This window comes from Schistocerca americana, chromosome 2 (genome assembly GCF_021461395.2).
Source record: "Schistocerca americana isolate TAMUIC-IGC-003095 chromosome 2, iqSchAmer2.1, whole genome shotgun sequence".
Lineage (NCBI taxonomy): Eukaryota > Metazoa > Arthropoda > Insecta > Orthoptera > Acrididae > Schistocerca > Schistocerca americana.
The window spans coordinates 892,517,744-893,671,176 of NC_060120.1; the positions used below are offsets into that span (position 1 = coordinate 892,517,744).

The 1,153,433-nt window shown below is 42.8% G+C and overlaps 2 protein-coding genes across 6 annotated transcripts; one reads left to right on the plus strand and one right to left on the minus strand.

Moving 5' to 3' along the window:
• The first annotated feature begins 95,835 nt into the window (after nt 1–95,835).
• LOC124595846 (serine/threonine-protein phosphatase 2B catalytic subunit 2-like) lies at nt 95,836–869,717 on the plus strand. 5 transcript variants are annotated; one of them, XM_047134749.1, is made up of 15 exons: nt 95,836–96,020; nt 390,720–390,923; nt 550,239–550,363; nt 674,622–674,733; nt 732,316–732,461; nt 801,793–801,932; nt 805,579–805,656; nt 817,880–817,973; nt 825,094–825,220; nt 826,427–826,507; nt 828,833–828,835; nt 860,369–860,453; nt 861,492–861,589; nt 862,796–863,011; nt 865,619–869,717. In XM_047134749.1, the coding sequence occupies exons 1-14, from the start codon at nt 95,972–95,974 to the stop codon at nt 862,981–862,983; spliced, it is 1,530 nt and encodes a 509-aa protein (XP_046990705.1). In that variant the 5' UTR covers nt 95,836–95,971; the 3' UTR covers nt 862,984–863,011; nt 865,619–869,717. The 5 variants fall into 5 exon arrangements, with proteins under 5 accessions (XP_046990705.1, XP_046990707.1, XP_046990706.1 ...); XM_047134751.1 differs by having other exon boundaries at nt 860,375–860,453; XM_047134748.1 differs by lacking the exon at nt 828,833–828,835 and adding an exon at nt 829,982–830,005 and having other exon boundaries at nt 95,837–96,020; nt 860,375–860,453.
• Nucleotides 869,718–935,622: 65,905 nt separating this feature from the next.
• Nucleotides 935,623–1,090,979, minus strand: LOC124595040 (organic cation transporter protein-like). Its single transcript, XM_047133603.1, has 10 exons — nt 1,090,440–1,090,979; nt 1,017,354–1,017,540; nt 989,593–989,851; nt 981,647–981,839; nt 976,405–976,510; nt 976,206–976,318; nt 969,473–969,687; nt 961,515–961,690; nt 943,428–943,600; nt 935,623–937,374 (listed from the first exon to the last, which is right to left on the minus strand). Exons 1-10 carry the CDS (start codon nt 1,090,811–1,090,813, stop codon nt 937,128–937,130), a joined length of 2,043 nt encoding a protein of 680 aa, XP_046989559.1. The 5' UTR covers nt 1,090,814–1,090,979; the 3' UTR covers nt 935,623–937,127.
• Nucleotides 1,090,980–1,153,433: the final 62,454 nt, after the last annotated feature.

Genomic DNA, 1,153,433 nt, shown 5'->3' on the forward strand with positions numbered 1-1,153,433 from the left:
CGTGCCGTTTTCAGTGTACACCATGGCGTGGTCTGGTGAACATCGTGCCTTCGTAGTGGAAGATTTTATTCAAAATGGCGAATCGCCTATTAATACTCAACGTGCTTTTCACGTTCGCTTTGCGCTCGGACGACGGGACCCTGTTCCCGATAAGAAAACAATTTATTCTTGGGTTGCTAACTTTCGTGAGACAGGTTCCGCATTAAAAAGGAAACCACCTGGACGACCACGGACTGCAACAGGCCCCGGAAATGTTGATGCAGTTAGAGCTTCAGTTCAACAATCTCCTCGACGATCCGCTAAAAAGCATGCGGCAGCATTACGGATATCTGATCGAAGTGTGAGAAGAATCTTGCATCGAGATCTTAAAATGCATCCTTACAAAATTGTAACTACGCAGGAACTGAGTGAACGAGACTGTGGTGTCCGTGTAAGTTTGTGCCAAGACCTTCTTCGGAACATTCGTCCCAACGATATTGTGATTTTTTCTGATGAAGCACACTTTCACCTTGCCGGAACAGTGAACAGCCAAAATTGCAGGTACTGGTGTGAACACAATCCCCAAGAACTTCATCAACGACCACTTCATAGCCCTAAAGTAACAGTATGGTGTGCTGTTTACAATTCCGGAGTGATCGGTCCTTACTTTTTCGAAGAAAATGACAGGAATTTAACCGTCAACAGTGAACGCTATTGTGCCATGCTCCGCGACTTTCTCCAGCCGCAACTAAGGGAGCTTTTTGGTGAAATAGAGAACGTGTGGTTCTAGCAAGATGGTGCTACAGCCCACACAGCGCGGCAGTCACTGGCATTGGTGAAGGAAATGTTTCCTGGACATGTGATCTCGTTGCATGGAGACATTGGCTGGCCCCCACGATCGCCGGACTTAACGCCCTGTGATTTCTTTCTTTGGGGCTATTTAAAAGCAAAAGTTTATGAACAACGTCCACATTCTTTACGAGCCCTGAAAGAAGCAATTACACAAGAGGTTGAAGCTATTCCACCTGAAATGACTCAAAGAGTAATGAATAACTTCAGGGAAAGACTCAAACAGTGTGTCGACAGTGCAGGAAGCCATTTAAGGGATGTTTTATTTAAAAAGTAAGACCATAAGAGTATTTTCTAAAATGGCATAATATGTACTTTTATTTAGTATAAATAAAATTGTTCTACCTTATTTGGTTTTGTTTTTATTAGCTTTCCTTAAAGGGGAGGTTTTTCTGCCGGACCTTGTACAAAAATGAGTCAAATACAAGCCCATAAGCTAGCATCACAGTGGAACTTAACAGACTTTAAGGGTGGATTTGGTTGACGTTATAAGTTTATGAAGCATAATGGACTTAGCATGCAAACCAGAACCAAAATATCTCAGAAAATCCCATAAGAGTATGTAGAGAAAATATTATCTTTCCATTGCTTTATTATCCATCATTGAAAGAAAACCAGTGTGGAACTAAGCCAAATAACAAATACAAACTAAACACCTCTGACATTTGTTGTGCTGAGTAACAGAACTATTACCATAAAAGGTGCTAAAACTGTGACTATAAAAACAAGTGGACTGAAAAAAATGCACTACATTGTTGTCCTTTCATGTTGTGCTGATGATACTAAACTTACTTTAATGATCATTTCCAAGTGCAAAACAATGCAAAAACCTTCTGAAGTACTGCCAAGTGGTGGTGTTTATGTTCATGACAAAGGTTGGATGGACAAGGCTTGTATGAAATTATGGATTAACAGAGTGTGGGAGAGAAAGAAAGGTGATTTATTGAAGAAGAGTTCCCTTCTTGTGGTAGATCAGTTTAGCAGTCATTTGAAAAACTCTATGAAAGAGAGATTCAGACAAGGAAATACAGAGCTCGCTGTTATTTTGGGAGGACTTACTTCACAAGTGCAACCACTTGATGTCTCAACAAATAAATTATTTATTATAATGGAAGGAAACATTCCACGTGGGAAAAATTATATATAAAAACAAAGATGAGGTGACTTACCGAACAAAAGCGCTGGCAGGTCGATAGACACACAAACAAACACAAACATACACACAAAATTCAAGCTTTCGCAACAGACTGTTGCCTCATCAGGAAAGAGGGAAGGAGAGGGGAAGACGAAAGGAAGTGGGTTTTAAGGGAGAGGGTAAGGAGTCATTCCAATCCCGGGAGCGGAAAGACTTACCTTAGGGGGAAAAAAGGACAGGTATACACTCGCACACACGCACATATCCATCCACACATACAGACACAAGCAGACATAACAGTGATATGTCTGCTTGTGTCTGTATGTGTGGATGGATATGTGCGTGTGTGCGAGTGTATACCTGTCCTTTTTTCCCCCTAAGGTAAGTCTTTCCGCTCCCGGGATTGGAATGACTCCTTACCCTCTCCCTTAAAACCCACTTCCTTTCGTCTTCCCCTCTCCTTCCCTCTTTCCTGATGAGGCAACAGTCTGTTGCGAAAGCTTGAATTTTGTGTGTATGTTTGTGTTTGTTTGTGTGTCTATCGACCTGCCAGCGCTTTTGTTCGGTAAGTCACCTCATCTTTGTTTTTATATATAATAAATTATTTAAAGTTTATATGAAAGAAGGAATGGAACAAACAGATGATGGATGAAACCCAACATGGATTCACTCCATTGGGAGCTTTAAAACAACCTACAATCAAACAAGTTTGTCAGTGTGTAAAACAGTCATGGTCTAGAGTGAGAGAAGACATTATTGTTAAATCTTTAAGAAATACAGGGTCCAGCACTGATCATTTATTGAGTATTTCCATAACACGTAAATTTGTTAAGTATGATTTATCAGTCCACACAGTCAAAGGCTTGATCAGGGTTAAAAAAACATAACAACAGGATAGTTTTTCATGTTTAGTTCTGCTAGAACTTCACATATGAGGTATCTGATTGCTTTCTCCATGTAGAATCCTTTACAAAAGCTAAACCACAGGAGGTTAACAAGCTTTTCTTTGTCAGTTAAACACTTCAATATTTTATCATAGGCCACATTCTCAAACACTTTTTAAAAGACTGAAAAGAGTGAAATGTGTCTGCAGTTGGAGATGATTTGCTTACCTTCAGTTTCATAGTATGTTGTACTTTAGCATATCTAAGCCTGTCTGAAAATAAGTCCTTATTCACTGATTGATTATGAAGCAAACTTAGGTGTAATTATATCAAATAAATTTTGTAATCTCCTCAAGCATTGTCCTTTTGGAACTAATGTCTGTTGTTTGTATATGCAGTGTCTGCACAAGTAAATAGAATGCATCTGTGTCATTTAGCAGTGTGTGCAATGTTTGTTACCATTGTGAGGAAGTAATAACTGAATTTGGAAGTGTCACCACTTCTGCTATTTTTGAAAGACTCCTTTTCATTTGGATGACTATTTTTGTTTCTTGTTTAACAATCTTCTGTATAGTTTTTGCCTTATTTTTTGGTCACAGTATATGAATCTGTCTTTTTAATGACATACTGGAGGATTTTACAAAACTGGTAGTAAAGGGATATCAACTCTTGACTATGGTTTGTCCTCAGTTCCATCTCCCTAGCATAAGATAATTTGATTCCCAGGAGTTATTGATCCCTTATTCTTGCTTCTGTTCCCTTTTGGTCTTGCTTAATCACAGGAAAACGAGATTTAGAGTGCTATAGGAATATGGCTAAGAAATAGTTGAATTTTCAATCAACACTGTCACCATCATTGCCTTCATTTCCTTGCATCCAGCACCAGGCTGTGTTGGGACATTTATGGTATGTCTCCATTTTCCATCATCTTTCCATCTTTTATAACTATTGTGTTCCAGTCCACATTTCTACTTCCTATGCTGGTCTTCATCAAATTGATCCACATTGCACTCGGTTTCTATCTTGCCCTCTTGCCGTCATACTTGGCCTCCATTTAATTTTGACATTTTACCAGCTCGTAATTTCCTTACATGTTCAGACTATTTTCACCTACCCCTTCAATTCTATCATTCTGCTTTTCTATTCCAGTTTTCTTACTCAAATTTCTCACTCTGTTGTGGCATTTCTCCTATGTATGATGTCATTAAGACGGTATTTTAAAGTCTATCTGCTCGCACTCCTGATCCTGGACACTCAAAGAATATGAGATACCAGTCTATCTGAAAACACCTGCAATAGGGATCAAACATTAAATCCACAGTATACTGAAATGTTGATACTTAGGCCCTGTGTTTGGATCTGGTGTTCTTCTGTACAAGTATTTATAAATTCTAAAGAGCAATTGGTTTTATGGTTTTACTTCTCATAATTATTTTTCCTCATCAAAATAAGCCTGTACAGTAAATTAAACTTCAGTTCAGTATTTACACTGAAATACTTTCACTAAAACATTTTCTAGCTACCATGAGGGGGGAAGGGGGAACCTTCTGTAATGAAATTGATTTTACAAGTAAAAACACACATCAAAAAAAGTTTTGCATCTCCTCAGTTCCAAGAGTTCCGGAACCTGTGCAGAAAATTGGAATAGAGATCAACATAAACATCATTTCCACCATTGTTATTGCTCATGAAAACCACACATTGCATTGTGTACCACCATTCAGGGAGACCTTCAGAGGTGGTGGTCCAGATTGCTGTACACACTGGTACCTCTAATACCCAGTTGCACGTCCTCTTGCATTGATGCATGCCTGTATACATTGTGGCACTATTGGTCAAGATTGTCCCACTCCTCAACTGCGATTCAGCGTAGATCTCTCAGAATGGTTAGTGGGTCATGTTGTCCATAAACAGCCCTTTCCAATCTATCCCAGGCATGTTCGATAGGGTTCATGTCTGGAGAACATGCTGGCCACTCTAGCCAAGCGATGTCTTTATCCTGAAGGAAGTCATTTACAAGATGTGCATGCCTGGGGTGCGAATTGTCATCCATGAAGACAAATGCCTCGCTAATATGCTGCCAATATGGTTGCACTATCGATCAGAGGATGGCATTCAGGTATTGTACAGCCGTTACGGCACCTTTCATGACCACCAGCAGTGTACGTCGGCCCCACATAATGCCACCCCAAACACGATTTTCTGGTTAAAGACATATGCGACACTCATTGGTGAAGAGAAAATGGTGCCAATCCTGAGCAGACCATTCAGCATGTTGCTGGGCCCATCTGTACCACACTACATGGTGATGCGGACCCAAAGATGGACCTCGCCATGGACATTGAGAGTGAAGATGCGCAGCATGCAGCCAATTGTGCACATTTCAATTCAAACCATGATGTCCTGCTGCTGCACAAAAAGCATTATTGAACCTGGTGGCATTGCTGTCAGGGTTCCTCTGAGCCATAATCTGTAGGTAGCAGTCATCCACTGGAGTAGTAGCCTTTGGGTGGCCCGAGCTAGACATTTCATAGACAGTGCCTGTATCTGTATCTCCTCCATGTCCGAACAACATCGCTTTGGTTCAGTCTGAGGCACTTTGACACTTCCCTCATTGAAAGCCCTTTCTGGCACAATGTAATAATGTGGACATGATTGAACCACGGTACTGACCATCTAGGCATGGTTGAACTACAGAAAAAACGAGCCGTGTACCTCCTACTTGGTGGAATGACGAACTGATTGGTTGTCGGACACCCTCCGTCTAATAGGCACTGCTCATGCATAGTTGTTTACATATTTGGGTGGGTTTAGTGACATCTCTGAAAAGTCAAAGAGACTGTGTCTGTGATACAATATCCACAGTCAATGTCTATCTTCAGGAGTTCTGGGAACAGGTGAGATGCAAAACTTTTTTTGATGTATGTATTACATGCAATGTACTGTAAGTTCCCTGTCTATATTTCCATGCAATTAAAATTCAACACTGGTCATGATGTGAGTTTTGGCCTGGTACAATATAAAGTATTATGTCAGTCAATCAATTATACAGATGCATGACTGGCTATACGAAAATTAATTTCATATTGTCTTCACAGCAGTGGTGTCACGATGCTCCGTGGTTGCCACAGCAGTCTCTCTACTGTCCCTGTACATACAGACCTGGCCGAGAATTATACCTCCCTTAGCACAGCATCATTATAAATTTTCTTTCTATAATAATTTTATATCCAAACTAGCCCAAGAAAAATCTCCATACTTGTGACATTGTCTGGCTACTCACCAGTATATTTCATACACTCTGCTATCATTATCTATACATATAATAAAACTGTAACTGGCTGATGTCTGTACATAGCAGATATTTAAGAAATCTATACCTATAATAAAATTACAACTGGCTGATGTCTGTATGTAGAAGATATTTAAGAAAACTTAATATGAGGGGTCTTTATAACAGCAATAGAAGCCAAAATGATTATTTTTATGTTCTTGTTTATTTGTTTGTCCATTGTTCGTATGCACATTACACAAAAACTTGTTTTTTTTTTTTTTTGTTGTGGTCTTCAGTCCTGAGCCTGGTTTGATGCAGCTCTCCATGCTACTCTATCCTGTGCAAGCTTTTTCATCTCCCAGTACCTACTGCAACCTACATCCTTCTGAATCTGCTTAGTGTATTCATCTCTTGGTCTCCCTCTACGATTTTTACCCTCCACGCTGCCCTCCAATACTAAATTGGTGATCCCTTGATGCCTCAGAACATGTCCTACCAACCGATCCCTTCTTCTAGTCAAGTTGTGCCACAAACTTCTCTTCTCCCCAATCCTATTCAATACTTCCTCATTAGTTATGTGATCTACCCATCTAATCCTCAGCATTTCTTCTGTAGCACCACACTTCGAAAGCTTCTATTCTCTTCTTGTCCAAACTATTTATCGTCCATGTTTCACTTCCATACATGGCTACACTCCATACGAATACTTTTAGAAATGACTTCCTGACACTTAAATCAATACTGGATGTTAACAAATTTCTCTTCTTCAGAAACGCTTTCCTTGCCATTGCCAGCCTACATTTTATATCCTCTCTACTTCGACCATCATCAGTTATTTTGCTCCCCAAATAGCAAAACTCCTTTACTACTTTAAGTGCCTCATTTCCTAATCTAATTCCCTCAGCATCACCCGACTTAATTAGACTACATTCCATTATCCTTGTTTTGCTTTTGTTGATGTTCATCTTATATCCTCCTTTCAAGACACTGTCCATTCCATTCAACTGCTCTTCCAAGTCCTTTGCTGTCTCTGACAGAATTACAATGTCATCGGCGAACCTCAAAGTTTTTATTTCTTCTCCATGAATTTTAATACCTAACCCAAATTTTTCTTTTGTTTCCTTTACTGCTTGCTCAATATACAGATTGAACAACATCGGGGAGAGGCTGCAACCCTGTCTTACTCCCTTCCCAACCACTGCTTCCCTTTCATGTCCCTTGACTCTTATAACTGCCATCTGGTTTCTGTACAAATTGTAAATAGCCTTTCACTCCCTGTGTTTTACCCCTGCCACCTTCAGAATTTGAAAGAGAGTATTCCAGTCAACATTGTCAAAAGCTTTCTCTAAGTCTACAAATGCTAGAAACGTAAGTTTGCCTTTCCTTAATCTTTCTTCTAAGATAAGTCGTAAGGTCAGTATTGCCTCACGTCTTCCAGTGTTTCTACGGAATCCAAACTGATCTTCCCCGAGGTTGGCTTCTACTAGTTTTTCCATTCGTCTGTAAAGAATTCGTGTTAGTATTTTGCAGCTGTGACTCATTAAGCTGATAGTTCGGTAATTTTCACATCTGTCAACACCTGCTTTCTTTGGGATTGGAATTATTATATTCTTCTTGAAGTCTGAGGGTATTTCGCCTGTTTCATACATCTTGCTCACCAGATGGTAGAGTTTTGTCAGGACTGGCTCTCCCACGGCCGTCAGTAGTTCCAATGGAATATTGTCTACTCCGGGGGCCTTGTTTCGACTCAGGTCTTTCAGTGCTCTGTCAAACTCTTCATGCAGTATCGTATCTCCCATTTCATCTTCATCTACATCCTCTGCCATTTCCTTAATATTGTCCTCAAGTACATCGCCCTTGTATAGACCCTCTATATACTCCTTCCACCTTTCTGCTTTCCCTTCTTTGCTTAGAACTGGGTTTCCATCTGAGCTCTTGATATTCATACCAGTCGTTCTCTTATCTCCAAAGGTCTCTTTAATTTTCCTGTAGGCGGTATCTATCTTACCCCTAGTGAGATAGGCCTCTACATCCTTACATTTGTCCTCTAGCCATCCCTGCTTAGCCATTTTGCACTTCCTGTCGATCTCATTTTTGAGACGTTTGTATTCCTTTTTGCCTGTTTCACTTACTGCATTTTTATATTTTCTCCTTTCATCAATTAAATTCAATATTTCTTCTGTTACCCAAGGATTTCTACTAGCCCTCGTCTTTTTACCTACTTGATCCTCTGCTGCCTTCACTACTTCATCCCTCAAAGCTACCCATTCTTCTTCTACTGTATTTATTTCCCCCATTCCTGTCAATTGCTCCCTCATGCTCTCCCTGAATCTCTGTACAACCTCTGGTTCTTTCAGTTTATCCAGGTCCCATCTCCTTAAATTCCCACCTTTTTGCAGTTTCTTCAGTTTTAATCTACAGGTCATAACCAATAGATTGTGGTCAGAGTCCACATCTGCCCCTGGAAATGTCTTACAATTTAAAACCTGGTTCCTAAATCTCTGTCTTACCATTATATAATCTATCTGATACCTTTTAGTATCTCCAGGGTTCTTCCATGTATACAACCTTCTTTCATGATTCTTAAACCAAGTGTTAGTTATGATTATGTTGTGCTCTGTGCAAAATTCTACCAGGCGGCTTCCTCTTTCATTTCTGTCCCCCAATCCATATTCACCTACTATGTTTCCTTCTCTCCCTTTTCCTACACTCGAATTCCAGTCACCCATGACTATTAAATTTTCGTCTCCCTTCACAATCTGAATAATTTCTTTTATTTCATCATACATTTCTTCAATTTCTTCGTCATCTGCAGAGCTAGTTGGCATATAAACTTGTACTACTGTAGTAGGTGTGGGCTTCGTATCTATCTTGGCCACAATAATGCATTCACTATGCTGTTTGTAGTAGCTTACCCGCATTCCTATTTTCCTATTCATTATTAAACCTACTCCTGCATTCCTCCTATTTGATTTTGTGTTTATAACCCTGTAGTCACCTGACCAGAAGTCTTGTTCCTCCTGCCACCGAACTTCACTAATTCCCACTATATCTAACTTCAACCTATCCATTTCCCTTTTTAAATTTTCTAACCTACCTGCCCGATTAAGGGATCTGACATTCCACGCTCCGATCTGTAGAACGCCAGTTTTCTTTCTCCTGATAACGACATCCTCTTGAGTAGTCCCCGCCCGGAGATCCGAATGGGGGACTATTTTACCTCCGGAATATTTTACCCAAGAGGACGCCATCATCATGTAATCATACACAAAAACTATTGGATGGAATTGGATATGGTTTTCAAAGTTCTATTTTTGTAGGTCTAACTTAAAATCTGTTACACTGCAATCTTGATACACTGCCTAGAAACAGAGTTATCTATACACACAGAGTGTCTTCTTCAACTGGGTCAGTACAGGGAAATCAGAGTCCATATGAGATACAAGGAAACTGTCTTAGAAACCTTTAGATGCTTTTTTGTGAAAACAATTTTACCATAATCAAATTTTTGCTCTAGTATGAGTTGTCCATGCAAATGAGTAAAATTGGCAATTTTTATTATGCAGATTGACTCAGTTTCACGCATGGATCAATTCATTATATTGGAAGAAGAAAACTGGGACAGTGGAAGCCTTACAAAGCTAAACTAAATAAACAAGGATAGAAATGATTGAATCTGTAAAAAGTAGTATTTTAGAATTTTTAATCATCATAATAGCAATGTTAACAGTTTAATCCTCTTATCCATAAACATTTTTGAATCCAGTCTTGACTAGATACATCTGTTATCTTTGATAAGTTTGTCAAGTAGTCACTACTATTATCATTGGTAAGTTTGTTGAGTTGATGCTACTATTATTCTTGATAAATTTGTTGAGTTGACACTAAAAAACTATTATCATTGATAAGTTTGTTGAGTTGATACAAAAATCACTTTCACGTATTTCAGAGGTTTCCATTGAGGAGGAAGTTTGGGTCAGTACACCAAACAACACCTTATTAACAGGAGTTCATTTATTCACCTCTTTACACAAGCAAGGCTTACAAAGAACTGCTCAGGCAGAAGCGCACAAAGATAATGTTTAGCTTAGTTCAAAGACGATACTCAGATCGATGCTGGTGTCAACCTCATCGGCGCCACATAGCCCCTCCCCCCCCCCCCCCCCCCCCCGCAGTAGGGAGTACTCTTGAGAGGTAGGGGGGGGGGGGGGGGGGGGTGACTATGGTGTCGGCATGGGTTGGTCTGCGGGAGCCGGACCACGGTAAGCTCGACAGCGTCGTCAGGGAGCTGTGAGGGTAGATGTCATGAAGGAAGGTTCGGCCACCGAACCTGGAAGTCGTTGAAGCGAGCCGGTCATCATAATGGGTGTGCTGGTCATGTGGCGACAGGTAGGCCGGTGGTTTGCGAGAGAAACAGAGCGACGACGACGATGTCTCCGGTGGGCGTGGCGAACACACAAAGCATGTCCAGGTCAACGAAGGGAGGTTGTGTCATGAGCACCGAATGAAGGGAAACAAATGACGAACAGTGTATCATCGTGTAGTATTATAGAGATGTTGTGGATTATGTCCAGGGGGACAGGCACAAACACCTCAAGCGAGGGCACGTTCAAGATGGGGGGCGTGCAAAACCTCGACAGGGCGAGGCAGGCGACGGGGGAGAGGTCGAAGGGACCTGCGAAGGGACCAGCGGCGAGGGCGTGATAGTAGGTAAGCTCGACGTGGGGAGCATGTGATCACTCGATGGAGTGCATGGGACCAGAGTAGGGAGCGAGGTCGGAGGAGAGCTCGACGATTGGAGCTGGAAGTCACTCGATTGAGTGTGTAAGTCCGACCTGGAGGGAGTGGCCGGAGCGTCGTGAGCCACGACAGTGAGTGGTGTGGTCGTGGCCTGAACTGGGGTAGAAGAAGGCTCGACATGAGCAGGCTTGTTGATAGAGACTGTGACAGCTGAATCTTTCATCTGGATGTCATAGGTGTTGGCTGAGCGCTGGAGAACTCGGTACGGGCCGGTATAAGGAGGTTGGAGGGGAGCACGGACAGTGTCATCTCGGAGCATGATGCACTCGCAATTGTCCAGAGATTTCAGGATGTGAACCTTAGGGCGGGAATGGCTGGCAGGCGGAGTGATGTGGAGGTTGATGAAGTGGCGTCTGATGCGGTCCACAAAGGAAGGTAAGTCAGACTGAGGGAGAGAAGCAGAAGGCCTCACGAGTTCGCCAGGGAGAACAATGTTCTGGCCGTATACGAACTCGGCTATTGTGCCTTTGAGGTCTTCCTTATAGGTTGCACGAATGTTGAGTAGCACCAGGGAAAGGGCCTCTGTCCAAAGAGAGTTGTGGCATCGAAGAGCTGCCTTGAAAGTGCGGTGCCAGTACTCAACTAGCCCATTACTTTGCGGGTGATATGATGTGGTATGGATACGCAGGATGCCGCAAATGTTACAAATCTCACTGAACAGGGCCGACTCAATTTGTCTGCCCTGGTCAGTTGTGGTGATAGCTGGACATTCAAAACGCGATACCCATGACTCGACAAAAGCTCGAGCAACAGTTTCTGCCGTGATATAGGGGAGGGGGACAGCCTTGACCCAGTGAGTTGTTCGGTCGGTAGATGAGAGAACATAACGAACTTTTTGAATGACGAAGGTCTGGGTAGGTTTAGTATTGTTCGTACTTTCTCAGAGGGTGGTAAAATGCCGTCGGCAGAGACCCGAAAACCAAGAAAAGTGACAGCGGGTTGATGTAGCTGCAATTTGTCCTGGTTGGTCTCGATTCCTGCTGCCGCAAGAGTGTTCATCACAGATTGCACATGTTGAATGTTGTCCTCGACGGAGGAGCTGAACACACAAATGTCATCAAAATACACAAAGCAGAATTTTAGTTCGAATGGCACTTTGTTGATGAAGGGTTGCCAGGTCTGAGTTGCGTTTTTCAGACCGAAGGTCATGAATCGAAACTGAAATAACCCAATTGAGGTGGTGATTGCTGTCTTCTCGATGTCTTCAGGTGCCATGGGGATCTGGTGGTAGGCCCATTTGCAATCAATGACAGAGAACGTGGTCGCACCTGTGCAGGAATTGGTAAAGTCGGCAATGTTGGGTATGGGATAGGTGTCCATAATTGTTCGTGCGTTTAGTCGACGGTAGTCACAGCACAAGCGCCAAGGCCCGTCTTTCTTGTGTGTCATATGAATGGGTGTAGAAAAGCTAATAGCAGAGGGTTCAATGACGCCGGAGCTTAGAAGTTCAGAAATCTCCTTTTTAAGGTTGGAGAGGCGCTCATGACAAAGTCGACGTGGTTTACTGGAGACCGGCGAAGCTTGTGAACCGTGTGGTTAGTGACGACGGAAATATTGCCGGCGGCGCAGGAGGTGGTTTGTTTGCAATGTGCAGTGGGCAGGGCGGGCCAAGCGTGGTTGTGGTGTTCGGCGGGGCTACTCGGCGGATCCAACAGGAGCAAAGTGTCCCAGGAGCCAACGTGACAAGATGGCCGCCGGCCCGAAGCAGTGGCACCAGAGTGAGGTGAGCTCGGTAGAGCTCGTGAGCCGTTAGTGAGTCCATTGTCTGAGGGCGCGGCCTGTGGCAGCACGGTCGCGGGTGAAACGCTAGACCCGAGTGCACTGTCTGTGTTGTCAGTGGCGGTCACATGGCGGTGCACAGGATTTGAAGTTGCATAGTTTGAGGTGCTGTCTGCGAGGGGAGGGTAGGAGCTGTCAGTTCGGGAACAAGTGACGCTTGTCGCGCATGCGCATTCGTGTCCGGCCGAGTGTCAAATGCTGCCATGTTAGGGGGGTGTGGCCCTGTGGAACTGTCAGTACACGTTATGGCAGACTTGATAACACAGTTATGAGGGGTAGCGGGAGGTAAACACACGGAGGCTCAATTGCTGGGACTACAAGCAGATTCGGTGCCCTTACTGACCTTGCTTCGTCCTTGTAGCAGAGTCTGTAATTCCTTTGTTGCGTCAGAGACCTGGAGCTGAGTTTCGTGGAGCCAGAGGGAGAGCTTGAAGTCACCCTTGCATAGGGGAGTGACGTTTTCAAGCTCGAAGAGGCACATGTACGTTGTTTCTTGAAACGTCGTCGACAGAGATGAGCATGTCAAGAAGTCAATGCCTAGTGTAGGTTCCTCAATATCACACATCAAAAAAGTACACTCGAGTTTGCAGTTTGTGGAGAGTGAGACGATGTGGGGGGTTGAACCCGAGCATTGCAGTTTAGTTGAATTCACGGCTTGCAGTGAAGTATGATGACGGCAGATGTTCAACGACACTAAGGACTTACGCAGCAGTGAAACATCGGCACCTGTGTCCACTAGGAAAAAGTATCCCAATGAAATGTCTTTAATATAAAGTCGTCCGTAATCATCCGGTTGTTCCCGGGCAGAATGGAGCACTGGCGGTGCCTGTCATGTTGTACACAGGAGGTCGCACCCCGACCTACCTGCTATTGGCGTTTGGGTAGTAGCAGGGTGGTCTGCAGTTCTGTGCCACCTCACCAAACCGTGTGTGGAAGTAACAGTATGGGTAGTGTGGTTGCATTTCCTGCGGAAAGTTCGTTGCCAGAGGCGGTGGCTCAGGTTCAGCGGCCGCAGCAGGTTCAGTTACAGGAGGGGGCGTGACTGAGGGTGGAGCCGGTGACGTCCCAGCTGCTTGTTTACTGCTTCCCAGAGCGAGTGGAACAGTCGGTAGAGTACAGCCCCCACTGCGTCCAGCTGCGGGACAAAGAGCCTGAACGTGAGACTTGCCAGGTAGGCAGTGGCTGACGAAACAGAGCAGTGATGCATCTTGTAGTTTTACAGCAATTGTAATTTGTTGCTCGACAGGTTTGGGAGACCTCTGAGCCAGAGCAAAGCGGATGTGAGGAGATAATTTATCTGAGCAGATGGCGAGGAGAGCTGTGTCAGAAAGTAGATCGGCGCTGACCAGGGCACAAAGCCGTCTCCAGCGTTGGGAAGGTTTGTCTTTGCCTAGTTGCTTGATGTGGAGCACTTGCCGTATTGTTGTCTCAGTTGAGTGTGCAAGCCGATGTAGAAGTGTCTTTTTAGTTAGAGTGTACCGGGTAGCTGAGTTCGGGGCATCGACCAGGTCAGCTCCTGGTCGTGCGGGTGAGTGATAAGGCACAGAAATCTGGTTGACTCATCGAGTTTGTAATGGTCAAACACTTCGTCCACAATGCTGAACTAGATTGTTGCCCTGTCGGGATTAAATGGCGGCAGCGTCAGTAAGCGTTGTAGAATGTTCGGAAGAACAGGTTGAGTTGAATTCGTCGGGGCACTGCCTGACATGAGCTCTTGCTGCTGCAGTATTCCAGGAGAGTGTGCCTCGAGGGGATGTGGCGTTGAGGAATGGTTGGGTGGCAGCGTGAAGGTGACGCGTTGTGGTTGAGCGCAATCTGTTGCGACGCGGAAGGCCGACGCGTGAGAGGCACCGTAATGTGTCAATTGCGGTTGCTGCAGCTCAACATGTTGCGGGTGTGTTCAGATTGACGTGTCACGGAAGACTGACGCAGATGAGGCACCAAGATGGGCTGAGAACGGTGGCGGAAGCTCGACTGGAGCCGATGCGGGGGCAACAGGTGAGATGAAGTTCAAAGTTTGAAAACGCGTGCTAGTCAGTGGAAAGCTCGATGTACGATCAGAGCTGGAGCCACCTGTGTTGCAGGAAGGCTGCAGAGGTGCAGACTGTCCAGAAGCGCAGTGCGGAAAATGATGTCGAACGTCGGATGGAATGTGTGAATGTTCATTGTTCATAGTCACTCCACTCAAAACGGTGTGCGGGTAAGGTGAATGTCATGGACAAAACACTAAGGCATAGCAGTGGGACGGAGATGGAGGTCAGGCACAGGTAGCAATCTATTGTTCCTGTTGCAGGCCGAGATATCGAAGCAGGAAGGCATGTGCTGAGCTGAACCGAGGCAGGCGCGGGCGTGGCCGGATGCTGAGGAGGTTGACCGGTGAACAAAGCGGTTCTGGCCACGTGGCAGGAATCCGCATGGTACTGCACCAATTGTCCTGTGGCAAATCATTGTCTTGGTGGTGGTTGGTTGTCCAATGAAGCATTTGCAGAAATCGGCATTGGTCCCGCTCTGCACGGAGATCCGTAAGAGGTAATGGCACTGTCGATGAGGGAGGGCACATATGGTGGGAACAAAGGAGTCTGATAGCCAGAGTCATGCACACTTCTATCCACACTTATTGTTGCAGGCTTCAAAACGTCCGGCGAAATGTTTGTAATCGTCAAGTGAGAGGCATCGTGTTGTAGTTCTGGCAGGTGTACATTGCCCGCAACATGATGCGTGTCGATCACAAAATCCAGCGTTAGGTGTTGGGCCAAAGCCATTGTTCGAATGTTGTGTTGATGTAATACATGTGAAAATAACTGAGGCTGCGGACACAGTAAAACGGCGAAAATGGAAGACGTTACAACTCGAGGTCACCAGTGAGGATGAAGTTCGGGTCAGTTACACCAAAAAACACCTTATTAACAGGAGTTCATTATTTCACCTCTTTACACAAGCAAGGCTTACAGAAAACTGCTCAGGTGGAAGCGCACAAAGATAATGTCTAGCTTAATTCAAAGACGATACTCAGATCGATGCTGGTGTCGACGTCATCAGCGCCCCAGCCTCATGTCTTATTGTCATAAGTGAAGTGATACAATTGTTGTGATTTCTTATTAAGATCTTTCTTCATTTAACTTCTTTCATTCTTGAATTCATTCTTCAGTTTGTGTAACTATTATTGTTGATAAGTTTGTTGAGTAGTAATAATGCCTTGCCTATGACTTTGTCCACATGGATCTCGAACTGGCATGAGTTTTGAAAAGTCCTGAAGCTTATTACCAGTGAGAAAAGTGAGTATGAAAAACTGAGGGGTGAAGTTGTCAATAGGACACAATGGTAAAGGACTGATGTGCTTGTAAGCACACTCTTTATTCTTTGTAATTTCTTTAATAATGATGCTAGACTGTACCCCTATCCAGGTCTGTTGGTATTTCATAATTCAGATATTTGTATCTGTGCTTACAAACACATCAATTCTTTACTGTTGCACCTTTTTGAAAGCTTCATCTTTAATTTTTTATATTAATTTTTCTCTCTGTGAATAAGCCTCAGGATTTTTCAAAATTGATGCTGGGTTGAGATCCACATGGATGAAGTTGAGAGCAAAAGCTAGTCGTTTGTAAGGGGAGCAAATTTACCGTACTAACAGTCATCACAGACCAACCATTACACTGTCTCTCCTGGTTTCCTCTAACATACTTTTTTTTTACAGCCAAGATGGTGGCTAGTGTTGATACGCATAGTGTTCATGTGAAAAACGTGAAAATAATACCAATAAAAACAGCATATGCATGAATTGTCGTGTTGAAATTGGAAAGTTAACTGATCATGGAAGCAGTCTGCAAGTCATCATTAACGTTCTGATGAGCAAACTAAAAAAACTTACATCCAAAAAGTGTGAACTGACAGCAAACTTGCCACACAGTAACCTTAAAATTCCAGGCAAAGTGAAAAACAAAGTGCCACATTCTCAAAGAAGCTTACTAAATGAACCTAATATCATGTTCACAAGCAGATTCAGTTTGCAATCAACTGTGCAGCATAAGAAACATTGTGCATGTGATAAAACTCATTTGCGAGCTGAATGTGAAACTACAAATATAGGGAGTAATACATCCTAATAAAGCTTAACAACTCAATTACTATTATGAAAGAAAAAGAGCCTGAAAGACCTGAACACTTGTGTGACTTAAATGTCAAGCTTTTGTCAGCGCTGAAGCTAAATATTGTGGCAATAATGCTGGTGGCCCTTCTAAACATACTAAGACACCTGAACGAAAAAAAGTAGTTGTTATGGCAGATAGTCATGGATGTGGATTTACTCGCCTTCTGAACAGTCAATCCAGTGTACAAACAATAGCTTACATAAAGCCTGGTGCTTCTATGTCAGAAGTTTGCAAGTGTGTACAATCCACAGACTGTGATGAAGCAAGTTGGGATATTTTTAGTTCCTCTCTTGTTTTGCCATCTACCTCCTTAAATTCATTTTTTCATATGTGACTAATTACTATTAACATATGTTAGTATAATCTGCATTTTCATATAAGAGAAAGGCTGGCCCTGAGTTTTAAAGAATATAACATCAAGTCTAATTTTATATTAAGTTTTATGTATGTAATTGATTTTCTAATTTATTTTGACTGTTACTAGTTATTATCTTTGGTTATGAAGTGAAATCAGTGATCGTTTCATAACTTAAATTCTATTGTTGACTAATAAACAAATATAAATTCTGTACAAATTGTAAACATTTGGAGGAACAATTAATAGTATTCTTAACGGATCTATTTGGCTCTATTCGAAATCATGTTAGCAAAGTAGTTTCCAGGTTTGTCAAAATTATTGTTTGCGTAACTATATTTGATAATTTCATGATTTAAACAAATAATATGGCTTAACCCTTGTAGTAGAAGAAACTGTCAAAGAGATGCAAATTTTTCAATGTATTCAGTTAATTTAATGAGTTAAGTTTTAATTGTGATTTCTGTAAATTAAACATCAAACAAAGCTTAGTTTCAGTGCCTATTATTGTGATAATACATAACAGCCCGACTTTTGGTCCCAACACAGTCAGTCCATAGCCGAGTTTCAGATGTGGGACCCGCATTAGTTAGATCAACAACAATGCATCAACTGTGAAATAAGTGTTACACCAATAGGCCATGTGTTAAAGCAATGACAGTGTCTGTTCAATTTATTTGAAAGGATGTGAAATGTGTGGTTAGGTTTTTACTGCTTGCAGATGTTCAACAGTAAACTATTGTAGCAGTATGTGGATGCAACCTATTAATGAGGCTTGTCAAAAGTTAAACAATAGTGAACTAGCCATATTAAATGTGTATATTGGGGGGTGGGGGTGGGGGTGGGGGTGGGGGTTGTGAACAGTGAAAGTAAAGAACTGTGAAATACAAATGTGCACCTGTTGGCTTCATCATTTAAAGTAGTCAGTGTTGAACTGTCCGTCCCCAGTAGCTGAGTGGTCAGTGCGACAGAATATCAGTCCCAAGGGCCTGGGTTTGATTCCTGGCTGGGTCAGAGATTTTCTCCACTCAGGGTCTGGGTGTTGTGTTGTCCTAATTGTGATCATTCATCCCCATCATCATGCAAGTTGCCGAAGTGGCATCAAATCAAAAGATTTGCACCCAGCGAATGGTCTACCCGACGGGAGGCCCTAGTCACAGGACATTTTTTACGGTGTTCAACTTCCACCCCCATTTTTCAGCCAGTATAGCAATGCAGTATGTTGATGCTGAGGACAACCAATGAGGAAATAATGCAGGCAAACATCACAAGATGTTGCGGACTTATCCTCTGAAGACTTTTTTGTGCTATTTGGTGGGTCAAATGACGTGTACAAAAACAAACTCACAAAGCAAAACAAGAACTAAAAAGATGCTTAGGTCAGTTGACACACACAAATGTTTTAGTACTGAACATCCCACATTGGCATGACTTACCATAAATAAAGAAATAATCAATGCCAACCAATAAATTTCATTCCTTTACAAACATTTCAGGAATGTACAACTCGTAAATGTTAACAATATTGGATGCAGATTTCACACATTATATGGATTGCATATCAACAGCATGGGGAAAAAACTGCTTGTCAAAAAAATTAAAGAAATTATCAACAAGAGGCATCAAACACTCAAAAGCAATATTCAAAGGAAACAATGCCAGCAAGAACTCAGTCACCAACATCAACAACAACAAATGAAGAAACAAGGTGCCTCCAATATTCAATCACAGCAACAACAATGAATGCAGTGACAGCTCCACCTACTGCAGACCCAGCTCTAACACCAGCAGGAAAATCATCAACAGTTACGCGCAAGTCGCCGAAGTGGCGTCAAATTTAGTTAAAATCGCTTCTGCAATGTGTATAACTGAACACTGGCTGCCTAAAGCTGCAGTGTCAGTCACAAAACTTGCAGACTTCAATATTTGATCATCATTCTCTAGAAATACTAGTCATCAAGGGTCATGTATATTTGTTAAAACTATTATTGATTATTGTAACATAAAACCTATTAAACTGTTAGCTGAAGAGAAAGTTTTTGAAGTATCTGCAGTTGAACTCTCTGCATTAAAATTAATAATCAACTGTGTGTATAGGAGCCCTGATGGGAACTTAAATGATTTCTGTCTTCAAATAGAAGCAGCTTTAAACACTATAGAAAACTTCAACAAAACAGTGATCATGTGTGGAGATTTTAATATTGATTTTCAAAAAAATCTCAAATGACCACCCAAGCTTAATGACCCTACTGGAAACATATAACATAAAAGCCACCATAGATTCTCCTACAAGAGTTACACCAACAACAAGCTCAACAATTGATCTGTTATTAATAAACACAAATGTAAATCACAAATTCTGTGCCAGAAATCTTAATATTGGCTTCAGTGATCACTATGCACAGTTTATCGTTTTCCACACCTCAAGTGAAACAAATGAGAAAGAGGAACTTGTAAAAGAAACAAGAAAATTCAGCAACAAACAAACAAATGTTTTTATGAGACTAAGTGAAGAAACCTGGTATGAAGTGTATACTTGTGAAAGTAGCAACATAAAGTTTGAAAAATTCATGGAAATCTTTGTCATACTTTGAAGCTGCATTTCCATTAAAAAAGCAAAAACGTCAACTTAACTTCAAAAAGAACAAATGGATTACAATAGGTATTAGAATCTATTGTGCAGAGAAGAGATGATTACACAATATAGCTAAGACACAGAACAGGCCTCATGAATTTCATTTATACCTGAAGAATTCCAAGAGGATCCTGAAAAATGTCGTAAGGAAAGCTAAACAATGGCAAATGACAAATACATTGAAAATTCAAAAAACAAATCTAAAGCTACAGGGGAAGTTATTAAAAATCAAACAGCTAGTGAAACCAAACAATATAAAAATATAAACTTATGTTATGAAGGACAAATGATTTCTTGCCCAACAACAATTGCAGAGACTTTCAACAAATATTTTGTAAACATAAGTGAACAGTTGATGAGTGGACTGGAAGAACACAATAAGATATCACCTCCATAATCCAACAGCATAATAAATTTGTCTACATCATTGTTCCTTTCACCCACAAATACAGAAGAAATTTTATCAGCTATAAAAACCTTGAAAACAGGGCACTCATGTGGAACTGATGGAACACCAGATGCGATTATTAAAAAATGCTGTCTTGCCCTAGCTGAACTCTTGACACACTTGTGCAACAGCTCACTGGCATCACGAACCTTCCCTTCATGCTTAAAACAGTAAAACTGAAACCACTGCTCAAAAAAGGAAATCCAGAAGACGTTTCAAATTATAGACCAATAACCCTACTGTCTGTATTTTCAAAAATTTTAGAAATATTTTTTTATGTAAGAGATTGTCTGATTTCCTAATGTCGTTGTTGTCTTCAGTCATGAGACTACTTTGATGCATCTCTCCATGCTCCTCTACACTGTGCAAACTTATTCATCTCCCAGTACTTACTGCAACCTATATCCTTCTGAATCTGCTTAGTGTATTCATCTCTTGGTCTTCCTCTACGATTTTTACCCTCCACACTGCCCTCCAATGTTTGTGATCCCTTGATGCCTCAGAACATGTCCCACCAACTGGTCCCTTCTTCTTGTCAAGTTGTGCCACAAACTCCTCTTCTCCCCAATTCTATTCAATGCCTCTTCATTAGTTATGTGATCTACCCATCTAATCTTCAGCAATCTTCTGTAGCACCACATTTCGAAAGCTTCTATTCTCTTCTTGTCTAAACTATTTATCGTCCATGTTTCACTTACATACATGGCTACACTCCATACAAATACTTTCAGAAACTACTTCCGACACTTAAATCTATACTCGATATTAACAAATTTCTCTTCTTCAGAAACGCCTTCCTTGCCATTGCCAGTCTACATTTTATATCCTCTCTACTTCGACCATCATCAGTTATTTTGCTCCCCAAATAGCAAAACTCGTTTACTACTTTAAGTGTCTCATTTCCTAATATAATTCCCTCAGCATCACCCGACTTAACTCGACTACATTCCATTATCCTCGTTTTGCTTTTGTTGATGTTCATCTTATATAATCCTTATATAATCCATTCCGTTCAACTGCTCTTCCAAGTCCTTTGCTGTCTCTGACAGAATTACAATGTCACCGGTGAACCTCAAAGTTTTTATTTCTTCTCCATGGACTTTAATACCTACTCCGCGTTTTTCTTTTGTTTCCTTCACTGCTTGCTCAATATACAGATTGAATAACATTGTGGACAGACTACAACCCTGTCTCACTCCCTTCCCAACTGCTGTTTCCCTTTCATGCCCCTCGACTCTTATAACTGCCATCTGGTTTCTGTACAAATTGTAAATAGGCTTTCTCTCCCTGTATTTTATCCCTGCCACCTTCAGAATTTGAAAGAGAGTATTCCAGTCAACATTGTCAAAAGCTTTCTCTAAGTCTACAAATGCTGGAAATGTAGATTTGCCTTTCCTTAATCTATTTTCTAAGATAAGTCGTAGGGTCAGTATTGCCTCACGTGTTCCAACATTTCTGCGGAATCCATACTGATCTTCCCCAAGGTCGGCTTCTACCAGTTTTTCCATTCGTCTGTAAAGAATTCACGTTAGTATTTTGCAGCTGTGACTTATTAAACTGATAGTTCGGTATTTTCACATCTGTCAACACCTGCTTTCTTTGGGATTGGAATTATTATATTCTTCTTGAAGTCTGAGGGTATTTTGCCTGTTTCATACATCTTGCTCACCAGATGGTAGAGTTTTGACAGGACTGGCTCTCCCAAGGCCGTCAGTAGTTCCAATGGAATGTTGTCTACTCCCGGGGCCTTGATTCAACTCAGGTCTTTCAGTGCTCTGTCAAACTCTTCACGCAGTATCGTATCTCCCATTTCATCTTCATCTGCATCCTCTTCCATTTCCATAATATCATCCTCAAGTACATCGCCCTTGTATAGACCCTCTATATACTCCTTCCACCTTTCTGCTTTCCCTTCTTTGCTTAGAACTGGGTTTCCATCTGAGCTCTTGATATTCATACAAGTGGCTCTCTTTTCTCCAAAGGTCTCTTTAATTTTCCTGTAGGCAGTATCTATCTTACCCCTAGTGACATAAGCCTCTACATCCTTACATTTGTCCTCTAGCCATCCCTGCTTAGCCACTTTGCACTTCCTGTCGATTACATTTTTGAGACATTTGTATTCCCTTTTGCCTGCTTCATTTACTGCGTTTTTATATTTTCTCCTTTCATCAATTAAATTCAATATTTCTTCTGTTACCCAAGGATTTCTACTAGCCCTCGTCTTTTTGCCTACTTGATCCTCTGCTGCCTTCGCTACTTTGTCCCTCAGAGCTACCCATTCTTCTTCTACTGTATTTCTTTCCCCCATTCCTGTCAATTGTTCCCTTATGCTCTCCCTGAAACTCTGTACAACGTCTGAATCTTTCAGTTTATCCAGGTCCCATCTCCTTAAATTCCCACCTTTTTGCAGTTTCTTCAGTTTTAATCTACAGTTCATAACCAATAGATTGTGGCCAGAGTCCACATCTGCCCCTGGAAATGTCTTACAATTTAAAACCTGGTTCCTAACTCTCTGTCTTACCATTATATAATCTATCTGATACCTTCTAGTATCTCCAGGATTCTTCCATGTATACAACCTTCTTTTATTATTCTTGAACCAAGTGTTAGCTATGATTAAGTTATGCTCTGTGCAAAATTCTACCAGACGGCTTCCTCTTTCATTTCTCTCCCCCAATCCATATTCACCCACTATGTTTCCTTCTCTTCCTTTTCCTACTCTCGAATTCCAGTCACCCATGACTATTACATTTTTGTCTCCCTTCACTACCTGAATAATTTCTTTTATCTAATCATACATTTCATCAATTTCTTCATCATCTGCAGAGCTAGTTGGTATATAAACTTGTACTACTGTAGTAGGCATGGGCTTCGTGTCTATCTTGTCCACAATAATGCGTTCGCTATGCTGTTGGTAGTAGCTTACCCGCACTCCTATTTTTTTATTCATTATTAAACCTATGCCTGCATTACCCCTATTTGATTTTGTATTTATAACCCTGTATTCACCTGACCAGAAGTCTTGTTCCTCCTGCCACCGAACTTCACTAATTCCCACTATATCTAACTCCAACCTATCCATTTCCCTTTTTAAATTTTCTAACCTACCTGCCCGATTAAGGGATCTGACATTCCACGCTCTGATCCGTAGAACGCCAGTTTCCTTTCTTCTGATACCGACATCCTCTTTAGTAGTCCTTGCCTGGAGATCCGAATGGGGGACTATTTTACCTCCGGAATATTTTACCCAAGAGGACGCCATTATCTTTTAATCATACAGTAAAGCTGCATGCCCTCAGGAAAAATTACGGCTGTAGTTTCCCCTTGCTTTCAGCCATTCGCAGTACCATCACAGCAAGGCCGTTTTGGTTAGTGTTGCAAGGCCAGATCAGTCAGTCATCCAGACTGTTGCCCCTGCAACTACTGAAAAGGCTGCTGCCCCTCTTCAGGAACCACACGTTTGTCTGGCCTCTCAACAGATACTCCTCCGTTGTGGTTGCACCTACGGTATGGCCATCTGTATTGCTGAGGCACGCAAGCCTCCCCACCTACGGCAAGGTCCATGGTTCATGGGGGTAGGCTGATTTCCTAAATAAACAAAAAACTCTCTCTCCCTCACAGCATGGTTTCAGAAAAGGCTGTTCAACTGAGAGTGCAATATTTGAAATTCTGAATGAAATCTATGCTAAACTGGATGCGAGTGAGTTTGTGACAGACATAGGTCTTCATCTATCCAAAGTTTTTGACATCATTGACCGTAATACCCTACTGCAGAAGCTTGATCAATTAGGAGTTAGAGGTATATCCAATGAGTGGCTGAGGACATACCCGTCTGGTCGCAAACAGGTGGTTGAAGTGCAATATACTGACCATAAAAAAATCAGTTACTACTATTCAGGTTATGAATATGTTAAATACGGCATCCCTCAAGGATCAGTATTAGGACCCATTCTGTTTTTCCCCAGTATTTCCAATCTACCCTCCAATTTGTAGCTGATACAAGCTGCCTTATTAGTGGGAAAACAGAAGAAAAACTAAAATACTCTGCTATCCAAACAATGAACAGTGTAGAACAGTGGTTCAGCTATAACAACCTAATTATTAACAAAGAAAAGACAGGAGCACTGAACTTCTACAATCTAAAAGGAAGGCACCACCCAAACATTAAGGGACAGAGTTCTTGAAAGTGTTGACAGCACAAAATTTCTGGGATTCTGGCTCCAGAACAACACAAAATGGGACATACACACTGAATATCTCCAAAGAAAACTTATTAAAACATGCTACATGATAAGAATCTTAAGAAGTTGTTAAATGTATAGGCCCTACTACTCCTATGTGCATTCTGTAATTAAATAAGCATAATATTCTGAGACAATGCAACAACAAATATTAAACTTTTCAGGATGCAAAAGAGAATATTAAGAACTATTGAAGGGGTAAACAATAGGAAATCATGCAGACCCATATTCAAAAAAATGTCAAATATTCCTCTTCTTAGCATTTTTATCAATGAAACATCAGTTTTCATAAAACAGTATACTGATAGACACTCAGATATCTTATTAAAAATTAAGATACACATGCATACAATGAAAGACAAAAATCTGATCATATGAAACAGGTGAGAATATCATTGTGCCAAAAAGGTACTCTACGTATTGAGATAAAAATTTACAGTAATCTGCCTAACTATATTAAATCAATAAGTAAACTCAGTAGTTTTAAGCCTGAACTAAAGACATATTTAAATGATCGTAGCTTTTACAGTCTGACAGAGTACCTAGAAACCAAACAACAAAATAAATATGCATTATAAATATTGTTGTGACTCGCCAATCTTTCAAAGTGCCGCCGCGCAGTTACACACATCCTCTACATGCGGCGCTGTCTGCGAGCCATGTACCAGCAGCGCCACCTAAGCGGCCAGCCAGCCAGCGGCAGCTAGACTTGGACTCAGTTATGATTTGATTGTTAAAGTGTACAGACGTCTTACTCTGTTTACTTGATCTGTGACTTTCATGTATCGCGTCTTCCTTGAAATGTATTTGTTCAACTTGAAGTTATTACAATTGGCGACGAGGTAGTGATTTTTCTTTTCCATCATTGACCCACATGTTTCCATGGCTACTTTAGAGCAAATATTGCAAGGTCTCGTAGAACAGCAAACGCTTCTCACAAATGCGATTAGTGATTTCCTCACGGCATCAAATATGGGACGTCTCTCGTCGTTGTCTCTACCTACTTTTCCTCCTTACGATGAGACAGCGGAAGACTTGTCTGATTACAAAAAACATCTTTGACAGCGCTTCTTGGCATTTCATGTCGCGGATGAACATACATGTAATTCTCTGTTCCTTTCGTGGATTTCACCTCAAATATATTGGTTGTTGTCGCAATTGGCTCCTTTGAAAGATCCTGCGTCTTTGTCCTTTGCTGAAATGTGCTCATTTCTGTCTGTCTATTTTCAAAAGCAAACACATGTGGTAGCCTCTCATGTTGCCTTTTATCATTGTCAAAAACAACCGAATCAATCCTATCATGCTTGGGCTGCTGAACTTCACAGCCTCAGTAGAAAGTGTCAATTTGTTACTGAAGTTCACAAAGAATCGTACGCTGATTCCATGGTACGGGATGCTATTATCCAATCAGCACCCGACAAAGAAGTTGGGCAACGTGCCCTTCAGTTGGCAAATGCGACTCTAGATGAAGTCCTACCCATCACTCAGTCTTTTGAAATTTCTCTCGCTGCTGGAGCGTAAATAGAGGCATGGGGTGACGTCGGGGAAATACAACCTCTGTGCGATGTTGCCAAAGTGTGTGGTGTGTCCCCGCCAGCCGATGTGGCCACAGTATGCTCCCGAGCACAGCCTTGACCTAGCTGTAAACAAACCTCTAAGAAACTGCAGCAAAACCCATGGCAACTTCCTTCACATCCGCGGTGTTTTACGAAACATTCACAAGAAGATTGTCCACAATGTTGGGCCGTGTGTCACAAATGCAAAAAAAAATGGTCATGTGTCATCTGTTTGCAAATCTGACTGCATACATGATGTTCATGAACATGGTGCTGATTCTGATTCTGTGTTGTCTGTCAATTTTACTTCTGCCCCTTCAGGGAAGTTATTCCTCACTGTCCAAATACTTGGTCGAGATGTTCACATGCAGGTGGATACTGGTTCTGCTGCCACTATCATCAATTCTCAGACATATCTTCAGTTGGGTTCTCAAATCTTGTCACCTGTCACTAGGCAATTACGGATTTACAATAAACAGAAGATTTCTCTCTTGGGACAATTTGATGCTGAGGTATCTTACAAATCTGTCATTCGCACTGTTCCCATATTTGTGGTTGACCATAGTAACGTGGGGAACCTTTTTGGTTTCGATGCCTTTTGCCTTTTTGGGTTCTCCATACATGACTCTGTCAATATCATCTCTGATGCTATTCCTTATGCTTAATTGGATTCCTTGTCGACGACATTTTTGTCCCTTTTTTCTCCTGGGTTAGGCCATGCAAACGACTTTGAAGCTCATATCACGCTCAAACAGACTGCTCGGCCTAAGTTTTTTTGGGCTCGGCCCATTCCTGTGGCCCTTCGTGATCAGGTCAAATGGGAGCTGGATCGTCTCACTGCTTCAGGGGTCTTGCTTCCTGTCACTTCCAGTGAGTGGTCCTCTCCTGTCGTTGTCGTTGCTAAGCCAAATTGTGATATTCATCTCTGTGGAGATTTCAAAGCTACTGTAAATGCTCACTGCCTTATCAACACTTACCCTACGCCTCGATCTGAAGAATTGTTCACTAAACTTGCTGGAGGCCAGTATTTTTCTAAACTTGACTTGTCAGAAGCTTATCATCAACTTCCTCTCGACCCTGCTTCCTGGCAGTTTCAAGTCCTTAATACGCCTTTTGGCCTCTATCAATACCAGTGATTGCCATTCAGGGATGCTAGTGCCCCTGCTCTCTTTCAGCGATTCTTGGAACAATTATGGCTCACTGTTCCTGGGTGTATAAATTACCAGGGCGACATTGTTGTCACTGGCTCCACCACTGACGAACATCTTCAAAATCTCTGCACACTTTTTCATGTCTTACAGACTGCTGGTCTTAAGTATACTCTTCAGAAATCAAAATTTTTTCAGGCATCTATCACGTACCTGGGGTTTCAACTCTCTCAGGATGGTATTCGTCCGTTTCAGCAAACTGTCGCTGCGATCAGTGCCCTTCCTCACCCTACATCTAGATCTGTTAAGGAACTGCAGGCCTTCTTGGGGAAAATAGCATACTATCACAAGTTTTTACTGTCTGCGGCTTCGGTGGCTCAGCTGTTGCATTGCCTGTTGCATAAAAATGTGCCTTTTCACTGGTCCGCGTCATGTGATGTGGCTTTCCAGAAATTGAAGACTATGTTAAATGAGGCCCCACGCCTGGCTATTTATCGACCTGGCCAACATCTTGCTCTTGCCTCAGACGCCTCTCAACACGGGGTTGGTGCAGTCCTTGCGCGCCATTTTTCTGACGGTTCTGAACAACCCATTGCTTATGCCTCCAAAACGCTCACGGATGCCCAACAAAAGTATTCTCAAACTGAAAAAGAAGCTTTGGTCATTATTTATGCTCTTCATAAGTTTGGTGTTTTTCTCTATTGATCCAAATTTCATCTTGTTACGGATCACAAAACCACTTGTTTCCTTGTTTCATCCATCAATGTCACTTCCCGACAAGGCTGCACACTGCCTCCAGTGTTGGGCACTTTACTTGTCTCGTTTCAATTATGAGATTCATTTTTGGCTGACGGCTCAACATGCGAATGCTGATGCACTGTCTCGCCTTCCCATGGGTCCTGATCTGACATTCGATAGGGACAAACTTTTGTGTTTCCTCCTGGATGTTGCTGAGCAGCAGGTTGTGGACGGTTTCCCCATCACCGGGGTCCGGCTGGCGGCTGCTACAGGTTCTGACCCTACCCTCTCCCGGGTTTTACACTGTTTTCAGAAGGATTGGCCAGATCGTCCATCTGCTAAGACTTCTGATCCGTTGCGGAACTACTATGCTTTGCATTACTGCCTCATGGCTAGGGATGGTGTTATCCTCCTTTCCACCGAAAATGCTTCACCCCGTGTTGTGGTACATGCATCTTTGCATGCTTCGGTCTTGCACCTCCTTCACCAAGGGCACTTGGGTGTCTCTCGCACAATATCTCTGGCATGCTGTCATGTGTACTGGCCCGGCATCGACTCTGAAATCGCACACATGGTCACTGCCTGCGGCCCTGGTGCGCCACAGACCACCGCCCTTAAGTCATCTTTGTCACCGTGGCCTTCGCCTGAGAAGCCCTGGGAGCATATTCATGCTGACTTCGTGGGACCTTTTTTAGATACTTGTTGGCTTCTCGTTATTGATGCCTACTCTAACTTTCCTTTCATTGTCCGTTGCACGTCACCTACCACCGCGGCAACCACCAATGCTCTAGCTCGCATTTTCTCTTTGGAAGGCCTTCCCTCTACTATTGTTACTGATAATGGTCTGCAATTTGCCTCTTCCAATTTTGCGGATTTTTGTGCCCTTCACAGCGTCATGCATGTCACGGCCACTCCGTTCCATCCACAGTCAAAGAGTGAGGATGAATGACTGGTCCGCGCATTTAAGGCTCAGATGAGGAAACTTCTGACTTCTTCTGCTGCTGATGATGCACTTCTCCAGTTTCTGGCCTCTTACCATTTCACCCCCATAGGCGACCACAGCCTGGCTGAGCTCTTACATGGCCGACAGCCCCGCATGCTACTTCATCTTCTGCGGCCTTCCACCTCACGGCTGCGGGTGCCTTCGCTTGGTCGGTTCACCGCCGACGACCTTGTAGGGGTACGGTGATATGGCAGGCGGCCAAAATGGAGTCCTGGCCGCATCTTACGACACCATGGCCGATGCCTGTATGAAATCCAGATGGACACGTGTGTTGCAGTGTGTCATTCGGACCAGCTTCGGCCTCGTGTGGCGGCACCGCCTCTTCCGGATGCTGCTACACCACCTTTTGCTCTGCCTGACGCTCGGGATAGTGGAATCTCTCATTACTCACAACACAGTCCTCTCACCATCATATCGAAGCCAGCACAAGAACTGATGCCACCAGGAGACGTGCCCATGCAGGAACCAGATGACCATCATCTGTCGGAGCAACTCTACTCGCCTCCTTCTCCTACGGAACTCACACATATCGCCCATGTCTCCTGTTATAACATCCAGAATTGCTGCGATGGGCAGATTGGTGCACGGGGCCCCAGCAGATTCGACCCCTACATCTCCTGTCATCTCGACCCGTTATCATCGGGGACACTTCCGTTCGTACGGAAAGCCTCCTCCTCGAGACTTTATGGCCAGTCAAACAACACCTATGGATGTTAACAATCTACAGGCCACCTCCATCAAGAGCTGTGCAAAAAATTCAAAGGGGAGAAAAGTGTTGTGACTTGCTGATCTTTCAAAGTGCCGCTGTGCAGTTACGTGCATCCCCTACATGCGATGCTATCTGCCAGCCATGCAGCAGCAGCGCCACCTAAGCGGCCAGCCAGCCAGCGGCCGCTAGACTTGGACTCAGTTATGATTTGATTGTTAAAGTGTACAGACGTCTTACTCTGTTTACTTGATCTGTGACTTTCATGTATTGTGTCTTCCTTGAAATATACACTCCTGGAAATTGAAATAAGAACACCGTGAATTCATTGTCCCAGGAAGGGGAAACTTTATTGACACATTCCTGGGGTCAGATACATCACATGATCACACTGACAGAACCACAGGCACATAGAAACAGGCAACAGAGCACGCAAAATGTCGGCACTAGTACAGTGTATATCCACCTTTCGCAGCAATGCAGGCTGCTATTCTCCCATGGAGACGATCGTAGAGATGCTGGATGTAGTCCTGTGGAACGGCTTGCCATGCCATTTCCACCTGGCGCCTCAGTTGGACCAGCGTTCGTGCTGGACGTGCAGACCGCGTGAGACGACGCTTCATCCAGTCCCAAACATGCTCAATGGGGGACAGATCCGGAGATCTTGCTGGCCAGGGTAGTTGACTTACACCTTCTAGAGCACGTTGGGTGGCACGGGATACATGCGGACGTGCATTGTCCTGTTGAAACAGCAAGTTCCCTTGCCGGTCTAGGAATCGTAGAACGATGGGTTCGATGACGGTTTGGATGTACCGTGCACTATTCAGTGTCCCCTCGACGATCACCAGTGGTGTACGGCCAGTGTAGGAGATCGCTCCCCACACCATGATGCCGGGTGTTAGCCCTGTGTGCCTTGGTCGTATGCAGTCCTGATTGTGGCGCTCACCTGCACGGCGCCAAACACGCATACGACCATCATTGGCTCGAAGGCAGAAGCGACTCTCATCGCTGAAGATGACACGTCTCCATTCGTCCCTCCATTCACGCCTGTCACGACACCACTGGAGGCGGGCTGCACGATGTTGGGGCGTGAGCGGAAGACGGCCTAACGGTGTGCGGGACCGTAGCCCAGCTTCATGGAGACGGTTGCGAATGGTCCTCGCCGATACCCCAGGAGCAACAGTGTCCCTAATTTGCTGGGAAGTGGCGGTGCGGTCCCCTACGGCTGCGTAGGATCCTACGGTCTTGGCGTGCATCCGTGCGTCGCTGCGGTCCGGTCCCAGGTCGACGGGCACGTGCACCTTCCGCCGACCACTGGCGTCAACATCGATGTACTGTGGAGACCTCACGCCCCACGTGTTGAGCAATTCGGCGGTACGTCCACCCGGCCTCCCGCATGCCCACTATACGCCCTCGCTCAAAGTCCGTCAACTGCACATACGGTTCACGTCCACGCTGTCGCGGCATGCTACCAGTGTTAAAGACTGCGATGGAGCTCCGTGTGCCACGGCAAACTGGCTGACACTGACGGCGGCGGTGCACAAATGCTGCACAGCTAGCGCCATTCGACGGCCAACACCGCGGTTCCTGGTGTGTCCGCTGTGCCGTGCGTGTGATCATTGCTTGTACAGCCCTCTCGCAGTGTCCGGAGCAAGTATGGTGGGTCTGACACACCGGTGTAAATGTGTTCTTTTTTCCATTTCCAGGAGTGTATTTGTTCAACTTGAAGTTATTACAAATATTCTACTTTGTATGTTGTCTCTAATGTTTGTTGTATATATGATTCCTTGCTAAATTACTTAAATATCTAGTCCCTAGGAATGCAATACAAACTGTATTTTATGTTGTAAAACTTAATCATGTCCAATATCCTTGTATATATTCTATACTTGTAGGATTAGAAGGACTAAATAAATAAATAGCACGTTCTTAGGAATTTCACTACCCTAGCATAGGTTCTATTCTCCTTTCTTATTGTCATTGTCCAGGTCTCTGATGCATAATATCAATAAGGGTGTAAAGTATGTCTTGTACAGCACTTACTTGCACTTCATTGGCATCCTCCTTCTCCATACAAAGCCACTTTTGCTAACTTCTACCTCCGTCCCTGCATTCTGCATATCTCACTTCCTAACAAGGGAACCTCCCCATCGCACCCCCCTCAGATTTAGTTATAAGTTGGCACAGTGGATAGGCCTTGAAAAACCAAACACAGATCAATCTAGAAAACAGGAAGAAGATGTGTGTAACTATGAAAAAAATAAGCAAAATATACAAACTGAGTAGTCAATGTGCAAGATAGGCAACATCAAGGAGAGTGTAAGCTCAGGAGTGCCGTGGTCCCGTGGTTAGCTGAGAAACTGCGGAACGAGAGGTCCTTGGTTCAAGTCTTCCCTCGAGTGAAAAGTTTACTTTCTTTATTTTCGCAAAGTTATGATCTGTCCGTTCGTTCATTGACGTCTCTGTTCACTGTTATAAGTTTAGTGTCTGTATTTTGCGACCACACCGCAAAACCGTGCGATTAGTAGGCGAAAGGACGTGCCTCTCCAATGGGAACCGAACACATTTGATCGCAAGGTCATAGGTCAACCGATTCCTCCACAGGAAAACATGTCTGATATATTCTATACGACACTGGTGATGGCATGTGCGTCACATGACAGGAATATGTTGTCGACCCACCTAACTTGTACTGTAGTCGACTGACATCATGTGTTTCGATGTTTGTTTAGGTGTAGTGTCCCCATACTATGGCGCAGTTACCTCGCATCAGACGGATGGACGGACAAATAATAATTGTCTGAAAATAAAAAATTAAACTTTTCACTCGAGGGAGACTTGAACCAAGCACCTCTCGTGCTGGAGTTGCTCACGTTAACCACGTGACCACAGCGTTCCAGAACTCATGCTCTCCTTGATGTTGCCTATCGTGCACGTGGACTACTCAGTTTGTATATTTTGCTTATTTTTTTCATACTTCCACACAACTTCTTCCTGTTTTCTCGATTGGTCTGTGTTCAGTTTTTCAAGGCATATCCACTGTGCCAACTTATAACTAAATCTGAAGGGGGTGTGATGGGGAGCTTCCCTTGTAAGTATTTGAAGTAATCCACAATTTCAACTTCCTGCCCTTTGATTTTTATTTATTTATTTTCTTAGCATCCTTGTATCTCATCATTATAAAAATGATATAGGATTTGTCATACATCGCCTTACATAGAAAATAGGATATGAAAATATTTACAATTAAATGTCCATAAATAAAATATTACTACATATAACATGAAACCATATGCGTAACAACATTCATAATATGCTAAATTAGAATAATAGATGAATACAATTTAGTTTTCGATGAGCAGTTTGGGTCATTACGATGAAGGAAATAAGCTACTGTATAATGAATACTGGTGATTTAAGTACTCCTTGACACTATAAAAACTCTTGCTAATTAACATTTCTTAAGTTCTTTTTTGAATATATGGAATTTTGGTAAACTTTTAATTTTCTTTGGTAGTGCACTAAATAAGATTTTTGTCTGATAAAGAACACTTTTTTGATACATAGCTTTTGTGTGACTTTCTCTATGAAAGTCATCTCTATTTCTTGTTTTGTGTTTATGATCTTGACTGTTTAACAAAGAATGTTCCTGGTGTGCCTTCATAAAACATGTACTTTCATAAATATAGATACATGGTAGAGTCATGATTTGTAGTTCCTTGAAAACTTTTTTACATGATTCTCTGTGTGTCATACCTCTGATTATCCTTATTGCCCTCTTTTGAAGCACAAATGAGTGTTTGGCCAAACTGGTATTCCCCCAAATTGTGATACCATATCTTAGTGTGCTATGTATGAGTGTGAAGTATGAACATAACACTGCATCAACACTACAGTAATTTTAATTTGTCCTTCTCTATCTACTCTAGTTAGCACCATAGCTTTATTTTTCTCCACACTGCATTTCATGCCATTCAATTTCCTTATACCATCATACTTTAGTTCTCCATAACACAATATCATTCACGGAGAGCTTTAACTTCATCTCCCTACCTCTACAAGCTTCTTTTGCCTCCTTCAAGATTTCCTCCATCATCGTTATAAATAATTTACTTCCTTTCCTCAGCCCAGTAGCATTCCTAAATCAATCAGTTCTTCCATCTTGGGTCTGGGCACAGCTGAAATTTTTGTCATACATCGCTTGAAGAATTTCAATTTTTTGTTTTCCAACTCTCTTTCCCTCCAAGGTTTCCCACATTTTTTTCTGGGGATATTATTATATGCCTTCACCATGCCAAGAAATATCATCAGGAGATGTTCCCCCTATTCCCAGTGCCTTTCCATCAACAGTCTCATACTAAAGAATATGACCACTGTTGATCTATCAGGTAAAAAAAAAAAAAAAAATACTGGTCCTCTTCTAACTGGCCTTTTACTTCTTCCTGCAATTGTCTTTCCAGTATCCTCTCCATTATTTTTTTCTGCTTGTGATATGTGTGTGATTTCTCAATATTTTCACATACTTTCCTGTCTCCCTCCTTGAACAATGGGATTTTTATTATTCTGCCCCCCCCCCCCCCCAATTGTTCAGGCACATTTCATTTTCCATATGTATGTCAGCAATATAACCATTGTAGCCAGTAGGTCCAGCTGCTTTTAACATCTCCACACTTATTTCGTCTAACCCAGCTACCTTTCCTGTTTTCATTCTACCATATGCTAGTTCTACTTGCAACATATCTTTGTTTTCACGCAGGTCCAAGTCCACCCACAATACTCCTAATCTCTTTTCATCACTACCTTTCATGTTAAGTAAATTGTCACAGTACTGTTTCCATGTTTTCCATATCTCCTCTGGATGCATTATTAGCTCTCTATTCTCCATGTTCACCAGCTTTTTGAAAGTACACTCACTCCTCTCATGTCTTGTTATGACATACAGTATCCTTCTGCACCCATTAATATCATTTCCAATTCTTCTGTGAATTCCTCCCAACTTTTCCTCTTTTCTTCTTCTATAACTCTTTACATATCTTTTTGCACCGCTGGTACTGTCATTTGTTCCTTCCTTTTTGTTATTGCTCCATTTTTGCCATGGTTTCTTCTTTCCTTTAACTATTTTTTTATCCTGCTCATTCCATCTGATATCTCCTTTCACATTTTGTGCTTGGGATTTTAAGCTTAAGTAACTCACTGAACTTTGCCTGTAAATTCCCGTCTTTTAGCTTCCAAACTTTTATTTTTTTCTCCCTTACTGCCTTTATTCGTTCTGTTTTACCATTCTTATCTTTTCCATCAGTAGTTAATTGTCTCCATCAAAAGCTTCTTCTGAGAGCGCAGTTACGTCCTTTAATTTTCCACAATTTTCTTTTTCCAACAGAGTTTAGTTAATGACCATCTTTTTTCTTCTCTCCCCACAAACCACATCTTGTCATATTTTGGCTATTTTTCTTTGTGAACCACATATAGCCTACAATCAGACCATTTCTTTCGCAAAACTCATCCAGTTTCTCTCCTTCATCATTTTCTCCCATATCCATTTGGACCAGTTAACACTTTCTTTCCTAGTCTTTCATTTCTCACCTGTGCATGTAAGTCATGCATTGCAACTGCACCAAGTGGGCAGTGGCATCAGAACTGGGTGTCAAAAGGCAGACGGACACTTATAAAACATTTATTAAAATAAAATATTAATTACACTTCCCTAAATTTGTATGCCCAAACAGATGAATTACAAAAAAAATAAAAAAAAACCTGAAATTAACATCTTTCAGAAGAACCATTACTTCCTATCAGTCAAACTGAAAAACATTAAGTTAAAAATTGTTCACAACAAATTTATGTGAAAATAACTTCTTGTAAAATGTCTAAATTCTTATGACATTCTGGTAAAGGTTCTATTTTGAACCACAGGATAATAATTTAAACAAACTCCATTAGCAACCTATAAGTATGAAATAATAAAATTTAAGAGACAATTTATTCACCCCAAAAGCAAGTAAATATTCAGAACTTTTGATACAATCAAATGCAATGACAATGGTTTAAACTATTGTAAAATAAGGCTACACCGAAGTAAGATAGTTTCCTAAGGCCAAACCTCAGTCAACCCAATCAAATGGCCTCAGTCCTTGTGGGGCCATATGCTAACAGGTGTGTCTTCCCAGTCAGTGCCAACTGATGTAGGATCATTTCAAAGCCAAACATTTACTGGACTCCAATGCCCATCCAACACCTAATAAGTCATACAGTTCCTTATACAATACAAAAAGAACAATAATTAACACTTGTGAAGCAAAAGGCTTACAACATAGCCATGGTGAGTCCAAAGTGAGAAAATAATTACAATGAAGGTATTAACAAGAATTTGCTCATTCTCAGTTTCACTCATCATAGTAATCACATGATGGTGTTCAAGGTTGGTTAAACACTCACACAATGTCTGTACCTTTAAGTAAGCCAGTACATACATAAAATACAGTGTTAAATCAACCTCTCATGTGCTGATCGCAATCCCTTACAAATTTCTGTGTCCTTATACCAACAAGTAGTACAAGCTTTCAGACTCACAATACTTTTTCCCACACATAATAGATTGAAGTGCCAAAGAAACTGATGTAGGCATATGTATTCAAATACAGAGACATGTAAACGGGCATAATACAGCACTGCAGTCAGCAATGCCTATAGGAGATAACAAGTGTCTGGTGCAGTCGTTAGATCGGTTACTGCTGCTACAATGGCAGGTTATCAAGATTTAACTGAGTTTGAATGTGGTGTTACAGTTAGCACAGTAGTGATGGGACACAGCATCTCTAAACTAGCGATGAAGTGGGGATTTTCCCACAAGACCATTTTGCTAGTGTACCATGAATATCAGGAATCTGGTAAAACATCAAATCCCTGACATTGATGTGGCTGGAAAAAGCTCATACAAGAATGGACCCAATGGTGACTGAAGAGAATTGTACAGTGTGACGGAAGTGCAACCCTTCTGCAAATTGATGCAGGTTTCAATGCTGGGCAATCAACAAATGTAAGCACGTCAACCGTTCAATGAACATCATCATATGAGCTTTAGGAGCTGAAGGTCCATTCATGTACTCTTGATGACCGCACAACACAAAGCTTTATGCCTCGCCTGGGCCCATTAACACCAACATTGGACTGTTGATGAATGGTAACATGTTTCCTGGTCAGACTGGTGTGCAGTCGGAGTGATACAGGACCTCTGATACATCTTGATACGACTCTGACAGGTGACATGTACAGGAGCATCCTGTCTGATCACCTGCATCCATTCATGACCATTGTGCATTCCAATAGGCTTAGACAGTTCCAGCAGGGCAATGTGACACCCCATCTGTCCAGGATTGCTATAGAGTGGTCCAGGAACACTCTTCCGAGTTTAAACACTTCTGCTGGTCACCAAACTCCCCAGACATGAACATTATTGAGAATATCTGGGATGCCTTGCAACTTGCTGGTCAGAAGAGATCTCCACCCCCTTGTACTCTCGCGGATTTATGGACAACCCTGCAGGATTCATGGTGTCAGTTCCCTTCAGCACTACTTCAGACACTAGTCGAGTCCATGCTTCATCATGGTTTTGCACTTCTGCATGGTCATGGGGCCCTACACGATATTAGGCATGTGTACCAGTTTCTTTGGCTCTCCAGTGTAGCATATTTCATATCAGACCAACAAATCTAGATAATAGTGTGACATTCAGAAAAACTATGTTGAGGTGTGAATAATATTACGGGACACAGAATAACAACACATACTGTCAGTTATCATTGGTGTTAAGATTCAGTGAGTGAATAATTTGTGCATATTTAATACACCAGTAACTTAAGTAACCCAATTCCAGATGTATATCAAAACAGCAGAAGTACTGGATGTAGGAGTGTTCATGTTAATGTGCCAAATGAATCCTTTACTGGCTATGAATACAGTATCATATTGCTTCAATAAGTATGTTCAATAATCTTCAATCTTCTCCATCTCAGTCCATGATATTTCCACATGCAAATTAAGTCACCAGTCCAGTTAAGAACTGACATAATTCCAAACACAAACCATTGCTATTCACCAGACAATTACTTTAACAAGCCAGCAACCACGCACACACCAGGGGGTCACCGTGTTGTTGCACTGGCCTCCACCACTCAACTTCACACTCCCTGCATGCTCCTTCCCTTTACGACTCCCAATGGCACCACCCACTTGAGTCATGGTAGGGATAATTCACAGATATGTCACTCATTGGCACATATAGTGTAGAAGTATGCTCTGAATCAGCTAAGTGAAAAATCCATGCAGTACACACATTCATTTATATATAAAAGCTGACTTAGGAGTTTTCCTTTGTGTGAGGCTGCTTGTATAAGATTGTGTGCCAATTTAAAGTTATAGATTCATATATTTTATTGTTCACATCATTTCTGCATAATCTTTCATTGATTGTATCAAAATACGTTTGTATTGTGATACATTGTGAAATTTCGAACATTTGTACGTGCCGCAACAATCTCATACGGATACTGCTAATTGTAGGCCTAAACTTAATTGCACTCTTTTAAAACTTTTGAGAAATATAGGTCTATCCTCATTCAAAACAACCATTCTCCAATGTCATTGTACAATTAGATGAGAAATAAGTTATTTTGAGAATTTTTGGATGTTTACGAAACTACATTTTCACAAGTTACTGGTACGTATGTTTTGGATACATAATTTATTTCATAGCAAATCAGCATTTGTGGTTCATGTTTCTGCCAAAGAATACATCACCCCTGAACTTCACTGTACATCAACACAAACAAATTTATATTTTTGAAAATTTTCAGAAGCTACCATTGTCCTTTGCATAATCTATGGATAATTTATGGCAAATCAGCATTTCTGATTTAGTAGCGGATTTTCTGAGTAACATATTGTGTTACATTTAGTCTTTCCTTAAAGAGGAGGAGCACTATATATTAAATGCATTTATCATAAATGAAGTCTGTTTTCGAGTTGGCTAACAACCATAATTAACCTAAAAATGTTTTTAAAAAATTAATAGTTTCTACCTCAGGTTTTTTTGAGTTGCCTTAATAGAAAACTCTTTTTTGAATTTTCTTCAATTCTTGTAGCAAATTAACAACTTTTAAGCTCAACATATTAAAATATAACCTGTGGGCTTAATTGAAAGATATCTGTTCATTGCCTTATAATACACTGCACCAGCCAAAATGAAACCCCACTTGAATGCTGTTCTCAGACATGGGCTGAGTTGGTTGATGTTCATAAGCAGCTGGAAATTGTCCTGAATACTGTCAATTGATTGACAGTTGCTGCAAATCAATGCATTGGAAAAGGTCCCAAGAATCGCATACTTGTGATACCTGTACCAGAGGTACCAGAAAATAGAGGATCTGTCATTACTCACCCACTAACTGTGAGTGGCATGTCAGGGGTAGGTCCTGTACATGGTGGACAGGAACCAGAGAGGACACAAGGTGTTGTACTGGTCCCTCTAACCAACAAGTTTGAGGTGCTGTCTTTCACTGAAACTGAAACTGAGCCAATGGGACTCACTTTATCTGTTACACCCAGTGTCAGGAGGAGCTCAACACAAAAGGATAGGGGTCTATTAATCATTGGCAGTTCAAACATATGGCGAATGGTGGTTTCTCTTAGGGAAATGGCAGCAACGGACAGGAAAGGAAACCAGGTACACTCTGTGTGTACACCTGGGGGCCTCATTCAACATGGGAAAAGGCTATTCCAGCAGACATTGACGGAACAGGGTGCAACCAACTGCAGATTGTGGTGCACATTGGAACAAATGGTACCTGTCATCTGGGCTCTGACATCATTCTTGGGTCATTCCAGCAACTGGCAGAGAAGGCTGAGAAGACCAGCCTTGTGTATGGAATTTCAACAAAGCTCACAATTTGCAGTACTTGTGCTATAGGGTTGAGAACTGTAAGGTCTCCCTAAATGGGTCAGGTGAACACAACACATAGAGGTTGTTACTCAGGTAGTTGACTGTGTGTGGGGTGCATACAATGTTTTTTATAGATTGGGTGACTCCATCCAATCCAGATAACGACAACTGTAGGAAATCCAGAAGAATTGGTGTAAGATCAAAAGAAATGTCTCCCACAGGTGAGAGTATTAAAATCCCAATGGTAAACTGCTGAAGCATCTGCAGCAAAGTGCCAGAGGCTGAAGTGCTCATGAAAAGCAGTGTAGCTCACATAATAGTAGGTACAGAAAGCTGGTCGAAATCTGAAAATGATAGCAGTGAGATTTTTGGGGAAAATTTAAGTGTATATTGAAAGGATAGGCAAATGCAAAATGAAGTAGTGTATTTGTCATAGTAGACAAGAAACTCAAATCCACCAAGGTAGAAATTGAAGCTGCATGTGAGATAGTTTGGACAAGACTCAGTATCAGGGGTAGGGATAAAATGATAATTGTATCCCTCTACACCCACCAGACTCAATTTCTGATGTAACCAAAAACTTTAGAGTAAACCTCAGCCCACTTGTATGTAAGTTCTTCAGTCATTCTATAATCATTGGTGGAAACTTCAATCATCCAACAATTAAATGGGAAAATGACAGTGAGAAGACATCCTGTGAAACTTTACTAAATGCCTTCTCTGAAAACTACCTAGAACAGATAGTTGAGAACCCTATTCATGATGGAAATACATTGGGTCTAATGGCAACAAATAGACCTGGCCTCTTTGAGGATATCCACAACAAAACTGGTATCAGTGACCATGACATGGCTGTGGCGATAATGTTACCAAAATGCAAAGGTCAACTAGCAGAACCCTAATAAATTCTGGTCATACGTAAACGCTGTTATAGCAACAAAGTTAGTGTCCAGTCTCTAGTGAATGAGACAGGAACTGAAATTGAGGGTACAAAGCAAAAGCTGAAATCTTACCTCCATTTTCAAATGTTCCTTTACAAAGGAAAACCCAGGAGAACTGTCTGAATTTAATCCTCATACCACTGAAAAGATAAATGAAATAAGTATTAGTGGTGTTGAGAAACAGCCGAAATCATGAAAACTGAACAAAGCTCCAGCACCCGATGGGATCCCTGTCAGTTTCTATACTGAATTTTGGGCTGAGCTTGCCCATCTTCTAATTATAATCTATTGTAGATTCCCCAGTCAAAAAACTGTGCCCATTTCCTAGGAAAAGGCACAGGTCCCACCTGTCTACAAGAAGGCTAGTAGAAGTGATCCACAAAACTACTGCCCAATATCCTTGACATAAATTTGTTGTACATCTCAAAAAGAATGACCTCCTCAATGCCAACCAGCATGGATTTTGAAAACATTAACCATGTGCAACCCAACTCACACTTTTCTCACTTTGACATACTGAAAGCTTTGGATCAAGACAGTCAGGTAGATGGTGTATTTCTTGTCTTCTGAAAAGCATTTGACTCAGCACCACACCTATGCTTATTGGCAAAAGCACAATCATATGGGATACCAAGTGAAATTTGTGAATGGATTGAGGACTTTTTGGTAGGGAGGTTACAACATGTTATCTTGTATGGAGAGTCATCATCAGATGTACAAGTAATTTTGGGTGTGCCCCAGGGAAGTGTGCTGGAATCCATGCTGTTCATGTTGTATCTTAATGACCTTGTAGACAATATTAATAGTAACATCAGGCTTTATGTGGATGATGCAGTCATTTATGATGAAGTGATATCCAAAAGAAGCTGCATAAATATTCAGTCTGATCTTGACAATATTTCAAAGTGATGCAGAGATTTGCAACTTGTTTTAAATGCTCAGAAATGTAAAATTTTGCAGTTCACAAAATGAAAGAAACATAGTATCCCATGGCTGTAATAATATCAGTGAGTTGTTGTTGGAATCAGCCAATTCATGCAAATACCTGGATGTAATTCTTTGTAGGGATATGAAATGGAATGGTTACATAGGCTCATTCATGGGTAAAGCAGGTGCTAGATAAACCTCAGTTTAGTAGTAGAATAATATGGAAGTGCCACTAGTCTACAAAGGAAATTGCTTACAAATCACTTGTGCAACTGGTTCTAGAATATTACTCAAGTGTGTGGGATCTGTACCAGATAGGACTAACAGGGGATACTGATTGTATACAGGAAAGGGCAGCATGAATGGCCGCATGTTTGTTTAATCGATGGGAAGGTGTCACAGAGATACTGAAGGAACTGAACTGGAAGACTCTTGAAGACAGACATAAACTATCCCAAGAAAGTCTATTAACAAAGTTTCAAGAACTGGCTTTAAATGATTACTCTAGGAATATACTACAACCCCCTATATATTGCTCACATAGGGATCATGAAGATAAGATTAAAACAGAGGCATTCATTCAGTTTCTCTCCTTCATCAGTCTTTTCCCCATATCTGTATGGACCAATTATTTCCTCCTTTCCTAATATTGTTAATGGCCACCTAGCCTGTATCTTATTATCTTTTGGCTACTTTTTCTTCATGAACCTCGTATAGCCTACACTCAGACCATTTCTTTCACAAAAATCATCAATTTTCTCTCCTTCATCACTCTTTTTCCCATATCGACATGGACCAGTTATCTCTTCCACTCCTAGTCTTTCATTTACCATGCACCGCAACATACTGGGGGAGTAGCATGTACTCTCTATCAAATTACTGTCATGCCTACCAGAGAAAACAACTAACACTAATTTCCATTGAAGAACATATAAAGAATCTAAATGTTCATGGATGGCTCATGTGCTGAGGGCAGTTGTATTTACATCCTCATGTACAAAGAACTGACCGATGAAATTCAGTCAGTAAATAAAAGAAAAGACATAAAATACAAGGAGCATTCAATAAGTAGTGCAACACACCTTTTTTATCAGCAAATTTCAGTTTTAAAAAATGTAGAATTTGCTGTGGGATATTGTGGAATATTCTTGCTTATAGTTTCATGAAGTTCCAGTAGGTGGCAGAACTAAATATAGGCTTCAAAATCACTTCTGTAATAGAGGCGCATTCCAAGCAGAGAGCTGTCATCGAGTTTCTTTTGGCAGAAAACCAGAGTATCACAGACATTTACAGGTCTATGGTGACGTAGCAGAGAACAAAGACACCGTGAGTCATTGGGCACGGTAGCTGTCATCACTACAACGAGGTCACAAAAACCTGTCTGATCTACCATGTGCCCGCTGGCTGCACAAGGCTGTGACTGAAACATGTGGATACACTCATTCAAGGTGATCAATGGATCACAATAGAACACCTTACTGCTCATACGGGTGTTTCTGTTGGCAGTGCTGACACGCTCGTCCACCACCTAGATAGTCAAAACTGTGGGCCCGCTGGGTTTCTCACGGCCTAAAAGAAGACCATAAAGAGCGACAAATAGACATCTGTGCAGAATGGTTCGCACATTACAAGTTGGCTCATGACAATTTTTTGTCAAACATTGTTACAGGCAATGGAACACGGATTCATCTCTTTGAACCAGAAACAAAACAGCAATACATGGAGTGGTAACACCTATCACCTGAAGAAAATCTTCAAAGATGCACCCACAGCCAGTAAAGGCATGGTCATGATCTTCTGTGACTCTAAAGGGCTTACTCTTCTAGATGTCCTCCCTCTTGGTGCAATGATCTGTTTTGGTTGGCAGGAGAGCCAACACCGTGTTACTAGAGGAGGCCGAAAGGCACGCGTTTTAGCTCATGTAGGCTGGCGTGAGGTCTGGAACAGGACAAGGAAATTAGAATTTAGAAAAACGGACGTAGCTAGTGGAATACTTAACTTTAATCCGTTAATGAAGAACGTCGGTCTTGACGGTACATGAATCAATATCAATAGTAACTGATAATGGCGCCTTACTAGGTCGTATCAAATGACGTAGCTGAAGGCTATGCTAAACTATCGTCTCGGCAAATGAGAGCGTATTTTGTCTGTGAACCATCACTAGCAAAGTCGGTTGTACAACTGGGGCGAGTGCTAGGAAGTCTCTCTACACCTGCCGTGTGGCGGCGCTCGGTCTCCAATCACTGATAGTGGCGACACGCGGGTCCGATGTATACTAACGGACCGCAGCCGATTTAAAGGCTACCACCTAGCAAGTGTGGTGTCTGGTGGTGACACCACATGATCAACTACAAAGTTTATTGTGCTACCCTCAGAAATTTGAAGAAACAGCTTTGGCCTGTTCATTGCCACAAAAATGAAAATGAACTTTTTCTTCTCCATGACGATGCAATGCCTCACACAAGTCTGCTCACCCAAGAGGAACTCAAGGAACTGTTCTTCCTCATCCACTCAAAGCCCAGATCTGCCACTTTCCAATTTCCATCTGTTTGACCCATTGGAGGCTGCACTCTATGGGAAGCAGCAGGTGGATGATGGGGAGATTATTGATGCAGCGAGATGTTGGCTCTGACATTGACCAATAGAGTGGTATCACATGGGCACACAGGCCATCCCAGTAAGGTGATGTAAGGGTGTTGCATTGAGTGGAGATTATGTTGAAAAATAGGGTTTTGTAGCCAAAAGAGTGGGGAATAATATGGCTATTGGAATCCTGAATAAAACCAACCTGCTTTCAGAAAAAATTGTGTTGCATTGCTTATTGAATGCCCCATGTATATTAAGTGATTATATAACAAATGTAAAACTACGGTTTTGAAATGCAGTTGATTTGTTCACAATAGATGAGATTATTTTGAGCACCGGCTCAACAGAGAATACATTGATACAAAGATATAAATGAAAATAGATGATATCTTACAATATTAAGAGACAACTGGAATCAGTTTGATATCACACCAACAACAAGTTAAATTGGTCATGTATCTTGCAATGCATGTACAACAGTTTGTAGGCCAATCATGTACATGAATCTGAAATGATATGCTGTGCAAAGAAAAAGGAAACCAGCCACTTATATCTGAACCACTAAACAAAATCACTCAATCATCTACACAAACACACACACTCTCACTCACTCACTCTCTCTCTCTCTCTCTCTCTCTCTCTCTCTCTCTCTCTCTCTCTCTCTCTCTGGTTGCCACAATGAGCAACCAGGAACTCAGATTCTGGGGCCTCTGGACTTACACAATGACAGATGACAGACAATGTTAGAGGTTCGTGGCAAACTTCTGCACAAAACTCCTACATTTCTTGGAACCTTCAACATAAACATACTGATACAACCAGGAACACTGCACAGCCTAATATTAGAGATCAATAAACGTAAGACAATGATACTTGCCCTGCAGAAAACATGCAGAACAGATGAATACACAATGCTTTATGGAAATTGCCATATTTTCAAGAGCAAGACAGAAAAATGAGTCACCAGGGGTGCTCCACTTCTGGGCATGGCCTTCATGGTACACAAGGAGATAATCGATTAAATCAGAAACATCTTCCTTGTAAACAATGGGCTAATGGCAATGCACCACAGTGCACAATAAAAAAATATTCCATAATCAACATACATGTCCCCAAATGGAGATAACAAAAAAGACCCCACATAACCAGAGAAATTCTGGACAACATTAGAGACAGTGTTGAGCAAGATCACCAAAGATGACATAAAAATTTTGGTAGATGATTCCAAAGCACAAATCAGCTTAGATAAAAGTCACCAGAGAACAGAGGGAAAGTTTCCTGCACATAAATATACAAACAAAAATGGCAAGACACTCACTGAACTATGCCAGCATAACCTGAAGATAATGGCAACATCCCTCAGTAAATCCCTGTAAAAACAGAAATGATGGAGGTCACCTAAACAACTGATGGGAGGATTCCAAATAGAAGCTCAAAAAAAAAAAGTTTACCTCTAACAAATGCTCTCTCTCTGATCATGATGCACAGTTAGTTAGGATAAATACACAGTGCCTTGCAGTATGGTCACTCCTCACTGGAAATCAGCTAGAATAGTTAATGACTCCAGGACAAATGTTTTTAAGAACAGTTTACAGATTACCTGAAATGAAATTTATAACGAACCAAATGCTATCATCAAATTTAATATATTCCACAATGATTTCATGTCATTACTTGAAAACAGTTTTCTGCATAAGCTAATCAGAGATGAACTAAACAACCACGTCAAAAACCACGCATCAGTAGAGGGATTAATGTTTCTTGTGAAAGGAAAAGGGAAGCGTATCTTTTGGCAAGAACAAGTAGGGATCCTACAGTAGTTGCACACTACAAAACCTCATCAACATTACTTAGAAAGGTTATTATGAAATGAAGGAACATGCACATAATGTCAGAAATCAGTAATTCTGTCAACCATCTTAGGCTATATGGGATGTAGTGAAATGACAACTAGGACAACAAGCTATAGAACAAGATAACATCACTATTGAACTGAATGGAAGAGCTATAAATGATGAGTCATAGGTAGCAAATATATTTAATAATCATTTCTTAAACATAGTAGAAACTATAAAGACAAACAGTCAACAGCAGTGAAAAAGTAACTGCCATAAAATTCAATCACATCAATGTATCCCCAACATCTCCTTCTGAATTTAAGAAAATTAACCCTTTAACTGCTCTGTATGTGTTAACGTGTGCACCTTTGTACCTGTCCCTGTGTGCTCTGAATGTGTTTATGTGCACCACCAGTCCTTCTACCTGGTACTCTGTAGACACATTCAGAGTACTAGGTAGAAGGACTGGTGGTGCGTATAAACACATTCAGAGCACACAGGGACAGGTACAAAGGTGCACACGTTAACACATCCAGAGCAGTTAAAGGGTTAAACATTCTCTCAAAAGTAAAAGCTCATCTGGTTTTGGTCGTTTTTCCAACAGAGTACCAAAGATTTTTTCCCACATAATAAGCCAGGTCTTACATGAAATATGTAATGCATCACTAATTCAAGGCATTTTTCTAGAAAGACTGAAATATGTCACTGTTAAATCCCTCTTTAAGAAAGGTCATAAGAACGACCTCAATAACTGCCAACCTGTTTCATTGCTGACATCATTTTACAAAATTTTTAAGAAAGTACAGTAGAGTGTCAATTATCTGAAGTCATTGGGGGACATGGATCTCCGGAAAACTGGTTTGTTCAGATAATTGAACTGAACATGTTTATTTGCCAAAAAGAAGCACTGCACAGTAAATTTATTCATAAAAACAGGCATCTCTTTTAGTATTACAAAGTAACATACAAAGGCAACTTCAGTAGGAATATATAGTATGTGGCACAGTTTATTAAACAAAAATATATATGTATTACATATGCATTTTGCATAAACTATACACACACTATACAAAATTAACATTTAAAAAAATCCTTTATTTTGGTCTGTCTAAGCAAGCCTACATGCTTACGAGCAGCTAAGTCACATACTTTTTTCATTACAGATATCTGAAACTGGTCACTTTCATCTTGGGCTTCAAACCATCGCAAGGCAGTATCTAAACAAGTGAATGCCTCAGAAGCTGTTGGTATACTTTCATCTTCACTTTCTGGAGCACTGATGGATGAGATGCTGGCGGTGTCATCTTTATCACTGACGACGTTTACAATCTCGCTGTCCTGCATGATTTGGTGTCCTGGATCTGCATCATCGATATTCATCCATTCATGAACGTCTTCTTCATCACATTCATGGCAATCTATTTCTTTTAGCATACCGAGAATTTCAGACATATCATTCTGTTCGTCATTTTCAACCATACCTTGTGAATTTTCTTCTGTGTCCAAAATTTTATTCCAGGCTTTCTTCAAATTCTCTTCCTTTACACTATTCCATGCTGCACTGATCATGTAGGATGCGTCTTTCAAGTCAATATTCTTATGATTTCTTAAGAGACTTTCTTCTCCATCCTCTTCTCTTTCGAACAATAACTTACGCAACAATTCTTTCCTGTAATATCGTTTGAAAGTCTCAATAATGCCTTGATCCATGAACTGTAATAAGGAGGTTATGTTAGGTGGAAGAAATATTACCCTTATGAACTCATCTTTTTCATTTAAAATATCACATGACGGATGAGTTGGTGCACTGTCAAGGAGAAGTAGTGTTTTCTCCCTCTTCCCATTCTTTAGCTGATGAGCTTTTACAGAGGGTACGAAAATGTCCAGAAGCCACTTCATAAAAATCATACTATCCATCCAGGCACTCTTTTGTGAGGTGTACACAACAGGCAAGGCTGATGTATTAACGTGCTTGAAACAAGGTGGTTTTTTACTTTTACCAATGACGAACATAGGCAGTCGGTGACTTCCAGTAGCATTAGCACAAGCCAAAGCTGTAATATGCTCCTTGCTTGTTTTAGGACCAGGTGCTGCTAATTCATGATGTGAAACAAGAGTTTTTCTCAGTAAAGCTTTCCAGTTAAGTCCAGTTTCGTCAACACTGTAAACGTTTTCAAGAGCATAATCTTCTTCCCTTAACACATCCCTTAGTTTGACTTTGAAAGAATCAGCTGCTGAAGAATCAGCCAACAGTTTTTCTCCCTGTATTGTAAGCTCACGAATGCTGTGTCTTGACTTGAAGCATTTTAACCAGCCCGTGTTCGCTTTAAAGTTCGAAGGCCCTCCAAGTTTTTCGTTGAACTGCATTTCCTTCTCACACAGAATGGGACCTGAGATAGGTTCTCCTTCTGATCTCTTTTGTGTAAACCACTTTTAAACAGCATCATCTAGATCTGTGTTAGTGGCAAGCTTCATAGTTTTACGGCTTGTTGATCCATCAGTAGAATCAGCCATAGCTATAAAATTTGCTATGCTCGTCTTTTGTTTTTTTATATCGATAATTGTCAACTTCCCCACCTTGTACTCATTGGATAAAGTGGTTGCAGATTCACCTTCTTCTAACCTTTTAATAATCTCGTACTTGTCCCTCATAGAGATGACAACATGTTTACGTTTAAGCATTTTGTATCGTCACGTTCACTTCTTCACACTTCAGCACACAAGTGGTCATAACAGATAACAGAAGGTGACTGTTTGCACTGTGAGAAGCTCTTCTTGGGGGCGTGCAATCCTTCAAACTGCGCGGAGCAGCACACCTCAACTCTAAGCTGGCGCAGCTGTTGCTGTGAATAGCTTTGATACTGCCGCTACTTCTACCGCCAGTGCCAAGCCAACAGAAGTGTGCTGATTGTTGAAACACAGCAACTGGCGGCTTGGCCGGTCAGCAGCGCCTTGTGAAGGCCCCATTAGAAGCAATGTTCCACCAGCAGTGGCCCAGTGTGGCGGCTACTGTGGGAAACTTGGTTTGGGAGTGAGGATGATGGATGGTAGGGTGGGAGAGTAACAGGTGCGAGCGAGTACCCAGTTTGGTTAAGCGGTAGTTCAGTTGACCCACTTTTGGATAATTGATGCTCTACTGTAATGTATTCTAGAATAGTACCTCATCTTAGCAATAACAATATCCTCAGCATATTACAGTTATGGTTTGAGAAGGATTGCTCTATTGAGAATGCCATTTACACATTCACTCACCTGATTTTAAGAGCATTAAATAATAAAATAGCAATGGTTGGTATTTACCGTGACTTATCTAAGACATTTGACTGTGTGAATTGTGGTATTCTCCTAGATAAACTGAAGTTTTGTGGTACTGTTGGTACAGCCAACCAATGGATAATGCCATATCTAACCAAAAGAATGCAGAAAGTTGCGCTTACCATATAGCGGAGCTGCTGAGTCGCGATAAGCACAATAAAAAGATTCACACAATCATAGCTTTCAGCCATTAAGGCCTTTGTCAGCAGTAGACACACATACACACACGTACATGCATACTCATGCAAGCGCAACTTGCACACACGTCTGCAGTCTCAGAGAGCTGAAACTACACTATGGGCATCAGCACCAGTACATGATGGGAGTGGCAACTGGGTGGGGGTAAGGAGGAGGCTAAGGTGGGGAGGGGAAGCCATCCTGGATTTTCCATTGTTTGAAAGTTGTGCTTAATAATTCAATCAGTATTGTCCAGGAACATAATTCTGAATGGGTATTTATCACATATGGGGTTCCTCAAGACTCAGTCTTAGATCCACTGTCATTTCTCATATATGTAAATGATCTTCCATCTAATTTACAATGAGCATAATTAGTTCTTTTTGCAAAATTGTGCTTAATAATTCAACCAGTATAGTCCAGGAACATAATTCTGAATGGGGATTTATCATGTATGGGGTTCCTCAAGACTCAGCCTTAGATCCACTGTCATTTCTCATATATGTAAATGATCTTCCATCTAATTTACAATGAGCATAATTAGTTCTTTTTGCAGATGACTCTGGTATTGTAACCTGTCCAAGCATACATACAGAAATGAAAGAAATGGTAAACAAAGTTCTTAAAAGTATCATTGACTGGTTTTGTGTGAATGGTCTTGTCCTCAGCTTGAAAACAACATAACATATTCAGTTCTGCACATCTAGAAGTATTACATTAATGATAAGTGTAACACATGGCAAGGAAATAACAAATTAGTTGGAAATTTCAAAATTCTTAAGTGTCCACACTTATGAGAATTTAAATTGGAAAAAGCACCATTTGGATCTCCAAAAACATCTAAGCTCAGCTGCATTTGCAATTAGAATCATTGCAAATGCTGGAGAGGAACTAATCAAAAGTTGACACCTTTTGCATATTTTCATTCAATAATATCACATGGAAAAATGTTCTGGGGTAATTCATTTTTAAGAAAGAAAGTCTTCATTGTACAAAAATGTGCAGTATGTGCTCACACAGTTTGTCATAAATAATCCACTACAGTTCAACAGGAACAATGATGAACACAATTACAATACCAGAAGGAAAGATGACATACGTTACCCCACATTAAGGTTGTCTTTAGCACAAAAATGAGTGCATAATGCTGCAACAAAAACTTTTGATCACTTACCCAGTGATATAAAATTTCTGACGTCCAACAAAGTAAAATTTGAAAACAAACTGAGAAAGTTTCTCCTTGGCAACTCCTTCTGTTCCATAGAATAATTTCTATTGCTACAATGTGTAAAAGGTGGTGGTCAGGAATTACTAACTCACATCTATATATCTTTTTTCTCTTTGTAAAAATAAATAAATAAAAATAAATGTTCATAATGTAACCACAGATACAAACTAATTTGCAATGTGAATGTAAAATGACTCATTCCATGTCATTATGATATATCATGCAAAATGATCCATGGAACATGTAACTAACTAAGTAACATATCCTGTTTAGTCCAGAAAGAGATCCATGACAATCAAGTTCACAAACGTGAAAATGTTGATTAAAACTACAGCCGAACTTGAATCAAAATCAATTTATACCAAAGAAAATCTATCATAAATGAACATCCATGGGAAGTTTGGCATGAAAAAGACAATAGAATCCAATATAAAGCAAACACAAGGGGAGAATTCCATAGAGAGATCACGCAAACAGTGAAAGAACTGTTACCACACAGAAAGAACATTAAACACCCATGGTTGGACTCACAATGTGAAAATGTACTACAAAGACACAGTTAAGCTTTCCAGGAGTATAACAGTAAAAAATCCCTGTAAAACCTATATTGTTTTAATAGTTCCAGAAAACAGGCTGCCAAACCCATTAGATGAACCACGAGAAAATACATGAAGGAGCAAATGAACACTATAGAGGAAAATCATGGGAGGATTCGACAGGACTTTTGTAAGGAAGGTCTGTGGGTACATATGGTTCACAAAACAGAATGGAAAACTCACATTACCTAATCAAGAGAACTGTCAGGAACTAGCATGCTATTTCTTTGATCTGAACTGGAAACGAGACACCATGGGTCACATATGTCAAACCTGACCTAGAAAAAGCAAAAACTGGTCCAACAGAAACTGAAGACAGAAACATATATAGAGGAAGGATATACAACTGGAATCTTAGGTCAGAAAGTGAAGTCTCAAAGAAACTAGGACATGTTGGACCGAGGAAAGAAAGATTCTCCATGGAGAAAAAAATGAAAGAATCATGGAACACCAGAGAGAATCATTGTATGAGGCAGAATGCTTTGCACAATCATATAGGGTCTTGATGCAAATAATGATGTTGATAATGATAACAATAACAATAACAATAATAATAATGATAATAATAATATGTAAACAAATTTGAAATCAAAATGAACTGTGCCAACACATGTACAGGAACATGTTATGGTAACAACCCTGCATGGAAATAAGAGATATTTAAATATTTATATATCTAAAATATAGGTGATGTCTACATTTTAAACATTTTCATACGTTTTAATAATAGTATCTCTCTGAGCATCGACAGATCAGTTTAAACTGAATTAATTGCCCATTTCCAATTCTCCAACACATCACTTCACTTCATTGGTTATACTCTCACTGCAATCTTCCCATTGCTACCACAGTATGGACTCCCTTCTTGAGTCCCAGCTCCATATGTGCATCAGCAGACCACCTCCCTTGCTTCAAAGTACAACTGTCAGTACATTGTTCTCTTTGTCAGCCAAGACATGTCCTAAGAAATATCAAACAAATGACCGAAATCAATAGTTGCCTGTAACTATGACCCCTTGCCTTTCCGGTGATCAGGCTACTGTAACCCTGTGTCCACTGTATGATCTCACAACTGGTGCCACCCCCACTTACCTGCCTCAAGCTCTGGGTGTCTTGTAACCAAATTCCGACACAACTCGGAGACGTCAGCCAACTGGCCGAGGGCATCAACGATAAGTTGCCAAAACCACAGCAAGACAACAACAAAGATGACAACAGCAGCTATGGACAACAATGACAGAACAGCAAGTCTGAAGAGTGAGCCAGGTTGAGAGCCTAGATGTAGAAAGATCAAGAACTGAACAATGATGGGTACAACCTAAGAGACCAGAGTGCAGTCAGAACATGACTGACTTACGAGCACCTGTGCTGCCAGCTTTATAGGGTCCCCGTGAGTGCTGACAGGCTGGTGTGGCAGGTGTGGCCTGCACACACTGTTGTGGCAGTGACAGCAGTGCTTGCAGGCTGTCATCTATGTCCATACCTTGTGGCAGGCGCTCCAAATCGTCAGACTGGGGTACCAAATCCCTCCCCCACAAAATGGACGCATAGGGCCTGAAGAGCCCTGGCCAATGTTTTAGGAGGTGAACAGGTGGTGTCCTGTCTGTGGAGACTGTGAGCTGGGAGAAGGAACATGGGATGTCGGGATCTGCACTGGGGAACTCCAGTGTGGGGGATTATCATGGGGATGACAGTGGCTATGGTGATGTCTTGACCTTCATACCTGTGCCTATAGGAGCTTCCAATGATGCCCTAACAGCATAAATTGTACTTGTGAGGCAGAGGGACATGTGAGGGCAGGGACACCAGTGATCCACCACTGGAGGGTAGGCTGGAGGTGGGACAGAGTTGGTTCGTGTTTCGACAGTCCAAACCTCTCAGGGTATCAACCATCATAAGGCACTGCCCATGAGTGGCTGAGACTGTAGCTGGCATCTATGAGGGTTTTGGTCCATGGGAATATGCCCAAACAGCCGAACCAGGAAGGTATCATGCAGCATGTTGGGTCTGGTGTTCCTTGGGCTGGGGAGCCAAATAATGTAGGAGTGTATGTGGCTGTCGACCATGGAGGAGTTCTGCTGGGCCATGGTCATGGACAGGAGTGGACCTGTACGTGATCATGGACATCATGAGTGCCACTGTCATGGTAGATGTGCCCACTGCCTTCAACATTTATTGCTTAAATGTGCGCACCATGCTCTCCGCATCATCGTTGGAGGAGAGGTGAAATGAAGGGCTGCATATGTGTTTGATGTCATGAGCAGTGCAGAACTGTTTGAAAGCCATAGCTATGAAGTGGAGCCCATTGTCAGTTATGATGGTGTGGGGAAGCCCTTCAATGGTGATAATCTGCAGAAGAGCATTGAGGTTGGCAGCAGTGGTGGTGGATGCCATGCTGATCACATAGGGGTAGTTTGAATAAGCACCCATGGCAACAAGCCACATTGAGCCAAGGAAGGGGCCAGCAACATCTAGATGAATGCAATCCCAAGGATGATGGGGAGTAGGCCATGGGGCAAAAGATTGAGTTGGAGCAGCCTGATAGTGAGCACAGGCAGAACAGCGGCACACCATAGCCTCCATGTCCTTGTTGAGTCCTGGCCACTAGGCATGTCCCCTGGCAAGGGCTTTCATCTGCAACATACTGCAGTGTCTGCGATGGAGGAGTCCCAAGATGTGAGTGCTTAAGGTAGTTGAGATGACAACAAGGTGGTTACCTGCCTCCATATCCATCAGGAACACAGCAGAGACAATGGACAAATGGTGAGAGAGGCAAGCTCAACCCCAGAGCTCAGAAGCAGCTAACTTTGAAATATAAGTGGGCCAACCACGAAATACATAGTGTATGACACGCCACACAACAGGGTTGCAGCACATGTCTGCCACAACATGAGCAGCAATAATGGGAATCCTATCCAAGGTATGTTGTCATTCTGCTAAACATGAGAGCTCCAGTTGGCCAAATACCGGGTCTGGTCCTGAGAGTAAAAGTGAGAGGGCATCTGTGTTTGCACGTTGTGCAGTAGGCTTGTACTTGACAGAGTAATTGTGGGAGCTAAGGAAAACAGCCCAATGCTGGAGCCTTTGGGCTGTCCACTCTGGAAGCCAACAGTGTGGCCCAAAGAGTGCTACTAACAGTTTATGGTCTGTAACGATTGTAAACTGGGTCCCAAATAGGTACACATGGAATTTCTTTACAGCAAAGATAATTGCCAATGCCTCTTCCTTGATTTGGGAGCAATTGAATTGGGCAGATGTAAAATTTTTTAGACGTAGGCAATGATTTACTCCAAATCATCATCATAATGATAAGCCAGAGCTGAACCAGTGCCGTAGGGAGAAACATCTGCAGCCAAAACAAGGGGGCATGATGGGGAAAAGGGGATAAGGCAGGGTGCAGAAATAACATGCGCTTCAGCTGTGTGAAGGTCTGCTCTCGGGCTGGTGGCCACTGAAACAGAACACCTTTCTCCCACAACTGTTTGATGGAATGCATAGTGTGTGTTGCCTGCACAAGGAACTTACAATAATAATTCACTTTCCTTGAAAAAGCCTGCAACTCCTGGAGGTTTCAGGAATGCAGGGGAGAGTCAATAGCAGAAATACTATGGTCAGTGGGGTGAATCCCGTATTTGGTGAGCAAGTGGCCAAGGAAGTACACTTGTTCCTGGAAAAACTGTCATTACTGCAGATGGCACCTGAGCCCTGCATCACACAATACAGTAAAGAGGGTATGTAGGTTATGCAGGTGGTCTTGGCGCATAGTAGCTGTAACAATTAAGTCATCAAGGTAACTGGTACAAGCTAGATGCTCCAGGTACCTCCGGAATGTCACTGGAGCAGAAGAGATCACAAAAGGCAAACACTTGTATTTGTAAAAGCCAAAAGGCACATTGATGACAACAATGCATTATGATTCCTCATCTAGCCGAATCTGTAAGCAAGCATCAGCAAGGTCTGAAACTTCCTGGCAGATTAAGGTCTATTATAGAAAAAACATTCACCTCCAACAACCTTTGAGATGAGGTCCTCTTGACAGGGTGTGGGAAGGTTTCCACAAGAGCTTGGGCATTGATCATAGACTTAAAATCTCCACAATGGACCATATCCAGGGGTGTGATCCAAGCACTAGTTTTGATCAGTTCTATGACCCCAGCGTCAAGAAGACTATCAAGCTCGAGCTTAATGACCATCTGTAAGGAAACTGGAAGGAGACATCCTCAACAGAAATAGGGCACCGCATTGGGACGTAAAGAAAAATGTGCCTCAAAATTGGTGGCTCAGTCCAGGCCAGGCTCAAACACAGATGCAAAAGATGCACAAAGGTCACCAAGTTCATGGAAGGTGACTGTGTCCAAGATTACCTAAACTTCATTAGTGATGGAGAACCCAAGTAGCGAGAATGCATCCAGGCCGAAAATGTTGCCAGCTGAATGACTGTTGACAACATACAGTGTTAGTGGCCATGTAACCATCTTGTATGTTGCCATAGTGGTGAATTGGCCTCTGAGGGGAAAAGAGATGTCACCATACGCAACCAGTTTGTGAGAGAGCAGGCCCAACACTGGGTAACCCAGATGAGTGTATGTCGGGAGATTGACCAGGAAAACTTTCACTCCTGTATAGATTGGGAAATGAACGTCCTGATGAGCAATTGTGAGATCAATAAGCAACTTGGAGTGCCAGAATTGCCCTGAGGAATGATGGCCTGAATTTCATGCACCATCCTGTGATGCAAGTTAAGAGCATGGTTAGACTGACCAGGCAGCTGACAGCAAACAGTTCGGAGATGTCCATCCTTGCCACAATAGGTGCAGTGTGCCCAACGATCAGGGCACTCTGCCCATTGGTGCATCACAAAACAGTCAGGACAAGAAGACAGACCCCATTGTTTGTGCCGATGTGGTGGGATTGGCTGGTCAGAGGTCATTGACACATCTGAAAATGATGAATCACTACGCCACCATCGGGTAGGTGGCTTGCTAGAATTGCTTCCCTGTGGTGGCAGTTGAACTGCAGTGATCTGGGGGCAGGCCATAAGACATTCATTTGCTGCCTGCAAAATCTTGAAAGACTGTGCAATTTTCAATACGTAGCCCGAGGAAGGATTATCAAGCAAGAGGGCTGCAGTGCAAGCTTCTGGATCGGGAGCAAATTGAACCACTACATCATGGTTCAGGGAATTGGCATATGAGGTTTTGCTAGACAGGTGGGCACAGGTAAAATCACAATGATGACTCAGACCTTGCAAATCTGTCACAAGTGATAAGACTGGCCCACTTCCTTGTGGTACTGATGGAACTCGAGGCATGATGCAACCACATGGAGCCATTGTGAACAATACATCGACAGTAATGAATACAATTCCTTGAAAGTGAGTGCAACTGAGTTGGAGACAGGCCCACTTCTTAAGTAAGAAAAAAGTCTTTGGAGAAGCCAAGAAAGGAAGAGCGTCCATTGGAGAGCATCATCAGAAATAACAAAAAGTGGTGAAGTGCTGTTTCAGCTGCTGCAGATATGTCCCCCAATCCTCCTTCAAATTGTTAAACAGCAGAAATGTGGGTGAGCAGGACTCTGTCTGAGAGGTGACCACAATAGGGACAGTTTGTGAACCTGGTACCTGTAATCGGTCTGACAGCAGATGAATTTCCTGATGCAAAAGGTCCGTTTGCTGCTGGATCTGCTAATGGAACTGCTATTGCAATTGCTGACACAGGAGCAGCTGTCGCTGTCGCTGTTGCTGTTCCATGAGCTGTACAAGTTTCGCATCCATAATGCTCTGTGAACCTTTTACCTCATCACCAGTTCTCGTAACTGGAATCAGACACAACTCGAAGATGCCAGCCAACCGGCCGAGGGTGTCAACGGTGAGTCTCCAAAACTACAGCAAGACAACAATGAAGATGACAACAACAGCTATGGACAACAACAACATAGCAGCAGGTCTGAAGAGGGAGCCAAATTGAGAGGGTAGATGGAACAAGATCAAGAACTGAACAATGATGGGTATGATGTAAGAGACCAGAACACAGTTGGAACACAATTGACATATGAGGCCCTGTGCTGCTGCCTTTATAGGGCCCCCAATAGCGCCAATATGCTGGCATGGCAGACATGGCCCACGCATAGTGATGTGGCAGCAACAGCAGCACTTGCAGGTTATATGGGTGCATCATAGTGGCTGTCATCTATGTCTACACCTTCTGTTGGGCTGCCCAAATTGTCATACTGGAATACCAGAGGGTGCAACTTTCCTTGCCACACTAACAAACAACATTTTCTGCCCTTCCCCCCCCCCCCCCCCCCCCCGCCCCCCCCCCCAACAAGATTTCTTCATACACGCAGTCTAATTCCTCATGCAAATACAATCACCATAATCCTCTTTTGTAGCAACTAATCTGATGTTATTCAACATATGCAACCCTTCTTCACTGAATGAACCCCCAAAATAACAATTACGTTTATGTACAATAACAAATCCCTCCAAAATTACTTACAGCTACACTCCTGGAAATTGAAATAAGAACACCGTGAATTCATTGTCCCAGGAAGGGGAAACTTTATTGACACATTCCTGGGGTCAGATACATCACATGATCACACTGACAGAACCACAGGCACATAGACACAGGCAACAGAGCATGCACAATGTCGGCACTAGTACCGTGTATATCCACCTTTCGCAGCAATGCAGGCTGCTATTCTCCCATGGAGACGATCGTAGAGATGCTGGATGTAGTCCTGTGGAACGGCTTGCCATGTCATTTCCACCTGGCGCCTCAGTTGGACCAGCGTTCGTGCTGGACGTGCAGACCGCGTGAGACGACGCTTCATCCAGTCCCAAACATGCTCAATGGGGGACAGATCCGGAGATCTTGCTGGCCAGGGTAGTTGACTTACACCTTCTAGAGCACGTTGGGTGGCACGGGATACATGCGGACGTGCATTGTCCTGTTGGAACAGCAAGTTCCCTTGCCGGTCTAGGAATGGTAGAACGATGGGTTCGATGACGGTTTGGATGTACCGTGCACTATTCAGTGTCCCCTCGACGATCACCAGTGGTGTACGGCCAGTGTAGGAGATCGCTCCCCACACCATGATGCCGGGTGTTGGCCGTGTGTGCCTCGGTCGTATGCAGTCCTGACTGTGGCGCTCACCTGCACGGCGCCAAACACGCATACGACCATCATTGGCACCAAGGCAGAAGCGACTCTCATCGCTGAAGACGACACGTCCCCATTCGTCCCTCCATTCACGCCTGTCGCGACACCACTGGAGGCGGGCTGCACGATGTTGGGGCGTGAGCGGAAGACGGCCTAACGGTGTGCGGGACCGTAGCCCAGCTTCATGGAGACGGTTGCGAATGGTCCTCGCCGGTACCCCAGGAGCAACAGTGTCCCTAATTTGCTGGGAAGTGGCGGTGCGGTCCCCTACGGCACTGCGTAGGATCCTACGGTCTTGGTGTGCATCCGTGCGTCGCTGCGGTCCGGTCCCAGGTCAACGGGCACGTGCACCTTCCGCCGACCACTGGCGACAACATCGATGTACTGTGGAGACCTCACGCCCCACGTGTTGAGCAATTCGGCGGTACGTCCATCCGGCCTCCCGCATGCCCACTATACGCCCTCGCTCAAAGTCCGTCAACTGCACATACGGTTCACGTCCACGCTGTCGCGGCATGCTACCAGTATTAAAGACTGCGATGGAGCTCCGTATGCCACGGCAAACTGGCTGACACTGATGGCGGCGGTGCACAAATGCTGCGCAGCTAGCGCCATTCGACAGCCAACACCGCGGTTCCTGGTGTGTCCGCTGTGCCGTGCGTGTGATCATTGCTTGTACAGCCCTCTCGCAGTGTCCGGAGCAAATATGGTGGGTCTGACACACCGGTGTCAATGTGTTCTTTTTTCCATTTCCAGGAGTGTATATGTAATACATACATCTGTGACACAGGGCAATTTCACACTTCCTATTCATTTATTCCTTCACCATGTATGTTCTCAAGTCAGTTATGTCCTTCAGTCCAAATTATTTTTTAGACACTGGGTACTTCAGTGGCAGATACATATGGGGGGCGTGTGCCCTTCCTTTGCGGGGCTGCTCGCATTGCCACCCACACCGCCCCCGCCAGTCAGCCCACACGCTTTTCATTTGTTTCTTTCGTCAGTCAACCCAACTGAATCGAGTTATCGAATATTTGTACTTTCCTATGTAGCACGCATGTCCATGTCATCATATTTTATATGTTTCTGTCTGGCACAAAGATACCTGACACATACCTATGAGAAAAGTTGTGGTCATTCTAGTGATCTCAATACATTATTCTGTCTGGCATTTGCTTGAGAAAAGTGGTGAATATTGTACTGTTTTCTTGTACAGAGCACCTTAGATATGTAGTGTTATAAATACAGACTATTCACCAAAGAAGAAGCTAGTTTACATTCAGAAGCAGAAATATTAAGACTGAAGAATAAATAAGTAAAATGTCCTAGTTGTAGCAAGTGCAAGTGTGAAGATTAGTCAAGAGTGAGAGTGAAGTATTAATAATAGTAATTCATTGTAATTCCTCAGCAAAAATATTGTTACAAGACGCATAACAATATTTTTACTAATAACATAACAATAGTTATTCCTTGAGGTTTTTCTGTATCCTGCACTGGGATACTCTAGCCTAGAAGCATTAGGTTGATGGCAACCAGTTGTCACAAAGGACCCAAGATACAATTCATATAACTTTTTGATTTCCCCTTCAATGTCACTGGATTTTTCTTGGTACTCATAATATCTTTTCGCCCTGTTTGAAAATGGTTGGTTTACACTTTTATCCATTCATCTTCCTTCTCTCACGTTCTTTCTGTAACATCTGCTGTCTGGCTAGCTGTATCCTCTCCTGACTTTTCAAACATTAAGGTTGAGGAAGATCTATCTGTTCTGCTATCAGATGATCTGGCCTGATGTCTTTACTTAGCTCATAGAGTAAGAATCCTGTTACATAACTATTCATTGTGTTCATTAAATCCTCAAACACAGCTATATACTTAGCAAATGTGCTTGTGCTATGTTTCTTACTGCAGTATGTCCAACATAGCTAACTCAGCTTCATTTTTAGGAAGGTTGTTCTCAGGTGATGCACAGAAAAACTTATATGCTTTATCCCAGTTCTCTATATAAATTTGTCCCACACCTCAGATATAAATTGTGCTCCATTGTCTGAAAGAACATTCTCTCATTTTATAATACTTGCTAGATAATCTCTCACTAGATTATTAATTATACTCTGGCTGATAGCCTTTTTCAGTGAATACAGCTTCACGAACTTGGAGAACACTTCAACAACTAAAAGCACATGCTTCACACACCCTAGGCCTACTGGTAGTCAGCCAGACAGTATACAGTAGTTCAACATTCTTTTTAGGAATGAAATTATGCATCTCCCCTTGAAATGCAACAGTATCACGCTTTACATTTTGGCACTTGTCACAAGGAGCCAACTGCATGACCTGTCCTGGCCATATTGTAAAAAAAAAAAAAAAAAAAAAAAAAAAAAAAAAAAAAAAAAAAAAAATAGTCTTGCAATATTTCTAAACACTTCTGAGCCCTGTGACGCCCATAGCTGTGGTGAGTGTGGTTTATTGATGTTTCCACATGCTCTTTTGGAAAATATGCTTTCAACTCCTCTTTGTCTAAACTTTTGTGCCTAAATAAAATCCCTTATTAATTTTATAATACTGAGCAATTTTCTCATAACCTTTACTTCCAAAGTTGAATTGATGAACTTCAAGGTCTGGTTCCAATTCTGAAGTCTCCTCATATCCTTAAAGAGGGATATGATCTCCTTCTTCTTTCATGTACAGTATCTGTAACTCCTTCTCTTCTACATTTCCATCATTTTCATCCCCAACCAGTGATAACCTCCGTAAGTCATCGGCCACAATGGTGTCTGCCACTTTAATGTATCTTATTTCACAGTTAAACTTCTATAGAAACATGGCCTTCCCATGAGTCTGCTATTCATTAGCTTACAGCCCTGCAAATAACTCCGTGTCATGGTCAGTATAGACAATCACTTTCCTATCTTCCAAATATATCCTGAACTTCAGGTATAAAAAACCTATTTGTGACAGTTCCTTCTCTGAGATACCATATATTAATGTTTTTGACAGCATTCTTCTCATAAAAGCAATTGTCCTGTGCCCTCTCCTGGAATAACACTGATCCCACCCCATAATTGTAACTGTCTGCCCCAACACAGAAAGGCAAAGACATATTAGGTAGTACAAAATCTTGCTATTACTGGAGCTATTCTTTATAGCTTTGAGTTTGCTATCATAATCAGATGTCCAGCATGAGGTTATAATTTTCTATTGCACTCTTTGTAAGTCAGTTGAATTCAGGCTACAAACACCTATATACTTCCTATAGAATGAACATAATCCTATAAACAATTTCAATTATTTCCTATTTGTTGCCAATTTGCAGTAATAAAAATCCGTGTTTTTCTCCTTATTGGGTAAAATGCCATCAAATAATCAGCTGACCACCTAGAAATAGCAGCTCTAAACAAATTCACATTTACTGAAGTGTCATTCACTGTTTCTATATAGCTTTGAATACATCCACCATCAGCAGCCAGTGCTCTTGCCAAGTGCTACTAGTGATCAACATGTCATCTACATACACTGTCAACCTCCTCATTAGTGCATCACCACGCACATGACTTAAGGCTCTCACAAAAACTGCTACAGATATTAACAGTCCAAATGGCACAACCTTAAACATTTAAGTCTTTCCTTCAAATAAGAAAGCCATGTATTTTCTGCTCTCCTCAGCCAGCTGCACTTATCAAAACCCTGAAGTCAAATCCACACTGTACATAATCTCAACCTTACAAATCTTCTGTGTTCATATTCTCTGGCCGATTATTTTCTTTAACCATAATTTTATGTAGCTCTCTTGCATCCAATACTATTCTTATAGAACAATCTCTCTTATTCACAACTAATGTTTGACTGCAATTCTCACTTCTCCCTACCTCTATGATTCCCTAGGTCTGTCAGAGAATACACTACTGGCCATTAAAATTGCTACACCAAGAATAAATGAAGATGATAAACGGGTATTCATTGGACAAATATATTATACTAGAACTGACATGTGATTATATTTTCACAAAATGTGGGTGCACAGATCCTAAGAAATCAGTATCCAGAACAACCACCTCTGGCTGTAATAACAGCCTTGATACGCTTGGCCAGCGTGTACAGGTACAGCTGCCCATGCAGCTTCAACACGATACCACAGTTCATCAAGAGTAGTGACTGGCATATTGTGACAAGCCAGTTGTTTAGCCATCATTGACCAGATGTTTTCAGTTTGTGAGAGACCTGGAGAAAGTACTGGCCAGGGCAGCAGTCGAAGAATTTCTGTATCCAGAAAGGCCCGTACAGGACCTGCAACATGCGGTTGTGCATTGTCCTGTTGAAATGTAGGGTTTTGCAAGGATCGAATGAAGGGTACAGTCACGGGTTGTAACACATCTGAAATGTAACGTCCACTGTTCAAAGTGCCATCAATGTGAACAACAGGTGGGCGAGATGTGTAACCAATGGCACCCCATACCATCAAACTGGATGACACGCCAGTATGGCGATGACGAATACACGCTTCCAATGTGCATTCACCACGATGTCGCCAAACACATATGCGACCATCATGATGCTGTAAGGAGAACCTGGATTCATCTGAAAAAATGACGTTTTGCCAGTCGCGCACCTGGGTTCATCATTGAGTACACCATCGCAGGTGTTCCTGTCTGTGATGCAGCGTCAAGGGTAACCACAGCCATGGTCTCCGAGTTGATAGTCCATGCTGCTGCAAACATTGTCGAACTGTTTGTGTAGATGGTTGTCGTCTTGCAAACGTCCCCATCTATTGACTAAGGGATCGAGACGTGGCTGCACGATCCGTTACAGCCATGCAGATAAGATGCCTGTCATCTTGACTGCTAGTGATACGATGCCATTGGGATCCAGCATGGTGTTCTGTATTACTGTGCTGAACCCACCGATTCCATATTCTGCTAACAGTAATTGGATCTTGACCAACACTAGCAGCAATGTCGCGATACGATAAACCACAATCATGATAGGCTACAATCTGACCTTTATCAAAGTCGGAAACGTGATGGTACGCATTTCTCCTCCGTACACAAGGCATCACAACAACGTTTCACCAGGCAATGCCAGTCAACTGCTGTTTGTGTATGAGAAATCGGTTGGAAATTTTCCTCATGTCAGCATGTTGTAGGTGTTGCCAAGGCGCCAACCTTGTGTGAATGCTCTGAAAAGCTAATCATTTGCATATCACAGCATCTTCTTCTTGTCAGTTAAATTTCACGTTTGTAGCACGTCGTCTTCAAGATGTAGCAATTTTAATGGCCAGTTGTGTACATTCTTATATTTACATGATGAATTTCCTCATTTGAATGACCGATTTCATTTACTTTATCTTATATTTATTGTTCAGTATACATTTTATAACTTATTTCATCGAACCTATATAAATGAGTCATTTTCTCATCCCCTTTTGGTTCTCCTTTAAATTTTATCCTCTTTCTGTTTCTATCAGCATCAAATTCTACCACTCCATTCTTTATAAATCTGCTGCAGCCATATTTGTAGGGTAAAGGCACCATAATTCATCCCTGCACCTATTTTTGTCCCCTGGTTTTTCTCCCCAATGAACTACTGCAACCTGCTGGTGACTGAAGGAAATGCTAATGCAGATAGTATTGGTCAGCTGGCAGCAGTATCACTGACATCTAGTGACATCTTTGTCAAAGATGCGATTTTGCTTTAAAATATGCAGTGTGATGCAGCATCATAAGTCTGAAATAATTATATTTCAGTATCAAGGTATGTAATTTGCAGTGCATTATTATCTATGTATAGTCTGTTTTCTCTTTTTTAACATTGTCTAGAGGCTTTATTGTCTTCCTTTTGGTTTTGTTGAAGTTGGCAATAACGTTTAAAAGAAACATTCAATCTAATCTCAACCCCATTGATTGTCCTAATTTCATCGTGGGAATGAAATTTGGCACAGCTTTCATTTTATAAATCTGTTAGAGCCTAATTATAATCGATCTAATTTATTCATGTCTTGTGCATGTTTCAGATGGGAAAACACAAAGACTGGAAACATGAAGCAATGGTTGAGGCAGTAAATAATATAAGAGTAAAAAAGATGGGCTACAAAACTACAAGAGATCTGCTAGGAGAAGGAGATTTTCAGATAGTTTTACTATTGGTGTTTGTAATAGATATGACCAACTGTCAGAGAGTAGTGGAGAGGAATCTCTAGTAGCTGTAGATGTAGGAAGTATGCAGCAGACCTCAGCAGTTACGGTGGCTAGGACAGTTGCAAAGTCTAAGAGAAAGAAGAAGGTTCTGCTGTTAGGTAGTTCTCTGTAAGAGGTGTAGGCCAGCAGTTGCAGGAAGTTTTGGGGAGTGAGTACCAGGTCACCAGCATTGTGAAGCCTAATGCAGGATTGGCTCAGGTGACTTTTAACATAGGGGGGTTATGTAGGGATTTTACTAAAGAGGATCAGGTAGTGATTGTGGGTGGGGCTGGTAATAGTATTGATAGGGATGGGGAGTATGACATAGATGGTGACCTGGAAAAGATAGCCACTCAGACTGGCAACACAAATGTGCATTTCGTGGAACTGTTTCAGCGTCACGATCGGCCTCATCTTAACACAGCCGTCAGGCGTAATAACATGAGACTTGGGGGTGCGCTGATGACAGAAGGCATGAGTCACATTTCAGTGGTGTCGGTGGAGTCTATCAGTAGGACGGGTTTCACTAGACATGGCCTGCACCTCAACAGGTATGGGAAGGGGAGGTTGGCAAAACTTATAGGTGACAGCATAGGTGGGGGTGGTGGGATCACTCATGGGAAAATTCCGGTAGTTGTGGGTGTTAGAGCTGTACCTTTTTTAGATTGAAGTCAGCTGATAGGTATTCCTGCTTAAGGGAAGTCTTCTAACAAAGAAACCACTTTCTACAAAGCTTGGGTATCCGATTAATGACGGAATTAGTATATTTCATCAAAATATACAAAGTATTAGAGATAAAGTTAGTGAACTGCTTATAGATGTTGACTCTGAAATTATTGGTATATCTGAACACTTCTTAAATAAGGAGATAATTCAGAGGCTTCCTTTACCAGGATACAGGTTGGCTGGCAGCTTTTCTAGGAGCTCTTTGCTGTGTGGGAGAGTATCCATGTATGTGAAAAACGGCATCCCATTTGAATCAATTGATGTTTCAAAGTACTGCACTGAAAAGGTGTTTGAATGTTGTGCAGGTGTGGTTAAATTTAGTGGAGCTAAAATTCTTACTGTTGTTATTTATAGATCCCCAGACTCCGATTTCACAACATTTTTGCTAAAGCTAGAGGAGGTTCTTGGTTCACTTTATAGGAAATACAAAAAGTTAGTTATATGTGGTGACTTCAATATTAATTGTATAAGTGATTGTGCAAGGAAAAGGATGCTGGTAGACCTCCTTAATTCATATAATCTTATGCAAACCGTATTCTTTCCAACGAGAGTGCAAGGGAACAGTAGAACAACCATAGACAATATTTTTGTTCATTCGTCATTGTTAGAAGGGCATTCTGTTAGCAAAAAGGTGAATGGCCTTTCAGATCATGATGCACAAATTTTAAGTCTAAAAGATTTTTGTGCTGCAACACATGTTAAATATAGTTACCAACTTTTTAGGAAAGCTGATCCAGTTGCTGTACAGACTTTTGTAAACCTTATCAAGGAACAAGAGTGGCAAGATGTTTATAGTGCTGATACAGTAGACAATAAATATAACGCTTTCCTCAAGACTTTTCTCGTGCTCTTTGAAAGTTGCTTTCCGTTAGAACGTTCAAAACAGGGTACTAGCACAAACAGGCAGCCAGGGTGGCTGACTAAAGGGATAAGAATATCTTGTAGAACAAAGTGGCAATTATATCAAAATGTTAGAAACAGTCAAAATCTAAATGCAGCAGCCCATTACAAACAGTATTGTAAGGTGCTTAAAAAAGTTATTAGGAAGGAAAAAAGTATGTGGTATGCAGATAGAATAGCTAAGTCTCAGGATAAAATTAAAACCATATGGTCAGTCGTAAAGGAAGTGGCTGGTCTGCAGAGACAGGTCGAGAATATAGAATCAGTGCGTAGTGGGGATGTCCATGTTACTGATAAGTCGCAAATATGTGCAGTACTTAATAATCACTTTCTGAATATAGCAGGTGAACTAAATAGAAACCTAGTCCCAACAGGGAATCATATAGCGCTCTTAGAAAAAAGTGTTCCGAGACTGTTACCTGAAATGCTCCTCCATGATACTGACAAGAGGGAGATTGAGTTAATAATTAAATCACTAAAGACCAAGAACTCTCATGGATATGACGGGGTATCTAGCAGAATACTGAAGTATTGTTCCACGTATGTTAGCTCAGTACTTAGCCATATCTGTAACTTTTCCTTTAGGAGTGGTCGGTTTCCTGACCGATTAAAGTACTCGGTAGTGAAGCCACTTTATAAAAAGGGAGACAGGGATAATGTTGAGAATTATAGACCTATTTCTACGCCATCGGTGTTTGCTAAAGTTATCGAGAGGGTTGTATATACAAGGTTACTGCAGCATTTAAATTCACGTAATTTGCTGTCAAATGTACAGTTTGGTTTTAGAAATGGCTTAACAACTGAAAATGCTATAGTCTCTTTTCTCTGTGAGGTTTTGGATGGATTAAATAAAAGGTTGCGAACGTTAGGTGTTTTCTTTGATTTAGCGAAGGCTTTTGACTGTGTTGACCACAAAATATTACTGCAGAAGTTGGAACATCATGGAGTAAGGGGAGTAGCTTACAATTGGTTCGCCTCCTACTTTAAGAACAGAAAGCAGAAGGTAATCCTCTGCAATATTGAGAGTGGTAATGATGTTCAGTCCCAATGGGGCACTGTTAAATGGGGCGTTCCCCAAGGGTCGGTGCTGGGGCCACTGCTGTTTCTTATTTATGTAAATGATATGCCTTCTAGTATTACAGGTGATTCAAAAATATTTCTGTTTGCTGATGACACCACCTTGGTAGTGAAGGATCTTGTGTGTAATATTGAAACATTATCAAATAATGTAGTTCATGATATAAGTTCGTGGCTTGTGGAAAATAATTTGATGCTAAATCACAGTAAGACTCAGTTTTTACAGTTTCTAATCCACAATTCAACAAGAACTGACATTTTAATCAGACAGAATGGGCATGTTATAAGCGAGACGGAACAGTTCAAGTTCCTAGGCGTACGGATAGATAGTAAGCTGTTGTGGAAAGCCCATGTTCAGGATCTTGTTCAGAAACTAAATGCCGCTTTATTTACCATTAGAACAGTATCTGAAATAAGTGACATTTCAACACGAAAAGTAGTATACTTCGCATATTTTCATACGCTTATGTCATATGGTATTATTTTTTGGGGTAATTCTTCTGATTCAAAAAGGGTATTTTTGGCTCAAAAACGGGCTGTTTGAGCTATGTATGGTGTAAGTTCGAAAACCTCTTGTCGACCCCTATTCAATAGTCTGGGAATTTTGACATTGCCCTCACAGTATGTATTTTCTTTAATGTCGTTTGTTGTTAGCAATATTAGCTTATTCCCAAGAGTTAGCAGCTTTCACTCAGTTAAGACTAGGCAGAAATCAAATCTGCATGTGGAATGCACTTCCTTGACTCTTGTGCAGAAAGGAGTGCAGTATTCTGCTGCATCCATTTTCAATAAGCTACCACAAGAACTCAAAAATCTTAGCAGTAGCCCAAACACTTTTAAGTCTAAACTGAAGAGTTTCCTCATGGTTCACTCCTTCTATTCTGTCGAGGAGCTCCTGGAAGAGCAAAAAAATTAAGCAAATTCCAGTGTTACATTCGTGATTTTCTTTATTTAAACTAAAGACTTGTCACCTGAATATGTTTCTTATATTTCATTTTATCTGTTTCTACAATCGTCTTATAATTTCATGTATTGACTCGTTCCATGACCATGGAGACTTCTCCTAAATGTGGTCCCACGGAACAATAAATAAATAAATAAATAAAAAACCCTTCAATGTGCCAAGGGGGACTGGGACTATGTCACATCTTCTTATTCTCCCAAAGAAATGGTGAAAAAAAGGATTTTACGGCCACCATTACTGACACATCCAGTTGAGGAGTTGGTTGCAGAATACTGTTTACAAATGGAAAAATTTTTTATGGGCTTACTTCTTGACATATGACAAGAGTGGCTTTTCAGTTATCTATGGCAAACAATTTGCCAAATCCATTTTGTAAGGCAACATGAAAAGCTGGCCAAAAGTAGAAAAATTTGTTCCTAAAAAGGCATCCCAATCTTCTTCTGACAAGGCCGGAAGACCTGTCTATGGTTCAAATTCAAAATTTTACAAAGGGTAATGTGGATGCATTTTTGTCCATACTACTAGTAGAACTTGATACACAGAATCATGATGCAATGAGAATATTCAACGTAAATGAGACTAGAATTTTTGTTGTTCAGCACAAGTCTAGAAGAGTAATTGGAAAAAAAGCTTGGCTTCTGGAGAACTTGGAGCAACAAGCACTTAATCACTTGTGTATGGTCAACCAATCCTAATCTACCCCCAAGAAAGCTAGAAAGGTGGCAGCCTGAGCTACTCGATTGTGCACCTCCTGGCTCAGTTGGATCCTGCTCAAAGTTTGGATAGGTCAATGGTCCTCTTTTTACCATATCGTCTGAGGACTTTATTAGCATCATAAAGGCTACAAAAGACAAGGCAATTGTTTTGATTCTGCATGACCACTTCTCATTTACTCGTAATACAAATGTCATCAACAGAGTTCCTGCGAATGGAATTTCAACAGTTTGTCTTCCACCCTACTCCACCAACAAATTACAGCCATTGGATGCTTCCTTTATGTTCCACTTAAACTTATTATGTATTTGCAGTTGAAAACTGGCTTGTTAATCATCCAAATCAAGTGGTTAAGAAGCTTACAGTGGCTTTTCTTTTTGCAGAAGCCTACAGCTATGCAGCAATGGTACAAATTGCCATCAGTGGTTTTTGCAAGACTGGAATTGCTCCATTCAATGCAGACATATTCAGCAATGCAGATTACTTGAGTCATTAGCAGGAAACTCAAAACCAAATCAGAGGGGAAGAGTCATCAAAAGAGAGGGAAGTCTCCGCCCAAGTGAATAGGCCTAATGACAATTCTAGGTCAGAAACCCCTGGTCCCAGCAAATCCTCTGAGCCATCTGTTGTTAGTCCAAATGATAGGCCTAGGCCTATCAAATTTTTTTAGTCCCAAAGATATTAGGGATATTCCAGTAATTACACCAGCAACCAGCACAAGACAAGGTTCACCAGTTCTTGTTACTGGTTCTGCACACAAAATTAAGGGTTGGGAGGCAGATGGCAAACTTAATGGGCCTAATCCTTCCACATATGGTATGCAAAGGATGCAAAGAAAGGAACAAATTGGGAAATTTCACTGTCAGATGGGAAAAACTGCAGCTGGAAATAAAAGAAGTACTTCTCAACCTGGAACATCAAGATCTCATAAAAGAGCGTATTTGAAGAAGAAGGACCTGGAAACAGATTCAGCAAGTGAATCAGATGTCCCCTATGTGTCAACAGATGATGAGTATTCTGATGAGGATGTAGACTGCCATACATGTGGTAAAATATTCTCAAGTGATACCAAAGGAGGGCTATGGCTTCAATGTTGCCATTTTAACTGGTGTCATCAGGTCTGTCTATCAATACTTTTAAAAGTGAAAAATCTCATGAGATTTTCATATGGATCAGTGACTTAAGCTATAATTCTTCCAGTGTTTTCCTCTGTATTTGAAATTACTAAGATGTATTTTGTGAACCTCTCTTTCTAGGTGCCAGGCAATTATTACAGTTATTTTTTTTCTAAAAATTAAATTGGTAATGTGCTCAGTTTTTATTAATGATTGTTTTGTATTTGTTTCTTATGACCTCATGATTATAGAATCTGTTTATTAATATTTTGAGGCTATTTTATGAATTTTCCCACATCATTACCTCTTGTCAGTTTTTAGGCAAAAGACAAAACACCTTAAGGGTACAAAATTTGGGCAGTCTATCCTACAAGGAACCCATGCCCAAAATTATACTCAGGCCAAACCCTGTATCAGAAAGGAACCATACTAAAACAACAACCAGCAATTTTAAATTTCAGTGATAACTATTTGCTGGTTGGTCTACCACATATCCAAATTACTGTCTTAATTTGACTCTTGTGACCAGTAGATCTACTAATCCTTAGCATCTAATTTGTTGCCAGAAAGATTCAGAAGTTGCTGACAAACTCAAGCCAGAATATAATAATGCCACATATATAACTCCTCGCATATTGATATCAACTATTGGCTGTATCACCACTTCAGTTCTTCCAATTCTGATTCCTCTAATAAATCACCCTCTATTTCTTGTCTGCTTTCTTCCTGCAAAATACAAATCTTTTTACACTTATCTCTATAATCATCATCAATATCCTCTTCAAACAGATCCTTAATAGCATTTCCAATGTTCTCTTTTCTATTTAACTTTTCCAGTTTCCTAGCAATTTTAAATTTTGATTCATTCAATCCTTTGGGCAACAAAGCTCTGAGTAGTTTTGCATAAGATGCGCAATCACTCAAATCGTAGTCAGCCTCCTCTTTTCCCTAACTACATTTGATGTTGTTCAGACGTCCATGCTTGCCATTTAAGAAAACATAAGTTTCAATTTTATCCTCAGGGCAACCTTCTGTAGCAACATCTCCACATTGTTACACATTCCCATATCCATATTCAACGCATTAACCCTACAAAAATAATCATCACTGCATCCATAGGCACATCAACATTATCAATAATTAACATACCAGAATCTGCAACAATATTACAGACATGACTCACACGACTCTCTTCATCACACTGAACAACTCTCTCCTCACTTTCTACACTATTCTCCCTGTTATTCATTAGTAACATTACCTCTTTCTTATCACATCTGTAGCAATATGGACTGACTAACAAAAGAGTAACTAAAAGACAGGGTGAAATAGTTGTCAAATGAAGGAATTTGGATCACTCTAGTTCGGCACAATTCTGGAGGTGTTGATGTATTATTATATTCTGGGATACAGTATTGTTATTAACAGTTGCAGTGTGCCAAAATTGTGTCTTACAGTGGATTACCTATATTACAAATGACATCCCTATATTACTGATTCCACGTAAAACACATCATGATGAACACAGGGAATGGAGATGGAATTAAAATGAAGGATGGAGTCAACACTTCACAACCATGGAGCAGAAATGCAACAGGTACTCCACAGGAGCAACAGCTTCAACAAGTGGCTCCACAAGGTAGGAATGGAAAAAAACACTTAAGTGCCAGCTTTCTGGACCTCAAGACCAGAACTCTGGTTCCTGCGTGAAAGTGTTTTCTGCCAACATAGCATGCAGGATAACATGTTACAATTTTATTATATTGCTGCACACTTAAGTGAAGCTCAGACAATAATTGTAGAGGACACTTTATGAACACATAGCTATGAGCACTTAAAGCCTGCCAAATCAGACACTTCACGCTGTCTTCTAGCCTGCACTCACTAATGGGACCTGACATACTTTCTTAACAGACATTCCACATAATGTAGCTCTGCAGGCTTCCAGAGAACATGAGACTTATCCTCACAGTGGCTAAAAATGCTTTACTACAAGAGCTGGCAGACAAAGCTGAAAACATGGTAGCTAGCATAAAAGCATAGCATAGTAGTGTTAAGTCTGTCTATGGCCCCAGTCTGAGTATTTTGGTAGTGGCTGTGAACACCAACTGCAACACAAGTGTACTGGGGAAGCACCAGCCTCCACATCTGATTAACTGGCCCTAGAAGTTAAATTGTTTGCATTGCAGCAGCACTACACAGAGTGCAGTGCTTGGGAAAGCAGGGCCAAATCAGACAGCGGGACAATGATGAACTACCAAGCAAATGGCAATGGAACAGGGTGAGAAGTTGGTGCTGGTACGTCAGGTTTAGTAACAAAGCTCACACTTGCTCACCCCATGTCAGTACCCAAATACTGCTGATGGACACTAAAGTGTGTGGCTGGCCATCAGAACATTCAAGTGGCCCTCCCTCTGCTGCAACTCTCACATCAGAATTTATGGAGGTGTCCACTCCTGTTTTGTTCGCAGCATGTCCCCAGGCATATGACATGAGATCATGTCTGCGTTGACCTCTGCATCACCAATTAAGCTCGCTGCATGGGATTCCAGGCTCATAATGGGCTGGAACAGCAGGGTGACACACTAGCATACAAGAAAGATATCATGTTTCACCTGTTTCCAGGTAAGGAGGTGTTTCACACTACATTACCACCTCGCCAGGCTGTGAAATCTGCAGCTTTAAAGAACTGAGATTTTATGGCAGTTGCTACCCAAGAAGTGGTGCCACACGTGCAGAGCATTACCATGTTGGTTTCTTCTGCTCACTGGAAATATCAAAAACACTCTTTGTTAAGACAAAATATCAGAGACAAAGTTTTTAGTTGTTAAGACAAAATATCAGAGACAAAGTTTTTAGTGGGCACCATGTCCAACATTAGTGTTGTAGTAATGGCATTGTTTCAAATGGATCATATGGGACCTACCCTCCACATCACAGTAGCCAATTACTCACTCATCTCGGCATATGGCTAGAAGATATTGTGTGTCAACTTAGGCCTATAAGAGCCAATCACATGGAATTCCACACCATTTCCAATTACTCATGGATGTTTGAAGAGGTCTAGCATCTCAGGCCACTATCACAAGCACCCGACATGAGAATGTGTTTTGACAGATCCTACATGAATTTCCTAGCTTATTTCATCATCTGGAGATATACATAGAAGAAGACCAAAGACACAGCAATTTATCTGCACAACTCTGGGACAACAAGTGGCAGCAAAACCTTGCTGCCTCATGCCTGAGAAGACGACCACAGCTAATGCAGACACAGACAGACAAATTAGGGATGGAATCATGCACCCCTCAGAGAGCCAATGGGTTTCCCCCCTTCACATGCAGTCCAAATGGAATGGTTCATGGAGACTATGTAGGCATTATCTGATACTGAATGAGTGAACCACCCCTGACAGGTACCCCATTACCCACATAATGGATATGAACAATGAGCTGGCTGGACCAACAATGTTCAGTGTAATCAATTGTGCACAGGCATGGACACAAACCCCATGGCCCTGGCGGATGTGGCAAAGACTGTAAAACGACACCTTATAGTTTATATGAGAGCTTGTATATGCTATATGCATTACAAAATGCTATCCAGATGTGATAACATTTCATACATAAAGTCCTCCAAGTCTAGAGGAGTTACATTGACGATATCCTTGTGCTCTCCCATTCAATGGTGCAGGATGCTAAGAACCTACAACTGCTTTTCAAATGACTACAACTGGCATTTGGTCATGGTGAACATAGCCAAGTGTGTTTTTGCCCAGGAAAGTGTCAAGTTCCTAGGATTTGAAGTGTTGACAGCAGACGTCTTGCTCTCTCTGTAAGTCACATGACTGAGAACATTCAAAGACCAGAGATGGTTTTTAGGTATGCTCAACTACTGTAGATGCCACCTATGCCATACAGCATTGTCGCTGGCACCTTGAAATCAAAGCATTCTAGTGGTTATGATAACATATCAACAAAGTTAATAAAAGAGTGCTCATGTGAGCTTAGTCATATCTTAAGTTATTTGTGTAATCAATCACTTACCGCAAGAACATTCCCAGACTGGCTTAAATATGCTGAAGTTATACCTCTCCACAAGAAAGGGGACAAAGAAATTCCATCAAATTACTGACTTATCTCACTTTTGCCAGCTTTTTCAAAAATCTTTCAAAAAGTTATGTTCAGATGTCTACTTAAGCACCTTAGTGAAAATAACACACTGTCAAAGTCACAGTTTGGGTTTCTTAAGGGTTCTGATACTGAGGAGGCTATTTACACTTAGAGTGAAAATGTCCTTAATACATTACACAACAAATTAGAGGCAACTGGCATATTCTGTGACCTGTCAAAGGCTTTTGATTGTGTGAATCACTGCATTCTTTTAAGTAAATTAAAATATTATGACATCACTGGTAATGCTGTAAAGTGGTTTCAGTCATATCTTACTAATAGAAAACAAAGGTTGTCATTACGTAACACTTCAGCAGTAGGCAATCAGACATCATCTGACTGGGAAGAAATTACATGTGGTGTTCCCCAAGGTTCCATACTAGGTCCACTACTTTTTCTTGCGTATATTGATGACCTGTCATCTGTTACATTACGAGATGCCAAGTTCGTCTTATTTGCAGATGATACAAACGTTGCAATAAATAGTAAATCAAATATAAATTTAGAAAGGGCAGCTAATCAAATTTTGACTGACATTAAAAAGTAGTTTAAACTTTTAAAAGACCCACTATATGCAGTTCAGAACTTCCAAGAGATTTCCTTCTAGTGTGTGTATAAAATATGATGACATGGAAATAGCAGAAGTTGAGAGTAAAAAATTCTTGGGATTGCAACTTGATAATAAATTCAGTTGGGAGCGACATACTAACGAACTGCTAAAGCGCCTAAATAAGTCTGTGTTTGCAATGTGAATGATGTCAGACATAGGAGATATAAATACAAAAAACTGACATATTTTGCTTATTTTCACTCCATTATGTCATATGGTATCATATTTTAGGGGTAACTCCACAAACCGAGAAAAGATTTTTAGAGTAAAGAAGTGTACAATAAGAGTAATGTGTAGTGTAAATACAAGAACAGCAGCAGAGGCATATGTAACTCTGTGGTGCAATGAGGCATATGGAAGCATATCCACCTTTATCCTGAGCAACATCTGCAAAGCCGTTTTTTTGGCCTCCCATAGCCTTGCACACTGAGAACTATGGACTATGGTGAAACTGGTAATGAGTACAGTAGTGTTGCTTGGGACTGACAGAGATCACTGCACATGGGCAAAGTAATGGAACAGGTGTCAGATCAGCCACAACATCCTTAGTCCACAGGGGTCATTCATCACCTCTTTGGCCAGATTCAGGCATGTCCATCTAGACCTCACAAACACCTTCCTTACTCCTATGGCTTCTGCTACCTGGTTGCCTTAGTGGATCACTTTACCCAGTGGCCAGAGGCCATTCCTGTGATAAACATCACAGTAGCTACAGCAGGTAAGACTATCTTAGGGAATTGGATTGTGAGGTTCAGCTTGCTATACACCATCACAACCAACAATGGCCGCCAGCTCATGGTGTCCTTACTTCAGGAAACCCTAGGACTATGTGGCTGTTCCAACTTACACATCACCAGCTACCACCTGGCCAGCAGTGGTATGGTGGAGATGTTGCACTGTACCTTAAAGGTGGCATTGATGTGTGCCAACACTACATAGTTGGAGGAATTGCCACTTATCCTGCAGGGTCTGCGACCCGCAATCAAAGAGGATCTGCAACATTCACTGGCATAGCTCATGTATGGCAAAGAGCTATGCCTACCAGTGGAAATAATAAGCAAAAAGCCTTTCTACCTCCCCTCTTCTGCCTTTATCACAGAATTCAGTTGACACCTTTGAGGAATGATGGCCCAAATATGCTCATCTGCACTGCAGTTACACAGTCACAGGAACATCTTTATACACAAAGACCTTGATAGTGTACCTTTCATCTGGCTGTGGGACAACTCAGATCACCCACCTCTCATATTGCCATACAGTGGCCCATATAAGGTCCTATAATGTGAACAACAAACCTTTAAAATTTGATGTGGTGAACAAGACAAAATAGTTTCCATTGAGTGGTTGAAACTAGTACACTTGAACATGGAGGTGACTGTGGACACTGCTCCAGGACCACCCACAACATTGCTAATCAGACAGTACAACTCAGACGAAGACACCCAGACTGGCTGCCACCAGTGGTGCCACCTGCTTATTCTGAAGAGTATATGATCTTGCTGTACTGTACCACACAAATTCCCCAACATACTTGGAGCTCTAGTTTTAAAATAAAAAGGGGGAAGGGGGAGGCTGATTTAGTGACACAGGCTGACTAACAAAGGACTAACTAAAAGACAATGCAAAACAGTTGTAACTGAAGGATTTTGGATTACTATAGTTTGGTGGAATTCTTGAGGTATTTATTACTATGTTCTGAGGTATAGTGTTGTTACTAAAAGTTATAGTGTGCAAAAATAGAGTATTCCATTGGATCACCAATACTACTAATGACATCCTTATACCTCCATTGCTATTTTCATTATTGCCCCTTGGTTCCATATACACTTTATACACTTCTGTTTCTTCCCTTGATGAAGCTATAACTTTCGTTTCTGTTATTTCAATGAGTTTGGCTGCACGGAAACCAATATTGTCCTTATTTTCATCTGCCTCTGACCTCTCTTCTCTGTTAAATATTTATCAGTGTTAAAATCACACATCATTAGATGACATGAGTTTTGTTCCATTTTCCCCTGTTATACCTTTTATTTCCACTCCTGTAATTATTATATCCTCTCAAAATGTTTTTTATTACCTAAGACAGCATCCATATGACAATTCCAATTTCTCTATTTTTCTTGCTATTTTTATTCTTCATCCCTTCATGTCCTTGTCTTGCCCTGTTCATATTATGATCACCAGTCCCCCCCCCCCCCATGTGCCTTAGTGAGGCATCCATGTACAGTTGGCAATTCTTCTAGTCTCAAACCCTGCCTATCATTCCTTCTTTGATCAAAATTGTCCCTCCTCCCCCCCACCCCCACCCCCAAATTTCTGTTATCTTCTTGTCCAAAGAAATTCCTCCACAGAATCTGTTCTACTATGAAACACATCCAATTGCAACTGATCTGGTAACCTCCTATTTAGTGTTGAAATTTCTGTCAACACACCTAATGGCCTGTCCAAGTGATTGAATTTATTTAATCCTCTTACACGAAACTCCCTCTTGCTCCTTTCCACTCTTGTAATTAGGTCTATTGAAAAAAGTCATTTTGCAAACTTAGTTGTTTTGTCTGACCTCAGTGCTTATTCAAGGACAAAGTTTTAAGGGTTTTAAAACCACAAAATTTATCCACATTTCGGTTTGCCCACATTTGAGCTCCCCCTTCTAACTGTGTCTCAATAAATTTTATTTTAGTCACATCACTCATCCCTACAATCCTTGCATGCAGCCAAAAAATCAACTGTGTAGTATTTATTTTCCCCACTAAATAGTTTTGACTGATATCAAAATCTCAGGGTACCTATTTTCCCCACTTAATAGGTTTGACAGACATTCATATCTCATAGGACACCCCAACAATGCACTTCCATTCCCTGCTGCTACACTATTAATTGTGTGCCTCAATACATTCGTTTGCCCTTCTAGTTCTCTCTTATTATTGCTGAACCTCTTATGACACTTAGAAGTTCCTACTTTGACTGATTTAATTTGTACCTCTGCCTATCTTTCAAGTAATGTGCACTTTTGTTCCTATGACCGCATTTTCCCCATAAGGGCATTTTGCACACTTCCATTTTCTCAGACGATGTCTTTTCTACCCCCTCTACTCTATTAGATGCTTCTTCAACACTTTAAACTTTATTTCCACACTTATTTTCTACTTCTGCAAATTTATTTTCCAGCTGATCAGTCTTATTACACACCATACTGATTTTATTTCACAACATCTCAATATTCTTGCCAATTTCAGATTTTCTCTCTTCACATTTATCATCAAAACCAGATTTTACTACCCCAACTAATTTCTCACTCAGTGTCATCAAGAATGAATTAAATGCACTTAATGGAACCCATCCTACTTGTTCCTTTTGTGTGCTAGGATTGTTTGCATCACTTATAACATCTACTCCACACCCAGTCACAGTTTCTACAATTTCATCAGACATGGCTGATGACTAGCAACACAATATATAATGCAACCGATGCCTATGTCTAGGTTTGCATTTGTTGTAATGCTGATGCTGTAATGCTGAGTGCTACTGCAACACATGGAGTGAGCAACAACATAGATGCTGCAACAGTAGGGATTCTCCAGTGATGGTAATGGCAGCATGGAAACGACATGAGATGGCTCCAATGGTGGTGTCAGTTGGGATACTGCGGTGACTGTTTGGAGATGCTCAGGTGACAGCATGGAGATGCTCAGGCAATGGCATGGAGATGCTCAGGCAGTGGCATGGAGATGCTCAGGCAATGGTATGGAAGAGGCTTAGGTGTGGAGATGCTCAAGTGATGGTGTGGCTTGGCCACAGCAAGTGTGCATGTGTTGGCACAGCAAACGAGAACAGCAATACTGGCCAGCATCAATGTGGTCAGCAGTTGGTCATTACTGTTTCAGCATAGACAAGCAGCTGAAGAAACTCGTACAGACCCACGACATCCTGATTTCATAAAACAGACTATGGTATAAAATTTGGCTCTGTGAACTTAACATACGCTGCAGAGTCTCTTGTGTTGTAGCTTACCATTATATAAAATGTTTACATAAGCACAATGATTGTGCTGGTAGAACCACTACTGCTATGCACTGCCAATAGCTCAGAGTCCCCATACTGACTGTTCACAGGCCTTTACAATTCCTGGGACACCCAATCCCAAAATAATTACTGACTGCAAAGAAGATAACTGTACAATCCAGGATGAGCCTATACTTTCTAAAGACTGGAAAGTTGCACAGGTCACACCAATATTCAAGAAAGGTAGTAGGAGTTATCCACTAAATTACAGGCCCATATCATTAACATCAATATGCAGTAGGATTTTGGAACATATATTTTGTTTGAACATTATGAATTACCTCGAAGAAAATGGTCTATTGGCACACAGTCAACATGGGTTTAGAAAACATCGTTCCTGTAAAACACAACTAGCTCTTTATTCACATGAAATATTGAGTGCTGTTGACAAGGGATTTAAGATCGATTCCATACTTCTGGATTTCCAGAAGGCTTTTGACACTGTACCACACAAGCAGCTCATAGTGAAATTGCATGCTTAAGGAATAACATCTCAGTTATGTGACTGGCTTTGTGATTTCCTGTCAGATAGGTCACAGTTCGTAGTAACTGATGGAAGGTTATTGAGTAAAACAGAAGTGATTTCTGGCATTCCCCAAGGTAGTGTTATAGGCCCTTTGCTGTTCCTCATCTATATAAACGATTTGGGAGACAATCTGAGCAGCCGTCTTCAGTTGTTTGCAGATGACGCTGTCGTTTATCGACTAATTAAGTCATCAGAAGATCAAAACAAACTGCAAAATGATTTATAAAAGATATCTGTATGGTGCAAAAAGTGACAGTTGATCCTAAATAACAAAAAGTGCGAGGTCATCCACATAAGTGCTAAAAGGAACTCATTACACTTCGGTTACACGATAAATCAGTCTAAACTAAAAGCCATAAATTCAACTAAATACCAAGGTATTACAATTACGAACAACTTAAATTGGAAGTAACACATAGAAAATGTTGTGGGGAATGCTATCCAAAGACTGCGTTTTATTGGCAGGACACTTAGAAAATGTAACAGACCTAGTAACGAGGCTGCCTACATTACGCTTGTCCGTCCTCTTTTAGAATACTGCTGCGCAGTGTGGGATCCGTACCAGATAGGGCTGATGGAGTACATTGAAAAAGTTCAAAGAAGGTCAGCATGTTTTGTATTATCGTGAAATATGGGAGAGAGTGTCACAGAAATGATACAGGATTTGGGCCGGACATCATTAAAAGAAAGACGTTTTTCGTTGCGATGGAATCTTCTTACGAAATTCCAATCACCAACTTTCTCCTCCAAATGCGAAAATATTTTCTTGACACCAACCTACATAGGGAGGAATGATCACCATGATAAAATAAGAGAAATCAGAGCTCGTATGGAAAGATATAGGTGTTCATTCTTTCTGCACGCTTTACGAGATTGGAATAATACAGAATTGTGAAGGTGGTTTGATGAACCCTCTGCCAGGCACTTAAATGTGATTTGCAGAGTATCCATGTAGATGTAGATGTAGATGTAGATGTAGAATTGCAATGTACCAGAGGAGTAGCATGCACTCTCTATCAAATCCCTGTCATGCCTATCAAAATGCAATGAGACAGAGGGAACAACTTCCTAATGCTATTTCCCACCAAAGGGCAAATGAACAACCAAAAAATTATTAGATGGTATGTACACTGAGGCTAGCAGTTGTTTACCATTGCATTTATACCCTTATGTGTACATTTTAATTCTAAACAACCAGCCAATGAAATTCCACCAGTGAATAAAAAGAAAGACAACATATATGAAGTGATTATAAATACAGCTGGAATCAAGGTGATTCTGATGAATGTAAAACAACACTTTTGGAACACAATCAATTTATTCACAACAGGTGAGATTATTTTTAGCGCTGGTTCAACACACAGTACACTGATACATACACATAAAATGAAATAGATGAGATCTTACAATATCAAGAAACAACTGAAATCAGTTCAATATCATCCACAGCAGACCAAAGAGGCCACTGCATATCGGTACAGATAGCACAGCAAGTGCTGCGTCAAACTGTGCGCTCATGTACTCCTTGGATAAGTGTGTTGGTCCTGATTACTATTTCATCCAGTGTCTCAAGTTTATCTGTTCATGGGGAAGTGGAATAAAAGTTGGTTACAGGGGATTTTTTTTGTGCAGTGTTACACAGTATTTGGCAATGCAGATGAGATTCTATGCAGTGTGTTTTGTTTCACAAATTCACTATGGCCAAATTGCCAGTGGAAGAAATACTTCAGTCTGTTGTTGAACAGCAGTGAGCTCTTGCCAACCAGAAGCAGGCTCTCTCTGTGGTACTAAACAATTTGGCAGCATTATTCACATGACAGGGTTCACCGCCATAGACACAATCCCCACCATTTCCTCTGAATGATGATACTGCGGAAGATTGGGATGCTTATGAAAAACACCTATGGTATCCCCAACCCCAACGTGTGTAGGCTTGCTTTCTGTCACTGATTTCTCCTCATGTTTATCACCTTTTGTATTAGCTTGCTCGTCTTCAGGAATCTGCCAATTTCTCTTTTGATGAAATGTGTCAGTTGCTGCTGATTCGACTGTTTGTGATGTTATAATACTCTTGGCCCCCAACAGAGAAGTTCATGAACACACTGTACAAAATGAAAATCCTTCTCTCACAGAGGTTCTGAACATTGCCCAATCTTTTGAAGTATCTAGGAAACCAGGAAATCAGATAAAAGTTTGGTGTGAAGTAGCCTCTGTTGCTTCTCATTCTCAGCCACCATCAGTTAGCTCCAGGAGGGAGGGGGGGGGGGGGGAGATGACATTATGGTCATGTAGTCATGGTCTTCCAAGTTCCAAGATGCATGGAGCAGTGCCATGCTAAAAAGCAACAGCAGTCAGTGTCACAACAGCAGGGGGACTTATAGTGTCTGTGTAAAATTGGATTTCCTATTTCTGATGCAATGCATCTGGTGTCAGATCAAGTTCCATACCAACTACTGGACACACTCTGCTGAAAATTTTCCTCACTGATTTCAGAAGGTTTAGAATGTGTTTGTGATTTTAGTGCTTACATCACAATGAAACTGATGACGTGGCTACATTTTTTTTGTACCAGCCCAATCCCAATAGCTTTATGGGAGCACGTCAGATTAGAACCAGATCAACTTATTGGGTGTTATCATGCCTGTCTCCTCTAGTTAATGGTCTACTTCATTGGTAACTCTTGCAAAACCTAATGGCAACCTTCATCTCTGTGGTGATTTTAAAAAGTCTGTAAATTCACAGTCTGTTATTGAAACCTATCCCTTACACTATCACGATGTACTCTGAACATGGCATTATGGGGGCCAATATTTTTTCCAAAATAGACTTATGAGAAGGCTACTTACAACTGCCTCTGGATGATGATGCCAAATGTATCCTCATAGTAATTAGCCCCTTTGGGTTATACCAGTACTAGCACCTGCCAGTCAGCAAAACTACTGCCTCTGCTATTTTCCAGTGATTTTTGAGCAATTCACAGCCTTCATACCAGGATGCATTAAGTACCTGGATGATACGGTGGTCTCTGGTTCCTCAACAGATTAAAACATGCAGAACCTTCATGTCTTGTTCATGGTTTTGCTGGCTGTTGGGTTGAAATGCAACTTGGACAAAATACAATTTTTTCAATCATCTATTGTCTGTCTCAGTCTTGAAATCTCATACGCTGGCATCAAGCCTTTATCCCAGCATGCTGATGCCATTACAGCTTTTCTGCATCCTACCAGTGTCAAGGAGCTGCAGGTCTTTCTCAGAAAGATTGCATACTACCATAAAATTCAGCCCCCTCGTACTCCCTTATGTAAAGGTGTTCCTTTTCACTGGTTGCCCACTGCGAGCATGGTTTTACCCCATTGAATTCAATTCAATTCTCATCCATTTTATCATATACATGATACAGGAATTGTCATAGAGAGAGAGAGAGAGAGAGAGAGAGAGAGAGAGAGAGAGAGAGAGAGAGCAAGATTTATATTTTTAACAATTAAGAGAAATAACATTTTCTTAGTTATACTTTACATATTTTGTCTTCTTTTTACAGTAAGATGAAAAAATTTATAAGGTTTATACAAAAAAATCCATTAAGGGAAGTAACATTTTCTTAATTACACTTTAATATTTTCTTAGTTACACTTCACATATTTTGTCTTCTGTTTGCATGCAAGTTGGAAAAAAACAAAGATTTACGCAGAAAAATCAAAAGATGAGCACTATCTGTTTAGATAGCAAATAAATTCATCGGCATTATAGAAACTTTGACCTAATAGTAGCCTCTTTAATTCTTTTTTAAAAATATGTAAGTTTTGTATGATTTTTATTTCATTTGGAAAGGCATTGAACATTATTTTGGGTAGATACATCACACTATTTTTGTACAGGGATTTTGAATGTATGTTTCTATGGAAATCATGTCTGTTTCTGGTTTGATAGTCGTGTACTTCACTGTTTAGAGAACAGAATTCTTGATTTGGCTTTAGGAAACATACTGATTCGTAGATGAATAAACTAGGGAGGGTCAAAATTTTCAACTCCTTAAAGTGTCCTCTACATGGATCTCCATAGGCAACACCCTTCAGAATATGAACAGCTATCTTTTGGAGCTTAAAACAACTTTTTGTGAAACCTGCATTCCCCCAAAATATAATACCGTATCTTAGATTACTATGTAAGTAAGAGTAGTAGGGACATAGTACTGTTTCAAAATTGCAATTTTCTTTAAGTTTTCTTAATATATAACAGTATTTACTAAGTTTTCTATTCAATAGTTCAACATGCTTTTCCCATCTCAAGTTATTGTCCAGCCAAACACCTAAAAATTTTATAAAAGTAGTTTGTTCTATCAGACATTTCCCAATCTCTAATCTGATGTTATTTTTTACTTTGTTCCTTATGTGCCTAAAGTTCATCCAAGTGTTTTTTCGTCATTTATAATTAAGTAATTGTCCTTGAACCATTCAGCTGCCTCATTCATTGTTGAAGCTATTTTTTATTGTAGGTCAGCTTCACTAGCTCCCTTAATAAAAAGGCTCATATTGTCTGCAAAAAGTACTGATTCTGTTCTTGTTAGGTTGTTAGGAAAATCATTAATAGAAACTAAGAAGATCAGAGGGCCTAGAACGGAACCCTGGGGTACACCACAGTTGACTTTCAGATATGTTGAGTAATATTTTGTGCCATTATGTATTATTTCAACACTTTGATATCTGTTGCACACGTACAATTGAAACCAGCTGTATGCTTTTCCATGTACTCCATAGCAATACAGTTTATCTAACAAAATATCATGGCTGATGAGGTCAAATGCCTTGGATAGATCTAAAAAGTCAAAGTTACACTCATAGCCTTGCTTGGTTACCTTCCAAAGAGGCCAACATTTGGATTTTGGTCACAGATGCCTCCTAGAATGGCCTTGGGCCCGTTCTCACACACAAATATGTGTGGACTGTTCCAAATGCTCTATTGCATATGCTTCCAAAATCTTCAATTAGGTATAAGAATAGTACTCACAGATAGTAAAAGAAGCCCTTGTTATTGTGTATCACTCAAAAGATTTCATGTATTCTACTATGGTTCTAAATTTCATTTGACTACTGATTGTAAACCTCTGACTTCGCTTTTACATACTTTGGCATCTCTAGCAGACAAAGCAGTCAGTTGCCTGCAATGCTGGGCTCTTTTTTTGTCATGCTATAACTATGAGACTCATTTCCACCCCACAGCACAACACACTAATGCAGATGCTCTTTTTCGATTGTCGATTAGCCCCAATCCAGTATTTGATCAGGATGAACTGTTATGTTTCCATTTAGACATTGAAGCCTAAAACACCATGGACAGTTTTCCCATCAGCAGTTCTATGATTGCAGTGGCTGTCACAGCCATTCTGTCTTATTTCAGTATGTTCAATCTGTCCACCTCATCTGGCTAAATAAATCAATAGGCTGGGCATTGTATCCCTTGCATAATTATTACACTCTTCACCACTGTCTCTCAATTCTTGATGATGTGTTACTGCTGGTTACTGGAGAGTTGGCACTCAAGATTGTTATCCCATCTATAATGCAGCATGATGTCATACACCTTCTCTACCTGCACCATTGGGGCATTTCTTGTACAAAACTGCTGGTCCACCATCATGTGTTTTGGACAGGTATTGACAATGAGATCATGCATGTTGTGTCAGCCTGCCTTCAACTCAACAAGTGGCACCACCAAACCTCTCTTTCCCCATTCCTCCCCCCCCCCCCCCCCAAAAAAAAAAAAAATTTCCCTAGGAGCACATTCATGCTGATTCTGTGGGTTATTTCCTTAACTCCTATCAGGCTGGATTAGTTGACACTTTCTCACAATTTCCTTATGTGGTTCATATCCATGGCAGCTATGGTCATGGCCTTTGCAAAGATTTTTTTCCTTGCAAGGATTGCTGTAATGAACGAAGGCCCGCATTTTGTGTCTCAGGATTTTTCTACAAAGAGCGCCATCTGGCATGTTATGGCCGTTCCATTTCATCCTCTGTCCAGTGATGAAGTGGAGGAGCTGGTCTGTGCTTATAAAACTCAAATGAAAAAATATATTTAGCAATCTTCTCCCAAGGAAGCCCTCAATAGTTACTTGAGCTTGTATAGGTTCACTCCAGTTGGCAACCATAGCTTGATGGAGCTGCTTCATGACCACCAACCCCAAGTGAGTGCTGCTTCATCTGCTCCAGCCAACATCCAGCCACCTGCTGGCACCTACCTTTCAGCAGTTCTGTCTGGGCTCTGCCATTGGGGCCTATGGATTTGGCTGGCACCAGCACCTGTTGCCACCACTACTGTCACCACCTTTGTTTTCTCTGCTGCCTCTGGCATTGAGTGCCTGTCCAGATATGGAGATGGATATTGTGCTTCTATCACCAGTGCTCCCTTATGGTCCCTCACAGGGGAATGGGTGCTGTGCCTGTCCACACCTGCATCATTTCAGACTGTATTCTCCTGTGACAGCATGACACCTACTCTAGCAGTTGTCCCCTTCTGATGGAGACATGGACATCTCCACAGAGAACATGTTGCCCCACAGGGGAAGGAGTTCTGTAACCCTGTACACCGAGCATTCATAATTAAGCAGCATGCACCTCCGCAGTCAGCCTAAAGAGGCAGAGGCCACTGTGCGTCGGTACAGACAGCATGACAAGTGCTGGGAGTTGTCAAAACAGCCGTATATAAGCCAGTGCATTGCGCCCTCAAGCAGACTAATGTTTACTTTTGAATACATTGTGGGAGTGAACAATGATCAATGTTGTTACAAATGTTTACTATCAAAACAATCTTGATCACGATTTATTTATTCCAGTGACCGGTTTCGACCACTACTGTGGTCATCTTCAGACCAATGAATAAGGACCTGCTTCTGGTGGTAAATCACTACTAGTGATTTACCACCAGAAGGAGGTTTCTTACTCATAGGTCTGAAGATGACCACAGTAGTGGTCGAAACCGGGCACTGGAATAAGTATTGTGATCAAGACTGTTTTTGATTGTAAAGACTAATGTTTATATGATTAATGTATGCTTCACTGTTAAGTTGTACCTTAATGCACTCCTCGGTTAAGTGTATTTGTACTGATTTACTGTTTCATTCAGTCTCTCAGTACATCCTTTCATGTGTAAGTGGAATAAAGCCTGGTTGGTGGGAATTCTGATATTATGTCTGAGCAATGTTACAATACATATTGTACTGGCACTTACTATTATAATTCCAAATCAGTGTCCTCTCCTCTTGGAAATTCTTGGCAAAATTTCTCACAGTACAGACTTTCAGCAGATGACACAGTGCCGTAGCTCTTATGCCTCTGTAATTATGCAGCACTGTCACCTGATACATTACTGTGCCACTATTACTTTCACATCCAAATACTTAGATGAACTCCTTCAACCCATTACTTGTCCTCACCCAAAGTTTTTCCATGTTAGAAGCACCCTATACTTTTGCTGGTACTAGCTCTAAAATGCCTCCAGAAGTGGCATCCTCACTGTATAGCCTATATATGGAATGGTACTCCATCGACACTGCCTGCTTTACAAATTTCTCCCCAGCATTCTTCACATAATATCTTTGTGAATACTGTGATTGAGTCATTGTTTATAATTCTGTGACACAATACTCAGTTCTTTATGTGACACATATTTATCATGCAACTGATGAAACACTGACTGAAGACATATCATCAAACTGGAAAGTTTACACTGTTTGTTGTCCAGGGTCACTGATTTATGATATCACTTGCCCTGTTTCCCTTAAACAATGGAATAGTCTTGTAAATATAAGTTGGTAGATGTCTCCTATGCTTGTACCTGATCAGATGCAACCTGTCATCTTACCTACAATTTCCACTTGCTTGTTCATAAATAATTCTGCTAACTGTATAACCAGGTACAACCTTATTTCACTATAGGTGATCAATTGTACTCCTGGCGAAGGAAAAAAGATTGGGGTTTTATGTATCTATATCTACATCTACACAATTACACTGCAGTTCTTAATTAAGTACCCGGGAAAGACCACAGGAAAAATGAACTCTTAAATCTTTCTGTGCAAGCTCAGATTTCTCTTCTTTTATTATGATGATCATTCTTCCCTATGCATGTGGGCACCAACAAAATATTTTCACAGTCTGAGGAGGAAGTTGGTGATGGGAATTTTGTGAGAAGAGCCTGCCACAAAGAAAAATGACTTTGTTTTAATGAATGATACCCCAGTTCACATATCATATCTGTGGCACTCTCTTGCCCCATTTCATGATAGTGCAAAATGAACTGCCCATTTTCAAACTTTTTCAGTGTCCTCCATAGAACCCATTTGATGTGGATCCCATTCTGCACAGCTATACTCCAGAAGAGAAGGTACAAGCATTATAGAGGCAGTCCCTTTAGCAGACCTGTTGCATTTTTCAGTGTTCTGCCAATAAATTGTAATTTATGGTTTGCATTACCCAAACATTATCTATTATTTATAATTGTAATCCCTAATTATTTAGTTGAATTTACAGCCTTTGAATTTGTGTGATTTATCATGTAACTGGAATTTAGTAGATTCCTTTTCGTACTGATGTGGGTGACTTCACACTTTTCATTATTTGCAGTCAATTTCCACAGTTTGCACCATACAGATATCTTGTCTAAATCATTCTATGATTTGTTTTGATAATCTGATGACTTTTTAAGATGGAAAATGACATCATCATCTGCAAACAATCTAAGAGTGTTACTCAGATGGGCTCCTAAATTGTTTATCTAACTCAGAAACAGCAGGGGGACTATAACACTTCCTTGGGGAATGGTAGACTTATGTTTTACTCGCTGACTTTCCATCAGTTACTACAAACTGTGACCTTTCTGACAGGAAATCATGAGTACAGTAGCACAATTGAGACTATATTCCATAGGCATGCCATTTGATCAGAAGTTTCTTGTGAGGTTCTGTCAAAAACCTTCTGGAAATCTAAGAATATGGAATCAATTTGACACCCCCTCTTGATAGCCCTCATTACTTTATGAGAATAAAGAACTAGTTGTGTTCCATAAGAGCATTATTTTCTGAATCTGTGTTGACTGTTTGTCAATAAATCACTTTCTGTAAGATAACTCATAATTTTCGAACACAGTACATGTTCCAAAACCCTACAGCAAATCAGTGTTAGTGATATGAGCCTCTAATTTAGCAGATTACTCCTATTTCCTTTCTTACTGGTGTGACTTGTGCAACTTTCCAGTCTCTAGGTAAGGTCTTTCGAGTGATGTGAGCCTCTAATTCAGTAGATTACTCCTATTTCCTTTTTTACTGGTGTGACTTGTGCAACTTTCCAGTCTCTAGGTAAGGTCTTTCAATGATCAATTGGTTGTATAAGATTGATAACTATGGAGCTGTTGTATCAACATATTCAGACAGGAACCTGACTAGTATGCAATCAGGACTGGAGGCCTTGCCTTTATTAAGTGATTTCTAAGTTACCTATGCTGGCAGTTGATCTTGATTTGAATCCTGGAATACTTACTTCATATTCTTTGGCAAAGGAATTTCAGAAAACCATGTTTAGTAACTCTGTTTTAGTAACACTGTCATCAGTAACACCACCATTGTTATGATGCAGTGAAGGTATTGATTGTGACTTTCTGCTGGTGCACTTTATATATGACAAGAATCTTCTTTGAATTTTCTGCCATATTTCAAGACAGAGTTTTGCTGTGGAAAGTATTAAAAGCATATCACCTTTAAGGCCACTCTACATTTTGAGCTTCTGTAAAACTTTTCCAATCTTGAGGGTTTTGCGTCCTTTTAAATTTGGTCTGCTTTTCTCATTGCTTCTGCAACAGTCTTCTGATCTGTTTAGTTTACCATGGGTGACCAGTACCATCTCTTTATTGATTTATTTGGTATATGTCTCTCTGTAGCTGTCAATACTACTTCTGTGATTTTAAACAACATGTGGTCTATGCTTACACAATTAAATCTGAAGGAGTGGAGGCTCTCTCTTAGGAAGTCCTTATGTGAATTTTTATCTGATTTTTTAAAGAGATGTATTTTGCATTTATTTTTGGAGGATTTGTATGTTACAGTATTCAGTCTCACTATGCCAAGCTTGTGATTATTAACCATATATCCAACATGATGCTCCCAATTTCCTCAAAATTACTTGTTGCTAAGAGGTCAAGAATGTTTTTGCACCCATTCACACTTTGTGTGGGCTTCTGAACTAATTGCTCAAAATAATTCTCTGAGAATGCATTCAGAACAATATCATATGCTGTTTTATGCCTACCTCTGACTTTGAACATATATTTCTGCCAACATACCGAAGGCAGATTTAAGTCACCACCAACTGTAACTGTATGACTGGAGTACCTATTTGAAGTGAGACTCACCTTTTCTTTGAACTGTTCAGCAACTGTATCATCTGAGTCACAGGGTCAGTAAAAAGAACCAATTATTAATTTATTCCAGGTGTCAAATATTAATGTCAATAATTACATCATTTTCAATCGAGTAGACCTCCTCTTTGGTCAAGGTTAGGGAAGAAAATGGGTCATATCCATTTCAAAGGACCATCCCAACAGTAATTGACAAAATTATTTAATTGGATAGATAACCAATCTCCTCACCAAGCAGTGGTAGAACACTCACATAAAAGAATGTTGTAATTGGCAACCTTTCAGGGCCAGTGGTTCGTTCTTCAGGTAGAAAGGTTGAAGGGAAAGGAAGAAGGGTGAAGGAAAATGAGTGTAGAGGTCTTGGAAAAGGGGTGATTCTGGGAAAATCACCCAGAACCACAGGTCAGGGGAGACTTACTGTACGGGATGAGAAGGAAATAGTTTGATCAATGTAGTGAAACAATCCAAACTCAAAATCTGGATGGTCAGCTGCAGTTTTGTATAGCTATCCTCTTGAATATGAGTACAGTACATTAAACACTGCATCACCTCACTCACTGTGTACATTTCAGTGTAGCAGTAAGTAGAGACTGCTATCTCGTAGATATTTACATCAGGACTGGCTGTGCCAGTGTACATATCATAACAATTGCAGTATATTAGTAGGCTGCCTGTCCCCATACTTCATGATGCATGCCAACATGGTCAAGTTTGCCTACAGTACAATGTTAGCCATTATGTACATGATGATGATGAGATCCCATACTCCGAGGAGCGTAGGGGACGATGTGGGAGACCTGCACTGCTGACTAAGCAAGGTCCCAATGAAGGTGGTTTGCCATTGCCTTCATCCAACCATAAAGGGGATGAATGATGATGATGAAGACGACACAATGCCCAGTCATCTCGAGGCAGGGAAAATCCCTGACACCACCGGGAATCGAACCTGGGACCCCCTGCGTGGGAAGTGAGAATGCTACCACAAGACCACGAGCTGCAGACCATTACGTACATACAGAGTTGTAAAATTGTTCAGCACATAATCAAAAAGCAAAGACTTTACAGTATGCACAAAAAAATTCAAAATTCCAAAAGGTAAGGAGAATTTGGAGCATTATTAAGCATGAAAAACAACCAGGTGACCTTCCATTACGAACATGGGTGCACTCAGTGACTGTGATCTGATTTATAAATGATAGAGCACAGCAATCTTTCGTCCTTTTTTGCAGGTTTTATTTGGTATATCCAGATTTCAGCTAGTGCCTAGTCATTTCCAATGTACTATCTCTAAGTCTCAATGCATATTGGTTCCCTGTTGCTCGGGTGTCTGTCACAGTTCTTTTAATACTACTGTACTGTAGTATACTACAATACTGTATTGTAGCATACTACAGTTCAGCGGTATTGAAAGAACTGTGATAGATGCCCAAACAATAGGGAACTGACATGCATTGAGACTATGAAATAGTGCATTTACAATGGCTAGGCACTATCCAAAAGCTGAATTCGCAAACAAAAGCTGCAAAAAAGGACAACTGACTGCTGTGCTCTATCATTTATAAAACATGAAATATAAACTTTGCAAGACAAATGATATTGAGCTATCAGATGACAACAGCTGTGACACAGACAATATGAAATTAAAATCATTAAGAACTAAATTCATTGAATTTTACAACAGTAGCTGAAAAACAGGGACAAAGATCATCCCTCAAAAGCAGATCCAATAAACTTGCTTACTAAACCACCAGAAACAGTTTTGCAAACTCATCTGTTTGACAGATCAGAAAAATAATTAGATCAGTCTGGTTACAATGGTATCACAGGCAAACTACTAAAATATTGTACTGACTTAGTGGTGCCACCTCTCAGTTACCTTTGTAATCAGCTATCAGCTAATGAGTCAAGGTAGTAAAACAAATAGAGAAATATTGAGATAAAGAATTCCCAAAAACTTTTGAGAAAGTAGCTTACATTAGAATACTGAACCTCTGCCAACAGCTCTGTCTGGCTTCCATAAAGATTTCTCTACTGAGAAAGCAATATGATCTCACAAACTCAATCCCAGTATGTCTAAACAACAAAAATTACCTTGGTGACATTTTATTTGGTCTTGTCAAGGTCTTGGAACATGTAGGTCATAAAATTTTGCTAACAAAATTAAAATGATGCAGTATTAAATGTCTTCCAGTTATACCTTAATGACAGAAACAGAGGGTCACATTAGCAAATGGTACAACAGGAATATTATTAAATTCAGAGTAGGGAAACATTGGACTTGGCATGCTGTGCAGTTTGAAGCTGGACCCACTCTTGTTCTTAGTCTAGTCTATATAAATTCTTTATCAAGGACATTAGAGGACTCTTCAAAAAGTGTAAAGTTTGCTGATGACGCAAGTATATTGGTAAAATGAATAAACACACCCATACCAGGCACAGCCAGGACAATACTAGAAGAGGCTTACAACAGTTTCACAGCCAACACCTTAACCCTTAATCTGGAAAAAATTCATATCATACAACTTCAAACAAATAAAAATGACTTGTAGGTATGAGAAATAGAGGTCAATGGGCTTATATTGAATGAGGTTCCATGTGTGAATTTCCTGGGTCTCCAGAAGTAAAATAAATTGAGTTGGCACCAGCATGTGAATAAGTTAACTGAAATCTTGGTTCTGTCTGCTTTGCACTCTGGGATGTCTATCACTATGTCGACTTGTAGACAAGATTGCTAGCATACTTTCACTCAATTCTGTCCTATGTGGCAATCTTCAAGGGGCATTGCAAGTAAGATGAAAAAAATTTGTACTCTAGAGAAGCATGCAATATGAATATTGCATAAAGCTGATAATAAAACATCTTGCTGAAGCCTCATTAGAGACCTATGATTTCTAAAACATACATGCCAACACATTTACTCCCTAATGACATTTGTAGTTAATAAAAAGATGAACTCAGGAATATGCAACCAAGAACTAGAAGTAGAAATAATTTCCATCCACCAAGATAGCTAAGTGCATTAAAGCGCCTGCATCCAGGACACAGAGGGTGCACGGGACTTGTATTGAAACTGCCTTGGAGATTTACAATGGCAGCTGCTGTGCTAACCAGCCTGCATGTGTTTTTCAGGCAGTTTTCCACATCCACCTAGGTATCCCAGCTCAACTACACAATATGCAAACAATTTGGAAAATCATGTCATTGCAATAATAGCCCATATACAGGTCTGTGGCAGGTATGTCTATAACAGGTTGCCAGTGGACATCAAGCAGGAAACTGAAATTTACCAATCATTTATACATAAAGTAAAAGAATACCTCATTAGCCACTCCTGCTCCAACTTATATGAATACTTGGATGCAGGATCATGAATTCTACCTATCTGTCCATGATTTTGGCGTTGTAAATACCTCTTATTAACATTTATTACCATCATTTACCTCATCAAATTTACAAGATTACTAAATTACAATAAAAGCAATATATGAAATTATAACAAATTTAAACAAATTTAACATTCTAATGTAGAATACTTTTCAATAGCATGTATTTGATTAATAGATTTAATAATTTTGGAGGAAGTTCAGTAGATCTTTTCACTGTCATCAGAGTAAAAACAATTCCTGTGTTGAGAATACCATGTGTGGTTTTACGTCCTTTTATTGTCTCATTGTTTTCAGTGGTTTGGTTGTGTATCTCACACATCTTGGTAAATCTATATAGGTTCTCTTTGACATGGATGAGGCAAAAATAATACATACCTCCTGTAAACAGTCATTAGTTCCAATTCTGTGAATAATTACCTGTTTATTAGTGTATCCTTGCAGCTTGATTAATGACCCCACAGTTGTAGTCCATAAGCAATATGGCTGTGGAATAGAGTGTGACGTATAGTTACTAGATACTGACCTGTAATTACACTTCTGGGTATCTTAAAGAGGTATACTAAATATAAGAGTTTCTTACATACAGACTCAGTGCATCTGTACCAAGAAAGTTAGTGACTAATTAAAATACACAGCAATTTCAAAGTTTTCACATGGTCCAGGTATGTGTTTTAGCTGAGGCTGCTTATTATATGCTGAGTTTTTCTTCATTTATTTTCATTTTATTTGAGATGAACCACTTTTTGGCCTTCCCCAATAGCACACCTGATTTCAGGGCTGCTTGCATAGAATCATTTCCTTAGGCAATAAGAGTAATGTCATTGGCACATCATATTGTGGCCATTTTGGCTTAATCATTTATAAAAATATGAAGAAGGAGAGAGGCTATGACAGAATCTTGTGGCACACCATGTTCAGACTTGCACTCCTGAAACGTTGCTCCTTGAAGGTAAACAATCTGCCATCTTTTTTCTAAGGAGCACTGAATGGTAGCTACTACAGCACCACCCACACCACAGGTTTTTAACTTTCTGAGTAAGGTCTTGTGGGTGGTGCAGTCAAATTCTTTGCTAAGATCATACAGTGTGAGTGCCACAAACACTCTCTCTTCAAATGCTAGCTTTATTTTTGTTAATAAGTTCACTACAGCAGTAGTTGTGGACTTTCCCTTCCAAAAACTGTGTTCCGTCTCATGGAAGTGATTGTCTTTCTCAAAATGATTCAAAATCTGATTATTTGTTACAAAGTCCATTACTTTAACTAGGACTGTAGGAAAAAAATCCTCTGAATGATATAAACAATAATTTTATGGAACAGAAACAAATGTTTATGTTCTTATAAAATAATTGCATAATAATTAAACTGTAGGTAAATCGTTTATCTGGAATCCACCAAATTTCTTTCAAAATAATGGTTTTCTACATATCCACATACAGCCATTTCATAGATAAATGGAGCAAAGATGCATCCCTTGATATTCTTTATTCAAATTGCATCTTCTGCACTAGCTATTCCAACCCAAGGCATACTTTCTCTCTCTCTCTCTCTCTCTCTCTGCGTGTGTGTGTGTGTCTGTAGACTTTCATTTGAAACATATTTTGCAATTTAATATATGTATAATGCCATCATTCACCTGAAAGCAAAATCATTAAGCATTATTATATCAGAAAATAACAACTGCTTCTTAGGTATTCAGTACCGTAACTAGATAAAAGATGGTGGTGGAAGAAAGGAAAAGATTATCAGGTGAATAGTAGGCATCAGGTGCTCAAAATCTATGTTCAAACATAAATTTTCACTTGCTATAAAGGATTGCTTCAATGAATGGTAAAGAATGATAAAACTGGGCATCAAACATGCTAAAAAATAAATTTGGTATCTTTCACAAACATTGTTACATTATGGATGTAATCCTACTTTCTTTACATAGTTTAAACTATATTTCAGTGCCATGTATTTTTTGTTTATATTGTTAATAACTTGACTTGGGATTGGGAAACTGGGGCGATGTTACTCTACTGCCAATTCGAAACTTTCATTTCCCTTGCCTGATCTTTCCTATACTGCGATTTAAGACTGCTACGCAAGTGATACTTTTCTCATTTCTAAAAAGGAATGTTTATATTGCTTACAGCGTTTGTTTTAAACTTATCTTGATATCATGTAAGCATACGTTTAATTTCTTTTTTCCCGAAAATATTAATGTTGTATCTCAATTTACTTCTCCTCGAGTGCACTTATTGCCGTAAGTTCGTGTGCAAATAAGTACAAAGGCAAATTCGGCTACATGTCTGTGAGTTAATTACGTATTGTGTTCAGTTCGGACGTGTGTTAATTTTTCTTTTCACTTTTCTATAAAGATCACTTCTCTCCACCGCTTATAGTTGCTCTTAATTACTGTAATTTGGCATGATTTAATATTCGAGCAAAAGTATTTCAGATGTATCAATTAGCAAAAGAGACTCTTTTGTGTCATATTTCAGTTAGTTATACAACTCAATTTTCGCTATTTAGTAACGCAAAAGATATAGATTGATGCACAAGTTGCTATGCCTGCACAGGTGCGCCGCTCCTGGGTGTTTGCGGCATTCGAGGACAGCAATGGTTTCCTGCGCAGAAGGATGCGCAGTAAACAGTGCAGTGGAGGTTTCAGTCAGCGACATCTTGTGGTATAGTAGAATTTAGCTAGTGGAATCTGTGGCTATCACGAACATCCGATGTTTATTGTGTAGTATATCCAACAGATAACTGAAAATGTCGTCCAACAACCAGAAGTTATCCACTACAGAGCGAGTTATCAAAAGTAAGTATATAGTTTAACGAAAAGGCGCGTTTGTGCGATCTTAGTCGGTGGAATTGATTTTCTCTGTCGCCATTTATATCGATTGCGTGGTGAATTTTAGCGGAATTCTGCGCTGAAGTATGAGTTACTGAGCCCAAAAGTCATCAGGAAAAGCAGAATTTACCTCTTAATTCATCTGCAACATGCATATGCTGTCGTTATGGGGCAGATCCTATGTTTTCAATGCGTTGCTGATGGGTCGTCTGCTTCTAGGTTGGGTTGTATCGGCTTGACATTTTGACAGAAGGATGTATTTGCGCTGACAGCCTAATTTTGGTGACATAAGGAAAAGAAATTTCAGAAACTAATGTTCATTTGATATACAGCACAGGTTTTATTTTTGTATTTGAAGGACAGTGCATAATGGTTTTGTGTGTTTACACACTGCTCGAGGTAAACACTGAAAGTAGCAGTGATTACAGCATTTTCTACTTGACTGTTAGAGCTTAAATATTTTACATGTGCGATATATGAATGTAAAATATGTGCGCTAGGCGGTAAAACACTAGTAACGGACGCATCTTGTCTTTCTAATAGATTTTTCGTGACCTGTGTGTCAGCGCTTCCTTGTAGTGGAGACGATATTTTTAAGAATATTAGATTTTATGGGTCGTATTCGAGCAAGAGCTTCATTCTTACGTTAATTTCGTACATGTATCTCCCTTTCTGTTAGACTTAAGGTACTAACCAACAAGAGCCCTATCGATGGCATTTCTAAATTACGCACGGACGCTTACGAAGTCACAGGAATTGTAGAACAGTAAATTTGAATAGAAAGGAAGATAGAAATTATGAAACACCAGAAGTTATGTTTAGATCTTTAAGTTTTCCGCATCCGTTTTAGCTACTTGTCGCGTATATCTGTAATTTAAATTTTTATGTCAGTTTGTCATAAATGTTTTAGTGCGTAAAATTTTTCTGTGGAGAACTGCTGTGCTCATGCTCTATTTTAATATGTTGAACATGCAAAATTTACGTTCGATATTTCAGAGTCATAAGACTAAGATAAAGTTTATTTAATAATTATCACTTTCACGAGATGCCAGTATAAATATTACAGTTTGTTGCGTATTACCTGCCCTATTTCACCACATTTAGATAAAATTTCTGTTTTACACTTAACTAGGAAAATGTTGTTATAGTTGTAACTAAAATTTATCCGTTCAACATTATTAATACTGGACTGTATTGCACAGAAAAGCCGCTAATAATTCATGCTTTGATGAGACTTAAATTTGTAGTGGTTGTAGTATTTTTTACTTTTGAGTGTGTAAGATAGAGATTGTTAATGTTTATAGTGGGTTACTTCAGTGTGGTTTAAAATCGATCTTACCACGAAAGTGTGAAGTGGTTTTTTATTCATCTCTGAAGGTTCATGTATTAACTATCATTCAGTTGTATATTTTATCATGTAATGTTTATGGCGTGTACAGTTACCCCTCTGGGTTTATGTGAAGTCCAACCTTATTTCTTTTACTTCAGTTACTCCAATTTTATGGTAAAATTTTTCAAACTCACAGGCTTGTTACTTTTATTACCTGTTACTTCATTATTTGAGCCTTGTGACTAATTCTGGTATAATTATATGTTATTAAAGTAGTTCCACATTTCTGAGGAATATCTGTTCCAGATATTCTCTGGGGTATGTCATTTGGGGATTGCAAATATTTCTGAATATCAAGGAACATTTCATTGAACAGGTTAGTTTCCTGGTGTAGTAGCATGTAGGTTTTTTTGTACGGGTGGTATCCAGTGTCAGTATGACCTTTGTAGTGTTTCGTGCAGTGGGGTTTATCATCTGACAAGATGCTGTCCTGATGATTGTTGAAAAAGTAACTGGGGAGAACATACAAATTACCACAGAATTAGGCCTACTAATTTGTAGTGGGAAATTTTGAGTGCTGGTATCCATCTGTTCAAATAATTTTTTTTTTTTTCCTCCTTGTTTCGCTAGGACAGATACTATGTGTGAAATTAATGCATTTTGTTCTTAACAGTAATGATTTCCATTTAAATGATTATTTACTGTGTAGTAGTGCTTCATGACCCATGCCTCACACAAGAAATGCAAAATTTACTCTTAATTGTTTTGGTTTGTACTTCACTTATTTTCATTTGCATGATTGCTTTTGTATTAGTAAATACACATTATTGATGTCAGTTTTGTCCATGTACAAGTCAGCTGGTCAGCATCAGTACTTGTCAGAATAATCTGTATAACTATTCTGCACATAGTAACTTAACAGTTTGTCAAGCAACATGGGTATTCTGCAAAATACTCTGAAACACTGAAGTTTACTAGAATTTTACAACTCTTTGCAAACATTCCTATTAATATTTTTGTTTTTCAGTGAAACTATAGATGGAACTAGGCCTATCAGGCATACTGAGTTAATGTCCTGACGTTCTCCTGGCAACAGTTTCTCATGTTGTAGTCATAACTTCTTTTTCTTGTTATGTTATAATTGAATAATAAAAATATATCAATGCAAAGTAGCTAAACTCTGCATTAAGATTAACTTAACAACATGGTTGTTTGTTTGTGCCTGCCATTGTTTGTTCCATATTTGCACCCTACCATACACAGAAATTGTAAAAGATGTAACATATAATAACATATACGGTAATTTGAAGGGGTAGCATTACTTTCTATTTGCTGAACATGATGCCAGATCTCCCACATGTCATTGGCTCTCACAGCACACACCCTTTAACATTAATTCTCTGAACAGGGTGCTATATAAAGTAATACTATCCTTACCCCATGGCAGTTAAAAGTTGTCAAAGGTGTTTCAAGTAACTAGTCTTGTTGCATGAGATTTTTATTTCCCTGTAACAATTGCTTTGAATTCAGTTGCACTTACACTGATTGATTGTGGAGGAGAGAATGGTCAGTGTTGTCTGCAGCCCACATTTTGGTTGTTTAGCAATCAGACTGAAAAGTTTTTGCTCATTGTTTGTGCCATCTCTGCTCACATTATTCTCAGACAAGGCACATTACATTAATGTACGTCATGGAATTTGGTATTGTATAAAAAAAATTGATAAAGTTTGTTTGTACAATATTGTGGTAAAAGTGCATTGTCAGCCATATAATTTTGTCACAAAATTTACTATGAAGCTTCTTTTGGAGTGATCACTGTTTACTGTTCTCAGAATTATTAATTACTGAAGTTATCATTATTACTGCAAAAATCAACAAACCAAAGTGATGTGACACAGTAGGATAAATATGGGCCTGCATTTAAGAGAACCCAATTTATGGTTTCTTTTCTTTCCCTAGATAGCTTAAGGTAATTTCGGGGACTGTTCATTTGACAAAGATCAGTTTCCTTAGTCAATCCAAGTTTGAGCTCGTCGTTGAAGGACTGTTAAAACCCCAGTTGGTCAACAGGTAGCATAGTTATATGAAACTAAAATATGAGTTGACATCACAGCTCAGTAGCTGGTGAAGCTACATGACAGTTAGTCTAGGATATTATTAGTGATGAGATTATGTTTTGTGCACTTGTATTACAAATAGCAAAATAACAACTTGAAAAGTTACAGGAGATTTTTTGTTACCTGTACAGCAATGGAAGTTGGAGAACATTAATAAGAGTGGAATATTTGTGTAATTCGTTTCACAGCACACCAGTGACTGGCTTAACTTGATTAAATCTACAGGTAGTCATAAGTTTCCATAGTAGACATATCTAACAAACAGATATTGCAAAAAAATTGTTTCTACATCATTTTGGTATGTTGAATACACACAGTGAGTCGAAACCGTATTGTAACAAAATAGTACCTGGTTTTCTGAGGCACCAGTTAATAGATTAGTTCCAACTGACAAAGGAAATGCATCATGGGAGAGCACAAGCCCAGTGCGATCATTTTCATATAGATTCACTGTTGTTTGCATTGACACTCTTGGTCTGTGGTGGAACAGTACCACCACAAAGACCAAGTATGGATCTGTTGATAAGATGTGATGATATGCTTCTATACTTGTGCAGAGTATATGCTGCAGTAAACGTTTGTGAAAAATTAAAACTGTGTTTACCTTGGGTGGAAAGTGTTGAGAGGCAACTAGTGGCAACTCGAATTTTGTGATGATTTGTGTGGGTGTACTCGGACAGTGTAACTTGTAGTTCACTGTTCACAAAACCGAGTGGCTTGTTAGTCCCAGTTTGTTGTACAAAGTAGTATTGTCATTAATATTGTCCCTGACACTTCTGGCGTATGGTACGTCTCAAGACATTTTAGTGATTTAGGTACGATCATTTTTATCACATACTTTAAAGTGGGCGACTGTTGGATTAGTTCTTGTGGACATTGTTTCTATTCCTTGAATTATGGAGCTATGATTCTGTCCCAGATAATACTGCTCAAATCAACAAATAGCAGTTTTCCTATTCTGTCCCTCTCTGTGAATACTGCTGTGCAAGTGCGGCTAAGTGCAGAACACAGAGGCAATATTTTGGCTATGTGGCAGTAACTATTGGTTTCAGAATGAAGATAAATGTTTGTCTGTGATTCTAATGTAGTTCCTAGTTCACATTCGTTAAAGTTTTCTGCATGAAATGCCAAAAATATTTGTTTTGCTCTTCTGATTACCGGCCGCTACTATTGAGGCACTTCGTGATGTGGCAGTAGTATTTTCTTCATCTCTTTGAGCTTTCTGGAATGGGGTGATATATCCGTAGACAGTTAAGAGACAAAATTTATGTTTTCATGGGGTTGCTATTTATAGAATATATCAGTTATTCCCAATTGCATAAAGTTGCCTATCTTTACTACAACCAATGTTTCTTTCAGCTTGATATTAACGTCGAAATATATGTATCGTAAGTAGTCTTCCATTTGTTTAAAATTTTCCCATACTCCGCTCCCCGTCTGTTGACCCCTTCCTCCTCTTTGTGGTTCAAATTTTAGTACTTCGTCAAGGTATGTCGATAATTCTGACACTGATAATGTGCCATATTTTCATTTTAAAAGAATTTAACTCGTTATTTATTCTACCTTTCTGTTGTCAACCCGTTTCCGTCGCGCCATCCTTTTCCCAGGACTGCTTGTTTATCGAAAGCAGTTATATTGACAGTAGGCTAAAGGACCTGTCATTGGGCAGAATCACGACGCGATCGAAAAGAATGTCCAAGTACGGTTGGGGAGGGGCGGCAGTATTATGCTTGGTTACTACGACCCGTTTAGTAGTATTGGACGGTACCAAGGCAGCTGTGGGCTGCGTGAACACTGGAGGACCACATGCATCCCTTCATACTCGATGTCTTACCCGGCTGCTATGTCATCATCCAGCCAGATAACTCTCCGTGTCACAAGCCGCAGTCATGCAGTAGTGGTTTTAGGATCATGGCTATGAACTCAGGTTGATGTCTTGTCCACCAGTTCGCCTGATTTGAACCCGATGGCGGACATCTGGGACGCTACTGGGCTGCAGCTCCGCGCCCGCAAACCACGGCCCGTAATTTACGGGAATTGGGTGACTTGGTGTAGACACCTGGTGCTCCTGAAACTTACCAATGGCTTGTCGGATCCTCGTCACGCCGAGTGGCTGCTCTATCGCGCTCCAAAGGTGGACAAACAACGATGTATGAGGTATATTCAAAAAATTCCGGAACATTCTTAATTTCCGCCATTGGTGTGTTGGAGCGAAATGCGGGTGGCATCCCCGCACAGGCCTATGTTTAATGTGTAACTGCCGGAAGTTTTATGTCATATGTCTGTTACTTACCGTTCAGTGCTGTATTGAGTAGAACGTTCTGTCGCACAGTTTGCGAATTCCGAAATGGTGGACTTAGAGGAGCAACGCGTCTGGATTAAGTTTTGCTTGAGACTCAAGAAACCATTTACAGAGACACACCAAATGATGCAGGATACCTACTGTGTTGATTAAGCCGTTACGAATGGTTCACACGGTTTAGAAATGGCCAGGCGGAACTTAAAAGATGACCCTCGTCCAGGATGCCCTTAAACGCTCATGTCAGGAACGTCAACGGAATTGTACGTGCCAATCGAAGACTGACTGTACGAGAGATTGCAGAAGAATGTAACATTTCAGTTGGATCATGTCATGAAATCCTGACACAGCATCTTGGAATGCATCTTGTTGCTGCCAACATTGTCCCACGGCTCGTGAGTCAAGACCAGAAAGATCTTTGCCCCGCAATCTGCGAAGAGTTTATGGATCGCACATATGGCCCCCGCGGACTGATTTTTATTTTCAAAGTTGAAAATCCCCTGAAAGGACGAAGATTTGCAACGACAAACGAGATAAGATTTGCAGAAGGCGCTTCCAGCAAGGAGCGTACCTGACTGCTTCTGGAAGTGGTGACGGCGCTGGGAACTGGTGTATCAATTGTGGAGGAGAGTACTTCGAAGGAGACCATACGAGAAATTAAGTTAAGCGCAGAAAACTTTTGTGGACGAAGTTCCGGAATTTTTTGATAGATAGCGTATACTGTTCTGTCGGTGATGTAGACCAATGCTTTCTTTGAGTTATATGTGACCCTAGTCCACCAGTCTCTCTGGATAAAACATTTGTTGATTCTAAGAAGAAACCATTTTTCATTTTCACTATACCGTACTTCCAAATTCACGCGTTATAATTAGAAACTAGATTAGAATGTTTTGTATTTCCAAAGGAACTTTAATAATAATGCTTAAGGGAGTCGGATTTCTATCCAGTGGCCACTACTAATAAGCATGCCTATTTTCTATATGCTCAGTGACACATTCAGCATCTTGCTATATCTCACCTAATATCGTTTTCTCTGTTTCGGTCATATTAGTATTACAAAGCCTCGTTGTCTTGTTAATTTAATTCTTAACTGCATGAAACAGAAATCCTTTTAGACATGGAATAATTTTCTCAGTATGTAGATAAAATTGTTGAGCCCAAGTATATGCTTTGCAGTTGCATCACTGCGTCTGGTAAGAACCAGAGGAACCTCTTTGAGTCTGCAAGTACATTCGCTGAAGTTAACTGACTAAAAAGATGCTTCGTACGTTTCCCAGAAGAATGCATATGATACACAAGCAGCTATTAACAACACAGCGAAACAGTAACTAGCAACAGCGAACGGCCTTACATAGACATTCTGACCGCCGCAAAACATTTAGTAACGCGTTACAAACCAGAGTTAATGGTGTCAAACACGATAGAAAATCACACACATGTATTCATTCTTGTATTCTCAAGCTATATGTCGCTATTAATAGATATATGTCGCTGAAAACAGCTCGTGTGTTTCATTGACTCGAGTAATAAAATTCCTTTGCTATCACAGAAGACCAGAATTAGAAAAAAAACAGTGAACCAAGGGCTGTTATCAGACTGTTGTGCTTATCAAGAATACATAGTTTGTACATACGTGTCAGGGAGAGATGCATTCTTAAGATAGTGCAGGTTGTTTTCAAATAAATGTTGCGTCAAACCAGAAATTCTCGCGAAGGTACTCCGACGTCCAAACTGATGTCATGATACTTGTTTTGTGCCAGTCTAATTACAGAGCAAATGTTGGGGAAAAAAAGCAGAACAAAACAAATTTGCGAGAGAAAGAGGGGGGCTGAGGCAACACTGAAGCAAAAGAGGTAAACAAGCATAGTATACAAGTAAAAAGTAATGGAAGGAAATTTTTATATTGAATTCTTTGACGTAGGGAAACAACGTTACGATTAGACCCTAATTTGCTTAGATAACGACTGTCATGTTCTTTGCGTGCCATGGCTCGAAGCTTGGAAACAACTTACATCATTGGTTATGAGTTACCTTTGACCTATTGAGGAACGGGCAGACTCGTACGTGGGGAGGGGGAGGATGAAAATTATTCGGAAACCAGAGCTGTGGTATGCACCACAGGGAATTTGGTTACATGTAACCACAAGTGAAATTGCATTAATGACAATGACTAACGATATGCGGTCGAGTGGCTGTAGGTTAGTTTCAGGTAATAGCACCGAGAAAGCGTGCTTAGACTTGGCTTGTTTTCTTTGCTGAACAAAGTCTCATTAAAATAGTTCATGGAATGCGTAAACGCTGTTCGTTAACTATAGAGTGAGCCAACAAAATTGAATTAGTATTTGAATATTTCACAAAATATTTGCATTAGAAGTTGGGTGTAGGTGAGAGGGAGACTGATACGTCGGCCGGAGGTAACCAGCATGCTGTGATTTTATGGTGCCTGTCAAATCACTGTTTGCCTCACTGTAACGCCACTTAGATAGTGATTAATTTCTTTTCTTCTGTAGACGAAGGTACGCATTCAATGTTTCACCAAAAAAACCTTTCGTAGCTGTGAGAGTTCATTGGGAAGAATTTCAACTTCCATTTTACTCAGTCATTTAAAAGAACACATCTCTGAACACTTGCAAAGGAGACGCCAATTAGGCGTCCAGTTGAGGCACATAAATTTGTTTAACCCTATTTCTTGCGCTAGCAGAGTAGTTAAGATTCTCCTGACTGCAGGTTTTATTTATTTATCTATTTATTTTTATCTTCTGGTAGGATGTATATGTTCTTGTTTAAATAAAATCATATCCTTGTGCAGCGATTCAATCGCCGTATGATTCATTATGCTGTACGATGCCATAATGCAACTAACTATAGGGTAGTAGGTACTTCAGGGCCGATGACTGGACGCAGGTGCTTAATGTAATAGTGGTACAGGGGTGGTCAAAAATATGGAAACACCAGAAACACAAAACTTTACCATGCCTAAAACGGTGTAAGACACCCTTTGGCGTTCAGAACACATTCCAGTCGTCTCGTAATTGATAAACACAAGTCCTGTATGGTTTTCAAGAAAATCATATATCATTCTTCCTGCAAAATAGTGGCAAGTTCAAACGACGATGGAGCTAGATAGCAATTATGCCTCCATCTCTCCAGAGTAGACGACAAAAGCTTAATAATGTTAAGATCTGGTGACTGGAGGCCAGGGGACAGGAGAAAATCTTCGTGCTCACAAAACCAGTCGATGCGAGCTGTGTGAGCAGGGCCCAGCATCGCCATTGTGGAACAAAGTTCTATCCTGGGAAGGATATTCTCAGCCAAAATGGTCACATAATCCTTCGCAATAATGAGACCTTGCAATGAAACCATGGGCCCCATGAAATAACAAAACATGGGCGCCCAAATCGTCACAGAACCCCTGCCAAGTTTCATTCTTAGGATGTAAATTCGGCCAGTGGGAACAGTGCAAAGTAAAATTTATCCGACCAAACTAACATTCTTCCGTTGCTCCATAGTCGAGGCTTTAAGGTTTAGCCACAACGTTTTCCTGTTACAAGCATTTGCAAAACTGATGGTTTTGGAATTCCAGCCCGCCGTGCAGTTCGCTAGCTCCCTTTGTGTTCCGGTGCTGACAGGGTTCGCGAGTGCGACATTCAGTTTTGCAGTGACTTCTGCAGCTGTCATCTTATTTTCCCTCACAGTCCTCTTCAGTGACCTTCCGCACAGTCACTCAACACACACTTTCGTGCGCGTTATCACTTATTGGATGATACTTTCCCGCTTTCCCTTTACGCGGTATTAATCTTCGATATGGTACCTCTTGAAACATCAGTCACCCAAGTTCGAATGCGCTGAGCTCCAACATAATGCACTGCTAAAGACTGCTGTTCTGACCGCGACTGGCACTTGCAACGTGTTGAGGACATACCACAGGTGCCGTTCGTGATTAGATGCATCAATGCAACCAGCAGGATTAGCTGGCATCTGCATTTATGCGCAAGTATGTATTTCTCGTGGTGTTACCATAATTTTGCCCACCTCCTCTATATCCTAGATCAGTGGTTCAAATGGCTCTGAGCACTATGGGACTTAACATCTGAGGTCATCAGTCCCCTAGAACTTACAACTACTTAAACCTAACTAACCTAAGGATATCACACACATCCATGCCCGAGGGAGGATTCGAACCTGCTACCGTAGCGGTCACGCGGTTCCAGATTGTAGCGCCTAGAAGCGCACGGCCACACAGGCCGGCACCAATCGCTCTTACCCCTGAGTATAATCTAGTACGCACATCACCATACCCCACAATCACCGAGGTCAGCGCTGAAACTGTTCTTTAGAATGCAAAAAAATTCCTTCGAACATTTTTATTTTTAAAATGACGAAAGGTAAATGATATTGGGTTGTGTAGTTGTTTTATTAAACTATCAACTGGTAAGTTAGTTAGACAACAACCTTTTTTTATAGTATAATCAAGTAATTCACAGTACATACCTAATGCTACCTACAACTCCTACTCTGTAAAAAAAAAAAGCAAACTATCCACATTGTTACAAAACGTGGTTCCCTCCCTTGATTGCTTGACTTCTTATCTCTGAACTGGCAGAAAGTAGAAGACTTCATGCTGCCAGTGCTTTGTGCCTAACCGGTGCGTGCTGTCAGTTCATTTACGTATTGCGAACTGAATGATGGTAGTAATTTGTGATCCATTGCGAGAACTACCTAAAAGTTGAAGACTTTCCATAAAATATTTAAGCATAGATGCAGGGTACAAAGTACTAAATATGTGTGTTGTGAGAGGAATATGTGAGGAAGATGTTGCTGATACATTCATTTCAGAAGCTGTGACCTCCGCCATATTATGCCACATTTCAATGCTAGTATTTGAAAAAGAAAAGTAATTGTAACTTACGTAATCAGCATTACTGTTCTACGAATAAGGATAATAATAATGTTCTTTTTTTAAAAAAATATGTAGTCTCGTAATCAAAACATAATTAACCTCATTTGTTTTTATCCCTCAGAATATTTCATTTTATCCCTTAGGGGTAATTGCTCCCATATTGGGGACCACTGTCGTAGAAGTTTCGCCGGTTTGGCAGAACTTTACCTATTAAGCGCGGACTTTAGGTTCCTCGTAGTTGTGCCATTTCATTGTAAGTTAAAAGATCGCACAAAATAGTTAGAGAAAAGATTCGGTTGCCAATGGTACTTTCAACTGTCAGGGATGGGAATTGGATGACGGGGTCATGGCAAGGAACTGCCGAGGTCTTCCTCCGGTCCCTGCTTCCGGACGACAAGGAAGACACCGAAGAACAAGGTCTAATTAGGCGGACTCTTCGAGAAGAATATCAAAATAACAATGCAGTGTACCCATTCTCAGAACGAGGTGACGACTCACATTAAATCATGTAAGAAGTAAAGCCCCAGGACCAGACGGCATCATAGCGGAGGTGGTGCAGTACCTCGCTCCTCAACTAGTAACACCTCTAGCAAGAATTTACAACGAGGCCCTGAGCCTCAGAACGTTTCCCATCATCTGGAAACAGGCCAACATAGTAATTATCAAAAAAAGGACAGGATAAAGATCCTAAAGAAGTCAAGTCCTACAGACCGATACGTGTGTTGGATCTGCTTAGGAAATTGCTGGAGCGGTTGCTGGCTGACAGGCTGATGGCACACCGGGTGCTCTGTGGGATGAGCAGTAGGCAATTCGTCTTCCGGCCAGGGCGTTCTGCGTCTGACGCAATCGCCATGGCGGCTGAGGTCTGCGGGACGTCCACACAAAAGTACGTAGTTGGCATCATGGTAGACATCAGTGGCGCCTTCGACAACCTGTGGTGGCCTTCGCTCTTCTCCCGCTTGCGGTAGAAAGTGTGTCCAGGACCGCTATATGGATGTCTTAGGAGCTATTGTATGGATGGGGAGGTCTGGCTATCATCCCCTATCGAGAGATTGGGCAAGAAGATAACGAAGGGGTGTCCACAGGGCTCTGTCCTGGGGCCACTCTTTTGGGGCATTAATATGGAGCCTCTCCTTGACACCTTGGAGAACAGTGCAGATGTGCTAGAAGTGATAGCCTAGGCTGACGACCTCCTCCTTTTGGTTGGCGGCCGTAGCCGAGAGGAACGTGAATCATGACCATATTGTCGCATTGGTGCCACAGGACCAAACTTAAAGTTGCACCAAATAAGTCAACCTATTTGCTCTTAAAAGGCCAACTGGCCAGAAACCCAACCGTTAGGACTGAGGGCACACCAGTAATACGCCGTCGAGAGGCACGATACGTGGGAGTTACACTAGATGAGAAACGGAGCTTCGCCCGGCACATTGAAGTAACAATACACAGGTCGTTAGAGGTCCTAAATAATCTCATCATGATTGGGCATAGGCGATTCCATCTTCCCCCACACCTCATCAAATTGTATGATAACACAACCCTCGCCTCCATCGTGGGCTACTAATCCAGAGTCAGGGCTCACAGGCTCACGAGGGTCGTTCCTGCTATTTCCGTGAGGAGAGTGCTGCGCAACATGCTATTGCGTACGATCGGAGCCTACCGTACATCCCCAGGGGGAGCACTGCTGATTCTCACGGGGCCGTGCCCCCTAGATGTAAAAATCAGGGAGCAGGCTGCATGGTATTGGGCAAAATGGGGACAGATTGAAAAAAACTGAGGACATCATGGAGGTTCGAGTAAGGGATAAACCATCAATTAGAAGAAGGGGAGAGGAATTATGGCAAGAGCCCTGGGATAGGGATGAGACAGGCAGAACAACATACCAGTTACTAACAAACATCCAGGAACGTCTACGAATGAAACGCTTTCAACCTAGTAAGGGACTGCTGCACTTTCTCACAGGGCATGGTCCGTATCCGACATATCTTTGCCGTTTCGGGAAAGGGGCGACTCCCTCGTGTGACTGTGGTGCCGGTATAGGTACACCGGACCACGTGGTCTACGAGTGCCCCATTTTTGCTGATGTTGCCACGGATTTAAGGAACCTGTCGCCAAACAGACACACCTTTCATCTGATCAGGAATCCAGTTACCTTTAATATCATCGACAGGCTTGCCAGCGAGGTATACGCCAAAGTCCTGCGAGAATACCGTAGGGAGATAGAATGATTGATGAGCAATAAAATGACATCACACACCTATCCCATTCCGCCGGGGCCCGTATTGGCCGACCGCCGTGACGATCGGGATCCGTCGCGTCCAGGATTAGGGGGAGGGTGTGAAGTTACTGATCATAGACACCGCACACTAATTATGACCCAGTAGTTAGAATTTATTAGTAGAAAATAGCTTTTAGGATACTCTTGAAAGACCTGCAGCGATTTTCAATTAAGGCCAGCCCGGTGCCAGGGGCACGCCCACTGGGATTAGCTCGGTAGGCGCGGCCAAGAGACAGTAGTTTTGTATTCTGCTGTCACACTTGTAACGCTGCAGGATGTGCTTAGTAGAGTAGAGCAGATAGTGTAGTAGGTCAAATACTAGGCATGCCCATAGAGTAGCTAACCTTCCATCCTGTAGTCAATACTAACTACATAAAGATATGGTAAATTCTGCTTGGGAATTAATACTTTTGTATGTTACTTCGACCCACTAATGCTTTAGGTGGTGGGTTACTGTGTATAATATTGGTTTTGATGAATAAAGATTTTTAAAAAAAATCAATATAATTTTTCTTTAAAAAAAAACAAAAAGCGCGCGGAACTGACCTAGCCATGTACACTAACAGAAATATGGCCATGTACACTAACAGAAATAGTGCGATTGATAGCGTGATCAAATAAAATTATTGGATGTAAGCAGTCGCTATGGCTTTGTCATTGGGGCGATTCTGAATTTGGCTCTTAAAAGTTCTCGGATATATATTCGATTTCGGGTGATTATCGACTGCTTGAAATTATTCATTCTGCCCGTCGCTACATTCGAATATTGGGTGCTCCAAAACTCAGCAAAATCACGGCGTTCCTCCTCTTAGGAAGGCCTCAATTTAAACCACGAGAACACACCATAACACGCTGCCAGCAGCCTATCCGTTACTGGATGTCACGTACATGGTTTTTATGGCATATGGGCTAGCACCGTACTGGCACATGGCATATGGACTAGCACCGTACTGGCACATGTTGCGTTGGAAGCTAAACATCGCACAACTCCTTTTCCTGAGGATATATGCTGGTATGAGATGAAATTACAAGGTTTGATTATTAATTTTTGAGGTTCGTTTTCAAATCAGAAATTCAAATAACTGTATAGTGAATCCTGCGTATCGGAAAGTTTCCAGCGTCTCACCTTTAAGAAAGTAATTTGTTTTTTTTACCGCAGTTGAAATATGCAATAGAAAAGCAATGTACCTACTCTAAACTAACAACTGGGGAATGCTTATGTAATGGATTTATTAAAGAACAATACCTTAAGAAATCATATAGAAAGGTCGATGTACGGTATAAGGTTTCTAGTTCATTCTTTAGATCTTAGCATGTTCAGTGTATTTTACGTGGAATGTTTATTATTTCAGAAGCGTTTGGTACGGACAGTTCTGAGCTAAACACTTCATGTAAACATGTCTACTTTTTACTTGGTGTAGCATACAGCTGTTTAAATCTTATGTATAACGGGTATTGAACAAATGCGGTGGCTAAGGGAAGTAAATTATTATTTTTCAACAGTCTCCAGGCATGGTTACACATTGCTTCTACAGATTGCCTCTTTTCTCATTCGTCCGAAAAATATAGGTCATTTTGACACTGAATAACACTCATTACGATGTGTTTCAAAGCATTTTTTCCCAGCCAACTATAATCTGGACAAGGGGTGGAATAAAGAATTAATACGAAGCCTGATTTATGAGTTTTTGTCATTAGGACTCCTGTCGTATATGACGATACCGTGTCCTGTAGAAATACCGCCTTCATGAAAAACAATTGTTGCTGATTTTCGTTTGACTCATGTTTAAAATGATTCATCAGTGACACATTATAGAGCACAGCTACAGTTCTCAGCCTGCCAAGTAATCAGTGAGAGCTATACCCTGAGAAGCCCCAAGATCGGTGGCAACGATTGTACCCGGTAAAGCTGTCTTGATTTTCTGAGGCACTCTCACCTGCCTTTTGCCATTTTTTTAATTCTTTTAACTCTGGTGTGCAATCCTTCCTCCGGATTGCGATTAAACATTACCAGACTCTGCGTTGAAACATCTTGTAGGTGCATTTTTGGTCGACAGTATTCGCGATACTGTTCGAAGGTGTACATTTTCAGGTTAATGTTTTTAAGTATGACTTTTTGTACTCCATAAGTTGAAATGCTTACAATCTCAGCTATATTGCGCACTTTCAATTAGTAATATTTAGTGAAATTATCCTTACTCCTCAGTAAACTCCATTTTGGTGATCTTACGTGACCGGCAGGAGCTTTTTTCGTCGTCTTTGCTTACATAATCGTGTGTAAACTCGTTGATGCAACAGTAATTGGCTTTCAGTGCTGCCTAAATCCTCCACTCGGTTTCGACATGCTCAGTAGTCCAAGTCTGCCGCTTCTGCAATTACCGCTCATCATGGTTCTCCAGAAACGACTGCTGGTACATGTTCTTTGAACCTACCTTTACCAACTCTGCAAGACTTAGCAAACTAATCTTGCAATGATAATTTGTTGAACTGTAAGTGGAAGTTTCAAAATGTTCATTACCAATTGTAATATACTCTATTGATCAAAAGTAGCTGGCCACTCCTGTGTAATGAGGAATTGACCTAGATGTCACGAGTGTTGAATAAGCATAACAGCAGAACGGGTTGGTCATGACAGCGTTGTGACTTCGAACGTGGGCAAGTCGCCGGATGTCTCCTGACAAGGGAACCTCCCCATCGCACCCCCCTCAGATTTAGTTATAATTCGGCACAGTGGATAGGCCTTGAAAAACTGAACACAGATCAATCGAGAAAACAGGAAGAAGTTGTGTGGAGCTATGAAAAAATAAGCAAAATATACTGAGTAGTCCATGGGCAACATATGAAACATCAAGGATGATACGAGCACAGGCGCGCCGTGGTCCCGTGGTTAGCGTGAACAGCTGCGGAGCGAGAGGTCCTTGGTTCAAGTCTTCCCTCGACTGAAAATTTTACTTTCTTTATTTTCGCAAAGTTATGATCTGTCCGTTCGTTCATTGACATCTCTGTTCTCTGTAATAAGTTTAGTGTTTGTGTTTTGCGACCGCACCGCAAAACCCTGCGATTAGTAGACGAAAGGACGTGCCTCTCCAATGGGAACCGAAAACATTTGATCGCAAGGTCATAGGTCAACCGATTCCTCCACAGGAAAACACGTCTGATGTGTTCTACACGACACTGGTGACAGCGTGTGCGTCACATGACAGGAATATGTTGTCGACCCACCTAACTTGCACAGTTGGTGAATGGGTAAAAAGATTCTTCTACCTTGCCCGATTTAGGTTTTCTTGTGGATGTGATAATCACTTCCAAAAAATTGATGAAAACATAAGAGTGTGTCATATAAACTTCAAAAAATGAATGCAACAGTTTCACAGTCGCACAGTTTTCTCTGTGCTCTGTCAAAACATATGTTTTTAAGGTTTTCAAATTTTTCCGTGTGTAGACCGTCAAATCCTGCGTATGTACAAGCAATCTGAACATGTCCTGGAATTTTGGAGAGCGAAGTTGATTATGTGTGAGTGCCTGAACTCTGATAATTGTCTGAAAATAAAAAATTTTCATCCGAGGGAAGACTTGAACCAAGGACCTCTCGTTCCGCAGCTGCTGACGCTAACCACGGGACCACGGCGCTCTTGTGCTCACATAGTCCTTGATGTTGCCTATGTTTCCTATGGACTGCTTAGTTTGTATATTTTGCTTATTTTTTCATAGTTCCACACAATTTCTTCCTGTTTCCTCGATTGATCTGGGTTCAGTTTTTCAAGGCCTATCGACTGTGCCAACTTATAACTGAATCTGAGGGGGGTGCGATGGGGAGGTTCCCTTGTGAGTAACAAATTTATCAGGGGCATATCGACCCTACCAAAGTTGCCCAAGTCGACTGTTGATGTGATTGTGGAGTGGATACGCGAAGGAACAACCACAGTTAGACAAAAGACCAGGCAGGGCTTGTGTACCGACGGTCAGGGCCCTCTTAGGCATTGCGGAGGGTGGTTATAAAAAATCGCATGAAATCAGCGGTGGGAATCGCTCGTGATTTCCGAAGTGCTACCATCAGTCCAGCTAGATCAGTGAAGATGCGTAGGTAAGTAAAATAATGCGGTATAATGGTGAAGCAGCTCATCATTAGCCATACATTTCACCAGTCAGTGCAAAGCGACGCTTGAGGTAGCACAAACAGCGATGCCACTGGACAGTGGATGACTGTAAATGAGGGATTTGGAGTGGTAAAATCACGCGCTATCCTGTGGAAATCCGATGGAAAGATTTAGATTTGGCGAATGCCAGGAGAGCATTACCTGCCATCATGTTTAGTGCCAACAGTGAAGTGCGAAAGAGGTGGTGTTATGGTATTGTGAGTGATTTTGTTGGTTAGTGTATGGTCCCCTTATTGAGTCAAGGAAACAGCTAAATACGGAAGGATATGAGCGCGTTTTACAGCGTTGTGTGCCGTTTACAGTAGAGGATCAGTCAGGTGAAGATAATTCTGTCAGCATGAAGCCTAGTTTACGCGACGACATTGGGTTGCGCCACTCGTTGCGTGGAATGAGCTGCACGCTAGTGGTTTCATATGTGACTGTAGACACGGCGACACCAGTATACACTTCAGTTTCGTCGTTTTGTGGGTTCCTGAGTCGTGTCTGAAATGGAAGTTTCGGCAGCTGCACGTCGTACTAGTTGTGATGGAGTTAAAGCTTGTTGCGTGGAATCGCTGCTTAAGAAAAAAATAAGAAACGTGTATCGTTTCTTGACTCGGTGAAGAAAAGACGTCAGCTCTGTTGTTCAGCATCACTGCTGAAATAACTTATAACGGAATACCCGAGAAGCTCTTTTAATTATCTTAGAATGTCACCTGAACTGTTCATGTTAGTTCTAAATAGAGTTAATTATGCAATAAGGAATAAAGGTACTGTAATCCACGAAGTACTGTCGTCAGAACTGAAATTACACATCATATTGCGTGCATTACAATCGACAACACTCGGCATGCTATAAAATACGGTTTTAGTTGATGATGACGCTATTTCATTAACACCAATAATTATTAACATTAGCAACAATAATTATTCGAAGCAGGCCGCTTTAAGAAGATAGATTTGTACAATGGCAATATTTCAAAATTCTAACATATGTGAATGGAGAGCACTGCAGCGACGTTTTAAATAGATGAATATTGAATAAAGAATGCAGCTTCTTAAATTTGTATAGCCTTCCCTCCTGTCAACAATATTTCTTAACAAAGAGCTGTCCAACTCAAACGATGGGATTTTAGTCTTGTAGACGAGAGCATTGCAACAGCTAGAATTACATTTGCTTGTATTTTTCGTAATTCAGATGTATGTGTGCTCCTAACTCAATAAATTTTGCCCTGCAGCTAAGATATTGTCAAACCATCTATGTTATGATCGCACATGACGGTCTCAGCGGCAACAATATATTGCTTATTTTGGTAATCAGCATCACTGAAATCCCACAAACACTTATCAAAGCATAGATATCCAAAAAGCGAATATTATTCTCAGTTCCCCCTTCATATTTCAGTTTGTCTACACGCTCTATCACACATAACCTCAAAACTCGGCAACTAGTGTCGCAAAAGTTGGAACACGCCGAAACTGTTTTAGTTTCACCAATGAGTTGCGCAAACGCGCGGGGCGCATGCGCAGTTGCGGGTAGCGCAGTTGCCTGCAACCTAGTGTCGTCGTGTAAACGAGGCTTAACAATGCACCCTGTCATAAAGAGGCATCAGTGAGGCAGTTGTTTGCGAACAAGTAACATTTCTAAAATGGACTGGCGTGCCCAATGTCCCGACCTGAACCCAATGGAACACCATTGTGAAGAGTTAGATCGTCGACTTCGCTCTAGACCCTAGTGTCCAACCTTCTCTGGTTTCGCCTCTGTAGGAAGAAGGGCTGCCATTCCACGTCAGACATTCGGGCGCCTCATTGCTAATGTACCAAGCAGAGTTCAAGTCGTCGTAAAGGCAAAGGGTGGACACACTCCATATTAGAGTCCACTAATAGATGTCCGGATACTTCGGTTCAGGTAGTGTGCATTTCATGACTCTTCCCACCAATGCGACTAGCATTTCTGATAACGTTAATAATGCTAGGAAATAATTATCCCCCTCCCTTTTCTTTAAGGACTCTTCCCTTGTTTACTACTTCGCCTCGGTGAGCAATAAGTGTGGCTTGTGCGGCGAATCAGTCAGTCGGAGATCGATGTGTAAGGGGCGATCAAAAAGTTTCCGGTTCAAGGGCGTACAGTCAAGAATCGTTATGCATATCGGGCAGAATCGCCGTGACTATTGGGGCAATCGTCCCACCGACGCATTAGTTTGAAGATATCTGTTTGAGAAAACACCGTCTCCTGCTGCTCGAAGAGTCCGTAACTGCCTGCTGCACATCCTCGTCCGACAGAAATCGTCGACCCTTCAAGGCCTTTAAGGGACCGAAGGCGTGATAATCGCGTGGGAAGAGATCAGGCCTATATGAAGGGTTATCGAGTGTCTCCCACTTCAGTTGGTGTAACTACTGCGTTACGTGGGGACATGCGTTATCGTGAAGCGGCAGCACCCCTTGTCGCAGTTTTCCCGGACGTTTTGGTCAGACATTCTGCTCCACACACATTCGTCCTTTGGTTGCATTTAGGAACAATGTGCGCGCTCGAATCTCTCTAATTTTACATTCGTGATCTCCTCTGGAGATATAAGTAGGGGGAAGCAATATATTCGATACCTCATCCAGAAACGCACCCTCTCGAAACCTGGACAGCAAGCTACACCGCGATGCAGAGCGCCTCTCTTGCAGAGTCTGCCACTTGAATTTGCTAAACATCTCCGTAACGCTATTACGCTTACCAAATAACCCTGTGACGAAACACGCCGCTCTTCTTTGGATCTTCTCTATCTCCTCCGTCAACCCGACTTGGCACGGATCCCACACTGATGAGCAATACTCAAGTATAGGTCGAACGAGTGTTTTGTAAGCCACCTCCTTTGTTGATGGACTACATTTTCTAAGGACTCTCCCAATGAATCTCAACCTGGTACCCGCCTTACCAAAAATTAATTTTATATGATCATTCCACTTCAAATCGTTCCGCACGCATACACCCAGATATTTTACAGAAGTAACTGCTACCAGTATTTGTTCCGCTATCATATAATCATACAATAAAGGATCCTTCTTTCTGTGTATTCGTAATACATTACATTTGTCTATGTTAAGGGTCAGTTACCACTCCCTGCACCAAGTGCCTATCCGCTGCAGATCTTCCTGCATTTCGCTGCAATTTTCTAATGCTGCAACTTCTCTGTATACTACAGCATCATTTGCTAAAAGCCGCATGGAACTTCCGACACTATCTACTAGGTCATTTATATATATTGTCGAATGTCCCGTGTCTCCAGTACTATCGATCGCTGCTGACGTGAAGGTCCCGAGTGAGGTATATCTTGGCTGCACAGAATTTTTCTGTGGTAGCAAGGTTTGGAACGGGATCAAAGCAGCCTTCCGAAACCATCTGAGAAGCTACTTGGATAAAGAAATGACAACACCGGTATACAACCCGCCTAAGTAATATCAAGTCAAAAGACGCTTCTGGTTGTAAGATGTGCGACATTTAATTCCGGAGAGTAGCCGTCAAATTTATGAAGACTGGCACAGAAACTCCGACATTTCTCCTCACCCTGGTTTTTTATAGGAAAAACTCAAAAGTTTAAAGATACCGGAAAGGTCGTGTTATCGGTAGGTTAATCGTTGGAATTAGGGTTGTAGAAGTTAGTCTTGGTTTGAAGTAGTTGAGTCAAAGTAGGGAGAACTTAAGATAGCCAAGTGGTGTGAATAAATTATTTCTCTCTATTGACATTGTTACGATCAGGCATAGTCGCTACCAGGTGACTGATATGCAAGACTCGTGTTCGCAGTTTCCTGAGATCAGTTCCTATATTTGTCTAGGTTTTTCCACGTTCTTAGATACCACAGCGTTATGTTATTGTGTAAAGATGGGTTCTTTGATAAAGTTTGGCAGCGGGAGCACACCTCGAAAATGTTGTTTCTGATTTTCTCGGCCGGACAATCCGGAGCGTGTAGGTTACTACAGCTACAGTAAAGACGGTGCTACTTCAAGTTGATTGAGAACAACCAAAGTATCTCTATACCAGAATGACTGCACTCAGTAGTATAAAGGTTCAGGATGTAAGGTTTGCTTCATATTACAAATCCATCGTTCTTTTTAGGTACTACTGGGAAGGTCATTGTAAAATTATATGAGAATGATTACTGTAACACTTACTTCGCCAATGAAATTACTTCCATTTACATGGAAAAATCCGATTCCTTGTGAAAAATTACTGTTGTTACGATTTAAGCTGCACTCCATATGGCGGCTTAGGACGGCCAGCAGCTCGAGCATGCTAGCGAAGCGTCGCTACAGAGGATTCTTCTGGATGAAGAAATTGGGTCTAATGACTGTTGTGCCGTTTTCATTTTAGCCACGAGTGATCAATCTGATTCGCTGAGTCAGGCACTGCATACGTTATTCCTCACATTGTCAGGCAACCGTAATCTACAATAGCCATTTCCTTCTCTAACCTTTATCAGTCTCGTCAGTTCCTACTTCCTGTCTTAGGCAGGTTAACTGTTCCGTGGCAGACTTCGCTGTAGATAGGCATCATATTTATGGAAGCCCTTGACGAAATTAGTGTTTTTTAGTTCCTCGCAACACACAGTTTATAGTGTTAAGTTATAGGCAAAATAAAAGCAATGTCTGTAGAAAATTAACACGAGACTGAATCTGCCACCCACAGTGCGGAAAAGAAAGTAATTTATTCACACCACTTGGCTATCTTAAGTTCTCCCTACTTTGACTCAACTACTTCAAACCAAGACTAACTTCTACAACCCTAATTCCAACGATTAATGTACCGATAACTCAACCTTTCCGGTATCTTTAAACTTTTGAGTTTTTCCTATAAAAGACCAGGGTGAGGAGAAATGTCGGAGTTTCTGTGCCAGTCTTCATAAATTTGACGGCTACTCTCCGGAATTAAATGTCGCACATCTTACAACCAGAAGCGTCTTTTGACTTGATATTACTTAGGCGGATTGTATCCCGGTGTTGTCATTTCTTTATCCAAGTAGCTTCTCAGATGGTTTCGGGAGGCTGCTTTGATCCCGTTCCAAACCTTGCTACCACAGAAAAATTCTGTGCAGCCAAGATATACCTCACTCGGGACCTTCACGTCAGCAGCGATCGATAGTACTGGAGACACGGGACATTCGACAATATATATAAATGACCTAGTAGATAGTGTCTGAAGTTCCATGCGGCTTTTCGCAAATGATGCTGTAGTATACAGAGAAGTTGCAGCATTAGAAAATTGCAGCGAAATGCAGGAAGATCTGCAGCGGATAGGCACTTGGTGCAGGGAGTGGCAACTGACCATTAACATAGACAAAGTGTAGAAAATTCGCGCATCAATCTCCAATGTATTACAGAACCAGTAGTGAGGAGTCAGAGACGTTTGAGGTCTGGGGGCTGGGTTGTTTGGGGAAGGAGACCAGACAGCGAGGTCATCGGTCTCATCGGATTAGGGAAGGATGGGGAAGGAAGTCGGCCGTGCCCTTTTCAAATGAACCATCCCGGCATTTGCCTCGAGCGATTTAGGGAAATCACGGAAGACCTAAATCAGGATGGTCGGACGCGGGATTGAGGTCTGGACTAACAGCGTATCGCAGGTATTGGACAAACAGGACAGTTGTTCCTCCTGATCTCTCGCAATAGCTGGCAAACAAGTGGCTAGAGAAATGGGAGCATAGTGCTGACAGAATCTTTTTTTTTTTTTTTTTGACACAGGCTTAAAATCACTACAGCTAGGAAATTTTACACATAATTGCAAGGATTGCGTAAAGGAGTAAGTGGTATGAAATATATGCTGTAAATACCACTTGAGCGTAATTTATTTCTTGTTACCTGTTAGGCACAGACTTGGTTCTGTAGCAGCCTGTACGTCTCTTACTGTTACGGTGTAGTTAATGAGCCACGATATCGGACCTAACATACTTCGAACAACGCAAATCGGCCGGTAAGTAGTAGACAGTCCTTGCAAATCTAGTAGAGGCATATAGAGATACTTTAACTAGAGTTCCGGCGGCAACGTTGTTCATGGGGAAACATCTGCCAAATTTAGCATTGGAATAATAACTAAATTTCGTTATAGACGTAGGATGGCGTTAAAGGATGTTGTGGCCCATATGGCACGAAAGTGACGGCTAAGATTAATATGCGGAAATAAAGGGACGCCAGCTACAGAAAGCATATATTCGTGGCAGTGCTGTTACTGCTAGACCTGTAGACCTGTATTTCAGGTGAAATGAAGCGAGAATACTTCATTAGCGCAAGAAGCACAAAACTTAGCGCACCAATCAGTGAAAACGTTTAATGTTGTCCAGCGACTGGTACCTAGACAGTACGTGTTTAGCTGGCATTTTGGGCGACTTGATTCACTGCCATAATATTTGTCCCCACAATGGTATTAAATATTCCAAATTAATTCCTCGCTAAAACTGCTGAAAATGTGAGACTGTTATGATGATCGTGAGGTTGGAACAGTTAGTCTTCTCTGACTTGAAGCATGATCACATTTGAATATTAACAAGTCATTGTGGTGTGTAACGTAATGGTAATGACTTGTCTGATTCTTGGCCCAGTTATCTCTCATGTAATCGAGATAGTTTCTTTGTAGGGAGTGGTAAAGAATCACCTTGACATACATTGTGTGATTAAAAAAGTGAAGCACCCAAAGATGTGGTCGGATTCCAATGTAACTTCGCACACGTAGACCTTGTTGGCAGGTGAGTAAATGATGGTTGCAGTTAATCTCTGCGACAGATAGAACGGCCACCACAGTGCATTACTGTTGTTAGTGTTCAGTGTTACGAGGCCAGGTAGGACACGTAAGGGCGTGAATAGCGACAGATATTATCACCGTGAAGGATACTCGTTTGAGACAGCCATATCAGCACCTGACAGAGTTTTAAAGGGGCCCCATTGTGTGCTTCCATTTTACCAGCTTATCAAATCGAAAACCATCCACTTTTGTGGGGCATTCGTATGTGACAGTGACCCGGTGTTGAACTGAATGGGAAAGTGAGGGCAGGAATATTCGTCGCCAAGGTTCAGTGATCACATCCGACCACTCGTAATCCCTTCACATCTGCGGCTGCCATCCAAGAACAACTAATGGACTCCGTGAAACATTGTCTATCATCCCACAATGTTTGTCGGGGACTAGCAGCAACCGGACTAGGTAATTATCGTCTCATGCGTAGGCTATAGGTAACACCACAACAGAAACGGCTGCGTTTGGAGTCGTACCGTGACTGGGAAGCATGGACTGTTGTTGACGAATGGCGTCGTATTGCGTTCAGCGATAACTCACAGTTCTGTACTATTGCGAATGAACCTCGACGGTGATTAAGGCGGTGACATGGGAAGAGGCCCGAGTCATTCATTGCTTTGGAAAAGGCACAACGGTGTTATTCCTGGCGTCAGTGTGTGGGAGCCATTGGTATGGTTTCAGGCGCGGCTGATAGTGGTTGAGGGAAGCCTTGGAGGACAACAGTCCGTCACAGACATCCTACGTACTTATGTTTCCTCTCATGCGACCGTATCGTGGTGCTATTTTTCAGCAAGACAATGGTCGTCCACACATGGGCCGTGTCTCTGTGGACTGTCTGTCTGATGCTGAACACGAAACCGAATAAATCATAATTACATTATTCCACTGTTTACGAGCCACCAATGGGCACTGGTTCCCTATACCAAAATAATCACAAGGGAACCTCCCCATCGCACCCCTCTCAGATTTAGTTATAAGTTGGCACAGTGGATAGGCCTTGAAAAACTGAACACAGATCAATCGAGAAAACAGGAAGAAGTTGTGTGGAACTATGGAAAAAATTAGTAAAATATACAAACTGAGTAGTCCATGCGAAGATAGGCAACTTCAAGGAAAATGGGAGTCAAGGAGCGCCGTGGTCCCGTGGTTAGCGAGAGCAGCTACGGAATGAGAGGTCCTAGGTTCAAGTCTTCCCTCGAGTGAAAAGTTTAATTTTTTATTTTCAGTTTATGTGACAAACTCTTACGTTTTCATCACTTTTTTTGGGAGTGATTATCACATCCACAAGAAAACCTTAATCGGGCAAGGTAGAAGAATCTTTTTACCATTCGCTAAGTGTACAAGTTAGGTGGGTCGACATCATATTCCTGTCATGTGACGCACATGCCGTCACCAGTGTCGTATAGAATATATCAGATGTTTTTTCCTGCGGAGGACTCGGTTGACCTATGACCTTGCGATCAAATGTTTTCGGTTCCCATTGGAGAGGCACGTCCTTTCGTCTACTAATCGCACGGTTTTGCGGTGCGGTCGCAAAACTCAGACACTAAACTTATTACAGTGAACAGAGACGTCGATGGACGAACGGACAGATCATAACTTTGCGAAAATAAAGAAAGTAAAATTTTCAGTCGAGGGAAGACTTGAACCAAGGACCTCTCGTTCCGTAGCTACTTACGCTAACCACAGGGCCACGGCACTCATGAGCTCACATTTACCTTGATGTTGCTTATCTTACGCATGGACCACTCAGTTTGCATATTTTACTAATTTTTTTCATAGTTCCACACAACCTCTTCCTGTTTTCTCGATTGATCTGTGTTCAGTTTTTCAAGGCCTATCCACTGTGCCAACTTATAACTAAATCTGAGGGGGGTGCGATGGGGAGGTTCCCTTGTCAGGAAATATCCCTGGACATCTTCAGAATATGGTTGCTGTTCGGGTTAAGCCTGTGTAGTGATTAGCGACCTGTTGAAAATGATGTTATTAAAGATAGAGCACATGATCAGCTGCTCGAGAATCGAAAAGATTAACTTGTTGGTGGTACCATACTTACATTCTTTAAGAAACCCACAGAAAAGTTGTATCAGGATAGCCAAGCAAAGATTTTCAGTCCACTTCTAACGTAACTCTCTGGGCACTTACAACGTAATAGCTCTCTGGGCCCAGAAAGGCACCTCAGTTAAGTCTTCGATTCTGTATTATTGTGTCTCAGAGCAACAGATGTTTTCCTCCGCGTTCGTTAATTAGTCAGAGATTCATCCACACAGTACGACATCTGCGAGGAAACCCCATTTCCTTACACAAAGAAATGCAGACACCTGCTTGGTATGTAGCACTGGAAAAAATCAACTGCTTAAGCACTTGAACCATATCTTGTCAGTCCATACAATGCGCTTTGCTTCTGTCTGAAGTCCCTCGGTGGAAGCAAATATTACGGTATGGAACACCAGAGCAGGAAATGGACATTTCGCACGATATTGTGAAAATTCGGTATTGTGTATCTATGTTTGAACTTTTGTCGCGGGAATGTAGGTGATTTATACAGAAGAGCCATTTGTTGACATTTTCTTAATATCGGGCTCCACAGTTGCTCAGAAGATATTAAAGATTAAGTTTACAGCTTAGTGGAATTAAGATTTTATGCAGCATGTTTTCTCATTTTCGTCTCTCGATTGAATTTGTCGAGGAGCAACTCGTTTCGAACCTCCGAGCTGCTACGAGTGTAACTGAAGTCTATATATTGTATTCATTCATTGTGATAGAACAACGAACGATGTCAATAACTCCGTCTGCATAGTCGCAGATTTTATTTCGGCAAACCTGCAGAGTTGTTATATATCCTGTGAGAATGAGTATATGGAATTTTACAGCTATTCACCACAGGAAGCAAACTACTTCCTGCATTGGTCTTGCTCCACTAATGTCGTAATAGGCGTGTAAACCAGCGGCACGTCTTCCTTTATGTTAGCGTGGCGCACGCGATGGAAGAACGTTTTGTGCCTGTTGTTTTTCTTTGTCTGTAGCCACGTATGTGCCAGGGTCGCCTAATGACAGCCTATCGACAATTCATGATTCGGTATTATTTATTTTAACCTCTTCATGCAATAGTTATTTTGAGCGTTGCGACGACTTTGTCCAATATCTATCTTGTGCTGCCATCTAGCGAATGCCTTTCGGAATTTGGGGAAAAATGCTACCAACCATTGGCTGTATACATAGAAGGCTATGAGTGAACAAGTGGGCTGATTATCCTTATAGCAGGCACAGCGCCTCTTTTTCACATAAAGTTCATTTTCTTCGCCCCCAAGAATGTTTGAAGTGAATAATTGTGTATCCGTGCACATTAAAGACGTTGTTTTGAAACATTACTTCAATTATCAGGAATCCTGCTACTTTGTACTTCTTTTGTAGTTAGTGGGAAGTGTATGCCCCAACAAATTTATAAATGTATTAAAAAAACTGTGACATGTCATAGGCACCTTCAGTTTTTGGTTAAAAATTGTGTTAGATACTTCATGCTTTTGTTGTCTGAGAATACACGCTTATTGGCACTGATTTCTTATACTTTTCCCTTTTTACTGTCCTGATAAAATCCCTCTAAAACAAAAATTTTATTTCGAAAATCCTAGGGTCAAGTGGAAACCTGGAGCTAATCAGGTTCATGGGATACCTATGTCCCATCACACCGATTTTCAAAATCGGTAAACTTAAATTTTAGTGTCAGTGAAAGTGTAATATTGGTTATGATGGAACACAGATTTTTACTTTTATTTTTGAGATGTGTGTAAAATGAGTTTTAACAACGAAAGGGTTAATTCTGTTTGTGGATGACCTTTCTGTTGTAGCTACGCGCGCGCGCGCTCGTGTGTGTGTGTGTGTGTGTGTGTGTGTGTGTGTGTGTGTGTGTGTAGAGAGAAGGATAGTGGTGTTGGTGGGAATAACAGCATAAAACCACACGTTAGCCGAAAGCAAATTCAAATTTACGCAAGCGCCATACTTGAGTTTCACTAGCACAGGGCGTTCCCCTTTTCCTGCCAACCATCAGTGTTCTGCGTTGACGTCTGAAGTTTTCGCTTGTAACAGATCCTGCTGTTGCACCATTTGCAATGGCAATCGTAAATGCGTTGTTCTTAGTATTTGCGATAAACTTAATGTAGTAGAACAGTTGTTGAAAGATGCTAGTGGATAAATATGGCATTGGAAATGCAGCAGTATCGGACGTTAAAAAGAATAGTGATGCCATTGCAAAATTAGCTAGTGTACGTGACGGTGAAGATGAAATCTGGCACAGGAAAACGACAAACATAGCAGAAAACCAGGATTTAGACTGCGCATAGCTTACAATAAACTCCTATTTGCATTGAGTATTTCACTTCATCTAAGGCGACACCAGGATTTGAAGAATGCTATCAGGAAAATATTCGGGAATTAATCGAATGTGAAGTTGATGGCTCTGGCTATCAGATATTTATGAACAATGAAATAATTCTTAGTGTCATCGACCAGGGCTCTGGCAACAATCGACCACACTGAAAGAGGAAGCTTTTCACTGCATTGCGACGACTGTGAAGTGGTGAGAAGGAGAAGGAGAAGAAGAAGAAGAAGAAGGTGAAGGTGATGCTGTCCAGTTATTGTCTTCAAAACCTATACAAGATGTAGGGGAAAATAAGTGCCTCAGTTCGGCAGCAAAAACTAATTTTGATCTTATTTTCCTAAACTGTAGGTCTACTTTAATAATCATTTAGATTTTTGGAAACTAGGCTATTTAGTCAGTTTTTTATGATATTTGTAAGACACGATATAAAGTATATGCGAACAGGTAATTGCTCATTTCAGTGTTACGTTTCGTAATTCTATGTACATTGGTATAGAATGATTTCGTAAACAATTTATCAGCACACTGCCTTCCCCAATTTTTTCCTATAATTGGTGCTGTGCTGTAATCTGACCCTGTCATGTTCATCATTAATGTGAGTGCAATATAAAAGTACAAAGAGTAAGTAAATGTAACTTGGCAAATGTCATAGTTTTGTTGAAAACGTTTGGCACCCTTTAAATGTTTTCCCTTACTATAGAGATGCTTGTAATAAGTATCGCATCATGAATGCTCGACCTCGAATTTGTGAAAAATTTGAGCCAGTGATGGGGGTTGCTTGAGAAATTTTGTTTGGTTGGCAAGAACAATTTTCAAGCAGACTGGAGGTAGTAATTTGAACCTTTTTATGATATCAAAACTGTCTCATATGTACCCCAATACGGACATCTGTATTCAACGGGCAGGCCTATTGAGCTTAACGATATAGCTTCAGCATGTTACTGAAGTTCATTTAGCGCTGCTTCTCTGCATTGAGAAATTCCACGCTAGAAAAGAGAGGGGCGTTGAAATTCGTATTGGACTAGGGCGCGCTGAGGAATCGACCGTAGCCTTGTCGAAGGAATCATCCGAGTGTTTGCTTGGTTTTTTTATGGAAACACATTGATACCACATATCTCGACGGCCTTTCGTGGATTTAAACATCCCTCTTCGAGAATGCTGGAAACTTGAACAGTTCGCTCGGTTGAAACTGACCAATGGGTTACTAATAACTCCTTAGTCTGGTTTCGACTTTTCAAGTTCCTGTAACTTCGAGTTGGTCTGTTATTGTCAGGCGACATTATGCACACATCTGGAGGTCAACTTTATTCTCTATTTTGTCTTACAGTCGTGTAGTTACAAGACTAACGCTTTTGGGTATCTCGACACTTCGCATCAACATAGGAAGACAGCATCTAAATTTCATCACTGTAGATTAGATTAATCTCTGCCGAGTGTCCTCGTCGTTGACAGAAATTTAAGCGCGGTACAGAACATTTACATCTACAGATCTGCGGAATGAACGAGCTTAAGACTCTTTTTAGTAGGTCGATGATTCTATAGAATTAATGACCTGTCAGATGGTTTTTGGGAACGAATGTTCACGTTGTCTAGAATTTTAGTACAGGTACCTGATTATCTCCCCTCAGATTGAACAGTTTATAATCCAAAATACTGTTTTGACATCACTGAGATAAGGGATCTCAAACTGATACTGTCAGTCATGACAGATGTGAACATTGCTAAGTTGTTATCGCAAAACTTAAGATATTCTCAATTTAGCTACCTTCTTGACCTTATCTCTTTGCTGTACAGGATCATGTTTTGCCCGTTCAGAAAATATCCCGTAATAAAGCAGTGTGGTACATCTACAGCCTCTGATTTGCTATCAGCTGACATGCACCACTGTTGGGTGGCACAATGGAAATGCGCGCGCGCGCGCCCACACACACACACACACACACACACACACACACACACACACTAGGGAACACCTATCGTCCACCGAAGCCTACCAAATGCCGGTTCGAGTATAATAGTTGTTCACCTCAAAATTTTGGTTACGTGCGACATGAGTAGTGTAGCCTGAGGCTTAGGTTAGGTTGGAAGGTGACAGTTCGTACTTCGATGAAGCCAATGAATGTTAATGTAAAACAAGGGTTGTTGTATGAGATCAAGTAGTAGCGCAGTCTGAGGCCTGCGTTCGTCCTTGACAACATTTGCTACGTATTTAATAAGTCGTCGTGATGATGTGAGAAAGCTGTTTTGTGAGTGGCTCAGCCATTTCTAGTTTCGTTATAAATCGGTCTTAGCCAACATTCGATCCATATTTAATGTAGTTCTTTTCATAAATAACCGAAACTTACGATACATTTAGAGCCGCTGTAATACCTATATAGCAAATCACCGATAATTATTTTGGTGCCTATCATGGACATATATAGTACATCAATTATGAAAAATGCAACTGGGCACCACGTAAGTCTTTACCCAAATAAAGTGCCAATGGAGAAATGTAAATGATCAAAGGGACATGACAGTGACGTTGCATTAACTCTAGGCTGAAGGCGCAGAAAACTAGTTTAGGAGTTATCTCTCGTCCCTCCTCGTTTTAACTATATACGTCGTCGTAACAGGCTATTAACTAGCGCTAATGGGATACAGAGCACGGTGAGGTAATGGTTAAAGTCGCTCACGCAAGGAACCTGAACGTCAGAGTCAACATGGTAGGCGACAATTTTATGAAGCCGTAACGTGGAATATAATGCTGCTGAGTATTTACGAACGTGAACACCAAAACGGAGCACGTCGGAATTTATATCAGCGGTGCCAAACATGAAAAGTGCCATTCGGTATCGTTACCTACTTCATACGCGGAAACCAGCAGACGCCATGTTGGAGTACAGTTTTCGGGAATTAAGAAAACTTCTCAGGTGATTTTTATATTTCACTTGCGTGCTGAAAAAATGGTGTTTTGGGGCACCGGCACGGTAAATAACTATCAAACACTCGTCTTTTTCGTGTTATTTATGATAACGTTGAGAAGTAGTAAATCGGTGGTTAAGTGTATCGCAGTACGTCTAAGTGCAAACATATGGATGGGAAAAAGACCTCTACAGTCGTTTGGGTGGAGCAATGGCGTGTGCATCTCCACTGAATGTAAAGGAGGGAAAATTTCTTTCGAGGTGAACTACGAAGCTGGCCGGGGTGCCCGAGCGGTTCTAGGCGCTTCAGTCTGGAACCACGCGACCGCTACGGTCGCAGGTTCGAATCCTGCCTCGGGCATGGATGTGTGTGATGTCCTTAGGTTAGTTAGGTTTAAGTAGTTCTAAGTCCTAAAGGGCTGATGACCTCAGAAGTTAAGTCCCATACTAATCAGAGCCATTTGAACCATTTGAACTAAGAACGTATGGGACCAAAACAGTTAGAAATTACAAACTTTGAGGAAGATGATGAGGCATCCAGGAATGAGGTATTTGGTAGCGTACTGCTTATGAAATTAAGGGATCTGTGTTCGATTCCTCGGCTGGTAATAGTTTTAGGAATATTGGAAAAATTCTGCTGTTACTCAAATCTGTTGTTAGGAACGATTTATATGGGAGAAAATGTGGTACTTCTCGTTTCAGAATGCCGATAGCCCTTTAATGCTCAGATTTCGCAAAATTCGGGGGAATTTTCTGCGCCAATATTCAACAGTCTCGAAAAAGTTACGCTTCTATTTCGCTTGTGCAGGTTTTTCCTAAAGAAAATCTTTATGGCTGCGCTGCCATATGTTTCGGACAACTGCCACTCGAGAGCTCTGCGGACTCATATCGCGTTGGTGATCACGTACCGTGTGATCGTTTCCTAGTGCTCATCTCCTTCGGAGGAAACCATTTCTACTTCGACATTCGCCTTCACGTTTCATAATGTGAACTGTAAAAGCTCTGAACTAACATTGTGGAAGAGCAGGATTAAGATACCCGTCCGGACATCGGAATATAGATTTTTTTTTTCCTGTATCGATTATTTCGAATTCCAGGATGATAACGTAGAGAACAACACGATCGACTTTCTTCCTCATCCATTTCTAATATAGGCTAGTGGCTCGTCTCTTTAAGACTGGAACGTAAAGCCTGACGTTCCTTCACTCCTTACAGATTTTTATTCCAGAAAAACTACGTAAAGAAAAGTAGAGCACCAGACTTCAGAAGTCATAGGCCTACTAACAAAGTGGATAGAATTTTCGTTTATTCGTTAACGGTGCCCATAAACATTTATTCTGGTAAATGCAGAGAGGAATAAATTATACTCCTTAAATTATCTCTTTTAGTTTTGTGTAACTACTAAAGTAGAAATCAAATATAGTTTCTCTAACTAAGATCATCCGTATAAAAAAAGATACCCTTGTCGTTTTAAGTTAGACAGTTCCTAATATTAATTCATAATTTTATAAGCATTAGTAAACTTTTGATTCGTTGAAACTCTAGTTTTCTTTCTCTGTAATTGAAGTACCTGCTTTACGAGGCTCTACTGCAATTAATTTACTACAAAAATTTTGGACTTGATGATTTCATAATTTTGCTTGCTTAGCGGTACACAAAGAAACCACCCTCCTGCATTACACTTAGCGTGCTGTTTGAGTGTATTTACTACCGACAATATTATCGGTGTCTCGAGCTATCATTGAGGTTCTTTTGGCGAAGAACTAGAGCATCGGCAGATATTCATAGGCACTCGCAGAATGTCTGCGGAGACCTGACAGCGAACAAAAGCTCACATGGAGTAAGCTCATTAAGTAGTTTCCAGTCGCTCCTCTAAAGGGGCTGATTTTGAGTCGATGTGAAACTTTAGTCACTGAATAATTATGCTTGTTACAGCTGCACGAATTTGGAATATCAAGAACTTGTAGTTGTCGTACTGCATACGACTCAGCATAGCTGCGTGAAATGAAGGTAAATTCCAGCCGGTGTAACGAGGTAGGCTCAACCGATATATGATTGCTGACCGGAATGTCGTTTTAATGTACTGTTTGTCAGTAATCTATCGACAGTCAGTTTATTACAGTTTCAACCATTGCAGCAAGGAACGATCTTTTTTAGTTCATGCACTTGACGTGTGTTATATACATTTTCTTACGCCATCCATCACTTGATGCACAGCCACAGTTATGGAATGTGGCGCTATTACCTGTATCGCTAATCATCAGCAGCTAGGATAGTGAAATACCACATACTCTGACTCTTCTCTGCCTCGCTTTATCAGGCCGCACCCGGGCTGTTATGGAAGTAAAATAAATTTGAGTGGGTTCTGTGTTGAAACTTGAGAGCTCGAAAATTTAGTTGGCTATAAGCAGGGCTGAGGCTCCTTCCGAGTCTATGGATGACGCAGAGGTCGTTAAGAAAGCATGGCGCACTGAATATTTTAGTATAATTAAAACTCTTTTTCCAGCTATAGCAATGATAGGGACAGATGTGAGGTTAAGGAATTAACGAGATCGTTGAAAATACCAGCTCTTGTAAATAATGTTGCGTCAGAAAAGGCTGGCAACATTTTATCACAGTATGCGAGTAAAATTTGTAGAAATGTGGAAACTTTCTGTGTATGGGGAAACCTAATGAGGATGATTTAGGCTGAAATCTCCACACGGTCGTTACGACAGAGTTTGTCTATGGCTCTTTCAAACTGTCACACATGATTGGTAGGATAGTTCCGTCGAGGCCACGGACGATCCAATCACCATTCTTCTCCAGGTGAGATTGTCTGCTACCTTCAGGACCTACGTGACAACGAGACACTGTTAAGTTAATCAAGTTTTGTGGACTGTATTGACTGTTTAATCTACATTAAACTTTGCATGTGGATAGCGCAGCACTGTAGTTGCTAACAAAATGTGGTGTGAGCAAGGGACTTCCCCTCTCCCTTCTTCTGTTGCGGCTGAAGTCCGGAGAACGTTTAGATCGTGGTGAACCGTGCGATTTCGTAGGCTCGTTTTTGCAAAAGGGGGCTATTCTGGAAAACGCTTCCTTACGTAGTTCACTTTCTTGTGTAATGCTTCTGCTCTTTCTCACACCGTGGAGCTTGTTTCTGTACTATTTGTGATTACTCCTTGGAATGGTTTTCGGCCGTGCATTTGGACAGTAGAAGTGCATCTTGTGCTGTTAACGAAGCAGCTGCTGAGTTGACGTCCATGTCTATGCGTGTCCATCGGCCACTTAAAAATCGAGCTTATACTGCGACAGAGCACTGGCCGTCAAATGCTGTTTTATAGGTTCTTAGAGGGCCCAGTCCGCTTAAAATAAGAGTATAATCTACAGAAACAACCTCGTCGTCAAGGATCAGCTAGTTAGCTGTAAGAGAGAGAGAGAGAGAGAGAGAGAGAGAGAGAGAGAGGGGGGGGGGGGGGCTAATGGACCACAGGCAATTTTAACACAGGCGAGGCACTGCCCTTGCACAGTGGCATAACGGAGGCCGAGGCGAGTCTTCGTTCACGTGTTCCGTGGAAGCTAACGGGACACCTCGACGCTTGTCGTAAACAAGTCTGTTTGCTCCAGTATTAAATCCTGACGCCACGTTTGGTAGTGTGACATGTCCGAAGTTACGGATCATTCTTGCCAGACGTCGTTGGGCACGATAGTAAAGCGCGATATGGATACACCACATAGTCATCTACAATTCGAGTCCACACATTTTTCAGCCGCTAGTGTTCATACAGCATGAATTTTACGGGGGGCGTTCAATAAGTAATGCAACACATTTTTTCTCGGCCAATTTCGGTTGAAAAGATGGAAAAAATTTGTGGGACATCGTGGAGTATTCCCGCTTCACCCGCTGTAGTTTCATGAAAATCCGACAGGTGTCGGCGCTATACGTAGCATTTAAAATAGCTTCTGTAACGCAGGTGCGTTCCAAGCAGAGAGCTATCGTTGAGGTTCTTTTGGCGAAGAACTAGAGCATCGGCAGATATTCGTAGGCACTCGCAGAATGTCTGCGGAGACCTGGCAGTGAACAAAAGCACGGCGAGTCATTGGGCGAGGCGGCTGTCCACATCACAACAAGGTCACGCAAACATGTCCGATGTATGAGTCACAACTGAACACAGCTGTGACTCCTACAGTGTTGGAACATGGGGGCATTGTCATTCGAGATGATCGACGGATCACAATGAAATACCTCGCTGGACAACTGGACGCCTCCGTTGGTAGTGCTGACACACTCGTCCACCAGTAGGTGCATGCCTATTGAGTGCCTCAGCACCCAACAATGTCCGATATATGAGTCACAACTGAACACAGCTGTGACTCCTACAGTGTTGGAACATGGGGGCATTGTCATTCGAGATGATCGACGGATCACAATGAAATACCTCGCTGGACAACTGGACACCTCCGTTGGTAGTGCTGACACACTCGTCCACCAGTAGGTGTGTGCCTATTGAGTGCCTCAGCACCCAACAGGAGACCATAAGAGAGCAGCACTTGCGCGTTACAATGCTGATAGTGACAATTTTATGTCGAGCTTCGTCAGAAGCGATGAAACATGGGTTAATCACTTCGAACCGGAAACTAACCGGCAATCCAAGGAGTGGCGCCACGCCATCTCTCCTCCGAAAAACGTTCAGAAGTCGCACTCTCAGCTGGTAAGGTCATGGCTACCGTCTCCTGGAACTCTAAAGAGGTCATTCTGTTTGATATCCTCCCTCACAGTGCAACGATCAACTCTGAAGTGTGTTGTGCTACCCTCAGGAAACTCAAACGGCTTCATTGTGCTCGTCACCACAAAAATGCAAAGACGTTCTCCTTGTCCATGACAACGCAAGGCCTCTCACAGGTGTGCGCCACCCGACAGGAGCTCACAAAATTTCATTGAACTCTTCCTTCTCTTCCACCCTACAGTCCGGATCTCACACCGTCTGACTTCCAACCGTTTATGGACCAGTGAAGAACGCACTCCGCGGGAATCAGTGCGTGGATGACGGTGATCTTATTGATGCAGCTCGACGTTGCCTCCGACTTCGACCAGTAGAGTGGTACCATGCGGGCAATACAAGTCCTCCCAGTAAGGTGGCGTTAGACCATCACATTGAACGGAGATTATGTTAAAAAATATTTTATAGCCTGAAGAGCGAGGAATAAGATGGTGTATTGGAATCCTAATTAAAATCAAAATGCCTTCGGAAAAAGTGTTGCATTACTTATTGAACGCCCCTCGTACGATGAAAATTTTTACTCTGCTAAAAATTTTGCTGACGTGCAAGCGTTTGTAGCAGCAGAGGACATATTTAACATTTGTTGTCGACTTAAAACTACATAAAATATTTTTTCATTAACAATTCAAAAACGAATTTTTTCGTTGTTTTACGCAAGTAGTCCGCCCCAAAAGGTGGAAAATGTATTTCCGAAGCACCCTGTAGTTCCACAACAACACGCGTTTCACCCCCTTACGCGGGATGTATGGGCCATTTCTGGTATCAACATTTTTGGCGTTCGTAAGTGAAGGGAGCATACTGGTGTTTTTAGATCGCGGGAGTGTTCGATGGGATGGTACTATAAACCGTATTTCAGTAGATAATTAATTCCAGGGATGATTAGTTTTCAGTACAGTGTTTGATAATGAAAGGCGGTTAATGAGCTGCAAACTTAATAAATTTAACCAGCAATAATTAAAATAATGTTCGATTACGGCATTGAGGAACCAGTAAAAACAGTAGCAGCCGATAAATGGCCAGGAGGAAGCGTCCAGAATGACCTAAAGTGGAATGATCACATAAAGCTAACTGTAGGAAAAGCTTATGACAATAGTGGATTCATTGAAAGAATCAAAGGGCAATATAATTCATCTACAAAAGAAGTGACTTACAAAACACTTGTAAGACCGATTCTTGAGTACAGGTCATCAGTGTGGGGCGAACATCAGGCTGAATTAAGAGAGGTAAGCTCTTGCGAAGGTTTGACAGTCCGCTTTTCCCATGCCCTAATTGCAAATAGAATAGGGAAGACGGGCCATTAAATTTATATTGCAAGTTGCTGCGAGCTGAGTTGTGTGGTTAGTAGTGTTTCCAATGTGGTGTTTGCGTGAATTCTTGATTTTTCACGACTGGCCTGAAAGAGCAGCTTGCCAGTATGAAGTGTTGTTTTAAACTTCAGAAAACCTAAAAACCCACCAATCGTCGAAACAAGTTTTACAGACAATACTTACAGGCCAGACAGTCTTGTGACTGGTATAAGCGTTTCGACAGTTGACAAACATCGACTGATCACAACGACCGTTCCGGTCGGCCGTCAACTGGCGTCACGCCACGTAATTTCAGAAAAAGGCTGATATGATTCTGTAAGATCGTGGATAGACTATCCATCACATCTGTAACACGTAGGGAATAAGTTATCAATGATCCATGTGAACATATTTTGTCCGAAGAATCGAACACGATGATTGTGACGAAGTTGGTGCCGGGACTGCTCCAAGACTATCAGAAACAACATCGCGTGGAATTGCATAAATATTTTAAAAGGATCCCTACTTCCTTCGAGATGTTGGCCTTGTTGACGAAAGTTGGTGCCATGAAACTAAGCAGCAATCGTCGGAATGGAAGAGCAAAGCAAACTCGAAACGTCAAAAGTAACATTAAGCCAGTATTGATTTTTTTTTAATTGACTAGATTGTTCCTCCTTCCTGACTGAGTGAATCGATAAAGAGGGAGAGTGGGGGAAAGCTGAGATAAACGCAATCGTCTTTTTTCTATTGGTTGTCGGCGTATTTCACACCCCATTTAAGGCATCCCTGAACAACTTCCGAAATTTTGCCGGTGGAGTTCGTGTTTACCCTGTATACCGAACGGTAGCGACCCTACAACAGTCACTTTGAAGTGCACGCAGGGCTACGAAGGGCGTTCAATAAGTAATGCAACATATATTTTTATGGGAGCAGGTTGGTTTTGCTCAGGATTCCAGTGCACCATATTGTTCCCCACTCTTTGGGTATAAAACCCTATTTTTCAAGACACTCTCCGTTCATTCCGACGGTCGTACCCCACCTCACTGGGAGGGCCTGTATAACCGAATAGTACGACTTTACTGGTCGACGTCGGAGCCAACGTCTTCTTGCATCAGTAACGTCCCATTATCCACATACTGCTTCATGCGGAGGGCATCCTTCATTGGGCCAAGCAGATGGAAGGTGCGAGATCCGGACTGTTGGGTGGATGAGGAAGAATAGTTCAGTGAAGCATTGTGAGCTCCTGTCGGGTGCACAGACTTGCGTGAGATCGTGAATTGTCATGGAGAAGTTCATTTCATGGGATAGCACATCTGGAGTGATGTGATCTTTGCAACTGGTGGGCGAGTGTGTCAGCACTACAAACACACGCATCCAATTCAGGAGCGAGGTGTGTCCGTGCGTTCCAACATTGTAGGAGTGACAGCTGTGTGCGATCGGCCGGCACGCCTGAGGTCGGACAGATTTGCGCGACCTTGTTGCGATGACGACTCAACGTGCTTTTGTTCACTGTGAGGCATCTGTAGGCATTCTGAAAGCGCCTATGAAGATCTACGATGATCTGGTTCTCCGCCAAAATAAATTCAATACTATCTCTCTGCTTGGAATGCAGACTTTATTTTGAAGGCTACATCGGAACTTCATAAAACTATAGGGGCTGACGCGGGAGTAGTCCACGATGTCCCACAACAAATGCCCCATTTTTTCGACTGAAATAGGCCGAAAAAAAAGGTGAGTTAGATTACTAACTGAACACTTCTCGTAGTGTAACATCTAACGATGTGTTTTGTCTGCTAGGAAGTCTTGAATCCAATCCAGTAGCAAATCCGGTTGTTCCGTAACATGGTCGAGAACAAGAAAAACAGAATGTCGTGGCTGTCAAAGCCATTTGTAGTACTGACTCAATACATCACACATTACCTTCGTACAATGGACCACACACACGAACTGGACAGTAGCTCACTTGAAGTGTGCAGTGTGGTACGACGAGTTGCGACTGTTCCTCTGTTCAAATGGTGCAAGACGGCCCATTGAGGCCTTTGACCTGCAGTGTGTAGAAGCAGAGTTCAGACGGCTGGAGGTGTTCCTGGGATTTCTTCGTGACTAGGACTCACTCATTCCGGTTTCTGTGTACATAACCAGTATGTTTATTTAGATATTCTCGGTGACCTAGTGGTGCCGATTCTTCTGTTACATTGATGCATAAATTCTTAGCGTTGTTCCCTAAGTTTAGTATGCGCAACAGATACACATAAGAGACTTCAGTGATGAATATATTCTTTCACTATTTACAACAGTATGCCAACGCTGGGGCACTTTTCGATTCCGCGACTGTGGAAATCGCGTGGTTTTCAGGCGCACAACTCTCTAACCCATGTCCGGAGCGTATTTTCATCCGGAAAGGAAGTTCCTTGAAGGTTATCCGCTAGAGAGCGGAAAAGGTTAAAATCTGTGGGCACAACATCAGGTGAATAATGAGGCTGCGGAATGACTTCCTAGCGCTCTTCCTGTATAGTATTTTTTGTCAGTATACCAGAATGCGGGCCAGCGATATCGTGGATTAGCATCGCTTCACGCAGTCTTCCTAGTCATTGTCCTCGGGTTGCGTCTGCTGACAGTAAATGTCAGCAGTGATGGTTTACTCTTAGGGGAAGCAATTCGTCTTTTGTGGCTGCGCGCAGATCTTTGTGCGGGGAGTTCCTGCTTTGTTCAGGCTCAACCATTCCTTACTTGACCTTACGGTGGCATAAAGACACAATTTCTGGTTACTAGTAACGGTACAAGATAGGAATGGTCGGTGTCGTTCACGAGCCAATTGAAGACGAGCAAGGAGAGATGCACATATGGCCACTAGCTGATTTTTGTGATTTTGGCTTAGAGCATGCAGTACCTATATACCCGAGTTTTGAACCTACTGCATTGCATGCAAATGTACGATGGTGGAATGATCACAGTTCATCACATTTGCCAGTTCTCGACTACACTGAGGTGGATCATTGTGGATTAATGCGTTTAAACGATCTTCATCAAACCCCGAATGTCTTCCTGAACGCCGATAGTCACTAATGTCAAAACGAGCCTCGTTAAAACGAAAATCCATTTTCTTGTCGTGCTTTGTCCAATGGCATTATCACCACACACGGCGCATGTATTTCTGGCTGTCTCCGCTGCTGTCACTTCTCTAATGAATTCAGACGGAAATGTTCCGATTTCTCCATAGCACTCCATTTTCCTGCGTTCACAGCTTCACTCACTATCTCCAAATGACAAAATGTAGACTTAAGTAGCAACAGTGAACTGCAAATAAAACCAATCTAATCTATAAATAAACTCATACCAACTGGAATACTAACATGCAGAACAAAAACTTATGCACCAACCTAATACCTCTTCACTCCGGTCGCTCAAGATAACAGCCATGTTTACCGGGCCGGCTGCACTCATACTTTCTTGGTTCGACGAACACTCACCCACCCTATCGCATCACGACTGGCCCTTTAAATCACCCGACCTTAATCCCGTACAGAATGTCTGGGAACAAGTGAAGCAGCAGATGCAGCGTAGCAATCGACATCCCCGTAATTTGATACATCTGTGGGATCTAATGCTCTGTTTTAGCTGGAAATGACGTACCTGAAGAAACTAGTGAACTATTTGCCCTTGCTGAATTGATGCCGTTATCAATGCTAGACGTCTTTTGGGGTGGTTAATTTTTTTTTTATCCGGCGGTCTTATTTTGTCCCCTGCCTATACGAGGTAGCACTCCTCCGGCCCAGCAAGTGCTGGCGGCCGAGCGAGCGCGCGAGCCCCTCTCTGGTAAGAGGCGTCCGCTATGATGGACGAGCCCCCGGGGTGGCCGGGCGCTTCCTGGGGCGGCGCCGGGTCTCGGGAGGCGCGCCTTCAATACTTGATGATCCCGGCGCGAGCGCCGCCCGCCATGAATATTTCAGCAGCGCCGGCACGCGCGCTCGTCCGCCTTGCCTCTTTTGCACGGCCTCGGCGTTGCGACGCTTTATTTCGCTATCCTTGTATTGCCCGCGGTCGGCCTTCTTTGCCAGAATCCGTGATGCACCCCGCAGTTGACCTAGTAAGGCCCGGAGCGCATCGGATGGATCCTCTGATGAAACCGCTGTCAGCCCTTGTCGCTCCTCTAGTGAAGAGCACTCGCTCCCAAGACATTTTACCTTCCATTTGATAAGATTTAAGAACTGTTTGAATGCAAGGTCGGTACACAACGTCTAACAGGCCTCTTATTTGCTCTAAGTTCGTAGCGTTTTTGTTTTGCACGTTGGTATTCCGGTTGCTATGGATTTATTTATCGAAAGCCATTTTTTATTTGTTGCTATTTGAGTTGACATTTTGTCATTTGCAAATACTCAGTGAAGCTGTCGACGCTAGAAAATAGGAGTGCCAATCGGAGAAATCGGAGCATTTCCGACGTATTCTTCCGTTTGAGTTCAGTAGAGGGGTGACAGCAGCATAGAGCTAGAAATACTGTGTGTGTAAGAAGTTCAGTGAATGGTGTCATATCTGAACAGCAACTTGGCGCATGTGCGTGGGTCTTCAGAGACTTGAGGAGAATCGATACGTGGCATGCACGCATGTGACTGGCTGTGTCAACAACTGAGGCGTCTTGCAGACACAATTCAAAAACAATGATCAAGAAGACTATTTGAAGTGATGCTGTACCACGACAACGCCCGCACGCATTCTGCCAGACCGACAAAAAACAATATACGTGGGTTGGGTAGGAAATCATTGCGCACACACCTTATTCACCTGTTATTGCGTCCTCAGATTTTCACCTTTTGCGCTCTCTATCGAACAAACGTCCAGTAACTTCCTTTGCGACTGAAAATGCGCCCCGAACATTGCTCGACGAGTTCTGGACCTCATAACCACGTGATTTCTACAGTCCAGGGATCGAAAAGTTAACCAAGCATTGGCAGACTGTTGTAAATAGTGAAAGAGAATACGTTATGGATGACTAAAGTCTCTGTTACGTGTGTGTGAAACTTAAGGAAAAATGCTGCGACCTTACGTACCAACCCAGTAATAGTAGTAACGTAAAGGCATAACGTAAATTTAAAGGTACGCATTTCACGCCACCCATAAGGCGACGTGAATAAACTATTTATTTTGTACTCCATTTAACGTAAGAGGGAGCTCTTAAAATGGAACGGGGCCGGCGGACTCTTGGACGTTACTTATGGAAGGCGATGAGTTGCAAAGAGCGGGAAGTGGCGACGGTAATGAAGCCAAAAGTCATATGTGTATGGCACTCGCGGGGGTATGCAGAAAAGTTTCAAATGTTCTAGAACAGTTTTCGCGTAAGTAGACACTTCCGTCAGCTTTTAAGCGCACAGCCCGGCTGTGTTAAAATGGGAATCCCTGTACTTGGTCTATTATGCAGTAGATCGAGATATCTCAAAAGAAATGTCACGGGAGTTTTTAAGCCTTTGGGTTAAGAACTGTTTATTTTAATAGCAATCCAAAGAAGGTAACAGAGGACAGTACCTAACAACTCAGAATCTGTCACATTTAGTAAGTTTTCACACATTTTGAAAAGCGGTTACATTTAATGTGACTCACGGACGTTGAAGCGTATGTTCGGTGCAGGGGATGCCAGGTAAGGTGCTGGCGCGTCCCTGAACAGACTCGCTAGACGGCTGCTTGAGAGGCAGGTCACACAATTGAACGCGCTCCGCAAAAATGTTAATGTCCGGAGTACTATCGCTGTTTGGACCTGCTCAGTGTGTCCAAAATAGCATCGGAGTATCAACAGGTTATTCAGCAAATATTCACATAGTATTTTGTACAAGTAGGCAGTGACTTTGAATGTGTTCACAATTACCATTTCCAGCTATGGCGGTTATTAGAACGACAGTAGTACCGCGTTCTTGTCAGTATCCTGACTCAAAACGACGGTTAAATGATTTCTGTGGCTGGGTTGCCACTGGCGAGATTTCTGATGACGTCTTGAACGCAGACTGCCGACTGTTCGCGTGATGGTAGTGTTGAATCCCAATCTTTCATTCAGTTTATAAATTGCAGACGAGCCAAAAGTATATTCTAGAACCATAATTGAAAGACCCGCATAACAGTGCAAAATTAATTAATGCAAGTGAAAGTTCCAGTAAGTATTATTTTTCCTTCTTGTACTTTTTAAAAATAAAAAGTACTTGGATAGATTCCTGGAGTCCTAGAAATGGCTAACTGAATGAAGTTTCTCTTCACAGTGAGTACTTGATTTGTGAGAAGAATCATATTTGTGAATGAAGTATTGTCAAAGGCCGCATAAGGGAAGGCATTAGCCTGATACCGTTGTCTTTTGTGTGCTCTCGTCCAATACAATAGGTGCCAGACACATCTGTAACTACCACTTTCTTATTAGTGTAACTGATGTTTGTTAGTGCGCTTCTCAGTTTCATTTGAAGGTTTGTTGCAGTTCTGTTTATTCGTGGCTAACCAATCCTACATCCCAGGCCACCTCAGTTGACTTATAATTTGAATAATTACAGTGTGTACTTACAAAAGCGGATAAACAGCGCTATCTTTGAGTGCCTCTTCGACGATACGGTGAAATATCGGGGTTTTTTGTGACGCTCGCGGCATGTTACAAACTTGAATGGCCGTTGGCATGCTGCCCGCCCGGGTTGATGTAGAAACAGCACCAATGCACTCAAGTATCTGGTCACTGGCACACAAATGATATAATTCAAACAAATTTATGGTTCAGGTTGTGAAAAAGGATCTGTCATTTCCTCCTGAGTTAGGCCACACCTAACAATAAGTTTCGGGCTGTAGCAGATGTTTTCAAGTGTGTCGTGTGGGTTTTCGGTGCGACAAATCCTAATGATGTGGTGATTCACATTTCCAGAAACTTGGAACGTTGCTTCATCTGAAAACAGGCTCTTCTTCAGGTAGTCATTGTCAGCATATCTGTAGGTCTGCAGAGAACACAAATGCATATCGCAGAGGACAATCGTTTGGCAACAGTGCTTAGACCATTTGCACAGTGTACGCAAAGGGCGTAAGTACTTCTCTAACACTTAACGGACAGTTGAGCTTACTTCCTGGAGTTTGCATGGCACGTGACGAAGTGGCTTGTGGGTGCTGCGTTGAAATGCAGCTTGCACTTCATCAACCTGTGACCGGGCGAGGTGGCGCAGTGGTTAACACAGTGGACTCGTATTCGGGAGGACGATGGTTAAATCCCACGTCCAGCCATCCTGATTAAGGTTTTCCGTAATTTCCGTAAATCGTTTCAGGCAAATGCTGGGATGGTTCCTTCGAAAGGGCACGGCGGACTTCCTTCCCCGTCCTTCCCTAACCCTATGCGACCGCTGACCTCGCTGTTTGGTCCCCTCCGCCGAATCAGTCAAACTAACCAACCTGTGTTTGAGACACAGCGGGACGACTACTTCGAGCAAGGTCTTTGACACTGCTTCTGTCTCAAAAGTTTCTGAACCACTTCGTTATGGTTGTGCTTTTTTTCTCTTTTTTACGGTAGTGCCTCCATTCCGGCGTCGATCATCGCGCAGTACCGTTGTCACAGTTTTGGATTCTGCGTACCAGATGACACTTTGTGTCTTCTCCTAGTCTCCCGTCATTTTTATGCAGACAAAGTCTATTCTGCAACAAATAACAAAGGAAAAAACGTGCTAAACGTTTCACAACCAACCACGATTTTCTGTCTTTAATAGTTTCCGAGATACAAGTGTTTGAAATCATAGTGGGTTTTTATAGACTCCGTTTCGTGATCTTAGCATTATCCTGACAGTAAGAACCACATAAATGAGCTACATAGAATTTTTTTTTTAATTAGTTGTTCAGGCTGTCTCTGGTAAATGACTGGAATGTCGTTTCCAGTTGGAACGGACAGTGTTGTGCAGGAAGTGAGGAGCGAGTTGCTTAGCTACGTATACACAAGATGTGGGCGTTTCGTAACCAGCTGGCATGTATTGAATGATTAGCGAGTTGACCGCACATGTTCGAAAACGTTCAACACGGTTTAGGAGAAAGTTTTATTTCAACTGTTAATCGGATTTGTTACTGCATAGTGGCTGCACAAGTGTGTGCGCTTAGTCGATAGTCCAGTCACCAATACTTGACAACAGATAGTCAGGATAAACGATTGTTATAATGCAGAAACTTCTGATTGGTTGTATCATTTGGTGGGGTTGTATCGGCTTGACATTTTGACAGAAGGATGTATTTGCGCTGACAACCCAGTTTTGGTGACATAAGGAAAAGAAATTTCAGAAACTAATGTTCATATGATATACAGCATAGGTTTTATTTTTGTGTTTGAAGGACAGTGCTTAATGCTTTTGTGTGCTTACACACTGCCCGAGGTAAACACAGAAAGTAGCAGTGGTTACAGCATTTTCTTCTTGACTGCTACTGTTTACATATTTTACATGTGCGGTATGTGAATGTAAAATATGTGCGCTAAGCGGTAAAAAACTCGTAACGGAAGCATTTTGTCTTTCTAATTGATTTTTCGTGACCTGTGTGTCAGCTCTTCCTTGCAATGTAATGTATCATTTTGTAGCTGTGACCACCTGTAACCATTCTACTTGTTTCGGTACCACATACCGATACAACCACATGGCGTATCAAGTTTGGTAACAGAATGGCAAGTGTCCGTCTGACGCAGATAGCGGTCACGTGGGATCTGGCGGGCTCAGTGGTGCGCATCTGCTGGCCACACCTCCAGTAGCTATGTACTACGAGTGCCCTCTGTCGCCACAGTATAGAACGGCCGGCGGCAGCCACTCATCCCATTCGCACTTGGCGCCATCATGCTTCGACACCTTCGGTCGTGGTTCGTCTTTGTTGACATTGAGATACTGGACTCTGTTTCTTGCTGCATTATTTGTAATAAGTCTTCATAAGATTGGAGAAATACTCCGAGGAGCGCAGGGGACGATGCGGGAGACCCGCACCGCTGTACTATGCAAGGTCCCAGTGGAGGTGGTTTGGCATTGCCTTCCTCCGACCGTAATGGGGATGGATGATGATGATGATGATGACACAACACCACCCAGTCATCACGAGGCAGGAAAAATCCCTAACCCCGCCGGGAATAGTGCGCGGGAAACGAGAACGCTACCGCAAGACCACGAGATGCGGACTGGAGAAATTAGTCAATCTTTTGTTTGTTGCTGTAATTTGTTCGCTTATCACTTCTGCTCCTGTGCAGATTTTCTATGATAATTGACACACCACTCTCACCTCTCCTTAATGTTGTGCAGGTAGCCACCTGTATTATACAGGATGAACCAGAAATTGTCCGACAGACTTTTAGTGGTTGTTCAGAGACATACCTTCAGAGATCTCAGATGGCTTGTTCCAAAGTAATAATGTAAATGACTTTTATTCAGTTCGTTCAGTGCAATCACCCTTGTTTCCGTGAAAATAACTTGGAAACAGTGACCAAGTTTTAATATGAAATAACCAAAGCGTCAACACACAGTAACGCCACAACAATAAAACCAAACATAGTACCTTGTGATGTGGTTGTTGTCTCTGTGGGAACAGCCAGCACCTCCTAAAAGAGATGCTGGAACAGTTCAGCATAGCGTCGAGATGCTGCTATTTCACTGCATTCAGTGAACGCATCCGAGAAGTGCTAATCAGCAACTCTCCATCGTAAACCCATCCATCTTCCTCCATCGTGACACAAAATACCACCACGGCCAAAATCGCCAGTGTCAGAAAATCATAATAAACTTGACTAAAAGACATACACGTATTTCTCTACACTGAGTCTATTAACAAAGTATTACATCGTATTTGCACTTGGCGTGAGCCTAAAAGGTGGCACTCTTCAACATTTGAGTGTTTTTACAACAAAAATTTTTGCGATAGGAAGTACCTTCATAAAGTATGTGCTTATTCAGGTAATTTTAACGTAAATGTAGTTTCAAGTACATTTTGCAGTTTTGACATTGATGGGACTCAAAGCCAACATTTTTAGACGGAAATAATATTAAGCTACTAATATTTTGTTTTAAGAACAATAGATAATCATAAGTTTTCAAAATACACTAAAATAATAATTGTAACGGTATTATACCTCAAATGGCCGAAGTGAGCTTCATAAGAATGTGGGGGAAAGGACAGTGATGAACAAATTTTTGGATAATGCAAATTTTTAGACAAGAGTTATTAAACGAATGAAGACAGAAAGGGTGGTCGTTATTGCATTGTGGCTGTAATGGCCATAAAATCTGCGGACATGTTATTCTCCAAAAATAAAATACATATTAAAGGTTGTAAACACAGAATAAGTTGTAAACATAGAATAATTAATGTTGTAAAATTCAAAGAAAAAAGTTACAGTTGTATATAATTGGCTCTAGATTAATAATCTGAGTCCAAATACATGAAAGTAAACGGAGTGAGAAATGTGAACAGAATGATGCAGCACTTGCAAAATGCAGAACTAAGACTTCAGTACAAATGATAGTGTCAACCTTCTGGAGTTTGCCAAAACTTTTCGTCCAAACAAAGACGTAGAATGCCCAGTTCAGTAAGAAACGTACACCACCTCAATTTGGGAGTTTTTGTTCGTGAGGTTTTTTGAAACACCTTTACATTCACTAAATAACTCCAAGCCACGGCAAACCATATGTACCTCTGCCAAGCTCTTTACAAGGGCTTGGGGTTATTTACGTAAGTGCAAAAGCGTTTCAAACAACCTCATGGCTGAAACCTTTGGCATATTAGACGGATACTGTTGCTGATTCTTTGTGTTAGGTTTGTAGCTCTGATGGGCTGCCGAAAGCAAAATGCATTTTACTAAACAAATTTTGTGTTTCTTTTACAGTCTTTTCTTTTGCAGAAGTTGATTAATAATTTGTATCTTACTGGACTAAAAGAATGAAGCCTTTGCCACATTCCTCTGCAATTTAATGGTGTAAGAGATTTTTCTTTCACACGGCAGAATATTTGAAATGGATCCTATCGGGCAAATGTGGAGACCAAGCTATAGATAAAATTTCTGCGCGATGCTCATCAAACGAGATTGCATACTGAGACAGGAATAACTTTGCGTGGGTGTGTGTACTGAATGAAAGGATGCAGATGGCGTACTAATACAGTTTCAAAGAAACCTCGTCCATCTCTCAAAAACGATCAGAGTGCATACCGCGAGAAAGCAACTCATTATTTACTAGGATTGATGACGACAAACGTGCACGACTTGCCTGAACCCAGCCACCAGCTGGAGACAGCTACGCATTCATTCAAGTAATGATCAACGTTTTTACTTCTCTGTTGGTCAGAGAGCGTCTACATAAAATCGAAAAGCTATGCCGTAAGAACGGCTTAACATGAATGTAACGGAAAACATCAAACCTATTTCTGCATTAGCTGTTTGGATCCCCAATGAGAGTAGGTACCATGTAGCTTCCAGATGAACTGAGTTTTTGTTTGGTTCCAAACTTCACCTTTGCATCTCGTGGGCTGTGTCCATAACAAACATTTCAATATATCTGTTGGAGGAAGACATGCAATACGACAACCTCTGTGAAGTTTATCAGCTACTTACACGCGGATACTACTACTACTACTACTACTACTACGACTAGTAATAATAATAATAATAATAATAATAATAAATATTTCATTTACCTGCTGCTATAGTCTCATGAAATAAACTAAAATTTCAAGAAACTGATAATTTTTATAGTCTACCTACACCACCGCATGATTCCTACGTGTAACAACGTCTGTCGAATATGAACAAACTTAAAATCATTTTACCATGTATAGGCCATTTTTCCGTAACTCCTGCCAAGTCTTCACTAAACCACAGCATACTGTACACTGAGCACTGACTGTCATATTTTGTTCATTAACGTAGCGCTGACTCGTGCATTTGAAAGATCCCACTTGTTGTTCCAGTTTTGTCTTAATCAATACTTTTTTCACTATATGCGAAAAGGCTGCCGATGTAACTTAATATGAATTCGATGTAGCTATGTTCGAAGTTGACAACATCGGAACTCGCTGTTTAACTGTATTCTTCATTTTACGATAACTTTCTATCGCTCAGTTGAAGACTTAGTAACTTATTTCCTGTAATTGTAATTGATATGGGGTAACGATTTACTTCGTCGACGGCATTGATAAGATAATGTTCTTAAATCAAGCAATACCAAAATATCACAGATCGATTCCTAAGCAAGGTAATTTTCTTAAGGGCAATCTGATCGTGTATATCTGCCTTAGAGTTAGCCGATGTCACGTCAAAAAGAAACGGCGATGAGATTGTAGTCTCCCGTTCAGCGCACTGATTCTCTGTAATTCGCACGTAACTTAATATATTTTCTCGGCATATCTGTATTACTACACAGCGAATCATACTGAATTAGGATGACTTACACCAGGCAGTTTGTCACACAGTACCATTTCTGTACCACTCTACGTTAAATGTTAGGAGGTAGAGGATCCCAGAATAAGTACACTACTGGCCATTAAAATTGCTACAACAAGAAGAAATGCAGATGATAAACGGGTATTCATTGGACAAATATGTTATACTAGAACTGACATGTGATTACATTGTCACGCAATTTGGATGCATAGATCCTGAGAAATCAGTACCCAGAACAACCATCTCTGGCCGTAATAACGGCCTTGATACGCCTGGGCATTGAGTAAAACAGAGCCTGGATGGCATGTACAGGTACAGCTCCCCGTGCAGCTTCAACACGATACCACAGTTCATTTAGAGTAGTGACTGGCGTATTGTGACGAGCCAGTTGCTCGGCTACCATTGACCAGACGTTTTCAGTTGGTGAGAGATCTGGAGAATGTGCTGGCCAGGGCAGCAGTCGAACATTTTCTGTATCCAGAAAGGCCCGTACAGGACCTGAAACATGCGGTCGTGCATTATCCTGCTGAAATGTAGGGCTTCGCAGGGATCGAATGAAGAGTAGAGCCAGCGGTCGTAACACATCTGAAATGTAAAGTCCACTGTTCAAAGTGCCGTCAATGCGAACAAGAGGTGACCGAGACGTGTAACCAATGGCACCTCATACCATCACGCCTTGTGATACACCAGTATGGCGATGACGAATACACTCTTCCAATGTGCGTTCACCGCTATGCCGCCAAACACGGATGCGAGCATCATGATGCTGTAAACAGAACCTGGATTCATCTGAAAAAATGACGTTTTTCCATTCGTGCACCCAGGTTCGTCGTTGAGTACACCATCGCAGGCGCTCCTGTCTGTGATGCAGCGTCAAGGGTAATCGCAGCCATGGTCTCCGAGCTGATAGTCCATACTGCTGCAAACGTCGTCGAACTGTTCGCGCAGATGGTTGTCGTCTTGCAAACGTCCCCATTTGTTGACTCATTGATCGAGACGTGGCTGCACGATCCGGTACAGCCATGCAGATAAGATGCCTGTCATCTCGACTGCTAGTGATACGAGGCCATTGGGATCCAGCACGGCGTTCCGTATTGCCTCCTGAACCCACGGATTCCATATTCTGCTAACAGTCATTGGAGCTCGACCAACGCGACCAGCAATGTCGCGATACGATAAACCGCAATCGCGATAGGCTACAATCCGACCTTTATCAAAGTCGGAAACATGATGGTACGCATTTCTCCTCCTTACACGAGGCATCACAACAACGTTTCACCAGGCAGCGCCGGTCAACTGCTGTTTGTGTATGAGAAATCGGTTGGAAACTTTCCTCATGTCAGCACGATGTAGGCGTCGCCACCGGCGCCAACCTTGTGTGGATGCTCTGAAAAGCTAATCATTTGCATATCACATCATCATCTTCCTGTCTGTTAAATTTCCCGTCTGTAGCACGTCATCTTCGTGGTGTAGCAATTTTAATGGCCTGTAGTGTATATTTAGCTGTGGTATATATGTTCCCCGACGGAAATTTGTGATCCTAGGGACGAATTAAACAGAAGATGGCTAATTACAGCAGTGGCATTCAACTGAACTGCTCGAATGCGCGACCATTGGCACGCATTACACCGACGGGCCACTGGTTGTCGTGTCTATTCAAAGATGGCTGGCTTGTCCGCAACAGTACCAACAGCGACGGCACTTCTAGCGACGAGGTCTTCTTCTGCTTCCACAACGATGGCCTACACCAGCATACTTCATATGCTCCCCACTGACGGCGGTTCAAACGCGCATGCGGCCATAGAGATTTACGTTTTCCCTAAATCACTACACGTTGAGGAAAATCTTCAGGTGTTCTGCTGTCATGCGCTGCAGATGGAAATTATTAAGTTTGTGGTAACGTATCGCATTCCACAAAAGGCTATGTTTGACACCAAAGATGTGTGCAGTACGTCGTGCACTTGTAGATGGATTGTCTTCGACGTATCACAGAATCTCGTGTTCCATTTTGGGAGTTCACGCTGTAGGATCCCGACCGGCATCACGCATACTTGCACGGAAAGTGCCTGTTTCAGTTAGCAGGCAATTCAGACGTCCGGAAGGTTCGGTGTTCCGGGACTCGTCGATTGGGAAAGCGCTGTCGATACTTTCTCACTAGAGCTCGTGCCATGTCCATTCGCAAAACAATATACCAGATGCATGTCAGCCATTTAAGGATACGTAAGCCGCTCCCTGTTAACTGTTGTAATGAGGTCGTGATGCTTGCGAATGAATCCATGATTTCCAAGCGGACCTCATAGCCAACCAATCGCACACAGAGCAGTTGCGAGTGTTCAATACACATTACCAATCAGCGACACCGACACAACAGCTTACTTCAGCACCACCAACGGAATGTTACCTAACATTACGAACTGACTTCAAGAGACCGTACGTTCCTCATCGAAATATATTTTGATGTTCTCTACCCCATCTATTAATTTGAACGAATAGTCTCGGAACACCTTGTATAAGGGTAGCGCCGCTAGCTTCAGCTGTATCTTTCGTGAGGCACGAAATAATGCTAGAATTAGTACTATTCGCGAACAGTAACTTGATTGGCATCTGGTGAGCGGGGATTGTAGGGAAAGCGGACATGGTATACTGGAGGCTTAGGGGGATTGTGTGTGTGTGTGGGGGGGGGGGGGGGGGGGGAGCGGCTCAGTGTACTGTAAGTTCATAAGTTCACAGTGCGGGTCACGGGCTCTTGCTTGCCGTTTTCTTTTTCGAACTGGAGTAGAGAAGGTAAACCCGCGTTGAACTCGCTTTACAGAGCAATCAGATACAGAGCTTGGGACTTCAGTACAGATATAATAATGTAAACAAGTACACAGGACTCTGGGAGAAAACAGAAGAAACAGTACTAATTCTGTTACGTATTTAAAATGTCATGTTACAGTTTGTGCGACATTTCTCCGTATGGCGAAAATTTTTGTATAAGTAGGAGAAAATGAGAAATTGATATTGCCTGACACGAGATAACTCAAAATTTTTAATTACGTTAAAACAATGAAAAATCCATGCTGTTTAAACTCCTTAGAAATGTTCTGTAACGCTACAAGGGCCAGTAAATCAATTGTTTGGTGAGACACTGTATGCGCCATTTGTTGTATTTTTTTACGTTTCCCAAATTTCTGCGTCATTTCATGACAAAACTTGTACGATTTCGTTCAAAATATTGTAACTTGATTTTTATATAACACTGTTATTTTGCGTAAAGATGCAACGAGACTGGAAACATATCGACTATAAGCAGAGACAATTACACAGCAGTTTAAGCTTACACGCTCGATGTCAGTTATCTTAAAATCCTATTTGAAATTATTCCATATTTACTGCTGCTTTAATAGAATAACCAGTTTTTCGCCTATGTTTAATTTGCTGCAGTACATCCATAAGGAATTACATGGAAGTTTTGGTTTTATATCTTCATTCGTTACGTTTTTGAAAACTGTCGAATTTTACTTCCCTGGAAAACAGTTGATGAAGTCGCTTTACAGAGTCATCAGATATAGTCTTTGTGATTAAGCTGCAATAGAATGAACGTCACAATAAGCATTTTGTGATATGTTATGTGGGTGGAACCTCACACGTTGGTGTTAACGTTTTATAACCGCTTGTGAATAAAGCGAAGAGATTATCGAATCGTTTCCTTTCCACTTTTCATCTGTCAACAAATTGTTAAAGATCAGACAGTTTTTGGAAAAGTCATCGATTTGTACTTCGATTTTTCGCGGTGCCTACACTCACTGTAAATGTGCACTACAGTAAGTTTTGAAGGTAAAATACCAGTATCAAATGTTTCAGCATGTTAAACTATTGTTGCATGTAGTATTTTTCCCTTCGGCAGGCTGTGTCGAAATATAGTAAACATTTAACAGATTAAAACTGCTAAATAATCACAGATATTTACTGGTGGTGGTAACTGGTATTATTTTTTCTTATTACTGCGGCGACTGAAGTTTTGTGTGGATATTGTTGTGCACCAGAGTTGTAGTTTCACCGACTAACATGAAATAGCCGCATCCCTCCTCACCCCCCCCCCCCTCCCCTTTCCCCTGCATCCCCCTGCAACACTGCCCCAATGCACAAGCACGCACTGCATCATTGGCCATTAACCAGACGCAGAGTGCCGATGCAGGTAGAACATTTCCGCGTTTCATCGTCATTAATTATGCGCTATCTCATCAGGGAGTATTGTTCCGCATACCCCGCTGTGAATCGAGAGCTGAGTCCGGCATTCACGTGGCGCTCGCCCGGCACTATTACAGCCGTCCGGGGACCGTTAACGTTGTTTCAGGCCGGCGTGTTGGGCAAGTGGGTAGCCAGAGGCCTGTTGTGTTTATCAAAATATCGAGTCCGTTCATTGTTCCACGACACCGGCGAGCTTTATTGCAAAACCAATGGGGCTCATAGTCCCCTTTGTCCGTCGAATATGTTGCTTACACGAGACGCGCTAGTTAACGGACAGAGAAAATAAACAGTTGCGTTTCTACACAAAAAATTGTTTGAGTCGGCCCTCTCTTCCCTTCTACCATTGAACGGTGTTGTTTTAGCTCAGATACTGCTGCGGGAAGCAGAAGCTTGCAATTCGCCTAACCGCGTTCTCTATTTGAAGCTGTTTTCATTGTCTTAGCTCGGATCTAGTAACACTCAGGGCCTCTAGTTTCAAACCGTAATGGCAGTCTCTCTCTCTCTCTCTCTCTCTCTCTCTCTCTCTCTCTCTCCCTCCCCCCCCCCCCTCCCCCCTCCCTCCCTCCCGCTATTAATTCACCAGTGAGGCGATTTTAGTACAAGCTACTAACTTGGTAGCTTTCAACTATTTTTTTTATACTTGCAGTTAACCTTAGCAGCTAAAATATATACATTGTTTCTTTCGTTGTATTCTTCCTGTACAAAAATTTCAGGGCAGGTCTCGACATGTCGGATCGGACCGTTCCCTTTTTGGGCCCGCTTGAGGATTTTTCGTAGGACCAGATACGAAGCAGTCCGAACGGTTCTTGCTAACTTCGAGCTTCGTAGAAATAATACGTAAATAGTATTTCATTGCTGAATGAATATTCTCTGTACTCTTTTGAAGTACGTATAGAAATTTTTTGTATCATGACACACTATTGTGTTTCTTATTTGTTACAGGTAAGTTTCGCACCTGCCGTACAGTTTGGTGATGGTGAGTACGATGCGCGTAGCAGAATGTCCTGTGCAACACGCACATTTTCCCCAAAACCTTTTTGCTGGAGATTTCGTTGACCTGTATTTCAATACCTCTTTTGCTTTGTGATCCTCATTCCTTGATCGCCAGTACAATTTCGTAACAGACATTTCGTCTCCCTGTGCTGAGCACGTCACCAGGCAATCTTTTTTGACGGCTAGAGATATCTGCCAAACTATCGGCGTTGGCCGGTCGTATTAGAAGAAAACAGCATTCGTGAAATTCGCATTGAATGAGATAGCACGGTGGCGCAGCACTCGGAGTTTGTGTCTTCTTTTATTTTATTTTTTACTGCTAATGAAATTAAGCTTTGCGGCCCTTCCCGGTATCTCGAGACTAGGTGACCACGATTATCAACTTGGAGTGAAGAGGGAAAACTGTATTGAACGTATTTGTAGTCACCAAGAAGATGGCGATCATAACATAAATATGTGGCACCGCTCTGCATTCCAGGTCTTACGCTCGGTTTTTCTTTTCAGTGTTGCAATACCAGCTTTAATATTGCACGCTGAACTGAGCTGAGTATCAGCAGAAATCGGGAAAACTCCAACAAACGACTGCTCGTTTTCCCGCAGATCGAAAGTACAACTATACGAAATTTGTCGTAACAGAGCCCTGTGTGATTCAGAGTTGGTAGCTAAATTTCAAATTTTCTGTTCAGGGATAACCGCACCACTTACTAGTTAGAAACAAATGTGCGTTGAGATAAAGTAATTGTACGGATAGAACGTTTTCATAAATATCAAGCGGAATGACAGAGTATATGCGAATCCGTTTTGGGAAGAGCGAGTTTCGAAATGTTCGTGTAACATGACGCCGTTTAGTGATTATGGGGTGTGCTTAAATAACTGCAGAAGGTTGCCGGGTTGGCTCTTTCAACAAGACCGTGGTCGAATGCATTCTTACGCCCTCCTGAATTGGGCTAACGTTCCGCTACCAAGGATTCTCACGTCTTTGGACATAAACCTTTATTTGATTTGAGTTTTTTGATGGAAGCTAATTAGAATATCAGATCGTCGCTGATTTGCAGAATATAAAGTGACCTAATTATCAACAAGAATCAGAGGAGCAGTTAGTAAATATTCTATGAAAGGGAAAGCGGCTTGTGGCCAGTAAAATTATGGTGAAACTTCATGTCCCTCGAAAGACACCAGCCTTTAGGACAGAAAATGTGCTGACTTTTGTTCAAATAGAGCTCTCAGCATCAGAATCGTTAATATCTAGTCTTATCAGTTTTTGTTGTATGTAAAGCATGGAATATCAGCTAATCGGAAAAGCTTCTGAATTACTTCGTATATGTTCTGTAGGGTTGAAACTAAGAATGAACAAGATTTTGGCGCGTATAAAAGCAGTTAACGTCTCGAAGTTTTGGGAGGAGCTGTTTACAAGAAACACATTCGCGAACCCTAATACTGAAATAAGCACTGCAGTGACCTTTTGGACATACTCCTGTTGCAGGTGGAATATCCTTTACTAATGATGGCTTATTAGTGGGCTCATGAGGTTGTAGGAGGTTTAACCTCAACGCGATGTTAGAGCAACGGCTTACATGAAAGTGTATCGTGTACAATAAGAAAGAGGAGTGAACATTGTACTCACGTTCGGAAAGTAGAGCCTAGATAAGTCTGGTATCGAATCACAAATCGTTGGTCTCGTAATGTGTTATATATGTGTGTGACTGCGTATTTGTTATTTGATTCTCATCTCATCAGCCGTCAGATAAACGCCTCCTTCAAATTTCTCCATGCTTTGCAATTTTCAGCTACACGCAACCACCTTGCTCTTGCATGTTTTCTAATGTCATATTCCAGCATCTCATTAGGTCGTCACTCTGAAATCAGCTATCATCGGCCTGTATCCATTTCCGGTTCACGAGCACCTATAGTTTGTTTTCTTTGCAGTCATAATTACATCTTCCACTCAAACCTATAGAGGTAGCGCAGGAGGTAAGTACACTAGACTTGCAGTGGAGAGGGCGGCGCTTCAAATATCCGTTTGATTGTTCAGATATATGATTTTGTCTGTCATAGACACGAGGTCGTCGTTGTTAAAATATAGGCTGAACTATCTTTAGTAATGGAAAGCACAGAAAACTGAACTTGAGGCTACTCGAAGGAGTAATCCTTTATCAGAGCTATTCTACAAGAATATTGTAAAAGCGACTGAGATAACAATATGAACAAGAATGTTTAAATATGTTATCATTCCTCTTACAATCGTGTCTTCTTAAAATGTTTAGAGACATCATTCATTCGTCCAGTCGATAAAAGAAATTAAAAGCGATAAAAGAAATTAAAATGAATCGGCGCCTGGAGTCCGTGATACTCAGAGTTAAGTTTTACTTTGGTTCTCTTATTCGCTTAATGCAAATATCGAGCTGTTTGTTTTGGAAAGGTCGCTGATAGTATCGACCCCTAATCCTTCCCCAATCTGAGCTTGAACTCCGTCACTAATGATACAGTCGTTGACTGAACGCCAAACCCTCTGCTGCCTACTTTTTTCTGACAGTCTAGTCTGCACCCTAGTCCTTTTGTTTGTATCCTTACCTCTCGTAGACTCCCAACATGCAGTTACTCTCCCAGTAACCTTTAATTTTTTAATTTCTTTCGCAGAAAATGTTTCTCTCTCACTGTCATAAGTCGAAACTGGTAGTCCATTGGCCGATTCTGAGGTGTTCTATTTAATCATGTTGGTAGCGTGGGTTTGAAAGTTCTTTTTAGCTTACCAAAAGTACTAAAGTCCATTTTATTGTTCGTTTAATTCTTTAGCTCTCCAGCCAGTTGTTGCCAACGTTATCGTAAATAAAAAAATCTTCAGTTTGTTCGTTGACCTCAGTCTTATTTGATACTGTTTCCGTTCTGATGTGTTGATTATAGTCATTCAGTCTTATTGCAACTTGAGTTTCTAGCTACTAGTATCACTATATTAATTTGTTAGTTCGTTGCTGTTTGTTTATACTAGCGACAAAAAATGTCATCAGCATAACAACAGTGGTTCAGATAGCTACCGTTAACAAGTCTTAGTTTTCTGAGAGAGTGGCTCTGAAAATGATTCTATGACAACTGAAAATAATTTTGGTGATGTGGAATCTCCTTGCCAAACTTCGTATTGAATTCTGAAAATATTCTTCAGTGTACTAAAGTTGGGCGGAAACGGTACCTTGTTTGTCAAGCGGTCTTAGTACGTATATCTTGTAGCTTTGTCAAAGGAATTCTCCGTATCTAGATTTCCAAGCAAAGTGGCAATTCACACTCATCATCTTTCCTTTAATTTCGTTTATTGCTGGCAAATGGTCCATTGTGCTTGATTCTCTTTCCTCCTTAGTACCAGAAATATGTTCTGTGTGATTACAATGCAGTATTTCATCTGTGAGGTTTGTGATAATTTTAGTAAATAATTTATACATGACTGAGGGAAGAACGGTGGATCTGTACTTATTTAGTCTTCTGTATGTCCCTTTTAAGTTGATCTGTTGCAGTATTATTCAAACTCTGGGGATCTTTTTTACTCTACAGACATGTTGTAAATAAATTTGCAAGTTCTATTTGTGTCACTTTTGATTTTGTTTCAGTCTTTTTCTGACGAAACACCCATCCCGTCATCTTTCCTTCCTTCATAAGTCGAATGGCTTTACACACCTCATTCGGCGTTATTTTCGTCATTGAGTACCTGTTTTGGAGTCATCTCTTGAACTGTTCAGTCAGCTAAAAACTTCTTGGAATAGTTCCACAATTTACTTTCGTTATTATGCCAGCTCAACTGGTCGAATGTTATGTCTACCAGTTCTCAATGTGCCTATTTAACATCTTGTCGAAGACATTTGTTTAATTTCAATATATTCCTTCATTCTTATTGTTTGATCAAAACACCCGCCTTCTTTTTAGCTGATTACTTCTAAGTTATTCTTTTCTTTCTCAATACCAGCAACATGTTTCGTTATTTGTCTAAACACCTTCGTTAAATAATAAGACTTTTCATCTATGTATGATTTTTGTTTTCTGAGATGTAAAAGTTGTTGCTTAATTTAATCTGGTACACATCACTATACTTAAAAAAAAAATCTCGTAATCTGCATTCGACGTCCTGCATGATGCAGCCGGCCGGTGTGGCCGTGCGGTTAAAGGCGCTTCAGTCTGGAACCGCGTGACCGCTACGGTCGCAGGTTCGAATCCTGCCTCGGGCATGGACGTGTGTGATGTCCTTAGGTTAGTTAGGTTTAATTAGTTCTAAGTTCTAGGCGACTGATGACCTCAGAAGTTAAGTCGCATAGTGCTCAGAGCCATTTGAACCTGCATGATGCAGTGGTTTTCTTACGAACTTTCTCTCAATACTTGTTCTGAATCGTAATAGTTCATGACGACTTGAAATTGTAAAGGGGTTTAGTGTCCTCTCATTTCGTACAATTACTTTTAATTTGACGTAAGGTATAAACAGCAGAATTTAATAATATTTGATATCATTACAAGGCAAAATCGAGAGTGGCCGAGCGGTTCTAGGCGCTTCAGTCTGGAACCGCGCGACCGCTACGGTCGCAGGTTCGAATCCTGCCTTGGGCATGGATGTGTGTGATGTCCTTAGGTTAGTTAGGTTCAATTAGTTCTAAGTTCTAGGGGCCTGATGACCTCAGATGTTAAGTCCCATAGTGCTCAGTGCCATTTGAAGTATTTTTCAAAATCTAGAAGGAGCGTTTTGTAGTCATTACCTGCACCCGACCGAGTAACGTGACGCAGTGGTTTGCACACTGGATCGAATTCGGGAGGACTACGGTTCAAACCCGTGTCCAACAATCCTGATTTAGGTTTTCCGTGGTTTCCCGAAATCGCTTCAGGCAAATGCCGGGATGGTTAATTTGAAAAGGCAAGACCGATTTCCATCTCTAATCCGATGGGACCGATGACTTCGCAGATTGGTCCCATCCCCTCAAACCAACCAACCAAACTGTTCGCCTGAATTTTACTGCTTCGGAAGTATCTAAATGTTAAATATCAACAGCCTACAGAACGCGATAAAAATAATTAATCATCGACATATCTGGCAAGTTGTTGTGTCATTTCAATCGAAGATGACAACCTGTCGCGTGAAGAGATAAGTTACGGCTTGTATCTCTCGTAGCTTAAGAATTTATCAGGTGAAGAGTTGTTTTGTGCCGGGATGAAGTTAATAAGTGAAGGTGTTACGAAAGATACCCGGAGTTTCGTTGTTAGGTTGGACCAAAATACGGTCACTGTAAAGTAAAACACGGATATGGTCCGCTTGTAGCGCAAACACAAGTGAACGGAAAGTAACGTATATTGAGTGGTTGTCATCGATAACACACGAAATCACGTACGCCTTCAATGTGTACGACTCGGCCGCAGTTTCTTCTGGACCTTTCACGTGGCCCTAAGGACTCCGTTAACCCTGCGGCTCTCCGCTGTCACTTCCTCTCGATTCTTCAAGTGTTCCGGGGCTCTGAAGTGGTTTACACCGACGGCTCGATGGCGTTGGTTTGCCTACGTGCGCGGTGACCATATTGAACAGCATTCCTTACCCGAGGGCTGCAGTGTATCCAATGCATAGCTGGCATCCATTTCTCGTGCATTTCAGTATCTCCGTTCATGCCCTGGGGGGAGTCTTTTATTTTGTGTATTGACTCCCTGAGCAGCCTGAAAACTATTGACGAGTGCTACCCTCGTTATCCTTTGGTAGCGTCCATCCAGGAGACTATCTATGCCCTGGAACGGTCCAGTCGTTCAGTGGTGTTCGTCTGGACCCCTGGTCTCGTCGGAATCTCAGGAAATGAACTTGCTGACAGGCTGGCCAAACAGGCTACACGGAAACCACTTCTGGAGATGGGCACCCCGCAACTGACCTGCGTTCGTTATTACGCCGCAAGGTTTTTCAGCTTTGGGAGACGGAATGGCAACATCTCAGTGCGCACAACAAACTAGGAGCCATTAAGGGGACAACGAATGTGTGGAATTCCTCGACTAGGGTGTCTCGCAGGGGACGGCCATGCCTGAGCGACCCAGGGCTACCACCTGCACCGTGAGACCCCCACCTCAGTGTCGGTGCGGCGCCCGGTTGACAGTGGCCCATATTCTTCTCTTCTGTTCTTCTTTGGTTGCCTTGCGGCTTCATCTTCGGTTGCCGGACTCGGTATAATTGATTTTAGCAGACAACGCCTCATCGGCTGATTTGGTTTTACGTTTCATCCGTGAGGGTGGATTTTATCATTCGATCTGATTTTTAGCGCATGTCCTCTGTCCCTCTGTGTCCTCCACCCTAGTGCTTTTAGGGTGGAGGTTTTGATGTGTTGCAGAGTGGCTGCCTTTTCCTTTTTATTTTCGTGGTCGGCCAGCCACTGCAACCTGCTTCCTTGTTTTACTCTCTTCTAACTGTTTATTGCATATCTCTGCTGTTTTCTTGTCCTCTTCTGTTCCTTTTAGTGTTCGTTGTCTTTCCTTCGTTCTTGTGGTCCTTTCCTTTCTTTCCGTTTTGTGTTAAATGTCTCGTCTGTTTTATTCTCACGCTTGTGGCATTGTTTTATTAGGAACAAGGGACCGACGACCTCGGAGTTTGGTCCCTTTCCCCCTCTTTTAAACCAACAAACCAACCAACCAACCAACCAAGACACCAAAGATGAAGAGTAATTAAAGTTAAAGGACTTGGAAAACTAACGTATTTTGCAGCGAAACTAACTATATTCATATTTCAAAGAGAATTAAAGCGCTCCTACATGCAGTGGAAAGCCGTGAGAAACTTCACAAAGGACTCAGTATCCTGTTGACTTCTGGACGTGACAGTTAAGTCACTCATCTGCATAAGACCTCCATGCTACGTCTTCAGAATGTGTTCTGTATCACAAACTGGTTTGATCATGAACAAAGAACGTTAGAAAGGATGTTCAAAATTGATAGTAATCCAGACCTAATATGGTATTGAGAAGCAAGAAGGCGAATGACGATAATTCTCAGAATGTTACAATAGTAATACCATGCTCCCAAAGGAAACATTCTTTTTCGAACCGCCCAGAGTAACCAGGTGAGGATGCATGGACAATAAGCACTAAGCAAGAAAGATGCTCTGCTTTGTGGCGATAGTGCGAACTAACGAATAGGAGAGGAGGAAGATATCTAATTCTGATAATCAATTTCTGCACAAAGAAATTTCTGCACACGGCTTTCATTTAAACGATGGTCTACGCATTTTGGGACAGTTACTCCGATTTTCAGTTGCATTTCGTTATACCATAACATCTCAATCGTGGTTTTGCGTTTTGTGAAATGTATTGTGTGCATTGCCGTTTCGTGTCACGAGATATGTGAAGGACATAAAATTCATATTATTTCAGAAATTTGGAATGACCGATTTCGTATCACCTTATACATTAACCATAACGCCCATAATGCTGTCTTGTTCCTCGCACATAATAAAAACACACACTATATTGACTGAGAGTCTCATGTGTACTACGTTTGTTCGGGAGGAGATACGTGCGCGTGTGGTGATATCCGTAGTATTTCATGAACTTCACAGATATGAGGAACGATGTGTTCGTCAGCTGTCAAACAAGCAATGGTACCATCGTTGGTTTTTGCCGTGTCATAAAACTTACAAGCCATCAATTTACCATGAAAATTTCTTTACTCCGGGTAATGCGTAGGAGCAGATTTAAAGCAGCTGAAATGCAGTTTTGGAAAGCTGTTGCGGAATTAGAAAAGCTGAATCGCTTTACAGATGAGAACATTTGAAATTAGCTACATGTGCAACATTAAATAAGGCTTTAAATGATTGTAGACAGAAGCAATCCTCTTCCGCCAAACTCGCGAAGTATCTGATGAGCACCAGAGTAGACGTAGTCCGGGCAAGAAAACTATGGAAGCAGAAGTAGGAAATCTGTCACAATCCGATAATGAAAGTTAAAAATTAAAAAAAAAAGTCTGAAGAAAAGGACGATGAGCTAATTTTCGTAAACAAACCGGGTATTCTGGGGAAGGAATGAAGACAGACAAGAGTTGGGAAAAGAACGAGAAAAACAAGTAGTGTTCTTGAAGTGCTTCGTTCTTGGCCTTCTCTGCGTCAGCGCGACAGTGATGAAGCGCGTGATTGAGCGTGACATTTACGACGCATTAAACGTGACAGCTGGGAAGGCGTTCTTGCCCCTCATCCCGTTGGCTACGGTTTTTGTTGTGCATCGTACAGCCGAACTGGGTCGCTACAGCCGATTTTGGATACAAATGACGACGATTAGTGAGGCTACGTCCTCTAGCTCAGGACTTTATAGCGGATGAGTTACTGTTTGATGAAACACTGCAGTTCGTCAGTGTCTGTCGAAGACTCTACAGAAAGAAATTGTGCTTTATATCTGCGCACTTCATAAACATTCATCCTGCTCTTATGTCGCTGCTCAGAATCTACTAACGTTTGTCATTCTACTGCCGCAAGCGAACGCTGTAAAGTGATGACGCTGCAGTCATTACAGGTGGTACGTGTTGATAAACAAAGAGAAACTGATGATACAGTGCAGGCTGTCACGGTAGGCGTCTTCTTCAGTTAAAGCTTCCGATAGAGAGCCCCTCATGCCGTTGCGGCAGTAGCTGTTTTATCTCGTAAGATGTCTCCCACAGTCGGAAACAAAACGTTAGGAAGCACTTTTATATATCGGCAACGGCCTCTCAGTCCGAGAGAAAGAAAAATTGATCAACAGATAGTCTCCAGTGACTACACATAGTTTACACGCGTCTTTAATGATCCTGTCCACAGAACATTATACCCCTTTCATTACTTTCACGTTCAAATCAGCTTTTTAAGCCAATTTTCCGTACAGTAAGAACTAGCTGCTCCACAAACGTTCTATTACAGGAACTGCCCATTTTTTTCAAATCTGTATTTTCTTTTAGTACTTATATCGATACGCGGTCAAGTATAGCAGCGAACGATAATTTTTCAGGTATGTAATTCATACGAAGATCTGAGTGAAAAAGGAAAGGAAGCAAATGTTACATTTCAACGTCCCGTCGATAACGAGGTGGTAGGAGGTGAATTCAAGCTTATTTGACAGGCGAGCGAACTGATCGTAGCCATATCACAGAAATTATCCTGCTAGTGGCCAGAAGTGGATTTTGGAACCACGGAAATTCTACGTCAGAATGGGTTTGTAGGAATTTGATCACCGACCGTTCCGTACACAAGTCCATTGTCACACTCTCTACATTGACATAACTTTTCATTATTTTCAGTCATATTTGCGCTATAATACAGGTCATTGTGGTCCACATTCACTTCTTTTCAGCCTAGTGTGTAATGGCGTCTCAGCATAAAAATCCTGTATTTAAATTTTGTGACATCGATACACACGGCTGCAGAAATATTGAGCCATGCTGCCTCTATAAACGTCCATAATTGCGATAGTGTTGTCAGCGCAGTATTTTGTGCACGAACTGACCCATAAATTGTCAGTGGGATTCATGTCGGGCGACCTCTTTGGCTAAATCATTCCCCCGAATGGTCCAGAATTTTCTTCAAATTAATCACGAGCAATTGTGTCTCGATGACATGGCGCATTGTCATTCATAAAAACTCCTTGTTGTTTAGGAACATCAAGTACATGAATGGCTGCAAGTGGTCTACAGCTAGTCGAACATAACCATTTCTAGTCAGTGAGCGATTCAGTTGGACCAGAGGGCCCATTTCATTTCATATAAACACGCCCCACACGGTTATGGAGCCATCACCAGTTTGCACATTGACTTGCTCGTAACTTGGATCTGTGGCTTGGTGTGGTCTGCGCCACACTCGAACCATGCTATCAGTTCCTACCAATTGAAATCGGAACTCATCTGACCAAGCCATGGTTTTCTAGTCGTCTAGGGTCCTACCGACATGGTCACGAGCTCAGGAGAGGCGCTGGAAGCGATGATCTGCCGTGAGCAAAGGCACTCGCGTCGGTCGTCTGCTGCTGTAGTCCATTAACGCGGAATTTCGCTACATTGTCCCAACGGAACGTTTTCGAACGCCCCACGTTGATTTCTGCGATTATTTCACGCGGTGTTGCTTGTATGTTAGCTCTGACAACTCTACGCAAAAGTTGCTGCTGTGGGTCGTTAAGTGAGGCGGTCGGCCACTGTGTTTTCCATGGTGAGAGGTTGTTTGTTGTTGTTGTTGTTATTGTCTTCAGTCCAGAGACGGGTTTGATGCAGCTCTCCATGCTACTCTATCCTGTACAAGCTTCTTCATCTCCCAGTACTTACTGCAACCTACATCCTTCTGAATCTGCTTAGTGTATTCATCTCTTGGTCTCTCTCTACGATTTTTACCCTCCACGCTGCCCTCAATGCTAAATTTGTGATCCCTTGATGCCTCAGAACATGTCCTACCACCCGGTCCCTTCTTCTTGTCAAGTTGTGCCACAAACTCCTCTTCTCCCCAACTCTATTCAATACCTCCTCATTAGTTATGTGATCTACCCATCTAATCTTCAGCACTCTTCTGTAGCACCACATTTCGAAAGCTTCTATTCTCTTCTTGTCCAAACTATTTATTGTCCATGTTTCACTTCCATACATGGCTACACTCCATACAAATACTTTGAGAAACGACTTCCTGACGCTTAAATCTATACTCGATGTTAACAAATTTCTATTCTTCACAAAAGCTTTCCTTGCCATTGCCAGTCTACATAAGTGTCTCATTTCCTAATCTAATTCCCGCAGCATCACCCGATTTAATTCGACTACATTCCATTATCCTCGTTTTGCTTTTGTTGATGTTCGTCTTACATCTTCCATTCAAGACACTGTCCATTCCATTCAGCTGCTCTTCCATGTCCTTTGCTGTCTCTGACGGAATTACAATGTCATCGGCGAAGCTCAAAGTTTTTCTTTCTTCTCCATGGACTTCAATACCAACTCCAAATTTTTCTTGTGTTTCCTTTGCTGCTTGCTCAATATACAGATTGAATAACATCGGGGGTAGGCTACAACCCTGTATCACTCCCTTCCCAACCACTGCTTCCCTTTCATGTCCCTTGACTCTTATAACTGCCATCTGCTTTCTGTACAAATTGTAAATATCCTTTCGCTCCCTGTATTTTACCCCTGCCACCTTTAGAATTTGAAAGAGAGTATTCCAGTCAACATTGTCAAAAGCTTTCTCTAAGTCTACAAATGCTAGAATGAGAGGTAAAGCCTGAAATATGGTATTCTCGGTACATACTTGACACTGTGGATCTCGGAATATAGAATTCCCAAACGATTTCCGAAATGGAATGTCCCATGCGTCTAGCTCCAACTACCATTCGACGTTCAGAATCTTTAAATTCCCGTCGTGTGGCCATAATCTCCTAGGAAACCTATTCACATGAATCACCTGAGTACAAATGACAGCTGCGCCTGTGCAACGCCCTTTTATTCCTTGTGTCGCGTTAATACCGTAGTGTGTATGTATGAATACCGCTATATCATATCTAATGGACTGAATTTCACTGCTTTTGGATCACGCATGTATTCGAATAAGAGTGCTCATTTTCTAAACAGATAGCAAAATCCCATTACGGGAAACTTGCCGTTTAGTGACTGTTTTTTTTTTTCACTAACTGTAGGATTCTGATGTAGAGCATTTGTATAAACTTTCACAGTACCTTTAACTGGCTCCTGCATACCACATCTGTGAAACAGCGGTGCCGGAAGCGCATTCGAATGCCCCTTGTTTAAACTCGAATACGCTGCAGGAAGTGACCCCATTGTGCTACCGCTGGCGCGCGGCAGCAGAAGCAGCAGTCAGTCAGTGGGGGGTGGGGTGGCGTTGGGGGTGAGGTGTTCATTAGCCGCGATTGCGCACGCAGATCCCACGGCGGACACTTGTGAGGCCGTGAGGCGCGGATCAGCCGCTCGGGCCGCCGCTCCTGCTGGCGGCTAATGGCGCGCGCGTTTGTCCGACCAAAGCCTCGACCTTCGACCTTTCCTTTGCGCCGAATACTGCCACAGCAACTGATAGCAGAAAGTGTACATAGCCTGCTGTTCGCCGAAACTTACTTCTCCTCCAACGGCGGTTCCCTTTCTTAAAAAGCCAGATGCTTTTTTAATATTATTACACAACTGGCCATTAAAATTGCTACACCAAGAAGAAATGCAGATGATAAACGGGTATTCATTAGACAAATACATTATACTAGAACCGATATGTGATTACTTTTTCACGCAGTTTGGGTGCATGGATCCTGAGAAATCAGTACCCAGAATAACCACCTCTGGCCGTAATAACGGCCTTGATACGCCTGGCCATTGAGTCAAGCAGAGCTTGGATGGCGTGTACAGGTACAGCTGCCCATGCAGCTTCAACACGATACCACAGTTCATCAAGAGTAGTGATTAGCGTATTGTGACGCGCCAGTCGTTTGGCTCCCATTGACCAGACGTTTTCAATTGATGAGAGATCTGGAGAATGTGCTGGTCAGGGCACCAGTAGAACATTTTCTGTATCCAGAAAGGCTCGTACAGGACCTGAAACATGCGGTCGTGCATTATCCTGCTGAAACCTAGGGTTTCGAAGGGATCAAATGAATGGTAGGGCGGGTCGTAACACATCTGAAATGTAACGTCCACTGTTCAAAGTGCCGTCAATGCGAACAAGAGGTGACCCAGACGTGTAACCAATGGCACCCCATACCATCATGCCGGGTGATACGCCAGTATGGCGATGACGAATACACGCTTCCAATGTGCGTTCAACGCGATGTCGCCAAACGCGGATGCGACCATCATGATGCTGTAAACAGAACCTGGATTCATCCGAAAAAATGACGTTTTGCCATTCGTGCACCCAGGTTCGTCGTTGGGTACACCATCGCTGGCGCTCCTGTCTGTGATGCAGCGTCAAGGGTAACCGTAGCCATGGTCTACGAGCTGATAGTCCATGCTGCTGCAAACGTGGTCGAACTGTTCGTACAGATGGTTGTTGTCTTGCAACGTCCCCATCTGTTGACTCATTGGTCGAGACGTGGCTGCACGATCCGTTACAGCAATGTGGATAAGATGCTTGTCATCTCGACTGCTAGTGATACGAGGCCGTTGGTATCCAGCACCGCGTTCCGTATTCCCTCCTGAACCCACCGATTCCATATTCTGCCAACAGTCATTGGATCTCGACCAACGCGAGCAGCATTGTCGCCATACGATAAACCGAAATCGCGATAGGCTACCATCCGACCTTTATGAAAGTCGGAAACGTGATGGTACGCATTTCTCCTCCTTACACGAGGCATCACAACAACGTTTCACCAGGCTACGCCGGTCAACTGCTGTTTGTGTACGAAAAATCGGTTGGAAACTTTCCTCATGTCAGCACGTTGTAGGTGTCGCCACCGGCGCCAACCTTGAGTGAATGCTCTGAAAAGCTAATCATTTGCGTATCACAGCATATTCTTCCTGTCGGTTAAATTACGCGTATGTAGCACGTCATCTTCGTGGTGTAGCAATTTTAATGGCCAGCTGTGTACTTTCGATCCCAAGTGTCGAAGTTCGGCGAAAATATTAGTTCTTGCCTTGTCATGCACCACCGAATTGTTCTCTAAAATAAGGTGACAAAAGTCGTGGGATTGCGATATGTATATTTACAGATGGCGGTAATATCGCGTGCGCAAGGTATAAACTTGCAGTGCATTGTCGGAGCTGTCATTTGTACTCGGATAATACATATGAAGACGTGTCCGACATTATTATGTCCACACGACGTGAATTAAGAGTTTGAACACGGAATGTAAGTTGGAACTAGTCGCATGGGACATTCCATTTCGGAAAATGTTTGGGGATTCAATATTCCGAGATTCACTATGTTAAGAGAGTGTGCCGAGAATACCAAATTTCAGGCATTGTTGTTCACCACGGACAACGCAGTTGCCGACGGCCTTCACGTAACGACCGAGACCATCGGCGTTTGCATGAAGTCGTCAGTGCTAAAAGACAAGAAACTCTGCGTGAAGTAAACGCAGAAACCAATGTGGGACGTACAACGAACGTATCTGATAGGACAGTGCAGCGAAATTTGCCATTAAGGGGCTATGGCAGCACGACATCGCCCTCAACGCCTCTTCTGGACTCGCCACCATAACTGTTGCACCCTAGACGAATGGAGAACCGCGGCCTGGTCAGGGAAGTCCTGATTTCAGTTGGTAAGAGCTGGTAGTAGAGTTAGTGTGTGGCGCAGACCCCACCACGCCATGGACCCAAGTTGTCAGCAAGACACTGTGCAAGCTGTTGGTGGCTCCTCAACAGTGTGGGCTGTGTTCATATGGAATGGACGGGGTCTTCTGGTCCAACCGACCCATTCATTGACAGGAAATGGTTATCTTCGTCACACATGAAGATAATCTGCAGGAATTCATGTACCTCACGCTCCCTAACTAGTATGGAGTTATCATGGATGAGAATGTGCCATGTCACCGGACAACAATTGATTTAAAGAACGATACGAGCGAATGATTTGGGCACCCAGATCTCCAGACATGAATCCCATCGAACATATATGGGACGTAATCAAGACGTCAGTTCGTGCACAAAATCCTGGACCGGCAACACTTTCGCAGTTGCGGACGGCTGCTGAGTCAGCATGGTTAAATATTTCTGCAGCGGACTTCCAACGACTTGAGTCTATTCCACGTCGAGGTGCTGCACTAAGACGTTCAAAACGTGGTCCGACATGATATTAGGAGGTCTACCATTACTTTTGTCACCTCAGTGTAATGTGCCCATAGGACATCGTTGAGAAATATTCAACTTGAAAAACGGAGTTTGTGTGTTGGAAAGAGAGTAGCCTCTTAAGATCTGCGAACGATACGGTGTTACTAACAAGAAGTCAAAGCACTGCAAAAAAATGTTAAAAGAACAGAAAGCGACATGTGAAGTATATGGTATGAATATCAAAAAGAGAACAACAGAGTGCTTATTGATTAGCGTAGCAGGCAAAATAGCTGATATTAAAATAGGACAAATTTAAATTAGCTAGCTGACAACTCTCTAGTACCTTCGAAACAAAATAATAGATCTTAGGTACCAACGGGAGACGAAAACTCGAACTGCTGTAGTTAAGGAAGCATTCAGTTGAAAGAGTAACTGCTGTGGAGAGCTAGATGAAGAGGTCAGGAGAGACTAAATGTTTTGTCTATGACGTTGCACTATGTGGAGCTGAAACATGAACATTGAGAAGAGAGGACAAAAGGAGTTCGAAGCATTTGAGATGTATGGAGGAGAATGAAAAAAGTTAGTTGGGTACAGAGAGTGAATAACGGAGAGGTACTGGAAAGGATAGGGAGAAAAGGCTATGGGTACTTATAAGAAAAACGATTTGGCTTCGTCACGTTTTGCGACGATACTGTTTGATGGTGAATTTATTTACTGGAAGGATTAGTGTGTGGGAGAAGAAACGCAGGGCAAGAGGAGACACAAGATGGGGGTTGACAAAAAGGCAAGTTGAAGCCAAGTAGAAATGAAGGGAGCACCAGAAGACAGGACGACATGGAGAGCAATTATGTGAATACGTGCGTAGAATAGAATAGATGATAATAATAATAGCATTCACCGTAAGGGATCTAAATAAAAATCCCATTGAGAAAAAATTAAGCTACCAGTATAAAAATCGTAACTTGGGACCCTAAATTTAGCTAACAAAAGGATTACACACAACACGTTTATCCAAGGAATACACATATAATTGTAGCTCGGGACAAGATTCAAAAGCTGTAGCCTATGCAAAATTCTTTCAAGTTACTTAATTTTGTAAAGTAAACTGTCGATCAGTGGCTTAAGAATATAATGTATTCCCCCAATAGAATTACAGACACTATGCCGTGTAGTATTAAACTTCCTAACACCTCTTAAAAATATCAGTATTACCGCCTTGGCGTGGCGCAAATCTAAACAAGTAAGCCCAAAGTAAGTGTTATGCAACGACATATTACAATCTCACGTTTGTCTTGATTCTTAACAAAGCAATAGCTGGTTGCGTTTGTCGTGCCCCTTGTTCTCCCGGGTTAGACCATTTTTGCACGCATTCAGCGCTGTCGCGCGTCGCCGGGGTATTCCATTCTTCAGAACGCGAATCTGTGTGGCGGCTACTGGTTTTCACAAAATAATCAATTTATGGATCGGGTCCCATTTGATGCTTTTTTCTGTGCACTCAGCAACCTTTTAAGAATCATTATCTTCGTTTACAAATTTCAGTTTAATACTTGCAAGGAAAATAGAGAAACGTGGCTAACTGGGCTGTTACACTTCCACAGGAAAGACTGGAAAAATGTAGTGGGAAATCGGGGAAAAATTTTGATGAAATGAAATTTGCGCACCTTACGGCATTTTTGGCCGGGAGTCGCGTACTCGGGAGTTGGGCCGATTGGTGCAAGCCCTTGTATTTGACGCCACTGGCGACTTAGGTCGATTAGAATGAGTCGACGATGAGGACAACACGCACACACCCAGTCCCAAGCGGAGAAAATCCACGAGCCAGCCTGGAATCGAAACCCAGAGACGCATGCTCGAGAGTCAGCAATACTAAGCCGAAGACCAGTGGCTGCAGACATAGTTGTGAAAACCAAGTTGAATCGATTCCTTCAAGAAATGTAATCTTTATTCACTGTACCGTTTAAGTGAGATATTATTCGCACGACACAGTGCCCTAACGGTCGAATATCCCTAAATTGTAAAGATTATCTAGTAAGATGTAAGTACTAACAGGCTCCAAACGGCTAAAACCAAATAAAACTATTTTAAAATACGGAGGTGTTTTAGTGTCACCCACCAAGGATATGTACCAGTAAAACTCTGCATTTGTGTACAAGCTTTATATGAATGTTAACGAATCTACCGACTAAAGTATCACAAGTCGCTGGAAAAAACACCGTGTAGCAGTCAGTCATGAACAGAAGCTTCACAGGAGTCACAAATGAGATATTATTTGCAAAAATCTAAACATGTGCTTTGAAGCAGTATAAGTAAATACACAGTCCAGGCACGTTAAAGTGATTGCCGCCTGTTTTCGACGGCAACGTGCAGTAACTACAGGCGGCAGGTGGCAGCATTAGCAGTGTGGGATATTGAACCGTGTCAGGGTGACGCGGAAAACCGTGCTGTCCTTGTCGTAATGCGGAAACGAAGTGATTTATCTGACGTCCGAAAGGACATGATCATTGGTTTTCGGGAAAAAGGTGGAAACATTTCCGAAACGGTTAAGTTTGTAAACTGTTCCCGTGCCGCCGTGGTTAAAGTATGCTGTGCATCGCAAAATGGTGGTATCCAAAACCGGCGCCGAGGCAGCAGTGGTGCACCACGGGCTATACGTGGTGGCCGAATAGACTTAAAACTGTTGAGCAACCGGCCGCTAGGATGACCCTAGGCTAGGGGCTACCAATAGTGTATCCTTAGCGACCCTTTAGAGGAAATTGCTGCGTATAGGCCTCCGCAGCAGACGCGCGATTCATTCACCTGTGTTGACTACTGTTCATCGGCGACGAAGCGTTGGATTTTCACCACAGCTGGACGTCCACTGTGTAGCGACAAATGACCTTTTCATATGGATCGCGTTTTATGCTACATCGGACAGATGGTCGTCGGCGTGTACGTCATGAAACGCCTGAAAGCAAACACCCTGCAATAATCGTGGGAATAGTCCAGGGGGGAGAATCCCGGGATGACGTCATTCTGGAAGGTGCCATGGATCAACGTAAGTATGCATCTGTCTATGGAGACCATGCCCACCCATACATACACGTTGTTTTTCCTCGGCAGCGTGACATCTATCGATCTATCGACAGGACAATGCAACGTGTCATACAGCTTGTAGTACGTGCGTGGTTCCAAGAGCACCAGGACGAGTTTACCGTACTTCCCTGGCCAACAAACTCCACATATTTAAACTCAATCGAGAATCTGTAGGATCACCTCGACCGCGCCATGGATCCTCAACCGAGAAACTTAGCGCAGCTGGCCACGGCACTGGAGTGGGCATCGCTGGACATCCCTGTCTGTACCTTCCAGAACCGCGTTGACTATCGCACGTCTGGTATTGGTCCACGCTGGAAACTTAGTTATTCGGGCTTTTGACTGGTAAACATATTAGTGATTCATCCGTGTACTTACAGTATTTACTAAGATTTATTTCTCAAAATAGAAGTAGCTGTGCTGTCTTACATTTCTTTATTCGTGATCGAAGTGCAGAAGTGGAGAGATTGTCATGGGCAGTGGTTAGTCAAGATTCAAATAGGAACTGATAAAATTCTGCAGTTTTTGTGTTTCTGCACATTATTAGGTCTTCACCATGCATTGTTGCGGATCTACAATAAGTATTGCGTGTTTATAATATTTTACTGAAGATGGGGAAATCACAGGACAAAATAATAATAATAATGCCTCGTCTGTAAAACATTGCCATTAAAAATGGAGCCCTTTTATGAAATTGAGTGTTTTATTTTGTGGCTCACGGATGTTCAGCGGCAAGACTGAAAAGAAATTACGATGAAAGTAGTGGACAGTAACTTCCTATGAGCGAGGATCATAAATTCCAAGCTTCACCTCGTCTCTAGGTAAATCGCTGTTTTTTAGTGTGAATTTACTGCAAAAACAAATGTCTTGTCATTGGTTTCATTTCGGTGTGCCGATTTGTTACAAAATACTATTGACTGCTGCTTCTCACAATGAGCATTGATAAATTCAATTTCGTTGTTAGTGGCTAGTGCTACGCAAGCTTGTGCGCAACAGAATTTTCGTTCATGACATTGTTGTTGAAGATGGTCGATAACGTCGTAGTGAACTGTTTATGTCGATGGACGTTTGGCACTTAAATGCTTTTACAACTTACTTCGAATAAGGAGGTACTCAGCATAGCGAACCTTCAATTTAGTTTTTAGAGCCTCTTAGTTCCCTTGTCACGAACGACAAAACGGTACGCAGTTTATGAACTGATATTCTGAAATCCATTTTTTTTCTTTAGTGCTAGTGCGGCAATGCTATAAAGATGTAAGATGTAGCTTGTGCGGAGAAAGCTTGAATTAAATCACGATTTTTACTTAATCCCAGATACGTGTCAGTTTCACAGACAACACCAGAAGTAGGCTGATGTTAGCTTTCGTAGTACGTTGAGCTATACAAGTACATGATTCCCACAAGATAGGTGATGCCGAGTACAAACGAAACTGTGGGTCAGATCCGCTTTGATGATTTCAGGAATTTATCACTGATGATGTGCCCGTATTGGGCATGTTGCGTCTAGAAGGGCTTCATCGAGGTCAATCCGCATAGTGCGCATGGTAAGCCGAAAATAAGTTTAATGTTTGTTTTATCAAAACACGACAAAGGAAACTTGACAGAGTTACGCAGACATACTTCGGAAAATTTACGGAGTCGCTGTGCAAGCCGTGGTTCCAGCGATACACGTTCTTCTTATATTTGTTAGCGCTTTTCACGTGGAGACCGATTACTGCTACGACGCAAGAGCTTAAGATGGACGTGCATATCGACCAAGCTATCTGGCTCTGAATTGCCATGCAAGAGCTGGTCGATAAAGCGAATAAGTACCAACACTAGCGTGCCGAGCCTCTGCACGAGAGGAAGAAAATAACTTCCACAAGTAATGACTGTGGAGCTGAAAAGCAAGCTGCTTACCATATAGAATGTCATCGAAGAGCTTTCTCTGGCAGTCCAACGTAGTTCCTTGTAATGGCGGAGGGATCAATAGAAGACATTCGTGGCGTGGATATTGTTTGAGATATTATTTGAGACAATAGCAGATATTAATTTTTAGTGATGTAGCCAAAACTAAATAAAAACCGTAAGATACCACTGCCAGATTTTTGGCTAAGAGATCTAACGTTGCAGCATTTCAGTGAGGAGTTACTTATAATGTAAAGGAGTTTGCAGCCTAACGCGGTGTAGAACTAGCGAATGCGAGATGTTGCTCGCTCGTGTGAAATGCGCTGCCGGAGTGAGTTAGTGCGTCACGTGAGAGCATCCTGTCCCTGAAATGAAATGCAGCGCCAGTGGAACATGAACTTTGTTTCCACCCCCCCTCCCCCCTCCCACCCCCCGCGTCAGAGTGCGTGTGTTTGTTATGGGGCAAGTCGCGACGTCGCTTGATTCTGACGTAGAGTAGGACTTTGTGTTGAGTGGGCATTCAGATGCACTGAATGGAATTTGGTAGCCAATACACGACGACTCCGGTTTTATGTTACTAAGGTGTGGCATAAGGTTGCCCGTAAGCACCCTGCAGATATTTGAATGTTTGTACTTCACTATCACAGGCAGATACCGCTCAGAAGTATCACCTACACACATCCAAAAACGTTTTTAGTCACCCCTTTATTTCGAAATGCATGGCACAGAAAATAAAAATTGACTCGGAGTCATGCGTATATGTTCATTCGTAATGTCAGATCACCGAAAAAGCATTAAATTTTGTAACGACGAAGTTTTCTGTTTCCCAAGTGGGGTTTTTGAAACACATCTGAGCAACGTCAGTATATGGTGGACCTACTCCGTAGTCAGAAGACGGCTTAAATCCGTCGTGGCGTACCATCGATGAGATCATCAAGCCAGCCGCAAATTGTTCCATCCTTCAGTGGCGATTCTGCGTAAATCACGCGGAACACGACGTCGTTGACGACGTCAAAAAACAGCTCCTTTCAGCGCGCACGTTCTCTGAGTTCATGGCCGGGTAACAGGCAGCCGACTCCGTTCTGATGATCCTAGCATGCTGAAAGAACGAGTTACAGAAAACAGCACAGTGAGCTCGCGAGTTGTTATCCATCAAGATGAAATTGTCAGCTAAGTGATGGCGAAGTAGTCCCACCGTCGGTTGCAGAGCTTCGTCCTTGTACCTTAGAGCGATGAGACTGTCCTCAACAACCATGAGAGGTGTATGATGGCCCCTTGTAATGCCACCCTAGAACATCACGCCACCACCACTTTGTTGCGCATGTGGGATACAGTGTTGGAGACGTCCTGTTTTACCGGATTGTCTTCAAACATGTCTGCGATTGTCAAGTTACAAACAGATCCGAGTTTCGTCCAGCGTCCAGCGCCATTCGTGGGTGTCCATTCTGTATCATTTCTTGCCCATCGGTAATGGAGTCTATGGTGGTGCGGTGTGCTTGGCATCATAGTCGGGAAAGGAGATTCGCATTATGCAGTTTGATGCGAAATGTGCCGTCTGTAGCCTCTTCGAACGCCGAATTCAGTTCTGGAACATTCAGCCCACGGTTCCTTAGATACAGAACTCGTAGATAACAATCATCCTGTGTACCTGTCAAACGTAGACGGCCTGTGCGATGTAAGTCCTCAGTTTTACCTGTCGAGTGGAACCGATTCCGTATCCACACCACACCACTTTGACTGCGGCGCACACGTCGGCCAGTGTCTGTGATTTAGTTAGGTAGCTACGAGGGACGTTTGAAAAGTCCGTGCAAAGTCCGAGAGATGGCACCTCTGGCGCATATCGAGGTCATGTTTAGTTAGTAGCATCTTTGGAAAGAACGCACACCAAGTTTCAGCCATATTGATCTATTGATTTGTGTTTGGCATTCGTGTGAATCAAGGAAGTCGAATGATTGTCAAAAAATGGACGAAAAAGAATTTCGTGTGGTGATTAAACAGTACTTTATGAAAGGCAAAACGCCTCAGGAGACTAAAGAGAAGCTCGATAAGCATTACGGTGACTCTGCACCTTCGATTAAAACAGTTTATAGGTGGTTTCAAAATTTTAGGAGTGGCCATATGGGCACAAGTGATGCTGAAAGTTCTGGACGCCCTGTGGAAGTTAAGACTCCAGAAATCATTGATAAAATCTATGATATGGTGACGGATGACAGAAGAGTTAAAGTGCGAGAGATTGCTAGTGCTGTGGGCATCTCGAATGAAGGGGTACATAATATTTTGCATGAACATTTGTACATGGGTTCCGCGATTGCTCACACTTGACCAAAAACGGAATCGTGAGGTGTTGCAAGGATGGTTTGCAGCTGTTTAGGAGGAATCCGCAGGACTTAAAGCGTCGTTTCGTCACTGTGGATGAAACATGGGTACATTACTATACTCCTGAGACCAAACAATAATCTAAACAATGGGTTACCAAGGGAGAATCTGCACCAAAAAAGGCAAAGACCATTCCTTCGGCCGGTAAGGTTACGGCGACTGTCTTTCGGGATTCGCAAGGGATAATCCTCATCGAATACCTGGAAAAGGGTAAAACAATTAAAGGTGCATATTATTCATCGTTATTGGACCGTTTGAAAACCGAGCTGCAAGAAAAACGCCGGCGATTGGACCGCAAAAAAGTACTTTTCCATCACGACAGTGCACCAGTAAACACCTCAGCAGTTTTGGTCGCAAAATTAATGGAAATAGGATTCCAACTCGTTTCACGTCCCTCCTTATTCTCCAGACTTGGCTCCCTAGGACTACTATTTGTTCCCAAATTTGAAGAAATGGCTGGCGGGACAAAGATTTTATTCAAACGAGAGGGTGATTGCAGCAACTAATAGCTATTTTGCAGACTTGGACAATTCCTCTGATTCGGAAGGGCTCAACAAATTAGAACAGCGTTGGACGAAGTGTATAAGTCTAAAAGGAGATAGTCGAAAAATAAAAAAGGTTTACCCCAGACACGTAAGTAGTTTTTATTTTTGCGCGGCCTTTTCAAACGCCCCTCGTATTTATATGTCCCATAGATGATTCGGACGATTCTTTCATCGAAACGATACACGAATGGCGGTAATGCTTTTGTTGACATTTGTATTTTGTACGGGCGCTTTTCGTAGGCATCCCAATAAATTGCATCCAGTACCTTGAGATGCATCTTGCTTAAAGCTTTGAAGAGAGAAATGCAAGGGCATTTCGCTTCTTTGCGACAGCTGTCACAGCCTTATGTACCGCTGTTTTCACGTTGTAGGGAAAGAAGGGGTATCCCCCGGTGGTCTGAGTTTTATAATGAATTTTAGCGTATTGGTGTTTCTCTGTTTTTCCAAATTACGCTGCTGCGTCTTTGCGACGTGGTTTCCTATTACACCAAAGTGGAATTGCCCCGAAATTTGAATTTGGAGGTATAAATTGCAGTAAAATCGTCCATTTTTGCTTTTTTAATGTTTTTGTATGTTTAATCGCACATTCTTGTTACACATGACATAGGTACTCGTACTACAGTTTATTGTGACTATACAAAGCGCAGTTGTTGGAGATTTGTATAATCCCGAAATAATGACGTTCAGTGTCGTGTACAGGGAGTAAAATGTACATACACAAAATTTTTGTGTGTTTAGAAGAAACAAAAAGTAACACTCCATGTGACAAAAATTTCGCCGATGCAACGTTTCCCCAGTAAGAGAGCCACGAAAGTTTTGACGCTGGTACTCAGAGACGGTGTTCAAACGGCCATGTATTGAATTTTCAGAGATGCTGCCGAAAATGTCATCCGTTTACATCAATCCACATCTGGTATTTCCTCGCTAATGATCGTCTAACACGCTCAGTGTTTAATGAATAATGTCTGCAGCGTAAGCCAACCAGGCAACGAGCTTTTCTGTAGCAGTGTCTGTCGGTGTCTCTTACACGAAACGCTTCATCTCACCTCCACGGAAAAAAAAAAAAAAAAAATCTGTAGATCAGCAACATTTCGAAAACAGTATTCCTTACACGGTCTCTGAATATCACAAGCGTCAAAACCTTCACGGACTTCCAGCGAGGAAACGGTGCCCGTGTGACACGTTACATAAAAGATGTTTCTTTTTGTCTCTTCTAAACACGCTAAATTTTTGTATACGAAGTTTTTTACACCCAGTATGAATTTTATCTGGAGGTGAAAAGTACTCAGAATGTTCTTACGTTCTGCAGATTAACTGATAGTACTCCCCCACACTACAGAATTTATCTAGCACTTGTCTCGTAACCTTCTAACCATACAGTCACGTAAATTAGCCCTAAGTTTTTATGCCTTTATTACAATGCGTGTCTGTATTAATTAGCGCATAAAGCGTCACATACTAGTATGGTAAATGAATTAGACCTTCGTGGAACTTACCTGTGAAAAGTAAATTTTCCTCCTCTGATACATTTCCAATTACAACTCTAGCAGCGACAATTTAGCATCATTGCTGTTACTGGTAAATGAATGAACGAAAACAAAGTAAATGTGCAATATTATAGTTTGTGTGTACATGTAAACAAATGTCATGCCAGCACGTGACTTTCCGTTTTTTGTTTTTTTTCTGCGTCTTACGCTGTTTTCACTTCTGGACAGTGGTGCCAAACCCACCAAATGTGGTTTATAATTTGTTTTAAAATGTGTTTGTTTATTCACTGGAAACACTAACGGTTTTTGAACGACTCCCCAGCACCTCAGAGGTCAGTTTGGAACTCCTTAAATTAAGGAAATAACCCACGTATCGTAGCATCCGATGTTGTCACTTTAGTCTCTTACTACTGTGCTAGTCGTTATCCACTATGACAGTTGAGAACGTACGGTTGAAACATGGCGCACGCTGTAATGTCGCATTATACGTATGTGTTGGTCGTCGTGGGCGGAGTTAAATTGGGACTTGGCGTAAACACGACGTTGTGCCAGTCCGCGTGTCGCTTTCTCTGTTCATGCTCCCAATGAGGCCCGATGAGTTGGTGATTCATGATTAGGGAAACCTCCTACACCTAAATACCTGCACCTACATATCTGTGCAGTCAGTCTGAAAACCGCTAAAGGAGATGAAAATCCAGTTGTTATACACAATATGCCATTACTCTCTTAATTAGCACCATTATCATCTGTAAATGTCCTTGGGTCAGATTGGAAATCTTAGGTTGGGCTCCGTAACTTGCTTACAGATCGCATTTCAGTATTGACGATGCCTAAGCACTTCTGTCACAGAATTTGTAGCACTCTGTACAAACTCTGCATCCCTCGTGGCCGTTGCAGTGAGAGCTATTCTCATTGAGTCCACATTTATTATTCCGTGAACATACCCTCCAGTGCGTTTGCCGCAGCCGTTACTTGAGTCTGATGGCCAGTTTGTGATGTTGCAACTTTACTATACGAGTGTGTAGTAAAAGATCCCGTGCCCAAAAAAATGAGTGGTTCAATTACTTTTAGGCTTTTGTACATCTCATTGGTCATCTTTACGCCTCTGATACCCGCATTTTGTCACTAGAGAGAGATACGCCAAGTTTCGTAAACACCCTGGTAATATGTAGTATGTTTATCGCAGAGCTGACAGCCAGTAGCAGAACTTTCTATGCTATTAAACGGGCCTCCAATGACCTAGTTTTAATGTGTACTGACTTAATGAGCAGTCTGCAGGCTATTGACCGATGCTGTTCGTGCCACCCTTTGGTCTCCGTTATTCATGACCTCGCTGACCTTCGTCGTGCTCCCTGCTCAGTTGACTTTCTTCAGGTCCCAAGTTGTGATGCTATCCAGAGGAATGAACTGGCCGATCGTTTGGCTATAGCACTTAGTCGCTCCTCGTTCGCTTTGCCGATCCTAGGGGCGCATTTACGAGTGCTCACATGGTGGGCTGCTGCCTCACATAATAACCTCCGCATAATCAAGGAGACTACAACAGCATGGCTCTCTTCCTTTCGCTTCTCCCGGGAAGAATCCACAGTCCTATGGACTGTCCGCATCGGTCATACCAGGCTAACCCATAGTTTTTTGTGTAACGAGCCACCCCCACATTGAGGTGGCGTAGCCATAAAGACAGTAGCTTACATCTTGGTGGAATGCCCCCTCCTTTTGGCCGTCCGTGGTAAGTATGGGCTTCAGGTTTCAATGGCTCTAATATTGGCCGAATATTCAGGGATACTTGAACTGATTCTCAGTTTTCTCTCTCAAAGCGGTTTTTATTCTCAATTATAAGGTTTTAATCTACCTCCAGAGCAGGGGTAGGGTGGTTGTGTATAGGACGTCTCCCGCTGTATGCTAGTTATGGGGTTCGCTGACCCTACCTACTTGATCAGGTTACTCCTTCACTCTGTTTTAACCGCTTTTAGATTTGGTTTGCATCCTTTCTGTCGCACCCAATTTTCTATTGTAGGTGCCGTACTTTGTTCAATAGTCGGCGCTCTCGTCTTTGACGGATCAGGGATGGGACAACTGTGGATGGGAAGTTTCCTGTCGCATGCAGAGCTCCGGGGACGACCACCCGGTAACTTCTCTGTTTCATTCATTCCTTCATCTTGCTTTTGTTATTGATTCCGTTGTTAGTCTTCTCGGTTTTACTGTTATGTATCTCCCAACTAGATCAGAACACGTTCTCGGTGGACGTTTGGACGTTTCTGCTTCTGGATGCATCGGTCTTGGATTGAGGGACTGATGAGCTTGTTGTCTGGTCCCTTACCCCTCACTCCTCCCTAAAAAATATCATTAAACATCCTAAACTGTAGAGTTGTCCCGCCAAAGGCTTGTAAAAACATTAAATACGCTGTTGTTACAGTCGCTTAAAGGATTTTACATTCAAAGCGTGGATAACAATTTAAACATTACATCTGTGCATCTACTGATTATTGAAGTAACTGGTTTTCGTCACGACAGACGGATGAATTTCAGCCAAGACGACAGTTTACTCAAGAAGTTGGAACGGTTGGTTTCATGAAGTCCTTTCCCATCCAAACTTCACATGTGAGATACGCAGTATGTGGAATGTTTATTCTGGGCATGGATAGCGCACTAGTATCGTTAGTGGGCGTTGGGCGCGTTACGAAATGTTGTATCCGAAAACTTCGTATCTGGCAGCGATTCCGAGAAGAGGCTTCCTCGCTCCTCTGGGATTGTCACTTTGCCAACATTGTTTCCTACGAGTTGTGCTCAGCATCTATTTTCCGCATATATTTCCGCCCGAGGGTGGAATTCCTCAGAGAATGCCAAGCCCATTTCCACTGCAAGTTATCCGTGAGGCATATTTGGATAGAACAGATCTTTATCTTGCGAGTGCTTTATGATTGTGCTGGCTTCTCCGTAACTGTTCTGTCTTAATAATCGTTCTGAAAACTGGAACTGACAAGCCAAAACTTCCGCATGTAAAATAACGCCAATGCATTTTCGTCCTCTGGAGAGGGTGTAAATCGGGCAGAAGCCTTGCTCAGTACAAGAGAGATGAGCCTCTATGACACATTCATCTCTGATTTGTACTCCTTCACTTGTCGTACACTTGGTACTAGTCCAGCAATGTCAATATTTTATCTTCAGGTGCAATGTGAAACTGGCAGTTTGTCTCAAACTACGTTCCATTTCTGGTCAAGAGGTGATGCACCAGTACAAACTTTTACATAAATACCTTTATAACAGGAAGCGAAAAGTTATTTTGATTCAGTATTAATTTGAGGAATTATCACAAAGAGTGTAAAAGCATAACACTGTGTTCCTTTTGGTAGTCTTGCTTTTTATTTATACATAATTTACTGTCCTGTCTTCACTCTCGTCACTGGCGGGCTACAGATTGCCTTCGGACGTTTAATATCGTTTGGTATTTTCAAGTGGCAAGTAGTAATTCTGAAAACAGGAAAAAGAAAATAATCTAAAAATATTGGCAGTAGCGCAATACGAGTTTTACGGAAGCATGTGGAACGTTTTTCTAGAGTGAAAAATATTTTTTTTTTCAGAATTCTTGGCTTTGTCACAAGAGTTTGGCGCGTCAATTGGGCGTCACACTGTTTACATTTAAGAGAATTAACATTTTTGCCCACCTCAGTCCTAAAGGAAGCTGTATTAATTGAATCTAATATCAAGGTCATTGTATGTTTCCGTGATTCCTACATGTTCGCTTTGAAATCAAATAAATTCTGACCATTTAATTTAAAAATGGCAGGACGGCTGTGTTGCGTTTTACTGTCGTTCCCGCAGGACATTCTCAAATCTTCGATAACTGCTCGACCTCCTTTTGAGGACTTGGCTCTGCAGGGTAGACCGCTGATCTTCATGTAGGATTACGCATCACTCATAAGTCAAGGAACAGTCACACCTGATTTGATGAAGTATTCAAGGTTCTTGCGAGGAATTCCCTTGCCACAGTCTCCGCTTGAATTCACCCAGTATAGCTCTTACTGGATCATGAGGGGTTAAGTCCATATGGAAGTCGTTTCCTAATGCCATGTAACTGTGATGAGACACTGAGAGACAATGCCTCAGTATTTCACCAGAACACTGCACTTCAGCTGAAAACAGCGAGGTCAGAAACAAATAACATCAGACTATAGATAGTGTGTCTATCGATCATCCAACGAACTTGATATTAGTAGGGTAATAAACTGCCTGTGAGATTCTGCGATCATTGTGAATAATTTTGTGCGTAAAACCGTCTAGATAAGTTTCTTTATTACCCAGTTTCGGCTATAGCTATCAGCTAACAAAAATTAAAACTTGCTCAAAACAAGGTTCACTGTGAAGATTAAAAGCGTGTACGTACATGGGGCGTCACTAATTCCTTGCTAAGTTGTTAGTTGACGCCAGGCGTGGGATAGCTTTTAATCTCGCCTCTGGAACTTCTTTTGCAAGTTCTAAGCTTTTGATATCCGATGACAGTAGCCGAAACGGCTTGGTAATGAAATTTATTTAGTGATATAGACGGTTTTATTCACAGAATTACGGCAGTATATTTATTTCACAATTCATCTACTGTCATGATCTTTTTCAATCAGTAATACCCACTTCCAAGTAACAGCAGCATTCATTTTCAAAAAAACACCATTGCGTGCTGCACTATTGTACCGTAACCGAATAAGTCTGCTGACTTCAGGAAAAATCGAAATTTTTGTCAATGTGTAAAACCAAAAAACTTTGCCGTTTCAGAATAAACATTTAAAACGCTATTCAATTATAAAGAGAAAAGCGATTGGTTATAATAAATTTCAACATTTTAGTACACGGAACTGGTTTCTTTTATGAAGGAATGATCTGTATATCTGCTGCGGGAATGGGCGCTCTAGAAAACTTCATAGCAGAAGTGTTGCTGACGAACGCGATACGAGTATAACATGTCAAGAGGTTTCCTGTAGTGCAGGTAGCACAGTGCTGTTGGGTAAGTTGTAGTAGAAAGCTGTCAAGTGAGTGAAGTACCTATTTACAGTCTCTTAAGAGTCAATAGTACTAAAGCACAACCGTGAAAAATTCGATGCAAGAGGTAGCTTCATTGTCAATACACATCATCAAATTAATGGATTATTGGGTAAATGAATAAACACTAAAGAAGTCAGCAATAAATATCATCAGCCGTTTGTGTGTCATGTGACGGGTCGAGACATGGTTCTTTCCCACCTCTCCCACTCTTTTGCCTTCCTCTTTAATTACGCGTACATATTACTTTCTTTCCTGACAGGGTCCTTGTTTTTCTTCAATTCCTCTTAGTTTCGCTTTACAGTCTTTCCAATTTCTTGTTGTAGGAAGCACAGCAGTCTCAAGATTTGGTCATGCGAAATTTTCATTTCCTTACGTCATCTTAAAGGTTTCTGTTCCCAACACCACCTTGTTCCTCACCCTCCGTCCCAAATCAGACCTTCAAGTTTCCTCCATACACACATTTCCGTGCTTCGTACCTTCTTTTTCCATCTTTTTGAAATGTCCAGGTGTCTGAGCTGTACAAAACTAGGCTTATATAGCAGTCTATGGCCAATCTTTTCTTCAGTTTCTGTTCAACTACCTATATGTGGTGAACGCTTGCTTGGTTATCGCTATTCTCGATCTTATTTCCGAGTCACGTTTTTAGCTCCTCTTTTGTAATATTTCCCAAGTATTTCAGTTTCACAATTTGCTCTTGTTGGCATTCTTTCCCTGCCAGTAGCATGCTTTTGGTTTGTTCCTTATTCATTTTCATTCCAGCATTTCACCAAGCAGCTTCTTGGATTCCGATTGCTTTCCATTCGGTGCCCTGTTAGATTAAATATTAGTCTTCCACACCTCACCCAATTGAAAGATCTTCTCATATAAACGAAACAACATAAATCTTCCCACTCTTTCTAATGTACTTTTCTTCTAGGACTCGTAGTAAGCCAATAGCAATTCTTTTGCCTACCGTCCTGAAACCCTCCTGCCCTTCTCCCATGTCTCCTTTCCAGAATATGCTGTGACTACTTTGTCGTCATCACATCGAACACTCTGTGTTCACGATTAATTTAGATTCCTTTGGTGCTGATTTCACTGTTTATGTTGCACTTTCCGCTGGATTGATGCATAAGTTCCTAACGTTTTTCTGTAAGTCTAACAAGCACAACGTATACATATAACAGAGACTCTTATCAATAATATATTCTCCTTCACTTTTTACAACAGTGTTTTTTGTCAGTCCAGCAGAACGGGAGGGCGTTATCGTGGAGTAGCTTCACTTCACGCAGTCTTCCCTGTCCTTGTTCTTGGACTGCGTCTGCAGGACGCCTGAGTTGTTGACAATAAAGGCCATCAGTGATGGTTACACCTCGGGGAAGCAGTTCGTAGTACACCACATCGTCCCTGTTCCACCAGATGCGTAACATTATCTTTTGGGGACTCGCACAGGTCTTCGCTGCTTTGTTTGGACCCAGCCATTCCTTACTTTACTTTTTACTTTACTTTACACGTGGCTAAGGCCTTATCGACCATACACCTGCTCTACGAGCCTCTTCCAATTATTTCTATCCAGGGAAATTGTTGTCCAATCAGAGTTCATGCCCATCCTAGCTGCATCTTCCCGGATATTCTCCATCCACCTAATTCGAGGTCTTCCTCTTCTTCTCTTTCCGTCTAATTTCTTAGTGGATGCTATTTTGGGTAGTCTGTTCTCCGGCATCCTTGCTACATGACCAGCCCAGTTCAGTCTTCTCTTCTTTAACATTTCCACAATGGTACTATGTTTGTACAGCTCCCGTAGTTCTTCATTTTTCCTTATCCTCCACTCCATGACATTTTCATCGAAGATTGGTCCAAATATTTTTCTTAGTATTTTTCTTTCAAATATCAACAGTTTTTCTTCATCTTTTTTCCTGAATGTAGCATGGCTGCATGCGTTTGCAGCCATTCCTTACTTTTCCTTATTTTAGCATAAATGCAACATTTCTCGTCACCAGTAACGATATAGGATAGGAATGGTCCGTGTTGTTTACGAGCCAATTGATGATAGCAAGCAGAGATGCAACATATGGCCACCAGCAAATTTTTGTGATTTTGGCTTTGACCATGCGGTACCATTACACTGCACTAGTGAACCTTCCCCATTGTATGCAAATGTCGCACGGTGGTGGAATGATCACAGTTCAACACATTATCCGGTTCTCGGGTACACTGATGTGGATCATTGTGGATTAATGCTTTCAAAACGATCTTCATCAAATCCCGAAGGTTTTCCTGAACGTGGAAAGTCACTAATGTTAAAAACGAGAAAACCATTTTCTTGCCGTGGTTTGCCCAATAGCATTATCTCCATACACGGCGCATATGTTTCTGGCTGTCTCCGCTGCTGTCTCCCCTCTAGTCAGCCCGGCTGACGAAATGTTCCGATTTCTCCACTTTGCACTTAGTTTTCTAGCGTCGACAGTTGCACTCACTATCTCCGAATGACAAAATGACAATATGTAAATTCAAATAGCAACAGTGGACTACAAATAAAAAATGACAGTTGATAAACTCATAACAAGCTCAGTGCAAACATGCAAAATAAAAATAACGTTACGAAGCTACACATGAATTTAATGTAAATATGTAAAGGGGTATGGATAGAGTAAACAGCCTTGTCTGCCACCTATTTTAACAGTTGCCTGTTTCTCAATGGCGTATATACACAATTAGGTGACAGAAATCGTGGGATAGTTTCTAATACCGTGTCGGACCTCCTTTTGCCCGGCATTGCGCAGAAACTGGACGTGGCATGGAATAAATCGTTGGAAGTCCCCTGCAGAAATGTTGAGCTATGCTGCCTCTGTAGCCATCCATAATTGCGAAAATGTTGCCGGTGCAAGGTTTTGGGACGAATTGACCCCTCGATTATGTCCAATAAAAAATGTGCGATTGGATTCGGGCGCTCGAAATGTTCAGAATGTACTAAAAACGAATCGCGAACAATTGTGACATGTCGCATTGTCATCCATAGAAATTCTATGGTTGTTGGGAATATGAAATCCATGAATGGCTGCAAATGGTCTCCTAGTAGCCAGACGTAACCATTTTGCGGTCAGTGATTGTGTCAGTTGGACCTGAGGACGCAGTTCATTTATGTAAACAGAGCCCACGCCATTATGGAGTTACCACAAGCTTGCACACCGCCTTGTTGAGAACTTAGGTTCATGGGTTGGTGGGGTCTGCGGTTTACTCCAAGCCTAGCAACTGAAATCGGGGCTCATCTCACCAGGCCACGGTTTTCCAGTCGTCTAGGGTGTTACAGATATGCTCACTGACAACTCTAAGCAAACACCGCTGCTCTCGGTCGTTAAGTGAAGGCCGTCGGTCACAGCGTTGTCCGTGGTGAGAGGTAATGCCTGAAATTTGCTATTCTCGACACACTTTTGACACCGTGGATCTCGGAATATTGAACTCCCTAAGGCATTCCGAAATAAAATGTGCCACGTTTCTGGCTCCAACTACAATTCCGCATTCAGAGTCTGTTAATTGCCGTCGTGCGACCATAATCATGTCGGAAATCTTTTTGCTTAAATGATGATGACATCCTCTTGGGTAAAATATTCCGGAGGTAAAATAGTCCCCCATTCGGATCTCCGGGCGGGGACTACTCAAGAGGACGTCGTTATTGAGCAAGCAGTGAAGGAAACAAAGAAAAATTCAGGGCAGGTATTAAAATCCATGGAGAAGAAATAAAAACTTTGAGGTTTGCCGATGACATTGTAATTCTGTCAGAGACAGCAAAGGACTTGGAAGAGCAGTTGAACGGAATGGATAGTGTCTTGAAAGGAGGATATAATATGAACATCAACAAAAGCAAAACGAGGATAATGGAATGTAATCGAATTAAGTCGGGTGATGCTGAGGAAATTAGATTAGGAAATGAGACACTTAAAGTAGTAAAGGAGTTTTGTTATTTGGGGAGCAAAATGATGATGGTCGAAGTAGAGAGGATATAAAATGAAGACTGGCAATGGCAAGGAAAGCGTTTCTGAAGAAGAGAAATTTGTTAACATCGAGTGTAGATTTAAGTGTCAGGAAGTCGTTTCTGAAACTATTTGTATGGAGTGTAGCCATGCATGGAAGTGAAACATGGACGATAAATAGTTTGGACAAGAAGAGAATAGAAGCTTTCGAAATGTGGTGCTACAGAAGAATGCTGAAGATTAGATGGGTAGATCACGTAACTAGTGAGGAGGTATTGAATAGGACTGGGGAGAAGAGAAGTTTGTGGCACAACTTGACTAGAAGAAGGGATCGGTTGGTAGGACATGGTCTGAGGCATCAAGGGATCACCAATTTAGTATTTGAGGGCAGCGTGGATGGTAAAAATCGTAGAGGGAGACCAAGAGATGAATACACTAAGCAGATTCAGAAGGATGTAGGTTGCAGTAGGTACTGGGAGATAAAGAAGCTTGCACAGGATTGAGAAGCATGGAGAGCTGCATCAAACCAGTCTCAGGAGTGAAGACCACAACAAAAAACACCACCTTTTTACATGACTCATCTGAGTGCGAATGACAGGTCCGCTAGTGCACTGCCCTTTCATACCTTGTGCTCGGGACACTACCGGCATTTGTATATGTTATCGTTGATCACATCAGTGTATATTTCTGTACCCCGATTTTCGTTCAGTCGAGAATCAGTTTTTTGCTCTCTTTCTTGCGTATTCCAGTTTTATTCAGTTCTCCAGACAGTATCTTCATGTCCATTCTGACAAAGGCCTTTACGAGCTTAGTGAATGTCGCATGCGTTTTCTTGTTCATCTCAATTCTTCTCACCGGTAGTGCCATTGTGACGAATTTCAAAAATTGAACTGTGAATGCTTATTGTCAAACGCTGTGGACGATAAGTGGTGTTGAGGAAGACAAGCAGAGGCCAGACCGGGAGCGGCTGAGCAGAGTGCCAGGGGCGCTGCAGTATGCGCGTCGCGTGCGTCCCGGCTGGCCCACAGCCATGAGCCGCAGCCGCGCGGTAGCTGCAGCTCGGCTTCCAGCTCGCGTCCGCCCTGCGACACCACCGCCGCATACGGATGGCCCCGCATACCTGGCCTCTCAAACGGCATTCCGGCTGCGACACCGCTGTCCACTGTGTCATCCCTAATTATAATGTGCCGCCAGTCGTGACACATAAAACCCGTTCAGCAGGTCGAGTCACTACAGTGGTGTAAATCAGTATAAAGGCAGGGTTCGTATGAAAGTACTAGTACAAGGTCTGAAGCGTAAATGTATGGAATGTTTTACGAAATAATAGACGTGCACTAACGAGCCAAGGAATTACTGTCACCTGCTTAATAGCTTGTCGGTCCATCTTTGGAACGCAATACAGCACCGACTCTGCGTACAATCGATTCTACAATTTATTGGTGGGTTTGTGGAGGTATGTGGGATCAGATGTGTACACCTAAGTCATGTACACCACTGGCCATTAAAATTGCTACACCGAGAAAAAATGCAGATGATAAAGGGGTATTCATTGGACAAATATATTATACTAGAACTGACATGTGATTACATTTTCACGCAATTTGGGTGCATAGATACTGCCAAAACAACCACCTCTGACCGTAATAACGGCCTTGATACGCGTGGGCATTGAGTCAAACAGAGCTTGGATGGCGTGTACAGGTACAGCTGCCCATGCAGCTTCAACACGATACCACAGTTCATCAGGAGTAGTAACTGGCGTATTGTGACGAGCCAGTTGCTCGGCCACCATTGACCAGACGTTTTCAATTGGTCAGAGATCTAGCGAATGTCCTGGCCAGGACAGCAGTCGAACATTTTCTGTATCCAGAAAGGCCCGTAAAGGACTTGCAACATGCGGTTTGTGCATTATCCTGCTGCAATGTAGGGTTTCGCAGGGATCGAATGAACGGTAGAGCCAGGGGTCGTAACACATCTGAAATGTAACGTCCACTGTTCAAAGTGCCGTCAGTGCGAACAAGAGGTGACCCACACGTGTAACCAATGGCACCCTAAGCCATCACGCCGGGTGATACGCCAGTATGGCGATGACGAATACACGCTTCCAATGTGCGCTCACCGCCATGTCGCCAAACACGGATGCGACCATCATGATGCTGTAAACAGAACCTGGATTCATCCGAAAAAATGAAGTTTTGCCATTCGTGCACCCAGGTTCGTCGTTGAGTACACCATCGTAGGCGCTCCTGTTCGTGATGCAGCGCCAAGGGTAACCGCAACCATGGTCTCCGAGCTGATAGTTCATACTGCTGCAATCGTCGTCGAACTGTTCGTGCATATGGTTGTTGTCTTGCAAACGTCCCCATCTGTTGACTCAGGGATCGAGACGTGGCTGCACGATCCGTTACAGCCATGCGGATAAGATGCCTGTCATCTCGACTGCTAGTGATACGAGGCCGTTGGGATCCAGCACGGCGTTCCGTATTACCCTCCTGAACCCACAGATTCCATATTCTGCTAACAGTCATTGGGTCTCGACCAACGCGAGGAGCAATGTCGCGATACGATAAGCCACAATCACGATAGGCTACAATCCGACCTTTATGAAAGTCGGAAACATGATGGTACGCATTTCTCCTCCTTACACGAGGCATCACAACAACGTTTCACCAGGCAACGCCGGTCAACTGCTTTTTGGGTATGAGAAATCGGTTGGAAACTTTCCTCATATCAGCACGTTGTAGGTGTCGCCACCGGCGCCAACCTTGTGTGAATGCTCTGAGAAGCTAATCATTTGCATATCACAGCATCTTCTTCCTGTCGGTTAAATTTCGCGTCTGTAGCACGTCATCTTCGTGGTGTAGCAATTTTAATGGCCAGTAGTGTATTTCCCGTAAACAGCGGATCGCTTATTTGTGTACGTGGTGGTTGCTCATGATAACGACTCGGAAGGGTTCCACCGGATTCACATCAAGCGAATTTGGTGGCCAAGACTTCAAAGTGATTTCACTATAGTGCTCTTCAAATCACTGTAGGACGATTGTGGCTTCGAGACAGGGACAGTTACACTGCTGAAAGATGGCATCACCTCAGGGGAGACGCCAAGCATGTAGGGATGCAGGTGGTCCTTAATTGTCAGCGTGTCGTCGATTACTACTACAGATCCCTTTCAAGCGCCGGAGCTTAGCATACTGCTCCTACCGTGGTGCGATGCATGTTTTGAACTGCCGTTCGCGTCGATGACGGCGTTTGTTGGGACGACCATCGACTTGGTGTAGCAATAACCATTATTCATCGGAAGCGCCGAAAAGTTTCCAGTGATCCACGTTCGAATCGCGATGGTTCCGTGTCGACTGCAGTCGTAATTGTCGATGTCGTTCGGTCAACATGAGAACACGTAGGGATTGTCTGCTGCATAGTTTCATATTCAACAGTGTACGATGAACAGTGGGCTCCGAAAAACTTCGCGTGCTCCAGCACTGTGCTCTTTCGGCAGAGATACCCCAGATCACCATCTCTCTTACTTTACACAGCAGTCAAGTCTCCAAACTCCACGTTCTGTGAAGAGTCTTGGACGTCTAACCACTTAGCGTCTAATGATAATTCCACTGTTGTTCTACCTCTTTCCGTAGATGCTCAAGACAGTAGCTCTTGAACATACAACCAGCTTCGCCGTTATCGATATACTCGTTCACAGGCTCTGCGTAATCTGCCGTTTGTCTGAGTCGCTTATCGAAGTGGAGTCCCCATTTGCAACCCATATCTTCGCTACGGTGATCCCTCATCCTGCTCTGCTTCGCTTGCATACTTCCCGTACCGCATCACGTGCCCGCATCACCAGGCGACATTGAACGTCGCATTGAGCTGTGGTCATAACGTTTTGGCCCTTCATTGTTTGAGACACAAATAATCATGACGCAACTATGTAGTTTCTTTCATAATACTTTAACAAAATAAGTAGTTTAAAATTCCTGGATGGAAATTGGACTAAAGCCACTCACTGTCCTTTTGTGCTATTGCATTGTTAGTACTTGGTCCAACCTCCATTCTTCCTAATTACGTCAGAAATTCTCTTGGGCATTGATTTCGTTAGGGCTTGTAGTTCTTGCAGTGAAATTGTCACCCACTCATCTCGCATCACTATCTTCATATCCTATGCTACCGCAGATTGCCTTCAATTGCGATAAGTACGTCTTCCAAGTATTCCCCAAACGTTTTCCACGGGATTCAGATTCGGGGTACGTGCAGGACAGGACATCGATGTCTATCTTTAAACTGCATTTTGATTGTAGCAGAAACATGTACAGATACATTGCCTTCCCTCCCTAAGGTCCTCCTACTTCGTAATCAATTCTGTCTCTAACATCTCATTGCACATGTTAGAGTTCATTGTAGTGTGTAGCCAAACAATGCGTGATTTGCCTTTAGCGCAGACCAAATCATAACACTTCCAACTGCCAGTAATACTGAAATCTATCCGGCCCATCTGTGTTAAACTTCTTCTCGTCTCTGAAGATCACTGTATCCCATTCTGAAGTCCATACATATGTTTCTCAGGAAACTCCAATTTAGCCTATTTATGTTGGGGTGTCAGAGTAGGTTTCAGCAGTCGTTTCTTGAATGCAAGATTTTGTCATTTAACAAAATTTATCCTGCACGTCTGGCAGTTATTGGCAACTGTTAATCATCAACGGGTTGAGAAGAATAACGGCTTGTGGCCCTTGCTTTGCGCAAAAGTACCCATTTCCATTCGGATGATTTTCTACTTCGCCCATTTGTTTAATTATGTCCATATTCTGGGCCCAACCTAACGAAATTGTTAACCAATGTGCTTAATAGGTTCAGGTTCTCTCTGATTTGACGATTGCAGATTCCCATTTTCTTGCATGCGCCGGTATTTGGTTTTTCACCATAAGACAGCTATTTTCCACAAGGCATTGTTACACTCCTGCTTTATGTACACAACACTCTGTCACTAGTGTCTGTTGCTTGCTTGCAGAAAAAGCACGGAACCGACTGGCTTTATACCGAGTTCCATCCTCAACCACCTGAATTATTTATTTCTTCTTACATGCTGTACCACTAACATCATATGCGATCCCATTTGACTGCATTTGTCGATATACTGGATCTCACGCTATTGCGTAAACATTGTGCTCAACTATTCCAATTGGCAGTGTTAAATTTTCTACAGATATCCATGCCTCTATTCTGATTTCCAATGTTGTAGAGGTGATGAGGGAATTAGCAACGATATGAATGCGGTTACTGAAATCAGTAACTATTCCATTTTAGGGTTAAAATTTTTTCTTCGCTAAGCAAACCCATGGCGTTGAATCGAACGTCCAATTTCTAGAATGAAATTTTGCTCTGTACAGTATTTTACGCTAATTTGAAAATTCAGGGAGGAATTTGTGGAGTTCCGAAAGTAGGCGGGAGCTACTGGCAGTCGTACAGCTGTGAGGGCGGGCCGTGAGTCGTGGCTGGATAGCTGTTGATACAGCATTTGTCTACGAAAGGGAAAGGTTCCGGTTTCAAGTCGGTCTAGCACGCAGTTCGAATCTGTCACGAAGTTTTAGTTGATAATTGGCAACCAATGCTATGCAATCGCAATAGAGTCATGAGATGTTCAATTGACTCTTTTATTAGAACATGTTACGCGTTTCGGGTTTACAACCATATTCATACATCACAAACTTCAACTCCTTCCTAACCAACTAGGCGTACAGCCTTGGCAACTCAAAGAAAGTGTCCAATAACATATGACTTTAACTGCGACACGAGAAGTCTTGAAGTACAGCTCTGCTTCAAGACAGCCTGTGTCGTACACTGACGCGTCTACCATAGTTATTTTAACTGAAGTATAACTAAACGTGAGCCAGATTCAAAATCAGCTGGATTTGAGTTTAAGGAAACACGTGTACCTATTCGATTGTTACCATAATTTCTGATCTGTCAGTGATCGTCACATCAAAGAAATATGGTGACATCGCATTTAAGAAAAATATTTAAACTCTATGAACGTGTCGTAACAAATCAGAATTTGTGCCACAACGGATATCGCATTCCGTGTTTCTTTCGCGAGCACTTTCATTAACCATTAGGCTATTTGAGCATGCCACCACGACTGACTCGGTCTTTCGTCACATGTTTCCTCCTGTTATTTTTGGAGTGCTACAACCAGAGGTTCTCCCGCGGGGTATGTGGGAATGGCATCTCTGGAGAAACGTTTAGTATTTAAATGCTATCATAGTTAACCGTAAAATCGTGTCTAACATATTCGGTTGATAGTTGACAAAAATTTGTAGTGACGTAGTTTCCAGCGGACGGGCTTACCCTACAATGTATTCAATTTTTTTATTTGCAAAAGACGTTCCAATGTTTCAAGAAGTTACTTGTGCAGCGAGAGAGAGGAAGTTTTCTTTGACTGCCGAATGTAGTAAACTCCTAGTTGATAGTGGTATGCAGTTCCATTTACAGCCTAATATGCGGTTATATGGTCAGTGATTCTTCACCAGGAGACTCTCAACGTTGTTAAACCACGCAATATGAATTTCATGGGTACAGTCTTCTCAGTTTATGTGCCGAAGATCCAAATGATGTCACTTTTACGTGCGAACTTCTTGTATGAAATCAGCGTTATCTGACTTTGAGTCGAGGAAAAAATGTAAATAAAAAACTGCTTTGCAAATTTCAGAGATGCAATCAAGTCTCGACATTTCTTGGAGGCAATGCATATTGTTAGAAAATATAGCAAAGATTGACCGGCGTGACAACGTCAGCCATAACTGGGCTAAGGACACAAGCTCTTGTTCACAACAGCTAACAGTTTTAAATGTCTTCTCCTCATGGTTCAAAATGCACGTAATACTTTTATTCCAAAAGTGCAGGAAACACTAACGGACGATGTGTTCTGCGTATGGAATTAGCGAAACTGTGTGTCGATGCACTACGGCACCTTTCCTTGCTCTTGAAGTTTCTTGTGAAGTGCGGACGTACATTGGAGTAGAGAATACTGCCCCGTGGCGGTCTTTGATGTGAGAGCCAGCGAGCATTTGGCCCTTCCAGCGAGCGCTGTTATGGCAGCTATAAAAGTCGGCAGGCGCTCCGGTAGGTCATTCCGTCAGGCCGCAGGTCGCAGGTGACTGCCTCGAGGGTACCCCAGGCGCCTCGCAGAGTAGGCCTCAGGGAGGGGGGGGGGGCTCCTCTGCCGCTATAGCTGCCTCCTGTATTGATCCGTGGTCTCCCTGGCCCTGGACCGCTCTCGTTCTTAAATAAATCGTCCACAATTGGGCCTCTTCCTGACGTTATCACATTTGTACGTCAACAGTCACAGATAATACAACAATTTTCCTAAAATTTTTTTGCCAGAATCCCAAAAATTTGTTTCTAACAGTCAGTTCTTCCCAGGTTTCAAGATTTTTTTTCGGTACAAATTCGGAATGAAAATTCTACTCCTTTTATGTAGTATGGCTTAGATGTACAGTAAGTACTAATACTTTTGTTGACAGCATACATTATTTGGCCTGTAATAAATGCTACCCAAATAAACAACCTACAAAATTAAAAAAAATGGTTCAAATGGTTCTGAGCACTATGGGACTTAACATCTGAGGTCATCAGTCCCCTAGAACGCAGAACTACTTAAACCTAACGAACTTAATGACATCACACACATCCATGCCCAAGGCACGATTCCAACCTGCGACCGTAGCGGTCGCGCGGTTCCAGACTGAAGCGCCTTGAACCGCTCGGCCACAGCGGCTGGCACCTACAAAATTTACTTCTTTACTGCAAGGAGTTGTAAGCAAGGAGTTTTGTCTCTACCCTCCAGTAACGTGGCACGTTGGGCTAACAAACGCGTTCTGTAGCATGTGTAGGGTATTAAGGGTACAGGTGCAGATATTTTTATTGGTGGCTGAGGACTGTGTACGGAATAACATTACATCAGTATGTACTTGATTTTGCGGACTAATAATTATAGGTATTAGGAATAATATGTTTTTATGTTGGTTACTACTTCGAAGTACGTGGGGCAAGAGCAAGCCGTTAATGCGAATTTTCCCCTAGGCTGCGGGTTTAAGTGTTGAAGTGTGGACGCAAAACGTTTAATATATACGGCCAGGCTTAGTCCACTTACTGGTGCAGTTACGACCGTGCAGAGACCATCAGGTAGTAAATTATGTGAAGGTAATGTTAGAGGCCCTCTGCTGTTCCTTATCTATATAAACGATATAGGAGACAATCTCAGCAGCCGTCTAAGGTTGTTTGCAGATGATGCTCTCGTTTATCGACTGGTAAAGTAATCAGAAGATCAAAACAAATTGCAAAGTGATTTAGAAAAGATACCTGTATGGTGCAGAAATTGGAAATTGACCCTAAATAACCTTACGTGTGAGGTCATACGCATGAGCGCTAAAAGGAATCCGTTAAACTTCGGTTACACGATAAATCAGTCAAATGTAAAGGCCTTAAATTCAACTAAATACCTAGGTAATACAATTAAGAAAAACTTAAATTGGGAAGAACACACAAAAAATGTTGTGGGGAAGGCTAACCAAAGACGGCGTTTTATTGGCAGAATATGTAACAGAGCTATTAAAGAGACTGCCTACACTACATTTGCCCGCCCTCTTTTAGAATACTGCTGCGTGGTTTGGGATCCTTACCAGATAGGATTGAAGAAGTACATCGAGAAAGTTCAAAGAAGGGCAGCAGTTTTGTATTACCACGGAACAGGAGAGAAAGTGCTACTGACATGATACAGGATTTGGGGAGGTCATCATTAAAAGAAAGGCGTTTTTCGTTGCGGTGGGAACTTCTCACGAAATTTAAATCACCAGATATTTTGTTGACGGCTATCTACATAGGGAGAACGATCATCATAATAAAATATGAGAATCAGAGCTCTCCCGGAAAGATATATGTGCTCGTTTTTTCCCCGCGCTGTGCGAGTTTGGAATATTAGAGAATTATTGTGAAAGTGGTTCGATTAACTCTGTCAGGCACTTAAATGTGATTTGCAGAGTATCCATGTAGGTTTACATGTAGATGAAGGCTGTTACAGGCAGAGAAAAAACAATACCACGTTGAAGTGGGTACGTGTTAAAGTTCGAATGATCATATCATCTGCTCTTACACCACTAAAACCCTTTATAATACGGCCAACCCCTGTCTGAAGAAGACATCTACATGGATTCTTCGCATATCACAAGTGTCTGGCAGAAGGTTCATCGGACCACCTTCACAATAATTCTCTCTTGTTCCAGTTTCCAACAGCGCGGGAGAAAAGGAACACCTGTATATTTCTGTGACAGCTCTGATTTCCCTTATTTTATTATGGTGATCCTTTCTCCCTGTGTACGTCGGCGTCAACAGAATATTTTCACTTTCGGAGGAGAAAGGTGGTGATTGTAATTTCGCGAGAAGATTCCGCCGCAACGAAGACGCCTTTGTTTTAACGATTCCACTCCAAATTCTGTATCATGCCCGTGATTCTCCCTCCACTACTTCGCGAAAATACAAAAGGGCTGCTCTTCCTTGAACTTTCTCGATGTACTCCGCGAATCATATTTGGTAAGGATCCCAGACGGCGACGCAGTAGTCTAAAAAAGTACGGACAAGAGTAGCGTAGACAGTCTCTTTAGTAGACCCATTATATTTTCTAAGTGCACTGCGATCAAAACGCAGTCTTTGGTTTGCTTTCCCGCAACATTTTCTGTGTGTTGTTTCCAAATTAAGTTGTAATTCATACACTACTGGCCATTAAAATTGCTACACCAAGAAGAAACGCAGGTGATAAAGGGGTATTTATTGGACAAATACATTATACTAGAACTGTCATGTGGTTACATTTTCACGCTATTTGGGTGCATAGATGCTGAGAAATCAGTATCCAGACCAACGACCTCTGGCCGCAATAACGGCCTTGATACGCCTGGGCATCAAGTCAACCAGAGCTTGGAAGGCGTGTACGGGTACAGCTGCCCATGCAGCTTCAACACGATACCACAGTTCATCAAGAGTAGTGACTGGCGTATTGTGACGAGCCAGTTGCTCGGCCACCATTGAGCAGACGTTTTCAATTGGTCAGAGATCTGGAGAATGTGCTGGCCAGGGCAGCAGTCGAACATTTCCTGTATCCACAAAGGCCCGTACAGGACCTGCAACATGCGGTCGTGCATTATCCTGCTGCAATGTAGGGTTTCGCAGGGATCGAATGAAGGGTAGAGCCAGGGGTCGTAACACATCTGAAATGTAACGTCCACTCTTCAAAGTGCCATCAGTGTGAACAACAGGTGAGCGAGATGTGTAGCCAATGGCACCCCATACCATGACGCCGGGTGATACGCCAGTATGGCGATGACGAATACACGCTTCCAATGTGCGTTCACCGCCATGTCGCCAAACACGGATGCGACCATCATGATGCTGTAAACAGAACCCGGATTCATCCGAAAAAATGAAGTTTTGCCATTCGTGCACCCAGGTTCGTCGTTGAGTACACCATCGCAGACGGTCCTGTCTGTGATGCAGTGTCAAAGGTAACCGCAACCATGGTCTCCGAGCTGATTGTCTATGCTACTGCAATCGTCGTCGAACTGTTCGTGCAGATGGTTGTTGTCTTGCAATCGTCCCCATCTGTTGACCCAGGGATCGAGACGTGGCTGTACGATCCGTTACAGCCATGCGGATAAGATGCCTGTCATCTCGATTGCTAGTGATACGAGGCCGTTGGGATCGAGCACGGCGTTCCGTATTACCCTCCTGAACCCACCGATTCCATATTCTGCTAACAGTCATTGGACCTCGACCAACGCGAGCAGCAGTGTCGCGATACGATAAACCGTAATCGCGATAGGCCACAATCCGACCTTTATGAAAGTCGGAAACATGGTGGTACGCATTTCTCCTCCTTACACGAGGCATCACAACAACGTTTCACCAGGAAACACCGGTCAACTGCTGTTTGTGTATGAGAAATCGGTTGGAAACTTTCCTCATGTCAGCACGTTGTAGGCGACGCCACTGGCGCCAACCTTGTGTGAATGCTCTGAAAAGCTAATCATTTGCATATCACAGCATCTTCTTCCTGTCGGTTAAATTTCGCGTCTGTAGCACGTCATCTTCATGGTGTAGAAATTTTAATGGTCAGTAGTGTAATTCGTAGATATTTAGTTGAATTTACGGCTTTTAGACTTGACTAATTTATCTTGTAATCGAAGACACAGGCTTCTAAACACTTTGAGCTCACCATTTACGCTTCTAAATGCTTTGAGCTCACCGGGCTTCTTGCTCCAAAACGTCCCACAACAAGGTTTTGAATCACATAGGGCGATCTATATATCAGTGGCGTGGCCATCGAAGCCCATAGTGAATCTTATGAACTTAGCGACTGGCGCCGAAAATTTTCCTTCGGGAGCTGAGAATGATTTCAGCAAAGAATGTGAAACGAATGGAGTAAGCTGTGCGCTGGGCGGCGAGGATGCAGCGCGTGACGAAACCGGATGCCGCTCGGAGCGCTGTAGGCGGGCTGCCTCCGCGGGAATCCTCACCCAGCCAAGCGTCTGTCGCCCGGACTGTGCGCGCCGAAGAACGACTTCCGCCCTCGCGGTGGAATTGCAGCCAACTGGCCGGGCAGTGGGTAGCGGGCAGCGAGAGACCCGTCACATAGCCTGCGAGTTATCGGCACCCCACACCCACTACCGGCCACGCGCCCAAACGCGGTGCCTTTCGACAGCCAGGCGGGCGGCTGCGCTGCGCCCACGCGCGCTGCGCAGCGGTGAAAGGAATTGCTGACCGGCAACGTGCCTGAGTTTCACGGTCGGCGGCCAGCAGCCGCCTCAAACGTATTAATAGCCTTTACGCAACTCCTGCAACTACCTTCAGTAGCCAGTGAATGAAACTGGCAGTGGGAGGTCAATCAGTGGAAGCGAACGTTTCAACTAGTAGCTGTTAAACACCCCGATAATGTATCCTAATGGTTCCATCCAATGTTTCTAGAAGTTCCCATTGAACATCAGATGAATGCTTGTATCTTCTTGCGTAGTTCCTCTTTACTGGATACCCATTTGGACGATATGGTAAATAGCAGTGTACGTCGAAAAGTCCGGATTTAGATCTATCACAGAATAAACCACGCTATTGGTTGAAATATCTTAACTGGCAGACAATTGAAGAAAGATGCCGTATATCTACCAAGAGCTCGTTTAGTATGTATAAACTGTTGTTGATGCACTTGTCGCTTTAATTCTCAATGTAAATCGTATATTTCGACAATGACCATCAGTGTCTCCGTCAGAAAGACAACTGACTGTCGAAGAAGTAACGGAATCTCAGAGATGCAGTATAGGGTGTTTAAAAAAAAAGAATGACCTTTGTGAATACTCACAAAATCTTAGTTTTAGCTATGCTATACAAATGTTCTGTGTGTCCAGTAGCAGCACGAACGTCATTTAAACGATAGCTGAATAAAAAGTTTGTTTGTGTGGCCATCCTCTGCAGCAAGCATATAAATGCTTGTTTTCTTCTTCTTCTTGCGTTACGGCCTCCGTAGGACCACGGGTAGCCCCTTCGTGGACTGCATTTTCCTCTACTTCTCCCAGATCCTCTTCATTCTTTCTCTTCTCCTCTCCCGCTCTGCTTCCGAGATCTTCAGTTTCCGTTTCTCCTGGCGGCTCCATTGGTGACATTCTAATCTTTTCCTGTATTCTTCTCTGTCATTGATTTCCGGCATATTTGTCGGTGTATATTTGTTCCTCCAATTTTCCTTTCCTTCGACCTTGATCCCCAATTCCAACCAGTCCTTCCGAAATTCGACAATCCACTTGGTTCATGTCTTTCCCCTTGTCCTCCCTGTTGTTTCCCATACTCTCTTCGTCATTATGTCCATACTCATCCTAACTACATGCCCAGCAAACCTTGTCCTTTTGAGTCTGATTTCCCCGGATATTGTTCTCATGTTCCGGTAAAATTCTTCCCTGGGTCTCTCTCCACCTCTTTCGGGACCTAGTATTTTTCTCAGTATTTTCCTCTCTTCTTTCTCTAGTTGCTCTGACCCATTTCTTCCTAGTGTCATCGTCTCAGCAGCATATAATACTGCATTCCTCACTGTTGCCTTGTAGTGGCTTGTCTTTGCCTCTGTGGATATATTCTTTTTATTGTAAACCTCTCTCGTCATGCAGAAGGCTGACCTCATCTTCTTTATCCTCTCTGTTATTCCTTCCTTGCTCCTGTTCCTTCCTTGGTTTGTAAATAAAACTGCCTTTTCCTGCTGCTAGTTACTTCATTTATCCCATACGCGTTTCGCCTTCTCTTGTTCTAAGGCATCATCAGTGGGATCTATAACGATACAGTTTTGTTAGTTATAGATTATCAAACAGTTCACTTCACGATTTTTTGTAAAAAAGTAATTACTTACGATTTGCCGATCTGCGTTTCCTCACATCTGGTCTGGAGGTCGCACTGCCACTTTTATCACTGCCATAAAATCACATCGCCGGCCGAAGTGGCCGTGCGGTTAAAGGCGCTACAGTCTGGAACCGCAAGACCGCTACGGTCGCAGGTTCGAATCCTGCCTGGGGCATGGATGTTTGTGATGTCCTTAGGTTAGTTAGGTTTAACTAGTTCTAAGTTCTAGGGGACTAATGACCTCAGCAGTTGAGTCCCATAGTGCTCAGAGCCATTTGAACCATAAAATCACATCTTTGTGTTTTCGCCTTCCACACATTTTTCACCATGTTTCTCACTCTTTTGTGGTGGACTATTGTTCTTTTGTCACTCGGTACAACTATTTCATCGTACACTGCTTCTCACAGCGTAAATATTGCGACTCCATTACGTGTTTCATCTTCTTTGGTATGTTTACTTATTTGTTGCCAACCTAACGAAGTATATGTTCGATACTAACTTCTATTTATGATGTTTATACCGTATGTATGTGTGTGTGTGTGTGTGTGTGTGTGTGTGTGTGTGTGTGTGTGTGTGTGTTAGACAGAGGGCGATAGAGCCGATTTTTTTTAAAAAAAGGGGAGATGAAGACATTTCTTTCACATACCCCCACGAGAAAAAATAGCATGGTGTCATGTTTGGCGATCTTGGAGGCCAAGAATTCAGGACAGTGTCTCGGGGCCCCGTCCGCCCTATCCAGCGTTCAGGTAGTGTGGCATTGAGAAACTAACGTACATTGTTGCGCCAGTGTGGTGGAGCTCTATCCTGCTGGAAAATGAAGCCATGGATGGGAGTCCTACCGAAGTTGTGGAAAAAGGCAGTTCTGCAGCATTTGAAGATAGCTCATTCCAGGCACCGTGTTTTCCTCAAAAAGAAGGGACCGTACACTTTTTCTCGGAGAATGTCCCAAAAAAGCATAAACTTTAGGTGGGTCTTTTTCGTACTTAGCAGTGTCATGGGAGTTCTAGAGTGTCTCCATATGCGCACGTTATGTCAGTTTCCTTTACCGCTTACATGAAATGTTGCTTCGTCACTGAAAATTAACCGTGGTAGAAATGTATAGTCTTCCATGTCCTCTAGGAGAGCATTGCTGAAGTCAGCGCGTTTCCTGTTATTACCACCTCGAAGAGCTCCAGTTGTAGTCTGTATGGTTCGTAAACAAAACGTCTTAACGCTCGCCAGACAGTCGTACAAGGCATTGCCACTTCTCTGCTTGCGCGGCGAGTAGACTTTCTTGGACTCCGCTCAAACGTTTGGCGAATTCTTTCCACCGTGTCATCAGAAGAGCGAGGTCGACCAAGACTTCTTACTTTTGCACGGGCATCCTGTCTCTTCAGGTTAACTATACTAACGACGAATGTTTTTGTGTGCAGGCTGATCAGTGCCAAAACACCGATGAAAAGTACACTGCACCGAAATCAGTGACTCTCTCTCTTTGCAAACTGCAGCACGCAAAACGCCTTCTGCTGAGCGTACGCCATCTTACTCCTGAGTGGCAGCAAACTATGAGGACGCATTGACTGACATCTAACGGCGATTTTCTGTAACTCTGTGCCACCCTCATACAAGCAACACACATTTCCTTCCGGCACGTCTCATGTTTAGTAATTAGTAACGTCCAAAATCAGGTTATTCTTTCTGAAAAATCCTTTACTTCGCCCTGCGACGAGAGATGACTTTGGCGCCAACGATGAAGTGTCAATAGCAGCTTCTTTATTTCCATCACAGTGTTTAATACGCGACAGACGTCTGTGCAGTCACTTTTCTGGGGATAGTGGCATTGGTACACTACGTAACTTGAGCTAATCGTCGGATTTATTCTGCATACATTTAAACGAATACACTGTCACGCACAGTGTAGTAGAGTCGGCGAAAGGAGGACGCTGACAGCTGGCTATCAACTGCGAAGCGCAAACACCTGCAGGCGAAACAGTAGTTTATAGAGGTGCGACAAGACTGAGGCGGTGCTTTAGAGATGTATACAAAATTGCATTGCGTGGTTGTTTGAGAATAGGCACCTGAAACAGCGGCGCCGAGACCACTGCAGTGTTAGCTATCTCCTTCGCCGACTGTACTGTCGGCTTTCAGTTTTTTATGTATGTGGTATCTGTTTATGTAATTATGGCGAGGCTGGCAAACGATCCCTTCAGTGCAGATGAGCACCACGCTCTAACTCTTACGAGAATCTGCGAAACACCGCGAACAATGAACATAATGGGCAGGGGGTACTAAGTCAGTAGTGTGTTGATAAGTTGAAAATTTGGACGAGAGGCGTGCTAGAGTAGTCCGTGCAGTTGCGATGACCGCTGTCTCCGGATGGGTAAATGGTCAGAGCATTCCGGTACAAATTGTGAACTTTCCCCATTGGTTTAAATAAATGCCCACTGGTAACTAAATGTCAGTGTTTCCTTAGTGTCTTGTTTCATTTTTTGTTTGGCACATGTTGTCCCAGAGTTAAATTAAACGTAATTTCCATCTTCGGGTTTTGACAAAGCTTTCCGGGATGTTTCCCTTGGCTGTAAGCCAAATGCCAGAGTAGGGACTTCTCTAATTTTCACGTTAGGGGACACTCTCTGCCCCACTGCTAGTTCACCTGGTATTTGCTTTAAATGTCCCTGAACTCTACAGTGGGTCATTACTTAAACAGCCCACTGTACGTAGGGGGTGAAAAATATATTTGGAAAAAAATGTTGCAATCTCTCGGTGTCAAGTACGCACTTTCACGTACTGTTCAGTGCGTATCCTGTATGTCTAATAAAGTTGATCCACGAGAGCCTTTGTGATGATGGGATAATACCTGTGTCTTTTCAGACAAGATTTTCTGCTTGTTCGTAAGGTTTGTAGAGGTGTCTCGAGGAACAGTAGACGATGGCGACCTATGTCCGGCGTTTGCAGAGCACTGATGTTCCAGATGGAGAACCTACTGTATGAAGCACAAAAATATTTTAGGCCTAAATAATTACGACGACGAAGGCTGCGCCTCGGCACATGTTCTGGCCTATTACCATCTCTTTACACGCTAATAAAACTGCCGTGTGCTTAGCAGCCTGAGCATCCATAAAAATTTATGAACATTCTGGGTACAGGAAAATACTCTGTTGCTCTGTGGATAGTACATAAACGTTACAAGCAATGAGGTCACTTATCTTCACTATTTGCATTTGGAGTACTCTGCCCGCGAGTACCAGTTCACCGGACCAGTGTTCCAGTTAGGCACAAACTATTAACTTGTAGCAAGTTTTCTTAACAAGCATTAATTGTAGTGCATATAGTCACGCCTCGTGGACAACGTAAACATTGCAGAGACAAGAGCAGTCAACTCGACTGGAATGTATATTTGTAGGTCGCTGTATGCTATATGGATGTAAGTGTCCTCAAGCACTGCGAATATTGACTCTTCGTTTGAAATGCCGTTTGCTATCTGTTGGATTTTCTACTGTTCAGACTTTCCACTATTTGAGATAAGACGTATAATTCTTTTTTGAAGCCATGAGTCTCGCCATTAGTTTCGTGTCGACCTCCAGTGTAGTTGATGAAATCTTCTCGGGCTTCCATCCGGGTAGCTTGCGTCGAAAATTCTCGACGTTTCGATGAGTGTCATTCTCATCGTCTTGGGGCCAGAAGATGATGAGAATGACACTCATCGAAACGTCGCGGATTGTCGACGCAGCTACCCGGATGGAAGCTCGAGAAGATTTCATCAGCAGTATACACCGGGAAAGCCTACAATCTCCAATGTAGTTGTTAACTAATTCTTTCTTTTTTTGCTTATCTGCTGTGCCAAACGCACTCAGTAATTCATTTTACATATCTTGATGTTTCTTTCCTGTTGCACTTCCAGGTAAAGTTTTTGCATGGACTAATCCCCGTGATGAATCTATTATCTCTCATACCTAGTACCTCTCTTCTCGCACTCATCTGCACATTAATTTTTAAGGTTCTTTATTAGTACCACACTTCAAGTTCCCAATTTCTTCTCCAGTTTTCCTGCAGTCTATGTTCCAACTTCATTAAAATATGCCACAAAAGTACTGTTCCATGAACTTGTACTCCACTTCCATGTTATGTTTTTAATACTGGTAAGCTTGTGTTTTTCGGGGTAACTATTTTCTACTATTCTTCTAATTTAAGAGTACGTATTACAAAGTATATGGTGCTGGAAATCAAACTGTGCGTGGCCCAATTGCTTTCAATGACCGATAGAAATAAAATAAAGCATGTACAGAAATGCGATAAAGTCTAATTGTGTGTGATACAATCTTAGATGTCCTTCAGACTCGTGATGTTAGTGGAGTAGAGTTTATTTTAGTTTCAAACAAGCTCATCAATATGAAAGCATAAATTCAGCGCCAATGTTGTTACCATTTCACTGGTTCGCAAAATCCAGTTGCGCATGACTTCTGTGCCCGGTGCAAGCAGTTAGTTTATCACAACTGCGAAACGCCTTTCTCAGCCTGTTTGAACTGACTGCAGCTTTAGAGCTTCAGAGCCTGTCGTATTAACTAACACCAGCTGTGGAGAACCAGGTTGCTGGAACCATAGTTAAGAAAATGTCAACCCATTCAACCTAGTAATATTTGCCATGGAGAATCGTACTGGAAGAAGAGGCTGCGTCGGAGAGAAGATAATAGTTGGCCAAGGACGACAGGCGGACGTGTGGCGTCGTGTGTGGTGGGGTGCAGTGTGGCCGTCTATTTAGCGACGATGCGTCACTCTGTAATTGTGATTAACGAGCGCCTCGCTGGCCTGGGCCGTGGTAATTGGTACAGATTCTGCCAGTGCGAGAGCCCTGCTCATCGCGATTAATTGCACCCTACAAGAACAATGACTACATAAATATCGGTCTCTTGACTGTTTACATGGAGCGTCCGTATGTGTAAGGCAGTGGATCGATGTCTGATTATGTCTAACGAGTTTAATAAAGTCACGCCCGCACAGTACTGCCCTGGCCCAGACTAGTAAACCAGCAACTGACAAAATCATACTCTGTGAAAGTGTATTGCTATGTCTTACACATGCAGAAGTATTACAGGGGAGCCTGGTAAGAGATATACGTGGCGCGTCCAAAAGAAAAAGGAAACATTTTGTACAATGTAGGTACGGACAAAGTACTATGCACTGACAGTAGGTAGTTTAACCTTTCTTACCTATCGTGTCTTTTCTCTTTAGATTTCACGTTCATGATGATCCATATTTACCCCATCCATATCGGCGCTAATAGGACATTGAAATTCTCGGCGTGAAGCAGAACTTATACAGAAAACTTACATATTATATTAAATCATAGATATAAATCATAAGGTGTAATGTCGGGTGACCCTGGAAAGTACACACTGTCATAAAGAACCAGTCTTTTTCTGTCGAGCCAGCGTCAAAGGACGGAACATTTATGTGGCATCGGAGTAGATGGGAATACTCTAAGGTGCACTTGTGTACCATAATTTGAATCTTGTTGTGTTTGGCGAGATAATTACCATTTTCCGCATATGAAGATAGGAATTGCCAACCACAGTGTGGTTCACAGCAAAGGAAAGTGCGCAAATCTTGCCAGCACTGGTTTCATTTGAAAATCTAAGTACAACTTTGTTCCCAATAGATTTTCTTCACTAAAGTCTTAAAAGTTTCTTATTGCCTCCAGGAAGCAATGCTTGCAGCAGCATTAGTGGCAGCAACAGTTACTAAGACCTCATATTGCACGACCAGTTGAAATATGTACAGTATTGTAAATAAAACCTGACCGCCGGCCAGACGCTGCAGAGATGTCCAGTAAAACTGGCCGCCCCTCAGAAAAGTCCGGCTGTATGCGTGATTTGGCAACACCTTAGGCTGCGATAGTGTCTGGAGAAAGTGTTGTCTTCTTATCGAGCGGTTACAGTGCTGTGTCAGTTCGTGGTATACTGGTAATTGTCACGCAATGTAGACACAAAGTCGCGAGTTCGAGTCCACTCCATCCTCTTGTTCATTTAACTGCATTTCGACTTTCTGCTGAAGTTAGCAGTCTGGTGGAACTACAAAGATAATTTGCTTTTCTTTCTAAGCCACCAATAATAGCAAAAACTTACAGAAATAACTCCACAAAACAGCTCATGGCTACATTGAGATCACAACAGTCCACACGAGGTTCCTCGCTCTATAGGGCCTCCCGACACGTCAGTTGCCGTCTGACCAGGTGACCGCGGTGCGAAGCTGCGAGTTCATCTATGAGCTGTAATTTTCTTGCTGCTACACAGTAACATACACTACTGATTCCACAAACAAAACTATCCAGGAGATTGTTCGGGAAGTCATCCCTCACATATATCATTCTGATCTTATGAGCTGCATCAAACCAGTCTCAGGACTGAAGACCACAACAACAACAACAACAACAACAACAACATGTCCTGGAGTGTTAACCTTTCCCACTTCTTATCGAACAACCATCAAGAAAATACGTTTCTCGACGAAAATGTACTACAAACCTGGTTTCACGACATTTTAGCTCACAACTAATATGATCATACTACGTGGAACCGGTAAACTACCTGAGGATTGTCAGACTGTTCAGACAGTGTGACACACTATATTGTTGATGATTAATTCCTTTCTGAAGTTTACTGTTGTGTTCAGTAAATCAATGGAGCACACTGTCAAACTGTGCACTGTACTAATAAAAGTGAAGTAAAACTTACCACAATGAAATCCTATGAGATCTTACCTTTTTAAAGTGAACGTGATCTTTAGTGTGGGAATAGATAAAAAGTTTGAATTAGTTTCGGGGGTCTCAAGTAGCGAGTTCAGATCTGTCAGGAAAGAGAGAATCTTCCTGTGTGCAATGTTCCGTTGCGTGCCTCGATAGCGCAAAACCACAACACGCGGTAGGTACCCAGGAAAAAGAGTGCTTTCTCAACAGACAAATATTTGATGTAATTCATAGCTTTACTTCCATAAATATGTGTGAATTGAAGCGCTAACTTAATGTGTAAAGGGAAAGGCGTCAAAAAGACGAGGTAGTAAGCACTTGACTTTTGAAGACAATTTTAATGGTATGTGAGGAAAGAGTTACTTAAGGCAAAATCGTCAGTTCGCAGTGGTGACGGTGAGTCATATAAAGGCAATCATGTAACCCACATCCGGTTACTGAACTTGGGTTACCGCTTCGGTAATTTGAGTTTTTGTATCGCTTGTATTAACTGATGCAGCATTTCGTTTGGTATCATGCAGCCGAGTGCGGACTGATCCAGGGTTACTAGGAATTGACTGCAGTACAATTTTACTGCTGCCAACTTACATTTTGCAGAAAGGCGACTAAGACAAGAGAGATTAGGGCTCGTACAGAGGCATATAGGCAGTCATTTTTCCCTCGTTCTGTTTGGGAGTGGAACAGGGAGAGAAGATGCTTCGTTGTGGTACGAGGTACCCCCCGCCACGCACCGTATGGTGGATTGCGGAGTATGTATGTAGATCGGAGGTAGTCATCGTGCTACATCCGTTTCACACCTACCCTTACCATTGTTAATAAGCAGCAGGCGCTTTTCCTGTGAGCAGTGAGCTCCGTACCTTAGTGATATAACGGACAGAACCATTATACTGGGGGACACAAATTAAGCTAATGCTGTCCTTGAGTTAACCTCTTGAATAAGCATTTGGTCTCCTACCTGGTCATTGCTGCAGTTCTTCTGACGGCGCCCCTTGCAGTTGGTAGCGCTGTCGTGCTCTAAACAGAGTTGCTTCTGGTAGGATTGCGGGTAGCTATCATTAGTAAATGAAAAACAAGGATTCCATCAGGAGTAGTTTGTTGTAAGTAAACAGCGTCATTTTTAAAGAAATAAGCGTCTCGTCTCATACTACCGAACATGATTAACTCGTAAATGGAAAATATTAAGACGGTAGCCTGCACTGTCTCAGTTGATGAGCCACAGGATCTGCTTCACCTCATCGTACTATGTCGTACTTCTTCGTATACCCTCGCGTGACTGTGTAATAGTGCCATAATTACAGCCAATAAATTGTAGGTTTCTCGTGTCGTTTTCTGTGTTAAACATGAGTTGTTTCGTTAGTTTTTAGAATTAAAGCTAAGCCTGTTTGGCGCTCTTTCTCGGGAACATCGCAATGTAAAGGTCAGGTTGTTAAGCTTCCTTCTCAAGCAACGAGCCACCCCGGCTCCAGCGACTTGCTGTAAATATTTATGGCGCAACATATTCGCTGCAAAGGCGCTCTCCGGCCGCGAGTGAAACCTTCTTTTACGATCATGCTGCTTTACCAGCTATTTTCGAGAAAAAGCATAGTGTGTGAATCACCGTTATATTAAAAAAAACTAATTAAAGGAAATATGAAGGGCCCGCTTGTAACAAAGTACGTCACAACCGTAATCAAACCCGATAGTCCGCATCAGTGATGAACGATGCAAAGCATTATATCACCCATACGTGATACAAAAATTGATGTATGTATGTGTGTATAAATGTATGTTCCGCATCCCTTCCTAAACCATTGGACAGATTTCAACCTAACTCGGTACACACATCCCTTACTGTGAGGCAACAATCACTGTGAGGGTTAAGTACCACCTCCCTAACATAGCTCAGGAGGTATGACGTCATAAAAAATGAGGTGTGAACAACTGCCGAGCCATCCACGACGTTTAAATTTACTATTTCGTCGTTACTCACTCTACTGGCGACATAGTTCGCAGACAGCATCCACACACGTCGCTCAATATAGCTACACAAATATATCATTGTACGACACAGTTCAAGAGATACGACGTCGTAAACACTGAGATACGTGAAAAAAATGCCGCACCATGCATGAAGTTTTCATACAGTTTTTTCTTTATCGCTAATACACTCCTACAGTCGAGTCAACTTAAGAAAACACCTGACACGTGGCAGCGCTTTTGACAGCAACTGCGAGGCGCACACGGCTGTAGGCGAAAACAAGAGCAATTTACAGAGCTATGAAGAGATGTTACCATAGTGATGTTTACAAAATCGCGTTGTAGACACGCTATGCATTTGTGCCCATCGTACAGGAACTGTGTGGCATCATCTCACACCGCGTCCACTGTAGGAATACATAAATAAGGTTTCGTTTCCAACAGAAAAATGCCGGCTGAGGTGGCCGAGAAGTTCTAGGCGCTTCAGTCTGGAACTGCGCGACCGCTACGGTCGCAGGTTCGAATCCTGCCTCGGGCATGGATGTGTGTGATGTCCTTAGGTTAGTTAGGTTTAAGTAGTTCTAAGTTCTAGGGGACTGATGACCTCAGATGTTAAGTCCCATAGTGCTCAGAGCCAGTTTTTGAATTCCAACAGAAAATTGGCGAATTGAGAGTACCTGGGCAATGCCAGGTTTGTCAGCTAGTCAAAGATAACGATGAAGTCAGTAAAGACAGGCCGTGGTTTATGATAAATACAAACCTGAGCGCACGTCTGTGTGACATCTGTAGTATTCGTGGTCAGCGATATTTATCAAAGCTCTTTGGTCGAATCTTTGACAGTGTAGCTGGGACGCTTTTAGCAAAGGTCTTCGATAAAAGTTAGAGCGAAGGCCGTTGTTTACATGTCGCCTCGCTTGCTTTAGCGATGTAAAATGAGAAAACCTATTCTAGTTTGTAATTTAGTTCTCGAATCCCACAATGTACAGTTTTACGTAGTATATAGAAACATGTGAACCAGTATATAAATCACTTGAGGAGGAAGTTTTGGTCAAGTAAGTTATTTAGAATACAAATAAATATATTTACTTCATTTGTGTAAAATTTGAATACACTAGGCTTACGATATCCTTCCTTTTTATATGTAAGCTTAACGTCATTCACTTCGAATGCAGCTGATTGCTGCAGCTATTTCTTTGTAAGATTCCAACTCCTTTTTGTAGTGAGCGTGCTTTGTGTTACGAAGAATTTGGTGTTATTCATATTTTGCAATGCTCGCTGTGGTAGTAGCGACGCACCAAAATATGCTTAGTCGTTTTGTAGCTTAAATGCGCGAAAGCAAGCGAGGCGACATGCAAATACCGGCCCTTGCTCAGACTTTTATCAGTGATCTTTGCTACAAGCTTCCCTGCTACACTGTCACAGATTCGACCAAAGAGCTTTAATACGTATCGTGGACCACGAACAGTACATTGGCGACGTCACAGAGACGTGCGCTCAGGCCTGTATTTATCGTATGCTACGAGACAGGCTCAAAGCCAGAACGTCGAGAGGGCGGGCAGACAGCGACGCCTGCCGCAGGGCTAGCAGCTCTCTCACCACCGCGCGGACCCCGGCCCCGGACGCCTGCTAACGACGGGCGCGTCCTCGACTCCGCACTCCAATTAATCAGAGGCGCCTCGCCTCTTAAAACAATTTGTTTCGTTTAGTGCGCCTGCTGGCCGATGAGCGGACTGGGGCGCGCAGGGACCAGGGTCACTCGTGGCAATTATCATCCCACGGCGCTACGGGGCGTCACCCGGAGCACTGCCCAGCCCGGCTGAGAGGAGAGGAGATTGACAGTTCGCTGACGGGCTGTCAGGATTAAAAGGGGGTAGCCTCACGGATAAGTATACATATTTAGAGTTCATACAAGAACTGGGGTCTAATTCTTTCACTCTTTTCGGGGTGTACGCTGCGTTTGATTACACTAGGCAACAAATCTTTAATTTTGTAGTTTACTCATTTTGAGTCACAAGGATCGATCTGTGATGATACATTAGAGAAGAGGTGAGGGTATCGTATGGAGTGCCCCAGGGAAGTGTGGTGGGTCCGCTGTTGTTTTCTATCTACATAAATGATCTTTTGGATAGGGTGGATAGCAATGTGCGGCTGTTTGCTGATTATGCTGTGGTGTACGGGAAGGTGTCGTCGTTGAGTGACTGTAGGAGGATACAAGATGACTTGGACAGGATTTGTGATTGGTGTAAAGAATGGGAGCTAACTCTAAATATAGATAAATGTAAATTAATGCAGATGAATAGGAAAAAGAATCCCGTAATGTTCGAATACTCCATTAGTAGCGTAGCGCTTGACACAGTCACGTCCGTTAAATATTTGGGCGTAACACTGCAGAGCGATATGAGGTGGGACAAGCATGTAATGGCAGTTGTGGGGAAGGCGGATAGTCGTCTTCCGTTCATTGGTAGAATTTTGGGAAGATGTGGTTCATCTGTAAAGGAGAGCGCTTATAAAACACAAATACGACCTGTTCTTGAGTACTGTTCGAGCCTTTGGGATCCCTATAGGTCGGATTGAGGGAGGACATAGAAGCAATTCAGAGGCAGGCTGCTAGATTTGTTACTGGTAGGTTTGATCATCACGCGAGTGTTACGGAAAAGCTTCAGGAACTCGGGTGGGAGTCTCTAGAGGAAAGGAGGCGTTCTTTTCGTGAATCGCTACTGAGGAAATTTAGAGAACCAGCATTTGAGGCTGACTGCAATACAATTTTACTGCCGCCAACTTATATTTCGCGGAAAGACGACAAAGGTAAGAGAGATCAGGGCTCGTACAGAGGCATACAGGCAGTCATTTTTCCCTCGTTCTGTTTGGGAGTGGAACAGGGAGAGATGCTAGTTGTGGTACGAGGTACCGTCCGCCACGCACCGTATGGTGGATTGCGGAGTATGTATGTAGATGTAGATACGACTTCTTTGCCAAGATCACTAATAATAACCATCATTCCCGATAGCCGGGTTCGGCTATCGGTGTTACGATCTCCAGATTTCGACGGACAGATTTTAAAATAGCAGTAAAAGTACTCTTTCTCGTGAATTGGCAGGTACGTAACAGGCAAGAAGATTGGTGTATCAGCATGCCAGAACTTCTAAATAAACAGTTGTTCGCAACATAATTTGTCTTATGTCACTCACTACAGAGCACATCACAGCCGTCGAGATCTGAAGATGGTAAAATTAATTACCAAAACCGGTTATCGAGAATAAAGATTGTTTTTACTAGCGATCTTGGCAAAGAAGTTTGTCTTCTCTAATGTTCTTTATTTTTCTCTTTTTCTTCGATGAGTTCACATACAGGAATGTGAATAACAGCAGCCTTCGATACTGCGTCAACTGACAGCTAAACTGGTACCTTTCCACTTCGTAGCCTCGACCAAGCTACAGATCAGTATTTCGCTACCGTTAATATATCGTGTTCACATTTGTTGGCTTCGTCATCTCACAACTAGAATGTCGCCCTACAAGCAAACATAGGTATCAGCTGCGCGGTAGGTCAGTCGGTCACCACAACGACCATTCCAAAGAATAATAAAGATGCAGAAAACAATTGTCAGTGTTCTGTTCTTTTCCTGTCACACGTCACATCATTGCGTCACGTGACGAAGTTGACATCTGGGAACGGTAGGTAAAGTCGGCAGTCCAAATATTTTCCTAGTCTTTTCTACAACCTTTACAAAATTAATACCCTTAATTCCCATGTGGAGCGTGTAGTTGATTTCACTAGAGTTGTTCGATAATGACGTTGTGTTTCATGTTGAAGTGACAGACACACAGAAAAATCACATTTCAGTGCCAATAAACTCATCTGCCACTTGCCAGATGCTATGTCCATTCTCAACATGCCCAGTTGTTGCGCAATCAGGCTAAAATTGGACTAGAGCGATACTAATCCACTCACAAAGTGTCTTTGAGGAGGGAACGCGTAATTTATTATGCACACGTTTTTGAAAGTATTGCTTGGTGCATAAGTTCGTAGCGTTTTCCCATAAGTTAATAAACACAACATATACACACAACAGATATTTCAGTCATCAATAATACCTATTCTCCTTTGCTGTTTACAAAAATCTACAATCTCTGGGGTACCTTTTCGATTCCTCGACTGTAGAAAACACGTGGTTTTGAGGGAAGAACACGTCGAGCTATGTTCGGAGTGCATTTTCGTCCGGAATGTAAGTTCCTTGAAAGATTTGGAAATTTGTGGTAAGGTCTTATGGGACCAAACTGCCGAGGTCATAGGTCTCTTAAGCTTACACACTACTTAATCTAACTTAAACTAACTTACTCTAAGGACGGCACACACACACACACACACACACACACACACACACACACACACACACACACACACACGCCCGAGGGAGGACTCGAACCCCGACGGGGGGCAGCCGCGCGGACCGTGACAAGACGCCTGAGACCGTGCGGCTACCCCGCGCGGCGGAGGTTGCTTGAAAGTTGCTCGACAGTAAGAGCGGGAAAGATGAAAATCTGAGGGCGCAAGATCAGGTGAATAAGGTTGCGAGGAATGATCGTGTTCTGTTGTAGGGGACATCTGGTTTTGTTTAAAGCATGTGTAAAGGCTTGGTGTTATCTGTAACAAGATAAACTAAAATTCCAGTCTGGACCTCTTTCTTTGGCGGCAGTGCCCATAATGTAAAAGCGATCGACTTTGACATAGAGCTTGCTAAGAGCTGAATTCCAAATCGGCACGCAGCTGAGTCGCATAACTTTTTCCTCAACGATTATTTGAAAAATGTAAGATATTTTCTAAGACTGTTTGAAATCTGCAGCAACAGTAGTCAGATGGCAATGAGACCGGAGACACGTTCTACGCTTGTTTACTCTAACCACAAGTTACATACTCATTACTAGTGATGAGGAGGAATACTGCAAGGCATGACTATACAGCTTTTACTAGTTAAAGACAAGCGTCCGCAACAGAGGTATCCAATACACTTCGCACCGGTGGAGTATATCTTGGATATCCTTAGACTGAGCCAATGTCGTAGTTTAAATTCCAGAGGGATTAGTCTTATTGGTTGTTTTTCGACCGCCATATGTGTTTAAATTAGTAAATGTTCACATTACAGCTACCAATCGTAGCTTTTTACCCCTTAAATTTTGTTCATGTGACAGATTTCGAGGAGTGAGTTTCCTCATCGGGCATGTACAAGAATTAAAAAATTATTAAACAATGTACATGTATTTGTGATTGTGTTACCTCGACGTGTGCTAATTAACGAGTGGAGCATCGATGTGCGAAGAAAAACTACATAAAGTCTCTGAGGGAATCTTACGTCGTGCACAGGGTCTGTTTGCATGAATGTGTGGTGTCTATTATTGGGGTCATGTTGGAAAGAAAAGACACCCACGCATTAATATAATTGATTCGCCTCGATGGGCAATGAATCCACAACCTTCATTGCGGATGCACGTTTACGTTCGATCTCATGCGGGAATCTAAAATTGATGGGCATGGACGACATGGACGTGGATGAGGACTGCGGATAGGTGGCCCTGATTGGGAATGAGTGTCGGCCGAGGAGAGTGCCTTGATGGTCCGCGCACTTGAGATAAACACTGTGTCCGGATGTCGCAGTGGCTAACGCAGCTGCCTAGTAAGCGGGAGATCACGGGCACGAATGCTGGTCTGGCACACATTTGCATCCGTCGCCGCTGATTCCGCATAAAGGCAGGATGCAGCTGATATCATTGGTTCCTTTCCTTTCTCCACGTTCAATTTACACAATAAATGCATTTCTTTGCAGCATTATCACTCTGTTGTTCTGATTTGGAGACATTCCATTGGCGCACTATTTCTCCTCCATCCATTGTTTCGACTAACATGCTTTGCCATCTGTGTGTGTGTGTGTGTGTGTGTGTGTGTGTGTGTGTGTGTGTGTGTACAAATGTTATTTTCTTAGGCCTGTGCTAGTGCTTTAATATGAAAGTGCATGAGAAAAATGAACTACGGATACAGTAGATGTAACTGAATACTTACTTGAAATGCGATGGTCATGTGCAGCAGCAACACATACAAGAGCAGATTTCTATGTATGGTAGTATCGCGCAGAAAGGGAAAGGCAACTACGAGGGTCACTCCAAAAGAAATGCACACTATTTTTTTTTAAAAATCCATCTTTTATTCTACATATTTGAAAGTTTTACTATGTGTAGATACAACCTTTAGGAACAATATTTTCATTTCTCCGCATTATTTCCGTCCCCCTCAACTGCCTTACGCCATCTGGGAACCAGCGCCTGTATACACGCACGGTAAAATTCTGGACCAACCTGTTGGAGCCACTGTTTGGCATGCCCAAGGGAGTCATCTTCAAACCTTGTTCCACGAAGAGTGTCTTTCAGTTTCCCAAAGAGATGATAGTCACGTGGAGGCAGGTCAGGACTGTAAGGCGGGTGTTTCAGTGTTGTCCATCCGAGTTTTGTGATCGCTTCCATGGTTTTTTTGACTGACTTGTGGCCGTGCATTGTCGTGCAACAGCAAAACATCCTGCTTTGCCGATGTGGTCGAACACGACTCAGTCGAGCTTGAAGTTTGTTCATTGTCTTCACATATGCATCAGAATTTATGGTGGTTCCACTTGGCATGATGTCCACAAGCAAGAGTCCTTCGGTATCTAAACACACCGTAGCCATAACTTTTCCAGCAGAAGGTGTGGTTTTGAATTTTTTTTCCTTGAGTGAATTTGCATGATGCCACCCCATTGATTGCCTCTTCGTTTCTGGTGAAAAATGATGAAGCCATGCTTCATCACCTGTCACAATTCTTCCAAGAAATTCATCTCCACCATTCTCGTACTGTTCCAAAAGTTCGCTGCATACCGTTTTTCTTGTTTGTTTGTTTGTTTGTGAGCCACTGTCAACATCTTGGGAACCCACCTGGCACAAACCTGTTTTTAACGCCAACACTTCCAGTATTCTGCGAACACTTCCTTCCCCTATACCAACGTAGCGTGACAATTCGTTCACTGTGATGCGTCTGTCAGCAGTCACCAATTCGTTAACTCTCTGCACATTGTCTGGAGTGTGTGCAGTACGAGGCTTGCCGCTGCGAGGACAATCCTCAATATTGCCGTGCCCGCTTTCATCACGAAACCTGCTTGCCCGCCGACTAACTGTACTGCATTGACAGCAGCATCTCCATACACCTTTTTCAACCTCTTGTGGATGTTTCCCACTGTCTCGTTTCACAGCACATGAATTCTATGACAGCACGTTGCTTCTGACGAACGTCAGGTGTAGCAGCCATCTTGAAGACATGCTGTGACGGTGCCACTCACGGAAACAGGTTGAAATAAGTTTGAAAACAAGCGGGAAGGATGTATCTGCACACTGTAAAACTTTCACACATGCGGAATGGAAATTGTATTTTTACAAAAATAGTGTGCATTTCTTTTGGAGTGACCCTCGTACAAGGAAAAGACTTAAAAATAGGAGGGTAGAAAAAAAAGTCTATGGTGTGAGGATCGCTTTCCAGGTATGATACCGCCCGAAAAGATACAGTAGCGTTACTCGTGGCAGAAAATGGTGTGTGTGTGTGTGTGTGTGTGTGTGTGTGTGTGTGTGTGTGTGTGTGTGTGTGTGTGTGTAGTAAGCAAAACCAAACGTTATAGAGGTTGTTGGTACAAACCTTGGGTGATTTTTGAAGTGACTGCGCCTGACAAGCACCGATGTCTTTCAAATAGTGTATATGGTCTGGTTACCATAATCAGCTGTGTCATTTTGTTAGGCTGCTTTCCAGCGTAGCTCAGCACCTGACCACGTCGATACAGCTTCTTTATTCGCAGATAATAATTGTAACATCGATTATCTAGATAACGAGAGCACGAGAGAGGCGAGAATGAATGGAGCAAACAGAGGCGCGTGTCTCTCGGGAGAGTTGCCGCCTTTTGTGGTGTCAGCAGTGCTGCCTCAGAGTCGTCGCGGATCGAGTTATTGTTCCATAAACTTGGGCGAAATGTATTCTGCGCGTAATCTCGACTCTTTAGGCGACAGACGCTATTCTGCGCCGCGTCGCATTATGTCAGACGCTTGTGGTTGCAGGACGGGCCCGGCTCAGCCGTCTTTGTAAGCAGACCGTGACGCAGCGCGCTAGCGTAATTGCAGCGTCACCCTTGTGACTCGAGTACAGCGCGAAATGGCTGTAGCGCTGCTGCGCTTGACGTGGTTTGTGTCGTTTTTGTTGTTGGTTCTAGGTGTCGCGACTGTGGCTTCCCGCATTTACGGTTTTAATTCTGAAATTTGGTTATGTCCTCGGATTTTCTTCACAAATCTAAACTTTTGAGGACGGTAGTAACTTTGACACGAGGTGCAGTACGTTCCATCGGAGCTGTAACTGTGTAGACATTATCTGTATAGGATCTTCTCCACTCTGGCTGAGAGGAAAATGTTGAACAGGGCGCCCTGGTTGATACCGTGTTCCTTGACTCCCGGAACGCATTCGATACAGTTTCGCACTGTCGTTTAGTGGACAAAATAATAGCTCAGCGGTTATTGGAGAAGAAAAAAATCAAAATGTGGAAAAGTAATTTCGAGAGTACCACAGTGGAGTGTTACAAGGCCGTTACTGTTTACGATAAGTGCATAAATGACCTAGTATATATCTTCGGAAACTCCGTGCGGCTTTCCATGGACGAGGCTGTTGCCTGTGGAAAGGTTTGCAACTCCTGAAAACGGTAGCGAAATGCGGGAAACCTATTGTTACATTGACTGGTAGTTATGCTTGAACATATGTAAATGTAATGTATAGCCCATAAGTAGGCGGGGAGATGCATTATTGTTCGATTACACTATTGTCGCTATATTACTGGTTACAGAAACAACCGTAAAATACACTTTTAATATAAAAAACGACGCACCAAGGAGGAGTTACTAGAATGGGACGGAAATCATTACATGTGACGTACATGTACCGGCAAAAAATGATTATAGTTTCAGAAAAGATGGATGATTATCTCGAGAGAAAGAACTTCATAAATTTGACAAGTGAGTAACTCATTGGTCCACCTATGCTCTGTATGCAAGCAGTCATCTTGCTCGACATTAATCGATCGTTTTTGGATGTCGTCCTGACGGATGTCGTGCCAAATTCTGGCCAGTCGGCTCGTTACGTCGTCAAAATTCCGAGCTGGTTCGAGGGTCGTGCCCCTACTGCTCCAAACTTTATCATTTGGGGAGCGATCCGGCGACTTTGCTATTGAAGACGGGGTTTGGCAAGGACGAGGACAAGTGGTAGAAACTCTAGCACTGTTGGGCAGGCATTATCTTGCTGAAATGTAAGCCCAGGATGACTTACCATGATGGGCAAGAAATCACGGGGGTAGAATATCGTCGATGCACCGCTATACTGTAAGAGTGCTACGGATGACAACCAAAGGTGTCCTGCTATGAAAGGAAATGTTACCCAAGACTACCTCATGATTGTCGAGCCATACGGCAGGTGACAGTCCGATATGTATTCCACCGCTTTCCGGGGCGCCTCTAGACACGTATTCGCTCGTTTTCGGGGCGTGGAATCTCAGTGGCTGGAGTACAGTTGTCTTCAGTGGTGAGTCTTGCTTCGAATTGAGCCCCAGTGACCATCAAAAACTCGTCTGTCTGTCTGTCACCCGCCATACAGCTCGGTGACCACAAATCATGTCCTGGGGTGCCATTTCATTTCATAGTAAAACCCCTTCGGTTGACATCTGCGGCACCTTAGAGCACAGCCGTACGTCGACGATATTCTACGTCCTGTTTTGTTGCCCTTCATGGCAAGTTGCCCTGGGCTTACATTTCAGCAAGATAATGGCCGCCAGTACACAGCGAAAGTTTCTTCTGCTTATCTTCGTGCTTGTCAAAACCAGGCTTGGCCAGCAAGGTCGTCGGATCTCTCCCAAAAAGAGAACGTTTGTAGCATTACGGGCAAGTGGGCAAGGCCCTCTAACCACCTCGGTATTTTGCGGTATTTTGACTATCTAACGCACCAGTTGGACAGAGTTTGGCACGATTCCCTCAGAAGGACAACCAACAACTCCATCAATCAATGTCGAGCTGAATAATTGCTTGCATACGGGCCACAGATGGGCCAGCGCGTTAGTGACTTGCTCAGTTTGTGAAGCTCTTTCTCTTCAAAGAATCGTTAATTTTTTGTGAAATTATAATCATTTGACAAGCACGATGCGCGTCACATCTACCGATTTCCACCCCTTTCGGATAATTCCTTCATGGTACGTCGTTCTTTTTTCCCTCCTGGAGTGTACGTAGGAGTAACTGTCAAGACCGATATAAAATGGAGTGACCATATAAAATTAATTGAAGAAAAATCTTATGCCAGGCTGAGATTCACTGGCAGAATCCTAAGGAAATGTAATTCGTCTATGAAAGAAGTGGCGTAGACAAAACATACGTGTCAGACTCACGAGTATTGCTCGTCAGTGTGAGATCTTTACCAAGTAACACAGTAATAGAAACGAGAAACTATTCAACGATGAGCGGCGCCTTTCGTGGTGGTTCCATTGGTAAGCGCGATAGCATAATGTAGATGTTTATTTATCATCCTTCCGTATCGGATGCTCTAGGAGAGAAGTTTAATACCACGGAGAAATTTTCGGTTAAAATTTCTAGAGCGTACCTTCCACTAGGAGTCGAGTAACATCACTTCCTGCAACGTAAGTCCCGCGAAATGACCACCGCCAGAAAATCAGAGAAGTGGCAGATCGTAGCGAGATTTACCAACAGTATTTCTCCCCAAGCACCATTCGCGGATGGAATGGGGGAGGGGGCGGAATGATAGTGTTGCCGTAATTACTCCACACCACACATGTGGCTTTCGGACTCTAGATAGAGACAAAGACCCGAGCTCAGTTCACAGACCGGCTGAGAGAAAGTTCCAATACGTGGAGCGTTGCTAACGATAGAACACATTCAGTTTAGACAAATTGTCGGGCGCGCGGTTTCGGTCTTCGACACTCAAGTTCTGGTCCCAACAGCATTCATCTCGTCTGTACCTGTCGTCACTATTCCCATACCGACGAACGTGGGACACCATAGATCACAGTATTCAGTTTGGTCGCCATCGAAGCTCTCATCGAAACGCGAAAACTTAATTTTTTTCCGTGATTTCAGCAATAACATGCGTCGTGTAAATGTTACGAAATAATCCTGCTACTTTTTGCGTTCATTACTTCAAATCAAATAATTACAAGTTACTAATGATATACACGAAGTGAAAATGTCTGTGAAATTCTGAAACTATCATCATCCCTTCAAATAACTGATCACTTTGTAGTCCATCTTACCAACTTAGTTTTTAAAATGTTCTGTTGCTGTGTTATCTTTCTACTCGCTGTTAGTAAAGAATAGTTACACATATTCAAAGTATGTTTTGTGCGGCAGTGTTCTGTATTACAGCAAGCTCACAGATTTCACAGAGAAGCAGCTGACTGTATTCCTCTGTACTAACTATTCAGTTCTTCTGTAATAACAGTCGTATACGCCCGATTCCTTTTGTAACGATTTTTCTTCTCTATCCACGTGACAATATTTCTGGTAATTATTCATCTAAAGGATTTCTTAGACTGCCCCATACGATGTCGCAATCTCCTACCAAGGAAGCGCAAGCCAGCAAGTTCCCATATCCTGTGAATACAGCTCCAGCTGCTTTGATTGCAACGGGTTGCTTTGAAACGCCCTCTAGAAAAGTGTTGAGGCATCGCATCCAGGGAGCCCAAACTAAACCTATGAGTACCCATGCGCCTGTGTGTAGTATATCATTCGCGTGATGAATCAGCAAAGAATAATTAAGAGCTGCAACGTTACCCGAGAAAATCAGATTGTGGGAAAGCAGTGTTGCGAACTGACTCAAGAGGTAAAAATGCGCTAGGTGACCTGCCTCAGTGTTTTCGCCATCTTGAAATCTTTCTCTGGCTATTCCTTAGCTTTTACGAAATGCTCAACGTTTGTGCCTGTCTACAGAAGGATGAACGTAATATTGAGAACAAGGCGAAGCCGAAATAATGTGCCATTGGGTTTTCATTTCTCTCCAACTGTAAAGGCCTGTGACTCTGATCGTCTCCGCTGAAACTTTTACTTCGTAACAAAATGCTTTCTGAATACGTTTATGCGTCTGGGCATGCCTAAAACTAAAAGGACACACTTAAAACGCACTTACTTTTAATTTCTTGCTCTTCCTTATAATTGCTGTTGCTTAGAAGACGCGATTTAATTACAGGATGAGTTCTAAAGCATCTTGGAATGTTGCAACTCTTTGATATCGGCTTCGCAAAACGTCAACAGTAGTGAAACAGAAAAAAACATGCACGTTGGAACAAAGTCTGCTACTGCTTGTGATGCATACCAAGAAATAACCACGCGTTTCCAGACAGTGTTCTGCAATTTTTAAATAATTAAAAAATCTGTGTGGTTGTTACACTGTTTTGTTTGCCCGAGAATTCTCAATGGATCACTGTATTTTCGCCACCCAACCCGTTCCTTCTCAACATTTGTCTACTGAATGTAAGCTTAGTGCTTTGGATACTGAAAGTAGAAGCGAATTATATTTTTAAAATTTCATTAAGATGTAATTAAACCCTTTGTGGTTCCCGAACATCGAATGAAGACTACAGTCGCCAACACTGACCTGGGTACATTGTAAGCATGTGTGGTCTGTAAAAAGAACATCTCTGTTTCTTCATGCAGATTTTTTTTCACACAAGCTTCCGAAAAATAACTGCTTTTCCAGTGGATTCAACTGACTCTCGAATAAGAAACGACGAGACTACGCCAGCAGGTTAATTTAAATAGATAGTTACCGTAGTGTGTAATGCAGATCACACTGCGTGGTAGGCGGTAATCTAACAAAATTAGTTTTGCTAGCTCATTCTTTCAGAAAGGCTTGTGCGTCCCATAAGCAACGTGTCAATGATGGACAAAGTGTGTATACTGATTTCTGTAAAGTTCTGAGTAAAAGTTCCGGTCGAAGGCTACAGAGCAAAATGATGTAATGCTAAAAAAAAGATAATAAACTGGCATTCACACAGTCCCCGAATAGGGAGCCGGTTTCAAGTTTTCAGTCGTCTGTCCGAATCACTTTATACGAATACTGATATAGGGTCTTCGACAAGGCCACGGCCGATTCCTTTCTCCATATTTGTCCACCTGTACTAGCGGTCAGTCTCTATGGTTTTTCTGCAGCTGATGGTTTAAACTCTAGCCTACCTTAGCTTGTCACACCACTGTGTATCCTGTTTTATTTATGATATCATTGCTGATGTTTCAAAGGCACAGTTAAACTTATAGCGTTATTGACGTAAATTCAGAATTCTAATAGAAACTTGTCTCGTTAATTCATCTACGACCAGTCCCTTAAACACAATTTTTTTAACTCCATTTTAAGGAGGATCATTGTACTGCCATAAGAAATATCACGTAATAGAAATTGGTCTGTAATTATTACAACATGTGCAGTTCATTTTGCGGTTTCTACTGAAGTGGCAAATGATTTCTGGAGGTAACTATTGAGGCACGACCTTCACAGCATCCAGGTCAAAACATTTGCGAGTCTACATGAGTGTGCGTGATTCACGGTCACCCTGTTTTCGGAATGGCACATTTGCTGGCTGCGGGACATGCACATGGCAACAGGTATCCCACCGAGCCATCAATCTGCATGCCCATCCACCCACGCATGGCACAGACGGCAACTCGGTATGCGCCAGAGATATCAGCCGACCCGGCAACAGGTGCAGCTGTGCTGGCAACTACCTGGCCTGGCCGCCGAGGCCTCGTATCGATTCCGCTGCCGGTCGATACGCGCCCTCGGGCGAGAGGTTTTTTATGCAGCTCACTGGCTGCTGCAGCCACGCAGGGCTGCACTGCTGAGAGGTCACGCTTCGATCCTTGCCATCCCAGCTTCCGTTCGTCTACCTTACGTTTCTTGGGGAGAAGTGGGGGGGGGGGGCGAGAGACAGTCGATTGTACTAATAAATTTACGTGCTCAGTTGCTGCTGATAAAACAGAGGTATATGTACTGCAACTTGATGCCCATTGCCTTGCGATAGAGTTAAAACAGATGCCAACGAAGTCCTTAGCAGTGTGACGATCCGTTTACCACTTCCTATAGGCAAGCAGCAATAGAGCAAAATCGCGCACCATCCTAAGGAAGTAGTTAATGTATGAACTACACGTTTGCAAGGCATTAAAATTGTACTGCGTACAATTGCTGGATTCGGTTTATAAGATTATTTCTTAAAAATCGCCGAGTGAGGGGGGACAGTGGTTACGGACACTTGAATCTCACATGCGTATATGGCCATCGGTATGAGGACGCAGGAGTATAGTCGAAGCTTTGTCGATATACTCGCAGTCTAGTTACCATGTGGAGTGCACTCGTTGGAAGACAGCAGAAACTGTCCGAAGTTTGCTGCTGACGTCTGCATCTGAGTCCCTTTTAGGACACATAAGGATGCCGAGATACCAAGATCGATCCACATCTTGTAGTACCTTCCGTTACCTTACAATTTGAATAAATATATTTCCAGTTTTTATGAAAGTTTTTATGTGATCATCGTTTACTTTTAGGGCTGTAGAACTGGCCATTACATCCAGCTTGGTAGTTATTTAAATTTTGTGTTTTGCCAAAAGAACGTCGTCAGAAAAATCCAGATCCTTAAGTCTAGATTGCCCTGTCCAACGTAGGCACATGTTGGAATGTCCATAGTTTTTCTCGTTATGAAATATACGACTAATACGACAAGAAATGATGACAAAATGCAAGAAGCATGTGCGATTGCTAGAAGAAGGTGTTCCATCTTCTGTCTTCATACAACAGCTCGAGTCTAGCACAGATTTTTTTTTTTAATAATCAATGAAGTTTAGGTGCAGTGGACATTTATATTCCATGGATTGTTTCGTTGCGTTTCGGAGAAAAAAATACTTGTTCGGAGCACGATGTCTCGCTTCGAAAGCCGGCCTGTTCTTCTCGTAGTCGACTGTCTGCTGCTTCTTGTATCATTTCTAGAAGAATGAAGCAAAAGACTTTGCCTAGCACTCGAGAAGCTTGATAGCTCTCCAGTTTGTACATTCGGCTCGATTCCCTTTCGTCTGTAATTTTACAGTGACGCCACGCCTCCAATTTCCTGAAACGTGCCTTTCGTGCCAACAGGTATAGCTGAGATTTCATACAAACCATCTGCTTGACTGTGATTTGGAGGTTTCATTCTCCATCTTTCTATACAATATACGCATCTTTCTTCATTGACAACTGATGTGCTTGGTTGTTTTGGGGGAGACCAGACAGCGAGGTCATCAGTCTTATCGGATTAGGGAAGGACGGGGAAGGAAGTCGGCCGTGCCCTTTCGAAGGAACCATCCCGGCATTTGCCTGGAGCGATTTAGGGAAATCACGGAAAACCTAAATCACGATGGCCGGAAACGGGATTGAACCGTCGTCCTCCCGAATGCGAGTCCAGTGTGCTAGCCACTGCGCCACCTCGCTCGGTGACAACTGATGTGGAACTACACCTTTCCTCTCTTTTCTGGCGTAGTTTCATTGCTTGCCTTCGTTTCATACCGTAATTTGTGCAAGCTGTGGTGACACCTAGGGAAGCTCTAGCCTCTATCAAAGCCGCTCATGTAGTCATATACGCATTAAAAATGCAGTAACGAGATGAAGCACAATAGTAATAAATCTATGCGGAACGGCGTTCTATATGGAAACTAAAGCAGGGATAGGAATTCATATTGAACTGTACGTGAGCATTCACATACGTATTAAACCCACAGAGAAGTGCACTGTTACACCACTGAAGTAAGCTATAAATATTTGAAGCAGCTGTAGTTGTAGGAGCTCACATCCACTTACATGAACAACTATGTAGTTTTGCCTTAAAACCTCTGTTCAGCTGTGTTGTTACATTTAAACAAATTACATCTTTTCGACTAAGAACTAGAAATTATTGGCGTCTGCATGCGTTGTACATAGCCTGAAGCCTACAGTAGTTGCGTACAAGTTCTTGGAATGTTACTAGTGATAACATCTGTTGCGGCAATGCCGATTGCAGTGGCCGCCTTTGAAGTACAATTGTGTTCGACAACGTGCTGTTATCCACAGGAATCATCACGTCAAAAGATGTTTGTCTTTGTGGCCTTATCACGCGTGGCTATCGCTTTATTTTATCAAACACTGATAAATTAACTAATTTTGAGGGCACAATCAGGATGTCTCGCAAGCATTCCGCATAATCTCCGTGAACTTCGTCCATGCAAGTCACGCTGTGTAGCGTCGTGCGAACGTACTCCCCACCGCCCGTGTCTGCCACTTTTGATGCTTTATTTGTTCACTGAAAGTGGGAGGTGGGAGGCAGGATACTTCAGCTATCAAAGCATACAGTACAGATCATTATCATCATCCATTTGACACCCACCACTGGAAAAGACATTCTCTAGACTTGTATGCGCATTAATCTCTTCACCAGCAAGCGCCCATATTACTATTGCATGATTCCTATTTTTATCCTCCTACCTTCTATCAGGTCATCGTCTCGGTTATTTCCAGTCTCTAGGCATCCCGCAAATAAGTACCTTTGTTCATCGACCGTCGCTCGCTTGCCTCCATGTCATCACCACATCCATTTCTTTTTGATTACTCATAAACATTTCCTCATAAATTCTTTCTCGAACACTTTAGTTTGTTTTTTGTGTCTCATGTGTTAGTAATTCTCAACAAGCATTTCTTCGGTTGCTCGCTGAGAAGCCATCAGTTTTCGAAAGGTTTCCACATCGTAATTCCTTATCTTACTACCGTAAGTTTAAACTGGTGAGACACACTGATAGCAAACGCACAAATCGGAAGCGTAGTCCTAAGACACTGTTTAGTATATCAGAATCGCTCGTGGCTGCATTCTCTCTTCCAGTTATTTCTTTTGATGTCCGTTCACCCGTCGGCTTCGACTATCCCAAACGCGAAAACACATCAGCTGGCTCTATTATTAGTATTCATTATTAATATGTGCTATTTTCTTTCCGATATTCAGTTCTTATTATAACTGATTTTGAGGCTTTTGTTCAAACTTGCTGCGTGTACTTCTTCCATTATTTGGTGTAGTTATATGTGCTACAAGCAGTCATTAAAATATTTTTAACTGAAGGTGGCTCAAATGTATCTCATTAACAAGAGCTGCTTCATTTTCCTTGTTAAGGATAGGAGAACTATATCTAGTTCTGCTGCAAAGCACTGTGGTGATACGATCTCCTTGGCTAAATCCTCTTATAATTTTGGATTGCGCACTATCCTGAAGAACAGTAGTGGAAGCTGAAACAGTGCCGTATGTACTTTTGAAGCTGAGTCAAAAACATACTCAGAATTCATGACTCACAGACAGTGAGAGAAATTCGTGGGCGTTATCGGACGTCCGCACCCATCTGCTACAATTGAAAATGAGGGCAAAAAAAAGGCGCTAGTACGTGTCGGAACGATTCTACACTGGAAGGAGTTCTGTTGGTAGTCTCAAAGCGAAAGACTCCGTGCCTCTGACGTATGAAGACCGAATCACTGTGGTAACGGGTCTGTTACAGTAGAAACTAGAGACGCGCAGCACGGGAAGTTAAAGACACATTTATGTTTTTGAATTACCCAAGTTCAGTGTATGTCATGACAGGATACGTACAGATTGAAAATTTCGCTCTTTGGCTAGTCGGAAAGCCACTTTTTCACTGTGCCGGTTTTTGTTACATAATCTGAAAATTTTGTTCGCTTGTGATACAGTAGTTGTGCTGGAAAAGACACAGCGTGAGTGTACTAGGTTCTCGTATTGCAGGACGTCAGTGAAGGCGAAGTGAATAAAAATTACATTATATAAGTCTTTATAGAACAGTTAGAACAGGAAATTAAGAAAATTATTGTATTTGTATCTCAGTTCTGCGCGCATACCATTAGTCGTGAAAACTGCGGAAATGTTACTCCTGCAAAATTCATAAGAACAGCTGAAATAGTGTTCAGTCTTTTGTGAATCGTTTGCCATTGACCTGTAGCGCCGCAAGGCCAGAAACAAATTAGTACATAGGCGTTAATATCTTGTCCTGGTACTTATACTGCTGGGTCTAGACGTAAATTGCTGCAGTTGAGCTATATTTTCTCAGTACCTACAACTCGATATTAAATCCACCGTGAAGATCCAACGAGATGAGAAGAACTTTGTCTGTAAAAGTCAAGGACCCTGTGGTACCATAGTGAACGAAAGAAGTCCATTTGCCCGATTTACGGCTAGAGGAAATTGCTGTTTTCCCCCTCCGAATCGGAATCAGCGTCTTCATTGTATGTAGGCTTGGTATCCTCTTGGAGAGTGGGATGTTTCAGATTTGAGTAAGATTTTGATAGCTACTGCTGCTTTAGTACAAAATACTGCTGCAGTGTAGTCATGCTCATTGCAGAATGACCTTGTTAGGTATTTCAATATCATCCATCTTGTGGCCTCAGGTATGGAGGAACCGATGACCACAGTGGTTTTTTCCCTTAAAAACCCGTGATCACTCAATCAATCCGCCCATCATACAGTCGGTGGACACGAGTTAGTCGTTTTTAACTCAATTCTTTGTTTATTCAGCATTTTACACACACGAAATGAATGTTAACACACAGCTAAGCATTTAGAAAGTCAAGTTCACATCACTAGGCCGATTGTGTTTAAATGATCTGACATTTGTTTGTGCCTAGTAAGATCTGTATAAGACAGACGAAATTTAAAAAACGCTTTACAGGGTGATAAAAAAGTCAGTATAAATTTGAAAACTTAATAAACCACGGAATAATGTAGATAGAGAGGTAAAAATTGACACATTATTCCGTGATTTATTCAGTTTTCAAATTTATACTGACTTTTTGATCACCTGGTGTATCCGCTAAGAGCAGTTACTCGAAAGGGCTTAGTGATAGTACGTAGCAAGCCTATCAGAGCAATCTCTTCGCTCTCACAAAATCAGAACTTTTCGAGAATTAAATTTCTCGCATTCAGTTGAGAGTTTTTAGAATTAGTTTGTTTGCGAAACGTAATTTAACAGCAATTTGCGAGGGAAGCAGTTGCTTTGTTGTATTTGTTAAGCTTTGACCTTGTCGGAGCATCCTGTGCACTGACAGTGCTCGTTGGCGCTGGTGACCGGCCGCTGTCAGTCAGCTGAGAATAGAAAGCTTGGCTCGACACCTGTGTTTGTCACCTGTGGCGCCTTTCACGCTGCAGGTATGCAGCGCTGGCAGTCTAGGCGGAAGTGCGCCTACATACATCATTTCGACGGCAACGATCGATGCTATGTTGTCCTTTCGCTACATCCAGTGTCCCATCTCCTTAGCTCACTACACACGCGTAGTGGCTGAGGTGTTCCCGACGCTGGTTAGCAATTATGACGTTATGGTGCGATTCCCGGTTCATCCGCAGATTGTTTTGTTCCACGTAGCATAACTACGCCGCTTACGCGACGGATAGATTTTTATTCAGTGACGCGCAGGTGTAGATGAGATCGCAGGTTAGAGGAAGTCAGAGTTTTAGTTCAAAATATTTACGTTAGTGTCTGTTTTATTACGCTTAGCTCATGGTTGTCGGAAACGTTTCTACCTGCCATCGAATTCTGCTTGCATGTAGAGGGTTCAAGGTCTGAGGACTACTCCAGAGTCGGTACAAGGTTTTATTTCTATCATTTTCGATCTTTTTCACCTCTGAAAATGATATAGTAACATGAGCAAAATTGCGCGGGGGTCGGGAGTCCCTGCAAGTGACTGAGTAGTTCAGGCCGGAGTAAATTAAGGACATACCTGCTCCAACAGGACCATGTCTACTAAAGCGTTGCAGTGTTCGAAAAAAGCCTCCAGGTTGAAAACAGCTTCACCACTAAGTACATAGGCAGTATGGTCTATTGTGCGACTAACACGAGTCACATTTCACGACACGTAACCTGTGACCCTTTCTTTATGATAGATACGATTCCTTTGGCCCCGTGAAAGGGATTGCTTACATGTGTGTTTTATTGGGGACAGAACGCAACTAGGTGTACATTCTTTTAGGAAACGCAGGTTTCCTGTACGTCGCAGCCAAATATTAATATAATCACTTTGTATTTCTGGCAGCGTGACAAGGAAACACTGAAAACTGACACAGTCGTTTCGTATCTGCAGCTTTTCCGTTCAGGGTGACTAAACTGTCGCCTACGCACTTAAACTGATAACTATTTTCTGAACTGGAGTGGCATTTTATTTTGCATATTGTAGTCGTTTCGGTTGAATGCCCCGGAATACCGGTCTGTAACACTTGTTATTGGCCATGAAAGTGTGTTTTTTGTGTGTTGTGATGAAGGGGGAGGGGAGAATTTCACCTGCCACTGTATGCTACGTTCAGCACACGTGTCTGATCGTAATCATTCTATTTCTTTGAATGACGGCACTGCTAAGTGCTTGATTGATACTGGAATATGTGTGATCCTAATGTATTGCTGCTGATGATGATATGAAAAGTGTGTGTTTACACTCTATACACAGTTGCTATGCTCCTCTTTCTCGATAGACGGCGACGGCGTCCATTGACGAATCGGTACCAGATTCACTGGGACATTTGCAACTAGCCGGCCGAAGTGGCCGTGCGGTTAAAGGCGCTGCAGTCTGGAACCGCAAGGCCGCTACGGTCGCAGGTTCGAATCCTGCCTCGGGCATGGATGTTTGTGTTGTCCTTAGGTTAGTTAGGTTTAACTAGTTCTAAGTTCTAGGGGACTAATGACCTCAGCAGTTGAGTCCCATAGTGCTCAGAGCCATTTGAACCATTTTGAGCCATTTGCAACCGCGTAATTTGTAGTGTTCCAAGTGTTAAGCCCCGTGCTGTCACGATTTCGTGTCGACGTACAGTAGCTATAGATTGTTAACAACAGCTGATAGAAAACAATGTTTAGGGGAGATACGTTTTCGCACTAAAGCCATTGTTTTGAAATGTACTTGCAAATACAACTCCGGCCATATTTTGATCGCACCTCATTACTGGAAAAGTACTGCAATATATGTTACGCAGTTTGTAAGAAGTGAAATCACCTACAGCTAATAGCCGAATGGAACATTTGCAGCCTAGTTCAAGCGATAATGGGCAATAACTGGTAGTAAAAAAATATTAGGTTCCTGGCGACGATATACAGCACTCCTGACAGCTTCTGCAGAGCACCGACTGTGATAAGAAATACTGAGAAATTGAGATGCTGTTTGTTCCCCTACGTATTCCTCGAAGTAATAGTAGGATAAAGTTTAACAATTTTTATTATAAATTGATTTTTCAGGTTATGTATCGATCCCTATTAAACCTCATCAGATTTTGTTTGCAGTATTAGCAGCAATTGTAGGTGAGCGTTTTCGTATTTTTTCTTGCCTATTAAGCAGTAACTGTGGCAAATTTCATATCGATGTCGCCGTCGGTTTAGTGACTGCTTACGGAAACACCAGTTCATTCGAGAAATATACTGAGTTGTATGTTCTAAAACAAACACACACACACACACACACACACACACACACACACACACACACACAGTTCTATAGCGAGCTTGTAACGGCAGCTTAATTCCACCCATGAAATCACTGTGCGCTCTCTTCAGGTTGCCAGCAGCTACCACCAACAAACTTCACACGTAATTCTATTAAACGTTAGTTAGAAGTTACATTGTGTTCCAGCCTCGCTGCAAGTTACAATCATTTTAAAGGAAAAAGCGTGCTTGTTTAGTTAAATATCTGCAGAAGTTGCTATAATCGAACAGTGCTTCTGTCTGTTCGGAAATCGTTGTGTGCTTGCTACACCAAGACCCACTAAGTTAGAATAGTTATGATTAGACTCAAGAGGATGCGTTCTGTTACATGGTGCCACTACTCCAATAAATATGTGCAATGTATCTGGTTTGTCATATTCTACAACGTTGCCTTCAGTATTTCACAGTAAGTAAAACTATGGAGTGTGTTGCACTATAATTTTTAGATATCTTGCAAAAACGAGTGTTTTGCCTATGAAGTCTAATTTTTAGACTTAATTCTCTTCCAACGAACTGTTTTAATGCGGCACGCATTTTGTCTTAAATAAAGAAGTGAAAATATCTTCAGAAGTAATGTTGTGCTACAGCTGTTGTGGACCTCGTCCTATTTTTTTTCCTTTTTTCCAGTACTTTGGTCGCTGAAGCGATATATTTCCTGCATTGCGCATCGAGTGCGGATAAATTGGATTTTTTTTAGATACATAAGTATAGTCCCTTCCCGTGTGCTACTAGAACGCAACTAGGTGTACATTCTTTTAGGAAACGCAGGTTTCCTGTACGTCGCAGCCAAATATTAATATAATCACTTTGTATTTCTGGCTGCTACTTCAAACAGTGCGTTTGCCGGAACATGAGAAACACTGGTATTAGTCGTTCAGCAGCATGTGAAATTTATACTTTTTGGCAACCAGAGGATACACCTGGTGTCTAACTTTGGAGTCGGCTCGTTAATAGCGTGTCATGCTATCTTCGCGGGTGCAGTGGTGATGTAGAATGCAGTGCGGGGCCGGCCTGCAGCCTTCCCACCAGGTGGGCGGGCTGTGGCGCTGGCGGCCATCCAGTCGCCCGCTCGTGTCGCTAGCCAACTAGTGTTTACTTTGACGCCGATATCACCGCCCGACACAGCCATTTACGCAACACCTCGTCCACGGAATAACAGAGCGCAGCGCGGCCACAATCTCAATTCTACCGAGCCAAACGAGTTTCTCGCCACGGCAATGAATTTTTCGGCGACCATGTTACGGCGCAGTTTCCATAGGTCGCAGGCGTGCGAATGTGCCGCCGCGAAAAGGTTTATAGGACTATTTCCATTCCGGTACGATTCTTCCCGTCGTCCATTTACATGCCTGTTTCGCAAGCTATTCTAAAGTGTATGTCGGAGTAGAGACCCACGAGAAAGACAGGGGCGTGGCGCGTACCTCACAGTACGTGACATCGCAGGTCTTAACGAGTGTCAGCAAGCATCTACGGCAGGGATAAAGTAACTATTTCAGACGAATTTAATAAGTCTTGACTGCGTGTTTAAATGCATTTAAGTTCTCGATAGCACACAACGAAATTAAGATCTTTTTTTGGTACCTTTTCAATTAAATACTGATTGCCCGTGGGCCCTGCACAGAGCCGAGCGTTCGCGAAATGTGGCAGACAGGACTACTAGTGTGACGTCACAAATTCTTTGCAGGACCCGTCTGTCTCGTTGGCCCCGGTCGGAGTGTAATCCGCCCCCCCCCCCTCCCCATTATCTTGTTACTTTTATAGATTGTCTGTGGGCAAATGGCAGTCTGTAGGTTGCCGGATAGATAAAATTTTTTACAGTTTTAACGCCAGGCTCAGTGCGCGAGTTACACATTTCCTGACGATAAAAAGGAAGCACCCAGAAGAGACGGAGGTAACGAAATAAAACGTCAAAGGTTCGGAGGGTATGTGCTGTTATTACAGTGATTAGCAAATCCTGTCAAGTTTACAACTTGGCATTAAAAGCCCACTTACCGGTGTGTTGTTGCTGCCTCTCTTGCCAGGATGCATGCTCTAATTCTGTGGCGAAGCCTGTCATAGACAGTTGCCACCTCTCCAGAGGCAAGCAGTCGCAAAAGTATCCACACATTCTCTATCGGGCACAAATCTGGTGATCTTGTTGGCCACGGGGCTACCTCAGCACAACTTAGGCAGTTCATACAGACATGTGTGGGCGAGCATTGGCTGGTTGAAAAATAGCACCACGATACTGTCACGTGAGAGGTAACAGACGAGCACCCCGGTTGTCCGTGACGCATCGTTGTGCCGCCAGAGTACCCTCAGTCACTACCAAGCGTGACCTCAAGTCGTACTACATGGCTCCCCACACCATTTCACCAGGCGTAACACAGCTGTACACCTCCGAAACATTGGAAAAATGAGACCTCGCCACAGGTCGCCGGACATTCGCCGGCGATGGTCATCCCGGATTCTGCAGAACCAGGATTCATCGCTTAACACAGTGCGACGCCATAAATCAACTGTCCATACTTCCCAGTTAGGGAACAGCTCCAAACGCAGCCGTTTGTATTGTGTTGTTAATGGCAGCGTACGCATGAGACTAATGCAATAGTCCGGCTGCCGTTGGTTTCCGGCTAATCCTGGGAGATGAGGCAGGTATGTTCCAAAGAGACAATTACTTCTTCTCCGATGGCAGCAGCAGATGTGATACGACTGGGGCGATTCTCCCATACAGTGATCAGCCGTCGTCCACCGGAACCTAGAGGAAGAGTAGGCTTGCCCTCAACTTCCATGTGGCCCAACATCGGGGCATTCCAACGTCCGAGTGCCCCAGAAATGTGGATATTGCACCATTCGACCAGCTGGTCCAATGGAAACCGACAGTGAGACCCCTCTCAAACTCTGTCAGGTGCTGATAATGTTGTCTCTCATAAGAATGCGGGGATGTCTGTCTCTCCTTCAGTTCATCGTTCAACATCTGGCACTATGTACGCACCTTACATACTCCACCAGGTCTGTTAACAACACTAAACACTCTGGTGGCTCTTCTAACTGTTGCAGAGAATTGTAATCGTTTACAGACCCGACGATGGTATTAACGTACATGAAGTTCCATAGAAATGTGACCACGTCTTCTAGGCGCTTCACTTTTTTTGTCGGCGTATTTGAGAGTAACAAATACGAATAATCTGTCGATTATAATTGAGACACTATTACTATAATATTGAAGCTAACGAAATAATCAACGGTGTGTCACATTTTTTACCACATTATTTGCTGCTTAATAACATCATGCTGGTTTCGAGCTCACTTCATTCATCTTCAGGTGCGGTACTGTAACCTATTTGTATCTTTGTTTCATATTTACGTATTCGTGTTGATAATCACACGTTTCAGCTGTGGTCGTTGTAATATTATCATAGGTGAAATTTGCGATTGTATGCAGAACTATGCAAGTGTTCAAATAGCGCTGTAAACCTCGGTATGAACGCTGAAAATGAGCTGAACACATGTGATTTTATTGACTGCCTACATAAGTTGTAAAATAATGTCTGGTTTACTACTTTGGTTTTAGGAAATAATGTCTTAGGTGAAACATCTTGGTATAGTCATTTTCAAATTGTTACAGTGAAACATTTTGTGATGAACTGAGTTCTGTAGCATCAGCCAGTGGAGTTCGTGAAGCATTCACACCGGCTAGCTATCACAGCTGAAATGTGTGATTAGCAACTAAACTTTCTCAGGATTTCTTATGTGAATTTTACTGTAGATTTTGACTTTCCTACGACAATATTAATTTGGCTGCTCCACTTCAAATCGCCATGCGCACGTTGTCAAGCACCTCTAGATATCGAAGCTGGTGATTGATTGCAGTGATTCCTTGATGGTGCAAAAAAACTTCGGTTGTATTCATGCGTCTGCACACATTTAATTTGATCTACTTACGTTGAAGGCAAGTCATCTACCATTCCACAACGTCTTAGTGATTTACAGACGTTAAACAATATTTTTTGTTAATAACAACACCCATGGTACCACTACGTCGTCAGCAAACTTGTATTTGGAGATGTTATGTAGAGAGCGTTTAATTTATTAGAAGTTTCCTTCACCTGAGCAACTTCCTTCCTCCCTCCTCCGCTCCCCTCTTCTTTCCCCATTCCCCTCAGTAGCTGTGTTCATGGTCGCTGACGCATCCTAAATGGAAAAGCTTTTGTCACCAGAATTTGGCTGACGGCGAGGGGATAAACGAGGTCTTAATATGTAGCTTATTTTCGTCACATTGTGCATACCTAATGTGGACAAAATCTCCGCGACTGCATTAGACGATGTTGTTTACGATCACTGCGTCGATTGTACACGCTCATCTAGTTTCTCGATTGTCATTTTTGAATGCTGAGTCAGGTTCAAAATCACCATCATAACGAAGAAAAGAACGAATTCATAGCGCAGACAATTAGCTAGTTCCTTTCAAGCATATCTGGGCTACCTTTCGTAACTGACATGGACTATCTTGAGAAAAAACTTCTCTGTTTGACTATTCTCTGTGTAACGATTGCGACCGTAGATAACCTGTTAACAGATACCATGATGAGTTAAAATAGTTTGACCACCTGAAAGGGGTATACGCACAAGTCACGTAATGCCCTATAGTGTCCCAGAAGTATTCTTTCGGGTTCAGATCCGGCGAATTTGTTCACGAAGACATCAATGTGAATTAACCAAAGTGTTCCTCAAACAAATGTAACACTAATCTTGAGTCGAGACATGGGAAATTCTTTTGTGGGAAAATGACTTCGCCGTCGGGGAAGGCATCAAACGCAATTGGATGTATATGATCTGCAGTAGCGTTCATGTAGTCCGCAGGTGTGATAGTGCCTTCTATTACTCTTAAGGGTCCCCACCGCCCTGTGGCACGTACCCGAGGTACGCGACGTTGACACACACGTGAATAAAACAGCAAATGGTGTCGCTGAGACCTTCCAGTTCGGCAATACCCTCAGTGCCATCTACGCACCTTTGTCACTGTACAGACGCACCAATCCACCGATCTCTACCCGAAGGCAGTAACGACAACCCTTTCAACACTAGCGAAATTTGAGGGTTGGCGAAAGGGTTGCCTGTCCTGCCAGTGGATAGGGATTGGTGAATGGATATCTCCGTAGAAAGACTTTTCTGGGTCTCCAAGAAAGGTGCATAGGTGGCACCGACGGTGTTCCCGAACTGTGGGGTCTTAGAGGGATCCTTTGCCATGTTGTCCATGCGCATGTTAATGTCGTACACTTCCTACACACGCCACAGGAGGGTGCAAAAAAAGTGATGGAAATACGTAAACACATATTTTTGCCTTATATCGCTTTCAGATTTTGTGTAGTGGTTTTGAACGAATCCCTAGCGGTTCCATCCTGTATACCAGAAAAAAAATGTTAGTCGCAGTAATTCCAAAGCGATGAGATTACGAGGCTGCGACACCATTGAACACGAAGTCGTTAGACAAGGGTTGGATGTCAGGGAGCATGTCAGAAGTGTCAGAGGTTGTCAAAAACGTCGTCCTGACGCACATCGCTCTGCAAAATGTTTTCCACCGCGAAATGTTTGAAAAAGAATACGACGAGGGGTTTCACTACCTGAGGCTTTTTCTTTTTTTTTTTTTTGTGTCTATTCTGAGCAGCCGTGTGTCTCACATTTTTTCCTTGCCACCCGTAAGAAAATTGCGTGATTTGAACGCTGGGCGTCGCAGTTCTGTTCACCGTGGTAGAGAAGTCAAGAAAAGGAGTGAGATTGGGTTATGACGAGGTGTGACGACCATCCCGTGACGTGACAAGTCCAAGATGCCATTGGGCAGGATTGTAGTGAAATTTGGTGCCAGTGTAACATCATAAACCCAACTTAAACTTCACACGAACGTCTGAGTTGCGGCTTTTTTGCATATGTTGAAACCTTGCTGTTTTAAGCGAAGGGCGCCATGTATTTCTCATTACAGAAGCTGTAGGCACATTGGAGCCAAATTTCGAATTTCTGCGTCGCAATGGGATAAAATGGCTGGTTTAAAAAAGTTCCCGTTTAATTTTTTTACGCAGTGTACTTCTTAATCGGTGCGATAAATAGAAACAGTTTTCGACAAATAGGGAACGAAGATGACCATAACTATCCATATGTCGAATAGTTTTCACTGTTTTGGCAGAGGCATTGGAGCAAACATTACCCTTTGTATTCTGGAAAAATATTTCGTATTAATATCATTAGATGTCTTCTGAAAACGTAAACACTGTAACGTAATGCTTTTAAAAATTAAGTTTATCACAAAAAGAGTCCAAATACTCCAAATGCAGTATGAAACTATGGCGAAACAGTTCAGTCCCACTTCCATTGTCGGGAACATAGCACGTAACGGGGCTGAGGCAACGTACAATAAAATACTTGTGCGTTACCAGTGATCAAAACCGTGTTTCAGTTAGTCAAATTGGTTGTGCTATGTTAAAAAGAGTGGTCACATTACAGAGACCCTGTGCAAATTTTACACTACACGAGGGGCGTTCAATATGTAACAGTTTTTTGTCGGTCAGGTTTTTTAATTCTTTATTGCAAACATAATAATAATTATACAATCGTAACCCACTTCCTTAAATGATTAGTGGGTCCTAATTTTATCCAACATTTATTGCAGCTAGATACAAATTTGATTAGTGAGCTACAGCTATAACTAGATAACAGTGGGCAACTAATTTATCTATTATTGTTAATTTTATGTGACCTACGCTTAACTAAACAGTTACAGTTGTGTCAGTAGTTCATAAACCTACTTTTTAGAGCCTTGCTCATCGAGCTAATCCCGATGAGCGTGCCCCTGACACTGGGCAGGCCAAGGATGTTATTCAGTGCAGGTTCCTAAATAGCTTATTTCCTAATCTAAGTCCTACTAACTAGTTCTAATCTAAGTCAAGTCCGGTGCTTTGTCCGGTATAAGTTTAGTTATGTGGTCTTGTAGCGAGTAGCAGAGCCAATGTCGCGGTGTATTGGTCGCGATAGGCCTCGAAACTCAATTGTTGGCAGCATAGGTAACACCTCAAATATTTGGCGGGCCGGATACCGGTGATTTCCGGCCAGCTAACGCGGGCCGGTTTGCCGGCCCTCGCGGGCCGGTTTCGGCCCGCGGGCCGTAGTTTGGAGACCCCTGGTGTATCGACCAGTAGAATGGTATCATGCGGGGATACAGGCCCTCCGACTAAGATGGCGTAAGACTGTCACATGGAACGAAGAGGATTTTGTAGCCAAAAATGGGTAATAATATGGTGTGTTAGAATCCTGAATAAAAAAAACCTGCGTTCAGAAAAAAGTGTGTTGCATTACCTATTGATTGCCACTGGTTCAACTCAAGTATGTGGTCCGTGTTCTAGAAAATGAACTGTTAGATACCGCATTTTCATTTTTAGAACCTGTGTACTGACACGTTTGAAAGTCCCAAAAGTTCGTATGGTACGAACAGAAATAGTCCCCGGACTCTGTTCATAGCTGATTCTGTCCCTGTCACCGCTTTAGGTTGCTACTAATAAGAGTCCTCTTGCTGAAACGTTTTTATTGTTAACGAGTTCAGGCTTGGCCCATCATAACAATATCGGAGAAAACCCTGATCCGGAGTATCGTGTTAAGTAATACTTATCTCAACAGTGCTTGCGATCTGTCGTACCTCGTTTACAGCTCATAGGGAACCTCTCTCGGAGAGACAGGTGAAACTGAATGTGTGCAGCATGCGCCGTTGACGTGTATTGCGCCTGCGTCGGCGGTTGCTTTGCTACCTGGCGGCCAGCGCTGAGTTCAGCAGCGCCGGAGTGGAATGGTTGGCGGCGGGTGGAGGGGGGCCGGACTCGTCGGCAGCTAAGTGGCCCACCGTTGTTCCAGTCCCTCCCGCTGCTATCCGGCGCGTTTAGTGCCCCTAACACATCAGCTGCCGCCCACTCAGCGGCGCTCATAGCGTCGCGCGACCGCCGCAGCGCTCCAACATTTTCACGTACGGTAGTGCAACAATTACAGAGGTATTCTGCTCCGAAGGCCACTACAGACGAAACTGTTGTGCTCATTTGTCAGATAGCTGTGTCGCGTCCGCACGCCGCACACGCACACGCAGCTAGTTCGAGACTGCTCGCTGCAGGAAAGATTACTCGAGTTTTACGTACAGTAGTTCACTCCTGGACTGACACATCTATTCCTTGATTAAACAGAATTAACTTCAATTATTTTTGTAGGGTGAACCCAATTTCCCAGCATTGCTAGTTCAACTCTTTTTTTTATGAAGCTTGTGCAGTTAGTATATCTATAAAAATAACGAGTAAATTTTCCCTGTTTAAGTGCTAGACTACAGACTCGAAATTCTAGAGTTCTATCTTCGGTTAATCAGAGACAAAGATATCGTCAATAGTGCCCCAGGGAAATGTGATAGGACCGCTCTTATTATCTATACACAAAATGACCTTACGAACAGGGTGGGCAGCAAACTGCGATTGTTCACTGATGGGGCTATGGTGTGCGGGAAGATGCCGTTGTCGAGTGTCTTTAGGAGGACACAAGATGACTTAGACAATATTTATACACTCCTGGAAATGGTAAAAAGAACACATTGACACCGGTGTGTCAGACCCACCATACTTGCTCCGGACACTGCGAGAGGGCTGTACAAGCAATGATCACACGCACGGCACAGCGGACACACCAGGAACCGCGGTGTTGGCCGTCGAATGGCGCTAGCTGCGCAGCATTTGTGCACCGCCGCCGTCAGTGTCAGCCAGTTTGCCGTGGCATACGGAGCTCCATCGCAGTCTTTAACACTGGTAGCATGCCGCGACAGCGTCGACGTGAACCGTATGTGCAGTTGACGGACTTTGAGCGAGGGCGTATAGTGGGCATGCGGGAGGCCGGGTGGACGTACCGCCGAATTGCTCAACACGTGGGGCGTGAGGTCTCCACAGTACATCGATGTTGTCGCCAGTGGTCGGCGGAAGGTGCACGTGCCCGTCGACCTGGGACCGGACCGCAGCGACGCACGGATGCACGCCAAGACCGTAGGATCCTACGCAGTGCCGTAGGGGACCGCACCGCCACTTCCCAGCAAATTAGGGACACTGTTGCTCCTGGGGTATCGGCGAGGACCATTCGCAACCGTCTCTATGAAGCTGGGCTACGGTCCCGCACACCGTTAGGCCGTCTTCCGCTCACGCCCCAACATCGTGCAGCCCGCCTCCAGTGGTGTCGCGACAGGCGTGAATGGAGGGACGAATGGAGACGTGTCGTCTTCAGCGATGAGAGTCGCTTCTGCCTTGGTGCCAATGATGGTCGTATGCGTGTTTGGCGCCGTGCAGGTGAGCGCCACAATCAGGACTGCATACGACCGAGGCACACAGGGCCAACACCCGGCATCATGGTGTGGGGAGCGATCTCCTACACTGGCCGTACACCACTGGTGATCGTCGAGGGGACACTGAATAGTGCACGGTACATCCAAACCGTCATCGAACCCATCGTTCTACCATTCCTTGACCGGCAAGGGAACTTGCTGTTCCAACAGGACAATGCACGTCCGCATGTATCCCGTGCCACCCAACGTGCTCTAGAAGGTGTACGTCAACTACCCTGGCCAGCAAGATCTCCGGATCTGTCCCCCATTGAGCATGTTTGGGACTGGATGAAGCGTCGTCTCACGCGGTCTGCACGTCCAGCACGAACGCTGGTCCAACTGAGGCGCCAGGTGGAAATGGCATGGCAAGCCGTTCCACAGGACTACATCCAGCGTCTCCATGGGAGAATAGCAGCCTGCATTGCTACGAAAGGTGGATATACACTATACTAGTGCCGACATTGTGCATGCTCTGTTGCCTGTGTCTATGTGCCTGTGGTTCTGTCCGTGTGATCATGTGATGTATCTGACCCCAGGAATGTGTCAATAACGTTTCCCCTTCCTGGGACAATGAATTCACGGTGTTCTTATTTGAATTTCCAGGAGTGTAGTTTGTGTGATGAATGGCATGTAGTTCGAAATGTAGAAAAATTACGGTTAATTTCAGACGAGAAAGAAAAGCAAGCCTGTAATGTTCGAGTACAGCTTTTGTAGTGTCCTGCTTGACAGTGTCAGGTCTTTTAAATATCATTTCATAACGTGGCATAGCGATATGAAATGAAACGAGAAAGTGAGGATGGTCGAGTTCGGTTTGTTGTAACAGTTTTGTGAAAGTGTGGTTCATATGTAAAGGAAACTACATATAGGACGCTATTGTGATCTAGTCTTGAGTGCTGGGATCTGCACCAGGTTGGCTTAAAGGAAGAGGCGAGCAGCTAAATCTGTTGCAGGCAAGTTCGAACAAGGAGCAAGTGTTACGGAGATGTTTCGCGAACTGAAATTGGAATCCTTGGGGGGAAGGCGACGTTCTTTTCGAGGAGAGAAAATTTAGAGAACAGTTATTTGAAGCTGACTGCGGAACGATACTGCTGCCGCCAACATACATTTTGCGTAAGGACGACGAAGATAAGAGAGACTAGGGCTCAAACGGAAGCATACAGACAGTCGTTTTTCCATCGCTCTGTTTGCGAGTAGAACTGGAAAGGAAACGATTATTAGTGGTACCCTCCGCCACGCACCACATTACCGCTTGCGGAGTATTTATGTAGATGTAGTCCAAATATTTTTATTTAGTTGTGTCTTTCTTTATCACTGGTAATGTTTGTTAACGTGAATAATGTCGGTTTGCACCGTGTTCGGTGTCCCTGTAACTGACCGGGTCAGTCAGTTCAAAGGTCAGAGGAAGGCAACGGCATAGCACTCCCAGTAGGACGTTGCCTCGGGGTAAACCTGTTTTATATGTAGATATTGTCGAGATTCTTTTCAATTAGAAACTTTCCTGTACTCACTACTGTTCATTATCGTGTTTAATGTGTGTCACCTGTTAGCGCTTAACATAGAATGGGTAGACGAATAATGTTAATTCGACAAAAGAATGAGACGGTCTATATCAAAACGCTATTTACATTGTTTCTATCAACTCTGTACATTGATAATTCACACAGTCTGTAACTTAGCATTAATTTGTATAACTCACTTCTAAACATAGTCTTGCAGAAGTACAATAACTAGCAACCTTGTGGTGAATTTTAACGTTGGTGCGGCGCATTGATCATTGCACTACATGGAGATTATGCCTTACCTAGTTTGCATGTTGCTTCTACATAGCGCCCGCTGATACTTCAGTAAATAGTTCTGAGATGACTTACAAAGATGCTTTATCCATGACGTCATCGTCCTGTATATGTGCCGCGTATTTTATTTTACAAAAACAAAGATCAAAATTAAGACATCTAATTAAATAAAAGTAGATCAAGATTTTTCCATAGCACTCTTTACAGTCTTCAAAAGTTTTGAACATTTCTCTGCTACATTGCATTAATCTATTTTACGGCTTCCGTTGTCGGTGGGTAGGCAAAAGCAAATCACTACCGAAACTTAATGTAGCTTCGAGTAACGAACTGAACTACGAAAACTACTGGCTCCGTGCGAGTGAGAAACGTAATGAAAAGAACAGAAGGTAGTAACCAGATCTATCAGGGAGTAGTGAATCAAGTTGAGTCTCGTGGCGTACTTGTATCGATTATTTGTGATAGGCAGTAATGGAAATTGTTAAACCATTCCTCTTAGCTTTCAGGAGCTGTTGCTAGTACCGCAACAAAATTTTAGACAGTATTTAAGGTAAGGGAGATGACTATTGCGTATCGCTAATAGTAATACTCAAGATTAGTAGTCATTCTTATTCCCCATAAAATGAATATTAGAGCACTTTCCATTGAGAATCGTATGTTGAAACGTAACGACGCGGTTTGAATATCTTCAATGTAGTACGATAGACGAAGACACACCCTGTTTAGTCACGGCACTGGTCAGTAGCATGAGAACCGACAAACATATTGACATAATGCGTGTAATACAGAGGATTATCTGTAGGAATGTTTACCTTCGTGCATTCTATGAAAAAGGTGCAAATATCTCAAAATGCTTGTGCGAACAGCAGTAATGGGTTTCATACCGCTCAATCTAAAACATAAGAAGGCTGATGCTAAAACTCTGTGGCCTCCTGTTTCATTTTCTGAATGGGTCAGAATCATTTCGCTGTGCACCTTTTTTCATTTAATAATTTTTCCCCTTTTTTCTGTAGAAATTTCATTCCTGCAGTTAATTAGTAGCTTCCCTTTGTAGCAGCAATTGTTGCAGGTATTTGTATACGACAGCTATCATCACAAAAATGACATGAGTTCCATGAATTATATTGCTATCATTAACAACTATTCCACTGGCAGCGTGACTTAGTTTGTTTGTTTGCCAGCCTTCAGAATATTAGTTTTCTGAATTGCCTGCTGTTGTCAACCGATTAACTTTGATTATAGCCTATTCTTCTCTTCACTTACGGATACTACTGAGGACAAGTTGAACGATGTGACATGCAGGCATATGGCAAAACACACTGTGTAGCGAATGATCACTGGAATTTAACCGTAGGTCGTTCCTGTCATCGGGAATGTTTGATGGAAAGAAACATCGACTGACATGTGTAAATAAAAATGTTATTTTTATTTGAGCTTTCCTCGGGGGATGCTAAGTGCAGCGTCTCGTCTTGTGAGCGACGGGAGATCTCCTTTCAAGGGCATGTCCCGTCCATTTGGCGGGATAGCGTGATCCTCTCAGAAGGATCAGGTCGACGTTGTCATCAAAAGGAGGGCTGCCTGGGTCGTCTATCTGTATCGACTGTATAGTATCGTCTCCATTCGCTACGCGTGATGGGCCGGTTTTGCGTTCTTTAGTAAAGCACCTATAGCAACGCTGGAGAGGAATTGTGCTCGTGTTTGGTGAGAATAAGGCGTTTGGTGTTTGGGCGATAATGTAATTTAGTGTTATATGAATGGGTATTAAAGAGGCAGATGCCTCTTGGAGAGGGAGGAATCTGTTTATAACATGTTAAATTCTTGTAGCTAGACCCTCCATCTGTATCAGGCATGTGAATCTTAAAATGACGTGTATTCCTACATCTTGTTCGATGCAGTCCACCCGCATGCTCACTGAAACCGAAGTGTGAGTGTTGCTCGCATCGCCGACTGTTTACTGTCTCTCATTCGCTATCAAACAAAAGTTCGCGTACTGATCGGTCGAAATTTGTTTTTCATCTAACTGCCTCGTACATAATCACCGATTGCGTACATGGAAAAATTCATGTCACAGTATTCATTGAGACTGCAAATGGAGTCAGCTTTCCGCAGTGAAATAGCAGAACGTCCATGTTCTATCCACAATTAATAAAACGCAGTAATTAGGACATTTTCTATGTTTTAAATGTTTTTCTCTGTATAAAGTATATCAAATTCTTAACATAAAGTCACATAAATTGACTACTGAAAACGACACTGTGCGCTAATACGAGGGTGAATTGGAAAACGTTTACCTCTTTTTTTCTGTAGCCAAAGTACGGTTGTAAATGCGAACTCAACATATCCATTCCCAGCTCTGGACCTTCTTTGGACCGGCAGTGCTTTATCCGACGATAGATCCGCGGCACGGCGCTGCTGAGAGTTGCTGAAGATGGCTGTTATGTTCCACACGTCCACGGCGACAGAGCAACGAAGTGTGATTGGTTTTCTGTGGAGCAAGGGATGAACGCACATCGAAATCCACAGGTAAATGCAGCCCACATATGGGGAAAGATGTCTCGCATTGAGGAGGGTGAAGCGCTGGTGTTGCGAGTATGCAAAAGGGCCTGAAGACTTGCATGGCAGCGAGCGTTCGAGGCGGCGGCATTAGTCGCTGACTGACAACGTTTCCGGCGTGGATGTATTGGTGAAAGCGGATCGGCGTGTGCCCCTCAAGGAGATTTCCTGGGAGCTTGGCATTTCGTATGGAATTGTTCACAACTTCGTTCACGGGTCCGTAGGGTATCTGAAGATACCATGGCGGTGGTGCCTAAGTAGTTGGATAACATAATGAAGACAACGAATGACTGCTTCATTGAATCATCTGCAACGGTATACCTAGAAGGGCGACAGGTTCCTGAACCGCACTGTTACTGGCGGAAACATGGATGCAGGGGGAAAAAATCCATTCAGTGCCCTCTTATTAGGAAAGTAATGTTAACGATCTTACGCGATTGCCGTGGACCGCTCTAGCTGGATTTCATGCCGTTAGGTGCAACCATGGATGGCGACAGATACAGTTCCACGTTGTCACGTTTGCGAGCTGCCATGAGGAAGAAGCGTTGAGGGATCCTCGATGCAGGCAAAGTGGTTGTCCTGCAGTACAATGGAAGGCTACATTTGGCAGTCAGAACCGCGTACAAGCTTCGGTCACTTCGTTGGGAGAGTCTGTACCACCCATCATACAGTCCGGACCTCGCGCCTAGCGAGTTCCACGTTTTCGATCGACTGAAGAAGTACAATTGAAAGAAAACAGCCCTCGGTCACTATTTTTAACGAATTAACCGGGTTTCGACACTGCTAGGAGTGTGACCATGTTATAGCCCATTCTTTGATTTAAATTCTGAGGAAGACACTCCTAGCAGTGTTGAAACCCGGTTAATTCGTTAAAAATAGTGACAGAGGGCAGTTTTCTTTCAATTGTAACTATTTACGGTCTCTGAACGTGCAGCCATGTACAAAAGTTTGTGACTGAAGAAGTTCCTGGCGGGACAGTGAAGACAGCAGTCCGACGGCGAACCAGACGAATTCTACCACAGGGGCACCTCAAACTTAGCGCTGCGATGGGATAGATGTCTGAACCGGTGTGGGGAGTGTATGAAAAATAGTGTAAGGTACGAATAATATTACGTATATTTGTGGTTACCTGTATATATCTTATTTCAGCCAATAAAAAATAGCGGCAAAGACTTTCTGATCCGCCGTCGTATTTCTGTACCAGATGACAGAACAGGGGACAAGATACTGTTTCTTTCTTGTGACACGGCTCTGTGGCGCCCCCCTTTACGGTTTCAGAACAACACTGCACAGTACCATACAGCGAGCCTTCAATTCGATCGCCACTGGGCGACATTCATTCTCGTTGGTTTCAAACGTTCGCGCGCGTTGCTCTTCAATTCTAAATTACTGTGTGTCCTTCTAAAGAGTTGAGAATTCATTGTTCATGCGAAATCCAGTTCATTTCAGTAATTCGGGTCTTGAATAGGGGGACTGTCCCGTAACCATCTTCTCAAATATAGTCACGTAAATTCAGTGTATCATTCTACTTTCCTCGTATCAGTAGCAGTTAAGGCCTTACGAATGACATTCCGTTCAACTGTATAAAATACCCTCGCTGTTCGAACTGCGTGATACATGATTCAGAAGATATTCACTATACACTAACGAAAAAGATAGTGAATATCTTCAAAAGTTCCAGACTTAACGTGCTCTTGACGCGGATTGAACAACAAGAGAATGCTATACATGGTTTCGGCAGCGAAATATTTTTGCTCAGCGTTATTTGTTCGTACTCAGGGAGAAAAGACTGTCTTATTATTCATAAAAACTGCGGCTCTAATCTTCAATGTGAAACAGTTAATATTAGTACCGTGTTGATTAAAAACGCCATGGAATGGTATGTAAATATCACAGTATCCTGGAGTTGAAGTTTAGTATACATTTGGGTTTGACATGTAGTCGTCCAGAAGACACAACTAAATTAAAAGAGAAGACAGAGCCGGAAGAAGGCGGAAAATTGAGAAGGAAAGGCCATAAATGGATTTCTGACGGTGTATGAATCAGTGCAGAATAACACTGTTGTCGGAGTATTGGGGTTGACTTCGCTCGAGGTGCATCCCGAAGTGAAGTGGTACCGAGCACTTCATTTCAATTCACCTGCAGGGGGTTCCATGGGTGGGAAGGATGGTATGCTAAGTGAAGATTTAATTTCCTCCATCAATGATGTACTTAATCAAATCCTTTCAGTGCAAGGAAAGAGAGAAAGTTAAGGATTCTGACTTGTCTAGAATTTAAAGTTGATCTAGTCTGCCGACAGGTTCCCCATTTAAATATTTTAATGGTTAGCGGCTACGCTTTTAGTATAGCAGCCAACATAGGCTTATAATGTGTATTTTCAGTGCCGTAAATGCGTTTGATATGCTTGGACATGGAGACGCTTTAAAGCCTATTTGTGAAGTGTGAGCACAACCGACGTCAAATTAGCTCTGTACGATCGGCAAGTAGCAGCGCCGGCAAGCAGCCACTTCAGAGTTGCTGTAGGGAAGACGGTCAGACAGCGTGGCGGGATGTTTCGCAAGTGGGGCGGTCGGTGCTCGCGATAAGGCCGACTCTGCGCCAGTGGCCAGCGCCGGCTAACAGCTGGCAGGCTCCGTCTCATTCATGTTGGCCGCCCGCGCTCACAGATCGTGAAGTGGGTCTCGGCGCGCCAGTGAGGAAACCCCCAAAGTTGAAACCGGTCCTGCGGCTCCGCGTGTTTCACTCGACGCAGCAAGCTGTGCTAGTTGCTCTGCAGCGATCTGCATTCACGCAGCAGCGACCTAGTAGCTTCATACATTTTCTCAAACGTCCATCCAGTTAAGTAAATTTCATCCGTGAAAGGAAATTCTGCTGCTGCCATCTCACAATTTTCACTTATCAAATTAAAGTATGTCGTGCCAGACACATTTCAAGTTCAACAATCCAAAGAGGTCTTAAGCATAAATGGGGATTTGATTTGAGGGGTGAGGCGTGCTAGGATAGTCAGTGTAGTTGCACAAAGCCAGTGTGTCAGGGTGACGTAGTGGTTAGCGCATCTGCCTAGTGAGCAGGAGACGCGGGTTCAAATCCTGGCCTTGGTACAAATTTTCATTCATCGCTTCAATATGCGTATATACATTTTCACTTAAGTTGAACCATTTTTTGGGGAAATTTTTTTGCGAAAGTGACAATTGAAGTTTGTGTTCCGGATCTGAAGTAGATGGTCCACGAAGCCTTATTTAACATACGATCACCAGTACATGTCCACTGCCGCTGTAAATTTCTCGAAGTGAGTCATTTGCCTTTAATTTTGGCATTAACCCTTTGTATCATTATTCAGCAATTAGCTAATCACCCTCTTGGGCACCGTCAACCTACACCACAGAACAAATCGTTGCATTGTGGCGTGATAAACTGCTCCCAATGTATATATTCGTGCATTATCAAAAGTTTTCAGCTCTGTGAGATGAGATATAAGTTATGGGAAATTTAAGGACAGTATGGTTTGTCCCAGCATTTAATAAGTTCAATTCAGAATTTGTATGCAGGTAGCAAGATCAAGATAAGCATCGGCGCAGCTATTAGTACAGGAAGGAGAAAAATCACTAGTACAGGAGAAAAATCACGCAAGGAGTCAGACAAGGGTGTCATTTATTGTTTACACTACTCAACGTATGACACTGTCAGCAACTGGCAAAATGAAATGGAAGACTCCTACCCACCGAGATGTACAATCTCTCTCACTACTTTTTGCTGACGACTGGGTTATACTGGCAAGTACGAAAGACAATCTAAAAGGATATTTCTAGCATGATGCAGCAGAGTCAGCAACTGTAAAATATAATTATATTAAAATTCAGCCTCCAGTTGTATAAGCAAATAAACTTTACCTAGGTTTCGCCTATAATAACGCAGAAGAAGGCTACATTATTGCAGCCGAAACCTAGGTAATGTTTATTTGCTTATCCAACTGGAGGCTGAAATTTAATCTACAAGGAGTTCTATGGTCTGTTATTTCATTCATGGCTGCTAGCACAGCAGATACATAGGTGTGATTCAGTTACTGTAAATTGTCCATCAGTGTTTAAAATAATCACGTACAACATGTACAGTTTTGGACTTATCACGGCATTACGATTCTTTGAAGAAGGTGTTGTGATCTGCTAACAGATGTTCCAACATAAATGTGTAGCCAAGGTCTAAAGATTTGTAATATCCCTAATTCTGTAGGCTCCTGAAGATGACAAATTAATTTTTGTAAATCTGTAGAGAATAACATTTATTTGCAAGTGATGACTGAGACTTACTATGAGAAAAGGTTGTATAGTACTTACATACAATGGCAATCAATATATTATAACGATGTCCACAAAGAAAACTAAGTGTATGACATTTGTGGAAAAAAATATCTTAGAGCTAAAATCATAATCGCGAATAACTTACTGGTATATGTTCATGTAGTCACTACGTGGTGTGACATCTCTTATGCTTATGATAATGTTTCTGAAAAGAAACTACAGAGATAGTTACAAATGTTACGTACGGTTAAGAGATTGCTCCTGAACAAATCCACGAAAAACATTACTTAAATTCTATCATACTATAACTGTACCTTTACTGCTCTTTGAATCCGAAGTATGGACTTCCTGACAATTACAGAGAATTAACGCGGCAGAAAAGAGACTTCTGAGACTTATGGCAAGATTCAAAGTAGATCATAAGAGGAACCTGAGGTATGAGAGGAACTCCTTGTTTTAGGAACAGTAAAAAAGATATCAGTATAGGAAGCAATGGTATGACCATCTAATACGAATGGATCAAAGCCGGATCGATACCAAGGAACACATATGATTGTATGCCGAAGGGCAGGAGGAGGATAGGATGATCACGAAGAAGAATGTATGAACAGCTTTAAATTGCTAGGTTTCGAAAGTGGCAAAGATATCTAACCCCAGAATATACGTGGTGGTGGTGGTGGTCTGTATGGGGGAAGCAACTGTGATGGCGTCCCTAATAAGTTTTTCGCACAACCCTGGGCGCAACATATCCCAGATATGTAATCCATATTTAAAACAGAAAAAGCGCAATCCTTAGGCTGGTTTATCCTTGCAGGCGTATTGCCGTGAGGGAAGATAATGAAGGCCTACGGCATTTCTAAATTTAAGTTGTAGATCCACAACTCATCAACAGTTACAAATAGGTGCACAAAATCAGTTTCTTTCATCCGTTTCCAAAAGAAAAACATTTTCACAATTATTTTACTCGAGGCTTACCTTGCACAAATCTTTACCACCGTTATCTCCTCTGCGAATTACTGTACCGGTTCGTTTGTCCATGGCATAAAGTTATTCCTTCAACTTCTCACTCCGTGACGCTGTGGGCATAGCGCAAATTCTCATGATCTGGATGAATTTAAAATGGGGAACACTATATTTAATAAATTATAAAAACATTTTGGAGACTGTATTTCCGTCCCTCTTGTTCGTCAGACACGGCCTCTTGCGATCCTTGGGTCTGTATCGGTCATCTGAGAAACTAACGCAGCACCTTTTAAGAAGACTGGGAATTTCTGTCTGGAAGAAAAGCGCACAGAACAAGAGAGAAGACATAGGTTTCTCCAGAATATACCATTCCTCCAGAGACTATCTATCGACAACCTCCGTATTAATAAAATGTAATTACAGTCCATATGCCTTGCGTCAGACAGCTTCTCAGCTAAACCCACGGAAGTCCTGTGACGCTTTTTGTTAGCAACGCATGGATCGTGTTGCCCTCCAGCACTAGTGTGCTAGTTTACACGTGATCTATCGCATTCTCCAGTTAATTTCATGATACATGAATGAAATGAGTGCACACTCAGCGTGGCGTGTTATAACCAACTTAAAATGATGTTTTGAAAGTGAGTATGCTCATGACACCGGTTGTATTCATGCTCCACGTTGCGTGTAGCAGTTAAATGTAGCTTTATGATGCCCCGCTTCTCGTGCGTGAACGCTTGGGAATATACACGTGCGTCAAAATTGGTGTAACGCATGCATACGAACTCTAATGTCTGCAAGTTGCCTCTGTGTCCTTCCAGTGTTCATGTACCTGCTTGTTCGAACATCAGACGTTCTTTGTTGATTGTAATACAAATACAAATACAAATAAATAACAGTCGGCTGTGGTTAAAACAATATCTAAAAAAATTGTTACTATTAAAATTTCACTAGTTGGTACATGCAGATTTCGGCAGTATGTTTGGAACTATGAGGAAGTGTATTTGACATAGTTACAAGTGATACAGGTTGTTCCGAAAAGACTCGATTTCACAATATCACATCTTCTACATGACTGAAGACACCAAACGTAAAGTAAATTTTAAGGTACGCATCGAAACTAAAGTTGGTACTGGCACCAGTTGTAAGTCGACGGTTCTTATGGTTCCTGGTAGGGGTATTACCTGGCGTAGGTAACTCGCGCACTCGTTCGTTATCCAGTGTTCGCCGATTTACGACGACGGTAAAACAGTAACAAAAGACGTTTTGCATTTTCCGTGTCAACAAGTGTAATCCAGTTGCCACTGTGGCGCGTGATTCCCGTGGGAAAAGCGGGACAGCATCTCCTACAGCGTAAGGGGCGTATGGATTTCACATAACACGTTTATCCTCCTAGGTCATTCAGTCTAACGATGTGTGTTTTTGTTCTTCTTCTTTGCTTTTGCTGTGTTTGTGAAAAACTGTTGTGTGTCTCCCTTCCAACAACGGTGGGTGAAGTGCTATGCCGCATAGCAACAGCAGAGAATGCGGTAGTCCCAGATATGTTCGAAGAATGTAGGGGACGAGTACGACTATCGTCTGGGTGCTTGTCATGCGTCCGGTGGATGGTGTATTAAACATGCGTGAGATACTAACGAAAGCTTCCATGATACACGTAGTGTGTAAATAAAACTCACCCCAAGTTCTTGTAGTTTATGTACGCCAGTAAAATCAGGTTGATGTTTTTGAATCACCTTGTACAATGTTTAAATAGATAAGGTAATAGTGACGCTGCATATCTGGCACCCGTTGATTCGTATACAAGTTTACGCTATTTGTTTCCTATTTCAGAATAAGCATTTCTGCCATTGCCCCGGCAACTGCGAAATACAAGAAGGGTTGTACTTGCGACAGTGTGACGGTTACTAGGATTTTATTACATTTGTAGCATAATGTGTTTTATTGAATATTAATATTAGTTTTTGTTTTTAGTTGTCACCGCGTAGTCTTTCAGACGGCCAGCTCGTTATTGAAATAACATTTCGCGTCGAACTTTCGCATGGCTCCCCGACGCCTGTAGTACTTAATAATAAGTCCATGCTGTGCTTTCTTTTTTTATCGAAAGACATCACTGCTAGTCAAAAATAAGCGCCAAAATACGTGACCGGAATATTCTGCGACCTACATGTGCCCTATAGGTGATGTAAAGTGGCTGAGTGGCCGTTGTCTGCCAAGAATAACACACATGCAATGAGTACAGGCGTGTACTTCGCAATGTTAAAAAGTGCACTGCGCTGCGCAAAGTCCATCACATAAGGCAGCTTGTGGTTACATCTTATCTCTCATTATGTCACAGTTGCAGAGAATATTGAAAATAACTCGAAGGGTGTTGGGGATAGAAATAGAGCCAATATGAGGATAGGTTCTAGTCCGAAACTAATTACGGCAGGACGATAAACACCCCTACTTTTGTACGCAAAGGATACTTCAATTTCAATTGCATAACAGTCGAGAGAGAGTTCCGCCATGGGAAAATGAATAAAAATAAGCTCACGGGGCGAAGTATTTTCATCCTTAGAAGAGTAAACGGGTTGCTCTGGAGCGCTATAGGTGGTGTAGACGTAGTTCCAGGCCATCATGTCATCCTCCATTGCTGATGTAAGTTGCGGCAGTGACGTAAGATGTGTCTCCCAGTCAGTAGTATGGGCTCAGCACAGTGAGGTGGGAGAAGACGTAAAGACGCGAGAGACTGACAGGAAGGAGATGTAGAAAACACCGTGATTGAAGCTGGTTGATTTGTTCTTGTATTAACGCTGACTGTTCAACGTTTCTGCAACGAATTGTGTATTACTTTCAGGTGTTTAACACGCGATAAGATCTGTGGTGGTGTATAGTTCCTGACGAACAGGGGCCGAAGATGGGCGTCACCCTTTTTCAGTGACGGTCGGTTTCAAAACGGACAGGAATTGCTGGCAGGACAGTAGCTGACTGGAGACGTGTAGAGTGGTGCGAAGAGTTGCTATTCTGCGTATTTTATAATTGTGCTTGCACCGATTGCGCAATGAGGCGCTTAAGCTACAGTGTGTGTGGATGGTGTAGTCCAAACTAGAAGTGGTTCTATGATGTTTTGGAGTGCTTCTCATACCATGAAGTAAGGTCACTGATTCAGGTTACCCTGGGCATGTAGGAGGATGTTAAAATAAGCATTCTCGCGGATCAGGTGTTGGTCTTTCTCCTACATCTTCATGATGAGTGTGCTGTGGACACTCTTCTTCCAAGATGACAACAGTCGTATTCACGAGGCAGCATGCACACGTTCGTAGAACACGTCTGGGAATATTTGGAACAGCGGGTGAAACGTAGCAATCGACCGACATTCCTGCAGGTCAGCAACACCACAGGATCTGTATATGAATGAGTGGCTTCAGCTGCATATGGCATACCTGAAGAACTTCCAGTCCGATTAAAATTGGTAGTTGACGTCTGTCACTAAGTGGCACAAACACGGCGGGTCACTTTATAAATATTGTTAATGTTTAATGCGCAGGAACGTTGGAAGTGGCCGCTGCAAGGTATGTCGGAAATGGGAGATGCCCTGTCGACAGCTTATTTTAAATGACCAACGTCTGAACTGCGACAGACGACGCGTTTTATAGCCCTGAATTTAAACTCGTGTCGTAAGCTAATAGCAGCCTCGTGATAATGCAGTGCATCCGGTCAACGTTCTGTGTCAGAACTACAATCACGATCGCTCTGTTCATAGTGGTTAAAGCTAATCTCTACGAGCAAACTCAAAGACAGAAAAAAAGGTCAGTTTCAGCAAATTGTAACTCCTCGCTATCATTGGTTATCTGAAACTACCTTTTCACTGGCTACATGACCTGCCACGCTACCAGCCGATGAGCAGTCCTCGTTGGTACTTGGTTGCAGATTGTAGGTGACACAGGCAGATTCCAAACGAAAAAACAATAATAGGAAGAAAAATAATAGCAAATACAAATCAGTACTACGATGAAAATGATGAGGCAAAGAAATAGAAATAAAAGATTACATTTAAACCAATTAATTGAATAAAAATAATAAACTCCTTTGATTAAATTTGGAAATATAAAAAAATCGCTACACTTGACGAGATTCATACTTTAGACTTTCTACACGTCAGGTTTATACGCTAAACATTGAGGTGCGGCACAACTCTGAGTCGTTGTATTTATCACCGTGGTCACCCATTCGCAACGATTCATTGCAGCTTTCAAAAGTTAGGCTTCACGCAATGTGACGCGAAGCCGACCTCGTGATTATTATAACTGTGTATGTGATGCTGAATCGCGTCTTGTGCAGAAAGATCCAGTAGTCTTTGCTTAGTGTCGTGTATGAAACGTGTGTATTCCATTTTTGGTGTAGGTATCATGTGTGGTGAAATACGAAACAGGATATCTTGGGAACCATGGATTAAGCTGTATCAGACGGATGCCATATTCATTGACTTCCGGAATGCATTTGACTAGGTGCCCCACTGCAGACTCCTAACTAAGGTACGAGCATATGGGATTGGTTCCCAAATATGAGTGGCTCGAAGACTTCTTAAGTAATAGAACCCAGTACGTTGTCCTCGATGGTGAGTGTTCATCGGAGGTGAGGGTATCATCTGGAGTGCCCCAGGGAAGTGTGGTAGGTCCGCTGTTGTTTTCTATCTACATAAATGATCTTTTAGATAGGGTGGATAGCAATGTGCGGCTGTTTGCTGCTGATGCTGTGCTGTACGGGAAGGTGTCGTCGCTGAGTGACTGTAGGAGGATACAAGATGACTTGGACAGGATTTGTGATTGGTGTAAAGAATGGGAGCTAACTCTAAATATAGAGAAATGTAAATTATTGCAGATGAATAGGAAAAAGAATCCCGTAATGTTTGATTACTCCATTAGTAGTGTGGCGCTTGACACAGTCACGTCGATTAAAAATTTGGGCGTATCATTGCAGAGCGATATGAAGTGGGACAAGCATGTAATGGCAGTTGTGGGGAAGCCGGATAGTCGTCTTCGGTTCATTGGTAAAATTTTGGGAAGATGTGGTTCATCTGTAAAGGAGAGCGCTTATAAAACACTAATACGACCTATTCTTGTGTACTGCTCGAGCGTTTGGGATCCCTATCAGGTCGGATTGAGGGAGGACATAGAAGCAATTCAGAGGCGGGCTGCTAGGTTTGTTACTGGTAGGTTTGATCATCACGCGAGTGTTACGGAAATGCTTCAGGAACTCGGGTGGGAGTCTCTAGAGGAAAGGAGGCGTTCTTTTAGGGAATCGCTACTGAGGAAATTTAGAGAACCAGCGTTTGAGGCTGACTGCAATACAACTTTACTGCCGCCAACTTATATTTCGCGGAAAGACGACAAAGGTAAGAGAGATCAGGTCTCGTACAGAGGCATATATGCAGTCATTTTTCCCTCGTTCTGTTTGGGAGTGGAACAGGGAGAGATGATGCTGGTTGTGGTACGAGGTACCGTCCGCCACGCACCGTATGGTGGATTGCGGAGTATGGATGTAGATGTAGATGAAATAAGTGCCAGGCCAATGATTCGGTATCCAAACACAAGAAAGAATGCCAGACGAGGAATTGAAAGGGAACCGACCAGTTGTTGTTGCAATATGGCATCAGCGAACGGTTCGAGCATGATGTTGAGCGCTCTGACTGGAGGAAACAAACTCCAACACGTGAAGAGTCAGCTGTCAAGTAATTTTAATCAGACTGTAGATGGTTCATCTCTTCGCCGAATCGAAGCCAGTACCAAGGTTAGAGACAGTGTTTACGATGTTAGCTTGAGTCTCCTCGGTGTGCCAAATTCATCGTATGGCGTCTTTATTTGCAAGGCGCACCTGTTGAACATGTGAAGCACTTTTTGCTGCCGATGTACGATGTTGCAGTAGTGAAGCAGGTTGCAGGGCTGATTGCACGGGCGACTGCCAGGAGGTGTTTTCAAGAGCGGGAGCGAGCGACACGTGCCGTGCCGTGCCGTGGCGCGGTGCGGCGCGGAGGCGGCAGTGTGGGACACTTGACGGGAGCTGGCGGCTGTGGCGGCCTTAGCGGGCCGGGCTGTATTGATCGCGCTGCTCCCTGCTCCCGCCACACCAGCCGCGGCCGACCCGAGCCGAGCCAGAGCACCAGCTGAGCACCTCTGGGGGCAGGCGGCGCACGTGCAGCCCGCAGTCGCCCCGACCACCCTAGGCAAAGGCGCGTGGACTTTGGGACTTCACAGAGGGCGCTGCAGTCTGTTGATCGAAGCACTTTCACCAGCCTACCGTAGCTACGTTTTTAACAAAATATGGTGAAACTTTTCATCGTAGATACACACTTTGATAAGTGTTGGATGCATTTAGACTGGATGATTCGGCGGCCTACAAATTCATCCCGCAATCATCGTAACGTGTTTGTTCATGTACAGGCTGTACGAGGGGCGTTCAATAAGCGCAATACATTTTTCTTTTCTTGCTCAGTTTTGGTTGAAAAATGTGGAATTTTTTGTGGGACATCGTGAAATACTGCCACTTCAGTCCCTATAGTTTAATGGAGTTTCGATAGATGGCGGCGCTATACGTTGCCTTCTAAATCGCGTGCCAGCAGGCGGCACACAGCTGTAACTCCTGCAGTGCTGTAACGGGCGGAGACACTTACGAGGTGATCGACGGATCGCAAACAAACACTTCGCTGTACAACTGGACGTCTCTGTACGCAGTGCTGACACACTCGTCCACCAGACGGATTATCAAAGGTGTGTCCCCGCGGGATTCGTCGCCAACTAACAGAAGACCATAAAGAGCAATGAAGGTCGATCTTTGCGGAACTCCTTGCTCGTAACGAGGCTGATCGTGACAGTGTTGTGTAGAGCATCGTCATAGGCGATGAAACATGGCTTCATCACAAAAGCTACAAACCATGGAGTGGCACCACTCCCTCTCCTCCGAAGAGAAAGTTCAAAGCCACATCCTTGGCCGGTGAAGTTATGGTTACGGTTTTCTGGGACTGTGAAGGTTGAAACGATCGACTCGGACGTGTATTGTGTGACCCTTAGCCAACTCAAGAAACTATTTTAGCGTGTTTGCCGCCACAAAAATGCAAACGACCTTCTTCTTGTCCATGACAACGTAAGGCCTCGCACAAGTCTGCGCACCCGAGACGAGCCTATCCACCCTCAGTCACCTTACAGCCCGGATCTCGCACCTCCTGCCTTCCATCTCTTTCGTCCAGTGAAGGATGCACTCCGCGAGAAGCAGAATGTGGAGGATGCGGAGGTTGCTGGTGCGGTAAGACGTTGGCTCCGACCTCGACTAGAGGAGTCGATTTGTGCGAGTATACAGACCTTCCCAGTACGGTGGCGTAAGGCCCTCACATTGAACGGAGATCGTTGAAAAATAGGGTTTTGTAACTAAAAGAGTGGGAAACAATATTGTCTATTGAAATCCTGAAGAAAACGAATGTGCTTTCAGAATAAAATGTGTTGACTTTAATTAATTAACGCCCCTCGTATCATAACAGGTGTGAAAGTACATGACAATAGGTGCAAAGCGTTTCAGTAACCATGGGTCCACAAAAGAGCCTATTGCGAGATATTTGCTCATACAGTTGCCTTCGTTGTTTTTTTAGGCATCTCGTCCGCAGTCGCTTTTTTGTATTCTGCAACTGTAGTGAAAGTCTTACACAGACTACATGCGTGTCGCTTCATTTTAAAGCATCTGCAAAGGTTTATTGTAACAATTGTGGAGGGATCACAAACAGTTGTCATGCTTTAAAGTACTATTATTACTCAAGTTTTATTAGGGCACTAGACCTGTGTTAACATTAGTAATTTAAAACATGACGACTGTTTATGATCTCGCAAAACAGCTACGTAAGAAAACCCGCTATCGGTACAGTGCTCGCAGAAGATTCTTTGAAACAAAGCGAAACACAGTTAATCTAAATAACACTTACAGTCGCTAAAGACGGATACAGTGTGTCCCAGGAATAATGGCCAATATTCAAGGAGTTTTCAGGAACGACTCTTGCAAACAAAAATGTCTATTAAACACGAGCTCTAAAATTCTTGCCGTAAGGTCTGTGAGCACTTCTTCAGTAGAAGAGTTCTATTTCACTGTCGCGAAGATGAAAAGTGCCCAAGCTCTTAACATACGCGATTTAGAGCCCGTGTTTACTAGATTGTTTTGCTTCGAATGATCATTCCTGTCATTTATTTAATTATTGACCATTCGTCCTGGAACACCCGGTATATTCCATACTACTTACAGATGCTAATGTATGATTACGAGCCGCCACTGAGTTCAGCAAGAAATGTTGTCTGATAATACAAACGTATTTTAAATGTAAAACCTTCGATTAAGACCCATCTGATTGGACTCAGATTTCGCTCATGGTTGGGAATGTGATCATGCGTGGCGAAACACCAGCACATTTTGCTCCTGGTGTGAGACGCTATCCAACACGCCAATATGGTCCAAGATGGATAGGTGTATTAGGCCCCGTACCTTCGGATTTTTCAATCTGGGTTCGCCTTATAAGTGAAAAGTACCCCACTCCCGTTTATGCAGTTGAACTGTGGCAGGGAACTGTGTAATACTGTCAAGTTCTACTAGATGGTGTGGAGGTTTTGAAGGAATTCGTAAATCACTGCGAAGACGAGTATATTATTGCATCCAAATGCAAGGACGACGCGTGGAACGCCAGCTTTATCAGATATGAGTGTAGAGGAAACTGTAAAATGTAGCGTGCTAAAGTAGTATACTACTTACATATTTCTTTTTAAGGTAGGCGGTGAGTGGAATTTGAACTTGCTTAGATGGGGACTCAGTCGAAAAGTTCTACGTTTCAGATACTTTTGTACCAAGTAGGACAATATATTTCTTACTGGAGTCGTGGACGCTTCGCAATCACACTTTCACAATCATCAAGCAAACAACTCATTTGCGGATTCATATTTTTTGTTTACGTCATCGTATAGCTTTGTCCGTGACAGTTTCCGCTATTAATTATGACACACCGTGTATAACTGTTCGAGGACATGGTAGATGAGAGGTCGTTATTCCGGACGTTCTGCTGGTAACGTTGCACGATCAAGCCGTATGAATATAATAATTTCTGAGCAGTTTCCCCACCCTAACCTATCGATCTGTTTCGTGCGGTCATCTTTCCGTGTTCATGAAAAGAGAGATGCAAGTAGGTGTCGTCCTCTCTGCTTCTTTGGCAGAGCGATAAGCATGTCTGTCAAGCGGAGGATCAGAGTTCAATTTCCGGTACTACTATTGACTTTTCTTTGGTGGGAGTACTTTGAAATGGGGGCGGCCTGGGGTTTGCACTGAACCTCCTGAAGCCAATCGATGCGCTACTTGAATGAGAACTAGCGTCTCTAAAGGTCGGAAAAACCATCAGCAGCTTGGTGAACATTGTGCTGACCACATTCGCATCAGTACCGCATCAAATGATGAGCACGTGGTTGGTAATGGCCTATTCCGCGAAAAAAAATCTTACGTTAGCACTCAGAAGTAGCAGGGAATACACAAATGATAGGTAAATGGCGAAAGTATTGCACGATAATAGGAGGAATTTAGGATCCAAGTGTGAAATGTTGTTCTTGTTTCGGTCGTCAACGCAAAGGCTGGTGTGATGCAGTTTGCAATCCTTTCACTTCTTTCTATTCTCTTAACAGCATAACTTCTGCAACATACGTTATCGCATGCCTGTCTTCCGTATTCATACTTAGGGCTGCTCATATATTTCTTTATTTCATCGACGAGCTAAGCTGAAGTTTTTAACGACGAATCCTAGTATAATACGTGCCCAACCACTGTCTCTTCTTACATTCTCGATCAGACATAATTCTCGTTTATTCCTTCAGAGCTTTGTTCCACATGTAGCGCGACTGGGTTATTTTTTTCCTTCGCGGTTTATGTTTTTGGATGCCAGCCTCTCTTTCTGTTTATAGAAAGTCTTTTTGTGTCGTGCAGTCGTTGCTGCGATGTCTTCATTGCGTTTTTCTTCTTTACATATTCTACTTCTGAAATAGCGAAATTCATCAACCTCATACAGTATCTTACCCAACTGTTCACAGTAATATTCACGAGATGTATTACTTCATCTCAGGAGACTATATGTTACGGCTATTATATGCTGCAGCATTCGCGTAGCAAACTCTGGCGTCAGAGCTTTTGACAGTTACAAGCTGTGAGGTTAGTATTTTACTTGTCTCCGTAAGACTTCTCTCCCTTTTTGCAGTAGCGAAGTTCAGACGTCAGTTCGGCGCCGACGAAGTGACCACTTCAGGGATGTTACTCAGAACTTCGTCCAGCCAGTTTGAGCGAGTGAAAACTTCCACGTCGGTGTGCCGTGTCCTTCACAGGCCAAGTGCAGCGAGATCTTCTTTATGTGACAACCTCTACTTCTATCCGACGGCGTGTCTCAGGATGTCCCGTTGCCAACGATGGGCGCAGACTGGCGTTGATAGATTTATCTTGCCTGTCGAATAAGGACAAGAAAGGGGTACTCGGATCTTCAAATGAGAGCTACGCACCATTATGTCGAAAACGCAGTTCCGCCACATTAGTTCTGGTAAAGATATAAATACTAAAAAGGAGGACATTTACAAAGGTACCCAGCTTAAAATACTAAAAGGTAATCCAAGCAGTCTTACCCCTTCTGTGAATCCCGGAACGTAAATTTTGAAAGCTAGAAATCATGTTTTTTTATCATTACTCGTAAATAAATGATTTAAATTTTTTGATAGCTGCTCTTAAAGACCATAGTAATAATCAAATTGTGTTAGTATGAAGACCAGAGAGGACGTATTACTTCATCAGTATGCTAATCAAACCAATCGTGGGACAAGAGATTATCATTTTAAAAGTTAACCTCCTCCCTGCCTCCAGTGGAATAACTATCTGCTACATGAACTGAACAGGGTCACAGGAAATGAATTCCTCAACTTTTCCAATAAGCGCAACTTTTTCAAACAGCGCTCCTGTCTGTGAAACACCGACTGAACACTTGTTTATGATCTCTTCTCTCATCACAGAATCGCTATCTTGCTTCCTATGATCTCCCAACGCAAGATGGTTCTGCGTTAGGGAACAGTAAAAGTAGACGCGTAAGAAAGCTTTGCGTGTTTGCATTTCTCCTTTGTCCCTGATTTGTGCTGAAGCTCCTTAAAAGGTTTGCCTGAAACTGGTCTACCATGAAATTTTTTTCACACAACTCGCGTCGTCCGGTTGTTCTTAAAACAAAGTTTTGAGAGATAGAAAACGATCAATAATCATTTTCGTGGCAGTGTTCCTTCTATGAATAACAAATAACATTATTCAGTGCATTCAAGTCTGTAAAGTAATAAACCATCCATCGTTGGGTTTAGTCCAGGAAGTGACTCCGCGACGTAAGCTCACTGTCATCAAACTATATACGCTAGTAGATCTGCGGTGGTTGCCACGAATGCATTAAACAAGCTGGCATCGACAGTTCACCAACTAAGTCTGACAGGACTTCAGAAACATTGCAACGTTAACAGTCGCACTGATGAACGAAGACTTAAAATAGTCCTGGGACGGGGACGCGTAGAAAGGCAAGACATCACTCGATTACAATTAATCACATGTAGCGCGCCATATTTTGCTTTGTTTTTTGGATTATCTGTTCTGAAGACAGAATAGCGTAATTATAGTCCATGGACTAAGAACTGCGCGTTGGATTAGCGTTACTGTAGACCCTTAGGGTATTGCCGCTCATAACTCGGCGTACGTTGTAGCTCTTCATGGTAACTCTTCTTTAATGATGTGATTCTGATATTACCTGTTCAGTTTTTTTTTCAATCCTCGCAAGTAATTATAATTTTTGGTTGCCTATGGCGCGAAATTCAAAATTAGACCGAAGATTGCTATTGCAGAGAACAGGTTCCTCAAGAACAGAGTTTAAATTTACGGAAGCGGCTCCTGCACTGATTCATATACAAAATCGCCCTCTTATGTCTCGACTTTAGACTTTAGACTTTAGACTGTGGCGGAAAGTAAATGGGCACATCTAAAAAAAAATAAAAAAAGGTTCTTTGTATAATGTCACTTATGAAGAGTCGTACAGGTGAATTGGATAACTGGATTGGGTATATGTTGAGACGGAAAGTATACGACATTGAAAGGAAACTGTGACTACACTGAGTAGAAAGTGTTAGTTTACTGGATGGTTTAAGACGAAGAAGACAGAAGAAAAGATGTGCTGCCTGTATACGTATAACGTTGTACTACTGCCATATTCCTCAAGCGAGTTTCAGAGTATGTTTGTACTGCTCATAGTACACGAATGCTCCAGCTGTGATTAAAATTGGCAGAAAGAGGGTTCAAATCACCGTCTACCCAGCCCACACTGATGGGTTTGTCACTCCACATAGCGATTGAATGGATCGGTTCGGGCCGCGGCGTTGGTGGTTCAGGACATGATGGCTGTTGTCAGAGATCGACATATCCGTACTGCCTGTGTAGGTGACTGGTTCCCGCTCCAAGGGGAGTTTACGGCATCGGCTAGGTCATCTATATGTTCGGTAGCGATAGCAGCGGAATATCAATGCACCTTCTGGAGCGAGCCTTTGCGTCTTACGAGGTTCGGAACGAACGGTTAAAGCGTGTTTTATTCGATTGATGGCGTCGTTATTGCAGTACGTACAGTGTAGCGAGCAAGTTTCCAAAGACGTCTCAGTTCAGGAACAAGGAGGAACCGTATAAAGGGTATTAAGGCTATGTATTTGCTGCAGCGAGATCGGTCACGCTGTGAAATCCAGCACAAGCTCGGTGGGTGCGCAGATGTGCGGTCTAAATTTTACAGTCGGGAAAAGTGTTGGAATTTACAGGAAAGGAAAGGAAAGGAAACGAAAGAAAGAAAGAAAGAAAGAGAGAGAGAGAGAGAGAGAGAGAGAGAGAGAGAGAAATCACTGATTTAAAACCGTTACTTCCTGATCCCGCAGTCCTCTTAGAATGGACACTATCCAGTCACATTAACGTGACCACCTATCAAAAGCCTGAATAACCACCTTTTGCAACGCGGACCGCTGCGAGACGTGCAGAAAGTCAGTGAGGTTCTGGAAGGTAGCGGCAGGGATGTAAGGCCATGCCGACTCAGGTGTTGTGGCCAGCTGCATCAGGTTCCTTGGTTGAGCATCCATGTCACGCGCCATTGCTCAACCAATCAACAGATCATTCGATGTAGTCCTAGTCCCACGGATTCTCAGTTGGGATTAAATCCGGCAAGGTTACTGGCCAGTGGAGGACTGTAAACTTACCCTGGTGCTCCTGCTACGACGCATGTACACTGCGAGCCGTATGACACGTTGCATTGTCCTGGTATTAGATACCATCGTACCGAGGTGAAAAATCGAACTGCATGTAGGAAGTGGACATGGTACTCAAGGATAGATGCATATTGGAGTTGTTCTAGAACGACGAGCTCACCCAGGGAATGCCACGATAACATTCGCCAGACCATAAGGCTGCGTTCACACTGCCGGCCGGGCCGAGCCGAGCCTGGCCGGGCCGCTGCCCGCTTCGATATCAAACACATGGTTTTGAATTGCGGTGTTCACACTGGCGGCAGGGCCGCGCCGACACGGCGTGAGCCTCCCGGAGCCGAGCCGGCGACATTCCGAGTGTTTAATATTGCCGGCGCGAGCCGACCGCAGGCGTGAGCCTGTGGAGCAGCACTACAGCTTCTGCAGTACACGCATCACACGTCTCCCTTCTGCTTTCATCACAAGTGTGACTGCACACGTCTTTCATTTCACAATCAGTGAGGAAAAATTACGTTTATTATAATGATACATGCGAAATTACTTTTATTTCATTTATCTAATCTGCCGTATTTACATGCATTTACAACAATAGCTTGCCAGCGATCGCGGCATTGCCGCCACTGAATAGTTCGCATTTACTTGTAAACGGAGACAGATATGAGTGTCACTGAGGGACGGAAATGTGTCCCTACCAGATGATAATGCATTGTAAAGTCATGCTGTGGCATGGCATGGCATTACCTCAAAACTCTTCGCCTATCAATCTGTCTATCTTACAAGGTAATGAAAAGAATTCTGTGAGGTCATCAGTGGCTCCACATGATGAACCGTCACCACTGCCAAGCGCTGCATCATGAAGAAAAAAGTTGTAAAATTCTGAAGGAGTATTTCTGCGATTCTTCGTTGAAGGCACAGCAAGATATTACCCAAAATGACGAAGCTAATTACTTCCTAATGGTGCTCAGGAGTCCCATAAACTCTCTTCCCCTCAGAAGTAAGCGTATGTGAAATTTAAAATACAAATGCATGACTACAATTAATTGGAGGTAGTGAATGCTGTACAAAGTTCTACTGCAAACCAAAATGTCTGTACTAACGAATCTTATCTTACCGTTATACACAAATTTTCTTCTGCTGTTATTCTTCTGCGAAAATTTGTGTTCTGATTAGAAACTTTGTCTTGAATGTTCTGCAGCACATACTGAAATGTATTATGATTCATTATGTAATTTGAATAAAATTTTTCAGGATAGTTTTTAAGTTCTTCATATAAAGAAAAAACTCTCCTAAATGTCTGTCGCTATTTATGGGATGAATCCATAACCTCCTAGTTCTTCTGTACTTCATAACTCGACGAGTTACTGCAGAGTCAAAACAATACCAATAAAAGAGTGAAGACATTGTTCTACACGACAGCACAGACTAGCTAAAGGCGAGCAACTGTTGACTGCAGCTGCGATTTCTACTGACTTGCTTGTCAGCTGTCGAAGGGTGGGGATCTTTTTAAATTTATTTATTTGGCCTCCGACCAGCCATTTAGCCAAAGAGTGGGGATTACCTTGACAGTGCAGCGCAGCCCGCCAAGGAAGAAAAAAAAACAATGAAGAACAATGAAACGCACATCTGTGCCGATCTGCAGTAGTTTCATTAACTCTCCATTACTTTTTCTGTCAAAGTAGACAACGAGACTACAGAATTGCGCTTCAGTTATCTTTTAGTTCGAAATACGAAATGTACATCATACTAATTGTAGGATAGTGATGACAAATAATTGTTTGTCTTTTGTGATGCAACGTGTGGCCAATTATAAAAGCATAGCAGATGATTGTCCAGCAGCCGAGGGAAAAATTCTTATACATTTGGATTTATCTAGAGAATGAGACCATTAAAATAATACGAGGGACCGGCACTAGGTCTGCGCTGATCACTAGTAATTAGTTTTTTTTTCTGTCCTGCATTATAAGACTACACTAAACCAAGCTGTAACCGCGCGAACTCCGTGGCTTGCGGACGCGGCACTGACGCCACTGAATAGCTCGCATTACTTGAGACCAGAGACAGATATCAGTATCATTATAATTTCAAAAACTTTTTGGTACTTTTAGCTACATTTCATTCCCAACAATGTATGGTCTAAAACGGATCTAACAGCAAGCTACCCGCTACATAACTTTTTCACTACAAGATTTGTAAATCAAGTGCACAACGTTGACAAATAGCATCATTTCACAATGACTGTTAAGAAATATGGAAAGATAAATGATTCAATACGAAGCTAAGATGTTGCACTACCACGTGTACAAAAATCAGATTCTTTAGCCACATACTTTTTTCAAAATCGGTTGGGAAGCGTTACGAAACTAAGAAATCACGCGAAACGAAAAGTAGACTTTTTCTTTTTTCACGACGTAAGTAACGCTTTTAAGGAAAAAATAAGTTCATAAAACGATGTGGCGAAGTCTTATATACCACTAAGAATTTTTAAAACGTGAAAATCGGAGAAGTGGATTTTCCCCCATTTCGCCGTCCCGGCTCGGCGCGGCGCGCAATGTGAATGCACTACTCGTCGGCCTGAGCTGGCTAGGCACGAGCCGAGCCAGCACGCGTCAGCCCGGCCCGGCCCGGCCGGCAGTGTGAACGCAGCCTAACACTCGCGATCTGGAGCCTTGTGATGATTGTTGCAGCGTGTCTGCTTTCAGACGTTTCACGCCTTACGCAACATAAAACGTGAGTCATTAGAAAAGGCTAGATGTCGCCTCTCAGTGGACTTCCAATTGCTTCGCTGACGTGCGAATTCCAACCTTCATCGCCGATGAACAGCAATCAGCATAGATGCATAAACCAGGTGCCCGCTACGGAGGCCGAGTCCCAGTAACGTTCGCTAAACGGTCGTTCAGGAGACACTCTTAGTAGTCCCTTCATTCATCTGGACGGTCAGTTGCTCAACAGTTGCACGTCTGTTTGCCCGTAAACGTCTTGGTGGCCGTCGTTCAGACCTATCATCTATAGTCCGTGGTGCAGCATAGTTGACGCGGTGCCGGTTTTGGGTCGCGCCAATTTGCCATGCGCGGTGTACAGGGTGTCCGAAAAGTCTTTCTCTGATTATATAAATTAACTCAGGCTAGAAGTAAGATACAAAAATGAAACTGGTGTCTAATTGTTTACAAACTATCAACGTTTTTTTCACACATCAGTAAACTTCCACATGAGCACCCTTGGTAGCGCGCAGCACATCTAGGCGATATTCAATTTCCGTCCACACATTAGCCAACATCACTGGAGGGATCGATTCAGCGACTGTGGTTATCCGTTGCCGCAGGGTTTCAAGATCTGGTACACGTGTTACGTAGACCTCGTCGTTGACATAACCCCATAAAATGAAGTGTAATGGGGTTATGTCAGGAGAGCGTGCAGGCCAAACCGTTGACCCATCACGACCAATCCCTCGCCCAGGAAAGGTCATATCGAGATAGGCACGGACGTCCAAACCCCAATGAGGCGGTGCACCGTCTTGTTGAAACAAGACATCGGGGTGATGCTGAAGCAGCTGAGGAACAGCATACAGTTGCAACATGTCCAGATACACTGCAGATGTGATCGTAGCCTCAGCGAAGAAGAATGGCCCGATAATTAGATCGTGCAATAGCGCGCACCAAACATTCACCTTTGGACTGCCTCTGGTGCACTCCATGACCTCGCCAGGGGGTTGTGAACCCCAAATGCGCACATTATGGCGATTCACTACTCCACTGACAAAAAAGGTCGCTTCGTCGGAAAAGGCAATTCGTCTGAGATAACCATCATCGTCCTCAATACGTGGCAGCATTTCGACCGCAAAGTCATATCGACGTGTACTGTCATTGGGCAACAAGGCCTGAACGATTTGCACTTTATATGCACGAAACAATAAAGGTTTGTGTAAAATGTCATGGAGAGAGCTTTTTGGCATCTGTGATTCACGTGAGGCCCTGCGCACAGATTTCTTCGGACTTGGCAGAAAAGACTGCCTTACAGCTTCCACCCTGTCTGCTGAGGTTCTTGGTCGACCATACCTCGGAAGGTCAGCAACCGATCCTGTGTTCTTGAACTTCTCATACTAGGCTTTAATGCTCTTGACGTCAGGTGGATTCCTTCCAAATGTTGTCTGGAAGTGTCTCTGCACTGTGGTTGGTGATCGTGTCTCACGGTACCGCAGGACACACTGTGCCTTCTCCTGATTAACATTGCTTCTTGGGCACTGCACCTCATCCACTACTTACGTACTGCGAACCTAAAACAGAAAAAACTTTGATAGTTGTGAACAATTCGACACAAGTTTCATATTTGTATCTTACTTCTAGCCTGAGTTATCAATTTATGTAATCAGGGGAAGTCTTTTCGGACACCCTGTACTTCAACCACAGCGACACGGCGCGAACAGTTCCGAAACTTAGCAGTTTCGGAAATGCTTCCACTCTTGGCCCGAAAGCCAGTGATCATGCCCTTTTGGACGTCACTTAAATCGCTCCGTTACGACAACGACTACATCGTTTTCCGCGTCCCCCCCCCCCCTCCTCCCCCGGCCTCCAACGAGTTCTGTGTACCCCCCACTGCTACGTATTAGTCTGAGTGGACCGTTTATTGCACAATTACCATAAAAATATTCTGGTTTTGGTTTCATGCGACCGCGCCAATGCCTTAAATATTTTATGTTCTATCCTTTAGAGTCCTAAAGAAAATCAATCTTCGAACTGTGTACTCTGCTTCATCCGGTTAAATCTTCGAAAATAGAATATTTTTGCAATAAATATCTCTTGTACTACTTCTGTAAATAATCAGTTTTGTTTCCGTCGCAAAGTAGACAAAACGTGATCAAATTCACATTTCCTCCTCTCTCTCCATCAGGCCCTTCCGTCAGTGCCAGCAACACAAATTAACATCTAAGAACAACTAGATTATGAGAAAAGTAAATGTAAGTTGCAATTATAATAAGTTTTATATGTCTGAGGCTGGATTCTTTGTTGCTTCGCCGCCTCCTTGGGGCGGAGACAAATTTTTGTAGTGTCGGACCTTCCATGGAATACATGCTCATGTGTTTGCCGCTCCTCTTACTCTTTGCAAGGACCTGAAAAAGGGCAACCGTAAAGAATGTACACGAAACAACTAAAAACCTGTGGCTTGCTCATTTATGCTAATCGCGATTATTTCTGTCCTCAGATTTCTCCACTTTGCTAACGGCATTGTTGGGGGTGCACTCCCTGAAAATTTCGAACTTGTTGGCGATATATTGTCATAAACCGTGCGTTAGCTGAGGGCAGTTCTTCCCGAAATAAGACAGTGATCTAGTTGAGCAGTGTTAAGTAATGTTTAGAAGATAGACCGCAAGAAAGCAGGTGCAGTTAGTTGTACAGTAATGATAATGTCACCGTAACATAAACAACAGGACACATTCAAGAAAAGAAATACGGTAAATCACGAAGCCCTTTACTGAACAAAGCGTTTTCGCTCAGATGTAAATCCAACAAATTAGACACAATACTACAGTTAAACGATAAAATTAGTCCAGACAAGACCCATGGATTTTTTATTGGTTATACTTTCATTCCCAAGACTCAATTTTTGTACTATATAAGTTACTGTTGTTTAATACCGTGACATCGTAATTGTAGATAAAACATCGTCAAATTAACCTATTCACCTTTTTAATCGTCTCTCCATAAAACTCTTCCATCAATGCCAGCTGTCTTGTGATTAAGAGTAGCAGCATTCCCACGTACCTTCCTAGTATTACATATGGAATATTTACGAAAGATGTAATAGAAATTGTAGATATCCACCAAGAAGCAGCTTCAGTCCTAAGTCATTTATACAGCTGCAGCTAGAAGAGCGTTATTTCCTTATATATTAATAATATTAAAGAGCAAGGTGGCAGTATCTGTAATAGTTTTTGACATCACTTTAGCTAATCAGAGATAAATTAACGAAGTGAAGAAACTCCGTCAAAATTGATTTCGTATTCTTAAGGCGAGTGGATAGTCGGAAGACGACATAAAGGACGTAAAAGATTTTCAGTTTCGTTGGTTTTATGCCTTATCTGATTGAAGGTAATAAGACATTTTTTTAATTCACAGCACTACGCAGATGTTACGGTGGAAGCTATATTGTGCTAGTCAAGGTAACAGTGATCATAGTAATCTAATGTCACAGCATTAAGAACGTACATACGGTGTGACTTGATTTAAAAAAAAAGATAAACATTTCGAAACTGCAGTAGGATGACCTTGGTTTATTAGTTGAGATTTTAGTTTCCACATTTCGTGACCTGGCGAGCAAAACATTAAATTTTGTAATCGAATGTGTTGTTACGCTGTTTGTTTTGTTCGCATAACCCTCGCAGCTACCTACGTTTCAGACAGCAGTAAGACAACAGAATCTGGTCGAATTTACACAGTGTTTCAGCTATTGCTCGTCCATCACTCTTGAGTTTTCTTACGCTGTTTACTATTGTCCTTTTTGAAGTGTATTTGTTTTTCTCCCGTTCGCTGTGGAAGTCTTCAATGATACCTGCTGCCGAAACGGTAATGTCGTAATGTCAGTGATGAATAAGTATGTGATAAACAAAAAACCTTTTTTTATAAGCAGTTGTAAGCTAAGGAAGGAGGTGGTTCCTTAAAATAAGGGCCCTAGCTTATTTCGAAACGGGATACTGGAGCATGTTGGGCGATGTGGAAGTTCCTTGTAACCAGCAAGTAGCACTCTGCATCATTACGCTTAGACATGCTATAACACATTTGATGTGGGCGGCGCGTGTCTGTAAAGTGTGTCGCGTGTAATGGTAGCAATTATACTACTGCCCAGAACAGGCTCAGAATGCGTTACATGAATCACAAGCGCCCGGCTTTTATAATTGCGGGTTGATAGAGCAGCGGGGAACAGGTTTTTTAAGTCGAGGTGACCGCCGCAGCTGCTATAGTAAAGCTGCTGTAGTATGTAATTGATGGGGACCAGCCGGCGACACACATTTTGATTATGGCCGCTTCGTAGTTAATATGTAGGCATCTTCTAGAAACTGATATTTAAAGTGATGATACGCGACAGGTGTTAGCGCTGCTCTTAGTTGCGAACCTATTAGCTTTTATTAGCGCGAAAAGTTTTACTTTAGGCGCGAATTATCTCTGTTCTGGATGTTGTTAGTCGGTAGGGAACAAGACAGAAGGAAAAAAATCGTTTATTATTTCAAACGTAATCACCATAATTGTTAGTACATTCATCCCAAAGCGATACAGGACGGTCACTGCCTTCATGGAGTATTGTTTGCGGTTACCTACGGAAATGTGATTGTACCCAGGCGTTCACCTCTTCGTTCAAAAGTCCGCAGCACGTGGTCTCGCGGTCGCGTTCTCGCTTCCCGAGCACGGGGTCCCGGGTTCGATTCCCGACGGGGTCAGGGATTTTCACCTGCCTCGAGATGACTGGATGTTTGTGTTGTCATCATCATTCATAAAAGTGGCGAGTTTGGACTGAGCAAAGGTTGGGAATTTGTACGCGCACTGATAACCGCGCAGTTGAGCGCCCCACAAACCAATCACACCATCATCATCTTCGTTCAAAGCAAACTGATGGCCACGAAAGTATTTCTTCAGAGCTCCAAAAATATGGAAATCGCATGGGGAGAGATCGTAATTCTCTACAGGAAGTATAAGATCTTCTCAGAGTAGTCCAAACAACCTTCCCAACATGTTGACGGGCATTTTAATGTCAGAAGATTTCTGTGGATTCAGCCGTAGACTATACCGCATAAACCGACAGCCAACGATGTTCATCTTTGGTTTCCATTACATTAGTAAATTCGACAATATGGCTTTAGATGATGGTGCTTACACATGTAATGACTGGTTTTGGTGGTTATTTTATGGCACATTTACTAAGTGGATGCCATACAAGTTTGTTCAGTTTCTGCCGGATACTTTGTGAACATAATGTCATATGTGTGCTGTGACAGTTGCTTTATATAACCAAGTTTAATATACAGTATTTCGATGTTTACAGAAGTCTGATAGTGCTCAGCACTGTGATAATTAAAATGGCCAATGTCCGAAATCGTCGTTGTACAATAAAATAAACAATCGATACAGTCAAATGGCGGAACTTTCGTTTAAACAGTATTACATGACTATGACCCAAGCTACGAAAAGATTGGTAGTTACAAACGTATTGCTACTGGAACACAGATTCGTATATATGGTGCGTATTTTCTATTTGAACAAAATTGGATTGAAGTTGAGGTTGTTGAAATTTGTAATTCTTTTACGTTCTCCTTGTTTTTTTTTTTGTTTTTTTTTGTTGTTTTTTTTTGTCGATGGATGAATATCTCCATTTCCATCAACATGTTCATGTGCCAACTGTTCTCTAAAGTATGCAGGATGTAAAGGTCGTTGTCTGTTACAGCAGTGTGTCCTGTTCAGTCTGTATGCTTCGCTATAGCTAACTTAAAATCTTTATCAAGTCTGAAAGAGTCAATATGTTCTACAAGACGGGCTTTTAATTTTCTGGTCATTTGGCCAGTGTTGTATTCGTTGCAATGACTGCAGTCATTTCATAAATTCTTGATTTGCAAGGTTCACAGTTGGTTGTGAGATGCTGTGCATTATTTTCTTCCTAAGTTGTTGTTGTTGTTGTTGTTGTTGTTGTTGTTGGTGGTGGTGGTGGTGGTGGTGGTGGTGGTGGTGGTTCTAAGGAAAGACGAAAAAATCTGATTTGAAGGTAAAGTAAAATAACAGTGCAAGAAGAAAAATCGCTTAAATATGTTAACATGTAAATTGCACTTAGAATTAGTAGTCTTCGCCCGTTCTCCTCAAGTATTTTTTCGTCCAAGACGTCCTACATGAAGTTCTAAAAGACATATAGCAAAATCAGAACCACATACCTGAAAAGATTAGATCTGAGACACTCGAGTGCTGATCATGCTTCTAGCATGAAAAGTCGGAGCTTTCACAGGTTTCCCCCTCAAGAATACTCAACTTCACAAGCAGTCATTGTTCTTCTAATGAAGCCTTTAAATATAATTTAAAACCAGAGTGCATACGACTTGTACACTCCACACACTCTGCTGGCAGACTCATCGAGCCAAACTCCAGGCAGTTCCATGAAACGAATTAACATTCAGACCTTTCGACCATTGAGAATAAGGAGCAGAATGTAGGTGTTTTCATTGATAAAAACTTTCTAAGGCGAAGATCGTCTACACATTTCTTTATTTGCAAACAACCGGTTTCGACACAGTTTGCTGTCTTCTTCAGGTCTTCAAAAATTTGTGTTATAATATGTATTCATTTGTAGATGGAACTCACGCCAAGTGGTCAAGTACATAAAACGTAGCACATAATATGAAGGTTCGTCATAAATAAAACATTTAAAACCAAGAAGCACCTTGTGTACATGGCCACGTCTATATACGTAGCGTTCACAGATGATTTTTCACGTCAAAGTATACCATAAAATGCACAGTAGCGCCTCTTTTAACGTTAGCTGTGTCCTGATAACGGAATTATTATGTTGTAGAACATATCCAGCTTAGGTTAACAGATGTGCTACTGAGCATTTAATTGTATACTATGTTTTATGACGTATCAATCATCTGTGTGCGCTACGTGTATGGACATGGCCACGGCCACGTGCACGAGATGCTTTTTGATTTCAAATGTTTTGTTTATAACAAACCTTTATATTACCTGCTGCATTTTACGTGCATGGCAACTTGGCGTGAGGTCCAACTCGAAATGAAGACATGACGTGAGTTTTTGAAGACCTGAAGATAACAGCAAAGTCTGTCGAAACCGGTTGTTTGTAAATAAAGAAATTTTGGCTTTAGAAGGTTACAAGTAAAACAGATCGCTCCTTCTACTTTCTCAGCATGAGAAAATTCAATCAGTTTTCATTGGCCATTTCCAGCTATAACTTTCAGCGCTTCCTCTAGGGGCTGCTTCCTGTGAGAACTGCTACAGCAACGGGGGTTGCCCGGGGGGAATCATTCGACCTTGAGCCAGACTCATATACACAGGAGGACTGGAGCAAGCTGGCCCATCAACTACAGGCTGAAGAAGCATCCTACTCATAGAAATCGACCCTGCCGTAGACAATAGCCCCAGGAAGAGCTCACAGGCGCGGCCTGAAAAAGCGATGTTACAATTTCCGAGTAGCCGAAGTGTCACTGGCGGCGCCTTTTCCGGGGACTAGTCAGTCGTCGCCCGCCGTTTGTCGTGCAGCACACGAATCTGATGGCGCGAGGTAGGGGGTGCCGCTGCGACCGCGTCCGGCTGACCGCGGGTGCAGAGCGGTTGTCGGCCCCCGCAGGTGCTGGACCGGCTGCTCTCAGCCCGGGCTGGCTGCGCTCTGGCCTGCCGGCTATTTCCAGCCCGCGCGCCAAAATAGGCCCGCGCGGCTGCCCGCGGCGTCGCCGGCAGCGGCGGCGGCCGCGCTAACCTTCGCGCCGGCCGTATTGTCAGCCCCTCTGCTCTTCCGCCCGCCTCGTCACTGTCGCCGTCCCCGCCCGCCTGCCACCGGTTGAGCCTCGCCGCCGACAAGAGGCGCGCGTTGACGACCAGCTCGGCCGCTTACAAAAACGTGTCGTGTTCACACCGTCCTCCTCTCCTCACTTCTAACAAGTCAGCAGACTCCGAGGAATGTTGTCGGCGGCGAAGTGGAAGATAGTTCCTTTTCATTTTTTCGCGTACACCCTATCTCCTAGTCGAGTGTGATTATCGAGCCGTTGGAGAACAGTACTGCGTTGGACTCGTATACATTACAATGCAGTCTGTCGTCGTTGATGGTGCGTTGTAGGTATAATTGGATGCGGATATTCTCACGAATAACAGATTTGCGGATAAAAGCCTACGCCAATTCGGATGTCCGCGGCTGTAACTGCTGGTATCCGACATAACAACAACTGCTCAGATAAATTATATGTTTTAGAGACAACGTAAGTCTCAACTTTACTGTGATAATGGAAAAAGGCCGATGCAATGAATTAAAATTTGTGCGAATGCGGTTTTCGAACCCGAGTTTCCTCCTCATTAAGCAAATGCGCTAACCAGTACGCTCACTATGGCACTACGGCTACCACGTCTGCACGGATTGCACTAGTGCGTTTCTCTCCCTGACAAAAACACTATACGCCTCAGCCCGTCTGTTTTCGGTCATCAGTCTGGTTTGACGCGGCCTACCACGAATTCCACTCCTGTGCCATCCTCTTCATCTCAAAGTAGCAATTGCAACCTATCATCCTCATTTACTTGTTCGATGTATTCCACTCCGTCTTCCTCCACAGTTTTTACGCTCTCCAGCTCTCTCCAGCACCGCGGAAGTTACTCTCTGATGTCTCAACAGATACCCTATCATTCTGTCCCCCCTCCTCAGTGTTTTCCATACATTCCTTACTTCACGTATTCTTCAGAGAACCACCTCATTCCTTACCCTATCAGTTCACCTAATTTTCAACGTTCTTCTGTAACACCACATCTCACATGCTTCTATTCTCTCCTGTTCCAGTTTTTCAATAGTGTGTGTCCTGCCATACTACACAATGCTCCAAACGTACGTTCTCAGATATTTCTTCCTCAAATTAAGACCTGTGTTTGTTACCGGTAGACTTCTCTTGGTCAGGAATGCCTTTACTTCGCGATCTCTAGTTACGATAAGTCTTTCGCTGTACTCATTTCTGCTACTTCCAGTTACTTTCATCTTTCTTCGATTTACTCTTACTCCATATTCTCTACTCATTAGATTGTTCAGTCCATTCAACAGACCTGTAATTCCTCCTCATTTACACTGAGAATAGAAATGTCATCAGCGAATATTAACATTAGTATTCTTTCATCTTGAATTTTAATCCCATCCTTCAAGCATTCTTTTATTTCCGTCATTACTTTTTTGACGTATAGGTTGAACAGCAGGGAGTAAAAGACTGCATCCCTGTGTTACACTCTTTTTGATCCGTGCACTTCGTTCCGTCTAGGACATAAGATTTATCCGACTAGTACATCACCGACGCCTGAGGTACAGACAGGGTTATACCCATTTCGTTCAATGCAATATTGCAGAGCCTCTGCAGTACTGATCCGAGTAAAGAATAACATAAAGATGGGCTGAGGCGTGGATTGGAGTTTGTATTAGGCAGGGTGACGTTCTGGGATTATCCGTGCGGCTGTGTTTGGAGCAGCAATCAGGGAACGTGCCTTAAGTACAGGAGATTTGGGTTCGAATCCCAGCCTTGGTAAACATTTTAACTCGTTGCGTAGGCTTATATTCTTCATCGTAACTACCAATCAATTTCATACCATAACATTTTACACCTATTGTGGCCATTTTCAAGTTTTGAGTACAAACAATTTTTCTATCCGAACGAGCCAACATATGGAATAACGGTACAATTCGGCAAAGAAGCTTTGTCGTTTTTATGTAAAGCGTGTAAGTTACGAACTCGCATGTCTGATCGAATAGTGTGTGCTTTTTTGGCTTACTACTTTCTCATTGTACCATGTTTACAAATGTCGATTGGATGTGACATGAAAATTATTTGTACTCAGATCTTGAAGATGACCGTGATAGATTGAAATTAATTGCTTGGTGTAAAATATTGTGGTCCCTAACTGGCATAAATGTAAGAATGATAACAACAATTATTTTTGCTCTAAGTCGCTATTTTTACCCGTTCGGAATGGAGTGCTACTACATTAGCTTCAATGCACACTGTCCTGAGAGAATAGACGCTTTGCTGGAATCTGCAGTAGCTTTCTTTCAGATTTTCCGCACGATGAAATGTACGTCCTGCTTCCGTCGTAACAGCAGTTCCCTTTGCGTCTACATCGTTGCTGTTTCGTTTACACTACAGGGGTCACTTTATTCTTCTACTAATAGATCTACTGATGGCGATGAACATGAAAACTTATTGTGTTGGACTCATATTAAAGAATAAAAAGAAGGGGGGGGGGAGAGTCTACTGTAACGCGACAGAAAAAACAGCTTCGCGAGTCTCACATTTGAAATTTCCACTAGAACTTTTGTGCACTGTCTGAAAATCAACCATCAAAACTTAGTCTCGCCATGCCGCTCCAAAACTAATTGCTAAAAGTTTTTTCACAGATTGATACCGGAGACCTCTAGATAGAAACACAACGCAAACGCATTTGCAACATTGGCTAAGCACGGGAGTGGGAGTACAGTATACTTGCCACACTGTTTGATTCCCTAGAGGCTAAAGAAAGGTACTGAAGAATTTCCGCGCTTTCAGTCTCCAATGTGCGGGTGGACCATCATGCTGAAAGACGTTAGATGACTTCAGCTCTTACAAGGGAGACTTCGCATCGCTCCCTCTCATATTTAGTGGTAAGAGGGTCCAGCGGATACACCATCAGAAACTGAACACAGATCAAGCCTGAAAACAGGAAGAAGGGGTACTGAACTGAAAAAAAAAGGCAAAATGAAAGCAGTGAACGGTCCAAGCTTAACAAGTGCGACATCGAGGACAGAAAAGAAGCGACGGCGTCGTGGTTAATTGGTACGTTTACAGACCGCAAAGCGGGCGAGCTGTGTTCAAAGCTCCCTCGTGCCTTTTTTTCCCCGCTGTACGAGTATTCAGATTTGTGTCTGTGTCGTGGTGTAACGTCAGATCGCAACAGCGAGATGTAAGGAAGGGACTACAATGAAAGTTGATTCTGTACAACTAATCTATTAGCAGCCGAAAGGATGTGGCTTTCGAAAGGGAACCGCAAACCTTTGATGACAAGCGACAAGTCAGCCGAATCCTATACCGGAAAACACGTCTTGGTGTGTCATGCACGGCTTAGGTGACAGTATGTGTTTCATGTGATAAGACCTAATTTTTATGCCTACTGAGTTAAATGAGATATGTGCCCTTGCCCGATTTACGTGTTCTTATGAATGTCAATGTGATCACGCTCAAGGAAATGATGAAAACGTAATAGTTTGTCACATAAATTGCAACAAATGAACCCAAGGGTTCCACAATCTCACAGTTTCTCTGTGCTCTGTCAAAACATATGTTTTTAATGTTTTTGAAGTTGCGTTCCGTTTTGCAAGTTTTGACTCCTAAATTGCTTCGTCGTAATCTAGTTCATAAGCGTTTGTTGTTTCCATTACTGTGGTATCTCGCCTGCTGTCACTATTCATCACATTTACTTGCAACTGTAATGCATTCTTACCACATGACTTATATTCGTTACCCAATTATAGTATGACAACTTCCAAGACTACAGAAAGAGAACAAACATTTCAATAACCGGACGGACAGTTCATAAAGGTGTGAAATATATATATGGCACGAGGGGGGCGAACGGCTCCTCTGCTTAGCAGTCAAACAACGTAACCGCTGAATCACGACGCCGTGGCTTTTGTACGTAACTCAATGTTGCGTTTGTTAAACGTGGACCGTTCACTGTTCTGTTTTGCTGTTTTCATAGCACAGTACACGTTCTTCCTGTATACTTGATCTGTGTCCCTTATTTGACGCTGTCCGCTGGGCTATCTTACTAAATCTGAGGGGGGGGGGGGCGATGGGGAGATTCCTTTGTTAGATATGTGGCAGCAGAAACTGTTCTCCAGCATGCCCAAGTAAACATTTATCGTTAAGGTTTTCTCAGCGAACAAAAATGGGCCTACATTCCTACTGTATCGTGCAACAGGCCCCACACCAAGCCTAAACCTTTGGGTTATCATGGGTGTATTCACGTGTGTTCTTGGTGTTTTCAGAGCCCGCCCGCATCCTAATGTTGTGTTGGTTTACAAGTTCAGAAATGAGGAACGTTGATTCATCTCAAAACACGCAATTTTTCTGACAGTCATTGTCAGCGTCTATGGAACACGCGAATGCTTACTGCAGACTACGATCGTTTGGCTGCAGTGCATGTGCTATTTGCATTTCCTGAGCGGAAAGGCGTAACCGCTTGTGTAGCACTTTATGATCAGTTGAGCTTCTTTCAGCAATTCGCATGATGCATGGCGAATTGACTCGTAGGGGCTGCGATTAAATACAACATGCACTCGGTCAGCAAGTGATTAGAGACTCCAGGGGACGCCCACTTCGAGGAAGTTCTGTCGACTTTAAAGTTTTTGAACCACCTCATTATGCTTGTTTTTGCTGATGGTGCCCTCCCATACTGGCGTCGATAACACCACATTATCGTTCTCACAGATTTGGATTTCGCATACCATATTATTTATTACGCCTTCTTCTGGTTTGTCACCATTTTGATGCACAACAAATTTTACCTACAAGAAAGGACAATGGAAAAAAGCAATTTGAGACCTACTAAACGTTGTAAAAGAAACCGAAATTCTGTCTCTACTAATTTTCAAGTTCCTATTTCCTGAAATGATAGCGGGACTTGAAGAAGACAACTTATACTAACGGAGTGCTTGTGTCAATGTAATACCACACCTCCCCCTAAGTTATGTCTTCGTCCTCTTTGCCGAGCATTTTTTTCCATTGTCTTTTCTTGTAGGTAAGATTTGTTGTGCATCAAAATGGCGACAAACCAGAAGAAGGCGTAATATATAATATGGTAGGTAAAATCCGAATCTGTGAGAACGAGGCGAACATGGACTAATGACGATCGTTCCGGCCAGCTGTCAACTGACATCACACAAGAAAACTTTCAGAAAGTAGAGGATCTGATTCTGAAAGGTCGTGCACAGACCTTCAAGATATCTGCAACACCTACAAAGTAAGTCTGATGAATTAAATATAATACGTGGTAACGTCAATAGTGGCGGCAAACAATTACTGTGGCAGGAGGCGTGTAATGTTCTACTAGAATTTTGTGTGTGTGTGAGGTGTGGTATTAGCAAGTGAATATCTGCGTAGAGGGTTTTTAACCGTAATTGTTCCACCACGAGGAAGTATTGCCCTTCAGTACCATTTGTTAAATTTTCAGTAAAACAACGTTGCTGTTACGGTTTGTTTACTTGGGAAGAGCGAGAATCAGGTTTGAATTTCTCCCTACTGATCCAAATGTTGCTCACGCCTGAGCAGAAATTCGGACAAACCTTACTAGGTCGCTTTGAGGCGTACTACGGGGATGCTGCAATATTCTTTTTCCCATTAATCATATCGCCATCTATAGTATAGGATTAAGTTAAAAGAAGAAATATTTGGAATGTTCCTCTTTAAAGTGCGTACTAAGTGATAACTACATTTTCAATACCAAATGGTGTTGTGTGCATCTGGAAATGTAACTGCAGAGACGGAACTTGGTACCCATTTCCTTACTGAACGTAGTAAACAGCTTTAAAGCGCTCTGAGATTTTGTGGCTTGTCATATTTTGATTTGGATTGGAAATTTCAGATGAAGCTGTGATCAGGAGCAGTATTCCACAATTAGACAGCTTCCCCGCAGTAATACTTGTCTCTTACCGCGCTTAATATTCGTACATCGCTTCGTCACAAAGCACGATTTCGTTTGTGTGGAATACGGTTTTGTGGTGACTGATACATACTCTCATTGTTTGTCGACAACATTGTCTTCCATACCTCTAACGTTGTTCGGAGGAAGTTCGGACGTAGCAGCTAGTAAGAACGCTGACGAAAGCGTTTGCTTAAAAAACAAACTAAATACACGATTGATAATTTGGTAAATGGTTGGGAGTTTTATTTTACATCTTGCTTCCTGTGTCGGATGCTAAATCCACTATAATCGTTGTTTTTAATTGCCTCTGAAACTTGAAGACACGATACTCTTCTTCACATTCGAATAAAAAATACTATAAATCCCAAGTCGTTATCCGACCAGGAAATTACTTGCGGCTATAACGCCTACAACACTTGTGTAATAATCATTACATTACTGTATTTCGCATATGATATTTTTACTGAAAACTGCTGGGAGCTGAAGTCTTGAGTTTTACTATTAACTTCATTAACTTGAGAAATGAATAGGAGAAAATTCTAAAATATCGTACACAAATCAGAAATACTTACTGCAAAGTTATGTGACATAGTGGCATTGAGCTGTATTGTATCATAAGCTTTGTAAAGCTATCAATTGTAGTGCTCACCGTGGTAATTATTTAACTGATATCAATGCATAGAGCTGATAGTCTAGCTCGGAAGGTAGTTTTTCTCTCACTGATACAGGCATTAAAGTTTTTTTAAAAAAATAAATGGCTCTGAGCACTATGGGACTTAACTTCTGAGGTCATCAGTCCCCTAGAACTTAGAACTACTTAAACCTAACTAACCTAAGGATATCACACACTTCCATGCCCGAGGCAGGATTCGAACCTGCGACGTAGCGGTCGCGCGGTTCCAGACTGAAGCGCCTAGAACCGCTCGGACACCACGGCCGGTAAAGTTTTAAAACCGTTGCGAATATGTGAGGTAGAGAAGGAAGAAACTGTTGTTTCTACTGGAGGAAAATAACTACTTGCAGATTTCTTAGAGCATTCGTTCCTTTACTTATTCGTAAAACACTGAATATTTCTTATTAAGTATTCAGACTGTACAATTGGTTCGCTGCAAATACTCTAATCTCTGCGGGCTTGCGTGACATTTTGTAGAACGGGAACGAATCGATTTGCGAGGTCTCCACCGTTAATTCAAAGACGCAGACCCGTGCAGTTTGTATCTGCAGCAGTAATGGGGTCGATTAACTTAATATTACACCAAAACATGCACACGAACTTTCGGTTGATTTAGTAAACTATGAATGTTACTTTGTGGGCAGGAAATAATCGGAATAACCACTCCTGTAAATTTCGTCGTGGTGGATGTGAGAGTGATTTCAGTAGTGGGCTTACATATTGAATTTACAGTTGTACTTGTCAGTACCGAGAAAGAACCGTCGAGGATTTAATACGCATTAAGGAAGCTTGACAAAAGCAAATAACGGGATTGATTGTAAAATCTAGGCGGTATTAATATCCTTAATGCATATCTTCGAAAGGTAAATGTTTTATAACGAATTATACGAGATTTCAGCATTAATCAGGATTGAATCTCTCTTGATAAAGACGAATATAACATTGTTGCTGCTTGTTTCCTCGAAGACTTTCGTAGTATTGTGCGCCTCTTTTAAATTTCCCCGACAATTTTAAGGTGGTAGGATCAGGATGACCGGACGAGGATTTGAACCGCTGTCCTCCCGAATACTAGTCAAGTGTCGTATCACTGCGCTACCTCGCTTGATGACACTATAATAATGCAGCCAAATGCCAACCTAATTAAACATCACAACAAACGTAGAAAGACAATTTTTAGTTCAGATTACATGTAGGGAGCGGTAGTGCTGTTCCGAATTGGCTCACTCTACCAAGTTTATAACATCATATTAATGGTTATGCTTGCATCAACGAAAACCCACACCTTTGACATTACCTAACACTGATAAATCTCCTTATTAATCGCCAGCAACAAATAATGATTATTTTTTACTGGCTGTGGGATTTTACTGTTTCTTTACGTCATCACACGGCGCATTTTCATAATGGCGAAAATCTATATTCATATTGCCAAGCTTTGACGTCCTTTAAAGACAAACGAAGTATATAGATAGCGAAGTTAGTATACATACCACACTTTGGGCGGCAAAATAACTGATAACAGCCAAAGTAGAGAGGACATAAAATATAGACTGCCAATGGGAAGTAAGGCTTTTCTGAAGAGAAAAAATTTGTTGATAGAAATTTAAGCGCTAGGAATTCTCTTTTTGAAAGTATTTGTCTGGAGTGTAGTCATGTGTGGAAGAGACACATGGATGATAAGATACAAGAAGAGAATAGTGTCTCTTGAAATGTGGTGCTAAAGGAGAATGCGGAAGATTGGGGAGAAAAGAAATGTGTGGCACTGCTTGACTAAAACAAGGGATCGATTGACAGGACACATTCTGAGACACCAAGGGGCTCACCAGTTTAGTACTGGTGTGTGTGTGTGTGTGTGTGTGTGTGTGTGTGTGTGTGTGTGTGTGTGTGTGTGTGTGTGGCAAGGGGGCAGGATTGGGGTGGGGGGGGGGGGGAAATTGAAAAGGGGGAGACGAAGAGATGAATACAATAAGTGCGTTCAGAAGGATGTACGTTGCGGTAGTTATTAGGAGAAGAAGTGGTCTGCTCATGATAGAGTAGCATGGAGAGCTGCATCAAACAAGTCTTCGGACTGAAGACCACAATACAAACACATTATTGCTTCATTCATCTTACTCCATGGGAACCACGTGCACATTCTTTCGGAGATTCTACAACCCCGTTCTCTTCAAGCTGTTAAGGTGGCACATGCTCCGTGATCTCATTGAAGTTGATCTTACTGGCCTGGTACAGATATGCCCAACTGTGGGCAGCAGAAATCACAAATTTGGTTTAGATGCCCTTCACATCCCCGTAAGTCAGGAGACATTAATGACAAATACAGTTTTACACATACAGATTTCGGAAACGTTGGTTTGAGAACGCCACTGATATCTCAAGTTTCTCTAGACGAGATCCTTCCTGCTTCTATGGGTTACGGAATCTGTTATAACAAATAATTTAAATTATGTTCATAATTAAGATAAGACTTATCCGTCTTTTGCAACTGAATTTTTACACTCCTGGAAATTGAAATAAGAACACCGTGAATTCATTGTCCCAGGAAGGGGAAACTTTATTGACACATTCCTGGGGTCAGATACATCACATGATCACACTGACAGAACCACAGGCACATAGACACAGGCAACAGAGCATGCACAATGTCGGCACTAGTACAGTGTATATCCACCTTTCGCAGCAATGCAGGCTGCTATTCTCCCATGGAGACGATCGTAGAGATGCTGGATGTAGTCCTGTGGAACGGCTTGCCATGCCATTTCCACCTGGCGCCTCAGTTGGACCAGCGTTCGTGCTGGACGTGCAGACCGCGTGAGACGACGCTTCATCCAGTCCCAAACATGCTCAATGGGGGACAGATCCGGAGATCTTGCTGGCCAGGGTAGTTGACTTACACCTTCTAGAGCACGTTGGGTGGCACGGGATACATGCGGACGTGCATTGTCCTGTTGGAACAGCAAGTTCCCTTGCCGGTCTAGGAATGGTAGAACGATGGGTTCGATGACGGTTTGGATGTACCGTGCACTATTCAGTGTCCCCTCGACGATCACCAGTGGTGTACGGCCAGTGTAGGAGATCGCTCCCCACACCATGATGCCGGGTGTTGGCCCTGTGTGCCTCGGTCGTATGCAGTCCTGATTGTGGCGCTCACCTGCACGGCGCCAAACACGCATGCGACCATCATTGGCATCAAGGCAGAAGCGACTCTCATCGCTGAAGACGACACGTCTCCATTCGTCCCTCCATTCACGCCTATCGCGACACCACTGGAGGCGGGCTGCACGATGTTGGGGCGTGAGCGGAAGACGGCCTAACGGTGTGCGGGATCGTAGCCCAGCTTCATGGAGACGGTTGCGAATGGTCCTCGCCGATACCCCAGGAGCAACAGTGTCCCTAATTTGCTGGGAAGTGCCGGTGCGGTCCCCTACGGCACTGTGTAGGATCCTACGGTCTTGGCGTGCATCCGTGCGTCGCTGCGGTCCGGTCCCAGGTCGGCGGGCACGTGCACCTTCCGCCGACCACTGGCGACAACATCGATGTACTGTGGAGACCTCACGCCCCACGTGTTGAGCAATTCGGCGGTACGTCCACCCGGCCTCCCGCATGCCCACTATACGCCCTCGCTCAAAGTCCGTCAACTGCACATACGGTTCACGTCCACGCTGTCGCGGCATGCTACCAGTGTTAAAGACTGCGATGGAGCTCCGTATGCCACGGCAAACTGGCTGACACTGACGGCGGCGGTGCACAAATGCTGCACAGCTAGCGCCATTCGACGGCCAACACCGCGGTTCCTGGTGTGTCCGCTGTGCCGTGCGTGTGATCATTGCTTATACAGCCCTCTCGCAGTGTCCGGAGCAAGTATGGTGGGTCTGACACACGGGTGTCAATGTGTTCTTTTTTCAATTTCCAGGAGTGTATTTTGTTCTCAAATTAAAGGTTCCACCCACTCGTATTCTCTTCGTTTACAAGCAGACGTCTTTCACCTTTTCATATTAGGCATTTCTACAAGCAAACATGCGGTTTGTTCTTTTCTTTCCAAGCATTCAGTTGCAAAAGACGGATAATACTTGCTCTTGTCGACATCATAAAAGTTTTGAAGCAGTAACTGAGAAAGAATGGTTGTAAATATTAACAATATGTAAATTATTAGTATTGCGATACTTTGTGGCTCAACTACTTTAAATTTAAATAATTTGTATTCAGTTCCATTTTATGACGCATTACTGAATTTTAATTGTTAGTATATTACCATTATTTATTTTGTAATCAGTATTGTAAGAAAAAGTCTTGGCGACTTTTGTTTAACGTTTACCATTGGAAAACACACTGCGCGTGTTTTTTGTTTTTCGTTGACATGACTGAAATTGTCTGCCAAGCAGCAGCGAAAGAATCAGTTAACATGGTAAACAAAATTGTATTAGAGAAACTAAAATGTTTGCTTCTGGTGTCTTTCTGATCATGTCTTTTAACTATTATCCAGAGACATATTTCTTTGCCGAGGTTGTTGAGGAAGGTGCGGAGAGCTAGACAGAGGTCGTTAGTGTTTCTGTTCAGTAGTCGAATCCTAGAATTCATCTGAATACAGTGGGATGCTTCAGGCCTGTGATAAGCTAAGAATTGTGACTTTATAACCTTGTGTCGTGGATTAAACCAAGGTGACACACTTTGCAAAAATTCATATTTCATGGACACAGTAGTGCACTGTGTTGATCTGCGTCCATTGCTGTACAGTCCGTTCACTTTAGCGGGATCTCGTGATCGCAAATGCCTGTAGAGCGTGAACTGCAGCACGGACGCTCTTTCACGACATCATAGTTTTAAGAAGAGGTGGAGCAGTGTGTTACAGAGTGAAAGATGCAGACGGGTGATAAAAATTTCGTTAAAAGAAATTTCAGCTCGCTATTACCATTAGATGTTTGCGCTACAGTTAAATTTCTGTAAATGATTTGGTTCTGAACCACCAAAAATTTAGTATTTATTAGAAAGATCAAACATATGCCTTGCGTCCTCGTAATTGACAAGATGGGTACAGTTTACCCAGTTTACATATCTATTAAACAAAAAAAGCATCATAACAAGTTTTGACTCTGTACTCTAAAATGTTGCAAGATCTACTCCTTGCGCAGTTGACAGTGAAAGTCTGATGCACAGTGACTGTGGCTTCGGTTGACATTGGCAGTGCCGCACGAAGCTCGATGTTGGTGCTGCTAGGGCAGCTAGGGAAAAAAAATATAGTAAGTGTTGTACGTATATAAGTGCGTCGGTGTACTGATACAGCTCTGTAAATTATCTTTTGATAACACGCATCTGTGCAACGCTCGACATAAGTTTGATTCAGATGCATCGGACGTAAAAATAGGGAAAGAAGCATTTCCTGTGCCAACCTGAAATCTTTTGGTACATAAATGAATGCTATCTGTCTTGATGGAAAACCAGGGAGGCAGTCGGCAGTTTCTGCAGTAGTCAGTTTGTCAGTGTCTACAGATATGTCTAAGCTTCTTTCTTAGTCATAGTAACGATGTTTCGTAAGAGGTTGGGTGCTTCGGTAATGTGCAGATTGACAGGACGCTTTTTAATAGGTCGTATTGCTGTAATTGCCGGAGAAAGGCAACACACATCATATTACGTAAGTTGTTCCAATACTTTAATTAAGTTGCAACCTCAGTCCAGGAAGTTCAATGAGTGTTTCTATATTGCGAGTGATTTTTGGTTTACATGAAATAGCAATTAATGTACTTCTGTGGTAATGCGCTTCTGGAAACGGCTGTATATGTTCGGGAAATTGCTGGCGCAGCCGTCTTTACGGACACCCTGCAGTTGGGTAGTAACATTACGTCTGGTGTCCGGAAACCTCTAGTCCTTCAGGACTGTTGACAATTTCTTGAATAAGTAAAAGTCCCAGGGAGACCAGACTGAGGAGAAGGGTAAAGTGACACAACTTCCCTGTTAGCCAGAAACTGCTGCAGTGTGTGGACAGGCATTGTAGTGGGGAGACTTCCAGTCAGTCACCTCGTTCGGCGGCAAATGCCCACTTCCTCTGCTGTTACTCGCACTGCCACAAGACGATCCTGGAATAAAAGTTCATTCACTTCCTGTACGTTTTCCGGAGTGCGTGCGGTTGAGTCCGGCCAATTCGGGGGTGTCCCACCATCTCGGAAGCCTTTAAACCACCCATTCACACAACTCATGGTTACAGCAAGTTCTGTGTAAATTGTTGTCAGCATTTAGTGAGTCTCCTTCGCTGATTTTCCAAGTGTTCAACAGAACAGTACATTCGTTCGTTGATCTGTTTTGGGTTTCGACCGCATGCACTACACCTTCACTCTACAGTGCGCGGTTTACATACGAGAAGTATACTTGCCGCTTTTCGGATATGTCTGGCAGTTTTTTGTGAAAATCAACGTGCATTGAATTGACTCTTCCGAACTTTATTGACCAAGGTGAAGGAGGACTCCACCATTGTGATTATAGTAGCGTATTTTCAAGATCATAGCCATAACCCAACTCACGTTACCAGTGACAGCCTTCAAAATAAAATTCGTATTAGTTGAAGCAGTTTTTTAAGTTCTTTGCAGACGTCAGTGCGATGTTGCTTATGATCTTCTTGAAGCAGTCGCGGCACAAACTTCTCCGCATTACTTCCAATATTTAATTCATCAGACTTATTTTGTAGGTGTTGCAGATATCTTGGTGGTCTGTGCACGATCTTTCAGAATCAGATCCTCTACTTTCTGAAAGTTTTCTTGTGTGAAGTGAGTTGACAGCTGGCCGGAACGATTGTCATTAGTCGTTGTTTGCCTCGTTCTTGTAACGCTTATACAGGTACAGTCGTCTGAGACTCTCTCAGGCCTAAAGCGTTGTCTCCAAAAGTATGCTTCAACATTTGTTGCTTTTCTGCAGCAGTTGTCCAAAGCTTACAATTCTTTATACAGACACGGCTCTCTTTCAAGCCAATTATCCCAAAACTGCAAACTCACAAAACAATACAATGAAACTGTCTTCAGTAACAAAGGACTAAACCAGTCTGCTCGCAGCCAGTTGTCACAGTGACAAAAGGTTGTATGGGAATGCGCGGAGCGCTATTTTAGTGTACTCGCAAGCGTTTACGTGCAAAACTTCAAATTTCGGGAACTTTAGGATACCACCTTGTAGACAGTCACGAACGTTATGCACATGGACATGACAGGAAATCTTTTTCCGCCACGGACCAATGACGGTACTCCTCTAGACAGCACTTACCAGGAAAATCTGATGAATTCTGCTGTCAATAGTGCCTCACGTCGACGCAGAAGTGGCGCAGTGTGTAAATAATTGATCTTGGGGCTTCGAATCCCCCTCCAGCCATCGTGAATTGAGCTTTCCGTATTTTACCTTTACGAAATAGGGTGATAACAGAGACTGCGAGGTACGGAGCAATCCCGATCCCTTTCCGGTGCTTCATATCAGCAAATGGCTCGGTATTTAAGGGCCTTTGTGCAGCTGGAGCGTTTTTGCACCCGCGGACTATCAGAAGAGCAGGAGCAGCGCGGAGTTGGTGGGTGTAGTGACACGGTGCAGGTAGTGCACCTGCCGAGCTTGGAGCGTGGGGGCGGGCCGCGAGGGCGATAAGCCGCTCGTAATCGCTGTCGCTGGCTCGCTGTATGGCATAATGCCGCCGCTATTGACGTTTTCCGCGGCGCTCAAGCACCGTTTAGTATTCATGAGGCCCGCGTTGCTGTCTGCTGGCCTCCATTTTCATCCCCACGCCCACTCCCCAGCATTACCGGTCAAGTGCTGCTTTACGCTCGGATCTCGCCGTTCCGCCGATACGACAGCTGGTGGCTGTACGGGGAACTAGCCAACTTCGGAGAATTGCACGTGGGATGACAGGACCTTTGGCAGAAATTTCTCCTTTTTTGTTTCTGGTCTTGGTAGTTCGCGTATTTAACGTAATTGAATGCCAGTTTAACATCCTTTAAATGGTAAAGAATGAGGTGGTTCTCCGCAGAATCGGCGAGGAAACGAATGTATGGCAAAAGAGTGACAAGAAGAAGGGAGAAGATGATAAGACATCTTCTAAGACGTCAGGGAATAACTTCCATGTTCTAAAGAGAGCTGCAGAGGGTAAAAACTGTAGAGGAAGACAGAGATTTGAATACATCCAGCAAATAATTGAGGACATAGGTTGCAAGGGTTACTCTGAGATGAAGAGGTTGGCACAGGAGACGAATTCGTGGCGGGCCGACTCAAGTCGAAATCTTTGTCTTTACTTGTGAATGTCTGCATATTGAGGCGGCGGCAACTGTTTTGAGAAGAAATGTTCACTAACTCAACGCATTGAGCACTTAGTGCAGCACGATAGCCGAATACGTACAGAGTATTTTCCCCACCAAAAGAAGATTCACTCGCAAGCGGAGGCCACGACGTTTGGAACGCGGATTTACTGCAGACTACGTACACTCGTAGTACTCTATTAGGACAACAAAATGTGTAAGCAGTAGCGCGTACTACTCAAGCGTTATGGAGAAAATCACAAGATAATTTCGGTCATCAAATATATACCTATGCGTGGCCATTTCTACCATGAAGCTGCGGCAGCCGAGTGGTTAGCGTTAAAGCCCCGAAATCGCTGTATCGCTGGATCGAGTCACGATCGTCAGTTTTTTATTATTTTCAGCACAGTCATTTTCTTTACTATTTATATTACAGTTGAGATAATGGGAAAAATACGTGTAATCGGATGAACTTTTATTAAATTTACAATGTTATTTGGCAGTCTACAAATTTTTACTATCAGAAATAATATATTCATAACTTTATGTTTTCAATGTTTTGACGAAAAATACCATCCCGCAACTTTTACTCGTAATGTCGAAAGCGACGATTAATTGTACATCTTTCGAAAGCCGTCTGTGCCGGTGAAAACTTGGAGGTAACAAGTCGTTTCGAGCTCCTTCCAGGTATAAGGGATTTCTCAGATCACGGACAAGCATACATTTTCAGTATCACTTTATGCGTTTGACCGTTTAATAGTCGATAGTTATAAATATATAATTTGTGATAATAAAAATTTGTAGACAGCCAAATAACATTGTAAATTTAATAAAAGTTCATCCGATTACACGTATTTTTCACATTACGTCAACTGTAATATAAATAGTAAAGAAAATGACTGTGTTAGAAATAAAAACAAAAACTGACGAGCAGGACTTGATGCAGCGACCCAGCGATTACGGGGCTTGAACGCTAACCACTTGGCTGCCGGCGCTTCATGGCAAAAATGGCCACGCACAGGTGTATATATTTGACGACCGAAATTATGTCGCTATTTTCTCAATAACACTTGAGAAGTGCGCGCTACTGGAGTACTACGAGTGTACGAAGTTTGCCAAAAATCCGCGTTCCAAACGCCCCCCCTTGTCAGAGCAGTCAAAATCTTGTGTCTTTACTTGTGAATGTCTGCATAGTGAGGCGGCGGCAACTGAAAATATCTAAAATTCAGATAATAAATTAGCGACCTTTGAAAGCAACCAGCAACATTAGTCGGGTAACACACCAAGATAGGAACTTTGGTTTTGAGAAGAAATGTTCACTAAATCATTGAGCACTTAATGCAGCACGATAACAGGCTGCGTACAAAGTATTTTCTCCATCAGAAGGAGGTCCACTCAGTTTGTGCAGAGAAGTAGGATCCGTACAAACTGACTTGTGTATTTCGACGGTACGGACGAGGTACGGTTTTGGGCGCTCCAGGGATGTAGGCGGCGTACAACGGCGTATGCTGCAGCGGTAACAGAGTTTCACTCCTCCCGGGAGCCATCAAATTGTTACGCACCGTACCGTAATCGATTCCCGGCGAAACGGGCTAGGAGGGCGGAGCGAACAGAGGCGCTGCTAATAAAGTCCGGGCCAGGCGGAGAGCAGAGTAGAGCAGAGCGGGGGCACGATAACGGCGCGGCGCGGCACGGCGCACAGCACACACAGACCTACCTGTCCTCGCACGCCTCCGTTCTGCACACTTTCCAAACGGACAGTTTTTACCGCCTCGCTATCGGCTGACACTGGAACTGCGTTATTGCTCTAAACTGTCACACGTACCACTTGAAATTTCGACTGTAGGTATTATCTGGCAAACCAACTGAAGACCTGACCATGGTGACAGTCCCAGAAGTAGGGTGGGGAGGGGAGGTGGTAACACACAGAAGCAACGTCGCTTACTACACACCTACACTGCACAGATCTGTTGAACTTAGACCGTGATATTGTTAATAGTTCCCACACACTGTCACTATGATAACTTTTATTCAGAATGTAATTGGAATGAATACATGTTTCCCCTGAATAAACCGACCGTAGCGCAACTATTTCACGTGACTAGGCACGTCAACGTAACACTTCAGGGCCGAGCGTGGTGATACCTCGTAGCGAAAGCAAGGAAAGTGATTACGGAATAGACCCTTGCGGGCAGCCTCCAGTCTGCTGCTGACGTGAATAAATCTATTGACAATAAGGGGGAGACAGGAATCACTGTGGTGCTTACGTGCAAGATGGCAGATCGTGCAGTCAAAACGTTAAAGTTAAGTATATTGTATGCAAACTACGGCAGGAGAGATAATACTGAGCGAATTGGAATTTAAGTATCTACTCCGAAGAAGGAGGCACACTGCACACAATATACCGGGTGATCAAAAAGTCAGTATGAATTTGAAAACTGAATAAATCACGGAATAATGTAGATAGATACAAATTGACACACATGCTTGTAATGAAGTGGGGTTTTGTTAGAACCAAAAAAATACAAACGTTCAAAAAATGTCCGACAGATTGCGCTTCATCTCATCAGAATAGCAATAACTAGCATAACAAAGTAAGATAAAGCAATGATGATGTTCTTTACAGGAAATGCTCAATATGTTCACCATCATTCCTCAACAATAGCTGTAGTCGAGGAATAATGTTGTGAACAGCACTGTAAAGCATGTCCGGCGCTATGGTGAGGCATTGGCATCGGATGTTGTCTTTCAGCATCCTTAGAGATGTCGGTCGATCACGATACACTTGCGACTTCAGGTAACGGAAAAGCCAATAATCGCACGAACTGAGGTCTGGGGACCTGGGAAGCCAAGCATGACGAAAGTGGCGGCTGAGCACACCATCATCACCAAACGACGCGCGCAAGAGATCTTTCACGCATCTAGCAATATAGAGTGGAGCGCCATCCTGCATAAACATCGTACGCTCCAGCAGGTGTTTATCAGCCAGGCCTGGGGATGATGCGATTCTCTAACATATCGGCGTACCTCTCACCCGTCACGGTAGCAGTTTTTCTGTCCTGCGCCATCTGTCGGACATTTTGTGAACTTTTTTTTTGTTCTAATAAAACCCCATGTCATTCCAAGCATGTGTCAATTTTTACCTCTCTATCTACATTATTCCGTGGTTTATTAAGTTTTCAAATTAATACTGACTTTTTGATCCTTTTCCGTTACCTGAAGTCGCAAGTGTATCGTGATCGACCGACATCTCTAAGAATGCTGAAAGACATATATACACCATAGGCTCCATAGATAAATGTGATATTAGGCATCAATAGCTGCGATGTTCGTCTGTGTAGTTGATTGCCATATGGAGGGCACGGTTTCGATTACCGGTACTACTGCTAGGTTTACTCCGTGCTGGGTGTACTCGAACGGGGTGCACTCACAAGGGTACCGTAGGAGCTTCCCCTCTCCGACTTGATTCATATTGGCAGATTGTATAGGGCGTGACTAGAACTAAAGCATATATAGACAGGAAGACGCAACTCTCAACCACTTCAGAGAAAATCGAGTTTTAAAATTTTTGGCGTGCTGATGTACTTTGCAGGGTCGCTAATATTCAAGGAGTCCGTAGCCGGAGGAATAGGCGCTTAGTTTCGTAAGCACAAGGTCGCTGGATCGAATGTCTTTGCAGGTATTATTTTTTATGAGGTATGTGCACCAGTATTCGGTGATATGCGCAATATGGTTTGGCGACCCAGAACCGTTTATGAGTGTAAACAGAATTTGTTTTGCAATAGACACATTGAGAAAAAAATGCACATGGAAAACTTCACGAATCATTACACATGTTGTATATCGCAATTATCATCATTTTCCATGTTTTTACTATTAGTATAATCCTGATTCGTGCAATGCTTCATATGTCATATACTCGTCACAAATGTATATACAATAGCATACATAAAATGACTATACTGATTTGAAAGTATTCATATATCCTTTTTTTCCAACTTCCAGTCCCTTTCAGATGTTTTCGCTTCTTCTTTCAGGGTAAAGATTGGGAAATATTTGAATTATTGAATATTGATAATTTGCACAGCGTAGTGAAACTTGTTAAAATGATGCGGGAATAAAAAAACAAGCTACGGGCAGCGAGATTCGATCCAGAGACCTTATGCTTGTGAGACTTAAGCGCTTAATAAGGATCGCACGCTAGAAAAAGTAGCAGAAACCTCAATAGATGAAATATTTAAATGGTAGTGCAAAAAAACCATGCAATGTAGGAGGAGTGGGTAGTGGGAGGGAGGGTGAGATGTTGTGGTTCTCGTATACTTCTATGCTCGTAATAGTAAACAGCTATAGATGCCTTACAGAGAAACTGCCTATTCAAATTACCATCAGCAATTTAATTGCCTCCCAGTTCTCTCCCACTTACGGAATTAGAGCAAAAATGCCAAAACTGCCATTGGCACTGACGAGATATGAAATGCCAGTATCAACAGCAACCGCATCGCAGCCACGCGTGGGAATTAACTTGCAGCTAATTTGAATATATGCAGTCCATCCGCAGATTTCATTACGCATTTGATTTAAAGTTCAAAGGTATTTGCATGCGTAATGATTTTTATGAAAATCTTTATCGTGCACTTCAATCTCTCTCTCATTTCGTTACACCTAAAGTGAAATGTTTGTAATGCGAGTATCTGCATAAAAATTAAGAATATATCTGACCAATTTTTTAATTTTATTTTTTAAAATACTGAATACGCCGTAGTAGTACTGCTACATAAGGGCTTGTGCAAGCTGGCAAAGCTTATAAATTTCATTCTACTATTCCTAAAGGTTTGGTATTGTAGTTTTCTTTCATAAGATTTTCCATTGCCCTATGTACTGAGGGTACCCTTTCGTAGGACACAGTTTGTGGCATGAACTCTTCGGTATTCTTGGCGTATTGTTCACGGTGACATGACCGGCATGCAGCCGAGTTCAGTTAATTTTATGGGAATGTAGCAGCATACATTACAGGGTTGACTAACTGTTCACAAAAACTCAACGAGCGCAGTAGATAACCTTTTTCATTCTGGTTTCCTCCTAATCCAAAGAGCTGAACACAGTTTCACGGAAATACGTCAGAGATTATAACCGCTTTATGCCACCCACGATCCCTTTTGTCAGAAGCTATATTCAGTTAGTAATGTATCCCTTGGTCGTAGTAAATAGATAACGAAATGCGATGCACAGTGTTGGTTCTATGTTTTCCACTCGCATTCTGTTGTCTCAAACTGTTACTGCGGTCAGCCCTAATTTGCAAAGATAAATATCCTCTTTCGAGACGTTGGTTCATTCTTTTGTGTCCGTTTCTTAATTTCTGGAGCTGACGCTGATATTTCGACAGACCTGGCTTACAGTTAAAACTGAAATAACATTTCCGAAGTGATATACAGGGTGATCAAAAAGTCAGTATAAATTTGAAAACTGAATAAATCACGTAATAATGTAGATAGAGAGGTACAAATTGACACACGTGCTTGGAATGACATGGGGTTTTATTATAACCAAAAAAATACAAAAGTTCAAAAAATGTCCGACAGGTGGCGCTTCATCTGATCAGAATAGCAATAATTAGCATAACAAAGTAAGACAAAGCATAGATGATGTTCTTTACAGGAAGTGCTCAATATGTTCACCATCATTCCTCAACAATAGCTGTAGTCGACGAATATGTTGTGAACAGCACTGTATAGCATGTCCGGAGTTGTGGTGAGGCATTTGCGTCGGATGTTGTCTTTCAGCATCCCTAGAGATGTCGGTCGATCACGATACACTTGCGACTTCAGGTAACCCCAAAGCCAATACTCGCATGGACTGAGGTCTGGGGACCTGGGAGGACAAGCATGACGAAAGTGGCGGCTGAGCACACGATCATCACCAAACTACGCGCGCAAGAGATCTTTCACGCGTCTAGCAATACTTTGTTCTTTTTTTTTGTTCTAATAAAACCCCATGTCATTCCAAGCATGTGTGTCAATTTTTACCTCTCTGTCTACATTATTCCATGGTTTATTAAGTTTTCAAAGTTATACTGACTTTTTGATCACCCGGTACGTTTACAAACTTTGTGGACAAGTTCCTTACACCAAAACAAGAAAGCAAGCTCAGATAAACATGTCCGAAAATCTATGGTTTTCGAGTCAGTAATGAAAGTTTAAAATTCACGTGATTGGACCTCAACAACACACAAACATGTAATAAATGCTGGAAATGCCCTCCTCTTACTTCTAAACAGGTATGCATTTACATCTACATCATACTCCGCAAGCCACCTAATAGTGTGTGGCTGAAGCCACTTTCGGTACCACTATCTGATCCTTCCAACCCTGTTCTGCTCGCGAATAGTGCGTAGTAAGAATGGTAGTTGGTAAGACTTTGTATTGGCCACAGTTTCTCGAATTTTCTCCTCGTGGTCAGTATGCGACATGTAGAGGGGGGAAGTAATATGTTGTCTGACCCCTCCTGAAAAATGCTGTCCCGAAATTTCAATAGTAAATCTCTCCGTGATGCACAACGCACATTCGACGAATCATGGACTGTCCCACCCTTCCAAATACTCCTTTATGATTTTAAATTGTTTCGCAGACTTCCATGACACGTCGACGAAGAGTTTCTGCATCCGGGGGTCTGCTTACATCAATTTTTAAAGCGTCCCCGTGGATAATAATTCAAAGGACTGAGTTCAGGGAACATGCAGGCTCTTGGTACTATCCTCCTCTGCCTATCCATCCGTCATGGTACATACCAGCCAGTGCATCGTTAACACTGGGACTGAAATTTTCTGGAGCTCCATCACGCATAAACCATAGGTTTGTGCTTATTTGCAGAGGCACATCCAGTAGGTCTTAGAGGGTTTTCTGAATAAAGTATTCGCAATGCGTGGTGGGAGAACGTATGGTTCTGCTAGACTGTCACCTACAGTTCCAGCTCACACTTGAAACTGATGCTGTTGTCTAGCCTGTACTGTTGCGTGAGGATTGTGATCGGCCCTTGTGTGTTGGTTGTGCAAGTCTGTTATTCCATCTCTTCCAAACGTTGTCGCGTTTGTACACAAAACTGAAGGAACAAACAACGGATTGGTAGTTTGTACCATAAAACATCGGCAAGAGTTCTCCCGTGATGGGTGATCGGCAGGCATAAGACTCTGCGCACATTTAAAGTGATGCGGATTCATGAGTTGCTCGTGAAGTATCCTCAGTGCCGAAGTTAGAGATGTACCACATAGCATTGACACTTGTCATGGACTTATACTTGGCTCTTCATCGACAGCTCTTAGAAAGTGTTCTTCCTCGTCAGGCATAAGAGTAAGACGTTGTTTTCATGGTCAGTTGTCTGTGGTGCTACGAATCCTGACAGGGCAACGCGACCATACATAGCACAAGATGTTATCATATATGCCTGCTCACGAAATAAATATCCTGCCATGTTTCAAGGGAGCACTTTCAGTTGACTCACTATAGCAGAACGTACGCGGTCGAATTAAATCAAACGATGCCGAGGGAATTACAGTAGGAAACAGGACACTAAATGCAGTTCATCAGTTTTGCAGTTTGGGCAGCAAAATAACTGACGACGGCCGAAGTAGAAATGATATAAAATGCAGACTGCCAAGAGCAAGAAAATCGTTTCTGAAAAAGAGAATTTTTTTTAACATCGAATATAAGTAAAAGTCTTTCGAAGTCTTTCTGAAGGTATTTGTATAGTGTGTAACCTTGTATGGAAGTAAAACTCGGACAATAAGCAGTTCAGACAAAAAGAGAACATAAGCTTTTGAAATGTGGTGCTACAGAACAAGAACCTCAGATGCGTAGATTGAATAACTAACTAGGGGGAAAACTACATTTGTGGTACAAATCAGACTAAAAGAAGGGATCGTTTGATACAACACATCCAGAAGTATCAAGGAATGAAGGAAGATTGGGGGTAAAATTTGTAGAGCGAGACAAAGACTTGAGTAGGCTAAACACGTTGAAACAGATGTAGGTTACAGTGGTTGACCGACGGAAAACAGGAACAGCAGTAACCATAACAACCACCACCATACAACGTTTTTTAGGTTTTTGAGGCTGTTCGGTTCGCAGATGACTCACTTGTACGCAGGGATAGCTACTTGTCTTTGGCAAACTCATGTGAAATGGAAGATGACGCCAGTACTTGGTAAATAGCCTGACTGCCAATACAGAACATACATAGTTGTAAAGTAATGCACAGAGAGACGAAAATACCCGATATCCTTGTGCACGACCGGCGGTCGCTCATTGGAATCCCAAAGGTCATGCATCCACCATTATTTTTTCGGAGCAATTTAAGGTGAGGCAACCACGTAAGTCTAGCCATAGGGAAAGCTAATGCGAGTTTGATATTTCTCGGAGGAAGCTTAATTCGTTCACAGAATAGATCAATTACAAAACTTTATTTTGCCAAGTTCCTTAGTATTTTCGTTTGCCACGTTCCTATAGCAAGTTGGGTTAACAGAAAAGACGGAACAGATTCAAAGAAGAGGTGTGAGATTCGTAACTTCCACTGCGCTAAATCGTCCGAAAAACGCCCAACGAATTCCAGTGGGGGCAATTCGCGTAATGATTAACAGGGAAAAATTACATTGAGGCTTATGCAAAAGGGAGTCGCCGACACTTTGTGAGCGCGGACCATCCGCAAATAGAGCGTCACAGGAGAAGCTATTGTTTGTACCCAAAAGTACCCTCCGCCATACGTTGTACAATGGCTTGTGGAGCACCGACGGGAAGGTGGATATTTTCAATGCTTAAATATTTAACCCAGGTTCCAGTGAGTTGTATTTTCAATGTTTCTTGAAACCAATTAGGAAATGACTTTAAACCCAACTGTGAGTTCATTTTCGGGTAACTCATCCCTTCCGATCAGGTGGTGTTTTCTAGTTAAATACGAACAATATTCGAACAACCATTGACACCCAAGGAACCAATCAACCAACAATATTCCAGCATGAATCACTCTACAGCTGATTGTGGGCCGTTGTGAAACTTCCGGACAGATTAAAACTGTATTTGAAAAGTGGGTTTGACGGGTTGAGTAGTGTCTGGATAGTTCACTCGATAGGAGTATTTCCTGCGAATGACAGCGTTCTAGGTTTGTGCGCCGATCCGATACAAGTTTTCAGTCTGCCACAAAGCTTTAACCAGCGGTACATTTTCTTTTTTTGAAGCTCTTCTTGAAATTTTCGACATTAAAATACAGTGCCTAATGCTATTGTAGTCAGGTGTAGTGCCGTAATACTGTTACTCCTATAAATTTTTCATCTCCTTCACATGTCAACTGTCGTCTGTTACTTCTCTCTTCGTTCTCTGTGTTTAACAATAATATCCAATTGAATATTTTCTTCAGTTGGAAAAACAGTGTATGGACGCTTCAGCATAAAGAACCTAATATGCTGATTAAGCTCGGTAGTCTTTTCCAGTTGAATTTGAAAATAGTTGCTTTTGCGCAATTACAAACAAAGAGAGCGATATTCTGTAGTGCAAATAAAAGTTGTTCTTTCATCAGAAATTTATGTGAAGCATTTTTGTAAGTTGTACACTCCCGATGACGTACTCCGTAAATCATTCGGAAATTGGCTGATAAATGCGAAGATTGGAATGTTATAAAGGTGCTTGCTGTGGAAATGAAAATTATTTACGCTACGTAGAACTAAGTATTGCCTAGTATTGGCGGGGGAAAGTACCTCATTATTGAATTATTAGCGGTGAGCAGCTGCACACGCTTTGATTATTTCTCGTTATAACACACAGACCGCCTGTATAAATGATTTGAACCGCAAATCAACATTTCATCTCTCAGGCGTATGAGAAACGTGCAGACATAATGGCTAGCCCCTTAGAAACAGCGCAGTGACTGGGAAGAGTCGCCGAGCGCGGCTGCTAGCGCCCTAGACGGACGGCCCTATAGCGGATGAGCTTTAATCAGGAGAGTATCGACTTCCTTTCATATTGAGTTAGACTTTCAATTTGTTGCTCCGTTCCAAGTATTAGGTGCCATTCCGTCCTATGTTACATTTAAAAGCGTCATTCAGATCTGAAATATCGGCAACGGTTAAACCAGACAAGGGTAGTGTCGCTTTCCAAACCCACCCCCCTCATTTGAGATGTATCGTGAAGTATCTTCACTCTGTCCGTATCTTCTTTACTTCTATTGCATAGGTGCTGTATTTACATGTGGGAGTTCGTCAATTTCGAGTAAAAGCGGATCTTCCAGTGTAAATTAGAAATGAAATGGTCATGATTGAAATGTGACAGAGGTCATCGTCTTTAATGGAATATACCCTATTCTCATCATGTACGTAAAGAGCATGGCGGGCCTTACCGTTTGCAGAATGTGACCCGTACCAGTGATGGATTGCGTAACAGCTGTGTAGATTTGTGATTTGTCTTCATAATGATGTCTGGTATTTTGTTGACATTACGATCGATCAAAATAGTATTTCAGTCACTGGTTACCAAGTTCTCAATTTTTGTTTCTATTCTGGTAGTAAGTTTTTCAGGCGGAATGTTGTTACTGCTATTTTTAACACACACACACACACACACACACACACACACACACACACACACACACACACACACAGAAGAGAGAGAGAGAGAGAGAGAGAGAGAGAGAGAGAGAGAGAGAGAGAGAGAGAATATTCGGGAATCGGTTCGGTTCACTTTCCTCCTCTCCTTGTTTCTAATCGTCCGGTCCTTACTTCCAGTAGCCATTCCATGCCGGAGTACGGTGATACAGGGGATCAGGTGTTGTTTATTTGAAGCAATCGGTATGTGTTTTAAAGTCTTCGAACAACACCAAATCTCCATATTTTGCGCATGGAAGAGTTCGCAAAATAGGGTTGGTACAGTTGTACGGGTACAACCATCCACCGACAGAAATTTTTTACTTATCCCCCTAATAAACTTTCACAAATCGACAAAAGTAATTACCGAGTATCGCTTTTCAGGAGGCAGTTCTCGTTCACCACCTGACCATACAGCTATTAATTTCTTGGTACCTGTAACTTTACAGTCGGCCACTGTGGCCGAGCTGTTCTAGGCGCTTCAGTTCGGAACCGCGCGCCTGCTACGGTCGCAGGTTCGAATCCTGCCTCAGGCATGGATGTGTGTGATGTCCTTAGGTTAGTTAGGTTTAAGTAGTTCTAAGTTTGGGGGACTGGTGACCTCAGATGTTAATCCCATAGTGCTTAGAGCCATTTGAACCATTTTTTTTGTAACTTTCGTACCTCTCTGGCACAAAGAAGTAATAACTTGGGGTCGTCGAATCCATTTACCTAACGCTGATGTTGTAAAATAAGCATCATAAATAAAACTTGGCACCTCGTTATATCAGAAGGGGAACCGTAATACCGCACTACCAAGGAAAGTCTGTCTACGTTCCCTGTGAAGTAATAGGCACGAATTAGCTAACAAATCATGCGTCGCTTCATGTGTGATGTAAAATGGACTGTCACACCATTATTGAAGACTGGTCAAGATAATGTAATGCAATGATAACATCGTCCATCAGTACACAAAATGAAACAGCTGAAGTGATTTTAGTGCTGGTGGTGATAGTGTAAGATATAGTAAATTTGTGTTGTTGTTGTTGTTGAGAACATCAAACAATATATTTGAAGTTCTTACTTTCCAGGTGTTTCCCAGTGAAGCGTAATAAGACCTATAATCTTCTCAGTATACATAATAGAACTAGCAGCACTATAAGATGATGCTGTTGTCTGTAGGAAAGTATCGGCGTTGGATTACTGTAGGGAAGTGCAGAGAGATTGCTGTAATGAATGGTAGACCCCTTTAAATGTGAATAAATTACGGAATACTGCCTATAATGAATAGAAAGACCCCAGAAGCATATTGCAGGATCCGTGGTAAAAATCTTGAACAAGTCACATTGTATGAGTATTTAGGGATAATACTAAGAAGGGATATGAAAAGTGACGAACATTAGGAAAGGCATGTTGAAGTCTTAGATTTGTTGTTGGATTCTGGAAACGTGCAGCTCATCTGTAAAGAAAAATGGCTAGAGAGTGCTAGTGCGGCCAATTTCACAGTATTGTTGGAGCATTCCGAGTTCGTATCAAGTAGGCGTGGCAACAGACATCGAACGAAGTCAGAAATACACTGCTAGGGTCAAAACAAGTCAGTCAGCTCATATCAAAGTGTAAAAGAATTGCTTAGTTAACTGAGATGGGGAATCCCTGGAACAAAGACGACATAGTTCTCTCGAAACCATATTGGGGAAATTTAGAGAATCTGTATTTAGCGGAAGATACTGTGACCGTTATGCTGCCTGGTGACAGTATATCTCGGGTAGGTATCATGACGACAAGATAGAGAGATTAGGGCTTCTACAGAGGCAAATAGAACATCAATTTTCCTTCGCTCATTACGCAAGTTTAATCGGACGGAAAATCGATCACATAGGTGCGAAGTACCCTGAGTTACACACTGTACAGTGCCTTTCGTAATATATCCTAATGTTGAAGCGCTTCACTCAAATTTCAAAAGTAGTGCTTTCAATGACCGCATTTTGTAATTTACGCTTGGAAAATACGGTTCATATGTCGATTGCAACAAAACAAAAAGATTTCTTAAAAGATGATCTAGGCGTCCGACAACAGGGCATACACAACATAGCGTTCCAGCGTGACGCATCGCACATTGCGTGAACCGCAAGAACTGTAGAAATGAGGCGCAAATAACACTGTTACACGCGTCACAAGCAGTCATGTCACTAAATTCTCGCCGAACGCTTCCTTCGCTGTGAATATGAAATGAAATACGAGAACTCCGGCATCTTTGCGCAGTTAGCGAACTTTATGGCCAGTTTAACAAAAGAAACTTCGGTTTAAATAAAACGTGGTCTGGTGCTCAGTTTTTACTTTGGGTACTTGATTGAATTTTTGCTGTCTGTTGGTCAGAAAACAAATGTTTGTCTTCATAGGATGGTGAAAGCTAATTGACTGGATGTTGTGTCCCTCGACAGCTACAACCATTTCTCACTTTCCGGTTAACAAACGGATCCCGCGATAAAACGTGCAGGTTATTTTGAGGTGACCCACTCACGGAGACAGTTTTAGAGGTCGTTAAAAGATGGGAAATGTTGTTCAAAAATGCTATGTTGCATGGACCGAAAGAAATGGTAATCGCAAGGGGGCGGTGTATAGTGTATATGGCGGGTGGGATAAGATATCCCATCGAAGTCCGTTCAAGGGTTTCCTTCCCTCGGTTTACAACATGTGGTATGACATTTTCATGAAGCAGAATGACTTTGTCATGCTGTTGATATATTGCGGGCGTTTGTCTTGTGAGTGCGCGATTCAGATTTACTAATCGTGCTTCGTAGCGTTAAGCAATCACGATTTGTCCCGGTTGCGGCAGCTCATGGTACACCACAGCGACCAGGGCTCATTTTGTCACTCAGAATCTTTCTCTCTGAATCGTCGAACCCAATCTCTGCACACTGCTTTCGACAGCGCGTGTTCTCCATATGCTTCCACTAGTAAACGACGACATCCGCAGCAGATTTCTTGAGATGAAAGGAGAAGAGTAACACCTCCAGCAAATGCTTTTTTGTAAATAAAAAACCGGCACGTTCGGGCACTAAATAGGTATGTTCTTTTCACTCCACTCGAAAGTTACACATAGATATGAGAGCCTAATGTTTCTGTTATCAAATAGCTCTCGCGTCGCTGTTCGCTATGCTGCGCTAAAACAACTTCTGCCTTCTCTTCGTCATCAGCGAGAATTAGTTCAAACTACCAGTAAAAAAACTACACAACGTAAAATTGGCGTCTTTGTTTGGAGCGCAGACATCGATCTACGGAGATTTGCGCTCGACTGCCCCATGAGGACAGCGAGGAAAGCTGTCGACATATGCAAAAGGGCAACACACGTTATTTCAAAATAAGCATATTATTAGTCTCGACAGGAAAGGTTGAAAGATCGTTGGGATGTTCTGAGTGACATTATTTACAGTCGATAGTAGAACAGCGGCGTTTTTAAATTCGTCCCTACGAAAAATGTTGTTGTTAACAGAGAATCCCTATGGTCTTTGATTCTAACAAGACTTTAATATGAGGCATAATCGTTATTTTGTTCTGTTTCACTTGAGAGCATTAAAACTTTGCATCAGAGATTCGTTCACTTTTTAATCTTTTAAGGCCCATGAGGGCGGGTGGTATGTTGAAGCAGTATTCAATGTCACATTTTAAAATGAGAATCTTAGAACAGAGTGGGTTTTTAATTCGGCACCTCGCTTCCCTATACGCTAGCCCAATAAATTATGCTTTAAAATACATCTTTTCGAGAGCATGTTCACATTATCATCCATAGAAACTCCAGCCGCTTCAGCACATGCGACAATATTGGTTCCAAGCTCGATTTACAGTTGAGAAAAGTCTAAAATGAAGTTACGCTAATGAGAGAACATATCCTCTGTAATTTTATCCTGTATTCGTGGATGAACGGAAATGTCCATGACTGCTGATGATATACTAATGTTGGTAATGTTGTTTATAGATGAAAAGACGTAACCTAACATACAAATTTGTCGGTGCAAGAGGTGAGAAAACAAGGATGAATTCATCTCCGCAGAACGTTGCGGACACTTCGAACTGTTGCATGATACGGGGACTTGCTACCGTGATCCGACGTCCGACGACTGTCGCTGCCACGTAGACGGTCAGGCTCGCACCTGCTAAAACTACACTGCAGCTGCTGTATGCTGGAGAAATGCAGTAGGAAAGAAAGCTCCTCGTGTATGATACGAAGACGGCAATGTTTATTTGTTCATTACATAGCATTAGGACATAGAACGATCACAGATGTTTGATTCTACCATACATTAGCGGGAAAAACTTAGTATACCTGGAAAGATGACGTCGATTTTGATCCGATGAGGTTTGTAAAAGTACTGATAATCGTTTCAACTTCATCCGCCAACAGGTAGCGTAATGGCATAGCTACCAGAGCGCCATCTGTGTGTACCCTTTGATAGGGAATGTTCACAGCCAGAAGGCTCAGCGTAGTGTTGTGAACGCGTGAATCATGCAGTCAGCCATGCCACAGACACACTCGTGCTTCCTACAACTACTGAGCAAGTCTGAAAGGGGTCAAATTGTGGACTCTCTTTGACCATCAAAATTCTTGTTTATCAAACTTGCGTCCTCAGCATCCTTTTGTATGCATCGGAAACGTGGACTACCTATGCCAAACAAGAACGTCGCCTTAAGGGGCTCCGGAACGCCCTATACTTGCAATTTAACATACGAGTTCCAGACCAACTTCACTACAATGAATACATCTTACACAAATAACGCTTATAAATTACATCTTTCCTCACAAAGTATTTGAGGTAGGAAGTTGAACTTTTTACAGATTATTTATTGGAATATGGGCTACAACTTAACACAGGGATTTTACAAAATTTTAGTTCAGTTATTAAAGATGATTTTTTTTCAATTGTAATGAAAATTCACAACATTTTTTGCAATTTTTTATTTATATATTCAAAAATATACAGTTTTTTGGAAAAAGGCTGTGTTAAATTATGGAGAAGGTACTGTGTAACATTTACTGAAAGTTTGAAACAAATATGTTTGGAAGATCCTTAGAAAACATGTAATTAGTATGAGAAAATAAAAGTTTTCGGACTCGAGCGACAAAGATTGGATTAACTTTTTAGTGCATTCCAGGTCCATAGGACGGATTATCTTCATCCTCTGCAAACTCCTCCTCCAGCTTCCTCTTGTTCCTCCTCCTGTTTACTCTTGCTTGTATTTCTAGACTCTTTACAGCCCTGTCTGCAGCCCGAAGGCGTTCCTTGTCTAAAGCAGACATCGCTCGTTGTTGTGTTCGTAGATTTTGCTATCATTTTCTTCAGTTGCAGTTACTGCAACACTGTTCCAAAAGCTGGTCATGTATGAACACTTATCACATTTCAGTTGCATTTCACTAGCAAGTCCTACGTGCTTTATTATGGAGAGTTCCAGACCAACTTCACTGCAATGAATACATCTTACACAGTTTGAAAAAATTCCTTTGAGAACCGACATATCAAATATTTCATTCACATCCGATTCGCCCATAAAACATTCATAGTTTTCACTCATTGAACCAAGCTTCTTCTGTGAAGTATTTTCTTTCCCACTTTGACTGCTATGGGCAGGTGTACTTGAGAGGTTAGGTTCACTCACTTGGTTATCGTCTTTATTGTTTACAGTAATAACACATACCTTTGGCTTTCCAACATTTCTCCTTTTCTTAAAAGCCTTCAGAGGATTTCTAATAACTTTACTTTTACTCATTATTATACTTCAAGAAAACAGAGACTCAAGAAACAGAATTAATTACGAATATTTTCGAGATAACGACAGAGTAAATAAACATGAAACAATCGACAATCACATCAGCGATATATATTGAGCCATCACAGGTTAGCCACAACACATACTTTATCTCACATCACTAAAATGTACCCGATGAACACGGACGTTAATAATACCACCATTTGACAGCAGTTTAACAGCGCCACAGTGGGTCACGCCCATGTAGAACACATTTCAAAAAAAAATTTAAAAATAGTTGTGGTCTTCGGAATTGAATAAATTATATATCTATTAAACGGTAATAGTCTGCAGATTCAGAAAACGCAAAAACGTAAAAATTGAACTTTTCATGATTTTGAGCCTTTCCGGAGCCCCTTAATGCTTTCCACATGCGGTGCCTGAGATCCATCCTTGGAGTAACGTGGAAGGACCGAGTGATCAACGAAGCATTGCTGTCTAAAACTAATTGCAACAGTATTTCAGCTATCTTGAAGCAGAGACGACTTCGCTGGCTGGGACACGTCCACCGTATGGATCCTGACAGATTACCACGTGAGGTGATGCTTGGAGAGATATCTGTAGCCAAAAGACCTGTAGGACGTCCTGTACAGAGGTTCAAGGACTCCTGTAAACGAGATATGGAGAGCTTTGGAATCGACACAAACAGATTGGAGGCACGGGCTAGCATGAGACCAGAGTGGCGTGATGATATATCATCTGGAATGTCGAAGCATGATGAAGGCTTGTTAGACAGATTAAGGCAGAAAAAGCTTCACAATACTACCACTGCTCCTGCCTCAGCAGCCAGATAAACTTGCGACTATTGCGGCAAGAGATGACGTGCTGCCATTGGCTTGACAAGTCACATGAAAAAATGCAACCCATAAATACACACACTGCAACAATCATCTACCAAGATGTCGTGGCCAACATATATAGTGACGGGATGGTCCTTTCGGAGAACCGCCACACAAGTTGGACGTGCTGCGTCAGTTGTGTAATGATGCTGGTATCAATGGTTATGTGAACATTCTCGCACCCGCAGATAAAGTTCTGGATATCCACTAAGTACAGACGCCCGCCAGGATCGTCATATTGTTAGTGCAGCAGTGGCAAATCTTACAGCTACCACAGCGCAGGCAAGAAAGCTTGTGAGCTTAGACGTGTCAACATGAACTGTTGGGACCGGTTATTAGCAGTGGAACTACGGGCATGCCTTCCACTCACGACACGACATCGACGTGCGCTGCTCGACTGGTGCCGCCAGAGGATCGCTTGGAAGATGGAATGGCGCGCCGTAGTCTTCAGCAATCAAAGCAAATTCTACCCGCAAACGAGTGCTGGTCGTTTGCCATCGCAGGCATAATGGTCAGATAGTGCAATAAGCTACTACTCTCGCTCACCTTTGTTGCTTCTGCAGGGTAAGCTAACCAGTGCTCGGTACGTGCAGAACGTTGTTAGACCCGTTCTTTTGCCGTTCCGGCAACTGGAAGGTGAAGTGTTGTTCCAACAGGATAGTGTTCACCCACACATTGCGCGGGAAACTCAACGTGCTCTGCGAGACGTGCAGCAGTTTCCCTGGCCAGCGTGATCTCCGGACTTGTCTATAACCGAGCACGTGTGTGATTTGATGGGACAAGAAATGACTCGGGTGACTCGTTAACGACTATTACAGAACTACGTGAACAGGTCGAGCAAGCGTGGAAGAGCGTATCCCAGAATAGGATTCGCCATCTGTACGATCAACTGGACGCCAGAGTCAGCGCCTGCATTGCCGCCCGTGCAGGTTACACCAGTTTTCAAGAAGGGCCGTCGAGCAGATTCGAAAAACTATAGGCCTATATCTCTGACATCGATATGTTGTAAAATCTTAGAACATGTTTTTTGCTCGCGTATCATGTCGTTTCTGGAAACCCAGAATCTACTCTGTAGGAATCAACCTGGATTCCGGAAACAGCGATCGTGTGAGATCCAACTCGCTTTATTTGTTCACGAGACTCAGAAAATATTAGATACAGGCTCCCAGGTAGATGCCATTTTCCTTCACTTCCAGAAGGCGTTCGATACAGTTCCGCACTGTCGCCTGATAAACAAAGTAAGAGCCTACGGAATATCAGACCAGCTGTGTGGCTGGATTGAAGAGTTATTAACAAACAGAACATAGCATGTTGTTCTCAATGGAGAGACGTCTACAGACGTTAAAGTAACCTCTGGCGTGCCACAGTGTTATGGGACCATTGCTTTTCACAATATATATAAATGACCTAGTAGATAGTGTCGGAAGTTCCATGCGGCTTTTCGCGGATGATGCTGTAGTATACAGAGAAGTTGCAGCATTAGAAAATCGCAGCGAAATGCACGAAGATCTGCAGCGGATAGGTATCTGGTGCAAGTAGTGGCAACTGACCCTTAACATAGACAAATGTAATGTATTGCGAATACATAGAAAGAAGGATCCTTTATTGTATGATTATATGATAGCGGAACAAACACTGGTAGCAGTTACTTCTGTAAAAGATCTGGGAGTATGCGTACGGAACGACTTGAAGTGGAATGACCATATAAAATTGTTGGTAAGGCGGGTGCCAGGTTGAGATTCATTGGGAGAGTCCTCAGAAAATGTAGCCCATCAACAAAGGAGGTGGCTTACAAAACACTCGTTCGACATAAACTTGAGTATTGCTCATCGGTGTGGGATCCGTACCAGGTCGGGTTGACAGAGGAGATACAGGAGATCAAAAGAAGAGCGGCGCGTTTCGTCACAGGGTTATTTGGTAACCGTGATAGCGTTACGGAGATGTTTAGCAAACTCAAGTGGCAGACTCTGCAAGAGAGGCGCTCTGCATCGCGGTGTAGCTTGCTGTCCAGGTTTCGACAGGTCGCGTTTCTGGATGAGGTATCGAATATATTGCTTCCCCCTACTTATTCCTCCCGAGGAGATCACGAATGTATAACTAGAGGGATTCGAGCGCGCACGGAGGCTTTCCGGCAGTCATTCTTCCCGCGAATCATACGCGACTGGAACAGGAAAGGGAGGTAATGACAGTGGCACGTAAAGTGCCCTCCGCCACACACCGTTGGGTGTCTTGCGGAGCATAAATGTAGGTATACTAATACTGGTGTTTCAGCATGTGTCGATACGTAGTATCTCAGAACCGCTTGTGCTGTTGAACTGTAAATGTGATCGTTTATTGTACTCCGTATGCACTTTTGCAACAAATCTTGAGTGAATTGAGGCCTCTAAGAGCGTGTACTAATTTTATTCCGTCGGAGTTTTGATGAGGGTTTGTTAGTTTTAATAAACTAAAAGATTCGAAGAAAAGGGGCAAATGAGCGTACAGTTATCGTGAGTTGTGCAACACTGAAACCGTATCGTGCACTGCCCTGTAGGCGACTCGGGATTCGAGTAAAGAGAAGATAAGCGGCGTGGCGTCGCCGGTCAGACTAGGCCGGCAGCAAGCAGCGGCAGCTGCAGCTCTATTGACCTGCCGCCGCACGCCACCACGGGCGGTCGCCCGCTGCCCGCAGAGGCGCCAGTGGCAGCTACCTGCGCCACCGCCTCTACCGCCTGCATCGATATAGGGCTCCTTCTGTTCCCATTATTCGCGTAACAACTGGATGTGACTCTGTACCTCGTCATCCCCGCCCCCACCCCTTCACCCAACTGATCTCTGCTATTTATCCATCTAGGCATTTCCAAAGCCATTCAGGATTTCGACAAATTATGCACTTCCGCCTGGTACCGTGTAAGAGTGACTTTGAAATGCGGAAGAGCATGAATCAACCTAGAGATTGATGTATATTAATCTTGTAAGTTTGTCAGGGGGATTTTGTACTATTTCTTGCGAATAACCAGTTCAAATTCGTTGAGAGATGCCGGAGGTTGGCAAGGAGCCTTAATCGCTACTCGATTGTACACTTGGGTGAGAAACTCATGGGATAGTGATACACACATATACAGTTTGAGGTAGTGCAGATATAAAAAGGCTGTGCATTGGCGTAGCTGTCGTCATGTGAAAAGATTTCCGACCCGATTGTGGCCGCACGATGGGAATTAGGAGACTCCGAACGCGGAATTGTGCGCTACTGGCCATTAAAATTGCTACACCACGAACATGTCTTGCTACAGACGCTAAATTTAACCGACAGGAAGAAGAAGCTGTGATATGCAAACGATTAGCTTCTCAGAGCATTCAAACAAGGTTGGCGCCGGTGGCGACACTTAAAACGTGCCGACATGAGGAAAGTTACCAACCGATTTCTCATACACAAACAGCAGTTAACCGGCGTTGCCTGGTAAAACGTTGTTTTGATGCCTCGTGTAACGAGGAGAAATGCGTACCATGACGTTTTCGACTTTGATAAAGGTCGGATTGTAGCCTATCGCGATTGCGGTTTATCGTATCGTGACATTGCTGCTCGCGTTGGTCGAGATCCAATGACTGTTAGCAGAATATGGAATCGGTGGGTTCAGGAGGGTAATACGAAACGCCGTGCTGGATCCCAACGGCCTCGTATCACTAGCGGTCTAGATGACAGGCATCTTATCCGTATGGCTGTAACGGATCGTGCAGCCACGTCTCGATCCCTGAGTCAACATATCGGGGCATTTACAAGACTGCATGAACGGTTCGACGACGTTTGCAGCAGCATGGACTATCAGCTCGGAGACCATTTCTGCGGTTACCCTTGACGCTGCATCGCAGACAGGAGCGCCTGCGATGGTGTACTCAGCGACGAACCTGGGTGCACGAATGACAAAACGTCATTTTTTCGGATGAATCCAGGTTCTGTTTACAGCACCGTGATGGCCGTATCCGTGTTTGGAGATATCGCAGTGAACGCACACGGGAAGCGTGTATTCGTCATTGCCATAATGGCGTATCACTCGGCGTGATGGTATGGGGTGCCATTGGTTACACGTCTCGGTCACCTCTTGTTCGCATTGACGGCACTTTGAACAGTGGACGTTACATTTCAGATGTGTTACGACCCATGGCTATACCCCTCAATCGATCCCTGCGAAACCCTACATTTCAGCAGGACAATGCACGACCACGTGTTTCTGGATACAGAAAATGTTTGACTGCTGTTCTGGCCAGCACATGCTCCAGATCTCTCCCAGATTGAAAACGTCTGGTCAGTGGTGGCCGAGCAACTGGCTCGTCACAATATGCCAGTCACCACTCTCGACGAACTGTGGTATCGTGTTGAAGCTGCATGGGCAGCTGTACCTATACACTTCATCCAAGCTCTGTTTGACTCAATGACCAAGTGTATCAAGGCCGTTATTACGGCCAGAGGTGGTTGTTCTGGGTACTGATTTCTCAGGATCTATGCACCCAAATAGTGTCTAGGCGCTCAGTCCGGAACTGCGCGACTGCTACGGTCGCAGGTTCGAATCCTGCCTCGGGCATGGATGTGTGTGATGTGCTTAGGTTAGTTAGGTTTACGTAGTTCTAAGTTCTAGGGAACTGATGACCTCAGAAGTTAAGTCCCATAGTGCTCAGAGCCATTTTTACCCCAATTTTTAGCGGTTGGGTTTACGCCACCATGCCATTTTTTCGTTGAACACGCATAGAAACAATTTACACCAAATATCCAACAGAAACGATACGTACACTGAATAGGTCACTAAATGCACTACAAAATCACTTACCGTTTGTTTTGCGATCGTTTTATTGAATAAGGTAAATCTAGTGATGCAATTTGCACAAAAATTAAATTGAAACAATCGATAATACACTTGTTTTTTTTTTTTGGTGTCTAAATGTCAAATGCAGCAAAGCTGTCAAGGTGATATTTTCGTTATTTCGAATGCTGTGTATGATAATAGTAATGTGAAATCGCTCCGCTTTGCCGTTTCTCACAAACAGAGGGCGGTCGGGTTTACCCATCAGCTCGGATTTACCCCACCTTACCCTACCTCCTGCCCCCCGCTCCCTGTAGGACTGGCTCCTCGTCAGATCTCTTCGTCTTGATTTGAGTACCACGTATGAACAATTGGCGGATTTGTGAGAAATGAAAAATTTCAAGTTAAATTTATTTCGTGTTACGCAACTATTTTCCAGAATCCAGCACCGTACCTTAGTGTGTAAATGACATGTCTAGAAAAATCACTTTATTTTTTATCATCTCAATGACGATTCGAGATTAAGAAACAGTGAATAGCTTGCGAAAGATGGCTTTCAGTAAAACAAGAAAAAGTGTATTTTACGTGTAAGTGAAGCACGGTATACGTTTTGTTGCGTAACTGTAAAATACAGCATGAGTCAAAACGGACTTCACAACTTTGGAGTAACGTAATAAGTGAGATAACTTACAGAATTGGTAGATGTTAGTTTGTAGCATACAACCTGAGGTTCAACATAAGTTTCAGTTTGGTTCCATGTGACTATCATATGTGATACGGCAAACATCCCACCGATAATCAGTTTCTTCCCATAATCGTTGTGGCAAATTGGGCGTAACTCGTGCAATGGCATCGTAGATTCGATTTTTCAGGTAGGCTAATTTATTTTTAGCGGAGGATCATACTCACGGTCTTTAGTGGAACCCCAGGGAAAGAAATCTAGTGTTTTCAAGTCTGCGGAGCTGGGTGGCTATGCGACTGGCCTTTCACGGCCAATCCATCGACCTGGCAATCGATTGTCGAGGAAGCCTCGAACTTCCTATTGATGAACTACGTGAATCAAACTTGTTCTCTGCTACAAAATAACACATCTATCGATTCTGTAAGTTACCCCAGTAAATGTTTGTATCGTTCAAACCATGTAAAGACCTTTCTGACTCACGTTGTATATAGTTTCTTCCCATGCAATTGTGTACAGTGGAATGTTAAGCTGCTTTCCTCGGTGAACGGTACTATCACAGCGAATTAATAGTGCAAACTAAGATATACGAGATGATTTAGTCTCTGCGCCGGAGCCAGATTTCACGCTCTGGCTTTTCTGTCAAGCACACCGACCCAACCTTACTATATGCATAGTCAGATATTCAAAAGTGTTTAGTATTTATATCTGGGACGTTTTTCCCAAATTCAAAATGAAATACTTCTGTCCACCGGTCCAGAATTGGGTTTGCAGGAGGTTTCGCCTGGTTTTAAAACAATTGCCGGAACTGGTAATCCTCTCCTAAATATTCCCAGCTGGGAATTACCGAGCCCTACTGCCGGCTGTCTAGAATGTGGTTGAAAAAGATCGAACTATAATGGGAACAGGAACTCGGACAGTTTGCTCTACCCTTCTGAATACAGAATGAAAGTGTTAAGTAATAAATCTTTCCCAGTTAAACAACTGAACAACTTTTTTTCCATCTTCCAAACGACATTGCTGTAAGACGCTTCTACACGAGAGGAACGCTAAGCGTGAAAAAATTAGCATATATTAAGAAAACCAGTTATACGTAATTCGAATTGATATGTGAATGCCTTTGAATTACTTTTCGTATGTAGAATATGACAACAGGTAGATAAATGTAGAGCATTCGTTGGTCTTTGTTTTTGTACTGGCAAAAAGTTTAGCTTGTGCAATAAGTACAAGATTATTTTAAGTGATTCTCGGAGTTTCGTGACTTTAGCCATGTATAAACAAAATCTCAGTGTCTTGTTCTCGTCGATTGTGTAGGGGCAATCAAAAAGTTTCTGTTCGAAGGGCGCGTAGTGCAGGATCGTTATGTAAATAAGGAAAAATCGCCGTGAGCGTTGATGTAATCATCCGATCAGGTTTATCCTGCTGCGTGAAGAAATCCGTAACTGCATGCTGCACATTCTCGTTCGACAGCAATCTTCGGTCACTGAAGGCCTTCTTTAATGGATTGAAAGCGTGATAGTCGCATGGGTAACCGCTTCCCAGTAATTGAGACACCAGGTTCCTTGAAATCCATAAGCTTTGGACTCTAGGAAACAAAGAAGGGGGTCAGTATCAGCTTTACAGTAGGCGGCTGCCTGTTGAACTTTTATGGACGAGAGGACGACGGATGACACCACTGCCCGTACATATTCTACGTTCTCCGATTTTTGTTCTTCGGCCTCTAAGAAAAGAATGACAGCACATTGGTCCTGTTTAAACGCATTTGGTAACGAAGTCGCAATAGCTCACATTTCCGTATTTACCACGCGCACGCCGGAAAGACATGAATACCACACTAATCCCTCTCCTACATTTCGGTGCTTATTTATCCGCTTCGGGGTCGCACTACGTTGCATATACGCTGCAGCATTGTCTTCAAACAGAAATTTTTCATAGCTCCTTATAGTTGCCTCAGTTGCAGTCAGATGACAGTTACAACATGTTACACATGTTAACAAAACTGTGCCCATAGATAAAGAAAAAGCGTTTGTTTTCTCTAATATCATCAGTTCATTATCTGAGTGCTGTCACTTTTGAACGAAATGCTGCCAAGGCCTTCCTTCTAGCAACTCTGTTCACAGATGACGATCTACATTTGTGAAGACGGGTTGTTAATGTAAAGGGCGAAGCGGTGGGCGTCCCGCTGTGTCAGAATCGTTGGTAAATGGGATCGTGGTGACTTACGTTAGTAGACCTAAGAACCCGACATCAAGAGGGAAGTGAATGTAACACATACAAAATTTTGGCGTGTGTTGGGAAGGCGCCTGAAGGTAAACCAATTTCGTTTCTAAGTGAGCCAAGCTTTAAGAGATACAGATGCCTACGTTCAGAATTTAGCATCGCTTTGCAGTATCTGGCAGAAGAATGTTTTCGTTAAAGACTTATTTTGAGCGACGAAGCAACGTGGAAAAATAGATAAACGAAATGTTCGCATCATTTGGGGAGCAGAAAACTCCATCGTTCCGTGGAACATGGGTGGTGTGTGTGGGAAGAGCTAGACTATCGCGTAGATGAGAGTCGAGTGACAAAAGGCGTATGTATCTGACATTTGCAATGTACATAAAAGAATCGGTGCTAAACGATTTACAAAAATTGTGTTACGGTTCTCGATAAAACATGAGTCTCGTTCCGAAAGTGGTAGGCAGTAGGCAAAATAAATAAATTGCGATTGTAGGCTAAAACATACAGTTTTTCAGTATAGTATTCGCCGCTGTTTCACCGACTGTACGACAGAAATGTTTTTTTTTAGAAGCGGGAAGAGGGCGCGTGAAGTTTGTCCCACACACGTTGACTCCCCAACAAAAAAGAACGAAGCATGTACGCCTACCATGACTTGATTGAAATGCAAAACACGGAAAATTATTTTCTGGAAAAAATCATCACGGGTGACGAGACATAGTGTTCTCAATACAAACCTGGGTGACGAGACATAGTGTTCTCAATACAAACCTATCACGAAACGACGAAGTACAGAACAGGTCTCCGACTATTCGTCAAGACCGAGGAGGGTGCGAATGTCACACGTGAGTTGAACAACATCCCAAAGAAGGGTTTCTTTGACAGTTTCACATGGTTGTATGAGCGTTCTGTGCGTTGTGCTCAGGTGGGGGGAGACTGTGTAGAAAACCTGGAGCCTCAAAATCAATATGTTAGCCTATATCCATTTTTTTTAAATTAATCTAGTCAAGAAACTTTTCGGGCTGACGAGGTATTCGATTGGTGGATGCTAGTCGCGGATGTCTTAGGACTGACCCAAACTTGGTGGGAGCGCACGGGGCCTGTTTCGGCGCTGTCTCGATGCGGTTTCGTGGCCGACATTGCGAAACGGTTGTGGCGCTTGCCGCGGGCGACTTCGTAGCTCAGGCCAGTTGGTACGGCAGTGACTCACACGGCCCGTGTGTCACGCTACCAGAGCCACGCCTCGCCCAGGGCACACGCACCCTGCTTTGCGGATGCATCCATTGTGATCCCACAACCGCGTGTGTGCCTCGAGAGCCGCATCACCGTTGCCGCCGTCCGCTTTTACCGCTCGCAGCGACTCTCGGTCACTGCCATTGATTTCGCTGGAACTCGTTATGTAAATTTTCGTGCTTGTAAAGGACTAAGTCAGGTCTCTCTCTCTCTCTCTCTCTCTGTGCGTGTGTGCGTGTGTGCGTGGGGGGAGGGGGGAGGGGTGGTACCGAACAGGCCTTTACGCCCCTGAAGACAAGACGCCTCTCGTACACAAACACCTACACCTGCTAGTTCATGTTTTACTTACATAAATGGTTCCGCTCACTGGTTTTACCCTTAATGATAATTTTGATGCATTTTCGTTAAATATGAACACTGAATAGACTTTTCATCTACCATATAGGTTACTGGTTTCGGCAATTCTCTGTTGCCATCGTCGGATCTGCAAAAGATGGAAGCGATAACGCTAGCCCACAGCAGCTAAAATAGCAGTATTCAGAATTATGCCCAGGATTTGCAATACGTGGAATAACAATATTTCTGTGTTGACATCATTACACTATCTTCTCTTTCAGTAATCATGTAAAAATAGGTATGTTGTTATTCCATGTATCGCGCCGGAGTGGCCGAGCGGTTCTAGGCGCTTCAGTCCGGAACCGCGAGGCCGCTACGGTCGCAGGTTCGAATCCTGCCTAAGGCATGGATGTGTGTGATGTCCTTAGGTTAGTTAGGTTTAAGTAGTTCTAAGTTCTAGGGGACTGATGACCTCGGATGTTAAGTACCATAGTGCTCAGAGCATTTGAACCATTTTATTCCATGTATTCCAAATTTTGGATATAATTTATGAATGCTGTTACGTTAGTTGTTGTATCCTAGCATTTTAGGTTCCATCTCGTACAGGTCCAAAGAGACAACAGAGAATTGCTGAAACCCGTGAACTATATGAGTAAATTATTTAAGTGGTCTTAGCAGTTGAAAATTTATTCTGTGTTCATAGTATTACACGCTGACGTCAGAATGATATTCTCAAGTACCATGCTGGCATCTGCCCTCAAGGCAGCATGTAAGCGCTAGCAAACGAGTGCATCAAACTTCATGGCTAAGAGTGTGCTGTTCGTGCTAAACCTCGTGTTGGAAGAAAGGTTTATCTTTCTCTGAATGGCAGAATAGTTTTTGCCATGTTCAGGAATTTATTGAAGCTGAAATGTTCCTTTGCAGCTACTGGCAAAGATTAACTGCAACAGAAAACTGTGGCTAACCGGAGAGGCTGATAAACATTCGCATTCTGGCGGGTAGGCGCTTTCACACAAGTTGTTGTTAGTCGTAGAACAATAATTAGTGACAATATTAAGTCGGTAGTGAAGGAAGGAGTTGCATGATTGTACTGAAATACAGAAAATGTTATTTTAATTCGACCCACAAATCATGTATGTTGAGTGAAGATGATCTTTAGCCATACCAGGTCTCGGGCATTTTCTGTCCGTCCTCTGATGGTTTCCATTCTCGTTTAATCCGAATGATAGACAATGTGGTTGCAGTATGTTCTGGATTAGCCTGTTAAGCAGGAAATTGTCAGGTTACATCGTGTTTTAACAGAGAGTAAAAGGTAAGCCATTTGGCATTTCCTTTTCCGTTTAGTATGAGAATTATGCTCACCTAAGAGGATAATGAGGAGGCCGTACATTACAGTAAAAAGCGAACTAGACTGCAGGATCTGTACGTTCTGAGTTCTGACTAACGTAATATCTCAACTACATTTAATATGGCGCAGGTCTTCTTTTTCTCTACCTTCGGAGAGTAGAACGGGGCGCACGCTGGCTCTGGGACTGGCAAGACAATGTCCGACGTAATGAAAAAGTCAGCCATAGCAGGCAGCAGGCAGCATAAAGTGTTGTGTCCGTGGAAGTTGCATCATCTGGCCGAGACCCGGAGGACCAACACTATTGTTCGTTTAGGACTAGTCTCCAGCCTAGCGGCTGAGCTGTGGCGCGGGAGGGGAGTGTGTGGGGGTGTGTAACTTTTATCAGTGGAAGCCACTGACGTGTGTCTTTAGCAGATAAGTCTAGCGCTTTCTTAAAGAAACACGGTATGTTGCAAAACAAGGGCCTTACCTTGAGCGCAGTTTTTACTTTCTGAGGACCTCTGATGTGGGTCTAGCTTTTAGGCGTAAATACGCGCGATCGGTAAAAATGCTTATTACGTCAGGAAGAAGGACCACAGGGAGAAATTTTTTTGTAAAAGATGAGTGGATCGAAAAATGACTGGAATTTTAACCCAACGCGTTTTTCTTTTCTGAAGAAGAAATGGCGCCATGGGCTGGATGTGTATTATTCAATGATTCGCGGGTATGTCCTGTTTTTGGGGAAGGAGACAGCGAGCTGTGAGATTCAACTAGGAAAAGAATAATTCTCTCGGGGACAGAGTCGAGTATGCATGTGTGTGTTCGTCCTGATACAGAGACGAGGATGGATCTAGGAATTCATCTGAGGTCCAGAGTTCGTGTCTGTGGAATCACGACCATCGCCCCGTACTTCAGAAAGGCAATCACGACGGCAACGCTCAGCACGACTCGTACTGATAATTCATCGTTAGCATTATTAGCAGCACTGGCACATTAGTACAACACTTGGTCAGAATGTAGTCAGATCGTTGCAGTTACCTGTCTCAAGCCCAGCAGTGCTTTGGTAGATGAGTACTTTCTCAGCCCAGTGGTCAGGCCAACAGTCACTGTCATCGTTTATTTAGAAGCGCGTGAGACATTTTTAGGACATCAGTTGCATCTAAAGGGCACGTTCTCAAGACTTTCAAGTAACTCTGAGAACCAGCAGGTTCTCTTGATGTAAACTGTGCAGTGTAGCTTCGTAATATTAACGGAGGTTGTTACATAGTCAAATGCGTTTCATTTTCGGTTCAAATGGCTCTGAGCACTATGGGACTTAACATCTGAGGTCATCAGTCCCGTAGAACTTAGAACTACTTCAACCTAACTAACTTAAGGACAGCACACACATCCATGCCCGTGGCAGGATTCGAACCTGCGACCGTAGCGGTCACGCGGTTCCAGACTGAAGCGCCTAGAACCGCACGGCCACACCGGCTGGCGTTTCATTTTTGTTTTTGAACTGAATAAATAGTATGTTTAGATTAATTTAAGGTGCTAACATAAAAATAATTTTAATATTGTGGAATTCTCCCCATTAAGATCCACAGTTACGGCCATAAATCATTCGCGTTAGTTAATCCGTTTGTGCCCAGCAGGTCAATTCATCTTGGGTCTCGAAGGTGTGTTGGGCTTCTTAATTTTCTGGGCTAAGGTGAGCATTTGAAACACACGTGGGGTTGTGCAAGTGATCCGCTTTAATATCAGTCGCACATCACACTAAAATGCCGCAGCTCCTGCTTATATAAGGGGTAGTAAACTGAAAACGAGGCTGGTTGAAGGAAGGTAGGTTAACGCTATTATTTCAAAAGTAAGCGCCGTAAGCGTTCATACTTTTATGTCTCTTTGAGACAAGACGGTCACTGCCTTCATGGAAAAATGTTGGCAGGCTTCTGGTGAAGAGTTGCATGCCTGGGTACAGTTATGCTTCCGTAGGCAGCGGTAAACATTTTTCCATGAAGGGACATTGATTATATTGCCTCACAGTGGTATAAATATATTAACAATTACGACGATTACTTTTGAAATAATAAACAATTTACTTACTTTTTCCGTCTGCCTCATTTTCATATGACTGCCTATTGTAGGAGCTACGTATTTTGGAAACCAGCAATTGACTGAGTAAGTTTCAAAAACATTTTCGATCGTTATTCTTAGTATTGCCTATCACATTTGTATTCCAATCTCACCTCACAAGGTTATGTAAGAGTAAATCAGTTGAGCGGTTAGTGCAGGCAAAGTGTGCACCATCCACGTTGAGACATCCACACTGAAGGAAAAGTAGCGGCTGGTATGATGAAAATGCTCGAAAGTGGTCTGAAATAATTATGTGCTGTTAGTAGCCGTCATTTCAATATGATCTGTAATAATTATTATTAGCGTTATTGACCCATTATTTCTTATATTGATGTTCTAGCTTGGCTCATGCTTAAGGGACGTAACTGAACTGGGAAAATACGAAGGGAATCACGATTGATACATATCATTTGAAATTATTTTTGTCACACAAAAGTGATAACTGAATTGGGAAATAAAAAAATGTAAGAATAGTCAGCAACTGCAAAATACCTCTGACAAAAATTGCAGTACTGGAACGAATCGAGGCTTGCCTCTTCAGGTGGTACTGCGATTACAAACGCTACTTTAGGATCAGCGGGGATGTTCTACGACGGTACGTTGTATTCTAACGCTATTTGAATACAATAGAGAAGGGTGAGCGTCGAAACAAAAGTAACGGTGCTGAGTTAGATTCAACATGCACAAACAGCATTGGACAACATTTGTGTACGGCGTTTGGTGCTGATGTGTGTGCTAGTGAAGCTTGCAACTGGCTTGTAGTTCTGTTGGCCAGCATCTGAATTCATTCTGCGTCTCGAGGCGCGCACACACACACACACACACACACACACACACACACACACACACACGGCGCCGCCTTCCTCTGGCCCCGGAGCCAATTGGCACGGTTGGGGTGAAAGTTGGCAGCACGGCTGCAGGCCCAACGTCGCAGACGGTCCGACCTCCTCTTCCAGGCCACTGCGTAGCTCCGTTGAGATCACACGGTGCAGGCAGGCAGCGTGCCCAGACTGAGTTACGGTGCTTTCTCTGTAACCCACATTAGCAATTCTGATTGTTTTCAGTGTAGGGATACGCTGTTTTTTTGTGCTGACGTTTTCAGTAATTTACACCAGTTCCCAAAATGCTCAGGAAAAGTTCGCATCCATGGCCAAAATATTTTACTTTCGTAAAGTAACGCATGTAGAAGGATTCAAGACAGGGTGTTCCATAAAGAAACCATATTTATTGCAAACATCATTTGTGTTAAAAAAAAACACTGATTATTACGTTACAGTGGTACACATTATGACCATCTGTGTAAATGATTGGTTCTGCAGAGGTTCAGAAACAGTGAAGTAGGTTGCCGGTTCGTTATCATGGGTCTGTGCCGCACATAATTGTTACATACCAGCAGCATGTTTGTAGCAACAGTGCTGCTGGCAGTAAATTGCAGCAAGCTGTTACTAATAACTGATTGCATTTCCCAAACCAGTCTCTGACGTGGTGACTTTCTTTTTACGTTTTCGATAGTTAGAACAGGTAGCAACAGTCTCTAGTGGAGTGCCCGCAGTGTTCTACCATTAAATCAAAGTAAAAAATCGTCACACAGTTCGTATTCCATTCAGTAGTGCCTCTTGTTTGTGATTTATTACCAGTGATAAGATTTCATTCTTAGGCCATTGTTACTAGTGGCCATCTAAAACTTAAAACAGCCAGAACTACTAAAGATAGGTTTCATTGCTGACATCGGATAGACACTATGAGACATCAATAATTGTCTGTTGTCATTATGACTTTACCTAAGCCAGAGGAAGTTATGAAATACTCTTTGTCCTTTGCGGACATAATAAGTCGTTTAACTGCCAACTGTGTTACTGTTTTGCGCGCGCGCACACACACGCGCGCGCGCACACACACACACACACACACACACACACACACACACACACACACACACACACCATCGCGGGGTGTGTAAATCATTGGAGTTAGATTTCTCTCTGAGAGGTACGACGACAACCAGAGACCATTACTGTCGTTCGTGTTTAATGTTGTTGGCAGACCTGGTAGCGTGTACAATGGGCTAGAACTGTGACTGGCAGCATACTCGAGTGAAACTGCGTTAACAGCTTCTGGGGGACTTTGAAAGGGCCTCACTGTATGTCTCCATTTGGCTGGCTGGTCGGACCGTTCATTCCGGATTTGAGAGATTTGTAGACTGCATGGGAACGTGATGGCAGGCGTACTCTTCGTCGAGGTGGCGGTCAACGATGTCTGACCCCATGTGTATAGTACTGTCCAATCCATAAATTCTGAAGGACTCAGATCCTACAGAGACCTGTCAGACCACTGGGCAGTAACGTGCACAAGTCTGCAATGTGGTTTGGAGATAAGAAATGTCCATCAGTATACACGATACACAACATATTCAGTGTTAGCGGCGTTGCTTCATCATTTTATTTATTTAATTAATTAATGGACAGGTTGATTTTCTTCGATTACTAATGCGTTTCATAAACTGTAAGGATTGCCAGAAGCCACTGTTAATATCAGTATGGTGACATGTGTGGATAAAGATCTGAATCGGTCAGGTGGCTAACACTGGTCGACCAGTTTGTGGACTATTTTCACTCTAAATCATTAAAGGACAATGAAAAAGCCATGTAGGCACTCTTATTATCTTAGTTTTTCGCTTGTATAACAGACCTTAATGGGTAGTTTCTTCTATTTTGTGGATCATTCTCGTCGCAGCGACAAAACAAACACACACACACACACACACACACACACACACACACACACACACACACACACACACAAATCAACAGAGCGTAAATTACAGTATCACGACATAGCCCAAGCAGCTAAGTCACTGTGTCACAATCCCGCCCTCATAATGTCACGGCCTCATATGGGATAATAAACGATGAAGGCTTCGACTTTGGCTCTGTGTAATGAACTGTCCTGCCAATTGCATGGAACCATAAAGGTTGCAAGAGCGTCGAACAGCAGAAAAACAAAGCAAGTGGGTCTCGGCCGAGATTCGAATCACCGTTAACGAATCCAATCTTTTCACCGTCACGGTGCCTCGCTTAGTCCATCAGCAACAGTGACTACAATCTCTTCCCTGTGCGTGTAGATTGAATGATCATTGTGACGTGGTTTGAGAGCTTACCACCAGTTCTGTTGTGTGGGGGGAGTTTCTGGTGGAACATCGCAAAGGAAGGGGGCAACAGTGCTATTTCTAATTTGATCGCCCCGTTAAAATATACCACTTTTTGCTTCCAGAGACTTACCTGAGTGTTACTTCAACGGTACAAGCAATCATCTGTCCACCTGCCTGAACAGTATGAAAGAGACCCAGAAAATAGAACTATTATGACGTTGACTTCATTTAGTGGTGTCGAATGCCAAAAATTGTGATCTGTTAGCAGCCATCTATTAGTAAACGTTTTTCGCTATGGGGCCTTTAATAAATTTGTCAGGTCTTACGGAAACATAACTTCAATAGAGGACACGTGGTAAGTTTCTTTGCACTTGTGGTTAGCTGCAGAAGCAGTGTCATAAACTTGTAAAAATTGACTTCTCTTTGCGGAAAAAGAGTTTATACTGCAGTATTTTCTAATTTTAAGTTTAACCGTCCGCCGTTAAGTTTTATAAATTTCTTTTTCCAGGTATCGTAGGAAGCACCTGTTAAACGAACATTCTCTGAGAGCAATTGATCTCATCTGAGCAGAATTTGTGAAATTGGCCACAGGAGTCTGGCATAATTTGATAAGTCTTTAAACACTCGATAAAATGCCATGCAGTTGTACGATAGTTACTCATTTTTATCGTCTGGGTCATTACATGGTTGAAGCCTACCAGTTTCACTTTTAGCCTTACACCACACGAAGCCACTGTGAACGTGTTTAAGTTCCGTCGTCACGTTCTTAACTTGTAGAAATAGCTCACATTAGTCTCTTTCCTTTGAAAGGAAAAATAACGTGAATGTTGCAGTGCTTGTGAGTGAAAAATAAAGGGAAGCCAGTTTCTCCAAAGTAAAGTCGAAATGGCTGTTAAACTACAAACAGAAGATGAAGACCTGTTGACGTTTTGCATTTTGTGTGCAAGCACTGCAATGCCTCGGAAAGCTTAAATTTCCCCGACTTCGCGCAACTGAATGTTCCTGGGCAATAATTGTTTTCTTGTTTGGTGTGTTTTATGTAGTGCATCTCGAATTCTCGTGTACACCATGTCCATAGTGGATCATACAAAATAGCTTCTTCCTATTAAATTTCAGAGAAGGGGAAACATTAATTGCGTTTTTGTTGAAATATTTTTTGTTACAAGGACTAGCGCCGCATATTCTGCATCTCGCAGTTTTTTTCGTTTAAGTGGATCGACTATAGAAATCAAGGGAAGAAATAGTTGTTTAGCAAAATAACGGTCAAATATTGAACTCGGAAGAAACTAGCGAAAACAGTTGAAGCAAAATAACGGTCAAATACTGAGCTCGGCAGAAACTAGAGAAAAAGGTGACTCGTGGAAACAAATAACGCTCCATGAAGATACCCAGTTGTCAGTGAACATTTTTCATAAGAACAGATCTATGAGAGCTTCGTAAACGAAGCGTTTTTGCTGGGTCTACAGTCAAACTTCTTATTAATGAACCTGCCGTTGTAAATCATCAAGCATCAAGAGAGCCAGAATTACTGATTATTAAAAGGAATAATTTGATAACAATTTGTCCATTTTATTTGGACTGTTGAGCTCCGTGGCCGTGGATAATGATATTTTACTATAAAAATACAGCGAGCAGCCACTTGTTTTAAAGCGTTTTATTTACGCTGTCGATATTGTACCACTGTAGAAACTGAAGATACATGTAATTTGCCAGCTGAAGATGGGTGCAAACCCGAAATGCATATTGGCGTAAATAAAACGCATTAAAAAAAGTGGCTGGTCGGAATAATTTGAACTGATTTTTAATTTCCGCTATGCCACCGATAACAGATACGGCGTCACATGTAAGGACCGCACAAGGAATTTTGTGTTACGGTCTGCTTGATACCCACTGTGAAACCTGTAGGCGCATCTTGAGTGTGTTTTAGAGGCCAAGGAACGGTATTCTACTTTCCTTCACCCTGTTATCACCTTTACGAAATGAATTATTGTTAAACACGGCCGGCCGGAGTGGCCGAGCGGTTCTAGGCGCTTCAGTCTGGAACCGCTACGGTCGCAGGTTCGAATCCTGCCTCGGGCATGGATTTGTGTGATGTCCTTAGGTTAGTTAAGTTTAAGTAGTTCTAAGTTCTAGGGGACTGATGACCTCAGAAGTTAAGTCCCATAGTGCTCAGAGCCATTTGAACCATTTGTTAAACACGACGTGAAAATATCAGAGGATGACGTACATGGGCTGGTACAAATTTTGTTTACTATTAAGGATACTGGATTTAAAAATGAGTTTGTGCAAACATTCGTCACCGGAGTTCTTCAGTCACGATTTGAATTACAATGAACTTTCGCACGTCTTGTGATTAGGGTGAGTAGTCCACATCAGTAGTGTTCAAAATCTTAGGAACCAGGGAACTAGTATAGGGTTATATCCGCCCTGTTCGCTGAATTTACTGCGATAAGCATTTGAAGAAGAACAGTAAAATATACTGACGGAAAAAATAGCAGCACCAAGAAAGAGTTTTCCGACATAAACGAAAGTTGGAAGACATGTCTGTACACGTAAAGGATGATTCGTGTTCACATTTCACGCCGGTCGCATTGAAGTGGCACTAGCAGCGCCACTATGACGATACAAAGCATTTAGCTTTAAATATACGCTGTAACGGTTGTCAGCATCAGTTACCTTTAAGACAGGCGTTGTGAGTTGATGTTAGTTACGAATGCCATTAACGCGACAAAGACGGCATTATCGACATCTCACTGAGTTTGAACGAGTTCTTGTAATAGGGATACGACAAGCTGGATAGCCCTCCTGTGATACTGCTGAAAGACTTGTTAGGAATGTAGCCACTGGACACGAGCGCTGGCAGCGGTGGTCACGAGAATGTATGGTCGCAAGAAGGCCGGGCTCCGGACGGCCACGTGGCACTAACGAGAGGAAAGGGCATCGTGTCCGGCTTATGGCTCTGGCACATCGTACTGCATGTGCAGCAGTAACTTGAGCAGCAGTTAGCGTCACAGTCACACAACGAACTGTTACAAATCGGATACTTCAAGGGCAGCTCCCCCAGAAGCCCTAGAGGGTACATTCTGCTGACCCCCAAACCACCGCCATTTGCGACTTCATTTGTGTCAAGCGAGGTCTTATTGGAGGGCAGGGTGCAGACCTGTTGTATTTTCTTATGAAATGGAGTTCTGACTAAGTGTCCCGATGGCCGTGTGTTAGATAGGACGATGATGATATCTGGTTGTGGGGCTCTCACCTGCGTGGTTATCAGCGCCCGTACAAATTCCCAATCCTTCCTCTGTCCAGTCTCGCCACTTTCCTGAATGATGATGAAATAGTGGCGACAACACACACACCCAGATCCCAGACGGAGAAAATTCCCGAGCCAGCCGGACCTCAAACACGGGACCCCGTGATCCAGAGGCAGCAACGGTAGCCACCAGACCACGAGCTGCGGACTGTTGGGAGGAGGCCAGATGAGTCCCTGCAACCAACCTGTTTGAGTGGATCTACACCTGGAGTTAACGTTGTAAGTAGGCTGTTTAGGTTTTTATATTGGTAACGCCACGTAGCGCTCTGTACGAAAATCACTGGCTGTGATGTGTGCAGTCTGTGGCTGGTTTGCATTGTTGTTTGCTATTGTAGTGTTGGGCATCTGGATGTTAACAGCGCGTAGCGTTGCGCAGTTGGAGGTGAGCCGCCAGCAGTGGTGGATGTGAGGAGAGAGACGGCGGAATTTTGAGAGCGGACGATCTGGACGTGTCTCATTAAGAAAGAGTAAATTTGTAAGACTGGATGTCATGAACTGATATATATATAATATGACTTTTGAACAGTATTAAGGTAAATACATTGTTTGCTCTCTATCAAAATCTTTCTTTTGCTAACTGTGCCTATCAGTAGTTAGTGACTTCAGTAGTTTGAATCTTTTATTTAGCTGGCAGTAGTGGCGCTCGCTGTATTGCAGTAGTTCGAGTAACGAAGATTTTTGTGAGGTAAGTGATTTGTGAAAGGTATAGGTTAATGTTAGTCAGCGCCTTTCTTTTGTAGGGATTATTGAAAGTCAGATTGCGTTGCGCTAAAAACATTGTGTGTCAGTTCAGTGTTGATCAGAATAAGTAAAGAGAGAAATGCCTGAGTACGTTCAGTTCTGCTCAGCTGTTTGAAAATCAAATAACGTAAGAGGTTTATCAGCACAGTAATTCACTAATTTTTCTAAGGGGAGGTTTCAAGGTCTGCGGTGCGGTTTCGCACGACAGCAGAACAACTCCCATGGTTATCCCACGCTTCCTGACTGCAAATTTGTACATCAGTCTGGTGATTAGACCTGTTGTGCCATTCATGAACAGCATTCCTGGCGGTGTTTTCCAACAGGATAACGCTAGCCCACACATCACTGTTGGAACTAAACATGCTCAACAGAGTGTTGACATGTTGCCTCGACCTCCTCGATCACCAGATCTGTCTCCAATTCAGCACTTCTGGGACGTCATCGGAGTACAACCCCGCGTCATCCACAACCACTACCATTAACTGTTCCAGTACTGACAGACCAAATGCAGCACACAAGGAATTCCATTCCACAAACTGACATACGGATTCTGGACAACACAATTCAGACACGTTTGCATGCTTCCATCCAATATTCTAGCTGTTACACTGGTTATTACAGTACCGACATTTCACATTTACAGTGGGTTACCTCGCGCTTAGCTTAACCTGTGAGCTTGCAGTTCCAATCACTTAGATATCTTACCTAGACGTATTCCGGTAATTTAGTTACTGTAGATTAAATATTTTTTAATGTTGCCTCTTTTCCCGTCAGTGTATTCCAGCTGAGTCTCCCAGCCGTTTGTACCTGTCTTTTGCTTAGAGGAATGGAAACTTGTCGACGAACAAGTGCGTGATACTGGACTGTTAGCATTATTCTGTAGCGAGGCGTATTGAACAGGCAAAAGCTGCAGGCGACGGCCAGCAGCGAGTTCGCGCCGGAGCTAGCTTGGACACTTGGCGATGAACAGCGGACGAGACGGGAGTATGTGCGGCGGTCGCGCACATCCGTCATAGGGGTTAATCAATAGGCGGCGTCGTTATTCACGTTATTCGCGCGCGGCACGGCGCACCACGCCCAAACATGCTGCCAGCCTGCAGTCGCAAATCCATCGGCCTCGCTGATTTAATGGCGCGCCGCTGCAATCCTCGCAATAACTCTCGCGCCGCCCTGTCGAACGGAAAATGCTCTTACGTTGCCCATTAAGCCTATTTAGGTATTTATGGAATGCCAATCCAGCCATGTGTATTTCGCAGCAACGAATCACTGCCAATAACTATGTCCCATTATAGAAGCTTTCAGCTGTGCCTTCATGCTTCCGACGGCACCTGCCAGATTACGTAATGTCACGTGCTGAATGTACAGTTTTAGGAACTGACGTTGACAGAATGGTTCGGAAGTTACGTGCCAGATTACAGATCCAGATATGTGGGTTTCATTCCCGGGCCAGATCTAGGCTCTTGATGGGCCAGTGTCATTGATTACACCCCTAGCAGTGTTTGTTAGCGTGGAAAATTCCGAACTGCACCGTGCTTCGGAGCCCAGATTAAACTTTAGGTCTCCATATAATTGGTTGGGTAAATCAGTTGAGAAGGAAGGTAAGGACCTACAACCTACAATAGGAGCGTACCGGACGGTTATAATTAAACGGCAGCTACTCACAGAGGTTCAGTGTGAGCTGCAGTTATCGTACGGCAGCGAAACTTGGTAGATACCGTATGCGTTAATGTGGGACAGATTTACGCAGGAGAAAAACAAATTCCAGATGTGGCCGCTAGGAGCAGATCTGGCCGTGTCGATGCGAGAACGACGTTAGAAATGTTCCCGTGTGTAATGAATTAGGAACGAAATATGGGCAGGAAAGGTCAAACATGTGAGAAAGTCATAATGTTGATTCCTGAAATAAAAAATAGAAATAAAAAAAGCCTAATGAACCATCCACCCGGAAACCGTTGAACTCTGCCTTTGAAGATATCTCACGCCCCGAGATCAGTGCAAGCTGTAACGCAGAGAGCCGGTTTGTCCGTAATGGTTTCGTAGAATGCTCAGATGCATCAGTTCAGCAGTGACACCATCCACCTATTCACACCGATGACTAATCACACACCTACAGGGACGTGTTCACTGCTTCTGTGCGGCGAAAGGAACAAGAACTACTGCAAGAAATACAGTTGCAATTACCCTCTTACAACGAGGAATCAGAAAAAAATTATTCCTACTACTCAAGAATGTAGGGAATGCTACACCGACGTTGCTGTAGATAATAGTACTCGGGAAATGAACAGAATAATTTGATACGACATTCTGTTAATGAATACAAGCCAAGAAAGTTACTGTGAGAATCCAGTTTTCAACATACTAAACTGAAAAGCGGACGAGTAAAGCAACGAACACAAAACTTCGGATTCTTGACATGTTTCGTAGATTCTTTACAGGAACTGGTGAATAGTGAATAAGTATTCATTACTCAGTATTCACGAACGCTTTTACTTGTATGCTTACCATCTTTACCAGAAATTAAGTTTCTTGCTGTATTTAGCTGACATTGTCTGCTCTTCACAGACGCTGGAATTCCATTATTTGCCATACAATTAAGCTATAGAGGACCAAAGAGATAGAGCTAGCTGCAAATGAAGCTCATTAACATACAGCTCTCAACATGCAGCTGTATGGTACTGTCATACCTCAGATTTGATTCACAGGTTAACTTTTTCGTGTAGTATCGTTATCATTCCGTCGATATACACTGACGTGGAAAAAGTCATGGGATACCTCCTAACATGGTGTCGGACCTTCTTTTGCCCGGCGTAGTGCAGCAGTTGACGTGGCATGGACCCAACAAGACGTTGGAGGTCCCCTGCAGAAATATTGACCCATGTTGCCACTATAGCCGTCCATGATTGCGAAAATGTTGCCGATGAAGGATTTTGTCCACGAACTGACTTCTCGATTGTGTCCCCGAAATATTCGACGGGACTCATGCCGGGCAATCTGGATTTCCAAATCATAAATTCGAATTCTCCAGAGCGTTCTTCAAAACCAGTCGCAGACAACTGTGGCCCTGTGACATGACACATTGTCGTCCACAAAAATTCCAGTGTTGTTTTGGAACATGGTGACCAAGAATGGCTGTAAATCTTCTCCAGGTAGCCAACCATTTCCAGTCAATGATCGGTTCAGTTGGACCAGTGGACCCAGTCCATTCCATGTAAATACAGCCCACATGATTATGGAGCCACCACCAACTTGCCCAGGGCCTTGTTGACAACTTGTATCTATGGCTTTGTGGGCTCTGCTGCTTTTGTGGGGTCAGCTGTTACCAACGGAAATGGGTACTTGACCAGGCTAGGTGTTCCAGTCGTGAGGGATCCAACCAATATGGTGGTCACGAGCTCATGAGAGGCGCTGCAGGCGAAGTCGTGCTGTCAGCAAAGGCATTGCTGCCATAACACATTAACACCAAATTGGCTGCGCTGTCATAACGGATACGTTCGTCGTACGCCCCACATTCATATCTGCGGTTACTTCACGCAGTGGTTCTTGTGTATTAGCACTGGCACCTCTTCACAAACGCCGCTGCTCTCGGCCGGGCCACTACTTTGCCCGCTCTGAGAGGTAATGCCCGAAATTTGGTTTTCTCGGCTCACTTTTGACACTGTGGATCTCGGAATATTGACTTCGTTAACGATTTCCTGAATCTAGCGCCATCTACTATTCCGCGTTGAAAGTCTGTTAATTCCCGTCGTGCGGCCATAATTACGTCGTAAACCTTTTCACGTGAATCACGTGATGGTAGATGATAGCTCCGCTAGTGCACCCTCTTGTACCTTGTTTGAACGATGCTACCACTGCATGCGCATATTGCTGTTCAATGATTTTTGTCACCTCAGTGTAAAGCTTATGTAAATGAAACGTGTGAATTCTATGTGCGTTGTAATAGAAGATAAATCCGTATCGTTTTTGAATTTCCAGTGGTAGCACCGCAGAAAAATAAGATCTGTCAGTAACCTCTGGTTTCTGTCAGATACTACATGTTACTGTGATGTAACTTGTCGTAGAGGGATCATAAAAGTGCATTGTTCTAACATTACGTTAACCACGCATGTGAAACAAAAGGTGAAGGTCCGAGTATTTTTCTATGTAGTGAAACTAAATGTCCACCTACCGTGGATGTCCCTGAAAATATCTGAAACCGGCAAAGGGTTATAAAATAAATTCGAGCGGTTGCTGCACATAAATCTGAGTACTGCGCTTTATAGTCTCGGGATTGCTTAATTCATTAAATGTCAAAGTAAAACATCTGTCCCAACGCACTCTCCTGCAGTTTTTTCAGTTTTTTTAATTGTCGTCTGTCAGTTACAATGAAATGTTCCTTATTCAGGCAGTGGTCAGAGTGTGACCTCAAAAATAAAAATATGGACATTGCTATCAAATAACTCCATTAAGTGCCTTAGCTTCTCAACTGAAACACTCGCAATTAAAGAGACGGAAGTTACTACATTTATCCTCAGTCTGCTCTAAAGCAACGGTATGTACTTCCAACGATAACTTGACACGAAAATCTTAGCTCAATCGGTGGGTTCCCATATGACGTCAAAGCGTTGAAAATGAACAGAATCACAGAAACATGAAATGCTACAGTCAAATTCATCTTCTTACCATGCGTGCCGCGGCGAGGATGCTGTCCATGGGCTCTTCCTCGTCCACTTCCCAGTACTGAATGTGCTCTCTTATTTACACACAAAATAATGAATTTCTTCAAGGACTGTTCTTTTTAGCTTTTTTATTTACTCGAAGTTCAAGGTTTTCTCATGATACTTTTATTGTTTTTGACTATCATACCTCGTCATTACCGCTTTTGATATCCACGTCTTCTATCAACCCGTCTGCAGCCCGTGGTCTCGCGGTCTCTTTCTCGCTTCCCTATCACGGGGTCCCGGGTTCGATTCCCGGCGGTGTCAGGGATTTTCACCTGCTTCGAGATGACTGGGTCTTTGTGTTGTCCTCCTCATTTCAGCATCATTCATGCAAGTGGCAAGATTGGACTGAGAAAAGGTTGGAAATTTGTACGGGCGCTGATAACCGCTCAATTGAGCGCCCCACAATCCAAAAATCATCATCATCATCATCTGTCAACCTATTTAAAGCCACTCTACTAGAATGTGCTGTTTTTGTTTGCGTTGAATTTCATTTACGAAGATTGCACTCCGCCAGTCTCGAAATGTGAATTTCTTGAAGCTATGCTGAAGGAAAATCGCCATCTGCAACAGCTTTGGGTGTTGCGGCATAAAGCGTTGACCTAAATCTCTCGTGGCACACGGCAACTCGCGTGTAGTTCTAGTCTTTAACGGTAACGTCACGCTCGGTTTGTTGTACCGCTGTTGTAAATCTAATTTGCTGCCTGTGTCAGAAAGTAAAATAGAATTCCTCCAAGACAAGTTTAGGAAACACTGATCTTTTGTATGGTTCGCATTCGTTTTGGTTAACGAACTGTGCATGAATCCTGTTCAGAGACTAGCCCTGCTTAGTAGTATTGCCACTAAGCTAATCACAAGCTCTCAGTAGTGTTGGTCATAAGTAGACAGTAGCGCCCAAGCCTGTCCAGTATCGCTATGGTCTAGTCGTGTAAGTGGAGAAAACAGAAATGAATCATCTGATACGCTTCAATGGATTACACAGGCCTCCCTGAAGATATGAAAGCTTAAATCCATCGAAGGTAGTACGCACCCTCGACTGATTGTCGTTTGCGTGAGATCTTAGTCCGCATAAGGCGCAAAAAAAAAAAAAAAAAAAAAAAAAAATTTGAAACCAAATTACACATTCCAGTTGAATAAAAAACCTCTTCGACTGAAGAGAGATTTATTTTTATGGGACTGGGGTGGCAATAGGAGACATGAAATAAGCATTTCCGTACGGCAATTTGTGTCTGCCACTACTGAATAAGTTTGGTTTGGTTCATTGCACCACATTAAATCGCTACGTACGCGTAATCGTAGCTATTTCAAGAGGAAGGACCTCATAAAAATAAACGCAGATAGGGCATATGCTAGACTAAGATTCATAAGCAGAATCTTCAGGAAAGTAGGTGGCTTACAAAACCCTCGTTTGACCGATGTTTGAATATTGCCCGTCACTCTGGGAATCATTCCAAATAAAATTGGTGGATGAAATAGAGAGGATCCGAAGGAGAGCAGTGCGTTTCCTTACAGGTTCACTTGGTAAGCGCGGAAGTGTCACAGAGATGCTAAGACGACTCCAGTGTCAGACGCAAGGGAGGCAAGGTGCTTCGCAGTGTGGTTTACCGTTAAAATCCCGAAACCTTATGTTCCTAGAAGAGTCCATCAATAACTTATTTCCTCCTGCGTATATCTCGCGAGAAGACCACGAAGCTAAAATTAAACAGATTCAAACGCATCCGGAGGCTTAACAGCAATCCTACTTCCCGCAAACCATTCGAGACTGCAACGAGAAAGGGGGAAGGTGACAGTGGTGCACAAAATATCCTTCGCCACACACTGTAAGGTGGCTTGCGGAGTACAAATGTAGATGTTGACTGGTGTTTCAATTCCTCTATCTTCAAAGGGATGGGAGCATTGGCAGAGGGAACAGCAGGGCTCCTGGTGGGCTGTTTATCTGAAGAGATTGAAGCGGGATAAATAGACGGGCCAAAGCGGTCTGCTAGTGTGTGTTCAACGGCATTTCCAATTTATTCCGTATTTTTTAGGCGGGCGGGGTGACGTATGTATTCCAACCCAGCTTTTTCCACGAGGTCCTTTCGATGGACATGGGCGGGCTGTTTGGAAACCTTACAGCACTCTCTTCCAGAATATACACTAACGGGAGGAGAACTTGGAAGTAGCAGAGAGCTGAAATCAACTATTAAAAGATGTGGCGCTTGGCTTGCTCAGCTCGTTCGGATACCACAACTACACTGACATTCCGAGTACACTGGGATCCGCCTACTGCTATATCAGTACACACGAATTCTACAAGAAACTAACTGGAAAGCTGTTAGAAAAGCAAATTACTGGTCATCACTAACAGTAGATCTCCCTTCCTCGTCAGTGGGAGCGTCAACACTTGATGTTTTCGTAAGGTAATATCTAGAGAGTTCTGACCTTAATACTGTGTCCAGATTTGTGTGTAAGTAGACCACAACGTCTCTAGAACATCTTCCAAAAATCCTATATTCAGATCCATAAACTTGTAAAATATTTAGTCAGTCGGATGGAATATTCTCTTACCAAATTTTTTATTGTGCTAATAGTTTAGTTATTATTTGACGTTACCTTTCCATGGCTGTTGTTCCTGCTATGAACACTTCCATGCTACCTTAAGACTACAGCAAAAGATAGTCGAATTGATGATTGGCAACTTTTTGTGGATGACTACACCGACGGAGCAGAATAAAAGCAAGTCGAGAAACGGGAACAGGGCCATCTGAGACACACAACATACCCAGTGTCCGTCGTTCACCGACAAGAATGTGTAGACACGAAACCAGGAGAAAGCGGGCAGCGGTACTGTCAACTCCCTATTCGATCTTGCCCCTTTCCCCCCTCCCCCTTCTTTTTACCTCGGGTCCGCTCAGTCCCTTCCTGTTTCCACTCTCTCTCTCTCTCTCTCTCTCTCTCTCTCTCTCTCTCTCTCACTCACTCACTCACACACACACACACACACACACACACACACACACACACACACACACACGACGTGTCTTTGTAGCTGGGAACCAGCGGTAGCAGACGCTTGGCGCAACGCGAACGCCCACAAACGAAGGCAATTACCCAGGCGCGCAGTACGCGACGAGACAGAGATGGGCGCGAAGCCACCTGCGCGAGATGGACTTCATTACACGGTCGTGCAGCGAGCTGCTCACTCTGTGAATGGGAGACGGCTGCGAGCTACAGCAACCGGTATTCATCTGCGCTGCGCGCTTTGCCGTCATACGAAATCGTCGGCCGTTCGCCAGCCTGCTCACTGTTCCACGATGCCTACACAACTCGTTCCCCAAGATGTCACACTTTCAAGAATACAATGTGACCGAGAAGTCCCCTTATCACTAGGGCAAAACAGTGTATTGTATGTTGAAGTGCTTGCATACGAGAACTAACTGAGGTGACAAAAGTCGTGGGATAGCGATATGCACATAGGCTGATGGCGGTAGTAGCGCGTACACAAGTTGCAAAAGGTCAGTGCATTGGTGGAGCTGTCACTTGTACTCAGGTGAGTCATATGAAAAGCTTTCCGAGGCGATATCGGGGCACTACGGGAATTAAGACTTCCAACGCGGAATAGTAGTTGGAGCTACATGCATGGTACACACATCACAAAAAGTTTTCCCAAAACTCTTGAAGATAGACGTTGACTGTGGATATTGTATCACAGACACAATCTCTTTGAAAGTTCAGAGATGTCACTAAACCCGCCAAAAGACGTAAACAACCATGTATGAGCAGCGCCTTTTAGACGGATGGGGTCTGACAACCGATCAGTTCCAGTCATTCCACCAGGAAAGAGGTACACGGCTCCTGTTCTCTGTTGTTCAATCATACCTAGTCGCGGTACCGCGGTTAGGTCGCGTCCGCATTGTTACTTTGTGCCAGGAAAGACTCTCAACAAAGAAAGTGTCCAGGTGTCTCGCAGTGAACCAAAGTGATGTTGTTCGAACATGGAGGAGATACAGAGAGACAGAGACTGTCGATGACATGCCTGGCTCAGGCCGCCCAAGGGCTACTACTGCAAGTGGATGACCTAAGGATGATATGACTCGGAGTAACCCTGACAGCAACGCTACCATGTTGAATAATCCCTTTCTTGTTACGATTCAAATTGTGCGCAATAGGCTGCATCATGTGCAACTTCACTCCCGACGTCCATGGCGAGGTCCATCTTTGCAACCACGACTCCGTGCAGCGCGATACAGATGGGCCCTACAACATGCCGAGTTGACCTCTCAGGATTGGCATCACGTACTCTTCACCGATGAGTGTCGCATATGCCTTCAACCAGACAATCGTCGGAGACGTGCTTGGAGGCAATCCGGTCAGGCTGAACGTTTTAGTCACACTGTCCAGCGAGTGCAGCAAGATGGAGATTCCTTGCTGTTTTGCGGCGGCATTATGTGGAGCCGACGTACGCAGCTGGTGGTCATGGAAGGCGCCTTAACGGTTGTACGATACGTGAATGCCATCCTCCTACCGAGAGTGCAACCATATCGGCTGCATATTGGCGAGGCATCCGTCTTCATGGACGACAATCCTCGTCCCCATCGTGCACATCTTGTGAATGACTTCCTTCAGGATAACGACATCGCTCGACTAGAGCGGCCAACATGTTCTCCGAACGTGAACCCTATCGAACATGCCTGGGATAGATTGAAAAGGGCTGTTTATGGACGACGTGACCCGCCAACCACTCTGAGGGACCTACGCCGAATCACCGTTGAGGAGTGGGACAATCGTGACCAACAGTGCCCTGTGGATAGTATGCCATGACGAATACAGGCGTGCATCAATGCAAAAGGACGTGATACTGAATATTAGAGGTTGCTGTGAGTACAGCAATCTGTACCACCACCTCTGAAGGTCTCGCTGTATGGTAGTACAACATGCAATGTGTGCTTTTCATGAGCAATGAAATTGGCGGAAATGATGTTATATTGATCTCTATTCCCCTCCCCCCGAGAAGTGCCAAGTTATAATGCGCGCGTCATAGTAGCCCTATTTGTTACGCTTCTTGCGGCAATGTACAAACAGTCACGCTGTAGTGCCGTTTTTTCCTTGTACACTTTAGGAAACGGAGTAATTGCAAGTCGCCGTTCACTGAAAGCATCTAAATTCTTACTTAAAATTTTTCAGCTCGACGAGGGATTTATGCTAGAAAGATGAAAATGGAGGTTGACACGGTATCGAAATAGTTACTGGCTTGAGAACCGAACTATATTTGCTTTCAGAAAAATTCTCTGCAGGAGTCCATGTAAACAAATTCAAACTATCCAGTAACAGATGGAGGTGGCGTGAAAAATGCTCCGTCTGCCACTTACTAACAGAGCTAATATAAGAACGTGTCTCCACAGTACTCTGCGGATCAGCTTGTTTTTGCGGATGTCGTGCAGACGATTAAACAAATAAGTATATTGAATGTCAAGACTGTAGACAGTTATCGGCAATGTGTAATTCAGTAAATGACAAAACGACGTGAAAAAGTTCCACGAGGAACTTCGGAGCTTGAAAGACATTTATTGGCGTGGAGCTGTTGATTCGGTTTAGAGTCTTCTCAATGCAAGTGCAAGTAACGAGTGTTCTGCGTTTTTTGTATTCATTCCTTTGCACATTATCACCATCTCTGAATTCACCAGTTCTCCCGTAATTAAAGAAAGCTTTTCATTGTGAACGTCTGAAGAAAAGAGGGCTATCAAATGGTAGAGTTAATTAATCGCGTCAGGTAGATAAAACATTGATAATGATCGAGGAGCCGATTAATGAAAATGTAATTATTACTGTTAGTAAGTGGAACTTGGTACTGTTTATCTATTGAAATCGGATGTGCTTGTGTTGAAGCAGTTCATTTACAGTAATCGTAATTCATTGCTTTTCTGTGTTGGCTGCTAGCAATCACTAAAGCTCGTCCGGGCGGCGGCCTTCGCGCTTCGGGCACTTGGCCACACACGCTATCCCGCAATGCGTCGAAATGGAACGATTGTCGGGGAAGGAACTGTGGATCGGCGGACGCGGATCGACTGTCTGCACTGCTGTGTTACTGAAATAGGTTTTATAAGTTTCCAGCCCCTCTTCAGTCTGTGAGACCAAGTGAAACTAGAACACAAGTAATCATTGCCCGCTATCAATCTTTTGGTCCCACATAAATTCCAAACCCGACTACTGGACTGAAAAAATACACCACCAGCACTCCCGTTTAACCTCTGACTGGCTGTGAAATGGCACCAAAGCATTTCAGCACGTTCTCTGTGATTTGCTAGCCGGCCGGTGTGGCCGTGCGGTTGTAGGCGCTTCAGTCTGGAACCGCGTGACCGCTACGGTCGCAGGTTCGAATCCTGCCTCGGGCATGGATGTGTGTGATGTCCTTAGGTTAGTTAGGTTTAATTAGTTCTAAGTTCTAAGCGACTGATGACCTCAGAAGTTAAGTCGCATAGTGCTCAGAGCCATTTGAACCATTTTTTTTTTTGTGATTTGCTATAGCGACAACATTGGTAAATGTTGTTTATCAGACATCCACCGTATGCTGACATGCCCACACGAGTGCGAGATCGTGTACCGTGACTCTTCATTTCACAAAACTTAGCTTGCTCCACGTACTAATTATGGCAACGGTTGCTACATTGTGAAGCAACACCTTACTATCAGTGGCTTCTGGGCAGTAAGACGGCCATGAACACACAGACTGTTACTTCTCAACTGATCTGTCTGCCAACGACCTTTGCCACCTAGCTGCTGCAGAACTCAGTTACAGAAGTTGAGAAGTATGGTGTAGTGCCCTTTTCAGAAAATCTCTGCCGGTAACTTCGGTTAAACTCGTCGTAAAACGAGAAACGTAAATTACAGCTTGGATTTACAAAAGAAATTTAGCGTACAGCCTTTAACTAGGACATTAAGTGAAAAAGCAATTATGTCTGCCGAGGCCTGGGTTGCTACAGGGTGGCGTCGCCATGGAAATAACATTCATTAGCCTAGTTTCTGATAACCTAAACAATAAAAGAAAGAAATTAGTTTCTTACTTGGCGGTATCACATTTCGACAAGGATATTTTTTACCTTTATGTTAACCTTTTATATCTGTACAGACATTGTGTTCTATATAGGAAATTATATTTTATTCGTCTTATCTAAAATGTAAATAATGAGTGTGCAATAGCTATGAGGAAAGAACTATTGCAGAAACAGAGAAAGCTACAGCCAGTAACAAACCGATCACAGTAATATATATTTACTGCTAAATTCATTGCAAGAACAAGAGTAATTGTGGAAACCAGTACATCTCAAGAAGAAGATCCAAGTTTGCGGGGTACCACATCAACATTTATTGAAAACTGCAGTTTACACTGTTATTTAATGAAATAATATTTATTGTATTCTGCTTGGAGTTTTATAATAAACAGAAATGCACTGAATCCTCAACATTATTACATAAGTTGATGAAATTTAGTCGTGTGGCATATCTCATGAGAAGGCCCAAAAATAATCGGTTTACTTCGCTGTTTCTTTTCTCTCTGCAGTTTCCTACCGTTATTTTTTCAACAAATCTAGCCACATGATTCTTATTCCCCACTACTGATAGATCACACTAAGAACCACTCGGAACCATGCACACCTTATTGTGACCTTATGTCACGGACATGACCAGGATTTGGATCATTAAAACAAAGCCGTTTCTCTCTGGCGCGAGATCTTTGCACGTAATTTCCATCTCGAACTTTCTTCTCCGGGTGCGAAAGTATTTTGTTGACGCCGAAGTACATAGGGAGAAACGATAGTCATAATAAAACGAGGGAAATCAGAGCTCGCACGGAAAGATATCCGCGCGCTGTTCCAGAATGTAACGACAGAGAATTATTGTGAACATGGTTCGATGAACCCTCTGCGAGGCATTAAGGTGTGATTAGCAGAGTATCCATGTAGAAGTAGATTGTTCAGTGAGCTGGAGTAACATGTTTACACTATTACAAGTGTATTTTATGAAGTAATTACATCTCAGAAACGCTATTCTGATGAAAAGGAAAGCTGCATTCTTAAACTTGAGGATGAGAACTTATAGATGCACAAGAATAATAATTGAAATATTATTATTACAATATTTTCAGTTCATCAAAAATTTTAACACCAGCAACACTATGAATTATATTGATAGTAATATTTAAAAGTGAATAAAATAAGTTACATTTCATTGTTATGGACCTGAGCATGTTGTTGTTGTTGTTGTTGTTGTTGTTGTTGTTGTTGTTGTCTTCTTCTTCAGTCCTGAGACTGGTTTGATGCAGCTGTCCTTGCTACTATATCCTGTGCAAGCTTCTTCATCTCACAGTACTTACTGCAACCTACATCCTTCTGAATCTGTTTAGTGTACTCATCTCTTGGTCTCCCTCTACGATTTTTACCCTCACGCTGCCCTCCAATGCTAAATTTGTGATTCCTTGATGCCTCAGAACATGTCCTACCATCTGGTCGCTTCTTCGTGTCAAGTTGTGCCACAAACTCCTCTTCTCCCCAATTCTATTGAATACCTCATTAGTTATGCTGAACCTTAGATGGGTAGATCACATTCTTCTGTAGCACCACATTTCGAAAGCTGCTATTCTCTTCTTGTCCGAACTAATTATCGTCCATGTTTCACTTTCATACATGGCTACACTCCATACAAATACTTTCAGAAACGACTTCCTGACACTTCAATCTATATTCGATGTTAACAAATTTTTCCTCTTAAGAAACGCTTTCCTTGCCATCGCCAGTCTACATTTTATATCCTCTCTACTCCGACCATCATCAGTTATTTTGCTCCCCAAATAGCAAAGCTCATTTACTACTTTAAGTGTGTCATTTCCTAATCTAATTCCCTCAGCATCACCCGACTTAATTCGACTACATTCCGTTATCCTCGTTTTGCTTTCGTTGATGTTCATCTTATACCTTCCTTTCAAGACGCTATCCATTCCGTTCAACTGATCTTCAAAGTCCTTTGCTGTCTCTAACAGAATTACAAAGTCATCGGCAAACCTTAACGTTTTTATTTCTTCTCCATGGACTTTAATACCTTCTCCGAATTTTTCTTTTGTTTCCTTTACCGCTTGCTCAATATACAGATTGAATAACATCGTGGATAAGCTACAAACCCTGTCTCACTCCCTTCCCAACCGCTGCTTCCCAATCATGCCCTTCGACTCTTATAACTGCCATCTGGTTTTTGTACAAATTGTAAATAGCCTTCGCTCCCTGTATTTTACCCCTGCCACCTTTAGAATTTGAAAGAGAGTATTCCAATCAACATTGTCAAAAGCTTTCTCTAAGTCTACAAATGATAGAAAATAGATTAAGGAAAGGCAAACCTACATTTCTAAGCTAAATCGTAGTGTCAGTATTGCCTCACATGCTAAAGAATTCGCGTTAGTATTTTGCAGCTGTGACTTATTAAACTGATAGTTGACAGTTCGGTCTCGCCGAATTGACGTAACAAATACGTCACTGTACTGAGAGCATAAGGAAAACAAAAATATTTGTGTTTTTTTTTAAATGTGTGTGAAATCTTATGGGACTTCACTGCTAAGGTCATCAGTCCCTAAGCCTACACACTACTTAACCTAAATTATCCTAACGACTAAACACACACACACACACACACACACACACACACACACACCACACACACACACACACACACACACGCCCGAGGGAGGACTCGAACCTCCGCCAGGATCAGCCGCACAGTCCATGACTGCAACGCCTTATACCGCTCGGCTAATCCCGCGCGGGAAACAAAATTTTGAAACAGGTATACTTTCAGATTATTATGGTAAGTTACATTAAGCGGATTAAGATGATCGTCTCTGTTTTATAATGCTGTATCGAATGTTAATTATGGCGAAATATTAACTCATCGAAACAAATTGTTCGTGTGTTCGGTTTTTGCCCTTGGTCAGGTTGTCATTGTTTTTGGACTGGAAAATTTCTTCGTTCTCGATGTCATCGTGTATGACACCTATCAGTCTTTAATACATGCATGGTCCTCACTTCTGTTGGAGCCATGTTTTAAAACTGAACTGTTCGTTTGGTTTCATTTTCTTGATATGCTGAAAGCCCTAAAATAATAAACTGATGTTTTTGATTTAATTGTGAACATGTCTGTATCGTTTGAGTCTTTTGTTGCTTCTAAGTCTGAAATGATTTCCTTCAGAATATGGTTCCAGAATTTTCCACTTCGGTTTTCATTACCTTTTCTGGACATTTTCGGTAACTAATTCTTATTGAAATTCAGCCGTTTCAGTATAAATATACATTGTCGTTTAATGAGGGAATAGCAGTGATTCGTTTAGAAGTGTGTCAGCTATTTTAACAAAAGATACACCAGTGTAAAGATTAGTGCAATAACCTTTCTATCACTGGTTACAAATGAAGAAACAGCGAAAACATACGAAATTGTTCTCTCTCTTAGATAATTTTGGTATTTCCATTCCGGCATTTATTCTTTGCAGTACTAATTTGAACTGTCGCTAGAAGTGGCGATCTCGAAAACCGCGTAGGTACGGTTGTTACTGAAAATTGTAGGAGCTGGAGTTAATTGGACGACTGTTGCATTGGCGTGCGCGCGCGCTCGTAGTTGGTTCGAACGACTGAAGGTGCAAGTGTAGCGGCAAGCGGGTCGATCCTCACTCGTGTAGCGTGCCCTGCACAGGGGAAGGCAGAACAGCGGGGGGAGAGGGGAGGCGAGGCTGCGCGAGTGTGCCAGCCGTGACCTTTATACGCCGCGAATAAACACCCGAAGCTGCCTCGCGCCTCTGCCGCTCTCGTCATTCCTCGTCTACTGTTCACGCCGAAGTGACGTAACAAATACGTCGCTGTACCCGTCAAATTAGCTGGAATGCGTGTGATTACAACACAACGATAAAATATTTCGCCGTGAGGTAAGCCGAAAATTTGTCGGCCTGGCACAAAATTCGCCTTGATATCAATGACTGTTTTTCACACAGTGATACGCGTGCCACAATTACGTCAGTGGTCAAATGGCTCTAAGCACTATGAGACTTGACATCTGAAGTCATCAGTCCCCTAGACTTCGAAATACTTAAACCTAACTAACCTAAGGACATCACACACATCCATGCCCGAGGCAGGATCCGAACCTGTGCCCGTAGCAGCAACGCGGTTCCGGACTGAAGCACCTAGAACCACACAGCCACAGCGGCCGGCGTCAGTGGTCAACTTGATCTATGGAACAAATTCGTTTATGCGGCGTTCTTAAGACTTACGAATGTTTCATAATAAAGTTCGATCTAAAATACAGTGCCGTCCTAAAAGTTTTTGTTTTGGAAAGGTTCGTCGCCAGCGGAAGCGCGCAAATTTAAAATTGCTGAAAGTGTCTAAGGCGTCTACTCCTTCAGTTTTTACGGCTGACAAAATAGGCGGCTGATTTAGAGACTGTCATACTTCACTTGAAGATCATCCACGTGACGAATGTCCCTAAACTACAACAAAACTTGGAAACATCCATTAAATCCACTATACATTATAGAAAATTAGAGCTTGAGCGAACGTGAAATAGCTGGCGCCAGAGAAATACCAGATGAAAGAGTAGGTCCTATAGTGCATTTATTTTGAAAACTACATTGTTATTAGGAATCTTATGTGCCAAGATAAATGCCATATTTGTTGAATGCTGATCAAAAGCAAACACTGATAGTGATTTCTGAGTAATATTAGGACCGGTTGAAAAAAGGTCAAACTGATAGTGCCCCGATTTATTAGGGTGGAATAGATGCGGGAGCACATCATCCCGCTACGAGCAAAACAGCTTTCACATCAGCGAGAGCAAGCCGTTGGCTCTGCGCCAGAAGAGGCGACCATTATTGAATCCGCCTGAAATCGTTACGGCTAGTGTTTCCTGGGGTGCTAAACGGAGTGCTGTCATGGATTCCATAGGAAAGAGAGAAAAAATTGTTGGAGTGTATCTCGAAAATCTTTTCGGCTAATTGGATGAAAGAAACAAAGAAGAGATGCCTGCATCAGGGAAAAAACCTATTTCTTCAGAGAAATGCCCCTGCTTGTGAAGGTGCTTACGTAAGAGGGAAAACATACGAAACACACTGATTGGAAAAAGGAAACCACGTCGAAAATTATATACAGGGTGTTCATAATTAAAGTTCCAATTTCAAAACGCAGTAGAAAGAGAATCACTGCTCAGAATGACCCCACAGCCAGAAGTCAGGATGATGACGGCTGATAATTCTAGCACCTCCAAAATCTCTCTGCAGCAGCCGCTTCGCTAGCTGTGCAATGTACGAAAATCGTCATCTTGCATGGAAGTGATCCTACTCACACAACCAACGCTGTTGAAAGGTTGGAAATTTGGAGTAATTGCCGGCCAGAGTGGCCGAGCGGTTCTAGGCGCTACAGTCTGGAACCGCGCGACCGCTATGGTCGCAGGTTCGAATCCTGCCTCGGGCATAGATGTGTGTGATGTCCTTAGGTTAGTTAGGTTTAAGTATTTCTAAGTTCTAGGGGACTGATGACCACAGCAGTTAAGTCTCATAGTGCTCAGAGCCAATTTTTGGAGTAATTGCTGAGGTCATCGGTCCCTAAACTTACAAACTACTCAATCTAACTTAAACCAACTTACACTGAGGACAAAACACACACACACACACACACACACACACACACACACACACACACACACACGCACGAGGGAGGACTCGAACCTCCGACGAGGGGAGCCGCGCGAACCGTGGCAAAGCGGCAGACCGCGCGGCTACTCCGCGCGGCAAGGATTGGAATGACGTTCTTACACACTCACAGCATGTACCAGGTAACAGGACCCGCAGAACTTATCTTCTCAATAAAATACGCCCCTACTATGCACGATGCCGTCAACCCGCACCACATATTCACCTTTGCGAAATGAAGTGGCGCCGGTTGATGTGCATGCGGATTTTCCGTTGTCCGTATTTGGCATTCTAGGCGCTGACACCTCCTTGGAAATTAAAATGGGGTGGGTCTTTCTGCCCACAGAACGTTGCATGGCCACTCATTGTCCACTTCGGTGCGAGCAAGAAATTCCAGAGTGGACGTTTGTCTTGCTGGCAGGTCAGCAGGAAGCAACTCGCGAACATGGGTGATTTTGTTAGGATACCAGTGCCGAAAGTTATGTAGAATTTTGTGCACTGTGCTCAGGCATGTCCACAGGTCGGGCAATTCATCGTGCACTACATATTTCCACTCGACCCCTCCTGCAGTGCTGTGGCCACATCTTCGACAGACATCGGATCAACTGCGTTCCTTCCTCTGCCGCATTGCGCTTCAAAAGTGCCTGTCTTTTCGAATTTTGTAATCCTTTTCTCCAGACCATTAGCTGACACTGGACCAACGGCTATTTTCATACCCTTGAGTGTCCCGAACTTCTGTGGTGCTACCGTTCTTGTAATAGAGCTTTACCAGCAGCGCGCGATCCTTCATGAAAACAGTCCTGTTGGTCGTCTCGGACGTAAATTGAGGAACAACAGTGTGCCACGCGTCTGTTTGTGTGCTTACAGCGCCATCCATTGGTAAAATTTTCGTGCTGTTTTGTCGTATCTCACTGCGTCAATAATACGCTGTTCAAATTTGGCGTCATTCTGAGCATTCTCTTTCTATAGCGTTCTGAAACTGGAATTTTAATTATGGACACTTTGTTTACTTTTCGCCTCCCTGTCAGAAACGTTCTCCTTGTCACCATATAAGCGAAATTAATTAGCGCGAGAAGTGTCGATCGTACTCTAAAGACAAATGTGTGGTAGAGTTTTAGTAAGAGCTCTCAACGGAGAAGACGTTTCGCTTTCCGTAGCTCAGGGAGAGTAAAGCCTTGCATTGGCTGATTGAGAAAGTGGTGATGGATAGAATAATAATTCCAGGGAACTTCCTCAGCCATGTACGGGATGTAATGTCGGCAAAGACCTCACAAACCTCTCGTTGATTTTTAATGGGCGTTTACTTACAGGGAAATATTGGTTTAAAACGAAGATTTGTTACTGGCATTTCTTCCGTTTCCTCAGTGTCATGTGTAAACCGTTTCGTCCACCCTCCATTCCTTCAGTGTAACGGGTGGTATGCCGCGTATTTTCGCACGTGTAGTTCCTCTAGCCGATCTTTCGAACCATGTTAGCAGACGCGTCGGTGCAGTTTCAGTAAACATTAACTTTGTCGCTGTGGTCTTGCTTTGCGGCTATCAGACACGACCCAGTACATTACCTACATCGGCGTATTTTTTAGGAAACCACACACGGGAAGACCTCATGCGGTTTCTAGTGCCATCGCACGTGGTGAAAACTTTGGAGACTCTGAGATGATTGATAATGTGTAACTGTACATTGTGTTAGAACATCAGATTCCAAATAGCTGCGTGAAGGTTACACTACGTACCTAACTAAATATATTCTTGACAGTTCCTTTCTTTTTCACATCAGTCCTTAGCAATCTACTGCTTAGTTGCAGTCTCAGTATGATCATGCGTATTTCCGGAATTCATTGATTGTGGTGTTCGGTCATTCTGAACTTACTGCTGTTCGTGGAAAATTACATTGTTTCCTGCCAACAGAAACAGCTGAAAAGTTCTCTTGTTTACGTTCATCTTGGACCTGTCAAACGTAATAAAATCGTGTTCATTACCGCGTTTAGAATCTCAAATATTAGTAACGGTAAAATAGTTACTAATAAATGTTTTATGCTTTGACTATTAAACACGAAGTTTAGGTAATTCGACTTGACATCTCACTATTTTGCGGCACATTGCATAGACAGTTTGAGAATAACACCAAACCGCGCAACATTTTTTACTACACATCTATTTGACAAAAGCTGCTTCATACTAGCTAGAGCAGGTCCAGAACAGATAACAGAAGAGTTCAAACGTTCCAGAAAAGGTGATCCTCTTTCCTTCCATCCACCTTATTCCTAACTTTTGACAGCACTGATACGTCTTAATCTCAAGGGAGTTTTAAGCAAATTAATGTATTGAAGTAAGTAAGATAGACAGACAGACAGACAGACAGACAGACAGATAGATAGATAGATAGACACCATTAGTACTTAACTTACTTTACCGTGTACCCTTCCCGTTAGTCGCAAGGACAGGAACAGGTATGGCACGGGATCTTCCACTTAACGAAAATCTGATCGTAGATGTATGCATATAATACTTACCACTACGAAGCTACGAATAAGCAAAGTGTGAGATACCTGGGTTCCAGCGAGTGACGTTGACCTAGAAACAACGTAACTGGCAGCTCGGTGAGCAAAATCCCTGCCCGCGTGTTGAATCTGTTGCATAACTACTTGTCCATAGTCAGGCGCCTAGCCGTCTGACCCACTGCCGCCTTACAACGGAATAGTTAACACGAATCCAAATCATTTACTTGCGGCACGCCATGAGAGGTGCAACTATGTGCCCGAAGAAACCACATCTCAATTTTCGTCAATATGTGTTGTTTAATTTATTTGGGAAATATTGGTAATGGCCGTTTCTCATAGTTATTGGTTCATCTGTGCTCTGTTAGGTCAGTTAGTCGGTTGGTGACGCACTTGGCTAGATTTGCGTTGCACTTGCTCGAAAAATTCACGCGTTATACTGCCAGTGCTGGCTGAGTCATATTTGAGCGTCTCGTTCTCGTTTCCTTGTACGATCAACATCAGTGGTCTTTTTAACAATGTATAACGTTATTACAACGAAGGGGAGTGCAGCAGTGCTGTATTTAATCGTGGTTACGACCTTTGATTCAGAAGGCAACAAAAATTGATGTTGAGCGTATTGGAATTCGGATAGCTTGTAGAACAACGGAAAGTGTAGCTATTCGACTTAGGGTGAACAAACAACCTAAGGCATAACTGGACTTGACAACACGTTACGTAGTTCGACGCAAGTTCAAATAGCTATTCCATTTTAAGTAGTTATTTCAGTGTAGTTGTTACTTGTTCAGTTACAAACCACGTATCTTGTAACCCATTTTCCTTCTCTCCAGTTGATATTTTTCACGAAATATTGACCTAGCTCAACGTCGAACACTGTCACTTGTGACTCGTCGTGGACGAGTTTCCATCGGTAATTCAGTTAGGTTTTCCTTTTGCCATACTGTAAAGCTCTGAAGCACTAACGTCTGTGTGGCTTCTTAATTTAAGTGTTGAATTAATTGCGAAACAAAAGGCTCTCATGACATATACTAGTAGTAACAATTAAATGCGTCAAGAATGCTGTCAGTATGACCCGAAAGTTCATCACCTCATAATTTGCCGGCGATAACGACACGTCGAACGAAGTGACGAAGCTTGTAAATAACAGCACTCGTATTGGAGAAGAGCCGAGTTCAATCCTAGTTCGATCTTCTTGATTAGATTCCCGTGTTTCCCCTAAAGAAGTGCAAGCTATCCCAAGTTTGCTTCTGCGTCATACACGCATGTAATTTCTGCTCAATTAGTGCTGCATTTCTGATGACCTCGAAGTCGATAGGAAACGCTAATCTGTTCTCTTGTGAAAATACGAAGTCGTCTTCTAACAATATATTCGAAATGGTTACACGAATTCCGAAATCATCAAAGTAGGGTGTTTCTAGTATACCTTGCAGAGAATATGCACGATGGCTACTGGCTCTCTGCTTCATGCATATCGTCTTCAATTGCAGAAATAGCAACCAGCAACCAGTCGATCATAAGAAGTAGATAGGTTCATTTCGCCACAGGGTGAACGTCGTAGCATGTGGTAATTATGTGTTTGATTACCGTATAAAGCAACATGAAGTTTCTTCATGTCAAGTTGGTTTGCGTGACGTGTCAGAGCTGTTTCGGAATCTGAGCGGCATCATGGTGTCGCCATTGGTGGAGTGGTCCAGTCCTTTGATACGTCCGGTGACGCAGGCGGCATGCCTTGATCTGTCGATACCTGATGAGATCTGCCGAGCACGCGGCTCTGTCACAGCGCAAGTCGTTGTGCCGCTGCCCTTCGGATGTTCAAAGCGACCGGTTCTTTGATGTTCTCTAATCGGCTGCCCGTTGCACAGTTATTGCTGCAAAAAGAGGGCGGGGCGATAAATATCGTTTCCAAACGGGGAAGAACGAACATTAAAATCTGTTCCACGTCCTTTTAGGGATCGGGTACACGATGGAAACGCACTTTTTTTTTCTTTTTGTGGGAAGTGTTCGGTCGGCCCTAGGTAGTAATAGTGCGATTGCACATGGAGGCATTCAACGACTCATACTAAAGGAAAACTGTGACTTGTTTGTAGCTAAATAAGTAAATGTACATTTGCGTTGCCTCTTGATGACCGTACGTGTAACTAGTTGGTTTCTTTTGTAGAAGTCGTGCCTTACAGCTAACAGATTTTCAAAGGTTTGTTTTGCTTAAAATTGGGATAATTTCCTTCAAGAACGGATAAGGTTTGGTGATTAATTCGAAGTGGTACTAAAACTGTGTCTCGGTCCGGCACACCCCGCTGCGGAGTGAATATCTCATTCTCGAAGTGGTACTGTTTATATTCTCAGGATTTACTTTCTAAGTCTTTCGGTTCCCAAGATACTGCGTGTTCTTTTTTTTCTTTTTAAAAAATAGTGGATGATAGTCTACAATCGGATGTATTTCTAAAACACGTCTTCGAACTTCACAATGAATATTCTGTTCTCAAGAAGTATTTTGATTGTGCAAATTCAAAGAAATAGATTTTAATGATGGTGTAGACCTCGTATTGGAAATGACAATTATTTACAGTATCATAAGCTGTTGTAAGCTATGTGAAAGTAGCTACTGTAAACTCGTTTTTTTCTACCCTGTTCAAATGCGGAGAAGGGCAAACCATGGATCACCACCTCATCTGCAAACTTCGTCCAACTACATGCTCCCTGAAAGAAATGATGGCAGCTACTCATGAATCCTGGGGGGTGGCTAAAAGATTGTTACACAGCGTTGAAAATGCGTACTGTTAAGAAACGTATTTTTGTAGGAAGCTGGTAATGCTTGTAGTACTGTCTCAAATTATCTGTGTATTGTTTTGATTATATGATTGTTGTTTGCTGACACGATTAAATAAATATGATATATTGTGTTAAACTGAGATGTGCATCTCTTCACTGCCGTAAACCCTGGTTATTCCCAGGTCAAGAATAGTTCAAACCTTCCCATCGGCGTTTGCAAGATTAGTCTCTCAAACAACTGTGAAGTTTGCATAACAACGAAATCGACATGATAAGTTCATGTTTTTTTCAGTTTTTCTCGTCTTATAATGTGGCTCTGATCGTAGCTCCAAATTTTTGTGTCTCGAAGAACTGGACATTTTAACTTAGCGTGTGTATTAGGTGGGAGACCAAAATATTTTATCTGCTCCATTCGTAAATTATTCAAGCCGATTTTCTTGCTTTAACGCCTTTGCATTTCTCCAAAGCCAGTTTCAGTTCATCTAATGTAAAAGATTTCGAAAAGTGTTTATTATTTTGAGTAAGTTGTCCTTCGATCGTTCTCTTGTCAGCTGTGGTAGGATTGGTTGGTTTTCCGTTAAGCAAAATTTGATGAAAAATCTTATTTACTTAAACATTGGGTAGGGTACCTGGTGGCTAAGGTCGCTCCTTTTTCTTCTTCGTAGCCTCCGAGCCCGCTGACTGTTCCTCCAGCTGTCAATCACCTTTCTTGATTAATCAATTTTGATTACTTTCAATCAACTTTGATTACTAGCTTAGCGCCCGCTACTTCGCCCGCGCAGACTGTATGGTCTGCACAGATTTTTGTTGTTGGTTTTTCCTATAATTCAATTTTTATATGCCGGCCGGAGTGGCCGTGCGGTTCTGGGCGCTACAGTCTGGAACCGAGCGACCGCTACGGTCGCAGGTTCGAATCCTGCCTCGGGCATGGATGTGTGTGATGTCCTTAGGTTAGTTAGGTTTAATTAGTTCTAAGTTCTAGGCGACTGATGACCTTAGAAGTTAAGTCGCATAGTGCTCAGAGCCATTTGAACCATTTTTTTCAATTTTTATGTTGTAAACAAATTGCAATAGTTTCTAAACATTCTAAGCTAATTAAGGCCGTAGCAGCATGGTCTTTTCCGAATGCGCTTCTGACCAAAAAGCGATTCTGGCAGCTGGAATCAAAGGTTTTTATTAATCATGCCTTTTGCGTTATTGTGGTGATATTTCTGTAGAAATATTCGCCACTTAACACAAATTGCATTGTATTTAACCTAGAAGTTTTAACTTTAAAACTTTTCTACCATCACGAAATATTTTCATCCACTCTTTCATTCGGTTAGGGGCTGAATTTCCGAAAAACTGTGAAACAGGTATTTTTTGTTTCTGACAGAGAAGTCAAATACAAATTTTCAAAGAATTAGCTTTGAAAATCCTTTCACAATGAAATATTTCAAAAAATTGTAATAGACTATTTCACTCCCATAGGGGGCTGAATTTCCAAAAACACAGAAACACATTTTTTTTTAAATTTCTTATCAAGAACTGATATACCAGTTTTCATTGGCGCAGCTTTAAAAATGGTTTAGTCATTCTTTAATAATGATTAAGTTTTTTAAAAAAGTTCTCCAACTAGTACACCCGCTAGAGCTTAAATTTCAAAAATAAATCAACAAGTGTTTTTTTTTTTCATGCTGACCGAGAAACCAAATACCAGTTTTCCTAATTCTAGCTTCATAATTGCCATAATAGCGACATATTTTCAAAAGGGTTTTATCCCCTGCTTCACTCCCTTCGGAGTGGAATTTCGAACAATCGCTTCTTAAACGACGCCTACAGTATGAGATTTCTGCACATTTCAAGTTTTTGTTGTTAGTGGTTTGGGCTGGGCGATGATGAGTCAGTGAGTCAGTCAGTCGGAATATTGTATTTTGTATAGAGAGAAGTAGATTTTTAAGCCTGAGATCAATAAGAGTGTATCACCTACTGTTGAAGAGTTCGCTTGGTGATGGCATCTTGATTGTAAATTCTCAAGTACTCCTAGTAACATGGTGTTTTTTTTTTTTTTCGGATGTTGTCCTTCGTTGGTAGCTTGTACTATAGCGTCTAGGAACAGCTGAAGCAATCGGATTGGTAACATGTTGAACATAAGATTGCCCTTGCCCCTGAATAGCTGTTTTGGAATGTGTATATGGATCAAACTTACCATTAGAATGTTTGTGTTCATATTAGCCTGTGCGGTATTCTTTCAAATGTCAGGGTACCATAAAATTTGAGCTACTTTATTGTTCGTCATAAAACGAGAGAAAGGCGCATATTGTAAGTTAGCATCCGCCCAGCTCCATCGCGGCAGTGTAGGGCTTCCTCTGACGTCAGAAGACGAGAGTTGATGAGGTGGCAGGCGGGTCATGATTCGCGCCGGCAGCACCAACTTTACCTGCCCGTTCCTCCTGCCAGCCGGCCGTAACGTTCCTCACCAATTTGCATTTTCGCTACTTCAAGATTTCATTTCGCGAGCTATCTCGCCGGCAGGCTTACTCCTGACACGCCGGTGGAAAACATGCTTCCGCTCGGCGTAATTAAAAACAAGGCCGGGTCAGCCAAGAGAGATCTGTTTCCCCAACAATCTAGATCGCAGACCAGAGCCGCTTGCTGCCTTATCTCCGCCGCGCCCTTCTATTCTGCCCTCGTAGCGTCCCGGCAAGTTTTGCGGAACGCTCATTAAAGCCGGCGGTATCGTGCGATGTATGCACTGTAGTGCTACGCCTAACAGACGCCACGATACGTCGGATTTATTGTCACGTAGGAGCGAGCGCGGGTGCGATGTTCAGACAAGGTTCATATTGTGAGGGATGGCTGAGGTAATTATCTTCTACATGTAACTGGGAGAACACGGCAAGTGCAATCACCCGGTTTTCCAAGAACTCTCAGTGGAAGAGGAGTCAAAATAAGTGAATACGTTTCTCTGCTTATCCGTAGATACTCGACCGTTTCTGAAAAAAAAAGTCATAGTTTACGATGTATTTTCTAGATACTTCAGTGAATTTTACCGCGCGATATCATCAGAAGAAATGGTGGCTCAGTGGTTAACGTCGCGGCTTCCTAAATTTTGTTTTTATTTTATGTTATTTCATTTCTGTTGTTTTCATTTATGTATCCATGCAGTAGAAGGTTATTAGGCGAATGTTTCTTACCAAACTAGAGGACTAAATGGCGTTATACTAGTTGAAAAATTACCACGGGATTTCACAATAAGTGCCACATACTTATTGTATAATACGTGTTTGAATGGTATGTTGTAGATTTGGGCATAAAAAGCCATTTTAATATGACGGGTAATGATTTATTATTTTGTATTTAATTTATTAGCTAAGAGCCCAATTATGTTGTTTCAGATGGGTTTCATGAGCGAACGACGTGACTACAATAATATCGCGTAAAGTTCAGGGCACATGTTGGTTGAAAGCACCGATGATGGTTGTTAATCAGTTGAAATCGATTTGCAAAAGTGAATAAATAAAACATGATTTTGCGACTGGTTGCTGCATATTTGTTAATTTTAAGTTCACTAAGTGTGCGAAAGTGATTTGTAAATTCATTTATAGAGCGAGAGTGTACTCAGTGGGTATTTTGGAAGCTAGTTCCCCCAGGAGTGAGCAGAAACTCTGTATTATTGCAGATCCACAGATAGATAGAGCCCACTGTACAGGGCGTACAGAAGATGTCGCTTAGAATATTGTAGAGTTGTAGGAGATGATGAATACCAGCACGAATGACCGAGCGTGTTAGAGCGCCCGGTACCGGGACACGGGGAAGCGCGGATGCCCCGGATCGAATCCGTCTCGTAGATTAACAATGGAGACCATTGCGACGGCAGTCTGGATGTGGCTTTAGGCGGTTTTCCAAATGCACTGAGTTAAAGACCGGGCTAATTCCCATACCTCGTGTCAGATATACGATTCGCAAACGCATCCAAAAACTTTATCATATTTGACCACGCGATATATACTACTACTCTCTGTCAAAAGGGTTCTTTGGAAGGAGATGGTTCGTTCTCCGCGTAGTGGGAGGCGTACCAAACTAGTCGTGACGCGGGATTGTTTGGAGAGGTGGGTGGGTAGGTAGGTAGGTAGGTAGGTAGGTGGGTGGGTGGGTGGGTGGGTGGGTGGATGGGACGGAATAACTACAGAACTGTCGAAGAATCGGGGAAACACTGCCAGCAACGAATACATAAACATATTTAACTAAACAATAGCAAAACATCAGACACAGGTGTGATGCAACTTAATACGTAAGCAAGGCGATAGTACGTGATAATCTCGATACCCTGTTAGAAGTAACCTAAAATGTTACACGTGGTGTCGTCTGTAGCAGTGCAGAGGAGACGTAGGAAAATGTCTGTGTGGTTTGCGGTCTACGCGGTCAAAAATAGATATCGATATTGGGGCAGAAATTCACGATCAATTTATGGACGTCAGGCAAGCATTTGACAGGTTTTGTTGGAAACAAAAGCTATGTGATATGCTGCTGCTTGTCGTAGATTGAAATCATTCAGACGGTCTAGGGTGGTTGCGAACTTGCTGCGATAAGGAATTTAGACTCATCAGTTTCTACTAGAAAGGGAGGCTGGCTACAGAGGAACCCTGAGCTGAAGGCAGCTACATAATTTTTAAAAAATCTATTTATCGCGAGCAGTCGCTTCAACCGGGAAACTGTCTGAGCTCGCCTACAGGCGCGACTCAAACCTTCATTGTTACAATTTGTTCGTTCATTTTGCTTCCGAAGAACGTAGATGGAGAGCCAGAGGAACGGATGTCGTGGAAGGTCCCTGCTATTCCTGCCACAAAAGATAAATACCAATCCAACTGATGTTCTACGAGTATAATGAGAATGAAATATGTGATGCAGTGACATGAAATGAATCAGTGACTAACAGGACACAGTTGGACGAAGCAGCGGTGGCTATAAAAGTTTGAAACAAGTCTAGAGGCGTGCTCTGATAATCTAATGGTTGAGACGTTTGCCTTCGCCAAAGAGATACCGGTGTGGGTCCCGGTCTGGCACAAATTTTCTTTTGTTACCACATACTCCTTGCACTGCGAGTCCATTATTTACGAACATTTTCACTTACATTTCGTGTTATTGCTCCTTCACTGATTTCATCACCATTACTCCATTTAATTCCAGTGAATTTAAATCATTGATGAGCATGCTGTTATCCCAACTAATGAGAATGAAGTGTACGACGAACTGAGCTACGAATCCACAATATGACACTGATGCGTTAATTAGAATGAGTTCACACTCAGGAGTATGGGAGCACATGAAGTGAGAGAGGAAAATATGAGAAATAACGGTCACTTAATTACGGTGGAGGCGTTACTGGTTGTTGCTGCCATCAAATTTACGTCACAGCGGTGCTGTGTTTCTGCTCGCGAGCTGCACGCGACTGTACACTCCGCTGGCCGACTCGGCAGGTTCCTGGATTTAGGCGCAGACAGCAGTGTGGTAGCCTTATCCTTGTTACTGTCTCAGGGCAGGCGACCAGCGCCATTTGTCGTCGTAGTGCGCAATAAATCAGCGCTCCCTTCTCAGGGTTTCCGCCTTCCTCGTGATGGATGGCCGTCTATTCGTCCGGTGGCTATCTTGCTGCTGGTGCTGCTGCTGTCGCTCGGACCAGATAGAATCGCACGACGCTGGCGGCGTGTTCCATTCCCTCGTCACCGCACTGTTGCGCTGCGTAATCCAGTGCGTTCTCCGGGCTCCCGTTGCCAGTACGACGTCATAGGGCACAAGTATGGTAGATTATAAATGATACTGATCCTGGAATTATACCTGTATCCTAAAAGACACAACTTTTAGAGTGCACATTCCATACAACGTGCATCACTATCTAAATCCTAGAACATTAAAAGAGGAGGGGGTGTTACATTGCTACTAAACAATTGTCAAGTTTAATTCTTCACTTCCTATTCAAAGGAAGTCAAATTTTTAGTTATGCATTTGTTAATTACAGTTATTAAATCTCCAATGGTATGTTGCACACCAAATTACACTACTGGCCATTAAAATTGCTACACAACGAAGATGAAGCGCTACAGACGCGAAATTTAACCGACAGGAACAAGATGCTGTGATATGCAAATGATCAGCTTTTCAGAGCATTCACACAAGGTTGGCGCCGGTGGCGACACCTACAACGTGCTGACATGAGGAAAGTTTCCAACCGATTTCTCATACACAAACAGCAGTTGACCGGCGTTGCCTGGTGAAACGTTGTTGTGATGACTCGTGTAAGGAGGAGAAATGCGTTCCATCACGTTTCCGACTTTGATGAAGGTCGGATTGTAGCTTATCGCGATTGCGGTTTATCGTATCGCGACATCGCTGCTCGATTTCGTCGAGATCCAATGTCTGTTAGCAGAATATGGAATCGGTGGGTTCGGGAGGGTAATACGGAACGCCGTTCATGATCCCAACGGCCTCGTATCACTAGCAGTCGAGATACAGGCATTTTATCCGCATGGCTGTAACGGATCGTGCAGCCACGTCTCAATCCCTGAGTCAACAGATGGAGACGTTTGCAAGACAACAACCATCTGCACGAACAGTTCGACGACGTTTGCAGCAGCATGGACTATCAGCTCGGAGACCATGGCTGCGGTTACCCTTGACGCTGCATCACAGACAGGAGCGCTTGCGATGGTGTACTCAACAACGAACCTGGGTGCACGAATGGCAAAACGTCATTTTTTCGGATGAATCCAGATTATGTTTGCAGCATCGTGAGGGTCGCATCCGTGTTTGGCGATATCGCGGTGAACGCACATTGGAAGCGTGTATTCGTCATCGCCATACTGGCGTATCACCCGGCGTGATGGTATGGGGTGCCATTGGTTACACGTCTCAGTCACCTCTTGTTCGCATTGACGCCACTTTAAACAGTGGACGTTACATTTCAGATGTTACCACCCGTGGCTCTACCCTTCATTCGAACCCTGCGAAGCCCTACATTTCAGCAGGATAATGCACGGCCGCATGTTGCAGGTCGAGCACGGGCCTTTCTGGATACAGAATATGTTCGACTGCTGCCCTGGCCAGCACATTCTCCACATCTCTCACCAATAGAAAACGTCTGGTCATGGGTGGCCGAGCAACTGGCTCATTACCATACACCAGTCACTACTCTTGATGAACTGTGGTATCGTGTTGAAGCTGCATGGGCAGTTGTACCTGTTCACGCCATCCAAGCTCTGTTTGACTCAATGCCCAGGCGTATCAAGGCCGTTATTACGGCCAGAGGTGGTTGTTCTGGGTACTGATTTCGTAGGATCTATGCACCCAAATTGCGTGAAAATGTAATCACATGTCAGTTTTAGTATAATATAAATGTCCAATGAATACCAGTTTATCATCTGCATTTCTTCTTGGTGTAGCTGTTTTAATGGCCAGTAGTGTAAGTACAAAATGCCCTGTTCTATACGCTACTGCAATCGCAAATTTTATGAATCCTAATTAATGTAGGTTCAACGAGGGCACACACAGGCTGTACGACTTAATCTAACTAAGCTGTGCCAGATGTTCAAATCTTGCTTTAGCTTTCAGATAAATCCTAAAATTTGTTAGTTCCCAACTAAATCCTTCCTACTTAATCAACAATCAGTCGTTGCTAGAAATTAGGGAGCTCGTAGATGATCTAGGGGGCAGTAGTCTCGCTGAACTACTTCGTTGGCCACCGACCGCAATGAAGAACTGCGTCAAGTCACCCTTAGGGCTGTTGATAGAAATCACCACCATCGCTCCAGAATCCTCTCATTAATGTAAGATTCTCTTTCTGTCAGTTCCATAAACATGGTGCTTTATTTTCGTTGTATTCATCAGCCTTTCCTTGTTTTTGTTTGTATTCGAGACGACACTAATAAGAATGATTTTCTCGCATTAGTAACCAGGCGTTAAACTCATTCCGGACGGGAACATATTGAAGTCCTGACGAAGAAAATATTAAAATAAAACGCGCGGTAAAGAATGCTTGGATACCGTATTACTTACGAAGTACAGTTCTAGAAGACTGAACTTCAGTTACCCAATAGCAGTGTAGTTTCACGCATGAAAGTCCTATCTGAAAGGCAAGGAGGGTAAGGTGGAAGCAGACATTGTCTTGCCCACACTGTGAGTCAGCAGTTGTATTCCTTCTCATATAATTTTCAATAAAGCCAGCGTTTCAAGTATAGATGATGGACATTAAAACAGCAATTTACAGCGAACTCGTTTATATAACTTTAGACGTGTCCCTGAATTCGCATTTTATTCAGATATCGCTGCTGATGGTTTTATTTAACCCCCTATACTCTGTAAACAGCACATTGGGGTTTCTTTGGATGGTGCAAGAGTTAGCCGAAATTTCCATTCTGTTTGTGTCTAGTACGTCAGAAGCTAGATAATTTCTTGGCGACCATTACCAGTCTCTTCTTATCTAATTTAATAGAAAATTCTAGATTTTGGGGCTATCGAATCTTTCAGATGTATGAATTCACTGATTGAGGAAGAAACAAATTTTTCAGTAATATAACCTGAATTAGAAATACATTAAGAACTGTTACCGACAAGCATTAGCGCTCGAAGCCTAGGGCCAGTGAAAGTTTCAAATATGACTTGTTAATGGTTCATTGGCGCTGTTCGAAGAAAGACGTGTGATAGCGCCATCAAATTCCACATAAAGATGACACATTACTGGTGACGAGTGCGGGGAGAGTTTGGGTGATACAAGAATTGTCATTGTTTTCTCAAGGTGTTCAGGACGATCTTCATACGTGTATTGCGTCTGTCAACATTAATTATGTCTGTTAGGTAACGAATGAGAATAAAGCAACTCTCAGCCCAAAGCATGGTTTGAGGACAGCAATATTGTACTACTTTTGGTCCTATTGGAGATGGTAGTCTGTGGATTCAAGCTACCCTTGAACTAACGTACCCAGCCTACAGAGAGAGACCCATAATTAAGAGTATTTCGAACCGGGGTGAAACTTAAAAATCTCACACACAGAAATCATTATCAGAGGTGAAAAAAGCGACAAATGACACGAATAAACGTCCCAGGAATGACTAAATGTTCGGGACCGGAGGCCTCCGCTTTTTTTTTTTTTTTTTTTTTTTTTTTTTTTTTTTTTTTTTTTTTTTCCTCCAGTCAGACATTTACACACTTCGCCTTCGAGCCACACAACAGCCAATGGTGTACACATTCACATGGAGTATCTTTGTTCTCCCAATATTTACTGTTCCATAGTACAGCGACAAGTTTCGAAACGTTTGCTCTGTATTTCTAAAGCAACGACTTTTGATTTACAGCGCAACTACTTCTTCTTCGGCAAATAAATAAGAGAATCTATGTGCTCTTCTAGTAAACATGGTGGAAACATTTTTGGAATAGTATCAGGTGATTTTGTCGTAGGCGCGACTTGAAGTACAAGAAATGTCCTGCCGTAAAAGACAATGAGAACACAGTCTTGTTGTCGCGATTGTAACTGCCCTCCCGTGGCGTATTTCACGGTATCCGTCGTCTTGCCCTCATTCGTCGCCGGGCGGTTTTCCGCCTGTCGTCTTGTTCTGCCCCATCCAGCAACACGCTTCGTCCTCTCGAGACCACCGCAGTCCAGTGTTTTTGCTTCATTACGCTTTAATAATGCGGCACTGCGCTGAATGTTTCATCGCCCGCCCCGTGTTTGTGTTGGTTGCGTTTGGCGTTTGACTTTCATCCTAGAAGAGTACGTCCGCGCCGCGCAGCACATTAATCGAGAAAGCGAGTCACATTGCGCGCCGGAGTCGACCAGTAGGCAGCTATTTGCAGCAACCTCTGCAGTAACTTCTGCACGTCGTGAATCCTTTATGAACACGACCAAAGTTTTCCAGCATTATTGTTGTTCACTGCTCTACAAATGGTTTCAGCTATCCGATTCGGCCTCACCTATAGTTTCATCAAGTGGGTGTTCTGCAACAGCAGAGTTAATTTGTTTTATGTAGTTTCAAATGTTGTGCGTTCTTTCTCACAGCCATTGATATCGGTATGCACTCAAAGTTTACCGCATTGTTCTACACCTAGAGCCCAATTACGTTCTTTCCGTCTGGGATGCTATTGTCACACAAATATGCATTCTGGAGCTCTAAGCATTTGACGAACACTGCATGCCACGTTGTACATTAGTATGAAGGTAGCTTTGTTTTTGTGAAATTACAGAAAAAAGTGATTGCCTCAATAGTTAATTTTAAGGCACTTCGTGATACTTAATATTGTACTGCGGGGGACCTGTCAAGGCCATGCAGTTGGTGGGATGTGAAGGACTCGGGGTTTTGTTTTCACCTGGCATTACCATTTGGAGTTTTCCATAGCTTTGCGATTTCCCTAAATCTTTTTACACGAATCCCAGGAAGAGTCTTTCGTCAAGGACATGATCAATCGTTTCTCCATCCTCGTTGAACTGAGCTTCGCCCTTCCGTACAACTACCGTAGCGCCCGCTGCTTCGCTCGCGTAGACTCTATGGTATGCATAGATTATTTTTTATTTTTCTTTTTTCTTTAATCCGATTTTTATGTAGTTCACATATTGCAACACCTTATGAACTTCTCGCAGTAATTATGGCCATAGAGGTATGGTATTCTCAGAATAAAACACATCTCGTATTTCACTGACACGTATTTTTTTTAAATTTGTAACTGAGAAGTCAGATACCAATTTTCATAGCTGTAGCTTTAAAAATATTTTAGTAGTTCTTTAATAATGATATAGTTTCATAAAACAACTGATTACATTTTCAAAAATAAATCCGTATTTCTTTATTTCTTACAGAGAAACTAAATACCAATTTTTTTAGTTCTAGCTTCAAAATTGCCTTAGTAACCACATATTTTCGAAAACCTTTCATCCCCTACTTCACCGCCTTAGCGGTGGAGTTTCGAAAAATCCCTTCCTGAACGACGCCTACAGTATAAGATAAACACACCGTCCAAATTTCAAGTGTCTTATCCCAGCGATTTGGGCTGGGCAATGACGAATGAACTTGTAGTGGAAAAAAATGTTGAAATCCTTACATTGTAAATAATCACCAAGCGAAAGAATTTACTTGCTTTCCTACATTGAACGTTAATACGAGAAAATTGTTCTCGATAGAATGCTTCGAATAGGCAGATTTCCTTGTCTCAGTTTCACCTCTTTGGAAGCGGTCCTTGTTGTTTAGCAGGCTTTCTGTTCTCGTTGCAGGGTTTTGCCCGCAAGGTGTCTGCTTAAATTCTGAGAACCCACCGGTGGACTCACCCCTCATTTGTGAGCTTGTGCTTGCGTACACCGGGCCCTAATCTTTGCAGCATCTTTTCCCTGTCCGGGCTACATGTCTATCCTCCTGATATATTTTTTTCACCTCCTTTGGGGAACATTTCTTGCATATTTTTTGGAACGCGTGTTGCAGTTTCTATAGCCCAGCATCAGGTCCATCTGTTTTTCTTTCTTTCTTCGTTCACCATCTTCTCCCATTCCTTCGCTTCGGCGTTTGAGTTTTCTTTTTGTTTCTTCTTCCTTCCTGTGTGCTCCTGAAGGCTTGCCCACGTGTTTGACGCGTAACAGGTGACTAGGTAACGCGCAGTTCCCAGCCCCGTGTCGTCAGTCATGGTTCGCGCAGGCCAGGCCCAGGGAAGGGTGACTGCCTGAGCTGTTACCTTCCCAATTGCCAGTTGATCTCTGTCAGGAGTTTGGGAGGTGTGACCTGAGATGCGAACAACCACCTAAGCCGGATGACCACCCCTCTGAGGGGCGCCATCAGTTGAAAAGAGCGCGTAGCCGGAGACGCTAACAATCATGGGTGATTTTTTGCAATGAACCAGTGACCACGTCAGTCTACATCTACTAAACGTAAACGGAATTAGACTAAAGATTCAAAGATTCTCCTAGATGCACCTCGGTTCCTTGTGGTATGTGAGGGAGCTAGACCATGGTCTCACATTATCCCAATTTTCCGGACGATGTTCACGTTCAGAGGTTGTGCAGCACCTCGCTCTTCATCCTTCGTATATACAATCGCATTTGGGCACATGACACGTTTCCGCGACGCTGGCGTGAAGCCACTGTTATACCTAAGCCCAGTAAGGTCAAAAACGTTCCTTCTAGCAGCCCCCCCATTTCTTATACCAGCTGGGTTAGCAAGGTGTTGGACGTGTGATTCATGGCTAGCTGGTATGGTGGCTCGAATCCCGCAATCTACTAACCACTGCACGATGTGGATTTCGAGCGCGCCGTTCTGCAGTTGACCATCTCGTCGCTTTGTCAACTAACGTCATGGATAGTTTTCTGCGGAAATACCAGGCTGTGGCGGTGTTTTTTGATTTGGAGGAAGCCTATACTTGCGGGGCTTCCGAGGCCGCCTGCCCGATTTCCTTGAGGAATCTTTAAGACAGTGTTTTCGAGGTATATGAGAGTTGTGCCTAAATGGGCACCTTTATCCAGGAGAAGGGGTGCCTCAGGGCTCCGTCCTGAGCGTCGTCCTCCTTGGTATAGCGATTATCCCTATTATGGCCTGTCTCCCGCTGGACATCTCCGGCTCCCTTTTCGTCGACGACAGTTCTCCATGGACTTGTCTCCCCGAGGGGCGTCGCCAGCGATGTCTCTGTCGTCTTTACTCATATCAGTTTCTGGCGGCGCAATGAGTTTCTTGCAGCGTCTTTACATCTTAGGTCTTTTGCTTTTTCGTTTACTGAAACTACGAAATTCCTGGGGCTCCTGCTTGATGGAAAATTTACTTGTTCCTCCCACGTGTCTCACCTGGTCGCACGCTGTACCTGGGCCATCAATGTCCAACATGTTCTAAGAGGTACTTCCTGGGGAGCCGATCGGACAATCCTCTGTTTCTACCGATCCCTTTTCCGTTCGAAACTAGACTATGAGTGTTTCGTTTTCATCTGTACGTCCGTCCATCTTGGGCCATCTTAACACAATCCACCATTGTGGAATACGTTTTTTCACTGGCGCCTTTTACACTTTTGAGAGACTATGCAAAGGCCCCGAACTTCCACTGTCATACCGGCGTGATGTTGTTTCAGTGAATACGCATGCTGTTTGTCTGCCGTCCCCGGCCACCCATCCTATGGTCTCCTTCTAGATGCCCCCAATGCCCCGCCCGCCCCTTGGCTTCGTGCAGCGGCCCGTCTTCATCTTAGGCTTCATTCACTTTCCAAGGAAACTACTCCGGATTTAATCTTTCGCATCTTCGCACACAGCTTACCGATAGCACCTTCGTGTACACTGCTTGCTCTACGACTGACCCTGTTGTCGGATGTACCTTCGCCATTGGCACCGACCATTTCCGGTATCGACTTCCAGAAAATTTCTCAATGTTTACAGCAGAGACCTTCGCACTCCATCAGACTATCCAGTACATCCGGCGGCACAGACTTTTTGTCATATGCCCCAGTTCTCTGTGTTCTTCAGAGCCTCTGTGTGCTGTACGCTGCCAATACCTTAGTGCAACGGATCGAAGAAAGCTTCCACTTGCTCGCTGTTCAGGGAGCCACTGTGATTTTCATGTGGGTTGTTGGCCACATCCGTGTGACGGAAATCAGGCTGCTGACCTTGCTGCCAAGGCTGCAGTCTTTTGGATTATTTGCGTGTTGCCGTTTGTCGGCAGATGGTGCTACTTTGGCATTACCACTAGTCTCCTCTTCACAGAAACGAGCTCCTGTGAATGAAGCCTCTCCCAAAGGGGTGGCCGATCTGCTCTCGGCCCTCTCATTGCGAGGAGATCGTTTGAGCTATTGGGTACTCTTTTTAGACATCGTCATTTGTTAACTGGTGATTCCCAACCATTTTGTGCTCATTGTCGCCAACCTTCGACGGTTAGCCATCTTTTGACCGAATGCTCTTTTCTTAATCGCTTACGTTGCTGTGTATGTTTGCTGTCTGAGTTATCGGCAGTTTTAGCGACCGACGAACGAGCTGTCGACCGCGTTTTACTTTTTATCCTTCGTAGCAGTGCGACAAAGGACATTTGATTTTTGGTTCGGGATCTCCGCTGTGTCTACGGCGTATTTTGTGGACCTTTCTCCAGGAGGAAGTCCTTCTTTTTAGCTCGCTCTCTTCCCGTCGAGTGGGCTTAACGTATAATCGCTTTTAACTTCTTTTTGTTGTTAGTGTGCTAAAGTTATGACATGTGCGCTTATGATCTCTGTTGTTTTTGCACCATGAAAAAAAAAAAATTCTGAGGAGGCTACACCGACCACCTTTTCAAGTTATTTTTGTTGCTTTGCTTGCTTATCAGGTGGTCGTACATTTTGTAACCGCCTCTCTAATCTACATATACAGCTAAATATCTGCTCAATATTCTCTTTTCCAACGATCCCCCCCTCCCCCAGTAAGAACGGCGTGTTGAGTTCGTATATTGTTTTGTGCTACACTATAAGCAGACGCTTCACTGATGTCAGGATCCGCGGCATCAACGTGGACTCCGATTTTTTGCTGCATTGTGGCTCTTGTAGATGAACAGCGTGTGCTGAGTTGCGCAAGACAACTTTAAGACCCACATCTTACTCGTCCAGGACTCTAGGCCACTTTATTAGTGACGGTCGTCAGTGTCGTATGAAGTATTTCGGTCATCAGTGTTTGTATGAAAACTCGAACTGATGAAGTGTTCCCCTCTTTCCAGGAAACTAAGTTTGTCTGTCGTTCCGGTGGACTCGCCGCCTTTGTCGGGATCCGAGAGAGAACCGACGCCTTGCGTATTCAAGACGCTCGCCGGCCAGGCCCTCATTAGTGCGGGCGGTGTGCGGGGCGGTCTACTCCTTCGCGGCCGCGACTGTCCGTCTGACGCCGGCGGCCCTTGTGAGGCTTCACCCACGCCCTTTCGCCTTTCGCGCACAGCCGGCCGCAGGGCGCGCCTTCATTTCTTTTCTCCGTTTCGCCGTGCTGCCCTCTCCGACCCCAGTTAGGTGGGCGCGTTATTACTGAAGGCGCTTTATTTGCGAGGAATATTACCTTCCGGTTCTCGCATAATTACGCTGCTCTTACGTACAGGTCCGTGATTAAAGACGGGAGAAAGCATCCCGTAAACTGACTCACTATTATATCAAATTATGCGTTTTACTGTTTTAATAGGGCAGACCAAGTTGGCAAAATTATATTTTTACTTCTCCAACATCATTATTCTGTACACGACTGGTATGGGAAACGTTTCATCTACCATTTTGCTTTAGAGTTGAGACGTTAGCTGATATATCATTGTTTCGTAGAATAACTATTTATTTTTATTTTGAAACTAATTCTAAACCACTGTACCTAAATTTGATGCTACCGGTATGCATGCGACGGTATTTTCAGGTTGTCATACCTCGCGTTATTCTGGTGATAAAAAGGTGTGGTCATGTGCTGTCGATGTATGCAACGGCATTTTCTGGCGCTTATACCTCGGGGTATATTGGTGATACAAAGGTAGGGCCAAGTCTTTGGGATAGCCTTTGGGATAGGGATGATTTTTATACCCAACAGAAGAATCGCCATAGTCTCGGTATTCAACAATACATGATCATACTTCCTCCTTCCTAGGCAAATTTAGGAAATAGGTTGGTTCTTTATTGCATTTGATGCGTTCTGCGGTGGGCTTGCTGGGACTTCTGCGGCCACAATTAATTCATGGGCGATTCCTAGGGAGACCCCACAAAAAAGGTTTCTCATTACATTTTCGCCGTCACTAGCAGACTAAAACCCAGCCGAGGATTCCAAGAGTAAAGTGCACAGTAAAGGGCTGTAATTTTTACTATGTATTCCTAAGATATCGATGTCTACAAGCTTGAAAATTTTCTTTATAGCTTTGTAAACAAATTTACATACCCTGCTGCAGCTGGGAAAAGAAGGTAACCAGCAGAGAAAGGCTACTATCGGAGCACAAAAAAATACGAATAAGTTTCTGTTTACTTAAAAGACTGGCTGAAAGGTAGGTACCAGCTGCCGTATTCTACTTTCCTCAGCATCTTTAAAAATTTTCCCAAAGATTTTGGCATGCGAACACATTCAACTTTTTTTTTTTTTTAAAGAGAGCGGCAGTGGCAAAGAGACGGAAAGATAATGAATACTGAATGTAGTACACAGTTGTGTTTCAGAAAGAGCGAAGGAGACTACGGCAGTGGAACATAGTTGACAGTGACGGAACAGTTTCAGGAAAACAGTGAACCAGACATTGTCAGATGGGAGAAATAAAGAGAAAGTGGAGGTAGGTGAGAGCCAGTGATAATTACATACGGCGTATATGACAATGGCAGTGGGAAAAGAGATATAGTGGTAGTGAGAAGACACACCACAGTGAAAAGAGAGAACAGCAGTACGAAGGAAAGAATGAGATACTAGCAGGGAGGAGGAGGGGGAGAGAGAAAAACAATGACAGTGAGAGGAGACTCCAGTACCAGGACACAACGAAGGGGACTGTGACTGTTAGACAGGATGCAGTGATAGTGACAGTAAGAGAGAGACAAAGAGATAGTGACAAAGAGATAGTGACAATGAGTTGGGCGGAATGAATGAATGAGTGAGTTAGTGAGAAAGGGCAACTGGGAGCGGAAGGATGTGAGCGACTTGCAGCGATGGACTACTGCATGTGAGAGTTACAGTTAGGGGAGCTTATGGGAGTCAGAGGTGAGATGCATGTTAAAGAAGAGCGTGAATATGTTCACATGCCAAAATTTTTGGCAAGATTTTTGAAGGTGCTGAAGAAGATAGAATAAGGCAGCTAGTACCCACTTTTCAGCTGTCGCATTTTAAATAAACAGCAACATATTCGCATTTTTATGCTCCGATAAATGCATTTTTCCGCTGGTTCTTATTACGATAGTTTTCGAAGCTCTAGGGATCATCTCATCTGGCAACATCGACCAAAATGCCAAAAGTCTAACGTTGATTATCATGGACAGTAATATACGAAATATACACGTATGTATGTGTAGCTCCAACTCAGCTGCACAACATTACTCTAACGTAGGCGGACGACACATGTGCAATTGATATGGTTCTTGTTTTCCCTGTGAAAGTGGTTTTTGTCAGATAAAACGTTTTCAGCTACATTCGGGGCGGGGCCACTTGGTTGAGGTTGGGACGTTTTCTGCCACATGCTGGAGCTGGAGGAGACCCTCAACCCGACCTTCTTCGCCAGCTGTCTTGGTCATACCGCTTTTAATCTGTTTTAATTGCATTTAAATGCGGTTAGGTTCTGTTCTCCATTTTAGATGTGGCACTCCAATGACACTGCTCCCCACTTAGACGATAACAGATCGGGAGTGGGACGACTGTGGAAGGGACGAACCCCATCGCATGCAGAGCTCCTTGGGACACTCGTCTGGTCCCGCTGTTCCAGACTGTAGCGCCTAGAACCGCTCGGCCACCCCGGCCGGCTGATACGGAGACACTTCGTATAAACTTCGTCTAAGGCATGTAATGAAAAGAAACTGCTACACTGAGTTCGCATATTACGTTAACCGTGTTTCTATTACCAGTCCACGACATTCTGCACACGCAAATTTCTCAAGTGTATTTGATGAGGACGCGACCTTACCAGGTAGCTGTCGGACATTGGATTTGGACGCATCATCCGCTGGAGCGTGGTTGTCAGTACGTGTCCTTCTTTGAAGTGCACCGAACAGTACTGTGGCCGATTATGCGGGCAACATTGCGCAGCGTGTCCAGGCCAACGAGCATGTAGCGCCTCGCTCTACGCGCTGCACGACCATCGGTTGCGGTGTGCGGGTCACCTCATCGTTGCTGGCTGCGTGAAGATGAACTCGCATGTCGCTAATGTGGCGCGTCTCTCTGCAGCACGTCGCCTCTTTGAATACTGTTATGAAATGAAAGGACCTTTGTTGCCCATCAATACCAGCAATATTCTTTCCAGCAGAAGAGACATTGAATTTAATTGATGAAAGGAGAAGATATAAAAACGCAATAATTGAAGCAGGCGACAATGAATACAAACGTCTCAGAAATGAGATGGACAGGAAGTGGTAAACGTCTAAGCAGGGATGGTTAGAGGACAAATGTAAGGATGTAGTGGCATTTGAGAAAAAGAGAACCACCTGTATGAGTATCAGGAGCTCAGATGCAAAACCAGTTCTAAGTAAAGAAGGGGAAGCAGAAAGGTGGAAGCAGTATATAAAGCGTCTATACAAGGCAATGTACTTGAGGGCAATATTATAGGAACGGAAAAGGACGTACATAAAAGATCAAAAAGAATTTGACAGAGCACTGAAAGACCCAAGTCGAAACAAGGCCCCGGGGATAGGCAACATTCCATTAGAATTGCTGATAGCCTTGGGAGAGCCAGCCCTGACAAAACTCTACCATTTGGTGAGCAAGATGTATGAGACAGGCGAAATACCCTCAGATTTCAAGAAGAATTTAGTAATTCCAATCCCATAGAAAGCAAGTGTTAACAGGTATGAAAATTACCGAAGTATCATTTTAATAAGTCACGGCTGCAAAATACTATCGCGAATACTTTACAGGCGAATAGAAATACTGGTAGAAGCCGACCTCGGGGAAGATCACTGACCCTACGACTTATCTTAAAAGCTAGATTAAGGAAAGGCAAACCTACGTTTCTAGCATTTATAGACTTAGAGAAGGCTTTTGATGATGTTGACTCGAATACTCTTTTAAATTCCGAAGGGGACAGCGGTTAAAAACAGGTAGCGAAAGGCTATTTCAATTTGATGGAAACCAGATGGCAGTTATGAGAGTCGAGGGGCATGAAAGAGAAGCAGTTGTTGGGAAGGGAGTGAGACAGGGTTGTTGCCTATCCCAGATGATGTTCAGTCTGTATACTGAGCAAGCAGTAAAGGAAACAAAGAAAAATTCGGAGTAGGAATTAAAATCCATGGTGAAGAAATAAAAACGTTGAGGTTTGCCGATGACATTGTAATTCTGTCAGAGACAGCAAAGGACTTCGAAGAGCACTTCAGTGGAATGGACAACGTCTTGAAAGGAGGATATAAGATGAACATCAACAAAAGTAAAACGAGGATAATGGAATTTAGTCGAATTAAATGAAGTGATGCTGAGGGAATTAGATTAGGAAATGAGACGCTTAAAGTAGTAGATGAGTTCCGCTATTTGGGCAGGAAAATAACTGATGATGGCCGAAGTAGAGAGGATATAAAATGTAGACGCAATGGCAAGGAAAGCGTTTCTGAAGAAGAGAAATTTGTTAACATCGAGTATAAATTTGTCAGGAAGTCGTTTCTGAAAGTATTTGTATGGAGTGAAAAATGGTAGATAAATAGTTTAGATAAGAAGAGAATAGAAGCTTTCGAAATGTGGTGCTACAGAAGAATGTTGAAGATTATATGGATAGATGACATAACTAATGAGGTGGTACTGAATAGAATTGGGGAGAAGAGGAATTTGTGGCACAACTTGCCTAGAAGAAGGGATTGGTTGGTAGGACACGTTCTGAGGCATCAAGGGATCACTAATTTAGTATTGGAGGGAAGCGTGGAGGGTAAAAGTCGTAGAGGGAGACTTAGGGACAAATACACTAAACAGTTTTAGAAGGATGTGGGTTGTAGTAGGTATTCAAAGATGATGAGGCTTGCACAGGATAGAGTAGCGTGGAGAGCTGCATCAAACCAGTCTCTGGACTGAAGACCACAACAACAACAACAACATTCTTTACAAATCACTTCCTTTTCTAGACGCGGGTTAATGTTGGTCAGTGCGTTAACTAGAAGATATGTGATGGATAGAAGCCAACCCAGGCGGCCAAAGATAACATTTCGGCGACTGTTTTCGTTTTCGATCGCATGGCGCAACATGTGATTAGATCGTATCGTGCTACTTCGCCAGTTGAACTGTTTCGATCAATAAGGCAGTTGTCATATTGGCAGGGCTGGATAAAGTTACAAATACCACAAGCGTCATTCGGGGTGCCAGTGGTGACTACGTGCAAAATTGGTAAGCAGTGTGTATCATAATTAGTAGTGAAAAGTGACAGTACACGATAATACAAGCAGAATCGTTCCAGAAAACGGACAGTTTGCCAGATCACTGTGAGTGTTTGGTTACGAGCTGCTACTGTTTACTGTACCAAGTATTGTCGTAGTTCGTATAAATGTATTTGAAACGTAAGCTTTTCGATAAAAGCCCCGGGTAACGCGGCTCAAATTTCACCTAAGACCTATAATAACAAGAAATAAAATACCACTTCCGCTCGCTACACGCGGCGAAAAGAGTTCTTAATAACTCTTATTGATAAAGACATACACTCCTGGAAATGGAAAAAAGAACACATTGACACCGGTGTGTCAGACCCACCATACTTGCTCCGGACACTGCGAGAGGGCTGTACAAGCAATGATCACACGCACGGCACAGCGGACACACCAGGAACCGCGGTGTTGGCCGTCGAATGGCGCTAGCTGCGCAGCATTTGTGCACCGCCGCCGTCAGTGTCAGCCAGTTTGCCGTGGCATACGGAGCTCCATCGCAGTCTTTAACACTGGTAGCATGCCGCGACAGCGTGGACGTGAACCGTATGTGCAGTTGACGGACTTTGAGCGAGGGCGTATAGTGGGCATGCGGGAGGCCGGGTGGACGTACCGCCGAATTGCTCAACACGTGGGGCGTGAGGTCTCCACAGTACATCGATGTTGTCGCCAGTGGTCGGCGGAAGGTGCACGTGCCCGTCGACCTGGGACCGGACCGCAGCGACGCACGGATGCACGCCAAGACCGTAGGATCTTACGCAGTGCCGTAGGGGACCGCACCGCCACTTCCCAGCAAATTAGGGACACTGTTGCTCCTGGGGTATCGGCGAGGACCATTCGCAACCGTCTCCATGAAGCTGGGCTACGGTCCCGCACACCGTTGGGCCGTCTTCCGCTCACGCCCCAACATCGTGCAGCCCGCCTCCAGTGGTGTCGCGACAGGCGTGAATGGAGGGACGAATGGAGACGTGTCGTCTTCAGCGATGAGAGTCGCTTCTGCCTTGGTGCCAATGATGGTCGTATGCGTGTTTGGCGCCGTGCAGGTGAGCGCCACTATCAGGACTGCATACGACCGAGGCACACAGGGCCAACACCCGGCATCATGGTGTGGGGAGCGATCTCCTACACCGGCCGTACTCCACTGGTGATCGTCGAGGGGACACTGAATAGTGCACGGTACATCCAAACCGTCATCGAACCCATCGTTCTACGATTCCTAGACCGGCAATGGAACTTGCTGTTCCAACAGGACAATGCACGTCCGCATGTATCCCGTGCCACCCAACGTGCTCTAGAAGGCGTAAGTCAACTACCCTGGCCAGCAAGATCTCCGGATCTGTCCCCCATTGAGCATGTTTGGGACTGGATGAAGCGTCGTCTCACGCGGTCTGCACGTCCAGCACGAACGCTGGTCCAACTGAGGTGCCAGGTGGAAATGGCATGGCAAGCCGTTCCACAGGACTACATCCAGCATCTCTACGATCGTCTCCATGGGAGAATAGCAGCCTGCACTGCTGCGAAAGGTGGATATACACTGTACTAGTGCCGACATTGTGCATGCTCTGTTGCCTGTGTCTATGTGCCTGTGGTTCTGTCAGTGTGATCATGTGATGTATCTGACCCCAGGAATGTGTCAATAAAGTTTCCCCTTCCTGGGACAATGAATTCACGGTGTTCTTATTTCAATTTCCAGGAGTGTATTTAAGCTCAACAGTTTCTGAAGAACTGTTGTGTGAACTATCAACTTCCACCATTGAAAGTGATACTTTGCGATCTATAGATTTAGAGTCCGTTTTTAAAGATTTTGTTAATTTGAAGACTAGAAAAATATCGGTATCCTGTATTGTTTTATCCAAGGAAAACACTATCGACGTGTATGTTAAACAACAGTAGGAATTAAACATGACATTAGGAGAATGTCTCGTGTCACACAAAAGTTTGTGTTCTCTTTTTCAGTTCCGTAAAAAAAAATTCGATCATGTTTATCAATTTTTAAAATTTAGGTACTTACTGATCAGTTTTCTCCACATATAACGTATGACTCACACAGTTAAAAAGTTTCTTACGTTTAACAGATCAATATAAAATTAGTTTGTTTTTTTAATCTCTGCCCCACATTTTTTGATGGAAAGTGAAATAATTATTGAATTAAAATCTCCGGTATAGGAAAGTTGTATTTACGTTATTCCCACTCAGGTTGAGGGAGAGAACATTGTTATTGTAATTAGAACAAAACAATAGCGCTCACTCTTTCTGCTTTCAAAAGCTTTTGAAGAACTCAGGAAAATCCTTTAATGAAAATGAATTGTTTCTTCTTTCAATGATTGTCACTGAAATAAAATTAACAGTTGTATTTCTGTGAATAGGAGTGTCTATGCAGCATTTACTTTGAAAGAAAGAAACCATGTACACGTTCACTAAATTCGTACGTATTTTTAATGGTCAAAGCAGGATCGTAAGGAAAGGCAGCTAAATGTATAAGGGGGGAAGAGGGGGGTGCGCCAAATGATATGTGGCTTATGTGGAAGTGCGCTCAGACAACAACAACAACAACAACAACAACAACAACAAAAAGACACGCACGAAGGAATTACCCGAATGGGACGGATATCGGTAGATGTGATGTAGATATACAGGCAAAAAAATGACGTCAGTTTCAGCAAAACTGGATGATTTATTTAAAAATCTCCACAAAAAGAGCAAACAATAATGCGTTGGCCCACCTCTGGCCATTATGCAAGCAGCTATTCGGCTTGATTCGTTTGCTGGATGTCCTCCTGAATGATATCGTGCCAGATTCTCTCTGATTTGCACGGTAAGTTGTCAAAATCCCGACATGGGTAAAGGACTCTGCCAATAATGTTGCAAGCGTTCTCAATTGTGGAGAGATACTGCGACCTTCCTGGCCAAGGGGTTTTTCAAGCATTAAAACAAGCAATAGAAACTATCGCCATGTTGGGGGTAGAATTATCTTGCTGAAAAGTAAGCCAAGGATGACGTGCCATGAAGGGCAACATAACGGGGCGTAGATAATCGTCGACGTACCGCAGTGCTGCAACGGTGCCGCGAATGGCCACGAAAGGGGTCCTGCTATGAAAAGAAATGACACCCCAGGCTATCACTCTTGGTTGTTGGGCCGTATGGCGGGCGACGGCAAGGCTTGGTATTCCATCACTATCCCTGCCGTCTCAGGACACGTCTTCTCTGGTAATCGGACCTCAGTTCGAAGCGCAATTCTACTCCAATCATTGAGATTATAGGTCGAAGACGTGTTTGGAGAAGCCCTGGACAATGCTGGGATACTAAGCTGACTCGCCCACCATACGGCCTTACAACCAGAACTGATGGTGAGTGGTGCCATTTCTTTTCACAGCAGGACCCCTTTGGTTGTCGTCCGCAAAACCCTTACAGGCAGCGGTACGTAGACGATATTGTACGCCCCATTCTGTTGCCCTTCACGAAAAGCCATCTAGGGCTTAAATTTCAGCAAAGTAATGCCCATCCACACATGGCTACTGCCTGTGTTAATGCTTGCCAAACTATACCCTGACCAGCAAGGCCGCCGAATCTCTCCCCAATTGTGAACACTTGGAGCATTATGGGCAGGGCTCTCCAACTGCTTCGGGATTTTGACGATCTAACTCGCAAATTGGACAGTGAAACAGCACTTCTTCTCAAAACTGATTGAAATATGTGAGCAAGCTAACATCGTTTCAAGTAGATGAGAAGTAGATGACAACGGTCAAGAAAATCTCGCGTTATCAGTAATCAGAAGCAGCTGAGCAAATGCGTACACATCCTGCCGCACCCCTCCCCCTTCGTTGTATCTTGATTCGCTTCAAGGTATGACTATAACTTCCACAAAATGAAAATTTGATAGCAGCAGAGGACTGCTGTTGTGAATAGCAACTAACCTAGTTGTGAAGGCTGCTTCATTTCTTGACCTAATTTGACACCATTGGATTCGATGACGATACTGGGACACATTGAAAACGTTGAATTGCTACTGAATGGATTCGTCCTTGTGGAGACTACTCTATTTTCGGTCACCTTCCTTACGGCAGGGCCACCTCGTGAATCGCTTGGGGTCCATGTAGCAATGCGTTGTGGCACTTCGGGATACAATTACTCATTGTTTATGTTACTGTGTAACGGGTCTCGCCAGCTTTGTCTTGGTCGACCCTCGGAACTGTCCTCATCATTTTCCATTGCATTGTATATCTTTGCCCTTTGTTTCTTCTGCACTCAATACATTCCAAAATAGGGCATTGAAGTTGCGATTGGGATGTATAAGGTGAAAAATCCTGTTCAGTCATACGCATTTAGGACCTCCGTTGCGTCTCTGAATTGTTTAAATGGATTTCAGTACACGGCAGATACACTTAATCCAGTCCTGCCCTGTCAGAGCCTCCGCTGCGTCTGTAAGGATGTCGTTGTCAGCGGGACGATAAACTTCGTTCGTCCTTCCTTTCTTCCCTCCCTCTATTCGTTGTGTTACGACACTTCAAATGTTCAGAACATGGCACACTATATATATAAGCGCAGCAGAAACTAAGCGAAATATGTTTAGATACAACCTAGCCACCAAAACGTAACCTATAATACTTCAAATTCGTGGTAAGTCAGTTTTGCACAGTCAAAATCTATGAGATGCCTTACGCAGAACCATCGAACTGCAAACCGAAAGTACATTGACAAAAACTTGAATTTGAAATTCGAAGCTTTTTTGAATGATACATCTGTTTTCTTTATGAGGTTGCTCAGCACATTGTCACGAAGAAATGGGTTGGATGTTGGAATAAATGATTGAGTTGTCACAAGGTATTTATAAAATAACGGAAATAAAAGATTATGCACATTGATTGTGTGTTGGGGTTTAAAAATGCGGAAGTTTGCCCTTACTCAAACACAAAACACGCAGAAATGAGGGCGTAGGTAAATCTGGCATCTTTCCACCAGAACATCGACGAACTGAGGAAAGCTAAAAGGCACATGACTTGCAGTAGATAAAAGAGCATGTCCTAGAGAGATCACAACACTTGGAAATCCGGAGTTTAACTATAGCAGTTATCGTACAAGTAAAGCTAAGTGCTTGAGATGAGAAATACTCTCAAACAGTTGCTTATCAAGTAACCGCTGATCTACCGAAGATAAGTTTAGTACTCCGTGGCACTGTTTCAGACAAAAATACCGCGAAATGAACGTCATTCTAAAATAATGATACGTGACGCAAAAGAGATTGGAAGGTCGGAAAGATTAAAAGCAAACGTAAGCAGCTGACACGCATTAATCGCGTATCGATTATAGCTATCACTGTTTCCCCATTCACAACTTGTATCTGAAGTAAGCATTACGCAAACCGTTTCGTAATGAGTAAAACGTTCGATGTGGCGCCCGTTGCGTCGTTCGCAGACAACCTGTTTTTTTTTTTCCTGTGTCGACTAACAAGCGAACGAATGAAGGGAAAGCTGCGCACTCTACACACACAGATACATGTTGATTCGTAGGTAGGAAGTGAGAGAGCAAAAGGAGGCGGGGGAGGGGCCTTCCGATGCACATCAGCCAAAATGCGCTCCAGCCTGTCGGGTTGAAAAAGTTTGCAGAGGGTGTACTTTTTTGCTCTGGGCCATTTATGGGCAGCTTTTTTACTACTACATGTTCCATTGACTTCCTTGGATTACCTTCTACAGAAAGAGCCTAGAAATATGTTTGCGTTCCCGTTCTCAAATTTGTCGCAAGAGAGAACTGTGTGGAATAGGCGGTGAAATTTATGAATCCTTAAAATCATCAGAAACACTGTATGTACTGACTTCGTATTCTTTTTTTCTACAGTACTCAGGGCCTATTCTCCTGTTTGCACTATGAATTAGGAAAAAAAATACGGAAGGCTGATGCTTAGTCTACAACAACAAAAAAAAAAAATGTTCAGATGGCTCTGAGCACTATGGGACTTAACTCCTGAGGTCATTAGTCCCCTAGGACTTAGAACTACTTAAACCTAACTAACCTAAGGACATCACACACATCCATGCCCGCGGCAAGATTCGAACCTGCGACCGTAGCGGTCGCGCGGTACCAGACTGGAGCGCCTAGAACCACTCGGTCACCGCGACCGGCAGTCTACAACACAATGATTTATAATTTTATATCTTTGCTGAATGTCTGTAACAAAAATAAAATCTCATCGGTATAGATTCAACTCCCGTGATGTAACAAAATTAAAAGGACTGGGACACCTTTTTTTTGACGGAACATCTGTAGCCCCATTGATATCATTGTTCCATAACTGGTGTTGAAACTGCAGTAAATCTTTATTTCAGTCAAGCACATTTCGCTTTATCACAAGACGCCACAATGACAAATACAATTGTGTTAACGATTTGGCTGAATGTGAACAGAGGCAGATGTTATGCTAATTTTGTCATAACATTATTTTCAGTTATCCTTTACATTCGTCTTCCAGGTTTTTCTCACCGAGCGAGGTGGCGCAATGGTTATCACACTGGACTCAGATTCCGGAAGACGACGGTTCCATCCCGCGTCCGGCCATCCTGAGTTAGGTTTTCCGTGATTTCCCTAAATCGCTTCAGGCAAATGCCGGGATGGATTCTGTGACTGGGCACGGGCGACTTCCTTGATTGTTGCAGTGTATTTACTTCCATACATTTCAAAAAATGGTTCAAATGGCTCTGAGCAGTATGGGACTTAACATCTAAGGTCATCAGTCCCCTACAACTTAGAACTACTTAATCCTAAGGACAGCACACACATCCATGCCCGAGGCAGGATTCGAACCTGCGACCGCAGCGGTCGCGCGGTTCCAGACTGAAGCGCCTAGAACCGCTCGGCCACACTGGCCGGCTCCCATACATTTCAGGCCGTACACAGCGTCAAATATTATTAATCTCAAAGGGCCACCTTTAGCCACTCAGTGGACGTCCAGTTGAGGTATTGGCGTGAAATTTCCATCCTTCGTCGTCAATGAACAGCAGTCAGCGTGGGTGCATGAACCAGACACCTGTTGCGGACGCCCTGTGCATCAGAGTTCGCTGAACAATCGCTGAGGAGGCACCATTGGTAACCAGTTGGTTCACTGGAATCGCCCGTACACATCTCCACAATTGTCGTTTACCTGTGTCATCTATGGCCCGTGGTGCACCACTGTTGCGTCGGCACCGGTTTTGAACAGCGCCATTTTGCCATGCACGGTATCTTCTAACCATGGCAGCAGATGGACAGTTTACGAACTTAGCCATTTCTGAAATACTTCCGCCCGCCCTTTTCCCGAAAGCCTACGATTATGCCAATTTGGATGTCAGGTAAACCGCACCGTTTTCGTTACGACTGTTTTCCTCGTTCCCCTGACACGTCTTATATACCCTTCATTACTCGTGCTGCCACCTGCCGTCTGAGTGTGGTTATTGCACGTTGGCGTCGAACATGAGCGGTGGTAACATTACTCATACTTTCTTTGATCAAAGTACAATGTAATGGCAGTTTTGCTTTCTTTAGAGTTCTGCGATCATAAAATGTGATTAATTTCTGTTTGATACGCGGCAGTTTCGTGGACCATGATCATCAAACGCTGTTGAAACCTAGTTAGCTGCACTTTTCATAAGCGAGTAACCCGTCCCGTTGCGACCGCAAGAACTGCAGGGCGTAGCAGCGCGGCTTTGGGGAAGGCGGCAGCGCTGGTCTGTTTGTTACCACCGACATTGACGTCACAGCGGGCAGTCAACTCCGGCAAACTGCTGGTTCTGTGGTAGCGTGCGCGAGATAAGCGGCCGCAGCGATACGGCTGTGTGCGTGCTAAAATTCAAAGAAACGCAGCGCGGCGCCGCGTCCAGTTCTCTCCACACCGCTCACGGCTAGCCGGCGAAGCAGCAGCATCTGTTAGCAGCCGTAACTCGTCTGTGGACAGCAGCAATGTTGGGAAAGTACCGAGCACTGGTTAAAAATGCAAATGGGAGTGATATACTAAGCAGGTTGATTTCATTGTATAGAATACATAGCTAGGGGCGTTGCTCATAAAAGTTGAATCTCTTCGTGTCGTCGTGTGTGCTTATTGGGTTGGTACAGAAGTTCGTAGCACTTTTCCACAAGTTGCTAAACACCACAGATACGCACACCCGCGTCTTCAGACATCATTATTATATCCTCCTTCAGTATTTTCAACAGTCTGCCAATGCTGGGGTAACTTCCCGTTTTCGCTATAGTAGATATCACGTTGTTTGGAGACGAAGAACTGGTCGAGCCTTGTTCGGAGAGAATTTTTATCTGAAAAAAAAATTCCGAGAAGATGAAAATCTGAGGGCACAAGATCAGGTAGATAACGAGTGTGCGGAATGACTTCCCAACCAAACTCCAGTATAGTTTGTCCGTCTATCAGAATGCGGGCGTCCTCAACTCGTTGTCTAGTGGGTAGTGTTGCTATCTCTGGATCACGGGGTTCGGGTTCGATTCCCGGCCGGGTTCGGGATTTTCTCTGCCCGGGGACTGGGTGTTTGTGTTGTTCTCATCATTTCATCATCATCCTCATCATTCGTGACAGTGGCTAGATGGGGCTCTGAAAAAAAATTGGACTGTGAAAAAAATTACGACTTTGAACGGGCACTGATGACCGCGCAGTTGAGCGCCCCACAAACCGAACATCAGAATGCAGGCGGGCGTTATTGGGGAGTAGCATCACTTCCCACAGTCTTCCTGGCCGTTGTTGATGGATTGCATCTGCAAGATGTCTCAGTTGTTCACAGTAAATGGCAGCAGTGATGGTTACATCTCGGTGAAGCAATTCGTAGCACACCACACCATCGCTGTTCCACCAGATGCATAACATTGTCTTCGGTGGATGCACGCAGGTTTCTGTGTGGTTAGCTGCTTGGGCTTAACAGTTCCTTTATTCTCCTTATGTTACGATTAGAGCACCATTCCTCGTTACCATTAAGGTACAGGATAGGGACAGTCGGTGTTGTTCAGGAAACAATTGATGTCTAGCAAGCAGACTTGCACATACGGCCATCCGATGATTTCTTTTGTTTTGTCGTAGAGCGTACGGTATCCATACACCCAATTCTTGAGTCTTGCCCATTGCATGAAAATGTCGCACGATAGCAGAATGATCGCAGTTCATTGCATTTGCCAATTCTAGAGTACACTGACGTGGATATTTGTGGATTAATGTGTTTAAACGATCTTCGTCAAACCCCGGTCTTCCTGGACATGGAGAGTTACTAGTCAAAACGATCCTTCTTAAAACGAGAAAGCCGTTTTCTTGCCGTGCTCTGGCCAATGGCATTATCCCCATAAACGGTGCAAATGTTTCTGGTTGCCTCCTCTGCTGTCACCTCGCAATTGAATTCAAACAGAAGAGTATGTCGGGACTGTTCCGATTTCTGCATGTGGAACCTCATTGTCTACCGTCCACAGCTCCACTCACTGTCTCGAAAAGAGAAAATGATAGTACTTAAACCCAAATAGCAGTAGGCATACCAATACGCGAAACAGAAACGCCACGAACTTAGGATCGACTAAGTATTTTCTGGAGGCGAATTTCCCATGTGTAATTAAATTGCAGTAGACACAGGTAACTGAGTCACAAGTAGGAAAAAGAAGAGATTTATCGTTGCTTTAGCCAAAACAGATTTGATGACAGCAGTCCGTAGGCGGGTATAGAACAGCTCGCCACCCTAGTTTGTCCCGTAAGGCCTTTTTCTTCCCTAAACAGTTAGGTGCTTTTTGTTGGTTATTCGATGTACCCATTCAGTCTTCAGCAGTCTTCCATAGCGCATTATTTCAAAAGCTTCTATTTTCTACTTGTCTATACTGATTGTCGTGTACATTTCACCCCTATTTGGCTACATTACCTTACAGACATATACTTCCAGACAGAAATTCCTACCACTTAAACTTATATGTTAAGAAATTTCTCTCGTTTCAGAAACACTCTTCTTGATATTTAGAGCCTGTATGTTGCATAAGCCTCACTTCTGCCACCATCAGTTAATTTACTGCCCTAATAGAAAAAACTCTATTACTTTCACTTTCTAATTTCCTACTAAAATTTCTTCCACGTTGCAAGATTTAATTCGATTGCACTCCGTTATCCTTATTTTTACTTTTATTGCTGTACGGCTTCTAACATCTTTTCAAGACACTATTTTTTCCTCTCATCTGACCTTCCAAGTCCTTTGCCGTTCCTGATATAATTACAGTGTAGTCGGAAAAACATCGAAGTTTTTATTTCTTCTCACTAAAATATAATTCTCTTTGGAAATTTCACTTCGGTCACCTTCATTCCTTATTCTATATACAATTTGAATGACTTAAGGGTTAGGCTACAATACTGTGTCTGCCTTCACAGCTACTGCCGACTTAGGTGCTTGGAGTGTTACAGCTGCAATCTGGTTTCTGCACAGCCTAAACACACGAGTAGTGTTGGTCCCGAACCGTAACATCTGTAATAGGCAACACAGGCTTCAGCAGTGAAGAAGCTATTGAAGCGTGTTTCTAAGTTGCAGCGAGCATCTGTTCTTTACTAGTTCCTAGTAAGCAGTGAAGAATGCTTTTCTTAGAGGCATCTATACTAAACGATATTCTGAAATATCCGTTGCTTGCCAAAATGCTGCTAACACCAGGCGAACCCGGTGACGTTACAAGATACGTCGCCTGTGGATGAGCCAAGAGCAAAGTCACCCTGAGGATGGTTCGCTGGCGCGGCTGTAGGCGTGAATCAGCTGGTGTTGACGGCCTGTCCCAGGCCACGGCCACTTGGAATGCTTCCACATCTCGGCTGTTACTGTTGTGCAAGCTGTTCGCCCGGCAGGCGGCATATAAATACCACGCTTAAACACGATCTGGAGAAAGTACAAGGCAGCTGTCTTGCTCATATGCAAGAAAAGAAGAGAGCTATTAACAATTACGTTCAGTTGCGGATATCGTTGGAGAAAGAGCTCATGACAGAAACTGATTCTGTGTGCAAAAATATTTCGATGACTCCATCCAGTCATTGTCTTAAGAATCTGATATCTCAACTTTAGGCTGAGTTTGGTTCTCGTAGTCCTTGGTTCCTCTGAGATAGCTACTTCTTGGTATGGGCTCTTGAGTGGTCGGTAATTCTATGATTACTACAGGAATTCATATCTGCAAATGTACGTTACTGAGATGGTGATACACACTGAAGTGGTTGTTTCGAAACTTGATGCTGGCCGTCATTTCCATCACCGCTTTGGTAGTAGCAAGAGGAGAAGCTGTGATTGCCCATCACAAGACACGGGGCCAGAGTAAAATTCCCAACTCGTCACCTGTGTCCGAATGTTGACAGATGATGTTGACAAGCGATGGCGGCGAAAGTCTGAACAATTGTGTGACAGATCGTCGCTAGGCAGCCTGTTTGCTGCTGTTGTAACTACGAGACGGCTGACACCGGCTTATACTATTCTCTTGTTTTCTTCTAATTTCTGTGATCAACCGTAACAAAAACGCACCACCGTATTACAGTAGTGCACGAAAAGTCATAAACGTGACATGGATCCATACTTCTCAAACAACGGTATACTACATACCACCGCTCCTTAGTATTTGTTTCACATACATTTATGAAAATGGGGTTCTAATGTTCGGATTCGATCTGATAATTACACAAAACTTCCGATTTAGACTCGTTTTCATAACGAATCATCTTGGGAGCCAATAAACTGTGCCAGTTGGTTTCAGTATGCTGATGTGAGGAACTTTTATTGAGACATCGTGTGGGTCGGAATCCAGATGTAACGTGCAGTATTTGTTACTTTGAAGAATTTAAGGAGTGATCTTCCACAAGCTCCTATTGATGATTTTACTAGTAGATCATGCATTTTTCTCAAGAATCCCACATACTTGCACTGATATTTGGGTGTCACCAGGAACTAAAAGTGCAAGTGAAATTTCCAGTTAACCTTGTAACAAGTAGTTTTCTACTCGTCCTTTTGAAATTGTTCTAGGTTCTGGAAGTTAAAAAATATTTAATGTCTCACTACAACGTTAATAAAAATTAAAAATCGGATGGTTTGTTGTACAGCTGTCTATATCTAGGTTGTCCAACGCTTAGGGCAGTCCGCCTCAGAGGTCGTACACGCAGTGGGCTCTTTGTGCTGCCGTGTCAAACGTGTACCATGAGCAGCCTATCTCGATTCAGGAAAAGTAACAGCCAGGAACATTTTGATTACGCGGGAAGCCCTCAGTTACTGCATACTGAAACAGCGTAAAGAGGAACTACAGTGCAGCGAGTAACTCTTGAATTCGGTGCCGAGCCGTATAGAACGGTGCACAGCTATGCCATCTAGAACCACCACTTCACTGTCAGGTGCAGTAGCCACCGCCCAACACGTGTTCCACTCAGTACCACACATAACAACATGGACGCAAGCACGTGGAGGTAACGTCAGTTTGATAAACTGCGGTGAGTGTTAACACGCATTACCACTACTACTGTGTTCGGGAATTTGGTGCAAGTATTCTCCTGTGGAGAATGTTTACAGGGAATAGATTGCATTATTTCTCTCCCGATAGCGTACAGACACCTGCTGTTCGGTCATGTGCATTCGTTTGTTTGCCTAAAGAGCTCGGCAACGACTTGTATAACGTCCGACACTCATAAAATAATTTTATTTAGTCTCTTCCTCTGATAGCCTTAGATACTTAGGAATGATTGTCATCGCGTTATAGTAAGCTCTGTAGTGCTGCACAGCTCACACACATCTTAAATATTTGAAGACCCTACAGATTAGAGATGAAAATTGTTTCGCGAAAAATTAAAGAATGTAGCGTAATGTTTAATTTTGATTTTGGGCGTTTGAAACTTGTTGTAAACGACCTTGACAGTTTCATTCAGTAAAACGTGTAGTAGCTGAATGGGTTCTTGTATTTTTTTCCTGCTCTGCACAAGTTGGCGGAATTGGAAGACTAGGAATTTCTGCTTAGTATCATAACTTGAAAAGCGCAATTAAGTGAACTTAGGAGTATTGTGGACTATGAAATTCAGTTCTAAGATAACAGAACGAATGTACTGTTTCAACATTGTCATTTAAAATAGCAAGAACTTTTAATGGTTCTGTATCCCTTTCCATCTCATTGTAAAAGTAGAGGATTGTCCTGTAGCGTTACTGGATGAAAATAGTGGGTACAATACGTTTTCGGTTTTTCAAAGACACCGACTTGGAAAATAAACATCAAGTATTTCGCTTATCTGCCGCCAATGGTTTGTCAGTACTTGAATCTCAAATGTGCATTGGCCAGTTCGACGCACTTTCATGAAAAACCAGCTCTGAAAAATCACCTCACTGAAGGGTTGGGCCCTTCGAAGAGGAGTATATTTAAATAGTCAGCAGGAATAAAACCGCCTAGTAGTGCCAACGGGGAACCACGATGTGAAGAGATCGCCGGAGCGTCAGTAGAGGGAGTGTGGACACAGTCAGTGTGGACAGCAGACCTACCACTGAAAAGAACGAGCCTAGGTTACCTCATGTTCGCGTTGGTTCTCGTATTAGATTAGAGCAGCTCATATTTGTGAGTTTCCTTTCACGACTTTCCACGAGTCGCCGCCACCAAACGTTGGAGGGACGCGAGAAGCTATTGTCACTCGAAGCTTGCTGGGAAGTGGCGTCAAAATGGCATGTCTTCCATATTTCGTGGGTAACATTCATTTCAGAAGCCTTCCTGAAACACGCAATATCGACAGCCGCAGGAACTGCTATCGACTTTCGTTGTCGTATGATGCTGGCATCTGTCGCATGACTCACATGTCGTTAGCGGCAGAAATATACCAAACGGAAGTGTCATTCGTTTTCAGGAAGAGTAGAGAAATGAGTGTTTCTTACGAAATATTTGTGACAAGGAAGACTGAACGTTATTGCTGATCGTTTCGGTCACAGAAATTACGTAAGTCTGTCCTTTTAGGTTCCTGCCGACCCCCCCCTCTCACCCCCCCCCCCCCCCCCCCCCCCACACACACACACACTCGCGCGCGCGCACGGAAATAAACAGCTAGATATTTATTTCATCCTTCGATCTCTAATCAGACGGAAATGTTAAATAACATCGAATATTGCAGAATTTACTTGTATTAATTTATAAGAAAGTCCCAGAATGTATTAACAGCGCTAAGATGATACATAAATTAGCATGTAGCAGGACACGAACCTACATCTATTATACTACGGCTAAGTCACGTTAAGTTTTATCTCATGTCTTGATTATCATAACAAGTCTCTCTTCAAGGCTAAATCGTTGATGCGTTATTAACTGACATTTCTGCCTTGGAATGGCATACTGCAGAACAAAACTACTACATGTGCCAAGAATGAATACGGCACCTTGTGCATCGATTGTTGGGTATGACAGCATGTCTTGTGAGATGAGAGTTCCCCGCGAAAGTCGGTAGCAGTTCACAAACGAATAGCTTTCGAGAAGCCATATTGGATTTTATCGCTTTTACTTACGCTCTATGAATTCACTGTCACAAATATGTCGCTCCTGGTACAGTTGTAATTGTCAGTTAATGCCTTATCGGTGGTAAAAAGCCTTCATGAGGTACCAAGATGAAAGGAAGAAGTTACAAGAGTTCACCATAGTGTAGAGGCGTGCAGTTACAAAGTCGAAAGCAGTGAATTCGCATTCTGTTACATACAAATATTTTTTGGGACCTCCGCATTTGTAAAGGCTCTGGGACTTGTTTTCTTACTTGTATTGAAGTATGTTCCGTAATATTCGACATTACATACCTGTAAGCGCTCTCTCTCTCTCTCTCTCTCTCTCTCTCTCTCTCTCTCTCTCTGGATTGAGTTAGTTCGATTTTGTGGAAATGGCAAGGAAATTGACAAACAAGTTGCAAGAATGGTCGTCTAAACGACATCCACATTAACTGCGAAAACTGAGAATGCAACGTGGTAATGAATGTAAGTAGTGTAATACAGTTACTAGCAAATATGTAAAAGTACTAGAGTTGTGTGCAACTTTCGTTTGTTAATCAGACTGTAGTGTATATTTGGCAACAAATTGCCTTTTTTTCTGTTTCTACCGGAGCAGTTGCACACGTTTTTGGATTCTACGTGCAGTGTTTTATTTATTTGCTTATTTATGGTATCGCTGAAAAAATAATTCACAATGTGTAGAGCATAATTCTTAAAATGTAAAATGTTTCAAACACACATCTAGAGCATTTATTAAATTACAGACTTTGGACTCCCTAGTAGGAAATATTCTGGTCTACCACTGTATGACCTTATTTAAGCGGGAAGCAGGAAACTGCATTTCATTATTCAGGTGTGGAAGGGCACGTAATAATCCATAAATGTAATTGGAAGATACTGATTATGTATGGTGAATGAATCAACAGACACAGCCTAATTAATTGGAATAGGAAGATAGAAGAATTTTTGATTTATCTGTGTTATAACTAAACGTTTTTCTTTCTGAACTGACGACAAAATGAAACATGTGAACTCGTACAAATACTTACAGTCGTCTTTCACCTCAGGATCTCGGAACGTTTTTTCCGCCGATATGTCAATAAATGACATTTAATTATAAGCTCCAAGTGACTGTAGCTTCTCACTAGCAGAAAAGTTCCCCACGTGATGGCGTTACATCAACACGATCACAGTGCCTTTATTGTTAGTAGAGACCACAGCACTACCGAGTCAGCTTTGAATGAAACCCTCCCACCACTCAACGAAATTTGCTTCCCTGCTTCACACACGTTACTTCCGTAAAACTCGATGCGACCACGAAATTCGACAACAGTGGATAAATTTGCTGGACAAACACACGCATTTTGACATCACTTGACAGTAAGCTTAGAGTGAAACTAGCGTCTCCATTTCGGGGACATGCTAGGGTGAACGACTTCTGGGTGAACGCTACATGGTCTGCACAGAGGTTTCATCGTGGGCTCTTTAATTGTTACCGGATACTATCAAATGCAACAACGTGCGGTACCCGACATCACCTAACTACTGCCCCATTGTAAATCATAAAAGTGGAACATTAATTTATTTATTCCTTTGTAGCCCGTTGCCTATAATTTCAACACAGGCTGTGTTCGGTGGTAGTCTTGTTAAGTTATTTTTTTTAACAGAACACTCAAAAATTAAAAGCAAGTCCTCACGTACCAGGTCAGTAAATAAAGTTTCCGAGAAATACAAGGCTACGTGATTTCGATCCGCCGTCGTTTTTACATTTACTTACGCCGTCGTTAATCGTAACACTAGCTTAGCGTTCGGGGCGCGCGCGCGCGCGCGTGTGTGTGTGTGTGTGTGTGTGTGTGTGTGTGTGTGTGTGTGTGTGTGTGTGTGTGTGTTCGTGGGGGGGGGGGGCTCCAAAAAAAACATAACTTCGATTCTGGCTAATTATGTGCACGGTGATAGTTCAGAATCACACAGTCTTCCATTGTTCGAGAACTGTCAGATTATCGACTGATCATGTGAAGCTTAATTTCTAGTTAAATCCTGCGCTCTTTTTTGCTTCAATTTACTCGAATATGGATACGTCATGACCTAACTTCTAACTATACTTGCGAGAGCCTCTTGGCTACTATGTATAAACTAATCGAAACCATTTCCCCTTGTAACATTTCGCACGGGATGCTGACTTCGGGAATAATGAAATGTTGCTAGGCTTTGAATGCAGATTCTGTTCAGTCTTACTTCTTGCTAGTAGATTAGATGCTTTTGTAAATTATTCAGTAGAACGCCCACAGGAACCACGGATCTCGCCGCGGTGGGGTCTTGCGTACCTCGAAGATACAGACAGCTGTAAGGTAAATACAACCTCATCAGAGGCCAGACTACCATGTGATTCATGAAGAGGGGCAGGATCGTTTGCATTAACTGCAGGGGCAACATTATTGTTAATTGATTGATTGATTGATTGATTGATTGCCTGACTGACTGACTTGCGACAGTGAACAATGTGTGTTCCCAATGCTCGTACTGAGAACGGGTGCTGCTGAATGTGAGGTGAAACAAGTGCCGTTGTATTCCAGACGACATGCACCTCTACTGTATGCACGGAAGTGAAACGCGGCCGGTGAGCATTCCAGACGAGGAGAATATAAGCTTTTGAAATGTGATGCCATCTAATAATGCCGAAGATAAGAAGGGTAGATGGTACAACTAATGATTTATTAAATCAGCCTGGGGGAAAATGATATTAAAGTGATCTGTTGATAGGATGCATCCTGAGGGATCAATGAATTGTCAATTTGGTAATGGAGGGGCACTACAAGGGGTAACAACTATAGAGGGAGAACAAGTCTAGGCTATAATAAGCAGGTTCAACTGGATTTATATTTCAGTAGTTGCGCAGAGAACCTTACACAGGGTAAGCGAGCGTCATCGGAGTGAAGACGATGACAAGGAATCCCAACAACTACTACTACTGCGGAACGTATGTTCATTTTTCACATCGGTTGTTAATTTTAAACAGTTTCTTTTGGGTAAGCGGGAAGCTTTACGTTAAGCTAATATTCCAGTAATAAAGCCATCCGTGTTTGCCCGAAGTCTTAACCGCAAAACATGTCGTGACGTAATCGTGAGAAGTGTTTCTCATGCAGTGATAGGTTGATTACAGCCCAGTCGTTTGATTAATGACCTGTAGCTGGTCTGAAATTATTCAGATTTAAAGGAGGTAAGGACAACTTGAGGACGCTTTAGTTACGACGACAGCTGAGGAGGTACGGCGCAGGTTGCTCGACCATCCGCTGTCACCTTAATCGTAATACGCTCTCGGCGCCGCTTCCCGCTCCGGCGCGCCGGCGGCCGATCTAAAAAGTGGTCTGTCGCGTTCGCAGTGTGCGCCGGCCGCTTTTTGCAAGTGTGCACGTCAGCCATTCTGAGATCAAAGGCTGTGTGGGGCTATGAAGACATTGCGGCCGGCGGGCGCTGCGTGGCGCTGCATAGCTCGCCGAGCTGTCAGGGGTGAGTGACGGATGGACGGTGGGCGCTAAGCGCCGTTGCCCTGCCCTGCCATCCCATGCCCTGAGCTGCGCTCTGGCCTTCATTACCGGCCGTGATAGCCTGCCGGCGCCGTCCTGCTCTCCCGGTTTAATACCGACCTCATTCCGGGAGCGTTGTTCACAGCCCTGTCTGCTGCTGCTACTGCCGCCCGCACAGGTTAACGGCTGTGTTAATGGAGCGCCCTTCGCCTTGTGACCAGCAAATGTCTGCAACCGAAAACTGTTTTTCATAAACAAGACTGTGAACAATTCTGACACTAAGATTATTCAGAATCTGCTCTGGCTGTGACCCGTTACTACCTCCTCCTCCTCCTCCTCCTCCTTCTTCTTCTTCTTCTTCTACTACTACTACTACTACTACTACTACTACTACTACTAATAATAATAATAATAATAATAATAATAATAAAACTTCCTGGCAGATTAAAACTGTGTGCCTGACCGAGACTCGTACTCGGGACCTTTGCCTTTTGCAGGCAAGTGCTCTACTGGCAGAAGTGAAGCTGTGAGGACGGGGCGTGAGTCGTGCTTGGGTAGCTCAGTTGGTAGAGCACTTTCCCGCGAAAGGCAAAGGTCCCGAGTTCGAGTCTCGGTCCGGCACACAGTTTTAATCTGCCAGGAAGTTTCATATCAGCGCACACTCCGCTGCAGAGTGAAAATCTCATTGTGGAATAATAATAATAATAATAATAATAATGTTTATAAAAAGTGAAACTTTCGGAAGCAATGGTCTGCAACGCACCACGATAAGAGGACGTGTACACTGGAGAGCCAAAGAAACTTGTACGCCTACCTAATATCGTGTAGGGCTCCCGCGAGCACGCAGGAGTGCCGCCACACGACGTGACATGGACTCAACCAATGTCCGAAGTAGTGCTGGAGGGAAATCCTGCAGGGCTGTCCATAAATCCGTAAGAGTACGAGTGGGTGGAGACCCTTTCTGAACAACACTTCGAAAGGCATCCCAGACATGCTCAGTAATGTTAATTTCCGACGAGTTTGGTAACCAGCGGAAGTGTTTAAACTCGGAAGAGTGTTCCTGGAGCCTCTCTGTATTAATTTTGGACCTGTGGTGCGTCGCATACTCATGCATGAATTGCCCAAATCCGTAGGAATGCACAATGGACATGAATGGATGCAGGTGATCGGACAGGATGCTCACGTACGTGTTACCTGTCAGAGTCGTATCTAGACCTATCAGGGATTCCATATCACTCCAACTGCACGCGCCCCGCATCATTACAGAGCCTTCACCAGCCTGAACAATCGCCTGGTGACATGCGGGGTCCATGGATTCATGAGGTTGTCTCCATACCTGTACATGCCCTTCCGCTCGATACAATTTAAAACGAGACTCGTCCGACCAGGCAGCATGTTTCCAATCATCAACAGCCCAATGTCTCGGTGTCGACGGGCCCCGATGAGGCGTAAAACTTTGTGTCGTGCAGTCATCAAGGTTACCCAAGTGGACCTTCGGCTCCGAAAGCCCATATCGATGATGTTTCGTTCGCGTTCGTTTGCCTTCTATAGTCAGTTGAATAGCGCCTAAGAGTATGATGAAACTTACCAGTCACTACTTTCAAGAGCTCTCTTCTTTGACGTTTAAACCTTGTAATTTGCCCTCTCATTCTGTACCGCTCCTACAGGTGCAGCACTATCGCTTGTTGATTCACGGACATTATGAACATAAAACCTCTTACTCACTCCACTATTCAGTTATTCGCTCTCTGGGGTTAAGCGGCTACAGTGAGGCGGAGCGAATGACAAATAACCATTGCCCGCCAAGTTACAAATATGTGTATTCAGAAAGATTATCGTGCAAGTGTGCTTTTTGTTCGTTAAAATGAGAGGTCAAGTTTGTAATGTTTCCTTGTAGGTAGCGTTGCGACGCCTGGTACCAAAATTGGCCTGTACGCGATGCCGTAGAAAGCTGTGTGTGATAGTAAGAACACAAAACTTCGTTTACATGCCCCATAAATAAACGTTTCCTCCAGCACCACTATCTCCCACAATGTTAATCTTTATTTCAACACGTCATTACGAAGAAAAGATATATATTAACTTCAGCCCTCCAGAATGTCATTTTGAAAGCCAACCAAGCATGGATCTGTTTGGTTATTGCGTATTTCCTAAGTATTACCGTTACGAAGGGAGTAGGTTGGGTTCCAGACGGACGGTTAGTCAGATATCGGCGGTTAGTGCTGAAAGAATGTTCTCTTCGAACAGAGACACAAGGCTGGAGATACAAACGGATAAACGGCTTCCGATTCTCAGTCCGTTCATCATGATATAACTTTCCTACTCTTACCGGTGGTTACATCTAGTGAATGGTTTGCGTGGATCGGCTCAGTCTTTCCAACGAGTGTTCTTTCGTAATGTCGGTTTGGTTGGAAAATTCGTAGTCACTTTTTTTTCAGGTGGTCGTTACTGATTCCACCTTGTTCCAGAATTAATCAACTATCAGAAGTTCACAGTATGCGGACAGTTTTGATGTTTCGCTGTGAGTTTGAAAAAGATTTCAGTTCGTTTGTTTTGGATGGCCATCTTCGACAGCAGCTCTTCTCCATTCTAAACATACTGCAAATAAAAAAAATCAATACTTGAGTTTTGATGTATTTGTAAAGTAGACTGGTAAATGCTACGAAGTTTTAGAATCCAACCGCTACTGACAACGGAAGAAAAAATCGTTTACAACAAAACGTGAAAAGAGGCAAAGGGCACCATCACTACTAGTGATGCTTCAGCAATAAAGCGAAACGATGTGGTAAAACAATTCTCTACTAATCTGTGCACTTAGGACGGAAATAGCAAACAAAGACTTCAGTTATTATCAGATCTCTGGCATACATCGCAGCTCAAGGAGATATATTGTAAATTGTAGTTTTTACTTTTTGTTTTAAAATCAATTCTACCAGGTCATAGAATGGCACACATCTTATGTACTTTGTACTTGTTTAGGGGGGACAGTTATATATCTTAGTTGGTGTGGTGGATGCGTAAAGAAAACATATCGTTCTAAATGAATAGAATCATTTCGATTCGTGTTGGCATTTACTTGACTGTTAATGATTTTAATATCCCTTCTCCCAGTTAGTGAGTTATAAGTTTCGAAATAACAACAAACCGACAGCTTCAAATTTTTTGTTTAAAAAATGGGTAAATTCTGTTAAGGCAGTTATCGGATCATTCTCAGAGCGTTTTCCAAGGAATTTGCAAATATAATTTCGAAACTTTTGCTTCACAATAAGTTTCTTGATACTGTTCATATACGCATTTGAACTACCTGACGCTCATGGTTTCTCTACTCATCGCTTAGGAACGCGTAGTTCCAAAAGCATCATCAGTAATGTCCTTGAATTTGGGCCAGAGTTTCTTTCGAGGTAGAAAATGTGATCGGAAGAATAACAGTACAAGTGAAAATATGTCAAACGTATGCTCTGTATCACCGTTCAGCTCTTAGACGACAAAAGGTTCACTGCATTCGAAGAGCGCCCGCACAATCGTCGATGTAATTTATTCTGGTGATCAGAAGAAAACAAAATGAACCAAATAAAACTTGAAAGTTTATGTTTGAAAATAAAGAGTGAGCTCAGTTGTTCATCACCCGCATACTTGTATGTTCAGTTGATCTCAGTCTGCACTACAGATTCATATAGACTTCAGTGTCAGTGTCGGTCCTTTGTTTACACACGTTATGTGTTCGATACTCCAGTTTGTATGACGGCAATTACGTAGAAACTAGTTGCATGTGCACGTGGACATTAGAGTAGATGGATTCGTGCCATTATGTCTTGCTTTCCGTTGTAGACAGCAGAATGACAATAGTTTGACTGCATGACTTCGCGGTACGTACACTTTGGTACATCAGTACATGTAGAAGAAAACTGTCTCTCGTGGCCGGCCGGGGTGACGGCGCGGTTTTACGCGCTTCAGTCTAGAACTGCGCGACCGCTACGGTCGCAGGTTCGAATCCTGCCACGGCCATGGATGTGTGTGATGTCCTTAGGTTAGTTAGGTTTAAGTAGTTCTAAGTTCTAGGGGACTGATGACCTCAGATGTTAAGTCCCATAGTGCTTAGAGCCATTTGAACAATTTTGTCTCTCGTGGTAAAGCAAAAGGTAGCTAAAAATTAGTGTCTCTTATACTTCTGTCTCCATGGTGCTGGAGAGAGGAAGAACATTTACACTTGCTTGATTCGACGGAATGTAATGGCGAGGATATAACGTATTGCCCTATCTTTATGTTACAGGAGTGTAAGCATTGTACCGAAGACGCAAAAGAATGCAGTTTATTTAGCACTACCAGTTTTCCGAAATTTTAGTCTACAATTGTAAGCTACGTGAAAAAAGAAAGAATATCAAGGAAGTAATAATTTTCTGGAAATGGTTCGAATTTCCTATTTTTGTGACTGTCCAGGAATTCGGCTTAATATCATATCTGGTAAGTGATGACGTGGTCTGGACTGTACGCTTGCCTAGCACTTCCAGTCTTAGCGAACACAGCAACGCCCAAACATCGGGAGAACTTGCGGCGGAGTAGCTTCGAGGTACAACTTGGATTGTAGTTGGAAACTGTAACTGACTAAGGCAGCCCCTCTAAACCAGCAGCTTTTAGTATTACGGGAGATGGTTTGCCCTATCTAGAGTGTACATAACAGCGGCAGACAGATACATATTGAATAACAGGAGCTAATGTTTACATTAACATTAACTTCGTAAAAACGGACACAGGCGTGCGTGTCACTCTGTCAGTAGTGTTGTCCGTCCACTGGCTGTTGAAAAGTGGCGCAATCCTTAGGTGGGATAACCACAGGCAGCAGCGTTATCTGTTTGTCCCTTCCGCTTCCCGTTTATGTGGTTAGCTGAAACTGCTTTGTTTTTAATTCTGACCTAGTCTGGCTTGGAAAGTAAGGCATTTCCAGCGATGAAATTTGTTGGCCTCAAAATAACCAAAGAATAGATCTGTGCAATCTTCAACCCTCTTTCTACATTGGTTATAAGTAGTCTGTGCCACCCAGCTGATGGTAGCTTTGTATTTTATTAGACGGCTGTGTGTACTATACCCCACGTGGCACGCCCTTCACGAGTTCACTAAAATAACTTCCTGTTACCCTGTGCCCTATCATTTAACTTACATTTTTGCGCCGCGCAGTAAGTTATTGTGCCGTTATAAAAGGTACAATACGAGCTCTGTAAAGAAGAACAGAAATTATTCAATTGTTATGTTGGAGGGGCTTCTTCTAACAATTGAAAGTTTGGTAATAAGTCCACGTATGTCATACTAAATTGAACACAGTACTAGTACAGTGTACGTAATTCACAGTTCCTTCAGCTTCATACAGTAAATCAGTTTATTGGTTCGCTTTTTAGGTCCAGAATCAAGACTACCCTTTCGACTGTTGCTGCCCATCCCATTTCATTCTCCATTGTTCCAAGATTAAAAAAAAAAAAAAAAACTGTTTAAAGCTCTAGCACAACTTTACCATTTGCTACTTAGACTCTGTTGATCTGTAAGTATAGTTTTTGCGTGGCTTTTCTGCAGCACAGCTTCTTGTTCATATTTCAGTCAACAATGACACGACACTTAATCCTGAAGCGTTCCTTGAACTGCGGCTTCCAAGTCCTTCACAACCGTGGCGCACGTGCGAAATTGACGGGCATCTCCGTATTCTGACACAGTGAGGTGGCGCTGTGGTTAAGGCACTGGACTTCAATTTGGAAGAGAGGGGCGATCAAATACCCGTCTAATCATCCAGATTTAGTTTTCCCGTCGTTTCCCTATGTGGATTAAGGTGATTCAAAAATGGTTCAAATGGCTCTGAGCACTATGGGACTTAACTTCGAAGGTCATCAGTCCCCTAGAACTTAGAACTACTTAAACCTAACTAACCTAAGGACATCACAAACATCCATGCCCGAGGCAGGATTCGAACCTGCGACCGTAGCAGTCGCGCGGTTCCAGACTGTAGCGCCTTTAACCGCTTGGCCACCACGGCCGGCTATTAAGGTGATTACCGGAATGGCTCCTTCCACAAAGTCTGGCTCAAATCTGAAACAAATCAATAAACAATATTTGGTGCAGTGCTGCGCGTCCGGTGTGGACAGCAAACCGCGCCGCTCTGCGCAACAGCGAACAAGTTTCGCTCGGCTCTGTTTGGACATCGTTGCGCTGCCAAGAACACTCTGGTGCATTCGGCGTTGCTCTGCGCCGCACGTTCCCGTCGCGTTCGATGTGTCGCGGCTTAATGCATGCTTATTTGCGAAAACTGATGTATCTCCAGTTTCCACTTACAGTATTCCGAATTACAGTATTCAAAAGACGAAAACACATGAGCTGCCTTAGAGTTCGCACTTGTTCTTAGGTTGCAGTATGTACTGGCAGAATGTAATATCGAAAGCACTGTAGTGTTGGAGTTGTATTCTGACGCACTAGGCGAACGTGAGTGGTGAGAAAGGTATCAGCCTCGTGCAAGTAGCCATCTTGTCTGGAAATTAAGAACAAGCTGGGGACCTCACCCGAAACAGCTAAGGAAAATTACAAAAAAAAGTCTTTTTTGGGAAGTTAAAAATCTGTGAAAAAATATAGCAGCCAATCTGTAATTTATACATTTACAAATAGCTTTATCTACTTCTACACGCATTTATATCTTCATCAGTACCGCATTTTTATCCATTTTGAACGTTGCAGCTGCCTTTTATTCTAGCGGGTGATCAAAAAGTCAGTATAAATTTGAAAATTTAATAAACCATGGAATAATGTAGACAGAGAGGTAAAAATTGACACACATGCTTGGAATAACGTGGAGTTTTATTAGAACAAAAAAGTTCACAAAATGTCCGACAGATGGCGCTCGACAGCAAAACATCAGTGCTACCGTGACGGGTGAGAGGTACGCCCATATGTTACAGAATCGCATCATACCCAGTCTGGCTGATAAACACCTGCTGGAACGTACGATGTTAATGCAGGATGGTGCTCCACCCCATATTGCTAGACGCGTGTAAGATCTCTTGCGCGTGTCGTTTGGTGATGATCGTGTGCTCAGCCGCCACTTACGTCATGCTTGGCCTCCCATGTCCCCAGACCTCAGTCCGTGCGAGTATTGGCTTTGGGGTTACCTGAAGTCGCAAGTGTATCGTGATCGACCGACATCTCTAGGGATGCTGAAAGACAACATCCGACGCCAATGCCTCACCATAACTCCGGACATGCATTACAGTGCTGTTCACAACATTATTCCTCGACTACAGCTATTGTTGTGGAATTGTGGTGGAAATATTGAGCACTTCCTGTAAAGAACATCATCTATGCTTTGTCTTACTTTGTTATGCTAATTATTGCTATTCTGATCAGATGAAGCGCCATCTGTCGGACGTTTTTTGAACTTTTGTATTTTTTTGGTTCTACTAAAACCCTATGCCATTCCAAGCATGTGTGTCAATTTGCACCTGTCTATCTACATTATTCCTTGATTTATTCAGTTTTCAAATTTATACTGACTTTTTGATCACCCGGTATATCCTTATTCTGTTGCAGTATAAAAGGCAGCCGTTAACGACTAAAATTCGACACAAACGTAGTGTTGATGTATTACGCCAATTCAAGATGGGTGAAAACCTACAACACTCTTGTCATGTATAAAAAGTAAATGGTTGTCTATTTTTGCAAGCAATTTAACCCACTGTTAAGGAACTCAACCACCATTATAATGGATAAATGATTGTTAGGAGGTAATATATCATCATTTGGTGTTAAAATAAGTTGCAGAAGGCCCAGGACACTTTGTCTTGGAGAGACGCGGTGCTGAGCGGGTCGCGCGCTCTGTCGGTGCCAGAAGTGACGGGATGTTGGCTGGTGGTGTTTTAGGTGTGCCGTTCCCGCCCAGCCGCAAGCTGACAACGGCGGAGGTGTTCGACACGAGGACGGGCAAGCCGCGGCCCGACGTTCTGAAGCAGCACTTCATCCTCGAGGGCCGGATAGACGAGGCGGCCGCGCTACGCATCATCAACGATGGCGCCACGCTACTGCGCTCCGAGAAGACCATGATCGACATCGAGGCACCCGTCACAGGTCAGTCTCTTCACGTCACAACACTCCATTTCCTCTGCCACTCGCGTCAGCCGGGAGTGCACGTATTGTCACGTTTCACAGTCACTGTTGCACCTTAAAAAATCTGAGTACCAGGTGAAAAAAAAACATTTTTAAGCGGAGAAAGACGAGTGGGAGTAATTGTTTTCAAAATATACCGGTACCTTGTAAACTTGCCGATATACCCACATTTTTATCTCTTTTCTCGAAACAGTTCAATTCTGTGTCTATAGTAAAAGTTCAGATTATGTGGAAGTGAAGACGAGGGAATGAAATCCGTTAATAGTCTTCGATCTAGATACACAAACCTCGAGTATTTTTACTATACCAACATGGTTTGATGTTCGTTCCCGGCGGGAGTAGCCGAGCGGTTCTAGGCGCTACAGTCTGGAACCGCGCGACCGCAACGGTCGCAGGTTCCAATCCTGCCTCGGGCATGGATGCGTGTGATGTCCTTAGGTTAGTTAGATTTAAGTAGTTCTAAGTTCTAGGGGACTGATGACCTCAGAAGTTAACTCCCATAGTGCTCAGAGCCATTTTTTTCTTCTGAACCTGGAGATGTTACTCAGTTCTCTGATATAAAACCTAGGTTATTGCACGGTCGAATTCCTGCTCTTAATAAGGACTTCGAGCAAGTCTCTGAATGATGGAGATTGTGCTCTGATGGGCACTGGTGTCTCTGCCGCCTTGTTCAGATAAGAGGACTGTGTTAAAGGAGAGAGATGAGGCACAGTGTACGCTGATAAGACAGAGGATATTTGAAATATCTGCATTTGTCTGCATGCAGAGGATAGCTCTGAATGTGATGGTGAATTATGTTCAAAAAGTCGGACACCACAGATCTAACGAACACAGGCATTCATGACCAGTTCTAGGCGCTGTGAACTTCTCTGAGAAAGACATTGCAGGTTAATATCATTGTAATCAATAATCGGAAAGCCGGCCAAAGTGGCCGTGCGGTTGTAGGCGCTGCAGTCTGGAACCGCGAGACCGCTACGGTCGCAGGTTCGAATCCTGCCTCGGGCATGGATGTGTGTGATGTCCTTAAGTTAGTTAGGTTTAACTAGTTCTAAGTTCTAGGGGACTAATGACCTCAGAAGTTGAGTCCCATAGTGCTCAGAGCCATTTGAGCTAATAATTAGAAGTATATGTGTTAAAGTTTTTTGTTAGGTCCAGAGAGAAGAGCTTTTCATATTTTTGTAAGGCATGGAGATACGCTGATGTCTTCTTTCACATTGCAGTTACTTGTTCACTTCAATTTAAATTTTCATTTATTACTACTTCTAGGTTCTTCGCTGAGGCAGAGCAGTTGATATTTGACCCATTTGGGGTTAAATATGGTAGAGATTCCCTGGGTAATGAGCTTAGAATAACCAACCAGTACTGCTTGGATTTTGGATGGGTTGAGCTTTAACCCTATATCCTGCGCCCATTTTTGGTAGTGCTCACAGGTCGGTGTTGAGATTCTCGATCGCTTTCTTCAGGCTTATTGGTTTTTCACTTAGATTCGGCTGGGGATCATCAGCGTACATAGGGTATTTGCAGTGGGACGAAAGTGATGATACATCATAGGCATACATTAAAAAGAACATAGGACCTAATGCCGAACTCTGAAGGCCGTCTGATACTACCTACCATTGTGACTTTGTGTGACAGGACGCATTTGTGTCTTCACGTCATCCAAGAGCGAAAACATTGCACTGTACTTGGGGAAAAATTTAAGCTGCTAACTTCGACTGAGTTTCGAAGTTGACGTTGTCAAAGGCATTCCTGAACTCAAAGAAGCACGTTATAGCCGCCTCTTGCCCATCCTTGGCAAGCTGCAGGTCATTGGTTACCTTTAGTAAGGCTGGTGACGCGCTGCAATGTTGACGGGAACGTGATTCGTATTCGTGCAGTAGATTGTTTGTAGTTAAATAAATTGTTAGCTGGTCGTGTCCTATATTTTCTGAGGGCTTGGACAGAACAGGACAAATGCAAATAGGTCGGTAATCAGAGGGTACTGCGACAACTTCCTTTATAGGTAGTGGCTTAACTAATCTGTTTTTCCAGGCCTCAGGTAAAGCACTGATGGTTAAGAGTGCCTGAAGATACACTACTGGCCATTCAAATTGCTACACCACGAAGATGACGTGCTACAGACGCGAAATTTAACCGACAGGAAGAAGATGATGTGACATGCAAATGATAAGCTTTTCAAGCGTTCACACAAGGTTGGCGGCGGTGGCGACACCTACAACGTGCTGACATGAGGAAAGTTCCCAACCGATTTCTCATACACAAACAGCAGTTGACCGGCGTTGCCTGGTGAAACGTTGTTGTGATGCCTTTTGTAAGGAGGAGAAATGCGTACCATCACGTTTCCGACTTTGATAAAGGTCGGATTGTAGCCGTGCTGAATCCCAACGGCCTAATATCACTAGCAATCGAGATGACAGGCATCTTATCCGCATGGCTGTAACAGATCGTGCAGCCACGTCTCTATGCCTGAGTCAACAGATGGGGCCGTTAGCAAGACAACAACCATCTGCACGAACAGTTCGACGACTTTCGCAGCAGCATGGACTATCAGCTCGGAGACGGTGGCTGCGGTTACCCTTGACGCTGCATCACAGACAGGAGCGCCTGCGATGGTGTACTTAACGACGAACCTGGGTGCACGAATGGAAAAACGTCATTTTTTTTTTTTTTCGGATGAATCCAGCTTCTGTTTACAGCATCATGATGGTCTCATCCTGTTTGGCGACATCGCGGTGGACGCACATTGGAAGCATGTATTCGTCATTGTCATACTGGCGTATCACCCGGCGTAATGGTATGGGGTGCCATTGGTTACACGTCTCGGTCACCTCTTGTTCGCATTGACAGCACTTTGAACAGTGGACGTTACATTTCGCACGTGTTATCACGCGTGGCTCTGACCTTCATTCGATCCCTGCGAAACCCTACATTTCATCAGTATAATGCACGACCGCATGTTGCAGGTCCTGTACGGGCCTTTCTGGATACAGAAAATTTTCGACTGCTGCCCTGGCCAGCACATTCTCCAGATCCCTCACCAACTGAAAACGTCTGGTCAATGGTTGCCGAGCAACTGGCTCGTCACAATACGCCAGCCACTAGTCTTGATGAACTGTGGTATCGTGTTGAAGCTGTATGGGCAGCTGTACCTGTTCACGCCATCCAAGCTCTGTTTGACTCAATGGCCAGGCGTATCAAGGCCGTTATTACGGCCAGAGGTGGTTGTTCTGGGGGCTGATTTCTCAGAATCTATGTACACAAATTCCGTGAAAATGTAATCACATGTCAGTTCTGGTATAATATATTTGTCCAATGAATACCCGTTTATCATCTACATTTCTTCTTGGTGTAGCAATTTTAATGGCCGGTAGTGTATGTTATAGTGGGCAATAGTGTGTCAGTAATAAGTATCATTTGGACTGTGATACAATAGTGTCCAGTAGATGCTGATTTGATACGCATGACGGCTGTTTTGACTGTTTCACAAGTAACTTGCTTTACACGGAATTTTTCGTGGTTACAGTCGTTCACCACCATGAAGTACTCTCCGTTCCGTTTGCGGTTCTGTTATGGTTGCAGGAAATGTCTAGTAGTGGTTCATTTCTTCATTTGGGATAATGGGATCAGCTGCATCTGTTTCTTTGCCGATCCAAGACGACACAGGTTTTTGCATACGACAGTCTATCTATTTGAGGTGATGGTTAATGTATGGGCATGCTTGATGTTCTTGTCACAGCTTGACTGACCCTGTTCTGCCTCTGCTTGGAAGCAATATGATTTTCAGGCATGGGGTGCAGTTCGTATGCCTGGTGTGCAGCGTCTCTAAGAGTCATGAACTGCTTTAATTCTCCATTTAGCCAAGATACAGATTTCCTTCATACTCTTCCCGTCGTTAGGGGAGCGTATATTTTCACATAGTTAGAGTAAGTTTGTTAGCAAATCCATGAAGTTTTACCCAAGAGGGGAGTAGAAGCCGTCCCCCAAACTGTTTCTTGCTCCTCAATTTTGAAAGTTCAGATAAATTAATGCTTTTAAAGTCTCGGTGTGTAGTCAGCTGTGGTTTCTTTCTAGACATTCTAGCAAGTACTTAATGAGAAACATGGCATTAGGTATTGATTTTAATATTCGCAATGGGCCTTATTTTGCATTTTCATACATTTTTAGTAACTGATGATAATAGCCGGACTGTAGTTATAAAGAAAGAAATGTTACGTAGCGATCTAGACTGTTGCATTCATAAAATATTCATGATCGCAATTAACTGAGCGCAGGACGCGGATCCTTGTTTGTGTATTAATCTTTTTTTCGGATTATTAGGCGTACGAACATCTTTATTTCGATAGGTTCCTTAATTATGCTATTCCAGAAGCTTGTAGTTTGCAGCGCACCACTGTTTCAGTCCTATTTCGTTTCATGATTGTGTTGGTGCCGTGGATGCAGCTGGTAGTTTTAGTGGGAAAATGGTGAGAGGGGGGGGGGGGATAGGGCCGCGTCCCTGGTATTTCTTTGCAACTTTCCTCAACAGTTCTGATACTGTGCCCTCACGTAAGACATAACACATTCATATGGAAAGATATATATACCTGTCATTCGGAGACGTAGATCGTCTTCGTGATGTTAAAGTAATGTTAAAGACGACGTCTTGTATTTGCTGACGGGAGCGAAATACACTGGATGTCATGTTTCCGTAGGAATCTTTCGATCTTCGCGGAGATAGGTAAAAGATTAATCGCTGTTCTTTTTGCTTCTCTTCCAACCTCTCCCAGAGGCATTGTAACTTCTTACTCCAACGCATAATGATGGAATCACTCGCATACATACCTTTTGATTCTGTTATGGTCTCCAGCGCTAAAAAAAGAGTTGCGTTCTTCGAAGCGTGTTGCAGTCTGGCAAGGAGACCACACAGTAATCCGACTACTGTAATTTTATTTTTTCGTGGTATGTGAAGTTCAGAACGCAAAAGTCAATCCCTCCAAAGCAGTTCGACATATCGTTCAAAAATTCTCGATAAATTTGGCTTCGATGTTTTCCGAGCGTGCTTAATATCCCAAAGTAAGTTCAATTTCTTCGACAGGCTGCGTGACTCTGTGGTAGAATGCTTGCATACCACAGAAGAGCTCTGGATTCGATTCTCAGGCGTTGCAAATTTCTGAATAAAGTTGCATGTTCTGTGAGAATTTTCGCGAAGAGTCGATACATAAAGACGTAAAAAATCAGTAGGCTCGATAGTGGTAATCGCTGATTCGAGTCCTATTTCGTTCGTTACTTACCTCGTCTTTTTTTATTTTTGTCTTTAGAATACCTACGTCATTTAATATAGAATTCATCAAATACATGCTAATTAACACATACACACGAACTATCATTTGCACAAAAAGCTGCGTGTCTTCTCATTTCTAATTACATGCCCTACACGCTAGTTTTCATTGCAAATTTAACATCATAACTACCGGTATTTTTAAAAAGACCATTAATAAAGATGGTTTAAATTTAATGTTTTCGTCCTTAAGTATTTCACACTTCACAGAAATGCTTGTGGAACGTGCAGCATTGTTTAAAAACCTACCATGGCCAGGACCCGAGCACAGGCTACCCACATGGCAGGGGAGCGTTCTACCACAAAGCCACGCAGTCAGTCGAAGAATTGATCTTGCTGTAGGGTATTGAAGATACTCGTAAAATTTCAAAGTTGATTGTGTCGAGTATTAACGAGAGTGCATCGAACTGCTACGGAATGTCGATATTTGATTTATGAACTTCATGTAATTTACGTATATTTGCACAAAGATGAATCGTATTATCAATAGTTGCTACAATCTTCACACCACTACTCAGTATTTTTATATTTGACAAGTGACGTGAAGATCGTATCAGCTGTTGAATACACGTTACGTCTTTGTGCAGCTCTTACTCATTTTCCATCGTTCTGTGCAGTTATCGTCGATCAAATAAAATGTGTTTGTAGCAGTACAGTGTCTGTAGTCATCCCTCTTCGCTGAACATAAACAGTGTAGTGGAAAAACGTAATTTCAAAAGGAAAAGGAACAGCTAGATTAGATCGTTTCCAGTCTTGCATTCAGTGGACGCCGCATTTAAGTGGTGCGAATGTTAACTGTAGTAGTATACTGAAAGTTAATGGGCGTCTTCCGCTAAAGCGTTACGTGGAAAAACTAGATCGGGGCAAGTCGCGCTGCATTAGTGATTCAGCTGTCAGCTCGTGATACCATCGATAGCGATGGAAACACACAATTAACGAATTGCCGTAACATGTAATATTCATTACCCCTCCCTCCCGTCTCAAGTTTCTGTTACTTATTTTTTTGTTTGGTGGGGAATAGGCCGTGTAATGACAGTCCAGATTCCGTACTTGGCTTCATATTGCTAGAGGTAAGAACTAGAGCAGTAACGGGTAGTTTGTCATCGCTGGAACGTGATTCCCATTACAAACAGCTGTCGTCTGTTTCATGCAAGCAATACAGCCGTTTTCAGAGCCACGGAATAGTTACAAAATGTACTTTGAAATTGATCTGTGGTAGAGATGCTCCATTTTACGTTACGGAACTTTCTCATCCCTTACTAATATGGTATTATCCTGCAGAAGGTTTCTGTTAAGTGTGAAGCTGCACCTTGGCTCAAATGGCTTTAAGCACTATGGGGCTTAACATCTGAGGTCATCAGTTCGCTAGACTTGGAACTACTTCAGCCTAACTAACCTAAGGACATCTCACACATCCATGTTGGATGGAGTTCCACACTAAAATTAATGTGCGTCTGTAACTGGCTGCGAGAATCAGAATGTGATCGAGTGAATAGAGGGAAAGAATCAGCTGCACTCCTCTATTCAATCCGTATCGTGACTCTTGGGTGTCAATGCAACAAGTACAGCTCCAGCAAAAGCTGCGTTCGTCTTATCTTTGCTAAACACTAGAGGTCTTCGCGATTTCCTTATTTATTGTGTTGATAATAACGTATAAATTGCAGAATGTTGATAACGGCAATTCGTAATTGTGCGAGGTGAAGCATATACGTCTACAGATAGTGCGTGATGGTAGAGCAGTGAAAAGAGCTCTCACATAATGAGCTTTATTGCCGAAATTAGATCCAATTGTATTCTTTTAATTTCCTCTGCTAATAAGAATACTACAAATAAATCCAGTGCTGAATTATTTGCTTTAGTTAGAATTTGTTATTCAACTGCGTAACATGTGTTGTTTCCTGGTGAACGAATGTTGATCATGACACTGCACTCTACCTGCTCCATTGACGCTTCACGTCGCTCGGAGAGGCATTCATCAACAGTGTGAACACCACCCGCAAGATTATTATGTCTTGGGTGGAGACCCAGTCCGGTGTACAGTACTGCACCTGACGAACATAGCACATACTACGCGAAGAATAATGAATTAACCATGCCCCTATATTGTTGAATGTGGATCATATATTTTGTGGTTGTATACGAAACTGTTTCCTTGTAAACGACGTAAACAATTCAGATGTCCACTCACGATATGGATACATTGGATACAATGGCAAAAACAAAACAAAAAACTGACTTTATTGAGCTTGGCCACATTGAACCTGGTATCAGTGTGCATGTGACAGTTCATTACCAAAATACACGTGTACAGCAAAGTAGATAAAGTCGAGAATTATCATACCTCAAGAAGGAACCTGAAACACCTCTCTCTGGACAGGAACGTGTAGAGGATCAGTGGCTCATGTTTAGAAAAATAGTTGACGAAGGACTGGATGTGTAATACGTAGTAGAGCAGTTCGTGATGGGAAGGACCTTCCATGGTATATTGTCGCGGTAAAGAAACGCCTACCTGTACATATTATCTGTGAAACAAAGCATGGGGATATAGAGTCTCTGAATGAAACGCGCTTGGCTGTTCAAAGGACATTGCTTGCAACCTTAAACGACTACCGCAGCAAGGTGTTATCAAAGGGTCGCTGACAAAACCCAAAGAGAAGTTTGCCATAGGTAAACGGCTGTCAGTGGACGCGAAGTTAATATACAGACACACATAAAAGAATATCAGCCGAAATTTAGGGTAGCAAAGCAAGTGACACACAACTGCGAGAGTGAGTGATAGAGGCATCAGTGTCAGTGACGCTCAGAAACAAACGAAATCGCTAAAACTGCAAGAGGGTCGATGGAATGTGTCACATGCTATACAAAATTAGCAGCTGCGTTAGCCTCTGAGTTTACTATAGTATGGCGTGGATTCCTTGAACAAACAGGTCATACCAGTCTGCAAGAAGGGTAGCAAAAGTGATTCAAAAAACTGCCATCGAATATCATTGACATACATCTATTGTAGAATCTTACAGGATATTCTAAGCTCAAACGTAATGAATATGTCCAACAGCCTCCCCTGTGCCACCCAGAACGGGTTCCGTAAATATTGATCGCGCGAAACGCATCTCGAGTTTACTCACATGACTTTCTGTAAGCCACGAATCAAGCAGTCGGACGGGTGCAGTGTTTCTTGACTTTACGAAAATCATTAGATTCAGTACTGCACTAACGCAGCAACGCTTATTATCGAAAATACAATCATATGGGGTATCAAACGAAATATGACTGGATTAAGGATTTCTTGCTAGGGACGAAGTACATTAACCTTGGGCGGAGGCTCCTAGACCGATCTAGAAGTAACTTGCAGCATGCTCCAGGGAAGTGTGTTGGCGCGTTTTCTGTCCATATTGTACATTACTGACCTTTCAGACGATGTAAAAGGTAACCTCGTATGTTTTGCAGATTATGCAGTTATGTACAGTGAATTACTATCAGAAAAATACTGCACAATTATCCTCAAGTTTTGGTAAGATTGATAACTGTGGCAAATGTTAGCTGCTTGCTTTATATTTTCAGAAGTGTAAAATTATGGACGTTACATAAATGCAAAAATTGGTGTAACTGCAATATCCATGAGTCGCAGTTGAAGTAAGTCAATTCATACAAAAGCTTAACGTAATAATCTGTATATAATAATCTGTATATAATAATCTGTATATAATAATCTGTATATAATAATCTGTATATAATAATCTGTATATAATAATCTGTATATAATAATCTGTATATAATAATCTGTATATAATAATCTGTATATAATAATTTGTATGAATATGACACGGAATGACAAAGTGCGCTCAATAGCTAATGGCAGACTTCGGTTCGCTGTAAGGTACTGGGACAATGCAGCGTACAAAGCGGACTTACTGCAAAACGCTTTACGATTACAAAGCGCTTTACGATTACAAAGCGCTTTACGATTACAAAACGCTTTGAGACCCATCCCAGAATATTTTGAAGTGTAATGGCTCAAACTGGACAAACGGAGGTTATTCAGCGTATACAATTAGGGAGCAGTATGGTCGTAGGTCTATTTGACCTAAGGAGTAGTGCCAAGGATATTTTGAGAAAACCTGAGCTCTCAGGTTCTTGAAGATATTTCGAGGAAGCCTATTACCAAAATTTCAGGAATCATTATTTAAGTCAGGACCGTGAAGACAAGATTAGACTAATTATGAGGCAGCTCACTCGGCTAGCCGCGCGGGGTAACGCTCCCCGGCACGAATCCTCCCGGCAGACTAGTGTCGAGGTCCGGTATGCCGGCCAGCCTGTGGATGGTTTTTAAGGCGGTTTTCCATCTTCCTCGGCGAATGCGGGCTGGTTCCCCTTATTTCGCCTCAGTTACACTATGTCGGCGACTGCTGTGCAAACACTGTCTCCCCGTACGCGTCCACCATAATTACTCTACCACACCCATCCCAGTGCCGACGACGTCTGACAGCGCTTAATTTCGGTGATCTCACGGGAACCGGTGTATCCACTGCGGCAAGGCCGTTGCCACATAAGTAAAATGTTAGCGTAGAAAAATTTTGTGGATGAAGTTCTGGAATTTTTGAACAGACCTCGTACAATGTATCACCACACCATGCGCTATTCTCTTGACGAAACCGCGCGGGGTAGCAGCGCGGTCTTTGAGCCTTGCCAAGGATCGCGCGGCTCTCCTCGGCGGAGATTCGAGTCCGTCATCGGGCATGCTTGTGTGTGTTGTCCTTAGCGTAAGTTTAAGTTGCGTGTAAGCCTAGGGGCCGATGACCTCAGAAGTTTGGTCCCATACGAACTTAACACAAATTTCCACTTACCACAAATTTCCACTTACCACAAATTTCCACTTACCACAAATTTCCACTTACCACAAATTTCCACTTACCACAAATTTCCACTTACCACAAATTTCCACTTACCACAAATTTCCACTTACCACAAATTTCCACTTACCACAAATTTCCAGTTTCTCTTGAGGAACCCGTGACAGCGTAGATAGCTGTATTTTTCGTTAGTGGAAGCTGTGATCTGCGCCTGAAGGCATAAAGTGCATCGTACACGCTCGGAGCTAGTTCATCTTCAGAGCCCTACGTGTACATTATTTTCTGCAGTCCATACGGAGAGCAAGAAATTCTCCAGCTGGTGAGTTTCCCAACATTAGCGAGAGCCCGTCGCTAGCGAGTATTTGGTGTTGTGATGGCAGATCACTTCCTTTTACTCTCCTACGTTTCAGGCTGTTTGGCGTCTGTGTTGTTCGTCGTCGCAGCAGCGGCGGTCGTGATGCCGACAACAAAAAGGCATGGGAGCTCCAGCTGGCGCCGACAATGCGCTCCCTATGGGGAGACACCCGGCCAGGCTCGGCTGGCTGAGCCGCGCCTTCCTTGACGCGGGCGCCTCTCCTGCTCCCTCACCCCACACCCACCACTTCCCCTCGCCCCTCCATGCCCGTCGGCTGCTGGGGTAACCTTTTGTTCTGCCCTCAGCCGCGCCACTCAACACTCATTGCCGGAAGGACGGAGCGCCCCTGATGAAACCCGACCCGAGTTCTGCACTGCGCGTCGATACACTGCGAAACAGATGAGCCGAGTTGTGCTTCCAGCCATCACACCCGCTTTCCTTTACGGTGTCACTGCATCCGTCTTACTGGCCATGTGCCCGTAATGAAGTGTGTCAGCTGACGTTTCTATCGACGTCTTCATTTTGAATCAGTTACGTCCTTGGAAATACATGACAATCCATATAAACCTGAACTATTTCATGAGAAACAGGAAAGTTACTGTAATGATCAGTAGCTGTGGGAAAATCAGAAGTGCCGCCCGTTGTTGGCAAGTTGATTATTGTCTCTGGGCATGAGGTCCTTTATCCGGCCTAACGCCGCGCTTGCTCGCCTCGTCTTAGATCGTTCGTAGCCTCGTCGGTCGCGGTTTGTGAAGTCTGTGAGTGCGTAGTTTGATCCGCGTGACAATAACGAGCGAATCAGTGATTTGTTCGCAGTCTTTAGCTGGCAGAAACATGCAGTACACACTTTTAGAGCGAGTTTTTATTGTGAAAATAAGTGGGAAGACAGAGTAATTGGTTAAAACACAATGGGCATTCCGGAGGGAATTCAGTGTTGGTTGGTTTTTTCGGGGAAGGAGACCAGACAGCGAGGTCATCGGTCTCATCGGATTAGGGAAGGACGGGGAAGGAAGTCGGCCGTGCCCTTTGAAAGGAACCATCCCGGAATTTGCCTCGAGCGATTTAGGGAAATCACGGAAAACCTAAATTAGGATGGCGGGACGCGGGATTGAACCGTCGTCCTCGGAATTCAGTGTGCGGCACGTTCCAACGAAGGCAACAATTTCATCGATTCTAAGGAAGCAGGCGACAACTGGTGTACTAACCAGTGACGAGTGGTAAACATAAACCATCAGTGAGTGCAGAGGTTATTGATAATGTTCGAAGACGCTTGGAGAACTCTACAAATAAATCGTTGCGTCGATTGAGCCAGGAGACGCATTGCGTACGACACATTCCAGAGCCCTGTGAGGCGTTCAGACATTCTCTCCATAGCTTGGTCTACAGATCAGGTATGATTCCATCTGTCAGGTTACATCAACACGCAAAACAACGGATACTGGGCTGGGGTAAACCACCAATCACCCACGAAACACCACTGGATGATGATAAGGTTGGAGTGTGGTGCACGGTGTCTGCTTCCAGTATTGTGAGCCCCACTTTCTTTGATACGACCATAGACACTGCAGTTTATGCGGGCTTTTTCAGTACATCTGTGAAGCAGCTGGATGACGTCGAACGTAGATAAAGTTACTTCAAGCAAGATAGAGCAAAATGTTCAAAAATGGTTCAAATGGCTCTGAGCACTATGGGACTCAACTTCTGAGGTCATTAGTCCCCTAGAACTTAGAACTAGTTAAACCTAACTAACCTAAGGACATCACACACATCCATGCCCGAGGCAGGATTCAAACCTGCGACCGTAGCGGTCTCGCGGTTCCAGACTGCAGCGCCTAGAACCGCTCGGCCACTCTGGCCGGCCGAGCAAAATGTCATACGCCTTAACGCTTCAATGCCTTTTTTAACTACTTTCATTGGTGATCGAATAACTTCAGAAAATTACACCTGATCTACCCCACCCCCCTTCCGGATGTTTTTTTTTTTTTTTTTTTTTTTTAGGGGTATCTTAAAAATCGAATGCACAGGAATAGACCACGGAGAACTGGGAAATACGCATCATTGCGGGGATACATTTCACAGAACGTCGCGGAATTGGGTGAAACGAATACAGTTCTGCATTGATGCTCGTGGAGGGCGCTTCCAACATTTGCTATAGGGACTATATGAAAAAAAAAGTAAATCAGTTACAAACTACGGCATGCACACACTTCATTCAATATGCAAACGTCACTACAGATATTTGGGTTTAGGTTATGACCTGTTCGATACGTCTGCCATCATTGGCGATGATGCGGCGCAGACGAATAGCGAAATTCTGCATGACCCGCTGAAGTGTTGGAACGTCGTTTCCTTTGGATGACCTCCTGAATGGCTGTTTTCAGCTCAATAATGGTTTTAAGGGCTATTGCTGGACACCTTGTCTTTAATTTTGGCGCACAAAAAGGAGTCGCATGTGTACAGATCCGGAGAATATGGTGGCCAATCGAGGGTCATGCCAGTGGCCTCTAGCTATCCCGGAGTCAGAGTGCGCTTCCCAAAGTACTCCTCCAGGACATCAAATCTCTCCTGTTTCAATGGGTCGAGCTCCGTCTTGGATGAACCACATCTTGTCGAAATCAGGGCCACTTTGGGTAATGGGGATGAAATCTTCTTCCAAAACCTTCACTTACCGCTCGGTAGTCACCGTGCCATCGAAGAATATCACCGATTATTCTGTGATTGGATATTGTATACCACACAGTCACCGGTTGAGGGTGAAGGGAATTCTCGATCGCGAAATGCGGCTTCTCAGTTCCCCAAATGCGCCATTGTTGCTTATTGACGAACCTTTCCAAATGGAAACGGCCGACGACTACAAGGCGCGTGCGCCTGCGCATACTAATTCCCATCATGCCGCGCGACCAACCGTGCAGTTTGAACGTCGTAACGCAAACAGTTCAGGAGTTACGACGATTTTATTTCATATACTTCAATAACTGTCACCATGTATGTATGAGTATATGTAATCTCTCAATTACGTGTTATTCTCTCCCAAAGTTGCAAAAGTGTCCCACTATTGGGTCAAATGTTATGACAACTAAATTATTTCAGGTTTACTTGGATCGCACTGTATATTCCACCGTTTTCCAGTGCATGTAATGAATTATTTCTTATTTTAAATAATATGTTTGTTAGTGTTCGAGAAAGCTAAGGTAAATGTCAAGGCTATTCAATTTAGACTATTGAATGAATTGTAAAAGAAACCACATTGCAGTTCCGAGGCTCGAAAGATACGAAAGGGAAGCAGTATTTGAGAAGGCAGTCAGGGCTGAGGCAATCTTCGTTGTTTTCAGTCTTTACACTGAGCATGCATCGAAGAAAACCAAGGACAAGTTTGGAAAGGGAATTAAAGTTCAGGGAGAAGAAATTGAAATTTTTCGGTTTGCTGATGACCTAGTAATTCTGTCAGGGACGGCAAAGAACTTACAAGAGCAGTTGAAAAGAATGGATACGGTAATGCCTTGACTCTGAGTTGAGAGATGAGTAGCAACATAAGTAAAACATGCGTAATGGAATGTAGTCGGATTAAAGTAGGCGACGCTGAGGGAATTAGATCACGAAATGACACTGAAAGTAGTAAATGTGTTTTGCTATTTGCGCAAAAAGTAATTAATGCTGGCCGAAGTAGAGAAGATATAAAATAGAGACTCCGTATAGCTGTCAGGAGACCATTGGATGTGCATTCCGGACGACCATGGATAGCAATGCGTCGTGCTACCCAACACTGTGGACTCCGTTATAGAATGGCAGAACTGATGCAGAATGGTCACCTCTACAGAACTGACATCGGGAGCTTTTACGGGCGAGAGTAGGGTCTGTTTGTACCCTGGTATTCGCAACCAACGTGTTTGGAGACAAGCCGGTAATACCGAACAGTTACAACACTGTGCCCCCACATGAGCATCTAGACGGTGGCGGTGTGATGTTATACGGTGGTATTTTATGGGGCCGCCGTAAGACAGTCTCATTGCTGTGCAGTACGGGAACAGGATTCTGCAACCAACAGTGCCACTGTATCGCCAACATTTGGTGACAGTTTAATCTTGATGGATGATAACCGTGGTGCCCATCGTGCTGTTGTCGTGAACACGTTCCGTCAGTATGCTACCGTCTTCAGAATTGAATGGCCTGCTTGTTCCCCGCACATGTGTGGGATGGATTGAAAAGAACTGTCACTGGACGTCGACAACGAGCACTTCCTATGCCCGATGAGTCGGCCTGTTTGGGCGAGCCCTGGCCTGGTGGTCTCATCGATGGTATGCCACGACGGATTCAGGTATTCGTGCGAACTAGAGGACGTTCCACCACATTCCTCAGGAACGCTATGTACCTCCCCCCCCCCCCCCCCCCCCACCCCGCCCCCGCCCTTGGGGGGAACAGTCGATTCTGTCGTTACACAAGTGTTCTTTTACTTTTTTATTTATTTGGTGTTCTGGACACAGTCCAGATGAAGACATAAGCTTGCCTCAGAGCCAATTTTGGTTTTCTGTGCCATGCATTTCGAAATAAAGGGGTGATGCAAAACTTTTGTTTATGTCCACTCTTTGTATCAGTCATGGATTCATTGTGGAAACATGTTTGGGAAACGAAACCAATTTATTCACCCGATTAGTCGACGGCGTTTCCTAAAACTTGTAACTCCGCAGAGAAGCAGACAGACTGTACCTGTAATTGTACGAACAGTTCAGTGAATCCTCCAGTGTATTTGCACTGAACACTGTAACCCGTAACCTACCACAACAGTGGTTAGTAAAAATTACTTTTAGGTGAAACATTTTATTAAATGAGAATTGAAGCACAGTAATCGCAATAAGATCGAAGTAAGTATCAAGAGAACCAGTATCACAACGACGAAAGTAAACATGCAATAAAATCGGTTCGGTATTCCTTGCTTTTGATAGTTAAATACAAGCCGATACATTAAAACATGTGTAAATAGTCTGATGACATTCATCTGGTAAGGAAAACCTGTTGTTTTTTTAGCTTTAAACTATGTTGCGCGGAAAGTGTCGCCACCTCTTTCGCAAAGATGGTCGCTGGTGATGCTCCAAAAACGAACAGTAATACGTCTTACATCATTGTGGCTTTGATTTGATTCGGAAGATGAAGGAACCACTTCGTGGCATTCGCTTCAGAACTGTTCCAGAAATGCGGCAGGCAGTAGACCGCTCCAATCGCACCATCAACAGAACAGGCTCTGCTAACGGTATACTACGCCTTCTACATCTCTGGCAACGGGCTCTACACAATGCTGGTGACTACTTTGAAGGGCAGTAACTGGTGCAAACATATAACTGTTTTGTATCGGTTGTGAATAAATAGTTGCCACTATATATATATATATATATATATATATATATATATATATATATATATATATATATAGGGGGGTCAGAAACAGTATGAGAAGATTGTAATAGTGTTGCAGGAGATGTTGTGCTGAGAAATAGTTGTTCAGAAAAATCGATACGTTGCACCTTTTCCTAGTTATTTAGCATTGAAGTCGTCGCGTGCTCAAATTCAAGCAGCAAGTCAGAGACAGTGTCGCCGAACTTATTCTTCGTTTGGTTTCATCACATCGAAGAAAAGTAGCTTTTGCTCAACTAGCTTAAATTTTCTATCTTCCGAAAAGGACATATTTTAACTGTCGAGGATTTTAACAAGTGGTAATTCACGGACTCGCGGAGGTCTGTTCGTAAACGAATTTTAGCGCGTGCATGTGCTTAAATTTGCGCGCGAAATGACCTGATTAGCTAACTTCAGTACTAATTACTCCGAAACGGCTCAACGTATAGAAATTTTTTGTTAACAATTGTTTCTGAGCACAACTTCCTCTGCGACTCTCTTACAAGTTTTTCAAACTGTTTCTGACTATCCTGTATGTATATGAAATGTATTGGCAGCTGCGAATACGAACAACCATCAGCTGTATAATGGAATGACGACAAGGAAAATTTGTGCCGGAACGGGACTCGAACCCCAATTTCCTGCTTTAGGCGAGTGGTCGCCTTAATCGCTTTGGCTATTAGAACACGACTCACGGTCAGACACCAACTTCTACATGTCGTCGTACCTGCGTCACAACCTGTACTCGTACACACATTATGTAATTTCCGTACAGGGGAGAACATATAGATTCCGGATAAAGACGATGTTGCAGTGCTTGTGTTGTTAAGAAGAATGATACAATGTTCGTTCGGACATGCATGCATGTATGTTCAGGAACGACGACATATGTCAAATCGAAACACATTCAGCCATTCAAGTTTCCAGATATATTTTATTTGTGCAACCAGTTTCAGTTACATTAAGCCATCTTCAGGCCCCTTGACCGCCGTGTAGGAAGAATCGCCCAGTCAAAATAGAGTCAGCATTCAGTAATTGATATCCATAGATTTCTTCTTAATACAGCGATCCTTTCAGTCGGAAGGGATGGTCGAACGGATCGCTGTGTTAAGAAGAAATCTATAACTACGAGTCAGTGAATGTTGGCCCCTATTTTGTTTGACTGGATCAGAGATGGGATTCTTCGTACACGTCGGTCAGGGCGCCTAACAACAAAACTGGTTGCACCAACAGAATAAAACTGGAAATCGAGACGACTGAATGTGTTGTATATTCTGTGTTGAACAGCCGAGGTCTGACAACCATCTTATTATAATATGGACTTACAGAGACTATGGAAGTTTGCGTGTGGCTGTCAGTCGTGCACGGATAGCAAAGCGAGAAATCCCGGTTCGAGTCCCGGTCTGGCACAAATTTTCACTGTCGTCATTCCATTGTGCAGCTGATGGTTGTTCGTATTCGCCACGGCAAATACATTTCGTTTATTTGATAACGGCTGTAGTTGCCGCAGTGTCTGTTCCTTCGGACAGGCACGCACGCCTGCCCGAAAGAGCATCGCATTGTTCTTCGTAACAAAACAGGCACTACAATATCGTGCTCTGCAGGTATCCTTGTGCGTAAAATGTTACAAAAGTGTGCCGTATGTTGTTTAATCTAATTTTTCGACTTTCAGAATATTTCGAGGGATTTTCGAGAAAGGTGTTGTCTGCTGTGTACGCAGTAGCTAGTAATGCTTGCCGAGTACGAAAAAGCCAGCCGCGCTTACGAACGTGATTAGCCACCATAAGATAGAAACGTCACGGTTTGTATCATACGTGGGAGGACTGCGCGAGGTCTTTCAGAGCTGCGAGCGGCCGGTGGCAGGGCGGTCGATACGCATAACTATTATTAAGCGGCAGTCGCGTGCGGCTCGACGCGGCGCGGCGTAGCTGCCGGCAGCCGGCGGCCTGCCTTTGTAGCCGGGCGGTGACAGCGCCTCGCCTCGCGTCGCGTCGCCACAGCACAGCACGGGGACAGGCCGGGCGCGTCCGCTGACAGCGACACGCGCCACACAGCGCCGCATTGCGGCTGCTACTGCCGCCGCTGCAGCCGCCGACCCGCTGGAACCGCGTCTCGCGCTTCCCCCACTGACCACGGCCCGCTCTCGGGCCTCACAAGGCGCCGAACCTGGCGTCGGATCACGAACCTCCCGGAAGACTTAACTGGACGCGGTTATGCAGTATGAAACCAATTCCAAAATCTAGATTTTTAGCTAGAAGTGTTTCAGCACATCTTTGCAAACAAATTCAAACTTCACATTATCCCAAAAGCGATTGTCGCATTACAGAACACTTTCTAATGCTCTATCAGATTAATATTGTAGGAGGCCGAAATTGGACTAGATTCCTCATTGCTTTTGTTAAAATTTAACACTGGGAATTGATTTTTGTGGTTTGTTATTGGAAAGGAGGAACATCAGGCAACAATTTGCAGTGTTACGTGGCTTTATGCTTAATTACAGACTTACTATTTTATCAGTTGATTTGGTTTCACTATGTAACGCGCGCTGTTTACGTCCTTCTTCATTGCTGAGCGATGTATCACTTTTCGTTCTGCCGCCGCAAATCTTCCTTTCCTATATCTTTACTACTTTTTGTCTATATAAATGATTAACTATTGGTTTTGCCGTTTAACAACTTTTTAATAGCTGTGGAAGTATTACAGGCATCGGGTCCCACCTAATGTGTCACCCGCCTATACGTTTTACAAGAACCTTCCAAGACTCGATCGATCTGTTTCCAAAGAGAAAGCAGAATCTCTCTTCCTTTGACGTTGTCCAACAAAGACCTAGGAAGCTCGGCGCCCTCGCGGCCCAGGCTCTTCCATGGCTGGCGGTAGTTTGCAGCATTCGTTTTATTCCTTGCCCACTTGCCGCTACGTCGAACTTTGGTGGTGATCGTTTCGCAACGTCTTCCACGTTATCAGCAACATAAATCAACTTTCTTCCCACAGTATTTCTGAAAACCCAAAAACAAACTTAAAGACCATATTAATAATAATAATAATAATAATAATAATAATAATAACTGTTCTTACAATTATTCGTATAAGTCTTGGTCGCTTTAATGAGGGGTGGGACAGGCCTCTACAGAGCAATACGTCATGGAATGGAGTTGTTTCTATTTTGTATGACATACTGTATATATTCCCTCACTGTCTGCAACAAAGAACCAGAAATCTGAAAAATGTTGGTTGTTTCCCAATTGCATTACTGCTTTCAGTTGATATCCTGTGTCTCAAGTAGCGTTTCTTTGTTTTGCATGTTACCATGATCCCAAAATATAGATGGTTTGGTTTTAACCTCAATCGGTGGTGTTGAGTCTACTAAAAGGCTGTCTCAAACCTTTTGCGTCAAATTGAAACTGGTGATAGTGGGTTCACAACCTATTATATTGATATGGGGAACCAATGTTCGGAAATGCATATTTGTTTTACGGGTATATATAAAGCGTGATCATAATTAAAGTTAAACTTTCAAACAGCTGTAGATATAACACCACTGGTCAGAATGACGTCAAATGGTAACGGAATACTATCGGAGAAGGGGGAAAAGCATGGCAGAAGAAAAAGAGTTACAAAATGTAGCAATAGATGGCGCTGTAAACATAGTAATTTAATAGTGATCGACTATAAATGACAAGTGAATCATACAACGGTGCCTAAGGTGTACGTTTGACGTTAAACAAACTATACTACTCAGTGTGCAAGGGTTACAAGTGTGATACTGTTAGTTATGTAAGCCCACCCACCACGGCAAGGTCATCTCACATCGGATGGGAAAAATCGGTTTTTAATTGTCCTGAGGCCAAAAACCGCATAAAAGACATCAGTCAAAATCAAATCCGATCATTAATTTCCGTGTGACTGGCAAAACATGTTCAATATGCTATCCACCGTTCTCTACAACAAATTGAAAGCGAGAAACAGCATGTTCCACAACTGATCGAAGAGTTTCCGGGGTCAAGTTCAGAATGTGTTGCGCAATGCGTGCCTTCAGTGCAGCTAAGCTTGCAATCGGAACACTGATCACAACATTTTTCAGATAGCTCCACACCCAGAAGTCACACGGATTAAGACCAGGTGATCGGAACGGCCAGGCTGTAGGGAAATGGCGGCTGATAGTTCCAGCATTTCCGAAAAGCTGTTTCAGCAGCTGCTTAACTGGATTTGCGATATGCGGAGGTGCGGCATCTTGCATAAAAATGATCCCATCCACGCTGTTGGAGAGCTGGAATGACGTGGTTGTGCAAAAGACACTCAAAGCGCTTACCAGTGACGGTAAGCAGTAATGTGGAAGCACCTGTCTCTTCGAAAAAATATGGCCGTATGATAAATGATGCTGTAAATACGCATCACACAGTGACCTTATCGGGATGAAGTGGTGCTGGTTGATGTGCATGTGGATTCTCCGTTGCCCATATTCGACAGTTCTGTGTATTGACATATCCTGTCAGATGGAAGTGGGCTTCGTCTGTCCACAAAATCTTCCACGACCAATCATTGTCCACTTTCTTGCGAGCAAGAAATTCTGAAGCAAAGGTCTGTCTTCCTGGCAGGTCAACAGGAAGCAGCTCGTGCACCTGGGTAATTTCGAATGCATAGCAAAGAAGGATGTTTCGTAGGATTTTACGCATCCTGCTCAGGGTTATGTCCAATGTTCGGGCAATTCTCCGTGCACTGCACGCTTGCGCACCCCCACTCGTCTACTCCTGCATTTCTGTGGCCACTGCTCCCACTGACGCCGATTAAATCCGTTTCCTCCTCCTAGCAAAGTTTCACACCAAATGAAATAGTCTTTTCGAATTTCCGAATCTTTTCTTCAGACTCACGGCAGTCATCGGACCAACGCCTTTTTTCAGACCCTTCAGTGTCCGGAACTTCTGCAGAACGACGTGTGCACAATCATCATTCTTGCAATATAGCTTTACAATCTGAGCGCGAACCTACATCGAAACAAGTCATGACTAACGTCGCAGACGTGAAAGGAGGAAAAGCCACGTACCCGGCGTGTTTATACCAACTTCAATAGGTCGTGCGCGTGGCAGGTGTTTTCATTTACATATTCTAACACATACAGCGCCATCTATTGAACAATTTTCACACTATTTTTCTTCTTCTGCCATACGTTTCCCCCTTCTCCAATAATATTCCGTTGCAATTTGACGTCATTCTGACCCGTGGTGTTATTTCTACACCGCTTCGCAAGTTTAATTATAATCACCCTGTATATAGCGTACACCACGTAACGGATCTCATAGTAATAGTTCAATGCAACGACCACCAGTCTCATTGCATATATCGCAACGGCACATGCTGTTCTGCCGCATTCTCTAAAAGATAACAGGTATGTTGTACAATAGAACAGACAACGGGTGATAAACAGCCTACACCCCTGACCAGCAGGCAGACATACTTAGCCTACAACACGTGTGTCTCGTGACGACCGTGTGCATGGCACCGGCGTATTAACTTGCACCTCACGCGCCAAACTATCCCTGGTGTCTTTGAAATGTGTCCATGGTGAGGTGTGTTACTTTGTGCAGTGCATGACGCGTAGTCAAAGATGGAACTTACTCGTCACGAGAGGTGGCAGACATGCATCTAACGTAACGTACGGTGCGGCAGGATGTAGTGTCCGTAAAGTAGCACGAATGTACAGAGAACGCTCTCCCCATAGGCGTCATCTTACGTGGAAGAAGTGTATCTCCGTTTATACCAACATACGAGAGACGGGGTCGTTCGCGCCAAGGAGAACCGGCCAAGTTTCCCGCCAAAGACATGTCCGAACACCAGACTTTCAGGAGATAGTGTTGGATCGCGTGGCTGACCATCCAGCAATAAGCACTCGTCAGCTTGCGCGTGAAATGCACACTTCAAAGGATACAGTGTGAAGAGTGCTGATGAAACAGGTATTACACGACTGTCGTAAATAACCTGTGCTGACACCAATGCATATTGAGCCTCGCGTTCGCTTCTGTCAATGGATTATCCACCGCACTGCTGAAGTGCCGAACTTCGTACCGTTTGTCTTTGTCGCAGTTGAGGCCTCATTCACCCTCAGTGGTGATTTCAACAGCCGTTTCTGAAGTGACAATCCTCACGCCACCGACATCGGTGGCCACCAGTAACGACTCTCAACTTATGCACGGGCATTGTCTAAGATCGCCTGAATAGGGCCTTACTTGGTGCCTTCCCGTTTGACTGGTCCGTGTTACAGGATGTTCCTGCGAGATGTGCTACCAAAGTTTTTGGAGACAGTACCCCTTGTTGTAAAGAAAGGATGTGGTTTCTACAGGACAGTCGTCACTTTGAGCAATTACTATGAGCTGTGTTGTTGTTTTACGGCGTACACTGTGTATGTCCCTTACACGATAAACAAGCGTTTCCGACTTGGTTCCGTGTCTCAATATAATCGGTTGTGGACCCACTATCACGTGTTTCAGTTTGACCCAAAAGATTCGAGACACTCTGTATTTCCACTGCTCGCTTTGCTTCTTCGTACCAGAGTCCTACTGATACACTCAGGCACCACCCGCCCATAATGATAAGGCAGCTAAACAAGTAATCCAAATTGGTCTGACCTAGCTGCAACATTTCCGCTGCTGTTTCGGTTAGTCGCACTTTATGCATGTGTGTGAGCAGTCGCGGAACCTTCGTCAAATGAGTATAACGTGCAAGATGCTGAAAACTCATCCATCACTATTGTCACTTTTTCCACTATCGCCTCGATCGTGATGCGCCGATTCTGAAGCATCAGGACATCATCCTCTTCATTTCCATTACCCGCTTCTTCACAGAGATATGGCTTGCCACTTCGACCGTCGTCATTCAGACTTATTTGTCAGCTTCAACCAACTCCGCGTGATTTGCTGCATCGTTGTTTGTCTTAAAATGCAGAAAGCGAAACTCCACGTTACTAACTGACTGCACTATTTTGTTTTGACTCCTCTAGCAACATGCAACGGTACTGTGGCGTGGGCATTTCAGTGTGTACCATTGCTGCAGACTTGTACCTGTAAACAAACAACAATTAATTACGTAACTTTATTTTATCGAGGTGATGACTAAAACTTCGACTATCTGTCGAAAAATACCGTGTTTTTTGAACCAGCTTACTGCATTCACTTCTTTGTCTCTCTTTACAGTTTTACCCCCCCTACAGTTGCTCTCTATGACTAAATTGACTATTCACTGGGGTCTCAGGATGTGCCCTATCAACGGATAACTTTAGCATGTTTTCTACAATACGATTCAGTACCTCATTAATTATTCAGTTTACCCGTATCATCAGGATTCTTCTCCAGCATCAAATTTCCAAAGTTACAGTTCTCTTCTTGTCAGTCCACGTTTCACTTCCGTACACTCCAGATAAATACGTTCACAAGATACTTTCTAACACATAAATTTGTATCAGATGTTGACAAATTTGTCTTCCACAAACAGCTTTCCTGCTACTGCCTGTTTGTATTTTATATCCTCTTTACTTCACTTATATTCTCTTTGCTTCGGCTATCATCAGTTACTTACCCCCTCAAATAGCAAAACTCAGACTTCTTTTAGTGGCTTATTTCCTAACCTGATTCCTTCAACCTAACCTGATCATCGCCATAGAGTCTATTGCCAAGACTCCATGCATTCCGATAACTTCATGCTAAAAGTCCTTTGCTGTCTCTGAAAATTTCATCGGGAAACATCAATTTTTTGAATTGGTTCTCTCTCAATTTTATTCCTTTTCAAAATTTCTACTTAGTTTCCTTCGCAGTTTGATTACTGTCGAGGGGATAGTTCATTCCCTTGTCAGCTACTGCCTCCTTTCAGACATTCTATCCTTACATCTTTCGTCTGGTTTCTGCACGAGCAGTAAGTAGCCTTTCGCTCTCTGTATTGTACTCTTGCTACCTTTAGAATTACAAGGATTGTGTGCTAGTCAACATTGTCGAAGGCTTTCTGTACATCAACAAATGCTATTAACGAAAGTTTGCCTTTCTGCAATCTGTCTTCTACTATACGTCGTAGAGTCACTAGTCCGTCACGCATTGCTACAGGGTGTCCCAGGAGGAATGTTCAGTACCCAGGGATGTGACAGGGGCGCTCATTTGATGCAAAAAAAACTTCATATGGACATACGTCCTATTCCGAATGATTTCCGACCTACAACACATTTAATGTACAAATGGTTTTGAGCTAGTGAAGCGCACGCCTTCGAGAAAAATAGCATTATATTTTCCCCTTCCTTTCAGCCGTTCTCAGTACCAGTATACCCAGTCCATGTTGGATAATGTTACAATGCCAAATCAGTCATCCAGAGTATTGCTCCTGCAGCTGTTGAAAACGCTGCTTCCACTCCTCTGGAACCACTGGTTTTTATAATCTATCCTGCTGTGTTATACCTACGGTTTGGATATGTGTGTCTTTGAGGCACACAAGCCATTTCACGTCGGAAATATACAAGTTTCGTTGCTAAAGATATCAAATAGATGCAGACATAAACTGGATCCATTTTGTGAAAGATCTAAAACAAAAGGCGCCGTTCTCCCAAGCAGGAAATGAGTGTTCAATAATTGATTCAACGGAGGCTGCTGAATAACATGCCAGGAAACCTCGCGTCTCAACGTGAAATAGTATGGAGATGGAGACTGGTGTAATCCAGTGTCGGTCGTTATTCGTCATCTGCGGTACGTTTGCTGTGGCCGTATTGACTTCACGTATTACTATCACCTCACGTTATGCATAACTGAATACGAGACAGCTGCAAACCGTGTGGTCCAAGTGGGAGAGTGCTTACAGTATAATTTATCAATTTGTTTAATTTTAATTGGCTTGAGGACTGGCGTACCGATTGTTCCCAGAAAACCTGCAAAATTTCCTTTGGGGTTTCATTTTACCCCCTCTTAACTAATACGGTGACGATATAAATGGTAGGTAGATGATATTAATTTCGATAACTTATATCGCTTGTGCAAAGACGGGTAGAACGAGATGTGAGTTCTCATTGACAAGGCGTAAAACCATCCTGTCAGACTCTACTTCCGCTCTTATCTCATGGACCAGAAAACGGAATTCGTGTTAGTTCCGCAATACGATGCTGGTGGACTCCTGCAACACACCAATCCATTCAATTCCACTAACCCAGTTCAGACAGATAACACTGCCGCAGGTACAATGCTTCAATGAATAGTAGTAATATTACTTCTGTGCGACATTCAGGTTACGCGGAATTACACCATGGTCGCAATTTAGACTTGGAGAGATAGAAATTAGAATTTTTACTATATATATGAGCCATTTTATTACTGAGTAATTTATGTATATTCTTGTGTACGATTCGTTGGGGTTAGGCTCTTATTTAGCATATACGAAAATAAGTTCAGATGTTTTAAAATTTATTGAAGATACAGGCGCCTGGGTAATTCTATTCAGGGAAAAAATGTAGAATTCGTTTATCAATAGCAGGGGGTAAGATGACGTTCAAGGGGACCACACGTAATTGAATTTTTGAAATTTTATTTATTTATGTGAGGTGATTTTTAGGACCCAGGAATTAATTTCCCAAAACAGTTCGATGCAAGTCTCAAAAATTCTCGAGAAAATCGACTTCGACCTTTCCCGACCGTTTTTAATATGATAAACCAAGGTCGATTTTTCTCCACATGCTGTGTGGTAGAATGGTTGCCTGCCACGTAGGGGTTTCATGTCGTTTGCCGGCGGATGCAAATTTTTAAGCAGAGTTGCATGTTCTACTTGTAATTTCGTTGAAGTTTAACATACATGAAGATACAAAAAAATCAGTAGTGCTGGAGACTTGTAACTGCTGGTTCGAATCCGTTTGATCATTTTTACCTTTTTCTTCGCGTTTTGTTAGAATCCCTGCGTCATTTAAATATAACATTCATCAAATAGCTGCTAATTGACAGATACCCAATTGCTGTTTTTATTAAAAATGCTCTTATTTCTAATTACTTATCGCACATCAAAATCCAGTTTTGATAGCAAATATAAATTCGTAATTATTGATCTTTTTATAAACTATTGTTTGAATTAGGAAACACTACAAATTCTTTTTCATCCTTGTGTATTTTACACTTCATAGAAATGTTCATGGAACGTGCACCTTCGTTTCAAATTTTGACAGGGCGGGGAATGGAACCAGTGGCACACACGTTGTAGGCGATCATTCTACTGCACAGCCGCACAACTTGTTGAGAAAAATTGACCTGGATTTAGCATATTGAAGACGCTTGAAAAACTTAAAAATCGATTTTCTCGAGAATTTTCAGAGTATATTCGAAACAATTTTGGGTGATTAGTATTTGAGTTGCGAACTTCACGTACCACAAATATATAGAATTTAAAAAATCCGATTGCCGCGTGACTGCTTTTAGATCGTCACATCGTTCGCGTATCTCATGAAACATCAGAGCGCCTGTTATCTAGCCTGCACGCGTAGATATGATTCCTCGTTTACAGAAGTGAATTAATTGTAGGCGGATGTAGTTGGCGAAAGTTCTGGTTTCATTCCCTTGATCTCGCCTTGCTTCCATTAAAATACACAAATCGTTGCAGGGGAATGCATCAGTGATTACTTTTGTTGTATTCGTCAAGATATGCCTTGCATCGTCTGTCTTCACTGTCACAACACATGCTCCTAAGACTGGGGAAAAAGGAGTAGAACCTGAAGAATGAGATACTCGTGAAACAAACAAAATTATCACAATTGGTGGGTGCAGTAGATTGCGAACAGAACAGCTCTTCTTCTCCCTGCCTATTTTCGTCTTCTCTCTCCTCTTACGATCGTTGTATCCTTGCTATTGTAAAATAAGATGGCTTTATGTAATACGACAATAGGGGTAACAGATATAGGATTTGCGCCTTTATGTTGCACGCCACAATGCTTCCTATCAACGCATTGATGCGAGGCATATTAGAACCAGTCTCGGCTATTTTAGATGAATTGCTGTTCTGTGTAAGATTACTTTTCTCGGCCTGTGCCTCAGTGCGTGAACCAGAAAAGCACAATGGGTGATGTGTAGAGTTCTACTATATCTTCTCCGTCATGTGGTGGCAGATGAGCTACGTCAGAATGAAGTTCAGTCTGTTGTTGAGTGAAACACCCACACTGGACGAAATAGACATCACATGCGCCATTAGTTGTCTGTGCTGTCGCATTTCGTGACTATTATGACGAGGAACGACTGACTAATTTTCAAATAGATCGTTATCGTCACCGTGCGAGTATTGTTTTGCGGTTCTCGATTCCCAACTTCCAGTTTCTGCTCTCTTGTTAATCCTCTTCGTGTAATTCTCTGGCAGTTATAGCAACACGAACGTCTTCATACCATTTTCTAGGTGCGCGTTCACTCGTCAGTCTCTCTGTAGGAACCCATTTCCATACTCCGTTCGGCCGCCCACCTGAATCTTAGCACGGGTCATAACCTAAGTCGACGATTCGTTTCAATACTCTCTTATTGACCCCTTTACTCCCACATACTTTATTGTGTCGTCCCGCAAATGATACATCCTAAAAGTGATACTCTGCTTCTTCAAAAGTCCATTTTCAGAGTGAGCATTCCGTGACGTTGACTTTCGTTCAGCTCTGGAAGTGCTAATCCTCCAAATATATTATCAGCAACGCACTAGAGTCTAGTAGTGTGTCCTTCGTTACGTGTGTGCTGCCTGGTAGTGTGTTCATTGGCACTTTAACCGTGTACCAATTTTCTACCTTGTATCTTCCGCACTATTGCTGTTCGATGAGGAGGTGACGCCGCTATGCAGCCTGAAATCCACTCTCTTCCTCATTGCGTCCTACCAACAGATATTCAGTTTTCTTCTTTTTTGATAACTAAGCCATCATTTATCGTTCTCTTACACCGAGTTTGATGAATGGGGCTCTGTTATTTATTCAGAAACAAAAAATAGGCGCGAGATAAATCTATACGACTATTTTAAGAAGATAAGTTGCTATCATGTTTCAGCTTTTTAAACGGTCATTACATTTTCTGAAATGTTGCTAACAGTATCTACTTCTCACATTCATATTGAGCGCCATGTGTTTCCCTTGCTACTACTTCTTACATATTATCTCTCTGTTCTGTGAGGAGCTGCTACTAACTACTTTCGATGACTCCTAATGAAGCGCTTCGAAACACTTAGATTGAACGTAATATGGATTAGTTCCATAAACCTTTGGCCACATCACCTCTGATTTTTTAAAATTGTTTCACCTTCCCGACTTTAGTAGAAGTACAGTCTGTTCGCATAGTTTATAGCAACTGATATTTTGCTTTGAAATTGGCAGTTCCAGCTTAGTTTACTTGGGAACTGAATGTGAGCAGAGCTCTTGTTATTTTGGAGATTTACATATGATTTCTACCTGTTGTAATCAACTGGTAATTTTTAAACGTGGCCAACCACAGCTGAAATAGTTCTACATGACTGATTGACAATTCAGACAGAAAACTCAGTTAATAGTAAAACAGTGATAACTTCGCTTAGCCACGCAGTTACTCTGCAGCATTCTATAAATAATCCCTACACCATATGACATAGCATTTATGTACACCAGAAGATGCAACTTAAAAGTTGCGAAGCCGGTAGTATGGGTCTATAGTTGGCTTGGATAAATAAAACTACAGCGGACTGTTAAACTCCTCGTTCAGTTGTATATTTAATAATTTTGACACTTGTAGTAAAAAACTGCTTACTGTATGAATTGTCAATGAGTCATGTGTAATCGATTGGGGCTGTGGTTTCTGTGTTTCCTCGTCTCCCTCGTCAGGTGCTGGCGATTTGCTAATAGGTTCTGCAGTAAGAACGGAAACACCCTGTCTTCGTGTTCAACGCAATACTTGATTACTGAAGAAATCACGCCATGTCATATTTATCCAGATTTAGTTATAACATTTCCGGAAGCTATTGTTTTAGCTTTGCATTTTCTTTATCCTTGGGAAACTTGCATGTACGCAGGCGAAGTGACACCGTAGTTGCGATGCAAGAAGTTCACAGTATGTTCCAGCTAGGCTGTCGTTGCAAGGTTTTCGTGTGACAGTTTTAATGGTTGAGCTGATTGCCATCTTGATTTCTACAAGAAAGATACTTTAATTCATTTTCCCGTCTTGCTGGTGGTTTGTCTGTAATCATCTTGACGTCGAGGCAACGCTGACATGATCTACTTTATTTGCTTCAGTGCTTTTACTTTGCATCACCATACAAAATATCTCGCTTCAGTTCCATTAGTCATTTCGAGGGCACAGGAGATACAACATTGGAACCACTCTACCTGGCGTCGTAATTATTTGGCATTTAATTCGTGCTTGATTGAAGAATGCGCGTATTTTAAATAAAATGTTTTCAGAACCAAATTCATTTCTGCTGGACAAAAACACAATCAACCATTAAAACATGTTGCGGGAGTCTTCTAAATGATGAAGCTTGTACAGATATTAATTTCAGATCAATATATTTTCCAAAGAAAGACTGTTTGAACAAGCTTTATTGGCGTAGCACAATGCGTGATGGTATTAGCATAGGCTCTCGACGCTATAATGAAGTTAGATAAAATTCGTGTGTTGTATCTCATGGTTCTAACCAGGTCCTTCGACTTTCCAAGGCAGAACTGTTACTAATCCAGATCCCCGAGATGCCTTACACCAGGTACAAAGTTGCTGTTAAAAGGAAAGACACTATGTCTAACACCCATTTCCACGTTTGTCGCAGTCGTAAGTTCCCGGATGTACCCAAAGAGAGCAGCTTAAGCTGCTACTGCTAGTTTCAAGTATTTTCAGATCAGATTTAGACACACAATACTGTGATTAAAAATATGAATGAATGTTCTTTAGTTATTCCGATGTTCCACGCTATATAACCTATTAGAGCGGGCTTGCTTAACACCCTTTGCTCCCCCAGGTGGTAAACTCTTGAACTCCTCTCATACATCTGCAGAGGGCCAACCGAAACCGGTAAAAGGGTTCCCGCATAAAGTGCACCGGAATAATTTACCATTCATCGAGTTGCTACCGGCAGGCTGTTAGAGGTAACCTCGTTAGGAAGCACCTGGAGTGCACTCGCATTTATCTGGATCCGGCGTCTGCGATAAGTGGGCTCGTTGATATACTGTAGCAATATTGGCGGCACGGCTATGAGCGCACACTTGGCCCTATCCGCAGCTGCTGTTGCTGCTGCTCGTGCCGTCGTAAGGGAAGCGTAACGGTCGCAAGCCCAGCGGCGGCCATTGTCCGCGACCAGGCAGCGAGCCGAGTAAACAATGCATAATGTATAGCGGGCCGTAGGCGGTCACTAGGCGCCGGGCCTGCGGCACGCTGCGTCTTCCTATGTGCACAGTCTGCATCTTACATTTCTTTGTTAGCGACAAGTTGCACGGCGGCCAAGACGCAAGGAAAGTTTACGAAAGGTGTAGATAGAGAATTGTGAAATACCATATCCCCCCCCCCTCTCTCTCTCTCTCTCTCTCTCTCTCTCTCTCTCTCTCTCTCTCTCTCTCTCTCTGCCCCCTCTCCCTCCCCCATACATACACGCGCACACATACACATGTATTTTGCTCATTTTTTCTGCAGTTGTATTAATGTATTAATTAGTTAAGATTATGCCCGTCCATGAACCATGGACCTTGCCGTCGGTGGTGTGGCTTGCGTGCCCCAGTAGCTCGTAGAAACAGCCGTACCGTAGGTGCAACCACAACTGAGGGTTGCGTGTTAAAAGGCCAGACAAACGTGTGGTTCCTGAAAAGGGCAGCAGCTTTTTCAGTAGTTGCAGAGGCAACACTCTGGATGATTGACTGATCTGGCCTTGTAACAAACCAAAACGGCCTTGCTTCGCTGGTACGGCTGAAGGCAAGGGGAAATTACAGCTGTAATTTTTCCCGAGGCCATGCAGCTCTACTGTATTGTTACAAAACATGGATAATGGAATGCAGTCGAATTAGATCAGCTGACGCTAAGGGAATTAATTAGGAAAAGAGACACTTAAATGTAGTAGATGAATTTTGCTATTTGCACAGCAAAATAACTGATTCTCGAAGTAGAGAGGGTGTAAAATGTAGACTGGCAATGGCAAGAAAAGCATTTCTGAAGAAGAGAAATTTGGTAACATCGAATATAGATATAAATGTTAAGAAATGTTTTCTGAAGGTATTTGTCTGGAGTGTAACTATGTATGGAAGTGAAACATGGACGATACACAAAAAAATGGCTCTGAGCACTATGGGACTTAACATCTATGGTCATCAGTCCCCTAGAACTTAGAACTACTTAAACCTAACTAACCTAAGGACATCACACAACACCCAGTCATCACGAGGCCGAGAAAATCCCTGACCCCGTCGGGAATCGAACCCGGGCGTGGGAAGCGAGAACGCTACCGCACGACCTCGAGCTGCGGACGACGATACACGGTTTAGACAAAAAGAGCATAGAAGCTTTCAGGATGTGGTGCTACAGATGAATGTTGAAGATTAAATGGGTAGATCGCATAACTTATGAGGAGGTGCTGAATAGAATGGGGGAGACAAGAAATTTGTGGCACGACTTGACCAACAGAAGGGATCGGCTGATACAAAACATTCTGAGACATCAAGGAAGTTTAGAATTGAGGGTAAGTGTGAAGGGCGAAAATTGTAGACGGGAGGGGGGGGGGGGGGGGCGAAGAGATGAATACAATAAGCAGATTCAGAAGGATATAGATTGCTGTGGTTACTTTGAGTGAAGAGGTTCGGACATGACAGAGTACAATCGAGAGCTGCATCGAATCAGTCACTGGACTTAAGACGACGACGACAACAACAACAACGATTCATCAAATTCCACACGATTTGGAATTGTGCCATATTTCCGCTGAAGGTTTACCCCCTGCATTGGAAAAAAAGGTGATGCAAATATACCGATAATGGTGGTGTCTTTTTGTTTTAGTGATCCCACTTCCATACTCGCAGTTCGGCGATTAATATGGGAGTTATTCCTCCTTTTGTGGCCGCAATAATATCTTATTTTGACAATATGCGTTTCGTTTTTATATAAAGGTTCTTCAGTGCTATCTACAAAGAACGTGATTTTGCTTACAGGTCGGTTGAATGACATGATAATCTGTTTACGATTTCGTTAAACCGATTCATAAGCAAAACCACAATTTTTACAGCGACCGCTAAAGGTATTTTCAAGAAAGTCGAAAGTTTATGGTCTAAATAAACCTTTTCACAGTCGCAATACACGGAATAACTCTCATATTACTTTCAAGATAGGCATTCAATAAGTAATGCAACGTTTTTTTTCTGAAAGCAGGTTAGTTTCCATCAAGATTCCAAGACACTATATTATTCCCCACTCTTTTGGATACAAAGTGCAGTCTTTCAAAATAACCTCCGTTCAGTGCGACGGCCTTACGTCACCTTACTAAGAGGGTCCTATGCCCGCATAGTCTGGTCAGTGTCGGAACTAATATCTTGCTGCATCAATAACCTTTTCCATCGTTCACGCCCCGCGGAGTGCATCCTCCTTTGGACCAAACAGATGGATATCGGAAGGTGCGAGATTCAGGCTGTAGTGTGGATGAGAAAGAACAGTCCGATGAAATTTTATGAGCTACTCCAGGGTGCACAGGCTTGTGTGAGGCCTTACGTTGCCACGGAGACAATGGCACTGTTGTGTGCAAAATGACATTCATTTATTTTTACCTTGTTTTGTAAATCTTTTGCTTAATATTTTTCTCCAAGCACGGTTTGTACTGCGGAACAAGGTTTTCTAAACCCTCCACATAGAATTCTGTGGCATTAAATTTCAGCCAGTGGAGAACTGAAGTCTTCGGTATGTTACTGTTTAAAACTAGCAGCACCAAGGGAGAGGTGTGAAAGTCAATGAGTCAACATTAAAGGTTGTTGGAGCAGCTGCTGAAAAGGTTCCATCCAAATTCCAAATCGTTTGAATAAAATTGGCACCAGTCTTCGGACTTACAACAAGCACCACCACTGTCGCCGCCGCCGCCACCGCCACGACGACGACGGTAATCCAAAACGGGCCGTCTGCATCGTAAATTGTAGGTTCTCACCTCAGCTTTGTGATGCTATGTAAATTCCCTGCCCTACGGAATGTACCATGGTCAAATATTTCATTCTTCTTCGTCTCATTCTTTTTCTTTTCCCCATAACAGACTTGCTTTCCATACCATGCATATATTTTCGGCATTGACGAATTGACTGATGCTCTGCACACTGAAGACCTGAGACGGCGAAGCCAGAACCATTCTTTGTGTGTCTGTCCAGAAATTCGTATACAGACGATATTCTTTGTATTTCACGAGCATGCATCGATTTCTTTTATACCCAGGTTGTATACAGTTTCCGAGTATTCAGTTTGTAGGTAAAAGCGGTGCCGCCGAAACGTTCTAAAATTTCATAACAACTGGAGTAATTTGGAGAACACCGTTACTGGAAACTTTCATTACTTACATATTCATTCAATAGCCTAAATAACTCTGCGTACCTTCATTCCTGTTCATTCGCATTGTATGACTGAGATGTATAAATAATCAAGTATTCGATACTCTGGAGGCAATAGTAGCAACGACAACAATCAATAAATTAAAATTCAGTCAGCCACCATGCACCGATCTTGACAAGGCGTCGGTGAAAAATTTAAAGTTGATTTGTACAGTAGTCGAGGGTGTAAAACTTATCACAAAAAAAAGAAAAATGTGGCAGTGTTCATCGACAAAAAGTTTGATGGAGTGGATGGGATGGAAAAACATTGTAGTTAAGTCATCGCCTATTGTTCATCTGCACACGACGACGATAGTGATTGAGTAGCTAACGAAATTGGCGGTCAATCTGAAGTAGTTTACATACAAAGCAGAGACACAAAATAGTGGTTTGTTTGGAATGCTAGGTGGAAGTAACTACGGCCGAACAAATGCTGCAAAATCATGCTGCACATAAATGGCAAAGGATGTGGCTCGAAAACAATCTTATTGATTATTTCAGTGCACAAAACTCGTTTTTTTAATATCTAATAAAAATTAATATGAAAATAACATAAAATCAATAAGTTTAAAAATAAATATGAGATGGATACATCTCACGTTAAATCCATGTCATTGTAATTTTTCTGAAATTTCGAGTTGTCCGGGCTTTGGCTACTACGAATGATGTACCGTCTTACGTCGACCGGATGAACGAGGTTCCACAGCATTTATAGGAACAGTTCGTCTTGGATAACAATTTAAACATCTTGTAAAGCCGCCTCCACAGTCCATTCAGTCCTGCAGTCGTGCATAGAAACGATCACTGAGGCGTCGGCTGTAATCATATGAAATATTTCTCACACTACCTGCATCCGTCTTCAGCACTGACATCTCACGTACAGCAAGTAGCCTCTCGCCTGCTCGTGCTATGATATCGTTTAAATTCAGTTCATTGCATGAACTGTACTTTCCGATGTCAGCCGGTCGGAGTGGCCGAGCGGTTCTAGGCGCTTCAGTCTGGAACCGCGCGACCGCTACGGTCGCAGGTTCGAATCCTGCCTCGGGCATGGATGTGCGTGATGTCCTTAGCTTAGTTAGGTTTAATTAGTTCTAAGTTCTAGGGGACTGATGACCTCAGGTGTTAAGTCCCATAGTGATCAGAGCCATTTGAACCTTTCCGATGTCATCCTGGAATGTCCGCAGTGCCTCCTAACACAGTAAAACGAATGAAACAACACAGGAATTTTTCAATAATTCAGATAAAGTTATCAACTTGTTCTCATGTTGTTATTTAGTATCATGTCAAGTGTTAGACGCCGCTAACTTGATTCGGAACTATGTATTGGATATGTCCCATAGTTTCCTCCGTGGTCGTAACGATAGTCACAAAATGGTCTCTCGTCTCTAGCCAGTGAACCTTTCTGTGTACTAAGCATGCATTCGGTGGCTTCACCCGTCGTCTTAATAAAAGTCGTCGCATCGCTTTTTGCTGTTAGCTGTGATGACAGAAACGAGATATTTACGTTGGTTTTTGGTGCTGCGTTAAGGTTCGCTTGTCCCATTTGTGCTTGTCGCGTCACAGTCGTCTATACTTAAAAGGGGTAGACCTCCCAGCTCTCACCTTACATGGAAACGCTTCAGTGAAGTTCATGTGGCTGCGTAAGCCGGTGCACCTGGCCTCAGACCTGCAAGATACGTAAGCAGATACATGCAGGGGACATAGTAGCGAAAATGTTCGTTTGCTGCTCAGCTGTTTTAGGCGACAAGTTCAGTAGGCTGCGGTACTTGCGGATATTTTGGTTTCAGTTGGTAATGCATTTTGTAGCATCTCCTGCTAAGGAAGTCACACAAACTGTCGGAGAAGCAACCAGTATTTCTTGCTAATTAAGTTTACCGTACTAAGACTCGTTATCGAATGAATTCATGACGTGTTTTAACTAACCGTTTTCCTCCTACAAATGTAATACTTTGCGTTTCTATAATTGCACGTGTGCGTTCTTCACCCACCATCCAATGTAGGGTATGTGGTACATCGTATATCTAATCGTCTTTCCACCAAACCACTCCCTCTCCTGCTGCAGTAGTAAATGGTGCACCAGCAGAAAGGCAGACTGTTGGTGTGAATCTGTAAGCAGTAACTTTTCTCTTAATGTTACTGTCATGGTTATTTCATGACACGCATGTGAGGAGAAGCAGTATGTTGGTTCACGGGACTCTGCCAGCAGTTCTTATCGCCATACACTGAACCTATCTTGTACCACCTGCGAATGGAGTTCGTTGAACGCTTCCGTGAAACTCTGGCACTAAGTGAATAGGTGCCGAAACCCGCGAACCTCTTTGTATCATTTTTTTTTAAACTCTGGCATTCATCTTCTGTGGCAAGGGTTCAAGATCGACGATCGATAATCAAGAATCGTTGGAACACGATTTTGCAAGAAAACATTTTCGTGGGAGATTTAGATTTGCTTACGATCTCTCCAATGACCGTCTGACAGCTCTCTTCAGCAATTCGGTCTTCCCATAATAAATCGCTTCGGTTACATAATCCTAGACATATTGTTGTTGCGGCTGTATCTAGTTACTTGATCCTATGGTACAATACGCCAAAAATGTGTGTTTCCATTTATAAAAGCGCAAAACGGTTCAGTTGTTTGAGAGGAGTGTTAGTTGCCTGTCCTCTCACCAAGCGTCATTCATGTGATTATCTGCAAAACATTCTGGCGTTGCAGTTTTCCTATCGACACCACCTTACACCCAGAACAGCGTCACCGAGCTTCAAATGTTAACCAGGCCGTTTAGTTATAGACATATTGTGAACAATAACGGTTCGCAACTTTATTGGAGCACTTCCGATATGTTCTCTTTTGACGTTTTATCGTGTTGAGAACAGGATGGTTCATTTTCTAAGACGTTTTCAGTAGATTTAAGAAAAGATAAATTTGTCGCTAATTAGAATTATTTCAAATAAATGTTGACACTGTGGTTTTTGTTAAGAGATAATTTGCAGTTAGTACCTTGGAGTTTCACAGAAAGTGCAAATAGGTAGTCCCGGTGACTTCATTATGGGCAAACTTAAAGCGACATACAATAATTTATAAAATGCGCGTGATGTATATGTTACTGGAAACTTTATCGATAAAATTAAGTCATTGTATTTGTCGCTTGATTTACCAGCATTGTTCTGCAACTGGCTTAATGGGTTGCTGACTACTACCAGGCTTCGTATTTCTAACAGCAGACTCTGCGTTTACATTTGCGCTCATTTGTATCTGATTAATGTGTGTGTGTGTGTGTGTGTGTGTGTGTGTGTGTGTGTGTGTGTGTGTGAGTGAATATCCCATATGATTACTGAACCATAAGGCATTAATGAGGAATTGTTACCTTTATTGTGAAAATGTACACGTAATCTGGTTCAGTTTTTTAGTTGACATTCGTTACACAACAAATGCTGCTCTCGCTTTATTCACTCAATTTAAGGGAGGAGCAGTAAATTTCCACTTGTTGTGATCGTTATACCTCTGATGCTCCCAGTGCCGAAAGCATTTTTAATTAATTCACGCACAGAAAGTAACAGACAGACTGGAACGTTTGCGTTGTGGCAGCATCGGAAGTTGTCACAAGGCTGAAAGGAAAATTACGCAGTGTGAGGCTCCCTGTGGATAAGTGACAATCTGCTGCCTGCATCTTTACGTCGTTTCATACATACTTCTTAGTCGAAACTCTGGCTTCTCCTGCTGATTTTACCATAGCCATTAATAATAAAGAGACTTGGCATTGGAAGAAAGAAATGGCGAACAGTTTAGTAGCACATATTTTTATGGCTTTCTCGAATACATCGCGAACTATTTTCTGACACGTTATCTGAATTGCATGCTAAATCTCAATTCGCGGGACGCCACAGGTGCAGGTGAAGACTTCGCGCAAGATAGTTCCACAAGTTAATCACTGCATTACCAGTGCACTGGTAATAGTTCATCAGTTTAACCACCTATCTCATACTATTACGAAATTGATATTTTATGACTGTCGCTGCGCTCTTACGGCCTGCTTGTGTAAACATTAGCGAAGAAAGTAATCAGAAGTGACTTTAAAGTTCATTGCAACAGAATACTATAATTCTAAAATACTTCTCTTGCATGTCTGCTGCTCTAATTAAAAATCAGAAATTTTCACTGGCCTTCAAGAAAGTTAGAAAACTTTATTTACAAATAGAGATTAAGTTGGTACTTAATGAAACAAAGACGATGGAGGAAAACCGTTAATATAAATTGAGTAGTACTTCCGAACTAATAAAGATACGTTGTCCTTCGAAAATGTTTGCGAAAGTGAAAATAATTTGACTCTATGGCACAACTTTCTCAGTACTTTTTTTTCCAATGAAAGAGTTTATTGTCTAGCTTTCATAGAATTGGATTAGAGAGTATTATAAAGTGTACTGCGGAAATAAAGCTGTGTTATATTTTACACGTGGACAAATGAGCAGTTACTCATAAAAAAAGATATAGCACTGTTGTTCGGCATAGCTGTCATTAAGTTCCAAGTTTTAGGTCTGTTAGGTTATTAACTTTGGTACTCTTGAAAAGAAACTCTTGCATAACTTTACTGAATGTGGGGATCGGATACAGAATTAATAATTTCCTGCTTCACACAGTCAGGTCAATCAAATATCTGGGCGTAACGTTGCAAACCGATAGGAAATGAAACGAGCGTGTGAGGATTATGTTGGGAAGGCGAATGGGTAGCTTGGAGACTTTTGGGAAAGTGCGGTGCAAATGTAAAGGAGTCCACATATAGTATTTGGAATCCTTTTTAAATACAACAATCGTTAACAACATTTTACACCTGTGTTCTTCATGTGTATATCATTGCAGTGTATGCCGCCAGAGGGCTCCCAATTACAGCGTTTAAAAAGGCGGTGTGTAGCGTAAACTGTGTCGTTGCGTGAGAAACTGCGTGCTGTAATCGAGTTTCGAATTCGGAGAGTTCGTCAGCACATAAAGCACCTTCTCCTTCAGCATAACTGCGACACCTGCAACAGTCCGATGATCCTCCATACAGTCCCGACTTGCCCCATGCGATTTGCATTTGTTTCGAAAATTTAAAGAACACCTTCGAGGACTTACTGCTGATGGCGATGAAGCAGTGCAAGTAGAAGTGAGGTTTTGTATCCGTCAACGAAGTCAGGCATTCTACACTGACAGCATCAACAAACTGGTCTCTCGTTGGCAGAAATGTTTTCGTCGCCAGGTGTTCAGAAATAAATATGTAGACATGAAGACTAAAGACGTAGAATGTTAATAACGTTTGTTTTATTTAAAAAGCTTTAAGAATTGTCACGCAAAAGATTTCTGAGGCATTGCTTTTCAACACGCACTTGTACAACTGACAATCTGGTTAGGTTTGGAAGAAGCAATCCGACAGGCTTTCTTAAACGCCAAAACCTCATACAGTTCTTTTTGACTAGCATACGGTATGCAGCACTGCTTGGCGTCATCACATTGTGCTTATCGTCCATGACTGGGGCTTTCGGACCTCCACGCCAAATTTTATTAGACAGTTTTCATTACACCAATTGTTTTGGGCTAGAATTTGTTACATCACTCAGCCTTCCATAGGTCTAATAGATCAGCGTCACTCAGGGCTCCGTATCGAATGTGACACACCTCTTCATCGCCATCAGTGACCTCGGTCGGATCAGCTGCCATCTGCGCAATGCATGTTGATGGCTATTGCTTTTGGAAAAATATGGGAATTAGTGGTAAGTTCTATGGGACCAAACTGTTGAGGTCATCGGTCCCTAGGCTCACACACTACTTAATCTAACTATCTATCTAACTTAAACTAAGGGCAGGACACACACACACACACACACACACACACACACACACACACACACACACACACACACACACACATGCCCGAGGGAGGACTCGAACCTCCGACGGAGGGGGGGGGGGGGGGGGCGCTCGAGTCGTGACAAGACGGCCTCGCCTTACGCTGCTGGATCTAGGGGCCTCTCGACTTTTGCCAACAGAGTTAGTCATTCTTCTTTACATTTTACGTTGTTTCAATTGCTTTTAGGTGCAATTAGCACACTTTTGTGGCGCACCGTATTTTCCGTGTTCGGGGTAGTACTCCAACGAATAGTGAGTGCTGTTCCCCTCTTTAACACGAAAACTGTAACTGATCGGGAATGGAACAACTGTGGGAGGGACGGACCCCATCTTACGCAGAACGTCGGGGGACACTCACCTGGGCCCACCAACGTACTGACCTGATTATTTCCCTCGACGTACTTTATTATTGTATGTCCAACTTATATCCACTACGGTTTTAGCATTCTCATAATCGAGTTGACGGGATCAAATGGGACCCTGGTTTCTTTCGCCACAGATGAGCCCTGGGAGATTCCTCGTCTGCTACGAACTACATTCTGTCCCTACCCATTTAGTTTACTTATCTTTGAATTATTTCTTAGCGTTGCCCTCAATATTGCTTTCGAGATATCTATATTCCCACTAGCATCTCAATAATTTGATCAAATTTCTTGCTGACGTCACTAACTCCAGGTGAATTATCTCATGGCCGAGGTACTGATAACCTCATTGCTTAGTCCCTTAACCTGCCAACCAAACTACTAATATAAAAGTTATAAAATTGGCTCCTTCCTGTCGTGTGGTAAAGATAAAATGTCGAGCTCGAAGGTTTGTTTCAAGATCACAGTGCTTCACGAATCATAGTCGTATTGGAGAGGGTTCGCTTATGGTTCCTCACACCTTTCAGCTGTATTTAAACAGTTCTCAGAGATTAAAGAAAACATAGCTTACAGAGGTGCCCTTGGGAACGCGTATATTGTTTATGTAGCCACGTCGCGCGCTGTCATTTTGTGCGCGAGACATTCCACATCATGCTAGAGTGCAACTGTGCACCCACAAATGCTGCAACCTTCGCTTTATGTTCGATGGGAGTGCAAACGAAGTATTTCAAAATAGCTGCAGTGAGCAACAGCAGATACAGTAACGGAAATAAGTATTCATACACTACAGCGTGGAAAAGTAAACTGCCTTTATTGACAATACGAAACCAAAAACACTAATTGGATATGCACTATACACATTGGCCAGTCGCCAATGCAGCTGTGCTGGTATATAGAACGAGAATGAACAAGCCTTTACAATACAAAAACGTCTGCCTAGTTTTCTACTGCGCTGGGAATTAAGTATTCATACACCAACAGAAAATGACACTTCTAACAGAGCCCGAACGTGTTTAATACTTCTTATGCATACGCTTCCGATGTATTACTTCTCGCAACCTGCGTGGCATGGAATGGTCCAATTTTCTTGTAGTTTCTGACGTGATACCTTCCCATTGTCGAAGGAGAGCCTCTTTCAAAGAGGCCTTATGACGGATGTCGTGTTTTCTCACTCGTGTTTCCCGCTCACTCCACAAGTGTTCGATGGGATTCAGGTCCGGACTCTGAGCTGGTGTTTTAAGAGTGTGTGGAGTGTTGTAGAGCAACCACAGCCGGACAATTTGCGCCGTATGTTTTGGATCATTGTCCTGTTGGAAGTAATAATTTCTAGGAAGATCCAAGGCGTCAACACTCTGTAAGTTCTGTTTGAGAATGTTCATATACACAAATCTGTCCATGGTACCTTCGACAAACAGTAATTTTCCGACACCGGAGGCTGACATACAGCCCCCTACCATCACTCCACAACCTCCGTGCTTCACCGTGGGTTGAATGTTATTTCGGTCGAGGTCTGTATTCGGTCTTCTCCAGACCAAGATCCTACCATCATTGTGCACGATATTAAATTTGCTTTCATTACTAAACAATACAGTATCCCAGAAGTCTGCTGTCTTGGATACGTGCTGTTTCGCGAATTCCATCTGCCACTTCCTGTTCTTTTTGCTGATGATGTAGGGCTTTCGTCTCGGGACTCTGGCTCTATAGCCCGAACGATTGAGAATGGTACGAACTGCCCTTTGAGTGATGTCCTTTCGGAAGTGGTCATGTATATATGCGGATAGTGCCGACGCTGTCGTTTTCGGGTTTTTCTTGATGGTTCTTCGTAGCATTCTGGTCTCTATTGTTGTAAGCTTCTGTGGACGACCGTGTCGTTCACTGTTTATTACTACATATCTGTCCTTATATCGCTTAATGATAGATTACAGTCACTCGGCTTCGTCCTATGATGATCTCAATTTCGGCGTACGACTTGTGTTGAAGATATTGGGCGACAACGATGTTTCGTTCCTCAATGGTCGTTTCCTTTCCCTTGCGGCCCATTCTGCTGTTCCACGTGATCCACGACCGACGTGCTGTTGCTTCACGGCCGCCAAACGACTACACAAGTGTGACATGCATTCTGGGGCTGCGTCAGCCGTTTGTTTGGTGGAAAGTAGTCCGTTGTATGAATACATTTTGCCCTGTCGTAGACCGTGCGGAGTGTAACATATTTTAATTTTCCAGAATAGATTCATGGCATACGGGCTTCATTACCAAGAACATCGTACTTACTCGTATCGGCGCTGTGGGTGATTTACTATCCCAACACACCATCGTAGTTTTTGTCACCAGCTGTTGTATGAATACTTATTTTCATGACTGTATGTGTCGGAGGACCATCACAATGAGCTAATTAGCCTTCCGCAAAGCTTCCTCGAAATAAAGTCAGCATCGCCGGCGACGTAAGGAGTGATTTTTTTCCTCGCGAGGACACGCACTGCTCCCTGTCTCGATAAAGTGCGCCCGCGAGCTTATTTCAGCGTTCTTGCCCTCCAACGCTCGTCGCGGATAATTGGAACCCCTGCACGTGAAGGCTGGCTGCCGCTAACAAGGGGCCGATACGACGGTGCTTGGTGCGCATCGGTATTCCGCCGCTTCTGCCCCGACCCCACAGCGAGCGCGGCTAACTGTGGCGTTCCCTTCACGGTGACTAGGAGCTGACGTGACTCCGTGTCGCTCGCTACCTGTTAACATTCCGCCGTTGACAGAAAGCGCGCCAGCTGCCGGTATATCCATCACTGCTGACCCGTTGACGTATTGAGCGCCGTTGCGGTCGAAACAGGGACAAATATGGTAAAATTGCGGGTGTTGACGGTCATGTGCAGTGGGACTAAGCGCTGCTCACTGTCAGCTTAGCCGGCAAACTGACTGTTCCTCCTATCTTGATGCCCTGCTGTCTCCATACGACGAACTCCCGCACTCATGGAAAGTAACCGAGCGATTTATTTATTTATTTAACGTATGGCTCATAACATCACAGTAAAAATTGCAGAAACAACACGATTAAAAAAAAATCACATGTGTATAAACAGAGCAATAAATAAAAGTTTGTATATAAGGACACCACAAATTCTAAATTTACACTCACAGAAGAGCAATCACAAGCAGACGTCCAGCTTTGATAATATATAGTCGATTGCCTCTTGGGTCGCAATTAGGAAATCCTATCTAGACGGGAAATAACTAAATCACAACAAACACCCAAAGTACCTTGGGGTTACCCTATATAGGACACTAACATTCAAAGAACACCTGACGAAAACTGTAGCGAAACTTAAAACACGCAACAACATATTGCAGAAGCTCTGTGGCACCACTTGGGGCTCCACAGCATCTACCTTAAGAACATCCGCACTTGGCTTGGTGTATCCAGTGGCAGAATACTGTGCCCCAGTGTGGCTCAACAGCAAACACACACACACACACACACACACACATGGTAGATAGCCAACTTAATGCAATGCAACAATGCGTATTATATCAGGCACAATCAGGCCAGCTCTTACAGTGTGGCTGCCCGTTCTCAGTAACATAGCCCCTCCTAACCTGCGCCGAGAACACGCTCTGGTTAGAGAATTTCAAAAAATCATGACCAACCCTCAACTACAAATCCATGAAGATACTCACGACATCCAAGGGAACCGACTCCGGTCTAGGCATCCTCCACTAAAGATCGCACAGGCTCTGCACCAAACCAACTTTAAAATAAATGACCGATGGAAAGAGGAATGGGAGAGCAGAACAGCAGTAAACTTCCACACAATGCCATGCCTCTTTAGTAAACCAAAAGGATTTGATTGCTCTTGCAAAGTTTGGTCAACTCTTAATCGCATCAGAACCAACTGTGGGAGATGCGCCGACTCCTTACACAGATGGGGTAAACTTCCTTCGGCCGCTTGCGACTGTGGCGCTGAGAGACAACGGTCAAACCGAGCGATATGACGCAGTGGAAAGACATTGGGCTGTTACTCGGGAGGACAACGGTCAAATCCCAGACCGGCCATCTCCGTTTACGTTTCTTTGAAAGCGCAGAACCGATTTCCTTCCCCACCCTTCCTATGTTATATTGTGAAAGTATGCTAATATGCGAGTATTCTCAGCTGCTTGTCGTCTGCATAAGAGTCTTAAAAATATTTTATTGGCTATCCATGTCTGCTCCTCAGTTAGATCCTACGGAATTAGACGTGCTAAACGAACAAATAAATAAATAAATAAATAAAACTGGGGGACCGGAGTAGTTTTGAGAAGTGCACTTGGCACTTGAGGCAAGGCGACAGTTTTTAGATTCTCTGATGAACGTTCACCAGTCGATACGCACAGTGCCAAATTACATCGCGTGCAAAATAGACACTTCGAATTCAAAATTTTTAACAGTAAATTGCCGAATCATTCATAACAAAATCTCTGAATTTACCACCCTCCAGAAACACTGTCGCGATCAAATTAACTTCTGAACCGAGAGCTGGATGAAGGTCGAAGTAGGAACCTCCGAAATATTTAACGGGACATGAAGCGTATATTGAAAACACAGGCTAGATGCATAGTAAGGTCGGATTGCAAAGTTACATGGACGCGACCAACTGGCATAGGTGAAAAGTTATCATCCGATTTTTTATATGCCACCCGATTCCTCCGTAACAATGGCAGAATCGTTCGAAGGACGTCAACGCTCAGTAGCGCGAAAGTACCCCGATCATGAAATATTATTTGCAGGCGTCTGTAACATACCGAGTATAGTTTCAGAGGCATATGGATTCATTGCAGGTTGTAAGGACAGCCCGTGTTGTGAAGTCATTCTGAACACTTTTCCAAAAACGATCTTGAGCAGTTAGTTTCACAGCCCACACGCGGTGGAACTATTTTAGACCTTGTAGCTGCAAACCGTCCTGAACTTGCTAATAGTTCCAGTATACAGACAGGGATTACTGACCATATAGCGACGATGGTTTATATAAAAAAAAAAAAAGTAAATCCATCGAGGCGGCAAGGAGAACTTTCATGTTGGAAAAAGCGGATAAGCCGCTCTTTGCGTCATACTTCGACAATAAATAGACATCATTTAGTTCCAATATGATGGACATACAGGAATTGTTGGCAAAGTTTGAACTAATGGTAACTCGCGCGATGGATAGAGAGGTATGTGCGGAGTAAGTGGATTAAGGACGAAAAATATCCACTGTGATTCAGTAATAAAATTCTGAAAATGTTGGGGAAGCGGTGACTATTCCACTCTAGATTCAAAAAGGTGCGTGCAGATGATGACAGATACAAGTTAGTTAGAAATCCGTGCGCCTGTAAAAAGATGAATGCGTGAAGAGGACAATAATTTCCATCGTCATACATTAGCAAAAGATTTTGGTTAGAAGACGAGGAAATTCTGGTCTGCATGAAATCGCTGAGCGGGTCGAACGCTTCTGTCCAGTTACTTGTGACGAGTCTGGTGTGGCAGTAGAAGATAGCAAAAGGAAAGTTGCGTTTAAGAAAGCATTCACCCAGGACGATCATACAAACATGCTTGTCTTTTGACCGACGCGCTGACTTCCGAATGGAGGACATAGTAATAGACTTCCCTGGCTTATAGTAGGAACTGAAAGAACTGAGAAGAAATATGTCGCAGATCTGGACGGAACCCAAATATTGTTATACGGGAAGTATAGTACGGCATTGGCCCCTTACTTGGCTTTCGTTATCGCGTATCTCGTACGCAGCACAACGTCCCAAGCGAATGTAAAAAAAGCCGATGTGGATCCCGGGTGTAAGTTGGGAAAAGAACGGACCCCTAAAATTGCAGAACAATATAATTAACATCAGTTTGATGCAGAATTCGAATATAATACATTTCTCTGAGACAGAAAAGCGTCCATCCACAAATCGGCACGGATTTAGAAACTAGTTATTGCATTGTCTGTATTTTGCAGTGTCCGTGTAGTTCGATGCAAATGACACTGTTGACGATTGCTGAAAATTGCGAATACGATTATACATCAGCCGTATACGATTATACTCGTACATTGTCTGTAGCATGTAGTAGAAAAACTTGAAAATTTGTGTCGGACCGGGACTCGAACCTTGATTTCCCACTTACCGAGCTGTCGCCTTAACCGCTTCGCTACCCTAGCACTCCCCCAGGACCGATCCAAACCTCCATATATCCTAGTATCTGCGTCCCATACTGTTTGCACAATACGTGATTCCCGCACACACTAGCCCATACGGATGTTTGATCCGAAATGGGGGCGTGCTCAGATAGCCCAAGTTGTTAAGGCGACAGCTCGTGGGAAATTTGCGTTCGAGTCCCGGTCCGACACAAATTTTCATGTATTTCAAGTAAACAGTGCTGCGCATCTATAATCGTATTCGCAATTTCGGAATACATTTCATGGGTTTAGGAAGCATCACTCGTGCGAAACTGAGCTGCCCCTTTACTCTCATGGTACCGTGTGAACCATGGACGAAGAGCAAAAAATGGTTCAAATGGCTTTAAGCACTATGGGACTTAACATCTGAGGTCATCAGTCCCCTAGAACTTAGAACTACTAAAACCTAACTATCTTAAGGACACCGCACACATCCATGCCCGAGGCAGGATTCGAACCTGCGACCGTAGCAGCAGCGCGGTTCCGGACTGAAGCGCCTGGAATCGCTCGGCCACAGCGGTCGGAGACGACGAGCAATAGGCAGGTTACATATTACTAGATTTCCAGAATGCGTTTGACACAGTGACCCACTGTAGACAGTTAACGGAAGTCTGATCATACGGAATAAATTCTCACATAAGAGGGTTCTTAATCAGCTGAACCCAGTACGTTGTACTGTACGGAGAGAGTTTATTACAGACAAGGAAATGGCCAGGGATACCCCAAGGAACTGTGACAGGACTGCACTTGTTCGCTGTGTACTCGAAATACCTGACGGATAGGATCAGCAGCAACTGTTTGCTAACGACGCTGTAGTATACGAGAAACTGTCAACGCTGGGTGATTGTAGGAGAGTACAGCAGACAGACTTTCTCTTTCGTGTGATGATTGGCAGCTTGCTATAAATGTTGATAAATGTAGTTAACGTAGTTTAGTAGGAATGACAATCCTGTAATGTTTGTATGCTGCTTGAGATCGGTTAAATATCACATCGATTAAATATCTGGGCGTAACGTTGCGAAGCGATATTCAGTGGGACGAGCACGTAAGGACGGTAGTAAGGAATACGAATGGTCGGTCGACTTCGGTTTATTGAGAGAATTTTAGGAAAGTGTAGCTTATCTGCGAAGGAGTCGCGCGTAAATCACTATCTCCTCAGTACTGCTCGAATGCCTGAGAGTCCCACCGGCAGTGCCGGCCCTAGGCGTCCGTAAACGATCAAACATTTTGTCAAATGTGACTATGCCTGCCATATATTTGACCGTCTACGGCGCTGTTTGACGTGTTTGTCAAGCATACATCGTGTTTGCGAGAAATTTTGACTGACGGAAAGTTTGACAAACGGCGGGCGTTGTTTGTATCGGTGTGTCGCTACATGTGATTAGTGAAAAAGTCTTTTATTACAATTTATCTCACTGTCTCGTGAGCTTCCACGACTGTGGGAACTATTATCAAGTATAAAAACAAAATAGCAATGAGAGTTCCTGAAATGGTAGAGGTATCACATCTTTCCCAGCCAAAACGCATGAAGCGGTCGTGAACAAAATCAATATATAACACGTACAGTAACATACAAGCGGAGTGGAATGAAATAAAAGAAATCGAAGTTCTTCGGTTCTTACACGAATAATGTGGGCTCTGTTTCCACGTTGAGGTATTTTAATGAACTGTCATTAGAGTACCAAGCAGACGAGAATAAATTTTCGCGTACATGTCTTCTTTTTCAATGTGAGGGCGAAGTAATCCTGAACAACTTATTAAACGTTTCACTATCCATCCGCAGAAAGTTACGTATTCATCAGGTTCTGAATGTAACATGTATATTAACGAGTTTTCACTTGTAAATTTCTCTCTTTTTTTTTTTTTTTGGCTGTGTTAGAAATGCTTTATCTCCATTTATAGCCGTTGCCACTTGTGCCAAAATACAGCACACACGAAAAACGTCTGCTTAAGGGTAAACTGGAAAGCTTTCTTAATACTTCTATGGGCTTGTTTGACACATCCGTGAGTACGTAAGAGCGAATTTGACAGGCAAGTTTGCTCTTATAGATGGCTTAACAAATTTTAAAATGGTTCATTTTCCATTCGCAGGAAGTTCTTGTAATCATCTGGTTCTGAGAGTAATATTTTCTTTGACATGTTTCTCTGGATAAATCTTACATTTTAAGCCATTCACTGGACCAGAATCGTGTTTTCTTCGCCGTCTTCTTTTTTAAACACCGAGCCAAAGTTAATGGCAGGACTGCTTTGTCTGCATTTGTGACCGTTCTCATTAGTGTCAAAACACATACATACAGCGTGTGCTTCAAAGTGAGGCTAAACTGACAAACATTTTTTGAACGTGTACGGGCTTGTTTGGCAAATCCGTGGCTACATAAGAGGGACTTTGTCAAATACGTTTGATCGTTTACGGGGGCCTTTAGGCATGCGCAAACGATGGAGCCGCACACGGCCCCGCGCTTGTTGGGGCCCCACGTAAAACATTAGAGGGCTATTTGAAAGCTGTCACCCGTAAATTGAAAAAATGAAATAAGGTGTTTCTGAAACTACTTTTAGTATAATGTAATTGAATTATATACCCATTGTGAGACTACTGTGGCCACTGGAGTACGTCTCAGAAAATTGTCCCTTCATCGGAGTCTATGGAACCAGGGGCTATGATACTGATGGGCTGTAGTAATACCTTTTGTCAACACATGACTATTACTCCTGCGTAAATTAAGAGATACACGATTAATTGTTTCTCAGTGCCTGTCGTCATCTCTTCTACTCAGTGTTGTGGCTGACAATCAAACGTTACATTCTTTCGTGAACAGGTGTTTCCCACAGGTTGATTCGTTCATTGTCGTTAGTTTAGACGTACGATACTTTAGCAATTCATGCCGTTTCATGTGTTGCCTGTGCACTCTGTGCGCAGATACAGTATTTGTGCCTGTCCTGTAAAGTTCAACGTTCCAGCAGAGAAATGTCTCGTGAAAGGGACAGATTTAGAAAATACGATTCGGGTGCTCAAAAGATCAACAAATAGTTGCAACAAGAACAACCTTTGAAATCACAAAAAGGCTCTTTCGAAATATTTCTTCGACCAACTACTTCAGACAGACACACTAAAGTGTGCGTAAAGGACAATATCAACAGTACCGTCTCATCACGTGGTGCTTCAGATACGAGTGGACATGAAGCTTTGGAAAGTGAACCTCCTGTTGTCCCACTTTCAGGTAGGTGTAATAGTGGCAGTTGTGTAGTAACTACAAATTCGAACCCAAGCACTTCACGTAATCCTTTACAATTCTCCATGCAAAGAAATTGTATAGAAAAGCCCTACCGATATTCTAAATTTTGAGTAGCCCCGAAATGAGAACAGAAGAAAATTATCAACCCATTTTTACGTAAGAGTTTTACCACAGGAAGAAAAAAAGGGAGTGTAAATGGCTTGTGTGTTCGACATCTACTGACAACAAACTGTCAAGTGATAAACTCTGTGACTAGGTCATTTAGGAAATAGGCTTCAAGAGCATGAAAAATAATTTAATCACATAAACTGTACAAAAAATGGATAGACTGAGAGATACGTTTGAAACAAAAACGTGGTATTGAACTATTTGGAAAAGGGAACGAACATTGGCACCAGGTTCTAAAAGGAATTATATTCGCCATCGGGTACCTAGCGCAACATAATATGACGTTAAGGAGAACCAGCGGCAAGTTCTATCAAGAAAATAATGGAAATTTTCTTGGTTTGGTCCAATTGATAGCAGAATTTGACCCTGTTTTGCAGAAACATTTAAGGGGGTCAAAACTCAAGAAATTCATCACCGTTATCTTAGGAAAAAACATTCAAAACGAACTCATAATTCCTCTTACCAACAAAGTAAAAAACAGCATTGTTAATTTTATAAAAAAAGTAAATATTTTTGTCATACATGATTGTACTCCTGATCCAAGCCACAATGAAGAAAATACATTGATTGTTAGGTTTGTAAATTTATTAGAAGATGCAGTGAATGTAGAACAACACTTATTAGAGATTCTGAACGTCACTTCAACAACAGGAGAAAGTTTGACTGAAACCCTTTGGTCGAAAGTAGATCAATTACGACTCGATATTCATGACTGCAGAGGCCAAACTTACGATAACGGCGCAAATATGAAAGGCTATCGAAGTGATGGTCAAGCCAGAATACTAACCAGAAGCAAAAGCATTCAAAGTTTTTGGTGTGATTCAGAGATCATACAATGTTTTCAGTGCATGCACTTAGAGATGGGAAATCTTACTGAACAGGATACTAACTTTAACAGTGAAGAATCTTTGAGATACTCGATGGGAAAGTAGGGTGGAGAGTATCAAAGCTGTAAGACACCAGACAAGAGACGTCGTAAATACCCTTCTTGAGACGTGTACCAGCACTGTTGAATAGAAAACAAAGAGCGAAGCATACTCGCTTGCTGTGAACGAAGTAGAAAGCTTCGAATTTATTGTAGGCGTTGTATAACCACCTCTTTGCCATTAACTGCCATTAACGTATTAAGTAAGGCACTTCAAGCAGAGAACATAGACGTGAAAGTAACAACTAAATCGCTTGAAAGTAAAGTGAAGTTTATTGAGAATTTTCGTGAAGGAGATTTTACTAATGCGCAGGTAACAGTGAAAGAAGTAGCTGAAAGTTTACAAATTGAACCAAAATTTGGAGAAAAGAGAATTGACAAGAAGGCGATGGAATTTGATTACGAAGGTGAAGACCTTGTTTGCAGAGCAACCTTCAGAGGATAAATACAAAATCGATTTTTCTACTCTGTCGTTGACACATTATAAAAAAGTTTGAAAGAAAGGTTTGGCCAACTGGCTAGATATTCCGAAATATTCCGCTTTTCGTTTTCTCCAGTAAGTTTCAAATACATACAGGACGAAGAACTGAAAATGCTATGTAAAAACCCCGAAAAATAGCTAAATGTAAACATAAATTGTGAATGTTCGAAAGACATTGTTGCATCAGACCTTGTGATGGAAATTGAAGTACCGAGCGAGGTGGCGCAGTGGTTAGCACACTGGACTCGCATTCGGGAGGACCCGACGGTTCAAACCCGCGTCCGGCCATCCTGATTTAAGGTTTCCGTGATTTCCCTAAATCGCCTCAGGCAAATACCGGCATGGTTCCTTTGAAGGGGCACGGCCGACTTCCTTCCACGTCCTTCCCTATCTGACGGAACCGATGACCTCGCTGTTTGGTCCCCCCCCCCCCTTCCCCCCCAAACCAACCAACCAGAAATTGAAGTGTTCAGAGAAACGGTGCCCGAGGATTTTAATATTGAAACACTTGAATGACATTGCAAACCCATTTCCCAACATCCTTACTGCTTACAAAATATTTCTAACCGTGCCAGTGACTGTCGCCTCCGCTGTAAAGCTTATCAAGAATTATTTCAGAAGCAACGTCTCGTAAGAACGCCTGTCTTCTCTTCTCATACTGTGAGTGGTACACGGCGTGGTTTCAGAATTGAATTTTGAAGATATTATTGACGAATTTGCTTGTCAAAAAGCAAGGGAAAGATGTTTTGTCTAACGTGTGTGAAGCAGAAAACACTTAACATTTATAACGTACAGCGCATCTAATTTCTTGTAAATATAGAGCACAGTCAAGTGGTGAAATCATTTAAGTGTATATCCTGAACAACCCTTATGAAACTTATTTGATTTTGAATTTCATTAAACTGGAAGGATTCCCGTAGGTAAGTTAGATTTTATTGTGGGTATTTTAGTAATTACCATACCTATTAAGATTTCGTCTCCTATTAATTATTTTCGTATCATAACAGTAGGTCTGCTGTAGTAACTGTCTGTGTATTCGTAGTATGTCAATGACACAACTAGCATTCTTCTGATCGTGAGGTAGGTTTAATAACCTGTGTTGGAGGAGGGACGGAGAGGATAGGATGCGGAAGAGCCCCGCACGGATGTTTTGCACATGGTCCCGCACAAGCTAAGGCCGGAACTGCCCACCAGGTTTCTCCTATTGTTTTGTGGGTAAAGGTAAGGGACTCTTTCTTTAACACGTTTGGAATTGTGAAAAATATTCATTTAGCACATTTACTTTTGTGTTCACATTATATGTGCTGTAAAGTCTAGATATGTAGTAATCTTAAAGAAGGGGGACAGTGTTGTTAGTAGTAATGGTCACCAAGACGATGTGGTAGTTACCTGAACCCAGATCTTCATTAGTTCAGTCAATCGCAGTGGACTTGGTGATTACTTTTTTTCGCGCAAGAAAAGTATTTAGAAAAGATTTTGCAGAATGTTACGGATCATTCCATCGCGTGCAGCACTCTTACTTTCCATGTTTTGTATCTAAAGAAATCCACTTTAATGTCGACATGGGAAAGAGCCATTTACAGCCTCATTGCTTGTGTGAAACAGTGATTTGCTTGTAGCACTACTAGAAGATGGATTGATCCAGTTGTCCAAAGTGTGTTGGTTTTAAACTTGCTTCTACCTCGACTCTGCTCACGACTTTCTCAGATGTACATAGTTTTCCCTTTTGATAGATAAAAAGTCAGATTTTTAAGTCACGTTAAGGAAGAAACAAGAACCTTGGCTGTTCAGTTTACAATTTGAAACTCCAGATTTGACGTATTGGCATACCGAGTTACATTGTATCAATGAAGTATCCAACTATCGGAAGTTTCTTTGTGGAGAAGCACATCTTTGACTGTCTTTGTACTAAAAACGTGCAAACAATATTTTCTTTTAAGGGCGGCGATGGATTCCCTGCTCTACATGTTACTGATAACGCCGATGTCAGGTAGTTGTTTGTTAGGTAACTATGACTGCCTTCTAGGCTGGCGGTGAAGAACGGAGGGAACTGCAATTCGCAGCCGTATACATTTGTATCCTCCTCTTTTCGAAAGGTAACTCAATGGCACATTGTCGTTACTGTCCGCTTGCTTAGCTGAGTGGTAACGTGATTGTCTATCATGCAGCGGGCCCGACTTCTACTCACGGCAGTTTTGAGGATTTTCTCCGCTCGTGGACTGGGTGTTGTGTTGCCCTCATCATTCTTTCATTGTCGTCACCGACACGCAAGTCGCCCAGTTTGACGTAACAAGAAATACTACTTGCAACTCGCCGGCGACCTTCCCCGGATGGGGCCTACCAGCCAACAGTGCCACACGATCGTTTCATTTTTTACCAGTCGTTACTATGGCAGATTCCTATTAAGAGGTGACAGATAACACTATTGCGTGATCACTGTCGCAATTGCATAGTGTATAGCTGAGGTCCCGCCTGTGTTTTCGTAAACAGGATTCTGAACAGCAGTTCGGAGTCTCTGGCTTTTAGGGCATTGTCTCTTGGGTACCAGATAACTGAACTGGCTTTTATAACCTGATACACGGTTATCCTGGAGTCTGAAGAAAACAGCTGCACAGAAATAACAAAAAATTTCCGTCTGTTGGCACGTATCTAACACACTAACGTCAGGGGTTATGGGTTTTTGTCGCGTCGTCTATTTTGTTAAAGATTATTTTCGAAAAGGACGTGGGTAGGAACTAACATTTTTTTCTTTTTTCAGGTTTTCATGATGGTGAAGGACAAAATTTTCATGATTACACCATTAATAACCTTCTTTATCATTTCAACTAACGAATGCATGGATATGTAAATTCAGTGGCAATGTATTAACTCTCGAAATATGTTTCCCCTCAGGATGAACCAGGGAGACGATTTGGAGAAGTTGTACCAGCTTTCTGGGGAGCAACAGGTTTATGTATTCCGAAAGAGATATTTCGTAGAAATTAAACGTGATTTGCGAAATAACGATATTGGATGGTGGGCTAGCATCAAGCCAGAAATTTTCTCTGCTATGCCTTTGAAATCAACTTATAATAGACCACTAGATTGCACAGCGAACTGTCATTCAGACGTCAGACGGCATTCTTAGGGATTGTAGGGAATTTTCATTGCTGCTTACATATAGAGATCGGTGACTAAACGATCCATTGAGAGATGACTGAACTCCAGTTTCACGGTCGTGCTGTTGTCAGGAAGCCAGTCATCACAATAAACAATGAGAGTATGGGAGAGTGATGAAAACACCGTCACTGTTGCGTGCAGATGTTGATGGTGGCTTTAAAAAGTGACGAGTCACGGTAAATAATAAGCTCTCAGGTGGTCGTCTGTCAATTTCGCTGATACTTAGCCTATTTTACTTCCGTGAACTGGTTGTAGCAGTAGTGAAGTTCGGTGGAGGTCGAATGAAGGTAGCGTGTTTTATTTCAGTTTTTGGTTTCCGACCAATGATTCTCGTCAAAGTGACTTGGAAGCAGATTTTATGAAAATAGTTTAGACTTCACCTTTCTTCCTTCACTGTAGAACTAGTTTAGAACCGCGTCTTTTTCTCTATCCGCCATGGTAATCCTATCCTCAAAGCAGTTACCATTGTACCTTTGTTCGAAGACAATCCATGTGAAAATATTGAACCGACCTGCATAAAGTTTATCGCAAACCCAATCTAACAATTTCACTATGAACAGAAGAATCTTCTGCATGACGGGTCAGTTCATTGAAAAGAACTATCCAGTTTAACTAAGGAGGAATATATACATTAAGTCAGAGAAAAGCAGCCTCCCCAACGATTAAACGCCGCGACAGTAGCTCGTCTGCGCTGGGCTTTGACCCGACAGTCCATATTCAGCTTACTTGAATCATCCTCGACGAATTGGCTTATGCTTCCACGCAATACAGAGTAAATTGCATTGTGAAACATTGAAAGCTGCTTCTCGATTGTAGACATCCTTCCAAAATGCTCTTAAAATAAAGAATATTAATTACGTCGAATGAAACACAATGTTCTAATATTTTGTGATAATCACTAAATATTCTAGGTCATAACCTTATTGAGCGTATAGATTCGTTATATTTTAGCACTCTGGAAGACCAGCGTGGCGCAGATGTAGTTCTTTTTATGTAGCACTGATTTTCAATTGGGAAAGCATTACTGCAGGTGTTTCCTGGTCCATCTTCGTTACCGTACTTCTGAATTAGTCACAAAGTGAGTAATTTTTAACAACAGATTAATTACATTTTTGTGTCACTTAAATTATTGCAAACGTTTGTCCATTTCAACATAGTACGTATCGCATCATAACTCCCAAACTTCACATTTGTTTGCTTTCGATGCTTCTGCTGTTTTTATAGTCTGAAGTCACTGTGTTGCCTATTAAGTCTCCCAGTGCGTACTGCGCAGTTAAAAGATGGCATGGCTTTTAAGGTGTGGTATGTTAATTATGTCTCAGCTTCCAAATAAAATTCTGTTCCTGAACAATATATGAAAATGCCGCCTTATCGTCAATACCTTGTTGTTAGGGACTTAACAGTGATAGCAAAATTTGTATTTATTAAAACCATTGGGAACTGGGAGTGGCCTATGGCGTCGTTAAACGTATTTTTATTTTCGATGTTAGTCTGTATCTTATACGCTGTAGTACCGAACATTCTTTAGGTATCTCTTTAACATCTATACGTTGATATTCCATTACGTTAAGACAGGGAGCATTCATAGTCCCATGGAAGAACTTCTTTCCATTTCCCATTTACAGGCACTCAGGACTAGTTAAAGGCAGCGTGTCTCAATGCTACGTAATGCTCAGTAAAAAGAAGTTAGTGTATGTCCTATACCTGCTTGAAAATTTTTGGAATGTCTTCCACATGGCAAGAATGTCGGGCATACATTCTGGCCTCTGTCTAAAGCAAACACGTGCCACTCAGTACGACTTATGGAGGCAAATTCATGACACAACATATTCGTTTTCAAGAATTAAATAGCATATTAGCTTACGACCACGACAAGCTCGGCAGTCTGAGTGTCGGGGCGGCGTATTAGGACAGCGGCCAATGATTTACGTTCTCAGAAACTGATTTGAGCCAGCGAGAGTTAAACTGAATTTTCGGAATTAACTGAGATCTCCCGCAGTTTTGTTCTCCAGGGGCTATTCATCATGTATGGTAGATAGCGAAAGCTGTTCATGTGAGGACATCTCTGGATTTTACCGTCTGATGAAGTCTCTTAGAACGCGTTGTCTGCACCCTGCCGCGTTTTGGGTAACTTCAGTACTCAGAGCCTTTGTGGGATGGGTCTAACACCACTGACCACGATAAAACAATCGAAACTTTGCTCACAGAACTCGATTATTGTCTCTTGGCTGCTCCCCAACACTACAGTGTGGAACATGGATCTTACTCGGCGATTGATCTTTCCATTTGCAGCCATGGACTTCTGACCTCCCCATCCACTGGAGGGTCCATGATGACGTGTGTGACGATAATCATTTTCCGATTGTCGTGTCCCTCCCTCAGCATCACTCGTCTGGACGTCCACCTAGATGGGCCCTCAACAGTGCTGACTGGGAAGCCTTTGCCTAGGTGTTCGCTCTTAGCACACCATCACATGGAAGTATTGATGTGGCTGTCCAGAACTCAAGTGCAGCCATTCTATCAGCAGTGGACTTACTGATCCCTTATTCCGTGGGAAGAGAGCACCTTGACAGGCTTCAGAAATCGCTGCAGCTATTAGAGGTCGTGGATGGTCTCTCCAATACCATAAAGGACACCAGTCAATGGAACATCTCATTGGCTTTAAATGGCTCTGTGACCAGGCCTGTCACCTAATGAAATGAAATGACACATCAGGAATTCTGGGAATGGTCTTTTACTACAATAAGATCACATATCCCTCCTTCACAAGCTTGCGCAAAAGTTCGATGCCTTTACAGACACCAGTCCCACACTAGTATACCTGGTGTCTCCGTGAATTTGTTGTCTACACTGACCCAGGTACTGTCGCCCAACACTTTGCTCTGCATTATGCTCGAGTCTCTGCTGCTGAGAATCATCAGCCCATGTTTCATTGTCTTCTCAAATAGCAGGTGGAGCGAATGCACTTAGTTTCCACCTCACATCACGTAACAGCTGTATGATGCTCTGTTGAGTGAGTGGGAATTCCTCAATGCCCTATCCCTTGGCTCTGCCATGACCATACTGCATACACAGCGAAATGTTCAGACCCTTATCGATGGATTGCCAATGTTACGTCCTTGCCATTTTCAACCGTTTCTGTAGTGAGGATGAGTTCCCATCTCAATGCTAGAAAGCGTGATCGCTCAGGTACTGAAACTGGATAAGCACCCCCTTGAGATAGACAGTTGTCGCCCAGATAGTCACACTAATGTTCTCTCAAAGTTGCTTGAACGTTTCGTTTGCCCACAACTGTGTTGGTTCCTCGAATGTTCTCTCTGTCCCAGGGCGGTTTTCGCCAGTGTTGTTCTACTGCTGATAATTTGGTTCGTCTGGAGTCAGCCATCTAGTCAGCTTTTGCCTGGCGTCAACATCTTTTCACGATCTTCTTCGACTACAAAAGGCTTTGACACCAGATGACGTCACTACACCCTCATTACCCTACATGAGTGGGGTCTCCAGGTCCTGCTCCCGAATTTTATCCAGAACTTTTTGTCACACCGTATTCCTCAGTTCAAGTGGGTGCTTCTTGCAGCACTCCTCCCCCCCCCCCCCCCCACAAATAAACAAGAGAATGGGGTCTTGTAGGGCTCTGTGTTGAGTACCACTTTTTCAGTGCGGTAGCTGCAGCTGTAGGGACTACTGTCACCCATTCTCCTATGCTGATGAGTATTGTATATGCTAACGAGTATTGTATTTACCATTGCTCCTGTGGGTTTTCCTGAACGACGACTGCAGGGGGTAGTATGAAAGACGCAGTCCTGGGTTCTCATCCATGACTTCCAGTTTGCACCCATCAAGACATCCGTAATGCACTTCTGTCGCCGTTGCTCTGTCCATTCACAACCAGAAATCTGCTTCAACGACTAATTGCTCAGTGTGGTAAAGTCATCACTTTCTGGGACTGGTCTTCAGCGCTTAGTTGACGTGGTTTCCCCCATCTTCGCCAACTTAAGTGAACATGGTCGCACATGAATACTCCTCGCTGCCTCAGTAACATCAGCTGGGACACAGACTGCTCTACACCTTTGCAGCTATACGAAGCAGTGGTCCTATCCAGTCTTGATTGCGGGGTTTGGCTATAGCTCGGCGCAGCCTTCAGCATTGCAGTTGCTGCATCTGATATACCATTGTGGAATCCAGTTTGCGTCACGTGCCTACCAGATAAGCTCTGTGAACAGCATATTAGCAGAGGCTTGGTTTGTTCCATTATAGATCAGGTGCCGACAATTGCTGCTCACCCATTTGATACATGTTCATTGCTGTCCTGGGCATCCAAACTTCCATGTCCTTTCTCCAGGTAGCGACATCTACCTGCCACAACAGAGGCCAAGAATTGGAGTCATAGTCACAGTTTGCATACAACGTCTCTTCTCTGAAATCCAACTTCTCCCATTGTCGCCTCTTGTCAGGGAACAACTGCATATGCTTCTTGGTGTGTAGCCCGTTCTAGCTCTGTCTTGACCTATCCTTTGGACTGAAAGACTCTTTTGACTCCGTAGTTTTTCTGGCTGTCCATGATGCATTTCCAGATTCATGAGAGTTATATACTGACAGCTCCGTGGTTGACAGACGAACCAGTTTGGCTACACACGCACACACAATGCGCTGTGAAGTATGTTCCTAGCCTAACGGATGCAGTGTATTCACTGCAGATATTTTGGTCATCACTTGAGCCCTCAGACACTTTCATTCTTGCACTGGTGAGATGTTGTTAATTGGGAGTGATTCCCCAAGTATTCTTCAACCTATTAGCCAGTTCTGTCTTCGACGCCTGTTGGTTATGACTCTCTAGAATCTCTTTTCTGACCTCCATGAAGCTGCATTGTCTGTCGTCTTTGTCTGGACCATAGGTCACGTTAGGATCCCAGGGAACGAACATGATGACTGGCTGCGCAAGTTGTCTACCAGAATGCGGACTTTGAAGATGATTGTACCGGAATGGAACCTTCAGTCGACTCTGTGCCGTCAATTGTTGGAGGCTTGGGTTGGTATGCCTTGGTTTCTCAGAGTAAACTGAGAACAATAAAGGCGTCCACGACTATGTGGCAGTCCTCACTTCATGCTTTCTCCAGGGAATCTGCTGTCCCTTCAGTTTCACATTGGCCACACTTGGCTGACCCATGGCCAGATACTACGATGTGTAGATCCACACCACTCCTGGTGTGGGCGTGTCGACGGTGGCCGACATCTTACTGAACTTAACCAGTTTGGACAACTTAGAGGAAAACCTTAAACTCGCTGACACGCTGCCTCTGATGCTAGTGGACAACACCGAAGTGGCTGACTTGGTTTTACCTGTGAAGGTGACTTCTGTTCCTCTTTGTGACATGGGGCACATGGTCCTCGTTGGCCGCTTCTAGGATTGGAGAATTGCCCCGTCGCGTGCTCCAACCTAGGAGGCCTATGGCCGCCCTTCCCACTTTTTTAATTATTTTACATTTCTTGGTGATATCCCGTCGTCATTGTTTTCTTTCCTTAGGTTTTGTGAACTTGTTCACATTGCTAGTTTTCTCCTGGTAATTGAGGGTTAGGACACACCTGTCAGTTGCACAGGGTGCGTCTCCTGTCGTATAACAAGTGCTGGGGCCTCCAGCTGTTTCCTGGGTGGAGCAACTCAACCATCTTCATGCTGGTACCCCTGTTTCACTTCAACTTGCTTCTGTCTCTTGATTCTATTGACTGTCGGTTACAGTCGATTCATCATGATTTATTTTGTGTGTCCGTCGTCTCTGAGTGCTCTTCCTGGCTTGACGCTCATAGGATGAAGGGACTGATGACCTCGTAATTTGGTCCCTTTAACCTTGTCAATACAATACAATCCACAGCTAGCCCCAGGAGATTGATAACTGCGCTTCCTGCTGGGTGTCTCCCCTGTTGAACATGCCTTTTATGCTGTAAAACGTAATGTTGCTGCTATATTGTGGTTATCCAGCTCACTGCCCTCTAAAGTTTGGAACTTAAACACTATTACAGACAAAACATTCCCACTTGTCTGGTGTGTTCTCATGTGTGCTTTCAACGATTGAAACCTACATTGTCAAAGATGTTTTATATCGAGCTAGGAGTAGGCGTACGTCCCTTGAAACGCATTGCCGGTCGTACTCGTATTTCTGTATCACCGTTTTTCCTCTTTATCGCCCTTTTTGCTCTTTATCGCCCTTTTTGCTCTTTATCGCCCTTTTTGCTCTTTATCGCCCTTTTTGCTCTTTATCGCCCTTTTTGCTCTTTATCGCCCTTTTTGCTCTTTATCGCCCTTTTTGCTCTTTATCGCCCTTTTTGCTCTTTATCGCCCTTTTTGCTCTTTATCGCCCTTTTTGCTCTTTATCGCCCTTTTTGCTCTTTATCGCCCTTTTTGCTCTTTATCGCCCTTTTTGCTCTTTATCGCCCTTTTTGCTCTTTATCGCCCTTTTTGCTCTTTATCGCCCTTTTTGCTCTTTATCGCCCTTTTTGCTCTTTATCGCCCTTTTTGCTCTTTATCGTCTCAGGGATCGTCTCGTGCAACTTTGTTCCCATTTAGTAAAGTCATTCAGTATGTATTATCGAATAAAGTACTGCTGTTTAAATAAAGAAACTATGTTTCAGATAGGAATGCAAAAGGAGGAAAAGACAGTTGAGCGTCTTTCAGAGCTGCAGGTTTCAGAGCTCTGCAATTGAGTTTATAGCGACAGACGCTCTTTGAGAGGAAACGTGATGTCGCGGTTGATCTTCCTGAACATGTACCCTTTCTGTGTGGAGCGCTGCTACTTGGTCGGCTGTCACTTCAGGTGCCGCAAGCAGCCAGAGAGAGAGCGAGAGAGCGAGAGCGAGCGCACTTGAGCTACGTGACGGCAAAGAAAGCACCGGGGGCGCAGTGGCGCGCCTAGCCTGCGGGCCGGGCGGAGGCGTGTCGTATCGACTCGCGGCGTCGCGGGGTGCAAGGCAGACGGCTGCAGAGCGCGCTCTGGTCACTGCTGCTGCTGCTGCTGCTGCTGCTGCCAGACGCGGCCTCCCGGGGCGCCGCCAGTTGCTGCCGCACGTAACCAACCACCTGCAGTCGCGCCTCATCCCGACGTCACGTGTCAACAAGCCATTACACACGATAACGTTAAGCATATCAATGTATTGTCTGGTAGTGCTTTAGAGTGCTGTAAATGTTGTTGTACCGCTAGCACGCGGTCATACGACCGTCCATCGCTTAGTTCTGTCATTAAATCGGAGTCTATGAGACAGTCAATTGTATGGAATGAGCGCAGTATGGTGGGTCGACGGGTGTGAACATGGAATGGCAGAAATGAACTATCGTGTTTGTATGTGCCCATGACCACGCTGAACTTGCCAGTTTTGTCGATTAATCATTGCGGATCTTCAAGTGTATCTACAAGAATTGGTGTGCCACTCACAAGTGGGGTGATCGACCCAATAAGTAACGGAGACGCGTGTCATGCTTTGCCAGTGACAGTCGGCATTAGAGTTTATAGAAGCTACAAATCTCTCATTATTGTCTGGGGTTGTAGAGCCGGCCGGGGTGGACGAGCGGTTCTAGGCGCTAAAGTCTGTAACCGCGCGACCGCTACGGTCGCAGGTTCGAATCCTGCGTCGGGCATGGATGTGTGTGATGTCCTTAGGTTAGTTAGGTTTAAGTAGTTCTAAGTTCTAGGGGACTGATGACCTCAGTAGTTAAGTCCCATAGTGCTCAGAGCCATTTGAAGTATTTTTTTTGGGGTTGTAGAGTTCCACTGGTCGACGTCGTCTACTATTTTCCTAAACTTGTCGCAATCTGCACTTTTATCGATGTTTACGAGATTTTTATACCATACAAGATTATGACTGCATGTGTCGGCCATATTGGGAATGATTTGGCGACATTCATTTTTGTCTTACTTTCGTTGTTGAACGTTGGTGAGGACACTATGCAGAGGTCAGGAGAACAATCTTTTTATACTACCAGACCTCAACTTGCCTCCTGCGCGGAGTGGCAGCGTGGTTTAGGGCGCCATGTCACGGACTGCACGACCCCTCCCGCCGGAGGTTCGAGTCCTCCCTCGGGTGTGTGTGTGTGTGTGTGTGTGTGTGTGTGTGTGTGTGTGTGTGTGTGTATTGCTCTTAGCTAGGGTCGATGACCTCAGCAGTTTGGTCCCTTAGGAATTCGCACACATTTGAACACAAACATTTTCAACTTGCCTGGGGGTTTACTGTAATAGACGAAGAGGAGAAGCATTACTTGCCTGTCTGACAGATATTACTGACAGTCCACCGATGTACGAAATATTTGGAAATTTATTCGCAAACTGTGAATTCCTTGACGTCAACTACGTTAGGTACAGATAAACTACCCATCAGTGATACATGAACATTTGTGCTGGGCTGGGACTCAACCCGAATTTCACTCTTATTGCGAGCGAACACTCCATCTGTGCACGCTGCCCGGACCGACCCAGACTTTCATATGCCACATCATCCACATCCTTGTCATAGTCCAACACTCGCAACATTACTTGGATTCTCACACAGATAGAGACTAATATTGTTGTTATCGTCGTATGCCCGTGTACACTTTTAATACATTAGTTGCATGTCTCAAAAACAGAAGTTACTGAGGTTCCACAGTTGTACGAAACATTTTGAAATTTGTTCGATAAATGCTAATTGCTTGACATAAGCTATATTAGGTACGCGAACCCGAATTCCCCGCTTATCGCGAGCGGTCGTCGTAATCACTTCAGCTATCGGTGCACGTTCTCTGGACTAACCCAAACTTCCATACGACACCCTGTCTGTATCCTTACGTCGTAGTGAACGATCTAAAGTTCTCGTATTCTCCGTGTGTGGGAATCAAAGTAATGTTGCGAGCATAGTTGATGAATATAGTCGACTGTGACGTAAGGATGTAGACAGTGTAACATGGAGAAGTTTGGGTCGGTCCAGGGAGCGTGCATGAATAACCGAAGCGGTTAATATGACTACTCGCGATAGGCAGGAAATCTGGGTCGGAGTCTTGGTCTAGCACAAATTTTCATGTGTCACTAATGGGTATTATATCGTACTTAGTACAGCTAATGCTAGGAATTTGGAGTTACGGAATAAATTTTAAATGGAGATTGTCCACTCTCATCCAGTCTCTGAGAACGGCTCCATTTCCGTCTTCTATTCGTACTTCGTATCCACACTGATGGCTGACTGAAAATAATTATTTGGCGGACTGGGACAGTAGACTATCGGAGGTTGCTAGGTATTAACCACTGTGACGTTGGCGACCTTAACTGCTAAGACAAATGTATCTGCTGATCTGCCCTCATGAATTATTCTGTACGTTATGACTTGACGTATGTAGCAATTTCATACTGCTCATCATTAGTTGTTCCAGCAATGGACAGACATATATCTTTCCACTCCTATAGAGATCTGCATCGTCCTTAGCATGGGTCTCCTGAATTGGTATTACATCAACAACATTCTCCTGCGTTAGACGTGAGCGGTATTTACATTTTGGTGGTAAGATGGACATGGTGGTTAAGGGACAGTTTTGTAAGATGTAGCCGAAGTTAGTCGAGTTGTATCATGTGTCTTATTGGTTCTGAGAAAGATTACATGCACCTGTGTTTCACTGCATATTCTCTGTTGCTGTGTAGCAGCACCTACGAGAAACCACCATTGAATGCCCCACTAATCCAGAACCCAACGACGAAAGTTACAGGATGTGATTTTCCCGTTGCGAAAGATACACACCACCACATCCAAGCGGGAGAAGGGAGAGATGAGGCACACTTGGAAGTAGTGGGTTTCATGTGAACGCGCAGCGTTTTGACTGTGAGGCAGAGGAAAAGATGATAAGAACTGCCGCATCACGCTTTCAAAGGTGGTCTGAAAGAGTTGCATAAAGCTACACAGAGTGCTGCGGTCTCAGTCACATTTAAACTTCAACTTGTAAATTCATTGTTTGTGTACATGTAAAAGATCAGCTGCTTTCTGTTAATGCAGGGTCATCCCTATCACTTTCGGGGTGAACATCGTGAAGAAGACTATATGCAGTGGCAATTAGGATTCGAGTATTGTGCAGAAGGCTATTTCTCGCAGCGACCCACACATCTGCCTTTATTCATTAGGCGGAACAACACAGCAACTGGGGAGAAGTTGACTGGAGATGCAGTGTGGTCTGACGAGTTGCGATTTTGCCCGTTTTTAAGCGATGCAAGACGAAGAGTGCACAGACGGACGGCCAAGTGGTGGTTTAAACCCGCGACGCGTGGAGGGTGTAGTTCCGGCAACGTGAAACTGGATTTTTATATAAACATTCTCGGTGATCAACTGTTGCCCTTTCTTCTATATCACCAAGATGAGCGCACTGTACACGCTGCTGTTTTCCAGGATAACAGCCATATTCACAGTGCTGCACACAAACGTTTCTGGTTTTACGAACGCGCACACACCGTGTCGCACCTCGACTTCCCACTGAATCTCCCCGTTATAAGGCCATAGAATATATCTGGGTCTATTAGAAACAGCGGTGAAACGTAACAATATACGGTTGCCAAGTAAAGTAGCTTTACATCGAATCATCAACGGTTGGCTTCGGCTGGATATGGCATACCTGAATAACTTAGTGATCCTCTTACTCTCCAAATAGGGACCATTATAAAGGACAGAGGTTATTAGCGTGATGTCTCCTGGGGAATTTTAGAGATAGGGCAGACTTTATACTGTGTGACTGATAGTCCCGAGGCATGGACTAACAAACAACAAATAATAAATAGTAAACTCCGCTGCCTTATATTGAGATGACAACAGTTATCGTTATCGCAGCATTGCTCACTATGTGCGCGCTGTGGAAGTCATTGACAGGAGCCGTGAAGGGAGATTACGAATAGTGTGTGTCTGCAGCTCGGAACAATTCTCAAAGGTGTCGAAGGCCAAACGCAAGACCACACTGATGCATTGCAGGTAACTAACGAAACAGGTTTAGGAAATGGTTTTACTGTCAGATCTCTTTACGAGCACATCTGCTAACTTCTTTGCACTGGCCAGAGAAACTAGTTTGGTCGCAAGAATATTACTTTTGGACGCCTGAAAAAATGGGAGTTGTCAGTATTTTAAGCAGGTTACAGAATATTATTAATTATCCCTTCTCCTTAATTGAAAACACGCCTTCCAATAATAGCATATGGGTACCGACGCCACATACAGAAGCATTTTGCCTTTGTTCGTTGCGCCCAATTATACAGTGGCCCGCGGTACACTTTGTGCATTGACTTGAGAGTGCTGCTGTGAATTAATGTCAAGTATTTATGTGGACACCTGAGTCTCAGATCACTGCGTATGACATCTAAACAATGAACAAATCCGCGTAGACCATCTTAATTTAGATTTACCGTGGTTCCCCTAAATTGCCTCAGGCAAACGCCAGGATGGTTCCTTTGAAAGGGCATGGCCGATTTTCCTACGCCACCCTTCCCTAATCCGATGGGACCGATGACCTCGCTGTTTGGTCTCCTCCTCCGAATCAATCATCCAATAAATAAAAAGGAAAGTGCTGTGAAAATTTTAGTAAATAATTCTTCGATTTCTTGTTAAGTTGAATGAAACTTGGATAACGCGACGTGTTTTATTCTCGGGTTACTGCACAAATTTTACTTCTTAACTGATTACTTATAAAATTCTGATTTAGTCATTGGTAGCATTCTTGTGATCTCGATATAAATCTTGCCTCCCGAATTTTTAGAAGCCATCCAAATTAACAACTCTTAGGCGGTGGACGTGTCAAGTTACTTAAAGTTCAATAAAACGCGACTACAATGAGCACATCTAGTGAGTACTGTCATGTGTGAGGTTGGTGAAGGAGAAGGGAGACGAGGATACACAATGCCAGCACATTGCCAACGTTTCTCAAATTGATTGGTAGCGTCCCATGGACAGATAGATGTCAGTAGTGTCATATACTCTCACACTTTCAGTCATTGCAGATAGCTTTGGAATTTAGTCTAGGAGATTGAATCACTTCGGGCCACCACCAAAGTAGGAATCCGACGCCTGTGTTTAGAGTCACTGCGGAGCCTGGTTATTATAAGTGTTAAATGACACACTCGTAATTGTGAAAGTGTTACCTCACTTGATAATATACTCGCAATCTACAATTAATTCAGGTATTTTTCTTGATCATAATACATCCGACAGTTAAAAATGATTAACGCAGCATAATTTCAACTCGTACCCCTTCCAGTGACAAGACTGCTAATGCGTGGTACGGCTAGATTCGAAGATGGTAGGTAGTTTTCGTCACCAAATTATAATTTCGTCAAGGAGAACAGTGGCATATCGCACAGCTCATGTCACCAGCAGATAAAGTGTGTGCATCAGTGTTCGTTTTTTCAATGTCTTTCCATGCAACTTGCTACCCCACTGCGTGATCTAATAATAGATAGAATGACGCTCTTTTACCAACTAGTGTGCATTCTCAGTACCTACACAAAATTGTTCTAATCGTTACCTATATTACTCAGGTAATATGGTGGTGGCATTGCGGATGTATATCAAACGCCAATAAGTATATTAATCACAGTGATGATGATGATGATGATGATGATGATGATGATGATGATGATGATTATTATGAATATCACATTTCAGAAGTGTAAGTTTGGAAGACGATGCCAAACGAATGCGAGGATGATAACGAAAGTAAACTTGTGTGGGGAAAAATATAATTTCGGCCAAACTGTGCTTAGATTTCATTACAACCGACTTAAGATTAGCAGTGTGTAATATACAAAGGGCGGGAAAAACGTCTGGTGTACTGAATGATGGAATCAACGAATGAATGCCTGCAGAGAGGTTTTAGGTGAAAGAAAACACAAATTTATACAACAAACATCGTTAGTAGCTGGATAGGAGCTGGATGTTCATATCATAAATACGCACTTTTGTCTCCTGCAGCTGTGACGTACCACGCCTGTACACACATACCTAAATAAAATTAATCGCTTTCGACTATCTTTAATACCAGCCGTCCCAGCGCCGATATATGTAAAAAACTTAGTCGCCAGACTCACTATTAAATGTAGACCCAGTGAGAAATGGGTAATTAACTGTGCCTCATCACGCCCTCTTCACGGCTCGTTTTCTGACAAATCCAGCGTCTCTTATATTTTTTCATTTTATTTTCTATATATATTTTTTTGCGACCTATTGGGACATCAACACCTGAAAATGAAAAACTCTTCCGCTCACTCACACCTCTCTCGTACAAACGCTCTGGAATGCAGCGACAACACAGAATATCCTAGAACACTTCGAAGAAAGGAAAGACTAACTACTAATAAGGATACATCAATATGAATTGAGAGCGTTGCTCTTTCATTAAATTTAAATCTAGAGTTACAGTATTAGACTAATCCTCAGCAATTCCTGGCTTCATATCTCAGTGAAGTTTTGACAGCTACCTGAGTTAAGTATCAATAACATCCTTAGTAGCTCACAGGTTCTCCTGGAAACTAGGGACAGTGGAGGAAAACCACGGATCCTCCAGTCCTTTATTGAAGAGAGTTCCTTCTTTCGGCGTGTGAACCAATTAAGATTTTCCTTCAGCACTGTACATCTAATTACGCAGAAGGCGGCACTATACTTTCCGCCACTTATAACTCCTAGCCTCTTCCTTCGTGCAGCGTAGACTTTGTTGCCTTAATATCTCTTGTAGCACTCCACACTTTCCGATCCCCATTTGGCCAGACAACACCAGCCCAACACCCACCGACGCCGCCCCCTTCTAGCTCCGGTACTCCATCTTGACGTTTCCTTCTTTTGTTTGGTTGTCCCATGATTATTCAATATTATTCACAGAGACGTGCTCACGTTGACCACTCGGCTCCCTTCGACCACTCGGCTCCCTCCCTTCTACCTTACCACCTTGCTCCCTTCTCCCAGGTGAATTTCCCCATATATTATTTTTAACAGGCAAATAGAAGAAGAAATTAACACTTTGCAGCTGCCGACTTATATCTGTTCGGTGTTTGCAAATAGTCTCAAAGTTACTGGAGCCTATATAGTTCCATAAAATCAATAGGTGTCACGTTGGAAAATTGCCGTGCCTTTGAACGTTAAACTTTGATGTGTGCGGCGCTGCCCGGACGCTTGTACGTGAGCGCCGTGGTAGGCGTGCCTTCCGACTTCACAGGGACGCAGCAGAACGGCCAACGGTGGCACTCCTTCGCCGGAGGCTATTATCCAGGAAAATACTCTGCTGGCGGCGAAGGTAGCAGGTTTGCGACATTCCACATTCAACCAAATAATGGCGGGTATGAAGGTTAGCGATATCTTCAAATTATAGCCTCACTAAATGAGCCATAAAACAGTACATTTTGCTTTAAGTAATTATAGCGTGTCAGAAATTGCTGGATGAAAGTAAACGATATTACGATATGGATCCTGATAGGATATAGTCCTGCAATCGCGTGGAGGAACCGCTCTGACAAGAGCTCGACGCGACTTTCACTTGGTTTGCACATTTTCTTATTTTGTTTAGGATATCGCTGGCGGGATTTTTAAAAATGGAATTCGCAGTGATGGAAGGTTGGTTAATTTTTTAAATGGATACTATTCAAAACGCAAAACCTGCGTTCGTTTGTAATTAGGCCTCAGTGTTTTCAGCTAGTATACATGAAGCATCACAATGACTGAAATTGCATGATGAGGCAAAATTTGTTGCATCGTTCTGTCGTTCGGAATTCCGTATATCGTAAATGAAATGAGGTATGAAGCTAGAGATTTTACCCATGTTTGAGAGAGAATGCTATATTTATGAGGATTTAGTCTCTCTCTGTCGCCTCTCTGTGTGTGTGTGTGTGTGTGTGTGTGTGTGTGTGTGTTTCCCGGTTGAAAAAATGTGGAATTGGTTGTGTGACATAGTGAAATATTCCTGCTTCGGCCTCTTCAGTTCCATGAAGTGTGGATAGGGGCGGCAGTATATGTAACATTCAAGACGACGTCTGTAACAAGGTACGTTACAAGCAGAGCGCTGTTATTGTTTTTCTTTTGGCGGAAGAACCAGAGCATCGCAGATATGCACAGGAGGTTCCAGATTTTCTATGGGTATCTAACAGTGAACAAAAGCACGGTGAATCGTTGAGCGAGGCGTCTTTCGCCATCGTAACAGGGTCGTGTAAACCCGTCGATTTCCCGCGTGCCGGCCTGCTGCACAGAGCTGTGAATCCTGCGGTGTTGGAATGTGCAGACACTCTCTTTTGAAGTGATCGACGGATCAAAATCAGACACCCCGTTGCACAACTGGACGACTCTGTTGGCAGTGTTGACACACTCGTCCACGAGTTGAAGTAATCGAGCGTGTGCGCTCGCCGTACAACCCGCATCTCGCAGTTTCCGATTCCCGTATGTTCGGCCCAATGAAAGGTGCACTCCGTGGGAAACAGTACGCAGGCGATGTGGAGGTTTCCAGAATTAGATTTTCACTCTGCAGCGGAGTGTGCGCTGGTATGAAACTTGCTGGCAGATGAAAACTGTGTGCCGGACCGAGACTCCAACTCGGGACCTCTGCCTTTAGCGGGCAAGTGCTCTACCATCTGAGCTACCCAAGCACGACTTCCGCCACGTCCTCACAGCTTTACTTCTGCCAGTACCTCGTCTCCTACTTTCCGGACTTCACAGAAGCTCTCCTGCGAATCATGAAGAACTAGCACTCCTGGAAGAAAGGATATTGCGAATACATGGCTTAGCCACAGCTTGGGGGATGTTTCCAGAACGAGATTTTCGTTCTGCAGCGCTTTTGGTAGAGCAGTTGCCCGCGGAAGGCAAAGGTCCCGAGTTCGAGTCTCTGTCCGGCACACAGTTTTAATCTGCGAGGAAGTTTCAATGTGGAGGTTATTGATGCAGCGAGAAGTTGGCTCGGACGTCGACCAGTACAGTGGTACCATACGAGCGTACAGGTCCTCCTAGTTGGTTTGTGTAAGAGTGTCGCATTAGACGGAGAGTATGTTGAAAAATAAATTTTTTAGCCAAAGGAGTGGGGAATAATACGATGTGTTGGAATCCTGAATAAAACCAACCCACTTTCAGAAAAAAAAAAGAATGTTGCATCGTGCAAGCATCGTGCCCGCAGCTGGCAAAGATTTAAGTATCAAATCCAACGGTGATAGTACCGGAATCACCTTTCAGACACTGGCTACGGCAACTGTTGCGAAACGCCTTGTACTACGGGGAAAATTAGCGAATCGGAGTGTCCGGTTTGGTGCAGTGTGAGCTCGAATTAGCCGGCGGAGCGGTGCGGCGCGCAGCCGAAAACTGCAGGCGGACAATTGTGCCAAACTGGCAGCGAGAGAAAGCGCGCGGCGCGGCGCGGCGCGGCGCGGGTCGTCGGGCGAGCATTGATCCGGCCGCCGCCCTGGCCCAGCGCGGCCTGCTACATCTCTGGCTGGCGGCGCGCCCGGCCCACATACTGCACGCGCGTGCCGCAGCGCGCCCAGCGGCACCTGCGGCCTGCTACACCGGTCCGTCTGCACCGCAGCGCGGGAGTGTTCCTCGCACAGGTTCTGTTAATACTGACGTTAACTAACAAGAGGAACGAACGCGAACAGAATCTACATAGATCACCGCACGGCGCGCTGCACTACACCGTTAGTTTGCGTTTACAGTAACACCGACAACGATCGTCAGATGCTGTCGTCAGATGTCGCCCGATAACATAGGCCGGCAGCTTGGTCACAGTGCGTTCGATATCCGTCAGTTTTTGGCGGGGTCAGGAAGGTTTGGTTAAAATGTACAGGGTTATTACAAATGATTCAAGCGATTTCACAGCTCTACAATAACTTTATTATTTGAGATATTTTCACAATGCTTTGCACACCCATACAAAAACTCGAAAAGTTTTTTTAGGCATTCACAAATATTCGATATGTGCCCCTTTAGTGATTCGGCAGACATCAAGCCGATAATCAAGTTCCTCCCACACGCGGCGCAGCATGTCCCCATCAATGAGTTCGAAAGTATCGTTGATGCGAGCTCGCAGTTCTGGCACGTTTCTTGGCAGAGGAGGTTTGAACACTGAATCTTTCACATAACCCCACAGAAAGAAATCGCATGGGGTTAAGTCGGGAGAGCGTGGAGGCCATGACATGAATTGCTGATCATGATCTCCACCACGACCGATCCATCGGTTTTCCAATCTCCTGTTTAAGAAATGCCGAACATCATGATGGAAGTGCGGTGGAGCACCATCCTGTTGAAAGATGAAGTCGGCGCTGTCGGTCAACAGTTGTGGCATGAGCCAATTTTCAAGCATGTCCAGATACACGTGTCCTGTAACGTTTTTTTCGCAGAAGAAAAAGGGGTGGTAAACTTTAAACCGTGAGATTGCACTAAACACGTTAACTTTTGGTGAACTGCGAATTTGCTGCACGAATGCGTGAGGATTCTCTACCACCCAGATTCGCACAGTGTGTCTGTTCACTTCACCATTAAGAAAAAATGTTGCTTCATCACTGAAAACAAGTTTCGCACTGAACGCATCCTGTTCCATGAGATGTTGCAACCGCGCCGAAAATTCAAAGCGTTTGACTTTGTCATCGGGTTTCAGGGCTTGTAGCAATTGTAAACGGTAACGCTTCTGCTTTAGCCTTTTCCGTAAGATTTTCCAAACCGTCGGCTGTGGTACGTTTAGCTCCCTGCTTGCTTTCTTCGTCGACTTCCGCGGGCTACGCGTGAAACTTGCCCGCACGCGTTCAACCGTTTCTTCGCTCACTGCAGGCCGACCCGTTGATTTCCCCTTACAGAGGCATCCAGAAGCTTTAAACTGCGCATACCATCGCCGAATGGAGTTAGTAGTTGGTGGATCTTTGTTGAACTTCGTCCTGAAGTGTCGTTGCAATGTTATGACTGACTGATGTGAGTGCATTTCAAGCACGACATACGCTTTCTCGTCTCCTGTCGCCATTTTGTCTCACTGCGCTCCCGAGCGCTCTGGCGGCAGAAACCTGAAGTGCGGCTTCAGCCGAACAAAACTTTGAGTTTTTCTACGTATCTGTAGTGTGTCGTGACCATATGTCAATGAATGGAGCTACAGTGAATTTATGAAATCGCTTCAATCATTTGTAATAGCCCTGTATTGTGGGTTTGGTTTTGACCTCCATGGGTGGAGTAGATACCACAAACGTGCTTAGAGATACGTGCTCCAATATGGGTTTTGCTGTTAGAAAGATGCCGAATCCATGTGAATTAGTTATATCTGCCTCGAGAAGAACTTGGCGGGTACTGTATACTCCGTCCTCACTTACTGGAATTATCAGACAAGTTTTACACGGTAAATAACAGCCAAAACAGTTACAGGCTAAAGATTTATTAAAATTCTTGACCACGGTTTCGGTATATCTAAATACACCTTCATCAGAAGAAAAACCGTTCGCATCGACCCTCTGTCCACAATTATGTCCTATAAATTGGAAATGTTTTAACTACTGACGACGCCTTTGGCACAATTGTTTTATGAATCTCCATTGCAGGAGTGATTTTAGTGTATTTTACTTCTGATGAAGGTATATTTAAATGTACCGAAACCGTGGTCAAGAATTTTAATAAATCTTTATCCTGCAACTGTTTTGGCTGTCATCATTTACCGTGAAGAATTTCAGCAGTTGCTGTTTCAGCCATGTTTAAAATCTTCAGACAAGTTTTACTAGTACATGCGATAAATGGAGAAACGTTCTGTTACATACTCCAGATGATTCGTAGCGATCTTGAAAAGCAAGTATACAAACATTGTTTTGCTGAATTTATGTGAAATTGGGCAGACATAGGTCAGTTAAGCTTCAGTGACTTATCATTCAGGTGAGAAAGACAAACACGAAGTTCGGAATAAAGTACTGTGAACACCTAAAGCACTAAAAAGTTGAATCAAGTATACTTAACTGGCAAAGCATTTATTGTAATAGAATCACCACCCTACCGGCATAAAACCGCCAGTAAACATTAATAATAATTGTAGACAGCTAAAATCTACGTATCCGAACCCAACAAAGGTCGACTACAGTAGCTTTGGGCGTAAGAAACACTATCCTTCTCACTTGTGCAAATTTTTCGAGGTTATAATTTACATCTAAAATAACCGACACGGATTTTGGGTGCTTGTGGTTTGCAAGAAACCAGCGATTTCAGCCCGTAGATTCCGAACTATATCACGCTTATATTTTTCATCCTCAGGACGCAACAAACACCTTCTTTGACTAAACTTGGGTTATTTTGGGGGGTGGAGACCAGACAGCGAGGTCATCGGTCTCATCGGATTAGGGAACGAAGTGGGCCGTGCCCTTTGAAAGGAACCATCCCGGCATTTCCCTGGAGCGATTTAGGGAAGTCACGGAAAACCTAAATCAGAACGGCCGGACGCGGGATTGAACCGTCGTCCTTCCGAATGCGAGTCCAGAGTGCTGACCACTGCGTCACCTCGCTCGGTTGACTAAACTAATCAGTTTCTCACAGCCCATGTCTCGTGTTGTGTCGGCCAATATGACCGAAGAAAACAAACTGATTCGAATTGCACCGATTGTCGCTCATAATCTGTACGCTCGTGCGATGAGTCCAGCTCCGCTGTGACCGCGCACGTAGTGGCGTACTGATTTGGAAAGATCGGACGTCTTCGGCCAATGTCGGTAGGCGGCGAAAGTCACAGATATTGGTGCCACTGTGAGCGCAGCCTTGGACGGGAGATTGATTGTTATCCATCCAGTACGGTAGTTGTTGCCTTCTTCTGGGCAATACTTCGTCTCCCATCACAAGCGTTGCTCACTTTTCTACACAGGCGAACACTTTCGTGAGGATGGGAGTGGTGGTATTGTCGGATTGAAAGGTATGTTGCTGAAATACCAGTTTACGTTCTCACTCTTCAGATCGAAACCACGTCTACGTTGGCAACACCTTCGGTTGTAGTGAAAACTTTGTTGCTGTGCAATACTTGATAGTGCTAAACGTTTGGCCACCGTTAAGGTAAGACCGCACTGAGTGGAACTGCGCTCTAGCAGAGTGGCACAGCACGACCCAGTTCCCTTTAGTACACCAAATTTCAACTGCAGCGGCGCGACTACAGGTTGCAAATTTTGTAAGTCGTTCGGCATCGTCCGAGCAAAATCGTAGAAATTGGCATGGATGTGATGTTAATTTCCTTGTTATGTGAGGAAGAAAACTATAAATTTATGTATTTGAACGTTGGTTACCTCGGAAAGAATAGCGATGCAGGAATCTTTTTCACGGTCGATTTAGTAACAAAATGGGAAAAAAATACCTTGAATATAGCTGGCGCAAAAGAATTACCAGGCACGAGAGTTCCACTGCCTCACATTATTGTTGGGGTCGAAGCATTTTCACTGAAAATCTTTTTGACGAGACCTTATCCTGGTACACTGTTAGACGGCAAATCGGAAAAGGATTCAGTTAGAGATATAAAAGAGCCCAAAGAGCTTCAGAAAACGCTTTGGGAATACTGTACCAAAATTTACAATTTACTATCGCAAGAACTGTCCCAGTCCGGAAAACATGTAAAGAGCGTGTTTCTTACCACATCTGCCTCGCACAATTTTTTGAACACGATACAGTCTCGTTTTGACAATGAAGAGTCTGAAGAGATACGAGCTCTTACCCATACAGGAGGAATTTTGGTAAATAATGCTGTCCAGACACGGGATGGATTCAATTCTCCGCTATGTAGTTCGGGGTGGCAAAGCGACATCGTAACAGGGTATGTTGCCGAACAGAAAATAAGCAGTAAAAATGTAATAGTAAACAGGTAGTCATAAAAAAATAAAGACCTAATCGTCCGTTTTAAAAAATAAACAGAATGTAATTTGTAGGCATTGGTATGTTACGTTTGCTCCCATTTGCTTGCCAGTTTCGTTTCAAAGGTTGCATTTTCTGATAGTACACACATAATGTTCATTTTGAAGGGCATACAACTTTGTATGTCCACTTATAAACACAATTAACTTTCATCTGACGCCAATTTGGTAAAGAAAGTTTCGTTTCGCACGTTAAGAGAGCTACGAAATGAATGACGTCCAGTGTCGCGACACTCGCCATATCGCACTAGCGCCGACGAAACTACACGACGCCGCTTGGCGCGTCATAGTTGGTCAATTAGTTGGCCAACTCAGCCCCGTAGGGCGCCGTCGCACGGTTCCGCTGCCGCGTAGAGCGTTCTGTCTGATACGATTTCATATAAACAGTGTGTGGTCGTACGGTGGTACACTGCACTTCGATTCAGTGCGGTCTTACCATCGAAGTTGACCCGCAGTTTTATTTCACGATACTCCTCACAACCTGTCACAACGTTTAATCGTAGTTTAATCCACTATTCGTCCGGACAAAACACTGGCCATTTGGGTTTACATTCGTAATTGTTTCCCAAAAAAAAAAAAAAGCTGATGAAGCGGTTTATTTTGTCGCCCACTTAGTTATTTCTCGTAGTCCTTATAGCTTCGCAGAAATAACTTCCATACAGCTCATTTAGGCGTATCGTCAATGGAGTACTTACTGTAAGCACGATGCTACCGCTGTTTGTGATAGAAACTCGAAATCTACTTCCGTCGATATTGTGCCAACCTGTTGTTCAACATCAACCGTTTTTCAAACACGTTATGTCATCATCTCCGTCGCAGCTGTCGCTCATTTCTCTTCCTCGACAGCAATAAATTTGACTGTTACGCCAAGCTGCGCTTGTCCGCGAAGACAGGATTCGCAATCACCTTCCTTCTTGTACTACCCTATAACAATATGAACTGCCTTCAGTTGAATTTAGAATGTACCTAGTCAACTAATTAAATAGCTTTCTGCTACGGTTTGCAGTGCAGTTTGTTTCATGGTGTAACACACATGTCGCTAGCACCGATAAATTATTTGTCATTAATTATTCTGATTGAACACACACGCAGTTTCAGCGGTAAACAGTGATTCTGTTATGAGCTAGTAATTCTGGTTCACTTTCCCGTACACACTGATTATAACAACGACACAGAGTACATGATGAGCGACCTCCCGCAATCTTGCTGACCACATTCCCATCCCCTTGTTCACTTTTCGTCAGTCCGTACGCAACTCGTGGGACTAGCTCGCTGATGCTAATGACTCGCCAAACAAATTATCCTCAGTGTATAGGTGATGGCGGCACGCTTCATTGTTGCGCTATGTGTGGTTAGGCTCTGCTTCTATCGCAGATCGGAGAAGGGGGAAATATTATTCACCGCTATTAGATGTCACTGTGCACCACTGAAACGGTGTTCTAAAATGTTTTGCGTGTTCGCTCTGTTAGAGAGAGACACGGGCAAGGGACGAACAAAGTAAGCTATTCATCGTCACCCTAAGTTTGTTACCGAGATACAGCACTGAGCTCAGTGTTTTCATATGCCATGCACAGCCGTTAAAAATGCAGTAGCGCCGGTATTTTTCTTCCTTTATGAAACAGTTTCGTAAGAAATTTGAGATGCATCACTGGGAAACAGTCTGATAAACGCAGATAGCAGTAATCTGAAAAGAATGAGTGTTATTAGATTAAGCTTATCTATTACGGATATTTTAGAACACATGACTGTCGATTGAACGTACGTACATAAAACTGTAACCAGTCACTTAGTTGAATTGCCATTTATTTTTCCATGAACCGATTTTCGAACCTTTTCAGGTTCATCTTCACATGATTTTCTGGAAGTTACATCACTATTTCTAGTATAATGCTTGGTGCTGGCTTCGTGACGAGAAGATGGAACACGCTTTAATGTATCGTCATGAGTATTCTTTATCTGTAGGTATGGATGCAAAATTTTAGTTTTGTACTTTCTGCGACAGTATGGGTGGCTTTTTTTCTGTTACTGTCCATCTGTCTGCTTCCATTTTGATGGCCAATTGGTACATCACTTCGCGCACTTCTACACAATCTGTAAGCATTTACAGTGTGGTACCGAAACTTTGCCAGCTTCCACTATGTGCTATACAACTGTAGCTTGTAACAAAGATCTTGAGAAAAAGATACGGCATAGATCTACTTTGCGAAGAGATGTGAGATATAATTTTTCTTGTTTACATATATTGAAGTCGATGTATGGGCAAATATTTTAATCAGGTGGCGCTAACATGGGGGCACAAAATAAAGTAAGTAAATTAATTACTACAAGAACAAACTTAAAGTGATGTGATGTCTCATTTCTATTCGTATATGAACCGATAACATAGTCAGTTTGTGAGCGAACACTTTAATCAAGATTGGCATTAACTTGAATGCCCAGGAATAAAATAATTCAGAGTTGTAGTATTGCCTCGGTGCCAGTGATGGCCGCTTGTTCATTAGGAGGAGGCCAGTTGAGGGCCTGCAACCAACCAGTCTGCTTACTGGACCTACTCCTGGAGTTATGGTTTGGGGTGCGATTTCGTTTGACGACAGGAGCACTCCGGTGGTCATCGCAAGCACCCTGACAGCAAATTTTTACGTCAGTCGGGTGACTCGACCTGTTGTACTGTCATTCATGAACAGCATTCCAGGGGGTGATTTTCATCACGATAACGCTCGCTATTGTAACCCAACATGCTCTACAGTGTGTCGACATGTTATCATGGCCAGCTCGATCACAGATCTCTCGCCAATCAAACGCATATGGGACATCATCGGACAACAACTCCAGTTTCATCCAGAAACAGCATTTTCCGTCCGTGTATTGACCGATAAAGTGCAACAGGCGTGGAACTCTATCCCACAAACTGACCTCCGGCACGTGTACAACACAACGTTCACAACGCTTATTAATGTATCAGAATTTCACATTTTCAGTAACTTGCCTCGAGCCGGCCGTTGGTGGCCGAGCGGTTCTAGGCGCTTCAGTTCTGGAACCGCGCGAACGCTACGGTCGCAGGTTCGAATCCTGCCTCGTGCATGCATGTGCGTGATGTCCTTAGGTTAGTTAGGTTTAAGTAGTTCTAAGTTATAGGGGACTGATGACCCGAGATGTTAAGTCCCATAGTGCTCAGAGCCATTTGAACCATTTAACTTGCCTCGCACGTACATTCACCTTCAATCTAGCAATGTTAATCACTTATATATGTCACTTAAACACGTGTATCCGAAATCTCATTACTGCATATGAAGTATTTTTTGGTGTTGCGATATTTTTCCATCAGTGTATGTTGCTTAGTTCGTAGTTAAAACAAATAACTTGTAGATTTAAATTACAATATACTGTTTCAAAAACTCAGGCTTACATTTTGGCAGAGTATATTTCACATTCAGAAATGAACTTAATGTCCGTGGATCATAAGAATTTGTTTGACACAATTTTGACAACGATAACATAAGCAGAAGGAATGGAAAAAAAGGTTTCTATTGAGAAAGTCTACTGATTTGTATACAGCGCTCATGTGGAAGTTCTTGCTTCTCAAACAGTGAGTGCTTGATAATTGTGGTTGCGTGCAGCTAGGTGATATGGAAAGTAATTATGCGTTACCTGCCCGCCATTATATGACATTAACCTCCGGTTCATCAAACCTTTCTGTTCAACCGCTGTGTGAGCTCTTACCAGTCTTGCTGCAAGGAGACTCTGTGTAGAAATACTTATGTAACCGAGAATTGACGGATATGTGAAGAGGATTCACAAATACTTTTTAGAAATTTCAATTTTTCCTCCTTCATGAATGCGAGATTAAAAAATAGAGACCAATTTGCGTTACATTAAGCAAACTGAAATGGAAAATTACCACGCTGCTTCTCTGAAGGACAGTGCAAGTACAACATTGTATCGCAAATGAAGCTCCGGCAAACGGCGTCATTAAACGAAGCTAGTGAATTGCTAGGCAAGCGGTGTGATGTAGTCATTTTGTCTATATTGTCGCCATAGTCCTCCTATGCAGTAGCTCTCCTGCTTTAGCTAGATGCTGAGTTTCTTGCAGCATAAGGAAAATAGAATTAATCGTTGGTTGGTTGCTTTGGGGGAGGAGACCAAACAGCGAGGTAATCGCTCCCATCGGATTAGTGAAGGACAGGGAAAGAAGTCGGCCGTGCCCTTTCAAACAAACCATCGCGGCGTTTGCCTGATGATGCGATCCACAGGAATCACGTAAAACCTAAAAGAGGATGTCCTCCCGAATGAGAGCCCAGTGTGCCAACCACTGCGTCACCTCACTCGGTAAATTAATCGTAATTTTACAAACAATGTAAGCTAAGTGGTAGATTCTGAAGTAGTGTAATTTTACTCTATTTTACCACACGTTAGAAACACTGATTACAACGTCAGAAATTACCAGTATGTGTGTTCGTAGACACAGTTACCCCTTTGGGGACAAAGCGATTCTGTTACTAGAGTTACTTGTCAATGAATTCGTGCACAGTTATTCTTATAGTTAGGCATATTTTTGCCGGAGTTTTGATTCTATTGTAAGTGTACTGTCATATCGTTGATTTAGTTGTGGAGTATCTTTGCGGGCAGCCGCGCCTAGAGAGTCGAGCATGGGACACGGAACTGTTATGATGTGTAGTGTATAGCTCTGCATGTGAGAGGCATTGTTAACATGGAAGTTGAAGTGTTACTACAAGTGTTATTACAGTCAAGTGATAAAATAAGTAAATGATTCAGAGGAAAGTGCGTCAGGAAGTAATATAAAAATGAGCAGTGCATCCTCTCGATCCGTGTCGTACCGTACTGTATCAATCATCCGCGCCGTGTTTGGTCTCCCAGAATGAACTAATGTGAATCAGTAATATTATTTTTTACAAAAGAGAGCATTTAAGTGCCAGTGCCTTCTAGCGAGCGTGAGAACGTGCGTTCGATCATCGCTGCGTTCTGCATCATCAACAATCAGCCGCGCCGCGACGGTTACGCGCACGCTCGTACAACTGAAGAAATGTGAACTGTAAATTTAACATTGTGAACAGTGATAAAATTTATTACTAGTGTCAAGGAGGACTGGTACCAAATATCTACGTATGAGTGACGAGCGTAAGAACTTTCGTGCAACCATTCAGCTTCCGCATCAACAACAATCATCCGCGCCGTGTTCGGTACGCGTACGCTCGTCCAAGTGGACAGATAATCATCAAGACTGTCAGTTGGGGTAAACATTTACGACTTACAGTGTAAACAGTGCAACCTGTGATTCCACATCGTCTCAGAATATAGATGTTGATACCAAACGTAGAACAGTGTTGTGCTTAACGTTGAGTGGCTCCCCGTATTCGCTTGCATATTTCGATAAATAATTTCAGGCAAGCCAGCAGCAGTGTGGAGCGGAACAGTACGACCGCCACGGAATTACCAGGTTCGTGGTGTGGACAGGGCGCGCGGTCAAGAAAAACATGAAACGACAAACAGTTTAAGGGTCCCCCACCCCCATTAGTACTCACGGGCGTGTTACACTATGAGGGAATGGCAAGTGCCAACAGAAGAATAGAATGTGGATTTTGGATTGGTGCAGTAACTACTAAAAGAGAAAAAACATTGACATTTTGGAGTAACCGTAAACTGCACCGTGAACTAAACTCTGGTCTCGCGTAAGCGTGCCCTCCTAATCCCGCTTCTTCTGCTGGGCGTCAAAGCGCCTGTGTTCCCCCACTACGGATTACCGAATGCCCGCCTCGCACAGCGCAGTCGTGTTTTATTCTCGCTGAAATCCCTCCCCCACAGCTTCTGCAATGCTGCTTCAGTGCTTGCGCTGGCAAGCTCAGCTACTGGCAGCTTGCCTGCCATTAGTCTGTTTGCACAGCAGTAAGTCTTTAGTTATCCCAGCACTCCTGAGCCGCTACAAACGCTCTAATGTTGGGACACGGTATTTGCAAAATGGCATCTGCAGCACGTTCGTAAATTATTTAACTGTAATCTAACGAGCATGCGCCACTTCACATAAAATGCAGCGAAGCGTACGTGACATACTAATGAAAGGAAATTACGTTGTTCTTCGACTGAGCGAATTAATTTAGCAAAGGGCAATAAATATCTATTAAATGATGGTATTCGTTTGAAGTGCGCATATCTACAACGTATTTAGCTGTCTCATGCAACAAATGACGCTACAAAATTTGGAATTTTCGTTTACAGTTCAACGCGCAGACCAATACTGCAGCTAGCTGACGGTATTACATTAACTATTTAGATGGTATACTATACTAGTCCAATTGATTGTCCATTAATATTAGTTGTTGTTGCTAGGAAAGTAATTAGCGCTTTATCTTCGCATTTGTGTGATACCACATTCATGCAATGTCCAAAATCCTTGTTGCATATCTGTTGAACGTAGTAGTAGCGGGAGGGACACAACGAGTTCTAATGGCTCAGTGGGAGTGAGAGCTTCGATTGATGATCCATGTGCAAGGTAAACTTTTCGAGGACCCATACCTTCATTCGCCTCAGATGTTTGATGGAAATCATGGAGAGACAGAGCAAATATGACCATACCGACATTCGAACCACACCCCTCTGGAATGAGCTTATGGGATAGAACCACTGCTCTACCCCAGCCGTACTCGTAATACTCATTAAGTGGAAGTTTAGCTCGTTTTTTCATATAGTTCAAATGGCTTTGAGCACTATGGGACTTAACTTCTATGGTCATCAGTCCCCTAGAAATTAGAACTACTTAAACCTAATTAACCTAAGAACATAACATACATCCATGCCCGAGGCAGGATTCGAACCTGCGACCGTAGCGGCCGCGCGCTCATTTTTTAATCTGCCTGAAAGTGAGTGGTGATGGTTCACTAACACACATGACTTCCATCCATTCTGGCTACCGAAGGGAACGTGAATTAGTTACCATTTAACAGTTTAAATGTATGAACGACTGTATTTTTTGTGTGTTTTGTGGTACTGCGGTCGGCCCAATCACGTAATGGACGCTTACTCTTCCCACATGCAATACCAAAGTAAAATGGTGGACCCAAGTTAATTGTGGGATGTATTTATAGGCCACCCGATTCCGTTGTGACAGTTCTAGAGTCATTCAAAGAAAGTCTACGATCAGTAGCGCGTAAATACCCAGATAATGAGCTTCTAGTTGGAGGCGACTTCAACAAAACGCGTATAGACTGGGAATCTATGGAATCATTTCAGGGGGTACAGACAGACAGTCTTTGCAAAGCACTTTCGAACACGTTTTCCGAAAACCGTCTAGAGCAGCTGATTCGGCAGCCCACACACACAGATCAGAAGAATGTTGGACCTTGTAACTACAAACAGGCGAAACCTTACCGATGGCGCAGTAGAGAGACAGGGATTAGTGATCATGTCGTCATAGCGAGTATGGTTACTAAAGTTAATAAATCAGACAAGAAGGCAGCTGCACGGTTTCTGCTAGAAAGGGTAGATAAGCAATTGTTAGCATCCCATTTAGTTATTGCGTGGAGATCATTTAGTTCCATTATGATGGAAAAATAGAGAAATTATGAGTAGAGTTTAAAAGGATTGTAAATCGCGCTATACAGAATTATTTGCCAAGTAAGTGAATTAAAGATGGAAAAGACCTAATGTCATTTAATGACAAAATTCGGAAAATGCTGAGAAAGCAAAGGCTGTTGCACTATCGGTTCAAAAGAGAATGCGCAAATGACGACAGGCAAAAGTGAATGGAAATTCGTGCATCTCGTAAAAGACCGATGCGCGAAGCATGCAACTACCTCGATCATACATTAGCAAAGGGTCTATCCGAACCCCCGAGAAAATTTTGGCCCTACGTAAAATCGCTAAGTGGGCACACACACTATAGACGACATAGTAATACGCATCCCTGGCGTAGAGGAACAATTGAAAAAGCGAAAAACAAATAAGGCACCCAGGCCAATTGGAATCCCAATTTCTACAGCGTTCGCCCATTACTTATCTTGCGTTTATCGCGAATCTCGCCCAGCGCAAAGTCCCAAGCGACTGAAAAAAAGTGCGGGTAATACCCGTATATAAGAAGAGTAAAAGAACGGCCTCGCAAAATTATAGACCAATGTCCTTGACATCGGATTGCTACAGAATTGTTGAACATATTCTGAGTATAATAAAGCCGGCCGGTGTGGCCGTGCGGTTCTAAGCGCTTCAGTTTGGAACCGCGTGACCGCTACGGTCGCAGGTTCGAATCCTGCCTCGGGCATGGATGTCTGTGATGTCCTTAGGTTAGTTAGGTTTAAGTAGTTCTAAGTTCTAGGGGACTGATGACCACAGATGTTAAGTACCATAGTGCTCAGAGCCATTTGAACCATTTGAGTATAGTAATTAAAACTTCCGGGCTAAGAGGCCGTGGTCCAATAGTAGAATTACTTCTCCCTGACGTTTCGTTGCCAGCTGCGGGCAACATCATCTGAGGTGATGTTGCCCGCAGCTGGCAACGAAACGTCAGGGAGAAGTAATTCTACTATTGGACCACGGCCTCTTAGCCCGGAAGTTTTAATTACTGAAGACGCCGGCCGTGAAAGCCTACACGCTATGATCATTTGAGTATAATAAATTTCCTAGTATAATAAATTTCCTAGAGACCGAAAAGCTTATGTCCACGAGTCAACACAGTTTTAGAAATCATCTCAAATGGGAAACTCGAACTGCCCATTTCTCACATGATACACTTCGAACCATGGATGGAGGACAACAGGCACACTGCATATTCCTAGACTACCTGAAACCGTTTGACATGTTGCCCATTGTAGATTGTTAACGAAGGTACGATCATATGGAATAGGTTTCCAGATACAGACTTAGAACCCAGTATATTGTCCTGGGCGGCGAGTTTAATCAGAGGCAAGATTATCGTCAGCAGTGCTCCAGGGGAGTGTGATAGGGCCGCTGTAATTATCCACATACATAAATGATTTGGCGGACAGTGTGGACAGCAATCTGCGGTTGTCTGCTGATGGTGCTGTGATATACGCTAAGGTGTCGACGTTGATTGACTGTAGAAAGATAGAAGATGACGTAGACAAAATTTCTATTTGGTGTGATGAGTTGCAGTTAGCTCTTGTAAGTTAATGCAGATGAGTAGGAAAAACGAACTCGTAGTGGCCTGATATAGCATTAGTAGTGTCCTGTTTGACGCAGTCACGTCGTTTAAATATATGGGCGTAAATTCGTTGGGAGAGTATTACGAAAGTGTGGTTCATCTGTAAAGGAGACTGCATCTAGGGCGCTAGTGCGACCTATTATTGAGTACTACTAGAGTGCTTGAGATCCGTTCCAGGTCGGATTAAAGGAGGACAATGAAGCATTTCAGAGGCGGGCCGCCAGATTTGTTACTGATGGTTGGAATAACTCGCAAGTATTTTGGAAATGCTCCGGGAACTCCAATGGGAATACCTGAAGGGACGGCGTCGTTCTTTTCGAGGAACATTATCGAGAAAATTTAGAGAACCAGCATTTGAATCTCTGACTGCTGAACGATTCTACGGCAGACAACATACATTTCTCCTAATTACTGCGAGAAATCAGGGCTCGTACACGTGTATACACGATAGTTTTCCCCACGCTCTGTTTGTGAGTGGAAGAGGAGAGGAAATGAATAGTAGCAGTCGAGGGTACAAAGGTGTTGATACATGCGGAAAACAGGGCAGAGCTCAGAAGTTCATGTGAGGTGTAAGATGAGCTAATGATGCCACATTCGCAAACCCTTCAACGTCTCTTAGGTGGGTTGCCTGTCCTCTGGCGCTTGATCTGCCGCGAGGCATCGCTCAGCTGAGTGGGTGTCGAAGTCTCTGACAGGAACATTTTTAACGTGCTCTACAAAGGTGCGTGTGTGGCACTGAGGGTGTCGACGAAGTGAGGGTGAGGGGTGGGGGCTTAAAGGGATCCTTCGTCGCTTTATTCACTCACGCGTCAGTGTTGCAGTGTTGCATCCCTTCTTGATCCAGCCACAGGACGGCTGAAAAAGCATAAACACACTTTACTGCTTCAGATGACGTTCGGATTTCGCCAGGTTGTTTTCAACGGTCCCTAGTCGTTCCACCCTGTAAACCAGAGCAAAAATAGCAGTCGTACTACACCCCATAGGGGTCATATCACGTTCAGTGGGATTGTAGCCCCACGATAATCTCAGAGAAGACTTGAAACCCCCCGGCAGTGGGAAGCAGTGTCGAACGTTGTCCAGAACGGCCTCCTGTTGCTTATCTCAATGCATACTGTCGTTTTCGATAGCGAAATGTGTGGGAAGCAACACCCCAGGGGAAGGGGTAGTTTCATTGACCTTTTTGTGTCAGACTCTGAGTGGCGGTGTGTCTGAACGTTTTCCTCAGCCACCCGTAAGAAGAACGTGCGATTCCAACGCTGGGTGTCACGAATCTGACCTCCGTCGCAGAGACATCAAAGGAAGTGGCGAAATGTGCGTAAAGAGGAGCTGTCACGACCTTCTTCCCATCGTGTGACACGTCTACGATGGCAGAATGGTGGTGAAATTTTTGTGACATCGCTAACCCCATCTTAGGCCTCACATGAATTTCGAAGCTCTGGCCTGTTTTCCGCGCGTGTCGGGACATTCGTGTTTAACGCGACGACGAGCCCGAGGGTGAGGTAGCAGTGCGCCATGGTTCGACGTCATTACAGAGAAAGGTTGCAAGCACCTTCGAGCTAAATTTCAAACGTATGCGTCGCAGTGGCAGACAATTACGGCAGACTAATATGCGAGGAAGCTTTGTGGGCCGTGCGGTTAAAGGCGCTGCAGTCTGGAACCGCAAGACCGCTACAGTCGCAGGTTCGAATCCTGCCTCGGGCATGGATGTTTGTGATGTCCTTAGGTTAGTTAGGTTTAACTAGTTCTAAGTTCTAGCGGACTAATGACCTCAGCAGTTGAGTCCCATAGTGCTCAGAGCCATTTGAACCATTTGAAGCTTTGTGTATAAGTTTCCGTTCGAGAGCGTTGCCGCAGCGTTTATGCAACGTAGCCGGCGTACATAAGCGCCTACATGTAACCAAGGGATTAGTGTCGCATTCGTGTCTTTTTGACGTGCGTAAGGTAAATGTGGAAACGTGAACTATGGCGACGTCGTTAGCAACGCTTCGAAACAGGACCAATGTGCTGTTACTCTTTTCTTGAATGCCGAATGGGTAAGCAGGTGTCTGAGAATGAAGACGTGCTTGGAGGCAACAAGTCTTTTAAAAACCGTGATTGGATTGGTGCGCCAAGCACCGTGCTGGCCGCGATTCTACACAAGACGCCGGTCGATCTAGGAGGCTAGCCAGCTCAAGTGGGGGATATTCGAGAACCCACACTATAGTCCCGATCTCTCCCCATGCGTTTCACCGATTCTGGACCCTGGATTGTATGGCCTTCGAACGGAAACTTGCGATCGCTCCTTATATATAATTTATTACATCTACACTAGAAAATCCAATAAATCTGTGATAATAACTCGGCACAAAACGGAAGAGACTGCTCTTCTTGTAAGGTCCAAACTGTCATTTTGTATTAATGTTTTTATTTTTTTCCATCATCGATGGAACAACTTAGCGGCACCGTCGAAGAGCAGTTGGCTACAGATTTGTACCGTCGGTCCTCCGAAAGGTAAATAATGCGGATCTCCTGCAAGGACAGCCTTGTTGAAAAACTACAAGCGAGTGTGTTTTAAGCACGGGACGAAACGAACGAGCACGAGCGCATTCAAAAGTTGTGTTTTCTTCGATGTCAGTCGTTACTAATTGTTCGTATTCGATAATGTTAGAAAATGTGTTGCATCTGTTTTGTTTTTTCCCTTTTCTTTTTGAGTAGTCTAAGTAAATAAAGTGCTCGACCCTTGCTGTGTTCTTACCGATTTTTACTTTTATCACAGCATAATCGCACAGTTCAAGTTTGAGAAACAGTCAGTCACTAACACGCCACAGCAAATAGTCCGATCTATTTTTGTGTGCTGAGGTAGTAGTCTGTCACTATATCCATATTATGCAGGATGTTCCACAATTCATGTTACGCACTTCTAGATGTCCTGAGGGGACCTTAGACAAAGTTTCATATAGAAACCCATGTCCGGAAGTGTCATCCGACAACGCTACAGAGCGTCAAAGTCATAGGCACTGGTGCATATATATGCACTCCGTGAAGAATGGGCTACCATTCCCCAAGAAACCTTCAATATATATATATGGTTTGACGGTTTCTTGGGGAATGGTAGCCCATTCTTCACGGAGTGCTGCACTGAGGAGACGTAGCGATGTCGGTCGGTGAGGCCTGGCGCGAAGTCGGCGTTCCAAAGGGTTCTGTAGTATTCAGGTCAGGAATCCGTGCAGGCCACTTCATTACAGGGATGTTATTGTCGTGTAACCACTCCGCAACAAGCCGTGCATTATGAACAGGTGCTCGATCGTGTTGAAAGATGCAGTCGCCATTCCCGGATTGCTCTTCAACAGTAGGAAGCAAGAAGGTGCTTAAAACATCAATGTAGGCCTATGCTGTGATAGCGCCACGTAAAACAAGAAGGGGTGCATGCCCCCTCCACGCACACCGTAACACCACCGCCTCCGAATTATACTGTGGGCACTACACACACTGGCAGATGAAGTTCACTGGGCATTCGCCATACCCACACCCTGCCATTGGATCGCCACATTGTGTACCGTCATTCGTTACTTCACACAACGTTTTTCCACTGTTCAATCGTCCAATGATTACGCTCTTTACACCAAGCGAGGCGTCGTTTGGCATTTACTGGCGTGGTGTGTGGCTTATGAGCAGCCGCCCGACTATGAAATCCAAGTTTTCTCACCTCCCGCCGAACTGTCATAATACTTGCAGTGGATCCTGATGCAGTTTGGAATTCCTGTGTGATGGGCTGGATAGATGTGTGCCTATTACACATTATGACCCTCTTCAACTGTCGGCGGTCTCTGTCAGTCAACAGACGATGTCGGCCTGGCCTGTACGCTTTCGTGCTGTACGTTTCCCTTCACGTTCCCACTTCACTATCACATCGGAAACAGTGGACCTAGGGACGTTTTGGAGTGTGGAAATCTCGCGTACAGACGTATGACACAAGTGTCACCCAATCACCTGACCAGGTTCGAAGTCCTTGAGTTCTGCGGAGCGCCCCATTCTGCTCTCTCACGATGTCTGACTACTGAGTTCGCTGATATGGAGTACCTGGCAGTAGGTGTCAGCACTACGCACCTAATATGAAAAACGTGTGTGTTTGGGGTTGTCCTGATACTTTTGATCACATGGTGTATATACACAAGATGCTACTCCAGGCTGGTGTAAAATCAATAATGAACGTGAAAATGATGATTTGGCCCTGTCTGACTACCCCGTAAAGCAGATCTCAAGATCTCTTAATGGTGATATCATCTCCTTCTTCTTGCTCTTTAGCATACAAATTACTACATAAAAATAGATGAGTGATTAAGGGAATTAGTAACTACAATATGATAAATGTGGTTTCTGCTTATACATTTATTGTAGTTTAAAACTCCCTTATATATTACAAATGTTTATATATCAGTGTCCAATGGACATAAAAAGATAAAAATGAATATCCTAACTAAAACGATTGATCAGTTGCCCAAATCTGCCCCTTTTCATGGCTACGCGATCTAATATAAACAACGCATGACTGCCCATCATCTATGTACCTAACACTAGAAGACCCTACTTTCAAAAACGATCTACAGTGGTCTGCAACCTCTGTGGAAATAAATTTTACGTGATCACAGCTGTTGATCACAGCTGTTTAGCTTTATAGCCCTAATAAGCCGAAGCAATTAGCAATGTCACCGTATGCACTGCGTCCGGTGCGTCAGAGTGATGGGTCTCGTACACGTCTGCGACGACGGAAGAACTCCAGCCACAAAATATAAATAAAACTCGTTCAAACACTACGGCAGCAGAATCTGACCTCTAATACTGTCTTCTCCTCTCTGTGTTCTACACACGAGAAATGCTAACTCCCAGCCACAAGGACGGAGTTCAGATAACGTCTCAACATATGTATAGGCAGAATTAGTGCTCTCAATCACTAAACGCTACGTACTCAACGACGACTCCCTAGCCGGAGGCGAAGTCCATGATCGTGTAAGTTCGTAACAGTACAGTGCCTGACCGTTCTAACTATAAAATCTCCTGAGAGCAAAGAGAGCAAGTCCGTCTGTACCAACAAAAGTTGTTACTGGGCGACCGTCAAACACGGGCACTCAAAACGGGAGACACCCTTCTCTCCACCGCTGGCTTCCCAGCAAAGCTCGGCTCCTCTCCCTCGTAGCTGCAGAAGGCGAATCGTATCCTCGAAACCACGAAATATTCTTCCTCTCTACAGACTCTTCCGAACGCCGACCAACCATGTTTTAGTCTTTTGTCGTCTAGCACGGAAAGTTTGCTAGTGGTACCTATCCCCGTTAATTAGGAATTCATACAATGGCACCCTTCTCAGAGTAAAAAATCCTCGGAAATAATCCAGCCTGCGAGTTTTCCGAGATAACGCTTCCTCGTTCGTCTCTGCTGCGTCCAAGATTTTCAGAGTTTCCGAAGTATTATCCGGTTATCTTTCCGGCCCCGCTACAAAACCGGCCGGCCGCCGCTATATTGTGCTTCAGCGCTCAGGTGCCCGACAGTCCGTCTTTGCTACTTCCTGTCAAGCAGGACCAACACACCTGTGCTGGCTTTTTCACCCAGGGCTTGAGTTACGCCTGTCGTTTCATTTCCACTGGCGTTCCAACCTCTGCTAGTATAGGTAATCATTCATTACGCCGTTTTGATAATAAAGACACTCTGTCACCTTTCATGCAATAAGCGTTAACAATTATTTCCAAGGCGTACTAGACAATGTCAGTCTCCTTTAAATATTCGTATATACGATGTACAACCTATCAAATGATACCTAATTCCGGTTTTAAATCACGGACAAGTATGTAGATGAGTGCTTGTAAGGTGCGAAATCATACCCACCTTGCAATATATATGACGATTTTACAAACTTTCTAGGGTGATGGAGGAGGATATCAATTTGAGGTAAGAGTCCCTGTACCGGAAACGAAGGCGTCGAAAGTTATTATCAAAAACCGCTCTCTTAACTCTGACAGTAGAATACATGTTCTGGTACTGTTGTTGCTGAGTTTGTAGGGTAGGCAGTTTTCAGAGGTTGCAGTGTGGATCAAAACGAGGAAAAAGTCTAACAAGCAAGGGCCAAGGCCTCTAAAATGCATACCTCAGGAGCTATGAACACTTGTTCATCTTCGCTACAATGAGACAAATCTTATCCATCAAACAAGTCCGCGTAGCTCTTAATGTATCCATTTTAGCGCCATTGTTTGTTAGACATTTTATCTTGTTTTGGTCCATACTACAACCTCTGAATGTTGCCCTCAGTGCAGTGCTAGCAACAATAATACCAGTACATGTATTCCACTGTCTGAGGTATCAGATCGGTTTTCGCTTATAACTCTTCATTCGGTCCTTTCCGGTCTAAGGGTCGTTATCTCAAACTAATACATTTATCCTTCTCTATCATCCTTGAAAGTCTGTAACGGCACCACGGAATCATCCTTTATATATAAACATATACAAGCGCCGGCGCCTGTAACTTCGACGCTCTGTAGCGTCGTTGGATGATATTTCGGGACATGGATCCTTACGTGAAATTTCAACTGCTAAGTTCCCCCTAGAACCTCCAGAAGTTTGTGACATGTATTGTGAAACACCCCGTAAATTTTTTGTGTCAAACCGCGTGCACCAGGAAGTTTCGTACCTGCCTAATGAAATCGTGCAGTAGGGTCTAAGTTCAAATGCAGCATTAATTTTACTATTTCGTGATGATAGTTAGAAAGGAGCTTCTCTGTAATACTGCTACTTACTCAAGGATTTGGTAAAACTTCGTGACGCATTATAACTTCGTACCAGACTAAGGCCAAAACCCTGTCCTTTGTCTTTCGTGGACTACGCTGTTACGAACTGAGCTATCAAATTACGGCTACACTCGCCTCACAGCTTCAATTCTGCCAGTACCTTTCTTCTACCTCTTAAAAAGCAAGGCATAGTCTACGAAGAGCAAGAGTCGGGGTCGTGTTCCGATCTGTTATATAATTGTAATCGGACATGATGCTTCATAGCTGCGCACTTTCTGCCGGAATATTGATGTATGAGAATTGCACTTCCGTAAAGGTTCATCTTTGACACTCTCTCATAGTAGAGAAATATATCGAAATTGTAAAGGTCTTACTACTTACGCTTCCTGTTGACACAATGCAGTCTTTTGATTATTTGCTGTATTTTGTATACGTTATTTGGTAACCTGAAAGTATTGCACTGGTTGGTGGTTGCGTTATTTTGAATGTTAACATGACGTTTCATGCACAGTGGTCATTAAAATAGGTACCGTCAGTGCTATAATGACAGAGACGTTTCTTCACTGCCTTTGTGAAGGGACCTCAGAAGCCGTTTCACTAACAAAATTTGGTCGTCGAGCCAAGAGTTGACAAGCGCTTTGTTGTAATATATAAGCGGAACCGTGGCACATCGCCGTTGTGGCACGTTGCAAGGAACCACTTTTTAAAGCTTCATTTATCTTCATCCTAACCCCCTTTGTTCTGTGTGCGCTCGGAAAACCGAGCCCGCGAACTAAAATCGCAGCCATTGTTAGGAACGCTGCACATTACTGGCAAACTAACTTCTGTCTTCAGAAAGTTTTCGTTGACAGCGACTTCCATTCAGATTAGGACGATAAATATTAAGCGCAAGAGACACTATTAGTCGCTTGTTCGTGTTCCACTGCAATGAGCATTATGCATGCAACGTAGGCACTATTAAGCAAGTATTGCATTGCCCGTCCTAGGGAGAAACTAGGAAGTCGCATCTATTTGCTCTCCAGTGTGGTTTACCAGTTACAGCGCCAGCTTGGAATGCACTCACTCCACAGGACATACATATGGCTGAAATGCAGTTCTCTCCTTCATCTACCGGCCTTCATACAGGTGTTCCATAGTTGCGATAAATCGCTTACGACAAATAACTGGGCGAGTCCTTCACAACGCAACAGCGTATTTCTTTCCTAACGTTAAAGAATCCTAGGTTAATAATCCAACTCTAATGACGAATCGATTGAAAAGGAAATGTAATTTACACCTCGAATGAATCGCTCATTACGCATCGGAGTGTGTTTGATGGCTTAAAACATGGATTGCTTTCACAAAGGACGGCGCTGTTACCGAAAGGCTGGTATCCCAGTTTCGATCTCGCCACGGCAAGCAGTTTTTAAATACCAGTGAAGTACTAAACAAAAAAGGTCCGTAGGCTGTGCCGAAGTCAATTGTCTGAGATGTTCTTTCTTACAGACTGCTAGTCGAGAAAGGTATTCAGGAGATACCCAGTGTTGGAAATCAAGCTGTGAAGACTTGTCTTACAACCTACGTAGCTGTTTCTAAGGGCATCGCTTGTGCAAGGCAGGAGTCTGTGTTCGAGCTCCGATTCGGCACATAGTTTTCATCTCATTCCTCCATCGTTCGTTTCATTCCCAAATGACACCAACTAGTTTAAAACCAATGGTTCCTTAGGCACAGGAATCCACATTTCTTGTCCACGTGCTTATGTAAACAGAGTATTTGGTCAGCTATACTGCTGCATACCGTCTCAGACCATCAAGATACCAGACGGAATTAGCCTAACGCTTTTTTGTTTTCTGTTTGTGGGCGCATTGTTCCTTACGTCACTTAACTATCTTTAAATTACTCTAATATTTTACTATAATCAAGTTACTCGTATTGCGTCGCTATTTATAAGTTATGTAGGTTTAATTCTGTATCTTTCTTTTATAATTTGTCATTGTTTGGTGAACTATTCAGTATTAATCAGGTTCTTTGCGTTATGGAATAACAAGCTGTCAGGCATGTTTGTAGTGTTTTTTTCGTATGTACTAATTTTGGCTGGTGCATAAACTTCTGTGTGTTCTCTCTCTCTCTCTCTCTCTCTCTCTCGTGTTGTGGACTCTGTAATTTTCTATTTCGCGTTAATAGCCAGTGTAAAATAGAGGCACACACAAGCTTGAGAAGTTGATTTCCATGGATTATGCAGGATGATAATGCGATGGAAACTTCCTAACATTAAGCTGCGTCAGTTGTTAATACTTGCTGATACCTTGACAGTTACGTAATTTTGTTATGTAGCCTAAGCAATGATCAGCAGTGTAGAAACGAAAAGGAAGAAAAAGCTAAGTATGTTGAACATTTTTCTAAAGCCTTGCTATCTATGGAAATTTAAGCCTCGTTCCCACGGGTTCATTACTACATTACATGTCTGGCGGGTTACTTTTCGTCTGCTGAGTTTTAAGATACGTGTCATATCTGACCTGATGGAGCTGTGTGATCATTCGTGATAGGAAAGGACTGAGACCAAGAGAAGATTCTAGGATGATTCAGTCGCCAGCCCAGAACCTTCTACCCGAATTCAGTATTTCCCTGGATACAATTTTTTTAATCTGCAGGTTAGGGAGCACAGTCTTTTCAGCGACAGTGTATTTGGCATCAGTGCCGTCCGGTCTTAGGCGCCTTGCCACGGTTCGCGCGTCTCCCCCCGTCGGAGGTTCGAGTCCTCCCTCGGGCGTGGGTGTGTGTCTTGTTCAAATGGCTCTGAGCACTATGGGACTTAACATCTGAGGCCATCAGTCCCCTAGAACTTAGAACTACTTAAACCTAATTAACCTAAGGACATCGCACACATCCATGCCCAAGGCAGGATTCGAACCTGCGACTGTAGCGGTCGCGCGGTTCCAGACCGAAGTGCCTAGAAATGAGGCTTTCCTCTTTGTAGTCAGTCAGCGTGATAGTGTCGTGCGTATACCTCAGCTTTATGTTACTAGGATCTTTCTCCGATTGACAGCAGTGCTGTTGCAGACAGAATGTTTACACTATTCTATCAAGGACGGAAAAAGAAATCTACCATAGATCTGTTCACTCCTTGTGGCATTTGCACCCACGTTAAGTCTCACTATTTTCTGGATTAGTCCAGCAATGTATGCGCATAATTGTATGTATGCCTTTCGTTAGAAATATCATTTCGGCAACATAAGGCCTTAATATTCCACGTAACTCACTATGATGTCTCCATCTCACAGAGATAAATAGGCAACTGCCGTATGATGTGAAGAATCACAACTGCTTACCTTTTAGACTGAGTATAAATAAGTCTTAACTTGGTTTATTTACTTTTTCAACGGATATCAATTTAGGGCTAGCTAAAATTTACAATCGAATGAACATTTTAGAACTAAGAGGAAATCTTCACGAAACACCTTCCATAATACATGGAAGATATAAATGGCTTAAATGTTAGTAAAATCACATCATTAAGTGTATGAAGAAAGTATTAGTAAAATATATAAACAGTGGTCGAAATAAGTACGCACAGCCAGTGATGTCGAATAAATCAGTATAAGTACACAGTTTACATTTGTAACACAATCACTTTCCTTTCACGGGCAGTGCCGTGTCCGCACGGACCAGTTCATTGACTCGGACGTGCTCGTCAAAATCTCCGCTTTGTACCCGAACTGTCAGCCGTGTATTAATATTGGTTGTGTGTGTGTGTGTGTGTGTGTGTGTGTGTGTGTGTGTGTGTGTGTGTGTGTGTGTGTGATATATATATTTTCAAAATCATACCAGACGCACAATGTGGCAACACTGTACAATGCGGAATTGTGTGTTGTCTTCTTCTCGAGCTGTATGGGCTTGTGGTCTAGTTGTAAACGTCGCGCAATGTAGATGGAAAGCCGCGACTTCGAGTCCCCTCCTTCCTCTGTTTTTTTTCAGTCGCATTTCAGCCTCTGATAACCCACCAGTAATAGCAAAAACTTACAGAAACAATTCCGTAAAAACAGGTCGAGAGATTTCCCTCGTTCTACAACGGCTACCGGCTACTGGCCACACGCCGCCTGAGGACGTCTGGCGCCGTTCGACCAGGTGACAGCGGAGCGGCTCTATGAGTATATTTATCAACTGTTATTTTCGGTTCATATTTGAAGCTGTAGTATTTATCTTGGAGCTACATATAGGAGTTTGCATACTTGAAACTCGTGAAAGTTGCTTAAAAGTTGGAAAATAATCGCTAGAGGAAAAAGGTCTAACAAAACAAATTTTCGTGGCTGGTGTGCTAGAAAGAGCGGGAAAGCTAAACATTTGGGAGCATAAGATACGAATAATTGCATGAGGGATGAATCTGTCAAACAAGTGGATAGTTTCGTTTGTGAAAGAAGCAGAGTGCATTATCGTGCACTAGAAACACGTGGTGGAGATGTCTCAGTTTGCAATAAATGTCGCTTGCTATGGACCTGGGGAAAAGTTCGTAGTGCAAAATACCCTTTTGGAACTACCAGATGCAAAATATTATTGTGAACACTGCTCTTTGGTCGGGTATATTTCTACCGTTAGGATTCAGCAATTGACGAAGTTAATATAGAGGCACCGTCACACGTCAGCAGCAGTGGCACTTCGTAGGTGTGCTCTGTGACGGAGCTGATGACGTTGAAGCAAAAATGCTGTAATAGTCACCCCTTTGAGTTTTGTTGCTTTGAATTACAGCATGCAGTACTCCTACAACCATCTTCAAAACCTAGCCTATTTAATGCAAACGTTCCGCGACGAATGAATGGTTGCAGTTCATCACATATGTGAGTTATCGGGAATTTTTGAACCTAGAAGATCGATAATTCCAGAACAATCTTTCTTCAGATAAGAAAAGACATATCTGTTTTACACAAAAGCATTCGCAGCACACACAGGACAAAGGTTCCGTGATTCCTCCACTGCCTTCATCCCTCTATTAAACCCAAAGAGAACAATATGTGTTAAATGTTAGACTTTGTTCCTTTTGCTACTCCATTTTACAACTCTTAAACAAAATTCATGAGTTTTAAGTACGAAAACTTCAGTACATAACTACAAGATAAATACTGTCACTCGCTCGGATGGCGCTAGACGTCAAGCGGCGTGTAGCCGGTAGTTGCTGCAGAACAAGGAAACTGTTGTGTGTGAACCGTTTTGATCTTTATGCAGCCACGAGCTGTTTTTGCGAAATTTTTTGTGTAAGTTTTCTGTTACTGGTTGGTTAGAAAGTGAAACGAATTGTCTCTGAGGTTCTATCAGACTGACAACTTAAGCAGTCAACCGAAATGCGATTTGAGAATATAGGGAATGAAGTGGACTTGAACTCGAAACTTGGTATCTAAAATGCGTGACGCTTATCACTAGATCACGAGCAGATACAGCACTGTAATAGCTCGTGAAGGATGTCAGCATTTCCTCCATACACTTCCGTATCCTACAGTGTTGCCACATTGTGCATATGGCCTGCCTTAGAATTCAGAGGGGTTGCCGGCCAGCGGCCATGTTTTATGTCTTAAGGCTGTATGTTCTCATCGTCAGTTGCATGCGGCAGTGGCGTACGTAAGGGCACCTAGACAGTCGTATAAGACTCGCTGATCACATGGAAGCCACAGCACATACAGAGACAAATGTTGCATACAGTGTGACAGCTAGAAACATAAGGTATTCTGCTGAAAGCTGGTGTAAAAAGAAGACAAACTAGCTGGGCTGCCTGTGGTACCTTATCAGCGTAAAATCTGACTGCGATGGTGCAGCGAAATAGAAAAGTGGACGAATGAATGATACGAAGCTGCAGTTACTAATGAGAGCGGATTCTGCCTTGACACTAGTGTTGGACGTTTTCAACCCAGTCAGATATGGATCACCAGCTCTGGGCACAATGGGTGCAGCCATAGCCTACCGTTGCGGTGTATCTCGAGAGGTTTTCTTGGGAATATTTAATAATGTAGGATACGTTAAGTCCATCATACAGCTGTGACACTCTTCCTTACAACGTCGTTGATGCGTGCCCATCCAGCAGGACAGCATGTCTGTCCACACTCCCGCTGTGCCCGATACTATATACAAGAATTTTGTCAACTGGCTAGCAGGGCCACTAAACCTATACATCACTCAGATTGTATTGTTACATAATGGGATGGTCTTAGGTCTATTACCAATAACGTATTTTTAGCAGGAATTTACAATAGGTCATGCAGCTTGGAACGGTAGCTCCAGACATAATCATGTACTCGATACTTTACGTACTACACATCTCTGCTACTGAACAAGGGTTCGTAGCTCTTAAGGTGTGCATTTTGGAGCTCATGTTTACTGGCCTGTCTTGGTTAGTGTGATCGTTCCAGTCATGTCCCTGAATATTGGCCATTCCTTCTGGGACTTCTGCTACAAGATACTGAAATTGTTCTACATTACAATGTGTTTCTCCTTGGATAATCGTGTAACAATGTACAATGTCTTTGATATCGCAAGAAAACATCATTCATACGAGGCCATTGCTTAAGACGCTAATTTCTAATTTCCCATAAGTATTTACATAATAATAACGAAAAATGCTGTTCGGTATTTCATCTAAATTTGAACTTCAAAAACATCTTAGACGGCTTACAAGGACAGGACGCCTACTCGTCATGGCTGAATTCGCCCAAATTCATGGTACAAGTACATGTAGGGCGTGGTGAGACATGAAAGTGCCCCAAGTGAAATTCAGATGGCCAAGAGTTTAGAAAATAAAAGGAATTTTGGTACGGATCTATCACCACGTGCACGTTATCAGTTGCCCCAGTGACAATATGTTCAGGAATCCGTATTTGGCACTGTGGTTTAAGATAACGGATTCGTATTGGAAGGGTGGCGGATTCGACTCCACCCAGCGGCAAATATTTTTGTGCTCCTTAGCAAATATACGACGAACTGTTCCTAGATGAAGACAGATTGTCGACGTCCAGTATCAAAGTAATTCCCCCCAAATGTACGCTATTAGTGCAACCTTGCGATAAATATTTTTGTCGTCAGGTAAAAAAAAGTAATAAAAAAGATGAAAACTGCACTTACCTCTCGAGAAAGGAGAAGAAATCACTTCCCGAGAAGCTTGCATCAAACTACATTCCATTACACTTCTGCGGGTATCGTCGCACGTATTCAGCGATATGCTGCAATATGCGTGGTTCGCTGCTGGACTGTACTATGAAAGATGATGTTTCCAGAAGGTCGATTAAGTTTGTTTTTATATGGAGACTTTAAAAAAAACATGTCACTGCAAGAAGGCGGCATTTGTAACGTGCGCGGTCAAAATTATTGCTTTCCCTGTTTCTTTGATGAATATCACCCTAGTACATGTAACTGATCAATTAAAAAGAATGGAAGCATCGATTTACATACACGACGGTTCCACGTACACGTTAACTACAATCCCTACTTAAATGTTTGGAGTCCCGCATTTCATCCTATGCCTATACTTTTTGTGCTTATATAAATTAATAAAATAACCTGTATGGTCTTGTGGCTGATTTTGATATCAGTATTGTGCGGATTTCCAAGGAGCATAAAAATATTTACACCTGGTGGAGTCAAACCTGCGATCCTTTCAATGCGAATCCGAATTTTTTTTTTTTTACTGATTTTGTTCGAGACTGCTCATTGGATATGTTCGGGGCGGACGTCCCATGACACCCGTTCAAGTTCACTGTCGATCTGTTCACTCAGTTTCTTTATTGCAGAGGACGCTAATTCTCTGACCGAACACGCTGAGCTACCATCCCGGCACCGCTGAGCCAAACACCGCTTCCTAAATATAGTGTCACAGGGACAATTGATAAGAAGCACGTGGTGATAGATCCGCATCAAAATTCCTTCTATTTCCTAAACGCTTGGACATCTGGAGTTTCCACTTGGGGCACTTTCTTGTCTCACCACGCCCTACATGTACCACAAATTTGGACGTCTTCGGCGATGACGAGTAGCTGTCCTCTCCTTGTTAGACAAAAATGTGAAGCGACTTGCTCAAAAGCCGCATCGTAAGAGCTTAGTGACTCCTCCAAGCGTACTGATTTGCTCTCCTGTGTACGCTACGGACTTTGGGATGTGACATTTTGTCGCTGTTCGGGGCGGGACGTCAGCGCAGCAGTTAGCATCCCAAGCCCGCCCGCACATATGTAGGCCACCGGTGGCACATAGCGTCCGCGTCCGGGCGACCCACTTGCGTAATTCCGGCTGCCGCCTGACGCCTGCCGAGTTGAGTTTCGTTCCGGCTCGTTGCGCCTCCACTGCCGCCACCGCCGCCGCTGTTTTGGAGCCCGCAGGCGTTTCCTGGGGCCGACTTGGCAGTCGTCGCAGTCCCAACGCGGAAGTCTCCTCGCCGCAAACTCACTGCTCACAGAACTGCTGCTGTTTTAGACCGGCGTTAGAGTATGTGTTTCCTGGTTCTTGAACCAGCACTGCTGGCGAAGGGCGCATCTAAATGCGCTCTACCCACTCTGATAATCAAGCATTGCACTGAACTGGTTTCCCAAGTTATCTTCCGTTACACGACTAAGGATTCTTTTATCTGTTTTCTGCCATCAGTTGAGACCCTTTAAGTCAAAGCTAATCTGTCACTGAAGGAGTCGAAATTCACAGAATGCTGATAAGAACAGAACCAGTGACCAATTCGTGTGCAGAATGAAAGTAGTATACCATAAGAAAACCGTTAACTTCGATTTTAAAATTTGGCTTTTGTAACTAAAGTTCTTCAGTCGTTCCAACTGTTACTGAAGAGGTAACAGGCACAGTGGCTAAGGAAGCTTTCTACATGTGAAAATATATTTCAGGGTATAATATTGTGAAAGAAACCAAAATCGACAAATTTCGCTACTTCAGTGACAAAATACTAAAGACAGCATCATTCAGTTTCTGATGAATGTTCAAAATGCGGTACCTTCAAAGAAGCTCTCGTTCTTCTTCAGTGCAGAGAATTTAGTATTTCTGACTTCATTGATTACGTTATAATCTTGTGATAATTGAGTGTAGTTTACCCCAGAGTTCTGTGTTAAAAAGGAGTGTTCATTTTGCTCTCCTCGTACTACAGTTAAGAGATAATGGTGGGATTCACTAGTTGATGTTACCTAGTAAGCTACTTGCTAAATCATTTACGTAACTTCCAGTGTCTTTCACAGTGACAAGTACGTCACAGTTCAAAATTTTTTTTGAATAATTTGTCACCGTTAAGCCCATGTCATTGATAACTATCGGGGGGAACAATGGATTAAGAACAGAATCCTGCAATTCTCTCTACTTATCAAGCCTTAAGTCAGATCCACAGGTTTGTTCATCTGATCGACTCGTGCAGTGCGCATGTTGCTTCCCTTTTAGTTCTTTATTATTCGGAGTTGCAAGCCTCAACGTTCAATTAGAGTCTGATCACAAATAACACATACGATACGTGCATTGGTATCATAGCCTTAACTCATTGTTAATTTGAAAAAGATATCGCATCAACGCCAGCATTCCTTAAAGAGGCAGCTTTGTACAGGACGTCGAGTCGATAATAAGCTCATTAGACACCAAGCTCGGTGCGGGATGGGCTGGAGAAGGAACTTTCTTCGCATTCGCTTTAAAGCTGTTAAAGTAGTTTACGGAAACCACGGAAGACGTAAATCTGTAGAACGAGGATTTTAACCTTCTGAATGCATATCCAATTTCTTACAAGTGGTTCACCTTCATCGGTCTAGACATCTCTGGTACACAATGTTCAAAATGTGGGAAGTCAAGTTTTCGATAGTTGATAGTGACGCTGTCTATTCGTGCAGAGTCAGTTCTCGTGAATTTAGTATTTATTCGAATATTGAAACAAGTATCTAAATTTTTTGGTTTGCTAGCTGATCAAATCAAGGTAAGTAGATAGACAAATGAAGAGCACTAACTACGCTGAAAATCTCCCTTGCTTTTATGTACTGTGACTTGTTCAAAGCTGTATTTCGGTGTCCACCACCGCTTTCGAAATACTGTGGGATACCGGTGATATATAGCGTGACTGCAAAGGGCAGTTTGAAATTACTGCCACCTTGCCGGGCGGTTGCGTGTGATGTGTAGTTGGCATTCTGAACAGGGGCCACGTTGTGATCAATTCCATTTCACTGCTGTATTATGTAATAAGGGGTGTAAATCATCTGCTGATTAAAAAAAGTAAAGGAAAGTACAAAAACTAGCGGAGTGAATCTCAGTTCCAAAAAATGCTGATACTTTGTTAGAAGTCACGTTTCTTCAGTCATTGCATATGATAGAATATCGCCATCGGTTTTCTGTAGTTGTTCTTTATTACACATTACTTGTGTGTCTTATTTGTTGTATTTACTCTCAATTTATTATAATTTCGCAGTGGTGTTGTTTTCACAGATGCCATCATTTGGCTGAAAAAAGGACAAGCTATATTTAAACAGTTATTTTAGTTATGGCACCAAAGCGAATTGAATTTTTCTGAAAGTAGTTTAGCATTCGTAACATCCCCCTGTGCTCACTAAAAGCCCTTGAAGTGTTTATTTGGAATTTCCGATTATATACATCGAAGTGACGAAAGTCACGGAATAGCGGCATGCACATATATAGATTGCGGTGGTATCGCGCACACAAGGTACAAAAGGACAGTGCATTGGCGGAGCTGTCATTTCTACTCAATTCATTCACGTGAAAAGGTTTCACGGGAATTAACAGACTTCGAAGGGGGAATAGTAGCTCGAGCTAGACGCATGGGCCATTCCATTCCGAAAATCGTTAGGGAATTTAATATTTCGAGATCCACTGGGTCAAGAATGTGCCGAGAATACCCACTTTCAGACATTACCTCTCACAACGGACAACTCAGTGGATGGCCTTCACTTAACGCCCGAGAGCAGCGGCGCTTGCGTAGAGTTGTCAGTGCTAACAGAGAAGCAGCACTGCGTGAAATAACAGCAGAAATCAATGTGTGACGTACGGCGAACGTATTCGTTACGACAGTGCGGCAAAATTTGACGTTGAAGGGGTATGGCAGCAGACGACCGACGCAAGTGCCTTTGCTAATGTCACGACAACGCCTGCAGCGACTCCCTGGGCTCGTGAGCATGTCGGTTGGACCCCAGACTACTGGAAAACCTTGGCGTGGTCAGATGGGTTCCAATTTCAGCTGGTACGGGCTGATAGTACGGTTCGAGTGTGACGCAGAACTCATGACGCCGTGGACCCAAGTTGTCAACAAGGCATGACGCAAGCTGGTGGTGGCTGCATAATGTTGTGGTCTGTGTTTACATGGAGTGGAGTGAGTCCTGACTGGAAATGGTTATGTTTGGCTACCTAGAGACCATTTGCAGCCATTCATGGACTTCATTTTCAGAAACAACGATCGAATTTTTGTACACGACAGTGCGCTAAGTCACTAGGCCACAGTTGTTCGCGATTAGTTCGAAGAACATTCTGGATAATTCGAGAAAAAGATTTGGCCGCCCAGATCGCCCGACATCAATTCCATCGAACGTTTATGGGACATAATAGAGAGGTCAGTTCGTGCAGAAACACCTACATCGGCAACACTTTAGCAGTTATGGACGGCTATAGAAGCAGCATGACTCAATATTTTTGTAGGGGACTCCAGTCGACTTGCTGAGCCTATGCCACGTCGAGTTGCTGCATTACGGCGGGCAAAAGGAGTTCCGCCACGATATTAGGAGTTATCCATACACCTCAGTGTTGTACGATGTGAAGTGGATGTAATTCATACTAGCAAGTGGAGGAGCAGCCCAGCAGATACATGCAAGCCCCTGCGAAATGTTCGCCGTGGCTGCGTCTTGCAGATTTGCAGATTAACTGCGATGCTTACGTTCGTCAGAGCGGGGGTAAGTGCCTTAGGCCGTTGTCGGGTGGAACACGCGTCTGGGATTGGCTGGCGCCGTTCCACTTTCTTCCCTGTTAGTACCTAATGGAACGGGAAGTGTCGGGAGACCCTGTCAGCTGAGCCCCGGGCCACACGCCATATAATTTTGGCGCGGAAAGAGCGCGCTGCCTTCACGTGTGCATCTAACTGCATCGCTCTTCCAGTTTTTCTCCCTTAATTGCCAGCATTGTTTTTAGCTTGCGCTTTCGGCGAGAGAATTTGCACCCCAGAAAGGCCTCGGATGTTCAGAATTGGATTTCCGTTAGAGTAAACGCAGTTACTGTACTGGTTACTAAATGGAATAGACCCCTGAATTCTTGGATTGATACAGTCATTTTATTTTTAAAAATGTAGTGAAGCTCATATGTAAAATAAATCAGCTTTCACGGAAGACTCGCATCTATGCACTGTAGGATGCGTCAGCGATATTTTGCTCCACTGTTCTGCCATATTGCAGAGTTTAAATTGCTGGAAGCTGGCAGATGTTTTGTTTGCACTGCGACTTCAGTAGGGTTGGTACGGCAAATAAATATCCAAAGAGCTTATTCTGTTAGGAGTGAAAATATGCATTGATATTTCTTCGAAACAGGTGTCACTGACTCTCAGAATAGGAGGTTTTAGAATACTTTGAAGAAGCGCTATTTACTTTGTGGCGAATGTTATTAACCGACGTATGATAAAATAATACTGATTGCGAGAGATCGCTATTATGTGGCACGTACACCCATTGTAGTTGGATTTATACTGGACATCGTCACGTTAAAGGCAGATCTCCTCAAATGGCGGTCGGTTCGCACCAGGTCAAACTTCTGCATCATGACCCGTCGAGCTACCTGCTTTTATTGCTGGACGGTGAAAGTGAGGTAACGAACGGCCTTATAACGAACCCGGTACACAATTTCAGCGTTGTGGAGCTATTTGTGATGATATCTGTATCTATTAATGCCAAAAGCAAAATTAGTTCTGCCGAGACTTTTCTAATGAACGTCTTAGCAGACACCACCATTGCGCTGGACCAGTCAGTCAGGTAATAACACCGTCCCACCAACGTGAAAACATTCGCTAGACAATCCGTGGCGGGATATAACGTTGATGTTCCATTCTGTCGACGGTTGCTGTGAATGCAGCCGTTGAAAACATATTTTGAAATCCTGTAAGATGGCATTAACTGAGGTAACCTCCCGTGTGAATAAATCTTCATATAATCAGCCGAAATTTGGCTATTTAATGCCAGCGCCTAAGTATACCTCGTAATAATAGTAGATTCAATAGTTCAACAAATGTTTCGGAAAACTACAAAAGTAAATGAATCGGTCAGTGCTAATATATGATAATCACCCATTTTGAGTTTTCACGTAACACGAAATTCGTTTCATATATTGAGAAATTGTGTCATCTGCGATAAGGGCAGACATAACTATTGCTGCTTCCTGTAATGTGGGCATCTATTAGGTTTAACAAATACATTGATTTCCATCCTACACTAACGCTACATAGGATAGAACCTACTTCGTGTTAGGATTGCTGTCTAAGAGAGCAATGGGACCTGTTTCTCTGTTCTCGTACAAGTAATCAGTAATAGAAGAAATGTAGATCGAATGAACACTGAAGGATATCCTGCAATGAACGCAGAACGCTCTTCTCGGAGAAGGGTAGTAGTAGTAGTGGTCTCTGTCGCCGGTGAACGACGTCTATGGTTTGCTAGCTTATTCATGCTGTGTAATGTATGTAACCGGGTGTCGTCTCCCTCCCTTCTTATTCTATTCACGTTACGTAACAGGTAGGCCTTCATATATACTGTCTCATTTAGGACTCGAGATGTTTTGAGACAGCAATAACGTTGACTAGACTTGTAGAGTAGTATGAAGTTTTAACAGTAAAGATTTGCTTGATGCGCGTCCTCTTTCCCGTACTTTCTCCCACTGTATATTTTTAGTATTTTTCTAACACTCACACTGTTTAAGAAAATCTGTTACGTATAACGCTATGCTTCTTCGAAAATTCTCACGATATTTCTTTACTGTAATATGGTAATGGTCCCAGATTGCCGAACATTTATGAATCAGTTGCAATTCATTGGAATGTCTAATCAGTATCTGCTTCCTCCAAAATGTTCTGAATTCAGGTGCCTTTGGATCAGTATATGTTGGTGTTTGACGATCTTGTTGATTACACTGGTCTACAATAAATAAATAAATAAATAAATAAATAAATACATTAAATAAAAATAGTCATAAAAAAACACGGAGTTTCTGGAAGATAATTCGTCCCTGAAGCCAGATCTAATTTCGGAATTTCTGTATTTCCATATGATAGTGATTTGTGTAAATGCATCTGTCAGGGTATGTTTTACAGCATTACATGTGTCTGGCGAACGAAGGACAAAAAATGTGCCAGTACATAAATTAATCAAAGTAATAAACGATACAAAGAGTAAAGAAAAGTAAATAAACATGCTTAATAATTTTTTTTTTTATTTCCTGCGATATTTTGCCTCAGGGACATCACTTAGTAAGGTCCAGCAGTAGTCGGACAACGCTGCAGTACTCTAATTGTCTTGCTAACGCTTTTCGATTTTAGAAATGTCTTGGTGGAACTGTTATTCGTGTTCTTCACTAACCACACCAAGGTTAGATGAGCAGACGTCCAGACAGTCGTTCAAGACTGTGTCATCAGTGACATATGCCCCATATGGTCAAACAGTACGTGGGAGGGGGGGTGACATTTTTCCTCTTTGTTGGCAACCTTGCGCTCAGAATAAAGTGCATATCATCATCTCGTTTTTCCGATTTTGTGGTCAACTCACCTCAGATACAACAAAAAGAATGTGACTTGTTTATACAGTTACGAGGCATTTCTTCTTTTGAATTTACACAAAACACAAACATTCACGAATCTACAGAAACTTACTTCAAAATGACAAAGCTCTCCCACTGATGAACAAACGCGATGCGATACAACGTGAGCTTAACTCATCGGCCTCCACCGTATCCTGGCGATGAAATTCGGAACTGAGCGCCATGTATGGAATTCCTTGTATACGAGTATATTTAGATCGTTTACCAACAGTTACACTCGCAAAAAATAATTAAAAGCAAATTAATCGAGCAATACCAAAGTAACCAGTTTGCAACATTTTCAAGTTAGTTTGTAGATTGAGGGTAGCGAATCACAATAGTGAAACCCTGTAGGCAAAAACGGAATTCATTTTCCTATTAAGTAACCACGACTTAGCTAAGAACATCATTCGCATACTTCGTGACAAAAATGATGTTGACCATTGTCACATTAGGTCGTAGCAAAATTCAGCTGCCAGTTTTTATATTGAGCATTTCTCCAATGAGACAATATCGCTATAAGCGGCTACGCCCTCTATCGTAGAAAACTAAAAAACTTAAGTAAATCGTGAATAATTGACTAATGGCCCTTTCCATTCTTCTTGAAGTACTGTTTTTGGTTCTGAAGATATCTTTTCAAGTAAGAACAGTGGATCAAATTCCATTTGTTAAATAACAGTTGACAGTGTGATGGCGTAAGTAGTTTGGTGTTTCTGAAGCACATGTGTTACTAATCAGACCACAGCACAAAAGTGTTTCGCAGTCATTTTGGAAGCCGGGACAAATCAACTTAGGCTCCGATAACTGCTGCCTTCTGGTTGTCGTGAACGAAAAGAGCACACTGATGGTTCACAGCGGATTACTTGTCACAGAGGAGCTGGCCGTGTTGACAAAATGTTACCCGAGCTAAAAAGTACCTATGTGTTATTTAATTCTCCTGCCGCAAGAGTCGACCCATTGTTTCATAAAGTGACAATGGTCTGATTGTAGAACCGACATTAATGACATCCATGCGACCAGTGGTGGTTGTTTTTCCTTACTGAATATCCGAACGCAATGATTTAAAAAATGTTTCAGACAAAACTTGATTACATTTTTATGGAGAATCTGAATCTGCAGTAAAAAAGGGTGTTTCCATTTAAGATTCAAAAGTTGCCCCCCGCCCCACCCAAGAGGACGGGGGCTGGAGGTCACGTGTAGTATCATTTGATGTCTCCCTGTGAGCTTACGAACTTTCTTTACCCACTATTTTTACCCGATGTATAGTTTTCGAGATAATCGCATCCGAAACTTAAGATGTACCATACTCCTGCGTCAGCCGTAGCGTGTAGGAGGGGACTTGGGTTAGACGACAGGCTGTTGGTTTGGGGGAAGGGGAGGATGCTCGCGCGTGCCACCACGCTCCGCCGCAGAGGGCGGAATTCGCACCGCAGTCTGCTGCTGCTGCTGCTGCTGTTGGCAGTGGAGTCGCCGCAGGCTAGGTATGTCGCAACTTCTAACCGCCACCCCATCTTCCTGTTTGCATTAACTTCCCCTGCGGCAAGAATTCCAAAGCTGTTCCTCGTCACTGAACAACTTCCTTGTTCCTGGTTCCCTTCGCTTTTTTCCTTAAGGTTGATCTTACGATGGGTTCACCCAAGCTTATTACTATTTGCACTCTGTGAAGAAACGAGTTGCATTTGTTATATAAGTCGTGTTTATTTCGTCACGATCGCAAAAATGTTTAATTTATGGTTAGTGACTTAGTTATTAGTCATTAGTACAGAGTGTTCATAATTAAAGTTCCAGTCCCAAAACGTTTTAGAAAGAGTACCACTGCTCTGAATGACGTTCAGATTTGAACAGATATTATTGACGCACGTACTTTGAATTCAGTTACGTTCGTGATCGGAGCACTGAACACAACACCTTTCAGATAAACCCAAAGCCAGCAATAACACAGATTAAAATCAGGTGATCTGGACGACCAGGCTGTAAGGAAATGACGGCTGATAATTCCAGCATTCCGAAATGCCTCTGCAGCAGCCGTTTCATTGGCCGTCCAATGTGCGGAGGAACACAGTCTTGCATTAAAATGATCCTACCCACACGTTAACGCCGTTGAACGCATGGAATGACGTTTGTGCGCAAAAGACTCCCGTAGCGTTTACCAGTGGCGGTGCAGGTAACACAACCCATCACCATTGCAGAAAGAAGTGGCACCTGTTGATGTGCGCTCGGATATTGCCCATATTCTGCAATTCTGCATATTGGCATGTCCTTGGATATGGAAATGGTGTTCGTCTGTCTGCAGAAGATTCCATGGCCATCCATTGTCCACTTCCATGTGAGCAAGAAATTACAGAGGAAACGTTTGTCAACTGCTGAACATCGGTGATTTTGTGTGGACAACAGTGCAGGATGTTTCGTAGGATTTTATACATCCTGGTCATGGGCATTTCCACCGTTCGGGCAATTCCCCGTGCACTAAATGTTGCACACCACCGCTGGACACCCCTCGCAATGCTGTGGCCACATCTTCGACAGACGTGGGATCATCTGCTTTCCTCTCTCTGCCACACTGCACTTCTAAAGAACCTATCTTTCCAACTTCGGGACACATTATCTTTAGACTCTTAGCAGATACCGCACCAGTGCCCATTCCTATGCCCTTGAGTGTCCAGAACGTCTGCAGGGCTACTGGCACACAGCCACCGTTCTTGTAAAAGTATTTTACCATCAGCGTGCGATCCTTCATGGAGAAAGTGTTGGACACCTCGGACGTAAACTTAGTAAGAGCCGTGTGCCGCGCGTCCGTCGGTGTGTATATTCTGGGGCTTAAAACGTCGTCTTTTGGTCTCTCTCTCTCTCTCTCTCTCTCTCTCTCTCTCTCTCTCTCTCTTGTTCCACGACGTTTCCCTCTGTATCAATAATGTCATTATGAGCAGTGGTTCTCTTTCTACAATGTTTTGAAACTGAAACTGCAGTTATGGACACCCTGTATGCTAACATTTTTGAAAATGGCGGTAGCAAAAAAATGGGTTCAGTGTCGGAGGATGTGTTGAACATAGTACGTGATTGATTAAGAATGCAGAGATATGAAGAACAACGTTGGAATTTGACGTTGTTAAATAGCGAAACTGGCATTCCGTTATGCTAAAATTTGTGGATGAAAATCCTTCATCAAGATCGCAAACATTCCTTTATTGTTAACTAGTTTCAGCTCATTAACGAGTCATTCTCAGACCTTCAGCAGTTTTCTGCAATCTCCCTCCGCTTGTCTTGGCATATTTACATTTTTATTTGACATAGTTCATGAAGAGTAAGTTGATCTGCAGCATAATCACCGACAACCAGGATTGTTGTACCGTGATTTTATGACTCCAACAGGGCATGCTATTGCGAATGTCATGCATGTGTGAAACCAGTGAAGAGAGTCGTACGCAGCGACGTCTCGAAACTGGACTACCCGATATGAGTGTCGTACATGGATCTTTGTTTTATGGCTACAACAGACCGTAAAGTTTCATCCAATGTCTTACCTAGACGCTCAGTGACTGCAGTGGACCGATAGTTCCACGCAGTCTCCTCGGATTTCACTGTTGACGCACATGTCAGAACGCAAAAGCTCCTAAAACTGCAACCGACGCATTAAGTCCCTCCATGGCGTGCCACTGCAAAAACTTAGTTTTCGAACGATACCCGTTTCAACTTTTCTGCAATGATGGCCGATTACGTGTTAGATGCTACCGTGGCCGCCGAAGTCTTGTAGACAGCATTGTTGAGAATGAGTACTCAGGAACATAAGGAAGTCTTCTCTTTATCTCATTTCATGACGTTTTAAATTCTCAGATTTTCAGCAAAGAGGGACTTCAAACATACTCAATTTTCGTAATCAACAATCGTGAGAAGGCTTTTAATCCTAATTATTTGTAGAACGGCGCGTATTTAGTATTCAGTATAAAATCATCTGTCTCACTTAATCAGATGTGTGTTTCAAGTGTTCCAAAAGGTTCGTTTATATTTTCGTTCATTATCTTTCATCCTTTACTTTCTCTCAACAATAACACAATTTGCAGACTGACATGCCAGAATAAACTGCTCGTTTGGTATTAGCAAAGTCTCAAAGACAAGCTACAAAAGCAACTTTGTTATTAGAGGACTTGTAGAGAAAAGGGGAGAAAGTGTGAGGACCCAAAATCAACGGACTAAGGAGTATACAACCTCAATTTATGGCTGTGAATGTAGTCATAATAATCATCATCATCATGCCTTATACCTGAAGAGGTATTCAACAAATAACCCTGTCAAAACTGATTAAACTCTGATTTCATGTTCGGAAGTTACTCAGATTCACCATGCCGCTGCAAAGAAAATCTGAGCTTGTTTGTTCACCACGGCAACGTCTGGGTTCCCTTCCCATCCTAGTCGAACTTTACTGGCACTTTGACACTAATCACAAAGATCAGGTGGGTGGTTGAAATCTAATCGTGTTTCCACTTAAATACAAACTTTGATTGGTAGTAATCACTTGGCAGTATTCATGATACAGTTTAGTCAGCTGCACCAAAGAAGTCTAATGGGAAACATGGAAATGCCCTTTGTTGTACAATACACGGCCCAGCAAAGCCCAACAACAACAATAATAATAATAATAATAATAATAATAATTGTTATCACATGCTCATACTGTTAGTTTTTTCCGATCAGTTTTTCTCCTCTCTTGAGGTCTTCTTCAAGGCGTTGTAATTTCTTTATGTGGGATAACCAGTGTTTCGTCTTCTTACAGTCACACCATGTGTCAGTTGTTCTGCTCAATCTGCGACTACTATTAAAGCTGGTATTCCCGTAACTTCAATAGCATTAAAAAGTGGGGAGAGTTACTGTTCAACCTTCAGTACAAACAGTGAAATAAAGGAATTGCTTGTTGCTACATTTTCGTAATTTTTGTTAGTAAGTGAGGCACTCTCATAATGGTGACTGTACAGAACATTTGTTTATGAATTACGATCTATTTAGTTTGTTCCTATGAAGAATTAAAAATTGTTAGCGCTTTCAGAAATGTACTCACGGCTGGAGGAAAATACCGTTACCTACATAACTGAAGATGACCTGTACCAAGTAAACATCTCATTCTTGATTCACCTGCCTGTAGCATACTTTGCGTTTTTCTTTTTTTTTTCGTGATAATCTGCAATAGATGCCGCTTGATTCTAGGAATCAGCAATTACGTGAAAGCCGATCACTTTTATCTGCCGCTCAACACCACCTTACTCCCCTCACTTTGCTGTAACAACGCACTTTCTCGTAGCTGAGACGGTGATTTAGAGGCCTAATTACACTGAATTACAGTTTGGTAATCCATCACCTAGCAGGTAGTAAGATCCGAGCTGGAAGATAATGAAGAGTTTGGGGTCAGGCGATAACGTTCTATTAAACTGATGAACGGAGGAAGGGAATCTTAAATCGCTTAGCAACTTTGTATATTACGTATATGACTCAGTGGTAGAGTTCGTTGTGTAACATGGAAAGTTTTATGCCTGGAATTATAGTGTAATTTCGTTTTTGCGTTTACATTATGAAGATGGAAATTTTTACAGAATTTTAAAAATGCAAAACGAGACATGAGAACATATATATTTTTCACATGAGTCCACAGTGCTAACTTCTTTACGGTGAAGACGCGATTCAAGAATTTCACTGCTACTTGTAGTTTCCGATAATCTTCCAACTGCTGCAGTCCAAAGCGCTTCGCGAACATAATGGATTTTTGCTGTTGAAGACGTCGAGGAACGAGAATTAATGCCGACTGATGTCGAGCGGAGAAAGCTTAAGCGAAGAGGAGATGATGTAATTAAGCCAAGCGGACTGCTTATTGATCAAAATTGATTAAAACCCCGAAAGAGGATAACGAGTTGAGCGAGAAGAGCGTTCTCGAGTTGGAAAGAAATTAAGATTTCAATAACGCCATTAGTCGTCGCTTTAAGAACTACTTTTCCGTATATCGTTGGCGCGGCAGAATTCCGAATTGTAGAAATGCCGGAGATAACTCACCATGGAAGCGAGATGGCATTTCTGTGTTTGCGGAACTGCAGATGACATTGTGATACTGACTACATCATGTTATGCGTTTGTTGTTTATGGATAATAAGTTTTTGTTACGTTGCTTTCTAGTATGAGGAGTCTTCGCTTTAGAATCCGAACTACACAAATTATATTTCCACCCCTCAATTTTTCAAAACTGTTGTTAAAATATTTCTTCTGCATACATAGTTACTCTCTGTAGTTGTGGCTAGTTTTTAGTTTTCTGATTACAGTGAGTACCAGTAGCCAGTATCACATCAAAATAACGTTAGCATGCTAAATTAATTCACAGTTTAACTTAAAAGTTATCTTACAGCTCTTCGGCGCAACTTTGCGAATGTACAAATACTCAGGTATTCGTTGTTATATTACTTCAGTAACGTGTATAACTAATGGTTCGTTGAACATCTTTTTAAATAAGCGCTATAAGCGTCATAATTTTATTGCTTCAGTTCTGAGCTGAGTTATTTGGAGTTGTATAGGAGCTACAGTGATGATTGTTTTAGCGATAAACCAGAGCGACGATTTATGTTAAGAGGACACGGAGAACGTAGCGTGCTCTTCTTGTGAAACAATTTGGAAATTTTTTACCATTAGCAGGTGAAAAACCAGAGTGCTTCTTGCTGCTGAAGTAGATAATGACGAAAACATTTTTTTGAAGTGATATTGGACATGATGTTTCATATCGAGACTTGTGATCCCGTAGTACGTTCCGACGGGCTTTGGTAGTCTCACCGCTGACGCTAGTTACAGTTCCCGAAAAATGGTATTTTAATATCATATTTAAGATGTCGTAGCTAGATAGGGAATCTCCTCACGTGCCTAGCTGTAGATCTTAAGAAAGTGCAGTAGATTAGGCAATGGGTTGTTCTTGAGAAGAAAAGTAGCTCAAATAGAGAAGTCATTCCTGACTTATACTTTACCGAAACCACAGGAAAGTTAACCTCTACAACTGAATATCTATGTTTTACCGTTAGCAAGATGGCCACTGAAAATGAGTCCATGAAAGTTTCGCTCGAAATGAGCTGTTACTCAATCTGTAACGAACTTGATGTTACTGGTAAGATGGTCATCCTACTCCGCTGCCTACAGCCTGTTTCCCGCCTCCGAGGGGACGGAAGTTTTGATCTGCTCGTGTATTTATCTCTTGCTATGTGCCACCACTTGGAAAGTATTATACATTTCCTTGAAAATGGCATACGACTCCGGCCTTCCAATGTGCTTTCGAATAGTTTCACGACAAGTACAAGCATCGAATAAAACTTGGAAAAAACGGTTTAATTCTTGTATATCGGTAAAGTTTCTTAAAATACGTAATTCACTTTGCAGAAACATGTACGCTCTAATGACTGTTCCAGAAATATGTCCAGGTACAGCACCAGTTCTGAGTCCCTGTCTGAGATACAGGTTTAGTTAACCAGAAGCTACGTGTAGTTCTTAAATACAAAAAAGCATTACTGAGAAGTCGTGACTAGACACGATAGATGTGAAAGCGATTAAATTGTAAGTATGACAGCTCATGGCTTTAAATTATTTATTAAAAATACACGAAAACGCTAGAAGAATGAAGAATGGCTTAAGATCAAGTTCATTGAAAAGTATTCAAGTGTCAGAGAAGCAATTCCGACATAGCAGAGAAAGGAAGGATTAAGGAATTGGAGGATACCTCCATAGCAGTTTTCAGCCTAGAGAAATTCAACTGTTAGGAATATGATGTTCGAAATTCCGAGATAAAGAGGATCAATTACGCACATACATTTGAGAAACAATGTACGGCAGGGTTGCAAGTTAGTGCCATTGTTGTCTGACTTGTATTTAGAAGAAACCGTTACAGTGATAAAGTAAAGTCAAAAGTATAAGGGGAACAGATAGAAGTGTAAAGTTTAGCAGATAACGTAACCCCTCCGGCCGAAAGTAAAGTGGTGTTTAAAAGACCTCAGTGGTATTGACAACTTACTTAGGAGAAATAGTGAAGATAAACTGACGTAATAGGAGTGCGATGAGAAGCTATAGAAAACAGACTATCAGTGTGTTAAACGTAGCCTTCGCAGAAGATACGGTAATGGAAGTGCAAGAATTCAACGATCAGAAAATTAACACTGTTTTAAGCTGGTCAAAGTAAGAAATACGTCAGAAATAGAATGGCGTAAGTCGGAATGTGTGGAAGGAAAACGTCGGCCACGGGAGATATGATTAGAAGATTCTGAAACTATTTGATGTTTGGTGCTACAGAAGAATATTAAAAATGAAGTAGACTGATAAAGTTCGGAGTGAAGTGCTATTAGGAATAATAGAATAGGAAACAAGTGAAAATCTTTAAGGAATGGACACATTAATGATTATTGCTCCGGTATCGGGAAGTAGTTAGCTTACTGGGAAGCGTACATCCAACGGGTCGCACAGTTTGCTTCTCTTTCGCAGGTATACATGTTTAGACGTAGCAAATGCTACTCGACTGCGATTAACTGCTTAAACGTTTTCGATAAATCTGCATACAAAGTTTCACTAGCTTGTTGAGTACCATACGACTACACGAGCCATCGAGCTTTGGCGTTAGTGCAACCAGTCTAAAATTTCCTGAAGTGCGCTTACGGGTAGCGTTTACATCATTGCAAGGCCAGAGATTGTATTGTGCGTGAAAACTACATTACAGATACTGTTGCAGTACTCTTTTCCATTTTGAAACACGCATGGTTTGTGTCAAAAGCGAGATCTTGAACGGAATTATTTTTTTTAATTTTAATGTGGCGTGTTTTCCGGTGTCATTTCGAAAAATGAAATTATCAAAACATGACGTTCATAAAAATGTGCTTACCATAAGTCTTTGCTACAGTTAATACCACTCCAAATACCGTCGGCTTACCAGTGACGATGAATTATTGCAAGCATAATAATTTCACTAACAAGGAGACGGCACGACCGTGGGGCGGGGATTTGTCCGCAATTTTGTGTGGTGAAAGAGGACCCCTAACACCTCACGTAGTTAAAATATTAGGACGCACTACTCGGAAAATCCCTAGAAAAATCGATCCAAAGTTTCTTAGGTGCCGTATGAGTATAAAATGTTAGTCCATTGCCGAGCCGCCGTTTGGCCTACACGGTTAGAGTTCGGACTCTTATGCCAGAGGTCTGCCCCATCGACGGGACGAGGTTCTCCTCACTCGGCTTCGAATAGGCCACAGCCCTATGACGCACGGCTTCCTGCTCCGGCGAGAGGACCCTCCAATGTGTGGTGCTTGCGGCGTCCAGGTCACTGTGCGCCACGTTTTATTGGATTGCGTTTTATTTTCTGACCAGCGGGTCGCGGCTGACTTGCCAGCGGACCTGCCATCTCTTTTAGGCAACACTCGGACGAATGTGGTTAAAGTTTTAAAGTTCTGTGCCATGTCAAATGTTCTTACAAAGATTTTAGGGAGAGGATCTTAATTTGCTCACTGTGTGACAAGCTCGCCCGTATTTTATGTAAATGGCCAGCCAATAACAATTTCCTGTGACATTCTTGTTGCTATGTTTCCCCTTTCCTTAGGTTTTACTTTCTTATGTAGCATTTTCCTTCTTTTCCTGCTTTCTTTGAGTGTGTGCTTTAGTTTTCATAGGTCTGTCCACATTCGTTCCTTTTAATGTGTGTCAGGGCGCTGATGACCTCGATGTTGAGCGGCCATAAGCCCCAACACACCACCACCACCATCGGGTTCGATTCCTCCTCCAGCACATTTTTTTTTCCTTCTGTTGCTTGCAAAATTGCACCGCATTGTTACAGGAGAATCGTTAAATCAATTCCCGGGAAGATTGTATAAAAATTCATTCTATAATTCACTATCAATTATCGTTACCAATATTCCGAGACATGATTCAATATTCTTGGTTTGCCTCAAAATTATCAGAAACTCAAAACATTTTCGTAAATGTTAATGGGGCATGTTTTCGTACAATTTATTGCAAACGCCCTGTGATTGTAAATAATCCGCTTTCATATGTTGCGCAAGATGTCGCAAAAACTATTGCTTTGTTTGTTTTTTACGATAATTACCACTGCGGTTCTTGTTTATAATTATTATATGTATATAAAAATTGAATATTTCCCAATCGACTTTGTTATTCTGATTAAAAACCCAATGTTTCTCCTTATATACTTTACAATGAAAAATGGAAAACCCATCGCCATGAATTGTGTTGTTGGACAAAAAGAAAATAATTTTTATTCAATAATGTAACTAATTTGTTAAAGATAATGTTGTTTTCGGAAACTTTCTGAATAATTGGTGGAATAACAAAAGAAAATGAAACAGAAGGAAAAAAAGTGCCGGAGGAGGAATCGAACCCGAGACCTCTGGCGTAAGAGTGCGAGCCCTAAACATCTAGGCCAGACGGCGCCTCGGCAGTGCACCAACATTTTATACTCATACGGCACCTAAGAAACTTTGGATCGATTTTTCCCGGGATTGTCCGGGTAGTGCGTCCTAATATTTTAACCACGTGAGGTGTTACGGGTCCTTCTTCACCACACAAAAATTTGGTACAAATCCCCGATCCCACGGTCGTGCCGTCTCCTTGTAAGACAGATTTTTGAGTAGTAGCTAGTTGGATATTAGAAAACTAGAGAGGAGACTCGAACGCAAGACCATGGTAGATTTCTAGTCTCCCACGCTTTAACTGGTTGCGCTGATACCACTGCTCGAAGGCTGGTGCAGTCGTACGATATTCAACAGTATCGTAAAAATGAATCTACTGCAGCACTTGTTACGTCTAAGATGTCATACAGTCTTGCGAAAGCTAAGTAAAATCGGTGACTCGTTGGTCGTATATATCAGTAGGAACAGCAAATAAATTGGGGAAGGCATCAACCCAATTTATACACGCACACGCGCGCGCGCGCGCGCGCACACACACACACACACACACACACACACACACACACACACACACTGGGGAAGGCATCAACCCAATTTATACACACACGCACACACACCCACACGCACACACACCCACACGCACGCACACACACGCACACGCACACACACGCACACGCACACACACGCACACGCACACACACACACACACACACACACACACACACACACACACACAGAGAGAGAGAACATTAATTGGGGGCACCCTGCATTTTTCCAATGCAGTTTCATTTGTTGTGTTAGGAGTCTTGTGAATACGATGGTAAATACTTGAACTAATATAGTCTAGACTGTTGACCCAATAACAATACATAAGATGATAGCTCTCATTTGGCCTGGAAAGCCCAAATAGTATCACAGTTCGAACTAGATAAGGTCCGTATTTCTGCCAATCTGTACTGATTTTTAGGTAAATGTTTGTTGCGAATCAGTGCTTTGGAATACGTTTGGGTACTCATGTTATTCACGTGTTCAGGAATGTAGAGAAGTTGCTGTTACCAAGACTTACGGACATTATAGAAATGATGCGGAGTACTCGGTATTCGCTACTACACTCTAAATTGCACCCACCCACCCACCGCACCTACCCTTCCCGTGGCCACCCTGGATACCAGCGCTGCTCTCAGTGAAGTAAGGGCTGGGCCCAAACTTTGGTTATTACTCAACTGCAGCGAATCCCATAAATTTTGTAGCGGGTCCCTGCGTCGGCGGCGTGTTGGCACTGCTTCAAAGTTGGCCGGCTCTGCGGGGGTTGTTAAGACGGGTATCAGCACTCCGTGGCTGCCCTCTACGCCGGAGTGCGTTACAGGAAGTGCGCGTCTCTCGTTTCTCGTCACCTACACTGTTGCTAACTAGCACATGTGTGTCTTCATAGAGTTGTTTTTTCCTCAGATACTCTCTGGTTTACAGGCAGGCTTTCGTTGTTTCATGTGGTTCTATCCTGCTCGTTCCACGGTCTGTTACGCCACAAATGCTAACAGAACTAATGCATCATTAACGTCAAATACGTCATTATGAGCGAGGCTTTGCAAGTGAAGGCAAATCAGAAGGTAAACCTGCAACCGGATTTTGTGTGCCGATTACAGACGTTCTTCAGCATATAGGCCCCTACACATTCTTTATATTGAAATTTTAATATATCCCATTAGTAAAAAAAGTTGAGTCTAGATTAATAAAAAGTAGAGAGAAAATGGTGTTTTCAGTTCTTAAAGTGTTCCATATAGTCTCCTTATACTTCAGCACAACGTACAGGAAGTCCTCTGGGATTTTGTTCAACTAGCGCGTCACATCGCGTGAAAGTCGGTTAGTCTTTGAAGCGTTGATCCTTCATGTGAACCTCCGAACTTCTTTGTTTTTGTGGTAGATTATTCTTGATGACAGAAAAAGACTCTTCACCTCTGAAGTTTGTTTTCCCGAAAAAGAGTTGTCAGTGTTTTGGATTTCAATTAAGTTGCGGCGGATGTCCACGCGGCTTTGTTCATATGTTCGAGAGTCAAGGTGTGCGGGACAAACTTTGCACACACTTTTCTCCCCTTAAAAACATCCTGTAGAATGTTTTGAACACTTTTTTTGAAATGCTGCTCCATTGCAATTTGTGACAAAAGAAAGTCGACACATTAGGCCGAACGTCCACTGCTTCAAACCGCCTTCTGTCAACTGACTTAGCATGCATACTGTTTTTTACTTGCTGCGCTGACGTCGCTTATACACCAGGACTAAAATCAGTCTCGGGAGTAATTTGAACGGACTGCATATATTTGTACTGACTTCATGATGTTTTGAAGGAAGATAAAGGAGGATCGAGTCACCATGTAATACTCCGTTGTCATTCGACCTGAGAAGAGAGCCACGGTAGATTTTTTCATACTTAGCGTCTCATCTTGTAATAATGCTTCGTGTTTGCGTATTTCACTATTACCGATTGGAAATTTTACACAGCTGCTCTTTTACTGCCGAGTTGTACGAGGTTCTCGGCAAAATTGTATATTTTATTTACTCGTTTGGCTCTCGATCTGGTGTAAGCTTATTTTAAGTTGACACCGCTAGCGTTTCTTGCTCCTCAGGTGTATTAACTGTGACCGTTTCGGGAACGTAGTTGGCACTTGAAAAGAAATGTACGCGTGAAAGTTTCAGGAAGCTGCATGAGGAAGTAGTTAAGTATCGAAGGTGTAATGTGAGTCACTTAGTGTTGTCAAGTAAGTCAGCATCAGCCTAGCAAGTTGGACGTTTCCTTCTATTCGCGAAGCACGTACGGTTAACAAACCGCATCCTACATTTTCGATACGTCGTGAGAAAATTGGCATGCAATAAATCCAGAAGAATTAAACGAGAATAGGCTGGAAAAGTATTTCCACATGTAATAAAGATCGTTCGAATATTCCAGAGCTGAAGAAACCACAAAACGTAAAAAGCACAAATGTCAATTACATGTATTATTCATAGAGTGCGACACAGATACGGCTACGACAGACGGATTGACCGCAACATGTTATAGACCAGCAAAGAGAATAGGTCCCAGTGGTTGCAGTATGCAAAAGAACTCAAGGTTAATTCGGGAAAATACGGTCCGATGGACCTGTTTTTTACGTAAGCATTTTTTTGGAAGGAGAAAGGTAAAGGTGTACCAAAAATGTGCCAAGTGCACTCCCTGCAGTGTAACACGAAAGGGTGTCGCAAATGGTTCGATACGTCGCACCCTGATATTCTTGAACGCATCGACTATGGTCATTGCTACCACATTTGAACCAGGTGCTAAAAATAATAAAATGGTACTCTGAAAAACTCGGTAAGCAATCCGTTTATACATTCCGGCATGACGGTGACACATAATATACCAATCTAACTCGCACTAAATCATCGATGTGTAACTTTCACAAACAGCTGAAAGCGCCTTGCAATAATAGTGCTTACCATACAAGGCAGACAAGAAAGCAGCATCGTTGGAAACGTGGGGAAACACGTTGCGTGGTACTACCCAAACCTTACACCCTCTTACAGGTTCTTCCATTGTTTAATGTGGTGTGTCCAGTTTGAACAAAAAGCTAGAATGCTTATTGCTACTGAACGCTTTATATTCCGTTTGAGACACTGTGACACATGTTGCTAGCGCTTTCCATGTGTGAGCAACAAAAGCCATAGATTCGGTTGTATATGTGCCTTGCCGTAGCTGAAAGCATTTAATTTAGTTCCATCTTTCTGCAGAAAATGTAGGGTAAGAAACTATTGACATTTAAGTGCTCGTATCCGGTCTGGTTCCGTGGGTAACCTCATCAAGACACTTGACCGTCTTTTCTCACAATGCGATCAAGGTATTACCAGTTACGGCAATTACTTTCGAAATAATAAACAGCTAACTTTTTTTCCATCTGTCTACCTCTTATACATTACAGAATGTCATTATTATTTTTTTGTTAGATTGAACCAACTTTTATAGCACAAGTTTCGTGATGATGTAAAATTACTACTTGTTTCTACTTAAAATTAGTGATCTTATTAGTGCATATGTGCCCTCCTGGAGTTGTATGTACTCGGTTTGCGTACCCACTAAGTCCGATTTACGGCCTTCTATGAACACATTTCGACGCAGCACCTCACTTCCACTGACCACAGTGTTTAGATTTGGTTTGCTTGCTGTACGTGATGTTGTCAACTGTGGCTTTGTTTTTCGTTCGTCTTTTGTTTACGTTGTGGTGTCTGTATATAGCTTAATATTCTTTCCTGTTTTAGTGCGGGTATGTACTACATCTCTTTCTTATCGTTTTAGTGGGTTAAATCATTAATTCGTTGCTACTTGTTAGTTGTATTGGACGAGCTGCATCCGAAGAATATGGAAGTAACTAAGGAACGACGAAAAACAAAAAACGATGAACTGGAGATACGTTTGAAAGTCGCAGAATGCAACCCATTTTTTAAAATTTTTCAGTATTTTGCATATAACCAAGTAGGTAGTGGCAAGACGTGAGGGCGAGAGAGCTTGAACTGGGAGGGAAATGAGAAACGGCTGTGGCGTGCCGATCTGCAACAGGTCGTGCTTTCTGGAAAGTCCCGTGTTACCTGTGGCTGAGCAGGCGCTGTGTGCGGGGAGGTGACTGGTTCTAACCAGACTTCCTTTTTTTCCGTTATTATTACTTATTATTTTGCGGTTATCTTCGTGTGTAACTTAATTCCATATTCTTTTCTTCCCTATTTCATAAGTAAGTTCTACCATACTGCTTTATTGTTATCTAAGGTATCTCTCTCGGCTGATTCTTAGAAAAATGCAAGTTGTCAGAATTACGTTCTATATCGCAAGGAACAGATGAACGAAAAGGAAATGGATGCGTAAAGAAGGAAGAATTATTGGATACTAGCAGGCCAGCATACTTAGTGTCCATATCTATGCCATAGTAACGTTCTAAAGTGTGCTGTTGTTTCGATGTAATCCACAATGTAAGATCTAGTCGGTAGTAACTATTTATACGTCCAGTGTTCGAAAAGTACAGTGTTCGAAACTTTAGATGCCATTATCTTCTGCTGTTAAATGAATTCTGTGTCCTTAGAAGCTAGCGAGATCTATAAAACCCGAAACGTCTGTCTTTCGGAAGTTGAAATGTGTTGGTACAGGATGGCTATAACTGACCTTTTGCTATTTAAAGGCCTCCATGAAAAATGAGTGATCGTAAGACAGTGGAACTTCGTGGAAGAGTTTGTAAGTACACGCGGATGAGAAATAGCGAATAAACCGTGGAAAGAACATATTTTAATTTCAACATAAGAGGGTAACGTTTGTTAAATGCGTACCATGTTTACGTTCTAGGTTACAAACGTTGCTCAGTGTGATTATTATCTGCACCCACGACAGCCTGGAACCGCACTAGAGATGGCTCTACTGCTGCTTGAAACATCTCATGTGGGATGTCGGCTATCTCCCTCGCTATACTCATCTTAGATTTCCAGCGTGTGTTAGTGTCCTGTTAATAAACCCTACCCTTCAGGTAACGCCACAGCCAGGAATCACACAGATTCAAATCTGATGATCTTGTTGACCATGCAGTTTGGAGGGATCGGCCAATGGTTCGGTAGTTCTATACTGATGTGTTACGGAGTAACCGAGTGACCTCACGAGCAATGTAAAGTGGAGCTCCATCGTATATCAAGACAGATATACCCAGAGCGCCTTTCTCCCATAGAGCAGAAATCACGGGATGTTGCGAAGCAGATTACAGTAACGTGTGCCGTTCACGCAACATGTCCTGGGTACTTGGGGCCCCGAGTTCCTCAAAGTAAAATGGACTAATCATGAACTGTGCCGTGAAGCCACACCACACAGTGACGCGTTCACTATGCAGGAGAACTTTCCGTCTACACTGGCCCAAGTAGCGAAAGTTTAATGATAACCTCCCTGTTCTGCCACTTGAATTTTTACACCCTTCACGGAAGGTCCTAGGTTTTATTTTTGTTATGCTCCGCCTGTCTGCGGATGTTTTCTGTGTCACACTTAGGGACCGGACCAATCTTATCGAAAGCTTTTGCCAGGGATGAATTTTCACTTTCTACAATTAACCGAAAAATTATATCGTTGGCGCGATCGGTACTCCCACCTGAAGTAGAAGGCTGTATTACAATGCCGAAAACACGCAATGTGACCAAAATATTTGGAAGAATAAGTTTTATGAAAGTGAGTCCCTTCTAACCTCCATATTGCGACATAAATTCAGACTGCACGACAAACGATCGGGAAGTTGTATATAAGACTAGAAACAAGGAATCACTGAGTAAAGTCATTTTTCAGGGATAATTAACTGGTTGATGTGCCTCTTGATATTTAGGAGAATAGCGCTTCGTTTTGCCTGGTTCGTAAAGTAAGTACGGACGCTCAATGTTCTGGACGGCTTTCGAAGGACGACGACGGTGCTTGCCAACATGATCTTAAGGGACGGGTGGAATACTTATCTACGCACCTAGCTTGAACAGCTTGCGTGCTGTGTTTACGTCCGGGCGCCGTGTGACGCGTAGAGTGGGTGTCGCGCTAAGTAGCGGGCTGCCGGTATCGCATTAGCGACCGCAGCACGATCGCCGCTACGCCTGATGGGAGCGCAACCTCACTAACAACTTGCTAACACGCTTCCCCTCAGGGACATTCAGAGCCAACACGGCCACTACTGCTGGAAACATTGCCGTCTTGCCAAACCTCTCCTGTGGGAAACGGTCTGAAGAAGACAGAGACGACTGTGGGATTGAACTCGGTGCCGAAAAAGATTGTAGTTAAAATTTTAATGCTCCGATCATTTATATTCATTTCAGGTTTTCAGTATAATAATTCCGGAAGCGTGTAATTCAACTACGAATTTTGAACTGCCAAGACTGAGTTGTGCATGTGAAAATCTTACTTTTTGACATAGTATTCAATAGACGTGCTGCTCCCTCATTGTCCCACTTCACCGAGCCGCGCGGGATTAGCCGAGCGGTCTGGCGCTGCAGTCGTGGACTGTGCGGCTGGTCCCGGCGGAGGTTCGAGTCCTCCCTCGGGCATGGGTGTGTATGTTGGTCCTTAGGATAATTTAGGTTAAGTAGTGCGTAAGCATAGGGACTGATGACCTTAGCAGGTAAGTCCCATACGATTTCACACACATTTGAACATTTCTTCTTCACCGAATTCTCCACAGAAGTGAGAGGCTGTGAAGTCTACACACATTGTTGGAGGCTGCAAGAGCCTCATTATGTACTTTGACGAGGCGTGTTTTTTTACGTAAGTACCGTTTTGAAATTAAAAAAAAGACGTGCTAAGATATCTCAATTTTATTTTTACATGAAAGCTTGTACCTTAATCAACGCACTGATGCCATTGTAGTCTGATTATTCCTTTTTTACGTTGTGTACTGGGTCTTTAAGATGCTTCTAATAATCGTGAAGTACGGGCTGTTATAAGATTTCTTAGTGCTAAAGGTCTAAAAGCGATCGATATTCATCGTGAGATCTGTGCAGTTTACGGAGAAAACATTAGGAGTGATGGAATGGTGAGAAAGTGGGTGAGAGCATTTAAAGATGGCCGCACAAATGTGCATGATGAACAACGGAGTGGGCGTCCTTCGTTCGTCACACTCGACTCGCATTCGGGAGGACGACCGTTCAATCCCGCGTCCGGTCATCCTGATTTAGGTTTTCCGTGATTTCCCTAAATCGCTCTAGGCAAATGCTGTGATGGTTTCTTTGAAAGGGCACGGCCGACTTATTCCCTAATCCAATGAGACCGATGACCTCGATGTCTGGTATTCTCCCCGAAACAATCCAACCCTTCGTTCGCTAATTCATGTTTGGTGCAGGAAGTGGACAATAAGGTGAGACAAAACAGACGCTTTATGATTTCCTTCTTGCAGGATGACTTTCCTAATGTTTCTCGTAGTGCTTTGTATGGCATTGTGACCCAGCACTTCAATTACCGAAAATTTTGCGCACGTTGGGCACCGAAAATGTTGACGGATGTACACAAAACCAAACGTTTAGACAGTGCATTGACTTTCCTTGAGCGGTACCACAACGACGGTGATGATTTCTTAAGCCAAATTGTTACGGGCGATGAAACATGGGTGGCCTATGTCACACCAGAATCAAAGCAACAGTCCATGGAAGTTGAGCAAGGGCATCGTTTTGCTGCAAGACAATGCCCGTCCGCATTGTGGCGAATCAGACCAAAGATCTCATCACATCTTTCCGTTGGAAAACTCTAGATCATCCTCCGTACAGCCCCGATCTTGCGCCCAGTGACTACCATCTGTTCCTGCACTTGTAGAAACACCTGGGTGGTCAGCGTCTTCAAGACGATGACGAAGTCAAAACAGTGGTGATGCAGTGGTTAGCAAGTCAGGCGGCAGAGTTCGATAATGAGGGTATTCAAAAACTGGTACAACGTTATGACAAGTGCCTCAATATTGACGGAAATTATGTAGAAAAGTAGATAAGGTACAGGATTTCATGTAAAAATGAAATTATTGAGATAACTTAGCACGTCTTTTTTAATTTCAAAACGGTACTTGCCTAAAAAACACGTCTCGTATTTATGTGCTACAAATACGCACCAGAAAACTGTTGGTGTTAGGTTGGTTTGCTCGCAGGAAAGCGCATACTACACTGGGAAGTCCATTCAAATATTGTTATTTATTCTATGAGGAACGGAAAAATGAAAATCGTTAATTAGTAGGAGAGGTTGGGGACCTGGTAGGTGGATCAGTGATCACAGTGGAGTGGAAGATGATGATGAAATTTAGGTGGATGCGACCAGAGAATGTCTTAGCTGGTTTTCAAGAGCTAAAAGTTCGAAGTGACGGCCTGACAAATGACTGTTTCTTGACACTAGGAAGCGTCACAGAAGAACGTGGAAGCTTTTATCTGAAGACAACAGTGGACGGAAAAGTCTAGAGGAGGCCTTTATTCAACAACAGTTGTCAACTGACATTACCTAGCACAGTGTTTTTTTTATTGTTATAGGTTTGTCAGTCAGACTCAGGTCCATGAGCAGCAGCTCACAGTAAACCTCGCAATCAATACGTTGTATTTTCCTATCATAAGCAAATTTGTTCTTGGAAACTAACTCCAGAATGTGGTTAACTCATTCATCCAGATATCCTTCCTCTCAGGAGTGCTGGTTCAGCAATGTGTGCTTAAGTGTTTCTGTACAGTTCTAAAAGTAAGAAAAAAGATAGCAGAGAATTTGTGTGTGCGAGCGTGCCCTGTACCGTTCCTAGATAACTTCATTACTAAGAGCTCTGATTTAGAATTTCAACAGTGGCTATTGTAGTCACGATCCACGACGCACTTCTAGTCTGGCAAGCAGTTCAGTGGTAGGGCACAGTTCCGTAAGTTACTTACTGACAATGTGATTTACTCCTAAATCTACATCTCGACATACAGCAATACCTATTAATGTGCGTGACGAAAGAGAAATCCATGCAACAAAGAATGTCGTTTTCGTAAGTATTTTATCAGTACTGGACTCACGTAAATGAGCAGAGGAGCTACGCTTCCAGAGGGTAACTGGCTTCACCATCCGTTGCATTTTGATTCTCACTTGGAGCCACTTATCCTGCCGCTGCTAGACGGCCCTATACCTCAAAAGTTAGATTACTATGCTTGAGTGGGTACATCCTGTTCCAGTCGATATTTTGCAGCCATCATTGGCTGTAGCATGCAAAAATTCCTTGTTGGTGATATGGGCTGCTTCATCGCAGTCACTTAATACTAAAAATCTGGGCTGTTATTTTATGTTTTTTTCCAGTTGAGAAATAATATGTGCTTTAGACTGTAGTCGCAATTTTTTATTTTGCTTTCTGGCTATCGCTTTCGGAGCACAGTACTATCCTCAGGCATGCACTAGTAACGCTCACTTGCCAAGTAGGCCGCACTCAAGAGTGCTGACTGATGAGGGCTGCTGGTGAGTGCTACGATCAACAGTAAAACATGATTTGGAGAGAATGATCGTAATGTGCGTCGTGGTTGCTCTGTGAAGTTTGTGTTGTCGATTACGTGCTGCAGCTTCTTCCGTTGCGATTTGTTGTTAGAAGTAATTTTTTCTGGGTAGTAACTACGTCACAAATATCTGGGCATTATATTTATTCGGGTGGTGTTGATTTCGGCATACATCATTAGCCTGAAAAAGTTCATCGATCCCGGCATAACGGTCAGCTTGGGCGTGCTGTTTAGGCATCATCTTCCCTTCCCCTCTTGACTCACACCTATTAATTAGGCGAATGGCGAGCTATTCACTCCATTTTAGGCCTAGAACACCCCACACAGGAACTCGCACAGAAAAGAGCTAACTTTCCCAAAGAGATATTGCCCTTTGCCTTCTGCCCTAAGATAAGCTAACGTCTGCAACCCCAAGAAAGGTAGTAGAAATAGTTACAGGTCTAAAGTGAGGTGTCATCTTAGGTGTAGACCATAAAGCATAACAACACCAGAGAGAAAAATTTTCTGATGCTCAAAAAACCTGTTTCTTTCTGCTCGTAGTTTATTTCTTGGAGTAATTCTACTTGGTTTCTGAAGTAACACAGATGTTTCAGCATCGAACTACGGGAGACCAACAAAGTGTGCTGGCCATGAGAACTTTGTGGACCACATAGCAGAAATTAGTTCTCAGATTGAACGGACAGACGGCGAATGGAAGCTTAACATTAATTTAAGCGATTAAGCGTTTAACGGCACCTGATGCTAACAATATCCGAAAGAAGCTTATGGACATTTATTGTGACGTTTTAGGGGTTTATTTCATAATCCGATTATAGCCGGCATGTTGTATTGGATACACATGTTGTGTTTACTGACTCTGATTTCGTTTGGCTCCATTTTTCGGAATTTGGACCTGTAGTGGCCCGAATACACAGCAAAATCCCAAAGAAAATTGTTGTGTTATTTCATGGAGATGCCCAAAAAGCTATCGCGCTTAAAACAAAGAAAAATATTTCTGAATAATATATTAGCGAACACACTGAATTTATCCGCAGGGACTCTACGTCCAAAAATGTCAAACATGAAATTCGTCACGTGCTCTTCTGAGGAAAAGACGATTCCTAGGCTCATCTACTACACTGAGGAAAATAATAGAGTACTTACCTTGAGCGTATATGTTATTGGTTTGCTAACGTCTTTGTGATGGCGGAGTATACCTTATATTTGTCGTCTTTCTTAAGCTGTCGTTTGCCCGATGTCAGATGTACAGCGGATGAAGCATATCAAAGGTCTCGAGGCTCTCCTTAGAGCATTTTCAAGAAGGGATGATTAGTGACAAGATACAATTTCTTTATGAAAGAACATCTTTGATTTACCTTTAAGTGCAAGTTTCTGTATAATAATATACGAAAAGTCGTGGATCGAAGCAACGATTCGATCAGATGTCTCATTGGCACTTACGCTGCAGTAGCTAATGTTCTGATTGGGAACTCGTGTCCGAAAATGTGCCGTTTGGATACAGAAGTGGAGTTACTAACAGATTTGCCGCTGTCACTCAGTCAGCAAATGTGGTTCAACCAGAATGCCGCTCCCGCTCGTGTTGCAACATTCGATGACATGTGGATTGATAGAGGTGGAATAACTCCGTGGCCACCACGATCGCCAGATTTAACGCCTCTCGACCTCTCTCCCCTTATTTTAATGAAGAATCTTGCGTATGAGAGGCCCATTCAGTTGGAGGATGATACTGCTCGAGCTCGAATGTACATGCACCATCTGTGGCGGCATCAGAAAAAATTCAGCGGCACCAGGATTTGTGGGCCGTATCTATGGAAGCATGTGTCGCATGTACTGCTACACCTTGTGCAGCTACGCAGTTGTCACATGGAGCAGCTCCTATAAAGCACACAGGTCAGAGCCCGGTTTCTTCGCCGTGTGCCTGTGGTAAACGGGAGAGTTGCAAGTATACCGCTGAACTTGTTTACGTCCAAACGATATATTTCCGGAGATAGCTTTCTTATCAAAAATTCGTCTACTAACTCTCTTCTACAACCCTTAGCAGCCTGTAACAGGAATTACGAAACCCCACTGCCGACTCTTGGAATTAATTAATATCAGGTCATCCGCTTCAAATGTTTACAAAAACCAAACATCATCTGCACAAGTTAGCTGTTAAAGCGTCTTGCCGGGCTGCTTTTTGGTCTCCTGACGTCCTGCGTGTTTGATTGAATATCTTTTTAAATCATTTACCTGAGCTCGTGTTATGTGTAGCGCGCTCATTTTTCACAGAAAGGATGTGCCTTGCTTGTTACGGTCACTTGTGGCCCCAGTCCAGCCATATTACTCTCTCAGCTCATAGCCATTGAAACATACCTTGTCCGTAGACATACTAAAAATAACTAGACCGCTCTGAAGAGGAAAAGACGTGCCCAAATAGACGCGTGGGTGTATAACGATTCATAAAAACTGTAACTGAACTTTTCGTCGGTGCTTCGCAGAGCATTCCATCAATAATAAACAGGAAACACTTCCTAATGTTCTGAAAAATTATGATTTTGCAGAACGTTAGGAATTGTTTCCTGTTTAATATTATAAAAACTTTATATTTTAATTTTACCCATATTTTCTTCGAACGTGACTGTACTTAATACACCCGAGGTATGAATTAAAAATGCCTTCAGTCACAACTTATCGTGTTTATTCAGTACACGATGCATTTCGGTCCTGTAGGTGCATCTTCTGGTGTAATTCGTCTTAATACATGATTTATTTTATTCTCTTGAACGAGATGAAATGCATATTCCTGTCACCAAAAGGTTTGATGTCAGGTTACGAATTGACAGTGGATGGTGTTGTGACAAGGCGAAAATACTTTCGTAAGGCCATAATTGAATGTTCCTCGATTGCTCTGGGAGAAGGATCATCAAACTAGATCACTTGAAATATTATTTCACTTTATTGCATAAATGAATAAAACATTTACTCAACTTTGACAGACTACTTTGCCACAGGACTACTGGATAAGTTACAACTGTTATTGACATTAAAGCACCACTTCATGCACAGATTAACTAACTGTTCTCTTGCACTACAACATTCCACATTTAAATGAACAAGTTCTTCAACTAATACGTTAGCCTTATACTATGATGATGCTTGCTGTAGCCAAGGTCTTGAACGGGGCAGGGGGAGGGGGGGGGGGGAGAGAGACTGTTGCTAGCTCGACACTATATTGACCACAGGTGACGGCGCCACTATGCTGAGAGAGGGGAACCGTGTCTTCAGGGGCGCCTCCCATATGTCGTTGCATATTGCAGCGAGTCCTCGCTAATGTGTACGGTATCGATTCGCTTTGCCATCTTTGGTGTGGCAAGGCGAATTCCGTACGATACTGTAGGTAGCCTGTATTGGTGAGTCAGGAATTCCAGCTCCACAGAATCCTGCCAGCTCTGCTAGAAATGTGCGAGGGGGAAAGGAAACGCACGCCGCATTACTATCTGCGGAATATTTTTCAGGGCATTCTGGTAATCAATCCACATTGAATGCTCTGTTCTGTTATGTAGTTACATATAACAGCTCATGATGATAATTTCCTAATCCTTGAGCAAGATAATGCATTTTAACACACATCTGGAAGCATCCGAAATGTTGTCTCTAGGTGCTCATAGATACGTATCAGAAAGTAAATCAGCCAGCTTCCAGTCCGTTTGACTCTTAAGCTCCATACTCTGGATGCGACATGGTGGCAACTATAAAGAGACTGGCATGAATATTAGCTATGAATCAAAGTCATGAGACTCTGACTTGTAGAAAAGTGCACTAAACTTTCTGAAGTATTGAAAGTGAAGAAGTTTGTGTGGTCCTGTGACGAGGTTGATGTTGTGCACTTAGGTTCGTGCTGACGTTTTCCAAACAGATGTCTTGCGGTCAGTTTGAGTTTTCTCGTGCACTTAGATATGAGGACGTCAGACAATGGGAAGCTGAGACGAGCGGTTCTCTCGCCAGCAGCGGAGAGGACTGCACGCCGGTGTTCCGGCCGCGGCTCATTACATGCTCGCCGGCTCGCCATCGCCGCTTTATTGTACAGGTTGGTCGGCTCTTTCTTCCAGTCCGTACCACCCGTTCACTGGCCGCACTTCTTGCCTAGTAGATAATTTACGACGTTGACGTTTCCTTTCCGTGCAGTTACGTTATTGAGATCGTCGCCGCGAGGTAGCACTCAACATTCCCCCTCGTCTTTTCTTCCTCTCGCGGACAGCGCCGTCGCAGAATTCTTAAACTGTGAACCAACTCTGTACTGCTAACCGAGCTGTGCGGAGCTGCACCGAACCGGCGTCCGAATAAACAGCACTGTATTTACGGGCTGCGGTGGCGGTTAATCGTGGGATTACAGTGTTCGTCGTATTAAGAGTGTCGGCATTTTGGTAAAGATGTTTCTTTAGTTCACTACTGACCTGCATGGCATTACGATTTTTAAGTTATTTATTGGGTCTGGCACATGAGACCGACCTGCCACTATGCGACTTCTTCTTATCAAATGTTTCTGATTATCACTTCCATTTCCTGCTTTTGAGAACTGTTGGGTGTATAAACTGCTTCCACTGTTAATGAGTAATAAGGAAGGATTGTTTGTGTTGTTGGTTAAGGGAGAGAAATCATTCTTATTGGCCTATACTATAAAACTGAAAACTCACGTAAGATTCAACCAATACCGTTTTCAAGTGTAACGAAATCAGCCAACTACAGTTACCTTGCGGATTTACGCTTACTCATTATTACAGGTTTCGTGCAAATTTATGGTGTGCGTACAGGGCTTGGCTAGAAATGAATGTGACAGAATTAGGATCTCCAGATGGCCAAGCGTTCAGAAAGAACGGCGTTTTTGGCACGGGTAGGGGGAGGAATGAACCGTTTATGTCAGCCTACTGTTCATGCAGCTGTTGACGCAGGGGGGGGGGGGGGGGGGGGGAGAAAGAGTACAGATCTGTATTGCGAGGGAAGTGGAGTCGAGGAAACATTATTTTTCATTTTCGGTCTTCACGTTACTTACACTGGAAATAAACCAAAACAATGTTCAATATAGTATATTTATCATTATTTTCGCGAAAGACTTGAAAAGGAAAGGCAAAAGAAAGTTGAGAGATTGGTAATAAATTTCCAAGAAAGAACAGTACTTACAGGGTCCACGAGGACTCAAATATCTTTCCATCAAGGGATTTAAATTAAAGTGTTCTATCAGAAAGGAAACTTGAGAATTCTCATTCGCCGATCTCAGTCGAAAGACTCCTTTTAACGTCGCGTATATTAGAGTGTTTACATTCGCATTTTGGCCGGCTGCTGTGGCCGAGCAGTTCTAGGCGCTTCAGTCTGGAACCGCGCGACCGCTACGGTCGCAGGTTCGAGTCCTGCCTAGGGCATGGAGGTGTGTGATGTCCTTAGGTTAGTTAGGTTTAAGTAGTTCTAAGTCAATGGGACTGATGACTTCAGATGTTAAGTCCCATAGTGCTCACAGCCATTTCGAACCATTAGTATTTTGTCGTTTCAGGTTGCTAGTACCATTAGACTTACAATCCAAATCTGAATCGTCGTGAGGCAAAAGTAGTTCTCGTGAAACGGCGGTATATGACCAAAGTAACCCACTCGTAAACAGCGCAGTTTGATATTACACCTGTGGAGAAATATTGCCTATAGTCTACGTATTCCTACAAGAGAACACTGGGTCTTTTGGACCGCGGATTCAAAACACTGTGGATGAGTACGCGGCAAAATATAGGAACATTGTCATTACTTCAACATCATTTGAGAAACTTACAACGGTCGTATATAAAATTTTTTTGACTGATGCTATGAAGCTCTACGTGCAAGAGGACAATTTTTTCTATTAATTGAGTCGTGGGGAGGACAAACAAATCTACAGTTATACGAAGGAATTTTTTAGGACAGAGATTGCCGTCGTGTAGTATTAAAGTGATTCCTTCCTAATTTCACTCCGATAGCTGTTTTTCTAGTTACGTAAAGAATTCGATCAAAAAGCTTCAAAACCATTCATATTTCATTGAGACAGAATAAGCAATAACATCCAGAGAAGACTGTATCAAAATATATTCCATTATAAATCACGAGTTATCCTCATCCAATATTTGGCGACATAATGCCCTTCGCGTGGTTTGCTGCCGAACTGTCCCATGAAAGGGGACCACTGATTGTTAACCGTTGGTTTTCCTATAAAAACTTTAAAACAAGAATGTTGTTGTAAAAATGCGACTTTTATAACATGTGCAAGACGGCGAGAAAATTACTGTCCCCCCGTATTGACGATGAATAGCACCCTAGCACACATAAAACGTAAACTGTAAATTAATAAAAGGATCTAATTTTACATAAGAAGTTCTCGTGTACGCGTTACAATCCGTTGCTGGAAATTTATTTGCAAATCTAAATCTTCCTTTGCCTTAACTTTTCATCTATTTTATGGAAATATTAGTAAGTACAATATATTGAGTATTATTTAGATTTATTTGCAGTGTAACGCAAAATATAAAAATACAAAAATACTTACCTCATAGCAACTCGACCCCACGACACTCGGATTACCATTCTGTACTCCTTACCTTACGCCAGTCACTTACGAAAATTGCGCTAATATTGTCTTAAGTTTCGCCCGATATGCTCCAAAAATTATATTTTTTCTCAGTGTTTGGCCATCCGGAGCTGTCGGTTGTGTCGTATTCATATCTGTCTAAGCCCTGGTATATACCATAAATTTGGACGAATCGCTGATAACGAGTAGGCACTGCCCCCTTGCTAGTTTACTCCCTTATTCTCAGAGACGTGGATAAACACTAAGTTTTGGTGATACGAATGTATGCCCATGAGGTTTGGTAGCTGAGAGTCCACATCGACCTTCTGGATGGCCTGAACGTTCCTGGAAACGAATTAGAAGCAATAAACTTTTTGGAAAGCGTTTAAACTTGGACGGAGGTAGCTAAAAGTGCATTTTCCCCATTCATTAAACATAGAACCACTGGAAAAATACTCCGAATTGTAATCGGAAATCATTTTTTTACAAGCGCGAAACATGGAAGATACTTGGACAGATAACCCACAATTGTGTGCGTTTAGAAGCCGTTGTCTTAGGAAAATAACTATCAATTGGTGAAAACTGATTTCAAATAGAGACGTATGGGAGATAGACAAAAACCGTACACTTCGAAAAAAAAACTGGCAAAATGAAGATCGTTAGAACATAAATTAAGGAAACCAGATCATGCTTTTACTAAAAGGTGCCCGACTAGAGTGTAACGAGTAGGAGAATGCGAGGGAAAACAGGAAACACGCCGTTTAAGATTCAAGAAGGGAAGATAAATGTCTAGACCTGGGTAATGGCTGTAAATAAAGCGGACTAGAGAGCTAAGAGCAATACGAATTGGTTTTAATGATCATACTTGAACTATTGACATAACATCTTAATGTGTTCACTGTACTTGGACGAGAATTCTTTGTTCGCGTCTTGTGTGATTGGTTGATTTCCCCAACTAACACATCTATCGTGAAGTGGATATATACTGTTACAGCCTTGTTTCTATCCCTATTTAAGCTGTACGCACTCTAACTTTGTTATATTCAGTCATCATTCTTCCCTAATACAGTATACTAATGACACTTTTGAATCCTACCGACGTGCGAGGTTGTGTAATTGGCTGTGACGAGTTTACAGTGTGTTGTTTTATTTTGCGCCATTAGATAAGTAGCGTTATTGTGATGACTAGCGAACGGATGTACGCTTTCAGTGTCACAAAAAATGCAACAAAATTATTAACGAATTTAGTTTTGGAATGGTCCGTACAATGTTTCGCGGCTATAATCAAGAATTATTGAAAATTTCCATAATGTTTTAGAGCTCACTGTTGTATGGACGAAGGAAAGCCTGGTTGCAGATAAAGATGCAACCGTGTCAAAAGTCTAGGGCGATGGTCAGCAGGCAAGTGACACAAATTGTGAACCGGTCATACTGCTTAATAAGTTACAAAAAAAGTTCTTTCATTTAATGACGTATTCTCGTTACTCTTAGTTGAGAAAGCGTGCCTGGCCTATCACTTATCGTACCGTGTGGGAAGCTAAAACTACTCAATAGAGTATTAATAGAAATCGTAGTGTGAACCAGATAGCATGCGAGTATGTTTTCACGCAGTTTTTGTCCAATAATTAGAACAGCCGCTGTGTTTGTTTTGAGAGTGTCAGTGTCACTAACGGTTGGAATGTTTGTCACGTATCATGCATACTTGTCATTATCTCAGTATTTTTTTAGTCTCTGTTTTTAGAATTTAAATGCTTCAGAACTGTTCTCTAAGCTTGCTTATTGCACAAGCGGCCTACCTTTTCATGACTGCAAACGCGAGTCTTATCTTGGGTACCTTTTGGGCTTTAGATAATATCGCTAGTTCTTATTTATTTCTTTTATTGCCACCCACAGAGCTTTGGTGCTACTTAAGGTAATAACGTTATAAACTGTAAGGTAACCGCAAACAGCGGCACTTTTGTTAAGATGTTTAAAGAAGGTACAGAGGTAAAAATAGAATTTATTTTGTTTTCTGTTGGAATCTCAACGATTAAACAATCTCAGTGGGGACAGTGTAAAGTGCTACATTGCAAAATGTCTTTTTCGTAGTCCTACACTTTTCACTGTTTTCTTCAGAAAAGGCAGAAAACGTAGGAAAACCTGTTTGATACAAGGATTATCTCCAATAATTTATAATTTTTCATTAATTTCGTTCCAGTTGGTGCACTTGAACTAACGAAAACTGATAGTCTCAAGCACTTCCACTTTAACATGCGTTTCAGTTACGCCGTTCATCTTCTATAAACTGCCAAACCCGAACTACAAATAAAGATTCAAGTGACGAAGTATTTTGTAGCTGGCGATAAAAGCGTATTTTATTGGTATTCGTCAAACACGTCATGGCTTTGAAGTTTATTCAGAGGTTTGCAGGAGAGCTTCAGTGGAGTTTGGAAAGTAGGAGACTAGGTACTGGCGGAAGTTACGCTATGAGAACGGGGCGTGAGTCGTGCTTGGGTGGCTCAGATGGTAGAGCACCTGCCCACGAAAGGCAAAGGTCCCGAGTTCGAGTCTCGGTCCGGCACACAGTTTTAATCTGCCAGGAAGTTTCATATCAGCGCACACACCACTGCAGAGTGAAAATCTCATTCTAATGTTAAGCAGTATGCATGCACAACACTGTGTATGATACAGCAATTCGTACATCATCTTACTCATTCTACCTACAGCACTTCCAAAAATGTGAACTGTGCAGGTAAAGTATTTTATTTCTGTGTCATTTGTTTTTTCTGTTCTTTGTGAGTATTGTGTTCAGACGTTTATCCTTAGTCATATTTTAACTTTGACTTCATCTGTTTTTTGGCATCTTACATTCATCAAGCGGAGATATGGAACTGTGTTCGTGACATTTCCAGCTTATGAAAAGGGTTTAATTTTCTGTGCAGCACTCTTTTTACATAAAAAAATCGATTGCTTTAACTGTGTATTGCTGCCATGTTTATAACGCACCTAGACGTTAAATTGGTAGCACTTTATTCATTTACAATATAGTTTAATTTGCCGATTTATTTAATCATTTACTCTGTATTAACGTTTAAGAGCGGAGGGTGTGACACATGCAGACTTAAAAGTAAATGCAGAGGCGAGTAAAACCCACACTGACAGAGTTGGTGCATGGGCGAGCCGGCTGCAAAATGTTTCATCTCCGACTGTGGCCACCTGGCTGCGGTCTGTCTGCAAACAGGGCGCGCTGCTGCCCAGATTGCTTCTTAATGAGTGCCGCTCCAAATGGTGCTCCAGTTTAATGGAAACGCTAATTGGAGCTCGTTGATAATTTTGCACTAACGGTGCGGCACACCATTCGATTGCTGAGTGCTGCTCTTTTTTTTATCTTCATTTTCCTCCTCCTAAATCGTTGGTTAAAGCGTTGGCTCTTTATACGTAGTTGCGAATACTGTGCCAAGGGACGCGTCGGAAAAAGAGAAAAGGTTGGCATACGTGGAAAGAGTAGATCGTAGTTGAAAGGAAATGTTTTTGTACCGAGGTCGGGTTAAGGGTAATTCAGTTACTCTTAAGGACCAGTTTTGTGTTACGAAAATATAAATGTATGAGCGTCTCTTGTAGTCATTTTCCATTTCGAGGAGATTTGCATAACTATTAATATGACCGCTCAAATATTTGTGCCTGTTAGTCGGTCGCGGATTTTACAGTAAACAATGTGGATTTTTTTGTTAAAAATCGTCATAGTGCCTTCTCCCAGACAATTTTACTACCAAGCAATAAAGAAACCTCACTTATTGTCTTTTTTTTTCATAAAATTATAGTGCGCCTAAAAAGTGCTTTTTGTCTTACTGAGATGTTGTCATCTCAGTGTTTTGCCACTTACCGTTGACACCGTTTACAGTTGTAGGCCGCACCAAAATGTTCCGGTATACTATTTTTTGTGGTTCTCATTCTCTACTGCAAAGCATAGAGCACGTCGTCCGAGATAGTGCATGCTATAGAGCCTAATGATGGAGAGAGATTCTCAGTTGTAGATAAACAGGATGATTACGAGTTCCGACGTTTTCCGTAGAACCAAAGGATACATCTTAAAGAAGTTCGTCGATATCGGATGATAGGAAATAATTCTAATTTATTTCCATTGTTCCGGTCAAAAATAGAAAGTTGTGCCTTTCAATAATTTTTCGTGAACCATGCTATACGCAGCCTAGGTGGTGACAAGAAGACACACAAGTGATTGCTCCACTTTCAAAATCCTCTTCTACTTTTGTTATGAGACCAAGTAGAAGGGGGGTTCTGTAAGTAATGTAACAATTTTTTTTCGGGCAATATCTGTTCGAAAAAATGCGGAATTTGGTATGGAACATCATGTTTGGGTGGTGGACTGTACGTAGCCTTCAAAGTGGTTTCTGTAGCGGAGATGCGCTCGAGGAAGAGTTTATTTTGGTGGAAAACAAAAGAGCATCGCAGATGTTCATGGGCGCTTGCAGAATGTTTACGGAGACCAGGCAATGAACAAAAGCTCTGTGAGTCGTTGGGAGAGGCGTCTGTGACCATCACAAGGTCGCGCAAACGTCTCGGATCTGCCGCGTGCCAACCGGCCCCACACTACTGTGACTCTTGCAGTGTTGAAACGTGCGGACATACTCATTCTAGGTGATCGACGGATCACAGTGAAACGCCTCGTTCCATAACTGGACATCTCTGTAGGTATGCTGACACATTCGTCCACCAGTTGAGGTTCTCAGAAGTGTGTTCTCTCTGAGTTTCTCGTCACTTAACTGAAGAACGTTAGGTTCTATAATGTGCAGAATCTCGAACGACGTGCTCCGTGCTTTGCAGTAGAGACTGAGGACCACAAAAAATAGTATACCGGAACATTTTGGTGCGGCCTACAACAACAAAACCGTGTCACGATACGTGGCAAAACACTAAGATGACAACATCTAAAGACAAGAAGCACTTTTTATGCGCACAATACTATTATGAAAAAAACAATAAGTGAGCTTTCTCTATTGCTTTGTGGTAAAATTGTCTGAGAGAAGGCACTATGACGATTTTTAACAGAATAAAAATCAACGTTGTTGACCGTAAAATCCGCGACCACTAACCATGCGGAACTACGTTGGCGGCACGAGGCAAATCGTGCCAATTTTTGTCGAACATAGCCACAGGCGATGAAACGTGAGTTAAACACTTCGAACCGAAAAAAACGGCGCCATACTACCTCTCCTCCGAAGAAAAATTTCAAAGCTGCACCCTCAAACGGTAAAGTCATGGCGACGGTCTTCTGGGACCGTCTGATGACCACCTTCATGGTGCAACGATCAACTCTGAAGTTTATTGTGCCACCCTCAGGAAATTGAAGAAACGCCTTCAGCATGTCTGTAACCAAAAACATGCTAACGAACTTCACCTTGTCAATGACACCGCAGTGCCTCACGCAAGTTCCGAGAGGAGCTCACAAAACTTAATTGGACTATTCTTCCTGATCCTCCGTAGAGTCCGGATCACGCATCTTCAGACTTCCATCCGTTTGACAATAAAGGATACGCGCTGTGGGAAGCAGTACGTGCGTGATGGGGCGGTTGTTTATGCAGCAAGACATTGGCTCCGATGTCGACCAGTAGACCGACAGCATGCGGGCATACAGGCCCACCCAGTAGGGTGGTGTACGGCCGTCAAATTGAAGGGAGATTATGTTGAAAAATAAGATATTGTAGTCAAAAGAGTTGGGAGTAGTATGATGTATTTGAATCGTAAATAAAACCATCCTGCTTTCAACAAAATTATTACATTACTTACTGAACGCCCCTCTTATTTCAACGGAGGTTTCTGACTGGAAGATTGCCTGTACGTTATTTGCTGTCTTAGGCTTTAATGTGTCTTCCTGTGGCCGGCCGTGGTGGCCGAGCGGTTCTAGGCGCTACAGTCTGGAACCACGCGACTACTACGGTCGCAGGTTCGAATCCTACCTCGGACATGGGTGTGTGTGATGCCCTTAGGTTAATTAGGTTTAAGTAGTTCTAAGTTATAGGTGACTGATGACCTAAGAAGTTAAGTCCCATAGTGCTCAGAGCCATTTGAACCATTTTGTCTTCGTGTCTTCGATGAGTATAAGATACGGGGAGGTGTCCATTGAGCTGATCTACTTTTATAGCACAGCCACACATGTTCCAGGGTATGAGCACCAGTGAAATGAGTTCGTATATAATAACTGGGACAAGTTAAGATAATCCCAATTGTTTATTGAAGTACTAGCCGTTACTCGCGGCTGTGCTCGCCTTGTCAGCAGTCTTGTGTGGAGTGATGGTGAATGAGTGTGTTGTTTGTCTTACGTATAATAATGTCCGCTGTCCTCGTGCGTCTTTTCCGGTAAGCTTAGCTAGCGATGTGAGACCTCGTACTAGTTTTCCTAGACCTGAAAGTGCTCTCTTTCACAACGTGCTCGACTGTCTCCGTACAAGTAGACAGTTCACCAACATGAAAACAGAGTAAATGATGCTGTACTCAGATGTACAACGAATATAGCACATTTATTTAGACTGTGGTAAGAGTCCCTCTTTTACAAATACTATCATAATTGGTGGAATGAGTTATTCTGATATTAGAGCTCATTCGTCCTCCGTGATTACGGTGGTCGCTATGAATCATGAAATATTTCTGTTTTTGTAATTAACTGCAAAAACTTACAAATTTTTGCACGTAAGTTTCTGTGTTGACTTCTTGTATTTTCTGGTAGAGGATCCCACTACTAGATCATCGCTCGGCATGTGCATTGTGATCATAGGCCTGCGATGTTATGTACGGAAATTATTCTTTATGACACTTTCAGTGAGAACTAAAAATGTGCTAATAAATGATTAAGCACCGACGATTTCGTGTGAAATATGTGATCGGGCCTTAGAGTAGTTTTTGTTTCGCTGCGTCATGTATTGCGCGGGATTGATTGATTGATTGAGTGATTGATTGTAAATCCTATGAACGTGCTGACGCAAAGTATTGTCAGAGCGAACGTTTTGTTTTACGTGAATAATCCGGTATTCTAAAAATTTCGGAATTTCCTCTGCTCTTTCCGTTCTGTGAGTGTAACTGCTCAGCTGTATTTACTGTCATTGAGCTCCACTGGCTTTTGTGTGTGCAATATCATATTCTGATAGGTGGATTTTGTATGACTCTGATTCACGCAGTTACCGTTTCTCTGCTTAAACGGCATGTCTTGCTGTATCCAGAGGCAGTAGTCCACACTAATTTGCCACTAGTCTTCAACTGCAGCCTTATAAAAGCTCTGCGTTTGCTGGCCTCGAGAAGTGAACCCAACCGTATTTAAAATCCGTTTAGTACAATCACAAAATTAATGTAATACACCATCTAGTCGTAGTGCGGAGGTGAATGTTCGCATCAGCCATCGATCCTGGCACTTGGAATGCCGCAGTCCATGTCACTCTAAATCATTCAAGTGAAGCAGTGTCCCCTCGCAACCTTCCTCCTCCGCATCGAGTTTGCAGTCTTCCGCGCCACACACACTTACTTCACCTACACTTTGTATATTACAGCCGCTGTGACGGCGCCTGACGTTGCATATTATTTCAGACTCGCAGAATTTTTCTCAAAAAGAAAAAAAGCAGAAAGAATAGAAAGAAACAACACTCGAACAGTAAATTAAAGTGCTGTAGGAATCACTCTTTCTTGTGAAGGACCCCCCCCCCCCCCATCTTCTCTGGGTGACGCAAACCTTCAAGTTCATGCTGCTCGTTACGTTCTTGAGCAGTCTGTGTCACGACCGGAAAACGGCGAGCTTTGTTTACTCCATCTAGTCGTCGTCCCAGACGTGCCCTGTCCCTGATACGGTTAAGATGATACACATTAAACGGAAATAATAAAGTTCGCAACGTTCTTCAACTTTTTTTGTGCTACGTGTTCGTGTGGTACTGGAAATGTCGTAACTTTAGTGCATGAAATGGAGGAATTCCTTGTGTTTGCTATTTCTATTAAACTGCACAGTGTACATGAACATCGTTACAACCAGACAGTAGACGTGGACATAAGCAAACGAGATACGCCAACCAACAAACTACTTTTGACGCTGCAGCCTGAACAGCTTGTAGACAGGAAGAACCTATGACAGTTTCAGAGAATCGAAACAGCTACGAAAGTGGTCAAAAAGCATTAGTCTCCATAATTATATATTGTGTGTGCGGGAAGAATCACTGCGTACGCTATTTTGTAAAGTGCTACAGAATGGTCTACACAAACATTACTTACCAGTAAAACTAGTTGCCCATGTGATGGTATCTCCGGGCAGTGGTTTATTGCAGGACAGCATTCAAGTGGAATTCACTGTATTCTCCCCTTCTGCTCCTCTCTCTCTTGACGACATTAAAGGCTTGAGCAAAGAGAAAGTGGCATACTGTCCAGATTTTTGCTATAAGTTTTCTCTTAAATTTGGCATGCGTACTTACGAGGAACTCCTTGCTGCGAGGTCACAAAAGGCCAATGATGTTTACGACATTCAACACCACACATATTGTCCTCCATGCAACCAAAACATTGGCTGCTAATAGAAATGGAACTGTAGGTATCCAGTGGAGAGCACAACATGCGGTTGTGGAGCGTTTTTCAAATGGTTAGTCGACAAGTAACTCAAAACAGTGCTACAGTGCTGGTGGTGTTGATACAAAGCAGAGAAAGAGCAACGATAAACAAAGCAAGTATTGCATTATATCTACAACAACAGTTATCGAAATTGACATTTCGTCAGAAAGGAACCCAAGAAATTTCGCAGAGTGAGAAAGAAGTGGCAGTCGAAATATTAAAGTTTCTGCAAGATGAGTCTGTGGCATGTGTGGTGTCGTACACGCTGAAGGTGCGGACAGTGTACATGAGGAGTATCGCGATGAGGATACGTGCTTAACAAGTGAAAGTGGTATTGAAACAGGTGTCGAGCCATGTACTTAATCATTCCTGTCTGATAGGGATCCACAAATCCCATCTCCAGTGAAACGTAGTAAAGGACAATCGTTGTCCAAGGAGCATGTACGAAACACAATTACGAGGGTTGGAACTTAAATAGTGGCACCTATTTATTCACAACCGATACAAAAGAGTTGCATGTTTGCATCTGTTACTGTCCTTTAAAGTAGCACAAACGTTGTGTAGAACCCGTTGCCAGCGATGTGGAAGGCGTAGCATACCGTTAGCAGAGCCTGTTCTGTTGATGGTGCGAATTGAGCGGTCTGAAGTTATGGTGATTCTCGTGTGCGACTGTGATGGTGGTATCCTAACGCATTACGTTCCTCCACGGCAGACCGTCCATGCACAGTATTACTGTTCGTTTTTGGAGCATCACCTGCGACCAGCTTTGCGAAAGAAGCGGCGACACGTTCGGCGCAACCCACCCATCAGTTTGCACTTCAATGTGCGGGCGCTTATAGCGCAAGCTGTGGCTGCTCTGTTTGGTCGATGGGACTGGGAAGTACTGTACCATCCACCATACTCCCCGGACTCAAGTCCTTGTGACTTTGATTCCGAAGATGAAGGAATCACTTCGTGGCATTCGGTTCAGAACTGTTGCAGAGATTCGACAGGCAGTAGACTGCTCCATTCGCACCATCAACAGAACAGGCTCTGCTAACGGTATACTAGGCCTTCCACATCGCTGGCAACGGGTTCTACACAACGCTGGTGACTTATTTGGAGGACAGTAACAGGTGTAAACATGTAACTCTTTTGTATAGGTTGTGAATAAATAGTTGCCACTATTTAAGTTCCAACCCTCGTATGTACAAGGAATATCATCCGCAGCGTAGTAAAACGGCCGTGTAGTGCATAAGAAAAACTACGGATATTCAAGGGAGGACAAGGCACACTTGTTACAAAATCTGGTGTTTGCTCATTTGAAGGATGCTCGATACTATTTACAGAATGTGCATGATATGAACTATTGCGTCATGCACATCAAATTGCGAGCGACATAGATTACAGTGATTCCAAGGGAAATAGTGGATAGTTGTGTAACTTCAAACAATGCTACAGATTCGGAAGAATTAAGATAACGAAATATCAAAGAAAGCATCAACGCGGCGATGTACTTCAAACTGCGGAATCGGCCCAGAATTGGTTTTGGCCAGTTGCTGGTCGGAATAACTTGATTTTGCTTGACTACTGGTCCACGCATAAAAACTATACTCCTTTAGAGCAAACTATCCCTCCTGAAAAGTGTGTAACGTTACAGTTCGTAGCACCTGGAACTACTGGACAGATTCAGCCTCTGGATGTTTGTGTTTTACGTGCCTATAAAACACAGTACCGCATAGTCTGCAGCTACGCCCTAAAATGATAGCCAGATTCACGGTAAGTACCACGACAGATTGTTTCGCATTAGGTTGCATGCCATCACCTTCCACGAGTTCTCGTCTCCCCTTTATACCAGTATGATTATACATGCATTGTGTAAGAGTGAATAACTAGCTGAACGCCCTGCACGGTTTATAACTCCCAAGGAGTTCGCCATAGACCTTAATGGTGCGGACCTTCGTGATCACTGTGGCGTATAATTTTTCATTTGGTATTCGTGGTCCGAGTTAGTGCTTTGTTTTGAACATTTCTTGAATGTCGACGATGTCCATTTTGTGAAGTGTAATACAAACATCCCGTAGGAATTTGATCCCTGCACCTCCCAGATACTCATCTTCTGTCGTCCTCGTGATGCATGTGGTGAGTCATTAGCAGATAATATTTTTCGTGTCATAATTGTTAACAAAACAGTTTCAAATGAGCTTTACTAAAGACTGAACTTGCGATCTCTCACTCAAGAGAATACTTTTTAGTTTGCTTGCCTAAATACAGGGAGCACGGAATGTTCGTGCGAGTTCTAATATACATCTCACATCTTACACGCGCGGCTGCAGTAATTATGCGGTACATGTTTCGTCAAATCTGGGGAAACGTTGTCAGCGCTACGTTTACTAATGATGTTTTCTTGCACTCTTTGCGAAGGTGGACCGAGTTCTGCACTTCACTCCACTGAACGATTGGTATAGTTTTCTTCTCTTTCTTTTAAGTTTAACTGAATACAAACTCATGTTATTGTTCGTTGTTGTGGACGTCAGTCCTAAGACTGGTTTGATGCAGCTCTCCGTATTGCTGTATTCCTTGCAAGCCTCATCGTCTCCGAATAACTGCCGCAACCTGCATCCTTTTGCAACCGATTACCTTATTCATCTCATGGTCTCCCTGTACAATTTTTCTCCCCTACACTTCCTCCAGTACTAAACTGGTGATCCTTTGATGTCGGAGAATGTGTCCTGTCAACCCGTTGCTTCTTTTAATCAAGTTACACAAATTTCTTTTCTCCCCAAATGTATTTAGTACCGTCTCATTCGTCGCACGATCTACCCATCTAATCTTCAGCTTTCTTCTGTAGAACCATATTTCCGAAGGTTTTATTCCCTTCTTGTCTGAACTGTTTATTGTCCACGTTTCACTTTCGTACAAGGCTACACTCCAGACAAATACTTCAGAAATGATTTCCTAACACTTAAGTCTACATTCGATGTTAACAAAATCCTCTTCTTGAAAATTCTTTTGTTGCCCATTGCCAGTCTACATTTTATATCCTTTGTACTTAGGCCATCATCAGTTATTTTACTGCCCAAATGGTAAAACTCATCTACTACTTTTAATGTCTCATTTCCTAATCTAATTCACTCAGCACCCCTGAATTTAATTGGAATACATTCCATTATTTTTGTTTTTGTTTTGTTGAAGTTCATATCATATTCTCCTTTCAAGGCTTTCTCCGGTATGTTCAAGTGCTGTTCCAAATCCTTTGCTGTCTCTGACAGAATTACAATCTCTCTGCAAACCTCGAAGTTTTTATTTCTTCTCCCTCAAATTTAATTCTGTCTCCACATTGTTCTTTAACTTGCTTTACTGCTTGCACAATGTTCTTATTGAATAACATTGGGGATAGGGTACAACCCTGTCTCACTCCCTTCTCATCCCTTAACGCTTACATCCGCCATCTGGTTTCTGTAAAAGTTTAAACAGCATTGCGCACCCTATATTGTACCTTGTTACCTTCAGCAGAGTATTTCAGTGAACGTTTTCAAAAGGTTTCTTCGTTTCTACAAGTCCACAGAAGCAGTAAACGTATTTTGCCTTTCGTGAACCCGTCTTCGATGGTAAGTAGTATTGCCTCGCGTGTTTCTACATTTATCCATAATCCTCGATTTATATAGTGTTTGTCAACCAACTTTTCTTTCGATAATATTCACACCTGTCAGCGCGTGCTTTCTTTGGAACTGGAATTATTACATCATTTTCAAAGTCTGATGCTGTGTCGCCCGTCTCATATATCTTGCACACCAGCTGGTCTCATTTTGTAATAGCGGAGACAGTACCCGTCGGGTAGTAAATAGGAATAAAGGTGAGCTGCTTATGATCTGGTTCGCAAGTGGCTTCATACGCCTGTGTGTGAAAGCTGGCATTAAAAGTTCAATGCTATAGTAGATACGAAATTTGAGTTGTTGTTGATGCAGAGCAATGGAGCGTTTGAACATGAGTATGCAACATAATTTATAACTGGCTTCACCACACCCTTTTTTTTGTTCCGTTTACTGCATGGTTTATTTCATGGATGCGTGTCGTTGGTTTCCGAACACGTCATTGTTGACACCCTGGCAGCAAACTGCTGGCAAGACAATGCCTTTCCGTACTAAATCTCTACTCCACGTACTTCACAGAGCTGTTATTATTTCCTCGGCTAGCTTACTGTTAGTCATCGTTACATGCGCTCACAATGTTTCTAAAATTAAATACAGATCATTATATTTTTAAAACAAGAATGTCGACACGTTTGTGTAAATTACAGCAAAACCTATATTTAATGAGGAAGTAAATGGTTTCTGAACGATAACGGGTATTACTGATGATAAATCAAATGAGAAACTGGACATTAAAATTCATTTCCCGGAGTTTACCAATCAGTTACAAAATATTAATATTTAAATGCTGTCATACGACTTAATCAATTTTGTCACTGCATATTTTACCGGTCGACTAGCGAGCGTTTAATATTTGCTAATGTTATGCAGATCTGTGCGTTACTGCTTCTCTGTCAACCTTCGCCACCTGTGATCAGAGTATTTCTCATATATAGTTTCACCAGCACTTTTTCTAGAATTTAATTATACCCAATTTCAACTTAAAATGCCGGTATTTGAAGAGTGTTGTAACGTAAGGGATCGAATTGAAAATGTTATTATTAATAATCTGTCAGTTCACCACCAACGCAGTCTTTCGTTCACTTTCACGAATTTGTTGTCTCCATTTGCAACTTGATCATCCAGCCGTCTGTTCTGGAATGTTTCTTTATCAAGCCGATAAGAAGGGGCTATTGGTGGGTTAATAACCATTCGACTCGGTTGTCAATCTCGAGAATACTTTTACATTACTTAAACGCGGGTATTAGACGGCCTTAGTCGTTGATACGAAAGCGAGTATCCATTGGGATTTTCGGAAGATGTTACAGACGGGGAGAATCTTGCGTACTTCTCTTTTCGGCAGTCGTGATCTAATGCATTTACTAAAAATCTGAGGTCAATGTGGCATTCAGGAAAGCTTTCAACACATGGATATCTAGCATGATACGATCACTATTCAGAGTGTTTCTCTTGGGAATATTCAGTCAAGAGTAGTTCTGTCACAACAGAGGGTAAGATATTAACTATTGAGGCTGCTGAACCAATGAGGATGGCCGTAGGCGCGGAACAGGCCCTTCATTCTGCTGCGCTGATGTTGAAACAGCACTCTAACGTGTCGTGAAATGAGCATACATATACTATTCACAGTAAAAAAAAAAAAGTACAGGAAAATATTTTGTCGTCAGTAGAACGCCTGCCCTTCCAGATTATCTAATAAAGAAATGACAAATGAGAAGTGGGAAGAAACTGTTGAAACAAATTTATACGTCACTTATGCTCACGTGTTCTTGTCCTTCGTCAGGCAACTTTCTATCGACAGCAGGTGTTAGCAGAGTGGCATATGTAAACCAACTAGTGATGTTATTATTGGAGAAAGATTATATTTGCAGACTGACACAAAACAGTGCAGGGGGAGGAAAAAGAAATGAATATACATTCTGCTCGTCTAACTTTCCTGCATTTTGTCTCTTACCCACACCCATTTTAAACGAAGTAATATAGATTGTTTGAATGTTATTTCACTGATATTTTATATTAGTATCATGATTTGGCCTTAAGTCATTACCACTTAAAACAATGTTATGTATAATGAGACTCTGTGAAGTGAAATCATCGTCAAAATGTATTGAAGTGGGTGTCTCAGCGCGTAGATAAGAACGAAATCGACGAAATATATGGCAGACAAATAGCAAACATCTTTTCCAGCCATAAAGTAGTTCAGCCACAGAATGAACACCACTGACTACTGTATTGGTGTTCTTCAGTGGCTCACCAGTTTTATAGCTGGAAAACATATTTGCTACCTTTCTGCCCTATATTTTGTTGAATTGGTAATTACATTCGCGCAAGGACACCCAGTTCAGTACTTGACATATACAACATTGATCTCTCCCCCCCCCCCCCCCCCCCCCCCCCCCCCCCCACACACACACACACAGTCTTTGCCGTGTTCATGTTTGAAACAAACATTTAAGTCATGTGACTCTAGACAGTAAGCTGAACTCGTTGCAGCAAGCCGAATCTCTGTCATTACGCGCTATGCAAAGTCGATCTGACAGTTTTTTTTTCATTTATACCTGAAATCAAGCATAAGTAGATTTTAACAATAAAATGACTTGTCGTATTGCCTATTAGTAAAGTTAACTTAATTGTTCCGAAATTCCTAATACTGATGCGATGCTTGTCGTTATTGCACGTGGTCGTTAGAGAAGTATTTACAGTTATTTTCACAGACGACAGAATTAGAGTTATTTGGTAAATGCCTGTTTTTGTTCCACCGTTAGTCTTAATTCAACGCTCCCACTGGAGTAGAAGACGAGCTATCGGTTTTGGAGGCACCATTGGTTTTCGGTCGGTTCTTAAATAACATGTATGAAATATTATATTACGCTTATATAAAAAATAAAATCCGTTTATATTCACAATGTCCGTTTTTCCAATAACAAGCGTTCCCATGTTATGACTTCTGCTTAATCCAGTACAGATACCAAAACAGTGGACGTAGTATATTAGAAAGTATTGTAGAGAATTCGTGTAGTGAGTTAGCTATTAACGTTCTGTCATTTTAAAGCACCAGCTTTTATCTAGTTTCACTTCTAAGGATCGACACACACTCTAATTTTCAACTCATGAAAATATCTCTGTAAATATTTTAAAGTAGTTCACTTTCACTGCAGAGATTTTCGTCAGTTTACCTAATCTGCAGGATGCAAAACAAGACTTGCCTGAGCATATGTGAAGCTTTTTGCTTCCGCTTCTAGTGAAAAGCACATCATTTGCTCTGTAACAAAAATGTCATAAATTATGCACTATGAACGTGCAATGACGTACTGGGCTTCGTGCCCCGAGTCACGTGATTTACATATTGGTTTCAGTAAAATGACGTCTCGTGCAGTCTGCTACCTATGGTCCGTGGTTCTCGACCATGGCCTCACTTAACGAAGTCCAATTATACCCATAATTGTTATCCTTGATAATGGCTTAAAGCCGCAATCATGGTAGTTACACAAAATAAACACGTTCTACAGTCAAGTGGCAAAAATATCATTAAATATTATTACACGTCTGTGACCCAAAAAATATAAAAAGATCATAAAAATAGATTAGGTTGTGTGTGATGGTGTGTAGTCTTGAGATATCCCACTTGACTGACAGTTTAAAAACATTTTATTTTTCAATTTGTGATTGCAACACGAAATATTTCTAGTTAAAAATGAGCCAATTTTGCTAATTAGCAGCATATGCAGTTGCTGAAGTTCACGTTAGTGTATTAATAACGAAGTGATGTTATACACATTTCGGACTCATGATCAAAGCGAGATAACCAAACCAGATTTCGGAGTTAATTGCTTTTCGGATATCTCTCGCGGAAGCCTTATTTTATCGAATACTCAGGCTGTATTTAAAATCTGTTTTGCAATCGGCTGCAATCAAAGCCTTAAAGTTCGAACGCACAAAAAAAAAGCGTTTCGTCCTATAAACCAACAGAGGCAGCATTCATCATCGTTTCCTTGTGCAATTTATAAACAATAATATCGGATTCTGGTCGGGTACGCGATCTATTCATCAGGGACGAGAATCGTTTACAACAGTATACAGTATATCCAGAGAGTTTTAAGACGAAACAAGCACGTTAATCTTGCTGTTAGGAAAGCAGAGGCCAGACTCGGATTTATTCGAAGGAGGGTTGTCATTCGTTATCCAAGAAGCTTCCTTACAAAACCTTCCTGCCTCGATTCTTGAAAACTTAATAGTCTGGCAGCCTTATTAAGATTAACGATAGATTGAACAAGAAGATAAGAGTGGGTGGGATGTGGAGGGAGGGAGGGGGAGGGGGGAGAGAGAGAGAGAGAGAGAGAGAGAGAGAGAGAGAGAGAGAGAGAGAGAGATGGGGTTTGAAAAGAAGACTTAAGGTAGACCTATAAGTTTCTTCATAAATTATTAGTATCAGTGGGTGGGTGCGGCAATAATCCTCAACCGACTCGTCACATACCCCACAGTAACGACGTTGTTGGGATCGCTATGATCCTTACAGACTCTGTATCGAAGTGTATTAATATTCGTTTTTCCTGTGTATCTTCCGCGGTTGGATTAAAAAATGTGGTTTAGTGAAGGCTTGTGAAACGCAACTCTAGATGTAGGCGAGTTGTAGGCAGTATTTTTATTGCGGACTGGGCTGCACTGAGTAGATGGTGCTAAAAGCGACCGCAAAAATTGCAGTTCAGTATGTGTTTTGTAGTTTGTTGTTCCTTAATCAATCATTGTCCATTGCAATAGGAAAACAAGTTCTCTTCCTGAGCATTTAACTTCAAGCCCTGCAACAGTATGGAGTCTCAGCTTAAGTGCCAGTAAACTCGTTGATAGTCGCTCCCGCTTGTTTCAGATAACTCTTCTCTTATTCTATGTAGCTTAGGAATGAATCTCACGCTATAAATCCACCTTCTGGCCAAAAACTTCACTGATTTTATTTTGGAGTAGGCTAGAAGCTACATCGCCTGCAGCGTTTCTCCTGAATTCGTGACTATATAGCGACATGGTGCGTAACTGAGCACCAGTGACGTCACTGGCGGCAGCGCGGCTATATAAGCACGGCAGCGGGATCTAAACGAGAGTCAACTTGACAACGGCAGTGGTGGCCTCTGCCGAAAGCTGCTGGGTAGTTAACCACTTGAGGCGGCTTGAAAACCGAGATTATTTTATTAATTATTAAACTATGCTCTCCATTCATATGTTAATTGACTGTGATCAGTACGGTCACTTCAGAGAATAGCAATCCTTGACTTTCTTACGAAACAATGATTTGTAATGTGTTGTGTCCTCGTAGTTACTTGACGGTGTAAGTCCAAATTCAGTTGAAAGAAACAAAACCCGTGCTGTACTGTATGTAGCCACAACTACCGAGTAGTAGTAGGATGGGTAAATCGCTAGTGAAGCTTGTTTTCTGTAACGTTCGTGAAGTTTGGTAAAACTTTACTGTGTGGATGTGCGTCGAGATTGTGAGATAATTCCACTTCTCTCAAAAAAATGGTTCAAATGGCTCTGAGCACTGTGGGACTTGACTTCTGAGGTCATCAGTCGCCTAGAACTTAGAACTAATTAAACCTAACTAACCTAAGGACATCACACACATCCATGACCGAGGCAGGATTGGAACCTGCGACCGTAGCGGTCACGCGGTTCGACTGAACCGCACGACCACACCGGCCGGCCCACTTTTCTCACATAATCTGCTTAGGAAATACTTTTTCGTAGAGTACGCATACCAGTACGACGGACTTGAGTTACAAATGGCCAGTGTAGTTTTGAGAACGATTTTTCGCAAGTGTCGTCCAAGGGAAGTAGTGCATTGGTTAACACACTTGGCTCGCTTTCGACATGAGTGGGTCTCAAATCCCCACCCTGCCATCCAGATTTGTTTCCCATCGTTTCTTAAATGTATTAAGGCGAACGCCAGGGTTGATTTGCAGAGGCCATGGCCAATTTTCCTTCCCCATAGTTCTGTCTGAGCTTGTGTTAGTCGACCGAACGTTAAATCCTTCCTTCTCTTAACTCATTATGCATGTGTTTGGATAGTATAGTGTAATCTGAAGAAAATAATCAGAGACGAGAAACCGAGAGCACCAACAGCGCTAAGTATCCACACTCGATGAGAGGCTAAGGTGACCAAGAATATTCACCACTTTTACTGTATATTATTTCCCACCACTAGTATACGGTGAGCTGCCTCATGGCGGGCTGTATCACTTTGTTGTTGTTGTTGTTGTTGTTGTTGTTGTTGTTGTTGACGACTTAAGTTCGTGTGGTTCACCACACTAATCTGTCCGGTACAAGCATTTTCATCTTTCGATAACTACTGTGACTTACACTGATATGACAAAAGTCACGGGATACCTTTTAGTATAGTGTAGGACCCCCTCCTATCCGGCGTAGTGCAGCAACTCGACGGGGCATGGACTCAACAAGTCGTTGGAAGTCCCAGAGAGAAAAACTGAACCATGTTGCCTCTGTAGTCATCCACAATTGCGAAAGTGTTCCCGGTGCAGGATTTTGTGCACGAAGTGACCTCTCGATTATGTTCCATTAATGATCAGTAGGATTCATGTCGGGCAATCTGGGTGGCCAAATCATTCGCTCGAATTGTCCAGAGCGTTGTTCTAAACCAATAGCGAACAATTGTGGCATGGTGCGTGGTCACCCATAAAAATTCCATCGTGGTTTGTAACATGAAGTCCATGAATGGCTGCCGGTGGTCTCCAAGTGGCCGAACATAACCATTTCCACTCAATGATCGAACAATTATATGAGAGGACACTGTGCATTCCATGCAAACGCAGTCCACACCATTATGGAACCACCACCAACTTGCACAGTGCCATATTGACAACTTGGGTCCATGGCTTCGTGGCGTGTGAGTGCAACGGATATGGTCACCAGCCTAGGAGAGGCACTGCAGGCGATATCGTTCTGTTAGCAAAGACACTCGCGTCGGTCGTCTGCTGCCATAGCCCATTAATCCCAGATTTAATCGCATTGTCCTAACGTATACGTTGTCGTACGCCCGACATTGATTTCTGCGGTTATTTCACGCTGTGTTTCTTGTCTGCTAGCACTGACAACTCGATGCAAATGCCGCTGCTCTCGGTCGTGAAGTGAAGGCCGTCGCCCATTGTGTTGTCTGTGATGAGAGGTAATGCCTGAAATTTGATATTTTCGGCACATTTTTCACAGTGTGGATATCGGAATATCGAATTCCGTAGCGATTTTCGAAATCGATTGTCGCATATGTCTAGCTCCAACTGCTGCTTCGTGTTCAGAGTCTGTTAATTCCCGTCGTGCGGAAATAATCACGTCGGAAAGGTTTTCATGTGAATCACCTGAGTACATATGATGGCTCCACAAATTCATTGTCTTTTTAAACCCTCTGTAGGCGATGCTACCGCCATCTGTATTTGTGCAAATCGGTGTCCAGTGACTTTTGTCACTTCAGTGTGTGTCCATTTGCTCCCGCGTACTGCCATCGAGCCGTGGTCACACTCTGCAGTATTAGTTTCTCCCTTCAGCCTCACACACTTCCCTCCATTACCAAATTTACGGTTCCCTGTTGCCTCAAAATGTGATTTCGTTCAACTGCTGCTGCAAATATTTTGCCGGCTGTGACAAAATTACAGTGTCATCAACATATCTCAAAATTTTAATAATTATCTGTGAATCGTAATTCCCTTTCCAATTTTCTCCTTGGTTTCCGTTACTGTTCGCTCAAGGTACAGATTAAATGTCGTCGGATAGGCTACAACCCCGTCACACTCCCTTCTCATCAAATTTGTGTCAAATTGTTGAGGCTTCACAGGCACTGATTGACGAGTCACTTGCAGACGTGCGTGTCGGGATATTATCCAGACCATCGTTTAGGTATTTTTTTACGTTTCGCCATACGAATAGCTAGCATTGTCGAAGAACTACCCAAAATTAATAATGCCGGAGTAGAGGCTGAATCTCTGGCAGCGCTAGCCACTAGTGCTGGCGAAACGTTAGAAAAACTGCTAAACAGCGACCTTGAAGAGGCAAAGCAACAAAGGTTTTTAAAAAGACGAAATTACGATACTACGTTCCGTTGATGAAGTGCTCGTTACAGATGGAGCTTAAGATGTTGGGGGGAAAAAAACCTCGAGCGTTCTTTCCACAGAAACCGTGTCGGCATTTGGCTCAGACGGTTTAGGGAAAACATGATAAATGTAAATTTACATTGATTTACTTCACGCAGTGTTGCTTGTATATTGCCTTTGACGCCGCCACTCTCAGTCGTTAAGTGAAGGCCATCGGCCAATGCGTTGTCCGTGGTGGGAGGTAATGGCTGAAATTTGGTGTTCTCGGCATACACTTGGAATTGTGGATCTCAGACTACTGAATTTCCTAACGATCACCGAAATGGACTGTCCCACGGGCGTGGCTCAAACTACCATTCCGCGTTCAAAGTCTGTCAATTTCCGCCATGTGGCCATAATCACGTCAGAAATCTTTTCACATGAATGACTTGAGTACAAATGACAGCTCCACCAATGTATACCTTCTGTAAGCGATACTATCGCCTTCTATCGCCTTCTATACATGTGCACATCGCTGTCACATGTCTTTTGTCGCCTCGGTGTATATTCACAAGTAAGAAATAATTAGTGGCAACTTGTAGTTTTTCTCTGGAGTAAGTGACTAAATTTTTCATAACAATGATGAGACCGAGGCGGAAACTCTAAGGAGTGGACTCATATTCCTCAGATTGTAGTTGTTTTACGTTTCTGGAGGCCGTGCTTTTCGACAACTGCTGTAATAGGTTTTAATACAATCTGCTGAAAGTTTATCCCATTGTAACGAGCAAACTAAATTGAGTACAATGGCTATAATGAGAAGATCGAATATTGTTAACAAAACATTTTGTTCCTTTTTAGAGAAAGGCTACACTACGCGAAACAAATAGATGGAATGTTACGTCATCTGTGCAGACACTGTTTGTAGTGTCAGTGATCTTGTTGCGCCCTCGCTGCCCAGTGCCACGCTCTGTCAGCCCGTCGGCTGTGAGGCTGTCCCCGGCGCGTCTGCCGCGCTTCGCCTGTCAAGCAAGCCGCCTACCCAGCTAATTACAATTGATTTAGCAGCGGCACGCTTCGGCGCCGCAAACTGCGCAGGCAAAAACGAAAAACAGCGTGGCTCGGCTGACACGCTCGCTCGTGCGGCAACGGGCGTCACTTAGCCGCGCCGTCACGGCTGCCTGCGGCCCCAGGCGGCTGTTGTTCAGCGTCCACAGCAAAATACGCCCTGCTTCCCTGTCCACCTACGAAGGCAAGAAGGCGTGGCCGGTCTTCGTCTGTACCAGAACACACAGATCCCGAGTTTTCATGTGTGCGTGGTTCAGCTGTCATCGTGCCTGCCTGCCACACGGAGCTGTGGTAGATCTCTTGTACTTACAAGGGAAACAACACACTTCCAGTCACCGGTTTTGCTCAGCTTTCGTACGATCATAACACATACTCAGCTGTAAATAATGGTGGTATGGTACGCTACGCTTCTCCATTGTTTTCGAAAAATCAAATTTCAGAGTTTTACGACACAGATGAATACTACCAAGAGCTTCAACCGCCAAGCTGCGTCGTTACCGCAACCGGGCAAGGCGTTCAGTACGTGCCCCTCCATTTCTCCGGTCCACTGACGTTGATTGCTGCGACCGAAGCAAGATTTGGCAGTTGTGCACTTGTGTGACATAGACAGTCTGCCAAGGAATTGAATTCGTCGTATACTGTGTTTTTCATATGGATTCCCTTAACCAGAACCCATCTGGATAATTCGGGCGCTTTATCACGCCGCTTCCGGGACTCAAGGAGGATCGCTGGCTCCGTATCGAATCCACTCGGCGGATTAACGACTAGGCCGATGTAATTATTATGCGGTTTCCCACTAGACTAGGTGAACTCCGGGCTAGTGCCCCATTCCGACTCAGTTCAACGATTCGTAAACATTTCGAAAACGTTGTCATACTTTCACATGTATGCCATTCTAGGCAAAGAAATGGCGTACACAACTCTCGTCCCGTGGAGAGGGATAGGAAACTTACTTTTATTTATGTATTTATTTATTGCAAAGTTAAAGACCTTTTACCCAATAGTTTAAAACAGTTCATACTTGTTACAGTTCTCGTTGGTCATATTTTTTTTTGTCTTCAATATTTGACTCGGAATATATACTTAAAAAAATAACCAAATAATTTAAGGTTGAAAAATAAATAAAATTTGGTTGTTTTAAGTAGAATGTAAAACGATGATAGGATAGACATTTGTTAGTACCATCACCGGCTGTCGTTGAGGGTAAATTTCTCGGATTGATTTCTTAGAGCTGTTGACCGCCAGCCACAACACAATAGTTTGTAGTTAGTAGTAGAAAAATGGTATTACTAATCCTGCGCAATAACGTTAGATATTCATTCATGTACAACATTGGATGTTTTCTTTGCTAGATAGCCAGCACCTTCAACTACATTTACTCTAATATTCGCTATCCCTAACTATCATTTGACTGTTGCATACTGTTTGCCACTACATTTTGGCGTGTTATGTCTGCTTCATAACTCTATGTATATTATCTACTGTTACATCTCCTCGTCATCCTCGTCCTCACCAGTGTCACTGTTGTTGCTGTCACTGTGGGTGTCTCTGTCCACCATCTGGAGAGTGTTGTTACGTTGCCTATAGGCATGGCTGTTACGTTGTGTCCCCAGCACTCTTCATACGCTATTTTTGGAATGCTGTCTGTTAATGCATATACTTGTTCAGGTTTCGGCAAGAATAACTGCCGTCCACCCTGTACAATTAACACTGACAAATCCGACGAGTATGCCGAGTTGCTGAAGATACGGTATAAGGCCAGCCGAGTAATGATTCAGTATGTTGGCAAATGAAGTACTAGTCTTTGGCTTTTATTGCGGGCGATTCGTTTCTACTCTATATAGGAATACCTTTGTCGGGTAATGTGCTGCATCGATGGTGACAAATGCCTCTAAGCACTATGGGACTTAACATCTGAAGTCATCAGTCCCCTAGACTTAAAACTACTTAAACCTAACTAACCTACGGACATCACACACAACCATGCCCGAGGCAGGATTCTAACCTGCGACCGTAGCAGCAGCGCGGCTCCGGACTGAAGCGCCTAAAACCGCTCGGTCATAGCGGCCGGCATCCATGGTTACACCCTTCAGCAAAGAACGTTACGAAATAGTGCTTCCCTCAGACCAGAATACTTAAAGGTGATCGTAACGGAGGGCTTAGCTTTCCTATGTTTTGTGATAGTAAATGCAGTGTGACAATAAATTCCTGAAATAGGTAGTGCGCCTTCCATTTCGTCGTCGCCGTCATCCACTACGTTGCAGAAAGTTTTTCCACCACTCTTTTATCTGTGGTGTAGAATTTAACTCGGCAAACTGATTCATCTCCTCTTTAATTTAGTAATGTGCTTTTTCCCCACGTGGGTGGGAAGTAAGCATTGTGCTTCGAAGCTTTATTTTATCATGGTCACACTTTGCTGCATTTAAGTGCTTTCGAGAGCCACAAGACGTCAAATCTTAAGAGATAAAAGGAATAGTATGTTGACAATTATGTATTATGTTGCAGACCACAAGCAATATAACTTAAGATAATATTTGTGATATGATGCTACATTTAAATGTCTCATCTCATGTGGATGTTGGTGTAGTCTATGATGAAGACGGTGTCCAGCTGATACAAAGAAGTAGCTGTGGATTACACCTAAAAGAAGGAAGAATAACAAGAATAGACACAGCAGTAACATGCTGTAACTGGTATGTGGAAAGACCTCCGTTGCAATGCCGATGTATCACCCTATTTCATATCTGACGTAGATATGAGTGCTTGACTGTTTAAGGATTTCTGTATGTGAAGGCTAATCTCAGGCACTACTATAGGGATTTTGTTAGGATTTTCACTAATAGACCGATTCACGAGGAAAGTTTGTCTGCATTATTGTCTGCATTATTGCCACCACGCCAGATAAGTGGTCCGTTCTTAGGTGTTTACTTGCTAGTAGAGGACCGTATGAACTTCCCATCACCGATTTCATTTATATTGACAAGATATGTAGGGCAGGACTAGGACTTCAGTGTATGTAAACAGGAAGACTCAACCCTCAACCGTTTTCAAAGAAATGGAGTTCCAAAATTTCACACATACTTATATACTGCCTATGATCGTTAGTATTAGAGGAATCAGGAGCCGAGCGAGAAAGCACATACTTTCAAAAGTGCGAGATGTTTTGATCTGATCTTCCAGTCGCCACTTCTTTGCTTTTATTTCATTTACAATTCTGACAAAAGGTTTATTATGACTGTCCAGAGTATCATTATTTAATTATTCATTTACGATTTTCATCATTCTAGTCCTGAAAAAAGAAAAACAATTGGTAAGCAAATTAGAAATCAAAAAAGGATACACAAGAAGTTTGTCAAGTCAGTATAGCTGTGAGAAGTACAATGTGTAACCTGCGGAACACTGCATGAATCACGATGACGCTGATAATGGAAACATGGAAAGCAATAATTACTGCAACATACATTACTTGTAACGAATGGCAAAATTTTTCATCTGCCTGGTTTTTCAGTGTGTGTATTGCAAGACACACTGTGTACATTCGTATACGGTTCTCGGTTATCATTCAATTTCGTGTCCTGTCACGCATGTCTGTTAGTAGAACTACGTGGAAAAAAAGAAAGAGTACCGGCACTGAGGTTCGATTCACAGAACTTTTTTTTTTTTTTGTCACGTCGATAACTGTACGGGCCATTCTTCTTCACCGAGAGCACTGGATATTCCTACTTGGACATGTTGCAGCAATGGCTGATGCCTCAAGTGCAATCGGACTCTCCGTTCATCTTTCAGCAGGAAGGGGCTCCAACCCATTTTCAGCGTGAAGTTCGTGAGTTACCTGAACGAGGAGATGGCGCATCGATGGATCGGCCGTGCTACAGAAGGGGACGGCTGTTTCATGAAATGGCCACTCGGATCACCAGATCCCACTCCGCGTGACTTTTTCTCTGTGGGGACACAGATCTGGTGTATGTACCGCCTCTATCATGTGAGGTCGCAGAGCTCTGGGAGAGATTGCGGGAAGCTACTTCCACAGTCGATGATGCCATGCTGGGACGGATATGGAAAGAATTCGATTGGCATAATGACGTCTGCCGGGTCACTCATGGTTCGCATATCGAATGTCTGTTAAAAAAACAACTTTCAGAGTTTCTCTTCAAAATGCAATATGTATGACATCTGTACAATGTTTAGTTCTTTTGCAATAAATAATCGAAAGTGGTCCCGGACTTTTTGTACACCCTGTATATGCACGCCAAAGATATTCAAACTCGTGAAAACCGTTCAGAGTTGCGTCTTCCTGTTTACTTTGAAATCCTAGTCGTGCCCTAAGCACCCTCTCAATATTAATCTAATCGCTTAGGGGAAGCTCTTACAGCCCCTTTGTTAGTGCTACCTGTGCGAAGCAGAGGAGGCTCGCTAGTATAATATAATGTCTGGTTCGTAATAACAATTTTAGAGTCTATGTTGACACAATACCAGTACATCTGAAAATATGAACAACACATCTGGAACCGAATCGTTCATTATTACAGGTGAAATAACACCATAAAATAGTGCAGGAAGTACAATATGTCATATTAGTACGGAAAAATATCTAGTATAAAAATAACTTTAAGCAGTTTGTTATGGCTTTGCAGTCATGTCACTAAAATTATAATTTAAACAGTAAAACAAGAGAAAGCGTTGAATTTTCCTAAACATTTTTATTATTGCTTCTACCATTCCGCAGATCGTTAATGTTTATAGCCGAATTGTTTTTACGTGTTCTTGCGTTGCAGACTACTTTATATAAGACAGGAGTTATTTATGTTTCTATGAAAATATGTTCCGATTCTGTTGACGAGGTTCTGTACTCTGTGCGAGGTTAGACTAAGATGATGATGATTATTATTATTATTATTATTATTATTATTATTATTTGTGGCTCAATGGTAGCGTGATGCATGTATTTCAGTTTTACACCACTTTACCCCAGTTATCTAACCAGGGAAAGGGCACATACAGTTTAACGTGGAATACGAATACAGACCACGTCTAATTTGTGGCTAATGCATCGTTGACAGGTGAAGGCTACGTTAAAGCCCACAGTGAAAAAATACGCGGTCAGAGCGCGATTAGATCCCGCGTCGTGTCGATATCCAGGCACGCGATTTACCGCTAGATCACTAAGTACTGGTTTATGTTTACAGTCAGCTGTAGTACGTTATTTATTTGGTGCCGAATTTTTCCGGTATCGACTATTGTATTTTGTTAATTAGCCATTTCGCCAATCTCAGTATTTTGGCTTTCAAGAACTTAATAAACTTTTCAGATCCTATAATCATTTTCTTTGCAACTGTAACTTTCCTGACGCACGTTTTTGCCTTTATGGAACGTTAATTATTGTAAATTCTTGCATCGGCTAATACAGTTTCTTTGAATGTGCATTATGATAATGGGGAATCGTTCTTAACCCCTCTACAACTACGACTGTCCCTGTTTTACTTCATTTCGCCTTTTGAATTATTAAAGCCTTCCACTCCAATCTAGAACTAAAGCGGTGTTTTCACATTGGCCAGGAAAGGTGTGCCTTTTAGCGTATTATTCTCACAGGTACGTATATTCACTTCAGTTATGTTAGTTACGCATATGATTATAATTATGAATTTTTCTTTCTTTACAGTCTGCGGAGATATCCACGGACAGTTCTACGACCTGATGAAACTTTTCGAGGTGGGCGGCCCACCTGCCTCAACAAAATACCTCTTCCTAGGCGACTACGTAGATCGAGGATATTTTAGTATAGAGGTGAGTAGCACGTTCTTATTCGAATAGGTACATGTGCATCCAACACAGTTTCATGTGAAAAGAAACCGGCGAGCGCTAATGCTACTGCACGTGCGGTCGTCGCCGCACTGGCGAAACCTTATGTGAATGCACGGCAGAGGCGCCTTTGGTGAACCGTGGAAACAAGTGGAATCGCGAATGGTCGGGTCGCCACATTAACATACAATGCGGCGCCCGAGTGCGTGAATTACCTCGTCACTGGTCGGCGACCTCTAGGCTGGGCTGGAATCTTGCTGGCGTCTTGGGCGCGTCCTGCGCACGTACGAGTGGGGATCGCCTCCTGGAGGGTGCTCGCGATGTGATTGTGTGCTGCCTCTTCGCACTATGTATGAATTTAGGAGGATGAATCAGATCGCAAATTTTTATTATCGCGTACCTGTCGAACCACAGTTGTTTGAACTGTATTATAATCATCATTTTGAGGTGGATTTCATGAGCAAATTGCTGATGAATAGAACGTAGTACTGTATAGTGCTCGGCGAATGTTGTGTGTGTGTGTGTGTGTGTGTGTGTGTGTGTGTGTGTAATGATTCACCACAAATTTACACTTGGTGTAATGAATGACAGCTCCCTTTAAAAGTGAATGGATGTCAGATAACGGCTGTAAAAAGAGAAAGAACCCGATACTATCTGATTACAAGATCAGTGGTGAATGTCTTGAGCACACACCGTAGTACAAGTACACCGACGAAAAAAAAGTCCCAGCACCAAAAGAATAATTAATGTAGAGCAATGAAATTTTGGGTATAAATTTGTCTAACATATTTTAGTGAAAACATTGCAAGATCACAGGCTAATGTAAGCGCGAGGTAAGCCATTGCAAATATGCAATCCGTACATTAATAATCGTTGTAACCGCCAGAATGTTCAATGCAAGTCAGACGAGCTGCAAACATTTTGTTGTATAGGTGCCAGATGTCAATTTCTGGGATGGAATTCCACGCCTGTTGCACTTGGTCGGTCAATACAGGAACGGTTAATGCTGTTTGTAGACGGCTAATAATGGAAGCAAGGCTAAAGAAAAATCAAGGCACTTTCATAGGATTTGTCGACTTAGAAAAAGCGTTCGACAATATAAAATGGTGCAAGCTGTTCGAGATGCTGAAAAAAGCAGGGGTAAGCTATAGGGAGAGACGGGTCATATACAATATGTACAACAACCAAGGGGGAATAATAAGAGTGGACGATCAAGAACGAAGTGCTCGTATTAAGAGGGGTGTAGGACAAGGCTGTAGCCTTTCGTCCCTACTCTTCAATCTGTACATCGAGGAAGCAATGATGGAAATAAAAGAAAGGTTCAGGAGTGGAATTAAAATACAAGGTGAAAGGATATCAATGATACGATTCGCTGATGACATTGCTATCCTGAGTGAAAGTGAAGAAGAATTAAATGATCTGCTGAACGGAATGAACAGTCTAATGAGTACACAGTGTGGTTTGAGAGTAAATCGGAGAAAGGCGAAGGTAATGAGAAGTAGTAGAAATGAGAACAGCGAGAAACTTAACATCATGATTGATGGTCACGAAGTCAATGAAGTTAAGGAATTCTGCTACTTGGGCAGTAAAATAACCAATGACGGACGGAGCAAGGAGGACATCAAAAGCAGACTCGCAATGGCAAAAAAGGCATTTCTGACCAAGAGAAGTCTATTAATATCAAATACCGGCCTTAATTTGAGGAAGAAATTTCTGAGGATGTACGCCGGAGTACAGCATTGTATGATAGTGAAACATGGACTGTGGGAAAACCGGAACAGAAGAGAATCGAAGCATTTGAGATGTGGTGCTATAGACGAATGTTGAAAATTAGGTGGATTGATAAGGTAAGGAATGAGGAGGTTCTACGCAGAATCGGAGAGGAAAGGAATATGTGGAAAACACTGATACGGAGAAGGGACAGGATGATAGGACATCTGCTAAGACGTTAGGGAATGACTTCCATGGTACTAGAGGGAGCTGTAGAGGGCAAAAACTGTAGAGGAAGACAGAGATTGGAATACTTCAAGCAAATAATTGAGGACGTAGGTTGCAAGTGCTACTCTGAGATGAAGAGGTTAGCACAGGAAAGGAATTCGTGGCGGGCCGCATCAAACCAGTCAGTAGACTGATGACCAAAAGAAAAAAAAAGATGGCGTTGATGTCGTCGTAAGATGATGTACCATATGTCCTCGATTGGAGACAGATCTGATGATCGAGCAGGCCAAGGCAACATGTCGACACTCTGCAGAACATGTTTGTTTACAACAGCGCTATGTGCCCGAGGGTTATCCTGTTGGAAAAAAATCCCCTAGAATGCTGTTCACGAATGGCAGCACAACAGGTCGAATCGCCAGACCGACGTACAGATTTGAAGTCAGGGTGCGTGAAATAACGACGAGAGTGCCCCTCTTGTCATACGAAGTTGTACCCCAGACTATAACCTCAAGTGTAGGTCCAGTGCGTAAATCATACAGACAGATTGGTTGCAGGCCGACAAGTGGCCTCCTCCTAACCAACATAAGGCCATCTTTGGCACCGAGGGAGAGTCAGGTTTCGCAAGAAATCATAACAGACCTTCACCCTACCCTCCAGTGAGGTCTCACTTGCACCACTGAAGTCCCAAATGGCGGTGGTTGGGGTCAGTGGAGTGCACGCTAAAAGCGTGTGGCTCGGAGCTATTCTCGAAGTAGCCGATTTGTAACAGTTCGTTGTGTCACTGTGGTGCCAATTGTTGCTCACTGCTGTATATGCAATACAATACGCCAGAACCATACGCCGAACACGATGGTCTTCCGTTTCGGTAACGCCATGTAACCGTCCGTATCCCTGTCATCTTTCCCAACGTACATTCGCGTGACTGCCGCTGCCAGAAGTCATGTACAGTGGCTACATTTCTACCATCCAGCTTCTCGTAGTCCTATTGCACGACCTCGTTCAAATTCAGTGAGGTGTTGATAATGTCGTCTTTGACGCCTTAGATGCATTCTTGACGAAGGACAACGCACCACGTCCAATCTGAAAGGTAACTAGTGCTCATGAGCGTTACAGCATGTATTTAAAGAAAACCTTACAGCATGTATTTAAAGCAAACCTGATTCGCATCCTCATAGTGGTGGGAAATTCGAATAGACATCATCTTTCAGCTGCAGAAACATGCCTATCAGCTTCGGTTCAAGTCGGACAACTCCTCCTTTCTGTTGCGATTTTTTTCGTAAGTGTACAGGGTTATTACAAATGATTGAAGCGATTTCACAGCTCTACAGTAACTTTATTATTTAGATATTTTCACAATGCTTTGCACACGCATACAAAAACTCAAAAAGTTTTTTTAGGCATTCACAAATGTTCGATATGTGCCCCTTTAGTGATTCGGCAGACATCAAGCCGATAATCAAGTTCCTCCCACACTCGGCGCAGCATGTCCCCATCAATGAGTTCGAAAGTATCGTTGATGCGAGCTCGCAGTTCTGGCACGTTTCTTGGTAGAGGAGGTTTAAACACTGAATCTTTCACATAACCCCACAGAAAGAAATCGCATGGGGTTAAGTCGGGAGAGCGTGGAGGCCATGACATGAATTGCTGATCATGATCTCCACCACGACCGATCCATCGGTTTTCCAATCTCCTGTTTAAGAAATGCCGAACATCATGATGGAAGTGCGGTGGAGCACCATCCTGTTGAAAGATGAAGTCGGCGCTGTCGGCCTCCAGTTGCGGCATGAGCCAATTTTCAAGCATGTCCAGATACACGTGTCCTGTAACGTTTTTTTCGCAGAAGAAAAAGGGGCCGTAAACTTTAAACCGTGAGATTGCACTAAACACGTTAACTTTTGGTGAACTGCGAATTTGCTGCACGAATGCGTGAGGATTCTCTACCATCCAGATTCGCACATTGTGTCTGTTCACTTCACCATTAAGAAAAAATGTTGCTTCATCACTGAAAACAAGTTTCGCACTGAACGCATCCTGTTCCATGAGATGTTGCAACCGCGCCGAAAATTCAAAGCGTTTGACTTTGTCATCGGGTTTCAGGGCTTGTAGCAATTGTAAACGGTAAGGCTTCTGCTTTAGCCTTTTCCGTAAGATTTTCCAAACCGTCGGCTGTGGTACGTTTAGCTCCCTGCTTGCTTTATTCGTCGACTTCCGCGGGCTACGCGTGAAACTTGCCCGCACGCGTTCAACCGTTTCTTCGCTCACTGCAGGCCGACCCGTTGATTTCCCCTTACAGAGGCATCCAGAAGCTTTAAACTGCGCATACCATCGCCGAATGGAGTTAGTAGTTGGTGGATCTTTGTTGAACTTCGTCCTGAAGTGTCGTTGCAATGTTATGACTGACTGATGTGAGTGCATTTCAAGCACGACATACGCTTTCTCGGCTCCTGTCGCCATTTTGTCTTACTGCGCTCCCGAGCGCTCTGGCGGCAGAAACCTGAAGTGCGGCTTCAGCCGAACAAATCTTTGAGTTTTTCTACGTATCTGTAGTGTGTCGTGACCATATGTCAATGAATGGAGCTACAGTGAATTTATGAAATCGCTTCAATCATTTGTAATAGCCCTGTATTTGACGATGAATTAAGCGATTTTCAACGTTTTGAATGACCAGTATTTGTGAAGGGAAATGGAAAAATTGGTTTGTTGTCAGGGTTCTGGGAAAATAGAGTATCTGTAAGGAACATCGCATACCAAACTGTAATGCGACCGATCGTAGCAGCAGTCCCTTATCAAGTAGGTATGACAACAGACGTCGAAAGAATTCAGAGATACTCTGTTGGGATCGTAACAGGCCTATATAGTCCAAATGAAAGTGGAACAGTGGGAATCCTTTGAAAATGGCATTCTCCTTGCTGTGTAGGTGTGTGTGAAGTACTCTCCACCATGCTCTTTACATTGGCTTCCAGTGTACACATGTAGACGTATATGTAACGGACTAAATGCCGTTTATGGTCTCCATACGCATTACGCTTCAGTTTATTATCAGGCACTTTCCTTTTTGAGGAATATTATAGGAACTTACCTGAGTGACGTCCATTTACACATTTTTGACAGTGAGTAAATAGTTTTGTCTCTCACTACTTTAATACGCATTTTTATGAATTGCAATAAGTTATGCTATTGTATCAGATGCATGTTTGATGCAAGAGAAACACAGTTCGTAGATGATAAAAGTATAATCTTAATTAATGTGCGCTCTAATGTTTGAATCTAAAATAAGTGTCTGGCTTACTAAATAAAATTTGCTGTATGAAAATGCGTATGTATTGCAGGCTAGAATAATATAATTCACAGTTCTTGGGTTGCCCAACTGTGTATTCTCAAAATCACCAATACAGCACCTAATCCTGAACTGTCTCCGTATGTTACATAGCTTGCAGTATGTCAGCAGTACGAGCAAGTGTGCCATACATTACTTCCAGAATTATTGCTTTTAATTGCAATCTGTTATGAGCTATTAATACCTAGGACTGTCATTTTCCGAATACGTCAACATTACGATATTTTTTCAGTAGGGGAAAAGGACTCCTGCATACGTTTAACATACTTGACCAATTGTGAATTCCGTAAGAAACTTTCTCGAAAAATCAGAATCTATTGTCGACAACGAGGCGCGTATTTAGTCCCATTGTAAGTGCCTTGAGTTATATCTACGCAGTAAAATAAAGCTAATGGCACCCGGCAACGATGCTCACTCCGAAAACAAGAGGATTTTTCACGACTGAATTAAAACGAAACTTCTTTAAAAGACGGTGGAAGCAGACGTAGAAGTTAGCGTGAGCAAGGCATCCTCCAAGACACCACCGGCTGCTATACCGGGCGTGTAAAACTAGTGACTGTAAGACATGAAAAAGAGAAGGAAAAAATAAGTGTGTTTTTATGTCGTTGAGTGGAAGCGGAGAAGTTCAACATCGAAAGAATAATGCAGTCCACGGAAGCACAGTTTTAAGCTACAGCTTTGTTAGCAACAGGTATGTGGACTGATAGTGTGAGAAACATCAGGATATGAACTTGGCGCTGTGAATAAAAGTACAGTGTAAGAGGAACTACGGAAACAGTGTGAGGATGAGAGAGACAAAAGAGATGGCCATTCAAAAAGGTATTTGTCTCAGAAGAATTTACGTAAATGACACAGACAACTTTGTCAAATACATTGGACACCGTGTACTTTTTCTTTATAATGCAGTGCTGATAAATGGGTAAGGGAAAATGGGTTAAAGAAAATAGCTTCTGAAGTGCGATGACTGTGGAAAAAGGAAAACTTTCAGAGAAGTTGCGGTAATAGCTTGCTAACAGAACGTAAATGATGAACTTATGTGCAAACCGCTCTACTTCAAAATAATTTGAATGCTAAGAGCTAGAGTGTCAACGAATTTCAACCCTTAATTTCGTTCATCATATTAGATTGTCCGATTTTACGATTGCAGTCTAACTTCAAAAAACCGCAAGAGAGGCAGAAAATCACGCATGCAACCGTCATCGACATATTCATGTAAGGAACTGCACAAATGCCCTTGAAGATGAGAATAAATTCTCGAAATGCGTTGTGCAAAACATCAAAAAATAGGTAACTGGCGCAGTTTTCATTATTTAAATTGTGAGCTTCAACCCACCACACTAGCAGGCGCACCTACGAGATGTAAAATATTTTTTATTTATAGATCGTGTAATTCCATGTTTCAGAAACAGAGAGTAGCACAGTTTCGTCGAGATTGCGTACATCAGTGACCTCGAACATTATTCACATTTAGGACAGTAAAACTTGTGGGGCAACGTGTATCATCGTGCAGAAGAGAGCCAAAGAGAAGAGCCAACGACAACTATTTTCAGTTGCTAGCTGCTGTATCATCCGCATCACCCCAATATATCTGTCTCCATCGGCAGCACTGGACGGGGACTGATGTTACAGCGTCCCATAGATTCGATTTAGCCATCTACGAATTGCCGTATCTGCTAGCCAATCAGTAAGAGACGCCTGGGAATGACAAAACCTTCATGTACGTATCTACTGTTTTTCGTTACAAACGGATACAAATAAGAATTTTATGCCTTCGATTGATGAACATTCATGGGAATTAGTGGTACACCTTAGAAAACCGACATTGTTGGTAAGGAGGATGCATATGTTTGCCGAAAATGTTTGGAGTGATGCCGAAGAAATTGTTTTGGGATCGTGTGATGCATACATGCTGAGCATATTACGAAAGTGAAGTTCATACGTAACGTGGCGTTTCAAAATAAATCTTACAAACTCTCAGGACGCAGAGGGCGGCGGATGGATAACAATTGGAATAGGAACGCGTCTCTGGAACCTAACCATTTACGGGCTATAGGAACATACACACAAAACGTGTTCCAGTTTCTTTCATCTGCTGCTGGGTAAGAGGTTGAGAGCAAGCTACTGTGTAATGTGCTGTCGTGCTCAGCGCCAAGGTACACATGGAACGTCTACAGTTAAAGTATAACGGCGAGTTATATGCCTTTTATGGTCACATTAACTGAGTACCCAGCGTTGCCGGATTATATTTATTCCAGTCTTCTCTCTATTTCCTGCTTCCCCCTCATTCTGTCGATCTCCCCATCTGTCTCTCTGTCTCTTCCTCCCATTTCTTTCTCCACGTTACCACCCCCAGCCTCACTCCATTACGAGGGTAGTGTGTCTTTCCAGATAGTAACTGATACATACACCAAATTCGGTTGAAATCGATCCAGATGTTTACGTGGTACATTTTACCCGAGGATTTGCACCAGTACGCGCATAAACCTATCATATATATTTGAAATATGTCACACGGATTTGTAAACATATTTCACCGAATTTCGCCGTGGAGTTTCATTTTCACACAGCTCTGTGCTTAAGACGTCATTTGCGACAGAGCAGAAACTACTGGAATAAATACAATGATATAATTTTGCAAGTAAATCCAGTGCTAAGTGTGGATAGTGTACTGAAATATGTCGCGAATAGAGTTAGTGGTAAAGAAGTAGTAAATTAAAACGTCGTGCCTCATGAAACAGTCCACTGCATGAACGGCGAAAATATAGTAAGAGAGAAATTTTTCGCCTTTCGTCATTTTGTGGGGTTTGTTAGCGAGAAAAAGTTCTTAAATATCTGAAATTGTGTGTAAAGTTCGTTGCAGATCGCAAAGTGCTCTCATTTTCAATTACTGGATGAATAAATTCTGGGAATTCGCACGTCGTGGGCTACACTTATTTTTCACCTCCACCCCAACACCTTTGATAGGTAGGTGGTTTTTAGCCCCACAGAGATTGATTTCCATACGGTAGGTGATATGTGAACCAAGTTTGCTTAGAATCGATCCAATGGGTTAGGATGAGACGTGTAAAACACACACACACACACACACACACACACACACACACACACACACACAAAAATTATATATTCCTATTTCACCACCAGTCATCATTCACTATTGACATTCGTTCGTTAATTGGTTCCACAAGAGTCACTGTACATTATTGTCGCCATTTTACGCAGGGGACGTAGAGTTTTTGTTTATAGTACCGGATCTAACTTGAACTTGTAATCAGATCTTTATAAACGCAGCTCACCGCAAAACCGCTAGAGATTTAATTTGACCCTGTTTGAAAATGCGCATGATGTCTTCAGTCCTTGTCACGCCTGAGCACGAGAAAGGTGTTTATGGAAAATTCTTCACTAGTACGTCGTAAAACAGAAGTTCGCATACTCGTGTATCGTCATGATCATAAGTAGGTTGCGTTTGAGTATTTAGTTCCTGTGAAATTTAAAAAAAAATGTTCGTAGTATTTGAAAAGACTTTGTACGACGTCATGGATGAGAGACCTCATTCAAACAATACTCGGCGAAGAGCATCAATTACGTGTCCTATGTTTTTAATAAATATTACTGTTGTTGGAATACTACCTTGTTTTGCACCTATGGTGCATTTGTACAGCCTGCCTCTTCTATTGTGGTTTGGGGGGGGGGGGAAGTAAAGCAAAAATAACCACATCTCATGATGTTATTTAGCGTTCGTACGTCATCGCATACTTTTATTGCACAAAAAACCTCCATCAGTGAAAGCAAAAATTGTGATGAAGTTGATAAAAACGCGCGGAATTCACTAATTCTTCTACGGTTTTATAAGATACGGGACAAGATGTGCTAACCATATTTTATTGCTGTTTGTTTCCAGTTCCCGTCTTAATTATCATTGTACAGTATTTTTCGTCTACTAAATTACTTTTTGTAGAACACTAGTATACATCAAAAGTGTGCGCAACAAATGAAAAAATATTGTAGAGTACAGTTTTTGGATACGTTATTGGTTGCTATTGAACAAGATAAAATTACGATGGATAAAATTAGAGTTTTAGTTGCCAAGACAAGTTTACATTCAGTAGAGGAAAGAGCAGTTAGCTTATTATGGTTAAATGCGAAATATAACCAAAAATGTGGGTTCCACGAATAGTTTGACTCCAGGATACTGTCAGACTAAGAACACTACGGAGTTCGAATAAACACTGGGCGGGATAAAAGGAGCCATGACGTAGAGCAGCTTGCAAGTAGGCGGCTGACGAAATAACATAGCGCTTAGGATGCGACAACTGCCTGTAGAGATACGATTTGGTCGCCGGATGAACACACGGAAAGCCAAATACGGTTGAACGAGTGTTGGATTTCTTAGAAATACTCTCAGGAAGCCTACTGATCCTGCACGGTCGTGATGGCGTTATCCTATTAGCTTAGGAATTGAGGGTAGTAAGACCGAGAGTAAATTTTAATATTTTCCTGGGAACCGCTATAAAACGATTATCGCCGCGGGCGCCTCGCTAGGGCACCGGATAATGCAATATGCGAACATTTATACCGGGGCGCGGGGAGTGCGCTCCGCGCAGATATAATTAAGCCGAGAGCAGGCAATTTTAAAAGCGCTTTGGCGGTCGTTACGGGCGCAACGGCGCCGAGCCGCGCCCGGATTGGACGAGCGCAGCCAAACCTCGCTCCTTCGTGCAGCTCTTACCACGTAGTCGGAGCTCGCAGCGAAATTAGTTTACGTTTGTAGTAATTTATACTGCCGGGAAGACGGAGGGGTGGGGGAAGGGGGAGGGGGAGGGGGGCGGAGCGCCATCCGGGGTCCCGCTCTCAATCTGCTTACCGCCGAGCAGGGTGGCAAGCTCCAACTCCGCCGCGGAACCACTCGCACATGCACTGCAGCTTCCCTGGAGAACATGAACTCGTCTTAGCAACGTCCTTGTGCCTCCCTCAATTTGTCTGACGACGATAGATCCTTCTGCAGCTCGCTCCCCTTCAGTCCTTCCAGAACTCCAGCTACATTCTATAGCTCGACTTACCCTTATTCCATTGCAGATTTCAGAGTGGCAGAACATACGGAATCCTGCATCAGCAGTTATTCATAAGACTATTTAAGTCGTTAAATGACATCGTCTTCCTACACCATGAGCTGCGCTACAAATATTTATCTGCCAAAACCGGTTTTCGGGTTTATAACTCAACAGCAGTCGCATATTATGTACCTCTATAGCAGTGAGATCATGTCACTTAATATGATAGGATTTAGAATCTGCCACATACTATACAGGTTGTCTTGTATGTTACTACTGTCAAATCTTAGGCAGTGGCAGTTCTTGATTACATTTGACATCAGTTCCTTGTCTGCACAATATGATAGTTGTGTAAAACGTAACCAAGAATTGTCACTGCCTAAGATGCGAATAGAATTGGGGAGGAGTTTGTGGCACATCTTGACAAGAAGAATGGACCGGTTGGTAGGACATGTTCTAAGGCATCAAGGGATCACAAATTTATGGAGGGCAGCGTGGAGGGTAAAAATCGTAGAGGAAGACCAAGAGATGAGTACACTAAGCAGATTCAGAAGGATGTAGGTTGCAGTAGGTACTGGGAGATGAAGAAACTTGCACAGGATAGGGTAGCATGGAGAGCTGCATCAAACCAGTCTCAGGACTGAAGACCACCACCACCACCACCACCACCACCACCACAACATCAACATCAACAACAACAACAACAACAAGATGTGACAGCAATAACAAACATGACAGCTGGTATAGTATGTGATGGGCAGATTCCATATCCTATCGTATTAACAGATAAGGTATCACTGCTGTAGAAGTACATAATGTGGCACTCCTGATGGGTTAAAAACCTGAAAACCGGTTTTGGCAAATAAAAATTTCTAGTGTACCTCATTGTATATAGATGATTATCTTTAATATCTTAAAGTTGCAGAGTACCAAGAATTCAACATTTGTACTACTGCGTTTGGTTCGTCGCTACAACGCTCATAAGTACCCAAGTATTTAATCATAAAAGCTGTTAATAGTGTTATGTACTGCGTGCTAACAGGGTTTTTTATGTTCTAGAGTTTTGCTATCTTTTCTTGTGCAAACAACAGTTTTCATATCGTTGTCCAGGTTCAAGCCTGCGTAGAAGATGCAGGAAAGCAAATAGCTGTGTTCTAAATGCGAGCATCATGGATAGGTAAAAACATTTTCTTTACCCGCATGGCTTACGGTCCATATCACAAGTGTTTTACATTGTGCAGTAGGTATTAGCAATGCGGTATAGTCATATAGAAAGCAAACTGATTGTGTCACTTTTAAGAGCCACTGGAGACCATGATTTCTTTGTAACTACACGCTATTCGAGTAATACCGCCTTTGGACGTTTGCCAGTCAATTCGGGACTCGTCATCATATGGCAACAAGACGTTTTTGTACAATAACTGGCGACGGAGGAAACAGATTGAGCGTTTCACCAAAGAATGGTATACTTCGCCAGTGATGTTACACACCGCATTCTACTATCATTCAGGATTTGCGTGTATCGCTAACCTGGGTCCTCGTAGCCATTCTAAATGGAAAAAGTGCTTCCGTGTAGGAGAGTTGGCCGAAAAAAAGTCTCAGGCCAAAAGCAAAACCCACACGTTTTTATTGCTTCTCCGGACGTTATTTGTAGTATCTCTTACCAAGTTGTCATGTTCTCACAAAATAAAGTTCTACTGCATTGAGAAGTGTGGTCAGACAGTGCAGATATTGTCAAAAACGCTGGACTCACGTAATTCATCAGTTTCCTGTTCATTGCTGGCTACAAATGGACGCTCATCTTAATGAACATTTGGCCTTCCCTCCATCACCGAACGATACCATCGATACAGCACATCCACACGTCATATTCGGTCCATATACAGTACACATTGCGTGATGGATGTCAGCAGGTTTGAGATTGGGTTTACTAAGAGAGAGATCACAGAACGGATTTGATATTTGACAGAATTTTCAATTGACACACTCGAACGACAAACAGTAAAGCTTTTGCGCTATCGCAGCTCTAAGTACACTGATACACACTGCTACTCAATATAGCGACTCTTCCGTTCGCATCGCTGCATCCTAAGCTGCACTACTGGCCATTAAAATTGCTACACCAAGAAGAAATGCAGATGATAAACGGGTATTCATTGGACATATATATTATACTAGAACGGACATGTAATTACATTTTCACACAATTTGGGTGCATAGATCCTGAGAAATCAGTACCCAGAACAACCACCTCTGGCCATAATAACGGTCTTGATACGCCTGGGCATTGAGTCAAACAGAGCTTGGATGGCGTGTACAGGTACATCTGCCCATGCAGCTTCAACACGATACCACAGTTCATCAAGACTAGTGACTGGCGTATTGTGACGAGCCAGTTGCTCGGCCACCATTGACCAGACGTTTTCAATTGGATAGAGATCTGGAGAATGTGCTGGCCAGGGCAGCAGTCGAACATTTTCTGTATCCAGAAAGGCCCGAACAGGACCTGCAACATGCGGTCATGCATTATCCTGCTGAAATGTAGGGTTTCTCAGGGATCGAATGAGGGGTAGAGCCACGGGTCGTAACACATCTGAAATGTAACGTCCACTGTTCAAAGTGTCGTCAATGCGAACAAGAAGTGACCGAGACGTGTAACCAATGGCACCTCATACCATCACGCTGGGTGATACGCCAGTATGGCGATGACGAATACACGCTTCCAATGTGCGTTCACCGCGATGTCGCCAAACACGGATGGACCATCAAGACGCTGTAAACAGAACCTGGATTCATCCGAAAAAATGACGTTTTGCCATTCGTGCACCCAGGTTCGTCGTTGAGTACACCATCGCAAGCGCTCCTGTCTGTGATGCAGCGTCAAGGGTAAACTCAGCCATGGTCTCCGAGCTGATAGTCCCTGCTGCTGCAAATATCGTCGTACTGTTCCTGCAGATGGTTGTTGTCTTGTAAACGTCCCCATCTGTTGACTCAGGGATCGAGACGTGGCTGCACGATCCGTTACAGCCATGCGGATAAGATGTCTATCAATTCGACTGCTAGTGATACGAGGTCGTTGGGATCCAGCACGGCGTTCCGTATTACCCTCCTGAACGCACCGATTCCATATTCTGCTAACAGTCATTGGATCTCAACCAACGCGAGCAGCAATGTCGCGATACGATAAACTGCAATCGCGATAGGCTACAATCCAACCTGTATCAAAGTCGGCAACGTGATGGTACGCATTTATCCTCCTTACTCGAGGCATCACAACAACGTTTCACCAGGCAACGCCGGTCAACTGCTGTTTGTGTGTGAGAAATCGGTTGGAAACTTTCCTCATGTCAGCACGTTGTAGGTGTCGCCACCGGCGCCAACCTTGTGTGAATGTTCTGAAAAGCTAATCATTTGCGTATCACAGCATCTTCCTCCTGTTCGTTAAATTTCGCTTCAGTAGCACGTCATCTTCGTGGTGTAGCAATTTTAATGGCCAGTAGTGTACATGAAGACATCACTTTCTCCTAGCCGCGTACTTCTAGATTTTTTTTTCCCCTTCAGAATTCTCCATACTAAAAACTGTTACGGGGCTTCGGAGTGTCTGTTCCTTCATGTGTTGAATTTTGAGTTGTATTTGAAATTGTCAGAAGTTTTGGCAATTTTGAGGTACTTTACTGAAATGTGGTAATACATAATGTAGCGCTTGGCAGTACGGTTCAGGTATTATTAATTTTTTCTGTTTGCCCTGGACACTAATATTTTTGTTGTTTTCTTTTACCTTCAGCTATTGTGTGTTGATCGTCTTATGTGAGATTTCTAAGTTTGTCACAGATGAACCTTATTTTTGGAATGTTAACACTCAGCTATTCAGACGAAATAATACATAACAAAAAAATTTAACGTTGAAAATAAAACTTACTGTGCACGTCACTCATGAGAGTATACGCAGTGTGACACTATATTTTTCGCCTGAAAAAATTTGTGATGCTTTCGGGTGATGCGTTATGGACTGTGAAATACGGAGCATGGGCCAATAAGAAATTTCGGTGTGATTCCACATTTGGCTGGATAGAAGACTAGTCTTCGAGCAAGGTACTCTCGGTGACGTATAGCAAGAACGTGGCGGCTGAAGAAACAGTTATACTCGTTGTTAATGCAAGAACTTTGGTTAGGATGTCGTTTAGTAGGTGTCGCGTGACTACCTCAGTGGTAGGCTCCCAGGGCTACGAAAGGTGACTGGTTTATTTTCATACGTGTTCCTGAAACGTGCGGAATACTACGGTAGCGCTCATCTTCTTCCCTTAGCGTCTGTACATGTATTGCAAATAGTTATAACCAGTGACTATGCAGTCTTGACGGATGGAAATTTCATTGCTGGGAGACGACCGTACGCGGTTATGTCACGCGTCACCACCAACAGTGCAGCAAAACTTTACTGTGTGTGTCACAGCGCCGAAATTCGGAACTTAGCCGAGGCTTTTGTCACTGTCTAATGATGAGGAAAATAACATCGTAATCTTTCACACCTCGGGTTATAAGCGACCACTTCTCAGTAGCGTATCGTTAGTAATGACCTCTGTTACAGGGACTGGTTTGGGACAGCATGACGTGGCCGAATGACACCTATTCAGTTGTTCACCGCGAAGTCCTGGCCCATGTATACCACTCCGTGATTCGAAATGCTGTTGCCTGGCTTTTTTGTGGCATTACTGTTGACTGTATAGGAAACCGAACGCTCAGTGGCGATCTCTGTAGAAATACGTACGTTCATTCAGCTGCGACATCCTGTGCCACGTTTGTGCAACATGCTGCTGAATACTGATTTCGCATTAGCATCGCAATGCTGCCGGCTCGTCGCTTGGCATTCTGGTCCTAGAAGGAAGCAATAGACTGACTGCGAACAATCGTGTGGTATTCGAAGTCTGCCAAGTGTTACTAATGCACTCCCTGTTTGCGATGTCAGTCGCTGTAACTGAAATACGCTAGCAATCAGTGTGTTCGCCATTCATTGTCTAGAGTAACACAACTGAGCCTTTATCTATTCCTGAGCAAGTAACGCTTCGTCATACAGCTGGAGACTGGCAAGAACGGCTCTTACAAGGATGCATACACCGCATCACAAATACAACGTATACATTTCCCATATGAAGTAATCCTTCTCAAAAATTTTGAAGTTTTCACAAATTATTCCTTTGGTTCGACATGTACGATTTATACCTTTGGTTCGACCTGTACTGCGTTGTGGAGACTTCGTTGTTGAGGCGTCTTGTCACGGTCCGGGCGGCTCCCCCCGTCGAAGGTTCGAGTCCTCCCTCGGGCAAAGGTGTGTGTGTTGTCCTTAGCGTAAGTTAAAGTTACATTAAGTAGTGTGTAAGCTTAGGGACTGATGACCACTGCAGTTTGGTCCCATAAGACCTTACCACAAATTACTTCGTTGTTGCAGCTGTTGACTATGGAAGGTGGTACTCATTCCGTGAACGCGCAGGTACTAAGACTGTGCAGAATCCACATTCCGCGATCGAGAAGTCTCTTCACACTCAACGGGTGAATGTTTGGTGTGCAGTCACGGAGTAATCGGTGCGATATTCCTTGGTTTGCACTGTGACTACCGAACGGTACGTGAACGTTTTGGAAGATGATTTCATCCCCATTTTCCAAAGTGACCCTGATTTCGACAAGATGGGATTCATGCAAGCCGGAGAGTGAAAGATATCCTGGAGGAGCACTTTGGGGACCGCATTCTGGCTGGCTCTGGGTACCCAGAGGCCACTGGCGTGGGCATCGATACGCCGCCGTTTTCTCCAGATCTGAACACCTGCGACTCCTTTTTGTAATGCTGTATTAAAAACAGCCTACAGCAATAATCCCATAACTATTGCTGAGCTGAAAACAGCCGTTCAGGAGGTCATCTGCAGCATTGATGTTCCGACACTTCAGCTGGTCGTGCAGAATTTAGCTGTTCGTCTGCGCCACATCATCGCCAAGGATGGCAGGCATATCGAACATGTCATAACCTAAATCGGAATATCTGTGACGTCTTCATGTTGAATAAAGTCTGTGGACGCCATAGTTTGTAATTAATTTGCGTTTTTTTCATATAGTTCAATAATTGTCACTCTGTACATAACGAACGTACGAATGCAGATCTTAGACACTTCTTTCACAACGTATGAAAGTTTGAGTTTGGCCGTGAGTTGTGCTCGGGTAGTCTAATTGTAAGGCGACCGCTCACGAGAAGCGAGAAATCCGTTTTCGAATCTCGGTCCGGCAAAATTTTTGTCGTCGTCAGTTATACAGCTGATGGTTGTCCATATCGCAGGTGCCAGTATCATATATTCGACAAATTAAGATCGTGTAATACTTCAGATACTGATGTTATTGAATGTGGCCTTGTATGATCTCTACCTGTCCATCGGCAGCCTAACCAGAACCGTAGTATTTCGCAACTGACAGTGTCATACGGGGCTTTATCTGATGTGTTGACATCCGTCTTTAAGACTCTTCTGCGGTCCTATAAATTAGCAGGAAACAATCATCTGTGTTTATAACGCATGCCAATTATACTGTCTGTGTGTACAAACGGGGTTTATCGGCACAGTTCTGTTGCTACAAATAGACATGGTTACAAAATTTGTCACATTTTTAGGCTGATTACGTTGGTAAAGAACACTATCCCTTCAACAAAAGTGCATGTTCTAACGGAATGTGTTGCATGTATTTTCTTTACTTCCGCGGTTTTATTTTATAATTTATTATATTACGTTGTTAGAGGCTTTACTATCTATAGTATTAAGCGCTGACTGGTGATTCAGGCGCCACAAAAACGAACGAAGTTAAACCGAGAGAAGCGACGATGGACAGGATTTCTGGAGGAATATAGTTGTTGAGATAGTGATATTGCTCATCCGCTATAAAGAAAAGATTGCTACAGAAAACACCGTGGTGATTTCTTCAAAAAGATTGCCCGTAGGAACATTTACGTTGCCTGGAAATAAGAGATAATTACAGATATGAGAAACACAGAGTAGCCCAGTTTATAAACAAGAGAGGATTCTGCAGTGAGCATGTCAGATGACATTTGTGGCAAAGTTCTGCAGTCTGACACATCGTTTCAATACTCAAGGGTATTTCTACGTTTGAACGTGCTCGTGGTGTTAGTAATATAGGAGGTAAATTGAGACTTTCTCGGCAGATTTTGGTTTGGTGGAATGAATCTGTTAGAGAAACAGCATTCATTACTATAGGCTGCATTAGTGTGGTGTAGCATCAGTATTTTAGAGTAATTAAAAGTAAGCCTAACTGAAGACGCCGGAGGAATGCTGAGTTGCAGTGATAAGTTTGTAAGAAATGTGTGCAGCCGTACGAAAGTCTAACAAGATGCACGTGAATCTTAATTAAAAATCGTCGTTCTCACGAAATCGGATTGTTGAATCTAGAGAACTGATATTCGATTTAGAGCCTTTGATAGTCTTACAGAAACTGTGTATCTGGTGTATAGGCGATGAGAATTAGAGGAGAGATTATTGCTCGTAACGAGACATTATCAGTCATTTTTCCCGATCCAGATACGGATGGTGTAGGCCACGGGGTTGTTATTACAGATTAGAAGGAACCCCTGCACGCTCTGTACTGCTGCGTGTTGAACACGAGGGTCACTCCATAAGAAATGCACACTATTTTTTTAATCCATCTTTTATTCTACATGTTTTAAAGTTTTACAGTGTGTAGATACATCCTTTAGGAACAATATTTTCATTTCTCCACATTATTTCCATCCTTCTCAACTGCCTTACGCCATCTTGGAACCAGCGCCTGTATACCCGCACGGTAAAATTCTGGACCAACCTGTTGGAGCCACTGTTTGGCAGCGTGCACAAGGAGTCATGATCTTTAAACCTTGTTCCACGAAGAGTGTCTTTCAGTTTCCCAAAGCGATGATAGTCACATGGAGCCAGGTCAGGACTGTAAGGCGGGTGTTTGTGTTGTCCATCCGAGTTTTGTGATCGCTTCCATGGTTTTTTGACTGACATGTTCCCGTGCATCGTCGTGCAACAGCAAAACATGCTGCTTTTGCCGATGTGGTCGAAAACGACTCAGTCGAGCTTGAAGTTTCTTCAGTGTCATCACATATGCATCAGAATTTATGGTGGTTGCACTTGGCATGATGTCCACAAGCAAGAGTCCTTCGGAATCGAAAAACACCGTAGCCATAACTTTTCCAGCAGAAGTTGTGGTTTTGAATTTTTTTTTCTTGGGTTAATTTGCATGACACCACTCCATTGATTGCCTGTTCGTCTCTGGTGAAAAATGTTGGAGGCATGTTTCATCGCCTGTCACAATTCTTCCAAGAAATTCATCTCCACCATTCTCGTACGGTTCCAAAAGTTTGCTGCATACAGTTTTTCTTGTTTGTTTGTGAGCCACTGTCAACATCCTGGGAACGCACCTGGCACGAACCTTTTTTAACGCCAACACTTTCAGTATTCCGCAAACACTTCCTTCCCCTATATCACGTAGCGTGACAATTCGTTCACTGTGATGCGTCTGTGAGCAGTCACCAATTCGTTAACTCTCTGCACATTGTCTGGAGTGTGTGCAGTACGAGGCCTGCCGCTGCGAGGACAATCCTCAATATTGCCGTGCCTGCTTTCATCATGTAAAGTGCTTTCACACAGACTAACTGTACTGCGATCGGCAGCAGCATCTCCATACACCTTTTTCAACCTCTTGTGGCTGTTTCCCACTGTCTCGTTTTCACAGCACCGGAATTCTACGACGGCACGTTGCTTCTGACGAACGTCAAGTGTAGCAGCCATCTTGAAGACATGCTGTAACGGCGCCACTCACAGAAACAGGTTGAACTAAGTTTGAAAACAAGCGAGAAGGATGTATCTAGCCACTGTAAAACTTTCACACATGCAGAATGAAAACTGTATTTTTACAAAAATAGTGTGCATTTCTTTTGGAGTGACCCTCGTATTTATGCCGATGTTGATAATTTTGCCACTAGACAGTACTGAACGTCGTATAAGGGTCATAAAGGTGATACTTGCCACCGACCGACGAAGCGAGTCGCAAACTGCAGGATCTGCACGAGTCGCAGACAGCAGTGCTGCTGAAGTTGTGGCAGTCTTTTTCATAAGCTCACGGCGTCGAGGGGGCGGCGGCGGGCAGTGAAAAGGCTAGATGGCGAGGGGAGGCGGCCCCTTTGAGGCCGCAGCGTGTAAACAGGGAGTGCTTGCTTAGCGCGGCTTTCTGCGGGGATGAATTTGTATTGACGCCCCAGGCGTGGCCCGGCGTGCCTCGCCCAAGGCGACCGCGCTCCTCGCCGACCACTAGACCACCATGCCTGGCGCCTGCCTACTCATGCTCGTTTCGCTCAATCTACTGTAAGACACAAGCTACCGTATCGCTTCAGTAGTAACCGCCGTATGCGGCACACGCGGAAGCTAGGTGACAGACAGGTGTGATGCCTTTCCACGGTTATGTGCTTTCGTATTATGTTGCCTGCTTTCCTCGTCACTGCTGTTAAGCATTGCGCAGCGGACAATTCGTTCAACGAATTCTACAATGGAGGTATACGTTTCGGAGAATTTGGAGAGCATGGAAATAATTTGGCGGCTTTATAAACTAAAACTTAACTCCGTCCGAACAGGCCACGAAGGTCCAACAGTCCAAAAAAAAAGTTCAAATGTGTGTGAAATCTTACGGGACCAACTGCTAAGGTCATCAGTCCCTAATCTTACACATTACCTAACCTAAATTATCTCAAGGACACACACACACACACACACACACACACACATATATATATATATATATATATATATATATATATATATATATATATATATATATGCCCGAGGGAGGACTCTAACCTCCGCCGGGACCAGCCGCACAGTCCATGACTGCAGCGCCTAGACCGCTCGCGTAATCGCGCGCGGCCCAACAGTACCGACCGGCCGCCATGTCACCGTAAGACTACAGGCGTCACTGGATGCGGATATGGGGTGGCATGAGGTCAGCACATCTCTCTCCTGGCAGTATGTCAGTTTACGAGACCGGAGCCGCTACTTCTCAATCAAGTAGCTCTTCAGTTTGCCCCCACGAGGGCTGAGTGCACCTCGCTTGCCAACAGCGCTCGGCAGATCGGATGGTCACCTATCCAACTGCTAGGCCAGCGCGACAGCGCTTAACTTAAGTGATTTGACGGGAACCGGCTTTACCACTGCGGCAAGACCTTTTGCCATCTTTGTAAACTAAACGAAATAAATCCCAACATCAAGAAAGAGTTGTGCAACATAAACGAAAGTTGGCAGGCGTGTTTGTACATTTGAAAGATGATGTGATGGCCTTTTGTTGGTTATTAGGAGGTGGACAGTTGAGAGCCTGCAACTAACCTGTCTGCGAGCTAGACCCATCGCACCTTCTAACAATATCACCTTCTAACAATATCTAACGATATCACCTTCTAACAATATCACCACTTGCAAAGTAGGTTAGAAATCAGATTAATAATGTTGCTCGCGCAGCATATGTTCGTTTCATCGGGCAACAACAAAGTTATTGACTGTGGATGGTATCGTCAGAATGGAAATAATGAAGTCACTGATAAAACAGTCATTAATTTAGGCACTTATCTTGAATGGATTCCCACGTAGATTTCGTCGAAATTGTTATGGCTCATCTTGTTGATTCTAGGGTGATTACACTTTGACTGCTAGAAGGTCCAGATCCGTATTGTAACAATATTTGGAGACCTAACATGCGTTTTTCAGGAAATTCTTAATGATCAAACAATCACAGATCAGAACAGTGGCATGGTAGAAATAATTTTTGACTTGGTGTTAACGATCCACATATTTATTAAACTTCTTGTAAATTCACATATACTTCTCCTTAATTGTCGCATCTAGAAAACAGGTTTGTATCAGTCTTCGTATATTTAATTTCCACTTTAACCAAACACAAGACTTGACTGTTCTTTTACAAAGCGAAATAACAACTTAACTTCTGCAAAGTGAAACAAAGACTGCTCTGTGCGCATTTGCGCCAAAACGGTTACAAGTAAGTCAAAGATTATGACAGTCTCACAGAAATGCATACACAGAAGAACCGTATCACAGTAATATATCGATACATCGGAGTACCTATACATTAATAAAACCAAATATGAATGCTGTCACAAAAATGTGTCTGTTACTTCGCAGAAAAGTAGTACGATATTACTGGTATCGAAAACTGGGGTTGAAGTGCCGTAATGGTCACGTAAATAAAGAACCATTACAAGCTACACCTGGAGTTATTGCCTGCGGTGCAATTTCGTATGACAGCAGGAGAAATCTCGTATTATCCCACGCACCCTGACTGCAAGATTCGACCTGATGTGGTGCCATTCATGAACACCTTACCGTGTTGTGTTTTCCAAAGGGATACCGCTTGCCCACATACCGCTGTTGCAACCCAACGTGCTCTACAGTGCGTCCACATGTTGCCTAGGCCTGCTCGATCACACATGGGACATCATCGGACGACAACTCCAGCGTCATCCACAAATAGCATTAACTGCCATGTATTGACCGACCAAGTGCATCGGACTCTGTCCCACAAACGCCGGACCTTTACAACACAGTGCATACTTGTTTGCATGTTTGCGTTCAACGTTCTAGCAGTTACACCGGTTATTAATATACCAGCATTTCACATTTGCAATGGCTTATCTCGCGCTTACATAAACCTGGGATCTTGCAATATTAATCACTTACGTATGATACCCAGACAAATGTATTCCCGCAATTTCATTACTCCACATTGGTTATGTTTTGGTGTTGCGATTTTTTCCTTCATTGCAGTTCTTTTCTACTCGTTTGCGGACACTTCTAACCGGACAGCAAAACAAGTTTTTTTTTCCCCTGAGGAAAATAGTGGTGATATGTCGCCACCTGTATTAACATAAGAGCACAATTTTTCAAACAAATCGATAAGTTATATCCACATGGATTAATTGATCCTAGATATTGCTGCAAAAGCACTGGCAGAGCCATAAGGATGCCCCTAACATTTTATATTATTACGTTAGTTAACTGTAGCAGCCAGTTCCAATAATCAGAGCATAAATAAGTTTACGTTGTCAGTGCCTCTTTGGGCAACTTCAGTTACTACGTAAGATATTCAATTACGCATAGTTAGGTGTAGATGATGATGTGATTTTTTAATCTAATTTCTTAGTATATTAATTTTCTGCTGTGTCTGTCTTAAAACAGTTCACGCGATGTTGACTCGATAACAAGTCGAAACCATCAGTTGTACGCCCGGTGGATGCAATAAATAATAGAAATTTATAAGACTGACACCATGTTTCAAAGGCAGTAACGCCTAGACAGTGTAAATTACACGTCTGTCCTAAAGGGAAGAAAGGCGTTCGACTTTGTTTAAACTGATTTCACAATTCCACAACGATGAGTTTCATGTGTTTGTTCCCGTACCGAAAAAAATTGCAGGGTAAGATAGTAAGGAGACCAGATGTACTTTTGTCCACCTGTACCAGTGCACCTTCTTCGAGTTGGAGAAACTTCGTTATATTCTTATCTGAAATGCCAACTAAAGTTGGCTCGGAAGTAAATTACCATGCCAAACATCTGTATTTCGCGATCCTCTTCCAAGTTTCTCTTTTGCATAAAGAAAGTTACTTCCAATGAAATTTATTTACGGAAGGCTGATTCATACAGAAAAAAGTGTTCCTCTACCACATCATGTACAACTGTAAATGCGAATTGGAATACTTTTTTTTATAGTCGCTAGCAGTAACTGCACCCTGAAAAAGTCATTCTTACAGTGTTCTTTATTCACACTCCTTTCCCATTGTTTTGATTTTCACGGAACGCTTTGTGAACTGATGTTTGTTTTTAGTTTACTGGCTTTGGAAGGTGCTTTCTCAGCAGCATTTGTAAATGTTTTCTCCGAAAGTTTTGCTTTTCACCATAGGCAAAATCCACCAGTTATAACAGTCGTCCAGTTCCCTCAGATTTTAGCACACAAGGAGTTATTAACGACAAGACTCTGCACTAGGTAATTAACTCCATTTTCGAAGTAGACTCAAGCGCACCTATAGAATACTTTGTGAGTCACTAGTAATTTTTAAATTGTTGTCACTTTTTTTGTTAGACGACTGGCAATGTCGAAACTTAGTTGCAACACTGGAAAGTGTTTAGATTGTCGTTGTCTAAATTTCCACAAAAGACCCCATTTCGGCTTTACGTTCACAAATTTAACACACCCTCAACAGTCGCAACGTTTATCGTAAATAATTAGTTATCAACGTGGTAACTGGGTTTTCCAGTTCATCAGAGGTAATTGAACGTATCCTCTTTTGCCCATAGCCAGAGCTCAACGTAGACGAACGTCATTTGCAAAATGGAATCTTACACCTTCCTGCATACCTTAAAGGTTTTGGCCACGTACTAGCTTGAGTATTTACAGGTATATTTCATCTGCCGCTGTTGTGCATAAAAGGAAAGGATGAGAATGTAACACACCTTAATCCTCCACAACACAGTCACTTAACGGACATCCGGCACCGTTCAGCAGAAATGTCCGTATTCTAACTCGGCCGTAGTGTTTGTGAACAAAATTGCAAATATGAAACACAGCCTCGTCTAACAACATACTGCTGGTACTAGCCATTCTGTCGTACCAACCCAAAGCTGAATATTATTTGAACTGCAAAAAAATAGTCACTGGTCATGATACGGTTTCCTTTTCATAAAGAAGCATTATTTCTTCAGAATGTTTATAATTACATAACCTGTTTGACCATTTCCACGAGACCCTTCAGGCAATGGTAAACTTCTCAGTAATGGTAGCTAAATTTGCGTCCATTCTGAGTTCTTTACGTCGACGACATTGTCTGTTAGTAGTAGCTTCAGATCAAGATTTTTAATTGTTCGACACCTTAGATGTCGTCAATGTCGCATTCAGTCGTCCTCCACACGCGAACCGAAGATGCTCAAACGCCACTCGCTCCTGCATGTTGGCTGCCTGTTCCATACTTAATTTTTACCCGCTGTAATTTACATGTAATAAAGAGATGCTAGACAACACCTCGAATCCAGCGTTGTACTGATAAATTTCTACACAGTTTCTATTAGGCTGGTGCATAAGTTAGTAGCGTTTTTTCATGTTATTCGTAGCTCACTGTTGCTATTTGAGTTCGCATATTGTCGTTTTGTTATTTGGAGATAATGAGTGAAGCTGTGGACGCTAGAAAATGGAGTGCCAAGGGGACAAATCTTCTGATTTCAGTAGACGGGTGACAGCAGCGGAGGCAGAAGGAACATTGGTGCATATATGGGGATATTGCCAGTGGACAGAGCACGGCAAGAAAATGGTCTTCTCGTTTTAAGGAGGATAGTTTTGACATTAGTGACTATCCACGTTGAGGAAGACCTTTGGAGTTCGGTGAAAATAGTTGAAAATCAATAATCCACAGTGATCCATGACCTCATTCGAAAACTGCCAAATGTGATGAAATGTGATTATTTCGGCATCGTGCGACATTTTCGTGCAATGGGGAAGATTCAGATCTCGGGTGCATGGGTACCGCATGCTCTTAGCCACAACCGCAGAAATCAGCGGGTAGCCATACATGCGTTTTTGCTTGCTCTGCATCAATTGGCTCGTGAACAACACCGACCATTACTATCTTGTATCGTTACTGGTACGAGAAATATTGTCTTCATGCAAACATGAGGAAAAGAAAGGATTGGTTGGGGCCAAATAAAGCAGCAACTCCTCGTACAAAGAACTGCGCACACCCACAGAAGAAAGTGTTACGCGTGTGGTGGAACAGTGACGGTGTCGTGTACAACGAGTTGCTTCCCCGAGGTCTAAGCATCACTGCTGACATTTATTGTCAACGACAGAGACTCTCGCTGACGAAATCCAACAACAACGACCAGGAAGACCGCGTGAATTTATGCTACTGCGTGATAACGACCGGCCGAATTCTGCTAGACAGACAAAGCAGCACTGTTCAGGAGTTACTTTGGGAAGCTATTCCACACACACCTGATCCATCTGATCACGCGCCCTTAGATTGTCACTCTTTCCGATTCCGAACAACCTTCAATGAGCTTCCTTTCCGGATAAAAATGCACTCCGAACATGGCACGAAGCATTCTTTGCCCGAAAAACACACGATTTCTACGTTCGCGGAATCGAAAAGTTATCCAAAAGTTAGGAGCCTGTTGTAAATAGAATATATTATTGATGGCTAAAGTCGCTGTTACGTGTATTTGTTGTGTTTAATAAACTTTCGGAAAAACGTTACAGACGTCTGGCATCAACTCAAAAATACACTACTGGCCATTAAAATTGCAACACCACGAAGATGACGTGCTACAGACGCGAAATTTAACCGACAGGAAGAAGATGCTGTGATATGCAAATGATTAGTTTTTCAGAGCATTCACACAAGGTTGGCGCCGATGGCGACACGTACAACGTACTGACATGAAAGTTTCCAACCGATTTCTCATACGCAAACACCAGTTGACCGGCGTTGCGTGGTGAAACGTTGTTGTGATGCCTCGTGTAAGAAGGAGAAATGCGCACCATCACGTTTCCGTCTTTGATAAAGGTCGGATTGTAGCCTACCACGATTACGGTTTATCGTATCGCGACACTGCTGCTCGCGTTGGTCGAGGTCCAATGACTGTTAGCAGAATATGGAATCGGTGGGTTCAGGAGGGTAATACGGAACGCCGTGCTGGAACCCAACGGCCTCGTATCACTAGCAGTCGAGATGACAGGCATCTTATCCGCATGGCTGTAACGGATCGTGCAGCCACGTCTCGATCCCTGAGTCAACCGATGGGGACGTTTGCAAGACAACAACCATCTGCACGAACAGTTTGACGACGTTTACAGCAGCATGGACTATCAGCTCGGAGACCATGGCTCCGGTTACCCTTGACGTTGCATCACAGACAGGAGAGCCTGCGATGGTGTACTCAACGACGAACCTGGGTGCACGAATGGCAAAACGTCATTTTTTTCGGATGAATCCGGGTTTTGTTTACAGCATCATGATGGTCGCATCCGTGTTTGGCGACATCGCGGTGAACGCACATTGGAAGCGTATATTCGTCATCGCCATACTGGCGTATCACGCGGCGTGATGGTATGGGGTGCCATTGGTTACACGTCTCGGTCACCTCTTGTTCACATTGACGTCACTTTGAACAGTAGACGTTACATTTCAGATGTGTTACGACCCGTGGCTCTATCCTTCATTCGATCCCTGCGAAACCCTATATTTCATAATGCACGACCGCATGTTGCAGGTCCTGTACGGGCCTTTCTGGATACAGAAAATGTTCGACTGGTGCCCTGGCCAGCACATTCTCCAGATCTCTCACCAATTGAAAACGTCTGGTCAATGGTGGCCGAGCAACTGGATCGTCACAATACGCCAGTCACTACTCTTGATGAACTGTGGTATCGTGTTGAAGCTGCATGGGCAGCTGTACCTGTACACGCCATCCAAGCTCTGCTTGACTCAATGCCCAGGCGTATCAAGCCCGTTATTACGGTCAGAGGTGGTTGTTCTGGGATCTATGCACCCAAATTGCGTGAAAATGTAATCACATGTCAGTTCAAGTATAATATATATGTCCAACGAATACCCGTTATGCATTTCTTCATGGTGTATCAATTTTAATGACGAGTAGTGCAATAAAGCTGTAGTAAACCGGAAGTATGTAGTGACTTACAAATACACATCACTGATGTGTAGACAGTTGGATTTGCTTGAGGAATTGGATCGAAACGATTTGTTGTATCGGGATATTTTTCTTACGGCCAGTGGCATGAGCAGCGTTAGAGGGTGACACAGTTGTTCCAACTGTAGCGGTGGCGCAACCTCTTGCTTTGAAATTGTAGTAGCCACCTCTTGTGCGCTGCAAAGGAAGTGACACGGGATTTTTTTGTGGTGGGACGAGTTGCAAACAGAGCCAAGCGAGAATTTCTGTGTGCTCGTTCACGGAGCACGCTCTGGCGAGCGTCGCACGAGGGGAGCAGAAGTTGGCGGCGCAGCGCCGGCGCAGCTGTGTTTGCCGAACTCCCCGGCCGTGTTGACACGCCGGATGCTATCTGCTGGCGCCGCGCCGCGCCTACTTCTACTCGCGTCCTACTCTGTTCCTGTTCGGCTGCAACAAATACTGTCCGCTGGTAGAGAAACATCAGACCCGTGTCATCAGGAGCACAGTATGAAATTTAGATTCTATTGCTATGACTGGTGATCACAACGTTTTAATTATCACTTTGAAGCTATCTGGAAATTTGCGAGTTTGTTAGTCGTTGTTTACATACACTACTGGCCATTAAAATTCCTACACCAAGAAAAAATGCAGATGATAAACATTTAACAGCAGTGGAACATTTTCTGTATCCAGAAAGGCCCGTACAGGACCTGCATTATGCGGTCGTGCATTATCGTGCTGAAATGCAGGGTTTCGCAGGGATCGAATGAAAGGTAGAGGCACGGGTCGTAACACATCAGAAATGTAACGTCCACTGTTCAAAGTGCCTCAATGCGAACAAGAAGTGACAGAGACGTGTAACCAATGGCACCCCATACCATTACGCCGGGTGATACGCCATTATGGCGGTGACGAATACTCGCTTCCAATGTGCGTTCACCGCGATGTCGCCATACACGGGTGCGACCATCATGATGCTGTAAACAGAATCTGGATTCATCCGAAAAAATGACGTTTTGCCATTCGTGCACCCAGGTTCGTCGTTGAGTACACCATCGCAGGCGCTCCTGTCTGTGGTGCAGTGTCAAGGGTAACCGCAGCCATGGTTTCCGAGCTGATAGTCCATGCTGACGCAAACGTCGTCGAACTGTTCGTGCAGATAGTTGTTGTCTTGCAAACGTCCCCATCTGTTGATTCAGGGATCGAGACGTGGCTGCACGATCCTTTACAGCCATGTGGATAAGATGCCTGTCATCTCGACTGCTAGTGATACGAGGTCGTTGGGATCCAGCACGGAGTTCCGTATTAACCTCCTGAACCTATAGATTCCATATTCTGCTAACTGTCATTGGATCTCGACCAACGCGAGCAGCAATGTCGCGATACGATAAACCGCAATCGCGATAGGCTACAATCCGACCTTCATCAAAGTCGAAAACGTGATGGTACGCATTTCTGCTCCTTACACGTGGCATCACAATGACGTTTCACCAGGCAACGCAGGTCAACTGCTGTTTGTGTATGAGAAATCGGTTGGAAAGTTTCCTCATGCCAGCACGTTGTAGGTATCGCCACCGGCGCCAACCTTCTGTGAATGTTCTGATAAGCTAATCATTTGCATATCACAGCATCTTCTTCCTGTCGGTTAAATTTCGCGTCTGTAGCACGTCCTCTTCGTGGTGTAACAATGTTAATGGCCAGTAGTGTACTACCCTCCGGTGCGACACATTTTCTCCAACGATGTATGATCTGGGGAAAATTTTGGTTGTATAATTCTGCGTATTAGCCGTTCAGGAAATATCCCACTTCCGAAATAACTTCGTCTTAATTCTGGAGTTGTATGGGACTCAGTGGTTTATCCATATGAGGAAAGAGGAAGAAGTCATTGATTGTCATCTTAGGACAGTACGGTGTGCGGATGCGAAATATGAGTGCCCACCTAAGCTTCGTGTGCGACTGGTCCTGAGCAGAATGAGCTGGGGCTTTGTCGTGGACCAAAGACACATCCTTGACCAGATTCCCGCGAAGCGTCCTCTGACGCTCCATTGGCACGCTTTTCCCTGCTCAGTATGTTGAACAGTGTAAGCATGAATATGCTGTTCCTGTGGGGAAGAAAGAGAAAAAAACCTTACATGTGTGAATCGGCCTGTGGTGGTTATTTTTTGTGTCTTCTGAGAGAAAGTAATTATTCCCGCAGCAGATCTAGTCAACGCGTGGTTGGTCCGCGGTGTGGTTGATGGCCCAGTTCACGGGCGAGCCGCCTGCTTGATTGACCCGTCTTCTTAGTAGAAGCATCTTGCGGTGATCCAGAACCTGTCCCGCAGTAGCGAGGATGCCAGTGTCCTCGTGCAGCAGATTAGTGGAGTAGTCTCTCGGAAGACGCAGAGCAGTCTTCAGGGCTCGATTCAGGACCCTTTTGCGGCGTTGCGATGTGTGAATCTGCAGCCTTTCTCCACACCACGGCTGCGCAGTCCAACACTGGCCGGACCAGCTTTAAGCCGTCGGCACACGGACCGTGCTGTCGAACGTTAACGTTGAGCGTGTCGAGTTCAACGTCCTGCTGAACGCACAGGAACGATGCGACTTGTGCATACGGTTCGTGGGCCCCAACATGATATACGCGATCGCAACGCACTCCAGCGGCAGTTGAGGGATGTTTCTAGTTCGTAAATCATACTGTTTGCTCAACGGGGGCGCGTAAAATTCACACGTCAGCTCTATTAAAACGCACATTTCCTCCATCGTCCACGAAAAGGAAAGTGCCATGTCCAATCAATAAGGACAAAGGCTTATAAAAGTTCCATTACAAACAGTGCGGTACAAATTTGGAATACTTCTCCACATAAGATAAACATTATTTCATCATTCCCACATTTTAATAAAACCCCAAGGTCAGTCTTACTTGGTCACTGTTCCTACCCAGTAGCAGAATTTTTGCAACATGTGAATTACGAAACGTAAAATAAAAAGGAGCAAAATATCTTCATACAAGTAGCGCAAGCTGTCCTGTAGATTAAGCCAATCGTACAAAGTCACCCCTCAAAAAGAGGTGAATTTATATTTACATAACATCAAATATTATAGCATATACTTGTATAAAACTAATAATAAAGTATCAGAACCCAATAAAAACGCGATCGTTAGGAAAAAATTTGGAAGTGTTGCGGCGCGAACCACCGCCCCAACAAAGGCTCATTACTGGACAGACACGCTACTCATTAGGCTAAACCAATAACAAGCTCCTTGCACTTAATCAAATTGTGTTACTCCTTGCTAAAAACGTTAATGATAGATAATTATGTTACTAATTGAAATTTAATTATAACAAATTGTACCAAGAACAATGCGTTTTGGGTGGATCTTCAGTGTGTCGCTGCCTTCAAATAGCCTACTCTCATAATACACAAGTTACAATAATTCTTTTGCCACGAATATGATGTTTCTCATTATTTTATCGGAACGAATCACACAACTAACAACGGGTTTTCCAGTGATTCCCAATTTGCTGGTGCTCAGAAACGGCATATATACATATAGGCTTGAAATGAATGCCAATATGGCGCCTCACAACTCTGTACTGAAGGGGGACGGCGTGCGTGTGACGTAGGTGGCGTTCTCATTGGTCAACGCTCAGACGCACGCTCAGAATATCTGACTTGACAGATATTGCTCTGTACGTTCAGAAAGACTCCCGAACGTGCTATTCCACGCTATGACGTCAGAAACTCAGCAAGCTCAACGCTCAACGTTCAGATGCACGGTCCGTGTGCGGACGGCTTTAAGTGTGACTCCGTGGCGCAGGGGCAGCGTAGACTGCGGGTTGAGCAGCGGATATAGAGTGCGAGTGCGCCCGATAGCACTGCCTCTGACGTCACGAATGCGAGCCGCGGAGGCGAGTCTTTGGTCTAGGGGTGACCCCTACGTACTTCGCCGTCCTGCTCCACGGGTTAGGTGCTCCCAAGATATCGACTGGCGGAAGATCTGGCGGCAGCATTCTTCGGGTGAAGGTTACTGCCTGGCTCTTCGTTGCTTTGAATTTCAGTCGCCACTTTGTCGACCGTGAATACAAAGTGTGACACCCGAGGTGGAAGCGACGTCTCATCGTATGTATGTTCACGCTGTGGGTAAACAGCGCTGTAGCATCGACGTAGTGCGCCAGTTCAACGCGCGGCACCCTTGAAGCGTCCGTAACTTCGTCGTGAGATTTCGGTAGTACGCCCCTGTGAGTATTTGCCCCCTTACGAGCATAATCTGTTTGCACTATAACGTGGCAGTCCCAAAAAAAAAAAAAAAAAAAAAAAAAACACTTAGTATCGCCTTGCTTGACGGTGGTACATCTTAGCATTTTTCAGCAGTCGTGAATCCTCACTTAAACACTGTTTCTCTTGCACGTTGGTCTCGGAGTCAAAGTTAAACACTCAGCACTCGTCCGCGGCGATCAGATAGCTGAAGAAGGCGCAGTGGTTAGCCTGACACAGCTGCAACAAATTTCGCTGCTGCTTCGCTTCGGCGTTTTTCAATGAGTATGAAGCCGTGGAACCCAGCGGGAGGTGACGGCTTCTCATGTTCGAAATGTCTCGTAAGAAATTGAAAAGTGTTTCGGGTTAATTTTCACTTTTTTTTATCACTTCGATTGCGATAAGCCGGTTTTCGAGTTCCAGAGGCTCCACTTCTTTTGCTATTCTCGGTTCTTCGCAGAGAGATTGTCTGCCCCGCCGTTCCTCGTTACTCAGACTAATTTGATCACAATGGAAGCGTCAACGCCATCTAACCACCGTGCCATACGATGGCGCATTGCTGCAGTGCACTTCCACCGACTGAACATGTGTTGTTGCAGCATTCATAAATTTGGACAACATGGTGCAGACGAGTAACAGCGATCTTGTGACACAACTGTGTTAAAAGAAGAACAGTTGCCTGATTGGTTCATTTTGGGGAGAGGACCAAACAGCGAGGTCGTCGGTTCCATCGGATTAGAGAAGAACGAGGAAAGGAGTCAGCAATGTCCTTTCAAAGGAACAACCCCGGGCATTTGCCTGAAGCTATTTAGGAAAATCACGGAAAATCTAAATCAGGATGGCCGGACACGGGTTTTGAACCGTCGTCTCCCGAGCTCGAGTCCAGTGTGGTAACCACTGCGCAACCTCGCTCGGTAACACAACCTAGTGTGTGTGTGTGTGTGTGTGTGTGTGTGTGTGTGTGTGTGTGTGTATATATATATATTTTATAACTACATATATTATTTATTGTGGTATTTTTATAATTTAGTGTAATTATTTGCTAATTGTATGTAACACTGTGCCAGCACGTACGTAAAAAGTAAGATCTTTTTGTTTTGTTATTGGAAATAATTAAAAACGACGTCTTTGTAACTCGTACCAGTACCACTAGGTGATGCTGCCTCTTCTTCTTCCAGTTTGTAAACTCAGCAATTTTAATACAAAAAAAGCTATTTGTCTGTAACTAATTACCTGTTCATATTCGTGCCTAGTTTAGCTATCTAGACTGATGTTTTAATCCCGTTGCAGCATTGTTTCCCTTCGAAAGCAGAAACTAAATTACTGCACGGTACTGCACTTTATTAGTCGGTTGCACAATTTTGTTAGGCTCCAATCCTGGCAGGGCATGATTAAGTGATTATATCTGGTGGTAGAATGATGCCCGAATCGAAGCTAGTATGATTAACAGATCACTGGGAAGTGTGTAATGCCAGTTTAATCTATGTCTTAAATGACACGGTATAGTGCAGCCTACTAAGTGCTTCATTGTACATTATTTTGCAGTCACAGTTAAGAATGGGGTAAGACTAAAATGTAATCATCATTATGCGCAATTAGGGCACACAAAATTGTTCTATTTCGAAACAAGACTGTGGCTAGCGCGTATCCGGTTTCAGAGAGAAAAAAAATGGTTCAAATGGCTCTGAGCACTATGGGACTCAACTGCTGAGGTCATAAGTCCCCTAGAACTTAGAACTACTTAAACCTAACTAACCTAAGGACAACACACACATCCATGCCCGAGGCAGGATTCGAACCAGCGACCGTAGCGGTCGCGCGGTTCCAGACTGTAGCGCCAGAACCTCTCGGCCACCAGCGGCCGGCTTTCAGAGAGAATCCAGTGCTCTACTTTGATAGTACTACAAGCAACGGGCTAAGTAACCTCACTGAGGTGGGCTCCTTGACTCTGGTTCTTGTTATTGCCTTGCGTTGAATACTGCAGTAAATTGAAGTTATCGGATGTAATTGTAGTGTAATGTTCGTGTTGTCAGTACTTGCAAAGTGAGGGAAGTAGAGTGTTATGGAGTGCTTAGTCACAGCTGCTTTTATGTCAGAACAACGATGAAGAGAAAGGAACACCTGAATTCCAGAATGTACTGTTCTTGGAAAAACATCCTGTTTATAGAAGTGATAGCGACACGTTGTACCAATATACGATGTGTAAAAGACTTCCAGTTCCATTGGCATATGAAACGAGAATAAACGGACTATCTGTATACCTTGATCCCCCCTTACTCTTATCTTTTTCGCATGATCTTGTCAAAGAGATACGATGAGAGCAGCAGAAATGTGGTAGTGTTTCCTTCGAATATCAATTCTCTAACTTCACGCAGCAGGAATTCTCTAGAACATCGTTGGCTTAATTCCAAAAATTATCATTAAATCCCTTCGCATGCCAGTTACTGTTTCATATGTGCGCTAATGAAGTGCTAAGACACAGTAGACTCGCTTCTGGAGGACATCAAATGCTGGAGCAGTACTCCGCGGTTGGTAGCACTTAGCATCTTGTTTGCGATTTGCTTTACAGGCGTATGACACTTTGCCATAATCTTCCCAGCACGTCTTACGCCTTTCATTTACGTTCGGAGTTACGTCCACTCCTACACATCTTGATTCCATGATAGGCTCCAGAAGTTTGTTACTAAGGTTATCACATACAATCGGGTTCTTTCTTTTCACTGTGGGCAATTAGAGAGACAAGCGAATATATTGTACTGGCTGTGAAAAGATGTAGAAATGTTCAGTCAGATCTTGAAAAGATTTCAGTGTTGCTGCGTTTGGCAGCTTACTTTAAATAGACAGAAATGTGAAATTGTGGACTAAAAAAAGTATGCTAAGTCTACAATATCAGTGAGGCATAATTACTACAGTCAGTTCTTAATACAAGAAACTGGAAGTAACAATTCGTAGGGATATGAAATGGAATGATAGTATAGTTCAGTCGTAGCGAAAGCAGGTGGGTGGCGGATACAGGGGAAAATGCAGCTAGTATAAAAAGGAGCCTGCTTTCAAAACAGTCGTATGACCCATCCTAGAATAAGGTTTATGGGATCCATATCAAATAGGACAAACAGGAGTACTGAAAATATACCAAAAAGGGTGGCATGTATGGTCAGAGGTTTGTTTGACTCTCGAAACTGTTACGGAAATGTTGAAAAACATGAATTGAACACACTCTTCAACATCGACGCGAATTATTCCGCGAAAGTTTACTTTCAAAAAAACTTAAAAAATTTCAGGAACCATTTTTGAGTGAAAATTGTAGACGTTCTTCGCGCGCCCCCGCACCCCGCACCGCAATCAGCTTATTAAGCTGACTCTGCGTTATACTTCGATAGTTATACTGAGATCATTAAGGTTCCTATTCCTCCCTGTTGGAGAACATCTGTTGAACTGTCACCGTCCAGTATCACCCACTCAGTTTAACTGTCGAAAATCTTCGAATCAATCCCTCACTAGTGAAGCTGATACATAGTTTCGTTTCTTCGTTATCAATCGAAATGTGCAACACTGGTGGTTGTCTTTCTAAAATCCAGGGAGACTAAGTATACCATTTCACCTGAAACTGCTCTTTGCAGATATCGTCAGTAAAGAAACCTAGCTTCGTCCCACACAACTGCTTTTCCGCGAGTTCGTGCTGATTCATTCAGATAAGGTTCTTTTCCGCCTATCTTAACAGGAATGATCAGCGCTCTACTTCAGTATTTGCGTGACAAGATAGGAATAAGGAAGAGGAATTATCTCACAACTATTTTAGTGTAAGATGAAATATGGACTCCGTTAGAATCTGATGCCTGATTCGCCTTAATTAGAGATAATCGTTTTTTCACTACCAGACGTGCTTATTTCGATACCTCCGATATGTCTGTATGTGAGGCACTATACGAATGCGGAAACACATTTTAAATGAGTAATTCAACAGCGCCAGACTGCTCTACCGATGACTGAATCCGGGTTTTAGATTAGTTGATGGTCATTGTGTAGGGTCGGTATACACTATGATCTATTGATAAATGTCACTATGAACTAACAGTAAAAATTACTGTGGATCTGTTGAAAAGAGCTTTCCTTTGTCGTTGCACAACTTGCCATAAGTTTCCTGTCTGTATTCTCTTCTCTAGCGAGAGGATAAAAATCCCTGTTTTCTCCAAACGATGCCATTGGACCAAGGTGTTTCTTGGCCGTCTTTGTTTCTCATTATCTGACAGAAAACACAACATGCCATTAGAATGCATCGACAGCAGAACGATATCAGGAAACAACCTGCTGTGTGTTATCATACGGAGTGAAAATGTCTTGTAAATAGTCTTCACGGGTTTGCCGCCGAATCACGTTGTGCAAATTCCACAATATTTCCTCGGAGCAACTGTCGGAAATCTTCAGGTGGTTCAGCCTTGCTCGTGGCTAGGTACGACTGACGGTATCCGCACACCGACGCCCCGTTTTTAGAACACGCGCGCGAGGAATGCGCAGCTGCGGAAATCGCGCATGCGCAGTGATTTGCCCTATTCAAACTCCTTCTGCCGAAAATCGCAGAGCGGCTCTCCCGCACGTGTGCTGTACGCTGCGTTTGTCAACAGTGCGTCCAGACGTTACTCACCAACGGCCGTACTAGGCCAGTGTTATGACGGACCTGTTATGGAAGAATCTTGATTTTCGCGTCGTGATTTAATAGCAGCCAATGCCGGGCTCCAGGCTGCGCTCAGGTGGAATCCCGTATCCTTGTTGATGAGATTATCGGCTGTACGGATATGTATTGCATCCTCAATGACGCAGTCCCAGAAAGGTGATCCCGGGGATAAAACTTCCGTCTTTTCATAAATCATACGATGTCCTGTATTCAGGCAGTGTTCCGCAATTGCCGACTTTTCCGGTTGACGAAGGCGTGTATGATGCTGGTGTTCGTCGCAGCGCTCTTGTACTGTGCGGCTTGTCTGGCCTATATACGCTGCTCCACACTGACAGGGAATCTTGTACATGTCACATTTCCTCAGTCCAAGGTCATCCTTAAACGAACCCAACAGGTTTCTCAGTTCTGCATATGGTTGAAAAACACAATTCCGCATCTGGAAAATGTTTTTCTCGCCAAGACCCGAAATCCGAAGCATCCTGGAACATACTACGTGATTACCACGGAATGTGTTCACCAGTGTTACGAAAGTCATAATTTGGGATATCCTACTGAAGGAATAGGAACCCACAAGTGCGTGCTTGCGCAATATGTTCAGGAAGAAAGGACCTAGTTTCAAGGAATTTACTTCTTCACTGCATTTCACTGTCTCCTCCTTCCTTAAAGAGAAACTAATGCGAAAATGAGAAGGAATCGATGCAGCAGTGCAGCTAGTTCTCTGTGCTAAGTTCCCATTTTTATTTGTACATACACTGTGCTTTCAAATATTGCACCCGTTCAGAATAAATTTCCATAGCTACTCTACTCATAATGTATTAGCGTTAGCAGTGTTTTTACACGCATCTTAGGACACCCCTAGTATCTAGGACGCGCCAAGCGAAGGGCAGGTTAGGGTAGCTGCCAACACCTCTGCTGCCCCCTTCCCAACCCCCTCCACACACACGCACACGCACACGCTCGCGCGCGCTCAGGTCGTGGGTGTCTTTTTGCCATGTCCTTTGGGAAAGTTATTTTGACGTAAACGTATCCGAATCGACATGTCCATGAATACACTAAACCTCGTAATATACAGTCCTCAGCCAAGTAAGCGATAAACAGATTGCTTGCGGGTAGCATACCTTGCGTGTGAAATGTCCTGTTTTGATCCGTCCACTCGTTAGGTGTAGTGCGATATTGCAGTACTGCAATTCAGTCCAGGTTTGCTTGTCGTGTTTCATGTGATAACAGCTTCATGGAAGTAAACTAAAGGTGGCTGACTGGGCTTGGGAACACTGCCAAATAAATTTTGCAAGAGTATTGGCGTCATCACCGAAAATATCTGACTAGATTTCCTCCATGTTCGACGTACACGTATTTCTGTGCAACGAATCTGCGAATTTAAATTTATATCGGCGCAGTTAAGGGTTGATAGTCTTAAAGTAATCTGAAAAATTTTGTTGTTTCGTACATAACATCCATTGTACGCAGAAGGTGGATAAATTGTACTGCTTGTGAGAGTCTCGCCGAAACATAGAACGTTGCCTGGCGACCGTCGAAATATCGTGAGAACCATCTCCTGATCTCTATCGACAGCTGAAATAAGTTTCTTATCAAAATGTTTGTGAATAGTGCAGAATACTTTTGACGTATTGTAATTAATTTTTTAGTGATTTTTCACTTTTCACAAGGCCCATTTTTGTCTTGTTATTCATTTTAGTGCTTTGTTGCCCTGAGCTGAGGTGTGGTGAAAGACTCAGAATCTGAGTACTGGGCACGCCTACTTCAGCCCAGGTGATCTGATAATATGTTTCTTTTCAGTACGAGAAATATCATGTCTTCCTGACGGCTCAAAAGTGACAATGACACCACTTCCATCACTTGAGGCTTTGACTCCCACACTTTTTGCAGTCGAAAACGACAGTTCTCAGTGCTGTGAGCAACACTTCGACGTTCTCGAGAACCTTTGACACTACCGACACCCCATGTACGCTTCAACCCTTCTCGAAAGACATAAAGGGCCAGCGACACCACTGAATGTGATCGCACCCCTTTGGAGTGCAGTGAGACTGCAATTTTTGCCCTGGTGTACAGTGCGGAACCGCAAGGGACCGTTGAAAACGACGAAATGTGAACGCGAACCGAAGTAGCAAAGGGTGCTTACGCTTTTTCAGCCCTCCTGTTTTACGCCTTCCTATGGCGTGCTCACGAAGGGATGCGATATTGACGCTTATATGAACTAAACGATAAAGGACCCCTTTAAGACCACATTATCGGGACCAATGACCGTAGCAGTCTGGTCCCTTTACTCCCACAAACCAACCACCCAACCAACCACATTATCGGCAACACCCTCGGTTCCACCCACCCACGTTGGTTCGACACTTTAAATATGCATCTGCACACGTAAAAGCCGTGATACAGTCCTGGCCGTCTGCTAATAGCTATGCCAGAACGGACAGGTGTCAGGTGGTTGCCTATCTGCAGGCACACCTCATATGGTCTTCCGAGCTCTGGCCCCCCTTTTTTGCATGTGTCAGCATCTTCATGTTTGAAGCATCGCCGCGCCCCGGAGTGGTTTCGTAGGTTTAGTGGGAAATAATTAGGGGTTTTTGAAAAAGTGATCATTTCACTGTGTTGCGCAGTGAACACTATTGGCCATTAAAATTGCTACACCAAGAAGAAATGCAGATGATAAACGGGTATTCATTGGACGAATATATTATACTAGAACTGACATGTGATAACATTTTCACGCAATTTGGGTGCATAGATCCTGAGACATCAGTACCCAGAACAACCACCTCTGGCCGTAATAACGGCCTTGATACGCCTGGGCATTGATTCAAACAGAGCTTTGATGGCGTGTACAGGGACAGCTGCCCATGCAGCTTCAACACGATACCACAGTTCATCAATAGTAGTGACTGGCATATTGTGACGAGCAAGTTGCTCGGCCACCATTGACCAGACGTTTTCAATTGGTGAGAGATCTGGAGAATGTGCTGGCCAGGGCAGCAGCCGAACGTTTTCTGTATCCAGAAAGGCCCGTAAATAACCTACAACAACATGCGGTCGTGCATTATCCTGCTGAAATGTAGGGTTTCGCACGGATCGAATGAAGGGTAGAGCCACGGGTCGTAACACATCTGAAATGTAACGTCTACTGTTCAAAGTGCCGTCAATGCGAACAAGAGGTGACCAAGACGTGTAACCAATGGCACCCCCATACCATCACGCCGTGTGATATGCCAGTATGGCGATGACGAATACACGCTTCCAATGTGCGTTTACCACGATGTCGCCAAACACGGATGCGACCATCAAGATGCTGTAAACAGAACCTGGATTCATCCGAAAAATGACGTTTTTCCATTCGTGCACCCAGGTTCGTCGTTGAGTACACCATCGCAGGCGCTCCTGTCTGTGATGCAGCGTCAAGGGTAACTGCAGCCATGGTCTCCGAGCTGATAGTCCATGCTGCTGAAATCGTTGTCAAACTGTTCGTGCAGGTGGTTGTTGCCTTGCACACGTCCCCAGCTGTTGACTCAGGGATCGAGACGTGGCTGCACGATCCGTTACAGCCATGCGGATAAGATGCCTGTCATCTCGACTGCTGGTGAAACGAGGCCGTCGGGATCCAGCACGGCGTTCCGTATTACCCTCCTGAACCCACCGATTCCATATTCTGGTAACACTCACTGGATCTCGACCAACGCGAGCAGCAATGTCGCGATACGATAAACCGCAATCGCCATACGCTTCAATCCGTCCTTTATGAAAGTCGGAAACGTGATGGTACGCATTTCTCCTCCTTACACGAGACATCACAACAACGTTTCACCACACAACGCCGGTGAACTGCTGTTTGTGTATGTGAAATCGATTGGAAACTTTCCTCATGTCAGCACGTTGGAGGTGTCACCACGGCGCCAACCTTGTGTGAATGCTCTGAAAAGCTAATCATTTGCATATCACAGCATCTTCTTCCTGTCGGTTAAATTTCGCGTCTGTAGGCATGTCATCTTCGTGGTGTAGCAATTTTAATGGTCAGTAATGTATGTACACAGTGTTATAGAAATGTTGCGACATACTTCCAGTGGCTCTAGCGGCTGTCTTCAACGAAGCAGGTTGCTCCATCTTCTCCATTGGTGATATTGGCAATCAGTCGCGACCACTGATTACCAAACAACATTGCGAGACGTTCCACCTACGGTCCGGCGACGTACATAGGCTCGTTTGCAGCTGAATGGGGTGGCGTATTGGCAGGCGCCGGCGCCCGTGAGTACGACTCTCTGTAGCATCGTTCGATGACGTTTCTGGATACGGTTTCCTATCCTCGATTTGTTGCTCAAGGCAGCCCTCTACTCCAAGTTTGTCCCCGAACATTTGTGGGACACTTGGCAACAACCGTCCTTGCTATTCAATTTCCCTTCTTTATATCGCATGTACTGTTTTATAAAACTACAATGAAGACTGTGTAACTTTAAGAACAAGATTATCCTCCGCTTCACCATAGATAATGCTCCTCGAGAATGTCATAGACTGAACAACGTACTGTGTCGTCGCTTTCATGAAATTCTGTTTCCGACGTATAGTTACTTCTCAGGTAAGATTAAATACTTATTTTGTGTAAAGAAGCCCACACTTTAGCGCACTCAGTATATATTCAAATCACACTAACGTAAGACACTAAATAGACCTTTACAAGCGAATACGCGCTCATTTTCAAAATAAAGTATGCTGGTACTTCATATGACTAGTCAGGATAGTAACTGACAATAGACAGGTATAGGAGATTAATATTTGTCCCGCTAATATGCTCAGTGCCTAAATATCGGCGCACCATGAAGATCAAACATCTGAAATTTTCTGTAATTACGTTCAGGGTAATAGCAGTAAAAAATCACTCAGTCCGTTGGATGAAATTGTGATTTGAGAATTTCAGACTTAATCGTCGCAGTGGGAAATAGTTAGGCGGTTTCATGAAAACGATTCTTGAATTGTGTGGCTTAATGTATGTACACACTGCGATGACTAGAGCACTGCGAAAGAGGCTGAGGACTGAGCTGCTGCGAGAGGCGTGATATGGGAAACTGCCCTTAAAGGTGGAAGAGGCAGCTATGATCAATGAGATGAGGACACAGGAGACAGTGGAAAGCACTGCATTAAAGACACATAATGTGTATCCACACGGCCTGTAATTGAAAAAGTGTCGTGATGGTCTCTCCATTGGCAAAAGATTCCGGAATAGTCCCCCATTTCGATCTCCGGGAACGATCTGCCAATAGGGAGGTGACTACGAGAAAAAGGTCTGAATAACGAAAGAAAGGTTAATAGCAGCGGAAAACGATATAACTGTGAACAGTTCGGTGATAGGATTGTTCATCGGAATCTACAGCAAACCAACACCGACAGCGATAGTTCAGGTATACATGCCGACGTCACAAGCTGATGATAAGTGATATAGAAAGTATATGAGGATATTGAACGTGTAGTTCATTACGTAAAGGCAGATGAAAATCTAATAGTCGTGGTGGACTGGAATGTGGTTGTAGGGGAAGGAGTAGAAGAGAGGGTTACGGGAGAATACGGGTTGGTGCCAGGAGTGAGAGAGGGGAAAGACTAATTGAGCTCTGTAATAAATTTCAGATAGTAATAGCGAATACTCTGCCCAAGAATCACAAGAGGAGGAGGTATGCTTGAAAAAGACAGGGAGATACAGGAAGATTACAGTCAGAATACACCATGGTTAAACAGAGATTCTAAAATCAGGTACTGGATTGTAAGGCCTACCCAGGGGCAAATATAGACTCAAACCACAATATAGTAGTGATAAAGAGAATCCTGAAGTTTAAGATACTAGTGAGGAAGAATCAGTGCACAAAGAAGTGGGATACGGAAGTATTAACGTTTGAAGAGATAGGCAGTACAGTAGAAGAGGAGTTGACATCTCTAGAAAGGGCAATTACGTAAGTTGGAAAGAAAATCATAGGTACAAAGAGGGTAACTGCGAAGAAACCGTAGGTAGCAGAAGAAAAACTTCAGTTGATCGACAAAAGAAGGAAGTACAAAAATGTTTAGGGAATTTCAGGAATACAAAAATACAAGTCAAGTCGGAATGACATAAATAAGAAGTGCAGAGATGCTAAGGTGAAATGGCTGCTTGAAAAATGTCAAGAAATCGTAAAAGATATGACTGTGGAAACGACTGAGGTCAAAAGAACCTTCGGTGAAATTAAAAGCAAGTGTGTTAACATTAAGAGTGCGACGGGAATTCCACTGTTAAATGCAGGGGAGATAGTGGATACGTGGAAAGAGTACGTTGAAGGCCTCCATTGAGGAGGAAGACTTGTCTGGTGACGTAATAAAAGAAGAAACAGGAGTCGATATTGAAGAAATACGGGATCCAGTATTAGAATCAGAATTTTAAAGAACTTTGGAAGACTTAAAAACAAATGAGACAGAAGGGATAGATAACGTTCCATCAGTATATCTAAAATCATTGGGGGAAGTGGCAATAACACGATTATTCACGTTGCCATGTAGAATATATAAGTTTGGCGTTATACCGTCTGACTTTCGGAAAAATATTGTCCACAAAATTCTGTGGACTGCAAGAGCTGACAATTTCGAGAATTATCGCACAGTTAGCTGAACAGTTTCTGGCAAAAATAATGTACAGAAGAATAGAAAGAAAACTGAGGATATGTTAGACGACGATCAGTTTGGTTTTAGGAAAGGAAAAGGCACCACTGAACCAATTCTGACGTTGCGGTTGACTAAAGAAAAATCAAGACAGTTTCATATAGGATTTGTCGACCTGGAAAAAGTGTTCGACAATGTCAAATGGTGCAAGATGTTTGAAATTCCTAAGAAAATAGGGATAAGCTATTGGGAAAGACGGGTAATAAACAACATGTGCAAGAGCCAAGAGTAAGAGCAGAGCACCAAGAACAAATTCTTCTGGTTAAAAAGGGTGAGAGACACAGACACATACATCGAAGAAGTGATGATGGAAATAAAAGAAAGGTTCAGGAGCGGAATTAAAATTCAAGCTGAAAGGATATTAGTGATACAGTTGGCTGATGACAATGTATTATTCATTGAAAGTGAAGAAGAACTGAATGATCTGCTTGATGGAATAGAGTGTCAATAAGTGTTCCTACAGAGTAGGGATTTAGAGTAAAACGAAGAAAGACGAAAGTAATGAGAAGTGGAAGAAAGCGATAAATTTACCATCATGATGATCAAGTTAAGGAATTCTGTTACCTAGGCAGCAAAATAACCAATAAGGGGCGGAGAAAGGAGGACTTCAAAAGCAGACTAGCACTGCCAAAAGGGCATTCCTGGCCAAGAGAAGTCTGCTACTATCGAACATAGACCTTAATTTGAAGAAGAAATTTCTGGGAACGTACGTTTTGAGTGCAGCATCGTTTGGTAGTGAAACGTGGTATGTGGGATAACCAGAACAGAAGAGAATCGAAGCATTTGAGATGTGGTATTACAGACGAATGTTGAAAATTAGGCTGACTGATCTGGGAAGGAATGAGGAGGTACTGTGCAGTATCGGGGAGGGAAGGAATGTGTGGAAAACACTGACAAGAAGAAGGGACAGGATGATAGGGTATCTGTTACGACATCAGGGAATGGTCTCCATGGATCTAGAAGGGAGCTGTAGAGGGCAAAAACTGTTGAGGAAGACGGAGATTGGAATACATCCAGCAAATAATTGAGGACGTAGGTTGCAAGTGCTACTCTGAGATGAAGGAAGTTGGCACGGGAGAGAGATTCGTGACGGACCGCATCAAACCAGTCAGAAGACCGATGACGCCGAGAAAGGAGAGGTGAAAAGAGGGGGAGAGAAGCACTTCGCACCCGGACACAGTTTCGTTGATTAAGCTTAGCTGGATGTTTTTCTTACCAGTTGCATTTTTTTCTCTTGTAATATGAGCAAAAGGTTAACAGTGCAGACAGTAAAAGGTTGAAATCAATAACCGAGTAGGTATAATGTGAGTTTCGTGTGTTTTAATAAACCCTTTTTTCCCACAATATGAAACAAATAAGATTTTCGGCTAAATTATTCGTTTAAAAGATGTACAAAAAAATTACTAACGAATTAGATTATAATTTATACGGCAGACGCTTCGTTTTCACGCATATACTGCATTGAGTTGTGTGGATGTCTACTGTGATTCATTTTAAGATAGCGTCGTATGTTGTGTGATCCTGCATTACTAAAGGAGCCGACACAAAGTTTGGCAGAGAATTACCAAGCTTCCCTTCTTTACAGATGTACTGTAAGTTAATTGTTCAAGCCAGCCTCGTTGCTAAAGATCGCTGGCACGTCGTTCTATCTCCTTTGTGCCGTTTTACACCGGAATGGATCTTGTCACAGCTCAAAGCGTTTAGATTTATGGCAGTAAGTATAAGCAGGCAGCATTTGGTTACTCTTGCAGTTCGTGGAATCGAGGACTGCACTGTTCTTTTCGTAAATTCGCTGCTTGTCTTACTCGGGGCAAACAAGGAGGTCCAATTTATTTTGCACCCCTTTAGTCTGGCGCGTAATTATCCGCTGCCGAACAAAGCGTCTGTGTGGGGCGTACAAAAGAAAGAGGGAAATTAGTGGGACAGCGTGTCACGCATACAAACAGCTGATGAAAGCTGGGACGTGAGTAGGTGCCGCGACAGAAACGAAAAGCACGGGAGAGGTAATTGTACATGTAGCCACCAGAAATGACCGTGGTCTGTGGCTCGTGCTTAGTACATACTTCCTTAATGAAGGAAGCGGATTGGCAGCGTCGAGCATATACCAGCAAACCAGCGATTGTTTAAGGAAGCGGCGTCCCATATATGAAACAGCTTTAAATCTGATTATTTTAAAGATGATGTAATATGTTAAATATTTAAACTGCAAGGGTAACCAAATGCTGCCTGCTAATACTTACTGCCATAGATCTAGCTTCAGATATTTAACATATTAATTCGTTTTTTAAATCATTAGATTTAAGCGAGAAAAAGTTCAGAAAAGATAAGAAATGATGATTAAAGTAAATTGGAAGTCACTAAGTACTCTCATAATCAGACATTGGATGAATATAGTCTGGCTATTTGAGTGCGCGGAGTTACGCTGCCTTAAGACATAGACACAGTTTCTAACCATAATACTTATCTGTTATATAAAACATTCTCGGATTTCTTGCCGCATCAATTCAATAAGTCGGGGAATGTTTTCTACAACAGTGCCGTCGCGAAAGACTTCGTTCTCATATAATACTAACCTTATTGTGTTAAACGTTTAACGTAAGATTATATCTCTTAATGGGTTTATTACGAAAGCAGTTCAGATTTTTGTTGCTCATGGAAACCCTTGAAAAGGCAGTCAGCAACTTGGACCGTTCATCATGAACCATGAACTGCGTTAGTCGTTTAGTAATACAGACTGGAGCAACGCAAATTTGTTTTCTTCCGTATCAGGAGCAAAATTTTGTAAAATAAGCATAACGCGATTGCTTGGCGTATTATACCTGTAATTAATAATGCACAAATTGCTCTCTATGGGAATATTTGGGAACTATATATCATTTTACATTGGTACAGAGATTCTAATGATAGCAGTAATTGTGGGTTTTGTGCCGTAATAACTTAGACAAAATGAAACTTGATATCCGTAGTAGTTTTGGATATATTGTTTTTGAAGGTAGTCAGTAGCGTGTGTTCCGTTCAGGTAGACGAAACGGCGTTCACTGCTGTCATAAATTTCATCATCTTGGCCGACGTTGATGAACTTCTATAAGAAATCTACTAGTTTATTTTTAAAAGTTAAAAGGTATGCACCACGGGGAACGTGGTATAGTGCACAGTGCACAGTGTGGTAATGGAAGATCGGTATATCAGAAGAAATTGTACTGCTCAGTTTATGCGACGAAAACTACAGGAAAACTTTGTGTAATATGGGTGCCACATTTATGGAGTAGCGACAAGAGCAAATTCAGAAACGCATTTCTTGGAAAAGTTCGGATCGTTGTTAGAAGAATCGAGTTGATTTTGTTAGCAAGTATGAGGTGCTGGTCCACCATTTTACGTTATGGACAATAGCGCAGTAAAGGCAATGGCTGCAAGCGCATATGGCTCATCATCAGAAAAGGCAACGTCTGTTTTATCTGTTCTAAGAATTCGTGGGCGGAAAACGCTTTGAGTGAGCTGGAGAGACAGTGGCAGGCATAGATACTTTGCAGATCTTAGACACTCCCACTTCATATATGGAATGTACAGAGTGGGGAAAACATTTTAGTAGTTGCGTTGATCTTACGGGGAACCGAAAAATAAATATATATTTGATTTAAAAATAAATCTTTCCCTGCCAAGTCGAGAAATTTTCTACTTACTCTCGTACACAGTGATATCGAACTGGTACCGGATCTCCTTTGTATGTGCTCTAGTTAATGCAATTTGATCGTTGTGGCTCTTAAGATTCGTTTTTGAAAGATTGTACGATGTTCACAGAATCGTATACAGGGTGTTACAAAAAGGTACGGCCAAACTTTCAGGAAACATTCCTCACACACAAATAAAGAAAAGATGTTATGTGGACATGTGTCCGGAAACGCTTAATTTCCATGTTAGAGCTCATTTTAGTTTCGTCAGTTTGTACTGTACTTCCTCGATTCACCGCCAGTTGGCCCAATTGAAGAAAGGTAATGTTGACTTCGGTGCTTGTGTTGATATGCGACTCATTGCTCTACAGTACAAGCATCAAGCACATCAGTACGTAGCATCAACAGGTTAGTGTTCATCACGAACGTGGTTTTGCAGTCAGTGCAATGTTTACAAATGCGGAGTTGGCAGATGCCCATTTGATGTATGGATTAGCACGGGGCAATAGCCGTGGCGCGTTACGTTCGTATCGAGACAGATTTCCAGAACGGTGTCCCGACAGGAAGACGTTCGAAGCAATTGATCGGCGTCTTAGGGAGCACGGAACATTCCAGCCTATGACTCGCGACTGGGGAAGACCTAGAACAACGAGGACACCTGCAATGGACGAGGCAATTCTTCGTGCAGTTGACGATAAACCTAATGTCAGCGTCAGAGAAGTTGCTGCTGTACAAGGTAACGTTGACCACGTCACTGTATGGAGAGTGCTACGAGAGAACCAGTTGTTGCCGTACCACGTACAGCGTTTGCAGGCACTATCAGCAGCTGATTGGCCTCCACGGGTACACTCCTGCGAATGGTTCATCCGACAATGTGTCAATCCTCATTTCAGTGCAGATGTTCTCTTTACGGATGAGCCTTCATTCCAACGTGATCAAATTGTAAATTTTCACAATCAACATGTGTGGGCTGACGAGAATCCGCACGCAATTGTGCAATCACGTCATCAACACAGATTTTCTGTGAACGTTTGGGCAGGCATTGTTGGTGATGTCTTGATTGGGCCCCATGTTCTTCCACGTACGCTCAATGGAGCACGTTATCATGATTTCGTACGGCATACTCTACCTGTACTGCTAGAACATGTGCCTGTACAAGTACGACACAACATGTGGTTCATGCACGATGGAGCTCCTGCACATTTCAGTCGAAGTGTTCGTGCGCTTCTCAACAACAGATTCGGTGACCGATGGATTGGTAGAGGCGGACCAATTCCATGTCCTCCACGCTCTTCTGACCTCAACCCTCTTGACTTTCATTTATGGGGGCATCTTAAAGCTCTTGTCTACGCAACCCCGGTACCAAATGTAGAGACTCTTCGTGCTCGTATTGTGGACGGCTGCGATACAATACGCCATTCTCCAGGGCTGCATCAGCGCTTCAGGGATTCCATGCGACGGAGGGTGGATGCATATATCCTCGCTAACGGAGGACATTTTGAACGTTTCCTGTAACAAAGTGTTTGAAGTCACGCCGGTACGTTCTGTTGCTGTGTGTTTCCATTCCATGATTAATGTCATTTGAAGAGAAGTAATAAAATGAGCTCTAACATGGAAAGTAAGCGTTTCCGGACACATGTCCACATAACATATTTTCTTTCCAGAATGGGATTTTCACTCTGCAGCGGAGTGTGCGCTGATATGAAACTTCCTGGCAGATTAAAACTGTGTGCCCGACCGAGACTCGAACTCGGGACCTTTGCCTTTCGCGGGCAAGTGCTCTACCATCTGAGCTACCGAAGCACGACTCACGCCCGGTACTCACAGATACTGGCAGAAGTAAAGCTGTGTACCGGGCGTGAGTCGTGCTTCGGTAGCTCAGATGGTAGAGCACTTGCCCACGAAAGGCAAAGGTCCCGAGTTCGAGTCTCGGTCGGGCACACAGTTTTAATCTGCCAGGAAGTTTCAGATTTTCTTTCGTTGTGTGTGAGGAATGTTTCTTAAATGTTTGGCCGTACCTTTTTGTATTACCCTGTATACGTACCCTTAATTTTCCATGAAGAAGTTGGAGTTGCCATTGAGTTTTTCATAGCTTGTATTTATGTTTCTGAAAATGAGCAGATGGTTACTCCATAGATATCTGTAAACAGAGTGACACATAATTAATACTGTTTGCGCATCTTCTTACATTTAGTTAGCTGACCATAGCTGCACCAAATTCTACTTTTTATATGATGAAGGGTGTTCAAAAGAAAAGGTACGGAACAGCACAGTGGCTGTAATTGAAGTCCTTATCCAGCAGTAATCGTCAGAGGCCTAAGTATAACTATCCCACTGTTTTCACGAACCGAAGAATTCCCTGTTCCCAGAGTTCCTGTGGCTGTGTCAGGAGCGAGTCACCCAATGTGTCCTTCAGTCCGTCATTCGATCTGAAGGACTTCCCTTTGAGATGTGCTCTTTTTTTTAGCGGATCAAACACATGGAATTCGCAGGGCGACATGTTCGGGTTGTATGGCGGATGTTCAAGCTGCCCCCCACTCGAACTAGGCCAACTACGCTTCATGTGACCTTGGAGACGTGCGGACGCGCGTTATTGTGAGCAGAACCGTTCCCTCCGTGAGCAGCCCAGACCGTTTGCCCGTGATGGACTTGCGTAGGCTATGGAGTGTCTCACAGTACACTTTACTGTTTTTGGTTTTTCCTTGTTCGCGGAATTCAATGATTATCGGTCCCCAACCTTCGAAAAGGACGTTGAGCATCACCTTGCCTGCTGAGGGCGCAGATTTGAATTTTTGTAAGGGGAGGGTGACGACACCACATTCGCCGCCCTACATGTCTTTGCTATACTATCTCAAAGCGACATGTGCAAATTTCAGCCGGTTTGGCTGTTACGTCGTTTCGTACTTTTCCCTTCGAATAGTCCTTCGATGTTTTCTCAAGTTACCTTAAATTTGTAAAGATTCTATCAAGTTTTGAATGCCCAGAAGTATTATATATGGACGGTGTTGGAGATACACGGTTGGTTTATGCTTAAACTTTACCTGCCAACCAAGATATTTACTTTGCGGGTAGCGTATGTCTGTAAAACTTCAAAGAAACGTAGTGTGTCATCTTCTCATGATATCCCTGTCTCCATAACAGTCTGGCTTCCACCAGGGAAGGAGTACTTGATACGTTCGGTATTTAATATGGAATATCTGTACATTGGAAGCATGTTTATTGTACAATAGCGCAAATCGACATCAAAATAATATCGAATAAAATTCACCTAGTCGTAGTTATCGTAGCCTCCTGGAAGGGTAAAATGTGGTAATCGGAGGGATTTTAATACGATTCTTGTATCACAGCTATCCTACGCCTTCGAACAAGAGATATAGTCAATCCAGAAGAAAGTAAATTATCTCAAAATCAGGTGAGGTCCCCGCTTCACCTAGACATCCGTATTGCATGTCCGTCAATTTAAGAGGATTGATTAGCGCAAAGGTACAATTTATTTGAAAGTTTTCGTCCTTATTTTGCTGTCCTTCGGATTGCATATTACCGTTCGCGCTGATTCGACGAGTAATATGAACTACCTTGCCCTGATATTGAAAGAGATTGCCACTACAATTACAATCAGTATTGTTTTGTGAGTGAAGCAATTACCTCGACGTATGTATTGTTCTTTATCGTCGAGTATCCAAGTGTCACTTCGTCTGTTGTTGCAACAACCGTGTCTTTTAATTTCTTAAAACCACATTCAAACACTCTGTTGTGAGATAGATCATTAATTGTGTTTCACTGGACGCATAGAACCTGGGCAACGTTAAAGTACCTAAAATACAACTCTCTTTAGTACTACAATTCTAGCATGAAAAATCATCGGGGCTTATTCTATGTAGTGAATTTCCCAGTCGAGACATGTTATCAGAATTACATTACACTCAACCATACTGAAATACACGAGCACTTTGTAATCAAAGTAAAGTTTCGACAGAGGAATCTATCAATGCCCATCAGAACGAGTATTAAGTTACTAGAATCCAAATCGAATTAGGGTCAAATAATAATTCGTGTATACATTTGCAGCTCTCGTTTGAGAAGGACGGGACGATACAAATATAGTTTTTATGAATCTCTGTCCAACGTACTTTCCTTCGAAGAGCATCAGTGTCAGACAAAATATTTTGTTTCTCAGTACTTGCCGACAACAACCTTGGAGTATCAGTAGGACCAACAGAATACTGTGATTCTGCCACTACCGCCACAACTACCACCACCTATTCACTCTTTCGCCCCCGCCTCATCTGGGGAACCAGTGGGAATTCGTTAAGGTCATTCAGGGGAACCCCCGCCCCTCCCCCTCCTCTCATCTTCCACTGCTACCCTTCCTCTGAACCAATGAGATTCATGAAACCCTTCCCTGCCCTCATCTTTTCTAACTAGGGCATTGATTGGGTGGGGTTCACCCTGGAGCTGCACAACATAGGGTGTGTAGTTGCTAATAATGAATTAATGTTATTACGTCTGTAAGTTAATAACAATTTAATATTACGTGATTTTCATCATCACCAGAGACTACACTCAGAAAAAGATGCAAGTACTCACTTTTTTCATATTTTTCACAATTTTACGTATTTTTCACCTGTTATTTCGTATTTTTCCATATTTTTCTGCTGTGCTAAGTCGCATTCCAGTTTTTATCGTACGCATTTACAAATATTAAGGCAGACTGACGTGTGGTCTAAACCAACATATTTCGGAGAGTTAAAGTACTGTTGTCCCAAGCATATTGCAACAAACGGTGTATTTCTATCGCTGCTCGTTTAGTTTTTATTGCCGTTTCAAATATACCGGCCATTTTTGAAACACCCTGTAAATACTGTACATATATTGCAGGTAATCGGGACTGTGCTCTGTGTACCTATAGTTTTAATTATTTAACCTTGAAATCGATTACATGAACTACCAAACAGCGATGCTGACAGTTCTAGGTCGTTCTTCAATTTTGTCTTCTGGGATGTAGTACAAACATATGTTGTTGATCAAGTGATCATGACAGCGTTTTACTTTTTTGTCACCTAGAGTTAGAATAAATATGGGTTATGTTTTTAACTGCACGTGCACATGTTGTGGAAGACATTAAGTTTCAATGGACTATTTGTTAACGGCAGAATGAAATACTATACCTCGATACTCTTCAAAAAAGACAATTGGGACCTAAATGGATCATAAAACTATGCACTGTATGTCTATAATTTTAATTACTTAACAAGGAAATTGATTCCACAAACGGTGATATATGCTCTGCAATAACCTTATAAACTTTTTGTACTGTTTCTGACCACCCGGTGTATAAGCTATATCAATTTATGACCGTTATAGTGAGGTCCCAAACATACATTGTGAGAGTTTATTTCGTGTTTTTTATTCTACTTGTTCTACCTGGGAGCACTGGCAGATACCTCCCATCATCAGTGTGCTTACAGGATTCTATGTTGTCGCTAAATTTTTCCCGATTGCGCAGTGTAGGAACGTACCTTGCCAGTGTCATGGACACAGGAGGATTGTTAGCTCTCGTACTCGATTTTTTTACGTGTGTTCTAGTAATGTTACAATCTCTTCAGTAATAATAATAATAATAATAATAATAGTAATATCAGTACAGTAGCTTATACTGTGTTAAGTGTCTTCATTACACCTGGATCCCTGTTGTTGCAAGTGTTTCATGATGATCCACTTCTTGTGGTGAGCAGAACAAAAAAGATTCCACCCACGCATATGCTCTAGTATTAAAAACGGGATCGTTAGGGGTGAGGGGGAGCTTGTTTCTTTTTAGGCCAGAGGGAAGAGAATGGAGAGTTCTTCGCGCTTAAACTGTTGGGAGGTTTATCTGCAAAGTCGCCAACGGATTTCCGCTGGTGAGCTTGTAGGCGTCGGCGAGTTCCGACTGGTTCGCTGTGACAGGATGCCCCCCTCCCTGAATGCCTGATTTCGTGGCGGTGTATTTCGCGCCAGCCACCAGATTAGTCGCATCGTTTAAACAGTGATAATTTCTCAACCATTCCTTGGAGAGGGGCTGACGGTCTGGTGCAGTGTTGACCGCTCAGGTTTAAGTTCTAACGTTTACGGTCAGGGACACGGTGGCGTCCGCGGCTTCTCGAATAGTTCCGTATCCTTGCCGGAATCTCACTTGGTTCGTTATTTGGCGAATGCAGCGGGGAATTTCTAGTGATTTAGTTGTATATTTGTAGCAGCATATTGTCATACACACCTTATTTGTACATGTCTTTTGCCGGCCGGTGTGGCCGAGCGGTTCTAGGCGCTTCAGTCTGGAACCGCGCGACCGCTACGCCGCAGGATCGAATCCTGCCTCGGGCATGGATGTATGTGATGTCCTTAGGTTAGTTAGGTTTATGTAGTTCTAAGTTCTAGGGGACTGATGACCTCAGATGTTAAGTCCCATAGTGCTCAGAGCCATTTGAACCATTTGAACATGTCTTCTGTTGACAGTCTTTGAAGTCGGTAAAACTGTGGTGCTGACAAGATTTTGCTATGACATCACTCATTAGTATCTTACGTTTTATTAGCATTTACGGGAATGTGCCACGACATAATTATTTCTACGAATATGAGAACGAGCTCATTGTAACACAAAGACTAATAATATACTTATGAGTTACCTTGATTTTATATACAGAGCTGCGGTATTTCTGCTAGGTGCTCCTAACCGAGATGATGGTGTAACAATTTGCAAGAATCTAATTTAGAGGCGACGTTGTGCTTTTTAAATGAACTAGTTTGGCTCTTACACCTTACTTGACGAATTCTTCCGCAGTTGTTTCGTAAAACATCGTGACGCCATTAATCTAGCCACACACTGCATTGTCGTGGTATTGTGCTCTATAAACTATATTAATATTTGCAGCCACCTTGGCGTGGAATGCCATGATGCGACTATTTTTACCTGTAGGAGAACGTGTTCGTTCCTAACACATACTCTCTGACGACACACACACACACACACACACACACACACACACACACACAGGTAATGTAGCGGTGACTCAGCAATAATAAATTATTCGGATACTTCTGGACACCTGCTGCGTTGTGATTGGTTGAGAACATCGTGACATCGATCCAACCTTGACGCTACGTTGGGAGCAGTGAGGTAGAACTCGCGTAATTGGATGAAGTACGTAATCTTTTGGAAAATATGTGAAATTGTGGAAAATACTGAAAAATGAAAAAATGGCGAAAAATACGTAAAATTGAGAAAAATACGAAAAATGGGGTACTGGATATCGCCTCTACTATTACCTGGAGGGACGTGACTTTACGTAATAACGTCAATTTATTAACAACAGATAAACACAGCCTGATCCATATGCTATACATCTCCAGGGTGAACAACAGCTACGAAAATGCCCAAGTTATAAAACATGAAGATCGAGAATTGGCTTTTGAATCTCATTGGTCTAGGGGGAAAGTGAGAACTAGGAGCGGAGGATAGGGGGGGGGGGGGCGCTTCCCTGCATGACCTTGATCAATACTTAGTTGTTCCCCTGGGGGGAAAGAGGTCAGTGACAGGGTGACCATGAATGTAAGTCGCCTAATTGCGTATCGTGACATTGACAGTCTTTATCTCTGACATTGAGAAAAGATTGTTATCTGTCCTCGTATTGATACTGATAACCCTCTCACCATACCTAAAGATACCCTTTGGAAATGGGGAACTTTGCTCGGTGGACTTACGACTATTCTCTGTCTTCATTGGCACGCGTGTATCCTTCCTTAAAAACTTGTTCTTGTGTGATACTGATTTGGCATATTTACCAAATGTCAAACGCTTTAATTAACATACCTCTCGTCAAACTATTATGTGGAAAAAAATTTGAACATTTCTGCTGAGATTTCAACACCACGCTACTTCATGTAACGAACAAGGTTTTTTCCTTATATCCGTCATAGGACTCCAGTTGCAACGAAGAACTGGGCGATGGAGTATGTCTTGGAGATGATACAATAGTCACAACGTTCCAGTCAATTCCTGAAGCTAAAATGATATGACAGGTATGTACTTCGAGACTGCTTTGTACACTACTGGCCATTAAAATTCAAAATGGCTCTGAGCACTATGGGACTTAACATCTGTGGTTGTCAGTCCCCTAGAACTTAAAACTACTTAAACCTAACTAACCTAAGGACATCACACACATCCATGCCCGAGGCAGGATTCGAACCTGCGACCGTAGCGGTTACGCGGTTCCAAACTGAAGCGCTTAGAACCGCACGGCCACACCGGCCGGCGCCTTTAAAATTGCTACACCACGAAGATGACGTGCTACAGACGCGAAATTTAACCGACAGGAAGAACATGCAGTGAAAAGCAAATGATTAGCTTTTCAGAGCATTCACACAAGGTTGGCGCCGGTGGCGACACCTATAACGTGCTGACATGAGGAAAGTTTCCAACCGATTTCTCATACAAAAATAGCAGTTGACCGGCGTTGCCTGGTGGAACGTTGATGTGATGCCTCGTGTAAGGAGGAGAAATGCGTACCATCAGGTTTCCGACTTTGATAAATGTCGGATTGTAGCCTATCGCGATTGCGGTTTATCGTATCGCGACACTGCGGCTCGCGTTGGTCGAGATCCAATGAGAGTCAGCAGAATATGGAATCGGTGGGTTCAGGAGGGTAATACGGAACGCTGTGCTGGATCCCAACGGCCTCGTATCACTACCAGTCGAGATGACAGGCATCTTATCCGCATGGCTGTAACGGATCGTGCAGCCACGTCCCCGAGTCAACAGATGGGGACGTTTGCAAGACAACAACCATCTGCACGAACAGTTTGACGACGTTTGCAGCAGCATGGACTATCAGCTCGGAGACCACGGCTGCGGTTACCCTTGACGCTGCATCACAGACAGGAGCGCTTGCGATGGTGTACTCAACGACGAACCTGGGTGCACGAATGGCAAAACGTCATCTTTTCGGATGAATCCAGGTTCTGTTTACACCATCATGATGGTCGCATCCGTGTTTGGCGACATCGTGGTGAACGCACATTGGAAGCGTGTATTCGTCATCGCCATACTGGCATATCACCTGGTGTGATGGTATGGGGTGCCATTGGTTACGCGTCTCGGTCACCTCTTGTTCGCATTGAGGGCACTTTCAACAGTCGATGTCACATTTCAGATGTGTTACGACCCGTGCCTCTACCCTTTATTCGATCCCTGCGAAGCCCTACATTTCAGCAGAATAATGCACGACCGCATGTTGTAGGTCCTGCACGGGCCTTTCTGAATACAGAAAATGTTCGACTGCTGCCCTGGCCAGCACATTCTCCAGATCTCTCACCAACTGAAAACGTCTGGTCAATGGTGGCCGAGCAACTGTGTCGTCACAATACGCCAGTCACTACTCTTGATGAACTGTGGTATCGTGTTGAAGCTGCATGGGCAGCTGTACCTGTAGACGCCAACCAAGCTCTGTTTGACTCAATGGCCAGGCGTATCAAGGCTGTTATTACGGCCAGAGGTGGTTGTTCTGGGTACTTATTTCTCAGGATCTATGCACACAAATTCCGTGAAAATGTAATCATTTGTTCAATGAATACCCGTTTATCATCTGCAGTTCTTCTTGGTGTAGGAATTTTAATGGCCGGTAGTGTAATAGAAATCGATCCGTTGTACTGCAGGCTATAAACCTCCAGTTCTCAGAGATGAATTTGACAACCACGTGGAGTACGAGTGTGACCTAACCTGGTTATTCCACTCTCGCACGAAATTAAGACTTCTGCGAAGCGGATAACTTACCCAGTAGTTTTGAACCTTTCAGTCTAGTTGAGTCGGACACAAAATGAGCTCACGAGCCGATCACAACAGATTCGGTCCGCCTTGTCGCCCGGGAAACCTTTCGTCCGCTCTGAAGCACCACATCCTGGCCGGCAGAATTGGTCTCTCCTAAGAATAGCTGGCGGGGTTTACCCAAGCGGTCTCGTGCATTTGCGCGGCTTTCTGGCGCCTGTCGCAAGAGTGTCGCCAGAGGAGGCCGCGTGTCGTCGCGCTGCGCGGATCGCGTGACTATTTTCAGGAAGCTTGCATCGCGCTCTTCGCAGGCGGCGCGGCGTTCTTTGACGTCCCAAACTACCAACGTCTCGCATTCAGCTGTCGCCCTGTTGCTGAGTCCTAGAGCATACGTTCGGACGTTCACAGAGGACAGCGAGCTTCCCTCGGAGAATCACTGTGGGTTCAGGAAAAACAAATCTGGTAAACACAGCTTACTTCAATCACACACGACAGCTTGCGAACAACAGATGCAGTTCTACAGGTAGATTTCGTTTCCCTAGATTACCAATAGACTTGGGCACTGCACCACATCGTTGGCTACTAATCGAGATACGATCTTCGCAAATATGTGGCTCGTTCAAGCAATATTTGGTTTAAGGAGCAGCATCAGGGAAACCACAGAAACATGCTGTAATGTGTATTTATTCGACGGAGTATTAGTTTCGGTCAAGCAAACGTCGAGTCACGGATGAACTTCGTCAGGTTAAAGGAAGGTTCCTTGACGTCAGATACGTAACTATCAGTTGTAACATCCATTATCTTACATATTCTTCCATCAGTCACTAAATACACATATCGAGAGTCCATTGCAATGTTCAGCATACCCTGTGACCAAAGTCGACAATTTTATTTCGATTTGGTTCTTCGGTACTATCTGAACAACGTGTAACTCATGAAGACGATTCGTGTACCTTATTTAAGCTACTAAAGAATCGGTGCTTATTAGAAGTGAGTTGCATAAGATTATCCGACGATTAAAATGTTCCTGCAGTTTTGGATTATTTATGTTGTTCCTGTGTTTCGTATTGACATGCTGTTGAGAATTACTCGCCGCTCCATTTTCAAAATCCGTAAACGTCGTCTACTGCTCGTCTTTGCACCCGTTCGCCTTAGCATCATGTGAGGAGGAGCCATTACACACAGAGAAACTGAACTAATAAACTACAGAAATGTATAGTGGAAGAAACTAATATAACTGCGTATGTAATTACAGTTATTCCTTCATGCAGCAAAAGTTCGTGGTTAGTCTGTTCATTCTTTGTTACACGAGTGTCTTCGGACCGAACTGTTCAAGCATCACAGAAGGTATAGCTGTGAGGGATCTGTGCAGTAAACTAGGTGTTACAGGTTTTAGTTAGACAGTCACGTCATGTTTACTAGCGTTCCTTTATTAAGTGAAGTACCTATTATGGCAGTTGGTAATGCAACCTACTAATCAAAATTTCTGTGAAACACTGACGTAAACTGCCTTCTGGATTCCCATTTGATCGTCCGCCAGTGATATGGTTCGTAGACCCTACTTTCATTGAAGAGTTTACGATACCTGTCTGGCATACTCATTCCCTTGCGACGTATGCCTAATGTAGTATTTACATCTAGAGTGGTCACATGTTATATGCTGGTTGCGTCGAAGAATAATATTGATCTACTTTACCGCATATGACGCCTCTTTAGCAGAGTTTGCTAATACCCACGTAGTGCTGTGACGTCAGCTCTGAGGTAGGTATTCGCATGGCCCTCGCGAACATATTTTTAGTTCGTAGTAATGACACATACATGTCACGTAGTGCAAAAAATGTAGAGCGAGTTTAGTGTTATTTAGCGTAGTTGCTATTCTTTCCCCGTTACTGTTTACAACTGGGTCTGTCATTGCATTTCGAAAAACTCGTGTCGTCTCTCTGTCTCTTCCTGCTGCTTAACTCAGATATTTTGTATGAGCATTGAGGTAATGTACATCTGCCGTATATTGTTTTAGTCTCACGAAAGCTAATCATTAGCAGTTGTTTTGTTGGAATATACTGTTCAGAACTTTGTGGGTTTCTGTGTTGTTTTGATCCCTTAGACCTCCGTCAGTGTAATCCAAGCTCAATATAAATAAATGACTTGCACATTTAGAGCGGACTCCTGCTCCTCCCACATATCTGTGGGTGATTCACGAGAAATGGGGAAATAAACTTGGCCATTATTGCGAATTTCTTTTGGCTCAGAATGTGGGACGTTTGCCATAGCTATTGCTGTGCTTTCGCGCAGCTGGGGTAACTGGCTGATGTATCGCAGGAGGTAACAGCCACCGCACGCTCGGTGGAACACCTCGGTGCTTTTGATCAAGAGCGAGAGAGTTGAGGATACATGGCCTAACTTCCCCCTTATTTATATTGCATCTATGTCTACTTTGTAGACACTTGAAGTGACGTCCTTTATACATTCTGCGCGGAAGTTTTGAGACAGAAATGAGTGAGTGTGAAGCTTAGAATGGCATTTAGGTTAGAGTGAAAGGCGCAGACTTAAAGAACGACTGAAGAACATGAATGGCTGATAACTTCAAAGAGAAAAATAAAAGCACACTTGTGCTTCAAAAAGGTTGTAATTTGGGAAAGACTACTTGAAAATATCTTCAAACGAATATGTATAGGCAGCAAATGCAGTGCCAACGGATTTGAGAGCCAATGCAGCTGTCTAGCTATCTTGATAAACGAATTGGTATTGTCAGAGAAGCAATAGTGCGAAGAAGGGTGGGGAGGGGGGGGGGGGGCGGCGGCGGCGGCGGCGGCGGCGGCGGCGGCGGCGGCGGCGGCTTACATCAACAGTGGACACAATGCTATTTCAGTAGGAGAGAAGTAGCGACTGCGCTGCTCGTAACAGACATGAGAAAGCCTCGAGTATTGAGACTAACGTTTGCCTTAATCTCCGGCACTCTGCGGAGCCCTCCAGCTTGCTCCAGTCTTTCTCCCTCCCTCTGCGAGATACCCTTAGCGTGTCCCTTCCACGCTGCTCAGCAGTTATCCTTGCTCCCATTTCAACTCTGGGGAGTAATCACCAAAGTTTGTCGCATTCTGCCACCTATGTTTCGCGTTAACCAGACGACTTTCGTGCTTCGTCGAGGCAGTTTTCCTCAGAAATTAGAATAGCCTCCTGTATCTCTATTTTCCTCCGCCGTCTGTCTTATCAAGAAACGGCGTCGTCTTTTTTCACAATTATTCCGCAGTGTTTGCAAGTTTACTCTGTAGATTCTCAAGAACGTCGGATTGTAGTGTACGATGAATGTTAGGCAGTAGCAGACATGAAGAGCTGACTATCGGCAGCTTTGTTGGTAATACAGACGGATGAAAGAACTGTCAGTACAACGAATTTAACTTACAGTGTACCCTTCTCTACAGATTTCTGAACAACAGAGAATAATAGCAGTGACTGATGGACCTATTTATGCCTTCATTGTGAAGTGTAAAGCGGTTCTCAGAAATAAGGAAATACCCCAGTAATAAATACGGCGTCGCGCCCACAACATAAACAACTGAGGTGAGCTGGCGTATAATCCGACTACCCTGGGGACCAGCAAAATACTTCATTGCACTTTTCCAGCTATTTTCCAACACTTACAGCAGATTTTCAAAGCACACAATACTGGCGAAAGACCGCGCACATCTCAGACGAGATAAGCATATACTTATGACATTTAACTGTGAGGAAGGATTCCTCATAGTCCATATAGAGTACATTTCATGTGCGCTAGCGATCCAAGAACATGTCACCAGAACTTAACCCTGGCTGGAATTTCTCTTCCCGCTCCTTCCGCAGTCTTCTCATCTTGTGAGACGTTCCACTGTGGCATATGGTTTTTGCCGTCCTCGTAAGTGTAGGCATCTCATCTACATGATGTTGATAGTAACGTGACCTGATAATGTAGTTCATTTACCGCTAAGGATAGATAGATAGATAGAGAGAGAGAGAGAGAGAGAGAGAGAGAGAGAGAGAGAGAGAGAGAGACTGTCCTATATAGTGCTCTGGAACCGATCACAGGTGCTCTAAATATTCAAGCAGAGTGAGTCTGAATTTAATCTCTTTATTTCTCAAACCATATCGGAGCACAGCTGACGGTGTGAAATGAATTCGACGTATTCCACAAAGCAGTAGAATTCTTACGGAATTGTGCATGTTCGCTGGTCGGAGTGGCCGAGCGGTTCTAGGCACTACAGTCTGGAACCGCGCGACCGCTACGGTCGCAGGTTCGAATCCTGCCTCGGGCATGGATGTGTGTGCTGTCCTTAGGTTAGTTAGGTTTAAGTAGTTCTAAGATCTAGGGGACTGATGACCTCAGCAGTTAAGTCCCATAGTGCCCAGAGCCATTTGAACCTTTTTTTTTTTTTTGCATGTTCAATTCTAAAATTGATTTTCACATTACCTTCACATCTCTGTACTTAATCGTTTGACGCATTATCTCGTTTGCTCATACACCGTCGAAGGATACGGCCAGTCCTTGGAAGCTATATCTGTCGCTCTTGATGTCTTACATACGCAGTTGACGTACCCTCATCACGTAATTCGCAGTTACTGTAACAAACGACAGTTTCGGCGCACAATAGTACCATCTCGCAAAAATAGTGTCTTGCGGAACATACCCGTCCATCATTTTGGTGTTGCCAGAGGTTCATTATAGATGCAAAGATGGAACTGTTGAGCCACAAAGGACATCCACTCTATGGAAAATTGCGTGGCATCATGACCGTGATTAGCTTTTCTGTACTCATTATTCTTATTTTTGTTGTACGTTGCGCCAACTTAAAGTCAGTGTGCAAAATGTGATCTCCAGATTGCACCATAAAGTGTAGTATCTCTTCTAGTTGATGGTAAGTTGGTTCATTATTTCATTGCACATCATTCGAGACCTTTTTAATGGGTAATAAATTACGTTAACCCACGTAATTTTCTGTCCTCTTTCAGAAGCAGTTGATGCACCCTGTATATCTGTAAACGCGATTCAGGGCAGTACGTCTGTTACTCCGGGATCAGACAAAAACGTGGCACTGGAAGTTACAGTATGAATTATTTTTGGTGTAGAGCGTCTTAATAGATGATCCTTTATTTTATGGAGAAACGACGTATTACCAGACTTTGAGAAAGCAAACTTCGGAAGTGAGCAATTTTATGGAGTCTAAACGAAACTTATTTCTTAAGGATACTGTATGTCGAATTCAGTGTGATGGTACTGTATTAGCTAATGAGGTTTTATAACTCAGGTCCATAAGCAGGAACAGTCAAGTGCATGCATGATGAAGACAGCTGAAAGTGCTTTTAAGGCCACAGTGGTATTTGATGTACGAGATATGCGCATCGGCGCGAACGTCGTTACTGCAGCAAACACGAACTACGACCTCATTTACAAACGTAATTAAACGGCCCAGCATTCCTGAGCGTTTTGACTTCATGGCGCGTCGCAGTTTCTGCAAAATGTTTTCATAGCACTGAGCATTGATTGTTACTGCGCGCTCGAGTCGACGAGTGGAGGACCCTTGCAATCGAATAATATCATCATCTTACCAGAACTTGTGTGAACAGCTTCGGATTTCTTCGGCGGGAGAGTTGGGGATGTTTTCTCTGTTGGCTTTGCCATTTGCCCTCGGGATGTCGGAATACTATGGGACGGAATCATCCTGTTGCACGATAGCGCCCATCCCCAAACTACCAATAGGCAATTTGGTTGGTAAATTCCGCAACAGCTAACGTACACTCCGGACCTTTCGCCGTGTGATTTTCATATCTTTGGTGAGTTGAACAGACATACTTAGACATCGGTTTAAGTCTGACGAGGAAGTGTGAGATCGGTTGTGGATCCACCGGCGCCGGCCGTTGTGGCCGAGCGGTTCTCGGCGCTTCAGTCTGGAACCGCGTGACTGCTACGGTCGCAGGTTCGAATCCTGCCTCGGGCATGGATGTGTGTGATGTCCTTAGGTTAGTTAGGTTTAAGTAGTTCTAAGTTCTAGGGGACTGATGAATTCAGATGTTAAGTCCCATAGTGCTCAGAGCCATTTGAACCATTTTTATCCACCGGCGCCCGACCGCGTTCTACGAAACATGATCGTCTTGTCTCTCAGTGGGATACATGTCTTAACGCGTGTGATGACTGCTTTCGAAGGAACCATTCCATGGTTCCACTATGACGGATGTTCGGTTTTCTTTTGACTGCCCCTTATAAAATAGAAACCAGAATGCTCTAACATTTTCACAGCGTCCTTTCGTGAGCAATAATTCTCATTTTAATGTGTGAATGTCGTGCGAGTTGGATAGACCCTTATGGTTCTGACGTCATCTGCTATGCAGTTTTATCGCTATTAAATTCCATTTTTATCTCCGAATACTGTCACCGCATACAATTCTGATTCTATGTTTTCCTGTTTTTCCAGTCCTCTGTGTAGGTTAACTGCCCTTTCTTATACTGCAACAAACACGAACTACGACATTTATTTACAAATGTAATTAAAGTGTTTAGGTTACATCAGGAAAGTGGACATCACCAATGGTCCACGTACTTGTGAGTCTATTTTCACTTGTAAACGGTCCGGTACAGCATACTATGAAAGCCAGTCAAATGAAAACCAAACACCCGCCACGATGAGACCATAGAATGGTTCGATTCGAAAGTAATCAGCTCACGAGTTAAGACAGTTATCGCACTGGGAGACCAGACGATCAGTTCCTGTTCCCTAGAACAAGGTCGACGGATCCACAATCGCTCCCACTCTTGCATTCCTCATCCGACTGATGCCTATTTCCACGCATGTCTTTCTCCAAGTTGCCAAAGAGCAAGCAAGGTGCACTCATTGATCCAGTTGTATCGTCATTCACTGTTCCATTTTACAGATAGGCTGGTTATAAGTAGGAGTAAATTCAAATAAAAGCGTGGCATTTGAAACTCAGTGGTCCTTTTAAATAAGGTAAAAGATCTGTCTGTCTCACACAGAGCTAAATTAGTATCCTTTGATGTCTAAAGTTCGTTTTCCAACATACCAGTAGGGGAATGCGTTGGTATTCTGACAGCCGATGTGCATGTTTAATGACAACCGTGCGGCCACTTAGACATTGTTAACACAAAACTATTTCCAGTTCCAAGGGACTCCATGCAAACAGCTAGATGGCTTAGTTATAGTGTCCTCTCTTTGCCTACTTTAGGCTGAAATATTTATGTAGCCTACTTTAGGCCGAAATATTTATGAACTTTCTTGAACAACAATTTTTGCTAAAACTACCTTTGAGTGCGAATTTTACATTCTGGATCAGATACGTAGATGATCTGTGTGCATGGACAGGCACTACCATAGAGCACAACACATTTTTTGCTAGCTTAAACAGTCAACATACATAACTTCAGTTCACAGTGGGCATTGGAAACAAATCCTTAAACTTCCTAGATCGAACCATTGACATTGGTACACAAATACATAGTTCCACAAATTACAGAAAAGCTACACTACAGACGCAAGAATACCATCTTGCTCACAACACGCGGTAATACACAGACACGCGGCTTTCCATTCAGTGGTGCTCCGTCTCGTTTCTTTTCTCACGTGCAAAGCAGATTTCCACTGACTACAGGAAGTGGTGTACAATACCATATCTAGGACAGGTATCATAGATTGTAGCAGAAACACTGAAATCCTGCAACTGTAGGATTTCCTACTATTTGAGGAACACCACAGCTCAGTGTGTTTTCCATAGCAAAGATAAAACTCAGTTACTAACCAACTGTGAGAGATACAGAATCCCTTGTTTTTATTGTGATAAGTTTTATATTGGTCAGTCAGGCAGCGACGTAGCAACTAGGCTGGCTGAACATGAAAGCAGCTGGACGTAGTAGAATTATGACTCCACATTTGCTGAGCATGTGCTGAATGAGGGCCACAGCTACCAGCCAAAGTCCCATCCCATGTCCTCCATTTCGCAAGCAGAGGCCAAAAATTCTATCGGTTGGTAGCCCTGGAAATCAACAAATATATGGCCCACAGTCATGATTTGATATTAACTGACCGAACAAAAATCAGTACTTCCGGTCTTTTATACTTCACTTAATCTTCACACAGTTTTCCAGTACCTCCCACACTGTCTCTTTTATTCCTACATTTTCCTGTACTTTTTTTGTTAATTTTTTCGTGGTGGCGTATGTACTGTATAAATTTTGTCGTTACAATTGTCAGTTCTATCCTTTACGCGGTTTCTGTATCATTTTCCTTGTGTAATACCTCTTAAAGTTATTCTTTAGTACTCTTGTCAAGTGCTGATTGTGTTTTATGGAGATTGTGACTGTACTTCAAATTATTATATAGGCACTGTTTTTGCGAGTTTAGTGTTAATTTTTTTTCTGCTCAGCTTTTTACCTTTTTAATTGCATATCACTGCTCTTTCAGGGATGCCATTTACTGCGTGTTCTTGCCTCAGTCCAGATGTGTAACATCTTTCCCTAGCTGTATAAAAATATGGTAGCTTCTTCGACGACGGTAGTCAGTCTGTTGATGACCTTGTAAACCTAAAACCGGTTAACTGAATAAATTAATACTGTACAGCATAGACAATTTAGTGCTTTTCATTTATAATGTCCTACGTAGACGCGACAAAAAGTCAGTAAACACAGTGGTTTATACTAATACAGAACCCAATATTACAACACTACTTCAGGTTATCTATTCCCAAGTGTTTCGTTCAGCAAATGCATCCATTTTTCCTTCGTACTTCAGTGAAAGGAAAACAGAACTATTTCTTTTTCACTCTTTTTTTGAACGCATTTTAAAAGACGAAAATGTTTTAGCTGTGTTAATTTGTTTATTTAATATAGCTATTCAGCGTTTCATTAGCTCTGGATCGTGGCCTGAACGTAGCAGAGTTACTGCGGCACGTACGGTTGTGCTTATATATATAACAAGCAACAGTACAATGCATGATGCGGGATACTACATCATACCGTTATTAGCACTTACATTTTCTCTTACTTTTACGAAAAGAACGGTGAAAAATGGACGAATGCATTTTTACGCACAGTAAATACTCCCACTCCCATTTCCCCGTTCTTCAAGTCCTGTTATTTTAGTTAGCACGTAAAGTTACTGATGGAGATAATAGAATCACTTAATGGTTTGCGCCAAATGGTGTTCGTGTCAATTTATCAAACGGCTTCCCGCGATAAGATCCAATACACGGTCACTGACCGTTTTCGGAACACACTTTAATTAAACTAATTTAAAACTCCAGCAAAATTCCAGCGTTTTTTCCGCCAACGTGTTGGAAATTGCAAATAAACGGCAGCCCTCAAATACTAGGTGTTTTTTTTGGTCTGCTTGACAACTTCGCTGTTCGTTCATGGAGTTCTGCTAATATTTCAGCCTTCTTTTCGCTCCCATCCATCACACAACCGTACAGATTGTGTGTATTCATTACACTTGCGATCGATTCGTTCAGATGTGCTTAAATATTTAATCTACGTGATTCAATCCAAACCTTGCGTATTACGCTGTTCACAGATGCAGTCAGATGTGTTCTGCTATCTAGCGATTACAGAAATATTCCAGGGGAGAATGTAAAATGACATAAGAACTGACAGTTTCGATTCTGGTGCTCGTTATTCAGACGGCTCTAGGCCGCTTGTTACGCTCACAAATCCAAGAGCAAACCTCAGAATTAATAGGTCCTGTTCGGGTATATTTGCAGCCATGAGCCGCGACGGACCAGCGCCGTAACGCGCACAAATTGCTTTATATGTGGGCTGTCAAATATTTGCCTTGCACATACAGAATTGGAGCGAGGCCTCCGTCTGCTTTTCGGATTCTCTGCGGTGTCCACTTCCACACTGTGGCGAAGCTACGATCGAATGCTAACCACATTATCGAACCGGCCGTTAACTGTGTGCTGCGAGCCAGTGGTCTGTCAAAGTGGGAACATACCTTCAGTTTTGAGACACAATTTTTCCTATTTGGTTTACAAATCAAACATCACGGTGTACCAAGATGATTAACGAGTGAAGAGATCGTTATTTTCTATATACTTATTAGAAGCACCATAATTGTCCGTTGGAGATGGCGAGCCAAAGTAGCTAACACATTGCTAAGAAATTTACCTGACGAAGAGTTTCAGTGTGTGTGTGTGTGTGTGTGTGTGTGTGTGTGTAATTTGATTCTTGATGTTCTGTACGCCAACTTTTGTCCGATTCATTTTCATCTGTTTCACCTTTCGGTGAGAATGAAATGCTACTACTACTACTTCGACTTTGGTCGATATCGTCATTTCCTACATAGTGCTTTTATTGGCTTTTGATGCTAATAAGTCATGGTATGGAGTCTTCCGGGAACTTCCTATAACCGAAAATGGCATTCCTAAGTTGTAGCAAGTAAACTGCCAGTGACTCCCTCAATTTACTTTAAAAATCAATTCTAACAGCAGAACTGTGCTTTTGGGCACTCATTAGATACGGTTCTGTGAGGTGTGATTCCACGTCATGAAACTGTCAATTGTAGGGTTTGAAAGCGTATTCAGATCCTTACGCTATTTCGGTCCGCGATGAAGCTCTCCACCTATCACTGAATTCCTTCCCCAAGATACCTGGCGCGTCATGTTCGTTCGCAAATCTGCGACAATCGTTATCAGTAATATAATCAAACACTGCTACAAAAGCCTTCCTCGCGACCACTGAATAAGGTGGACCCAAGAAAAGTTTCAGTGTTCGTTTTGCGACGTGTGTCCGTGATTTTAGTTCCAAATATTGATTTCCATAAATTCACAATTTATGTATAAAGTCGCCTAAAACTGCATTTTTTTTTTTTTTTTTTTGTATCTAGAAGCATCTCAAGGATGTCTTCTGTTTCCTAGCCTGGAGGACTGGCGTTCGAAGAGATTCTCTTGCAGTAAGAATTGTATCGACTGAAGATTTTATTTTGAAAGGAAAACAGCTAAGATCTGTCCAGTTTGAGCATTTGCGAATCTTTCTACGACTAAAGCAAACTGGACTTCTTCAACCTGCCCCTCAGAGCGGCTCATTAAAAAGTGCCGCTATTGGGAGGTAGGCATCCATGTTCAAAACGTGTTTGTATTTTGTTTGTAGGACATTTAAAATTGCTTCGCTGTGAATCGCACTTGCTAGAAGAGTACTGATAAAAGGAGTTGAGATCTGAAGGACACGGAACACGGTAAATATCGGACTACAAAGACGGTAATCAAAACTAACTACTGCCTGTGGTTTATACAGTCACCAGTGGCGCAGATTCGATTCATTTATCTCGGAATGGTTTTGCGTTGGTTTTTCGTAGATGTTACAGATTATAGGCAAGTATCGATGGAAAAAGTCTGAAAAAATCTTTCTGTGCAACAGGGTTCGTCCATTAGCAGAGGCGCCATTAAGTACGCAGAAAAAAAGAGAATTACCTCCATCATCACAGACCTGCATTAAATATTCATGGAAATATTTTTGCTGAAATATTAATGAAAAGGGTTTGCCGATTAGTTCTCGAACCTCGATTGATGTGGGAACAAAAAATACACTCGGGAACTTTACAAATATAGACATAACATTATGACCAGGATGCGTGCGTGTTTCAGACTTACGAAAATGTAATGTAATCGACTTAAAACATTTTTTGCTGTTTAAGGCGTTTTGATGTTTGTCCAGATGACGTAATCTTAAAAATATAACCTAATTTAGTTTACTATTAACATTTTTGTCTCTAATGTGCAGCTGACAATAATCAAATAGTATGAATGTAAGGTCTTACGCACCAGTTGTCAATAAAATGAAAAATAAAATACTTATACAGAACGTTGCCAGTGGATGAGATCAGCCTAAAAAAATTGAGTAAAACTAATGTAAAAAGGAATCTGGTGTGCTGTTTGAAAATTGTGTGTCCACTGGTTAAATCATAGTACTGAATTCAGCTGCAATCTCAAGAAGGACTTCTTGTAGTCAGAAACGTTACGTGGATCATCTTCGGTAGATTTTTCAGTTGTTTCTGTTTACAATCAATTTCTTTTGTCGTCTATACATTTGGCGTCCCTTGTCCATTTTTTGTGATATATGATCAAGCGCAGTATCATAGAATGGGTAGCCTGTGTTGTTTATGTTGGTGGCTATTGCTTATTTATTATGATTGTTTGTGTGGTAGGCATTTATATGTTCGTTGTATCCCACATAGCAGGGTTTCCAGGTAACACATACTATTACATAAATACCCGATTTGTGTGTTTAACTGTTGTGTGTTAATATTGTCTCAGAGTGTGTTGCAGTTTATATTACATAATATGGACAAGGGACAGCAGATGGAGTTAGATGAAGAACTGGAAATATTGATTCATGGCACAGTACATGGACACACATTACTAGATGATAAACTTGAAAATAATGATATTAACGTCTTCAAAAATTTCTTAATGTTGAATGCCTATTTCATTAACAAATAAAGTCTTTACAAACTACTCGCCTAATATTTGCCACGGCATAAATACATCTAGATAGAAATGTTTCAGCTTCATTGTTTTAGCTTTTAATACAGTTTGGATTGATGTAAACAAATGATGTGAAAGTGTTCAGTTGTTATGTACTAGTTACTGTGCTCTGTGTGCCGGACAACGAAATTAGCAACAAAAAATTAAATTCACTAAAAAATGACTAATCATGCCTATCCTATAATGTACACACCATAACATACGTATCTTTGTGAAAAGGCGCCTTTCTCGACACTTAACCTCACTGGCTCACACAGCAAAGGAAACTAACCTCACTTCATGCTAGTTACAATGTAAAGGTAACTGTAAATACACCTGATGACGGCAGTACGCTGCAGAAACGCGTTGTGCTAATAAAATGTCAGTAACAAGTGACTTATGCAGTAGATAATATTTCGTAAAAAAAGTTAATAGCTCGTTTATTATTACATCTAACTACTGGAGCTTATTTTGCTATTTTCCGTCATCAGAGAAGAGGAAGACTTAATGTAGGGCGGAGTTTAGTTGATTTTTTTTGCCCCTTTTTAGCCAGCCTTTTATCATAAGACAAGTAGTTCGCCAGGATGAGTCATAATGGCAGTTTTGTATTCCGGGACTGCAAATGCAAATTAGTGAAGAGCAAGCGGCTATTAGGAAAGCAGCGCCCTCTGCTCCGTAGCGGCCGATCAACTTGTGTCTAATTAGCAGGCCGTGCCGTGCATATGATAGGGCGCTTCCCCGTTACGCTAATTACGACATGATCCCACGGCTGGGCCGCGCCCGTCTCGCCGGCATTTAACACAGGTAGCCCGCCGCTTGTATGTTAATGTCAGACCGCCGCGCCATGCGAGTCCATCGAGTCTTCCCTGCAGGCCTCCAAAACGTTCGCGTCTACTCGCAAAGTGTCAGCGCGCAGGCATTTAGGTGTGTACAGCAGCTTAAATTAACTGCAATTCATTACGCTCCTTGGTATACGAAAAGGTGACAAAAGTCATGGTTTAGCGATATGCGTATACACAGATGGCAGTACCGCGTACACAAGGTATAAAAGGGCAGTGCGTTGGCGGAGCTGTCATTTGTACTCCGGTGATTCATGTGAAAAGATTCCAACGAGATTACGGCCACACGAAGGGAATTCACAGACTTTGAACGCGGAATGGTCGTTGGTGCTAGACGCATGGGACATTCCATTTCGGAAATCATTAGGTAATTAAGTATTCCGAGATGCACAGTGTCAAGTGTGTCCCACGAATACCAAATTTCAAGCATTGCGTCTCACCACGGACAACACAGTGACCGATGGCCTTCACTTTGCGACCTAGTGCAGCACTGTTTGCAGTGCTAACAGACAAGCAACACTTCGTGAAATAACCGCAGAGATCAATGTGGGACGTAACGAACGTTATGACAGTGCACTGCAGTGAAATTTGGCGTTAATGTGCTATGGTAACAGACAGTGGATGCGAGTGCCTTTGGTAACAGCAAGGCATCGCCTGCAGAACCTCTCCTGGTCTCGTGATCTTATCGATTGCACCCTAGACGACTGGAAAACCGTGGTCTGCACCAATGAGTCCCGATTTCAGTTGAAAAGAACCGATGGTAACGTGCGGGTGTGGCGCAGACCCCACTAAGCCTAAGTGGTCAACAAGGCGCTCTGCAATTACAAATTGGAAATTTCTGGTAAGATCTTATAGGACCAAACTGCCAAGGTCACCAGCTGGGCGCGGTGGCCGTGCGGTTCTAGGCGCTGCAGTCCGGAACCGCGAGGCTGCTACGGTCGCAGGTTCGAATCCTGCCTCGGGCATGGATGTCTGTGATGTCCTTAGGTTAGTTAGGTTTAAGTAGTTCTAAGTTCTGGGGGACTGATGACCTAAGATGTTAAGTCCCATAGTGCTCAGAGCCAGAGCCTTTTTTTTTTAGGGGGGGGGGGGGGGGAGAGGTGGTCAACACACACACAGACATGGCCGAGGGAGGACTCGAACCTCCTCCGCCGGGTGGAGCCGCGCGAACCGTGAAAGGACGCTTGAGACCGCGCGACTACCCCGCGCGGCGCGCTGTGCAGGCTGTTAGTGTCTGCGTAAAGGTGTGGGCTGCGTTTACATGGTATGGACTGGGTCCTCTAGTTAAACTCAACCGATCATTTCCTGGAAGTGGTTGTGTTCGGCTACTTGGAGACCAGTTGCAGCCGTTCATGGATTTCTTTTCAGTTTTTTACCGATGACCATGCGCCATTTTACCGGGACAAAATTGTTCGCATTTGGGTTGAACATTCTGGAAAATTCGAGGCAATGATTTGAACATCCATATCGCCCTACATAAATCCCATCGAACATTTATGGGGCGTAATCGAGAGGTCAGTTCGAGCACAATATCCTGGACTGGCAACACTTTCGTAATTATGGACGGCTGTAGAGGCAGGAATTTAAAGAGGTAGGACTTGGACAAAATTCAAGAACCAGAGGGTCTAGTGTGTTGTAGAGGGAGCATTAGGGAACGATTGACAAGAAAAGGGGAAAGGAATACAGTGGAAGAAGAATGGGTAGCTCTGAGAGATGAAATTGTGAAGGCAGCAGAAGGTCAGGTAGGTGAAAACATGTGGGCTAGTAGAAATCCTTGGTTAACACGAGAGACATTGAATTTGATCCATGAAAGGAGAAAATACAAAAATGCAATAAGTGAAGCAAGCGAAAAGGAATATAAACGTCAAAAAAATGAGGACAGGAAGCGCAAAATGGCTAAGTAGGAATGGCTAGAGGACAAACATCAGGAAGTAGATGCATACATCAGTAGGGGTAAAATAGATGCTGCCTTCAGGAAAATTAAAGAGACTTTTGAAGAATAAGAACCACCCGTATAAATATCGAGAGCTCAGATGGAAAACCCGTCCTAAGCAAAGAAGAAAAAGCAGAAAGGTGGAAGGAGTATATAGAGGATCTATACAAGTGCGATGTGCTGGAGGGCAATATCATGGATATGGAAGAGGACGTAGATGAAGGTGAGAAGGAAGATATACGAGTAATATTGCGTGAAGAATTTAACACACCAGTGAAAGACTTAAGTCACAATAAGGCCACGGGAGTAGACAACATTCCGTTAGATCTAATGATAGCCTTGGGAGACCCAGCCATGATAAAACTCTTCCATGGTGAGCAAGATGTATGAAACAGGCGAAATACCCTCAGACTTGAGAAGAATATGATAATCCCAATTCCAAAGGAAGCAGGTGCTAATAGGTGTGGGAATTCCCGAACTATCAGGTTAATGAGTCACGGCTGCAAAAAACTAACACGAATCCTTTACAACAGAAAGATGGGAAAACTGGTAGGAGCCGATCACGGGGAAGACCAGTTTGGATTCCTGAGAAATGTAAGAATATGCGAGCTAATGCTGACCCTATGACTTCTCATAGAAGATAGAATGACGAAAGGCAAACCTACGTTTGTAGCATTTGTAGACTATGAGAAAGCTTTTGAAAATGTTGACTGGAATACTCTCTTTCAAATTCTGAACGTGGCAGGGATAAAATACAGGGAGCTATAGGCTATTTACAATTCGTACAGAAACCAGATGGCAGTTATAAGACTCGAGGGGTATGAAAGGGAAGCAGTGGTTGGGAAGGGAGTGAGACAGGGTTGTAGCCTCTCCCCGATGCCATTCAATCTGTATATTGAGCAAGCAGTAAAGAAAACAACAGAAAAATTTGGAGTAGGAATTGAAGTTCGGGGAGAACAAATGAAAACTTTTGAGGTTTGCCGATGACATTATAATTCTGTTAGAGGTAGCAAAGGTCTTGGAAGAGCAGTTGAACAGAATGGACAGTGTCTCGAAAGGAGGATATAAGATGAACATCGACAAAAGCAGAACGATGACAACGGAATGGGGTCTGATTAATCACATTTGGTGAGTGTGATTCATTTAAAGTTCTGAAGAACGACAAGACAGACCATTCCGTCTTAAACATTTAATGACTTAACCACGAAGACAACACAAAAGTTTTGAAAGCTACTAGCACACGTGATGCATTGACAAGTATAGATCGAGACGCACACAGACCTCTTATTCTGAAGAAGCCGAGATCTAATACCCGCTAAACTCTTCGGATAGTTACGTGAAATCATCTGGTAAGGGGACCACCCAGCAATCGAATTTTTGGAATTTTTTATAGTTATGCTGCATGAAGCTCAGAACTCAAATTTCCATCTTCCGTATCAGTTTGATGCAACACTAAAAAATTCTCGAGAAAATCAAGTTTGAACTTTGATTCCCTGAAGCTAATGTAAGTATCAGTACAGGTTGTGTGACTCCCTCATTAGCGTTGAAGAATAATAAACGGGTAATCAGTGGATCGGTGGTTCGAATCTCGCATAGTCTTTTTAATTTTTTCTCTTAAGTCGAATAAATATTTCATTTAGAGATAAAATTCATGGTATGTACGCTAGTTAACATACTATCTAGTCATTTCTTTTCTAATTATAAATCTCAGGCAAAATTAGTTTTCATTCCAAATATAAGTTCTCAATAATCAGTGTTTTAAGAAATAATGTTAATAACTCTGTAATTTTTAATTTAAAGTCTTCATTAAAAATGTTTTCTGAAATAACGCAATGAAGAATTTGTATCGGGAGCGAAAAAGGAATTTTGGGTGCAGTATATAATTGGAAACATGAAGACGTGCATTTTTAATACATAATTAGGACATGTGTTAGTTAGCGTATATTGCATGTATTTTATCTTTAGATGCTGCAGATATTCAAATTAAACGAAAAAACAAAACTAAAAAAGCTAGATTTGAACCAGCAATCCGTTGATTACCTATTGACACTTTGGAGATAGACTACAACCCTGTCTCACTCATTTCTCAACCATTGCTTCTATCTACATCGTACGATTCTCATAACCGAGTAAACGCTCTTCGGGTTTTAGTCTTTCTAGCTTCAGTTTTTGAAAGAGTTTCCCAGTCAACATTGTGAAAAGCTTACTGAAAAAGTACAATGTTTAAAAAATTTCATAATCATCTGACTATCGCTGATGATTCTGTCAGCTGTAAACGTTCATGTCTTTGGCGTGAAGCACCCGAATACACTCATTCGCACTGTCGTCGATGAGACAATATCATAAATGAAAATTCGTAATTCAGTGCTCTCACGAAGGGTAACAGATTATAACCGAGACCTAACCGTAGTCGCCACGAGGATTACATGCAGAACTGACAGGGCAGGTGTTTCAAGTGTACGATAGTATTTCGGTGAAAACCGAATATCAGGCTCAGTTAGTCTGTGAACGCAATGGTCACGATCCCCTGTTACGGAAACGTCTTGTTTTCGAGCACTAATACCATACATTTGAGTGATATGTCCGGTCTGCAGGCAAATGACGGTGTTACACCCTAACGAAAATGAAGATAAACTCAGTGGTATAGTATATACGAGGGTAATTCAATTATTATCCGCAAAGTAGTTATAAAATTTTATTGTAATCAAATAGGAAACTTACAAGAACATCATTTTTCGACACAGTATCCTTGCGTTTCAACGCACTTGGTCCATCGTTGTACAAGCTTCCTGATGTCCTCATAAAAGAAGGTTCTCGGTTGAGCAGCGAGCCAGGAATGCATCGCATCTTTCACTGCTTCGTCCGAGGCAAATTGACGGCCTCTTAATGCCTGTTCGAGTGGACCAAACAAGTGACAGAAGCAGCAAGATCGGAACTATGAGGGGGGTGATCCAGTACTTCAGATTTGAGTTTCTGGAGCGTTTCAGCAGTGTGGGCAGCAGTATGCGGACGGGCATTGTCGTGCAACAAGACAACACCTTTTGACAGCAATTCTCGGCGTTTGCTTCGAATTGCAGGCTTTAGCCTGGCAATAAGCATCTCACTGTGGCTGGCAGTAAGCATCTCACTGTAACGTACAGTGTTTATTGTTGTGCCACTTTCCCCATAATGTTCGAGCACTGGGTCTTGTGCGTCCCAAAAAACCGTTAGCATCAGTTTACCTGCGGACGATTGGGTCTTGAACTTTTTCTTGTACGGCGAATTTGGATGATTCCATTCCATACTCTGCCGTTTACTCTCCGGCCCGTAATGATGGATCCTTGTTTCGTCACCAGTAATGATCCTGTCTAAGAAGTTGTCCCCTTCGTTGCCATAGCAATCCAAATGTTTTTTTGCAGATGTCCAAGCGCGTTTGTTATGGGACCTATTTTGCATAAACTTTATGAAACCCAAGTCTGCTGTGGATGATTTCGTAGACAGAACCGTGACTAATTTGCAGACGATGTGCCGCTTCGTCAGTAGTTAATCGTATAAGAGAATCATTTCACGTGAACGCTCAATAGTTTCTTCCTTTGTGACGTAAACGGCCGTCCGGCTCTTTCATCGTGCGTAACACTTGTACGACCATTTCGGAATTTTTCAATCCATTCGTAGGCACTTCATTGTGGCAAAACACTGTTCTCGTACTGTACCGAAAGTCTTCGATGAATTTCGGCCCCTGATGCCTTCTGACCACAAAAAACGGATCACTGAACGTTGCTTTTCTTTGGTGTAAGTAAAAAGCGGAGCAGCCATGATTAACAGCACGGCAGCGATAACTAAACTAACCTAGCAGCTTGAAAATTGCAAAGATATAACAACAAATAAACAAAGCATGCGTCATCAATGTAAAACGACAGTACTACCAAAATAAACAAAAATATAACTAAATTGCGCGCGCGCGCGCGCACACACACACACACACACACACACACACACACACACACAGAGGAGCGTGCGCACTTTATTATACGTTTAAAGATTATATTGATTCACAGTTAGTACGAGATATCTAAGTACAACGTTTCTAGAGATACGGACTTGTACTCTTTTATTACAAAATAGTATTACTGTGCTGGTGTATTTTTCTGCATCATTTGATAGTGTTCAAGTGTGGTAATGAGGTGTTATTGAAAGATGTTCCGCTCAGAACTGTTGAGAACAGTACAAGCAATTAATAACAGTACCGTCTTCACAATGTTGGATGCCACAATCGTACTTCCTGTTTGTAACATTGATTTTAGTATGCTATTGAAATTCATTACTGTTATTCTGTCACATGTACATAGGTTTGCGAGTCCTTGAAAACCGGCAAAGGCATCGGGTGATAAACAACTCTTAAGTTCCATTACTAGTTCTCGGTAATGTAATGTATCTTGCGATGCCTCCCAAATAAATGTGTTTGTAAAGGAATCTGTAAGCCTGCAAACAGCAGGTTTATATTGCCTGAAAAAGTAGAGATCGAATGGCTGGTGGATGTATTTAGTATTCCGTGGGGCAAGGGGGGAGGATGGTAATTTCTGTGCGAATACGTATACCATTTAAGGATGTCTGAATTTCAGATTCTTGCAATATAACATCATCGGTTTGACTTCTGCTAGTGTCGACAACTATCTTAAAAGTAATTTCTCATATTGTTAGATGTCAAACTCTTGGTCAGAACTGCCCATTTTGTTCTTAAAACAATGCTCATTTTTGTAACAAGAAATTCAGGAGGTGACACATGAAGTGGGACAGTATAAGAATATGTTACACATGGAATAGATTTCACCACAGCATGTATGTGCTTTTTTCCTACATTCGATAAAATTCGTCCACTTGCTTATCACATTCAGATCGTGGTTGGTCTTTATTGAAAATACTGTTTCCACTATACACTTCAACTGCGATTAAGGCGTCGACTTTGTGTAAGAATTCTGCAGCAGACTTTCGTCCTTAAATTCTTTCATAGAAAAAAAGAATCTTGTTATTTTGTGGATAATGAATGAGGTTTTCTCTTATAAACCTGTCTACAAAAGTTTCCGACGCAAGGCATTTATAAGTGTTTCTTGGCAGAAATAATAGCCCAATTTCTGAAATTTTTTTCATGGACAATCCACTATCTCTCCTTTAAATTTTTCAAACATTTCATTTTTATTAAAGATTATAGATATGATTTTGGAACGGATTTTGCAAAACTTTGCCGTTTTATTAACTACAGTCGTTGTACAATTAAACTTCTGTGCGGTCTTCGATACATATTTTCGTTTACGCTCGTTTTTAAATTTTCTGTATGTGCATACATTTTCTTATGTACCTCTATAGTGGTTTCGCGGTGGCCGTGCGGTTCTAGGCGCTGCAGTCCGGAACCGCGGGACTGCTACGGTCGCAGGTTCGAATCCTGCCTCGGGCATGGATGTGTGTGATGTCCTTAGGTTAGTTAGGTTTAAGTAGTTCTAAGTTCTAGGGGACTGATGATCTCAGAAGTTAAGTCCCATAGTGCTCAGAGCCATTTGAACCAAGTGGTTTCGTTTAGATTTTTTTGGTGATGATGGTTCGTACTCGCTTCTAGGATAATCTACTTCATTCTCACTTGCAATTGCTGCGGCCCCATTAACAATTATTTTTCAAAAGTATTCTCACCTTCAACATCTAATGTGTAATTTACAGTCAGGAATATTTCTCCAAAGAAATTACCGTTAATGAGTCGGAATAGAGCATTCGCAAAAGAAAAGTCTTCAGTTCCAGCTTCCATCACATTACGAAACACTGTTGACATAACTCCGTAAAATGTGCACGTCATGAACTGGATTGATGTGATGCATGCTGACTGGAAACAACAAAATGTTAAAATACTAATGTGAAAACTTCGAACTAGAAATATAAATATAGTAAGAGCCGATGGTAAATACATCGCTATTATACTTTAAACATAGCTGACTATTTAAGTGCATGAAGCCAGAATAATCCAAGACGTGTAAATACCACTAAATCACTGCGCTTAGTTCCTTGTGCTCGACAACAGAAGTGGGAACTACCTGAATTAAGGTATCGTAAAGGCCCCTTCTCACAATGCTACACTGCACGAAATGCCGCGGTGGTGGTACGCACACCAAGGACGTACATTCACAGGTCATATATCTCTATAGTTCGATAACTAGGGATTCCACAATGACGGACTACCACCACTGCAATTGGTGACACACAACGAACCAAGTACATAGTTTCACCCAAATGCGACTCATACCTTGTGAGACAGTATGAATTCTATACCAAGTACCGTAAAAAGATTGCAAATAGAAAGTAACTGCATTGATTTCTGTATATAAACTTTTAGGGTAATGTAATGGCCTTCGATTCTGCTACTATTTTGATGCTGTTGTTGAGTTAATGAAATTTGACGGAAACTTTGCATCATATTGTAGTCAGTACGCAGTGCCAGAGGCTAACCGCCTGGTAGATGTTGTGTATGCTACCCGCCCATAAGCTATGATGCGCGGGTTCTCTGCCTGCTAAGAGCGCGCAGTTCGATAGCTTTACGCTTCTCAGCTCAACCCAGTGATTCATTTGATCAGTAGTGCTTTACTAGTTATAGTCCTCTTGGGGGTGATACAGCTATGTCTTCCTTTGACCCTTGAAGTGATGCACCCAGAGATTTTTAGGGGGAGCTACAGGTCAACGTTGACAGCAAACTACGGTGTTCTTTAGCATTTTTCACAGGAAGAAGTCATTGCCAGAGATGAAATAAGTATTCACAAAACAGTTCTGGGAACGACTGAGAATTGAACTCTGGGCCTATGAATTTATAGTCCAACACTTAATCGCTTAGCCACTGAGTTAAACTGCAATTAACGTACTGGCACTGATACACAAAACCGCGCTTATTTTACTACTCGAGTCACAAGTATACAGTTGACATCAACGGTCGTAGTGGCCCTCGCCGATGTTCGGCATACTTACAGTATTTGAAAGTCAGTACGCGGACGTCAGTTTCCTAAAGCAGTACGACACAGCTCTCTATAGTACCAACTGCTTTCGTGTCATTGCCAGGTTAAAGAAATTCGTAAGTGACGTCTAATGTGAACTATGATTTTTCTCTTGTGTAAAACGCCTGATTAGTGTATTATTCGCAAGGAAGCTTCAGAAACTCCATGATTTAGTTGCTGTATTCTTTGTGAAACAGAAATATAGCTTTCCGGAAGGATATATAGCAGACATGGCTAGGGGACAAATGTAAGGATGTAGAGGCTGATCTCACTGGGGGTAAGATAGATACTGCCTACAGGAAAATTAGAGAGACCTTTGAAGAGAAGAGAACCATTTGTATGAATATCAAGAGCTCAGATGGAAACCCAGTTCTAAGCAAAGAAGGGAAAGCAGAAAGGCGGAAGGAGTATATAGAGGGTCTATACAAGGGCGATGTACTTGAGGACAACATCATGGAAATGGAAGAGGATGAATATGAAATGGGAGATATGATTCTGCGTGAAGAGTTTGACAGAGCACTGAAAGACCTGAGTCGAAACAAGGCCCCGGGAATAGAGAACATTCCCTTAGAACTACTGACAGCCTTGGGAGAGCCAGTCCTGACAAAACTCTACCATCTGGTGAGCAAGATGTATGAAACAGGCGGAATACCCTCAGACTTCAAGAAGAATGTAATAATTCCAATCCCAAAGAAAACAGGTGTTGACAGATGTGAAAATTACCGAACTATCAGTTTAGTGAGTCACTGCTGCAAGATACTAACGCGAATTCTTTACAGACGAATGGAAAAACTAGTGGAAGCCGACCTTGGGGAAGATCAATTTGGATTCCGTAAAAATATTGGAACACGTGAGGCAATGCTGACCCTACGACTTATCTTAGAAGCTAGACTAAGGAAAGGCAAACCTACGTTTCTAGCATTTGTAGACTTAGAGTAAGCTTTTGTCAATGTTGACAGGAATACTCTCTTTCAAATTCTGAAGGTGACAGGGGTAAAATACAGGGAGCGAAAGGCTATTTTCAATTTGTACAGAAACCAGATGGCAGTTATAAGAGTCGAGGGGTATGATAGGGAAGCAGTGGTTGGGAAAGGAGTGAGGCAGGGTTGTAGCCTCTCCCCGATGTTATTCAATCTGTATATTGAGCAAGCAGTGAAGGAAACAAAAGAAATATTCGGAGTAGGAATTAAAATCCATGGAGAAGAAATAAAAACTTTGAGGTTCGCTGATGACATTGTAGTTCTGTCAGAGCAAGCAAAGGTCTCTGAAGAGCAGTTGAACGGAATGGACAGTGTCTTGAAGGGAGATTACAAGATGAACATCAACAAAAGCAAAACGAGGATAATGGAATGTAATCGAATTAAGTCGGGTGATGCTGAGGGAATTGGATTAGGGAATGAGACACTTAAAGTAGTAAAGGAGTTTTGCTATTTGGGGAGCGAAATAACTGATGATGGTCGAAGTAGGGATGATATAAAATGTAGAGTGGCAATGGGAAGGAAAGCCTTTCTAAAGAAGAGATATTTGTTAACGTCGAGTATAGATTTAAGTGTCAGGAAGCCGTTTCTGAAAGTATTGGTATGGAGTGTAGCCATGTATGGAAGTGAAACATGGACAATAAATAGTTTGGACAAGAAGAGAATAGAAGCTTTCGAAATGTGATGCTACAGAAGAATGCTGAAGATTAGATGGGTAGATCACATAACTAATGAGGAGGTACTGAATAGGATTGGGGAGAAGAGAAGTTTGTGGCACAACTTGACTAGAAGAAGGGATCGGTTGGTAGGACATGTTCTGAGGCATCAAGGGGTCACCAATTTAGTATTGGAGGGCAGCGTGGAGGGTAAAAATCGTAGAGGGAGACCAAGAGATGAATAAACTAAGCAGATTCAGAAGGATGTAGGTTGCAGTAGGTACTGGGTGATGAAGAAGCTTGCACAGGATAGAGTAGCATGGAGAGCTGCATCAAACCAGTCTCAGGACTGAAGACAACAACAACAACATATATTTAGCATGCTATGGGTTACGTTCTCGTTCGTGGTATCACTCTTCTCAGCTCCTTTGTCAGAGTAAACTATTTTCTCAACCTGCACCAGTTCATCTAACATGACTGGAGACATACAGCGCCTCAGCGCATGGCAAGAAAACCGAATTACGCCAGATAAGTGACAGTAGGAGCCCACATCAACGATACGTGGCCTAATCACGATTAAAGTGCCTTCAATTTTGCATTATCTTGTTAAGATACCAACATCTGTCTAATATCAGGTCATTTTGTCTAAACGTGTGATTAATCTGACTTCAGTATCTTTCGTTAGATGCAGCAGCATGATTTAGCACTACCGATAAAGTTATTTGTTTTGAAAGCATTCAGAATTCATGTACAACTGTATTTACGGCATAATTGTGCGAAGAGTATTCGTAGATGGTGACGTGAAAGCAGACGCCCATGTACTTAGGTTTGTAGGAGATTCTATGACAAAGAATACCCTTCTTGCATCGCTCTGAATGTATAATCGATGTACGACCAACTCCCGATTATCCGGATGCGGGTTATCGACTTGCCTTTTTATTCGAGTATGTTTCACCTATTTTCGAAAAAAAGAAACCTGAAATATTCTTTTATAATTAGAAAAAATATTTTCAGTTAGAATCCATATTTCTTGTTGTGAAGATGTAGATGACGGCAATATCCGTGAGTGATAAAACGGTGATGCGTATGCACGAAGACTTGAGTAGTTAAGTGACGTGGGTATGATTCAGAGTGAGTTCGGAAGGGGAAGATAGCGTAGCGACGTGATCGAGGAACCTGTTGTGAAGCACACTGAATCACGGAAGTGCCTTGATCTGTTAATATAGTAGGCAGGTCATAGTTCGTTTGGAAGCACACTGAATCACGGAAGTGCCTTGATCTGTTAATATAGTAGGCAGGTCATAGTTCGTTTGGCAGTGCCAGTCTCTGCGTAAAATGAGACCCGTCTTTAGAGAACACATGCACAAGAAGTTGGACTGCTGCTTTCAGAAAGGGAAGTGAAAGCAGATGATGCGAAGTAAAGCGTGTTACGCAATAGTGTGTTTTAAGTACAATTTTGTAATTTTCAGGTACTGGCAAGTAGTGGGCTTTCAAATGGAACATGTAGCATGTTTCCATTGAAACATGACTGGTTTACATTATCCATGTTTTTCAGTTATTCGTGCGGTCTTGGGTTCTCATAAACTTGGGTAATCCGCTACTTGGTACTCCTTCAATGTATGCGTCGACAATGCCTTTTCATTGTACGTTATTACTTGGCTCTCGGTATTGCAGTTGTTAAATTAGGTCCATTACTCTCTAACTTTTTTTTTCTTCTATATTAACAAACCCATGACGGGTATTCAAATCCAGGTGCTTTCTACATCTTGTTTAACCTATGGCTTCTCGAAAATACATTAAAACTACATGCTCCGGATATCATTATCCGCCGTAATTGACAATTTAGCTTGTGATAAGATCTGTTTTTATAATTTTTTTCGAAATAATAAAGTTCTCAAGCATGTCCGGTCCAAAAATTTGTTCCAGTAATGGGTAATAGGAGTTAGTTTAATGGGAGCACTGTTAGTTATTCGTACAGCTCTTATACTACGAATCTCTTTGAGGACACATCATTCTAGCTACTTCACGTTTTCTCTCTTATTAAATGGTTTTAAACGCGGAACATCCATCCTTGAAGAAAAAGTGGACATCCTGTGTGCCTCCGCGTGAGGTGCAAAGCAGATTGCGACTCAGTTTCACCTTTAACATTCGGAGTTAATTATCATTATCAAATCTTGCAGCAAGATATATATGGCTATACCGGCTTCGGTTGCTGTTTTCAATATCTCTACACAGAATTTTTTTTAAAAAAGCTGTGTTGCAAGCAAGCATAAAAAGGTACTTCATTGATGTACTCATCCACGTCGCTAAACTTCACAGCGTTAAATAATGAGATCACAGGATGATTCACGGTGTAAGGTTGCGTCATAATATTTCGCGCATTATCATGCAAGCGAGACAACTACCAGCAGACTGACTAAACGTAGCCTTTCTAAGTTTTTATACAAGCTTACATCGTTTTAGGAGCGCTTGTCATTTGCCTTACATGGCTGATTTAAAATTAGGAACAATAAATAAAGCCATCTAAAATTATGTAGTAAATGAAATATACAGAATAAAATATGTTTTAGAAAGAGTATATAACGTCGCAACATGAGTAATTAGCTCTTATTCTTATACAATTGTAAGTAGCATATAGAATCATAAAGTGTACGACGTTGAGCCCATTCTCACAATACATACGCTGAAAGTTTCGAAAATGTCGACAGATTAATATATACAACACAATAGGTGGAAAGGTGCAAAGTGGTGCAATTTATGTTTTCTAAAGTGTACTGCTAGCACCGTAAATTATACCACTAAAGCAGTAAGGAATGAAGGAAATCAAAGAAAAATTTGGAGAAGGAATGAAAGTTCAGAGAGAAGAAGTAAAAACTTTGAAGTTTGCCGATGACATCCTAATTCTCTTAAACAAAGCAAAAGACTTCGAAGAGCACTTGAAGGGCGTGTACAGTGTCTTGAAAGATGGGTATAGTTTTGAACATCAACAGAAGCAAAACAATTATAATGCATTGCTGGTGAATTAAATGAGGTGATGCAGAGGGAATTAGATTAGGATACGAGACACCTAAAGTAGTAGATGCTATTTGGGCAGCAAAAAACTGATAATGGCCGAAGTAGACAAGATGTAAAATGTAGACAGGCAATGGCAAGAAATGCATTTCTGAAGAAGAGAAATTTGTTAACATCAAATATAGATTTAAATGTTAGGAAGTCTTTTCTGGAGGTATTTCTATCTAATGTAGCCGTGTGTGGAAGTGGAACGTGGACGATAAACAGTTTAGAAAAGAAGAAAGTAGAAGCTTTTTAGATGTGGTGCTTCAGAAGAATGCTGAAGATAGATGTGTAGATCGTGTTACTAATGAGGGGATCTGAATAGAATTGGGCAGAAAAGAAGTCTGTAGCACAACCTGAGTAGAAGTAGGGATCGGTTGATATGACACATTCCGAGCAGTCAAAGGAACACCCATCTAGTATTGGAGGGATGTTAAAACCATAGAGGGAGACCAAGTGATGAATACAGAAAGCAGATTGGGAAGGCTGTAAGTTGTAGTCGTAGTTGTTGGGAGATGAAGAGGTTTGCACAGTATTGAGTAGCACAGAGAGCTGCATCAAACTAGTCTTCGGACTGAAGACACCACCACCACCACTAAAGCTTTTCTTAACTGTAACAGGAAATAAAGAAATAGCCGGCCGATGTGACCGAGCGTTTCTAGGTACTACAGTCGGGAACCGCGCGACCGTTACGGTCGCAGGTTCGAATCCTGCCTCGGGCATGGATGTGAGTGATGTCCTCAGGTTATTTAGGTTTAAGTAGTTCTAAGTTCTAGGGGACTGATGACCGCAGCAGTTAAGTCCCATAGTGCTCAGGGCCATTTGAACTATTTGAAATAAAGAAATTTGCCTACCATGATCAATATTTATTTTAATTTGTAAGAAATTAGCAAACAAACTTGAACCCGTAAGATATATTCGTAATCTAAGTTATTAGGCTACTTTAGGACTTTCACAGTGCAGTTTTAACGTTAGGTACTCATGGAGGAGGAATTTAATCACTTAATCCCTCTGGTCAACTTTTTAGATCACGCAGAACCAACTTGAAGACGTTGTGGCACGTTTGGTTTGGACAGTTTTCATTTTGCTAGGTCGTCTCTACCAAGGAGCGGCCAGTTGTAAGGACTACAGGTGATCTCAATTGTAGATGGTATTTCTGTGCATTTTTGTCCTCTCGTTTCCCGAGCGAGGTGCGCAGTTACCACACCTGGACTCTTATTCCGGAGGATGACGATTCAAACCCCATCTGGCCATCCAGATTTAGGTTTTCCGTAATTTTCCTAAAGCGCTACAGGCAAATGCCGAAATAGTTCTTTCGAAAGGGTACGGCCTATTTCCTTCCCCATCCTTTCCTAATCCTAACTTGTTCTCAGTATCTGATGCTCTCGTCGTCGACAGGACGTTAAACTCCAATCTTCTTTCCTTCCTTCCTGTCCACTCGCTGCTTCTGCAGGGTTTTGGTATTTCAGTTTTCCAGAAGACACTGATAGCATTTTGTACGGTCGCACCCTGCTGTACGACTCCCAACAACTGAGCAATCATTCTCTGCTAATGTTGCTGTCAGAGTTTGTGCAAAGCCATTTGGCAAAAAAAAAAGCTATTTGGCTAAAAAAAATGCTACTTGTAGTGGTTGTAGTCTGAGTGGTGTGTGTGGTGGCAGCGAAGCGTTGTCTCTAGTTAAATTTCAGCTTGCAGATTTTTTTGTATTTGGTGCCTATACGTCTAATGTTAAAAGTCATCCAGCCACTACCTTAAATAGCAAATCTGATGTTGGGGAAGCTCCAGATTTTAAATAAACAGGAAATAATTTCCTCTTACATACTAGCATTGAAGGCATACGTACCCGAAAGCACTGAAACTACAAACGCTGTGGTATTTGTCACCCCGTCTGCACCAGTTATAGCTCCCATTTGGTACTTCCCCCGTATTGCAATGAGCTATTGTGGTTTCTGTGACTGTGGATTCTCTAGTCTCGTCCGTACTTGAACGTCTACGTAGTCTGAAAATCATGTTTCCGCACTAAATCAAAAATAAGTTGGAAAAAAATTCATGACAGCTTATTTGTTGAAATCAGATGCCCTATCTTAGGAACGTTCTATACCTTGCACTTCATCTTTACCGCGCTGTGTCGGGGTGCCTTGGTGGACTGAGGAGTGCCGCGACGCGATTTGCGCGCAGAGACCTGCTCTCCGCGTTTTTAACCATCACCCTACGATGGGGAACTGTTTTCCTTATTAAAAGGTGTGTGCGCAGTGTCGTCGCATTCTTCGGGATAGCACGAAAGCTAGCTGGGTTTCATTTTCTATTTCTTTTAACAATTTTGTTCCATCTTCTGTGGTGTGGTGCAACATTCGTCGGCTCTCAGGGATCGAAGTCCACTCCCCGATTTCCGGCCTGACCGCAGCAGATGATGCCATTCTTTACCCTTTTGCTATCTCCGTCACCTTGGGCCGCTATTTTGGGGAGATTTCGAACTCCACCCACTATCACCCCAGCTTCGGAAACGAGTGGAGAAGACTCGGGTGATAGTCGTCTCCTCTCATAATCGTGAATGCTACAATGCCACCTTTACTCTGAGGGAGCTACACCATGCTCTCACTTCAACTCAGTCTTCCTGCCAGGGCCGTACGATGTTCACATTCAGATGTTAAAGCACCTTTCTCTTGTGGGCAAGCACTTTCTCCTTCGCACGTAAAATTGCATTTGCGCTTATGGCACGTTTCCCAGACGCTGACGTGAAGCTACTGTCGTACCCATACCTAAGCCCGGTAAGGACAAAACACCTTTGTCTTAGCTGCCGCACCATTTCTCTCACATCTGTGTTTGCAACGTGATGGAACGTACGATTCATGGCCAGCCGGTATGGTGGCTCCAGTCTCGCGTTCTGCTAACCACTGCACATTGTGGATTTCGAGCCACTGCACAATGTGTATTTCGAGCGCGCCGTTCTGCAATTGACCATCTCGTCACTTTTTCAACATATGTCATGAACGGTTTTCTGCGGAAGTACCCGACTGCGGCCGTGTTTTTTGATTGGGAGAAGGCCTGAGACGCCTGCTGGAGGACTGGTTGGTATCCTCCGTTCTCTATACATGTGGGGCTTCTGAGCCCGCCTGCCCAATTTCCCTCAGGAATTATTAAAGGTCAGAGTTTTCAAGGTACTTGTGGATTCGACCTTGTCGGACACTTTTGTCCAGGAGAACGGAGTGCCTCAAGGTTTCGTCGTGAGCATCGTCCTCTTTCCTATAGCAATTAACTCTCTTATGGCCTGTTTTCCCGCCAGGCATCTCCGGCTCCCCTTTCGTCGACGACGTGGCGACCTTTGCAGTTCTCCATGGACTTGTCTCCTTGAGCAGCGTCTTCAGCTGTGTCTCGATCGTCTTTACTCGTGGAGCATCGACAATGGCTTTCGCTTTTCCTGACAAAACAGTTTGTATGAATTTTTGGCGGCGCAGTGGGTTTCTTCCACCGTCTTTACATTTTGGGCCTGTTGCTCTTCCGTTCACTGAAACTACGAAATTCCTGAGGCTCGTGCTTGATAGAAAACTTTCTTGGTTTTCCCACGTGTCTTACCTGGCAGCCCGCTTCACCAGGTCCCTCAATGTCCTGTGTGTCCTAAACGGTACTTCCTGGGGAGCCCATCGTACCACCCTCGTTCGTTTGAATCGTTCGAAACTGGATTATGAGCATCTCATTTATCATATACCCGTCCATCTTAGGCATCTTAACGCAATCCACCATCGTGGAATATGTTTGGCCACTGGCGCCCGTTTACAGTAGCCCGTCTGAGAGTCTCTAGGCAGAAGCTATCGAACTATCACTGTCATACCAGTGTGATGTTTCAGGGATACGCATGCCATTAGTCCGTCTTGCCCAGCCACCCATCCGATGCCCGTTTTTTCGATGACTCCCTTGGCAGTCAAGGGGGGCGCGCCCTTCTTACTTCCGGATTTCGCTTTTGTAAACTACTCCGGCAGTTAACTCTAACTTCACTCTACTTGTCACGTTCCCATTGGTTGTGAACCTTTTACCACCTTGACTTCGTGCGGCGGCATGTGTTTATCTTACAATTTATTCGCTTCCAAGGAAACTACTCAGGATTCGATCTATCGCTGTAAATTTCTCGACCTTCGCATTGAACTTAGCGATAGCACCTTCGAGTACACTGATGGCTCCCGTCTGAGTTATCGATCGTTTTAACGATCATCGCGCTGGCTGTCGACCGCGTTTTACTTTTTATCCGTCGTGGCAGTATGGCGAAGGACATTTAATATTTGGTTAGGGACCTCCGCTGTGCCGCGCGAGATTAGCCGAGCGGTCTAGGGCGCTGCAGTCATGGACTGTGCGGCTGGTCCTGGCGGAGGTTCGAGTCCTCCCTCGGGCATGGGTGTGTGTGTGCGTGTTTGTCCTTGGGATAATTTAGGTTAAGTAGTGTGTAAGCTTAGGGACTGATGACCTTAGCACTTAAGTCCCATCAGATTTCACACACATTTGAACATTTTGGGCCTCCGCTGTCTCTGTGGCGTATTTTGTGGACCTTTCTCCAAGAGGAAGTATTTGTTATTAGCTCTCTTTCCTTCTGTCTTTTGGGCTTAACGTGTAGTCGCTTTTAACTTTCTCTGATTACTATTCTAAGGTTATAACATGGGCGTTTATGGTCTCAGTTCTTTTTGCGCCCCCAAAACAAAAGAAGAAAACCCAAACGTCCTAGCTGCCGAAGTAGCTTCTGGTTGGCACTACCGCATCATAATTTCTGTAAACCATGATGTGATTGCACATCTTTACTCTGCTGTTTCCTCTTCACAGTGGGCTTTGGAACTCTGCATCTTTTTGGGAACGCAAGCCATATCTCTTATAAAAAATATAAAAAATGACAGTCTAATAGTATGTTGTTATAGCTATAACATAATCTGTTTGTTTCTTGGTTAACTAAAACACAACGATAAAATGCGAAGTTGAGTCTTTACGGGTACCTCGAGAAGGCCATTATTCACAGCAACATTATGTTGCACGTCTTCAGTGGTCGAAGTGACGCAACAAGTGTGCAGTACTTTGGTGGAGGCGTGAAGAGTTATCCTACGATTTACGATTTTGCCTCCTTTCAGATGATGCAAGGCAACGAGTGTACCGACAGAGTACGCTATGGATGCTCCGGTATTCCAAGCTGACAGCAGCCATGTTCACAGGGCTGCACACACATGGGGTCTGACGAACACTCCGGCACAACGCACTTCGACGCGCCTGCTCAGTCATCTTTGTTCCGTAGGAACAGTCAATACCTGGGGCTACTTGGAACAGCGTGTGACAAGTAGCACTCAGCATCCTCGCAGCCTGGTAGCTCTACGGGTTCTACTCATCAGTGAATGGCTGAATGTGACAGAGCTGGAGAAATTTGTGCGAGTGTCATCCTCGCAGACTTGAAGATGTTGTCAAGGTTAGAGGCCGTGTTACACGTTATTAGCGTGATGTCTAACTTGCGTTGAGCACTTTTCGTTTTATTCCTTGCTGAAATCTAGTTTTTACATCACGAATGTTTGCGGGAGGAATTGGGGCTGTCGTTTCTGAATGAACCACTACGGGACACCATTTGCGTGAAATACGATGTATAGAGGTATTTTTGTCTGTGTACCTTTCCTGTCAGTTCACTGAATGAATGCTGTGGTACTAGGCGAAACGGAACTTCCGTTAGTAGCTACTCTTCTGAAAATATAAAATTGATGTTACAGTTCTCGCTATGGGTTGCCAAGTATACTACTGTTGAAACGTCCGTTTATAAACGAGGACGGCTCGTTAAGTAATAAATTAGAGGTGGCTGCGGCAACAGTGTTGTTCGCGCGTCTTGTTACGTAGCGTTTGTTGAGAAAACAATGTCAGCAGCCAGTACCGGCACCCGGGAGACGGAGCGCTTGCCAGAGTGAACGGTGGGCAGTGTCAACTGGCGCAGCCCAGCTTGCCGGCTCTCGGCCGCAGTCCGAAGGGGAGCTTGCCTTCGAGCCTGTTTGTTGTACAGGGAAAACTGTGGACGTCTCACCCGATTCGCCATCGCACACATATTTTTCAACATTGCTCTACAATACATAGTTATCGAAATAAAATTTAAAACTAACAGTTCGAGTCCTACCAGATGCTTCGGATACCAAATAAACTCGATCAAAGGGCTGACTGTCAGATAACATCTGCCTATCTCTCGATCCCCAAGAGCACTACGAAATTCTTTTGTAAATAACTGCATACGGAAGTTGCACTGTCGATTCATATTATTTTGCATGCATGCTAGACGTTAATCGATAAGTATCCCCTAAGATACATCACGCTGTATGAACTTCAGACTGCTGGGGTCTTCGGTCCCTAGGTTTACACACTACTTAATTTGACTTAAACTAACTTACACCGAGGACAACGCGCACACACCTATGCCCGAGGGAGGGTTCGAACCTCCAACGGGGAGAGCCGCGCGAACTGTGGCAAGGCGCCCATAGACCGCGCGGCTAACAATACCGCCAAGAAGGACTTGCCCGGTTGAGCATCTGTAGGACCCCTACATCGTGGTTATTTGCTGTGTAAATTGTTAAACACACACACACACACACACACACACACACACACACACACACACACACACACACACTCTTCAATAGCTGTGGGCAAGCACTGCATGCAGGACGCTTAACCACACTTGCGGCACTTCATCATCACTTAATTGAACCAGCTATAGCTCGCATAGGCGCTTTGTTTCTTCAGATACTATGAGGGGTTCGCAATAAAGTGTCGTATATGGGCTGTATTCATACCCAATCGACGTGTAATATATATATATATATATATATATAGGCTAATACGACGAATGAAAATTTGTGCCAAGGCTGGGATTCGAACCCGCGTATCCTGCTCACCTAGGCAAATGCGTTAGCCACTACCCCTTCTGCAGTGCCGTTAGTGTTCAGGCGGAATACAGTGTGGGCTGAGGCGTGAATGGGAATTGGGACTGAGGAGAGAGGCGTGCTGGAGTAGTCCTCGCAGTTGTGCGAAGCCATTGTGGCGTAGTGGTTAGCGCATCTGCCTAGTGAACTGGAGACCCAGGTTCGAAATTCGATTCCCGTCCTTGTTACAAATTTTTGTTTGTTGCTTTAATCTTCATACATGCATCATAGATGTTTGAGACGTAGAGAGGTCTCTGGAACCATACAATTTAATTTGCTCAAAAAAAAAAAAAAAAAAAAAAAAGAGAGAATCGAACCATACACTTTTTCCATGATAACTATCAATCACACAAAGTTTCCTCACCGATAATCTTGAATTTTGTCAAATAATGCTCTAGTATTCGGCGGATATAACTTGGTTGCTCGCACTTTGGGAGGACGTTTACTACTCCAGTGCAAATTTTTCAGTCGAGTTTGGATGCGCAGTGGGACTGTATAATGAACTGTAACATTTACTCCGCATTACCCCTTCTGTTATTCACGACTGAATACAGCTCAAGCACATTTTAGACGTTGTATCAAATGCCAAAAGAATCTTTCGTCTCTGTAGAAAGGCAACTGCTCGTGGGAGAAATCTTTCCTGCTTACTGACAGCTGCAGTTCAATATTCGCGATTCCTTCAACGGACTCATCGCAAGAAGCCACCGTTTGTGCTGTTACAGGCGATTAGCGGAATAAAATCCCTGTTTCGCAGAACTGTCCTTGATTCACATTTCGCAATGCCCCACGAGAGTAAAATCTAACACACACCTGGAACGTTATTGTAAATTTCTGGCACGACTTCGCAGCTCATGTTCTCGGATTGTGTGGTTTCTCCGCAGAAGTGGCGCTTTATTAGATGGCATTGAAGCATTTCATTTCCTTACGTCTCTTACAGTTTGGTATTCTTTAGCACATATAGCAGAGAACGTTTCATAAAAACCGATAAGTAATAATTATCCAACTTTTCTCATCCCTCCTACCAATTGCAATAAATTGCATAGGAACAAAGAATAATGGATGGCTGTGTGTAACCAGACAATTTCAGTTCGTTTAATGGACTAACTAATGGTGAAAAGTTCGGCCTGTTTTGTGCATTCTTCATGTAATTTACATCGTATATCTGAGCCTTTAGTTGGCGAAAAACGATATCAGTATTTTCAGAGAGACCGCTCTATGATAAGCAAATACTTATCTCCTCAATCAGATGTTGCTGCACTTGACTAACATATATCTACAACGGTAGATATTGTTAAATGTTCGCTATGTCATATTAGATGTTATCACACATTACAAAACTCAGCGCCGCGAATCTTAAAATCGCGTGCTGTCATAGCAGACAGGAACAACATCGAATGAAAGACAAGGCTGCTCCTTTTTATATTTCATGATTTGCTGTGCCGGTATCGAGCACACGCTCGCCGTCAGCAGTTGTATATTGTTTGTAAAATAGCATAGAAGTTTTTTGTAGACGTATGTTTTATATAGTTTTTAGCACATTCTCCTATTACTAGAAATGAGGTTAATCATGCACGATTAGCATGCAAAGGATCAACCTCGTTTATACTAATAACACTGGTCGTACTAACCACGACTAGCCCCATTCGTAGTAATAGAAGAATGTGCTAGACACCATATAAAACTAACAGAAACACCAAAAACTTCTAAGAAGGCTTAAAAATAAAATAGAGGAGCGCTGAGAACGTGTGCGCGCTTCATACTGGTACGATAAATTAAAAAATTTGAAAAGCAGGCAGCCTTGTCTTAATATACAAAATTTTAAAAAAATGCGATTTATCATTTACATCAGTATATTCGTGTATATAATACTGCGTCTGACAGTTTCTCCTCCTATTTGTATCGGAGCGAATTAATACTTGACTTTATATATATTGCCTAATGTACTGCCTGATAACTTGATTAAACGTTTCCAGAAATAAGCTAGTGAAGTTTGTATGACGTTCTGCGTATGCGTGGTTTCTGAGGCGTCTGATACACGATAGCTGCGAAACTGTAGTACAACCATTTCAAGTTTCAGTCGGTATGGCAGTGAATCTCTTCATAGTTAGCTAGTAACGCTCATGCTTGAAATCGGGCCGAAATTGCGATACTAACATTCTCTGTAACTCTTCATCACCACCAGATAAGTTAAATATATTGTAAAATATAAACTTTCAGGACCAGAAATGTCACAATTAATAAAATGTTCCGGGATATTATGCTGTGGTAGAATGGACTTCACCTTAGAACCCAACGTTCCGTCCCCATCTGGAGAGGACATTTTGAAAGAGGATTGTAGCTTCTTTGAAGGTCCGATTTACACCCTGGCTCGCTACTGACTACAACAAAATTCCACTGTCACCTGCTTCCGCGCAGTGGCGTGACGTCACATATTTTGAATACACGAGCACAGTTGGCCATTGTCGACTGCCGTCGCCCGCTGTTGCTATCACCCCACAGTGGAAGACTGGTACACATCTACAGCACCGGAATCCAGATATCATTAATTTTACACCGTGCTCCTTCCTGTAGAAATTTCTCGGGTGTTTTACAATCTCTATGACCTCTCCGTGTAGCCTTTCGTGGTATCCGCTTGTGGCTGCCATACTTGAGTCCTATGAAAATGAATGTGGTGATCTCCTGGCTGCAAAGCATGTTCCGCAACAGCTGATACGTAGTCGTATTTTGTACGTTCATTTTGTAGTACCCACGTGCACCTCCCCACAACTACACGGAAATTCTTGCTTTTTCCAGCACAACCCACAACAAAAGCGAGGCATCACGCAAAACTTTGGCGAGTAGAGCAAGGACGTAAGACCACCCCGTAGAAATCATAGCGATGCTCAAGCGCCGGTGTAATCGGAAGTTTCTTGCCAAACATTAGGTACGTTACTGACCGCACAGGAAAAATTTGGAAAAAGCGGAACATCCCGGTAATCTGCACATCCACACGCAAGATGAAAGATCACCTAAAATCGCCCAAGGATGCTCGCCAACAACTGGAAAAAACTGGAATTTTTAGGATTCCGTGTAGTTATAGGGAGGTGTTCTTGGATACTACAAAAAGAACAGTAAAAAAAAGACTATAACAGAACAAGGGCAATTGCAGATGAGGGGAACTGGCGGATCAGCTGTTGCGGAACATGCTTCGCGGCCAGGAGACAACCACATTCATTTGGATACGACTCAAGTACTGGCAGCCACAAGCGGATACCGTGGAAGACTATTCGGAGAGGTCATAGAGAATGTAAAACACCCCAGGAATTTCAATAGGAAGGAGTAGGGCGTAAAATTAAATGACATCTGGATTCTGCTGTTGTAGATGTGTACCAGTCTTCCACCATGGGGTGATGGCAACAGCGGACGACGGCAGTCGACAACGGCCGATTGCGCTCGTGTATTCAAAACATGTTACGTCACGTCACTGCGCGGAAGCTGGTGGAAGTGGAATTTTATTGTAGTCAGTAGCGAGCCAAGGTGTGAATCGGAACTTCAAAGAAGCTACAATCCCCTTTCAACATGTTCTCTCCAGATGGGGACGGGACGTTGGGTTTTAAGGTGAAATCCATTCACCACAGCATAATAGCCCGGAACTTTTTTCTGATTTTGAATTAGGAGAATAACCGTCTGGCTTTCATAGTGAACCATCCCGGAGAGCATTTACGCCGTTTGCATTGAGCAGATCGTAACTACAGCGTGTGGTAGTAGATGGGTGGTAAGCAAATAGCGTGTTTATATCCAAAATTACGTCCGTAAACTGTCTGTAATATATCATAGAATATATCATATAATGACAGCATAATACACTGTTAATTGGTTCAAGGAATGAAACTCGTATGGCTGACGGGATTCTTCATGTGTTGCAAGAAGCGGCGGGTTATTCTTAGCAGTGGGTCTGCTTCTTCCCTGCTCGTTTTATTCATGGTCAACAGCTACGCAAAATGACTGCGGAACTCCTACGTAATCTCCAAATGTCGTCTCCTAGAAGATTTGCGCGTTGCATAAATCACACCCAACTGCAATTAAAAGTAGCGAAGTGCGCTGAAGGTAGATTACAGGTTCCACCCCCTATTGTAAGGGCCTATAAATTCTGTCCATAAACAGCTATACTGATATTGGTTACCTGCAATTAAAATTTACCGATTCACTGTCGTTTTAAGGTTCGTATTATGGATGTACTAGTCCAGGTTAGCTTGTCGCAGCGGACGAAAGTTTATTTTAGACATGGAGGAAACCAAATGAAAAATTCAAATTGGGTACTTACGTATGGGAATCACTGACGAGTAACTATTATTAAACCTTCAAAAGCAGCATATACTCACCATTAATAGAATAGCTTACCTGTAAATGAATTTGCGTGTCTTTCTGTTGCCGCATTTAGGTAATCCGATTTTCCTAAGTAACAAAATTGGAATTTTTCTGATAAAGGTACGTTGTTAGTCAAGACAGAATACGGCGCGGAAAGACTTTCGTAGTAACGATAGCATTGTTCTTCAACGCTTACTGGGGTTAAAGCGTCTTTAAGCATAGAAGGCATAGGGTCTGCCATTTGTTTGTAAGCTAATCAGACTGCGTTTGACGCCGATTTTTTGAATGTTGCTTATAGTCTGAAGAGTTTGAAACGAGGATTGTGGGACCCGATGCGTCGGGAGGATAGCAGGATTTACACACATACGAGATACATGCGTTATCCTCGTAGTGAACAACCTGCAATGTACCAGATGCGTCACGCGCCCCATGTGGGATGCTCGGTTTTCCGTATCTTGCACCTGCTGCTAGTGTCTTCGCGCACCGCTTGTTCACACCCACCCGATAACACGGTGGTCCGACACATCGCTGCTCGCTCAGCATTCTGTTATCACCAGGTTAGTAGAGGTATCTGCAGGCGTCACTTTTGCAGCAGTGCTTAGCTCCTTTCTATCGGAGCTTCTGAAATGACGAGTATCTTCCATTGCACTAGACTGATTGAGGAGGTATTTTTGGCTGTGAATTAACCTGACTATAAAGCGGGATATATGAAAATTGCGCCCAGGGAAATGTGCGTTCAGGCAGAATATACAACTGCTGCGCCCAATATTCCCGAAAAACACTTACTCAAGACCTCGGCCTACCTGCACTTGGAGCGTCCTTGTCCACCGAAAGCACTGTGAGTCTCGGTGTACCGAGACCCCAAAAGTTCTCGTCCGGTCCTGTGAATGTCGGCGTGGGAAGCCGCTCTCACTATGACTCAAACTTTCGCAGTCTTCAATTCGTGCGCCTTATGTGTTTGTGTGCGTGTAGGATAGATACGGTAGCGTCAGCGACCATTAGCGGTAAGCCAAGGTTACTCGTTCTTCGTAAAGAGAATCAAAGTAGATGACAGTACTGCGCTTTGTCGCTATTCAAAACAGAAATCAATGTGTTGCCGGGGAATGCTTAATAAGAAAGATTGTAAGGTAGTTAATTAAAACGAGAATCAGTGTGGTTCTCCTCTCGCTAAGAAGTACAAAAGTAAAGCAGACGAGAAAGAGACCACGAGAGGAAGAGATTTCGATTTCTAAAATATATACCGAGGAGTTAGATGACCAATGCAATCAAGCATATGATTTTGTTACTAAAATGTCAGTACAACAATCAACGAAGAGGAAGCTATACAACAACAGGCCCAAATTACACGGAAATAATAAAGAACCAGAAACACTACAAGAAGCTGTTCTTCAAGCGTGGGTACTAACTTTCAAGTGGTGGCAGCTTGGGCGATGCGATCACAATTTTTAATCGAAAAGCGGTAGAGGAAGCTCTATAGACAAGACTGTTTTCCATCACCCCAGCTCCCAGAACTCCTGCAGATAGACGTTGACAGTGGATATTGTATCACAGACATAGTTCCTCTGACCGTTCAGAAATGTCACTAAACCCACCCAAAGATGTAAACAATGATGCATGAGCAGCGCCTGTTAGACGGAGGGGATCTGACAGCCGGTCAGTTCCAGTCATTCCACCAGGAAGGAGGTACACGACTCGTGTTGCCTGTAGTTCAACCATGCCTAGACGGTCAATACCGGGGTTCGATCGTGTCCGCATTGTTACTTTGTGCCAGGAAGAGATCTCAACAAGGGAAGTGTCCAGGGGTCTCGGACTGAACCAAAGCGATGTCGTTGAACATGGAGGAGATGCAGAGAGAGAGGAACTGTCGATAACATTCCTCGCTCAGGCCGCCCAAGCGCTACTATTGCAGTGGATGACCGCTACCTATGGATTATGGCTGGGAGGAACCCTGACAGCAACGCCATTTTGTTCAATAATGCTTTTCGTGGAGTCACAGGACGTCGTGTTACGACTCAAACTGTGCGCAATAGGCTGCATGATGCACAGCTTCACTCCCGACGTCCATGGCGAGGTCCATCTTTGCAACCACGACACCATGCAGCGCGGTACAGATGGGACCATCAACATGCCAGATGGAGCGCTCAGGATTAGCATAACGCTCGCTTCACCGATGAGTGTCGCATATGCCTTCTACCAGACAATCGTCAGAGACGAGTTTAGAGGCAACCCGGTCAGGCTGAACGCCTTAGACCCACTGTCCAGCGAGTGCATCAAGGTGGAGGTTCCCTGATGTTTTGGGGTGACTGTCAAGCGAGTGCATCAAGGTGGAGGTTCCCCGATGTTTTGGGGTGGCATTATGTGCGGCCGACGTACGTCGCTGGTGGTCTTGGAAGGCGCCGTAACGGCTGAACGATACGTTAATGCCACACTCCGACCGGTAGTGCAACCATATCGGCAAGGCATTCGTCTTCATGGGCGGCATTTCGCGCCCCACTCGTGCACATCTTGTGAGTGACTTCCTTTAGGATAACGACATCGCTCGACTAGAGTGGCCAGCATGTTGTCCAGAGATGAACCCTATCGAACATGCCTGGGATAGATTGAAAAGGGCTGTTTATGGACGATGTGACCCACCAACCACTCTTGATGTATCTACGCCGTATCGCCGTTGAGGAGTGGGACAATCTGGACTACTTGATGAACTTGTGGATAGTATGTCTCGACGAATATAGGCATGCATCAATGCAAGAGGACGTGCTACTTGGTATTAGAGGTAGGTGTATGGAGCAGTCTGGACCACCACTTCTGAGGGTCTCGCTGTATGGCGGTACAACATGCAATGTGTTTACAGGTTCCGGAACTCTCGGAACCGAAGTGAACCAAAACTTTTTTTGATGTGTGTAGATGGCAGTTTCAGATGCTGTAGTAAGCAGTTTTCTTATATATACACCATTCATCAGATTTTAGAAGTACAAAGAATGTAACAAACATCTATCCGGGTACCTCTGCATTCTTAGTAAATAGAAGAAAAGAGGCATATATCCGTCTGTCCCGCAAGGTAATCCTAAAAAGTCTAAGTTATTTTTGGATCAGCGGCGATATCTGTGATAAAAGTTGCGCTCTGATTTGATGAAGTGTATGCATGCCGTTTCCACATGAAATAAGGTGCAAGATTGGGGTCTCCATTGCGAATATAGAGAAAATGAAGAAGTAAGGCTGCAAATTGGCCTGTGTCATGCTCCGGCGATCCTTCGACGTGAAAATGTCTGTGATAGCTGGCTCAGGACACATTCACAAGCATCGGATGTCACCTACCTTTCTCTGTTTTTCGACTGTTTTGTAGATAGACGCTTAGAAAATAAAGAATTGCACACTGTACTCGCATTCGGGAGGACCACGGTTCAATCCCGCGTCCGGCCATCCTGATTTAGGTTTTCCGTGCTTTCCCTAAATCGCTCCAGGCAAATGGCAGGATGGTTCCTTTGAAAGGCCACGGCCGACTTCTTTCCCCATCCGTCGCTAATCCGATGAGACCGATGACCTCGCTGTTTGGTCTCTTCCCCCAAAACAACCCAACCAAAATAAAGAATTCCCAGTCAGTCTTCGAAGTTGCTACAGAGGGTGGCATCGTACCACCAACGCTGCAGAGGATGGCACAACAAAATTTGCTCGGAAAACCGAACCCTAAAGTTACACACGTGGTCGAGTGTATGAAGACAAAAACAGACAGCGTAGCGACAGCATTAAAGAAATCATAGTTAAGCATGTAAGGAAAATGAAAAAGAAATAGAATGATAGTATGTGGGATTATTGTCCGTCTGGGATAATTTGGCCACCTGACGCAGGTCTTCATATTTGGCGCCACCTAGGCTACTTTGGCGTCGATGAAGATGAAATTACAACAACACGAACATCCAGCCTTTGTGCGAAGAAAATGTCCCACACGGGCCGGAATCGAATCTGGGACCCCTGGAACTGCAGGCAGCGACGTTAACCACTAGACCACGAGCTGCGGACTGGCAGATGAAAGAATACAGCGTATTTCAAAATTGATGAAAGGCTAGAAAAAGTGGCAGAAAAGTACGGTGAGGGTGGTGACGTCAGAGCTTGTTTGAAAGCAGTCTCCTAAATTTGAATAAACGCAAGGGCTTAGGGTTAGATTATGTATATAAATTAAGAATGTATGGCAGGTAAATATTAACTTAAAAGTCCTAAATCTAAATTTACATCTACATGATTATTCTGCAGTTCACAATTAAGGCAGAGGGTCCATCGAACCACCTTCAAAATATTTCTCTACCGTTCCATTCTCCAATAGGCGCGGGAAGAATGAACACTTACATCTTTTCGTGCGACGTCTGGTTTATCATATTTTATTACGCTGATTATTCGCTTCTATTTTAGTGGGAGCCGACATAATATTTTCATGCACTGAGTAGAAAGTTGAAGATTGAAATTTCATGAAAACATCGTGCCACAACAAAAAATGACTGCCATCGGAACTCGCGTATCATTCGTGATACTCCCCCTCCCCCTCCCCCCCCCCCCCCCAATCCCCCCTATTTCGTGAAGATCGCACACCGTACAGCAGAACCGTAGCCGTAGAAGAGGGCAGACAAGCATAGTGTAAGGAGTCTCTTTAAAAGACCTGTTGCATTTTTCAAGTGTTCTGCTGATAAATCGCTGTGTTTTGATTGCTTTGCCCGCAACATTATCCATGTGATCATTCGAATTTAAGTTACTCGTAATTGTAGTCCCGAAGTATTTAGTTGCATTTACAGCCTTCAGATTAGTCTGTTTTATCCTGTAATCGAAACTTAATGGATTCCTTTTGGTACACATGTGGATGGTCTCACACGTCTCATTGTTAGTCAATTGCCACATTACACACTCTCGTTTAAATCGCTTTGCAGTTTGTTTTGATTGTCTTACAGCTTTAGAAGACGTTAAATGACAGCATCATCTGCAAATAATCTAAGAGGGCTGCTCAGATTGTCTCCTAAATCGTTTATGTACATCAGGAACAGCAGAGGGACTGTAACACTTCCTTGGAGACCGCTGTATATCACTTCTCTTTTAATCGATGATTTTTCGTCGACCTTTCTGACCGGAAATAACGATTCCTATTGCACAGCTGAGACAATATCCATAGGCACGCAATTTGACGAGGAGTGGCTTGTGAGTGTCCAAAGCCGTCTGTAAGTTTAAAAATATGGAATCAAATTGCCACCCCTTGTTGCTAGTACTCATTACTTTGTGGAAATATAGCTAGTTGTGTTTCACAAGAACGATATTTTCTGAATCCGTGTTGGCTGTTAGTCAATAAAGCTTATAGGTAATTCATAATATTCGAATACAGTATATGTTCCAAAATCCTACTGCAAATCGATGTTAGTGATATGGGTCTGTGATTTAGTGGGTTACTCCTATTTCCTTTCGTGGATATTGGTGTGAGTTGTGTAACTTTCCAGTCTTTAGGTACGTATCTTTATACGAGCGAGCGGCTGTATGTGATTGCTAGGTAAGCTATTGTATCAGCATACTCTGAAAGTCACCGGAGTGTTTCTACAATCAAAATAAAAGAGTGACTTTGGTTAAAAGGTGATTTTAAACATGCTTAAATGACAGAAATTTACTTTTGCCGTTTAGCCAGTCCGACTCCTGTACAAAATGTGATGGAAGTCGGTTTACTACGAAAAATGCGTAGGCGGAACATGATCGTTTCCCGAGAAAAAAAGAAAGAGGAAAAAAGAAAGACTCGCTCTTGGAGCGCCGTGATCGATTGTTCGATAGTGTATTTTCTGTTTGACGCAGTTACAAAATTTTTGCTTATTACCGGTTTTGGCCAACATCAACCATATCCAGAAGCTACAGTGAAAAACAGAAAAGCCGAATTACAAACATGGAATTTAATAAACCTGTTTCCTCTGCTTAACAAAAGCATACTTTGTAACATAAACATGAAATAAAATGTGACTCATATCTGTGAATAGTGTGTAAGAGAGCTTATCGTAGAACGTTATGTGAGGCTCTTCTTCCCAGCAGCGGAATGTTTGGTTTACGTTGCTGATCATTTGCATTTGCGGGCACCAGTCAGCTTCAGCAGACGTGAACCGCATCTCTCGGTTCAGCCTAGCAGATCACCATAAATCTTGAAGTAGGTGTTCGTAGCAAATTAATTTTGCTTCTGTCTTTTTGCAGCCTAGATCCCCGACGTAGAGTCGCCTGTCTTCTTCTGTTTTCTGCATCATTTCCATTCGCTCTTCATTGTTATCTGTCTAAATTTCTCTTTGTCACAATGCAAACCTTAACATAGATTTGTCGCTGCAGAAACTATATCCCTTAAGTCGTGTGCTGAAGTACGTTCTTACCCGGCCATTGCAGCTGTTGTCACAATCTCGACAGGATATTTTACAAACCCCAAGATTTACGTATTTATCTTCCTTGCATTGTGGATGGTGATGCAGTAGGACTTTAAGATTGTTTCTTGTAAACGCAATTTTAAACGAATTATTCCAAAATAAAGGTTCTGATTTTTCCGATGGCTTGCAAGTTGGTATCCTGTTTTGAAGTCACATAAAGAGGACGCACGCATGTAGTGCTAGGAGTGGGACAAGACACTACGTACAGATTATTTCTCCTGTATACGTGCGTACTCCTGGACTTCTGGTAGCTAAGATAATGCATCTTCTGTACATTACATGTAAAATACGCTGATTCATGGGCGTCGACCGTATTTTGTTCCGTTTTTTCTTTTTTTTTTTTCTTTTTAAGTACACTTCACTAAGAAGAAGATATAAGTTTTTAAATTCCGTGTTTTAATTTATTTTTTGTGTTTTCCATTGTACACTCCTGGAAATTGAAATAAGAACACCGTGAATTCATTGTCCCAGGAAGGGGAAACTTTATTGACACATTCCTGGGGTCAGATACATCACATGATCACACTGACAGAACCACAGGCACATAGACACAGGCAACAGAGCATGCACAATGTCGGCACTAGTACAGTGTATATCCACCTTTCGCAGCAATGCAGGCTGCTATTCTCCCATGGAGACGATCGTAGAGATGCTGGATGTAGTCCTGTGGAACGGCTTGCCATGCCATTTCCACCTGGCGCCTCAGTTGGACCAGCGTTCGTGCTGGACGTGCAGACCGCGTGAGACGACGCTTCATCCAGTCCCAAACATGCTCAATGGGGGACAGATCCGGAGATCTTGCTGGCCAGGGTAGTTGACTTACACCTTCTAGAGCACGTTGGGTGGCACGGGATACATGCGGACGTGCATTGTCCTGTTGGAACAGCAAGTTCCCTTGCCGGTCTAGGAATGGTAGAACGATGGGTTCGATGACGGTTTGGATGTATCGTGCACTATTCAGTGTCCCCTCGACGATCACCAGTGGTGTACGGCCAGTGTAGGAGATCGCTTCCCACACCATGATGCCGGGTGTTGGCCCTGTGTGCCTCGGTCGTATGCAGTCCTGATTGTGGCGCTCACCTGCACGGCGCCAAACACGCATACGACCATCATTGGCACCAAGGCAGAAGCGACTCTCATCGCTGAAGACGACACGTCTCCATTCGTCCCTCCATTCACGCCTGTCGCGACACCACTGGAGGCGGGCTGCACGATGTTGGGGCGTGAGCGGAAGACGGCCTAACGGTGTGCGGGACCGTAGCCCAGCTTCATGGAGACGGTTGCGAATGGTCCTCGCCGATACCCCAGGAGCAACAGTGTCCCTAATTTGCTGGGAAGTGGCGGTGCGGTCCCCTACGGCACTGCGTAGGATCCTACGGTCTTGGCGTGCATCCGTGCGTCGCTGCGGTCCGGTCCCAGGTCGACGGGCACGTGCACCTTCCGCCGACCACTGGCGAGAACATCGATGTACTGTGGAGACCTCACGCCCCACGTGTTGAGCAATTCGGCGGTACGTCCACCCGGCCTCCCGCATGCCCACTATACGCCCTCGCTCAAAGTCCGTCAACTGCACATACGGTTCACGTCCACGCTGTCGCGGCATGCTACCAGTGTTAAAGACTGCGATGGAGCTGCCACGGCAAACTGGCTGACACTGACGGCGGCGGTGCACAAATGCTGCGCAGCTAGCGCCATTCGACGGCCAACACCGCGGTTCCTGGTGTGTCCGCTGTGCCGTGCGTGTGATCATCGCTTGTACAGCCTTCTCGCAATGTCCGGAGCAAGTATGGTGGGTCTGACACACCGGTGTCAATGTGTTCTTTTTTCCATTTCCAGGAGTGTATTTTCTGAAGATACGGATGAAATCTTAAGATTGTAATAATTTTGCGATACAATTATTGTTAGAGCATCTGCAGTCGTCATCATCAGTACATTACATCAGAACCCTCGGCTCTTGTACCTGTTGTGCAAGAAGGGGAATTCGGACTGGGGATTAGTGGACGCTGCTTCGTCCGTTTCTGGGCATAATTTACAGGACCCTGTATAATAAAGCCCTTCAAAATTTTGTTTTCAGTACATTTAATGCATTCTATGGTGACGTTATGCTGTATCTGACCATTTGGCAACTGGCCATGTACACAGATGGATTTGAAGCGTTGAGAAAATGTCGTAAATTCATCAGGTCAGGAACGTTTCCAACGGTAAGCATGACATGATACTGAGATTTCGCTGGTTTACTATTTATTGCTTGCGTAACAAAGTGTCGAATCTGTACTTAAAGTCAGGTCTGTCGACTAGATCTGTGCAGACGAAATTTTTCCCTGAAAAGCCATTGCTACTACTCACCACCCGAGCCAAAGTATCCCTAAGCAACATTTGAACTTTTGTCGATGGTGTTAGGATTCGCGCTGTAGGTGGTCTAGGGAGTGTAGTCCATGAAGTAAGTTTGTCTAAGGGCTGCTGTGAAGAATGGTTAGTAGGGTGTTTTAGAGCCCGTCGCAAGCCGACAAACTGCCAGTGCCGCGAGCCTTGGTTCGCAGGCTCGTAGCTTGTGATTATCTCCTTGGGTGCGGTCCAGAACTGCTGCCGTGCCAGCCAGCTCCACCAAAATTGGTCGCACCACCGCAGAATGCCGACCCCACCGGGACACTTCCTACCTCCTCCTTCCCCCCCCCCCCCCCCCCCCCCCCCGCCCTTCGTATCCTGACCATTCCACCATCGCTGCCACGCAATCAGGCCGCCTCCTTCAATTAGCCACCGCGTGAAATGCAGATGCCTTGGGGGAATATCCTGCCACCAGTAGTGTCTAATTACGAGCGTAACGAGTTCTATCGAAATGGCTTCTCCGTCCGTCCACCAGATTCCTTTGTGGCACTCAGAAGCCTTTCGAATGTAGTAACATCGGCGACTACTGATTGGGCCCGGTTGTGCTGAACAGTATGGCTTAAGTCTCACAGTGCGGGTTTTCTGCTCTTGACAGCTACTGTGTTGGCACAGTAGGCCTCTTGTTCAGCGATTGTTCATCGCCGTTACTGAAGTTGGTGGTGCTGTCTGTATAATTGAAAAGAGACGTAGTGCATGACGGGGTGGAGGGGCGAACTTAGTGCTGTTTGAGGGTTTGGTTATGGATCCACCAACTGGGAGCAGTTGGAACCTCACCCTGACCGAAATATTTGGTGTCGTCTCCGATTTCAACAGATTTTGTATTACAGTAGCGGAAAACTAAAACTGAACGTTTTGAAGCAAAGGTTATTCACTGGGTCTGCTCATTATCACCCTGTCATTCACTCACGTCGGCGTGCCCCACTGGTGGCTCACAAGGGGAAGGCCTCAGACACGGCCAACCGATTCGGCTCAGATTTGGCAGGTCGCTTGTGTACAACCTAAAACGAAGGAATCTAAGATATTTTGGGTCAACACCCCCGCGTTTTTGAGAAAATCACCCCTAAAGGTTATGAAGAACGATCGACTCCAAGTTGGCGGGATCGATAGATAATTATAATAGAGCATTTTTCATCGCCAGGTATGGGATCCGGAAACGCATACTTTTCCAGAAATCGAGGTAAAGAACTTTTACAACTGCCACTTCTGTACCCACATGGTCAACGCATTTCGCTGTCAGCACCGATAGCGCAACGGCCAAGCAGCCGGCACGGTAGCTCAGCGTGTTCGGTCGGAGTTAGCTGCCCTCTGTAATAAAAAAAAAAACTGAGTAAATGGATCAATAACGGACTTCAGTGGGCATCAGGGGACGTCCGCCACGAATAATTGCAACGAACTATAACGAACGAAATGAGATTAAAAAAAAAAAAAAGTTAACTGGCTGCGAATCTCGAAGAAATGTAGTGGATGTTATTCTTTTGGTTTGTATTTTTCCATATTTCAATTGATAAGGATAGAAGGGCTAATGAGGTAAGTAAATCAACAAGGTATGATAATAAGGTAGGCAAATAAATTTCTCAAACCTCTTGGGACAGTAAACAACTAAAATGTTACTTCAGGTCACTTTACAATGGCTGTTCCAGTCACTGTTACGTGTCCTCACTTTTCTTCAAACAACTAGATGGATGGTACTTTTCATATAAACATTCGAAACAAATATACTCACGGCACCAGGAGCATCTAATGAATGCAGTCTTTCGACAGCTACACTGTTCCCTATGATATAATGAAGAGGCAACCAGGACAACATAACTCTCCCCGCGTACATTCTGTCCCGTGCCTCGGCGTAAACAAGCGTCGCACGTTGGCTATCTGTGATCTCTCGTGAGGAAGTCACAGCACTTTTACTCGGAGTTGTTTTCATGTGACAAGGCTTAAAAGTTTAATACTTAACTAACTCACGACGTTTGGGAAATTAGTTTGCCTACCTCAGTAGGTGAATATGGATTGGGGGACAGAAATGAAAGAGGAAGCCGCCTGGTCGAATTTTGCACAGAGCACAACATAATCATAACTAACACTTGGTTTAAGAATCATGAAGGAAGGTTGTATACATGGAAGAACCCTGGCGATACTAAAAGGTATCAGATAGATTATATAATGGTAAGACAGAGATTTAGGAACCAGGTTTTAAATTGTAAGACATTTCCAGGGGCAGATGTGGACTCTGACCACAATCTATTGGTTATGACCTGTAGATTAAAACTGAAGAAACTGCAAAAAGGTGGGAATTTAAGGAGATGGGACCTGGATAAACTAAAAGAACCAGAGGTTGTACAGAGATTCAGGGAGAGCATAAGGGAGCAATTGACAGGAATGGGGGAAATAAATACAGTAGAAGAAGAATGGGTAGCTTTGAGGGATGAAGTAGTGAAGGCAGCAGAGGATCAAGTAGGTAAAAAGACGAGGGCTAGTAGAAATCCTTGGGTAACAGAAGAAATATTGAATTTAATTGATGAAAGGAGAAAATATAAAAATGCAGTAAGTGAAACAGGCAAAAAGGAATACAAACGTCTCAAAAATGAGATCGACAGGAAGTGCAAAATGGCTAAGCAGGGATGGCTAGAGGACAAATGTAAGGATGTAGGGGCCTATCTCACTAGGGGTAAGATAGATACCGCCTACAGGAAAATTAAAGAGACCTTTGAAGATAAGAGAACGACTTGTATGAATATCAAGACCTCAGATGGAAACCCAGTTCTAAGCAAAGAAGGGAAGGCAGAAAGGTGGAAGGAGTATATAGAGGGTCTATACAAGGGCGATGTACTTGAGGACAATATTATGGAAATGGAAGAGGATGTAGATGAAGATGAAATGGGAGATATGATACTGCGTGAAGAGTTTGACAGAGCACTGAAAGACCTGAGTCGAAACAAGGCCCCCGGAGTAGACAATATTCCATTGGAACTACTGACGGCCGTGGGAGAGCCAGTCCTGACAAAACTCTACCATCTGGTGAGCAAGATGTATGAAACAGGCGAAATACCCTCAGACTTCAAGAAGAATATAATAATTCCAATCCCAAAGAAAGCAGGTGTTGACAGATGTGAAAATTACCGAACTATCAGCTTAATAAGTCACAGCTGCAAAATACTAACACGAATTCTTTACAGACGAATGGAAAAACTAGTAGAAGCCAACCTCGGGGAAGATCAGTTTGGATTCCGTAGAAACACTGGAACACGTGAGGCAATACTGACCTTACGACTTATCTTAGAAGAAAGATTAAGGAAAGGCAAACCTACGTTTCTAGCATTTGTAGACTTAGAGAAAGCTTTTGACAATGTTGACTGGAATACTCTCTTTCAAATTCTAAAGGTGTCAGGGGTAAAATACAGGGAGCGAAAGGCTATTTACAATTTGTACAGAAACCAGATGGCAGTTATAAGAGTCGAGGGACATGAAAGGGAAGCAGTGGTTGGGAAGGGAGTAAGACAGGGTTGTAGCCTCTCCCCGATGTTGTTCAATCTGTATATTGAGCAAGCAGTAAAGGAAACAAAAGAAAAATTCGGAGTAGGTATTAAAATTCATGGAGAAGAAATAAAAACTTTGAGGTTCGCTGATGACATTGTAATTCTGTCAGAGACAGCAAAGGACTTGGAAGAGCAGTTGAATGGAATGGACAGTGTCTTGAAAGGAGGATATAAGATGAACATCAACAAAAGCAAAACAAGGATAATGGAATGTAGTCTAATTAAGTCGGGTGATGCTGAGGGAATTAGATTAGGAAATGAGGCACTTAAAGTAGTAAAGGAGTTTTGCTATTTGGGGAGCAAAATAACTGATGATGGTCGAAGCAGAGAGGATATAAAATGTAGGCTGGCAATGACAAGGAAAGCGTTTCTGAAGAAGAGAAATTTGTTAACATCCAGTATAGATTTAAGTGTCAGGAAGTCATTTCTGAAAGTATTCGTATGGAGTGTAGCCATGTATGGAAGTGAAACATGGACGATAAATAGTTTGGACAAGAAGAGAATAGAAGCTTTCGAAATGTGGTGCTACAGAAGAATGCTGAAGATTAGATGGGTAGATCACATAACTAATGAGGAAGTATTGAATAGGATTGGGGAGAAGAGAAGTTTGTGGCACAACTCGACCAGAAGAAGGGATCGGTTGGCAGGACATGTTCTGAGGCATCAAGGGATCACCAATTTAGTATTGGAGGGCAGCGTGGAGGGTAAAAATCGTAGAGGGAGACCAAGAGATGAATACACTAAGCAGATTCAGAAGGATGTAGGTTGCAGTAGGTACTGGGAGATGAAAAAGCTTGCACAGGATAGAGTAGCATGGAGAGCTGCATCAAACCAGTCTCAGGACTGAAGACCACAACAACAACAACAACCTTATTATTATCTTTCCTTATTGATTTACTTACCTTATTAATCCTCCTATCCCTATCAATTGAGATATGGAAAAATACAAACGAAAACAATAACATTCGCTAGGTTCTGCGAGATTCGAACCCAGGTTTACCGATTACCAGCCAGTTACCTTGGCCGTTGCGCTATCGGCGCTGTCGGCGACAGGCGTTAACCATGTGGGAACAGACGCGGCAGTTGTAAATCTTTCTTACCTCGATTTCTGGAAAAGTATGCGCTTTCGGACCCCATACCTGATGATGGAAAATGCTCTATTTACAATTATCTATCGATCCCACCAATTTTGAGTCGATCGATCGTCATAACCTTTAGGGGTTATTTTCTCAAAAACGTGGGGTGTTGACCCAAAATATCTTAGATTCCTTCGTTTTAGGTTGTACACAAGCGACCTGCCAAATCTGAGCCGAATCGGTTGGCCGTCTCTGATGCCTTCCCCTTGTCAGTCTAGATCCTCCCACCGGGCGATGTTTGCCACGGGTGGCTCATGATCGACTCTCTCAGTTATGGTACCGGAAGTACATTAACGTATGATATATTACCTATCAGCCAGGCGCAACGATCTTCTGAGTACACAATTTTTGTGACCCTACAATGCGAGAACTTTCTGCACAAATGACCTGTCACACAATTTGTCATTAATTTAGTGTAAAATTATTTTAGGCGATCTCTTGTTTTAAAAGAATGGGCTGTACTAGTAAAAGATCAATATATTAAAATAGCACTCCGGCGCATGAATACCACCACCGCCCCACGACGAGAAAGAGGAAAAGCAGCGCCGAAAGATGCGGGAAAGCATCACACACTGGGCCAACTCGCTTCAGCACCTGGACAGGAGGGAGAGAGAGAGAGAGAGAGAGAGAGAGAGAGAGAGAGAGAGAGAGAGAGAGAGAGAGAGAGAGAGGGGGGGGGGGGGGGGGGGGAAGGTGCGCGTTCAGACTTTAGCACCGCGAAATCTTGAGTAGGTTTTAACGGTGCGTATGGGCCCAATGCTGCGGTATCCAGTGGTTCAAATGGGTCTGAGCACTATGGGACTTAACAGTAGTATACCATAAGAAAACCGTTAACTTCGATTTTAAAATTTGGCTTTTGTAATTAAAGTTCTTCAGTCGTTCCAACTGTTACTTCAAATGGTTCAAATGGCTCTGAGCGCTGTGGGACTTAACTTCTAAGGTCATCAGTCCCCTAGAACTTAGAACTACTTAAACCAAACTAACCTAAGGACATCACACACATCCACGCCCGAGGCAGGATTCGAACCTGCGACCGTAGCAGTCGCGCGGTTGCGGACTGCGCGCCTAGAACCGCGAGACCACCGCGGCCGGGCTGCGGTATCATTGCACTCTCAAGTCGATATGATAAGTGCCGTGACAGTTGACGATAAACAGGCGAATCGGACAGCGCCAGATTTTTTAAGATGTCGTCTTTGTGGCCTGTTTAATATATGAAAGTGATCATTCCTAGTTGTTGGCGTAAAATAAGATCGGTAGCACTCAAGAAGGTATTAATGACGTCTTTAACGAATGTAATGACGTATATCGGCTTACAACTAAACTACCGATATTATTCGAAATTGTTCGGTACGGTATTTCCTCTGCGTGGCTCCACTTTTGTAAATGGCTCAGCCATTACGTTAATAATGTTGTTAATTATTTCAAATGTGTTTGCGTGCTCATATTTTCAAGTTTCTAGTGGACACTCATATTTCTGCCGTGTGGCACATCTCTTATTATTGCAACTATCTCATGAACTATTGTCTGCAGAAAAAGTGTCAATAGGATTTCCTGCAGAATTCTTGGGGAACTGTTAGAAATAGTGTTCATATTTTTTTCGGAGTTTTTCCGAGTAATTTATTTTCTTCGCGAAAACATATTACTCGGAAAAATCCTGCAGAACTATTCAAATGTTCTATATAGTAGAAATCTAGTCTAGCGTAGTAGTAGTCCAGCAGTCTAGAACTAAAAAGTATTTATCAAGAACTCTGAAAAAACTGTGTATTTTTCGGACGTCGGCTGTCATATCCACCGGACTAATATTCTGCTATAATGCCCGATTCCGACATCAGTCCACATAATTTTGATTCACGGATATGCCACAATGGAAGCTGCTCTATTGTCGAAAGGTCGGCTACCTGAAGGTAAGCACGAATCTCTGAATAAGGATGCCCGCCGTTAGCGTGAAGATTTTACACGCAGATATTCCCGTGAGAGACCGCTGCGTGTCATGTTTCATCAATTTCTGGTATACTCCGATCAGTTCATCTCAAGAGTCCAGAAAATTACAATTGAAGAACATAAACAGATGCTACCTGAGGTAAACGATCTGCTTTTCAAACCATCTCCTTGTGGACAACCCGACAGCGACCCTTCTGAAAGCAATAATGACAGAAGCGACGAAGGTGACTAAGATTTCGATTGAAAAATGTAAAATATTGAATAAAACTTTCCAGTACGCCAATTTCGGCATCTGATTCTTTGTCAGCAACCTCACAGTGCTTTATCCCCGAAGTTTTCTCGAATCCACGAAATTTATAATTTTTGCTCCGCCAAATCGGATCCACTATTTTGAATTTTTTAATTCCTACATCCGATTCCTAACCACCAACCCATTGAATCTGAGAGGATCACAGTTTTGTAGGATTTTATATCCATCGCTCTATATGCTCAGGTTTTAAATCGAGGTTGCCCACTGTGCGACGGCGTTAATGCGGTAAGTCGTAATCGCCTTAAGCTGCAATTCAGTCCTACAGTCGGACTTGTAAGACGATGATTGAGGTTTCGGATGCCAGCTGTGGTGATGATGTTCCTTCCTCCGTCCGATGTAGTAATTGGTAAAGTAGCGTTTCTAATAGCCGCACCTGTTTACGCGACCGCTTCTTCTTTTTTCTTTTAATTCCACAAAAACAGTAACAAAAATGGCTAGCTTCTGGGTCGGGGAGGTATGTGGTCTCGGTTCGAATCCTCCCGACGGATTAACGACGAGGGGTCCATGTGCCGGGCCAGCATGGATGTGGTTTTAGGCGGTTTCCCACGTCCCACTAGGTGACTATCGCGCTGGTTCCCATGTTCTGCCTCAGATACGTGCTTGCACACAGAATTTACTCCATGCGCAGAGACATTGAATACATTGCTTTTGTCTTGGGAGGTGGGAGGGTGTGAATAGGAGACTTATCTGTTTGATCTTAAACACTTAGTCAACATCAGTAGCAGCAGTAATAAACTGGATCAGTTGTCACCGCACCCATTCGCAATGGAACACACCTCTGGCGATCACGTTGCTGATGCAGGTTACTAACGCGAGAAGTTGAAAGGCAGTGTCTTGCTGTAAGAGCACATATTTCTCGCATTCTAGGAGCGACTGAAGAATGGACTGAATGGCGGCGTTGGTGCGTCCTACTCGGCTTTGAGGTTTGCCAGAAGTCCTGTCAATAGGCGTCTCTGGCAGTAGCCCAACTTCTAGCCAAAGATTTCTTGTGACCCCAGCTGACACGTAGCATGCAAAAATTGTTACTGCCGACGCCTAGAGATTAAAAGTGATCTAAATGTGTAATTCTGTGGCAATAGCTTCCAGAACCAGTATTATTATCATGTGCTCTTTTCTTAAATGATAGGCACTAACATCGATACATAACAGACATTTTATGTCCAACGCATTATTCGGAAGGACCGCCCCTCTTCCCACTAGCCCACCATACGGCCTCTCTGAAATGCAGCTAATTAAACTAAGCATACTCGTAGATGTAGTCGTGGCATGTCTACTATATTTACTAATGCAGTAGGTTCTAGGAAATCATATAAGGCTCTTCCAGCAAATCAAATTAGTAGTGGTATGGGCTCAATGTGTTGTTCATGCTTTGTAGTGAAAGGATGACGGTTTGTATCGTTGGCAATACTGATCTATATCTTTGCCGTACATGGATGTAGAGTTTTCACGTCCCAACTTTCATTTTGCGTTAGGTATAGGCGTAGTAATAACCAACTAGTGTAACATTTTACCGTCCGTAATACTTACATATCTGAATAAAAAATATAAAGGAGAAAAATGAAATATGCCCTGGGCATGCTGCATCTAACATATGAGGAGTCACATAATGAGTAACGAAGAGTTTGGATATGACGACGCAGCAGCCGTGAAAAGTATGTAGGTTGCATTCGAAACCTGGAGAAAGAAGTAGGTGCTCCATTTCATTCACTGTGTACTCCGTTTGAAATGACGTGATTCTGAAATTAAAATTAAAACTGACGATAGTCGTTTTCCCCTCTTTCCATTCGCAAGAGAAATGGGAAAGGAAATGACTAACATCGGTACATGACACACTCTGCCATACACTAGACGGTGGATTGCGGAGTGTATCTGTAGATGTAGAAGCATATTGTAATCGCTTCACGTCTGCGCTTTCCATCTGAGAGCGAGTAATGGATTTTCTACAACATTCTTTGTCATCCCACACGATTGGCCGGAGACTAACAGCAACGATACTAGGAAATTACCTTCCCGGGGCATAGCCTGCAGTTAACACCACAACACCGCTTGGCGTGGTGCTGTGATCAGGAAGCATGAGTGTTGACGAAGGCGTCGGATTGTGCTCAGCGATAAACCGCGGTTCTGCACTAGCCCGGGTGACCATTATTAGCGAGTGTGGGGGCGACTTGTGGATAGCTCCCATTCTCTCAGTGCTTTGGAGACGCACGGCCGTATTACTCCTAGGCCCATGGTGTGGAGATGCATGCGATGTTTGATCAGGTCACAGCTGGTACTGGTTAAATGAACTCTGACGGTACAACGGGTACCTCATGGACTGCCTGCGCCCTAGCGTATTTCCTCTGTAGCGACTGTGTCGTGGTGCCATCTTTTAAACTGGGCAGTGCTCGTCCACATGTGGCACGTGTCACTATCAACTGTCTGTCTGATGTTGATGTACTCCCACGTCTAGGAAGAGCCACAGATGTGTCCCCGATAGAACATGTGTTGGACCAGCTCGGACGTCAACACTCAGCGCCAGTATCTGCGATATCAAGGACTATTTACAACTGTTGTGGGCCAGTTTGCCTCAGAAGAGGATACAACGGGTTTGTAATACCCTTCCCAATCGAATCGGTGGTTGCATCCAGGTTAGAGGAGGTGCAAAGTCATACTAAAAACTGGGCTCGCACTTGGCAGTTCGTTGTAAATTTCACTCAATTTTGAAATCCAATAATACCACATACTTTGTCCACCCAAGAAGTTTCGTTTCCTCATACGTTTCCAGATGCTTCCTTTTTTCCGTAGCAATGTGAACACTTCCCCACGAGTACAAAACAGGAAATACGAAACTTATCAGCAGGGTTCGCAGCTTTTTTGAGGAGAAATGGAAAAACGATCGTAGTGGCAGTACTGATTACGTATTGATCGTACAAAAACACCTGTCCAGTCGTAAGAATACGAATGCTAATTCATTCAGTGCTGGTTGTGGTTTTTAATAGTTTTGGCATGCAGTTAATTGATTACAGCATCACTGCTAGTGTGCCAGGAAACTGGTGTGGTATTTCCTATCGTTATAGAGTAAGAGAAATCAAATTGTTGCTCAGCTGTGAACGTATTTATAGGCAGCAGATAATGGCTGTTCATTGTATGAACGAATTTATTGAGCTGAACTCTTTGCTGGACTGATCAGGTGTGTGTATACGTACGGAGGGAGCTTACTATGTATTACTTGAGCACCCTTCGCAACAGGCCTTCGCCGGCCGAAGTGGCCGTGCGGTTAAAGGCGCTGCAGTCTGGAACCGCAAGACCGCTACGGTCGCAGGTTCGAATCCTGCCTCGGGCATTGATGTTTGTGATGTCCTTAGGTTAGTTAGGTTTAACTAGTTCTAAGTTCTAGGGGACTAATGACCTCAGCAGTTGAGTCCCATAGTGCTCAGAGCCATTTGAACCATTTGAACAGGCCTTCAAATTTACAAAAGGCGTGTTATTCGCAAGACGGCAGAGGCCTGATTCCGCTTACGTCGACCGGACCGGGACAGCACGCTGCAGAGATGTGCCGGTTCATACGAGCCGTGCCCAGGGTGCAGTCCCGCCGCTCAGGCCCCGTGGCCATACTGCATATCATGCTCGCACGTCGGCTGTCTCCCGTGGCCCAACTAGCATAACGTTTCCCCGGTGGGAGGTGCCCATGGCTAAAAGCTCACCGTCCCTCCCAAGAGAGCCACCGATGTAACGACACAGCCCCAAGCAACACGATCTCGATTTGATTATAAGCCTTAATTACTCTGTAGGCTGACCATTACTGGCAGGATAATATCTACTACAGTCGAGCTTATATCGTACGGAAACACCTGTTCTCTTTCTGTTGCAAACGCCTTATATATAAGGCACCTAATTAAATTTTTAAAAATTATATTTCATATGTGCTCAGTTGAGGAGAACGCGAATGTATTTAATTATAATCCTGCTTTATTCACATCCCAGAACCTTATTCTCGTTTTTCTACGATCCCCAGGCATTGTTTTATTGGGTCTAGTTTCTGGATTGTTACAAATCGGTAATAATCAGTTAAAATTTAGGAGATAATTGTACACAATATCTTCTGTAACGTCTGCTTCCCGAAGCTCTTTCTTCAGTTACAAGTAGCCATTTGTTCTTCACTTTTCAGTAAAAGGTAGGGTAGAGAACTTTCTTGATAAGTCTAGGAAGGTTGACCGCGATATGGCCTTAATATTTCAGCAGTCGCTTGCTGAAAGTATCGAAAGTGTTATTCAAAACGGTTACTTTCTGAGAAACTTCAAAATTTTTTTTGTGTGTTTTTTTTTAATTAATTGTATTGAGCGATCAAAGTTCTGTCGAATATAATTCTTCTGATTTGATTACTGTTATATAGTCTTAGTTTTTCATTCCGGGATGTAAGGCGCACCTCTATTTTATTGCTGTTTATAGATGATAGGTGACTAGTACTTGCTGTAGTGTAGCTCGTTGCAAAAAATTTGGCATCGGACATTAATAAGGAGCCAGTTATAGGCGGTACATGCGCCGATAACTGAAGTTCTGACCGTGAGCTTACGATGCATGCTTTTCTATTCTCCCACAAGCCGGCCGTTGTGGCCGAGCGGTTCTGGGCGCTACGGTCGCAGGTTTGAATCCTGTCTCGGGGATGGATGTGTGTGATGTCCATAGGTAGTTACGTTTAAGAAGTTCTAAGTTCTAGGGGACTCATGACCTCAGATGTTAAGCCCCTTTGTGCTCAGAGCCATTTGAACCATTCTCCCACAATGTTCTTGAATTCTGTTCCTCCCAAACTACTCTATTAATAACGAAGACATTCGGGAGGACGACGGTTCAATCCCGCGTCCGGCCATCCTGATTTAGGTTTTCCGTGATTTCCCTAAATCGCTCCAGGCAAATGCCGGGATGGTTCCTCTGAAAGGGCACGGCCGACTTCCTTCCCCATCCTTCCCTAATCCGATGAGACCGATGACCACGCTGTCTGGTCTCCTTCCCCAAACCAACCAACCAACCAATAACGAAGAAGTTTCAATATGTGATTACTTTTGTGCGATACGGTTATTTTATTCTACCTTGAAATCAAGTAACACGTCCCTACTGGTTCAAATAGTGTCCACAAAACAATTGCAGTGACTGATTTATCACGCATTTGTGTGAGTTATCATTGACAGTTCATTGCTGTACGATCGCGTTTTGTACCGTATACCAAATATAATTATGAGCTTCAAAGTCGTCACACACATACGCGTTCTAATCGCGTGTTAACACGGATGCGACGATCAGTACAACTTGCCACTTTTATACGCGATCGTGAGAAGCACATGCACTCGGCATCTCCCCTGTAAGCAGGCTCTGATTCTACTAACAATACGTATTCCACAATATCATAAAACTAATTCACATTTTTACGCGCAATGCGCGGAACACGAACTCCCGGAACCTGCCCAACAGCCTTTCTCAGGCTCGACCGATTTACTCCTTCGTGCCAAAAGATCTCCAGGTGCCAATTCCTCGCTTGTAGAACGACGTGGCAGCCCGGTCAGCGATGCCGCTGCGCTGCAGCAAAGGAGTGCAAGGGTAAATTCGATCCTTCTAGTGTAGGATCGACAAGGTGACTGACACTACAGGGGGCAAGGCAAGGGAAGGGAAGGGAGGAGGGGGGTGGTGGGGCTACGTCGTCGATTCGCCGTTACGCGCAAGCGCAATATGGCTCCAATAGCAGCAACTGTGTGTCACCGTACTGAGCGCGCTCATAGATTCCCCGTTAACGTGCAGTATTCAGTTAGCATTGCCGGATCGTAATAGTATGATCACTTTTCTAAGCAATTTTACAGATAGATTCACACGTTCCCAAAAAAAAAAATCTGCGCCTAGATACACGTTATGTAATATCAAACCGCAATAGTTACGTTACACATCACAGGTGACTGGTAACCGGTAGCTGAGGTAGCAGAGCAATATGAAAAATGTGCGCATGACAGAACTTGTGCACATGCTAGTGCTCTGACCCGTTGTTGCTATGGGAGCTGATCTCTAAACAATTAGCTTTCAGTCAGTTTGTTATTCTGATCCAAATATAGTAGCGGTAGGTAAACGGCGTTTTGAAAGCGGCCGTTAAAAAAATGAGACGGTTTCTGGGTGTCCCACGCCTTTGTCGTCAGTTCAAGAGGTGTAGTCCAGCGCTTCATACACTGCGGTAGTGCTACAATAGAGAGTCTTGAGATTACTATTCCCCACTCCTCCCATGCAGGGGGGGTTCGACGCTTCGCCACCGGGTATGACCGGGGTCCAATTCCAGAATAATAATAATAATTGCTGTGTTGCGCCTTTTCCTGAGTATAGCGTGCTTCTGTCTTAGTTAAATTTAGTGTAAATATATTGTCTATTTATTGGGTGCACAGCCTAATGACAAATACTCAACGAAGTTTCCCAGGGATTTGAATGTGGGCGTATCAACTATATTGTCGCAACTGAGTTACAGTAGCGGTTCAGATTTCATGCAGTTTTTCAATGGAATAAATTTCTGCTTCATTGTTTCAAAAACAGCTAGGTGCTGTACTGGCAAAAAAAAAAAAATCTGCATTTTCACGTTGCAGGATTGAAATCTGCGACCCGCCACTTAGACCAGGTTATCCACAAATCACTATAACGAATAATGAGATGTTCCTTTGAAAAGAATAGCCCCATTCCCTTCCCTGTTGTTGTCCAATGCATCCCTGTGTTCGGTTTCTAAAGTTTCCTTTATTTTTTATTTTAATTACCATCTAAAACGAACTATCATTTTAAATGTATTAAAATTTCCATTGTTTGTTGCTGACTCGCAGAAAGCTTGGGAACTTTGCTGGAGTGTTATACCATTCTTGCACCCAAGCTTCGTGCAGACTGAAGTTACAGTCCACCAGGTTGCTAGCTGTACGGAGTGGGGTTTTCTGGAGCGGAGTCTGTTCTTTCAGGTAGCAGGTATATTCCCATCAATTGGCAGCTGTTGATTGTTGCAGATTGTTATAATCGCTCAGAACGGTATTGATTCATCTCAGGTTAGGTGGGGAAATGCAGCTCAGCGCAGGTAGCAAGAATGCTAGAGCAGACTCAATCATGCCACTAAAATCCGCATTGTTTGATTTAGTTGCGCATTTACTAGCTTTGTGCGGCTACTGTTTATCCAGAAAGGGCTGCAGTATTCTGCCGCTGAGCAGACAAAACCAAGGGCAGATAATAGTAAGATAAAACGTGCGGAAACTAATGATCTACCATATAACTTTTTTAGAATATTGTTTCGTGACACCAGTTTAGCTGCAGTCTTCGTTAGATACAGTTTGAATGATAGCGTTCCGTCAAATATAACTCCAAGTGGGTATTCGTTACGGGCCAGGCTATTACCTTTAAATGAAGTCCAGTTCATGATTGGCTAAAATATTACTCAGATGAAAGCGTGTGGATTCAATTTTTTTAAGGCTCAGTTAAAGTTGCCATTTACGAAAGTATTAGCACATTACACTTAGATATTTTGTTATTATGTCTCCTGTGACGTCGATATGTTAGTGCTTTGTTGCTATCACCCAGTCATCAGCACCGCCAAACCTTCAGGGTAGTGTACCTCGCATGTCTGTATATAAGCTGAAAATAGTAGCGGAGGTAGGACTGAGCCTGGAGGTAGGACATAGTCAAGGATCATCTGGTCACTAGCGGCATTGCCTATGATTGCCTGAAATGGTCCGTCGGTTAACAGTGTGTTCAGGAGTTGTGCTATTCTTCTGCGGGGTATTACATAGAGCATCTGATAGACGACACCCTGCCTCCTGACAGTATCACAAACAGCAGGCAGATCAGTAAATAATGCAGAAGTCTGTAGTTGTTTCTGGAAGCCAGCTTCTATGTAAGCTTCAGTTTGGTCGAAATCCAGCCCGTTTTGCAGGAACCTTCCCTAGTGTCGCAATACATTTTCTGGTAGACAGGAGCAGCTCAAGTAATTTGTACATCATACACAGGTTGTTGTTGGGTTTACCTTGTTTCAAGACACTACTATGAATGATCGAAAGTAAATATGAGAATCATAATACTTCTAGTGTTTGTTTCCAACAATTAAGACAACACTCCACAGTAACCCGAAGTTGGCAGCTCCAGATTGCCGATCCAATTCACAGATATTAAGAACTTCTAAAGGTCTAATAAGTTTAGTATATACAAATTCTGTCTTAACAGCTCAGTGCACTTAAAGCGCATAGCTGATCAATAGAACTGGATAAGGAAAACGTCGTTTTATCTGGTAGCCATTGTTTTCCACACTGCACCAGCAAACTCAACTGGTATGATTTATCTCGCATTTATTTTATAATGTCCATATGTGATTATTACAGTGTGTGCTCTCCTCCTGTTACGAAGATGTTTTGAGTTCATTGAAGCACAAGTAGACACTCGACCTACAGGAACTGGAAAACATTCACAAGAAGTCGTCACATTAATGCTAGATCGATATAGCTGTCACGTACTGATGGTATCATCAGAATACGTAGAGGCTAAAGCTATTTGCACTCACCCTCTGATTGAATAGTATACAGGGTGTTACAAAAAGGTACGGCCAAACTTTCAGGAAACATTCCTCACACACAAATAAAGAAAAGATGTTATGTGGACATGTGTCCGGAAACGCTTAATTTCCTTGTTAGAGCTCACTTTAGTTTCGTCCACCTACGCTCAATGGAGCACGTTATCATGATTTCGTACGGGATACTCTACCTGTGCTGCTAGAACATATGCCTTTACAAGTACGACACAACATGTGGTTCATGCACGATGGAGCTCCTGCACATTTCAGTCGAAGTGTTCGTACGCTTCTCAACAACAGATTCGGTGACCGATGGATTGGTAGAGGCGGACCAATTGCATGTCCTCCACGCTCTCCTGACCTCAACCCTCTTGACTTTCATTTATGGGGGCATTTGAAATATCTTGTCTACGCAACCCCGGTACCAAATGTAGAGACTCTTCGCGCTCGTATTGTGGACGGCTGTGATACAATACACCATTCTCCAGGGCTGCATCAGCGCATCAGGGATCCCATGCGACGGAGGGTGGATGCATGTATCCTCGCTAACGGAGGACATTTTAAACATTTCCTGTAGCAAAGTGTTTGAAGTCACGCTGGTACGTTCTGTTGCTGTGTGTTCCCATTCCATGATTAATGTGATTTGAAGAGAAGTAATAAAATGAGCTCTAACATCTCCACATAACATATTTTCTTTCTTTGTGTGTGAGGAATGTTTCCTGAAAGTTTGGCCGTACCTTTTTGTAACACCCTGCATATAGCTTCATAAAAATCAGCACTTAGGATTTATAAACTTCTAGCTACGTAGCAGCGGAGATACGGGCAAAAACATGTTTTTTCAGCCCCTGCTATATAAGCTGGCTAGAACACCAAGTACGTTGCGTGGGAATAGTATAGGCCTGCCTTTAACGACCTGCTCTGCATGGCAGCCTATACGTCAGGGTCAAAAGATCAGTTTTCAATCTCAAACGTGTATGCTGAGCGACAGGCCTGATGTCGCAATAGTATTGACCTGCTTTATCAACCTGTTTTGTGAGGGCTACATGTTCCAATGGGCAGATCTGAGAGAAGATAGAGATCGATAGAGGAGAGAATAGACAAGAGAAGGGTTGGATGGGGTGGTATGGGAGTGAGTGTTGGAGGAGGGGATGGGAAGATAGAGGGGATACATGAGTGGATGGAAAGACAAAGGGAAGAAGAAGAGTACGAATGGAGATAGGTGAGAGGAGATGGATAGGGAGAGGGGGCAGGAGGAGATGATTAGAAATAGTAAGGTGGAGGAGGAGGAGGAAGATTAGGAGGAGGAGGAGAGGTATCAGGAGGAGATGAATAGAGAGAGGGGGTAGGAGGAGATGGACAAAGGGGGGAGGAGGAGTTGTTGAAAGAGGCGGGGGGGGGGGGGGGGAGAGTTCGAAGGGCAGAGAGGGGGGAGATGATGAGATGGGCAGAGAGGGCAAGGAGGTGGTGGTGGGAGGAGGTTGAGAAGAGGAGTTGGTAATACAGGGGATGAAGAGGAGATGGAGGCCACATCTGTGGAATGACACAGCTGGTTGAAGGTAGAGATTGGTGGAAGAGGAGACAGAAGGAGAAATTGGGCAGGAAGAGATGAATAAGGAGAGATTGGCAGGAGGGGATGGACACAGAGAGGTGAGGAGGAGATTAGGGACAGAGACAAGAGCAGGAGGAGATGGGATGGATAGGGGGCAGGTAGAGGAGGTTAAGCAGAGAGAGGGAGGAGAGGTGGTAGAAGAAAGAGATGTGGTAGGATGGGATGGACGGAGAGAAGAGGTGCTAGGAGGGGATAGCAGAGTGTGGGAGGAGAAGTAGATGAGGACAGAGAGGGAGAAGAGGATTTGATGGGCAGAATGAGGACAGGATGAGGTGGACATCACAGCAGAGGAGGAGGAGGACGAGGAGGAGAAGTAGGAGTAGATGGATAGTGAGGGTAAGGAAGAAGAGATAGACAGAAGAAAGTGAGAAGATGAGATGGGCAGAGAGACGAAGGGTGTAGAAGAGGACAGACAGACAGACAGACAGACAAAGAAAGGGGGAAAGGAGGATATGGTCAGAGAGAGAGAGAGAGAGAGAGAGAGAGAGAGAGAGAGAGAGAGAGAGATATGGGGGCGAAGACATTTCGAGGGAGATGGATGGGGGTTGGAAGAGGTGGAGAGACAGAGAGAGTAGAGTGAAAGAGGTGCACACTGACAGTGGCGGGGAGGACATGTATACAGGATGTGTGCTGAGCAAATCTCCAGGTAAAAGGCTTGTAAATACATAAAATATGACACAGGGTATAAAAATCTCGTAAGTTTCGCAATTAAATGTTAATAACTTCGGGTATCTTCTTCAGCAATTAATATTTCGTTGTTTTTATTTTATAAATTTTCAGTTCGTCCGTCTTTTCCAGTCTGTAATTAATTCGATTGAAGGTGGATATTTGAAACCTAAAATGTAGGCTCAGCCGAACACACTGGAAGAGCTCTAATTAAACGAGTTTTGAAGGTACCTGTCTTCTTCATTGGAAATATCTATACGAAAGAAACCTCATTCATAGAATATATTTATAAAAGTATTCACTGTCACGTAATTCATGTATAAATGGTAAAATCAGATAAAAATAAATAAAATACTCGTCACTTTCCTTGTAAGCATGTCTTCTTCTAAAAATGTAGGCCATCAGGATTTGTACTTCGGCACATATAAACCGCTGTATGTTGAGTAGGAACGTGTTAGTTACGCAGTGTTAGAAATTCAAATTCTGCTGTGATGACGGGTTGTAATGTACCTCATTTTAGTTGAGATAGAATAGTATTTATTGGATTTATCGTGTTAGGAAGATGAGATTTTAGTAGCAGCTTAATCCGACGTGCTTGATGTAAAGCTCGTTCGTTATAAGGACGAGATAGATACAGTAACATAACATATTAATTACTCTGTGGAAACGAAAGATTGTTGCCAGAGCTGTCCTAATCGTGCACAGGAAGATGGACGTCACATGCCTTGAAGTCAGCGCGACTACAGCGCCAAATGCGGCTGGCCCCGCAACACGCGGCAATTCAGGGAACGGGAGAAGCCCGTGTGTGTCAGTCAGCGAGCAGTTACGGTGCACTTTGGTGGTGTTATTCATAACAACATGGCCCGGAGACGACATTTTCATGACTTCAAACGGAGCACAGTCATCAGGAAACTGGAAGGAGGACAAATTGTGACTAATGAAACGCAGGAGTTTGGTATTGCTTACAGCATTGTGTCACGTGTATGGGGAGCGTTCCGAACTACAAGCACAGCTGTCCGAAGGAGAGACGATGGTCTACCGCCTTCAACTACAGCATGACTGCTACGTTGTGCAGCAATAAAGAACGGACTCAAGCCAAACAAGTGCTGTTGCAACCACTTTTATCAGGATGCACGGAGTCTCACGCTCCACAGCGGCACGGCAACGAGTAGGTTATGTTTCGTTGACAACCGCGTATCGGCAGCAACGTTGGCGGTGATGCAAGAGCATATAGGGACTGCACCAACGAAGAGTGGGCTGGCGTGCTCTTCTCGGATGAGAGCACATTCAGTTTGAGTAGTGGTTCTGGACGTAGCCTCTTCTGGTGAGAGGAGAGAAGACGTAATCCACGCAGGGAAATAATCATTTTGATGGGCCAGTAGTAATAGTATGTATTGAATACGAACACATGTACCAAAACCTGACTATCATGCAGCTTCAACCGCGCCGATGGAGGAATGGAGTGCCTTCCCACAACAACTCCTTACCAACCTTGCGGCCAGCTTGGGATAGCGTTGCAGAGCATGTGAGCGCACACTCTATTAGGAACCACGCCTCGCCTTTTGTAATGTTCAGAGGATCACCATAAATCGCGGCGACCTGAGTGTAATTATTGTTTTTGAATAAAAGTGTCGTTTCTGTACGTCTCATTGCTTATTTCTTTCAGTTATCTTCTGTACTGAACTGTAGCATTTCTTCCATTGTATGGTCCAGGTTTCATCGAGCTGTGTTACTAGACAGTGACAAATCATGCGAAAGTTAGTTTCACCCTTACGTTTAGCACACCAATATATTTTTGTGGGCATTTTCGTCATTTGGACGCCCTTTTCAGTGATCATTGTAAGCCTGTATTGTATAGGCAGTTACAGTTTTCTGTCATTTCCACCCAGATTTCGTTCAAATGCATGGCATACGGGGGGCCTTGGATAGAAATAAAAAAGATAAACGTTGGCGCTCCACGTGGTCAAGCGTTTGGAAAAATTGCACTTATGGCGCAGTTCGGATGAGACGTGAGCCATTTATGTTAGCCTAGTTTCCGGATAGCTTTTGGCTCGGGGAATAGTTTGTATAACGGTAATCTGAAGGTCGTGGCGTTGATTCCCCTGCGCGTTTACTTTTTTATTTTAATTTTTTTACGTTACTTACACTGAAAATAAGCCGAGATATTGCTCAGTGTATTTTATTTATTAATATCTTCATAAAAGGCATGGAAAGGAAAAGCAAAATAAGATTTATGATTGAAAAAATTTCCAAGAAAGTTTTGTATTTACAGTGTCTATGAGGACTTTGCAATTAACTTTCCAAGAAGAGATTGTAATTAAAACGTACGGCACTTCGTATTATGTTACGTAGTTTAATTTTGATCTTTGAGCATCTCTCGGCAGCTGCACGGAACCGATAGGTTTCCTGTTTTTACGATTAATATCACCTCAGCACGTGTAATTCAATTGTAAAACAATAAAAGAATTCAATTTTACGTGCGAAGCTCTCGTATACACCTCACAATATCTTCCTCGAAATTCATTTGCAATTCCAATTTTCCTTGTCTTTGCTTTTCTTGCCTTTAATGAATATATTAATAATACAATATATAGAGCGTTATTTCGGTTTATTTGCGGTATAAGTATCGCAAAAATTGGAAATACATAGATGTTTCCACATACGGATTCGAACTCACGACCCTTGATTTACTGGTCTGAAGTGTTTCCGCTGTGTCAACAACTGTCTGGAAACTACGCTAACGTAAGTGACTGCTTTGTCGCCCGGCCCTCGCTAAAAGTGCTATTCTGAATTATTGGCAATAGGGAGCTCTCACTTTCGTAACCTTCATTTATGTCCATATACCGTAAATTTGGACGACATCGGTGATGACGAGTAGATGCGGTCCCCTTTTAAATCAGTAAGTAGGACGAGAACTATTGAAATTGATAGACCAACTTCCTACATCAGTATGACAGGTAAGTACGAAAGCCTGATAAATGTAGTTGTCGAATTCTGGAAAGAATGCTCCACCGTGAATTACCCACCTAATACAGTTTATGTGGGACGATTTGCTTAAAAGAATAATATGGTTTGTAAGCCTTACATTTTTTTTAAGGTGCTGCCATTCATTAAGGGCATGGATGTAGCTTAACATGGCTTGCGTCTATTAGTCTGTCTTCTTTCGTATTCAGAGTGATTGCTTTTCATGTAGTCCTAGAGCAGAGAAGTTTTCGTGAGTGGTGTGTGTGTGTGTGTGTGTGTGTGTGTGTGTGTGCATTGTTTTTGTAAGCTTTTATTGCCTTTATTTGTTCAGTTTAACAGGTGTGTGATGTCTGTTTTTTCTTTTGTTTGCAGTGTGTTTTGTACCTCTGGGCGCTGAAACTGTGTTACCCAGCCACATTATTCCTATTGCGTGGGAATCACGAATGTAGGCATCTTACAGAATACTTCACATTTAAACAAGAATGTAAGTATCCTATAATTTTGCTATGTAGATCCTTGTAGTTTATCACTTGATTTATATTATTTGCTTTAATTTTATTCTTTGTAAATCCTGTCTGTACGTTTCTCTGATTGTGGCCGCATAATGTGTCTGTCTACAAGGGCTTCTCAGGAGAATGTCAATTTTGCAGTGAAAGTTAACATGTCTGTTACGGTGGCGACCAGTTTTGTGTATTCCATGTTCTTCACCTTGTGCAGGGAAAAAAGAAAAATATTCTGCTTTGAAGGTGCTATGCTCGCGCTCTCTCTCTCTCTCTCTCTCTCTCTCTCTCTCTCTCTCTCTTCCTTCTCCATAATTTTTAAGCGTGAGAAGTCTGTAGAACAGCCTACCAGCACCTTAAAATCAATACAGCTGTTGTGTACATACCCGAGTTCGACACAGAGGAATAGCAGACACTGCCACCGCCAGAAAAAGAAAATCTTCATTGATCCATTATGGACTGTGGGACAACAGCTGGCATGTATTTCTTGATGAAATAATTTACCAACAGCCGTATGTAGTCAAGAAGTTTATTTTATGAACTTCTTATTTACTACCAGTTTCGGCATTACATTGATGCCATCTTCAGACCCCACACGTCGTAGTCGTGTCTCTGTGTCGCCTGGCCACCAGGAGCTGTTGCATAACGATTTGATTCACGGGTCCACTTACATGGCTCCTTCCGCGTATAGCGGTTTTACGACTATGACGTGTGGGGCCTGAAGATGGCATCAATTCTGGTAGCACATAAGAAGTTCATTCAATAAATTTCTACAGTACATACGGCCGTTGGTAAATTATTGCATCAAGAAATACGAAAAGAAAAGGCGATCGTATTCCGCGTGATCAAAACAAAATATGAGGTGAACGTAAATTTGTGAAAACATAACCTAACCGCAAACATAAAATGAGGTGTATCAGTGCAGTGTTAAGAATCAAACGCATGTGTTTATATGAACGCATGGAAATACGGCAAATCCTCTTTAAATCGAGCCACCGGGTGTGAGTAGAGCTCTTATTTGGTAAGACTCAGTTAACAATAAGAGTGACAGTTTTAAAGACCTTTTATTTAAAAATAGATTCAGTTCATGTCCACAGTATTGTTACAGCAAAGAAAGGTGTTGCACCAGTTAGCATGTTATTTAGTTTGTTTCAGAAATAATGCTCTGGTACAAAATACCGTTTGCATTAAACATATACAGATTACATAAACTACTGTACAACTGTTACTACTGTACGTATTTTATTTTCGGAAAAAATCAATAGTTATGTGTTTTTGAGAAAGACGTCTGTTTTTAGTAGCGTATTCCCGCCATCTTCATAGAAGCATAACATCAGCTGGAGTCCCCACATTTTGTTGCTCCACGTGGCACGTTGCTAATTCTAATTCAGGTGTTCTGTTACTATGACCTATATCGTCCTCGTCTTTATCACTAGAATCTTATATTCCTTTATTTACTATTCCCAAAAGAGCACTGTCGGTCATTTCCTACTAATCGTCTTTGTTCAGCCAGATTTGCGCTTCATTGTCACCTGCATTTTTATATTCAGAAAGCTGTCATATGAGATCTGTCAATTGTTCATTGTCTTTTTGTTTTGATAGCGCCATTATTTCTTTCATTATTTTTTCGTTTTCCCAGGACTGTTTAGGTGTTTCTGACTTGATATTGTCCCTAGCTTCTGCAGCCCAGCAGACAACATCCTATCCGATTTTACCCGTGATATTCTTTTGATTTTTTTTAAATACCTGGTAGTCATCCGTCATTCACCTGGGATTAAACGGAGGTTCCAGTATCCAGAGGTCGGATTACCGCGGTTTTACTGTAATGTATAAGCCATGAAACGTGAGTTGTAAAAGTAATTTAAAACTTGAGAACACACAATGATCTTGCCAAACAGATTAGTAAGGAAACCCATAGCTGTTGCAGTGACTCGTGAAACTGCTTTAAAATGAAACGCGTCTGGTCCAAATAAGACGTGTATTACAGTCGCAAAGACGACATAAATTTCATATTACTTGTAAAAATTGGACTAGGAACAGAGGCCTCATGAAAAGGTAACATCTAAAGCAAGGTCGTTGAACAAAGTACACTGCGATACATCGACGGGCATTACTGTTGTTCACATATTTATAGAAATGGGGCTCGTTGACTCCATGTACAATCACGTGACGTGCTAATATTTAGTTCTTTCGTTGCTTTTAGAGCGTAAAACCTTCCTACAGAATTGCAGCGTTTGGCCGTTGGTACGGAACGTAATTCGTCGATAAATACAACTGTCACTATCAGTTAATCTAATGATAGATTAATGGACTTACTGATATGTACTTTAATTTCCAGTGCGTACACAGAAAACACGCAGCAGCCGGTAATAATGCTGTATTAAGCGGGAGCATTATTCCCAGTAGTGGAAATCTTTTCTCCCAAATACAGAATTGATTACAATGATTATATCAATTTAATTAGTTCTTTATCTGGTTGATTATTATATTCTAAACACTAGCGCAACTTTTCAAAACCGTGCACTCCCGACCACAAATTCCAGCATGTTGATTCTTCGAAAACACAAAGATAAATTTTGTTTAGACATATCCTTGACAAAAACCCTTTTTGTGCAGGAATGCCGTTTCTAACATTCATGAACCATAGTACAGCTTACTTATTTGTCTCCATCCAGTAGTATGTCCTATTGTCTGAATAAAAGAAAACGGCGAATTTGTTAATTCACTTAAATATCTAAATCATCAAGGTAAGAAACGATTAAGAATTCATAAGTTCCTAATTGTGTAATGTAACTGGTACAGTGAGTAGCAGTAGTGTCAATGAAATGATTTTCGTTTGTTCCTATTTTGTCCAGGAGTAGATACCATTTTTCGTTTACTTTCCAATCATATCATAATGTCAAGTTTGCAAAGTATACAGGCTGTTCAGAAATTCCCGTTACAAACTTCTGGAACTTGTAGAGGAGAGTGGGTAGGTAATATTTTGAGTAAGAACCCATGTCTGGAAACAACGTTTTACAGTCCAGATGTGTATCGCCTCCACGTCTGCTACGGGAAAGAGAAAAGTACCAGAGCTGCTTGTCCTGGTATGCAATAGGGTAGACAGGATCACGTGACTGCGCCAGGCGGATGTTCCGTTGTGTTCTCTTTCGAATTGTTATTTAACCGTTCTACTGCATCACGCCTAATTCAGTTTCTGAAGCAGAAGCAAGTGAGTGAAACTTTCGAATTGAAACTGTCGTCCAACGGAAACGGTACATTACGGACATGGGTTCCGACTCAAAATATTACGTACTCGTTCCCCTCTAAAAGTCCTAGAAGCTTGTAATGAGAATTTCCAAAAGCCCTGTATAAAGTTTTCGTACTGTCACCCTCCGTGGTTGGACTGATCAAATGCCAAGGGAATCTTGATGTCGAGGTGAAGAATAATTGTAGCTGCCAGAAAAGTGATTGCGTAGAAAAACAGATAAAAGAACGGAACTCAACAATAATTACAACTCTGGTCATCAAAACTGCAATGCCAGGAAGGATACAAACATCGAAATTTTACATATTGTGCTTGTTAAGTATACTAGGAAGAATATGTTATTTACATTATTATATGATTTCGGAGTACACATAGTAGAAAATGTAATAGACAGCGCTGCCAACTGTGGTAGCAACAATGAATCTAACCAAACAGGACATGGACTGAACTAGGCTTCGACGACAGATAAGGGTACGTCATTCCATGGTGCTTCTGCTCTGTGCCAGGGTTCATCAGGCAGTGTCTGGCGAGTGGGGGCAGGCCCGTCTCTCGGCAATCCAAGGCCAGATGTCTTTTCCAGGTGTGTGTCTGGAGTGCCTGCTGACCAGTCCAGCATTCGAACACCCTCTGTATCGAGGTAGGTCAGGACAACACGGTCAAATTGCGGTCTTGCGTTATCGTAATAGAAGATAACGTCACGGAGACCTGAAGAATATGGAATAGCTATCGGCCTTAACACTTCAGAGACTTGACAGTAAGGGATACCCGAGCGAGGGGTGGCGGTGTTGTGTATCCAGTGAGATCCCTCACCATCTCGCTCACATGACAGTGGCGAATCCAGTTAGTAACGTTCGTTCTCCTTGGAGCCTCTACACACGGACACGTCCACCGTGATACTGTATGCAGAACTGGGGTTCATTTGAAGAGACGGCTTGATGCCACTCGTGTCCTGTGTGGCTGCCAGCACCACTCGCGGTGCGCCTGTGTGTTCTCACTTCAAGGAAAAGCACAATAGTGGTCCCCGTACTAACTTTCTGAAGCGATCCTCACGTCGTCGCACTATGCGTGTGGAATGTGGATACGCGTCTTGCTACAAGCAAGCTCGTTTCACGACTGAAGGCACGTGACGTGGTTGTACGATTCTGCACCGTGGACCAAACAGTACGTCTTCCCTCTTGGCTGCTAGTCGCTTGATTCCGCTGATAGCTTCTATGGTACTTCTGAACCCATCGATTCCATATTCGCATTTGCATCGTTTCGCGATGCAGATGTAGTCTTCACCGATGGTTCTGTGGTCGATGGACGCACTGGGTTTGCTTTCATCCACGGCGACTACGTTGAGCAGCATTCCCTGCCTTGTGGGAACAATGTTTTCACTGCGGAGCTGGTTGCTCTTCATCGTGCACTCGCACACCTTTCCTCCTGCCCTGGGGAGTCATTTGTCATATGGAGTAACTTCCTGAGTGGATTGCAAGCACTCGACCAGTGTTTTTCTCGGGACCCTTTGGTGCGCGGTATTCAAGCTGCTGTTTTTGCTCTCGCCGAGTGTGGTCGTCCAGCGACGTTTGTGTGGAACCCGGGCCACATCGGCATTCCAGGAAACGAACGTGTCAATCGGTTGGCCAAGCAGGCCACCACTTCGCCACCCCTGGAGCATGGTCTCGTGGAAAGAGACCTCCGGTCAGCTCTACATCGCAAGGTCCGCGATGTCTGGAGCTCTGAATGGTCTGTCCTGAACACGCCAAGTCAGCTCCGCATGGTAAAGTCATCCACGGCCGTAGGGAACTCATCCTTGAGGAGCACGCGCAGGGACTCAGTTGTTCTCTCCCGTCTCCGAATTGGACATACGCGGTTGACCCACAGCTGTCTCCTTCGCCGTGGGAACCCGCCCAAGTGTCGCTGTGATACAGGGCTGACAGTGGTCCATCTTCTGATGGACTGCCCCCTTTTAGCCTCTTTGCGGTAGTCCTTTAATTTAACAGCTGCACTTCCTTTAATTCTAGGTGACGATGCCTCTATAGCTGACTCAGTTTTGCGTTTTATCCGTGCAGCTGGGTTTCATCACTCACTTAGTGTGGGCGCTCCCGCATGATTTCTCAGGCTACACCCACTCCAGCGACTTTTAAGTGTGACGTGTCTTTTATGGTAACAAGTTGTGTTGGTACCTCTATCAACGCTTTCCAGCTGTAGGTTCTTCGTTTGTAGTTGAGTGGTTGATCTTTTACCTGATCCATCAACCACTGTAGTCTGTTTTACTCTAGTCCACTATTTGCTCTGCTCCTTTTAAGTGTCCTCTATTTTGTGTTATTGCGGTGTTCATTTTAGCTCTGTACCCCTTGGTGTTCCCTCCCTCTGGGTGCAGTGGTTACGCTTTTACTGTATAGGCCTTTTACAAGTATGTCTGTTTTGAACAGGGGACTGATGACCTCGATGTTTAGCCCCCATCAAACCCCAAAATCAACCAACCAACCAACCATATTCGCATTGCAGTCAACGGCGAACGTGGGCAGTATCGCGAAACGGTGAACCGTAGTGTCGGTAGGACACTATCCTGTCGCTGGTGCTGGTAAATGTTCTCCTTTTCTCGCGTGGCATAACACGGTCTTCTTTCAAACAATCTATATTCAGATGCATAATTTTTCATCATATACAGAATGTATGCGCCGTTACTCCTAGTTACTTTCTGCTTCTGTATTGAAATTCAAGTCATTCGCATCCGCGTGTGTGTAGCGCACGTCGGATCAGTTTCACGTGCTTTGCATTCCGCTTCCATTATGTCTTAGGTTTAGTGGCAAGCAGTGTATTACAAGGAATTACAAAAGCTAATTGCCCAGCCCAAGGAATACCGAAAGACGCTAAGCGCATATACAAGTGGCGTTCAATAAGTAAGGCAACAATTTTTTTAAGCAGCTAGGTTTTGTTCAGGACTCCAGTCATCATATTATTCTCCACACTTTCACTACAATGATCTCCGTTCAGTGCGACGATCTTGGGCCGCCTTACTGGGAGGAAATGTATGCCCGAACGGTATCTCTCTTCTGATCTATGTCGAAGCCAACGTTTTGCTGCACCAACAACCTCCCTACATCCACTTACTGCTTCCCGCGGACAGCATCCGTCGTTGTACCAGAGTTGGGTGAGAGGGGGTGAGAGATCCGGATTATTGGGTTTATGAGGAATAACAGTCCAATAAAGTTCGGTAAGCTCTTCGGTGCGCAGATTTGTGCGAGGCTTTGCGTTGTCGCTTACAGTCGCTATTTTGAGGCCTACATGTAGCGTCGCCACCTATCGGAACTTCTGCTTCTATATCTACATTTATACTCCGCAAGCCACCCAACAGTGTGTGGCGGAGGGAACTTCACGTGCCACTGTCATTACCTCCCTTTCCTGTTCGACTCGCGTATGGTTCGCGGGAAGAACGACTGCCGGAAAGCCTCCGTGCGCGCTCGAATCTCTCTAATTTTACATTCGTGATCTCCTCTGGAGGTATAAGTAGGGGGAAGCAATATATTCGATAGCACATCCAGAAACGCACCCTCTCGAAACCTGGATGCAGAGCGCCTCTCTTGCAGAGTCTGCCACTTGAGTTTGCTAAACATCTCCGTAACGCTGTCACGCTTACCAAATAACCCTGTGACGAAACGCGCCGCTCTTCTTTGGATCTTCTCAATCTCCTCTGTCAACCCGACCTGGTGCGGATCCCACACTGATGAGCAATACTCAAGTATAGGTCGAACGAGAGTTTTGTAAGCCACCTCCTTTGTTGATGGAATACATTTTATAAGCACTCTCCCAATGAATCTCAACCTGGTACCCGCCTTACCAACAATTAATTTTATATGATCATTCCACTTCAAATCGTTCCGCACGCATACTCCCAGATATTTTACAGAAGTAACTGCTACCAGTGTTTGTTCCGCTATCATATAATCATACAATAAAGGATCCTTCTTTCTATGTATACGCAATACATTACTTCACGAAACTGCAAGGGGTGAAGCGGGAATATTCCACGATGCCCCTCAAGAAATTCCTCTTTTTTAGCCGAAATTGGCCGAGAGACCAAGGTGTTGCCTTACTTATTCAATGTCCATCCTAGTACAAGAAAGGCTTTCGCATCAGAAACACGTGCGCTAATTGTTATGTTGTTCTAAAAAAAGCATAAGACAAGTATCGAGTTTTAATAACTGAACACTTCTAAACGTGTCAGTAGAAGGACAAATGTGTGACGTCGTCGGATCTCTGTCACGCGGGCAACGACTGTTTCTGATGAAGAAACAGCTTTACGATTCAGTACTCAATCCGTTAGCAACCTTCTCGTTAACGTGCGGTACTCATTTGGCCTTGTAGAAACTAATAGCCTAGTCACTTTCCTCCTCACTTCCGCTGCTGGCATCAGGCATTGTATAACGTAAAATAAAGTTATTTCAACAGAGAAATAAAACCCAACTGTAAAGACATCAGAAGGACGACGTAGCTTATCCTCTGTTGTTGAAAGTAGCCAGCGTGTAAGTAGTTAGCTGTCAGTTACTTAGTATTCCTGAATTGGGTATATAAGCTGATACATAGGTACCCGTTCACAGCGCTGCCGTCTGGTTATCGCAATATTGGTAATCGTAAAAAGATCAAAGGGTAATACTCTGAAATAATGGCATGAAATTGGCTAAATACGCTCTACACGTCCATCAGGGGAAACGAATGGAACACTTCGACGAGTATGGACGATTTCGGGAAGCTTCAGAGTGATCATTAACGACACTACTGCGATTAATTGAGGCGCTGAGAACCATAAGAGCCTAAAGCAAACTGTCGTCGTCTTTGAGATTGTAGCATGTGCGCGTGCTACTGGCATCTGTTGATCTTAAGGTAAACGAGCGTTATCACTCCTGTACCTCTACGTTGTATATGTGAATATCTGCGAAAAGCTTTCTCACAGAGTTCGCTGATATTCACCTCCATACTGGCCCAAAGCTGTAGAAACGCTCAACGGCTACATTGACGCCTATTGCTTCACAAAAGCTGGAAGCTCTTCAAGGAAATCCCCACCTCACGTTCCATGGTTTCAGCATTCCATTCTGTAAAAATAGACGCTGATGGTATCAGAACCTGTACATATTTTACCGACTCAATACCAAACTAAACGATGATATGATGGTAACAGTGTGCATTACAGAAATTAACGGTGGTGCTGTTTCCAACATCTTGTCATGAACTCTTGTTTAAAGTAACATATTCTTCATTGGAGTAGTGTAATCCAACCACCCTCTTCAAGTCACATTGAGGGGAAACAACAATTTATTATTTCGCCACTATCTGTAGATGCCTTGCAAAACCCAGTGCCCAAATACGTATGTGTAAGGTAAATATCTACCTTGAAACCCGAAGACTTAACGGTACTGCCAGATTAAACTTGAAACACATTGACTTAACAAAACTACTAGATTTCCTGCCTAAAGTGAACAGACAATGTTACCTGAACCTCAAGCCACAGAGTGTGCTTAATGAAAGTGGTGGTAACAAGGACAGTAAAGTGTTGGGGTAGGTCACAATTGTGTGTGTGGTGACTTTAGTATCTCTTCCTTATATTCGATTGTAGTTTCGCGTTAATTACAAACTATCGAACAGTCAGAAAGACCTATATATGTTAAATTTTTGGATTAACATTAATACTAATCATTCTAAATATTAATTAATATTTCATAACATAAATTGGAGACAGTATTTTTTATAAGGATAATGCGATGTTGAAACTTTGTTAAAAAAACAAGTCAAGCCTATGAGATGGTTTGGCAACGATTTCGATATTGACAAACATCTGTTTTTCTTTTAATTTTGTGTCTGTGCTTTAGGCCCTTATGATCCTCAGTGTCTCAATTTTACAGTATTTCTACAATATTTGGAATCACTATCAACTGGGCAAGACATCGAACATTTTTAGGAACACATTTCTAGGGACTGTAACTGTTCAGATAGTCCACGTAAAAACGTAACATGAGAAGCGAAACAGAAGTTAAATCTGTATTTTCAGTGTCCGTCCAACCAAACTGTTTCCAAAAAATCGCTGCCCAAAAGCCCTTGTTATTAATTGGACAAAGGTCTTCCAGTGTGAGAGGTTCATCCGGTAAGCTGCACTGCAGTGGGTGGCTCTATCTCCCATTCCTCTACACCTACCTCATTCGGCAGGAGGGCCACTTCTGTATATTTGTATTTCAATTTGACATTCCCACCGTCACGCTATTCGAACTTAGCAACAAGGAGTAGGGGAGCCCACTGCGAAGAGGCAGTCTCTTCTCGTAGGAAGATGTCCGGGGTCGCCAGTTCTGCCCTTCATGTTTCCAGCCGCGAGGACCTTCTTTCTTTGCATGACACTTTTCGTGGATCGCAGGCGTCTGTCAGCGGCCCTTGGCATTGCTCTCCAAACCTCAAGGTGCGACGAGCGTCAGTCTTGATATTACGGCTATGAATAGCGCTGGTGTCGCTCGCCTCTCCACATCACATTGAGTTCTCGTCAAGCTTCTCTGTTACTTAAATCGAAAGCACAGACTTACTTCTTGACCTGATTTGCCTTCAGGCGGTTAGGCTGAATTGAAAGCTAGTATCATTTTCTGATATACCTCAGAAAATCGAAACTTCGGCACGCACTGCCGTGTCGTCAGCATTTACGAACTAGTGAGTGTCATTTTGTACAGGCTGCTCATTTGTGAACACATGTATGCGTAAGTGCGGCAGTTAAAAATCTCCCTGTTTAAGGTAACTTGCCTGTGAACTCCTGGAAAAATACTAACAATTTTCTAAAAGTTTGCGAGGCTCTAACTAAAAACATGAATTGTTCAGTAGGATGAAAATAGCAGAACAATAGAAGCGCTTCTTGCTGAATATTATGATATACAGTTAATCGCATTAGTTCTCATATTGATTTTATTACAGTTTTTTTTTGTGAAAATCAGTAAATTACTTGTTCTATTTGCATTCAATACTTGGAATCTGTGCTTGCACAGACTGTCTTACTAAGATGCTTGAAACTTTATGTACACGTTAACACGCCCATCTAAAAAGTACACTACAATAATGCCATTTCAGTCATAACTTTTTATTTTAGAAATATTTGCATCTGATAATCAAAATTAAGATTAGTCTCCTATAACTAAGAAGTATATGTTTTTCTTCTTGTTGATAGCAGATTAGTGTCTGTAATCCAGTTCACTCCAAATAGTCTTGAAAAATCCCTAAAAAATTTCAAAGCTCTATTTCAAATGCATTTGTGCATAAAATAAACATCTCACAAAATTTAACTCTCGGGAAATTCAATTCAGGGCTTTATTTTATCCATGGAACACATCTGTTGTTCCTAATATTATGTTGTTGCATAAGTTTGTAGCGCTTTTGTTTCGCATCTTGGTATTCCCTCTGCTATGGATTTATTTATCGATTGTCAGTTTCCGTTTGTAGTTAACTGTTGCTATTCGAGTTTACATCCTGTCATTTTGTCATTTGGAGATAGTGAGTGGAGCTGTGGACGCCAGAAAACGGAGCGACATGTGGAGAAATAGGAACATTTCCGACATATTCTTTTGTATGAGTTGAATAGATGAGTGACAGCAGCAGAGGCTGCCAGAAACATTTGCGCCATATTTGGGGATAATGCTACTGAAAAGAGCACGGCAAGAAAATGGTTTTCTCGTTTTAAGGAGGATCTTTTTAATCCTAGTGACTCCACGTTCAGGAAGACCTTCTGAGTTTTATGAGATCGTTTAAACACATTAATCCACGTCAGTGTATAGGAGAACTGACAGATGTAACGAACTGTGGTCATTCCTCCAACGAGCGGAATTTGCATGCAGTGGGGGATGTTCAAAAATCGCGTGTATGGGTAACGCGTGGTCAAAGCCAAAATCACAAAAATCTGCGGGTGGACTATCCTGTATCGTTCCTGGTGACGAGAAATAGTGTCTTTATGCTAACGCAAAGAAAAGAATGGAAGGGTTGAGCCCAACAAAGTAGCAACTCCCCCTACAAAGACGTGCGCGCATCCACAAAAGATAATGTTATGCATCTGAGGGAACAGCGACGGTGTGACGTACTACGAATTGCTTCCCCGAGGCGTGACAATCACTGTTGACATTTATTGCCAACAATTGGGACGTCTTGCAGACGCAGTCCATGAACAAGGACAGGGATGACTGCGTGAAATGATGCTACCTCACGATAACGCCTTATTCACCTGATCTTGGGGCTACATATTCTAACGTTTCCCGCTCTCTATGGAACCTTCAGGGAACTTCTTTCCAGATGAAAATGAGCTCCGAACAGGGATGGAAGAGTTCTTAGCCTTAAAACCACGTTATTTCTACCGTCGCGGAATCTGAAAATTACTCCAGCGTTGGCAGACTGTTGTAAATAACGAAGGATAATGTGTTATTGATGACTAAAGTTTCTGTTGCGTGTATCTGTTGTGTTTATTACAATTGTGGAAAAACGCTACGGACTCATGCACCAACCCAATACATTCCAGGTGCATAATCTTTTTGTTTTTTATGTTACGTATCTTCTCTCTTCCTTTCGTTGTTTCTCCTTGTTATTCTGACCCCTTTAGTTACCTCAGGGGTCAACTTTTCAGCTCTGACCCCTCTCATGGAATCAACTACCAGCAGCGATTCTTCATACCGACTCCAGAGTATATTCCTAGCAACTCTAGACTTTCACATCAATACCAAAACACTTTTCTGGAAGCATAATAACTTTCGAGAATGACAAAATATCAAAAACTGCAAGTACAAAAGTATTTGTAAGCAAAACAACGCCCTAAAACCAAACATGTACAAGGGGGAAACATAAACCATCGCAAAGCGTATCTTCTAATCGGAGTGCCAGCTCGAGAAACAGTTGTATAGCAGGCCTATATATTTTTGGAATTGGAGTCCAGTGACAACATTTGACTTGTGAAGCAGCGGAGACATGGGTGCTGCCGGCCGCTGTGGCCGAGCGGTTCTAGGCGCTTCAGTCCGCAACAGCACGACCGCTACAATCGCAGGCTTGAATCCTGCCTCGGGCATGGATGTATGTGATGTCCTTAGGTTAGTTAGGTTAAAGTAGTTCCAAGTCTAGGGGACTGATGACCTCAGATGTTAAGTCCCATAGTACTTGGAGCCGTTTGAATGAGTCATAGGTGCGGCCGCACGCCGAGAGAACTTGAAGTTGCTTTCTAAATAACTCTTCGATGTCCAATTCAGTTCTTTTTACTAAAAAACTGTAAGAGTCTTTTTAAAATTAAAAAAACAAAAAATCGATTTTTTAAAGCGTATTCAGGGGCAAGCGACCTGTTGCGACAAAGCGTGACGAGGATGTCGCTGTAATGCAGGCAGTATGCTCTCTATGGTGATTTCCATGCCAGCAGTGTTGGATCGCTGCCTCGAAGCACCTCTACTGGTCTCGTTCACTGGGAGCGTATCGCCATCGTATTCCTTGCATATGTCACCTCTTGAAATTGAAATTTCGTTAATGATGGAAGTACGCCCGGGATTCGAACCCGGGTCTTCTTACTTACTATGCAGAAATGATAACCATTACACCAATGCAGCACTCAGGTTAACATTGCTGCACGAACTACTCAAGTCGAGTACCCTCCCCAACACAAACCTCGATTCACATCTTCAGCTTATTTTCCCTCTACATTGTCAATGTTACCAGGACTCTTCGGCATTGGAATAGCACCCCAGCCTTGGACGTAATAATAAGATCTATAAGATCACCTATGGTACAGGATTTCCCCATTACGTCCAATGCTAGGGTGCTATTCCAATGCCGGAGAGCCCTGGCAATAGTGACTTTGTAGGGGGGGGGGGGGAGGGGAGCTGAAGGTATGAATTGAAGTTGGTGTTGGGGTAGTGTAATGGTTAGCATTTCTGCCTAGTAAGCAAGAAGACCCGGGTTCCAGTCCCGGCCGTGGCACAAATTTTAATTCATTTCATCATGCCTCGGGGAAAATTTAAGGTCTGTGAAATTTCGTTATTGAAAGTAGCATTGAAAATGGCCATTTTTGTTCATTCTGTTTATTTACTTTCTTCATTCGTACTTGTTTGCCGGTTATAGAAAGATATGCCGCAGACATAAGCCACCCTTCCCGGGGAGCGCACGATCATAGAAATCCATCTTTTTGAAAGTTTCTTGTTTGCGCCCGAAGGAGGTTGTACACTACTGGCCATTAAAATTGCCACACCACAAAAATGACTTGCTGCAGACGCGAAATTTAACAGACAGGAAGAAGATGCTGTGATATGCAAATGATTATTTTTCAGAGCATTCACACAAGGTTGGCGCCGGTGGCGACATCTACAACCTGCTGACATGAGGAAAGTTTCCAACCGATTTCTCATACAAAAACAGCAGTTGACGGGCGTTGCCTTGTGAAATGTTGTTGTGATGCCTCGTGTAAGGAGGAGAAATGCGTACCTTCACGTTTCCGACTTTGATAAAGGTCGGATTGTAGCCTATGGCGATTGCGGTTTATCGTATCGCGACTTTGCTGCTTGCGTTGGACGAGATACAATGACTGTTGGCAGAATATGGAATCAGTGGGTTCAGGAGGGTAATACGGAACGCCGTGCTGGAACCCAACGGCCTCGTATCACTAGCAGTCGAGATGACAGGCATCTTATCCGCATGGCTGTAACGGATCGTGCAGCCACGTCTGGATCCCTGAGTCAGCAGATGGGGACGTTTGCACCACAACAACCATCTGCACGAATAGTTCGACGAAGTTTGCAGCAGCATGGACTATCAGCTCGGAGACGATGGCTGCGGTTACCCTTGACGCTGCATCACATACAGGAGAGCCTGCGATGGTGTACTCAACGACGAACCTGGGTGCACGAATGGCAAAACGTTATTTTTTCGGATGAATCCAGGTTCTGTGTATAGTATCATGATGGTCGCATCCGTGTTTGGCGACATCGCGGTGAACGCACATTGGAAGCGTGTATTCGTCATCGCCATACTGGCGTATCACCAGGCGTGATGGTATGGGGTGCCATTGGTTACACGTCTCTGTCACCTCTTGTTCGCATTGACGACACTTTGAACAGTGGACGTTACATTTCAGATGTGTTACGACCCGTGGCTCTACCCTTCATTCGATCCCTGCGAAACCCTACATTTCAGCAGGATAATGCACGACCGCATGTTGCAGGTCCTGTAGTGGCCTTTCTGGATACAGAAAATGTTCGGCTGCTGCCCTGGCCGGCACATTCTCCAGATCTCTCACCAACTGAAAACGTCTGGTCAATGGTGGCCGAGCAACTGGCTCGTCACAATACGCCAGTCACTACTCTTGATGAACTGTGGTATCGTGTCGAAGCCGCATGGGCAGCTGTACCTGTACACGCCATCCAAGCTCTGTTTGGCTCAACGCCCAGGCGTATCCAGGCCGTTATGACAGCCAGAGGTACTGATTTCTCAGAATCTATACACCGAATTGCGTGAAAATGTAATCACATGTCAGTTGTAGTATAATATGTTTGCCCAATGAATACCTGTTTATCTTCTGCATTTGTTCTTGGTGTAGCAATTTTAATGGCCAGTAGTGTATTCATCAGATCTTTCTAAGAGAGGCGACGGTGTTCTCGTGAAACCATGATGGATAAATGTAGAGAATGAATTTTCGTATTAGACTGTACGACAGTTCTGCTGCGTCCGCTGTATATTTCGGTTAGTGACCACATGAGTAAGATACCTGTTTTCCCCTCTTCGTAGACAAATTGAATAGGGCAAGGAATAGGCAATGTTTTTTTGTGAAAGACCTCCTCCTATTCGTGTATTGGGTAATGTGTTTGTATAACGTAGAATTGAAACCGCAACTGAATTCCTTGGGAGACATCTCATACAGGCATTACACTTGCAAACCGGTAAGTGTGATGGGTGCTGGGAATATAGGCATGTGTCGTTTCTGTTCTCATGGATTTCATTTAGCCATTTAAGAGGTGGTTTGCGTTGTTGGACAGGTACACGGAGAGGGAGAGAGAGAGAGAGAGAGAGAGAGAGAGAGAGAGAGAGTGAGTGAGTGAGTGAGTGAGTGAGAGAGAGAGAGTGAGTGAGTGAGTGAGGTGCTGTACCTGTCCGTGACGGAAGAGCAGGTGGGGCGCTCCATTTGCAATGCAAACGCTAACGGCGCGCCTCCGCCGGCCGCCTTGCGACGCAGCGCCCCGGCCTTCTCATCTCGTCCCGTCCCGTCCCATCCTGGCCCATCACGCTTATCTGCCGGCGTTAATGAGTTGCGGTTAATTTTTATGGGTAATGGCCCGCGGAGGTAAACTCGGCGCAGCACCCTTCCGCACGCCCTTCCAGCAGCTGTCTCCCTGGGGGCGCCTACTGCGGCACCACAGCGGCGAACTCATTAGCGGTTGCAGATTAGTGCGGCCTCTCAGAAGCGCCATCGTGCTCGCGCTGCCTGTAAAGCGCTGGCGTGGTCGCCTCCTCCGCCTCCTTCCTCCCCCTACTTACTTGTATTATTCGCAGTGTTATGTTTTTCTCATACCTCGAAAAATTCGATGGAAGCCATTAATGATGGCTTGATTCATGAACGGTGCGAAAAGTTCTCAAGAGGGCCACTGAAAAGAGAGAAACCTCTCCCGTCTGCCACTTAAGCTTTGAACCTCAAAATTTTGCGGAGCAGTCGGAAGTATCAAAACGTGATTTTAACAAGTAGTACTACGCGAAAAAAAAGGCTTGTTTTCTGTATGGTCAGTGCTCATAACTTCTCTAAACTGGCAGAAGTATTGAAACATAAATTGGTTCTTTAATAGAACTGTGTAGTTTTTGGAGACTTTTGACAGTCTTTGAAAACAGGCATGTAATGACAAGACGCCTGGTGTAATTTACAGTGTAACGTTTCGGGTAAAAAGTATAATATTCGTTAACTTCACAAGAAAGAAGACAGAGAAGACATAAAAAAGCTGTGAACTGACCTGATTCCTCTCCATAATGTAAAAACTGTTCACTCGAATTATCCCCAACCACATAGAGAAAAAAAAAAAACAATAGAGTTTAGTGGAACAAACTAAAAATTTGGTTTTACTCTTAGCAGCAGTTACAGCATTATTTACCGTTGGCAAGACGTTAACGAGATTACAGAACGGAGCCGTGAATATGAATTGTCACTTTGTCCGGGATACACAAGTTTCGAGGAAGCTGCTGCTGTTGCTGCTGATGCTGCTGCTGCTGATGATGGCAATGACTAAGATGATGATTCCAATTTTTTTTTTTTTAAATTGTGAAGGCCGAGACGGCCGGCGCATGACAAGCTGCCCCTGTTCTTAGCATACCAAAACGAAACGACTGATAGACGTGACTTAAGCATTTAGCACATTTTGCACATCTTTCATGCAAAAGGCTTTATTACAACATGCAATAGTCGTCGTAAAAGATGTAAATGTACAATTAAATGCAGAAATTTCAAAATTGTAATAAAAGTTTGTTCAAATCGTATGCTGCACGCGATGATAATCACATGTTCATACACACATGGACAGACTGTCTTGAGTGGGAATTTGAGTATCTCTCATAGGCTCTTCAGCTGCGGTGCAGTCTTCCAGTGATTGTATAGCAACGATCGTGGAGGTGCCACAAGGTAGGTAGAGCAGAAACGCCCTACGTCGCTTACACTTGTTACCCCGTTTGGTCGCACCGTGTTTCTGCAAGTGAAGATTGGACTAGGCACCACGCACATCCTGGTCCATACATGCTGAGTGGGGGACATGTCTCGTGATCCTCCTGCTTAGTGCTGTTAAACTCCTTGGAGAGTATTGGCTAGTGTGTGTGCGCGAAGGAGAGCAAGTCCAAAAGTTGTAGGATCGGCAACAGAATAAGCTGTATGATTATCTGGCCATATCTTGAACCATACTTCGTTATTTTAGGCTATGATTCTTTGAGATATGTTGAAAACAGTTAGTCCTGTATGTTATTCTAGATACACACCGGTAATTTAAACACCGGTAATTCCCAGACTCCTCGTCAACACCGCACTTTCAAACTTCTGTCATTGACTCCACTGTAAAAACTGCTCTCGTCGTCGAACTTGAATTGGCGCCATTCTTCGCAGTTGCGTCATTGCCTGTTCGATCGGTATCGATTTTGTCAGTGAAAGACAGGAGAGCAAACATCCTTACCTGCAGCTCAACTTCCAGACTATCGTCCCTCGTAGTTAAGCTGATGCGGCACTGGTTCTAATTTGTGTTGCAGTAGCCGTAAAATAGGTAAAGGATGCTTCTCTGAGACTCGAAACTGTATGCAACTGCCCTCTATATACTAACAATAAAACCATCGTGTGTGGCTGTTCGTCTGTCTGAACAACTAATCTCCGATAACTACTTGACCAATTGTCATGGCGGCTTCACAGGTAACTTGGGTGTAGCTTGGGGCAACATATAGCCTAAGATTTATTTCATTAAAATCGGAACGCTAAAAGAAATTTATCGTAATGTGAAGTTTTATCTAAAATCGTCTGCTCAGCTTAGTAGTTCGGATGTTTAATCGTCAAGGCGTAGTACCTAAAGAGCTAATAAATGGCGCTGTTAGTTTTTAAACTCTGTGCCAGATATTCATTCGTAATTTTATGTGAGTGGCAGAATTAAGCGCCGCAACGTTATCTCCACGAATATAAACTTACAGCGAATTACCTTGTCTGGGATATAAGGGTATAATGACTTTGCTTTGTGTTTAAAACTAAATGACATTCCTTTGCTTCTTTCGTTAGGTTTCGTTTATACTCTTTACTAGGAAAAACGAATATATTAAGTTTGCTTTGTGACTTTGGTGCCTGCTCATTACGTTCTGATTTCGTTTTGTTTACGAATAAAATGCCTTGGAAATGGTGGAGCCTTTCTGAATACAGTAGAATGGATCAAAGATGGAGGACTATGCGGTCTCAAAATCCAATGAAGATCGTGAGGCGAGACTCGCTGCGGCTCAAGGCTTGAACTCCGTCTTTGAAAACTTCTCCGTCAAGCGAGAGCATCATGAATAATCTCGCTCCTCAGGACCCCTTCACTCAGAGAGGCTTAAAGTTAATTACATCCAACGTAACATCATGGAAGCGGAAATTTTGACGGGAAATGCCGGAGACCCGCGAAATTCTATATTCTGAATCTTGCGTATTCCCAACAACTTACCATTTCGCTTTAACGATATAAAGTTCCCGATGACCTAATGTTATGCCATGGCCATAAACAAACGTTGCGTGTTCCGGGCGTGTACATTAGTGTCAGTTGCTTTCCACACGGCCAACCCTATGTGGCTCTCTCCCTCGTTAATCAAGCAGACGAGCATTTTGTTCATGTCCTCAATCATTCTTCTTCAAACGTTGTCTACGAAAAAGCTTTATAAGTGATACAAAATTTCTCGCATACGAAGCCCAGCTATAAATAAATCTGCAAGCAATGTTGTGTTTCTGAGCTAGTTGAGAATACGAGTGTATTCGCGAAGATAATCTGCATTACTGCTTGGCACAGCACACACATCACGTCTAAAACAATGGGAAATTCTTCAGAATTATCATTCAGACCCTCTCAAGGCCACAACGTGTTCATGGATAACTTAATGCGTACATGAATTTTGCTCGTGGGTGTCGTCCTGGGATGTTTAAAATGTGTACTAACTTGTTTGACTCCTGAGAAAACTTTCAGAGAGCGAATTATATTTCTTGTAAGCTCAGCGTATTAATGTCCAGTGCTTGGTCTTTACTCTGTCTATTCATATCATATCGTTTCCGTGAATGTAGAGATAGGGTGTTGGATTTTGATTGTAACTGCGTCAGGGATTTTACGTTCTTCAGAGTACGGCATAATATACGATCACGCTCCGATTAGTCCGGCAAAATTCCTGCGAGCATTGTGGGCTAAGAGGTTCGTTGTAGTCTCCATGTTGGACATGTTAATTCACGGCAAACCGCGTTAAATTTCGTCATTTCCTCTAAAATGAGCAGTAACGGTGACTCACAGTGCGTGTTGAATATTTTAGTCTGTCGGTGCTTGAGTGTTAGAGACTTTCCAATGACTTGAGAAATCCTTTCAGGAGACAGCATTGGTTAGAGACCTGCTGTTAGCAGGCGATCAGGGACGACCTCTAAGAATGCCCATATTTGAAGCCAAAATTTCTGAATCTCAAAGCTAATTGCTGAATGGACCAAGTGTATAAAATATTCCAAGAGTATGGTGTAACTCGCAAAGTCTACGACTCAGTTGGCAGCACTTCTTGGGCTGTCTTCTGCAGATATACTACTGGGTAGTGTTAATTTTTATATGTCAGAAGTTGATGATCGACAGTTCAAATGGTTCTGAGCACTATGGGACTCAACATCTTAGGTCATAAGTCCCCTAGAACTGAGAACTACTTAAACCTGACTAACCTAAGGACATCACACACACCCATGCCCGAGGCAGGATTCGAACCTGCGACCGTAGCAGCCCCGCGGCTCCGGACTGCAGCGCCAGAACCGCACGGCCACCGCGGCCGGCGATGATTGACAGTGATACAGGAAAAGCTTGAAGGAGTTAGCACAGACTTTCCCTTGCACGGACACTAAATTCCGCTGTTTTTCTGATTTAGTAGGCGAGTGTCGTTGTCTATTGCCTCGAGAGACCAAAAGAGAATTTTCTTGAATAAATAAGAAGTACAAATGACACACAAGTTGTGATACTTGAAGGTTCCCCGGCATACTGAGATTTCTGGATTGGAGCCGGTTCATGTTGACACCTTGCCACAATATGTCGGCTGGCAACCGTCCAGCCTTCTTCAGGTGAGTTTCCGCCACTGGAGACTGCTAGTTTTTTTTTTTCTTTCTTTATTGTGATTTCATTCCCCTGCCCCATATGGGGAGACTGCTAGTTCACGATGCCGGCTTTATAGCAAAATTTGGCGCGGGAACGCATGCGCCATGGCGGCCGTTACAGGAGCGTCCGCTATCGAAACGCGTGCCCTCTGCAAATAATGTTTCACACGTGGCGCGCAGGCGCATGTGTAAAGGTGAAATTATATGTCCGCCCCCTGTCGGATTGCGCGATTGCGTCGCTAAAAACAAACGTCAGATGTCGTCAGACGTGTCATTATGAGTAAAATATTTTCTCTCAGAAGATATTAGAGAGATCACCGGGTCCAAAGCCTTGTCCTGTTGAAAGTCGCTCTGCCGATTTATGAGATTTTGTGCTAGATGTATTTCCACAGATGACTGAATCCCAAACGGATTTTTGTGGCAGAATAATCCATAGTGTCCTGTGGTCATGGCGCTCATCAAGGTGCGTTGAACATGAACGCCACACTCGTCTTCGCAGCCCAGTAAGTCAGCCGGACCTGAGCATTGACACTGTGGATCTCGGAGAATACATACATTAAAAAAAGTTTTGCATCACCACGGTTCCCAAAATCCTGACGGTAGACGTTCACTGTGGCTATTGTATCACAGACACAGTCCCTTTGACTGTTCAGAGATGTCACTAAACCCACCCAAAGATGTAAACGACCAAGCAAGGGCAGCGTCTATTAGACGGAGGGGGTCCGACAGCCCATCAGTTCCAGTCATTCCACCAGGAAGAATGTATACGGCTCGTGTTGTCTGTAGTTCAACCATGCCTAGACGGTCAATACTGCGGTTCTATCGCGTCCGCGTTGTTTCTTTGTGCCAGGAAGGGCCGTCAACAAGGGAAGTGTCCAGGCGTCTCGAAGTGAACCACAGCGATGTTGTTCGGAGATGGGGGTGATACAGAGACAGTAACTGTCGGTGACATGCCTCGCTCAGGCCGCCCAAGGGCTACTACTGCAGTGGATGGCTGCAACCTGCGGATTATGGCTCGGAGGAATCCTGGCAGCGACGCCACCATGTTGACTAATGCTTCTCGTGCAGCCACAGGACGTCGTGTTACGACCCAAACTGTGCGCAGTAGCCTGCATGATGCGCAACCTCACTCCCAACGTCCATGGCGAGGTCCGTCTTTGAAACCACGACACCATGCAGCGCGGTACAAATGGGCCCAACAACATGCCGAATGGACTGCACAGGATTGGCATAACGTTCTCTTCACCGAAGAGTGTCACATATGCCTTCAACGAGACAATCGTCGGAGACGGTCAGGTTGTGAACGCCTTAGACACACTGTCCAACGAGGGCAGCAAGGTGAAGGTTAGCTTCTGTTTTCGGATGGCGTTATGTGGGGACGACGTACGCCGCTGGTGGTCATGGAAGGCGCCGTAACGGCTGAACGATACGTGACTGCCATCCTCCGACCGATAGTGCAACCATATCGGCAGTATCTTGGCGAGGCATTCATCTTCATGGACGAAAATTCGCGCCCCCATCGTGCACATCTTGTGAGTGACTTCCTTGAGGATAACGACATCGCTAGACTGCAGTGGCCAGAATGTTCTCCAGACAGGAACCTTATCGAACATGCCTGGTATAGACTGAAAATGGATGTTTATGGACGACGTCACCCACCTACCACTCTGAGGGATCATCGCCGTTGAGGGGTGGGACAATCTGGACCAACAGTGCCTTGATGAACTTGTGGATAGTATGCCACGACCAGTACAGGCATGCATCAGTGCAAGAGGACGTCCTAATGGGTATTAGAGGTACCGGTGTGTACAGCAATCAGGACCACCACGTCTGAAGGTCTCGCTGAATGGTGGTACAACATGCAATGTGTGGTTTTCATGAGCAATAAAAAGGGCGGACATGATGTTTATGTTGATCTCTATCGCTATTTTCTGTATAGGTTCCGGAACTCTCTGAACCGAGATGGTGCAAAGCTTTTTTTATGTGTGTAGAATTCCCAAACGAATTCTGAAATTGAGTGTCCCATGCGTCTAGCTCCAACTACCATTCCGTGTTAAAGACTATTAATTCCCGTCGTGCGGCCACAATCACATCGGAAATCTTTTCACATGAATTACCTGAGTATAAATGACAGCTCCGCCAATGCATTGCCCTCTTATACCTCGTGTATGCGATACTGTAGCCATCTGTATATGTGGGTAATCCTATATCATGACATTTGTCGCCTCAGTGTACGTGGAGATATGTTCCACATTACCAGTAAACAATATGGTGGTTTTCAACTGGGAGAGAGCACATAGCGTAATGTGGCAGAGAGCACTTAACTTTACGGAAGATGCAAAGATAGCCGGCACCTTTCTTCGCATCGTCGCTGGTGCAGAACACTGAAAATTTCCTAGTAGCATGTGCTTTGGTTTGCTGGTAAGGTTGTGTCGAGAGTGTTTCGTAGTATGTCATGATGAACGGTTTTTGCTTCTTTCAAATGGTGATTTCGTGTTATCCTCTTGTTGAAAGTCTGTGAAAGGGGAAATGAGGAGCATTTGGTCATAGCGGTGGGAAAATGGGTGTCGTTGGCAAAGGAGAGAAAGGGAAGTTGTCGGGGTGAGGAGGAGAGAGCCGTAGGAAGAGAGAGGGGTTTAACGAATACGCTGCTGTGTTAGCCAAGTGTGTAAGGCATTTATGTGAGAGAAACTTTTTGAAAGGAACACTGCATGCACCATCTATGACGCGTCGACGTGCCCTTTGTCTGCTCGACTATTCGATAAAGGAGGTGACTAGGCCAAGGGCGGCGCGACGAAGGGAGCTGCCATGTCGTAGGTATGTAAGCTGAACTCGAGTGCCAGAGCTGGCGCGGCCGGAAGTCGTGGCGGGGCACGAGGCGCGATGTATCGACCGCTGGCGGGCACACTGCACTGCCAGCCTGCCCACACTCCGTCTGCCGTTCTGCTCGCACTCGCTAATTTACTTATGACTCGACCTTTGTTCCTCGACGCTTTCTCCCCTCCCCTCGCCACACTGACAAGTGTAGTGTTGTGTCCTATTATTAATAAAAACTTCTACTACCTGGAGTAACAGCCATTTGCAGCACACCCCTTACGTAGCCGCAACTAATACTCTGATATCTTCACCGACAACTGAAGGCACGTTGTTTGCAGCGCTCCCAATGAATATTGAACAATGCGTGGCGAATTATTCTTACAGCAAATACAACAGTCGTCTGGGTCAGTCATACGTTCATTTGGCTTAGTATCCGACGAACGTCAAACACAGGGTGTCTCGGCATGTTATTCCATCGATATGCTGCCACTTGCATCCATGCGGGATATCGCCTTATCGAAAAATCACGTCATTCCTAAAGTCAGCAATCTTCGTATTGGAGATGAAATGATATAGAATTCGAATTATCCTCGGTTGCATCAGATAATCAACGTTTTCACATTCAGCACTGGTCGTACTGAGCACTCCGAAGACGATAAATAGCTCAGCCTTTGCTTCCAGAAATACAATACTGGCCATTAAAATTGCTACACCACGAAGATGACGTGCTACAGACGCGAAATTTAACCGACAGGAAGAAGATGCTGTGATATGCAAATAATTATTTATTTTTCAGAGCATTCACACAAGGTTGGCGCCGGTGGCGACACCTACAACGTGCTGACATGAGGAAAGTTTCCAACCGATTTCTCATACACAAACAGCAGTTGACCGGCGTTGCCTGGTGAAACGTCGTTGTGATGCCTCGTGTGAGAAATGCGTACCATCACGTTTCCGACTTTGATGAAGGTCGGATTGTAGCCTATCGCGATTGCGGTTTATCGTATCGCGACATTGCTGCTCGCGTTGGTCGAGATCCAATGACTGTTAGCAGAATATGGAATCAGTGGGTTCAGGAGGGTAATACGGAACGCCGTGCTGGATCCCAACGGCCTCGTATCACTAGCAGGCGAGATGACAGGCACCTTATCCGCATGGCTGTAACGGATCGTGCAGCCACGTTTCCATCCCTGAGTCAGCAGATGGGGACGTTTGCAAGACAACAACCATCTGCACGAACAGTTCGACGACATTTGCAGCAGCATGGACTATCAGCTCGGTGACCATGGCTGCGGTTATGCTTGACGCTGCTTCACAGACAGGAGCGCCTGCGATGGTATACTCAGCGACGAACCTGGGTGCACGAATGGCGAAACTTGGAAGCTACATTCATTTTATAAAATGTGAACTAAGTTTTTATATAATTGAGTATAGGGAACACGTAAATTGAGGTGCTAGGGTGACATCCTAGCGGGTTTAGATGGAGGAACGTTTCTTGCCGCTGCACGACAGTATAATTGACTTGCTCTTCGTGTGCTGTATGTGTGCTTTAGTGGTGCTCTTTACGTACCATAATTTTGTTTTGACGAAATCGAAATGGCCATTGGTTTTGACTGCATCATCATATGTAATATCGTGATACGTGTAATATAATATCGTGATACGTGTAATATATCACGCTTTTACTTAGGTATGGATATGTTGTACAGTTCTCCTATATTTGTTTTCTATTTTACATTCCTGTAGTTACGAGTGTTTTGCAGATTATGCTGCCTCTATGTTCTTATATTTTTCTGGTTCTGAAGATGGTTATTACTGACTGAAATTTATAATCTGATTACAAATAAATATTGCGGTACAAGACTAGAATTATAATACAGCAAAAACAGTTTTGTTATGTTCGGATGCAGTGTTAGTTGCGCGCTTCTTGACACACTAACGTCGATTAAATACCGAGGCGTAACGTTGCAAACCGATATGAAGTGGAACGACCACGTGTCGGTAGTAGAGAGGGCGAATGGTCGACTTTGGTTTATTGGGGAGTTTTAGGATAGAGTAGCTCATCTATAAAGGAGAGCGCGTAAGGAACACGAGCACAATCCATTATTGAGAACTGCCAATGTGTTCAGGATCCCCACCAGGAAGACACAGAAGCAATTCAGATGCTGGCCACTACATTTGTTGCCGGTATTACGAGGCGCTTCGTGAACCCAGATGGGAATCCCAGGAGGGAAGACGACGTCGTTTTCGCGAAACACTACTGACAAAATTTTGAAAACCGGCGTTTGGAACTAACAGTAGAACGATTCTATTGTCGCCAACGTACATTTCGCGTAAGGTCGCCAAGACAGTTATAATTAGGGCTCTTATGGAGGCATATGCAAGTTGTTGTTGTTGTTGTTGTTGTCTTCAGTCCTGAGACTGGTTTGATGCAGCTCTCCATGCTACTCTATCCTGTGCAAGCTTCATCATCTTCCAATACTTACTGCAACCTACATCCTTCTGAATCTGCTTAGTGTATTCATCTCTTGGTCTCCCTCTACGATTTTTACCCTCCACGCTGCCCTCCAATGCTAAATTTGTGATCCCCTGATGCCTCAGAACATGTCCTACCAACCGGTTCCTTCTTCTCGTCAAGTTGTGCCACGAACTCCTCTTCTCCCCAATTCTATTCAATACCTCCTCATTAGTTACGTGATCTACCCATCAAATCTTCAGCATTCTTCTGTAGCACCACATTTCGAAAGCTTCTATTCTCTTCTTGTCCAAACTATTTATCGTCCATGTTTCACTTCCATACATGGCTACACTCCAAACAAATACTTTCAGAAACGACTACCTGACACTTAACTGTATACTCGATGTTAACAAATTTCTCTCCTTCAGAATCGCTTTCCTTGCCATTGCCAGTCTACATTTTATATCCTCTCTACTTCGACCATCATCAGTTATTTTGCTCCCCAAATAGCAAAACTCCTTTACTACTTCAAGTGTCTAATTTCCTAATCTAGTTCCCGCATCATCACCCGATTTAATTCGACCACATTCCATTATCCTCGTTTTGCTTTTGTTGATGTTCATCTTATATCCTTCTTTCAAGACACTGTCCATTCCGTTCAACTGCTCTTCCAAGTCCTTTGCTGTCTCTGACAGATTTACAATGTCATCGGCGAACCTCAAAGTTTTTATTTCTTCTCCATGGATTTTAATACCAACTCCGAATTTTTCTTTTGTTTCCTTTACTGCTTGCTCGATATACAGATTGAATAACATCGAGGAGAGGCTACAACCCTGTCTCACTCCCTTGTAACCCACTGCTTCCCTTTCATGACCCTCGACTCTTATACAGGTAGGTGGTCGTTTTCCCCCCTCATACAGACAGTCGTTTTTCCCGCGTTCCATCTGCGAGTGGAACCGGAAAGGGAATGACTTCCAGTGGTTGAAGGTACCTTCCACAATGCACCGTATGGTGGCGTGTGGTTTGTAGACGTTGTTGTATAGGGTATTGCAATAAAAAGTGATTCTTTTGTAATCTTGTGAGTTTTTCGCATTAGTCTGCGAATACACATTGTATTATGCTGTTGCTACTCTAGGCATAGAACCGAGAGCGTTCTCTACAATTAATTATCTATAGGCACAGAACTCAAACGTCACCACTGGTTCCTGGAGCAGTGCTATGGCTTTCTCAGGCTAATGACAAAGACCTGTTTCAAATCGCACAACTCCGCGACCTGGCCCAGTCATAGATATGAGAGGCCTGAGGCGGTGGTTCCTGATATTGTGGAATATAAGTGCTCTTTTCACCATTTCTGCTCGGGAGCATTGGGCCACCGTCACAACGGACGGATTTCTTTCATCCTCCGGAACCGAAGAGCCTATCGTTTAGAAGAGTCATATTCACTACTGCGTCCTCTTGCGGCGGAAAGCGACAGTACAGCACAGTCTGCAGAAGAGTTATCAACTGCGTCGGCACGAAATCAAGCGTAATTAAAAGCGTGATTTATGCGCATTGAATATCTAAAATGTTACATAGTCTTTGGTAAAAACTGTATTATTGGGACGCTTCTCTAAGAGAGTTGGGTTCAAAATGGCTCTGAGCACTATGGGACTTTAACATCTGAGGTCATTTGTCCCCTAGAACTTAGAACTACTTCAACCTAACTAACCTAAGGGCATCACACACATCCATGCCCGATGCAGGATTCGAACCTGCGACCGTAGCGGTCACGCGGTTCCAGACTGTAGCGCCTAGAAACGCTCGGCCACCCCGGCCGGCAGAGTGTTGGGGCATTCCTATTTTACAGTAATGTGATACGATTGCATAGCATACCTTCGTCTCTCATGTGCTGTGTTTCGGTATTGCCATTTGTGTGATACAGATTGCAAACGCCAAATTGCGCTTCGGAGGTAATTTTGGGAACACCACTACGGAGGCATCCCTCGAGAACAGCGGGTACCAACTCGTTTGGCACCATTGTTGTTTGCCACACTCGTATAACGTACGCTGTCTTGAGTTCGTTGCGTTTACGATTGGTTCGTTTGAAAATAGCAGGCAGACTTGGCAAGGGTCTACAGGGGCGTGGAATTGGACAGTGCCGGATTTAGACACGACCAATAAAGCGCGTCCAGTTGTACACAACGGCAAGGCGGACCCACCGCGGCGTTGAGGCACTAACTGCTTCAGCGGACGCAGCCCACCTGCCATCTCAGTACGCCGTCCGTCTGCTTAGGCCCTGTGAGCCGGCGGGTAAGCTGCAGCCCGTCACCCTGCACTGTGATACCGGGGATCATGATGTTAACCCGCGCTGTATCATTGTTTGCTCCAACTTCAAAGTCTATTCTCAGAATATCTAGCGCGAGAGAAACGTTACGGTGGATTTGATGAGGTTTCTCGCAGCTGTGCCAGCTGTAATTGGTAGTACAAGGCTAGGACTGCACTTCAAAGCGAAAATTAACGTATTATGAGATTAACGTCTTGTCTGACTTCGTGACCTTGAAACTTGGAGTGACGTAGGAGATACGAACATTATTAAAATATAAGAACGTAGGCTTCCGCGGTCGGTGTCATAGTGATTAAAATTCTTCTGGGTATCATGCCTCGTCATTGCTAAAAACTAACAACAATAATAAACTAAAACCGACGTTTCGGCCGAATTGCAACGGCCTTCCCCAGGGCAAGACTCGTGCCCTGAGGAAGGCCGCTGCAGTTCGGACGAAACGTCGGTTTTAGTTTATTATTGTTGTTAGTTTTTAGCAATGACGCGGCATAATACCCAGAGGAATTTTAATCACTATTATTAAAATAGATCTACCGCGCGGCGTAGCCGTTCGGTCTCAGGCGCCTTGACACGGATCGTGCCGCTCGCCCCCGTCGGAGGTTCGAGTCCCCTCTCGGGCATGGGTGTGTGTGTTACCCTTAGCATAAGTTCAAGTAGTGTGTAAGCCTAGGGACCAATGACCTCAGCAGTTTGGTCCCATAAGAACTTACCACAAATTTCTAAAATAGATCGACAGAAAAACAGTATCCTCCGCCTGATTCTGCATTCAGCGCGTTTCACTTCCCCACCCAAAAATTATGGGAGGTCCTCTCACGCTTCATTAGCTCTACTTATCAGCGCACAATTCAGTACGCCCAAAACTACCACCACAAGTCATTCTAGAAAACGTTACACATCGCTAACAGTAGGGAAACCCGCAGAAGTGAATCCTAAAAGAGAAATTCAATCAATGACAACAGAACTATGACATCGTTCATAACATAAACTGCGGAAAGGCCCCATCTCCTTCAGCGGAAGCACTATGACCAAATTCGGCGTACCGTACGTTAAGTTTTGGCATTGTAAAATCGTCCATGGAGATAAATTTACGCGTAATTGTGATTGGCCAACTTGAAGATGATGGAACCCACTGAAAACTCTGAAGTTGAGTACCATGGCGTCTCAACCGCGAAGTTCGGAACAGCACTAGCAGATATGACTGACATGCATAAAACTATTCAAGGTTCTTATACACTAGCACAATCAAACAAAAGAAAACGTCTCCTCACACAGGTATGATTACTACACTTCAGTAGTGAGAAAGTCAAGTATTAGAGTGTGGGTTCGTATTAATGATACACAAGTAAATTTCTTCGGTTAGACATTCTTCGATGGCGAAATCGTGTTGCTCATCTACAAACACTCGAATTTTTTTGAAAAAAAGTGCATTTTATTTGTAGCTAAAATTTTTACAGTTATTGAGAAGTTACTGGAGATATACACTCCTGGAAATTGAAATAAGAACACCGTGAATTCATTGTCCCAGGAAGGGGAAACTTTATTGACACATTCCTGGGGTCAGATACATCACATGATCACACTGACAGAACCACAGGCACATAGACACAGGCAACAGAGCATGCACAATGTCGGCACTAGTACAGTGTATATCCACCTTTCGCAGCAATGCAGCCTGCTATTATCCCATGGAGACGATCGTAGAGATGCTGGATGTAATCCTGTGGAACGGCTTGCCATGCCATTTCCACCTGGCGCCTCAGTTGGACCAGCGTTCGTGCTGGACGTGCAGACCGCGTGAGACGACGCTTCATCCAGTCCCGAACATGCTCCTTGGGGGACAGATCCGGAGATCTTGTGGCCAGGGTAGTTGACTTACACCTTCTAGAGCACGTTGGGTGGCACGGGATGCATGCGGACGTGCATTGTCCTGTTGGAACAGCAAGTTCCCTTGCCGGTCTAGGAATGGTAAAACGATGGGTTCGATGACGGTTTGGATGTACCGTGCACTATTCAGTGTCCCCTCGATGATCACCAGTGGTGTACGGCCAGTGTAGGAGATCGCTCCCCACACCATGATGCCGGGTGTTGGCCCTGTGTGCCTCGGTCGTATGCAGTCCTGATTGTGGCGCTCACCTGCACGGCGCCAAACACGCATACGACCATCATTGGCACCAAGGCAGAAGCGACTCTCATCGCTGAAGACGACACGTCTCCATTCGTCCCTCCATTCACGCCTGTCGCGACACCACTGGAGGCGGGCTGCACGATGTTGGGGCGTGAGCGGAAGACGGCCTAACGGTGTGCGGGACCGTAGCCCAGCTTCATGGAGACGGTTGCGAATGGTCCTCGCCGATACCCCAGGAGCAACAGTGTTCCTAATTTGTTGGGAAGTGGCGGTGCGGTCCCCTACGGCACTGCGTAGGATCCTACGGTCTTGGCGTGCATCCGTGCGTCGCTGCGGTCCGGTCCCAGGTCGACGGGCACGTGCACCTTCCGCCGACCACTGGCGACAACATCGATGTACTGTGGAGACCTCACGCCCCACGTGTTGAGCAATTCGGCGGTACGTCCACCCGGCCTCCCGCATGCCCACTATACGCCCTCGCTCAAAGTCCGTCAACTGCACATACGGTTCACGTCCACGCTGTCGCGGCATGCTACCAGTGTTAAAGACTGCGATGGAGCTCCGTATGCCACGGCAAACTGGCTGACACTGACGGCGGCGGTGCACAAATGCTGCGCAGCTAGCGCCATTCGACGGCCAACACCGCGGTTCCTGGTGTGTCCGCTGTGCCGTGCGTGTGATCATTGCTTGTACAGCCCTCTCGCAGTGTCCGGAGCAAGTATGGTGGGTCTGACACACCGGTGTCAATGTGTTCTTTTTTCCATTTCCAGGAGTGTATGTTCATGGACACAGGAGGTCTTTTGTAACAAAATGTAGACACAGGATGTCTCTGCAAGGAGTCGTCAGGCATATTTTCTCTGATGTTTCAGTCAACGTTTGAAATTTCGTTTCCGCAATTTCTTGCTGGAGTTAGCCCAAATACTTCTCACCACGTCTTCTCTGCGGCGCCGTGTGTCGGCGGGAAACGTCGGTTCGTTTTCCGTTACAAGAAAATTATTTTCAATGCGGCATTTTCGTTCCCTTTTAATAGCGCGGACCGAGATTAGTCTGTTGCAATATTGATTTTGTTGGCATACAATAAAAGGAACAGTAAAACAAAGGAGAACCAGGACTGCAGTAGCGGCACCACTGCCCGGGACCGCACTGACCGCTACCGCCTTGTGACAGTGCTATCCAGTCGCTGCTGGAGTACTGATTTCATTATCCCTGTTATTACATACCGATAAGACACATATGGCATTAGGCTAATTCGGAACCGTTGTATCGATTGGGCACGTAAAAATCTGCTTTAAAAATACTTTCGTTTGTAACGGGAAACCAGCCGATGCTTTCCGTCGACACTGGGGATTGCACGAAAGACGTGATGAGCAGTATTTCTATGGACTGGCTCCAGCTACGCACAAAAGAAAAAAAAACGAAATTGCAAATATCTACCGAATCGTCAGAGATAATACGCCTAACATGGCCTTAAGAGGCCTTGCTTGGCTGATACCACGAAGTAATAAAGGCACAGAAAACACATACATTCTAAGAAAAGGTTTCTGCAACTTTCTTGAATTCATATTGCAAATAATTTGCATTAATCGCTCATGGACTAGAACAGGCAGTGCATTTTCCGGCTTTTTAATTTTTGTCACCGACGACTGTGGTTTGATAAGTCTGGTTTTATTTCCATGAAATTTTGTTGCGCCTTTATGATCGGTAAGCTTGATTATTTCAGGGCTCATATAAATAATTACAACAGTGTAAGCGTAAGGTTCATTCTTGACAGCCATCTCAGTTGGTCAGTTGGTCAATTGCAATTAAAAATCTGGAAAACCGTATTTTGTGCTGTTGTTAAGCATTGGCATCTGAAGGGTTGGAGTGCCCCACAAATCAAAACAGTATTGGGTGAAGTTTGCGGGGGCTTTGCACCATCACTTAAGAGCGTTTACTTTTGGGTTAATGAATTTAGATGCGGTCGGACAAAAATCGAAGAAACAGCGCGCTACAGCCGTTAGATTCATGTCTCCACAAGGGAAACCACTGAAAAGATCCATGATACGGTAGTACAAGACGACCGAATAAAAATTAGCGAGATTTCTGAGACTGTAGGCATCTCAAGTGAGCGAGTGAGTAATATCCTCTACGGAGAAATGGCTGTGAAGAAGCTGTGCGCGAGGTGGGTACCGCGATGGCTCACAGTCGACCAAAAGCGCATCCGGCACAACATTTCAATACAGTATCTGGCGATGTTTAATCGCAATCAGCAAGATTTTTTGCTTCGATTTGTTACCGTTGATGAAACCTCGATCCGTCATTACACACCGGATCAAAACGGCTTTCGAAACACTGGACTAAAGCTGGTGAAAATACACTGAAGAAGGAAGAGATCGTTTGTCAGCTGGTAAGAGATGGCCACTATTTTTTTAAAATTAGCAGCGAATAATTATCATAGGTGAATCCTATTAAGGTTCATTGTTGGTTCGTTTGATACTTGGGTTGGCAGGGGAAAGACCAAGGTTGACACACACAAATGTGCTCTTTCACCAAGATAATGCGTCATCCCACACATAAGCGATAACAGTGGAGAACGTGCATGAATTTGTCTTCGAATTGCTTTCTTATCCACCCTACTCACCAAACTTAGCCCCTCACAGTGACTGTTTCCTGTTCCCTTTGAAACTTTCGCTCGCTGAGAAGAAATTCTCAACAAATGAGCAAGTCATGGTTGGGTCAAAGAGTATTTTGCAGAGCGTGACAGAACCTCTTTTTCCGATGGGATGAAAAAGCTGAAGTTGTTCACGAAATAAACATTTTTTTTCTTTTTTACCTGAATTATCAAACCACCCTCGTAAGTCTTACAACATTAGCATTGCAATAAATATTTTCTGTCGCATTTCGTGGTATGATCCACCCATCGATATTTATCACGAAGTTTTAATCCCAATAACTAATAGCTGGAGGCCTCTTCTGTCTACAGGTCCTCGTATTTTACGCGTATGTTGGTTGGAAACATGTTAAAAATTATGAACTGCATATAGTAAGGTACACTGATGGGCCAGAACATTATGGCCACCCACCTAATAGCCGTATGTCCAAGAATGGCAGGCATGACAGCGGCGAAGATTCGTGGCATGGAAGCATTGAGGCCTTCGTAGGTCGCTGGTTGGCGCCACACCTGCAAACACAAGTCACCTAGTTCCCGTAAATTCTGGGGTGGCGTGCGATTATACCTCTGACGCCATATTCAGTCATATCCTGGATGTATTGGGTCGGGTTCAGATCTGGCAAGGTGTGAGGCCAGCTCATCAATTGGAACTCGACACTGTGTTCCTCGACTCACTCCATCACATTTCTGGCCTTGTGAGGCGGTGAATTATCTTTTTGAAAAATGTCACTACCGTCGGGAAACATGATCGTGATGAAAGCGTGTACGTGGTCTGCAACCAGTGTACAATACTCCCTGGCCATCAAGGTACCTTGCACGAGCTCCATGGATAGCCGTGTGAATGTTCCCCAGAGGATAATCGAGCCGCCGCCCGCTTGTATTCGTCCCATATTAACTGGTGTCAAGGAGCTGTTCCCGTGAAAGACGAAGCAATTGCTCCCTCTCATCGCATCAGCATGAAGAAGAAGGTATTAGGATGCATCAGACCATGAAACGCTCTGCCACTGCTCCCACGTCCAGAGCCAATGGTCTCCTGCCCATTTCAGTCGTAGTTGCCGAGGTCTTGGTACTAACATTAGCACATGCATGGGTCACCGGCTGCGGAGGCCCATCGTTAGGAGTCCGCAGGTCGTGGTCGTGCGGTAGCGTTCTCGCTTCCCACGCCCGGGTTCCCGGGTTCGATTCCCGGCGGGGTCAGGGATTTTCTCTGCCTCGTGATGACTGGGTGTTGTGTGATGTCCTTAGGTTAGTTAGGTTTAAGTAGTTCTATGTTCTAGGGGACTGATGACCGTAGATGTTAAGTCCCATAGTGCTCAGAGTCATTTGAACCAACCCATCGTTAGGAGTGTTCAATTCACTGTGTGTTCAGGCACAGCTGTACTCTGCCCAGCATTAAAATCGGATGTTAGTACCGCTACAGTTCGCCGCCTGTCCTGTTTTACCTGTCTGCCCAGCCTACGACGTCCGACCTCCGTACTGAGGGATGGCCGCCCAACCCCACGGTTTCTGGACGTAGTTTCACCTTGGTTCCGCCACATGTTGAAGACACCACAGCCCTCCTCGAACACCCGTCAAGTCGAGCAGTTTCCGAAAAGCTCGTACCGAGCTTCCGCGCCATCACAATCTGCCCTCGGTTAAACTTGGATAGATTGTGCACCTTCCCCATTCGACACACAGCACGCTCACTGATACTACAAGCCACTGCTCAACCTAAGTGGTTTTCGTAAATCGTTTAATGTGAATGCCAGGTTGTATGCCTTGAAAAGGAAACGGCCGATTTCCTTTCCCGATGCGAGGTTGTGCTTCGTCTCTAATGACGACCCTATTGTCCTTCTTATTGACCAAAAATTGTAGATATGATATTCGTCGGGAAGAAGTGAAACGTTTTTTGCCGTACAGAGCGCTCTCGAGGTCTTGCAGCTCCGCTCGCCAGGCTGCTTTAAGAGCGAGCCCTTCGGTGTGATCGGGTGGTTGCGCACAAGTCGGGTGGAAGCCGTGACACGGCGTGTCGCGACGGGCGCATCTCGTTATTCCGCTCCACCTCGCCGCTGTGACTGTTCCGACCTGTTGCGCAGCTGTGTTGACCGAACCCGCGCGTCCTGCCACTGCTCCCAGTGACGTGCGAGTATGTGATGTGTGTGCCAGTGCACGGAGACTGACAAGCCTCAGCGCTTGCTGACGTCTCTGTAGCTGATCACAAGCGTGGCAGCATCCGGTGACCAAAAGGCCGTTAAATCCTGCAAAGTTGCGCAAGAGCTGGAACTGGCCGAATTCGCTTATCTTGTAAACGATGTTAAAAAAACAGCTTTTGTTGTTGACTCCTTGGTCCTTAATTTGTATCGTCCCGTAACATTATGATCACCGCCCATCCAGAGATGGAATGCCATTGCCTGCTGGTGGTTTTGCGGGCATGTGACGCGGCAAGGAAAGTGTACAGGGTGAATCACTTGCACCGCAAACATTGCGAAAATGGAAAGTGCTGTTGATGTGTTTCCAAAGAATGGATTAGTAGTCTGGGGCTCGTACTGTTAGGCAATAAACGGATTGCAATAATACTTAGAAAGTGTATTTTCTGTGCAAACATACTTTTTTAAATAGAACAATACCTGTTGGCAGAAAAAACTAAAAAATAGAGTACATTAGAGTGTCAGCGGTGTTTGTTTGCTGGAGTCATGTGCGAGTCGTTTACGAGATATTTTATTGTTCAAGGTTTCCAAACCGACACTTGTTTGTGCCGTTCAACCTGCGTCGTTGCTAGCGTTGGGACTGGCTGGTTAGTTAGTGTGTGACAGTCGAAGCATTAGGGCGTGGGTGTAGGATAGAATTTACCATTGCCGAAAAAGCCCACGTGCTCATGGTGTACGGAGAGTGTAGGAAAAATTCAGTTAGTTCTTCCACGATGTATGTGACAAGATATCCCAGTAGACGTCAACGTTGCGTGAAAGTGGTGGTGTAACACCAAGACAATGGAACAGAAGGAAAGAAGGGACGACAGAAGAGGGGGCTGCAGCTGCAGTTGACTCGCGCGGCAGCGTAACTAGTGTTTACTTTGAGACATGCACTGGCAGCCACGTTAAGATTTCTGGTCACTGGGGAAACATTCTAGTCCTAGGCCTTTCAACAAGAATTGGAGCAAATTAATTGTAATAAATAACATAGATATTTGAGATAATTATTACATGAATAATAAAGATGCAGAATCCTGAAGAAAACAGTGTTAAAAATGTTATGGAAGGGAGTGCACGCGAACCTGCAAACGTTTTAGTCACGATTCATGAGCTCTCCCACGACACAACGACCTAGTTTCCGTGTATGGAAAGGCTTTGCCAAAAACACGCGCTTTTGATAGATCATCATTGTGCCGTAACATTGAAACGGTATACTTCCGTAGCACGTGAGTTGTAACACTAAAACAATATTTACGCGAAGCCGTAACCTACCGATTTGTATTTTTCTGTCGTTTTATTATATCAAAACGTAGCTAAGACGACGCGTTTTAGAGTAAGCCTGACTTTACTGATGCTTTGAAACAGCTTATATTTGTACCTCATCAAATACGGTATTTAACACACACAATATGGCGGTTGCTATGTTCTGCCTGCGACGTACGACGATGTCGCGTATTATTCATTGGGCATGTTCTACATCTACATCCACACTCCGCAAGCCACCTGACGGTGTGTGGCGGAGGGCACCTTGAGTACCTCCATCGGTTCTCCCTTCTGATTGTCGGTATGCCTCTGTGTGGGCTCTAATATCTCTGATTTTATCCTCGTAGTCTCTTCGCGAGATACACGAAGGAGGAAGCAATATACTGCTTGACTCCTCGGTGAAGGTATGTTCTCGAAACTTCAACAAAAGCCCGTACCGAGCTACTGAGCGTCTCTCCTGCAGAGTCTTCCATTGGAGTCTATTTATCATCTCCGTAACGCTTTCGCGATTACTAAATGATCCTGTAACGAAGCGCGCTGCTCTTCTATCAACCCTATCTGGTACAAATCCCACACTGGTGAGCAGTATTCAAGCAGTGGGCGAACAAGTGTACTTTAACGTACTTCCTTTGTTTTCGGATTGCATTTCCTTAGGATTCTTCCAATGAATCTCAGTGTGGCATCTGCATTACTGACGATCAACTTTATATGATCATTCCATTTTAAATCACTCCTAATGCCTACTCCCAGTTAATTTAGGGAATTAACTGCTTCCAGTTGCTGACCTGCTGTATTGTAGCTAAATGATACGGGATCTTCCTTTCTATGTATTCGCAGCAAATTTCACTTGTCTACATTGAGATTCAATTGCCATTCCCTGCACCATGTGTCAATTCGCTGCAGATTCTCCTGCATTTCAGTACAATTTTCCATTGCCATGTTGCTCTCCACGAGGCAAAGAATCTGACTTGACGCTCCGCAGTGTGCTGGATCTTAGAATTCCACTCTGTGACGTCACCAGCTCGTAGTCCACGTGAGTTTTCACGTTCCGTGAGAGAACGGCTTCACATAAGAAAAGGAAATGGGAAAAAAGTGTAGTTGGTTGGCGTGTAACGTTTCCACCAGATGCGATAAGAGACTTGGCGACCTGAAGAAGACTGAGCAGGGGGTGCGCAGACCTCGTGGAGGGTGCCTCAAGGGCGAATGCTTAATTTTTCCCCCGCTGCATCGATAACGACGGACGTTTGCGGTGACGTCCGCAAGGTGGTTTCGTGCGCAGCTGCTGAAGTCTGATGGCGTCCGAGCACGGCGGAGGGAGCCGTAAGAAAACGAAAACACAATTACGACGCGGTTCGCGTGAGAGATAACACGTGTTTCGTGCAGACCTCCGCGATCAGGCCCGCAGATACACCGGGCTAATGTGCTCAGGAGGCAGTTAAGTGACCCGTGCGCCGCGGCGGCGGGGGCACTCCCCCTCCTCCCGATCCCTATTCTTCTGCGGCCTACATCAGTCGCCCGCACCGCTGTTTGTTATTGGTCACCTTGCAAGTGCGCTCTTTTTGGGCACACTAATACTGCTGTAAAATCTATGTAATGTACAGAATGAAATTTTCACTGTGCAGCGGAGTGTGCGTTGGTATCAAATTTCCTGGCAGACTAAAACTGTTGCCGGACCGAGACTCTTAAGTCGAGACCTTTGCCTTTAGCGCGCAGATGCTCTACCAACTGGGCTATCCAAGCACGACTCACGCACGACCCGTACCCGAACCACAGCTTTACTTTCGCCTGTATCTCATCTTCTACCTTCCAGGAATGCCACAGCCGGGGGGATGTTGCCATTATGAAATTTTCACTCTGCAGCAGAGCGTGTGCTGATATAAAACTGCCTCTGCACTCTGCTGCAGAGTGAAAATTTCATTCTGGAAACATGCCCCAGGCTGTGGCAAATTTGGAAGGTAGGAGATGAGGTATTGGCGGAAGTAAAGCTGTTAGGACGGGTCGTGAGTCGTGCTTGGGTAGCTCAGTTGGTAGAGCACATACCCCCGAAAGGCAAAGGTCCGGAGTTAGAGTCTCGGTTTGGCACACAGTCTTAATGTGGAGCGAGTTTCTCATTGATGCTGGGAAAGGAAACTTAATTGATTTCTATCAAGTCTGAATTTTAGAAGTAATGATGAGTAACATGTGTGGGCGTATGCTTTAAATTTTCTATCGTCACAGTGACGTGGATTATGTGAAACATCTTTACAGTACGACTTTAAGAAATAATAAGTTCCAACATACATCATATTCTGAAGTGAAATATTGCTTATAAAGACATTAGCAGGAACTAACTTCGATCCTCTCTGAGCTTTAACAGCGCCTGGTGGGTTCTTTAAGTCAAGTCTTGTCTCATCCTTATTAAATATACATCCTTGCTTTTTGAGCAAATGGTTCTCTTCCATTGAGTTGGAGAGTAACCAAAATATTCTTTAATTTAATTACGACTCATTCCCTGGACTCCGGCATGAGATACACCTTCAGATTTCCGTCCATATAGATCAGGATGTCTAGACAAGAAGAGCTGTAAGTAGTCGTTGCCTGTTTTTTCTTTTGCCGCCTGATATGGCCGAGCGGTTCTAGGCGCTTCTGACAGGAACCGCGCTGCTGCTACGGTCGCAGGTTCGAATCCTGCCTCGGGCATGGATGTGTGTGATGTTCTTAGGTTGGTTAGGTTTAAGTAGTTCTAAGTCTAGCGGACTGATGACCTCAGATATTAAATCCCATAGTGCTTAGAACCATTTGAACCATTTGTTTTTTCTTTTTCAATGTTAAATTTATATTTTAGGTGAAGTCGCATTGTAAAGTTATTAGATAAACTCCGTAGGCTATCCCTTGTGTAAAGAAACGCGTGGGCTTGAATTTTTTTTTTTTTAATAACGGACAAATCGGACTTCATTGGCTAAAAACAAACAGATACCTTGATCATTGCAGTTTTTGAATCACAAGCGGTTTTTAGTTTTCGCTCTAGGGTTTTCCTTGAAATGTTAAACTCTGTAGAAGCTTTTCTGAATGAATAAACATATTTTTACTTTGTTAATAGCAATTTGAAAGTCTTATTCTCTCCATCTGCTTCTAATATAATCAGTCTTCGGAACGTACTTAGTTGGGATCTGTTAAAACGTGAGTTCTAATCAAAACTAAAACAGAAAAAAAGTTGTAGGAGGTTGCTAAGATCCCAAAGATGGTGTGGGCATTTCTCCCAATCGCAGCGAAGAGATGGGCATAGCGCGGGATGAAACATGGTGGGCGAGAACGCAAAAAGAGAGAACATTCCGTAACTACTCACAGTCTCGCGTAGGGAAAAATGGAATAAATACTGATATGATGTATAATATGAAGGTGAATGAAAAACTAAAATTGTTGCACCTCGAAAAACCACCTCGTTGTCATTTTGGAAATGCCTGTTGTGGTATGATTGCTTTAGCCGAGGAAAGAGGAAGAAAACACAGCGTGGCGTGACAGGAGTTATCAGATGCGAGGCAAAATACTTATGACAACCGAAAGGAGCAAGATGGGTGACGGTGTCCTGTGTAGAACAGCTGTGGTGTTGTCATAGAGCAAAAAGCACCTCATTCGACAGCTTCCTGCGACGTTTAGTCTTGATAATCTGCCGTAACCTCGGGTAGAGATTTCGATAGTGATAGCCGCTGACGACATACTCTGCACCACACCATGGCAGTTCCGAAACGCTCAGTATCGCCTTGCTCGATGATTGCTAGATCTTCGCCTTTTCGGTGGTAGTGGTGGTGGGTCCACATATTTCTACTGCTTGATTTGCTCCTTTTCTCGTGGTTATAGCGATACACCCAGCACTCCTGTATGGCGATTAGGCGACCAAAGAAAACTGTGGCTTGTCCCCACGGAGCTATCAAACATCCCACTGCTACCTCGCTTAGGTAGGCTTTTTACGTCCGTCCTTCGTTTGTTTGTGTGTGTGTGTGTGTGTGTGTGTGTGTGTGTGTGTGTGTGTGTGTGTGTGAGAGAGAGAGAGAGAGAGAGAGAGAGAGAGAAAGCAGGGACCTTTGTCCTGTCGCGCAAGATACTGAAAACTGATAAACGACTGATTTTCATTTTCTGCAGAATCTCCTTGTTTGTGAAACGCCGGACTTCGATCACAAGAGCCTCCACATCACTTGCAATTATAGGCTCGTCACACAGAGATGGTCTTCCACTTTGTTCGTCGTTCAGACTACTTGGACCACTATGCAAGCGTCGGTGGAACTTCACCACTGTGTTCTATGGTAGTGCATTGTGGCCCTTACACTTCTACTAACCAGCGTTCTTCCTCACCAGATAGTTAATAACAGTACGCTAGTGGAGTATTCGTAACGAAAGTAAGGAGGGAAAGACCGGAGATCACTTCGGTGAACGAAGATGGAAGGGACGAGTTCCGTGCTATAGTTTCATACACGCGAGTAAGTTAAAGGTGCGCTCATTTTAGAGATGATGGTAAGTGAGAGCACACATTTGATTTTTTTCCCTCTAAATTTCACTTTTTATTGAGTTGGTGCTAAGTTCTTAGCGTTTCTCTTTAAGTTAAATAAACTCAACAGACGCACATAACAGAGACTTTAGTCATCAATAATATAATTTTCCTTTGATATTTATAACAGTCTGCCAACGCTGGAGTAAATTCCCGACTCCGCGACAGCAGAGACCACGTGATTCTGTGGCGAACAACTCGTCGAGCCGCGTTCGGAGCGGATTCTCATCCGGAAAGGAAGTTACTGAAAGATTGTTCTATGGAGAGCAGAAAAAGTGATAATCAAAGGCCGTGACAACAGGTGAATAACATGGGTACGGAATGATTTCCAACCCATCATCTGTATAGTATTTCTTTTTGTCAGTTTAGCTGAGTGTGGCTGGGCGTTATCCTGGCGTAGTATCGGTTCAGAGTCTTCCTTCTGGGACTGCGTCTGCAAGACGTCTCTGTTGTTGACAATAAATGTCAGCAGTTACGGTTACACATCAGGGAAGCAAGTAGTAGATGACCTCACCGTCGCTGTTGCACGAGATGCATAAAATTAGTTGCTGCTTTGTTTGTGCTCACCCATTCCTTTCTTTTCCTTATGTTAGCATAAACACACCATTGCTCGTCACAAGTAAAGATACAGGATAGGAATGGTCTGTATTGTTTACGAGCCAATTAATGATGAGCAATCAGAGATGCACACATGGTCGCCCGCCGATTTTTGTGATTTTTGGTGTAGATCATGCGATATCCACACATTCGATTTTTGAGCGTTCCCCACTGCATGCAAATGTCTCACTGTGGTGGAATGTTAACACATCATCGTATTTGCCACTTCTCGAGTACATTGACGCGCATCATTGTGGATTAGTGCGTTTTGACGGTCTTCATAAAACCCCGAAAGTCTTCCTGAACGTGGAGAGTCACTAATGTCACAACGATCATCCTTGAAATGAGAAAACCGTGTTCTTCCCGTGCTCTGTCCAATGCCGTTATCCCCATACACGGTGCAAATGTTTCTGGCTGTCTCCGCTACTGTCACCTCTCTAATGAACTCAAAACAGTACAATACGTAGGAATTGTTCGATTCTACATGTGGCATTCCGTTTTCTAGCGCCAACAACTTCACTCACTATCCCCATATGACAAAATGACTATATATAAACTCAAATAGCAACAGCGAACTGCAGATGTAAAATGACGGCCGATAAATAAACCCATAGCAACCGGAATATGAACATGAAAAAAAAGGCAGCTACGAACTTTTGGACCAGCACTCGACTGACTAATATCACCATCACCAAAGTATGATGAATACCTCCGCTTGTGTAGTGTGGTTGACTTTCGGTCTTTGGTTCTTGACTTTTTATTTCGTACTTACTGATCACTACTTGAAAATACGTTGTTGAACATCTATTACTCTTCCCAGCGCACTTGGGTGTTATCGCAATAGCGGCGCTCCCGGGATTCCATGACGCTCTCTCGAAGCCTTAATCTTTTGGAAGCTCGCTGTGAGAAAGCTGTTTTTCATGTGAAGGACAGGAATCCGATCGGCGCTGTCTCCAGTTTCACGGCGCTGGCTGCATTTAGTGGGGGAGAAAGACATTCTTGGCGTTACGAGATTCCACTGAGCTGTCGCGATTCTATTGAAGCCGAACGCTGAGCAGGGGGCAGCCGACGGATCAGTGAACAGCTGAAGCGCAAATATGGGACGCTGCCGTTAAAGGCAGGAGTGCACTTCGATTTGTCATGCAAATTACAGGACCTTGCATTTTTAATGAATTACGATCTTCTCTTCCTCTTTGGGGGATCGGTTACGTTTCCTTGCTGAAGAACGTACAGAAAATGCAAGAAGTAATTCAGGAAAAAAACTCCCAATGTTTAATTTCAAGTAATTCGCGGTGTGTTAAAGGAATACTATTTGAACACAATTTGTAGTAAAGGAATCCAGAACGATATTTCCGCTTTAGCCGCAAATAGAAGGGAAACGTAGACTCCTGGAAATTTATCAGTACAGATATGCCAGTCGAGCTACTTTTCAAATTAATCTTGACCGGGTTTCAGATATTTGTTTTAGCTTGCTGTGTGGCCAGCGTACGAAGCTGTGCCTCACTGTGAATGTTTTGACTGGGCTGCAGTTTTTTCGTGTGCAAGACAAGATGAGTAATAATCGGGAAAAAGGTCCGTCTTACAGGACGAATGGCGAGACATACAGAGTAACGCCAGACAAAAATGTGTTATGCGTTTGAATACCCAAACACACAACACCTGCACTAAACGTCACGCGCCTTTTGCTGTGAGTAGCCCGTTTTAATTTTGAGTGTCAGACTATCTGCTGCTAGTGGATGCTGAGTACCATAGTCGTAGAATCGACCCCCTGGAAACCCTTATATTCTGATTTCCCTGATAGTTGCTTAGTAATATAGATGCACCCAGTGCTCCGTTATGACATTTGGTTTGTGCATAACAGAGAACTACCTCTGAATTTAGATCGGGCTAAAAGTTCTGTGCACGCGAAAACTTCGTTGCAGGTGTAACGTCATGGTTGGAAGCAGAGATAACCGAAGCGGCAATTTGCAGTCGCCACGATTGCGATAATTTGGCCGACGGAGAAGTGCCAACTGTCACGTACCGTAATCACATTTCACACCTCCCATAATTACGCACATTTCCTTTCTCTAATCTGAAGATCTTAATTTCTGGCTCTTTTTTGTAATAATCAACTACCACAACTTCGGACACCCTCTACCGAAAACTCTTATGATTCGAGACAAAAGCTTTCCATCCTTTTCCTCATTATGAATATCTCCTGGGGATTCTCGCACCGGATCGTTAAAAAAGCTCCCAGGAAAGTTTTTTCTTGAGATTTTGACGTAATCGCACGTAATTTAGAGTTCGAGGTAAGAGAGTCCATTAACTTAAAACACTTAAAATTCATTTCTGTGTTATTTACTTGGGCACGTTTCTAGTGGAAGAATGGGTTTTAACGCCCAGTCACAAAGATGTGTTCAGAAACCAATGTAGCGAGAAATCTTCGCATGTTGCGTACCATTTGGTTTTTTATTATTGACTCTCAGCGAAAGGATCTTTCGATGTTCATCGCCTGGTGGCAACACGTGCACCATCAGACGATTAATATCTGGAGTACGTCTCATTGGAAGAGTGAAACCAGTTATAAAAAAAGCAAGTGATAGGCAACATGTAGTGGATTATCTTTACGTTAATTTCTGACACTCTGTGTTGCCTGCAGTTGTTCATTGACTGAGACAAGCTTGGATAAGGCAAGGATGGGATAGCTTATTTTCAAGAGCACCGTCTCGGAATTTAGGACGACAAAGAAAAAACTGTCATAATCAGTCGGACTAGTATTTGAATGTCCCCTCCAGAAAGCGAGCTCACTATCTGTGACTTCTTGCTTGGTAGCAATTTCACGGCGGTTGTCTCCCTTCGACCTGCCATTTCTGCGTTTCTGGTCCAGTGTTACACATACTCCTACACTGTCCGTCCAAAAACGTCCCGACGCTGATATTATTCTATCTATAAGCTACTTCAGTGCAGTAACTATAGCGGCAGCTTCAACTAACAACCGTAAGCAACAGGTGTGCATTCACCAGTCAGTCGAGCAGGCAGTGTTCAGTAGTGGATATGCGAGCTTAATTTGTCAACTTTTTTAAGTCACAAATCGCAGTGGAGAAACATCTGTAAATAAAGTGTTCAAGACATTCTCCATAATGTTTTGAGGTTTGTCCCTCACATCTCGACTTCCGAACAGAAACAACGCGCGACTTGATAGAAATAAAAAACGCAGGAAATTCTATTCTGTAAGAAAATCACCACATGCGACGAGACTTCTTGTCATCAATAAGAACCTACCACAAAACGAAAAAGTGCAGATATTCACATCAGGGGTGAACGAACGTCTTGACATAACATACGTTCAATCCAGTGTGACGCGCGAGCTTAACAACATCCCAGAGGAGGACTTCCCTTTGAGTTTGGCACGATTGTATCAACTTTCTGTGCGTTGTACCCAAGTGAGGGGAGACCATGCAGAACACCTGAAGCATTAGAATCAACATATTGGCTTTTACCAGTTTTTTTTTTTTTTTTTTTTTGTTAATCCAGTCTCGAAAATTATTGGTATGGCTTGATTTGACTTCAGAGTACAGTATAATGTCGTGTGGGTGATATTTTGAACTAGTACGAATAGAAAGGGTGTGTCCGGTGCCAGGGCACATCACACCTCGATAACAAAAATCGAAAACTGTGTTAAACGATATAATCTGAAGGATCAGTCACAGACTTGAATGGTAGATCCGTGTTTAGGGGCTACTCAATATGGGCTACAGAGACTTAAGTGCTGCATATGAAGTCTCGTAATGGAGTCAGTGGGGATATTTAGCGTTTACATGTATCTCCTTGTCATTGTTCCACAAACTGCATAACTTTTTTCAGTTCAGGTGGGGGCTGGAGAGAGCATCGCATTCATGTGGTGTGTGTTTTTAGATGTGTTTCGATAAGTACGTACATTTATGCGTTAAGCTAATGCACTCAGCAATGCCGACATGCGTAATTATAAAGAATATGTACTAACTGTGGAGTGTTTTATTTTCATCGTTGCATCTATGAAAGTATGTGTTCTGCATCTAATTAATAATAATAATAATAATAATAATAATAATAAACCTCGTGGAGGCCCGGGAAAAGAATAGGCCTCCGGTATGTTCTGCCAGTCGTAAAAGGCGACGAAAAGAACAAACCACTAACAGGGCTAACCTCCCTTTTAGTGTGATTAGTTGGTTCAGGACAGAACTAATGAAGCCTCGGACAAGCGCTGTCATGGTCGGGGACGACGCTTGAACCCTATGCCCGTCCACAATGGTAACGATACTGCTAGCCACACGGTAAATGATTTAAATCCAAATAGAGGTGTTTTGCAGGATATGCTTCCTGCAACCACCCTGGAAGGAAAACAAAGACAGAGGATGGGATGGTCAGATGAAGTTAACCGACACCTCATGTTCTGTTACTACCAAGCAACAAACTTAGGAACCAACACAACTGGATACAGATCGCAAGTATACACAACATTTATTGCCAGATACCCAGAATTAAAATTTTTAACAGAACAACGACTAGCTGATCAGATCCGTGTAATAATCAAAAATAACAGGATACCCCAGTCAGAATTAGAAAACATCAAACAACAAGTACAAGAAATACTGGAACAAAATAATGTGCAATCAGAAGAAGAAAATACAGTAATGGGCTCAAACATCCCAGAGCAAACAAACAAAGAACAACACGCATCAGTTAAACAATCAGAGGAAAACGAAATCTTAAGACAGCCACCAGATCAAGCACAAATACAACACGAAGTGACACATATGTTAGATATAGAAGAAAAAATTCAGCTGACATATATAGGATACAAAGACACAAATACAGACATTAGACCATTCTTGCATAGACCACCAAATAACCCACAAGTCGAATCAACAATAACAACTATCAACACAATTATACATAACAAAATAAATGAAAATACAACTATGGAAGAGTTAAAACTACTGGTTTATATAGGAGCACTCACTACACTAAATATACACACTAGGCAGAGATCAGAACCGACCAACATACAGAAGAAACCCACAAAACCAGCATGGCAACACAGGCTACAGATTAGAATAGAAAAACTGAGAAAAGACATCGGACAGCTAACACAATTTATAAGAAGTGAAATATCAGACAAAAAATGAAAAAGGTTAGGTAAAATCTCACAACAAGAAGCGATAGAGCAATTAGATGAAAAGAAGCAGAAATTACAAGCATTGGCCAAACGACTTAGAAGATACAAAAAAAGTGAAAATAGAAGGAAACAAAACCAAACATTCAACACAAACCAAAATAAATTTTACCAGACAATAGATAACACACACATTATAGTAGACAATCCACAAAGCATAACAGACGTGGAACATTTCTGGAGCAACATATGGTCAAACCCGGTACAACATAAGACATGCACGGTGGATACAAGCAGAAACAAACACATACAAGATTATACCGCAAATGCCTGAAGTGATAATTTTGCAAGATGAAGTCACCCGAGCAATTAATTCTACGCACAATTGGAAAGCCCCTGGAAAAGATAAAATAGCAAATTTCTGGCTAAAGAAGTTCACCTCAACACATTCAGATCTATCTAAATTATTTAACAGTTACATTACAGACTCATATACATTCCCTGATACACTTACACATGGAATAACTTATCTGAAGCCTAAAGGTGAAGCAGACACAGCAAACCCAGCAAAATATCGCCCCATAACATGCCTACCAACAATATACAAAATATTAACTTCAGTCATTACACAGAAATTAATGACACATACAACACAGAACAAAATTATAAATGAAGAACAAAAAGGCTGCTACAAAGGAGCACGAGGATGTAAAGAGCAACAGATAATAGATGAAGGGGTGACATATCAAGCTAAAACTAAACAAAGGTCGCTACATTACGCATACATTGATTACCAAAAAGCTTTTGATAGTGTACCCCCACTCATGGTTACTACAAATATTGGAAATATACAAAGTAGATCCTAAATTGATACAGTTCCTAAACATAGTAATGAAAAATTGGAAAACCACACTTAATATCCAAACAAATTCAGATAATATCACATCACAGCCAATACAGATTAAGCGTGGAATATACCAAGGAGACTCATTAAGTCCTTTCTGGTTCTGCCTTGCTCTGAACCCACTATCCAACATGCTAAATAATACAAATTATGGCTATAATATTACTGGAAGATACCAACACAAAATCACACATTTGCTATACATGGATGATCTAAAACTACTGGCAGCAACAAATCAACAACTCAACCAATTGCTAAAGATAACAGAAGTATTCAGCAATGATAAAAATATGGCTTTTGGAACAGACAAATGTAAGAAAAATAGCATAGTCAAGGGAAAACACGCTATACAAGAAGATTACTGCATAGAAGCGATGGAAAAAACAGATGCCTATAAATATCTAGGACACAGACAAAAAATAGGAGTAGATAATACAAATATTAAAGAAGAACTACAAGAAAAATACAAAGACTAACAAAAATACTGAAAACAGAATTGACAGCAAGAAAAAACACACTTACACGATCACAATGCCACAAATATAGAATACATCACACACATTCAGCAACAGAAAGATTCACATTAAGGAGAAAGGAAGGAGGAAGGGGATTTATCGACCTAAAAAACCTACATTGTGGACAGGTAGGCAATTTAAGAAAATTCTTTATAGAACGAGCAGAAACTAGCAAAATACACAAAGCAATCCAATCACTCATATAATAATACACTGGCTACACCATTGCAATTTCATAACCACTTCTACAACCCTTTAGATCACATAACATCAACACGTGTGAAGAAAGTAAATTGGAAAAAGAAAACACTACATGGCAAGCACCCGTATCATCTAACACAGTCACACATCGATCAAGACGCATCCAACACATGGCTAAGAAAAGGCAATATATACAGTGAGACAGAAGGATTCATGATTGCAATATAGGATCAAACCATAAACACCAGACATTAAAGCAAGCATATTATTAAAGATCCCAATACCACAACAGATAAATGCAGACTTTGCAAACAACAAATAGAAACAGTAGATCACATCACAAGCGGATGTACAATACTAGCAAATACAGAATACACCAGAAGACATGACAATGTAGCAAAAATAATACGTCAACAACTTGGCATACAACATAAACTAATAAAACAACACGTTCCCACATACAAGTATGCACCGCAAAATGTACTGGAGAACGATGAATACAAATTGTACTGGAACAGAACCATTATAACAGATAAAACAAGACCACATAACAAACCTGACATCATACTCACCAATAAAAAGAAGAAATTAACACAGCTAATCGAAATATCCATACCCAATACAACAAGTATACAGGAGAAAACAGGAGAAAAAATTGAAAAATACATCAAACTGGCTGAGGAAGTCAAGGACATGTGGCATCAGGATAAAGTTGACATTATACCAATTGTACTATCAACTACAGGAGTCATACCACGCAATATCCACGAGTACATCAACGCAATACAGCTACATCCAAACATATATATATATATATATATATATATATATATATATATATATATATATACGACTACAGAAATCTCTAATTATTGATACATGTTCAATTACCCGAAAGTTCCCAAGTGCACTGTAACATATACTGTACAGTAAAAGGAAGTCACGCTTGATCAAGGTCCGCGTCACTTTCCATTTTTAAACAGACATAACGTCTGAGAAAAGTTGGGTTATAATAATAATAATAATAATAATAATAGCTTATGGCTCCACACACAGAGGAAGGTGCCTTAAAAAAGAGGCAGCGGCTATTTTAGTTCTACAGGATGAGGCAGCTATGGCTACACATCGGAAATACATCCAGAAGGAGAAAAGATTTTGATACCCGTTTTCCGTGTATCTTTAGCGCACCATATAACTAGAGTACAGCTTCTGTGTTTACATGTGCGCCTGAAAACCATCAGTCTGTGCTCTGCAGCTGTAGCTGTTGGACAGCTTATCCGTGAAGGTTTCCAGACTTTCACAATGTCTACGACAGTCGAAAAAGTGGATATGATTTTCGTTTATGGCAAATGATGGCAAACTATTATGAGATGCGCTTCTGTTGAAATGCTGTGGATCGCGCCAGCCCTGACGATATGTCTTCGCAAACATCATAAAATAACGTCCAGAAACTAGAAATTGAAAATTTAAAACACGACAACGAAAAGAATAACTGCTGATGAGAGAAATGCAGCTAACATTTTAACAGCGGTAGTATCTAATAAGCACGTCACTACGAAGCAGCTTGAAGTGTTCTCCCAATGCTAAATTCCGACGTATTTCGTCTTTTCTACATTTCATTCAATTAGCTGCTTTATGACAATGACTTACAGCTTAGGTTACAGTTCTCCGAATGCTGTCGACGAAAACAGCAAAGTTCTGTTTATTGGTGAAGCAACGCTTACAGACCGTGGGCAAACCAATGTTCGCAGTACGCACTACTGATTATCTGCAAATCCACGCTGGCTGAGAGAAATGGTTGAACGACCACCTTGGTCTGTCAACGTGCGGCATAGACTTCATAAGGATGGCACCGAGACACCATTGGTTCCTGCTTTATTGAGAGCACACCGGACGTAAAGCAGCACACGTTGTTCAAAGATGATGGTTGTCCCATCCACTCCGCACAAATACGAGTAGTTACAGTTCCTCCCAACAGAATCTGTAGAGGTCGTTGGGTCGGTCGTTCGGTAAGCACTGCGGCCTGCACGCTCACCATGCTCAACACCTATGGACTGTTTGTTGAGAAAATTGAACCACCGATGACTGCCGAAGACCTGAAATGCCATGTAACACTGGCCCGTGTTGCGTTAGGTCCAGATGAATTTCAACGTCCGTTCATTGTTCGGAATCGCATGACTCAGTATACAAGGAAAGCCTTTTCAGCCCTTAATATGACAGCTAGAATAATAAGCACACGAACCATCCCGGAGTTACGTGTTTGCTTACTTTTGCTACAGTACGGCAGATGTTTGCGGGACCTCTTTTGACGACGGGACCGAGACTTGCGGCGCTGTTACTTTGTTACTATTCGATTAACTTCCACACATGTTATATCATTGAAACCCTCTTCGAAGGCCCTGTCCAGTGCCACAGTTAAAGTATATATCCGATTAAGAAAATGGTGTCATCATTCGGCAACTATAACCGTTAAAACTTACTTTCTGTACGTCAGAAAATTCGTCACGTAGTCCACTACAGCTTAGCGAAAATCGCACCTCGAAATTTATATCCACTTGTCGTTAGTATATTTTGGTCGTCCGTCTGACGTACCTCAAACATGTATGAGCGGTACAAGGGTTGTATCCGTAAAACTACTTTGTTTGCGCTCCTTCTGTGTTCTTAATTTCCATTACATTTTGTCATTAAACAAGCTATTCCCTCAACATTTTCATGTCAGCTGCATTTTCGTTGAAAACGTAGGTTTTTGGAATTTTACGGTATTCCAGGAAAACAATTATTTTCATATGTGGCAAGACCGACAAGGGTTCGGTTGATTACGATGCTTTCCATTCTTCGAAGCGAATCCAGTAAGGCGAGGCATACCACACGGAACTCCAGTTGACATGCCTAAAGGTTGAGGCATAGCATATGCGTTTCATCCTTCTGCAACGTACAACTCCAAAGATATTCTGGAGTTTTATATTCCACTACTGACGCATCTCGAATCCAGTGAAATTGAAGAGTCTCCAGCGTTCCGCTGTTTGCCTAGAGTCGAAGAACATCGTTTTCCAGGACGTAATATCGCTTCTCTCTAGGAGAAAATGAGTGTTTGTCCCCCACCGTGAATTTTCGCAGACTCATATGTTGCAGTCGGAAACAATGTTATATTCAGGTCGGAAGTAACACATGACGTCCCGATAGAAGCCTGCTGTGGAATTGTTAACTTCTACTCCAAAGTCACATTTATTCGTGTGTTTAATCCTAGATGTATTTTGTTTATTCATTACGCTACTTGATCTGTTAACTTGACGTATATGCTATCTACTGTAGAATAGATTATACAGAGGGTAACGGGTATAAGACCTTTTATGAACAACGTTACATCAGTATTTACGTAATCAGCAGTCTAATAATTATAGCATACTACAAGTCATATGCTCTTAGGTTGGGTAGTGCCTCCAACTACATGGGGCCAGAGCAAGTCACTAATGTTTATTTTCTCCTGGACAGCGCGTCAGGTGTTCATACGTGGACGCAAAATGCTTAGTAGTCGTAGCGGTGCAGATACGACCATGCAGAAAACATCAGGTAGTAAATTATGTGACGTGTTTGTGGGAAAACTTCGATAAGGGGAAAAAAAACAACTAACGTGCGCACGTATTAAGGTACCACATACAAAAATATCTCCAGTTATACCCGTTACATCCTTTATAATCAACTGTGCATTTCTTCTCGTACACACTTGAAATTTGCGCCACTTTCGTTCATGGTTCTGTAGCTTGAAAAACAATTCTTCAGTTCTCTTCAGAACTGTTGGTTACACTTAGAAGCAATCGAAAATGTTCGATTCTACTTTAGTCACCTTTATGTTAACCAGTTTTTATTTCTGTAACTGGTGACTCTTCTAAAACTTTTTCACATTGGCTATTAGCTTGTATGTAGTGCTGGAAAGCAGTCACTCAGGTATGAAGCATCCAAAAGGGCACAGTGCGTTATCTGTTTGTGATTCAGAGTGAGATATTTAATACTGTTGCATCACAGCATTTAGTAGGGCAGTGGTCAGACGCTCGTGAATGAAAATGAATTTTTTAAGAAAATTTGATTACATAAGATATCATCCAGCTCAGTTTATATTTCCTGTCCGACATTTCTCGGCGTTGCAATATGTCTAGAAGGTAATGTTCTAATGGTCAATGAGGACAAAATACGTAAATGTTATGAGGATGGTCGGCCGAAGTGGCCGTGCGGTTAAAGGCGCTGCAGTCTGGAACCGCAAGACCGCTACGGTCGCAGGTTCGAATCCTGCCTCGGGCATGGATGTTTGTGATGTCTTTAGGTTAGTTAGGTTTATCTAGTTCTAAGTTCTAGGGGACTAATGACCTCAGCAGTTGAGTCCCATAGTGCTCAGAGCCATTTGAACCATTTTTTGTTATGAGGATGGCTGGTTAGTTGTTGGAGTAACCTTCAGTCCAAAGAGTTGTTCGCTGTAGTTCTCCACGCTGGTATATTCTGTACAAATCTCGTAATCTCTGCATAACTTCTGCAACCTACATTCTTATGTACCTACTCTTGAGTGTTCGTGCAATTGTGTGTCTATAAATATTCACTCCCTCAAATTTCCCTCTATTACCAACCTGACATCCCCTTGATGCCTGAGGATGTGTCCTGTAAAATCTGCCCCTTCTTTTAGTCAACTTGTAATGCAAAGTTCTTTTTTTCCCCCAGCTCGGTTCAGTAAGTCGTCATTAGTTACTCGGTATACCAATCTAATCTTAAGCATTCTTTCTGTAGCATCACATTTCGAAAGCTTCTGATCTCTGTTTATCTAAGCTACTTATCGTCCACGTTTCACTTCCAAATATCGACACTCCAGACAAATCCCTTCAGAAGAAGCTTCCTATTAGACATTAGAAAATTCCTGTTTTACCGAAATGACTCCCTTGCTAATGCCAGTCTGAGTTTTATATTCTCTATGCTTTGGCCATCGTCAGTTATTTTGCTTCCCAGATAACAGAAATCATCTACTACTTTTAGTCGTGCATTGGCTAAACTAATTCCGTCAGCACTGCCTGATGTAATACGGCTACAATCCTTTAACCTTGTTTCACTGTTGGGAATCTTAACCTTATAACCACTTCCCAGGACGCTCTACATTGCGTTTAGCTGATCTTCCAAATCCATTCCCGTCTTTGACAAAATTACAATGTCATCGAAAAACCCCATAGTTTTTCTTTCGTCTCCATGGACTTTAATTTTCTTTCAAAAATTCTCCTTGGTTCCATTCACTGCTTGCTGAATGTCAAAATCTTTGATATTGAGTGTACAACTTTGCTTCCGTCGTTTTTTTCTGGAAGTTCGATGCTTTATTGTAAAAATTAATAAAAAGTTCATCATTCAAAGTACTGGCCATCACTGGCCGGTACCTTTTCCCATCTTTCGGGCTGCATATGAATCCCGCGGCGAAAGACCTGGGCGTCTTTTGAAGAGATCGATGAATCGATTCAACTTTGCACTTGTTCATATCACCGAAAGTGCTGGTCAGCCACGCCATGTACCATTCATCGAAAAAGGTAGTAGTCAGAGGGAACAAGGTCTGCAGAATACGGGTAATGGGCAGGATTTCCCATTTAAAAGATTGATTTGACGGGTTTTGCGACATTGATCATTCTAATGCTGCAAAATCACCACCTCATGTCCGTTTGTGTATCAGTGCTCTTTTCGAACGCATCAATTGCTATCAATAACGCTCTCCTGTGATTGTTCCCGTCGGTTTTAGTAGCTTCGAAAACCTTCTCGCTTCCACTGCCATGTCGATCTTACGATGTAAAAATCACCGTTCTTGACGCGCTGAAACCATTCTACTCCTGTACTTTCACTAATAGAAGCCTCACCATAGAGATTACCCAATATTTTACGAGCCTCAGCCAGAGATTCTTTATGTTAAAGCAGAAAATTAAAACTTTCCGCAAATGACGAGAATTGGGCTCGTAAATTGACACACTCAGATGAGAATAACGGTACGATGAAATCACAGATCGACTAATATTTTGATGACTTTTTGACTACGCTTATTGTAAGACACTTACGACCTACCTACCACCTGCTCTACCACGTGAAGCTATTGCCATCTATTGCAAAACGGCGGAAGCAAAGTTGTAGACCCAATAGTAAGCATCTTTCTGTATGAACATCACCTTGTGTTCGACGAGGAGTAATGTAGTACACGTCTTACACAACACTTCGTCGGGTATGTAGTCACTCCATCTGCTAATTCAGAAAGTGTCCATAGAGAAGGAAATTGACTGAGCAGTTGTCTTACAACATAGCCCACAAAGGCTCTTTTTATATGCAGATCGGGGGACTGAGAGAGCCGTGTTGAATTTCATCGACGTCTTCATTTAACCGGTCTCGGTCAGTTTTACAAGAGAGAATTTTGGTACACAGGTCCTTTAGCAGAGAACACAGTTTGTACATTGGGTGAAGGTGTTGTAGAACACTACATTAATTGCGCGAATGGTACATAGCAGTTATTAGCAATATGTACTTGTAAATATGGCATTTCTTGAAATTTATTTCAATCGTAAACAAGAATATGCAGTAAGAAGCAGATATACTTAATTTCCGTAAATGCCTCTTTCTTGCTGTTGATTGACTCACAGTAATGCTTAGAGACGCTAAACGTAATTCGTTATCTCGGATCCGTTCCGATGTTCGTCGAAGAAAGCATTTCAAGGTCGATACTGTGTGCCAGTCAGTGTCTCTTATTTTACAAAATTTTTTGGTTTGCATATTTTTTAAATTCAGTATTAGATGCTGCAGTAAAATGCTACTAATGGTACATTGTTCTAAAACACTAATGCGGAAGTGGTAAATATTTCCCTCAATTCCGTCGCATATTATTACTAAACATGACTTTAGGTTGGTACCTACACATAAAGTTCCAACTGATTTTCGTTATAAATTTTCGTGTATTGTATCTTTTTTCATAAATATACTGGAAACCATTTTCCTTACCATTTGTTACAAGCTAAGACACCTCGTGTGTGTGTGTGTGTGTGTGTGTGTGTGTGTGTGTGTGTGGAGGCAAAACGAATATTCTTTCAGGAAGAAACTGCTCAAATTTACGTAAACTAGTTGGCACTTTTGCGTTTAGTTAATCCCAGTAAAAATCTTGTGCCATAGGCAACAGAGACTGCAAAGACAGTAGAAAGTTAACGACAGCGATTCTCGCTTGGAAGTCGCTAGCGCATGAAATTGAGCTGACTCTCAACTTTGCGCAGCAGAAATTCTGCTAGCAAAAGTTCAGTGGATCCCTTCGGTAATTAACCTAATGGCCCTTATAAATCTTAACTCCCGTCGTTTCTCCTTGATTCAGTAGCGATTTTCAAACCGAAGGAATAGTATTCATCTGCAGTCCGCTATGACGACACTTTGTAGCTTAGCTAAAGCCTTACTGTCATGAGCATTATTATATAAATTGCAGTGACAAGAGTAGACATTCATTGTGAAAATATTATCCTGAAAAAGGAATTTTTTGTTGCTATTCGTTTTTAATGACCACAAGGTCTGTAATAGGTGGCCGTTAGGTGGGGAAGAGAAATAACATTGCACCCATAGTGAGGGTACATTGTATAATGAGAAACTGAAATGTTGCACGGTAAGAATGATTCAAACCATATAGGGGAAGGGCGGGGGAAGATGATAGAACCGAGTATACAAAGTGGAGCAGCTCGAAAGCTTTGGCGATCCTAATATTCATAGTTCGTCAAACGTGAATATTTTAGATTGCTTTTTGGGGTTTCTAAATGGTAATTGTGTTTTTTTGTGGTTTATACGTTCTTCAACCCTGGTGCGAAAGAGAACCTCTCTGTACTCCTTCAATACGTCGGTACTCACTAAGAGCAGCAGCACTTACTGTGTTTTGATAAAACAGCTTTACGAGTAAAGCCCTGCTCACTTCGTCCAGACCCGTGCTGATTGTCTGCAACTGTAATGCACACTGCTGCTTGTGTTTCAACGTTATGTCGCCGTAACAGTACAGGTGCCTAACGCTAAGTTAAGACATTAACACTGCTGACAACGTAAATCCTGCAGCGCACAGTCTGAACATGATTCCCTTATGGGTGGGCCTCCACACGGTAAACGGTTTCCCTTCTACACTGGCTCAAGTAACGAAAGTTTCATTATAATCAACCTGTATACGCGTGCCTGTGTATTGCGACACACTCTACGACAAACTGCTTTTGTAAAGCGTTACCATTCACGGAGGAAGCAGATATTTTTTTTTATTTTATTTTTTTTTATTAACAGATCCCTTGACTAAACCAGCAGAACTATACTCAACAAAAAAAAATTAGTGCTGTATAAGCACACTTATGTAAAGCAGGAGAGATAGGTAATGATAAATGAAGGTTTTCTGGCAGATTTCTTCTACATTCCTGAATTAAGATCTGAAATTGCGAATTGACGTATTTTTTCCGTTACTTGAACTGCGTTGTAACTCCGGTGTCTCTTTCTTCGAAAATTGCGGAGGGGAAACCTATTTCTGAGATTTTTTAGGTCTGTACTACGTCCCCAGGTGACACTTTCTAGAGGAACGGGCTTCACATCCCCGCTCGGGCATCCGGATTTGGTTTCCCGCGGTTCCATTAAAAAAAAAAAAAAAAAAAAAAAAAAAAAAAAAAAAAAAAAAAAACCTTGGGACGATTCCAGTCAGATGAACACGGCTAATCTCCTTCATTGTCCATGCACCTCGGTCCTGACATTAAACGCTGATCTATCTTTCTCGCTGCGGCCTTTTTTAAATGCAGCTGAATAAAGTTAAGTTTAGTTGTACTACTTTTTCAACGTAACGCGCATGCGTTTATGATATCTGTGTGGTGCGAAAATTGGAAGTTGACTCTAAAAGTGGAAAGTGTGTGGTCACCCACATGAAACTAGTTAAACTTCGGTTGCACGATAAATTAGTCAAATCTAAAGGCCATAAATTCAGTTAAAGTACCTAGTAATTATAATTAAGAACAACTTTAATTGGAAAAAACACGTAGAAAATGATGTGGGGAAGGCGAACCAAAGACTGCGTTTTACTGGCAGGATACCTAGAAAATGCATCAGATGTACTAAAGAGACTGCATACACTACGCATGTCCGTCCTCTTTGGGAGTACTGCAACGTGGTATAGAATTCTTACTGGATAGGATTAACGGAGTACATCAAGAAAGTTCAAAGAAGGGCTGCCCTTTTTGTACTATCGGGAAATATGGGGGAGAGTGTCATGGACATGATAGAGGATTTGGGATGGAAATCATTAAAACAAAGGCGTTTTTCATTGCGGCGGGATGTCCTCACGAAATTTTAATCAACAACTTTCTCCTCCGAATACGAAAATATTTTGTTGACCCGACCTACATAGGGGGAGTGATCATCATAATAAAATAAGAGAAATTAGAGCTCGCACGGAATAATATATATATATATATATATATATATATATATATATATATATATATATATATATATATATATGTATGTATTGTTCAATGAAATTATATTAACAGTCGAGATTAATCATTTTTAAAACCTTTAATTTCTTCCTCTTTGTTGGGATTTTATTGCGCTATCCACAGAATTAAAGCGACTGCTTCCGTGTATGTACATAAACCTGAATTCACTCTAGGTACCTTTACCAGTACTGACATAATTTTAATTCTGACGTACAATTTATTGCTGGCGTAGAATTTTCGATTGCCCTGTAGCTGATGCTGCATGTGTGTCAGTGTGCAACGAAATTGCTGCGATTCCAATCTGCATATAATAAAATACCTCTTATTTGCTGTTGCAGGTAAAATAAAATATTCGGAGCGTGTGTACGACGCGTGTATGGAAGCTTTCGACTGCTTACCGTTGGCGGCGCTTATGAATCAGCAGTTCCTCTGCGTCCACGGGGGGTTGTCGCCAGAGATACACAACCTGGACGACATACGGAAGGTGAGTACTCAGCGACACAGCAACTTATATAATAGGACGTACTCTACCTACCGCGTGCATTGAAACAGAATTCATGAAAAAAATTCAGTGCACGGGATGCGAAGAAACAGTGGCAACTGCCTCAAACTGGAAGAAAGAGGGAAGTATGTGCGGAGACCACAAGGAGTGTTAACTGATCTTCCATCTTTTTTTTTTTTCATTTTGTACCGTCTTAAACATTTTAAAAAAGTCACTGTGACTATTATTCCAAGCGTAAAGGATTTTAATCAGAGGGAAAAAAGAAACCTCCCGTGTCCAGTATTCTTGCTGAGCGCATCACTTTCTGCACGACTGCCTACTGCCGCGTCGGAGGAAGCTCCAGCAGTGGTTGGTTAAGACTGAAATGCTGACACCATCGAAGTATTACGTTCGTCTTGGAATCGACCAGGGTCCAAAGTCAGTGCTTTCATTCATATAACGGTAGAAGCACCAGTACACAGCGTACGGCATAATTCCTTTGTTATGCTTCTAAATGTTGATTCTTAGTAGTAATTTTTACTGTACAGTAATTTCTAAAAACGTTCACACAGACTGTCCTACTCCATTCTGGCGCGTATAGGTGTAGTTACTTCGAGGAATTCTTATAGTACTAGAAACTTGAAATTTACTATATGCATGGGTGTGAAGTTGAGAGTAAAACGAGAGCTAGACGGTATGGCTGCTTTCAGTTAGCTAATGATTCGTTCATTCTGCAGGCTTTCTTGGCAAATTTAATGTGATCCCAAGTTACGAGACGTCTAAGAACTTCGTCCTGATGCTGCACATTCATGAGATCGCTTCTCGTCACCGCCACTAGACAAATATGGAGCTCTTCGAAACATTATATCAAGAGTAATGGGTGCGCCTGTAATCCTAAGTGGTTTTCTCACCTTCAGAAAGTGCTCCCATTTTCAGCACAAATAAAACAATTGAAGTATAATTAATAGAGAAGAAAACTTGGAAATTTTAGGTAACTTCCTATGGGGCCAAACTACTGAGGTCATTGATCCCTAGGCTTACACACTACTTAATCTAACTTAAACTGTCTTACACTAAGGACAACACACACACACACGCACACACACACACACACACACACACACACACACACACACACACACACACACACACACATGCCCTAGGGAAGACTCGAACCTCCGACAGAGAGAGCCGCGCGAACCGTGGCGAGGCGCCCGAGACCACGCGGCCTTAATAAAGAAACTCGAAGGTAACTTTAAGCGGTTAATTTGTATCTGAAGCAAAGAGATCGTTGCTCTGTGTAAACAGTAACTGGTTAATGGCAGTTACATAATTAGTCAGGGAGATTCTTGTGGAGAATGTTTACTGTTATTTACTATTTACTGTTACTTAATATTTACTGTTATTTACGTAACTTCGTGTGTCAGTGTTAAACTCTGCGACTAATTATTTATTTTTTCGATAGTTTTCTGAAATAATGTTTTATATCTCTCTTCCGTCAGCATGAAAGTTAAATGATTGCAGTCTTATAGCTACTAAGACGTCGATCACGCTCCAAGCGAATACAGAGTGTAAAGTGTCTAATGTTCCACGTGGATCACATTCAAATACCTACTGCTGTTACTTTCACAGACTCGTTATGACAAACTTCAGGATACCATGGTTGCGATTGAGCAGCGACAACGGCGGCAGCTAAAAGCTTTTAAACTGTGACAACGCAGATGTGTGTATATAGTTACTTGCCACATGCGAAAGTTGGCAAATTGTATCGCTAGAGCTAATTTCGTAGCCAAGTTTCCAAAGGCGACAACTGAATGTCTGATTGTCTATCTGTTACAGGTGTGCGAATTTTTTTTTTTTTTAACTTTTAAACATTGCTATATGAGATACTGATTTACATTAAGAACGCTTAGTGCTATTGTTCGACGAGCAGGCATAACATAGAATGAGAACATTGAGGCTATCGAGGAACTGTAGTGACAAGTTAGGACCCTCCCGCCGGAGGTTTGAGTCCCCCCTCGGACGTGTGTGTGTGTGTGTGTGTGTGTGTGTGTGTGTGTGTGTGTGTGTGTGTGTGTGGTGTTCTTAGCGTAAGCTAGTTTAAGTAGTGTGTAAGTCTAGGGACCGATGAGCTAAGCAGTTTGATCCCTTAGGAATTCACTTTTTTTACAATATAGGATGTTCCTTGAAGGTTGCGCTGGAATGAGAACGCGAGGGAGGACAACGAATAGTCTGTGGCAAGCAACAGTAGTGGGTAGGTGGGTGGCCGTGTTGGTGCGCCGCCGTAGTCTTCGTCAGAACAAGTGCATCACTTAAAATAACTTAGCATATGTTACAGTTTGCCAGTGCACACTAAAATTAATATATGATATGTGATGCAATAAAGCCAGCAAGCGGAACTGTCATCTGGCAATGTAGACAGGATGGTTTCAGGTATGTTTTACTGCCAGAACCAATAAAGAAAAGCTAATTTCAAGATATTTTCGATAACTGTGTTCACTGCAACCAACGGGTCTCAGGAGAGATGAAGTAGGACAGAGAAATGTCTTACAGCCAACAACATAAATTGAAAGCTGATAGAATTCGCAGCTTAAAAAGACCAAAATTACACAAGATTCTATAAGCGCGAAGAGTTGTTGTGGAGTGCCTTAAAGTGCAGCCGTTGGTGAGGAGGGGTGTATTTCATTGTAAAATACAACGTGTACCCTGTATCATGTCGGAACAACAATTCAGCTAAACGTTCATGTGCAACAAAGTGGTTCAAATGGCTCTGAGCACTACGGGACTTAACTTCTGAGGTCATCAGTCCCCTAGACTTAGAACTACTTAAACCTAACTAACCTAAGGACATCACACACATCCATGCCCGAGGCAGGATTCGAACCTGCCACCGTAGCGGTCGCGTGGTTCCAGACTTTAGCGCCTAGAACCGCTCGGCCACCCCGGCCGGCTCATGTACAACAGATGGGAGAACAGAGCATTAATATTTTGACAAGACAGAAAAGTTAGTCAATGTTCGCAACAAGTACACTCGTTCCTTATTGTCAGGCAACAATCGCTGTGGGGGTAAGAACCACCCACTTATCATAGATCAGAAGGTACGACGTCATAACACCGAGATACGTGAGAAACGACCGTGTTGTGCATGACATTTAAATTTATTACTTCTTCGCTACTAAGTCTAGCCGCAACCCGTTTTGCAAACAGTACCTACATTTGTCGCTGAATGTACCTACACAGATATATCATTGTAGGACACATAGTTAAAGAGATATAACGTCATGAACAGTGAGATGCTTGAAAAAATGCATCATGTGTCAAGTTGGAGCACATTTAATGTTTACTACGAAGACACTCCCACAATCCATTCAGCTGAAGGAAATCCCTGACATCTGGCAGCGCTTTTGAAAGCTGTTAACTGCGAAGCGCAAACGACTGTAGGCGAGAACAATAGTCGTTTATAGACCTATAAAGAGAGATTGCCATGGAGACGTGAATCACCTGCGCCCAGAATACAGAAACAGTCGGGATCATCTCACGTAGCGTCTACTGAAGGAGTACGAACTAGGTTTCGTTTCTCTTAACAAATTGGCAAAATGAATACTCGGGCAGTGCGGAGTTTGTCAGCTAGTATTTGATAATAGAAAATACTTTCATCTAATGAAGATACCCAGATACAAGAAACTGGAATGAAATTATAAATTTATATCCCGACTCCACAGTGATAAGGCACTTACAGTCCTGTAAACAGTGTAACACATTGTCAAAGGTATGGTCATACACAACCATATCACATCGTTTGAATCTGCCTTAGAACTCACGGGACAAATAAGGAATTGGTATTAGGCGCCAAAGTCTTTCAGACGAAAATAAGTTAAGGTAACGATGGCAAATGTTGAACTTGTTGAACAGAACATACACTTGCTACCGATAAATATTTTTTGTAATACATAACAGATGATTGAAGTCTGAGATTTATTCTTTGGACGTAATATTAAAGTTCTGCAATCATACAGAGAATATATCAAACTTCTTGGTAAAGTGCTAATTGTTTTTCGTGTAGCTTGTTTGGACTGAAACTATGGTGAAATTCCTCCTAACACGTGACGTGGCACCCAGTTGTTCGGAAGTACTGTCGATGCAAGTACTCAGGGATGTGTGTGTGTGTGTGTGTGTGTGTGTGTGTGTGGGGGGGGGGGGGGGGGGGCGGGGGGCGGGGGGGGTGTCTCACTTTAGAGGTAATGCAGGCGCTGAATCATTCATATAAACTAGCGTAAAGAAATCTTGTAGCATTGAGCAAGTGGACGTGGGAGCCATGATAGGAATTCTTGGTCACTATCGCCATTACGACAGTAGCAGCAGTTTCTCAGTGTCATGTTTAACCACTCTACAGCGTCGATAAAGAAGCGGATAGGAGCGTGATTCTCTTCGTCCATAAACGACATATTCATGGACTTCCGCGAAAACAGGAACTACACTGGAAAGAAACTGGCACACCTGCCTAATATCGCATAGGGCCCCCACGAGCACGCAGAAGTGCCGCAACACACGTAGCATGGGCTCGGATAATGTCTGAAGGAGCGTTGGAGGGAATTGATAACCATGAGTCCTGCGGGGCTGTCCATAAATCCGTAAGAGTTCGAGGGGGATGGCGATTTCTGAACAGTACGCTGCAAGACATTCCAGATATGCTCATTAATGTTCATGTCAGGGGAGTTTGGTGATCAGCGGAAGTGTTTAACCTCAGTAGAGTGTTCCGGGAGCCACTATGTAGCAATTGTGGGCGTGCGGGATGTCGTATTGTCCTGCTGGAATCGCCCAAGTCCGTCGGAATGCACAATGGACATGAATGGATGCAGGTGATAAGACAGGATGCTTACGTACGTTTCACCTGTCAGAGTCGTATCTAGACGTACCAGGAGACCCATATCACTCCAACTGCACACGCCCCACACCATTACAGAGCCTCCACCAGCTTGAAGAGTCCTCTGCTGACATGTCGGGTCCACGGATTCATGAGGTTATCTCCATACCCGTACACGTCCATCCGCTCGATGTAATTTGAAACAAGACTCGTCCCACCAGGCAACATGTTTCCAGTCATCAGCAGTCCAATGTCGGTGTTGACGGGCCCAGGCGAGCTTTGTGTCGTGCAGTCTTCAAGGGTACACGAGTGGCCTTCGGCTCTGAAAGCTCATATCGTTGATGTTTCGTTGAATGGTTCGCACGCTGACACTTGTTGATGGCCCAGCACTGAAATTTGCAGCAGTTTGCAGAAGGGGTATACTTCTGTCAAGTTGAACTTTCGATTCAAGTCGTCGTTGGGCCCGTTCTTGAAGGATCTTCCGGCCGCAGCGTTGTCGGCTTCGCTGCCTTGGAGATGCTATGTCCCATCGCTCGTGCGGCGGCTATAACACTACGTTCAAACTCGCTTAAGTCTTGATAACCTGCCATTGTAGCAGCAGTAACAGATATAACAACTGCGACAAACATTTGTTGTCTGATATAGGCGTTGCCGACCGCAGCTGCGTATTCAGCTTGTTTACATATCTCTGTATTTGAATACGCGTGCCTATACCAGTTTCTTTGGCGCTTCAGTGAAATTTTGTACTATTTCCCTCAGCGGAACGATCCCAATAGAGGAGTGTTCCTCGGATATTCCAGTCTGTTAGTTATGGGCGGGTAAGGTGTCCATGCAGGGGGGAAGGGGGCATACTACTAAAAGCTTTTATTCGTCTACGTATACCATTGCTTGAATTGTTTTCGGACAATAAATTAGCACAAAAAGAGCGGGACACTTCTCAGATGTTCGCTTGATGACTAGCCGGTTTTAGAGAGCATTCCAGGCCATTCACATGCAGTACGACGACAGGAAGTTCAGAAAGGCAAGGGAAAAATTAAAAGAAAAAGGTAATAGGTACACTGGCTTTCCTGACCGTAGCCTGAAACCAACTGAAAGACACAGAATTCCTCACATTTACGCGCTTTCTTGGCTATAGTCTGCAGATTTTTGTTCACAGTCCTAGTCGTAAATACTGATAAAGGTGTGTGTGTGTGTGTGTGTGTGTGTGTGTGTGTGTGGGTGGGTGTTTTGAGTAGATAACCTACGGAACACGTACACGATTGCTCGACTGTTTCTCTGAATCATGTCAACCAACCCGTTGATTTCTCGTTGGAGGCAATTTTTGACCATCAAAAGCTAACATTACCTCTAAATAGCATTGGCACATGGTACGCGTTGGTGAAACTTGGCTCTGAGGTGCCACTACGCTATTGCATCACTGATGTGAATGGAATGCGATATAAACTTTCTCAGCGACTGTTGTGTTGGCGTGTTGATCAGCATGGTTGTCAGAAACGTTTTTATGCGGTTTTTTTGCATCTCTTCCTGATACTTTGGTGACACCTCACAAAGTATGCTTGTAGTATTTTTCTGTGAAATCATTTGAACGTTTTGGCAGTAAGTATAAAATTTTAATGCAAAAACTGATTTAACTTATATTCGTACGTAGTACGTTATATAATAGATTTTAGATTTAATGTCTACTGCTAGCGTCGAAAACGAGTGCTTCGTTAAATAAAATTCGTAATAATTTTGTACTTCTGCAAACTGTCTTAGTCAGCTGTGTCTAGTTGTTCTTGTGTCAGAGACGAATTCAAAAGTGCTGTGTGGCGATGGGCACCGACCAGCAAATGAAGTTACCATTCACGGAACAACGCTGTTACCTGTTGTGGATCAATACAGTCGATGGTGCGGGCGGATCTCTCCGGCTGAGTTATCTTCGCCGCTCCCCAGTGGAGCTTTGCCGTCCTTCGATCCGGTGAGAAATGACCGTTCGGCTGCCGTAGGTTGCTGCCTGAAAGAAATGTCAATGGAGGAGAAAGCACCGGAGACCTGGGCGGGCCGGTCGGCCCAGTCCGGCACTCTATCTCCACCGGGGGCTCGTCTTGTCGGACGTCAACGCTGCGAGTCCCCTCCCCCTCACGACGTGGCCCGGTCCACACTCGTTCGGCGGGCAACCTCGTGTGGCTCATTTCGCCATTGCGATCCAAATGGCGTATCAGGTTTCGGGAACTTTTCTAGCGGAGTGTTCTGTATTTTTTGTACAGTGGCTGTTACTCGAGTTTCTGGAAAGGGCCTTAGTCGGCTGATTCGCCGGCGTATTAATAGCCGCGGCGGTCGGCCATGCAACAGCTCTTTAAACACGTCATCGCACGATGCTCGTTTAGATGGCGGCTAGTGCTTATCGCCTCGCATGTCCCACGCTCGTAACTTCGGAGACCTGGCTGGCGGCAGCGGGCGGCGTTCTTTACCTGCTCTGCCGTGCTCCCTACATGTCGCATGTTGCTCTATTTGCTCTTCTGCGATGGTCCCAAAAGATACCACGAGGAGGACGTTGTCATAGGAATGGGCACGTACCCCTAGATGGTGTTCCTCGAAAGTCGGGTTATATGGCCATACAATGAATAAAATAGAAGATACGCAAGCAAAACATCTTTATGCACAGAATGAGATTTTCACTCTGCAGCGGAGTGTGCGCTGATATGAAACTTCCTGGCAGATTAAAACTGTGTGCCCGACCGAGACTCGAACTCGGGACCTTTGCCTTTCGCCGGAAAGTGCTCTACCAACTGAGTTACCCAAGCACAACTCAAGCCCTGTCCTCACAGCTTTACTTCTGCCACTACCTCGTCTCCTACCTTCCAAACTTTACAGAAGCTCTCCTGTTCTGCAAGGTTCGCAGGAGAGCTTCTGTAAAGTTTGGAAGGTAGGAGACGATGTACTGGCAGAAGTAAAGCTGTGAGGACGGGACTTGAGTTGTGCTTGGGTAACTCAGTTGGTAGAGCACTTGCCCGCGAAAGGCAAAGGTCCCGAGTTCGAGTCTCGGTCCGGCACCCAGTTTTAATCTGCCAGGAAGTTTCATCTTTATGCACGTTCAGAGGAATTATACCAGGTGTACCAGTATGAAATGAGCGTTTTTTTCTTTTTGTGAAAATGAAACACTAATTTTGAATTGAAAAGTAAAAACATTTTGTTCAAATTACTGACCATTGCTTTCTATACATTTTGATCACCTTTCTGGCAATTTATGGACACCACGCCAATAGAAATGTTCGTCTTTTGAAGCAAATCAATCAGACACCCAATTTTTCTACTTCTTCGTAGGAATCGAAGTGTTCCTCAGCCAATGCGTGTCCCATTGATGAAAACAAATAATAGTCGGAAGGGGCCAAGTCTGGTGAATACGGCGGGTGGGGTAGGAGCTCCCAGCTAAGTGTTTTGGTTGTATCCTGAGCCAGTTTTGCTTTGTGTGCAGGTGCATTGTCGTGTAAAAAAAATTAATTTGCCATATCTTCTGGCCTATTCTGGCCCATTCTGGTCTTTTTTCGATCAATGCATAGTTCAAATTGATCATTTGTTGTCTGCAGCAATTAGTATTCTCAGTTTCACCGGGTTTTAGAAGCTCATGATACACCACACCTTTCTGAACCCACCAAACACAGAACATTGTCTTCTTGTCGAATCGATCTGGTTTTGCAGCCGATGTTGATGGTTGTCCCGGATTAACCCATGATTTTCCCATTTAGGATTCTTAAAATAAATCCATTTTTCATCGCCAGTAACAACTCGATGCAAAATTGATTTTCTTTCATGTCTTTGAAGCAAAACTTGACAAATGGTTTTTCGGTTTTCCATCGGTCTTTCATTCATTTCCTGTGGCACACACACTTTTGGATCTTTCCCATAGCTTTCAAACCGTCAGAAACTGTTTGTTGTGCAACATTTAGCATTGCTGCCACTTGCATCTGACTCAAAGTATCATCTTCATCCAATATTGCTTGCAATTCGGTGTCTTCGAACTTTTTTGGTGGTATTCCACATTCTGCATTTATTACATCAAAATCATTATTTCTGAACCGTTGAAACCATCTTTTGCATGTTGCTTCTGATAGAGCACGATCACCATATGCCTCGACAAGCATTCGATGCGACTCTGCAGCACTTTTTTTTTCAAATGAAAACAAAAAATTAATGCTTTCCGCAAATCATCACTTTCTGGTACAAAATTCGACATTGTTAACACGATGAAAACATATGATGTTGTTTGTTCCATGACTTGATGTATACTAAATATCTTTGACAGATGTCATACCAACCAAACAAAAAAAAAAAATTAAGGCTCGTTCACAACAAATGTTCCCAATCGACACATTTGTATGTTAACGCTCATTTCATATCGGTACACCTGGCATTCATCCCATTATATTTTGACGTATTTTGGAATTGATCGAATCGTTGACAGCACATGACTTCAGGGTTTCTTTTTCCCATCAGTCTTCTGTCTGGTTTAGTGCCGCCCGCCACGACTCCATCTCCTGTACCACACTCTTCATTCGAGAGTAGCACTTGCATCCTCACTTATTTGGTTATGTATACAGATCTCTGTTTCCGCTGCATTTTTACTGTACACAGCTTCGCCGATTCTGTGGAGAATCTCCGACTTTTTTAATTTTATCAGTGCATCTAATTTTCAATGGCCCCGCATATCAAACGCTTATATTCTCTTCATTCACTGTATTCCCACAGTCCGTGTTTCACTACCATACAATGATGTATTCCAAACGTACATTATCAGAAATTTATTCTTCAAATTGAGGCCAATGTGTGATACTAGTAGACCATTTTTGCCGGGACTGCCCGCTTGGGCTGTGCTAGTCTACTATTTTTGTTCTCCCTGCCTCGTCCGTCATGAATTATGTTGTGACCAAGGTAAAAGAATTTCTTAACTTTGCCTGCTTCGTGACCACCAACTTTCAAGCTAAGTTCGCAGCTAGTCTCGTTTCTGCTGCTCCTCATTACTTTACTCTTTCTTCGTTTATTCTCAGTCCATAGTGTGTGTTCATTCCATTGTAAAGGTCCTGCAATTCTTCCTCACTTTCGCCGTGTGTTGCATTATCATCAGCGAGTCTTACCACTGGTATCCTTTCACCTTCAATTTTGAACTCCCTTACGACATTGCTTCTTCAGTGTATAGATTGGACAGTGGGGATAAAACACTGCATCCCCGTCTTACGCCCTTTTTATTCCGAGCACTTCTTACTTGATCCTACATCCTTTTTGCTATTTCTTGGTTCTTGTACATGTTGTATGTTACCCGTCGTTCCCTGTAGCTTAGTCATATTTTCCTGATAATTTCGAACATCTTACAACATGTTACATTGTCAAACCTGTTTGCAGATCAACAAATGCAAAGAACATCTCTTGATTGTTCAGATGTCTTGCTTCCATTATCAAGTGTAGCACAGAACTGACTCTGTAGTGTCTTTAGTTTTCCTTTAGCCAAACTGATCTTCCGCCAACAGTTCCTCTATTTGCTTTTTCGTTCTTCCATATATTGTTGTTATCAACAACTTGGTGCATGAGATGTTAGGCTGATCGTGCGATAGTTTTCACAATTATCTTGTCTTGAAAATTTGTGTAGGTAACTAGCTACAGCTACGAGATGTTCATAGAAAATAGTTTTTATTGGTCATAAGCTGCATATATTAAATTTATTCTTGGCTTGTTTCGGTTATTTCAACCATTATCGACTGTAAAGAAAAGTTATAGTATCTGTTGGTTTGAAAACGCATATTTCTTACAGAAGACACTTTAGTACACAAAAGCAACAATAATAAAACCTGGAATGCGACAAAACCAAATTCTGACAATATCTTGAAAACTCAGGTAAGTCGCATATACACTCCTGGCAGTTTACTGTTAACTGTCAGGAATATATATATATCGCTTGGACTACAAATAAAGAAAAAAGTTACCATCTGTTAGCTGAAGTAAAAACTGTACGAAAAACACAGAAAATTCTTGGGAAACCAGCAACAAATCCGTTAGCAATAAAGTATATAATATTTACAGTGTGGTAGCAGATGTCGAATTCCTCACTCAAATTTCTCTCTGATATAAACGACATGCCTCAAATAACATATTATGGGCCAAGATGTGGACTGGTCTACTACCTCTCCGGACGTAGGTCATATTCTATGTACCTAATATCTGAATAGAATCTGTAAAAGGGTGATGACAAGCTGTTACTGTGGCGACATGGGCACACCGGATCATGTCGTACAGGAAAGTCTCCAAGATGAAGATAAAGCAGCGAGTGCTAGACAGGCTTTGAGAGGTTAAACTGTTTACAACTAGAGTGAAAGCTGACTTTGGTGCTCTGAATCGTCTAGCTATTTCTGTCTCAGAATGGGAGAATAAGCAAGAAGCAAATATTATCAAGACATCACAGCTCAGGCGAGAACGCGGTCCGATAGCTCTACGATCACTTGGCTCGGGAAGGGTATAATGGAGTGAAATCACCAATGCGGACAGGAAAAAACTGAAAAGAATCAATGAAAGATAAAGGATGCGCTCGTCGCCTTGCAACTTGGGGCAGCAAGATATTCCTGGAATTGACAGCGTGGGAATTGACAGCGTGGCGGAGCTGGTGCTGATGGTACAGACAAACCAGATACATTCCGATAGTACTAGAGTGAGTGAGTGAGTCCATCTCATAATGGAGGGAAGAAAAACAGTAAAGCTGCACAATGTAGTACAAAGCATAACTGTTCTCTTATGACCAGGAACCCTAACATCATCATAAGTAATCGTAGTAGAAGTATTAGATGTAGTAACATAAGACTGTACTTGCTGTCGAAGAATCAAGGTGGTCGTATTACTAGTAAGGCCTTTTTACTCTTGTAATAGTTTTGTTGTTCGTTGTTGTAGTATGTGCTGTTGTTATAGCATTAATAGTGGTATGTGATGAAGATAAAAGAGTCGAAATAGGCTGCAATAAAGAAAGCTGCAACTGTTTTTCTATCATGCTAAGGGAACACTCGACTGAGTGTGGATAAAGATACTCAGAATTGCTACATGTACAGTGTACGTGTAGGTAGCGGTCGAGCATCGAGGCTTCATAGCGCAGCTCGACTGCACTAATTTTCGACGCAAAAACAGGGGACGCTATCAGATTTGGAGACTCTTGAAACTGATTCCGGTGAAGACACTGTGCGGGACAGTTTACATACAAAGCATTCAGCCCCAAAGGAGATCTCCTTGAGGCACTGACGAAGGGGGTAAATATAAGAAACGTGCCCACCCGCAACCTTTAGAACCTTGAAGCCGAACAAAAGACTGAAACATTCGGGTCTGTCATGAAAGACAATTCTGTAATTTATGCAGATATTTGCAATCTGTTGAATCAGTTGGGCGAAGCTTGGAAATCTCTAAATACCCAGAACACGTGTAACTGTTTATATTAGAAGCCACCGTGGACATGAAAAGCATCACACGGTAAGGGAAAGAACCCTATAATTTTCGGTCTTAAGAGTGATTATTAGTTATACGCAATCTCAGAAAGCCATTGGCGTTAATTGCTAACGTAAACGTTGTTTCCAAAACTAGTACTACAACGCCGGTAGAGTTAGGTTTACGGTATATTGTGCATTGTCTCCCACCTCACGTGTCGCAGTATAATAGTTTCTTGCGCTCCCATGCTGACAGAAAAGAGTGTATGCGTTCACCAGCCACACTGAGTTTACGACCCTCCGGTTACAGCCAGTATTGTTGTGCGATGAGCAAATTGGAGGCCAGAAGAATGAATTCGACGGAGTGCTCGAGTGCCTTCCATTCCTTGATAGTATCTTCCATTCCGTAGTTTAGTATGCATCTCACATAAAGTTGCAAGACTCTGATTCGTCCTTCATTTGAAACGCCGTAGTACATATTTCTGAACACTATTATGTTATTGTATCAGTGTTTGCCTTTGTCAGAGCGCAGATACGTAGCGATTTTGGACATACATCAGTACTTCGTAGAAAAAAATCCACGTGGGGAAATGGTTAGAAGTAATCAACGCAGATTCAGTATATAAAGTATAGGTCACATCTCACACCAAGCAGGCTGAGGAGCGACGTATGAACAGGGCTCCATCCTGTTGAAAGATGCAATCGCCATCCCCGAATTGCTCTTCAACAATGGGAAGCAAGAAGGTGCTTAAAACATTAACGTAGGCCTGTGCTGTGATAGTGCCACGCAAAACAACTAGGGGTGCAAGCCCCTCCATGAAAAACACGACACACCATAACACCACCGCCTCCGAATTTTATTGTTGGCACGCTGGCAGATGACGTTCACCGGTAATTCGCCACAGCCACACCGTGCCATCGGATCGCCACATCGTGTACAGTGATTCGTCACTCCACACAACGTCATTCCACTGTTCAATCGTCCAATGATTACCCTCCTTACACCAAGCGACGCGTCGTTTGGCATTTACCGGCGTGATGTGTGGCTTACGAGCAGCCGCTCGACCATTAAATCCAAGTTTTCTCACCTCCCGCCCAACTGTCATAGTACTTTCTGCGGATCCTGATGCAGTTTGGATTTCCTGTGTGATGGTCTGGATAGATGTGTGCCTATTACACAGTACGATCCTCTTCAACAGTCAGCGGTCTCTGTCAGTCAACAGACGAGGTCGGCCTGTACGCTTTTGTGCTGTACGTGTCCCTTCACGTTACCACTTCACTATCTCATCGGAAACAGTGGACCTAGATATGTTTAGGAGTGTGGAAATCTCGCGTAGAGACGTTTGACGCAAGTGACACCCAATCACCTGACCACGTCCGAAGTCCGTGAGTACAGCGGAACGCCCCATTCTGCTCTCTCACGATGTCTAATGACTACTGATGTCGCTGATATGGAGTACGTGGTAGTAGGTGGCATCACAATGCACATAATATGAGAAACTTGTTTTTTGGGGATGTCGGGGTACTTTTGATAACACAGTGTTGAAACTGCAATCAACCAAGGCGACAGGGCCTTGCGTTCGTAGAAGAGAAGGGCTATCCGCACAGCGGCTAGCACCTTCTCCACCGGCGAACGTGACAACCCGTGGCGATAACTGAATAAAATAACCTTTGCAGGTCGTTCCGGCTACGTACAAAATCACGTTTGCTGTAGAAGGGGTGGCCTAATGGCAGGCGCCCAGCGCCTATAACGTCTCCGCTCTGTGGCGTCTTTAAATGATGTTTCCAGACTGTGGTTCCTATCCTCGATTTGTTCCTCAAAACATCGTCTATAACCCATCGAAGTTTTTCGCAGCACTTCTGGGAGACCCTATATTCTACTTTCAGATGACAATCTTGGGGTCCAGACCGAAGCGGCCAGCAGTGTTCCGGATCGATAAACCCCGTCTCGATTGACAACGACCCCGCCGCGTCGAATTCCAACACATCCTGGTGGACGTTTCTGTTTCTTGTTGAAGGCATAGCACGAATTTATCACAGAGAACCATCATAATGATGCTATTTCTGAATGAGAAATGGTTTGCTTTATTCTTCTTCATGCACAAAATGTAGCTGTTATTACTCCTAACGGCTTTGTAAGGTTGCGCTGAAATGTTGATCGGTTGCAGAACCAAACCTGTAGTACACTTTGTGGTGATACGTCATTTGTTGCTTTGCCGCTTTGATTGTGCTGTAAATTAAATGACCAGCGGTGTAGTCAAAGGCACTTCGCGGCTAATCAGGTGTAGAACAGAAGGGCTATCATTCTTGCGGTAAGTTTTATGTTGCTGAAGATGTTTTTAAAAAATTGATTCAAGGTTCGAGTTTCTGGTTTTAGCGTTTTCCTAATTAGATGTTACATGTCAGACTATTGATTAAACTACTACACTACTGGCCACTAAAATTGCTACACTAAGAGGATATGCAGATGATACACGGGTATTCATTGGACAGATATATTATACTAGAACTGACATGTGATTACATTTTCACGCAATTTGGGTGCATAGATCCTGAGAAATCAGTACTCCGAACAACCACCTCTGGCCGTAATAACGGCCTTGATACGCCTGGGCATTGAGTCAAACAGAGCTTGGATGGCGTGTACAGGAACAGCTGCCCATGCAGCTTCAACACGATACCATAGTTCATCAAGAGTAGTGACTGGCGTATTGTGAGGAGCCAGTTGTTCGGCCACCATTGACCAGACGTTTTCAGTTGGCGAGAGATCTGGAGAATGTGCTAGCCGGGGCAGCAGTAGAACATTTTCTGTATCCAGAAAGGGCCGTAAAGAACCTACTACAAAATGCGGTCGTGCATTATCCTGCTGAAATGTAGGGTTTCGCAGGGATCGAATGAAGGGTAGAGCCACGGGTCGTAACACATCTGAAATGTAACGTCCACTGTTCAAAGTGCCGTCGATGCGAACAAGAGGTGACCGAGACGCGTAACCAATGGCACGGCATACCATCACACCAGGTGGTACGCCAGTATGGCGATGACGAATACACGCTTCCAATGTGCATTCAACGCGATGTCGCCAAACACGGATGCGACCATCATGATGCTGTAAACAGAAGCTGGATTCATCCGAGAAAATGACGTTTTGCCATTCGTGCAGCCAGGTTCGTCGTTGAGTACACCATCGCAGGCGCTCCTGTCCGTCATGCAGCGTCAAGGGTAACCGCAGCCGTGATCTTCTAGCTGATAGTCCATGCTACTGTAAACGTCATCGAACTGTCTTGCAAACGTCCCCATCTGTTGACTCAGGGATCGAGACGTGGCTGCACGATCGGTTACAGCCATGCGGATAAGATGCCTGTCATCTCGACTGCTAGTGATACGAGGCCGTTGGGATCCAGCGCGGCGTCCCGTATGACCCTCCTGAACCCACCGATTCCATATTCTGCTAACAGTCAATGGATCTTGACCAACGCGAGCAGCAGTGTCGGTATACGATAAACCGCAATCGCCATAGGCTACAATCCGACCTTTATCAAAGTCGGAAACGTGATGGCACGCATTTCTCCTCGTTACACGAGGCATCACAACAACGTTTCGCCAGGCAACGCCGGTCAACTGCTGTTTGTGTATGAGAAATCGGTTGGAATCTTTCCTCATGTCAGCACGTTGTAGGTGTCGCCACCGGCGCCAACCTTGTGTGAATGCTCTGAAAAGCTAATTATTTGCATATCACAGCATCTTCTTCCTGTCGGTTAAATTTCGCGTCAGTAGTACGTCATCTTCGTGGTGTAGCAATTTTAATGGCCAGTAGTGTAGTTCTCTAATATTTCCGGAGTCCTGTTAAAGGTAAACGCCCCCCACTGTTTAAATTTTTGGTCCTAGTTTGTCTTCATTCGGAAAAGCCCACAGTACCAAGAGAATCATATCGGAAGTGTCAAAGGTCGCGGAAACCTATGTCGGCTGCATTGGTGATTGCAGGTCGTGTCACTGCTGTCCTCTGTATCTGACAGTAACTAGGCTCGCGTCGCAAATACAGTTAATGTGTCCGAAGTGAGATAGGAGGGGGGGGGGGGCGGCAGACGGCGCGTGTGTGTCGGCGGAGAAGCGTCGGAGCAAGCAGAAAGGCCGGGATGAGCCGCGGCGGGCGCCGATGAGCGGCGCTGCTCAGCTGCGATCAATACAGGTGGGCGACGGGCGAGCCGAGGTGGCGGTCGGCGCCTGCTGCGCCGCGCCAGATAACGGGCCGCGCGCAGCCGCCACCTGTCGTGCCGCGCCGCGCTGCCTAGTGGACAGCCGCCCCTCTCCTGTCCATCAGCGGTCGCTCCTATTACGTTCTGCTCCTCAAAAGTCTGTTCGTGGTGCTAATACGAGGGGCAGTCAGTAAAGCAGCACATTTTGTCTCGCCCGGTTTCGGTTGAGAAAATTGCGGAATTTCTTACGGGGCACGCGGAATATCTCAACTTCAGCCCCGATAGTTTCGTGAAGTACCTATAGGTGACGGTGCTATACGTAACAGAGATGCGTTCCAAGCAGAGAGGTGTCATTGAGTTTCTTTTGGCGGGAAACGAGAGCAACGCATTTATTCGTAGGCGCTTGCAGAGTGTCTCTGGAGGTATGGCAGTGCCTCAGAAGCACGTTGATTCTTTAGGCGAGCCGTCTGCCATCATCGCAACAAGGTTACAAAAACCTGTCCGACCTCCCGCGTGTCGGCAGGCCGTACGCAACTAGGACTCCTGCAGTGTTGGAACGGGCGGACACTCTCATTCGAGGTGATCGACGGATCACAAACACACACCTCGCTGCACAAATGGACGTCTCTGTCTGTAGTGTTGACACACTCGTTCACCGCTTGAGGTAGCCATTGCATCCACTTGGTTGGCTCTGAGCACTATGGGACGTAACTCCTGAGGTCATCAGTCCCCTAGAACTTGAACCTAACTAACCTAGTGTGCCGCGCGGGATTAGCCGAGCGGTCTGGGCGCTGCAGTCATGGATTGTGCGGCTGATCCCGGCGGAGGATCGAGTCCTCCCTCGGGCATGGATGTGTGTGTTTGTCCTTAGGATAATTTAGGGTAAGTAGTGTGTAAACTTAGGGACTGATGATCTTAACAGTTACGTCCCATAAGATATCATACACATTTGAACACTTGAACTAACCTAGTGACATTACACATATCCATGCCCGAGGGAGGATTCGAACCTGCGACCGTAATGGTCGCGCGGTTCCAGACTGTAGCGCCTAGAACCGCTCGGCCACCCCGGCCGGCCATCCACTGGGTTTCTCGCCGCCTAGTAGAAGAGCATAAAGAGCAATGAAGGAACATTACTTTGCGGAACTGCTGGCTCGTTACGACGCTGATCGTGACAATTTTTTATCGAACGACGATGAAACATAGTTCGAATCAGAAACGGAATGACAATCCCATGAGTGACACCACAGCACCTCCCGTACCCACAGCATGTAAAGTCGTGGCGACTGTCTGCTGGCACTCTGGAGCGGTTATTCTATTTCATGTCCTTCCTCGTGGTACAACGATGAACTGATGCCTATTATGCCACCTTCAGGAAATTGAAGAAACGACTGCAGCGTGTTCGTCGCCACAAAAATCCGAACGAACTTATCCTTCTTTATCATAACGCAAGGCCTCACGCAAGCCTGTACTCCCGAGGGGAGCTCATTTACCTTCATTGGACTGTTCTTCCTCATACATCCTACAGCAACTTCTGGCTTCCACCTGTTTGACCCAGTGAAGGAAGTAGTACGTGGATGACGGGGAGGTTATTCGTACAGCAAGACGTGAGCTCCGTCATCGACCAGTAGAGTGGCACCATGCGGGCATATAGGCCCTTACAGCGAGCTGGCATCGCAGTTAACGAAGATTTTGTTGAAAAATAAGGTTTTATACACAAAAGAATGGAGAATAATACGGTGTATTGGAATCCCGGATAAAACCAACCTGCTTTCAGAAAAAAATGGTGCATTATTTGTTGAACGCCATTCGGATGTAGGATATTGAAGCTTTTACATTTATTTGGTTGAATCTACCGTCTTAAAATTAAATTGGATAGGCACAAGCTTTACGCGTCCTTCTACTCTCTTAGTAAGTACACAGTACAGTAAATTAGTCACTCCAAGGAGATATCACTCTAATATACTGCAACAATACCTTTAACCTTGATAATCGCTTCCATTCAGTGGCAGTGTGGCTACAACATACTTCTAGTATTCCATACCCAGATGAAGCCACTCATTAATGAGTAGATCCTGTAGAGCAACTAAATTTTTCATATCAGCCATGTTGTTTGATTGGAGACACACACACACACACACACACACACACACACACACACACACACACACAGAGAGAGAGAGAGAGAGAGAGAGAGAGAGAGAGAGAGTTTGGGGCGCTCAGGAGTGAGGTTATTAGCACCCCTGTTGGCGTAGAGCATCAGTGAGCGCACAGGATTTGCCTACCGACGTTACCAGTCAATGACGAGTCCTCTAGAAATGTGGAAACCGGTTTTGTCAATCAACAATGTATGTGAGCATTGACTGACAATCTCTGTCGTCTACCAAACTGTGGTGATGTGTGTTGCTACGTTTCGCATACTGCTCCAAATAACAACAGATATTTTCTAAGGAATTAATGTCAGGTGATTTAGTGGGCCAGTGGAGGTGTGTTATTCCCTGAATGTTTGTCAAACGACGAACATAAGCGTGCAGGTCTGTGAACACGATGTTGTCATCTTGGAAAAAAGCAGTGTGTGCATCATACTCGTGATGAAAATGTAGAACAAACAGAAACATGTGGTCACCAAGAAAGCTGGTATAAACATTGGGGTTAATGTAATGGTAATGTGAACGAGTTGGCCCTCGTCATGGCACTAAAAACATACCCAAACGCTCACAGAAGCACCTTCTACCTGAACTACGGGTGATAGTCCACTGATTGTAAACATAGTTGACTGTCCACATTGATACACCAACAAACTGGCAAACTGCATTTATGGCGTGATTATGGCCATATCCAAACACAATAGATTCTTTCTGTGATTCAGTCACGTCCCCACGTCGATCCGTGTAAGGTTGTTGTTTCCACGCAATCTACTGGCACACTCACGCCACTTCACTGTCATGACTTAGGTCAACGGTGGAGGTCACATGGCGGCTGTCTACGTGTTCTAGACTATCTACAACGTTCCAAAGCGACCAGTGTGGTCTTTTAAGGGGCGAATAATACTTCGTCCGGTGAGCTTAGCTATGAAGAGCTCATTTCAATAGTGGTACAAGTCCATTTTTGTTCATATTGCGATACAGAGCCCTAAAGTTAAATGAGCGCTGAAAAATCTGCAGTTGAGGTACCAGAAATATTCAAGCATATGGCTTCTTGCTCATTAATTGCAGAAGCATTATAGACATAAAAGTGGAGGTAATGGACTTGTACCACTATTGAAATAAGCCCTTCATATGTAAACAACACCGAGCGAGGTGGCGCAGTGGTAGCACACTGGACTCGCATTCGGGAGGACGACGGTTCAATCCCGCGTCCGGCCATCCTGATTTAGGTTTTCCGTGATTTCCCTAAATCTCTCCAGGCAAATGCTGGGATGGTTCCTTTGAAAGGGCACGGCCGACTTCCTTCCCCATCCTTCCCTAGTCCGATGAGACCGATGACCTCGCAGTTTGGTCTCTTCCCCCTAACAATCCAATCCAATCATCTGTAAACAAAGCGGCACACATACTGTGAGTGTTGCTAACTCATAGGCCAAGTGTATGCGAAACAGTTTTAGAATTGTTACAATTACAAAGTGTGAATCTAAAATTTATAATCGTTTACACTTCATTTCTTTAATATATTATTATGAAACCGATGCAGTATAACGGAAATGTCATTGTCCGGAGTCTCTTACTGTTAACTCTTCAATGAACATTGACAACCGCCTCCATAACCGAATGGGTAACATCACTACCTTCAGTGCAGAGGGACCTGCGTTCGATTTCTGGCAAGTCCAAAGATTTTTTTTTTTTGGTAAGGAAGTTTTGAACAGGTTCAACTAAATCTTGAGGCAAAATGAAGAACTGTTTGATTGAGGTCTTGGCGACACACTGAACACATGTTCCAAGATTATAGATAGCTCCTCGTACTATCTTGAATGTCTGCATCTGTCGGCCAGCCAGGGCATACCTATAGCATAATCCTTGAGTGGTGTGAACTTTACTAACTTCATATCTGTTAGAATTATAGTGCATTTTTCATAACATTATAATAACGATGAGGAAAAATACACGTTTCGAGGAAGTAAAGCAATAATTTTGACAAATATTCTGAATCCATACTGAAGGCTCGCTGATGCTACAGCATTGCTTCTGTGAACGTGGAACCTAACTATTTTGAATACGGCAGGCATCGTAAATATTACCATATGAAACTATGAAAACTGAGTACCTTTCAAGCTACTGAAGGTGGCAGTATTTATTTACAATTAAGTAGTCTGTTGTTCTAACTTTGCAATTGCGGTCGACTTCGGCACATTTGTTTTTTAACTATTACTGGAAACATTGACGAATGTGTATCGCTTCCTGTAGAATTAAAGCAAACAAGGTTGTTACCTTATACATTGTTAGAACTTCTGTTGTACTCCATAAGGCTTTGATCAGGGAACACGTCGCGGTTTATTTTTAAACGTATCGTGAATTCGCTTTTGGTGTTGTTAAGACAGCTACTACCCGGAAAAACGTTGTAGAGGAATAGCTGCAGGAGGAGAATTAACGGTAAGTAAATAATAATAATATGGTTATGATGTGGTAAAGTCTGAAATTGTTGGTTTTCTTCGGAAATAGCAACGTTTTGTCAGTCTGCGACTTTTGACAACGGTTAACCATTTTTTGTGGTACAATATTTGTTCTCACACGATGACGAAGAAACCGAGAGCCGACCAATAGGGCAGGCGATTTATATGCTTTGACTCCTTAAAGCGATATGCTCCAGACGACTCAAACTTTGTAGAAGACATTGTAAGAACTGGTGATACATTCTGGACAAATCACGACTCGTAAAACAAAGCGTGTCTGAAAGGACTGGCATCTTAACCATTTACCCCGTATAGCATAAATACCATTATTATTGCTGATTTGGTACCTCATTGTTTGTAACATTGGGCCCTTTATATGAAATCTGTTCGTTTGAAAATATTTTACATTACTTATTCGATCTATCAGCTCGTGCAACGGTAATTTTCTATTTAAGGGTTAATTCAAGCTCTTCCTAATTCTTTGGTGACGCTAAGGAGGCAGGATTCGAAAAAGCTTATTGAGTTGTGACTAGAAAGAAGTGTCGAGCTTGGACCGACTGAACTACACGGAACAATTTCACGTTCTATAAGTTGAGAACAGTTATAAGGGTCTATCCGACCGATCTGTGAGCGAAGGCGGCTGTCTAGAAAAGGTGAGTCATAGAGTGACTATCAAAACATCCGTATTGCGGTATGAAGTGCTAAAAATGAGCACGTTCTGTCTCGCTCGCAGAGCGTAAAGACCTGCATCATACATCGACGGTGTCATTATGGTTCCTGCAAGGGCAAATATTGCATTTGTTACAAGTGTGGGAGGAAATACAGTTTTAAGTCACGACGTCATATCGCTTTGGTACCTGAGCGAAACTAGAATATAAAAAAGTTAGTGCAGACACAGATATAGTCATGCAGCAGAAGCTGAGCGTTGGTGTAGTCGGTAGTGCTTATAACAGTATAGTAATACACTCCTGGAAATTGAAATAAGAACACCGTGAATTCATTGTCCCAGGAAGGGGAAACTTTATTGACACATTCCTGGGGTCAGATACATCACATGATCACACTGACAGAACCACAGGCACATAGACACAGGCAACAGAGCATGCACAATGTCGGCACTAGTACAGTGTATATCCACCTTTCGCAGCAATGCAGGCTGCTATTCTCCCATGGAAACGATCGTAGAGATGCTGGATGTAGTCCTGTGGAACGGCTTGCCATGCCATTTCCACCTGGCGCCTCAGTTGGACCAGCGTTCGTGCTGGACGTGCAGACCGCGTGAGACGCCGCTTCATCCAGTCCCAAACATGCTCAATGGGGGACAGATCCGGAGATCTTGCTGGCCAGCGTAGTTGACTTACACCTTCTAGAGCACGTTGGGTGGCACGGGATACATGCGGACGTGCATTGTCCTGTTGGAACAGCAAGTTCCCTTGCCGGTCTAGGAATGGTAGAACGATGGGCTCGATGACGGTTTGGATGTACCGTGCACTATTCAGTGTCCCCTCGACGATCATCAGTGGTGTACGGCCAGTGTAGGAGATCGCTCCCCACACCATGATGCCGGGTGTTGGCCCTGTGTGCCTCGGTCGTACGCAGTCCTGATTGTGGCGCTCACCTGCACGGCGCCAAACACGCATACGACCATCATTGGCACCAAGGCAGAAGCGACTCTCATCGCTGAAGACGACACGTCTCCATTCGTCCCTCCATTCACGCCTGTCGCGACACCACTGGAGGCGGGCTGCACGATGTTGGGGCGTGAGCGGAAGACGGCCTAACGGTGTGCGGGACCGTAGCCCAGCTTCATGGAGACGGTTGCGAATGGTCCTCGCCGATACCCCAGGAGCAACAGTGTTCCTAATTTGCTGGGAAGTGGCGGTGCGGTCCCCTACGGCACTGCGTAGGATCCTACGGTCTTGGCGTGCATCCGTGCGTCGCTGCGGTCCGGTCCCAGGTCGACGGGCACGTGCACCTTCCGCCGACCACTGGCGACAACATCGATGTACTGTGGAGACCTCACGCCCCACGTGTTGAGCAATTCGGCGGTACGTCCACCCGGCCTCCCGCATGCCCACTATACGCCCTCGCTCAAAGTCCGTCAACTGCACATACGGTTCACGTCCACGCTGTCGCGGCATGCTACCAGTGTTAAAGACTGCGATGGAGCTACGTATGCCACGGCAAACTGGCTGACACTGACGGCGGCGGTGCACAAATGCTGCGCAGCTAGCGCCATTCGACGGCCAACACCGCGGTTCCTGGTGTGTCCGCTGTGCCGTGCGTGTGATCATTGCTTGTACAGCCCTCTCGCAGTGTCCGGAGCAAGTATGGTGGGTCTGACACACCGGTGTCAATGTGTTCTTTTTTCCATTTCCAGGAGTGTATTTTGACACTTCAGTGAACTGTGTTACTATTCAGTAGCGTGTCTACTGACACACGACATAGTACATACTTTTTTTTTCATTCTGTTTGTCATCTCCACCCTTTGGTTTTATTCGAGGAATGACAAATAGTATAATGAACGTTTGTTAAATTTTTTTTCAATTTGTCACCAAGATAATAGGTGAAATGTCTACATCTACATGATTACTCTGCAATTCGCACTTAAGTGCCTGGCAGAGGGTTCATCGAACCATTTTCATACTGCTACTCTACCATTCCACTCTCAAATGGCGCGTGGGAAAAAGGAACACCTAAATCTTTCCGTTCGAGCTCTGATTTCTCTTATTTTATTAAGATGGCAATTTCTCCCTACGTGGGTAGGTGTCAACAAAATATTTTCGCATTCGGAAGAGAAAGTTGGTGATTTAAATTTCGTGAATAGATCTCGCCACGAAGAATCGCCTTCCCCACAATATTATCTATGTGGTCTTTCCAATTTAAGTTGCTCGTCTCTGACACTTGAGAATTAGACGTAGGAGAGACACGGGCAGGAAAAGAGGCCACTTGGTTTTAAACTCACACATAAGGGATAAAAAAGTTTTAACAAAGAACTAAATATATTTTATTGTAAAAAATGATTAGAATTGCATTATAAACACCTTTTACAAATCTAAAACAGTGTTCCTCAACAACTATACAGAGTTCGTGAGCCTAGGGGGAGCCCATTTGGCACTAAATCCAATGTTCTTCTGGCCTTGAATTTTAAATTGTTTTTCTTCGCAGTACATGCATTCTCGGTCTTCATCCTTGACGCCAAAAAGAACTGCTCTAGGATCAGGCTTCCAGCTCTTCGAACTCCCTTTGCTGCTTTCTTTTCGGCTACTTTCCGTTTTTCCATCTTTTTTTTCTTTTTTTTCTCGTTCTTTGCTTTGCGCTTCTAGAATCCTCTTATGAGGACTTACCGCCGCACAGCCCTTCTTTCGGAAGATGCTTTTACGGTTTACCCCTACACAAAATGGCCAGCAGCCACCGCCGAGGTACCCACTTAGTTCATATTAGCCATTACGCAAGAGCTGTATACCTTCTAGTAGCATGGCCGAACTTCCAATAACTGAAGTAGGATTATGGAGTCAAGATATGACACTTTCAAGCCCTGTCCACAATAAATACGCAAACTGACCACTTAGTTTACACCACGGTTACTAAAGTGCGCCAGCCGTTGTGGCCGAGCCGTTATAGGCGCTTCAGTCTGGAACCGCGCGACCGCTACGTCGCAGGTTCGAATCCTGCCTCGGGCATGGATGTGTGTGATGACGTTGGGTTAGCTAGGTTTAAATAGTTCTGAGTCATTGGGGACTGATGACCTCAGGTGTTAAGTCCCATAGTGCTCAGAGCCATTTGAACCATTCTTGAACTAAAATGCACAAAAGTTATTGTAACTTTTGAGAAGCGGCTCAGCAAACTGGCTAAACTGCATGACTGGCCCATCCCAGGAGAATAAGTTACGACGTTTTCCACACCATGCCAGCACCTTGTAGCCCCCAGGATTACAATAGCTTACTTTACCCGCCATGGCCACTTTGCACGGCACTCCACTATAGTGTGATGGTAGTTAGCAGGTTGTAATAATTTGTAGTGCCAGAGTTAATGTTGGTGCATTTACAGCTTGTCGTTATTTAGAGTTGTGAAAAATTTAACATTTCTTCGTTAACATTAGTAAAAAATTTGACTGAAATGGAACTGTTTTCGATGACTTTGAATCCCTGTCACTGGTAGTTGCGGGGTGTCGGATTACATTTTTTTTAAAATTACTACTCTCGAATCTAGCTTACTTTACATCACTTCCATAAATTCTTCTCTCTCTGCACAACAAAGTCTATAAGCTATTCATAAAGGCAACCTGAAAATGGCGTGAAGAATTACCTGTGGTTTTCATTGCGGTGTCTGACATCACATCTTTCACTAGCTGGATAATTGTTGCTTAATGTAACTAAGTGACAGTGAAGAAATTTTTAATTAAAGTAATGCAGACTCAGTTCTTATGAAATGTTAAATTCCTTTTGATCAAACACACAAAAACAGTAAATCCTCATGCAGCTGCTAATCTTTCTTCAGGCTGGAAATGTTCGGATTTAAAAATCCTACTAACGTTTCATTAATAAGTTACTGTTCGTATTACACAAAGGCCACTGTAGACAGTGTTAACATTTTTCGCCCATAAAGATAAAATTCTAATGCTCCTCTCGCCACGTGGATTTTGGATACAGTTGGAACACACAAAACCGCGAATACTGAAAAAATTGAGACCGTAACTCCGTGTAGTCTATCAGTACTTCCGTAACTTACACGAGAAAGTTTATATCCATGAAAAAGAAACGGAATACTAACATCGTCCCAGTGGCTAGAGGTAATTTTTTCGAATTCAGTTACTGGAGGCTCACGCTCGCCCGCAATACTACAAACAGCGGCTACGCAACCGTAGCTTCCATCACGAAGCGTTCACACAGACCCCCTCCTTTAGACTGGCGCCTCTGTCTACAATGGTGTAGCTTTTAACACTGGGTGCGGATTGTGATGGTAACACTCGATTTCTTGATGCTATTGCACCTGATAGCTGGTTCAAAAAGCATCCTCGTGCAACACTAAATCTTATTTTTCCCGAGTGGGATTCTGTGCCCATACTAAGTTATTCAGTATTCGGTAAACGTTTCAAGAATATGCACACCGTCCTTCCAAAAGGTCCACGGGCTGATTTTTATTCGTAACGTAAACTACGGTGCCAGCTTGAACTAACAGCTGTGAACAACAGTGAACGACCAGTCAGTCGTGAGCAGGCGTGCGGCGTTAGCGTGCAATGTTGTTTTGTCACAAATCGCAATGGAGCAACATCTTGAGAAGTATTCAACTTACTCTACGAAGGGAGAAGTGTGTGCAAAGTTTGTGACGCGAACCTTGACTCCCTACCAATAACGACTACACATGGACGCCTGTCGCGACTTGAAATGCAAAATACTGAAATTATTTCCTGGAAAAAATCTCCGAGGTTGACGAGAATTCGTGTTATCGGTATGATCCTACCATAAAACGTCGCAGTATAGAAATTCACGGTGACCTGACCGACATTCAGGCCAATGTGTCGCACAACTCGAACACTATCCGCGAAGGAGGACTTTTCTGACAGTTTCACATACTTGCAGTAACGTCATACTCAATTGGGCGGTAGACTAGAACACCTGGAGCATTAACCCCAGTATCTTAACTTTTTCCAGTTTTTTGTTAATCTAATCTCCAAACTTTTTGGACTGACGGGCGGTTGCTGTAGAGATTTGGAGTCTGTAATTAATTAATGAAGTCTACAAATTTTAGTAGAACTATTCTTAGCTATTATTTTCCGAACTTGCCGCTTTTCTAGCAAGTGTATTACTCGTATTATCCAGGAAATTGGTACGGCTTCATTGATTCGTAAGGGAACATGAGGTTGGAATATCGATTTCTATTTCACCTTAAGGCGTAGATAACTACGACACTTTTGCTTATTTTGAAAAATTTACGTTGTCATGAAAAATTAAAAAAACTAATAAGTAGCGGAACAAAGACTTACAGTGATGATTTTATGGTATAATAAATCTTCTGACTAAACTTTAAGTTTGTAATTTCAATATCCCCGCGCCTCTACAAATTACGAAAACTGTTGTGCTAATCACTGCCGTACTCAGGATTCCGTAATTTGATTTACCACGGCGTACTTGAAGCGACAGTATGTATTGAATTAACTAATACGACTTTTAGAACATGTTTTTCAGCAATCTCGAGCCGTATGCGCGGTTCTTCCCAACGCAGTCGTAGGTACCTGAAGCGCTGATAGTGCCCATGGAAGAGTCGTCAAAAAATTTCTTACTTTAAGGCAAAAATGTATAATCATTAGAAATCAAATTTTTACCCGTGAATCATTTATTTCTTTAATTGTATTCGGTTGTTAGTCATAGCCCTCATGATGCCGTCGTTTCCGGACGAAATACGTAGAGCGTTGAATAGGTCGCACTATTCATTAACAACATGTCTGGCTACTATGATATTGTGATGAACCTTACGCACAGCACCGGAGACAACAGAAGGTATCTTTTATCCGAATGACTTGATGATTAAAGTCCATCTTTGCGAGCGGAGAAGTGGCCAACCGTTTGGCTACTGGCAGCTGTCTTAAGGAACACGGATATTCAGGTCACCCACGTAGTTATTACAAAATGTTTGCTATTTGCATGCACTTGCCTTGTTCTAAGAGGCAACGGTAAAGGGTAAGAAACATACTACATTTTAGCAGCGGCTAGATTTGCAGTTTCATTCGTAAGTATGTCTCTAAGATTTTTATCACAGCCAAACTCGTTTAACATTTTCATCCACAGTGCTTGAACACCATTTGTGGAGACTGCTAAAGAGCTGTTGGTGATCGAGGACGTAATTCTTCAGGCAACTCTACAAATAGCCTTCATATTTTCCATACAGAAGATTTCAGTTGGTATTAATATTCAGTTCAAAATACGCAGAAGAGGCTGAAAACTGCAGTTCAGTGTTATAAAAGTTCGCCTCGCTGTAAATGCTATTTTATATCTCTCTCTTTGGAGCAAATAAATCTGACAGGACTGTTGTAATCCCTAGAAGACCGTACACACTTGGTGGGTTTTACGACCTATAAAGCTATGAGGATTACGATGCAGCAATGAAACACAGCGTCGGATAGAGGTCTCACGTTTGATCTATCAGGCTGTGGCCACTTCGGCTCCTTTTATTGCATTTTGTACACAGTGAACTATATCTGTTGCAACAGAAGACGAGAGAGAATTCCTTCATTCTTTGCGACCAGGGACGTTTAATATTGGCTACACTTTGGTGGTGCGTGGCATATGCTCACTAATTTTAGTACTCCCACTGCCACTTAACGTAGGAGTCCAAGTTGGGGGGGGGGGGGGGGGAATTAAACTGTAATAAGGCCCATAAAATTTTGTCGTTAAATAAGCAATAAATACTTCAGGCTTTTTGTTTCGACCCTGTTGTCAGACTGAGACTGAGTAAAGCGAACTATTTCTCAGCATTTACTCATTAAAATTGGAAAATTTGGGGCTCATAATGAACTGCAACTTAGGGTATTATGAAGTTTAGGAAGCTTCCGGCTAATTGTTCACCTATAATACATGTAGACAGCGTTATCACAATATTAGCCATCTGTTGTTAAGAGTATCGTAGATGAATTGTGAACGAACTTGTAGGTTGGAGGGAAGTGTAGGAACTAGGCAGTCGGCTTCATAGCAGATGCAGAAACTGGAAATTAGTCATTCTGCACTGAGAGCATAGTTTTGTTCCCAAACAGATGCTTTGATAAAGTGGTCCATTAGTGATGTTGGAACTTAGCGTAGCAGGTATAAACATGTAGTAATGAAACAACTCTCTTATTTTTCCGTGTCAATTTGTTCACATTTACGAATTTCACTTTACAAAAACGTGCGAATTCACTATAAGTGAAGATCGCCTCAATTGGCGATGTATAAGCTTAAATATGTGACACTGTTCCCTCCCATGAAGTAAAACTCCGATGGTACATGTGGTTCCAATTTGACAGTGCAGCTTTATTTTCAAGTAATAGTCCTTAGAAGCCGTTGGTGACTATGACTGAGTTTACCACGCAGTGTGGATTGTTTCTGTCTTTATAAAGCTTGATATTGGTAGCGAACCTGTGTCGCATCCATCGCAGTGTGCCACAGCAAGGTTTGATATGTATCTAGTAGAATAATCTAAACATTACCTGTTACTGAAGACTTACTTGCAGGAATGCTCAGTCACTGTTCCGTTTTAGCCTAATCAGAATCCTCCTTAGTATATAGAAGCAGATGGCCAAGGTCTCGTTTTCGTACCACAGTTTTCAAAAAGAAGAATGCATTATTTTTACGACAATGGTATCTGGTGTGAAAGAACTCTGTGTGTGACGTATGCGACTTGATTGTTTCTCATTGGTGGGTAACACACTTACAGATCCTCGAAATTTACGAGGATACGCAGCTTGAAACTGTTCACGTAAATAATAGGTTACCAGCCATTAGCGATTCGTCTGACCTGTATTACTAAATGTTTTAACACCGACAACCGATCCCAGTAGCAAGTTGTCTAACTGCTTCCAGGTGCAACAAAAATTTGATTTTTAGTACTTCATTTAGTTTCTGACATAATTTTAAAAAATAAAATGCTGTCGTAATGTGCTCATTAAGAGGTGTAATCTTACATTAAAGCTTAAGACAATAATTCAAGTATTAAAGTTAAAAGCATTGTATATGCCTTGAGGCAACATAAAACACGACGCGAAAATGGCCCATACTTCATTCTTAGCGACTTCCAACAAACTTTCCAAATAATTTCAAACGTTTACGAAACATTTTCTCGCTGACGCCCGTCACAAAATACTGAAAGAAAAATATTTATCGCTCAGTACAAGATCGATGTTCATACAGTAATGCTTCTGCACCAGGCACGACGTTTTAATTTATTACTTTTTTTTACCACTAACTGTATTGCAACACATTTTGTTGCCGGAGTCCATATGTACCACTGCATGTAATTGCAAAATTATATCATTGTGCGCGACTCAGTTCAGGAGATATGACGTCATAAACATTGAGGCGTGTGAAAGACTAGATTTTCATAAAACTGAACGCAAATCGCCCACTATACTCCGTAAATGTTCGCAAATAAAAGAATAATTCTTTTGTGCACTTAATTTTATGCTGCCGATAGAAACTTTACGTGAAATATATGAACGACAATTGTAATTTTCGAACACACACTTTGTTGTTTTCAACCTTTGTGTAAGTTTACTTTATTCTACTAAAAGCAAAATTAAAGGTATTTCTATTTTTAACAAACGCCTCATGTAAATTACAAAATTGATACTGTAGTATATGGGCGACATCGTACTGTTAAATTACCGTTGAAAGACTGCTTTTATAACTTTTTCTGCTATGATCAATACTAAAGTAAACTGTTTGACACTGTGCTGTATTTGACGAAAATGTTATGCGTGAATATATAAAGGGGCTATCACTTTCTTGCTTTAGAACTTTTGTTTTCGACTTTTTCGTTAGTATTTCGGTAAACAATCCGAAACTAATAAAACCAACATAATTAGGCCACTTGAAACTCAACCATAAAGGTTACACATGCTTAATGTCAAATACCACACTGACTCATTTGTGAAGTCATCAGACGTTCGAATCCCTTTAATACATGGTAGTTGGACTGTTTAAAAAATTGACGTGGTGTTACTGGTAGTCGGGATACACACTGTTAGAGCAGACAACTAAATATTTGCATGGGCGTGCGGCTGTCGAGCGAACTGCTAATGACGAGAGAAGTCTAACAATACCTTAGGTCACTCAGACACGGAGTGTTCCAAAAGGGACGGAACGGGCCGCTGATTTCAGTTGATGACTGGTTGCTCTCTGGTTGGCAACGCAGTTTCCCACAAGGCGCTACTCGGAAATGACAGACTGCGGTAGCTGTGTGCAAACATGGGGAGAGAGAGAGTATTGTTTGTTGATTCCGAGCATCTTTTTGTTACAATCGGCGTATCGAGTTCAGATTCAGGCTCAAAGAAAGATTTAGTACTGTTGTTTTGTTATTGTTGTTGCACACGAATGTAAAGACGAAGTGACTTCTGGTTATATTCGTACATCCAGAGGAATATAAACTGCAGGCTGTTTGTTTTGTGGCGGTGTTCGTAGCGACAAGCAATTCGCTGTAGAAACGGCTTACGAAGTCACCGCCACACTTTTAATAGCGGGCCGACCGGTCCGCTGGAACAGTGAACAGAAAGATGAAAACCCAAACACTCTGATTAAATAAAAGTCGGTACTTATCTTTATTAACGAAGATACAGAAACACACAACTGACTAGCAAGTACACAATTCGGTGGCGAGTATACAACTGAGCGGCGGATACAGACCTGTCCTAGCGCTCGCGACTCCAGCGCTTAAGAACCCAGAAGCCAGCGGTGGCGCGCGCAGACTTGCGGCGATTTCCTGTCTCGCTGGCGCTGCTTATGCGGACGGCGTCCGGACTTTGATGCTGCCAACCTTTTGGCAGCGGGCTCGGGTGGCATTACTGGCTAGGATATAACAGTTTGTAGCAGCCAAGACTTTGTAACATAATCATTCGAAATTCATGGCTGTTTATAGAATCATTTGTATGTGAACAGCATTGGTTTATTCTTTCGTAGATTTGTTGCTTCTCTTTCATAAGCTCTCCCCCGTTTTCACTGCCTGTTCGCATACGATACTGTAATTTTAGAGAACGACATGTGGCTTACTACTCACCCAAGAGAAGACCCATGGTACGATATACTTTATCTTGTGTGTTTCAGCAACGTGGAATGTTTTTCCACATCCCCTCTGAATTCATTGTTGAAAACCTGCTCGGTCATTTTCAAAAAACAGAGGTACGTTCGAGAAGCAAAGCAGTTCAGATCACTTGGCAACGCCGACGCCAAGTTGCTGACAATTGTTTATCGACACATAGCTAACGACTTATTGGTGAGTCACTGCACAGTCGCTCCGTCTGCGGAGTCGTATGCAGCTACGCAGAAAATGATTCGCAAGCGACCACTTACTTACCAACTCGTGTCGTCAAAGAGATTCATTTCATTTGCTCCGCGTGCGAAGGACATACACGACACACAGACTTCGTTGGTTGCCAGATGCCCAGCATCAGCTCCATGCATTATGTTCGGCTTCGTTTGTCAGTTGTTATTGAAAGAAATGGTCCAGCACTTATGTATTTAGACATGAGTGACTCATTCTTAAAAATGTTCCTAATTCGTATTAACAAATTATGTTAATTCGAGAAGAGGCAGGTGAATACTACACACTTTTTCCGTATTGCTTCCTGATAAACTTCATTCGTTTATGAGAATGAGACAAATGTTCCGTTGCGTACTTGAACTGATTGGTCACACGAAGGTCCAACCGCAGACATTATATTTGTTGAACTAGATTTTTGTGCCAAATAGAAGGTAAATCGTTTTATACCTACGTATTTTCAAATCGTCTGCAATCTTTACCTAATAAGGCAGTTTATTTTGTGTGTTGAACAGTTTTTATGTATAATTGATTCAGGTTGGTTCAAATGGCTCTGAGCACTATGGGACTCAACTGCTGTGGTCATTAGTCCCCTAGAACTTAGAACTAGTTAAACCTAACTAACCTAAGGACATCACAAACATCCATACCCGAGGCAGGATTCGAACCTACGACCGTAGCGGTCTTGCGGTTCCAGACTGCAGCGCCTTTAACCGCACGGCCACTTCGGCCGGCATTCGGCCGGCCCATTGATTCAGGGTTATTTTACAGGTAACAAATGTTCCAAAGGTCAGGATTCTGATTTATAGTAACAATTCTGCACCAAATAAGTGATTCATCAAAAAAGTAGAAGTGTGCTTTTTTTAGTTAAGCTGTCTAAGCTAGTATTTTGAATTTCATGGTGCCAAATACTGCGCTAGAAAAGTTCCTGTGGTCGAACAATTGTCAACGTGACGAGCTTTGTGAACATTTATGGCACCACGTAATGATGTTGCGACTAGATGAACCCAAATAGAGCTATGGATTTCCTGCTACCACAGACGGACGTCGGTTGTACATGGCTAATTCGATCAATTGCATTGAGATCAGTGCCACGTAACGTCTGTGAAGAGGCCGATATGAGGCAGATTTCAGGCGTCGGTTGAATCAAATGTCGTTCACACAGTGACCGCAGCGTAGCCGTCGATTTACCGATACGTAAACTGTCGTCATGCCGTACTGGGACTATCTGGTTCGTAACAATATATTAAACACTATTAATCTCGAGTGAATTCGAGCCTCGAGCGATTTCGAGCCAAAATGTGTAATTACGGAGTGGTAGACAAGTCTAGCGCGCTTTAGTCCTTCGGCGTACCACCTCTTCTGCAGCCAGTGAAAATTGCGCAGTGGAAACAGTTCAAATTCGCAGAGGTGACTGGATTAAGATGTGTCCTAAAAATCTGTGCTCATCATCACCAGGGGGATGTCACTGTGACATCCTTAGCTCTTGCACGTAGTATTCAGTCATTTATTTTATATTGTATGTAGGTGATTCATAATGAGAGATGGGGGAGGTTGTCTCTTTGGTGAAACTAGGACTTAAACTAACACTTTCATGTCAAAATTGTATTAACGTACAGTTGCTAGAAATAACGAAGAAAAAGTAAGCTTGATTTCAGTACATGCGGAAGCGACCGATTGACCAACCAACCAACCAACCCACTATCCTGCATTCCTGCGTACCTCAACACACGTGGAGCTACGCTAACATCAGAGATGGTCACTTTGGACATTCAACAAAAAAAACTGAGAAATTTAAAAAACAAATTAAAATTTCAGGAAGAAAAATAAGAACTTTGTCTTTCGGTGCTGTCACAAACGACAAAGCACGTGCACAATAATGTGAAAGGAATGGGTAATATCTTGAAGAGAGGCTATAGAATTAACGTAAAAAAGTGAAAGAACAACAATGAAGTGTAGTAAAATTCTGACAGGTGATGCTTGGTATTAGATTGGGAAATGCGGCACTAAAATTAGTGGACGAGTTCAGCTTTCTGGGCCGAAAGACTCCAAATGATGGCCGGAGTAGAGGGGATACAAAATGCAGAATGACGATGGGAAAGTATTTATTTGTGAAAAAGATAAATATTTTAACACCCTAGTATAAATTTGTTAGGCAGTCTTTCGTATAAGTATTTGTCTACCGTGTAGGAGCCATACGCGAAATTGAAACGTGGACGATAAATAGTGCAGACAACAGAATAATAGAAGCTTCTGAAATACGGTGCTACATAAAAATATTCAAGAGTAAGTGAAGAGATACTCAATCAAATAGGGGGGGGGGAGAGCTTAATTAAACAAATTGAGTAAAAGAAAGGACTGGTTGACACAACACATCCGGAGGCATCGAGGAACCATCAGTTTTGTTATGGAGAGAAGTGTGAAGTGGTAACGTGAACTCACGACTTATTCATCTCTTTTGTCATTATTGCTCTTCTTGTAGATTACTGATTGTTTCGTAATTAACATTGTATGGTGATAGTCTTGATGCAATTAATTTATCACAGTTGAATGCTTTAGTCTTTCATTCTTTGACGACATTTAGTCCGTGCGTATTACTATTCTATGTTGCTACACTATATTGACACGCGACCGTTAAATTCAGTACACTATTCTTACAACATTTGACTGCTTCCTCCACTCGACTGTTCGTGACCCTCCCCACTTGTAGACTCCGCTTTAACACCACTCAGTCTGAGCGCGCTCTCAAAACAAGCAACCCAGAGATGTTCGACCACAGTTCGTCGCACTTCACAAGGGATGCCCTTTTATCGATAGTGGTGCAACAACGGTGACCTCACAGAGAAAGTCGTGAGTACAGTTAAGTAGGCTGAACTCGTTGTAGGTATCAATAGTTGTGTAGGGATGAACAAGTTGTATTGGTCAGACTAACGTGGAAGGAGAAGAAAACTTCTCACTGTTCGTTCAGCTGTTGTTATGCGGAGTACGTGCAGCAGTGTGGTGCACGCTTGTTTATTAGGCGTAGAAATTCTGAAACTTCGTGGCTGATTAAAACTATGTGCCGGACGGAGACACGAACTCTTGACCCTCGCATTTCGCGGGCAAGTGCTCTACCAACTGAGCTACCCAAGTACGACTTGTGACCCGTCTCCTCATCTCCAACCTCCCAAACTTCATGAAAGTCCTCCCGCAAAACTTGGGGGACCAGCGCTCCTAAAAGAAAGGGTATTGTAGAGATGTGACCCAGCCACAGCCTGGGGGATGTGTCCAGAATGAAAGATACTGCGATAAAGTCTCGGCCCGGCACACAGTTTTAATCCGCCAGGAAGTTTTATATGAGTGCACATTCCGCTGCAGAGTGAACAATTCATGCTGCGTTGAACCTCTGGTTTATACATCTGTAAATAACAAGTTCATGGTTGAGAGGGAATGAATTACTCTGACGAAAGCACGGTGTCACTGTCATTAGCAGGAAACGGAATAGTCAATTGAATATGCAACCTTACAGCCATCACTGTAATACGAGATGTGAGGGAATGTGCGTAAGAGTCACATTTCTGCAGCTGCGACCTTGCACCCAGTGATCTACCGGAACTTAAAAGGGTAGCACCTGACAGTGGGTGATTCTCAATATGTATATAATTTCAGCAGATCGTCATTCCTACAATTAATTTTAAATACTTCCAGGCAGCGCCCTCCATATGACGATAGTATCTCGTATAAAAGGTCCAGTGCATTGGCGGAGCTGTCATTAGTACTCAGGTGAGTCATCTGCAAAGGTTTCCGCCGTGACTATGGCTAAGACTTCGAACGCGGAATGTAGTTGGAGCTAAACACACAGAACATCCCATTTCGGAAATGTTTAGGGAATTCAATATTCCGAGGTCCACAGTGTCAAAAGTGTGCCGCGAATACCAAATTAAATAATAACAGACAAGCAACACTGCGTGAAATAACCGCTGAAATCAGTGTGGGAGTTAAGACTGACGTATGCGTTACGATAGTGCGGTGAAATTTGACGTTAATGGACTACGGCAGCAGAAGACCTAGGCCAGCGTCTTTGCTAATAGCACGGCATCTCCTGCAACTCCTATTGATTGGACCCTAGACGACTGGAAAACCGTGGTCTGCGCAATTGAGTCCCGATTTCAGTTTCAGCATCAGAGCTGATGGTAGGGTTCGAGTGTGGCCCCCACGAAGCCGTAGTTGTTAACAAGGCACTGTGCAAACTGATGGTGGTTGAGTAAGGTGTGGGCTGTGTATGGGATCGACTGCGTTCTCTGATCCAACTGAACCGATCATTGACTGGAAATGGCTATGTTCGGCTACTTGGGGATCATTTGCAGTCATTCATGGACTTCACGTTCCCAAACAATGATGAAATTTATAGGCTTGATGATAGGCCATGTCACCAGGCCACAGTTGTTAGCAATTGCTTTGAAGAGCATTCTGGACAGTTCGAGCGGATGATTTGGCCACCCACATCGCCTTCACGTCATCCCGTAGAACATTTATGGGATATAATTGAGAGGTCAGTTCGTGCACAAAATTTTGCACCGGCAACACTTTCGCAGTTATGGACGACTGTAGAGGAAGCATGGCTCAATATTTCTGCAGGGGACTTCCAACGACTTCTTGAGTCCGTGCCACATAGTTGCTGCACTACGTTGGGCAAAGGAGGTTCGAGAAGATTTTACGAGGTATCCATGACTTTTGTCGCCTCCGTGTAATCTCACTGGAGACTTGGAAATAAATCAGAGGCGCTTTGGTGAGAAATGGGAGTTGTTCGGAAAGCGCCGGTGTTATGCTTGCGAAAGTCTAAAAAATAAATTTAGAGAATCGGTAGTGTAATGACGTCCCGATGACAGATGATAACAGCTCATACATCAAAGTTGTCAACAGTAATATTTAGAACAGTGGAAGAAGGAAACTGAGGAGCGGTTAGATGACGATCAGTTTTGCTGAAGGAAATGTGATGGTACCAGAGAGGTAGCTGCGCTTGATAGTGGAAGGAAAACTGAAGAAAAAATTAGGCGAGTTGATAGGATTTCTCAATCTGGAAAAACGTTCGACAGTATAAAATTATCAAAGACACTCGGAATTCTTAAGAAAATGGTTGTAAGCTGTAGTGGACGGCCGGCCAAAGTGGCCTTGCGGTTCTAGGCGCTGCAATCTGGAACCGCGAGACCGCTACGGTCGCAGGTTCGAATCCTGCCTCGGGCATGGATGTCTGTGATGTCCTTAGGTTAGTTAGGTTTAACTAGTTCTAAGTTCTAGGGGACTAATGACCTCAGAAGTTGAGTCCCATAGTGCTCAGAGCCATTTGAACCATTTTTGTAGTGGACGGCGGATAATGTACAATAAGTATAAGAAACAAAGAGGGAACAGTAACACTGGAAGTCCAAGAGCGAAGTGCTCGGATTAAAATGGGTTTAAGACAGAGACCCAGTCTTTCGCCCCTGCAGTTCAATCTGTACATCGAAGAAGTAATGACGGAAATAAAATAAAGGTTCAAGAGTGGGATTAAAATTCAGGGTGAAAGGATATCAATGATAAGATTCGCCAGTGACATTGCTATCCTCAGTTAAGTTCAAGAAGTAGTATAGAATAAGTTGGAGGGAGGAAACAGTCTATGGATCACAAAATTTGGATTGAAAGTAAGTTAAAGAAATACAGAGGTAATACACAGTAGCTTAAATGAGATCAGCGGTGAACTTAACAAAGTGGGACCAAGCAGTAGATGAAGTGGAGCAGAAGTGAAATATCCAATGACGGACGATGCAGGGAGGAGATACGAAGCAGATTAGCGCAGGCAATGAGAGCATTCCTCGCCTAAAGATGTCTGCAAGTCAAACATACGCCTTAAGTTGAGAGTTTCAGATGATGAAAATTAAGTGAGCTTGTAGCGACCGAATTTCATATGTATGCCAAAATTTAACGTATCTGCTTTTTATGTAATCTTTATCTTATATGTTACTTCCCGAGTGGCAAATCGCGTCTGTTAACTTGCATGATTTTGGTACGTCACGTAGTAGCTACTGACACGTAAGTTATGCGCTCGAAAAGGCTAGAAAAGTTAAGCTTTGCTGATATTGATTACATTCTCTGAAAATGTAACTAATTTGAAATGAACTTCACTGACTCAGTCACTTTTCACTAAAACTTCGGTTTTTACCTTAGTTTCCTTGCAGAGATAGCTTTGAGTCCAAAGTACAGTACCAATATTCACGCGTGAGACAGAAACCACTTCAGTCGAACAAAACGAGTTTTCTTTCTGAAAATGAATACTATTAACTAACGAAATCGGCCTCCAGTTCTGAGTGGACACAGTCTGAAAGCTTTGTTCTTATTCTTTTTTCATTTGAACTTCAAAATAATTACCATTTTACTAACAAGCCAGCAAAATTTTGTCACTTTACTTTTGCAGCCAAATTTATGAAATTATACAAAGCGAAACGATATTGCTCATTTATCTTGTTAATTTAGGTTAAGCTTGCACAATACTCGAAGTCATGTTAACTGTGAAACATGGCAAAACAACTTTTCCAAGAAAGTGACGACTTTTTCGTTTGAGAAGTAAAGTAATTACTTCTTCTGAAAACGGGCACTTCAGGAGAAAGGAAAGGAGATGCTGCCAGATGGGAGCCACACAAGTTGTTACAAATTATGCCACTGTCTCACTTCAGAACGTATCACAATACTTTTCCTAACATAGCTGGCTCTCCTGTCACAATTTTAAAGGTAGAAGAAAAACATCCTACTTGCCTTTAAACAGAAGCACAGTCGTAGGGGTAGTGTGCAGTTAATATTTCACATTATCCTCACTCATTTTTAATCGATAGATACTGCTCGCAACATTGCCTTCCTTAGCCACAAGACTTGTAATTGTGGGGCGAACAATCACACCACAGATTTTGTCCGGAAACATTGTACATTCGCGGCAGTTATTTGACCGAGATGCCTTATGGAACCAAAGCGACAAATGGTTCAAATGGCTCTGAGCACTATGGGACTTAAATTCTGAGGTGATCAGTCCCCTAGAACTTAGAACTACTTAAACCTAACTAACCTAAGGACATCACACACACACATCCTTGCCCTAGGCAGGATTCGAACCTGCGACCGTAGCGGTCGCGCGGTTCCAGACTAGCGCCTAGAACCGCTCGGCCACCCCGACCGGCGCAAAACGACACTATCATTCCTTATTTTGTATCACTTTGCTGCACACAATTAAACTTCTCTTAAAAAAATTCGTAACACTGTTTGGGAGTGACTGACTGATACTAAGGTGCTTCACCCCAAGGCAATAAAAAGGCACCAAAATGAAAGGCGTTGTACATCCTTCACTTTTGTGATTAAAGGCCATGGTCCTAGCCGGCCGGGGTGCCCGAGCGGTTCTAGGCGCTACAGTCTGGAACCGAGCGATCGCTACGGTCGCAGGTTCGAATCCTGCCTCGGGCAAGGATTTGTGTGATGTCTTTAGGTTGGTTAGGTTTAAGTAGTTCTAAGTTGTAGGTGACTGACCTCAGAAGTTAAGTCCCATAGTGCTCAGAGCCATTTGAACCATGGTCCTACCTTTATGTTCATCCTTGGTTTGGCAGTAAGGTAAACATATTACAATCTGTTAAATTATCACGAACGGATTAAAAATGTTTCATTGCTGTTACGTTACAAACTGATAAGAAACACTGAGAAGGTTATGTTACATACGAGTCGTAGTAACTTTTCGGGTAATGTAACAATGGTAACACGAACATACGGTATCAAAGGAACTTCGAAATCAGCCATACTGCCTTCGAGTAACGCCAAAACGTTTTACTGCCGTTATATCATTACTTGTGTATATCCGTCTCGCCCGCCTTATTGTATAATTGTTATTTTGTTGTTAGAGCAATGTCTACCGGATTTACTTCTATTTCCTTGCTTGATTATCCAGTCGGTGTGCTCTAATGTATGTGTTTTTGAAGACAATAATACCTCTGTTGTATTGGAGTGTAAATACTACAACTAGTGTTTGTGAATCTCTTTATCCCCTCCCGCTCTCACAACTTAATATCTATCCTGAAGTTTGATGATGACTGGGTCCACAGCCTTCGTGAAATTTTTAAATGCTATCATTCCGCTTTAGGCTGTTGAAACAATTATTATTATTATTATTATTATTATTATTATTATTATTGTTTTTGCGATTGCAATTTCGTCACGTGGTCATTTTCAGGCATTGTGAAAGCAAGGAATTGTAAATATAATACACGTAATTGTTAAATCGACAAACTTTTGTCAGTTTCATAATTACATGCATTACTTTTGACGACTGATTGCTTTCAGAATGCTTGAAACTGACCACATGCCGATGTTGCATTGCAAAAAATGTTTTAACAACCTTAAGCGGAATGATTTCATTTAAGATTTATATGTTGCTTTCATCATCTCAAATGTAGTTCAGCAGGGCGTAATTTCATCCTACCGGTAGGAAATATTATTCTTTGGCATCAAGATCAGAAAAGGAAGTTTTCAGACAGGTTCCAACTTTCAGGAGAACTATGGACTGAATTCCCCCAGCAGCAGAGAGAGACCTTCCGCAAAGACAGAAGTTGGAGTGTATCTAACAAATCATTGAGAACATTAAGTATAAGTGTTATTCTAAAATGAAGAGGTTGGCACAGGAGAGGAATTCAGTGAAGACTGCAAAAATTCTGCTGCGTTCGTGGTACATATGGCTAAAGAGACAAAGCTTGGGAGATTATAACACATACTCACTGGTTTGTCGATCCGTAAGTTTGTCAAACAGAACAGCTGCCTGGTACGCAATGCCGGCAGATTCTGGTTATTGTTATTTCGGGCAATATCTGCTATGAATTCTTAAATTTGTGAATACTTTTGAGGGAGAGATGGAAGTCCATCTCTTTTACGACCCTTATGATTCTTCTTTGTTACGTTAGCTGCAGTTTCTCGTATAGGAAGACGAGTGGCAGAACCCTTCGTAGCACACGGTCACAGTTTTGTGAGCCGCCTGCGAGGCGCGGTTTGTTCTGGAACGGCCGGCAGTAGGGCGTGGGCGCGTGGTGGCGTGCGCCCCAGCGGCAGTATTGTTATGTATATCGCCTCCAACCGGGCCGCGTCCCTAGAGGCTCCAGGCGGCGCCGCATATCCCCGGCGGCGAATTCGCCGACCTCCTTTTCTCGCTTCCCCCAGAGTGTCCCAGCGTAACAGTATCACGGTCCGGCGATTCGTTCCTTGCGAGGACTTGGGAAGGGAACGTAAAACAGCAGGCAGTGCAAACGCTATGCTGGTCTGCCTACACGCAAGGCGCGCGGGTGTAATTGTCATTTGCCTTAGGGGGAGACACGTTTGCAAAGACGAGGCTTCGCCTGTCGAACACACTAAGGATTTATAGAGTATAATGTACCGTGATGAAAATTTGGGACGGGCAGAAACGAGAGAATTCTCTCGCATCAAATGTTTGGTGCAGCTAGTGAGTAGTATCACGTGGTGACGTGTCAGGCAGAATGGCGTAGCCCCTGCCACTTGATATGACAACGTCTCTGCGACATAAGGAACATAGCCCACTATGTTTTCCGGCATTGGGGTGCACTAAACCGTTGGAAGTTCGTAACTGGACCGTGTGGACCAGATAGCTTTTTCTGCTCAATGGGAGTTGTTGCAGCCACCGAATTTCGTGATTTATGACTTTTTCAGCTTTTCCACAGTGCTAACCCGTGTTTAAACATTCCCACTTATTAGTGAGCATAGAAAAATGCTTCCTCAACACTTAAATTCAGTAATTCTAAACGTACACGGGATACACGAACACGAGTTTGGTAAAGTTAGCACTACTTAATGGAACTTGGAAACTACAATACATCGCTAAAAACAATCAGTCATAAATCTCCAAAATCTCCATTTAAAACTGAAGCTTATTTTTAAACAATAAAACACCCGAAATACGACAGTAACAAAATCTCATACAGTAAGTTCGACGAACGTTGCTGTTACGTGAATTTTCACGTGTAATTTAGATAAATGTGAAGTTTCCCACGACACTGACTGAATTCAGCACAACGGTCACGGTATCATGCGAATCTCTAACCAAAGTTCGAAAATTCATGATCGCGAGCTGTTCAGGTAGGTGGTATATGGCTCAGTGTAGATAGTAAAATGTTCAACACACTTGGTGCCTGTCACACTGACCCGGAGATTATTGTGCTTGTCAGTTTACAAAAATATTTTTTATGTTGATTTTCAGTCCTCTTCTGGCCTGTAAGACTTGAAATTTCTGTGGTTGCCGTAAACCGTTTAAGGCAAGTGGTTCGGCTGAAAATGGCAATTTCACTTTCCTTCCCCACTTATGTCTATCGACTCAGGGAGGTGGCGCAGCGTCTATGGAAGTTAAAGACCTTCTTCCTTGCCCATGCTGTATGAACTGGAAGCCGCTATACTAGAAAAAACTGTAGAGGAAATGGACAAGGATGTCGAGGATGAGACATCCGGCAGGTACACAGGCATGAAACGGATGGAGTAAGACATCAAAACAGTGGAACGACTGGCGACTTACTACACAGCCTTCTTTTCTTTTTTACTACTCACTAGTGATAAACCAAGTTCGTGAGACTGCTGAGGTAGGATCAGAATTAATGGGCAGAAGATAGACATGTTACGTTACGCAGATGATATTGCTGTGATCAAGGAGACGAAAAAAGATCGATAGAAGGTCCTCAGCAAAAAGGAAAAGCTTTTCTGTAGTCCGTATGGTATAAGATTAAACAAGCGAGAGACTAAAGTAATAGTTTGCAGTGCTGAGGAAGAGTATGAACCTTCAAGAATAAGAGTTGGAAGAGAGGAGCTTGAAGTGATAGAGTAATTTACCTACTTGGGAAGCAGGGTCACAAGGGATGGCAGAACGTAGAAAGAAATCGTAAGCGGAATACAGCATACAAAAATTGGATTTAATTTCAGGAAGAAATTGCTCATCGGCAGGAACATCAGCCTGGAAATAAGGATACTTGTCATGAGAGCAGTTGTTTGAAGTGTGGCCCTATACGGGCGTGAAACTTGGATAGAAATTAAAAAAAAAAAGAGAGAAGACGGCTGTAAGCCCTTGAGAGTTGGTGCTACAGAAGGATGAAGATGATCAGCTGGAAAGACACAGTTGCCACTGAACAGTTGCTGAGAAGAGAACAGAACAGGAAACCAAATCTCTGTGGAGCCATATCCAAATGAGAAGAGACAAACTCGTAGGACACATTTTTAGACACAATAACGTCATTCGAACTGTAGTAGGAGGAGCTATTAAGAGAAACAACCCCCCGAACGACTAAGGACGTCGTACGTGTAGCAGGTTATGATAGATGTGGGATGCACGTCATACGCGAAAGTGAAGGTGGAAGGCAGACAGAAGAGGGAAATGGCGTACTGCTGCAAACCAACCTCAGGGTTGAACTCTAAAGATAGAATGATTCTGAAAGATTGTTGTTATTATTTCCTGTAGCTCAGTGTCCTGTAGCAAGTCTTTCAGTTGGACACCAATTCGGTGACTTGTGTGTTCCAAATTGAAGAACTGTTATCTAGCTTTGGAAAGGGGACCTATTGTTTAACGTGGAATCAGAGCCACACTTCGCTTCCGGAGAGTCTTCACGTCATTGAGAGGTGAACGCTAAGCCAAATGCAGACTGAAAAAGGAAAAAAAAAATCCTTGTTTCGACGGAAATGTATCCTGGAATCTTTCAGTTTCCAGGAACGTGCTCCACCTATAGATCACCAGGCTGAAACCGCACGATGATGGAAATAGTTGTTTTCATTTGTGATACCAGCATCCACGTGAGCACGCAGAATTACGTACGGCTTGGAATGCTCGCACAGAGCCACTGCGCGAACTGAGCAAGCACGGCTCAAACAGGCGGCGGATCGCAGCGACGGCGTCGCTGTGTGTAGGGCGGATCGAGTCGATAACTGGATTGTCTGCAGGGGGCGACTGATGGCGGGTAGTCATGCCACGGTGGCATAAGTCCTCATAAGCCCGGCCGCGCCACGCCGCCCAGGCATTTGCGACACGGCGGCCGGCGCCACACCTAATTAATGAAATGGCTCCCATTGGCGGCACCGGGGCCTCCTAATGCAAAGTTCTGCCACCGTGACTGTTTTTTTCAGGAGCCGCCTCCCTCGATGAAACCTCGTAATCGCCCGCTGGCGGCGAAATGTCGAAATTCTGCCACACTTTAAACATTTATGACCGCGAAAGGCTGAAACTGATAATCCTGGCAAGTTGACGTGTTGTTGAACAGTTTGTTATTGCTGAATAGCGTATAAGCGAGAGCAAGGTGAAATATAAACGCTAAAATGTCGGCTCATTCACCTATTTTTAATGTAAAAATCGTTAGAATTATCGCGATTAGTTGTTTACGCCTTCATCATCAGAATATTCGTGCACGAATCTGTAGAAGTGAGCAGTATAAAACATAAACAAGAACAATAAAAGTAATGATAGAGTGTCTACACCCCTTGCAGCCACGTCCTCAAAGATATACATTACAGTAGCACACTGGACTCGCATTCAGGAGGATGACGGTTCAAACCCGCGTCCTGCCATCCTGATTTAGGTTTTCCGTGATTTCCCTAAATCGCTCCAGGCAAATTCTGGGATGGTTCCTGTCAAAGGGCACGGCCGACTTTCTTCCCCATCCTTTCCTAATCCGATGGGCTCGATGACCTCGCTGTCTGGTCCCCCCACCCCCACCCCAAATAAACCAACCAACCAAGCACATAACCGTCAACCGATATAGTAGATAAAAATGGATTTTTACCACTGCGACCTCATATTCATTATGGATAAAATCAAAGGTGAAATATTCTCGGTGTCGCACCGAGACTGTTGTTTTACATTTAAAAAATATCTTAACTTTCGTGTATGTCCCGCTTAAATCAATGCATTTTGACCAATGTTTCTCCAATGTGTGATGTACGATTCTTGAAGATCAGCGAAGTACCCATCTGTGGGTGCCATCTTTACAGAACTGTAACATTGTCCAGCAACAAATTTTCTGACATTTAGAAATAGCCGGCCGGAGTGGCCGAACGGTTCTATGCGGTTTAGTCCGGGAACGCGTGACTGCTACGGTCGCAGGTTCGAATCCTGCCTCGGGCATGGATGTGTGTGATGTCCTTAGGTTAGTTAGGTTTAAGTAGTTCTAAGTTCTAGGGGACTGATGACCTCAGAATTTAAGTCCCATAGTGTTCAGAGCCATTTGAACCATTTAGAAGTAGGTGTAAGTCGAGGGTTGCCTCTGGAGAATAGGGATTATACACTGAGGTGACAAAAGCCATGGGATAGCAATATCCACATTTACAGATGCAGGGTTGTATCATGTACACGATTTATAAAAGCACAATCCATCGGCGGAGCTGTCATTTGTACTACGGTGATTCATGTGAAAAGGTTTCCGACCTGGTTATTGCCGCGCGACGTTAATTAACAGACTTTGAACGCGGAATAGTAGTTGGAGCTAGACGCAGGGGACATTCCATTGCGGAATTCTTAAGGGAATTCAATATTCCGATATCCACAGTGTCAAGACTGTGCCGAGAATGCCAAATCAGTCATTATCTCTCACCGCGGATAACGCAGTTGCCGACAGACTTCACTTAACGACCAAGAGCAGTGGCGTTAGCTTAGAGATTTCGGTGCTACCAGACAAGCAACAATGCGAGAAGTAACCGCAGAAATCAATGTGGGACGTACAAAGAACGTGTACGTTAGGACCGTGCTGCGAAATTTGAAGTTAATGGGCTGTTGCAGCAGACAACCGACGCGCGTGAATTTGCTAGCAGTACAACATTGCTTGCAGCGTCTCTTCTAGGCTCGTGACCTTATCGGTTGGGCCCCAGACGACCGGGAAACCGTGGCCCAGTCAGATGAGTTCCGATTTCAGTTGGTAAGAGCTGATAGTAGGGTTCGAGGATGGCGCAGACCCCACGGAGGCAAGCTGTCAAGGCACTGTGCAAGCTAGTGGTGGCGCTGTATCGATATGAACCGTGTTAACATGGAATGAGCTGCGTCCTCTGGGCCAACTGGATCGATTATTGACTGGAAATAGTTGTGTTGGGCTACTTAGAGACCATTTGCAGCGATTCATGGACTTAAATTTTCGCAAAAGACGATGTGCCATGTCACCGGGCCACAGTTGTTCGCGACTAGTTTGAGGAACATTCTGGGCAATTGCAGCGAATGATTTGATTACCCACTTCGCTCGACAAGAACCCTGTCGAACATTTATGGGACTTAATCATAAGGTATTCGTGCACGAAATACTGCGCTGGAAACAGTTCCTCGATTATCGACGGCTGTAGAGGAAACGTGGGTCAGTATTTCTGCAGGGAACTTCCAACGACTTGATGAATCCATGCCACGTCGAGCCGCTGGTCTAAGCCGGGCAGTAGTTGATCCTACTCGATATTAGGAGCTATGGCATTGACTTTCGTCTCCTCAGTGTTCAACCACATCACCGTCAACGATGTAGTAGATTAAATTGAATTTTTACAACCACTATCTCATATCCATTATGGATAAGATCATAGGTGAAATATTCTCGGTGTGACATTGAGACTGTTGTTGTACATTTAAAAAATCTATTAACTTTCGATGTATGTCCCGCTTAAACCAGCACATTTTGACCAACGTTTCTCCAGTGTGTATGTTTCCCTCGGAAGTACGAGTCTTGAAGAACAGCGAAATAAGCGCCTATCGTTGCCTTCTACAGGATTCTAAAATTTTCCCGCAACGTTAGTAAGCTTATGGCGCGCGATCGCCACGTCACCAAGCCAACCACATCCGACTCTCCAATGGGCTAAAAAATATACAGAAAATCGAATCATTAGTGTTGAACAGGAATAGGCTAAATACTACTAAATGAGAACATATTTAAGATTAAATTATCATTTGACAATCATTTACAGAACAGATATAGTACCTGACGTAGTAACGTGGCCCAAGTAAGTAGCCGTTCCAATATGTTAACAGAAGACAACCAAATTCATACAGAGGGTAATTATGACACCGAAAAAAAAGTTAGTATGATGAACTATAATTTTCATCGATAACTTCTTTTGAATGTAAAGATTTATTTCAGTGAGCAAGTACGTTACTCAGATGAAGTGCTTTTCATCCATTTTCTCACTTTTTTCCCTTCATCCACTTGATCTAGACACCTTTGACACTTTTCTTTAGTCACGATTTCAATCTTTCTCATCTGTCATTGCAGTTTTGAGGCATCTTTAAAGTCGTCAATTGTCAAAAGAACTTCATCACACAAGAGTGGTGAATTACTGGTTTATCCCTGTGAAAGGACATCCAGATAATGTCTACCGAGCACAAAATCATTTTTCCATGTATTTTTTTTTTAAATCTTTGTATCTTAACTGTTACAATCCGATCTTAGGTTTAAAACTGATGCTGTCCGTTTGCTCGTTCAAAAGAGCGGTTTTGTGTGCAGTTGCCTCAGTCACTAGTGGTCAAACACAACGTTTCTGTTCAACAATCAAGTGATTCGAGGGAATTATTGTTCGACTTTGTACTGTATTCGTTCTAATATACGGTGTGTGCAAAACCTAAGGACAAAAGTAACTTTCGATTGATGAGTCACTGCCAAGTTACGGAGCTCGATGAACGTAGGACCATACATGGAAAGGACTGCTACAGTATATTACGGAAAGTAACTGAAACAAATATGCAGTAAGATGAACGGAAATGACACTTGTACTCAAAGACATTAATTGCACCGAAGTCGAGAGAACAAGCAGCCCAGTCCACTCGCCGAATATATTCTCGTACCAATACCATCTCAATCTGTGCAGATCGATGGAATTGTCATCCATAAAATTGAAGTCAGGGCCGAATGCATCCACGGAAAGACGCAGATGGTGAGGGAGTACAGTGTCACAATAACAATGAGTGTGAGTGAGTGTACCGTGTTCAGATATTTAGAGGGCAGTATGCGAATGCAACATTATGCCCCCCCCCCCCCCCCCACACACACACACAGTAACACATGGACCACCAAAACGATCATGTTCGGCATTGTTGCTGGGACCTTTACATGTTACCATCGCCTCTTACCATATGTGAGGACTTTCCCAACGCATTCACTGCGAGACTGCATCGAACAATCCGGCTGAAGGAGTTCTTGGAATGAGAAGATACTCGGCTATGCGATTGATCTGCTCATTTCTCGCCGTAAATCCCATCGAGCACGTGTGGGATCCGACACACATCAGGGGCCATCCAGCACTTGTCAACCGCGCTGCTGGAGGAATGGAACGACATACAAGAACTGCTTACCAACCTTGTGTCGACCATGTATTGCCGTCCGTTGTGATCACGCACCCAAGTCTGAACCATATCCCGCCTTTTGTAATGTTTAGGGGACCATCATAAATCGCGGTGATGTCGGTGTAATTATTGCGTTTGGATAAAAGTTCCCTCCTTTCAAAGGGCACGGCCGATATCCTTCCCCATCCTTCCCTAACCCGAGCAAGCGCTCCGTCTCTAATGACCTCGTTGTTGACGGTACGTTAAACAACACTAACCAACCATGGATAAAAGTGTCATTTCGGTTCGTCTAACTATGTACTATAGCACAGCAGATTTTTCCCCCCTATCTCTGGTCCAAGTTTGATCGAGCTGTGTTACTTGTCAGTGACACATCATGGAACGTAACGTCAGTCTTTTATTTTTCGCTAATATATTTTGAAAAATAACTAGACTTGGGTTATGTAGAGAGTTAAAGAGAATAATGGTCATAAATGCCGAATGATTCGTTTGACTACGACACGGCCGATTTCTTTGCCAATTCTTGTCCAATTATACCTAACTCTCGGCTTTCGAAGATTTCACGTTCGTCGGCAGGTAACATTCTAGTCATTCTTTGGTTACAGCCCAGGGGGCTCGAGACTCTTCTGTGAGTACGTGCTTGGCTACTACGAAGCCCCAGCCTGTGCAGCATTATTTCCTTTACGTGCTGCAAGCTTATACAGTAAAGCGCGAAGAAACAGGTATAGGCATTCATATTCAAATACAGAGATACTTAAACAGAATACGGCGCTGCGGTCGGTAACACCTATATAAGACAAGTGTCTTGCGCAGTTGTTACATCGGTTATTGCTGCCACAATGGCAGATTATCAAGATTTAAGTGAGATTTAACGTGGCATTATAGTCGGCGCATGAGCGACGGGACACAGCATCTCCGAAGTAGCCATGAAGTGGGTATTTCCCCATACGACCATTTCACGAGTGTACTGAAATATCAGGAATCCAGAAAAACATCAAATATCCGACATCGCTGTGGCCAGAGAAACATCATGCAAGAACGGGACCAGCGACGACTGAAGAGAATCGTTCAACGTGACAGAATTGCTGCAGAAAAGGTGGGCCATCAACAAGTGTCAGAGTGCGAACGATTCAACTACACATCATCGATATCCACTCGTGTTCCCTTGATGACTGCACGACACACAGCTTTTCACCTCGCCTCGGCCGGTCAACACCAACATCGGTCTGTTGATGACTGGAAACATGTTGCCTGGTCGGGCGAGTCTCGTTTAAAATTGTATAGATCAGATGGACATGTACGGGTATGGAGACAACCTCATGAATCCATGGACCCTGCATGTCAGTAGGGGACTGTTCAAGCTGGTGGAGGCTCTGTAATAGTTATGTGGGGTGTGTGCAGTTGGAGGGATATGGGACCCCTGATACGTCTAGATACTACTCTAACAGGTGACATTACGTAAGCATCGTGTCTGATAACTTGCATCCATTCATGTCCATTGTGCATTCCGATGGACTTGGGCAGTTCTAGCTGGACAATGAGACACGCCACACACCCACAATTGCTACAGATGGCTCGAGGAACACATTTCTGAGTTTAAACACTTCCGCTGGCCACCAAACTCCCCAGACATGAACATTATGGAGCTTATCTGGGATGCCTTGCAACGTGCTGTAGAGAAGAGATCTCCACCCCCTCGCACTCTTGCGGATTTATGGACAGCCGTGCAGGATTCATGGTGTCAATTCACTCCAACACTACTTCAGACATTAGTCGAGTCCATGCCACGTCGTGTTGCGGCACTCCTGCGTGCTCGCGGGGGCCCTACACGATATTAGGCAGGTGTACCAGTTTCTTTGGCTCTTCAGTGTACTTCCAATATCACTTTCCCTCTCTGCCTCTCCATTGTATGGTTTTCTTGGTGCAGACCCTGCTTCGACTTGGTGTATGATTGGAACTAGTTTCCACAGGTCCCCATTGTTGGGTTTGACTTGCTGTCAGTTTTCAAAATGCTCCAGAAGTGCGGATCGTGCAGGGAAGGTCGCCCATGCAGTCTATGCTCCATCTTCGTGCGTTTCCATCTTTGCTTCCTTCCCTTTAATAAGGTAATATATCAAAACCCAGCAATGGTAGCTATCCCACTGGGGGGGGGGGGGGGGGGGGGGAGAGGAGAGACCTGCTGGCCGCAGGGCTTTGCGATCATCATCTTTACCTGAAACTGATTCAGTCAAGTCCTCACCATCATCGCATCATCGAAACCTCTAAGAAGAGGAAGGAAAAGAAAAAGTCCTCGAAAAAGGAGGACATTCCTGTGGCCCCCACGTCACCAGATCCAGCATGTTCCACTTTTGTGGCCACGGTGGAGATTCCGGCAGCTCCTAAGGTCCTGGTTCGTACCACACAACAGAACCGAGAACCTGTCTGTATTGATGCTATAACCCTCCAACCAGTGGCAGCAGGTGACCCCATGGCATAACCTCCATCCTCTGTCCCTTCACAGCCCGACAGTACATCGACAACATTATTCTCCAGTGGAGCTGTAGCTGTTTTTTTCACCACCTGACTGCGTTATGACATCTTAAAGACACTTCCCCTGCCTTAGGCATTGCCCATCAGCACACTTGATTTCCAGTAATGTGGACCCTGGCCCTTTGTGGATACCACAGGTATTATAAGAATTGTGCTACCCATGACAAGGTGCACGTATGTTCTGGACATTCTATGTTCCGAACTTGGGCTTCTTAATGCATTCTGGTGAGGGCATTTCAGGATATTGCCATGTGCAATGTTTACCTGTCTTCCAATGGTGAAGTGTCTCAGAACATACTTTTTGCATTGGTTTCTCAGTTTCCCCCACCTTTCCTAATCTTGGATAATTTCAACGTCTATAACCTTTAGTGTAGTTGAACGACGATCACTAGCTGCAGTAAAGTCGTCGAAAACTTACTGGCACAATTTGACCTTTGCCTCTTGACTACTGGTACTCCCACACTCTTCATTGCGTTACATGGAGCTTTCTCTGCCATTGATCTTTCCATTTTCAACCCTTGTCTTCTGCACATGCGTCCATGTTGCCATGAGTTCACAATGACCTGTGGGGTAGTGACCACTTTCCGACCTTCCTGTTCCTCCCTCAGTATAACTCTCCTGGACACATGGCCTAACGGGCTCTCAATAGTGCTGACTGGAGTGCTCTTACTTCTGCTGTTGCTCTTAGATCCCTGCCACATGGAGATATAGATGAGGCAGTCCAGGACACAACTACAGCCATTCATTTGGCAGCTGAGTTTGTGGTCCCCTGTTCTTCAGGCCTGTACCTTTGTGGTCTTCAGAAATTGCAGGCTCTCCAATACCGTAAGTGGCACCCATCGATGGAGGACCTCATTGCCTTTAAGTGGCTCTGTGCACATCTCTACAGATACCAGACACATTCAGGTGTACCTCATATTACCTTGAGTGGCACTGTCTACACTGACCGAAACGCCTTTGCCAAAAGTTTTGCTCTGCATTATGCTCGAGCCTCAGCGTTCGAGAAGTATCAACCTGCCTTTCATGTTCTAAAACAGCAGTTGGAGCGAAAGCAATTATCTTTTGCTACATTCCACCTGGAGTCATATAATGATTCATTCAGCGAGTGGGAATTCGTCAGTGCCCTAGCCCACTGCCCTGGTACAGCCACATGGATGGACTGCATCCACTGCAAATGATCAAGCACGTACTGGTGGGTTGTCGGAATCAGACCCTTGCCATTTTAACCACTTCTGGAGCAGGGGCGAGTTCCCATTGCAGCGGCGAGAAAGCTTCATTGTACCAGTGTTGAAACTGGGTAAGCACCCTCTAGAGGTTGACAGTTTTCGCTCGCCAGTGTTCTCCGTAAGTTACTTGAACACATGGTGAGCTGGGGGCTGTCTTGGCTTCTTGAGTGTCAGGATCTTCTGGCTCTGTCCCAGGGTGATCGTCGCCAAGGCAGTTCCACTACTGATATTCTGGTTTACGTGGAGTCAGCCATCCTCAGTTGATGCGGTTTCCCCATCTTCACCAGCTTAAGCGAAAGTACTCGCTGCACCTTAATACACTTCGCTTCGTGAGTAACAACAGTTGGGATGCAGATGACATCAACCTTTTGCAGCTTTACAAAGCCCTGATAGAATCTCGTCTTGATTATGGGAGTGTGGCATACAGTTCGCCATCGTCCTCAGCATTGTGAATACTGGATCCGTTAAACCACTGCAGGGTTCAACTTGAGACATGAGTCTTTCGAACTAAGCCTGTGGACAGCTTGCTCGTGGAGGCTGCCATTGCGGATCAGGTGCCAACAACAGGCTGCCTGTTATGCTACTCACGTTCGTAGCCCCCCTAAGCATACGAACTACTGCCTTCTCTTTCCAAAACGGAAATCCATCTCCAACAATAGTGACCCAGATCAGGGATTATGATCGCAATCCTCGTCCGATCCATCCTCTATGAATTCCAGTTCTTTCCTCTTCCATCTCTCCTCAAGGCTTAATTACTTACACCTCCATGGTGCATCCCTCGGCCACAGCTTTGTCTTGACCTATCACAATTTCTGAAAGACTCGATCCCTCATGAGGCCCGCTGCCAACAATTTTTCTCCATCCTTGGCGCATCCCAGGGTTCAGAAATAGTCTATCCTGATGACTGAATGGTTGCTGGTCATTTGGGCTTCGCTTATACTCACAAGGGACACATTGAACTGGGTTCCTTGCCAGATGGCTGTAGTGTTTTCACAGCGTAGTTGGTAGCCATCTTTTGTGCTCTTGAGCATATCCAATCCTGCACTGGTGAGTCCGTTCTCATCTGCAGCGAACCCTTGAACAGTTTGTAAGCTGTCGACCAGCCTGGCCCTCACCCTGCCTGCTATTTTATTCTTCTTCCCCTCGCTCGTGTGATCTGTTAGACTTGTTCATCTTTTGTCTTTCTGTGCTTCTGTTGTGCTATCCGTGTTACCAGCCTGTCCTAAGCAATTTCTATGTGGAGTATCACTGGTAAGTGACGGTGGATGGGGAATGTATGTCCCCTCACTGCACTGTGCTTTCAGGGGCTTCCGGCTGCTCGCTAGATGGGGCACTTTGCCTGCCTACCTTCCTCTTGTCTCCCCCCCCCCTTTTCCCCCTTATCTCCCCTACGTTGATCCTCCGTAGACCCTAGGTTTTGCACCATGGGTATCTCTGATTTACAGTCATGTAGACGTGTCTGTTAGAGGAAAAAGGCACTGGTGACCTAATAGTTTGGTCCTTTTAATCATCCAACCAATCAGCCATTCTGTGGTTACTCTTTGGAGAAACGGTTTTACATTACTATTCCGGAACACCGTTGCAAGGTGAAGCTTGACAGTATCTCACAAATTATGTATGTATTAAATTATTGTCCTGTATCTTCAGTGCCATCATTTGATAGTCGCTGTCTAGACCATAAATGACACTGTTTGATTATTTATGGTGTGCTGTAAGCACCGCCAATTTCGCGTATGTGGCAGTTCTTACAGACAAGGCCTGGGCGATTAGCTGAATCGCCATCTTCCTGAACGTAAGCTTCAGGTACTCAATACATGTCTTAACAGATTTAGCAGATTGTCTACCCAGTTGTCAATACGTATTGGTAATCATGAAAAGGCCATTTTGCAGTAACAGAGGCCTAATGTCAGCTAACGTACTTTCACATCTTAGCACACGTTGTTCACTTAATGATCAGTATCATAGATTGTAATCAGATATTACAAGGTTCATTATGTTTGTATCGTCTATTCATCTACATTTAAAGTTTACTAAAGTGAAGTACTGCTTAAGTTGGTTCTTATATTATTTTAAGAATCCAGTGACGTTATTTTACTTTCTAAAGGTAATTGAAATAATAAATTAACGTGGAAGATGTTGCACACTGTCGTACCTTAGTCGACAGTTTGGTACAGTGCCGAACGCTTCTTGGGAGTACAGGAAGACGGAAGATGCTTCTTCACACACACACACATATATATATATATATATATATATATATATATATATATATATATATATATTGTGTGTGTGTGTGTGTGTGTGTTGGAGGTCTTGTGTTTCACACATGTGGCGGTTCCTGAAACCGTTCTTGTACAGAAATTTATTTGATCATGGGAATGTCTTCATCTTGGAGCATAATGCGCCCTCTAGAATGCTGCAGCAGACAGACCAGTCAGACTTTGCTCTCAAATATCGTATGTACGTTCTGTTACCCTTCTTATGAGTGACCAGTCCATTATTCCAGCCTCACATGACTATTCGTCCACTAGAGATTATCACTAAATGTGAGGTTTATTTAATTAAAAATCTAATTATTCCACGATCACTGAAAATCATTGCAGCTAGATGGAGGAATTGTTCCTTAAAATATTACCTCTCCCCATTCCTAAGCAAACGACGCTAATGACTTTTCTCCAGTCTAGGATCTAAAAGCGTAATGTGGGCAGCAGCGGGAGACGAGAACATTAAGCTTCAGATGGCGTTTCTTATGGCGAGAAATATTTCTCGCTTATACACCGACATTACTGCTCTCCCTTTTATTTGTCGTTTAATAATAATCTTCCCAGCCAAAAATGAGTGAGGTGGTAACTTACCTAAATTTCTTTTTTGTTTTGTGAAACACAGTTTCTATTATTATTATTATTATTATTATTATTATTAAGCGATAGGTGATACAGTTTTTGAAGCACTGGGAAGAGCGGGGCTAAAATTCCTACTCGATCACATGCCTTGGGTTTCTTACAGTTTGTTTCAGTGACTTCTCCCAGTGTTCACAAGTAGGAAGAATGTGTCGTGTTATATGCATGGTGTTTTGAAGCATCCAACAGTAAACTAATAAAACATAGATGCAAATCAAGCAAGGGAACAAGAAATTCAGTCTTGTGGTGAGGTAACATTACTTACACATAACTCTTTTGCCATGTGTTTCGAAGATAACATTTGCAAAATACAAAGAAATCAATTACCCACTAAACTGCTGCACCTTCGAATACAGAGTTAATAAAGTAGTTAAACAACATACATTGAAAGATAAGGAGTACGAAATATATATAGCAGACTGTATGTATGTGTGGGATTTCCTCCCAAATCCCTGTACTGATTTCAACCAGATTTGAAACACAAGCAGCAAACTCCGTAAGTGTCAGTACTGTTGGGTTTATAAACTCCTAGCTTCAGTAGGTGTAGATATACAGGCAAACAATCCTTTTTCATCCCTTGCCATACAAACTGCGCTGCGTGTCATGCATATTGTGTAGGAATAGTTTCGGTCTGTCTTACCGACCTGCTTTATAGGGCAGCCTGCTACTCAGATCAAGAAACGGTTTTCAAGCCCCTGAGATGTAGGCTGCCCATCACAACGGGTATTTTGTGGCAGCATTATCGGCTTACTTTATCGACCTGTTTTGCAGGGGCTATATGGCTGATTGGCGTTTGGGAGAAGTTTGAGTTGGATAGACGAGGGAGTGGATAGCGAGAAAGGGGCAGGATGGGATGGATAATGAGAGAGTGAGTCTGGAGAGGATGGGCAGAAAGAGGTATGCTGCATACCGTGAAATTTCATGTAGAATTAAGACATTATTTGCCAGGTACATTTCTTTGTGGGCGATGTACTGCAGCAGTTGGCCAGATAAGATGATCGGACAGATCTTATGCTGACTCCTAAGCTCTGCGGGAGTAAGTAGTTATTAGACATCGCATGTATCACACGTGTCGTGTGTTTCTGTCACAATGTTTTCATTACAACGGAGTAGTACTGAAAGCTCATTCTGGAACATGTTTCTGTTCCACTTTTGTAGGCATCCCATTTTTCATTTGCCATGTCATAACACTGTAACAATGTATTTTAATGCATTCTTAACTGATTGTAGATCTTGACCTGAGGCTTCCTACACTTCTCTTCTCCTCTACTGTAGTTTGGGGCTTCGTCGGGCTTCATCAAACGATTTTACTATTAAAACAGCAGAGAGGTATCTTCAGTAATAGTAGTCAGCCATCAGTATTAATGCCGTCGCTGTCGATTAATAATTTGAGCACGTCTTCCTCCATGATTGTCTCCTCATTTCCGCTCACAGCCCTCCGTTAAACTGTGCGGAATGGCGGACACGAAACGGTAGTCTTACTCTATGAGCAGAAGGCTTTGCATTTAAATGGCCCATAATGCACATTGCCTTCGACGACAGTGAGATTTCCCGTAATATACGCTGCTCACCATATCGGAGAGGGAGAAACGGGGGGGGGGGGGGGGGGGGGGTTGGGGTGGACAAAGAGGAGAAGTACGGTTAGTTGTACGTCTGACCAGCAAATTCTCCTCGGTACCCTTTCAGAATTTCATATGTTCAGTACAAAAAAAAACCTTACATAGCGTTTGCACTTACTACTTCCTGCATTGTGCATTAAGGGCTTTTGTAAAATAATGAATAGCACGTTGGTGAAACATCATGCAGTCTATACCAAGTTGCGCTATGTGACCGTTCTTCGTCCGTTCCCAGCGTGTATAGTGTGCACGCTTTTAAAAAAAACTATTTATGATTATAATTCTTATGCTCTTTGGCAAGGCCTTCTTTTTCTCTGTTACTCGATACTGTCAAGAGATTCTGAAACGAGTAATACGCATACAGACTGAACTTTCCTTCAGATTCTTCATTCTCTGTTCATACACTACTGCTTACAGCACTAAAGGAAAAAGATGTACTAGCAGCAGTAATTTCTAATAAGGCATTTGTTTATTTCAGTTGTACATGCAGTGTACCCTGTGAGCTCCCTGAACGCGCGGCTTAATTACTAGCTCTTAACAAACGCCGCCACGAAAGAAGTGCTACAAAGGATGACTACATTTGTACATATGGGGAGGAAAAACGTTCTCTCACCTTTATAACAGACAGCAAAGCTAGAAAATTTTATTTTCGCACGTTCTTTGCTTATTTTGTCAGTAGTTTAAAAGGTTAGTGCGAAGACTGTTCTACATTGAAGCGCTAGAGAAACTGCTATAGGCATGTGTATTAAAATACAGAGATATGTACACAGGCAGAGTACGGAGATGCGGTCGGCAACGCCTATATAAGACGACAAGTGTCTGGCGCAGTTGTTAGGTCGGTTACTGCTGCTACAATGGCAGATTATCAAGATTTAAGTGAGTTTGAACGTGGTGTTACAGTCTGCGCACGATAGATGGGACACAGCGTCTTCGAGGTAGCGATGAAGTGGGGATTTTCCCGTACTACCATTTCAAGAATCCGGTAAAACATCAAATCTCCGACATCGCTGCGGCCGGAAAAAGATCCTACAAGAACGGGACCAACGATGACTGAAGAGAATCGTTCAACGTGACAGAAGCGCAACCTTCCGCAAATTGCTGCAGATTTCAATGCTGGGCCATCAACAAATGTCAGGGTGTGAACCATTCAACAAAACATCATCGATATGGGCATTCGGAGCAGAAGGTCCACTTGTATACCATTGATGACAGCACAACACAAAGGTTAACTCCTTGGCTGGGTGCGTCAACACCGACATTGCACTGTTGATGACTGGAAACATGTTGCCTGGTCGGGCAAGTCTCGTTTAAAATTGTACCGAGCAGATGGACATGTACGGGTACGGAGACAACCTCATGAAGCCATGGACCCTGCTTGTCAGCAGGAGACTGTTCAAGCTGGTGGAGGCTCTGTAATTGTGTGGGGCGTGTGCAGTTGGAGTGATATGGGACCCCTGATACGTCTAGATACTACTGACAGGTGACATGTACGTAAGCATCGTCTCTGATCACTTGCATCCATTCATGTCCATTGTGCATTCCGATGGACTTGGGCAGTTCCAGCAGGACAATGAGACACTCGACACATCCAGAATTGCTACAGATGGCTCGAGGAACATATTTCTGAGTTTAAACACTTCCGCTGGCCACCAAACTCCCCAGACATGAACATTATGGAACTTATCTGGGATGCCTTGCAACGTGCTGCTCAGAAGAGATCTCCACACCCTCGTACTCTTGCGGATTTATGGACATCCGTGCAGGATTCATAGTGTCAGTTCCCTGCAGCACTCCTTCAGACATTAGTGGAGTCAATGCCACGCCGTGTTGCGGCACTTCCGCGTGCTCGCGGAGGCCGTGCACGATATTAGGCCAGTGTACCAGTTTCTTTGGTTCTTCAGTCTATTTTTCTGCTATTTAAATAGCATAAAGATGCAGCAGAACTGACGTTAAGTTGCAGCTGTTCTTCGCCTTCTTACGTGTTACGAATAGTATTTTCAGCACAAATTTTGCTTTAGTCTTGGTCATATTGCTATGTGGAAAAAGAAACACGTCAGTGAACCACACACATGGTATGAAGAAGGTTTTGCTGGCGCTCCTATCGAATTCTGCGTATCAGCGTTGGGGGTTAACTGTCGTTCAGTTAGGTCTTTGGCGTTGTAGTTGTGATGTAATCGAGGAAGTTTATACAACTCTCTACGGTATATGCTGTTTTAGTGTCAGCCAATTCTACCACGGTGATTATTTCTGCATGTGAACCCAAAGTGCTATTTCTAATGGAGCTTACTGGTACTTACAGTGTTCGATAATTCATGCAGGTCTTCTTTGAATGTCGTTGCGTCATGTTCGTTATAGTGAACGAAGCATACTGTTTGAAGAAGTGACAGTGTTCGCTGCAGAACGTGAGTCCTCATAATGTGATAGTATAATTCATTTACTGGAGATGGAAAAAATGTGTGAACACCATGAGAAATGCAACTAGCGAAGCCTGCTAGTTGTATTTGACCACGAGTGCCACCTGTGCAATATCCTCTATACGTTGCAAGCGTTGGTCACAACAGTGTTCTGTGTTGTTGAGTGTGTTATCTCGGAGCTCAGTTCATTCGATCGTGGGCAAACTGTCGATGGATGCTTCTGTACGCAAGGTTGCTGCTGTGTTCGGTGTTCGAATAGGTACAATATCGGATATTTATACCGCATACAGGGAAAGCTGAAAAAAATCATTCACTAAGTCAAAAAGCGGACGAAAATGTGTATTGAATGATCGTGACAGACGGTCATTGAAGAGGGCTGTGACGATAAGTAAGAGGATGACAGCTGCAAAAGTCACTGCGGAATTGAGTGTCACACTCGCAAACCCTGTTGACACCAAAGCAGCGCGAAAGACGCTTCATAATGTGGCTAATTTCATGGCGAGCAGGAAGACATGGTACCGCAGCCATGAAACTTGGACTGTGGAGTAGTGGAAGAAAGTTCATTTGATCAGATGAGTCTCGTTTCACACTGTTTTCACCTTTTGGTCGAGTTTACGGCCCAAGAGTGAAACATGGCTGGGATTCGGTGATGATGTGGGCAGCCATGTCGTGGTGTGCTATGGGCCCCGTAGTTACTGCGCAGGGTCGCATTACTGCCAAGGAAGATGAATTGGTGTATCTATCCTGACCACCGCGACAACAGTCTGCCTGCTTAGCTGGATGGTAACGTGCTCGCCTTCAGTGCAAGCGGGCCCGGGTTAGATTCCCGGCCGGGTTGGAGATTTTTTCCGCTGGGGGACTGAGTGTTGTGTTGTCCTCATTATCCACATCACCGGCGTCAACTGAAATAAGACTTGTACTTGGCGGCCGACCTTCCCCGGAGGGGGCCTCCCGGTCAACGATGCCATACGTTCATTTCATTTCACCATGACAACAGATAATAATACGAGTAGTATTGAGCCTTGGTGGTCTAGTTTGGAGAAAAGGGTGCGTGGTCGATATCCAGCGCCATCGTCGTTACCTGAACTCGCCACTATTTTATTTTCAGTTAAAAACATACAGGACCTGTATTTACCCATTCCGAGACGACTAAAAGCCGTTTTGAGTGCCAATGATTTTCCTACACCGTGAGAGGCATAGCAATGTGAGTGTGGTTGGTGTTCCCGTATTTTTATCCATCCTCTGTATTTGTTGTGAGAACAACTATAGCTAACGAGGGCGATGTCAGTCATTAACGCAGTACAGACCCGCTCGTATCAAATTTGACTCCTGTATGTCTTAGGAACGGAAGAACATTGTGTAATAAGTGTTTCAGTTCGTGTATCTCGGGTTACAAACTTTTTTTCGCTAGGAATGAGCAGGAGCGTAGTGAACGATCACAGTGTAATCGTTTCCGATCGGTAAACCGAGCGATATGGTGCAGTGATGCGCTTACTGGACTTATAATTGGGATGAGGGGGTGCTAATCCCCCTACGCCTGTTCAGATACCTTTCCCTACAGAATTTTCGATATGATTTTTTCATTGCGTCGCGACCGATTTTCTCCCCTGACGTTACGCAGTCAGTCAAGAGATATACTGCTCCTTCTATATTGAGATCGATGTTAACTAATCTTTTGTCCTTCTGATAAATACCAAGGGGCATAATGATCGCAAGAGCCACTTGATGATAGCAGTGTTACTGCATAAAGATGGAGGGGAAGAACAGTTGGTTTATAGCTGCGAACCAAGGCTATTGACTATATCGACGCAGAAACTCTCCAGTTATTTGATCGCAATTGGTAGTTTCCCATGTTAAGCACATACCTTATGTTGCGACTGGCTGGTGTTCATTCTGCCATTGTTGCAAACAGTATCCCATCTTGGTAAATTTTCTCACTTGAGACACAAAACACAATGTGCGGTAAATGGCTGTTGACGAAACGAGAGTGATTTCTCGACAATAGTGGCCAGTACACGAAATACGGCTCTTTTACGTCATCCACTGGCATAACTACAGAACTAGGGTTCAGAGTAGTAATTTGGAAATTTGTGGGAAGGTCTTATGGGACCAAACTGCAGAGGTCATCGGCCCCTAAGCTTACACACTACTTACCATAACCTAAACTAACTTACACTAAGGGCGAAACACACACCCATGCCCGAAGGAGGACTCGAACCTCCGACGGGGGAAGCCGTTCAGAGCAGTACTGATCTGATCTCTTTATACAGCAAACGAAGGGGGCGGCACGAAGAGTTGCTGGAATCGTTAAACGCCATGATGTTTGCTTCTGACAGTAGCGATAAAACCTCCCATAATTGCTTCCACATTTCATATGTAGAAATCCGAGGTCGAATTACTTCAGATCCTCTAGTATCTTCCTTGGTGCCTTGCGTGTTCTGACCCCTCGTCTTATGAGAGTACATCCAGCATTGTCGAACGTTATCGTTTTATTGGCCCAGGTGTTACGGTATGGGAAGGCTTTATATTTCGTGGACATATTGATCTACAGTTCTTTGAGCACGGTAGCTTCACCGGAAACGTTGCTGTGAACATGTGCTACTTCCCCATGTGCCTCTTTCCAGCGGAGCATTCGGCCCTGACTTCAGTTACGGTTAACAACTCGCACCCCATTAAACATTGCTGGTGGAGGAGCTCTCGGAACGAGAGGATATTTGGTGGATGGACTGGCCTCCCTCCTTCACCGTCTAAAATCCCATCGAGCGCATGTAGGTAGCGTTGGAGAGACGAATTGCAACGCGTCCACTTGTGTCCACGACGAGCCAGCTGTTGTGAACCGTGCTGGTCGTTGAATGGAACGCCATAACGCAAGAACTCCCTGCCTATTTTGCGGTGAGCGTGGGATCACGTGGGTGAGCATGCACTGGCGTCTGTGGTAGACACAGACACCCAAGTATGAACCATGCTCTACCTTCTGTAATGTCCGAGGAACCATTATGAATTGTGGTGACTTCAGTGTAATTACTATATTTCAATAAAAGTGCAATTTCTGTCGGTCTCATTGCTTATTTCTTTGTTGGCTTCTTTGCTATACTGTAGCTTTTTTTTTTGCGTATGGTTAAAGTTTAATTGAGCTGTGTTACTTCACAGTGACACATCACTCGAAAGTTACTTTCCTCCATAAGTTTTGCACAACAATGTGTGTTACCATGTGTTGCTTTAAATGTCTGCGTTATTACGACTGTTTCTCGATTAGATAACAAGCGTCTGCAATGTGTGAGTTGTAGCAAGCGATCAGTTCAGTCAGCTGGTCATGTGAGTTAGCGGTAAACATAGTGTTGAACATATACATTAATCAAGATCAAAGTAGTTGGTTAATCTTCAGTCTGACACCGACGCGAATTGGCAATTTAAAACTTCCTGGCAGATTAAAACTGTGTGCCCGACCTAGACTGGAACTCGGGACCTTTGCCTTTCGCGGGCAAGTGCTCTGCCATCTGAGCTACCGAAGCACGACTCACGGCCGGTCCTCACAGCTTTACTTCTGCCATGGTAGAGCACTTGCCCGCGAAAGGCAAAGGCCCCGAGTTCGAGTCTCGGTCGGGCACACAGTTTTAATCTGCCAGGAAATTTCATATCAGCGCACACTCCGCTGCAGAGTGAAAATCTCATTCTGGAAACATCCCCCAGGCTGTGGCTAAGCCATGTCTCCGCAGTATCCTTTCTTTCAGGAGTGCTAGTTCTGCTCGCAGGAGAGCTTCTGTAAAGTTTGGAAGGTAGGAGACGAGATACTGGCAGAAGTAAAGCTGTGAGGACCGGCCGTGAGTCGTGCTTCGGTAGCTCAGATGGTAGAGCACTTGCCCGCGAAAGGCAAAGGTCCCGAGTTCGAGTCTCGGTCGGGCACACAGTTTTAATCTGCCAGAAAGTTTCATATCAGTGCACACTCCGCTGCAGAGTGAAAATCTCATTCTGCCAATTTAAAGTTTCTGCTAATATATCAGGCGTAAAAGTAGTTGATATAAGCAACGTAAGTAAACAAAACTGGTGACAAAATTTCAGTGTCATTTCCCCATTCTTAGATGTAAATCTTTTCTTTTTTCATTTCTGCATGTCAGTGGTGAAGGAGCAGTGTTACTGGAACTAAATCGGGTAAAGTATTTTGTATCAAAGTGGGCTTACAAATTTTGCTGTGAAGGTCCGGTCAGAAGAGAGGAAGTATGCAGCGGTATACCAAAAGCTACTGAGCGAGGTGGTAACTTCGCCGCACTGGGAAATTGTTGTGTCGTGAAACTTTTAAGTAATAAACAATGTGCAGCTTTCATTTAAAGTAAACTATTGTCTTTATTTTACGGAATTAGTATTTTATTTATTTTATTGCATTTACGGCATTAGTATTTTACGGTATTAGTTACACTTGTTCTTTAAACTACGATGTGTGTAACTAACTTTAAATTTTTATTCATTCTTATTTTAATTAATTTATTTCGTTTTAAGTGGGGTCGCTTTTTTTTTTTACCTTAGTTCCTTTACTTCACACCGCTTCGTTGAAAGTCGTTGAGTGACAGAGCTACTTCATTCAATTAGTTTCTCACTTGCTTATCAACCTAGTACACAAATTATGTAAGTACTGTCCTTAATTTTTTTTTATCCTTTCACTTGTTCTGAATGACACCTTCTGTCATCTGTGTCAGTTCACAGCATTCACACAAATCAGAATCTTTCTATAAAAACACGAACTGTGCAAATGTCGGCATTGTAGAATTAATTCGTTTATTAAAACAAAATATGACTTCGTAGGTTAGAGGTAATCAAATCTGGTTTTTAATTCTTGCAGTCGCACAGTTACTATTAGCGGGATGCTTTTTACCACTGCGATTAGCCATGTCAGTCGTAGAGTGCGGAGCTGGGGGATAAGAGTCTAGACTACCTAACAGAAAAAAAATCATTCACCAATTTACTTAGTAGATAGATAACTTCAGCTGCAAGATTTGAGGTTAGTTTATTCATCTGCTCATTATAAAATTGGCTGTGATGTGTAACTGTCCCTTTCTCGGTGACTGAACTGATATTGAATCAGAGTGAGTTTATACCACACATCAAAGTGACTTGCTTGGCGCTTTACCAGCGAACATACAACTTTATTTGTTACTTCAAAAGTTTGCATTAAATTTTCCAGGCACAAATTACCTCTGACGTGTTTCATATACCGATACGAAAATCCAGCAGTTCCCGATGATATAGGTAGAGATCATTGCTGTGACAGCACCACAACTACATTCCTGCCTATTTGCTGCTATTATTGAAAAGACTGTATGTGTATGATCTGAATGTATTTAAGATTCTTCTGTAGAGGTAAGTTGCCTCGCCTGTGGTAGTGTCTTCATTCAGGGTATTTCAAGACATTTGACCTCTAACTACAGTAGAAACCGTGTTTCACTCTTTCTGTAGCCGTATAAAGGTTATCATTTCGTTCGCGTCATCTGTAACAATGTGAAACGTTCCTTTCTTTCGTCATCGGAGAGACTGCATCGAGCAAAGTCTCATTCGCGGCCGCGGTTGGAATGCACACGCTTTTGACGCACGAGACAAATATCACCATTTATTGCTCCGAAGATTAACTGGAAAACCTTTATTAGTGGATCAGGAGAAGTTACCTGCACTGCTACACTATTGCAACCAGTATTAAGGGTTGCCAGCCCCGTTTAGTCCGAATTAACTTGTCACCATTCCGAAATCGATAATTAATGCCCTATAGGAATATAAGTGCGTTCAGCAAGATTCCAAGATCCGGCCACTGCCGCTTTCAGCTGGTTTCCAGCTACTAGTACCAATGATCATAGTAAAGACAAAGTTGAAAACCAGTAAGTAAAAGTCACACAGAAAAGACATTTTAAATTGAGCAAGCAGTAAAGGAAACAAAAGAAAAATTCCGAGTAGGTATTAAAATCCATGGAAAAGAAATAAAAACTTTGAGGTTCGCCGATGACATTTTAATTCTGTCGGAGACAGCAAAGGACTTGGAAGAGCAGTTGAACGGAATGGACACTGTCTTGAAAGGAGGATATATAATGAACATCAGCAAAAGCAAAACGAGGGTAATGGAATGTAGTCGCATTAAGTCGGGTGATGCTGAGGGAATTAGATTAGGAAATGAGACACTTAAAATAGTAAAGGAGTTTTGCTATCTGGGGAGCAAAATAAATGATTATGGTCGAAGTAGAGAAGATATAAAATGCAGACTGGCAATGTCAAGGAAAGCGTTTCTGAAGATGAGAAATTTGTTAACATCGAGTATAAATTTAAGTGTCAGGAAGTCGTTTCTGAAAGTATTTGTATGGAGTGTAGCCATGTATGGGAGTGAAACATGGACGATAAATAGTTCTGACAGCAGGAGAATAGAAGCTTTCAAAATGTGGTGCTACAGAAGAATGCTGAAGATTAGATGGGTAGATCACATAACTAATGATGAGGTATTGAATAGAATTGGGGAGAAGAGGAGTTTGTGGCACAACTTGACGAGGAGGAGGAACCGGTTGGTAGGACATGTTCTGAGGCATCAAGGGATCACAAATTTAGCATTGGAGGGCAGCGTGGAGGGTAAAAATCGTAGAGGGAGACCAAGAGATGAATACACTAAGCAGATTCAGAAGGATGTAGGTTGCAGTAGGTACTGGGAGATGAAGAAACTTGCACAGGATAGGGTAGCATGGAGAGCTGCATCAAACCAGTCTCAGGACTGAAGACCACAACAACAACAACAACAACAACAACAACAAAAAATTGCTACAGACGCAAAAGTAATTTATGGCGTCAGTTAGATTTTGCAAAGTGTGTCGCTTTTATTAAACACCGATTTCTGATAGATAATGATAGTGTGAGCACTCTCATGAAACTGCAACATCCTCCTGGAAAATGACACATTATTCCACACTCACACGTGAGAAACACTTTCCTTGTAGGTTTTCCATATTAGCAAAGTACGTTCGTCAGTGACTAAGGATTTCTAACTACGGACTTCGAAAGTGTTAAACACTTGGAAACACCACTTATACCCCAGAGAGCACATGGCTTGCCTCCTATACTGACAGGGGTTTCCAGCCATCCCTTCAATTTCAACAGTTCCAAGCATTTCCCCAACATTGAACACCGACATTTTCAGATGTTTACTGTCGCCATTGATAACAACCCTCTGCAAAGTGCTATATCCTACCAGGACTTATCACTGGTTATTTACCATAAGATTTGGAAAACTGCTGCGTAGATGGGAATGTAACTAGCTCTTCAGCCATCATAATCAGCTCCAACCATGAACAACTTCAGGTGAGTATTGAAAGAACTGACACTTATGTCTAGGTTAGACAAAATCCCTTTCTACCAGGTGCCAGAAACTAGCTGTGGTTTCCCTAACAGCCAAGAGGAAGACTTCTTGCTGTATCTAGACTGCTGCAAAACTGTCTCATGCCACTGTTAGAGGCAGAAAGTGTATGCTGTATCTACTGACATCGTGTTGTTCCCCATCACTCCCATCTAGATGCTTTTGAGTTCTTAAACATGGTTCTGATAAGCTTGTGGATGAGTAGTGATGTGGACAATGATCAAAAATTCCTATCATAGCTCCCCACTCGCCCAGCTTGAGTGTGTCCTCATTACCAGCAGAATTACCAAACTTACAGGATGACAGATGCAATATCTTTGAACAGAGTGATTTCAGTGCTGGATTGATTTTGTTTCAGAGTGAATATCTTCAGAATGAATACTCGGGAACATACTGAGTTCTCATAACAAAAACCTTCTAGCTCCCCTGTATGTTTGCAAAACTCTACACTTTTTGTCAAAAAACTCATTTAAGGGACATCAGAGAAAGAGCTTCAGTCATTTTAAGAGGATAAGTAAAAAATTTTCCTCAGTGTAGGTACAATTTTCATTGTAATACAAATAGAACCTGTACATTAACATGAATTTTTCAAGCTATTCCCATAACTTTTCAGTGCAATTAGTCCATTTTTGCACAAGTTTTGTGATGGCCCCAGAAAAGGTGGTTTTTAGATGAGCACCGAGCCACACATGCACCACGTCCTTTACTTCTTGGTACAAGGTGAACTGATGACCCCTCATTACTTCTTTGTGTGGAGCAAACAAGAAATAGTCAAAATGGACAAGATCAGGGGTTCACAGATGGTTTTGATGATGACGGGTTTGTGGGGCACTCAATTGCGGGGTCATGAGTGCCCGTACAAAGTCCCAATTATTACACAGTCCAATTTTTCTACACAGTCCAATCTAGCCATTGCCATGAGGGATGATGGTGGTGATGAAATGATGAGGCAGCACAGACACACAGCCCCTACACAGATGGTGAGCTGTTACTTCAAACTTGAGTTTTCGAGGCGTTTCAGCCGTGCGAGCAGTGGTATGTGGAGGGATATTGTCATGTGACAACACAACACCTGTAGACATTAGTCTTCGGCATTTCCTTACAATTGCAGATATTAGCCTGTCAGTAAGCATCTCACTAACATGCACTGTTTATTGTTGTGCTATTCTCCTAGTAGTGATCCAGTTCTTGGCCTTGTGTACTCCAATAAATGGTAAGCATAAGTTTTCCTGTAGATGATTTGGTTTTGAACTTTTTCATTCTGGGCAATTGCACATGTTTCCATTCCATGCTCTGCCATTCACTATCTGGCTTGTAATGGTACATTCATGTTTTGTCATCAGGGATGATTCTGCCTACATTCATTGCCATAGCAATCCAGATACTTTTAGCAGATGTCCAAGTCTGCATTTTTTTATGCAACACTGTGAATTGTTTTGGGACCTGTGTTGCACAGAGATAATGAAACCCAAGTCCATTGTGAATTATTTTGTAGACAGAACCAAGACTAATTTGCAGATGATGTGCCACTTCATCAATAGTCACTGGCCTGTCTACCAGAACCATGTCACATGCATGCTCAACATTGCAATCATTTGTGGCTGTGGATGGTCATCTGGCTCCTTCCTCACGTGCAAGACTTGCGTGAACATTTTTGAATTTTGCAATCCGTTCATAGGCTCTCTGTTGGGACAACAGTTTTTGTGCCAAAAGTCTTTGATGAACTGCAGCCTCAGATACACCTTCTGACCACAAAAAATAGATCACTACTCATTGTTCCTGTTTGGCGCAAACTTCTAATGGAATGGCTCTGATCTGTCAGTTGCAGAAGGAAGACAAGGGGGGCATTAGGATCAAACTTCAATACCAGGACCACAATAGTGTAACAATAAAATAAATGGGAACAGAGGTCAGTATGAACAGTGGAAGAGAGTTATGTCAGCATGGTGAATAATTGTTAACATACCCTTTTCATAACCATGTACCTTACAAAGTAAACATAACTATGTGTACTTTTTTAGTGTGTGCTGTAAAATGAATTGAAGTTCATATGCAACTTTAGAGAATTGCATTGTGGTTTGTGTTTTGAGAAAGTAGCTTGCATATATCATGTTTGATATACTTCACGGAAGCAGTCACACTGCAGAGTCTGCCATGGTAAAATTTGTTAAAGATAGGTACTGCATCATAGCAGATTGTGTCGGCCTTAACAACCAGGAGCCAGTGCTGGACCATGTGCGCTGGCTTCTTTGTGGGTTGACCTCCTACCCAAGCAGTAAAGACTGCAGTTTCTGGGGAAAGTGGTGTCCTTCCTAGCGTAAAATGGCAACTAGGGGACTGGAACAATGAGTTACAACCATCATATGAAAACAAGACATCAAGCTTTACAAAAATTTCTACTATCACAGACAGCAGAACCAGTGTGAAAATTTTAAATACACCAGAAATTCCTTTGCCAATCGCTGTTGTTGGACACAGTGTTCAGCCAAAACAGATAAAGTACAGAAGGTGACTACACTAATTAAGCATCCAGTGAGCTGATTACTCGAAGATGTTGCATTAGAAGAAATAATGGAATTTCTTGTCATAATACTGTAGCATTGACTTAGAAGGCTGAATGTTAAAGAATGTCTTCTTGTAGTCCACTATCCATTTTTTGTACTCAAAAGAAATATCTTCTGAGGATGGAGTGAGGATACTTGGACAAACAGGCAAAAAAGAGTAGAAAAAGTTTTTATGTGAAAAAACTCCATTTGTGCCGAGATTAGTACTCCAGTGCTGAAAGCATATATAATCATTTGTATTTGTCAGACAGTGTTCTACACACATGATTTTTAATCTGTTCTTATTCTGTTACAGTTGGATCGATTCAAGGAGCCTCCAGCATTTGGCCCCATGTGTGATCTTCTGTGGTCAGATCCGCTAGAAGACTTCGGTAGCGAAAAAAACGCTGAGCATTTCAGTCACAACAGTGTCAGAGGCTGCTCATATTTCTACAGGTAAAATAAATATTTTTCTTCTCAGTTTGAAGAAACTTCAAAGATCATGTGTCTGTGATGTGTTTTAGAATTTTTGATGTATTCTTATTATTAGTTTTATTATGAAATGATTGCAAAAGCATTTAAAATACATTCAGTTAAAAAAGAAAAGATCAGTATTGTTAGAACAAGCAGAAATGTAAAATGCCGTGTCCAGTTAACAACCCAGTTATGCTCCATGCGTACATTGCATCCACTTACCTAATTCCAAACATATTACTGGTGGAAACCAGAGTAACTCCGACCAGATGACGCATCATGTTAATGCACAATACAGATGTTGTTGTGGACTTCAGTCCTGAGACTGGTTTGATGCAGCTCTCCATGCTACTCTATCCTGTGTGAGCTTCTTCATCTTGCAGTACCTACTGCAGCCTACATCCTTCTGAATCTGCTTAGTGTATTCATCTCTTGGTCTCCCTCTACAATTTTTACCCTCCACGCTGCCCTCCAATACTAAATTTGTGATCCCTCGATGTCTCAGAACGTGTCCTACCAACCGATCCCTTCTTCTAGTCAAGTTGTGCCACAAGCTCCTCTTCTCCCCAATTAGATTCAATACCTCATCATTAGTTATGTGATCTACCCATCTAATCTTCAGCATTCTTCTGTAGCACCACATTTCGAAAGCTTCTATTCTCTTCTTGTCTAAACTGTTTATCGTCCATGTTTCACTTCCATACATGGCTACACTCCATACAAATAATTTCAGAAACGACTTCCTGACACTTAAATCTATACTCGATGTTAACAAATTTTTCTTCTTCAGAAACGCTTTCCTTGCCATTGCCATTCTACGTTTTATATCCTCTCTACTTCGACCATCATCAGTTATTTTACTCCCTAAATAGCAAAACTCCTTTACTACTTTAAGTGTCTCATTTCATAATCTAATTCCCTCAGCATCATCAGACTTAATTCAACTACATTCCATTATCCTCGTTTTGCTTTTGTTGTTGTTCATCTTATACCCTCCTTTCAAGACACCGTCCATTCCATTCAAATGCTCTTCCAAATCCTTTGCTGTCTCTGACAGAATTACAATGTCATCGGCGAACCTCAAAGTTTTTATTTCTTCTCCATTGATTTTAATACCTACTCCAAACTTTTCTTTTGTTTCCTTTATTGCTTGCTCAATATACAGATTGAATAACATCGGGGATAGGCTACAACCCTGTCTCACTCCCTTCCCAAACACTTCTTCCCTATCATACCCCTCGACTCTTATAACTGCCATCTGCTTTCTGTACAAATTGTAAATAGCCTTTCACTCCCTGTATTTTACCCCTGCCACCTTCAGAATTTGAAAAAGAGTATTCCAATCAACATTGTCAAAAGCTTTCTCCAAATCTACAAATGCTAGAAACTTAGGTTTGCCCTTCCTTAATCTGTCTTCTAAGATAAGTCGTAAGGTCAGTATTGCCTCATGTGTTCAAATATTTCTATGGAATCCAAACTGATCTCCCCCGAGGTCGGCTTCTATCAGTTTTTCCATTCGTTTGTAAAGAATTCACGTTAGTATTTTGCAGCTGTGACTTATTAAACTGATAGTTCGGTTAGTTTCACATCTGTCAACACCTGATTTCTTTGGGATTGGAATTATTATATTCTTCTTGAAGTCTGAGGGTATTTCACCTGTCTCATACATCTTGCTCACCAGATGGTAGAGTTTTGTCAGGACTGGCTCTCCCAAGGCTGTCAGTAGTTCTAATGGAATGTTGTCTACTCCCAGGGCCTTGATTCGACTCAGGTCTTTCAGTGCTCTGTCAAACTCTTCACACAGTATCATATCTCCCATTTCATCTTCATCTACATCCTCTTCCATTTCCATAATATTGTCCTCATTAAAACTCTCAATTCTGGAGCGTCATCCTTATGAAAGTTTAAGAAGAAATATATGCATGCAGACAGACAGTTAGAAAATACAGGAAAGGCATAAATGTCGAAATTCTGAACAGTTTCTTAAAATGAATTTTGGAGTATTTTAGGAATCTTGAATAAGAATATGTTAGACACACAAAATCTTCCAGGCATCTATTGAAGCAGTCATTCTGGGCAGATAGGTGGAAGAATAGTCAGCATGACATATTGTTAATCCTCTGGGCTGGGGAATTTTCTTCACCCAGGGACTAGGTGGTGTGCTGTTCTCATCATCATGCTATCATCTTCATCGACTTCTGGTCGCCAAAGTGGCATCAAATTGAAAGACCGGCACCCGTCGAACGATCTGCCCAACGGGGGGCCCCTAACCATACGAATAAATAAACTACAAAGAGTTGCGTCCTCCTCCTCTTCCTTTCCCCTCAAGATCCTGGGTTTGATCTTGCGTATTTCTGCTAGTACAACAACAGTAAAAAAGTGCCATTTTAAAGAGATCCTCACAACGAACAATATTAAAACAGTCATTTTTCTGCACACTTTGCAGTTAATATTCTCTTAATAACACCATTCTTCTTCTTTTTCTTCTTCTTCTTCTTCTTCTTTTTCATCATCATCATCATCATCATCATCATCTTCGACTTCATTTGTAACCTCAACAAGATGGTGATTTACACAGTTACTGAGACAGGGCTGGCATATTCCTGATGAAAATTTGGGTTCAATTCTCAGGCTGGCTTAAATTTTCATTGTGTCACAGTGTATGCATTACATTGGAGCTCAGCATTTCTGAGTTACTTCACTGATGTTGTATGATATTGTTTGTCTTGATTGATTTTGTACCTACCTTTATTTCCAATTACAAGTAAATTTAAATTACAAAAACCATCTAAATTGCATGCAAGAGGGTCAGAAACAAAAAAATGTTGTGAACTTGGCAGAAGTTAAGACAAATGTTTTAGGTGAATTGTGACATTTGTTGGAGCTTATGGACTGTAGCAGCTCCAAACACCTCCACACAGTGGAAGTGATTTGTTTGGGATAATTGGCAGCTCCTCGGGAGTGTAAAAGACAGACATTCCTGATGCTTTCATGATATGGTCTTACACATAATGTGGAACAAGAAGCAGTATGTGGCTGCATTTCTTCAGGAAATGGGACAACCATGGTAACACCACAAAAACGTAACTTTAAAGGAAGGAAACATTTAAAAATAAAACTGATGTTCTGTGCTTCACAATTTTCTGTTCTTCATTCACAGAATCTAAGAAATAGAATTTATAAGATACCTTGGTTTGTTTCTGCTAACATTTAACAGTTTCCATCCTATAAGGCTAAAATTATAAAAAATATTTGATGCTAAACAAATTGCTGTTGCTTCAGAGCAATACTAGTATTTGTAAATACCATAAACACCATAAAAGTAAAAAAAAGGGTGTTTAAACGTACCTTTGACTTTACACTCCCCCCTGTCCCCCTCACCTCCTGCCTCTCTCGTCGCCCCCCTCCCCCCCCCCCCTGCCCCTTGTGTGTGAGAGACTGCATTACCAGTAAGCCTAATCAAAAATGAATGAATTTGTTATGCAAAAGTTTGAAAAGTCTCTCTACAACTACAAATTTTTATTTTACTGAACATGCAGTATTGGTTCAGTTGAAGATAATTCTTTTAAATGATAGAAATTAAACTTGAAGTATAAGGCTTCTTATTGATTATTGTTTATTTTTTCAGCTATGCTGCATGCTGTGATTTCCTCCAGAACAATAATCTACTGTCTATTATAAGAGCACACGAAGCTCAGGATGCCGGGTTGGTAACTTCTTTTTTGTTTTCATTGTAGAAATTTAGTGTGATTACATACTGAAGATAAAAATGATAATTTACCTGACAAAATTAGCAATTAGGTCATTCCACACTAAGCACAACAATGGTCCCCATCTCATCATCTCCAATCTGAATAAAATTTTGCACAGTTTCCCTTGTAGATAAAATTTAATTTGTGCAAGATTTTAACTAGAGATAAAAAATTTAGTGTTAAGTGATGCTTTTTTAGTTTGGGGTTGCAAAATGCTGTGTGAGCTCTGACAGTTTCATCCAAATTTAAGATGGTTCAAAATTGAAACTATTAGTAATCCAATGGGGATATTAGGATCACATGCACAACTTTTGAGCTCAACACTTTTCCAGATTTGAAGACTGTGCCACTCACCATTTTCATGCTGCATGAGCTCAAAAGTTTCAGAAATGTTAGTTACAACCATTTTGTGACTGGGAAAATGGAGCTTATTGAGTGCCATTTAGTAGTTACGCAGAGAGGATACTTGTCACCTACCTAGCTGCTGCAGTTATTTGAAACCGTTCTAAAATTATTAAAAAGTAAGTATTCCCACAAAATATGTTGCATCAAATTTGAGTGTACTTTCATTTCACATTGTTATACGTGGTAGAGAAAAAAGCGTCATGTGACGTGATGTATACTTAACTTACAAAAATATTTTATCGTGTGACTCCTGTTATAATTTCATTTTGGCACGAGCTTCTACCAGTGGGCATTCATTCTGAAGTACGCTAAATGTAATTCGACTGTTATCTATAGCCATGGCTCGGTATAATTGTTGTTTTGCCAATTTTGTATATGACGAGACCTGCTTGGCTTCAGCCAATCTAATGTACTATCATGTGAAGTAACGAGGCCCACTACTCCCGAAGAGATATCAAAACCAAGGTTAAGGGCTAATAAACCTTTGTTTTGCAACTGGTTAGCCGATTTTTTTTCCAACCTCCTCATATTCACACAGTTGCTGATTTGCAGCCATTATCAGAAGGAGTGTTTCCTCAAGGACTGAAAATTTCAAAAGCAAAACCACTCTATGTAAAGTGGGGAACTATAGACCAATAGCTGTGCTTTCAGTATTTTCAAAAGTACTATACACATTGATAAAACTTAAGAGTAACATTTTATTTGAAGAGTTCAATCTCTTGTCTGTAAATCAACATTGTTTTTGCAGAGGCATCAGCTATTACCAAGCTCATAGAAAGTATTGTAATGAAACTAGAAAGAAGCAACATCACAAAAGGATTAAACTTAGACTTCTCAGAGGCATTCAGTATTGTTCAATATGACATCTCGTTAGGTAAATTACATGCTGTTGGTACACGAGGAATATCAAAGAAATGATTTGATTCAACTCTCCAAAATAGGAGACAGATGTTAGAAACTATTTAGCAAACAGTAAAAACCAAAGCACTATTTATAAATCTGACATTCAGACTGTACCAATAGGATTACCATAAGGCAGTTCCAAGGACCTCCCTCATATATCTTATTTATGTAATAGGATACCGAGATTCCGACCAGTTGTACTCATAGTAACTTGGTTTGACAATGATGCAAATCATGTGTAACTGATACAGACCAGGTATTGCCAACATCTACATTCAGAGTTTTGGAATATAAACAAATTTTGATTGAAATGAACAAGTTAGCCTTTAATATATCAAAAACTTACAGAACAACGAAGTCTCATCATGACCTAGACATCAGAATCCATGTATATTTAAAAAATGGATGTATGTATTTGTGTATGTTCCACTTCTCCTAAACCACTGGACTGATATCACCAAAACTTTGTACACATATCCCTTACTGTCAGGCAAAAATTGCTGTGAGGGTAAGAACCACTTACCTATCATAGTTTCGGAAATATGACATAATAAACAATTAGTTGCATGAAAAACTGCCACATCATGCAAGGTGTTTAGATTTATTACTTCTGTGCTACTAACTTTATTTGCAACATATTTTGCTGATAACATCCACATATGCCTCTGGGTGTACCTACAAAATATATTATTGTATGACATATAGATCAAGAGATACGATGTATTAAACACAGACATGCATGAAAAAATACTGCTTCGCGCATGAAGTTCTAATACATTTATAGTTTGCTACTAGGGCACTCGTACAGTCAAGTGAACTTAAAGAAATCCCTGACACCTGGCAGAACTTTTGGCAGCCTTTTAACTGTGTAGCAGAAATGGCTGTAGGTGAAACTGTAGCCATCTGTAGAGCTGTGAAGAGATGTAGCCATACAGACATTTACAAAATCATGTTGTAGGCATGTGAAGCAGCTGTGGCCAGCATATAGTAACTGTTTAATAATTTCAAAGATGTTTTCATGATTACATGTAAATGAAATTTGTAGATCAGAATAAACGAATTGAAAGGGTAACTGCCACCAAATTTTCAGACCTGGAAATTGATGAAAATTCAAACTGAAAAGCCCTCGTCTTCTGTCTCGCTAGCAAGTTAAGCTCCACTTGCTTTGCATTTGTGTAATTAGTACTGCATGCAGTAAACAGAGTATTACAATTGTCTACTTTGCATACATCCATTCTAGAATTACTTACAACCTCACATCCAGGTTCATAATAAGACAAACCTAAAAACCATTTTCACTGTACAACAACAAGCTGTTAGCCTAGAACTGCTTGTAATTATTTGAACACCTTCTGAACACTTACTTCAATAGCTCAGTATTCTACCCTTGGCATGCCTCTATGGAAAAAAAAAGTGATAGAAAAAAAGTACATTGACAGTTTTGAAACCAACTCAGTTCTTCCCTCTTACAGCTCAGGTTTCATTTCTGTGTAAGTGTCAACTATGTATTTGACATAAAATAAAGCTCCAAAATAGTCGGGAAGTTACACATGCCAGAAAGACAGATTAGGCAGCATAGGAGGAGTGGTGTTTAGCGCAGTTTACCAAATTATTGTCTTTTTGAGGTTGAAACAAAGTGTGACAGTGAAATTATCTGGAAGCATATAATACTTCTGGGTGAAATTAGTTTAATTGTTGACAATATTATGAAAATGATAGATTGGTATGTGGAGATGATGAGTTGCAGACAGGCACAAAAAGAGACTGTTTTCAGCCAAAAGGCCTTCTTATAAAGTGGACAAAATGCGCGTGTGCGCCCCCCCCCCCCCCCCCCCCCCACACACACACACACACACACAGACAGTTCACATTCACATTCACAAGCACATAACCACTGTCTCCAGCCACCGAGGCCAGGCTGTGAGCAGATGCTTATGATGCGAGAAGCAGTCTGGGTGGTGGGGTAAGGAAGAGGCTGGGTCGGTGAGGGGAAGGGGAGAGCAGGGTAGGGGTGGAGAACGGTAAAGTGAAGTGCTGTTTGTGGGAGAGCACATTTGGTGGGGACAGGGTAGGGCAGCTAGGTATAGTTAGGAGGTCAGAAAGTGGTAATACCTGGGGGGGGGGGGGGGGGGGGGGGTGGTTAGCAGAAAAGGAAGACTGCAAGTCTGTGTGGTGCTGTGGAGTGTGGAGTGGAAGGAGGGACGGGGTAGGTGGGTGAAGCAGAGAGCCTAAGAAAGGTTGAGGCCAGGCGTGTGGGAATTAAGAAAAGCTGGAGTTGGTAGGAATGATCCAGATAGTGCAGGTTGTGAAGCAGTCATCGAAGTGAAGAACATGGTGTTGGGCAGTGTGGTCAGCAGCTGAGAGGTCCAGCTCTCTCTTGGCCGAAGTTTGTCAGTGGCCATTCATGCAGACAGACAGTGTGTTGGTTGTCATGTGTGCACAGAACATAGCACAGTGGTTGGCAGCTTTCCTTGTAGATCACATAACTGATTTTACAGGTAGCCCTGCATTTGATGGGATAAGTGATTCTTGTTACTGGACTGGAGTCTGTGATTGTGGGAGGATGTCAGGTCAGGTCTTGCATCTATGTCTGTAACAGGGATGTGAGCCATAAGGTAAGGGATTGGGAGAAGGGATGGAGTAGGATGGATGAGGGTATTCTACAGGTTTTATGGGCAATGCTGCCATGGGAGGGGTGGGAAGGATAGTGGGTGGGATATTCATCATTTCAGGGCACAACAAGAGTTAGCCACAACCCTGATGGAGAATGTGATTCAGTTGCTCCAGGCCTGGGTGGTACTGTGTCAGGAGCAAAATGCTCCTTTTTGGGCAGATGGTGGCACTTTGGGAGGTTCTGGATGACTGGAGAGATAAGGCACAGGAGATTTTTTTTTCTGTATATGACTGGGAGGGTAATTCCAGTCTGTGAAGGCCTCATGAGACCTTTCCAGTCACCATGACCAACTATATCATCACCCACAATTGCTTCACCTTTGAAGCCACCATGACCAACTATATCCTCACCCACAATTGCTTCACCTTTGATGGCATCACCTACAAACAAATCATGGTACAGCAGTGCCCCCCCCCCCCCCCCCCCCCCCATGGTAGAGAAGTTCTTCCTAAGTACCCAGAGTCCCAAACACCTCACCTGGTTCAGATTCATTGATGATATCTTCATGATCTGGATCATGGATGAGAACAGTCGACAAAACCTGAACCCCTTCTCACTATTCACTTCACCTGCCTTCCTCAACCCAACAAACCACCTTCCTTGATATTGACTTCCACCTCAAAGATGGCTACATCAATACTTCTGTTCATATCAGACCTACCAACCACCAGCAATACCTCCAGTTTGACAGCTGCCACCCATTCCATACCAAAAAGTCCCTTCCATACAACCTAGCCACCTTTTGCCACTGCATCTATAGTGCAAGCAGTCCCCCTCCAAATATACCAAGGGCTTCACTGAGTTTTCACAGATCAGAATTACCCTTCCAGTCTTGTACTGAAACAGATTTTCTGTGCCTTATCTCTTCAGTCAACCACCACCCACCAGAGTTCCACCATCTGGTCACAAAGGACCATTTTCCTCTTCACTCAATGCCACCCAGGACTGGAGCAACTGAATCATATTCTCTGCCAGGACGTAGAATACCTCTCGTAGTGCCCTGAAATGAGGTACATCCTACCCACTATCTTTCCCACCCCTCTGACAGTGGTATTCCACTGCCCACTGAACCTACACAATATCCTCATCCACCTGTACTCCACTGATGCTCCCAAACTCTTGCTTCAAGGCTCATATGCCTGTAATACACCTAGGTGCTTTAGCTGTCCCATATATCATCCTAATACAACCTACTCCAGTCCGGTCACAAGCATATGCAAAGGTAGGGATACCTGTGAAAGCAGTTATGTGATCTACAAGCTAAGCTAGAACCACTGTGTTGAGTTCTACAAGGGCAAGATGACCAACAAGTCGTCTATCCACATGGTCACTGACAAATTTTGGCCAAGAAACAGCTGGGGCACCCAGTTGCTGAGCATTCTTCACCCCTGTGACAGCTTCACAGCCTGCACCATCTGCAGCCTTCCTATCAGAACCAGATTTTCTGAGTTGCATAGGTGGGTACTCTCCTTGCGATATATCCTGTGTTCCCATCAACCCCCTGGCCCCAACCTTCATCAGTCACTGCCCTTCATCCATCTGTCCTGTTCTCTGTTCCCATGCAGCGCTACACTGCCTTCCGTTCCACCATCACATCCACAGTCTTTTTACTTCTCCCCTTTACTGCTTCATTTCCCCCACCCCGTTTCTAACATACTGTCTACATCATATAGCTGCCCTACTTGGTCCCCACTATGCCCCTTTGTACTCCCACAAACAGCACTTTACTGTCTCCTCCCCCCCCCCCCCCCCCCCCCTCTGCCCCCGTCCTTACTCTGTTGCTCTCTCCCTTTCTTTTCCCACCCCAGCCTCCTCCTCCCATCATGAGCAGTAGCTTGCTGTGTGTGGCCTCGGCAGCTAGAAACAGTGGCTGTGCGTGTGCACGCGTGGGCATTTGGACGTGCATGTGTTTTGTCTACTTTAGCAGGAGGTCTCGAGTAGCAGTCTTTCTGTTTAGCCTGTCTGCATCTCAGCATCTCCACTTCATGTTGAGTAGCAGTGTATCCTTTTCATAAAACTGTCATTATTCCATCCTGGATTTTCCATTGTTCAGTGTAATTACTTGATGTTTTTACCAGCCATCCAGTTCTGCTTTAACAGATGCAGAATCATTCAAAGTCTCTGTAGTACGGGAAATATGAAGATTGTGCTGTGTTAGTTGGAGGCAGCTTTAATCTACTGAGCATGGAAAGACAGTCTTGTGAAGTACTTCTGAAGACTTTTCAATGGAAATATTTTAGACCTTTTAGCTACAAACAGACCTGTCCTTATTGACAGAGACGCTATAGACTCCGAGATTAGTGATCACGATGTCATCATTGTGACAGTGATTATTGAAGTTAATAAATCTGTTAAGAAGGCCAGAAGAGAGTTTATGTTAGAAAAAGCAGATAAGTGGTTGTTTGCTTCACACTTAGCGAATGAATGGACATCATTTAACTTCAATATGATGGACATAGATGGATATTGGGCAAAGTTTAAACTGATTGTAAATCCCATTCTGAAGATGTATGTGCTAAGTAAGTGGATTAAGCATGTAAAGGATGCTCCATGGTTTAATAATCAAATTTGGAAAAGCTGAGGAAAGAGATACTGCTGCACTTGTGGTTCAAAAAAGAGCTCACAAACATTGAAACAGAAGTTACTAGAAATCTGTAGATCTCTAAGGAGATCAATGCGCCAAAAATACAACAACCACCACCATCATGCATTAGCAAAAGATCTTGCTGAGAACATGAGAAAGTTCTGGTTACACATAAAATCAGTAAATGGGTCAAAGGCTTCTATTCAGTCACTCATCAGCCATGTGTGAGTGGTAATACAAGACAGAAAAAGGAAAGCTGAAGTTTTAAATTTAATATTTAAGAAATCATTCATTAAGTGAAATTCCATAAACATTCCATTGTTTGACAGTCACCCAGCCTCTTGCATTTAGGACATAAAAATTGACATCCATGGTATAGAGAAACAACTCGGAGTTGAAAACAAACAGAAGTAATGCACAGTAATGGACCAATATCCATAAGATCGGTTTGATACAGAATTCTTCAGTACATTCAGAGTTTGAATGTAATAAATTTCCTTGAGGTAGAAAAGCTTCTGCCCACAAATAAGCATGGATTTAGAAAGCTTTGCTTGTGGAAAACACAGCCTGTCGTTCTCTCACATGATAGCCCACAAACCATGGATGGGGGCAACAGGCAGATTCGATATTCCTAGATTCCTGAAAAACGTTTAACATGGTGTTCCATTGCAGAATGGTGACAAAGGTATGAGCATACAGAATAAATTTCCAGATATGCAAGTAGGTTGAAGATTTTTTAAGCAATAGATCCCAGTATGTTGACCTTGACAGTGAGTGTTCATCAGAGACAAGGGTATAGTCGCATGCACCCCAGGGAAGTGTAATAGGGCTGCTTTTATTCTCATATACATAGAAGAGGACTTAGTCAAAATTCCTAGTAGGTGTGATGAATGGCAGCTTGCTCTAAACGTAGGGAAATGTGGGGTTAATGTGGATGAGAAGGAAAAACAACCCTGTACTGTTTGAAAGCAGCATTAGTAGGGTGCAGCTTGACTGTCACATTAGATAAATATGTGAGCATAACATTGCAAAGTGATATGAAATGGAATGAGCATGTTAGTTTGGTAGTAGGGAAGGTGAATGCTCGACTATGTCTTCTTGGGAGAATTATGAAAAAGTGTAGCATATTCATAAAGGAGACAGTATATAGAATGCTAGTGTGGCCCATTCTCTAGTGCTGTTAGTGTTTTTTTTTTTTTTTTTTTTGGATCATCAGCAGGTCAGATTAAAGGAAGACATTGAAGCAATTCAGAGGTGTGTTGCTAGATTTGTTACTGTTAGGGTCGATCAGCACACAAGTATTGCAGAGATGCTTCATTAATTCAGATGGGAATCCCTGAAGGAAATATGGGACTCTTTTTGCAAGGCATTATTGTGGAAATTTAGAGAACTGACATTTGAGGCCAACTGCCGAACCACTTTACTTCTGCAAATGCACATTTCACATATGAACCATAAAGATTAGCTGTGAGAAGGGCTCACACAGAGACAGTTGTTTTTACATTGCTCTATTTTAATGTAGAACCGGACAGGAAATGATGACTAATGTTAATAGATACCCTCTATCATGTACTATGTGTGAGTTTGTGGAGTATATACATATGTAGGTACATTTTTATAATTAATCAGAGTTTTGGATGCAGTTTTGAATGTGATATTGCTTAGATTACCATGCACCTTGTACTGTGTGTTATCTGTGCTGTTCATATTGTCTCTAGATGAATAAACTACTAGTACTATCTGTATTCAGTGGTACCCAGATATCAGTTTCAAATTACTTTCATTGTTATAATAATTTCTTGATTATGATAAAATATACACTACTGGCCATTAAAATTGCTATACCATGAAGATAACAAGCTACAGATGCGAAATTTAACCGACAGGAAGAAGATGGTGTGATACACAAGTGATTAGTTTTTTAGAGCATTCAAACAAGGTTGGCACTGGTGGCGACACCTACAACGTGCTGACACCTACAACGTGCTGACATGAGGAAAGTTTCCAACTGATTTCTCATACACAAACAGCAGATGACCGGTATTTCCTGGTGAAACGTTGTGATGCCTCGTGTAAGGAGGATAAACGTGTACCATCACATTTCCGACTTTGATAAAGGTTGGATTGTAGCCTATCACGAATGCGGTTTATTGTATCGCGACATTGCTGCTCGCGTTGAGCGAGATCCAATGACTGTTAGCAGAATATGGAACCGGTGAGTTCAGGAGGGTAATATGAAACGCCGTGCGGGATGACAATGGCCTCGTATCACTGGCAGTCGAGATGACAGGTATCTTATTCGCATGGCTGTAATGGATTGTGCAGCCACATCTCAATCACTGCATCAACAGATGGGGATGTTTGCAAGACAACACGCATCTGCACAAACAGTTCGACGACATTTGCAGCAGCATGGACTATCAGCTCGGAGATCATGGCTGCAGTTACCCTTGACGCTGCATCACAGACAGGAGTGCCTGCGATGGTGTACTCAACGACGAACCTGGGTGCACGAATGGCAAACATCATTTTTTCGGTTGAATCCAAGTTCTGTTTACGGCATCATGATGGTCGCATCCGTGTTTGGCGACATCACGGTGAACGCACATTGGAAGCGTGTATTCGTCATCGCCATACTGGCGTATCACCTGATATGATGGTATGGGGTGCCATTGGTTACACGTCTCGGTCACCTCTTGTTCACATTGACGGCACTTTGAACAGTGGGCGTTACATTTCGGATGTGTTACGACCCATGGCTCTACCCTTCATTCAATCCCTGCGAAACCATACATTTCAGCAGGATAATGCACGACCGCATTTTGCAGGTCCTGTACGGGCCTTTCTGGATACAGAAAATGTTTGACTACTGCCCTGGCCAGCACATTCTCCAGATCTCTCACCAATTGAAAACATCTGGTCAATGGTGGCTGAGCAACTGGCTCATCACAATACGCCAGTCACTACTCTTGATGAACTGTGGTATCATGTTGAAGCTGCATGGGCAGCTGTACACATCATCCAAGCTCTGTTTGACTCAATGCCCAGGCATATCAAGGCTATTATTACGGCCAGAGGTGGTTGTTTTGGGTACTGATTTCTCAGGATCTATGCACCCAAATTGTGTGAAAATATAATCACATGTCAGTTCTAGTATAATATATTTGTCCAATGAATACCTGTTTATCATCTGCATTTCTTCTTGGTTGGCAATTTTAATGGCCAGTAGTGTAGATAATAAGTAAAATATTGGCAAATATATAAAATTAAGCACCTAAAAATTACAAAAGTCTGCCAAATATTAAGTATAACAGTTTGCAAATACTTCATGGTAGTAGTTTGAACCTCATTTTTTTTATACCTAATCCAAAGAATTTCAAAATAAACAGAAACCTTTCTTAGCGCATCACTACCTGCTCTTTCGAATGGAACAAAACTAAAGAAAACAGATGGTGATAATATTTAACAGTGCAACATCAAATTATGCACAAACTGAATGCAATATTATTTTGATTGCTTGTTTATGTATTAAGAATTTTTATAATACTAATGAATAACTGTTGAAGTTTGATAGAGATGATAACCATTTTTTTTCACATGTACTAAATGACATTCATTATACTTTGTTTGTACCAAAATACAAAGTTAGAAATGGGTGAAGTGGTTTCACAGATTTCCAGTGGCTATATTATTTGCATATTGTCACAGGACTTTGCACCCTTATAGGAAAACTCAAAAAATTATATGCATAACAAGTGCTCCATATGTGCCCCTTCAGTGATTCTGCAGATATTGAGTAGATAATAATGTTCTTCCCACGTTTGGCACAGAAGGTCCCTATCAATATCTTTAAAAGCCCTGTAGATGCACCTCACAGTTGTGGCAGGTGTATTCGTAGAGGAGGTTCAAACACTGAACTCTCGCTTAACCCCACACAAAAAAATCGCATTGGCTTATATTAGGAGAGTACGGAGGCCATGACGTGAATAGTTGATTATCAACCCCACCTTGACTGTGATCCATCAGTTTCTCAATATCCTGTTTAAGAATTCATGAACGTTGCAATGGAAGTGGGATGGAGCACCATCCTGTTGGCAGATGTAGTCCACACTGCCAATTGCCAGTAGTACCATATGCTAATGTCCAGATACACGTATCATGTAACGGCCTTTTCACAAAAGAGGAAGTGACCAGAAGTATGAAATTGTGAGACTGCACAGAATACATTAATATTTGGTGAATCTCAAGTGTGCTTCATGATAACATAAGGATTCTCTGTCCTCCAGATTCACACATTGTGCCTGTTCACTGTGCCATTCACAAAAAAATCACTGAAAATGAGTTCCTCATGAAACCCACCCTTTTTTATTAACTGCTGCTACCATGCTGAAAATTTAAGGCACGAGACTCTGTCATCAGAAGTCAGGGCTTGTAGTAATTGTAGGTGGTTAGGCTTTAGCTTCAGTCATTTCTTCAAGTTCTTCCAAATGGTCGGTTGTAGGATCTTCAGCTTTCTGGTTTCTGTATTTGTAGACTTCTGTGGGCTATGTGCAAAACTCGCCCACATGCAGTCAATCGTTTCTTCACTCACTGCAGCTGATCCTTTGATTTCTCCTCACAGAGGTCTCCTGAAGCTTCAAACTGTGCATACTATCACCGAATGGGGTTGGCAGTCGGTGGATCATTGTTGAACTTTGTTCTGAAGTGTCATTGGACAGCTATGCAGACTGATGTGAATGCGTATCAAGCACTACACAAGCTTTCATTGTGCCTGTTGCCATCCATCTTGCCTAACTGTTTATTGCTGTAATCTTGTGGCAGAAATGTGAAAGTGGCTGCAACAGAACAAAACTTCTTGAGCTCTTGTATATGAGTGTTGAGTTTTGTGGCAATATGTCAGTTGAAACTTCCTGGCAGATTAAAACTGTGTGCCCGACCGAGTTCGAGTCTTGGTCGGGCACACAGTTTTAATCTGCCAGGAAGTTTCATATCAGCGCACACTCCGCTGCAGAGTGAAAATCTCATTCTGGGAATATGTCAGTTAATGTAGCTACAGTGAATTTATGAAATTGCATCAGTAACGGGAATCACAAAATGGCTGAAAAATTATTGCAATTTATTCTTGCCAAGACTGCAAAATTATTGCAACTGATTTTTGCCAGACTTTGACCTCATCTAATATACAATGTGTGAATGTGAAAATACTATGAAATTTTAAAAATGTGAAGAGCACAATATCCTGATATCTCTCATTCATTGCTACCAGTTTCAGTTTTAAGCCATATTAAATTTGACCAGAATTGAATATTTGTGCAAAATTTCATTCACACTGGGTATGACCAGGATGGGACAATTCCTGTAATTGGTCAAGTTAAAATGAAATGACACAATGTGGTTATCCCTTTTTTTATTGTCTGTCTGTTAAAGTTATTTTAGTTTCTCTAAGTAATTACTGTTTTTTAGTTAATGATACATCATTTGTCATTGTACATAAACTGTCTTGTTGTAAGCAAACTCTTAATTATTTTCCTCGTGCTGTGTTTTGTATGTTTAGCGTTTGTGTTCAAGGAGATACAAACAATAAAAAAGTTTCTGTTCTTATTTTTTGCAGATATAGAATGTACAGGAAAAGTCAAACAACAGGATTTCCATCGCTTATCACTATCTTCTCAGCACCAAACTATCTGGATGTATATAACAATAAGGTAAATATTCAGTGATGGCATATTTATTTCTTGGTTAGTAATAGAACGTGATTCTCAATTGTAAGTGTTAAAAATGATAAGAATACTTGAAACTATATTAATTACATGGTTTAAAGACAAATGCTTTGATTTGACAGTTTTACTTAAAAAGTTAAATTTTCTCTTATGGTGTCATTGTAACTGTACTGCCACAATATTAACATAACAGTTAATGGACTGTGAAAGATATTTGCAGAATTTTAATGCAGTGAAGTAAAAAAATTTTCAAGGTAATTCAGGAATACAGAAATAAAAGTTGCTGAGGAATAAAATAACTAGGAGGTGCAGGGAAGCTAAGATGAAACGGTTGCATGAAAAATGTGAAGAAATCAGGAAAATAATGATAGTCGGAAGGAATGACTAAGCACATAGGAAGGTCAAATTAAAAGCAGGGGTGGTAATATCAAGAGTGTAATGGGAATTCCACTGTTAAATAAATGGTACTGCATATAAGAAATGAGTTGGAGGTCATTTAGATTGTAATATTGGTCTGAGAGGAAATCCCCTCTGGAGTTTTCCAAAAAAGGTAGGAATGAGAAGATGTAGGCATTTAACAGTTGAGGTACATACGAACAAGACAATGATCTGGCATATGAACTTAGATTCTCACTTAAGTGAATATAGGCTCTCTCTCTCTCTCTCTCTCTCTCTCTCTCTCTCTCTCTCTCTCTCTCTCTCTCTCTCTCTCGCTCTCTCCTTCTTTCTTTCCTCCCCCCCCCCCCTCCTACCCTTTCCTCCCTCTCTCTACAGTACCAAAAGTACCACGACCTGACTGGGGTGGGGCTTGGTGGGGTGAAAGGAAGATTGGGGACATGAACAGGGACAGCTGTGCACTCAATGAGGGGGACGTGGGGTTGATGACCCCACCTACCCAAGAGACTGAGAACAAGAAGACTGTATGATAAAGTATTGGTTAAACAGCCTCCTTCCAGGTACACAGTTTAGAGGAACTGGTGATGTGGAGGCAAATCTAGGTGGTTTGATTTGTAAAGCAGCCATTGAAGTCAATCTTGATGTATTCAGCATTGTGTTCTGCAACTGGGTGATACAAATTGCCCTTGACTGAACATCTTACGTTTTAGAATGTTTCTGCCCAACCATAAGTTTACATGGATTTTAGCTTACTCTTTAATAGCACACCACATATTTCCCTTTACTGGTCAGTAAGTGCCCAAGTTTTCAGGCTGTTTTATTGTGTATAGGCATGGCACTCAATAATCAGAAAGTTAGTGTCTCACAGCATCCATCTGGTAATTGCTATTGATGTGACTAATTTTTACATTGAAATAATACGAGGGCATACTGAAAAGCAATGCCTCCAAATTTTTTATGTGAAAACCTTCATAGATTTTTAAAGAAAACTAAATGTTATTAACATTCTACATCTTTATTCTTCATGTCTTCATATATATTTCTCAACGTAGTCATCACGGTGTTGAACACATTTCTCCCAATAATAAACCATTTTGTTGATACTGTCGCTGTACAATGTTTGACTGTGTTGGAAGAGCCACAACCTCACCTCTGCTTGCTCCACTTCATCACTATCAAAGTGAATACCTCAGAGGTGTTTTTCAAGTTTTGGAAATGAATCAAAATTGGGTGGGCCAAGTCGTGACTGTATACATGATAATAGATGACAGTTAATGCAAGGCATCAGATTGTTGCAGATGTCGCAGTGCTTGGTTGTAGTCTGGGGTTATCATGCTGAAGGGGAGTGTGATCCATGTGTGGATGACCTCTTGGAATTCGTGCTTTTGATTACAGTATGCTGTTTCTTGTGCACTAAGATAGTTCTATTAAACACCACCATGCTACACACTACAATTTGGAGCCTTCTAGTAGTGTGTTGTTGTAAGTGAAGTGGGAAAGCAGACTGAGTGAAATGCATGATATGTAATACATCAACTGATATTAAGAACAGGATAAAGAATTCGGAAGCACTACTTTTCAGCATAGCCTTGTGAAAGAATTAGCACACTATGTGGTCAATAGCCATAAAACAGGTAAATATGAATTAATTGTGAACCATAATTACTACATGTTCCAGCATTGCCCCCATTTTCTTTCTTTTTTTCCTTGCCTTTTTTCCCCACTGGATTGGCATTTTACAATCAGTGTGATATCTGTTGTTTTAAATTTAAAGTAACTTTAAAATTTTTACCTGTCACAAAGAAACCTTGCAAACTTTTAAACTTTTTGGGAACTGTAACTTGTTGAGACAATGAACACAATCACTTTGCATCTTATTTTGATGCTTTTTATTCCATAGTAGATACAACAGTTCTGAAACTGCAGTTAAAAGTACTCTCCTCTACATGGTCTTTTTATCCTCCATGGTACTACATATTATTGTCTCAAGATGCCTTGTGAAGTTAGTCTTCCATACAAAATTGTTAAGAATTGCATGGCCACTTGTTGACAAACCCTAGGTAGTCTTCCCATCTTCCTCAATAATCAGTAAGTATTGCAGTGAGCGATAATCGTGCAAGAAATTTTAGTTTTTTCTCGTAATGGCTAATACTAATAACTATGGCTAAAGATTATTGTGACATACAATTCTAGCACCCTCCCCAATAACAATTTACAACTTTGAGCAGTAAATCTTTTTGTACTTCCTGGTGGGTATCTGCTTGGACATCTGAAGATATTAGTTTCAGTAGTCAGCATAAAATCATCAAAACATCTGTTCAGTATTTGAGGACAATTAAGTATGGACCAGATTATACATAAATAAAACTTGATATTATGTCACTAAAATTTAATATTAATTAATTATTATGTGCTTCTGAAGGCATTTCCCCATAATGAATTGACAGGTCTTAGTTCAGCAGCATTGGTTCTGGAAATTAAACTTCCACCGAAGTTTGTTTTGACTTTCCTGTATGCCAAGTCAGTTCTTTCCCAGAATCTTATTTCTTTCTCGATTTCTTCACATTTTTCATGTAGCCATTTTGTCTCAGCTTCCCTGAACTAAGTTATTTCATTCTTAAGTGACTTGTATTTTTGCATTCCTGAATTTTTCTGAACATTTTTGAACCTCTTTCTTTCAATAAGCAGCTGAAATCTTTCTTCTTTTATCCATGGTGTCTTTGCAGTTACTTACTTTGTACCTCTGTTTTTCTTTATAACTTCTGTGATTTCCCTTTCAGAGATATCCACATCTCCTCAACTGAACTGTGTATTGAGCTATTCCTTATACAGTATCTATAGCCTCAGAGAACTTCAAGCATGTCTCTTCAGCCCTTAGTCTTCCATATCCCACCTCTTTGTGCATTGATTCTTCCTTACTAATCTTTTAAACTGCAGCCTAACCTTTACCACAACAAAATTATGATAAGAGACCATATCAGCTCCTGGGTCTGCCTTACAATCCAGTAAATGATTCCAAAATATTTACCTGACCATGATGTAATCCAACTGAAATCTTCTCGTCTCCCGTTCTTTTCCATGTATACTTTCTCCTCTTGTGATTCTTGAACAGAGTATTTGCCATTACTTGCTGCAATTTATTGTAGAACTCTGTTAGTCTTCCTCCTCTGCCATTTCTCATACCAAGCCCATATTCCCCTGTAATTCTTTCTTCTACTTTTCTCCCTGCAACTGCATTCCAGTTCCGCATGACTATTAAATTTTCATCTCCATTTACATACTGAATTACTCGCTCAGTATCCTCATATACTTTTCCCATCTCTTCATCTTCTGCTTGCAGTGTCACCCTGTATACCTGAAGTATTTTTGTTGGTGTTAGTTTGCTGTCAGTTCTGATGGGAACAAATCTATCACTGACCTATCCACAGTAACTCACTCTCTGGCCTACCTTCCTACTCAACACAAATCCTACTCCTGTTATACCATTTTATGTTACTACTGTTGATATTTCCCTATACCTGTCTGACCAGATATCCTTGTCTTCTTTGCATTTCACTTGACTGACACTCACGATATCTAAATTGAGCCTTTGCATTAACATTTTTTGATTTTATAGCTTTCCTATGATGATCAAATTTCTGACATTCCATGCACCAGTTCATAGAACGTTATTCTTTCATTTGTTGTGCTATCTTTTTCTCATGACCGCCTCCCACTTGGCACTTCTCTCCCTTGGATCATAATGAGGGTTAGTGTGGGATCTTTTTCCAAAGGAGAGATCATCATAACACTTTCTCATTTATAGGTCAAATGTCTTATGGATACATATTATGTGTCTTTAATGCAGTAGTTTCAATTACCTTCTGCATCATCATGCCATTAATCATTGCTCATTCTTCCACCTTCAGGAGCAGTTTCCCAGCCTAAGGTTGAGAGAGTGCCTTGAACCTCTAGCCACTCCTCTGCCCTCTTTGACAAGCCTGTTGGTTGAATAAGGATGACTTCTTATGCCAGAAGTCTTTCGCTGCTGTTGCTGATGATTTTTATTCAAAATTTAAGCAGTGTTGGGGTTTGAACGTGAGACCAAGGGAATTTTGTTTACTAATTGAAGATGCTATCCCTAGACAACAAGTGCATGCATTAATGCATTATAATGTTGGGCTAGGTCTCCTTGTTCTTTACAGATATAATGTGTCAGAGGTCTCGCCATATCACATGGTTCTGAATGTCCTTGAAGATTGCATTGATGACACATCATCAGTCATATGCTTCCAGTTTCTCTGTGGTGACTGCTGCATAATATTTCATCTGTCCTTGACTGTGAATGAAGACTGTTCGTTTCTCTGGTCTCCTACAATTTAGCAGCATGGCATTTATTTTCCTGATGTACCTCTCCTAGTGCAATTCCTTTTGTGATATTCTCCTCTCTTATGTTTGACACTGACCTTTTAGGTGGGTGGATTCATGAACTTTTCCTTACAATAGTCTGTTGGGACTGCTTCTGTTAATGTCACAGCTATCACTTGAGCTATTATAAAATCCTCTCCTCTTACTGTCACAACTGTTTTAATCTTCTCATCGTGGATTCCCTGTATGATTATTGGTGGTGCTTGCTTCCCAATTAGAGATTAGCTTCTGGAATGCCTGCTCCCCTCATTCCCCCCCCCCCCCCCCCCCCCCCCCCCCGCCTCTCCCTCCTCCCTCCCGAATGCTTTTTTGGAATTACTGTTGTGTGGTGTCAATGCCCCTTGTCCATTCGGTCGTGCTTAAGCTCTGCTGTGTCTGCTAGAGAATAATGGTCATGCATGGTAATCCAAAGTCCATTTCGACTCGTAGTTCTCCAGTCCAATTCCCTTCACACCTGCTCAAGATGCAGTGAAATCGTGTGTGAGTAGATTACTTTGTGGTTTCCTACAATCTTACTTTTAAGAAATTTTAATAGTGTGCTATAATTATGGCTTAGTGTTAGTTCAAAAGCTAAATTAAAATTCCATGTGGACACTCTTCAGTTCACCTTTATTCCCATCAAAAGCTCTGGGAATTAGCTTATATGCATCAGATAAGATTATTTTCTGGGTGGGGGCGTCACTTCCTTCTAGATTCATATTAGGGATTTTTCATTCTTTCTCAGAATCATGCACCTCATTTGTATGCTGTATTATGATTCACTTACCATGTTTCTTAATCAAGTTGTCAGTGCTGTGTTGCGTCTTGTGAAGGCATAACAGTGGAACTTAGTTCTTTCTACATGCATATCCTGCTGACAAGTTGTCTCTCCGAGAAAATCGTATCTTTTTTACTCTGACACATTAGTTCTTGGTTAAGGTACTCACCTAGCTATCAAAGCCTTGACCCCACATCTGATACCAGTTCATATGTTGGAACCCCATGTGGGTTGCACTCTACTTGCTTTGAATCTTGTAATCAGGTGGGAGGAGACATGGTATTTTAGGTCATCTGTCTCTTGCATGTGAGCTGCTACGTGTGGGGTTGAAATGTGACAGGTGTCAAACTGAAATTTTCTGGTTCTCTGTGGTTAGAGACAGCAAAAAATGACTCTGATGTCAGAGGAAGGAGGTACATTTGGTGCCCATAATGAGATTCTGGCTTGGCTTTTGGTCTGTAATTGTCATTTTTGTGCATTCACATGAACGTGCCTAAAAGCACAGGCACCGGATTATAAGTTGAGTCCTGAGACCCATTTAAGAAGTGTAAAACATAGATGAGCATTGTAACTTCAAGCAGTTACTGGATGTTCCAACTAGTTACCAGTACAAATGGCCACACCAGCCTAACACCCTATTAGAAATAGGGTTCAAATTTTATTGAATTGTATTTCATACCATGAACCAGGAAAGGAGTCAGTTGCCAGTGCTCTAATTGAACCCTTAGGTTAAGTACACATCATAATGGAAGTGACAAGCAGATATTAAGTACTTGTAGGCAAACGTGTGAAGGAAACCACTAACCACATTCCACAGGTACCCACAGGCAAGTTTTGTAGTCCCTTTTAGTGTACAAGTGTAACTGAGTATAATTATTCTTACTCAGACAGTCCCTGCTGTTGCCTGGTAATCACCCAAAATGCTAGTTTCAGTGTATGATGGGGCTGAATTTTACTGCTTGCTGATTGGTGGTGTCTGTATACTGCATTTGGGCCTGTTTCCTTAAAGTAGCGCATGACTGCATCATCTTCGGAATCCAATTTGCAGTAAGTGAGCATGACCTCAGCAGTTTCTTAACGTGCATGAGCGCATACGGAACTGGAAAAAGGGACTAGCACTGCCTATCTCAATCTGATTGACAAGGCTCACTGCTAATATTCATATCTGGATGACTTTTTTTTATTTTTTGGCATCCCCTTCTTGATTCAGTCATTACAATGTGTGTAAATCTCTAGATTAAATAATTTCAAAGCTGCCTACTGAGCAGAAATAACAGATGAATGATAAGAGAAACCCTCTCTCAATTTTGTGTTATGTAGCTACCATCTCATTACAATTTTTTTTTTCATTCTGAAGCATTCAGGAATTCGTGTATGCATCAATCTAGGATATCTAAAGTAAAATATCGCTGTTCTTTAATTTTTAATGTAAGGGAATAAAAGTATTATGAAATGCTCTCTTCTGTTTAACTGTACAAAACCAGTGTTGTTACTGAAAACAAATAATGGCTTATTCTTAGTGGTTTTTATGAACATATGTTGTAGGCTGCTGTCTTGAAATATGAAAACAATGTGATGAACATCAGGCAGTTCAATTGTTCACCACATCCATACTGGTTGCCAAACTTCATGGACGTTTTCACATGGTCACTGCCATTTGTAGGAGAAAAAGGTAATTCATTTCCTTTATATGTACCAATTCACCTTTGGATACCTTTTGCTTTTTTTTTTCTTCTCAGATGGGCCAGCTAAGGACCATGTGCCCATTTCCATTTCTTATTTGTTGTTGTTCCCCCCCACACACACACTATTTTTTCATCTGTTCACTGTGTGTTCTCTTTCTGTCTCCTGACCACCTTTAACCATAATTCATTTTTATTATTTATTAGTCTGCAAGGAGTATTTGTTATTTTACAGCATCTGTTTTTATTTAAAATTAGAAGTTATTTTAGCATTCTCATAAACTTAAATCAGGTTTAATCGGCATCATAAGTTGTTAATATCAGCTAACAGTTACAAAGTTACAAATATTTATGGTATTAAATACATATAGTGTTTCTCTCGTTTAAACCACAGCTGTTCTTGTTATCTCAATTAAGTTTAAATTTCACATGAAACTGCTGTTATAATAACTGACTTTCTCTTATTTCATTAGTACCTTACACTCACAGTAAAGGAACTTCCTGGCAGATCAAAACTGTGTGCCAGATCGAGACTTGAACTAGTGACATTTGCCTTTACCAGGCAAATGTTCTACCAATTGAACTCCCCAAGGTTGATTCAAGACCCATCCTCACAGCTTTACTTCTGACAGTACCTTGTTTCTTACCTTCCAACTTTACGGAAGCTCTCTTGTGAACCTTGTAAGACTAGCACTCCTTTAAGAAAGATATTGCAGAGACAGGGCTTAGCCCCAGCCTAAGGAATGTTTCCAGAATGAAATTTTCACTCAGCAATATCCTTTCTTCCAGGAGCAAGGTTTTGCAGGAGAGTTTCTGTGGAGTTTGGAAGGTAGGACATGAGCTAATGCCTGAAGTAAAACAGTGAGGATGGGTCATGAGTCGTGCTTCGATAGCTCAGTTAGTAGAGCACATGCAAGCAAAAGTTTGTGTCTCGGTCCAGTACACAATTTTAATCTGCAACAAAGTTTCATATCAGTGCACATTTGACTGTAGAGTGAAAATTTCATTCTGGAAATAAAAAAAAATCAATGATGGCTAGACTGGTTTGGTTATCTATTTTGCAGATGAATGTTTTCTTGTCTATTGGTTGATAATGATTTGTAAGCTAGATCTTAATATTGTGGTTGCTACCAGGAAAAGTAAGTGTGAGGTTACAGCTTCAGTCACTCACCACGTGTCCATCGTATTTGTTGCAGTCACAGAGATGCTTGTGAATGTGCTGAATATTTGTTCAGATGATGAACTCATGTCTGATGGAGATGAAGGGCTTGAAGAAGGTATGTATTTGTGCTGTGTGTTCTCTGTAGTTACCATTACAACACTAGCTGATACGAATTCTAAAGTATTTAAAGTAGCAGTATGCTTTCTTTTTTATCTGTGTTAATTACATTATCTGTTTACATTTAAGTGAAAATTATTAGTATATTTTGTATTAAAGCTGTATGAATGCAATGGTGTGCAGATAATCTTCAGTTCTGTGGATTCTGATGCTATGTCTCTGTAAAATATGTATCATGGAAAAGTCCATTCAACTCAATAATAAAAGAGGAATAGCATATCCAGACTTTGTAATAACTTTAGATTCTGTGTTCATTGAATTCAAAAACTTATAATTCTTCATTTTTAATTCAAAACATTCAAAGTAAAAGTGGGAGCAATTTATGTGTGAATGCAGATTAAATTTTGCAGTATCAAGGAAGTTAACTGAAGTAAGATTTTCTTCGATCTGAAGCCTTTATAAAACTATAACTGGACTGGCACTGAGATATCCATTGTATATCACTGTCATTTTAATAGTGTGGCAGACTTATCACTGATAGTTTTGTATAGCAAATTTTCAACTGGGTAATTACAGAAAAAGGAAAGAAAAGTATTAAATGCAGCAGAAATTTTTTCAAAGTGGCCAGTATGATAAAGAAATAAATAAATTGGAATGACACTTGTCTTAATGCAGGAAAGAGTTTGCTGCAGTTTAAGTGAATGGGTTATTATCCCTGGTAGAGTAATTTGTGCTTTTAAAGCAACATTTTTTCTTACCTCTCAGTGAAGTATTTAGGCCATTACACAGTAAAATAACTCTTTAACAGCCAAAATGCATCAATTGTGATGGTAAATAGAGCTATCTGAGCTGATTGAAATACAGGGCAACTAGTTTGCAGCAGTTCAGAAATTTTGAGCTGAAAGTCGGAGATTTGAAAACCTGAATTATGAAAAATTATAAGAACTTAATTCCTGAAAAGAATCTGGAATGAACACGAGTAGACAATTACAAGAATGTGTTCAGGCAGATACGGTTTTGTGTGTGTGTGTGTGTGTATATATATATATATATATATATATATATATATATATATATATATATATATATATATATATGTGTGTGTGTGTGTGTGTGTGAGAGAGAGAGAGAGAGAGAGAGCGCAAATTTTAAGTATCACTCCTAACTGACAAATATAATACCTGTATTATGTATTTACCACACTTTTATCATTTTTGTTAGTTTAAGTAAACTAGTTGGATTACTTCATTCTCTATAAATAATCTTTCATTCAGTGTCCAGTTCAGAAAGAACTTTCCTTCACTTTTTTGCACCAGATAAAAGGACCACCATACATTTCTTTTCCTACTTTTTCACTCTTTCGATTTATGGGATGGGTTTCAGGATAAGGAGGAGATGTCATGACAAATACACAGAAACATTCTATGTATTTATCATATGGAATTATAACACAAAAATTACATATTAGTGATATTTTAAGTTAGGCTACTGGGTATTTTTTTCTCCAGTAATTCATATTAAAGGGGGTTTATACTTGTATTTTATTGTTTTATCTGACGGCACATACAGCATGTGATTCATTTCAGTGAAGCTATGAAAATGAAGTTTTGTACAGATGATGATGTGTCCTTTTAGGAAATGATGACCTGAGGATTTGTTATGAGAGTTTTAATTAGAGCAATAATTTTAAATACGCACATAGTATGTAGTGAATTCCATAGTCTTTAAACCTTGGTATACTGCATAAATATATAAAACTTTTTAATGTGAAGCCTTATCTTTTCATTAGTTTGGATTTTTAAAATGTCATTCATTTATATGATTTTGCATAGATCAAAAGAAATTTGTTGGTGCTTACTTTGTTGCTCTCATAACTATCCATGAGCGTGCAGACATGAGCATATTTTAAAGGGTTTGGTAACAAAATGTTCATGTAGTTCATTCCATTGATTGTCATAAATATTTCTTCTCTTTATGATTCCAGCTTTTGAATTGGTTAGCTTTGAAAATAACTGACAAAGAGACAAACATTCCGAATTCATATTTTAATTATATTTAGAGCATTTGAATAATACTCATTTTCATTTAATTTTTCTTTACATTCAGTGTTCTTTTTCCATATACGCTAAATGAAAAAAAAAAAAATTCCAAGGGGAACAGTGCTGTTAATTATAATTTTAAGTACTGTATTGCAAAATCAGTTACATTGACATTATCTTTGTTATTTTTATATAATAAATGTGATTTACCATGCTCAGTATAAAATATTTACCCACATATTTTCCTTCATTCTTTGTGATTGTTCATTTTGGAATTCTGACAGATGGTAAGAATCAAGACTTCATTTGTAATATGTTTGTAGATGTGTGTTTGGTAGTTGGCCTGCACAGGTTAAATGAGTTCCAGTTATTTTTGTCTTATTACAATTGTTCTTTTTAGATATTTTGTTTGTAGTTTTTATATATACATCTCAATTGGTTTCATGGCACCAGACTAAAGGGTGAAATCTATTATTTCTCCTACACATTTATATTAAATAGACTCTGTCAGTTGTCTTAAGTTTTCATTAACGCTTAGACAGTCATTTTCATGCCCTTACACTTGCGTAATTTAAAAAATCTGAAGTTACAGATTATAGTGATTTTACCTAATATGCTAACGTGTATTTAAAATGGTACTCAGATATATGGAAATGGTGTTGGCTGGCTTAGTTACATGGCCATAATCCCATTTAGAGATATTAAATCATCTTTTTGCATATGGTATACATTTATTGTAATTTTTCAGAATTTTGTATTGTTCATTCTATTAACAGAAAATTTGGGAAAATGACTGTTTACAGTGAAATGACTGTCACATTCTTGAAAATAAGAGTAATAATGAAATAGTAATAGTGATAAATATCTTTAAATATAATTTTCCAGACTATTAATGCAACTCCCAAATACCACTTGACCCCTTGAGAAAAACTGTTCTTTAAGCAAAATTTTATCAAGTTACAAATAATTTGCTCTATTACTTTGATTTCTGTCATTCATTCGTGTATTTTGAACTTGTTTTCTTTATCTTGTGGTACATTACTGCTTATAAGTGTCATTTGATCAGTCTTTTGTAATAAGAGCTTGCTGTTATGTTTTTTAAATTCACAAGTTATTATATCTTGCTGCATATCTACCCCTTAGTAGAGTTTACTGAGAAATGCACATGAGAGAATTTAAATATTGGTGTTGGTCCCTAATCCTTCTTTACTCTTACCATTGAATTTTATATGCCTTTAAAATTGAATTGTCAGAGTTGACTGGTAGTATTTTCAATTTGTCTCTATTACTCTTTCCGGAAGTGACTTTTTCATCTTCTCACACCCTCCTGTGCCCTCTCTCTTTAATTACTTTAATTTTCTAAACAATTGCACCTTCTGACTGCACTGTACCTTCTCTATATGCATTGGGACTCTGAATTGCCGGGTGCACAGGGAAACTTTTTATACAAAAGAATGGTAAGTTTCTTGTGCAATTTTGGGTTTTTCTCATTGAGTTTTTCTTATTAAAATTATAGAATCACCAGATACACCTAATACTTTCACCTAGTTGTGTGCTTTTTTTTACTGCTATAATTTTGTCTCCACTGGAAAAAATAGTTTGTTACTTATTTGGTTATAAGTATGTATTACCATTGGAGAGTGTTGGTTTCTGTGCAGTGAGCAGAAGAGAAACTAATGGCATGTCAGTGTGCTTCTGGTGTGGAAGTTCAACCACACTTAACCGTTCTCATACAATCAGCTCCAAATTTGAAAATACAGACTTTTCCCACTAATGTTGTCACTGATCTTATAAGAGGTAAACATCAGTTCATTATCACCTTCAAAATTCTTGCTTACAGACATTTTAGAAACACAGTAATATGTCATAAGTTTATTAAAGACCAGGAGGCTTATTCTTATATTTCTCTGAACTTTAAACAATGGGTATGAAAACTGAACATGTTTCTATGCTGGAGGTCATCTTGTGGCTTCTTTATTGTGAACTTGTTTTGATTTTCTTCACTCTGTTCAGTGGGAAACAAAGGTTAATGCACACTCCTGCCTGGTCTTGTCTCAGTAGCCACAGTTGTTAACAAAACCCTACTTGTGTACATATCTAACACCTGCATCTTTGTGTTTGTTTCTTTTTTTTCCACAGTATTTTTGATAAGTGTCTAGGAATCTTGAAGTGATTTATTTCAGAATGAATGGTTTAGTTATAGTGGAGTAGCTTTGTGTTCCGTAAATTTTGCTTAGAAAGCATGAACATTGCCTTTAGTTTCTGTTTTTTATAATTTTACTTTTGTGAGTGTGTGTGCGTGTTGGTATTTTTACCACTAATACATTCTCATGAATATTTATTCATTTACTTGTTCATTTATTTTGTGTTTAAAATGAACAATTTTGAGTTATTTATGTGGTTATATAATCACTCAGGCGATATCACATTTATAGTTAAATTTGCTGTAGGGTTCTGGTAGAGTACTGGACATTTTTGTTATTGATGTTTGTATAATCTCATAAATATATTTAGTATAAGTAAGTTAAATTCTTTTTTAACCATTGATTGTTAATAACATTTATTAATATGCTGAAGCTCGATATCAGTTAAATTTAAGGCTAGGTGATGTGTTTGGTCATTAAAAATCAAGTTTTACTTGTTCAATTTTGCATTTTCATTACACAGTTAAAAATTACTTTTATCATTAATTATTAATTTCTTTTTGTGCTGATATGAAATGCTTTTGTTTTTCTGGTTGACAACAGTGCAAGATATTGATGTTTTTTCTTATTTTTGCACTGAAAATTCTGTAATACAAGCTCAGCTAAAAAAAAAAAAGTGCAGTAATATGTATCTGGTGGACTGATAAGGTAAGGAATGAGGAGATTCTGCACAGAATCGGAGAGGAAAGGAGTATGTGGAAAACACTGATAAGAAGAAGGGACAGGAGGATAGGACATCCGTTAAGACATCAAGGAATAACTTCTGTGCTACTAGAGGGAGCTACAGAGGGTAAAACTGTAGAGGAAGGCTGAGATAGGAATACATCAAGCAAATAACTGAGGACATAGGTTGCAAGTGCTACTCTGAGATGTAGTGGTTGTCAAGGAATTTGTGAGGGGTCACATCAAACCAGTCATAAGACTGATGATGACCCCCCCCCCCCCCCCCAAAAAAAAAAAAAAAAAAAAAAAAAAAAAAAAAAAAAAAAAAAAAAAGTGAACAAGAAACAAGGATACATATTACATCCCACACTGCTACTGGCAGTCTGTAGTTATAGTATGAAGGCTTTCACGACCGGATGACATATCTTCTGGTAAACCTTGGGGGATGTAAGGTCGTGGTCCATGAAACTCTTCAGCTCCTAACGTTTCGTCCAGTGCTTCGCTGGACATCTTCAGAGGGGTGTTTCTCCTCCGGTGAGTCTTGCCGACTGCAAGACTCACCGGAGGAGAAACACCCCTCTGAAGATGTCCAGCGAAGCACTGGACGAAACGTTAGGAGCTGAAGAGTTTCATGGACCACGACCTTACATCCCGCAAGGTTTACCAGAAGTCTGTAGTTAGCCAATTGAGTTGTGTAAGAATTACTCTGCTGTGAATTTTCACTGTAGTGCATGTAAAAGTAAAACATGATTTACTGAAAACTGTTGGGACTAAAATGTAACTTTAGATTTATTTGAAATTTAAAGAGAACTGAGGAATTACTGAAGTTTTTGAAATTTTGTACCTACTACAATGATGTCACTAATTATATCTAGTGATTCCAGTGATAAGTTTTGACTGCAGTTTCTATTCACTGTATGTCACTGTGTGTACATTTCTTTTAGAGCTGTAACCATTGACATAAATACACATGCAAAGTAAAAAAGAAGTTAGATGAAAAGTATACGTGTGTGAAATGTTACTCAATATTGTGGTAAAAGCTTATGGACACACTTAACTTGTTTTAAAAGCATACAAAAAGGATTGCAGAATCTGTACACTGTGTTAAGTGTGATGAAATGTTTTAAAGAGGGCACCCGTTGTTTGAACAAGACTTCTGTCATTGTTGACTTTCTACATCAGTGGATGATCACCACTTGAAGTCTATTAGTGTAGAGATCTGTAGACAGCATTGACTAATGGTCTCAGATTGCTAGGATGTCAATATTGTTTGGTGTTGTACAGTTAAGATGAACTGAGCTTAAATGAATCACATCATTACAAAATCTGTCACTTAGTTGCTGATAAAAGAAAAGATCAGTCATCATCCATGAGAAGTTTGAGAATGCAAACACTGATGAAAACTTCTAGAAAAAACATCATTATAGCTTTTGTTTCATGTTTGAATATCAGCAATTTGGACTGAAGTTAAGGTTATCACAAAGGGTTGGAATGGTCTCTGTGTCCAAAGAAAGCACATGTACTGCTGCAATACCTACCAAAAAAAATCATTGTACACCTTTTTTTGTACGCTGTGGCCATATGGTAAATGAATAAATAATACTCCATATTTTTAATTTCTTCATGAGAAGCTGTGTGCAGGAAAAACACAGTGCTGTACAAAAAACTTTGAGGGAATATTATTGTGGTATCGCACCAACACAGCAACATACTCACTCATATTGGTATGCAGTTATATAGGAAAACATTGTATTGTTGTTGGGTCATACATATTATGTTCACTCACTGTGATGGCCAAAACATAATTTATTCCTCTTTCCAAAAAATACATGGAATAAGCAAAGCAAAGTTAAAAAAAAATCTAATGAGAGAACTTCATGATGTCCCAAATTACGCATTTTTGAAACATTGCAAAAATGGAAGAAATGGTAGAAGTGATATGTCATCAAAGGGGGATGTGAATTTGGGGGGGGGGGGGGTGTAAGAGAGTAAGAGAGAGAGAGAGAGAGAGAGAGAGAGAGAGAGAGAGAGAGAGAGAGAGAGAGAGAGAGAGAGAGACTAATTTGAAAATGAAGGTGTCTAGCATGCAGTAACAGTAAGATAGGCAGTAAAATGTTTATTGTAGAAAATTGTCATTTTTTGGAGATTCAGCTTGTGTCTGATCTATGTTGTATTGTGGAGCACCCAGTTATGTCCTCCACAGATGCCCAGGCTTTTATTTATTTTTTTAATTCTGTATAGTGAGCAAACAGAAAATATAAATTAGATTAAAACAGTGTTTGCCTTCATTAAAAAACCAGTGTATTTGCAATTTGCAGTACTGTCTTTCTTTGACGGTATCACTCATAAAAATTTTACATTGGATTTAAGAGAAGTACCATAACCACTTACATCTACTGGTATTAACAGAGATGTGCCAGTACTTCCCAAAAAATTATTGTACTGTATTTTTCACCAGTTCATGAACTGTAAAGAGCTGAGCATTGCGAGCCTATAAACAACTGTGTTCCTTACACAAGTTAGTTGTCATGTCCCTTTGTTGAATTAATGTTGACAACTGGAAATTGATGTATCTGTGTAATAATGCATAGATTTACGGTTTTGGCAATTGTCTATGCTACTTTTAAAGAATGAGTAACTTCATGTTTCTTTCGTTGTGATAACTGTATGAGATGTCGGGAGGCACTGCAAAATAAAATATGCTTATAAACGATTTAAGTGTATTTTCTCGAATACAAATTCTTCTGAAAAATAAAAATTGTCATTGGTAGGCACTCTGTCACCAGAACAACAATAAAGCAACAATGTTAATTTTTTAAGAAACATATGTAAATTGAAGAATCCATTCTCATAGCAAAATGAGATTTCTTTTCATTGGATTTTTTTAAACATGGGCCACAGCATTACAGTAGACATAAGTGGATTATTTATTTCAGTACCAGTGGAGATATTAATGTGTTTCGTGCTTTGCATATTCCCCTTTCTCTATTCTAATGCAGTTGAGATATGTGCTATTAGCTTATACTCAATTTGCGTAATAATAAAAGTTGCTAAGGTGCTTCTTCCATTATGAACTGGGATTATTTTAAAAGTTCCAATATATGCAGATAATCACAATAACCATACTTTAGATGAACCTTTTTTATACTGGGCTTAAAGGCAAGTTCATCTGTACATATGTATATGCCCTTGTAAGAAGTTGGAATGTATGTTGGCACATGCTTATATTCAATTCACAAGCTGACTGTAAATAGAACATGGAGAGATCATTAGTTTTTTTATCTTGCATTGCTATTTTTAATTTAATTTAAATGAAATCTTTTAATTAATTATGAAATGACAATTCATAAATAAGTAGCACACAAAGGTTGTAAATTTTGTTTTGTTCAAGCTGAAGTGCATGGTAATTTAATGTAGTAACTTTCATTGTATGGAAAGCATTAATTGATAAATAAATGCTCCCTTCTGGATGCTTTTCAATTGACATCAAGACCGAAAGCAAAATGTCTTTGTCTATTGTGTGAGATGATAAAAACGCATTTATCAGTATTGGCTGTTGTTGCATTATTGTGAAAACTGTGCATGAGTGATTTTTGCAATACATGCAGGAAAAATAGAATGCAAATGTGACATACATAACAATAAACTATTGTTATGTACTGATGATGAACGTTTCTTGATACAGAGTCTGTATCTTCACATTACAATGTCTTTTAGACATAAATGTATGTCTGAAGGAACAGACAAATATTATGAAATGAATTCACATTTTGTGAATCTTGATCAAAGTCAGCTGTTTGTTACACATGAAAATTTGTGCTGGACCGAGACTCAAACTCAGAACCTGTGCTTTTTCGCGGGCAAGTGCCTTACCAACTAAACTACCCAAGCATGACTGAAGACCTATCCTTACACCTTTATTTCCACCAGTACATCATCTCTTACCTTCCAAACTTCACAGATGCTCTCCTGTGAAACTTGCGGCACTAGCATTCCGTATATTGTGAAGACATGGCTTAGCTACAGCAGGGGTGAGAGGGGCGGGGGGGGGGGGGGGGGGGGAGTGGGGAGTGTTTCCAAAGTGAAATTTTCCTTCACAGAAGCCCTCTTGTACACCATTCTGGATAAACATTTATGACAGAAAACATATTGTGAAGAAACGGCGTAGTTTGCAAAATAAATTTTTACTCAACTGCAGTGTAAAACATTCATTTGGAAATCTCTTGTTATTATTGGAAAAATATGTATTACAGAAATAGACAAAAATATTCAGATGTTTGAGTAAGGCTTCCGTTTGGAAAAAATGCAGTCATTGTAGAGGATACGAATGAGAATCCAGGTGTTACACAATGCCTAGCATACAGTGGAGTGTTAAAAGTTTGGTAGCTGGACTACTGTGTTCGACATTGATTTTGGACAAATACTAGGTAAGATTGTTAGTAAAAGGAGGGCACACATTGTTGTGGTATGCATATCAAACAGATGGCTGTAGTTCATTTAGTTTTCATTGGATATGTTTTTAGTTAGAATTTTCAAAACTGTGTTCCCATAAATATTGTTGCAGAAAGTCTTTTTTCTATAACTCATTGTGTTGAAGTGGAAGGAGGATAGTACCCTCCCCTGACTTGCTGACCAAGTAATCTTTGCCCTGTTTGGTATCAGGAAACACTTTCATTTGATGAGAAAAAGCCTCTCTCTTGAGACACAGGGTAGGCAGCTGCCACACACTACTCCTCTCACTCATCCACCTAATTACCACCCAGCCAGGTGTTGCCAATTCAGTCTCAGTTTTAAGAAAACTGGAACAAGTAATGTATATTGTGTAGTAATTGGTATACACAGAGCCTTTTGTTGTGAAATTTCATAACTATTTTTTGTCTCTCTGCTGTTCTCTTTGCAACTGAAAATGACAGATGATTGTGGGTTAAAAAAGTTCCCAATAGCATTTTACTTTCAATCCATTCTGTTATTTTGCTAATGGCAAAAACTAATAAAAATGTAAATGCAGCAAGTATTCACAGGTATCTGAATCCTGCCTATCTGACAGCAAAATATTAGGCACAACTCTCATACCGTCTACACCCTTAGTTTACTCTGTAGGGTGTAGGTACATTTTATAAGGTGGTAGCATAAGTATTTTTGCTTGCAGAAAGGATTGTCACTTGGCACTGGAGTGTGAGCTGATACAAAATTTTACAGCATATTAAAAGCATGTATCAGACTGGGATTCAGACCCAGAACTTTTCCATTTTGCAAGCAAATGCTGTATGTATTAAGCTGTCCATGCACAACTCATGAGAACTTTACTTACACCAGCATTTCTCTCCTAGTTTTTAAACTTGACAGAAATTATTGTGTGTACTTTACACAAATTTGCATTTGTGGGAGAAAGAGGATATTGTGAAGAAATCACTTATCCACATGCTTGCTATGTTTGAGATATCAGATCTAGGGGATTATACTTTTTTAACGAAAAAAACATTGCATTGTATGGTCTTCTTTTTTCTTCAGTTGTAACACAGAAAAACTGAGTGTGATTTCTAGGTGATGTATCCGAATCCATAAATTAAGCATTGGAGGACATACTTACTGTAGAGCATAGCTTTTTATTCCACCACTAGCATTTCATTGTAAAATTAAAAAATCTCAGTACACTGCCACAGATCTAGACTGTTAGGGCAGAAGATATACTACTGTGGTGATTAAGTTTTGCAGGAGGTAATGTGGGACCCTTCTGGGAAGTGGAGATATCTCTAGGCCAGATGTACTATAGGTACGTTTAAGTTGTGTTGACAAGGGAGAAGAAGGGTGTCCAGAAAATAGGCAATGAACACAGCAGTCAAGAGTGTTATACTGGTGTTGTTCTGTGACAGAGATGTGAACAAAGAAGTGGCATAAAACAGTTTCAGGGCTCTATTTTAGCACTAGTCTGCAAGTTTCTCTACTATTTTCATGGCAGATCCACTTGAAAACCTTGGGTGAGCGGAAAGAAATGCCATATTTTACTGTGAACAGCATGGCAACCAAAGAGATGTAAGTTATCTACTGATTGCTAGAACCACAGTATTTTTCATCACATCCAGCAAGGTATTGGCAGAATGCACAAAACTTCTGCAGCAGAATCATAGACAAATGTTTGTAAAAATGCACGAGTGTTCTGCAGTGTGTGAAAAGTGTGTAGTTTAGATTCCAAATGGAGTAGGTTTGGGGAGCTACTGAAAGTCTTCCCTCTTCTTCCACTCCTCCATGCGGATGGCTATGCCACCAAACTTAGTAGGCATCCAGCTATGAAGTGAATGGCGCATGATAAACAGTTGACAGGAGAAGAATAGAAACTTTTGAAGTTTGATGCTATAGAAGAGTGCTGAAGATTAAACAGACGTCTCACAAATGAAGGTCAGACTAAATCAGAATTAGGAGAAGAGAGGTCTGTGGCACAACTTGGTTAAAAGAATTAATAGTTTGATATGACATATGCTGAGCCATCAGTTCATAGTTAATTTGGTAATGGAGGGAAATCTTGGGGTGGGGTGTTAAAATTGTGGAGGGAGTTAAAGCCTCAAATGGAGTAAGCAGTTTCATATGGATGTAAGGTTAAGTAGAGAAGCAGTTCTGAAAAGACTTACACAAGATAGACTGATGTGGTCATCTGTATCGAACCAGTCTTCAGAATGGTGGCTGCAATAGCAACTGCAACCCCCACCCCCTGTACTTTTCATCCACACCTAGTGTGCACCACTTTAATGATTAAGAATGATTTGATGATTAATGATGAGTGATGGCAGAGGAGGAGGGTCTTATATTGCTAATGTCTGTTAGCTTATTCTTTTGTGTTAAAACAGCAAAAACTTTTACCAGTGGATGAATGATTCATTGGCATTGCATGTGATCATTTTTGTGTGCTGAAATTGTAATCAGCCACCAACAGGTAGGCTTATTTTTAACTGATCAGAAGCAATGTGCACCATAAATCAGAAACACCTCTGTGGTTTCATAATGTTATTGCACAAGAATTACTGGCGGAAGACCAAAGAGACATTTATTAATCAGTCTGTTAAATCTGTGAACTCACATTACAGATGAAAAATGTGGCTGCTATTTGTAATTCATCAAATGTCAAAACAGTGTTGTAATTTTGCCATACTAATCTCAACATGGTGCGCTAGATGGTTTCATGTGTATGATGGTTTAGATTCACCAAAATGTGATGATCGGTATTTGCCATTCACATCTTGTGCATTACTTTGATAAATTTTGACTGCTGGTAATTTTTCTCAAATATACTGAAGCATTACTGCTGGCCATCCACTTCTTCATCCCCCTTTGAAGTTAAAGCACCAAGTCTCATTGGTTTTGTATTATGTAACATGTTGAATGAAATCTTTGATGAAATATTACTGCTGAATGTCACTAACTGAAAACAAGGATGCAAGATACACATATAGCTACCGTGCACACTGCTGATGCCACTGTGCTCTAGTGCTGGACTCTGAAATTGCCATGGCAGGAAATCTAAGTGTCCTAAGCAGCTCATATCTCCTTATTGACCTGTGTAGATAGGTTAGTGGAGCTGGAAGAAGGGTTAAACAAGGTGAAATTAGGCACAACATGGTTATCAGTAGTGGGGCAACCAAAGATCAAATTGATTTTCTGTATAGCTAGGTGCTTCATTGCTGAGGTTCAGACCAATGAAGACATTAGAGTGTAGTGTTCTTTAGGTAAATAGAATATAATCCATGGAAATAATTCAAATCTATGCATCAACTTACTTGTATTCCCGTGATTAAGTGAAGAGTTACAGTATCTGATAAATGACAGAAATTCCCATTGCACATTTATAATAAGGAATTGCAATGAAAAGCAGGAAAAAATTAAAGAAGGATTAAGAAACATTTAAAAAATTTTACAGTGCCATAAATATCACAAATTTTATATTAGTAGAATTTGCCAAGAAGAAAAACATGTTTATTCTGAAAAATAATTTAAAAATATATATAAAAAAATTAAAAAAGACTTACCATGGCAGATATAAAAAAATGCAATTATTTATTTAAAAATGGGAGATACACCAAATTAAACTGAACAATAAGTTTACCATTTCAGAAAAGGAGAATGACACTGACATTGATACTCCATCCGAACAGGCCTCAGAAGGTCCAGTGGTGCCAACCAACTGCCATGTCGTCATCAGCTGATAGGTATTGCTCAATGTGGATATGGTCAGCACACCACTCTCCCGGCCATTGTCAGTTTTCATTATTGGAGCCACTACTCCTCAAGCTAGTAGCTCCTTCATCGGCCTCACAAAGGCTAAGTGCACCCTACTTGTCAACATTGCTCGGCAGACCCAGACAGTCACCCATCCAAGTGCTAGCCAAGCCTGACAGTGCAGAATGATGGGAACTGGTTTTACCACTGCAGCAAGGCTGTTGACATACTGACATTGATGGAAGGGGAATAACAAGGACCATTTTTAAAGTAAGAATCAATAGTGCATCATATCCGCTCATCCTGTCACATGACGTCCATTCACAGTCAGCCACTCTGTCAGTCTCTCACTACACTGCCATTACATTTCATGTCCCTGCCAGTATTGTTTGTATGATTATACTGCTCAATTCGTCACCATGTGAATCGGTAATCCCACCAACTGTGAAGTGCACTCAGTTATTTGGTTCTTAAATGCAAAACAAGTTTGTCCTGCTGAAATTGACTGGCAGCTTGTTAAAGTTAATGGTGCATGTGTAATGAATTATGGAAATGTGCATAAATAGTAGGTGTTGTTTAAAGAAGGAAGGACAAATATTAATGAAGAAGAAAGACCTGGATGGCCTACTGTCATGAGTGAAGACATGACCAAAAGTTGATGAGGCATTTCGCCAAATCAGGTGCTTTGCTGTTGACGAGCTGCATCAGAAATACCCACAAATTTCAAGATCAGTACCTCTTCTTATTGTTACTAATGAACTCTACAGCAAAAAATGTGTATAATATTGGTGCTGAAAACATTGGCAATGGAAAACAAAACAAAGTGATGCTACATTCTTTGTCCATTTTGTAGCAGAGTGAGATCTTGAGTCACATTGTGAATGGTGATGAAACGTGGATTGCGCACTACACTCCACAGCATAAACATAAATCCAGTGAGTGACGTCTTTCAAACTCCCTGACAAAACCAGAAAAATGCAAACAAGAACCTTTAACATGGAAAACCATGGCCACTGTTTTTTGGAGTTGGAAAGGCATTCTTCTGTTAGACATTTTGCCTAGAGAAATGACAATAAATGCTGAGAGGTACAGTGAAACATTATTGATGTTTAGGCACACTATTCAAAATTGTGAGCAGGGCTGCTCACTAGTGGAAGCATTCTGACTCATGAAAATGCTCAGATTCATGTTGTGGCAAGAACAAAGGTGCAGCTGGACAAGCGTCATTGAGAATTACTGAATTATCCACCACACACCCCTGGCTTAGCATCATCAGACTTTCATCTGTTTCCAAAAGTGAAGCAATTTCTTGGTGAAAAGAGCTTGGAAGATGATGACATGTTGAAAGAAACTGTTACTAACTGGTTTTGGAATAAAGGAGATACTCGCCAAAAGGCAGAAGTGCTGTGACATCAATAGGTACAGATCCTTGCTAGCTTTTAGAATGAACTTCCTTTTTCGAGCTTGTTGGAGAAATATGCATGTACACACACACACACACACACACACACACACACACACACACACACACACACAGTTGGGTGGAGGGGGTGGGGTGGGGAAGACAGTGAATTACCTTAGGTTTTGGTCAGGGAGGTTAAATGTAATTTAACTAGCTGTCTCCGACACCACCCCCCCCCCCCCTCTCTCCCAAATACTGTGTGTGTATGTGTGTGGGGAGGAGAGGGGTGGCATGTATGTGCACTGGTATACGCCATCCCCTGCCTTAGTACCACTGCCCAATTCGTGTCGGCTAGTTGTGTGCTGCAGTCTCAGGCCATAGTTGGTGAAATCACATGCCCAGCTCTCTGCCACCTACCGCCTCTCCCTGTACCCCTAGCTAGCACATAGACAGTTCCCTACTTTGCCACATACTGCTAGACACTCCCCCGCCCCCCTCCCCCAACTCTCTCCCTGTCTCCCGGCTCTCTCCATCACTTACCCCACCTCAATCTGCACCCTCACCTCACCCCAGTACACTCACCAAAGGCCAGGAAATAGTTGGCAGTCAACTGAGCACTATGCAGGGAGACAGGTGTGTGTGTGTGTGTGTGTGTGTGTGTGTGTGTGTGTGTGTGTGTGTGTGTGTGTGTGTGTGTCCCCTTCAAGCTTGAGAAAGGAAGTTCATTCCAAAAGCTAGCAAAGCTCTCCACCTTTTGTTTATGTACCTGTTGACGATGTGATGCTTCTGTCTTTCAGTGAGCCACCTTTATTCTTAAATAATTTGTAATTCTCAACTATAACTTTCAGTACATTATTTCTAATGGGTTTAATGGTCAGGTGGAAGAGTTCCTTGGTGCTGGTATCCAAAAGCTGGTGCCACGACTGTAGAAATGTTTAAATTTTCATGGTGACTGTGTTGAAAACTGAAAAATGTTTAAATTTCCATGGTGACTGTTTTTGAAAACTGAAAAAAAAGTGCACATTGTAGTTCATGATAAAATTTACCTTCATAAATGAAGTTCCTCTTACTACATTACAGATCTACATCTACATCTACATTGATACTCCGCAAGCCACCCAACGGTGTGTGGCGGAGGGCACTTTACGTGCCACTGTCATTACCTCCCTTTCCTGTTCCAGTCGCGTATGGTTCGCGGGAAGAACGACTGTCTGAAAGCCTCCGTGCGCGCTCTAATATCTCTAATTTTACATTCGTGATCTCCTCGGGAGGTATAAGTAGGCGGAAGCAATATATTCGATACCTCATCCAGAAACGCGCCCTCTCGAAACCTGGCGAGCAAGCTACACCGCGATGCAGAGCGCCTCTCTTGCAGAGTCTGCCACTTGAGTCTATTAAACATCTCCGTAACGCTATCACGGTTACCAAATAACCCTGTGACGAAACGCGCCGCTCTTCTTTGGATCTTCTCTACCTCCTCCGTAAGACCGATCTGGTACGGATCCCACACTGATGAGCAATACTCAAGTATAGGTCGAACGAGTGTTTTGTAAGCCACCTCCTTTGTTGATGGACTACATTTTCTAAGCACTCTCCCAATGAATCTCAACCTGGTACCCGCCTTACCAACAATTAATTTTATATGATCATTCCACTTCAAATCTTTCCGCACGCATACTCCCTGATATTTTACAGAAGTAACTGCTACCAGTGTTTGTTCCGCTATCATATAATCATACAATAAAGGATCCTTCTTTCTATGTATTCGCAATACATTACATTTGTCTATGTTAAGGGTCAGTTGCCACTCCCTGCACCAAGTGCCTATCCGCTGCAGATCTTCCTGCATTTCGCTACAATTTTCTAATGCTGCAACTTCTCTGTATACTACAGCATCATCCGCGAAAAGCCACATGGAACTTCCGACACTATCTACTAGGTCATTTATATATATTGTGAAAAGCAATGGTCCCATAACACTCCCCTGTGGCACGCCAGAGGTTACTTTAACGTCTGTAGACGTCTCTCCATTGATAACAACATGCTGTGTTCTGTTTGCTAAAAACTCTTCAATCCAGCCACACAGCTGGTCTGATATTCCGTAGGCTCTTACTTTGTTTATCAGGCGACAGTGCGGAACTGTATCGAACGCCTTCCGGAAGTCAAGAAAAATAGCATCTACCTGGGAGCCTGTATCTAATATTTTCTGGGTCTCATGAACAAATAAAGCGAGTTGGGTCTCACACGATCGCTGTTTCCGGAATCCATGTTGATTCCTACATAGTAGATTCTGGGTTTCCAAAAACGACATGATACTCGAGCAAAAAACGTGTTCTAAAATTCTACAACAGATCGACGTCAGAGATATAGGTCTATAGTTTTGCGCATCTGCTCGACGACCCTTCTTGAAGACTGGGACTATCTGTGCTCTTTTCCAATCATTTGGAACCCTCCGTTCCTCTAGAGACTTGCGGTACATGGCTGTTAGAAGGGGGGCAAGTTCTTTCGCGTACTCTGTGTAGAATCGAATTGGTATCCCGTCAGGTCCAGTGGACTTTCCTCTATTGAGTGATTCCAGTTGCTTTTCTATTCCTGTATGTTTTTACTTTAAAAATGACTCTCGTATTTAACAAAGATACTTACGCTACAGTTACAATGGTGCAGATATCAAGAAAACTGTACAGAAATAGGGGAAGGTATGAAGAAAATTTGGTATGAGAACCACATTAAACAGTATGAACAAAACAAAAGGGGGACTTAGATTGGTTAGACGTAACTTTTCATCAGTGAAGAGAGAGAGAGAGAGATAGAGAGAGAGAGAGAGAGAGAGGGGGGGGGGGGGGGGATTTTACTAGCTTTCCAAGATTTCTGTGAATGGTTGTTAATTCACCAATATACTCAGAAACACAATGCATAATGTAAATAATGAAATTGGGGAAGTAATGCCCTGATGAAGTATGTGAAGCCATTCAATATATGAAGAAAGTTTGAAATCAAAAGAGCAACATTTTATGTTATTGTGTGTTATAAGTTGGTTATATTCAAAGATACAAACATAAATAGAGTAAGACAAAATAGTTTATATATTAAAAGTTCCTTTTAGTGTTACAAATGGAATTTTTGCTACAAGCTTGTGGTGCATTTGAAAATACAACTGATGGCATGACTGAAACTAATCCCTGCTAAACTTACTTCCACTGACCCTTTCATTTTACGTTAAAATTGTTAAAACAATACAAAGGTAGCTAGCAAATTGCTTACAGATTGCCAGTGAAAGAAGAATTTGCCCTGGTGGAACAGTGCAGTAATCATTCTGCTTCACAAAAAGACTTTAGGCCCCTCAGCCCCATCCTCGTAATATTAAAAAATATAGACCAACATTACCACCATCCATGTTGCAAAAAAGGAACAAACTAGGTTTAGAAAAAGAAAGTGGGTGCAACATAATGGGTTGTTTATTTAATTGGAAATATACTCACCAAGCGGCAGCAGAACACACAAATAAAAGACTCTTGTGATTGGCAAGCTTTTGGAGCCAGTGGCTGCTCCTTCAGGCAGAAGGGTTGAAGGGGAAGTAAGAAGGGTGAAGGAAAAGGACTGGAGAGGTCTAGGAAAAGGGGTATATTTTGGGAAAGTCACTCAGAACCGCAGGTCAGGAGAGAGATTCCTTACGGGATGAGAAAGAATGAGTTGGAGGTAACATAATACAAAGGTAGCTAGCAAAATCGCTTACAGATTGCCTATGGAAGAAGAATTTACCCCAGTGGAACAATCCAGTAATTAGTCTTTTCTTCTCATTCCGTTCAGTAAGTCTCCCCTGACCCGCAGTTGTGTGTGACTTTCCCAAAATCTACCCCTTTTTCCTAGACCATTCCAGTCCTTTTCCTTCACCCTTCTTCCTTCCCCTCCTGCCTGAAGACAGAGCCACTGGCTCTGAAAGCTTGCTAATCACAACAGTCTTTTATGTGTGTGTTCTGCTGCCACTTGATGAGTAGATTTTTTATCTATCCAATTAAATAATTTATATATAAAAACAAAGATGAGGTGACTTACCGAACAAAAGCGCTGGCAGGTCGATAGACACACAAACAAACACAAACATACACACAAAATTCAAGCTTTCGCAACAAACTGTTGCCTCATCAGGAAAGAGGGAAGGAGAGGGGAAGACGAAAGGAAATGGGTTTTAAGGGAGAGGGTAAGGAGTCACTCCAATCCCGGGAGCGGAAAGACTTACCTTAGGGGGAAAAAAGGACAGGTATACACTCGCACACACGCACATATCCATCCACACATACAGACACAAGCAGACATATTTTATATTATAAATTATTATAAATTATTAAATATTAAATAATTTTATCAATAACTGATTGTTTTTGTTGTTATAATGGGTTGTTTGGAAGTCATGAATGATGATGTAGATCTGTACAGTGAACAAGAATTACTGATATACATGGGATTCACACAATTAGAGAAATATTATTGAATCAGCAGTAACTAAAGCTTTACTTACAGCCATTGATAAACAAAATGTGGATTCAATCTGTGTTATTAAAGTGAAAATATGTATGCAATGCTACAGCTTTCTTTAAACTACAGGACAGTAGAAAATTCAGAATGCTAAGAAGAGTCTTGCAAGGACATTTCATCACCAACACTATTCTCAGTAGCTATAGAGGAAGGTTCCAGCTCCTTAAAATAGAAAAACAGGTAAGGTTTTTGTGTTACTGGAACATGCATGAGAGAGAGACAAAATGAGCAGCAATAGACTCCATGTCTTACTAATTTATAATGTAAGTGCTGAAGAACTACCAGACACAGTAGAAAGAGGCAACATTGATGATGCACTGTTGAACTTAACTGAATCCCCAGTGTAGTCAGTGTAGCCTCAACCAACAAAGACTTGCAGCTTAAGAAGACACACAGCCCTGGAAAAAGCGAAAGAGCAAAAAAGACAAATGCAAACAAAGAAAATCTGAGATACAGCTATATGTATACAAGAACTAGGTAAAACTCACTTCTGAAAGAAAAGAAACAACAATATATCCAGATCAAGGAACAAGAGTTACTGTAGGAAGCAGAAGCAAAGTGCTACAAAGCCCTGGAATCGCAGAGAACAAAGAACACCAAGCATCTCCATGACAGTATGGGAAAAACTCATCCTAAATGTACTAAAGAAGAAGAGGTTGCATTGTGACATCAAGGGAAGCATCCACTTATCTGGGAGTGAAGGAATAACAGAAGATGAAGCTTGGCAAGCAAGTGAAAGAAGCAAGTCCCATGAGACAACCAGCTTGCACAATATCTCATATGAGCTAATGAAAGGAGCAGTTCTACATACTTTGAAACTCTGAGCAGCCCTATGCAACAAGTGACTAAACATTGTTAACATCCCCAAAATATGGAGAGAATTGACAGTTGAAGTGATCTACAAAGGAAAAGAATCACAGAACTCTATAGAAGAATCCCTTTGGAAGGTGCAGTAATCAAGATAATGAAAATCTAGCTTAAAAAGATTCATGACAACATAATCATTGTGATATCATGGGAATAACATGGCTTCATTTCTTGAAGTTCAATCACCCAAGCAGTGGGACAAGTTCTTCAGTCATGTTGTTCGTGAGAAAAGGCCTGAGATTAAAGGTCAAGTTTGGTGACTTTGTCAACCAGGAGATAAACGATCTGTTGTAAATTGTTGTTTATGTTGCAGATAGAAAATCAATTAAGTCAAGATTGCACATAAAATCTTGCTTATTTGGTTTTATTACTAGTTTGGTCTAACAATCTAGCCATCTTCAGATCTAAGATATAAAACAGATGTTTTCCAGTGTTAGAAACATACAACAAAAGAAATAAACAGAAGAGCAAAAATGAACTAGAGTGCTTTTGGTGCACTAAACAGAGCTGTCAGAACTAAAATTCGAGTGTGTGCTAGCAGTCTCCAGTGAGACAGAATTTGAATTTCAAAACCATTCATAAAATGGCAGTTGTTGAGTAGGTGCTGGAAGGGTACAGGTAAAGAATTACTATGAGAGACAGGAGACCAAATATTGGGATTAGGAAGCAGATTGGAAGACATAGTTGTAGCTGTAATACATATGAAGTGAAGGTGGGCAGGACATAAAGTTAGGCAAATGGGTGTTGGGTGCACTAAGGTAATTCTTTGCTGGATCCAGTAGATAAGAATAAAGAGACATGATAACCTAACAGAAAAGTGGGAATGTAATTGTAGAAGACACACAGGAACAACATGTGTGCAAGTAGATGAAAATCGTAATGTGTGGAAAAGTTTAGTGGAGATTCTTAACAATAGTTGATATCAAATGGCTGCAGCAGTTGCTTCTGCTGCTATTGCTGTTGATGACTTTCCTTGTATAGTTTTTGTGCAGTCACATTATGGAATCCTGACTATAATAATGAATAAACCTGAATAGCCAAACGTGGATACGCATTTTATGTATGAACTTGCTTAAGGATTCATCTGTTTGTAAGGTCTTCATAATAAAAAAATTAATAGTTTTTGGACTTATTTCAAACTCATTTCTAATTCATTCTTATTGTGTTTCACTGCTCGAACTTTTATTGTCACTTCACATGTGTACATGTTTTTAATAAATGTAACGTTCATAACTTCATTGTAAGAGACTGTTTTAAGTATAATGACTTGCGTGTGTTTGGATGTCAATGAAGTTGGATAATGTCAGTCCTCAATCTGACATTGACTTGCTTAAGTGATGCAAAGGTTGTTGGTTCAGACAGTGCAGGTGAACAGGGATGGTGTGATGTTATTTTGACAATGTTTGTTGGTGGCCGGTTTCGAAACAGATACAAGATTTTGACAGAAACTTCATCAAAATTCTATACCCCCTACAATTTACATCAGGTGTCTTTAATATCTTTCAGTCATGAGCAGATAAGATGCCACAGATATAAACTAAAAATATGAATGACATAAACTTGTTAATTTTTTTTATGTAGTAAGAACCAGTGACTGTTCTCTCTCAGTAGATACCACAACAGATCAATACAGCAATGTTAGGTAGCTGTGGAAATGATCCATAGTTTTATCCTAGTTTTTGCAGCATCCTAACAGACAGCTGTCTAACTGGAGGTTCTGCAATCAACTCCTTGCAGTTGCCTGCAGACTGCAAAAAGAATTTCTCTTAATCAACTGTGTATTTTTCCATTTGCACTCAGTGTATTACTGTTAAAAATAATGAGAGTGACAAAATGACAATTTTCAGAAAACTACATCTCCTCTCATTTCACATACTGCAGTACATACTTACTGAGTTCATACACGGGGGCTCCATTCTTGGAGATGATATCTATCTTATACCAAAATCTTATTCCTTATAGGGACAGACCAGGAAACCTTAATTAATTTTGAACTCTTTGCAACAATAATTTATTTTTGCATTGCTTTGTACTGTGGGTCATGCAAATGCTTATTTGTGCTTATTTGCACACTTTAACATTTTTTGAGTGATTTGTGTAGGCAGGTAAAAATTTTTTAATTGGTTTCTGCTGCTGCACTCATTTTCTGATGTCTTTTGTACAGATGGATTCGGTCTCCCTTCAGTTCATTTTGGTGGTTGAGTATCCTAATTCAAATTTGTGTCATGGATCTTTTTTTAATTGGGTCGTAGTAGATGTTCTTTCAAGACACGCTTTAATGCAAAGGCTGCTGCTATATTATACAGATTATTTAAAGAAATTTGTTTGCATAACCTTGTTTAGGTGTAGCTTTGTTAATGATTTCACTTTGCTTTTGACACAGGCATCAGATTTAAAAATTACTCTTTTTTCAGTTAGTTGCAGGATTTTACAAATGTACATATTGTTTCAAGAATTTACTTTTGTTTTAAAAACAGAAAATGCAGTGTTTTTTTTTTTTTTAGCTATTTTATATCACTTGCACAGCAGACACATTGTGTGCTACTTATGAGTAAAATTTTCATTTGTTAATTTTATTTTGTATGTTATCCTTACACGATTTTATCTCTTTCTCTCTTTCTTTCTTTCCTTTTTTTTTTACTACGTATGTGTCTCACCCATTCAACTTGGGGACATCGTCTGTGCCCTTCTCTGGGATTTTAACATGATGGTAAGTGAACATGCTCAATTATAATATTGATGTATAGTTTGTGCAACACTCCTCTCATAGTTTCCATCTTTAACCCTGTATAAAGTGGTGTTTCTTTCTTCCTCATCAGTATGGGTGACTAATCATTTCTGATTCCAATCTTTTTCAGTTGCTAGAGATGTTAGCACCCTGTGCTTTGTGGATTAGTTAGAAATTTAAAATGTTTGTTACTAACAGTTTTCAGATGTTGTTGTAAGTGTATGTGCAGTTTTAGATTGTAGTTAGTGTAATATATGTGTCGCAATGAAACTGTTTGTGTTGGTGTTACTTTTATGTACCCTCAGTTAATTTTTATTATTAAATAGATAGGCTTTCAATCTCTGTCTTGACATCCCTCTGTGCTTTGTATGTACATTTTCACTAGTATTCTAACACCAAAAGAACTTCTAGTAACTCTGGAAGTAATTTCAAAATAATTTAAAAGTGACAGTGGTAAACTTTACTTGCACTCTTCAATGAATCCAGTTTCTGTCTATCATTGTATTAATGGTGTTTCTTGGTGTCCTTTTTTTATCTTCCTTAGACTGTCTAGAAGCATGTTATAGTAATGCTTATGTTAAACCTGATTCTAACCTCCATTACATGGAAGATTAAAGAGAGATACTATTATACATGACATAGTTATAGCAATGTAGAGCAGTTGAAACAAAAACGTTTCTTGAAAAATTGAAAGGATGTCTTCTTAAAGAAGAATAAAAATGATGACTTAAACATTTGTTTTTCAGTGCAGCTGTAAAGGATAAATATTCTAATATTAACTGAATTTTAAAAATTTTTTTTCGCGAGAGACAATAGAATTGGCAGATTTCATTATGTTTGACAATGCACTCAGAGTATCAGCTGCTTACAGGAATAATTAAAACATTCAGTCATGAAGTACAGGATATTTTGTTTCTTAGTACACATTAAGTTGTTGGATATTATGATTTGTAATAATCCAAATTATAAGTAAGTCATAAGTAGTATTTGGGGGGAATTTCTGGTATTTTTGTGATGTAAATCGTAAGTTCTGCAGTAGTACATAAATTTCATGGAATCATATTTACCGTTTAATCTTAGTGTTTGTCATGAATTTAATTATTTTTTCAGGCACCCTCTGGTCTGCGTCACAGCACTTTTTTTCTGTTGTTATGAAAATGTGCTGCATTTCTTCCATAGTGTTTCTTTATTTGGCCATTGACACTATGTGTGTGAACCAGCTGTCCACTTGTTATCTTTCACTTGTGACCTTTGCTAACATTCAACCCAATAAATAGGAGTTACACAACATAACATCTGCAAATCTTGTTTACAACCAGTCAGCTGACAAGAAGAATTTGTTTCAGATACTAATCATTTTTATTTCCTTTGTTTATTCATCCAGGAATAATCTCTCAGCAATATAGGGATAGTCGTCATAGAACAAAGAAAAATAGGTAGTGCAAATACATCTACCCATAGACTATAAGTTCCACAAGAATATGACTTTGCTGAAGGAACCATCTCTGTATTTGTTTGAAATAATTCAGAAAAACCTAAATCTGAGTGTTTTTACAAGGCATTCTCCATCCTCCCAAATATGAAATCATTGTATCAACAATTGCACTGCCTCATTTAGTTGGTTCTTATTGTACAGTGGTGTTTTGATCATACACAGATATATTCAAATTCACAACATTGTTATTGTTCCTTGATGGTGTAGTTGCCAAGAACTCAACATTCGTAAGATCAACTTGAAAATTCTGTTGGTGATATTTCACGAGTCAGTGGTTTTGCCAGAAGCTGTATTTTGTACCGTGCAGAAAACTTACTGTGAATTCTTTTTAATGGAATTAGTTTCTTGAGTAAGTTATATTACATTATTTTGAATGAAACTTTGTTGTGGGTTCCTCTCTTATTACATTATTTAATTGGACAGATAAGAAATCTACTCACCAAGCGACGGCGAAACACACACATAAAAAGACTGTTGTGATTGGCAAGCTTTTGGAGCCAGTGGCTCCTACTTCAGGCATAAGGGCTGAAGGGGAAGGAAGAAGGATAAAGGAAAAGGACTGGAGAGGTCTAGGAAAAGAGGTAAATTTTGGGAAAGTCGTCCAGAACTGCGGGTCAGGGGAGACTTACCATACAGGATGAGAAGGTCTTTCTTTCTTATCCCGCATGGTAAGCCTCCCTTAACCCATTGTTCTGGGTGACTTTCCCAAAATCTACCCATTTTCCTAGACCTCTCCAGTCCTTTTCCTTCACCCTTCTTCCTTCTCCTTCAACCCTTTTGCCTGAAGAAAGAGCCATTGGCTCTGAAAGCTTGCCTATCACAACAGTCTTTTATGTGTGTGTGTTCTGCTGCCACTTGGTGAGTAGATTTTTTTGTCTATCCGATTAAATAATTTTATTAGTAACTGATTGTCCTCTTATTATGTTGTTATTTCACTTAATTTCATACAGTAAATGATCTGAAAATCACAAGTGCATATCCCCCACAAAAGAAGCAAAATTAAGTCATGAACTATCTGATAACATACGTGGACAAACATAGAATCACCTGTAAGCTCTTACATATAAGAGTTACTGATCTCAACACTAAGACTTCGTGTGCTTGTACTTACCACAAAATTGTGACCCACTTCTCTTAGATTTCCTTAAGAGTCTGAATTTGTTAAGAGTTGGTGTACTTACCAACATTCAGTATTAACAATCCAAGTTCTTATTCACTGTGAAAACTACAGAAGTTTTCCATATTTTTGCTTGAGATTACAATTGGAATAGTTGAAAATGTGTTCTGTCTCCATGTGACAGTACTGCAAGAGAGGTGGGAAGCATAATGGATTAAAAAAACATTTATAAAAATTAAGTGAACCATCAGTATTGTAGACTGTATTGCACATCAAATCACTGACAGTAATCTCCAGCTGAATTTGACTCACTCATATAAAAATGATGAATGAACAGATGATCTGCATCCTACCAGAAAAGCAAGCTAAATAACTGGCCAGGGTGCAGCACATTATGTTTATGCTTGAGAAACATGGAGAGGGGGCATTAACAGTGTATGTGCTAATACTTCTACAAGTGGACTGCTGCAGCGTGCTGCATCTACATCTACATCTACATCTACATCTACATCTACATCTGCATTTACATTTACATCTACTTACATACTCCACAAGCCATCCTGTGGTGCATGACAGAGTGTACCACCCACCACTAATAGTAATTTTCTTTCCTGTACCAGTCACAAATATAGCAAGACAGAAATGACACTGTCCAAAAGCTTTCATACAAGCCCTAGTTTCTCACATCTTATGTGTACGGTCCTTAGGCAAAAAGCATGTTGGTGGCAGTAGAATCATTCCGCAGTTGACCTGATATGCCGGTTCCCCAAATTTCTACAGTGATGCCTCATGAGCAGGGCATTGTCTTCCCTCCAGGGATTCCTAATTGAATTCACGAAGCATCTCCTTTATACTTGTGTGTTGGTCAAACCTACTGGTAACAAATCTAGCAGTTGCCTTGTGTTTCTTCAGTCTGACCTGTTGGGGATCCTAAACACTTGAAGAGTTGTTGTGAATGAGTCACACTAGCGTTCTTTAGGCCGTCTCTTTTATGGATGAGCTACACTGTCCCAAAATTCTGCCATGAAATTCTGGTCATACTTAAATAACCTAAAGGGTCAAAGGCTTCTATCCAGTCATTTGCTGACCAGTCTGATGTGGCAATAGAACACAGAAAAAGAAAGCTGAAATTTTATATTTCAAGTTTAAGAAATTGTTCATGCCCAAGTAACATATAAACATACCACTGTCTGAACAATACCACTGTTTGAACAGTGCACTGATACCTATATGGAGGAAACAGTGACAGACCTGCCCCTGGTACAAAGAAACAACTGAAAAAGTTGAAAGCAAGTAAGTTGCCAGGTGTGGATGGAATCCAAATCTGGGTTTATAGAGCGTACTCCATGGCATGGGTTCATTACTTATCTTGCATTTGTCACAAATCTCTCACACAGAGCGAAGTCCCAAGCAACTAGAAAAATGTGCAGTATATAAGAATGGTAAAAGAACATACCTGCAAAGTTACAGACCGGTATTCTTAACATCAGTGAACTGCAGAATTCTTGAATATATTCTGAGTCTGTTGTGCTAAGGTGGAAATTGGTGTACTCCAGGTCAGTGTCCAACATAGGACAGTAATTAAACATGGGCTGGCACTTCTCTTTGTCAATATTTCTTGGATATTATCCCTTGCCAACATTGGTTCAAAGTATAATATGTAGTATGCATCCATATTTAGTCTAAATAAACCACTTGGAGCTTTTTTGATGGTTCATGTTTTTGTATAAGTAGTAGTTTTCCTGTTTTTAAATTATATCTTGTTTTTAATGAGAACTTGATTATTCAGACACTTTTTAAAAACAAATTTCATAGACAGCACAAATTTTCTCATAAGTGGAGGACATGGGTTGGAGGTGAGGATCAGAGAATGGACTGAATGGTGCTGATGTGTAAGATGCCAGGTATCTCACATTTAAGCCATTCACACTTGTCAGTCTTCGTACCAGCGTGATCATACTTAGGAACCAAATGAAATCAAACTTCCTGGCAGATTAAAACTGTGTGCCCGACTGAGACTCGAACTCGGGACCTTCGCCTTTCGCGGGCAAGTGCTCTACCTACCGAGCTACGGAAGCACGACTCACGCCCTGTCCTCACAGCTTTACTTCTGCCAGTATCTCGTCTCCTACCTTCCAAACTTTACAGAAGCTCTCCTGCGAACCTTGCAGAACTAGCACTCCTGAAAGAAAGGATACTGCGGAGACATGGCTTAGCCACAGCCTGGGGGATGTTTCCAGAATGAGAGTTTCACTCTGCAGCGGAGTGTGCACTGATATGCACTTGCCCGCAAAAGGCAAAGGTCCCGAGTTCGAGTCTCGGTTGGGCACACAGTTTTAATCTGCCACTAAGTTTCATATCAGCGCACACTCCGCTGCAGAGTGAAAATCTCATTCTGGCTAAAGGATATTATTGTATCCCGTTACTGCAGAATAATACTGCAGCAACAAAACATGAACGGGAAAAAAAAGAAATTAAGTTGCAAAGGAAATGCGCCGTATACAACAACAAAACAGTGCTCATACAAGCGTCTGCCAACAGTAAAGTGTGTCAAAGGCTTTAGGAACACTGTGCAATGCTTTATAACAACAAATGGCCTCCGATGAGCGTGACGTGACAAGTGTTTAAATTAGATTCGTTTGAGCAGTTGAGAGTGGGCTCTTGTGCATGCGCAGTTGAGTCGCGTATGAGTAGTACCTTCTCCCGCTTCTGGTTACGGAAGTGTGGCTGGGCGCAACTACTTAATATTGTCCCTGTTCGGAAATATCGTAGATCCGGGGCTTATGCACAGAGCAGTCTGAGTTGTGGTGGGGAGGTGGGTCGTCTCCACGTGACTTGTGTTTACGTTCAGTGATTTTGTTGTTTCCTCTTTGTTTATTGCTCTCATGTTAAATAATAACAAAACGGATTTTTGTGGCCGGGAGCTATCAAAGGAATTAAAATACTGCAGGCTAAAATATGTTAATAGTTACAGATTTTATTTCCACCTTTGACAGTCAAGCATTAATTGCCTTACAGAACAATGAAGTTATTTTTGCCGGTTTGCTAAAGAAATTTGGCTTTTATTAATCCTTTCTACTGAGGCAGTCAATTTATTTGAAACGAAGTGTTTAATTACACACTATTGGCTGCTTTCAACTGTTTGCTGCATTTCAAGTGCACATATAATAATTCCAATCCCAAAGAAAGCAGGTGTTGACAGATGTGAAAATTACCAATCAATCAGTTTAATAAGCCACAGCTGCAAAGTACTAACACGAATTCTTTACAGACGAATGGAAAAACTAGTAGAAGCCGACCTCGGGGAAGATCAGTTTGGATTCCGTAGAAATACTGGAACACGTGAGGCAATACTGACCTTACGACTTATCTTAGAAGAAAGATTAAGGAAAGGCAAACCTACGTTTCTAGCATTTGTAGACTTAGAGAAAGCTTTTGACAATGTTGACTGGAATACTCTCTTTCAAATTCTAAAGGTGGCAGGGGTAAAATACAGGGAGCGAAAGGCTATTTACAACTTGTACAGAAACCAGATGGCAGTTATAAGAGTTGAGGGACATGAAAGGGAAGCAGAGGTTGGGAAGGGAGTAAGACAGGGTTGTAGCCTCTCCCCGATGTTATTCAATCTCTATATTGAGCAAGCGGTAAAGGAAACAAAAGAAAAATTCGGAGTAGGTATTAAAATCTATGGAGAAGAAATAAAAACTTTGAGGTTCGCCGATGACATTGTAATTCTGTCAGAGACAGCAAAGGACTTGGAAGAGCAGTTGAACGGAATGGATGGTGTCTTGAAGGGAGGATATAAGATGAACATCAACAAAAGCAAAACGAGGATAATGGAATGTAGTCGAGTTAAGTCGGGTGATGCTGAGGGTATTAGATTAGGAAATGAGACACTTAAAGTAGTAAAGGAGTTTTGCTATTTGGGGAGCAAAATAACTGATGATGGACGAAGTAGAGAGGATATAAAATGTAGACTGGCAGTGGCAAGGAAAGCGTTTCTGAAGAAGAGAAATTTGTTAACATCGAGTATAGATTTAAGTGTCAGGAAGTTATTTCTGAAAGTATTCATATGGAGTGTAGCCATGTATGGAAGTGAAACATGGACGGTAAATAGTTTGGACAAGAAGAGAATAGAAGCTTTTGAAATGTGGTGCTACAGAAGAATGCTGAAGATTAAATGGGTAGATCACATAACTAATGAGGAAGTATTGAATAGAATTGGGGAGAAGAGAAGTTTGTGGCACAACTTGACCAGAAGAAGGGATCGGTTGGTAGGACATGTTCTGAGGCATCAAGGGATCACCAATTTAGTATTGGAGGGCAGCGTGGAGGGTAAAAATCATAGGGGGAGACCAAGAGATGAATACACTAAGCAGATTCAGAAGGATGTAGGTTGCGGTAGGTACTGGGAGATGAAGAAGCTTGCACAGGATAGAGTAGCATGGAGAGCTGCATCAAACCAGTCTCAGGACTGAAGACCACAACAACAACAACAACAACAACAACAACATATGGCATTATGCTATAATAAAGAACCAAACATGAGTACTGGTACTCCAAGAAAGTTTACATACGGATGTGCATTTTAAGCTGAATTATGCATTTTAGTATGGTTCGTGAAATCCTTTGATGTCTTGTTTCTTTTATGACATAATGTAAGATCTTATAATGTTTTACACGTATGAACATACTGGCTTCCTGCGTCATTGTAGCTGCGCAAGTGCGGTGACGCCTGTTATCTGGCACTCTCTTGCAACTGCTTATACAAACCTCTTTCTAACAGGTCGCGGGAAAATATTGTGAATGGTGGTTTGAAAAGCGTTACATTCAAAGCAGATTTCCTTTTATACAAGATGAACTATGTGCGAGAATGTACGATGAATTTATTAAATCACAAAGCGTTTGACTCTCATTTAAAAATCAACTCTTTGAGGATGACCATTTGGAAGAATTTCGAGCCCAGAAGATGAGACATTTGCGTCGTTATTAAAAATTTTACTGGCACATTTGTGTGATGTATCTCAACATTATATGTGGAAGCTTAGCTTCTCTTCCAACTTATTAATCTTCGAGACCAATATTATATGTGAATGCTATGTATATTAATTTAAGCCATTAACTTTTCTTATTTGTGTATTCGTGCTACTTAAGAGTGATCTTGCTATTGGCTGACTACATCACATGTCCTACTGCTGTCTTCAGCTGGCGAGATCACGTGCATGAGCTATGACGCGTACAAAAGCGCATCACAATCTCGATTTCAATGCTTCAGAATTTGACATGCGTTGTTTGGTGGAATTCAAATTTATACCTTCATAATACAAAAATATGCAGCGTACGTGTTGCTGCACATCAAAGGTCTTTCAAAAATGTGTTTTTTCCCCTGAGTTTCTTTTTCTAAAGTGCCGGGAAATTCTACATCGGCATATAAAACCATAAACATTCAAAGGATTGACGAGTTTTACAGTGCCGAGGAAGAGTATACTGTCACTTAACACGGAAAAAGTCTAGTTTCACCCAGGAGAAGGTGTATTTTTAACCACGAAATCCGGGAAAAACCCAGAAATTTTTTTTCCTTGTCCACATATACACCCTGAAATACTTCAAAAAATTTCCATCAAATTTTTACAGCTGAAGTATCATCACTTTTTATGCAGTGTGATATAGCTCCTCTGTTCATCCAATAAATGTTTGTGACAGGAACTTAAAAGAACCACCTAGCTTAAAAAACTCCACATTTGCTCCACAAGTACTGTGCGTCCTATGTGTAGTGTGGCACTGGCGTATCAAGGGGAGCCTACCATTCTTCACCACATAAAGCAGGTCCAGAAATCTGCAGCCAAGACTGTCACAGAATTGACAGAGACTTTGGTTGAGAACCCCTACTAGACTACAAACCAAAGAACCTCAATCAGTTCTGGGAACAATGCTGCAATTTAAGCTCTGCTTGCACCCTGCAAGTGGGTCCAGCAGTCTTCACCAGCTGCCTGTACAAAATGAAGATGGCGTTAGAACCCAAACAACAGATGATGTTGGGGCCAACATGAGCCACAACTTGCAGATGACTGCACCTTGCACTCTTGATAGCTGCCAGCAGAACCACCTCCACACCTTGGATGAAGCCCACCAGCAGACAAACATTGATCAACCATAACACCCACCAGCTACTATTGGTATAAACCCATCCAGGCGATAACAGCATCTCATGGTGAGGAATGACTGCTAGTCAGATACAAACACGGTCCATGTAGTATCAGTGAGGGTGGTGTCCATGTGTATGAGGAAGGCACATGATCTATCTGAGTTTGACAGGGGGGAGATTGTGATGTCCTGGAGACTTGGCATGAGCATTTCATAAATTGCACAACTTGTTGAGTGTTCAAAGAGTGCTGTTGTGAGTGTCTTTAACACATGGCAAAACCAAGGTGAAACCATGGGGTTGGGCAGCCACCCCTCATTACTGATGTCGGATGTCATAGGCTGGGCAGACTGGTAAAACAGGTCGGGCAGTGAACTATGGTGAAACTAACATCAGATGTCAATGCTGGGCAGAGGACAAGTGTATCTGAACACACAGTGCACTGAACGCTCCCAAAGGTGGGCTTCATCACCTGACAATTCATGCGTGAGCCAGTGCTAACACCATGACATCGGCAGCTATGGCTGAAATGCGGACATGGCCATTGGCACTGGATGTTGGCACAGTTGCAGACCAGTGCATGGCCTGATAGAGTCCAATGCCTTCATCATGCCAGTGGGAGGGCATTAATTCAATGTCTTCAAGGCGAACAGCTCTTTGACACCTGTATTGCATGATGGAGACAAGCTGGCAGCGGCTCCGTTATGCTCTGGGGAACATTCACATGGGCATCCATGGGTCCAGTGGAGCTCATCCAGGGCATCATGATAGTCAAGGAGTATCATACACTGGCTACAGATTGGGTAGACTCCTTCATGGTGGTCATGCCTCCCAATGTCAGTGGCATTTTTCAAGAAGATAATATCACAATGCCAGGAGTGTGATGGAGTGGTTTGAGGAACACAGTGGCAGGTTCCAGTTGATATGCTGGCCCCACAATTCACCAGATCTAAACCTTACTGACTAGATTTGGGATGCGATGGAATGTGTTGGCAGAGCTCGTTGCCCGCTCCCTGGAATTTACAGGAATCAAGTGACTTGTGTGCTCAGATGTGCCAACTCCCTCCAGCAACCTACCAAGGCCTCATTGCTTTTATGGCATGACGTGCCACTGCTGTTACCTGTGCTGATGTTGGACATACTGGCTATTAGGTAGGTGGTCATAATGTTATGGGTGACCAGTGCAGAAAGCACACATTGGGTTTCTTTATGGCCCTGGACATTGGTTCCCTAAGGAACTCCATAACGCACCTAACATTTGAGCTTCTGTCAACTAGCAGACTCCTCTCCCCGTGTGCCTGTTCAGACTCTGCTGATGGAAGGGCCACTTGTCCACTCACTGGGTGAACTGATAAAGACAACTGGCCAGCCTCCACATCGACTCTCTGCCTCAAGTGACGCGAATGCTTTACCTTTCACTGCTCAACCTGTGGTGAGGGCAGATCCACCGCATTGGGTACACTGTGGGCTACACTTTATCTTTTTTAATGTGTTATCTTAAATTTGGAAAGGAACTTGACTTCATGAATGATCTTTGACTTTCAGTAATTTACCACTGAATGATACAATTATGTTACATATTTGGTTGAACGAACTTTTTTTTAGTAATGTTCTTTTTGTCTTTAGCATTTAGTAGGACTTTTTAATATATTCTGAACATGTAGCTTATTTTAGAGAGATGAATTTAAAAAGATGACTGTGTCCAAATGTGAGTTTCAATTGAATGAAAGTTTGTATCCATTTTAATGTTGTCTGAAGATCTAATCATTTGTGATAGATGCAGCTATAAAATGGGTTGAAACATTGATATACTAAGTTGTTGTTTCAAAAGGTCCCAGACTGGTTCCCGAATTGTTCTGATTTTATGAACTTTAATGATGGTTAAAATCAGTATTAATGTAGACACTGAATTGAAATGGCGCTACTCTGTGATTACTGTGTTACAAAACTGTTATCAATAGATACACCTTTGGTTTGAATTCCATAGCAGTTCCTTTTCAGGGAAAGTGAACTTTGCACCATCGAATACTTTGCTGTATTTGAAAGCTGCAGTATTGTTTCCATAAATATCAATAATAACTAAGTTCACTCCTCACGAGCTGATGTTTCACATATTTTGCTTGTTTGCTTGTTTGCTTTTAGAGGGTGACAAGTTGTTACTAGACTGCTAATAGAATCCTTATTTTTAAAATTAGGTAACTTGCATGTATTGGAATGATTAAAAAAAAATTACAAGAGGGATATAGGTAAGACAGTAACTGGTAAATAACACCATCTCAGTGACTGATCTGCAGGACCATTATTTAATTTTTTTCTCAATGAATAGATGGTGTTGATCTCTTATAATATGCAGTTTTAGAATATACATTTATTATTTTGTTTTAGAATGATGTTTCTACTATGAATTTTGATTGAAAATATGATGTATACAAGTATTAATTACTAGTTTCATTTGTTTCAGGTGCAGCTGCAAACCTGAGGAAAGAAGTCATCAGGAACAAAATCCGTGCCATTGGGAAAATGGCGCGTGTATTCTCTGTTTTGAGGTTTGTGCAGTATAACTAAACTTTCTCTGCCAATTTTTGTTTTCCTTCCCCATACTCATTCTTAAATCTTTCCTTTTCTGTGTTACATCTTCATAGTTACATTTGTACATACATTGTGCGGGAGGAAATATAATGATATATGAAGCAATTACACCAAAATAAATATGGAGGACATACAGACTAACATTGTTGAGGAACATAAGGGTGCCCATTAATGGTCAAAGGGTGCTAACTTTTCAGATTAACAAATATGGCAAATAAAAACTGTGAAGGCATAGAGCTTTAAAGCATTAAATCCTTTGCTTAATGCTATCCTCATCTTCCTCACAGTCATCTAATAGGAAATGATCCCGTCTCATCATGTTGGCATTAACATATTATTTTCATGCTATTTAATTTCTTAAGGAAATGGTAGAATGCCTTCAGTCTCACTGCGGAAATACGTCAATAGTCACTTGTGCTTAGTTGTGAAAATGACTACCTTTTAGATAACAAAAGACAGTGTTGTTATGACTTGTATGCACTATCCAGCCAGCGGGTAAGTGGGATTCGTAGTCCCAAACTGTCAGAAGCATTTGCCATAATGTGTTTGTCAAGTTTGAAAGTCAGTATTGCATAACTCAAACTGAACAGTCTACTGATTAATAGAGAGAAGCAACCCTGTTGTATTTCAACCACTTGACAGACAGTACGTACCTTTTCTGTATTACATCTGAAAATACTGTGAAGATGGTCCAGTGATGTGTACTGTCATTTCGTGAAGACTACTGAGAATGCCTTGTCATTTGTGTACAGTTCATTGGAGAAGGAAAAAAAAAAAAAAAAAAAAAAGAAGAAGGGGGGGGGGGGGGGGGGGGGGAAGGGAGAGAGAGAGAGAGAGAGAGAGAGAGAGAGAGAGAGAGAGAGAGAGAGAGAGAGAGAGAGAGAAACTGTCAGGCATGCATATATCTTTCCAGGAAATAAATGGCTGAAACATTTATATCTGCAGTGGAACAAGTTGTAAATAAGATTATTGAAAGAAATTGTTTAATTTTTCAGGGAGGAGAGTGAAAGTGTTCTTCAGCTAAAGGGATTGACACCAACAGGCTCTTTGCCACTTGGTGCCCTCTCAGGTGGAAAAACTTCGCTTAAGAATGGTGAGTTGTAATGGCTCTCTTAAAAATATTTCTGTTTGATCAATTTACCAAATTAGATTCGTTTGTTGTGAAAACTTTTAAGAAAGTGTTCTATGTTATCATGTTATCTTTGGAATTACGTAACATGGGATACTATAATATCCGAAGTGACAGTATTGAATCTAGATGACAGAGAACGAAACATGAGACAGTAAAGATTATAGCATACAACATATGAGATTTCAATTCATGAAAGTGTCAAAATTTTTTAGAAGGGAAAAACTGTGTTTGCTCAGAAGTTTAACTTGCTTGGAGAGTTAAATGTGTTGCCCTTGTGGCTGGTGTCTTACCTTAAGAACTGACAGGTGATTTACACATTTTGTTGTTCCACTTCGTATCAGGGGAGGCAGATTCTGTTTCCAATTGCACACCCCCCTCCTCTCCCTTTACACATGCATACCTCCCCCTCCCTCTTTCCCCCTCCCTCCATCCCTAACTCCCTCTTTCCCCCTCCCTCCCTCTTTCCCCCTCCCTCCCTCTTTCCCCCTCCCTCCCTCTTTCCCCCTCCCTCCCTCTTTCCCCCTCCCTCCCTCTGTCCCCCTCCCTCCCTCTGTCCCCCTCCCTCCCTCTGTCCCCCTCCCTCCCTCTTTCCCCCTCCCTCCCTCTTTCCCCCTCCCTCCCTCTTTCCCCCTCCCTCTTTCCCCCTCCCTCTTTCCCCCTCCCTCTTTCCCCCTCCCTCCCTCACCCCTCCCACTCCCTCCCTCGCCCCTCCCACTCCCTCCCACTCCCCTCCCACTCCCTCCCTCGCCCCTCCCACTCCCTCCCTCGCCCCTCCCACTCCCTCCCTCGCCCCTCCCACTCCCTCCCTCGCCCCTCCCACTCCCTCCCTCGCCCCTCCCACTCCCTCCCTCGCCCCTCCCACTCCCTCCCTCGCCCCTCCCACTCCCTCCCTCGCCCCTCCCACTCCCTCCCTCGCCCCTCCCACTCCCTCCCTCGCCCCTCCCACTCCCACTCCCTCTCCTCACCTCCCCCCCCCCCCCCAAAGCACAACAATTAGTTCCACTGACTGATGATACCAGCCACTATTTTTATATGCAGAGCTGTTTTGTACTATTCCGGTAATTTTTCTGTTGTTGGACTGTTTTAGCCTTAGGAATATTATGAATTTTGTCGTGTAACGTGCTCAGTGTCTAACCTGAACTTGATCTGATTTTGGTGGTTCTACAGCCTTACAAGGTTTCTCACCAAATCACAAGATAACATCGTTTGCTGAAGCGAAGGGTCTGGATGCTATAAATGAAAGGATGCCACCAAGGAAGGATGCTCCGCCAACACCAGCATCTGAAGACAAAAAGCCACTGCAACAAGGAAACCAAACAAATAATTCGCATACAAACACCAATGCTCACTCGTGAGCTTATATGGTGAAAAGAATGATGCAAGGTGTGTGTGGTTTTGTGGATGTTTGAAACTAGTCTTTCGTAGTGACAATTTGTGTTTGTACAGCAGACTGAATTATGATGTGTCGTTGAAGTAATTTCAGATGTGAAGTGCATCCAGAGAGAAAACTAATGGTTTCCTTAGACTAGACAGAAAGTTATCAAGGGCCACTGAAAACATAACCATTCTCCTCTACTCCAGTGCAAAATTAACTGTACTTACAAACTAGATTCCCCACTAAATGGACCCTTCTTCTGGTGTGTTCCACAGGCATCTTTTCTCATCTATTACTAGTTCTTTTTCATTTTGCTTGTAACTGTTCATGTGATATTTAACATCATTCTGTTGTATCACATTTTAGCATTAATATGTATTCCACCTGCACTTACATTACTCAGGACATTCTAAATTACTTGTCTATTCATGTATTATACCCTCACCTTTGTCAGGATTTTGAATATCATATTATTCGTTAAATATGTGAATGCTGTTGTGACCGAGCGAGGCGGCGCAGTGGTTAGCACACTGGACTCACATTCGGGAAGACAACGGTTCAATTCCGCGTCCGACCATCCTGATTTAGGTTTTCTGTGATTCCCCTAAATCACTCCAGGCAAATGCCTGGATGGTTCCTTTGAAAGGGCATGGCCGACTTCATCCCCCATCCTTCCCTAATCCGATGAGACCAATGACCTTGCTATTTGGTCTGCTGTCGTGAAATTCACACACACTATGGAAAGTCTTGATTTTTCTTAAATTTTGATTCTTTTAACAAATGAAAAATCAGAACAGCCTCTATATTGCCATTATCCTTTCTGAAACCAAATCCATTGAGTGAGGTGCCACAGTAGTAAGACACTGGACTTCTATTCATGAAGAGAGTGGTTCAAATACCTGTCCATCCATCTATATGTAGGCAGTTAAATTGCTTAAAGTGAATGCCAGGATGATTCCTTTCAGAGGGCATGGCCGATTTATTTCCCCATTCTAGCTTGTGCTGAGTCTGTAATGACCCCATTGCCAGGATGTTAACACGTAATCTTCCTTTCTCCTCCTTTTTTTGAAACAAAGTTGGTACTTATCCTCCTTAAAATTTATATTTTATTCTTTTGTGGATTAGTTTAATTGACACTTGGTAAATATGATATGTCAAGCTGATTGCTTACAATTCAAAGATTAATTAGTGGTCATGATTACATCAGATTGGAAATCTAGGGGCATATTTTCAGTTTTGTAGTTTTTTGACATGGTGTCATACCATGTTCAAATTCCAATACCTCTTATTGCTTATATTAAATTCTGAGGTATGCTTTCAACCTCTTCTGACTTGATTATTAGTCCGTGTTCTGTGAAACACGGATAAACATTAGTGGTTATTCCTTCATCAACCTCCTCTTCATCTTTGATAACACTTTGGAGACAGTTCTTCTCCACTCAACATATTTTTAAATTTAATACTCCTCTACGTCATGCCAGTTAATTCTCCTTTTAATATTATTTCTTAATAATTTATACTCTGTTCCCTTAATATCATACGTTTTGCAATCTTTATTGATGATTTTTTTGTGTATGTTCTGCCTGTACTATTTTATTGTTTACTACATTCCATTCCTCTTTTGCTGAATTATCCTCAACACAGTTATGTAGGTTGTGACTGACTGCCTCAGAGAATTTTCAGCATTCCACTTTGTCACACACTGTTTTTCTTCTTTATTATTATTATTATTATTGTTGTTGTTGTTGTTGTTGTTGTTGTTATTTAATTCTAGCCTACTGTGCATTACTGTTAATTTCCAGTATTTAGCTATGTGTGTTACGTGTCTTCAAAAATATGCTTTGAAATTATAAATGTTAGTTTAATCATCATACATTCCAACTGAAGATACCTCATACCCCAGTCTTTGTGAAGACATTCTGTTGTGAGTTTGGGAAAGATGTTAGCCACCGCTTGCTGCAAAACCCAAGTCTCCTTCCATTCTCATTTCTTTCCTCCAGCACCTATTATTCATTCTTTTTGATGTTGTTTTCCTCTTTTATGCTGATGGTTCCTAATTGTCAGCTTGTTGTGTGGGCTTGCAAAACTGTACATTGTTCGTTGGTATTGATTTAGTTTGTCAATGGGAGAATAAACCTGTTGTAAGATTGTGAGAACTTGCCATTTTACTTTTATTTGCTTCTTTACTGTGCCAACTCTTGTTTCACAAATCAGTGATGCTGTTGTTGTTACCCTATAATCATCTGACCAAAGTTCTTTTTTTTCCCATTTCACTTAAGTAACCCTTACTAAATGTGACACAAGTCTCTCATGTCTCTTTTCATATCATCTGGCTTTCCCAACATTTTATGTTACAGTGTGTTAGTTTTATTTGCCTTCTAATAAACCATTTGATTTGTTGTGAGATGCTTTTATGACAGTTGTTTTTCTTCCACAGATGTACCTTAAATTAAGGGACTCGTAACAGAATTAATTTGTATATGTGTACTTCCATAAGGTGATACGAACAATAAAATTAGGTTCTCAGAATGTTTCATGGTAGACATTTATCACGTTGTGATGCTGATGGTGATCTGCACATATGAAAACTTTAACCAAGTGTTTGTGGTTTTCAGGTGGCAGTCTTTGGCTGGTCTACTCTTCTGTGAGCGGATGTGCCTGCTCTTTGACACCCTGCTCCCTGCCCTCCCCTTTATCAGTAGGTTATATACCATACCGACAATGTGAGCGCTACAGAAAAAGCAGGTGTAAAGCAACACGTTGGCAATGGGAACACTAGCATCTCTGTATGCATCTCTTGCAGTGATACCTTCTTCTATTTTTAAAGTAAATGGCAAGGTGATAAGTTCCAGTCTGTATGAGAGAAAGAGAGATGGATCACAGTTTTCTCAAGAGTTAGCCTCTTTTTCTAATTGTATTCATTTGTGTATTTGAAGAGTCATTACATCCATATATAAAACAGTACTTTTTGACATTTTTTGTATATATTACAGTAATAAGGAAAAATATAAAGTTTCCCTATGTGTTATTTAAATAATATCACACACACATTGTCAGTCATTTATTTTATGATTTTGCTAGTGTTTTAGACTTGTCTTTTGTATATATATATATCTATAAACACAATTCAGTAAGAAACTCTTTTAGATTTAGTAGATGTATTCATTTTAATATTAAAATGTTTCATGCATGCAGCATGAGAGTATTAAAAATGCTAACTCTTACAGGACCCTAATCCCTCTCTGTCTCTCACTTGTGTAACAAGGGTAAAGCACCCTTGTGGATTATATTGACAGTCAATTATGGTTCATCATTTGGTGTAGTCATTAGAAACAATTCTGTATATGGCCGTGTATTTGAGTTGTTGCGTATATATACAGAATAAAGGCATCATCATTACATCATGTTATGATGGTAACAAGTTGCCAAATATACAGAATTGTGTTCTTGTGAAAATGTTAGCAGTCTTTTGTCGGGTTCTATGTTTCAAATCAAATTATCATTACCACAGGTACAGATATTAGGGAAATTAAGCAATTCCTGCATTGTGTAGATCAAATGTATGGTGCAAACCATTCTTATATATGTATTACTGTTTCCATTGCCTTAACAAAAGTTGTAAAAAGTTCAAGGTAATGAAGAAATATTAATGAATCATACCATTTCCTTCATTACATACCTTACATTTTTTGTGTGTATTCCTTGCTAGAAAAACGGAAAGAAACAAAAAAAGTTGCTGTTTACTACCATGTTGTACTTATTCGTTTTCTTGTACAAACCATGTTACATAATTTTGTTAGGGCTTATGCGGTCCTGACTACACAGTTTTATTCTAAGTGGTGTGTGTGTGTGTGTGTGTGTGTGTGTGTGTGTGTGTGTGTGTGTGTGTGTGAGTAATGTGTACTAATGTCCCTCGGAAGAATGGTGGTGCATAGCATTATGCTACATTTCATTTGAATGGATGATAGAGTAACTAGACTTCTAGGAGGATGTTATTAATGTTTTGTTTCCTATGTATTTTCTCCATGTTCTATGAACTTGTTCCCATAAAATTAATTGAATTGTTATACTGAAGAGTTATTTACATTTTTATACCTGTGTATGTTAACTGTATATACAAATATATATATATATATAAATACATATACACAAACTGTTTTTAAGTGATGTTTGTGCTCTTTGTAGAACTCTTGTTAGAAATGTTGTTTTCAATCTTGGATCAAACCATCTGTAATGTGCAATTGTGACTCTTCATTGTTGCATATTATGAATGAAGCATGCATGTGAGTGAGTGCTTGTGGTACACATAATTAAAGACAACTGTAAATATGAATTCAGATTCTTTAAATGCGTCTCAATATAGTGGTAAAAAATAAATATAATGTATGTTTTCAGAGTGCCGAGGGACAACATTTCTTTGTAAAATAAGGAGAAATGAAAATTAGTAGGAAAATTTTTTCCCCATTCATAATTGAGTAGAATAATTCTTCCTGTCTGTTCTGATGCCAGTCTGTTTTTACTTGGCAGGAACAATATCTAAAAGAAAGTAGCTTATGCGTTATTTTTTTTTTCCTTTGCCAAAAGGCAGAATGCCGTACATTCTGAGAATAACCAACATTCATTAAGAAGACTTTACTGTTCTCTATTAAAGCCTTCAATATACATATTCTTGGAATACATTTAAAGAAATTATTGCTTGAATGTAAATAAAACACGCCATAATTTTATTTTTAGAGCTCCAGTTTGATGTGAAATTGGAGTTGTTATTTTCTACATAACTATCTGTGTAAAGAAAGGAATCTACTAAGACATTTTATAGAGGAAAATATTTTCAGTAACTATGATACTTCTGATTTGTAAACACTAATTCCACTACATTCACTTTACTTCATGTTATAATTCATAAGTATTCAGATACATCTTGAAGTCGGAGTACCATAAATATCTTCCTGTGATTTTTTTTTTTTATTTTTTTAGTGAAGCCAGTTCAGCACACATGTTTATTGTACCTTGTAGACCAGACTGAAGTGCAAAAGAAATGGATGCTGGTAATCAGATAGCATTTCATGTCTGTCGTTAAATCACAGGATGAAAGGAATTTCAGAAATAAATCAAATAAATTAAATGCTTTTACAATCCACAATAAAATGGTACCTTTATTATCATGATGTAATTATGTTTGATAACAGTACTGCATTCATTCAAGGGACTGTTTTCATGGGTGTGTGATCATCTTGCCGACATTGTTGATTATATAAGTGTTATTATTGCTATATAAATATATATATTTATTGCAAGATATTGGGAAAAGAGACATTATCAAAGATCTTGAAAGCTCCTTCCTCACCTTTAATTTTGTTTTACTTGTTTTGTTCAGTGTGTATAAAATGACTTTAAAAGCAATTGACATACATGTATTTAAATCTGAATAATGATAGTGTTCTGTTGAGTCAGTATATGAATAAACTAATAAACCACTTTAAAATAATAATTTAGTATCTACACTTTCATAATAAGTTTTATTTATAATTGAGCCTGACCTGTATTTATTTAATTTATTCGAAAACAAGTATCAGATAATATTTACTTTTCTGTTGACTGCATAAGCATAACCAGAAAAAAAATAGTATCTGTTTCATGAAGTTGCTGTTCACATCCTTCCATTACAGGATCAGATTTGTGTTTGTGAAAATTTTTATTTCATACACAGATTATTGTTTGGAAAATCTTTATTAACAATGAGATGGGGTTTTATGATTGATTTAAAATGAAGAAACTCATATTTACTACACTTTGTTATATATCACTTTGATTGACTGTACTTTTTTACCTTTTTAAATTCAGTTGTGTGTTTCATCCCTTTTACTTTTGATTATAACATTTGTGTAAGAATAAATCAAAGGAAGGATTCCAGAAACAAGATTTTATGATGAAATGAAACAATACATATGAAAGAAAATTCTGATCATTTTTTACGGTACTCTTAAATGCTTATGAGTAGATCTAATAATTGATTGAGAGCTACATGATAACTTTTTCTGAACTTTTCATCACTAATGGGAACTTGAATTACAGTATATAATTACGTGGTGAATCTCTCTCTCTCTCTCTCTCTCTCTCTCTCTCTCTCTCTCTCTCTCTCTCTCTCTCTCTCTCTCTCTCTCTCTCTCTCTTTTTCTCTCCCTCTCTCTCCTCCCCCCCCCCCCCCTTTCTTTTCTGCCCTAGACTCCCTCTCCAGATTCTCCTTCCTCTTAAAACTGGAAGTTAACAGTTAATCAATTCAGTCATTCACTTCTAATTTTTGTAACTGCATTTGAAATTGTGTTTTCACCTCATTTAGTTGCATGGAGTGCCCTCTCTAATGCAGAGAGAGAAATTGTTAACAGTAAATAGCTTCGAACTTAAATGGGAGCAAATATGTATCCTTATTTTTGCTTTCACTCATTTGAAACTTACATTCAAGTATCTTATAATGATTTACTATGTAACATCTTCAATATTTATTGATGAATCATCATGTAATATTTTATCAATTTAAAAGCATAAAAGCACATAATTTTCGTAATTGAAATCGGTTTGTACCGTGTACGGAAAAGTGTTGAATATGAAGGAGAGGGGATTGGAGACATGCTACTCCATTATATTGTATGTCAACAACATCAGAATTATTTTGCCCAGATGGGTATAAACAATTAAAGAATAACATTTTTGAAAGTAATCTTATCTTCATTCCTTTATCTAGTACTCCAGCTGTTTTGTTTCCCTTGGCTTCTTCTTTGTCTTTACTTCCCGGTACACGTTCTGCCATCTCTCTTGAAATCAACTTAACTCTAACACATGCACCATTTTATTGTTCTTCCAGAAGAACTTATCCTTCATTATTCCTTTGGCTGTTGTAATCTTACCTATTATGTTTTTCATTTTCTTGTGGCTCCTTATTATTTAATTTATTCTTAACTTCATTATGCTTCTATTTCTGTATAGTTCACATCTATCACTGGCAATTCTGTGTATAAGCAGGCATCCTATGATTATTAAGACAATTAACTAATTTGTTACCTAGTGCTAGCAGGAGGCAACAACATACTATGTCTTCTTTTATATGGCACTGATATCATATCTGTTGTAATACAAAAATAATTAATATATTGTGATGTCTTAGTTATTGTATTAAAAGGTAAAAAAAGGGTTAGGGGGATGGGTGGACTGTGCGAAAGAAAAGGATGGGGATGGAAATGAAGAAAAAGGTAGGTAGACTGGGGGAAATACAACTGGAGGTAAGAAAAGTTGCAGTGGGATATATGTCCTTTGTCTAGATGATATCTAATGAATTTATTTTTCTACTTTATTGCCAGTGTTTTAGTTCATTGTGTCTCCTAATATCACACTTAATTGTTTCTAATGTTCTTTCATATTTGTTGGCAGATCACGTAGTTAATAAACTACCCAACTCCATTTCATCAAACTATGATTTCTGTGTCAAATTGTTCAGACTGTGAAGCTTTTATGCTACTGGTTGAAGTAGAATTTTGTATCACTCTGGTTTATTAATGTTTAAAAGTTTCCAGTTGTGTTATTTATTGGTTAATGTGTTCAAATGGATGTAAAATGGAAAACACAGTGATAACAAAACTAACTAGTCTGTTTGTCAAAAATGTTTTGTACTATACACACACATTACAGTATAAATTACATGTATCTATTAAATATTACTATTCATATAAAGATATGAATATTCATACATATATATTATACACAAACACAAAAAATAAAGCTACATACATGTGTCCTCAAATTTCTTTGAGTTTCTCATGTATGTGAAAATAGCTATATGATTAATACCAGTAACATAATAACAAAATATATGCTGTAAATAATTAATAATATTATGGTGCAATTTCTAACAAATCCGTAAACCCATTCCACATTTTCAACACTCATTGTTAGCATATTCATGTCCCATGTTTCCTCATAAATTATGAATGTTTGCATTGTCTCAAAGCAATTTCTCAGATTCTAAAATAAAGCCTCTTTTTACCAAATGAATTTTTAGCTAGTTTCTTTTGTGTAAAACAAGAATCTAATAGCATAATGTAACTGTAAGGTTCTGCAACAAGAGCACCATTGATTCAAGTCTTATTCCTACCCCACCCATTTGTGAAAAGTTTTTTTTTTTTTTTTTTTTTTTTTTTTTTTTTTTTTTTTTTTTTTTTTTTTTTTAAGATTTGTTTGTGGGGTATTCTTAAGTAGTCAGAGATGTATAAGAAATTTCTCTATAGATGCAATTCTAAACCAGCGACAAGGAGAAAAATCAGAACTCCAAATAGCGATACTCGAAAACTATGCTAAAATAAATAAATACCGGATGATTTTTTTTTAAATTTTGTCTGGTAATGTTTAAATTCAAAATTTATTAAGCAGTTACTAGTAATTAATGTGAGTAAACTCATTTCCAGGCTGTTTTGCAGCAAAGTCTGAAATGACCAGCAAAAAGTGTACACAGATATGTGTTATTAACTTACAGTATCACGCATGGGGTAAAAGGCAATCAGTAAATATAAGCTTAAGAGGTAAAAACAGTACTTCCAATAGAAAATTTCATTCTACAGTGAATCCAAGGTTAATTATGTATCAACGTCTTTATTTAGTAACTCACCATTCTTTGCCTGACATCTTTAGCTTTTTTCCTCTCTTCCAATGTTCCCTTCAATCGAAACTTGTTTTAGTGTTTTTTAATTTTATTTTTATTTAGGCTTCAAGAAAATACTTTCGGATTACCTCCACATTTTTAGGTTGCCATTAGATCTGCTAATATCCACATATTTGCTAAGTTTGCTTTTTTTAAAAAAAAAAAAAAAAAAGAGGCTGGTGCATAAGTTCATAGTGTAGTTTTGATGTTAGTATTCTGGTTGTTACTTTTCAATTGTCATTTTTTATTTGTAGTTCACTATTGCTATTTGAGTTTACATATTGTATTTTGTCATTTCGAAATAGTACATGGAGCTACGGATACTAGAAATGAAATGCCAAGTGGAGAAATTGGAGCATTCCCAATATTTTTCTGTCTGTGTTTATTAGGCGGGTGACAGCAGTGGAGGCAGCCAGAAACATTTGCGCTGTGTACAGCGATAATATTATTGGACAGAGCACTGCAAGAAAATGGTTTTCTAATTTTGAGGAGGATTGTTTTGACATTAGTAACTCTTCCAAGGTATGGTGAAGATAATTTGAATGCATTAATCCACATCACTGTACTCAAAATATGGCAGATATGATGACCTGTTATTATTCCACCATCGTTCGACATTTACATGCAATGGGGAAGGTTCAAAAACTGGGTGTATGGGTGCCGCATTCTCTAAGCAAAAATCACAAAAATCAGCGGGTGGCCATATATGAATCTTTGCTTGCTCATCATCAATTGGCTCATGAACACCACCAACTACTCCTACGCTGTATCATTACTGGGGATGAGAAATGCTGTCTTTATGCTCACATGGGGAAAAGAAAGGAATGGCTGAGCCCAAACATAGCAGGAACTCCCTGTGCAAAGACCTGCACGCATCCACAAAAGGTAATGTTATGCATCTGCTGGAAGAGCAACGGTGTGACGTAATATGAATTGCGTTGCCCAAGGCCAACCTTCTTCACTGACATTTGTTTTTAACAGCTGGAATGACTTGCAGGCGCAGTGCAAGAACAGCGACCAGGAAGACTGCATGAAGCGATGCTACTCCATGAAATTCCCATGCGCATTCTGCTGGACTGACAAAAAACACTGTACAAGAATTGGGTTGGGAAGTGATTCCACACCCACCTTATTCAGCTGATCTTGTGCCCTCAGACTTTCAACTTTTCCACTCTCTATCGAACAACCTTCAAGGAGCTTCCTTTCCAGATGAAAATGTGCTCCAAACCTGGCTCGACGACTACTTCACCCCAAAATCACGATTTCTACAGTTGCAGAATCAAAACATTACCCCATTGTTGGCAAACTCTTGTAAATAGCGAAAGAGAATAATATTATGGCTGATGACTAAAGTCTCTGTTATTTGTATCTATTGTGTTTATTAAACTTATGGAAAAATCCTACGAACTGATGCACCAACCCAATAAATATGCAAAATATATCTTATTCTATGATAATTCTCCAGTTTCCTGGGTAATAATACTCATTCGTCAAGAAATAGCCATTGAAATTATAATGTCATGATGGCAGCATGCAACAAACATAAAATTGGTATGGAGTGTACTACATGCGTGAATATGCAGTCAGTGAGCATTTCAGCATAATGAAAGATTATGCAGTAGATTTCTCATTAATAAATCACATTTTAATGTTGGTTGTCTCTGAGTAGATCCTGTTATTCCCTGTGTAGAGAGGAAGAACATATAAGAGCACATCAGAATTTGACAGCGATGGGATGTGGCCTACTGTGACTGCAGTTTTTCATTTCACTATATTGCTGCTTACATTTGTTGGGGTTCCTCCATTGTGATGTGAATATGGAATTTATGGATTCAGAAGGACCTAGCTTAATGCTATGCAGAATCTTAATGGTCCCATCTGAATAGTGCCCGATCATACAGCCACCCCAGTACCTTGAGTCAGGAAACATGCTTCTTTGCAGCAAGATAAGTGATCACACAGACACTGTGACACTGTATGGCATATCGAGAATGGTTGGGACAGCGACCATTGTTGTGGCTTCCCTTGACAAGACAGCAGAAGTAGGTGAACTTACAGTGATGCACCCAATGAGAACATGAGTCACAGCAGTGTCACCATGCTACATTTTGAGATGAGGCTCTTTTCTGTGTATAGCATCACAATAGACGTAAGTATGAGTGGTTTCTCTGTAGTAGAACTAATGTTGACATGCTGCATTCATTTTTGTCATGCAGCTCCAGCACATTTCATGATTGTGCAGGATGCCACTGGACATACAACACAATAACCTCTAGTTTGAATAGCTGTTCATTTTGACAGTTGGTTTCATTTGTGACATGCTAAGGCCTGTGGCTGTGACTGTGACTGTGACTGTGGCTGTGGTCTGTGGTCTGTGTTGGAGGTGTCCACGACATTATCTGTCAACAAGGTTACATGTTGAATGTGATACCTGACTCATGTTCGTTACCGAGGGTGTTTGATTGCCACCCTTGCCAACATATTCTCTAGACTCCTCTCCCATTAAATACATTTGGTTGTGAGTTCCTGAGAAACAGTTAGGCCACCACTCATCAACCACTACAGTAATGGAATCAGCATAAAGGAATGGATGTTTGTAGGAAAATTAACATTGTGTGTTGGAATAGTTGTGCACAGTGTATATGCAGTAGTATGAGACCCAGTATACTGACAAATGGAATCCAGTGGTATTGCATCTGATGTCAGTAGTACAGTATATAGTAAGACAGCAATGGTCCAGGTGGTAGAGGATGGAACTTGGTATAGAGGCAGTTGGCCCTGTGCAGTGTAAATGTGTGCTTATGTGCCTTTTCTGCAGACAGATAACAGAAACCATTGGTGAAAGTGCGTGTTATGTACACAAACCACTATTTTGACAATGCCAGTGGAAACAGTTATTGTGTGATGAAAAAGCAAAATTTGTTGCATGCAAGGTAATATAATTGTTAAAACGCTAAGAAGCTGAACCATTCAGTTACAGTGATTGATTATTTCATTAGATTGAGCATACAATATGGACACTATGGAAAATACGGTCAAAACAGAAGACTGTCCGAGGCATCAAATGGTTATTTTTGCACAAAGTGAGGGCTGCAAACTGTTATTCTTCTCAACTTGGTGCTGATTTACAGTTACCAGTAACTGTCAGACATGCGTGACAAATTTTTCAAAGGATAAACATCTCATATTCGAGAAACAACTGCAGAAGCATGCTGTAACAACCAAATATGAACAGGCTAGAGTATATGATAAAGTGATCTTCAGTGATGAGAAGAGGTTCCAAATAGATTTCAAAATGCCTGGCATGATCAGAGAACAGGGCAGCAAGTAAAAATGAGCAGAAATTTTGATGGTGAAAGTGTTGATTAGGGCAACCTTCTGCACTATAGTTAGATCATGCATTGCTTGGCTGGACACTGGAATGAACTCTACAATGTACACTGTGATTCTAGAGACAGAAATGACTAGAATCTGTGAGGCTCTAGTAAATAGAAGTCTAATATTTAAAAATATAATTCATTTGTGCATGTTTTTGCTACAATCAAAAAGTGGTTTGAAGATAAAGATATCGATGTCTTGCCCTGGCCTGCACATAGTGTGGATTTTAACCCTGCGAAAAAACTTTGGGGAATACTAGCAAGGTGTATTTATTAAAATGGAAGGCAGTTTGAGGCCATATGTAAGCTAAAAAGAGCAATACAAGATGATTGGGTGACAATTTCACTGCAAAAACTACGAACCCTAACAAAATCAGTGCTACAGATAATGTATTAGGTAATTAGATAGAACAGAGGTTGGACGAAGTACTAGCAATGAAATAACACAACAGGGCAGCGAGTGCCTTTGTACCAATTTCCACCCAGGAAATTTATTTTAGTACTGATGTTATAAAAGAAATTACTTAATTATATAATGATTGTTTATGTCTTATATGCATATACTACTCTGATGATAAACTTGATATATGGACACTGTACAATTACTTATGTAAGACCCCTGCCTTTATACTGATTTCCACTGTTGTATGACTGATGCACTGAAGCAGCATGGAATGATGTATGCGCGTCGCTCAGTTCAACATGATGCCCAGCTATGCTAGCTCTGTTGCTGCTGCCAGAGGTAGCAGCTCTGTGTACTACATTTAAGACCCTGTGTACGTCAAATCACAGTTTTAATTCTATATTGTTCCTGCTATATTCTGCATGCACAATAAGTAAAAGTCTTGATTTCCCATCATTCCTGGTGTTGCAGTTTTACTGAAAAGCAGTGTAAAAGTTTAATGTTTTTTTTTAAATTTGCTTCCCAGGTTGTAATGTCTTGAACACTATTCACAGTATGCCAGATATTTTGTGTTACTGTTGAATCTGTTCAAAGAAGTTTTATCATAGTTTTGTTTCAAACAATTAACATCACGACATGAAATATGACTAATGCATAGTACTTTGTGGTAATTTAATCAAGTCCTGTCTCTGGCTTAGATCAAAAAAATTTAAAATGATGGTAACTGGTTAATGAAACAATTGTGTAATGAGTAGAATAACTTTTTTCGGCTTATGGATAAAATTAAATGATGTCATTTAGGTTTTGCCACATACAATAAAATAGAATAGCTTCAACAAGCTTCACAGTATTCCTTCATTGGTTGTAGAATAATGATCACTACCAGTCACAAGAGAAAGTGGTTTTATTTTACAGGTGACCAGCTTCAGGCTTGTGCCCATCCTCAGGTAGTTTACATTCATTTACATGTTTCCACACTCAAAATATGGAAACATGTAAATGAATGTTAACCTGCTGAAGATGGGCACAAGCTCAAAGCCAGCTGTGTGTTAAAGACAATCACCTTGTATAGTAGTGGTAGTGATTATTAGTCTACACCCTATAAAGGACAGTCACAAAGTCAAGTGCAGCCATTATGGACAAAATTCTGATTCCTTATAGTTTCTTAAGAATAAGTCTAGATAGTTTCAAGCTTCTAGAAATCGTGGTGTTTTTGCAAGAAGTAAAAAACAAGGAAACTAATGTTTTAAAAAAATCAGCAGTGTGTAATGTATCTCTCCCACTTCAGAATTAAAAGCAATGAAGCTACTGTCTGTGTTTTGGGGAATCACTTCACTAGAACTTTACTGAACTTTAATTCAGATAATGGACTGATCTTAACAATAAATTAAACAGATGGCCAGTAATTAAGAACTTCAGCTTTGATATTTTGCTTCAGCTTGCTGTGATATCTGTCATTATTGTAGCTATATCAGTCATCTTAATGCTGAATTTATGATAGTGTCATACTCCACTGTCATTTATCGTAGATTACAACCATAGATAGCTAGCACTTGAATTGAACAGCTGAGTACTACATCATTCTCCTGATGGGCACAGTGATTCATTATAAAATTTATCTCTTATTTAGTGTAAATATTTTACAATAATTACCATTAACATACAAACAAAATGTAATGTAACATAATTCAATCGAACCACGACTGTTTTAAAGCACTGTGAGTGGCCTCCATTTTTGACAGTGTATCAGTTGATGCACCTTCAATACAAGTGTGCTTGATTGATCAGTCATTGTATCACAGATCAAGAAATACAATCACAAAATAAGAAAGACCTCACAACATCAAAGAACAACCAAAATAAGTTTTACCATCTACAGAAAATTCCATCAGCAGCAGAGTCATTCCCAACACCTGTAAATACGTAACAACACACGTACTATATATATTAGCTTCACATGTTAACCAGAACATCCCTTAAACCTCAGGATTGCACATATTAATTCAAGAGTATTACAAATATTACATTTGGGCTTAAATACAAAATACACTCGAGTTTAAATACAAAGTGGACACTGTAAACAAACTCTACCACACACTTAAAAAAAATGAGTGATTCTGAAAAGGCCATAAAAATTCACTCACACAAATACAGAAGAGGGTCTCGCAGAAGTTCCACGTAAGGCACGATAAAACACGTGACAAACGAAAAAAGGCAAACGGTACCCACGTACGCATAATAATAAACCAATGTAGAATTGGTAGCATATTAAGATACAGGAAATATCAATGGTATATAAAACAGACAACACAGGGAGTGCTAAAGACAAATAATAGAACCCCAAATAAATTTAGTAGTGCAGGGATACACCAAAGATCAGTTCAAAGAAGTTTTATCATAGTTTTTTCCACTATTGTTCATATTATTTATGGATCATATGTTGAAAACAATAGACTAGCTGGGAGAGATTAAGATATGTGAACACAAAATAAGCAGTCTTGTGTATGCGGATGACTTAGTTGTGATGGCAGATTCGATTGAAAGTTTGCAAAGTAATATTTCAGAACTAGATCAGAAATGTAAGGACTATGGTATGAAGATTAGCATCTCCAAAACAAAAGTAATGTCAGTGGGAAAGAGAGATAAACAGATTGAGTGCCAAAAAGGAGGAACAAAGTTAGAAGAGGTGGACGGTTTCAAGTACTTAGGACGCATATTCTCACAGGATGGCAACATAGTGAAAGAACTGGAAGCGAGGTGTAGCAAAGCTAATGCAGTGAGCACTCAGCTACGATCTACTCTCTTCTGCAAGAAGGAAGTCTGTACCAAGACTAAGTTATCTGTGCACCATTCAATCTTTCGACCAACTTTGTTGTATGGGAGTGAAAGTTGAGTGGATTCAGGTTACCTTATCAATAAGGTTGAGGTTGCAGATATGAAAATAGCTAGGATGATTGCAGGTACTAGTAGATGGCAACAACAGCAGGAGGGTGTCCACAATGAGGAAATCAAAGAAAAACTGGGAATGAACTCTATAGATGTAGCAGTCAGGGTGAACAGGCTTAGATGGTGGGTCCATGTTACATGCATGGGAAAAGCAAGGTTACCCAAGAGACTCGTGAGATGGGGTAGGAGGAGTTGGGGTAGACCAAGGAGAAGGTACCTGGATTCGGTTAAGAATGATTTTGAAGTAATAGGCTTAACATCAGAAGAGGCACCAATGTTAGCACTGAATAGGGGATCATGGAGGAATTTTATATGGAGGACAATGCTCCAGACTGAACGTTGAAAGGCATAATCAGTCTTGATGATGATGATGATGATGATGATGAGGGATATACCAAGTAATCTGCAATATCTGCCAATTCCAGTGTAAAGGACTTGCAGTTTCTCAGAACCAGGTATATGGAACATGAGAGACTTCGAAAGAGAGAGAGAGAGCTTGCACACTATCTTCACAGAACATTTCATGAATGTGAATCATCAGTCAACAAGTACTGAAACAGATGTACATATTCTGAAATAAAGCAACAGCTTACACTGGAAATAAACCTCCAACAGCTGTTGTTGTTGTTGTTGTTGTTGTTGTTGTTGTTGTTGGTGGTGGTGGTGGTGGTGGTGGTGGTGGTGGTGGTGGTGCTGCTGCTGCTGCTGTTGCTGCTGTCATGACCTCCAGTCCAAAGACTCTCCATTTAGTCTGTTGTGCAAGTGTCTTCGTATCTGTATAAATGCTGCAACTGACAGCCAATTGAAGCTGCTTACTGTGTTCAGCCAGAGGTAAGCTCAGCCAAATTTTTGCAAAGGACCTAACACTGTTCAGAAAGAACTGATTAAATACAATTTGTGGCTGCATTTTTCTTGCTCTTGTAAGTAGTTTCTATAGTAGCAACATTGAAGTGGATAGTTTCTGTGAGTTAATGTGGGCAGAGGTTATGCTTCACAGCCAACATAAATTAATAATTGATTCCTTTTATGATCTCATGAACTCAGATGATTCAGTTACTAAGCTGTTCAAAGAACACTTGAGTATTATGTGAAATAGGTAGCACACTCGCATAACTATAGTTGGTGGTGGGGTTCTATCCCTGATAAGTTTGTAGAAATATATGTTCAAAGCTGATGATACATATAAAACACAGTCAGGAATTGTAATTAATGCTTTCTCTGAAAATTATTTTGAGCAATTAGTTGAGAATCCCTCTCAATGTGTAAATGGTTGTGAAAAAACACTTGATGTCTCCAATAACACTGATGGAAATAGGGAGCACCATGCTCGATGTAGTGGTCAGTGACCACAAGGTTGTCACAGTGAGACTGACTAATTCTGTAGTGGAGTGTAGACCAGAATTCATTTTTTTAATTGCAACACACGATGGCATACCCTGCAATAACATGAAACTGCCCAGAGCAGATACAACGCCAGTAGTGTAACAATGTCCAAATCTTGAGAGCTGCACAAATAGTTACAGTTGACAGCATAGCATAGATGGAGGCCAGGAGGCTTACTTCGGCCTACATATAGACAAGCATAGATGTTGGTGGTGCTAGTACACCAGTGCATGCAACTGGGATTGTAGACTCACACTGGAGGCTGATAGTGGAGCCTCAGGTGTCAATCCCTGCATCTGCAGCTACTGAACTTTAGCTCAGTGTAGCAAGCTATGTGTGGTGTGGAGGTCCAGTCAGTTGTTCGTGTGGCCAATGCAGTGTATGGATCTGGAGTGAGATGGACGACAAAAGGTAGTGGTTTCGCCCATTATCTGTATTGCTGAGTCCTTGGGGGAAGCACAAAAGCCTGTGACAAGGTTGTTGGCCTGACTGCAGGTAGAGTAAAGCCCTTCTATCCACCACAGCATCAGAAGGGGCAGGAGTGGTGATTCCCTCGCCATGACCCCTCTTTACCCCTGTTGGAGATCCCCGGTACTCACTTCAGCAGCAGACTGAGTGGACTGGGGCTGTCCTGGAGGGTTTGGAGATGAGGAAGAATCTCTGCTCCTGTCTGAGATTGAAACTGGACCTCCTGGGCTAGAGTCAAGTGCTTTACCCAGTAGACCACCCTGTCTACCTCTTACATTACTAAGTGACCAAAATAACTGGTGCACAGTTGCAAGTTGCCTATCTAATGGCTTCCAGGAGGAACAAAAATTCAATTTTTCAATATTTCTTATATTTATTACAAGAATTTAAAAATTTAAAATGCTGTTATAATTACTCATTAGGAGGTAAAATCTTATGTTAAAGGTTTAACATGATAAACAAAGTATTAAGGTTAAAAAATGTGTGTGTTTCTTCCTGTACAAATTACTCCGAGTATATTCATCCAATAATTACCCACAAGGATAGCCATGCATGTTAAAGCACTGCTTTCAGGATGGGGAGGTGTGCTGGTCATAGGCTGAATCCTCCCAACAGATAACAAGGGTTGAGATGCCAGCCAGGCTGACTGTATTTTTTAGGGAGTTTCCTCACATTCCACAAGGTGAATACTGGGCTGTCCACAATTCGCAAACAATTAGGAAACTATCACCCACTTTCACATGCATAACACCACACACAAACAATTGTGGAACATGTATCCTGTCCCAGGAAGTAATAGAGTGGTGACAGGAAGGGCATCCAGCCACCCCTGAAACAAACAACGTCAAATCCATTCATAAGCATGCTGCCTTGAGAAAAAAAAGAAAGAAATTAAAAAAAGAAAGAAAGCAAGAAAGAAATATTCCTTCAGAATTTGAGGATGAAAGCACTTGCCAACTCCAACAAACTTTATACATAACTGTGAATCTTTTTGAAACATTTTCTTCCTGATACCCCCAATAAAATAATGAAAAAAGTAAGTTTTTGCTTACTACATTTTAGTTGTTCAGGCAGTAAAACTTCAGCATCAGACATGACATTTTAATTTGTTGCTTTTTATTACTAACACTATTTGCAACACACATCATGGACAATATACACATACACAACTGAGACTTCAGAGAAGAGTTGATGTGGTATCACACCAAGGATTGCCATTTTCTTTCTTTCTTTTTCTGGTTTGAAGTGATGAACCTATGGTTTGATAGTGAATTGTTGATCACATGCTTATGAAGGCATGACATCATAAACGTTGATATATGTGAAAAATTAGTTTTTCTTAAGATGGAGTGCAAATTGCCCAAACTATACTCATCCCATATTTGATACTAAGAGCACTCATTTGTTTGTAGCTATTTTATATGCAAGATTTCAATTTCTTAATGAACTGGGTGTGAGTGGATTACTAATGTTGTCTTACACTTATATGATTTTGTGTTTTTAACCATGTACTCAACTGACCAAAGGACCCTCTCTTCCTATGATCATACTTCACTGATTCCAGCCATTTCTAACTACACCTCATCCATTTCAATTTTTAAATTGTCTAACATGCCTGCCCAATTAAGGGACATGTAGAATGCAGTTTGTTTTTCCTGATGATGATATCTTCCTGTATAGTCTCTTCCTGTGGAGATAATTGGAAGATTATATTCTTTCTGGAATATTTGATACAAGAGGATGTCATTATACAACCCCCACCCAGTCGCCTCTCCCATCATGCACTGGTGCTGCTGCTCGCAGTTTAGTTTCAGCTCTCTGGGAATGCAGACGTGTGTGCAAGTTGTGTTTGCATGAGTATGTGTGTGTATGTGTGTTTACTGCTGACAAAGGCATTAATGGCTGAAAGCTGTGAGTGTGTGAATCTTTTTATTGTGCCTATTGTGACTCAGCATCTCTGCTATATGGTGAGTAGGAACTTTCCTTCTTTGGTATTATTATGAAAGTCACAATTATATGTATTAAACATAAATAAAATTCAGAAGTATCATTTGTAAAGTCATTAGTCATATCGTAATTCTTCTTTTTTGTATGTTTTCCTCTAGGACTTGTCTTCCATCTTCACATCATTGTCCTGAATCATGTGCATTGTATAACTGAGTAATTCTTTTTCCTACGAACTGCACAATAGAATTAGAGTCAAATAAACAAAGTGGTTATAAGATACAATATGCATGACAACAGTGAATTTGGAGTGGATAGATAAATTTCATAAATACAACACTATATCAACATATGCAAGTAGCTAGCAGGAAGAGTTCAAATGAATTGTGCAGACAAACTAAAAAAAAGTGCTTTTAAAGGAAGGTGATCCTTCTCCTGACATAAAATTATTTGCAACTAGCCATATTTTTTAATGTATTTAATTTTATTATATTTTAGATGTGTACATATTTTTAATACGTTACTTTCAAAAAGTCTTTAGCCTCTTCAAGATGATATGACAGTTGTAATGATTATGAAAGGTAGCATCACCACAACTCTTAGAATATCAAGAGCATTCCAGGAGGAATGGTCAGTATTCTGGGATTTGACAAGAATGATAATCTGAAGCAAAAGAAATGTAGTAAATATGGGCCGTAAACTGAGTACTTTAAGCATTTTGAGCATTTCTTTGCAGTAGTAAAGATGAAAAAGTACTCATAGCTCTTAAGGTTTGCACTTTAGAAATGATGTTCAGTGGGATTTGTGTGTGTGTGTGTGTGTGTGTGTGTGTGTGTGTGTGTGTGTTTTGGTCCATACAACCACCTCTCAAAATATAGAAAGCAAAGAGCTTTTGGTAGACAAGATTTATTTTGCAATAGCAAAAATGGAGAAGCGTTCATAGCTCTTAAGGTATGCATTTTACATCTACATCTACATCCATACTCCGCAAGCCACCTGACGGTGTGTGGCAGAGGGTACCTTGAGTACCTCTATCGGTTCTCCCTTCTATTCCAGTCTCGTATTGTTCGTGGAAAGAAGGATTGTCGGTATGCCTCTGTGTGGGCTCTAATCTCTCTGATTTTATCCTCATGGTCTCTTCTCGAGAAATACGTAGGAGGGAGCAATATGCTGCTTGACTCCTCAGTGAAGGTATGTTCTCGAAACTTCAACAAAAGCCCGTACCGAGCTACTGAGCGTCTCTCCTGCAGAGTCTTCCACTGGGGTTTATCTATCATCTCCGTAACGCTTTCGCAATTACTAAATGATCCTGTATGAAGCGCACTGCTCTCCGTTGTATCTTCTCTCTCTCTTCTATCAACCCTATCTGGTACGGATCCCACACTGCTGACCAGTATTCAAGCAGTGGGCAAACAAGTGTACTGTAACCTACTTCCCTTGTTTTCAGATTGCATTTCCTTAGGATTCTTCCAATGAATCTCAGTCTGGCATCTGCTTTACCGATGATCAACTTTATATGATCATTCCGTTTTAAATCACTCCTAATGCATACTCCCAGATTATTTATGGAATTATCTGCTTCCAGTTGCTGACCTGCTATATTGTAGCTAAATGATATGGGATCTTTCTTTCTATGTATTCACAGTACATTACACTTGTCTACATTGAGATTCAATTGCCATTCCCTGCACCATGCGTCAACTCGCTGCAGATCCTCCTGCATTTCAGTACAATTTTCCATTGTTGCAACCTCTCAATATACTACAGCATCATCCGCAAAAACCCTCAGTGAACTTCTGATGTCATCCACAAGGTCATTTATATATATTGTGAATAGCAACGGTCCTACGACACTCCCCTGTGGCACACCTGAAATCACTCTTACTTTGGGAGACTTCTTTCTATTGAGAATGACATGCTGCGTTCTGTTATTTAGGAACTCTTCAATCCAATCACACAATTGGTCTAATAGTCCATATGCTCTTATTTTGTTCATTAAACGACTGTGGGGAACTGTATCAAACACCTTGCGGAAGTCAAGAAACATGGCATCTACCTGGGAACCCATGTCTATGGCCCTCGTGAGTCTCGTGGACGAATAGAACGAGCTGGGTTTCACACGATCGTCTTTTTCGAAACCCATGCTGATTCCTACTGAGTAGATTTCTACTCTCCAGAAAAGTCATTATACTCGAACATAATACTTGTTCCAAAATTCTACAACTGATCAACATTAGAGATATAGGTGTATAGTTCTGCATATCTGTTCGACATCCCTTCTTGAAAACGGGGGTGACCTGTGCCCTTTTCCAATTCTTTGGAACGCTATGCTCTTCTAGAGACCTACAGTACACCGCTGCAAGCAGAGGGGCAAGTTCCTTCGCGTACTCTGTGTAAAATCGAACCGGTATCTCATCAGGTCCAGCAGCCTTTCCTCTTTTGAGTGATTTTAATTGTTTCTCTATCCTTTTGTCGTCTATTTCGATATCTACAATTTGGTCATTTGTGCGACAATCTAGAGAAGGAACTACAGTGCAGCCTTCCTCTGTGAAACAGCTTTGGAAGAAGACATTTAGTATTTCGGCCTTTAGTCTGTCATCCTCTGTTTCAGTACCATTTTGGTCACAGAGTGTCTGGACATTTTGATCCACCTACCGCTTTGACATAAGACCAAAATTTCTTAGGATTTTCTGCCAAGTCAGTACATAGAACTCTACTTTCGAATTCATTGAACGCCTCTTGCATGGCCCTCCTCACATTGCATTTTGCTTCGCGTAATTTTTGTTGGTCTGCAAGGCGTTGGCTATGTTTATGTTTGCTGTGAAGTTCCCTTTGCTTCCGCAGCAGTTTTCTAACTCGGTTGTTGTACCACAGTGGCTCTTTTCCATCTCTTACGATCTTGCTTGGCACATACTCATCTAATGCATATTGTACGATGGTTTTGAACTTTGTCCACTGATCCTCAAGACTATCTGTACTTAAAACAAAACTTTTGCATTGAGCCATCAGGTACTCTGAAATCTGCTTTTTGTCACTTTTTCTAAACAGAAAAATCTTCCTACCTTTTATAAAATTTCTATTTATGGCTGAAATCAGCGATGCAGTAACCGCTTTATGATCGCTGATTCCCTGTTCTACGTTAACTGTTTCAAATAGTTCGGGTCTGTTTGTCACAAGAAGGTCTAATATGTTATCGCCATGAGTCGGTTCTCTGTTTAACTGCTCAAGGTAGTTTTCAGATAAAGCACTTAAAAAATTTCACTGGATTCTTTGTCCCTGCCACCCATTATGAACGTTTGAGTCTCCCAGTCTATATCCAGCAAATTAAAATCTCCACCCAGAACTATAACATGGTGGGGAAATCAACTCGAAATATTTTCCAAATTATCCTTCAGGTGCTCAGCCACAACAGCTGCTGAGCCAGGGGGCATATAGAGACATCCAGTTACCATGTCTGAGCCTGCTTTAACTGTGACCTTCATCCAAATTATTTCACATTTTGGATCTCCGTCAATTTCCTTTGATACTATTGCACTTCTTATCGCTATAAACACTCCTCCCCCTTCATTGTCCAGCCTGTCTCTGTGGTATACATTCCAATCTGAGTTTAGAATTTTGTTACTGTTTACATCTGGTTTCAGCCAACTTTCTGTCCCTAGTACTATGTGGGCATTGTGACCGTTTATTAATGAGAGCAGTTCTGGGACCTTTCTATAGACTCTCCTGCAGTTTAATATTAGCACATTAACATTGTTATTTCCTGTTGCATTTTGCCTACTCCTACCTTGCCGCATCTCAGGAGCTGTCTTGTCAGGCCTAGGGAGGGAATTCTCTAACCTAAAAAACCCACATGTGCACTCCACATGTACTCTGCTACCCTTGTAGCCGCTTCCTGCGTGTAGAGCCCTCCTTCAAATGATGGTTCCTTTCATATCCCCAAGTACTAAGTATTTCTCATGGACCACTATACAGGTGCATTGCCTTTATAATTCTGAGATAAATTCATGTTTACTACAAAAGTTAAAGAAATTTATACATGCACAGGTTACCACAGTGGAATAAAACAAGTGATTAGCATGTTTGTTGATAATAAAGAAACAAATATTCATAGTCAATTTACACATTAGCAAATGGTTTATACCCCTTTCTACCTCACATATCGTTCTCAAAACCACTTCCATATCTATCACTATATATTCAAGTTAGTCTTTCACAAAACAACTGAACATTAATCATTTCAACAACAAACTCAAAGAAAATATTAGATTAACTATGTGCTTATTCTGTAAACATGTTATATTAACTAACTAAAATATGCTTCAAAATGAATGCTGTTAAAATTAAACCATGGAAGTCCAGAATGGAATATCAACAATATTATGAAAAGGGTAGATTGCTACTCACCATATAGAGGAGACATTTAGTCACAGACAGGCACAATGAAAAGTCTGCTACACATTTAAGCTTTTGGCCAGAAGGCCTCATTCTTTACTAGATAACACACACACATTCACATAAGCAGAACTCACAAACATGTGGCCATTGTCTCTGGCCACTGTGGTTGGACTCATGTGAATTGTGCTTAAATGAAGCTGTGTGTCTTTCCTACTTCAGAAGATGACCTTCTGGGCAAAAGCTTAAATGTGAAGCAATCTTTTTGTTATTCTCGTCTGTGACTCAACATCTCCTCTATATGGTGAGCAGCAGTCTATCCTTTTCATAATATTAATGATGTAAAATAACTGCTTATAAAATCTTAAAGCTACAGAATGGCATTTTGTCATGGAAGAAGAATGAGAGATGAAGAGAATCGGCAAGCTGTCTCTTGGAAAAGTGTCTACTGAAGCTTAGTACTTCATATGGAAAGTGGAAAGAGAGACAGAGCTAGTACTGCCTGGAGCTGAACAAGGAGGTGAAGGATAGCATAAGGAACTGATTGATGGGATAAAAGGAAAGAGCACAGAAAAAAGTAATAAACTGGCATGCGGGTTGTGACCACCTACTCATATGCTCAGCTGGGATTAGTATGTACCATCACAGCTGGTGCGAATTAAGCACTGCAACTCAGTTACTTTGCAGCCCCAGTACATATCTTAGTTCTCAATGTACTTGGCAAAGTTGAACTGTGAAATTAATACCTTCAGGGTCTCAGTCTTGGCAATGCAAAGGCAGGCATAATGGATGAAACTTGCCACAGATAAAAAGATGGCCATTAGCTTCAATAATGAATGTTATTTATTCTAGTTTCTTGCTCCACATATTTCACACAGTTATGAGAAAGTTACAACATAAGTGCTACAGTTGCCCAATACTAATGTATGAGACACATTTACAAACATTGATTTTAGCACATCATATCATTCCTGACTTTTAGTGCTAAAAATAATGCATACCCTCCAAGGTCAATACAGCTGTTACATTTTAATCACTTTTGGCAGGCCACCAATGAATCTTCAGATTTATGTGACTATAAAACATATATAGATAATTTTCACATAATATTTCTATTTCTTTGTAATGACCGAAGATGGAACCTTCAGGTAGGAATTTCAACAATGTAGGAAAGGACAGATTGCTGCTTACCGTAAAGAAGGCATGTCAAGTTGCAGACGGGCACAATTAAGACACTCACACATAGCTTTTGGCCACAGCCTTGGCCACTAAAACACACACACACACACACACACACACACACACACACAAGCAAGCAAGCATGCACACCTCATGCCCACATGAATGCCAACTCCAGCAACATCATGCGGAATGCAAGAAGCAGCAATCTGGAGGGGGCGGGGAAAGGGGAAGGGATAGTAGTGTGCAGGTGGGGAGAGAGCTGAATTCTGTCTGGTAGACTGTGCGGGGACTAGATTGCCAACAGGTGTAGTGTCAGGAGGTTGTGGGGCAGGGAAGCGCAGAAAAAAAGGAGCAAAAAAGGAGAGGAGCAGAGAAAGATGGGTGGATTCATTGCCAGAGGGCTGAAAATAAATAGGGTGGGAGATGAGAATGGGAGGAGATGATAGAACAGAGGGAGTGGAGACTGTTGTTGCATGGGGGATGTGGGGACAGTATGTTATCATAGGTTGAGGCCGAGATAATTACAAGAGCAGAGAATGTGTTGTAAGGACAACTGCCATCTGTGCAGTTCACAAGAGCTGGTGGTGGACAGAAGGATCCAGATGGCTTGGGTAGTGAAGCAACCATTGAAAACAAGGGTGTTATGTTCAGCTGCATGTTCTGCTGCAGGGTGGTCTACTTAACTGTTGGTCACAGTTCGGCAGTGGCCGTTCATTCTGGCAGACAGCTGGTTGGTAGTCAAACCAACATAAGAAACTATGCAATGATTGCAGCAGAGCTGGTAAATGACATGGCTGTTTTCAAAGGTGACCCAGCCCATGATGGGCTAGGATAAACCTGTGGCAGGACTAGAATATGATACTTGTGGCAAGGGGTTGGGATTGGGAGTGGTGTAGGGATGGCCTAGGATGTTGTGGAGGTTAGGTGGGTGACAGAACAGTACTTTAGGAGGGTGGGAATTACCTCGGGTAGGATGTCCCTCATTTCAGGGTACAATGATGAGTAATCAAAGCCCTGGCAAATGATGTTGTTCAGTTGTTCCAGTCTGGGGTGGTACTTGGTGATGAAGATGGCACCCATTGTGTGTGTGTGTGTGTGTGTGTGTGTGTGTAATGATCAACAAAGTAAATTAAGTATGGTCCACAGTCTAACTGCTTCTCAAAATGGTGGCTTTAGATATTGTCTTTAGACGTTTACAAGTTGCAAACAAGACTGTGATTACAGTTTGTCAGAAACTTTTTTTCTTTTATTATGTCACAAGAACTTTGAACTGAACATTATAAAATTATATATGTGTTGAAGATGGTATCAGAGTGTAGCATCAGAGTTTGCAAATTCTAGTGAAGAGTGCAGTGCACAGGAAGAAGTCATGTTGTATCATACCTGATTCAGTATTTAAGTACTCAGTATATGTTCCAAAACATTGAAGAAGTCATAGCAAGATGATCAATGACAAAAGCACCATGATCTCCAGGAGACAGATCACAAACAGCAACAACAATGTGAATCCTCAGTCCCCCATAACATACTGCAATCACCACAAGAAAGTTAACCAATGGCTAACTTGAACAACAAGATAATGAATGAAATCTGCAATATAAGTTACTTCATAAGCTTACACAAGGAAAAAGCAATATGAAATTTTGCATATGTACAAGGGCCTTGCTGAAAAGTAATGCTTCTTTTGTGCAAAAACTCTTGAAGATTTTTAAACAAAACAAACCTGCAACTCAGTTACAGCATGCAGTTTCTCATACACTGACATAGTTACATTAGATACCACCATGTTACCAAGCACCATGTTATAATCCAGAGTCCTCTAGTGGCAGAGACTTGCAAATATGTAGATGTGAAGAATGAAGATATAGAATGTTAATAATGTTTGTTTGATTTAAAAAAGATATTTCACATAAAAAAATTAAGAGTCATTACTTTTCAGCATGCTCTCATATAATATTCATGAGCTCAAGTCAGAATTACATATACCATTTATCTCACCTTGTGTTCTATCACGTAATTCATCATAGTATTCTATTCACAGACATAAAAGTTATGACCATAAATTCCCATTCAAAACCATAATAAACTGGGTTTTGATATGGGGCTAAGTCATGGTATGGTTGAGTGACAAGTAATAGGTACTACATGAGGTAACCAGAATCAATTCATGTTATATACTTATTTTTTGTTTAATTAGTGTATGTGTAACCTAAAGACTTCAGATTTGTACATGCATAGCACACTGCATGTGAATAAATATGATTCATAACATAGGTCGGGAACAGGAATGAGAGAAAGATATAACTTAAGTGGATTAACAGATGTGATAGTGATGTGCCACAGAAAAAATGAAAAATTGAGTGCTGCAAAAGCTCAGGTTTCCTATGATCACTCATCATGTAACATTCACAGACTGTATTTCTCTCTGAAGTTTTTGGAAAAATAAACTTTTCACATTACTGAAGCAATAATAATCAAGTTTACTTTAGTAGACAGTACAGGATATTTAATTGTACAAAATGTGTATGCAGGATTAGTGCTGGGAATGGCAAGAAAGGGCAAATATAAACAGAAAATGGAAGCAAGTTGTAACAAAATCAGAAACATGATCTTACAATACATGCTTAAACATGCATTGATTAGCAAAGGAGAAATTACATCATCTAAATTATATGATAACAGTAAAAGGTTTTATCATCATTCCACTGACATAACCCCCAGTCTCTTTACCTGGGGTTTCACTACAGTTGAGTCAGCACTTCTTCCTACATTATCCTCAGATACTCCATTATAGCCGGCCAGTGTGGCCGTGCAGTTCTAGGCGCTTCAGTCTGGAACCGCGTGACCGCTACGGTCACAGGTTCGAATCCTGCCATGAATGTGTGTGATGTCCTTAGGTTAGTTAGGTTTAAGTAGTTCTAAGTTCTAGGGGACTGATGACCACCGATGTTAAGTCCCTTAGTGCTCAGAGCCATTTGAACCATTTTGAACTCCATTATATTCCATTCTACATAGCAACAATTGTTCATTATCATTAGTTACTCATTTAATCATCATTTGTTCATTATCCCACATACTTACCATCATTAATATGTTAACAGTTGAAAATATGCATCTACTTCTAATCAGAGAGCCAACAGATCCACAGATAGCACATTACGTGTCATATCATCTAGTCATCAATAATTTCCTCTCACAAATGATACAATTCTCTCTAACGTCATTCCACTTCACCCTTTGAATGTAATCCACTACAATTCATGATTGTTCATCCCTAATCATGAACTCAAGATGCTATTCCAATCAGTACTTAAATATTGTTAATAATAACTTATAATCCCTGACAACAGAACATCGACAACATAACCATTATAATTATACACAAATAAACCTTACAGAATATAATAATCCACAAAGAATCCCTACAATTCATCATAATTGTATCACCTCATAAAAATTCTCATTACTTCTAATAATCATCAGTACTTCAACTCACAGTTACTTTTCACCTAATTGCAGCAACATGAACCTTCTAAATCAACATTCTTTTTAAGATAACTTCAATGCAGAGAAAATTTTCTCAACTTCATAAGTAGTGCATTTTTTCATTAGCTTTTCCTCATCATGACAAGAATATGCTTCAGTAACTTCCTTCAACATCTCCATGGTCTGATATTTAAAAAAAAAAAAATGCTTTCTCTCACACTAACTAATAGTTACTTCAAAGTATGAATGGGATTATTAATGCAAGATGTTCTATATGACACTGTTTCACACAAAGTTTTATCTTCGACACTGAGCTTAACAAGATGTCAGCACCACCAAAGGAATGTTTACACAGTGAGTTCATAACTGTAACATGACTGCAGAAACAAGAAGTCTGACTCCCTATCTTCAAATTAAATGATTTTATAGCAATTGAAATTTCTTCAAGCACAGTCTAATAACCCAAATACCTTGCAAAATTAATGGTGAAAGTATACAAAACGTCATGATGTCACTGTGCAGATGTGTGTAGTAAAGGATTTATGATACTTTTGAAATTACTAACATATTCAATCCAGTTAGAATGACTCTTATTGCAAAGTGTCCTACTTAGTCTACCAATCTACTTCACATATCTTTCACCTTAATTGCTTGAAGGGTGATCACTAGAAATTAAAATATATTTAATTTATTAATGTTCCATATCTCAGAAGTAAGTTGTAGTCCATTGACAGGTAGAATGGCTTTGGTAATCCCCACACTTGGGAAGTAGTCTCATACAATTGTGGAAAGTATATTCTTACTGGTTGTCTTCCTGACTAGGTAAAGTTTTACGGATTTCAAAAATAAATATGTGACAAAAACTAAATATAGTTCTAGGTAATTGATTATAAATATGTACTGCTAGTAAGTTAATTTGTTTATTTTTGGTAAACCCTCTACAAGTTTAGTTGCCGAACTTAACACTCTGATGCTTGTCACAAGTTGCAGGCAAAGTTACAGAAAAATATATTTTCCTGGATTTTTAATTTATTTTAGTGACCCACAATGACCAAAACTATCACACACATATTTAATTAAAATATGAGGGTCATTCGGAAAGTAATGCCTCCTGTTTTTTTGTGGTGACTTACAATGTCCACATCAGATGTCACTGGTGTAGGGCTAATGCCTGCAACTTCCTCTTTCATTTGCAGATGGTTCTGTTGTTCTGCAGTTGTTGGCGCCAACAGAGAAGTGTTCCAAAATGAAGTCTGATGTGGACATATGTAGAAAACAGCAATGTGTGATTGAATTCCTCACTGCTGACGAAATTGTACTGATTGAAATCCATTGATGCTTGCTAAAGGTGTATGGAGATGATACAATAGATATGAACAATGTGAGATGATGGGTACAGTATTTTCAAGGTGGATAAAAGGGTGTGTGTGACAAGCCATGGCCCAGTCAAGCCTGCATGTCGTGATCCCTCGCAATGAAGAGCATCTTCATCATCTCATCATGCTGTTCAGTGGATAACGACCAGAGAATTGTGTGCAAAGCTGAATGTTGGCTGTATTGCCTTCGAAACAATGTTGGAACATCTTGGTTATCGTAAAGTCTATGTGAGATGGATCCCGTGGATCCCAAAGAACAAAAACACTCATTGAATGGAAATTTGTTAGGGCCTACTGGGCCAATATGAAGGTGACAATTTTCTGAATAGCATCATCAATGGAGATGAGACCTGGTATCATCACTACGAGCCGGAATCCAAAAGCCAGTCCACAGAATGGCGACATGTGAATTCTCCATCAAAGAAGAAATTCAAGACACAGCCATCTGGAGGCAAAATATTGTGGACAGTCTTCTGGGATATCCTCAAGCCTGGAGAAACTGTCAATTCAGCATGCTACAAGATGACACTGACTAAGCTGGAAGCCCAAATTTCCAGAGTACGCTCAGAGAAGAAGACCAGCTTTCACCTGCAACATGATAACACCAAGCCCTGCACCAGTTTTGCAACTACACAACTCATTGCAAAATTTGGCTGGACTGTCTTATCACATCCACCATACAGCCACAATTTAGCACCTTCAGACTTCCATCTCTTTGGGCCTCTAAAAGATGGACTATGTACTGAAAATTTTCAAGACTCAGACGCTGTTGTCAAAGCTGTAAGGAAATGGTTAGCCTCAGCTGGTTCCAATTTTTACAAGCATGGCATGCAGGCTCTCGTTCATCGTTGATGAAACTGCATAACAAATGGTTGTGACTCTGTGGAAAAATGACAATTTGTAGCTGAAATATTGCTCTATTTACCTGTTCTGTTATGGTTTACATATCTCCTGTAGTTTCCATGAATGTATGAGGCATTACTTTTGTAATGACCCTCATATCAGTAAACTCTTCAGGCCAACATAGCTTCCAGTCATCACTGTCAACATTAGTTCTTCTAAAAACTATTACTTTATAGACCTTGCAGTATTGATTAAGCTTTTCATACACCCATATAACTTTTTATCACTTTCCAATTATGATCATTATTCATTATTTTGATTCCTCGTGAAGTAATTACAAATGTTTATAGTCCCTATTTCTTTTTCTATTCCTTTTGGACACATAATTTTGAGCTCATTTTCACAATGCCAACTGCTATTTTCAAACTCACTCCCCATTGATTGTCTGAATAAAGCATTTGCAATTAAATCGTTCCCTCCTTTTATGTATTTAATTTGTAGTCGAACTGCCTAGAAACAGAGCCACCATGTAGGTTTGTTATGATATGATTTGTATTATTGTAAGTAGTCAGAGCAAATGATTACTTTATGACCTAATAAATAATATTTGAGTTTACTGAAAGCCCAATGTATTGTTAGAAGTTCTTTCTCTGTGGCTGCATACACCTTATATGTTTCTGCAATGTTCTATTGGCAAATGATATAGATTTATGTTTCACATTCCCTTCTATCTCTTTTCCCTAAAACAAATCGACTCCCACACCTGTATCACTGCTGCCCATTATTAAGTAAAAAGCAATGGATAAATCAGATCTGAATAGAATCATACTCTGATAAAGCTGGGTCTTGAGTTTATGAAATGTCTCTCAACAATTGCCATCCCATACCAGAATAATGTTTTTCTTTGTACATTATTTAAGCATGGATCATTTAAGGCCTGAGTATTAATGCATTTTCTGTGAAATCCACAAAGACTAAAGAGTAGTATTAGTTGCATTTATTTTTGGGAGTGGAAAATTTTGCACTGGCCTTGCTTTCTTTTTGTCAGATAAAATCTATTTTTCATATACACTGTGTAGACGTAATACCTTTCCTCAGTTTGTTACAAACTTCTGTTAAAGGCCAAAATGTTCCTGCCAGTATAAGTAAATCAATAATTGTTAGTTAATCTAGAAACCAGACCTTTCCCCAGATTGAAGTCTAAATCATGTGCAAATTCAACAACAGATACATTAGTCTGATTAATACCACACAGTACTGGTAACATTTTCCTCCCAAACGAAAAAAAGGAGCTCCTTTGAATTATGTTCAAGAGGGATACGATGAGACCCAGAAGTAAGATCTAAACTAGTCACAAATTTAACATGTTCAGATTTGTGTAACAGTTCATGAATATTCTCAGGATAACCACTTTCACTATGCAAAATTTATTAAGGTATATATAACTGAGTACAAGTTTTACACCCCATCTTTCAGAGAGGAAACAAAAAGAAGATTATTGTACTCATTACTAAATCTTTCTATTATGTCCCAGATTTCCATTTTCTGCAATAGCCCCTCTATTGCTTCTCTTTCTAGAAAAGGGACACCTTGTACTTTTGTAAAAACAGCTTATGTGCTATCATTTCTAACTAACACTCGTAATTTATAACTTTCCATGGTTTTTCATGTTGCAATATTCCCAAATGATTTCTCTCAGTTTTATTTTCTGCTCTGACTTTATACTTTATGCTTACTTTATATTATCTTCGACTATATTATTTTATTATTCAGTGACTGATGTGTCTCCAGTAGGATCAATATCATCAGAATACCCCTTTCTTCAAAGGACTTGGAAGAGCAGTTGAACGGAATGGATAACGTCTTGAAAGGAGGAGGATATAAGATGAACATCAACAAAAGCAAAATGAGGATAATGGAATGTAGTCGAATTAAGTCGAGTGGTGCTGAGGGAATTAGATCAGGAAATGAGACACTTAAAGTAGTAAAGGGGTTTTGCTATTTGGGGAGCAAAATAACTGATGATGGTCAAAGTAGAGAGAATATAAAATGTAGGCTGGCAATGGCAAGGAAAGCATTTCTGAAGAAGAGAAATTTGTTAACATCGAGCATAGATTTAAGTGTCAGGAAGTCGTTTCTGAAAGTATTTGTATGGAGTGTAGCCATGTATGGAAGTGAAACATGGACGATAAATAGTTTGGACAAGAAGAGAATAGAAGCTTTTGAAATGTGGTGCTACAGAAGAATGCTGAAGATTAGATGGTTAGATCACATAACTAATGAGGAGGAATTGAATAGGATTGGGGAGAAGAGAAGTTTGTGGCACAACTTGACTAGAAGAAGGGATCGATTGGTAGGACATGTTCTGAGGCATCAAGGGATCACCAATTTAGCATTGGAGGGCAGCGTGGAGGGTAAAAATCGTAGAGGGAGACCAAGAGATGAATACACCAAGTAGATTCAGAAGGCTGTAGGCTGCAGTAGGTACTGGGAGATGAAGAAGCTTGCACAGGATAGAGTAGCATGGAGAGCTGCATCAAACCAGTCTCAGGACTGAAGACCACAACAACAACAACAACAACCCTCTTTCATTTGCATACATCACCTTCCTGATTTGCTTGCTACTGCTTGCACAGTTCTCATTAATCAATTTTGTTTTTGAAGATGCTTTGTTTATAGGATCAGTAAATATTAATTAATGTCTAGACAGTCAAAGGCTATCTCAGCTTTAGCAATCCAGTCCACTCCCTTTCTAGTATTTTCATTTGAATCTGATGTTACTAAACAAGCAAGTGAAAATATAGCAGCAATTTTAAATGAAAAACAACACCTGTCATTCTACAGTTTTGCTATACCACATAATGGCCTCTCTTACTTTAGTTCGTATTAGCATCATTTAAAAAATCTTTATTGTGTTCAATTTTATTTTTTAATTTTCGATATATTCCTGAATTTGCACTACTGGTATCAACAAAGCAGTTACTTTCCCCTCCTTCAATTTGAACATTAATATAGAGAAATCTCAACTCTTCACATTCTTTCTCCACATCATCTTCATGTACAAGATATGTTTCAGTTCCTTTAAAATCTATGATTGTAGCATTTTCTTTGTAAAATTCTCCTTTTCAGCTCTCTATCTTTTTTCAGGAAGTTTTTTACTTTTTCCCATTGATATGGATACGTTTTCTCACAAATTTCCTCACATATTATCCAGAATTTATTGTCTTCACTAGTACTGCTATAACTGCACCAAATGGTTCTAATTTTTTTTACCTTTTCTTTCCCAACTTGGTCACAGGACTGAGGCTGGCCCATCTGACTGGTTAGCCTGCCTGTTTGATTAGAATGAATAATGCACAATTGCTGCAGGTTATAGAGATTTAAAAGGAATTTTATTCTCCCAGCCAACAAGCTACTACAGTACATCATTAAACATAGTGAAAGTATAATGCTCCAGAAAGAGAGAATAAGCTTCATTGTTTATCTGTAAATAAACTATACAACAAGAAAATGTGAATAACAGTTCTCTGACAAAAAAGGTGTGGGAAAACATAACAAATACATTGCAAAACACAAAGAATAAACAAGGGTAGCAATGATGGCAAAACACAGTGGTCCTGGTGGCCAGTGTGGGAACTGAATTGATGGCATGGAATTAAACACATGCGGAATGACACGTGTCAAACTCTGATGAGCTGTAATGTACAGAACTGCACTGATGGCAGCTGCGGTTGCTACAACAGCCCCATTGATGGAAGTGGAGTGCCATACCGGAAGTGCTCCAGGAAGTGGAGGTGCTGACCAGATATTGTGGTCTGTTTTTTTGTGGAGCTCATGTCATGGCTAGTATTGGTGCAGGAGGTGTTGTTGCTGAACCAGGTGCAAGCACAGGAATTCGATGGCTGGGCCAGGTACTGCATGCAGTTGTGTCTGTTATGGGTGTCTCATTGAAAATTTATGCTGGTTTGACCCTGTCTATTGAAATGGTAGTGTGAATGCCATTGACCAAAACATCCAGGATGCCATCAACCCTCTTGTTAACATGATTGGGCTGGTGTATGGTACTTGTAGGGCCAGTTTGACACCATCAGTATGCAACATCGCGTGTGTGCATGTATCAATATCTTTGTAGACAAATGTGGCAACAGTTCCTGGAATGGATGGCTGTGCGGGTCAGATATTCTTGTAATGATCTCTAAGACAACTGATGAAGGTAGATGGGTCTGTATTAGGCTGCACAGCCACATTTACAAATTCACCAGGCAGTCTTAGAGACACTCTATACACCAGTTCTGCAGAGGAACTGTCCAGATTAGGCTTACACATATGCTATAAGCCAAGCAGAACCATCAGCAGAGATTTTGTTCACCCAGCAGTGACACATCAGAGCTGCTCGTGATGTTCAGTGCCAATGCGCTATCACTCTGTTGTTGGCCGGGTGGTAGCTGATTGTTTTGTGATGATTCATGCCACAGAATGCTGCCAGCTGGAAGAACCATTCCAATTCAAAGTGCTTGCCATGGTCTGTTGTAATGTGCAGAGAACATCCAGAATATGAAACCCAGTTTAACATGCTGACATATGCCAAAATGTCTGTGGAAATATTGTCCACAGGTGTGGCCAGAGAACGAATTGATCAATCATTGTCAGCAAGTACCATTGACTGTTTGAAAGTATTAGGGGTCCCACAATGTCCCTGTGCACTTGAGAGAAACACATGGTCTTTCTTCATTCCTGGCCACATGAACCGACCTGTGATAAGGCATAGTGTAGATCACACACCAGACTGAGACAGGCTGCGTAAACTTTCTAAGACATTCTTCCAAAATCTTACTGGTAAAAACCACTGTCATTTGCCTGTTTATATATAGCAGTGTAACTTGATGTCACTGCCAGGAACATTGACTAACTGGAAGTCTAATTATGCAAATATTACATCTTCTGTTGACAAACCTTTCCGAACCCCAAACTGACTTTTGCTGAAGCTATTGTGTTCACTGAGATGCTTAACAATCCTGGCATGCATTAGTTTCTCTAAAACCTTTGAAAAGCTTGTCAGTAGTGATATTGGCCTATAGTTAGCAATATCCGTCTGATACCCCTTCTTATACAGTGGTTTTACAACTGCATACTTAAGCCTCTCAGGAACTATTCCTTGCTTAAGTGACACATCAAAAATGTGGCAAAGGACTTTACTTACATGGCTGGAGCATTATTTTAATAATTTGTTAGAAATGTTGTCAATTCCAGCAGAGTTTTTACTTTTCAGGGATTTAATAACTCTTTCAATTTCTTGAAATTGCCACCAGGTTTAGCTACTGTTCACAAAGGCCTGCAATAAGGTGTCAGTGAGTGTTCCATAAATCTCCACTCTAACGTCTGTCATATTTGTGCTTTTATATTTCTTTGATAACTGTCTCTCTTCTTGTCCATGGAATGGAGTATGAGTTTTGGCAGTAAATATTGTGTGCCAGTATTTCCATGTGATATTGGTAAGTACATATGATACCTGGCTTCTTAATTAAGACATGTATGTACTTCTATAAAAATCTTAGTTCAGCCTGCTGTTGGGAGTTAATAGTTGAAGATTCTATAACCATATCATTTCTATGATTTTCATTATTCTCTACAGAAAGCTGACTACTGATTTATGCTGTTGTTTTAATAAACTTAATTCTTATGCCTTGGTAGTATTTACCATATTTGGATTTTGTTTTTATCAAATCTACAACAATATTTTCATGATTGATACACAGACAGCACTTGATTGGGAAGGTAAAGTAAGATAAACTTTATTCACACTTACAGAACAAGAACACTTGAGGAAAACTTCTTATGATAAGAAATTTGATCTGTGCAAAGATTTCTGGTGAGACAGTGTGTACGTTTGAGAATTCGCCCAAAATCTTCTCTTCTCCAACATAATGACGGTAAGTGGCAACTACTTTGGACAGGTTCCTAAAAAATAGCCAGAATTCCACATGAAGGAAGCTACTTATTTGCCTACCCTAGAAGCAACAAAATAAAGGAATCATATTCCCATCATGATCTGCAGAAGTACTCACACTGCTGATTAATCTTGTTTGTGTTTTACTGACATTTGTAGAACATGAATAATTAGTTGTATATTAGTAATTAACTTAATTTGTGATTCTTGAAGAAAATCTTAGAATTATAGTTACACATGACATCCACATGGACTGAGAGAAATCTTTGTCAGCAGTGTTGTTTATATTTGGATACTTATTGCTTATGGATGACTTACATGACAAGTCCATAGATTAAGCAGTCTTTCCCACAATATTTGCAGTCATCAGATGGTCTGAATACAGAATATTACCCTGGCTGTCTAACAATGGCTAAGTGAAATGTACATAAATACTAGCTAGCGGAGACACAAAGCAAAGAGACATTTTTAGTTGTTATTTGACATTGTCAAATCGAAAGATAGGTGATCTGTTATGTTAAAATTTGAGGATAAAAGTCCTAGGTCAAGATCGATAAAATTCCGTTACTGATTACTGGTATCAGCCATCATCAAATCAATAAAAATCATTACACAATTCTGTGTGTATCTGTCACCAGGGATTACACATTGTTATAATCTGAGAGCTGAATCACATTTATTGTCATGTATATGCTGCAGTGAGGCAATATGTCTCTACACATTTTGATGTCCTTAGAAGGACTGTAAACTACACCACTGAAGACAACCTGCTGTAACATTCAACGAGGAAAATATACAGAGTCATGATTTGTAAAAGGAATTTTCATTACCTGTGGCAGTTCACCAGAGTTGCTGTGATGCAATCTTATTTGAAGTTACAGAAAAAGTAAAAAGGGAAATGAGATGTGGGAAAGAAGATTTTTGTGTATAAAAATACATCTATAGCTGTCACCATGATATGTAGATAAAGTTTATAGTCTGTACAAATAACATTCAAAGTCATGCGAATAATAGATTTACTAAAAGTACATGGGATTTGAATGATTACATTTTACTTGACATTTCAGTAGTTCTAAGTAAATATTCCACTATTATTCTGAGACTGTTTTTGTTTTTCCTGTTTTCTGGATTTGATTTTAATGAAAATATGTAAAGGCTAATTTTGTGCTTGACCTACCTCAATAGTAAAATACAAAAGGATATCAATGGTTAATACCCCAGACCAAAGTTGGCAACAAAGTATGCCACAATATGGAATCTATTGCTTACTATGAATTGTGGGTATGATTAGCACTGAAAGATTTACATATTTATCCAGTAAAAAAATTCCTTGTTTTCTGTTTGACAGAAATATTGAGATCGGTGTAGGTGACTGTTCGTAAATTGTACTGAAAGACTGTAGTATGGTGAACTGAATTTTAAAAATATTTTTGCATTAGTAAGTGCATGGTGAAACTGGTACCCAAGTGTGGTACTTTTTTTTGTCGATACGCAGTACTGTGCGCCATACTATGGTGTGAATGGGATCCCGTCTTTTCAGCTTTCTTTCACGTTTCCTTGCAAGTGACACGCTACAATACGCCCACTCCATTCACCAACAATTCTTTTAAAACATCTGCTTGCCAATATTGAGCAACAATAAAGAATCATCTGAGATACAATGAAGCCGTTTATTATAGACTACCACAATAGCCGCTTTTTTTTTAAAGATTTCAGTGAAACTGTGTCAATGTAATCTTGATTATCATTTTGTTTGTTGAGCGAATGGCTTTGAAGGACGCGCGAGCTTATACTGTAGACTGAATGGGTGTTACCGCAGAGGGTTTACTGACGGGATACAAGGAACAGAAGCTCTTCGCTGGTCAAAAATTTTCGCAGTTATCAAACGTTGCGCGATTACTGGACGCGTGTGGGAAGCTGAAACACAATACTGAGTATTGCTTCTATACATACTTTCGAATTCTAACAGTTACCTAATCGCTATGGATAAATTTGTCGTATGTGTTTCGTCATCATTGCAGATAGATATTACTAACACCGACTATAGTGAAAAACATGTTCAGCCAAAAAATAAGGAACCTGAGAATGTTTCCTCTGCCAGTACGTTAGTAAATCAGCAAGAAGTGTCAGGAAACCGTCGGGCAGGTCGTACTATGACGGAAGCAAAAACGCATTTCTTTGGATTTATTAGTTCGGTAGTGTGTGTAAAAATGCTTTTGATTCCAGCATAGTGCTTTCGTCGGCGACTGCTGCTTCTGCAGTAATTCATGTAGTGCATTTGCTCGAAATGGATTTTCTCAGTGGGAAATGCCGTTGAACGTTTCATAGTTAATGAAAATTGCACACTTCACGGTCCGTCTGGACCGCTCTGGCGATTACGAAACCAGGTACCAATGTGTCATCCCTTATCTCAACACATAAATTAGAGGATATGAAAAATGCACGCAAGGTGCTTCTAAAGATAATAACGTCCCTCCAGTTTTTAAGTCGTCAAGGAATAGCAGTTCGTGATCACACCGATGGAGTATCAAATACTCAAAAGTTCCTGCTACTTCGAGCAGAAGATGCTCCTGATTTGAAGTCTTGGCTGCAGCGAACTTTATGTGAGTTTTTCACGACAAATTGGATGAAATTGTCTCTTTATCATCTAGCAATGATCAGCAGAATTATATTAAGGAGGCACTACGTTTTTCTCTTATTGTAGATGAGACTTCCGACATATCAGTGAAGTTTGAGATATGTCAATAAAAATCTTCAAGTTGAAGAAGTTTTAATGGGCTTCTATAAAGTAACTTCAGTAAGGTCTAGGACAATGTTTGAAGTCGTCCAGGATGTCATGAGACGTTTATCCCTCGACATAAAATACCATCGTGGCGCGAACAATGTCAGTGGACATTTAACATTTACTGAGTAGGATTATTCATTGTTTGGCGCATAATTCGAATTTGATAGTACAAGGAGAGGCAACTGACCCTTAACGTAGACAAATGTAATGTATTGCGAATACATAGAAAGAAGGATCCTTTATTGTATGATTATATGATAGCGGAACAAACACTGGTAGCAGTTACTTCTCTAAAATATCTGGGAGTATGCGTACGGAACGATTTGAAGTACAATGATCATATAAAATTAATTGTTGGTAAGGCGGGTGCAAGGTTGAGATTCACTGGCAGAGCCCTTAGAAAATGTAGTCCATCAACAAAGGAGGTGGCTTACAAAAAACTCGTTCGGCCTATACTTGAGTATTGCTCATCAGTGTGGGATCCGCACCAGGTCGGGTTGACAGAGGAGATAGAGAAGATCCAAAGAAGAGCGGCGCGTTTCGCCACAGGGTTATTTGGTAAGCATGATAGCGTTACGGAGATGTTTAGCAAACTCAAGTGGCAGACTCTTCAAGAGAGGCGCTCTGCATCGCGGTGTAGCTTGCTGCGCGCACGGAGGCTTTCCGGCAGTCGTTCTTCCCGCTAACCACACACGAGTGGAACAAGAAAGGGAGGTAATGGCAGTGGCACGTAAAGTGCCCTCCGCCACACACCGTTGGGTGGATTGCGGAGTATAAATGTAGATGTAGATGTGATGCAAGATATTAGTCATGTGCGAAACTTTCTGGTGATTCGTGAATAAATATCATTTGTAGGACATTCGCCAAAGAGGTTAGCGGTGTTTCAATCGCTACAAGAAATCAACGAAGATGGTGTTGTAAGAAACGTTCACAGACTGACTTTGGGACCATTGTGTCCTACGAGATGGTGTATCAGGGTACAACTGCTAAAATCGTTGGAAATTATTTATGAAGTTCTCTTGAAATTATTGGAAGATCTGTCAGAAGAAAAAAGTGAAGTCGGTGGGAATGCTAGCAGATATTTTGGATATTTTCCAGACCTGTGTCAATTCAGGTTTCTTATTTTCTGAAAATGTTAATTTCAATATTCTGAAGGATTGAGCAACTTCATTCTTCTTCTCAGAAGAAGTCATTGTCATACAGAGAAATCAAAACATTGGTGGAAACTTTGTCTGCAAGTTTAGCTTCACAAAGGGATATATTTCTTGAGTTGTGGAATGAAACCATTATGAAAGTGGAGGAACATAACATTGGTGAACCACTTTTGCCTAGAAAAAGGAAGACACCAAAACGCTACGACGAAGGTAGTGATCCTCATACGTATCAAACGCCAGAGGAAATGTACAGAGAAATAGTTTTTGAAATAATTCATGTGGCTATGGATTCGCTAAATCGTAGATTCTGGAACTTATTTCACAACTTGAAGCTTTTGCTATTGGCCAAATTGGTGCTGATCGATTCCTGCTGTTCTATGGGACAGACTTTGATAAAGACAAGCTAACATTGCATAGCGGATGTTCTTAGACGTGAGCAGAACGAGAAAAGAGGAAGTGACCGACTTGTCAGGCATTACAATAAATTAAGTAGAGAAAACACTGGTCCCATGCATGAAATGGTCACAGAAATAAAGTTTGTTATGATGAATTTAACTATACCTGTTACTTCTTGTACCTCTGAGCGGTCATTTTCTGCACTTAAGACGATTGCTAACGTTTTTGCGGGCAACAGTGACTCAAAAAAGATTGAATGATTTGGCAGTTTTGTATGTTCATAAATAAATGACTAACAACTGATGTTGATATTACAAAAATTGCAAAGAAATTCATATGTGCAAATGACGTAAGAAGGAAAGTGTTTTATACTGAAAGTTAATATGTCACACTTATTATTTGATACGTAAAGTGAGTTGTTTTGCAGTTCTGTTAACAAATAAATCTTTGAATAGTTCTTTCTCCAATAAATTAAAACTGTCTAATTTATGAAGATTTTTTCATTATATTTTGTGTAATGTGTTGACAACTTCGTTGCCTCTTGCAATCACTGTGCACGTGAGTTGTTTAAAGTATTCAGTACCTGATGGAGATGTAACTGGCGTTTTGTTAGTGAACTGAAAGTTGAAAATAGAGAAATAATTTAATACAGAAAGAATCGATTAATGTTACGATTACATATTTTGAGAATATTCGTTACAGTAACTTACCTTTATAATCCAAATCCACTAGCACGACAGCCCTTGATGGCCAGCGCCTGTCACAGAGGCCTTTGTGTGGTCAGTGAGACACTCCGGTGCCGACGTTGCCGCCGGTACTCATTTCAGACTGAGTAGACTTCGGGAATGTATGGTCTGTGCGGGGGTGTAACGTTAGGGCCTGCAATGCACGCCGACCTGGTATTTCAGCGATCCGCAGAAAGTAAAAGATTATTGTTATTCTATTAATAATTAAAATTAAAATATATACAGATATAAACACAGAAATGTGTATACGATAAACGGTAAGGTCAAACTCATACAAATGGTCAGATTAACCCTCCGTTGCTATAGCGGATGTCACTCGTCATCCACATGGCTTTCCCGCTCAACTTTGTCTGACAGGGCTGGATTGAGTTCGCGCCATTTTCAGTACCTGTCTGTTAACTCTCCGGCTGTTAAATCATTGTTGGCTTTCACTTACGAAAAATACAATGTTTATGAAACATTGTTGTAGTCTGGAAGACACTTGAAGGGCTTATTTCAATAAAGGTACAAGTTCAAATTCAAATGGCTCCGAGCACTATGGGACTTAACATCTGTGGTCATCAGTCCCCTAGAACTTTAAACTACTTAAACCTAACTAACCTAAGGACACCACACACATCCATGCCCGAGGCAGGATTCGAACCTGCGACCGTAGCAGTCGCGCGGTTCCGGACTGAGCGCCTAGAACCGAGAGGTACAAGTCCATTTTTATTCATTCTGAGATACAGAGTCCTGAAGTTAAATGAGCGCTGAAAAATCTGCAGCTGAGGTATCAGAAATATTCAAGTATATATACTTAAATGAGCGCTGAAAAATCTGCAGTTGAGGTACCAGAAATATTCAAGTATATATACTTGAGTATTTCTGGTATCTCAACTGCAGATTTTTCAGCGCTCATTTAAGTATACACAGGGTGTTACAAAAAGGTACGGCCAAACGTTCAGGTAACATTCCTCGCACACAAATAAAGAAAAGGTGTTATGTGGACATGTGTCCGGAAACGCTTAATTTCCATGTTAGAGCTCATTTTAGTTCTTCCACCTACGCTCAATGGAGCACGTTATCACGATTTCATACGGGATACTCTACCTGTGCTGCTAGAACATGTGCCTTTACAAGTACGACACAACATGTGGTTCATGCACGATGGAGCTCCTGCACATTTCATTCGAAGTGCTCGTACGCTTCTCAACAACAGATTCGGTGACCGATGGATTGGTAGAGGCGGACCAATTCCATGGCCTCCACGCTCTCCTGACCTCAACCCTCTTGACTTTCATTTATGGGGGCATTTGAAAGCTCTTGTCTACGCAACCCCGGTACCAAATGTAGAGACTCTTGGTGCTCGTATTGTGGACGGCTGTGACATTATATGCCATTCTCCAGGGCTGCATCAGCGCATCAGGGATTCCATGCGACGAAGGGTGGATGTATGTATCCTCGCTAACGGAGGACATTTTGAACATTTCCTGTAACAAAGTGTTTGAAGTCACGCTGGTATGTTCTGTTGCTGTGTTTCCATTCCATGATTAATGTGATTTGAAGAGAAGTAATAAAATGAGCTCTAACATGGAAAGTAAGCGTTTCCGGACACATGTCCACATAACATATTTTCCTTCTTTGTGTGTGAGGAATGTTTCCTGAAAGTTTGGCCGTACCTTTTTGTAACACCCTGTATACTTGAATATTTCTGGTACCTCAACTGCAGTTGAGATACCAGAAATACTCAAGTATATATACTTGAATATTTCTGGTACCTCAACTGCAGATTTTTCAGCGCTCATTTAACTTTAGGACTCTGTATCTCAGAATGAACAAAAATGGACTTGTGCCACTACTGAAATAAGCCCTTTACTTGTCATCCGCGCGAGCTCTGCTGCCACAATCTGAAACAAAGTAAGTCTGTATTACTTTATTGTTTTCCTAGCTTCAATTGATCTTATATGTGCGTAAATTTACACGTATTGAAACTGATTTCATTTACCTTCCATGGTACCTAGTATTCTCCTTATTTTTAAATTGTGAAAGAAATGTCGAAGGCAAAAAACATCGGACAGAGTTTAGTAGAGATCCTAATTTATGGTTCGAGTGGTTCAATGAGATGAGTGATGAAAATGCTCACAGTGATAGCGCTGACTCAGAGACTAAGTATTCTGTTCATGAAAGTGGCCATAATTCAGGAATAGAACAAGAAGTGTCAGAAAATGATGAATACGAATCACAGGAAGAAGTAACTCAAGAAGATACATATTTTTATGGAAATGTGGAATAACTAAACGGAGGAAAAGTAAATATCCTACTAGTGTTAGAAGCAGATCTTGTAATTTTATTACGCATTTGCCTGGACCAAAAAATGAAGCTCGTATAAAAAAAGACAGAAATAGAAATTCTGAATTTGTAACTGGATGAAAACATAATAATCATTATAGCATCATGCACAAATATATACATCAATTAAGTTCGTGGTAACTTTGCTAGCGAAAGGGACGCTAAAGAAACAGATGCGATAGAGATCAGAGCTTTCATTGGTTTGTTGTATCTATGTGGATCTTTGAGATGTTCTAGGAAGAGTGTATCGAAATTGTGGGATAACTTAAAGGGAAACGGACTTGAATCATGTTGTTTATGCATACGCGAAAACCGATTCGGGTTTCTATTGAGATGTCTGAGGTTTGATAATATCCGTGATAGAGGAAAAAAATGGTTCAAATGGCTCTGAACACTATGGGACTCAACTGCTGAGGTCATTAGTCCCCTAGAACTTAGAACTAGTTAAACCTAACTAACCTAAGGACATCACAAACATCCATGCCCGAGCCAGGATTCGAACCTGCGACCGTAGCGGTCTTGCGGTTCCAGACTGCAGCGCCTTTAACCGCACGGCCACTTCGGCCGGCCCGTGATAGAGGAGTTAGCAGAGAGATTGACAAGTTGGCTGCTATCAGAGAGGTACTTGAACTATTCGCGAACAATTGCCAAAAATATTTTTCACCTAGTGAATGTCTTCCTGTTGACGAACAGCTTTTGGCATTTAGAGGAAACTGCCCGTTCAAACAATATATTCCTAGCAAACCAGCGAAGTATGTGTTAAAAGTGTTTGTTTTGGTTTATGTAAAAACAGCTGACACTTTGAATTTAGAACTGTACGTCGGTAAGCAACAAGAGGGACCATGTAATGCCAGTAATTTAGGTGAAGATATTGTTCTTCGATTGGTCAAACTGTTTCAAACGTTAGAATATATTATACTGTGTACAAACATTAAATGTATTATATTTAGATTTAATAAAAAATCATAAAACCAATCATAAAGATCGTTCAAAGTATACAAATAGACCGCTTGCTTTGTGGATGACACCAGTCATCCTCGCGAGTGACAATGTTACGAATTTTTGCGCGAGCAACGGAGGGTTAACACGGTCAACGCTAAACTGAGTGTAGTACGGAATATGTAAACAATGCTTGTCCTTACCGTCTCTCGTACCACTTTGGAGCATGTGCCAGGGAACTCACAAAAGTGCGGTGCAGATTAGTTATTACAAAACAATGACAACAATACGAATGTATAGCAAAATGTCACATTTAGGTAATAAAATTATCAGTTCTTGATGTTTAGTGTACTCGAGACTGTATAATGCACTTTTTCTGAACATTTAACTTTTGTTGTATCTTTATTCGGCAACACTGTCAGTTATCCAATAAGAAGTAGTGGTGCAATAATGGGCAGTCTACTCAGCTTAGCAGAGCGGTTGCGGAAGTTTGTAGTATCACAAGCGAGTACTATTCTGAAGTGAAAAGTTATGACAACAATTATCAAGGCGAAGAAGAAGGTGGTAACAAAATCACCATAAATGTAATTAGGTCTGTTAATATCGCGTACTATTCAAATTATCGTGCAGATTATCAGTTGGATGTAAATGATGAAACTAAAAAGTCCTTTCAGAATGAGATTTTCACTCTGCAGCGGAGTGTGAACTCATATGAAATTTCCTGGCGGATTATAACTGTGTGCCGGACCGAGACTCGAACTCTGACCTTTGCCTTTCGTGGGCAAGTACTCTTCTAAGAAGTCCTTTGTTTGACAAAATCCATCAGTTTGGACCCCCCCCTTGAACCATGGACCTTGCCGTTGGTGGGGAGGCTTGCGTGCCTCAGCGATACAGATGGCCGTACCGTAGGTGCAACCACAACGGAGGGGTATCTGTTGAGAGGCCAGACAAACATGTGGTTCCTGAAGAGGGGCAGCAGCCTTTTCAGTAGTTGCAGGGGCAACAGTCTGGATGATTGACTGATCTGGCCTTGTAACATTAACCAAAACGGCCTTGCTGTGCTGGTACTGCGAACGGCTGGAAGCAAGGGGAAACTACAGCCGTAATTTTTCCCGAGGAAATGCAGCTTTACTGTATGATTAAATGATAATGGCGTCCTCTTGGGTAAAATATTCCGGAGGTAAAATAGTCCCCCATTCGGATCTCCGGGCGGGGACTACTCGAGAGGACGTCGTTATCAGGAAAAAGAAAACTGGTGTTCTACGGATCGGAGCGTGGAATGTCAGATCCCTTAATCGGGCAGGTAGGTTAGAAAATTTAAAAAGGGAAATGGATAGGTTAAAGTTAGATATAGTGGGAATTAGTGAAGTTCGGTGGCAGGAGGAACAAGACTTTTGGTCAGGTGATTACAGGGTTATAAATACAAAATCAAATAGGGGTAATGCAGGAGTAAGTTTAATAATGAATAAGAAAATAGGAGTGCGCGTTAGCTACTACAAACAGCATAGTGAACGCATTATTGTGGCCAAGATAGACACAAAGCCCATGCCTACTACAGTAGTACAAGTTTATATGCCAACTAGCTCTGCAGATGATGAAGAAATAGATGAAATGTATGACGAGATAAAAGAAATTATCCAGGTAGTGAAGGGAGACGAAAATTTAATAGTCATGGGTGACTGGAATTCGTCAGTAGGAAAAGGGAGAGAAGGAAACGTAGTAGGTGAATATGGATTGGGGGGAAGAAATGAAAGAGGAAGCCGCCTTGTAGAATTTTGCACAGAGCATGACTTAATCACAGCTAACACTTGGTTCAAGAATCATAAAAGAAGGTTGTATACCTGGAAGAATCCTGGAGATACTAAGAGGTATCAGATAGATTATATAACGGTAAGACAGAGATTTAGGAACCAGGATTTAAATTGTAAGACATTTCCAGGGGCAGATGTGGATTCTGACCACAATCTATTGGTTATGAACTGCAGATTGAAACTGAAGAAACTGCAAAAAGGTGGGAATTTAAGGAGATGGGACCTGGATAAACTGAAAGAACCTGAGGTTGTAGAGAGGTTCAGGGAGAGCATAAGGGAACAATTGACAGGAATGGGGGAAAGAAATACAGTAGAAGAAGAATGGGTAGCTCTGAGGGATGAAGTAGTGAAGGCAGCAGACGATCAAGTAGGTAAAAAGACGAGGGCTAATAGAAATCCTTGGGTAACAGAAGAAATACTGAATTTAATTGATGAAAGGAGAAAATATAAAAATGCAGTAAATGAAGCAGGCAAAAAGGAATACAAACGTCTCAAAAATGAGATCGACAGGAAGTGCAAAATGGCTAAGCAGGGGTGGCTAGAGGACAAATGTAAGGATGTAGAGGCTTGTCTCACTAGGGGTAAGATAGATACTGCCTACAGGAAAATTAAAGAGACCTTTGGAGAGAAGAGAACCACTTGTATGAATATCAAGAGCTCATATGGCAACCCAGTTCTAAGCAAAGAAGGGAAGGCAGAAAGGTGGAAGGAGTATATAGAGGGTTTATACAAGGGCGATGTGCTTGAGGACAATATCATGGAAATGGAAGAGGATGTAGATGAAGACGAAATGGGAGATAAGATACTGCGTGAAGAGTTTGACAGAGCACTGAGAGATCTGAGTCGAAACAAGGCCCCGGGAGTAGACAACATTCCATTAGATCTACTGATGGCCTTGGGAGAGCCAGTCACGACAAAACTCTACCATATGGTGAGCAAGATGTATGAGACAGGCGAAATACCCTCAGACTTCAAGAAGAATATAATAATTCCAATCCCAAAGAAAGCAGGTGTTGACAGATGTGAAAATTACCGAACTATCAGTTTAATAAGTCACAGCTGCAAAATACTAACGCGAATTCTTTACAGACGAATGGAAAAACTGGTAGAAGCCGACCTCGGGGAAGATCAGTTTGGATTCCGTAGAAAGGTTGGAACACGTGAGGCAATACTAACCTTACGACTTATCTTAGAAGAAAGATTAAGAAAAGGCAAACCTACGTTTCTAGCATTTGTAGTCTTAGAGAAAGCTTTTGACAATGTTAACTGGAATACTCTCTTTCAAATTCTGAAGGTGGCAGGGGTAAAATACAGAGAGCGAAAGGCTATTTACAATTTGTACAGAAACCAGATGGCAGTTATAAGAGTCGAGGGGCATGAAAGGGAAGCAGTGGTTGGGAAAGGAGTGAGACAGGGTTGTAGCCTCTCCCCGATGTTACTCAATCTGTATACTGAGCAAGCAGTAAAGGAAACAAAAGAAAAGTTCGGAGTAGGTATTAAAATTCAAGGAGAAGAAGTAAAAACTTTGAGGTTCGCCGATGACATTGTAATTCTGTCAGAGACAGCAAAGGTCTTGGAAGAGCAGTTGAACGGAATGGACAGTGTCTTGAAAGGAGGATATAAGATGAACATCAACAAAAGCAAAACGAGGATAATGGAATGTAGTCAAATTAAATCGGGTGATGCTGAGGGAATTAGATTAGGAAATGAGACACTTAAAGTAGTAAAGGAGTTTTGCTATTTAGGGAGTAAAATAACTGATGATGTTCGAAGTAGAGAGGATATAAAATGTAGACAGGCAATGGCAGGGAAATCGTTTCTGAAGAAGAGAAATTTGTTAACGTCGAGTATAGATTTAAGTGTCAGGAAGTCGTTTCTGAAAGTATTTGTATGGAGTGTAGCCATGCGTGGAAGTGAAGCATGGACGATAAATAGTTTGGACAAGAAGAGAATAGAAGGGATCGGTTGGTAGGACATGTTTTGAGGCATCAAGGGATCACAAATTTAGCATTGGAGGGCAGCGTGGAGGGTAAAAATCGTAGAGGGAGACCAAGAGATGAATACACTAAGCAGATTCAGAAGGATGTAGGTTGCAGTAGGTACTGGGAGATGAAGAAGCTTGCACAGGATAGAGTAGCATGGAGAGCTGCATCAAACCAGTCTCAGGACTGAAGACCACAACAACAACAACATCAGCTTGGACCGAAGTGGTTCGAGACTGGAGGTGGTTAACCAAAAGAATAGTGTAATACGAAACTGTATACATGTCTGAAGACACGCGCTTTATTCAGTTCGTGGTGTAAGAAAAGCGCAGTTGACGCCATTATATATTCATAACTAAGGAAAAGTGAGAACATGTGAAAATAGGTGATTGAGCTTATTGTGAATATGACGATAATAATGGAATCCAATAGTACAGCTTTTTGGGGACATAGGTAGATAGAAATAGGAAAATCAAACAGCGGCAACATTTTTGCAGCCATCGAATAAACTAATAATTTATTGATTCATTGTTTATGATACAAACTGAAAGTAGCTGATCTTTTGTCCGTGTCGACGTAATATGCCTTTATCTGCTTGTAGCCCTTGAAAACACAAGTAGCCCTTAACGCGAAAAATGGAGTTCTTCAACCTTAGTTTTTACCCTTCGGCACTGACTATTCCTAATACCCAAATACTGATATGATCCTCGATTACAAAATGGTTTTGAAGTAGATTTTAAAAAAATTAGAACCAGTAGGAGAGTACAGGTGAATTTTTGTAATATTCAGCCACTTACCACCTTTCGAGGAAATCAGCGAACGCTGGATGGACTAAGTTTTCTTTTATTAACCTACTTAATTTAGTGTTTTGATTCCATGTGTCTTGAAACCGAGGGGGTCGGCCTCTACGTTTATGGCCGAAAAAAAAACAGGAGTAAAAAACTGAAAATAGTTTTTTTTTAGAAATCGGTTATTTTGAGCGGTTCTAATACTCGAGTTAAACGCGCTGAAAAAAAAAGCGATATAACCGAAAACCAGTTGTTTGAGCGACAACCGCCACACTACTCTAGGGGGCAGAGGGTAATCGCGCCACAGCCAGGAGCGGCAGGTTTTGGAGGGCGGCAAAATCTTAAATTTTAATGTGGTTCCAAAAGGATCAATTAAACAAGACGGAAGTTTTATATAGATAAGGAAGTCATAAGCTTGAAATACCAGTCAGTCATTAAATGTAGTGTATTACTGGACACTGTCTACGTCTCTGCAGCATTGTGAAACAGATGGCAAAGGAATTGCTGGAGTTTGTCACCTTGGTTATGTCTTTCAAAATAGTAAAGGTTGCTACTGGCATGTTGGCAGCTCTATTCTACCGTGCGCCTACATAACACTTAAAATGTACCTACGTCAGCTTGAAAGCACGTACAGAAACGAAGAACTTTACAATCTATACTATATAGGGTGTTCCTTTTAACGGGAGACATCGAAATATGTAGAAAACTACACATCGGATAAAAAAAGTTAAAATTCCAATTTGTTTGTCACGGAGGGGGACTTCCAACGGTACCACGCTCGACCGGCCACCCCAGCCAGTGCATGAGTGGCGGGGCAACTTTGAAATCTTCAATTGGAACAGGAAACAGTAAGCAGCAGTGTATAAAATATTTATTTAAAACTATTTTTAAGGAGAAAGAATATATGTGGGAGAAACAATGTGTTCAGTGGTTTAAATGCCCTGCTCTCGTAGTCAAAACAGTCTGCGTGAAAGGTAAAGGAACCGCATATTTTCTCGCAGTCTCTTTTAACATAAAACCAGTTCATTGCTGTTTGAAAACATACATAGGCCATGTCTTTCTGAATATTTATTAATGTATGGTGTAAACACGTGAAGTAAACAGGCCAAGAAAATTTCCAATTTCTTGGTAACAACGACTTGTCTGTATACAGAGTGTTCTCTTTAACCCAAGACATTAGTTTTGCCTGAAGCATTTTCCTCGTTTCGCCATAGACGGCGCTGTAATGGACGGAATAGAAATGGATATACATTTGGTCCTTGAATATCTAACGGCACGTGTGACCCCACCTCCATGCTGCGAGGCTAGAACAGACCAGTATTTCATAACTTCTAATTGGAAATCCCATTCGAAACGTTGTATTCCTCCAACATATCGAACAGGGGACCACCGGACATGCCACCATGGCCGTGTAGCGAACTACGACGTGTCATAACAGGCAGTATATTGCGACCTAAGCTCACATATCGTGCAGACATAGACCAGATAGCGGCTCTAAACATTACAATACATGCGAAGTGTTTATTGCCTGCACACCTACCTATCATTTGGAGAACAGACGTGCAAATGGACGATGGATGTTTCGTTCGTCCTTCTACAAGCTTGTTGAACGCCTGTATGTCTGATGGCAGCGTACCGACGGCAAAAGGAAACGAAACAAACGTGTTACAGGAGAAACTAATGAAACAGCTGTACTACGGCAACGCACTACATCCCCATGGGTAAGCGCCCAGTAATTACACAGTAATTCTGGTATGTCCGTAGGTGGTATTGCCAGTGAATCGCCATAAGTATCATCGGTACCATGTGTCGCTTTCATCAAAAACTTCATGGCGCCGATTTCCATAACCAGGTAGCGTTTAGTGAATGCACGTCAACAAATGCAAATGACCCCCACGTTCTTTGCCGAAGTACTACTTTCCGATGAATCTACAGTCACGAACCATGGTAGTGTTAACAGGCATAATATGCATTACTGGAGTGAAGACAAACCCCACTGGTTACGGCAAGTTGACCATCAACGTCCTTGGTCGGTTAACGTATGGTGTGGCATCATGGGGACCGTGTTTTGTCGACGGCACCTTCAATGGACGCAAATATCGCACGTTTTTGCAACATAAACTACCGGAACTACTCCAGGATGCTGCCCTGGACGTTCGACAACGAGTGTTGTTTCAGCATGACGGTTGCCCAGCACATTACGCAACTGAAGCACGGGAGGTTCTAGACCATGTTTACACTAGTCGTGGATCCACAGAGGTGGCCCCATTAATTGGCCCTCTAGGTCGCCGGATCTGACATCGCTGGATTTCTTTCTGCGGGCATATTTAAAAGATAAGATGTGGTAGCAACTGCCAACAGGCCGTGAAGACACGGTCGACCGCATCAGAAACACCTGTGCTGACATTCGGGCAGATATGCTCCTCTTTTGTGTGCAGTTATTTGAAAAGCTGATCACTAAGTGTACTGAAGTTGGCGGCACTATGTTTGAACACTTATTCTAATTGGAAAATTAGAGTAACGCTCGCCTCGAGCCACGGCCACAGTGGTGCGTCGATATGTCGGGTGGGATACAACGCTGCGAATGCGGTTTCCAATTAGAAGTTATGAAATACTGGCCTGTCCTAGCCTCGCAGCATGGAGGTGAGCTCCCACGTGCCACTGGATATCCAAGGGCCATTGTGTAGCAGTCGTAAATTATGATTGTATAGCCATTTCTATTTCTCCTATTACAGCGCCATCTGTGGCGAAACGAAGAAAACGCTTCAGACAAAAAGTACGTAGGTTTTGACGTAGAATCGTAATCTGCAGTTAAAAGCGGGGTTTCCAATTGAAGATTCCAAAGTTAGTCCCCAGCCACCCACGCACAGGGTGGGTGGTGGGTCAAGTATGGTATCATTGGATGTACCGCTCCGAGACAAACAAATTGGATGATGATGTTGATCTGATGTATAGTTTTCGAGATATTTCAATGTCTTCAGTTACAGTGAACACTCTGTATACAGACAAGTCATTGTTACCAAAACTCTCTAAAATTTCTTGACCTGTTTATTTCACGTTTTTACATCATACTTTAATAAATATTCAGAAAGACATAGGCTATATATGTTTTTAAACAACAGTGAACAAGTTTTCCGTTACAAGTGACTGTTTTGACTACGATAGCAGGGCATTTAAATCATTGAACAAATTGTTTCTCCCATATTTTATTCTTCCTCCTTTACAATAATTTTGAACACGTTTTTTATACACTATTGCTTACTGTTTTGTTTTCCTCCTCACAGTTGTTTAGAACAGAAAACATGACAGTTTTATGTATGGGCTTACGATTAGAATATTACTAAGAAGTCTGACTCATCCAAAACTTTGTAACCCCACCCGTTCACAGATTAAAATTACGCGAAATACTGCTGTTTAAGGTGCTATCCTTACAGATCAGCTAGCAGGAGAGGTCGCTTATACGCCGTATACCGAATGATCGGAACCAATTTATCCACTGATTTTAAGTGACTTTTATTTCTAGTTACGGTTTCGTTGGCAGTAACAATAAAGAATTACGCGAAATACTGCTGTTTAAGGTACTATCCTTACAGATCAGCTAGCAGGAGAGGTCGCTCATACGCCGTATACCGAATGATCGGAACCAATTTATCCACTGATTTTAAGTGACTTTTATTTCTAGTTACGGTTTCGTTGGCAGTAACAATAAAGAAGGTTCAGTGTCAGATAGAGGGTGGAAGAGATTGCGGGCTTTCAAATAAAAATGTGCCCCTCAACTACGTCCCCTCAGACTCGGAGTTGAAATATTGTAAGTTTTGGCTGGTTTCGTTGTCTAGCGGCTGGGATACATAGTTGCCACATTACGAGCCAAATACTGCTGAGTCTACAGTATACAATATGAATATACACATGAATCAAACGGTCGAAGGTTCCTATTACTCGGCAATTTCGAATTTTGAATGTAACATAGAAATTTATAAACGAAAGATTGCAATTAAATAAAATCTTCAGTTACTATTTTAACGACTTTAACTGATGAGTACAATAGCAGAAGTACCTTTAAGAATGCCATTTATTACTGTAAAACACTTATTGGTGTCGATGGTCTAGCAAATAAATAAAATATAAGTTAAATAACAGGGAAACAATAGATTCATACTTAACATAATTAGTTAAGAGCAACAACATAGCTCGCGAGATATTCACTTCCAGGTGCATACTACGTCTTCACTGCAGAAGCCACAGAAACCTCACAAGTGCACATATCGGCAGTACGAAATATTTCTATCTCCCACGACCACACGCAAAGTGCTTAACACTAGCCATGTATTTCCCGCGACTGTCTGTCGCGCCTTCTCATCCAGCCCTCCCCCGTCCTGTGTGACACTATGCTCCTGCCCCACTTCCATACAGTCTCTCCATTGACTTCGGTAGTCGTCTACCATAGTAACGAGCGCTGTGATTGGCTAGAGCGCTCCCGCCAGTCTCCAAGCCAACGCACACTCACAAACATATTGAAACACATACAAAATACTGGATTTACATTTAAATAACTTGAAATTAAATAAATATTCCTACGGCTGGGTCATAAACACGCTCTAACACACATTATTGAATACATAAACAAATCAAATAAACATATAGCAATGGAATAGAAACAAAAGTAGCCCAGTAGCCTAATGTCTCTGTGCTTTCTAAAAGACAGTTTCTTCGTGAATAGCATATATCAGATAAAAACAAAGACATAGACGAATAAATATGTTTATAACCATGCTGCTACCGTGTTTTCGTGTAACTGTGGAGTACTTATGGACTGACACGATCAATAGTAATCGGCCACTTTGACCTCCAATAACTCATGTACTATTCAAGTTACATGCCTGTAATTCGTTTACACTAAAAGCTTTCTAAAAACACGTCGATCGACAAAATCGGATGAACCGTTTAGATTTTGGAAATTCGTTGCTGGGTGTTACTTGCATAATTTACAGTCAGATACTAAACTTTAAACTAATAAAGATATTGAAAATCTGATTACACCATCAGAATAGTCGTGTAAATCATGGTAATGTACATGTTTCTTTTGAAGGTATCATGATTCGTCTGACTATTATTAATGTCTACATGAACTGTGAAATGTCTGCCATTATGGTTTCAAAAAGTCTGCCATTTTTGGCACTCCCTGCATACAAATCTCCTTCATCGACACAAAACACAGTCCTCGACACAGTGTCAACATGGAATTCCCAGCCACGCGGTCGGCCTGGACCACACGCTGGGGCTGCTAACCCTCTTGCTACGGCTAATGTTCGGCACCATGCGGTTGCTGACGAGCCCCGGCTTGCCGAGCGGCCCGTGCAGCCATGCCAACTCCGAACTTAGAATATTTTCAGGACGCCACAACTCGCACGTTACCTCACAAGGTGATGGACAGCTAGGGGCGGAGCTCGGAAATGGATATAGAGCGGGACAGACAGACAGAGTGGAGAGAAGGAAATGGAGAGAGAGAGAGAGAGAGAGAGAGAGAGAGAGAGAGAGAGAGAGAGAGACAGAGAAGGTGATGGACGGAGAGAGGGGGCAGGACGTGATGGATACAGGGAGGGGTGAGGAGGAGATGAGCAAAGAGAGAGAGAGAGAGAGAGAGAGAGAGAGAGACAGACAGAGAAGGTGATGGACGGAGACAGGGGGCAGGACGTGATGGATACAGGGAGTGGTGAGGAGGAGATGAGCAAAGAGAAGGGGAGGGGAAGATGGATAAAGAGATGAGGGAGAAGGAGATTATGACATATATCCAATTTCCATATGTATCTAGCAATTGCGAAGCATTACTGGGTTCGCTAGTGAAGAAATAGAGATACGAGGGGCGTTCAATAAGTAATGCAAAAACATTTTTTTTTTCTGGAAACAGGTTAGTTTTATTCAGGATTCCAATGCACCTTATTATTCCCCACTATTTTGGCTACAAATCCCTGTTTTTCAACACTGGTATCTGCTATTAAGTCTTCGAATGAAGCACTTGTGAAACAGTTTGAATTCGCGACATCCAGGAATATACAGCACAGTATGACAATATCGTTTATTTTGAGAGATACGTATAAGGTCTGAAGATGGTATAGTGAAATGCCGAAACTGATAGTTAAAATAAAATAAATTAACATCTCAACTGCACTGCTGTTGGCAAGTTTAATTGCTATTAACAATCTATAGATACTTGTGGCTGAAAAATGTTTTGAGTGCTGGGATGAGATTATGGGAACTGATATTTTGTAGATCTTCGCCTATAGCGCCTCAGGGCTTGAGTCTGCTCGCTGGGTAACCTTTGGACAAAGAGTAGTGCTAAACAAAATGCAGCATTGTCCCAAGAAAGCACAAAATTTCACCTCCAGGTTGAGAAGTTTTCAGCTTGTTCTCGCATTATACTCACAATGTCTACAAATAAGTACCCGTTTTCATAAGACGACCTTTCAATATTGGACTGAAATTTTAAAACTGATTTTTGATGTTCTATTAACAGACGTCACCTGAACACAGTATACTGGCATTGTTATTCGACTGGCAAATCAGTAAACGACCATGTTGTTCGAAAAGTGCAAGGTAATACTTATTTTATACTGGAGAACTGAGGATGTTCTACTTGGAGCACAATGGAGATGCGAGGGGAACAATATACCAACGCGACTAACATTTTAATACGTTCTCAATAAGTACGTAACTTTTGAGCTACATTTAGATCTGTACGACGATTTCTCGACCGTTCCACTTTCGAACAGCACGTGGGAATAAGGAACATCTAAATCTTCCCTAGTAAGCTCTGTTTTCTCTTATTTTACTACGATAATAATTTATCCGAATGTAGTTGAGAGTTAAAAAAACATTTCGACATTCGGAGAAGTAAGCGGGCGACTGACATTTCGTGACTAGATCTCGCCGCAACTAAACACACTTCTGTTTTAATGACTGTCACGTCAAGTCGAGTATCATGTCTGTGACACTCTCTCCCGTATTTCGAGATAGCTCAAAACGAGCTGTCCTACTCTGTACTCTTTCCACGACCTCCCGTTAATTCTGTTTGAGAAGGATCTCATTGCGTGCAGCAGTAATCCAGAAGAAGAGAGACAACAATAGTGTAGGCAGTCTCTTTAGTAGACTTGTTGCATTTTTTAAATGTTCAGCCAATGAAACGCAGTCTTTGGTTCACCTTCTGCATAACATTTCCCATGTGCTATTTCCAATTTAAGTTGTTTTTAATTGTAGTTCACAGGCATTTAATTGAATCGACAACTTTTAAATTTGAGTGTCTTATCATGCAACCGAAGTTTAACGCATTTTTTTAGCAACCTATAATAAAAAATGGAATTAAAGTGTCCTACCCCTAGACTTTTGAGATCATTGAATCAAGTCGGCCCTCATAGGGAAATGCAGTTTGCACTGAATGGAATATTTCATCGGTAACATTGCGTTAGTGCCTATAGACGATCCATATCATATGGTGTAAAAGAAAGTCAGCTTACCACAGAAGTAATCTTTAGTCTGGGTTGTCATCTAGTACTCAAATGAAAGTGTTCTGTTTTGAGAAACAGTAAGCGTCCGAGTGTACCTGCACGCATCCATGTCATCCGCTATTCGTACGGTCTGTGTTACTGCGGAGCTGTACTTCCAGCAAGATGACTTTGTGCCATATCACAGGGGGGACGCGTGAGCTTAGACAGACGGCATTTATGCAGCGCACTGGATAGATGTAGAGTCATGACCGGGCAGCCTACATATTTGCAGGTTTAGCACAGCTGGACGTCTCCGTGTGGACAGTCCAGCACCACAAAAAAGCAAAAACACTGGAAGAGTCCCAGGACGAAACTTGGCCAGCTTCTAAGCAGTCGCTAGACCAGCTGTTTGCGTAATTATTAGTGTCTCGACGTCGGCAGTGCTCTTTGTGTGCATTTAAACTATCTTAGCAAAAGATGTGTGCGCGCCGTTCCTCTGAATAATATCTTGAACTTTGCTGGAGGTACTTTCAATAAGATGTCTGAGTGACTATGGAGGAATGGCAGCCCTTTCTATCTTGGGAACCGAAAACAGGGAAGGCAGCGTTGTTGGGCGCTAGGATAAGGTGTTAAGTTGACCTTCTAAGTTATTCCAAAGGTATTCAGTTTCGTTGCGGTCGGTATTCTAGACAGGATTGTTACAGTGTCCACAAACCATTCCCTCACAGATGCTACGTTATGACAGACTGTACTGCTCAGCTGATACAGTCATCGTCCACGAACTGTTCCTCTGATGTACACAGTACACAATGATATGTAATGTGTTAATATCCTTCCGAGTTTAGCGTTTTCTTAAGCGCATTGTGGCGACCACTCCTAAACAAACCGTACAACTGGCTCCTCCGCACTTCACTGCCGTCGCTAAACTTAAGGGGGGACGTTGATGAAATTGACCAAAAATGTCAATTTTCGATTTATTTTTTATTTGTTAGTACAACTCATGGACGATAAGTTCTCAAAGTTTAAAAGTTGAAATCGCATCCGAAGTTCCTGAAAATTAATTAAAAGTGTGACGCGGTCTCCCTGCCACGCGTTTTGAAGGAGCACATCAATACCAGTCAGTGAACAACGATTCTGTGTATTACTTTCAACCAAATGTGTGCGGTATACATCTAGAAGGCCGTGATACATACTCTTTGGTTTCATAGATCATCTTTGGCCGATCCTGCACTTCTCAAAAAGTGTGTTCATGGCAAAACCCAAAATCCTCTAAATTCACTCATATGGAAACGATGCCCTAAAAACACATTTGCATCTGCTACAGTTGTCAGAATTGCAACTTGTGATGCAGTTATTGTATTTAATGGTGGGAACGTCAGGAGGATGAAGGTATTAGAAAGAATTGGCTTCAAGGTGGGAAATTTTACTCAAGACATCCTGAGAAAAATAGATTTACAGCGCGTCTCTGCAGCTGAAAAGTCAGTTGAAGACCTGGTAAAGGAAAGAAGACAGACAAGAAACCAGAAGAGAAGCCATGAAGGGAAAGACGACCCAGAGTACAAATATTGTGCCTTCTGAAGAAGTGACGTGAGGAAAAAAGTTAGGTCGAACTTTAAATTGAGTTTTCTGAAAAGCTTGTTTTTTAAAGTTTATGTACCTTTTCCTCAGATTCTATGAATGCTAGAATTATGAAATTTTGTACACATATTTCTGTAAACCTAATAAACGTTGTCTCGAGAGCAAATTTTGAAATTCTGATTGCAAGCTGAGATATGAGGCAAAGTGCTCGAAATTTTGCATGAATTTAAAATTATGCTTGTGGAATTATAATTAAAAATTATGAAAATTCTCCTATTTGGCCTATTCCAGAAACCTCATGAGAGAAGCTTACAACATATAAAGAGATGAAACAGAGAAATTTTTGTAGAAATCTCTTGAATACTTTCTGAGAAAAAGGAACATACATTATTTTTTGAAAATAAAACTTCAAATTTCGTTCGAAAAAAAGGTGAATGTATATAATCAAAGGATTTTATATGTAAATGTGATACTTCGTGTAAAGCGTGGTACAAAATTTCATTGCCATATCTCCAAAACTGTAGATTTGGTGCATTTTTGAAATAGTGTGTGTTTTTCATCAACGTCCCCCGCTAACGGCAGGTAACGTCAGGCAGGCATTTGCGAAACACAAACCATTCCGTGGGATTGCCACAAGGTATAGCGTGATACATCAAACCACTCGTTTCCAGTTACTGCTGTCCAGTGGCGTCGCTGTTTGCACCATCTCAAGCACCACTTTAGCACTGACTGCAGAAATCTGTGGCTTATGAGCACCTGCTCAACCATGACATCCCATTCTTTTCAACTCCATACACCCAGTCATTTTGCTAGCTGGCCTGCTAGTAAAGTAGAGTCTCGATAGTTCGAGTTTCCAATAATCCGTGCCTCTTTTTTTTCTTTTTTTTTTTTTTTAAAGAAGGCTGCAACGATCTACTTTCTTTTTTTACTGACATGATAAATAATGAAAACATCATTGCAAAAGATAGATAGGGAAAGTACAGCTCAGTGACAAAGCAGACAACAATGCAATCAACACCGATAATTAGCTCGCTGTCCTGCTGCACGAACATCTGTTGTCAGTAAGGCACAAAATACCCCGACTGCTGCCTGCTGCTACCGATCAAAACTGGGGAGTTCATACGCTGCTGTAGTTCCCAGTACCTGTACTGTACAGTGTTGTGTGTCGTTTTGTTTGTTGACTGTGTGTTTCGTTGTACACCTTACAAAGATGAGTGCTGTAACGAAAAAGAGGAAATTTGTGCCTTTGCATCTAAAATTAGAAGCACTAAGACGACTTGACAAAGGAGAAACAATTAAAAAAACTTGCTCTCGAATATGGTGTCGGAGAAGTTACTGTTGGTGACTGGCGAAGAAACCGCTTTAAATTGGAACAGTTTTCTTCACAGAAGTGCTCACACGAATCTCTCAGTCGAAGAAGTATAAAGAAGTCAGACTTCGAAAAAACAAGTGAGGCATTGTTCATGTGGTTTACCCAACAGAGACAGAAGGGTGCTCCGATTTCTGGCCCAATCTTGCAAGAAAAAGCTTTGTTTTTCAGAAACCAGATGCAGGAAGGAGATGACAATTTGGCCGCATGTGTGGGCTGCCTCGACAAGTGGAAGTGGAGAAAAACTCTCTGGTGACGCTCAGGCCGTTTCAAAATTTATCGTCGAGTTTAAAAAAATCATAACTGACGAAAATTTGTATAATGAACAAATATGTAACTGTGACGAAACTGGGCTAAATTTTAAAATGTTACCAGCGAGAACACTTGCTTCTTGTGAAGAAAAAAGTGCTCCTGGGCACAAAAAAAGCAAAGAGCGGCTCACAGTTATGGCAGCTTCAAATGCAACTGGAAACCACAAACTAAAACTAGTTGTGACTGGGAAGTCTGCCAAGCCAAGAGCATTCAAGAATGTATCCATCTCAGCTCTTCTGGTTGTCTATACACATCAGAATAATGCCTGGATGAATCAGGAAATCTTCAAGAACTGGTTTTTTAACTCATTTGTACCTGACTGCAAAAAATTTTTAAAAGAAAGGGGACTGCCATGCAAAGCAGTTTTGCTCATGGGTAATGCGTCCTCACATCCAAGTGCAGAACTGCAGTGCGACGGCATCCGCGCCTTGTTTTTCCCACCAAACGTTACCTGTCTCATTCAGCCCATGGATCAGGGCGTTCTGGAATGTCTAAAAAAAAAAAGTATCGACAGCGATTGCTACAGTCAATCCTGCATTCGGAAGACAACGAAAGCATTGTCGGAGCTTTGAAGAAAGTGACTTTGAAGGACGTCGTGTACTGGATTAGCGAATCTTACAGCGAAATAAAGTCAGACACAATTTCTAAGTCATGGAGTAAAGTTCTACAGGAAAGTATGCCAGACACAGAAACTGAATATTTAGCAGGACGATCAGTCATTGTGTAATTTAATCAGAAGATTGTCAGGGTGTGAAGAGGCAGGAGAGGTTGAAGTAGGCGAGTGGTTAAATTCGGACGAACAGTTCTTTTTTTTTTTTGAAAGGGTATAATACTTTATTATATTTTATTTGTTGTTCATTTTGTTCTTGTGTATTTATTTGGATTCGAACGCAGGTCTCCTGCCCACTTTTTTTAAATCTTTTTCTTTTATTTATATAGATATCTATGTGCGAACAGTCATAGTTAATCAAGCCTGGAAAACTAAAACAGAATGAAGACGCCATCGAAGATATGAAACATAAATAACATGAAAAGAAAGCTACCACGTCGTAGTGAGGCTTCCCAGCGACTGCGCCCACTGATAAAGATTGTTCAATATATGCTCGTTTGCAGTTCGTTCTGACCTCATCTGCCACTGCCTGGAACATTCCAGCTGCACGGCGGGCTGTGAAAGGCACTCCATAGGTAGTTTGCGAAGCACTGTCGATATCTGGTATGCCCGGAAATAGCATGATGTCTTTCTTGCAAATAGAGCCAGAAGTCAAGGAAATTCTTGTGTCAGTCACGAGAGAGGTAATGGACTGCATGTCCACGTATCCAGGTGACAGAGTTGGTTCGAGTCTTGGGGTAAAATGTCTCATCCGGAAACAATAACGTGCGTGCAGATATATGCAGTTGGAAGTGAAAATTCGGACGAACAGTTGGAAGTGACAGACTCTTCTATAATTGACATGATTAACATTCCATCGCAGTGTGAGAGTGACGAAGATGATGGGGCAGAGACTGCACCGATGATGAGTCACACCGATGGCTACGGTGATCTCGAGGCCGCCATATGCTACGTGGAACAACAGCCTGAGGCGACACCAACTGACCTACTGCTCCTGAGACGGTGGCGTGATTGCCGCGAGGAAACGTTGCAGCTTCGCCAAACAAAAGACACTTCACTATTACTTGTCTAAGGCCGGTATTACACTATCAAATTTCTTTGCAAATATCTTTGTCCAATATTTTTGTCAAAGATATTTGATGGTGTAATAGGGAACTTTGTCAAGTGTTGTGCAATATTTGATCAAATCTAGGGCCTCGCTGTAGATTTGATCAAAGAAGTCGCTAGTCTTCTGTTCACTGCAATGTGACATGTTACCACATGGAGCGCTAGCATCGCTGCTGTCGTCTGTCGTGTTTTAATAAACATTGCCGGTAAATACAATTGGTGTGTGCCGACAACCACAAAATTAATAGAGATTTATGAAGCTGATGAGGCGCTTTACAACGTGAGGCACGCTGAATACAAAAATAGATTTAGAAGATTGGAGACCTGACCTAACCTAACTTAACCTAACCTAACCTAACCCAACCCTCTCCTGTAGCAAGGAATCGGACTGTTTCAGTGAGCCTGTATTCTGCAGATGTAGCAGTTCTTAAGTGAATATTGTGCTTTGGGATATGAGGATACACTTCATTGAGCACATACAGAAATGTATGCTCATCCATCCTTAAGTAATTGATGTATGACTTGACGTCCTCCACTATAAGCTCATGTAACAAGTTTTGTTAAATGCTTTTATCGTGTCGTCGTAAAAGCCACGGCTTCACCCAGGTATGTTTACATTTTTTCCCCCGCTTCTCTTCCGCATGTGCACACAGTGCAATTGTGGTACGTGCAGTCGGCCGGAGTGGCTGAGCGGCTCTATGCGCTACAGTCTGGAACCGCGCGACCGCTATGACAGCAGGTTCGAATCCTGGGGCATGGGTGTGTGTGATGTCCTTAGGTTAGTTAGGTTTAAGTAGTTCTAAGTTATAGAGGACTGATGACCTCAGAAATTAAGTCCCATAGTGCTCAGAGCCATTTGAACCATTTGGTACATGCAACTGCTGCAGTTAATAACAAGTTGTTATTGTCAGCCATCTTTGACGAAAAATATGATGACGGTGTAATACCCCTTCTAGCGCTACGTCAAAGATCTTTGTCAAATATATTTGACAGAATATTTGATCACATCTTTGATCAAATCTTTGACAAAGAAATTTGATAGTGTAATACCGGCCTAAATAAATAATTACTGTTATTCTGCCAATGCAAATGCATGTGTAAATAATTTTATTTTAATAAAGTTCATATTTTGACCTGTATTACTTACAGTATCATAATATTTCTTTTTCCCATTTAAATTTCGATAGTCCGAGTTTTCGATAGTTCGAGGTGGTTCCGGTCCCGTTCACTTCGAACCATCGAGACTCTACTGTAGTGTATTTGGAGCCCACGAGTGATTCCTTCCGCTGATTTCACGCAATTTTGTACATCCGCTGTCCGCAATCCTCGACGCTCCCGGTCCGTCGGTTCACGAGGCCTCCGTGGTCTTGATTTAGTTGTGGTTGTCCCTTTGCGTTTACTCTTCACAATCACATCACCAACAGTCGACCTGAACAGCTTTAGAAGTGATGAAATATCTATGGCGGAGTTGTTGCCCACGTGACATCCAGTGATTTATTCACTTTCGAAATCGTTAGGCTCTGCTCACCGACCCATTCCACTGTTACTGCTTCTCTACTGACAGCATCATACTCCTCCCAACCTTTTTTTACTGGTGGCTCCACCTCTCGTGACATCTAGTGGTCAATTCTGCGTTGCACAGGCATGTCCAGATAGTTTTGAACAAATACGGTATACTGACAGTGAGCATTTGACGTAACAAGCATTCTCCTTCCTGCGTTTTTTCTGTATAGGTTTTATTACGTTTATACAACTTTTCTTTTTCTGAGACTTCTATCTATGCAACACGCTCCAAAATACTTGGACAACCTTTTGTAGGCAAGCCCTTCATACTAAACCAAGGAGAAAAAGTATTGCAGATGCATGGGCTAGAACGCTTCTTTGGAAGCACCAATTTTGAATATTATCAATAAGTTAAATTTTCAAAAATATTTGTAGGTTGACGCAAATATGTTTCGACAGAGGCTAGATACTACTGAAGATCGGTGCGTGGATAAAAATTATACATCGATATTTGGAAGGTGCATGTCTACTCTCACTATGCCACACAGGCGACTTTTGCAGGGGCTTTTGACCAGACTTGTAGACATTTGACTGAAATAGTCTCTGGCTACTGGCTACACGATCAAGTTCTTGCAGATATTGGTCACAGTATACGATATGCATTGGAAATTATCTACGATGACTGTGGGATAGCCTCTGTCGAAACATGAGTATTTGCGTCATCTGTACAGTGACTTATAATTTCAACCAGCTCCAGTTCGTTTGATTCTTATTATTAATGAAAAGAAAAAAAAAACCCTACTCTTTTGGATCTGAAGATAACCTGCGCAGCTGCTCGAAACCTCTTACCTGAGGGACCGATGACCGTAGCAGTCTGGTCCCTTTAATCCCCCAAACCATCCATCCTCTTACCTGAATAAAAACTAGAAAGTTATCCAAATGGTTAGTTAGTAAGTTTCATGATTGATTGATTGATTGGTTTGGGGAAGGAGACCAGACAGCGTCGTCATTGGTCTCATCGGATTAGGGAAGGATGGGGAAGGAAGTCGGCCGTGCCCTGTCAGAGGAACCATCCCGGCATTTGCCTGGAGCGATTTAGGGAAATCACGGAAAACCTAAATGTGGATGGCCGGACGCGGGATTGAACCGTCGTCCTCCCGAATGCGAGTCCAGTGTCTAACCACTGCGCCACCCCGCTCGGTGGTAAGTTTCATGTTCCATGGATAATTTGCATGGTAAATCGTAACGATGTAGAACGAGTCATTTTACATTTATATCGCAAATGAATTTGTAAATATGGCTTCCCGCCACTTTGTACACATTACAAAGATATAAATTATTCTGTGGAATAGAAGGAGTTGTCAAGGAGAAACTAAAAGTTTGTTTTCAATTTTTTTCCTGCCTGGCAGACATTTTAAATCGCTCGGTAAGTTAGTAAGTTATCAAAAATTTTCTTTGGAGCATTGTGGACCCCTTTCTGTATTAAAGACAACCAAAGTGTGGAGTAATGAATGTCAGTTTTCTTTGTGGCATTGTAATTACGTACATCGTTGTTTCTTTTGAACTGCAATGTAACTTTTGCAACAAACTTCACAAGTGTATAAATAGCTGTGAATCAGTACTCAGAACAGTTGACTACAAGATGATTGTGGGTGAGCATCACATATTACTCTTATAGCATATTTTAGAGCAACTAAAATTTCGTTTCTTAAAGGTCGATTACTCCAGAACATTATTCCATATGACATTATTGAATGAAAATATGCAAAATGTGTCAACTTACTGATTTGTCTCACCCCAAAATTTGCAATGATTTTAGGTTCACATGTGATTGAACTAAATAGTTTTAGGAGTTCCAAAGTGTGCTTTTCCCAGTTTAAATTCTCATCAGTATGTACACTGAAGAACTTTGAAGTTTCCATCCAATTTATTATTTCCTTACCATGTGTCACACATGTCATTGTCATAGTACCCTTAGATGTGCAGGAATGAATATAGTGCTATTGTGTCTTTTAAAAATTGAGGAGGAGACCATTCCTATAAAGCCAGACAGTGATTCTTTTAAGAGGCCTGTTTACCATTTTTTTTATATTGATGTATGTACACTTGGATTATTAAGTTATTAGTGTCATGTGCAAAAGAAACTGATTTTGCTTGTTGTATATTGGACAGAAGATCGTTTGCATATTATATGAGGAACAATGGCCTTGGGAAACCCCATATGTCATTTATCCCCAGTTGGAATAATGTCCTCGAACTACAAATGTTGAATTACTAGCTTCAACTTTCTGCATTATTTTGGAAAGATACGACATTATCCATTGGCTGGCTATACCATTAGTCTCATACAACTTTAGTTTATTTAAGAGAATATTGTGATTCACACAGTCAAGTGCCCTACATAACACGCAGAAAATACCATTATTTATAATTTATAATTTAACGCTTGTAAAATTTGTTGAATGAACACGTAAATGGCATTTCAATAGAGCAGCTCTCCTGAAATCCAAACTGTGATTTACTGAAGATATTATTGTTGCTCAAATGAAATACCACTCTGGAATGCGTCACCTTCTCAAAACTTTGGGAAAATGAAGTCAGTATTGAAACAGGTCAGTAGTTATTGACATCTGTCCTATCATATTTCTCAAAGAGGGGTTTAACAATGACTTCTTTGGGAAAATGTCTTTAGTAAATGGTGCAATCCAAGTTTCACGTGACACAGGGCTTGTAGTATGAGAACAAATCATTAATACTATATTCAAAACACCATAAATCCAGATGAGCTTTTACTTTTGAAAGAGTATGTAATTTTCTTAATTTTAGAAGGAGAAACTGGTGATACTTTCAAATGATTGAATTTATGAGAGTTACTTTTCCAACTTGCTACTGTGATTTTTCTCTTGGTCTGTTTGTCCCTCTATTTCCTATTGTATTTAAGAAATGATCATTAAATACATTTGCTACCTGTGACTCATTATTTATAGCCCTTCCATTCGATTCAGTGGAAATGTTATCCTGTTTTGTTGATAGTTGTCATGTCTCTCATTTGACTACATTCCATATAGCTTTAAGTCTGTTGTCAGAATTACTGACTTCTGACATTATGTGCATGTTTCTTGATTTCTTAATAACCTTTAGAAAATTGAGTAGTTTTTAGTGTATAAGTGCTGTAGGATCTATATTTGATCTTGCCAATAAATACATTTCCCTTTTCCTTTCACAAGATACTTTAACCCTTCCAGTGAGCCATGGTTTTACATGGCTGTGTAATATCCATTCTGTTTAGTTTATGCAAATAATGACATGAATTTATCATGAAATAGATTAAATTTTTGTGTTAGCATTTGGGTAATTATAAATTTCATCTCAGGTCATCTCCTGTAAACTAAAAAAATTTTTCCTGGAGTCATTAATTGTTCTAACTGATTCCTACTGAGATGTATCAATACCATAAGGCACTGTCTTCTTTTGGCTAAGTAACTGTGCATCATTATGTTAGAGAGCCCTTGTTACTGGGTAAGCAGCTACTTTTAAGCAGCTACTTTCTTACTTTGAGATTCACCAAAGAAAATATCGTCTATTAGGATCCTACTTCCTTTATTTACCTGTGATGGCAAGTTAATTACTGAGATCAATTGCAGGGTACAAATAAGGTTTACAGATCATTCTTCCTGTCATAAACCCTTAGAAAATCTGTAGTGAAGTCACCACAGACAGCTAACTGCTTCATAAATGTAGATAACATTATCCGTGGAGCGCAACGATCTGGTGCTATACTCTGGTTAAAACAACATTCAAGATCGCAATAGCATTTGTTTATGATGACCGGTTTCGGCTTGTGTTAAAGCCATCCTCAGATTTTTTGGGCCCCCTATGTCCTGTGGCTGGTGCTGGTGGCTCCTCGATTTTTCACTTGTGACAACGTTCGTACACTGTACAACCGTGAAAAACCGAGGAGCCGGCAGCATTAGCCACAGGCCACAGGGCCCCCAAAAACTCTGAGGATGGCTTTAATATAAGCTGAAACAGGTCATAACGAACAAAGGTTATTGCGATCTCGACCGTTGCTGCTTGCTGCCGTCTGACACACACCATAGTAAGGAATCCAAATTCCCCATAAACATTTCAAAATTTCCCGCTGGGGACCCATATACAATTACAATTAAAAATGAAAAGTTTTTCAGTATTTATTCACAAGCAACACTTCTGTGTGCTCATCACTATGAAATCTACTAGTCTCAATCTTTTTGTACTTGTGTTCTGTCTTAACACATGTAAGAACTCCTGCTTTTCTCATACGCAATTCGTGTGCAATGCTATAGTGTAAACTTTAATATGTACACTACTGGCCATTAAAATTGCCACACCAAGAAGAAATGAAAATGATAAATGGGTATTCACTGGACAAATATATTTTACTAGAACTGACATGTGATTAAATTTTCACGCAATTTCGGTGCATAGATCCTGAGAAATCAGTACCCAGAACAACCACCTCTGGCCGTAATAGCGGCCTTGCTACGCCTGGGCATTGAGTCAAACAGAGCTTGGATGGCGTGTACCGGTACAGCTGCCCATGCAGCTTCAACACGATACCACAGTTCATCAGGAGTAGTAACTGGAGTATTGTGACGAGCCAGTTGCTCGGCCACCATTGACCAAACGTTTTCAATTGGTGAGAGATCTGGAGAATGTGCTGGCCAGGGCAGCAGTCGAACATTTTCAGTATCCAGAAAGGCCCGTACAGGACCTGCAACATGCGGTCGTGCATTATCCTGCTGAAATGTAGGGTTTCGCAGGGATCGAATGAAGGGTAGAGCCACGGGTCGTAACACATCCGAAATGTAACGTCCACTGTTCACAGTGCCGTCAGTGCGAACAAGAGGTGACGGAGACGTGTAACCAATGGCACCCCATATCATCACGCCGGGTGATACACCAGTATGGCGATGACGAATACACGCTTCCAATGTGCGTTCACCGCGATGTCGCCAAACACGGATGTGACCATCATGATGCTGTAAACAGAACCTGGATTCATCCGAAAAAAGATGACGTTTTGCCATTCGTGCACCCAGGTTCGTCGTTGAGTACACCATCGCAGGCGCTCCTGTCTGTGATGCAGCGTCAACGGTAACCGCAGCCATGGTCTCCGAGCTGATAGTCCATGCTACTGCAAACGTCGTCGAACTGTTCGTGCAGATCGTTGTTGTCTTGCAAACGTCCCCATCTGTTGACTCAGGGATCGAGACGTGGCTGCACGATCCGTTACAGCAATGCGGATAAGATGCCTGTCTTCTCGACTGCTAGTGATACAAGGCCGTTGGGATCCAGCACGGCGTTCCGTATTACTCTGCTGAACCCACCGATCCCATGTTCTGCTAACAGTCATTGGATCTCGACCAACGCGAGCCGCAATGTCGCGATACGATAAACCGCAGTCGCGATGGGTTACAATCCGACCTTTATCAAAGTCGGAAACGTGGTGGTACGTATTTCTCCTCCTTACACGAGGCATCACAACAAAGTTTCAACAGGCAACGCCGGTCAACTGCTGTTTGTGTATGAGAAATCGGTTGGATACTTTCCTCATGTCAGCACGTTGTGGGTGTCGCCACCGGCCCCAACCTTGTGTGTATGCTCTGAAAAGCTAATCATTTTCATATCACAGCTTCTTCTTCCTGTCGGTCAAATTTCGCGTTTGTAGCACGTCATCTTCGTGGTGTAGCAATTTTAATGGCCAATAGTGCAATTTATCTAACCCTGTCGTTATGTGGTGCTAAGATGGGTACAAGATGTCTATCTTTTCAGCTCTCTAAATTTTCTAAACAGGCAAGAAGCTCTTCTTCCTCATTACTCAGTCCTCAAACATTTTGATTAAATAAGCTAACCCTATTTTTCTGTCCATTCTTAAGTATTTTGTGAGGCTCTTCTGTTATTCTGAGTTCTTTCAAAACAGGATGCCTGATTCCTGATTCTACCCTAAAAAAGGTACATGTCTGACGCCAGTAACCACAGAGATCTTGCTTTGCAGATGGTGGCCTCCGGTACATTTTCTGAAAGAAGCTCAGTCAAACTGCCTTTCCCATTCCTCTTCAGGTGAAGGCCATGTCTGGTATACTCCATATCCGAACTGTGGCAACAGTTTCCGCAGTCATATGATATTTTATTTCAGTCAGCAGCAGCCTGCTGAACTTAGTGGTCATTCGACTCACAACAGTGATCACACAGGGCTGGTCATGGTGCTGTAGGATCATCACAAAACATTTGTGAGTGTAGTTGCTACTCCTGTTTCATCCAGGTTGCTCTTAATGCTGTAATTACTGTCCTTAGCCAGGTTGTTCCGCGCTCCACCTGCTGTAATAACCTGGGTTCTCTTTGTCAAAACTTTTCCACAAATACCCTATGTCTTACGTCACCTAGCTAAGCCGAGCACTTGGCTTCACAGTAGTTGTGACCTGGAACCTACTACCTAACAGAAAGACTCTTTTCTTCTGCTTTCTTTTGGTGACGAGCCACACTTAGTTTCTTCGCTAGAAATCTATTGCACACTATTGTGACCATCCTGCTTTCGGTAACAAGACAGATTTATTCGATACTGTACTCTCAAGATAGACGAAGAAGTTGAAGAGCTGCTCCCTTTTCGCCCACTGTTTGTTGTCTTTAACCAGGTCCCACGATCTTTTTCCCACTTCAACCTAGTTCAGATTCGTGTGTTTTTTTGTTCAGCCCGAAGGACAAAAATCATTGTCTCCTGTTCAGCGATTCTCTTGTTTATTTGCAGAGCCTTAGTTTCTTCGCTAGAAATCTATTGCACACTATTGTGACCATCCTGCTTTCGGTAACAAGACAGATTTATTCGATACTGTACTCTCAAGATAGACGAAGAAGTTGAAGAGCTGCTCCCTTTTCGCCCACTGTTTGTTGTCTTTAACCAGGTCCCACGATCTTTTTCCCACTTCAACCTAGTTCAGATTCGTGTGTTTTTTTGTTCAGCCCGAAGGACAAAAATCATTGTCTCCTGTTCAGCGATTCTCTTGTTTATTTGCAGAGCCTATAGTTCCTTTGGAGAGACTCGTTGAGTTCCCCATTCAATTCCCCGATACAGTCATCCAAGTGAATCTCCAGCCCACTGCCTAGACATACGACCCCTGTCTGACTATCCTACGGCAACATCCACACTCATCGCACATTGCAACACAGATCACACTCTTAAAAATAGAATTAAATCACTTAACACACTGTACACTACACGAATATTCGTTATTTACGAGCTACAAAAATAAGGCCTATAAATTAGCGCTTCAGGTGCATGATATAACGTGAAGAGTTAATTATTTCTCCTTACCACAAGAACTCAGCACTCACGCAATTGCATTATCTGTCAGTTAACTTATTTACAACAGAACGTAACTTTTAATATGACAGCGGCCACGATTCCCTAAGATGGGAAATATTGTTAGTGACTACATTAACGGTGAAGAATTAGTTATTTTTTAGTGGACGTCCTAACGATGAGACTCTTGTCACAGAAGCCTGCAAAATTAGTCGACACCGTTTGAATGGCTTTTGGGATGGTGGGAGAGACCATGATCTGACAAGTTCCTAACCAATAGTTTACAAAAAAGATGAAACATTTCAAGCGCTTCCTGTTAGTTGTTTTAATTTAAATTTTAAGTAATTCCCATAAGCTGACGATTATAAACGTATAATAAACCAAGTACAGTCATTCTGAAGAACAAAGTATCTTCGTACATACGCCTGAGTGGCCTTTTCCCCCTTGTTTTAGTGCGAGAAACTCGTCCCAAAAGATTTTCTAAGTGTTATTCATAGTGAATACCCCCTTACTGGAGCATATTCTACGATGAATATTAATGACAAGTTTTTGATGTATGCATACAATTTTCCTATCGTCTGTAGTATTCTAAGCAACTGAGGTATCATGGGGTGACATACATCGTTACTGAACAATTTATCATTACATTATCATCAGATAATCTGTTACTTTCTAGAAATAACTGTATAAATGATATTTCAGAAAAATAGATTATATTTCTTTTATTTATCTTATATGTCTTCATCATTTGAAGCATTTATAATTTTTAAATAATATAAGTACACATATATACAGAGAATCTTTGTTGTAATCTCCAAATTTATCCTTTGAATAACAAACACAGTTTCAGTTTTTACATTTAAATATTAGAATTTTTTAAATACATAAAAATGACTAGTGTCTCTAACCACAAGAATTGCGGCGTATCTCTTGGACGTCTTACGTCCAGTTACAGGAACAATACTGTATTTAGATCTGTCTCTAGCTCATCGCTCTGACTACCCATTGTGCGATGGAGGTCGCCCGAATTTCACAGAACGAGTTGCCGGAACGTCTGAAGGGCAATGGTGTGGCATAGGGCAAACGTAGGGTCTCGGCGTATCAACGCATGTTCCTCGATCACGCATTCTTTGTCACCAGTCGTTAATTCGAGATGGTATCCTCACAACAATTTTTAAGTAACAGCAAATACATGCCACCACAAATGATAACCTGAGGATATGTGCACACAATAGTGTGTTAGAGTGAGCACGTGACTTGTTTTCCATAGACTGCAAGGAGGAAAGAGAAGAAAAATACGAACACGTAAAGGAAGTAATCAAACTCTCATAACACACACTGCGTGGTCGTTTCAATTGTGCCAGAACTGAGCTTCAACTATAGGAAACTATGAGAATTTGTCGCGCCACGTTGGGACGACCCTCGATCTCTCGAAAGGGCTTGCTGCTCGAAAGCCAGAGAACTAGAATTTTCAGCAGTTTCCTGATTAAGCTAGACAGCTACCACTGAAGGCATGACAATCTGCGTTCATTCCGTAAATGGAACACCGTGGGAGATAAATTTTCAAATGTAACTTCGTGCTCAGTTGCCTTCATAGCACCCTGAAAAAAACAGGCGTGTGTTACAAAAATGAAGAAAAGATACGGAGAAATCGTTGATAGCTGAGCTGTTAAGCGTATGAATGTTGTGCACGAAAACTAAAGAATCTGCGGCAGAACTGCACGACGCCGGGGGAGAAGAAAAGTACTTATTTTACGGAGCAATCTTGCTTTTGAGAAATGTTGTTTATCGAGAAGATCAGAGTAGTCTAGTAACCTAAGAAATGCTAATGTGTGTCGTTGGACAGTCCCGTCGAAGCATTGTGATTTGGTTTCCACACGAGATTTTACAGTTTAGCTTCAGATGCTTCTCACTCACACAGTGAATTTCCAGGCTTTCCCAGCATACTGAGTAATACGCAGGTTAACTTCTTGTGCTAATATTTCGCATACGTGCTTTGCATTTGTCATCTGACTGTGCCAAATACTATCGCTATGGTATAGACGATGATATTTTCCAGAAATGCTAATCACATTTTGTTTAGATGATGCAAACAGTTTTTAATTTCGCTTTTACAAGTAAATACCAGCTTCCCTCCTCGGCGGTGCCTGTGGTGATTACGAAATACATCCAGACGTACAGAGCAGTAGGCAGTTTTATGAGTAGAAAAGTTATCGGCGTGTACATATTCTAATACGAATTTTAGTTGGCCTACTTTACGAAATAATACCTACAGGAAGGCCAGTCCCTTCTTTTCGTATATACTTTGTTCCAGTAACGTGTTTTCATTGGTAAAGGTACTGAAACTTTGCCTAACAACATTGTCCAATACGATCAAAATATTGTATTCTGTCAGTGAGAAAACTTATGCAGCCACACAAACATTAAATACCACAATTCTATCAAAGATGTTGAAAGTACGATACTCTATCACCGGTGGCTTCTAGTCTTTTAAACTAAGTTGTTTATATTTGCCATGTTATTGGCGGAGAGCATCTGGGAGAACTGACTGACATAAATTAAATAGCTCGTGTATAGGACCGTGATGAAACTAAAGAAATATATCACTTTTCCTGAGTCTACCCGCGTCTGTTATGGTCAAAGCATAGACTGTGTGGTTTCATGTTTGATACAATATTCAGTTTTAATATATAGTAATACGCTCTGTAACACTTACAGTGAATATTATATGTGTGCAGAGATAGTCTCAGACTCAGAAAGTGTATGAAAGGAACGCAATCGTAAGTTCACAAAAGAAGAACATTGCATCTGCGTATGTGCTTAAAACATCGATTTCTGTCTTGTGCGGAAAAAGAATTTTAGCGGCGGGGTAGGCACACATCTGATGTTGAAGATGATAAACTTTTGAGAAGGATATCAGAATGTTGTCCACCGCCATAGCCGAGCAGCTAGCCCACATGACCGACATCTGTTTAACGGGATTTCATTTCCGGTACTGATGAGAATTTTCCATTGGTGGGAGGCTCCTTGGCGATGACTGATGAGCTACTTGTAGAAACAGTTTTGGCTTTGGTCCTAAATGCGACATTAAGGATCAGGAGAGCGGTATGCATGCTGACATACAATGATGCTTTAGCTAGAGAATCATCAATCGGCAGCGAAGGCCGACGGGACCTGCCGGCCAAAATAGTGAGTCTATATAAACCTTTATTCCACCCAGCTTCCTAAACATGAAAGGAGAAGGGAGGGCGTGGATCTTAGGAACTGAAAACACTAGCGTCAGCTGTGGCTCGAATCAGAGACTGGTGTACGAGAGATCCATACGCTGGTTATTCTTCCACCGATATAGCCCGAGACAGCGATGGAGAGGGCAAGGGAGAGCAGAGGACGGCAAGTGTTTAACTTCTCCGAGTGCTGCGACGCAGCGACGCTAGAGGGCTGTCTGGTCTGCTCCGCCTCATCAAACGGCGTCGGGCTGCGTGGCGGCGCCAGCGCTTGCGCCTGCGGCGGTGCTGGCATCTGGCGGCGAGGCAGCGCGGCGCGAGCGCACGGAAGAGCGCAGGATCATGCTGGAGCGGTAGGTCTCCCCGCGGATGGAGGCTCGCAGCGAGGCGCGGTTGCCCAGGCCTCGCTGGAACGGACTGGCCGGCGGTGACGCCTCTTTGCCCGTCTCCACCGCCGCTGCTGCGTCCTTCGCTTCTGGTTTTCTGTGGACACACAGCACAGGCGTCGGTCAGTCTCTGTTTTATTGCGTTTGCAACAATCTAGTTACAGAATATTGCTGTATTAAAATTACAAGTTTACGTGAACAGTTATTCCCAAACTACCACACAACGTTCACACAACCAAAGAACCTTCACACTCCCACACATCCACACTCCCATATTCCCATACTCTAAAAATCCACACTTCAATACTCCCACACACTGACACCTCCATACACCAACACTACCACACTTCTTAACAACCACACTCACCACTTCCACTCTCCAACACACGAAAACTCTCACATGCCCACTCACCCATAAATCTCCCCATCTGCCCAACTAGCTATCTGCCCACCCATACCCACCAAAACACATAACACACACACACACACACACATATTAAGGATTGGGAACACCTATACTCGAATTTTTGTTCTGAATAACTGCTGCTTTACGGTATTTGTTTGGTCTCAGTTATAACAGCTTTTTTCATTTTTACTAGTAACGGATAAAAAAAACAGCATGTCAATTTACCGCAGCAGCAATGCCAAATTTTTTGTTTTCAAATCAGACTTTTTTTTCTTTTGCAAACGAGCTACCGTCTGATGAGCAAGATGTATGAGACAGGCGAAATACCCTCAGACTTCAAGAAAAATATAATAATTCCAATCCCAAATAAAGCAGGTGTTGACAGATGCGAAAATTACCGAACTATCAGTTTAATAAGTCACAGCTGCAAAATACTAACGCGAGTTCTTTACAGACGAATGGAAAAACTGGTAGAAGCCGACCTCGGGGAAGATCAGTTTGGATTCCGTAGAAATGTTGGAACACGGGACCCAATATTGACCCTACGACTTATCTTAGAAGAAAGATTAAGGAAAGGCAAACCTACGTTTCTAGCATTTGTAGACTTAGAGAAAGCTTTTGACAATGTTGATTGGAATACTCTATTTCAAATTCTGGAGGTGGCAGGGGTAAAATAGAGGGATCGATAGGCTATTTACAATTTGTACAGAAAGCAGATGGCAGTTATAAGAGTCGAGGGGTATAAAAGGGAAGCAGTGGTTGGGAAGGGAGTGAGACAGGGTTGTAGCCTATCCCCGATGTTATTCAATCTGTATATTGAGCAAGCAGTAAAGGAAACAAAAGAAAAGTTCGGAGTAGGTATTAAAATCCATGGAGAAGAAATAAAAACTTTGAGGTTTGCCGATGACATTGTAATTCTTTCAGAGACAGCAAAGGACTTGGAAGAGCAGTTGAACGGAATGGACAGTGTCTTGAAAGGAGGGTATAAGATGAACATCAACAAAAGCAAAACGAGGATAACGGAATGTAGTCGAATTAAGTCGAGTGATGCTGAGGGAATTAGATTAGGAAATGAGACACTTAAAGTAGTAAAGGAGTTTTGCTATGTGGGGAGCAAAATAACTGATGATCGTCGAAGTAGAGAGGATATAAAATGTAGACTGGCAATGGCAAGGAAAGCATTTCTGAAGAAGAAAAATTTGATAACATCGAGTATAGATTTAAATGTCACGAAGTCGTTTCTGAAAGTATTTGTATGAAGTGTAGCCATGTATGGAAGTGAAGCGTGGACGATAAATAGTTTAGACAAGAAGAGAATAGAAGCTTTCGAAATGTAGTGCTACAGAGGAATGCTGATTAGATGGGTAGATCACATAACTAATGAGGAGGTATTGAATAGAACTGGGTAGAAGAGGAGCTTGTGGCACAATTTGACTAGAAGAAGGGATCGGTTGGTAGGACATGTTCTGAGACATCGAGGGATCACCAATTTAGTACTGGAGGGCAGCGTGGAGGGTAAAAATCGAAGAGGGAGACCAAGAGATGAACACACTAAGCAGATTCAGAAGGATGTAGGCTACAGTAGGTACTGGGAGATGAAGAAGCTTGCACAGGATAGAGTAGCATGGAGAGCTGCATCAAACCAGTCTCAGGACTGAAGACCACAGCAACAACAACAACAATGTTTATTCTTAAATTTCCGTTGCTTCGGAATATTGTTTTATTACAGAAAACGGAAACGCGATCAGTGGTACTGTAATAAGAACGCCGCCAGTCTGAAATTGATAGTGACAGAAGAATCGATACAGGATTGCTGAGACAGTAATGTACACGTTGCTGTGTGGTGTGGCGTATTAGACGGTATACGTGCTCATGTAGTGTGCACCACTTCGTCTACTCAATAGCTTCTGATAGTCGTTCACCGACATCCGTTGTACTGCAGAATGCCATCATCCCTAGTTTGGAAGTATTTTACGACGTGTGATTACAGTGAAGTAAAATGCTCTACTTGCTTCAGAGGGTAAAATACGGGGGGAGGGACTACAAACTTGAGACATCATATAAGGAGAAAACTTCCACAATGTCCCTTGAAAGAGAAGATATATTTGATTGATATACCCATGACTTGGGATATAACTGAACTCTTAATTTTGTGGTTGCTTCAACGCGAGAAATTGATATCCGAAAGTATGATGCAAGGAAGTCGTGTACTTGTGACCATCCGCTCTCTCCATCGCTGCGCTTTTCTTCCTCGCTGGATACACAGTGACCAATTTCTGCCACACCCTCAGAGCCGTGCTGCGGCTCGCGTTGCTGCTGTTGCAGGTTTCCGTCCTCTGTTGAAGGCCGGACTGTATCCTTTAGTTGACATGGCTCGCTTGCTGGTCTTCTTGTTGTGTTGACTGGCGCCACTTGGTTTTGCAAGTCTGCCCGCTAGTGGCAGCAGCGGCGTTATCGATATGTAGTAACTGTGGCCCTATCTTTGGGGTGACGTCATTGTTCTTCCGGGTCGTGTGAGTGAGCAGTTCGGTTGGGGACTGTGAAGGAGCCAAGAGTGCAGTGCGAGAACACGCCGGGACTGCTGGCGGCACACGTGCACTGCCAGAAGGAAGGGCTGTGGTCGCGGGGGTACACGACCTGGTCGTCAACCGGGTCCAACAAGCTTTAAGTTAAGTGGATTTTAATCCTAGTAGTGAAACCTCCACTACTTTGAGATCTCGCCCTTCTCCAGTGATTTGGGTTCTTGTTGCTGCTCGCAGTGTCGCCGAAATGAAGAGCAACGAGTGGAATGCTTGGGGAAGGCGGATCTAATTAGCTTTCCTCAACTTCTTGTTACTAATTGATGCAGTCTATGTGTTACTATTTGTTAAGTTAAACCAGCGGTATTTTTCCTGCCTGGTGGTCGCTAACGCCCCAGTTATCTGCCCTGGAGTTTAGTATAGGTAACGGCAGTGCACGTTTCCACGCCTTGCCGCTGCTCTCCGGTAAGGCGTGTGGTTTTGACAGTTTCCTTGATTTGTAGGTCGGTTGGTGTTTCTTCTACTCTGGTAGTAGTGAATCCTTTCTCCTTTCTGAAGCTGTTTTATTGTATGTTTCTAAATTTTTTTAAAAATAATTGCCATTCTTGGCGTTACAGCAAGTTTAAACGGTTGTGCTAGCAAGTTTACGATCATTTTGTCTCACCTGTTTGGTAATCAGTTGCCCGTCGTTTAAATTAACTTTTGCTGTTGCCTTGCTGTTTGACAGTATGTTTGTTAAATTTTTTAATAATTGCCATTCCTGACGTTAAAGGCCTTCAGCCGTGACTGTCGCTACTTGTCTTAAAATTCTAATGTGTCAATTGTATTTTATCAGTTAACCTTTAAGACCTTGGTGACTTGTTTTCAGTATTTTAATAACTGTAGTTTGTAAGTTGCAACAAGTTAAACAATTCTTAATTTATTGCCATTAAGGCCTTCAGCCATGAGTGTCGTTACTTGTCATAAAATTTTTATATCGCAATTGTATTTTTGCAGCGAGCTTTAAGACCTTGGTTACTTGTCTTTAATATTTTAATAACTGTAATTGTAAGTTGCAGCAAGTTTAATCAGTTCTTAATTTATTGCCATTAAGGCCTTCAGCCGTGAAACAATTCTTAAATTATTGACATTATTTTAATTTGTTGTTGATTTTAAATAAATTGTGTGTGATTAAAAGAAAAGCCAACCAATAGCAACTGATTACGGCCCCGTCCACAATCATAACCGAATTCTGCCTTCCTTGACCACCAGGTCATATCGATCATATCGATCGAGATCTACTCTTTCACCTTCATTAGAATTATTCGATCTTTGTTCAAACTCTACGTTTATCGTTGAAAATAACAGCAATAAAAAAGGGTTACTTCAGGAACCGGGTGTTTAGAGTGGTTTTAATAGGAAGGTTAATCTGGTGATGAAAAAATCCGTTACAGCTGAAGACCGGTTATATGCTGCTATTATCGCAAACACACACACACACACACACACACACACACACACACACACACATACACATACACACACACACACAGATACATTTGATACGCTAAACTGGGGAAAGAAACAGATACGACTCCTAGGGACACCTTTCTAACTGGATACAGTGTCTGTACAGCAAGATTTGAGAATTAATGGTAACGCTTTCAGCTCGTGTTTGAATCTCTCTATTTGGAATCGACAGATTTTGGTGACGCATTGCACCGACGTCAGGTCCCTCTATTATCGGTACAGTTTGGCAGCGAAATCTGTCGCTTCTATGAGGGTCACTCCAAAAGAAAAGCACACTATTTATGTAAAATTGCAGTTTTCGTTCTGCATGTGTGAAAGTTTTACAGTGTGTAGACACATCCTTCCCGCTTGTTTTCAGACTTAGTTCAACCTGTTGCCGTGAGTGGCGCCGTCACAGCATGTCTTCAAGATGGCTGCTACACTTGACGTTCGTCAGAAGCAACGTGCTGTCATAGAATTCCTGTGCTGTGAAAGCGAGACAGTGGGAAACATCCACAAGAGGTTGAAAAATGTTTATGGAGATGCTGCTGTCGATCGTAGTACAGTTAGTCGGTGGGCAAGCAGGTTACGTGATGAAAGTGGGCACGGCAATATTGAAGATTGTCCTCGCAGCGGCAGGCCTCGTACTGCACACACTCCAGACAATGTACAGAGAGTCAACGAATTGGTGACTCCAGACGGACGCATCAAGGTGAACGAATTGTCACGCTACGTTGGTATAGGGGAAGGAAGTGTTTGCAGAATACTGAAAGTGTTGGCGATAAAAAAGGTTTGTGCCAGGTGGGTTCCCAGGATGTTGACAGTGGATCACAAAGAAACAAGAAAAACCGTATGCAGCGAACTTTCGGAACAGTACGAGAATGGCGGAGATGAATTTCTTGGAAGAACTGTGACAGGTGATGAAACAAGGCTCCATCATTTTTCACCAGAGACGAAGAGGCAATCAATGGAGTGGCATAATGCAAATTCACCGAAGAAAAAAAAATTCAGAATCACACCCTCTGCTGGAAAAGTTATGGCTGCGGTGTTTTTCGATTCCGAAGGACTCTTGCTTGTTGACATCATGCCAAGCGGAACCACCATAAATTCGGATGCATATGTGACGACACTGAAGAAACTTCAAGCTCGACTGAGTTGTGTTCAACCACATCGGCAAAAGCAGGATGTTTTGCTGTTGCACGACAATGCACGGCCACATGTCAGTGAAAAAACCATGGGAGCGATCACAAAACTCGGATGGACACTGAAACACCTGCCTTACAGTGCTAACCTGGCTCCGTGTGACTACCATCTCTTTGGGAAACTGAAAGACTCTCTTCGTGGAACAAGGTTTGAAGATGATGACGCCCTTGTGCACGTTGCCAAACAGTGGCTCCAGCAGGTTGGTCCAGAATTTTACCGTGCGGGTATACAGGCGCTGGTTCCAAGATGGCGTAAGGCAGTTGAGAGGGATGGAAATCATGTGGAGAAATGAAAATATTGTTCCTAAAGGATGTATCTAAACACTGTAAAACTTTCAAACATGTAGAATAAAATGTGGATTTTTAAATAAATAGTTTGCATTTCTTTTGTAGTGACCCTCGTAAATGAAGCGATTCAAACACGCGGCTGAAGGTTTTACCTTTAACTTTGATACACTGATCAGCAGTTGCCATTTCTCCATCTGGACTAGGTGGTGGATACTGGAAAGTTGTGCCGGCACGAGGCTGTACTCACTTTCCGCAGCAGGGGAAGTCGAGCAGCCGCTGCCCCAGGCCGAACTGCTCCCCGTCGCGCAGCGTTTGCGGCAGCTCCTTGTCCAGCGTCTCGGGCAGGTAGAGCGACAGCGCGCCGCCCACCACGCCGATGGCGCCCAACACGATCAGCGGCAGCACCGGGCTCACCACAGCCTGCAGAGACCGACACACGGACATACACACCATCTACATCTACATTTATACTCCGCAAGCCACCCAACGGTGTGTGGCGGAGGGCACTTTACGTGCCACTGTCATTACCTCCCTTTCCTGTTCCAGTCGCGTATGGTTCGCGGTAAGAACGACTTCCGGAAAGTCTCGAATCTCTCTAATTTTACATTCGTGATCTCCTCGGGAGGTATAAGTAGGGGGAAGCAATATATTCGATACCTCATCCAGAAACGCACCCTCTCGAAACCTGGACAGCAAGCTACACCGCGATGCAGAGCGCCTCTCTTGCAGAGTCTGCCACTTGAGTTTGCTAAACATCTCTGTAACGCTATCACGCTTACCAAATAGCCCTGTGACGAAACGCGCCGCTCTTCTTTGGATCTTCTCTATCTCCTCTGTCAACCACACCTGGTACGGATCTCACACTGATAAGCAAAACTCAAGTATAGGTCGAACGAGTGTTTTGTAAGCCACCTCCTTTGTTGATGGACTACATTTTCTAAGGACTCTCCCAATGAATCTCAACCTGGCACCCGCCTTACCAACAATTAATTTTATATGATCAGTCCACTTCAAATCGTTCCGCACGCGTACTCCCAGATATTTTACAGAAGTAGCTGCTACCAGTGTTTGTTCCGCTATCATATAATCATACAATAAAGGATCCTTCTTTCTATGTATTCGCAATACATTACATTTGTCTATGTTGAGGGTCAGTTGCCACTCCCCCCACCAAGTGCCTATCCGCTGCAGATCTTCCTGCATTTCGCTGCAATTTTCTAATGCTTCAACTTCTCTGTATACTACAGCATCATCCGAGAAAAGCCGCTTGGAACTTCCGACACTACCCATCACCTTCAGTAGAGCTACAGTATGTCACAAGAAATATATGGACCGAGTACATCTACATCCACATCCATACTCTGCAAGCCACCTGACGGAGTGTGGCGGAGGGTACTTTGAGTGCCTCTATCGGTTCTCCCTTCTATTCCAGTCTCGTATTGTCCGTGGAAAGAAAGATTGTCGGTATGCCTCTTTGTGGTCTCTAATCTCTCTGATCTTATCCTCATGGTCTCTTCCCGAGATATACGTAGGAGGGAGCAATATACTGCTTGACTCCTCGGTGAAGGTATGTTCTCGAAACTTCGACAAAAGCCCGTACCGAACTACTGAGTGTCTCTCTTGCAGAGTCTTCCACTGGAGTTTATCTATCGTCTCCGTAACGCTTTCGCGATTACTAAATGATCCTGTAACGAAGCGCGCTGCTCTCTGTTGGATCTTCTCTATCTCTTCTATCAACCCTATCTTGTACGGATCCCACACCAGTGAGCAGTATTCAAGTAGTGGGCGAACAAGTGTACTGTAACCTACTTCCTTTGTTTTCGGATTGCATTTTCTTAGGATTCTTCCAATGAATCTCAGTCTGGCATCTGCTTCACCGACGATTAATTTTATATGGTGATTCCATTGTAAATCACTCCTAATGCCTACTCCCAGATAATTTATGGAATTAACTGCTTCCAGTTGCTGACCTGCTATATTGTAGCTAAATGATAAAGGATCTTTTTTTCTATGTATTCGCAGCACATTACACTTGTCTACATTGAGATTCAATTGCAATTCCCTGCACCATGCGTCAATTCGCTGCAGATCCTCCTGCATTTCAGTACAATTTTCCATTGTTGCAACCTCTCGATATACCACAGCATCATCTGCAAATGCCTCAGTGAACTTCCGATGTTGTCCACAAGGTCATTTATGTATATTGTGAATAGCAACGGTCCTACGACACTCCCCTGCGCACACCAGAGATCTCTCTTACTTCGGTAGACTTCTCTCCATTGAGAATGACATGCTGGGTTCTATTATCTAGGAACTCTTCAATCCAATCACGCAATTGGTCTGATAGTCCATATGCTCTTACTTTGTTCATTAAACGACTGTGGGGAACTGTATCGAACGCCTTGCAGAAGTCAAGAAACACGGCATCTACCTGGGAACCCGTGTCTGTGGCCCTCTGAGTCTCGTGGACGAATAGCGCGAGCTGGGTTTCACACGATCGTTTTCTTCGAAACCCATGCTGATTCCTACAGAGTAGATTTCTAATCTCCAGAAAAGTCATTATACTCGAACATAATACGTGTTCTAAAATTCTACAACTGATCGACGTTAGAGATATAGGTCTATAGTTCTGCACATCTGTTCGACGTCCCTTCTTGAAAACGGGGATGACCTGTGCCCTTTTCCAATCTTTTGGAACGCTACGCTCTTCTAGAGACCTACAGTACACCGCTGCAATAAGGGAGGGCAAGTTCCTTCGCGTACTCTGTGTAAAATCGAACTGGTATCCCATCAGGTCTAGCGGCCTTTCCTCTTTTGAGCGATTTTAATTGTTTTTCTATCCCTCTGTCATCTATTTCGATATCTACAATTTTGTCATTTGTGCGACAATCTAGAGTAGGAACTACAGTGCAGTCTTCCTCTGTGAAACAGCTATGGAAAAAGCAGGGAAAAGACACCAAAAAATGACACGCCATGGAACAGCCGACATTAACAGCGCCCAAACTGGGACTTTCGGTGCATCTCACAATTTTCCAGCCTGAGCAGGCAATTACTAAAAGGCAAAAGAAGGCACAAAGACAAACTCAACCCCTCTGTGGGATCATACAGTAGCTATGTCTATTGAGCGAGCTGAGCGTGCTGTTTGTATGGCCGATGTCAAAACGAAGTGCTTGCCATCCGTGGTCGAAGTGGAGCTTGGATTCTGGCGCTACCAGCTTTAATTGTGAGCGTTCTTTGACATTTCTGTGACACTCGTTCCGGCCGATGGCTCTTTTTCTCACACTGCACCGGTTTACTGATTCTTGACTGCTTCGTGCTCCCGCCGTCCGTTTTGGAAATTGGAAATTTGTGGTAAGTTCTATGGGACCAAACTGCTGAGATCATCGGTCCCTATGCTTACACACTACCTAATCTAACTTAAACTAACTTACGCTAAGGACAACACACACACCCATGCCCGCGGGCGGACTCCGACCTCCGACAGGGGGAGCCGCGCGAACCATGGCAAGGCGGCTAGACCACGCTGCTACCGTCCGCTTTGCGGTCGTGTTTTGGTAACGTCTATTTTTGAACTCTCGTCATACGTACGCAACCCTCTCCCTCGTAAACAAACCACTGGATCTATTAATGCTAATTCCTCTTAAACTAAAAGGGAAAATATAGCAGGGAGATCTGTTTAGGTCATGTCTTTGTAGGGTTATTGGTGTTTCATTTCTTTTAAAGGATCTTGCAGCCTATATGTGTTATTTTATACTTTACTGTCCAACTTTTATTTGTCAAGAAGGGAGGTCCCCTGGATAGGAATAAAATTTTTTGTGCGGGAGCATTAGTAACTTGCAGTTCTTGACAAGCTTTAGTAATAATTGGCTGGATAATCCTTCGGACATACTGAAGTTCTTGTTATTTGTAGGCGTGGTTAATTACAGTTTTTGAGTCGAGCATTTGTTCACAGTCGAGGTAACCGGCATCCGGTGCGTGTCACACTGAAAAGATACTTTGAATTGTTTGGCACGCTTGATTAAGTTTAACATAAAATCTTTTAAGACTAATGATTGCGTTCTGAAGCAATAAATTTCTCGTGCCCGCTTCTGTGCTAGCCTTGAGTTCAGTGTCTTTTGACATGGGCCAGTGAACTGTTGTTTTATCCCGACCTTTTTTAAGAGAAGTTTTACGTATGTTGTAGTTGAGCCAGTGTTAATTTCACGCATTGTTTTCGCGGATCGGGTGCCCGAGGTCTACCTCGGAGTGTAATGTGCGTCTGCGGGCTTGTACCATGAGCTCACACAAGGCTGTTTCCTCATAATTTATTCATTCTGGTCTAAGGAACCTCTTTGAGTAAATTGTTTTGTCTGACATTTTCGAAGCCTAAGGGTATGTACAGGGTGGTCCATTGACAGTGACCGGGCCAAATGTTTCACGAAATAAGCATCAAACGAAAAATCTACAAAGAACGAAACTCGTCTAGCTTGAAGGGCGCTATGGTTGGCCCGCTAGATGGCGCTGCCATAGGTCAAACGGATATCAACTGCGTTTTTTAAAATAGGAATCCCTATTTTTTATTACATGTTTGATAGTACGTAAAGAAATATGAATCTTTTAGTTGGACTCCTTTTTTCGCTTTGTGATAGATGGCGCTGTAATAGTCACAAACGTATAAGTACGTGGTATCACGTAACATTCCGCCAGCGCGGACGGTATTTGCTTCATGATACAATACCTGTTTTAAAATGGACCGTTTACCAATTGCGGAAAAGATCGATATCGTGTTAATGTATGGCTATTGTGATCAAAATGCCCAATGGGCGTGTGCTATTTATGCTGCTCGGTATCCTGGACGACATCATCAAGTGTCCGGACCGTTCCCCGGATAGTTACATTATTTAAGGAAACAGGAAGTGTTCAGCCACATGTGAAACATCAACCACGACCTGCAACAAATGATGATGCCCAAGTAGGTGTTTTACCTGCTGTCGCGACTAATCTGAACATCAGTAGCACACAAACTGCACGAGAATCGGAAATCTCAAAAACGTCGGTGTTCAGAATGTTACATCAACATAAATTGCACCCGTACCATATTTCTATGCACCAGGAATTGCATGGCGACGACTTTGAACATTGTGTACAGTTCTGCCACTGGGCACAAGAGAAATTATGTGACGATGACAGATTTTTTGCATGCGTTCTATTTAGCAACATAGCGTCATTCACCAACAGCGGTAACGTAAACCGGCATAATATGCACTATTGGGCAACGGAAAATCCACGATAGCTGAGACAAGTGGAACATCAGCAACCCTGACGGGTTAATGTATGGTGCGGCATTATGAGAGGAAGGATAAGTGGCCCCCATTTTACCGACGGCAGTCTAAATGGTGCAATGTATCCTGATTTCTTACATTATGGTCTACCGATGTTGCTACAATATGTTCCACTGCATGACAGAATGGCGATGTACTTCCAACATGATGGATATCTGGCACATAGCTCGCGTGCGGTTGAAGCGGTATTGAATAGCATATTCCTTGACAGGTGGATTGGTCGTCGAAGCACCATACCGTGGCCCGCACGTTCACCGGGTCCGACGTCCCCGGATCTCTTTCTGTGGGGAAAGTTGAAGGATATTTGCTACCGTGATCCACAGACAATGCCTGACAACATGCGTCAGCGCCTTGCCAATGCATGTGCGAACATTATGGAAGGCGAACTACCCACCGTTGAGAGGAATGTCGTTACACGTATTGCCAAATGCATTGAGGTTCACGGACATCATTTTGAGCATTTATTGCATTAATGTGGTATTTACAGGTAATCACGTTGTAACAGCACGCGTTCTCCGAAATCATAAGTTCACAAAGGTACGTGTATCACATTGGAACAACCGAAATAAAATGTTCAACGTACCTACGTTCTGTATTTTAATTTAAAAAACCTACCTGTTATCAACTGTTCGTCTAAAATTGTGAGCCATATGTTTGAGACTATTACAGCGCCATCTATCACAAAGCGAAAAAAGTGGTCCAACTAATACATTCATGTTTCTTTACGTACTACACGAATATGTAATAAAAATGGGGGTTCTTATTTTAAAAAACGCAGTTGATATCCGTTTTACCTATGGCTGCACCATCTAGCGCCCCAACCATAGCGTCATCTGGTTTCCCCCTTCAAACTAGACGAGATTCGCTCATTGTAGTTTTTCATATGATGCTTATTTCGTGAGATATTTGGCCCGGTCGCGATCCATGTTCGTTGTCACAAAAATGCAATATGCAGGGTGTTACAAAAAGGTACGGCCAAACTTTCAGGAAACATTCCTCACACACAAAGAAAGCAAATATGTTATGTGGGCATGTGTCCGGAAACGCTTACTTTCCTTGTTAGACCTCATTTTATTACTTCTCTTCTAATCACATTAATCATGGTGTGGAAACACACAGCAACAGAACGTACCAGCGCGACTTCAAACACTTTGTTACAGGAAGTGTTCAAAATGTCCTCTGTTAGCGAGGATACATGCATCCACTCTACTTCGCATGGAATCCCTGATTCGCTGATGCAGCCCTGGAGAACGGCGTATTGTATCACAGCCGTCCACAATACGAGCACGAAGAGTCTCTACATTTGGTACCGGGGTTGCGTAGACAAGAGCTTTCAAATGCCCCCATAAATGACAGTCAAGAGGGTTGAGGTCAGGAGAGCGTGGAGGCCATGGAATTGGTCCGCCTCTACCAATCCATCGGTCACCGAATCTGTTGTTGAGAAGCGTACGAACACTTCGACTGGAATGTGCAGGAGCTCCATCGTGCACGAACCACATGTTGTGTCGTACTTGTAAAGGCACATGTTCTAGCAGCACAGGTAGAGTATCCCGTATGAAATCATGATAACGTGCTCCATTGAGCGTAGGTGGAAGAACATGGGGCCCAATCAAGACATCACCAACAATGCCTGCCCAAACGTTCACAGAAAATCTGTGTTGATGACGTGATTGCACAATTGCGTGCGGATTCTCGTCAGCCCACACATGTTGATTGTGAAAATTTACAATTTGATCACGTTGGAATGAAGCCTCATCCGTAAAGAGAACATTTGCACTGAAATGAAGATTGACACATTGATGGATGAACCATTCGCTGGAGTGTACGTACCCGTGGAGGCCAATGAGCTGCTGATAGTGCCTGCACACGCTGTAAATGGTACGGAAACAACTGGTTCTCTCGTAGCACTCTCCATACAGTGACGTGGTCAACGTTACCTTGTACAGCAGCAACTTCTCTGACGCTGACATTAGGGTTATCGTCAACTGCACGAAGAATTGCCTCGTCCATTGCAGGTGTCCTCGTCGTTCTAGGTCTTTCCCAGTCGCGAGTCATAGGCTGGAATGTTCCGTGCTCCCTAAGACGCCGATCAATTGCTTCGAACGTCTTTTTGTCGGGACACCTTCGTTCTGGAAATCTGTCTCGATACAAACGTACCGCGCCACGGCTATTGCCCCGTGCTAATCCATACATCAAATGGGCATCTGCCAACTCTGCAGCCCGCATCTCGTGGTCGTGCGGTAGCGTTCTCGCTTCCCACGCCCGGGTTCCCGGGTTCGATTCCCGGCGGGGTCAGGGATTTTCTCTGCCTCGTGATGGCTGGGTGTTGTGTGCTGTCCTTAGGTTAGTTAGGTTTAAGTAGTTCTAAGTTCTAGGGGACTGATGACCATAGATGTTAAGTCCCATAGTGCTCAGAGCCATTTTTGAACCAACTCCGCATTTGTAAACATTGCACTGACTGCAAAACCACATTCGTGATGAACACTAACCCTTTGATGCTAGTACTGTAGAGCAGTGAGTCGCATGTCAACACAAGCACCGAAGTCAACATTACCTACCTTCAATTGGGCCAACTGGCGGTGAATCGAGGAAGTACAGTACATACTGACGAAACTAAAATATACAGAGTGTTACAAAAAGGTACGGCCAAACTTTCAGGAAACATTCCTCACACACAAAGAAAGAAAAGATGTTATGTGGACATGTGTCCGGAAACACTTAATTTACATGTTAGAGCCCATTTTAGTTTCATCATTCCAACGGGATAAAATTGTAAATTTTCACAATCAACATGTGTGGGCTGACGAGAATCCGCACGCAATTGTGCAATCACGTCATCAACACAGATTTTCTGTGAACGTTTTGGGCAGGCATTGTTGGTGATGTCTTGATTGGGCCCCATGTTTTTCCACCTACGCTCAATGGAGCACGTTATCACGATTTCATACGGGATACTCTACCTGTGCTGCTAGAATATGTGCCTTTACAAGTACGACACAACATGTGGTTCATGCACGATGGAGCACCTGCACATTTCAGTCGAAGTGTTCGTACGCTTCTCAACAACAGATTCGGTGACCGATGGATTGGTAGAGGCGGACCAATTCCATGGCCTCCACGCTCTCCTGACCTCAACCCTCTTGACTGTCATTTATGGGGGCATTTGAAAGCTCTTGTCTACGCAACCCCGGTACCAAATGTAGAGACTCTTCGTGCTCGTATTGTGGACGGCTGTGATACAATACGCCATTCTCCAGGGCTGCATCAGCGAATCAGGGATTCCATGCGACAGAGGGTGGATGCATGTATCCTCGCTAACGGAGGACATTTTGAACATTTCCTGTAACAAAGTGTTTGAAGTCACGCTGGTACGTTATGTTGCTGTGTGTTTCCATTCCATGATTAATGTGATTTGAAGAGAAGTAATAAAATGAGGTCTAACATGGAAAGTAAGCGTTTCCGGACACATGCCCACATAACATCTTTTCTTTCTTTGTGTGTGAGGAATGTTTCCTGAAAGTTTGGCCGTACCTTTTTGTAACACTCTGTATATTTTAGTTTCGTCAGTATGTACTGTACTTCCTCGATTCACCGCCTGTTGGCCCAATTGAAGGTAGGTAATGTTGACTTCGGTGCTTGTGTTGACATGCGACTCACTGCTCTACAGTACTAGCATCAAAGGGTTAGTGTTCATCACGAATGTGGTTTTGCAGTCAGTGCAATGTTTACAAATGCGGAGTTGGCAGATGCCCATTTGATGTATGGATTAGCACGGGGCAATAGCCGTGGCGCGGTACGTTTGTATCGAGACAGATTTCCAGAACGAAGGTGTCCCGACAAAAAGACGTTCGAAGCAATTGATCGGCGTCTTAGGGAGCACGGAACATTCCAGCCTATGACTCGCGACTGGGAAAGACCTAGAACGAGGAGGACACATGCAATGGACGAGGCAATTCTTCGTGCAGTTGACGACAACGCTAATGTCAGCGTCAGAGATGTTGCTGCTGTACAAGGTAACGTTGACCACGTCACTGTATGGAGAGTGCTACGAGAGAACCAGTTGTTTCCGTACCATTTACAGCGTGTGCAGGCACTATCAGCAGCTGATTGGCCGCCACGGGTACACTCCTGCGAATGGTTCATCCGACAATGTGTCAATCCTCATTTCAGTGCGAATGTATATATGGAGAGCTGCATCAAACCAGTCTCAGGACTGAAGACAACAATAAATATATATATATATATATATATATATATATATATATATATATATATATATAAAAGAAAAAAGTTAATTCTTACAGTTAGTAAATGGTCTATTGTCAAAAGAAAGGAACTATCGAAAGTTTGTAATTTATTGGTGAACTATATTGTGGTGGTAATAAATTTTGTCAAGATATAATAGAAAAAAACTACTTTCAAATTGTTACCCAGTCCTTCCACCATAGTCCGATCCACGAAGAATGGCAGTTCGCGCAAGTCGAGGCACAGATGGGGATTGCATTGTTGACGATTCGAAATGACAGTTGCGGTATGCTCATGGGCGTGCTTTCCGCTCGAAGAAAATGTATATCCTGCAAATTATATCTCTCGCTTGCTTCTGCAGAATTTATCACTTTCCGCCACCATCAGCGATGACAATTCGCAACAAATAGAACAGAAATTCACTAAACAACTCGCTACGGTCACGTTTAATTTTCGAATCTGCTGCGGCATTAACAGCAGAGCGCTCACAATACTACTGAACGGTCACTGGTTTTCGAAGAATGCGTGACGCACGTGGGCCGAACCAACCTAAACTTGACAGCCGTCGTTCGTGGCTCCAGCTATAAGACCTGTTGATTGCGTCGTCTCATTAACGTCTTTGTTAGGTGGTATCATATTGTGCTACCCTTAGGAAAATGAAGACTCGCTTCAGCGTGTTCGTTGCCACAAAAATGCAAATGAGCTTCTCCTGCTCCATGCCGAGGCAAGGCTTCACACACCCCTGCGCACCTGAGAGTATTTCACAAAACGTCTTTGGACTGTTCTTCCTCATTCACCCAACAGCCCGGATCTCGCACCTTCAGGCTTCCATCTGTTTGGCCCAGTGAAGGATGCACTCTGCGGGAAGCGGTACGTGCATTATGGGGAGTTATTGATACGAGGGTGAGTCAAATGAAAACCTTAAAGTTGTAGTAACAAATCGAAATTTGGTGCCGTTATCGTGTAAGTTGGTAAGCGTGCTACAAACAGCGTGCAGAATGGCCTGTAGGTGGCAGCATAGTGCAGATGCACACATAACGTGGCAGTATCAGTATAAAGATGGCCACCCCACTCGCGACTTGCACCAGGGAAGAACAGCGTTCTGTTATTCGGTTTTTGCATAGTGAAGGTGTGAAACCTATTGAAATTCATCGACGAATGAAGGTTCAGTACGGTGATGCATGTTTGTCACAGCAGCAAGTCTACGAATGGTGTAGGAAGTTCGCAAATAGTGTGACTTCAGTGGAAGATGCTCCTCGTCCAGGTCAAGCGCAACTAATTGTGACTCCACAGAACATTGCACCCTTAGTGAAGGAAAACCGCCGAGTGATACTGAATGACACTGCAGCATGTTTACAGATTAGTCATGGGTCAGCAGACCAAATTGTGCATGATGTGCTCCAGTTTCACAAAGTTTCCGCAAGATGGGTGCCACGGTAGCTGAGAGAACGATGTGTTGATGCTTGTGAAGAACTTCTTCGGCGCTTTGAACGAGAAGGTGATGGCTTCCTTGCAAGAATCGTTACGGGGGACGAAACCTGGGTTCACGTCCGACAACCGGGAAGGAAGAGAGCGAGCAAGGAATGGCGCCATTCCTTATCACCAAAACCAAAGCAGTTTCGAACAGAACCATGAGCAGGGAAGGTTATGCTCTTTTGGGACGAAAAAGGCGTCATTTTGGAGCATTACATGCCTAGAGGGACCACTGTTACCAGTGCGTCACACACAGATCTCCTAAAAAATCATCTGCGGCCTGCAATCAAATCAAAGCGACGTGGATTGCTGTCAGCAGGTGTCCTTTTGCAACATGACAGTGCAAGGCCCCACACTGCCCGTACAACAGTTGCAACAATCACAGACCTGCATTTTGAGTATCTTCCTCATCCACCATACTCACCACACCTTGCCCCAAGGGATTTCCATATGTTTGGACCACTCAAAGACTCAATGGGAGGAAAGAAGTTCCGTTCTGATGAAGAGGTACGCCACGCGGTGCATGAGTGGTTGTGCGGACTACCAAAAGAATTTTTTTCTAAAGGAGTTTATGCACTTTGTAAGCGCTGGAGGACTTGCATTGAGCGTGGGTGAGATTATGTTGAAAAGTGATATTGCTTTGTACCACTTCTGCACAATAAATAATATTTAAAAAAATTTAAGGTTTTCGTTTGACTCAGCATCGTACTACAAGAGGCCTTGGCTCCGACGTCGAGAAATGGATTGGTACCATGAGGGCATAGAGGCCCTCCCGGTAACGTGGCGTGAGGCCGGTGCCTTGAACGGAGGTTATGTTGCAAAACTGGATTTTGTAGGCAGAAGAGTGGGGAATAATGTGGTGAATTGGACTCCTGAATAAAAAAAAGTGTTGCATTACCAATTGGACGCCCCTCGTATTTATTACGATCTTCCACTGATGACACCTTCCTGTGCACAACAGCATCGTCAGAAAACAATCTGCTAATGCAGTCGATCCTGCCCGACAACTATCTACTCTGAGAAAATTAGAGATCCTACTCGGGTAGCGGAACGCACAGCGCGCTAGCTTGGGAGACAGCAGAGTGAGCCAGACCCGAATCGAATCCGCGCGTTGGATAAAGGAATATGGCTAATGCGCCGACCTCACAGCTGAGTGGTCTGGAGATTGACTGCCACGCTAAGGACCCGGCTTCAGTTCCCGGCCCTGCTAGGAATGTTTTTCTTGGTGGGAGGACTTGAACTGGGTGCACTCAGCCTCACGAGCCAAGTTAAGTAGTCACGTGACGGAGCGGCAGCGGCTCCAGGTTACGAAAACCAACGGCCGGGAGAGCGATGTGCTGACGCCACGCCCCTTCATACCGCATCCAGTGACACCATTGGCAGAGGATGACATGGCACTTTGACGGTACCCTTTGGCCTGGGGACGGAGTTTACGTTTACGAGAGCATTAAAGGACCTGTTACACTTGCTTGGAGGGCAGTTAATTTTAGTTTCGCTTCTGTTGAACATTAACCGTCCCGGATAACGTTCTAGATTCTGTTAGTCAAATTTTTAGCGAACAACCGACACATTTGAGAAGACAGTGTGATCCTAACTAGTAACGCCAGAAGAAAGATGAAAGTGATGAGAAGTAGTAGAAACGAGATTAGCGAGGCCACGAAATAGACAAGGTTGAGGAATGTTGTTGCTGTGGAAGCAAAATAGCTCATGACGAACAACGCAACTGATGTAAGAAGGGCCGCGCGGGATTAGCCTAGCGGTCTTAGGCGCTGCAGTCATGGACCGTGCGGCTGGTCCCAGCGGAGGTTCGAGTGCTCCCTCGGGCATGGGCGTGTGTGTTTGCCCTTAGGATAATTTAGGTTAAGTAGTGTGTAAGCTTAGGGACTGTTGACCTTAGCAGTTAAGTCCCATAAGATTTCACACAGATTTGAACTTTTTTTTGTGTAAGAAGGAGAGAAGCACAGTCAGAGGGAGCATTGCAGGCCAAAAGAAGTCTGCTAATATCAAATATTGACCTTAACTGGAGGAAGAAATTTCTGAGATTGTATGTTTGGAGCACAGAATTCCACGGCAGTGAAACAGCGACTGTGGGATAACCGGAAAAGAAGAAGGAAGGAAGATTGTGGTTTAACGTCCTGTCGACAACGTGGTAGAGACGGAGTATGATATCGGATTACGGAAGGATGAGGAAGGAAATCGACAGCGCCCTTGTCAAAGGTACCATCCCGGCATTTGCCTTGCGCGATACAGGAAAAGCACGGAAAACCTAAATCTGTAGGGCTGGACAGGCATCTGAATCGTCGTCCTCTCGAATGCAAATCCAGAGTGCCAACTACAGCGCTACTTCGCTCCCTTGGAAAGAATAGAATCGAAGCGTTAGAGCTGCGGTCGTATATGAGGATGTTGAAAATTAGGTGAACTGATAAGATGAGAAATGAGGAAGTTCTTTACTGAATCGGCAAAGAAAGGAACATGTGGAATAATAGTCTTTTGTATATATGGGTCCTTAGCCACTGTGAAGTTATCGAAGAAAGTCATTTTCCTGCGTGGGCTGTTTTATTTTGAAATAACCACCTTATTTTATCATTTAGCGTCGACACGCAGGTCGCCGAAGTGGCGTCAAATCGAAAGACCTGCACCAGGCGAACGGTCTACCCGACGGGAGGCCCTAGCCACACGACGTTTCCATTTTATCATTTAGCGAATATCTGAACTCACCCCCTTGGGCTAATATATCAGATAACAGATTCATTGGTAAAAAGGAACAAATGCAACCATTGTGACGATTTTTGTCTTTGTGCCCTTATACAAACCATTAAAATACGTTTTTTTGACTTCGTCAAAATTGTATTTTCATAAACGCGAGCCTCACGCGCCTTGTAACTACGAGGGGCATTCAGAGAGTAAGGCAACCATCTTTTTTGTCGGTCAGCTTCGGTTAAAAAATGCAGAAACTGTGGTGAGACATCGATGAATATTCCCGCTGAAGCCCCTAGAGATTCATGAAGTTCCGATAAGTTACGGCGCTATACGTAGTCTTCAAAATGGCGTCTGTAACGCAGCTACGCTCCAAGCAGAGAGCTGTTACTGAGTTTCTTTTGGAAGAAAATCAGAGCATCGCAGATACGAGGGTTGAAACTTAAATAGTGGCAACTATTTATTCACAACCGATACAAAAGAGTTACATATTTCCATCTGTTACTGTCCTTCAAAGTAGTCGCCAGTGTTGTGGAGAACCCGTTGCCAGCGATGTGGAAGGCTTAGTATACCGTTAGCAGAGCCTGTTCTGCTGATGGCGCGAATGGCGCGGTCTACTGCCTGTCGAATCTCTGGAACAGTTCTGAAGCGAATGCCACGAAGTGCTTCCTTCATCTTCGGAATCAAATCAAAGTCACAAGGACTTAAGTCCGGGGAGTATGGTGGATGGTACAGTACTTGCCAGTCCCATCGACCGAACAGAGCAGCCAGAGCTTGCGATGTAGGCACCCGCGCATTGTCGTGCAAATGATGGGTGGGTTGCGCAGAAAGTGTCGCCGCTTCGTTCGCAAAGCTGATCGCAGGCGATGCTCCAAATACGAACAGTAATACTGTGAACTGACGGTCTGCAGTGGAAGAACGTAATGCGTTAGGATAATACCATCACAGTTGTACACGAGAATCACCATAACTTTAGACCGCTCGATTCGCACCATCAACAGAGCAGGCTCTGGTGGCGGTATACTACGCCTTCCACGTCGCTGGCAACGGGTTCTACACAACGCTGGTGACTACTGTGAAGGACAGTAACAGGTGCAAACATGTAACTCTTTTGTATCGGTTGTGAATAAATAGTTGCCACTATTTAAGTTCCAACCCTCGTATTGAGAGACGCTTGCAGAATGTCTACGGGGACCTGGCCGTGAACAAAAGCACGATGAATCGTTGGGCGATGCGTCTGTCATAATCGCAGCAAGGTCGCGCAAACCTATCCGACCTTCCGCGTGCTGGCCGTGAAGAAACGACCTCAGCGTCGTGTTCGTCGGCACCAAAATGCAAACTTCACCTTGTCCATGACAACGCAAGGCCTCACAGAAGTTTTCCCACTCGAGAGGAGAGGAGCTCATTAAACTTCATTGAATTGTTCTTCCTTATCCACCCTACCGCCCGGATCCCGCACCTTCCGACTTCCATCTGTTTAGCCCAATGAAGGATGCATTCTGTAGGAAGCAGTACGCTGATGTTGGGGAGGTTATTGATGTTGCAAGATGCTGGCTCCAATGTCGACCAGTAGAGTGGTACCATGCGGGCATACAGGCTCTCCTAGTAAGATGGCGTAAGATCATCGCATTGAACGGAGATTATAATGAAAAACAGGAAATTTTGTCCAAAAGAATGGGGAATTATACGGTGTATTGGAATCTTGAATAAAAACAACCTGCTTTCAGAAAAAAAATGTGTTGCATTACTTATTGGACACCTCTCGTACTTAAAATGAAAATATACTTTTTAAATAGTTAGAATAACGTATTTTAATGTGTTGTATAATGACAAAGTGACAGATCCGCGTAAGTGTCAGAGTTATTACTTTTTATACGTGGGTTTCACGTTTGAGATAGTAGCTTGGTAAGACAGAACAGGGTGAAATTGGCTAATCGCTAAATAATGAAATGAAGTGGTTACTTCAAAATAAAAGAGCCTACGCAGGAAAACGATTTTCCTCAACCTAGAGAAAACACTGACAAGAAGAGACAGGATGGTAGGACATGTTTTAAGACATCAGGGAATAAGTTCTATGGTACCTGAGGAGGCGACAGAAGGCAGAAACTGTAGGGGAGACAAAGACTGGAAACTACCCAACAAATAATTGAGGACATAGGGTACAAATGCTACTCTGTGTTGAAGAGGGTGGCACGAGAACGAAATTCGTGGCGAACCGTGTCAGACCAGTCGGGAGACTCACGACAAAAGAAAGGTCGCGGATAAACTCTAGATTACTAAACCCTCGTTAAATTCAAGATTATATTTGGTATATCTTCGCGGTTCCCGCCAATAATGGCACATGAGTGACACACTCTCTTGTGAAACTTCATGGCATACATTGTTGCTAACAATCGCCGAATTATTTACTGCCAGACTTCAGATGTTTACTGACGCTGGTGCTCTTGTAAATATTGCGAATGTTTGGTAAAGGCGTGCTGTTTTCAAATAGTCAGCGTATTTACTTTATCGTTTAGAATTTGCCTTAGGTGAAATAGCAAGCGTTTGCAGTTAGAAGAGTCCTAGTTTATACCACATTGGCCTGGTTCAGAGTCAATCTTACCTTTTGCTGTTGCAGTTAGCACGACATGGATGGTTCTGATTTTGATTTTGATGCTAACATACTGGCTGATTTGTTTGAAGAAATTCTCCTGTGCAGGAGTAGAAACCACAAGAATCACAAGGGAGAAATGTATGCTCAGCTCTGCCTTCGAGCAAATGAAGGATGACACATCTCGTAACTACTGCTCAAGAGCAATTTGTGCAGAACACCGAGCTAGGTCTTGCTTGGACTGTAATACACTACTGGGCATTGAAATTGCTACACCACGAAGATGACGTGCTACAGACGCGAAATTTAACCGACAGGAAGAAGATGCTGTGAGATGCAAATGATTAGCTTTTCAGAGCATTCACACAACGTGCTGACACGAGGAAAGTTTCCAACCGATTTCTCATACACAAACAGCAGTTGACCGGCGTTGCCTGGTGAAACGTTGTAGTGATGCCTTGTGTAGGGAGGGGAAATGCGTACCATCACGTTTCCGACTTTGATAAAGGTCGGATTGTAGCCTATCGAGATTGGGGTTTATCGTATCGCGGCCTTGCTGCTCGCATTGGTAGAGATCCAATGGCTGTTAGCAGAATATGGAATCGGTGGGTTCAGGAGGTTAATACGGAAAGCCGTGATAGATCCCAACGGCATCGTATCACTAGCAGTCTTGATGACAGGCATCTTATCCGCATGGCTGTAACGGATCGTGCAGCCACGTCTCGATCCCCGAGTCAACAGATTGCAAGACAACCATCTGCACGAACAGTTCGACGACGTTTGCAGCAGCATGGACTATCAGCTCGGAGACCGTGGCTGCGGTTACCCTTGACGCTGCATCACAGACAGGAGCGCCTGCGATGATGTACTCAACGACGAACCTGGGTGCACGAATGGCAAAACGTCATTTTTTTCGGATGAATCCAGGTTCTGTTTACAGCATCATGATAGTCGCATCCGTGTTTGGCGACATCGCGGTGAACGCACATTGGAAGCGTGTATTCGTCATCGCCAAACCGGCGTGATGGTATGGGGTGCCATTGGTTACAAGTCTCGGTCACCTCTTGTTCGCATTGACGGCACTTTGAACAGTGGACGTGTTACGACCCGTGGCTCTACTGTTTATTCGATCCCTGCGAAACCCTACATTTCAGCAGGATAATGCACGACCGCATGTTTTCTGGATATAGAAAATATTCGACTGCTGCCCTGGCCAGCACATTCTCCAGATCTCTCACCAATTGAAAACGTTTGGTCAATGGTGGTCAAGCAACTGGCTCGTCACAATACGCAAGTCACTACTCTTGATGAACTGTGGTATCGTGTTGAAGCTGCATGGGCAGCTGTACCTGTACACCCCATCCAAGCTCTGTTTGACTCATTGCTCAGCTGTATCAAGTCCGTTATTACGGCCAGAGGTGGTTGTTCTGGGTACTGATTTCTCAGGATCTGTGCACACAAGTTGCTTGAAAATGTAATCACATGTCAGTTCTAGAATAATATATTTGTCCAATGAATACCTGTATATCATCTGCATTTCTTCTTGTAGCAATTTTAATGGCCAGTAGTGTAATAGTGTTTATAGGGGGAGACTTTCCACTCATTTTATTTGGAAGATAATCCTGGAGTTATAATACCCGTAATTTGTTATTATTGCATACGTAACATGAATTATGACTTCATTCCCAGTAACGTTATGAGTTGTAAAATTGTCGTTATATGTTGTAAAACAGGACATGTTGTACGTATTCTGAACGTAACGTACCTTTAGAAAACTAATAACTGTAATTAGCTAGTGCACAACCTATAAATTATGGCCTCCTTTGAATAAAATTTAGAGTAGTAAAGTTTAAGATGACCTAGTTGCAATGTAACACTGCCCTCCCCCCCTCTCCCCCCTGCCCCCTCTCTTTAGTGCTATAGGGTTCATGTCGCCGTCCATGTTGGTGGCGAGGGCATCAGGGTGTACAGTACCGCAGTGCAGGCCAACATGTGAGAGCAGACTCACCAGGTAGACGACGAAGGGCGAGATGAGCGTGGCGACGTAGCCCATGATGTGTATGAGCGCCACGCCCTGCGCCCTCACCACGGTGGGCAGCAGCTCGGCGGCGTACTGCAGCCCGATGTTGTACGAGATGTTGACGCTGAACCGGCCCATGATGGCCAGCGACGCGGACGCGATGCCTGCGACAGGAGAGCAGCCTGCTTAGCGACGGGCTTCAACTACTGCTCGTTTTATAGTAATTTTAAGGAAGAAATGTTGCAGTTTAACTTGTCGCCGACTCCTAGATCATTCCCATGAGCGGTTACGAAAGCTTCTTAGAATTCAGTGTATATGTCAGTACACGCAATTTGCTGTCAGACTTTTATTTTGGCTTCAGAAATGGAGTATCCGCAGAAAATACAATTTATTGTCTCTGTGTGACGCACTCGCAGGGCTTGACAGTAGGTTGAGAATTGAGAGTTTTCTGTGCAAAAAAAGCTTCCAAAGCAGAAGTTTTATTGCCCAGATCGCATGTCATACGTATCCAATTACTATAATAATTACCAGAATGAGATTTTTACTCTGCAGCGGAGTGTGCGCTGATATGAAACTTCCTGGCAGATGAAAACTGTGTGCCCGACCGAGACTCGAAATCGGGACCTTTGCCTTTCGCGGGCAAGTGCTCTACCAACTGAGCTACCGAAGCACGACTCACGCCCGGTACTCACAGCTTTACTTCTGCCAGTACCTCGTCTCCTACCTTCCAAACTTTACAGAAGCTCTCCTGCGAACCTTGCAGAACTAGCACTCCTGAAAGAAAGGATATTGCACACTCCGCTGCAGAGTGAAAATCTCATTCTGGAAACATCCCCCAGGCTGTGGCTAAGCCATGTCTCCGCAATATCCTTTCTTTCAGGAGTGCTAGTTCTGCAAGGTTCGCAGGAGAGCTTCTGTAAAGTTTGGAAGGTAGGAGACGAGGTACTGGCAGAAGTAAAGCTGTGAGTACCGGGCGTGAGTCGTGCTTCGGTAGCTCAGTTGGTAGAGCACTTGCCCGCGAAAGGCAAAGGTCCCGAGTTCGAGTCTCGGTCGGGCACACAGTTTTCATCTGGCAGGAAGTTTCACTATAATAATTAGTTTCAAAAATGGCTCTGAGCACTATGGGACTTAACTTCTGAGGTCATCAGTCCCCTAGAACTTAGAACTACTTAAGCCTAACTAACCTATGGACATCACACACATCCATGCCCGAGGCAGGATTCGAACCTGCGACCGTAGCGGTCACGCGGTTCCAGACTGAAGCGCCTAGAACCGCACGGCCACACCGGCCGGCAATAACTAGTTTCAGCAAAGTTCTATTGCCATCTTTACATCATCGGATACGTGAATTATAAAGCCCCTATGTATGGCTCATTGCCATCTGGACACTGAAAACTTCGAGGTAGTGCATTAAGAAAGCCATGACTGTATCAGTAAGGCGCAGAGGTGTCAGATACATCAGACAGATCACATCCACTGCTGTTACATGGTTGTGTGTTGCTAACCGGCTCCGTGCTCAGCATACACACATGTGACGGCACTGGATGTGCTCTGTCTGATGTATCTGACGCCTCTGCGCGTTGCTGATCAGTTACGGCTTTCATTTTAGTGTACTGTCTCCATGTTTTCAATGTCCAGATGGCAATGTGCCACAGTTAGGGGCGTTATAATTCACATATCCGATGATGTGAAGATGGCAACAGAACTTTGATGGAACTAGTAGTCAGGTTATAAAAATTCTATTTTGGATCTTTTTTACATCGATAAACAGCTCGCTCTCCTTCTGACAATGTCAGGTAACAGCAGAGGGTTTCTTTCTCTTTGATTTAATAAAGAGTTTCATTGCATGAACCATATTATACCTGGATTGTATTCATAACCTGGAACATTTTTTGATTAGGGAAAATGTGGAGGAATGGTTCACTTCATATCTGGAAAGTAGGTGGGTTGTCTTTCAGTGTCAACAAACGGGGTAGAGATCTGAGCTGACTGTGGTCATGTGAAGTACGCGGTGCCACTGTGTTCCATTGGCTTTCTTGATAAGTATAAGGTGTGTCCAAATGAAAAAGAGACTACAGTTGTATATAAAGCCGCGCGGGATTAGCCGAGCGGTCTAAGGCGCTGCAATCATGGGCTGTGCAGCTGATCCCGGCGGAGGTTCGAGTCCTCCCTCGGGCATGGGTGTGTGTGTGTGTTTGTCCTTAGGATAATTTAAGTTAAGTAGTGTGGAAGCTTAGGGACTGATGACCTTAGCAGTTCAGTCCCATAAGATTTCACACACATTTTTTGAGTTATATATAAAGAAATTTTAATAGCAATATTATAATCACATCCATGTGGAAGAGTAGAACTATACATAAAAGCGACCAGCTTTGGTACACCGATCCCAGAGCGTAGGATGGGAATGAATGACTTCAGGGTAGAAACTCCTGGGTTGCTGAAGGATCCTGTTTTTCACAGTGTCCTGCACTTCTTTGGCACAATTGCACCTCAGACCTTTCAGAGATTGTTTTAAGGAGCATATGATATGCGTCTCACGTGGGAAGATATCGTGGATGTAAGGAGAATGTTCCAGGACCTTTCATCTAAATTTTTGAAGGAGCTCGGGGTCTTGTGAGCCATAAGTGTCCTGGAGAAGTATTATTTCATTCCTGAGCTTACCCCTGCGCTTGTTCTTGATGGTCTGTTTGAGCCTCAGCAACGTGTTGCAGTGTTGCTCAGCGTTAACTGTTGCACCCTATGGCAGCCAGACGATGAGTAGGTTACTTTTCTGGTCTTCTGGACAGACTGCCTTTCTTCTTCTTTTTCTTCTTTGACGAAGGAATGACGCCACATCATGCTGATCCGTTTGGACGCAGGGTTGAGGTGGCGACACCACGTTTCATCACCTGCCACAATCTGAGCAGTGAAATCCGTTTCTTCTTCCGTGTATCTCAACAAATGGGTCAATGAAACCAATTCTGGCAGTCTTCTGATTATGTGATTGCCATAATGTAGCTTCACGTGGATTATGTGATGCACAGTTCCTATCGACTGTTGGACAGCAGTGTAACGTGTGATGATCGGACGATTCGTTCATGTGAGCTCCTCCACAGCCGAAATCGTGGCACTAGTGGTGACAACGACCGTCTGCCCAGGCAGTGGCATGTCCTTGATGTCCACACGTCCCATCTCATAAAGTAACAACTACGGAGTATTGGACACCATGTGAGTCCCTGCTCTCCGGACACCTCTTCAATCCTGCGACAAATCTGTGAAGCACGCTCCTTTCTGCTCGAAGAATATGAGTAACGTTCTTTGTGTTTCTAGAATGAAATTTTCACTCTACAGCGCAGTGTGCGCTGATATGAAACTTCCTGGCAGATTAAAACTGTGTGCCGGACCGAGACTCGAACTCGGGACCTTTGCCTAACGCGGGCAAGTGCTCTACCGACTGAGCTACCCAAGCACGACTCACGCCCCCTCCTCACAGCTTTAATTCCGCCAGTACCTAGTCTACTCAGGAAGTTTCATATCAGCGTACACTCCGCTGTAGAGTGAAAATTTCATTCTAGAAACATCTCCGAGGCTGTGGCTAAGCCATGTCTCCCCAATATCCTTTCTTCCAGGAGCGCTAGTTCTGCAAGGTTCGCAGGAGAGCTTCTGTGAAGTTTGGAAGGTAGGAGACGAGGTACTGGCGGAATTAAAGCTGTGAGGACGGGGCGTGAGTCGTGCTTGGGTAGCTCAGTCGGTAGAGCACTTTCCCGCGGAAGCCAAAGGTCCCGAGTTCGAGTCTCGGTCCGGCACACAGTTTTAATCTGCCAGGAAGTTTCGTCTTTGTGTTGCCCGGGAGGAACCCATAATGCAATGAAGCGTGGAAACAGCTCTTCAGCAATGAGGAAATAGCTCGACTTGTGAAACTGAGAATACCACAACGCTACCTCTAGGCAAAAGGATTCACCCACTGTGATTACATATAACGTCGCTGCAGCGATGGTCTCGCAACTGGTCATACCTTATACTAATAATCTGACACTAAATAAGAGAGATGAATCTCTCTGCCCTCTGTTTATAAGATAGAAAGTGTTATTGTGAAAAACGTGGCACGTGAAATAAAGAAATGATCTGGACTTCCGTCCAAATCAGCAGTCTTTCCTCTACGCCGAAAACGGTTTGCGGCAAAATAGTTCACTTTATCAGAGGGCTGTATTTTGTCTTGGCTCTTCTAACGGTACTATATTACGCCCACATCTCGAATGTTACGTAACATCAGAACCACCCTTTCATGTGTAAAAATTTGAGGTTGAGAACCAAAGCAGTCGACAGGGTATAAATCGAGAACTTACGACCAACCTCTGAAAATTGAGTGTGGTAGATTCACGAGAACTGCAACGTAACCTTAACGATTATATTGCAGTGAGAGCCTGGGTTCGATTCCCGGCGGGGTCGGAGATTTTCTCCCCTCAGGGACTGGGTGTTGTGTTGTCCTAATCATCACCATTTCAGCCCCCTCGATGCTCAAGTCGCCGAAGTGGCGTCAAATCGAAAGACTTGCACCCGACGAACGGTCTACCCGACAGGAGGCCATAGTCATACGACATTTACATTTCTCGCAATGAGAATGTTAACACCACAGAGCCAACGTATGTAACACAGAAAGAGTGTCGCATATATAAAGAAAATTTATCGACTGAATGGTGGTATTTGTGGTTGGCCACACAGTTAAATGCCGTTTAGCCATAGTATATTTTATAAATTTCTTCGGTATTTTTTGAGAATTGTTGTCGCTTAGCTTGACATGTATTCGTGCCAGAAAATAACGTTAAAATGCTAATTTACGTAAAGCTAGAAAACTGTATAATTGAACACCATTAATTACACTGCCTGATAATAAAGAAGTACACAGGAGAGGAGGAGCAAACGAAATGAAAGTTCACGGGGTGAAAAGATATGCCATGTTATTTCAGTGAAAACAAAATCGAGTCAAATATGAATAGTCGATTGAGCTCGTGCTATATCTGTGAGTTGAGACTTTCTCGGCGTATTCCATTCGTGAAATCTTCTCGGGTGATCAGCCGAGTAAAGGCGTCGTCTTCTCGCAACGTTTCGAAGGGTTTCGTACCCATCATCTTCAAGCGATGAAGATGATGGGTACGAAACCCTTCGAAACGTTGCGAGAAGACGACGCCTTTACTTGGCTGATCACCCGAGAAGATTTCACGTGCTATATCTATTTCGGGCATATGTGGCGATCTTTCTGGCCACGGGAGTACCTCAGAATCAAGTAGACAGTTCATAGAGACACGTGCCATGTGCGGAGAGGATTGTCCTTTTAAAAAGCGGCACAACGATATTGTGGTATAACAGGTGACCAATGAGGACGCAGAATGTCCGTGACGTACCGTTATGCCATCAGTGTTCCTTCAGTCATTACCAGTCACGACTTGAAGTCATATCCGATGGCTTTGCATACCATGATGCCAGGGTAACACCGGAACACTGCTGTGCCTCTTCAAAACATTGCAAGGATGTTACGTCTCCTCCCATTCTCCGACACGCCGACACGCCGACACTGGTCATCCGTGGTAATGCATAACTGTTATTAATCGCTGAACCCATTGCGATGCCATGCATCCCCTGTCCGTGGATTCCGGTCACGGCACCGCTCCAAAGGCAGCAGTTTATGTTGTAGTGTTAACGGGGGTCTACGAATGGGACAGCGATTTCCTACGCTAGCTGCTGCTAGTTCCCGATCACTGGTCGTGATGACCCAGAATGCTGTAAGGAGTCCCTTATTTGTTCTCGGATGGCAGGCGCAATGTGAAGGAGCTACAATGTGCTTGGTGCAGAATACGGCGATTTTCGCTGGTTGTGGTCAGATGTGACCGACCAGAACCTAGCCCTCACGTTCCAGTCCAAAATCGGGCCACTGTCATCCAGATATCCCACAAATTTGGATACTGCACGGCCAGCCAGCCGAATGCTGATTCCCAGGGAGGCCCGTTTCAGACTGTCAGGAGCTGGTAATGTCTCTCACGAGTACGCGGCATCTCAGTATCTTTCAAAGTGATCACTCAACATCTAACGCTGTTCACGTCCCTTATATAATCAGACCCAATAACAACACTAAACACTACTGTGCTCTGGTGGTCACTCTATCATAGAGATTTGCTACGCTGATATGTACACCTGCCGATGGTGTGTGCCTGTACTAAGTAAATGGATACGCAGCAATTTCTTGCGGGTACTTCACTTTTCTTATCGGGCACTGCATTATGTGTAAGTGTATAGGATTTCGTGACCGTTGTCGTTGAAGGTAAAATCTTCTAGGATGTCAGGCCGTGTCATATTTTTTTCTACTACCTCTACAAGATCGGCCTCTCGAACCCACTGCTAGAGTGCCCTGCAGGATATTTTGGTGTCACAGTCGGCTGAATAATCAGCTAACTTCAAATGGTTCAAATGGCTCTGAGCACTATGGGACTTAACATCTGAGGTCATGTCCCCTAGAACGTAGAACTGTTTGCGATCTTGCGGGCATTTGAGCAGATGAGATGTGTTCCCAGTCTTAAGTTGCTCATCTGTTCTGACTCCCTGAGTGCCCTTCAGACCTGCCGGCCGCGGTGGTCTAGCGGTTCTCGGCGCTCAGTCTGGAACCGCGCGACTGCTACGGTCGCAGGTTCGAATACTGCCTCGGGCATGGATGTGTGTGATGTCCTTAGGTTAGTTAGGTTTAAGTAGGTCTAAGTTCTAGGGGACTGATGACCACAGATGTTAAGCCCCATAGTGCTCAGAGCCATTTGAACCATTTTTGCCCTTCAGACCATGCAACACTTTTACCCAGCGGATACGGTCGTCCAGAACATCCATGATGCCCTACTCCACCTGCAACGGCAGGGGAAGGAGGTTTCTTTCTGCTGGGTGCCGGGGCACGTGGGTATTAGGGGAAACGAACTGGCGGATGTGGCTGCCAAAGATACATGTTCCCTCCCTCACGTTGTTGAATGTGCCGCCCCCCTCCATGCTGTTACCTCCCTTTTGCGTTTTCGTGTTATGCGTCAATGGGAAGAGGAGTGGCTGGCAGACGGTGAAAATAAGCTGCGTCTGGTCAAGGCCACCACGCGGCCATGGCGTACGTCCTACCAGTCATGCAGGTGGGATGAGGTTCTCCTCACTCGCCTCCGCATCGGGCACAGTCCCTTAACGCATGGTTTTTTACTCCGACGGGAGGACCCCCCAATCTGCAGTGCTTGTGGCGTCCAGATTACTGTCCGCCACATTTTACTTGACTGTCTTTTATTCTCTGACCAGAGGGCGGTGGTTTCCTTGCCACCGGATTTTCCCTGTATTTTGCAAGACGACGCAACGACTGTGGTTAAGGTTTCACGGTTTTGTGTCCTGTCCAATTTGTTGCCTCGGATTTTAGGGAGAGGATTTCAATGTGCTGCTGGGTGACTGGCTCACCCAGGTTTTATGTAAGAGGTCCGCCAGTCACGATTACCTACTTGTTTCACTTCGATTTCTGTTCTCTTTTCCTTGTGTTTCCTTTCCTTTTTTAGTGCGTTTCTTCTCCTCTTGTTTTGCCTCTGTATGTGAGGACTTGGAACTGCGTCAGGTCTGTGTCTTTTAGCCGTTCTCCTTGTTCGCTGTCCGTCTTCGTCCCTTCATCGCATGTGTTCCTGTTTCTATGCATTTGGGCGCCGATGACGTTCCAGACTGAAGCGCCTAGAACCGCTCGGCCACAGCGGCCAGCTCACCAAGAACTCCTGAAGACGATCCCAGCAGAGCGGTCGAAACGTCGACCGTATAGAAAAAGTGATGACGCTGCCTGACACCATAGAAGATTTCACCGTCAGTGTGTTTTATTCGTTTATACAACTTGATGTGCAACATTTGGTATGTTTTAGAATGCAAATAACAGACGAAGAGAGAACAGCAAACAAGTAAGTGAGTGAGTGGGCGCTCACCGGTGGGCACGGCGCTGGCGAGCAGGCTGAAGACGCCGCTGAGCACCATGGAGCCGCAGGCGAGCCACCTCCGGCCCCAGCGGTCCAGCACCATCGTCAGGAACGTGTCCGCCGGCAGCTCCGTGGCCGACGCGATCGTGAACGTCACGAACACGTCCAGCCCCAGCGAGCCCACGTTGCGCACGTGTCCGTCGAAGCACAGCGAGATCGCCATCCTGCCAGCAGAGTGCACCGCTTATAGTGACACCGAACCCTGTATCCGTTCACAGCTAGGTGGTTTAAAGTGATGGCAGGTGTACAGTAATACAAGGAAAGAGCACTGATATCCACAGTGCGTTCCATTTGTCACGCACTCAATTAATGTGAGGAGTAGTTAAACAGCTTTTATTATCATATCAAAAATTATAGTAAAAATATGAGAGTTTGGAAACAAGCCTGGCTTTCGTCGACTATGAAAAAGTATTTGACCTTATCCACAGGAAAAATCTCTGGTCACTAATGCAGAAATGAGGCTTTCCTATGCACCTGATAAAAGTATACCGACGTTTCTCTAAAAACGCCGAATAAGAATAGACACAAGAAAGAGCTGACGCCAGAAATAGAGATAAACCAGGGAGTAAGGCGAAGCTGTTGAACGTTACCAGTATTCTTCAGCAGCTACATTGAGGACGTGCTCAGGGAATGGATGGAGAGAATACCTCATGGTATAAGAATTGGTGAAAATAAATTTCCACATTCTATGATTTTTGCAAAGAAGGGAAATCAGAAAGGTGGAAGGAGAATATAGAGGGTCTATACAAGCGCGATGTACTTGAGGACAATAATATGGAAATGGAAGAGGATGTAGATGAAAACGAAATGGGTGATACGATACTGCGAGAAGAGTTTGACAGAGCACTGAAAGATCTGAGTAGAAACAAGGCCCCGGGAGTAGACAGCATTCCATTAGAACTACTGACAGCCTTGGCAGAGCCATTCCTGACAAAACTCGACCATCTGGTGAGCAAGATGTATGAGACAGGCGAAATACCCTCACACTTCAAGACGAATATAATAATTCCAATCCCAAAGAAAGCAGGTGTTCACAGATGTGAAAATTACCGCCGGCCGGGGTGGCCGAGCGGTTCTAGGCGCTACAGTCTGGAACCGCGCGACTGCTACGGTCGCAGGATCGAATCCTGCCTCGGGCATGGAAGTGTGTGTGTCCTTCGGTTAGTTAGGATTAAGTACTTCTAAGTTCTAGGGGGTTGATTACCTCTGACGTTAAGTCCCATGGTGCTCAGAGCCATTTGAACCAATTTTTTTTCTTGTAAATTACCGAACTATCAGTTTAATAAGTCACGGCTGCAAAATACTAACGCGAATTCTTTACAGACGAATGGAAAAACTGGTAGAAGCCGACCTCGGTGAAGATCAGTTTGGATTCCGTAGAAATGTTGGAACGCGTGAGGCAATACTGACCCTACTACTTATCTTAGAAGATAGATTAAGGAAAGGCAAACATACGTTTCCAGCATTTGTGGTCTTAGAGAAAGCATTTGACAGTGTTGACTGGAATACTCTCTTTCAAATTCTGAAGGTGGCAGGGGTAAAGTACAGGGAGCGAAAGGCTATTTACAATTTGTACAGAAACCAGATGGCAGTTATAATAGTCGAGGGGCATGAAAGGGAAGCAGTGGTTGGGTAGGGAGTGAGACAGGGTTGTGGCCTCTCCCCGATGTTATATAATCTGTATATTGAGCAAGCAGTAAAGGAAATAAAAGGAAAATTCGGAGTAGGTATTAAAATCCACGGAGAAGAAATAAAAACTTTGAGGTTCGCCGATGACATCGTAATTCTGTCAGAGACAGCAAAGGACTTGTAAGATCAATTGAACGGAATGGACAGTGTCTTGAAAGGACGACATAAGATGAACATCAACAAAAGCAAAACGAGGATAATGGAATGTGGTCGAATTAAGTCGGGTGATGCTGAGGGAATTAGATTAGGAAATGAGACACTTAAAGTAGTAAAGGAGTTTTGCTATTTGGGGAGCAAAATAACGGATGATTATCAAAGTAGAGAGGATATAAAATGTAGACTGGCAATGGCAAGGAAAGCGTTTCTGAAGAAGAGAAATTTGTTAACATCGAGTTTAGATTTAAGTGTCAGGAAGTCGTTTCTGAAAGTATTTGTATGGAGTGTAGCCATGTATGGAAGTGAAACGTGGACGATAAATAGTTTAGACAAGAAGAGAGTAGAAGCTTTCGAAATGTGGTGCTACAGAAGAATGCTGAAGATTAGATGGGTAGATCATATAACTAATGAGGAGGTGTTGAATAGAATTGGGGAGAAGAGGAGCTTGTGGCACAACTTGACTAGAAGAAGGGATCGGTTGGTAGGACATGTTCTAAGACATCGAGGGATCACCAATTTAGTATTGGAGGGTAGCGTGGAGGGTAAAAATCGAAGAGGGAGACCAAGAGATGAACACTAAGCAGATCCAGAAGGATGTAGGTTGCAGTAGGTACTGGGAGATGAAGAAGCTTGCACAGGATAGAGTAGGATGGAGAGCTGCATAAAACCAGTCTCAGGACTGAAGACCACAACAACAACAACAACATGATTTTTGCCAACGTCTAGGTAATCATACAGGACAAGACGAATTATGAACAGTGATTCATGGTTTAAACTGTATAAATTTGAAGATATCAGCAAGAAAAAGAAAAAAATGGCGTTTTTAGGCAAATATCCCATAGTTATCAGGAACGGAACAATAAAATAGGTGTCCCATTCCCAGGATCAAGGATGCGACAAAATTTTTTAACAAGGAAAATTTGTAAACAATAAAATTAAGACCTATATAGCTCACCCGCGAAAGAAGTGACACGAAACACTTTTTCGATCGATTCTTGAATATTGTTCATCCATGTGGGACCTGTGCAGATAGGATTGATGGAAGAGACAGAGAGGATTCAAAGAAGAACAGCATGTTTCGTCACGGGATCGCTGGAGCGTAAGCGTTACACAGGTGCTCAACAAATTCTAGTGCCAGGCGCTTCAAGAGAGGAGGCATTTTGCATCACGAAGAGGATTACTCTTGAAATTTCTCGGGAAGAGTCGGAAAGTATATACATTGAGTCATTAATATCCTGACTGGTTTGATGTGGCCCGCCACGAATTCCTCTCCTGTGCCAAACTTTTCAGCTCTCATTGCTACGTATGTCCTTAATTATCTGAAATGTCCAGCACAGGAATTATTCGAAGACAGTACCATGGGACACAGTGCAGTTGGCTAATTCCATAAGCGAGGCTCCATTATAGGAATGCTATGTCTGCTCGCAGTTGACGAAAGAACCTACGCCAACTTATGAAGATGATTACAATACAGTGATGGTGTTGTCTACAAGAAGTAGTTGAGCCTATCTAAGCAGACGGCCACAACAAAATTTTCGCTTAGTCTACAACTCTATGTGGCAAGAAACATTTCAAAATACGAGGGCTATCCACAAAGTACATTACGTTTTCGTTTGTGTCCGTTAGGGGCGCAGCTAGCGCGGCCAACTTGGTGTCATGGCATTCCGCCGCTCAGTCGGCATCCTGCCGTGCTAGTGAGAGGTTCGTGCTGTACTCTGTTGGGTTACTGTGACAGTTTGAAACGTCAGCGTTAATTGAAAATGCCGCGAAGTGTGTAGTGCGTGCTGTAATAAGGTTTCTGACTGCAAAAAACTGTACACCGATAGAAATCTATCGGCAGCTTTGTGAAGTGTATGGGGACAACATAATCACTGAAGGTCGAGTGCGTCAATGGGTCATAAAATTTAAAAATGGCCGAACTAACGTTCACGACGAAGAGCGAAGTGGAAGACCCAGCATAGTGACTGCCGAACTTTTCGAAAAAGTCGATGCCGCGGTCCGTGAAAACCGTAATTTCACAATAACGGAACTGTCTATGAGTTTTTCACAAATTTCACGAAGTTTGTTGCACGAAATCATTACCAAAAAGCTTGGTTATCACAAGTTTTGTGCAAGATGGATACCAAAAATCTTGAGAGAGATTCACAAAAATCTGCGAATGGCTGCAGCGTTAATGTTTTTGGACGCTTACGAGAAAGATGGCGACTCATTACTCGATCGCATAGTTACTGGTGGCGAAACATGAGTTAAGCATGTGAACTGCGAGACAAAATTTCCGTCAATGCAGTGGGGGCACACAAATTCCCCCCAAAAATCCAAGAAATGCATGCAGACAATGTCGGCAAGGAAGGTGATGGCGACTGTCTTTTGGGACAGAAAAGGTGTGATTTTTGTGGATTTCCTGGAAAGAGGCACTACAATAAACTCTCAAAGGTATTGCCAAACTCTGCACAACCTCAGAAGAGCAATACAAAACAGCCCGCATCTCGTGGTCGTGCGGTAGCGTTCTCGCTTCCCACGCCCGGGTTCCCGGGTTCGATTCCCGGCGGGGTCAGGGATTTTCTCTGCCTCGTGATGGCTGGGTGTTGTGTGCTGTCCTTAGGTTAGTTAGGTTTAAGTAGTTCTAAGTTCTAGGGGACTTATGACCACAGCAGTTGAGTCCCATAGTGCTCAGAGCCATTTGCACCATTTTTTTTGCAATACAAAACAAGCGCAGGGGAAAGTTGGGCTAAAAGGTCTTGTTGATTCACGACAACGCCCGGGACCACACGGCAAATGCCACTCGTGAAGTTCTCGAATCTTTTAAGTGGGAGTTGTTTCCTCATCCGCCGTACAGTCCCGACCTGGCACCGAGCGACTTACACTTATTCCCAGCAGTGAAGAAGTGGTTGGCTATGCAGCGTTTTGATGACGATCACACCTTCAAGAAGAGGTAACCACGTGGTTGAAGGCGCAGGTGGCCGAATTTTACGACGAAGGAATTTCCAAGCTCGTCCATCGCTACGATAAGTGCCTTAATTTAAATGGCAACTACAGGGTGTTTCAAAAATGACCGGTATATTTGAAACGGCAATAAAAACTAAACGAGCAGCGATAGAAATACACCGTTTGTTGCAATATGCTTGGGACAACAGTACATTTTCAGGCGGACAAACTTTCGAAATTACAGTAGTTACAATTTTCAACAACAGATGGCGCTGCAAGTGATGTGAAAGATATAGAAGACAACACAATCTGTGGGTGCGCCATTCTGTACGTCGTCTTTCTGCTGTAAGCGTGTGCTGTTCACAACGTGCAAGTGTGCTGTAGACAACATGGTTTATTCCTTAGAACAGAGGATTTTTCTGGTGTTGGAATTCCACCGCCTAGAACACAGTGTTGTTGCAACAAGACGAAGTTTTCAACGGAGGTGTAATGTAACCAAAGGACCGAAAAGCGATACAATAAAGGATCTGTTTGAAAAATTTCAACAGACTGGGAACGTGACGGATGAACGTGCTGGAAAGGTAGGGCGACCGCGTACGGCAACCACAGAGGGCAACGCGCAGCTAGTGCAGCAGGTGATCCAACAGCGGCCTCGGGTTTCCGTTCGCCGTGTTGCAGCTGCGGTCCAAATGACGCCAACGTCCACGTATCGTCTCATGCGCCAGAGTTTACACCTCTATCCATACAAAATTCAAATGCGTCAATAAACAGAACTGGCGCATATGGGGAACCGAAAAGCCCCATGTTGCAGTCCCATCGTCCCTGCATCCTCAAAAAGTACTGGTCTGGGCCGCCATTTCTTCCAAAGGAATCATTGGCCCATTTTTCAGATCCGAAACGATTACTGCATCACGCTATCTGGACATTCTTCGTGAATTTGTGGCGGTACAAACTGCCTTAGACGACACTGCGAACACCTCGTGGTTTATGCAAGATGGTGCCCGGCTACATCGCACGGCCGACGTCTTTAATTTCCTGAATGAATATTTCGATGATCGTGTGATTGCTTTGGGCTATCCGAAACATACAGGAGGCGGCGTGGATTGGCCTCCCTATTCGCCAGACATGAACCCCTGTGACTTCTTTCTGTGGGGACACTTGAAAGACCAGGTGTACCGCCAGAATCCAGAAACAATTGAACAGCTGAAGCAGTACATCTCATCTGCATGTGAAGCCATTCCGCCAGACACGTTGTCAAAGGTTTCGGGTAATTTCATTCAGAGACTACGCCATATTATTGCTACACATGGTGGATATGTGGAAAATATCGTACTATAGAGTTTCCCAGACCGCAGCGCCATCTGTTGTTGAAAATTGTAGCTACTGTAATTTCGAAAGTTTGTCTGCCTGAAAATGTACTGTTGTCCCAAGCATATTGCAAGAAACGGTGTATTTCTATCGCTGCTCGTTTAGTTTTTATTGCCGTTTCAAATATACCGGTCATTTTTGAAACACCCTGTATGTAGAAAAGTAGTAATTAAGTTGGCTTTCATCTGTATATAATAAAAAATGTTTCCAATACTTTATTTACGTATTTTTAATTCCAAAACGTAATGTACTTTGTGGATAGCCCTCGTACACGGAGCACCACAACATATCACAAGTTTATCTGTATGAACTAGCAACTGAATTGGGTAAACAGGAGAGTCGATCACAGTGAACCTACAGAACTAAATAAGGAAACAAAACAAAAATGTGCAAAGAACAAGACGGGAGAGTGTGTGTGAGTTTGTAAAGCAGGAGAGAGAAAGAGAGAGAGAGAGAGAGAGAGAGAGAGAGAGAGAGAGAGAGAATGACATTTCAGTCGAAGTTGTATGCGGTGAGCCTGATTTCCGCCTCATCTCTTTCTTACCAGATGATGATTAGCAGAATGGTTATCCTCCTGAGTCTCGGAGTTCTGAAGAGGTCCAGCACTGAGTAGCTCTTGTCCTGCTCCTCCTCTTTGCAGATCTTGTGACAGCTGTCCTGCAGACCGGAAGTAACGTTACAGTGTTACGTTTAGTTTCCAACCAGGCAACAACCTTTTATCGACATATCAACCTCCTACTTACTTCAAAATCCTTGTAAATTTGGGGATCGATTTTCTTGCCGTTTATTTTCTCAAATTTCTTCATAATTCGTAAGGCTTTGTCGATTTTTCCTTGAGACACTAGCCACCTGCAACATTCAGAGAAACAGATCGCAGGTGCTACCATAATGTATGAAACCTAGTGTTCAAGAATTTACTAGTAATTATATAATTGCAGAATACTGTTAAGCGTCCCGGTAAATACTTGCTGTACTGGTGTTTATAACTAGATTTCAAAGATAAGATGAGTCGCTGTATGAATGAGACTACAAAAGCATTCTACAGACTAACAGACAAAAGCAGGAATGTACTTCGAAATGCGATTTTGTTTTCCTTTTCAAGTAAATAATTTTTCTCCAGTGAATTCAAAATACACTAAATAATTTATAATTCCGGGTTTAAATTCACGTGTAGTCTACATAATGATGTGTTTGCGCATACTCCAATGAGTTTAAGAAGCGGTGCCATTAAAATTCCATTCAGTACACAGACACGATCGACCTATAAAACCGAATGCCATTGACACGATAATACCTGTGGTGAAGGTAATGTGTAGGATTCGTTTAGTGGAATAAATTTCCTTGAAAGAGGTCATTTGCCTGCATGAGGCTACTTTCAATCAAAAAAAGGCATTTGTTCGTTCGGTTTCATGACCTGAAATGGCTGTAAACCCTGCCCTGGGCATTGTAATGAATCTAGATCCATCGGAAGTTCTTCTCAATTAATGAATTGCACGATACTACTTAAATTTCAGCGAGACTTGCGTTAATTTTCTTACATAAATTATGTATGTCGTATCTGTGGACGTTCATAGAGTTTTGTGATAGTCACACACAATTTTTCCGTCAATATTTTTTATGATTTATATAACAATATGTTATAATGTATCTATTATATTCCATGAAAGTTATTGGATGTATTATTAACAACAAATCGTCTGAAAATGAATCTACATTTGCAGTATTTTTGCCATTCAGTTTTATGTTGTTGTTGCTGTTGTTGTTGTTGTGGTTTTCAGTCCTGAGACTGATTTGATGCAGCTCTACATGCTACTGTATCCTGTGCAAACTTCTTCATCTCCCAGTACCTACTGCAGCCTACATCCTTCTGAATCTGCTTAGTGTATTCATCTCTTGGTCTCCCTCTTCGATTTTTACCCTCCACGCTGCCCTCCAATACTAAATTGGTGATCCCTCGATGCCTCAGAACATGTCCTACCAACCGATCCCTTCTTCTAGTCAAGTTCCACAAGCTCCTCTTCTACCCAATTCCATTCAATACCTCCTCATTAGTTATGTGATCTACCCATCTAACCAGCATTCTTCTGTAGCACCACGTTTCGGAAGTTCTATTCTCTTCTTGTCTAAACTATTTATCGTCCACGTTTCACTTCCATACATGGCTACACTCCATACAAATACTTTCAGAAACGACTTCCTGACATTTAAATCTATACTCCATGTTATCAAATTTTTTTTCTTCAGAAATGCTTTCCTTGCCATTGCCAGTCTACGTTTTATATCCTCTCTACTTCGACCATCATCAGTTATTTTGCTTCCCACATAGCAAAACTTCTTTACTACTTTAAGTGTCTCATTTCCTAATCTAATTCCCTCAGCATCACCCGACTTAATTCGACTACATTCCATTATCCTCGTTTTGCTTTTGTTGATGTTCATCTTATACCCTCCTTTCAAGACACTGTCCATTCCGTTCAGCTGCTCTTCCAAGTCCTTTGCTGTCTCTGACAGAATTACGATGTCATCGGCGAACCTCAAAGTTTTTATTTCTTCTCCATGGATTTTAATACCTACTCCGAACTTTTCTTTTGTTTCCTTTACAGTTTACTCAATATACAGGTTGAATAACGTTGGGGAGAGGCTACAACCATGTCTCACTCCCTTCCCAACCACTGCTTCCCTTTCATACCCCTCGACTCTTATAGCTGCCATCTGGTTTCTGTACAAATTGTAAATAGCCTTTCGCTCCCTGTATTTTACCCCTGCCACCTTCAGAATTTGAAAGAGCGTATTCGAATCAACATTGTCAAAAGCTTTCTCTAAGTCTACTAATGCTAGAAACGTATATTTGCCTTTCCTTAATCTTTCTTCTAAGATAAGTTGTCGGGTCAGTATTGCCTCACGTGTTCCAACATTTCTACGGAATCCAAACTGATCTTCTCCAATGTCGGCTTCTGTCAGTTTTTCCATTCGTCTGTAAAGAATTCGCGTTAGTATTCTGCAGCTGTGACTTAGATAGTTCGGTCATTTTCACATCTGTCAACACCTGCTTTCTTTGGGATTGGAATTATTTTATTCTTCTTGAAGTCTGAGGGTATTCCACCTGTCTCATACATCTTTCTCACCATATGGTAGAGTTTTGTCAGGACTGGCTCTCCCAGGGCTGTCAGTAGTTCTAATGGAATGTTGTCTACTCCGGGGGCCTTTTTTCGACTTAGGTCTTTCAGTGCTCTGTCAAACTCCTCATGCATTATAGTATCTCCCATTTCATCTTCATCTACATCCTCTTCCATTTCCATAATATTGTCTTCAAGTACATCGCCCTTGTATAGACCCTCTATATACTTCTTCCACCTTTCTGCTTTCCCTTCTTTGCTTAGAACTGTGTTTCCATCAAAGCTCTTGATATTCATGCAAGTGGTTCTCCTTTCTCCAAAGGTCTCTTTAATTTTCCTGTAGGCAGTATGTATCTTACCCCTAGTGAGATAAGCCTCTACATCCTTACATTTGTCCTCTAGCCATCCCTGCTTAGCCATTTTGCACTTCCTGTCGATCTCATTTTTGAGACGTTTGTATTTCTTTTTGCCTGCTTCATTTACTGTATTTTTATATTTTCTCCTTTCATCAGTTAAATTCAATATTTCTTCTGTTACCCAAGGGTTTCTACTAGTCCTCGTCTTTTTACCTATTTGATCCCCTGCTGCCTTCGCTATTTCATTCCTCAAAGCTACCCATTCTTCTTCTACTGTATTTCTTTCCCCCATTCCTGTCAATTGTTCCCTTCAGTTTTATATAATTACAAAATATCTGTTTCCATTTATATTTCTATTTATTTTACTATCGATATGAAATCGACATTGTTCAGTAACAGGAAGTTTCTAATTTTATATTTATAGATTTTGTAACCTTTGTCACTTGACATTACTACTAAAAATCTTTACATAAATGTAAACTTTCGGAAAATATTATTGAATTTAAATTTGCTTGATAATATAAAAAAACAAGGAAGTCTTCTAAATCATATTTTGACTTACGGTATGTTCTCGAAGAATCTGGAACAGCTGTACATTCTATGTTATACTATTTTTGGCTTCAAGCGCCTAAGACTGTTTTGAAAGGCACTTCAGTTCAGGTTTTTGTAGTGGATCACTTTCAGATCGTTTCATTCGAGAAAATTTGTTACGAATTTTCGATGAGTTTGGAAGTGTTATGTTTGGTTTTGATCAGTGATGTTTTGGAAAAAACTGTGAAATGTTATGTGGAAGGATTAATGAACTGCAATTTTACTAGAAAGCTATTTATCTCTCAGGCTGTTCATTTAAAAGAGCGCTGGACGTTGGAATTGAAGATTACCTCGTAATACAGGTCGCTGAAGCCACCTTGAAAAGTTAAGCACAGTTTCGAAGTTGTCATGTAATTTTACCCGCCCTTAACCTAGAAAATAGTTGCTTACATAATGACGAATGTCACTTAGCAGTGTTGTTTAGCGAATATTTATCGTATTGCAATTGTGGAATATTAAAGGGTGGTGCATTATGAAATGTTTTATGCCGCACATAGTTAATCTACATCTACATCTTCATCTACATACATACTCCGCAATCCACCATACGGTGCATGGCGAAGGGTACCTCGTACCACAACTAGCATCTTCTCTCCCTCTTCCACTCCCAAACAGAACGAGGGAAAAATGACTGCCTATATGCCTCTGTACGAGCCCTAATCCCTCTTATCTTTGTGGTCTTTCCGCGAAATGTAAGTTGGCGGCAGTAAAATAGTACTGCAGTCAGCCTCAAATGCTGGTTCTCTAAATTTCCTCTGCAGCGATTCACGAAAAGAACGCCTCCTTTCCTCTAGAGACTCCCACCCGAGTTCCTGTAGCATTTCCGTAACACTCGCGTGATGATCCTAACCTACCAGTAACAAATCTAGCAGCCCGCCTGTGAATCGCTTCTATGTTCTCCCTCAATCCGACCTGACAGGGATCCCAAACGCTCGAGCAGTACTCAAGAATAGGTCGTATTAGTGTTTTATAAGCGGTCTCCTTTACAGATGAACCACATCTTCCGAAAATTCTACCAATGAACCGAAGACGACTATCCGCCTTCCCAACAACTGCTATTACATGCTTGTCCCACCTCATATCGCTCTGCAATGTTACGCCCAAATATTTAATCGACGTGACCGTGTCAAGCGCTACACTACTAATGGAGTATTCAAACATTACGGGATTCTTTTTCCTATTCATCTGCATTAACTTACATTTATCTATATTTAGAGTTAGCTGCCATTCTTTCACACCCAGCAAAAATCCTATCCAAGTCATCTTGTATCCTCCTACAGTCACTTAACGACGACACCTTCCCGTACACCACAGCATCATCAGCAAACAGCCGCACATTGATATCCACCCTATCCAAAAGATCATTTATGTAGACAGAAAACAACAGCGCACCTACCACACTTCCCTGGCGCGCTCCAGATGACACCGTCACCTCCGATGAACACTCACCATCGAGGACAACGTACTGGGTTCTATTACTTAAGAAGTTCTCGAGCCACTCACATACTTGGCAACCAATCCCATATGCTCGTACCTTAGTTAGGAGTCTGCAGTGGGGACCGAGTCAAACGCTTTCCGGAAGTCAAGGAATATGGCATCCGTCTGATACCCTTCATCCATGGTTCGCAAAATATCATGTGAAAAAAGGGCGAGTTGCGTTTCGCAGGAGCGATGCTTTCTAAAGCCGTGCTGATGCATGGGCAGCAACTTCTCTGTCTGAAGGAAATTCATTATATTCGAACTGAGAATATGTTCGATAATCCTGCAACAAACCGATGTTAAAGATATTGGTCTGTAATTTCGAGGATCCGTCCCTCTACCCTTCCTAGTTAATAATAAGCAGAGCGCCTTTTTCAGTAGCAGTGAAGTGTCCATGCTTATAGCGGCTACTGGCTGCTACAGCAGTTGGTGGTGCGCCCTACCTGGCACTCTCCGGAACCACCCAGGGCGTGACGAGCGCCAGCAGCAGCGGGACAGACGTGGCGATGCAGAGCAGCTTCCAGTCGGCCACGAAGTAGGCGATCCACGGCAGCAGGCACGACGCCAGCGTGAAGTACAGCGCGATCGACATGTTCGCCACGAACGTGCGCCACTGCGGACCCACGTACTCCAGCACTGCGCACACAACACGCAGAGTCCGGTTATTCCTTCCTGTGCTTCGAGGTACACACAAACACAGTTACATAGTAAGTTGTGAAAAATAGAAAATGCTGTCGTAAACTCGATTACCCCGTTCCGAGATCTGCCTTTCTGACAAACCCGTAAAGAAATGCAAACAAATTCGTTTTTAAAAAATATTTCGTACTAATTTGTTAACAGCGGCAGATCGTGTTGCCTAAATATCACTTCAAAACTGTAAATAATCAAGAGCTTACACCATTCTTTGTTTATAACTTTTAGAATGTCATTAGTCTTTGATGCCTAAATGGTGCAAATGGCTCTAAGTAGGGGGTGATCAAAAAGTTAGTATAAATTTGAAAACCGAATAAATCACGGAATAATATAGACAGAGAGGTACAAATTGACACACATGCTTGGAATGACATGCGTTTTATTAGAGCCAAAAAAATACAAATGTTCAAAAAATATCCGACAGATGCCGCTTCATCTGATCAGAGTAGCAATAATTAACATAACAAAGTAAGACAAAGCAAAGATGATGTTCTTCACAGGAAATGCTCAATATGGCCACCATCATTCCTCAACAATAGCTGTAGTCGATGAATAATGTTGTGAACAGCAATGTAAAGCATGTGCGGAGTTATGGTGAGGCACTGGCATCGGATGTTGTCTTTCAGCATCCCTAGAGATGTCGGTCGATCACGATACACTTGCGACTTCAGGTAACCCCAAAGCCAATAATCGCACGGACTGAGGTCTGGCGACCTGGGAGGCCAAGCATGAGGAAAGTGGCGGCTGAGTTCACGATCATCACCAAACGACGCCTGCAAGAGATCTTTCACGCGTCTAGCAATATGGGATGGTTCTAATAAAACCCCATGTCATTCCAAGCATGTGTGTCAATATTTACCTCTCTATCTACATTATTGTGTGGTTTATTAAGTTTTCAAATTTATACTGACTTTTTGAGCACCCGGTACTATGTGACTTAACATCAGGGGTCATTAGTCCCCTAGACTTTTACTTAAATCTAACTAACCAAAGGACATCACACACAACCATGCCCAAGGCAGGATTCGAACCTGCGACCGTAGCAGCAGTGCGGTTCCGGACTGAAGCGCCTAGAACAGCTCGGTCACAGCGGCCGACCTTTGATGCCTAAAGGCCACTTAAAAATTGTAACCCATTAGGGAAACTAACCTTAATATTCGACATATAAGATGTTTAGTGTCAAATTGAGAGGCAATGAGTAGATAATTTAGACAAGAAGAGAAGAAGCTTTCGAAATGTGGTGTTACAGAAGAATGCTGAAGGATCGATGGGTGGATCACGTAACTAACGAGGAGGTACTGAACAGAATTGGGTAGAAGAGGTATTTGTGATACAACTTGACTAGAAGAAGGGATCAGTTGGTATGGCACATTCTGAGGCATCAAGGGATCACCAGTTTAGTATTGGAGGGAAGGGTGGAGGGTAAAATTCGTAGAGGGAGAGCAAGAGATGAATACACTAAGCAGACTCAGAACGATGTAGGTATGCCGGAAAGTGGAGCCCTACTATTTTAGCAGAGTACTGCTGGGCTGTCATAAGGGATGTTCCCGAGTATGTGCACAAAAGTCAAGCCAAGCGAAAACGGTCATCTTCTGAATTTATCTCTGAGCAAAATATGTAATTGTACATACTGTACATAGGGACATTTAACATTTGTAATCCTTTATATACGCATTTGTGACCAGTTAATTTATATATTTTCTTTTGTACTTTACACAGTTATGATACAAAGTATTTTAATTCATGTACTATTATGTTAATTTTTTCTTAATATTTTACTTTTGCACTTCCAGAATGGCACTGAAATTCATAATTGTATAACACATAACATACTTCAAGTAATTATTCATTTAAAATTTGTTATGCCGAATCTTGGAACATGCATATTTAGTTAGTGAGTTATTTATACAAAAATGTAGATTACTTTAAAAAAAAGTAGTATTTATGAAGATGATGATTTTGTATCATTTTATACTGTAATAAACATAACTATCTCAAAATCATGCAATTTACACATTTTCATTTGAAATTTATTGTTCAGTGTTATGGGCGCCAAGTAGTTTTGTAGTGGCAGTAATAATTATTTTAGATATTCTGTGTCTTGTATTACTGCCAATTTAAACTTCTCGCCGCCGACGCCGAGTTTTCTGTTAGATTGTGACGGTGTTCTCTGCGAGAGGGCACTTGTTACGTGTGGACACCGGTGCGAGTGTCCATCCGACCGACATCTGGAGACGTGAGGGAGCGACGAGCAGTAAGTTCTTTGACAGCGGCCAAGCACAGCAGACTGGAAAGTAGAGCGACACGGAATCGAGCAGCAGTGTGCAACTGCCAACGTGGGGCGTGGCCAAGTGTAGTCGGACATGGTCGAGCTGGGTAGCGGAAGACGGCAGTTAACAGTCAGTGAGGAGGAACGGTGGAGAAGTCTTTTTTTTAATTTATTGGTTTTGGGGACGTATCCACTCAGCCATCTCAATAATGGAATATCAGTTACGAAGATACGAACATCAGGAGAACACAGCCACCGAGTCCTCAAGCGAAGAATCCGACCCGGCCGGGAATCAAATACGGGGCTCTTCGCTTAACAATCGGCCGCGCCGACCTTGCAGCTATCGAAGCGGACCGGTGGACAAGTTGGTTACAGAGATTCAGTTGAGAGCACAAATGGCGCATGCTCTTCTGGCCCGTATCTGTTAGCTGCTGGTCATTGAGTGTAGCCCTATTGGTCGACTAGTTCAAAGTGCGGCAGTGTGTATCTAGATAGGTGAGACCGACTTGCATCTGTTGTAGCTGTACAGAAGAAGTGCGAGGCCATGAAGAATACTGTCTGGTGAACTGCATTATTGCATGACAGGGCTGTGTTGTAAGAGAGAGTAATATTTTCATTGTGAAATTATTTACACTGCGAGAGCATTGTTCCTCCGTTGTATACCTGTGATAAATTATAGTGTATTGTACTGCTCTCACTATGGTCCGTGTCGTAGTTAGTTTGTGTAGTTGTGTTGCCTTTGGGACTGGTCGATAGTACCAGACTGTAGATATCATAGTGAGTTGGTCGCTTTCTTACTTATTCAGTGTGCCTGAGAGTAAAGGTAATCACGGGGCAAGCTTATTTTATATAACTAATATGTGGATGTCTTTCAGAATATGTTTTCAGGAGGTGGTTTCCCAGCGCTCTTCTACATTTGAAAAATGTCATATTACCGCCATGAACTGGTGACAAATTATTTATACAACCGTCTTCAGTCATCCGACCATCACTAGGTTCGTGAAACTATTCACAACATCCTGTCAGGCGAAACATAAAATCTTTATCAGATAATAAAACCACGAATAATACACTGTAATACAAATTACGTCGTCGATATATAAACACTTTTATGAACCTGATTATGGTCAGACTATTGAAACTGGTTGTACAAATAAAGTACTTTACCAGCAGATCAAGGCGGTAATGAGACATTTTTCAAATTTTAGTGTAAGTTCTGTTGTTATTGTTGCCCATTTGAGTTAAGAATTATTATATTTCTTTCTGGGCGAAATACTGTTTTATTTATGGTATCAGCAGTTTCCTGAATTCATTATTTGTGCTTAAATTTAATTTTCATATGCGCTCGCATGTTGTAATCTGTTCTTTAATAAAAGAACTATTTAATGTAAATCCACGCTCGCACAACCCCCGCAAAACTCCATTCCACCCACAATGAGCAAAACAATTTCTATTACATAAATGTGTAGGTTGTATGGCTTATTTTAGTAATCCAGTATTATGCTGTGATTATTTAGAATAAATAGGTAAAAGAGAAATACAGAGCCAGACGCCTACATTCTTGTCATTTCGTTGCTACCTTACAGCTTTCTTGTACACAGCAATATCACCGTTGTCGATCAACTCGATGTACATGTCTCACTGCTTTCTAATTAGAATCTGCGACTTACACCGTCTCGAATGTGCCTGTCATCACAGCTCGCGCTCATCTTGTGAACACGAGAGGTAAATAAGAATCTCACGTAACGGAAAAATATTGACTAACCCTGTAAAAATGCTCCAGAATGATGACCTGTATGATTTACACTCTACGTTTGGGACTCAGCGTGGAATGTTCCTCTCCTGTCGCCGACCACATACTCCACTCACGAAATCTCGCGAGCGAGTTCGTTTTGCGACTTAATTACGCCGCTGCAGCTGAAATGTTAGTCGGCGCAGCCATATGAACTTCTCACACGCATGTCGCTCTGTAGACAAGGCTCCTCTGCAGTGCTCAGATCTGTGAAACTAGATTCAGTTGTTACGCTTCCTGCCCCACTGTTTTGAGTCCTGTAGCGCTCTGACTGCTACACAAAAATTTCCACAACTCCGACCACTAGACTAGAAGACAAAATAAATCGTGTCGCCTGCACTCGACTGTCTATTAGTGTCCGACAGAGATGTCTCTCGGTATATGTTAACAAATGGGACGATAAAACATTCAAATCGTATGCAAATCTTTGGCTTACCTGGAAGAACTCAGTTTTTACAGCGTAATTCAGTCTCCCCTGATTGTCACAAAAATCCTTAACCACACTACACATTCCCTCCGAACAGTTTGGCTGTGAATCCGTACGTCTCTATTACCCACAAAAACCTGTTTCATTCTCCTCACTGCTCTGCGCCAAACAGGGACTGAAGAAAAATTCAGAACTTCACTCTGCGGCCCCCGCTCTGCTCAGCATGATCTCCCCGACGCCGGGAAAAGATGACTGACATTTATACCTATCTGCTATTCAGCACCGCCTACGTTTTATCCTCGGTGGCTGGTATTCCACCTTTTCTCCCAGTAACAACACACTAAGAGATCCTGCTCTTGGCCATACGTTTGGTACCAGTATTGATCGTCACAGCAATTAGAAAATATTATCTGGCATCATGGTAAATCAGTCTCATTAGTGCAGGACTGAAGGAAAAGCTACACGCAGTAAGGCCGCATCTTCCAAAATCCAGCGGACGCTAACGCTCTCGTTATTAACTCGGAAAAATTCCGCTGCAAACTGTGGCTGTCCTCTCAAATGGTTGAAATGGCTCTGAGCACTATAGGACTTAACATCTGTGGTCATCAGTCCCCTAGAACTTAGAACTACTTAAACCTAACTAACCTAAGGACATCACACACATATATGCCCGAGGCAGGATTCGAACCTGCGACCGTAGCGGTCACGCGGTTCCAGACTGTAGCGCCTAGAAACGCACGGCCACAACGGCCGGCTGTCCTCTCAAATTATGGTTGCTCCCATAAGACTCAAAAGCGGTACATTGCAAGTACATTGTTACCTTAAGATCCGAATTTGTTACGAAAATCTGAAAGTGCGAAGGTTTGTCGTTTTTACCGGATACAACTTTGCTTATTTACCTATGATATGTTTAAGCTGCGTGGTGGACTAGACACTCGACACAGACCATTCATTTTCCAGATCACAGGAAACATGTCAGCTACCAGCGATGCAGGAGCGTCGTTTCGGTTGCCTACTCAAACGGCGCTTAATACACAAGTCCGTCAAGTCGTACTCAACTGGATAGGATAATGAGTGTACGCACAACAACAGTCCAAAATCATTATTTATGACGCAAGAGCAACAGATAAACAAAATGGATGTGTCATTAATGCTGTTAAGTTAGCAATACGTTTTAGTAGACGTTGACAGTTGCTGTAAATGTCCTATACTCGCTAAATGACCTTTTCGCAGACTATTAACACGTACACTGAAGTTAGTGGAAAGTGATGAAGCGCTAGTCCGATATTTACTACACTTCGTGGAGGTGTTCATCTCACAGTGGATAATAAATAACACCTAACACTATCTGAACAAACGCACCGGGACACCTATTAATGGACATCAACGTGGGGTGTGTCTGTTGCCTTCTCTTCTTGCCACATTTTTGTCTTGCGTCTGTCCCGCTAAAACTTGCTCTGCATCGTACTACAGTCAGCTGTGTGCAATATGTGATTATGAAGCCCCGCGTCGCTCACGCCAACGATTCGACTTTCTCAATGTCCGAAAGATTACGGTAACCTGCCCGTGCGCATCTTACAGGTATGCTGTGTTGAAATGTCCACCAGAAAATTTCTGTTACGATACGCACACTCAACAGCCATCAAGGTTTGACATCATACTTAATCTGCAGGAATGGCTTTTTCTGTACTGAAATATACTGAAAGTAATCCCCCTTAAGGATGAAATGTTAATCAACATATCCCACTGTTGTGGAGAGACTGGAGTATCCATTTGGTAGCGTTCGAGGTGTAACACTTCGTTTCCGTCATTGTATTAATGAAGACGGTGAATCGCTGTTGATTTCAGAAACGCCGTTCAAACCTTATATGGCGGAATTTGTCTGCATATCGCAAAAGGAACTTCCGCTACTGTGTGCCTTGTAACCGATAGTAAAATAACTGGAGTGTCACCTGGACCAGCTAGATGAAAAGACAGTTAAAGAGCGTTCTTAATTTTCCAGGAAAATAGTTATTTCATCCAGGCCATGAACTTGACTTTAATGGTGCTTTGGCTACTGAAATAAAAAATAAAAAACTGTGCGAGGAGTTTGTAGCCGCGCTGCAGATTTTTGGTAAAAGTGTTGGGAGAAGACTGTAACAAGGGTTTGGTATTAAAATGTAATTTAATTATCATTGTCTTTAGCACAGTGATTACATAGAATATCGTAATGGTTACAGAAAAGATAAATAGCAAGTCCTACTTTATTTTCGACGCTACAGTTGCTCAATCGGCTCTGGACTTTTTTGGCTTTTTGCATTCATTTCGACGCAAGCTTTCCTCCGACTTGCGTTTCGTATATGTCGGAGTCATATGAAACGACATCTTTAATTATTTTGTAATTTTCAATTTAATACTAATATTCACTTATATTCCACGGCATATATCAGAATTCCGGCCGCAGTGGCCGAGCGGTTCTAGGCGCTACGGTCTGGAACCGCGCGACCGCTACGGTCGCAGGTTCGAATCCTGCCTCGGGCATGGATGTGTGTGATGTCCTTAGGTTAGTTAGGTTTAAGTAGTTCTAAGTTCTAGGGGACTGATGACCTCAGCAGTTAAGTCCCATAGCGCTCAGAGCCATTTGAACCATATATCAGAATCAGTGTCCTAGCTATACGTGCTTCCGCGATAACTTTACGCAAAGGTAATTCTTAGCAATCACGCGCACGCGCCTAACTTCTACGGTGACGTCACAGTCAGAAAAAGTACTGCCGACGAACACGTCCAGACATGGTCTATCTGTTGTGGGCTCTAACATCGTTTACGCATTATTAGTCTTGTGGTTATTACTGATTCAAATCTGACGGTGTATTGTCAGACAAGGTATTTTGGTCGCCGAGCGACCATATGTTTCACGTCAAACCCAAGGGTTTTTTGAAGTATGAGTCTTTGGAATATATATTCTCTACACCATGTATGACACCCTTTCACTTCCACATTTTCACATGTATAACGAAATTTGCAGGCGGAAAACTTTTCATCCAGTGAGGAGATGATGCTAGCTGTACATTGGTATTTTACGGACTTCGCAAAATCGGAGTGCAGTGCTGGGAGGTACTCATTGGAAGACACTGGATAAAAGGTAACAATATGAAATGGGACGACGTAGACAATTAAGTGCATTTTGACCTACAAACTCGCAGTGTGAGAAATTTCGGCCTGTACGTACCCAGGATGTACATCATGGTGAAGCAGTTGTCGAAGGCGAGCCCGACGAGGAAGCGGCAGAGGCAGAAGGCCCAGAAGCTAGAGGCGAAGGCGGTGGCGATGCCGGCGGCGGCGCCCACGGCGTTGGTGCCCACCAGCGCCGGGATGCGGCCCCAGTGGTCGGCCACCCAGCCGAACACCACGCCGCCCAGGATGGCGCCCGCGAAGAAAACCGACTGCGCCACCGAGCCCAGCGCAGACTTGTCGCACACCCACTCCAGCTGCCGGGCACAAGGACACTTCGTAGTCATACGAGAATTTCCATTCGTTAATGAGCCAATGTTACACTACTGGCCATTAAAAGTGCTACACCACGAAGATGACGTGCTACAGACGTGAAATTTAACCGACAGGAAGAAGACGCTGTGATATGCAAATGATTAGCTTTTCAGAGCATTCACACAAGGTTGGCGCCAATGGTGACACCTACAACGTGCTGACATGAGTAAAGTTTCCAACCGATTTCTCATACACAAACAGCAGTTGACCGACGTTGCCTAGTGAAACGTTGTAGTGATGCCTCGTGTAAAGAGAAGAAATGCGTGCCATCACGTTTCCGACTTTGATAAAGGTCGGTAGCCTATCGCGATTGCGGTTTATCGTATCGCGACATTGCTACTCGCGTTGGTCGAGATCCAATGACTGTTAGCAGAATATAGAATTGGTGAGTTCAGGAGGGTAATACGGAACGCCGTGCTGGATCACAACGGCCTCGTATCACTAGCAGTCGAGGCATCTTATCCGCATGGCTATAACGGATCGTGCAGCCACGTCTCGATCCCCGAGTGAACAGATGGGGACGTTTGCAAGACAACAACCATTTGCACGAACAGTTCGACGACGTTTGCAGCAGCATGTACTATCTGCTAGGAGGCCATGGATGCGGTTACCCTTGGCGCTGCATCACAGACAGGAGCGCCTGCGATGGTGTACTCAACGACGAAACTGGGTGCATGAATAGCAAAACGTCATGTTTTCGGATGAATCCAGGTTCTGTTTACAGCATCATGATGGTCGCATCCGTGTTTGGCGACATCGCGGTGAACGCACATTGGAAGCGTGTATTCGTCATCGCCATACTGGCATATCACCTAGCGTGATGGTATGGGGTACCACTGGTTACACGTCTCGGTCACCTCTTGTTCGCTTGGCGGCACTTTGAACAGTGGACGTTACATTTCAGATGTGTTACGACCCGTGGCTCTACCCTTCATTCGATCCCTGCGAAACCTACATTTCAGCAGGATAGTGCACTACCGTATGTTGCAGGTCCTGTACGGGCCTTTCTGGATACAGAAAATGTTCGACTGCTGCCCTGACCGGCACATTCTCCAGATCTCTCACGAATTGAAAACGTCTGGTCAATGGTGGCCGAGCAACTGGCTCTTCACAATTCCCCAGTCACTACTCTTGATGAACTGTGGTATCGTGTTGAAGCTGCACGGGCAGCTGTACCTGTACACGCCATCCAAGCTCTGTTCGACTCAATGCCCAGGCGTCGCAAGGCCGTTATTACGGCCAGAGGTGGCTGTTCTGGGTACTGATTTCTCAGGATCTGTGCACCCAAATTGCGTGAAAATGTAATCACATGTCAGTGCTAGTATAATATTTTTGTCTAATGAATACCCGTTTATCATCTGCATTTGTTCTTCGTGTAGCAATTTTAATGGCCAGTAGTGTATATATATTTGTTGATATACAGTGACTAGAAAATGAATCACCCCCAGGAGATGGCTGTATGTCGATGTAACTTCATATATGTGCACACCATCGGCGGGTATATAAATGATTAGAGTTGCAATTCTCTGTGACAGGTAGAGCGCTTACCAGACTGCTTTAGCATTGTTTCTGTTTAGTGTTGTTGTCGCTGGTGGGGTTCGTAATCCTCTGATTATGCTCGCGGCCCTTACGAACCATAAGCACGATCAGATGATGAGTGATAACTGTTTAGGAGACAGAGCTACCGTGAACTGGAGCGAGACAATCAGCACCTGACAGTGAAAGGGCCCTCATTGTGGGTCTCCATTTGGCCGATTGGTCTAATCGTGCATTATATAAATTTGCCAGGCATTCAGATGTGACAATGACGTGAAATTGGACTGCATGGAAACTTGCTGCCAGATACAGCCGTCTTCAAAGTTTCGGTTGACCGTGGCGGATCACCACATGAGAAGATCGCCGTATTGTGCACTTCCGAGAACAAGTTGATTGGTTGCTTGGTAGATTTGGTGGAGGGGACGGAACAGCGTGTTCATCGGTCCCATCGGATGAGGAAAGGATCTGGAAGGAAGTGGGCCGTGCGCTTTCAGAGGGACCATTCCGGCAGTTGCCTGAAGCGATATAGGAGAACAAGTAATGGTATTTCTGCAACATCCTGTGTTAGCCTGCGCTATTGGTCAGTGACTAGCAGCAGGCACATTAGGGAATTACCGTCTCATACGTAGACTGCATTTATCACCACAACACAAACGGCTGCGTCTGGAGTGGTGCCGCAAGCGGGAAGCATGGACTCCTGGTGAGCTGCGTCCTACTGTGTTGAGCGATGAACCGCGGTTCGGCGGCGAGCGGGGCGGTGACCTGCGCAGAGGTCCCATTCTTCCAATGCCTTTGCGGGACACAGCGAATTCATTCCTGGCGTTCATGGTATGGGAAGCCAGGCCGGCCGTGGTGGCCGAGCGGTTCTAGGCGCTACATTCAGGAACCGCGCGCAGGTTCGAATCCTCCCTCGGGCTTGGATGTGTGTGATGTCCTTACGTTAGTTAGGTTTAAGTAGTTCTGAGTTCTAGGGGACTGATGACCTCAGAAGTTGAGTCCCATAGTGCTCGGAGCCGTTTGAGCCATTTTTTGTCTTCGTCGTTCCGGTGTCAGAAACGATGATATGGGCCGCCGTGCCTAAGCACAAGATACAACGGCTTTTTGACATGCAAATGGAATCAGTGCATGCATCCAGCCCAAAAGATTTGCATATTCGTAATCACTGAAATAGTATCACTAATGTACCATCATATACCCTCCCAACATTTGACGTTTAGTTTTCTCCTTCCTTTCTGGGTTCTTCACTTTTTTGTCAGACACTGTAGTATAATAAAACAATTATGCCAAAGGCGTCGTCAATAATTAAGACATCATCTCCATTTGTACAACATGTGTAATGGGCACAGGGTCAAAGCGAACAGTTTAACACCATTACTTCGCCTATGGACTATTGAGACAAAGATGATGTCATAATTATTGACAACGCCTTTGGCATAATTGTTTTATTATTCTCCATTGCATGATGTAATTTTAGAAGTTTTACTTCTGATGAAGGTATATTTATATGTACCGAAACCTTGGTCAAGAATTTTAATAAAAAATTTTATCCTGCAACTGGTTTTTGCTGTCATCCTTTTATTGTGAAGAATTTTAACAGTTGCTGCTGCAGCCATGTTTAAAATCTTGAGACACTGTAGTCTCGAAAAAATCAGGGTGTGATGCCCCAGTCACGAGCAGTTGCATTCATGCATGCATGTCCGAAGGAACAGGCACAGCGGCGACTACAGCCATCACGAAATACATTCAATTACGAATATGGACTACCGTCAGCTCTATAATGGAATAACGGCAATGAAAATATGTGCCGGACCGGAACTCCAACCCAGATTTCCCGCTTATCGCGAGTGGTCGCCTCACCATTTGGCTATCCGAGCACGATTCACGGCCAGACCCAAACTTCCATATGTCGTCAACCATAGGAGTACAAACAGTAATCGTGCATCCGTTATGTGTGTTCCGGAAAAACATACCTGGATGTCCGAATGAACATTGCATCGTGATTCGGAATAAGACAGGCACTACAATATCTTATTTATACGCTGACACCGAGCAGGCGACTTTCATGTAAAATGGCTCCCCTGTACGCTTGCGGAGACCGTGACCCGTTTCTCCGGCAGGGGTTCCACACGTCGCCGCTCTCTATGATTTGTCTAGGATGACGTTATAGCCCCACACCTTGGCGCCCACAGTTTTCCAACAAGCCAGCGCATATCTTGGCGAGGCACTGCAGCAGCACGTCAGTAAGCACCTGAAGATGAAGAGCAAATGTCTCACTGAAATATCGTGCAGCTTTCACTATATTATTTGACGCGACTCCCATGAAGCAATGAAGCGGGACCAACGTTGTCTCCATGCCGCTGCTGAGATAAGCTGCCGTGTCCTACTGCCATGTGCTATCAATAGACAATGTTACCTCTCGCTCGCTCTCATTAACGTCTTTTATTTCTTCATTTTATACGTGTCCTCTGCTGTGACATGTTTGGTTTTTCTTCATTGACAGAGCGTTGTCTGCCGGTAGAGTGGTAACAATCTCGTAACTTGCCAACGTTTCACCTATTTCAGTGCCTGTTTACATTCTTCAATGATCTAAGCGTCATTATTAGTGCATTTGTCGGCTTTTATCAAAGTATACATAGTTCATTGAGTTTGTAGTCGACTGTTATTTAGGTAAGGTTGTTTTACCCCCTTCCATTCTTAATCTCTCAACACGCCTGCTCTACTCCACTGAGATGAGCACGAAGTCGAATCCTTCCTATAGTAAGATGGTTTGGCAGTCAGGGCAATGAGTACGGTAGTGGTGTCTCGTTTCTAAGGAACAGAACTGGGAGTGCGATTTCAACATTTTCAAAAGTGACGTGAGACACAGAGAAAGAGGGAGAGAGAGAGAGAGAGACAGAGACAGAGATTATGGAGCACGTTGGGCGACATATGACTCTTGTTCGTATGTGGAGGCGGTTTTGTACAATGGCAGCTTCTTGGGACAAGAAGTGAGAGCGAGGCCGGTATGCCTAACAAGGAAGACAATGTCAGTCAAAGGCATCGTGCAAAATCCGTTTTACCAACGATCGTGACAGAGAAATTCTTCAGTCGTTCCTGAGCGAGAAGCATACCTGGGTTGGCAACTTGGGCAGAACCGTTGTAGGAGATACTCTCAAACCAACTCCCGGGGAAAGGTTGAATGGTTTTTGCGATCTAACACGAGGTCACTTCTAGACGGGTAGCGTCGCACGATCGTCTCCACGAAGGATAAGACTCTGCTGACGACGCCGAGTCCACGCGCCACTGAGTCCATTGTCGACTCAGCGAACCACGTCGTAGTACGCAGGTAAACTCACCGTGTGCAGAAAAAATCTGGGATATGTAAATACACTGCTACACAAAACTTAAGGAAGAAAGTAACTTCAGCATGATGTGTCATTGCCAAGTAACAGACCTCAATGGAACGTACGCCATATTTACATACATCAAAAAAAGTTTTGCATCACCCTAGTTCCCAGAACTCCTGAACACAGATGTTGACTATGGATATTGCATCAAAGACACAGTCCCTTTGACTGTTCAGAGGTGTCACTAAACCCGCCTTAAGATGTAAACAACCATGCAGGAGCGGCGCCTATTAGACGGAGGGAGTCCGACAGCCGATCAGTTCGTCATTCCACCAGGAAGGAGGTACACGGCTCGTCTTGTTTGTAGTTCAACCATGCCTACACGGTCAGTACTGTGATTCGATCACGTCCGCATTGTTAGCTTGTGCCAGGAAGGGCTCTCGACAAAGGAAGTGTCCAGGCGTCTCGGAGTGAACCAAAGCGATGTTGTTCGGACATGGAGGAGATGCAGAGAGACAAGAAATGTCGATGAAATTACTCACTCAGGTCGCCCAAGGGCTACTACTGAAGTGGATGACCGCTACCTACGGATTATGGCTCGGAGGAACCCTGACAGCAACGCCACCATGTTGAATAATGCTTTTCGTGCAGCCACAGGACGTCGTGTTACGACTCAAACTGTGCGCAGTAGCCTGTATGATGCGCAACTTCACTCCCAACGTCCACGACACCATGCAGCGTGGTAGTAATGGGCCCAACATCATGCCGAATGGACCGCACAGGATTGGCATCACGTTCTCTTCACCGATGAGTGTCGCAAATGCCTTCAACCAGACAATCGTCGGAGACGTGTTTGGAGGCAACCCGGTCAGGCTGAACGCCTTAGACCCACTGTCCAGCGCGTACAGCAAGGTGGAGGTTCCCTGTTGTTTTTGGGGTGGCATTATGTGGGGCCGACGAACGCCGCTGGTGGTCATGTAAGGCACCGTAATGGCTGTACGATACGTGAATGCCATCCTCCGACCGATAATGCAACCATATCGGTAGCATATTGGTGAGGCATTCGTCTTCATGGAAGACAATTCGTGCCCCTATGGTGCACATCTTGGGAATAACTTTCTTCAGGATAACGACATCGCTCGACTAGTGTGGCCAGCATGTTCTCCAGACATGAACCCAATCGAACATGTCTGGTATAGGTTGAAAAGGGTTGTTTATGGACGACGTGACGTACCAACCACTCTGAGGGATCAACGCCGAATCGCCGTTGAGGAGTGGGACAATCTGGACCAATAGTGCCTTGATGAACTTGTGGATAGCATGCCACGACGAATACAGGCATGCATCAATGCAAGAGGACGCGCTACTGGGTATTAGAGCTACCGGTGGGTACAGCGATCTGGTCCACCACCTCTGAAGGTCTCGCTGTATGGTGGTACAATATGCAACATATGGTTCTCATGAGCAATAAAAAGAGCGAAATGGTGTTCATGTTGATCTCTATTCCAGTTTTTTGTACAGGTTCAGGAACTCTCCGAACCGAGGTGATGCAAAACTTTTTTTCATGTATGTAGAAAGATCTGCTACAGCATAGTACAGAGGTAACTGATAGAGGTACGCAATGAGATGAAAGGGAATGGCATTTTTGTTCAAAGATGATAATTATACGTAATTGACTGTGATTTACGATGGACCTGTGGACAATGTAAAAGACGGAACGTGGTTGTTAATAGGGTGTCTGGTTATAACTGACGCCAACGCATGCTACGCAATGTGCTCACATGTTAGCCTCGAGGTTGGTAAGGAGATCTTGTGGTAGGGCGTTTCATTCCTCCACCAGCGCGGTTGACAACTGGTGGACGGTAAGCGGTGCACGTGAACGTGCTGCAGTACGTCCCCTCAGTGCGTCCCACAAGTGGCCGAAGGGATTTAAGTGGGAGGAATGGGCAGGCTAGACCATTCGCCGAATATCCTCTTATTCCAAGAGTTCCTTCACCAGCGCTGTTCGATGCGGTCGTGGATTGTCATCAGTAAAAATTAAGTCAGTATCAAATGCACCCCTGAAAAGACGCGCATGCTGAAGAAGGACAGCGTCACATTAACTTCGACAGGTGAGTGTACCACGTTCAAAGATTCAGAGGTCAGTACTCCCAGGCAACATTATGCCTCCCAACATCATAAGACCTGGACCACGAAAACGATCATGTTCGCATGGTGAGAGGTGGGAATAGGTAATGCACCCAGAAACGTAGAACATGATCGTTTTGGTGATCCAGGTCTTATGGTGTGGGGAAGTATAATGTTGCGTGGGAGTAATGACCTCCACATCTCTGAACACGATACATTCAGCCGTCAAAATTACTGTGATGTTTACTCCTTCCCCGGGTGCGTCTTTTCAGGGATGCATTCAGCCCTGACTTGGGCTGGTAGAGGAATGGAACTCCTTAGTAACATTGTGGTTGTTATGGGAGCACAGCGCAGAGCATGCATTGACTTCCGTGTTGATCACAAATCCTATTAAAAACCATGTCGCATTTTGTAATGTCCACAGGACCGTCATAAATTGCAGTGACGTCAGGGTAACGACTGTCTTTGAATAAAAGTGTCATTTCTGTTCGTCTCGTTGAATATTTCTTTCAGTGACTTTGTGTACTATACTGTAACAGTGGCCCTCCCGGTTAGCCGTGCGGCCTAACGCACGGCTTTCCGGACTGGGAAGGAGCGCCTGGTTCCCGGCACGAATCCGCCCGCCGGACTTGTGTCGAGGTCCGGTGAGCCGGCCACTCTGTGGACGGTTTTTAGGCGGTTTTCCATCTGCCTCGGCGAATGCGGGCTGGTTCCCCTTGTTCTGCCTCAGCTACACTATGTCGGCGAATGCTGCGCAGACACGTTCTCCATGTACGCGTACACCACCATTACTCTACCACGCAAACATAGGGGTTACACTCGTCTGGTGTCAGACGTTACCGGCCGAGCGGGGTGGCGCAGTGGTTAGACACTGGACTCGCGTTCGGGAGGACGACGGTTCAATCCCGCGTCCGGCCATCCTGATTTAGGTTTTCCGTGATTTCCCTAAATCGCTCCAGGTAAATGCCGGGATGGTTCCTCTGAAAGGGCACGGCCGACTTCCTTCCCAATCCTTCCCTAATCCGATGAGACCGATGACCACGCTGTCTGGTCTCCTTCCCCAAACCAACCAACCAACCAATCAGACGTTACCTGGGGGCGGGTCCACCGGGGGCCGATCCGCACTATAACCCTGAAAGAGTGGTTCAGTGTGGGGCAGCGGACGACGGAGGGGTGAAGTGGACTGCGGTAGTAGTTGTGGGGTTGTGGACCACTGCGGCTGCGGCGGGGACGGAGCCTCTTCGTCGTTTCTAGGCCCCCGGTTAACATACAATACAATACAATACAATAATGTAACAGTTCTTTCTATGTATTGTTCAAGTATGCTGGAGCTATCTTGGTTGGCAGTGAAACATTTTCCTAAAGTTAGTATTGTTGTGTTGGAAAAAGAGCCAACACCGTGTTACGAATGGAGGCCGAAATGCACGCGTCTTAGCTCACGCAGGCTGGCGTGAGGAGGGAAGAACTATACTGACGTGAGGTCTGGAACATGACAAGGAATTAGACTTCAGAAAGCGGATGTAATTAGTTTGATACTTAACTTTAATCCATTAATGATGAACGTCGCTCATGACGGTACATGAATCACAACATTATCTGTACAGAATACATTCATACTAACTGAATATGGCGCCTTGCTAGGTCGTAGCAAATGGCGTAGCTGAAGGCTATGCTAAACTGTCGTCTCTGTAAATGAGAGCGTATGTAGGCACTGAACCATCGCTAGCAAAGTCGGCTGTACGACTGGGGCGAGTACAAGGGAGTCTCTCTAGACTAGACCTGCCGTGTGGCGCCGCTCGGTCTGCAATCACTGATAGTGGGGACACGCGGGTCCGACGTATACTAACGGACCGCGGCCGATTTAAAGGCTACCACATAGCAAGTGTGGTGTCTGGTGGTGACACCACAATATTACAGTTAAAATATACTTACTGGCGAAGGTGACCACCTCATACAACGTTACTCGTAAGGACTTCCAGCGTTTCAGAAGACGACTATAGAACATACAGAAAATAAACATCAATGGACCAGCGGAAGTGGATCTGCCGAAAAATGCTCCTATCGGAGCACAGAGAAGGCGAATATGCTCCTGGTTTAAAGGCTCAGACTGAAAAGTGGGGTACCAGCTGCCTCAATCTACCTTGCTGAGTGCCTTTACATATTTTCCCCAAAACTTTGGTCTGCGAAAGTATTCGCGCTTTTTTATGCTGAGAGAGAAGGAACGAAAGGCAGTTGGAAAGAGATGCCAAAGCAATAAATTCTGGACGATAACAGACAGTGGTCGCGGTTTAGAAAGAGCGAAGGAGACAATGGCAATGTGAAAGAAACAGAGGGACACAGTGGCAGTGGGTCATGGTTGACAACGATAGAACAATGCTAGGAAAACAGTGAAGGAGACATTGCCAGTGGGAGAGGAAGAAAGAGAAGGACAAAGTGGAAACGGGTGAGAGCTACTGATAGTGACAGAGTCTATGACAACAACAACGAGGAAGAAAGAAGTAGTGACAGTAAGAATCGAGTGAGAAAGAAGAATGAGATAGTAGCAGTAAGCGAGAGCAAGAGGAAGGCAGTAACAGTAAGAGGAGACGGTAGTAGTACGGCAGAATGAAGGAGACTATACTGTGACACAGGACACGGTGAAAAAGACACAACGAGATAATGTCAATGAGTTGAGCTGAATAAGTGACTGAGACTGGACAAATGGGAATGGATGGGTACAGTTAGGAGAGATTGTGGGAGTGAGAGGTGAGTTGGATGTTAAAAAGGGTGCGAATATGTCTGCATGCCAAAATCGCTGGGAAACTTTTTAAAGATGCTATGGAAGGTGGAATGCGGCACCTTTGAGTCAGAGCATATTCTCCTTTCCTGTGCTCCAATAGGAGCATTTTTCTGTTGGTTCCCTTCTTTTCCCTGCTACAACAGGGCATCTCACTTGTGTGAACATAACTTCACGGGTCAGTAAAATTATGATAGTTTACTTACGTGATATTGAAATAATGCAAAACTAATATTACACCTCAGACCAGATTTTAATTGCACATTCCATTCAACACCTCCTGTAATTCTTCTTCACTTTCACTCAGGACAGCAATGTCATCAGAGAATCTTAATATTGATATCCTCTCATCTTGAATTTTAATCCCAGTTTTGAACCTTTCTTTTACTGGTACTTTCGCCACTGCTTCTTCGAAGTATAGATTGAACAGCAGGGGCGAAAAACTACATTCCTGTCCCACAACCTTTTCAATCCGAGCACTTCGTTCTTGGTCTTCTACTCTTATTGTTCCCTCTAGGTTCTTGTAAATATTGCGTATTACCTGTCTTTTCCTACAGCTTACCCCTATTTTTTCCCTCGTGATTTCGAACATCTTGCACCATTTTATACCGTCGAAAGCTTTTTCCAGGTGACAAATCCTACGAACGTGTCTTCATTTTTCTTCAGTCTTGCTTCCATTATGAACCGTAACGTGAGAAATGCCTCTGTGGTGCCTTATCTTTCCTCAAGCCAAACTGATCGTCATGTAACAGATCCTCAAATGGAAACACGAAGGAACAACCTCAGCTACAGCTAGACCTGCAGGCATCATACACTGACGTACGGGGACCATCGATCATTGCGAAGGCTGGTTGCAAATAATCGCATGAAATCAGCGGAAAGAATCACTAATGAGTACCAAAGTGCTACCACCAGTCCAACTAGCACAATGACTGTGCATAAGGATTTAAAAAGAACAGGGTAAAATGATCGAACGGCTTCTCATAAACCAACCATTTTTATAGTCACTCCTAAGTGACTCTTTGAGGTCGTTTGAAAGTATGGAGTGATGATTCGCGCTTTATCCTGTGGCAGTCCTATGGAAGGAGTTAGGTCACATAATGCTTTATTAAACTTGACTACCGGTTTCGCCTTTGTATCCCATAGCGTTGCGTGGGCTTTCTAGGCAGAAAACAAAGAATGAGGACATATCAACAGTTCTGATAAAAGGCTACACATAAGCACTCAGGTCCGATAGAATGCTCCAGAGTTTTCCAAGTTGGTTATTTTACAGTCACTGGCAGGGAGGCGGTGTACTCGCAGGCTATCACAAGACTGAAGGGGTGGTGGTAGCCTCTCATTCACTTCGATCGCGGCGCCCCCTGGACCGCCTGAGGACGGCGTGGCCATAGGTCGGCCGTCAATTGGCGGTCGCGTTTGATGTGTGTGGCTGCTTCTGACGGCAGCGCTTGTAACGTCTGATGTCAGCCTATGAATGGCGAAGTTACGCGTCGGCATGGTGTCTGTTGCGAACGACGGCGGGCGTCAACAAATCTAAAACTTTTGCAGCGTCACACAGGCGCGTGTGTGACGCTGCTAACTTTTTAGATATGATGTCGCTTGCAAAGACGAAACCGATACTTAAGTTCGATAAAATATTGTGTCACCACAACACTGACTCTTATAATCTAATACTATACCCTTTACTTCATTCATTTTGAGAATCAAGGGGCGATCTCTGATATTACATTAGTAAAGATGAATTTATCTGCCAAGATCTCTAATAAATGCTTTCCAGATATAAAGATGGTAACTTGATTACCGAAACCGGTTATCGAAAATAAAGGTTATTATTAGCGATCTTGGCAAAGAAGTTTATCTTCACTAATCTAATACGATACAAAATTCGTAGTTCTCAGGAGGTTCAAGCGGCCTCAATATTTCTGATACCTACTTAGGGAATTGCTCATCACACTCTACAGTTCCCTCTGAGAAGTGGCAGAATTTATTGACGGATGTTAGTTTTTAAGTTCATCGAAAGTAGATTTGATTTGCTCACTTTCTCTTTTAATGCACTCGAGAGATAAAATCTCAGAGGGTTAAATGGGGCGGAGAGGGAGGTGGGGGGGGGGGGCGGACGAGGAGGTCTTATTTTGTTAGTGATAACTCTATCTTAAAACACGTCGTGAATTTCCTGTAGTGAGGAGTTGGTTGTATGTGCCGTCAGAGTCCTGCTGAAAGGCCGGAAAAGCTCGTTCTCTCTCAGGTAACTGGCGAGAAAGGGCGCAAATGCTTTCCACATATCTCTCATTGTTGTTTTCTGAAAAACAAAAAAAGAATCTTTTGTTCTCTCAACGCTACCAGCGCGTCACACCTCTATTTTCTGTTCATACAGGGGTGCCTCGTGTATTACGTTAGGCTTTCCAGAGCTACAGTAATGGTGATTTCGTGAATTAACGTATCCACTTAGATGGAACCATGGTTCGCCCGAACAGAAAATTAGGTGAAGGTCAATTTCTCTTCCACGTACACTATTCAAATCTATTCACAAAACTGCAAACTTTTTTGAAGGCTCACTCAGCTTGAGTTCTTGTGCTGTAGCTATTTTGTACGGCTGTAACTTCAGTGACTTTATAGCCGTTTGAACAGAGCCATTGGAAATTCTCATTTGCTGAGGAAGATGCCGAATCGAGACCTTACTAATGGACCTTACAAAAGCATGCCCAATGCTATCCAGAGCTTCTTCTGCAAGTACTGTACGTGGCTGTCTCTATTTTATGTCAAGAACACTTCTCATTTCACGAAATTTATTCATCAATCAATGAATCGTACTCCAATTAGGAACCTGAACACCAGGAAATTGCTCTTGAAATAATCTTTTCATTTGAAACACTTTCACTCACTATCTTGCGTTGTATCGCTTAACAAACACTTACTGTCTGCGCTAAATTTCTACAGAAACAAAAGACCTCACAGCAGATGGGAAAAGATCTCAATGCCAGCCGGCTGGCCTCCAGCAGGTGAAAAAATCCCTGCCAAGCCATATAACACTGTTGTCTGAATATAACACTTTTGTGTACTGCACACAATAGAGGAACAGTTTGGAGACGCTGGCTGCATCTTGTATGTACGACTTCGTACACAATGGTGTAACTAACCTGTTTCTACAGGTCATTACGTATAAAAATGTATACATTGTGATGTCGCTCATAGGGGATGCGATGTATTTAATAGTATTGCCCGTGCACCGTTCACGAGAATCAAACATTTAAAACAAAATAGAAAATGCATGAACACTGTGCATAAGATCAGCTCCCAGCAACACACCTGAAAATAAGACTTAATCTAAAGCATTTGTTTTAAAATAAAGGAGGAAACTAATCAGTGGACCTGTGCGTAAGGAAACGCGTTGGATGTGCTAACTGGAAAGCTATGAGGTGAGTGGCTTAGGTGCAAAAACGTAACGTCGCAATACAAGAGAAAATTGTGGATAAAATCATTTATTCCTAAGACATGAATGTGAGGCATATTCACAATTCCTGATAACATTAATTCCTAAAACATTAAAGAAAAGCATCGATACATTCACTGTTATAATCTACACCTAAAATCATTGGTGTGAATCATTCATGTAGCTGCTGTTGCCTGATAACTGATCGCAATAACTCGTGAAACGGTACACGTTTCGCAGTAGACCCGCGTTCCCACGTGGTTTGTGGAGACGCAATTTCTAGGTATCGTGGCCAAGTTGCAACAATATCACATCACACAATCATGAACAGTTAAGATTCTTTAAAACAAACATGAGATCGGATAGTTAGTGATGACGGTAGCCCAACAACTCTAATGTTCAACCACGTGGTTGACTCCCCACGGATGAAAGATACATAAAGCAAGGAAAATTTACGAGATGGGAAAGCTGTTAATATTTAGAAAGGTGAAAGCTTATGCAGGCACAGCTGAAGGCAAACACACATTCATACAGAAGCGAGTGCTCACTTCTTATCGACACCGTTGGGTGGCGCTCTTCCGGCGGATCCAAGTCTGCTACAGAAATTTACTAAAGGAAAAATCTGCCAAAGTTTTGCATTCCTTGCTGCGACAAGGCAAAATAATCTTTCAGAGTTGAAAAGCGAGACCAAAAGCTAACAGCTGTCCTCTCACCAAATAACAACGCGCCACGCGGTCAGTCTAACTCACCCTTCTTCGACTGGAGCACAGCTGTGGACGCTTTCTGTACCAGCGGCAGACTGCCTCCCTTTTTCTTCTCCAGCCTCTTCCACGCTCTGCGTGGCCCGGAAAACCCAAAGATGCCATTTTGCCACCAACCTAACGCAGGTGGATTTCTCACAAGTAGCGCAAACCTCTTTGCTTACTTGACCACTACGAGAGTTGGCTATTCTGTACAACTGCTGCTGAATCTGTATGACTATTGCAGACTTTCTGCAGCAGATTGCGCCACCGTCTAGCAACGTGACACACAACCACATTCATTCAATCACACCACTGTGAGAATTATGAGAAAAGAGAAACACGGAAAAGAAAGAGAAATGCTAGTGAAAATGGGCTACCGGACTAATGAAAGGTGGCTACAGGACCCTTTCAATGGCAGGGAGAGGTGGGCTGCGGTGTGATGGGTCAATTGTCATCCCAGGGAAAATGGACAGGAACAGAAATGATTAGCGAACAAGTTAACACAATGAACTGAAAATTTACTTAAGTTGTATTTCTCCAAGTGTACGATGGCAAATAATGCAGCAAGAAATAATGTACAGCTCTCAATGTCAACAAGGATGAGAGTTGCTGAACTGAAGCTTCAGCTGTGATTTTGGAACTGTGACCAGGTGGCCTCTACTTAGCGTCACATAGCAGAGTGGCTCCGAGCGCAAGTGGACCACGAGGCTGCCATTGGCCATCCTGTGTCACGGCAGCAGAGGGCACTCGTGGTACGGAGACAGTGGAGGCGTGGCTCAGCGGGCATGCACCATTGGGTCCGCCGGTTCCTGCGCAACTGCTGTCGGTGCCTGACGGAAACTTGCAACCCCATTGCCAACTTTGAGACGTCCCTGGGGTTGTATCGATGATTTGGTGGAAGACACCAAACAGCAAGGTCATCGGTTTTGTCAGATTAGGGAAGGATGGGGAAGAAAATTGGCTGTGCTCTTTCAAATGTACCATCTTGGCATTTGCCTGAAGCCATTTAGGAAAATCACGGAAAACCTAAATCAGGATGGCCGGACACGGGATTGAACCGTCGTCCTCCCGAATGCGAGTCCAGTGTGCTAATCACTGCGCCACCTCGCTCGGTATCGGGGCTGTATCGATACGTAACACCGCAGTATCAGCATGACAATGCACCTTGTCATAAAGCAGCATCTGTAAGGCGATGGTTTGCGGACAATAACGTTCCTGAAATAGAATGGCCTGCACAGAGTTCCGAACTTTACCCAAGGGAACACCTTTGGGATCAGTCAGAACGTCAACACACTCAAGACCCCAGTGTGCAATTAGACTACCTCCTCTGGTTTCGGTTCGTGAGAAAGAATAGACTGCCATTCGTCCACAGACATTCAGACACCCCATTCATAGTGTCGCTAGCAGAGTTTAAGCTGCCTTAAAGGAGAAGGGCAGACGCACCTACATTACTCCTAGAACACTAAAGGGGAGGAAAATGTTACAGTGTTACTAAACCGTTGTAAATAATACTATTCCATATTGTACACGATGTAAGTCATAATTTACAGCTTCCTGGCTAGTTAACTACAATTACAGAGTTTCCAATTTTATGTCACACACAATGAGTACTAAATGTCCTCAAGAATGAAATTTTCTCCCTGCAACTGTGTGTGTGCTTATACAAAATGTTCTGGCAAACTGAAACTGTGTGCCGGTCCGAGATTCGAAATTGGGACAACTGCCATTCGTGGGGACGCGCTCTACCGACTGAGCTACTCATGCACGACTCACGAGCCGTCCTCGTGGCTACGCCATGTCTCCGCAATATCTTTTCTTCCAAAAGTGCTATTCCTGCATGATTTGCAGGAGAGATTCTGTGAAGTTTGGAAAGTGCGAGATGAGGTAATGGCGGAATTGAAGCTGTGAGGAGGAATCGTGAGTCGTGCTTTGGTAGGTCAGTGGGTAGAGCACTTGTACGAGAAATGCAAATATCCTGCGTTCATATTTCGGTCCATCGTACAGTTTTAATCTGTCAGAAAGTTTCATAAAGTCCTGTTTTACACACTGTACTTACAATACCAAATTGCTGGCAACGGCGAATTGGTACCAACTATAATGTAAATCTTGCGACAGTTTAGTAATCTAGGGCTAAAGTCCTACTAATACCTGCTTAGGTGCTTTTGATCGGGACGTGTAATTAGTTGCCTGAGTTAAGATCCTCATCTCCTCTAACAGTATTTTGTGGCCGTTCTCTGGCTGTTGTGGGTAGTTCTCTTTGTTTCATACGGTCACAACGCTCGATGACTGTGTGAGCGTTTGTTTCAACGTAAGTACGGCTGCTTTCGAGGGGAAGGCTTTACACACGTGGCACTCCATTGCCAATGATATTTATAACGAGGCACAACTTTTCCCAACCTTCGGAGAGGGCCGTAACATCAGTTTCAACCATCACTCTGAAGAACGAGTTCTATCTCGCCAGTTGTCGCATCGCAGTAAGGAAAAAATGCTGCTGGCTTCGCTAAGAATGGTTCCATTAATTTTCCAAAATGATTATGATAATATATAGAAGCAGAACAGATTACGAAAACAAGTTTTCTTGAAAATACTGCAGATACTTAAATTCAAAATATCGTAATAATTATGACCAATAAAGAAAAGATCTGTAGCGCATTATAAATCGGTGGTGTGAGAACATAATATTAGAAATAATCTTTTAATCCAACAATTTCCTTAAAATCACACAGCTATAAAAATCGGTAAGACAAACTCTTTCTTTCCTTTTAAGCAAAAAGGAAAATGTTATCCACAAAGTTAACTTAAGAAACAAATGTACCTTTGCTTCATTTATGTAGCACTATTTTCTTTGTAGTCGCGGCACATGACATGAAATCTTCAGTTTCTACGCATACTATGTCCTTTCAAACGGAGACTGTCGTTATCCTCTCCCATCCTCCCCTAATCCGAGCATGACTTCTCTACCTCATGATCTCGCCGTGAACAGGACGCTAAAGCCTAATCTTTAGTCTTTAAATTTTTTTACAAACGTAGCCTGTATTTCTAGAAATGGCTAGCACATTTGTTGCTTTCTGCGAATCTTCTGTGTATTATTCTCAGGCTCTAGAAAATTACGTTCATTCATGCTACCCGAGAAGGTGCCTCGTCTTACAACATATCATTTATGGAACATAAATACTTTTCCACAAAGTAATAATCCATCAGATATTGCTTAAAAAGAACTATATCAGAAAATATCAGTGTCAAAAAAACAGAAACATAAAGTATCGTCTTCTTAAAAATCATCGATGAAAAAAATTCTAACACTATTATGCACGGCAACTATGTCGTCATTCACTCCAAAAATAAATGTCCTGCTGCGTTATTACTAATAATTACACATTCACATTTTTAATTGTCCTAAAGGCGTTCTGAAACATATCTATACAGTATTGTCTTCCGAGCTTCAGGAATGACAAAGAAACGGAAATGTTTTAGAGTGTCTCCGATAGAGAAACGTGTGAGGTACATCGGCTTGCATATTTCAGGGGCAATTTTAACTCCAGAAAGTGGCAGGATCCGCATTGCTGTAGGGATTCTGGTGCGCAGCTTAAGGCTATTTACAACTTCGCAAGAAGCCGTATGCGTGGGAAATGCTTTTAAGCGGCAGTCGTGCGTTTGTGTACACTGCGACGCCGTGCCTTCTTTTTTTCCCGTTCGTGATTGTCTGGCGCCGGGAGGGGGGGGGGGGGGGGGACTCTGACGTAAGCGAGGCTAAGCGATAGAATACTTGTGACTGGCTTCTCTGATGAGTTAACGTCAAAACACACCCTGAGTATGGCGTCATGCAATAGTCGCCGAAACGTCGGAATTTTATAGTTGACAATGCGGTCACAAACCCAGAAGAATGGCCGGCCGGAGTGGCCGTGCGGTTCTAGGCGCTACAGTCTGGAACCGAGTGACCGCTACGGTCGCAGGTTCGAATCCTGCCTCGGGCATGGATGTGTGTGATGTCTTTACGTTAGTTACGTTTAATTAGTTCTAAGTTCTAGGCGTCTGATGACCTCAGAAGTTAAGTCGCATAGTGCTTATTGACTGTGACAACGGCCGTGGAAGCCTGCATTTAAATTTAATGTCAAAAATGTTTTCCTAGTAAACTTTATCATCTTCTTCTACAGCGTCCAACCCGTGGCTGCGTCTGTTTGAACATAAGCCACCACATATTATCCTGTTCTCCCAACAGCTTCCACTCTCCACTCTATCCCAGTCTTCTCTCGCTTCGTCTCACATTCCTTCATACAAACGATCCATCCGTCTCTCGGACTCCCTCTAAGTCTTTTGCCTCTTATTGTCATTTCGTGTGTCTGATTTGGTATCCTGTCAACCCCCATTCTTTTACCGTGACCACACCGTCTGAATCTCTCTTTTCTAAGGGCTATATCCTGCTCGCCTGCTCTATACAGTTGTAAAGCGCATGCTGGATGCTGGAAAAGTCTGTCTGTCAGAGTGTAAATTAATATAGTTTGTATGGAAGTGTGTGCAGTGATGTAACAACTGGACATCAAAATGGAGGCAGACATATGGACACTAGCCGAAACAAGCCGCCTACACTGTCGCAAGCCAGCATCCAGCACTATGCTAGCAATAATGATGTAACTTCCTGAAACCATCTGAAGATGAACCTGAAAAGGTTCGAAAACCAGTTCATGGAATAAAACATAATTATTCAAAAAAGTGACTGGTTGCAGTTTTGTATAACTTATTTACATTCAATATACAGTCACGGTTCTAAAATATCCGTAATGGATAAGCATAATCTTTCTTCATTGCCCAATTTTACAAAACAAAGTGAATATTGGAACATAACATGCTCGGTATAGCATATGTTCGCTTTTTCGTTGTACATTCTTGCTCCATATTAGGTTTCTTACTGTGTGCAGTTATCTATGTGCTGGCCGTTTGCCCTTTCACTAATTCCTTTGTTGTAACTGACGCTGTCTTCTATTACGGTTCCCATTTACTTGAAACTTCTCACTTTCTTTAGTACTTGCCTTCTAATACTTACATTCGTTGCCACTCTCGTCAGTAAGGTTAATAACGAATGAAAAAATACAACTGAATAAAAATGACTTCTTTCCGAACTGAAATAGTGTTGCCACTTGTATAACCTGACATTTCTGAATAATCAGCTTCGACCAGAAAAGGATTTGTACGACGACCCTCCAAGTACATCAATCAAAATCCACTGTGTTACCTTCTTGTGCCAGATTTAGCGTGTATACTTCGAATACAGCCTCCTTTCTTTTTTTATTACTATTTATCGGTATTCTCCTCAACACAGGGAATTCTCCCCAACATGACAACATACTCAGAATTTATTACGATAATTATTACTCAAGTACTCAACACTATCTCTTCAAGAAGTTTCTCTAGGTACTTCCATCTTGTGTGTCCTTTTGTTCTGCGCCGAATCTTCAAGTTGTCATCTATACATTTTGGAGCCAGAGAGTAATCGGTCATTCTCTTCTTCTTCTTTCCTCAGTTTTCCACACCATTGCCAATTTTGGTATTCTTATTCCTTTCATTCTTCTTAAATGAGTGTAATGCTGTAACTCTCTTCGATCCATCACATCACATAATCCTTCTTCCGCTTAGATGATATTATCACTTCGGTGTTCCTTAAGAGGTCTCTCCTTGATATTCTTGCTAGTCTTCTCCAGAAATCCATTTGTAATACTTCCAGCTTGTCTCTGATTATTTGTTCAGGTCACTGCTCCATCCAGAACTATACTCTTTCGCATCGACTTTTATACGTGTCTTATATTCATCACATTCCTGCTCCATAACATTGAATTAACCATGACAATGACCTTGCTTTCATTAATAAATTATTTTACTAACTTCTAAATTTAAATTTCCCTCTTTTTTTCTAAAACGGGCCCCTTGTAGCAAAAATTGTTGACTTTCTTTTTCATCTAGATCGTTATTAACACATTCTATTTTTTGATAATAACTCTACAGACCCCAGTTTTTATATTCCATTTGCAGCTAATTATACATATAATTTCCAATCCTCTCCTGTTTGTTTTTCTGAACTTCTTTTCTCGTGTTTGATTATTACACAACAGTAAGGAGATGATGACGATGATGTTTGGATTGTGAGGCGCTCAACTGCGCGGTCATCAGCGCCTGTACAAAGTCCCAATTTTTACACTGTGCATTTTTTTTTCACAATCCACTCTAGTCACTGTCACAAATGATGAAGAAGATGATGATGATGAAATGATGAGGACAATACAAACACTCCATCGCCGGGCAGATGAAATCTCCACCCCGACCGGGAATCGAACGCGGGACCACGTGATCCAGACTCAGCAACGCTAACTACTGGAGCACGAGCTGCGGGCGACAGGAAGGAGAGGTCAGCAGCAGAGTATTGTGGCAACTGTCATCCCAGGGAAGCTGGACAGATGCAGAAATTCTTAGCGAACAAGTTAACACACTAAACAGAAGATTTACATAACTTTTGTTTCTCCCAGTGTACGAAAATTCATTATAAATAATTCAGCAAGGAACAGAGTCCAGCTCTCAATGTCGACAAGGAAGATTCCCTCTGAATTAAGCACAAACGATGGTGTCGTAGCGAAGAGGCTCCACGCGCAAGTGGGTTGAGCGGTTGCCGCCAGCCGTCCCATATTGCGCAGCAGAGTGCGCTCGTGGACCAGAGCTGCTGGAGATGTGGTTCAGCGGACGAGCGCCATTGGGTCCACCAGATCCCGCACGGCCGCTGTCTGCGCCTGACGGAAACTTGCAGTTCTGTTACCAATATGAAGATGACTGTCGTGTGATTTTGATATGTGATGCGACATCTTTGTCTTTGACAACACCCTATCCGTCCCTCAAAGTTTATGTGTGGTCGCACTGTCGCAGCCACTGTCCACGCGAGAGACAAATTATGAAACGTACTGCTCCGCAGATTTACTTGGATACGTATATTGGTGGACCTGGATTAATCCTAGGAAGTTCTATGTTATTAAATATGTCTAAATGTTACCTGACTCGGTTTTTGGCCCGAAAGCCGTGGCTCCTATACCACTAACAAAAGCCCTTTAGTAATTTAACTAAGTTACATTCAGAAAGATCCCGATATCCAGCCATTGTGCTGGACAACGCACACCGTTAACAATTCATACACTGTCTCAGTCTGGCAACTTTATTAACGGTATACACAAATGTTGACATGGCTCTAATCACTATAGGACTTAACATCTGAGGTCATCAGTCCCCTAGGCTTAGAACTACGTAAACCCATCTAACCTAAGGACATCACACACATCCATGCCCGAGGCAGGATTCGAACCTGCGACCGTAGCAGCCGCGTGGTTCTGGACTGAAGCGCCTAGAACCGCTCGGTCACAACGGCCGGCCGATACACACAAAAATAAGGCAGGATAACACTTCAAAGTCCAACGATCACACGAAAACACCACACTCAAATTTCCACTGAAACAAAAGGAATTTATTGACTTCAGTTAAACCTCACCAAGTTCTTCGGTCATCAAACACGACGTCTAGCATCTCTCGGCCCCGATCCGATATAAGGCGCTACCTGGTGATCTCGTGTGTGCTCACAAAACCGCATCAGTCACCTGGATCTCTGGAAAATCATTGTTCAGCGAAAGTGTAGGTTTCTAATTTCCACCTTCCGGTACAAACAATGGGCATTCTGAAGACCTTGATCCACCTAGCCCATTAAATCTCAGATACCGACAACCTACAAATGGAACTGGAACACCTAAAAACTGTGTTCCTGAACAATTTATATTAGTCCCAGCTAGTGCAGAGAGCACTACAGACGTGCGAATGGCAGACAAAAGAAGAGGATGAAGCTTTCAAAAGGACAGCTTATGCACCATATATTGGAAATAATTCCGCAAAAATAGGCAGAGTGTTACGAAAACGTAACGTTAAAATGATCTTTCGCCCTGTATAAAAAAATCTCGGCGCTTCTGGGATCTATTAGAACACAGAGCGGCGCAAAGCAGGTGTTTGTAGGCCTCTGGCAAATCTTATATATGGCAAACGACGTAGCCCCACACTGTTTAGAAACCCAAAAACAGACGACGTACCCGCGTCCTCCAAGCCAGCACATCCGCTATGGCAGAACACTCTATCACTACTGGTCATTCGATGAAATGTAATGAAACCAAAAATTGTTCCTCCTCTCGGTCTTCTGCAACTCCTTCATCAATGAATCGATGTAAATACGACGGAGTCCCTTATCAATCGTGTCACAGAAAAAGTTCATGCTCTGCTCAACCTGCATCGTTCTGAGATTTTCCCGCTCGAAGATGATCGATTGGATGGACTGGATTGGATTGTTTGGGGGAAGAGACTACACAGCGAGGTCATCGGTCTCATCGGATTAGGGAAGGACGGGGAAGGAATCCGGCCGTGCGCTTTCAAAGGATCCATCCTGGGATTTGCCTGGAGCGACTTAGGGAAATCACGGAAAACTTAAATCAGGATGGGCGGAAGCGGAATTCAACCGTCGTCCTCCCGAATGCGAGTCCAGTGAGTTAACCACTGCGCCACCTCGCTCGGTGAAGATGATCGACTTGATATCTGTGAGGCGAACATTCACCGCGGTGAGCGCGTGGTACAACACACAGGCATGCAGCAGAAACTGCAGGCCACTTTTTGCTGCTATTACGTGCACAAACTTGTAGTGTGCATTTGAAAAGTCTGATGAGTTATTTAATACCAAGACGAAAAGTGCTATGAAAAACGGGATCTGTGCATTGCACATAATATACCTTATATCATTAAATTTGTGTAAACAAAAGTTTTTCACTATAAAAGGAGATAGCCTAATGGTTGAGGCGACAGTTCGTGAAAAACAGGAGATGCAGGTTCGAGTTCTGGCACGACTTAAATTTTCGTTTATGGCGACATATTGACGATAAAATGCAGTATTGTGCAAAAGATAACACGAAACTTGTGGCGTCACCGCCAGACACCACACTTGCTAGGTGGTAGCCTTTAAATCGGCCGCGGTCCATTAGTATACGTCGGACCCGCGTGTCGCCACTGTCAGTGATTGCAGGCCGAGCGCCGCCACACGGCAGGTCTAGTCTAGAGAGACTCCCTAGCACTCGCCTCAGTTGTACAGCCGACTTTGCTAGAGATGGTTCACTGGATACATACGCTCTCATTTGCAGAGACGACAGTTTAGCATAGCCTTCAGTTACGTCATTTCCTACGACCTAACAAGGCGCCATATTCAGTTACTATTGACATTGATATTGTGAATCATGTACCGTCAAGACCGACGTTCATCATTAATGGATTAAAGTTAAGTATCAAACTAATTACGTCCGCTTTCTGAATACTCATTCCCTGTCATGTTCCAGACCTCACGTCGGTATAGTCCTTCTCTCGTCACGCCAGCCTGCGTGATCTAAAACGCGTGCATTTCGGCCACCTCTAGTAAAACGTTGTTGGCTCTTCTACCAATACAACAAATATAAAATCACCTTAAAATTTGTGAACACGGAAAAATTGTCCACCATACGTATTTTTAGGACATTTAATTTGATCTGCTTTTTATATTTTAAACTTCTTTGCCGCGGGTCGAAACCTTCCTCAAAGTTTTGCTGTTTTTCGACTTTGTGCCCCTGTGATGGAATCGCTTGTTGTGTAGAATCTCTTCGCCAGAGAGGCTTGTCGTGCGAATGTGGTTCACGATGCGGCCTGTGACTGGCAGCCACTGGAATCTTCAGTTAGCAGCGGCACGAGGAAGCTGGCGGGCGGGGCCCTGTGCTGGGAGCAGCCCGTGTGTGTGCCAGGAAACGACTTGGCCGCACCTGCAGTGACAGCGCGGACTAGTTGTAGTTGAGACCCGTTGTTTGGAAAGCTGTAATTTGGAAGGGAATTCTCCTTTTGCGTGCAAGAGCGCTTTCGTTGCACAATACTGGCGTTTGCCAGAAGGACACAGGCGGTTAAAGCTTGGAGGTCTGTGCAGTCTTCACTATACTGTTGCGGCGCTCTGGTTGCATTTACACACGAGTACTGGATAACTCCACGAGGAGCTGAATAACTTTATTATTGAGTATTTGCCCACCTGTGTGTTTGTTGTTCGTCTTGCGAAATATTATAATTGAATCTGCCCTTGTGGGGCGCCTGTAGTTCCATTATTTCGTGACTGGTCATTTGTTTGTTCTAACTGTTCATGTTACAAGGTTATCATTGAGTTTGCCCTGTTGGGGGCCATTATTTTGTACGCATGTGTGGGACCGGTGTTACCTGATTCGTTTCATTTAATGTACTACCAGGAAGAGTGCGCAAGGGCGACGTGTGAAGCAAAATACGATTGCAAGATTACGCCTTTGTAAACCCACTGAGGTAGCGGTGGATGAATTCTAATGCTGCAGATTTGTTCCTGAGTTAAGTAATTACCTTTTGTAACTAAACAGTTCACGTCTCCTAATATGGCGTTAATCTGAAGGAGTCTTGCATCTAAACTTGTTTTGAAATTGTTCGGTACTTCTGTACAGTAAATGAGAAAATTTTAAATTGTAGCACGAGAAAAACTGATGTGTACAGAACTGTGATAATGGGTCCCGCTGTAATCTGTTGTTGTGTATTTCAAGGGCTTTGCTAAACTGGATTTCTCTGAATGTTGTTGCTGTCTGTTTGTTATTATAAATTTAAGATACCATTGGCGATTTTAAATTTTTTATCACAAGTAGTTATCTAACTTGAGTTGAAACTTTTAATTGGTGTTATAATTGCTTTGGGGTCAAATTTGACACTGCTGTATCCCCGGTATTTTATCCTTGATGTTGGATCAGTGTAAATACCATCAATTAAGAGTGAGCTTTGTAATGGCTACCCCTTAAAAGAAGAAAACAATAAAAGGGGTAGGACAATATGTTTTTAATAACTGTTGAGTAAGAATTGCTTTTTAGTAAAATTTGTTTTAGAGGATGTCTGAATTGATGTTAGCCCGCCACCGTACCACTCCTTCACAGCTCCTACTTAACCAGAGCTTATTAAATGTGTAGAACCACTGCCTGGAAAGCGGTTTTATCCGCTGCTACGCCTTGCCTTCGCGGGGAATTGAAATAATTTTAAAATTTTACGTGTGGTTTATTTTCTCGGCTCAATGCAAAATTGTTTCGGTTTGACTAGTTTCGACCACACTAGATAATTTCCAGATCTGTGTATTTGCGAAAGCAATTCGTCGTATCTACGCAAGAACTACACATCATAATTCTGTGTATAGTTGCTGCGCAGGCACTACATAAATTCGAGGACGATCGAGTGTGGTCGAAGCCAGTCGTACTATACAAGAAATGTGCAACTGAGACGGAAAAATAAACGATATATAAAAACAATTATAAACATCGACGCAATTGGCGAATTCTTGCACGGCGAATGCGTCGTCTATAGTGAAAACTGAAAGGAGAACTTGTCGCTGCAGTCAGAGGTCTTAACTCCTGATGACGAGGGCGCAAAAGCTACCGAAGTCTCGGTAATTTTGTCTTTTTATTATTTTATTTTTAGTCTTTTCTATACGACTTTTAAGGAAACGCAAAGTTCTTTTTTGTTTTAGAAGTGAACAAGTCACAGCTACGGCCTGAATTTTCAGAGAAACACAGATGGAAATATGTGTGTGTGTGTGTGAAATCTTATGGGACTAAACTGCTAAGGTCATCAGCCCCTAAGCTTACACTCTACTTAACCTGAATTATCCTAAGGACAAACACACACACCCATGCCCGAGGGAGGACTCGAACCTCCGCCGGGACTAGCCGCACAGTCTATGACTGCAGCGCCTAGACCGCTCGGCTATTCCCGCGTGGCAGATGGAAATAAACGAAACCAAATACTTTCGTGGAGTTATGTACCGCCTATGCAACTCAATGAAGGCAATTTGTTTCTTGCCATAAGCGTTCCGCTTCTTTCATTTGGGAAGCATCATCAGTGGCCTGAAATACATGTTTCTTTTTATGCATACGAGTGCAATAAACTTATTATGTGATAGATATAATATGTTGCTATATTACATTTTGTCGTGTTTTTCTCTTGCTTTTTAGGTTAGAAGCAACTTTTGTAGCACAAGTTCCGTATTGTGAATGTATCGTTCGGTGTTAAGATTTCCAGCGCTGTTAACACATATGTGTGGTCTTGGAGATGAATTTGTTAGTCTCCATACTCCAGCTGGACGATTTCTGATGTTGTTTCAACCAAATTTGTCACATCACATATTCCACTTTCACATCCGTTTGATAATCAACAGCCGGCCGCTTTGGCCGAGCGGTTCTAAGCGCTTCAGTCCGGAACCGCGCTGCTGCTACGGTCGCAGTTTCGAATCCTACCTCGGGCACGGATGTGTGTGGTGTCTTTAGGTTAGTTAGGTTTAAGTAGTTTTAAGTCTAGGGGACTGATGACCTCAGATGTTAAGTCCTATAGTGCTTGGAGCCGTTTGAATTTGATAATCAACATATGAGTATTTTCGGTGTGTGGTGTTGCCAACTGTTGTGTGTTTGTTTGTCTGTCTTTTGTTTCTGTTGTGTTTAATGTTCATTTGTTGTGTGTGTGTGTGTGTGTGTGTGTGTGTGTGTCTGTTTGTGCACGCGCTCGTGAATTTGTACCTTTTTTTGGGTTTGTGTGTGTGGGTGTTTGTATTTTGGAGCGTGCAAATTTTTTTTATATGTGTGTAATTTGCTGTGCAAATGTTTATGGGTTTGTGTGTGTATATTTCGCTGGATATATATGTATATGAAAGCAGTTTGTTTCTTGCCATACACGTTTCGGTTCTTTTGTTTGGGAAGCATCATCAGTAGTCTGAAAAAAAAATACATTTTCACACAGCAAAATACACACAAACTATATATATATATATATATATATTGGTGTGTGAAAATGTAATTTTTTTCAGGCCACTGATGATGCTTCCCAAATAAAAGAAGCAAAACGTGTATGGCAAGAAACAAACTGCCTTCATTTAGGTGCATAGACGGGACATACCTCCACGAATTTAGAGCATCTAAAGGAAAAGGCGGAAGACAGATAACAATGATGAAACCAAATACATATTTGAGAACTGAGAACATTTACGAGAATAGCCAACAAAAAGAATGGCTCTGAGCACTATGAGACTTAACATCTGAGGTCATCAGTCCCCTAGAACTTAGAACTACTTAAACCTAACTAACCTAAGTACATCACACACATCCATGTCCGAGGCAGGATTCGAACCTGCGAGCGTAGCGGTCGCGCAGTTCCAGACTGTAGTGCCTAGAACCGCTCGGCCACCCCAGCCGGCAGAACAGCCAACAGCTGTTCTGGTTGAGATATCGAGCGGTGCCAGCACGAGTAGATCAACAACGTGAAACGGAAGGAGCTCTTATTGTCGCCTGTGGTATTTACGCACTTTCCGCCAGTTTGTGACAGCACCGAACTCGTCGGTTTTTGGATCGCGCAGCACTAGCTAGTAATAGCGGCGAGCTGCAGCAGCCGTACCTCCATGGCGATGGTGGAGTAGGGCACCTCGTCGCTGTCGAACTCCCAGCCCCTGGAGCAGGGCCGCGTGGGCCACGCGGGGTCTGCCGCCTGCACGGTGGTCAGGTTGAGCGCCGCCCAGTCCAGCGCGTACTCGCGGCACTTGGAGAAGCCGCCGGACTCGGCCGGCGGGATCGCCAGCGCCTTCCTGCAACAGGGAGCGGCACGCCGTCCAACACTACTTCTCTCTTGTGAATACACTGGCTGACGGAAATCTGAAGACCCAGAAGACAGGGTCGGCAGTCAGCGCTACTTCGTACACGTACACACCATCTACATCTATATCTACATACATACTCCGCAATCCACCACACGGTGCGTGGCGGAGGGTACCTCGTACCACAACTAGCATCTTCTCTCCCTGTTCCACTCCCAAACAGAATGAGGGAAAAATGACTGCCTATATACCTCTGTACGAGCCCTAATCTCTCTTACCTTATCTTTGTGGTCTTTCCGCGAAATGTAAGTTGGCGGCAGTAAAATTGTTCATCAGTCAGCCTCAAATGCTGGTTCTCTAAATTTCCTCAGTAGCGATTCACAAAAAGAACGCCTCCTTTCCTTTAGAGACTCCCACCCGAGTTCCTGAAGCACTTCCGTAACACTCGCGTGATGATCAAACCTACCAGTAACAAATCTAGCAGCCCGCCTCTGAATTGCTTCTATGTCCTCCCTCAATCCGACCTGGTAGGGATCCCAAACGCTCGAGCAGTACACAAGAATAGGTCGTATTAGTAAGTATTTGTAAGCGGTCTCCTTTACAGATGAACCACATCTTCCGAAAATTCTACCAATGAACCGAAGACGACTATCCGCCTTCCCCATAACTGCCATTACATGCTTGTCTCACTTCATATCGCTCTGCAATGTTACGCCCAAATATTTAATCGACGGGACTGTGTCAAGCACAACACTACTAATGGGGTATTCAAACATTACGGATTCTTTTTCCTATTCATCTGCATTAATTTACATTTATCTATATTTAGAGTTAGCTGCCATTCTTTACACGAATCGCAAATCCTGTCCAAGTCATCTTGTATCCTCCTACAGTCACTCAACGACGACACCTTCCCGTACACCATAGCATCATCAGAAAACAGCCGCACATTGCTATCCACCCTATCCAAAAGATCATTTATGTAGATAGAAAAAAACAGCCGATCCACCACACTTCCCTGGGGCACTCCAGATGATACCCTCACCTCCGATGAACACTCACCATGGAGGACAACGTACTGGGTTCTATTACTTAAGAAGTCTTCGAGCCACTCACATACTTGAGAACCAATCCCATATGCTCGTACCTTAGTTAGGAGTCTGCCGTGGGGTACCGAGTCAAACGCTTTCCGGAAGTCAAGAAATATGGCATCCGTCTGATACCCTTCATCCATGGTTCGCAAGGTATCATCTGAAAAAAGGGCGAGTTGCGTTTCGCAGGAGCGATGCTTTCTAAAGCCGCGCTGATGCATGGACAGAAACTTCTCTGTATCAAGAAAATTCATTATATTCGAAACTGAGAATATGTTCGAGAATTCTGCAACAAACCGATGTTAAGGATATTGGACCCTAATTTTGAGGATCCGTCCTTCTACCCTTCTTAAATACAGGCGTCACCTGCGCTGTTTCCCAGTCGCTCGGGACTTAACGATGGCCAGAGATTCGCGATAAATGCAAACTAAGTAAGGAGCCAATGCAGTAGAGTACTCTCTGTAAAACCGAATTGGAATCCCATCGATGGTTATGTAAATTATTAGAGCTGCAATTCTCCGTGACAACTAGAACGGCCACCATAGTGTATTGGCTTTAATCGCGTTTAGATTTCCTGCCACGCCTGGTAGGATGTATAAGGGACGTGAGCAGCGTCAGACTCGAGTCCTCAGTGTGAGGGACCATATACGCGTGTGAGACAGCGTTGTCAGCATCTGACACGAGTTTGGAAGGAACCTCATTTGGTTTTCGATTTCATCAGCTAACCGAATCGGGTAACACCCAGATTTGTGAAACATTTGAATGCGACAGTGGTCTGATGTTGGACAGCCTGGGAACGTGAGGGCAGGCATGCTACTAGTCAAGTTTCCAATCGATCAAGTGAGACCACGACAAAGGAGGATCGCCGTATTGTGCGCCATCGTGACCCCTTCACATCTGCACCAGCCATCTGAGATCAAGTAATAGACTCGCAACGCGGTTCCGTGTCATATCGCGCCATTGTTCGGAGACAGCAGCTTCCAGAGCAGGGAATAACTGTCCCATGCGTAGACTTCAGTTATCGCCTCGACACAAACGGCTGTGTTTGTAGTGGTGCCACGACCACGAAGCATGAGCTGTTCATGAATACCGTCACATTTTCTTCAGCGATGTGTCGCAGTTCAGCAATACCCCAGATGAATATCGTCACCGAGTATGACAGCGATCGGGGATGAGGTTCCATTCTTTCACTGTTTTTAAGACGCAAAATGATATTACTGTTAGCGTCATACTGTGGGGAGCCATCGAGTATGAATTCAGATTGTTCAAGACTCGAACTCGGGACCTTTGCCTTTCGCGGGCAAGTGCTCTACCAACTGAGCTACCCAAGCACGACCCACGGCCCGTCCTCACAGCTTTACTTCTGCCAGTACCTCGTGTCCTACCATCCAAACTTTACAGAAGCTCTCCTGCGAACCTTGCAGAACTAGAGTAGGCTGCGGCTAAGGCATGTCTCCGCAATATCCTTTCTTTCAGGAGTGCTAGTTCTGCAAGGTTCGCAGGAGAGCTCCAGTAAAGTTTGGAAGGTAGGAGGCGAGGTACCGGCGGAAGTAAAGTTGTGAGGACGGGTCGTGGGTCGTGATTGGGTAGCTCAGTTGGTAGAGCATTTGCCCGCGAAAGGCAAAGGTCCTGAGTTCGAGTCTTGGTCCGGCACATAGTTTTAATCTGCCAAGAAGTTTCATATCAGCGCACACTCCGCTTCAGAGTGAAAATCTCATTCTCATGAATTCAGATCACTGCTGGTAGGAGTTTGGGGGGGGGGGGGGGGGAGGAGCTTTGTTGGCACAACGGTACATCACACACGCCCTGCGTACTCATATGTCTTCTGTCTTCTCTCGCGTGACAGTAACGTGGTGCCATTTTTCAATTGGACAATGTTTGTCCACACATTGCTCATGTCTCTATGAACTATCTGCATGATATTGAGGTACTCCCGTGGCCGGGAAGATCCTCCGATCTGTTCCTTATAGAACATGTGTGGGAAGTCAGCTCTATACCGTTGCCAGTATTCCAGGATATCAAGTACCATTTACAACAGTTGTAGGCAGCTTACCTCAGGAGCGGATACAACAGCTTCTTAATCGGATCAGTGCATGCATCAGGACAGAGGGGATGCAACGCCACACTGATAAGTGTGATTCTGCCAAGTTAGTCGTAAATTTGATGCGTATTGTAGCTAATGAAATAACGACACTGAAACGTCCCCTTAGAACAATTATACACGACTGTCCTTAAACTGATACACAATATTTTTTTAGCGCAACGCAATCTGACTTTCAAAAATCCCTACAAAAGAATGGCCCTGACTAACATTAACCTATAAGTTTCACAACTCACTTACCTCACAAAAATCTTCGCTACTCAAGCTACTGCAATACAGCGAGCGCCACTACTGCCAGCTAAATAAAAGATTCAAACTACGGAAGGCACTAACTACTGATAGGCATAGTTAGCAAATGAAAGATTTTGATAGAGATCAACCAATGTATTTACCTCAATAGTCATAATATATATAGCAGTTCATGACAAATTTCAGAACTCCGCCATCTCTCTCCCCACATCCACCACTGCTGGCGGCTCACCTGCAACTGCGCAACGCTACGCGCTGTTCACATCCAGCTGCCGCTGCCTAACACTACAATGGCAGACAACAATGCAAACTAGACACAGACTGCACACAGCACAGCCAGTGATTTTCATACAGAGGTGGCGTTACCAATAAAAAAACCTAAACAGCCTACTTACAACACATACCATCTCGACCGTGAAGTTTCGCTCCCTTCTGGGTGCTTCGCTTTTTGTGTTAGGTAGTGTGGTTTTTGATATTGAACTGCAGCGCGGATACAATAGAAATAAGACAGCAGGTCCACATATTGCCCTTGTGATGTGTGCATACTTTTCATAACGCTGTCTATATTTACATTTCGACATGAAATGATGGCCGTTAGTCCCCACCTGGGGGGAGTTGGTCCAACGATCTGCAATTTTTTCAGCTGACGGCACACTGGGCGAGTTGCGTGTCGATGGTGATGATGAGGAGGACAGCAGAACACCCAGCCCCCGAACGAAGAAAATCTCCGACCTGGCCAGATATCGAGCCCTGGCACGCTGCATGATTGGCAGACGCGCTGACCACTCAGGTACGGGGAATAAGGACAGAACGTACGACAACACAGCTGCTAGGATATATACCACTGCAGGTAGTCCATGTGTTCACACGTATTGTGTCAAGGCAGTGCTTAGCTTTCTGGCAAATAATACCTCATTTTCGATTCTTGCGAATCTGCTGGTCCTGAGTGTCTGTTGAAGGAAGGAAAGAATATTGGGTTTAACGTACCATCGTCATTGGGGTCATTACAGACGGAGTATTAGCTCGTATGGTGCAAGATAGGGAAAGAAATCGCCCTTGACCTTTTAAAGGAACCATCCCGGCATTTGCCTGGAGCTGATGTGTTTTGATGAATATACAGCTATCCATAGCAACAAATTGGCGCGTAATATCAGTTGAATTTTTCAATACTACTCAGACGTTGAAGCTTCCTGGCAGATTAAAACTGTGTGCCGGACCGAGACTCGAACTCGGGACCTTTGCCTTTCGCGGGCAAGTGCTCTGCCAACTAAGCTACCCAAGCACGACTCACGTCCCGTCCTCACAGCTTTGCTTCTTTCAGTACCTCGTCTCCTACCTTCCAAACTTTACAGAAGCTCTCCTGCGAACCTTTCAGAACTAGCACTCCTCAAAGAAAGGATATTGCGGATACATGGCTAAGCCACAGCCTGGGGGATGTTTCCAAAATGAGATTTTCACACTGCAGCGGAGTGTACGCTAAGCCATGTCTCCGCAATATCCTTTCTTTGAGGAGTGCTAGTTCTGCAAGGTTCGCAGGAGAGCTTCTGTAAAGTTTGGAAGGTAGGAGACGAGGTACTGGCAGAAGTAAGGCCGTGAGGACGGGGCGTGAGTCGTGCTTGGGTAGCTCAGTTGGTAGACCACTTGCCCGCGAAAGACAAAGGTCCTGCGTTCGAGCCTCGGTGCGGCACACAGTTTTAATCTGCCAGGAAGTTTCATATCAGCACACACTCCGCTGCAGAGTGAAAATCTCATTCTGGTATTGCGACGTTGTTAATAAATTCGTTATCTCGAGTGCTTTTGCTCAATATTCAACAAATAAGACACACTTTCTTCTTCTTTCTCTCGCTACTGCCTTTATCCCGCACTGTGCGCAGGGTCGGCAGTGTTAAGGCTCAATATTCAACAAATAAGACACACTTTCTTCTTCTTTCTCTCGCTACTGCCTTTATCCCGCACTGTGCGCAGGGTCGGCAGTGTTAAGTACGGATTTGGCAAGGTTAAGTTAAGGGGTGGCCGGATGCCCTTTCTGCCGCCACCCCATAGCCCCTGGGACGGAATTAGTGTACCCCAGCTGTCTGCGTCTAGTGTAAACTGTGAAATAGTGTGAACGTATTTCAAATGTCTGCGAGTAGTGTAACTGAGGCGGGACGTGGGGACCAACCCGGTATTCACCTAGGAGGATGTGGGAAACCGCCTAAAAATCACATCCAGGCTGGCCGGCACACCGGCCGCAGTCGTTAATCCGCCGGGCGGATTCGATCCGGGGCCGGCGCGCCTACCCGAGTACAGGGTTGGGTTGTTTGGGGGAAGAAACCAAACAGTGAGCTCATAGGTCTGATCGGATTAGGGAAGGACGGGGAACAAAGTCGGCCGTGCCCTTTCAGAGGAACCATCCCGGCATTTGCCTGGAGCAATTTAGGGAAATCACGGAAAACCTAAATCAGGATGGCCGGACGCAGGATTGAACCGTCGTCCTCCCGAATGCGAGTCCAGCGTGCTAACCACTGCGCCACCTCGCTCGGTCCGAGTCCAGGAAGCAGCGCGTTAGCGCACTCGGCTATCCTAGCGGGTTTCAACAAATACGACACACATCTTACACGAAATGTTCTCGCAGGCAATCTATTATTGTAAGATTCGTGGTACAGTTGGATGTGATGTGCCCATGTTGTCAGCTATTTAATACACACAAGCTGCAGCTTGACCCCACTTCTAGCTACTTTCGCTTCAATTGATGCATGAAAGACTGGCTCGACAGCGAGTTGTCAGCCTATTGGCGAACAGCACATTGTCAAATTTGTCACTCATACGAGGCCTTCTCGGTTTCTATGTCAATGGGCTCATTTTCCTTTACTCCCAGGTGCTCAGGGACCCAGCAGAATACCGTCACCTTTCCAAGCTGTTGCATCAAGAGGAGAGAATGTTGTACAAGTTTTTGTCAAAGAGGAGACACGTTTATCTAGGCAGGTCATCTGACTGCTTGACGCGTGGGAAGTCGGGGCGGCGAGGCGGCAGGTAGGAAGGGGGAAGGATAGCTCGGGTGCTCTTCAAGGCGCAGCAGACGGTGGAGCGGTGCTGGGCGTCCCCGAGTCTCAGGTGAGGCGCGGGCTTAGCACCAGACCTTCAGTGCCGCTTCCGCGCTCCACCTCATTTTTGGGGCATCGACTGGCTGCCGGATACCAGACCTCACTCCACAAAAGCCTGTTTCATCGGCTTCGCATAAAACACACAGAAGGCGCGCAGGCGCCGCCCTTTGTTTGGCAGCTCGCGGTATCTGTTTCACAACGGGGCAGTCGCCAGCTGCCACAATGGCCGCCCGGGACTCGCTAATGGCGAGAGGTCACGATCCGCTGCCGCCTCTGAATGGCCGCGCGCAGCCACGGCGGGGCTGGGCTGCGGGCTGCAGCAGCAGTCCGCAGTCTCCTGTTAGCCCCGTCCAAACAGTCCGGCTGCAAAGACCGGGCCGCTGAAGGGAATGCCACCCTGTCCCGTGTGCGTCCTGCTCCTCAGTAAACGTGACCAGATTGCTGTCACTTCTGAGATACATCGGTATGGCAAAGGCTTCCATTAAAGTATTAAAAAAACTGAAAACCCTCCTCGATTGCAAAAAAAGCACCTAGTGTTAAGCGTTAACCCAGGCTTCGGCGTAGACAACTACAGAAGAAAGATTAAGGAAAGGCAAACCTACGTTTCTAGCATTTGTAGACTTAGAGACAGCTTTTGACGATGTTGACCGGAATACTCTCTTTCAAATTCTAAAGGAGGCAGCGGTAAAATACAGGGAGCGAAAGACTATTTACAGTTTGTAGAGGAACCAGATGGCAGTTATAAGGGTCGAGGGGCATAAAAGGGAAGCAGTGGTTGCGAAGGGAGCGAGACAGGGTTGTAGCCTATCCCCGATGTTATTCAATCTGTATATTGAGCAAGCAGTAAAGGAAACAAAAGAAAAATTTGGAGTAGGAATTAAAATCCATGGACAAGAAATAAAAACTTTGAGGTTCGCCGATGACATTGTAATTCTGTCAAGAGACAGCAAAGGACTTGGAAGAGCAGTTGAACGGAATGGACAGTGTCTTGAAAGGGTGATGCTGAGGGAATTGGATTAGGGAATGAGACACTTAAAGTAGTAAAGGAGTTTTTCTATTTGGGGAGCAAAATAACTGAGGATGGTCGAAGTAGAGAGGATATAAAATGTAGACTGGCAATGGCAAGGAAAGCGTTTCTGAAGGAGAGAAATTTGTTAACATCGAGTGTAGATATAAGTGTCAGGAAGTCGTTTCTGAAAGTATTTGTATGGAGTGTAGCCATGTATGGAAGTGAAACATGGACGATAAATAGTCTGGACAAGAAGAGAATAGAAGCTTTCGAAATGTGGTGCTACAGAAGAATGCTGAAGATTAGATGGGTAGATCACATAACTAATGAGGAAGTATTGAATAGAATTGGGGAGAAGAGGAGTTTGTGGTACAACTTGAGAAGAAGAAGGGACCGGTTGGTAGGACATGTTCTGAGGCATCAAGGGATCAGATATTTATCATTGGAAGGCAGCGGGGTGGGTAAAAATCGTAGAGGGAGACCAAGAGATGAATACACTAAGCAGATTCAGAATGATGTAGGTTACAGTAAGTACTGGGAGATGAAGCAGCTTGTACAGGATAGAGTAGCATGGAGAGCTGCATCAAACCAGTCTCAGGACTGAAGACCACAACAACAAAAACTACTACACCTTCTTCAGAACAACAATGAAACCCACAAGTGCCTAAGAAGACTTTTGTCGATGATTAAAAGAACACCACAGTTATACATTTAAAAACGAAAAAGAAAAGGAAAATACAAACAGTACATATGTACAAAGTCAGAACCACTACTTAATGGTGTACGCTCCACCTCACACCGGCCTATGTTCGATGGGCCATGACCCGCCACAAACTGCAGCCACAAACGGTCGCTCACTTACAAGCCTGACCCGCTATGTATGCACATGCGCAAGACAAGGAAAGTTACTTGAATGCGCATGCGCATACGAATACGAGGAAGTTTATCCGTGGGTCGGGGCTAAATAGCTTATATATTCCCAACCGTGGATCAACGTATAACAAAAAATGAAATGAATAGAACAAGAGACGAGCTAAATAGGAGATGAAACATAAAAATAACCGCACACGGTTGCTTATGCTAGTAAAGAAACTTATATATGAAGCCACCTATGACAGCGGGAGGAACTCTTAAGAACTATACCTAAAGCCAGTAGTTAGCCTGGGGGAGAGGGGGGGGGGGGCTGAGGGGATGTAACCTAAAGACGTAGTGGTAATAAAGATATAGGGATAAAACGTGAGGTGTTCAACGGGCTAAAATCACCTTCATCGTAATAGGAAAACGAGGATAAAAAGAAAGAAGATGAACAGCTTGACCAACCGCGCTCGCCAATCAGCGCGCGCATGTGATAATCCCCTGATATCAGATTTACAAGTATGAAGAACAAAGTAAAGGCGCAAAACCTTCAAAAAATTTCTATTTCTTAGTAGGAGTTGGTCATTGAGGATATTGTCTTTAACATGTTGCAGATGCTTAAAGATCTGCATTTCTTCCAAAACATCCAGTTTTAAGCCCTTAACCTCGGCATGAAGTAACTCGATATTAACTGGAGGGCTCGTCGCATGAGCCGTTAACACAAGGTGTTCTGCATAAATAGAGCCCTCAGTACCGTCACCGCTTCTAGTAGGAACATGCTCTTTATACCTGAGACCCAGAGCTCGTCCCGTTTGCCCGATGTAAAATTTTGGACAATCCCCGCATGTAATTTTATATACTCCTGATTGGGAAAGTTTATCGCTCTTACTCTGGAAAGAGTGAATTCCTATGTAAACTGTTATTAGTAGAATAGGCGACTCTGAAATTATGGGCTCTGAGTAAACGCCCCAATTTGTAACTTATATTGCGTATGTAAGGGATAGATATCGTTGCCACCAGGTCCGCAGCTCGTGGTCGTGCGGTAGCGTTCTCGCTTCCCACGCCCGGGTTCCCGGGTTCGATTCCCGGCGGGGTCAGGGATTTTCTCTGCCTCGTGATGACTGGGTGTTGTGTGCTGTCCTTAGGTTAGTTAGGTTTAAGTAGTTCTAAGTTCTAGGGGACTGATGACCATAGATGTTAAGTCCCATAGTGCTCAGAGCCATTTGAACCATTATTTTTCGTTGCCACCTGTTTGTCACCTAACGCATCTCCTAGGCTGGAAGGCGTAATATGATTTTATTTATTTTCTTGTTATACATCTGTCTTACCAACTGAGGCCTATAGCCATTATTTACAGCAATATTCTAAAGTGTGAACAGTTTAGTATCTACCGCATCTGGTGCAAGAGGGATAGCTGTAACTCGATGAATATTAGAATGAAAAAAGGCCATTTTATGGGCGTACGGATGGGCCGAGTCTGCAGGTATAATATTGTCGGAAAACGTGTTTTTCCGAAAAATACTCAATGCGGTTGTCAACCACAGTTAAGGTGAGGTCCAAAAAAATTTAAGGACCTAGTATCGGATTCTCGCTCAATTGTAAAACTGATATTATGGTGAAGCCAACTAGAAGCGGTGACGGTGCTGAGGGCTCTATTTATGCAGAACACCTTGTGTTAACGGCTCATGCGCCGAGCCCTCCAGTTAATATCGAGTTACTTCATGCCGAGGTTAAGGGCTTAAAACTGGATGTTTTGGAAGAAATGCAGATCTTTAAGCATCTCCAAAATGTTAATATTCTCAATAACCAACTCCTACTAATAAATAGAAAATTTTTTGAAGGTTTCGCACCTTTGTTTTATTCTTCATACTTGTAAATCTGATATCAGGGGATTATCACATGCGCGCGCTGATTGGCGAGCGCGGTTGGTCAAGCTGATCATCTTCTTTCTTGTTATCCTCATTTTCCTTTTACGATGAAGGTGATTTTAACCCGTTAAACACCTCACGTTTTATTCCTATATATTACCACGACGTCATCAGATTACGTCCCCTCAGCTCCCGCCCCCCACCCCCCTCCCAAGATAACTACTGGCTTTAGGTATAGTTTTTAAGAGTTACTCCTGTTATCATAGCTAGCTTCATATATAAGTTTCTTTAGCAGCGTAAGCAACCGTGTGCGGTTATTTTTATGTTTCATCTCCTACTTAGCTCGTCCCTTGTTCTATTCATTTCATTTTTTGTTATACGTTGATCCACGGTTGGGAATATATGGGCTATTTAGCCCCGACCCACGGATAAACTTCCTCGTATTCGTATGCGCATGCGCATTCAAGTAACTTTCCTTGTCTTGCGCATGTGCATACATAGCGGGTCAGGCTTGTACGTGAGCGACCGTTTGTAGCTGCAGTTTATGGCGAGTCATGGCCCATCGAACATAGGCCTGTGTGAGGTGGAGCGTACACCATTAAGTAGTGGTTCTGACTTTGTACATATGTACTGTTTGTGTTTTCCTTTTCTTTTTCGTTTTTAAATGTATAACTATGGTGTTCTATTAATCATTGACAAAAGTCTTCTTAGGCACTTGTGGGTTTTATTGTTGTTCTGAAGAAGGTGTAGTTATCTACGCCGAAATCTGGGTTAACACTTAACACTAGATGCTTTCTTCGCAATCGAGACGGGTTTTTAGTTTTTTAATATATTAACCAACGATTGCTGACGCCCTGCGATGTTGAAGGTTCTTCCATTAAAGGCTAAACGGCACAGCAGTGAGATGAACCTTACACATCCTAATACATGTACCATAGTAGCGAAAATAGGATGAGCGGCAACCTGAGCAAGGTGGCAGCACAATCGTCTTAATGCCCGAGAAATAGAGAGGCGGGTCAATAACGGCATACATTCCCGTATTTTTACAAGCGCTGCCAGTCGCTAATGCCTTGAATACGAGGGGCGTTTGAAAAATCCGTGCAAAAATAAAAACTACTTACGTGTTTGGGGTAAACCTTTTTTATTTTTCGACATAGTCTCCTTTTAGACGTATACACTTCGTCCACCGTTGTTCTAATTTGTTGATCCCTTCCGAATAATAGGAATTCTCCAAGTCTGCAAAATAGCTATTAGTTGCTGCAATCACCTCCTCATGAGAATAAATCTTTGTCCCACCAGCCATTTCTCCAAATTAGGGAAGAAACAGTTGTCCGAGGCGGCCACGTCTGGAGAATAGGGGGGATCTGAAATGAGTAGGAATCCTATTTCCATTAATTTTTCGACCACAACCGCTGAGTTATGTGCTGGTGCATTGTCGTGATGGAAAAGGACTTTTTTGAGGTCCAATCGTCGGCGTTTTTCTTGCAGCTCGGTTTTGAAACGGTCCAATAGCGATGAATAATATTCACCCTTTTCCAGATAGTCGATGAGGATTATGCCTTGCGAATCCCGAAAGACAGTCGCCATAACCTTTCCAGCCGCAGGAATGGCCTTCGCCTTTTTTGGTGCATATTCTCCCTTGGTAACCCATTGTTTAGATTGTTGTTTGGTCTCAGGACTATAGTAATGTATTCATGTTTCATCCACAGTGACAAAACGACACTTAAAAGTGCTGCGGATTCTTCCTGAACAGCTGCAAACCATCATTGCAACACTTCACACGATTCCGTTTTTGGTCAAGCGTGAGCAGTCGCGGAACTCATCTTGCCGATAGCTTTCTCATGTCCAAATGTTTATGCAAAATATTATGTACCTGTTTATTCGAGAGGTCCACAGCACTAGCAATCTCACGCACCTTAACTCTTCTGTCATCCACCATGGATTTTGTCAATGATTTCTGGAGTTGTAACCTCCACAGGGCGTCCAGAACGTTCAGCATCACTTGTGCCCATATGGCCACTCCGAAAACATTGAAACCTCTTAAAACTGTTCTAATCCAAGGTGCAGAGCCACCATAATGTTTATCAAGTTTCTCTTTAGTATCCTGTGGCGTTTTGCCTTCCATAAAGTAATGTTTAATCACCACACGAAATTCTTTTTCGTCCATTTTTTGACAATCACTCGACTTCCTTGATTTACACGAATACCAAACACAAAGAAACAGACCAATATGGCTGAATCTTGGAGTGCGTTCTTTGCAAAGATGCTACTAACTAAACATGACCTCGATACGTGCCGTTTGTGCCATCTCTCGGACTCTGCACGAACTTTTCAAACGCCCCTCGCAACACAAAGATCGTACTGTTACGCCACACCCTCTTCTTGAACACTGAACCGCCTGGCACCAACGCTCCAAAACGATGCCATAGGGACAGTTGTGTCTTCATTGTGGTGGCCACGCACTACGAAGTAAGAAGGGTATTCAGAGTGAAAGAGCTCTTATTCAAGAAACTGGCAAAGGGGAAAATGTTAGCCAGCGTCTCTGAAGGGTGAAGTTGTGTAATACCACAACTCCAGCTAGACACCTTCGGATCTGATTAAACAAAAAGAGGTGAACAAACTGAAGTCATCGCCACCCAGTGACGACACCTGGCTACCTGCTACGGCCTGTTCTCTTTCCTGGGGTGGGGATGTGCTGTTGAAGAAGCACTGGTAGGCAGGCTGTCACGAATCACGAATACCCGATCCCTCCCCCCCCCCCCCCCCCCCCCCCACCAATTCAGACTCTCATTCTCAGATGTTCGCTGACATTCTCTGTACACCGTATCGACGTGCGCTGCTCACTTTGAGGTGGAGACTGCTGCAGTGCCACATGAAGTACACTACTGGCCATCAAAATTGCTACACCAAGAAGAAATGCAGATGACAAACGGGTATTCATTGGACAAATATATTATACTAGAACTGGCGCAATTTGGGTGCATAGATCCTGAGAAATCAGTACCCAGAACAACCAGCTCTGCCCGTAATAACGGCCTTGACACGCCTGGTAATTGAGTCAAACAGAGCTTGGATGGCGTGTACAGGTACAGCTGCCTATGCAGCTTCAACACGATACCATAGCTCATCAAGAATAGTGACTGGCGTATTGTGAAGAGCCAGTTGTTCGGCCCCCATTGACCAGACGTTTTCAGTTGGTGAGAGATCTGGAGAATGTGCTGGCCAGGACAGCAGACGAACATTTTCTGTATCCAGAAAGTACCGTACAGGACCTGCAACAAGCGATCGTGCATTATCCTGCTGAAATGTAGGGATCGAATGAAGGGTAGAGCCACGGGTCGTAACACATCTGATATGTAACGTCAAAGTGCCGTCAATGTGAACAAGAGGTGACCGAGACGAGTAACCAACGGCACCCCATACCATCACGCCGGGTGATAACGCCAGTATGGCGATGACGATTACACGCTTCCAATGTGCGTTCACCGCGATGTCGCCAAACACTAATGCGTCCATCATGATGCTGTAAACAGAACCTGGATTCATCCGAAAAAATGACGTTTTGCCATTCGTGCAGGCAGGTTCGTCGTTGAGTACACCATTGCAGGCGCTCTTGTCTGTGATGCAGCGTCAAGGGTAACCGTAGCCATGGTCTCCGAGCTGATATTCCATGCTGCTGCAAACGTCGTCCAACTGTTCGTGCAGATGGTTGTTGCCTTGCAAACGTCCCCATCTGTTGACTCAGGGATCGAGACGTGGCTGCACGATCCGTTACAGCCATGCGGATAAGATGCCTGTCATCTCGACTGCTAGTGATACGAGGCCGTTGGGATCCACCACGGCGTTCCGTATTACCCTCCTGAACCCACGGATTCCATATTCTGCTAACAGTCATTGAATCTCGACCAACGCGAGCAGTAATGTCGCGATACGATAAACCGCAATCGCGATAGGCTACAATCCGACCTTTATCAAAGTGGGAAACGTGATGGTACGCATTTCTCCTCCTTACACGAGGCATGACAACAACGTTTCACCAGGTAACGCCGGTCAACTGCTGTTTGTGTATGAGAAATCGATTGGAAACTTTCCTCATGCCAGCACGTTGTAGGTGTCGCCACCAGCGCCAACCTTGTGTGAATGCTCTGAAAAGATAATCATTTGCATATCACATCATCGTCTTCCTGTCGGTTAAATTTCGCGTATGTAGCACGTCATCTACGTGGTGTAGCAATTTTAATGGCCAGTAGTGCGTCACCTACCAAGGATTACGTCTCCAACAGCAGCAGGAAACCGCCTGTACTGCGGACGGTATGCAGACGACTTAGCTCCCTTACATCACTGGGTCTCCCTCTGGGTGACTTTCTTCTGCTGGCGGCCATCTCTCTAGTGCGGCACCTATTCGAACCCGGGCTGAGAACGGTCTGGTCTGTCTGCGCGCCAGTTTCCCGGAGGCTTCCATTAACGCTGATTATTAGCCGCGGCAGGCACACGCCTTCGACGTTGATTCTGTTGAGGGCTACGGTTTGAATACCGTCCAGGCGTGCCTGCTGACGACGGATCTCTGGGCTATATGGCCCACTGTCTCATTCCGAGGTTGATGGCCTTTTCTCCAATGGTGACCACACCCAGTACCTAACATGAATAAAACCAATTCAGCCAGGGATGTCTTATTATTGGTACGACATATCTCCTTTTTCGTGTATAGGACGTATTACTGCCGACGACCATCCCTCTGAAAGCTGCTCTTCGTCCCGAACTGTACGTGTAATATGTGCGACTTCGGTGATCATAATCTCATTACGACTTTGATCGCGATCTGACAATGTCAGACATTTTCACTAAAATCCACTGTTTTTCTGCAAGTTAGTAATGTTTCTAGTGCATATCATAGCATTAAGGAGAGGAGGCTGATAGTTCTACAGGTTTTTTTGACTTGCCTTTTTCCTTTTCTGTGAAGTAAAATAATCTTCTTACGCAGGCACTCTGTGAATAATTTTGCATTGTGCTCCCCGGTGCACATTACATTTGCAAGGAATTTTCATCAGCACCAAACAAAAGATTCCGCAATTCAAAACCATTTTTCAGAGTACGTGCTACCTAGATTGATTTTTGTGTTAGGTTTGGAAACTACAGATTATTCAAGAGAAAGTATGGTCCTTTTTACCTAGTCACTTATGGTGCTCATCCAAGTAATGAAGTGTTAAATCCCCCCCCTCACCCACCCACTCTCATTACCGACACATTAAGACAATTACTTTTCCTAACGGGCAGTAAAACCTGGCTCAAAACATTCTCTTGTACACTGTTTTGAAATATTATGTTAGATAAGGAAGTATAATTCTGAGTAATTATTATTCCTTGTATCTACATTGAACTGCATTTTTGAAATTTATATTTTTAGTTACTACCGGCATGATTTTGTCAGTTTACCTCATCTAGAATAATTATCCTTGTATTTAGTTCAAAAATGGTTCAAATGGCTCTGAGCACTATGGGACTTAACATCTGAGGTCACCAGTGCCCTAGAACTTAGAAATACTTAAACCTAACGAACCTAAGGCCATCACACACACCCATGGCCGAGGCAGGATTCGAACCTGCGACTGTAGCGGTCGCGCGGTTCCTGACTGAAGCGCCTAGAACCGCTCGGCCGCACCGGCCGGCTTATGTTTAGTAAGATCCAATTATACCCAGTTACTTGACCTAACTCAAAAATTAACGTATCTGTGCCCTGTATCAAGAAGATAATGAGACTGCGGAAGTAAATTCCTACGTGCCCTGAAATTTTGTACATTACGCCCACGGGCCTCCGGAGGTTGCAGAGACGCGTCTCTGCATATAAACGTGACAGTCTGAGCGGCTGAGGCGGGATGGACGTACTGAGAAAGCTGAATGGAAATTAACAATTGTAAGGAGTGATTGAAGGATGGATGCGGAAGAGATAATTTATTTTAAAATTTTGATCAGTTGCGTGATTAACATCTCCTTTAAATTAGCAGGCTAATTTCGTGGCGACAGAAAGGATTAAAATTCGACTAGACATATCAGTATGCTCCTGAGGAACTGCAGAACCATCTTGAGGGTTACTGTACAATTAATGTCAAACTTTCAAACAGTTAAGAGATTAACTAACTTCTTAATTAACTTCATTTCAAAGACCTTGTCTCTGTTTTTCATGCCAGGGCACGGCAATATGACCGTTTCACGGAGTGACCTCCCTTCAGTTTTCCGTTAAAAACAGTAGTAGTGTGAGGCCCTTGGTTTAAAATGGTTCAAATGGCTCTGACCACTATGCGACTTAACTTCTGAGGTCATCAGTCGCCTAGAACTTAGAACTAATTAAACCTAACTAACCTAAGGACATCACACACATCCATGCCCGAGGCAGGATTCGAACCTGCGACCGGAGCGGTCGCTCGGTTCCAGACTGTAGCGCCTAGAACCGCACGGCCACTCCGGCCGGCTGTGAGGCCCTTAAACGACTCCGAGGGCGCTCGGTATACTATTTGTGTCTATCAACTTCAGAATGCAGACTCATCCGCGATGCCCCTATAGAAGAAAATAAGAGTGCCACCTTCTGCTACGTGGAAATTGTGTTGAGGAGAGAGGAACACTATTTGTCCAGGAGATAGGCATGAAAAGGACGAATCTTATTTGGTTAGCTCATATTTCGTTCAGATTTCTCACGAGTCTCCGTGCCGACCGCGTACTTCCTGCGGCCGCGTTTATGTTAGGGCGCTATAGGACACCAGCTCTTGAAGTTCCGAGATGGTAGGAGTATCTGGAAGCGGAAGTAGGCATTAGATCGTACTTAGTGTCCGACTCACGACACTCCTATTCCGTTGGGCGCTGCTCCGGAGAGAGCACGCCAGCCTCTGGCCACACATCTAATGAAGTAATGTCATAGCCGGTCTCCAGTTCCATTTCCCTCGTAATTCTGTATGCGCAAGCTTTAGGGTAAGGATAATTCCCTTACTCTTGTGGCCAGTCGAAGCTTTTTCCAACAGTTGATTCGGTTCCTCAGCGAACACAGTAATTCTGTCATCCTTAATCACTGTTCAGCATGATGTCTAATGCAATGTCTGAAACTGTGAAATGTTCATCTCACTTTCTAAAATCTGTGCGATCGAAGTGAGAGGTAGTACTCGTAAGTGACCTTTGTTTCTCCTACGTTTCGTAAACCAGGCAGTAATAAACCAGCTACATTCAAAGCAACAGATGGCTAGGTGTTATTACGTCGTTGCAGAGATGTTATTTCCCCCTTATGCGTGTTGTATTCGCATAATGTCAGTTTTGTGGGAAGCAATTACTATATTAGGCGCTAACAGCACTGTCACCTATTGATTCAGATGAGAAATCTATATTCACCCCAGTATCAATTTCCGCATTAACTGAAAGTATTAATTTGGTAACTTCCTTTCTCTGGCACTAAACATCAATCCAAGGAGAATCAATCAAGTTCTCTCGATCTTCGACAGAGGAAGCGACGAAAACAGAAACCACATACCGATAGTACCTCAACAAGTAATATAGGTACTTTCGGTAGCAAGAAGGTCATGAGGCTGCAGAACGAAATTCCAAAGTGTCCTTGAATTTTATACATTGAACACAAGGGTCTCTAGGGGTTTGATGGACGCATCTCTACAGATAAACGTGTAAATCTGAACGACTGAGGTATAATATGTAACATTCCATGGAACACAATAGACCGTTTCGTAAATTCATTGTAAAAGTTATTACTCACTGTTACTAACAGGGTTCATTTTGAATAAATAAGACTGTACCTTAACCACGCTCTTCCGGCAACTTGCATTTATTGGCCTTGCGCGTGACTTTCAGGAAAGATACTAACCAACATGCCTTTGAAGGACGGCTTGCTTGTACATCAGATGTTAGGTGTAAATTGCCGGTGGGATTATTCGTTCATGCTGAGTTCCTGGTGGGAGCCGCACGTTAAGCTGTCCACCTTGGATATCCATTACGAATAGCTGTAAACCTGATACTGCCGAAAATGTCACGAAGGCTTCTTCTTTTAAAAGGCTAGGCCTTGTCCCTGCAGTCACAGCTTTCTCTCTTAAGCAGTACTCTTCATCTCCATGTATGAAGAACATTCCATCTCACAGATCATCAGCAGAGGTCATTGTATAGGAGTGCCTTCCATCTGGACCGAGGCGCTGCAGAAATTAAGATGCGAAACAAGAAGAGCTAGGAAGCTATACCGGAGCACGATGACTCAAGAAGAAAGAGTCCGAAGGTTGCATAGATACAGGTATTTTAAACAACGTTTTAAGGAAGAGTTATGGAGAAGCTTGCACAGGATAGGGTAGCATGGAGAGCTGCATCAAACCAGTCTCAGGACTGAAGACCACAACAACAACAACATACGGAAAACAAAAATGGAACGATGGAAACAATTCGTGGAGGATAACTTAGAAACCGACCTCTTGGGTGTACCATATAAAATAATCTGCGAGAACTCAGAAGGAATGATGGGACGGTTACAAAAAGTTGGGAACAGTCAGCTGCCCTGTTAATGGAAACACTACTTCCTGATGATGGAGAAGAAGGCGAGACAGATGATTAGCGTTGGTTACGGGACATGTTAAGTGAAGAATACAGGAACAATAAACTTGTGCACCCCTTTGCACAAGAAGAAATTAGGCATATAATTTTAAGACTGAAAAAGAAAAAATCTCCAGGACCGGACGGGATCCCTGGCGAAGTAATACAAGCCTTATGTGACCAATTAGATGCAGTCTGCACAATGAGTGTCTACATCTACATCTACATTATTACTCTGCAATTCACATGTAAGTGCTTGACAGAGGGTTCACCGAACCACAATCATACTATCTCTCCACTATTCCACTCCCGTACTGAGCGCGGGAAAAACGGACACCTAAACCTTTCTGTTCGAGTTCTGATTTCTCTTATTTTATTTTGATGATCATTCCTACCTATGTAGGTTGGGCTCAACAAAATATTTTCGCATTCGGAAGAGAAAGTTGGTGACTGAAATTTCGTAAATAGATCTCGCCGCGACGAAAAACGTCTTTGCTTTAATGACTTTCATCCCAACTCGCGTATCATATCTGCCACACTCTCTCCCCTATTACGTGATAATACAAAACGAGCTGCCCTTTTTTGCACCCTTTCGATGTCCTCCGTCAATCCCACCTAGTAAAGATCCCACATCGCGCAGCAATATTCTAACAGAGGACGAACGAGTGTAGTGTAAGCTCTCTCTTTAGTGGACTTGTTGTATCTTCTAAGTGTCCTTCCAATGAAACGCAACCTTTGGCTCGCCTTCCCCACAGTATTATCTATGTGGTTTTTACAACTGAAGTTGTTCGTAATTTTAACACCCAGGTACTTAGTTGAACTAAAAGCCTTGAGAATTGTACTTTTTATCGAGTAATCGAATTCCAGCGGATTTCTTTTGGAACTCATGTGGATCACCTCACACTTTTCGTTATTTAGCGTCAACTGGCACCTGACACACCATACAGCAATCTTTTCTAAATCGGTTTGCAACTGATACTGGTCTTCGGATGACCTTACTAGACGGTAAATTACAGCATCATCTGCGAACAACCTAAGAACTGCTCAGATTGTCACCCAGGTCATTTATATAGATCAGGAACAGCAGAGGTCCCAGGACGCTTCCTTGGGGAACACCTGATATCACTTCAGTTTTACTCGATGATTTGCCGTCTACTGCTACGAACTGCGACCTTCCTGGCAGTAAATCACGAATCCAGTCGCACTGAGACGATACCCCATAGGCCCGCAGCTTGATTAGAAGTCGCTTGTGAGGAACGGTGTCAAAAGCTTTCCGGAAATCTAGAAATCTTGCAAGGAAGGGTCCCTTCACAGTGGAAGAATTCTGAAGTGGTAATAATTAATAAAAGTTAAAGAAAGGCTATGAGACAGAAACTATCATGTGTAAATGACATTGAAAGCGCCGTCTCCAGACACGTCTGAGTTGATCATCGGGTGTCAATTCGAAGCGGGACTCATCACTAAAGAATCTTCTACTCCATTCAATGAAACTCCAGCAGAGAACGTGTATGGAGACGCCTCACTTAGTGGAGGATACTAACTCTTTCGCACAGCGGTACGCCGACAATATTCTACGTCTTGTGTTGTTACCCTCCATGATAAGCTATCTTGGACTTACATTTCAGCAAGATAGTGCCTGCCCGCACACGGCGAGAGTTTCTACTGCTTGTCCTCGAGCTTGCCAAACCATAGCGTGGTCAGCAAGGTCGCCAACTGAGAACTTTTGGAGCACTACGGGCAGGGTGCTCCACCTCCTCGGAATTTTGACGATGTAACTCTCCAGATGGACAGAATTTGGCACCATATCCTTTAGGATGACATCCAACATCTCTGTCAATCAATGCCAAGCCGAATAAATGATTGCAAAAGGGCCAGAGGTGGACCAACGCATTATTGACTTGCTCAGTTTGTGAAGTTCTTTCCCTTGAATAAACCATACAATTTCTCTGAAATTGTAATGTTGTTTGTCTGTAGATGTACATAACATCTGCCTAATTCTGTCCCATGCGGAAGATTCCTTTGTGGTGCGTCTTTTTCCGTCTTAGAATGTGTTAGTACTTGGAGACAAGGAGACTCTCCATGCTTTCAAAACGTGTAACTAATATATTTTACCATTACAATATGCACAATAAAGTACCGCGTAAGCACTCCGTCTTCAGAGCAAAAGTGACCATCGAAGTGCCGACCACGCCCGACAGCGCTTAACTTCGGTGATCTGACGGGAACCGGTGTATCCACTACGGTAAGGCCGTTGCCCAAAGTACCGAGTAATACAAGAATTTCGGCTGAATCGAAACACAACTACAGCTTTTATCAGATGAGATCTTCAAAGCCAAGGAACAAGGTGATATAGAGGACGTAGGTTTCCTTCCTTTCGAAAAGCACCAGACTCAGTTCCGTTCAATGATTTTTAACGAAAGTGTGATTTTATGAAGTATCAAATGCATTTGTGACTGGTTGGAGGATTTCTGGTTATGGACGAAAGCACGTTGTCTTGGCTGGAGACCCATCGACGTACACGGAAGCAACTTCAGGGGTGCTCCAGAGAAGTATGTACATTTTGTGTAAATATGACCTAGAAGATCGTATTAGAAGTTGCCTCAGAAGTTCTGCAATTGAAACAGTTATCTGGAATGAATCAGTGCTTGAAAAAATCTGCATAAACGTTCGATCAGATCTTGATAACATTTCAGAGCGGAGCAAATGGTGAAAATTTGTTTCAGGTGTTCAGAGAAATAAAACTCTTCACTTTACAAAACTCAAAAATGACTATGACATCAATGATTCAAATTTTCAACCGACTCGTAGTTATGACTGTGTGTAAAAATTTGTAAGAATATGAAATGGATCGGTTCAAACTGGTTCAAATGGCTCTGAGCACTATGGGATTTAACATCTGAGGTCATCAGTCCCCTAGAACTTAGACCTACTTAAATATAACTAACCTAAGAACATCACAGACATCCATGCCCGAGGCAGGATGCGAACCTGCGGCGGTAGCAGTCGTGCGGTTCCGGACTGAAGCGCCTATAACCGCTCGGCCATCCAGACCGGTTGGAATGGAACGACCACGCAGCCAAAATGCAGTCAGCCTATAAAGGTGGTTACAAAACGCTCCGATCGTAGAGTATTGTCCCAGTGTGTGGAACCCATACCAAATAGGGGTATTGGACGTACACAGAAACGACAACACAAATAACTTCATGCGCGTTTGAACCATGAGAGAGCATGACGAAGATGCTGAAGATAAGAGTCCTGGTACCCCAAGGAAGCCGACTGACAACTTATGAAGACACAGCATTAGGTGAGCAACCTCCGAATGTGCTCCACACCCTTACGTATCACTCTTCTACCGACCACGAAGGGAAGATTAACTAAATGCAGCGCGCACAGGTATCTAAGCAATAGCTTTCACCTAGGATTCCTGTAAAAATTGTGTGAGCAATGAGCAGAATCATACATATCAAGGTTTCAGCGTCAGAATTTTGGGAGTGAGTACATAATTTTTTATATAGCGGCCAACTAGACACTGCTTTTAATACTTACATCTTGTTACTGGATTTTAAAACTGGAGAACTGTCTTATTTTTGCGGCGATTAGTGTTCTTTTGCTGTCCGGAGTGGCCGTGCGGTTCTAGGCGCTACGGTCTGGAGCCAAGCGACCGCTGCGGTCGCAGTTTCGAATCCTGCCTCGGGAATGGATGTGTGTGGCGTCCTTAGGTTAGTTAAGTTTAATTAGTTCTAAGTTCTAGGCGACTGATGACCTCAGAAGTTAAGTCGCATAATGCTCAGAGCCATTTTTGTGTTCTTTTGACAAATTCAGCCGGAACAGTTCATCGTAAAAAGGTCAGAGTGCTTATAACCATGTTGATGTGCGCTAAAGGAAACTGTAAAAATAGTCCAGATTGGCCAACATTCGAAAATACTTAACAGCTGTAGCGTTTGTCGACAGCATGCACTGTATGGAGTAACGCGTGACGGGGTGTGTACAGAAGCCTGATTTTCTTTGTACCATGTTACCAGAGAGTTATTTTCTACGTTGGCAGTAGAAGGGAACTGGGAAGCCTCACATTCAGCGGACTGTGTGGGAAAGCACTGGCTTTTTTGTGCGTGCGACACCTTTTATCGCCGGCAGTAACGTTGTTTTTCCTGAACCACTTTGTATGCCTTTGCCGTGGTACCAGCGCTGGGGACTTCACAGAGCCCGCGCGGCCTGTGACCGCTCAGCCGGGGTGAGCCGCACCTCGCATCCTCCCCCCCCCCCCCCCCCTCCCCCCACTGCCCGCTTTGCTGAAGCTTACTCCACCACGCCCACCGCCGGTTATGCGACATATGAGCGCGACTGCCACAGCTTCGGCGTCCTTAGCGAGATGTGGGCGGCGTGCCACCTCGCAAATTCAAGTTCATGGCTTCTCATCACGACTCAAGCGTGCGTGTGCGATTAAAATGTGCCGTTACTCTGGGTTAAAAGTAAACACTAGTTCAGAAGAAGGAAAAGTTGGCAATTCTGCCTACGGGACAGTAACAGTCTCCCTACTGTAAGACGTACGAACTACCTCTAATAGTGGATTAGCGGTAGGCTTTTGTCTCGCTACGAGAGGGTATCCGAAAGCGAGCACAGATTGTCTGGTTATTACGCCGTTGGCACACGGGACGATTAGGTAACGTTGACGTCGTGCTCTACAAATTTTGTAACGTCACTTCCTCTTATTTCACGTTGCGGGATCATTTTGTCACGTGAAACACAAAAAATTTCTGTGAAGTTTTGGCAACGTACCATGTGTAGTTGAGCCAATAGCAAGCAAGAACGCTGCCTAATGCCCGTTTTACGCGATGAACGAACTTGTAATCGATTGACTACCAGTTGCGTGAATGGCGGCTGTCTGTTGTGTGAACGGGCTCACTATTATGATTGCGTTAGTAGGGACTAGCGAAAATTCCGGAGATAAAGGAATATGGCTAGTTCTAAATTCGGTACTAGTAGCCTCACTGCGCATGCACGAGTAAGTAGCTGTCTGCTGTGGTCACTTCTCTGCTCAGTGCTGAGTCTGCCAAATTGCTTTCCGGTTCACTTATCGTATGTTGAGTTTTGTTTCTGTTTATGGTCGTTTCGTTATCACAAGGAATTTTCTGAGAAAGTGAGTATAGATAACTTTTCCTAAATATTTTCACGGAAGATTTTTAATCTTTCTAAGTTTCATAAATAATTAATGATAAACTAATGAGAAACCACGAATTTGGCACTGTTATGCTAGTTGTGGTGCATTGTGTCTACGTTTATCATTTAAACACCCTGCGACAAGATCTTATACGAGTTTTTAGTTCGTGCCTGGTACTCTTGGAGCGCTCCAGTAGACAATAATCTTTCTTGAACAGCTTCGTTCATCGTATAAAAAGGGCTTAAGTCACAAGCAGAAAGCGAGATGCCGTACAGTACTTGTGTTCAGCAGAAGCCCATGTTCTGTGGGTTTTATTTTGTACGTAACACTCTGTGAATGTATGCTGCTTCTGAACGCCTCGAAAAATGGCCCTGAGCACTATGGGACTTAACATCTGAGGTCATCAGTCCCCTAGAATTTAGAACTACTTAAACCTAATTAACCTAAGGACATCACACACATCCATGCCCGAGGCAGGATTCGAACCTGCGACCGTAGCAGTCGCGCGGTTCCGGACTGAAGCGCCTAGAGGCGCTCGGTCACCGCGGCCGGCTGAATGTCTCGAGAATGAATCATTATTGGCACCTGGCATTGAAATAAACTGGCGGGAAACGTCGTATTTGTGGTTGAGGAATTTTTGTATTTAGTTATTTTCGAGTTATAACTCGTGCGTTGTGATAGTAACCCGTTTTAAGGCAATGGATCGTTGAAGATTCATGAAAATGTGTCGTTCTTGTTAGAATTAAATGTCAGTTGGTAATATTTTGGTGAGTTTCAGTATGGCGTAGTTGGTTGGATGCCACGAAATAGAACGGAGGGTAGGTCAGTAGAGGCTTAGCATCCTGCTGTGAACAATTATTTATTTTTTTTCACCTTCACAATTTTAAAAGCTTATGGAACTTTTCTCTGAAATTAATAGAAATAATTTCAGTAATATTTATTGTTATTTAAATATAAATACAGTCTCTGTTAGGAGTTTTTTTCCATTTCGTGAAGTTTTATAAGCTTATGGCTTACTGAGTGGAATGTATCTTTCATTTTTAACGTTCGCAGGTACTAAAGTTTTCATTTATGTGTACCACAGACAGAACAACAAAACTAGCATATGGTCCAGGGAGGAAATAAGCGTTTTACTAGAGCTGATGCAGTAATTTCACGCGCGTCAATTTTAGTGGGCAAACTGTACTGTTTGCAGCCAAATAAAGCCGACAACTGCCACAGGAGAGGGCTGAGAACGCAAAATCACATTAACCAGCTCGCCCCCTGTGCCGACGGTGCTGCAGCTCACGATATTGGATATCCTGCTTGTGCGCACGTCAGCGTTAGCTGCCGCATCCCGTGTGCCGACTGCTTTAGCCCACAAACCTGATGTCACAAGAAAAAAGTTGACTACACATACTGAACAAGTATTTTTCATTTTTGGACATGTCATTATAGAACTTATCTTCTAGTTTTGACTAATGATAATTCCTGTAGGAATATGTGACAGGGTGTTTAAATGTGGTGTCACATATTCCTGTAGGGTTTAGTATCACTCAAAACTAGAAGAAAAGTTATTATAATCACGTGTCCATAAGTCAGTGCCTGTTGAGATATGGGCCGATCTGTCCTCTCACTTCCTTCAGCAAACACTATAGCCAATGCTGCATCCCGAGATATCTTTCAGCTCTTTTTCACAGTGAATTGCGCACTCTTTCTAATACTCCTGGCTCCATCTGGATTGCATCACTTACACTGGTCGAACGTCCCTGCAACGTCGGGCTTCCCTGTCATCGAATCTTGAAACGTCCCGCGTCTCTTAGAAAATGGGGTGGAGCACTGTCTTGCATAAAACACAGTCGTTGTGTCTGTGCTAGGGTAACGTTCTCCAATAGCGCTGGTAATTAATCGCGCAGAAATCAGCGATGCATAGCACATGTTAATCCGTTTGCTAAAATGTATGGTCCTATGAGTCTGTCACCGACAATTCCAACCAATGCACTGATACCCTACTGACACGATCCTGATGTCTCACTTTCATGACTGATCGAGTATTTGCTGTTGCCCACACATATTGTGCTAGTTTACTATGCCGTCTCTTGTGGTGGTCTACATCGCCGAATACGAAAATTACTTGTCACAATTAAAGCAGCCTGTATCTCAACAAGTATTGTTGATTTTCGGACATGTCATTATAAAACTTATGTTCTAGTTTTGACTAATGATATTTCCTGTAGGAATATGTGACAAAAAATAAAAAAGACCTGTATAGTCTCACATCACTTCGAAACATATCTGCAGGCATACATATACCATGTGCCCCAAAAATACGTTGACCGTTATGCTCAATATCTTGCTCCTGTTCCTTTTTCACGTACTATTACACTGGGTGTTTCAATGTCACGCAGATGGGACGTTGTTGCTTTCACAATTTAACATATTTAGATAACTCGACCCGTTGACTAACGTTAGCCAGTAGTTCGCATATTTTTCCTAAAAATCATCCTTAGCAAATAATACGGAAAATCTATATCCACACCTATACTACACAAGCCATTACGATGTGTGGCAGAGGGTGCTTCCTGAACCACTGCTATTGGTCCACCCCCTGTCGTTATCCCTTCCTCCTTTCCAAGTCTTCAAGTCGCGAATGGTTTCCCTGAGAGAACAACCGTCAGCAAGACTCCATATGAGCTCTAATCATGATTTTTTAATGAAATATATCGCAGCGGAAGAGCTATGGAACAGCGAATCACAACATGATGCCCAACGTCTCCCAGCGGAAATACTATGGTTTATAGGTATACACGTACTTTGCGCATATGCTGTGGAATAATGTGTATCAGACTCACTCGCGGTTGTCCAAACTGCACGGGAACACGAAGTGCGTACCTCATGTTGGCCGAGTCTCGGCCTTTCTCGGCTTTGTTCGTTACTTCTCGGAAGTACGCAGTTTAGCGCGACATTTAATTTAGCATTACGGAGCTTCAGTTCGGCAGAATAATGGTATGAACGCTGTTTAACCCTTCGCTATTTTTTTCGTAGGATAAAACAAATTCACAGGTCGTGTGGCTGTTTGCACAAAAATAGGTAGTCACAAGCATTTGAAACTGAACGGGAATGACAGAAAAGAGGGGTGAGAATTCTCAATATTATCGACGACACTGCAGATTTGCCATGGGACGACATTACAACACAATGCAGAAAGAATTTTAAGATGTAGTTGACGATGAAAGAGCAACAAACTGCAACGATAGACAGGTGGGATTTGCACTTTGTGCTAAGTTCGCTGGCGCGAATCACGTGATGAAACTGGTAGTTCGAACTGTAAATTTTCTGAAGTCCCATGTAAGGCGGTCAGCTGCAACAGTTTTGCATGAAACTGAACGACGAGAATGGAAACTATGCGTTACGGCAATACGTTTTCTGTTCTGAAAAGCTATACCTTCTTTAGTTAGCAATTAGTAAATTTTGCTCCTGGGTGTTATCAGGCAATAGCTCCTAAGAAAATTATGTTATATTCCTTTGGTAGTCATTATGTCATGATCCATACAGGAGTGTGGAATGACCAACATACGCTGGGATGTTTCTCAGGTTTGAGCTTAAGTATCTAGAATGAAAAAATTGAAACCCATACACTGGTTTAGTTTGTTCTTGTACTGTGATAGATATACATATTAATAAAGGAGAACTCGGTCTAGTGTCTAAGGTAGCTAATTCCCCACAGAAAATCTGAATTCTTTGTGGCCAAATTTTGGTCGGCAACAGAGTGAAGAAGTTGTTCGCAATTTACTATTCACTATCACCAAATGTGTTGAGGCCTGTGTTGTGGACCCCTTGTGGTGTATGGCGTGGCGCTGGGGCTCATTGGATCGGACGGGGAGATACTCTCTTTCAGTGAAGTTAATACTTTCAGCTTTATCAAGAAAACGCAAACCCAACATTTCTGTGTACAAGCACTCTCCACCGTGACGTGGTGCACTCGTACAACTGACAGCTAGGACGCCGAAGTCCAGCTGACCGTCGTGCACTTGGGTCTAGACACCTTTTTGTTACCATTTTGTTACTACAGAAGAGGAAAACGTTTAATTCGTTTTCATCGCAATCGTTGATTCATTAAAATTTTGTAAATGAAATCGCATTAAGGAGACAAAATCTTTTGTACCTGTTACTTCAATGAATTCATTATCATGCAACAACTCAGTTAATTCATTACATTAACAAAAGCAAAACGAGGATAATGGAATGTAGTCGAATTAAGTCGGGCGATGCTGAGGGAATTAGATTAGGAAATGACACACTTAAAGAAGTAAAGGAGTTTTGCTATTTGGGACCAAAAGAACTGATGATGGTCGAAGTAGAGAGGATATGAAATGTAGACTGGCAATGGCAAGGAAAGCGTTTCTGAAGAAGAGAAATTTGTTAACATCGAGTATAGATTTAAGTGTCAGGAAGTCGTTTCTGAAAGTATTTGTATGGAGTGTAGCCATGTATGGAAGTGAAACATGGACGACGAATAGTTTGGACAAGAAGAGAATAGAAGCTTTCGAAATGAGTTGCTACAGAAGAATGCTGAAGATTAGATGGATAGATCACATAACTAATGAGGAGGTATTGAATAGAATTGGGGAGAAGAGGAGCTTGTGGCACAACTTGACTAGAAGCACAACTTGACTAGAAGAAGGGATCGGTTGGTAGGACATGTTCTGAGGCATCAAGGGATCACCAATTTGGTACTGGAGGGCAGCGTGGAGGGTAAAAATCGTAGAGGGAGACCAAGAGATGAATACACTAAGCGCGACTGCTACGGTCGCAGGTTCGAATCCTGCCTCGGGCATGGATGTGTGTGATGTCCTTAGGTTAGTTAGGTTTAAATAGTTCTAAGTTTGCAGTAGGTACTGGGAGATGAAGAAGCTTGCACAGGATAGAGTAGCATGGAGAGCTGCATCAAACCAGTCTCAGGACTGAAGACAACAACAACAACAACAACAACAACAACGTACGTTCAAGACACACACTTTCAAAACATAAATGCACAACATAATTTTCTTTCTGTTACTTACCAGTTTGATTTAATAATTCGATTTGAAGTATTCAGATGTATACGCAAATGTTCTAAAAAGGTAATGAGTAATGGCATCTGTTGGTCGTGCGGAGGAGCACTTGCGTAAAGTATTTTAGACATTTGGTCCTTGCAAAGTTGTGGTTTTGCTTCTTATAACTTACAAAAAGTAGAATGTGTGGTATGATATACACGTGTAAACATATTTCCCCCTAATGCAGGCAGTTATTCGCCTTCGCATTAATTGATAGAGTTGTTGGACGTCTTCCTGAGGATACTGTGCCACCTTCTGTCCAATTAATCTTCGTTGATCCATTATGGATCGTGGGACGACGGCTGGCACGAACTTCTCTATGCAATAATTTACCAACAGCCTTATGATTTGTAGAAGCTCATAAAATAAAATAAACTTCTACAAATCACAGGGCTGTGGGTAAATTATTGCATCAAGAAGTTCTGTCCAATTGGCGCGTTAGGTCGTCAAAATCTCGAGGTGTCTGGAGGGCCCTACCCTTAATGCTCCAAACGTTTTCAACTGGGGAGAGATCCGGCGACCTTACTGGCCAAGGTAGGGTTTGGTAAGCACGAAGACAAGCAGTAGAAGCTCTCGCCGTGTGCAGAGAGGCATTATCTTGCTGAAATGTAAGCCCAGGATGGCTTGCCATAAGGGCAACAAAACTAGACGTAAAATATCGTTGTGGTGTATGAGTCCCGTAGTGTAAGGGTGTCCTACTACGAAAAGACATGGCACCCCAGTCCAACGCTCCGGGCTGACGGTCCGTACGGCTGGCGACGATCAGGTTGTTATCCCACCGCCGCCCTGGAATAGAATTGTCTTCAGTGATGAGCCCCGCTTCGAACTAAGCCCCAATGACTAGCGAAGATGTTTCTGGAGACACCCCGGACAGCAGAGGGGAACCATCGTGAATGGCATCCGCCATACGTCCTGAGAAACAAGGGTGCCATTTAATTTCATAGCAGGGTCACTTTGGTTATCATCCGTGGCGCTCTTACAATACAGCGGCACGTCGACGGTATTCTACGCCCCGTTTAGTTGCGCTTCATGCAAGCCATCCTGGGCTTACATTTCACCACATACCAGTACCTCTAATAACCGGTCACACGTCCTCTTGCTTTGATGCATGCCTATATTCGTCGTGGCATGGTGTCCACTCGCCTATCAAGGCGCTGTTGGTCCAGATTGTCTCACTCCTCTCAGATTGGTTGGTGGTTCATCTCATCCGAAAATAGCCCTTCAACGAATCCTAGGCATGTTCGATAGGGTTCATGTCTGGAGAAAATGCTGGCCATTCTAATCTAGCGATTCCGTCATCATGAAGGAATGCATTCACAAGATGTGTACGATGAGCGCGAGAATTGCCCTCCAGTAAGACGAATCTTCTCCGATATGCTCCTGATGTGGTTGCATTATACGTTACAGGATGTCATCCCTGTATTGTTTAGCCGTTTGATTGCCTTCAATGACCACCAGCTGTATACATTTGCCCTGCATATTGCCATCCAAAACATCAGGCAACCACCACCGTGCAGCACTCGCTGGACAGTGTGTCTAAGGTGTTCAGACTGCCTCCATAAACGTCTCCGACGATTGTCTTGTGAATGTTTATGTGAACAGAATTTGATGCCAATTCTGACGAATCAGCAGGTTGTTGGGCCCATCTGTACCGTGCTGCGTGGTGTACAGGTGTCGAAGTTGGATCTCGCCATGGACGTCGGGAGTGAAGCTGCACACCTTGCAGTCTATTTAGTACAGTTTGAGTCGAAACACGACGTCCTGTGGCTACACGATTATCATTATTCAGCATTTGGAAATCCGTAAGTAATGGTCATCAGCTGCAGTAGTATCCTTTGGGCGGCGCGAGAGAGGCAAGTCATCGACAGTTCCTGTATCTCTGCACCTCTTCAGTGTCCGAACAACGTCGCTTTGGTTCACCATGAGACGTCTGGAAACTTCCCTTGATGAGAGCCCAAACTGACACAACGTAACAATGCGGGTACTACCAAACTTTAAAATCGACCTTTTAGGCATGGCGGAACTACAGACAACAGAGGAATGATTTCCTTCCTGGTGTTACGACTGGAACTGATTAGCTGTCTTACTCACTGCGTCGCATAGGCACTGCGCATGCATAATTGTACGGGTTGAGCGAGATCTACGATCAATGTATGGGACTTTGTTATTGATGGAATGTACATATTCAACGTCAATGTTGAGGTGAGCTTGGAACCGAGGTGATTCAACACTTTGTTTGTTGTGTGTATTAGTCTGCTCCTGAACTGACGACTCCCACTGCAACAGGTCAGGTATGTTCAACAACCTGTTGTAAACAGGTTCGCAATGACTCTTTTGGCATTTGTTTCGTCTTTGAGTAATTAAACGTCATTGTAATCAACTTGGTATTTTGTTAATTTTTTCCACATTCCAACACCATAAAATGACAGTAATTATTACTTCAGATCGAGAAATAAAGCTGAGATAGTTATTATTTTGCCACTTAAGTCATACAAAATCGCTTCACGAAAGTAAATTTTATATCTCAAAGGACATTAGAGTAGTATGGTAGGTTTGACTAGCTGTACGGTATCGTTTGTATTAACTTTAATGTCGATTAGTGCTTGGTTGGTAGTTTGTGCGAATAGTTTTCTGAGTGCTTACTACTATTATTATTACTATTGTTATTATTATTATTGCTACTATTCGGTACTGTAGCTACTGAATTCGAAGCTATATATATTACATACATAGACACATAACGTGTATCCACAGAACAGGCGGCCAGTTATTAAAAATGTTTCATGATGATCTCTCCATTGGCAAAAGATCCCGGAATAGTTCCCCATTCGGATCTCCGGGAGGGGACTGCCAAAGAGGAAGTGACCGTGAGAAAAAGACTGAATAACCAACAAAAGGATAACGTTCTACGAGTCGGGGCGTGGAATGTCAGAATGTTGAACGTGGTAAGGAAGCTAGAAACTCTGAAAAGAGAAATGCAAAGCCTCAATCTATATATAGTAGGGGTCAGTGAAGTGAAATGGAAAGAAGACAAGGATTTCTGGTCAGATTAGTATAGGGTAACATCAACAGCAGCAGAAAATGGTATAACGGGAGTAGGATCGTCATGAACAGAAAGGTAGGGCAAGGACTGTGCTACTGTGAACACAAGAAGACCGAGAATTTGACGCAGATGGAGGACTACCTTGGCACTGTTCCCAACCCAGATCATTATGCTGTGATAAAAAATATGGAAAAGTAAGCAGTCATTTAGATTATATGCATGTATAATTTGTTGTTTGGAAGGCAAAGGTTAGGTTGACGTCCTTTTTTTTTTTTTTTTTTTTTTTTTTGAAAAAACAAGGCCAATTAATGAGATTTTTTTTATCAGATGGGGAATCGTTTTTTAGTCAAGATGTTGTTGGAAATCTCTTCGTTATATATAGGGGTACGGCGCGTAGGACCAAAGTCATTATTTTTAAACTGGATGTCTGTGGCTTAATGTATTAACAAAAAACCAGATTCATCAATTTCATGTGGCAATAAACTAATTACAGATGTAACACTCTTTGTTTGGAAAACGGAACAAACAACCACAATAGACAACCACAGTGCATGCAATGTTTTTTATGTTTTGCATTGATTAAAAATTGTCTGAGCGAGTCCCAGATAAATTTTCTTTGACATTCTCATAGATCCACAAGAGATTCTGACGCGTGTCTGTTAACCCCAAAGACCAAAAAACGTAAAAAGTAACGTTGTTAACACTGCTGTTTCTGTTCTATTATTTTCTGGGCTGTACGCTGCTGACAAGGACATGGTATAGCGATATACACATGTACAAGATGGCGGTAGTAAAGTGTACACAACGTATAAAAGAGCAGTGCATTGGTGGTGCTGTCTTTTGTACTCAGTTGATTCATGTGAAAAGGTTTCCGATGTGATTATGGTCGCACTATTGGAATTAACAGACTCTGAACGCGGAATAGTAGGCATAGTTTGAACTAGACACATGGGGCATCCCATTTCGAAATTCGTTAGGGAATTCAATGTTCAGAGATCCATAGTGTCAAGACTGTGCCGAGAACACCATATCTCAGGCATTACCTCTCACCACGTACAACGAAGTGATCGACGGCCTTCACTTAACGACCGAGAGCGGTGGCGTTTGAGTAGAGTTGTCAGTGCCAACACACAAGCAACACTGCGTGAAATAAACGCACAAGTCAATGTGGGATGTACGATGAACATTTCCTTTAGGACAGTGCGGTGAAATTTGGCATTAATGGTCTATGGCACCAGGCGACCGATGCGAGTGCCTTTGCCAACAGCACGACGTCTCCTGCAGCAGCTTTCCTGAGCTCGTGACCATGTCGGTTGGACCCTGGAGGAATGGAAAACCATGCCTGGTCAGACTGAGTCCGTATTTCACTTGGTAAGAGCTGATTGTAGGGTCCGAGTGTGGTGCAGACCCCACAAAGCCATGGAAGCAAGTTGTCAGCAGGGCATTGTAAAAGCTGTTGGCAGCTCCACAATGGCATGGAATGAACTGGGTCCTCAGGTCAGACTAAACGGATCATTGATTGGAAATGGTTATGTTAGGCTACTTGAAAACAATTTGCAGCCATTCATGGGCTTCATGTTCCGAAACAAGGAATATTTATAGATGACAATGCGCCGTGCCATCGGAACACAATTGTTCGTGATTGGATCGGAGAACATTCTGGAGAATTCGAGCGAATGATTTTGTCACCCAGATCGCCCTACATGAATCCCAGCGAACATTTATGGGACATAATCGAGAAATCAGTTCGTGCACCAAATTCTGAACCGGGAGCACATTCGCAATTAGTGACGTCTATATAGGCAGCGTGGCTTAATATTTATGCAGTGAGTTTCAAACGACTTGTTGAGTCCATGCCACGTCGAGATGCTGCACTATGCCGGGCAAACGGAGGACCGATGCGATATTAGGAGATATCCCATGACTTCAGTCGTGTCAGTGTAAAAGCGTGAGTTAGGTCCCGAATTTATTACACGTTTAAAGTTAGGCACAGGACTTATAATCCCATAATATTTTAATTTTAATATTTCTTTTTAAAATTCTCAACTTTTTCTTTTAAAGTTGAAAAATGTTTCTGCTCATCTTATTTTACGGTAATTACATCGTAAATCCCGACTGCGGCGTTTAATTCAGAAATTATTTTCTTTCGTCTACCATATTATCCATGCTATCTACTTCCGAAGAATTCTTGGAAATGAAAGTTTCACTTGAGAAATTTAATTTCTTTTGTGAAGCGGTAACCGGATTTGTAATGCCTATCGGTCGTATGAAACGCTAGAAATTAAATCAGGCGGAAAAACGGGAGGTATTATTTACGTGTGGTGACTCGTGTTTTTTGGTTACACCGGGCTGTGTCCGGCAACGGTTACGACACCCTTTGGCTGGCAGCGCCCGAGTTGTCGCGGTTTCTTCACATTATTGCGGACCATTAAATTTGCTGGCGCGTGCGTGTCGCCCGGATTACCTCGCGCCGCGAACGTTACCGGGCAGGTGGCGTTCGCGTCGGGGAAGGGTCGGCCGTGTTGTGTCACACTGACCGCCATCCCGCTCGCCGCACGCGAAAACCGCTCTTTTACTACTGTCGCAATTCTGCCAGTGAGCGGCGCCAAGCCTCGGTCAGTATTCCATTGTTTCGTGGTGTACTACGGACGTGAGTGATCACCTCCTTGTCATGCTTTTTGTGCGGATGTAAGTTATTGCACTCTTTAGTCCACTAGCGACACACACTTTCGAGCTCGTAACGACTACAACCACCCAATGTCTCTCTCTCCCCCCCACCGCCATCACAAACAACGATAACAGTGCTGACGAGTTTAGACGAGTGACCGCGACCCCCTTACATCCTTACACCTTCTCCCCAATCCACTTCTCGCCCTTCTTCGTCTGAAACTCACACCCATTTGTATATGGACCCTACTTCTTTTTCTATACCACCATACATACCATTTTACTCTTTAACAGCACACCGGACTCGCGTTCAGGAGGACGACTGTTGAAACCCCCGTCTCCGAATCGCTTCAGTTAAATGCCGGGACGGTTTCTTTGAAAGGGCACGGCAGAATTCCTTCCCCATCCTTCCCTAATCCGATGAGACCAATGACCTCGCCATTTGGTCCCTCCCTCGACTCAACCAATCAGCTCTCAAACAGTCTCTCACTTGCAATCCAAACCGTCATTTTGCTTCCGCTAAATTCGCACTTGCACCACGAGCAGTGCAACATCGAGCTTCTTTCACAACCGAATGTCACAGAAATGTAGACACCTCACGGTGCGACCAGGCGGCCAAACAGAGGCCCGCTCTGAGACCGCTTCCAAACTCTGTCAGGTGCTGATAACGCTCACACAAGTACGCGGCTTCTCCGTGTCCTTCATAGTGCCCACTTATTATATATTCACGCTTTTTACAGACGCTACCTGGCGTTTTAGCAACACTAAACACAAACAACAATAATACATTTTGTAAAATGCATGATAACTTCGCTGTGTTGAATTTCATATATTTATTCCTGCTGACTTCGGGTCAGGGAAATAGAAAAATAATACAACTTTTACAGGTCATATAAAAGTTGTATTGTTTTCTGTTTCCCTGGACGACGGTTTAGAACCGCAACAGACAGGAACAAATACATGAAATTCATTACAGCAAAGTTGTCATGCGTTTCCTAAAATACACACCGCAACGGAATTTAAGAGATCACTTTTTCGAAATCCAGCAATTTCCACTCGTTGCGACATGTAACTTTGAAATTTGGCTCAAAGGTGCATACAAACTTCCTCTGTAGTAGTACAGAAGCCTGATGCCCTGAGACGTCACCCTCGGGATCAACGACGCTACAAACAAAGTGTCGACACATGCGAAATAAAGGCCACAGCTCAGAAGTTCATGTGGGCTGTAAGGTGGGTGAATTATGTCAATTTGACAGCAACCACATTTCCGCCCAATGTCACCGCGGACGTATCACACGATGGGTAGACCGTCACAGACCCTCTAACACACATTTCACCCCTTCTTTTGAACCTAGCGAGGTGGCGCAGTGATCAGCTCACTCGACTGGCACTAGGGAGGACGACGGTTCACACCCGGCTACGACCATCCTGATTTAGGTTTTCGATGATTTCCCTAAATCGCTTCAGGAAATTTCCGGGATGGTTCATTGGAAATGGTACGGCCGACTTCCTTCCCCATCCTTCCCTAATCAAATGGGACTGATGACCACGCTATTTGCTTCAGTCCGGAACCGCGCGGCTGCTACGGTCGCAGGTTCGAATCCTGCCTCGGGCATGGATGTGCGTGATGTCCTTAGGTTAGTTAGGTTTAAGTAGTTCTAAGTCTAGGGGGCTGATGACCTCAGATGTTGAGTCCCATAGTGCTTAGAGCCATTTGAACCACTGACCTCGCTATTTGCTCACCTCCCCAAATCAATCAACCAGCCAACCTTCTTTTGGTGGCTCTGTGATGGAGGTGAGAACCGTGCCCTCCAGCGTTGGAGTCACGTGGCTTTCCTATGAGTGACCGAGGAAAAATTCCAGACTTTCTCCTCTCAGAATCGGCACGAAAAGGCTCCACGTGGAGACATAAAGGGCGTCGATGAAACCACCTCTGTCCCTGAGGCGTTAATTTCCAGAAATTTCAAGACAGAAAACTAAAGTTCGCAGTTCGTGGAGTAACAGGAAGGCGTTCCTCGTAACCTTTGACACTGCTGACTCTCTCGGACCTTTCAAACCTTCTCTACGGAAGTTGTAGGGCTGCATTCCGATTAAAAGTGTTCTGCGCTTTTGGAGCGCAGCGCGACATCAATTTTTGCTCTCGAGCACAGGTTGGAACTACTAGAGATCGTTCAAAACTATTCGGCGAAATTTGAAAGTGATCCAAAGCAGCAAATTTCGCTTGTGGTTTTCAGCGCTCCTATTTTGTTCCCTCCTGGGCGTGATCACGGGGTGGAGGGTGTTGTAAGGTAACGGGTGATAAGCAGTGGAAATATCAGCTATGGAAAAATAGATGGGATATGAAAAGCACAAAGACAAGTCAATATATTTATAGACTCATCTTTCCCTGATGAAGGCAGCATTCAGCAGTTTCAGATGGTTTAAATGACTTGGTTACATAATTGCATATAATCACTGTACATGACTTTGCACTTAAGTAAATGTTGTAGGGTGTGCTTGTAGTGAGTCCTTGGATCATTGAAATAGAAGTCATGTCAAAACGAGCTCTTCCAAGTACTTCGTAATTTAAATTTAAAGCACACCAGCAGAAATAATATGTTGGGCTGGTGTACTTCAATCAAAACATTTCAAGTTATAAAGATGTTTACGACAACTGCAAAGTAAGTCATTATTTTATTATGAAGACTCCATTCAGTTTCGATCTCTGTAGTGCCAGACAAGTATTTGTATGTCTCATATTTCGTGCAAAGACGTCATTAACTGAAGGGAGAGGGTGAAACTGTGCCAAAACATCGAGTTATTCCTAATTATGTAAATCTGATAGCATGTCATAAATTAGTTCTGATTTAAATTTTCCGTGCTTAAAAATAAAATTATGTATTAAATACAGAGTGAAAACAGTGTAATTCAAAATGGACTTGAAAATACTTTTTTTTTATGATGAGCGCTCGTAGTTCCGTTGCATAGTGTTTTTTTTTAATTGCAACGAATTGTGTGTAAAATTATGTAATATATTTAGGTTTAAGTATTTAAATCTCATAAGAATAGTGAACGAACTGTGGCCATGTTTAGGAATTATTTTGATAAATGTAGTGTCACATGACCCGTCTCAGGACTGGGGATATGAGCGCGAAAATCAGGTCTTTGGTCGTTGTCCGTTGTGGTGGTAAATTCGGAGCGGCAAATTGCCGCGAGTGTAAGCATGGACGCCAGTGTATGCGAATAAACTGTGAAAGAACAACGTGAAAGTGTGTAGGTGCGAGACAATAGACCATGTGTGCGAATTGCACCGATTATTACTTATCCAGATCTGATTTATTTGTGAACTTTAATACGCATGGCCACAAAGTTAGAATTTTTTTTATTTAAATAAATAAGTTTCAATCTGAACTTGTATAGTATACCTCATGTAGCGCAAGGTTGTAGTATAGACAATTGTGTATTCAGTTCACTGCTGTTCAAAGGCTAGCCAATATATGACTCAGTATTAGGGGCGCAAATGCAACCGTTCACTACCAAACCCCCTTGCAGAAGAGCCATGTGTAAAACAGGCAGTGAAAGAGACCGAGTACAGTTGCAGGTTGCAACACTGACACAAGCGTGAATAAAACGACAGTTCGGTAAAACCCATGGTGACACTCGCCCTCCTTTATTGAGAATTTTGAAAATGAAACGTGTACAGAAACAACCTATAAAGTGGTCAGATGAGCTTATAGGTAGGCAGCTGGATTTTCGGGGGTCAAGGGGTCGGATCACGTTTACTACGGATTCTGCCCCAGAAAGATAAGTTTTGAAACGTTCGAGGGTTTCAGCAGTGTCAAAGTTTGTGAAGAACTTCTTCCTGTTGCTCAGTGCACCGCGATTGTCGTTTTTGACCTCGAAATGTGTCAGAATCGACGCCCCAGGGAAAGGGGTGGTTCCACTAACGCCCTTTATGACACCCCCTGAAGCTTTTCTTGTTGATTCTGAGCAACGCTTTGTCTCGACTGTTTTCCTCGGCCACTCATAAGAAAACCATCTGATTCCAACGCTGGGAATGGCGGTTCTAACCTTCATCACAGAAGCGACAAAAGAAGGGGCGAAGTGTGGATAAGAGAGGGTGAAACGACGAAGTTTGGTGCCCAACTGACCTCATCAACCCACCTTACGCGTCACTTCAAGTTCTGAGCGATGCCCTTTTTTCGCATATGTAGACATCTAGCTGTTTGAAGCACCGATCCCTGGGGTGATGTCGCAGGGCGCCACGCTTTTGCACCATTGGAGAAGAAGACTGTGGGCACCTCTGAGCCAAATTTCAAACTTATACGTCTTAGTGGGTGGGAATTACGGAGTTCCGAAAAAGTGATCTTTTAATTCCGTTGCGCATTGTGTGTCCATACTGTTGATTGCCGCCTACAAAAAATGTTTCAACATTTGTACCCACTGATTCCGTTGTACATGCCACAAAGAATTACAAATCTGATCAGTTACATACCTATTGATGATGTGTACATGCACCATTTTACATTGCCCTTCGACCATGTCTTCTTGGTGCTTTAGTTAGTGTTTGTTCTTGGTGCTTTAGTTAGTGTTTGTAGTGCGCAGTACGTTTCAAGTACTGAGTCAAATTTAGGTTCTTCCCGGAGTTATGGCCTCCTTCATGTTCACTCATTTGCATGATTAATTTTGAATAACCTGTGTACCAATTAACTGCTTGATTTACGCCTGTAAGTAGGATCGAGTGTGATTTTTCCGTTACTATAAGGATCTAGAGGGAACAACAGATGTATCGGAACAACTGCTGAGAGAGAACACGGAATAAACGTATGGTCAATGTGCTGGAACACCATCCTCCCGGCAGTACCAGAGGTCAGCGTAATTATGCACTATTTTTAAAACGAAACACAGCATATAGGACCCCATCACGATAAAAAAAAGTCGAAAAATGGTTTGGCTCATTAAGGGGGTAAAAACGGCCGTTTTGGACTATGTTTAATGAAAAAATTGGGGTGATGGAGGTGGGTGAACATATTAGCCGTAATTTTTTTGACCCTGAGAACCAAAGGCCCATGAAGTAAACTTTCTTATCTTTGTTACACGCCGGCCGGTGTGGCCGTGCGGTTCTAGGCGCTTCAGTCTGGAACCGCGTGACCGCTACGGTCGCAGGTTGGAATCCTGCCTCGGGCATGGATGTCTGTGATGTCCTTAGGTTATTTAGGTTTAAGTAGTTCTAAGTTCTAGGGGACTGATGACCACAGATATTAAGTCCCATAGTGCTCAGAGCCATTTGAACCATTTTTTTTTGTTACAGAATATTGTCGAATAATAACAGAATTCACATGTAGTCGATACTGTTTAAAGCATGTGGGAGAAATTGTAGCCAGCGATTAAGCCGAGAGTGAGCCGTGACTGCAGAAAGTGGAGGCTGCACCTGGCCTTCGCTCTTCCTGCTGTAGTCAGAAGGAGCTCCTAAGAGCTACAGAATGCCAAACAACATTCCACTTCGACATTTAAGGTTTCTCACTTCAGTGCTTGGAAGGAAGCAGACGTGATGAAACAGCTCAGGGCCCACTTTTGTAACTCACATTGTCCTTGTGCCTACACAGGTTGTTTCGATCTGCCGTCTTTTTGTCTTTGTGTACTGCCTTAACTCAGAGCAGGAGAGATATCGTAATTTAACAACACGATGTGAGTAGAGGGCGTTACGACTGCAGTATTGAAGAGTGACAGGAACGTTGTTTTGACAGGAGCATAATACACGACAAGTTCACATTGCTGAATTTTTTCGGATTGGATGTTTCTCCATTTTTGAAACAAACACCGCCGTTGTTGAGACATAGTGATCTTCATCACACTACTTTACGCCGGCCGAGACGACCGAGCGGTTCTAGGCGCTTCAGCCCGGAACCGCGCGACTGCTACAGTCGCAGGTTCGAATCCTACCTCGGGCATGGATGTGTGTGATGTCCTTAGGATAGTTAGGTTTAAGTAGTTCTAAGTCTAGGGGACTAATGACCACAGATGTTGAGTCCCATAGTGCTCAGAGCTATTTGAACTATTTGAACACTACTTTACACACTCGACCGAAACTCCATAGCAAAATTTCGAAGACAGGTCAGGGATATTTTCTGAGTATTTTGGTATAACGGACCAATGGTGTATAGCTTGTCACGGAGTAGTAATGCAATTATGATTTATTTCCTTTGGTACTCCAAGTAGTGTTGCAATGCTTTCATAACAATAAAAAATCCTTAACATACGGATACCAAAACATACATCTACATCTGAATCTACAATCCGCAAGCCACCTTACTTTGTGTGGTGGAGGGTACTGATCTTCGCTTTCCTATTCCATTCGCAAAAGGGGCCTAGGAAAAATTAATGCCGGTGAATCTCCTTAGTAGCTCTAATTTCTCGAATTTTCCAGTTGTGACCATTGGAGGGATCTTTGTGGGAGGAAGTAATATATTATCCGACTCTTCCTTAAATTTACTCTCCCGATATATTAATAGTAAACTTCTGCGTGACGCGCGATACCTCTCCTGTAGCGTCTGCCATTTTGTTGATCCTGTGCTGAAATGTGCCATTTTTGTTGCGTATTGTCTATCTCTTCTAGTCATCCAGCCTGGTAAGGCTCCCAGACTGATGAGCAATACTCAAGACTGACCGAACAAACGTTTTATAAGCCACCTCTTTCCTGGGGGAGTTACGTTTACGTGGGACGTTCAACAAGTAATGCTACGCTTCTTTTTTAGGCCAGTTTCGGGTGAAAAAAAATGCAGAATTTGTTGTGGGGCATCGTGGAATATTCCCTATAGATTCATCAAGTTCCAATAGGTGGCGACGCTATACATAACCTTTAAAATGACATCTTTAACGAAGGTGCGTTCCATGCAGAGACCTGTCATCGAGTTTTTTTGTCGGAAAAGCGGAGAATCGCAGATATTCATATGTGCTCTGGAGAATTTATACTGAGACCTGGCAGTGAACAAAAGCACAGAGAGCCGTTGGTCGAGGTGTCTGTCATCATCGCAACGAGATCTCGCAAACCTCTCCGATCTCCCGCGTGTCAGCCGGTCGCACACAGCTGTGATTCCTGCTGTGTTGGAGCGTGCGGACACTCTCATTCTACGTGATCGACGTGTCACAGTCAAACACTGCGATATTCAACTGGTCGTGTCTGTTGGTAGCGCTCACACGTTCGTCCACCAGTCCACCATTTGGGATGTTCAAAGGTGTTTGCATGCTGGGTTCCTCGCCGCCTAACGGAAGACCATGAAGAGCAACGAAGGGACATCTGTGCGGAATCCTTTGCGCGTTGCGAGACTGATCATGACAATTTTTTGTCGAACATCATCACAGGCGATTATACACTACTGTCCATTAAAATTGCTACACCAAGAAGAAATGCAGATGATAAACGGGTATTCGTTGGACAAATATATTATACTAGAAGTGACATGTGATTACATTTTCATGCAATTTGGGTGCATAGGTCCTGAGAAATCAGTACCCAGAACAACCACCTCTGGCCGTAATAACGGCCTTGATACGCTTGGGCATTGCGTCAAACAGAGCTCGGATGGCGTGTACCGGTACAGCTGCCCGTGCAGCTTCAACATGATACCATAGTTCATCACGAGTAGTGACTGGCGTATTGTGACGAGCCAGTTGCTCGGCCACCATTGACCAGACATTTTCAATTGGTGAGAGATCTGGAGAATGTGCTGGCCAGGGCAGTTGTCGAACATTTTCTGTATCCAGAAAGGCCCGTACAGGACCTGCAACATGCGGTAGTGCATCATCCTGCTGAAATGTAGGGTTTCGCAGGGATCGAATGAAGGGTAGAGCCATTGGTCGTAACACATCTGAAATGTAACGTCCACTGTTCAAAGTGCCGTCAATGCGAACAAGAGGTGACCGCGACGTGTAACCAATGGCACACCATATAATCACGCCGGATGCTATGCCAGTATGGCGATGACAAATACACGCTTCCAATGTGCTTTCACCGCGATGTCGCCAAACACGGATGCGACCGTCATGATGCTGTAAACAGAAACTGGATTCATCCGAAAAAATGACATTTTGTCATTCGTGCACCCAAGTTCGTCGTTGAGTACACCATCGCAGGCACTCCTGTCTGTGATGCAGCGTCAAGGGTAACTGCAGCCTTGGTCTCCGAGCTGGTAGTCCATGCTGCTGCAAACGTCGTCGAACTGTTCGTGCAGATGGTTGTTCTCTTGCAAACGTCCCCATCTGTTGACTCAGGGATCGAGATGTGGCTGCAGGATCCGTTACAGCTATGCGGATAAGATGCCTGTCATCTCGACTGCTAGCGATACGAGGCCGTTGGGATCCAGCACGGCGTTCCGTATTACCCTCCTGAACCCACCGATTCCATATTCTGCTAACAGTCATTGGATCTCGACCAACGAGAGCAGCAGTGTCACGATACGATAAACCGCAATCACGATAGGCTACAATCCGACCTTTATCAAAGTCGGAAACGTGATAGTACGCATTTCTCCCCCTTACACGAGGCGTCACAACAACGTTTCACCAGGCAAAGCCGGTCAGCTGCTGTTTGTGTATGACAAATCGGTTGGAAACTTTCCTCATGTCAGCACGTTTTAGGTGTCGCCACCGGCGCCAACCTTGTGTGAATGCTATGAAAAGCTAATCATTTGCATATCACAGCATCTTCTTCCTGTTGGTTAAATTTCGCGTCTGTAGCACGTCATCTTCATGGTGTAGCAATTTTAATAGCCAGTAGTGTACATGGGTTCATCACTTCGAACTGGAAACAAAACACAGTCCATGGAATGGCGCCACACCGCCGGTTCTCCCAAGAAAAAGTTCAAAGCCGCACCCTCAGCAAGTAAAGTCACGGCGACGGTCTTGTGGGACTCTGAAGGGATCATCCCCCTCATAGCGCAACGATCAACTCTGAAGTGTGTTGTGGTACCTTTAGGGGATTGAAGAAACGACTTCGGCATGTTCGTCGCCACAAAAATGCAGACGAACTTCCCCATCTTCATGACAACGCAAGGCCTCACATAACTCTGCGAATCGGAGAGGATCTCACAAAATTTCACTGGACTATTGTCTCCCCCCCCCCCCCCCCCCCCCCAATAACCTGGATCTCGCACCTTACATCTTCCGTCTGTTTGGCCCTATGAAGAATGTACTCCGCGGGAAACAGTACGTAAATGGTGGAAAGCTTATTGATGCGGCAACATGTTGTCTCCCGACGTCGACCAGTAGAGCGATACCATGCGCACGTACAGGTCCTCCCAGTAAAGTGGCGTAAGTCCGTCGGAGTTTATACTGGAAAAGAGGCTCTTGTAGTAAAAAAAATGGGGAATAATGTGATATGTTAGAATCCTGAATACGACCAACCTGCTTTCAGGAAAAATATGTGTTGCTTATTTACTGATACGTGTTAAGATTCTTCCGCTCTTCTTTTCTCAAAGTTTGTTTTATCTGTTCGTCCCAGGTGGGTACACCTAGGTATTTTATTGTAGTTGTTTGCAGCAGTTTGTCACCTGTTGTGTAATTGTACAGTAGTAGATTTCTTCTCTCACAAGTATGCGCAATGCGTCACGTTTATTTACGTTCAGGGCAGACTGCCAGCTGTTGCACTAATCATAAGTACTCTGCAGTTCGCTACGGTCTTCTGACGTTGCTGCTGTCTTACGCACAACCACATCATCTACGGACAGTCTTAAGGAGACTTAGCAGGGTCCATGTGCTCAATGTCAAATTAACCAAGTTGATGTAGCTTTATAGCTGGAACCCATGAAGATAACAATCTAATTTTTTTACCGGTAACAAATTCGTGGCACATGTCAGTTTTCGGCCTTACCATTGTAGTATTTTGTCAGTCCTTAATTCATTTTTTTTTCTGCAAGTTCGGGAATGAGATCAAAACTCCAGTACGACACAGTTTAAGTCTACGGTTGGCACTGATGTATTGCGCAGAACCAATAGTTTGCCACTTCCACGTAGGACGTGTAGTTCTTGGACGAGCGGAGATCCTGTTTTTGTTAGTTGCAGCGTTCCGCTGTATGCGAATCTCACATAATGCATCTGCTAAAATGCCATACCGACAAGGAAGAAAGTTGTTCTTAATGTTAAAAGCAAACCCATCACAGATCTCTAGTTCCCGGAGCAGACGTCAACAAACGGCGAGCGGCTCTCTCGCACCTCGCCAGCTGGCGGCGCGAATGTCCGTGACCCGGTTGCCATGGTGCCGTAGCCATCTGTGCAGCCGTTAACGAGACAGCTCGGCCCGCATGCTGTCATGTCTCACTTCAGTACTGGCGTTCACGTAACAGCGTAACTATCTCTTCTTTGTAACACGGTACAAGAGATTTATACTGATCCGTAGCAGCCTCTGATGACACAGACAGTGTTACAGCGTGGATAGTACTGTACGAGCGGCGTTCAGTAAGTAATGCAACACAGTTTTTTCTCGTCCAGTCTAATTTGAAAAGATGTGAAATTTGTTGTGGGACATCGTCGAATATTCCCGCTTCAGCCCTTATAGCTTCATGAAATTGCGATAGTTGGCGGCGTTGTATGTAGCCTTGAAAGTGGCGTCTAAAACAGAAGTGTGTTCCAAACAGAGAAGTGCCATTGAGTTTCTTTTGGCGGAAAACCAGAGGTTCAAATGGCTCTGAGCACTATGGGACTTAACATCTGAGGTCATCAGTCCCCTAGAACTTAGAACTACTTAAACCTAACTAACCTAAGGATATCACACACATCTATGCCCGAGGCAGGCTTCGAACCTACGACCGTAGCGGTCGCGCGGTTCCAGACTGAAGCGCCTAGGACCGCTCGGTCACATCGGCCGGCGAAAACCAGAGCATCGCAGTTATTCACAGACGCTTGCAGAATGTCTACGGAGACCTGACAGAGGGCAAAAACACGGTGAGTCATTGGGCGAGACGTCTGCCATCATCGCAAGAAGGTCGCGCAGAACTGTCCGATCTCACGCGTGCCGGCCGGCCGAACTCAGCTGTGACTCCTGCAATGTTGGAACGTGCGGACACTCTCATTCGAGGTGACAGACGGATCACAATCAAACACCTCGCTGCACTATTGTACATCTCTGTTGATTGTGCTGATACACTCGTGCACCACTTGTGGTACTCAAAGGTGTGTGCCCGCAGGGTTCCTCACAGCCTAACAGAAGACCCTGAAGATAACATCGAAGGACCATTTGTGTGGAATTGCTTGTGCGTTACGAGGCTGATCGTGACAATTTTTCGTCGAAAATCGTCACAGGCGATGAAACGTGTGTTCATAACTTTGGATCGGAAACAAAACGACCATCCATGGAGTGGCGCCAAACCACCTCTCCCCCGAAAGAAAAGGTCAAAAGCCGCACCCTCAGTAGGTAAAATCAGTGCGATGGTCTTCTGGGACTCAAGGGGTTGTTCTGTTTGATGGCCTCTCTCATGGTGTAACGATCAATTCGGAAGCGTACAGTGCTACCCTCAAGAAATTGAAGAAACGACTTTAGTGTGTTCGTCGCTACAAAAATGCAAACGAACTTCTCGTTCTTCATGACAATGCAACACCTCACACAAGTCTGCGCACACTAGAGGAGCTCACAAAGCTTCGTTGGGATGTTCCTCCCCATCCATCCTACAGCCCACATCTAACACCTTCGGACTTCCATCTGTTTGGCCCAATGAATAATGGACTCCGTGGGAAGCAGTACGGGGACAATGGGAAAGTCGTTGATGCCGCGAGACGTTGGCTCCTACGTCGACCAGTAGAGTGGTGTCGTGCGGGCCTACAGGCCCTCCCAGTAAGGTGGCGTACGGCCGTCGCATTGAACGGAGATTATGTTGAAAAATAGGGTTTTGCAACCAAACGAACGAGGAAAAATATGGTGTATTGGAATCCTCAATAAAACCAACCTGATTTCAGAAAAAAGTGTTGCACTACTTATTGAACACCCCTCCTAGTGATGCGATTATCAGGTCACTAAACATTGGTGGCACCGTGAGACTCCGATACATAGCTGAATTTTGATGTTGAAAAGAAACTTTCCGTACGTGCTGCTGATGAGCAACCATTAAAAGATCGACTGTGTACAGAAAGCTAATTTTTCTTTAGCATCTCAGCTCTGGAAAACTGAATCAACAGAATTCCTCAGATTTCACAATACTAATATTAATGTCTAGACGTGACCAGCCTCTGCGATCAAACACTATTGCGTGCAATTGCATCGCGGTTACCGTTGATAATTGTCCCTTTTTTGTATGAGTACTCAAGCAGTTTTTGGTCTGTTAATGCAATCCACGAGTCTTCCTTAGAAACAAATGATCGCTGTCTACAGTGGGGGCAGCTGCTTGATGAGAAGTATGAAACATAGAGCGGCTGCACTGCGCGAAGCATACGAGGCCCGCTCCCAGAGCACCCTTTCATTGAAATCGGTTGAGAAACAGTGTGCACTTACTTCAGTTTCTGACCAATGTATTCCTACCTTTTTTTGTATTATAGAGTAAGGCTGTATGCAGTATGTTAAACAAAGAGAATGCAAAATATTTCATTGCGAATGTACGACAGGGAGTGAATAAATAAGTCGCAAACTCTGGTAGCGACGTCACAGCTGCACGTACCAGCCTGAAATTCATTTTCCTTCTCAACATAATCCCCTTGTAAACTTAAACACTTATCTTACTGTTCAACAAGGCGTTAACATCTGCAGCACAGAAATCTTCTGGCAGTGTTAGCGTCTAACGAGTGACCTGTCGGCATATAACAAGTTTATTTGGTTCCTTAAATTGATTTGCTGTGGGGGGTAGCTACGTGGAAACTATGTGCCATCACTGGACAACTAAGGCGGCCAGGACGCTCCTTGTTTGTGACATTTTCTTGTTCTTTGCTGAATTCCTGTTTCAAATTAAACAAAAATTCCCATCAAATACAGCTCTAATCATGTACGGGACGAATTTCGCTATGGATGTGATCACGAAAATCGCATTGTTGTAATCGGTTACACACTCACAGCACACCTGCCATCTTAGTCTGACTGCATATGATGAACCATTGGTCGCGAAATACTGTGTATCGGCTAATTTTTGCGCGACGTGTGCTGTTACCTTCTAGATAGTCTATGTGATCAAAAGTATCCGGACATCCCCAAAAACATACGTTTTTCATAATAGCTGCATTGTGCTGCCACCCACTGCCTGGTACTCCATAGTAGCGACCTCAGTAGTCATTAGACATCGTGAGAGAGCAGAATGGGGCGCTCCGCGGAACTCATGGACTTCGAACGTGGTCAGGTGATTGGGTGTCACTTGTGTCATATGCCTGTACGAAAGATTTCCACACTCCTAAACATTCTTAGGTCCATTGTACCCACGTGATAGCGACGTGGAAACGTGAAGGGACACGTACAGCACAAAAGCGTATAGGCCGACCTCGTTTGTTGAGTGACAGAGACCGGCGACAGTTGAAGAGGGTCGTGATGTGTAATAGGTAGACATCTATCCAGACCATCACACAGGATTTCCAAACTGCATCAGGATCCACTGCAAGCACTATGACAGTTAGGCGGGAGTGACAAAACTTGGATTTCATGGTCGAGTGGCTGCTCATAAGCTACACATCACGCCAGTAAATGCCAAACGACGCCTCGCTTTGTGTAAGGAGCGTAAACATTGGACGATTAAACAGTGGAAAAACTGGAAAAACGCTGTGTGGAGTGACGAATCACAGTACACAATGTGGCGATCCGATGGCAGGGTGTAGGTATGGCGAATGACCGGTGAACATCATCTGCCAGCGTGTGCAGTGCCAACATTGAAACTTATGGAGGCGGCTTGCACCCACTGTTATTTCGCGTGACACTATCACAACACAGGCCTACAATGGTGAATTAGGCACCTTCATGCTTTCCACTGTTGAAGAGCAATTCGGGGATGGCGATTGCATCTTTCAACACGATCGAGCACCTGTTGCGGAGTGGTTACACGACAGTAACACCCCTGTAACGGACTGGCCTGCACAGAGTCCTGACCTGAATCCTACAGAACACCTTTGGGATGTTTTGGAACGCCGACTTCGTGCCAGGCCTCACCGACCGACATCGATGCCTCTCCTCAGTGGAGCACTCCATGAAAAATAGGCTGCCTTTCCCCAAGAAACCTTCCAGCACCTGATTGAACGTATGCCTGCGAGAGTGAAAGATGTCATCAAGGCTAAGGGTGGGCCAACAACATACTGAATTCCAGCATTACCGTTGGAGAGCGCCACGAACTGGTAAGTGATTTTCAGCCAGATGTCGGGATATTTTTGATCACATAGTGTATGTATAGGCGCGAAATTTAAAACTATGGTGTTTGAAACTTATTTATTGCCTCACCATCCTACAAAATGTGATGAGAAGTCTCCAAATGTCTCACTATACGAACGTGACATTGTGTGTCGGATAGTATCCAATTTGAGCACAGTGCAATATCGCCAAAGGTTACCTTTCCCAGACAGAATGGTTCAACGAAGATATGTGAGTGTGATTTAGAAAGAGAGTCTGACTATAGTTATCTATTAATTAAAGCATTATGCCACAGAGATTTCACAGAAATTTCGAGCACGCAAGCTTATTATCAGTGTTACTGTAGAGGAACGCGGACGACAGGGAATCAGAAAAAGCAATTATCAGCCTGACCGGGTTAAGAAATTAGCTGACAGGGTCAGCCAAACACAAAAGTTTGTTGTGACAGCCAGTAATCAGCCTTTCTTCAAACAGATTTTGGAAAAGGATTCCATAGCAGCTGAATCATAATGTTTATTGAGGAGACAGGAGCTGGTTAGAAGCCACTGATTGCAATAGCGAATGCAGGACATCGCTTAGTCTGTGAAGCAGCGGAAGAGAATTCTGCGAAATAATAAGTTCCAGCAGACGGCGGGGTTCCCAAACGGGGATGAATGGTCTTGGCAGACACTTGTGGCGTTATGTACTTGCACAAATCGTGGCGGAAGTGGAATTCGGTGAAGATGAGGTAACAGTCTGTATCAGCATTATACTTTTTTCCACCAAATCTACTCTGCACAAGTAGCACTTGCCTGGTACATCCGTCCTACACTCTTGTGTCAATCAACGCAGAAGGATGAATCAAACTGCTCGTTATGAAAGTGTAGGACATCAGTAGAGATGTGCTCGACCTAAAAAGGGCGTAGGGCAAGGATGTAGCATTTTGCCATTACTGTTCAGCCTGAAAATGAAGCAATGATGCAAATAAAAGAAAATTTTAGTAGTAGAAGTAAAATTCAGGGTGAAAAGATATCAATGATAAGATTCATCGATGAGTTGTCATCCTCAGTGAAAATAAGGTAGAATTAAAAACGATTTGTTCGATGTAATGTGCACAGAATATGGACCGAGAGTAAAACGAAGAAAGACGAAAGTAATATGGAGTAGCAGAAATGAGATTAGCACTTGATTTCACGCCCAAATTAAGGACCACCTCGGATGCCCAATAACGCATGGCAGACGAAGGAAGGAGGGCATAAGAAGGAGACTAGCATAGACAAAGAGGGCTTTCGCCGCTAAAAGATCTGCTTGTATCAAACGTAGACCTTGATTTGAGGATGAGATTTTTGGAAATGTAAGTCTCGAGCGCAGCATTGTAGGGAGATGAACCAAGGATTGTGATAAAACACGAAAAGAAGTGGGTCGAAACTTCTGAGATGTGGTTTTACAAAAGGATACTGAAAATCAGGTGGACTGATAAGATAGGAAATGAGGTTTTCCTTCGTATAATCGACGAGGAAAGGAATAAGAAGATTGGAGTACATCCAACACATAATCGAGGCTTTTGGTTATAGGTGCCACACTGACATGAAGATGTTGAGACAGGACTGGTAGTCGTGGCAGGCCGCATCAAACAGAAGGCTGATGACACAGAATAAGAACATAATGAGCAGCCAGTAAGGTTTTGAATTCGTTTGTCTCATTTCAAATATTGCGATCACTTTGAGTTCGTTACTCATTTCTATTCATGCTCCAGTGCGCTCGTGCTGTGTTGTGGCGAAGGTGTATACTGTATAATGCTCACAGTTATAGCTGGGGCGGGTTTTGAATTATGGGGGCATAAGATACCGATAGAGGACGGGCCACGAATACCTCGTTTACAGCAATGCCAACCTCAGAAAACAGTCGGGCGGTAACCAACGGCAAATGCTTGCGTACTTTTTGTGTGCATAAAAGCAAATACAATGTACTTCAATTACATTTCTGTGGATAATTAATTTATTGGCGTCAAATTCTGGGCTGAAGTTTGAGTGCAATTTTTTACACTAAATATTACCACGTGTAATTAACACACATTACTTCTACCACGTGTATAGCATGGTAAATCAATCACCACATAAATATCTCGCCCATTGTAACCTTAACGGAAGGACAGTTTGTGATTTTCTGAACTTCCGTTGCCTTCAGCGGATAGAAAAAAGTAAAAAAATTCTGAAAGTATTGAAGTCTTCTTTTTTACGGATGTAAATTAATAGACAGCTGAAGAAGACGAGAACAAAAACTGATCTAGACAATTCTGTTTCTCTAGTGCAGTGACTGTAAGTTCCAAAGTACATCTGGTATTTGCACTGTGTTCTTGGCGTTGTTTTAGTAATCAATTCACGCTGTCTATACATAAACTTGTTAGTACGCACAAAAGAAAACACAGAGAGCTGAATACAGAGTTCAGTGGGTGTTGAGAAAATATTTCGACATACGTGTCGTGCCCGAGTCAAACCGCAGGAAGATGCACACAAAAAACCGCTCTCTCCCTTTTGTTGGCACATCTCGCTGGCTGCAGTGCTGCTCGCTATTCAGCACAGTAGTTTCTCTTCCTCCGTGCATGACGCCAACAATCTTTCTTGCCATTCTGAAATGTTTCTCCAAAGGAGTCGCGGTGGCCGTATTGTCCCAATCCCTTTGTAAAAACTAATGAAACAGCTTCACGAATTGAGCAAGTCAATAATGCAATGGTCCATCTCTGAGCCATATGCAAACAGTTATTCGGCTTGGCATTGATTGATAGAGTTGTTGGAGTCCTCCTGAGGGATATAGCGTAAAATTCTATCCGACTTGAGCGCTAGATCGTCAAAATACTGAGGTGGTTGGAAGGCCCTGCTCAGACACGTCGTTGGCCTGGAATGTGACTAACTGGAGCAGAATTGTCTTCAGTGATGACTCCCGCTTCGAAATGAGCCACGATCACCAGCGAAGTATCTGGAGGCGTTTCGGACAGGGGTGGGATACAAACTTGACCATCACCCGTCATACGGCCCGAGAACCAGGAGTGATGGTCTGGTGTGCCGTTCCTTTTCACAGCAGGATCGCTTTGGTTTTCATCCGCGGTATCCTGACAGCACAGTGGTACTTAGACGGTGTTGTTCGCCTCGTTTTGTTGCCCTTCACGGCAAGCCATCCTGGGCTTACATTTCAGCAAGATAATGCCCGCCCACACGCGGTGAGAGTTTCTACTGCTTGTATTCGTTGCTTGTAGAACCCTACTTTGGCCAGTGTGATCACCGAATCTCTCATCAACCGAAAATGTTTCGAGCATTACGGGTAGGGCCCTCCAACCAGATTGAGATTTTGACGATCTGACACGCCAGTTGGACAAAATGTGGCATGATATCCCTTAGGACTTCCAACAACTCTATTAATCAGTAACAAGCCGGTTAACTCCTTGCATAAGGTTAGAGGTTGTAATATCACGTGATGACTGGGTGTTGTGTGACATCCTTAGGTTAGTTAGGTTTAAGTAGTTCTAAGTTCTAGGGGACTGATGACCATAGATGTTAAGTCCCATAGTGCTCAGAGCCATTTGAACCATTTTTTTTTTGGTAATATTATTGGGATTTCCGTCGTATGAAAGCTGTGAGTACCCTTGGAAAGGCATTCACCTATCTGTATATTAAATGATCAACTTATGAGATGAGACCTATTCTTTGAAAGACATTTGTTTTATATAATTTACGAAACTGTAAAGATGCGCCGGCCGCGGTGGTCTCGCGGTTCTAGGCGCGCAGTCCGGAACCGTGCGACTGCTACGGTCGCAGGTTCGAATCCTGCCTCGGGCATGGATGTGTGTGATGTCCTTAGGTTAGTTAGGTTTAAGTAGTTCTAAGTTCTAGGGGACTGATGACCACAGCAGTTGAGTCCCATAGTGCTCAGAGCCATTTTTTTTGTAAAGATGCGCATCGAGCGCGGACGCTAATACATCGATTGCGCAGTCAAAGAAACATTTTAACAGAAGCTGAACTGAACGTTCCGCTTCGCTCTAAATAAAAGATGACAGTAAAAACCTTTGTAGATCTTCAGATTTTATCGTACTTCTGCTTGTAATGTGAAAGCGTAAAGAAGGTCGTCTTTAAGCCATAAAAGTGAGCGGTCTTGCCAGCGTGTAGACAACAGTTATTAAATGATAAAATTCAAGTAATTTATGCTCCAAACTGTAAATCGGCAAGTTATTGTTATGAAGGTGTTGAACGGTGCAAGAATTGTCTCGAAGGAAGGAGAAAAGTAATGACTGTAATGTGTGACAAAAACGTGAACCAAGAAGCTAGTAGAGGACAGGCTGAAATCTGATCGCACCATACATTTAGGAAATTATTTATGTAAGTTATACTGTTTATAAATAAGCCCTAATTGCCTGTGAGAATTGTTTGAATATATTTAGTGTTTACCACATTTCTTATTCTATTCTTTTCCTTTATTTATTTTTTTTCTTCCATGTCATATTATTTTTGTAACTATCAAACAGCCTTTACTACAGCAGAGAATACTGCGGCATCCTGGTCGTAGACAGAAGGCCGCTCCTTGTTTTCTATACAACTCATAGCTGCCCCATTCGTTAATGATTTGATTTGCAAATGCAAGTTTTTTTATTGTTCATGGTTAAAGGTCCCTTAGGTAATTGTAAAATTCATACTGATTGCGAAAAGAAATACGTGTTGTTCTTTTCCGAATAATAGAAACCTTTGCGTAATCAAAAACTAGCCTCCTTCTGACAACGATCAGGAGCCGACCAGAAGACGGACGTCTTCGACCGCTTTCGTGTTTCCTGTGGCAAAGCTGTGCCAAACTGGGAACACGACATTCTAGTATGAAACACAATATATACATAATTATCAGATTAAAACTGAAAAAATTCAAATATATTTAACTTATTTTTTCTTTTATTTTTTCTTTTATCATACTACAAGGTGTACCAACACGTTACTGACTTGCTCAATCTGAAAATCCCTTTTCCTTGAATAAATCATTCAATTTTTCTGAAATTTTAACCATTTGTTTGTCTGTACATTTAGAGCACATCTACCGATTTCCGTTCCGTTTGGCTACGTCCTTCGAGGTGCGTTGTTTTGTTTTGCCTGAAAGTGTATGCACAAACATTAAGACAAAAGAAATTAATAGAAAAGTATTATCTACAGAAAAAGGGATCACATAGTATCACTGAAAAGATATTTTTAAGTGATAACGGAACTCCCGTTTGGCAATATGTTTTTATTATTTCCACTATACTAATTTCGGCTTTCGAGCTATTATCAAGTACTACTGGAAAAGGCGGTAGTACATCTGTCAACATATCACAATTCATGTCTGTATATATGCACCAGATGTCTCGTTATAACAGTGTTGGTGATATACTGTGGTTGAGTTATGCTGCTCCACTGGCATTGGCGTTTCTTATCTAGGAACATTTCGTGGCCCAGCCGTTATAATGTGCATAATTGGCCAGGGTTGGTTTCAGGTCCAAGTGACTCAAGTCGCCGCTTGGGGTGTCAAGCTGAGAGGGACGCAAGATGCAAAACGCATCATAACATTAGTAGGGGCTGCATCGACGTCTTGAGCGCCTAATGCAAAATCTGTATACAGAGCGTAACACAATTAATGCGTACGAAGTAAGGGGGAGAGGGTAATTTGCCATGTGATAAGTCGCTTATGCGGAATAATGGCCTCCAACCGGCCTGAAATTAGTGCAATATGTAAACAGTGCTTCCGAAAAGTAAATCAGTAATGTATTGTCGTCGAGAGGCGCAAGAGGCATTTTTGTCCTATGTACTTTGTTTACTCCTGGTTGACCAAGTGACGACTTCGGCCTTTTTTTTTTTTTTTTTTTTTTTTAGTTCCTGCTGATGTTGATACACATTCTGTTGTGTCGGGCGTATGTGTTGTGTGACAGGGCGCAGAGTTGAACGTTCGCGAGTGTGTCAGTTGCACTTCGGCAATACAAAGCTGATCTCGATATGCTGGATTCCACAGGTTCTTGAATCCGCAAGCACAACAGCTCCTAAAACACCTAAAGCCGCAAAGAACTTACACCGTAAGAAATGTCAGTAAATAACTGTCATGAACTGTATAAAACCAGAGTACACAGGCACTCAGTAAAAATGTCCTGTAATAAGAAAATAAACTGTATCGAAAAACCGTTTTAGAGAAACGTAGTACGTAGGTATAGCTGCATCCAGTACCTTTCTTTTTATCACATGTTAAACAGCCAGGCCGCTTTAGACGACTCGTTGAAACGACTGTCTTAACACATCACGCAACTGATTACGAATACGCCAAACTGTGAAAAAGCACGTGAGCCATCTCACCTTTGTCGTACAGACACACGTAAACAATGGAAAGGGGGTTACGGTCGTAGCAGCTGGAAATAGCCGGGTAGTTTCTTTGCGCTGAGAAAGGTTTTTTGTGCTGTAGCGGCCGTTAAATCGACACTGAATGCTTTGAGTGACCGTTCCAAAGAGTAGCCTGAATTCAATCATTGTTAAACGACAAGCAGGGCGGGGTCTCAACGAGTCGAAGCGGAAACAAACCTGCCATCAATTGAGCCGACTGTTACTTGTTTTTTTTTCCGTCTTTACCTGCGCGTGGATGTGTGTCTGTGTGTATGTATTTGTGTGGGTGGGTGGTGTGGGTGTGGGTGTGTGTGAGAGAGAGAGAGAGGGAGAGAGAGAGAGAGAGAGAGAGAGAGAGAGATGAACACGTCAGTTCCAAAAATATTTGTTTCTTTCTTTCTGTGACATTTATTTTATTATCTAATAAAACACTGCATTTCCTCTATTGTATTTCAAGGATATAGTTGTGACAAATATCTGTAATACGTATGGAAGATCTCACTCAGTTGGTGGAACAAGTTTCAGACATGGTGGGGATTACATAGGGGGAAAAAAGCAGTTATTTCGGATTTCTCCACAAGCCGTGCTGAGTGTATTTCTCGTTGATCGTTGATTCGAAGCCAAGACCGGGTCCTCTCTTATATATATATATATATATATATATATATATATATATATATAGAGAGAGAGAGAGAGAGAGAGAGAGAGAGAGAGAGGGAGTTGTGTTATACTCGTAGAATCTTTCCGAACGCATTGTCACATCACGCAGAATACAATGCTCTCTCTTTCTGTTCGTCCGGGTATGTTATCTTCTTTCCGCCTTTGCCCATCTGCGCTGAAAAATCTTCCCCATGCCTACCACAACTCCAGTGTGTTTCCACTTGAGTCCGCTGTTCTCTGCGATAGTATCCTGACTTTTGTAAAATTTGCAGTATCCAATAAATACAAACTCTGAGAGTGCAGAACAGCATACCGGTAATAAGAGCTCTTTTGCTCTGTGATACGCCTAGCGAAGCGTAAATGTGAAAGGCATACCAGAATACCTCGACGACGTCAAAGGCGCAATTTAAATATATGAGTGACTTCGAATGGGGCAAAGTAATATACCTCTGGTTTGCCGCACCATGACATTTTGTCTTCTACAGTGAAAACTGTTGCTGCAGTGATATGTCTGTAATAACAGTAGATGGAAGAGGGCTATACGAAGCAACGGGTGGGTACTTGAGAAAGCAAAATGACTGGAGTAAGATACCGTACAGGTAAACGAAGCACCACATTGGCATGAAACTGGAGCACTGCTGTTAGTAAGCACTAGTCTATGTGCATATTTCGACACAGTCTGCTACGGGGTGATCCGGTGGGCATGTACTTATTGCGGTAGATCTCATTACAGGGAAACAGGAAAGCGTCAGGCACCGATGGACTCGCAAACGAAATCCGTGGCGCTTTGATTGGCAAAATATTGAGTTTTCGGATAAGATACGCTTCATGCTGAACCACTATTGTGGTCAGATACGTGTGAGAACTACCGTAGTGACTGCAGTCTAGAATACAGAACTGTTGAGCGTCGTAGCAGCAAGCCGGATGTTTTATTGTTGCGTCGCCATGCAACAGAAAATGGGCTCTCGAATCCTACGTATTGAGTTCATTGTGAACAGCAGCCGCAACTTCAGTGAGGTTTTAAAACCCGAATCACTGCCCCTCTTTCATGCAACATCTCCTACTGTAATTCAGCCGTGTGTGGCAGAGAACGTACAAATGGTTCAAATGGCTCTGAGCACTATGGGACTTAACATCTATGGTCATCAGTCCCCTAGAACTTAGAACTACTTATACCTAACTAACCTAAGGACATCACACAACACCCAGTCATCACGAGGCAGAGAAAATCCCTGACCCCGCTGGGAATCGAACCCGGGAACCCGGGCGAGAGAACGTACAAACAAGCGTTCTTGGAAATACTATTGGTGCAGCTTCTCTCCTGAGATGAAAGTTTATTTGTAAGGGTGTCACAGACTTCTACTGACCACTGCTGATACTTGGAGACTTTCATACAAAGCGTGTGGAGAGAGACTGAACATCTTTTATTAAATACAACGAACTTTTGGCTCGTTCATTGTAACACTCTGAACTTCGCAGAATTCAGAATACTCAGTCAGGGATACTGCTCAGTTACGTAATTCTAATCATTTGCGTGGTTTTACACATGAACTATGGTAAAAGATCATTTCAGTTCTTGGTGTGGCAATACTCGTGGACGTCACTATTGATTCAACGATAACATCCACAAAGCATCGCGATTTTTCCTCACAGATTACAAAATAATTTCTTGAGCGAGCAACAGGTTTTGAGACACATTTTGGAACTGCGGTGACGTATTTGTGCTTTTAAACAACGGTAAAAGTTCATTTCACTTCTTAGTCTGGCTATGTTCATGAACTTCACTATAGATTCAAGGCTTGGCGATTTTTTCTCCACAAATCTGTTTACAGATGATGTGCTTGTCTATAGCAAGCGCCAGAAGATTGTAACAGATTGTAGGAAGATCTGCAGAGGATCGATGGTTGGTGCAGGGACTAGTTGGCCCAGAACGGAAATAAATGTAATGTACGGTACTGTGTATAAATAGGCGAGGAAATTCACTTGCCGGCCGAAGTGGCCGTGCCGTTAACGGCGCTGCTGTCTAGAACCGCGAGACCGCTACGGTCGCAGGTTCGAATCCTGCCTCGGGCATGGATGTTTGTGATGTCCTTAGGTTAGTTAGGTTTAACTAGTTCTAAGTTCTAGGGGACTAATGACGTCAGCAGTTGAGTCCCATAGTGCTCAGAGCAATTTGAACCATTTTTGAAATTCACTTCAGGACGATTACGGGGGGTTTGAGCACTATGGGACTTAACATCGGAGGTCATCAGTCCCCTAGAACTTAGAACTACTTAAACCTAACTAACCCAAGGACATCACACACATGCATGCCCTAGGCAGGATTCGAACCTGCGACCGTAGCGGTCGCGCGGTTCCAGACTGAAGCCCCTAGAACCGCTCAGCCACACTGGTCGGCAGGACGATTACGCAATTGGCGACAAGCCACTGGAAAACAGCGTAAAATATCTAGGTCTAACCATTCGGAGTGACGTAAAGTGGAACGACAACACAAAACACATCGGATCAAAAGCATATGCCATGCTGAGATTCATTGGAAGTATCTTGCGGACATGCAATTCGTCAACGAAAAACCTGGCTTACAAAAAAACTTAGCCGACAAATTCTTGAGTATTGCTCATCAGTCTGGGACCCTTCTCAAGTAGGATTAACAGACGTGAAAGAGAAGATCAATCTAAGAGCAGCACGTTTCGTCAACGGGTCCTTTACTCGGTATGTGAGCGTTACGGGGATGCTCAACAAACTTCAGTAGCAAGCGCTACGAGAAAGAAGCTTCACAGAGAGGTCTACTATTGACATTCCGAGAAGTACGTTGTGGGAAGTAAGGGACAAACTATTACTTCCTTCCACACGTCTCGCGAAAAGACCACAACGAGAAAATCCGAGAAATTTGAGGTAATACGAAGGTTTTTCAATAACCATTCTTCCCACCCGCTATTCGCGAATGGAACATGGAAGGTGGGAACAGATAGTGGTGCCTTTTGTGCCCTCCGTAAGAGACTGTAAGATTGCTAGGGGAGGATACAAAGTGGTCAGAAAGAGTCTGGAAAGCTTGTAGGGGTGGTACACGGTAGATTGTGCTGAGATATATTTGTTAAAAAAGTCCGAGTTAATTAACTTTGAAGTTAGACGATCAGGCAGTTGCGCGCACAATTTCAAGTGACCTCCCAAATAGTGTCACTTGTTACCATAGCGTGCATGATAGCGCACGGGTAGACTGCTCAGCCTTTGGCTCGGGTTCGATCCTTACTACCGTCCCATGTCCAATTTTTGTATCGCTCTCTCGTTCAAGTTTAGGAAACCAAACGAAGCGCGCGTTTGGCGACACCGTATCTGGCGGGCCATTTGAATCTACGCGCGCAGCGCCATGATGGGCTAACTTCAGTGCTAATTAACTCTGAAACAGTGCAGCTTATCGAATGTTGTTCTTAACAATTATTTCTCTGCACGACCTGCTCCGCAACACCCTTACAACCCTTTCAAACTGTTTGTGAACGCCATCTAGGTGCAGATGTACACTGATGGGGCAAAGAAACTGGCGCACCTGCCTAATATCGTCAACGGTTCCCGCGAGCACGCAGAAAGGCGGCAACACGGCGTGGCATGGACTTGACTATTATCTGAAGTAGTGATGGCGGGAACTGGCACCATGAACTCCTCAGGACTGTCCATAAATCCGTAAGAGTACGAGGGGCTGGAGATCTCTTCTGAACACCACATTGCAAGGCATCCCAGATATGCTCAATAATGTTCATATCTTGGCAGTTTTGTGACCAGTAGGAGTGTTTAAACTCAGAAGAGTGTTCGTGGAGCCACTCTCTAGCAATTATGGGCGTGTGGTGTTTCAAATTGTCCGGCTGGAATTGCCCAAGTCCGTCGGAATGCACAATGGACATGAATGGATGCTGGATCCCATATCACTCCAACTGCACACGCCCCACAACATTACAAAAATTAAATGGTTCAAATGGGTCTGAGCACTATGGGACTTAACATCTGAGGTCATCAGTCCCCTAGAACTTAGAACTACTTAAACCTAACTAACCTAAGGACATCAGACACTTCCATGCCCGAGGCAGGATTCGAACCTGCGACCGTAGCGCCTAGAGCCGCTCGGTCACTGCGGCAGGCCACACCATTACAGATCCTCCACCAGCTTGAACAGTCACCCGCTGACATGCAGGGACCATGGATTGATGAGGTTGTCTCCATACCCGTACACGTCCATCCGCTCGATAGAATTTGAAACGAGACTCATCCGACCAGGCAACACGTTTCCAGTCATCAACAGCACGATATCGGTGAGGCGTAAAGCTCTGTGTCGCGCAGTCATCAAGGGTATAAGAGTGGACCTGCGGCTCCGAAAGTCCATATCGATGATGTTTCGTTGAATGGTTCGCACGCTGACACTTGTTGATGGTGCACATCGAAATCTCTTGCAATTTGCGGAATTTTTGCACTTCTGTCACGTTGAACGATTCTCTTCAGTCGTTGTTGGTCCCGTTCCTGCAGGATCTTATCCCGGCGGCAACAATGTCGGAGATTTGATATTTTACCGGATACCTTATATTCATGATACACTCGTGAAGTGGTCGTACGGGAAAATCCTCAATTCACCGCTACCTCGGATATGCTGTGTCCCATCGCTCTTGCGCCGACTATAACATCACCTTCAAACTCACATCTCGATAGCCCGCCATTGTAGCAGCAGTAACCGAACTAACAACTGCGCCTGACGCTTTTTGTCTTATATAGGCAATGCAGACCGCAGCGCCGTGTTCTACCTGTTTACGTATCTCTGTATTTGAAAACGCTTGCCTATTTCAGTTTCTCTGGCGCTTCAGTGTAGATCTTCCTTTCTTCTTGCAAAACCTTTTCTCTGATCCAGTCCAGTGCCTCAGGGACTTAAACTCTCTCCTTTTTATCATTCAAGTCCGTGTCATAAATAACACGCCATTGGAGACGCTAGTACTACAGTTGAAAATGTAAAATGTCTGACTGACTGTGCAACGGTTGCGAAACGGTCCTGGGAAAACGTGGGCGGCCGAATCACTAGCGAGGCCAGAAGAAATCTGTGCTGCATTAGCAGACTTGTTTCTTTCCTCCAGATGTGGTGGCTATCTTCTTTCCTGCACCGCTCCTTCCACAAATTCCAGAATGGTTGCAGACATTTCCTACACGGGTACACTGCTGTGACTGTGTTCCCCTATCCTACTCATTTGCACCTTTTTACCAGCACGACATTTCGGTGATTGTAGTAATACTGTATTGTAACGAATGACATAAGCCTCTGACAAGCTCATGGGGTCACGACCTACAGACTGCCGACAAGATGTTTTTCCCGGTAAGTGAACGCAGACAGCACTGTTGCGTGCATCTCTGACACAGACTGCTTGGCATTGCCTTTCACCAGTGACTTCACGTAGATGTATCAATATAACACGGCGGCAGTTGTGCAGGTCTCGCCGGCTCCAGCATTTGTCAAACACGCTTAAGTTCAGCTATAACGACTGTGATGGTGTAAGCGTACAGACCGGGGAAAACAAAGAAAACAACTCTGTGTTCCTGTCTTATCAGCTCAAAAATTGATTATAGCTATATAAAATATTAGCTGAAGGACTACAAACAGATAACATATTGTCAAGAGAGTTATCTCGTACACGGAAATAGGTTAAACACACACGCAGAACGGGTCGACGGCTGATGGCGGCTGCGGGTATTCCTGACCACGGCCACTGGCCCTCAGGCACTGGTTATGCAAACAGCACGGCCGGCTTTGAAAGCGCTGCTGCCTTGAACTCTGCTTCCTCAGTGCCGCAAACAGCCTCACTCGCAGTTTGGAAAAGAAGGAGATGTTTGTTTACAGTGCATGCACCTAATGAACTCTTCGTCCTGTTTTGCGTTCTCTTTCGCTTAGAGTGCACTTTGAGAGCACATAATAGAACTGAAGTTGGCGTTACTCATCAATAATGTAGGTGGCGACACGCTGTATCAGGACTGTGACTGCTCACTCCACGACGGTGAGGTGAGCGTTGCAGCCGAAGACGGTTGTAAAGTGGTGGCAGACGACGTGCGAATGTGTTCAAGTCTGGTGAAAGCTTTCGTCTGCGAAACGATGCTACTATGCCTAGTGGCTTTCAGTTTGCACGGGTGTTGCACTTATGACGACATTCTCAGAAGCAACTTTGCAAGTTAGGTTTGCACCATGAATGAAGTGTTGCATGACTTTGGTTTGGAGATTCCTTGTTTTTTGGACGCTGTTCTTTTAATTTAGTGTAGGACGAGAACAGTTTATATCTTTGACGCATTCGGGGTGTGCACCACATCCTCGACAAACTCAAAGAACAGTCTCATAACTGTGTGGCTATTACTTCAAATGAATGTTTCATTAATCAGTACTGGTAACTTTCGAGGATGTGCTCAATTTAAAGGCAGAAATGCATGTGAATACGTCACCCTCGAAATTGTCCACATGTGGTGTCCTAATTATAGAGGGTGACTTCTGCAGATAAGACGACAATAACCAGCCACTACTGTTTCTTTAGACAAATAACACCGTTACGATTTCGAACGGACGAGGTCATCTTCAGACGACTATCCACGTCTAAATATATATTTCCGAAGTTTATTCTGATGTAAACTTCAGCAAATGTATATCTAGACCTGAACAGACAGGATTAACGTAGTACATCGAGAAAGTTCAAAGAAGAGCAGCACGTTTTGTATTAACGTGAAGTAGGGGAGAGGGAGTCACTGACGTAGTACAGGATTTGGACTGGACATCATCAAAAGAAAGGCGTGGAATGTTCTCACGAAATTTCGATCACCAACTTTCTCCTCCGAATGCGAAAATATTTTGTTGACGCCGACCTACATAGAGAGACACGATCATGGTGATAAAGTAAGGTATATCAGAGCTCGGACGAAAGATATAGGTGTTCGTCTTTTCCGCGCGCTGTTCGATATTGTAGCAATAGAGAATTATTGTGAAGGTGGTTCAATCAACCTTCTGTCAGGCACTTAAGTCTGATTCGCAGAGTATAATGTAGATATAGATGTAGAAACAGCGTCTGAAGATGAACTTATTGGTTCGAAACCGGAAACGGCGTTGTTTGTCCAAAGAAATAGCATTTATCAATAGTGGCTGGTTGCTGTTGCCTTCTTTGCAGGAATCAACCTGTATTTTGTACACAGCCACGTTCTCAAAATGTCAGATTTCGACAAAAAAGCATGTCCCATTATCTTGACCAGAAGAAAAGTAGAAAGACATCAATCGAATGTTGTTTAGTTTCTAGGGAGACTGCCTGTCTTGTAACTTAGTGCGATGCGAAGATATGAAACGACGGTTCGTCTTCTTCAAATAGTAACCAATATTTTTTTATTCGGTAATTCAGTTCATCTTATCAAGACCTGTTCGAAAACTATCATGTAAATTCAACTTTCAACTTAATAACAAACAGAAATGGCAATCTTTAATACCATTTTGTTGTACTGTAATCTGTTGTGGTCTCAAAAAGGGGTAGAACATTCAAAGCTGCTCAAAGTAGGACGAAGGACTGTAGTACATCGGTCTATGCGTTGGGTGAAAGAGTTCATTGCTGTTCCATTGTTACCTACTGAAGTAAATTATAAGCAAGTACGATATGCTCCTGTTTGCTCTCTAGAACTGGTGGAATTTTGCGATAGACTACGCCGCTCAAACATCTACAAAGAAAAACTTCTGGAGGAGGTGAGTCATGAGATAGAGCAGGCCAATCCACTGTTGCTTCACGACCAGTCCATCTGGCAAGATGGCTCCGAACATCAACGCACTCAAGGCATTATGTGCTGGACATCCATCGTGTTGATATCACGCAAGCATTCTGATTCTTAGTGGCACTTCCTCCATAAGACGAAGAAGAATTCATTTCAGGAAGTTGGCATTACCCTGCCGTTTGGGTTACCACTATAGTCATAAGGACCAATATATCAGTCATCCACACCAGACATTAAGTCCCCATTGGCGCTGTTGTTCCTAGTGTCTAAACCGTAATGGGTTTTAGCCGGTTGAATACTACATGTCCGTTGTATTTATTTGTCCTTTGTTTGAGAATGAGCATCTATTGGTCAAAGGAAATTCGGAGAAGAAGTTGAGGTGGGAAAAGATTTGCTGCTGTGCACACTGACAGAACTGCACACTATTCAGGAATTATTGGTGTAAGTGTATGTGGTAAGAATGGATCTGGTGACGTGTTGAAACGAAATGTGCACTCGTTTTATAAATTCCAGTCTCCTGTTCAAGCTGTTGCGTGCTCAAGTTTGGATTTATTGCAACAGTGTCGAGAACAGTAACATCAGCGGTTTCGTGTGTGCGAGTTCTACGACTGCGTTGCCCTGGATAGAAACTTCTCACTTCCTGAAGAGTCACAATAAGATGAAGAAAGATCCGTCGGGTAGGTGGGTTCTTGTCAGGGTATCCCTCTCTGTAGGATTGCTCTCCCCAAGTAGCGTTATGCCTACTTTCAACGACAACAAAAAAAGGTAATGATGATGTAGTTTCTCATCAAGAACTGCCTTTACTGTACACAAACACATCATTTAGAAATACGAAAGTATTGTACTACATGTACCCATTTTGTGAATAAGAAACCATTTTGCTATTACTTCTCTGCTAACCTAGTAGCTACTTCTCCTCAGATGAGTATTATTTCCACCCTCTCTTCGTTGGTGTACGTTGCGCTCACACAAATCCTCAAATGAAGACGATGAACTGAATGACCAGCTTGAATTGTCTTTGCGTTTCCGTTTCTTCATTGTCAACTCCAAGAAACTGACAAATTTCGTTACTGCTAGGATTACATCCTATGTGCTCGTACGAGAGAGTCGAACTCAGTTTTGCGTTACGTTTTTAGTAACGTCATATTTACGAGAATGGTACACCGTTTTACGTGCATGAACGGACCTAGAGCAGAGGCAGTGGATTACCAAAAAAAGGAAGGGTGAATTATTAAAAAGACGTACTGCTGTTCATATATTCGTAACGAACCAAGTTACAATGAAGGCAGTCATGCTAGAGAATGACCGCCCTGGTAGCTAAACATTTGCTTTATGCATTTCTTTTTCGCTTCTCGACAAAAAGTTATTTGGGGTAGTCAAGACAAACGAGACACAATGCAAAGCAAAAATCGCATACCATACGCACTTGAAGATAACACTGTAGTCCATGGACAAATCCGTTTGTTCAATTGAAATTGAGAGAGGGCTCTAAATCAGCTAGTAGTGCTTAATCATACGTCAGAATCCACCCAATTCAGAGCACCACTCACGAGCCATTTCGACGTGTACGTAGCCTATAATAAACTATGTTAGCTGCTGAAGAATCTGTCTGAATAAAGCCCAGACATATAAATCTGAGAAATGATCTTCGTGTGAAGGTCACAGAGGTGAACTCAAAAATCATTATCACGGTAAACATATACACGATATCCTGGACCATGCCACGTAACAGTATTGTATTTTAATAGACAAGAACCTTTACGATAAATTACGGTGGACATAGTTATAATTCTGATCAACAGACTACTGCTCGACGGTGCGACAGTCGAGTGGATTGAGTCAGCAGGTTTTAAGTGTTTATCAGCAAGTGAAGAGTATGCGAGGGAAAGCGTCCGAGGAAACGTTAAGAAAGAAGGAGAACTAGCGACTGTCCAACATATATGTGAAACAATAAATTTAAAAGGCTTACAGGCAGATGTCAGTTGGTTTCAAAAGTTTAATGAGAGTGAACTATGTTGGCGGCTTTCTGTTCCCTGGTAGCCGCATGAAAAGTGCAGCAAGTTAATGAGAATAAAGTCGCTGACATGAGTAAGCACAAAGTTTTTATTTTTTGATATTGGTATTCGTTAAAGAAATAAAAAGGCTTGCCTTGGAAAGAAATATGTGCACAGAAGACTGATCATTTCAGTGACTCCACAGCTGGACACTATTGTCATTGTTCAAATAATTGTCGCGTGCATTAAACTTGCATGTTCCGTTCGACTCACAGAGACGTCAGACCACAGAAAGATGCGCCACATTTTTTCTTTAACAGCAATAGGTTAATAATGCTTTTCGCCGCATAATAATGTGTCACAGAAAATAAAGATCGTAGAATGGATGCGTTAATAGAACTGCAAATGGAAAAAGAGGTGAAGACAGTAAATGAAACATTTCAAACCGACTCGGTGAATTTCATTGTTGCTTCAGGTACGGCCTTACTTAAAAAAATGGCTCTGAGCACTATGGGACTTAACATCTGAGGTCATGAGTCCCCTAGACTTAGAACTATTTAAACCTAACTAACCTAAGAACAGCATACACATCGATGCCCGAGGCAGGATTCGAACCTGCAACCGTAGCAGCAGCGCGGTTCCGGACTGAAGCGCCTAGAACCCCTTCGGCCACAACGGCCGGCCTTTACGTAAAGTAAACATCTTTTTCGTCTTTGAAAAAGTAATCGTGCAATACTTATATATGGAAGTAATAGTACAGCTAGCTGAGCTGCGAGCAGAATGCAGAAGCTGCTAGCATTTCTGGCTGGAGATGCTGCCTGTCGCCAGCTCAAATCCAGTCACCAGCAAAAACACCATCTGATCAAAAACATCCGGATACCCCGATGTCACGCGTAGTTGACCACTACATGCCATGAGAGGTGGATCCGCTGGTGTACGAGGAGGTGGGGAGTATTGTGTCATCAGTAGAAAAGCAGTAATAGCAGCATCGATCGGTCAGGAGAGCTCTTTGGTTTCGAATGTGGGCTAGTCATTGCATATCACATAAATAACAACTCGATCGAGGTCGTATAAAGCCTTTTCAAGTTCCCCTAGGTGACTGCTGGTGATATTCTTGTAAAGTGGAAACGCGGAGGAACTGTCACATCTCAGCCAAGAACAGGTAGATCTTATTTACTAACGGTCAGGGAGAGTCGAGCACCACTGTGGTTGTAAAAAAATTAGTGTGAAATCAGCAGAAGGAATCACTCGTGAGTTCCAAAATGCAACCAGCTGTCCAGCTAACACAGTGACTGAGCCGATGGAGTTAAAGAGAATGGGTACAAAGGCCGAGCAGCTCATCGTAAGCCACACATTTGTGTCGCCAATGATAAACGACTCTTGATGTAATGCACAGAGCGACGACACTGGACAGTGGCTTTCTGGAAACGAATGAGCTGAAGCGATAAATTGTCCTACACGCTGTGGCAATCAGCTGGAAGGGAGAACGTTAATTTAAGAGTGAAGTATGGAGGAGATGATGCTGCGGTAAGGGGATGTTTTTCTTGGTCAGAACGTGATCCTCTCAGTGCGCTTAATATAACCCTAAATATGGAGGGATATGAACACATTTTGCTCCTTATGTACTGCCTACAATAAAGGAACAGTTAGGAAACGACGATTGTTTGTACCAGCATGATAACGCACCGTATCGTGAAGCAGCATCTGCGAGGCAGTGGTCTGTGGACAATAATATTCTTGAAATGGACTGGCCTGCCTTGAGTCCCGACCTGACCCGAATGGAATACCTTTGGGATGAGTCACAACGTCTACTTTGTCCAGGCCCCAGCGTCCAGGCTCTTGAGGAAGAATGAGCTGCTATTCCTTCAGACATTCAGACACCTCATTGAAAGCGTTCCCAGCTGAGTTCATAAATCTTAAATGCCAGACGAAGGATGGGCGCATCACATAGTAGTGTCCGCTAATATGTGTCCGGATCAAATTGCGTGTTTCTTATTTAGTGTTTATCATTTCTAGAAGGTTTCGAAATTGCTTGTATTTGTAAGCTTTTCAGATACTGGACATTCGATGTTCGTATAAATAGCAGCATGCTCCATCCAGGTGGCAGTTCTGTTTTCTGTACGTATGTGTCCATAACGACCTCTGTGCTAAGTATTGTACTTCATTCACGACGCTGCTTTCAGATTTGAACTTGACTGTGGTAACAACGCGACAATATCATTTAGTTTACTAGAAGGTACCCTGCCCTGAGTGTGTAACATCTATGCTCCGTTAACGAATTGTGATACTGCGTTCAAATGGTTCAAATGGCTCTGAGCACTATGGGACTTAACTGCTGAGGTCATCAGTCCCCTAGAACTTAGAACTACTTAAACCTAACTAACGTAAGGACAGCACACACATCCATGCCCGAGGCAGGATTCGAACCTGCGACCGTAGCGGTCGCGCGGTTCCAGACTGTAGCGCCTAGAACCGCTCGGCCGCTCCGGGTGGCGTAATACTGCGTGTCAGTGTTTGTGATAATGATTAACATATGTTGGTCTCTACGTAACAAGACATTCAAAATTCTCCAGGTAAAATTATTTTCATATTTCGCAGTACCTGCCAGACACGAAACGGCAGTAAAGGTATATTTTCCAGTGTCTGCTTCACACATAATTTCTGAAACGCTGCAACAACTCATATTTGGCAAGAATCACATTTGTGTCCTCAAACGTATTTGAAAATGAATAAAAAGACACTTGACAATGCTAATTATTTCACTACCCTTCGATCTAGACACCAAAATACCAGTGGAGGTTTTGAAAATCTCTATACATAAGATGAGTAAAGGAGTAATTTCGAAACTAATAGGAAGCGGCGCCGCGGTTGAAACACTAATCAGGTCGGCTCAAGTTGAGAACAGGAAACTCGGCATGCAGCTAGCGGACTTCCTGTCCTCCGCTATCTACATTTTCGTAACACAACTGTCGGAAAGAACCGCAGGGAAGAGTTTTAAGAGAGGATTTCGCCTTCTCTCCGTATTCGTCAATACAGTTTGCACACGAAAAATGACATTTGCGCGTGGTGTTCGTCGTCTTTAGTGACAATTAGAAATGGTTGTGTTTCGTGCAATTTAAGAATATGTCCACTACGAAAGTGTACATTATGGGAAGCGTTTCACTACACTGACAGAGAAATACTGAGGCTTTCAATTTAGATGAAGTGGGATTATTCTCCGTAAGTCGAGTCTCTTATTCGAATTGATTTTGCTTTAGGCTGCAGTACGCTTTTGTCGTAAAGTGGAATTACTTTTTCACAGAGCAGAAGTTATCATAATTTTCGTTTCAGTGCAGCCGTAACGGTAAGCAACCAAAATGAGCCAAGTCAATGTCCCTTGGCAGAAAGGCTGTTTCAAAAGTAATTTCGAAAGGCAGTCACACATGGGGAAAGGTGGCGTTATTAACCATAGTGACACCAGGACAGTAAGAGTAGATATAGCAAAACTACAGTAACTTTTACGGCATATTTTCGAAGGCCAGCTGTAAACTGGGACTGAGAATGCGAAGCAGAAACACTGCAAGTAGATTGCAATATCAGCTTTTGTTGTAAAGTACAGAACGGTAATAATGAATCTAATTTTTTTTTTAATTCGACACTATAGATAACTATTTTCATTAAAGTCAGTAAAGTGTTGTTCATTTTATCAAAAATTAACATACATTAGCAGCAAAAATTGATACTCGAATGCACAAAGAAAGGAGGAAAAAAGTATCATTATGTATCAGAACAATTGTCTTTCCATCACACGCATTGCATTTCCGTCTAACAACACAACGAGCATGCTAAACAACGCTGCAAAAAAAGCAACTAAGAGCCTAGGTATTCCTCAGGATAAAATTTGTGCTTCTTGCTGATTGATAACCTTTACTGAGCCACGATTACGATTTAGTCACAACACAATCGCACAAGCCTTTTACAGTTTTCTATCTCGCCATTGACCTGTAGAGAAACGCAGTTAAATGCTCTTATCTCTGGAGTGTGACAGATGCGCGTCTGCCTATCGATCCATTCCCGTTTATTTGCTGATTAATGTTTGAGTTGGAAACATGTGAAAATCGGTTTGTAAAAAAATGAAAAGGTTGTTTAGTAAACGATTTGTTACTGTTCCAGCTACGTTAAAAACAAAAGAAATTGTGTTAATTATTATGAGCCGTATATTAACAAAATATTTTAATATAAGTCATCGTTGAACTGTATTTGTCGTTTGCATAAAGAATTGTCCTAATTAATACAAATGAGTGTAAGTTTTTCGATCAAGCTCACATCTAATAGGGCTCAAATCTCGCCCATGGCGTACCTTAACAAGAAATACGGTGAAACAGTCGCGAGTAGTGCTCAGGTAGTTCAGCTTGCAGAGCAATTTCCCGCGAAAAGCAAAGGTCCTGTGTTCGAGTCTCAGTCCGCACACAGTTTTAATCTGTCAGAAAGTTTCATATCAGCGCCCACTTCGCTGCAGAGTGAAAATTCCAATACGGAAACAACCCCCAGGCTGCGGCTAAGTCATGTCTCTGCTATATCCTATCTTCCAGGAGTAGTAATCCTGCCAGTTACGCAGAAGAACTTCTGTGAAGTTCGGATGGTAGGAGATGAGGCACTGGCGGAAGTAAAGCTGTGAGGAGGTCTAATGGATCATGCTCGGGTAACAGTCGTAAAGCACTTTCGGCGAAAGGTAAAGACCCCGGGTTCGAGTCCCTGCAGGGGCACAGTTTTAATGTGTCAGAAAGTTTCATATCAGCTCACACTTCGTTACTGAGTGCAATTAACGTTGTGGAAGAAATACAGTACTAGTTCAGCAACTGAACGCTTGTATCTATTGAAGGACGCGTTCGTCGCCTTAGCATTTGGATTCAATACTGCACTCGTCTCAGACAGAGGTTTACGAATGCTTTCGAACATCTCCGAATCATGTCGTAAATCTTGTCAGGAATGAGCAACTCGCTGCCCCACTTCTTCAAACGTATCAAAAATGGTTCAAATGGCTCTGAGCACTATGGGACTTAATATCTGAGGTCATCAGTCCCCTAGACTTAGAAACTACTTAAACGTAATTAACCTATCGACATCACACACATCCATGTCCGAGGCAGGATTCGAACCTGCGATCGTAGCAGGCGCGCGGTTCCGAATTGAAGTGTCTAGAACCGCTCGACCACAGCGGATGGCTTCAAACGTATCAACTGGGGTGCTGTACACTTCACTTTGGTAACTTTGGAATTGACCACAGGCAGATAAATCAAGAGCACTGAGATCAAGTGATCCTGCAGCAAACATACAGGCCCCGCCCAACCTAACTATCTTCAACGTCATTGTCGCGATAGAAGCTGTCTTCCATTAGCAGCAAAATGTGTGGTGCCCTGTCAGGCATCAGACATGAGCCATGGGTGAAATTTGAGTCCTGCTAGACGGGGACTTCACCACAGAGTTAACACTTCAAATACGTTGATGCTAACGTGGGCAATATTTCATAGTGAAGTCACCGATGACTTTAACCACACGTTTGTTATTATCTCTCAAACGGATGGCGGACCCATGTTCACCGGACTTCTTTTGCACCTATTATCATACAGTTTTACCCATGTTAGATTTCGCTATTAATTCTGAAAGACCATGTATACGATATTCTTGTATTTCGTTAAGAGCTGAGTCTAAGGGGGAACACTACTTATTTTCATTACTTATAAGCTATAACTTCATTTGTAACTGAATAGGAATATTGAGAAAACCCAAATTAAAAAAAGAATAGGCTTTTCAGGAAGTACAAGAGCATTCCAGGTCTTAAAATTTCGCCGAGATTCCGGTTTTCCTCTTATTTTTCGTTAAAATGAATGTAGAGGGAACAATACCAACTGACTGTATACAATCGTGATCCGTTTTCTTGATGTTAAGTTAAAATTTATGTAGTGAACATGTGAGCTTTCTTAATATTTTGTAATAAATGAGCATAAATCATTACTTAAGTCGTACTTCATCATTAATCCGAAAAAAATCGAACGAATTATGCCTATTTTTCCACTGTCTGTGGAATTATACTCTACTCATGGTTCTTTCTTTGACGCCTGTTGGCCAATTGCGTACGTCGGTGTAGATGTTTTGGATATCTTCTTTTGTTAGGAGCGGTGGAAAAAGCGTTAGGTAAATCCATTTTTTTGTCATTTGCAGGCACATATCGATTATTCTTTCTGTTTAGAACAGTGCTGAGAACATAAAATTTTGAGGAAGTCCCTACCTTTGGTAGATGTGGAGGTTTCCCATCGATTTATGTGATACAATTGCTGCATAACAACACAGAAAATGGCAAAACATGTGGGGTTTCTCTATTTCGCGATCGGGCCTGTATGCATGTATGTATGTACAAAATCAGAGGTAGCTCAATTTTGTCACAAAATGGACATTTGATGATTCTCAATATTCCCATTCAACTGTGACATAAAGACATGAAGTAAGAGTGCGACTCTTTTGGAAGTCAGTAGGAGTGCTTCACAACTGCTATACATGTCACTGAATAAGAATCCACTAGCCGATAACCTAATGACTTTATTTGACGCGTTTCGGGTAGAACCCGTCATCAAAAAAATGGTTCAAATGGCTCTGAGCATTATGGGACTTAACTTCTAAGGTCATCAGTCCCCTAGAACTTAGAACTACTTAAACCTAACTAACCTAAGGACATCACACACATCCATGCCCGAGGCAGGATTCGAACCTGCGACCGTAGCGGTCGCGCGGTTCCAGACTGTAGCGCCTAGAACCGCTCGGCCACTCCGGCCGGCAGAACCAGTCATCAGATTGTCATGAACATCATGGCAGCTGGGATGACAGTTTTGTTTGTTTTATACTGTATTCATTTATCTGACCACCAAAAATGATAGTCTGATGATGGGTTCTACCCGAAACGTGTCAAGAAAAATCATTAGGTTATCAGCTGGTGGCTTCTTATTGAGTGATCAATACAGCAGTCGTGCGGTACTCCCAATGTTTACAACTTCATTGCCAGTGTTTGCCGTGGACTAAGAAATCGGGCAACTATTCGCAACTGACCTTTGCTCTATGGAGAGGTTCATCAGCTCCGGGACCTTGCACCAGTGGTTCTCGGGCGTCAGCGTGACGAAGATCTGCGTGAAGTACACGAAGGTGACGAAGAATGCGAACGGCGCCAGCAGGATGAAAAGACCCTTCTGGTAGACGCCGAACTCCCCCATGTGCGGCAACACGTCGTCGAAATCGAGCAGTTTCTCGGGCTGATCCGCCGGCGGCTGCGGCAGCGGCGCATCTTCCGGAGAGGGCGTCTTGGAGCTGCAGACGACCACCAGCTCGGGTACGGCAGGTCGTGAGGCGACGCCGCCGTTGGCGGCTTCCTTGTCGTCAGCCTGCTTCTGCCGGGACGGCGGGGAGTTCTTCTGCTGGGGCGGCATTCCGTTCCAGGCGTATTGTGGTCCCGGGTCGTCCTTCGCCGTCTTGTAGCGTCGCTGCAGTAGTGCCTCCTCGTGGGGTAGGTCGTTCGTGTCGGCCGGGCTAGCCCTCGAGGGCAAATCCCAGCGGTGTGTGTGTGGAGGCAAGTGCAGCTGACGCGGCGACGGCTGCCCGATGACTGGAGGCGGCGCGCCGCACCGGCGTCGCTTTTATACGACGGACGCCGCCGCCGCTAGTGGACGCCGCGGAGCGCCGCTCGGGGCTGCGTCGGGCGCAGGAAAGGGGGGGGGGGGGGCGCACCCGCGTGCAGAGTGGGGAAGGTCGTGCGCGGCTCGGGAAATCCTTCGGCGGCTTTTTTTGCGCCCATTCGGAGGACCGCCACCGCCGCCACAAGAAACTCTTCGGTCTAGTCTGCCACACAGCTCGCCGATCAGCTGGGCACTTCTGTGCAGGAGGTCGCGAGGCGCGGCGCGGGGCGGGTGCTCTTCGGAACTGGAGGGAGTGGAGCTGTCAATGAAGGACTCTGAAGACTGTTGACTCACCTTGAGAATTCGGTCTCGCTCGAGTGAGCTCCGTAGTGGGCGAGACGAGTTGTTATCTCAAGGCCGCAACTGGCCGTCGCCCTCTATGAAATCTGTCCACCTTTTCTAGAAGTACAGCAAGCTCCGGGTTACCAATGCAAGCTAGGGATCGAGGATGGTCGATGTTTACAACTAGGTCTAGTGCCCGGCGTTGCACGGGACGTTTAATACCTGCCACACATAGTGATTGGCCCTTTGCCATGTTGTTACTCATAAAGAACGCAAGTCGCATGGTCTAACAACCCTACCACAACAAAGGTCAAAAATTAACTATGATTGTAGTATTGCTCACGCTGCTGCATATTGCATTTTCGGACGACAGCAAAGTTATATTATGTGGCAGGTGTCATTAGAGCACAGTTAATAAAGTCATTTCTTGAAATAATGGATAAACTAGGCACTCATCTTTTCCTGTTTCCCACGCTGGTCTCGTTGTGAGCTCATGGCTCAATCGTCGAAAATCTAGGTAGTGATGATTCCAAGCTCGGGTGCAAAGAGGCCTAGGTGTTACTCTGCGATATTCAGAAGTTATATAGATGTGTTTCATAAACCATTTTTGAAGATTAAACTTTTGCAAGTTAGGTCAATGGTGATGTAAAAAAAGTAATCAGCACTCCGAATTTAAGTTACACTTCCTTTTTTATTACTTTTGTTGCAATAACACGTAACTCGTTCCAAAACATAACTTCACAATATAAAACATACTTGAAAATATCTTCCTCACCGTTAAAATTCACATTTCATCAACTGGCCACAATTTGCGTCTTTTTAACATGACGACCAAAGCTTGACTCTCCAATAACAGCTTACGCGCCCAAAAATCAGAGTTACAAGCACGTCAAAGATCATAGTGACAATAGAAAGAATACACATAAGAATAATATCATTCCATATACATATCGATGTTTCGAAGTACCTCTACATTAATGAAATCAAATCTGAATGTTGTCACAGAAATATGTTAACTATTTTACAGAAACACAGTAGAATATTGCTGGTATCGAGAGGTTGAGGTGAGGTGCCGTAATGGTTACGTAATTCAAGTACCATTACAATGGGAAACTTAAATCGCTTGCAATGGAAGGGTATTGTTTCAGCTCAATTTTCGCTGTTTCAAGTAGGGCTCTATTTCAGTACAACTCTGTTCGAACACTTTACGTCACAGTGTGGGAAATCTCGGGTTCTATTCGATCTTTTCATCGGCGTGCGATCTAGTGACATTTTTTGGTACTATATCCAACGAACTACCTTAGCATTTGTGTGGCACTGTGGATTTTAAAAATAAAAATAGCTTTGAAACACGGACTAAAATATCTCCTATGGTATATGTCATGTGTAACAACAACTAATCAATAAATAAGAGTTGGCAATCATGATTCTGTCAGTGAAACTTCCTGACAGATTAAAACAGTGTGCCGGACCGAAACTCGGGTCCCGGGGACTCAGTTGGTAGAACACTTGCCCGTGAAAGGCAAAGTGACGTCTGATGGTACTACCTCCAAAATTGGTATTGCCGCTGTAACGTATTCTCGCGATAGGAACTACAATCAGTTTACCACAATGTATTCCGTTTCTTAGACATATAATTGCTTATTGATATTATTCATTGTTTCATCTAAATGTAGAAATTTGAAGTACATCGGCCAAAAAATTTGAAGTAAACCGATCAAGTACTATTCGAGATATTTGATAATATACATACGTATTCGCCTAATGTTCATTAGGGTAGAAATTTGATGTAAATCGGCCAAGAACTTAGAGATTTAGGGTAACAACCTTTCCTCTTCATACATATTGTTTCCGTATGATATAATTACAAATTTCCTTTACTTGTACTGTGTACTCTCGGTCAATGGGAAGTGATCTTCCTCTTGTCTTGAAGGTAAAGTGTGCTGAGCAAACTTTCATCAAGATCTGGATAAAACTGTAAATTTGCATGAATTACAAACAAACGGACACTCTTGTTTACAAATATATACTAACTTTGATGTTGGGAGTTTAACATCGATATTTTAATATCGTTACTAAAGCATTTACATTATCGTAACACATCGATATCAAACATAAAATATCGGTCTTCGATATTTGGAAGAAGACCAGGCTCTTGTTACAACTATCAATAATTTATCCATTTTTTAAAGGACAAACCTTTTTCTCTACTTATTTCATATCGACACCCACCAGTGCAACTCATTTTTGACCAAACAAACATAATTGTTGTCAGGGGAGGGACGTGAGGAGAGCAATATTTTTGTACTAAGGCAAGAGCTTTGGCTATTATTGCAGCTAAGCGCTAACTATCGTGTTTCACCATTCTATCAATTCATCATTTCGTGTACCCCAATTTTTTCGATTTTTTAAAATTACGATAAATGATACACGTAAATGTAAGTAATTACATAAAGGAAAACAACATATCCACAATTAAGATTCTTCAGACGTTTGTGATATGTAGACTCTCGAATAGTTTTACCGTTTTCGTTTGTTACATTGGAAGATAGTTACTGGCAATAGTAAACACTTCCAACACTTTCATTTTCGTGCTGTCTAACAGACACACATCCGGATAAACGCGAGTATGACTCGCATGCCGAGGGTCCTGTACAGTCGTGATTATGTATGTAGGTAGTTCATCCATCCCGCAATTCAAGAATCTCGACGATTTTTGCGTTATCGATATCGGTACAGGAAAGATATGCTTCTCCTAATTCATGAGAAAAAGGATCGTAACGCAACAACAGACAGACTGTTCAGTTTCATGATTCTAGGTCAGTGGGAAGACCCTAGAGGTTTTGCTGATTCAGTTTGCGAGTAAGAAAACATGTGACACAAATGACCGCATCTTTTGTTTGCATTGACTTAGAATCTTACATTTATTACAACGCTACTGGGCTATAGACCTTAGTATGCGACATAAATTTCAAGTTAATATGTGTACCTGTTCAGCCGGCCGGAGTGGCCGAGCGGTTCCAGGCGCTACAGTCCGGAACCGCGCGACCGCTACGATCGCAGGTTCGAATCCTGTCTCGGGCATGGATGTGTGTTAGGTTTAAGTAGTTCTAAGTTCTAGGGGACTGATGACCTCAGAAGTTAAGTCCCATAGTGCTCAGAGCCATTTGAACCATCTACCTGTTCCTGAGAAAAAAGGGTCTTAACAGGCTGACGGACATAACAAATGACCAAAAGAAATTTTTTTCGCGTGCTATAATTACATAAAAACTAATAATTTTCGGATTTCTTTCTTTAGTTGTACTGTCAAACGTATTTCCTGGCAAATTCCACGATTCATTCACTGAGGTACGAAACCAAAAAAATGAGTAGGAAGTGATAAGGCACAGTAGCAACGTTCTATTCGCCGGGAATCGATTTGAGTGAGTCATTGTTATTTCATTTTGTAACTTTTAATTTGTTATGAAACACGTGAGCAATTTAGTCTATAGACAAAAAGTTGTTCACTCATTACTGCATTTATTGATTAATAAATATTAAATTTATTAAATTTTTATATGCTGCTTTTTACGCCACTCTATAAATTCGTCATTTGTCATCGACGTTAAAAAGCATATTTTGGGATCGATTACTATCAGCCGTCGATGTATAAACGTCGATGATGAAATCGAAGTCAACAGCGCACGTTGCTAATGAGGATCCGAGACTACGAGGTGCTGCTACGGTCGCAAGTTAGAATCCTGCGTCGGGCATGGATTTGTGCGATGTCCTTAGGTTAGTTAGGTTTAAGTATTTCTAAGTTCTAGGTGACTGATGACCTCAGATGTTAAGTCCCATAGTGCTTAGAGCCATTTGAACCATTTGACGACTACGAGGTCAATTAGAAGATATGGACAACCGAAAAGAAACGTTTTTACCGTAAACTTCTATGTACAATATTTAAAAAACGTACTACATGTTACATTTGAAATTCCATTGCAATAATCGCGCCTTATCCGCCAGTAACAAAATTTTTTGCGCAAAATTACACTCAAAATACGTAGTTCACATCACTTGCTTTCGGTTCACTTTCCGGCCATAAATGTTCAATTTTTTACTTTTCTGTTTTTCATTTACTTTTTACCTAACTTCAAATCTCATTTTTCCAACATTCAAAACACCGATATAGTTAAATAAATTTTTCCCTGCACACTTTTCAGTGCGTCTCTGAGCGTGATAACGGGCCCGTCTTCGCTCCCTTCCTTTGCTGAACACATTTTGTCCGCTATACCTACGTCACTTAGCTGTTCAAATTACGGTTTTTAGGAACCGCTATTTAACTGCATAGGGATGTGTTCGTCATGTCCGTCCCTTTGGTTTAGCCTTACGCAGGAGCGTAGTGGTATCACATGGTAAGCCCCTTGACGACTTGTCTCCTCGAAAAAAATGGTTCAAATGGCTCTGAGCACTATGGGACTCAACTGCTGAGGTCATTAGTCCCCTAGAACTTAGAACTAATTAAACCTAACTAACCTAAGGACATCACAAACATCCATGCCCGAGGCAGGATTCGAACCTGCGACCGTAGCGGTCTTGCGGTTCCAGACTGCAGCGCCTTTAACCGCACGGCCACTTCGGCCGGCTTGTCTCCTCGAAGCTCTGCCTTGGACAAGGTGACTTTCTTGCTGCAAGCCCATCACGGTCTATCCGCCGCAATGGTAGCCGTCCTCTAGGTTTTCGGCCTCCCTTATGATGGTTCTTTCCATTGGCGCTTGCCTTGGGAAAGTGAGCAAAATATTTCAATTGATTTTGGTTGACAAGAGTCGACAGTCTTGCTCTGATGCCGGTCTGCCTCAGGATAGGCTGCTTAGTCCGCTGTGTAATCCAGGGTACTCGAAGTAATCGTCTATAGCATCATATTTCGAGAGCATAAATCCTGTGACGATCATCCGTCTTCATGGCCCAAGTTCCTGCTGCACAGGTCGCCATAGGGAAAATTACAGTTAAAACGAGGGTGAGCTTTGTCTTGGCAGTGATGGAAGTGTCTTCCAGATGCGAGCAAGTCTTGCTACAGAACTTTTCGCCCTGGACATACACCTACGGATCTCAGACTCGTATTCTCCAGTGCCAGTGACGACATATCATAAATACGTGAAGCGAATCAGTCTGTGTAATTTTTGTTCTAAACGGAAATATTATTTCTATGCTTTATGCATAATTTTTTTCTTTTAAACAGCCAGTGAACTATCCACGGATAATCCACACTCCTGATAAACCTGACCCGTATAATCGGGAGGATAGCGTATTTCTATACTAAGTTACCACCTTCATTTCGTATTCGGGCTGCCTTCAGCGTAGTTTTGGTTTCCAAACATAATTTTTTGATCCTAAAATGTGTTATCTTTAACGACAGTCACAAGGCGACAACTGTCTGTCTCTTCTGTCATAACAATAAGCTAAAATTCTCGTTACTCATTTCTGTTAAAGGAACCTTTCGTAGTAGCAGCAACCATGAGTTAAAAAAGAATTGCCAGAAATGCACACAATTTTCTACTTCTGATGACTCAAGGACTATTTTTCAGGAACAAGTAAAAATCTCTGTGTTTACCAGACACACGCTCCTGTTGATGTTAAACTTCCTGGCAGATTAAAACTGTGTGCCGGACCGAGACTCGAACTCTGTTGATATTGTTCCGCAGGGAACCGGGCATCCCATTTCGCAAGTGAAATCACGGTTTTAAACATGGCTGTGAGATAGCAGCCGTTCAAGAACATGTTCCGAATAATACAGCCAACCGGTTGCAACAAGTGAAACAATGTTAAGTACCGAGAACACACTAGGGGTCCTTCTGTATTACTCGTACTTGATATTTCAACAAGAACCGTCCTCTACAATCTTATTGCAGGTAGTTGAACACGTAAGTGACACAATATAGAAAAGTCCGTTATTGTTAAGATTACGATCATAAAGTTATCTGTAGCATAACAAAATGTTTAACATAATACAACGAGGACAAAACAATGAAAGAAAATGGATTAAATCCAAGACCAAGAAGAGAAAGGAAAGTATATCCCGTTCATGTACATAGGTACAGGGTGTAAACGATGCCTGTTTACAATCGGCAACAGTAGTGCGGGCGTTGTCTAGAGGAACACTTTGATATGAGACAGTTGTGATCTATCAAGCCGGAAAACAACCTCAGAATGACCTACAAATGCCACCTAAGATACAGCGCATGCGTACAGTACAAGGATTTTAATATCCTCTCGCCCTTTTATGCCACAGGCTTTGGTTAACATTTGTAACCTAACCTTCCCTATGAGAGTAACGAAAAGAAAAGAGCTTTGAATACGTTGTGAAAAACTTATTACGTATGCAATTCGATGTAAACTTAACCCTTGCGAGCACAGTCGTCTCGTAGTAGGAAGGCCAGAGAAACAAAAGGATGTAATTGTTAATTATATGCTATTAAAAATCACGAAGTTATGAGGTAACATTTACACAAACATCAGCTGTACAATATGTAAATCACGACTAAGTCGGTGGCGTAAGAGGGCGAGAGGATATTAAAAATCTCACGCGTCGTGCATGCGCCATAGCTCTCATGGCTATTGTTGGCTATTTTGTGGTTGTTTCCCGGCATGACATACGACAAGTGTTTACATTAAATTGTTCGTCTCGCTTTTCCCTAGACCACCGTGCTACACTGTAAACAGTTATCGTTTAACCTTGTGGAGTTCAGAATGGAACATACATCCGTGACGTGCATATGAGATATACATTCACTTCTTGTTTATTTTTGTGGTTGTTTTAACACTAGGCATCTAACACTCCTATCTGGGCTAAAAATGTGAATACATCTGTGATATTAATTTGATAACATGAGCAATGACAAGGTACGCTCTGGTTTGGTGTTTGCATTACGCTTTAGGAGGACACTTTATAACAACATGCGGAAGTTTGTTCAAAGGTTGAAGGGTGGCAAGTGTATACCACACGCAATAACAACATCTACTGTGGCTTTGACACTGCCCTTAGGGTTGATCACAGTTTTATGTTTTCTTTTATCTTAACCAGTGAGCCATCTCGCTCCATTGTGATCGACTGCGCTACAGCCTTGGACTCGAATTCGGAAGGACGACGGTTCAAATTCCTGTTAGGCCATCCAGGTTTGGGATTCGCGTGATTTCCGTGAAATGCTAAAGGTGAATATTCGGATGGCTCCTTTGAAATGGCATGGCCGATATCCTTCCTTATCTTTCCGCAACCTCAGTTCGTGCTCTGTTTCTAGTGACCTCGTAGTCGACGGGAGGTTAAGTTTTAATCTTCCTTTCTTTCCTCCTTCTTTGCTCTGTTGTGGTGTTGAAATAGTCCTTCGAGTTTGCGGCCGTTATGACTCATGCTGTAGTTGGAGTGCAATATGTCACCTTTGTCAGGTATTTCCATTGAGAACTTGGTCGACAACCGTTCATTCGTGGCTACTCGCATAGCCGTGCACGTCAAAGCAGTCGTTTGCGGGTCTAGAAGGCGCACCATAACCGGTTAGAATCCGCCAAGTGGCGGCTATCCTGGATTTGATCTGTAGGTGGTTTGACATAACCCATTAAGTGAATACCGGACGATTACCCACGTTCCGCCTCGGATTACACTAAGCAAACATTTAGAAAACATACTCGCACCCTACACTTGCTTATAGATTTTACTCTAAACTCAGACAGATGGAGTACACTGATTATGTCCTGGAGGTGAATAGGTGACTGATGACCTTAGATGTTCAGTCCCATTAAACCCGTAAACAGCAGCAAGTATTCGTCCACACTGATGCATGTGACTTTCATCATATTTCCTTCTGAAATGTCCTGGCAGATTAAAACTGTGTATTCCACCGAGAATCGAAGTCGTGACCGTTGCCTTTCGCGAGCAAGTGCTCTGTCGACTGAACTACCCAAGGACGACTCACGACCCGTCAGCAGAGCTTTATTTCCGCTGGTACCTCGTCCTCTATCTTCCAAAGTTCGCAAAAGTTCTCCTGCGAAACTTCCACGACTGGCATTCCAGGAAGAAAGGATATTGCAGAGACGTGGCTTACAAGGAGATCATTAGACTTGGTTAATGACGGATTTTAATGAGCCTCCGGTACGTTTGAGAGATACCTGTCCTTAGTTCATGTCTAGCGGCAATCATGCGACGACCCCTATTTTCCGAAAAAAAATCAGTGCTAAGAGTTTTATAGATTCTTCCTCTATCAGTAACGATAGTCGCGTTTTGACGAAACATACTCAGCGCAATGGTTTGCGACTGCCACGCAGGCGTTACGGATTAGTCTTCCATTTGATGTTTGCTTTTACAGGCAGTTTAGAGTTTTCACGAAACACTTTCAAAATGCTTCCGACTTGCTAAAGACTAATAGAGAAATAGCTTCGACGGAAGATTCCATAAAAATACGGTCTTTAAATCTGCATCAGTTTAGGGCACCGGTTTTCACAGGAGTGATCAAATACGCGTAGTTCTCATCGAAGAAGCCAGAAGAAAGAACAATCTTTTTGAATGTAAACGAATTGTGTATTCCGGTATCGCTTCTGAAAAACCGTGTTCCTGCAAGGCAGCAGCTTTCATTAAACTTCCGTGGCGGTCAACGAATGTTTTCGGATGCTTCTACAACAAATAACAACTAGAATTCTAACCCAATAAGCGATACAAGTGATAGCGAGTAACACGATTTTGCAACCTATTCTGTAAAAATCACAATACAGACTTCAACATAGTTGCTGTAATGATTGATTTATTAATGAAATATTACGGGGAAAATAACTACTTTTGAATGGTTTAGCATGGCATTTAATTACATAGGTTGGCTCTTACAGAGAAAATAACAACTGCCAGCCAATTTCTATAGTGCTTTGTATTTAAATAGCATTGTTACCAGTTTCGAACCGAGAGGTTCATCTTCAGTCAGCTCGTTCACTTTGAGGTAGATTTTACATTTTTTCCCAAACTTTTATTTTCCCGAATTATGAAATTTGTATGGTGGCAAGTTCATGTGGGACCAAACTGCTGAGGTCATCGGTCCCTTGGCTTACGCATTACTCAATGTAACGTCAACTAAGTTACGCTGGCCGGCCGAAGTGGCCGAGCGCTACAGTCTGGAACAGTGTGACCGCTACGGTCGCAGGTTCGAATCCTGCCTCGGGCATGGATGTGTGTGATGTCCTTAGGTTAGTTATGTTTAAGTAGTTCTAAATTCTATGGGACTGATGACCTCAGAAGTTAAGTCCCATAGTGCTCAGAGCCATTTGAACAATTTTTTAAGTTACGCTAAGGACAACACACACACACACACACACACACACACACACACACACACACACCAATGCCCGAGTGAAGACTCGAACCTCCGACGGAGGAAGCCACGCGAAACGTGGCAAGGCGCCCCAGATCGCGCGGCTACCTAGTGCGACGGTGAAATTTCCTTGGGGTGGTAGATGTGAGGCAATATCTTTTTGACTGTAATTGTGCCACACAACGATAGTTACAGTTAAAAAGACATTGCCTCACATCATGTTTTGGTTGTAGGGCTCCACCACCCCAAGGAAATTTCATCTTTTGGGAAAACAAAAAGTGAAAGATAATGTAAAATGGATCTTAACGTGAACGAGCCGTCTGAAGATGAACCTGTCGGTTCGAAAGCGGCAACGCCGCTATTTAAATAAATAAATAGCACCGTAAAAAGTGGTTGCCTACTGTTATCTTCTCTATAAGAGTCACCTTATATTTTGTACGCAACCACAGGTTCAGAATGTCAGTTTTTGACAAAATAGCATTATTTAATGATGGTTGGATGAAGCTGAAGAAAAAGTGCACATACAAGGTTTGAACCCTTACAACCAGCGTCGTAGCCTTGATTAACAAATCTGATGGTCCTCTTGTTAGTCACAGCCTGGGGAGTAATTTCAGAACGAAACTTTCACTGTGCAGCGGATTGTGCGCGGATATGAAACTTCCTGATAGGGTTGAAACTGTCTGCCGGACCGAGACTCGAACTCGGGACCTTTGCCTTCTGCCATCGAGAGTCATGCTTGGGTAGTGTAATGGTTCTTTATTTACGTGACCATTACGGCACTCCAACCCCAGTTCTCGATACCAGTAATATCGTACTACTTTTCTGCGAAGTAATAGACATATTTTTGTGACAATATTCACATTTGGTTTTATTAATGTATAGGTACTCCGATGTATCGATGTATTACAGTGATATGGTTCTTGTGTGTATTCATTCCTGTGAGACTGTCATAATCTTTGACTTACTTGTAACCGTTTTGGCGCGAATGCGCACAGAGCAGTCTTTGTTTCACTTTGCAGAAGTTAAGTTGTTGTTTCGCTTTGTAAAAGAACAGTCAAGTCTTGCGTTTGGTTAAAGTGGAAATTAAATATATGAAGATTGATACAAAACTGTTTTCTTGATGATGTGACGATTAAGAAGAAGTTTAATAAAAATGTGGATCGTGAACACCAAGTCAAAAATTATTTCTACCATACCATTGTTATGATCTGGGATTGTTTGATCATTAAGAATTTCCTGAAAAACGCATTTGTTAGGTCTTCAAATATTGCTAAAATACAGAACTGGACCTTCAAGCAGTCAAAGTGGAATCACCCCAGAATCAACAAGATGAGCCATAACAACTTCGACGAAATCTACGTGGGAATCCATTCAAGATAAATGCCAAAATTAATGACTTTTTTACAGTGCCTTCATTATTTCCATTCTGACGATACCATCCACAGTCAATAACTTTGTTGTTGCCCGATAAAGCGAACATATGCTGCGTTAGCAACATTAATAATCTGATTTCTAACCTACTTTGCAAATGGTGGTATTGTTAGAGTAGGTAGAGCATTAGCTTGCGAAAGACAAAGGTTCCGAGTTCCAGTCTCGGTCCTGCACATGGTTTTAGTCCCCTAAGAAATTTCTTATCAGTGCCCTCTACGCTTTCTGACTATTCCGGTTTATTTATTTTGATGCTGCAGTGAACGGTACGAAACTGTAATACGTCACAGGTTGTCGCGGCTGAGTGTGCGGTGTCGGGGTGCCGTGGAATTTCCTCTGGCCCGCGAGCAGCCCAGTTGCTAAACATCCGCCGGCCGCGGCAGGAAGCCGTAGCCGCGTCAGGGCGCGCAGCAGAGTCGATTTCCGAGAAACAGCTGAGCGTCGCTCGGAGTCGGGGCGCGTCACGTGCCGCGCCCAGGCGACCGGCCCAATGACCCGCGTGTTTTCCTGCTGGAGCTTCCCCGCGCGCTGCTCAAGCCGTGACCGAGGTGCGCGCTTAGTCACTGCCCAAGCGCTGCGCTTAAGCCCAGCGGCAGGGCAGCAAACCGACAAAACAGGGCATTTCTCACGTTCCACCGCCGCTAATGTAGTCGGATGACTATGGGTATTTAACTGGCTAGAGTTTGACTGACTGTCTAGTTGCCGTATTCCCGAAACAACATCAGAAAGTCTCAAATGAAAATTCGGTGAAAGTCACATGCATCAGTGTGAACGAATACTTGCTGCCGTTTACGGGTCGAATGGGACTAAACATCTAAGGTTATCAGTCGCCTATTTACCGCCACGACGTAATCAGTCTACTCCATCCGTCTGCATCTAGAGTAAAATCTATGTGCAGATGTGAGGAGCGAGTACGTTTTCTAAATGTTTGCTTAACGTATGTCTGAGGCGGAATGTGGGTAACGGTCAGGTATTCACGCCGTCGAAATGTTGTACCTGTGCTGGCCACTGCGGCCGATCTGTTCTAGGCGCCTCAGTCCGGAACCGCGCTGGTGCTACGGTCGCAGGTTCGAATCCTGCCTCGGATGTGTATGACGTCCCTAGGTTAGTTAGGTTTAAGTAGTTCTAAATCCAGGGGACTGATGACCTAAGATGTTAAGTCCCATAGTGCTTAGAGCCATTTTTTATTGTACCTGTCCAACTGTACACTCGAGACAATATCCAAATGAAACAGAAAATGACTCAAATGCTTATTTACTCAGCAATGAGAACAAACCAGAAACGTACAGCACACGCTACTATGGGTGTGACAGCTGTAAGGACAGGAAATTTTATTGACTCTACTTTCTATCGAGTACTTACATCTCGACGCCGAATATTTTATTACTCTTAACTTCCCAACTGAGATTGTGACTAATATCCGTCGTTTATAGCAGGTATCGCACCAGTGATCATGTTGTTGTAGTGGTCTTCAGTTCTGAGACTGGTTTGATGCAGCTCTCCATGCTACTCTATCCTGTGCAAGCTTCTTCATCTGCCAGTACCTACTGCAACCTACATCCTTCTGAATCTGCTTAGTGTATTCATCTCTTGATCTCCCTCTACCATTTTTACCCTCCACGCTGCCCTCCAATGCTAAATTGGTGATCCCTTGATGCCTCAGAACATGTCCTGCCAACCGATCCCTTCTTCTAGTCAAGTTGTGCCACAAACTCCTCTTCTCCCCAATTCTGTTCAATACTTCCTCATTAGTTATATGATCTACCCATCTAATCTTCAGCATTCTTCTGTAGCACTACATTTCGAAAGCTTCTATTCTCTTCTTGTCTAAACTATTTATCGTCCATGTTTCACTTCCATACATGGCTACACTCCATACAAATATTTTCAGAAACGACTTTCTGACACTTAAATCTATACTCGATGTTAACAAATTTCAGTTCTTCAGAAACGCTTTCCTTGCCGTAGCCAGTCTACATTTTATATCCTCTCTACTGCGACCATCATCAGTTATTTTGCTCCCCAAATAGCAAAACTCCTTTACTACTTTAAGCGTCTCATTTCCTAATCTAATACCCTCAGCATCTCCCGACTTAATTCGACTACATTGAAACGTCCCCTTAGAAAAATTGTACACGACTGTCCTTAACCTGACACACAATATTCTTAGCGCAACGCAATCTGACTTTCAAAAATCCCTACAAAAGAATGGCCCTGATTAACATTAACCTATGCATTTCACAAATCGCTTACCTCACAAAAATCTTGGTTAGTCGAACTACTGCAATACAGCGAGCGCCACTACTGCCAGCTAAATAAAAGATTCAAACTACGGAAGGCACTAACTACTGATAGGGATAGTTAGCAAATGAAAGATATTAATAGAGAACAAACAATGTATTTACCTTAATATCATCAAAAGTCATCATATATATAGGTGTTCATAACATCCATTCTTACAAATATCAAAACTCCGCCATTTCTCTCTCCACATCCACCACTGCCGGCGGCTCACCTCCAACTGCGCAACGCTACGCGCTGTTCACATCCAGCTGCCGCTGCCCAACACCACAATGGCAGACAACAATGCAAACTAGCCACAGACTGCACACAGCACAGCCAGAGCGCTACGTAACGTTGCCAATAAGAAAACACAAACAGCCTACTTACAACATTCCATTATCCTCGTTTTGCTTTTGTTGATGTTCATCTTATATCCTCCTTTCAAGACACTGTCCATTCCGTTCAACTGCTCTTCCAAGTCCAAACGATCATAGCATTCATTTATTACATTTTTAAATGAAATGTATTCGCAATTGCGAATATGGACTTCTATCAGCTGTATAATGGTATGATGATAACGAAAATTTGGGCCAGATCGGGACTTGAGCCCGTATTTCCCGGTTAGTGCGAGCGGTCGTCTTACAATTTGACTGTCCGATTACGACTCCCGGCGACACCCAAACTTCCATACGTTGTCAACGCCGTGTCTACAAGCTGTACTCGTACATCCATTGTGTATATTCCCGTAAAAGCTAGTCCTTTTACTTGAAAGTCGCTTGTCCCGTGTCCGCATATAAATACAATAGTGGAGTGCCAATATTGTTCTGTATTCCGATGGTAGTCCATATCCGCAACTGCGAATACATTTCATGTATTTCATAACGGCTGTAGATGCCACGGCGCCTGTTCCCACATACATGCATTTATGTCCGAAGGAACTTTACATAGGAATTCGTAATTGTACAGGCACTGCACTATTGCATTACATAAGTAACAAGAAATTCAAACAGTGCAACAAATAAAAGTAGTCGTAAAGCATTTTGGGCGACTTTATTTGCACAACAGTCAATCCTTGTAGATCAATGGACAGTATTAGCGAACTGTTCGGATAAAATAGGTAGAACATATTGTAGTGGTGTTGATTTTAAGAAGCACCACTGTCATTACTTTCCGCTTGTATGAAGTCGTTTAGTAAAAAGCGTTAGCTGTTCTTTTACGTGTACTGTATGCCATGAGGATGCTAAAAATGTCTTTTTTTAACTGTTTCACGTCGAACGAACAAGTTCCTGGCAATGGTATCCAGTGGTGGTCTACCGACGGAGTGACGGGCAGTGCGTGTCACTGAACAAAGGGCGCTGAAGGTTTGCGTCGGAGAGAACAGCTGGGGCATTGTCAAGAACTACTATGCTGTCTATTAATAACAGAATGTTGAAAAAAGATTACGAATTACGTATCAAACTTAGTGGTGAAATGGTCTTTCATATGTAATGATTCTGTAATACCTGTTAGCAAATGATTAATAAACGTGCGTCTTCGTTAATTTGTGTCGAACACATCTATTGATCAGAGCACTACCTCTATAAAGGCAAGAAAAAATTTATTCAGTTTTCTGGAAGCTGATAAATGTGGCACAAGTCTATTAGCGAGTGATTTCAAAAGTATTTTTTTTTATTTTATTTTGTGGCTTATTCTGAACAGACTATCAATATTCAAACGCCATTTGTGAGAAAATATTAATTTACAAACTTTTACGAACTTCAAATAATATTCTAATGTGTACTGATCTTTTGGGCACCAAGTACGTAAAACAATTCAGTTAATAACTCAAATTAGAATTTGAAACTAGTTGTAATCAAACCAGCTGAGCTTATGATATTACGCGTACAATAAGTTTGCAACGAATTGTAACATCTATGGATTACTACTGATAACTGATTTAAGGTTCGAAGGTGCTCTGAAGCCTATTAACTAGGAAGAACTGAGAATTTCATCAAATATACATACACGTACGAGCGCACACGGGCACACATACACAAACACACACACACACACACACACACACACACACACACACACACACACACAGGCGCGCGCGCATGCACACTTATGCTTAGTACCCTGATGTAATCTTTTGCACACAATCATAACTTATCATAATGAGGGTGTCAAACCCTTTGCAATTATTGATATTTGTTATATTGTAATGAGGTTGAAGTGTAACTTCAGTAAGAAATACTAGTGTAAGTACACAAACAACACATTGGTACAAGAACTAGTATGTAGCCTTTTGCGCATACTTAGGTTGTTTACTTTTTATGTTAGACATCAAAGTAAATTTGGTGGTAGGGACCGTGAATCTCTGTTTCTAAGTGACGTATCAAGTAAACTGGTTATGAGATCATGATGACTGAACCGTTGTTTTGTATAATTAAGAAATTAGTAGTGTTTAATCCCGTTTGTAAATTGTGTATTGCCTGAGCGACGTCTAGAACGAATCTCCCTTGGAGTATATTACACGTGTAAATTTTGTACCCAATATGATTCTGAATATTTTTTGTGTTTCATACTGTGTTCGCTGTTAAAATAATAATTAAAATGTGTGATGGACTACTATGTTCAAGGTTCTCCCTTTCGTCCTCATCACTGAGTCAGGGCGAATGACACCAGGAAAAAAATATCCCTAGACCCTGACAGAATAACAACGCGTTCAGTGCGATTATTCTTCCCGGGTTTGGAGTAATGAAAGGCACCTGTCTCCGCCATCTTCCATGAAAGTATTATTTGTAATGATTAACTTGGGTTCAACTAGTCCAGCAGATTGCTATTATGCTATTCACTTATCTTACCCTGAAAGAAGCTGGTACACCTGCGTAATATCGTGTAGTGCCTCCGCGAGGAAGCAGAAGTGCCGCTACACGACGTGGCATGGACTCTACTAATGTCTAAAGTAGTGCTGAAGGGAACTGACACCATGAATCCTGCAGGGCTGTCCATAAACCCGTGAGAGTACAAGGGGATGAAGGTCTCTTCTGAACAGCGCGTTGCGAGGCATCCCAGATATACTCAATAGCCAGCGGTAGTGTTTAGACTCCGAAAACCGTTCCTGGAGTCACTCTGTAGAAATTCTGGGCGTATGGAGTATCGCATTGTACTACTGGAACTGCCCAAGTCCGTCGAAATGCACAATGGACATGAATGGATGCAGGCGATCAGACAGGATCAGAGTCGACAACTGTCAGAGTCGTATTTAGACGTATCACGGATCCCATGTCACTCCAACTGTATGTGCCCCGCATCATTACAGAGATTCCACCAGCTTCAACAGTCCCCTACTGACATGCAGGATCCAAGGATTCATGAGGTTGTCTCCGTACCGGTACACGTCCATCCGCACGATACACTTCGAAACGAGACTCGTCCGACCAGGCAACATGTTTCCAGTCATCAATAGTCCAATGTCGGAGTTGATGGGCACAGGAGAGGAATAAAGCTTTGTATGGCACAGTCGTCAAGAATAACCGATGGGTCCTTCGGTTCCGCAGGTCCATATCAATGATGTTTCGTTGAATGGTTCGCACCTTGACACTTGTTGATGGCCAGCATTAAAATCTGCAGCAATTTGCGGAAGGGTTGAACTTGTGCCACGTTGAACGGTTCTCTTCAGTCGTCGTTGGTCGCGCTCTCACAGGATCTTTTGCCGACCGCAACGATGTCGCAGATTTGATGTTATACCGGATTGCTCATATCACGGTCGTACGGGAAAATCCCCACTTCACGCTACCTCTGCGTGCCATCGCTCATGCGCCGACTACAACACCACGTTCAAACTCACTTAAAGCTTGATAACTTGCTATTGTAGCAGTAGTAGCCGATCTAACAACTGCACCAGACACTTGTCTTACATAGGCGTTGCCGACCGCAGCGCCGTGTTCTGCCTATTGACAAATCTCTGTATTTTAATACGTGTGGCTATAGGAGTTTCTTTGGCGGTTCAGAGTATAATCATGCGAGGGAGAAGGATTTTATGGGGAACCAACTTTACTGAGTTTCCTTTTTGTCGTGCCAGAATCCTATTTTTTACGCTTTACCCATAATCTAACCACTGTTAGCTTTGTGACACTTGACTGTGTGGCGTCGTAGAATCAGTATAGCTTTCTTGGCTCTTGTTGCGGGAACATTTGTCAAATTTTAGCTTTCAAAGCTTTCGCGCGGAGCGGAGACAGATTGTTCTACTCTTTTTAGAAGTACGTCTTGCGACTGGTCACTCAGACCGAGGCTTAGACTGTGGAATTTTCCACCAGACTCTCTATCGAAGTTTTGTTTGGTAAACTAGTGGAAGTCTGTGTAACGGTTACTGGCATTCTTAGCTTCCACCTGAGTGGGCAAATGGCTTGGAAGTCGGGATCGCTCTTGCGATCATTTGGTTGTGGCCACAGCCACCTTAGGCGACTGAAGCAGAGCTCAACTTCTGGGATGTGTTAGAAAGTGGGGAGTAACAGTAAGTCGGGCTCTGATGGCATGGCGAGTCACATGTTCTGCTTCCGAGGACACTTCGCGTAAAACGTTTTGGTTGGGATTTTGGTTAGTCGTTTTCGTTTCATAATGTAGATATTCATTGCAATTATTAAAATGATTTGTTAAGGGAATATTCAAACTTAATTTTGCGTGTATAAATACTTATCGATTGTTACTTTAGTATTGAATGGGCGACTTGATTTTTATTAGCCGCTCCCGTTAGGCTGTCACTTTGCTCTACAGATTTTCTTGAGCAGAATGAATGGTCACAAGTCAGGTTTTACAACATCCGCACGCAGTTCCTAGGAATTATTGGTAAACTTACATTCTAATGTTTTCCCCCCACTTCTGCAGTGAGTGCTTGAATATTAGTGTGCTCACAAGTGATTCTGCGCTGACCGAATAATGTCCATAGAATTACTAAGAAAACAAACCCCACAAGGAACCAAAGTTTTGACGTAAACCGTGCTTGCCGGTCGAAGTGGCCGAGCGGTTCTAGGCGCTGCAGTCTGGAACCGCGCGACCGCTACGGTCGCAGGTTCGAATCCTGCCTCGGGCATAGATGTGTGTGATGTCCTTAGGTTAGTTAGGTTTAAGTAGTTCTAAGATCTAGGGGACTGATGACCTCAGCAGTTAAGTCCCATAGCGCTCAGAGCCATTTGAACCAATCAACCTTACTTGTTAAATGGTTGCTAAACTTCGAGGAGAGGATACCACGATTTAGTACTCGAAAACATCCTTTTAATGGAATATTATTAGTTAGTTCATTTGCCTACTTCAACCCACCATTGCGTTCCACTTCCTGTGATACATGAGAATAGCTGTCCTTGCTTGAGAAATGTTATTTTAAATCATGAATGAAATTCATTCTCTGATTCGTCGTGTTGGAGTCTTTTAGTCAGATTCCATTCCGCATTTTCAGGTAAATCATGGGGTCAGATATCACTGTGTGGTCTTGTCAACTTCGGACGACACTGCACTCAGTGGAATTTACCAATAGTGAGACCCTGCCTGCTCTTGACAGGAAGTACAATAGCTCCACCGAGTCCATCTGCTTTGGCGAACCATGGTTCAAATGGTTCAAATGGCTCTGAGCACTATGGGACTTAACATCTATGGTCAGCAGTCCCCTAGAACTTAGAACTACTTAAACCTAACTAAGGACATCACACAACACCCAGCCATCACGAGGCAGAGAAAATCCCTGACCCCGCCGGGAATCGAACCCGGGAACCCGGGCGCGGGAAGCGAGAACGCTACCGCACGACCACGAGATGCGGGCGGCGAACCATGTATGGTGCATTAAACTGAGGTAACAAAAGTCATGGGATAGCGTAATGGACATACACAGATGGCATAAGTATCGCGTACACGAACGGAAATGCGTTGGCGGAGTTATCGTATGTAGTCAGACTCATGCGAAAAGGTTTCCAATGAGATGATGGGCGCAAGACGGGAATTAAAAGACTCTAAACGCGGAATGGTAGTTAAAGTTAGACGCATGGGACATTCCATTTCGGAAATCGTTAGGGAATTCAATATTTCGAGATCCACAGTGTCAAAATTGTGCCGAGAATACCGAATTTCAGGCATCACCTCTCACCACGGACAAGGCAGTGGCCGACGGTCCCCATTTATCTACCGAGAGCAGCAGAGTTTGCGTAGAGTTGTCAGTGCTAAAGGACAAGCAACACTGCGTGAAATAACCGCAGAAATCAATGTGGGACACGCGACTAATGTACCGTTAGGACAGTTAGGTGAAATTTGGCATTAATGGGCTATGGCAGCCCCCGGCCGACGCGAGTGCCACATGACATGAGTGGAAGCTGCTTGTTCTTGGGAAGAAGCTAATACTGTTAACAAGAAATGACAGTAAAGAATGTATATATTGAGAGGCTAACGACAAAATACCCAGACTCGTGAACAGGGGTCCACTTATCGTCCGAACCGGCCTTTTCTGAGCCAAAAATGTCCTTTTAGAATGGGAAGAGTTACCCCATAATATAATACCATACGACATAAGAGAATGAAAATAAGGAAAGCAGACTAATTTTCGTGTCGAACGATCACTCACTTCAGGTATCAGCAGCATTAAGTCTTTGAACAAGATCCTGAACGTGGGCTTTCCACGACAATTTACTATCTATCAAAACACCTAGAAATTTGAACTGCTCAGTTTCACTAATTCTGTGAAATTAAAACGTCAGGTTTTGTTGAACTGTGTGTCAGAAACTGTAAAAACTGAGTCTTACTGTGATTTAGCGTTAGTTTATTTTCCACAAGCCACGAACTTACGTCATGAACTGCGCTATTTGAAACCGAGTCAATGTTGCACACAACATCCTTTACTACCAAGATAGTGTCATCAGCAAACAGAAATATTTTAGAGTTACCCGTAATACTAGAGGGCATATCATTTATATAGATAAGGAAGAGGAGTGGCCCCAACACTGATCCCTGGGGCACCCCCCACTAGACTGTACCCCACTCAGACCCCACATCACAGCCATTCTCAACATTGTGAATAATGACCTTTTGCTATTGCTGCAAAAGTAAGAGGTGAACCAATTGTGAGGTACTCCCTGTATTCCGTAATGGTCCAACTTCTGTAGCAATATTTTGTGATCAACACAATCAAACGCCTTAGTTAAATTAAAAAATATGCCTAGCGTTCGAAACCTTTTGTTTAACCCAACCAGTACCTCACGGAGAAACAAGAGTGTAGCATTTTCAGTTATTAAGCGACTTCTAAAGCCGAACTGTACATTTGATAGCAAATCGTGTGATATAAAATGATCAAGTATCCTTACAGGAACAGCCTTTAAAATAACTTTAGCAAACACTGATGGCATAGAAATAGGTCTAAAATTGTCTACATTATCCTTTCCTGAGTACTTTAATCGTTCAGGAAGCTGATCATTCCTAAAGAAAAAAATTACAAATACGGTTAAATGCAGGGCTAACATGTGCAGTACAGTACTTTATATATTCTGCTAGGCACTCCATCATGTCCATGACAGTCTTTAGTCTTCAGTGATTTAATTATTGACTCAATCTCCCCCTTGTCCGTATCACAGAGGAGTATTTGCCAAGAAAGTTATACGATTCCCTGTAGAAACTAAATTTTTATTTAATTCACCAGCAATGTTCAGAAAATGATTGTTAAATACTGTACATATGTCTGATTTATCAGTAACAGAAATATTTTTACTACCAGCTGACTTTATATCGTCGACCTTGTACTGCTGCTCAGAGACTTCCTTCACAACTGACCATATGGTTTTAATTTTATCCCGTGAATTAGCTATTCTATTTGCATTCCACATGCTCTTTGCTTTCCTAATACAATTTTTAAGCACCTTACAATACTGTTTGTAATGGGCTACTGCAGCTTGATTCTGACTACTTCTAACATTTTGATATAATTCCCGCTTTGTTCTACATGATATCCTTATCCCACTAGTCAGCCATCCGGGTTGCCTGTTACTGCTAGTACCCCGTTTAGAACGTCCTAATGGAAAGCAAGTCTCAAAGAGCATGAGAAATATGTTAAGGAAATCATTATATTTATTATCTCTGTTATCGGCACTATAAACATCCTGCCACTCTTGTTCCTTGACAAGGTTTAAAAAACTCTCTTTTACTGTTGGATTAACTTTCATACATAGTTTGTAATTACATGTAACATTTCCAGAATGAGATTTTGACTCTGCAGCGGAGTGTGCGCTGATATGAAACTTCCTGGCAGATTAAAACTGTGTGCCCGACCGAGACTCGAACTCGGGACCTCGAGTCTCGGTCGGGCACACAGTTTTAATCTGCCAGGAAGTTACATGTAACATTTGCTTGAGTACAAAAGCCTTTTAATGGTCGGAAAGGCCATTCACGCTTTTACTAACAGACTGCCCATCTAGTAATGAAGAATGAATAAAAGTATTGTCTATGGCTGTGCTACTGTTCCCCTGCACCCTAGTTGGAAAAAACACAGTCTGCGTCATATCTTATGATTTTAGGAGACCTACCAACATCCTTTTTCTTGCACCATCATACACAAAATTTATATTGAAGCCACCACATATAAGTAATTTCTGGTACTTCCTACAAAGTGAATCAAGAGTCCTCTCTAGCTTGAGCAGAAATGCTCTGAAGTCAGAGTTACGGGACCTATAAACAACAACAATTAGGAGTTTAGTTTCACTAAATTCAACTACCCCTGCACAACATTCAAATATCTATTCAGTGCAGTGCCATGTTAGGTCTATGGACTCAAATGGAATACTGTTTTTTACGTACATAGACACTCCCCGAACCCCCAAGGAACTCCTTGAAAAACAGCCAGCTAATCTGTATCCTGTTAAAGGAAGCCTCTAAATTGTCAAATTATTTAAGTGGTGCCCTGATATACCAATAATTTCAGAGTCAACATCTATAAGCAGTTCACTAACTTTATCTCTAATACCTCTTGTATTTTGATACAATATCCTAATTCCTTCTCTGCTTGGAAACATGACATCCTCTGAAGGTGTGCCCTTAGTTAGAGGGACTTCCTTTAAGCAGGTACACCTGTCAGCTGACTTCAGTCTAAAAAAGGTGCACCTCTAATACCAACTACTACAGGAATTTTTACATGAGTGATCCCACCACCACCCACTACACTGGCACGTATAAGTTTTGCCAGCCTCCCCTTCCCATACCTATTGAGGTGCAGGCCATGCCTAGTGAATCTTGATCTGCTGAGAGACCCAACTGGCACCACTGAAATGTGACCCATGCCCTCTGCCATCAGCGCCCTCTCCAGCCCCATGTTAACGCGCCTAACAGCCGCATTAAGATGAGGCCGATCATGACGCTGAAACAGTTGCACGAAATGCACATCAGAGCCACCAGTTTGAGTAGCTATCTATACCAGGTAGCCACCTACATCATAGTCCCCGTCACTAGCAAGACTGGTCCCTGCTCCACCCAGTATCACTACGTGATCCTCCTTTGTAAAATTCCTACATAACTCCCATAAACTGTCAGTCACCTGAGCCAACCCTGCACTAGGTTTCACAATGCTGGTGACCTGGTAGTCACTCCCCAACACTTCCCCCAACTGCTGGCCCACACCTCTACCGTGCGAACTACCTAGCAGCAGAACCTTCTTCTTTCTGTTTGACTTCGCAACTAACCTAGGCCTCCTAACTGCTGAGGACTGCTGCATGTTCCCTACATTTACAGCTACAAGAGGCTCCTCTCCAATCAACTCAGACAGTTGGGCAAATCTATTGCATATACGCAACGTATAACTGTCTGAATACCTCCTCCTCCTAGCTGCCTTCTTGCCAACTGCCAGTTCCCATTCCCCACCACCCTTCACCCTCCTCAACCTATCTAGTTCCTCCTTTGTGCGTTGTAGCTGCACCTGAAGGGCACACATCTTACGCTCCTGCTCCTCTATCAACTTATTTCTACCACAGACGCTGCATTCTCAGGAGAGAATCTCGTTGGAATGCCCACTGGCTTCCCCACTGCATTCCTCCCAATGAAAATACTTTGAACAAATCCCACAAACCTACGACTGAGCCCACACTTCTTACTCATGGTAAAATTTTACAGTTACTGAAAAACACTATACGTTTACGTTACCTAAGTTCAGTTACACCAGTAGAAGTATTTATAGAACTAACAATAGCGGTCTCGAAATTCTCTGTCTACTAAGAAAGGAACTACTTGTGTTATTACTACTATACCACTGCTAATACCAATACCAACAAAACTTCACAAAATTATTAGCTAAAACCAAAAATTCAAGCGGCCACTGGATCACTCAAGGAAGATAAAACACTGAATGAAAATTTTACTGAAATATTTCTCTGGAAGCAATAAGAAATGTCAGCTGAAAACTAAACGACTTCAACGCATAGGAAACTCTAAAAAAACACAGCGAGCGAACGTTTCCAAGAGTTTATTAAATTGTTATTTCGCCACAAACAGCACGAAGCACCGCCGAAAACAATTAAATTTAAGAACTATCTGCAGGAGACTTCCAGTGACTTGTTAAATCCATGTCACGTGATGTTGCAGCGCTACGCCGGGAAAAAAGATGTCCGATACGATGTTAGGAGGTACTTCATGACTTCTGTCACCTCAATGCATCTTTCCCGTTAGGTAACGGTGAATACTTCAAATTTGCATAAGAAGTGGGATGCAACGTTCTAGTGTCTTCTGTACCGATTATTCATATGATGAGACGTAATAAGTTGATGTGAATATACTCATGTGCACAGAAGACACTACAATGTCGTATTTTTCTTTCCATATCAATTTGATGTATGTCACTTTGCATATGAGGACAGATAGGCAAAGTACAATTAATTGCACTTCTGCTTGATGCCTAGTACGCATCCTTATTTTTTGAAAATGAGTAAATGCCGAAACTGTAATCCACATTTAAGAAGGAATAAAAAGTGCTGATACAGCCAGTGTGGTACAGTGACCTCGAAACGTGTCAGCCACTGTCGTGCCGACAAGTTTCATAACTCGATCCACATTATGCTCCCACATACTATAAATACGAAAGAGGCGACTTCGTTAGAGTAATAATAGTATTTTGTAGACTCCAAGGCATGTTTCTTCATTCTCCTCCCTTTATTAATGTGGCAATCGTAGCTGAGATTCTCTCTTAGCTAATTGCAGTAATGCTGCCAGCATTTTCAAAAGAACTGAGTAGTACAGGGTGATTCAAAAAGAATACCACAACTTTAAAAATGTGTATTTAATGAAAGAAACATAATATAACCTTCTGTTATACATCATTACAAAGAGTATTTAAAAAGGTTTTTTTTCACTCAAAAACAAGTTCAGAGATGTTCAATATGGCCCCCTCCAGACACACGAGCAATATCAACCCGATACTCCAACTCGTTCCACACTCTCTGTAGCATATCAGGCGTAACAGTTTGGATAGCTGCTGTTATTTCTCGTTTCAAATCATCAATGGTGGCTGGGAGAGGTGGCCGAAACACCATATCCTTAACATACCCCCATAAGAAAAAATCGCAGGCGGTAAGATCAGGGCTTCTTGGAGGCCAGTGATGAAGTGCTACATTTTCATCACTCGTTCTCGGCCGTCCAGAACTTTTCCCTTTGCACAAACACCCATTCTCTGTAAACTGTTTACACCAACGTTTAATACACCACCTATCAGGAGGTTTAACACCATACTTCGTTCGAAATGCACGCTGAACTACTGTCGTCGATTCACTTCTGCCGTACTCAATAACACAAAAAGCTTTCTGTTGAGCGGTCGCCATCTTAGCATCAACTGACGCTGACGCCTAGTCAACAGCGCCTCAAGCGAACAAATGTACAACTAAATGAAACTTTATAGCTCCTTTAATTCGCCGACAGATAGTGCTTAGCTCTGCCTTTTGTCGTTGCAGAGTTTTAAATTCCTAAAGTTGTGGTATTCTTTTTGAATCACCCTGTATATCTTTGGTCCTGTATCTGCATACGTAAGTCTCTGGGCAGACAAGTTTCCGAATAGTCCTTGAGCCGAAGTTACCAACAAGCGTAACGGTGAAATTCTCTGGGTGGGAACTGACAGGGGGAGAGAGGGCCCCGCATCCCAACAACAGAGACACTTGCGTCTTGCGACTGGCCGGAACGTGATGGGTGGGCACGCGGTGTGTTGTTCGCCTTCGCTGTCTATTAACAGTGCTCCCAATCCAGGCGGCTCATATGAAAGTTACGTCTTCAGTTTGCAGGGTACTAAAGATCAATAGGCCGCCGTGATTCTAATAATCTGTAATGCTAAACGGCTTGAACAGTTTCAACTACAGCGGCGTCAAATGCTTGATTTTCCCCATTTCATATAGTTATTGATCGATTTTAAAATTGTAAAATTCCGTCCCAGTCTACTCAGAAGAGGTATTCACTTGAGTTCAAAGTTTAACGCAATAAGACAAGTTTTAAAGGGAGGACAACGCTTCAGATCCGTGTCCTGGCTTCCATATTTGGTTTTTCTGTGATTTCCCTAAACCGCTCCAGACAAATACCAGGACCGTTCCTTTGAAAAGGACACGGCTGATTTTTTATATAAAAAAATCCTTGAAACAATCCGAGCTCGTACGCCGTCTCTAATGGTCTCGATCTACATCTGTATCTACATCTACATGACTGCTCTGCAATTGCCGGCCGGTTTGGCCGAGCGGTTCTAGGCGCTACAGTCCGGAATCGCGCGACCGCTACAGTAGCAGGTTCGAATCCTGCCCTGGGCATGGATGTGTGTGACGTCCTTAGGTTAGCTACGTTTAAGTAGTTCTAAGTACTAGGGGACTGATGACCTCAGAAGTTAAGTTCCATAGTGCTCAGAGCCATTTTTTTGCTCTGCAATTCACACCTAACCTCCTGGCAGTGCGTTCATCGAACCTCCTTCAGACTATTTCTCTACCATTCCACTCTCGAATAGCGCACTGGAAAAACGATCTCTTAGGTGTTTCCATGCGAGCTCTGATATATCTCGTTTTACTACGATAGTCGAGTCTCCTTTCATAGTCAGGCGTCAACAAAATACTGTCACATTCGGAGGAGAAAGTTAGAGACCGAAATTTCGTGAATAGATCCTGCCGCATCAAAAAGCTCCTTTGCTTTAGTGATTGCCACCCCAACTCGCGGACCATATCCGTAACAGTCTCTCCGCTATTTGACGACAGTGCAAAACAAGCTGACCTTCTTTGAACTTTTTCAATGTCCCCCGTCAGTGCTATCCAACGCGGATTGCACACCGCGTAGCAATACTGAAGAGGACGTACAAACGTATGCAGTCCCTTTAGTAGACCTGTTTTGTCTTCTGACTGGGTGTTGTGTGCTGTCCTTAGGTTAGTCAGGTTTAAGTAGTTCTAAGTTCTAGGGGACTGATGACCATAGATGAAGTCCAATAGTGCTCAGAGCCATTTGTTTTGTCTTCTGAGTTTTCTACTAATCAAATACACTCTTTTGTTACTTTGGTTATCTTTCCCCGTAATGTCATTAATGTGATCGTTCAAATTTAAGTTCTAAGTAATTGTAATCCCCAGGTATTTTGTTCAATTCACAGTCTTTAGATATGTGTTGAAACATACCCTTAGAAAAATTAAGAATGACTGTGCTGGTAAACTTCTACGTTATTTGATTTTCAAACAGCTGAGAAAAACTCAACGTACTCAAACAGTTTTCTCTTTACTTATTCTGATCATCTCTAAACTGACAGACAATATTTTTAGCGCAACGCTATCTGACTGTCAATAATCCCTACAAAAGAATGGCCCTGACTAACAATAACCTATAACTTTCATGAATCACTTAACTCACAAAAATCTTCGTTACTCGAACTACTGCAATACAGAGAGCCCCAATACTGTCAGCTAAATAAAAGATTCTAACTACTGAAAGCACTAACTACTGATAGGAATAGTTAGCAAATGAAAGATTTTGATAGAAAACAAACAACGTATTTAGCTTAATAGTGTTCAAAAGTCATTATATATAATTTTGTGACATCGAATTAAAGAAATTTCCTTTTTCTGACGGACACACGTCCAGATCGTCCGCTCAAAACTCTGGCATCTCTCTCCCCACATCCACCACTGCTGGCGGCTCACCTCCAATTGCCCAACGCTACGCGCTGTTCACATCCAACTGCCCAACACTACACAAACGAATATTCCAACAATGAGTCCAACCAGCCACAGACTGCACACAGGGCACTACGTTGCGTTACCAACATAAAAACCTAAACAGCCTACTTACAGTGTGATTTATTGTGTAATAGAAATACAGCGGATTCCTTTCGGTACTCATGTGGATTATCTCTCACTTTCTATTACTTAGAATCAGTTTTCATTTTTTACACGATACAGACATTTTGTCTAGACCTCTTTGCAATTTATTTTGATGTTCTGATGATTTTAGGAGACGTTAGATGACCGCAGCATCTGCAAACAATCTAAACGACGCGAAGAGAACTACAGGAAGTTTTTCGATCACGTGACCCATGGAGGCAAACACATAAAAGGAGCCAGAGACCACTGGCGGTTCTCACTCTGCCCCGGTGGTGTAGGCACCGTGCCCGATTCAGCTCTGTCATCTGATGATATAAACCTTTCGTGGTCAGACCGCTGGAGAAGCATTCCTGTGAGAAGTGTTGCCTGTATGTGGGACGTACAGCATCTGCACAGCAGACTGTATGTGCAAAATTATACCACTGTACAGACACAATTTTCAGAAGGTATGTCGTCATAAACACTGAAATGCGTGAAAAACTAGCATTTGCTTAAAATTAAATTATGGTTTTGTGTGAAACCTCCTGGCAGATTAAAACTGTGTGCCGGACCGAGACTCGAACTCGGACTTTTGCCTTTCGCGGGCAAGTGCTCTACCAACTGAGCTACCCAAGTACGACTCACGACCCGTCCTCAGAGCTTTACCTCTGCCAGTACCTCGTCTCATACCTTCCAAACTTTACAGAAGCTCTCCTGCGAAAGGCAAAGGTCTCGAGTTCGAGTCTCGATCCGGCACACAGTTTTAATCTGCCAGGAAGTTTCACATCAGCACACACTCCGCTGCAGAGTGAAACTCTCATTCTGGAAACATCCCCCAGGCTGTGGCTAAGCCATGTCTCCGCTATATCCTTTCTTTCAGGAGTGCAGTTCTGCAGGGTTTTTGCTTAATACTTCGCTATGAATTGTGGTTTTAGTTGTCGGATATCATGATGCTTTCGTTGTGTACTGAACCACGTGGTTGTAGGTCAGTTAGGTATGCCTCAAGTAGAGTGACAGTTTGCATAGTCCTTTTCTCACTCTTTAAGATGCTGAAGGAGTGTTTAGCTTACTATTCTCCTATAATCACCGGTTTAATTGTTTGATTTCACGATACTTCTTATCCCCATTCAACCACTTTGTTGCAGGTGACTTAGATGTGACCATGGTCGATTAAGAGCTTTCATGTTGCTTTTATCACCCTTTACAGACCTTACAGACGTGTTTTTGTCTCCTTGTCTTAAAATCGATGTTGTTTTGTTTTACCACATGAGACTCCAGTTGTAATCTCATAGTCTGCAGTAATTCCAAATTCTTCGCTGGTGTGTTGCGGCTTAAACTGTATCAGCATAGCCCTTGTGTGTGTGTGTGTGTGTGTGTGTGTGTGTTCGTGTGTGCAACACTCTTGTTTCTCATGCTTCCCTACCTCTGTAGTGCGATAGTAAGTCATTTCTCCAATCAATGCTACGTAATTAACAGAGCAACATGTCCTTGTACTCAACCTCGCCTTCCATACCTGAAGGGTGTGGTCTTCCCTTAAAGCTTGTATGGTGTACTCTGCGCCAGTGACTTTGTGTTAATGAATGGTATGATCATTGATATCATATCGTCTATATAGTCTACATATCGTCTATATCAAATCGTCTATATAGCCGGTAATGCTGAAGTGCCTAATCTGTATAGCCTCCCAGAACTGAAGTACTACATGCGGGCTTTCAAAATGAAATGAGGTGGTGTGGTGGCCCTCAACTACGTACCCTCAGACTCAGAGTTGAAATGTTAAAAGTTTTGGCTGGTTTCGTTGTCTCGGGGCTGTGATACGTAGTTGCCGCATTAGAAGCCAAATACTGCTGAGTCTACAGCATACAATATGAATACATATACGAATGGAATGGTTGAAGGTTTCTATCACTCGGCAATTGCGAATTATGAATGTAACATATAAATTTATAAATGAAAGATTCCAATTAAATAAAATCTGCAGGTACTATTTCAACGATTTTAAGTGATGAATACGATAATAGAAGTACTTTTGAGAAAGCGATATATTTCTGCAAAACACTTATTGGCGTCGATGGTCCAACAATTAAATAAAATATAAGTTGAATAACAGGGAAACAATAGATTCCTACTGCAAGTAATTACTTATAAACAACAACATAGCTCGCGAGATATTCACTTCTAAATGCACACTACGTCTTCACTGTAAAAGCTACGGAAATCTCCCAAGTGCACAAGCCGGCACTCCGAAGTATTTCTATCTGCCGCGACCACGCGCAAACCGCTCCACACTCTCCAAGTCTCTTCCGCGACCGTGCGTCCCGGACACCCCGTCCTGTGCGACTCTGTCCAGAACTCTCCTGTCCTCTCCCGTACTGTTCTCCCACTTCCATCCAGTCTCCCCATTCACTAGCGCTGTGATTGACTAGAGCACTCCCGCCATGTCTTCAAGCCAACGCACATTCACAAACATAATGAACCACATTCGAAATACTAGATCTACATTTAAATAACTTGAAATTAAATAAATATTCCTACAGCCGGACCATAAACACGCTTTAACATACGTTGTTAAATACATAAACAAATTAAATAAACATATATCAAAGGAATAGCAAGCAAAACTACGCCAGTAGCCTAATGTCTCTGGGTTTCTAAAACACAGTAAATATTTGACAATTTTCTTCACGAATAGAATATATTGGATATAGACAAAGACATAGATGAAAGAATATATTTATAAGCATGCTGCTACCGTTTTTTGTGTAACTGTGGAGTACTTATGGCCTGATGCCACTTCGATCTCCAATAACTTCTGTACTATTCAAGTTCCAGGCCTGTAACTTATACCAATTTAGGTTCACACTAATAGCTTTCTAAAGACCGACGAAATCGGATAACCGTTTAGATTTTGGAAATTCGTTGGTGGGTGTAACGTGTATAATTTACAGTCAGATACTAAACTTTAAACTAATAAAGATATTGAAAAACTGATCACACCATCAGAATCGTCATGCAGATAATGGTAATGAACATGTTTCTTTTTGAGGTATCATGATTCATTTGGCTACTATTAATTTCTGTACGAACTGTGAACTGTCTGCCATGATGGTTTCACAAAGTCCGCCATCTTTGGCACTCCCGGCGCGTCTCCTTCATTGACTCAGCGTCACCATGGGATTCCCAGCCACGCAGCTCGACCACGCACTGGGGCTACCCCTCATGTTCTATCTACATCTACATCCATACTCCGCAAGCCACCTCACGGTGTGTGGCGGAGGGTACTTTCAGTACCTCTATCGGTTCTCCCTTCTATTCCAGTCTCATATTGTTCGTGGAAAAAAAGATTGCCGGTATGCCTCTGTGTGGGCTCTAATCTCTATGATTTTATCCTCATGGTCTCTTCGCGAGATATACGTTGGAGGGAGCAATATACTGCTTGACTCTTCGGTAAAGGTATGTTCTCGAAACTTTAACAAAAGCCCATACCGAGCTACTGAGCGTCTCTCTTGCAGAGTCTTCCACTGCAGTTTATCTATCATTTCCGTAACGCTTTCGCAATTACTAAATGATCCTGTAACGAAGCGCGCTGCTCTCCGTTGGATCTTCTCTATTTCTTCTATCAACCCTATCTGGTACGGATCCCACACTGTTGAGCAGTATTCAAGCAGTGGGCGAACAAGTGTACTGTAACCTACTTCCTTTGTTTTCGGATTGCATTTCCTTAGGATTCTTCCAATGAATCTCAGTCTGGCATCTGCTTTACCGACGATCAACTTTATATGATCATTCCATTTTGAATCACTCCTAATGCGTACTCCCAGATAATTTATGGAATTGACTGCTTCCAGTTGCTGACCTGCTATTTTGTAGCTAAATGATAAAGGATCTATCTTTCTATCTATTCGCAGCACATTACACTTGTCTACATTGAGATACAATTGCCATTCCCTGCATCAAGCGTCAATTCGCTGCAGATCCTCCTGCATTTCAGTACAATTTTCCATTGTTACAACCTCTCGATACACCACAGCATCATCTGCAAAAAGCCGCAGTGAACTTCCGATGTCATCCACTACCGTTGTAGTTCAGTTGTGGCACCACGTGGTTGCTGCCGGGCCGCCAACTCTGAACTTAGAATATTTCCAAGGTGCCACAACTCGCCCATTACCTCACGTACATTAGTACTAGTATCTGCATTTGGGGTCGTAATATTCCCAGCTGTTGCCGCCAGGCAACGGCTCGCCGCCAGCCTTTCATCCTAGTCGATGGCGATTTGTACCTCTGCCGGTTTGTGTTATGTCTGTTCCTGCGTGTGTCGGGGGGGTTGGGTTTCTGACAGTTGTGCTAGCACGCCTTATTAGTGGACGTTGTTCAGAACATCGTCCTCGATGCGCTCTATTTGTCTTTTGTAGACCTGTTTATTGTAGGACAGTCTGGCCCCCCTGCCTTATCGCATGTTCTATTTCTGTGTTTGCATGGTATACAGTCTTCAAGATTCTCCAGCCTGCATTCTGACTTTTTGTAGACCTTTTGTAGACCTGTTTATTGTAGGACAGTCTGCCCCCCCTGCCTTATCGCATGTTCTATTTCTGTGTTTGCATGGTATACAGTCTTCAAGATTCTCCAGCCTGCATTCTGACTTTTTGTGTCCCGGTTTTGCACATCTCCCGCATACTGGATCCTTGTCGCAACGCTTTGATGGGTGACCGAAGCCCTAACAGTAACGAAGCAGTTGATATACAAAGATTCAAATTGTATAAAAACCCATTCTTTCTGAAGCAGCAGTAATCGTACTCTTGGCGACACTTCTAGAATATTGTTTACTGTCCTTTTGCCCTTTGGTCCAGTTTTAAATTTCATTTTAACCTTGCTATCGAACTCGTCTTTAGTAATGTGTTCACTCAGTTTTATTTCGTAGAGCTCTTCTGAGAATTCCTGGTCAGTCAAATATGTTGAGACATGGTCATTGCCAGCAGCGGTCTAAACTTCTTGAGTTCTTCAAACTTCATGTCCTTAAGCTGTGCTGTTTTTTCTATTATTTTTTTTCTTGTCTACTTGTGAGCCGGCCGTTGTGGCCGAGCGGATCTATGCGCTTCAGTCCGGAACCGCGCTGCTGCTACGGTCGCAGGTTCGAATCGTACCTCGGGCACAGATGTGTGTGATGTCCTTAGGTTAGTTAGGTTTAAGTAGTTCTAAGTCTAGGGGACTCATGACCTCAGATGTTAAGTCCCATAGTGCTCAGAGCCATTTGAATTCTACTTGTGATTTTACCTCAATTATTACGATGTTTGCTGTTGACCTGACTGATTTTATTTTTAATTTGTGAAGGGAGATTGACGCATTTTTAGAAACTCGCTGGCAAAGGTTGTAGAAAGCAGCCTTTCAATTCAAGATGAGCTGGATAGCATTGACCGCTAGCGTGAAACTGTATATCTGACTGTGCCACTAATGGTTCTCATTGCTGCATTCAAATGAACGTCAGCTTTCTTCGTGTGAGCGCTACGGAGCCAAACTGGTGCACAATATACTACTGCAGAGTATACCAATGCAAAGAATGCTCCACAGAGAACTGATGTAGCTTTCTTTCCGTGTACTACCTGCTAGCTCCCTCACCCGGTCCACACTTGTCTGTACCTTCTTAGCTGTACTGGAGGGATGTATACGATATGTCAGTGTTCTGTCTAGTGTGACACCAAGATATTTTGGCTTATCGTCGTATCTGAGAATGCTTAAAGGGCCAAACTGTGAGCTGAACTCTGCTGATGCTAGACGATCAGAGAGGTGAGGAAAGACACACTTTTGTTAAAGAAACAAACGAGTCTCTGCAGTGGATTCATTTTTCCGACATTCGAGTGAGTCTGGGCCATTTAATGCTTTTGTAGTGTAAATAGTTACACGTGTGCATTTTTTTTTTCATTAAATGTGTACTAGGTTTTTCGTTGTAATTGATGCACATGATAATAATTGCCTGTAATCAGTATCTTACTAGCGCTTCTCGTTGTAAACTTTATTTAATGGCCGGTCGGAGTGGCCGAACGGTTCTAGGCGCTACAGTCTGGAACCGCGCGACCGCTACGGTCGCAGGTTCGAATCCTGCCTCGGGCGTGGATGTGTGTGATGTCCTTAGGTCAGTTAGGTTTAAGTAGTTCTAAGTTCTAGGGGACTGATGACCTCAGAAGTTAAGTCCCATAGTGCTCAGAGCCCTTTTTATTTAATCTATAAATGAGCTCCCCTTATCAAATGTTCATATGGCTCTGAGCACTGTGGTACTTAACTTCTGAGGTCATCAGTCCCCTAGAACTTAGAGCTACTTAAACCTAACTAACCTAAGGACATCACACACATCCATGCCCGAGGCAGGATTCGAACCTGCGACCGTAGCGGTCACGAGGTTTCATACTGTGGCGCCTAGAGCCGCTCGGCTACCCCAGCTGGCCTCCCCTTATTCTTGCTGCTTATATACTGACTACGTGCCAACGGGTGGCTGCCAAATTTTTAGATGACTTGCTCAGTTTATTCGTACATTTAACGTCCATTTTTCGTTTGGTAAATTTATTGATACGTTTTTGTTTTGTTTTCTCATCCTTAGGTCTGGCGATGGCTACAATGTCGAATAATGTAATCAAGAAAGTGATTTTTATAATCTGAATCTAAATAATGGTAACTGATCTCCTCAGAAGCTACAAACGACCTCATTTCTCATTTACTAGAAGTTGTCGTTCGTCCGTCACTAAACACACCTCACCACGCATGGTGTACGTACTTCACAAAAATTTATTTCTTAAGTACTCCGGACGTAAAGCAACGGCACATCCATCCCTGAGACGAGTCCGAAGCTCTGCTACACGTGTCTTAACCACGGTATCACCCCGCTCAGTGGGAGGTACGTACAAATACTTTCTCTGCCTCTTTTCAGTTTAGTGCGATGTGAAGATTCATTTCTTTCAGCTGATCACACACAGATTTCCATTTTTCCTCGAGTTATTCGCTTCTGCGCTGCGGACGATCGCTGCCTGCTGACCGATACCGCCGTACGCGATGCGGGCAGCCGGCGCGCCTGTCTTTGTAGCCTGTGGCGCGTGCAAGCCGGCAGTTACTTCTCGCCCAGTGGCTCGCAACTGGGGCGTGCGTAACAGTTCACGCGCCGACAGCCGGCAGCGCCGCGCGAAACATCTTTGTCGTAGACGGGACACGCTGACGTGCCGTCACCGCGCAAAATACTTTCTAGAATGTTTTGTACCCCGCTTGACGTTCTTTTCCACGCGGACGAACAGGGACTGGACAAGTGCGCTATTGGCCATTAAAAATGTATTAGCAAGGACAAGAAGCAACGAAATTTTGTTTCAGTTTTAAACATGCTCATAAATTAGGGATAATTGCAGAATGTGGTGCCAAACAACGTGCCACTACACAAAACTGGCGCTAATAGATTAGGCACATAGTTAACACACACGACACAGATCTGTCCACAGTATTGGTGATAAGCTGAGAAAACCGTCCCGAAACACAAGTGCTACAAAACGCCACTGTTTCCTGCGCATGTACCCCGGCATAAATACGGGATATGATCACCATGCACACGTGGACAGGCCGCACAACGGTTTGGCATACTCTGGATGAGGTGGTCGAGCAGCTGCTGGGGTATAGCCTCCAATTCTTGCAGCAGTGCCTGTCGGAGCTCCTGAAGTGTCCTAGGGGTTTGAAGATGTGCAGCGATACGTCGACCGAGAGCATCTCAGACGTGCTCGATGGAGCTTAGGTCTGGAGAACAGGCAGGTCACTCCATTCACCTGACATCTTCTGTTTCAAGGTACTCCTCCACGATGGCATCTCGGTGGGGCCGTGCGTTATTATCCATCAGGAGGAAGGTGGAACCCATTGCACCCCGTGAAAAGACGGACATACTGGCGCAAATGACGTCCCGATACACCTGACCTGTTACAGTTCGTCTGTCAAAGACATGCAGGAGTGTACGTGTACCAATCATAATCCCTCCTCACACCATCAAACCACGACCTCCATACAGGTCCCTTTCAAGGACATTAAGGGGTTGGTATCTAGTTCCTGTTTCACGCCAGATAAAAACCCGGCGAGAATCACTGTTCAGGCTATCCTGGACTCGTCCGTGAACATAGCCTGGGACCACTGTTCCAATGACCATGGACTGTGTTCTTGACACCAGGCTTTACGGGCTCTCCTGTAACCAGGGGTCAGTGGAATGCACCTTGCAGGTCTCCGGGCGAATAAACCACGTCTCTTCAGTCGTCTGTAGACTGTGTGTCTGGAGACAACTGTTCCAGTGGCTGCGGTAAGGTCCCGAGCAAGGCTACCTGCAGTACTCCGTGGCCGTCTGCGGGCACTGATGGTGAGATATCGGTCTTGTTGTGGCGTTGTACATTGTGGACGTCCCATACTGTAGCGCCTGGACACGTATCCTGTCTGCTGGAATCGTTGCCATAATCTTGAGATCACACTCTGTGGCACACGGAGGGTCCGTGCTACGACCTGCTGTCTTTGACCAGCCTCAAGTCGCCCTAGTATTCTACCCCTCATAATGTCACCAATATGAGTTCTTTGAGCCATTTTCAACACGCAATCACCACTAGCACTTCTGAAAACGTCTGCACACTTACTCGCTGCACCGTACTCTGACATGCACCAACACACCTCTGCGTATGTGGACTGCTGCCAGTGCCACCGTGCGACGACCGCAGGTCAAATGCACCCCATAGTCATACCCCGAGGTGATTTAAGACCGCAAACCGCCCACCAGAGCGTTGTTTCACCATGTATCAGCAGTATCCTTAATTTATGAGCGTGAGTGTAAGCTTCAGCATAGGGATCACACAGCCAACCGGTTGCAAATAACTGTTTGGTACATTGACCTAGATTTAGACGCCTCTAAGGATGTTTTTATTAGAATTAAATTTTAACAAAACCTATAACATAATACATAAAAATTAAGTTAGACAACAATATTCAGATAACAATTGTCATGGCATACAAAGGTTACTTACGTAAAGTTACACTGCGTTGAAAGCGATGGTCAAAGTTTCGAGCAGACATGTTCAAGTCAAAAATTAAAATTAATGACGTTCAGATCTTTGGCACGTATGCCTTGCCTGGAACAACATTAGACTGCTCGGCCCAGTGGCTTACACTGCTGCCACGAAAACAGTAAAAGTTTCACGCCTATCGGGCGTGGACAGTAACCTGTGCCCATTTGAGACACTATAACAGAAATAATTAAATTAAACCGCAGTTAATTATAATAAGAAAATACAAAGGAAGGGAGCTTAATGTGCCGGGTGATCAAAAAGTCAGTATAAATTTGAAAACTTAATAAACCACGGAATAATGCAGATAGAGAGGTAAAAATTGACACACATGCTTGGAATGACATGGGGTTTTATTAGGAAAAAAAACAAAGTATTGCTAGACGCGTGAAAGATCTCTTGCACGCGTCGTTTGGTGATGATCGTGTGCTCAGCTGCCACTTTCGTCATGCTTGGCGTTCCAGGTCCCCAGACCTCAGTCCGTGCGATTATTGGCTTTGGGATGTCCTGATCGACCGACATCTCTAGGGATGCTGAAAGACAACATCCGACGCCAGTGCCTCACCATAACTCCGGACATGCTTTACAGAGATGTTCACAACATTATTCTTCGACTACAGCTATTCTTGAGGACTGATGGTGGACATATTGAGCATTTCCTGTAAAGAACATCATCTTTGCTTTGTCTTACTTTGTTATGCTAATTATTGCTGTTCTGATCAGATGAAGCGCCATCTGTCGGACATTTTTTTAAAGTTTGTATTTTTTTGGTTCTAATAAAACCCCATTTCATTCCAAGTATGTGTGTCAATTTGCACCTCTCTATCTAGATTATTCCGTGATTTATTCAGTTTTCAAATTTATACTGACTTTTTGATCACCTGGTGCTTTTGAAAATCCAAAAAGTCGAGCAAATGAAGTATAACAGAGCCACCTATCAGGCTGTAAGGAAATAACCACTACCTAAAGCTCAGAATATTATAGAATATTTATACAAACAGCTGCACAATCCAAAAAATATCTGCATGAACGTAACTACTCATCTTTTGAGTTTCAAAGAAAGAGGTTTTTCGGAACTAGAGGCAGCAAAACAGTGAAAATGAAGGAATAAAAGTTCCGAGAGTAGTGGATTAAAGCCATTGAAAAAATTTTTGTTACGCTATTGTAATTGTTCATTGCCATCATTCTCAGAAATACGCTTGAAAATCTCCAGCTCTTCGAGTACGTCGAGCCTATGACCTTTCTTTTTCCTATGCAAAATGGAAATTTCTTCAACACTTTTCGGTTTATGGCCGGAAATTGACAGATGATCATCAAAAGTGGAATTATGTACATTAGTGCCTCTTTTTCCCAATAAATGTTCCTTGCAACTGACTCTGAAAGACCTTCCACTTTGTCCTATATAATAAACGGGACACTTATCACAAGCGATTTTATAAACTTCTGAACTGTGTATAGGAGCAACTGTGGACTTTAGATTGTGAATAAGATTTTTTTTACAAGTTATTGTTAGTGGACAAAGTAACTTTGCATCCACATTTTTTAACTAGAAGTCGACGAATTCTACAGGAAATAGGGCCTGAAAATGGAATAGGAAAAACGTATTTTTGTACTAGTTATTGCCAGAAACTGCACTGATGCCTAAAGTGGTCACTTTAGCGTCAGTTTTAACTCGGAAGATCTTCTCAACTGACGAGGGATCATAGCCGTTATTAACTACAATAGTTTTGAAACTTCCTGGCAGATTAAAACTGTGTGCCCGACCGACCCGAGTTCGAGTCTCGGTCGGGCACACAGTTTTAATCTGCCAGGAAGTTTCATATCAGCGCACACTCCGCTGCAGAGTGAAAATCTCATTCTGGATACAATAGTTTTTATTAAATTCATCACTTCATTAAGCTTGTTAGGTGACAAAGGTATAGAAACTGGACGATGAATGGCTGAATGAAAAAATTATTTTTTATGGGAATGAGGATGCACTTAACTAGCGAGCAAAATGTGATCTGTATTGGTACTTTTCGGAAAATACCGAAGAAACATCTCCCGTTATCAAATAACAAGGTCCAAGTAGTGAAGTTAACAGTCGTTATTTCTTAATTGACAAGCGAAGCTGATTTTTTCAGGAAGATTATTAAAACTTTCAAACAAGTGTCCAATTCGTTCCAGGGAATTCCAGTGTATAATTAAAATGTCGTCTAGGCATCGAGAATACGACAAAATACCCAGATCATCAGCTGAAAAATTATTGAAGAATTTTTCTTCCAGTGCAGTAATGAAAATATGGGGCAAGATGTCTGCCAATGGATTACCCATTGCGATGCCGTCAGGCTGGTGGCATAATTTGCTACTGAAATCAAAATAGTTTTATTTTAGTACTATTCTTAGCAAATGAACTAGGTCAGAGATTTGCTCATCAAAAAAATCTTTTTTTAAAAGTACTTAGATTTTTTCCAACGATGTCAGTAGTTGTTTGAACTGGTACATATTTCTGATGAGTAAATCACTGGCCAAATTCCTATGCTGGAAAATTAACTTATTTTCTGCATACGGTATAGTAGGAAGAAGACATTATTAAATTTATAGGTGATATTGCGAGGAAACAGGATAGATAATTTAACACACAGAGCCGTCAGCAATGGCAACAGGAGCAATGGCTCTGACATGGTTCGTCATAGTGTCGAATTGAGATCGGATCACAGATTCGAGCACGCAGTGGTGCTTCACGTCTGTGTCAGAGTTGATCTATGGTAGTGGCTGGCGACTGGTGGCGTGGCAGTCTCTCGGCGACTCAGGACCAGACGTTATCAATTGGCGAGAGCTCTGGAGAACATGGTGCCCAAGGAGGGAGTTGGTTGGGTTGTTTGGGGGAAGAGACCAAACAGCGAGGTCATCGGTCTCATCGGATTAGGGAAGGACGGAGAAGGAAGTCGGCCGTGCCCTTTCAGAGGAACCATCCCGGCATTTGCCTGGAGCGATTTAGGGAAATCACGGAAAACCTAAATCAGGATGGTCGGACGCGGGATTGAACCGTCATCCTCCCGAATGCGAGTCCAGTGTGCTAAGCACTGCGCCACCTCGCTCGGTCCCACGGAAGGAGTCGAACACACTCTAAACAGGTCACGACAACATTATGAGGCGCCTCGTTATCTTGTTGAAAGATGTCAGAGAGGCCTAGAACATGGGCCCCAATAACCGGATGTAACATGTCACGAATGAAACGGTTGCTGTCCAAATTATTGGGTGTGCGAACCAGAGGTGATGCTGTTGTGTAATCAGTGGCATCCTGTACTATCAAACCAGACATTGGGTCAAATATGGAAAAAAGTGACCATGAATAAGAGAAAGTTCGAAGTTATCAATTTCTTTTCAATAGATTGGCTACAATAATGTTGGTAGTATTGAATCTCGGTGTTCGAAGCGGCCAGCTGTCCCTTCTGAAGGTTAAATTTCAGGTCCAACGCAGTGTTCATTAGTGAGCCGTGGGTCGAGCTAGCCGGGAGGGTGGTACTGCATCGTTCGAATCAATATATTTTTTTTTTCCAGCAAGATCAGACCGAAATTTTTTTGAAATGGAGGGTGTTCCAGAAGGTATGTACATAATTAGGAACTCTTATTTCATTGTTTAATCATTAATAAACAATTGGTTCCTTTTAATTAACTTCTTGCCGGAACGCAAGCAAAATAATTGTAAAAGGGGAGCGAAAAATTGAAACAAGTTTTAGAGTCCACGACACTCCCCCTTTCTTTTTCATTCCCGTATGTACTATTATCTTCGCGAATGAAACCTTAAAATCTAGCTACTAGCCACAACACCGGCATTGAACCACTTTTTAAGCGGCAGTGCAAAACGCCGTTATTTACGCTGATAAAATAGAAATGGACGTCTAGAAGTTTCGAAGCTACGGCGTTGCGACAGTGAATTATTATGCATACTCATGGTACAATATGCCGACAGGAGTCATTAAACTGTTGATCTACTGATCGGACATAATTGCTTCTACACATTTACCAACAGCCCATCTGTCGGAAGGTGCACAGGAATCAATAGACTGATTAATAAGGCAATATCGCCCAAGCTTTGCCCGAAAGTCTTCCCGCGTGAAAAATATGGAGGATGTGTTTTGGAGACTTGTGGCATCAACCGAGCCCTAAATTAATTTTTTGCGTGAATCATCTCCGCGGAAAATGTCGTCGGAAGCTGTTGCCGTCTTGCTGCATGGTGCAGAGGATCACGACGAATCAGATGCTGCGGATAGTGAAGAAGATACAAATATCGGTGAAGAAGAAGATGAAGAAGGAAATGAAGATGAAGAGCAAGAATCACAAGAAGAGAAGGTTTTGTTGCTGATATATATTTTCTGTAATAAGGCAATAATAGGGGCAGTTTTGTAATAAAATTTACCATGAAAATTGTAAAGATTCAACGAAAATATTTTTTGTCCATTTCATTATTTTTTGCAGATTCTTTACGCCATATTAGATCTTCTTGGTTGAATTTTTTAAAGTTGATATAAAAATTGTTGTCGGAAACTCCATTACAGCTATTTTTAGCCATGTTGCAGCAATTTTGAAATTTAAGTCAGGTTTTCAGGATACTGGCCCATTGTACGCGAGGAAAATTGGCCCTTACGACGACGGCAAGTGCAGCCTGGCAACGTTCGTTCTCCTCGGAGTCCCCACACATCGCGATGCTGTGCGCAAGACTGGGACTCGCCTAAAAAGACGACACGGTGTCACTATTGTGTCCAAAGTTGTTGTGCGATTGTTTCCAAAGTTGTTGCGCGACTCTCTGTGTTGCCGCGTCAAGGGAAGATGCAACAAAGGTCGCCATGCTGACAATTCGTGGCACTCTAGACTTCACTGTAATGACCCTGTGGCCAAGACTACTGCGGCCAGTACGCAACTGACAAGAAACAGTCGAGAAATGGATGCTTGCCGAATGGTGACGTACACTGCCCTGCAAACTTATGGACGGAATAGATGAAGTAACAACACATGTTAATTGCTCGGTGAAACTGAAGAAAGTGCGAGAACGTGTTGCCAGATGTCTCCCAGTCGTGCACAGAAGGATGGACGTCACATGGCATGAGGTCAGTATGACTACAGCCCTGGCCTCGCAACACGAGTCAGTTGAAGGAAGGGGAAAAGTCAGTGTGGGTCAATCAGCGAGCAGTTACGGTGCACTATGATACTGCTCTTAGTTACAACATGATTTGGAGACAACATTTGGATGACTTCATATAGGGAGGAGTCATGAGGTAACTGGAAAAAGGACAAAATGTGACGAATGTAGCCCAGAAGTTTGGTATGCTCGCAGCCTTATTTCACATGCATTGGAAGCGTTCCAAACCACAGGCACTGCCGCCAAAGGGGAGTATATGTTCGAACACAGTCAACTACAGCAGAAGGTGACCGCTGCATCGTGCAGCAAGCAAGAAGAGACCCACGTCAAAATGCGGGCACTTAACAGGACTGCAAAGTATGCAACCTCACGCTCCACAGTGGAATGGCGACTGCGTAGGGGCGTTCTCTTTCCCCGACGACCAGTACGATGTGTTCCGTTGACAACCGAACAACGGCGTTTTCTATGGTGCCAAGATTGTAGGAGCTGGACCGACGAGGAGTGGGTTCTCGTGCTCTTCTCGGATGAGAGTAGATTCAGCCTGATTAGTGATTCTGGACTCACCCTCCTATAGCGAGAGGTGAGAACGCGTAATGCACCAAGTTGCATGGCTCAGAGGTTACGGTGTGGAGAGGCATAATGTTGCGTAGGTGACCTGACTTCTAGCTCTTTGAACACGTTACACTCATTGATCAACGTTATTATGGCACTGTACTGCTTCCCCATGTGCGATTCTTCAGAGGTGTATTCGGCCCTGATTTCATTTTTAGCTTTGTAGCAGTATTTTTGACAAGCATCTTATACATTTTTAAATTTTCGAAGTCCCACCAAAATTTAGGCCCGGAAATGAGTCAAAAATGTAAAAAACCACGAAAACTGGGACTTTTTAAAAGGTCTTTTTGTTTATAGCGCGGAAACAACGAAATGTTCAGAAGCTTGAATATTTAGGAAAGTAAAGAGGAGAAAATTTCCCACAAAATAAGTCTCAGTGACTTTTTTCGTCAGATCAACCATGTGGTTTGTAGGGCATGGTGAAGCTAGCCTTATTTCGTGTACCACCACCAAAACTCAACTCCTCATCCCTCAATATGCTGCGATGTTTGTTCAAACGCTTTTCATCAGTCCTTCAATTAAAGAGTATTAAAACAACTTATGCAAATGACATAATAATTATACTTTATTTATTGCCATTTGTTAATAATAACATAATATTATATTATTAATATAATAATTTTGAAGACATACCCAAGGAGCTTCATCCTCTTTGCGTTTCGTACTCCACTGCCTTCGTGTGCACTTGATTCGTCTGCAAACTGAGAAGATATATGGGTATGTTCCAGATAAGTGAAGTAATGACTAATTTCAGTTCGTACCAGATAACAGGTAAATAATTAGAGTTGAAACCAATATACGTTGTTTCTTACAGTAATGAGGTCATTAGATTTCACAACAGGAAATTCTAATAACAATAATGTGAAATATGTCTTACCTTCCTCTGTAGCTGTCCTTGTTTTAGTCTCTTGTTCTTCCTCTATGTCCAACATGGCCTCTTCTACGTCTTGCTTTTCGAGGTGGCTCACATTCTTGAAAACCGTATCACATTTGGTACAGAGCTTCGAGCAGTGGAGGCCTGTTTTTCGGCAACTGCAAGAGTAACCAGAACACCTAGTTTTGCATCTGCATGCAATGTAGGTCAGTAACATTGGACCCTGGTGAATCAGGCGTAGTGATTGGACCAAGGCCATTCTTGCACCTCGTCTGACCTCATTTTTGGGAATTTTTATTTTTCTAATTTATTGGCCGCGTTCGTATCTTTGAATATTTATACGTCGTTTTGCAGTCCAACGTTGTGATACGTTTAGTTTGCCTTGATTGTAAATGGCGGAAGTAGTGTCACAGCCTCTGACTGCATGCAAAAACAGGACACTGCCTCGAGCAAGGTGGTCAGGTCCCTGAAGAGGGTAAAACTGCTGTTGGATTTTTCTCTCTTCTTGGTTTCATCAATAATATACTGTTCTGTTGGTTGAGACCTCTTAGAATGACGAAAAGCTCCACGTCTTCTCCAACAACTACGACGGTTGAATGTGTAGGGGCCAAAGGTAGCGCCGTGTTGATAATCAGGGTATCAGCATTTTCCACAGCTTGCTTTGAAGTTAAGCCTGCTTTGGCCAATTTGTCTGTTAACATTGATATTAAGTGGTCCATGATCTTCGAGTTACAGAGGAATTTATGCTGAACGACATGTACTACCACCGTTTCGTAGAAGGTTATTTGTACAGAGCTATTTTTGTGGAACCTCTGCACCTGCTCGTTGTCCTTGGTGCTGGTGCTCAATTTGTCAGGGTAATCATCAAACACCCCAACACTACAAAGTATCAGAGGTAGCCCTCATGCTACCTTTGGGCTTTCCAGTAAGTAAGAAACCTAATAAATCTGCAGAAGTATATTTTGCTCCATATTCTCAGCTGCATTGCTTCTGACGAGGCGAGGTACAGACATGTTATTACTTTATTCATGTAAGGGATAGCCAGACTCAATTTAACTGTGTGGAAAGTGCTTTTCTTTCAATATACTGGCAGTTAATGCTAACCAGTGTCACCATCTTATTTCAAGTAGCTGCCGTTACTTTCATTAAATCCTATCTTAAAATTAGTAGGGCGTTCAATAAGTAATGCAACATTTTTTTTTCTCGCCAAATTTCACTGACAATTATTGAACTATATTTTTACAAAAACGTAAATCAGTCACAAACTACACCGTGCACACACTTTATTGAACATGTAAACGTCGCTACAGGTATTCGGATTCAGGCTATGACATGCTGGATATGCCTGCTATCATTGCCGATGATTTGGCGCGGACGAATAGCGAAATTTCTCATGACCCGCTGAAGTATCGGAACATCGATGCTGTCAGGGGCCTCCTGAATGGTTAGTTTCAGTTCAGCAATGGTTTTGGGGTTATTGCTGTAGACCTTCTCTTTACTATAACCACACAAAAAGGAGTCGCGCGTGTTCAAACCGGAGAATATGGCGGCCAATCGAGGCCCATACCAGTGGCCTCCGGTTTTCCCAGAGCCAGAATGTGGTCCCTAAAGTGCTCCTCCAGGATATCAAACGGTCTCCTGCTTCGATGGGGTCGAGCTCCGTTTTGCATGAACCGCATATTGTCGAATTCAGGGTCACTTTGGATAATGGAGATTATCTTCCAAAACCGTCACGTATCGTTCGGTAGTCACCATTCCATCGAGGAATATGGCACCGATCATTCCGTGACTGGACATTGGACACCACACAGTCACCCGTTGAGAATGAAGAGACTTCTCGATCGCTAAAAGCGGATTCTCACTCCCACAAATGCGCCAATTTTGCTTATCGGCGAACCTGTCCAAATGAAAGCAGGCTTCGTGACCAAACCAAACCATAGTGCGCACACTAATTCCCGTCATGCCCCGCGGCCAACCGTGCAGTTTGAACCTCCTTGCAAATACCAGTCGAAACATCCTGAAGTATTTTTCATTCAGTTTTGAACAGATAATGAACTTTATATATATATATATATATATATATATATATATATATATATATATATATATATATATTCCTTTATTGTTATTTTGACACCTTATATAAAGGTAGGCCGGCAGTGGCAATACTACGCCGCTCTTCGGCCACAGGTGAAACATTTATTACAAGTGGAGACATCGAAAAACGAAACAACACGGTAGATAGACAACAGTAGACACACAAATTTAAGGATACATGAAGTCGTTCACAAGTGCAGCGTCCAAAGAAAAACGTTCAGCACTCGGGCACTAACAGACACGACAGAAATGGCACACGTGAACGAAGGAGCACAAATGACGAAACACTGAATCACTAACACGATGGCACACACAAAAACACTGGCGACGATCTCCGGCGGGCGAATGTTCACTTTATGTGTACGAGTCCAGGGACCTGCCAAAAGGGGAGAAGGTGGGGGGAGGAGGGAGAGGGGAGGGTGTAGATGCCAGTGGCAGAGGAGATGGGAGGGAGAGGAAAGAAGGTAGGGGGGTAGGGGAAGCCTGGAGGGAGGAGGGGGGAGGAAGGGAGGAGGGAGAGAAGAGAGAGAGGGTGCCCTAAGGAAAGAACACAGGGTGTGGAAGGGAAAGGTCAAAGTTTATAGGAGGAGTAGATGGAGGGGAGGAGGGCATCATCAGGGAAGCGGAGTTGGTGGAAGCCACCTTGGGCGAGGGTATGGAGAGTAGAGAGATGGAGAGCAGGTGGGACGTGGGAATACATGTGTGGCAGTGTAGATGAACTTTTATATATATATATATATATATATATATATATATATATATATATATATAATTTCTTTATTGTTATTTTAAACACCTTGTACAAAGGTGGGCTGTCAGCAGCATAGTACGCTGCTCTTCAGCCGCGAGTGATACAATACACAACATAATGGAGGTACAGATGATACAATACAAATGACGGGTAAAAAAACTGTAGACATGGAAAACAATATACACGAAGCCGTTCACGCTGAACAAGAAAAAACACTAAAACCTGTAGACATGGTGCACAAAACACGAGAGACTGTGACTGTGTGCGAATGTCCACTGAGCGTGTACGAGTCCGGGGACCTGCCAGGAGAGGAGGAGGGGGGTGGGAGAGGGAGACGGGAGAGCAGAGGGGATAGGGGGGAGGGTGGAAGGGAGGAAGGGGGAGGGGAAGCCCGGGAGAAGAGGGGTGGAGGAAGGGGGGATGTGGGGAAAGGAGAGAGAAGGGAGGGAGGGTGCCCAAAGGAAAAAACACAGGAAGTGGGAAGGGAGGATCAAAGTTGATAGGAGGGGTAGATGAAGGGGATGAGGGCATCATCAGGGAAGGGGAGTTGGTGGAAGTCACCTTGGGCGAGGGTATGGAGAGTAGAGAGATGGAGAGCAGGTGGGACATAGGAATACATGCGCGGCAGCGTAGATGAACTTATAATACCGGAAACGTAATTATAGCTTTTTGTACCAGAATGAAATTGAGATCTTAAACGGCGTCTTTTTCAAACATTAGTTAACAAACTTTGCAAAGGAAAACTGAAGTTTGTAACTGTCATTAAACTAAAATTTCGCAAACTGGTCACAGGTTATGACGATTTTATTTCATATAGTTGAGTAATTGTCATGCTGTAGCGGGACGTTCTAGAATATTCCCCCTTCATCCCCAATGGTAACATGAAGTTTCGATAGGTGGCAGCGCTATACGTGGCCTTCAAAATAGTGTCTGTAACAGAGGTGCGCTCCAAGCAGAGAGCTACCACTGAATATCTTTTGGCGGAAACCAGAGCATCTTAGATATTAATAGGTGACTGCGGAATGTCTATGGAGACTTAGCATTGAGAAAAAGCACCGTGAGTCCCCAGCGAGGCAACTGTCATCGTCGCAACAAGATCGCGGAAACCCGTCCGGTCTCCCACGTGCTGGCCGGCCGCGCACAGCTGTGACTTCCGCAATGTTGGAACGTGTGGACACTCTCACTCGACGTGGCCGATGTCTCACAATCACACACCTCGTTGCACAACTGGACGTCTCTGTTCGGAGCGCTGACACACTGGTCCACCAGTTGTGTCCTCGCTGCATTCTTCACTACCTGACAGAAGACTAGAAGGACTGTAGTGTGAAATTGTTGCGCATTACGGGGCTGATAGTGACAATTTTTTGTTGAACATCGTCACAGGATGAAACATGGGCTCATCACTTATAATCTATGGAATGGTGCCACACAACCACTCCTCCGAAGATAAAGGTCAAAGCCGCGTCCTCACCCGGTAAAGTCGTGGGGAAGGTCTTCTAGGGCTCTGGAGGGGTATATCTACTTGATGTCCTCCCTGTGGTGCGAAGATCAATTCTGAAGCGTACTGTGCTACTCACAGGAAACTGAAGAAACTACTTCAGTGTGTTTGTCGCTGCAAAAATGCAAACGAACTTCTCCTTCTCCATGACAGCGACAGGCCTCATGCAAGTCTGCACACCCAATAGGAGTACATAAAACTTCAGTGGACTGTTCTTCTTCATCTTCAGTCTGGAACCGCGCTGCTGCTACGGTCGCAGGTTCGAATCCTGCCTCGGGCATGGATGTGTGTGATGTCCTTAGGTTAGTTAGGTTTAAGTAGTTCTAAGTCCAGGGGACTGATGATCTCAGATGTCCCATAGTGCTTAGAGCCATGTTTGTTCTTCCTCATCAACCCTACACCCGGATGTTCCGCAGGAAGCAATATATGTATGATGGGGTTGCGGGGATTGGGAGGGGGGGGGGGGAGAGAGGGAGTGAAAGACTTTTGTTCCGACGTGGATCAGTGGAGTACCATGCGGACATAGGGGCCCTCCCAGTAATGTGGCGTAAGGCCAGGTTTGTAATCAAAAGAGTTTTGGAATAATATGACTTGCTGGAATCCCGAATAAAATCATCTTGCTTTGAGGAAAAAAAATGTGCTGCGTTAGTTGTTGAACGACCCACGTACTGTTATTGTTAATGAAAATGTGCCAATATGGAAACACAAACACAAATGTAAATACTAGTACAAATAGAAAGCTGAGTTGTATTACTCTGGTCTTAGTTTTATTATTGAGATTGTTCTTTTTCAGCAGTTTTTTGGATCATCTCTTTCACAGTTATCTTTCACAGATATCTTTCACAGTTTACAAACGCAGTCTTGTTTTGGTAGAACTTGTGGTGGAATCCATGTGATGTATACCTGTTACCACATGTCGGAGTTCGTAGTTTGCCTAGTCCCATAGTGCTTAGAGCCATTTGAACCGTTTGTTATGCCTTGGTGGTGTACAGGAACGTTTGCATTGTGTTGTCTTCTATGAAGAAGGATTCAAGTTAGTCTTAGGGGCTTTCATACAGAGTGATTTGACTTTCTCCAGTGTTACTGGGTCATTGACTTTGAGTTTGTCTCAAATTAAGTGGATCCTGTAAGTTGCTGTTGGTGCTATGGCCATTTTAACTTGTGTCACTGCCGGTTTTACTGAGAGTTTTTGAGGCTGTTGGATGTTGTAAATTGGTTTTATTGCTGCTACTGCACTTTTTTTCACATGGATGTTGAATGATTTCAGTGTCGTTTGCAGAGTGGCTCCGAGATTTCTGTATTTTGGTACTACCTTTAGAGGTTTGCTTTGTAGCTATATCTTGTCTTTTGGTGAGGGCTTACTACCTCTTCTGAAAATCATCTGATTTTGCTGTGGTTTATTTGCAGGTCATTTTCCACAAGTCATGACGTGAGTCTGTTTGGCACATTTTAGAGCTCTTCTTTGTCTTCTGAGCCTATAACCAGATCATCCGCACAAACTATGAGTGTTGCTGAGCTGTCGGTGATGATTTCAAAGAAATGGTTCAAATGGCTCTGAGCACTATGGGACTTAACTTCTGAGGTCATCAGTCCCCTAGAACTTAGAACTACATAAACCTAACTGACCTAAGGACATCACACACATCCATGCCCGAGGCAGGATTCGAACCTGCGACCGTAGCGGTCGCGCGGTTCCAGATTGTAGCGCCTAGAACCGCTCGACCAACTCGGGCGGCTGTCCGTGATGATCTTCGTTATGTCTGCTGCCATGGCTTTGAACAGTGTCGAACTGATCGGATCTCCGTGTGGTACTCAATTTGTTTGTTTTAAATTCTTGGACACGGTGACATAATGAGATATTTGGATGTAGCAAGTACAATTATTGGTTTTCCATAGGAAAACTCTCAGGATGAGGTAGTATTGCTGCTGATCCAGTGCTGAATGCTGTCACTGTGTCTTAGTGGCAAATAATAATTAACAGAGTGACAATTGCAGGTATGAAGTGTATGCTTTGTTTCTGGATGCAACGATCCACTAGTTTATTCACTAAATGTTCTGGATGCAGTATAATAACCTAATTAATATTCAGACAGGTGCAAACATGGATAACACTGGTTAGTAAGTTCATTGTACTTTAAATCGGTCGACAAACTGCAAGAGGAATGATGAAATTTATTTACCGTGTCTTCTTAGTAAACCATATCTTTTGCCAAGTCATTAGTAATCTATAAATAACTTTTATACGTTTCACAATTTTTATGATTAAAAACGTCTGTCATGTTCCGACATTGTGAGTCGATTATACACTCCTGGAAATGGAAAAAAGAACACATTGACACCGGTGTGTCAGACCCACCATACTTGCTCCGGACACTGCGAGAGGGCTGTACAAGCAATGATCACACGCACGGCACAGCGGACACACCAGGAACCGCGGTGTTGGCCGTCGAATGGCGCTAGCTGCGCAGCATTTGTGCACCGCCGCCGTCAGTGTCAGCCAGTTTGCCGTGGCATACGGAGCTCCATCGCAGTCTTTTAACACTGGTAGCATGCCGCGACAGCGTGGACGTGAACCGTATGTGCAGTTGACGGACTTTGAGCGAGGGCGTATAGTGGGCATGCGGGAGGCCGGGTGGACGTACCGCCGAATTGCTCAACACGTGGGGCGTGAGGTCTCCACAGTACATCGATGCTGTCGCCAGTGGTCGGCGGAAGGTGCACGTGCCCGTCGACCTGGGACCGGACCGCAGCGACGCACGTATGCACGCCAAGACCGTAGGATCCTACGCAGTGCCGTAGGGGACCGCACCGCCACTTCCCAGCAAATTAGGGACACTGTTGCTCCTGGGGTATCGGCGAGGACCATTCGCAACCGTCTCCATGAAGCTGGGGTACGGTCCCGCACACCGTTAGGCCGTCTTCCGCTCACGCCCCAACATCGTGCAGCCCGCCTCCAGTGGTGTCGCGACAGGAGTGAATGGAGGGACGAATGGAGACGTGTCGTCTTCAGCGATGAGAGTCGCTTCTGCCTTGGTGCCAATGATGGTCGTATGCGTGTTTGGCGCCGTGCAGGTGAGCGCCACAATCAGGACTGCATACGACCGAGGCACACAGGGCCAACACCCGGCATCATGGTGTGGGGAGCGATCTCCTACCACTGGTGATCGTCGAGGGGACACTGAATAGTGCACGGTACATCCAAACCGTCATCGAACCCATCGTTCTACCATTCCTAGACCGGCAAGGGAACTTGCTGTTCCAACAGGACAATGCACGTCCGCATGTATCCCGTGCCACCCAACGTGCTCTAGAAGGTGTAAGTCAACTAGCCTGACCAGCAAGATCTCCGGATCTATCCCCCATTGAGCATGTTTGGGACTGGATGAAGCGTCGTCTCACGCGGTCTGCACGTCCAGCACGAACGCTGGTCCAACTGAGGCGCCAGGTGGAAATGGCATGGCAAGCCGTTCCACAGGACTACATCCAGCATCTCTACGATCGTCTCCATGGGAGAATAGCAGCCTGCATTGCTGCGAAAGGTGGATATACACTGTACTAGTGCCGACATTGTGCATGCTCTGTTGCCTGTGTCTATGTGCCTGTGGTTCTGTCAGCGTGATCATGTGATGTATCTGACCCCAGGAATGTGTCAATAAAGTTTCCCCTTCCTGGGACAATGAATTCACGGTGTTCTTATTTCAATTTCCAGGAGTGTATACAGGGTGATTCAAAAAGAATACCACAACTTTAGGAATTTAAAACTCTGCAACGACAAAAGGCAGAGCTAAGCACTATCTGTCGGCGAATTAAGGGAGCTATAAAGTTTCATTTAGTTGTACATTTGTTCGCCATTTCAGCCTATAAAGTTTTTGGTCCCTTTTTCTTCGAAGGTGCTACTGTAACTGGACTACAGTATCTGGAGATGTTAGAGAATTGGCTGTTCCCTCAGCTCGAACAAGAAGCACAACAATTCATATTTCAGCAGGATGGAGCCCCACCACATTGGCACTTATCTGTCCGTAACGACCTGAACGTCAACTACCCGAGACGATGGATCGGCCGCCAGGCAGCCCGTGACAGAGCACTTCATCACTGGCCTCCAAGAAGCCCTGATCTTACCCCCTGCGATTTTTTCTTATGGGGGTATGTTAAGGATATGGTGTTTCGGCCACCTCTCCCAGCCACCATTGATGATTTGAAACGAGAAGTAACAGCAGCTATCCAAACTGTTACGCCTGATATGCTACAGAGAGTGTGGAACGAGTTGGAGTATCGGGTGGATATTGCTAGTGTGTCTGGAGAGGGCCACATTGAACATCTCTGAATTTGTTTTTGAGTGAAAAAAAACCTTTTTAAATACTCTTTGTAATGATGTATAACAGAAGGTTATATTATGTTTCTTTCATTAAATACACATTTTTAAAGTTGTGGTATTCTTTTTGAATCACCCTGTATTTTGAGAAAAACATATTGTAAATAAATTTCGGCAAGACGGACGTCTAAGACATCGGTGTGATTGACTTCACGTATAATTATTTGTGTGTTGCATATTTCCTCTGAGCGTGACTCGAGCGCTGCAGAACAGAACGCAATTTTGCAGTGTAAATTCTGTTAAGATATGCTAAAATATTGGAATACTGAATCAGTGCAACGCAAATACACCATAGGTTACTTGGAAGAAAGGATGAAATCTTTTTTTATGGTTACTAAAGTTCTGCGAGTACGTTGATATTTGTCGTATTTGCGCATACTCGTCTAGGTAAGTACCGATTTCCAGTATCTCACAAGTGTCAAGCGATACATAACGTGAATATCTTAAGTTCCTGACTCTGTGTAGTTGGCCCGTAGATCTGAGGAAACATAGTCACAGATCCTGAGGAAAAGGTTCTGTTGAGCAGAGCAGTGTCGTTGCTTCGCAACAGACTAGTCAGCCAGTGTTCTGACACACACACTATCAGTGCGAGAGCCCGTCAGTATATTTACAACATGCGGAGAGATTAACTTCCATAAAGATTAGGGGAACGGATGTAACGCCATCTGCACAATCACAGATGCGCAGAATCTATTGACCTTCGAAGTGCATACGGGAAGGTCGGTGTTCTGGGCAAAGGATGCAGCTACACGGAAGATACAGAACTGCGTTTCCTCTGCTCCGGGTGAGTGTTTAATCGCAACTGCTCCTTATAATCAGCCGAATCTATCCCGATTAGTGATTATCTAGTAGTCAAAGTGCACCTTCTAGTAGCGTAAAAAAAGAGAAGAAAGATTGGCTTTGCCGCCCCTTCACATCGAAGTCATAAGAGACACAGTACAACCTCGTGTTAAGGAAGGATGAAGAAGGAAATAGGCTGTGCCCTTTCAAAGAAACCGTAACGGTGTTTGTCTGCAGTGATTTAGGGAAATCACGGAAAATCTTAAGTCTCAACGGCGGGACAGTGGATTCGATCCGTCGTCCTCCCGAATATGAGTCCAGTACCCTAACCGCTGCCCCAGCCCGCTCGGTCGCATTGTTGGGGTGATTCTTGTTATCTCTTTTTGTTAATCTAGTGAGAAAAGTTGGTTAAAATAGTTTGCACGTAACTATCGTTCGTTTAGCTCATATTGGTACAGTTCAGAGGCATTATATACTTTTGTGTGAAGCGTTACAAGACTCTTGTTGACGAAAGAGAAATACGTTGCGCCTGACTGAAATACTTAGTCGAAATTCCTACAGCCGACATACCAAGACAAGTAAAAGAATTCTGTCCTCTTACGTACATCTTGAGTAATGACACTGATGGTAAAGCTACTCAATTCCGGCGCCCTGTTCCCAAACAATGATGGAATTTTTGTGAATGACAATGCTCCATGTCACCAGGTCACAGTTGTTTGCGACTGGTTTGAAGAACATTCTGGACAATTTGAGCGAATGATTTGGCCGCTCGGATCAACCGACATGAATCCCGTCGAACATTTGTGGGATATAACCGAGAGGTCAGTTCGTGAACAAAATACTGCAGCGGCAACACTTTCGCCACCATGTACAGCTGTAGAGGCCGCATGGCCAATATTTCTGCAAGGGACTTCTAACGACTTATTCAGTTCATGCCACATCAAGTTGTTGCACTACATCGAGCAAAAGGAAGTCGGACACGCAATTAGCAGGTATTCAATGATTTTTGTCACCTAAGCGTATATTTTTGATGTAGCAAAGCATTCACTGATCTACCTCCTTGGTGGACTATGTCTTTGCTTTAGCTACTGACATTATGGGGCTAATGGTTCATAGAAGGTATAGAAGGGTATATATATACATATATATATATATATATATATATATATATATATATATATCACTAATAGAACGTCCTGTGTGCTATCAATTGGGCCATTGTTGAAGGAGAAGTTCGTCTTAGACCCAGCTCTTTCTTCCAGTAATCTCAGAATCTATTTGGAGATGGCAGTGACGCATTAATTATCCGACTTGATGACGTTTCCCTTCTGCCTGTAGTTACCTTGCACGTTGAATGAATGCTTTTCACGGTAAAGTGCTTTTTATACTAAAAAGCGGATTGTAGTGGGTTTACCCCCTAGTACAGTTATTCTGAAGCCAGTTTTCTAGAGTTTCAAAACTGATGATCAACAACCAGTCTGCATTACTGTACACAACATACATGTGTAAAATGAATAAAAGACACAAAGTGCTTATTTACTCGTTGCAAGCGAAAGGTGGTGTGTAGTAAAGAGGCGTGGTCGCTGATTGATCTGTTCTTGCAACTTAGGAAATGGGGTTAAGCTGGCACGTTTTTCTTTCTTTTGACGGATTTTTTGCTTTTAAAACAAATATTGTGCCTTATTATAGGAAAAAATCTGGAAAAAAGCTCATACCAGTACATTCATGTTACAGCTATGTTACATGCGTATCGTGCATATTCGTAATACCATACCATTGTAGCATCTTTTTGTCTGTAAATAATATATTAAGCACTGAAAAGAATGGAAAAAAATTTACATGTACTGACACATTTTATATTATATTCGTAGACTGTATAATAGCAGTCTCATAATGATGCCTTGCTTAACTAAATTAAATACTAACTGTCCCTCTTAGCCTGGAATTTTTTATGTGAGAGGTAGGTAAAGGACTTACTTTAAATTGTTTAAATTCTATCCTAAATTATGTGTGTGTGGCCTATCAATCATATTCTACGTGTTTCATTTACATACTGGTAAGTCCTCTTAGAAATATTGACTGGAGTTGTTAAAATGCCTGTGGTTCGAGTATATAAAAATTACAATAGTGTTATATGCTAGAAAAAGACATAGTTACTAAAAGGTAGAGTGTATTATAGGAAGACAGTGCATATACTACAAATGACAAAAATAAGTAATTGTGAATGAACTACTATGTTCATGAAAGTGATATTGGTTGATGTCTGTTACTTAGTGACATATATACGTTGTTTGTGCCACTGATATTCCGACAAGATAATATCTTAGCATTATCCAGATGTTTATTTATCGAACTCTGATCTTAGATAGGGAAACGAATGGAACTTCTCTACAGTGTAAAACCAAACATAATTTATTTACGTTTTGGAAAGCAGAAATACAGTAAAGAAATTATAAAGTGAAATCACAAGCTCACTGTAATGTTAATTTAAGGCAGAACTTTATCATGCAAAATATTTTTTGTTTACTCTTCCCGAGGGTGAATGACATCAAGGCTGGTACTCCTCGAACAATGAAAGAAACTATGGTTTGGATACTAAAACTGGTCGTTTTCAGTTGTATTTACATTTCACTTTCTTCCTGTCCCTCCCCTAGTCCTAACGAAGTTGGGGGTGTCTTGTACTAAAAATATTTTTTCCTTGGTAGAGTGCCATATGTGCAATGTTTTTGACTGAAATTTCGCTATGCGTTCCTGTGTTATGAATACATGTCACATTTTTCATTCCCTTACATCCAACATCATCCCACTACGTTTTCAGGTTGACTTAGTCACATGGTATTTATTTCCAAATAGTGAAGCATATGTCATTTGCTCGAAAAGTATGTTTTTACAGATACATATATATATGACAAAGAGATGAAGCACCCAGAGCATAGTTTGATGTCAGTATAACAACACATACACACAATAACACACACACAAACACACACACACACACACACACACACACACACACACACACACACACACACACCATCAGTGAGTACATAAATGATGGAGTTGTAATTCTCTGTGACAGGTAGACTGGCCACCGGAGTGCATTAGTATTGTTCATGTTTAGTGTTGTTACCAGTCCCGGTAGGATACATAAGGAACATGAGCAGCGTCAGATATTGAGAGGTCACTGTTATTATGTGGCTGCTTTTTTCCAAGACTATCTTGTAACCTGTTTACTAATCCAACAGGCAGATCTATTTAGTAAATCAAACCAAACCACTAAAGCTGCGTGAAAAATGCAAGCAGTAACAAGAAGTACCAATGATTGCAACTCTGACTACCTCTACCTCTTTTCCTTTTCAGAAGGTGGAGGAGTCTTGTAATGAGCTGCAACCTGGAACTTTTAGCTCGATAACGAAAGCTGAGACTCATGAGGGAATCGCATGGGCCGTAAAAACGTTTCTGCTGAGAGCCAAAATTTTAGCCACGTAGACACAGGGAAGACTGCTCTGCCGACCGAATGCAACACGAGTGACTACCAAGTGTGGCCCAGCCAATTATGAAGCTTCATGGTGTGCACAGGAAAAGGGAGATGTGGAGGACAGCATAAAAGATGACACTGCTAGCGCCTGGGATCCAATTATTAGTCCCGAAGGAGGCCAGATAGAATTTTTGTCCAAAATTTGGAAAGGACATCTCTGATTGGCTCTTAGCAATTATTGTGGTAGTGGGGAAGAATTCCCGCACAAGTGTTGTGGACATCATGTCACTGGCTGCAACTAGAAATCTGGCCTTTTTGTAGTGTGTGAGATTTTCTGCTTTCTGTTCCATTCTAAGGGAGAAACTTACATAGTCAATTAACCACAGCAGAATCTGTACGAGTAGAGAATTTGCTCAGCATGTTTATTAAATTATGATTTGTCAGAACTCACAAGGTCTGTCGTAATTGACTGGTGAGATTCTGGTGCTGGCAGAACCAGCGAAGTTTTCTAGAGGTGAGTAAGAGAACCCTTCTTAGGCTTTCATAGAGATTCTATGCTTTGTCATAGAGCTGCAAGGTGAGATATCTCCAGCTTCGAGCAGAATTCAGATGTTGCGGCTGAACTTAGAATTCGTAGCCATTACTGCAGCCATGTTCTTCTCTCATGCACCATTAACATCAGCTGTATTTGCATTTACTGAGATAGGGTAACTGCAAAATAATTTGTCTTGTATTTTGCTGATCTGATTTTCATAGCCAAATAGCTGCACCCACTACGCGGTTAAAGAGAGAAGTGATGTTTGTTCATACATTGTAGGGACTTGTTCTTTAACTTATTATTTTATCCCACACTCATTGGTCATATTCATCAACATAGTTTTATATTGTTTGTATCATGTACTGATCCACCTGTACGAAGGCTATCATAAGTGTTTTCAGTGCCCTGTTCCACCGATAAATAATTATATTCTTGATTCAGTGGGAGAAATGTATTTGATGTCTTTTAGCAATAAATCTACTTGTTACAGCGATAATTGTTTTCTTTGCACAGGCTGACGGATCACATTATCAATAGATCCATGTGAGGTGCGATATCATATTTTTATGCTTAATTGGACTACCCCTGGTAATTTAATGAGACAAGTCGTTATCCATTGCTTGTTCTCGATTTCTTTTAATCGCATGCATTCACATGCATCACTGTCGGCCACCGGGGATACATTCTGTAGTACATCATGGGTATGCTAATTGCTCAACCCACATCTTACACTGTGAAAGACATGGAGATGCTTCATACTTGGGTGACAGAGCGTTACCAGCGTCTGACAGAGTTTGAAAGGGGTGTCATTTTCAGTCCTTATTTGGCTGTCTGTTCGCGTCATGCAGCGTCCACATTTGTAAGACATTCAGATGTGACAGTGCGCAATATTGGAGTGCATGTGAATGTGAGAACAGGCATACTAGTCGTCAAGATTCCGGTCAGCCATGTCTGACCATCACAAGGGAACGTAGCCATATTGTCGACCAAGCACATTGTAACCCCTTTACATCCGCACCTGCCATCTGAAAACAAGTAAGGGATCCCTGAAATATTCTGGGTCATGCTACACCACTGGTAACTGACTAGCAGGAGTCGGACTAGGTTCAAATGGCTCTGAGCACAATGGGACTCAACTGCTGAGGTCATTAGTCCCCTAGAACTTAGAACTAGTTAAACCTAACTAGCCTAAGGACATCACAAACATCCATGCCCGAGGCAGGATTCGAACCTGCGACCGCAGCGGTCTTGCTGTTCCAGACTGCAGCGCCTTTAACCGCACGGCTACTTCGGCCGGCTAGTCGGACTAGGGAATTACCACCCTATGTGCACGAGTATGGTGGCGATCATGGGATAGTCTCATTCTTCCAGTGTTTTCTAGAGGAACAGTGGTGTTACTCTTGACATAATGGTGTGGGAAGCCATTGAGTATGATTTCAGTTCACAGTCGGTAGTGATTCAGTGATCTGTGATGGCACAACGATATGTTATGGACATCCTGTGGCCTCGCGTGTTACTTATTGTGTGACAATATCATGGTGCCAATATTCAACAGTATAAAGCTCTTCTACACGTCACGAACCTCTACGAACTTCAGCACGATGCTGATGAGCTGCAAGGGTAACAAGATCAGCAGGTGTTTCCCCGATGTAACATGAGCGAGACCACCTCGGTAATCAACTCTGTCCCATTCCCAATACCACGATATACAGCCTGTTTGTCTCAGGAGAGGATGCAACGGCTTTCTGACATCCTTTATAAAGAAATCAGCGCTTGAATCTAGGCCAGATGTGATGCAACGTCATACTTAGTAGCGTGCTCATATTGCAAAGTTGTTTGTAAATGTAAATCGTTTTTATAATCAGTAAAATAACATTGTAAACGCTCTCAACCTGTGAAGTTTCTTTCCGTGTCCTACTTCCCTTCTTGGTGCTTCACTTCCCTTGACGTGTAGTGTATGTTTATGAAGAATGGTTGAATTTAATCCAGGCGTTCCTTTGTTATGTTTACATGCAATCTCTTTCCCATCATCTACCCGATAAACAGATATGTTAGGGGTGTCTTACCCCTAAAATATTTATCTGTTGGTACAGATTTTTCTGTGAAACAAATTTGGTTGAACTTATGTTTGAAGAGCTACTCTCTGTAACCATGTTTTAATGATCCAAAGGTGATTGCCTGATAAAACAAAACCAGATATCTTTGTACAAATTTTTGGTCAAGACAAATAAATTTTATATCGAAAATTAATATCGTACACTCCACAAAATTTACCTTGTCAAACCTTACAAAAATACATGCATAAGAATACTTATTTGTATGTATAAGTGCGTATGGTCGAAGATACTTCTGGAATCCCTACAGAAATTTCAACCGAAGTCGATTCAAAATTGACTTAGCACCAGGAGACAATTATCAGGTTGGTAACGCATCCCTTACTTCACTGTTTATGGGATAATGGGTGGGAAGGTTCTTCCGTGTAAGCATAACTCAGCAACGCATGGATGAAAGTAAACCAAAATTTGCATAATTATTAGTTATGATCTGTAAAAATATACCCTTGGTTTAAGACATCTCTGTCACCCTTAGGAATCCGGTGCGGGTGCGAGGGAGGTGACATTTAAAGATAACCGAAAATTATCATGTTAGTGGCGAGATCATAATTTGAATATTTTGTTTCCTCGTAATATTTATGTCTCTGCCCCAGTAGGGCGTTTCATGTCGGCAGCAATCGCGGCTTTTCAGTAAGACTTAAGTATTTCATCCAGTACTGGCTTTAAAGCCTGGAGCTTGTCATCATATGATTCTACTTAAATATCCTCCATAGTCGTGGTTTGAGGTAAATAAGTACCAGACAAGATGTGTAGCGACGTTTTTCTATTAAAACATAAAAGCTGCGCACTGAGTTACCAGAAAGCTGACATCTGATTTTTGTATGTTATCACTTGGTATCGAAAATATTTCTGAAAATTATTGTATGCGAACTGATTATAGGCAGACTCATTTCAGTTGACTTGCGATAAGGATTAGCGACAGGCTCTTCCCACAAGCAGCGTTTACAGTCCTGCGTAAAGTCCCGTTACTGCGGAGTGAGTACCTCTTGCAGCCTTGATGGACTGTGAAGAATTGCTATGAGATTTCATTAGCAGTTCGCTTGGAGTTATATAAGAATGCCACAGAGAACGTTGAGTCACGCTCCTTACAGCGGGTTCGAAGGACAGTCTGACATAAACCGGACGCGATTCGCTGTCAAAGCTCCTATTGACATATGGAGCTAATTGAGCCACGAAGTCAGAGTATTTTATCTGGTGGCCTGCGACGGCGTCGAACTGACTAAGGACCTGATGAGCAGCTTCCAGTTCGCGGTAAGGTCATGCTTGTTTTATTGACTCTCTTTGCACCCATGTACTCTCCCACAGTCTATGACCTTGAGCTCTAGGAAGCTAAGCGTAGCCTTGCAGTGTCTCAGATGTTGCAGATCCATGTGAATACAAACGGGCTGAAGAGCCGCATACGAAACTTGCATTGTGTTCTATCTGATTTTATAGTATTCCTTGTAAATATTCTTACTTGTTTTTCAAACACAGAATACCGTTTTTTCCTTTATTGTAATTCCCATTCTCCATCAGGGGCGGGCTGGCAGCAGCATAAGCGCTGCTCTTGAGCCAAGAGACATAAATAGACAGGAAGACATGTAAAACAATATAAAGAAGAAAACATGGCGGAATATAGAAACAAAAAAGGCGGAACAGAAGAAAAGAAAGCATACAAAGCGGTGACTGTAAATCGGAGATAAAAATCTAGATAAAGTATGTTACACAAAAAACACACACTAGATTAAAAGGCACCAGCAAATTATGGCTGGAGCATAAAAGTCGTAGAATGATCAAAACAGCCACGTGATGGACGGTGTAGCATGGAATAGTCATGGACGAATAACAGGTCGAGTACACAATTAAAACTACGTCACTAGAGGACACTGTATAACGGCACCGAAACACAACACTAATGCATCACACTGATAACGTATAAAAATCTGGAAGGATCTGCCAGGGGGGGGGGCAAGGGAAAAGGGGATAGGGGAGAAGGAGGCGAGGAGGAGGGGGGAGAAAGGGGGATGAGGTGAGGGGGCGCTGTGAAGAAGGGCCGGGGAGGGAAGAGACAGATGAGGAAAACAACTGAGGAGGGGGTGCAGGGACTCAGGGAGGGAAGGAGGAAAATCCACTCTGGGAGAAGAAGTAGAGAGGAAAAAGGGGGCACTGGGGAGAGGGGGGGGGGGGAACAAGGCCATGTAACAGTTGGAAGGAAGGGTAGATGTCACTGAGAAATTCAACGTCCGGGAGAGGGATGTGCTGGAAATTGCCCTGATAAGGAGATGGAGGGTGTGGAGGTGGAGAGAGGGAGTCATACAGCGATAGAGGTGCGGGAATGGGCGGGGGGTGGAGAGGAAGGAGGAAACCAGGGGATGGGGAGGATCAAGCCTGCAGACAGTGTAAAGGATGCGGAGATGTTGGAGGAAAAGGAGGAGGTGGGGGAAGAGTATGAGGTCGTACAGGAGCCATGTGGGGGAAGGAAGGTGGATACAGAAGGCAAGGAGGAGCGCATGGCGTTTGAGGATTTGGAGGGCCTTGTAAAATGGGGTGGGTGTGGAGATCCAGGCAATGCTGGCATAATAGAGGATAGGACGGATGAGGGATTTGTAGGTGTGGAGGATGGTGGAAGTATGTAATCCCCATGTCCGGCCAGACAGGAGTTTCAGGAGGCAGAGGAGTGAATGTGCTTTCTGCTGGATGGTCAGAAGGTGAGGGGTCCAGCTGAGGTGTCGGCCGAGGGTGAGTTCAAGGTATCTCAGGGTGGGGGTGAGCTGGATGGGACGACCATAGAGGGTGAGGCAGGAGTCATGGAGACGGAAGGAGCGGGTGGTGCGGCCTGTGATGATTGCCTGGTTTTTGGAGGGGTTGCGACGAAGGAACCACTGATTACACCAAGTGGTGAACTGATTGATGCGGGTTTGGAGGGCGCGTTGGGACCGTTGAAAGGTAGTATAGACAGCCAGGAAGGCCTTGTCATCAGCATATTGGAGAAGGTGGACAGGCTGGGGTGACTTGGGCATATCAGCGGTGTACAGGAGATAGAGGAGAGGGGAGAGGACAGAGCTCTGGGGGACGCCAGCAGTGAGATAGAAGATACGGGAGTTGGTGATGTGGAGGGTGACATAGGACAGAATGCCATGGCTCAACAATATATTCAAAGACGGCTATTGTGGAGATAGGCGATGACGTGTAATTCTAGATCATGCTCTTTAAGCGAATCTTCGATAATTCGGGCCGCAAGGACATCGAATGACCTGGATTTCAGTTGACTAAACGGCCTAATAGGCAGCCACATTGGAACCTACAGTCTTATACTCTTACGCCTACATTAGTTACTTTTTACCGGCACTAGCGCCTTCTGTTGTTGTGCCGCGTTACTAGCACCGGCAACGTCGTTTCCCTCCGCACTCTAGTTTCAGTGTGGCCTTATAGCAGATCGTTTAGTCACCTGATATTCAGGTTCATTTGACATCTGTGTGTCTCTACGCTGCTC

Bases quoted from the DNA above. Each gene is read 5' to 3' on its own strand.
- LOC124595846 (XM_047134748.1), top strand. From the start codon at position 95,972: ATGTCGTCCAACAACCAGAAGTTATCCACTACAGAGCGAGTTATCAAA. The intron at 674,734-732,315 runs GTAAGTATCCTA...TTGCTGTTGCAG, and splicing joins CTTCACATTTAAACAAGAAT to GTAAAATAAAATATTCGGAG. The intron at 860,454-861,491 runs GTTTGTGCAGTA...TTAATTTTTCAG, and splicing joins CGTGTATTCTCTGTTTTGAG to GGAGGAGAGTGAAAGTGTTC.
- LOC124595040 (XM_047133603.1), bottom strand. From the start codon at position 1,090,813: ATGCCGCCCCAGCAGAAGAACTCCCCGCCGTCCCGGCAGAAGCAGGCT. The intron at 976,511-981,646 runs GTAGGGCGCACC...TGAATGTTGCAG, and splicing joins GTGGTTCCGGAGAGTGCCAG to GTGGCTAGTGTCTCAAGGAA. The intron at 937,375-943,427 runs GTGAGTACAGCC...GTGTGTCCACAG, and splicing joins GACTTCCCCTGCTGCGGAAA to AAAACCAGAAGCGAAGGACG.